This window comes from Typopeltis vanoorti, chromosome 3, assembly GCF_054136105.1.
Source record: "Typopeltis vanoorti isolate ZY-2024b chromosome 3, IOZ_Tvanoo_1.0, whole genome shotgun sequence".
NCBI classification, from domain to species: domain Eukaryota; kingdom Metazoa; phylum Arthropoda; class Arachnida; order Uropygi; family Thelyphonidae; genus Typopeltis; species Typopeltis vanoorti.
In genome coordinates, this window is record NC_143551.1 from 9209341 (window position 1) to 10184515 (window position 975175).

General features: G+C 36.2%; 4 protein-coding genes and 1 pseudogene across 4 annotated transcripts; 1 reads left to right on the top strand and 4 right to left on the bottom strand.

Annotated features, from left to right (window-relative positions):
- Window positions 1-62209: 62209 nt before the first annotated feature.
- Window positions 62210-293833, bottom strand: LOC150107901 (small G protein signaling modulator 3 homolog). Its single transcript, XM_090415425.1, has 19 exons — window positions 293448-293833; window positions 265587-265771; window positions 254878-254944; window positions 245662-245792; window positions 241408-241602; window positions 241152-241286; window positions 222862-223057; window positions 205276-205421; window positions 204879-205106; window positions 201759-201944; window positions 166996-167151; window positions 151031-151135; window positions 144200-144258; window positions 135948-136041; window positions 123640-123710; window positions 107275-107323; window positions 104336-104421; window positions 94668-94790; window positions 62210-62616 (listed from the first exon to the last, which is right to left on the bottom strand). The coding sequence occupies exons 1-19, from the start codon at window positions 293509-293511 to the stop codon at window positions 62484-62486; spliced, it is 2409 nt and encodes an 802-aa protein (XP_090271551.1). The 5' UTR covers window positions 293512-293833; the 3' UTR covers window positions 62210-62483.
- Window positions 293834-315079: 21246 nt separating this feature from the next.
- On the top strand, window positions 315080-321824 carry LOC150107902 (uncharacterized). The gene is made up of 2 exons (XM_090390534.1): window positions 315080-315157; window positions 319832-321824. The coding sequence occupies exons 1-2, from the start codon at window positions 315094-315096 to the stop codon at window positions 320284-320286; spliced, it is 519 nt and encodes a 172-aa protein (XP_090246660.1). The 5' UTR covers window positions 315080-315093; the 3' UTR covers window positions 320287-321824.
- LOC150107903 (uncharacterized) lies at window positions 321224-338163 on the bottom strand. The gene is made up of 3 exons (XM_090390533.1): window positions 337949-338163; window positions 323178-323327; window positions 321224-323001 (listed from the first exon to the last, which is right to left on the bottom strand). Exons 1-3 carry the CDS (start codon window positions 338058-338060, stop codon window positions 322682-322684), a joined length of 582 nt encoding a protein of 193 aa, XP_090246659.1. The 5' UTR covers window positions 338061-338163; the 3' UTR covers window positions 321224-322681.
- A 152262-nt stretch (window positions 338164-490425) lies between these two features.
- On the bottom strand, window positions 490426-974279 carry LOC150107904 (TATA element modulatory factor-like). Its single transcript, XM_090390537.1, has 24 exons — window positions 973933-974279; window positions 961741-961880; window positions 954006-955862; window positions 887811-887878; window positions 873895-873998; window positions 842896-843013; window positions 838512-838567; window positions 830499-830569; window positions 825210-825306; window positions 815057-815142; window positions 801511-801572; window positions 776105-776169; window positions 749753-749804; window positions 730078-730275; window positions 707746-707800; window positions 674981-675082; window positions 659532-659724; window positions 626310-626379; window positions 596424-596516; window positions 570156-570263; window positions 564048-564203; window positions 560737-560862; window positions 521923-522033; window positions 490426-490839 (listed from the first exon to the last, which is right to left on the bottom strand). The coding sequence occupies exons 2-24, from the start codon at window positions 961871-961873 to the stop codon at window positions 490813-490815; spliced, it is 4008 nt and encodes a 1335-aa protein (XP_090246663.1). The 5' UTR covers window positions 961874-961880; window positions 973933-974279; the 3' UTR covers window positions 490426-490812.
- Window positions 521067-521345, bottom strand: LOC150107905 (signal recognition particle RNA; annotated as a pseudogene).
- Window positions 974280-975175: the final 896 nt, after the last annotated feature.

Consider the following 975175-nt stretch of genomic DNA (forward strand, 5'->3'; position numbering starts at 1 on the left):
ATCATCGGCAAAAGCTATGACTTTTGTGTCAATAGTGAAAGAAGGTCTTAATAACGAGTCGTACTGGATGTTTGGGTGCAGCCTCGTTTGACTTCTTTCATGACAGCTGTGTTTTTCAATGTCATGGTTGCTATTCTTCTGTCTGTAAAATAATTTTTATAAGGTACCGTAGTTTTTTTTTTTTTTTGAGGTTCGAAATTTCTTAATTGAGTAACTTTGGCTGGCCATCACATAGTATCGAAGGTTCTTTGTACATCGAGTGAGATGAGTAGTCCGTCTTTTTTTTTTTTTTTTTTTTTTTTTTTTTTTTTTGCTGCAGACTGTCTTTTGTGAACTCTTTAACCTCCATAATTGCGTGTACTCTGCTTGATTGAGGTCTAAATGCATATTGATTGCTTTTTAATAGGTTGCTTGAGTAGAAAAGTGAATTATTTGATTTACCAGAAGTTTTTCTAGTACCTTACCAGCGACAATTATGAGATTAATTGACTTATATGTGCTAATTTCGTCGGTTGTTTATTTTCCTAGTTTGATTATGGGTATAATTTCAGAGCGCGTTAATAATAAAGCAAAATCGCTCTCTCTTCAGACAATCGTAGTAAACTGTTGTTATGAATAAAGAGAGTTCGACAAACTCTCTTAAGAGTAAGTAGATGGTTATTCTGTCCTCTCCAAAGTTTTTCCTGGTTCCATTGATTTTAATATTGATTCGATTTCATTAGTTGTAAATAAATCGTCGTTAGGATTGTCTATGTTTGTACGTTTTGTAAATTTCTTCATCTGTTGATTCGTCGTCATCAGGAATAAACTTGCTTATCATAATATTATTATTATTTGACACCTCCAGGGAGTCCAAAGACTCATCGAGGGAGAGCATCTACCCTACAACTCTCTATTTGCACCACCCACAATCCACCAACTGCAATGAACCACAACTACACTAAGGCCATCTACCGCCCACCACTAGTGTTTTCACAGACGATCACATCTGCAGTTTCTGCAAAGTTTTTAGTGTAGAAGTTGTCTGTTTTCTTGATAGTTGATAAGAATGCTTCCAAGGATTCGGTAAGGTCGAAAGAGCACAGAATTTTTCCACGATTCTGTTTCTGCGTTTTTAATTTTGGACTGATAGCTGTATTTGGCTTTATAGTACTTTTGTCACCTACTCTCCTAAATCTTGATTGTTGTACGTTCTTTTACACGGTCGTCGTTTTCATGCATTTACACGTTTTCTTAGGACTGCTAGCTTGTCATTCCGCCAAGGTACTGATTTTCTGCCATCGATGTTTAGCTTCTTGAGTGTTTTGAGTGTTTGATCGTAGGATTTTTTTCAGACCTAATGAAAGAGCAGAAGCAAAAAAAGTCTACATTGGCCTGCGTGCTGATGTCCGAATGATTGACTAAGTTCTTGTCTAAGCTAAGCTGTTGTTCGCTGATCTCATGGAAGCGATTATCTGACACTATCCGTGCAAATTCTCTTTTCAATGCTTTTGCAAATGTATCAAGATTTGTTTTGTTAGTGAAGTACTTAAAGTTACTGCAGCGACAATACTCTCGTGTATTCCGTTTAAATTTTTATTACTGTTGACAAAACTTAATATGCGATGATCGGAACACCTTTCCTCTTCCTCGCTATAAAATAGCATTGTTTGCTATTTTACAGATCAACGAAGCTACTTCCTCCTTTGGTATTTTCACGTTTAACGAGAGTACAAACAATAGAGGTACAAATCTGATCAATTTCCCTTCAAACCATAAAACCGAATGGAGGCTGTTATCTATCCCAAGAATTATGCCGTTATTGATGATAAAATCCATGATATTGTCCAATTTTTCCAAGTCGTATTTTATATCACTATGACAGTCCAGATACATACTTGCAGCAAAAGTTATAATTCCGCGTTGTGTGATTTCAATAGGTACCGAGTCCTCGTTGCTGTACTGAGAAATTAATATTGCCTCGACTTCAGGGCTGACCACAAGTACTGCAGCTTTCTTTCTGATCCTTTAGAAAATATTTTATAATTAGTTGGAAAACCATATATTTTGTTGTTGATGTTGGAAGGTTTTGTATTAAGGCTAGTGTTATATTTCTTCTATTTATGAATTCTGTTATTTACAGCCTTGATAGCATTGAAGATTTATTTGAAGACATGCAAGAGAAGTAGTGCTGTTGCTACTAACTTCATTACTGCTTTCCATACGCTGTATTGAATTTTTATCTATCTGTAGTAATTGCATGTCAGACAGTCTTGCTTAGTGCCATATGTTTTGCAGTCCGTTTGTTTGGTTTTGGGATGCTTATTATGATTTTAGCACTTTATGCAATTCATCTCGGACTCATTTTGTGGGCACTCGCTGAACTTATGTTCTTTAGATCAGAATGGACAGGTGGTTTTTCCTCGACAATCGCATGTATGATGGTGAAACGTATTGCAGTAAACACCTCAGAACGCTTACGCAGTCTGTGCATTGTCAAATTCCCCACAGCATTTTAACACAGGTTTTCAGTAATTTTGTCCTCACCATTGGATCGACTTCAATGATTAAGTTTATCTTCTTCGTTTTTGTTTTAACTGTCATGATGAATTTCTGTCTTATCTGTATCGCCACCTGAAGAGTTCTTTCTGCATGCAGATTGATTCGGTTGCATTGTTCGTATCAATTTCGGTGGGAATATCATATAAAAATACCCTTGGAATATCATATATAAATACCCTTGGAATATCATATATAAATACCCCTGGCATTGCACTACCAGGTGTTGGCTTACGCTTGGACTCTCCGAACTTGATATAGTTTCTATATTCGGCATGAAACTCTTAGATCAGCTTTCTATCTTTGAGTTTCTTATTCGGCTTTGAAATAATGTGGGATTTAATATCCCCTTAATTTAAATAATTTTTACTTCGCCGAATTAAAGCCTGTTGGCTCTTTATTTTAAATAATAGTACGATGCTATTACACAAATAGTGGATAAAGTTGCTAGTGAAGAAGAAATCCATTATTACCCAATAAAGAAAAGATGGAGCGAAAAGATTAATCATAACGGAGGACTTTAATTATATGAACATTGATCAGGTAGCAGTAAAATCTCATGAAAAAATGAAACTGAATTTATTGAGCTATCGCCAGACAATTTATTCAAGTAGTATGTGAGAGAAGGAACTCGAGCTCGAAGCGATTTCAGCTGGTGCCAGTGCTCGTGTCGTACTCACTTCGGCAAGGGGCCAAGGTTGTGAATGTTCCATTCAGAAAAGATTACTGAACTAAAAGGCAGGTAATTGTGACCACCTGAGGATTATTCTGGGTTCTGTGCCATAGCGTCAATTCTTGGATGCGAAGGATATCAACACTGCATGGGAAGCGTTTAAAAATTACTAAAATGATCCAATATTAGAATGTGTCCCTAGAATTCGAAGAATAAATAGGGTAGGTGCATGGATCTGTAATTTAATTAAGAGATTCATAAGAAAAAATCATTTGGAAGGAATGCCATGTGCGTAAGGGTGATTTCGGTTATGAAATTTATAACCAACAGTCCAGAAGAACCACAACTGTCATAGATAAAGCTAAGTCAGAAAAAAAAACTCTGCAAGCTAAATACAGTCCAAAAGATTTAAATTGTTTTGCTGGAAGTAAAAGAGAGAATGAATATGAAAGAATAACTCTAATGAATGCAGATGCTGTGAGGGTGACAGAAGCAGAAAAGATTGTTCAACTAAAGAGTGGCCATTTTGCTTAAAGCTATCGACTTACTGTATGAAACAATGACTTCACTGATACCGTATCACAGGATCAAAAAACTCGGGTATATGAGGAGGAGGAGTTGCTAGAGTTGTTGTACAAACGCAATAGGCATTCTCCAAGAATGACTGATGGGATATCAGCATGGATATTAAAAAAGTCTTCAACTGATGTGGCTATTTCTTTTACCAAGCTATATAATTGTAGCTCAGTGGATGTGGCGTTTGCATACCACCGCGCTTGACCGCACGAAGGAAGTCTTGGTTTCGAGTCTAGTCGGCGACTAGAGGAAATTTTTCTAAGCCTTTTTTCGACCGGTTCCCGAGTTAGTCGATCTCTGGCACGGGCAAGCAGGTTTTTCCTCCCGGAAACTCGGGTTTTTCGTCCTGTAAATTCAAGAAAATCGACCGTTGAACCCACATTATTTTTCAGACATTAAATATATTGTGTTAGGGTTAGGGACCACGAGATGGCGGCACATTTGAGCCGTCTCTCTTCACTGCGTACCGCTTAATTAGTGATAGCCTTGGGCCATCTGTCTCTGATTGGGTACCAGTGGAGATTGAACTGCCCACTCAGTCTCCAAAAGTTAGGGCTAAATGGCCTCGCCTACTCCCGTATATACGGGAATAAAAAGGCGTTAGCTGATTTTTTTTTAAATATAATTTGAGTCTCAAAGCAGGGAAGATTCCACAGGAGTGAAAGGAACGTATGGTAATCCCATTGCATAAGGTGGTGCAAAGACTGATGTATCCAACTATCGACCTAGCAAGGCAATTTATCCAACTATCGACTTTCACTGCCACACCTCTACAGTGATGGTGAAGATTTTGGAAAAGTTATTCAGGAGGAGTCGCATTCAAAATTGGGTTAAGAGAGAATCTCTACTTTTCTTGAACAAGATGGATTTACTAAGGGAAGGTCATGTTTTAGAAACTTTCTCACATTCTATAATAATATTACCATTGAACTAGACAAGGAGAATGGATACACCATGACACATTTGGATTTTCTTAAGGCTTTTGACAGAATACAGCACGGTAGACTGTTGCATGTATTGGAGAATTTGGGTTTGGATTATAAAATATTAGCGTAGATAAGACGATGGCCGACTAACAGATATCAAAGTGTGGTATTTGGGGAATGCTAGGTTCTAAGATTTAAGGTAATGAGTAGTGTACTACAAGGATCGGTCCTTGGTTTACTGTTATGCAATGTACACATTATTAACATTCGGAAGGATTTGACATGTGACATACAGCTATTTGGCGATGATGACGATTGTGGTCATGTGAAAATGTCTCAGTGCAATGTTAACAAATATAAATTTATGCGCTTTTATCTGATGAGATATCCAATTTCATTTTTCATTGTTGGGATTATGCTAGAAGAAACTGATTAGGCTAGGGATCGTGGAATTTTAGTAAAGTGGCTATATATAGCCAAAATTGCAAATACGACTCAAAAGATATTGGGTTTGACTTGTAAAGATAAAGAAGTCATTGAACAGTAATTACAGGGCATTCATAAGACCTCGTCCAGGATTTCCGATGCAATTTTTCATTTTATGGAGGTTGAGGAAAGGACGGCACAGCATCCTTAGAAGTTGAGAAGGAATGTTGTCGAGAAAGGAATAAGGTGATGGATTTCTCTCCCAGTAGTGTGTGATTGGAATGGATAACCATTGGATGTGGTGTGCGCAAGTAGTTTAAAAGAGTTCAAGAACAGGTATGAGACTAGTACGGATGGTATTATTATTATTATTATTATTATTATTATTATTATTATTATTATTATTATTATTATTATTATTATTATTATTATTATTATGTGACACCTCCAGAGAAGCTGAAGACTCATCAAGGGAGGGCACCCACTCTACAACTCTTCATCTTTACCACTTAATCTACCAACTACAGATTGGTGATTAAGTGGTATGTGGCGTTCTTCCATGAGTCCCTGATTTGATGGAGGTCTCACTTAATAATAATAATAATATATTGCTTGAGTTGTGCAAAATATCCTCAAAATTTGTGCTAAGACTTCTACCATTTACTTGCGGTATTCATTTACATATTGTTGTTGATATTTGATGGATTTTGAAGACTTTTCATTAAAAAATATTTTGATTGAAGAGCTGTTCTCAGGTGGCGAAATTGGTGTTTTGTTATATTTATTGTTGGGTCTCATTCGAAGTATTATAATTGAATAAAGAGGTCTAAGTGTTATTTGGCAGATTCATAGGTCAAACGGTGGAAATGAAACCGATTAAACATAGGTTTCATTTCCCAACACAGCAAAAAAAAAAACAATAAATAATAACTAACTGGTGTTAACCTTAGATAAGCTTAACAAATAAACTTCGAGGATGAAAACTGAGAAATTACATCTCATCCAAGATAAATAAAAAAACGGAAAAAATCAATAGATCACATTTAAGAGCTGTAATTACAGAGAATAAATATATTAAAATAAAAATTATAAATATATATATATATATATATATAACTCATTGTTAAATGATGAATGCTGTATTATTATTATTATTATTATTAATATATTATACAGAAAAAAAAACAAAATAAAGAAAAATCTGTATTCATTGTTACAAAAAAAACGGAATTAAACCTGTTGCAAATATGTAATCACAATATGTAATGATAATTTTAACAATAAAAAAATTGAATTTTTAAAACAAATACATAATCAATGAATGTACCATATGTAATGAATTGTACATTTACGTGCATGTATGTATATATAGTGTAAAAAATGCAAACAAAATCTGTAATAATCATCACTGTTAATATTATAATAATATACGTTGTAAACAATTATTATTATTATTATTATTATTATTATTATTATTATTATTATTATTATTATTATTATTATTATTATTATTAACAACAACACAGATTAGAATAGCAAAAAGAAACTATTACAGCAACAAATTAACAACAGCTCAGAATGACATAAAGGAAACCTGGCACCTGATTAATGAAATGCTGGACAATATACACAGAACCACTGCCTCAGAAACAATAAAACACAGCTTTGCCTGCGACCTCAAATCCTTCAAACAGTTGGCAAACAACTTTAATCAGCATTTCGTGAACTCTGTCCAAAAGCTACAAGAAAACCTTTCCTCACACAAACAAACATTCTCCACTAGGTCCACAAGCAACCCAGTCGATGTGGTTCCCCACAGTAACAAAAGAAGAACTAACACTGGCAATTCAACAAATTAGCCCTAATAAAGGACCGGGGATAGACGGAATCAGACCAAAAGACATCAAGAACCACTCAACCAACCTACTTCCAGTTATACAAAAACTGATAAATAAAATCTTCGAAACAGGACACATACCTGAAACACTGAAGACTGCATTAATTACACCCATACACAAACAGGAATAAAGAAACATTATAAGTAATTACAGACCTATCGCCACGCTATCTGTAATCAGCCAAATCATGGAGAGCATCGTGCATCAGAAATTCTCCAGATACGTTGAAAAATTTCAAATCATACCAAAACACAATATGACTTTCAAAAAAATAAAGGAACAGCAACACTCCTGGAAGATTTCACAGATCTAATGAACGCTGCATTGGATAAAAACAGAATAACATTAGTGGTATTCATTGACCTAACAAAAGCATTTGACACACTAACACATAAAACCTTGTTAACGAAACTTACTCATATCGGAATTGGAGGTCGTCTACTCCAGTGGTTTAAAGCATACACGAAAAACAGAAAGCACATCGCACGTATAGGATCAGCATACAGCAAAGAGGTACATGTAACCTGTGGAGTGCCACAAGGAGCTGTCCTATCTCCCATCCTATTTAACATATACACACACGACATAAGCCAACTCCCCCTAAAAAGTAAAATCTTCCAGTACGCAGACGACACAGCCGTAGTATCCATTCACAACAATGCAAATATCGCTTACGCAAATATGCAACACGACATCAATCAAATCACTAACTGGTTAACTGAAAACGGCATATATATAAACCCAGGGAAAACAAAGCTAATGGTATTCAAAAACCCTCAAACTCTGCCCATAGAAACTAAATATCTCACTATCCGACATTCATCCTCCTATACACAAAGCGCAGAACCTAAAATTACAACCATCATACAGGTGAAAACAACACGCTATCTCGGACTTTACTTCGATGCTGATCAAAGTTGGAACAGCTATACAAATTACCTACATAAAAAGCTTAGGATAATAGCAAGCAAACTATACAGATTAAAAGACATTGCCCCAACCCACATAAAAATACTAATCTATAAAACATTATGTGAAAACATTTTAAGATATGCAATTACATCATATGCATTCTGCACAGACGACAGACTTAACAGGCTACAATGGTTGCAAGATAAAATGATAAAACTGATATTCTGGGAACAACCCACTCTTATGGACAAAACAGAAAATATTTAAGGTGAAACAATTACGCCACTACACAGTCATGTTAAAACACTACTACAGCCTAACATATAGAGTAACCAGAACAACATATCAAATAACAAGACCACAGTCAACAAACTACATAACATATAAGTACAATCACTACGGCAAAGCCACCAGAAACTTCTACGTACCTGACATAATAAACAAACTGCCGTTCGACAACAGAAAGCTAGGAACATACAGAGAGCTGAAACAGGCACTATATAAATATTATAGCGAGAATGAAAGCTAGAGCAATTCATGTTTCTCTCTCCCCCACCACACATGCACACACATACAAACCTATGACAAACCACCCCCCTCTCAAAAACTATCACTACAAGAACACAAAGAAACAAACACACCATGTCTAAATCCAACCCTATCTGCACAAAAAAGTAATACTGCAATAGTAGTTGAAGTCTTCCAAGCACGTATCAACTAACAGTAAAATCAACACCTTGCTTGTGACCATTATAGGAACACAACCATGAAACCACCACCATCTATCATCTATTATCTTCCTCAGATAAGCTCTGCTAAGCTTCGAGGAAGAAAATTATTAACTTGCAAGTATCTGTTATTCACAATTGTAATGTGTTATAAATATTATATATATATATATATATAATTATTACAGCATCTATGTATGCAATTCATCTGACACATAAAAAAATAATAATAATAAATAAATTAAATAAATAAATAAATTATTATTATTATTATTATTATTATTATTATTATTATTATTATTATTATTATTATTATTATTATGTATATTCTATATTCAAAAATTCTGTATAATCTTTATTGTAAATATTAGAAGTACATGTGTTGTAAATACATTAAAAATTTTAATTGAAATCCAATGTAGAAAATGTAGAAAATGTAGCTGAATTCTGTAAAACTATAAGTTGCAATGTCACTCAAGATGTTTATTGTACGTGTAAATTGAAAAAAAATTGAAGAAAAAAAAATATATATATATATATTTTAACAGATCAATAAAAAAAATATGTATGTAATTTTTAGAATTTTTAAATTTTGTAATGTATATAATCTTATAATGTAATTATTATATGTATGCAAGACATAATAAAGTGTTTTTAAAAAAATGATTATTATTATTATTATTATTATATTAATGTTATTATTATTATGAGATATGATAAACAAATTATTTTGAATACAAAAATTTTACAAACTACAATCGCCTGAAAAGAGCTCTAAGGACATACTACGAACAAGAAACACGCACCCAAAATACCATACAAACTTAATGAAACACAATATATTCGCTCAGGCTTCCAGTTCAGCGATGCATCAAGACATTCCAAGTTATCGTGTATGTGTGCGAGGCGTGCGCGAATTTCATAATCAGTGGCTGCAGTGGAAATGAAACCGATTAAACATAGGTTTGATATCCCAACACAGCAAAAAAAAAAAAAAAAACAATAAAGAAAAATAAATAAATAAATAATAACCAACTGGTGTCATCCTCAGATAAGCTTACAAAGAAGCTTCGAGGATGAAAGCCAAGAAACTACATCTCATCCAAGATTTAAAAAAAATAACCTAAAAAATTAAAAAAAATCCAAACGCATATATCATATTTCATTGCTGTAGTTACAGCGCTTAAAAATATACTAAAAAAAATCAAAATTCTATATATATATAACTCATTATTAAATGAATAAATGCTGTATTATTATTATTATTATTATTATTATTATTATTATTATTACTAATTACTAAAAAAATTTTAAAAAAATCTTTTAAATGTAAATCACGAGTTTACACTGTATGTTTGTGAGAATAAGGAAACATAATATTTAGATTGCATATGTGTAAATTCTGTTGTATAATCACACCTTTTCAAACTTGAAAAAAAAATAGTAAACCACAACATGTAATATTATACAACTTATGTAACTCTGAACAATATAATTGTAAATTATTATTATGATTATTATATAAAAAACTGTTATCATCGTTACTATTTAAATCTCATTATATGTAGCACAAAGTGCTGAACTTTGTAAAATAATATACTGAATAGATGATCATTGTACATATGAAATATTTGAAAGAACAAAAAAAATACATTATACAGGGAAAAAAAGAAAAAAATCTGTATATGAATTTCATTGTTACAAAAAAAAAAACAGAATTAAACCTTCTGTAAGTAAGTAATCTTATGTTGTAAATATATAATTACAATATTAATCATAATTTTAATTTAAAAAAAAAGATTGACTTTTTTTAAAAGAAAAATATCTAATGAAGTATGTATCGTATGTAATCAAATGTATGTAATGCATGTATCATATGTAAAAAAAAATTATTATTATTTAAAAAAATTATGTACGTGCAAGTATCTGTTATGCACAATTGTGTTCATGTAATGTATGTAATTTATCTGGACAATATTAAAATGTTTTTTTAAAAACACGGACCTCTAGGAAGTCAGGGACTCATCAAGGGAGCCCACATATTGCACACACAAGTATCATACATATTCTTGAATTCATTCACACTGCGTGCATTCACAACATCCAATCGCAATCCATTCCAATCACGCACGACCCTATGAGAGAAAAATCTAGCCCTCACCCCTTTCTTTGCGACATTCATTCTCAGCTTCCAGGGATGCCCTCTTGTCCTTTCCTTACCCTCCATAAAATTAAAAATTCCATCAACTGAAAACCTGTGAGATCTTTTCAGGAGTTTGTACATCTCAATTATATCACCCGTCTATCTCCTGTTTCTGATGTCTGCAGTCTACAAATTCTCAATCTGTAGACTCTCAATTCTCATAATCAGTATTTCACAATCCTCATATCATTTTAATCCTCTCATTTGCACTCTCTCTCCACTGTTTAGAATCGCAACAGAAACCGGACCAGACTTGCGCAAAATAATCCAAGTGGGGTCTTGTGAAAGCCTTGTAGAGAGAGAGAGAGAGAGGGGGGGGGGAGGGAGAGAAACTGACATTCTTATCTTTCCATGTCAAAATTCGTTTCAGCATTGCAGTTATCTTTTGAGTTGTATTTGCAATCTTTGCTACATGGCCCCAGAACTCCAGCTTACAATCTGTTAACACTACAAGATCCCTAGAGTGATCAGATTCTTCTAGCATAATCCTACTTATATCATACGACATTGGATATCTAATAATGCCAAAGTGCATGACTTTTCTAAAATGAACTGACATCCATTTTCCTCATGCCCACACTTCCAGCCAGTTCAAAATCATTCTGCAAGTAGTACAGATCAGCCGCATTCCTGATTAACTTTCGAATCTTTGCATCATCAGCAAATGGATATGTGTCGCTTGTGAAATCCCTCTGAATGTCATTAATGTACAGATTGACTAACAGTGGAATCAAGGACTGATCCTTGTGGTACACTCCAGGTCACCTTAAATTTGACAGACTCAAATCCCCATATACCACTTTTTGATATCACTCAGTCAGCCATCCTCTTATTCACGCTATTTTAAAATCCAAACCGACATTCTTTAATTTATGCAAATCTTCCATGTTGTATTCTGTAAAAAGCCTTAGCAAATTCCAAGAAGTCTCGTGGTGTATCGATTCCCCTTGTCTACTCAACAGTAATCTTATCACAGAATGCATGCAACTTGTTAAAATATTACCCTCCCTTGATAAATCCTTCCTGTTAATTGCAATGTAGAGATTATCTGTCAATCCATTTCTAAATGTGAGCAATAACCAAATTTTCCAAAATTTTCACCACCACTCCTGAGATACTGATTGGTCGGTATTTGGATGCATTGGTCTTTGCACCACACTGCTGCAATGGGATTACCGTACATTCTTCCACTCCTGTGGAATCTTCCCTGTACTAAAACTTAAATTAATAGCCTGGTTAAAGGATTAGCCAGTTCATTTGAATACTCGTTTATCATTCGTGCTGATATCCCATCAGTCCCTATTGCTGAATTCTTATTCCATTTATGCAACAGTTCTAATACCTCTTCCCCATACACCTGTTTCTTCATCCATTGAAGACGTAAGGATGAGATCAATATTGCATACATCAGGCTGAAAGCTTTTAGCAAAATGAGCACTCATTAGTTGGACAACTTCTTCTTCTGTCACCCTCACACCATCTGTACAGTTATTGTTTCATATTCATTCTTTCTTTTACTTGCAGCATATCGATAAAATTCTTCGGATTATCTTTAGCTTGCAGATTCACTTTCTTTTCATTTTCAGATTTCACTTTCAGTACAGCAGTTGTGACTCTTCTGGCTATTCCTTCTACATCATCCTTTTCTTAAGTCTCTTGCTTGATAAGATTACACATCTAACCGACTCCTTCCCTATTTATTATTCGACCTCTCGGAATACCCATTATGGTATTACTTAATTTAAGTATTTTTTAAATGCTTCCCATGTGCTGTCGATATTCTTCCCATCCAGCATACCGATACCATTACGCTGAAGTCAGTATATACATCTCAGTTGGTCGTAATTTCCTGCTTTGTAGCATGTAACATTTTCTGATTTAAACATTCATAAACTTAACCACTTCCCAAATGAGTACTGCATGGTCACTGTCATCAACTAAAGGCAGGATACTTACTGCTTTAACTCAAATATCCAGGGCCGGCGGAAGCGGACATGCAGAGCATGCGGTGCATGCGGGCACCGCTACGATGGGGGCGCCGCCGCCAGGGAACGGTTCATAAGTTAATTTTTAAGAAACGAAATTTTTATCGTAAAAACAAAATAATTCTTAGAATGATCAATATTAAAATAAATGAGGCCGTATATACTGAATAAAAATTTTAAAAAAAAAATGTATATTGCCGCTTCTTTGATCAGCCGGCTGTTTACAATTTTGCAGCGAGAGCAGGCTAAATGCTTGCCTGCAGAATGTTGTGTCTACTGCAGTCTATCTAAAGTGAAACGGTGAACAGTTTTTATCAGCAGAAACGAATTTTCGTACAAAACATTTGTTGCTAGTTAACCAGTCATATGGTAGGCATCTCAGTAGGCTACTGACAGTAGTGCAGTGCGGATTTCGTCTCTGTGTCGTGTTGTGTAATAATTTCTTGTGGGTATAAAATAGAAATGGAATTAAAAATTTAAAAAAAAGTTACCCGGTACACAAAATCATAAGCGTCACGCTGCGAAAGAAGCAGATATTAAGAAACAAACTGGGGCTCTTAATAAATTTTAATATTTTAATTTTAAAATATTAAAATATTCTGATGAAGATTATAACCAACTCGATACATCAGAAATCAGAGTTGAAGAACCTGCACATCATCCAGTTTGCATGAAGGTACTATTGCAAATATTGAACAAGATAATTGAATATGATTTAAGTGAAAAATAGTTAGGATTTAGTCAACTTCAACAAGATTTAGTTGTAGTTGACCATGAAATTAACACATTGTTAGTCTCTGTGAATTTATAAGATCCAAGTGAACAGGGAAATATTGATGAAAAATTACGAGTTGTTTTAATTGAAATGGAGCCTGTTCAAAATAAAAATATAATATATCCCAGAGATACATATGGTCGTAAATTTGGCGACACGTATTATAATAGGAAATTGGAAAACGGGAAGCTCGTGCAAAGAACATGGCTCATTTATTCTGAAATTTAAAATTCTGTTTTCTGCTTTTGTTGCAAACTTATCGCACCTACTGAATCAATTGAATCACCTACTGAGTCTTGTAGAAGGTTATAACGATTGGAGAATGTAAGTACAACTTTACATAGACATGAGACTAGTTTAACTCACATGAAAAATTTCTTAAAATGGAAGGAACTTGATAAAAATTAAAAAAAAAAAAACTGCTACTGATTTCCAGACTCAAAGCATGTATGAAATGGAAAAGAAACATTGGACGAGTGTTTTAGAACGCTTGATTGAAATTATAAAATTCTTTGGTGGCCGGAATTTATCTTTTCGCGGACCATCTGATAAATTATATGAAAGAAATAACGACAATTTTTTTAAAATTAGTCGAACTGTTTGGGAAGTTTGATTCCGTTATGGAAAATCATGTTGAAAGGGCCCTACAACGAAACAATAGAGTACACTGTTTGAGTAAAGACAGTCAAAATGAAATATTGGAAACTTTAAGAACGCAATCAGGGATACAATTTTATTATCAATTCTAAAATCTAAATATTATTCCATAATTTTAGACTGCACACCTGATGCAAGTAAAACAGAAAAAATGACCATCATTATTCGCTTTGTTTCCTGTGACAATGGAATTGTCAAGATCAGGGAAAACGTTTTAGGTTTTGTAGATATATCAGATTCACAGGACGTGGTTTATGTGCAACAATAATGGAACAACTGGAAAAATGGAACATTCCCATTGAAGACATGCGAGGTCAAGGGTATGACAATGGGGCAAATATGGGCTCCAAAATTTGCTTTTGAACAAAAATCCTCTAGCTTTTTACGTGCCATGTGCTGCTCATACTCTAAATTTAATCATGCAGCCAAAGTGAATGCAGATGCAATTAGTTTCTTTGCAATTATTCAAGAAATATACAATTCTTTTCATTCTCTTACAAACGTTGGGCAATCCTTTTAAAGTTCGTAAAAAAAATTAACATTGAAACAGCCACAAGAAACGCGATGGGAAAGTAAAATTAATGCAATCCGCCCTCTACGATATCAGTTAGGAGAAATTTATGATGCACTTTTTGAAATTTTAAATAATGAAAATTTTAATAAAGAAACTCAGCATGAAGCACAAACATTATGTGCTAAAATAAAGAAATACAAATTTATTTGCTCTCTTATAACTTGGTATGATTTACTTAACAGAATAAACCCTGTGAGTAAAATGCTTCAAGACAAAAATATGAACATTACACTTGCTTTAGAATCTATCGAAAACTTAAAAATATTCTTACAAGAGTATCGATCAGATACAAATTTTAAAAAAGTTCTAAAAACGGCAAAATAACTAAGTGAAGAGGTGGATGGAGAACAAGAATTTAAAACTGGTATGGAAATTCGATGAGGAAAGAAGACACGACAATTTGACTATGAGCATCATGACGAAACGCCACAATCGCCAGAAGATAAATTTAGAGTGCATGTGTTTTATACACTTCTAGACGTTGCAATGTGTTCGTTAATAGAATGTTTTGAACAACTAAAAGATATGATAATTTCAATTTTTTGTATAGATTACTACAAATTAATAACGAAGATTTACGAAAAATTTGTGACGATTTAGATATTCTCTTGAAGGACTGCGACAATAAAAACGTAAATGCAATAGAACTATATGACGAGTTATGTGCTTTCCGGGATATTTTTCAGAAGGATAATTTAAATATTCAAAAGCCCTTTCGATATTCTTAATTTTATTGTGTCCAATAATTTATTTTTCCCTAACTTTTCAATTGCTCTAAGAATACTATTAACCTTAACTCTTAGTGTAGCAAGCGGTGACCAAGTTGAAATTGATTGAAACCTACTTAAGAACTAATATGTCACCAAAAGGGCTTGTTAGTTTGGCGTTAATAGCTATTGAAAATTATATATGTGCGGAATTAGACGTTAAGACCATTATTTCTAATTTGGTTAATATGAAATCAAAAACCTTAAAATTTTAATTTAAAAAAATGTCAGGTATATTTATGTAATTTAATTTATTTTCTGTTATTCTGTAAAGCTATTATTTTTTGAATACTTATATTAAATGTTCTAATTATTTCTGAATTCTTTTATTATTTTCTCATCTATCTTGAGTTTCTTTTAATTTCCTAAAAGATAGTTCCACTTATGAAAATTATTACAAGTTACTAAGAATTTAGTAACTTGTAAAATGCAAGAATTTTTTTAACTTTAGTTCAAATAAATTTTAACTTTAATTAAAATTCATTTTAATTTTGTTAGCGATTCGGGTCGGTGAGAAGGCGATAATCCCTGTATCATTATATTCAACGATTAAAGTGAAGTAGCTTTATCAAAATTTGCTTTAACTTTTGAGAATTTTTTGAATATACGGGTTTTTAACGATTATCCTGCCTAGTCAACACCCCCGGTTCGTTACATTTAGCGAACCAACATGTGGCTGTTCTGTCAAAATTTATTTAAGAAATTTCAAATAATTAAAATTTTTATTATCGTAAAAGAGCCACACACTTCCGGATCGTTACAGGCGCGCTTAGATAGAAATTGCATGCGGGCGTCAAAGACCCTAGTGCCGGCTCTGCAATCCCTGACACTATAATCAAATCTAATGCTCTTTCACAATTTTCATGTGGTAGTGAGTTTGAAGCTATCTGATATGGAGTTCATTCTGGCATATGCTGCTTGCGAAACTTGTCTCGCAGGAACTCTATAAGTTCAGTTTCATTCTTCACATGAGATTTTATTGCAACTCAATCAATGTTGGGATAAATAAAGTTTCCCTTTTCTCATTTCTTGCCATCGTCTTTATTTGGTGAAGCATCTCTTCATCACTACCAACTGATTCATAAGGCCTGTAACAATACGCCACTACGAATTTGATCTTGTTAGATTCCACCTCACTCCAGATGGCTTAAAACTCAACGCCACATGAAAAATTATTACTATTATTACAGTCATAGGTCTGAACTGTTACTGGATTCAAGTCATGAAATATCATTAATACCATGCCCTCCTCTTCTCCGCTCCTATCATTCCTAAAATTACTGGTATCGAGTGCAAAGGGTACCAGTTAGCATGTTTGATTCTGATTCTGATAGCCAGGTCTCACTAACTTATCAGACTCATCCTACTTCGTGATTAGTATTTCTTCTTACTTCAAAAAGCTATTCAAATGGCTCTAAACGTGCAACAAATATGCTCTACTGTAAACAAGAAACTCTTGTTTCCAAATGTAGAATGCAAATGGAAAAAGTAAAAGAAGAAAATAAAGTAACTGATGTAGTAAGAACAGTAGAATTAGAACAAATGATAGCAAAACAAAAGGAGAAAAATGCATAACGAGACAAAATTAGGAGAGTAGAGAGCGCAAGATAAAGAAATGATAGCCAGGTAACTACTATTTCCCAATCATAACAAATTTCTACCATCATTTCCTGGTCTAAATCTACCACTGGTATTTTTATCTGTAGCTGGTTGAGTTCTGCAGTCAATTTTCTTCAAATGTAGGTAGTAAAATCATTTTCTGTCCTTGCAAGGATTATATGGTCCTTTAGAACAGGGGTCGGCAAACTACGGCTCGCGAGCCGCATGCGGCTCTTTAGGTACGTACATGTGACTCTGAAGTAAAATTGAAAATGAAAATAAAACTATCATAGTTTCATTTATAAAATTTTTAAAGGATTTTATTCATATAATGGTGATTTAATTTGTTTTATAGGTCTCGTAAAACTTCGTGGCACTAAGATCCGCGAAGTCAGGGAGGGGAAAGCGTGCGTGGAGGGGGTATACAGAGGGAGTAGAGAGGATGGTTGAGCACATGGTAGGCAGGGCAGCCGAACAAAGTGACTAATTAGGATTAGGTTTTAGGGTGCCTCGACATCTGAGGTCATTTGCAGAGCAACAAAGTGACTAATAAGAAAGCGCACGGGTGCCCTCTATCGGGCAAGGCAACGTTAGCAATGGCGAAATGTGAAAGCAGACCGTGTCGCTTTGCTGTTTCTGCAACTTAGTATTCTCTTTTGGCTGGGTGCATCCAGAATCTGCATTAAGGTGATCAAGGCAACCTGGCAATTATTATTATTATTATTATTATAAAGGAAATTATATATATAATATTGGTTTTATTATATTTAGATACGTTGATGGTCGCGATTTATCGCGGCGTGTTTTATTTCACGTGCAACTGTTAGAAAAAAACGTGTTACTGGTGAGATTTATTTTTATTATATTTTCGAATTGTTGTCATTTATTATTTTGAATAATCACTTAGTTCTTTTATTTTTCTTTTTATATAATGTATTTATATAACGTGTTAAAAATATATTGTTTAGGATGCTTTTCAACATGGCTACGAAGAAAAAAAGAAAATCAACAAATGAGCATCGTGACTTTAAAACTGAATGGACTGAATCCTTCGCGTTTATCTCTAACTCAGATGGTCTTCCAACCTGTCTTATTTGCCAATAAAAATTGGCGCACAACAAGAAGTCAAATTTGGAGAGACACTTCACGACTAAACATACCACATTTTCCAGAAAATATCCTGTCGGTGACACGAGAAAGAGAGCAGTTGAAGAACTTCAGAAAAATGTTGAAAAATTAAGCTCTGTATTTAATTATTGGAGTCTGCCAATGATGTTAATATAGCTAGATTCGTAGTACGTCAGGAGATCGCTAAGAGAGGAAAACCATTCACAGGTGGTGAATACATAAAATGTGGTTTTGTTAATGCATCTGAAGAACTTTTTGGGATTTCAAAAACAAAGCAGATTTTAAATAAAATTAAAAACATACCGTTATCTGCCAAAACAGTAGCAGATAGGACAGTTATAATGTCCTCAAATGTGACCAACAAACAAGTTGAAGACGTTAAATTAGCTTCAGCTTTATCAATTGCGGTAGACGAGTCTTGCAACATCAAGGAGCCAAAGAGTTTCCCTTTTTGTGCGGTATGTATCATCTGAGGGTCCGAGAAAAGAACTTCTAAGATTATTGTCACTCAAGAGCCAAATGCGTGGAGAGGACATAGCAAATGCCGTCCTTGAATGCATGGAAAAAAATCATATCCCACTCAATAAAATTATGTCAATTGCAACCGTCGGTGCACAAAGTATGATTGGAGTGAAAAAGGGTTTTGTTTCAATTTTAAAAAGAAAAATTAATCATGACGTGATTACTTTCCATTGTATAGTCCACTAGGAAGCACTTTGTGCACAAGCATTAACAGAAGAAATTGGTAAAATTATGGAATTGGTAATTAAGATTACCAACACCATTATAGCAAGGGGACTTGACCATCGACAATTTAGAGTTGCTAAGTGAAATGGAGAGCGAGTATTCAGATCTTCTCCAGTACAACAGGGTTCGATGGCTTTCCAGAGGCTACATGTTAAAGCGTTTTTTATCTTGCATAAATGAAATCAAACTATTCATCGACAACAAGAATGTTCAATATCCAGAATTAACAGATCAGTGGTTGCAAAAATTGTACTTTATGGTGCACGTTACATCACTATTGAATCAGCTCAATCGTAAATTACAAGGCAAGGGAAATACTGCTTTTTCAATGCTAGAGGAAGTTATTTCGTTTGAAAAGAAATTGATTCTGTTCGCTGAAAATTTAAAGAGGGGAACTATAGTTCATTTCCCAAACTTGTCTCAATATCGACGAAAAAGCAGTGCCCTCATCAACAAAGATTATTTCAAGGCAGCAGTTTTAAACATGAGAGAATAATTTTTTCAAAGGTTTCAGGAATTCAGAAATAATAAAGCGACTCAAGCTTTTATTACAAACAATCTTAATGCAATTACAAATAATTACAAATCATTGTGAAGGAATTAAATTTTTCTCCGTTTGATATTGACACGGCTAATTTTGAAATACAATTGCTGGACTTGACAAGCAAAGACTTATGGAGCTCCAAATTTGTACGTCTTGGTACTGAAATAGAAGAACTGGAAAAAGAAAAATGCAGTCTGATTTCACAGTGCAAGCAGTCTGCTATAAAAGAACTACAGAAGGCAGACTCAATGATTTTGATTGAGCGGTTTTGTTTGAAAAAGTTTGCGATAAGAGGGATAAGAATAAGTGAGAGTTATTGATAGGTGATTGAGAACATTTTTTTAATATAAGAATAAGAAATATATATTGCAGATACCAAAATTTCAGGTAAGTAGGTAAGGTAAAGTAAAGGTAAGGATTGAGACGGGTGATCACAAAGTATAGTGATTCTGAATATTGTACAGCAAACTGCAGACTAGTCTTAATCATCATGAACAGTCCGTACCATGAACTAGACTTTAAGCAGCTGCTTGCATTTTCCGACATGTAGGAAACCTGCTACATACAAAATGGCCGGGTAAAGTAGAAATCCATCAAATCGCGGAAGTCGAATCTGAGGACTATCAACCTTCAGAACCTCTCCCCACCACTTCTCAAAATGACACAAGAGACAACAACCCAGTCACAGATACTCAGATCCCAGAAGAACCAGACGACTACCAAATGGTGAGCAGAAAAAAAGCGACGAAAAGAGACACCATCCAAAGAACCGAAACACAAATCAAAGAACGAGTCCAGCCGGTAATCTTAAGAGACAAAAAACAATGGTCGACAATTTCGGAGGCCATGAGAAACTCCGAGATTAAATTCAAAATAGCCAAAAACTCCGACGAAGGAGTCCGTATCCAGCCCGAAGGGACATCAGACTACCGTCTACTAATAAAGTTAATGGACGAGCTAAAGACCCCATACCACACTTTCGAACTGAAAAGCGAAATAAACCTAAAAGTTGTCATCAGAGGACTGGTAGAAGAAATCACGTCCGAAGAAATAGCCATCGACCTTAGACTTCAAGGACTGGAGCCCATAAAAATATCAAGAATATACTGGGCAGACAAACGTCCCATGCTGCTTGTTCTCATGGAAATTAGTAAGGAACAAAGAGAGATTTACGATCTCAAAACAGTTTGCAATCTCAGGATTAAAGCAGAACCACTCAGAAAGAAAGCAACAGCAAGACAATGCCATCGCTGTCAGAGATATGGGCACGCACAGAAACGGTGCAGAGCAGAGTACAAATGTGTGAAGTGTGGGGACAGTCACCCTACTCACACATGCTCCAAACCACGCACAACTCCAGCCACATGTGCAAACTGCGGCGGCCCGCATCCAACCAACTATAGAGACTGCACTCTCCACCCAGATAACCTGGCAAGAAACAGAAAAGCAGGCACTCCACCAGCTTAAAAACGTGCAACACCCCCTTGAAGAAGGAATCTATCAGCGAACATCACACAGCTCATATGCTGCAGCAGTCACCTCAAAAGCTAAATCAGCAGAACCTATGCCCAACAGTCAGAACACAGCTGCTATCCTAGCTGCCACCCTAGGGGAGATGCTAACGGCTTTCAGCAAGACCAACCCCAATCAGAGTGATACAAACAAGTTCTTAAAAAACACTCAAGTCATCTTCACAATGATAAGCAATGAATAATACACTTGGTTCGAACAACTTCATACAGATCGCATTTTGGAGTGCGATCTAAACGGCCTAAACAACAAACTCCTGGAACTACAAGAATTTACAGTAAGACATAGAATAGACATCCTCTTAATCAATGAGACGCACCTTTGGCACTGCGACAACCCCAAACTAAGGAACCACACACTACTTAGGAATAACAGACTCAATGCCAGAGGAGGTAGAACGGCTATCTTTGTAAAAAAAAGACATAAGATACAACGAGATCAAGAAGACAACGACTACACACCTGGAAGAAACTGGGATTGAGATACACACCAACAATGCAGGTAACCTAAAGCTATATTCAGTCTACAACCCTCCAGGCAAACCACTACTAGCCTCGGATCTCTCCCAGCACCTCAGCACAAAAGAAGCAACAATTGTGTCAGGAGACCTAAACGCAAAACATCCTGCATGGAACAGTAGGAACTCCAACAACAACGGGGAGAGCCTACACACGTTCGCTATGACAAGAAACGTCATCATAGCAGGTCCCGCCGAACCAACACACTACAGACCGCTGGGAAGACTTGATGTGCTGGATATAGCCATTTTTAGGAACACCTCGCGCCAATTCCAGTTACAGGTAGTCAATGATCTTAGCTCCGACCACAGTCCGGTACTACTAAGCCTGGGCGGGGGAACAGAAATCATCCCCAGGCAGTCCTCCACAAATTTCAAAAAGCTGAACGCTACTCTCTGGAACCTCACAGGACCCGTTCCAACCATCTCCTCACCTAAAGAAATAGATACAGCGATCAGAAAACTGGAAAGCACAATCCAAGCTGGCCAAGCAGCAGCTTCCACCGTTACCACTCCAGCTCAAGCCAACCTGCTCCCAGAAGAGATTCTAAAGCTCATCCGCAGCAAAAACATGATCAGACGCCCATACCATACAACACTATCCCCCAGGATAGACAAGAGCTAAACAGGACAATAAACCTAGTCCAATATGCGATTAAAGATCACAAGAACCAGCTGTGGAAGAGAAAGCTAAGCTCCTTAAACACCAAAGACAACTCATTGTGGAAAATGACAAAGTCCTTCGCAGCGACCGCCCCAACATTCAGCCAATCCAGGGAGAAAGGGGCATGGCCTACCGAGACGACGAGAAAGCAGAAGCCTTCGCGGACGCCCTGGAACTGCAATTCAGCTCAAACTATGCGCATGCGGACTTGCACTTCATTGAAAAAATACACAGGCATGTCCGCTGTGCACTCCATCAAACCGGCAGCCAAGAAAACACAAGCTACGCTACACCAAAGGAAGTACACCAAATCATCAAGAGCCCCTCGACAACAGAAAGGCCCCAGGTCCTGATGAGATTTCAAACCAAACCATAAACGCACTCCCCCAAAAAACTGTTATGCATCTAGTGGCGATCATTAACGCGATGCTAAGACTCAACTACTTCCCCACTCGATGGAAATGGGGGGATGTAATCCTCATCCACAAACCCAGAAAAGCACCTCAATTCCTTCAGAACTATAGACCTATCAGCCTCCTATCAAATCTGGGAAAAATCGCGGAAAAGATAATTCTGAACCGCCTACAAAACGAAACGGACAAGATCAACCTAATCGCAAAAGAACAATTCGGATTTCGCAAAGGCCACTGCACAACCCAACAGGTCCACAGACTTATAGAATTCATAACTACTGGATGCAACTGGAAACAACACACAGGTGCAATCTTCCTGGATGTGGTGAAAGCCTTTGACAAAGTATGGCACAAAGGCCTCATCCACAAACTAATAGCTGCAAAATACCCACTAAACCTCGCCAAAATCATAGAATCCTATCTGAAAGACCGAAAATTTCAAGTTAAGCTACGTAGCCTCAGATCCTCCATGAGAAGCATCACAGCAGGTGTCCCGCAAGGCTCCCTCCTATCGCCGCTACTGTTCAACATTTTCATCTCAGACCTACCAAACACAGTATCAACTACCACGGCCTTCTATGCAGACGACATGGCTATACTGACCAGATCACTCAGGCCACACTTAGCCACACAACGACTACAAGACGCTGCAACAAATCTTGAAGAATGATTTCAGAAATGGAGGATAGATGTCAACGCCGACAAAAGTACTGCCATACTATTCACAAGAAGGAAAGTAATCCACCACGGAGCAGTCACGATGTTTAACACTGATATCCCATGGCAAAAAGAAGTCAAATACCTGGGTATCAAACTGGATAACCGACTCAGATTCAACTCCCACATTTCACATGCCTGCAACAAAGCCAACTCAGCAATAGCTCAACTCTATCCGCTACTCAACCGAAGAAGCAAAGTCAGTACAGAAAACAAACTAACAATATATAAGACAATCATCAGACCCATATTAACGTACGGATGGCCAGCATGGAGCCACACCTCCCCCAGCAACATCAAAAGACTACAGGTACTACAAAATAAATGCCTCCGAATGATCTTCGACGCTCCGTGGTTTGTTAGGAATGCTCTCCTCCACCAAGACGGAAACATGCCAGACATACCTTCGTATCTCAACCAGACTGCTGCCAAGTACTTCGCCCAGGCATCACTCCATCCCAACCAACTCATTCGTGATGCATCAAATTATGATGAAAACGACAGATGGAGACACAAATGCCCGAAGGCAGCTCTGATCATCGCTTCAAACGATTCTACACAGCCCTAATTCGGATGAGCCACGCGCTCCAAAATTTCTCATTATCAATAATCACAATCTAGCGATGAAGGGATAAAAATCCAAGGGATTGACGTCCATCTCGCCATTTAAGTTAACAGTTAACTAAATGATTTTCAATATTTGGAATAGTCTTCCGGACTCATATCATGAGTCGAAAAAATTTGCATTTGTTGCTCTTAGTATCTTCGGGTCTACATATTTATGTGAGCAATCGTTTTCTAACATGAATTTTTAAATGTAAGTTGTGGAGCCAAATTACATGCCAACTTGGAATCGTGCCTTAAATTAAAAACAACTAGTTACAAACCGGACATACAGAAACTTTGTAAGGAAATGCCAACTCATTGCTCACACTGATTAAAACCAATGAGAGCAATTTTTTGTGTGATTTTTCTTCATTTAATAAAGATATAATTAATATTATAACTTGTTATATATTACTATAAATTTACTATAATATTACTCTAAATATTCCTTATTTGTAAAAATATATTTATGGCTCTCGAATAATTTTTAAATTGTTGTGAGGGACTGGTTTGGCTCCTCTGTCTCAAAAGTTTGCCGACCCCTACATTTGAGTCTTGATAGGATTTACTAAGAACTAAGATGTTATGGATTGTAAACTTTGCTGATTTTATAATTAGTAGAAGGTTAGTGAAGGTTTGGACATCTTAAGCATATATTCCAAAGAATATGATGTTCATTTATTCCATTGGTTTGCCATTTTGTAATCCTTTCTTATATATTTAGGTAAGGCTGTTGATACAAAGTGCATGGAGGTTCTTCCCTGAATAAGGAGGAAATCATACTAGTTAAAGATAATAACAGCACCACAATATCTTGCACCCAAGCGTACTTAAATCCATAAAGCAAAGCCATAAACATTGCGACCAACACAACTACATTCCATGTAGTTGTATTGGTCTGAATGCTTGTGGTGGCTTGAACAACCACACTACAGTAAGAAGACAGCAGTGAAGAAAATCCTTAAATTTTTACGTTTAAAACTGAGTAATGTTTATCATTTTTCCCCAACTCACACACTCATATACACCCTTTCTCTCTCTCCTGCCTAGCCTTAATTCATTGATAGCTTGTGCTATTGGGGAAAAGAAATTTTTAAGGATGGAGACTGGTTGCCCACCTGTCGTAACAAAACTAGTTAGGACTGAAGTCTCCCACCATCTTCCTTTGGTGGTATGAAAGACGTTAGCGGATTTATTAAAAAAAAAGAAACGAATAAATAAATACTATGTTGTTTATTCCCCAAAAGGGGTTAGGTGGAAAATCACATAACACCAACGTTTTGAAGGTTCAAATGGATATCCCATCTTTCAAACATCAGCCCGAACTACTAATAAATTAAAGCCTTTCAGGAGGGAGAGAGAAAAAAACAAATTACCGCAATTCCCTTGCTCATAAATAATAATAATCATATTATTGTCGATAATTGCGCGAGTTCAACAGTCAATTTTCTGGAGATGCAGGAATACAAAAGCGCTACTTACTCATGGCATTAATAGACTATCGGAAATTGGTTCAGGAAAGGCTTAGAGAAAGTTCCTCTAGGTCAGCGACTAGAATACAGAACGCTCTTTTTTTTCGATTCCAGAGGACTACACAGACAAGCGTAGATTATTTATTGTGCTTGCTAAGGAAATTCACACCATCTGCATTATTTGATCTGGAACAAACTCTAATCGTCTATGCTCTGTTCCATTTTAAGATTGCTGCCGACTCACTGCAAGGAAGGTGCGTATTCCTCTGACCTCCCACTAACTACTCCCATTAACAGATGTTTCAAATGGCACACCGAAGTTGTCAAATCTTGGCATTGCGTGCTTCGCCCTGCATTAACAGAGTTCGAGTCCCGTCGCCTCCACTTTTTCAGTGTTGTCTTCAGCACTCGTGACATCTTTTTATTGGCATTCATACTGAAGATGGTTCTCTGCGAAACACCGATCAGTTAGCTACTCTCTTCCTTGAGCCTTGCCAGGCGTGAATCTCGCAGCTTCACATAAACGTTAATAACATTATAAAAGTATAATTTCGAGATGCAGAAATAAGAAACAATGTGTTTTACTTTGAACACATAAGTTAATGAACTTATCAGGAAGAGAGTAGCACATATAACTTCTTAGGTAAAGTTGGAGTTTAATTTTTGTACTTATTTTCGTGCGAAATTAAAACTTTTCTTTAAGTGAGTTTGGATTAATTTGCTCGCTACTATAACACTAATTTCTTAAACGTTAAGTTCAATTTAAAAAAGACTAAACATGCTCATATTATTTTCAAACGATATTTTAACTGCATCTTAAGATGGGAGTATTTTCTGTTGTCGGAATTGGCTGTTTTCCATGTAGAAGTGATTTCCTGCAATCTTAAAGTGGAACATGTTATAGTTCATGAATGTGTCTTTATTCCATGCAGAAAGTAATTACAGCCCAAAGTGCAGTACTCTATAAATCACTTAATGAGTGCATGCTGTTTCAGAATTAAAGTTTAACATAATTAATGGAGGGACTGAGAATGAGGATGTGAGAGAATGTTAGCATTACTAAGCAAGTCTTTATAACACAGTGACGGCTGAACTGGACAAGAGTAATGGTTTTACAGTCATACTGCTCTGCTGGACCTTGTTAAGGCCTTCGACAGGAATACTGATTAGAATACCACATGGAATCCTAATCAGTAAACTGCAGCATATGGGGGATGAATATAGGGTTGGTGAGATCGATAGGATGGTTGATGGAGAGATATCAGTGGTTTATTCAGGAGTAGAGTCCAAAAGACGGCCTGTGATTAGTGGTGTGCCACAGCGTTCTGTTCTTGGACCACTACTGTTCAATTTGTTCATTAACGATATAGGAAAGTATCTGAGAGGAACTGTTCATTTGTTTGCTGATGATGCCAAGCTGGGTAGAGCAATAGTGAGTGCACAGGATGTCAAAAGTTTGCAGGATTTCGATAGATTGGAGGACTGGGCTAAGGAGAATGGATGTCAATTTAATGTGGCAAAGTGTAAGGTTATGCATTTTGGGGTGAAAAGATTAGCAGCAGTATACCACATTGGTGGAACTGTACTTCAGGAGATTGACGAGGCCAGGGATTTAGGAGTGTTAGTGGATAGAGAGTTGAAGTTTAGGGGGAGGGGCACATTGCAAAAGTGGCTAAATCAGCTCATCAAATCACTTGGTTACTGAATACTTTGACGAGCAGAGACAAGCAAGTTATTGTTCCTCTGTATTGAGCCTTGATAAGACCTCATCTTGACTACTGTGCCGATTTGGGCACCAGGGTTTCTTGATGGGAGAGGATCCAGAGGCGAGTGACCAAGATGATAGATCTATGGAATGAACCTTATGAGAACAGGTTGAAGATTTGTAGGTTGCAGAAATTGGTTGATAGGTGGAAAAGGGGTGATATGATTGAGACATTCAAATTACTGAAGGGTTTCTATAAGATTAATTCAGAGGATATTTTTGAGAACAGGACTGGTGATGGGAGGACTAGGGGCCATCCATGGAAAATGGGTAAGTGTGGTTAGCAGGGGTGTTAAAGCTAGGTTTTTTACTTGGAGAGTTGTAAATGAGTGGAATAAGCTGCCAGTCTGTTATGGGTGCCATAACTGTGAATGAGTTCAAGGTAAGGTATGATAGATACTGTGTGAATGTTGAATAGTTCTTGCCATCATGTTAGAGCCTCCCTCGATGAGTCTAAAGACTCCTTGGAGTTGCCTGTAATATATAATATAACAATCAGGAGATGCACATGGAAACGTTTTGGAGAGAAGTTAAAAAAAATTCGCTAATGCCTTTTATTCCTATATTGGGAGTTAAATAGGACCATTTTAGCCCTATCTAACTTTTGGATACTGAGGGGACAGTTCAATCTCCACCAGTAGCCAATCAGAGATAGCTGGCTCAAGGCTATCATTAATTATACATGGAATTCTCTGAAGAGAGGCAGCTGAGAAATGCCATCTCATGGTTCCTAATCCTAAGTTTGCTATCTGAAAATAGTTTGGGTTCAACAGTAGATTTTGAGTTCACTGGGCAAAAGCTCTGCTTGCCCATGCCAAAGATCGATTAACTCAGGAATTGGCTAGTCGAAAAATGGTTTAATAAAAGTTCCTCTCGTCAGCGACTGTAACAGAACTTTTGGGCAATATAGCACCATGAACAGCACAAGCTACTTCCATTGAGCTACAAAGGCTTTGGAGGGTATATAAAGAAAAAGGTGATCAGCATGCCCATGAGCAATGAAAGGCATAGGCAAGAAGGATGACCTTTATAGTAATGAATGCTAAAGCTAATGAAAGCTGGTTGATGAGGTCAAAAGAAATCTTGTGTTCTTCCGCTATGCAGCAAATAAAAGGAAGAATGATTATCGAAGGCTGACTTTAAAAAGTGCTGATAGTGGAGAGGTAATAAAGGCAAACCAAACTATTGAAATAATGAGTGACAATTTTGCAAGGGTGTACCACATTGATGTTGAAATACCGAATGTGACTAATGAGGATTGTGGTTGAAGAATTGGGTTTATTGCAGAACCTTTATAAGAACACAGCCATGGGAATGGCATGTCAACCCATGTATTACAAGAATGTGCATGGGAATTATCAGCTCCTATGACAAAATCTGTTTAATTTAATCCACAATACTAGGAAGATGCCAATGGAATGGAAAGAGTGCAAAATAGTCCCATGGCAAGGAAGAGGTGGTTACAAGACAGAAGCAGCAAATTCTAGAATTCGGAACTGGGTGAATAGGAACATACTATATACTGTACATATTTGACAACACTGGTGGACTTTACAAAGGCATTTGACAGGATTCCACATAGACTGGAGCAAATGGAGATTGATATTAATCTGGTGATTTGGATTAGAGGCTACAGGAAAAAGCAGGTAACTTGTGATGTGCCACAAAGCTCAGTACTTGCTTCTCCATTGTTTATTTGTACATCAATGATTAATCAGGAAATATTCAGTTGTTCGCCAATGATGCAAAATCTTGGAGGAGCAATAATAAACCAAGGTGATGTAAAGATCCTGCAGGATGACTTAGACTACCAGTATGGGCAGGGTAAATGGCTATCAGTTTAATGAGGCCAAGTGTGAGGTGATGCACTTTGGTAAGAAGAGAAATAAACTGAAGGAAAGTGAAGTCAGGGATCATTTCCTTCATGCTTACACGGTGATCAGAATACATCATGAAAATTATGGAAACAACTACCATGTTTGAGTAAAGTTTGAATAAACTAAAGTTTTACTTTAACATGGTAGCTGTTTCCATAATTTTCATGATTTATGAGGTCATGGAGGTAGATAAAGGCTATGAAATGTTAGAGTTTGATATGCTAACTGCAGTCTTAGTTCAGTATATATTGTGTATATAAACACATTGGCCACAAGACTTCAATGTTCTAAGAATGGTATACTATCAGTCAATCTTGACCTTTAAACTAATGTAAACAGGAGTGACTGACAAGGTTTTTTTTTTTTTTTTTAATGCCAATCTCACCCATAAAAGACAAATACCACTACCTATGGTGGTTAGGGCAGGGTCATATAATCTAACTAAGCAACTAAGGCAATGCACAGTAAATTCTGATGGTGACAAAATTGTATCACTACCATAAAATCACCTTTTTATTTTTATGTTACATATTTTCTTGAATTTATGGGTGACAAAATAATGCTTACCTAGAAGCAGCATATACCACAAATTTCCTGAATAAGAGTTAGATAGCTCAAGACTTTTTCTAGTGAGATCAAATATGGAATTTTTCTTCTTCCTTTTTCCCTATTTTACCTTGTGGTGTTGAGGGTTTTCTATTCATTTAACCACAACCGTACACAAGGATAAGGTTAACCCCTTATCCTTGTGTACGGTTGTGAATAAATTCGGTTAACCCCTATGCTTCCTGGTGTATCCTATGTCTGTAGAAGCATTGAGATCTCAAGGCCAGTTTGCCTGCTTGCAGGATGAAAAATCCCAGATAAACTGGGGAGAAAAACCTTGCAATCCATGCCCAAGACCAGCTAACTTGTCTATGTCTGAGAAAGATCCTAAGCCCCTCACGTCAGCGACAGGAATCAAACCCAGGACACTCCTTTCCGAGGCATATGGTTGCACATAGCCACTCAGCTAACCGCACGGACTCTTTGGAATTTTGAAATATGGAATTTTTTAAACCACTTAAGGCCTCCAACAGGTAAGGTTTATCGTTCTAATGATATTCACAAATATCTAAACCACAGTGGATTCAAACCCAGAGCCTGTAGGGCAGAAAGCAGAGATGATGTTACTCAGCCAAAAGTTTGAATATTTTGAATGAAGAATGCTTGGAGAAAATCACTTAAAACAGTGTAGTCCAAACAATGAAATATAATACATCTTAACTTCAACTTTCCAAACTAAAAAAAATTCCTTATGGCATTTGAATTGCAGCATAGAAATGAGAAAACAAGAAAAATGTTCCAAAAGCCATGCCCCCACACACACTCCTGATTTCGAAACAAATTTGACTAAATTATGATTCACAAGTAGAAAAGTTAAAACATCCCAAATTTTATTGATAATGTACGCCCACAGATACGAGACCCTTCGACACTTCTGCACGTCAACAGAAGGAGGATCCATTCCGATAATAGGGTAATCAATCCGCATTGCGGGGCGAGTGTTTATTATTACACGTCGGAAAATTAACTTTGCTTTTATGATCATTGTAGTTTTTAAAGTGGTAACTATTTTGCTAGTATAACAGTTGGAAAATTTTACCTATGAAGCACATGATTTCGCATGTTGGTGACCAATTCGTACATCATTTCTTTCTCCCCTTCAGCATGAATCGACTATTCTTGGCACAAAGCCAAGCGAAGCACTAGCAAGTGTGGGCGTACTATGTGAAATATGCAGTTTTGAAAATATGATCAGAAAACTAAATTTTAATTAAGTATTCTGCTAACCATAAATAAGCAGTTGAATCAATTTGCAAATTGCAGTTGATTCCAACTTGATGTTAAATTACAAATGCATTCCTAATTTCCTGCTTGGAATATGGAAAACGGGTAGCCTGTTGTAAATAAGTAAATATTGTTTATTTATATAACAAAACAGCTCATGTTAACTATTTTATACTGTCTATACCTCTATATTTTTAGTCTAAAGGGCAGCTGTTGTCCTTTATGTTATGAACATTGTTTGTTCTAATGTTCACACAATAAACATAAACTCCTGCAATTTATTAAATGCATGTAAATGACTCTTTTGTGAATCAGCTGTATGTTGTCAGGAAGATAAATATGCTGTTTAATTAAAATAATCATTTTCTGTAAAATATGTGTAAAAATATGTAATATGTAAAATATGTGTATAAAATAAAAGTGTAAAATGGTAATATGAAATAAATTTAATTACTTTGTCTACTATGGAACGTTATTACAATTTTTACTTCTCAATGCTTAATTGGTTATTATAATATTACTTTCTTTCCATTCTTGTGAATGTCTTATTAATAAACTGCTAACTTGGTAGTAATAATCTACACTTACATATATATTTAACCAACAGCCACATTATTACAAATGTAACAAGACTGTGCTGACAGATATATTTATTCTTCACAACTACAGCAACATTACAGCATCAGCATCTTTATTTTACATATAAACTGTCAGTAATAAACAGTTTCAAATATTAACATGGATACATACACAAGTGAAGCCTAGCTTAATATTTTATAACACTGGCACCAGAAAAATAGATCTCTTTTTTGTCTGAGCACAAAAGTACCCCCCTACCCCAAAAAAATGGTAACACATAGGCACATTGCTATGTCAAGTCCATGTGGCTGAATATGTATCTGGAATGTTACTATAGACATTAGCATTATTGAAACCTCATGCAACAACAATGCCTTTGGTCACTCGGTTATGACCAAAGAAAAAATTTCTCATGACTAGAAAAACTGTCTATTTCAGTTCATTTTGTTTGGCAAGATAATCTGTTATTCCATACCATCTCAATGTAACACTTCTCAGTGGGATATCACTGATCTTGGGGAGAAAAAAATAGTTATTTCCCCCCTACCTTATCCTCTTGAGAGAACAATGCAAAATTTCAAACACTCGAATTTAACATATTTCAATTCATTTAAGTTATGTACAGATTTATGTTTAATCAATGTATCAAGAATGACAGTGGCTAAAATAACATGATGTATATAACTGATATTAAAAGCACAACTATGCGGATAGAGGAGGAGGGAGACAGAGATATACACGAGGATTGAGACATAGCTTATAAGAAAAGTATACATTTCTTTATTGACAACCTTTCAAAATGAGATGGGGGATGTATGTAAGTTTTTAATGAAGGAAAGAAAGGAGATGTGAATTCATAGTTCAGTTATGTTGGTAATTTACAAGGGAATAAACATATCCTACAGATATAATATATAATGCAGGCAGTGCCTCCCAAACTTATGGATGTCGAGGCCCCCTTTGGAAAAATTAAAAGATTTCACAGCCCCCCCCCCCAATCTAAAAAAAAATCCTAACACAGACATATATTATTATAATATTTTATTGTATTTATATTCAATACAAAACATACACACCAAGCATATTTCTTTCCCATGCATCACCGCACACCTGTGTACACTAGCAATGAAACATTAATTTAAAGCGCAAAAAACTTGATCATTTTAAATGAGTGCAAGATTTTGTGTTTATAAGTTTTTTTTTTGTGCTTCTTATCAATACCTTTGAAATGAAACTTATATGAATATATTCATTAAGCACTGAAATATGCAGGAAGCAAAATTTGTGAACCAACACCGATGTGTGAATTTTTCCATTAAAATATAAAACATATCAAAAAAGAAATAATAAATAATAAAAATTAAATATGTTTCTTTTAAGATAAAAAATATCTACTTAGCCTTAAAACATTTTAAATTTGTTTTCATTATTTCACGGTTCCCCTTCAACAAAACTAACAACCCCAAAGGGGGCCGCGTTCCACAGTTTGTGAAGCGCTGACATAGAGCATATCTTGAAAAATTTCCAGTGTGGAAATACTCAGCAGAAAACTTATAATGTTGATATGCAGGCTTTCTGATGAGTAGTACATATATTTCTATATAAATTAAAACTCTTATTTCAAATACAAAAAGGAAGAAAAGCAGCATTCTGAGAACTTTCAACTTTTGCAATAGAGAGAGAGATGAATTACATAACTGGCTTTCTATGCTCAAGAATGTTTCGTGAGAGGTTCTTAATCATATATTTGAAATTTAATTACTATGCTATATTACTATTAAGATGAAGGTGTTTGAAAGCTGCCTTGAATAGCATCTTCAGGCTGCTACATAAATGCTTGAAATGTCATCAAGTAAGTATGAATTATCTTATGATTATGTCCAATCAACCATCTATTCAGCAAAATTCTGTCTGAAATGATTACAATGAAAATTGCCTGTGGTGTACTTTAAATATACTAATCTATTTTTTAGACATAATGCATTATCATCACTATCAGACCTCCATGGAGTCAGTCTCATCATTGGAGATGCTCACCATCACACACACAAAACTCATTAAACTGTACCAACTCATTCAATGTTATGTTAAAGATACCAAGCAATTTTAAACCTGGTTTTACTCCATTTTTCCCAAGTAAGCAAACAGACAAAATGTCAAGTTTGCGCCTGCAATATATGCAAGACTAGCTGATCCCACAGGTAGTGCAAGACCAAGGCAACTCGTGGTAGAAGTGGAGCAAGCTCTGATCACTAATCTTAATATTTACCCTTAATTCCAAAACACATCTCCAAGAAGGGGATGTATGATGTTTTGTATTAAAGGCAAGGGGCCACTACCCAGACCGGTTTCGACCTTTATTGAGGTCTCATCAGTGGGAGCCAGGCTAGAAATACCAAGATTTAGTAATGCAGAGCTTGTAAGTATTTTACCAAAACAAGTTACCATAAGGTGTTATAACCTTATTAAATAAAAATCTCAGGAGGAGATATAGATGTAGAAAGTATTTTTAACTTGGGTATAGTTATGTTAAAGATACCAAGCAATTTTAAATCTGGTTTTACTCCATTTTTCCCAAGCAAGCAAACAGACAAAATGTCAAGTTTGCGCCTGCAATATATGCAAGACTAGCTGATCCCACAGGTAGTGCAAGGTCTGTTTGCTTACTTGGGAAAAATGGAGTAAAACCAGGTTTAAAATTGCTTGGTATCTTTAACATAACTATACCCAAGTTAAAAATACTTTCTACATCTATATCTCCTCCTGAGATTTTTATTTAATAAGGTTATAACACCTTATGATAACTCGTTTTGGTAAAATACTTACAAGCTCTGCATTACTAAATCTTGGTATTTCTAGCCTGGCTCCCACTGATGAGACCTCAATAAAGGTCGAAACCGGTCTGGGTAGTGGCCCCTTGCCTTTAATACAAAACATCATACATCCCCTTCTTGGAGATGTGTTTTGGAATTAAGGGTAAATATTAAGATTAGTGATCAGAGCTTGCTCCACTTTTACCACGAGTTGCCTTGGTCTTGCACTACCTGTGGGATCAGCTAGTCTTGCATATATTGCAGGTGCAAACTTGACATTTTGTCTGTTTGCTTACTTGGGAAAAATGGAGTAAAACCAGGTTTAAAATTGCTTGGTATCTTTAACATAACTATACCCAAGTTAAAAATACTTTCCTCATTCAATGTTATTGCACTCACAACTCATACATTCCATTACCCAACCAACTCTGGTTGCAAGAGGCCTACTCCTCACTCACCTGCTCATATCCACTTAAATGGTTTTCAGCAATGCCTCCTGCTCTATCTGTCTTCTGCCATTCTATGATTTTCTCTTCCTAATTAATCTCGTAACAGTCCCTTATCAATACATCAACTGGAGGCTGATTTGATGCCTCATTCACATTAACACCCTTTGATGAAATGACAAAATCCATAACTCTTGATGTATGTCTTGATTTGAAGAAATTCGTTTTCCATTCTTCTAGTTGCTGTCTCTATCATTCCAATCTATATTACCATAATTAAAATCATTCATGACGATAACCTTCTCGTTTGCTAGGTGAATTTGTCTGGATAATCACCTTGCATATTCCCAGGAACTACAAAAACACCAAACACTATATATCTCATCCTTGTCCACCTTACACTATACTGCCTCAAAACCACAGCTACTATTAACCAACTGTATCTCTACCAACAGCAGGCACAGTTCCTCTGCTAATCAGTGAACCTCTGATATCATTGCTAAGGCAATATCAGAACTCTGGGATTGGCAATGGAGAGAGAGAGAGGTTGAAGAAATGTGGATTGCAGAGTTTTGTGGATAAGAGGCGATACGATAGAGATGTTTAAGTTAGTGAGAGGAATTTATTGGATTAATCCAGAGGGGATTATAAAAAGAGTAGAAGGTGAGATGGGAAGAACCGGAGGCAAACAGTAGAAGTTATGTAAGAGTGGAAAAAAAAGTTATGAGCAGTAGATTTTTTACATGTAAAATTGTGAGTAAATGGAGCACATTACTGGAATATGTTGTTAATGTAGTGTTAAGCATTTCAGAATGATAAAAACTCTGTCAAATTTCATGTGAAGATTTTTTAAATGGAGCAGTGAGTGAATGGAATGCACCGGAATATGTTGTTGATGCCAGGAGTTTTAAGGATTTTAAGATTCAGTATGATAAATATGTTGTCATTTGAATGAACCTCTTACACAATGAGTCTGCCAACTCCATGGAGGGTGTAATAATAATAATAATAATTTATTAGTTCTTTGCTGAAATTAGTTTTGTATATGTGATATTATTCTGAATTATATTCAGTTCATATTTTCTCCATTCCATTCGCCACTAAATAAATTATATTTAACACTTGAATTGAATAAATTTTGCATGGTTACATTAACTATTTTTTTAAAAAAAGATTAAACATTCAACAAAAACAATTTTTTTTTCTTTCTGCATCTTGGAAGACAAGTTTCATAAAGAAAAACTTTAGAACAGCTCTAATAATAAAACATCGTACTTGTTTGATGACTTAAAAATTTTGACAAGAAAATAAATATAAAGATTCCAGGATATCAAGCTCTGTGTTTATACAAAAAATTATTTCATAGTTAAATGTGCACTTTCTCTTAATATGGATTTCATCATGATTATATATATATATATATATATATATATATATAGTGTATATCTGATCAGTGTACACACACCTGTTCTTACTTCTACAAATACATTATCAATATTACCTGGAAAAGGATCAAGTACTGTACTTATCTAACTATGGCTAGTAGTTCGATTTTAATGGTGGTGTGAGACCACTACTCTGCTTGTTGCTTGTTTGTGGCCCCGAAGGAGCCAAAAGTTCCATGTTTGGTCTCTAGGGCAGAGATCTTTGGATTTTTTAAGCTACAACCCAACCAGCACTAATTTGCTACATTTTTACAAGCTTTTATGGGAGGAAGTCACATAAAAATAAATAAAATAATACTTTAATGATCAGTGTATGCAATTTCATAACAATCTCAATATCTTTGAAAATGTCCTCATTATGTGTGTGTGTGTGTGTGTGTAAGGGGGAAGGGGAATGGTCTGGAAAGTTCTGATAAACACCTAGAACAAAAATTAATTTTGTCTTCTTACATATCCTAAAAGAAAAAATTATTACAATTTGATGAAACATGAGGGTTAAAGGGTTTTAAGATCTATGTTCTTTCTTGGGGTAATATCAGTTGCTATAATATCATTTTTGTTCTAGGTGTTTATCAGAACTTTCCAGCCCCTTACCTTGTGTGTACTATATATATATATATATATAAGGAGATATTTATAATATATATTAACTGAAAAAAATAAAGCAGTTAAAGTTGTTAGGCCATGATTCTTTACCATTCTTCAAATGAATGATGCTAAAGGATGCCTAGTTTCCATTTATATTAATCTAAATGTAAGCAAGAAATATGAGAGAATAATAAGCAATAAAGCACACATACACAACAATGACTCTGCCATTTAAAATAATAAAAATGATGGTATAAAACATATTTCATAACTGATCATATATTATAGGCCTAACTTAAATCTGATATCAGAGTCAGGAAGATACAATATTAATTTCAACCAATGGTATTCATAAGTTTTCTAAGGAAAGCTAATGGCAACTCTGAAATGAAGATAAATCAATACACTGATTGTTTGACATTGAGATTATATACCTTTAGAGGAAAAGAGGAGCCAAATATTCTCCCTTTCCTGCATATATCAGGAAAATGTTGTTGCAACATTGCCACTATCAATTTTCAATAATATTAAATAGTGATATTATTTTAGTAATAATCATAAGTACTTAAAAAGGACCTTCTTAAAATCGAATCACGCTGCATTCTACATAAATAAAAAAAACAGAACATCGTAAGTTAGTTTATTACTTTTACTGAAAAGGAATAAAGGATTTTGTGCAGTATACACATAGGCATAACATATATCGTAAAAAAGTTGAAGTCAAAGTCAGCATACAGACACAGTTCTAAGCAAAATAAGAATAATGAATGCTTAACCTATCTCTTTTATAAATGAAACATGATTCTTTAAATGTTTCAATACTGAATTAACATTAAACAAATATATATATTAACCAAATATATATAAATACAGACAGGCTGGGAAAGAACCTTCCAAGATCTCTGAAGCACTAAACAGAAATGAACTGGAAAGATTTCAAGTTTCATCCATTACATTACATTGCTAATAAAAAAAATAAAATAAAATAAAATAAAATAAAAAGAAAGAAAGAAAAATTTTTCAGATGCAAAGGCTCAAACAGGCTTCACAAAACTGGAAATGACATGTGTATGCATTGCAAACATGTGCCTTATTTGCTTATTAAACCCTTATGAATTCAGTGGTATTGAAGTTGAGTTGACCTTCAGTAATGTTTAAATGTAGTCTCTTATCTCTGAAAATGTCTGCAACATTTGTATTTCAGGAAAGTGCAAAAAAAAAAGTATTGTGGAAGGAATGTAACAACAAAGTGATCAGCATGCCCATGAGCAATATAAAGCACAAGCAAGAAAGATAATTAGTATGGTAAGGAAGGCTAAATCAAATTTTGAGAGAAAATTAACTAAGTAGGCCAAAGTAAATCCAAAAGATTTTTTTGCTACATACCAAATAAGAGAATGGGAAAGATAACTTTACTCAGTTATGACAGGAATGTGACAGTAGCAGAAAAAATAGTTTAGTCTAAGTGACCACTTTGCAGGGGCATATCATACAGGTGGTAACTTTGCAGTTACTGAGGTGACAGAGATTGATGTAAGCATTGAGGTAGATGAACTGGAGGTACTCAGCATGTTGAAAAATATCAATGTGAATATAGCAGTGGGACTGGATGGTATGCCAGCTTGTGTGCTACGAGAATGTGCAAGTGAACTGGCAGTGACTCTGATGAAGTTGATTAATCTAACTCCCAGCTCTGGCAAGGTTTCAAGGAAGTGGAAAAAGGATAAGACAGTTCCATTGCATAAAGGTGGCTCCAAGACAGAAGTGGACCAATAAATTACAGACCAATTAATATCTCTAGAATGGTGGTTAAAATATTGGAAAAGTTGGTTAAAAGTAAAATTCAGGAATGGATGGATAAGAATATGATACTCTATAAGTGACAGCATGGCTTTGAAAAAAGAGGTCTTACCTCTTTTTTCATAATTTGTAATTTGTGCACATTTTATAATAAGGTGACAGAAGAATTGGAGAAAGGAAATGACTACACCATGATACTGCTAGACTTTGTAAGGGCATTTGGCAGAATACTGCCTGGAAAACTATTACATATGTTGGAGCAAATAGGAATGAATATGAGGCTGGTGGTTGATAGACAGACATCAGAGGGTGGTGTGTAGTGGAGTGGAATCAAAGTGGATGTCTACATCACACCAAAACATGGTATGAATGCAAATTTAAGGAAGCCTGTGAGATTATTACCAACCACCCCAATCTGAACAACAATGATGGTCTAAAAATCCCAAACATTTGGAAGGCATATATTCGACCCACGGAACCTTCCTCTCTAAGAGCAACTATAAACAGGACTGTAGAAAATCCAGGATCCTAAATCAAATATAACAATTGTAATGCTAAAAATAGGACATCATTGTTACTGAAAGTAAACTATCTGTAAGAAAGAATGTTTATTCATGTTATCATAAATATAATTTAGCTTAATGTAGTTTATAAATAATTTTTTTTTCCACTAGAGGTCATGCCAGTAGAATAATGTGTGATCAATTCATTGTTTCTCTAGCTTACTGTATGTAATGTAACTTAGCTTGTCCTGTATATTTGTATATGCTCCAGATGATGATCTTAATATGAAGATCAAAACGTTGGGATATTAAAAGAGTTATTTATAACACGGTTGTAAAGTCCATAATTTCTAAAATGAATGGACGAGGGTGCCTAGTGGTGTGTCCCAGGGCCCTGTACAAAGCCCATCACTCTTTAATTTGTACATTAATGATACTGCAGAAGATTCAAAGGGGGGGGGGGGGAGAATATTCAGTTGTTTGCTGATGATGCAAAACTAAGGAGGGCAATAGTTATCAATTTAATGATGTAAAATGTAAGGTAATGCACTTCAAGATGAAAAGATTACACACTTCATATCATATTGATGGTACTAGTTTATAGGAATTTGATGAGGTTAGGGATCTGTGGAATGATGGTGAATAGAGAATTGAAATTCAGAGGATATATTGCAAGAGCTAGCAAAATAGCTCAGAGAATTACTTGGATGCTGAAGAATACACTGACAAGTAAAGATAGAGAGGTTATTATCCTTTTTTTTATAAAGGGATGATTCAGTCACATTGACTACTGTGCACAGATTTGGTCACCTGCATTTCTTGGGGATCAGGAGATGGAGAGAATTCAGAGATGAGTGACCAAGCTGGTGACGGGTCTGTGGAATGTTCCCTATAATAAATAAAGGGAAGGGCCACTACCCAGACTAGTTTCGACCTTTATTGAGGTCTCTTCAGTGGGAGCCAGGCCCAAGTTGAGATACCAGACAGAAGCATTAGCAGGTCATCTCTACCTATAGGAGTTGCCAAATGGTGTGCCACCCTTTTTTTTTAATAAATTACTCTGCATTTGGCAACTCCTATAGGTAGAGATGACCGGCTAATGCTTCTGCCTGGTATCTCAACTTGGGCCTGGCTCCCACTGAAGAGACCTCAATAAAGGTCGAAACTAGTCTGGGTAGTGGCCCTTCCCTTAATGCATAACATTAGACATATCTGCAAGGAGATGTGTTTTGCATTATAGGAGATACTGAGACAGGAGTGTTGGTAGCTTGCTCCACCTTTGCAACGAGTTGCCCTGGTGTTGTACCACTTTACCCCAGTCCTGAAGATAGTTTCAGGCACAAACTTTGTTTGCTCACACTTGGATAAAGGATTAAACTAAATTTATTATACTCTAACCAAGTGAAAAATAAACTTTCAACAAAAAAAAAAAAGGAATGTTCCCTATGAAGATAGACTGAGTAAATAGATAGACTAAACTCTGCAATCCAAACGCGCGCGCGCACACACACACACACACACACACACACACACACACACACACACACACTGAGGGTGTGTGGGTTGCAGAGTTTAGCTAACAGGCAGAGGAGAGGAGACATGATAGAAACTTACTGAAGGGATTCTATAAGATTGACAAAGAAGAAATTTTTTAATATGCTGAGAAAACAAGGGGTCACACTTGGAAGTTGTCTAAGAATGTGGTTAGTAAACAGTATGCGGATTAGGTTCTTTTCTTGGAGAATGTAAATGAATGGAATGGATACCCAGAGGTGGTTTTGAGTGCCCCAACTATGAATAGGTTTAAAGAGATATATGATGGGCATTGTGCTAATGGATAAAGTGGGTCTCCCACGATGAGTTTTTTGAATCCATGGAGTACCCATATATGAGGGGGTGGGGGACAGCTGGATAGTTCTGACAAACACCTAGAACAAAAATTAATTTTATGTCTTCTTATATACCTAAAAAAAAAGAACAAATTATTACAATTTTATGAAAAATGAGGGTTGAAGGGTTTTAAGAAATGTTCATTCTTGTGGTTATATCAGTTGCTTTAATATCATTTTTGTTCTAGGTGTTTATCAGAACCGTCAAGCTACCCACTCTCATGATTAATAATAATATTCCAAGTCTAAAGAGACTCTCACTCTCTCTCCCCCCCCCCCCTTCTCCAAATCCTAAACAATTCATAGTCCTTTTTTTTTTTTAGGAAATAAGACATTTATACAAAATAAATTACAAAATTACCAATCATATACATTTCTTGCATTCTTAATATATATATAATGTTCCTGTACTTTAAAAAATTTTTTGCAAGTAACTTTTCTTATTTTCTTTCCAATGAAATTGATGAAGTCATTTAAGTTACACCTGTTGTGTACATTACTACTAAAATTTATGCAATCAGAAATTTTCACTTTCAGTTTATATAAGTCAGTAACTAATATAATTAGGGAAATACAAACTGAGATTTTTCTCATCTAGTAGTATTTAAACTAGCACCGATAATAATTATAGGAAACTGACAGCACCGCTAACAATAGTGAATATAATCTAATTATTAATACAGAAAGAAGCAAACATTATATCAGAATATAATGAGATACTCAATGAGCCACTGCAGCTAAATCCAATACCACATCTAACACAAAAGGAAAATAAAGTTGTGTTAAAATACTGAATAATCTGCCTATTGCAATTTGGAGAGAAAAAAAAAAAAAAAAAAAATCTAGACATACCAGAATTTTCAAGTTATCACAGAGGGCTGCTGACATAAAACAAAAAGCTTTTTGTTGAACATCTAAATAGCAGAGGTAGGAAATGAATCACTGACATATAAAAATGTTTTAATAGGTTTCAAAGAAAAGGACAAAACTAATAATAAGTACTTCTAAGATTTCAGCACATCCTTGTTATTACTAAAAATGTGCATAAAGGCATGTGGCGAGAACACACAAATATGAAAAGACTTACTGATTATGTAATTATTGAGAGCAATGTATTCAGATCAGTTCAAAATGCAAGGTGCAATATACTGGAGTATTAGGAATAGAAAGTAACCATCACTACTTTTGATTGACATTTTTAAAGTGTAACAACTTATATGTGAACTCCAGACTCATATAAATAATACTGGGGAAAAAGAGTTTGAGAACATGAAACAAACCCTAGAGTTAGCTGAAAAAGTTGAAGGGAACAATGATCGCACCTCAATCTCTCTAAGGTTTGAATCATGAGGAAGCAGGTGAAACTAAACTGTGTGAAAAGGCTAAAAAATAAGAATTCCAAGTGGATATGGAAGTTATTATTATTATTAATAATCATATAGAAGTTAAAGCAGTCCATGAAAATAAGTCATATAGAAAGTTTCTGGCTAGTAATTCAGCATCTACTCTTTGAAAACAGAAAAAAAATAACATTTAAAAATATGAACCAAACCTTTGAAATAGACTGGCAGAATCTGAATCAAAAACATTCACTGACTCAGCCAGGTTGTAAAGGCAGAAAAATAACTCAGGCACAGAATAGTAAAAAGCAGTCTATGAAACAGAAATCATATAAAATATTCCTGGCTAGTAAGTCAGAATGTGATCTTACAGAATATATAGAGAGAAACATAGGAAAGCTAAATTATGCATAAACATGACTAAACCATCTTATCCAAAGTTGTGATAAGATTTTGGAAAGAACACACATAAGATAAATATAACAGAAGTAGCAAAAGGTTTTGGAAGATAATGAGAAAGTTTAGAAATAAAGGAAGGAGTACCATAAAAGGAATCCATGATCATAGAGATATTTCAAAAAAACTGAGGATAAAGATCTATTCAAAATTGTTAGAGTGATTGCACAGAAAAATCATTAAAAGAGACTGGACATAGATAGCAGAAAATATCCAGACAAATGTAAAATTAGATTTTTACTCACAAAAAATGAGGGAGAGAAATTATTAAAAGAGGTTGGGAATAAGTGAGTTGAAAATATGAACCTGATCCTGCAAGAGGGAGAATCCGAAAGAAAACGACTGCTAGCCTAATTGCTCTAGTAGATAGTATAACTGCCATCCTAACAAACAAGCCACAAGTTCAAAATACACTGTAGCATAGATGTTTATGAAAGTTTTTAGGTAGTAAAAGGTTTTCATTGCCCAGTGTGAAGCCACCACCCTGCTTATTACAAGCATGAAGTGACCTTGAAAAAAAAAAAAAAGTAATACATCTGATCTCTAAAGTAGGGCACCAGATTATCTAACCTTTAACCCAGCCATGGCTATAACCTTTTGTTGGTGGGATTTACATAAAAAAAATCAGGAGTACATATCAACAAGTAGAAAATGTATCAGAAAACCTAAAATGTGAAGAGGCAGCTGGAACAAATGATTTCACTGAAATTATGAAATATGTTGATAAAAAAGTCTTGCAGTGGCTACATTGTATGAGATCGAATCCAGGATGACTGGAATAGACCTCTCATATCAGTTTATAAAAAAGGAAAATAACCCTAAATATATGAAGAAATTCAGAAATGAAGAAATTTCCCTTAAAAATCTAATATCATTAGATTTTGGCAATTAAGGAAAGGCTTAAAAAAAAAAAGCTGTTGATGTGAAAGGTAAAAAATAAGCTGGATTTAGATCAAACAATGTGCTAAGACAGATTTTTATCATACCCACAATGGTATGTATATATGTATATTCAGCAGCCCTCACATCATTACCCTTCCTATAGTTCGCCCACCGTTTTCAGGTCTCTCCTTGGAATTTTGCCAAGAATAGTCGATTCATGCTGAAGGGGAGAAAGAAATGAAGGATGTATGAATTGGTCGCCAACATGCGAAATCACGTGCTTTCTTGTCTGTCGCTGCACTAGTACTAGCTTGATTTTTGTTCTCTTTTTGCATTATTTTTTTATTATTAATTTGTATGATGGATCCAGTACAGTCAACAAGTTCTATTGTTACACGTTTCAGTAGCTCTTGCAAAAGAATATTGAATAATGTGCTGACATTCTGCGAAAAAGAATCATCAGAAGGCCGTCTTCTTGTTCCCCTTTCTCAAGTCATAAAAAGTGCAATTGCGGGCGTATCGGGGTCGACTGTTAAAAGAATTCGTAGGGAATCAAAAGGTGAAGGTAAGCCAAAATTTAAATCTCCTTAAAAAAAAAAAACCACAGAGTAAAGAAAACCATCGAAACCGTAGCTTTGAATGATTTTGATGTAGACGTTATAAGAAGAACTATTCACGAATTTTATGTATTCGAGAAAAGAGTGCCAACTGTTCCGAAATTGATTCCTGTGCTTAAAGAAAAAATTAATTTTCCTTGGAAAAGAGAAACTTTAAGGAAAATACTTCATGAAATCGGATTTTGTTTTAAAAAGTCCCAGAATAAAAGGAAACTTATCATGGAGCGAAGTGACATTGTTTTATGTAGAACGCAGTATTTGCACGTATTAACACTCTACGTACATTTTTCCAACTGTTATACAAGCAAAATAGTTACACTTTAAAAACAGCAATGTTCGTAAAAGAAAAGCTAAATTTTCCGACCTGTAATAATAAACAAACTCAGTTTGTTTATTATTACATCCCGGAAGACAGACTGATTACCCTATTATCAGAATGGATTCTCCTTTTTCTGACATGCGCAGTAGTTTCGAGGGACCTCAAATCGGTGGGCGAACTATAACTGTATGCAACTATTAAAACTTTAGCAAACAGAACTAGAACAATTCTATGCAGAACATACAGGTCTCTGCATGGAAATCAATCATATTTGTGACATTTTAAAACCAACTGCTATCCGAGCAAAAAAAAAATTGTGCATTCATTTTACCAACCCAAATCCTTCCCTAAACCCAGTTCATAAAAAAAAAAAATCCATTTTCTTTCGGACTTTCTTCAAGCTTTATCAAAAATTAGCAGTGCCAGTTGAACTATTGGAAAAATTGATTATAGGTAGAATTCAAAGATGGGCAGACAGGAGTAAGATATGGTGGGCAGCATGGTTCTAGTAATTTACTCACATTTTATAACAGTATGAAAAAGAATATGATAAAGGAAATAGCTACACCATGGCAATGATGGACTTTGCAAAGGCATTTGATAGAATACTGCACAGAAAACTATTGCATTAAGATGGAGCAGAGATAGAGGTAGCTGACAGACAGACACCTGAGAGTTAGTATATGGCAGAGTGGAATCTAGGAGAATGAGCATGGCTAGTGGAGTACCTCAAGACTTGGCACCAGGGCTACTACCGTTCATATCTGTATATTAATGATATAGGGAATGATTTAAGGGGGGGGGAAGATATTCAGTTACATGCTGATGATACAAAAAAAGGAAGGTAATAGTTTATACAGGTGATTTAGACAATCTGCAAGATGATTTAAATTCTTTGTGAGGACAAAGGATAATGGTAATTTAATGGTCAAAAGAAGAAAAGAATTTAATGTTGCAAAATGTAAGATTATGCACTTTGAGGTGAAACACTGATGATACTGGATTTGCAGAAAATTGATAGGGATCTGGGAGTAATGGTGAACAGGGGTATATTTGCAAAAGTTGGCAAAACAGCTGAAAGGATTAGTTGTATGTTCAGGAACACACTGACAAGTAGAGATAGGGAGGTTATTATCCCTATTTATAAGGCTATGATCTTGACTACTGTGCACAGACTTGTGACCCTGATTTCTTGGGGATAAAGAGATGGAGAAGATCCAGAGACAAGTGACCAAGCTCGGTCTGTGGAATTCCCTATGGGAAGAGATTGAGGGTTATGTAGGCTGCAAACTCATTTTACCATTAAGTTAGTTTACAGGCAGAAAAGAGGGGACATGATAGAAACTTAAGTTACTAAAGGGGATCTATAAAACTGACACACAAAAGAAAATTTTCAATACATGATGAGTAGAGAGAGAAAACTAGGGATCACTCTCCTGGAGGCTGTGTAAATAAGGGTGTATAGACTAGAAATTTTGCTTGGAGAGTGGTGAATGACAGTGAATGAGTTTAAGAAAAAGTTTGATAGGTATTGTGTAAATAATGTGATGAGTCATCTGCCTCCATGGAAATACCTGTAATAGCTATCCTTATCCATTCACCAAAAGATTTCTCCATTGCCTAGATCACTGGGATATTACTTCCATAATAAACTGATGTATTTTGTTCAAATGGAAAAACACAGTAAATATTCAAACAGATGAACATAAAGACATACCCAAAATTTACTAAACCACTCTAATTTGCAGACCATGGGGGATGAAAATCAATTATATAGTTATATGATATAGATCAATCTGTTTTTGGAATCTGCTACACTTCTAAACACTTGCCTAATCTAAATAAATTTGGCTGACTCATTCTTATCAAAAATCTGGGAGGCCATCACATGTAACCATCAGCTGAATAATCAAGGACCTCTCTATGTATCTACAGAGGGTGCCAGTTAGGATTCCACCATTCTGAATCCAGTTTGCGCCAGCTTTTCTGTAGTTGTGCCTGCAAGCACGTGCATATCATATCTTTGTATCTGTGAAAATGACTTGGTGATCAATTAAGAATTTAATAAAAAGTTATTTAATTATCAACCTTAGAAGACCATTTCTTCCTTGAAGCAAACACGAGCATTAAAATATGCATGAAAATAGAAAGCATACATTACATTTTCAATAGTGAACATACAGAACAGGCAACATGTTTGAGCTATTTAGACACACTTTATCAGTGAACACATGAAAAATAAAATGTACAAAGAGATCAAGAGAAAAAAGACAGTACTATATAAGATGACATTCAAACTGATTTTAACCAACAGATCTGAGAACTGGATTAGAAATAAAACAGCTGATCAAAAACTGGAGATAACAGATATGAGAATGTTGGGGGGGGAATTAGGGAAGCAAATAAATGACATCATGGTAGAAACTTCTTAAAACTGATGGTATCAGAAAATATCTTAATATTGTTAATATTCCAGTCCAGTTGACCCAACAGTGTCTTTGCTCTCTCTAAACAAAAGACTGTAAGTTGGAATCCCACTGTGGGATGGATGTTTGTCTTTAGGTGGTAGGTGAATTCTATTGCCTGATGTAATGATGTAAGACCACTGCCCAGCATACTGGAGGAGTGAAGTAGCTTGAAAAAGTTTCATATTTGATCTCTAGAGCAAGACTCTGGATTACCTAACTTGTGGTTTGTTCATGGTACTAAACGTGATAGGATTGTAATTTTTTTGAGTAGGATTCATATTAAAAATGACATCATTATTTCAATGAAATGTAAATAAAAAATTACCAAAAACAAGTGTTTAAAATAAAATCAGCAGGAAACTGATTCCGAGAAATTCCAAGAAAGGGTGGGTGCTTAAGAGGACTGACTTGTAATAATAGCAGATCAAATGAGAGATGATAATCTATATAAAACATAATATATCTATTAAAGCATCATCATCGTCAAATTCCTGATATGTACCACAGGAGGTATACAGGATATTATGATAGTAGATGAAACCTTTTCAGGTAGTACTAACTTCCTATCAACAATTTTCCTTCAAATTAATCTCTTATCTGAAGGACTTACTGTCCTGCTAGATAGCAGATTAATCTGAATATTGTTAAATCTTTTATTTTGGTCTTCACACTTCTCACTATATCAACTACCTACATCTTGGTCTTCCTCTGGGACTTTTTCTTACCATCCTAGCAAAAAACGTTAGTTTTGCAAATCTTTCTTCTCCCATTCTGCTTAAGTGGCCATACCACTTGAGATTAGCTTGAGATGCTAGCAATCTCAAGTTTCTTCATAATATCCTCATTTTAATATGATTTTGCCAATTGATGCCATCTGTTTACTCTCCTAATCTTTCTCAGAACTCTGTGAACTCCAGTCTTTGTTCAAGTGTCTTAAAGTAAAATCCTGATAATCTCTGTTTGACTGGAACCAAGCTTGTTCTTCCCCAAGTTTCCCTTTCACAACTTTTCTTAGCTTTCTTTGAATTAACCTTTCCTACACTTTATGAAAAAAACTCAGATTCAGATTTTATTTGACCATTTTATGGATGGATACTATCAGAGTTCTACTCCTATCATCTGGAATTTGACCCTCTCACCAGGCCTTCTTAATTGTGCAATGTAACCACTGCAGAACTTTTATACCTCCATATTTGATCATTTCTGGTTGAATATCATCTACTCCAGCTGCCTTTCTGCATTTCAGTTTTTTTTTTATAGCTTTTTCTACCTCAAGTATTGATATTTATACTCCTGATTTCATTTCTCTTGAATATTTTCTATCGCAGTACTATCACTGCTTCAAAGTAATCTATTTAAGCTGTATTACCAAAGAGAGTCCATCATGATCTACAAACTCAAATGCGAGGTTACTGGGAGTTAACTGCAAGTGCACGTAACTTCCAGTGTGAGAATAACAATAGTAATTCAAAAAAAAATAATAGCAAAAAAACTTTTAAAAAGCTTTATATGTCTTTATTCTGTAAATTTCCAATAAAAACACTGTCGTGTTGTGTCACATTTCATTGTAGACTAAATAGGAAAAATCAGTCTTAAGTGCTAAAGTAAGCTATCGCTACTTTAGAGAACAGATATTTTCACTCTTCAAATTTTTTGATTAACGAGATAATTTAAAGAGGCTATTGCATTTGTAATCTTATTAATGGTTTCAGTGAAGTGAAATTCAGCAAAAAAAAAAAAAAATTAATTCTAATTGGAAACCTATACAAGCCAGCAGGGAATGAATTCAGTTGAACGGTAATGTTTCAGAAAAATTATAAGAGGAAAATGCAGGACTAATAATAATAACTGATACTCATCAAATATTTCCCACCATGCATTAACCACTACTAATACTACTCCATCACAGAGATGGGCATGCATTCATATGAAGAAAATAAGACTTAGAAAAGCCTTGCTAATTGCTTTAACTCTATGTTCTTGTGGTATTAAACATGCCACTTGAATAAAATAAATAAAAATACATAACTAAATTTGTTTTTGTGCTCTTATAAGATGGTATAACAATCACAAAATATAAGCCAAGATAAGCAACAACTGCATTTGTCATTAAAAAAAAAAAGGAATTACTGATGTTAAATGGTATACACACATGCATCTGCATATGACTACTAATATTAACTCGGAGTTGGGATATGTTCATTTTTTATATAAACTGACTAAAAATCCGAGAATTATAACAAATTGAGATTTATTTGATACGCAACATGTTTCGTATGGATCGACTTCATCAGGCATTAAGAACATAGAAAGCTATTAAAAGACACTGAAAAAACATTGAGACACTCTAAAGCTATAATTTTGACTGTAAATTACAGTTATTATGAACTTGAGCTATAGTCCGTGTTAAAGTTCTATTGTTGTACACCTGTGCTTGCTTGTGTGGATCCGCGAGTTCGCCAGTATTTGATAGTAGAGCTGAAAGAGTCAAGCAAATTATAGCTGAGATTATTGTTCATGTGAAGAGGATCCAAGGTAATTTCTTTTGACTCGACAATGCGGCATTCTACCTCATTGTGGCAAAAGTGCAGGTTTGAAGTTGTTGTCCAATTTACTTCATGTTGGCGACTTTCATTATTTGTGTTTATTGAAAACAGGACAACAAAGAGAATCAAGGCTACTGCCCTACCAGGGCAGTAGCCCTGGTTCTCTTGTAAGCAATGTCTCCCTGGTGTTCCTCGAGATGTAGGGGAATAGATTTCTCCGTTTGGCCATAGTAAGGTTTTCCGCACTCACATGTAATTTTGTATAGACCTAGGAATTGTAGAAGGTTGTGAGTTTGTTTGTAATTGCTGAAACTTGATCTTATTTTTGGAAGAGTCGAGAAGCACGTTTGTATGTTAAACTTCTTTAAGATTCTACTCAGTTTTTTGGATAGTGTGCTGATATATGGCAAGGAGACATAACCTTTGGACCACTCGAAAGGTTATATCTCCTGTGTCTCTACGTTGACAGTGGAATAATTGTTTGTTAATACTTTTTAAAGAGTAGCCATTGCGTTTAAAGGTCCATTTAAGATGTTGTAGTTCTTTTTTTAGTTCTTCTTCATCTGACAGTACAGATCTTGCACAATTCACTAGAGTTGATATAATACCCAACTTCTGCACTGGATGGTGATGTGAGGACACATGCAGATATCTGTCCATGTGTGTCGGCTTTCTAAATATAGAGACTTTTATGGATTCAGGCGCCTTGGTGAGTTTAACATCTAGGAAACAAAAGGAACTATTTTCTTCAATCTCTATGGTCAATTTGATATCTTGATGGAGGTTGTTTAAGTGGTTGAAAAAACTGTGAGGATTCTCAATACCATGTTCCATATGAGGAATATATCGTTCACATATCTAAGCCAAATTCTTGGTTTTAAACTAGAAAAGGACTTAGAAGTAAACTAAATCTTTTAACAGAGAGGATTTGCGATACAAAACGCAATTTTTCTTTTCTTTTCACAGAAAAAACATCATTAGAAAACCAATTAGCAGCCTGCAATGAAGAACAAATTCTCGGAAAGGGTCTTAATTTTGTTCTGGCACCACAATGCATTCCCAAATAACTACTTTTAACTAAGATGGAGAAAGCAGCTTCGCTACTTCCTACTGCAGACGTGAGTTTTCTTCGCATAGAAGCAATTCTTGCAATCAACAGTGCAAAACCTCCTTTCTGATAATATATCCCCTGGTGAGAGACTTGCAATTAAAAATCTAAGGAATAACAAGGACATCGTCATCTTAAAAGCTGATAAGGGGAATGCAACTGTAGTTCTAGATAAAATAGACTATTGAGAAAGAATCTTAATATTGTTAGCGTCAGATAGTTATTCAGAAATTGAGAGGGATCCAACAAGAGAAATACACAATAGAACCAATAATCTCCTACAAAAGACCACAGAAATTCCACGAAATACACGGCTTTCCATCTGTTCTTTACACCCACTCATTCCAAGGCTATATGGTCTGCCTAAGGTACATAAAGAAAACTACCTACTGAGACCTATAGTAGACAGCATTGACTCACCTCCCTACAGGTTATCTAAATATCTGGCATCATCATTAAAAGCTTATGCAGGAAAATCTTCTTCTTATATTAAAAACTGAACAGATTTTGTCTTTAAAATCAAGGACTTAAAACTCAAGTCTTCTGACATCATGGTGAGCTTTGACGTGGTAGCACTCTTTACCAACATTCCGACACAAGAAGTTCTCCATATTTTAAAGAACAACATTTCAAATAAAATGTTCTCTCTACTATCTCACTGTGTAAACTCTGGCTATTTTGAATTTGAAAGTAAACTTTATAAACAGGTCAAAGGATTAGCAATGGGAAGCCCCCTCTCTCATATATCAGCCAACATTTTTTTCAAGGCTTTTGAACAAAAGTCAATCTCCTCTTCTAGTTTAAAACCAAGAATTTGGCTTAGATATGTGGACGATATATTCCTCATTTGGGAACATGGTATTGAGAATCTTCACAGTTTTCTCAACCACTTAAACAACCTCCATCAAGATATCAAATTGACCACGGAGATTGAAGAAAATAGTTCCCTCTGTTTCCTAGATGTTAAACTCACCAAGACGCCTGAGTCCATAAAAGTTTCAATATTAAGAAAGCCGACACACACAGACAGATATCTGCATACGGCCTCACATCACCATCCAGCGCAGAAGTTGGGTATTTTATATCAACTTTAGCGAATCATGTAAGATCTGTACTGTTAGATGAAGAAGAACTAAAAAAAGAACTACAACATCTTAAATGGACCTTTAAAAGCAATGGCTACTCTTTAAAAAGTATTAACAAACAATTATTCCACCGTCAACGTAGAGACACAGGACGACTCCAAAGGTTATATCTCCTTGCCATATATCAGCACACTATCCAAAAAACTGAGTAGAATCTTAAAGAAGTTTAACATACAAACGTGCTTCTCGACTCTTCCAAAAATAAGATCAAGTTTCAGCAATTACAAAGAAACTCACAACCTTCTACAATTCCCAGGTGTATACAAAATCACATGTGAGTGCGGAAAACCTTACTATGATCAAACGGAGAAATCTATTCTCCTACATCTCGACGAACACCTGAGAGACATTGCTTACAAGAGAATCAGGGCTACTGCCCTATCAGGCCATGTCCTGTTTTCAATAAACACAAATAATGAAAGCCGCCAACATGAAGTAAATTGGACAACAACTTCAAACCTGTACATTTGCCACGATGAGGTAGAACGCCACATTGTCGAGTCAAAAGAAATTACCTTGGACCTTTCAGAAATTACCTTCATATGAACAATAATCTCAGCTATAATTTGCCTGACTCTTTCAGCTCTACTATCAGATACTGTCAATCTCGCAGATCCACACACGCACTGGTATACAACAATAGAACTTTAACACAGACTATAGCTCAAGTTAATAATAACTGTAGTTTACAGTCAAATTTATAGCTTTATAATTTTATAGCTTTAGAGTGTCTCAATATTTTTTTCAGTGTCTTTTAATAGCTTTCTATGTTCTTAACGCCTGATGAAGTCGATCCCTAAGAAACATGTTGCGTATCAAATAAATCTCAATTTGTTATAATTCTCGGATTTTTAGTCAGTTTATATAAAAAATGAATATATATATATATATATATATATATATATATATATATATATATATATATATACACACACACACACATAAAAATTGCTATGAAATAAATAGGTTGTATAATGAGTAAATTTTAAAATTTTTGGATCTCCTTTTTTCTTTTTTAAATTAATATCTACTACTGCAAATGAAAGAAAATTACCTATTATTCAAAAATAGAGAACCATTTTTTGGAAATGTAAATATTATTCTTTCAAATAAAACAGATTACTTATCAAAAGGATTTGAAGTGCTGAAAAGACTTATGCTGAAATTTCAAAGTACATTTCAATTTTTTTAACATAAATATATTTATAAACATTTCTAGTTGAAAATTTAAGAGATATTACAGTGTATTTACAACAATATGAATGATAATTGTTCAGTTCATATGGCATATATATGCATCAATTAATTTAAATAAATCATGCTGAATTCAAAGGGAAAAAAAATGCTACTCTTAAACAAGAGAGGTACACAATACATAAAAATCACAAATGTTGCCTAAGTACATACTGAAAAAACATATATGCATTATAAAACTATTAACCTACTAATATTGTTATATCAATAATATTTATTCTTATGTTTTATTCCTAATGCAATACATTTTTTCCTTTATTGTGACTTAGTGATATATAGTATTCATTATAACAAATTATAACAGTTTGGAGTAAAAAAATAATTTTATTGATACTTAAAACTGTTGATATCTTCTTGAGAAAAAAAAAAAAAAAAAAAAAAAAACACCAAGTAATCATGTTTATGTAAAATGAAAATCTATGCTGTTAATGGTGAAATAGGTAATCAATTAGTTACATTAATTTTATTCATCAAGACAACATTATTATTATTTTCCTGACCCCAAGGAGTCACCATCATGGGAGGTTAACACATGAACACAAAGTCTATCACACCACTCCTTAAAATCATCCGCAGTCAGCACATTCACCACCCTCTTAGGCGATGTATTCCATGCTCCAACCACTCTTCTTACAAAAAAACATACATCTTACCCTTTTACTCAGCATCTCCTTTTGCAACTTTCAGGGATGGCTTCTTGTTCCTTTCCCTCATTCTACCATATGAAAAATTTCCTCAGTTTTAATATGACAATAACTTTTCAACTTAAATGTGTCAATCATATCCACCCACTTTGTCGTCTATCCACCAAACTCTGCAGTCCACAAGCCCTCATTGTACAGTTCTGACATTATTTTTGTTATCTGCCTCTGCATCCTCTCCAAGGTTACTTCATTCCATTCAAATCCCAGTGAAAAGATCTTAGCACAGAAATCCAGATGTGGTCTGATCAAAGCTTTATACAATTGGACCAGAACACTTTTATCTCTCGTGGTCAATGTTTTCCTCAGCATTGTCTAAATTCTATGAGATGTCTTCATAATCTTTGCAATATAACCTCAGAACTTTAAATCTCTATCCACAATCACCCCAAGATCCCTTGCTTCTTCCAGTATAACTCCACCAAGTGAGTATGAAGCATCCCATCTGTGGATCCCAAATTTTAAAACCTTATATTCAGTTGCATTAAAATCACATTACCATGCCTTTTTCCACCCTTAGCTTATTCAAATCCTCTTGATGAGCCAAAACATCAGCACTATTAGTAATAACCTCCCCACAATCTTCACATCATCTGCAAACAACTGAACATCTCCCTGTATTCCTGTGACAATATCATTGACATAAAGATTGAACAGCAATGGTCCCAAGACTGAACCATGTGGAACTACACTTGTGACCATCCTACTCCCCAATATTTCTCCCCATATACACCTCTCCGATATTTATCAGAGAACCAATCACCAATCCAATCCTGATATCCAAACCCATATGATGCAAGTTAAAAATCAACTTGTCGTGTGGTATCCTGTCAAATGCTTTGGGGAAGAAAAAAAAAAAAAAATGACAGCATATGCCAAATCCATGGATGAGGCAGATGAGGATAATAATATTACCATCATCTGTCTAATTCTGTATATGATTCTTACCAATTTATCAAAAATCTTACAATCAGGTCAATAGTTTGATACCGCCATTCTGCAACAGTACTATCTTATCCTCCTTCCACTCTACAAGAACCTGTCCCATTGCAAGACTTTCATTAAACAGCCAAGATAACAGCACAGTTCAGCTCCATAGCACATTCCTGTAAAACATGTGATAAAATTTCATCTATGCCCCCTGCCTTACTAACATTTAGTGTGCTCAGTATTCAGAATAGATCCTCTTCATTCACTTCTAACACTTCACCACTTATTATTCTTTTAGGAATAAAGCTTGTAATACCAAGATGGAATGATCTAATAAAGTGATCATTGAATAGCTCAACTATGTCATCTGTTGTGGTCACACAATTCTCATCTCTACCTAGCAAGATAATCCGTCCACTATCATTTTCCTCCCACTGGCCACATAGCAAAAATTCTCTTTGAGATTCTCTGTCTCTGCACTCTTTCCAAGGTTACTTCATTCATCCACTTCAAATTCTAATTTTTCTATTAATCATCTGTTGTGGTCACCTGGTTCTCATCTCTACCTAGCAAGATAATCCGTCCACTATCATTTTCCTCCCACTGGCCACATAGCAAACAAAAATCCTCTTTGATTCTCTGTCTCTGCACTCTTTCCAAGGTTACTTCATCCACTTCAAATTTTAATTTTTCTATCATTACAATAGCCTGAGTCTTATATTTTTCATGTACTTCTCCACCTCTCTCTCTGTCTGTCTCCTCCTCCATAACCTTTTCTTTGGCAATTTCCTTTTTATTCCTTTTGTGAATCCATTTGACTCCAAATTGCTTTATCTTCTTCATCCGAGGTATACTATTATTATTATTATGCGACACCTCCAGGGAGTCCAAGGACTCATTGAGGGAGGACAGCTACTCACAAGCATCCGTCCACCACTCAATCCACCCACTACAATTAACTGCAATGACCCATCAGCATCATCTACACCAATGCCATTTACTGCATCACCACCACTTTTCACTGACAATCACAAGCATCCATGCCCATGGTGGGATTCGAACCCACAGCCTTTTGGCTGGAGAGCAGATACGCTAACCACTCAATCAACCAGGCTGGCAAAAGAAATTTGTGCATTTCCTCAAGCAGCGTTCCAAGAACCACATGTTTAGTCACGTGAGTCGTGTGTCTGGTTCCTTGCCACACGGTTCCATTGTTGCTTCCCATGCCAATTGATAAAACTACTAGTCTGGGCTCCATGTGGCTCAGACTACATACAGAATCTGTCATCACTGTCAACAATTTTTTCTTAAGTATCTCTCACGTAATTGATTCTATAGGCCATTAACAACTCTTCTTCCTTTAAATTCTTTTCCACTGTACTGCTGCAAGCTAGTTTCTAAGCCTATGAATTCCATATAATTTCCTTCTGTTTTGATACCTCCCCATATACACCATTATAAAATGGTGTACGTGCAATATTATACAGAGCAATACATATTAGCCTATATTTAGGTTAAAGAACTAAAGTGTATATAAAAAAGATGAGCTGATATAAAATCAGGTGCACACACTATCACAATTATTCATCATCTATGTGAATCACATTAATGTTATCAAGAAAAATGGCATTCATCCTGATACCAAAACTAGAAATATTAAACTCATTTCAAACTTTACACACATGATATTATATGCCTATATAAATTCATGGCAATCCTTCAGGCCTATAGAATCAATTACATGACTAAGAAGTACATTAGATAAACCATGCAAGATTAGAGAGGCCAAGCAAAATGAACATGTATTGCTTTTATTGTTTCTTTGTTCCAAGACTGCACTTCATCTAGATGTTTATCTGTAAATTTGTATTATGTATTTTTAATCTGAATGCAGCAGTATGTGAAATAATCAAATAATAAAAGGATGAGTTTTTATAGTATTTTTTTTTATCTAGAATAATCAGAATATGCCTCTAAGTCAGCTCTAGTTATACACTGTCATTCCTTAAGAGAAGAGACAGCTTTAATTTTGTTCCTGTATAAAATGAAAGGAGGAGTTTTTGCCTTAAATTTGTCTTAAGTTACTTCAAATCAAATTTACTGGTTGTGTGATAAGTAACACTGCACTGACAACACTTTATCAATGTTATTTTTTAAAAAAATCTATTGTTGGAACTTTTGTTTTAGAAGATACAGCAAAATCAAGATAATAAAAAGATTTTTTTTTTTTTTTTTTTTTTTTTGAGCAGCATGATGAATGGATTTTTTAATATCAAGAGCAGAGTTAGGAGGAAGAACAATAATTTTTATTAAAAAGGCAAGTCTCTGCATGAACATGACAGTTTTTTGTAACGATCAAAACTATGAGGAGATTCTGTGAATTGTATTTTGTATTGTAAAAATCAGGAAGCAAAGCTGCTGAAAGTCCCATGAAAAGAGTAATAATATAATGGGTAGTGAGTGACCAATAACAATTTTTTGCTTCATGGAGGTGGTTGAGAAGAGATCTATTGGCATGTAAAGATATGTGATGAGCTTGAGTACATCAAAATACACCTTTTAATTGATAACAAGTAGAAATTATATGTGCTCTTTTGCAAATTTTAAAACACCACCTCAGTTGACAATTTTCCTATGTTGAAGTTTATCAACAGAATGGTCTGTGTAATACTTCCAACAAGAAGATATAAAGTTTGTGAGTTATAAAATTTGGTTGATTAGTGAAAAAGAGAAGAGATAAAGTGAAAAAATGTAGTAACCTTTCTTCTCGGATTTTATGAGAATTATATAGATTCAATGCAGAAGAAATATGTCAGCGCATAATGCAAGGACATTTTATTATTATTATATTAAAATTATTATTACGTGACATCTCCAGGGAGTCCAAAGACTCATCGAGGGAGGGCACCTCTGCAACTTTTTGTCTCCACCACTCAATCCTCCAACTACAACGACTCACAATTATACTAATACCATCTACCGCTGATCACCACCACTAGTATTTTCACAGTATTTTTAAACAATCACAAACATCCATGCCCACAACATGATTCAAATCCACAGCCTTTTGGCTGGAGAGAGGATGTGCTAACCACTTGGCCAACCATGCCAGCTCGGCATGGTTGGTCAAGTGTTAGCTTCACTTATCCATTTCTCTCTACTTGGAAAAATAACAAAATATGAGAATGTATAATAACTAAAACACTCTTTTTGAATGTTAGTCAAGTGGGTTTTAATTTACTGTCCTACATGTTTTGCCGATTTTTGAAATTAGAATACTAATTTTGTATGAATTAGAACTGTCAGTTAAAACCTAGTCTATTACCTTCATATAGCTTACCAATTATATTCCCTGAAGATGCCGATAGCAAAAATCGGTGAAACATGTAGGACAATAAATTAAAACCCACTAGACTAACATTCAAAAAAAGTGTTTTAGTTATTATACAAGTAATCAAGGAAGAAAATCACTATGAGAATGTATGTTTTGTTGATGTATCTTCATACCCAAATGAAATGCCTTGATAATAATAAATATATATACTCGATATGAGGATCAAAACACCAAGTTAATAATTTTAAGTATCATCAAAGTTATTTTTACTCCGAACACAAATCTATTACAATCAATACATGCATTACTTAATAATCAGCAATCCTGAACAGATTAGCATTAAGACCAACTCTGAATCAAATTAAATTATACATGCAATTAAATTAGGCATGTGCAAACACACACACACACACACCAGTAAGACCAAAATAAGTATTTCTTTGATCCAACAATAAATTAAGTGTATCCCTTGAAAAAAACTACGGTAACATTAAAATTAAGATAAACTATTTCTTCTCATAAAGTTAAAATGACTAGAAAGTAAAAAGTTTAGATAATATAATTATGAAAATGCAATTAATAAAAACTAATAAGTTTTTTAAAAAGTACTCTATAGGTATGTTACATACAATAAATTATTGTAGTGCTGGCTTCAATAATATGCAAGTCTTCTTTCACAAATGATACTGCATAGCCTAAATTAAATATTTAGTATAAACTAAAGAAAATTTATTTAAATGTGATCCCAAGGATGATTGAATACTAACTAAAGAAAACTAACAGTTTACTGTACATAACATAAAATGAAACAACAGTTGAGGGAAAACACTAGTAAAATTCTTAACATTTATTTAAAGAAAAAAAAAATTTTTTTTAAATAAAACAACACTATAAAAACTCGATATCACATACTCCAAATAGAAAAGTTTAATTTAATTTAAATACATCATTTTGATAAATAGCATTATTATTTGGCTCTAACTTAATGAGCTCTTCTTGAAATATATTGTGTGTTCAAAATAAGAATTATTATTACAGTTATGTTTATCTATGAACATAAAAGACTCATTGTGCAAGATCCAATCAAAATGAAAGAACAGAGAGCACAGATTCATTCAGAGTCTGTACTCTTACCACCCTATCTGACAAAAACATTCTATTCACTATTATTATTATATTAAAAATCTAATTACTGGTTATCTGCCACTAACTGGATTTAGTTATAATATGAATAGATCTGAATCCTTTCCCAGCTGATATCCTATTGCTATGAGAGTTAATTCTCACTATAGAATGCTCAGTGGGACCTCAGAAATTGTTATGGATGGTTTGCTAAAGTGAATTTCCTTTAGAACAGCATCATGCTTATGAGACTTTAGTTGGGCTTTTTGGTAGTTTATTATATCAAAAGAGAAAAAGTTTGGTTATAATGGTGTTTACCATAGTGAGAATTGACTGTACATTATACAGTCAAAAATAATCATTTTGTAAAGAGCTTAATTGTAGAAAATTTCTACAGCAGGAATAATGAACATATTATGGCATGAAATAGTAAATATGTGAAATTTTGTCACATGTAATCCATTCAAATACCTCAATATTATATCAGAACTTTCACTTCAGATTTCTGTCTTGCAGATGAGTAGCAATGCATTATATTAAAATATCTTTCTATTATGCAGCTTGGATTGTGCTATCAAAAAGTACATTTGATACATAAATACTTTTTAAACATGTACTCTTACATGCAAGATAAATTTAACAAGAATGAAAGAAAGAGAGAGAGAGAGAAATTACACAAATCTAACAAATTATTTCAAAATACAGTGATATCTCAATTATCAGACTTTTGAATGGGCAAACCTTAAAATAACTGACCTATAAAGAGGTTTGTGTAACAATTAACTTCTGGTACTGCAACATGTAATTGTAACTTCAGTTATTCAATCATACAATTATCTATCTAGCAACCTCTTTCATACTAAGATAATTGAGGAATTACTGTATAAATAAATCACGTTTTGAAAGATATCAGAAACAGCACTCAAACAAAATGATTCTTGAACATATCTGTAAATGAATATAGTCAATTAAGATATACAAGTACATCCACTGAGAAAAAAATTAAGTGACTAGCAAATCCCTGAAATATGAATGTAAAACAATGAAGAAATAATTCTTTCAATTATATATTTGCAAGAAAATATATATTATAGACTTCATATAACTATATACGATTAATAATGTAGCATTTAAAAATATCCATGGGAAGTTATGACAAATTATTTTTCAGTTAAGTTGAAGTGCAATGGGGGAAAAAAAAAACATCTAAAGATAATTACTAACTAAATTTATTTAGATAATAAATTACTATTCCAATATTTTGCCTTGGTCACCAAGGCAACTTCATGGGCACAAAGAATAAAGCTAAGTACGTGCATGCAGGCACACTAGCAAGAAGGCAAATACAGACACAGTATAAAAGGCAGGATCCTACAGTCCTAACTGATGTTCTCTGGGTGTTGAATAGTCACTGAAGGTCTCAAAATAAGAGTCTCCCATATTTTAGGTCAAGTGACGCAGCCAAAATTTGTTCAGATTTGGTGAATGCTGTAAAGATGACATATAGACTGCCTTCAAGCCATACCAAAAATTAGCTACCCTTATCCACTCCTCTGAAAGATCCTCCTCCATCATCTAGACCATCCTGGGAGGAAGGGGGTCTAAAGCATCCCTTGCTCCTGCAAGCTTTCCCATTTTTGACAAACAAGAAAAGCTGCTAACACCTATCTGAATGAACACAGAAACTATGTCAATTACCTGCACTGCAGCCGCTCTGGAGATCCTGTGATTCATATCCATGTCACGAATACCAATCACTGGATCCAACAGGGAGAAAACTCCCTTTCTTACAGGAATAAATATAAATTGGAGAGATTATTCCTAGAATCTGCCACCGCATTACAACATTCACCAAATCTGAACAAATTCGACTGCTTATTTTGCTTAAAATATGGGAAACCATTATTTTGAGATCTACAGTGAATTTCCATATTCGCACCCATAGGTGCCAGTTAGGACTGTAGGATTCTGTCTTTCATACTCTGTCTGTGTTTGCCTTCCTGCATGTGCCTGCATGCACATACTTAGGTTTATTCTTTGTGCCCATGAAGATGCCTTGGTGATCAAGGTGAAATATTGGCCAAGTAATTTATTAACTAAATAAATTTAATTAGTGATTATTATCTTTAGATGTGTTTTTTTCCATTAAACTTCAACATCAATGATAATCAATGTCTGTATTTATAAGCAAGTATTTTTCATCAATTTTCATACATTTAACAACTTCAACAAAATGAGAAAAGAAAGTAAACCATATTAAAAAAAAATATGCTGATAAATGAAATCTAAACAATCTAATCAAGATAATTGAAAAAATAATTTACAGCTAATATAAAATCATATTAAATATTTCAAAAATGGCGCAGAAGTAACATAATGATTGACTTCTATAACAATTGTAGTGGGACTGTGAGATAAAAAGACAAAATGGATGTAAAATGAATAATGATATATAATATACTTTTGTAACAATGAAACTGAATCTGTTCACTTCATTTTCATACTTTTACAACACTGCTTTCTTTGAGCAATGAATTAAAAACACTTAATATAGACCTATTTTGATCATTTTTTTGTTGTTGTTCAAAAATAGTTAATAATTATCTATACTAAAATCTAGGTTTATATTAGTGATTACTGGAATGTTTAGGTAAAGACCTATTCAAGTTCTCATACTCAATATTACATTACTAACTTCAGAGTTAAATTCAACAAAAAAAGATGTTCTCCACCTCCCAAAAAACATTACCTACATATAATCAATGAGAATTTCAAGTATAATTTAGAAGACACAACCATGCTTCCAATGAAAGTGTTCATATATATATATATATATTTTTTTTTTTTTTTTCCCCTTTCTTTCTAATATTTAGTAACTGCTAGTTATGACATCTAAATTTATACTGTTCAACTCAATTTTTATTTTTATTTTTTATTTATATTTTATGATAATGTCATATTGAGTTCAATTATAATACTTATGTACATGTCAAATAGGAATAGTCAAAATTTTTGATTTTTTGATAATATATTAATGGAATAATTTATTCCCCCCTTTTTCTTTTCTGAGGGGACAAAAACTGTCAGCTTAAACTGATTTAAATCCAAATTTCACTTTATTTATGATTCCCACTACCCCTTTAAGTTATTGTCACAAATCCCAAGAAAACAGGTGATGTTTCACGAGCATATCTCTTACTCCTTCTTTTAAAGGAAGCGATGGCTCTTTTTTAAGTGGCAGTTCCCAATCAGGATTCAGATTAAAGGCAAACTGTGCCAAAAGCCTGTAAAATGAAATCATAAATAAATGCACATGATTAAAATTTTTATACAAATTACTGATCTCATTTTATTTAATCACTTAACTAATCTTATAGCTGAAATATTGTTGTTGGTAATAAAGTTAAAAATACATGAGTAAAATTGAATTTTTTTTAAAATTTATACTTCTTTTTTCTTATTTACAATTCAGTTTAAGCAAAATATGACAGATTGTCATGAGGAGCATATTTATAACATTATTATACCTTCTCTTCCATTCAAAGAGTTCATTTTTTCCTGAAAATTCATTAAAACTGTACAAATCCCAAACTACCCTAACGACTATCCCAACTTTGTGCTCTAAAATTTTCATAAAAAATCTTGATTATATTTCAGAATAAAAGAATTTATTTTTGTCTCAATGATCTATCCACTAATCACAAGAAATGTGTCCATTACATGCAGAAACTAAGCATTAATCTAGTATTCATGTAAGCATCGGTCTACTGTTCAAGCTTATATGTTAATTATTACCTCTATTGATATTTTTTATGAATATGATAACACAGATGATATGATAACTAATTATTTCCAATATTTTGGCAAAGTAAAATTTGGCATCTTCAGAGAACAATACACAGGAAAAAGTGAGAATGTAGTAAAGAAACAAAGCAATGCCTAAAATCCCAGAATATATCATCTAGTGGGTTTCACTGGGATGCCTAATGTTTTGAGTAGCATTTCCAGAACTGAGCTTAATTATTGAAGTTAGGATAATTTTAAGGGCAGAGGCAGATTCAAAGAAGAGTTTGAATATGTAGTCTTCATGTGTAGAGATATTCTGATGTTGGCTATCTTGCCTGTTCAGCTACAGTAAATTGGGATGCAGTCGCATGGCACTTGGTAAACACTAACAAGTTGAGGGATTGTAGATAATCTTCAGGAGTGGAAAGTGATGCTAATTTCTTGTGTTGTGTGAAGGTCATTAGATTGTATTTTTTCATGATTTTTGACATATTTTCAGAAGTGTCATAGACATATGGAATGGTCACAGAATTATTATATTTGAAGATTGAGGAGCAAGGTGTGTGTGTATCTGAGAGGGTTACAGTCACACATCCCGAGGTTATAGCTATTAATTAAGAAGGTATTTTGCTGTATATACAATTAAACTCAGCACTGAGGGCATTATCATCAGAGCAGATCAACTTGCTTTGTTAACCATAATTTTGATAATCGTATTGTTTGAAAGGATAGTGGTGTCTGTTCATGAATATACCTGTGTGTCTCCTATAGAAAAAGAAAGACATGGATCCAACATGTAATCATTTTAGACAAATTATGGACTCTACAACCATGTTAGAAATAATTATTTCAATTTCCCAACATTTCAACCTTCATATGAAGGTCATCATCTGGAGTATACACACACACAATATATATATACAGAAACAAGCTATATTACATTTCACACAGTATGCTAAAGAGACAATGATTTGATCAACGGTTATTCTACTGGTCTGACCTCTAGAGAAAATAAAATAAAATTAAAATAAATAAATGAAATAAAAATTAAAATGAATATAAATGAAATTTTTATTAAATTAATTATTTCATCATCATCATCAAATTCCTGCCATGTACTCTCAAGGGGTGTACAGGATATGACAGTACTACATGAAAAATTACATCATTACTAACTTCCTATCTACAATTTTCCTCCAAATCAGTCTGTTACTTGTCAAAACTCCAACATTATCAGATCTTATATTTCTATCGTCTAAGGCACTTTGTACCATATCAATCCACCTATATCTTGGTCTTCCTCTGGGTCGTTTTCCTGCCAACCTGGCAGAGAACACTTGTTTTGCTAATCTTTCCTCTCCCATTCTATTTAAGTGACCATACCATCTGAGATTAGCTCTGCTAACGCATTCCTGGATGCTGACAATGTCAAGTTCTTTCCTAATATCCTCATTTTTAATATGATATTGCCATTGATGCCATCTGTTCACGCCTCAAATCTTTCTGAGGACTCTCATATCTGCGGTCTCTAGTCTTTGGTCAAGTGTTTTACTTCTGACCCAGCTCTCAGATCCATAAGTTAAAATTGGTTTGAACACTGTGTTGTATACAGCTAATTTAGTGTTCCGACTAATTTCTTTCTTATTCCATATGAATTTATTCAATTGACTTCCCGCCATACCAGCTTTGCTGATTCTGTTGTCTATTTCTATATTTAGTTTACCATCTTCAGTAAAAATTGTGCCTAAGTAGCTGAAATGTTTTACTTGTTCCACAGGTTCTCCATTCACAACACAGTTGACATTTTCAATGATTCTGCCTATTTTCATTGTCTTTGTCTTTTTATTGCTGACCTTCATACCATATCTATTACAACAGCTATTCAATTTAGTCAGAGAATCTTGCAGACTTGTAGCGGATTTATTTAGAAGTATAACATGATCTGCATAAAGCAAAGAGCTGACATTAACATCTCCAATTTTGATATCAGGTTTAATACCACATTCCTTCATAATGTGATCCATATAGATAATGAATAACAGAGGGGATAATGTACATCCTTGTCTCACACCAGATTTAACATTAAACCATCTTCCTGTACTTCCTTCAATTCTAACTGCTGACTCACAACTCAAATAAAGACCAAGTATTGCTTGATATAATGCCCCATTGACACCATATAACTGCAGCGTATTGAATAGCTTCTCTCTTGGCACCTTGTCATATGCCTTTTCCATATCGACAAAACTTAAATACAGATCTTTGTTATATTTCCATGCTTTCTCGACTATTTGCCGTAAAGTGAAGATCTGATCCTGACAGCCTCTATTTGGCCTGAATCCAGCTTGTTCTTCACCAAGCTTTTCTTCCACAATTCTTCTCAACCGTTTCTCAAGTATACGTGCATAGATCTTGCCAGAAACACTCAGTAGGGAAATACTTCTGTAATTCTCACATTCAGTTTTATTTCCCTCTTTATATATGGGTACTATGAGAGCTCTACTCCAATCATCGGGAATTCGTCCCTCTGTCCAGGCTTTCTGAACTATGCAGTGCAGCCACTGTAAGACTCTTATACCACCATACTTCAGCATTTCTGGTCGAATATCATCTACTCCTGCTGCCTTTCCACATTTCAAGCCTTTGATTGCTTTTTCTACTTCAAGTATGGATATGTATTCCTGACTGCATGCCTGGTCAGTGTTTTTTATCACTGTGCTGTCATCACTGCTTGTTTCATTTAGCAGTTTTTCAAAGTAATTACTCCATACTTCAAGGATATCTTTTTCTCCTGTTTTCATTTCACCTTTATCATCTCTAATTCCTTTTACAATACTCTTTCCTCCATTCCTAAGCTTCTTCAACAACCTCCAGAATATTTTGCCACCTTCTTGATATTTATTTTCTATATTCTTGCCAAAGTCCTCCCATGACTTTTGTTTAGCTAGTTTTACACAATGTTTAGCTTTCTTACATTTGTCTCTGTATTCTGTAAGAGTAAAAGCTGACTTATTTGCCAGGAACTTTTGATATGCTTTCTTCTTTTCCTTCACTGCCTCTTTAACTTCCTGTGTCCACCAGGGAGTTCTGATTTTTTTATCCTTGCACACAACCTCACCACATGCCTCTCTGGCAGAATCAATCAATGTTTCCTTCAGAGTTTGCCACTGAATCTCCAAGGTTTGATTCCTGTTCTCAAACTCTTTCATTTTCTTTTCAATAATATTTCTGTATTTTAGTCTACAGTTCACATCTGAAAGCTGCTCAACTTTTATTCGCTTTAAAACTTTCTTACATGTTATTCTTTTCAATATGAAATTCAATTTTATCCTGCTCAAGACTAAATAGTGATCACTTCCAATTTCAAATCCTCTGTACACTCTGGTGTCCTGCACCAGGGAGAAAACATCACTATCAACAATAACATAGTCAATGAGACTTTTCTTATTCCTAGCCTCTTCTCTCCATGTGAATTTGTGCACATTTTTATGTTGGAACATGGTGTTAGTAATAACCAGTCCATGTCCTGAGCAGAAATCCAACAGATATTTGCCATTATTATTAGCTTTGCTCTTTTCTCCAAATTTTCCCAAAATATTTTTGTATGTCTCACAATCATTTCCTACTCTGCTATTTAGATCCCCAACAAGGCCCAACTTTTCCTTTTTCATTGTGTCAGTTGCTTTTTCTAAAGCCTCAAAAAATTCCTCCACTTCTACCTTAGTAGAACCTTCTGTGGGACCATAGGCACAAATAAGTCTCATTGTCCAGTTCCCCATTCTCTTATTTGCCCACATTACTCTACTTGAGACTGACTGCCATTCAAGAAGATTAGCCTCGTATTTTGTGTTGAATACTATGGCTACTCCTTCTTTTCCTTGATTGTCATTGCCTGAATATAACATTTTGTATTTATTGCTCAGAAAGATCTCACCAGTTTTGGTCTTTTTTGTTTCAGTCACCCCTATTATGTCGATCTGATACTTATCTAATTCCTCAGCTAGCTCCATTTCTTTGCCATTCAGGCTTCTTACGTTGATAGTACCGATCTTTAACTCTGGTGATGTTGAGTTGGGGTTTGTTTTCAGATTTGTTCCAGTAGCTGACTTTTCGCTGTTCGCCCTGGTTCCCTGGCGAAAACAACGGGGGCCTTGTTTAACCGGGCGACGCCCCAGCCGGCATGAAATTTTGTCATGTTGTACCATCATTTTTTATTTTGGTTTAACCAATAAGAATACAATTTGGTCGGCTAAATCCCAAATTGCCAGCCCATCCTCGTTCGTTCAGTATCAAAGTAGATACCCAACAGGGTGCACCACGAGAAGGTGAGGATTGGACATTAGGTCAGAAGCCCTGGTCGGTTCTCCGCATTCCTTTAAAGGCTATGTGGAGGTCTCCTCTCAGTTATACAGCTTTGACCCTTAAGCACCCCTAATTATTTTATTATATGAATATAAATGAAATTTTTATTTCATTTATTTATTTATTTTAATTTTATTTTTTCTTCTCTATAGGCCAGACCAGTAGAATAACCATTGATCAAATCATTGTCTCTTTAGCATACGGTGTGAAATGTAATATAGTTTGTTTCTGTATGTGTGTGTGTGTGTGTACAAAAGATGATGACCTTAATATGAAGGTTGAAATGTCGGGAAATTAAAATAATTATTTCTAACACAGTTGTAGAGTCCATAATTTGTCTAAAATGAATGGTGATCACCTTGTAACACTAAAGGAAAGGCATTATGTAATCAATCCAGGAAGAGCTGAACTTGATGTTTTATTTTTCTTAGATGAATTGGATCCTAGGATAATACTGGCATTTAGATGTGTTAAAAAGTGTTCAATGGGCCAGTGGAGAACACACTGTCCACATTGCATAATCATACAGCAAAACCTATGCAAGTCAGAGTTTAAAGCTTCCTATTCAAATGTCCCCAAAGAGAACTCAGCCAAAACGCTTGCTCAGATAATTGGTAACACGAATCACAAATTAACAGCTCTATCCAGTGTCCTACAGAATTTGTCTAAAACAATAAACTGTGTGTTGCTTCCATCTCTACACTAGGTAGAGATGTTAATTTGTGATGGCATGGCTGTACAAGAGGTACATCCATGCCTCACCTCCTAGCTAACTTCTGTATAGAGACATTTATGAAGAAAGCTTTAAACTCTGATCAGCAAAATTATGCTATACTATGTAGATAATGTAGAAACAGAGATATTAACCTCAATGTATTCACCAATCTGACAATCAGGTTCTGCACATTCAAGAAAAGAAAGCAAATGCCAAGTGGCACATTTATAAAAGGTAATTACAAATGATGAAAGGTAAATGCCAAGTATTCTTTTAAATAGTACATAATAGACAATTATAACAGTACATAAAGAACAAGGACATAAGACTATCTTTGGAAGTTGCAAAAGAGGGAAAAGAAGTAAGTTTCTTGCATGGAGAGTGGTGGTAGGAGAATGGAGTGCACGGTTTGCACTCTCTCACCATTCCCTCAGGATGGTGAGAATGCAAACAGTAGTTGAATTTAAGGAATGGTACAATAGACTTTCTGATGTCTTGGATGGATCACCCATGATGAGTTTTATGACTCCATGGATGCAGAAATAATAATAATAATTATTTAATTATACCTCATGATCACTTTCACCAACAGATAGCAGTATCGATACCTCATTCACAACCACATCCTGTGAGGATATCACCAAATCTAACACCAATAAACTGTGTGTTGCTTCCATCACATCCTGCTGTACATAGTTATCCTGCAGAAACTCAACAAATTCACTCTACTTGTTACTATACACTAACTATCACTTCTTTTCCATCCATATTCCTATAATTCAAATCTCCCACTAGGATCAATCTTCCTTTTACATGCCAAACATTGCACAATCAACTCTCTACATTCCCTGCCCTATAACAGCATCTTATTAGATATACTATTCTATTTATTTCAACTGCCATCAAACTGCTTCAAAATCTTCACACGTACTACTATTTTCCACTTCAACTATTGAACAATTCCTCTGCTACCATTAACAATACTCCCCTTTCTCCCTTGATCTTCCTATCCTTTTGGAAAATTTTTTATCCTACCATTTCAAGTCTTGACGATATCATCCTCAGTCAACCAAGTTTCACTTATGCCAATTATCTTTGGACATACTGATTCAATCAATGCTACAAACTCAGCCCCTTTATTTCCGATACTCCATAAATTAGTATACAAGCATAGCAATTCTCCACTTTTTATGGCCATCCCATCAACACAATCCCTTTTTAACAGCATCCTCTCTCTGCTATAGTGCAAATTCTCTCTTTGACTATGTGGATCCCCGTTTGACTATGTGGATACCCACTGTATTTTGCACTGTATCACTCTGCTCTGCTATAATCACTTCCTCCCCTTTGTATCCATCCTCCTTCAATCCTTCAACAACCTGCTTCACAACTTCTCTCTGACTCTTAGTGGTACTAATTTTGAATGGACTCTGTTCACTCTTATTAAACAACAATCACTACAAATGATCAACACCAAATCCATTTAAATGCATTCCATCAGCTTTGAATCATTATAACTCCCCTTCGAATTCATTCCATACATTCAAAAATTGAATACGCTCTGCCTGACACAATTCAGCCGTTTTGTCATTCAGTATCAATGCTCTCCTCCTCCTCAGTTTACTGCAGTCATATCCAGGCATTCCTTTAACTTTCCCAATGACCTATTATTCTTCACTTCTTGCAAGAACTTCTTCAAATCCCTTTCCACATTCTTTGTCCCACTATTCAGGTTGTTTGTGCCTACCACTAATTCTGATGTCCGTTCCTTCCCTCCATGAAAGCATCTGATATTCCTTTTATTGTACCACCTGTAAAACATGTCTTGTGCACTTTATCTTCTACTACACCTTTAATGATTGAGTCACTATATAAAGCAACCCTATCATCCTTAGATATTTGCTTCTTCTTATTAATTTCCTTGCCATTTACGCCAATTCTGCTCTTTTCTAAAGCTCTTCCACATCACTTCTATTATTACTGTCACAAGCATTAGCATCCATTTCCTGATTATTTCTGGTAACACCGTTCTCATTTTTGGAACATCCTAGCCTTTCATCGCACTTCTCACATACTATAATACATTCTTCCTTTTTATCATTCCATCCAACACTTCAAAAATCTTTAATGTTTTTAGATGCATACATGAAACAATTGTCGCATCTTGTCCACTGAGAGAAGTCCAGGGAAAAACTTGATCTCCAAGTTGAGACCTTCCTGCTGCTGGCATACACCTCTTTGCTGCCACTGCCACCATTTTTGTAATGTTAACAAGCATTTCCAAGTTAATCAAGATAAAAAATGAAGCAAACACTTTCAGAACCACAATATCACAGTACAATGATTATATCCAGCCTGGCTATCATATAAAAGCACTATTATACAAATCTACACAATGTAATTTAGGAAAAAAAAGCACTTTTCATAACACCGTTCAAATACACTACTTCTTCTCATAACAACACTAGTGACGTTGGTATACAAGCATAACAATTCTCCACTCTCTGAGGCCATCCCATCAACACAATCCCTCTTTACTCTCTCTGCTATAGTGCACTTTTCTCTTCATTCTGACCATCCCCATTTGACTATGGAGATCCCCACCATTTTGCACTGCATCACTCTACTCTGCTATAATCACTTCCTCCCATTTGTATCCATCCTCTTTCAATCCTTCAACAATCTACTTTGGAAAAATTTCATCAATTTTTCCAAAGTAGATTTTTTTTAGAATAATTTAGAAAGATTAGTTTTTTAGAATAATTTTAGAAACAAGTTTATACAGCTTCTATCTTCAAATTTTAAATTATAAATATATAATAAATGCTAACTCATCACACTGAGCAATGCATTATTTTAACAAGAAGAAAGGCTGTCTTAGAAACTTTCAATTTGAAAAGCTCTAAGGCACCACCAGCAAAAACCAGGCCAACTGTCAACAGCAGTGGAGTAATCTGTCTACTGCCTAACAGTCAACTGAACAAAGGTTTAAATTTCAACATGCTGCCAATGTCAATTAATAAAATGGACTATATATCACACTGGGAGGAAAGAGACATAAAATCATCATTACCTTCAGTTAACGGAACATCTAAAATACATACTATAATACATCATAATAAATACATATTAAACAAACGAGACCTCCTAAGAGCATTTTTCTTAACAAGAAAATTAAGCATGGAAAAAAAAAAGTTGTAACAGCACAGTTATAAGAGCCAATAAAGGCATTTTTACACAGTGATTTCCGATGAATGCATATGAAAAAAAACATGCTAACATTACTGTCCAGTCAAACTACATACAAACTGGATACACATATCAATCTCTAACACCCTTTATATTATTCCCCAAGGGAATATATATGGAACTGTTTTTAGCTACTACTTTTGGAGAATGTACCCATCACACATCAATTAAGGAATTCATTTTTTCAAACATTTCATAAATAAGAGAATGACATTTCTCTTATTTATGAAATAAAATAAAATTTTAGAAAGTTTAGAAAAAGTTCCTCTAGTGGTAATTAGAATCAATCCTATACATCTTTTTCCTACCAATCAACTGTCAGCAGAGGCTATCGTACGACTAAACTGGCAACTTTACTGCTAGTTTATGATTTGATAAACAGGTCATAATACAGGTTGAATCTCTTTTCATATTCAGGTTTTCCCTTCCTTACATACTAGTCATTCTCCCGCTCTGAGTTTTATATCTTCATGTATTTGTTTCCCACCACTCTCCTTAGGTCATAATACAACTTTGCCTAGTACTATCTCTGAAAACAACACTACCCAATAATGTAACTGGCCAACATTCTTTTTAGTGATGTTTCGTGACTATCAAATGACCGATAAGAAGCAATGAGATCTTTGTGTGCAATAATATGAGATATAGGGTGTTTAAGTCCCAATGCTATGCATGCTCTATAGCTCTAAGACTTTCTTTCACAACTTCTAGGGATGGCCCCTTGTCCTTGCTCCTTCACCTTGTTCTGCCGTGGAAACTCTGAATTTTCCATCAATCATCACTTCATTTGCCCATCTGTCCAGCTTATTCAAATCCTCCTGAAGGCTACACATCTACACTATTACTAATAACTCTTTCCAGCTTGACATCATCAGTAAACAACTGAATATCCCACTGTAATCCATTGACAATGACATAAAGGTTAAACAATACAGGTTTCAGTACTGAGCCCTGTATGACCCAACTTGTAACCTTCTGCTTCCTTGATACCACTCCCTCATATACAACTCTCTGATATCTATCAGATAATCAATTCCCATGAATAACATAAGACTCAGGCCAGGACAGTGATATAGTAAGGAAGGCAAAACTTGAATATGAAATGCCTCTGTAAAATCAAAAAGGCAGCATATGCCTTTCCCTTGTCAATAGCTTTTGTTATTTTATTAAAAAAAGGCAATCAGATTATTAAAACACAAATCTCCCCTTAACAAATCCATGCTAACTCTCATAGATAACATTACCCTCATCTGCCCGATGCTGTAAATGATCCCTCACTAACTGCTCCAAAATCTTAACTATTGATGAAATACAAACTGGTCTATAGTTTGACATCCATTCTACTATCATCCTTATACAATGGCACTATCTTACCCTCTTTCCACTCCGGCACCTTTCTCATAGCCAGGCTCTCACCAAAGTCAATGGAGCTGGCAATTCTTTAGTGCATTCCCTCAAAATCTGTGGAGAAATCTCATCCACTCCCATTGGTTTATTGACATCCAGATTACTCAGTACTGAAATATTCTCTCTTGCACTACTAAACCTCGAAATCTCCTCATCCCTCTAGTATTAAAACCTACTTCTCCAGGATGAAATAAATACCTCGATGTTCATTAAACAACTCCACTGTGTTCTCTGAATCATTCACCCCACTTGCATCTTTGTCTAATAATGACATTCTTCCATAATCATTTCTCCTACTGACCACATAACAAGAATTCCTTAGGATTTTCCCTGGATCTCAGGCTCAATCTCTTTTCATATTCAGGTTTTCCCTTCCTTACATACTAGTCATTCTCCCACTCTGAGTTTTATATCTTCATGTATTTGCTCCCCACCACTCTCCTTACATCTCTTCAATTAACTCTTTTTCACTTGCATTTTCCATTTGATATTGTTTGTCATCCATTTTAGAACAAATTGTTTTCTCTTTTTCACTTGAGGTATACAACTTGCCATTGCTGCTAATAAATATTTCTTTACCAGTTCCTATGAACTTATGATATCTCATCCTTCCAATTCCTCCAGCCTGGAACTGCTCAATTATTTCTAAGATTATTATAATCGCCTACCTTACAGTTCCATAAATTCCTTTCTCGCTGATACTCCTGCATGTCTATTCATCCTCCAAGTCAAAATCCCATGGTCACTCTCTTCAGGTGGGGGTGAAGATGCCATCTCTGTCACAATCAGATCTTCCGATGCCATGACCAAATCCAAAACTCTTGAACCTCATGTTTCCTCTCTACTACATGTTGCTTAAGAGATTTGTCCCTCAAGAATTCCAGAAATTTCATTCCCTTAATACTACATGCAGTTTTCTCTTCCCGATTTATACTGCTATAATTAAAATCTCCTATAATGATCATTCTTTTCATACTCACCATGCTCAACTTCTTAAACATTTCCTGCTCATCACTCTCTATGCTCCTTGGCTTATAGCAACACTCCCACTAAATATCTAGTCCTGCCCACCTCCACCTCAACACCATATGCTCTCAAAATCATTTGTGCTATTGCCCACCAAATCCTCTCCGTTCTGAGAGGACACAACTCATCACTTATCATAAGCAGTACTCCACCACGGCATTTGTCCCTCCTATCCTGCCAAAAAATGCTATACCCTGCCACTTCTATTCCTGTCAGTATATCATCTTCCATCAACAAATCCTCACCAATCCCCATAATCTTAGGACAAGGGATTGAAAACTATCAGCACCACCAATTCATCTCCTTTATTATTCTAGACACTCCTGCCATTAGTATAAAGAAACATCAACACATGGCCAGCATTTCTATACCTATCATTATTTCCTCCAGGCTCCACTGGATTTTGTACACCATGCATTCCCCCTTTTCCCAGGTGACTATTCCCCCAAGAAGTCATCCTTGCTACCATCCATCCTGATATTCTAGTTTCCCTGCACCAACACATACTTGTTCAAAGAGCAACGTTCTCTCCAAATATTTAAGTCCCTCCTCATTCAAATGCAAGCCGTCCCTTGCATATAGTTCTTTTCTGTCCTCAACTGCACTCCAGGCATCCATATTATCCAAGTGTTTCTTTCGGCTATGCATTATCATGCCTGGACAACACACTCACTGGTTTCCATCTCTCAGTCTGTGTATTCTGCCTCTATGCAAACACTTCTGGTATTCCATTTTGCACTCCATGAATCATCAAATCTCCATATACCACACCTCTTACTCTGTTCTTTCCTTGATCACCTGCATTCCTCACTCTCTCATCTGACACTTTCTCTCCTTACTCTCCCACTTACCTTTCTTGTCATTTCTCCATTTCTGGCTCCTGCACTGACTCACCTTCCTCTCGTTCTGTCTCTTCCCCAAGTTCTCTCCCTTTTGTCCTTCCATCATTCCCATAACTCTTTCTCACTCCTGCTCTTATTCACTTTGCATTCGTTATTTCCAGTCTCTCTCTCCAAGCAACCTACTCTTGCTTGACATTCAGTCTCCCAATCAATACCAATGACACCACATTTCAAGCCTACTATACTCCTGAATTTTATATTCACTGAGTTCATTCCCATTGGTAGAAAAATTTAGCTGCTGTTTCATTTGTTGCTCTTTCAATATTAAAAACTCAGCAGGATATGAAGCTGTTGCTGAGATTTTGGCAAAATTTTCTTCCAGCATGTCTTCATTAGCTTTGAGGATCAGCAACAACAACAATAACAACACATCCATTATGGTCTAAGGTAGACAAATGGTGGATTCTGAGTCTACCCTTCATTTTCCAGATTTTATTCCATACAACTTTATCACTGGTTGCTGGAGCAATCAATGAGGTAAAATGGATCCAAGATTGTTTTTGACTCTGACGTCTCACATAATGTGCTTTGGCCCAAGCACATTTAAAAGCTATTAAGTTTGATATGTGGGATATCTATGAAATATACTCCATGCTCTGTCTCAATCTATTTTGGCTGCCTAGCACTCTGGGTTCCACCAAAGCTTTGGATAGAGTGGGAATCGAAATAATGTTTATGGAATTGAGGCTGTCACTGCCTGGACAATAAGCTCTGTTCAATACTTTAAGACTTCACTGATAGGTGTTTGATTGACTGTATCAGTTAAGGAAAGATGGTAATAAAGAATTCCAGTCAGCCTGGTCCATTTTTAACATGGTTCCTGAGAAGACATTGTGCAATGAACAGGAAAATTATCACTTACATATATGTTCTCTTCGACATCTCCATGTGAGTAAAAAAAAACAGGGGAGCAGATTGTCAGATCGTTCTATTGCAGAATATGAGCAGGTAGGCATATGGAAGAAGGTAATGAGTCCATTATTCAAAAGGGAGAGGTCATTAATATCAAGGACTTGTTCAATGATACAAATTCATCCATTTGTGTTAGCACTTTCCCATAAAGTGTCGTGCCCATTATAGTCACCTAAAAGATGTATTGGCTCAGGCAGTTGCAATATAAGATTATCAAATTCGATCTCAGAGCCTGTGTAACTCAATAGAAATGCCGTTTGCACTCTACGGTGATGATCGCACGACGAAAGACTTGGGTTCAAATCTAGTTGCAGACTATATGAACATTTTCTAAGCCTTTTCTTGACTGGTTCCTGAGTTAGTCAATCTCTGGAACAGGTAAGCAGGTTTTTTCTCCCATATATTCAGGTTTTTCGTCCTGTAAAATTCAAGAAAATCAGCTGTCGAATCCACACCATTTTCAGACATTAAAAATATGTTAGGGACCACGAAATGGCAGTACTTGTTAGCTGTCTTCTTCTTCACTACGTACCAATCAATTAGTGATAGCCTTGAGCCAGCTATCTCTGATTGGCTACCAGTGGAGATTGAACTGCCCACTCAGTCTCCAAAAGTTAGATAGGGATAAAATGACCTCGTGGGAGATGTGCTTTGCATTATGGGAGATACTAAGGCAAGGGATGAGAACTTATACCACCTTTACCAAGAGCTGCCCCAGTCCTGAAAGTACTTCAGGCACAAACTTTGTTTGCTTACACTTGGATAAAGGATAAACCAATATATAATTAGTAGCATAGCCAAGTGAAAAAACTTCCATAAACTTATCTCTAATCGAAACATTTTTCTATTGTTTTGGCTTCATAGACTTGTTTAATTTATGGTTGCGGTTGTAGAGTCCAAGAATACTTGTAAAGGTCGTGAGTGCTTAAGTGCTTGTTAGGATCACTGATAGGATAGACTTGTCCAATTTCTAGGAGGTTGAGGGCTTAACTTGATCAGGTTTATATCTATTAACTAATTTTGGGAAGTAAGAACAGTCAGTGTTCATCTCTTCCTTTGGAAAAAAAATTTAATACATCTTATGTGTCAGGATCAACTGGTAAGTTTAATTTACTTTCAGTCAATACCAAATTATCCAGTTTTTCAGTGGCCAAAAGACCTCAGTTGGACTTTTGGTTCTTTATTTTATGGCTCAAAAGGCCAACTGAGGCCTTTTGGATCTTTATTTTAATAAATACTTTTACACTGATCGAGAGTTCGCTTACGAAAAATACACCTCTCCAACATTTCAAGTTCCTCAGTATTGAAAGAGAGTTTTTGCTATCTTTTTCAACCTGGTCTCTGACAAAAACCAACTAGTTTGAAACAGTTGTCAGGCCAGTGAAACCTTAACAAAATGGACCAACAGGAGGGGAATATATGGATGCTTGGGCATAGCGATCATCTCTCCTATAAGGTCCGGCTAGCGCAATTTGTAAATGCCGGCGAGTGTATTCCAGTAGGCTCTCTGGTCAAATTTCATACGAAACTTTTATAGTTTCTGTATTCGGCTTTGAAATAATGCTGGGTTTAATATCCACTTGATTTTTATAATAATAATAAAAGGTTTCTTAATTCTACTGAATCATGACATACTGAACATTTATGAAAAGTGATATCACAGTTATTGTTATTCTTATTAGCCATTATTGTTCATAAGTCAGTATATACTCTTGTTGTTTTCTTAGAGTTTATACAGATCTTCACTCTATCTGATCCGCAATATTTTTGATGCATCGATTCTTCTCATTATGAGTTTGCCATTTTGACCTAGAGATATTTGTAGCGTACTTCTTTTGTACATTTCTCAGCAAAAACAGTAGCTGTTTTAGTTTTCCAGTCAGGTGCTCATTTAGATATATTTTGCTATCTTTAGAATTGTCACATATATCAGTTGTGCTTAGTCTAAATTTGATATTCTTGTGTTCAGCCAGTCATCTCTGATTGCTTTTGATTTAAATTTTATAATTATAGGCATTGCCTTATTTCTTTTCCCACTAGGAACACAATGCACCTCAATATCATCTCCATTATAATTAATCTTGATTTTATGTGCAGTTTTGTTTGCTATTTCATGCACTTTTCACAGTGCTCATGGAGAACACCAAAAATTTTCAGGTTTGAGCTTACTGCCTGTTGATTGAGGTCATCCACTGTTTCATGAGTTCCAGCATAATATTTGTGTCTTCTAATTCAATACTTTTAATTTTGAGTTCCTTAATTTCTTGTGTCAGGCCAGCAAGTCATTTATTTTGTTTTAAGTATATTCTGTCAAACTTCTTTAGTTGTTGACATCTTTTTTTTAGTTCTTTTATTATGCTCATTAAATCTGTAATAAAGATACTGTTTGAGTTATATCTGGAGTGCATGAGATATCACACCTGGGAGAAGTTGCCAGCAGGCATTGGTCAGCACTGCAATGGCATTGTGGGACAAAGAATTTTAACACTGAGCAGGACTTTGTTTTTTTGTCCAATTTGCATGACGTACATTTCAGTTTTGTTTTCTATCTTTACAAAGTTTTTTAAACTGACTTTTGCTGAGACAGTACAGTAAAATGATAACTGATTTTGCATTTTTTGCACACTTTATAATAGATGTAATATCAAGATACATATATCATCACAAACTTTGCAGTCAATTGCCATTTTGCTTGAATTTAGTGCTAGATTTAATCATCTCCTTTGTTCTATGCACCCACCCACCTTGTATGCTGGATCACTGACCATTGACAGAGACAGCAAGTTGAGTAGGCAATTTTTTTCATACTGCTTGCAGAGGTTTTCATTCACTGAGCTATGCATTACATCAACTGGTAGAGAGTGTGAACAGACTGTACTTCAGGATTAATATAATACATTTTATAAATAAGATAAGTGTTTAAAATGTTGTTTACTAGAACCATTAAGCACTGCACTACCAAGTGGATTACAAGCACTTTTCAACTGAAGGTGAATCTTGTAATATATAGAAACCAGCCAGAAGATCATATACAATATATAGATATTGCAAACATAATTATACAACCTATACTAGTATTAATTCAGTTTCTATGAAGCCAAGTTACTCAGCTGTGACAGGACACTAAGGCTGACATGCTGCAAAAGATGAGATCAATTCATTTTCCTTTTACTGTGAACTAGACAAAGGGATGAATAAACCAAAATCCTTGCTCTGAAGGAGAAACACAGTCTCTTGAATTTTTCGAAAAAAAAAAACAAAATGAAAATGCTACAAAATATCAAACTAAAAATGTTATATATATGTAACCTTCCTTTTTTCTGGAGTCTACTTTTCATTAAACATGTAAACACATGGTATTAGTTTACTACCTAAATTTCAATCTTTTATATCAGACATAACTATACACCTAAACCTCTTTTTACACGATAGATACGTTCCTAAAAATGATGCGTAAATAGAATTCACGTAAAAATAACTACTGACTTCATAAAAAAAGTGAAGATTGGTTCCAAACCTGAAATATAAGCAAATTAATGAAAAAAACAAACATTAAATTCGTTAGGATCATAAGATTTTTATTTACATTTCATGGAGAGCACACATACATATAATGAATTTTAATAACTTTAAAAAAACATTCATTTCAGTTGTTTGCTAATCATGTTATTTTGTGTTTATTGTGTTTTATTATTTCGTGTTTATTGTCAGTTTCTGACAATAAACACGAAAACTTTTGTTTTCGTGAGACTGTAATATCAATAGAACTACTAGATATGGTATTATCATCATCGACTTCCACTTCAACTTGTAGAATTCTTCTTGTCATGTCTTGAACAAAAGTACCACTGGTTGTTTCAGTGAATACGTTCCAGGCAAGAACTCAGTTATTAATCGCTGTGTTGATGCTTTAGATAAGTTGCGATATAATTCTCTGTATGAAGACATTAACAACTTAAGCTCACATGAAAACTTCCCAGCATGTTCTTCATTTGGATCATGTCGGGCAAAAATAATTGCCTAAATTACTGGCCAGTTTAAGACCTTCTTTAATTATATCAGCAGTAAAAGTAGGATTATCTTGATCATTATCATTAACTTCTTCGCTTTCAGGAGTCTCAGAAACAATCTCCACTATTTCGTCTTCGCTAAGAGGTTTATCGATTAACAATTCTTCGATACCTGCCAAAGTAAGATCATCATATCCTTCTCCACCAATTTCACATGCCAAATTTATTATATTGGGGAATTCTGCAGTATGATTGAAGGGAACAGGAGCATTCTCTTTAACACATGCGGGTCGAATAGCTTTCCAGCTTGCATTCATAGTTTCTGGTCTCAATTCAGATAACGATAATCGAACCTGATCAATATTAGAGAGTAGGGTTGAGTTCGAGGTTATATCGTAGTGCAAAGTGTTCGGGCAAGCTCCTGATAAGATAAGTATTATTTTCAGTTATCGTTGATAAAATTAGTTAATATTGCGTAGTTTTGTTTGCCTTGCATATTTTAGTGCGTCTGTTTGTGTGTTTTTGGTGTGTATAACTTATTATTTGATAAAACATGTTGCAATAATTATGGCACCTGTACGAAGGAAAATGGCGGCCAGTAATGATGGTTCGCCATCGTTATCAAAGAACAATAGTATAACAGAAATGAGTCAGTGTACTAGCTGTGAAATGTACGCTTTATGGAGCGCGGTCGGAGTGTGGATAGATGATAATAAAGGATTGAATGTGTGTAGAAAACGTAGGGAGAATGAGGAATTGAAGTGTATTTCGGATCGTAAGTGTGATATTTTTGTCAAACTTCAGAATGAAGAAAATAGCGATATGACAAGAAACGGCAAGGTTGTACATGAGAATTATGAGAGTGTGAATGTAGAAAGTGTGAATGATAGTATAAATGGTTTCTCAGAGAATAAAACAGATGAGATAGATGCATTGAATGAGATCGCGTTGTTGAACGGTGCGATAGAAAGGGCAAAACAGCAGCTAGAGTGCAAGAACAAAAGTCGACTGAATGAACCAACCAATAATAAAAGGTATGACAGGAAAAATAGGCGTATGAATGTGAACATGAACAAAATGAAGGATAGAGTGCTGTATGGAGACTCGTTAGTACGAGGTGTGTTAGTAGAGGATTTGACAAAATTGTACCAACCTGGTGCGACCATAAAGGATGTAACTGAGTCTATTAGAGAGCAAAAGGAAAGGGTGAAAGAAATGATTGTTGTGGCAGGTACGAATGATTTGAAAGGAGATAAAATGGAAATGATAGAAGACCTGAATGAATTGTTTGAGGTAGCAAAAGAAAAGAGTGAGAGAGTTAGAATGATTAGTCTTTTGCCACGGTATGACAGTGAAATGTTTAAAAGGAGGGCCATAATTGCAAATGACTTTATGTGTCGGTTATGTATGATGAGTGGTGTGGAATTTGTGGACGTGTGGAGTGAGTTTGATGGGCGAAAGGATCTATATAAGATGGATGTCTTGCATTTGAATGGTTATGGTGTAAGAAGACTTGAGAAAATATTGCTGAATGTAGTGGATGTGCAAATTCAGGGAAACTAGATTTGTTAAAGGGGGGGGGGAGTAGATATACAGTCCTTAGGGAGGCAGTTGAATGTAAGAATGAATATAATATGCTAGAGCAAATAAGGACAACAAACCAGAGTGGGATAGTTAATATAAGGCATCAAGGTAGGGTTGGTGCTAATGGGGGTCTTAAATTCATGTACACTAATACTAGGAGTATTAGGAACAAGAAGGAAGAGTTTTTGGCCATGGTTGGCACTTCCAGACCACAGGTTATTGGGATTTGTGAAACATGGCTGACTGTAGATGATATAGCCAGTGGGATTGAATGTGATGGGTATAGTGTGTTCAGGAATGACAGAGAGAATAAAATGGGGGGAGGAGTATTGTTGATGATAGCTGATGAGCCACAGCCAAGGAGAACAGAAGTTGAATTGCAGGATAGAGAAAAGAGCACATTTGAGGCCATTTGGTGTGAGATTGTGGCTAGCAGAACTAAATATACAATTGGGTGCTGCTATAGACCAGGTGATGGAAAAGATGGTGGTGACAATATGCACAAGCAAATAGAAGAAATGAGTGGAAGGAGGGTGATTATTATGGGAGATTTCAACTATGGTCGCATTGATTGGAGTGAGGAGGGGACACACGGGAGGAAGGAACTGGATTTTATGCGGTTATTAAGGGATAACTATCTGCGACAGCATGTAATGGAAAATACTAGGGGTCAGAGATGCTTGACCTAGTAATTACATCTGAGGATTTGGCTGTAACAAATATGACCACATTGCCACCAATCGGTGAGAGTGATCATAGGGTCTTGACATGGGAGGTGGCTAAAGGTGTAGAATTTTCAATTAAGACAGGGTACATGTGGAATTATCGGGCTGGAAAGTATGACAAGCTGAGGAGATTGATTGGCTCAGTGCCATGGCATGTAGAACTGCAAGGACTAGAAGTTGATAGTGCATGGGAGGTAGTTAAGAAGTGCTTGCATGAAGCAATGGCTGAATGTATACCTAGAGTCCGAATAATAAATCAAGTAGGGGTTAAATGGATGAATAACACCATTAAGCTTGAGCTGCAAAAAAAGAAACAACTATGGAGGGAATTTAAGGAGAAAGGTGACCGGCAGGCACATGAACGGTATAAAGCGCAGGCCAGAAGGGTGACGAGTGTGGTAAGAAAAGCAAAAAAGGATTACGAAAGAACATTGGCCATGCAGGCTGAAGAGAATCCTAAACAGTTTTTTAGGTATGTAACAAGTAAAAGGAAAAATGTACATGGCAGAATGATTTTAAAGAATGCCGATGGTAGGGAGGTAACTGAATCAGTTGAGATAGCTGAGTTACTGAGTGAGCACTTTGCAAGAATATATCATCCAGGTGGTGACATTGCAGAAACGAATAAACCAGTAGATTATACGGTAATTGTGGTGAATGAAGTAGAGGTGAGTAGTCTATTGCATAACCTCAATGTCAATATATCTGTGGGATTGGATGGTATACCAGCTCGTGTAGTACGAGAAGCAGCTAAAGAATTGTCAGTACCCTTGACCATTTTGTTTAATTTTAGTCTCGGGTCTGGGTTAGTCCCGAGCGGGTGGAAGGAGGGGAAAATAGTTCCACTGCATAAAGGTGGTTCCAAGACTGCTGTTGTAAATTACCGACCGATTAGCATATCAGGAATCATTATCAAGGTCTTGGAGAAATTAGTCAAGAAAAGAATACAGGATTGGATAGATCAAAATGGGATATTGTATGGGGGACAACATGGTTTTGTGAAGGTTAGATCATGCCTCAGTAACTTGCTCACGTTTTATAACAAAGTGACGGCTGAACTGGATAGGGGTAATGGGTTTACAGTGATACTACTGGACCTTGCCAAGGCCTTTGACAGGATACCACATGGAACCCTAATCAGTAAACTGGAGCAGATGGGGATAGATATAGGGTTGGTAAGATGGATAGGAGGGTGGTTGAAGGAGAGATACCAGAGAGTGGTTTATTCAGGAGTGGAGTTAAAAAGACGTCTTGTGACTAGTGGAGTGCTGCAGGGCTCTGTTCTTGGACCACTGCTTTTCAATTTGTTCATCAATGATATTGGAAAGGATTTGAGAGGAAGTGTTCACTTGTTTGCTGATGATGCAAAGTTGGGTAGAGCAATTGTGAGTGCACAGGATGTCAAAATTTTACAGGATGATTTGGATAGTTTGGAGGACTGGGCTAGGAAAAATGGATGTCAGTTTAATGTGGCAAAGTGTAAGGTTATGCACTTTGGGGCGAAAAGAATAGCAGCAGTATATCGCATAGGTGGAACCGTACTCCAGGAGATTGATGAGGCCAGGGATTTGGGAGTACTGGTGGATAGGGAGTTGAAGTTTAGGGGGCACATTGCAAAAGTAACTAAAACAGCTCACCAAATCACTTGGCTTATGAAAAATACTTTAACATGCAGAGAGAAGCAAGTTGTTGTTCCTATGTATCGAGCTTTGATAAGACCCCATCTGGACTTCTGTGCCCAGTTATGGGCACCAGGGTTTCTTCGTGATGGGGAGGAAGTGGAGAGGGTCCAGAGACGAGTGACCAAGATAATAGCAGGTCTGTGGAATGAACCTTATGAGAATAGGTTGAGGATTTGGGGGTTGCAGAAATTGGATGATAGACGAAGGAGGGGTGATATGATTGAGACATTCAAATTACTGAAGGGTTTTTATAAGACTGATCCAGAAGATATTTTTGAAAATATGACTGGTAGTGGGAGGACTAGGGGCCATGCATGGAAGCTGGGCAAGAGCGTGGTTGACAAGGGTGTTAGAGCTAGGTTTTTTACTTGGAGAGTGGTGAATGAGTGGAATAAGCTTCCAGAGTCTGTTGTGGGTGCTACGACCGTGAATGAGTTCAAGGCAAGATATGATAGATACTGTGTAAATGTTGAATAGTTGTTCCAGACATGATGTTAGGGTCTCCCTCGATGAGTCTGTCGACTCCTTGGAGTTTCCCGGAACAATAATAATAATAATAATAATAATAATAATAATAATAATACAATTCATAATTGAAAATTTTTTTCACACATCCATAAATGACAATGTTTCATCATCATTTAACTTGTTCAAAAACGTACTGAAATGTTCATCTGACATAATATGTTTTAAAAGGCGCAATTATGCCCTGATCTAGAAGTTGTAGTAATGATGTGGTATTGGGTAGCAGAAAAAAAAATTGCACGTTTGGGTGTTCTATGGCAGGATGACTGGGTACATTATCAAGAATCAAAAGCACTTTAAATTCGAGACCCTTGTCATTCAAATAGCATCTAACTTCTGGCACAAAATGTTTGTGGAACCACTCAGTGAAAATATCAATGGTCACCCAAGCTTTTTTGTTGGCCATCCAATGTGAACTGGCAATTTTTGAAAATCTACGCCTTTCACTGGCCATGGTCTTAATGATCGATTTATGAGCAGCGGTTTTAACATCCGATCTACTAAAGCATTCGAACAAAATAGGAGTGTTATGCAATCCTTTGCTGCTTTGAATCCACAACAGTTTTTTGCATTTTTGAAACGCAAGTTCTGTTTGGCATTTTTTTTCAGAAAAGGCCGGTTTCATCCATATTCCAATCTTGTTTACGAGTGTAACCTCCATCTTCAATATTTTTGCAAGTTTTTGTGGAAATGCTTTAGCAGCTGTTTCATCAGCAAAAGCCGTTTCACCTTTAATTTTTATATTATGAAGAGCATGTCTTTTAATAAACTTAGCCAGCCAACCATTGCTTGCATGAAATTCATATTTTTTCCTGGATTGAGATGAAGTATCTGGCTGCAGTTTTTTAATCTGTTCATAAAATCTCAATGCTGATTGCTTGATGAATTTCCATCAACTGGCATTCTTTTTTGTACATTATCTTCTATCCACATCACTAAAGCTTTTTTGGCCTTTTCTAGAATAACATCTCTTGTGTATGATGATAATTTCACACTCGATTTTGTACCAGAATATACTGCTTTTCTAATAGCCTCTTCATTTTTCTTTATAGATATGACAGTTGATTCAAGGAGTCCAAAATGCTTACCCACAGCTGTCGCACCTTCCTCAGTTTGAAGACTATCTAAAATTTGAATTTTTATATCCAAGGAAACGGCTTTCCTTTTTTTTTTTTTTTTTTTGGTTATCGGCAACATCATGTGAGGGCTGGATTAAAATCTTCGGTTAATGAAATGAAAGTTTGAAAATTGCATATAGTTTACCATTTATTATTTCTTGGCAAAATTATTAATTTTATAATGTGATTTTTATTTTGATTTCACTTAAAAAATGCAAATGCAAAAAATGCAGTAACTGTGTTATCTACTCAAACACAAAATTCAAACTGCTAAGAACTGTTTTTTTATGCGCAGTCAGTTATGTAATTCGTGGAATTCACGATAAATGAAATTCGTAAGAATTTAGAATTTTCTTAATTGAAACGAGAGTGCAATTCTACAAAATTCTCAGAATTTTCTAGAATTTAGAATTTTCTTAATTGAAATGAGAATGCAATTCTACAAAATTCTCAGAATTTTCTTGAATTATAGATTTTTTTCCTTAGACTTTAGGTTGGTCGCATAAAATTGAATAAAAATTGCATTAAAAAAAATATTTTTGATATCCCAATTCGAGTAAAAAAAAAAAAAAAAAAAGAGGCTCAGGTGTATATAAAAAAAGTAAATAAATAAAAAATTAAAAAAAAAAAAGCCTTCTCATACCATGCTATAATGTATATGCCAAAAATATCATGGTTTATTATATACATAAATCTTAGTTATATTCACCAGTAAAATCAATTGAACTTCTATACTATTTAATTTAAATACATTAATTAAACGTCTACACAAATAATTTATCACGTTATAGTATAATTATACCTGTGGACTATCATCGATGTAAGGATGGATATTCCGCAGGTTACAAAAAAACTACAGTAAATTAATTAATAAAATTAATTACAAATATTTTGTTTCAAGTCACATGAAACATCATCAGTGTTTAAGAAAAAACCAATAGAGTTACAGATCACAATTCCAAAATTTTGAGAATGGTTAAAACCATTGTGATTGAGGCAGATAATGTAATAGGATGTCAGCAATTTTTTTGAATAAACATTCATGTTTATAAATTACTACTATTATTAAGAGAGACCTTCAGGGAGTTAGGAACTCCCTGAAGGTCTCACTCTGCAGGCTCCATATTACCCATATCTGTGATACCTGTTCTTGAATTCATTTCCACTACTTGCACACACAACATCCAATGGCAGTCTATCCCAACCAAACACTACTCTATGAGGGAAAATTTTAGCTCTCATGTTCTTCTTGACAACATTCATTCTCAACTTGCAAGATGTCCTCTCCTCTGTTCCCCACCTTCCATAAAATGAAAAGTTCCATCTACTGGTATCGTATATGATCCTTTCAGAAGTTTGTAAATCTCAATCATATCATCCCTCTTTCTCCTGTTTGTTAGTGTCTGCAGTCTATGAATTCTCAATCTGCCTTCATAATCAGTATTTCACAATCCTCATATCATTTTAACACTCTCCTCTGTACACTCTCTCCACTGTATGAGATTCACCATGAAAACCAGGAGCACAATAGTCCAAGTGAGGTCTTATCAAGGTCTTGTAAAGAGGCAAAATGATATTATCTTTTAGATGTCAAGGTTCATTTCAGCATTGCAATTATCCTTTGCATTGTATTTGGAATCTTTGCTATATGGTCCTTGAACTTTTTTCTATCTACTAAAACTCCAAGATCCTTAGACTGATCAGTTCCCTCTAACATAATCAAACCAATATAATACGAAATTAGATATCTCATCACACCAAAGTATATGACTTTACATTTACTAACATTGAACTGACAGCCATTTTCATAGCCCTGAGTTCCAGTCCATTCAAATCATTCTGGAAGTACTGCATATCAGTCACATTCATGATTACACTGGCTATCTTTGCATCATCAGTAAACAGCTGTATATCTTTTGTTAAATCATTCCCAATATTATTAATGTATAGTTTGAAAAACTATAGACCAAGGAATGATCCTTATGGTGCACTACTGGTTACCTTAAATCTCGCAGACTCACATTTACCATATAACACTTTTTGATATGTGTTCAGTCAACCATCCTCTTATTCATGCTAATATTTTACAATTCAATTCTATATTCTGCAATTTATTCAACAGTCTTCCATGCTATATTCTGTCAAAAGTCTTAGCAAATCTAAAAGGTGTATCATGGTGTATCCATTTCTCTTTTCCAACTTAATGGTATTATTATTATAAAATGGAGGGCAAAGTCTGACTGTCACCTCCTTGTGGTGCCCTCTGGATGATCTAACGTCAGCAGCATTTCTTTTTTTCCTGTCATGGAGACAAATTTCAGTGATTATACCTATGCTACCACGTGCAGGGCAGCCAACATGACTGCCCTTCCCCTGCTCTTGATTTGGAAATGATGTCAGAGTTGAGAAACGAGCAAATCATTCCACCCATTACAAAAAAACATTAATATCATTCAATGTAATTTAAATGGTATTGTTACTCCAGCAAGCAAAGAAAAACTAAACGAACTATTACTACTAGCTGACAAACATGATGCTGATATTATCTGCATCCAGGAAACCAAACTTCGACAAACCAGCAGATCAAACATTAAAAACTATGATATCATATGACAAGATAGACCTACTGACCAAAATGGAGGAGGGCTTCTGACACTAATCCGAAACTTGTCACATAAAGTTGTTGAGCTATTCTGACACTAATCCGAAACTTGTCACATAAAGTTGTTGAGCTAGACATAGCAACAGAAGGAACCGAAATACAAGGAATCCAAATACTGGAACCAAGTAAAGAGCCATTAAACATATTCAATTGTTATCATCCTCCTGACAAACCTGGACCAAATCTTTCCAGTCTATCCCATCTCATTGAAGAAAACTCCATTACCTTAGGAGACATGAATAGCAAACACCTGTTATGGGGTTCTAAGGAAATAAACCCAAGAGGAGAAAACCTGAGTAATTTCTTAGATGAAACAGGACTAATAACTCTCAACAGTGGAGAACCCACTTATCTGTCTCATTCTTAAGGTACAAAAGATGCCCTAAATATTACTGTGGTGTCTCCAAATCTTAACAACAAAGCTATTTGATCTGTTTTGGAACCAGTAGGAAGCGACCATACCCCAATATTAATCAATCTGAACCCAAAAATGACTAGACCCATCCAAAAAAGAAAATATCATTGGAACTTACAGAAGGCAAATTGGGAGAAATACAAGGATGAAGTAAGTAAAATGGATCACACATACCATGATGACTTAGACAAAGACTACATAACTTGGAAGAATACTATCCTAAATGCAGCAAAGAAAAGTATCCCAAAGGGCTACAGGAGAAAAGTTATTTCAAATTACACAAACTTTCACCAGGAACTCCAGTAAAATAACTAAACAAAATGAATTATTTATAATCTTAAAAATTGGAAGCTCTCCAGAAACCAGGATCGAGTACAACAAGATAAATGCTGAAATTAAACGAAAATATAATATATTACAAAGAACTAGGTGGCAAGAATTTTGCCACAGCTTAAATCCAAACACTTCAGATACCAAACTTTGGAAACTGACTGCTAATTTACAAAGAGACCTACCAAGGCCAGAGATTAACACACTAAAAGATCCAGATGGAAATATCAAAATAGGAGACAGGGAAGTCACAAATACATTGGCCTTTCATTTTCAAAATATAACTAGAGATGAATACTAGGAAAGACCATCGAATATCAAAACAGGCTTGACAGGAGTAAAATTTCACCGCTGCAAATTCCCCAAAATATAAAATCAAATTATTCTGGGATCTATTTACAATCTCTGAATTGAGAGATGCCTTGGAGAGACTAGATATAAATAAATCATGTAAACCAGATAATATACAAGGAATTATGATCAAACATCTTCCTTCCCTAGCCCTAGATTGGCTACTTTGCCTACACAAAATAACCTAAAACAAGGAAAAGCTCCAAAAGACTGGAAGACAACCACAATCACACCAATCTTAAAGCCTAACAAACCTCAAGACCAACCAGGAAGTTATAGACAAATTTCACTGACTTCAATACCACGCAAACTGACGGAAAAAATGATACTCCAATGTTTGAATTACTATCTAAACAAATATAGTATACTACCACATTATCAGGCTGCCTTTAGAAGAAAATCACTCAACAACTGATGAACTTTTCTACTTAACCCAGACAATTCAAGATAACTTCCAGACCAAACCTACCAAATCCACCATTGCAGCTTTTATAGATTTTAGCAATGCCTTTGACAAGATGTGGAGGCAGAAACTCTTCTCCAAACTTTGTCATATTGGAATAGAAGGGAAAATTCTAAACTGGATTTATGACTTTCTAAGAAATAGAACAATTGGAGTTAGAATAAATAATACTTTTTCCAAGAAAGTGAAAACAAGACAGGGACTCCCTCAAGGCAGCATTTTGAGCCCACTTCTTTTTTTCCCATCTACTTAAACGACTTAGATAAAAATATAAATAAACAAAGATAGATATGTTTGCTGATGGCATGGTCCTATTCTCAGCTCACAAGAACCTAGAAACAGCAGAAGATCACTTAAACAAAGCCATTGAAAGTTAAACACTTAAACAAAGCCATTTATCTACATACTGTGAAAACCAAAAAATCAAAATTAACCCTACTAAATCAGAAATTTGTGTATTTACCATTAATAACTACCTCAGAAAGTGGATACCAAAGATTATGCTAAACAGTCAACTAATTACTATTAATGAAAAACCCAAATACCTTGGAGTTACTCTGGATCCATCACTAAGCTTCAATAAACATATCAACAATGTTGCAGTCACAGCAAAAAAGAAGACTAAATATCATGAAAAGTACCTTAGGAAAAGAGTGGGGAGCTGATGATAAAACCTTAAAAGTCACATACACCTCTATTATCTGACCCATAATGGAATATGCTTCACCTATCTGGATGCAAACATCACAAGCCAGTTTAGAAGAGCTTATAAAAATTCAAGTTAAAAAAAAAATGCAGCTAGAATCGTATGTGGACTAAGGAATATAACTCCTGGAAAAATAGCAGAATTCAAATCCAACTTGTTCCTTTAAAAAATTAGGTGGCAAGAAAATCTTACTAAATTTGTAGAAAAAAGAGCCAACCTTGCACATCACAGAACAAATGAACTTTTTAAAAATTGGCAACCAACAAACAGAATAAAGAAAAAATCAGCAATGCATCAAATGATGAAAAATAAAATTCCCTTGGATTGTCCAAATAAAATAACCAACTACCCAGCATTTCCTCCAATTCAAGACAGGAAAAATATAGTTATCAACATTAATAGGGAAACATGAGAAAAAAAGTCTAGAAAACCTTGAGATCATTAGCTCTTTCAAAAATAATGGATTATGGTTTAGAGGTGGAGGAGGAGAGTGTGTTCCAAATACTAAGTACTCTGGATCAGTAAAGCTGTGGGACTGGATGGTATTTCACCATCCAGTTCCACAGTTCTTTAGCACATTCACTCAAAACCTGTGGTTTTGAGTGAATGTGCTAAAGAACTGACAGCTCCCTTGACATGGCTTTTAAATGAAAGTCTGGCTACAGGAAAGGTGCCCAGGGAATGGAAGGAAGATAAAACAGTGCCATTGCATGAGAGGTAGCAGAAGTGTCTAATTATAGGCCAGTTTGGGTGTCATCAGTAGTTGTTAAGAGTTTGGAGAAATTAGTGAGGGACCATATACAGCATTGGGCAGGTGAGGGTAATGTTATCTGTGAGAGTCAACATGGATTTGTTAAGGTGTGTGCTTGTTTTAGTAATATGCTAGCCTTTTATAATAAAGTTGCAAGAGCGGTAGATGAGGAAAAGGCATATACTGCTAATTTCTTGGATTTAGCGAAGGCATTTGACAGGGTGCCACATGATAAGCTGATATTTAAGTTGCAGTACATGGGTTCGGATGTCAGGTTCTAAAATGGATTCAGGATTGGCTGTCCGATAGGTATCAGAGAGTTGTGTATGGTGGGACAGTTTCAAGGAGGCAGGAGGTTACAAGTAGGGTCCCACAGGGCTCAGTACTGGGATTATATTGTTTAACCTTAATATCAATGACATTGTCAGTAGATTGCAGAGGAATAATCAGTTGTTTGCAAATGATGTGAAGCTGGGAAGGGTTATTAGTAATAATGCAGATGTGGTAGCCCTGCAAGAGGATTTAAATAAGCTAGAGAGATGAGCAAATGAATGGGGATGTCAGCTTAATGCAGCAAAATGTAAGGTCTTGAGGTTTAGGACACACTGAGGGACACTGCATACTCTATTGGAGGAGTTGTACTGGAGGAAGTAGGAAAGACAAGAGATCTGGGGTTGATGAATAATAGAAACTTAAAATTCAGGGGACATATTGCAAAGGTGGTGAAGGATTGCTGCAATAATGAGAAGGATGCTGACCTGCAGAGATAAAAGAGTTATCATTCCGTTGTATAAGACCCTAATCAGACCACACTTAGACTATTGTTCTCAGATTTGGTCCCCAGGATTTAAAGGGGATAAATTAACTGTGGAAAGGGTACAGAGGCAGATCACAAAGATGGTTTCAGGACTGTATAATGTTAGTTATGAGGATCAGCTGAGGGAATGTGGACTGCAGAGTTTGGTGGATAGAAGAAAGAGAGGCGATATGATTCTTCTTCTTCCATCTAAGATGAGTTCAGTCTTCTCTATTCCTTGCTGTACGAAAAAGTTCCTTATATGTTCTGCATCCCGTGATGTTCTTTATTAATTTCAGCCAGGTAATTCTTGGTCTTCCAGTCTTCTTTTTTCAGTTGGAAAAGTACTGATCAGGATATTAGGAAGTCTGTTTGCGTCCATGCGTACAGTGTGGCCAAGCCATCTCAATTTTTATTTTCCAATTTTTTTCTATTATTGTATACAATATAATAATAGAAAAAATTTTTATATATACTTCTTGTCTGACTGTGCTGTTTGTTTTCTTTTCTATCCAACTTGTTCTATTTATTTTTCTTATGCATTTCATTTCAAATGCCAGCATTTTTTTTCTCCTCTCTTTTCTTAACTGTCCATGCTTCTGCTCCATAGATGACTGTTGGTATAATTACTGATTCATATAATTTGATTTTGGCTTGCTTCTTGTTTGTTTTCCAGATTTTCTGTAATTTTACCATGGTGGTCCATCCTATCACCATTCTGTGTTTGATTGTTTTGAATTCATCCATTGTTTCTGTTAGTTTTGATCCAAGATATATGAAGTTGTCTACTTGTTCTCCATTTAGGGTGGCTGAAATGGTTCTGTTCCTCCCTATTTTCATCACTTTTGTATATTTATTGTCATGTCATATGTTTCACAGGTTTCATTTAGCTTGTTTATCAACCTTTGTAGTTCATTTGGGATTCTTGCAATAAGGACGAGATCTGCATATTTGATATTATTTATGTTTAAATCATTGGCATTGATTCCAGGCTCATTGTCTATTGCCTTCTTTACAACTTCTTCTAGATATATGTTGAATAGGCATGGGGATAATGGGTATCCTTGCATTACTCCTTTTTGGATCTCTATGGGTTCTGTGTTGAGTGTGTCCTTTTCAATTATTGCATTTGTATTAGAGTAATATTTTATCAGAAACTATATTATATATTTGTTTATTGCTTTTTCTAGTAGAACTTTAAGAAGGATTTCTCTGTTGATGCTATCAAAAGCTTATTTAAAGTCCACAAAACAACAATATAGTTCTTTATGGTCTTCCCAGCTGAGCTCTGCCAGTTGGTGCAATGTGAAAATCTGGTCTACTGTTGAATAGGTTCCTTGGAAACCAGCTTGTTCTATGAAGAACTGATATGCCTATCAGTTCTTCATAGGTGTATTTTGTATAATTCTTACGAATATTTTATAGGTGTGGGAGAGTAAATTGATTGGTCTGTAATTTCTGCAGCCTCTTTTGTCTCCTTTCTTGTATATTGGAATGATCTTTCCAGTTCTCCAGTCATATGGGATCTCTCCTGTTTGTAGTATTTTATTGAATAGGTTGTTAAATATTCTATTGATGTGCTGCGTCCATATGACCAAGTAGGGATAGTAGCAATGCCTGGTGCTTTGTTTTTCATCTGTTTTATTGCGTATCTAACTTCTTGTAAAATTTTTGGGTGGTCATTATTTTCTTCTATAGTTGGCATTGTAATTTTGTTTCCTTGGTGAAAGATAGACTTAAAATGGTTTGACCAGATTTTTCCTATATCTTCAATATTCCCAGTTTCAATCATCTTGTTGTTTATCATTGTTACTGCTTTTGCTGAGAATTCCTTTGTAATTTCTCTTATAGTGTCATGGAAGACTTTTAGGTTGTTTTTGTTGGTATGCTTCTTGCTTCTTGACATTTCTTAGCTTTTTCTTCTAACCATTTTTCTTTGGCTTTTTTGCATAGGTTGTCAACTTTATTTTTTAGTGCTCTGTATTTTTCTCTATTCTCTTCATTGTTGTTAGTTTACAGTATCATGGCCTCTCTTTTCTCTTCTATTGTAGCTACGATTTCTTGGGTTATCCACTGTTTGTTTATTTTGGGTTTGGTACTATAGTGTCTTTTGCAACTGATGACACTGTTTCTTTTCCTTCTTCCAAGTATTTTCTGCTGTTCTGGAAGATGGAGGGTTTTAATTTCAAGCACTTCTGCTTGAGTTATCTTTTAGTTTTGATAGGTTGATGTTTTCTTCTTTTCTGATATTGTTTTTCCTGTTGAATTTTATCTTCACTTCGGCAGTTAATATTTTGTGGTCAGTATAGAAATCAAAGCTTCTTAATGTTCGTACATTATTTACTGATCTTTTCCATTGTTTGTTTATGATTGATATATGGTTGATATGATCGAGACTTTTAAACTGTTCAGAGGTGATTACAGGGTTGACACTGGGGAGTTCTTTCGCTTGGTGAACAGCGGGAAGAGTGTTGACAAGGGCCATCCCTGGAAGTTACGAAAGGAAGATGTGAGCAGGAGGGTGAGGAGTGGTTCCTTTACATGGAAGGTTGCTGAACAGTGGAATGCATTGCCTAATAGTGGTCAGAGCAAGAATGGTCAATGAGTTTAAGGAGTGGTATGACAGACTGTGTTTCCTAGGAGGGACCTCGATGAGTCTTCATAGACTGTGTTTCCTAGGAAGGACCTCCCACGATGAGTTTTTTGACTCCATGGAGTCCTGAATAATAATAATAATAATATTTGTAATTAATTTGAATGTATTCAAGTTTTGCTGTGGTTTATATATTTCTTTACTTTATCACATATTAAACTAGTTATCTGTATTCCTTTTAATACCTATTTAAATATTCAGTTACCTGAGTTCGCATTTTATCTGCACCCAACCAGGACTACTGATGAATGACCATGGATAGTACCATTTCTGAACAACAGGTAAGCATGAACAAAGAACTTCAAACCACAAGTGAAGTACTTGCTCACTGTAAAAGATCATAAAAACAATTATTTTCATGTCTATGGGCAATTATTAGCAATATCACCTCATCTTACTGGTAGCAGATTCTGAAATTCCCTCAAAGCTATCAATGATAACATCTAGAATTATGTTTTACAGGCTAGTGTCCTTCCCAATGAGCATAAAAGAAGAGAGATGTAGTATATTATGACTGATAATAATTATATTATTGTTTACATCCTTATTATCTAAGCATAAGGTAACAAAAGTTTGCACATCAAACATCTTCACCTGTATGTAGAGGTTTAAGTACTGTGAGGACATCATATTGGAGGCTTAATGGATTGTATACAGCACTCAGAGAGGATTAAAACAGAATTTAATACTTTCTATATATTTCGTCTCAGTAAATGAGACATCTTTAGGGATTACAAAAAAAACTAATGTAACATCAAAAACAAATAGTACACAATACTAAGCCCAACCATGTGGGTGACACTAAAGTCACCCACATGGTTTGGGTGACTTTAGTGTCACCCACACTAAAGTGCCTAGTGTGGGTGGCGCGCCCTCTAAGGGCAGTTGTAGGTGGCCTGGAATGTAAAGTGGGACCTCTGATGATAAGCATTTCCCAAATCTTAGGGAGCTTAATGCAACCATATTTGTTAAGATTTGGTTGATTCCTGAGAGCTGCTGCTGATTCTAAGAATAGTCTATCTTTTTTGAATTTGCTGTGGTGGAGCATGGTGGTTTTTTTCCATGAGATCCTGTGGGCTGTATCCAAGACATGGTCAGCCAAGCCATGGTTGGCTGACCATGACCATGACCATAGTTATGTTTGCGGATGTATGACTTATGTTCCTCCAGACGGATAGTGGCTGATCTGCTGTCTTTCCAAAGTATGCCAGTTTACATGAACAGGGTACTTTATAGACTCCAGGCACTGAGAGAGGAGGGAGCTGATCTTTTGTAGAGCGGATAATGGTAGCAAGTTTGCGGTGGGGCTTGAATGCTATGTGCAAGTTGTACTTTTTTAAAATCTTGGCTATTTTTCTGGATGTGCCATGGATGTAGGGTATGGTGATGGCATTTCTAAACTCTTTCTGAAGAGAAGACCGAGGAGAGGGGGAGGACCTGATTATTTTTTTAATACTGTGATCACTGTAACCATTGGAGAGGAAAGTGCTGTGTATGTGGTCAAGCTCTGTTGTAAGGGTGGTTCCACTGGAGCAAAGATCGTGGGCTCTCTTGGTAAGAGTTTTAATAATGACATATTGTTGAGCGGGGTGGTGGTGGGAGAGTTTGTGAATGTATCTGCCTGTGTGTGTGGGTTTTCTATATACAGTGAAGGAAAGTGTACCGTTGGGAAGGCATGTAACTAAGGTGTCTAGGAAGGGTAAACAATTGTTCTTTTCCTTTTCCATTGTAAACTGGATTCTTGGATGTAGGCTGTTGAGGTGACAGAGGAAAGAGTCTAATGTGTCTGGGCCATGAGGCCAAATAGAGAACACAACGTCTACATATCTTAGCCAGATAGAAGGTTTGAGTGGGGCTGAGTCTATGGCTCGTTTTTCAAATTCTTCCATATAAAAATTGGCAAGAGGGAGTGAGAGGGGAGAACCCAAAGCAGTTCCCTCTATCTGCTTGTAGATTTTGTTCTTCCAAGAAAAATAACCAGAATTGATGGCAAAGGAAAAGAGATCTAAGATGTCTGAAGGAAAAACGTTTTTTAAGAGTGTTAATGTATCAATTAAGGGAATATTGGTAAACAATGAGGAGATTTTAAAGCTTACCAATATGTCTGTGTTATTTAAGGTTAGATTTTCCATGAGGGATTTAAAAGGGGTAGAGTTTTTTATATAGGATGTGGAAAGTCCAGTGATGGGGGTCATAGAGCTGGCCAGCTGTTTTGACAGCTTGTAGCAAGGTGCGTTAGTGGCATCTACTATAGGTCTTAGTGGGGAATTAGGTTTATGGATTTTTGGTAAACTGTATATTCGGAGAAGGGAGGGTTGAGTTTTTTGTGATTTCTGGGGGACAGGAAGACACTTTTTTTAAGTAAATTATTTAATTTTTTAACTTGTGTTTTTTTGGGGTCATGTTCTAGCGGGGTGTAGGTAGAGCAATCTCGGAGGATAATCCCCATTTTCCGATTGTATTCCGTGGTATTAAGAACGACAGTGGCATAACCCTTATCTGCTCTGGTGATGACGATACTTTTTTTCTTTTTGTAATTTCATGAGAGCAGTGCATTGGGCGGACGATAAATTACTTTTTGGAGGTGGAGACTGGGCAAGGATGTTGGCGACATCAAGTCTGATGCTATATGCTATCCTCTGGCACTAAGCAACAGATACCGTGTTCGACATTGGACATCACATCAAGTACCGGCACTTCTTTTGGAGTGACCGCGAAACTGTGGCCGAGGCTTAGGACACTGACGGCATCATTGTTGAGCCTTTTGGACGATAAGTTCACTACCGTCTGGAGCGGTTGAATTTGCGGTTGCGGTTTGGATTTAACCAGGTTGTTAAATTTCTTGATATGTTTATTTTTTATTTTTTGAAATTCTTTCTGTGCGGAAGCTTCCGCACAGAAAGAGTTTAGAAATGACATCACCATACCCTACATCCGTGGCACATCCGAAAAAATAGCCAAGATTTTAAAAAAGTACAACCTACGCACAGCATTTAAGCCCCACTGCAAACTTGTGACCCTTATCTGCTCTACAAAAGATCAGCACCCTACTCTCTCAGTGCATGGAGTCTATAAAGTACCCTTTTCATGTAAACTGGCATACTTTGGAAAGACAGGCAGATCAGCCGCTATCTGTCTGGAGGAACATAAGTCATACATCTGCAAACATAACTATGGTCAGTCTGGCTTGGCTGACCATGTCTTGGATACAACCCACAGGATCTCATGGAAAAAAACCACCATTCTCCACCACAGCAAATTCAAAAAAGATAGACTATTCTTAGAATCAGCAGCAGCTCTCAGGAATCAACCAAATCTCAACAAATATGGTTGCATTAAGCTTCCTACGATTTGGGAAACGCTTATCATCAGAGGTCCCACTTTACATTCAAGGCTACCTACAACTGCCCTTAGAAGGCGCTCCACCTAGATAGGACTTTAGTGTCACCCACGTGGTTTGGCTTAGTATTGTGTGTTATTTGTTTTTGACGTTACATTAGTTTTTCTGTAATCTCTGAAGATGTCTCATTTACTGAGACGAAATATATAGGAAGTATTAAATTCTGTTTTAATCCTTTCTGAGTGCTGTATACAATCCATTAAGCCTCCAATATGAAACATCGTCACAACACAACTATCTGGATATAGAGAGAGCATGTGACTTCACATGAAGTTGTTTTTGTAGTGAAAAACAAACACACAGCACATTCTTTCTCACTTCATTTCATGCACACTAACTTTTATCAGGTCTCATTAATGAGAGCTAGATATGCACAGATTAAACTACCTTGATGGCAGAAGTCATACTTCTCCATATACAAGTAGCAAAATGGTATACTAGCATATTACAATACTCTGCATTAGACATACAATTTTTTTTTTATGTGGCTCCCACCTATGAAAGGTTGATTCATGAACCTATAGTACATTCATTCCATGGGTGGGGTAAGGTTTTTATTTATTTTTTTCTATTTTTTTTTACCAGGCCAAGAAACCATGCTCTAGAGACCAAATTGGAACATGGAACTTTTTCTTGCCACACCAGGCCTCCAACAAGTGGTGGTCTCACACTGAGTGATGAAATCCATCTCTCACTTTAGGTGGGAGATGGATTTAATTTCATTATGGATTTGATAAAATCATTATCCCAATATGTTTGCTTACACTTGATATTTTATAAGAATATTTTATTCTTATCATAAAATAAAAAGAAGAAACTTACTACAAGTAGATCTAATTTACATGTAGAATAATATTACAGTGATATACTATATTATTATGGTACAAGTAAGTAAGCATGGAAACTCATTTTCTGATATATGAATCAGTAATGAATGAAAATTTGTAACACATACAGTAGTAAACAAATCCAAACAAGCAGAATTTTTGTCAAGTGTTTGGTTTGGTTTTTGTTTCAGTTCACAATAATTTTGGTTTCAGTTTACTATTTTTGATTTTGGTTGAGTGCTGCATGTTTTAACTGTCTCCTCAATGTTTATTAATAGTGTTGTGCATTTTTAATAGTGTAAACAAGTTGACATTCATAGTGTTTTATTCATTTTGTGTAGCTATAAAATGAATACATCTTCAGAAAGCATTCAAAAATTTGTACTCTTTCTCAGCACACATCCATGACTCAAAGACATATTGCCAATGAGTGTAGTGTTGGTTTGGGTACTGCTGATGCAATTTTAAAGCGGTTTAGGAAGACTGGTACCTGTTCTCCTGAAAAAATGGAAAAGTGGGAGACAAAACGAAAATCACACTTACTCAAGATTGTTTACTAGATAGGAAAAGGAAAATGAATCCAAGATTATCGGCTGTAGACTTAAATAGAGACTTGGCAGCTAGTGTGATTAATGTTTCTGATATGACAGTCCATCAAAGATTGTTGGAAGTAGGGAAGACTACCCACAGACCAAAAAAGAAACAACTGGTGACGAAGGCTATGTAGAAAAAGAGACCCCAATGGGCAAAAGTGTACACAGATTGGACTATTGAGAAGTAGAAAAAGGTCACATTCTCAGATGTGAGCCATCTCTTTGTCCAAGGAGAGTGCGTATCCTATATTTGCAAATCAGTGGCTGAAAAGACTTCTCTTGCCCGCCTTCAACAAGCTCCTAAACACTCAGCTAAAAAAATGTTCTGAAGTTATTTTACACATGACGGTCCAGGATCACTTGTACCTGGTGATAGTATAATGAAAAGTGACCAATACATAAAAATATTGGAGAAAAGATTGGTCCCACAGATTAAGAAAGACAAAGAACTCATCTTTCAACAGGAACTCACTCTATGCCACGCTTCAAAAAAAGTGAAAGAGTTCCTCAAAAACCACAACATCCAATTGCTTCAGTGCCATGTAACTCTCCTTACATTAACCCATTAGAAAATTTGCACACCATAATGAAAAATAGACTTCTTTGTATCATAATTAAATTATGATACAAAGGATAATTAATACAATCCATTATAAAAGTATAGTTTCAAGATGCAGAAATAAGAAAAATGTGTTCTACGTTGGTGGAGTCCATGCCTAAGCAAATTAATGAACTTATTAGGAACAGAGGAGCGCACATAAATAATTAGATACAGTTGGAGTTTAATTTTTGTACTTATTTTCTTGCAAAATTAAAACATTAAAATGTAAGTGTTCAGATTAATTTGTTCACTACTGTATCTGTGCATGGTAGCACAATATATACAGTTATAGGTCAAAAGTATTAACAGTAGCACATGCAACTATCATCATGAAAATATTATAACCTCATAACAATAAAGTTTTGAATACTACCAATAATCAATACAGTTTATTAATATTATGAGAAACATACAGCTGTACGAATGCCTAGTACTCTGGAATAGTATTGCTGGTAATTTTATTACTGGTAATAAAATTACCAGTAATACTATTATTTGATGAGAAAAATTATTATTATTATTCAGGCCTCCATTTAGTCAAGAGACTCATCGCAGGAGGTCCTTCCTAGGAAACACAAAGCCTATCATACCATTCCTTGAACTCATTGACGACCCTCCACCCAAAGAAACCACTCCTCATCCTCTTGCTCACAGATTGCTTTCGTAACTTTCAGAAATGGATCTTTGTCATCATTCCTTCCCACTGTTCCATCAAGTGAAAGAACTCCCCAGTGTCAACCCTGTAACTGCCTCTCAACAGTTTAGAGGTCTCGATCATATCACCTCTCCTTCTTTTATCCACAAAACTCTGCAGTCCACATTCACTTAGCCAATCCTCATAACTAACATTATACAGTCCTGAAACCATCTTTGTTATCTGCCTCCATACCCTTTGCACAGTTAATTTATCCCCTTTCAAATTCTGGGGATCAAATTTGAGAACAATAGTCTAAATGTTGTCTCATCAGGGTCTTATATAACAGAATGATAACTCTTATTTCTGCAGGTCAGCATCCTTCTCGTTACTGCAGCAATCCTCTGGGTTACCTTCACCATCTTTGCAATATGCTCCCTGAATTTCAGTTTTCTATCAATCATCACCCCCCCCCCAGATCTCTTATCTCCCCTACTTCCTCGAGTACAGCTCCTCCAATCGAGTATGCAGCCTCCCATCGATGTATCCCAAACTTCAAGACTTTACATTTTGCTGCATTAAACCAACATCCCCATTCATTTGCCCATCTGTCTAGTTTATTCAAATCCTCTTGCAGGGCTACCACATCTGTACTATTACTAAATTACTAATAACCCTTCCCAGCTTCACATCATCTGCAAACAACTGAATATACCTTTGCAATCCATCGACAATGTCGTTGATATAAAGGTTAAACAATAGAGGTCCCAGTGCTGAGCCCTGTGGAACCCCACTTGTAACCTTCTGCTTCCTTGATATTGCCCTGCCATACACAACTCTCTGATACCTATCAGACAGCCAATCGTGAATCCAGTTGACTAACCCAATATCTAAACCCATGTGCAACTTAAGTATCAGCTTATCGTGTGCACCCAGTCAAATACCTTTGTAAAATCCAAAAAAATGGCAGTATATGCCTTTCCCTCATCAACTGCTCTTGTCACTTTATTATAAAAGACAATCATATTACTAAAGCAAGAGTACCCCCCTTAACAAATCCATGTTGATTTTCACAGATAACATTACCCTCACCTGCACAACGCTGTATATGGTCCCTCACTAATTTCTCCAAGACCTCAACAACTGCTGATGACACACAAACTGGCTTATAATTAGACACTTCCAGTCTGCTACCCTCCTTATGCAATGACACCATCTTACCTTTCTTCCATTCCTTCCTTCCAATATATTCAAAGGCTGTCCATTTTTCTTCTAATGTTTGTTTTTGTCTTTTATTGTTTCCTGTTTATATAACATTCTTTTCTGGTATAGATTATCTTACTTTTTTCCTGGTGTAATTCTATCCTACATTTTGTTTTTCTCCGTATATTATGTTTTCTTTTATTCTCTGGTGTCTCCACTAGTTTTCTTTTTGTCATTTCCAATACCTGCTGATGTTAGAGATCTTACACAGTCATTCTTTCTGGCATGATTTCTCTATTTTGATTTCTCTATCATGATCGAGAGTATGTGGACTACAGATGATGGTAAGCAGAAAAAGCAGTGGTGTGATAGAGAGATCTATAAACTCCTGAAAGGAAATTACAGGATATTGACTGATGAAAATTTTCATTATATTTAAGATGAGCCTAGGAGCCTAGAAGAGAATGGGATATCACTGGAAGTTCAGTTTGTGAGCAGTTTAGAAAAGGATGAGAAATAGATTTTTCTCTCACAGACAAGCAAGTGGAACAGATTGCCTACTGAAGGGTCGAGTGCAACCAGCAAGAACAAGTTTAAGAAAAGATATGACAGCTGGTGAGATGTGTCTCCCTTAATGAGTCCCTGACTGCCTGCAAATCTGTTAATAATAATCATCAATCATCATTAATTTCTTGATCTGTACCCTCCAGTAGTTACAGGTTACTATAATAGCACTACATGATTAAGTTTACATTATTACAAATCTCCTGTTAACAATTTACTTCCATATCAATTTATGATTTTTCATCACTCCAATATTCTCATATGTTATATTCCTGTCTTCTAGGGTGCTTCTGGCTACATCAATCAACCCAGATTTCAGTTTTGCTCTGGGTCTTTTTACTGCCATATTAGTGAGAAACAATGTCAAGTTCCTTCCTTCCTCCCTAACATCTTCATTTTTAATCTGATTCAGCCATTCATCAGATGCTATCTGTTTACTACCCTAATTTTTCTTTGCACTTTCACATATGTGGTCTCCAGTCTTTGATGAACTGTATTATTTCTAACCCAACTCTCAAATTCATACGTTAAAATTGGTTTGAACATTGTATACTGCTCATTTAGTATTTTGACTAATTTCTCTCTTACTCCTTACACCAATTTCTATTTCCTTATTTAATTTGCGCTTTCACTAAAAATGATGCCTAAATGGCCTGTAGAACAAATAAAATGAAATATTTTATTTGTTCTACAGGCTCTCCATGGAGAATGAATTTGATTACTTTACTACTTTTTGACCAAATTTGTTATAACTATTATTCAATTTATTTAAAGAATACCTGGAGACTTACACTAGATTTGTTTAAGAGTAGAACATCATCTGTATAAAACAAGAGATGAATGATATCTCTGATATTGATTCAAGTTTAATGCCACTTTCTTTTGTGTGATCCATATATAAGATGAATAAGTGAGGTGATAGTCTTATGCTGATTTTAAATCAAACCATATTCCTGAAATTCCTTCATTCCTAGCTGCTAACTTAAATATGAATATGTATTGCTCTGTATAATGTTTCAGTTTAGAAAAGGAAGTAAAAATGTTTCGTTATATTCTCATAATTTCTGAACGCTAAGGATGTCTTTATAACCTTGTGAAAGTGACATACTCTATCTCCTGAAAAGCTTTGGTTAACTGATAGTTCTGCTTGCTATCAGTAAATGCTTGAAAGATGGAGATTGGTTGTCCACTAGTCTTCAAAGTTAGCAATAAAAGAGTACTAATTACTCCCTTTATGGAATAAAAGGAAAATTTTCTTAGTCTCTTCTCAAGTATGCTTGTATAAATTTTAGCTGAACTCTCAGTATGGAAATTTCTCTGTAATTTTAACATTTCCTGTTTTACAGATGAGAATTGGATTTTTTCTATAATGATTTAATTGAGTGCCATGTGCTTGAAAAATGGTTGCAATTTTGTGCTCTGAAGATGCTGGGTAGAAAACCAGAAAAATATTACTAAGTTCAATAAGTTAATTTTATCTCCTCTTGGTGTTTATATGTGTATTATGAATAACCAACACCATCTAAGCCTTTCTATAGATATACAAAGCAATATCATTTTTAATGATAATGTGACTGCTGAAAGTAATATTTAAATACTCTCTTTAAGCAATTCAGTATGTATTTAGTGGATTTTTCTCCTTACTGTACCTGATACCTCTTTCATGAATGTAAGAAATTATTTCTCATAGAACAGAATATAACACCCATCTTATCACATACTATATTGGTGTTATATTTAAAACAGGAAGAACCTTGACTAAAGTAAACTTGAAGATAGAATCCCAAAAACTGTTTCCTCTCAGTTTTCATTACATTTTAATCATAATACCGACTCTTAACAAAGAATATTTTTAAGTGGTGGAAGGATTATTTTTGTAAAAGCTTCATTAATCTTTACAAAGTTTTTACAAAACCACTCTTCAGAAAAAAATTTTTATTTCTTCAAATATAAAAATAAAATGACTATAAAACTTGGGTAGGAGATGAAAACATTTTTTAGAACACTCTGTAATGCAAGCAGATATAAGAAAAATTGCATCGGGCACTTACTTCAGGCCAATACATATCAGGGACCTAAGTTTTACATCCATTTGGGCATGAGCTGCATCATGTGTCATATTAACTGCCTGAACGGACTGAAAAAAAAAACAAAAAAGAGGAAAATGGGAAATCCTATATAGGATTTTCTATATAGAAATCCTATATAGAAAATCTGAAAATCAATATAGCTATCAAGACCACAGAGTTACTAGGAGTCACTGATAACTTTTTAATTCTATGATACAGTGCACAAAATGTAATGAAGTTATATTTAAACTTTTGGGTTTAAGAAAGCAACAGATTACAGTAAATGTTATCACAATTCCCTCTATCCAGGGTATACCTGAAACAACGTTTAACTTTAAGGTCCTCAGGCTATCCAACCAAGTTGAATTCTATGTATAATTTCTTCTTTACAGTCACTCTACTGTGATCTTTTGTCCTAGGTAAACATAGGAGGCTACTATATCAATTTCCTGGTGTTCCATTTGCATTGGCTTTCTTAGTAATGTATTTATTATACATTATTTTTGGTTTGTCTTTGTTTATATTTAATCCCTTCTTTTTATTTTCTGCATTCACTTCAGTGATGCAGTTTCCTAAAAGAACAATATCATTAGCAAATCGTAGGCGATTTAGTTTTTTCCCATTTACCATAATTCCTCCATTTTTCCAATCCAAGTTTAAAAGGTTTTCCAATTTCCAGGTTTTCAAAATTTTCTTCTAGAGCTGCTGTAAATAATTTAAGTGAAATGGATTGCCCGTCCAACTCCCTTTTATAAAAGAAATTTTATAACTGTTCTTGGTTTTAAAGATGCAGATGAATTTTTTATATATATATATATATATATATATATATATATATATATATGACTATAGGGCTTCAAAAATAGCTGATGGTGACACTGAATCAAATGCCTTTTTCAAAAACAATCAAAGGATTTTTGGTATTCATTTGTCTTTCAATTATTTGTTTTATTACATATATGATCAATGGTGCTATAATTTTTTCTGAATCCTGCTTCTTCTGGAGGTTGGCAAAAATCTAGTCTGTTTTGTATTGTGTTGCTCATGATTTTTGTAAAAATTTTGTAAAAAAATCAAACTTATCTTTTACTTTTGATCCATTTCTGTCTTTCCCAGCTTCTATAAGTAAGTAATAAGCTAATCGCTTACACCTTTGATTCCCTTATATGGAGTAAGTAGGCGAGGTCGTTAAACCCTATCTAGCTTTTGGAGCAGCCAATCAGAGATAGCTGGTCCATGTCTATAACTAATTATAGGCAGCCACTGATCAAGAGACTGGCAAACAAATTCTGCTATCTCTTGGTACCTTAACCCTAACAGGATATGTTACCGCCTGAAAATTAATGTGGGTTCTACGTTAATTTTCTGAGTTTCCGGGACGAAAAACCAGCTTTCCAATTCCGGAGATCAACTGATTCGGGAATTGGTCGAAGAAAAGCTTAGAAAAAGTTCCACCAGTCGGCGACTAGACTTGAACTATAAGTCTATCTTTGGGCGGCCTAGTGCAAAGGATGCAAGTGTCACTTCCACTAAGCTACACCTCACTAATCTGCAATCACTACCTTTACTGAAACTATTTATTACATCTGTATCTTTGACAATATATTTTCGGTTTTGTTAACATATAATCTATTTTGTTAAACACCTCTCCATTTGGACTTCGCCATGTCCATTTCAGAGTCTTTCTTTTTTTTGAAGAAAGCAATCAAACACCTGTACTTTCAGCAAATTTTAACAATCTTTCTTCATTTTCATTCTTCTGTCCTAGTCCATATTTCCCAACTGCTTGTAGATATGCATCTCTTACACCTTCTTTACCATTGAAGTCTCCCATCAAGATCATAAAGAGCATATCATTACTATTTACCAGTTCGTCTAGTATTTATTAAATTCATTTATTTCTTACTCTGTGTAGTATGATTAACACATTATACAAGTATCTAAAGAAAATCTAATTATATAAAGAAAAATAAGTAATTTAATAAGTAGCACTTATTTTGTGACTAGTAGCTCATCACATTATCAGAGTAAATATTATAAAAGTGAAAGATAGGGAAAGATTAGCCAAGAACAGAAGATTGTGGAGGCAAGCTGTATAGGAGGCTAAGACTCACAACAGGCTGTAACACTGGATAGTAGGTAGGTAGGTAAATAGGTTACTGGCATTAAGCAAGAAAGTGCACAAAAAGAAGGTATTATGTAAAATATATAAAAAGAAAGTGATGTAGGAGTAGTGAAGTATAAGCCAGAAGGACAAAACATGTTTAAAAAAATCACAATCTGAATACCAAAGCAAATTCTAAAGTTATTTTATTTATTATTAGTTAAAAGATAAATGGTTACAGAACGGTAATTTTACTGAATGAAGATGATTAGAGTAGATACTATAGAAGACAAACTATCAAAAGCAGTGAATAAACAATTTCTCAAAGTATATCCAATGGATAAAAATTATATAGCACGTAAAGGAAAATAAGTGAATAAATAAGAAAATAGAAGTGGAATTGGACATACCAAATATGCTATAATGTGCCATTTCGCTCTAGTCCTCAGGAGAGCAAGGAGTATGTATGTGTGTATGTGTGTGACTCCTCGCTCTCCTGAGGACTAGAGCAAGGAAGTGAGTAACAGATGTTTCTCATAGAGGAGAAAGTATAGTAAAACAAAGCATAGTGAACAAAACACATTCTATTTACCATACATAAGTCCAGTGAGTAAAGATCAGATTTTTATTTTTACTTTGTCATCTATTTCTCCATAAAGAGAAATAGATGACAAAGGATACAATAACACTAAATGAATTTAATAAGGACACAGTGAGACTGAGCATGGATCATGATGTATCCTGAGACTCCTTGGGAGTTTATTTATAAAAATTTATAAAAGCTGTATTTATAAAAAAATAAAAACACATTTCTTACCCGGTATAAAATTTCTTCTGGTGTCAAGACTTTTCCATCTTCATCAAGTCTATAGAATAAATTAATGAAACTGAAATGCTGATCTCAAGCAACATTCTATTTTAAAAATCTCCTTAATTTATGCAGCAAATTATGCTTGATATAAAATTTTCTGAGATGACTGCTAGGAAAAAATATGCACATAACTAGAGAAATTAGTTTTTTTCTTTTTCCTAAGAGAGTATATATATATATATGTGTGTGTGTGTGTGTGTGTGTGTGTGTGTGTGTGTGTGTGTGTGTGTATGTGTATATATATATATATATATATATATAGAGAGAGAGAGAGAGAGAGAGAGAGAGAGAGAGAGAGACTGCAAAATCTAGCAAAACAGGAGAAAGAGTGGGTGATATGATAAAGGTCTATAAACTTCTGAAAAGGTGTTATAGGATGTCAGCTTGATTACATTTTCAGTAACATGGAAAGTAGTGAGAGGACAAAGGTTGGGGATGGGGGAGAATTTGTGGAAGTTAAGTTTGAGTGTGGTTGGCTAGATATTTCTCTCAAAGAGCAGTGAATAGGTGGAACAGTTTACCTGTTGAGGTGGTGAGTGTATCTAGTATAAATGAGTTTAAGGAGGTCTGATGGTTGGTGTGGGTGATGTATTGCCTTCTTTGATAAACCCACGTCTCACTGGAGGTCTTTGATGATAATAATACTTAATATATATATCATCAATTTCTTTTATGAAATTTGTATTTTATGAATTAATGAAATTATTGTTTAAACAGTAAACAGCAATATCAATCCAATATTATTTTAAAATAAAGAGCCAAGAGGCTATTTTTTTCCGGTGGTGTATATTAAGTTAAGGGGATAATAAATCTCTCATTATTTTAAAGCCGGATACAAAACTCTGAGATCGAAATCTATCAAAATCTGTTGTCGATATCGAAAACTAAGATTTCTAGCTCAGAGTTTCATATCTGGCTTAAAAATAATGAATTATTTTAAAATCCCATATATAATAATAATTCTTATATGATCAACTCCATGAGTTCCAGAAGACTGATCCTGAAGCCCACATTAATCATTATTCAAACAATGTCTATCATGCCTCTCAGTGAACTCATTCACTGACAGCACTCTCAACCACTTCTGGCAATCCATTTCACTATTCATTACTCTCCATTACCTTGCTAACCACACTCTTGCATAACTTACAGAAGTGTTATGTGTTATCCCTTGTTCTCTTACTTCATGTCATGTATTGAAAGATTTCTTTAGCATCTATTTTATAAAAACCCCTTTAGAAACTTAAGTGTTTCTACTATATACCCTCTATTCTACCTATTGACTTTATAACCTACAAACTTTCAGTCTATTTGCATCGGGATCATTTCACAGAAATTTCACTATCTTGGTCACCTGGCTCTGGATCCTCTCCATTCCTTTATTCCTCTGAACCACAACTTCCCATCCATCATCATCCCCAATAACCAGCCTCAATAATTTCTCATAGTCCCTTTCCACCATTTCCGCTTTGTGCACACTACCAGATCTCTACATGACTTTTATTTAATACCAACCTCCAGAGTTTAAAATTATCAGCAAACAAAAAGATATTCTACTTGAAATCATTCCCAACCATTGACATACATATTAATCATATGTACTTCAATAACAGCAACAATAGTCCACCTGCAGAGCCCTGCCTGTTATATGGCACATTTCCTTCATTATATACCACCATCACTATTCTTTGATTTCTATCAAACAGCCCACTTATTCAAGTCATCAGCTTAACATCCATGTTGAAGTTAAATGGTCAAAACACACTTCTAGAGATACGCTGTTATTTCCATGTAGGATCACTAATCTGATATGTATACTTAGATGATCATTACTTGAGTAGAAGTTTAATTGAGAAAACACACATTTAGCAGATATTTCTAAACATCTGTTTAGGGGAAGCTTAGGGTCAAAGCTGTATATAACTGACAGGAGATCTCCACATAGCCTTTAAAGGAATGCAGAGAACCGACCAGGATTTCTGACCTAATGTCCAATCTTAGCCTTCTCGTGGTGTACTCCGTTAGGTATCCACCTAGATACTCAATGAACGAGGATGGGTTGACAATTTAGGATTAAGCCAACCAAATTGTATTCTTGGCTTAAACCACAATATAAAATGATGGTACAACATGACAGAATTTCATGTCTGCTGGGACGTCACATGTTTAAACAAGCTCCCCATTGTTTTCACCATGAGCAAGGTAAAACAGCAAAAACTCAGCTACAGGAAAAAATCCTAAAACCCACCCCCAACTCAACATCACCTGAGTTCAAGATCAGTACTAGCGACATAAGAAGCCTGAATGGCAAAGAAATGGAGCTGAGGAATTGGAAAAGTACCAGATCGACATAATAGAGGTGACTGAAACAAAAAAAGGTGGTGAGATCTTTCTCAGCAATATATACAAAATGTTATATTTAGGCAATGACAATCAAGGAAAAGAAGGGGGTAATCATAGTATTCAACACTAAATATGAGGCTAATATTCTTGAATGGCAGGCAGTTTCAAGTAAAATAATGTGGGCACATATCAGAAACAGGGAATTGGGCAGTGAGACTTATTTGTGCCTATGGACACAAATAAGTCTTTGTGCCACATTAACACTTAGTACAACCACAGAAGGTTCTACTAAGGTTAACACAGAAGGTTAGTAGAACCTTCTGTGGTTCTACTAAGTAACACTTAGTAGAACCACAGAAGGTTCTACTAAGGTAGAAGTGGAGGAATTTTTTGAGGCTTTAGAGAAAGCAACTGACACAGTGAAAAAAGAAAAGTTGGTCCTTGTTGGGGATATAAATAGCAGAGTAGGAAATGATTGTGAGACATACAAAAATATTTTGGGAAAATTTGGAGAAAAGAGCAAAGCTAATAATAATAGCAAATACCTGTTGGATTTCTGCTCAGGATATGGACTGGTTATTACTAACACCATGTTCCAACATAAAAATGTGCACAAATTCACATGGAGAGAAGAGGCAAGGAATAAGAAAAGTCTCATCATCATCATCATCAAATTCTTGCCATGTACGCTCAAGGGGTGTACAGGATATGATAGTACTACATGAAAAAAATTACATCATTACTAACTTCCTATCTACAATTTTCCTCCAAATCAGTCTGTTACTTGTCAAGACTCCAACATTATCAGATCTTATATTTCTATTGTCTAAAGCACTTTGTACTGTATCAATCCACCAATATCTTGGTCTTCCTCTGGGTCATTTTGCTGCCAACCTGGCAGAGAACACTTGCTATGCTAATCTTTCTTCGCCCATTCTGTTTAAGTGACGATACCATCTCAGATTAGCTCTGCTAACGCATTCCTGGATGCTGACAATGTGAAGTTCTTTCCTAATATCCTTGTTTTTAATATGATGTCGCCATTGATGCTATCTGTTCACACCTATAATCTTTCTCAGGACTTTCATATCTGCGGTCTCCCGTCTTCAGTCAAGTGTTTTACATCTCACCCAGCTCTCAGATCCATAAGTTAAAACTGGTTTGAACACTGTCTTGCATACATCTAATTTGTTCCGACTAATTTCTCTCTTATTCCATATTCCACATATTCCATAGTCAATTGAATAATGAATTTATTCAATTGACTTCCCACCATACCAGCTTTGCTGATTTTGTTGTCTATTTCTATATTTAATTTACCATCGTCAGTAAAAATCGTGCCTAAATAGCTGAAATGTTTTACTTGTTCCACAGGTTCTCCATTCACAACACAGTTGACATTTTCAATGATTCTGCCTATTTTCATTGTCTTTGTCTTTTTATTGCTGACCTTCATACCATATCTATTACAACAGCTATTCAATTTAGTCAGAGAATCTTGCAGACTTGTAGCAGATTTATTTAGAAGTATAACATCATCTGCATAAAGCAAAGAGCTGACATTAACATCTCCAATTTTAATATCATATTTAATACCACTTTCCTTCATAATGTGATCCATATAGATAATGAATAACAGAGGAGATAATGTATATCCCTGTCTCACACCAGATTTAACATTAAATGATCTTCCTGTACTTCCTTCAATTCTAATTGCTGACTTACAACTCAAATAAAGACTAAGTACTGCTTGATATAATGCCCCAATGACACCATATAACTGTAGTGTATTGAATAGCTTCTTTCTTGGCACCTTGTCATATGCCTTTTCCAAATCGACAATACTTAAATACAGATCTTTGTTATATTCCCATGCTTTCTCAATTATCTATCGTAAAGTGAAGATCTGATCCTGACAGCCTATATTTGGCCTGAATCCAGCTTGTTCTTCACCAAGCTTTTCTTCCACAATTCTTCTCAACCGTTTCTCAAGTATACTTGCATAGATCTTACCAGGAACACTCAGTAATGAAATACCTCTGTAATTCTCACATCATCATCATCATCATCAAATTCCTGCCATGTACCCTCAAGGGGTGTACAGGATATGACAGTACTACATGAAAAAATTACATCATTACTAACTTCCTATCTACAATTTTCCTCCAAATCAGTCTGTTACTTGTCAAGACTCCAACATTATCAGATCTTATATTTCTATCATCTAAGGCACTTTGTACCGCATCAATCCACCTATATCTTGGTCTTCCTCTGGGTCGTTTTCCTGCCAACCTGGCAGAGAACACTTGTTTTGCTAATCTTTCCTCTCCCATTCTATTTAAGTGACCATACCATCTGAGATTAGCTCTGCTAATGCATTCCTGGATGCTGACAATGTCAAGTTCTTTCCTAATATCCTCATTTTTAATATGATATTGCCATTGATGCCATCTGTTCACGCCTCTAATCTTTCTCAGGACTCTCATATCTGCGGTCTCTAGTCTTTGGTCAAGTGTTTTACTTCTGACCCAGCTCTCAGATCCATAAGTTAAAATTGGTTTGAACACAGTCTTGTATACAGCTAATTTAGTGTTCCGACTAATTTCTCTCTTATTCCATATGAATTTATTCAATTGACTTCCCACGATACCAGCTTTGCTGATTCTGTTGTCTATTTCTATATTTAGTTTACCATCTTCAGTAAAAATTGTGCCTAAGTAGCTGAAATGTTTTACTTGTTCCACAGGTTCTCCATTCACAACACAGTTGACATTTTCAATGATTCTGCCTATTTTCATTGTCTTTGTCTTTTTATTGCTGACCTTCATACCATATCTATTACAACAGCTATTCAATTTAGTCAGAGAATCTTGCAGACTTGTAGCGGATTTATTTAGAAGTATAACATCATCCGCATAAAGCAAAGAGCTGACATTAACATCTCCAATTTTGATATCAGGTTTAATACCACATTCCTTCATAATGTGATCCATATAGATAATGAATAACAGAGGGGATAATGTACATCCTTGTCTCACACCAGATTTAACATTAAACCATCTTCCTGAACTTCCTTCAATTCTAACTGCTGACTCACAACTCAAATAAAGACTAAGTATTGCTTGATATAATGCCCCATTGACACCATATAACTGCAGCGTATTGAATAGCTTCTCTCTTGGCACCTTGTCATATGCCTTTTCCAAATCGACAAAACTTAAATAGGGATCTTTGTTATATTCCCATGCTTTCTCGACTATTTGTCGTAAAGTGAAGATCTGATCTTGACAGCCTCTATTTGGCCTGAATCCAGCTTGTTCTTCACCAAGCTTTTCTTCCACAATTCTTCTCAACCGTTTCTCAAGTATACTTGCATAGATCTTGCCGGGAACACTCAGTAGGGAAATACCTCTGTAATTCTCACATTCAGTCTTATTTCCCTTTTTATATATGGGTACTATGAGAGCTTTACTCCAATCATCGGGAATTCGTCCCTCTGTCCAGGCTTTCTGAACTATGCAGTGCAGCCACTGTAAGACTCTTATACCACCATACTTCAGCATTTCTGGTCGAATATCATCTACTCCTGCTGCCTTTCCACATTTCAAGCCTTTGATGACTTTTTCTACTTCAAGTATGGATATGTATTCCTGACTGCATGCCTGGTCAGTGTTTTTTACCACTGTGCTGTCATCACTGCTTGTTTCATTTAGCAGTTTTTCAAAGTAATTACTCCATACTTCAAGGATATCTTTTTCTCCTGTTTTCATTTCACCTTTATCATCTCTAATTCCTTTTACAGCACACTTTCCTACATTCAGCTTTATTTCCCATTTTATATATGGATACTATGAGAGCTCTACTGCAATCATCGGGAATTCGTCCCTCTGTCCAGGCTTTCTGAACTATGCAGTGCAGCCACTGTAAGACTCTTATACCACTATACTTCAGCATTTCTGGTCGAATATCATCTACTCCTGCTGCCTTACCACATTTCAAGCTTTTGATGGCTTTTTCTACTTCAAGTATGGATATGTATTCCTGACTGCATGCCGGGTCAGTGTTTTTTATCACTGTGCTGTCATCACTGCTTGTTTCATTTAGCAGTTTTTCAAAGTAATTACTCCATACTTCAAGGATATCTTTTTCTCCCGTTTTCATGTCACCTTTATTATCTCTAACTCCTTTTACAGCACTCTTTCATCCATTCCTAAGCTTCTTCAACAACCTCCAGAATATTTTGCCACCTTCTTCATATTTATTTTCTATATTCTTCCCAAAGTCCTCCCATGAGTTTTGTTTAGCTAGTTTTACACACTGTTTAGCTTTCTTACATTTGTCTCTGTATTCTCTAAGAGCACAAGCTGACTTATTTGACAGGAACTTTTGATATGCTTTTTTCTTTTCCTTCACTGCCTTTTAACTTCCTGTATCCACCAGGGAGTTCTGATTTTTTTATCCTTACAGACAACATCACTAAATGCCTCTGTGGCTGAATCAATCAGGGTTTTCTTCAAGGCTTGCCACCGAATCTCCTAGTTTTGGTTCCTTTTCTCAAACTCTTTCATTTTTTTTCAATAATCTTTGTGTATTTTAGTCTACAGTTCACATCTGAGAGCTACTCAACTTCATCATCATCAAATTCCTGCCATGTACCCTCAAAGGGTGTACAGGATATGATAGTACTACATGAAAAAAATTACATCATTATTAATTTCCTATCTACAATTTTCCTCCAAATCACTCTGTTACTTGTCGAGACTCCAACATTATCAGATCTTATATTTCTATCATCTAAGGCACTTTGTACCGTATCAATCCACCTATATCTTGGTCTTCCTCTGGGTCGTTTTGCTGCCAACCTGGCAGAGAACACTTGTTTTGCTAATCTTTCCTCGCCCATTCTGTTTAAGTGACCATACCACCTGAAATTAGCTCTGCTAACACATTCCTGGATGCTGACAATGTCAAGTTCTTGCCTAATATCCTCGTTTTTAATATGATATTGCCATTGATGCCATCTGTTCACGCCTACAATCTTTCTCAGGACTCTCATATCTGTGGTCTCTAGTCTTTGGTCAACTGTTTTACTTCTGACCCAGCTCTCAGATCCATAAGTTAAAACTGGTTTGAACACTGTCTTGTTCAACTTTTATTTGCTTTAAAACTCTCTTACGTGTTATTCTTTTCAATATGAAATTCAATTTTATCCTGCTCAAGACTAAATAGTGATCACTTCCAATTTCAAATCCTCTGTACACTCTAGTGTCCTGCACCGGGGAGAAAACATCACTATCAACAATAATATAGTCAATGAGACTTTTCTTATTTCTTGCCTCTTCTTTCCATGTGAATTTGTGCACATTTTTATGTTCGAACATGGTGTTAGTAATAATCAGTCCATGTCCTGAGCAGAAATCCAACAGATATTTGCCATTATTATTAGATTTGCTCTTTTCTCCAAATTTTCCCAAAATATTTTTGTATGTCTCACAATCATTTCCTACTCTGCTATTTAGATCCCCAACAAGGACCAACTTTTCATTTTTCATTGTGTCAGTTGATTTTTCTAAAGCCTCAAAAAATTCCTCCACTTCTACCTCAGTAGAACCTTCTGTGGGACCATAGGCACAAATAAGTCTCATTGTCCAGTTCCCCATTCTCATATTTGCCCACATTACTCTACTTGAGACTGACTGCCATTCAAGAAGATTAACCTTCGTATTTTGTGTTGAATACTATGGCTACTCCTTCTTTTCCTTGATTGTCATTGCCTGAATATAACATTTTGTATTTATTGCTCAGAAAGATCGCACCAGTTTTTGACTTTTTTGTTTCAGTCACCCCTATTATGTCGATCTGGTACTTATCTAATTCCTTTGCTAGCTCCATTTCTTTGCTATTCAGGCTTCTCATGTTCATAGTAGCGGTCTTTAACTCTGGTGATGTTGAGTTGGGGTTTGTTTTCAGATTTGTACCAGATAACAGCTCATTTTTTGCTGTTCGCATTGGTTCCCTGGCAAAAACAACAGGGGCCTTGTTTAACCGGGTGACGCCCCAACTGGCATGAAATTTTGTCACGTTGTACCATCATTTTTTATTTTGGTTTAACCAATAAGAATACAATTTGGTCGGCTAAATTCCAAATTGCCTAGAAAAGTCTCATTGACTATGTTATTGTTGACAGTGATGTTTTCTCTCTGGTGCAGGAAACTAGAATGTACATAGGATTTGAAACTGGAAGTGATCACCATTTAGTTTTGAGCAGGATAAAATTGAATTTCATATTGAAAAGAACATGTAAGAAATTTTAAAGCAATTAAAAGTTCAGCAGCTCTCAGATGTGAAGTGTAGACAAAATACACACACATTATTGAATAAAAAACGAAAGAGTTTGAGAACATGAACCAAATCTTGGATGTTCGGTGGCAAGCCTTGAAGAAAACATTGACAGATTCATCCAGAAAGGCATGTGGTGAGGTTATCTGCAATGATAGAAAAATCAGAAATCCATGGTGGACACAGGAAGTTAAAGAGATAGTGAAGGCATAACAAAAGTTCCTGGCCAAAAAGTCAGTTCGTGCTCTTAGAGAATACAGAGACAATGTAAGAAAGCTAAACACTGTGTAAAACTAGCTACACAAAAATCATGGGAAGACTAAATATCATGAAGGTGGCAAGATATTATTATTATTATTATTATTACCTCAAGACCTCATGGAGTCATAGACTCATCTGGGAGGTCCTTTTATCACACACATCTCATCATACCGTGTCTTAAACACATACAAACTCCTTGCAGACACCACACTCTCAGGCAAGGCATTCCAATCATTCACAACTCTGCACGAAAAAAACCTGCCTCTCACTCCCCTACTCACACCCTCTTTATACAGTTTCCAGGGATGAGCTCTGGTTCTCCCCTGATCTCCCACTATTCTCTGTAGAACTTCTCCACCATTGATCTCATAACAACCCCCTTACCAACTTGTAGGTCTCCGTTATATCTCCCCTCTTCCTCCTCTCCACCAGACTCTGCAAATTACATCTACTCAATCTTTCCTCATACTCAACATTACAGAGGTCAGAAACTACTTTAGTCAGTCGCCTTTGGACCCTTTCCAACATCTCTTCATCCTTCTGAAAACCCGGTGAACAAATCTGGGCACAACAGTCCATGTGTGGCCTAATCAAAGCCTTATACAACGGAACAAGAATCTCCCTACTTCTACACGTCAGTGTCCTCCGCATCATTCCCAGAAGCCTTTGTGTTGTCTTCACAATTTTGGCGATGTGTCCCCTAAGTTTTAGATCCTTATCCACTATCACCACCAGATCTCTTATTTCCTCTACTACCAACAATATATTCTCACCAAGCATAAATTCTGCATCACATCTTTGTTTTCCAAATTTTAAAACCTTATATTTTGCAACATCGAACTCACATCCCCATTTCCGTGTCCAATCACTAAATTTATTCAAGTCTTCTTGCAAGGCCACAACATCTTCACTACTCTTTATGGTTTGTCCCAACTTTGCACCATCTGCAAACAACTGAGTATCTCCATCCAAATCTTCACCAATATCATTAATATACAAGTTAAACAGTAATGGCCCTAAAACACACCCCTGAGGCACTCCACTAGTGACTTTCCTTTTCCTGGATATCGCACCCCCATACACAACTTGTTAATACCTAACAGATAGCCAGTCTCCAATCCAATGCACTAATCTAATATCCAACCACATCTGCTCTAGTTTGACTGTCAACTTATCATGAGGTGCTCTATCAGAAGCCTTTGCAAAATCTAAGTATATTACTGTGTATCCTTCTCCTCTGTCCAAGGAAGCAGTCACTTTATTATAATAAGTAAGTAGATTACTAAAGCATGCCCTCGCTTTAGCAAATTCATGTTGTCCATCAAAGATAACATCATTGTTGTCAACCCAACTCTGGATCCTAGTTCTCACAAGCTTCTCCAAAGTCTCCTGACACACAAATAGGCCTATAGTTTGATGGTTGAGTTCGATCACCTCCTTTATGAAGTAGCACAATCTTGTCCTCCTTCCACTCTTTAGGAACTTGACTAAATGCAAGACTCGTATTAAAAAAATATGTCAAGGCAGGTGTCAACTCTCTGGCATATTCCTTCAGAATACACAGTGATATATTGTCAAGTCCCACAGCCTTATTTACATCTAGTTTACTCAAGTCCCCAAACACCTCTTGCTCACTTACAGTCAGTCTCTCCTCCCGATCATCAACTGCTCTCAATCTCTCCATGAAGTCACATTCACAAAACTGAAGGATCTTTATGAACTGCTCATTAACTTCATATTCTACACATTCTGCAACAGCTGTCTTTATACCATTTTCTCCAATCAATGTCATCCTTCCATAATCATTATTTCTTTTGCTGGCTACATATCGAAAGAACTCCCTAGGATTCTTTTTGGCTTCATTAGCTAACTGCTGATCATACCTCTCTTTAGCTACCCTCACCAACCAAGTCACCCTCCTTGCTGGTCTTTGTAGACCTCATGAAATTGGCTATTTCCACTTCTCTTATGCTGCCTCCACAATGCCCTTTTTCTCTGTATCGCATGCTTAATCTCTTTATGCATCCATCTCACACCTACCTTATTTAACCTTCTCACCCTTGGAATACATTTAGACATTGCATCTACTAAATAGGTTTTGAAAATCCCCCAAGCTGCAGTGATATCTTTTCCAGCTAACTCCTCATTCCACGCTACACCCGCAAGCTGTCTCCTGAGCTCTTCATAATCACCCTCCTTGTAGTTCCACATATACCCTTTTCTCACAGGGGTCCTCGCACTGCTGGCAACCACCCAGACAATCGCCTCATGGTCACTCTCACCAATTGGTATATGATTTGACACCTCATTTATAATTACATCCTCTGATGAGATGACCAAATCCAAGACCCTTAATCCTCGTGTGCCCTCTGTTACATACTGTCTGAGGTAGTTATCCCTCAAAAATTCAAGAAACTCATTTTCTTTACTTCCAGTTGCTATCTCATCATTCCAGTCTATATTGCCATAATTAAAATCACCCATAATGATCACTGTTTTCTTATTTGCTTGGCTAATTTGACTATACATTTCACTATCACCACCATCCACATTACCTGGTCGATAACAACATCCCACCAAGTATTTGATTCCATTCACTCTATCTCACACCATACTGCCTCAAAACCACTGGCACTATTTCTGTCTTGCATCTCTACTTTCTATGGACATAACTCTTTCTCTATCATCAATAGCACTCTCCCTCCCTTTTTACCCCTTCTATCCTCATGAAACACATCATACCTTTCCATCTCTATTCCTGTCAGGATGTCATTCTCTTCCAACCATGTCTCACTCATTCCGACAATCTTTGGGTGAACAGACGCAATTAGTGTAACCATTTCATCTGCCTTGTTTCTTAAACTTCTAGCACTGGTATACAAAAACAACAGCTCATTTCTGGATCTACAGCTAGTTCCACTTATACCACTCACTCGATGTGATCTCTCCATGCTAGACTGGGGCCATTTCCTTTTCTGCTTCTTCATTTTAGAACCCTTTTCAATTCCAACTGTTTCCTCTTGATCCCTGGTCATCCCATTCCTTTCCTGCCTACACTTGCTCTCACCTCCTCTTGGAGCATCCACCTTTCTCACGCTGTGTTCTGGAGCTTGTTGAAGAAGCTCAGAAATGGAGGAAAGAGTACTGTAGAAGATTAGAGATGAAAGGTGACATGAAAACTGGAGAAGAAAAATATATCTTTGAAGCAATGGAGTAATTACTTCGAAAAATTGCTAAATGAAAGAATCAGTGACAGCCCAGTGGTAAAAAACACTGACCAGGCATGCAATCAGGAATACATCCATACTTGAAGTAGAAAAAAGCCATCAAAGGCTTGAAATGTGATAAGGCAGCAGGAATAGATGATATTAGACCAGAAATGCTGAAGTATGGAGATATAAAAGTCTTACAGTGGCTGCACTGCATAGTTCAGAAGGCCTGGACAGAGGGACGAATTCCCGATGATTGGAGTAGAGCTCTTATATTACACATATATAAAAAGAGAAATAAAACCGAATGTGAGAATTACAGAAGTATTTCCCTACTGAGTGTTCCTGGTAAGATTTATGCAAGTATACTTGAGAAACAGTTGAGAAAAATAGAGCATACAGTTCATATCAAACATTCTGGAGAGACAATTAGCTATTTAACATCAGTAATATGGTATTCTACACTAGAAGGGAGAAGAAACCATAAAAATCTTGAGCAACTCTGGGATATCACAAATTCTTCTACTCTTGATAGTATTCTCCTCAGGTATTCTCTACACCAGGAATTCTCAACCTATGGTACGCGTACCACTGCCGGGTGGTACGAAAACAGATTTGCTTACTGGTACATCTAATATCTTGAATTATATATAGTGGTACGCCACTGGAAAAGGTTGAGAACCCCTACTCTAGACCAAAGTACTTTGGTTTCAAGAATCATAAATCACTTTTTTTACACCCACTGGTGATCTGCACATAAAGTAATTTCTGAAATTATTCATAGAAATAAAATAAGATTAAATAAAATATGGGAAAAAAAAAAGCATAGCAAGGCATGCATAAAATATTTCATTGAATAAAAAAAAAAATCCTCCTCTGACATCAGAATAGAATGCCCACCAAAGCATTGGCAAATGTAATATATATTAAAATTTAAAATATATATATCACTGGCTCGATTCAAATCAGCACTTCCCATAAACGCAGTGAAACCTGCCATTGGTAATCTTTCAGCTTTAGAACAAGCTGCTCTCAATAAGCTTAGAAACAATTCTGACATAGTGATCCTACAGGCAGACAAAGAAAATGCTACAATTATCCTTGATTCAGATGATTATGACTATAAAGTTAGACAGCTTCTTAACACTGACACTTACTCCATTATGGATCATGACCCTACTAGAGAGCTTCAAAATCGCATCAATAACCTTTTAAAAACAACCTATGAATTTAACAGAGAAACCAGACCAGTTCTCCAATTTCTTCATTATCTTCCTCTATGTCTATATGGGACACCCAAGATTTATAAAGTAGATACACCTTTTTGTCCAATAGTAGAAGGGATAGATTCTCTGACGTATCCTTTTGCCAAATATCTAGCCAGACTATTAAAGGGCCTAACAGGACAATCACCATCCTTTGTTAAAAACTCTAAGCATTTTGTTTCAAGCATCAGCAATATTATCCTTGATGAACATGACATTTTAGCAAGCTTTGATGTAGTCAATTTGCTTATCAATGTTCCTACTGATGACCTACTTGCACTGCTTCAAGATAAATTCTCTAAGAAGGCTATGGTACCTCTCAAACACTGTATTTCATCTGGATACTTCAAATATAAAAATACAATAAGTTTTAAAATTTAATATTGTATCGATAAAAATACAATATATAAACAGAACTCTGGTGATCTGCACATAAAGTAATTTCTGAAATTATTCATCCAAATCCAAATAAAATAAGATTAAATAAAATATGGGAAAAAAAAAAAAAAAGAGGATGGCCAATGGTTAGCCATGGGCAGTCCCCTTTTGCCAGTTTTAGCAAATCTTTATATGGAAACATCTGAAAACAAGGCCCTAGAAGAATACCCTTCACTTCTGCTTTTTCATGAGTACCTGAATCATTAACACCCTAACGTAAAATTCACCTATGAATCTAATGATTCACTCCCATTTCTGGGACTTCTACTAACTAAGGAATCGGGTAAATTAAAAGTCTCTATACTCTATATTTCAAAAGTCTACACATACTGATAGATATCTACATGCCTCATCCCATCATTATAGACTTCAAAAATTAGGTATGATTTCCATACTAGGAGCAAGAGCCCACTGACTCATCACTGACAAGGATGAACTAGCCAAAGAACTTCAATTTTTAAGAAACACTTTTCTTTCAAAATGGCTATAGCGAGCACACCATCTCCAGACTACTCAACTGACATGAGACCAGAGAAATTTCTAATGAAGAAGAAAACAGAGGATTCATCATTCCCCCATATATTAGTTCTGTGTTAATAAAACTAGCAAAAATACTTAAGGAATATAAAATCAAAGTAGTATTTACTCCCTTTATCAAGATGAGATCACCATTAAAATCCACAAAAGCTTAACATAACCCACTTCATTATCCAAGTGTTTATCTCCTATGGTGTGATTGCCGGTCATCTTCACTGACTCATCATTGACAAGGATGCTAGCCAAAAAACTTCAACATTTAAGAAACACTTTTCTTTCAAAATGGCTATAGTGAGCACACCATCTCCAGACTAGTAAATTGACATGAGACCAGAGAAATTTCTAATGAAGAAGAAAACAGATGATTCATCATGCCCCCATATATTAGCTCTGTGTTAATAAAACTAGCAAAAATACTTAAGGAATATAAAATCAAAGTAATATTTACTCCCTTTATCAAGATGAGATCACCATTAAAATCCACAAAGCCTCAACATAACCCACTTCCTTATCCAAGTGTTTATCTCCTATGGTGTGATTGCAAGTCATCTTAGTACGGACAGACAGAAAAATCAATTGAACAATGCATTGAAGAACACATTTGAGATATTGAATACCATAGAAATGAAGCCTCAGCTTTGTCATCAAGTGTGCTCTCTTCAGCTGACCCACAAGATGCTATGCAAATGAGACATCAAGTTTTATGGGATAAATCAGAACTGTTACACTGTTGCTATGATACAGAAAGAAAAATATGGGAATCTTTGGAAATAGCATTAGATCCTAAACATTTAAATATTAACTAAACGCTTAACTTGTCTGAATGCATCCTAGCCTTCATTAATCAAAAACGTTCAAATTAATGTTCAGAACAATTACAAATAATTTTTTAAAAATAACATCAGTCTCTTTTGAACTGCATAACAGTTGTAACCTTTGTTAGTCCTTACTGTTTTGACAGTACTAGTTTGTTTACTGATACCTGAAGAAATCTTGTGCAATTGGGATGAAACGTCATGTTACTAAGTAAATAAATGTTATCAATTTATTCCAGTGTTCTGCCTTATAAACTTTAATCAAATATTAAAAACTTTAATCAAATGAACCAGCAAAGTTTACATACTGTATGTTTCTTCACATATATGTATACTTCTATATATTCATTTTTTAAATTAACTGACTTAAACCCGAGAATTATAACACAATGATATTTATTTGAAAAAAAACGCGACATGTTTCGTCAAAAATGACTTCTTCAGGCGATAAGAACATAGAAAGATAATAAAAGACACTTCTATATATATATATATCAAAAAAAAAAAAAAAATCAGCTAACGCCTTTTTATTCCCGTATATACGGGAGTAGGCGAGGCCATTTAGCCCTATCTAACTTTTGGAGACTGAGTGGGCAGTTCAATCTCCACTGGTACCCAATCAGAGACAGATGGCCCAAGGCTATCACTAATTAAGCGGTACGCAGTGAAGAGAGACGGCTCAAATGTGCTGCCATCTCGTGGTCTCTAACCCTAACACAATATATTTAATGTCTGAAATAATGTGGGTTCTACGGTCGATTTTCTTGAGTTTACAGGACGAAAAACCCGAGTTTCCGGGAGGAAAAACCTGCTTGCCCGTGCCAGAGATCGACTAACTCGGGAACCGGTCGAAAAAAGGCTTAGAAAAATTTCCTCTAGTCGCCGACTAGACTCGAAACCAAGACTTCCTTCGTGCGGCCTAGCGCGATGGTGTGCAAACGCCACATCCACTGAGCTACATAGGCTCTCTTATATATATATATATATATATATGTATATAGAAATATGTAAACTTTGCCAGTTCATGAATATTTGAAGTATACATATAAAGAAGTATACTTTATAAAGAAGTATACATATATATATGAAGAAATAACAACTTACCTGAAAGTTTTACACAAAACTAATCGAGAATAAACAGAATTAAAATCTTTCTCTACTTCTTTATTTGCTACCTGCACATTACAAAAATAAAAATAAAACAATAACACAAATTTCTAAAAGGTTTAATTCCTCAATTAATAAAAATGTTAATTATACAAACAGTTGTCGCTTTCAAAAACTCGCAAGATCAATATTATTCACCAGTTTTATTTAAACAGTAAAAAAAATACTGTGAAAGTTAAATAACTAAGTTCAATAATGGTATGGCCTCAAATTATCTAGTCTAAGTGAGGGGAGGGAAGGGAAAGGAAAGGAAAGAGAGAGATGCATAAATACTGAAAAACATAGATAATCCACAATTTATATCTTACCATGTTTTAGAAATATTTTAGAATAAATTTTCTAACTATAGTGGATCTTACTGTATATTTGTATGCATCACTTGATCAAAAAATGTATCATATTTGCTTGTTTTTGAAAATCCTGACATATTTCCTAATATCGTCATAAATTTTTTCACAACTATTATATCATTATATTAAAATATTTATTTACTTTAGCCTTCTATTCCTTCTATGGAATAGAGATCTCATAATAATCATCGATAAAAAAAAAGAGAAATAAAACTGAATATGAGAATTACAGAGAGCGAGTATTTCCTTACTGAATGTTCCTTGTAAGATATATGTGAGTATACTTGAAAATGGCTTAGAAAAATTGTGAAACTGAGCTTGGTAAAGAACAAGCTGAATTCAGACCAAATAGAGATTGTCAGGATCAGATTTTCACTTTAAGACAAATAGTTGAGAAATCTTGGGAATACAACAAGTTTCTCTATTTAAATTTCATAGATCTTGAAAAGGCATAAGACAAGGTGCCAAGAGGAAAGCTCTTTAAAATGCTACAGTTAATATGGTGGAAATGGGACATCATAGTGAGCAATACGGTCTTTGTTTGATCTGTATCAGTAGTTAAAATTGAAGGCGGCAGTAAGTATGATGTTAAATAAGGTACAGGAAAATGGTCCGATGTTGAGTAATGTATGTGACAAGGGTGCAAATTATCTCCATTGTTTTTCATCATTTATATAGATCACATTATTGCAGGTGTTAATCTCAGCACTTTACTTTATGCAGATGATGTTATACTTCTGAATAAATCCAGTACAGGTCTGCAAGATTCCCTGATTAAACTGAATATGCTGTAACGAATTTCATATCAAAATCAGCAAGAAAAAGACCAAGACAATGAAACAGGCAGAAAATATCAGCTGCATTCTGAATGGAGAAAGTATAGAACAAGTAAAGCTATTTAGAAACACTTTTTAGTGAAGATAGCAAATTAAATATGGAAAGAGACAACAGAATTAGCAAAGCTGGTATGGTAGGAAGTTAAATGTTTAAATTTATATGGAATAAGAAAGAAATTAGTTAAAACACCAAACTGGCTATATACAAGACAGTGTTCAAACCAATTTAACTCATGGATCTGAGAGCTGTTTTAGAAATAAAACCCTTGATGAAAGACTGGAGACCACAGATATGTTCTGAGAAAGATTAGTGGAGTGACCAGATGGCAGTATCATATTAACAATGAGGATATTAGGAAAGAACTTTCCATTGTTAGCATTGAGGAATGTGGTAACAGAGTTAATTTTAGGTGGTATGATCATCACTTAAAAAGAATAGGAGTTGATGAAAGATTAGCAAAAGAAGTGTTCTTTGTAAGGTTGGCAGGAAAGAGACCCAGAGGAAAAGTTTTTTAGAAGACAGAAATATAAGATCTGGTGACGTCTTGACAGATAACAGATTAATTTGGAGGGAAATTGTCAATGAGAAGTTGCAAACATAGTTAATCTGAAGTGATATGGTCACTTAAATAGAAAGAGAGACGAAAAGTTAGCAAAACAGGTGTTTGATGTCAAGGTGTTAGGGGGAAAACTCACAGGAAAACCAAGACCTATCTGGACTGATACAGTTAGAAGTGCCCTAGAAAACAGAAATATAAGATATGATAATAATATTGCAGTGCCAACAAGTGAGAGATATTTTTTAATTTCACAAGATCAACAGTAATGTAAACTTAATCACATAGTACTGTTATAAAGAGCCAAAAGGCTATTTTTCCAGTGACGTAAATTAAGTTAGGGGGATAATAAATCCCGTATTATTTTATTTAACAGCCGGGTACGAAACTCGAAATCTAAGAGTTTCATGCCGAAGAACTATCGGCGAGTCCAAGTGTAAGTCATCACTTGGGTAGTACAACACTAGGCAACTCCGTCACTATCCTTAATATTTTCTCATAATGTAAAACGCAGCTCCTAGGAGATGTATTACTGTTTTACATTATAAGGAGAGTCACTACCCAGGCCGGTTTTGACCTTTATTGAGGTCTCATCAGTAAGTAGGTAGACCCTGGAATATCAAGGTTTAAGTGAACAGAACTTACATATACCTCCTACTAACGAACTGCCAGACCGGTGTACCCATATATTATTATTACTACGATAAAGAGCCAAAAGGCTATTTTTCCAGCAACATAAATTAAGGTGATAATAAATCCCGCATTATTTTAACTTTATTTTAATTTTTTTTAATTTTATTATATTATTTTAATTTTAACTGAAGTACTATTGGACTTGCTGATAGTTCTTTGGCATGAAAAACTCTTAGATTTCGATGGATTTCGATCTCCGAGTTTCGTACCCGACTGTTAAATAAAATAATACAGGATTTATTATCCCTTTAACTTAATTTATGTAGCCGGAAAAATAGCCTTTTGGCTCTTTATCGTAGTAATAATAATATATGGGTACACCGGTCTGGCAATTCGTTAGTAGGGGTATATGTAAGTTCAGTTCACTTAAACCTTGATATTCCAGGGTCTACCTACTCACTGATAAGACCTCAATAAAGGTCGAAACTGGTCTTAGTAGTAACCTCTCCTCATAATGTAAAACAGTAATACATCTCTTAGGAGCTGCATTTTACATTATGAGAAAATATTAAGGATAGTTACGCAGCTTGCTCCACCATTGCCACGAGTTGCACTACCCAAGTGATGACTTACGCTTGGACTCGCTGATAGTTCTTCGGAATGAAACTCTTAGATTTCGATCTCTGAGTTTCATACCCGGCTGTTATATAAAATAATACGGGATTTATTATCCTCTTAACTTATAGTACTGTTATATTATCCTTTAGATGCATTGAAGATACATATTAGTAAACTGATCATGACGTAAATTAACGCAAGAGTCGTGCATGGATAATTAACAAACCAATCATCATCATCAAATTTCTGACATGTACCCTCAGAAGGTGTACAGGATATTATGATAGTACTACATGAAAAGTTACAAACCAAATCAAATAATGAACAAACTAAACAAAGCCAAATATAGTAAAAGTCCCTTTTTTTACACTTTTCAGGGGACTGATGGAAAAAAGTGTAAATAGCAGGAAATGTAAAAAAAACATTAAAAAAAGGCTAAAAGATGACTTACTGCTAGTATGTGAGTCTATATACTAGATTACAAAATTTAATAACTGAAGATAAATGAATTTACAATTACTTACATTTATCTATTTAAAATAAATCTTTAATTGTTTTTGCTTTTCGTTTTTTTGACATAGTGCCAGATTGCTTTGCATTGAGTTCAATGCTTAACCTGTTTTTTTACTATCGTGTTCAAAGTGGACATGGAGAGTCCAGGATCTTTTGCTAAATGCACACGTGTTCCGGCATGTCAATCTACACGTCGTAAAATTGGCATCTTTTCTTCTATTGAAATACATTTTATGTCTTTTTTCCCCATGTTACTAACATGGATAATCCACCTTGGATAATCCAACAATCCGCAACTTCAAAGCAAACTTTCACATGCTAAATTACATAGTAGAAATTCTGCAATATCAATTCGTACTGTGATTGAAAAATCACAGTATCGCTCATCACTACATTACTGCTGCAAGCGTGCAAGTCCCCATGTTGGCGGAAACGAAACTACAGCCAAAAGCAACGCCATTTGGGAACAGAAATGAGCAGATTTCCGCCGAAATCGATTGAAAAATCAGTATTGCCACCAGAAAAAAAAAAACGCAAATCACGGGAAATAAAGTCCAGTTGTTAATGGCAGAAAAACAATATATCGTGACAATAGGCCTTAAGATGGGACCAAAGGAAAATGACGTAAATGACAGGAAAACGTAAATTGCGGGAACATAAAAATGTGGTTTTACTGTAATCTGCAAATGGATAACAGTAGGATATACTAGATAATGGCTAATGGTATAGGAGTAACTGAGCTTAGATAATAATTCATTATTCTTTAACTCCAAATTCTAATTATCATCATCATCATCAAATTCCTGCTATGTACCCTCAAGGGGTGTACAGGATATGATAGTACTACACGAAAAAAATTACATCATTATTAATTTCCTATCTACAATTTTCCTCCAAATCAGTCTCTAACTTGTCAAGACTCCAACATTATCAGATCTTATATTTCTATCGTCTAAGGCACTTTGTACCGTATCAATCCACCTATATCCTGGTCTTCCTCTGGGTCGTTTTCCTGCCAACCTGGCAGAGAACACTTGTTTCGCTAATCTTTCCTCTCCCATTCTGTTCAAGTGACCATACTTGAACAGAATGGGATTAGCTAATACCACCTGAGCTAATACCACCTGAGATTAGCTCTGCTAACGCATTCCTGGATGCTGACAATGTCAAGTTCTTTCCTAATATCCTCATTTTTAATATGATGTTGCCATTGATGCCATCTGTTCACGCCTATAATCTTTCTCAGGACTCTCATATCTGTTGTCTCTAGTCTTTGGTTAAGTGTTATACTTCGAACCCAGCTCTCAGATCCATAAGTTAAAACTGGTTTGAACAATGTCTTGTATACAGCTAATTTAGTGTTACTACTAATTTCTCTCTTATTCCATATGAAGTTATTCAACTGACTTCCCACCACACCAGCTTTGCTGATTTTGTTGTCTATTTCTATATTTAATTTACCATCGTCAGTAAAAATCGTGCCTAAATAGCTGAAATGTTTTACTTGTTCCACAGGTTCTCCATTCACAACACAGTTGACATTTTCAATGATTCTGCCTATTTTCATTGTCTTTGTCTTTTTATTGCTGACCTTCATACCATATCTATTACAACAGCTATTCAATTTAGTCAGAGAATCTTGCAGACTTGTAGCAGATTTATTTAGAAGTATAACATCATCCGCATAAAGCAAAGAGCTGACATTAACATCTCCAATTTTGATATCATGTTTAATACCACTTTCCATCATAATGTGATCCATATAGATAATGAATAACAGAGGGGATAATGTACATCCCTGTCTCACACCAGATTTAACATTAAACCATCTTCCTCTACTTCCTTCAATTCTAACTGCTGACTTACAACTCAAATACAGATTAAGGTTTGCTTGATATAATGCCGCATTGACACCATATAACTGCAGCGTATTGAACAGCTTCTCTCTTTGCACCTTGCATTTTCCTTTTCCAAATCGACAAAACTTAAATACAGATCTTTGTTATAGTCCCATGCTTTCTCGACTATTTGTCGTAAAGTTAAGATCTGATCCTGACAGCCTCTATTTGGCCTGAATACAGCTTGTTCTTCACCAACCTTATCTTCCACAATTCTTTTCAACCGTTTCTCAAGTATACTTGCATAGATCTTGCCAGGAACACTTAGTAGGGAAATACCTCTGTAATTCTCACATGCAGTTTTATTTCCCTTTTTATATATGGGTACTATGAGAGCTCTATTCCAATCATCGAGAATTCCTCCCTCTGTCCAGGCCTTCTGAACTATGCAGTGCAGCCACTGTAAGACTCTTATACCACTATACTTCAGCATTTCTGGTCGAATATCATCTACTCCTGCTGCCTTTCCACATTTCAAGCCTTTGATGGCTTTTTCTACTTCAAGTATGGATATGTATTCCTGACTGCATGGCTGGTCAGTGTTTTTTTATCACTGTGCTGTCATCACTGCTTGTTTCATTTAGCAGTTTTTCAAAGTAATTACTCCATACTTCAAGGATATCTTTTTCTCCCGTTTTCATGTCACCTTTATCATCTCTAACTCCTTTTACAGCACTCTTTCCTCCATTCCTAAGCTTCTTCAACAAGCTCCAGAATATTTTGCCACCTTCTTGATATTTATTTTCTATATTCTTGCCAAAGTCTTCCCATGACTTTTGTTTAGCTAGTTTTACACAGTGTTTAGCATTCTTGCATTTGTCTCTATATTCTCTAAGAGCACAAGCTGACTTATTTGGCAGGAACTTTTGATATGCTTTTTTCTTTTCCTTCACTGCCTTTTAACTTCCTGTGTCCACCAGGGAGTTCTGATTTTTTTATCCTTACAGACAACCTCACCACATGCCTCTCCGGCAGAATCAATCAATGTTTTCTTCAGAGTTTGCCACTGAATCTCCAAGGTTTGATTCCTGTTCTCAAACTCTTTCATTTTTTCTTCAATAATCTTTGTGTATTTTAGTCTACAGTTCACATCTGAGCGCTGCTCAACTTTTATTCACTTTAAAACTTTCTTACATGTTATTCTTTTCAATATGAAATTCAATTTTATCTTGCTCAAGACTAGATAGTGATGATCACTTCCAATTTCAAATCCTCTGTACACTCTGGTGTCCTGCACCAGGGAGAAAACATCACTGTCAACAATAACATAGTCAATGAGACTTTTCTTATTCCTAGCCTTTTCTCTCCATGTGAATTTATGCACATTTTTATGTTGGAACATGGTGTTAGTAATAACCAGTCCATGTCCTGAGCAGAAATCCAACAGATATTTGCCATTATTATTAGCTTTGCTCTTTTCTCCAAATTTTCCCAAAATATTTTTGTATGTCTCACAATCATTTCCTACTCTGCTATTTATCCCCAACAAGGACCAACTTTTCATTTTTCATTGTGTCAGTTGCTTTTTCTAAAGCTTCAAAAAATTCCTCCACTTCTACCTTAGTAGAACCTTCTGTGGGAACATAGGCACAAATAAGTCTCATTGTCCAGTTCCCCATTCTCATATTTGCCCACATTACTCTACTTGAGACTGACTGCCATTCAAGAAGATTAGCCTTCGTATTTTGTGTTGAATACTATGGCTACTCCTTCTTTTCCTAGACTGTCATTGCCTGAATATAACATTTTGTATTTATTGCTCAGAAAGATCTCATCAGTTTTGGTCTTTTTTTGTTTCAGTCACCCCTATTATGTCGATCTGGTACTTATCTAATTCCTCAGCTAGCTCCATTTCTTTGCCATTCAGGCTTCTTATGTTGATAGTACCGATTTTTAACTCTGGTGATGTTGAGTTGGGGTTTGTTTTCAGATTTGTTCCAGTAGCCGACTTTTCGCTGTTCGCCCTGGTTCCCTGGCGAAAACTTTTTTAAAACATGACAAAATTTCATGACGGCTGGGACGTCGCCCCAGCCGGCATGAAATTTTGTCATGTTGTACCATCATTTTTTATTTTGGTTTAACCAATAAGAATACAATTTGGTCAGCTAAATCCCAAATTGCCAGCACATCCTCGTTCATTCAGTATCCAAGTAGATACCCAACAGGGTGAGGATTGGACATTAGTTCAGAAGCCCTGGTCGGTTCTCCACATTCCTTTAAAGGCTATTGGAGGTCTCCTCTCAGTTATACAGCTATGACCCTTAAGCACCCCCAAATTCTAATTATCATTATGGTTAAGCCTTTTCTAATTATCAAATTGAATCAAATTCTAATTATCATTATGGTTAAGCCTTTTCTGTTTAAGTTACAAACCAAATCAAAGACTGATATTATTTATTACTTTTTTTTTGCCAATATCTTTCAGAATTTTATTTATTTGAAATAATTTCATTTAGTTACAGAAATTCTATGTTAAAAAAAATGAAATCATAAATTGGTGTAATCAATTTAACTTAAACCACAATCTCAAATGTGTCAAAATATTCAAAAAGAAGTTATTAAAGATACCAAAAATTATATACTTGGTTTAATCCTTTGTCCAAGTGTAAGCAAAAACAGTTTGCACCTGAAGTATTTTCAGGACTGGGGCAACTTGTAACTTCAGGCAATAAACTACCAAGTGCCTTTAAACATTCTAAGATATTCTAAGGCCTTATTGAAACCTGATAAGAGCGAGGACAAGCTTGAAAATTACTGTCTGATAGCACTGTTTAGCATCTTCTATGAGTTCTGAGAAAGACTCATTTATAACCATATAAGCTCAGTAATCAAAAAATGCACCCCCAAAGGATGTTTGAATAGAAACTGCAAAGCCATTCTCAAGCTACTTTCCCCAATATGCTTATGCTTAGCAAACTCCAGAAACATAATATCTGAATCAAGGGATTTTCCTCTCCTAGTAGCTCGAATTGCTTTATCAATTTCAGAAGGGGTGAAAGGATGAAGGATGAGAAAGTTCTGACACCATTTGTTCAACTCAGGCTTAATGAACCATACAATGTCATCGACTTTCCTCGTAAAGATGTTCGAATTTGCCTTGCAGACGTTCCATCATAGGAGAGGCACTGATTGGGTTAATGAGACTCTTCGGCCTACCCAGAGGATGACTGCACAAAGCTAGGGAGTATTTGTCAGGTTATAAGGATTGGCATCATTTCACTGTCAGTAGTCACAAAGCATAAATCAGGATATCGGTATTCCACCATTCAGAGTGAAGGGTGCCTAGTTGTTTAGCATCAAAGACAAGCCGCAGATAATTAATATCTGCCTAGTGTGCCAGGACTTTTCCATTTTTGTATTCTATTAAAATCACATGTATATATTGCAGGGTGACAATGTAGGGGTAAAACTGACTGAGGCCAATATGTACCTGGAGGTTTGTAGACATTTAATATTTTAAGACTGCAGGGGAGAAGGACAGTTTCTGTTGATATACGATTGGCTTGTTCCAGTTCCTGTGAGAGGAGTGATATCCCTGTGATAGTGCTTTTTGCATATGTGGCATGTCCAGAAATTTTGCAGGATGTGATGCCAATCATTGAAATATCCAGGGATAATACATCTTCCACAGCATTTGAGAGGTCTTCAGTATGTATTTTTGTACTATGACTATATTAATGTTCTCTTTCAGAAGCAGTTTTTCCCAAAACTTGACACTTGCTATGGCTTAAACCTACTGCATTCTGATCTCCAAGCCATCCTCCAATGGGTTTAGATAACTTCATCAATTTCAATGCCAGTAAAACACAGTTCTCTTATTTCTCACAAAAAAGTACCATTTTCTCCCAGTATTATCTTTAACAACACTCAGAAATTTCCAGACAAGACGAAATTTATCTACTTGGAATCACCTTGACATCAAGCCTCTCCTGACATAAACATATCACAACCATTGTATCCTCAGCTTCTGAAAAACTAGGATTTCTCTTTCACTCAAGACGTTACTTCACTCTGAATAGCTGTTAACCTTATGCAAATCACAAATTCACTCAGCTATTAAATACTGCTCTCACATTTGGAGTAGGGTCCCCTAAGAGCTCCCTCAAAATGCCTGACTCAATAAAGAGGACAATTAGACTGATTAACAACCCATCTCTTACAAACTCACTACTCCTGCTTTCACATGGACATTTGGTAACCGCAATATGTGTATTCTATAAATATTTCTATGACAAATGCTCATCTGAAATAACATCAATAATTCCCCCACTCAGTACTAAGTCCATGGAAATACATGCAGCTGCCATCCAACATCCCTTCACAAGTACACCTTGAAACCCACAGAATAATTTTCTTTTCCTCCTCCTCCTTCATCCCTGCTATTGTGTTTCTCAAGAGATACAATATACAGGCTTTAAAATCAAATGTAAGCAAGTGTCTCCTTTCCCAACCCACTATCCATACATGATAGTAATGTACTATAGGTTGTTTAACCAACCTCTCATGTATGGGTTCAAGATAGAAAAACTTTTAAGCTGTAGTACTTAGACTGTTTGACCTATATGAACTGTTATAGATGTTGATCCCAATGTCTCATGGCAGTGATGGCTAAAGCTACCAATTTTGCACTTTCGACAGAGGTAGTTACAATGTTAGGAGGTAGTTATAGAAATGACAATGGGGAGTTCTTTCAAAGGGTAGATCAAGAGGAAGGAGCAAGGACAAGAGGCCATCCCTGGAAGTTTTGAATGGAAGTGGTGAGTAGTGGTTTTTTTGCATGGAGGGTGGTTGGAACACAGAATGCATTCTATGACAGGGTAGTGAGAGCATGAACAGTGAATGAGTTGAAGGAATGGTGTGATAGATTTTGTGTTGTTTAAGATGGGCTTCCCATGGTAAATCTTATGATCCATGAAGGTCCTGAGTAATAATAATATACTTTCCAAGCCAGCAAAACAATCTCATATTAGACTTTTTCACATGCAAGTAGCAATACTACCGATTTTGTTACTTGCATGTGAGAAATGTGACTTCCACCATCGAGATAGCATTCAGTTTCTCTCTCGCTCTCTCTCTCTTCCCCCATAGGTATAGCTAAAGCCTCCATAGCTCAGTCGGTATAGACAAAACGCTTTGGTTGGAAAGACCTGAGTTCAATTCCCGTCCATGATGTGAGGAACTTTTATCTGGTCTCTTTCGACTAAAAGTGAGTTAGCTGGTCTCATAAGAAGGTAGAGGGTTTTTTGTCCCTCAGACAAATCGAATCATGAATATACAGATTTACGGTAATAAAATACATACTTAATCCCTCATTAGGAGGGAATCGACCAGTCAGGTATGCGTAACACAATAACGCATTGTGTTATGCATACCTGAAAAGAGTGTGTGTGGTGTACATTATGGGATAAAAAAAGAATGGATGTTAAGTCAACTTCTCTCTCTATATATATATTGTTATATAAAGATATTTCACATACAAACTTTTATCTGCTTACATGTGGATAAAGGTGGATTCCTGTTATGCAAAAAGTTTTGAAACATAGCATAATGAGAATGAGATTAATTTAAAGGATTAAAATGTTATTTATTTCTTCCAATATATCATCTCAGTCACGGAGTCATTGTCAGGGATTACAACATGAGACTTGTAACACACAAAATTAAGTAAAACACGTGGATGAAAGACTAGAGTCCTAATTATTTGGGGTGTCCATTGTGGCCTAGGATGTAAACTGGGATCTTGAAGTATTAGTGTTTCCCATATTTTGGGAAGTTTAATGTAACCATATTTATTTAGATTAGGTTGATTTTTGAGAGCAGCTGCAGATTCTAAAAATATTCATTCTCTTCTAAATTTTACTGGGATGGAGCGTGGTGACCTTTTTCCAACTGCTTTCCAAAATTTTGCAACTCTCATAAGTTCTACTAAAGATCATCTCCCTCCTCTCTCTGTGCCTGGAGTATATAAAGTGCCCTGGTTCCTTCGAATTGGCTTACTATGGACACACACACACACACAGAAAGATCGGCCAACATCCACTTGGAAGAACACAAAAAATACATCTGCAGTTATGACTATGATCAATTGGGCATTGCAGATCACATTTAAGATACAGTTCATAGAACTAATTGGAAAAGAGACCACCATGCTCCATCAGAGTAAATTTAGAAGAGAAAGACTATCTTTGGAATCTGCAGCTGCTCTCAAAAATCAATCTAATCTAAATAAATATGGTTGCATTAAACTTCCCGAAATATGAAAAATACTAATACTCCAAGTTCCCAGTTTACATCCTAGGCTGCCAACATGTGCCCACAGATGGTGCCCCACCTAGTTAGGACTCTAGTCTTTCATCCACGTTTCACTTAATTTTATGTTGCCTTTGTATACGTGCATGTTACGTCTCATGTTGTAATCCCTGATGCTGTCTTAGTGACTGAGATGAAATATCGGAAGAATTAAATAAAATTTTTAATCCTTTCTTAGTGTTTCACTCCATTAAGCTTCTAACATGAGAGTAAAATTAATAATGAGACTAAGATTACAACTGCCGTCTCTAAACTATGCTACTTTTAAAAAACACCTTCTGTAAGAGAATTCTGGTTTGTATAATGTTTCATGCAATATGTGATATAAATTATCCAATTTAAATCAAAACGGAGTTTGTTCAATATATTTTAGCGATGATTTCTGACACCAAATTTAATTAATCTATTATATTCATTAATCACCTCCATTATAAGCATATGACAGTAAATAGCATCAGTATCATTGAAATAGTTTCTGAAAGGTCAGCTTAACATAAAATAAAAACAGCAATATATATTAATATATATTACCTCTTCTATAAAAAGCCATGGATGACAAGGACCCCCTAATATAGAAGATTTCTTCATACCATGCTCAAGACATGCTTTAACTGCTGGACACATCCTAAAACGTTCAAATAAAACATTAAATGTTTTCTAAGAAAAAACGAGAAAGAGAATGTAAACATAATATGCAGAACATATTCTACAGTAAAAAAAAACATATTTAATAGCTTTACAAAATTAAAATAATGTGCCAAATAAATTGTTCCATAAACAAATATATTTAAATGATTTATGTCAAAGCTTATAACAAAAAACTATGTAGAAACTGAACTGCAAATAAATAATTTACTGACTAAAATTAATTACATTCAGTCCTCGACTTCTGTCAAGGTTCTGTTCTGACAATCCCATCACAAGTCGAAAATAATACAATATACAAAGTAAAACACAAGTAATGTAATAAATAATAAAACACAAGTAAGAAGCAAGGACAAGGGACCATCCCTGGAAGTTGCAAAAGAAGGTTGTCAGTAAAAGGATAAGAAATAGGTTTTTCGCATGGAGAGTGATAGAAGCATGGAATGCATTGTTTGAGAGGGTGGTGAACGTGCAGACTATGGATGAGTCTAAGGAGTGGTATGATGAACTTTGTATTGACTAATGTTGACCTCTCATGATAAGTCTTGTGACTCCATGGAGGTCAGGAAAATAATGAGAGAGTGTGTGTGTGCATATAAACAAATGGAGCAAAAGTAATTCTTCTAAACTTCTGCTTTATTATTTGGGTGATTCATCAGATCAGGCTAAGTCGCCAACAACAAATTCATCAAATTCAGAAATTACAACAAAGAATCTGAGGATTTACCAGATGCATAACTTGCAGAAGGTCTAGGCTCATCTTCAGTTGGTGAGGTGACAACAGGAATGGGATTCTTTAAAAAGTTGTACGTTACACCAACTTAGTTCACACAGTTTGTTTCTTTGGCTGCATAGATTTCTCTGTAGCTAGCAATTTCACTATTCTGTCTACTTTGCTAAATCTCTCCGAGGTCCACTTCCTCAAACAACGAAGTCTCTTATTAACAGAAGCAAATCCCTCAAACCTCTTATCAACATAGGCAAATGCCTTTGCCAATTTTTTTTCATTGTTAACTTTTTTTGAGGGATTTGGCTTCTTTCTTTTTCTTAGCTTCCCCCCCCTCTCCTCTTGTTTTTCTGCAACTTTTTTGTATTTCTAGCGTTTCATATGGGTGTGGCAGATGCCCGTTGAATGCTTCTTAGCATTACAGATTGTTGCTATTTCATAATTTCATAGTTGGGGTTACAGATCTGTAACCCCAACTATGAAATTCAGAGGTGACAGTGTGATGGCATGGTCTGGTTTTGGTCTTGGACTTGATTGTAGTGCCATGAACACTGACCTCTGAGGGGTATCTGAACATTCTGGACAATGCAATGCCTTCCACTTTGTGGCATTTCTACGGAAATTATCACTGTCTCTTTCAGCAAGACAATGCATTGTGTTATAAGGTTGCTGATATAACTGCGTGGTTTGTGAACATGAATGTCGTGATACTTCAATGGTCTTGACAGAGCCCTGATCTCAACCTTATTGAACATGCGTGGGATGAATGAGAGCATCTGGTGAGGTCAAGGGACATCCACCCCACAACAGTCCAGGACCTTGTGTCTACAGGAAGAATGGTTCAAAATCCCCATTGATTGTTATCATGTGCTTATGTTTGTTCCTGACACCGTGGTGTCTATTGACTTCTTTCCACGCATTGTACCTTCAATCTGTTTAAAGAGCTGGATGTTAAATCAGGATATTTTAGAAAGAACAACCAATGCCTTAAACAAACTAATAGTGTAACGATTGGCTTCCCACTTTAATGTCCCACTTGAAGTGAATTGGAGAGGGTGCTAGTGGGCCAAGTGCAGCAGATGCGATTTGAAGAGCTCCTGATTCAGATAAGTTTTACTAGGAATAATTAAGTATATATGCGTAATTGTTTAAGTAAGATCAGGCAAGGAGGGTGACTTGGTTGGTGAGAGTAGCTAAAAAGAAGTATGAACAGCAGTTACCTAATGAAGCCAAAAAGAATCCTAGAGATATTATTAGTGTGGGGGTTTTTTCTTGCTTAAACTAAATTACGAAATCATTATTATTAGATCTAGTAACCTGCAGAGAAAAAAAAAAAAATGGCGGCAGCATTGTCATTCCATGATTTTAATTTAGATTTCAGTCGTATCGTTAAGTGTGAGGTCTGTTATATGTATTCCTTCGATTACATAAATGATTTGTGGATGTTTAGTGCAGATGGAAGAAGGGTGTGTGTGCAAAGTGTGATCTGAACAAGGAACTGATGAATGCAAACATGAAATTCATGACAGAAAGTGTTAGTACCGATTGTGTCGCGAGTGCACTTTTGAAAGAGAAGGATGGTGAGGAAGAAGGCCGAAAAAATGTTAAAAAATCAGGAAAAAAGAAAAAGAGCGATTGGAAAACCGTAACGGATGTTAAAAGGGACGAAAGTGAGGCGGAAAGAAACGAAATTGAGAGAACGAATGAAAGTAGAAATGGCGTGATGCAGAAATCGCAAGTAAAAAAAATCGAAAGAATAAATAATAGCAAAAAAAGAATGAATGATGGCGAAAGTTGGATGCATGTTGGAATGAAAGTACTGAACTAAAGAAAGATAAATGACAGTAAAAGTAAGAAGAATGATAGCGAAAGTTGGACGCATGTTAGTCCGAAATACGGAAACAAAGAAAGATAAATGAGAGTGAAAGTGAGAAGAATGATAGTGAAAGTTGGACGTATGTTGGACTGAAAATATAGAAACAAAGAAGGATAAATAAGAGGTAAAGTGAGAAGAGGGGATCGAGAGTTAGAAAGTTAGAAAAATTTAATGATAGAGAGAATGTGTCGCAAGATTCGGCAAGTGAATTGGATTGGATGAGGCAAGAAATGAAATGGATGCTGAATGAAATTAAGAGAATTCAGGTCAAAACTATTAAAATAAATCATGATGGCATGAAAGAGTTAACGAAAGATGAGCGAGTGGCATTGTATGGCGCACACCATTATTAAAGGTGTGCTAGAGGATATAATGCACAAGGTATGTTTTCCAGGCGGTAAAATGAGTAGAGTGATTGAGGCATTGGATACGAGGCGGGAGCAAGCAAAAGAGTTAATTGTATTAATTGGTACAAATGATTTGAGAGAGAACAAAGAGCATGTCAAAATGAATGTCAGGAGACTGCTTGGAAAGATAAAAGAGAATAGTGTAACAGGAAGAGTAGTCAGTGTGTTGCCTAGGTATGATTGTGGTGAAATGAGGCGGAGAGCAAGGATTATGAATGATATTCTGGCTGAAATGTGTGAGGAGATGGGAGTACAGTTTGTTAATGTGTGGAATGAGTTTGAGGGATGAAGTGAGCTGTATGGGAGCGATGGACTGCATCTGAGTGGTTATGGTGTGAGTCGCTTGGAGAGACTGCTGCTGGAAAGTAAAGAAGTGAATAGAGAGAATGAATCAGATCGAGAGGGGAGTGATGTGGAAGAGCAGGAGAGTAAGACAGGAGAGATTGAAGAAGTGGAAATGAATGGGGAAGTGAGGGTATGAGTATAGAAAATGAGAGAATGAGTGTGCAAGAGGAGCAAGGAAACGAGGAGGCTCAGGGTGGACAGGGGTACACAGCGTGAGAAAGGTGCATGCTCCAAGAGGAGGTGAGAGCACGTGTAGGCAGGAAAGTAATGGGATGACCAGGGATCAAGAGGAAACAGATGGAATTGCAAAGGGTTCTAAAATGAAGAAGCAGAAAGGGAAATGGCCCCAGTCCAGCATGGAGAGATCACATCGAATGAGTGGTATCATTTGAACTAGCTGTAGATCCAGAAATGAGTTGTTGTGTTTGTATACCAATGTTAGAGGTATAAGAAACAAGGCGGATGAAATGGTTGCACTAATTGCGTCTGTGCATCCAGAGATTGTCGGAATAAGTGAGACATGGTTAAGTGAGGACATCCTGACAGGAATAGAGATGGAAAGGTATGATGTGTTTCGTGAGGATAGGAGGGGTAAAAAGGGAGGGAGAGTGCTATTGATGATAGAGAAAGAGTTATGTCCATACAAGGTAGAGATGCAAGAGGGAAATAAGGCCAGTGGTTTTGAGGCAGTATGGTGTTAGATAGAGGTAAATAGAATCAAATACTTGGTGGGATGTTGTTATAGACCTGGTAATGTGGATGGTGGTGATAGTGAAAAGTATAGTCAAATAAGCCAAGCAAATAAGAAAAGGGTGATCATTATGGGTGATTTTAATTATGGCAATATAGACTGGAATGATGAGATAGCAACTGGAAGTAAAGAAAATGAGTTTCTTGAGTTTTTGAGGGATAAATACCTCAGACAGTATTTAACAGAGGGCACACGAAGATTAAGGGTCTTGGATTTGGTCATCTCATCGGAGGATGTAATTATCAATGAGGTGTCAAATCATCCACCAATTGGTGAAAGTGACCATGAGATGATTACCTGGGTGGTTGCCAGCAGTGCAAGGACCCCTGTGAAAAAAGGGTATATGTGGAACTACAAGGAGGGTGATTATGAAGAGCTCAGGAGACAGCTTTCAGGTGTAGCATGGAATGAGGAGTTAGCTGGAAAAGATATCAATGCAGCTTGGGGGATTTTCAAAAACTACTTAGTAGATGCAATGTCCAAATGTATACCATGGGTGAGAAGGTTAAATAAGGTAGGTGTGAGATAGACGAATAAAGAGATTAAGTATGCAATACAGAGAAAAAGGGCATTGTGGAGGGCATAAGAGAAGTGGAAGTAACCAATTTCATGAGGTCTACAAAGATCAGGCAAGGAGGGTGACTTGGTTGGTGAGAGTAGCTAAAAAGAAGTATGAACAGCAGTTAGCTAATGAAGCCAAAAAGAATCCTAGAGAGTTTTTTCGACATGTAGCCAGCAAAAGAAAGAATGATTATGGAAGGATGACATTGATTGGAGGAAATGGTATAAAGACAGCTATTGCAGAATGTGTGGTGGAGATACTTAATAAGCAGTTCATAAAGATCTTTCAATCTTGTGAATGTGACTTCATAGAGAGATTGTGAGCAGTTGATGATGGGGAGGAGAGACTGACTGTAAGTGAGCAAGAGGTGTTTGCAGAGTTGAGTAAACTAGATGAAATAAGGATGTGAGACTTGATAATATATCACCAAGTATTCTGAAGGAATGTGCCAGAGAGTTGACACCTGCCTTGACATATTTTTTTAATACGAGTCTTGCACTTGGTCAAGTTCCTAAAGAGTTGAAGGAGGGCAAGATTGTGCCACTTCATAAAGGAGGTGATCGAACTCAAGCATCAAACTATAGGCCTATCTGTGTGTCAGGTGTTGTGGTTAAGGTGGTTAAGTTGTTGGAGAAGCTTGTGAGAACTAGGATCTAGAGTTGGGTTGACAACAATGGTATAATCTTTGATGGACAGCATAGATTTGTTAAAGGGAGGTCATGTTTTAGTAATCTACTTACTTATTACAATAAAGTGACTGCTTCCTTGGACAGAGGAGAAGGATACACAGTAATATACTTGGATTTCGCAAAAGCTTTTGATAGAGTACCTCATGATAAGTTGACAGTCAAACTAGAGCAGATGGGGTTGGATATTAGATTAGTGCATTGGATTGGAGACTGGCTATCTGATAGGTATCAACAAGTTGTGTATGGGGGTGCGATATCCAGGAAAGGAAAGTCACTAGTGGAGTGCCTCATCGGTCCGTTTTAGGGCCATTGCTATTTAACTTGTATATTAATGACATTGGCGAAGATTTGGATGGAGTTATTCAATTGTTTGCAGATGATGCAAAGTTGGGACAAACCATAAAGAGTAGTGAAGATGTTGTGGCCTTGCAAGAAGACCTGAATAAAGCGAGTGATTGGGGAAGTAAATGGGGATGTGAGTTCAATGCTGCAAAATGTAAAAAAAAAAAAAAAAAAAAAAAAATCAGCTAACGCCTTTTTATTCCCGTATATACGGGAGTAGGCGAGGCCATTTAGCCCTATCTAACTTTTGGAGACTGAGTGGGCAGTTCAATCTCCACTGGTACCCAATCAGAGACAGATGGCCCAAGGCTATCACTAATTAAGCGGTACTCAGTGAAGAGAGACGGCTCAAATGTGCCGCCATCTCGTGGTCTCTAACCCTAACACAATATATTTAATGTCTGAAATAATGTGGGTTCTACGGTCGATTTTCTTGAGTTTACAGGACGAAAAACCCGAGTTTCCGGGAGGAAAAACCTGCTTGCCCGTGCCAGAGATCGACTAACTCGAGAACCGGTCGAAAAAAGGCTTAGAAAAATTTCCTCTAGTCGCCGACTAGACTCGAAACCAAGACTTCCTTCGTGCGGCCTAGCGCGGTGGTGTGCAAACGCCACATCCACTGAGCTACACAGGCTCCGTGGATGTGGCGTTTGCAAAATGTAAGGTTTTATAATTTGGAAAACAAAGATGGGATGCAGAATTTATGCTTGGTGAGAATATATTGTTGGAGGTAGAGGAAATAAGAGATCTGGGGGTGATGGTGGATAAGGATCTAAAATTCAGGGGACAGATCGCCAAAATTGTGAAGACAACACAAAGACTTCTGGGAATGATGCAGAGGACACTGACGTGTAGAAGTAGGGAGACTCTTGTTCCATTGTATAAGGCTTTGATTAGGCCACACATGGACTATTGTGCCCAGATTTGGTCACCTGGTTTTCAGAAGGATGAAGAGATGTTGGAAAGGGTCCAAAGGCGACTGACTAAAGTAGTTTCTGACCTCTGGAATGTCGAGTATGAGGAAAGATTGAAAAGATGTAATTTGCAGAGTCTAGTGGAGAGAAGGAAGAGGGGAGATATGATAGAGACCTACAAGTTGGTAAGGGGTTGTTATAGGATCAATGGTGGAGAAGTTCTACAGAGAATAGTGGGAGATCAGGGGATAACCAGAGGTCATCCCTGGAAACTGTATAAAGAGGGTGTGAGTAGGGGAGTGAGAGGCAGGTTTTTTTCGTGCAGAGTTGTGAGTGATTGGAATGCCTTACCTGAGAGTGTGGTGTCTGCAAGGAGTTTGTATGTGTTTAAGACACGGTATGATGAGATGCATGTGAGATAAAAGGACCTCCTAGATGAGTCTTTGACTCCATGAGGTCTTGTTTAATAATATTAATAAAAATAATAATAATGTCCACTGATATGCGAAATCACGTGAATGTTTGGCACTGTTGCCCTTGTTCTCAAAGTCAATTCATTCCATGTCTTCAATGGCTGTGTATTTTAAAGTGTTTCTGATAAAACTTGCTTTAGCTAGCAAAACTTTGGTTTGTAAATATTTTGGTCAGTAAATTATTTATTTGCATTCCATTTCTACTAGTTCTACCAGATCATACAAATGATCAACAGAGATCTGTGAAACCATTAATATCAGAACAAAATAATATGAGAATATCAAAAGTAAAGACAAAAATAATGGCTTTCAAAGAAGAAAAACCCAATAAGAAGTAAAATAGTGATAGATAATGAAATATTAGAAAAAGTAAATACTTTCAAATACCTGAGGTGTGACTTATGATATGTCGATGCAAAAAATATAGACATTAAAATATCAAATTTATATAAGCCATCTCTAGTACAAAAATCACACAGAATCAGACTATATAACATCCTGTCTAATCCAGCTTTATCATATAAAAGTGAAACATGGACCATAAAAAAAGAATGAAAACAGATTTAAACAGAAAATTTCTCAGAAAAGCAGTTGGATATACCAACTGGGACCAAAAACAAGTGAAAAAATTTTACAATCCCTGAATATAAAACCAATTTGTTACCATATAAGTAAATATAAACAAAAGAAATCTAAACTAAATGGAAATAGCAGACTGCCAAAAATACTATACGGATATAAAATAAATGGAAAAAGAGGAATTGGAAGCCAAGAAAGTAATCGAATGAGACCAGAACAGACAACTTGGCCTGAAATTCATGATAACAATAATTCCAGTTTCTATGTAGTTTTTTGAAGGAGGAGGAGGAACCCAAGTTTCTGGGAGAAAAAAAAAACAAGCCTGCCACCTCCATATGAGATCATCTAACTCATCTTCCATTTCATTTGGCAAAATACAATAAAAAAAGAAAATTTCCCCATAGATATCATTCATTCAGTTAAGATCCACATGTATAATGCAACCTGGCAGTTAATAAACAAAACAAACTTACGTTCCACGAACGAGATCTGTAATTGCTTCTGTGACTGAATCATCACCAGCACTTGAATACTGCAAATCAAATTTGATAATCAGCGCAGTAAAATTTAAAACATATGACTATTTAGTAGAAATAAAAGTGTGTATAACAATAGCTGCAATCAATTTGCTGTTTGTTGTTCTTTCAGGAAATGAGAATGAGCAGATATCAATTCATTCAGCAACAACAAACCTATCTAGCTAATGTACTAATACCACAAAAATAAGAGCATTTTCTCAAGTATATACACACAAAAAAGATTAAATAATAATATTAATATAGTTTTATATTTTATTTATTATATAAAAAATCAAAAACAGAAAAACTGGGAACCTTGTCTTGGCTTATTGAAAACAGGGACTTCTCACTGTTTCTGAACAGCTCAACTGTAGCATTATTCGTGATATTATTTAGGTGGTATATGATTTTCAGTATGATTTGCAGTATGCTGAGGATCGAAAAGCTGCTGCTGAGGCAGTAAAGACAGCAAAGCAGAAGGCTTGGGAATCCTTTGGAGAAAGATTAGACTCATCCTATGCAAATGCAAACAAAGTATTCTGGCAGACCATCCGCCGCCTTCGAGGGAGGAAATCGTGCACAGCAAGGGCAATTAAGGCCTCTGATAGTGCACTTTTAACAACCGAGAAGGATATCCTCCACAGATGGAGGGAATACTATGAGAGCCTTCTTAACCCAGGTGGCTCAGCAGTTGTGGACACCCAAGAGGTGCAGATCGGGGCAACGACTAGTCTCACAGCAGAAGAGGTCCATTTAGCAATAAAATTGCTAAAATCGGGCAAGGCTGCTGGCGATGATGAAATTCGGCCCGAAATGCTAAAAGCCTTAAATTGAGACGGTGTTCTCTGGCTGACTTGAGTGTGTCAGGCTGCTTGGATATCTGGGCGAGCACCAAAGCAATGGCAGACAGGCGTAATAATACCAGTCTTCAAGAAGGGAGACCAGAAGGATTGCAGTAACTATCGTGGCATCTCTCTGCTCAGCCTGCCTGGGAAAGTGTATGCTAGGTGCTTGGAAAGACAGTGCAGGAGCATAGTTGAGTCAAAGTTCCAGGAAGAACAATGTGGCTTTCATCCTAGTAGAAGCGCAACTGACCAAATCTTCACTTTAAGGCAAATCTTTGAGAAATCTTGGGAATATGCCAAGAATGTCTACACATGTTTTGTGGACTTGGAGAAGGCATATGACCGGGTTCCTCAGGATAAGCTTTGGCAAGTAGTACAGGAGTATGGAGTGGATGGCCAACTATTAGCTGCCATCAAGTCCCTGTATGAATGCCCAGAGTTTTGTGTCGGAGTAAACAGCACAAAGTCTGAACCTTTCACAGTCTCTGTTGGCCTCCACCAAGGGTGTGTTCTGTCACCCCTCCTTTTCATAATATTTATGGACTAGATTGATAGGCACAGCCGAGGCAGCGAGTGTGTAAGAATCGGAAGATGTCGCATTGGATGCCTGCTTTTTGCAGATGACCTAGTTCTGCTTAGCTCTTCCATAGATGACCTGCAGCGGACCCAGGATAGGTTTGTAGCTGTTTGTACAGATGCCAGAATGAAGATCAATATGGCCAAAACTGAAACATTTGTGGTCTCAAGACAACCATCCCAGTGCACTCTAAATGTAAGTGGAGTCCCAATGAGGCAGGTGGAGAAGTTTAAATACCTTGGGTCCATATTCACGAATGGGACGTAGAGCTAGATACTCAAATTAGCTTAGCAAGCTCAATATTGCGGGAGCGTGGCCATTTGGTAGTATTGAAGTGGGAGTTAAGCCAGAAGGCAAAGCTGGCTGTCTTCAATACAGTCTATGTCCCCATCCTCACCTATGATCATGAGAGTTGGGTAATGACCGAAAGAATGCGGACACGAATCCAAGCAGCTGGAATGAGGTTCCTCCAAGGGGTTGCAGGGCTGACAAGACTTGACAGAGTCAGAAGCACTGCAATTCAGGAAACCCTCAATACTCAATTGCTGCTTCTCCGTGTTGAGAGATCACAGTTACATTGGTATGGGCACCTGGTCAGAATGCCACAAGAGAGGCTCCCTCAGCAGGCCCTCTTTGCCAAGCCAGAGGGTGGGAGGCCACGTGGAAGGCCAAGGAATCCCACCAGAACACCTGAGCTTGGTGGCAGAAGATCGTGACCATTGGAAGTTCCTCTTGCAGCTGTTTCCCCCACAACCCAATTAGGAAAGGTGGGCCTTGAAGATGTATGTATGTATGTATGTGTGATTTTCAGTTTATGCGAAATGAAACAAAAAGGAAGTTTTACAAAATATTCAAGAGAAAAGTAATCAGAGTATGTAGAAATACTTAAAGTAAAAAAAGGCATCAGAAACCTCAAATGTGGAAAGGCAGCTGGAGTAGATGATATCAAACCAGAAATGTTCAAATATATTATTCAACCACAGATGACAGAACCCTCGACACTTCTATGCATGGCAGAAGAAGGCAAATCTATTTCAATAATAATTCCGATAATCCATTTCACAATCCATCTTGTGAGATGAGTTTGTTTATTATTACACATTGGAAACTTGGATTTTCTTTTATGAGCATTCCAGTTTTTAAAGTAGTAACTATTTTGCTTGTATAACAGTTGGAAAATTTTATGTACAATAGTAACAAAATTTAAAAAAGCTAAAAAATAAAAGTGCAATATATAAAACCTTGGATGACTGAATCAATACTAGAACTTATTAATGAAAGACGAAAAAAGAAAAGTACACAACAGTATAGAATACTCATTAAAATTATAAAAAATTAATGCAGGAAGGCTAAAGACAAGTGGCTAAATGAAAAATGTAAAGAAATAGAGAAATTGGATAAGAAACACATTAGTAAATAAATGCATAAGTCAATCCAAGCTCTGCAAATAAAAAGAAAATTTTCAACCATAATCCTTTTATAAAAGATCAAAATGGAAAAATGCTACTAGAGATACAATATATCATAAAAAGATGGAAAGAATATGGAAAAGAACTGTTTGACTCTGATTGCACAGATGCAACAGATATACAAAATATGGATGGTGAACCAATTACATATGAAGAAATAGAATATGCTCTAAGTCAAATGAAAACAGGTAAAACACCAGGCCCTGATCAGATCCCTATTGAATTGCTAAAGAAATTAAATGAACACACACTTAATGACCTAATGATTATTTTTAATAACATCTATGATGCAGGACGATCTAAGGAAATCCACCTTTGTCACTATTCCCACAATTCCAAGAACTTTTGAATGTTCAGAATACAGACTAATAAGTTTAACAAGCCATGTTACAAAATTACTACTGAGAATAATCCTAGAAAGAATAAAAGGCACTTTGTTAGTAGAAATAGAAGACACTCAATCAGGTTTTCAAAAAGACAAAGGTACAAGAGAAGGAATTTTTAATTTGAAAACATTATATGAAAGAAGCCTCAATAACCAGAAAAGCATATATCTTTGTTTTATCAATTACACCAAAGCATTTGATTCAATATATCACAAGAAATTAATACATATCCTACAGAATAATGGGTTAAAAGGAAAAGATCTATGTATAATTACAAATATATACTGGAATCAAATGGCCTCAATAAGATATAAAAATGCATATTCTGACAACTTTGAAATCAAAAAAGGAGTAAGACAAGGGTGTGTCTTATTACCCTTACTGTACAATATATATAGTGAGCAAGTTTTTAAAAATATTTTGGAACTCAAGGGTGCAAAAGTCGGAGATAAGAACTTCAACAACTTCAGGTGTGCAGATGAACACAGTCCTTATAGCTGAATCCGAAGATGACCTTCAAAACTTAGTCACAGAAATTTACAACAGAAGCTTAGACATGGGATTAATTATTAACCTAAAGATAACAAAGTGCATGATTATATCAAAAGAACCAATAAATAAGAAACTAAACATACTGTTAACAAAAAGAAAACTAAACAGGTTCAGTCTTTTATATATTTGGGACAAATGTTTACAGACAGAGGAAATTCCCTTAAAGAAATAAAAAGAATAGAGATAGCAAAAAAGGCCTTTATTGATATGAAAACTGTTCTAACATCCAGAGACATCAATATGAACACAAGAAAAAGATTAATAAAATGCTATATCTGATTAAGCCTTCTCTACAACAGTGAAACTTGGACTCTAAATAAAAAAGCAGAAAAAAAATTAAAAGCTTTCGAAATGTGGACCACCAGAAGAATTTTGAAAATACCATGAACAGAGAAAATGAAAAACGAAAATGTTTTAAAGAAAGCAAAAATGAAAAAGTACATTAATTAACGAAAATAATTAAAGAAAAAAAACTTAAATATTTTACACATCTAACTAGACAAGAAGGCATTCAGAAATTAATATTAGAAGGGAAACTGGATGAAAAAAGGGGGAGAGGTAGACCCAGGAGAATGTGGTTTGAAGACATTAAGGGCTACACTGAATTACCATAAATGTTCCAGAGCAAACGAAAGAAAAAAAGTTCCGTGACATGGTTGCCAACCTCCTTCTAGGGGATGGCATTTGAAGAAGAAGAAAAAATAAAAAATATTGCAAGTGAAATTTATTTTTAATAAAATGTTGTATAAAAAAATAATTATACAGAAAAACAATCATTTTCAAGTGCACTTAGCTATTCTAAAATTGCAGTTGAGAGAACTCAGACACTTTAAAGTCCTTAGCTGGCCTGGTTGGCTGAGTGGTTAGCCTATACGCTCTCCAGCCAAAAGGCTGCGGGTTCAAATCCCACAGTGGGAATGGATGTTTGTGATTGTCCGTGAAAATACTAGTGGTGAGCAGTATATGGCACTGATGTAGATGATGATGGTAGTTGTGGTTGGCAGATTAAGTAGGTGCCCTCCCTCGATGAGTCTTGGACTCCCTGGAGATGTCACGTAGTAATAATAATAATAATAAACCAATTCATTATTTATGACTTGTGACTAACAAAACCATGAATAAAATTTTGAAAAAATACCTTTAGCAAATCCTTGTAATCTTCACAGTCATCTGAATCAGTGTCCGAATCACCATCACTTTCACTTACATTAATCACCAAAGGTTCAAATAATTCTTTGTGTGAACACATTTTTTAACAAGGCAACATGCGACGAATATTTTTTCCCCAGAATTCTTTTAACAGTTGACTCCAACATGCCCCCAATTTGACTTGCATGTTTTGTGGTCTGAGAAACTGGAACAAGGAGACTGCCTACTAACAATTCTTTTTCATAGAAAGTCAGTATATTATGCAATATTCTTTTGCAAGCACTACTGAATGGTTTAACGCCAGAACTTGTTGATGGTACTGGATCCATCACACAAATAAATACAAAAAAAAATCAATGCAAAAAAAAAGCTACAAGAAAAATCATGCTAATACAGAAGAGAAATATCAAACCAGAGCAATCATGCAAGTATGATAGCATTTCTCAAAAATGTTTTTCTGCATATTTAAAATATGTAGAAATACTAAAAGAAATAAGAAAATGGTCAGAATTTCATTTGCTAATTATCTTTAGAAATAGGCTAGTAGGGAAGACTTTACTGAAAATTTTACTGAACACTTCACCTGTGTTAAGAGACATACAGATTATAGAATGTTTAAAAGTTTATTAATCTCAGAATTTTCAAATGGTAGAGATTTAAGTCCAAACTTGTGAAAGTTACATCAGTGTGTTCAGGGTAATAAGAAAACAGTTTCAGAGTATTATAATAGATTGTTAACCATAGTTCATAAGTTAAGTGCCTCAGCTGAGGAAAGATCACATTTAGAATGGTCCATATTTCATCAATTTAGAGTAGGTTCAAAAGATGAATTAAAAGCAGCAGCATATAGGGAAAAAATCAGAAATATAGAGGAATGTTATAAAGTTGTTAGGGAACGAGAGGAAAGGCTAAGAGATTTTATACAAATCCTCTAATTCCAAAGAAGTACATTCTTTGGAGCAAAAAAAGTTTCCATTACAAGTAATATAGCATATAACAGTCAAAAGGAAGGTCAAAAACCTAAGCTAATTAAAAAAGAGAATAATGTTAAGAAAACATTTTAAGGATATAAATCATATATATAGATGAAAATTTAAAAAACAGATCTAAAATAAAATCCATAGAGTTAAATGAATTAGAAACCCTCAAAGGTTTTATTAAAGAAGAGATAGAACGATAGCAAAAACCTGTATTGAAAGTCAAAAGCAGCTGCTAGTCAAAACCCCTTTACAGCCTAGCTCCAAACTTGCTGAACAAACTTTCTGCCTCCTCTTTCATTCCATCTACCTCTGTTCTTTGGAACAACCTCCTTCACTTTATGTTACCTAAAGATTATAACCTTCAGCTGTTTTAAAAAAAAATGTCAACAGATTCTTCTTTTCTTCTATCCGCTTGCCAACACATGGCATGATATGCTATAGGTCTTGCATGACCTTTCATATGTCAGTCAAACACAACTAACATAACATACTGTGTTATGTCATGGCCAGTATATTATGTAACTGGCTGTGAGGTCGGTCAGTAGATTAAGTTGCAAGCCTTACAGCTTTAAATGATTCGACTGTAATCCCAAATAATAAAAATGGTTCCAATGAAACCAAAACTGAAGAGAGCATGAGAAATTTTAAAAAGGATTACAAAAGCCAAATTTCAACAATATCTTCAACTGCATTTGAGGAATGACTTTCATAATGGCAGATACTTAGACCAAACAAGTTTAAGAGGTGCTGTACATTTTGCAAAATGCACCTAAAAATGTATAATGAAAAGTATAATAATCATAACACAGGAGCCTGTCAAACACTGACCTGTTTGCTTCGTTCATCTAATAATTCTACAAATTTTGCAGGAAACCAACCCCTTAGTCCATTTAACTCTCCAATCCAGCAGTGCTCATCTTTCTGACTGATAATCTGCAATAAAATATATAATGGAAAATTACACAAGAATGCAGACAAATCTAATTATAATAAAAACAAATAAAAAGAACTGCATTCAGAGATAAGATTACTCAAATCAGGCAACATTTACTAAATAATTAAAATACTAAATATTAATAGTCAAATATTTAATAAGCTTCTTAAGAAACCCCCCAAAAAATAATCTCTCAGCATCCCCATCAAAAGAAGATTGGTTTGAATTATTTAGAATTAATACTACATCACTAAATTCCTGAGGAAAGCATGTTATATATCAACTATGTATTTCAAGTGTGTCACCAGCTAATTTTAGTGTTTTACCTGTCTGACTTTTCATAATTCATTAAGTTGGCAAACCTAGTAGAAGAGTTAGGGTGACAGATATTTTTTTTTGCCCAATGTGAAACCCCTATCCTGTTTATTAGAAGTCTGAAGTAGTTTGAAAAGTACTATGTTCTGTGACTAGAGCAGGTTTCTTCTCCCAGATTATCTAATCCATATCCCCCACAGCAAGATAAGATAAGGATTAAAGTAGATTAAAGCCTATGGTATTGCATTAATCCTTTTATGAAAAAAAAAAGGCTGATGAAACTAGGAGAGACATAAACCATGTAGCAATTGATTTTTATGTGTAATTTTCATCACCCAGCATGTGTGTGTGTGTGTGTGTGTGAAAAAAGCATAATGAGATATCATGTTGGAGGTTTAATGGAGTATTGACAGCACTAGGAAAGGATTAGAAACTAATTTTAAAAAAAGGGGTATTCCTAAAGAAAATTGGCAAAATAGCCATAAAAATTAATATTAATTTTAATGCTTTCAATATTTCGCTCAGTCACTGAGACGTCTTCAGGGAGTACAAATAACACTTGTTACACACACAAAACCAACACAATACTAAATGAAACATGTGGGTGACTCTAAAGTCCTATCTAGGTGGTGTGTCCTCATTGGCATTTGTAGGTAGCCTAGGATATAAACTGAACCCTCTTAAGATTATTGTTTCCCAAATTTTGGGAAATTTTATACATTCATATTTGTTTGATTTCTGAGTGCTGCGGCAGATACCAAAAATAGTCTTTCCTATTTAAATTTACTATGGTAGAACATGGTTGTTTTCTTCCAGAAGATCCTGTGAATTGTGTCCAATACATGGTCTGCAAGGCCAGATTGTCCATAGTCATTATTGCAGATGTAAGGTTTGTGTTCATCTAGACCAGTGGTTCCCAAAGTGGGCGATACCATCCCCTTTGGGGTGCTGGAACGATCTGGGGGAGGGCAGTAGTGGCCTCATGAGCAAAAGGGGGCATTGAATTGAAGGGGGCAGTGAAAGCATAAAGGACAAAAATTAGGTGCTGAAAAAAATTTATCATCAAAACTTTTGATGATATAACTGTTGTATAACATAAATAAAGGTCGTAATGGTTCCTTTAGTTTCCAAGGAAACATAAAAAATGCAAGTTACAGCCGATCAGCGTACAAGTCCAATGGTCTTAATAAGCAAAGTGTTGGTGGATGCACACATTCAAGTGATCGGGATTTTACAAGTCCAGTACGCATCGGCAGGAACATGTGCATATTATAACTCGTTCAAAGTATAATACTATAAATATGTGAGACGTATGAAATCAGTTTTAGATTGTTTCTGAATTGTGTGAAAGCAGTTAACAATTTGATGTAGTGCATAAAAAGTTTAGTGAATATTCGATACCTAGTTGGTACCTTACTTACACAGATTACACACAAAGCAAATTATTGTTGTTCCAATAAAACAGCAGGATTCTCGTGAGTATTTTTATACCTTTTCTTGTAAAAATAATTTGGTTTAGGTATGCGAGTAATTACATTCTAGCAATTTTGTAAATTTAACTTTTTTTGGCAGATAACATCATGGCTGAACCCAAGAAAAAATGTAGACAATATAATATTGAATATTTGAAATACGGCTTTATTCAGTCACCTATAAACAAAACATTACCAATGAGCCTGATTAGCAAAATGTTTTTTCAAATGAATCCTTCAAGACTAGAAGAACATTTGACAAAAGTTCATGCTGATAAAAAAAAATAAAGATTTATCATATTTTCAAGTACTTAAAGAAAAATTTTAAAGAATCAACATTGACAGGTATGTTTTCAGCAGCATCCAAACTAGATAATGATGGGTTGCATGCCTCTTACAACATTTCCTTACTGGTTGCTAAATCGGGAAAACTGCACAATGTTGGTGAACAACTAATCCTACCGGCTATTAGTGAGGTCATACATACTGGACTACACAAGTCAGCTTCTGATATTATAAAAAAAATTCATTTGAGCAATAATACAGTGCAACGAAGAATTGATGAAATGGCTGAGGATGTTGAAGACTCATTATGTGAGTATTTAAAAACAACCCAGCTATTTTTTTTTTTTGATGAGTCTAGTTTACCAGTAGCCTTACTTTAAGCATTTTATGTATGATACATAAAAGAAGAAAAAATTTATGAAGAATTATTATTTGCTATAAATTTGTTAACTGATGCTAAAGGAGAATTGATATTTCATGCAATGGAAGAGATTTTTAAAGAAAAAGAAATCCCTCTGAATAATATCTTGTCAGTTGCTACCAATGGTGCTCCAGTGATGGTAGGGCAATATTGTGTTTTATTGCATATTTCAAAGATGTGGTGCCAAATGTATTCACTGTGTTTCATCGTATACTTAGTTGCTGAGTGATCAGATATTTGGTAATTGTATGTAACGAAAAACTATATTTATATACAGTAATTTGCAAGGTTAGCCTAGTGGCTGTATGCTTCGCAACCATATGACTGGGGAAGGAGTGTCCCAGGTTCGATTCCCGTCAAAGACGTGAGGAATTTGAGGATCTTCCTCAGCCATAGCCAAGTTAGCCGGTCTTGGGCGCGGGCAGTAAGGTTTTTTCCACCAGTTTATCTGGTGTTTTTCATCCCGCAAGTAGGCAAACTGGCTCCGTGAACACACACGGATCTACAGCCATAAATACTCACCCCCCCATGAGGGGGCTCAACTCGCCCCAGTAGGGACGGGGGAGAAAAAGGGAGGAAACGCCAAACGAATAAATAAATAAATACAGTAATTACAGTAGTCAACAAAATCAAAAGTCATTCATTGAATGACATTGTTTAGACAACTTTGTATTGAAAACAATAAAGAATTCAATCGCTTGCTGTTCCATGCAGAAGTTCTTTGGCTATCAAAAGGTAATTGTTTGAATCGATTTTATAATCTCTTTGACTCAGTGCTAGTTTTCAGAAAACAGAAATGATTCTTTATGAGCCAACTTCATTAATTTTAAAAGTGACATAGCTTATTTGACTGACTTGTTTAAACAAATTCAAAGAAACAAATCTACAGCTCCAAGGAGATGAGCTGAATTGAATAAAAACAAAGGCTATTATTTCTGCATTTGTGTCAAAACTTGTCCTGTACAAACGAAACTTAGGACGAGGAGAATTCTGCCAGTTTCCAAATCTATCAACAGTGGAAAAATGTCATGAAAACGTGCCCAGCTATTGGCAGCACTTGGAGGCTCTCCATTGTGATTTCAACAAACAATTTAAAGATATTCTTGAAATGAAAATACCTGATTGGGTTTTGGACCCATTTTCAAGTACAGACACAGAAGATTATTTACAATTACAAGAAGAACTGATAGGAGTAACAAAAAATGAGGAACTGAAATTAATATTCAAAAATGGGTACCAACAGTTCTGGTACCGATTTCCATCATATTTAGTGGAAAGTGGGTTCAGAGCGGTCACAAATCTTTTAACCAAAAAAAGAACCTGACTGCAAATAGCTGATTGTGGTGATTTATGAATGCTACTGACAAATATAAAGCCAAATATCAATAAATTGGTAGCAGCACACCAGGCTCATCCTTCTCATTATGACTGTTTTTAATATTACTGATTGTTATTTACTATTTCATGTGTGATTTTTGCATATGTGCAATTTATGTTTGTTTTCTTAATTGTAATCATGTTATTACATTTTCAGCTCTAACATGTCCTATGTTTATGTGCAATTTATGTTTCTTTTGTTGATTTCAATAAATAGTTTTAAAATCTCAGTTTCCAAGGTGTCTTATTTCCAAACTACAAAAATCTCTACTAGATGCATAATAAAACGCAAATTTGTTTCTGTATCTATCTGTTTGTTCGCTTAAAACGCAAGAACTGCTGGTTCGATTTTCATACAATTTTCTTTTATATGTATCAAGTAGAGCTGGTCAGGTCTTTAGTTTCCAGAGTTTCCCACTAGGTTTAATCAGCACCCCCACGGGGTGCTGAATACATTTTTTTTGGAAAAAGGGGCAGTAAGATAAATAAGTTTAGGAACCACTGATCTAGATGGACAGTGGCTGATCTACTGTCTGTCCGAAATAAGCCAACTTGCAGGAATAGGGTATTTTATATACTCCAGGTATTGAGAGAGGAGGGAGCTGATTTTTGGTAGAATGGATAAAGGTAGCAAGTTTCCAGTGGGGCTTAAAAGCTGTCTCTCTAATTCAATCATTATAATACTTTCTTCATCAAATGCCTTAAGGGTACATGTCAGGAATTCGATGATGATAATACTTTGATTTCGAGTGCATGAACTTGAAGCAGCCTTATCTTTCTCTTTGTATTCAGCAGTTGATTCATCCATTTTTGTGTTTCTTGTCCTATCTCGGCTCTGGACTCACCTTGTTCATTTTTCTTTATTATTTCAAGTTTTTCTTCCAATGAGATTACTTTTCGAATCATTTTCACACTTCTGTTTTTTGCTCACTAATTTTTTTACTCATGATTAAAGGTTAGGAAAATAATTTAAAATAAAAAAGTAAGGGAAACAATTGCATGAGATATGATCAGCAAAATGCTAAGTAAAGCAGACGACATAAATTTTGGCAGTAAATTTGGAACATAGTGTACATGGAATAGTGTAGTATGCCGTTAAAAAATAACTTTGTAAAATGTTTCAAATTGGTAACTATATTATTTCACCCTGGTGAGTGATTTTTTAAATAGTTAACCATAAAAAATGTATAGATTGAAAATTTTTAAAATCTGTAACATTTATTTTTAAGATGTATATAGGCACACTAATCGAATTTGGGTATCGAAAAAAAATGACACACTAATCGAAAACGCACTAACCAGGGGTGCATTAATCGAGGGATTGCTGTACATCATCAGTATGTAGAAACAAGCAATCAAAGAAAATGGATTACAAAGTACATACAGGAGTTGGTGGTTTACCAATTAGAAACTGTTGCTGCATACTAGAAATTAGTATTAATAAATAATATTATTAAAAATATAAAGTTCAAAGGTCACATAGCAAAAGTTGCAAATACAACTCAGGATAATTGCTATGTTGAAGCGAACCTTGACATGTAAGGATAAGGAAGTAATTTTGTCTCTTTTTAAGACTTTGATAAGAGCACACTTGGATTACTGTGTACAGATTTGGTCTCCCGGGTTCAAGATAAGGAAACTGTGGAAAGGGTACAAAGAAGAGTTACAAAGATTATATCTGGATTATGGGATTTAGATTGTGAGGACAGATTGTGAGTATGTGGATTGCAGACTGGTTAACAGGAGAAAGAGGGGTGATATGATGAAATTTTTCGTTATATGGAAGGTGGGGGGAGAACATGGGGGGGCATCCATAGAAGTTAAGGATGTTCTCGGTCAAGAAAGGGGTAAGAGCTAGGTTTTACTCCCAGAGAGCAGTGAGTGAGTGGAATAATTTGTCCTTAGGGGTAGTGAGTGCATGTAGTGTAAATGAATTTAAGGGAAGGTATCATAGCTGGGTGGGTAATTTACAGCCTCCCTCGATGAGTGCTTGATTCCCTGGAGATCTCAGATAATAATAATAATAATAAAAACAATATCAAAGAAAACTCTATACAACTTGATCTCCACATGTCTGCAAACAAGTAAAAATCCAATAATTTCATATAAAGACATTTTAATAAAAGTTTAAGCAAAATTACTTAAAAAATTATTAAATTGCATTAAAATTTATAATAAAAAACTAGCGCCCTCTCCTTTATAATAATAAAGGAGAGGGTGCTAGTGAGCCAAGTGCAGTGGACACGATTTGAAGAGCTCCTAATTCAGATAAGTTTACTAGGAATAATTAAGTGTATATGCGTAATTGTTTGAGTAAGAGCGGCTGTAAACGTTGTGCGCTACCGGTATTATTAGTGTGGGGGATTTTTCTTGCTAAACTAAATTACGAAATCGTTATTATTAGAACTAGTAACCTGCAGAGAGAAAAAAAAAAAATGGCGGCAGCATTGTCATTCCATGATTTTAATTTAGATTTCAGTCGTATCGTTAAGTGTGAGGTCTGTTATATGTATTCCTTCGATTACATAAATGATTTGTGGATGTTTAGTGCAGATGGAAGAAGGGTGTGTGTGCAAAGTGTGATTCGGCAAGTGAATTGGATTGGATGAGGCAAGAAATGAAATGGATGCGGAATGAAATTAAGAGAATTCAGGTCAAACTATTAAAATAAATCATGATGGCATGAAAGAGTTAATGAAAGATGAGCGAGTGGCTTTGTATGGCGACTCCATTATTAAAGGTGTGCTAGAAGATAAAATGCACAAGGTATGTTTTCCAGGCGGTAAAATGAGTAGAGTGATTGAGGCATTGGATACGAGGCGGGAGCAAGCAAAAAAGATAATAGTATTAATTGGTACAAATGATTTGAGAGAGAACAAAGAGCATGTCAAAATGAATATATAACAGACGGTACACGAGGATTAAGGGTCTTGAATTTGGTCATCTCATCAGAGGAGTTAATTATAAATGAGGTGTCAAATCATCCACCAATTGGTGAAAGTGACCATGAGATGATTACCTGGGTGGTTGTCAGCAGTGCAAGGACCCCTGTGAAAAAAGGGTATATGTGGAACTAAAAGGGGGGGGAGTGATTATGAAGAGCTCAGGAGACAGCTTGCAGGTGTAGCATGGAATGAGGAGTTAGCTGGAAAAGAGATCAATGCAGCTTGGGGGATTTTCAAAAACTATTTAGCAGATGCAATGTCTAAATGTATTCCACGGGTGAGAAGGTTAAATAAGGTAGGTGTGAGATAGATGAATAAAGAGATTAAGTATGCAATACAGAGAAAAACGGCATTGTGGAGGCAGCATAAGAGAAGTGGAAGTAACCAATTTCACGAGGTCTACAAAGACCAGGCAAGGAGGGTGACTTGGTTGGTGAGAGTAGCTAAAAAGAGGTATGAACAGCAGTTAGCTAATGAAGCCAAAAAGCATCCTAGGGAGTTCTTTCGACATGTAGCCAGCAAAAGAAAGAATGATTATGGAAGGATGACATTGATTGGAGGAAATGGTATAAAGACAGCTGTTGCAGAATGTGTGGTGGAGATACTTAATGAGCAGTTCATAAAGATCTTTAAATCTTGTGAATGTGACTTCATAGAGAGATTGTGAGCAGTTGATGATGGGGAGGAGAGACTGACTGTAAGTGAGCAAGAGGTGTTTGCGGAGTTGAGTAAACTAGATGAAATAAGGCTGTGGGACTTGATAATATATCACCAAGTATTCTGAAGGAATGTGACAGAGAGTTGACACCTGCGTTGAATATTTTTTTAATACGAGTCTTGCACTTGGTCAAGTTCCTAAAGAGTGAAAGGAGGGCAAGATTGTACCACTTCATAAAGGAGGTGATCGAACTCAAGCATCAAACTATAGGCCTATCTGTGTGTCAGGTGTTGTGGTTAAGGTGGTTAAGTTGTTGGAGAAGCTTGTGAGAACTAGGATCCAGAGTTGGGTTGACAACAATGGTATAATCTTTGATGGACAGCATGGATTTGCTAAAGGGAGGTCATGTTTTAGTAATCTAATTACTTATTACAATAAAGTGACTGCTTTCTTGGACAGAGGAGAAGGATCCACAGTAATATACTTGGATTTCGCAAAAGCTTTTGATAGAGTACCTCATGATAAAATGACAGTCAAACTAGAGGAGATAGGGTTGGATATTAGATTAGTGCATTGGATTGGAGACTGGCTATCTGATAGGTATTAACAAGTTGTGTATGGGGGTGCAATATCCAGGAAAGGAAAGTCACTAGTGGAGTGCCTCAGGAGTCCGTTTTAAGGCCATTGCTATTTAACATGTATATTAATGACATTGGCAAAGATTTGGATGGAGATATTCAGTTGTTTGCAGATGATGCAAAGTTGGGACAAACCGTAAAGAGTAGTGAAGATGTTGTCGCCTTGCAAGAAGACTTGAATAAATTGTGTGTTTGGGAAAGCAAATGGGGATGTGAGTTCAATGTTACAAAATGTAAGGTTTTAAAATTTGGAAAACAAAGATGGGATGCAGAATTTATGCTTGGTGAGAATATATTGTTGGAGGTAGAGGAAATAAGAGATCTAGGGGTGATGGTGGATAAGGATCTAAAATTTAGGGGACACATCGCCAAAATTGTGAAGACAACACAAAGACTTCTGGGAATGATGCGGAAACACTGACGTGTAGAAGTAGGGAAATTCTTGTTCCATTGTATAAGGCTTTGATTAGGCCACACATGGACTATTGTGCCCAGATTTGGTCACCGGGTTTTCAGAAGGATGAAGAGATGTTGGAAAGGGTCCAAAGGTGACTGACTAAGGTAGTTTCTGACCTTTGGAATGTTGAGTATGAGGAAAGATTGAGTAGATGTAATTTGCAGAGTCTGGTATAGAGGAGGAAGAGGGGAGATATGATAGAGACCTACAAGTTGGTAAGGGGTTGTTATAGGATCAATGGTGGAGAAGTTCTACAGAGAATAGTGGGAGATCAGGGGAGAACCAGAGGTCATCGCTGGAAACTGTATAAAGAGGGCGTGAGAGGCAGGTTTTTTTCGTGCAGAGTTGAATGATTGGAATGCCTTGCCTGAGAGTGTGGTGTCTGCAAGGAGTTTGAGTGTGTTTAAGACACGGTACGATGAGATGTGTGTGTGATAAAAGGACCTCCCAGATTAGTCTTTGACTCCATGAGGTCTTGTTTTTAATAATAATAATAATAAAAAAACACTAATGACCTTCTCAACCAAATAATGAACCACAACTTATTTTAAAATGACATTCTAATTTACTATATGTGACAGCTCTGGACAGCAATGTTCACATCCCCAGGGCATTGGACTCTACTTCTAGAAGAACATTCTTTAGGCTCATGCGTAAATTTAACTCCTAATGATATTCTTGCTCTTGTAAAATTACGAGGGCAGTCTGAAAAGTTCACAGCTTAACAATGAAAACACAAATTTATAATTTCAAAATTATTTTTGTTTATCAACATAATCTCCCTTAATAATCCCCATTTATTCCAGCGATGCTCCAGCACCATTACGCCGCCCCTGTAGTGGTTCTCAGTAAGATCTCCAAACTACACCTCTACAGCTGCAACCACCTCTTGATTCAAAGAAAAAGGCTAAATGAGCAAGGAAGAGTTTTAGTTTTGGGAAGAGATAGAATTCAGAGAGAGCCAAATCTGGGGAATAAGGTGGATGTTCCAAAAATTCATAGTGCAGATCCCTTAATTTTCCCATTGCCAAAACATTTTTGTAAGCAGGTGCACTGTCCTGATAAAAGATGGTTTTTTACTTCTGCAAACCGGGTCTTTTCCCACGAATTTTTTTGTCTAGTCTGGTTAAAAGATCAGAATAATATTCCACAGTTATTGTTTTACCCTTTCCGAGATAATTAATAAACAAAATGCCTTTAGCATCCCAAAACACTGATGTCATGATCTTTATTGCTGATGTAACTGACTTTGTCTTCTTTGGTGCTGAACAACCGGCTTCTGTCCACTTTTTGATTGCTGTTTGGATTCTGGTGTGTAATGGTGAATCCAAGTCTCATCCATAGTAATAAATCAATGCACAAAAGCAGTTTTATTCTTGTTAAAACGCTCCAAGCACTGTTCAGAGATTTTCATGCGAGTGGGTTTTTAATCTGCTGTGAGCAAGTGCAGCACCCATCTTGCAGAAAGCTTTTTCATATGCAATTCGTCATGCAAAATATATCCTACACATTCTTTTGAAATGCCTATAGTCTCAGCAATTTCATGCACTTTGACTCACCTATCATCCAACAGCATATTGTGCATTTGATCAATGATTTCTGGTGTTGTTACACTTTTTGGATGTGCTTCACGTGGATCGTCTTCAATACTGATACAGACACGTTTAAACTTGGCAGCCCATTTCTTAATTGTGGAAAACGAATAAGAGTGCCCATAAACTTTTATGAACTTCAAACAAATTTCTTTTGGTGATAAACCTTCTTTTACAAAGAATTTTATAACTGCACGATACTCACAATTTTATCCATTTCAAGGGATACAGACAACACTTTTGCTTCAAACAGCTGTATAAAAAAATAAACTGCTTGATAGAATGACTTGCAATTTCACATGGATGCTTATGACAGATGTACCAACTTTGAAAAAAAAAAAAAAAAAACTCTTGCCGACAGTGTTGCCATCTATGGTCGACGATGAGAAGTTTTCATACCACCCTCATAATAGTTTGTACAATGTCATATGAAGTCACTTCATGTCCAAATTTTGTTTGCTTACATTTGAATAAAACATGAAAGCAAGAATATAACTTTTTGGCATCTTCAATTTATAGTATAACCAAGTGGAAAAACTTTCAACATCTATCTCTAATCCAGAGTATCTTAGTAATAAGATGCAATACCTTTTGATTATTACTATTACTATTATTACGGGCAACTCCAGGGAGTCATTAGACTCATCGAGGGAGGCCCCAAATCATATTCATCACAACTATCTGACATTCATACAGTATCTATCATACCTCGCCTTAAACTCATTCACTGTCACAGCATCCACTACAGACTCAGGGAGCGCATTCCACTCATTCACTACTCTAAAAGTAAAGAACCCAGCTCTAACACCTTTACTAACCACACTTTTGCCCAGTTTCCATGGATGTCCCCTAGTCCTCCCACAACCAGCCCTGTTCTCAAAAATATCTTCTGAATTAATTTTATAGAAACTCTTCAGTAATTTGAATGTCTCAATCATATCTCCCCTCCTCCGCCTATCAACCAATTTTTGCAACCCACAAATCCTCAACCTGTTCTCATACGGTTCATTCCACAGACCTGCTATCATCTTGGTCACTCGCCTCTGGATCCTCTCCACCTCCTCCCCATCAAGAAGAAACCTAGGTGACCAAATCTGAGCACAGTAGTCTAGATGGGGTCTTATCAAGGCTCGATACAGAGGAACAATAACCTGCTTGTCTCTGCTTGACAACGTATTCTTCAGCAACCAAGTGATTTGATGAGCTGTTTTGGTCACTTTTGCAATGTGTCCCCTAAATTTCAATTCCTTATCTACCAACACTCCTAAATCTCGTGCCTCATCAATTTCCTGGAGAAAGGTTCCACCAATGCAGTAAACTGCTGCCAATCTTTTCACCCCAAAATGCATAACCTTACATTTTGCCACATTAAACTGACATCCATTCTCCTTAGCCCAATCTATCCAAATCATCCTGCAAAATTTTGACGTCATCTGCATTCAATATTGCCCTACCCAACTTTGCATCATCCGCTAACAAATGAACTGTTCCTCTCAGATCATTTCCTATATCATTTATGAACAAATTAAACAGCAGTGGTCCAAGAACAGATCCTTGTGGCACACCACTAGTCACAGGCCGTCTTGTGGACTCTACTCCCGAGTAAACCACTCTCTGATATCTCTCCGTCAACCACCCTCCTATCCATCTCACCAACCCTATGTCCATTCCCATATGCTGCAATTTACTGATTAGAATTCCATGTGGAATCCTGTCAAAGGCCTTGGCAAGGTCCAGTAGAATCACCGTAAACTCATTACCCTTATCCAGTTCAGCCGTCACTGTGTTATAATACGTGAGCAAGTTACTGAGGCATGACCTGCCCTTCACAAAACCATGCTGTCCCCGATACAGTATCCCATTTTCTTCTATCCAATCTTGTATTTTCCTCTTGACTATTTTCTCTAAGACCATGACAATGATTCCTGATATGCTAATCGGTCGGTAATTTACAACAGCAGTCTTGGAACCACCTTTATGCAGTGGAACTATTTTCCCCTCTTTCCACCCGCTCGGGACTAACCCAGACCCAAGACTCAAATTAAACAAAATGGTCAAGGGTACTGACAATTCTTTAGCTGCTTCTCGTACAACACGAGCTGGTATACCATCCAATCCCACAGATGTATTGACATTGAGGTTATGCAATAGACTACTCACCTCCACTTCATTAACCACAATTCCCGTATAATCTACTGGTTTATTCGTTTCTGCAATGTCACCACCTGGATGATATACTTTTGCAAAGTGCTCACTCAGTAACTCAACTATCTCAACTGATTCAATTACCTCCCTACCATCGGCATTCTTTAAAATCAATCTGCCATGTACATTTTTCCTTTTACTTGCTACATATCTAAAAAACTGTTTAGGATTCTCTTTAGCCTGCATGGCCAATGTTCTTTCGTAATCCTTTGTTGCTTTTCTTACCACACTCGTCACCCTTCTGGCCTGCGCTTTATACCGTTCATGTGCCTGCCGGTCACCCTTCTCCTTAAATTCCCTCCATAGTTGTTTCTTTTTTTGCAAATCAAGCTTAATGGTGTTATTCATCCATTTAACCCCTACTTGATTTATTATTCGGACTCTAGGTATACAGTCAGCCATTGCTTCATGCAAGCACTTCTTAACTACCTCCCATGCACTATCAACTTCTAGTCCTTGCAGTTGTACATGCCATGGCACTGAACCAATCAAACTCCTAAGCTTGTCATACTTTCCAGCCCAATAATTCCGCATGTACCCTGTCTTAATTGAAAATTCTACACCTTTAGCCACCTCCCAAGTTAAGACCCTATGATCACTCTCACCGATTGGTGGCAACATGGTCATATTTGTTACAGCCAAATCCTCAGATGTAATTACTAGGTCAAGCACTCTCTGACCCCTAGTATTTTCCATTACATGATGTCGCAGATAGTTATCCCTTAATAACCGCATAAAATCCAGTTCCTTCCTCCCGTGTGTCCTCTCCTCACTCCAATCAATGCGACCATAGTTGAAATCTCCCATAATAATCACCCTCCTTCCACCCATTTCTTCTATTTGCTTGTGCATACTGTCACCACCATCTTTTCCATCACCTGGTCTATAGCAGCACCCAATTGTATATTTAGTTCTGCTAGCCACAATCTCACACCAAATGGCCTCAAATGTGCTCTTTTCTCTATCCTGCAATTCAACTTCTATTCTCCTTGGCTGGAGCTCATCAGCTATCATCAACAATACTCCTCCCCCCATTTTATTCTCTCTGTCATTCCTGAACACACTGTACCCATCACATTCAATCCCACTAGTTATATCATCTACATATTATCCATGCAGTTAGCCTAGTCCCTATGTGCTTCACAACCATATGCCTGGAGAAGGAGTGTCTTAGGTTTGATTCCTATCGATGACGTGAGGAGCTTAAGGATCTTCCTCAGCCATAGCCAAGTTAGCCGGTCTTAGGCATGGACAGCAGGGCTTTTCCCCCCAGTTTATCTGGGGTTTTCCATCTCGCAAGCAGGCAAACTGGCCCCGCGAACACACACACACACACACACACACACACACACACACACACACACACACACACACACACACACACAGATTACAGTCAGGAATAAGTAAGCCCCAGCCATAGGCCTGATTCATCAGCTATGCCGGTCCCGAGCTCAGATAAAATTGGGGGGGGGGACTGAGATGGTGCCATACTTCCCTTTAAAAAGGGCCTCACAGCCATTGTATCATCATACGCTAAAAAAAAAAAAGAAAACCTTTTGACTACTACTTATATATGAAAATATGACTTCTGCGTTACTTCAACTTGGGTATTACTATCGGATCTGGTTCCCTCTGATGAGACCTCAATAAACGTCAAATCTTCTGGCTGCAACTGATAATGTTCACCTTTGGATTTACTTGCTTCCTGTGGAATAGAGAGGCTCTGCTTGATTTGCAGCTTTTTGCTTGTCAATGAATGGATATGTGTCTAACGAGTTTCCTGTCCTGGAGTCATTCAGGTCAGGGGTGATGAGTTTAGTAGTGATCCTTTAGGATCACTCAGTGAGATTTAGAGTGACCTCGTAGAGTTTTTGGAGAGGTTTTCCTGCACTTCAACATACCTCAATAAAGATCAAAACCAGTCTTGGTATTGGCCATCCCCATAATACATAGCATTATATATGTCTGTATGGATATGTGCATTGTGTTATGGGATACTAAGGCAGCCTCTGTATACAAACAGCCATGACTTACACTTGGATAAAAGGATGAAACGAAGTATAAAACTTCTTGGCATCTGTAATTTATTTTCATCTCTCATTCTTACCCTGAGCAGAGAACTCTTAGCACTTCTGAAGACAACACCATATTAAAATGGCTCATACACCCTAATTATGCAACATTATTTTTATTCATTCATCTTTTCTGAAGTTTTAAATCATTTCCATAGATTATTTATCCTCACACAGTATTTTATCATTGCATATGCATTTTTAATCTTCATAGTTTACATCATTTACAGTTATTGTGTTTAATTCATCAGGGCCTCTGTAGCTCAATCAGTATAAACAAAGCGCCCTTTGGTCGGAAAGACCTAGGTTTGATTCCTGTCAGTGACATGAGGAACCTTTATCTGGTCTCTTTTGAGTAAAGGTGAATTAGTCAGTCTCCTACGGAGATAGGGTTTTTTTTTTGCCTGGAAACTTGGGTTTTTCGCCCCCCCAATAACGGGCACATTGCAAGTGCCGACAATGAGTGTTATGAAACTAAAATTAATAAACATTCTAACATAAACAATTCGTAAAAATATTCAGAATTTTAATTATGATTATTTTTACATAACCATCTCCCATGGAGCCTACCTCTTCTAGCTCCTGGAATCTTGCCCTGCATGGAGAATTTTTCAATGTTCTTTCCTTTTCTTCTTGAGATGTGTATCCAAAATATCTGAAGATCCTTCTCTCCACCATGTTGCAGAGACTCATTTCAAGATTTAGTTGATTTCTGATGCTCAGGTTGGTTCTTTTTTTCAGTCCACAGAACTCGAAGCCTTCTTCATTTACATTTAAGAATTTCTCATGTACTCAAGATGCAAAAATTTACAATTAAAATTTCTTTTTTAATAATGGATTATCATTATCCTTTTTTACTATGTACTTGATCATTATTTCTGGCATTTGAAATAAGCTGCTATAGACATCTAAAGATACTGTACACTGATCATTAAACAAATTCTGGAGTAAGAAAAAGAATCAATTCTTTCACCAGTCCAAGAGATAACATCATAACTAAGATTCAAAGGAAACAACTCATCTGGTTTGGTCATATCATTAGATCTAATGGCATTCCTATGCAAGTTTTCAAAGGACATATTCCAGGAACCCAAAAAGGAAGCCAACCTAAAAACTGAACTTACATCCTTCACTTACATAGCTTAAAGCTAAAGGTCAATCAAGGACTGAGTGAATGATTTCTGTGAGGAATACTTAATATCAGCTCAATGATCCTATTATGTATTATGGGAGGTGGAAGATGATGTTGAAAGTACTGAAGAAGCAAAAAATTTACCGTTATAATATCATTTTTCCTGAAACCAAGTTCAGGAAGAATTCAAAGTCATAAAGGAAAAATACAGATGCGTTACAAATATAGCATTGTTATGATAGTAATTTACATTTAAGTATCTCCAAAGTACTTGAGTTGCAAAAATTTACCGTTATAATATCATTCTTCCTGAAACCAAGTTCATCGTCATCATGCCTTTCAAAATCAAGCAGTGCCTTACCACGTCTGCGTCTGTTACGGGAAACACTGGCAAAAATTTCTGTGTCTTTAGCATGACCTTCCATTGAGTAATCAGCTGTAAGATTCTAAAACATGTAGCAGATAAACTAAGTATTAATATCTTATGATATTTGAAAAATTACGATATATAAAATTATAATATACAGGAATATATCGATTATCGCAGTTATTGTTGCCACGAAAAATACCGCAATAATCGAGATAAACAATATGTGTAAAATGGGTGATCACTGCCAAGGATTTTTAAAATCTATTAATTAAATTTTATATATGAAGTAAAAAAGAAATGTGTTAAACGTGTTAAGTAAAAAATGAAGGTTCATTTAGAAAAACAACATTATTCTATAATCTTTATTTATATATAAGGAGTACATACATGGATAAAAATTGGTGTCAGGTTGCCACGTGGAATTTTTGTTTCTTTTTTCTTCTTACAAAACTCGGTAGCAACAGATGGAATTTTCAATTTCCTGACGAACTTTACTGATCGCTCGAGATTAAGATCACCTTTCAAGATTTTTTTTCTTTAAAATTTTCAGCAATTCTAAACATTTCGTCCATTTCTTTGAGGGTAAATTCCTTCAGTGCCACGTCAATTTGTTCGTTTCGTCATTATCATCGATTTGAGCATCGTAAGCACATTCTCTCTCTCGAGGTTAATTAGGTCTTCATCATCCAGCTCCTTATCATGTGACTGAAGCAGGTCCTGAACATCATCTTTTTCAATTTTTTTCAGTCCTAGATCAAAGCCAAGCTTAGTTATGTCATTGATAACATTATTATTGTTCCGGGAAACTCCAAGGAGTCGACAGACTCATCGAGGGAAGCTCTAATGTCTGGAACAACTATTCAACATTCACACAGTATCTATCATATCTTGCCTTGAACTCATTCACGGTCGTAGCACCCACAACAGACTCTGGAAGCTTATTCCACTCATTCACCACTCTCCAAGTAAAAAACCTAGCTCTAACACCCTTGTCAACCATGCTCTTGCCCAGCTTACATGCGTGGCCCCTAGTCCTCCCACCACCAGTCATATTTTCAAAAATATCTTCTGGATCAATCTTATAAAAACCCTTCAGTAATTTGAATGTCTCAATCATATCACCCCTCCTTCACCTATCGTCCAATTTCTGCAACCCACAAATCTTCAACCTATTCTCATAAGGTTCATTCCACAGACCTGCTATCATCTTGGTCACTCGTCTCTGGACCCTCTCCACTTCCTCCCCATCACGAAGAAACCCTGGTGCCCATAACTGGGCACAGAAGTCCAGATGGGATCTTATCAAGGCTCGATACAGAGGAACAATAACTTGTTTGTCTCTGCATGTTAAAGTATTTTTCAGAAGCCAAATAATTTGGTGAGCTGTTTTAGTCACTTTTGCAATGTGCCCCCTAAACTTCAACTCCTTATCCACCAGCACTCCCAAATCCCTGGCCTCATCAATCTCCTGGAGTACGGTTCCACCAATGCGATATACTGCTGCTATTCTTTTCACCCCAAAGTGCATAACCTTACACTTTGCCTCATTAAATTGACATCCATTTTTCCTAGCCTAGTCCTCCAAACTATCCAAATCATCCTAAAATTTTCACATCCTGTGCACTCACAATTGCTCTACCCAACTTTGCATCATCAGCAAACAAGTGAACACTTCCTCTCAAATCCTTTCCAATATCATTAATGAACAAATTGAAAAGCAGTGGTCCAAGAACAGAGCCCTGCAGCACTCCACTAGTCACAAGACGTCTTTTTGACTCCACTCCTGAATAAACCACTCTCTGGTATCTCTCCTTCAACCAACCTCCTATCCATCTCACCAAACCTATATCCATCCCCATCTGCTCCAGTTTACTGATTAGGGTTCCATGTGGTATCCTATCAAAGGCCTTGGCAAGGTCCAGTAGTATCACTATAAACCCACTACCCCTATCCAGTTCAGCCGTCACTGTATTATAAAACGTGAGCAAGTTACTGAAGCATGATCTACCCTTCACAAAACCATGTTGTCCCCCATACAATATCCGACTTTGATCTATCCAATCCTGTATTCTTTTCTTGACTAATTTCTCTAAGACCTTGATAATGATTCCTGATATGCTAATCGGTCGGTAATTTACAACAGCAGTATTGGAACCACCTTTATGCAGTGGAACTATTTTCCCCTCCTTCCACCCGCTCGGGACTAACCCAGACCCGAGACTAAAATTAAACAAAATGGTCAAGGGTACTGACAATTCTTTAGCTGCTTCTCGTACTACACGAGCTGGTATACCATCCAATCCCACAGATATATTGACATTGAGGTTATGCAATAGACTACTCACCTCTACTTCATTCACCACAATTACCGTATAATCTACTGGTTTATTCGTTTCTGCAATGTCACCACCTGGATGATATATTCTGGAAAAGTGCTCACTCAGTAACTCAACTATCTCAACTGATTCAGTTACCTCCCTACCATCGGCATTCTTTAAAATCATTCTGCCATGTACATTTTTCCTTTTACTTGCTACATATCTAAAAAACTGTTTAGGATTCTCTTTAGCCTGCATGGCCAATGTTCTTTCGTAATCCTTTTTTGCTTTTCTTACCACACTCGTCACCCTTCTGGCCTGCGCTTTATACCGTTCGTGTGCCTGCCGGTCACCTTTCTCCTTAAATTCCCTCCATAGTTGTTTCTCTTTTGCAGCTCAAGCTTAATGATGTTATTCATCCATTTAACCCCTACTTGATTTATTATTTGGACTCTAGGTATACAGTCAGCCATTGCTTCATGCAAGCACTTCTTAACTACCTCCCATGCACTATCAACTTCTAGTCCTTGCAGTTGTACATGGCTTGGAACTGAGCCAATCAAACTCCTAAGCTTGTCATACTTTCCAGCCTGATAATTCCACATGTTCCCTGACTTAATTGAAAATTCTACACCTTTAGCCACCTCCCAAGTTAAGACCCTATGATCACTCTCACCGATTGGTGGCAATGTGGAAATATTTGTTACAGCCAAATCCTCAGATGTAATTACTAGGTCAAGTACTCTCTGACCCCTAGTATTTTCCATTATATGCTGTCGCAGATAGTTATCCCTTAATAACCGCATAAAATCCAATTCCTTCCTCCCGTGTGTCCTCTCCTCACTCCAATCAATGCGACCATAGTTGAAATCTCCCATAATAATCACCCTCCTTCCACTCATTTCTTCTATTTGCTTGTGCATACTGTCACCACCATCTTTTCCATCACCTGGTCTATAGCAGCACCCAATTGTATATTTAGTTCTGCTAGCCACAATCTCACACCAAATGGCCTCAAATGTGCTCTTTTCTCTATCCTGCAATTCAACTTCTATTCTCCTTGGCTGTAGCTTATCAGCTATCATCAACAATATTCCTCCCCCCCCCCATTTTATTCTCTCTGTCATTCCTGAACACACTATACCCATCACATTCAATCCCACTAGCTATATCATCTACAGTCAGCCATGTTTCACTAATACCAATAACCTGTGGTCTGGAAGTGCCAACCATGGCCAAAAACTCTTCCTTCTTGTTCCTAATACTCCTAGTATTAGTGTACATGAATTTAAGACCCCCATTAGCCCCAACCCTACCTTGATGCCTTATATTAACTATCCCACTTTGGTTTGTTGTCCTTATTTGCTCTAGTATATTATATTCATTCTTACATTCAACTGCCTCCCTAAGGACTGTATATCTATTCCCCCCCCCTTAACAAATCTAGTTTCCCTGAATTTGCATATCCACTACATTCAGCAACACTTTCTCAAGTCTTCTTACACCGTAACCATTCAAATGCAAGCCATCCATCTTATATAGATCCTTTCACCCATCAAACTCACTCCACACATCCACAAATTCCACACCACTCGTCATACATAACCCAAGCATAAAGTCATTTGCAATTATAGCCCTCCTTTTAAACATTTCACTGTCATACCGTGGCAAAAGACTAATCATTCTAACTCTCTCACTCTTTTCTTTTGCTACCTCAAACAATTCATTCAGGTCTTCTATCATTTCCATTTTATCTCCTTTCAAATCATTCGTACCTGCCACAACAATCATTTCTTTCACCCTTTCCTTTTGCTCTCTAATAGACTCAGTTACATCCTTTATGGTTGCACCAGGTTGGTACGATTTTGTCAAATCCTCTACTAACACACCTCGTACTAACGAGTCACCATAGAGCATTCTATCCTTCATTTTGTTCATGTTCACATTCATACATCTATTTTTCCTGTCATACCTTTTATTATTGGTTGGTTCATTCAGTCGACTTTTGTTCATGCACTCTAGCTGCTGTTTTGCTCTTTCTATCGCACCATTCAACAACACGATCTAACTCAATGCATCTATCTCATCTTTTTTATTCTCTGAGAAACCATTAATACTATCATTAACACTTTCTACATTCACACTCTCATAATTCTCGTGTACAACCTTGCCGTTTCTTGTCATATCGCTATTTTCTTCAAGTCTGACAAAAATATCACACTCACGATCCGAAATACACTTCAATTCCTCATTCTGCCTACATTTTCTACAGACATTCAATCCTTTATTATCATGTATCCACATTCCGACCACACTCCGCAAAGCGTACATTTCACAGCTAGTACACTGCAACATGGGTTACTTCATTTTCATATCCTTTAAAATCATTTGCACAATGAGAAATAATCTTTTGCCATGCCACTCTCAGGTTGCTAGGAGTTACTTCACTCCATGCTTTCTTGACATTCTTAATAAAATTTTTGATATTGAATGCCTTCCAGAATTCTGTCAAAGTCATAGCTTCATCTCCAGAAGTCTTTTCTATTGCTTGCTTGTGAAAAAGTTCTTCGTAGGTAATATGCCTTAAAGGATGCGATTACACCTTGATCCATTGGCTGGATGATGGAAGTGGTATTAGGTGGTAAATAAATAACTTTTACAATTTCGCAGAAATCATTCAGTGCTGTTGGATGACTAGGTGCATTATCTAATATCAACAAGATTTTAAAATCAAGATTTAATGACTTGCAGTACCTTTTAGCTTCAGGACAAAACAGATTTTAAACCAATCCTCAAAAATAGTTTTTGTCATCCAAGCTTTTTTTTTCTATTAAATCTCCAATGAACAGGGAAAAATTTTTATCTCTAAACTTCTAAGCGGGCGAGGATTTTGTGAATGATAAACAAAGAGAGGCTTCATCTTGTAATCTCCAGAAGCATTACCACATAGTACAAGTGTTACACGTTCCTTCGAAACCTTGTAGCCAGGCTGCGATTTTTCATTTTTTGCTAAAAATGTTTTAGTGAGCATTTTTTTCCATAATAAGCCTGTTTTGTCAGCATTAAATATCTGATCATCGATATAATTTCCTTCTTCAATGACCTGTTGCAATTCACCAGGAAAACTAGCTGCTGCTTTTTCATCAGCACTTGCAATTTCACCTTGTACACGAACACTATGAATGCTGTATCGCTTTTTGAACCGATCAAACCACCCTGAACTTGCAAAGAAAGTTTCTTCCAATACTGACGCCGAATATTTTCGCTTTCTAATTGTTTCCTTTTTAAAGATTCAAACAAATTCAATGCTTTTGATTGTATAGTCATTTGACTAAGAGGAATTCCCTTTTGGTTACAATCTTCTATCCACACTGACAATAGCGTTTCCATTTCAATCATAAGATGCTTCTGTTTCTCGTAATTTTGGACCCAGATGAGGTCGATGCACTTCTCCTAGTTGCTTATAGTTTGCGGCATGATCTAAAATATGATGAACAGTTGATTCATTTAGACCATATTCTCTTGCAATTTTGGCTTTGGTTATGCCTGCTTCATACTTATCATATGCAACTTATCTTCGAAGCTGATCACTCTACGTTTCTTCTAGATAGCTGTAGACTTGATATCATCCTTGTTTCTTTTAGCATTCATTGTACAGGTAAATAAGAAGAGAAATAAATATCCACACGTACTTCAGGCAAAGACAGACAGTTACTGGTGAGTGGTGAGCAGGTGCCGTCGGATAAAAACGAAGCACTACAAGAGAGCGATACCTAGAGAGTGGCAACTTGAACTAGTTGCGTATGTAGTAGACTACATCTCACGGCCACGATAATTCGAATTTGGAGCACAATAATTGGAATTTTAGTATCAAATTATAAACCGTGATAAATCGAGAATCGCGATAATCAAAACCGCGATAATCGAGGTATTCCTGTATATACTTCTTTTTTAATTTCGGAATTATGACAAATTCAAGTAACAGTACATGAATGCTCCTTTGCAGTATATATTGTTCATGATACTGTTACTGATTTTTAAGTTATGAGATTTCACGTGGGACCTTGTTGGCAATCTAAATAGCAGAGTAGAAAATGACTGTCAGACAAACAAAAATATTTTGGGAAAAGTTGGAGGAAAGAGCAAAGCTAATAATAATGGCATATACTTGCTGGATTTATGCTGAGGACATGGACTGGTTATTACTAACACCATGTTGAAAGTTTATTTTTCACTTGGTCAGACTATAATAAATTTAGTTGAATCCTTTATCCAAGTGTGAGCAAACAAAGTTTGCACCTGAAAGTATCTTCAGGACTGGAATAAGGTAGTACAACACCGGGCAACTCGTTGCAAAGGTGGAGCAAGCTAACATCACTCTTATCTCAGTATCTCCCATAATGCAAAACACATCTCCATGCGGATATGTATAATGTTATGCATTAAAGGAAGGGCCACATCCAGACTAGTTTCGAGCTTTATTGAGGTCTCTTCAGTGGGAGCCAGGCAAAGAGTTGGAGATACCAGGCAGAAGCATTAGCAAGGTCATCTCTACCTATAGGAGTGGCCAAAGGGTGTGCCACCTTTTTATTAAATTACTCTGGATTTAGAGAAAGATGATGAAAGTATATTTTTCACTTGGTTCGACTATAATAAATTTAGTTTAATCCTTTACCCAAGTGAGGCTCCCACTGAAGAGACCTCAATAAAGGTCGAAACTAGTCTGGGTAGTGGCCCTTCCCTTAATGCATAACATTATACATATCAGCAAGGAGATGTGTTTTGCGATATGGGAGATTCTGAGATAGGAGTGATGTTAGCTTGCTCCACCTTTGCAACGAGTTGCCTGGTGTTGTATTACCTTATCCCAGTCCTGAAGATACTTTCATGTGCAAACTTTGTTTGCTCACACTTGGATAAAGGATTCAACTAAATTTATTATAGTCTGACCAAGTGAAAAATAAACTTTCAACATCTTTCTCTAAATCCAGAGTAATTTAATAAAAAGGTAGCACACCCTTTGGCAACTCCTACAGGTAGAGATGACCTTGCTAATGCTTCTGCCTGGTATCTCCAACTCTGGGCTTGGCTCCCACTGAAGAGACCTTAATAAATCAAAACTAGTCTGGGTAGTGGCTCTTCCCTTAATGCATAACATTATACATATCCGCAAGGAGATGTGTTTTGTATTATAGGAGATACTGAGATAGGAGTGATGTTAGCTTGCTCCACCTTTGCAACGAGTTGCCGGTGTTGTACTACCTTATCCCAGTCTTGAAGATACTTTGTTTGCTCACACTTGGATAAAGGATTAAACAGAATTTATTATAACACCATGTTCCAACATAAAAATGTGCACAAATTCACATGGAGAGAAGAGGAAAGGAATAAGGAAAGTCTCATTGACTATGTTATTGTTGATAGTGATGTTTTCTCCCTGGTACAGAACTCCAGAGTGCACAGAGGATTTGAAATTGGAAGTGATCACTATCTAGTCTTGAGCAAGGCAAAATTGAATTTTATATTGAAAAGAAAGAAAGTTTTAAAGCAAATAAAAGTTGAGCAGCTCTCAGATGTGAACTGTAGACTAAAATACACAAAGATTATTGAAGAAAAAATGAAAGAGTTTGAGAACAGGAACCAAACCTTGAAGATTCAGTGGCAAGCCTTGAAGAACACCCTGATTGATTCAGCCAGAGAGGCATGTGGTGAGGTTGTCTGCAAGGATAGAAAAATTAGGACTCCATGGTGGACACAGGAAGTTAAAGAGGCAATGAAGGAAAAGAAGGGAGCATATCAAAAGTTCTTGGCAAATAAGTATGCTTATGGTCTAAGAGAATATAGAGACAAATGTAAATAGAAAGCTAAAACAGGCTAAACAAAAGTCATGGGTAACAAGAACATAGAAAATAAATATCAAGAAGGTGGCAAAATATTCTGGAAGTTGTTGAAGAAGTTTAGAAATGGAGGAAAGAGTACTATAAAAGAAGTTAGAGATGATAAAAGTAACATGAAAACAGGAGAAGAAGATATCCTTGATGTATGGAGTAATTACTTCGGAAAATTGCTAAATGAAACAAGAAGTGATAGCACAGTGGAAAAAACACTGACCAGGCTTGCAGTCAGAAATACATACCCATACTTGAAGTCCAAAAAGCTATCAAAGGCTTGAAATGTGGAAAGGCAGCAGGAGTAGATGATATTCAACCAGAAATGCTGAAGTATGGTGGTATAAAAGTCTTAGAGTGGCTGCACTGCATAGTTCAGAAAGCCTGGACAGAGGGACGAATTCCCGATGATTGGAGTAGAGTTCTCATAGTACCCATATATAAAAAGGGAAATAAAATTAAATGTGAGAATTACAGAGGTATTTCATTACTAAGTGTTCTTGGTAAGATTTATGCAAGTATACTCGAGAAACGGTTAAGAAGGATTGTGGAAGAAAAGCTTGGTGAAGAACAAGCTGGATTCTGGCCAAATAGAGGTTGCTAGGATCAAATCTTCACTTTATGACAAATAGTTGAAAAATCATGGGACTATAACAAAGATCTGTATTTAAGTTTTGTTGATCTGGAAAAGGCATATAACAAGATGTCAAGAGAGAAGCTATTCAATACACTACTGTTATATGGTATCAATGGGGCATTATATCAAGCAATACTTAGTCTTTATTTGAGTTGTGAGTCAGCAGTTAGAACTGAAGGAAGTACAGGAAGATGGTTTAATGTTACTGGTGTCAGACAAGGATGTACATTATCCTAGTTATTCATTATCTATATGAATCACATTATGAAGGATCAACTTGATATCAATATTGGAGATGTTAATCTCAGCTCTTTATTTTATGTGAATGATGCTATACTTCTGAATCTGCTACAAGTCTGCAAGATTCCCTAACTAAATTGAATAACTGTTGTAATAGACATGGTATGAAGGTCAGCAATAAAAAGACACAGGCAATGAAAATGGGCAGAATCACTGAAAATATCAACTGCGTTGTGAATGGAGAACGTGTGGAACAAGTAAAACATTTCAGCTACTTTGGCATGATTTTTAGTGAGGATTTTATTATTACTTATTATTAATGACACCATCATGGAGTCCAAAGACTCATCGAGGGACGGCACCTACCCTACTACTCTTTGTCTCCACCTACTACAACGAACTGCAACTACACCATCGCCATCTACCATCCACCACCACTAAAAATTGGTAAAGATGGTAAATTAAATATGGAAATAGACAAAAGAATCAACAAAGCTGGTATGGTAGGAAGTCAATTGAATAAAGTCAATTGAATAATGGAATAAGAGAGAAATTAGTCTGAACACTAAATTAGCTATATACAAGACAGTGTTCAAACCAGTTTTAACTAATGGATCTGAGAGCTGGGTCAGAAGTAAAACACTTGACCAAAGACTAGAAAACACAGATATGAGAGTTCTGAGAAAGATTAGAGGTGTGAACAGATAGCATCAATGGCAATATCATATTAAAAATGAGGATATTTGGAAAGAACGTGACATTGTCTGCATCCAGGAATGCATTAGCAGAGCTAATATCAGGTGGTATGGTCACTTAAACAAACAGAATGGGCAAGGAAAGATTAGCAAATCAAGTGTTCTCTGCTAGGTTGGCAGGAAAATGACCCAGAGGAAGACCAAGATAAAGGTGGATTAATACAGTACAAAGTGCCTTAGACGATAGAAATATAAGACCTGATAATGATGGAGTCTTGACAAGTAACAGACTGATTTGGAGGAAAATTGTAGATAGGAAGTTAGTAATGATGTAAATTTTTCATGTAGTATTATCATATCCTGTACCCCCCCCTTGAGGGAACATGGCTGGAATTTGATGATGATGAGAATTCATGTCAGTACTAGCATGAATTTGGTAGAAAAAGAGTATGTAGTAAATTATAAAAAAATTGTTTATATGACAGAGGTAATGTCACAAACACAACTACAAGCCAATTTATTAGAAATGAATTTGTAAAGATGTCTAAATCAGTTTAAACAAAACAACTTTAGATAATTATTTATGGAAAAAATTTATCATAAGATTAATCATTTTCAATATAAAGAAATAAAGAAATATATATAAAGAATTTCTAAAAATATATAAATAAATAAATAAATATGTATATATAAAGAATGATATTTTATTTTGTGTTATGTAAAGATAATAATAATTATTATCTTCAGCTTCGTTAGTGGCAAAAAGCCAAGGAGGTTTTCAAACCTAAACACAACTCACCAACCAACTAGTCGTCAAAGGAAAACAAGATTTAGTTTGCAAAATTTCAGAAAAATCAGCACATATTTACTTTATTACATCTCTGGAACTTATAAAACTTAAGTGAAGTTTTCTGTAGTGATATTTAAAATCATTCAAGTTAATAAGAAACACTGGTTCAACTGTGTCAAAGATAAATTCATCTTATCTGGCATGACTAAACCATTCAATCATACAGTAGCGAGCAAATTAATCCGAACAAGCTGACTTTTTGTCAAGTTTTTGGTTTTAGTTTCAGTTCATAATAATTTTGGTTTTGGTTTCCTATTTTCGATTTTGGTTTTAGTTGACTATTTTGGTTGAATGTTGCATGTTTTAACAGTCTCTATGATGTTGTTTGTTAATACTGTTATGCATTTTGAATAGCATAAACAATTTGACATTCGTAGTGTTTTATTCATTTTGTGTAGCTATAAAATGGATACATCTCCAAGAAAGTGTTCAAAAATATGTATTTTTCTCAGCACACATCCATGACTTAAAGGCAGATTGCCAATGAGTGTCGTGCTGGTGTGGGTACTGTTTATGCGATTTTAAAGAGGTTTAAGGAGACAGAAACCTTTTTTTCCTGACAGAAAAGGAAAATGTGGGTGAAAAAGGAAAACTATGCTTACTCAAGATCGTTTACTAGTTAGGAAAAGTAAAATGGATCCAAAATTGTCTGCTGTAGACTTAAATAGAGACTTGACAGCTAGTTGGTGTAATGTTTCAGACATGACAGTCCATCAAAGATTGTTGGAAGCAAGGAGAACTGCCCACACACCAAAAAAGAAATAACTGTTTCTTTTTTAGCAAGTACCCTATGTTCACATATCAGCAGCTGAAAAGATTTCTCTCACCCACCTTGAACAAGCTCCTAAATACCCAGCTAAAAAGATGTTCTGGGGGTTGTTTTACACGAGGGTCCAGGATCACTCGTGCTTGTTGATGGTATGATGAAAAGTGACCAATACACAAAAATATTGGAGAAGAGAGTGACCCACAGATCCAGAAAGACAAAGATCTCATCTTCTAACAGGATCTGGCTCTATGCAATAAAAAAAGTGAAAGAGTTCCTCAAAAATCACAACATCCAATTACTTCAGTGGCCCGATAATTCTCTTGATATTAACCAAATAGAAAATTTGTGGGCCATAGTGAAAAAGAGACTTGGAAAATTAAATTGTGATAAAAGGATAACTTAATACAATCCATTATAAAAGCATGGTTTGAGATGCAGAAATAAGAAAAATGTGTTCTACCTTGGTAGAATTCATGCATTCCTAAGTGAATTAATGAACTCATTAGGAATAGAGGAGCACATAAATTATTAGATAAAATTGGAGTTTAATTTTCGTACTTATTTTCTTGCAAATTTAAAATTTTTCTTTAAAATGTGAGTGTTCAGATTAATTTGTTCACTACTGTAGTAGAGAAGTATTTTAATTAGTGACACAACTGAAACAATGCCTCTCATTAACTTGATTCTTTAACTTTTCTAATTGTTTGCAGTATTTGACTGTTAACATGATATGCAGCACACTCTCAATGACTGATAGTACAATAGTGGGAACATTCAGATATGATAAGAACAGCTGAGGAGGACATTAAAAGGAGACATTAAGCAGGACAGCAAAGAAAGTATGGAAAATAAAAAAAAGAAAATAAATAATAAAAAGAAGAAGACAAGGTACAAATGTTAGCTTTTATGTGTTTCCTCTAAGTTGAATTACTTCATCATGAAACAATATGAATTTTCATCTTTGAACAAGAAAAACCACATTAAGTTTATGTGACAGCTCTCGTAAAGAAGTAATGCAACACTCCAAAAATGTTTTTGATACATATTTTTGAAGAGTAAGGATTCAAACAGCAGAAATTAGTGTGCTAAAGATTTCAATCAATTACACTTCACATGAGACAACATAGAGGGACTCATGTGGCAACTTAGACACAGAAATTAAGCTGCAAAAGAACTCCAATAACCCAAGATTAAAATATAAAACTACTTTCATATATGCATCTTACTAACAGGTGAAAGACAAGATCTGCCTACATTCCTTTTTTTTTTCTTACAGTTAGATGTTTATATCTTTATCACTAACTAGATTATTTACGTCATTGTCAGAAAAAAGTTTCATATAATATACATACATATATTACTATTATTACGGGCAACTCCAGGAGTCATTAGACTCATCGAGGGAGGCCCCAAATCATATTCATCACAACTATCTGACATTCATACAGTATCTATCATACCTCGCCTTAAACTCATTCACTGTCACAGCATCCACTACAGACTCAGGGAGCGCATTCCACTCATTCACTACTCTAAAAGTAAAGAACCCAGCTCTAACACCTTTACTAACCACACTTTTGCCCAGTTTCCATGGATGTCCCCTAGTCCTCCCACAACCAGCCCTGTTCTCAAAAATATCTTCTGAATTAATTTTATAGAAACTCTTCAGTAATTTGAATGTCTCAATCATATCTCCCCTCCTCTGCCTATCAACCAATTTTTGCAACCCACAAATCCTCAACCTGTTCTCATACGGTTCATTCCACAGACCTGCTATCATCTTGGTCACTCGCCTCTGGATCCTCTCCACCTCCTCCCCATCAAGAAGAAATCTAGGTGACCAAATCTGAGCACAGTAGTCAAGATGGGGTCTTATCAAGGCTCGATAGAGAGGAACAATAACCTGCTTGTCTCTGCTTGTCAACGTATTCTTCAGCAACCAAGTGATTTGATGAGCTGTTTTGGTCACTTTTGCAATGTGTCCCCTAAATTTCAATTCCTTATCCACCAACACTCCTAAATCTCGTGCCTCATCAATTTCCTGGAGCAGGGTTCCACCAATGCAGTAAACTGCTGCCAATCTTTTCACCCCAAAATGCATAACCTTACATTTTGCCACATTAAACTGACATCCATTCTCCTTAGCCCAGACCTCCAATCTATCCAAATCATCCTGCAAAATTTTGACGTCATCTGCATTCACTATTGCCCTACCCAACTTCGCATCATCCGCAAACAAATGAACTGTTCCTCTCAGATCATTTCCTATATCATTTATGAACAAATTAAACAGCAGTGGTCCAAGAACAGATCCTTGTGGCACACCACTAGTCACAGGCCGTCTTGTGGACTCTACTCCCGAGTAAACCACTCTCTGATATCTCTCCGTCAACCACCCTCCTATCCATCTCACCAACCCTAGGTCCATTCCCATATGCTGCAATTTACTGATTAGAATTCCATGTGGAATCCTGTCAAAGGCCTTGGCAAGGTCCAGTAGAATCACCGTAAACCCATTACCCTTATCCAGCAGTTCAGCCGTCACTGTGTTATAATACGTGAGCAAGTTACTGAGGCATGACCTACCCTTCACAAAACCATGCTGTCCCCAATACAGTATCCCATTTTCTTCTATCCAATCTTGTATTTTCCTCTTGACTATTTTCTCTAAGACCTTGACAATGATTACTGATATGCTAATCGGTCGGTAATTTACAACAGCAGTCTTGGAACCACCTTTATGCAGTGGAACTATTTTCCCCTCCTTCCACCCGCTCGGGACTAACCCAGACCCGAGACTCAAATTAAACAAAATGGTCAAGGGTACTGACAATTCTTTAGCTGCTTCTCGTACAACACGAGCTGGTATACCATCCAATCCCACAGATGTATTGACATTGAGGTTATGCAATAGACTACTCACCTCCACTTCATTAACCACAATTACCGTATAATCTACTGGTTTATTCGTTTCTGCAATGTCACCACCTGGATGATATACTTTTGCAAAGTGCTCACTCAGTAACTCAACTATCTCAACTGATTCAGTTACCTCCCTACCATCGGCATTCTTTAAAATCAATCTGCCATGTACATTTTTCCTTTTACTTGCTACATATCTAAAAAACTGTTTAGGATTCTCTTTAGCCTGCTTGGCCAATGTTCTTTCGTAATCCTTTGTTGCTTTTCTTACCACACTCGTCACCCTTCTGGCTTGCGCTTTATACCGTTCATGTGCCTGCCGGTCACCCTTCTCCTTAAATTCCCTCCATAGTTGTTTCTTTTTTTGCAACTCAAGCTTAATGGTGTTATTCATCCATTTAACCCCTACTTGATTTATTATTCGGACTCTAGGTATACAGTCAGCCATTGCTTCATGCAAGCACTTCTTAACTACCTCCCATGCACTATCAACTTCTAGTCCTTGCAGTTGTACATGCCATGGCACTGAACCAATTAAACTCCTAAGCTTGTCATACTTTCCCGCCCGATAATTCCACATGTACCCTGTCTTAATTGAAAATTCTACACCTTTAGCCACCTCCCAAGTTAAGACCCTATGATCACTCTCACCGATTGGTGGCAATGTGGTCATATTTGTTACAGCCAAATCCTCAGATGTAATTACTAGGTCAAGCACTCTCTGACCCCTAGTATTTTCCATTACATGCTGTCGCAGATAGTTATCCCTTAATAACCGCATAAAATCCAGTTCCTTCCTCTCGTGTGTCCTCTCCTCACTCCAATCAATGCGACCATAGTTGAAATCTCCCATAATAATCACCCTCCTTCCACCCATTTCTTCTATTTGCTTGTGCATACTGTCACCACCATCTTTTCCATCACCTGGTCTATAGCAGCACCCAATTGTATATTTAGTTCTGCTAGCCACAATCTCACACCAAATGGCCTCAAATGTGCTCTTTTCTCTATCCTGCAATTCAACTTCTATTCTCCTTGGCTGGAGCTCATCAGCTATCATCAACAATACTCCTCCCCCCATTTTATTCTCTCTGTCATTCCTGAACACACTATACCCATCACATTCAATCCCACTAGTTATATCATCTACAGTCAGCCATGTTTCACTAATACCTATAACCTGTGGTCTGGAAGTGCCAACCATGGCCAAAAACTCTTCCTTCTTGTTCCTAATACTCCTAGTATTAGTGTACATGAATTTAAGACCCCCATTAGCCCCAACCCTACCTTGATGCCTTATATTAACTATCCCTCTCTGATTTGTTGTCCTTATTTGCTCTGGCATATTATATTCATTCTTACATTCAACTGCCTCCATAAGGACTGTATCTCTACCCCCCCCCTAACAAATCTAGTTTCCCTGAATTTGCACATCCACTACATTCAGCAACACTTTCTCAAGTCTTCTTACACCGTAACCATTCAAATGCAAGCCATCCATCTTATATAGATCCTTTCACCCATCAAACTCACTCCACACATCCACAAATTCCACACCACTCGTCATACATAACCCAAGCATAAAGTCATTTGCAATTATAGCCCTCCTTTTAAACATTTCACTGTCATACCGTGGCAAAAGACTAATCATTCTAACTCTCTCACTCTTTTCTTTTGCTACCTCAAACAATTCATTCAGGTCTTCTATCATTTCCATTTTATCTCCTTTCAAATCATTCGTACCTGCCACAACAATCATTTCTTTCACCCTTTCCTTTTGCTCTCTAATAGACTCAGTTACATCCTTTATGGTCGCACCAGGTTGGTACGATTTTGTCAAATCCTCTACTAACACACCTCGTACTAACGAGTCTCCATACAGCACTCTATCCTTCATTTTGTTCATGTTCACATTCATACGTCTATTTTTCCTGTCATATCTTTTATTATTGGTTGGTTCATTCAGTCTACTTTTGTTCATGCACTCTAGCTGCTGTTTTGCTCTTTCTATCGCACTATTCAACAACGCGATCTCACTCAATGCATCTATCTCATCTTTTTTGTTCTCTGAGAAACCATTTATACTATCATTCACACTTTCTACATTCACACTCTCACAATTTTCATGTACAACCTTGCCGTTTCTTGTCATATCCCTATTTCCTTCATTTTGAAGGTTGACAAAAATATCACACTCACGATCCGAAATACACTTCAATTCCGCATTCTCCCTACATTTTCTACACACATTCAATCCTTTATCATCATCTAACCACACTCCGACCGCACTCTGCAAAGCGTACATTTCACAGCTAGTACACTGACTCATTTCTTTTATGCTACCGTTCTTTGATAACGATGGCGAACCTTCATTACTGGCCGCCATTTTCCTACGCACAGGTGCCATATTTATCTGTAATGTGTTTTGTCAAATTAAACGTTATAACACACCAAAAATAGACGCACTAAAATACGCAAGGCAAACAAAACAAAACTACACAATTTTAAGTAATTTGTATCGATAACTGAAAATGATACTTATCTTATCTGGAGCTTGCACGAACACTACTCATTACGAATCCATCTAGCGGCGACTTCCGACATAGATTATGTTATAAAACACTTTAGTACACTAACCACGTTAATAAAGCTCTAATAATATACCAAAATTAAACACTTAAGTCCATTAAATTGAATCCAAAACACCAATAAATCAACAAAAAACACAAATCTCTCAGGAGCTCTCCGATAGCACGACCGTTCACCAGCTAGCCTCGACACCATATCATCATCAATTTCCTTATATGCACACCTAAGGGGTGTTCAGGTTACTATGACAACATTACATGATTAAGTTTGCAATATTAATAATCTCCTATCAGCAATTTTCCTCCAAATCAATCTATTACTTGTGAGCACTCCCATATTGCAGTATCTAACATTTCATGCTTCTAAGGCACTTTAACTGAATCAATCCACCTAGACCCTGGTCTTCCTCTGGGTCTGTTTCTTACCATCTTGCCATCACCCATCCTATTTAAGTGGCCATACCACCTTAGATTAGCTCTGCTTAAACATTCTTGAATGCTAATAATGTCAAGTTAATTTCTAATATCTTCATTTTTAATATTATTTTGTCATTGATGCCATCGGTTCACTCCTCTAATTTTTCTCACAACCCTCATATCTGTGGTCTCTAGTCATTGTTTCCAACCCAACTCTCAGATCCATAACTTAAAACTGGTTTAAACACTATATATTGTCAAATATATAGTGTTTAAACTTACTCCATATAAATTTATTCAGCTGGCTACCCACAATACCATCTCTGCTTATTCTGTTGTCTATTTCCAGAATTATCCTACCAAGCTTCACTAAAAACTGTGCCTTAATAGCTGAAATATTTTACATGTTCTATAGGATCTCCATTCAAAAATACAGCTGAAGTTTTCTATGATCCTGCCTATTTTCATAGTTTTGGTCATTTTATCGATTTTCATGACATATTTGTTACAGCTGTTATTCAAATTTAGTTAGTGAATCCTGGAGACTTGCACTGGATATGTATAGGAGTACAACAACCTATGCATAAAGCAAAGAACTAAGTTTGATATTTCCAATTCTAATATCAGGCTTGATGCCACTTTCATCTATAATGTGATCCATATAGATAAGGGTTGATAATGTGCATCCTTGTCTTACCTCTCATTTTACATCAAACCATCTTTATATATTACCTTCAATTCTAACTGCTGACTGACAGTTTAAATATAGATTATGTGTTGCTCTGTATAATGTTCTATTCACCACATATAACCATAGTGTTTTGGAAAACCTTTCTCTGGGCATCTTGTCATACGCCTTTTCCAGATCTATAAAACTTAAGTCATCATCATCATCATCATCAAATTCCTGTCATGTACCCTCAAGGGGTGTACAGGATATGACAGTACTACATGAAAAAAATTACATCATTACTAACTTCCTATCTACAATTTTCCTCCAAATCAGTCTGTTACTTGTCAAGACTCCAACATTATCAGATCTTATATTTCTATCGTCTAAGGCACTTTGTACCGTATCAATCCACCTATATCTTGGTCTTCCTCTGGGTCGTTTTCCTGCCAACCTGGCAGAGAACACTTGTTTTGCTAATCTTTCCTCTCCCATTCTATTTAAGTGACCATACCATCTGAGATTAGCTCTGCTAACGCATTCCTGGATGCTGACAATGTCAAGTTCTTTCCTAATATCCTCATTTTTAATATGATATTGCCATTGATGCCATCTGTTCACGCCTCTAATCTTTCTCAGGACTCTCATATCTGCGGTCTCTAGTCTTTGGTCAAGTGTTTTACTTCTGACCCAGCTCTCAGATCCATAAGTTAAAATTGGTTTGAACACAGTCTTGTATACAGCTAATTTAGTGTTCCGACTAATTTCTTTCTTATTCCATATGAATTTATTCAATTGACTTCCCACGATACCAGCTTTGCTGATTCTGTTGTCTATTTCTATATTTAGTTTACCATCTTCAGTAAAAATTGTGCCTAAGTAGCTGAAATGTTTTACTTGTTCCACAGGTTCTCCATTCACAACACAGTTGACATTTTCAATGATTCTGCCTATTTTCATTGTCTTTGTCTTTTTATTGCTGACCTTCATACCATATCTATTACAACAGCTATTCAATTTAGTCAGAGAATCTTGCAGACTTGTAGCGGATTTATTTAGAAGTATAACATCATCCGCATAAAGCAAAGAGCTGACATTAACATCTCCAATTTTGATATCAGGTTGAATACCACATTCCTTCATAATGTGATCCATATAGATAATGAATAACAGAGGGGATAATGTACATCCTTGTCTCACACCAGATTTAACATTAAACCATCTTCCCGTACTTCCTTCAATTCTAACTGCTGACTTGCAACTCAAATAAAGACTAAGTATTGCTTGATATAATGCCCCATTGACACCATATAACTGCAGCGTATTGAATAGCTTCTCTCTTGGCACCTTGTCATATGCCTTTTCCAAATCGACAAAACTTAAATACAGATCTTTGTTATATTCCCATGCTTTCTCGACTATTTGTCGTAAAGTGAAGATCTGATCCTGACAGCCTCTATTTGGCCCGAATCCAGCTTGTTCTTCACCAAGCTTTTCTTCCACAATTTTTCTCAACCGTTTCTCAAGTATACTTGCATAGATCTTGCCTGGAACACTCAGTAGGGAAATACCTCTGTAATTCTCACATTCAGTTTTATTTCCCTTTTTATATATGGGTACTATGAGAGCTCTACTCCAATCATCGGGAATTCGTCCCTCTGTCCAGGCTTTCTGAACTATGCAGTGCAGCCACTGTAAGACTCTTATACCACCATACTTCAGCATTTCTGGTCGAATATCATCTACTCCTGCTGCCTTTCCACATTTCAAGCCTTTGATGGCTTTTTCTACTTCAAGTATGGATATGTATTCCTGACTGCATGCCTGGTCAGTGTTTTTTACCACTGTGCTGTCATCACTGCTTGTTTCATTTAGCAGTTTTTCAAAGTAATTACTCCATACTTCAAGGATATCTTTTTCTCCTGTTTTCATTTCACCTTTATCATCTCTAATTCCTTTTACAGCACTCTTTCCTCCATTCCTAAGCTTCTTCAACAACCTCCAGAATATTTTGCCACCTTCTTGATATTTATTTTCTATATTCTTGCCAAAGTCCTCCCATGACTTTTGTTTAGCTAGTTTTACAGTGGGAATATGATAAGGAACTTAAGTACAGTTCCTTATCATATTCCCACGATTTCTCAACTATTTGTTCTTAAAGTGAAAATCTGATCTTCACAACCTCTATTTGGTCTGAACCCAGCTTCTTCTCCAAGTTTCTCTTCCACAATCTTTCTCAACCTCTTTTCAAGTATGCTTGCATGAATCATACCAAGAACACTTAGTAGAGAAATTCCTGTGTAATTCTCATTCAGTTTTATTCTCTTTTTTTTATGGTTGGTATCATGAGAGCTCTACTCAAATCATTAGAGTAGCGTACTGGAATAGCTTACCTATGAAGGTATAAAAGTTTTGTAGTGTAGCCCTACAAAACTTTCATACTTCCATACTTAAGCATTTCTGGTAGAATATCATCTACTCCAGCTGCCTTTCCAAATTTCCAATATTTATGGCTTTTTCTACCTAAGTATTGATATGTACTCCTCTTTGCATTACTCTTGAAAATTTTCTAGTATGGTTCTGTCACAGCTTCAATCATTTAATTCATTCTTTCAAAGTAATTACTTCAGACATCTAGGATATCCTTATCTTCAGTACCTTTCCTCCATTTCTAAGCTTCTTCAATAGCATCCAGAACATTTTGTCACCTTCCTGATATTTATTTGCTATATTCTTACCAGTCTACTCAGACTTTTGTTTAGCTACTTTTACACACAGCTTATCTCTCTTTTCTCTGTATTCTTTCAGAGAATCTGCCGACTCATGTGCTAGGAACTTTTAGTATGCATTCTTCTTTTCCATAACTGCTTCATTAACTTCTTGTGTCTTCCAGAGTGTTCTCATTTTTCTATCCTTGCTGAAAACTTCACCACATGCTGAATCAATCAATGTCTACTTCTTCAGTATGCCACTGAGACTTCAAGGTTCAACATCATCATCATCAAATTCCTGACTTGTACCCTCAAGGGATGTACAGGATATGATAGTACTACATGAAAAACTTACATCATTACTATCTTCCTATCTACACTTTTCCTCCAAATCGATCTGTTACCTGCCAAGACTCCAACATTATCAGATCTAATATTTCTCTCTTCTAAGGCAGTTTTTACTGTATCAATCTACCTACATCTTGGTCTCCCAACAGGTCATTTTCCTGCCACTTCTTTTGCTAATGTGAACTGAGAACACTTATTTCACTAATCTTTCCTCTCCTATTCTATTTAAGATGCCATATTACCTGAGATTAGCTCTGCTAACACATTTGTGGATACTAAAAATGTCAAGTAATTTCCAAATATCCTCATTTTTAATATGATATCGCCACTGATGCCATCTGTTCATGCCCCTAATCTTTCTTAGGACTCTCAATCTGTGGTCTCTATCTTTCGTTGTGTTTTATTTCTAACCCAGCTCTCAGATGCATAAGTTAAAATTAGTTTGAACACTGTCTTGTATACAGCTAATTTAATGTTCTGACTAATTTCTCCCTTATTCCATATAAATTTATTCAATTGAGTTACTATCATACCAGCTTTGTAGATTCTGTTGTCTATTTCTATATCTAATATACCATCCTCATCCACAAAAATTGTGCCTAGGTAGATGAAATGTTTTACTTGTTCTATAGGTTATCCATTCACAATGAAGTTGATATTTTCAATGCTTCTGCCTATTTTCATTGTCTTTGTTTTGTCATTTCTGACCTTCTTACCAAATCTATTACAACAGTTATTCAAATTAGTCAGAGAATCTTGCAGACTTGCAATGGATTTATCAGAAGTATAGCATCATTCACATAAAGTAAAGAGCTGAGATTAACATCTCCAATATTGATATCAGGTTGAATACCACTTTCCTTCATAATGTGATCCATATAGATAACGAATAACTAGGATAATGTACATCCTTGTCTGACACCAGATTTAACATCAAACCATCCTGTACTTCCTTCCATTCTTCAAGTCTTCAAATAAAGACTAAGTATTGCTTGATATAATGCCCCATTACACCATATAACTGTAGCATATTGAATAGCTTCTCTCTTGGCACCTTGTCATATGCCTTTTCCAGATCTACAAAACTTTAATGCAGATCTTTGTTATATTCCCATGATTTCTCAACCATTTGTCGTAAAGTGAAAATCTGATCCTGACAGCCTCTATTTTGCCTGAATCCAGCTTGTTCTTCACCAAGCTTCTCTTCCGCAATCCTTCTCAACCATTTCTCAAGTATACTTGCATATATCTTACCAGGAACACTCAGTAGGGAACTTTTTATATATGGGTACTACGAGAGCTCTACTCCAATCATCTAGAAATCATCCCTCTGTCCAGGCCTTCTGAACTATGCAGTACAGCCCACTGTAAGACTTTTATACCTCCATAATTGAGCATTTCTGGTCGAATATCATGTACTCCAGCTGCCTTTCCACATTTATGGTGTTTACTACTTCATGTATGGATATGTGTTCCTGATTGCTTGCATGCTTGTTAAATGTTTTTTTTACCACTGTGCTATCATTGATTGTTTTTTTTAGCAATTTTCTGAAGTAATTACTCCATACATCAAGGATATCTTTTTCTCCAGTTTTCATGTCACCTTTTATCATCTCTAGTTCCTTTTACAGCACTCTTTCCTCCATTTCTGAGCTTTTTCAACAGCCTCTAGAATATCTTGTCATCTTCTTGATATTTATTTTCTATGTTCTTACGAACCCATGACTTTTGTTTAGCTAATTTTACACAGCATCCAGCTTTCTCACGTTTGTCTCTGTACCAGCAAAGGTTGGTCAATTGGTAGAGCCTCTGCAATTAATGGCTCGCAAAAAGTTAAGCAAGTTTGAGCACAGTTAGTAGTTCGATGCTGTTAGCACACTCTCTCTCGATGGATTCCCTGGAGGTGTCACATAATAATAATTCTCTAAGCTGACTAATTCCCCAGAAATTCTTGATATGCTTTCTTCTTTTGCTTCACTGTCTCTTTAACTTCCTGCATCCATCATGGAGTTCTGATTTTCTATCCTTGCAGAAAACCTCACCACATGCCTCTCTGGCTGAATCAATCACTGATTTCTTCAGGGCTTGCCACTGAATCTCCAAGGTTTGGTTCCTGTTCTCAAACTTTCGTTTTTTATTCAATTATGTTTGAGTATTTTAGTCTACACTTCACAACTGAGAGCTGCTCCACTTTTATTCACTTTAACACTTTCTTACACGTTCTTCTTTTCAATACGAAATTCAATTTTATCCTGCTCAAGACTAAATAGTGATCACTTCCAATTTTAATCCCCTGTACACTCTAGTGCAAAATTTAACTCTTAATGATATTCTGGTGCTTGTAAAATTAATGGTTTCTGCAATGTCGTGTGAAGTCACTTCATGTGCAAACTTTGTTTGCTTACAATTGGATAAAGGATGAAATCAAGAATATAATTTCTTGTTCTCTTTAATTTATAATATAACCAAGTGGAAAAACTTTCAACATCTATCTCTAATCTCAAGTATTTTAATAATAAGTTGTGACACCTTTTGGCTACTTGTATATGGAATATTACTTCTGCATTACTTCAACTCTGGTATCACTTCCCAGTCTGATTCCCACCGATGAGACCTCAATAAAGGTCAAACAAACCAATGTAATGCATAGAATGCAGCAACATCATTACAAGTGGGAAAGGCAGAAACAAGCAGAATAAAGAAATTTTAAAATAAGAATACACCAGCACTTAGCAGATTGCTCTTCAGCTGCTTTCTTCAATAGACAATTCACAAACTTCTGCAAAAGAAAGGACCATCACTGAAATCTGCATTGATGGTGAAGACATGTTCACCACTCAGAAACACTACAAAAATCTGTTTGAAGACAATAGTACTTGGAAATTATAACTCTTGAAACATTAATGGCTTTCCTATTCATATCTAAGATGGGTTTGACAGACCTATTACAGCATCTGAAATTCTTCTTCTACAGCTTCTCCCACTTAAGTGGGGTCACTGTTTGTTATGAGTCTCCTCCACACCTTCCTGTCTTGGGCTGTCACCACATCCAAGTTCTTCATCTTCAAGTCCTCTTCTACCAGCTCCCTCCATCTCTTCTTTGACCACCCACGCTTCCGCCTTCCTTGCACATCCATCTGCATGACCCTTCTTCCCACATATTCGTCCTCCCTCCTCATCACATGACCAAACCATCTCAACCTTGCCTCCTGTATTTTCGCTCCTAATCGTAACTTTCACTGTTCCCCTGACATAGTCATTTCTCAGATGATCCTTTCTGGTCACACCGCACATCCACCTAAGCATTCTCATCTCTGCTACTTCCATCCTGCTGATGTTATTTTTCCTCAGGGCCACAGTTTCTATAGCATATGTCATAGCTGGCCTCACTACTGTCCTATAAATTTTGCCTTTCAGATTGATCGGCACCCTCTTATCGCCTAACACTCCAGCCATCTCCCTCCAGTTCCTCCAACTCGCTTGTATCCTGCATCCCACTTCCTTCTCAGCTCCTCCATCTTCTTCCACTGTTGAACCTAAGTATCTAAAGTCTCTCACCTTCCTGATGACATTTCCTTCCAGCTCCAGATCCGTCTCCTGTCCGGCGCTCACTGCGCAACACATATACTCTGTCTTACTTCTGCTCAGTCTCATACCTCTCTCTTCCAGTACTTTTCTCCATCTTTCCAGTTTAGTTTCTGCTTCTTCTCTTGAATCTACACATAGCAAGATGTCATCTGCATACAACATTGTCCAAGGTGCATCTTCTTTCACCTCCTCTGTTACCACCTCCATCACAATATTAAACAGAAATGGACTTAATGCTGACCCTTGATGCAAGCCAACTGTTACTTGAAAACTTTCTGTCTGTCCCAAACAGGTCCGAACACTTGTTTTCAGATTTCAGATGGTAATTTCAGATGCTGCATTACAGCATCTGAAATTACCATATAAAGAATGACAGACAAGAAAATCCCCAGGACCTGATGGTTTAGGGATAGAACTTGACCGTGAGGCCTGGGATTTTATTCTTTCCATTCTAGTTATACTATTTAATTCTTTTCTCTCATCAGGACAGATAGCAAGTGAATTTGTAGCAAGCCATACTGTCCTCATTCCAAAACCTAATAGAGATCATACCTTAATTTCTGTGACACACTCAGAGAAGGTGCTTGGGTCAGAAGAGTGGAAGCAACTGTCCAATTCTGTACTTGACTCTAAAGAGAGAAGAGAATAATTAGGTTGATTAATGACTTGTCTCTTACCAATTGGTGGTTTATTTTCCACACGTATTCAGTTGCTATTGTTACTGACATTTTCTATAGATATTTCAGTCACTGTCCATCAGGACTAATAACAGTAATTCTTATCCCCCAACACACACTGCTTTCCTCTAAAACTCTTAATGTGCTAAGTGACTACTTAGCACTCTTCACCACTGAACTACAAAAGCAAAGAAGAATGTTTTACTCCTTTTTGTTCACTGCCCCTACTGCTGTCCTTTAGAATGCTTTCTATCTTTGGTATTTCCTAAAGAGTAGGCTTTAAATCCAATGTTAACAAGTTGCTTTTTTCACTTGAACTTTAAGTTATATGTTTAGTTTAATCCTTTATCCAAGTGTAAGCAAACAAAGTTTGCACCTGAAGTTTCTTTAGGACTGGGGTTACTCGTGGCACCTTTTGGCAACTCATATAGGTAAATATGACTTCTGCATTGCTTCAACCTTGGTATCACCTCTGGGTCTGGCTCCCACTGAAGAGACCTTAATAAAGGTTGAAACTGGTCTGGGTAGTGACCCTTCCCATAATGCATAGCATTATACATGTCTGCAAGGAGATTTGCTTTGCATTATGGGATACTAAGCCAAGTGATGTGAAGTTTGATCCACTTTTGCCATCAGTTGTCCCAGTCCTGAAGAAACTTCAGACGCAAACTTTGTTTGTTTACACTTGGATAAAGGATTAAACTAAATATATAATTTATAGTCTAACCAAGTGGAAAAAACTTCCATCACTTGAACTTTATTTTCAACTATGGTAAATTATTAATTCGCAAAGAAGATACATTTAAATTTATACTGAGGTAAGAATGGATTTATATAATATGAATAGCCTGAACTTAAATGTACTGGGTATCAGGAGTCTGGAGAAATTATTGATTGCTATGAGACCTAATAGAGAGAGTCAGTGGCTAAATCATGATGACCAGAAATGGTAAGAATCTATGCATTAAGAAATTTCTAATTTCAATTTCTAATTTATTAAGTACATACAAGGATGTCTGCACAAGCGAGGCATTTGACATTGAATAGATATCACAAGTTGAACAACTGGGTCATCCAGACCACAGAGGTCAATATACAAAAAATCCTGGAGGGTAACTTATTATGCCATAAATATCAGGAGTAAAGGGATTGAGTTTGTTGCCTTGGTGAATATGTTGTGGCCCTAGATTATAGGCATTAGTGAGATGACCTGGCTCTCAGAGAATGACACTCTAATAACAGTGCAGATGCTATTGAGTGTAAAGGATACACTATTTTTCATGAAGAGAAACAAGATAAGAAAGGAAGAGGATTTGCTATTAATGATAACAGATAATTTAAATTCAGTTAGTGTAAAAAGCTATGATTGCAATATCAGTAACAATTTTCCATGCAGAAGTGAGTCTGAAGCTATCTGAGGTGGAATACTAATAGAGAATTGCAGTGGAAGAGAATTCCATTGCAATTCTCTTCCCCACCCCTTACTTCCTTTTTTCCACCTGCAAAAGTTCTTTCAAATTTGTTTGAATTCCATCATCATTTACAATGTAAGATAAGACAGAAAGAAATTAAAATATTCTTTTATATGGATGAATATGTGGAAACAAATTTGGTATCACTGATAAATGAAACATAATATGGTATGGCAGAAAAAAAACCAGGACTGAACTTTGACCCCCCCCCATTCAGACACACGGTACGAGATATGCCATTTGATTACATGCACATTAATAGAAGAGCATGTGTAGTCTACCCCATTACATTTAGCTGAAGCAATGGTGTTGATGATGGAAGCAAAGATATTTGTCAACAGTATTTTAATTTATAACGAGCTGGTAGAGCAAATGGTCCAAGCAAGTGGTGCAAAAAATATTCCATTTCATACACAGATATTCCAACAGGATGGAGCAGCCTGTCACAAATCAAGTGGGTCTAGAGCCTATTTATCAAAAAACTTCCCTGGGAGGCTCATTTCAAAGCTCACAGAATTGCCATACCCTTCACATTCTCCTGATCTCACACTACTTGATTCCTTCGTTTGGGGTATGTTGAAGGAATGTGTATTCAACCATGACGTGCCTTCAAACCTTGATGAACTAAAGCAGGGATCGGCAACCGGCAGCCTGCATGTGGCCCAAACATGTATTTTTGGTGGGTGGCCCATAAAAGGTCGACCATACTTACATGGCATGTGGATTATATGTTGAATTATCTAAATAATACATTTTATAATATGAATAATAAATTAAAAATAATTTTATACCTATGCTTCGTGATATCACCTGTGCTTAAGGGTCAGAGCTGTATAACTGAGAGGAGACCTCCACATAGCCTTTAAAGGAATGCGGAGAACCAACCAGGGCTTCTGACCTAATGTCCAATCCTCACATTCTCGTGGTGCGCCCTGTTGGGTATCTACTTTGATACTAAACGAACGAGGATGGGCTGGCAATTTGGGATTTAGCCGACCAAATTGTATTCTTATTGGTTAAACCAAAATAAAAAATGATGGTACAACATGACAAAATTTCATGCGGGCTGGGGCGTCGCCCGGTTAAACAAGGCACCCATTGTTTTCGCCAGGGAACCAGGGCGAACAGCGAAAAGTCAGCTACTGGAACAAATCTGAAAACAAACCCCAACTCAACATCACCAGAGTTAAAGATCGGTACTATCAACGTAAGAAGCCTGAATGGCAAAGAAATGGAGCTAGCTGAGGAATTAGATAAGTACCAGATCGACATAATAGGGGTGACTGAAACAAAAAAGACCAAAACTGGTGAGATCTTTCTGAGGAATAAATACAAAATGTTATATTCAGGCAATGACAATCAAGGAAAAGAAGGAGTAGCCATAGTATTCAACACTAAATACGAGGCTAATCTTCTTGAATGGCAGCCAGACTCAAGTAGAGTAATGTGAGCAAATATGAGAATGGGGAACTGGACAATGAGACTTATTTGTGCCTATGGTCCCACAGAAGGTTCTACTAAGGGAAAAGTGGAGGAATTTTTTGACGCTTTAGAAAAAGCAACTGACACAATGAAAAATGAAAAGTTGGTCCTTGTTGGGGATCTAAATAGCAGAGTAGAAAATGATTGTGAGACATATAAAAATATTTTGGGAAAATTTGGAGAAAAGAGCAAAGCTAATAATAATGGCAAATATCTGTTGGATTTCTGCTCAGGACATGGACTGGTTATTACTAACACCATGTTCACATAAAAATGTGCACAAATTCACATGTCTCATTGACTATGTTATTGTTGATAGTGATGTTTTCTCCCTGGTGCAGGACACCAGAGTGTACAGAGGATTTGAAATTGGAAGTGATCACTATTTAGTCTTGAGCAGGATAAAATTGAATTTCATATTGAAAAGAATAACATGTAAGAAAGTTTTAAAGCGAATAAAAGTTGAACAGCTCTCAGATGTGAACTGCAGACTAAAATACAGAAAGATTATTGAAAAGAATATGAAAGAGTTTGAGAACAGGAATCAAACCTTGGAGATTCAGTGGCAAACTCTGAAGAAAACATTGATTGATTCTGCCAGAGAGGCATGTGGTGAGGTTGTGTGCAAGGATAAAAAAATCAGAACTCCCTGGTGGACACAGGAAGTTAAAGAGGCAGTGAAGGAAAAGAAGAAAGCATATCAAAAGTTCCTGGCAAATAAGTCAGCTTTTACTCTTACAGAATACAGAGACAAATGCAAGAAAGCTAAACAGTGTGTAAAACTAGCTAAACAAAAGTCATGGGAGGACTTTGGCAAGAATATAGAAAATAAATATCAAGAAGGTGGCAAAATATTCTGGAGGTTGTTGAAGAAGCTTAGGAATGGAGGAAAGAGTGCTGTAAAAGGAGTTAGAGATGATAAAGGAGACATGAAACCAGGAGAAAAAGATATCCTTGAAGTATGGAGTAATTACTTTGAAAAACTGCTAAATGAAACAAGCAGTGATGATAGCACAGTGATAAAAAACACTGACCAGGCATGCAGTCAGGAATACATATCCATACTTGAAGTAGAAAAAGCCATCAAAGGCTTTAAATGTCGAAAGGCAGCAGGAGTAGATGATATTCGAACAGAAATGCTGAAGTATGGTGGTATAAAAGTCTTGCAGTGGCTGCACCGCATAGTTCAGAAAGCCTGGACTGAGGGACGAATTCCCGATGATTGGAGTAGAGCTCTCATAGTACCCATATATAAAAAGGGAAATAAAACTGAATGTGAGAATTACAGAGGTATTTCCCTACTGAGTGTTCCTGGCAAGATCTATGCAAGTATACTTGAGAAACGGTTGAGAAGAATTGTGGAAGAAAAGCATGGTGAAGTACAAGCTGGATTCAGGCCAAATAGAGGCTGTCAGGATCAGATCTTCACTTTACGACAAATAGTCGAGAAAGCATGGGAATATAACAAAGATCTGTATTTAAGTTTTGTCGATTTGGAAAAGGCATATGACAAGGTGCCAAGAGAGAAGCTATTCAATACGCTGCAGTTATATGGTGTCAATGGGGCATTATATCAAGCAATACTTAGTGTTTATTTGAGTTGTAAGTCAGCAGTTAGAATTGAAGGAAGTACAGGTTTAATGTTAAATCTGGTGTGAGACAAGGATGCACATTATCCCTTCTGTTATTCATTATCTATATGGATCACATTATGAAGGAAAGTGGTATTAAACCTGATATCGAAATTGGAGATGTTAATGTCAGCTCTTTGCTTTATGCGGATGATGTTATACTTCTAAATAAATCCGCTACAAGTCTGCAAGATTCTCTGACTAAATTGAATAGCTGTTGTAATAGATATGGTATGAAGGTCAGCAATAAAAAGACAAAGACAATGAAAATAGTCCAATCATTGAAAATGTCAACTGTGTTGTGAATGGAGAACCTGTGGAACAAGTAAAACATTTCAGTTACTTAGGCACGATTTTTAGTGAAGATGGTAAATTAAATATAGAAATAGACAACAGAATCAGCAAAGCTGGTATGGTGGGAAGTCAATTGAATAAATTCATATGGAATAAGAGAGAAATTAGTCGGAACACTAAATTAGCTGTATACAAGACAGTGTTCAAACCAGTTTTAACTTATGGATCTGAGAGCTGGGTCAGAAGTAAAACACTTGACCAAAGACTAGAGACCGCAGATATGAGAGTCCTGAGAAAGATTAGAGGCGTGAACAGATGGCATCAATGGCAATATCATATTAAAAATGAGGATATTAGGAAAGAACTTGACATTGTCAGCATCCAGGAATGCGTTAGCAGAGCTAATCTCAGGTGGTATGGTCACTTAAACAGAATGGGCGAGGAAAGATTAGCAAAACAAGTGTTCTCTGCCAGGTTGGCAGCAAAACGACCCAGAGGAAGACCGAGATATAGGTGGATTGATACGGTACAAAGTGCCTTAGATGATAGAAATATAAGATCTGACAATGTTGGAGTATTGACAAGTAATAGACTGATTTGGAGGAAAATTGTAGATAGGAAGTTAGTAATGATGTAAATTTTTCATGTAGTACTGTCATATCCTGTACACCCCTTGAGGGTACATGGCAGGAATTTGATGATGACAAAAGGACCTTTTGTTGGTGTTATTGAAGATTTACAAACAGAAGTTTCAAAGATTTGTTGATTTCATAAAAATAGAATCGAAATGCGATTATTTTTGAACACTTTTAATGTCGACATTGATGACGTACCAAACCAACTACAGATAGAAGTTTTGGAATTACAGCACAATGAAACTTTAAAGAACGCATTTTCATTAGAAAATATCCAAAAATTTTATCGATGCTTACCAAAAAATTTGAAGTATTAATCAATTTCGCAAAGAAGATGATAGTCGCATTTGGAAGCACATACATTTGCGAATAAGCATTTTCTGCCATGAGTTTTAGAAAAAATAAATTTCCTTCTCGACGAGACTTCTGAACTTTGCATGCTTCGATTCAAATTTGCACCTCAGGTTGTAAAGTGGATCTAGATAATTTGGCTAAGGGAAAACAATCACAAAGGTCACATAAAGCAAGGAGACACACATATTGTGATCCATAAACTATATTACTTTGTTTTTACGTGATAATAATTTTTCATTGAGTTTCATTTTCATGCTGGTTTCATATTTGGTACTTTAAATATTTCTGTGTTTTTTTAAAATTGATATCTTAAGTATTTTTTCACTCACTATTTTTTCTTAATTAAACACTTGCGGCCCGATTATTAAAAATAAAAGTTGAATGTGCTCCGTGAGTCTGAAAACATTGCCGATCCCTGAACTAAAGGATAAATTACATGATATGTCCAGCAAATGTACCAACCCTTGTTTTCCAAGATGACAGAGAACATTTGCATGTGCTATGAAACTTGTCTTGAAAGACATGATGTCGATTTTGAGCAGGCAATCTACAATCATTAACGATTATTCGACCAAGATTCCACTGATAGCTGTGGATGTACATATCAGGTGAAAAACATATATTTCTTTGTTAATAAATCCATTTACTCCATAACATATATCGTAGTTATTCAGTACTGTTTTTTTGCACCATACTGTAGCTTCAGAACAATAACAATATATCAATTATTAGACACACATATTCACAAGATAATTTTATTATTGCAAATATTTCTATTTCAACCAGAAACTAACAGGCCATCATTGGTTCATCAGCATAATCAAAAGGTGAAGCTAGAACAAACAGAACTAAGCCACAGGCTGGAAAACCACCATCTTTCTTTCATTCTTAATCCTCCTCTTCTACCTTTTACGGTGTCGAGGTTTCTTATTCTTACAACCGTAACTGTCTGGAGGATAAGGTAGTTGGCCCTATGCCTCCCGGTATGTCCTATGTCTGTAGATGTGTGTGTTCACAGGGCCAATTTGCCTGTTTTGGGGGACAAAAAGACATAGTTTCTGAGTGAAAAAATCCCATACCTCCATATGAGACCAGATGCCTTATCTCGTCGAAAGAGACCAGATAAAGGTTCCTCACGTCACTAATGGGAATCAAACCAAAGGGCTTCATCTATAATGACTGAGGTATGAAGATTCGAGTACCACCATATGGATACATTATTAAAAATTATGGAAACAACTACTGTGTTATATTAAAACTTCAGTTTAATATAAAACAAAATAATCACTTGACTTTTGACCTTCAAATCAAGGTGATCATCTAGAGTATACACATATGTATACATGGGATACAGAAAAAGCAAATGTCCAGAAAGGCTAATTTTCACTAAAATTTTAAATCCTTGCGACCTAACAACCAGATCACTATTATAAAAGCAGACAAAGGAAAAACTGTACCAATCACGGAGACTACTAAGTACAACAGAAAAATTTCCCTTCTATTACAAGATCAATCCACTTACAGGAGTAAGTGGATCGATCTTGTAATTGATCTTGTCGTGGATTACAATCACACTCAGAACTCTACCAACCACCAAATTAATAAAATGAATTCTCTACTCAACACAGTGATCAGATGAGTGATCAAAAAAAAAAAAAAAAAAACTGAAGACCTATTTTAGAAGAATCCCACATTTGTGTGGTCTACCAAAGATCCAAAGAAAGAGTACCTCTCAGACTCATAGTTGGCTGCAATATAGCCCCACCTATCACCAAGTCCAATTCTTAGCTCATTTTTTAAGCTCCTACAGAGGCCAAACACAAAGCATCTATGAAATATTTTGTCGACTTTGTCATGCACTAAGGCTACTTCATCTGCAGAAACCAATTCTAAAAAGAGAACTGTCACTTGCCAACCTCAGCCTTCCTTCTGAGTATACTATGTGGATTATGTGTTTGCTTTCTGGCCAGAACTCAGAAGCATTTCTACTCACTTTCCTTAAAATCAACAGCCTACACCCACATATCAACTTCACCTTAGAAAAGAGAAAAGGATGGAAATTTAGCCTTCCTAGACATCCTCCTTTCCTGTATCCCATCTGGAATACTTACTACTACCTTCATAGGCTATCACATATAACAGAATTTAGCCATTCATCTCAAAAAACAGGCATCTTCAAATCTTTGCTCAATAGAGCACTGTTATCTGCTCTAATTCCAAGAATCTACACAAGAACTGAGCACCATCCAATGGATTATATTACAGAATTGCTTCACCTCAAATGCATCTTGGACACAATGCCTATCCCCCCAAACTCTGAACTTGTACAATGAATCCCTATCCCATACATTGCAGGCATCTTGGAGACAACTGAATGATCCTCGAAAGATATAGTTTAGTCTCTACATTCTTCAACAAAATCTCCTCCTGGTTACCATCCACATAGTTCCCCTTTCTCCCTCACTGGTTTTTACCAGGTTTGACTCCACTTGTACTTTGGATAAACAGGGCGCTCAACTGAGAAATGACTAATTGACTTACATCAACAACAATAAACCTGAAAAATCTGGCCTTGCACATCAATGAAGTGCATGCTGATCACATTATCTTGTAGTCCAATGTTCACCTTTTAATTGCTGACAGTTAAGGTTTGAGCAGTTATTTAAAGAGAGGGCTGAAACACAACTACACTGCCCAAACTTAAACTGGAATGACTGTCTATCCATTGCCAAGATTTAGGAGAATCATGTCCTCATAAATATCAAGTAATAACATGCTTTTTTCCTCTGCCCCTTGTTTTTATATACATAATCCTTTGTCATTCAATCATTTTATTTCTAGTTAATTGCAATCTCATTTTATTTTGTAATCTCCATATGGTGGCACTCCAGCATGTGGCTAAGTTCTGTATATAGTATCTTTGTTCTTGCTTCATCCTGTGATTATGCTGATACACTGATGATGGCCCATTAGTTTCTGGCAGAAATATTTGCAAAAATGAACTGATTATTCTTTAGTCTTCTGAATGTTGTGAAATAATTGTTACTATGGCGCATAAGTACCATTAAAAACTCAATAGCCATGTATGTTGAATAAATAACATATGATGCTCAAGGTAAGTAAGAAATTTCAGAAACAAAAATACTCAGAAAACAGATAATTACTATACAAATGCCTAAAAATTCACATGTCATTAATGAAGAAAACCTCCCCCCATAAAAATGAATTCCAAGCTAAAAAGACCTAAAATGATAACTGATGAGAGAAATTAAGCACTGAATGCCAGTAAAGACTGTGAAAACTTTTGCTGTACAACTAGCAGCACTGATTTGTAAGAATATTTGGGGAAAAAAGATTGTTTTCAAGCTATGTAACTAAAAAATCAACAGGCTGCTAATATTTGTGAAAGTTCTTAATAGCAAATGGTATGCAAATAAATTCGATTAATATTACTGTTTTTGTAATTAGGTTTAATTAGGATACAAATAGCAGCTTACCACTTTGATTTTAGGATCAACTGACTGAAAATGTCGGGCTACCTGAAGAATGGCCTCTCTTAAATCCACCAAAATTTCTGTTTGTCTAATATTTTTACTACGTATATCATCATCAGTTTCACCATCACCAAAAAGTAAGAGTTGTATCATGGACTTTGAACGCTTCAATTGTCGCCTATTAAGATGCTATAGGGAAAAATAATAGGGAAAATATTTCGCCATACCAATACTTTGTTTTTAATCTTATTACACTGAGAATGAAATAAATATGAAGGCATTAAAATTCCTAACTAATTTATTTAATAATTAAATTAATTAATAATTCAAAGTTAAATATTATTATTCTCTCATGTTGTACCATCATTTCAGATTTTGGCTTAAGCCAATAAGAATAGAATCTGGTTGGCTTTATAGTTCAGTGGAAGTTGCATTTGCATCTGAGAGCCAGGCTGCCAGAAGATGGACATCAGTTTGATTCAAGCTGCTGACTAGAGGAATTTTTTCTAAGCCTTTCTTTGAGCGGTTTCCAAGTTAGTCGATCTCTGACACAGACAAGCCAGTTTTTTTCTCCTGGAAACTCAGGTTTTTCATCCCATAAACCGAGAAAATTGACTGTAGAATCCACACTATTTCAGACAAAATATTATGTTAGGGTCCATGAGATGATGGCACCTGTTAGTTGTCTCTCCACTATCTGCTTAAAATTGGTATTAGTGTTGGACCAGCTATCTCTGTTTGGTTACCAGTGGAGAGTGAACTGCCCACTCAGTCTGCAAAAGTTAGAGAAAACTAAAACAACCCCATCTATTCCTTATAAGGGAATAAAAAAGCATTACCTGAAATGCCAAACTACAGCCCCTCCTTGTTCAGTCAATATCCAGGTAGATACCTACTAACAGAATGCACCACAAGATGATGATTCATTAGGTAAGAAGCCCTGGTTGGTTCTCTGCATTTTCTTAATTTTTTTATTTTGTCATTTTGGTGAAAACCTTAGTTTCGCCTGCATTAAATAGTGATCTGTGTCGATTTCTAGCCCTAGGAATCTAGGAAGAGGTTTGCTGCTTTTTCATTTGCTATAAAGTAGTCTATTATTGATTTCTTTCCTCTTGCACACCATGTATATTTTTATGTGTGTAAAATGTATTCATTATTTTTAGATTATTATATAATCAACGAGTCGCTTTCCATTTTTGTTTACTGTTGTTTCTCCAAATTTTTCGAGATTATTGTTAATTTTTTTCGTTCTTATTCTGGCATTAAGATCTCCGGCTATAATTATATGGTCTGTTTTAATTAATTTTTCATATATTCCTTGTAACTCTTTGTAAAAGTAATCATTTTCTTCTTCTTTTCCTTCTTCGGGGCATACACTTCAACAACTGTTAATTTTTCTTTATTTAATTTTAATCGCACTTCTAATATTCTTTCATTCCAGTATGTATGTATGTATAAGTTATTTTTGCTTTAATTGATTTATGGATCCAAATCATTACACCAGCTTTTGCATGTATTTGTTTGTTTACTCCACTATATATGATACTGTAATTAGCTGTTTCTTTTGTTCCTTTAAGTTTCTTTTTTGTTTCTGTAAGAACTGCAATTTCTATAATTTTGTCATTTAAAATTTTATCTAATTCTTCTTCTTTATGTGCTATGCTTCTAATGTTCCATGTAGCATATTTCACCATGTTTTTCTTTTTCCAAAGTTTCTTAACCTTTTCCAATTTGCTGTCTTTTCCATTATGTTCTGTCTGGTTTGGATTTCGTTGAGACTTGAAATTAACGTGTTTCCCTATGTCAAGTGAATAGCATGACGATAGGCATCCTAGTGGTGGGGCTGCCATCTTAAGACGACTAGGCTTGTCTTTTTTTAGTAGTAGTGGAAACCACAGATATCTATCCGAGAATGAATCGCCAATCCATTAACCTGGATTGGTGATGTGGCACCCTGTCAAATGACTTGGAAAAATCCAAAAAAAAAAAAAAAAAAAAAATGATAGTGTATGCCTTAACCCATTGCTCTTATGATTATTGTAAAAGATTACCAGATGACTAATACAAGAGCACCCTTTAACAAATCCATGCTGGTTTACATAAACAATATTACCCTCATCTACCCAATTCTGTGTGTGAACTCTTACCAATTTCTCCATAATCTTAACAACCATTTCAGTCAAAAAGCAGGAACTATTAAAACATTGGTTCATCAGGCCCACTCCTTTTGTTTTTCAGATGATCTATTACAGAAAGAATTGCAATATATTATTTCCTCCTTTTTATCTAATGGATATAAGAATTCCTTCATCAAAAGGGCTTTGAGTAGTTTTGATATGTCTTCCTCTTCAAATACCTTTCGACCATTCAGAAAAATCTCCACCTTTCTCACTTCTTCAAAGGACAAGCTTCCACATCTCAGTTATCCAGGTGTCTACCAGATTCCTTGCTCTTGTGGATTATCTTATTTCGCACATTTCTAGAAGAACACCAGTCTTATATTCAATACCTTGAACCTGAACAGTCTGGACTTGCAGAACATGCCATCAATACTAGACAGAGTTCATTGGAACAAGACAACAGTCCTTCACAAAAGTCAGTTCCTTATGGAATGGCTTTATAAAGAAACGTGTGAAACTTTACTTCACTCTCCTAACTTAAACAGATCCGATGGTTTATGTCTATCCTCTTTGTGGGAGATAGTACTTGATAAATCAGCAAATCTTTCCTAACCTTTTTAATTGTGTATATATATATGTATATACATACATACACACATATATATATATATACACACATTTATATATATATATATATATATATATATGTTTTTTTTTTTTAATAAGTTAGGAAATTTATTGACCTTTTTTAGTTGTCTTACATTAGCTACTTAGGTGGCACCTTTTGGAATTGTCAGTTATTGTTTAATTAGCTTTATACATGATGTACTGAAGATGCCTGTGATACTCGGGCAAAAATTCTACTAATAAATAATATTTTTACGTGAGTTATTCTATTATTATAATTTTAATTATTAGGATTTCTAAATACATTTTCACATAGCAGAAGTGCATAGTAATAATGTTTGATTTTAGAACATCTGCAAAGAAATAAACTGCATACCTGTTTTGGTAAGTTTCTGGCATTTTCTGGATTGAGTAATGCTCCTTGGTCAACCATTAAATAAGCAAGATGTTTTCTTCTGTGAGTTTCTATAACCATATCTGTGAGAGATGATGCCAAACAAAAAGATGAATTAAACAAATGTTCTACATCATCTATTTCTCCTGGGATGTCTGCCAATGCATTAAATATTTGTGCTGAGTTTTCTAATTGTTTCAGTTCTGGTTCCTATAACACAACAAAAAATTATCACAGTAAAATAAATCTAAAAGAAAATATTTACAGAATTATATATAAAGCAGTAATATAATGTGATAATGGTTTACAATGGCAAATACAAAATGTGCAAGCATTAGTATTTGCCAAGATCTTCAAAGAAAACAAAAAAATCACATACTTTGATTTTTATCATTCCCAGAGTAACCTGAAAAAGGACAAGAGATCCATCATAGAAAAATAAATCCCATATCCGTAGAAGAATCTTTGTGTGAACTACACTAGCAAATAGTGTAAGATACCAATGTAGAGTGATGAGTGATAGTTCTATAAAAGAGAAAATAAGCATAAAAATTCAGTATTATGTCATGAAACATATTTTTTATTTCAATCAATATGAAGTTTATTAAAATAAAAGCCAAATCCTATATAACAGATGAATTTTTACAGACCATTTTCAAGTATGGCTAAACAGTTGCTTTAAGCAAGATAACATGGTTTTTCTCCTGATATCTATGAATTATTCTCTCATAAAAACAGGTAAACATGAGAATACATGCAACTGATACACAAAAAATACACTCTGACTAAATATAACTGATTGTAATAAAGTTGGTGCAGTACATTCTTATATAACATTCATGGGCAAGTAAACATCAGATTCAATCTAACCTCAAGCAATATGATCTTTGAAATTCAAACTAACTATTTAATGAAAACATGCTAGAGTAAAAGGCAGCAAATCCTGTATGAGATACAATGTATCCCTTCAAAAAAAATACATGATTCATATTAACTTCCAAGTCTTAATAATATGCATCACTAATTGTCAATACTAAATTCATCTAATTTTGTATCATTATATGCTACTGAAACATACAACGAAGAACAACTTTCATTAACTACTTCATGAAAATTAATAGCACTTATTAGAGATATGCAAGAGAACAGCCAGAAGTTGCATGAATATACAAAGCAATGTGAAGAAAATGGATGGGCAGAAAAGAGAATATGAATACAAAAAAGATGTCAAAACCACCAAGCAATAAAGGAGTTTTTTTTCATGTAGCCAGTAAAAGGAAGCATAAAAAGGGACGAACAACCCTGGAATAGCACTTCACTCTTCACAAACTCGGCGCTTTCAATGAAAACAAGGAGAGTTCCTGAGGAGTATAGGATAATATAAGCTCAAGCTTAGGAAACATTTAAAGTTTCGTGAATATTGTCACAATGTTAAAGATGATAAGTTGGAGGGGGGGGGATGCTTAAAATCAAAGCTGGATAACAAGGAGAAGACCACTCAAGTATTATGGAATTTCATGCCATCTGGAGTTTCACCTGGCTAAACAGGATACCAGTGTTATGTCAGGAACCAGGGTGAACAGCAAAACGTCAGCTAGTGGAACAAACTGGAACTCACATCTGTAAAGTTCAATACTGGCATTATCAATAAAACAAGCATAAAAGGAAATGAAATGTAACTAGCAAAAGAACTAATAATTTCCAGATCGATATAATAGGTGTTACTGAAAGAGAGAGAGAGAGAGGTTAAAAACAGAGCAATTTTTCTAAGCTCTAAGCAACAAATACAGGATGTTATATTCAGGAAAAGAAAGAGCAGCTATAGTACTTCAATACTAAATGAGAATAACCTAGAAGTAACTTATGTTTATACACAAATAAATGTCAGGGACATCAGAAACAAATTTGTTGGAAATGATTACTAGAGATAGGTTTTTTTTTTTTAAATTTTGAGACATGGACAAAGCAATAATAATGGCATATTTTATATATATATATATATATATTGATACCATACACACGAAGTCAAAAGACCTGTAAGAATATCAGTGCTATATGTGAGATGCAGATGAGGACTGAGATAGAAATCTATTGATGTATTTTTTTGAACAGCTTCAGGTTGTAGTTGTTTGGAAACACTTCACGAGGAAGGCTATTCCAGAAGATAGAGGTGGCCAGAATAAAAAAGGAAGAGGAGAAGTAGGTTCAGTTGCAAAGTAAAGGGATGCTTGCAGCTGCTACTCTTTTATTAACAGGTGCAACACAAAGTGGAGGTATGATGGTTGTCAATTCACTAAAGAAGTGACCATGAAGTGCCTGTAGAATAGACACAGTACTAAAACACTGTGCATGTGAGATAGAGGTTAAAGTGAATCTGTAAGCGAGCGATCATCTACGAGTCTAACTGCTCACTTCTGGACAGCATCAAGGATTTTTAAACGAACTTTAGGTGTACCACCCCAAACATATCAGCACGTTTCTAAGCAGGAGCAGATTTGTGATTTGTATATAGTTAAGAGTTTGCTGAGTGTAAAGTAGCATCTTGAATGAAAGAGAATGCCTAGTTTTTTTAATGCTGAGGAGACTACTGATGTGACGTGTTTATACCAGGAGAGACTGGAAGTAAACATTAGTACAAGCAGAGAAATCTGATCTTGTCTGGTGAGTTGTATGCTACTGAGGGTAAGTGAGCTGAGATCTCTTTGATGAGAGAAAACAGAGGCCGTTTTTGGTGGTACTGTCCTCAAGCCATTGAAAGATAGTACACAGATCAATATTTAAGGCAATAGTTGTAGATGATCTTGTAGACTGGAATGTCAGAGTACTACATGGTTTGTCAAATAAGTAGGATGAGTGGAGAACTATCATTTGCAGAGCTAATGGATAGGATTGGTGATTGGGAGTAGGTCATTTATGTAGAGGAAAGAGTGGGTGATATGACAGAGACTTGAAGCACTCCAGCATTGGTGGTGAAGCTTGAAGGAAGGGAACCATCTACAATGACTCGCAAAAAACAGCCATAGAGAAAGTGGCTACTCACTTACAGGAGGACCAAAGGATGGCAATCTGCTGGATTTCTGTTCAAGACATGGAATAGTTATTAATAACACCATGATCAAATATAAAGATATGCACATGGAAAGAAGACAAGAAGTCTCACTGGCTAGGTTACTGATGATAGGGATATCTTTATGACACAAGTATACAAAGGATAAGAAATAGGAAGTAATCATTTAGATTTGCAGGATAAAATTGAAAATCATATTCAATTTTATCCTGCAAATCTATTTTTTCACTTGGTTAGACTATAATAAATTTAGTTTAATCCTTTCAGGCGCAAACTTTGTTTGCACACACACACACACACTTGGATAAAGGATTAAACGAAATTTATTATAGTCTAACCAAGTGAAAAATAAACTTTCAACATCTTTCTCTAAATCCTGAGTAATTTAATGAAAAGGTGGCACACCGTTTGGCAGCACCTTGCTAATGCTTCTGCCTTGGTATCTCCACTTGGGCCTGGCTCCCACTGAAGAGACCTCAATAAAGGTCGAAACTGGGTAGTGGCCCTTCCCTTAATGTATAACATTATACATATTGGCAAGGAGATGTGTTTTTCATTATGGGAGATACTGAGATAAGAGTGTCGGTAGCTTGCTCCACCTTTGCAAGGAGTTGCCCGGTGTTGTACCATTTTACTCTAGTCCTGAAGATACTTTCAGGCGCAAACTTTGTTTGCACACACTTGGATAAAGGATTAAACTAAATTTATTATAGTCTAACCAAGTGAAAAATAAACTTTTAACATCTCTACTTAAGGCCAAACTTCCTCCTTCCAACATATCTCCTTCTGAAATGAAATCTTTACAGTCCTTGAGAAAAAATAATCACCTCATTATCACTAAAGCTGACAAGGGAAACGCAACTGTAGTTATGGATTCAGCAAATTACAGAAGAAAGCTTTCTCTTTTGCTTCGAGATCACTCCACATATCAAGAAATTGATTATAATCCAACCAACACACAACTAAAGAAATTAAATTCTCTCTTAGATGAAGTCATCAGTTTAGATAAAGACACAATTGAAAGACCTCCTAGATTTTATGGTCTTCCAAAGATTCATAAGATTGACTATCCTCTTCGTCCAATAGTAGATTCTATTGATTCTCCTACTTACTGTATAGCCAAATATTTAGCTAAATTATTGAAATCTTACAATGGCAACTCTCATTCTTTTTTAAAGAGCTCTTCACATTTCTTAGAAAAATTAAAAAATGTCTCATTACAACCTACAGATCTTATGGTTAGCTTTGATATAGAATCTTTATATACCAATGTACCTCTCAAGGAAACTTTAAAATTACTTGCTGACATCTTTCCTGAAGACATTATAAAACTATTCGATTTCGTAATACATTTTGGATATTTCGTATGTCAAAATTATGTTGGAGGTTTAATGAATTTTTTACAACACTCAAAAAGAATTAAATTAGAATTTAATACTTTCTATATTTCGTCCTAGTCACTAGGACATCTACGGGGATTACAAAAACAATTAATGTAACATGCACACAAAAACTTACAATACTAAGCCCAACCACGTGGGTGACACTAAAGTCCTATCTAGGTGGAGCGCCCTCTATGGGCGGTAGTAGGTGGCCTGGAATGTAAGGTGGGACCTCTGGTGATGAGTGTTTCCCAAATCTTCGGAAGCTTAATGCAACTGTATTTGTTAAGATTTGGTTGGTTTCTGAGAGCTGCTGCTGCTTCTAAGAAAAGTCTCTCTTTCTTGAATTTGCTGTGGTGGAGCATGGTGGTTTTTTTCCATGATACTCTGTGGGTGGTGTCCAAAACATGGTCAGCCAAGCCTGAATGGCCATAGTTGTGTTTAACGATGTATGACTTGTGTTCCTCCAGGCGGATAGATGCTGATCTGCCTGTCTGTCCAAAGTACGCAAGCTTACAGGAACAGGGTACTTTGTAAACTCCAGGCAGAGAGAGAGGAGGGAGTTGATCTTTCGTAGAACGGATAAGGGTAGCAAGTTTGCGGTAGGGCTTATATGCTGTGTGTCGGTTATACTTTTTTAGTATCTTGGCTATTTTTTCCGAAGTGCCTCGGATGTAGGGTATGGTGATGGCAGTTTTAAAATCTTGTTGATGAGAGGGACGGGGAATGGGGGAGGAATTGATTATTTTTTTGATACTGTGTTCGTTGTAGCCATTGGAGAGGAAAGTTCTGTGTATATGGTTAAGCTCAGTAGTGAGGGCGGTTCCACTGGAACAAAGATTGTGGGCTCTCTTGGTAAGGGTTTTAATGATGCCATATTGTTGTGAGGGGTGGTGGTGGGAGAGTTTGTGGATGTATCTACCTGTGTGTGTGGGTTTTCTGTATACAGAAAACCCAGGCAAGTGAAGGCAAGTGTATCATTAGGCAGGCGCGTGACTAAGGTACTTCGGAAAAAATAGCCAAGATACTAAAAAGTATAACCTACACACAGCATATAAGCCCTACCGCAAACTTGCTACCCTTATCCGTTCTACGAAAGATCAGCTCCCTCCTCTCTCTCTCTGCCTAGAGTTTACAAAGTACCCTGTTCCTGTAAGCTTGCGTACTTTGGACAGACAGGCAGATCAGCATCCATCCGCCTGGAGGAACACAAGTCGTACATCGTTAAATACAACTATGGCCATTCAGGCTTGGCTGACCATGTTTTGGACACCACCCACAGAGTATCATGGAAAAAAACCACCATGCTCCACCACAGCAAATTCAAGAAAGAGAGACTTTTCTTAGAAGCAGTAGCAGCTCTCAGAAACCAACCAATTCTTAACAAATACGGTTGCATTAAGCTTCCGAAGATTTGGGAAACACTCATCACCAGAGGTCCCACCTTACATTCCAGGCCACCTACTACCGCCCATAGAGGGTGCTCCACCTAGATAGGACTTTAGTGTCACCCACGTGGTTGGGCTTAGTATTGTAAGTTTTTGTGTGCATGTTACATTAATTGTTTTTGTCATCCCCGTAGATGTCCTAGTGACTAGGACGAAATATAGGAAGTATTAAATTCTAATTTAATTCTTTTTGAGTGTTGTAAAAAATCCATTAAACCTCCAACATAATGTCCTCACAGCACTTAAGCCTCTACACAAGAACAACGTATGTCAAAATAAATTTTACAGCCAAGTAGAAGGAATGGCCATGGGAAGTCCTCTTTCTCCTGCTTTAGCCAACTTTTATTTAGAACATTTAGAAAAAGTTCTCTTCTCATCTATTTTCCCTCAACCATCTTTCTGGGTAAGATATATAGATGACATCTTTACTATTTGGCCACATAGCAAAAACTCTTTACCTTCTTTTTTTAAACAGTATCAATTCCTTGCATCATCGTATAAAGTTTACTATGGAAATAGAAGAAAACAACCAGTTATCTTTTTAGACGTTCTCCTCATCCGGTCACCTTCAAATATTCTTATATCTACAGTATACAGGAAACCAACGTTCACAGGTCGTTATATTCTTAAAGAATCAGCCCATCACCCATGTCAAAAAACAGGAATTATAAAATGCCTCATCAGAAGAGCAAAAACTAATTGTTCTACCTTTGATTATTATTATTATTCAGGCCTCCATGGATTCGAAAGACTCAGCGTGGTAGGTCCTTCCTAAGAACATAAAGTCTGTCAAGACTCATCGAGGGGAGATCCCCCCCCCTAAGAAACACAAAGTCTAACATACCACTCCTTAAACTCATTGACCGTTCTCGCTCTCACCACTCCATCAGGCAATGCATTCCACAGTTCAACCACCGTCCACGCAAAGAAACCACTCCTCACCCTCTTGCTCACAGTTTCCTTTCGTAACTTCCAGGGATGGCCTCTTATCTACAAAAAGAACTTTTTACTAATCAACAACACATGAAAGTCAATGGCTTTTCTGAAAAAAGTACTCAACATCTTCTCAATTCTTATAATCCTCCACAAAACAACAAAGTTTCAATACGTCGAGTGCCAATTCCTTATATCTCCGGTATTTCAGAACCTGTCGCAAGAATTTTAAAGAAATATGATTTAACAGCTACGTATTCACCTATTAACAAATTGTCTTCTCATTTTCCTTCTCCTAAAGACAAATGCTCAACTTTATCTCTTCCTGGAGTTTATCAAATTCCGTGCAACTGTGATCTATCCTATTTTGGACAGACTGGACGTTCTCTTGAAAAAAAGAATCCAAGAACATCAATCCTCCATTCTTCACAACAAACCTGAAAAGTCTGGATTGACTCAGCATGGGATTGAAACTGACCACAACATCCTTTGGTCCAGGACTCGCCTCTTGCATAGATCCCGTTATAAGTTTGAACGTTTGTTCAAGGAAAGCGTGGAGGCCTTGCTCCATCATCCCAACCTGAATCGTAATGACTGTATATCTGTATCAAAAATCTGGGAAAGTCTAATCAAGATTACTCATTTTTTTTTTTTTTTTTTAATCATGTCTACTTCAAAATATTCCATTTCATACTTAGTGATATAACCACGCGGCATGTTCTATTTTAAACGATCTGTTGTTAATATTCTAGCTTGTATTTTTTATAAGTGTTCTTGTAATACCACAGAGGATGGTCTGCTATTTCCAGACCGAAATATTTGATTAATTAAATATCTTTCTTGTGTTTACGTGCATTTATCATTAACACAAAGTCTATCATACCACTACTTAAACTCATACACAGTCTGCACATTAACCACCCTTTAAGGCAATGCATTCCATGCTCCTACCACTCTGCATGCAAAAAACTTACCATATATAGCATCTTATTAGACTTGCACACACAATGGGGGAAAAGTATGTCATCTAATTCACAATTAAATCCTCTGATACTATGACTAAATCCAAAACTGTTGATCCTCGTGTTCTCTCCTCCACCACATGCTGCCTTAGACAGCTGTCCTTTAAGAAATCCAAAAATTCAGTTCCCTTATTATTGCATGCTGTCTCCTATGCCCAGTTAATATCACTATAGTTGAAGCCCCCCCCCCTTATAATGATCACTCACTTTGCACTAGCCAAACTAATTTTCCTAAACATTTACTGCTCACCAGTTATATTTCCTGATCTGTACTAACATCTCAAATATCTTGTCTTAAACATCTACCTCACACCATATACTCTTAAAGCTATTAGTGCTATCTCTACTGTGATTTTCCACTTTGAAAGAGTACATTTCGTCTCTTATCATGAGTAACAATCCAACACCATGTTTACCTTCCTTATCCTGCTGAAATATGCTATACCCTTCAATTTCTATCCCCATTAGAATGCACGTTTTAACCAACTGAGGATGATGTTTCACTGATACCATCAATCTTTGTTGAGACTGGGTCAATTAATGTCACAAGCTCATTCCCTTTATTTTTAATGCTCCTAGCATTGGTATACAGAAAAACTAATGCATTGCCAGTATTCTTGTAGCTATTATTACTCCTCTCATACTCCACCTGGCTCTGTAATATAGTGGAAATCCAGTCATTTCTCCAGCCACTATCCTACTTGAAGCCATCCCTGCTACATTCTACCCATGCAATTCTGTTTCCCTGCCCCAATACACTCACTTGCTCAAAAAAAAAAAAAAAAACAGTCTCTACAAATGCCTATTATCCTTGGCATTCAAATATAATCCATCTCTTGCATATAACTCTCTTCTATCCTCAAACATACTTCATGCATCCAAATATTCCAGACCTCTTTTCCTACACATTCTTGCTATCGTCTCATTCGTTATTACCATTCTTCTACTTCACTATGCATTATCATACTGGGGCATCACGCTTACTATCTTTGCTTGGACACATTTCTGCTACACTCTCTCTAGCATCAATCTCAAATCTCACACTACACAATTCGCAATATCAGGTCATTCATCCCAACCATTACTATCATCTCTACATTTTCATCCCTCTTCACCATCAGTGCCACACACTATTGTTCCACCAGGCAAGCACTCCTCTGACACTCTACTCTGCACACCCTGCATCATTGAATCTCCATACATGACACTCCAAACAGATTCATTCAACCTTTTCTCATTAGTATCCTTGACTCTTATGGCTTTCAATCAACCTCTCTTTTCTCTCTCTCTTATTTCTCTATTCCATGCTTCCACATTCTCTGGACTTTCTGTAATTGCTACTCTTCCCTTGTCTTTCTTATTCTCACTTCTTCCTCTCTCCCTTGCTCTCTGATGCTGTTCTCTTAAACCGAATCTGGTTCTTCTCCCACTAGCCAACCTTTCCATCGTAATTAATATCTTCATTCACCCTCCTCAACTCAGTCTTCATTCCTCCCATCTCAGTTCTCAACAGTTCTATTTCTGTCTCCACACATCCTGCTTTTAAGTTATATTCACACACACAATCATAGCCATCAGCTACACTGCCCAAGACTTATAGAGTTTTGTAAAAGACACAAACTAATTATTGGTAAGACTTGGTTCAAACTTCCAAAGAGAAGAAGATATACATGGAAAATGCCAGGAGATATCGCAAGATACCAGATTGGTTATATGTTAATACAAAACAGGTATAGAAACAGAGTAAAAAGGATATCAACATATCCAGGAGCTGATATTGACTCAAACTATAATTTACTTGTTATGGAATTAAGAATACAATTTAAGAAAATAAACAAAGGTAAAAACAAGAAAAGGTGGAACCTAGAAAAACTCAAAGGAGATGCAGGTAAGAAATTCAGAGAACTAGAGAATAAAATAAGAGATAAAGAAGATATATCTGAAGAAACTATTGATGTTAATCCAAATTATGGAATCAACCGAAAAACCTGATATATGAAACAGCTGCTGAAGAGATAAATTTTGTGGAAGGGAAAAGAATTAAGAAGCCTTGGATTACAAATGAAATGATAAGAAAAATGGAGGAAAGAAGAAGATGGAAAAATGTAAATATTGAAGAGGGAAGAAGAAAATACAAAGTATTAAATAATGAACTGAGATGAGAAACTGATAAAGCAAGAGAGGAATTGTTAAAAGCAGAATGTAAAGTAATTGAAGAAATTGATAAAAGAGGCGATATAATAAAATGTTTGAAAAAGCAAAAGAACTTACAAATATTATAAAAAGCATAAGAAATCTGCCATTAGAAAATAAGCAAGGAAAATTAATTTATGATATTGAAATACAAAGTGAAAGATCGAAGGAATACATCGAAAAACTTTATGCAAAAAATTAAAGACCAACGAATATTGAATTAAAAGAGCGAAATGAAATCTCAACAGAAGAAAGAGGTCCTGAAATACTAAAGATAGAAGTAGAAACAGCAATTAAGCAATTAAAAAGTGGAAAGATGGAAGGAGCGGATGGAATACCTAGTGAAATCCTAAAACAACTGGAGGACAAAGGTATAACTGAAACATGGAAACTCTGCAACCTCATTTACAAAACAGGAGAATGGCCTAAAGATTTCACAGAGAGTATTCTTATACTAATTGAAAAGAAAAGCAATCCTACTAAGCGCAGTGACTACAGAACTATAAGAATACTCTCGCATGCCTCTAAAGTACTGTTAAGAAAATTAAATCGACGATTGTATAATAGTGGAGTATTTTCTGGGGATGATCAGTTTGGATTTAGAAAAGATAAAGGAACTAGAGATGCAATTGAAGTAATGAGGACCATATGTGAAAGGAATATAGAAGCAAATAAAGAATTTTATATATTATTATTATTCCTGATACCTCCAAGGAGTCCGAAGACTCATCGCGGGAGGACACCTACAACTGTCTCAACCACTACACCAAACCTCTACTACGAATCATCTCCATCAACGCCATCTACCGCCCACCTCCACCACAACTGATATTTTTTGTCTGTAAATTGTGTGTTCTGAAGGGCCGATTTGCTGTATGCGGGATGAAAAACCCGAGTTTCCGGGAGAAAAAATCCTGCTACCTCCGTATGAGATCGGCTAACTCACCTTCGATTGAAATCGTCCAGATAAAGATTCCTCCCGTTGCGTTTTGGCGACTTTGAAAAATAGTTTGACATGGCGAAATGGGAAAATCTGATGGAAGTGTTATGCAAAATAGGTTTAGATTGGAGAGACCAAAGGTTAATAGCTGAATTATATATGAACCAAACTGCCATAATAAAGATAAAAGTAGGAAAAACTAAAGAATGTGTGATTCACAGTGGTATAAGACAGGGATGCTGCCTGTCACCGACACTCTTCAATATATTTGCAGAAGAAATTATAAAAGAAGCATTTGATGAAGAGAAAAGAGAAATCACTATTGGAGGAAGAACAATACAAAATATTAGATTCTCAGATGATCAAGCAATATTAGCTGATACTGAAGATGAACTACAGCACCTAATGAAAAAAACTGAAAGTATATGCAAGAAGGTATGAAAATTAACACAAAGAAAACAAAAGTGATGACAGTCTCCAAGAAACCATTGTGAATCTTCTCCGGACTCTTTCCAACATATCCTCATCCCCATGAAAACCCATCACCAAATCTTTGCACAATAATCCACATGATAACCTCTATTTCTGCATGTCAGGGTCCTCTGCATCACTGTCATTATCCGATGTGATGTCTTCACAACCCGTACAATGTGGCCACTGAATTTCTGGTCGTCCACCATCACTCCTAGATCTCTCATCTCCTCAACTTCCACCACCAAGTATGTATCCTGCATCCCATCATTGCTTACCAAATCTCAAGACCTTACACATTGCAACACTGAATTGACAGTTCCACTTACCTGCCCATTCATGCAATCTATTCAAGTCTTCCTGTAAGGCCATAACATCCGCTTGACTCTGCACTGCTCTCCCCAATTTTGCATCATCTGCAAACAGCTGCATATCACTAGTTAAACACATTCCAATATCATTAACTTAATTGAATAACAATGGTCCCCAAACTGACCCCTGTGGTACACAACTAGTGACCTTCCTCTTTTGGAATACTGTACCCCCATATATAACTTTCTGATACCTATCTGACAGCCAGTCACTGATCCCACTCAAAAGTCTGTTATTCAATCTCATCTGTTTCCATTTATTTAACAGTTTGTAAATAAATGGAATAAACAGTTGCAAAAGTATGCCACATCTCCCTTTAACAAACCCATGCTGATAACCACAGAGAAAATTGCTGTTATCGGCCCATTTCTGTATCCTACTTCTCACAAATCTCTTCAGTACCTTCACAACTCCAGATACACAGATCGGCCTATAATTTGAACTTACAGGCCTTATCACCACCTTTTATGCAGTGGAACAATTTTACCCTCCTGCCACTCCCTTGGAACTTGTGCTGTTATAAGACTTATTAAACAGGCATGCCAATGCTACTACCACTTCCCCGAACATTCCCTTAAGATGCGTGGCAATATGTCATCAAATCCTATCGCCTAATTGACATCAAGGTTATTTCCTCAAATACCTCCTGCTCACTCACAATTAAGCCATCCTCTCCTATGTCCTCTACACTTAAGTTCTTCTTGCTTCCACCCTGATCAGGATGAAACACTCTTATAAACTGATCACTGAATACCTCAACAATGTCTTCTGCAGCAGTTGCCATTCTACCATTTTCATCCATTATCATCATCATCTTACCATGATCATTCTTCCTTCTACTTGTCACATATCTAAAAAACTCTCTAGGGTTTTCCTTCACCTAATTTGTCAATTTCTGCTCATACTGCACTTTTGTTTTCCTTACTAACAGAGTCACTCTCTTGGCTTGTTCTTCATGTAACTGATTATTACCATTATTCATCTTGTACTGCCTCTAAAGTACCTTCTTCCAGTTTTCATGTTTAAGCTCCTCAATTCATCCATTTTACACCTATCTTAATAAGCCTTTTGGCTTAATAAGATAGGTGTTGGATGTTGCTATAGGCCTGGAAATGTGGAGGGTGGTGATGAAGGAATGTATAAACAACTTGTATTTATGAACAAAGGAAGGGTAATTATTATGGATGATTTTAATTCTGGCAGTTTAGATTGGAATGAAGAGATAGCATTTGGGAATAAAGAAAATGAATTTCTTGAGTTCTTTGAGAGATAACTATCCCAGGCACCATGAAAAGGAGGACATGCAAAGATCGAGAGTTTTAGATCTGATCATTTCATCAGAGGATATAATTGTGAGTGGGGTTTCACACTTTCCTCCAGTTGGTGAGTGATCATGAAGTGAACCCATGTGCTCACCCAAGGACAGCATTCCTCCTTTATCACATCCAGGAGTCTACCAAGTATCCTGCTCATGCAATCAAGCCTACTACGGTCAAACAGGAAGAACTGTGAATATCCGCATCAGCGAACATAAACGATACGTCCGGAATTATCATTATGGGAAGTCGGGCCTAGCAGACCATGCTTTGGATACCCCTGCACACAGGATCAACTGGAAAAACACAAAAGTACTACACAGAAACCCATATAAATCAGAGAGATTGTTCTTAGAGGTGACAGAAACCCTAAAACACACTCCAAATCTCAACAAATATGGCTGTATTAACTTGCCGAAGATCTGGGAGACAGTCATATTAAGAAAAAACTAGCACTTTTCTAGGACTCTAGTAATATATGATAGGGTTTTTTTTTTTTTTTTTTTTTTTTTTCAGATAGAGGGCACCAAAATCAGGACTTTAGTCTTTGTGTTGCTGCTACAATTTTGTTAATTTTGTTTAAGTACACCATGTTGTTTTAGTCTCGCGTATTGTGACAAACAGTGTTTTTGTGCTCTGAAGATGCTGGTTATAATACAGCGAAATATCAGCATCAAGTTAATAAATTAATTATTTACTTAGTTTCTGTGTTCTATTATACCGTTAACATAATAAACAACATGCCATAATTAAAATCATCCATAATAATTACCCTTCCTTTGTTCATAAATACAGTTGTTAATACATTCCTTCATCACCACCCTCCACATTTCCAGGCCTATAGCAACATCCAACTAAATATGTCTTCCTGTCAGCCTCCATGTTACACCACACAAACATTACCCTCTTTCATATCTACCTTATGTGGATATAATTTCCATGCTATCAGCAGCACTTCCTCTCCCTTCTTGTCCTTTTTATCCTCACAAAAAATACTGTATCCTTCCATTTCTATTCCCATTAGAATATCATCTTCATTCTACCATGTTTCACTTATTCCAAAAACTCACTTATTCACTTAGTCTATAAAATTCACTTATTCTATAAAACTTAAACACAGAAATGTGTCTAAGTTTTATAGATCTGGAAAAGGCATATGGCAAGGTGCCAAGATAAATGCTATTCAAAATGCCATAATTATATGATGTAAATACGACATTATATTGAGTAATATATACCCAATATTTGAGTTGTAAGTCAAGAATTAGAATTGAAGGAGGTACAGGAAGCTAATTTGATGTAAAATTAAGCATGAGAAAAGGAGTGCGCATCATCTGCTATGTTATTCATCATCTTAATCTCAGATGTTTAGTTTATGCAGATGATGCTATACTCCTAAATGAATCAAGTTCAAGCCTGCACGATTCCCTAATTACACTGACTAACTGCTAGTGCTACATTTGATACAAAAATCAGTAATAAAAACATAAAGACAAAGAAAACAGGCAAGAAACAGTGAAAAGAGTAAGGATCAAGTAACTTCCTAATATCAACCAGTGCAGCAAGATTATGCTGCCACATCATACTCTGCCAAACTGTACTGGGGGGGGGGGGGTGATAAGTGGTATGTGGGGACTCTATTGAAGCCATGTTGTAGAAAGAAATTTACTCTCCAATCAACAATTTATTAAAAATCAACCATGGAAAAAAAAAATAATAAAAATAATCATGGTGTCATTGGAATTAAAAATTTTTTTGCCAAAGAAGTTCTACTCAAAAAATCACTTGCCAACATATCTACCAAAAAGCAAATTATTTATTTGTTTTTATTTTTGTTTGTTATATATATCAATAACAACACTCACTGTACATCTTGATTGTTCAAATTGCTCAGTACATTGATAATGGAACACAAAAAATTACAATTAAAGAATCATTTTCAAAAATATTTAAGGAGATAACTGAAGGCCATCAGATCATGGCACTTTTTGAAAATTATTTTTAATTGTAATTTGACATTGTGTTCCGTTATCAATGTACAGAGGATGCCTATGATACATAGGCAAATATTTTGCAGCTAATAAATTAATTTCATGTAAGTTTAAGTTTCCACCTTTTTTTCTAAGTATATCAACTTGCATATCTATATTAAAGTAGCTATCTCAGATTTATGGAGAGCTGTATCTAAAAATTATTTTTGGTGGAATGAAGACCTTCATTCCAACAAAAATTCCTCTTCATTTGTGACTCAATTCAAAATTCCTACCTGCTATCCAAGTCACAGTTTAACAATAGCTGCAAAATGCCCTTTTAGATCTACAACTGCAACCCACCAAACCTGCTTCTTCTCATTCTCTTTCATTTCAATAATCTGTGGCCTTCTTAACAAGTGTCCAATCAGACACTACAGTATGCAGCCATTCAAGAAAAATGAGTAAATTCTTTTATTCCTATTTCTTCCACCAAGCAGCATGATTGATGTTCCAGAATTACGTCATGTCACTGGGAGATACATTTCTTGATTTTGAGAGTAAAGCTTTAAAACAGTTATTCCATAGACCAGTGGCTAGACAGTATGCTGGACTAAATCTAATGGTAATGTTTCAGGAGGATTTCAGATTAACTATTAAGTAGTCTTGCTTCCCCTATTCTGAGAAGTAGTGAGTGAGGGATATTACTGGATGAAATTCTTCACATGTGTGTGGCCTAATAACACTCTATTACTGCACATATATACAGGTATATCCCTCAATTAACGCAGAAATTAATCCCTCGATGTTACCACGTATATCAAAATCGTGTTAATCAAATCTAATAATCAATGGTAAAAATTGCAATTCGTCCATGATCGATTAGTGTATTAATAATTCGTTTTATATGGTACTCTTTTAGGAAAGATAAAAAATGAACACAAAGTAAATGTTTAATAAACACTTGCACCTACATTATTTACGCAATTTTTTTATCAAAAAAAGTTATCAAGAGTTGTTTGAACAGTTTTAGTTTTCTTCTTATCGGCATAAATTCTATGATAACAAGCAAAATGACTCTCCAGACTTCGGCAAACAAGCAATAAAACATAAAGAAAAAACACTGCAAATATAATACACGATGGTACAAATTAAGTGGATATTGAATCCAACATTATTTCATAGCCGAATATAGAAACTACAAGAGTTTCGTGCTGAATATATAGAAACTAAAATTTTAGGTGGATGCAAGCATAAGCAACCTTATGAGCAACTCGTAGTAAAGGTAGAGTAAGTTCCAGATCACTTTCTTTAGTATTTTCCATAATGTAAAGCACATCTCCTAGAGGACATGTATGATAAATAAGGCTTTAGCTCTCTATTTCAGTAATACATTATGGTTTATTTATTTTCAGTTACAATCTATAAATTATTGAACAAAGAATTAAAAAAAAAAACATCTAAACCATATTATACTGACATCGGAGGTTGCGGTATCTCTCAGACATAATTTACTGTCAAATATCACAAACCTTTACATAGCATGTGTTAAACCAAACTGACAACAAAAATCAGTGCGGAATATCACTCGTAACATATGAACGCACAGCTACTCATGACCTCCAAGTTATACACTGAATTGTGTAGGAATATTTATATTAAACATTTTGCGTATCTGCAAAATGTCGGCTGTGAGCTCCCCAGGGTTAAAGGCGCATTAATCAAACTCTTGTCGCGTATATCAAGGGATTGCTGCAATTAATTTTGGCGCGTTAAGCAAGGGATACCTGTATATATATATATATATATATTCCATTGCTGTATATTTCAAGTCCCTGTCAATTTCAAAGAGAAACAGATTACATGCAGATGATGGCAAACCTCCTAAAGCCTTCCATATTCACTTCAAATATATTTGGTATTAGTTCATTTCTCAACAACATTCATTTCCATCATTAGTCTGATGATACTTACTTTTCCTAAAAGAAATTTAAATTTCAGCTTCCTCAAGAATGTACACTTTCATTTTACGGATTACACCATCTTTCAAATGTGGCACTTGTGCACATGTTCACTCTGACATGTTAAACAGTTTCCAACTTAGAATCTCCAAGTTTTGATGTTTCTTTTAATAAAAATCTGTGCCATTCCATCAAATTTGTTTATTTATTTTTTCCTAATGCCACTTTTTGAACTTATCTGATTTCCTTTAAATACTGAGATTTTTCTAGTCTCGCTTTATAACAGTGAGATCATCTTACTTGGATATTTTAATATCCACAACTACAGCTGGCTTTCTTGTTCCAATTATGTCAATCAAGCAGAAATAGGGATGAGACATTTGTCAATAACCTGTTTGAGTATACTGCAGATGTTTGTCCTGAGTGCAATTCAGACAATACTCTAGTGTTTGAATTTAGATCACAATCTCCCATGGAGATACTCACAAAACCACTTTCATCAATGAGTTGTGGCACGTTATTCATGGTTTGCACTCTCACCACTCAAGGCAATGCATTTTGTGGTCAAACTACTGGTCATGAAGAAAAAAAAAACTACTTCCAATGTTGTTTGTTCCATATGACCTACTATATGTAAAATCTTTACATATAGTAGTATGATAAACTATGTGGTTTAAAGTGGACTTTCCACAATGAGTCTAGTGATTCACTAAGCCCCTGAAAAATAATAAGTTCTGGAGATTATTATAGATGAAGTGTAATGTGTTCAGTTCCAGTATAACAGAAATTATAAAGTTATTTTTTTGAAAAACCATTACCATGTTATTAACCATATCAATAAATATGTTTTAGTAAAGAAACTATTAACTGTTTTTGTCCCTCCACTTTACCTATATCATGTTCTTTCAGCACAAGGTCCAAATCAGGTAGATAATTACAAATTAGTGCTGCCAAAACCCGTTGGTCTGCTTGTACCCCAATAAGTGTACTAGAATAATAGGAAGCAGGGAGTAAATCTTCTACAATAGTACACATAAGCCAAAATGCATCCTCTTCCTCTAAAAACAAGAGCAAGGAAGCTGCAATCTAGAGAAATACCATAAAATAAAAATTACATTTGTTACATAAGGAACCATAATGATTACATTCCTTACAAGCTATATATGTTTGTGCTACTGTATGGAATATCCATACAAATGAAAACTGATTAAGCAACAAAATATTAACATTCTTTTCATTTCAAATAGTAACATATAATAGTAAGGTATATACAGCCAAGGTGAATTTTCCAACTTTAAACATTATAAAATGTTTAAAGTTGGAAAATAATTTATGAACATGGAGCAATCAAGTCGTTTTACTTAAAAAAGTATTTTTTTTATTTATATCACTTATATTATTATTATTACATCACACCTCCAGGGAGTCCAAAGATTCATCGAGGGACGGCATCTACTCTAGAACTCTTCGTCTCACTACTCCACCAACCTTCATCATCTAACACCAACACCATCTACCACCGATTACCACCACTAGTACTTTCACAGACAATCATAAACATGCATGCCCATTACCAAGATTCAAAACAAAACTCAAGTAACAAACATGGCTGCCATTATCGGAGTGCTCACACATTACAAGTGTATAACACAGAAAGACTACTGTAAACAACATGAATTAATTTATAATATACAAAAAACATTTCTGTACTATTCCCTAAGGATTACAAAATACAGTAAGCAACTTTATTACTTAATTACATTTATCATTATTATTATTATGGCAGACACCATACTCTCAGAAAATGCATTCCAATCATTCACAACTTTCCATGCAAAACATCTGCTCCTCACTCCCTTGCTCACACCCTCCTTATACAGGTTCCAGGGATGACCTCTTGTGCTTCACCCAATCTCCCACCATTTTATGAAAAACCTCTTCGTCAATCCTATAACAAACCCTTACTAACTTGTACATCTCTTCCTCTTATCTACTAGACTCTGCAAATTACATCATCTCAACCTTTCTTCATATTCAGCATTCCAGAGATCAGAAACTATTTTGGTTAATCACCTCTGGATCCTCTCCAACATCTCTTCAACCTTTTGAAAACCAGGTGACAAATCTGTGCATAGCAGTCCATATGTGTGGCCAAATCAGAGCCTTCGTTGTGTTGTCCTTACAATTTTTGCAATATGTGCTGTAAATTTCAGATCCTTATCCACTGTCACTGCAAGATCTCTTATTTCCTCTACCTGCAACAATATATCCCCACCAAAAGTAAATTCAACATTCCATCTTTGTTTTCCAAATTTTAAAACCTTACATTTTGCAACATTGAATTGGTATACCAACTCCCGTGCTCATTCACTCAGTCTATTCAAGTCTTCTTGTAAGCCCCAACATCCACTTTACTCCTCATAATTTGTCACAACTTTGCATCATCTGCAAACATCTGTATATCCCCATTCAAATCTTCCCCAATATCATTAACATACAGGTTAAATAGCAATGGCCCTAAAACAGACCCTGAGCCACACCAATAGTGACTTTCCTCTTCTTGTATATTGCTCCCCAATACACAACAAGATAAACTTCTTGATTGGAAGGCAGTCTCAAGCAGAGTTATGTGAACAAACTTCAGAATGGGGAAAAAGATTATGAAAGTTATTTGTGCTAATGGTCCGTACCGAAGGCTCTCCCAAGGAAGAAGTGGAGACCTTTTTTGAATCAAAGCAGGCAGCTCACAAAGAAAATGGTCCTTGTTGGAGATCTAAACAGCAGAGTAAGAAGTGAATCCCCCCCCCCAAGAAATACAGAAGTGTTGTGGTAAAATTTGGAGAACAAAATAAGGGCTAATATAATGGTAAATATCTCCTGGATTGCTACTCAGGACTAGTCATCACTAACACAATGTTCCAACATAAAGAAGTTCACTTGGAAAGAAGACACAAGAAATAAGAAAAGCCTCATTGACTATGTTATTGTTGATAGTGATATCTTTATGCTAATTCAAGATACACGAGTGTACAGAAGATTTGAAATTGGAAGTGACCATTACTTAGTTTTAAGTAGGATAAAACTAAATACCACATTGACAAGAACAGCATGTAAAAAATAAAAAATAAAAATTTAAAAAGAATTAAAGTTGAACAGCTTTTACAGGTAAACTGTCAACTAAACAAACATTATTGAAGAAAAAATGAAACAGTTCAAAAACAGGAACAAAACCAAACCTTGGATTCTTAGTGGAAAACCCTGAAGAAAACATTAATTCAGCTAGGGAGGCATGTGAATAGAAAGGATAAAAATGTGGAGGCAACGATAGAAAAATAAGAACACCATGGTGGAAGTTAAAGATGCAGTCCTGGAAGAGAAGAAAGCATACTGAAAGTGCCTAGCAAATAAGTTGGTAGATGAAGAATATGAAGATTATAGAAAGTAAATATCAGAATGTTCTGGAGGCTACTGAAAAAAAGCTTAGAAAGGGAGGAAGGAAACAGTGGCATCATTGCGTGCCCATTTAGGTTGGGAGTGCTGTCATGTAGCTTATGCAGCCTGCACTACAAAATTCACATCAATTTGACTGCATTTTTATTGATGTATGAAAATTTTAAGAGTGCATCACCACTCCTCTTAATTGGTCCAATGCAATTAATTGTAAGATAACTTTGAATACTTTATCAATTAATACAATTACAAACATGGAAAGCATAAAGATCAAGTGAACAATATCTATGGTTTGCATGTGCCGTTTATGTGAGAAGCATAAGGGATTTATGCTTCATGGTAAGATTAGATTATAATTGGCAAATGAAGGGGGCAGAATCGAGGTGAAAACAGGTGACTGGTGGTGTGCTGCAAGGTTCAGTGCTGGGACCATTATGTTTAATTTATACATAAATGGTATGAGAAATAACCTGAAAGGAAATATTCAGTTATTTGCTGATGGTGCAAAATTAGGTAGAGTAATAGAGGACACATTGTTAAGATAGCCTATAAGATTACATTGCTATTGAAGAACACATTAACAAGTAGAGATAGGAATGTTGTTATTCCTGTTTATAAGGCCTTGATATGCCCACATCTGGATCTGTGCTCAAGTCTGGTCCCCTGGGTTTCTTGGGATGAGAAAGCAGTGAAGACTATTCAGAGGTGAGTTACAAAGAATTAAATTCCCAAAATAGCTTCATATTATCATACAAGGTATTATTTCATGGTAAGTCAGGCAGAACCAAGAGACTGTGTATTTTTGGACACATTTGTGCTGTTGCCTTGAGTTGTATCAAATAATCTTTTCAGTAGTTGGCAAGCTATAGCAGAGTTTGCAAGGTTGTTTGTAGCTTTTGGCAGACAAATGAGTGAATGGAATTTAAAGCAGCACATGAACATCGATTTTTGTTCAAAGTTAGACAAAAGTGTAAGTGAAACTGTAGGAATGTTAGTCCTTTCTTTGAGGCTTACACTGTGATCAGAATACATTTTTGGAAAATTATGGAGACAATTCGATCAATCGGCTGGCCTTTTTAAAGAGATACAGAGACAGTAATCTTATTCCCAACTGCATCAAGCTGAAAAAGAAATTTACGTCCGTTAAAGCACTTCGGATCTATGATCGCATAAAGAAAGCAATACTTAAGGAACAAATTCAAACAGCCCGCAAAAATCTAGCAATAACTCAAAATCAACTTTCAAAATTGCAATCAGAACAATCGAGTTATATAAATCCAGATATTCTACACGTGCTTGAAAAAATTATTGACAATTCAGCTAAATATGTCCTAGAAAATAATAAAGAAAAACTTAAGGCCAAATTTCACATTTTGAAACAACGGCGAATTGTGACTACCAATCATACGAATCCAACCAATCAGATCTCTTCTCCGGTAAACAGCTCCAACAGTGAACAACTAACAAGTGAGACAAGGAGCGAGCAACCACCGGTAAGCAAGAGTCATGTGATCAACTTTTCAAGGCACACCCTAAATAACGACCAACTTGCGCTATTTGCTAAAGGCCTTACCTTTGCAATAGCACCTAAAAATGTTAATAAATTGAATTTTATATACCACATAGAAAGAGGCATTAGGTCCCTACCCAGTAATATAGCCGATATAATACGATTAGACACCAACAATGTCCTGATTAACAAGAAAACCGTGCATAGCAATCTTACAAAAATGGAACTAGCAGCAATCGAGTCAATGAAAGCTAATCAAGACATAATTATAACAAAATCGGATAAAGGCAATGCCAGTGTCGTCCTTGACAGGTCATCATCCATCCATCATATGAATCAACTAGTCTCTGATAACAGCAGCTATCAGTTAGTAAACTATAACCCAACTAACAGAATAAAGAAAGAAACTGAGAAATTACTTAAGTCCATCACCTCTTAGCCATTAGACACAAGGTTAAAAAACTTATACCCCCATTACGCCCACTCTCCCAGAATATATGGTGTCCCGAAAGCACACAAATAAAACGTGCCGCTTCGACCAATTGTGGAAGGAATAGATAGCCCTAATTACCACCTAGCCATGAAATTAGTGTCAACACTCAAGGAGTTGGTAGGTCATTTCCCCTCCTATATAAAGAACACACAACACTTTATAAACAAAAAAAACATAACACTTGACAAAGATTTATTAGTCAGCTTCGACATTTCTGCAGTTTTCACAAATGTCCCAATCAATGACACAATTCTTCTCCTCATCATCATCAACAACCATGGGTCCAATGCCCATACGTGTCTGCTGCCATCTGTATATGATTCTTCCATATTCCATATAAAACTGTTTGAGGGATTTGGGCTAACCAGCGAAGCTGTTTTATTGTTTTCTGAGGCAGTGATTTTGCGTGTATTGTCCAGCATTTCATTGATCTGGTGCAGGTTTCCTTTATGTTGTTCTGAGCTGGTGTTAATTTATTTCTATAACAGTTTCTTTTTACAGTTCTAATAATAATAAAATAATAATAATAATATAAAGAAAAAAACCACCCAGTACAGAAATGTGATCAGAGTGTCATGGGAACTTCTATGAGGATATTGATAATTAACTTACAATAAATAGACTGTGGGGTGCTTAAGGGTCAAACCTGTATAACTGAGAGGAGACCTCCACATAGCCTTTAAAGGAATGCGGAGAACTGACCAGGGCTTCTGACCTAATGTCCAATCCTCACCTTCTCGTGGTGCACCCTGTTGGGTATCTACTTGGATACTGAACGGACGAGGATGGGCTGGCAATTTGGGACTTAGCTGACCAAATTGTATTCTTATTGGTTAAACCAAAATATAGAATGATGGTACAGCATGACAAAATTTCATGCCGGCTGGAGCGTCACCCGGTTAAACAAGGCCCCCATTGTTTTCGTCAGGGAACCAGGGCGAACAGAGAAAAGTCAGCTACTGGAACAAATCTGAAAATAAACCCCAAATCAACATCACAAGAGTTAAAGATTGGTACTATCAACGTAAGAAGCCTGAATGGCAAAGAAATGGAGCTAGCTGAGGAGTTAGATAAGTACCAGATCGACATAATAGGGGTGACTGAAACAAAAAAGACCAAAACTGGTGAGATCTCTCTCTCTCTGAGCAATTAATACAAAATGTTATATTCAGGCAATGACAATCAAGGAAAAGAAGGAGTAGCCATAGTATTCAACACAAAATACGAGGTTAATCTTCTTGAATGGCAGTCAGTCTCAAGTAGAGTAATGTGGGCAAATATGAGAATGGGGAACTGGACAATGAGACTTATTTGTGCCTATGGTCCCACAGAAGGTTCTACTGAGGTAGAAGTGGAGGAATTTTTTGAGGCTTTAGAAAAATCAACTGACACAATGAAAAATGAAAAGTTGGTCCTTGTTGGGGATCTAAATAGCAGAGTAGGAAATGATTGTGAGACATACAAAAATATTTTGGGAAAATTTGGAGAAAAGAGCAAAGCTAATAATAATGGCAAATATCTGTTGGATTCCTGCTCAGGACATGGACTGGTTATTACTAACACAATGTTCCAACATAAAAATGTGCACAAATTCACATGGAGAGAAGAGGCTAGGAATAAGAAAAGTCTCATTGACTATGTTATTGTTGACAGTGATGTTTTCTCCCTGGTGCAGGACACCAGAGTGTACAGAGGATTTGAAATTGGAAGTGATCACTATTTAGTCTTGAGCAGGATAAAATTGAATTTCATATTGAAAAGAATAACATGTAATAAAGTTTAAAAGCGAATAAAAGTTGAGCAGCTCTCAGATGTGAACTGTAGACTAAAATACACAAAGATTATTGAAGAAAAAATGAAAGAGTTTGAGAACAGGAATCAAACCTTGGAGATTCAGTGGCAAACTCTGAAGAAAACACTGATTGATTCTGCAACAGAGGCATGTGGTGAGGTTGCCTGTAAGGATAAAAAAATCAGAACTCCCTGGTAGACACAGGAACTTAAAGAGGCAGTGAAGGAGAAGAAGAAAGCATACCAAAAGTTCCTGTCAAATAAGTCAGCTTGTGTTCTTAGAGAATATAGAGACAAATGCAAGAATGCTAAACACTGTGTAAAAATAGCTAAACAAAAGTCATGGGAGGACTTTGGCAAGAATATAGAAAATAAATATCAAGAAGGTGGCAAAATATTCTGGAGTTGTTGAAGAAGCTTAGGAATGGAGAAAAGAGTGCTGTAAAAGGAGTTAGAGATGATAAAGGTGACATGAAAATGGAAGAAAAAGATATCCTTGAAGTATGGAGTAATTATTTTGAAAAACTGCTAAATGAAACAAGCAGTGATGACAGCACAGTGGTAAAAAACACTGACCAGGCATGCAGTCAGGAATACATATCCATACTTGAAGTAGAAAAAGCCATCAAAGGCTTGAAATGTGGAAAGGCAGCAGGAGTAGATGATATTCGACCAGAAATGCTGAAGTATGGTGGTATAAGAGTCTTAAAGTGGCTGCACTGCATAGTTCAGAAAGCCTGGACAGAGGGATGAATTCCCGATGATTGGAGTAGAGCTCTCGTAGTACCCATATATAAAAAGGGAAATAAAACTGTTGTTTTAAGGATACTTGCGACATAAGACTGAATGATATAATCACGTAATCACAAGAAAGATATTTATTTAACCAAATATTTCGGTCTGGAAATAGCAGACCATCGTCGGTGGTATTACAAGAACAGTTTAAAAAATATACAAGCTAGAATACTAACAATAGATCGTTGAAATTAGAACATGCCGCGTGATGTTATATCAAAGTGTGAACAGATTATATCAAAATTCTACTTCAAAATATTTCGTTTCATACTTAGTGATATAACATCACGCGGCATGTTCTAATTTCAACGATCTATTGTTAGTATTCTAGCTTGTATATTTTTTAAACTGTTCTTGTAATACCACCGACGATGGTCTGCTATTTCCAGACCGAAATATTTGGTTAAATAAATATCTTTCTTGTGATTACGTGATTATATCATTCGGGAAATAAAACTGAATGTGAGAATTACAGAGATATTTCCCTACTGAGTGTTCCTGGCAAGATCTATGCAAGTATACTTGAGAAACGGTTGAGAAGAATTGTGGAAGAAAAGCTTGGTGAAGAACAAGCTGGATTCAGGCCAAATAGAGGCTGTCAGGAACAGATCTTCACTTTACGACAAATAGTCGAGAAAGCATGGGAATATAACAAAGATCTGTATTTAAGTTTTGTTGATCTGGAAAAGGCATATGACAAGGTGCCAAGAGAGAAGCTATTCAATACGCTGCAGTTATATGGTGTGAATGGGGCATTATATCAAGCAATACTTAGTATTTATTTGAGTTGTAAGTCAGCAGTTAGAATTGAAGGAAGTACAGGAAGATGGTTTAATGTTAAATCTGATGTGAGACAAGGATGTACATTATCCCCTCTGTTATTCATTATCTATATGGATCACATTTTGAAGGAAAGTGGTATTAAACCTGATATCAAAATTGGAGATGTTAATGTCGGCTCTTTGCTTTATGTGGATGATGTTATACTTCTAAATAAATCTGCTACAAGTCTGCAAGATTCTCTGACTAAATTGAATAGCTGTTGTAATAGATATGGTATGAAGGTCAGCAATAAAAAGACAAAGACATTGAAAATATGAAGAATCATTGAAAATGTCAACTGCGTTGTGAATGGAGAACGTGTGGAACAAGTAAAACATTTCAGCTATTTAGGCACAATTTTTACTGAAGATGGTAAATTAAATATAGAAATAGACAACAGAATCAGCAAAGCTGGTATGGTGGGAAGTCAATTGAATAAATTCATATGGAATAAGAGAGAAATTAGTCGGAACACTAAATTAGCTGTATACAAGACAGTGTTCAAACCAGTTTTAACTTATGGATCTGAGAGCTGGGTCAGAAGTAAAACACTTGACCAAAGACCATAGATATGAGAGTCCTGAGAAAGATTATAGGTGTGAACAGATGGCATCAATGGCAATATCATATTAAAAACGAGGATATTAGGAAAGAACTTGACATTGTCAGCATCCAGGAATGTGTTAGCAGAGCTAATCTCAGGTGGTATGGTCACTTAAATAGAATGGGCGAGGAAAGATTAGCAAAACACGTGTTCTGTGCCAGGTTGGCAGCAAAACGACCCAGAGGAAGACCAAGATATAAGTGGATTGATACAGTACAAAGTGCTTTAGACAATAGAAATATAAGATCTGATAATGTTGGAGTCTTGACAAGTAACAGACTGATTCGGAGGAAAATTGTAGATAGGAAATTAATAATGATGTAATTTTTTTCATGTAGTACTATCATATCCTGTACACCCCTTGAGGGTACATGGCAGGAATTTGATGATGATAAATATATTGTCATCAACATCATCAACAACCATGGGTCCAGTGCCCGTAGGTGTCTGTTGTCATATTGATATGATTCTTCCACTGAGTTCTATTTTGTGCAAGATGACTCAGTTTGTGTATAGAGTTTCCGCACCATTTGACGATATCATCGCCCCATTCTCTGTTTGGTCTTCCTTTTTTGTTCTTTCCTTCAATAATTCCAAACAGCAACGTTTTTAATTTTCTCTCATCATTCATTCTACATATATGGACAAATAGACGTAGTTTCCTTTTGATTATTTTCTGGATCAGGTTTTCTTTTGGTTGTATTCGTCTGTAGATTTCCTCATTGTTCATTTTATGTATCCAGCTTATTCTCAAGATCTGTCAATAGCAATTCCTCTCAAATGCCAATATCCTCCTTTCAGATTCTCTGAGGAGTACCCAGGGTGCGCATCCATAGAGCATGCTGCTGAAGATACAGGTTTCTGCAATGCGCAGTTTAGTTTGCATCTTTATAGCTCGGCTCTTCCATATTTTGTCCATGGCTTTTAAAATAGTTGTTGCTCTGGCTATTCTAATTTTTATCTCTTTTTTGGGGTCCAAGTCATGCGTTCATGTGGCATCCAAGATATGTGAAGCGATCCACATTTTCCAGTTGAAATCTGTCTATCGTAACTCTGTTCAGAAACTCCTGTTGTACGAATATCATTGTCTGTTCCATTTTCAGTTGCAATGTCTGAAGACGCAGCAAGGCTGTAACAGACCTTTGCAATGTCTGTTCCAGCCTTGCTGCGTCTTCTTCAATCAGGACAATGTCATCTGCAAAATAGAGGTAGTTTATTCTCATGCCATTTATTGAAATGCCTCTACCTTCTTCTTTAATATTATCTAGTGTTCTTCCCAGATGTGTGATGAAGATGATTGGTGATATTGGGTCCCCTTGTCTTGTGCCTTGACTAGTGGCAAACCAATCTCCAGTCTCACCTGCTATTCTGATTTTTGTTTGTGCTTGGCTGTTTATATCTTTCAGCAGGCAGATCAATTTATTGTCCACACCATAGGATTCCAAGACAGCCCATGTTATATTTTAGTCAATATTATCAAATGCTTTTTGGAAGCGCACGAAACTGCAGTATATCTTTTTGTTCTTTCTTCGAGCTTTCTCTGCTATTAGTCTTAGTGCAAGTATTTGTTGCACTGTACTTCAATCTTTTGGAAATCTGGCTTGCTCATCCGGAAGATGTGCCACCATATGCTCCTTCAGGCATTCTGTTAATATTTTCATCAGCACTTTGCCAAGATGACTCATTAATGCAATAGTTCTTTCAATGGTGCTTTCTAAAGCACTGCCTTTCTTATGAAGAACAACCAAGACCGATTTTTTCCACTCTTTGGGAGGATATCCTGATCTCCGTATTTCTTTTACAACTGATTCTCCCCCATATTTTAGCATCTCGCCTATTATGTTGTCATTTCCAAAACTCCCGTTGTTCTTGAGATGTTTTATAGCCTTATTCACCTCCTTTTCCAAGATGTCATTTTCAAAGATCTCTGCTGGTGGAGAGATTGCTTTTAGTTCTTTGATTACTTCTGTTGCAGTATCATTTAGTTGATTTTTATATAGTTCGCTGCAATACCTTATCCATCTATGCATGATTTCTGTCTTGTCCATCAATACTTTACCATTTTCATCTTTGACTGCTACTGATCTTGTTTGCCATTCTTCTCCTACAGAACAAATTTCTGCCAGACGTTACGGCTCTCTTTGTTCACGTACTAAGTTCCGGTTACTTTGTGTGGCAAAATAAATTTTACCTACAACAAGAAGGTACGGCCATGGGCTCACAACTATCCCCACCCCCAACTACTAACTTTTATATGGAGGCCTTTGAGCAAAGTGCTCTTAATTCCTTCACTCTAAAACCTACAGTATGGCTTAGATACGTTGATGATGTGTTCGTTATCTGGCCACATGGACGACAAACATTAAGCACATTCCTTAGCCACCTGAACAAACAACACGAACGCATACGATTTACTATCGAAATTGAAAATCAGAACTTGCTCCCCTTCCTGATACACTGGTCACACATCTTCCTTCAAGCAGTCTATCCTTCACGGTCTACCGCAAAACAACACACACACTGGCCAATACATACATGCTAATTCATATCACCACCCATCACAAAAATATGGAGTCATTAACACCCTTAAAATCAGAGCTATAACAATTTGCTCTAACCAGCAAGCTCTTAAACAAGAACTAAAAATCATCAGCGACACATTTATAAATTGATATAACAAAAATACCAAGAGGTGCTTAAGGGTCAAAGTTGTATAACTGAGAAGAGACCTCCACATAACCTTCAAAGGAATGCAGAAAACTGACCAGGGCTTCTGACCTAATGTCCAATCCTCACCTTCTCGTGGTGCACCCTGTTGGGTATCTACTTTGATACTGAACGAACGAGGATGGGCTGGCAATTTGGGATTTAGCCGACCAAATTGCATTCTTATTGGCTTAAACCAATATACAAAATGATGGTACAACACAACAAAATTTCATGCCAGCTGGGGCGTCGCCCAGTTAAACAACGCCCCCGTTGTTTTCGCAAGGGAACCAGGGCGAACAGAGAAAAGTCAGCTACTGGAACAAATCTGAAAGCACACACCCCAACTCAACTTCACCAGAGTTAAACATCAGTACAATCAACATATGAAGCCTGATTGGCAAAGAAATGGAGCTAGCTGAGCAATTAGCTAATACCAGATCGAAATAATAGGGGTGACTAAAACAAAAAAGACAAAACCTGGTGAGATCTTTCTGAACAATAAATACCAAATGTCATATTCAGGAAATACCACTTTCCTTCATAATGTGATCCATATAGATGATGAATAACAATGGAGATAATATACATCCTCTTCTCATACCTGGGCGAACTGATTTAACATAAAATCATCTTCTTGTACGTCCATCAATATCAGTTGAATAATCAATTGAATACATTTATACAGAACAAGAGGGCAATCATCCAGGAGACTAAGCAAGCAGTAAAGAAGACAATGTTTAATCCAGTTTTAACATATAGATAGATAGTGAGTTTGAAATCAGAAAATTGAGGAAATTCTGAAGAAACCACATATGAGTTCTGAGCAAAATTAGGGTAGTGACATCAGTGTATTAAAAATAAAAATGCTGAAAAAGAAATTGATACTATATTCAAGAATGTATAGGCAGAGTTAACCTAAAATGGTCATCATCAAATTCCTGCCATGTACCCTCAAGAGGTGTACAGGATATGATAGTACTACATGAAAAATTTACATCATTACTAACTTCCTATTTACAATTTTCCTCCAAATCAATCTATTACTTGTCAAGACTCCAATATTATCAGATCTTATATTTCTGTCGTCTAAGGCATTTTTAACAGTATCGATCCACCTATACTTTTGTCTTCCTTTGGGTCGTTTTCCTGCCAACTTGGCAGAGAACACTTGTTTTGCCAATCTTTCCTCGTCCATTCTGTTTAAATGACCATACCACCTGAGATTAGCTCTGCTAATTCATTCCTGGATGCTGACAATGTGAAGTTCTTTTCTAATATTCTCATTTTTAATATGATATTGCCATTGATGTCATCTGTTCACGCCTCTGATCTTTCTCAGGTCTCTCATAACTACAATCTTTGGTCAAGTGTTTTACTTCTGCCCCAGCTGTCAGATCCATAAGTTAAAACTGGTTTGAACACTGTCTTGTATACAGCTAATTTAGTGTTCCGACTATTTTTTCTCTTATTCATATGAATTTATTCAACTGACTTCCTACTATACCAGCTTTATTGATTCTGTTGTCTATTTCCATATTTAATTTACCATCTTCACTAAAAATCGTGCCTAAGTAGGTGAAATGTTTTACTTGTTCCACAAGTTCTCCTTTCACAATGCCGTTGACATTTTCAACAAATCTGCTTATTTTCAATTGTCTTTGTCTTTTTATTGCTGACCTTCATACCATATCCATTACAACAGTAATTCAATTTAGTCAAGGAATCTTGCAGACTCGTAGCGGATTTATTGATAAGTATAACATCGTCCGCATAAAGCAAAGAGCTGACATTAACATCTCCAATTTTGATATCATGTTTAATACCACTTTCCTTCATAATGTGATCCATACAGATAATGAATAACAGAGGAGATAATGTACATCCTTGTCTCACACCAGATTTAACATTAAACCATCTTTCTGTACTTCCTTCAATTCTAACTGCTGACTTCCAACTCAAATAAAGACTAAGTATTGCTTGATATAATGCTCCATTGACACCATATAACTGTACCATATTGAATAGCTTCTATCTTGGCACCTTATCATATGCCTTTTCCAGATCTACAAAACTCAAACAGAGATCTTTCTTATATTCCCATGATTTCTCCACTATTTGTCGTAAAGTGAAGATCTGATTCTGACAGCTTCTATTTGGCCAGAATCCAGCTTGTTCCTCACCAGGCTTTTCTTCTACAATTCTTCTCAACCGTTTCTCAAGTATACTTGCATATATCTTACCAGCAGTGTTGAGTGTTTTTTACTACTGTGCTATCACAAGCACTGATAGCACAGTAGTAATCATCATCATCAAATTCCTGCCATGTACCCTCAAGGGGTGTACAGGATATGACAGTACTACATGAAAAAATTACATCATTACTAACTTCCTATCTACAATTTTCCACCAAATTAGTCTGTTACTTGTCAAGACTCCAACATTATCAGATCTTATATTTCTATCGTCTAAGGCACTTTGTAATGTATCAATCCACCTATATCTTGGTCTTCCTCTGAGTCGTTTTCCTGCCAACCTAGCAGAGAACACTTGTTTTGATAATCTTTCGTCTCCCATTCTATTTAAGTGACAATACCACCTGAGATTAGCTCTGCTAACGCATTCCTGGATGATGACAATGTCAAGTTCTTTCCTAATATCCTCATTTTTAATATGATATTGCCATTGATGCCATCTGTTCACGCCTATAATCTTTCTCAGGAATCTCATATCTGCGGTCTCTAGTCTTTAGTCAAGTGTCTTACTTCTGACCCAGCACAGATCCATCAGTTAAAACTGGTTTGAACACTGTCATGTATACAGCTAATTTATTGTTCCGACTAATTTCTCTCTTATTCCATATGAATTTATTCAATTGACTTCCCACCATACCAGCTTTGCTGAATCTGTTGTCTATTTCTATATTTAATTTACCATCTTCAGTAAAAATCATGCCTAAGTAGCTGAAATGTTTTACTTGTTCAACAGGTTCTCCATTCACAACACAGTTGATATTTTCAATTATTCTGCCTATTTTAATTGTCTTTGTCTTTTTATTGCTGACCTTCATACCATATCTATTACAACAGCAACTGAATTTAGTCAGAGAATCTTGTAGACTTGTAGCGGATTTATTTAGAAGTATAATATCATCCACATAAAGCAAAGAGCCGACATTAACATCTCCAATTTTGATATCAGGTTTAATACCACTTTCCTTCAAAATGTGATCCATATATATAATGAATAACAGAGGGGATAATGTACATCCTTGTCTCACACCAGATTTAACATTAAACCATCTTCCTGTACTTCCTTCAATTCTAACTGCTGACTTACAACTCAAACTAAGTATTGCTTGATATAATGCCGCATTGACACCATATAACTGCAACGTATTGAATAGCTTCTCTCTTGGCACCTTGTCATATGCCTTTTCCAAATCGACAAAACTTAAATACAGATCTTTGTTATATTCCCATGCTTTCTCGACTATTTGTCGTAAAGTGAAGATCTGATCCTGACAGCCTCTATTTGGCCTGAATCCAGCTTGTACTTCACCATGCTTTTCTTCCACAATTCTTCTCAACCGTTTCTCAAGTATACTTGCATAGATCTTGCCAGGAACACTCAGTAGGGAAATACCTCTGTAATTCTCACATTCAGTTTTATTTCCCTTTTTATATATGGGTACTATGAGAGCTCTACTCCAATCATCGGGAATTCGTCCCTCCCAGGCTTTCTGAACTATGCATTGCAGCCACTGCAAGACTTTTATACCACCATACTTCAGCATTTCTGTTCGAATATCATCTACTCCTGCTGCCTTTCCACATTTCAAGCCTTTGATGGCTTTTTCTACTTCAAGTATGGATATGTATTCCTGACTGAATGCCTGGTCAGTGTTTTTTACCACTGTGCTGTCATCACTGCTTGTTTCATTTAGCAGTTTTTCAAAGCAATTACTCCATACTTCACGGATATCTTTTTCTCCTGTTTTCACGTCACCTTTATTATCTCCAACTTCTTTTACACCCCTCTTTCCTCCATTCCTAAGCTTCTTCAACAACCTCCAAAATATTTTGCCACCTTCTTGATATTTATTTTCTATATTCTTGCCAAAGTCCTCCCATGACTTTTGTTTAGCTAGTTTTACACACTGTTTAGCTTTCTTACATTTGTCTCTGTATTCTGTAAGAGTAAAAGGTGACTTATTTGCCAGGAACTTTTGATATGCTTTCTTCTTTTCCTTCACTGCCTCTTTAACTTCCTGTGTCCACCAGGTAGTTCTGATTTTTTTATCCTTGCACACAACCTCACCACATGCCTCTCTGGCAGAATCAATCAATGTTTTCTTCAGAGTTTGCCACTGAATCTCCAAGGTTTGATTCCTGTTCTCAAACTCTTTCATTTTCTTTTCAATAATCTTTCTGTATTTTAGTCTACAGTTCACATCTGAGAGCTGCTCAACTTTTATTCGCTTTAAAACTTTCTTACATGTTATTCTTTTCAGTACGAAATTCAATTTTATCCTGCTCAAGACTAAATAGTGATCACTTCCAATTTCAAATCCTCTGTACACTCTGGTGTCCTGCACCAGGGAGAAAACATCACTATCAACAATAACATAGTCAATGAGACTTTTCTTATTCCTAGCCTCTTCTCTCCATGTGAATTTGTGCACATTTTTATGTTGGAATTTTGTGTTAATAATAACCAGTCCATGTCCTGAGAGAAATCCAACAGATATTTGCCATTATTATTAGATTTGCTCTTTTTCTCCAAATTTTCCCAAAATATTTTTGAATGTCTCACAATCATTTCCTACTCTGCTATTTAGATCCCCAACATGGACAAACTTTTCCTTTTTCATTGTGTCAGTTGCTCTTTCTAAAGCTTCAAAAAATTCCTCCACTTCTACCTTAGTAGAACCTTCTGTGGGACCATAGGCACAAATAAGTCTCATTATCCAGTTCCCCATTCTTATATTTTCCCACATTACTCTACTTGAGACTGACTGCCATTCAAGAAAATTAACCTCATATTTTGTGTTGAATACTATGGCTACTCCTTCTTTTCCTTGATTGTCATTGCCTGCATATAACATTTTGTATTTATTGCTCAGAAAGATCTCACCAGTTTTATTCTTTTTTTGTTTCAGTCACCCCTATTATGTCGATCTGGTACTTATCTAATTCCTCAGCTAGCTCCATTTCTTTGCATTCAGGCTTCTTATGTTGATAGTACCGATCTTTAACTCTGGTGATGTTGAGTTGGGGTGTTTTTTCAGATTTGTTCCGTTTTGTTTTTTTAAGTTATGTAAAATGGTATGGTGACTATAACCGAATGGGAGGCAAAAGACTAACAGAGTAGGTATTAAAAACAAAATGATAATTCTGGGAATTGTCACATCTCGTACTTTTCTTTTCAATATGATATTCAACTTCATCTTGTTCAAAATGAAATGGTGATCCCTTCCTATTCAAATCCCCTTGTATCCTCTTGTGTCCTGAACCACTATGAAGATGTCACTATCAACAAATATGTTGTCAATGCAACTACTGAAATTTTTCTTATTTCTTGTCTTTTCTCTCTGTATGTGAGTTCATGCACATCTATGTTGGCACATTGTTTCTAGTAGCTAGTTCATGTCCTGAACAGAAATCCAGCAGGTACTTATCATTATTAACTTTGTTCTTTTTTCCAAATTTTCTCAAACATTTCTGTATGTCTAATATTCATTTCCAACACTGCTATTTAGATCACCAACAAGGAGCATCTTTTCCTCTTATCAGCTGCCTTCTCTAATGACTCAAAAAAATGTCTCACTTCTTTCTTAATAGAACCTCCTATGGGACTATAGACACAAACAAGTCTCTCCATAAATTTCAATATACAGTACCTCTCTGATTCTTCTGTCAGGTCTAGTTCTTTTCCTTTGATAATTCTTACAGTGATGATGTCCATCTTGAATTCTGCTGATGCTGCGTATGTTCCAACAGCTGACCTTTCACTGTTCACTCTGGTTCTCAGATAAAAAAAAAACAGGGGTTTTTGTTTAACTGGATGTAACCTAGCCAGCATGGAATTTAATCATGTTGCATCATCATTCCATTTTGGGTTAAGCCAATACAGAATACAATTTGGTTAGCAAAATTTCAATTTGCCGACTGATCGTCCTTCCTTCAGTATCCAGGTAGTAGACACCTACTAACATGGCACACCATAAGAAGGTGAAGACTGGACATTAGGTCAATAGACCTGGTCGGTTCTCTGCATTTTCTTTAAAAAGCTATGTGGGGTGTCTCCTTCCATTTATCTTTGACCCTTATGTGACTCTATCTTCTTTAACTACGCGTTATTTCTACTTCCAATGCAGGGTCCGCATGTTACTACTTGTTAGTACCACTCCCAATCGAACTGTCGCCTAGTCTGCCGCTGGGAGGGGGATATATTTTTGACTGTAGAAGCGTGTGTTAACGGGACCGGTTAGCCTGCTTGCAGGATGAAAAAAGCTCTACTGCCCGCGCCCAAGACTGGCTAACTTGGCTATACCTGAGGAAGATCCTCAAATTCCTCACGTCTTCGACGGGAATTGAACCTGGGACACTCCTTCCCCAGACATATGGTTGTGAAGCGCAAAGCCACTAGGTTAACCAAGCAGACCCTTATGTGACTCTATAAGGTTTATTTACTTTTCATAGATGTAGTTAATGCTCTGTAAATTTAAAGCCTTTAAGTATATTTTATGTAATTCTATGGCTAATGAATCAAAGTTACAGGGCCTGCAAAATGAGTCACTGGAAATAAATTAACATCTTGCTGTGAATGTGAATATACAGGCTCATATCACAGAATATGAAAAATAACCACAAAAATTAAACTATATCAGAATTTATGAAACCTATTTCAAAAATTATCCTAAATATGAAATGGTCAGAACATTCCTAAAGTATGGGAGATAATTATATAAATGTAAAAAGATTATAAAGATTGACATCATAATTACCACCCCTGTTCCCTGACAATAACCAATGTCAGGATAAAGCCATGCTAATCCACGAAGTATTCTGCGCAACCTCGGTATACCTGTACTGTTCATGTGAGAAAAGCAAGCATTGCTTGGAAGAGTACGCAGAAGATCCTGCAAGAATCAAAATATTTCTTAAATAAAATTTCCTGATAATAACTGAAAACCATTTTTAAGATAAAGACATCAAAATTTCAACATCCAAACTAATATCATAAAACATCTCGACTTTTACCTTTTCAATTTGCTTGGATGTCATCACATGGTCATTTGAACTAGCCTTCACGACATCCTTGTATGTAAGGTCGGAAGAAACTTTCTTTTGCATAGCTCCAGACAACCGCATCCATAGCTGAGGCCGCAATGAATGTGGAATTCCTTGTTGCACTAATGACTTAAGTTTTTCTGAACGAGGCAAGTGTGGTTCCACCTATTAAACACAAAAGCAAGCAACTTTTATGACTTGCAATAAAATTCATTTCATAGAAAAATTAGGCTGTATCATTATTCAGATTAGAATTTTTACAGACACACTACTGTTTTTATTGATAAGTGACTGAATTATTCATCAATAAAAGTATTTAAGCAATTATTTAAGAATGCTGCTGGTCAGTAATCGTCAATAATGTTGATTCCAATGGGAAAAACAAAGGATCTTTTGGAGTTCAAAAGATCTATTATGATTTATTATGAGTGCCCGTCTGGCTGCAGCCATGATTTTGAAAACATCAGAGCTGACTGGTTTCTCAAAAGTTGAAATATCACAGGTGTTTGATCAGTGGAAAAATAACCCACATTGTTTGTCCAAGAGGCATAACTGTGGTCCTAAGACAGTCTATCAAGAACAAGATCGCTGTTATCTGAGAAGGCTTGTATGGACAAACAGAACTTCCTATGTTCAGCAATTGACTGAAGCATTTAATCACAACTGTTCCAGACCTACATCTCAGTGAACTATGCTTAGGGAATAGAAGAAGATCAGTATTGGCAGTTGCATGTTTATATGGAAACCACTGATTTTTCTAATTCAGTGGCTGGTATAACAAATGCATATTACATGAAGTAAGGCATGGTCCAGCATGATCCTTGAGGAAAAATATCATCACTAAAATACATCGAAAACAGTTCCAATGGCTGGGCCACATGGCTAGATCTAATCATTTAGTTTACCTTAAATAGCACCAGAAAGCTGGATCTAGGCTAGATCTAGAATCAACTGGACAGATAATATTAGAAAACTGACTAATTCTCTTGTTAAGGAGATCCCAGGACAGAAACACCTGCAGAGAGTATGTCAGGCTGTCATCTTTATAGTGCCCTAACACTCTTAATAGACTATGGGTGAAGAAGATAAACAAATCATTAACAGCAAAAAAATTCCAGCACTGAAATATCCTTACATGCCATACAATTAAAACATACCCCTGACAAAGTCCCCATTATCGATTTCTAAGAAAACAAAACCAAATTATGCTGCTCTGAACTTGAGAGATAAGAACCACTCAATGTACATAAACTCAAGTATTTTACTATCCCTCCCCTTGTAGAAATTTACTCTTGACCCAACCAAACTCCTTTTAATACATTATTTCATAAAATCCACATAACAAACTCAATTTTTCTGTTATCTACATCTGATGACAGCAAGCAAAATGTTATATACATGTAAACTGCAATGTACATAACAGGTGTTTTGTCCCGTTTTTTTCTTTATTTTCAGTTCTTTTAAATTCATTGTTTGCATAATTCATTTATTCATTATTGGTTTTATTGATGTTTTTCGGCTGTCTTATATGTATTTCTATACTCAGTTGTCAGTTCCTTGTGTTCAACACTTCTAATTATGTATCACCTTAGCTCTAATCAAGTCTTATATCAAGTTATTTATGATCATGTTATGCTTTCTTGGGAAGTATCTAATTATATTTATGTTTCCATTAGAACAGGTTACATGCTGATCTAGCTAGAAATTATAATCACCTTAGGAGAATACTATCTTTGGTCCCATGATATCAGTTACTGAATGGGAAAAATGACAGCAATGCATGGGAATCTTTGAAAAAGTGCATAACTAAGGCAGTTTCTGAATGTATCCCTTGTGTTCAAAGAATAAATAGGTTTGGAGTGTAATGGATGTCCAACCTTATTAAGCAAGATATCCACAAGAAGAAAATGATGTGGAAAGAATATCATGAAAATAAAAGTGAGAGGAGTTATGAATGATATAAAGTGCAGGCCAAAAAAGTATTGCATGGAAAGCTAAATCAGAGTATGAAAAGAAATTGGCTATGCAGGCTAAAAGCAATCCAAAAGAATTTTATCATTCTGCTGCAAGCAAAAGAAATAATGGAAGAGTAACTTTACTAAATACAGATAGTACTCTAGAGTCAGAAGCTAATGAGATTATTCAATTAACGAGTGCTCAATTTGCTAAGATATATCAACTAGGTGTATGTAACATGGTGCACAGTGCTATTACTACATTGGATGAAGAGTTAGAGGTTCATGAAAATGAGCCTGAAGAGCTGTTGTATAACCTGGATAAGAATTTGTCAATAGGAACAGATGAAATATTGACGTTTGCTAAAGGAATGTACAACTGATTTAGCTAGGCCTTTCGCATGTTTGCATAACTTGAGTCTCAGCTCAGCAAATGATACCACAGGAATCAAAAGAATGTTATGAAAGTTCCATTGTATAAGGGTGGTGCAAAAACTGATGTGGCTAACTACCGACCTATCACTATCTATGGTGTGGTAGTGAAGATTTTAGAGAGGTTGGTAAGAACTCACATACAGAAATGGGTAGACAAATAAACTATACTCTGCAAGGAGCAGCATGAGTTTACTAAAGAAGGTCATGGTTTAGCAACTTGCTCACATTTTATAACAATGTTACAGCCGAATTGGATAAAAGAAATGGATACAATGATAATGTTGGATTTTTCTAATGTATTTGATAGGATAACAAATGAAAGGGGCTGCTGAATAAACTCGAAAATATGCGATTGAAATATAAACTGTCTCTTGACTTTGATCAGATATTAAAAAGTGGTATACAGTGGGTGTGAATCTGCCTGATTTAAGGTGACCAGTGGCATACCTCGGAGTTTAGTCCTTGTCCACTGTTCCAATCTATACATTAATAGCAATAGGAAGGGACTAACAGGAGATGTGCAATTGTTTGCAGATGATATGAAGATAGGCAAGGCAATTAGGGATACTACTGATATCCAGCACATACAAAATGATTTGAATAGACTGAAAATTTGGGCAAATGAAAATGGCTATCAGTTTAATGTTAGCAAGTGTAAAGTTATGCACTTTGGCATGATGAGATTTTCAGCAGCATATTATATTTGTGGGGTAATGCTATAGGAAGCTGATGAGACTTGGGATCTTGACATAATGGTGGATAGAAATTTGAAGTTTCACATAGTAAATGTTCCAAATACAAGTTAGAAGATAATTGTAATAGCGAACCTTGACATGTATGGATAAGGAAATAATTTTGCCTCTTTATAAGGCTTTGATAAGACCACACCTGGATTACTGTGCACAGATTTGGTCTCCCGTGTTCCAAGGGTATAAAGAGGCTGTGGAAAAGGTTCAAAGAAGAGTTACAAAGATTAGATTTAGATTATGAGGACAGATTGCGAGTATGTGGATTGCAGACGCTGGTTAACAGGAGAAAGAGGGGTGATATGATAGAGGTCTATAAACTTTTGAATGGGTGTTATAGGATATCAAATGATCACATTTTTCATTATATGAAAGGTGGTGAGAGAACACTGGGGTATCCATAGAAGTTAAATTTATTTGCAGTCAAGAAAGGGGGTAAGAGCTAGGTTTTCTCCCAGAGAGCAGTGAGTGAGTGAAATAATTTGCTCTAGGTTTAGTGAGTGCATCTGGTGTGAATGAATTGAAGGGAAGGTATGACAGCTGGTTTGAGTGATGTATAGCTAGCTTCTCTCGAGTCCTGGACTCCCTGGAAGTCTCAGATAATAATAATAATAATAATATATATATATATATATATATATACACACACACTAGGGGGACTCTGCCCCCCCCCGACACCTATGCCCCCCCCCCCCCCCCCCGAGTTCTGGACTGGTAGGCCGGTTCTCTTTGAATTCTGATAAATCGAATTTTGAAGACTCGAAAGGGAGGTTCTGCCCCCCCCCCCCACCTCCCCTGAGTTCCAGTCTGGTAGCCAGTTCTCTTTGAATTCTGATGACTCGAATTTTGAAGATTCAACACTCAGGGTAGCCCATGAGTTTCAAAACGTTTCAAATAACTTGACACAAAAACGTTACAAAAAAAGGCTTATCATTTTATATTATACGGGGTGTATATATATATATATATATCAAATTTAATCATTTTCAACTAAATTTCATGACGAATTACAGGCATTTCAACAAGAAAAGAAACTTTCAAAATATTTAAATAGCTAAAGACTGCATAGCAGAAAGAGAGATAAATACCTTGTCCCAAGTCAGATCTCCTACTTCATTATTATGAGTGAATTCTAGATAAGCAATGCACTGTAATCTGTGTTGTGGATCTTCTATAAAAGGAACACTCAAGAGCTTGTTGGAATTTTGTTCTGGTCCATCTAAAGTTAATAAATTAAAAAGAAAAAATTCCAGAAATAATTCCAGAAGAAATTCCAGAAAAAAAAAAAACTTTTTGTTTGAATTTTTTTTTTTCACTTAGTTATACTATAAATTAAAGATGCCAAGAAATTATGGTCTAGGTTTAATCCTTTATCCAAGTGTAAGCAAACAAAGTTCGTGCATGAAGTAACATCACGACTGGGCTACATGCATATAAAGACTAATGACTTCACATTAATTGCCTTAACATCCCATAATGCAATGCACATATCCTTGTGCACATGTACTATGAATTATGGGATGATGCATTAAATTAAAATATAAATTAAATATATATAAAAAAAACATAAATAAAATACATTTAAATACTTTGATACTTCATATATGAAAATGCTTAAATTTATACATAGTGACCCATAAATCATGAAGAGGTTTAACCTCTCTACAGGATGAAATAGTGACACCAAATTGTACTTCTTATCCATGTTATTCAATGGGTGCTAGAGCTTCGTATCCAGATTAAGCTGAACATCTATAGATGTTGTGGCCGGTTGGGGGGGGGGGTTTAAAAAGGGAATAACGTTTTTTATTATTAATTTTTTTGTTTTATTTTTTCAGGCATTCTAAGGAACATTTCAGAAATTAATCATGGAAAAGTTCACAATTCAACGATGAACCAAAATCATGCAATTTTATTCTGAAAATCATTTCAGGAAGCTCTGCAATTAATTGACCATCACATTCTCCAGATCTGGTGGCTCCCAACTTCTACCTATGAGGGTTATATGAAGGAAAAGGTGTATGTGAACATGCCTCAGACAATACAACAGCTGAAGGAGAAAATCTGTGAAAAAATTAGGGTGCTGCAGCCAGAAACATTAACAGCTGTCATGAAACATACTTAGAAAGGGCAGCCTGTCTTTGTGAAACTGAAAATGAAAGGAATTTTCATGGGATGTTGTTTATCATAACTACTGAAAAATCTCCAGGCTCTGTATTTCATTACAGCAAAATTTAATAATGTTTTTAGCATGTTGAAAATAAGAGGTGGATGCATTCCAACCTTGTAAAGTGCTAGTTTACAAGTATACCCAAAGAGCCACATGTGGCTCGCGAGCCGCAGCAATGCAGTTCGAATAATCTCCAACTGCATGTTAATGTTAACCCATACAGCTAGGCCAGGGGTCGAAAAACTGCGGGTCGCAAGACACATGTGGCTCTTTGGGTACATACATGTGGCTCATAAGTAAAATTGAAAATGAAAATAAAACTATCATAGTTTCATTTATAAAATTTTTAAAGGATTTAATTCACATAATGGTGATTTCATTTGTTTTATAGGTCTCGCAAAACTTCGTGACACTAAGATGCGCGATGTCAGGGAAGGAAAAGCAATCTTGGACGGGATATACAGAAGGAATGGAGGGGATGGTTGAGCAAATGATAGGCAGGGCAGTGGTGCAAAAAGTATGACAGGTGCAAAATAGGGTTTTGTTTCCATTTTAAAAGGAAAAATTAATCATGAAGCGATTACTTTCCATTGTATACTCCACCAGAAAGAACTTTGTGCACAAACATTTATAGAAGAAATTGATAAAATTATCATCATCATCATCAAATTCCTGACATATACCCTCAAGGGGTGTACAGGATATGATAGTACTACACGAAAAATTTACATCATTACTATCTTCCTATCTCCAATTTTCCTCCAAATCAGTTTGTTACTTGTCAAGACTCCAACATTATCAGATCTTATATTTCTATCGTCTAAGGCACTTTGTACCGTATCAATCCACCTATATCTTGGTCTTCCTCTGGGTCGTTTTCCTGCCAACCTGGCAGAGAACACTTGTTTTGCTAATCTTTCCTCACCCATTCTGTTCAAGTGACCTTACACCTGAGATTAGCTCTGCTAACGCATTCCTGGATGCTGACAATGTCAAGTTCTTTCCTAATATCCTCATTTTTAATATGATATTGCCATTGATGCCATCTGTTAATGCCTCCAATCTTTCTCAGGACACTCATATCTATGGTCTCTAGTCTTTGGTGAAGTGTTTTACTTCTGACCCAGCTCTCAGATTCATAAGTTAAAACTGGTTTGAACACTGTCTTGTATACAGCTAATTTAGTGTTCCGACTAATTTCTCTCTTATTCCATATGAATTTATTCAATTGACTTCCCACCATACCAGCTTTGTTCAATGTGTTGTCTATTTCCATATTTAATTTACCATCTTCAGTAAAAATCGTGCCTAAGTAGCTGAAATGTTTTACGTGTTCCACAGATTCCCCGTTCACAACACAGTTCACATTTTCAACAATTCTAACTATTTTCATTGTCTTTGTCTTTTTAATGCTCACCTTCATACCATATCTATTCAAACAGTTCTTCGATTTAGTCAGGGAATCTTGCAAAGTTGTAGTGGATTTATTTAGAAGTATAACATCGTCCGCATAAAGCAAAGTGCTGACTTTAACATCTCAAATTCTGATATCATGTTTAATACCACTTTCCTTCATAATGTGATCCATATAGATAATGAATAACAGAGGGGATAATGTACATCCTTGTCTCACATCAGATTTAACATTAAATCATCTTCCTGTACTTCCTTCAATTCTAATTGCTGACTTAGAACTCAAATAAAGACTAAGTATTGCTTGATATAATGCCCCATTGACACCATATAACTGTAGCATAGTGAATAGCTTCTCTCTTGGCACCTTGTCATATGCCTTTTCCAGACCGACAAAACTTAAATACAAATCTTTGTTATATTCCCATGCTTTCTCAATTATCTGTTGTAAAGTGAATATCTGATCCTGACAGCCTCTATTTGGCCTTAATCCAGCTTGTTCTTCAAGCTTTTTTTCCACAATTCTTCTCGACTGTTTCTCAAGTATACTTGCATAGATCTTGCCAGGCACACACAGTAGAAAAATACCTCTGTAATTCTCACATTCAGTTTTATTTCCCTTTTTATATACAGGTACTATTAGAGCTCTACTCCAATCATTGGGAATTGGTCCCTCTGTCCAGGCTTTCTGAACTATGCAGTGCAGCCACTGTAAAACGTTTATACCACCATACTTCAGCATTTCTGGTCGAATATCATCTACTCCTGCTGCCTTTCCACATTTCAAGCCTTTGATGGCTTTTTCTACTTCAAGTATGGATATGTATTCATGACTGTATGCTTGTTGAGTGTTTTTTTACCACAGTGCTATCACTGCTTGTTTCATTTAGCTTTTCAAAGTAATTACTCCATACTTCACGGATATCTTTTTCTCCTGTTTTCATGTCACCTTTATCATCTCTATCTCCTTTTACAGCACTCTTTCCTCCATTTCTAAGTTTCTTTAACAACCTCCAGAATATCTTACCACCTTCCGGATATTTTTTCTATGTTCTTGCCAAAGTCCACCCATGACTTTTGTTTAGCTAGTTTTACACAGTGTTTAGCATTCTTGCATTTGTCTCTGTATTCTCTAAGAGCAAAAGTTGACTTATTGGCCAGCAACTTTTGATATGCTTTCAACTTTTGCTTCACTGCCTCTTTAACTTCCTGTGTCCACCATTGAGTTCTGATTTTTCTATCCTTGCAGACAACCTCATCACATGCCTCTGTGGCTGAATCAATCAGGGTTTTCTTCCAGGCTTGCCACCGAATCTCCAAGTTTTGGTTCCTGTTCTCAAACTCTTTCATTTTTTCTTCAATAATCTTTCTGTATTTTAGTCTACAGTTCACATCTGAGAGCTACTGAACTTTCATTTGCTTTAAAACTTTCTTACATGTTATTCTTTTCAATATGAAATTCAATTTTATCTTGCTCAAGACTAAATAGTGATCACTTCCAATTTCAAATCCAATCCTCTGTACACTCTGGTGTCCTGCACCAGGGAGAAAACATCACTATCAACAATAACATAGTCAATGAGACTTTTCTTCTTCCTTGCTTCTTCTCTCCATGTGAATTTTTGCACATTTTTATGTTGGAACATGGTGTTAGGAATAACTAGTCCATGTCCTGAGCAGAAATCCAACAGGTATTTGCCATTATTATTAGCTTTGCTCTTTTTCTCCAAATTTTCTGAAAACATTTTTGTATGTCTGACAATCATTTCCTACTCTGCTATTTAGATCCCCAACATGGACCAACTTTTCCTTTTTCATTGTGTCAGTTGCTTTTTCTAAAGCATCAAAAAATTCCTCCACTTTTCCCTTAGTAGAACCTTTTGTGGGACCATAGGCACAAATAAGTCTCATTGTCCAATTCTCCATTCTGATATTATCCCACATCACTCTACTTGAGACTGACTGCCATTCAAGAAGATTAGCCTCGTATTTAGTGTTGAATACTATGGCTACTCCTTCTTTTCCTTGATTGTCATTTTCTGAATATAACATTTTGTATTTATTGCTCAGAAAGATCTCATCAGTTTTTGTCTTTTTAGTTTCAGTCATCCGTATTATGTCGATCTGGTACTTATCTAATTCTTCAGCTAGCTCCATTTCTTTGCCACTCAGGCTTCTTATGTTGACAGTACTGATATTTAACTCTGGTGTAGTTGAGTTGGGGTGTGTGCTTTCAGATTTGTTCCAGTAGTTAAATTTTCACTGTTCGGCCTGGTACTCTGGCGAAAACAACAGGGGCCTTGTTTAACTGGGCAACGCCAGCCGTGAAATTTTGTCATGTTGTACCATCATTTTGTATATTGGTTTAAGCCAATAAGAATACAATTTGGTCGGCTAAATCCCAAATTGCCAGCCCATCCTCGTTTGTTCAGTATCCTGGTAGATAGATAGATACCCAACAGGGTGCACCATGAGAAGGTGAGGACTGGACATTAGGTCAGAAGCCCTGGTTGGTTCTCCGCATTCCTTTAAAGACTATGTGGAGGTCTCCTCTCAGTTATACAGCTTTGACCCTTAAGCAACCCAGAGCTGTTAATTAAGATTACCAACACCATTATAGCAAGTGGACTTGACCATCGATAATTTAAAGAGTTGCTAAGTGAAATGGAGAGCGAGTATTCAGATCTTCTCCAGTACAACAGGGTTCGATGGCTTTCCAGAGGCAACATGTTAAAGCGTTTTGCATCTTGCATAAATGAAATCAAACTATTCCTCGACAACAAGGATGTTTAACATCCAGAATTATCAGATCAGTGGTTGCAAATATTGTACTTTATGATGGCCATTGCATCACAATTGAGTCGGCTCTATCGTAAATTACAAGGCAAGGGAAATACTGCGTTTTCAATGCTAGAGGAAGTTATTTCGTTTGAAAAGAAATTGATTCTGCTCTCTGAAGATTTAGAGAGGGGAACTTTAGTTCATTTCCCAAACTTGTCTCAATATCGCCGAGAAAACAATGCCCTCATTAAGAAAGATTATTTCAAGACAGCAGTTTTAAACATGAGAAAATCTTTTCTTCAAAGGTTTCAGGAATTCAGAAATAATAAAGCAACTCTAGTTTTTATTACAAATTCTCTTAATGGCAATATGAAGGAATTAAATTTTTCTCCATTTGATATTGACATGGCTAATTTTGAAATACAACTGCTGGACTTCACAAACAAAGACTTATGGAGCCCCAAATTTGTACGTCTTGGTACTGAAATAGAAGAACTAGAAAAAGAAAAATGCAGTCTGATTTCACAGCGCAAGTAGACTGCTATAAAAGAACAACAGAAGGCAGACTCAATGAATTTCAATACTTGGAATTGTCTTCCAGACTCATATCATGAGTTAAAAAAATATGCATTTGGTGTTCTCAGTATCTTTGGATCTACATATTTATGTGAGCAGTCGTTTTCTAACATGAATTTCATTAAATGTAAATTGAGGAGCCAAATTACTGATGTCAACTTGAAATTGTGCATTAAATTAAAACGACTAGTTACAAACTGGGCATACAGAACCTTTGTAAGGAAATGCTAGCTCATTGCTCACACTGATTAAAAACAATGAGAGCAATATTTTTTGTGTGATTTTTTCTTCATTTAATAATGATATAATTAATATTATAACTTGTTATATAATACTATAAATTTACTATAATATTACTATAAATTTTCTCATTTGTTAAAATATATTTATGGCTCTCGATTAATTTTTAAATTGTTGTGAGGGACAGGTTTGGCTCTTCCTTCTCAAAAGTTTGCCGACCCCTGAGCTAGACAACTCTCTCTCTACTGAGAAACACACAAATGTTTGCTGCACACAGTGCCACTAACAGAAATGAACCCACACAATTCTGTGGGCACTGCTAAGGTGTGCAGAAACTGTAACAGTATTTATGGCAAGACTAGGTATATTGGATACAGGAACCTTGAAGAACAGAAATGGATAGTGAATCTGAGTGGTCCTCAGACCATAAACAGAACTTTTAAAAAAAAAGTCCATAGAAAACTAAACTCCTGGATGAAACCAAGAACATAATTTCTTGGCATCTTTAATTTATAGTATAACCAAGTGAAAAAACTCCAACCAGAAGCCACTAATATATATTATATTTATGTATATAAATATTACTATTATTTTTCTCAACAGAGGTTAGGCTAGGGTCAATAGTTGATTAAAGCAGCCATGATGTTGATTGTCAAATATAAGAATATAATTTCTTGGTATCTTTAATTTATAGTATAATCAACTGAAAAGAATTTCAACATCTATCTCTAATCCATAGTATTTTAGTAACAAGTTGAGACACCTTTTGACTACTTGTATATGGGAAATATCAACATTGTTATCTCTTTGTCTGGCTCCCACTGATGACATTTATTATGTTTGTAATTGGGTTGCTCCTGGAGAGTAGAGAGGTTCAACTTGGTGGTGGGTTTTTGTGTGTCACTTGGTGGAACCACTGCTCAGTTTTCTCTTCTGGAACAATGAGTTTAGTAGTGATCCTTTAGAGTTTTTTTGAAGAGTATACTAGAACTTAAACATACCTCAATAAAGATTGAAACCAGTCTAGATAGTGGCACTTCCCATAATGCATAACATTATACATGTCCATAAGGATATGTACCTCGCATTATGGGATACTAAGGCAATTGATGTGAAGTTATTAGCCTCTATACAAGTAGCCCAGTCTTGAAATCATATATAAACTTTCATATTTATAAATTTAGGGACACAAAAACACACGTGTTGAAAATATTATTTTATTAATTATTAATAAAATAGCACTTGACGTTTCGACCCCTGTATTGAGGTCATCATCAGAAGGATACATACATATACTGGTAAACAGCCCTGTATACTGGTAAACTAAATCTACATAGTTAATTAATCGTTTTACCTAGCCTGACCTCTAGTGATAAAAATAAAATAAAATAAAAAATTACAACTAGAATAACTGCTCAAGTCCTCATGTATTAATATTCTTCTGGATTTGTACAGTTCTGATTGTTATAATATGATTTCCTTCAGTTGCTGTTGAATGTTACAAACACTTCACCAGGTTGTCTTCTTGTAGTAGGATTTTTCTTCGGCTAGTTTGGGTTGTTATACAGGTTGTAGATGGGTCTTCCACATTCTTGGAATGGTTAGGCCATCATTTTTGTTGAGATTTGGGTTATGTTTGAGCATTTCACATGACGCTTTAAATTTCCTCTCAAACTAGGTTTTGGTGCGATGTAGGGACTTGGTATTTTTCCAATCAATTCTGTGGTATGTTTGGAGTGCATGGTCAGAAAGGCCGGTTTTTCCAAAATGGAGGTATTTAATGTGTTGTTTGTGTTTGTCTTGTCTAATTGGGATAGTTCGCCCTGTTTCCCCTATGTATGGTATGTTACATGTGCATTGTAGTTTGTATACCCCTGGGTGGGCTAGGTGTGGAAGAGGATCTTTAGAAGAACGGAGTAGGTGTCTTAACTTATTCAGGGGTTTAAAGGTGATTTTAATGTTGTATTTGCATAGTGTTCTGTCTATTTTTTCAGAAATGCCTCTAACATAAGGAATGGCAATAGCATTCCTGAAATCTTTTTTGTTCTTACTGATATCTTTGTGGAAGATCTTGTGAATAGTTTTTTTATTATATTCATTTTTTTTTATAAATGTTTGGTTGATGATCTTGTATTCCTGGTTTATTTGTTCATTGGAACAAATAGTTTGAGCTCTGTGTTTAAGGGTGCTTATGACACCTAGTTTTTGTGTTGGGTGTTGGTATGTATTGGTCTGTGGGTGTAGGTTTGCGGTAGACTGAGAAGGAGAGACAGCCAGAGGGAAGATGTATGATAAGTGTGTCTAGGAATGGAAGGGAGTTGTTTTTTTCCATTTCAATGGTGAAATTTCAAAGTCTTCCATATAAAAGTTAGCCACTAGGGAAGGGGGGAGCAGTAAGCCCATGGCTGTACCTTCATTTTGAAGGTAAAAATTGTTTTGCCACACGAAATATTCGGAGCAGAGTACGTGGGCAAAGAGGGCTGTGATGTCGTGTAGAAATATGTTCTGTAGGAGTTCTTGCTATCTGACTCCCAGAAATTTGGGAGATTTTAGACAGGATCCGTACTTTCTCAAATTCTTTATCTGCCTTATTTAAGTGCACGAGACGTCATATAGAATAGACCAAATTTGGAAGGCATACATCTTGAGAACTTCAGCCCAACGACCAAGAATACCTAATATAGTCCGCTAGGGGACACCATCAGGATTTTAGGAAAAACAGAAGTTTCCTCGCTTTGACCTCATTTGCTGTTTTTAGTGCCTGCACGCACGTGTCTTAATCTTATGTTCCCATGAAGATGGCAACACGACGTTGCCGAAATATAGGAAGTATATATTAAAGTTCATTTTAATTTATATTCCAGTATATGTTGTGAATTCCTTAAGTTATTTAGTAATCATGTGCAACCAATGTATAAGCCTTTCTACGAAAAACCAAGAACACAATTTCTTGGCATCTTTAATTCATAGTATAACCAAGTGAAAAAATTTCAACATACTTTGAAAATCTAAACAAGAAAGTGCTAACATTCCAAACACAATTAATTAATTGTGTTTGGAATGTTAAAATTAGAATGCTTCATGTAACAGGCAGAGGTGTTATAATTTGATGGTAAGATCTTACCTTCCTCCTCAATCCTGAACCCGAATTCATCAAAACGATAGTCTGGATGACATCCAGCATCTTCAGGCTGATAATGAATAAAAAATAAAATACAGAATTTTGCTATAATAAATTTAACTTTTTAAATAACCATTATAAAATATGATACCTTTACTAAAAAACATTTTTCTATTAGAAAGGGCCTCAGAAAGCAAGTTTCACAAGGTAGATTAAAAAAAAAAAAAAAGAGCAATAAATTTGCTTTAAGAGTAATTCAGCATTTTATCCTTGCAAAGCACAAAAAAATGCAAATTATGTACAAATACAATCTTACCTATGAGAGGTTGTAAACCTACCAGACATTTGCACTGTGGGAGGGCAAAGGGTCAAATACTCTTGAAATCCTGCTATTGCAACCTCACATCTCTGCCCAGCCAACAATCTAAGGCTCTAAAGCTACTTTTATATCACGATGACAGGCCCAACACCAGGGGTGGCAGCATGGGTATCCTCATCAAATGCAACTTTGTGCACAGCAAAAATCAAAAAACCCTCAACCACTAACACTGGCTGTTGTACACAGACTGTGGATTTTCACAGTCTGTGTACAACTCTACCAGCAAACAGCTACTTGATACCAACTCACTAACAACCTACTGTTGTGTCCTGAAAGGGCTAAGAAATGCTTAATGTAAATTATTCAGGTCACAACTTTAATACAACTTAGGCAGAGAATATGGAACGTTGGCAACTGGATAAGTGTAAGCTGTTTACAAGTGCAAAACAATTATAAATTAGGAATCAGATAAATTTGTATAGTAAGCTTTTATATATAATCTGTATTAAGTGTGGACCAGTTATAGATCCATGTAGGCTGACAAATCCACTTAAAAAAGACCAGTCTCTAGTACTAAATTAGCAAGGCCAATGAGTCCGGGGTCAAGGGTCACTTTTGCCATCCTGCATTATGAAAAAGAAGGGAGAGAGAGAAGTACTGGAAAAGGAAAGCTAAGCATTTTACAGGAAAGGAAAGAGGGCACATGTGCGATTAAAATAGAGGGAGCTAAGGAGACTGATGTTAGCTCACGTGACCACGTTGGCACGCATCGCGAAGATCGAGAATTGCCGAGAGGAGAAAATTAAACAAAAAGGCCTTGCAAGCACAACTCGAGATCTTTTTTTCTGGATTCCTGGTTCCTGATCTCTCGGACAGTGGTCGAGCTCGTCGTCGGAGAAGGCATTTGGTTCGTCTGTTGTAGCGTTCATATTGGGCCAAGCTATGTCCATGCTCTAGGATAGCTGTGCGTTGTCATGCAACGGAAGAACCAAATTGATGCCGGCCGTACAAGGAAACGTTACTGTGCTACCTCCCAGTTTTCCCGATGAGATTCTACTTGCTCAGATCGACGGAAGATATCCTCTAAAGGGACCATAATGAAGGCCTTGATGACCAGACAAGGCAGGAACAAAATTTAAGAATTCAAGGACAGAGATGGTAATGTAGACTTTTAAAATCCTATTTCCTGTTATAGAAGAGAGTGAATTCCCGTGAGAACATTTGTAATGGACTAAGCTTTAAGGGACTGTAAGAATAGCCCACAACTGGGCATAGGCCCGAAATAGTGTCAAGATTTGTTTGCCCACGAGGCCGAGTAGATATCTGATTATGCTAAGTTGAATGTATAAATTATGTTATTGTGTTAACTCAAGGTCACATGCATCAGAATGGTATGATGATTACCTATGAGATTATACAAAAATTGATTGTATTAGTGATTATTGCAATTTAGTATGTGTAATTAGTATAAATTATTTAGAGCCTTTGATCTAAATTGAGTGCATCCACATTAACTTGTTTGATTTGCATAATTGTACATCTCTTTAAGGCTCATTAAACTGTTTCATTTATGTACTTGCCTGATCTATTTGTGTTATATGAATTCAAAACCACCGCTCATAAAAAAATCAATGAACTAAGCGGGATAAACCCAAGAGAATGAATATATTAAGCGAGCCACGACTGTAAGAAAGAAATAAACAAGCGGAGGGATAAGATTACTTCTGATTCAAGTTATCATATATCACTCTGAAGGAGTCACCCTGAGCAAGAATCCTTTCTATCATAGGTATTAGCCTGGCACAGTAAAAAAATAAATGTGTTAATACTTATAGGGTATCAGATTGTTGTGTGATAAGATAATGTTTAGAAAGTAAAGAGGCCAATTAGACTGCAAAGATCCTAAGAAATAAATTAATTTAATAGGAGACCAGCGATTTGCTTGCATATGTGAAAGAGCTAAGATGATAATAGCCATGTATTAAACAAATAAAAAAGGGATCTCAATAAAGAGAAAAGGGGGCAACACGATATATAAATAAGATTACAAATAATAGCATGTCCAGTAGGATTTGATAGAAGAGAGAAAGGAAATTTAAGTAAGCTAAGGTGTCGTGATATGCCTGATATAAAACCCAGAACGAAGATAGGAAAATAGACAATAACAAATGGTGCAGCTGGTAGGATATTGATAAAATAAGGAATATTAAGATAGAAAGTGATTAGATAAGAAAAGATTAAAATAAAAGGATAGATAGACATAACATTACAAACTGAGCATTCTAATAGCAGGTGACTTTAAAACCGAGCACTTACCCTAAAATAGCAGGACCACTAATCAGAATGGTAAAATCCTCAACAATTTTGCTGCTACAAAGAAACCCCGATTTTTGGACCTCTAAGAAGATTTTGGACCATGTAAGAAGGCTTATGTGTTCATCATGCATGTTGATTAATTTTAACGGTATTGATGAGAACCGACACTGATAAGAAAATAACTATTTATTAACTTATTGCTGATATTTGGCCGGTATTCTATCCAGGATCTTCAGAGCACAAAAAAAAGGTTTGTCACAGTACACAAGACAACCACAATCCAGTATAACCATGGGACTAGTTTGAACAATTGCAACATACAACATAAAGTCCTAATTAGGGGTCATCTATGTTGAAAAAAAAAAAAAAAGAGAGAGAGAGAGAGAGAGAGAGAGAGAGAAAGAAGGTATTAATTTGGTCTTAAGATGACTGTCTCCCAAATCTTTGGCAAATTCATACAGCCATACTTGTTGAGATTTGGAGTATGTTTCAAGACTTCTGTTGATTTCAGGAACAACCTCTCTGACTTATAAAATCTTCTGTGCAGCATCCTATGTGCAGGGGTATCTAAAGCATGGTCTGCTAGAGACCTGACTTGCCCATAGTGATAGTGGGATGTATTTTTTATGTTCACTGAGGTGTATGTCCATCTAGAGTAATTCGGTCACACGAACAGGGCACTTCATAGACTCCTGGATGTGAAAAAGGAAAGATTCTATCCTTGGGTAAAAGGATGAGCGTTGCCAATTTCACATGCGGTTTAAATACAGTGTGTAGTTGATGTTTGTTAAGCACTCTAGATATCTTTTCAGATGTGCCTTTAATGTATCGGATGATGACAGTTTTGTTGTAGTCTTCTATGATAGACAGGATGGGGGGATTTCTGGGGAGCATTTAGTATTTTGTCTATCTTATGGAAATTATAGCCATTGGCCGAGAAGGTGTGATGTAAGTGACTGAGTTCAGCAGTGAGAGCAATGTCATCAGAACAAATCGCTCTAGCTCTGTGGGTTAGTGTTTTTAGGATACCATATTGTTGAGTTGGGTGATGGTGCGATTGTTTGTGTAAATATCTCCCTCTATGTGTGGGTTTTCTATAAACCAAGAATGATAAGGAACCATCTGGAAGATGTGTGATTAGTGTATCAAGGAAGGGCAGACAGTCATTAGCTTCCAGTTCCATTGTAAAGTGGATTTTTAATGCATTTAAATTCTTAGTGTTGGAATTGTTAGCATTCTCAGTTTCAACCCACAACTGAGTACTACTTCACTTAGGTTTAGAACAGGAAAATGCACCTGATCATCTATCAGTAATCAACTTGGAAAAGATACCTAACACACTCCTCAAGTTCATAGATGCAATACCAACTATCAAATCTAAAGAGATAATTAACATTTCAATACACAACCCAGAAAAAGAGATAACAACAATACTCCTAGTTGCTACCTACTCAACGCCATGCTCAAACACCTCCCAAAAGAAATCAAGAATCTCATCATGAGAAGAACAGAGCCAGGCACCGATATCACAAGCCATTGAGGATCAACAAACCCTCAGTAGAGCCACCTATTCAGTCCAATAAGTAGTGAGGAACCATCGGAACCACAGTGGGATATGAAACTGCTATCTCTAAACACTGAAGATGACTCACTCTGGAAGATAACAAAGATTTTCAGAATGGGTTGCAAACTCCTCCCGCCAATCTATGGTAAAATAGGTTTGGTCTATCATGTTGCTGAGAAAGTAGAAGCATTTGCTGACAATTGAGAAAAACAATCCAGTCCAAACTACATTTCATCAGGAAAGTTCATACAAGTGTACACCATATGCTGAAATGTGCAAATATCCCAAATGATACCCAACCAATGTCACCCAATGAAATAGTTAAGAATATCTAAAGAACAGGAAAGCAACAGGCCAGATGGGATTTCCAACAAGGTCATCAAACAACTACTCCACATAGCCATTACTCTACCTTGTAGCCATCATTAATGTAATGCTAAGATTTCACAACTTTTAACCATGCTGAAAAGAAGCTGGCATAATCTTAATCCTGAAACCGGGTAAAGCAATGCACTTCCCCCAGAGCTTCTGCCCAATCAGCCTGCTCTCCTGCCTAGGAAAGATTGCCGAACGAGTGATACTGACAAGGTTAAAAAAAATCACAACGGGGAAAAAAAAAATCTCATATCCGATAAGCAGTTGGCTTCTTCAACAATCACTCCATTGTACAACAAATTACAACTAAAGTGGGGGGGATAAAATTCTAGACAGCACACCGGTACCATCTTTCTTGCCATTGCATGGAAATCAACAATGACCAGCATAGAGAGCTACTCTACAAACTAATCAACATCAAGCTCCCATTGGGCCTGACCAGCGTTATCAGTTCCTATCTTGAGGAGTGGAAGCTTTATGTGAAACTACAGGGAATTAGATCATTTGAATGCAGGATTACAGCAAGAGTTCCCCCAGAGCTTCCTACTGTTTACTCTCTACCATCTATATGGCTGACATCCCCCAAATGGTCACCACAGCAGTGTCACTATACATGGACGACACTGCAATACTGGCCCAGTATTGTAGTGTATCCCTAAGGCTGAGATTGGTGACCAACAAGCTGCATAGGTCTATCTCAGAATTAGACCTGTGATCCTCCACAATAATATTATTGACCTTTAATTAGTCGCATGGGGTTTATTTGACCAAGGTCATCATTCAAGTTTGATTTCTGACAAAACCAATGTCGAATTTTTGCTGTGATTTCAAGTAACTGTTTTTGATGCCCCCGAGCCAAATCAGTTGCATGCCAGCTGTCAGCGCAATAAGTTGTGGAGTAAGGAGTGATTTCTGACATTCTGATCCCATACAACTAGTTACATATTTTTCAAGTGATATTTTGTTTTGATTTCGGTACTTGTATGCATATTTTCTTGTTGTAGTTGCAATGATTACATTCGTTGATACTGCTGTGTAATATGTCCAATATCAAAGGATCGTAAAATAAGGTCAAGTGTGAAAAATGTCTGAGCTTTTGTTGCAAGGAGCATTCTTCGGTAAGATGCAATAATTTTACAGAAAAGACAATAAAAATGTTAATAATTAATATTAAAAATGTATATATATTAATGATTTGTTTTTCATTTTCCTCACCAACTTTATAATAAATAAAAACATTTCGTGAGAAATATTGACCAAAAAAAAGCCAAAAGAGGAACGACTAATTAAGGGTTAAAAGCAAAAAAAAATAAAAAATTTATGAGAATGCCATAGCTATACCATACATTATGGGAATATCAGAAAAAATAGATAGAACACTACTAAATAATATTAAGGCAACCTTCAAACCTCCTGCAAAATTAAAAAATATACTCAGCTCATCCAAAAATCCCCTTCCCTACATTGCTCAACCCAGGGGTTTACAAAATTCAGTGCACCTGCAAACTAACCTACATAGAGGAAAAGGTTGCATTATCCCAATAAGAATAAGATGATTTGAAGTGCATGGTCTAACAGACATCTACTCTTCTGTTACTATGATAAAAGAAGCCTGTCAGACCATTCACTTCAAACATGTCACAGAATCAACTGGAAAGGCACCAAGTCCCCTACACCACATCAAAACCTGGTTTAAAAGAAAGTTCACGGAAGCTTGTGAGATGCTGAAACATCATCTGATCTCAACAAGAATGATGGATTAGTAATTCCAAGAATTTGGAGGACCCATCTGAAATCCATATAGCATCCAGAAAATGATAGCAGAACCTCAACACATGAAAACCATAACATAAGAAGACTGTAGGGATCTGTTTAATGTAGTTCCACTATAAAATATTTATTTTTTATTTTATTTGTATATTTTTTTATCATCTGAATATTATTATATTTATAATAAATTTATTTTATTTTGGGGTGTTGCTACAGACCTGGTGGATCGGTTGCTAGTGATGAAGAAATGCATCACCAAATACAAAAGATGAATATGAAGAGAGTGATCATAATGGGAGACTTTAATTATCCAAATATTGAATGGGTAGCAGTAGAATCTCATGAGAAGAATGAAAATGTATTTATTGAGCTGTTCCGGGACAACTTCCTCAAGCAGCATGTGACAGAAGGAACTTGGCAAAGAGTGTTAGATTTGATTATAGTGTCAGAGGGCATTTCAGTTAAAGACATAACTATTCTGCCTCCGGTTGGCGACAGTGATCGCGCAGTACTCACTTGGGAAGTGACTAAGTTTATGAAAGTTCCATTCAGAGTTACATTCTTAGATACAAAGCAGGAAACTATGACCAATTGAGGAGTATACTGAGTTCAGTAGAATGGGATTGGTTGCTGGATGGAAAGAATATCGACAATACATGGGAAGCACCGAGAATTCGAAGAATAAATAGAGTAGGAGTCAAATGGATGTGTAATCTTATTAAGCAAGAGATTCATAAGAAAAGGACGATGTGGAAGGAATAATCCTTATTTGCATAAGGATGATGTCCATTATGTTATATCGATGTTTCTATATGATTTATGCTTAATTAGTTGTTTACTTAAATCTATCCTTTCTTACCTAAACCTTATACAATCAAAATCCTACCAGCTGCTCTATTGTTATATATTTCCCTTTTGTTGAATCGTAATCAGGCATGACTCAGGTTCAGGTAAATATGACATGTTTATTAGAATATCAAAAAACACAATACAAAATTCATACACTCAATTAAGCTCAATACTAAATAAAACTCTAAGAGATTAACACATTCTAAACTAATTAAATCTTATAAGCCATGCTAAACACAGTAACTGCACATTGGGATATAGATAGCAAATGATATGAAGTTAAGCTAAATACCTTTCAGTAGTATTACTCACAAGAGAAAACTAACAAACATTCTAATGTTACTGAGATGCTAAATTCTACTATTCTTATCGCATCAAGTTAATCCTATCACATACAAAATTACAAAAAGATCTCTTCCAAACAATTCTTCTTACTCTCAAAGGAGGTTAACTTCCTAAATAGAGACTGTCCACAGAGTTCTTTAGAATACAGTTCTTAATTTCACATTCGTAAACAATCTTTTCTTTTCTAATGAACTTTCACACAAAATTAATTAATAGAGTAATTGCACCTTAACGAGCTTTTCCGTCGTTCTGCACCACGTGTATGTCTGGATACTTCTAATCTATTGGCCGTCCATACGCCAACATAGGGGTTACGCTATCTTCATTCCTTCTGCAGAAAAAGGACTCAAATCTTTGCGTTTCAGGAACAACTCGATGGGACTTTTCAGCGACATCTTGATTTTGCTAGGACTGGAAATTTTACCTTCAGCTTTGCATAGAATCCTACTTCATTTTAAGAATACTCGCAGTCTGACATCTTATCGCAGACTTCACACACCCCCCCCCCCTGCGAAACAGCCCACTAACTTCTGAACCACCAAAACAGGGAAACGATACGACAAGAGAGTGTTCCGATACAGCTCAACCCCTTATATTCTTTTATAGAGTGCCCGCTTTTCTCAGTCCCCTTTTTGCACATGGCCCTTATCTTTTCACCCCTTTGGGTTCATCCTTCGCTTTTACGACGCTGTTATACTTGGATTCACAGAATACATGCCAACGTAATTTTCCGAGTAAGCTATAGCCGCTAGCGTTACACTGTACACGTGTAGCTTTATGCCTTCCAGGAATTATTATTTAGCAACTTTTTAGATGACTCACTGTAAATTTTACATAGCTTAAGTGAGACTTAAATTTAAATCAGATTATCTCTCTTTTTAGACATACTTAAAAATGAAATCTTAATATAATCACATCAGCTTAAATATAAGGCACTTGAAATAAAGAATACAAATTTTACATAAAGTTAAGAAGTTTCACTTTTAATTACAACTGATGTGCAGGTATTTCTCTTTGTCAGCAAGTTTTATATGTTAGATTCCAAATGAATGATTTCTTTCCAAGATTCCTTCATTTAGGATCTAACAATTATGAACATTATAAGCAGCAGGCTAGAATAGTCACATCTGTTGTACAGAAAGCAAAGTCTGAGTATGAAAATAAACTAGCTCCGCTTGCTAAAGACAACCCACAAGAATTCTATCGATATGCTGCAAGTAAAAGAAAGAATGAATATGAAAGAATAACTCCTCTAAATCCAGACTGCATGAGGGTTACAGATGCAGAAGAGGTTGTTTAGTTAATGAGTGCCCATTTTGTTAAAAGCTATCAACCTGATGAACGCAACATTAAGCTCACTGTTACCTCTTCACTAGATGAAGAAACGCAGATGTGTGTGAAGCAGAGGTATTAAGAGCTGTTGCACAAACTGGATAAGAATTCAGCAATAGAGACTGATAGAATATCAGTACGTGTGCTAAAAGAGTGTTCAACTGAACTGGCCATTCCTTTGACCAAGCTGTTTAACATGAGTCTCAGAACAGGAATGATTCCGCACGAAAGGAAGCAATGTATGATAGTTCCACTGCACAAGGGTGGTGCAAAGACCGATGTATCCAACTATCAACCAATTAGTATCTCAGGCGTGGTGGTGGAAATTTTGGAAAAATTGGTTAGGGATCGCATTCAGAAATGGGTTGACAGTGAATCTCTACTTTGCAATGAACAACATGGGTTTACTAAGGGAAGGTCATGTTTTAGCAACTTGCTCACATTCTATAACAATGTTACCATTGAACTAGACAAGGGGAATGGATACACCATGATACTTTTGGATTTTGCTAAGGCTTTTGACAGAATACAGCATGGTAGACTGTTGACTAAATTGGAGAATATGGGTTTGGATTATAGAATATTTATGTGGATAAGAGGATGGCTGACTGACAGATATCACAAAGTGGTATAGGGGGATCTGAGTCTGCAAGGTTTATTAATGATATTGGGAAGGATTTGACAAGCGACATCCAGCTATTTTCTGATGATGCAAAGATAGGTAGGGTAATCAGGAATGTTGCTGATATGCAGTACTTGCAGAACGATTTGAATAGACTGGAATTGTGAGCATGGGAAAATAGGTGTCGGTTCAATGTGAGTAAATGTAAAGTCATTCACTTCAGCATGATTACATATCCAATGTTGTATTATATTAGTAGGATTGGGCTAGAAGAAACTGATGAGGCTAGGGATCTTGGAGTGTTAATAGATAGGAAGTTGAAGTTCATGGGCCATGTGGCAAAGATTGCAAATACAACTCAAAAGATAATTGCAATGCTGAAAGGAACATTCACATTTAAAGATAAGCATGTTATTTTGCTCATTACAAAGCCTTGATAAAACTTCACTTTTACTATTGTGCGCAGGTCTGGTCTCCTGGTTTACATTGTGATTCTGATATATTGGCAAATATATCAGAATTGTGGATTCTGATCAACGTACAAAGTACTCTGAAACAAAGGAGAATGTTTAAAATGATATCAGGATTGCGGAATACTGATTATGAAGACAGAACTGAGAATTTGTAGACTGCAAACACTAGCAAACAGGAGAAAGAGGGGTGATATGATTGGGACTTACAAACTTCTGAAAGGGTCATACAGGATTTCAATTGATGGAGGGTGGAGAAAGGATGGGAGGGCATCCTTGGAAGATGAGAATGAAGGCTGCCAAGAAGGGTGTGAAGGCTAGATTTTTCTCTCAGAATGTGGTGCATGATTGGAATGGATTGCCTTTAGATGTTGTGAGTGCAAGCAGTGTGAATGAATTCAAGAACAAGTATGATAGCTGGTGTGTGTAGTATGTGGCCTTCCTCGATGAGTCTCTGACTCCCTGGAGGTGTCTCTTAATAATAATATTAATACTTTTGTATAGTGTCACGTAGCTTCCGGATGCATATGAATCCTGTGCATGTGTATGTTTTCCTGATGATAACCTCAATATAGAGGTCGAAATGTTGAGTGTTATTTTCATAATTATAAGTAATTACTCCAACATGTGTGTTTTGGTCTCCATACATTCTTTATAATAAACAGTGACCACCGTGTAACCTTAAAAGAAAGAATTAGTATTATTTATCAAAAAGATAATAATATATGGGAAATACTTAATAACAATAACCTGTGCTAAAGAAGCTAACAAATCCTGTGGCCACATTGAAGGAGTAAGAGCAGAAAATGGACCCCCAGGTGCAGGAGAATAACCTTGACCACTAGAAGGAGAGCCAAATAAGTTTGCTCTAATACTAATAGATTCCGTTACATCAGATGGATATGGCTCATCTTCATCTTCTGATAATGTTTCCACTATAGAAAAATATAAAAAAATAAAATATGAGCAACAGTAATGAGCAAATATTATTTTAAAACAAATAAGCATATATAAATGAAACAATTACAGTTAACAGTAACATGATATTTTTTCCTTTCTTTTAAGGTTGGAAGGGGCGACAAACACTAAACACATTCCTTAGCCACCTGAACAAACAACACGAACGCATACAATTTACCATCGAAATCGAAAATCAAAATTTGCTCCCGTTCCTAGACACACGTCTTCCTTTAGGCAGTCTACCGAAAACTGACACACACTAGCCAATACATACATGCTAATTCATACCACCACCCATCACAAAAATATGGAGTCATTAACACCCTTAAAAACAGAGCTACAACAATTTGCTCTAACCAACAAGCCCTGAAACAAGAACTAAAAATCATCAGTGACACATTCATAAATAATGGTTATAACAAAAATACTATTAATAAAATACTCCATAAAACAACAACAAAAACGAATCTAGATTACAGTAAAACCATAGCTATCCCATACATTAACTGGTTATCAGAAAAAATCAACAGAATCCTACAACATTATAACCTCAATGCCACCTTTAAACCACCCACTAAACTTAAAACCATATTCAACTTCTCTAAGGATCCTCTCCTCCCATTAGCACATCCTGGAGTCTATTGCATCCGCTGCACCTGTAACTTACTGTACATTGGTGAAACAGGACGGACAATCCCTATACGCAAGAAAGAACACATTAGACACATTAAATGTAACCATTATGGTGAAGCAGGCCTCTCAGACTATGCGCTCAACACCTTACACCAAATCAACTGGAAAAGCACCCGCTCTTTACACCACACAAAAACCTGGTATGAAAGGAAATTTAAGGAAGCCTGCAAAATCCTGATAAACCACCCAAATATCAACAACAAAGATGGCACGGCACACATTCAGCCTACCTAATATATAAGATCCAGCATAAGTCAGGACTCTAGCCAATCTTCAGCTGGTATTAGAAACGATTCCATACAACTGGCTGGAATGTACAAGTATAATCATAATGTTAATATATGTCTACAGATAGATACTTGTTGTGCCCAATGTATTTCTACAACCAACAGATAACACTAATAATAGGACTCTAGCATTGATGTATATATATATATATTTTTTTTTTTTTTCACCCGAGGGCAGGCCAACAATTGTTGTAGCGGTTGGTCAGTATCTTTAACAAACCAGTTTGATTGTAGTGTAGCTTGTTTTCTGTGTATAGTTGTATGCTCCAGAAGATGACCTTGACATAAAGGTCAAAACGTCGAATGTAGATTTTAGTTATATAAACTAAAGTTTTTATTCAAACACGGTGGTTGTCTCCATAATTTTCAAAAATGCTTTCAAAAATGCAGTAACATGATATCATTGCATGACATCTCCATGGAATTCCAAGATATCACAGAAGACCATTTTACACTACATGATTCATTTTTCAACAATAAACAATAATTCCAGAATGATGGTTCTGCAAATGGTGAAGATTTTAAATTCCAGATGCAGAAGTCTGTTCTATCATTACAGATTCGGATGCAGTTTTTTTTTTTTTTTTTTTTTTTTAAGGGCTCAAACAAGTGACAAATAAAAAGTCAAGTCCAGAGACTGGAGAAAAGGTGAGAAACAATTCTATTTTTGTCTCCAATGTCACATGAGCAGCATGAGACTATATGCTGAAGGATGACACTTCTCTCTGTTGAGCACTTTTCACAAAATGAAAGACACAGTTTGTTCTTAAAACTAAAACTTTCATTTTGTGAAACAAAGTGTGAAATTACAATTTCATCTTTTATACTACAATTTCATCTTTTATACAATTTTACACTACATGATTCATTTTTCAACAATAAACAATAATTCCAGAATGATAGTTCTGCAAATGGTGAAGATTTTAAATTCCAGATGCAGAAGTCTGTTCTATCATTACAGATTCGGATGCAGTTTTTTTTTTTTTTTTTTTTTTTTAAGGGCTCAAACAAGTGACAAATAAAAAGTCAAGTCCAGAGACTGGAGAAAAGGTGAGAAACAATTCTATTTTTGTCTCCAATGTCACATGAGCAGCATGAGACTATATGCTGAAGGATGACACTTCTCTCTGTTGAGCACTTTTCACAAAATGAAAGACACAGTTTGTTCTTAAAACTAAAACTTTCATTTTGTGAAACAAAGTGTGAAATTACAATTTCATCACTTTCATGCAGTGAAACTGACTTTTTCTATTAAAAGGAAACACTATCAGTTTCTTCTTCTGCCAGATTGGTTGTGATTGTTTCAAATTACAGATGAAGCAACTACATCTGTAAATTGTGTCTGGCAAGTTTACTGTTTTGCAGGATGAAAAAACCCATGTTTCCAAGAGGGAAAATCCTGCTGCTTCTAACCTTCAAATGAAGAAACCCTTACAGAAGTTCTTTGTGTTATTGTAATAGACAAGATTCAAACCAAGGTCTTTCTAACCAAAGAGCATCATTATCAATACAATAGCAAAGACCTACCCTTTTGGTAGAATGTTAACCAATATGCACAGTCACTTTTCAGAAGACAGTTTTCCATGACCTTACCAGCTGAGAGTAGTGTTCTGACTGCTTCTTTGTTTGAAGAATTAACGTAACGCCATTCCATGTTCGAGTTTGATTGCGAGATCCAAGTAACCAGTTGTTATCACCAGTGACACAGCGACAATGTTCACCATATGATCTTCAGAATTATCATTAAAGCAACTCAGAGGCCATGTTCTTCATGCTGTGCTCATCTGTCAGCAAACAGGAAACCAAAACAGCAGCAGACTCTCCAATAAACCAAGGATATTGTCATCATCTGCACAACATAGTAAGAAATTCGTTTGTGTCAGAAATTCTGAAAATTTCAGAATTTCTGACACAAATTACCTGATACAGCAAATGGTCTCCTACAAAAAAAAAAAAAAAACCACCACAGCACCTTTATCAAAATTCATAGCCAAAATACTCAAACCGCTACTTACAACGTCTAACTCTATGATAAAAAAATATGGATGACCTTTTCCAAAGAATAAATAACCTAATCCTATCCCACAAAGACATCCTCACTTCATTGAACGCGACTTCGTTTTACACCAACATACCAACATGGATATTCCCAGAACATTAGACATCGTACACACACTACTCACAGAAGACTACACCCTACATTCCCATACAAATTTAACACCTGGTGATATCATAAACTTAATCAAACTAGTAATCTCAGCAAACTTCTTTAAGTTCAACAACAGCATGCATATTCAAATTTTCAGACTCCCTATGGGCCAAAACATCAGCAGACAACATTAGTGGAATTGTTCCTAGCACACATAGAATAACTCTTACTCCACCCTTCCCCAAGGAGATGTGTTTTGCATTATGGGATACTAAGGCAAGTGATGTGAAGATATGTCCACCTTTACCATGAGTTGCCCCAGTCCTGAAGATACTTCAGGAGCAAACTTTGTTTGCTTACACTTGGATAAAGGATTAAACTAAATATATTTATAGTCTAACCAAGTGGGATAAAACTTCCGACATCCTTCTCTAATCCAGAGTAATTTAATAATAAGGCATAACAACTTTTGGCAACTCGTATAGGTAAATATGACTTCTGCATTGCTTCAACCTTGGTATCACCTCTGGGTCTGGCTCCTACTGAAGAGACCTCAATAAAGATTGAAACCGGTCTGGGTAGTGACCCTTCCCATAATGCATAGCATTATACATGTCTGCAAGGAGATGTGCTTTGCATTATGGGATACTAAGGTAAGTAATGTGAAGTTTTGTCCACTTTTACCACGAGTTGCCCCAGTCCTGAAGATACTTCAGCTGCAAACTTTGTTTGTTTACACTTGGATAAAGAATTAAACTAAATATATAATTTTGAAATATTAGAACACCACAACTTAGACTATAAATTTCCTTGCCAAAAAGACTGTGATGTCACCTACACAGGTTCTACCATCAGGTCTTTATGGGCAAAACTACAAGAACACTTCTGTTCCTGTAATATCCCTATTCCAGAACATTTAAACACAACAACAAAAAAGAAAAATAGAATACAAAGTACAGGGAAAACAGAAATAGCAGCTCACGCCCTTGAACAGAAACATACCCCCACAAATCGACAAGGATATAATAATAAACAGACAAGACAACGAAACAATACTAAGAATATCGGAAACGATAGCCACAAAATGTGACAAAAACTCAATCAACGTCTACCGACCCTACATAATCTTCGAGTGTTGGAAGCACCATAAAATAAAAATTAGGTAACAACCCAGACCAATAGGCAATAGCACAAGCACTCCAAAGGCAGAAACACCACGCCAACATGACATAGCATCCACTTCCTCCATGTGTTACAAAGATGACGAACGGTCGAAACGGCTCGCACCCCGTTAACTCCCTCCCCTGACGCCTTTTCCGATAAACTCTTCCCCTTCCTCAAAAAAACAATTTCTATTTTCAGTCCCTTTTTACATCTCCTCCCCCTCCAAAAAAGCACTCCGCCCACCCTTAATAATAATATTATATATATATTATATTAAAAAAAAATGTGTTTTTTCAAATTAATTCTCCCACATTGTCTCAAACCTCCCCCCACTTTTTCCAAAAACTCTCTTCCTTTACCAGCCTAACAGCAGAAGTATACACGTTGTGGAAAGAAGACAGCCAACAACATCCAAGCAAGGTATGTCCGAAATTTCTTCCTATATTATTCTGCATATATTTGTCTCTATAATACATCATTAATGTCCTAAGAATTTTTGAGTAGAAAGCCAATGAAACAAAAATAGGAGCATTCCTAAATGAAAACAGGCGAAATAGCTGTAAAAATAATAGTTTTTAAGAGGAGTAACATGGGAATTTTCCCAGAAATAATACCTATGAAAGATTGTTCTTGAAATCAGCCTCAGCTCTAAAAAACTTCCCAAATCTCAATAAATTTGGGTGCATGAGACTGCCCCAAATTTGGGAAGTTTGCATCCTTAGAACACCAGCCCAACAGCCAAGACAACCCAATTTAGCCCACTGGGGGGGGGGGGCACCTTTAGGACTCTAGGACCAATGCCAGTTGCCTTCTTCAGCCTCGTTTGCTCGTTGTTAGTGCCTGCTTGCACATATCATAGTTTTGTTCCCAGAAGATAGCAACGTAACATTGCCGAAATACAGGAAGGTACTGATTAAAGTTTTTTAATTAATATTTTAGTATACATTGTCATTTCCTGAAAAATTTAAAGCAAAGGAGAGTGTTAAAAATTATATCGTGATTGTGAAATACTGATTATTAAGATAGATTGAGAATTTGTAGACTAGCAAACAGGAGAAAGAAGGGTGATATGATTGAGACTTACAAACTTCAGAAAGGGTCATACAGGATTTCAACTGATGGAATTTTTCAATTTATGGAGGGTGGAGAAAGGATAAGAGGGCATCCTTGGAAGCTAAGAATGAATGCCCCTAAGAAGGGGTGAGGGATAGATTTTTCTCTCAGAGGGTCGTGCATGATTGGAATGGATTGCCAGTGGATGCTGTGAGTGAAAGCAGCGTGAATGAATTCAAGAATAAGTATGATAGCTGGTGCTTGTAGTGTGTGGCTTCCCTTGATGAGTCTCTGACTCTCTGGAGGTCTCTCTTAATAATAATAATATGGTATCAAACTGAACATTAAAAAAAAAACACTATGAAAATAGGCAAGAACAGTAAAAACATAAGCTGCATCTGGGGAACCCACAGAACATATAAAGAATGTCAGCTATTCAGATAAAATTTTTAAAGAAGATGGCAAATTAAATATGGAAATAGACAATAAAATAAGCAAAGCTGGTATGGTATGGAGTGAATAAATTTATCTCAAGGGAAGAAAGAGCACGGATGAAGATGGAAATGGAATTTATATCGCTACTAAGGGATAATTACTTCAAATGACGTGATGGGGGGGGGGGTAAAGGGTCTGAGAGGTATGGATCTGGTAATAGCATCAGAGGATGCATCCATAAACACCATAGCCATTCTCCTGTCAGGTAAAGTGATCAGACAGTCTTGTTCTGTGAGGTTCCTTACATGTGGAAGTCTAAGTCAAAAAAGGTTTTATGTAGAACTACAAAACTGGTGAGTATGACACTTAAGCAGCAGCTTGTAGCAGTGCCATGGCATAACAAACTATTCTTTTTTTTATTTAAATAACTTTCACAGCTTACACATGTAAAAAAAAAATATATAGAATTTCATTCAAAAACTCCAACATCTTTCCTCCAATGTTACACAGACATCGTCAGGAAGACAGACCATTAACTACATTCACAAATGAATCACAATAATGAGATATAAATCATGTATGAATTAGCTTGTGTCTTGGTAGGAGCTGAAATACATGATTATACTATTTTCAAAGGAACAAAGGAACAACTGTACAATTGTTCAATTTTACAACTGAACAATTGTAAATGAACATCAGGACTATATTACATTTTTGGAATCCAACAATGTCTGACCTTGCGTCTAACGTTATTGACACTAGGCACAGAGTTCTTTGGAACCAGACGAAAATTCATTTACAAGTTTTAGATTTGATCATATTTTCCATTATGTATGAAATGCTATGGAATCATCTGAACCTCAACCAATCAGACTGCGTGTGAATCTCCAAGTTTTGAGAAGTGATCACTATTGTTCATAAGTTTTTATTTTTATTTATTTATCTCTGCAACTTTTCACAAGTGTTCCTTTGAACTCTAACAGTATAATCCCGTACTTCAGTCTGCAGCAGCACGAGCTAAGACATGAGTTAACATATACTGTACATGATTTATGACTCATTATTGTTTTGAGTGTAGTTAATGGTCTGTCTCCATGATGATGTCCACATAATGTTGGATGAAACATATTGGAGCCTTTGAATAAAATTCTATTCTATAAAAATGTGTGGTCTGTACTACTGTACAGTGCAGAAACTTGGACCTTGAAGACAACACTGATAAAAAAAATAAATAAATAAATAAAAAAATAAATAAAATAAAAAAAATTGAAGCTTTTGAGATGTGGTTATGCAGACGTATATTAAAAATCCCATAGCAAAAACATCCAATCAAGAAATACTGGAACAAATGAGGAAACCATGTGAACTTTTAGATACCATAAAAAGAAGAAAAACTGCAGTGTAGCTGGTGCAAAACATTTATACATACTATTTAAGCATTTCTGGCTGAATATCATTCCTACTCCAACTGCCTTTCCACATTTCAAGTTTTAGACAGCTTTTCTACCTCAAGTATTGATATCTACTCCTCTTTGGATTCCTCTTTAAAATTTTCTATTATGATTATGTCAGTGCTTAGTTCGTTTAACAGTTTTTCAAAGTAATTACTCCAGACGTCTACGATATCCTTATCTTCAGTTTTCATGTCACCTTTATCATCTTTCATTCCTTTTACAGTACAGTACTCTTTCCTCTATTTCTAAGATTCTTCAATAACCTCCAGAACATTTTGCCACCTTCCTGATATTTATTATCAATATTCTTGCCAAAGTTTTCCCATGACTTTTGTTTAGCTACTTTTACACACAGCTTAGCTCACATTTTATTCTGTATTCCTTCAGGGAATCTGCTAACTTTTTTTCTAGGAAGTTTTGGTATGTTTTCTTGTTTTCCAGGACAGCTTCTTTAACTTATTGTGTCTACCATGGTGTTCTTATTTTTCCATCCTTGCAGGCAACTTCACCACATACCTCCCTGGCTGAATCAATCAATGTCTTCTTCAAAGTTTGCCAATGAAACTCCAAGTTTGGTTATTGTTCTCAAGCTGTTGCAATTTTTTTTCAATAATGTTGGTATAGCTGAGTCTACAATTGACCCGTAAAAGCTGTTAACTTTAATTCTTTTTAAAACTTTCTTACATACTATTCTTTTCAGCATATCCATTCTTATCCTACAACGATAATGTAGTCAATGAGGCTTTTCATATTTTTCATGTCTTCTCTCCATGTGAATTTGTGCACATCTTTATTATTATTATTCAGGACTCCATGGAGTCAAAAGACTCATTGTGGGAGGTCCTTCCTAGGAAACACAGTCTATTATACCACTCCTTGACCGTTCTTGCTCTCACCACTCAATTCAAGCAATGCAATCCACCCTCCATGCAAAGAAACCACTCCTCACCCTCTTGCTCACAGCTTCCTTTTGCAACTTCCAGGGTGCGAAAGGATTGAGATTGACAGGGTGCGAAAGAGCACCCTGTCAATCATATCACCTCTCTTTCTTCTATCTACCAAACTATGCAGTCCACATTCCCTCAGCTAATCCTCATAACTAACATTGCACAGACCTGAAACCATCTTTGTTATCTGCCTCTGTACCCTTTCGACAGTTAATTTATCCCCTTCAAATCCTTGGGACCAAATATGACAACAATAGTCTAAGTGTGGTCTGATCAAGGCCTTATTCAATAAAACAATGACTCTTTTATCTCTGCAGGTCAGTGTCCTTCTCAGTATTGCATCAATCCTCTGGGTTACCTTCACCACCTTTACAATATGTTCCCTGAATTTCAGTTTTCTATCGATCATCACCCCCAGATCTCTTGTTTTCCCTACTTCCTCCAATCAAGTATGCAGTTTCCGATCAATGCATCCCAAACTTCAAGACTTTACATTTTACTGCATTAAACAGACATCCCCCCATTCATTTGCCCATCTGTCTAGTTTATTCAAATCTTCTTGCAGGACTGCCACATCTGCACTATTACTAATAACCCTTCCCAGCTTCACATCATCTGCAAACAACTGAATATCCCCCTGCAAACCACTGACAATATCACTGATTAAAGGTTAAACAATACAGGTCCCAGTACTGAGCCGTTTGGGACCCCCACTTGTAACCTTCTGCCTCCTTGATACTGCTACACCATACACAACTCTCTGATACCTATCAGACAGCCAATCCTGAATCCAGTTGACTAACCTGATATCTAAACCCATGTGGTACAAATTAAATATCAGCTTAGAAAATGCCTTCCCTTATCGACTGCCCTTGTCACTTTATTATAAAAGTGCAATCATATTACTAAAGCAAGAGCATCCCTTAACAAATCCATGTTGACTCTCACAGATATTATCCTCATATGCCCAACACTGTATATGGTCCCTCACTAATTTCTCCAAGATCTTAAACACAAATTGGCCTATAGTTAGACACATCCAGTCTGTTACCACCATTATGAAATGCCACTATCTTCCATTCCTTCCATTCCTTGGGCACCTTTCCTGTAGCCAGACTTTCATTGAAAAGCCAAGTCACTGGAGCTGTCAGTTCTTTAGCACATTCTCTCAAAACTTGTGGTGAAATACCATCCAGTCCCACAGCTTTACTGACATCCAGAGTACTCAATATTTGGAACACTCTCTCCTCTTGCATCTCTAAACCTTGAACCTGCCCTATCCCTCTAGTATTAAAACTTAACTTCTCCAGAATGAAATACCCAATAAAGTATTTATTGAACAACTCCACTATGTCCTCTGCATCAGTCACTCTATTCCCATTTTTATCCCACAATGTCATTCTTCCACAATCATTTATCCTCCTACTGGCCACATAGCTAATAAATTCCCTAGGATTTTCTTTGGATCTAAGTGCCAGTCTCTTCTCATATTCCAGTTTCACCTTCCTTACCATATTAGTCACTCTCCTGGCCTGAGTCTTATATTCTAGTTGCATCTGCTCTCTACCACTTCCTTATATCTCTCACATAACCTCTTTTTCACCTGCAATTCCTGTATGATATTGTTTGTCATCCACTTTACACCAAATTGTGTCATTTTCTTCACTCATGAAATATAGCTTTTTACTGCGGCCAACAAATATTCCTTCACAATTTCCCATGCACTAATGATATCCTAGCCTTCCAATTCTGCAATAAATTTAGTTTAATCCTTCATCCAAGTGTGAGCAAACAAAGTTTGTGCCTGAAAATATCTTTTCAGGCACAAACTTTTTAGAGAAAGATGTCTAAATAGATAGGAGTGATGGTAGCTTGCTCTGCCTTTGCAACGAGTTTCCTGGTGTTGTACTACCTCACCCCAGTCCTGAAGATACTTTCAGGTGCAAACTTTGTTTGCTCACACTTGGATAAAAGATTAAACTAAATTTATTATAGTCTAACCAAGTGATAAATAAACTTACAACATCTTTCTCTAAATCCAGACTAATTTAATAAAAAGGTGGCACACCGTTTGGCAACTCCTATAGGTGGAGATGACCTTGCTAATGCTTCTGCCTAGCATCTCCACTTGGGCCTGGCTTCCACTGAAGAGACCCCTCAATAAAGGTCGAAACTAGTCTGGGTAGTGGCCCTTCCCTTAATGCAGAACATTATACATATCCGCAAGGAGATGTTTTTTGCATTATGGGAGATACTGAGATAGGAGTGCTGTTAGCTTGCTCCACCTTTGCAACGAGTTGCCTGGTGTTGTACTACCTTACCCCAGTCCTGAAGATACTTTCAGGCGCAAACTTTGTTTGCTCACACTTGGATAAAGGATTAAACTAAATTCATTATAGTCTAACCAAGTGATAAATAAACTTACAACTTCTAATTCTGCCCCAAGGAACTGCCCCAAGTTGATATCTAAGGCTATTATAATCACCTGGCTTATAATTTCACATACATTCCCTTTTCTTTGATACTCCTGCATGTCTATTCATATTCCAAGTCAAAACCACATGGTCCAAAACAACATCGCTCCCTCCTGTTGGAGAGATGTCATCTCAGTTATTATCAGCTCTTCTGATGCTATGACCAAATCCAAAACTCTTGTTCCCTCTATCACATGTTGCCTAAGACATCTGTCCCTCAAGAATTCAAGAAATTCCATTCCCTTATTACTACATGCATTTTCCTCTTCCCAATTTACACTACTGTAGTTAAAATTTCCCATAACAATCATTCTTCTTGCACTTGTCAAGCTCAACTCGTCTGTGCTCCTTGGCCTGTAGCAACATCCCACTAAATATCCTGTCTTGCCCACCTCTACCTCACACCATATGCTTTCAAAACCATTAGTGTCACTGCCTTCCAAAGCTTCACTGTTAGAGGAAATGTCATCACTTATCATAAGCAGTACTCCTCCACTGCGTTTTCCCTTCCTATCCTGCCAAAAAATGCTGTACCCCTGCTACTTCTATTCCTGTTATTATATCAACTTCTGCCAACCATGTCTCAGAGATCCCAATAATCTTTGGCCAGGATAATGCTATCAATGCCGCCAATTCATCTCTTTTATTCCAGATACTCCTGGCATTAGTATAAAGCATAAAAATGTCAATGCTTTTATACCTATCATTATACCTATTAAAAACAACATGTAAGTCCACAGTAATAAACTTTAATTAATAAATAAGGTAGATATTTTGTACTAAAACTAATAGTACAGCTTACAAACAGATAGGAATAGAATACAAGTAACGAACATTCAGTGGATCACCTAATTCGGTAGGTGTAAAAAAGCTTCACAACTTTCTTTAAAGAGGCGTTCATATCTGAACCTGCATCTATGAAGGAGAATAGCTCTATCCCACTGGATATTATGGGTAGTGTAATACTGTGTTGAGGTAGACCAGACTTCTGAGGTGTGTTGTAATCAATATAATATTGAGGTTCTTTAATTCTTTTTTTCCAGAGAATGGCCAGTTTGTCCAAAATAAGTAACATCACATTCACAAGGAATTTGGTAAATGCCAGCCAAAGACCTCATTGCCTTCTACAAAAGATAAACTGTCATCTCTGTGTTTGGCTGGCGTTTACCAAATTCCTTGTGAATGTGAGGTTTCTTATTTTGGACAAACTGGCCATTCTCTGGAAAAAAGAATTAAAGAACCTCAATATTATATTGATTACAACACACCTCAGAAGTCTGGTCTACCATAACACAGTATTACACTACCCATAATATCCAGTGGGATAGAGCTATTCTCCTTCATAGATGCAGGTTCAGATATGAACACCTCTTTAAAGAAAGTTGTGAAGCTTTTTTACACCTACCGAATTTAAATCGAAATGATTGCCACTCTCTCTCTCTCTCGAAGATCTGGGAGACTTTTATTTTATGTAATCATTAAAAAAACAAATTATCTTAAATATTAATTATTTATTAATTTCTTTCATTTCCTAGCTCGTGACAACATTGTATTTTAATAGGTGATCCACTGAATGTTCGTTACTTGTATTCTATTCCTATCTGTTTGTAACACTGAAGCTGTACTATTAGTTTTAGTACGAAATATCTACCTTATTTATTAATTAAAGTTATTACTGTGGACTTACATCTTGTTTTTAATAATTATACTATGCCACAGGTTCCTCTAAAAATAACTATCATTATACCCTCCAGACTCCACTGGACTCAGTGTTACCTGATGTCATTCCCCTTCCCCCCAAGCACCTGTTCCCACAAGAGGCCACCCTGGGAATTCTAGTTATGTTGAAACATGCTGCTAGTAACAACTTGTCCATATCCTGAGCAAAATACTTACCGTTATTATTAGATTTGCCCTTTTCTTCAAATTTTCCCAAAATGTTCCTATATGCCTAGTGAGATTCATTTCCTACTCTGCTGTTCAGGTGTCCAACAAGGACCACTTTTTCCATTTTCTTTATGTCAGCTGCCTAGTCTAATGACACAAAAAATTCCTGCATTTCTTCCTTAGAAGAGATTTCTGTGGGACACATAGGCACAAATAAGTTTCATTGTCCATTTCCCCATTTTGAAGTTTGACCACACATTCTCTTCCACAATCTTTCCCAACCTCTTTTCAAGTATATTTGCATAAATCTTATCTGGAACACTAGTAGAGAAATTCCTCTGTAATTCTCACATTCAGCTTTATTCCATGTGGAACAGAATTACTGGGGAGGGAGAAGTCTGACCACACCTCCTCATGGTCCTCCCCTGGATCCTTGAAGCTTTTGACCAAACTTCTTATGGTCCGATTTCAAGGTGACTAACATGGCAACAGCATCCAATTTTCCAATGAAGAGTCACAGAAAGAAATCAACCAATGCTACTGCATCCGAGGCAGCCGATGTGTCTGGGCTGCAGTCCGGGCTCCTGACGAACTCAATATCAATGATGCTCAGAGAAAAATGGATGAACTTAAATACATACTTTACAAAAACAGTATCCATATTGCTTGTCTACAAGAAACAAAACTAAACAAAAATCTGAACTTCAGCATCAAAGGATACACAATTCTTAGGAAAGATAGAGAGAAAAGAACTGGTGGAGGGCTTGCTATCCTTTTGAAGACTCCAGAAATCAAATTCAAAGAAATCATTCTAAATCAATATTTAAATAATAACAGTTCAACAGAAGCTCAAGCCATTGAAATACACCTACCAAATCATTCAATTTCAATTACAAATGTCTACCAACCTGATAATACAAATATTGACACAGACATCATTGAAAAGCTAAGCGAAGCTCCAAATGATGCAACCATCATACTCGGTGACCTAAATGCAAAAAACCCAATGCGGGGCTCCCCGATTTAGACCATAAAGATCAACTCTTTACAGACTTGGAACTCACAACAATTAACAGACAGAGTACTTATGTCTCTAAAACTATGGGAACTGAATCTGATATCGACATCACAGCAATTAATTATAGCATTGCATCAAGGGCACAATGGAAAATTTTGGGAAACACTATCAGTGACCACAGACCCATAACAACAACAACCTCAAGATTGATCAAGAACAGCAAATCAAGAGGACATGGAACTTGAGAAAAGTTGACTGCACAAGGTTTACTCAAATCTTGGAGAACCTTTGTCTCTGGTAACCTTGATAGAAAATTACAAATCCTTACTTCACACATCAATAAAGCTGCGAAAGCAACAATACCAAGAGGCAAACGGAAAAATATCTGGATACCATACTGGAAAGATCACAATATCGATTCAATGACTACAGAAAGAAAAGATATCAATGAACAATTTAGAATTAATAAAACTGATGAATCCAGAAAAAATTTAATGGATATAACACAAAAAAACAGAGCGGAAAATTTGGAAGTGCAAGCAGGAGAAATGAGCAGAACTTTGCAGTAATCTGGATCCAAGAAAAGATAGCCAACACTGGAACATCATTAGAATCCTAGACAACAACATCAAAGAAGAGAACTAATAGAAAATAAACTTCATCATAAACGCTGAGTAAAAAAAAAGATATTACAGATCAAGAAATGGCAAACATACTGGCAAGAAACTATTCAAACAACTCCAAACTTCAGTATAACGGAGAGAGGACAAGACCCTCAATAAACTCACAAGTAAGATACTAAAACAAGCAAGAACACAAATCTAATGACATCTTCTCTGAAGAATTTACACTAAGTGAACTAAATTCATCAATCGGGAAAATTGCACCTAATAAATCTCCTGGTAATGATTTTATCTTTGTTCATATGGTCAAACACCCTGGCAAAAACATCAAAGAACAACTTCTAGACATTCTTAATACTTCTTGGCAACCAGGAACTACCAAAAGAATGGAAAAAATCAGTTATTGTACCCATCCTAAAACCTGACAAAAATGCTGCAGAATGTCAAAGCTATAGACCTATCGCATCAACTAGCATGCTCTGTAAAATTCCTGAAAGAATCATACACTGCAGACTCATACATTGGCTCACAAAAAATAAGAAAATTAACTACTACTACCAAACTGACTATACAGCCTGTCATTCGACGACAGATCAATTATTCAATTTCTGCCAAAGAATAATAGACTAGTTTCAGGGAAAAACCAACAAAAAAGACAACTGACATATTCCTTGATATGACTGCTGCTTTTGATCGTGTTTGGATCAAAAAAATCAATAAAATAGTACATGATATTGGAATTAGAGGAAATGATTTAATCTGGATCGCTGATTTCATGAGAAGAAGAAAGATCAAGGTTAGAATCAATGCAGCAATATTTAAAGAGTGGAGAACCTGGGCTGGTGTTCCCCAGGCCCCAGTACTCAGTCCCTTACTATTCCTTTTATACGTCAATAACATTCATCCGTATCTTACAGAAGACACAAAAGTAGCCTGCTACAGACTATACAGCCACCTGGCACACTAGTGATAAAATTAAAGAATCAGAAGAGATTCTAAATAAATCCATGAGAGGATTAGAAAAATGGTCAGATAAACTTAAACTCAAAATTAACCCAGATAAAACTAAGCATCTTTAGTACAGACAGGAAAAATGGACATTCCTACAATCTCAAAGTCATGATTAACAACAGGCTAATTGAAAAAGTTGTAAATCCAAAATACCTTGGCATTATGCTTGATCAAGACTTACATTTTGCACAACACATCTCTAACACTTCCAACAGGGCTCTCAAAACACTAAATATACTGAAAAGGCTTTATGGAACAAATTGAGGTGCAAAGCCAAAGATTCTCAAAACTACTTACACTACACTAATAAAGCCAATAATGGAATATGCAGCACCTATCTGGTCACCTTCAGCTTCATCAGTAAAGGAAAAATTAGACAAAGTACAAGTAAAAGCGTCCAAGATTATCATTGGTGCAGTCTCATCCACTAACAACATCAGAGCCCAACAGGAATGCAGGCTTGACCTGCTGGAGGACAGATGGAAATTTGCCACCATAAAATTCATTAATAATATCAGAAGCTACCAAAGCAATCACATCTCAGCTAAAAACTTATGAACATATGGAATCAAAAATGCAGACTTCACAAATTATCAACTTTACAATATGACAACACTATCAGGAAGGAAATAGTCATGATCACCTAAATGCCCACATAGGCAAAGAACCTGTATTTTCCAATCCTTTACCTTCAAATACCTTCAGAAATCTAAACCTTATAAAACTCTGTACAAAAAAGAGTCAAAAGAAATGTTCAAAGAAAAAGGTCTAAACACTATCAACCTTCTTTCATCCTCCAAACAGGTTATTTGTTATACCAATGGATCGTCAGACACCAATATGATTAATGGAGGTGCTGGTGCTGTCTTTCTACTCCCGAAAGGTGAAAAACTTTCAATAAAAGTTGGATCAAGGAGAATTGGTTCCAATTTTACAAGTGAACTTTATGCAATAAAGAAAGCACTCGAAGCCTATTTAAAATTATCATAATCTCAACAATCAGAGGGGATTATAATTTACAGTGCTTCAAGATCAGATATGGAGACAATCAAAAATGGCAATACCAAGCTCACATAAGACATTCATAAACTCTTAAACCAACTCAAGTGTTTGGGGGAAAAGTTGCATTTTACAATGGATTCCTGCTCATGTAGACATTGATTATAATGAAGCAGATGATAAATTAGCAAAAGAGGCCAGAGAACTCATCCAAGAAAGTGACATAACTCTTGCTGATGCTAATGCACTAGCAAAATTTAAACTAATTCCACTAAAATCAGGGATGCAACAACAAATTCCCAAAATTAATGCTGACAGAAAGACCTCCACCATGATAGCAAGACTCCAAACAGGACATTTTAGAGGAATGAAGATCAATATGGATGATATGAGAACATATAGAAACTGCAATAACTGCCCTAATACTGAACTGACCCACTTACATTTTTACCTGTCCAGCAATTACAGCAGCTTGCAAGCAATAAAACCTAATCCTGAACAACAGCTCTATACAAACAAAATCATCAACATAGCCAAAGCAGTTCAAGGAGCACATGGAAATATTTAAGACTCTTCAATGGACAAGATGACAACAGAATTATTCTGGAATAAATACTTTACACGGTATATAATATACTGGTGTCCAAAACCTGAGGACAAACGTTATTGCTGAACATCACAACCACAAATTCAGTCAAATAAGCTTGTGGTCATTTGTATAACTGATGATTTCGAGTAGAAAGCAGGTACACACTTAAATTTTCAAATGAATCGTCCACAAATGGGTCACATGGTAGCACTCAACAGGATAAAAGGCAAAAGGCTGTGCTAAACAACTTGTGTCTGAAGGAAGCCCCTTTCATGAAGTTACAAACTTGGATGTCTTGTAATGTCTCAAAGACATCATCTAGATGATTTCAAGCAGAGAATTATTAGAAGGCTTGAAGAAAGTCATAGAATTACTGATATTGCCAGAGAGTTGGGAACATCACGTAGCATTGTATCCAGGCTCTAGGTAGTGTTTCAAACCAATGGAATGTGTGTATTACAGATGTTTGCTAAGAAGTTGCCCTTGCTCTACCACAGAACATGAAGACAGATTTTGGATTTTAACCGCAAAACGTAATTGATGCACCATGGTAGGTCAGATTGCAAGCTTGCACCATTCAAGCATAGGCAAGTAGATATCTCAACAAACTGTGGCAAGATGTCTCCAACAGGTAGGGCTATATGCCTGTAGCCTGAGTCCCTTTAGCCACAGCTCATCGTAGAACATATTTTCAGTGGTGTCATATCTATAAAAATTGGATAAGACACCAATGAGCTAAGGTACTCTTTACATACAAGAATTGTTTCAGTCTTTCTTCTGATTTTAGATGACACTTGATCTAATATGAAAGTGGTACTTACCATCATGAGAATGTTCTTGAAAGGGATAGATATGGTGGTACTGAGGTCCTGGTGTGGGAAGACATTATGTTTAATGGACACACTGAGCCACAAATGTTGGAAAAAGAGACTATGACTAGTGAACAATGTTGCAACAAAGTTCATCGATGTTATGTTGGATTGTTCCATGGTGCTGTAGGCAAAGAATTCATTTTTATGGATGTTACACCATATCGTACATGAGCAGTGAAGATTCTTCTGGAGATCAAGGGTATTAATCAAATCAAGTGGTCAACATGCTCATCTGATCTCAACCCCATAGAACACATTTGGGATGAAATAGGGAGACACACTGCTGTTCAAAATTCCCTTCCAGAAAACAAACAAGGCCTTATCCTTGCTCTGAAGGAGGAATGGGCCAGTTTGCCTCAAGAATTCCTGAATCACTTGGTGTTAAGTATGGTACAATGTTGTGAGAGCTGCATCACAGTTTCGGATGGACATATTCCATACTGAAATGTTTCTCCTCATAGTTTTCTGTAAGCACTGTACATTAATACAATGTATGGTACAATGTTTTGAGAGCTACATCACAGTTTGGGATGGACATATTTACTGAAATATTTCTCCTCAGAGTTTTTTGTAAGCACACTGTACATTAATTTCTTAACTATGTCTTTAGGAAATTTATAACTTTAGCCAAAAACATATTGCAATTTAATTTTGATGAAATTTATGACGCATTTTTGTGTAATATAATTTATTAGCATGCTGGCAATAAATTTATGCCCACATTTGGTTATATTCATGAAAACTTTTTTATTAAGTACAATATTAATAAGATGGATAGGATTTCAGTTCAGTGAAAAAAAGTCATTAATGTATAGAGGGATGCGTGAAAATACACATCCCTGGAGTTCTCATGGCCTTTGACACAGAAATATGATGAAGGAAACCATGCATCATGACATGCGATGAATGACCAGAGACAAAACTGGTGATCAATCAGAAAAGACATGAGGAAATCTTAAGGTGGTAGATTGGTAAAAAGCCTACCCAAAACCAATCAAATGCTCTGATGCCTCAGATATATCAAGATCAACTACAAGTTTCTTCAAAGTTTTCCAGGGCTTGAAGTTAAAGGTGAGCAGGGTCGGATAAGAAATCTGGATATCTTCTGTGGAGAATCGATATTGGTGATCACTAATTAACTGTGCTTCCAGGTAGAGAAAAAGTTGGTTAATTAATGATGTTCTCCACTACTTTCAAAAGTATCAATGTGAAGGTAATGGGATGATAGTTTGATAACTGATTTTTTCATTTTTTTTTTAACATTTAATGCTACTGGGCATTAAATGTTAAATATGTATCACACGTCAATATGTATTGCAGCTTTTAAGTGATACAGGATGTGTTATTCTGGAGTAAAAGACTTTATATGGTATTGATATTGATGGTATTAATGTTATTAATAACAGTATCTAGAATGCTGAGAAGTTTTCGGATGAATTTTTCTAGCAAAAGATCAGAAGAGGAATGCAGTGAGTTGTTCAAAGTACAGTGGGAGATGGGTATTTTTGGAAATCTATACAAGAGCTGAAAGAGAACACATACAGAAATCAGACTTATCTTTAGATGCTGTTATCATGACACCACCTGATGTGAGAGAATTTGGTTGGTAATTTGGAATTATGTCTCAAGTATCTAAGGGTATGAGGCCAGTATGTTGTCTGTTAACTGAGTGTTGTGTGTGTGTGTGTATTCCTCTAGTTGATTTGTTTGTTTTGCAGGATGCAAAACTCAAGGTTTTGAAAATCAAGAAAACCAATCCGTGTCAATATTTATTATTTATTTAATGATATACATAAACAGTGATAAGTAGAGTAAATAATCAAGTGGAACTATTACATAAAACAGAAAAGGCATTACAGTTTAACAGTCAGATTCTGAATTACAATATTATTATTATTAAACAAGACCTCATGGAGTCAAAGACTCATCTAGGAGGTCCTTTTATCTCACACACATCTCATCATACCGGGTCTTAAACACATTCAAACTCCTTGCAGACACTACACTCTCAGGCAAGGTATTCCAATCATTCACAACTCTGCACGAAAAAAAACCTGCCTCTCACTCCCCTACTCACACCCTCTTTATACAGTTTCCAGGGATGACCTCTGGTTCTCCCCTGATCTCCCACTATATAGCTATGTAGCTTCGGGTTTAACAAAAAAAAGTCCATATAACTTCGGATAATAGAATACACGCAGTCACTAGCAAATATAGTTAAAGTTCTAGGTAACATTGCAACAATCACAGTATGGAGAGTCAGTCCATTCCCTCTGATAGAGCATCTGTTTGCATCTCCCATTTCCTGCCCTGTACGCTATAGATGTCATGGAAAGTCAAGGTCCTTTACTCTGGCAGTTGGCTAAGAAATAGACTAACTGACCTAACTTCAAATGAAAAATTGCTTAAAATCTTATTCAAACTAGGTCTTTCCAACCAAAGGTCTTCCTCAATACTGACTGAATTAGGAAGAATCGTGTAAAAGAGGTGAAAGCATGGAAGGACAAAAGCTACACTAAGAGCCTTGATGAGGGAACTAGAAGGCAGGAGACAGTTTTTTTACCAAAAGTTTGTTTTGGATTTTTTTTTTTTTTATGTTGTGTTGCCTGGACTAGACCAGGGTTTTGGACTGAAGCAATTTAAGATATGCTGAAACTCTTGAACTACTTCAGCATTCTTGTTGGAGAACTAGGGGTTGCATAGTGATTGGGAATTTTGTGTGGAGTGGAATGAAGTTCCTCATTCCAGCAAGGAATATTTCAATTATTTAGGTGGAGAATGTGTTTGATTCAAGAGAATATAAAGAGCACTCAGACTAAAGACAAGAGGCTTAGAAATCCTCAGGATCATCCCACTTGGCACTGCTGCAGATCCATAGAACATGAGACAAACTGACTGAGAAGGTCAACTTAAAGAAAGGAAAAATGGACAAGGCAAAGCATTTGCATTGATTCCAAGGCAGAATGGCAGATTGTATACCTTGAGTGATGAAAATTGAAGTCAAATGAATGACCAGAAAAATAAAGGGGAAATTGCAGAAGAAAAAGAGATTATAGAAGGCACATAAAGAGAATAATGTGGAGTAGTTGCTGAAGAATATAGGCTCAGACTAGGAAAGTAACTAGTATTGTAAGGAGACAAAAATTAGAATATGAGAGCAGACTGGTGCAGCAATCCAAGGAGAATACGAAGGAGTTTTCTCACTGCAGCGAGTAGTAGAAAAAATTATTGTGGACAGATTACCTTACTGGATGGAAATGGGAATCAGGTAACCAAAGCAGATGACATAGTTGAACTATTTAATGATCGCATTATTAGTTTGTTTCATCCTGGTATAGCAAGCTATATTCCTAGAAGGATAATGAACAATGAAGTGTTAGAAGTGAAGGAAGAAGTGTATTCCAAATACTGAGTACACTAAATGTTAATAAGGCAGGAGGCCTAGATGGAATTTACTGTACCATTAGCTTGGCTGTTTATTGAAAGCCTTGCAATGGGACAGGTTCCTGTAGAGTGAAAGGAGGATAAGATAGTACCATTACATAAGGGGCGACAGTAAAATGAAGGTATGAAACTATAAGACTGTTTGTATTTCTTCTGTAGTTGTTAATATTTTGAAGAAATTAGTACAGAATTGGATAGAGAAGAAAAGGGGTATATAATCAAAAAATTTAAGCTGTTGAAAGGTTACATGTTAATACTGAGGAGATTTTTCATATGACAGAATGAGAGGAAGGAGCATGGACAAGGGGCCATCCCTAGAAGATGCAAAAGGAAGTGGTGAGTAAAAGGCTAAGAAATAAGTTTTTTGCATTGAGAATACAAGCATGGAATGCATTGCCTGAGAGGGTTTTTTGATACTTCTGATACTACAATACTACTTTTGATACTACAAGATGATACTTTTTTTTAAGATGATGCTTGATGATTGACCAAGGGAATTATTGTCCAAATAAAATTTTTTTTGTGGTTCTCACCCACGAAAGGTTATCAGTAAACCTATAGCATATTCATACTATGGGTGGGCTATGGATTTTTTTTCCCCATTTTTATCAATTTTATATATACTTTTTGTGCTTTTTTATTTATTTTTATACAGTCTGGAAACCCTGCTCTAGAAACCAAACATAGAACATTCTCAAGCCACTTTAGGCTTCCAATAAGCACAGAGGTAGTCTCACACTGGCTGATGAAAGACAATCATGAACATTCATATCCATAGTGGAATTTGAACCTGCAGCCTGTTGGTTTGAGAGCAGATATGCTAGCCACTCAGCCAACCAGGGAGGCAAGATAACATTTATTGTTTCACTGTGAAAAGATTTATGAAATGATGATGGCAACAAAAATAACTTACAAAATAGAGACAGGTCTATTTTGATGATAGGGAAATGATGGAGTAACCCTGGATATTTGAAAACAGTCTTTGATTGGATTCAATGGGAAGAAACTGAGAAAGTTTGAAAAAAAAATAAACATAGAAAACGAAAAATTAGTTCTAATAAAAAATATGTAAGAGTTACATGAAAACTAAATTTGGTTTACACTTAGTCATGGACTATGATAAGGAAGTGTCATATCTCAATAACAAAGGAAATGGTGATGACTGGTGCCCTAAATGTAGTTAACAGCTACACATACTGGCTACTGAATTAGAAACCTTTATGCTGCGCATATGGAAAATACCTGGTCCTGCATGTCAACATGTATTCCAGGTAACAATCTAAGAAAGCTGTTGTTCAATAATTGTCAATTGTGTTGATTGCAATGGGTTAAAATGAAGGATCATTCAGAATTTGATAAAGGGCTTATTGCAAGTGCCTATCTCACTGTAGCCACAATTTTGAAAACAGCAGAACTGAGTGGTTTCTCAAAAGGTGAAATATCTTGGGTGTTTAATCAGTGGAAAAATAACCTGATATCGACCACTTTGGCGACCACTGAATGCCTAGATCAGTGGTAGCCAAAGTGGTTGATATCGACCCCAGGGGTCGATAAAACATTGTTAGGGGTCGATTGGGGGTCGATAGAAAAATATAAGACACCATTGTACAGGTAATATTTAATTCAGTTAACTTGGATTACCCTCCATCCTGAATGACAATGCAATTAAGAGTGAATCGTGGGAACAGTGGCATGAATAAGACCTGTAAGATGGAGCAAGGTCATAAAAATAGTTACGGAGGCCAATCAAGTAGGCCAAAATGACGTATTTACCAATAAACGGATGTCAGTGGTTCCCGCCCAGCCGGTGCAGCAGGAGAGAGATAGCAACACGTGCGTGGTTGCTTATTTACTTAGTTCTATTCGGTTCCAGTCTCATTTTTGCGCATCGACATACAAGTGAGCATTAATGTTCTAAAATTCATCAACATACATATTATAATTCAATCGCTATTCATTCACGAACTAAACTTCTCTATGTTGAAGAGTTGAGCAGGGCTGGTAGTAATACCAGTGATATTAATATTAATATTACTAGTAATACCAGTGATATTGCTAGTGATAGTAATAGTAGTAGTAATAGTAATATAATAAGATATACTATATTATACATACAATAAACACTGTAACTATAAAATAAACAATCTAAAAACTCACATAAGCGTCTTTTTCGCTTGTCCCATTATAATTACGTAATAGTAAAATAGAGGGGATCGATAAAACGTCAAGAAACTCTTGAAGGGGTCAACGGTCAAAGAAGTTTGGCGACCCCTGGCCTAGATGGAAAACACTGATTTCAGCAAAGAACCGGAAAGTTAGTCTACAGTAGTGTCAGGAAAAACCATGAATGGACACTGGAAAAAAAGTCTTCCAACAAGTCATGGTACAACTTGCTCTACAACTATGGTGGGCGGAGAGTTTAGCAGAAGTCCTTCAAAGTAATGAACCCTGACTGCCTTGTAAACACAACTCAAGGTTCATGAGGTGGTGTCTTGGTAGGTATGTTCAGTTGGTGCAGAATGGGGTTCCCTGATATTGCTGGAAGGTTGGGTGTCATCCAAGCAATTCTGAACATTGTTCCCGATCATATCCATCATGCAATGGTGACCTTTTATCCAGAAGGAGAGGGTTGTTTCATGGACAAAAATGCTACTATCCACTGTGCAAGAATTGTTCAGCAGTGATTTAGTGATAGCGATTTCTGCCATCTTTCCTGGCCACCACAAAGCCCAAATATGAACCCCATTGAGAATGTATGGGACATATTAGAAAAACAGATCTGGGAGCAAAGTCCTCTTCCATTGAATCTGAGACAGTTAAAGGACCATCTAGTGAATGCCTGGTATGTTGTAGATGCAATCCAACACAATGTTTAATAAAAGTTTCTAATTCGGTGGCTGGTATGTGTAGAAAGAAAAAAGCAACTGTGTTCAGATGATATGGTGACTTTGGCACATAATTTTAAATTATAAAGAAAATGTACATGCTGTGGGGTCAGACTAAATGAGCAAGTCTTAAAGAACAATGAGAAATACAAATATTTGAGAGGTGTACTTTTACTGATGGAAACTAGATCGGAAGATATTGAGAATTTCACTGAGATAAAGGTTTTTTTTAATATATCAGCAGTCTACTTTGAGAAGATTTACAATAAAGAAAATTGAGCTGGAACATTCAGAAAGAAAGAATATGGTAGTCAGAAGGGATAAAGTGGAGAGCACTGATCTGCCTGACCTGACAGCTTCAGGTTTGAAGCAGTCAGAGCAACTGATGTAACCCACTAAGCTACTAAGGCAATGCCTAGATGCAGCAAGTTTAGTCAGTGGAAAAAACTGGAACCCTTAAAAAATATTAATAACTGAATGTATTATCTTTTAATATTTTGTTTTGTTTCTTACTTTAAGCATTTAGATTTTAATAATACAATCGTTATATATTTAATAACAGCTATCCAAATGTTCACAGACATTGCAAACAATTTGGATAGCTATTTATTTATGCAGTTGCCAATTGCTAATGACAATATATTCAGACAAAGCATTTGCAAACGATCAGTAACAATTGATTGTATATGTAATCACAATGAATATATGATATAATTTAATATGGTGTTAACTTATATTATCATGATATTATCTTAAGACTGTGGTCCATTAAAACTAAAGCATCGATAGTCAAAACAATAATTCTTGCCCTGAGGGTTACACCGGTGGTCAGCATTCACTGTGTAGAAAGAATGGACATAAAAACAGTTAACAAAACAGTTATGTTATAGTGTATTGTGATGTAGTTTTTGTTGTATATATATATATATATATACATGTGTGTGTATTCCTGATGATGACCTTGATTGTTAATTGCAGAACAGGTAACTGCTTTAATGTGTTTTTGTCTCTGTAATTTCTACACAATGAAAACAATAAGAAATTCAATAAAATTAACAATACAAATGAATCAGTTTGTATCATATTCATTTAGTGAATTTATTTAGCTCTTATGAATTTATTTAGCTCTTATGAGGTTCATATGTGTATTTCTGTATTTTGTAAAGTGAGGTTTCGGTTAACATCATTGGCAACAGAAATAAAAGTTTAAGCTGATTCTTTCAAATTTGTAGTAGTAAGAATTACATAAAAACAAAATTGGTTTTATTATTACTATTAAAATATTAAGAGTACATTTTATTGCAATATTAATTATTATTATTATTATGGGATGCCTCCAATGATTCATTGCAGGAGGTTGCTACACACCTCACTGTCTCTCTTACTACCCAATTCTCCAACTACGTACAACACCAACACCACAACCATCAACACCACCTACCCACCCACCACCAAAGACAAAAAAGTCACTTTGAATATAAAAGTCAAAATAATCTGTAGGTAAGCAAGAAAAAAAAAAAAAAAAAAAAAAAATTGAGAGCTCATAAATTTTTAATATTTTAGTGTTATACCATTATAACAGATTTATCGATTATATCTGAAAAATTAAAAAGCCTTAATTCTTGTTTATTAAAAGTTTCCTTTAACAACTGTATTGAATTATCGTAAAAATTTAGAAACTTCATTCATGAATAATGACAAATCAGACACTGACAATATAAAATTTTGCAAATGGGAGCAGTTGTTGATGTTTGTAATTTCTGGTGTAAAATGTCAGATATGACAAATGCATGTTAGAGAAGATCATTCTATCATATAATATGTAGTAGGATAGTTAAGGTGAACTATAATTGTAGAAAATGCTAGCTGAGGTTAAGCAAAGAACAGAAGATCAGGTTTTAATCTGTGCTCGTGACTGTGTGTGTGTCATTTTTATGATGACGCCTTGGATTTTGGTAAGTGGATGTAAAAAGATGGTTCCCTACCCCCTCAAAAAAGGAGGGGAAACCATTTTGTCAATCATTAGATTTCTTGGGGGATGTATTTTTTTTTATTTTTTAAACTGCACTGATGTCAGAAATTTATAGAAAAGGGGCATACAGCAGGAATGAGTGAGAATCATGAGAATCTGTGCATTCTCTTACACAGAGAATGCACAGAGTTCAATCCAAGCATCACTTGACAGCATTTCTCTGCATGCTGCTACACCCAGATTCTCAGCTGCTATTTACACATATATCTGGGAGTGTAAATAGCAGATGGTTGGGAAACTTCTAAATGCTTTAACATTAGGTTTCTTCCCATGTACTATCTTGCAGAACTGCTGCACCCTCAGAGGGAAGAAAAAGTGGCTCTCCTAAGTTAATACTGTGTCAAGCACAGACATCTGAGCAATCATTCACGCTGCATGTGTTAAGGAGGTACCAATAGCATTCACTGCAATTCCACCAGATAATGGCATAAATGAGGGAAGACTAAAGGTGTTCTATTATTTCATCACCTGTTCTTCCCCTTGCTATTATAACATGAAAGCTACTATTTTGTACAAAGCTGTCAATCATACTTCCTCTTTTCTTTCTATCAATCAAATGCTGTAACTAATATTTCCTAGTATCATCCTTGCAGCTTTACCTTGGCTGAGTACATATAAATTTCTTCTGTTGATGCATTCTCCATGATCTTGAAAAACAAACCTGAACACACAGGAATCAATCCATGCATGCTTAATTTCATTATTCATATATTTTGCAAATCTATTTATACTACCAAATTTAGAAATGCATGACAACAATGCTGATTTCAAATGTTTTATATTTTCCAAGATTAAGCCACAGGAGGTAAAAAGTATTTTTCTCTATTACTTTTAGAATGCAAGGCATTTTCTCTATCTATTATGCTGTCTCATGATCTATTATCTTTCTTTTTCCTGCTATGTAGTTCTGGGTATGGATTTTTCTAACTGGTTCACAACTTCCCATCTCCCAGTTCAGTGCTATATAAGATGCTCTCTCTCTCTCTACAGCTAGGTTGAGAGAACATTATTCGAAATAAAAATACAGCATTATCAAAATTTTAATAATTTGTTCATTCTAATGACTCAGTACAGTACAGTCCTGTCATTCTTGTAAATGTTACCTAGGGGGGGGGGGGGGATGAAAGTAACTTTGGAAGTAGTGAGTATAAATGAGACAACATATTGAAAGGGCAAACTTATTATGTAAAATATGTATAAAAGAGCTTAAAATATGTAGAAAACAAATGGTACTATTTATACAACTTGAAAAAATATGGTATTTATTTATGATTAAGTCACGTTTAAACTAAAGGAGCTGGTTTTTATTTCCCAAAGGAAGCTGGTTTAGTTTAAACTAAACCAGCTTCCTTTGGGAAATAAAAGCATTATATATATATATATATATATATATATATTTTTTTTTTTTTTTTTTTTTTTTTTTTTTTTTTTGTTCCAAGCACCATATTATAATGAAATTATATTAATTCTAGTGATGCTCTTCAGGAGTATTTAACATTGTTTATTTTAAAGTGTTATGATAAAAAATAGCAATACCATATAATTCACAAGGACTAAAACACAGGTATTTATAAAACTTAGCAGAACAGCAGGTTACCACATATGGCATGTAATGCCATGTGGAAATTTCTTTACCTGCGGTGTTTTTTCCACTGTATCCCTCAGGTGATTTACCGAACACTGAGCGAGCAAACTCCATCTTCAAATTAATTCAAAACAAATAACTAAACTAGCATAACGCTATTAGTTGAAAACAAAATAAATATCCATATACGATTAACACATCATTAAAAGGGCATCTTGAATACTCTTTAAGAATCATGACTTCGTTCTTTTTAGTTTCAAAAGCACAAAAAATGTCATAAGCCTAGTAAAATAAAAACACCTCATCGCAGGGAAATATTGCGCCAATCTTTTTTTCTTCATTTAGGAAAACCACGTTTTTCTGTTTTGCCATGTTAATTAATGAAATAAACTTAAGATAACGATTAACAAACAAATAGAACACACAGCACCCATATGTCGGATACTGACACGAACACCGACAGTTCGGCACTCGTACGCGTGGGGGTAACTTCCTGTTTGAACATGGATTCTGTATTGTAGATGCTTTGCCCATCAATTTTTTAAATAAATTAACATAAAAAGACCCACGTGCAACAAACAGAAGAAAGTGAGAGAGGGAGATTAACTACATAGAAACGTATAATATTATATTATATTATACAAATACGAATATATATATTCTCATGACTCATCGTACATACATGATGAGAATACAGAGAGAGAGAGAGAGAGAGAGAGAGTCATTTACATTATAGAGCCTTCATAACAGCCGGGTTTCTGTACTTTGTTTGGAAAGATCTGGTTCGATTCCCGTCTTCCACAGACAAGAACTTTCTCATGACTTCTCAACTGAAGGCTAATTAACAGGTCTCTAACTGCGTGGGCCGCACAACTACGGTTGTAGAACTTGTGAAAATGCACGTTGTACACACCGAGGAGGTCACTGGTTCCTACTCCAGGTAGAACTGTACAGAGGCAATGATCGAGAGGTAGTAACATGTGCCACACATTGTCGGCTAAGCTATTGCTGAAGATGTTCCAGAAGTCCCGAATTATTCTTCATTGCCGTACACCCATTGGCGCACACAGGGATGGGGCCAAGGAGCCCTGATCCTACCCCCCCAAAAAAGGAAAAAACACTAGAAAAATTTCCAAAAATCTGTTCCTAATTAAAATTAATTTAAAAAAAAATTATGTTGTGTCATGTCTTCTATTTCTATGCTACTTATGAATTAGCGGTCACATAAGGTGGGAATGCCCTATAGCGTTCGGGAATCTAGACCGCTGTGAACACAAGGCGAATGAAGTAGTGCTCGGGTGCTACTTCATTAGCCCGAGCCGGACCAGAGGAGATCATGGGTATCATGTATTGGGGATCACTGCAGATGCTCGTATGCAATGCGTACTGTGTATTCTCAAATCGTCTACTCAACTCTCCCCCCCCCAAAAAAAATTAAATCGTGAGTGCTCAGCCCCCTCCAAAATTAAATCCTGAGTGAACCACTGCCTACACCCATCCAGGTTAGTTTGAAGAAGAACCTTTTAATTAGGCATCGGTGTCACATAAATGATGACCTTCGGCTCTCTCTGTGCAAAGAAATCCAGTGGACTGGAAGATCGCGTTGTTACCTATCTGATGTGGCTACAATTCCTAACAGTTCGACAAGAATGCGCGACTCTCCATCATACAAGAGCAACATGCACCGGTGTGTTGCTAATGACATATCCTCCAATAATAATGCAACTATCTCTTCCAAGAAGTGCTGATACCGCTAGCCACTGAGCCTCAGTGGTAGCAAAGAACAAGAGATGTTCTCTGATGATGTGCTAATCCAAATATTCATATGAAATTCTTGCTGGTGCCGGGTTCACGCGGATTGCTCGGCACCCGTTGATAAATATTGTGAAAGCTCTCTATGACAACGCTGGTGAATCGAGATTTATCCTCCAAATGAAGAATAATGGAAACTCAGGATTCAGTACAACCTTGAAGAAGCCATTGAGCAATGATCTTTTATGATCTTCTATCATTGGAGGTTAAACAAGTACGAAGAGTTTGGCTAAACAGTTTAGAAACGCCCTGTATATGAGCACTCGAAGATTCACTACAACTCTCTAAGCTTACAGACTATTTAATGAAAGTGCTGAAGATAATAAAATTGAAATTGCTTAAGAAGGCTTGCTGTAATTCTCTTTGGTTGAGATTTCAAAAATGGCTTTTATTGCAAGGCTAGAAAGATGAGATTTTAACAATGGTCTTTGAGCAAGATATCAAGATTTCCCCCTTAGATTCACACTCTAGATTTCAAAAATATCTATGTTTGGAACTTGATAAATTTAACCATAAAATGCAGTTACCTGCTTACCGTTTTATAGCTCTCAAACTCTAATGCTGAGAATCACACTATATTAACACCATTCTAAAGAAACTACTTTGGATATAAGAAATGTTACAAATCAATGAAACAAATCAATGGGAATTTTAACATTTATATGAAATGTAGCAGATTTTTCTTGTTATAGAAAATAATTTCTTGTAATACGGGTGTTTCATCCCGTAAACTCCAAAAAAATCGACCGAAGAACCCGCATTATTTCAAACAATAACATATCCTGTTAGGGGTGATAGGATGAGGGGTGATAGGATGCAGCACTTGTTTCTAGTCTCTTCGTCGTTTATAATTAGTGATAATCTTGGATCAGCTACCTCTGATTGGCTAACGTCAGAGATTGAATTGCCCACTTATCCTCCAAAAGTGAAAATGGACTAAAACGACCTATTCCCTATAAGGGAATCCAAGGTGTAAACTGATTTAGCTGATGATTGTTTTCGATGAGATCGAAGAATTTTATCGCAAAATGTTTAAATAATTAACCAAACTGAAGGTTATAGGTGTGTTCTATGATTGATGAATCATAGAACACACTCAGTAGAACATGGTTCAGAAATGATTCAGAAACATAGAACATGTTTCTGAATCATTTTTCTAATTTTGTTCATTAGTATTTCTAAATTTGTTCATTAGAACATTTCTGGTAATGTAAAGAAATAAATTTATATAAATGGAATAAATCCGAATATAAACATGTTCATAATCCGACACCCTGATGTTACATTGAAACATATCACAGAGAAGCAAAAGACTAAAGGCTTACTAACAGCATCAATTATTTATAAGAAATTTAGGTGAAATCATTTTAGATGTGACAGTTTTAGAAAGAATTATGAATTTCTGCAGCGTTCAAAATTGTAAAAATAAACGTATGCCTGGAGTTCGAAAAAGAACCGTTGTTTGGCTTGTGCTATTCAATATTATTAGAATCAGTTTTCTAGGCCTCTGTAGCTTAGTGGAAATGGCGTTTGCTTCCTCAGCGCTAGGTCGCCGAATAAAGGCAAAGTTTCAATCCCAGTCGCCGACTTGAGCAACTTTTTCTAAACCTTTCTTTTCGCAGTTCCCAAGTTAGTTGATCGGAAGAAAAAAATCTACTTGAACGGGCAAGTGGATTTTTTCTCCCAGAAACTTGGACTTTCGTCCCATAAATTCAAGAAAATCCAATGTAGTACCCACACTATTACAGACAATCACAATATCGTGTTTGTGTTAGTAACCTTGAGATGGTGAAACTTGTCATTCGTCTCTTCATTAGATCCCACTTATAATTTAGTGAATGTCTTGGTCCAGCTATCTCTGATTGTACACCAATGGCGATTGAACTTGTTCTTCTTCTTCTTCTCCCTTCCATCAGCTATGCAGATAATGATGAGGCCGAATGAACTCTTTCCACTTCCGTTTGTCCCGGGAGAGTCCGAACAATTCTGTCCAGTTTGGTGTCGCTTGTTGTGATTTGATTTTCATGTCCTCTTTTATTTTGTCTATCCATCTAATTCTGGGGTGTGCTTTCTTTTACTTTTATTGAACTTCTTACTCAGTCTAAAATAGGCTAAAATGATAGACAGGACTAAAAGGGACTCGTATAATCCCTATAAAGGAATAAACGACGTTAGCTGATTTCTTTAGTTCAAAATTCTATGATAAGAGAGACTTCCTGCTTTCTAATAGCGTCAATTTTACATCTCTTCATCAAGTATATCTCTTCAGTTTGACAACTGAATCACTAATAAGCCAGTGATACTAAATAGACTACCGTCCCCTCCAGTGGCGCACTCGGGGGGGGGGGTGCCCTGGCTCCCCAAAAAAGAAAAAGGGAAAAAACACTTGAAACTCTTTCAAAAATCCTTCCTAATTTTCATTTTTTTTAATTCATTTTTTTTATTTATGCAGTTTCGTGTCTTCTATTTCTATACTAGTTATGAATTAGCGGTCACAGAAGGTGGGAATACCCTATAACTCTGGGGGATCACGGCTGCTGTGAACCAAAGGCGAACGACGTAGTGCTCGGGAGGACCGAGCACTACTTCGTTCGCCCGAAAGGGTCCAACGAAGGAAGTTGGGTGCTCGGACCCTACCGCCAAGGTTAAATCCTGAGTGCACCACTGGTCCCCTCAGTCATGTCCCTACTCTGCTGAAATCCCTACTCTGCTAGCGTAGGGATTTCTACAAATGGGAATTTATCTGCCAAGTCAAACATTGCTAACATAAAACATATTTTCCCTAAATGAAATAAATATCAATTACACCTCTAATTGAGCTTAGCCTGGTCTTACAGAATTTAACTGCTACATTTGCGTTAAGTTCGAAAGATCTGAGGTTGGAATGCCATCTTTGTTTTTCAGCTGGAGGTAAATAAGGCAGTTCATATACAGAATTCACAAGGTTTGATGGAAACTCATCTCTTTTTTCCTAGAATACAGGAATTCGGCTGGAAGAATAGAAAATTTAACATACGTAATATACCAATAAGCCTTCCCACAGCCTTATTTTGTTTGACGTAATTCACCATTCTTGAACTGTTTGATGCAAGGTTTGGTCGCCAGAAGATTCTGCTCCATCCTTGTTCTTCTTACATGCATTCTGTGTGACCATATTCATGAACTTTTCCAACGTAATACACAGACACTGAATCAATCCCCATTCAAGAATGTTCTGGAAAAATGCTTCTACAGGCTAGCAGTTTTTAGATCAGTCTAACAGTAATAAGAAAAATTATATAACAGTAATACACCCCCCCCCCCTCTACTAGATCGTTTCTGGCTGGAATTCTTATAGTGATATCTGTGGCTGGAAGATTGAAAACACCTTATATGGACAATATATCAGATAACATTTCTCATTTTACTGCATGTTTTATTAAATTTCTCAATATTTTCCCACTATCCTGAACAAATAACATAAATAATGCAATGAAGAAATTGTTTTTAAATTAACAGGTGGATAATCGTTATTCCTTCACTCATATTACATATAAATGTGTGAAGTCCCATCGAAATGGCATTTGTATCCATAGAACTAGGCTAGCAAAAGAATGACCATTATAATTTCAATCTTATAATGCTATTAGAACTTTTCTAAGCTCTCTTCCATTGTTCCCCGAGTTAATCTATCTCTGACACATACAAATAGGAATTTTTCTTCGTGCAAATTGGATTTTAATCCCGAATCAACTACACTTATACGACTTCAGATAGTAATATATACTGTTAACTTTAGAGACGACGAGTTGGTAATAGTTTTCTGGTGTATTTTCCTTTCCTGATGCTTATTAAAATCATTGAGATCATTGTGACATCTATCTTGATAGCTACCAGTGTAGGCCTTTGTTAGCAGATTTATTTCTTTTTTCATTCAGTTTGCTACATTTTTTAGACTTCCAAATTCCAAATTCTGATTGCATGATGCGATTGCTAATTTCAAAAGTTTTCAATTTACCAATACCCCATTTATGCAAAGAATATTCTCTCTCTCTCTCTCTCTCTCTCTCTCTCTCTCTCTCTCTCTCTCTCTCTCTCTCTCTCTCTCTCTCTAGCATTACATACCTTGTACTTTCTCGTATCATAAATTCTTTCATACTGTGTTTCTCTTCAGTCATCATTATTCTGCTGTCAGTTCTATGTATGGAATTTTCTAATTCCTCCTTCTATAGGATTTCCGATCTCTTGAATCACTTCTGGATGAGATGACCTAGAATTTCATATTTCGGGGTGATGAATCTAAGTATGTAGTAAAATAATTCCATCAATTCTGAAATTTTACCGATATGTATCTTCTCGACATATTCGGAATATTTATTATGAATTAATAACAATAAAACTTTAAAATTTTCTCCGTTAATTGTGTTCCTTTATCTATTGAGCCTCATCTAAAAGATGGTGCACCTTCATTGCTCTGGGTATGTGTGGAGTCTTTTCAAACCATTGCTGGGATTTCACATTTATACCATAGAGCAAGGATGGAGTGGTAAGCTTAGATTTTTTTTTAAAATTGGTTTCCAGCAAAGACAGGTTAAATTTAATACATTTAGTACCATGGATGATCTAACGCTCTAATAATACTCTTTCAAGTTACACCTCGCTAGTTAAAACATCCCATCTTTCAAAAATATTTAAGGCGCGTTTTAAATATTAAGACTCCTTACTTGTGCAGCTGCTAACACTATGTAAATCCCATCCCATCAAACCTTAGAATACTTCTCATACATTTGTCATGGTGCACCAAAAGCATCGCTATGAAAACCTGATTCTCTCCATAAGAGGGATATCTAATTAATGGATAATGGCTCTGTATCAGATTCACTCCAATCACACTTCTGACCTGTCCTTCATCACTCCTCACTGATTTTCTTCCCAATGAAAATAAGTGGGTGCAACACTTCTAAAAAAATTCGCCAAAATCTTTTATTCCTCAAAGGGAGTATGCCACATCATTTAGCCCTAAGTAACTTTTGAAGACTAGTGAACACATAGTCTCCAATCTAGTCCACCACAGAATAGCTGGCCAAGACTGTCAGTGATTTTAATTAGCACTCAGAGAGGAGAATATAGCAGGCAGTAGCCACTATCTTACTCTCTCTAACCCTAAAACTATATGTGACTATCTGAAATAATGTACGTTATACCGTCGATTTTCTTAAGTTTACAAAAAGAAAAGCCCAGCTGTTCAGGAGATGAACCCTATTTGCTCATCAAAGAAATCTGCTAACTTGGGAACTGATAAAAAAAAAAACTTAGAAAAGTTCCCATAGTTGGCTACTAGAATCGAACGTTCTTTCTTCTGCAAGTCTAGTGTTTTGGATGCAAACGTTATTTATGTTAGAATGCATGCGAAATGCTGTGATGGGAGTAGCTTCTAGTTATCAATTTTATTTTTTTCAACAACAGAAATGTGATTGCAAGATCTGAATATCATCGAAAGTAGCGGAAGCAAAGTGAGATGATCTTTATTTGGTTAAGAATGAAAGTGTTTTAGTGGCATTATGGTTCACTAGATTGTCTACTCTCATTTTACGATATTGGTCATGAAAGATTTTGAAATTTTGAATCATTGTGCATCGTAAAATTTGTCAAATGAAGAAGAGAAATCGCGTGTACTATCTTCTGCAAAGCTATGAATAGGAATTGTGGTAACTGGGAAATGGTTATTTATGTACATCAGTAGAGCCCGATGGAAAGCACAGACTACCTGACACTGACAGAGAACTCCAGAGAGAAACAATTCATGATGAGGTGCAGTGAACTAGAGGGGGGGGGGGGAAACAGTCAGAAGGTAGACTATAAAATGGTAGCTTGGTAGAACTTCCTTCCCAATGATGCCCAGGAAATATCAGGAATGACCATGAGTTTCTCAAACGTCTCCAGGACTTGTGTCCAAAGGTGGGTGAGGTAACTAGGAAATCTGCCCTGGAACTTGAGTTGTGGAATCCATATTGGTAATCACTGATTAATTCGAGTCTCCAGGTACTGAAGACGATTCCATTGCTTTTGAGGTGATTGTAGTGAGGTTAGTGGAAACGACAGTGAATTGTTGTCTTTTCCCTGCCTTTTGAAGTGATTTGCTGGCTATGGGCTTATTTTTATACTGTAGAATATATACTAAATGATCATGACTGCTTGAATAGATAATGTAAGAGTGTGGTAATTCTGGAAAATGCAAATTTTGAACTCACTTGCATGTATATATGACTTCTTGAAAACGTTGTTGGTATTTGGAATAATGATGGTTTTTGTATGTCTTTTAGGTAAAAGTTCAGAGAGTAGTGTGAACTTCCTGTTAAAGTGAAAGGTAATTTCCCTTGATCATCTAAAGAAAAATTGAAGGAGAAGCCCGTGCAGGGAGATCAGTATTATTTTTAGTTGATATCAGCATGTCATCTGGATGCCAGCGAAGCGCAAAAGATAAGTTTCACCTAATAGCTTTAGTGATGAACAAAAGGATCGACTGCTGTTTAAAATGGAGTTAACTTTTATTTTTCTTTGATTCTTCCAGTGTCATATCAAAGCAAATACTGTCAGCAAGTAAAATTTGTCAGAAGACTGTTTTAAGCATGTGCTTATTGTTGAGTTTCTGAGTTAGGATAAAATCAGAATGATGGATACTAATTGAATATTGTGGATTAGTTACGGTTGACGATGTCCTGCAAACCTCTTTGGTTATTGAGTCAACCATAATGAAGCATCATAATGAATTACGTCATGTCAATTATTATAAGCAGCTCACTTGGACAGTTACGGTGCTATCACTACTTTCTATTAATGGCAAAATGACATGTGATATTTTGGATGAAAAAGGAAAACCCTTCCTGTCATAAGTCGAATAGATGAGAAATTGAAGACGAGAACATAACAATGGTTTGTTCGTCCAGTTGTGATCCATGATTAAATTCTAATATAGTTAAAATTTTGAGGCTGTTTCATTGACTGCATAAAAAGATATTTTGAGTGAGGAATGATGTATTATTTCAAATAGCATACCTCAAAATAAAAAACTGCATTCTATCCAAACCAAGTACTTTCTTTAAAAGAGTAGGCGAGGCCATTTAGCCCTGTCTAACTTTTGGTGACTGAGTGGGCAGTTCAATCTCCACTGGTACCAATCACAGATAGATGGCCCAAGGCTATCACTAATTAAGCGGTACACAGTGAAGAGAGACGGCTCAAATGTGCCGCCATCTCGTGGTCCCTAACCCTAACACAATATATTTAATGTCTGAAATAATGTGGGTTCTACGATTGATTTTCTTGAGTTTACAGGACGAAAAACCCGAGTTTCCGGGAGGAAAAACCTGCTTGCCCGTGCCAGAGAAAAAGGCTTGGTAAAGACTCGAAACCAAGGCTTCCTTCGTGCGGCCAAGCGCCGTGGTGTGCAAACGCCACATCCACTGAGCTACACAGGCCTCTCTTAATAATAATAATAATAATTAATAATAATAATAATAATAATAATAATAATAATAATAATAATAATAATAATAATAATAATAATAATAATAATTTTTTATTTTTTATTGTTCTTTCAAATATTTACCTATATACATGATCATCTATTCAGTATATTATTTTACAAGGTTCAGCACTTTGTGCTACATATAATGAGATTTAAATATTAATGATGATAACAATTTTTTTTATATATATATTTAACAATCATAGTAATATTTTACAATTATATTTGTTCACAGTTACATAAGTTGTATAATTTTACATGTTGTGGTTTACTATTTTTTTTTTTCAAGTTTGAAAAGGTGTGATTATACAACAGTATTCACACATATGCAATCTAAATATTATGTGTCCTTATTTTCTCAAACATACGGTGTAAACTCATGATTTACTTTTAAAATATTTTTTTTTTACATTGCATACATTTGTTACAGTTATTATATACATTACATATATTTGTTACAATTATTATATACATTACATTCATTTGTTTACATATGATACATTACTTACATTTGTTTACATGTGATATTTACATTACGTACATTGGTTTACATATAATACATACATTGGTTTTCATGTGATACGTACTTTACATGCGTTTGGTTACATATAATACATCTTGGATGAGAACTAATTTTTTTTTTCCCTTTCATCCTCGAAGCTTATATGTAAGCTTATCTGAGGATGACACCAGTTGGTTATTATGTATTTTTTTTTTTTTGCTGTGTTTGGATGCTACGAAATCTATGATTGAAAAATTCGCGCACGCGCACTCACACACACACAATAACTTGGAATGTTTTGATGCGTCGCTGAACTGGAGGCCTGAGCGAATATATTGTGTTTCATTAAGTTTGTATGGTATTTTGGTTGCGTGTTTCTTGTTCGTAGTATGTCCTTAGAGCTCTTTTCAGGCTATTGTAGTTTGTAAGGTTTCTGTATTCAAAAGGTAATTTGTTTATCATGTCTGGGATGTAGAAGTTTCGCGTGGCCTTTCTGTAGTGATTATTGTATTTATATGTGATATAATTAGTAGTCTGAGGTCTTGTTATACGGTATGTATTTCTAACTGTCCTGTAGTTGGCATCGAAATAATGTTTTAGCAAGGCTGCATAGTGACATAAATGATTTGCTGTCAGTATTTTGTGTTCTGCCATTGCAATGTTTATAAGGTCGTGATTTTCTCTTTGTTCCCAAAAGATCAGTTTTGTCATTTTGTACTGTAGCGACATTAATCTTTTTAATTTGTAAGGTGCACAGAAAGCATACGTTGTTATAGCGTATCTTAGTATATTTTGGCATAGTGCTTTGTATATTAGTGTTTTTAGGCGTATGGGAACTATGTCTTTTAATCTGTAGAGTTTGCCAGTTATTGTTCGGAGTTTGTTGTGTAGATGTTTTATATGGCTATTCCAGTTCATATCTGCATCGAGGTAAATTCCAAGGTATCGTATTGTTTCGATCTGAGTGATTGTATTGGTTTTGCTGTTCTGTGTGTTTTTTGTGTTGGAAAGTAGATGTTGGATGGTTATATATTTGTTATCAACTGGTCGAGTCAGTGAATTTCTGAATATCATTAATTTTGTCTTTTCTGAGTTTAGGTGTATGGAGTTATTCGTGAGCCAGTCTGTGATCAGATTTATATCATGTTGCATATTTGTTTGGGCTATGCTTGCGTTATTATGGACGGATATTATTGCTGTATCGTCTGCGTATTGGAATATCTTACCTTTGAGTGGTAACTGATTAATATCGTGCGTGTAAATGTTAAACAGAGTTGGGGAGAGTACTGCTCCCTGTGGCACTCCACAGGTTACTGGTAGCTCTCTGCTTCGGTTTGATCCTATACGTGTGATATGCTTTCTATTTTGGAGGTAGTTTGTAACCCACCTGTGAAGAGGCGCGTCTATTCCAACATGCCTCAGCTTTTCTAACAAGGTTTGATGTGTGAGTGTACCGAATGCTTTGGTTAGATCTATAAAGACTACCATGGCTATTTTGTTTTTGTCTAAGGCGGTATTAATTACGTCTGTAAAGTCTTCCAAGAGAGATGTTGTTGCGTTATTTTTCGGAAATCCATATTGTGTTTTCGGGATAATATGAAAGATCTCAATGTATGCTGTGAGTTTCTTCAGTATGATCCGCTCCATAATTTGATTGATAATTGGTAATGTTGCTATGGGTCTGTAATTGCTGATTAAATTTCTTTTTCCATGTTTGTATATGGGTGTAATTATGGCGGTCTTTAGCATACTTGGTATCTGTCCTGTTTTAAATATTTTATTTATTAGTTTTAGTAGGATAGGACTTAAACTAGTTGCGTGTTGCTTTATATCTTTAGGTCTGATACCATCTATTCCTGGGACTTTGTTTGGTTTGATTTGATGTATTGCTGAGAGAAGTTCTGCTTCTTTTATGGTTGGGAACCATAATGTCTGTTTTGATCGCGGTCCAAGTGGAGGGTCTCGTTTTGTAATTGGGGGAATATTTCTGTGAAGTTCTTGGATGGAGTCTGCAAAGTATTTGTTAAAGTCATTTGCTAGTTGTTGGATAGGTTTTGCGTCTTTCATGAAGCTGTGTTTTATGGTTTCGGAGGCAGTGGTGTTGGGAACAGAATCTAGCATCTCATTAATCAGATGCCAGGTTTGTTTCATGTTGTTTTGTGCGGAGGTTAGTTTGTATCTATAGTAGTTTCTTTTTGCATTTCTGATTTGTGTTGTAAGGCGATTCCTTGTTATCTTATATTCAGCTTTTAAAGTTGTGTTATTTGGATATCGCTTTAATTCTTTCCATAAAGCGTCCTTTCTGTGTATTTCTAGGATTAAGTTTTGTGTTATCCAGGGATTTTGTGTTGTTTTTGATCGAATTCGGACTTTCTTTGTAGCTTTCTTATATATTTCCTCCAGTGTGAGTTTAATGTTGTTGTATAAGATATCTGCTGAATCTGATACCAGGTGTTCCCAGTCTGTTTTTCTTATTTCGTGGTTGACTATTTCTTCGTCTATTATTGTTTTTCTGTCGTTTTTCTTCTGTGGGACATTGCATGGGTATTGTCTTGGTGTGCAGGTTTAGAGCGGTGAAGTAATGGTCTGCTACTTTGCACTTTATGACTGATGCAGTGTAACTATTTGGTGATGCTCGGACGTTTATATGGTCTAGACTGGAGGCAGTGATAGTATTTCCGAATATTTCTTCTCTAGTACATGATGTTATTGTTGGTATTAGAGTGTACATGGATAGTATGTCTAGGTATTGTACAGTGTTGTTCTGGTTTTCATTTGCAATATTTATGTTTATGTCACCAATTATCATTAGGTGTTCGGTTGAGCATATTTCTTGGCTTGAAAGCCAGCAATTGAGTTCGTGTAAGAATTTTATCATGTTTAGGTTTGGTGGCCTGTAAATAGCATTTAATATTATGGGATGCTGTGTATTCGTGGTATTAATGATTTCGAGACAGAGGGTTTCAGCATGCTCAAACTGATAGTCCATTTCTTTTGCTATTAATTTTTGTTTCATAAATATTAGTATTCCACCCCCCTCTTCTTGTTTGGCGGCATGATCTGTGTTGTTGGAAGCCTGGAATTTGGAAAGCAGTCGCTTCGTCATTAGTTATGGATACTTCTGTAAGAATCATTATATCAATAATATCAGTGTAATTCCTCAGATAAGCCTGCAATAATAACCAATGTTTTCGGATGCTTCTGATGTTAATATGCAAGATTGAGAGACCTCCCGCTTGTACTGTGTTTTGTTTCCATGCATCAAGAGATTCGAAAGTACAATTACTGATGTATTCTGGTGTAATTACATCTATCTGATGGTTTACATTCATTTTTGTTGTGTTGAGATCTTCTTATTGAACTAAGTTGGAGTCTTTTATTTCACTCTGGCAACCTGTCTATATCTTCCGAGCTTTTTATTTGTATAGACTTTGAAGTCTGTGACTTTCTCAAGAATATTTTGCGTCTTTGATCCATAAAAATTGATACTTTTTTTCTGTTTTTTCCTTTCTCGCTTTGTACAAAAGATTCTGATTGAAAGGTGTTAAATACTCAGATAGAAAGATTGGCGTATTGTCTTGCGATGCATTTAACTCCTTGACTACTGGTTTTTTCAGTCTGCTGGCTTTTATGAGATTGTCTCTTGTAGCCTTGCTTGTCAGACGAATTATGACCGGTGCCGGTCGTGGCAAGCCTTGTTTTCTGTTCTTCCTGTGAAACCGATTTATGGTCTGAATATCATTATGCTGTAGGGGGATGTCAATTGCATGGCCTAACTTTATAACTATATCTCTGAGATTTTCTGTGGATTCGGTTTCTGGAAGACCGTTTATGACAAGGTCTTCTTTATATTGTTGTTGGTTTAAAACTTCGTATTGTTGTTTCAGGGAATTAAATTCTTGACGGAGTTCCGATGTGTCTTTTATCAATTTGTGCTGCCTCTCAGTTAATGCGTTAATGCTGGTTTTAATGTCTTTTACCGTTTGTAAGACTTCATCGACTTTTGAATTATTAAATTGAACAAACTCTTCATATTCGCTAATTTTTTTTGTTATTTCTTTATTCTGTTTATCAAGTAGGTCTTGGACAAGATCTACCAAGCTGGCTTTTATATTTTCTAAACCTTTTTCAAGTAATAAATTAACGGAACTCAAATTATAAGACTCACCGGTGTTTTGTTGTCTGTTCAGTTCATCGTCCGATTCTGCCTCCGGCGTAATCAGTTGCGTCGTGGGTGGTGGCGTTTCTTTGTTCTCTCTCTACAGTTTAGGCACTTCCATTCTTCTCGTTTGGCATTGGATTTGCTTTGCCAGGTTGTTTCAGAAGGTCCGGAACATGTAAAGTGAAGATTCCTATGGCATTTCCTGCAGGTTATGTAACATCCGTCGGATGGCAATTCCTTCTGACACTTGTTGCACTTCATGACGCTCCTTTCATCCTTTGGACAGCTGCAAAGATGGCGACGTACCTTTGTTCTGTACTCGTTATCAACCGCGGTATACGCTTCAATTTTTAGCACACTAAGATTTTGGATTCCACTTGGCCGATTTCGATGAATTATATGTCACTGTCTTCAGCGTGACAAGTAGAGTTACTTTATGACACTTCTAAATTAATAACAGGAGTTAGAACCACATTAAAACTATAAAAACGGGACCAGCGATACTACCATGCAACCGTTCGTACCCCAACACAGCGCCCTCTCAATCTTGTTAGATCTATAAAGACTACCATGGCTATTTTGTTTTTGTCTAAGGCGGTATTAATTACGTCTGTAAAGTCTTCCAAGAGAGATGTTGTTCCGTTATTTTTCTGAAATCCATATTGTGTTTTCGGGATAATATGAAAGATCTCAGTGTAATAATAATAATAATAATAATAATAATAATAATAATAATAGATACCTCCAGGGAGTCAGAGACTCATCGGGAGAGGCTACATACTACACACACCAGCTGTCATACTTATTCTTGAATTCATTCACACTGCTTGCACTCACAACATCCAATGGCAATCCATTCCAATCACGCACCACCCTCTCGGAGAAAAATCTAGCTCTTACACCCTTCTTGGCAGCCTTCATTCTCTGCTTCCAAGGATGCCCTCTCGTCCTTTCCCCACCTTCCATAAATTGAAAAATCCCATCAATTGAAATCCTGTATGATCCTTTCAGCAGTTTGTAAGCCTCAATCATATCTCCCCTCTTTCTCCTGTTTGCTAGTGTCTGCAATCTACAAATTCTCAACCTGTATTCATAATCAGTATTCCACAATCCTGATATCATTTTTAACACTCTCCTTTGCACTCTCTCCAATATATCAGAATCACAACGGAAACCGGGAGACCAGATCCGGGCACAATAGTCTAAGTGAGGTCTTATCAAGGCCTTGTAAAGAGGCAAAATAACATCCTTATCAGGGCCTTATATACTGGCCATTTTATTTCTGCTGATTAATTATATTTCAAAAATCTGAACCAGGCTGCTTTATGAAGACACCTTAAAATTGGTGACGAATTCAGTTATAGTCCACATGTGCTCAACTATAATTCCTTTCGTTGTTTTACTTTAAACAATATTGGAATTACTGACAACACATCGCATAAATGGAGTTTAGGTTTCCTGTGATTTGGGTGCGATTATGAAAAAAAGTTATGAGGTCCGTTTGTAACGTATAGTATGCTGTGTGTTCTTTGACGGGTTTGTCTGTTTTGCTGGATGAAAAACCTGAGATTTAGGGAGGCAAACTCTGTCACCTTCCTTAGAGAAAACAGATAATTCGCCTTCAAGTGACAGGCTTCTAGTTCAAAAAGGAATTCGAACCGATGTATTTTCAATAGAAGAGCAAACGCAAAGGAGTTTGTGTAGCTCAGGGGATGTGGCGTTTTCACAACACGGCGCTTGGCCGCACGAAGGAAGACTTGATTTCGAGTCTAGTCGGCGACTAGAGGAAATTTTTCTAAGCTTTTTTCGACCGGATCCCGAGTTAGTTGATCTCTGGCACGGGCGGGAGGGTTGTTTCTCCCGGAAACTCGGGTTTTTCGTCCCATAAACTCAAAAAAATCGACCATAGAACCCACATTATTACAGACATTAAATACGAGTGTTAGGGTTAGGGCCCACGAGATGGCGGCACTCGTTGAGCCGTCACTCTTCACTGCGTGCCTCTTAATTAGTAATAGCCTTGGGCCAGCTATCTCTGATTGGGTACCAGTGGGCATTGAACTGCCCATTGAACTGTCCAAAAAGTTAGATAGGGCTAAAAACGGCCTTGCCTACTCCCTATACAGGAATAAAAGGCGTTAGCTGATTTTTTTTTTTTTTTTTTTTTTTAGCTGAGCAAACGCAAGAGCTTGGGTAATAAGTATACGGAGCATAAATATAAATTTAATTGGTCAACTTGCTCGTTCATTTTTATCCAAATGCTACAAGAAGTCACTTACACAAGTTCAAAGGAGGATAAGCATTTGTCCATTGAATGCCATTGAATATTCAAGCATTTAATGGGTTGGATTTTTCGAATATATTTTATTTCATTGCTTTTCTTTTGAATTAAATCTAATGCTGAAATTATAGCTAACTTATCTATGTTGAATTCTATTCATTCATTCAGGTGCCGTCTCCAGTTTGGAGATTAGCTGCATTGGTTTCTCTACCTCTTTTTTTTATCTTGCTTATCTATAAAGATTTGGATAATACTTTTCCCTATCCTTTTCTATATGTTTTCGTATAATGATGTCGTTCGACATCATTATACGAATGCTCACAGTGGGCAGTCCTTCACTTAAAATGTTTCCTTTTTCCTTTTTGTTTGATTCGCCGATTCTTCAAGTATTTCTGAGAAACAAGCCTACTTGTTTCTCAGAAATACATTTAACCCTGAACAGATACAGCAAGTTTTCAATCGCAGTCTTATATTTACATTACATTTCTCCGATGGTTGGTATTTGTTTCACGTTAAAAACTGTCGTTTTGGCTCTTTGTATTCGTTTTTAATTATTGTTAAAATTTCCATCACGAGTGATCTTTCAGATAAATAAACGTAATCATCCTTCCTGATGACTTCTCAAAGATTATATTATATTTGGGTTTTATCCAGTTCCTTATTTATTTATGATCATCATTGTTTTGCATTCTGGGCATTATTATTCACATCATATTTTTCATTACTCTTTAGTAGTTAACTGTATTTTGCAGATCCTCCTCACTCTAATCAGCACTGTACCTTTCGCATATCGTAGAGGGTTTTTAATGTGTGTTTTTTTCACCAGATTATGATCACCAAAGATGGTGATCATAATCACCATCTTTGGTGAACTTTTTTTATTTATTTTTTCATTGTAACACACACACACACACACACACACACATACAGAACTCGCCCTACTCACCACATAAAAATTACTCACCAAAGAACCATCATTTCCCTTTTCTTTTTTCTTTTTTTTTTTTTTTTTTTTTTGATATTCCAACAGTTAGTAGAGGTGTCACAAGATGATTATTCTTTAAAGAAAATATTCTATTTTCCCCAGTGTGCAGCTACTCGCCACGGACGAAAGGGCGAGCGTGTTCGTCGAGCCCTGTTTATATAGAATAGCCCAACAAGAATGCATAGTGGCGCTTTTCTTCTTCTTCTTCTTCTTCTTCTTCTTCTTCTTCTTTTTATGATAACCAGAGTGAAAACCTGTAGCTATGTCACAGGAAACCTTTTGTATGAATATTTAATATTAAGTTGTACTACACGCACATCACTAGCTGCGTTATCAGGCTTGAAGGAAGACATAAATAAAGGTAAACTGTCAACTCTTTAGTTTGTTTATTTCAAACAGTATAAATCAGAATCAGTAATAAACTACTTGGTGGAAAATAATATAATGTGTTAGACGATACCAATGAAGTAGCAAGTGATTTTGTAAGATGAGCTACTTTTATGTTTATTGAAACGGTAAAGGGTGTGTGGAACTATTCTGGTCGTTTTCCTGATTTATTTGATGAATTTATAATAGAGGTTTCTTTGCTTCTCTTTTATCTTTATACTGTACTGTATATGTTTACATGACCTGTTCTTTTTAACGCATTTTTGAAAACACCGAAATAAAGGAAGGAGTTTTTGTTTGAAATGGCAGCAGGAGCAGCTAAGGTTATGAGAACAATGTATTATACGAGGGTGGGATGAAACGTTCTCGGCCTCGACAATAGATGGCAACATTATCGCAAGATTTTTTTCTAAATTGGTACATCTGTCATAAGTATCCATGTGAAACTGCAAGTCATTCTATGAAATAGTTTGTTTTATACAGCTGTCTGAAGCAAAAGTGTGTCTTCTGTATCCCTTGAAATGGATAAAATTGAGTATCGTGCGGTTATAAACTTTGTAAAAGAAGGTTTAACGCCAAAAGAATTTCATTCGAAGTTCATGGACGTTTATGGGCACTCTTCTCCTTCGTTTTTAATAATTAGGAAATGGGCTGCCGTGTTTAAACGTGGCCGTACCAGCCTTAAAGATGATCCACGTGAAGGACGTACAAAAAGTGTAAGAACACCAGAAATCATTGATCAAGTGCACGACATTGTAATAGATGACCGGCGAATCAAAGTGCGTGAGATTGCTGAGACTATAGGCATTTCAAAAGAACGTGTAGAATATATTTTGAATGAAGAATTACCAATAAAAATGTTTTGCGCATAATGGGTGCTGCGCAGATCAAAAACGCACTCGCATGAAAATCTCTAAACAGTGTTTGGAGCGTTTTAACAAGAATGAAACTGATTTTGTACGTCGATTTATTACTATGGATGGACTTGGATTCATCATTACACACCAGAATCCAAACAGCAGTCAAAACAGTGGACAAAAGCCGGTTGTTCAGCGCCAAAGAAGACAAAGTCGGTTCCATCAGCAGAAAAGCTAATCGCATTGGTGTTTTGTTTATTAATTATCTTGAAAAAGGTAGAACAATAACCGGGGAATATTATTCCGATCTTGTAATCAGACTAGACGAAAAAATTTGTGAGAAAAGACCTTGTTTGCAGAAGAAAAAACTCATCTTTCATCAGGACAATGCACCTGCTTACAAAGGTGTTTTAGCAATGGGAAAATTAAGGGATCTGTATTATGAATTATTCGAACATCACCCTATTCCCCGGATTTGGCTCCCTCTCACTTCCACCTCTTCCCAAAACTAAAACTCTTCCTCGCTGGTCAGTGTTTTGATTCTCATCAAGAAGTGATTGCAGCTGTAGAGGGTTATTTTGCAGATCTTACTGAGAACCACTGTAGGGATGGGATAATGGCACCGGAACATCGCTGGAATAGATGTATTAGTTTTAAGGAAGATTATGTTGAAAAATAATTTCGAAATTATAAAATCGTTTTTTCATTGTTAGGCCGAGAACTTTTCAGACCACTCTAGTATCTATTAATTTCCTGGACTTCTGGCTCGTTTGTCTTTTTGCGGAATGAAAAAAAAAAGCCATACTTCCTGAAGGGAATCGATTTCATATCCATATGAGAATGGATAACTCATCCTCTTAGTGAGGCATAAATAAAGCTAGCGAAGGCAAGTAATGATATGAGCTGTCTGCATGCTTTGGGAATCTGTGATCAGCATAGAATCTCATACACGCGAATAATTAGACATATACACATAAATCGTTACAAATCCTAAAGTTGCTTACCTCTTCTTAATAATTATATCTATAACTAAGGTCAAGACAAGATGATGCCGCCTACTCTCTGTAGGGAATAAAAAGGTGTGGAGAGTCGTTTTACGATTTTTTTCTTGTTTTCTTCCAGTTTATCACTTGCATACATGGAATGTTGTTATATGGAAATACTTCAAAATAGTTTATCTTTTAATAAATTCTTTCTTTTTGTTAAGACATTTTCAATTAAACGGGAGTAGAGAATAAAAAACGTTTGGCTAACTTCATAACTACATAAATAAATTTAACTTAATTGAAAATGAAGAATTTAGACTTGATATGAATAACTTATTTAAGAAGTAAAGAAATCATGAAATTCTAAAGTGTCACTTAAAGAAAGATTTGAAAAGATAAGAAACGTGAATCTTGATTTTATTATTAATTTTTTAAAGTAACGTATTTAATATTAGTTTAGATCACATATGGACTAGTGTGCACAGGTTTGGTCAGCTGTTTTTCAAAAGGATGAAGAGACATTCGAAAAGGGCCACAGGCGATTTCTGGTCTCTTCAATGTTGAGTATGAAGAAATGTTGATAAGATGCAATATTCATAGTCAATTGGATAGGAGGTAGGGAGTAATATGATAGAGACGTACAAGTTGGTAAGGAGTTGTTAGGATTAACAGCGAAGAGCATTTTCTTAAAATGGTTGGAGACTGGGGAGAACCAAAGGTTATCCCTGGAAATTGTAAAAGAAAGGTGTGAGGAAGGAAGCGAGAAGATTTTTTGCATAGACAGTTGTGAATGATTGGAATGATCGTCTGATAATGTTGTGTCTGCAGAGAATTATTCACACAGCTCGTGAATGACAAAGGGACCTCCCGCACTGAGTCTTTGACTCCATGGGATTTGGCATAATAATAATAATAATAACATATTAATATATTATTATTATTATTATATATATATATATATAATATTATATATGAATATGTATTATATATCTGTCTATAGATGCGCGTGTTCATGGGGCCGGTTTGCCTGTTTTGAGGGACGAAAAATCCAAGTTTCCGGGCGAAAAACCCCTACCTCCGTATAACTCACCGGATAACTCACCTTTTGTCGAAAGAGACCAGATAAAGGTTCCTCAAGTCATTGACGGTGATCGAATCCAGGTCTTTCCGACCGAAGGACATCGTCTATAACGACTGAGCTACGGAGGCTCTAATATAATGATAATAATAATAATAATAATAATAAATCCACGCATTAATGTTGTAAATGTACATAGAGCACACTTATGAGGACAATATTTAATGTTCAGAGTTAAAAGGGAATGCTATACAGAAACTGGGCGCAGAAATTGAAGAATATCTCTTAAGAAATGAATCTCGCTATTTATTAATTTATTTGATTTTTGAAACCCTCGGAATATTTCCCAGGATTGTCTTTTCAGAAGTGTTTTTCTATGAGGAAAGTCCTTCTGATTATGGTATTTAACTTCACAGTGCGGCGTCCGTATATTTCCACTGAAGAGACAATACCCATATCGCTGAAGATTTTTCATACAAGTTATATATACGCATGGGTTCATCAGATCGTTTTTATTGACTTTATTTAAAGATGTTCTGGTGAAGAATTTGGGAATATTTTTACTAATCATGTCTCCAATTGGCTGTTTGTGTTCTATCTAAACGACAGAATGATTGCTAGGAAGCTAAAAAACGGATGTGAGTTATAAATAAAATCTATTTACAGATTTGATTTCTGTTTCCTTAAAAATTATTTTAGAATAAAAATGCTTTAAAAAGATATTTTGAGAAAAAAAAAGGGGGGGGGGGATAGCGGATTTAAAAAAGTCCTTCAAAATACCTCTTTATAGCATTTTATTCTGAAATATTTTTAAGATTTTTTATTATAATAGAGGAGAGAAAAAATTATATATATCGTTTATAATAATTTTTCTTATTTTTAATAAAAATCCTCTCCTCATACTTTTCTGTTCTGACAGCAGGAAATGTATGAAAAAAAAAAAAAAAAAAAAAGTCCACACCTACGTGCGGGACGAGAATCGGAAGACGAAATTCCGCTGGAGGCAACAATTTAATGAACGGAATTTCCTTGGCATCCCTGTATCTTAACGAGGGTGGCGCCATTCCAAAGCAAAGGCGGGGTTTCCAATTGAGACCCACACTCGGATGCGGCGAGAGAAGTCAAGTTGTGCGCTGAGAATGTTCGGAGTCAGCATGTCCGTCTGTGTGTTTCTGATTGTCGCATGCCTTGCGTCATTTTCAAGTGAGTATGAAAGTCAGTTATTTTTAAGTGAAGTGCGGGGAAATACGAAAATGATTTACGAGAAAATAATAACTTGTCATGTTGAGCGGATAACGTTAGTTCTGTGAACGGAGCAATACAGCCGAGAATACATTCAGTACTTGTTTTATTAAATTCTATCGCTGACTTCCGAGATTAAATATTATTAAAATAATAAATTAAGAAGTAATTTGTTGGATGTTGTTGAATTATTGAACGATTAGTGTTTTATCGATGTTTTCTGATCATTAAGAATTGTACAATTTCTATCTAAATCTAAGCATAATGAGGCTTTTAGCTGATATTGTTAATGAAGACTACAACTACGTTGATTGAAATAATTATAATGCACAGGGATCGTATTAATATGTTTTCAACATCTTAATGATCATTGTTAAATGTGGATGTTAGAGGATAGTGAAGGGAGCTTAAGGGCCAGAAAATATAATATCATGCAGCAGGAAGGTGGAGGACATTAAATGTTTTTGGAATGTCAAACATGACAGCATTGGATACTAATAATCCTACCTTGATTAACACTCTTTACTCATTCACTTTTTACCAGCTGTTCACTGTTTGTGGCCCCACCTGCATATAATTGCTTGAACTTAGTTTGTCTGATTCTAATTATGGTAGGAACAACTTAGGCCAAGAGGCCAGCGACGTCTGTTAATGTGTGTATGTACATGATCTTGGACCGGCTTCTTTCTGTTTTAAGGAGTGATACACGCTAACATGTTTCGCGTTGTTCTCGTTGGGACAGTGAATGTGTGTGCAAACAAAATAGCAAATCTACGATTAACTTATGAAGACTATTTTCAAAATTCGTGCCTCATACAGTTTCCTCGTTGCATTTACTTTTTAATCGCTCCTTACACGATTGTGAAAGAGGCGATGAAATGTCATTTAATGGTGTAATTTTTTTTTAATATCATGAAGACCACAGACAAACAGATACAGTGATCCAAAAAGTATGCTTATTTTCGTTCAAAAATTTAGAGCGAAACAGTATTTGAGTAAGAATTCAGCACAGTCCAAAGTCGAGAGACTTCTAGTGATGTTTGTTAAGACAGTTCTTGTTAATGCATATACCATATGCATTAACAAGGTTTAGGTGATGTGAATCAAGTGAGAACAATAACCGGATAAAACACCCACTGGAGTTGTCCTAAAACTACACACGACTTTATTCGAACCGCTGTTTGCATCCATTAAAATGGAAATGGTGAACGACCGGCCGTGACCTCCTCCTATTAATATATATATATATGTATATATATCATTCCTCTTTGCCAGTGCGTAGGTGTTCTGTGAAATGCGAACAATGAGATTCTGTAGCGATTGATATTACAGCGCAGGCCAAAGGTGGACACAGCGAATGCACTGCTACATCCACAGCCCGTTTTATTATTATTATTATTATTATTATTATTATTATTATTATTATTATTATTATTATTATTATTTATTTATTTATTTATTATTATGATATATAAAATCAGAGCTGCATTCTTTGAAAACGTTATCTTTAGAATCCTGTTTTAATGTGTTCGTTCAGAATCGCATCCCACAAAAGAACTGCTTGACTGTGATTCCACTAGACCAGAAGTACCCAAATCCTTTGAACATAAAATTAACCGAAGATGACGATTCACTTCTAAATATCTAAGAGACATCGAGGTTATTCCGCATCCAAATTCATAATCATAATCCGAAATTAAGAACTTACTGAAGTGCTCGAGTTTACAACCTTTTCTTGGTAACTTTTATTAGAAAATGAATTTTACAATGAAATCCATGATTTGAAATGTATAACAAGATATTATTCGATTTTAGAAAACTTTTAATAGAATTTTCATTGTTTTTTTAAAAAAAAAAAAATCAGCTAATGCCTTTTTATTCCCGTATACGGGAGTAGGCGAGGCCATTTAGCCCTATCTAACTTTTGGAGACTGAGTGGGCAGTTCAATCTCCACTGGTACCCAATCAGAGACAGATGGCCCAAGGCTATCACTAATTAAGCGGTACGCAGTGAAGAGAGAGACGGCTCAAATGTGCCGCCATCTCGTGGTCCCTAACCCTAACACAATATATTTAATGTCTGAAATAATGTGGGTTCTACGGTCGATTTTCTTGAATTTACAGGACGAAAAACCCGAGTTTCTGGGAGGAAAAATCTGCTTGCCCATGCCAGAGATCGACTAACTCGGGAACCGGTCGAAAAACGGCTTAGAAAAATTTCCTCTAGTCGCCGACTAGACTCGAAACCAAGTCTTCCTTCGTGCGGCCAAGCGCGGCGGTGTGCAAACAAACGCCACATCCACTGAGCTACACAGGCTCAAATTTTTTCATTGTTTTTTAATTTTTTAAAAAAAATTTTTCAGAAAGTTCACGAAATTTTGTCATTAATTTGAGGTATCACGCAAAAAAAAAAAAAATAAATAAATAAAAAAAATCAGCTAACGCCTTTTTATTCCCGTATACGGGAGTAGGCGAGGCCATTTAGCCCTATCTAACTTTTGGAGACTGAGTGGGCAGTTCAATCTCCACTGGTACCCAATCAGAGACAGATGCCCCAAGGCTATCACTAATTAAGCGGTACTCAGTGAAGAGAGACGGCTCAACAAGTGCCACCATCTCCCTAACTCTAATGCAATATATTTAATGTCTGAAATAATGTGGGTTCTACGGTCGATTTTCTTGAGTTTACAGGACGAAAAACCCGAGTTTCCGGGAGGAAAAACCTGCTTGCCCGTGCCAGAGATCGACTAACTCGGGAACCGGTCGAAAAACGGCTTAGAAAAATTTCCTCTAGTCGCCGAGACTAGACTCGAAACCAAGTCTTCCTTCGTGCGGCCAAGCGCCGTGGTTGGCAAACGCCACATCCACTGAGCTAAATAAAATAAAATAAAATAAAAATAAATAATAATATCGAAATATTTAATAGCAGATGGCACTTTGTCTCTAAACATTATGCTGTTGACTGCTAACTTTGCGGTTGTTACTAATATAATAATAATTATTATTATTACGTGACACCTCCAGGGAGTCCAAAGACTCATCGGAGGAGGGCACCACTCAATCCACTAACTAGAGCGAACCTCATCATCTACACCAACGCCATCTCCTACCCACCTAATATTTTCGCAGACAATCACAAACATCCATGCCCAAGGCAGGATTCAAACCCGCAGCCTTTTGGCTGGAGAGCAGATACGCTAACCACTCGGCCAACTTATAATAATAAACAAGCCTCGGTAATTCGAATGGATAGATTCACTTCTTTGCAATGACCAACTGGGTGGTTTCGAATGGAGCAAATGTTTGTAGCGACTGTGGAAAATATTTGTGTCGGGAGAGAGTACGTGATCGTACTTCATTTGTTTTCCACTTCGAAAATGGTTATCTGTACACACGCGCGTGCGAAGGCCTGTTGGCATTCGCAAACTAATTTATTCGTTTATTGTCATCATGATTTAGGCATACAGCAAAATTTATCACTGAACTAAGAAAACAAAACTTTTTTTTTGTTTTCAGTTTGTCGAATGTAATCTTTGACTTTTTTCATTCGTAAAAAATCATGCGATCTTCGGATTACACTTCTTTCTTGGGAAGAATTGTATTTTAACTGGTCTAGAGGCTACCACATGAAACAATCAACAGTGTTGATAGTTTGAGATCTTCTTCTAGGTTTTGTCACGTTGATTGACTGTTCGAAATATGGAAGTTTTCTATTCTGCAAGACAGAAAGATCCTGGAAGATCTTCGCAACGTTTAATATAATTTCAAATTACTTCAAAACAGTGTCAAGGAATGAAGCGATAGTCGCTAAATCTATTTCTTATTTTCTCAACATTCCATTGATGGTTTCCCAAGTTTAATACAAAATGTTCTATTTACATGGAGAAATGAAAATAAAGAACAAATCAGTGGAAGTGGCTTTTGCATCCACTGTGCTAGGCTGCCTGAAGAAGTTCAATTCTAGTAGCCGACTGAAGGAACTTTTTCCGAACCTTTCTTTCACCGCTTCCCGAGTTAGTCGATCTCCAGCACGGGCACGCGGGTTTTTCGTCCTATGAACTCAAGAAAATCGACCGTAGAGCCCACACAATCTCAGACAATAACATCCTGCTGGCTTAAGTACTGAGAGATGGCAGCACTTGTTTGCTGGTCGTTGATCGGTTGCCGCTTATAATTAGTGATAGTCATGGGCCAGCTATCTCTGATTGACTACCAGTGGATATTGAACTGCCCACTCAGTCTCCAAAAGCTAGATAGGATTAAAAGGCATTGTCTACTCCCTATAAGGTAATAAAAGTTGTTAGATGTTTTTTTTTTTTTTTTTTTGAAAACGAACAAAATGTATTCAGGTGATTGCAATTTTTTCAATTGGTAAATGTTTAGCTATCAACGCAAAAGACGAGTTAAAGTTTAACCAAACAAAATATAATCATACTAATAATTTATCTCGACCATTCAAATCCGTTCATAAATACATGAAAACCAGGATAACATGGAATTTGCAACTGCTTATACAGTTTCGACTTCTGACCTTTTATAATATCTCCATTCATCATGAAATGTTGAATGTAATCTGACATTTCTAACATTTTTTCAGCCATAAATCATATTTAATTATCTTTTGATTCCCAACAGATGCTCTTCAAAGACCAGATCGATACCAATCGCCTAGACAGAGGGAGTCATTTAATCCAAGAATTTCAGAGGAACGACAGACCCACCTTCAAAACGTCAATGGAACACTCGCCACGGACAGACTGGAGTCCTGGAAGTGTTGCAAAACCGGAGAAAGGGTGGCTAGAGAAGGAATGCAGTGTACCTTCGACATCCACGCTATCGCAAGAACAAGTAATCACATCCATCAAGGGAAATTAAAACTTCGTGGGAGAAACAGTGGAGATGCTTTGGCTAAAAGGTACAAAGAAATCGCTATGAGGATGGCAAAATGTCTCCATCACAAAACAAGCTTCCATAAATGCTGTAATTATCGTGTGGAATTCCTACAGACATTGCAAAAATGCCGCACTTTGGGCCGAAAGCAAAGACGCGAATGCAGAGCAAAAACCCGAAAAGTATATGGACGCCAATAATCAAATATCATTAATGTTTCCATGTTAACAATAATCCGAGTCATATTTGGTACCGTATTTTTTTATTTTTTTCTCTTGAGCTGTGAGCTCGGGATGAGATATTAAAAAGAGTACCGAGATTGGCTGCAGTATTAACGAGTTAAATAGAGCCCCATAAAGGTTGCAACATTAAATTATTTTGCCTCCGAAGATTCAGTTAAGCTAAGGAAACAAAAAGACAATGCGGATTCAATGCCAGTGAGTATGAAGACATCACCTTAGTACAGTGAATGTTTGCAAAAATCACAGCAAAATTTCAGATGAGTGCCCTGTCATGTTGAAATATCCATTCATCGGATATCCAGTTTTGATTCTGGTCCTATGTACTGCTCCAAACAGTATTCCACAAATTCAAACAACTGGCCACTTTCTATTAGAAAGCATTTTGAATCATATCAATGAAATAAAATACCAGAAATGAACGCAAAAGTGGGCAATGGAAGGATAATGTGAACCATGTGAGAACAATAACCGGACAACACTTCTCCATACTCTGTCCAAATTGTGCTGCAAGGCAATGTTAAGACATTCTTCTCGAAGGACAGGACACTTCCGTGTGACTTAAGCGACCCCTGGTAGGCAAAAGTTTAATGATGTCGCCTCAATTAAACGAAATGCGATAAGAGAACTTTTAACGATAGCGAAGTACGGAAGAGTCTAGATGAAAGAAAGAACCTGCTTTAATTGGATTTTTCCGGTTCAATTTTTAAAAAAAAATGTTTATGTTTTTTGCTTTTTATGTTCAGACGTCGTACACTCCATTTAAAGTAGTAATGTTTGTTGATTTATGTAAGCATCCATTATATCATGACTATTAAATATTCTTCTCTACAGAACTGCTGTGTTGAATATAAACTGTTTAGAATATATATTTTAAATTCTGGAATAATAGACAAGATGGCGGTTAATCTAGATATTTATTTTTACAATAATCTGCACCGTTCGTACAGCGTGTCACATAATCAAGAACATCTGACCGTATCGGAGAACAAAAATCTTCACGTGGATCAGACAACTGCATGCCCTTGCGAACATTTTATAATGTGTGGAGCATTGCGAGCAAAAAATCTGTGAAATGAATGGTACTTGCTTGATAAGCTGTTAATTACTTTCAAAAAATGAAACCGTCAAAATATTTCATTAGCCACGACACTCTCAGAAAATAAAATCATTAATTATTGCAATTAACACATTTCTAAACAGTGATGGTATTCGATCTCGATTCAAGCATTGCTTCTATCCAGCGTAACACGATAAATTCATTGAAAACAATAAAAATTAGCAGCATGAAATATTTGCTTTGAGTTTAAATTTTGAGACAAAACGATAGAAAATTATCTAAGGAAGGCTGAAATCTGGTGTAAGAGGGAAACTTATTGTAGAACGATGCAGAACAGATAAATGGATCTGTAAATGCTAAAAGGCAAGACTTCATCGGGAATTTATTTTAAAAATATTCATGCATTTATTTACAAAAAAAAAAAAAAAAAAAAAAAGAACTATTGTACTTTATTGTGATGGTGAATTTGGAGCTTTATTAATAGAAGTGGGAAGTGAAGGTTCAAAATAAAAAAAAAGTTTTTGTACTAAATTTTTGTTTAGCAATATACCTCCAGTGTTTTGGATTTCCGTTTTTTTTTTTTTTAATTATTATTTTACAATGATGGACATGACTGTTTCATACACGTGCGAAACTCGAAAATAAGACAGACAGAACGAAAGAAAACAACGAAAATGAAATAGGTAAATGCTTAGATTAGTATGTCCGAAGAAGAAATATGATTATATATGGAGTTCTCTAATATTTGCAGTTTAAAAATGCATACTAGAAATAGCAAAATAAGCTGTAAACTACCAAAGTCTCTGCTCTTAGAGAAATAAACCTGAGAAGATTATAGAAAACAATAAAAAGATTATTGACTATGCAAACCAAGCTAATATTATTCAAACTAATATTTAAAAGTAGGTGAAAAAATAATGAAATATTATGAGATTATTCTAATGCAGAACTCCTATGGGATGAGAAGAACGCTAGTATAACTTTTATGTTAGAATATAGTCGTTAAAAGACAGTTACACAATGTATGAAATGGTACATCTGTTAGGACTAAAATAAGCAGAAGATTTTGTTCGTATTACAACGAGCGACCTCTAGAACAACAGAATAAATGTTTATCGTTAAAGTGAAGGGGAAAAAAAAGATGTATTATGCAATGGATTATGTACATGCAACAACAAATGAAATGCTTGTACTGATACTAACATTATAAAATGAAATCGAGGTGAATTTAGATAAAATATTACATTCCTTAAGTCAGAAATTAAATAGTGTACCATTTTCACATGCTACTTCTGGTCATTTCTGGATCTTATGCTCAAATTGCCATTTCTGAGCAGAATCGTAATGAGGTGTCCTCCTTTCCATAGCTGAACGATGGCAGCATTTATGAAAGACACTGGCTCTACCAGCCACACAGTATTCGAAGGTTTTCATTAATTTATCCCCATAGTGGGGTACTTTTTCGTGTCCATAAAACGCCATTTTGCGATTATGAGCGCGATTTCTGTTTCGTAGCATAATTCTGGCAGCGTAGAAATCAGCGAAACAGTGGTAGCCTTTGTCTCCTGCCATCTTCCCGAGCTTACAGCAAGCAACATTTGTTCTTCTATCGGTTTCTGGAAGTAAAAAAATAAAATGAAATAAAATAAATGTCGTTTAAATAAATCAAATCTCAAATTCCCAATAGCTAGCTAATAAGATTTAAGAAGGTCGAGAGATGATCAATAGATGGCAGCACCTTTTCCAGTGCACTCAGGTAAAGTTCTTAAGTGTTGCTGAATTAGTCACTTACTTTTTTTGAACATATCAGGTATAATGGATTTTGGCGTGGTCATGAATGTGTCGCCTGCAGTGTCTCCATCCCCAGTTGATGTAATATCGTAAACAATTAAGTCTGCAGTAATCCTGGCTTTTTCTTTAATGTTGAGGTTCTTAAGGTAATCTGAAATTGAATGACAAAATGAAATTCATTTTTAATAAGTAATGTATTAAAGCGAACTTCTTTCATTGTTTACAAATAATGCGTGGATATAAAATATTAATTACGCTTAGAGATAACAATAATTAGACACTCGCTTGCCAATATTTGATCAAATAAAATAAGTTTAACATAACACCAACCTTACAGTGACGTAGTGTAAAAAATCAGAATTCCCACCCAAGTAGTAGTAGTACTTAGAGATTCTCTTTCAGATGATAGAAACTCTTTTTAGTGTTATTAACTAATTTACTTCAGAGAATTTGTTTAATTTATATGAAAAATATAACTACAGTGAAATGAATATCTCTAAATATTTCCACTTTATTTACCAGCAATATTCATTGTAAGTTGCATAATTAAACGTACAAATAATTGTATTTCAAGTATATATTTAATGAAAAATAATTTAATCCGGAAGTAATCTTATTTCAAGATTGATTCGTCTAATCCTTAAACAGCATCTTCGTAGCGCTGTCACGTAATATTTGGCTTCAGATTTATAATTATTGTAAATGTACACATAAATAAAATAAAAAATGAATATTAACCCATTTTTTCTATCCACTAGCGGGTGAAGACCTCTCTCATTGTGGGAGGTTTTGGGTCTGCTACTCCCGGGGTGACTTCGTCCACATTGGGAGAGGACATAACAAACATCCATACCTACATGGGATTCGAACCCACAGCCTGGGAAGTGGACATGCTACCCACTCAAGCAGCCAGACCGACTAAAGGTACATCTACCAGCTGCTAAATTAGAAAGCTTTATGCAGATGCACATAAACGTCACTTATGGAGCACACATGCAAAATACTTTGCGTAATCACGTGCCCTAGGCAACTATTTAAGAATACTGCTGGTCAGTAATTGTCAATATTGTTAATCACAATAGGGAAAAAAAGGAACTTTTTGAGTTCGCTAAAGGACTTATTATGAATGCCCATCTCTGGCTGGCGCCACGATTTTAAAAACAGCAGAACTGACTGGTTTCTCAAAAGCGAGATATCCAGGGTGTTTAATCAGTGGAAAAATAACCCGTATTGCTTGTCCACTTGTCAGGAACGAGATCGCCGTCGCCTGAGAAGGCTGGTACGAACAAACAGAACTTCCTGTGTGCAGCAATTGACGAAGCATTTAACGAAGGCTGTTACCAAAACATATCTCACCGAACTATGCGCAGGGAAGCGAAGAGGTTTGATATTGGAAGTCACATGCCTATGCGGAAACCACTGATTTCCTTATAAGCATGTGGAAATCAGTGGTATCTAGAATACCGTGACTGGACACTGGAAGACTGGAAAATATTGTATGGTCCGATGAGCTACTGTACATCATCCTGTTCTGTTCATGAGTGCCCCCGCCAAACTCTCTTCCTACTTATGGTTGGCAGAGAGTTTGGCAGGAGTACTCATGAAACAATGAACCTAGCTTTCTTTGTCAACACAGCTCAAGGTCTGGAAGTGGGGTCATGGTGTAGGACATGCTCTGTTGTACGGAACGGGTCCATTGATATTGCTGGAAGGTCTAATTCGGTGTCTGGTATGTGTATCTCCGTGCTCATCGCGTGAGATTTGATTTCTATATTTTATTTTATAATTACTTTTCCTTAAAACGCGAATTAACTAGTTTTATACTGATATGAATGAAGTTTTCATCCACCAAAAATAATAGATATAACATAATGGTCTTATGTCCTTAGTCGCCTTCCTACTAATTTCAAATTACGAAGAATGGTTTGTTCCAAACTAAAGTCCTGACAACAGAGAAATAGATGTCAAAACGGTGCGTCTTCGGTTCTGTTGCAAATCTTTTTCAAGTTCTTTCAGTGGTTCGAAGGTTATTATTATTATTATTATTATTATTATTATTATTATTATTATTATTATTATTATTATTATTATATTTGTCAATACCTCCAGGGAGTCCAAGACTCATCGAGGGAGGGCTTCTACTCTACAACTCTCCGTCTCCACCACTCAACCTCATCCGTCTACCGCATCATCTACACGAACACCATCTACTGTCCACTACGACCACTAGTATTTTTCACAGATAATCACAAACATCCATGCCCACGGCTTCGAACCGGCAGCCTTTTGATTGGAGAGCAGGATAGGATACGCTAACCACTCAGCCAACCAGGCCGGCGATTATGGACTAGATTACGAGACCACGCGGAAGACCGTTCAGAAGCTTATAATGTAACCACTTGCGTTAAAAGTGTAGTAAAGTGTTGGAATGCTGCATCTTCATGCAACATTCCAGGCATTTCTGACGATTTCTTTCATCCAAGCGGTTACTGTGTTACTGTGACGTTCAGCTTTCATTTCCCCTTAAAAACTGAGCAAAGAAAGTCCACAGAACATTGATTTTTTTTTATTTTCTGATGGCGTTGCTTTGAATATTTTTCAGGAGGAAGATAATGATGGGTGTTTCTAACTCAAGATAAATTTCTTTCGGCGGTAGCTTTAACATGAAGCGATTGGGTTCGCTCTGAGCCTACATGCACTTCCAGTCATCCTCCATCTTCCATCTGAAAATGATGCTAATAATGCGATGCCATCTTATTGTCTCACGAAGACATAAACAATGCAAACGCACCCATCATCTGCAAATGATGCGTTTTGTGAAAAAAATATTACGAAAAAAAAACATTTTCGTAATATCTTGCCACGCATGGCACTAATATGCTTCAGGTTTTGTAACCTCTCGTGTTGGAAATCACGTAAAAATGTAACCTTCATATTTCTGTGTTTTATGATATATGTATTCATCGCAATAAAAACTGTAATTTTTGCATTCTTTACTAGCACTCCAGAAAGCCTTAGAAGTATCCAGTTCCTAGCTTTTTTTAATTAAAAAAACAAACAAACTTAGAAACTAGGGAACCGACACTTATTTACAGTAAGCTTCACAAACGCCAGTGGCTTTTGAATTCACAACCTTTCGCAATCAAGAAGAAGCAGCCTTCACCATTACTTCTTGATTGCAATGAGCTATCGAAGCAGACGCAAAATGTCACCATTAAATGATAATTACACTAGAGAGAGAGAGGGAGAGAGAGAGAGAGAGCTTTTTTTGTTGCTCAGACTACAAGGAAAACTCGTGCTGTTCCTTTATTTGTAACTTTGTTTTCTTTCGCAGGATGCAAGTTGCGAAATATGTAAATATTTTAATGGAAACAAGTTTATTATATTGAGATTTTGGTAACACTTTTTGGTACATTTTTGCTTAATTTAGTAAGTCTGTTCCTTTCTCATCGTGCTCCAGAATTTTCACTGGTTCATCTCTCCCTACCACACTTACGAGGGTGGTCCGAAAAGTTCTCGGCCTAACAGTGAAAACACGAATTTATAATTTCAAAAATATTTTTATTTTTCAACATAATCTCCCTTAAGACTAATACATTTTTCCCAGCGATGTTCCAGCGCCATTATCCCGTCCCTGATCTTACTAGTTCTCAGTAAGATCTGCAAAATACCCCTCTACAGCTGCAACCACCTCTGGATTCGAAGAAAAATGCCGACCAGCGGGCTTCTTTTACAAAGAATTTTATAACGGCACGATACTCAATTTTATCCATTTCAAGGAATGCAGACAACACTTTTGCTTCAGACAGCTGTATAAAACAAACTAATTGATGGAATTTCACTAATTGATGACTTGCAATTTCACATGGATGCTTATGACAGATGTACCAACTTAGAAAAAAAAATCTTGCTGATAGTGTTGCCATCTATGGTCGAGGCAGGGAACTTTACAGACCACCCTCGTATATAAAACGATTTATTTTAATTCTTATCCTGCACTTTGATTATTAGTAGCATAATCACAGCCAGATATTTTCCGGATACTGTACTGATCACACCTCCATGAAAAGAATGAAAGAAAGAATAATATTCGTGCAGAATAAAGAAAAATGTCGATTCTCTCTTGAGATGATTGAATGTTAATGGGACAACAAGATAGCAACTTCATTTTATGGATTTTGCCGGTCGCATAATTCACGCGCCTTTTGATTTGCTCGAGGGCCAGTGTTAAACCTCAAAACTCTACGTGGATTACAAGCCATACGGAAAAGTAGACGATTTGTATTTCATTGAGTGGTATGCCTTATTTCACGAATTCAAGGAACCAAAAATGTTCGTGCTATAATTTAATCAAAGTGTATATCAAATCAATTTTATAAAATTGAAGAAATATATTTTAAGAAATTTAAATTAAATTCAGATTAATCCAGAATTACTTGCAGATTAATTGAATAAAAATCGTAAACCATTTGCCCGGTGCAGTTTTGTACACATAAATATAACTGTGGGTTTGATTCAATTGTGAATATTAATGTTAACTCGATGATTTGCTCTCATCACTCACTTACTACTAAAAATATCATTTTATTTGGATAATTTCAGATCTATTAACAAGGAAAACCCGATTCAGATACTCTTCGATGCATTACAAACATGTCGATCAAGTTAAATTTGGTTAAGGGGAGAGGGAATAGAATGACAAATTTAGGCCCCTTAATACTCCACCTGTCAACTCACATAGCAACCGTTTATCGAATCAGTCTATTTCCACACACTAACAGCATTGGAAGAAAACAGCCTCATAAATCCAACCACTTGATCCAGTCACGTTCTTTTCTTTGTCTCTTTATCTAGAGCGTGTTCTAATGCGTCCTTGTTAATGAGATCGGCCCCTTCTGACCTTGAACCATTGCTCTCATCCCAGTTGCAGTTAGATTATTCTGCTGTCAGCAGACGAAGCATTCGCTAACAGTTCAGAGGGAAGGGTTGAATCGCTTGAACGGTCTCTGCAACTAGTGCAAACTGGAACTTAATTGACGTGTTTTTCTGATCTGGTTTGGAGGTCATCTTGAATAGGAATGCAGATGAGGATACTTGCATTCCGACTGATTCCTCCGAGGTCACATGTTTTCGCAACTGAGTTTCATTTCCTCTATGAAAGAAAATAAGCTTCGTTCTATCATATTAATCTGAAAGGCCTCCTACGTTCACAGCAATAAAATTTCTTTATTGCTGTCAACTTACAAATTAGTCCAGATCACAACTTGGAAGAGATTTATTTATTCTATAAAGCTGAACAATGTACAATATATCGTAATAGTAACTGCGGCCAATATTTTCTAAAAAAAAAAAAAAAAAAAACGTTAGCCTATTCTGATATTGATTACATTAATATCAACCGAGTTGATATTAATGTAAACAGTTGTAATACAATAAGCTGTAAATTAGATTAAAAAAAATTATAGTTACTTGAAAGACCAACATAAGTTAGACATTTATCATGAACAAACCATTGTATTCGTGTACTATTTCGACGTGAGTTGGATCTTAGTCATTGGGCTGTTTGTTAATCGTTGACAATCTCCCACAGAATATTTTTAGCCATACAAAACTGAAGGGGCAATAAATGAGATCAGCAAGAAAAGAAAGAAGCAACAGAAACAAAGAAGAAGAGAGAGAGGGAGGGAGCAAAGACTGGTGTAAAAACAGTGCGTGGATGGGATGAATAACTGTTTATTGTAATTGGCTGCTAATAATTCTAGCGACTATTTCAAGTAACTGATGAAAAATGTAATTATAATGTTTCCAGAATGTGAAGTTAGCTAAATTTAATAACTTATCTTATTAAAACTCGCTTTTAGTAATTTATAATGGAAGTTCAAATTTAAAAAAAAAAAAGGAAATCAGGAACATAAAAATTTCACACTTCAAGAGATATGTCTCACTGGGAAGTTTGTCATCAGATAGAGCTTCAGTTGTTCAACATTCATATGAGGAAGTCTGCATCTTTTTTTGTCCAAAATAAATGAACTGTATTTGAAAGAAAGACGTGATGGTGTTACCACAGACTACCAGTTGGAACTGAAACTCATTCGGACTGGCTTAGTAACAAAATCAAACATGAATCCATAAAAAGTCATCTTTTTGTGCACTGGATACTGCCTATGATTACTTAGGTTTTAGGAAGGATGCAAAACTCATTTGCTGGTCTTTATTTCTAAACTGAAATTATCCACCAGGACTCTACGTGCATGAGAAAAGCGAAAGAATGCATCTTCTCCGAAAAAACAATGTACACCAAGTATGACTACTGTTCCACTTATACAGTATTCACCAATACATTCCATGAAATCCACAGAGATCTTTACAGTCTTAGTTACGATCAGCTTAGATAAAAGTAGCAATATTTCTGAATGTTCCTGAAGTACGTGGCAAAGCTAGAAGCGATTAAGAATTTCTTTTTTCTGAATTTAATCATCAGGAGCTGAATAAAAACGATAGCCGAATAACAACACAAAATTCAGTTTAAATAATTCAACGTCATATAATTCAAGTAATAAAGAAACTGCTTGAATTATATGATGCTATTTCCTAGAATTTCCAAAAGAATTTTTTGGATAACTTGTCCTTGAGTAATGTTAGGACTTCATCGGTTAGGACATTAGTGAACAAAGAAGTTATGTCCAAGCTAGCTATGTTGTCATCTTCATTAACTGTAATATCCTTGATGTATGTAACCAATTATGTAGTTTTCTTGATAAAGGATGGTGATCAGTCTGAAAAACTTTTTAGGTATTTGGCAAGATATTTTGAAAGATTGTACTTAGGAGAATTGATACCTTCGACAATTGGGCGTAATGATCGTATATATATATATATGTGTGTGTGTGTGTGAAATTTTTTTTTTACCTTGGGGATAATATATATTAAGGATACCAAGTAATTTTATTAACTTGGTTTTTTTACTCTTCCCAAGTAAGCAAAACAATTAAGTTTGCGCCTGAACGTAGTTCAAGTCTAAAAGGTAGTGCAAAACCAGGGCAACTCGTTGTAAAGGTGGATAAAGATGTGATCACTATTCTTAGTATTTCCCATAATGTAAAACACATCTCACTAGAAGATGTATACTGTTATACATTATGGGTGGGGGGGGTCACTAGCCAAACCTTTTTTTGAAAAAGGTTAAAATAAGGCTCTGTATTACTAAAAACCTTGGTATTTCAGGGTCTAGCTACTCACCGAGGAGACCTCAAAAAAAGGTTGAAGCCGGTCTGGGTAGTTACCTCCCGCACACCCATAATGTATAACAGTATACATCTTCTAGTGAGATGTGTTTTACATTATGGGAAATACTAAGAATAGTGATCAGAGCTTTAACCACTTTTACAACGAGTTGCCCTGGCGGTGTTGCACTACCTTTAAGACTTGAACTACGTTCAGGCACAAACTTAACTGTTTTGCTTACTTGGGAGAAGGAGTAAAAAAAACAAGTTTATAAAATTACTTGGTATCCTTAGAATGTATATATATATATATATTCGCTGTCTAAAATTCCTCTGGAGTTTTCGTCTGAATAGGAAGATCGTCATACAGATATTCGCACCATATTCTAAGTTCGACCACTTGTTGAGATGTGCTTTTTTTCATCTGATAAATAGCTCGACTCAAGTGACCATTCAAAGTCGGAGTATTTCTTGGTAAAAGTCGTGCAATTCCCGTTTATCATCAGTTCACAAACGAAGCACTTCAATAGCTTGAAATCAGATAAATTCGGGCCAAACGCTAAAGTCTACATCATTGGCTTCCATTATTGTTCCAACTGTTAGTCATTCCAGCTTATGTAAAAAACTAAGGAAATGATGCATTGAATTTCGCCGAACACACACACACACACACACACACACACACACACACACACACACACACACACACACACACACACACACACACACACACACACACACACACACACACACACACACACACACACACAAAGTTGAAAAGCTCTTTTAAATGTTAATCTCATTCTGCTGTCATTCGAATCCAGCTCTTACCAACCAAACGGTGGTCAGCCTTCTGACTTCGTTTGTTTTAAGCTATTTTTCCGACTCGCAGAAAGCATTCTGAAACTTTTTCTCTGATACTGTCTGAAAGTTTAACTTAATAAAGCCTCTCGATCAGTATCGCAGTCGTTACTTTGGTGTATATTGCAGCTCTTAAGAAGACATAAACCACAAGTTAATCTTCCTGTTGACAAGAACGGAAATGAATTTCAATGTAATAATTATAGACGCATTAGTTTGTTAAATCCATGACCTAACAGATCCACCCACAGACACTGAGTGGCTATAGTTTAGTACGTTAATCTCTTCTTATCGAATTCACGGCTTTGTCTTGGAATATTCGTTGCTAAATTCGTTAGGCAAGTACGAAGATTATGCGTGAGCAAATTAAATTCAACGCGATGACCACATAATAGTGCGATCTCCATGATTTTTAGTGCGGTACGATGGTGGTGTTGACTCCCACACAAATATCTAGAGCGGGTTCTCAGCCCTTTTTATATTGTTATTGTTATAACCTTGAATCTGAATTGTTTTAATGTATTAGACCATGAGTATCCAACTTTTGGGCTTGCCTGGGCCACATTGACTGAAGAGGGATCGTCATAGGCCGCGTATAAAATGTATAATATAAACAATGTATATAAGTAACAAAACAACTTCCTTTATTATTTAAATTTTTTGATTATAACCTTAAAAAAAGAGGGCACCATTAATACAGAACTAGTGAGATATTTGGCCTTGTTTACGTGAAACCAATGCATCAGTCTGATTCTATGAATGTGGTTGCAATTCGTAGTGAGCTCTCAAGGTTCTCGTCAAAAATGTTTGATCTAACTTGACTCTTCGTATGCTTCATTCTTTAAAATAGTTGTTCACAAATGTACGTACTATCAAAAAGCGATGACATGAATAAGCGTGATTGTGAAGCGAAGGATACTTTTCTCTGGGAAGATAACTCATAAAATTCTAGCAAAGAGACATGATCAAATTTCTCTTTGAGCTGAATATCTGATTGCGACTCTATACATTCCATTTGAAAATTCGAAGGTAATGTATTTATATCGACTGAAAATGGAGTTGCAAATATACAAAAGAATTGGCAATTTTTTTCAGAAAATCTTGAAACCTATTCTCAAAGTCTTGTATTAAAACGGAAAGAAAGACAGCATATTTTCGCATCACATAATAATGTTTAAAGTTTAAGATCTTATGGAGACACATTACTAACAGTCCAGGGCGGCGGTTTGGAAATCCCTGCTCTAGACTGTTTCTTATATTAATAACTGTTATTAATATAAGAGTTATTAAGTTACTAACTTCCTCTATCCTCTCCTCACCGAGGATAGAGGAAGTTACTCTATCCTCTCATCGAGTGGCGCTTCACTAAGCACAAATCTTTTTGTGCAATGGCTTCGATATCTTCTCTTATGCTATTCTTCAGATCAAATAGTGTTTTCAGCTTTCCCCTCAAAATGTTTCTCTCTCTCTCTCTCTCTCTCTCTCTTACACACACACACACACACACACACACACACACACACACACACACACACACACACACACACACACACACACACACACACACACACACACACACACACACACACACACACACACACACACACACACACACACACACACACACACACACACACACACACACACACACACACACACACACACAGCAATCACGCAATCTACTTGGCTATCTTCACAAGAATGTCTTTAGTTCCCTTTTGGTCCAATTTCCCTTCATGGCACGCACTAGTGGGATTTTTTACGTAAACAATCCTGAATCATTCTTGTGAATTCGTCGCAGTGTCCACATTTCTATAGCTAGCTGAAGTGCTTGCTTTCTTGTCGATGTCTCTACAACATTGTAGAAACAATGACAGGTGGTACAGCTGTCATTGTTTTGTATATTTGTGGTTGGTCATGGTATAGCTGTCAGTTTACCAATTGGAAACGCTGTAGACCGCTGGTGGTATTCGGTTTCTTGGCTCAAGTTGCCGACACAAATTCTTGTCCGAGTGGCTAGCGTATCTGCTCTCCAACTAACAAGCTGCGGGTTAAAATCCCGTAGTGGATATGGAAGTTTTTGATCGTGTTGGGTGGGGGATGAATTCCATCGCTCAGTGTGAGATCACCATCCAGTTTAATGGAGGCCTGAAGTGGCTTGAAAAAGTTCAGTGTTTGATCACTAGCGTAGAGTTACCGGATGATATATAAAAATACAAATATATATAAAATTAATGAAATAGAAAAATCCTTAGTCTAGCCACATGATACGATTGCACCATAGGTTTACAATAAAAACCTTCGGTGGACCAGAGTCACATAAAAATAAACAAACAAATAAATAAACAAAAAAAGCGAAGTGCTACCGATAATATCCCTTTTAGATTCTCCAAATTCTGAGAGTGTTTTGATCGTATTTTATTAAGTTGTTTAGTCATCGGAAATGAGCCTAATCGAGCATTTATTTGATGAGGTGAAAATGAACTGTTCGTGACTGGGATCTAGGGGAATCTATCACGCGTTGAGTCGATATTGTTTTCAAGTTCGAAGGTTATATTTCTATGGCTGCATAATGTGTTATGGAAAAGAAGAGGCTTGTTAGTCGAGGATCGAAAAGATTTTCTCAAAGAATGATCTAATATTCTTATGAAATTATCGAAATAAAAAAATAATTTAATCTGGAAACTCATATCATACTACTTGAAAGCCTTTCTGAAACAAACAAAAAAAAATGAGTAGAAAGAGGCAGGTTTCAGAGATTCCGTCACATTATAATATACACACACACACAAGCCACTAAATTAGAAACCTTTATGCAGATGAAACGTATACAAAAAAGGATCCTTCGAAGTTCGTTAAAGGTTTATTGTGGATGCCCGTCTGGCTGCAGTCACGATTTTGAAAGCAGCAGAGCTGACAGGTTTCTTAAAAGGTGAGATATCCTGTGTGCTTAATCAATGGAAAAATAACCGACATTGCTTGTCGGTCCTAAAACAGTCAATGTCGGTTATTTTTCCATTGATTAAGCACACAGGATATCTCACCTTTTAAGAAACCGGTTAGCTCTGCTGTTTTCAAAATCGTGACTACGACGGTGATCTCCAGGAAGGAGATCGCCGTCGTCTGAGGAGACTTGCATGGACAAACAGAACTTCCTGTGTGCAGCGATTGATCGAAACATTGAATGAAGGCTGTTCCTGACACATACGAGTATGTCATCGAACTATGTGCAGGGAATTGAAGAGGATATCGACAGTCCAACACGGTATTAAATAAAAGTTTCTAATGCAGTGGCGAGTATGTGTACCTTTCATTAAAACAATACAATCCAGAGCCTATATAAAGACATATAAATAACAATCCAAGTAGCATATAATTTATATGCTTGAAAACTATTTGATTTAAAACAAATAAAATGGTGTTTGATACAATTTAGTAACAATCCGAAATGCCAAGTTTTATCAATATGGCGATGCCAATATGCAATATGGAGATGCAGTACATGGAGATATACTGCATTTCCACAATCTTCTTGACAGATTTTTTTACCGATTTCTTAATAATTCCTGCCTGGAATCTAACATACATTTTAAGCAACGAAACATGCCCATCTGTTTCTGATATATGAAGATAAAATCAGTGACATCGCAGTTAAAATTAAATCATAATATTCTAAGTCAAATATCATGCAAGAATGATAAGATTATGCAAGTTTTCTTTCTTTTTTTTTCTTCTTCTTCACAAAAGAAGGATAATTTAAATACAAGTATGTACTGAGCAATTATAACAGAGGAGTAACAGATATTGTCAATCGGCAGCTGCTACAGACCCATTACGATATTTCCAGTTCTCAAGCAAATAATACAGCCGATTGGTCTTAGCAAATTTCATTACATATACGGAAAAGTTTCAAATAATTCCAAAAACACAATACGGTTTCCAGAGATGTAAGGCAACAACTTTCTTGGAAGATTTTACAGATTTAATCAACACTGCCTTAGATAAAAACAAAATATTCGCAATCGTCTTTATTGAACTGTCGAAAGAATTTGTCACACTAAAACATGAAACACTTCTAGAAAAGCTTAGACATGTTGAATGAGGTGACTCAGTACACACGTGGTTCAAAAGCTGCCTCAAAAACAGAAAAGAAATTACATGTATCGGATCATTCAGCAGTGCAGAGTTATCAATAACGTATCGAGTTCCACAGGTAACTGTTCTGTTTTTTTCTCTTTCACTTCTTCAGCATCTACTCGCACGATGTTAATCAGCTACTCTCAGAAGAAAGATATTCGCAGATGAAACAGCTATGGTATCCATTCATATTGACGTAAGCGCTGCCCAAGCAAACATACAGTAAACTTCATTCACCAAAACTGCGGCAAGACAAAATCAAAATTCACTAAACCTACCATACTTCCTTCCATCCAATTCTCATACGTTTCAGAAACAGTTGAGTTGCCTAATTAGCGGCTTTGGGCAATTTAATGCAGCCACATTTACATTCTTCTGCTGCATCTCTCTGTTGGCATTTTATTTCTGTAGATATGCGTATTCACAGGACCAGTTTGCCGGATGAAACATTCGAGTTTTCGGAGCAAAACTCTTCCACATCCGTATGAAACTGATTACCGTCACTTGAAGAATCCTGAATAAAGATTCTTCGCTTGGGATTCGAACTTAGATCTTTCACACCAAAGGGCACCACCTATACCGACTGACCTACGGATGCTTCCTGCAATCCTCAGACAGGATGTAATAATACCTTAAAATTTATCTTGAAGCAGATATGAATTGGAATAGCCACATAAAACCCTTACAATGTAAATTCCAGATAAATAATAGCAAGGAAGTTATACGGATTGAAAGATCTAGCTCCTACATACTTTATAATCTACACCTACATAATAATCATACTTCTACATAATTTATTTTTTATATTCTCTTACCCACGAAAGGTTCTTTGTAAACATATAGTACATTCCTATTATCGATGGGCTAAAGATTATTATTATTTACCCATATTTTTATTAATTTTATATATGTCTTGTATTTTTTTATTTATTTTTTACATAGTCCGAAAACCGGGTTCTAGAAGGCTAAATATGGAACTTTTTCAAGCCACTTCTAATAAGAGGGAGTGGTGGTTTCACGCAAGGATAAAGTTATAAAATGCAGTATGAAAATGATAAAGTTGATGTTTTGGGAGCAAATAGATGACGCCGACTTTATCTGTGTTGATATATTTATTGACATCGTATAAAATGTTAAAAGCCAAACACCAGTGACATCTCTTAACTAAATGGCTAGAACCACGTATCGTATAAGAAGACATCAAACAACCAACTAGATCAAAAACCTTTCAAATTATACGCTAAACAATTGTACACTACGAAAATACTCACTCTGCATAACCTTCAGACTTAATGCAAAACACTATACGAGCTCAAGCTTTTCAGTTCATTGATGCACCATTACATTCCTAGGTATTTGTGTGTGTGTGTGTGTGTGTGTGTGTGTGTGTGTGTGTGTGTGTGTGTGTGTGTGTGTGTGTGTGTGTGTGTGTGTGTGTGTGTGTGTGTGTGTGTGTGTGTGTGTGTGTGTGTGTGTGTGTGTGTGTGTGTGTGTGTGTGTGTGTGTGTGTGTGTGTGTGTGTGTGTGTGTGTGTGTGTGTGTGTGTGTGTGTTTCTATGCTGATACAGTTGTATATATCTGAACTATTGACAAAACAGCAACACCTGATCAAAGTCATCCGCAGATAAACTTAACACAAGCTTAGAGATTGCATTCAGTTAAGTTATATCCTAATCCATAATGAATATTATTAAAATGAAAATGATCCAGCTCATTTAAATAGAGCTTTTCAAATTTGCATGTGAAATTGTAAAATCCATTATTATTATTATTATTATTATTATTATTATTATTATTATTATTGTACTGAATTTTTAGTGACATGAAAATGTAGTAATAACATTTTGATTGTGTAATTGTAAATATTTTGTGTATGTGATAAACCTTGCGAGTTGTGAAAATAAAATTGTTATTCCTTTGGGTGAACAAGCTCAATGTGAGGCCATTCCATGGCTCGGTACACGTCCATTCTGTAACTCAGCTCTGGACGCGTTCTCTCAAACATGTTTGGAAGAATTGTAGCTACAGGATTTCCAATTTCTTCTTAGAAGAGGAGAGAGAGAAAGAGAGAGAGAGAGAGAGAGAGAGAGTTTGTGGTATAAAAGAATAAAGGATTCATATTTCTTGTCTATAAGTAAGGTGGGGAGCTGAGAAAACCCTGCTTTGATTTAAGTTATGATAACTTCTATTATCATTGACCAGTAGTAGGAACTACAGAATCTGGTGGTTCCTTTTCCTGATATTCATGATTTCTACATCTACCATAGAAACTTCCGCGATGTTGGGGTTAGGACATCCCCCTCCCCAAAATCCGGATTCTGAGAATTAGAAGGAAGTCAACTAAACATTTACCGAATATTATTTTAATTTATTTGATTATTTAATATCAAAGAATACAGCATAATACAAAGTAACCAGGAGATGAGGGGAGAAGAGTCTCAGAAATTACATGAGGTTATTTCTCTTGCACAATACAGCCATATGACTCATGAATTAAATCATTCCCTGTTACTTCCTGACATTTTATTTTGATAATCGAACCATGACTTACCTTCGAAGTACCGATATTTCACAGTATCTTCACGCATAAAGAGACTCGTTGTAGAGTACCCAAACGTCAGAAACCAAGAACACAGGAACATTACAATACTAAGCACCTTCATCTTTTTAAAAACTTAGCGAAGTGTTAAATAGGAAGGTAATTATTCTATTCTACAGGATGCTGCCTCTTACCATCACTACCCGGACGGGATGCTCTCTATCAGATTCCCGGGAAAGATATGAAACGAGCGATTGCTTTTATGTAGTTGGCATTCCCCCTCCCTCACCCCCTGTTTCCCGTCCTATAAGCATTCGCCCCGTTTTCTGTAGTCATGTGATGTGCTAAATCTTCCATCAGAGACCTTTGGATCCACAGCGCCACTCCAGTGACGGCAAAAAAGGTCAAGTGTGTTATTTGCCTACTGTGGACAATATTGAATTTCGTTCGTATCTTTCCACGTGTTTCCTGAGTTAAGCAGGTTTCGTGTGCTCTTCCTAATATGGCTTGGCTGCAGAAAACTTAAAAATTACAAAACGGAAACATTTATATAGAAATGTTTTGTGAACTAAAGCTGTCCATCTGTGCGTAAGCAGCGAGATAAATATCCTTTATAAAGGGAGAAATATTTTAACTGATTGGAAGCATTTGTTAGGACTTAAATATATTCGTGCTGATTTGTGGAGTTGAAAATATTGGGGATTCACTCAAAGTTATTGTTTCGCTGAACATCAACAGCACCTTTTTGTCAATGAACTCAGTAACCCCCACCCCATTCCCTCTAAAATAAGTACACCTTTGCCAGTGTTGTAAGTTAACAGTAAGGAGATCATGGATTGGGGAAAAGGAGTATGTCGGTTTGAAAAGGAGTATGTTTCCCTCTGCACTGAAAGATCATAAATCAAAATAAGTTTTACCAACTGTACTCACGAACCTCACCTAAGTGAAATTGTTAAGGAATTTTAAATGGAATTTTAAGAAAATGTAAAATGAAATCAAATCAGGCTTTAGAATAAGCATTTATTAAAGTAAAATCAAAGTTCGAAATGTTTACTGGATTTAGGGCGCCAACTGGGATAATTTTGCTGGAGCCCTAATTTAATATAAATTAGGTATCAGGATAATATGCTATTAACCAATGTTAAAAATTAAATAATGTGTTTATTGATTATACTTTTACAAAAGAAACTAATTATAAGAAAATTTTAATGTTTTGTTCAGCAAAATCTTTTACAATTTTAAATTGCTCTGGAGGCCCATACTGTCCAATTAGCTTTAGGCCTGCATGGAGCAGACCTAAAGCTTGGCTTAGAGCTATGAAGCCACTGTATTATGTCTGTCGAATTCATGCTCCCTGTCTGGTTTTTCCTATTTGGCAGAACGGAAACTACTGTCATCTTCGACTAATTCACCTTCAGTTGAAAAGTCTTCTCTTACAAACGTTCCTTACGTTGTACGTGTGATTAGAACCCAATGAAATTAAAATGTCCAGCCTTCCAAGTGACTGAGCTACGGAACAGCAACGCCACATGGCGGAAAATATTTAAATATTGAAAATGTTTAAATTAAATTTTCTTTTCCACTTGTAATAAACGTTTATTTCGTTGAAAAGAAGACATTCACGACAATACAAAACAAATGTAAGTTTGTTTTTTTTGTTTTTTTTAATTTCAGACTCCAATATTATTTTTGATATTTGTGCTTAGCTTACTGGTGACGTGGCTTTTGGAAAGCCTGGCCAACGGACGAAGGGAAATAATTATTTCATGAGACTCCATATCGGATCAGCAAAGTTGGTTGCACTGATAATTTCTATTTGGCCTCGAATCACGGCCAGTTTGAGTGAGCATGCTTATCTTGGCACGTTTAAATCTATAAAGTACAAGCGTGAAGTCTTCCGATGTTTCTTCATTTCTTAGAAATAGTTTAGAGGAAATTAAGTGCTCTTTTCTTGGCTCTAAATAATCAGCTGTTAACCCCTGTAGAGGTCATCTCCAGCCAATAGATAGACACTTCCCATTCCCAACCTCTACTCGCTTAAGTAATCTCGAATCGACAATATAAACATTAATTTGGCTATTTACTGTCCTTGAAGTAGGTGCAGACATAATGAATACATAGGCACAAATGAAGGATAAATTGTTTATAAAAACTAGTACATTAATTTTATGTTTCATTTTTAGCATCTCTTGAAACGAAGATTTGCCGTCAATAGCTTAATAAATTAAGCATTTTTATTTTGACTTGAAATTTTTCATAAAAATCCCCTAATATTCTGCTTATGTTTTCGTATAAAAATGAATGCCTTTGTTTTTGTTTTTATTATTATATTTTTTTCGCCTCGCAATCAATCGCTTTCATCAGAAGGCTGTGCTGACAAATAACAACTCTAAGCACGCAAGAGAATCTTAGCGGAACACCCAAAGTTAGTTACGTTGCTGTTTTTGTACAGGCATATACAGAAGATGAACGCATTAAGAAAATCAATAAAAGCGTCCTACATTGCTGAGGATTTTGTTTAGCAAAACGCACAAATGAAATAATCAATCAGAACTTTGTAAAGCGAATAAACTCACATATATTTCCACGCTTTCGGTAACCAAGCATATTAGACATTCAAAAATAGGTCGGTAAATATTACATTTCCTATAAATATTTGAACACGCAGTCTAAATATCTCACTGCATTTTCAAAGCTCAGTTTCTTCGAAAAACCTCATGTTGTTAGTCGTCTGCAAAATTTTCAGCCCAATGTTTATAATAGTTTGCTATATTTCGTTGCGCCCTCTATAATAATATTTTCTGAGAAGCGCATGTTATTATTGATGTGTCACGTACATTGTATTTTTTTTAACCCCTGAATAACTTTTTTTTTTCTCAATTATGGTTGCGTGGTTACTTAGCAGATATGTGTATGGAAATTATACGTGAACAGATTTTGTATTCATTCAACTAAGATAAAACTAACATACGTGCCAAGAACTTTTAGAATCACAATTTCTCTTTGCTTTACATTATGAAGAACCCCGGAAGTTCTATACACTAATGGTTACCTCCATCAAGTGCTTGTTAATTTTGGAAAGTCTAAAAGGTAACGATTCGCAGAACCAATTTTAATTTTCATGTTTGCTTTTTTCGACCGCTAATAATCTTGCCAACTGCATGTTAAATATTGTATGTTTACGACATGATGAGGGGGTAGCAAAAGACGTTTACCAAAAGTCCAGTTACTCCATGAAGGAATTAGAATATTACAGACACACCTAATCTGCAGCTCACTGGACAAACCCACAGCCCCAAGTGCGTCTTTATTTGGCCGCTAAACGTTATAGAAAATGCAGATAAATTTCTAAACTTACTTAAAGACAAACATCTTGAAATTATTTTACAAAGTTCTGCAATAGACTTTAAACAAATTCAGGAACATCAGAATGCAGAATTTCTAATGAAAAATATTAGAAGTCTTTATGCATGCATGTATATATAAATAGGACTTAAATATGTACTTCCTTGCATGCACGTCGTGTAAAGATGTAAAAATCTTATCCAAATTCAAATTTTAAGAGCAAGTTTCTGAGCGTTACGTGAACCATGATTTTTTTTTCACTGAAATCATTTATTTACTCGATGTCGTAGTGAAGTAAATTTTAAAATTAATACACCTAAAAGTATCGGCTTAAAAGTTGCAGTCTAATAAAGTATTGAATATGGAGAATTTTCGACCAAAAATAAACGTGATGTAAAATAACTGACATTGGTTGTATGATTGTACGATTGTGCCGACTAGTTTCGCAATGTGCTAGTGATGTCTTCTGGATGTGGAAGAACAAAACAATAATAGATTGATGGGGCCAACATGGCCGATTACATAACTAATAAACAGAACATGTAGGAAACTTTTACACACACACACACACACAAAAAAAAAAGTGGAATGTTGAAGCTGGCACGGTCAGCAGTCATAGTTCAGTAATTGTGAGCGATAGTTGGTAGAAAATTTAAAGTCTGACGTGCGGAAAGATCTAATAAGCGACTTCCAAATATCAAATGGAACCATTCCTCGGTTTCTGTTGAGAGTTCCGTGTAAGTGGATAACCACAGTAGATTCTTTGATGTTGCGGGCATTGAAGTTATCCTCTAAGTAGCTTTTCACTTTTCCCATCCTCACCGTAATATTGAATTGGACAAGAGCTCCATCCCTTACATAGATAAAGGAAAGAAAAGAAGAAAAAAAAAGAAAGAAATTCGCAAAGATAGTGGAGATATAAAGATAATACTTTTATAAAATTTCAGAAATGGCTGGACCTTATTTTTTTGTTTACATTACGACAAGGCAGCTCATGTTACGAGTAGGGGGGGCTCGTGCATAAACACTACGGAACTGCAGCACCCCCAATTTTTATCGATATATAAATATATTTAATAATTTATTATATTTTCTTGTGATATTTAATTTTATCATAAACAATTCTTATACCATTCTCTTATTTCGTATAAAAAATGATAAAAATCCATCTTGTAGCACTTAGGAGGGCGAAGGACACTAGCAGCACTGTGTTTACCACAGTGTCATATTGCTACGCGCGCAAGCATATGCACGTCATAGTGAGATAGGAGCTATTAGCGTAATGCGACACTGTGTGTCGCGCAGTTCCACTGTTGTTTATATGCAGTTTGCGCCAGTAGTAGAGTGTTCGTAGTGCTTATCTGGAGATTACAATTAAAGGCATAACATTTGTTATAGTTTTTATTTTAGAACATTATTGAGGTTATGATAATGGATTTTATTTTTAAGTAATTTTGAATTATACTAAACTGTTTAATTTCATCGATAATAAACAATATTTTTTCATGTTTAATTTTTTTTAAATTTTTACCATAACTTTGAAATTTTATCCAAACACGTATACACTGTACTTACAGTGTATATGTATATTTCGAAAGTTGCAGCATCCCACGATTTCAAGCCACGAGCCGCCACTTTTTACAAGACACGTGGATGACGTCTAAAAAGTTTCTTCTTTTATAGACATTCTTCCGCTGAACTGACGTCCACATTACTACGAACGGCAATATATGAGCAGCGGATTCCCAACGTTTAATCACAATCTGAAAAAAAAAAAAAAAAAAGCTTCTCCTCTTTCATTCCATCAAAAATCCTCAAACCCCACTAAGTGATTTAAGAAAAGAAACTCGTAACATGTTGAAGCCACACGGAAACTTCACACCAATCCTTCCAGTCTTCTGGTTTTGATTCCACTGATGATCAATGATTCGAACAGATTTGACTTAAAAAACATATTTGCCATGAATACCACAGGCATATCTTCAGATACTACAAGAACTAAGTAATGCACTTTTAAAATGTGGAAGGAAAAAGTAATAAAAATTTATCCATAAACTCGTTAAAAATGTCCGAGAACAAATACTTTCGGGACTTAGCAAGGAAAATAGCCATTATATTAAAATAACGACAGAACTCTACCATTCCTAAACGTTTCGTCATAGTCAAGGCAAAAAAAATTAAAATAATGCTAGTAACCTATTAGTAAGTTGCAATGCTGAAAGAAATGGAGTTGCATATACTTTTTTGATTTTGTTTTCTCTCATGCGAGATTGAAATCGAAATATTATTATGAAACTTCAATACGCTCCGACTGCGGACGACGACAGTAGAAATATCATCATTTGTGAGAGGATGTCAAATATATTTAAAGATCCGTTGGTGTTTATATTTTTAATTTATCACTCTTAAGCTGGCACGCGTCCAACAGAATTTAAAATAGCCAGCTGGATAATTTTAGTTTAAAATTGGATGCAAAAATGGTCTTATTAAAATCATAGACTGTCTGTTCTTTCAGTTTTATCAAAAATATTAGAGAAAGTGCTACAAAACTAGATTAATAAAATATTTAAAAAGATAAAAACTTCTCCAAAACCAGTTTGAATTCAGAAAAAGCCTTATTTTCTTTAAAACCTGGCAAAAGGCTTTTGGCAGGTTTTAAAGCTGTTTAACATCTAGATCAGAAAACAGTAAAAATAAACAAAATATGTATTCGTTTCCTACAGCTAAATTACAGTGTTCTCACCAACGTGATGTGAATGAATCCGTTTTGTTTATAATCTGCATAACTATTGTGAACGTCAGTTACCAAGTATAGTTAGCACTCATTATTATTGTATTACTCTTCACTGCAGATTCTTTAAATGGAATGCAAAATATGGCAAATGCAAATTTGAAAATGGTAACATTCTGGTTCCATTCTACGAAACTTACTCTCGATGCTGAAAAAACAAAACTTATAATTTTCAAAGTGTGAAACACAGCAATTAGTGAAACGAGTATTTTATTATTATTATTATTATTATTATTATTATTATTATTATTATTATTATTATTATTATTATTATTATTATTATATAGCAAAATCTTCCAAGTAAAAGACATTATTCCATCTAACATAAAAAAAACTCCTATATCACAGTATCTTCGAATCCCTGCTCAGATACGGTATAACAGTCTATGCAAACACATCAAACAGCCACCTAACAAAATTAGAAATATCACATAGGAAAATTGTGTCAACAGTGATTTGGACACCTTACACCTTACGCAACAACCAATATCCGACCAGCACATGGCGACACACAGAATCCTGAGCATTAAAATTGAAACACTACATGACATTAACAAGGAATTACTTCAACATCACCTGTCGAAACAACAGAGACACATATCGTATAACACGACTTACAACAACTCTCTACATCCTTACACCCTTCAACAACTCATACGGTCCTTTTGTGAGATCACATCAGATTCCCACGCAACTCAACAACGTACCAAGAAATTTAAAACACATAGATAACTACAGAACATTAAAACACGAACTCTGGAAAATATACCAACAAAGTTAGTATACCATTAACACTAATATACACATCACAAATCACCAGCATCCAATGCCTACATCCCATCCATAAACAGTAACAACATAAATAGTGAAGGCTAATCCCACTCTCTTCATAAAAGCTAACCTAAGCTTTGAAGTACGTGGAATTAATCCGCCTCATTCATTTACACGTAACCCGTGCAGATTATGTAATAAAACAGTCAGTGCGGTGTATAATAATAATGAAGATACTGATATATATAAAAAAAGTGTATATGTAAATAGGTATAATAATAAGCTATGATATTGATATTGAAAAAAAAATTATGTACATTTATATTTAAAAAAAATCACTGTACTCTCCATATTGTACTGATCAGAAAATGTAATAGTATACTTTATTGTATATATGTAAATAATCTGTATGCTGACAAATAAAATGTTGTTACAGTTTTAAAAAAAAAAAATATTATTGTGTTCCTGTCGGAAACGTAAATAAAAAGTATCCTAAATTGCAACGGCATCGAGATAGAAAACGTAAATACTTTGACTTATTTAGAGTTAAAAATTAACAACAACACAATCTAGCACTCACAGAGGAGTAATCACAGAGAAGTAAGGTTTATACTTATTCTTTTAAAAAAGTTCAACTTTGTTAAAGTTGAATCTTTTTTTAAAAGAACATTATATTTCTCGCGGGTACAAATTTTATGATAGCAGAATATTCTAAGCTGATGCTGAACTCATCACAGTAAAGTCTCACCGATTTCTCTTTAGAAAATAAATTAATAAGCATTCCAATCATCAATAAATACAGAGACATTAAAATGAGCTCAGCTGTGCCCTACGTCTAGTAAACATCTTCCCACTTAGACAGTTATACCTCTACAACAGTGTTTCTTAACGTGTGGCGTACGCCCCACAAGGGGGGGGGGTGAGAAATTTGAATATTTGGGGGGGGTGCTTTGATATACTCAAAGCACTCACCATTGTCGGCGAGGAAGGACATCAAAATCTTTGAGGCGTTGAGGTGGGACATGATCCAAAAAACGTTGGGAAATACTGCTTTACGGGAACTGCTGTAATTAAAATCTGATAATCAATATGTGCTTACAAGATGCTTACTTTTGCAAAAAAGTGAGTATGAAATATGCAATCCCAAAAGTACTAAAAAAAGTAATAAGCACTTTATATCTTTAATATCGCACTCCTAATAATAATAATACACTCCTATTAAATTTTTAACTATATTTTCTACATTCCAATACATTTCATTGCCATTAATGCATTTACGAAATGAATAAAATACAGTTTTGAAATTAAAATAAATCCTAAATTTTATTTTGAAATAATATATACAAAATAAACAAAAAATAACAAATAGTAATATTTATCATTCATTACATATAAAAATTCACATATATCAGATGTATACAAAACAAAATGAAATTTCAAGATTATATGTAAAATATAATAATAATAATAATAATAATAATAATAATAATAATAATAATAATAATATTATTATTATTATTATTATTATTATTATTATTATTATTATTAACAAAGAACAGACACCAAAGAAAAGCAACGACGCACATCAAAGTAAGTCCCTTCCTGATCCTAACATTACAGACAACTTAGACTCTTTCAAACTTATGGTTAAAGATTTGCTACATAAACACATGGAACAAATCAACAAAAAATTTCAGGAGTATGAACATTACATACAGTTTAATAATGTGACCCCTGAAGAAATGTTAGGAACCGTGCGAGAAATAAAGACAAAATTAACGGTAGCGATAAAAACACAAGAAACACTTAAGCGAGAAAATGAAGAATTGTGGAAAGAGGTAAACACACTCAAGTGTCAAATGGAACTCATGCTACAAACAGAAAGAAAAAAACAACAACTTCAAATTGAGGAGTTAACCATTTTTTGTTAACCATTTCTTTGAAGAAATGGTTAACAAAAGAAAAGACAGAAGATTTAAGAAACATAATGCAACTGATCGGCAGCAAAATTTGCATTCAAGTCGCAACCACAGACATTCCTCTATTAATCGAGGCTCACAAAAAAATAAAGAGAGACCGCCACCAATCATCGCTCGTTTTACCAGCAGAAGTCTGAGAGACTCCATTCTTGCAGCAAGCAAGAAAACAAGGCCAACAACATCGATCCTAACTGACAAGAAACTCCTAACACCAATCTATATAACTGAACACTGGACTCCATACTTTACAAATCTTTTATACCATGCAAGGAAGATAAAAATAGAGAAACACTACAAGTTCCTGTGGACTAAGGATTCATAGATATTTGTGGGAAAGAATGAAAACACTCGAGCTTACATAATTACAAGAGAATCCGACCTACACAGCCTACCAATATAAAACACTAACTCTTCACATCCTTAAGAACAAGATTAGAAATCACTTTAAAACTATATAATGGAGATCTCAAACATAGGCGAACATATCCAATCAGACAATATAAATCTCAAGGTCTTTGACTCTTTGAAGAAATGGTTAGACAACATTTCCACCAATACCGACTTCACTATCGTACACACAACCATAAGAAGTATAAAAAAGCACTGGCTTACATTGATAACACTGCTCAACTACACGACGACAAACATAGATGCGCTAATACTGACCGAAGTTGCAATAAACGACACAGAAATTTACGCATACAACATTAATAATTATCAAACCTACAACTTATGTAGACCAAACAAAAGAGGAGGTGGCATCATGGCACTTATCAAAGAAAAATACGACGTGACTGAAAAACAAACTCATTTCAAACATGCGGAAACAGTAATTTTGGAAATCACAAATAGCCACAATAGTATCAAATACACAATAAACACAATATACAGACCCCCAGATAATAATCCACTTAGTTTTCTTCACGAGTTAGAAACATGGCTAAGCGGCATCGAACCGCGTACAACACAAAGGTCATCCTAATAGGAGACATAACATAAATACTCTTGACCACGTTTCTTCAACCACTAACACATATCTTGATATACTAAGTCATTACAACATAAACCCTACCATTAACTCCTCAACAAGAGAAGAAACACTCAGCAATTCACTAACACAACAAATGCATTGATCATATCAACATACGGGCTCTCATCCAAACATATACATCATCAGTAATTAACGTGAAAATTGCCGATCACTACTTTGTCTCAAGTTCGTTTTATTAAGTTACCAACCCCCCTTTCCACCACCACAAAAGACGACAAAACTCGATCATATTAAAGAGCGTTGTCGATAACTATGTAAAAAATGCAGACTGGAATTGCCTACTTAAAATTCCAACTAAAGTTCACAGAAATATACAAAAAAGCAACAAAGCCTACACAAACGAGGCAACAAACAGACAACAATCCATGGATAAATGGCGACATACTAAATAGTATTACTGTAAAAGAAAATCTATAGAAAAAAAAAAAACTAAAAAAGTCATCCAGAACACACATTTACAAACCTTATACAAAAACACAAGAAATCAACTAACAACAAAATTTCGTAGGGAAAAAAGACAGTACTATAATTCCAAAAATTCATGGAATATAACGACAACATGGAGAAATACATAGGATACACTCAACGAATTAGTAACTCGAAAATAAAAAAGAAAACTTTAGCACAAGCTTTTATTGCAAAACGTTTCGGTCAGGACACAAACCAAGAGGAACTAGCAGGCTCATTCAACCATGCCTTCACAAACATTATCACACAACTCAAAAAAAAAATATATATATCAATGATCAACAAAAAACTACCGACACAAAGTCAACAACAAACTATGCATTTTCCACCAGTAACAAAACAGGAACGGAAAGAAGCACTCTTACAACTAAAACTAAAGACCACTTCAGGAATAGACAAAATAAGACTCACAGACCTTATAACACACTTTGAACAAATAAATCCAATACTTTTGAGACTCGTGAACATAATATTCGACACAGGCATTATTCCACAACAACTAAAAACTGCAGTAATTACGCCAATATACAAACACGGTAAAAGAAACGATACTCAGAACTACAGACCAATAGCTACACTAGTCATCTCAAAAATTCCAGAAAAAATGGCATAACACACACCAGACTAGAGAACTGTTTACAGAAGTACAACATCATCTCACAAAATCAATACGGCTTCTTTCAGAAAACAAAAAGCACCATCACTTTAGTAGAAGACATCGCCGACACAATGAACAAAGCTCTCGACAAAAACAAGTACGCCGTCCTTATACTGCTTGACTTAACAAGCATTTGATACTATTGAACGTGACATACTACTCATCAAACTATACTCAATAGTTTGATGAGTAGAGGAACACTGCACACATGGTTCAGGAACTACCTCTCAAACAGAACACAAGTAACAAAAATAGGTACATGACACATCCGGGGTATACAAATACAACGCGGTGTTCCTCAAGGTGCCATATTATCACCCACACTATTCAACATATACATTAACGATGTTCGAAACATCGCCATAAGAAGTCAAATATTTCAGTACGCAGATGACACCGCACTGCTATCGATCCACACAGACATCAACACGGCTCTCTGCAAAACACAACAAGACCTAAATGAAATCACAACATACTTCTATCAAAACGCAATTCTAATCAACGGCACCAAAACACAGATGTTGATAATACACAACCCAAGAATCATGCGTCTCGCCCCACTATCGATACATTGTCACACATACCGCTGCATTAACAACAAAAAAACCTATTAATGTTCCGAAATCAAACGTGTAACACATGCAAAATACCTTGGTCTCTACATAGATTGCCACCTCAAATGGAGAAAACATATAGAATATCTACATACCAAACTCCGGATCATCGCAGCAAAACTTAGCTAGTTTTACAAAAAAAAAAAAAAAATTACTATTGTCCTTCCCGTCGTCATATTTAGTCGAATGTGGCTTTAGTTCTGTAAATAACTTGCTACTGAAAAAAAAAAGAAATCATCTGGATATCACAAACCATGGGGATTTGAGATTGAAAATGACTAAATTAGTACCTCAAATAAATTAGTACCTCAAATTAGTACATCTTTGCAGCAGACATCAAGCTCAAGGATCGCATTAACTTGGATTTTATTTTCCCGAGTTCAGTTCGATTTATGTTTCATAATATACAAAGTGTAATATAAAATTTATATTCATTGAAGAAAGTCAAATTAAAAACAGTTTTACTGATGATCCTTTTTTTATTTAAAGTACATATTTATACTTAAGTATAAAGAGCCAATATAAAGAGCCAATAGGCTTCATTTCGGCGATATAAACATTATTTAAATTAAGGGGATATTAAATTCCACATTGTTTTAAAGCCGAATAAGAAACTCAAAGATTGGAATCAGAGTTTCATCCCAATATAGTCGGCGACTACTAGCGTGAGCTAATTAATGCACGTAGTCCAAGTACGTAGTACAAACTCGGGCAACTCGCAGCAAAGGTGATAAAGTTCTGATCGCTATTCTTAGTATTTTCCATAATGTAAAAACACATTTCTTAGGAAATGTATGCTGTTATTACATTATGGTGGGAGGTCATTACCCAGTAATATAAAATTTATAATGTAAATCCATAATGTAATAACAGCATACATTTCCTAAGAAATGTGTTTTTACATTATGGAAAATACCAAGAATAGCGATCAGAACTTTACCACCTTTGCTGCGATTTGCCCGAGTTTGGACTACGTGCATTAGCTCACGCTAGTGGTCGCCGATATTTTTATTGTTTACTAGATTCGGCATGAAACTCTCCGATTCCAATCTTTGAGTTTCTTATTCGGTTTTTAAACAATGTGGGATTTAATGTCCCCTAAATTTAAATAATGTACATATTTATATTTTACTTTTTCAGAACTTTGCTGACAATTATGCAAGAGGGGGGGGGCATCAAAATCTTTTGAGGCGTTGAGATGGAGCAGGATCCAAAAAACGTTGGGAAACATGTTTTGGTTGAATTTGTGCTTTCTTCCTAGAAACGTCTGTACATCTTATCTGAGGAAGATAATAGATGGCGGTGGTTTCGTGGTTTGTTTCAGTTAAGCCAGGTTAAGATTTAACCTTCCAAACGGCCAGGACTGTTTATATGTGCTTGGAAACATATATATGAAGATATATATACATATAATTTTTTTTTCAGTTAACGTGTAGAAGCGTGTACACGCGCCCACGGACTACTACTGCATGCACTGTGTGTGTGTGTGTGTGTGTGTGATTTCCTTCTAATTTTCATTCTTGCTATGATATTTATATAGCTACTTAAGTATAAAGAGCTAATAAGCTTCATTTCGGCAATGAAAACATTACTAAAATTAAGGGGATATTAAATCCCACATAGTTTTAAAACCCACATAGTTTTTTCGGTTTTAAAACTATGTGGGATTTAATATCCCCTTAATTTTAGTAATATTTATATAGCGCCTGTTTCAGCTCTCTGTAGGTCCCTGGGTTTTTATCGTCGAATGGCGATTTGTTGATCATGTCAGGTAGGTAGAAATTTCGGGTGGCTTTTCCGTAGTGATTATTGTACTTATATGTTAGGCAGTTTGTTGACTGTGGTCTTGTTACTCTGTAGGTTGGGCTTAAGTAGTGTTTCAGCATGACTGCTTAGTGGCATAAGTGTTTCATCTTAAATACTCTGCTCAAAACAATTAGAAGATATTTTAGTTTCTTTTATTTAGTTATCATGTATAAAGTACCCAATATAACTTTATACATGAATATAAATATTTCTTACTTATGGATAGGGTGTAATTGATGAGATATTGTTTAAATAATCGATATTTATTACAAATTTTGCTACATTTGTAAATTATTTTTATAACTCTTTAATTTACAAGGAAACAAAATCATTCCCTAATTGTTTTCAGCAGTATATTGTGTGCAATATACTGCTGAAATTTTAGCAGTAGATTGTATCCAATCATATAGCTGCGGTTATATGATTGGACTATCCTCTTTGTTTCCAGAATATCAGTTTTACCATTTTCAGGGGTGCGCCAGTAGTGTCCGGTGCCTGTGTGCAAAACTTTAGTTGGCGCCCCTATACTCCCCCAATAAAAAAACACTTCATTTTTAATACTTGATGCCATAAAGTGAATTTTATTTCCTAAATAGGAGTGCATATTTTTAGTCAGGATCATTAGCTATACGTCGCGTGTGTGTGTTCCGATATACAAGGATCAAACTTTTCTAACATCTCAGTGCATTTTAAAAAATTGCCATTGTTGCGATCGTAAAGTTTATTACTTTTACCACGAAGAGCTAGATTTTGTTTGCCTAAAAATTATTCTTTTTATAACTTCATACCAACGTTTCCTTTCATCATCTAAAACGGTTTGCTGCAAATGATCAATTGATCAATACAAGTTTTGTTTTTTAAGGATGTTATTAATTCTGTCCATTTTTTGTAATTGTTCAAATGAGTTAAATTTTTCTCATGACGATTCAGGTACATTGCAAGAAGTTGCCTATATTCTGCTGATAACAGCAGAATATAGAATAAAGTTAAAAACTGCAGCAGATTTTCTTATATATGTTCAGAGCAAATGCGAGTGTGAACAAGATTAAACAAATTCAAACGACCATCACTCGTGCAATTTCAAGTTTTTACTTGTTTACGCTAAACTACTTATTAGAACTAGGATCACAATTAAACAAGATCTTAAGGAATAATAACAAATAAGTGATTATAAATAATTTGTTTAAGATACATCTATAAAATATAATTAAAATTTAAACAAAAATGTAATTTATTTTGATATAATTAATGAATAATATTTTTTTAAAGTATTTCCTCCTCGCCTGAAATCTTTGGCGCCTGGGTGCGTCGCACACATTGCACATATTGCCGGCACGCCCCTGATAATTTTATTTTGCAACGATTGTAATCTGTTAAGTATGTAATCTGCGCAGATTGCATGATGTAATTGCGTATCTTAAAATGTTTTCACATAATGCTTTATAGATCAGTATTTTTATGTGCTTCGGAGCAATGGCTTTTAATCGATAGAGTTTGCTTGCTATTATTCTGAGTTTGTTGTGTAGGTAATTTGTATGGCTATTCCACCTTTCATTAGCATCGAAGTGGTAGTATTTGGGATTGAGATTGTGATTGTGGATATCGGATAGTGAGATATTTAGTTTCCACGGGTAGGGCCTGAGGTTTGTTAAATATCATTAGCTGTTTATTCAGGGTTATATATATATATATATATATATATATATAATCCTGAATATATGCCATTTTCAATCAGCCAGTTGTTTTATGTCGTGTTGCATTTTCGTGTAAGCGAGATTTGCGTTGTTGAGAATTGATATTATGGCAGTGTCGTCTGCGTATTGAAAGATTTTACTCTTTAGGGAAATCTGGCTAATATCGTGTGTATATGTTAAACAAAATGGGAGAAAGAACAACTTCTTGTGATACTCCACAGTTTACCAGTACTTCATTGTTATACTTTCTGTTTCCCATGTATGCTTTAAACCACTGGAGTAGACGACCTCCAATTCGATATGTATTAGTTTGTTCAACAAAGTTTTGTGTGTCAAACACTTTTGTTATGTCAATAAAAACGACTAATACTATTCTGTTTTTATCAGAATGTTGCTGTTCCTTTATTTTTTATTATTATTTATTTTATTTTTTATTTTTTGAAAATTGTATTGTGTTATTGAGGATTATTTGGAATTTTTCAATGTATGTGGAGAGTTTGCAGTACCCAAAGTGCTCCATGATTTAGTTGATTACAGACAATATGACGATGGATCTGTTGTTACTTATTATGTTTCATTTTCCATGTTTATGTACGGGAGCGATTAATGCAGTCTTTACTCTTTCAGGTATGTGCCCGTTTGGAAGATTTTATTTAACAGTTTTAGTATAATTGGACATAGGTTAGTTGAGGTTTTTTTTTTTTTTATGTCTTTTGATCTGATTCCGTCTATCTATTCCTGGTCCTTCGTTAGGGTTAATTTGATGAATTGCAAGTAACAGTTATTCTTTTGTTACTGTGGGGAACCACACTGACTCGGTTGCTCCTGGTCCTAGTGGAGAATGTTTATTTGTGTGAGGAGAGAATGCTTCTTGCAGGTTTTGGACAGAGTTTGCGAAGTGCTGATAAAGGTTTGCCAACTGTTTGAGGGATTTGGGCTCACCAGCAAAGCTGTGTTTTATTGTTTCTGATGCAGTGGTTTTGCGTGTATTGTCAAGCATTTCTTATCTTGTGCAGGTTTCCTTTATGTCGTTCTGAGCTGGTGTTAATTTGTTTCTATAATAGTTTTTTTTACAGTTATAATAATAATAAAATAATAATAATAATATTAAAAAAATACAAAAAAAGTACAGAAATGTGATCAGAAAGTCGTGGGAACTTCTATGAGGATATTGATAATTCGCTTATAATAATAAATATATACATTTTATAAATCAATTAGTGCTAGATTAAGATATTAACCGATTTCTCTCTCTCTCTCTCTCTCTTTCTCTCGTAATCTCTGACCATACACACGGGCTGATGGATTCTGAAACCCTCTTGTGTGTGAAACTGATGGACAAAAATAGAAAATAAATAAATAATTCATATGATGTTCTCTAGATAGTTTGCATCTTTGCCTTAAGAGGAAAAGTGTCACCTTCGCGTGACACTAGAGATCTCACTTTAGAGACAAACCTCTAAGAAATGTTTTTCTTGTACTACGGCAAATCGGATCGGAGTCTTCCGAATGGCTTTGTTGCTATCGACTGGGCTGCAGAGGACGGAGGGAAGGATAGTCAGAACAATTAAGTGCAAATGTAGTGCTTAAAACTAATTCGATAATGCTTGCTTTAATAATCTAATGAATACATGCGAGGCTTATAAAAATCTTGCATTTACGTACGCATCAGTTCTATATTAAATTATGCTTCTTACAGATTATACGAAATGAATGAAAACTTTATATACACACACACACACACACACACACACACACACACACACACACACACACACACACACACACACACACACACACACACACACACACACACACACACACACACACACACACACACACACACACACACACACACACACACAAAAGCGGTTACGTCCGCGCGTGCATCTGTGAATGAATTTCTTATCCTCTTATCCTACGGCAATAGCGAATATCAGACCTATCAAACATCAGCCTGCTTCCAACACAGCAGTCAAACCAATAAACAATAACTAACCGATGTCATCCTCAGATAAACTTAATAGAAAGCTTCGAGGATGCAATCTTAGACATGCCGGCCTGGTTGGCCAAGTGGTTAGCATCTTCATCAAAAGTGGGTTAGAATCACGCCGTGGGCATGGATGTTTGTGATCATCTGTGAAAATATTAGTGGTGGTGGTCGGCAGTAGATGAAAGTAGATTCGTGTAAATTATGAAAGTAGTTACGTTTCTTTTTGTAGTTGGTGGAATAATTTATTACAATTAATAAATTATTTTTTATTATATATTAAAGCAAAAATTGTAAAATATATATAATTTATTGTTATTTATTTATTATTTATTTATGATTATTATTAAGAGACCTCCAGGGAGTCAGAGACTCATCGAGGGAGGCCACATACTACACACACCAGCAATCATACATATTCTTGAATTCATTCACACTGCTTGCATTCACAACATCCAAGGGCAATCCATTCCAATCACGCACCACCATCTGAGAGAAAAATCTAGCCCTCACACCGTTCTTGGCGGCCTTCATTCTCAGCTTCGAAGGATGCCCTCTCGTCCTCTCCCCACCTTCCAAAAATTGAAAAATTCCATCAATTGAAATCTTGTATGTCCCTTTCAGAAGTTTGTGAGTCTCAATCATATCACCCCTCTTTCTCCTGTTTGCTGGTGTCTGCAATCTACAAATTCTCAACCTGTCTTCATAATCAGTACTCCACAATCCCGATATCATTTTTAACACTCTCCTTTGCACACTCTCTCCAATATATCAGAATTACAACGGAAACCAAAAGACCAGATATGGGCACAATAGTCTAAGTGAGGTCTTATCAAGGCCTTGTAAAGAGCCAAAATAACATCCTTATCTTTACATGTGAACGTTCGTTTCAGCATTGCAATTATCTTTTGAGTTGTATTTGCAATCTTTGCCACATGGCTCCTGAACTTCAACTTCCTATCTACTTAGACTCCAAGTGTCTACGAACACACCGCAAGTATTATTAATACATTATACAGAAAAAAAAGGAAAATTAGTATGAATTTCATTGTTAAAAAGCCCACAGCAATATGTGTTATTAACGCATAATATATAATCATAATTTTAATAATGAAAATAATTGTTTTTTTGTTTGTTTTTATACAAATCTAATGTGGAAAATGAACCACAATCTGCAGCACTTAGTTGTTATTTTGTAAAATAACAAAATGTTGGAATGTCACTTAAGATGATTATTGTATATATATGTAAATATTTTGATATCAGTAAAAATATTATTATTATTATTATTATTATTATTATACAAACGCCTCGCATAGTCAAGACTCATTAAGGGAGACAATAGTAAGATGCATTTTTAAAAAGATAATGTTCATCACACTTCATCTTAAATTGGTTTAATGTTTGCGCACTCACCATCTCATTTGGCAATAAATTCCACACACCAACCACTCTTCATCCAAAAAAGTCATGCCGCACTCTCGTACGCACCACGCCTTTATACAACTTCCAAGAATGACCTCCTGTCTCCATCCTTTCCCTCCTTCAACCCTTTGATAAATATCATGGGTATCTATCTGGAAATGCACTTCTTTACAATTTATGTATCAATCATATCGCCCTCCTCCGTCTATTTACTGGAGTCTGCAATTTATATTCTCTCAACTTGTCTTCAAAGTCAGTATTCCACAATCTTATTCAACCGCAACTCTCTCTCTCTCTCTCTCTCTCTCTCTCTCTATATATATATATATATATATATATATATATATATATATATATAAATAATAATAATATATATATATAAATAATAATATATATATATATATATATATATATATATATATATATATATTATTATTATTTATATATATATAAATAATAATAATATATATATAAATAATAATATATATATATATATATATATATATATATATATATATAATAATAATATATATATATATATATATATATATATATATATATATATATATATATATATATATATATATATATATATATATATATATAGTAACAAAGCATACTATTTTCAGCTTCAGAGCTGAAAAGCCATTTTTATATCAGTGGTTGGAGACACTGAGGTTGTCTCAGTTTATATTACTAGTTGGTACAACGTCATTTAAACTCAAAGTGATTTAATATGGTCAGTATACTGCAGTATGCACATTTCCCTCTCATGAAGTTCCAGGACTCAGAAGAACATCGGCAGTGATCGGATTTTTTTATAAAAATATTTCACGGAAACTCAATTTCCAAAAAAAGCGGGGAAAAAATGCAAACTCACAAACAAAACAAGAACACTTTTTACATCAAATTCAAAGAAATTGGGTGAGGAGAAAATAATCAAAATAAACTGTTCTGTTGTAAAGCAACACACACACACACACGGAGTGTCGGAATGACTGGCGCATGATATCCCATTAGCAAAAGGATTGAAGTCGCGTGACACTTCCCCCCCCCTCCTCATACCGACCTGCTTTGTGGCTTTGTCCACTAGATTGTTGCTATAGATACCCAGTCGTTTGGTTTTCCGAGTGTGTGCTTCTACTTTCCGTCACGCCAGATTGGTCTGCCGACCCTTTTCAGCGAAGGAGCATTCCAGGGGTGGCCTACGAGTCTCGTGCCGTTTTCCATAATGACTCACGTGGTTTCTGCTGCTTCCGAGCAGGCTTGGGCTTAAAAGCGATCTGAAAAATATCGCCTCCTCGTCCTACCAGCGTCATGTTGGTAAAGCTTCGGAGAAAGCTGGTCAAGTGTCATATTTGTGTGACCTGGCGGAAGGCGGAAGTCAAAAATCGCAACGGTGAGCGATTGGCGTCTAACTTCCAGGAGTGTGGGAGCTGCGGGCCGTAAGTGTGTCTTCCCTGGGATTTCGTTGGAAAATCGAAGTCATGACCTCCGAGCAAGTTATCCGCGAGGTTTCCCGCCAACTGTAAGTAGAATTATTATTTATCGATTTCTTATTTCAATGTGATTTTTTATTCACTCTCATTTCTAATTAAAAGGTACGAAAGCAAAACTGATAAGCCCACCACTGAATAATTTAGACAATTACGCTGAATGCAGATCAGCATTCTGTGTTGTCCCTTACGCCAAAGATCAGTAATGTAAACCAGAAAATCCCTTAATAGTTCTCTACTTCTTAATATTGATATTAATGAGCGTAAAACAAATAGCCTTCTCTCCGTGAGATTTCTTGTGTGACAGCGCCCTCTGAGACGTTTTTTTTTTTTTCCTGCCAACTCCAAAAGTAATATATAAGTAGGTTTCTTTCGGACTGGAATATTCAGAATTAATACAAGATAGTGGGAAGGGTTTGGGGTATTCAATGTATGATCATATGCTTACATCAGCGATCAAACTCATTTCCATCGTCAATGGCACTTTACACAAGAGAACATGTGTTGTTGAAAAAATATTTTCCAAAAAAAAAAAAAAATGCTGCATTATTTGTCTATGCAGCGATTAAACGAATTTTAGCGATTTAAGATAAGAATTACGTGGTCAAATGGTGTAAAAGTATAAATTGGATCTGTTGTTCAAATATGAATTTTGTTAGTGTTTTCTTTTTTCTTTTTTACTTATGCACAGTTTTGCTATTTGTGTACTCGCCTATCACTCTTAAGGCATTGTGCTTAAATAATATCGCATTTTAGCCAGGGGTTTGAAAAATGTAGCTTTTTAAGAGAATGCTATATTTTCTTAGAACATTTCTGAATTTTTTAGATTAGAATACCGGCGATATTTAAGGCAAAATTACAACTTGTGAGAGTGCTTTAAATATCGCCCACGTTCTAATCTGAAGAAAATGAAGACGTACCTTCATGTTTTATATATTTTTTTTTTTATTGGTATCATACGGGAAGAGGTCTCGAGTGAAGTGGGTGAGTGGCAGATGGAAGACCAAAATCCAGACCAAAATAGTCTCACATCAATTTAAGAACGCCTCGTTATCTTCCGTATCTGTAGGCACACTATTCAATCACGTGGTTTTCTTGATTTCGTTTCCCACTTACCGCGTTCAAGTAACAAATTTCGAAACATTAAGTATTCTGTCTGCTTGTTTTACATGCAGCACTCATTAATACGTAGAGAAAAGCATTTCAAAACTGTTTAATATTGTCACTGGTTTCCCAAATGGATGCATGCCAGCACATCAACCAACAGAATACTGGTTCGAATCCCTTCTCTGCCATGAATGTTTTGTGAGTCTTTAGGTGGTAGATGGATTCGTCGTCCTGTGTAAGATCTACACTGTTTACTGGAGGCCTGAAGTGGCTTGAAGAAGGCCATGTTTTGTCAATGACCAGGATTTGTAGATTACCCAACTATTAGACTACCCACGGTATTAATTCATTATATGTTTACTGGCTTTTTTTTACAGGTTTCCTATCCAGGTAGGATTCATATAAAAAATATGCAATAATAATATAACCAAAATAGGGATTTAACCACCAGTATACATACAAGATAATCTCCACTACTGCTTATTGAACTTTTTTCATCCGGTTATTCTTCCAAATAAAATGTCACTTACCTCAAAGTAGCAAACGATGTGGGTTTCCTCTACTAGAGAAACTTCCTCAGCAGGGGCTCTCAGACTCATTTCATTGGTTACTGCGATGATGAGAACTGGGATGAACTGAATTTCTAGAGCATTTTTAAGTAATTAAGAGTTCATGGTGTAGCCGCTCTTGACGAACTCAGGTCTCCTAAAAATAATAATAATATTCAGATTTCTATTTCCATTCTCTTTATCCAAACACCTTATCTAATTGAGCTCATTCTTCTGAAATGAAGGCAAAAATTAAAAAAAAACATACCAGCAGTGACTCAATACAGACTCTAGCTTTGCTGTCAGCCTACAAGAAATGCACAGAAAAGATCAAACTCCTGTTGTATAAATGGTAGTCGTAACTTGACCATTCTTGCCAAGACCGTTAGTGGGTATTTCCGCCCATCTAGATGTAACATTGCTTAAGGAGAAAGCTACCTTCCCCTGGTAATATTCTTCTCCTCCAATTTCTATACGGAAGACAGAGACGGTTACCTCCTATGATACCGTAAACAGTACTGAGTATTTCCCATGGTCGGAAAAAAAAAGTCTACCATCCGGCATGCAACCAAATCGTCTTTGCGCCTATAAAAATAAAAAAAAAAACTGTAACAAAGTGATGACGGATCACTCTCGCCTCAATTCACTTCAAAATATTAGAGAACGTAAGTAAGAGTTAAGTTGAGGAAATGGAAACCGCCAATTAATTAATTACATTCCGTACGGATTGTATCACTCTCAATTTAATCGAATCTCCTTGTCGGCGTCATTTTTGACACGTACGACGGAAAAGCAAAATGAAAGATGCAGTGGCTCTTGACATTTTCAGGGTCTCGACGTCCACCATGTAGTGGTCCTCCTTTCACACTATGCAATCAGTTGGGTTGCCAGTTTCCTCACTGGAATTTTGCTGCATGCCATCATAAATTACTGCTTCCGTTTGTATTTCTCTGCCGCCGTTGCATAAGTGCCCTAGGATAAATAATACTCTTGTGGCAGAAATCATAACAAGACGTGTCCATCCAATATGAAGCGGTTCTATCATGAATAATCATTCTTATTACTGATTTTCCCTGGTGCATTTTGACATGAAGACGAGCTTTGTGCCATACCAGATCGAATCTAAGCCTTGTTGAGGGATGTGATGTTTGACTCGTACGTAAGAGCTCTCTCATGGACCGAAATTATGGAGTTCGATATGCAATATTCTGGCACAAACCTCTACAGTTGTAGATGCCCTGTAGATAACTAATTGATGCAAGACGAGAAGAACATATAATCTTCTTCCTCACTCTGCCATGTATTTCCGTCAGCGCGGTCTTCATGACGACTGATTCTTGAGTTTTTAGTCAATGATAAAAGTCAGTTAACTCTCGACCACTCTGTTTTTTTTTTTTTTTTTTGGTACTACATACTCAATTACTAAATTACAGTCATTAAGCATGCAGCCTCGTGTTATGCCTGTGAGACTCGACTTAGGTTATCACCGAGTGTAACACCTGTGAAACCCAAGAGAAACATGGGTGTCCAACTAATTTCTACAACAGTACACCTTTTGTTAAGAACATTACGTGCTTGGTTTCATAAAATAAGGCATGATGTGACTATACTTAGGTTTTGACCACAATTTATTTTAGGTTTGGTATCGCCCTTCGCAAAACCATATGCACCAAGTTCTTTTTTATTCTGATATGACATGTAGCTTCTCGTAACCCCGGTTTGATCGCTTTTAGGAAATGCAATCATTGTTCTTTGTTATTTTTTATACTTGACCTTTCTTGCCAAGACCGTTAGTGGGTATTTCATTTTATATGAATTTGTATACTATTTTTTAAAAAATAGTATAAAAATGTATATGAAATGAAAATTAGTAATACATTTCTTTCCATAAATGGAGTTGGAAGAATTCGTTCAACCTAGGCTTTGGAAATCTAGACTGAATCTTTCAACATAACCTCGGTTGAGTGCATTATCTACTAGCGGATCTATCGAAAGGCAAGAGAATACAGCAAGCACACATACCATATCGTGTTCCTAATCCTAACCAGTATTGGCTGTATGTGGTTGAATATGCTCCATCTACTGTCGTTTTTCTAACTTGCAAGGTTAAAAATTCAAGGAGGAAAAAAAATCCTTTTTCTTTTTTGAAAAAAAATTTACTCAACAGTTGAAATTGAAACTATGTCTTTCTTTCGCTAGGTAGCGAGATTACAGTTACCACTAACCTACGCAGCGATTCATTGTTTTTCATATATTAGGTTTGCATGATATGTTTGTTCCACCGTAATATTTTCAAAAGATATGAATTTCGGTTATATGATAAGCTGTCAACTTTCCTCTTAATTTCTGAAAATTGTTTATTTTCTTTAATTTTATTTTCTTGACATATTTTTCTTGAAACATTTCTTGACATTTATTTTCTCTACATAAGAGAATTAAATTCGTGGATTTAAAACATTAAATTTCTTTATAATATTTCTTTCTTTTGAATTTTTTCGGATTTCTAAATATTCCTACCAGGTAGCAGCACCTGAATGCTAAGCGTAACATTTTTTAAAACTGCAACAAACACCGAGTTGTTATTATTCTGAAAAGGATTCGTGCTTAATGAAATTCACGATAAATGCCAGTAATTGACAATTATTTGCAAAAGAAGATACAAAATGATGTCAGTAGGGAGTGTTTTGTATTGCACGATGGTAAGCGTGACTTGGATAAAGTAATCAGTCGAAGACGTCATTAAAATAGTGCTTAAACAAGATGAAACAACAAATAAGACGTCATCTATTATTATGCAGCTCTTCATTTGTACATCCTGGCATTTGAGAGGATTTTAAGAAGCGAGTCTCTTTATTCACATAAAAAGGCAATAAAGCATCACTCAAATCCTTACTGACGTCATCATGGATAATCACTTTTCTCTTATTTATGAGATTTTGTCATGAACGCTAAAAACATCAGTCGAAGAAAGACGCACGAAACGTTCCGATCCCCTTTTGTAAAAATATGAAATTTTTTTTTGCAATATTGGTCATTAACTAGTAACGCAAGAAGGAAGGTAAGAAATGTTGTGAAATGTTTTCGAGAGCCGAAAAGCGCCACCTAACTCCTCCCATCGTAGCGCAAACATTGCGATGGCTGTCAGTCGCGTTGCTAAGCAACAGTAGCAGCAGAGCGATTTAATTAAATAATTTAATGTCGGTTTCCAAAGCGACGTTCTTTGTATTCGCACGTGGGCAGGGAAAATCCACGTGTCCATCCGCGAATAATATCTTTCATTAACTACAACAACAAAAAAAGAGGAAAAAAAATATTTCTGTTACGCCCACCATGTTTGGTCATTTTGCTTGCTTCACGAAACTGTTCAGGAAGTATTAAAAAAAAAAAAGAAAAAAGTGGCAGGTGCTGAAAAGGAGATAACAAATGAGAAACGATCTGCACAAAGAAGGGAAAGTGAAAGCATATATTTTATAAGAAACACCAAGTACAATGACAATGACCCTGAAATCAGATCAGCTCGAGGAGTGGTCCAACATCACTGAGCGCCTTGCATGTGCTGGATCATTGGGTAGTCATTTGTCCAACGAAGACTCATCAGTTCACCCTTTACAGGAAACAAGTACTTACTGATTCTCCAATGGGCGCAAAATAGTGCATGAGTCTAAAGTCCCGTGTTTTAAACAACCTGCACTTAACAACATATTATTAATAATAATAATATATTTATTAACTATTAAACATTACTACATCTCATGCTTGTTGCTCTTTTATGTACCGTTGCATGCAACAATGTAGAAGCACCTCGTTTTTTCTTTTTATGGGAATTCCACCTTACGGAAGGTTGTAAACCTATAGTACATATATTACTACCGAGGGTGGTCCGAATTATTTTTATTTTATTTTATTTTATTTGCTTATTATCTTGAACATAAACCAGAAACTTTGTTCTTGAAACCAAACATGGAACTTTTCAAGTATTTACTTTGGTCACCCAGCAGTCGTAATGGGAGTCATACATGAGAGTCTTGAGATCAGAACCTGTTGGTTAATTAGTAGCACATGCATTAATTAATTGTTGGTTAATTAATGCATGTGGGCACTCCGCCAATCAGGCGGAGTGGCCCACATGCATTTATACGTACAAAAAGTTTGATGAAACTGGATGTCCTCTGCATTTATTAAATTTGCTCAGACATCACACTGTTAGTTTAAGATCGGACTCTATTTGCGTCTAAATTATACAAAAAGATATGAAACTCTATGATGTGACGTTTCTAAGTATGGATGATATATTGGCTGATATGATGTCCTCAAGACGTTGAACGTACAACCGAAAACGTGAAATGATTGAACTCCTTAATATATTATTAACATAACAGTGCATGCTTAGAGTAGATTTCCATTCAGGAGTGAACAGTATTGCGTAAAGAGCGGAGATTGACCTATCTATTTTAATATCAGATTTGATGCCGCTTTCCTTCACAATGTAATCGATATAGATAGCAAATAACAGTGGAGATAGCGTGATCTTTTGCAGTTTACCTCACTTTTACATTAAATAATATTTTTGTATATTCTTTACCTTTTTCATCGGCCAAGGAAATCGACGTGTACATCATCGAATAACTCCTTCATTAACTACAACAACAACAACTAACTGCTAACTCACGATTTATATACACAACATATGTATTCTCTATCATGGCCTGTTTACGCTATATAATTTTAGAGTTTTATAAATAATTTATTTGTATCCAGATTACAGAGTCAGGCTTAAATCACCGACATGAATGCTTAGTTCTTTGTTGGTTCGAATTGTGTGGCAGTTTGCCATTTGCAAATGTAATTTCAGTGAAGTCAAGAGAAAATTTAAAAAAATATGCACTGTACTGCAAACCTGTACGATAGCATCGAGTGGCGTGCCAGAATATCGGGACATAATTGATGGGCTTTTATAGGTGGCTTGAATGTAGGGTGTTGCTCGAGTGTAGTTCCATGCACGGCGAACCTGTATTCACTCCAGATCACGAGTTAGAATAAATTGATGTAGGATAAGAAAAAAATGAAACCTGGACCATCATAAGTGGACCACTGATCAGAGCGACGAGTCAAGGGCTGTTTCTGCATACAATTTCGTTCGTTCTGCGAACAATAACAAACAAGCCACAACAACAACAACAAAGCGTACAAGCAGGAGGGAAAAAAACTCATCGCAAGATTAGTCTCATTTCAAAATGAAGCCTGAAATTGGAAGTTTCAAACTTCAGATCTGTTTTTAAGAGAAACATTTTAAAGAGAGAAAACCTTTCTTTAGCAAACCCGAGTAGCCATATTTAAAGTATCATATGTGTCATAGCACTCATTAATGATACTTTAATTAGTCATTAATCATTAGTGATACTTTAATTAATTCATGCTGCCAGTAACTCTGGTGAAATGGCGTTAGGCTGCCGGAGGAAAGATCATTTTGCTGCTGATTAGGAACGTTTTCTACGCTTTTTCTATGTTTTCGGTCGATTTGGAGTTAGTCGATCTTTGGAAGAGATAAGAAAGATCTTTTATCCTGGAAACGTAGATTTTTTTAACCCAGAATATAAAAAAACGACTGTAGAACTCTCACTATTGTGGATCATAATATTCACCCATTAACCAAAATATTACGACCACTCTGTCTGTTTCTGGCCAATCAGGTTGTCCTGAAGCAAGCCAGTGGTCGCAGTATTGTGGCATGGGGGTGTTGTTCTCATGGATATCACTGAGGTCCATCCGCATTTAACACACTTTGACTGCTAATTCGCACCTGCAAATCTCGGACTAGGTATTGGCGTACATGGTAACAAGGTGGCTCAATGCTTCTGGACTCTTCCAGCAAGATAACGCGTGTCAAAAAAAACTCGTATTGTGCAAGTATACTTCGAATAGCTCTCCCGGCATTCCGTGTACTCCCTTGTTCGCCTAATTTGATTTGTTGTTTCTTCACCATTTTCATCTCTCGAATGATGTAAATGGTGAAGTTATTCTCGGATTTATTTGTGAGTATGCTGGCACTGTTAACGATGCCAGCATGTTCACACAAAGAGAGTGTTATGTTTGCTCTTCTTGAGAACTTGAGAAGAAAAAAAGTCACCCTGATATATTAGCAAAAAAAAAATGCATTGCCATAATTCTACAATGCCGAATTATGCTGCTCTTTATGAAAAAGAGTGAGATAAGAGAAGTGGATAGAAGAGGAAAACCTGAAGTAGAAGAAAGAGACTGTGTGGTTGTTGGTATCGGATTCACAGAAAGGAGGGCTATTGTTAGCTATCTTTTTGCTAGGAAGGCAGGTCGTTCATTTTCAATTTGCTGTCTGCTAACCGATGGCTAACGATAGCCTTCCTTGTGTTGATCTGATTGACGTCTCAGTTCGGCTGCCTGGCGAAGATTTACAATTTTTTCTGCTTCTTCATAGTACATTGCACTATTCCAGTGATTGGAATGAGCAAATGAACACGATGAGTGCAATCACTGGAACAATGCAATGTTTTGGAAAGACACGAAGTTCAATCTGTATGTATCTTACTGACCATTCATGGTTAACAGGATAAACACAGCCGGAATTCTCTCCTTTCTAGATAGTTTGGAATTCTATTTCGAGTTAAGGGGTTCTTGAATACATTTCCCCGAAAGAAACAAAGCTGACAGCTGCATCAACTTCCTCAAAAGGAAGTTACTGTCATTCATAACTGAATAATCAGGTGCATTAGAAAACTGTGCATGAGTATTTCAAGTGGATCCGCATCATGTGATCAAACTTAGAAAGAAAAGCATTCTTTTAGACTGTCACTTCCAATAATTACGACCTAAAAGTAAAAATTAGTTTTGCACTTCCGCTGACATTTTATCCTCTCCTGACTAGGAAAGTCCGTAGTTCGTTTTGCATCGATGACCTTTGCCTAAAAAGACCTGAGTTTTAAGTCTTGTCTATGACACGAAGAACCTTTATAAGGGCTTTTCAATCGAAGGTGAGATGACGGTGTCATACGGCAGTAAGAATTTTCCCCCTCTAGAAATTCGAATTTTTCATCCCCCTAAACGGGCAAGCCAGTTTGGAAAAACTGGCTTACATCATATACTGATAATCATTTGTTTTGGAAGTTTCTGTTGCACTCTAGATCATCCTGGCATTTACACGATCTCGATGATCCTGCCAATTGCAAACCGAATAAACTGCTAACTGCCTCGATGAACATTAATCGTTTTGGATCATCGTAGTCAGTAAAAGGAAAGAAAAACTGCTTTATTATGTAGATGGACAATTAAATTTAAACCAGATTTTGGAATTTGCCATAGCTCAACAACATCCTTGAAGTTAAATAAATACGGCTTCTCACACATACGCACAATTAGAAACATGGGAGATTATGATGATGAGACCATCAGCTCAAAAAAAGTTGGAAGCCAGCTGCCTACCGATTTCCAAAAGTAATTTAGGGTAAAAGAGCTCTGCCTATTCCTTTTAGGGGAATAAAGAAGCGTCCGACGATTTGGCTCACATAAATTCTGAACAGCTAGTTTATAAAAAAACTATAAAAAATTAAATTTCTTGCAATGCATTATTACAAAATTAAATTTATTATAATAGAATTATTGTAATAACTTTATTATAAAATTTCTAAGAAATAAACATAAAATTAAATACGATTATATATTTTTTATAATACCCCCCCCCCTTATTAGCTTCGCTTGTAAGTACATCCTAAACCGCCATGAAATATTCGTTAACAATCAGCAGATGGCGCTGTTGTTTCAAGAGGCTCCAGGCGGTTAAGCCATCATTTCCAGATCAGTGACCATCACCGTTGAATAATCGCCGTGCGGAATTTACAAACATGAACGGAGCATGCCAAAACGAATTAACTTCCCACTTGCGATCCCAATAGAGAATGCAAAGTTTGAGCAGTTATAATGATCCGAAAAAAGCTTGAAAATAATTACAAACTCTTGCGTTGTCAATCATTTATCTTTTTCTAATAGAGATAGCGACCGTTTAAGAAGAAATACTCGAAGATGAACTAAAGCGAGGGTCTCTTTCTGTTCAGTCACGGAAGGCGAAGCCGAAATGCGTTTATCTTAATGCATGTTTAATCAAGAAAGGGGCCGCTATTCCCCCCCCCTCTCAAGGACGAGTATCATCCTCCATAAAGTGCCATATATAGAGAATGACAGTAGCGTTAATAGGTTCGATATCAAAGCAGGAATGAATATTAATGAAAATTATCGTAGCTTGCTGATAGCGCTGCCGTCTTTGGCGCTTAATGAAATATCCCTCACCAAAATAGATGATTCCAATTAGCAACTCGCTGCTAGACTGCCCGCAAATCGAATTTTATCTGCAGCGAATAGAAAGTTTGCAGATTGGATCCCATGAAACTGTCGTACGATAGAACTGGCTCCTCATAACGTACTCCGTGTGGCACTTGTGACTGAGCGAAGAAGAGATGGCCAGACCGAAGTCCCTTGGGTGCTTTTAAACTGGTGAGCATTGTATTTCACTGCCGACGGATTTCAGAAAGGATGACATGAGCAGCATGCATTCCACATACAGATCTCGGCTTCGTAAAAAGAGGTACGTTTATACTGGTAGTCGCTTGATGATTTCGGTGGAAATATTTTCTGCCTTTTGATTTCTTTATGTATTGCACATGTGATATCCATTTCTAATTCTCGGGACACTACAAACAAGACAAATGGAAATAGTATCATGGTGATGGTCGCACCTTAACCACCACTCTGATATCTTTAATCTCCCTACAAAATAAATTAATGTATTCCAGTTACAAAAGGCTTCAGTTTGGCATAAGGGAAGATATCGAAATGGATGATATTATTGGATCCAGCCATATTGAATAACCAAATTCACAAAGAAACTTAAAAGAGACTTTCCTAAATGGTATAAACTATGGCTGGATCCTCCTTTTCAATATAATTCATTCCAGCTATAGGAAGTTTGATGAACAACAATATACCTTACTGAATATATTTTAATCAAAAATTATTTTATTCAAAATGAATTTTGTTATATTTCACTTATTGTATGAAGAATTAAACAGGCGCATTCCAGAACTCTGAAAAACATTAAGTAAGGGCCAACCACCTCTACTCCAGCACCAACCCGAATCCCTATTTGAGCAATTATCATCAGGATCAAACACCAATGTTTGTTCCCAGAATAATGAATAATTAAATTCAGTTTAAACGCTTTATGTGTCAGTATATTATTTGACATGCTGTGTGTTTATTTATACAACTATACTTGTATTCTACTTGAAACACATCAATGATTAAACAGCAAAATAATTCTTCTAATGCGTTATACGTGATGCAATTTAAATGCGACTGATGATGTTTGTTTTCTTCATTTTAAAGATGTTCGTCACTGATTTTCTAGTCAAATAATACTACAAGTTTTTAACTTCGCTACTAGCCTGTGAAACACTTGCTTTAATAGTCTCAATTTCGATATCAGGCTTGATCTCCTTTTTTAATGTTTCCCACGTGATAAATTGCAAGGAAGATTTCCAACATACAAAGTTTATTGTTTGCAACAGTTTCCCTAATAGCACTTATCTCGTCACCTCGTTCAAGATCACAATAAGGATTTCTATTTAAAAACGTGCTAGAATAGAAAACTCGCTATACTCCCGTGATTTCTCCGCCACTGAGTAAGAATCTGATACTCACAATCTTTATTATCCTAAACAATTTGCCATTCTACAATTTTCGTCTCCCTTTCTCCATCTTCATTTATGGCTACATAAATCTTACCTAGCACATTCAGTAGAGAAACCTCCTTAGTAATTTAATATTTCGAATATTTTCTACGCCTGCCTGACTTTTTACATTTCAAGTTTCTAATAGTTCTACTTCAGGTATTGAAATATCCTTGTTGTTGTTTCCCATTGTTTGTATGCAGTTACTTCATTTATTTATTTATTTTCTAAAATAATCTCCACATATCCAAACTATCCTTATTTTTAGTTTCAAGTTGAGCTACAAAGAAAGGATCTTCCACTTTGGTCAAACATTTTCAGTTATTACAAAAATATTAACCGGTCACTAAATTTTTACGCACTTTGTAAACTGCATGTTAAAATTCCAACTACTATAACAGACGGCACAACGAGACTCTCGTGTTGTTTCATATAATACACGGTGGCCATAAAATAAATTTCCCTCTTTGGAGGCATCTGTAGCTAAAACCAATAAACGGAATGAGAGCAAATTTATATTGACATTTTTGAAGGCATGGGGAGATGATTTCCGTGAAAAAAAGATTTAGTACCAAATTCGCCGATAGGGGAAATTTTGCCGCTGTCGGAGAAAACAAGCAGATAATTACATTAAAGGCAGATAAAGGAATAATAATATTTCCACGGTGTAAGCGACAGCCCCCTCACTCATTCCAGCTGAATATGTGGCGCGTTACAATGATAATAAGAATAATAATAATTAAACTAAACAACTTGCGAGAGAACAGAAATCAATGTAGTGATTTAACTCACAGGAAGTAATGTTTTATTCATCAGAATCAGGGTCCCCCTGGACCACATACACGATTTTCAAAGTACTGACCTTTCTTGTGTACAACAAATTGCATCCAGTGTGCGACATGCTCTACATCTGAGCTTAAGGAGTCGGATTGGATGTTCATAACAGCCCGTTTTGTTCTCTTTATTAGGTTAATTTAGAAGGTTATGAAGCCTAAATTCCCGAAGGGCCGCTACGGCATTGCACTGTTTAAGATAAAACAGCTTAACAAGTAAAGCACACTGAGGCATGATCGGACGCATATTGAGCACAATTCGTCAGTCATTCGAATAACTGCCTGAATTCCTAATCCCTTTTTAAGTGGAATTGGTGGCTCTGCTGTCACGTACGCACGATAAAATTTGCATAATCTTTTTGCCTGCGTTTACTGCAAATATCTGACTGGTTTCGGCTCCGCCAGCGCCAAAATTTCCCCTATTGGCGACTTTTGGTACTAAATCTTTTTTTCTTGGAAATTATCTCCCCATGCCTTCAAAAGTCTGAATATACAATTTCGTCTCATTCCGTTTATTGGTTTTAGCTACAGATGCCTACAAAGGGGGAAAGTTATTTTATGGCCACCCTGTATATCTTATGGTCTTCATTACTCAGATGGCCATTTTGGATTTATCTGGATTGCCATCGATGGACAGGCAGTAAACACATCGGGACAATAAATCCAGCGATACCTACTGTCTGTCTGAAGTGTATAAAGTAAATTCTACTGTCCGCATTTAATTTCCATATCAAGGTTGAGTTAGTAAAGCTAAATTTAGTATATGTTATATTACTTCCACCCACTTAACAGTGAGGCAGTCTGTTAATGTTCATTTTTGTGGAAATACAGTTTGGGAAATACTCGATGTTTGGGGAAATACTCGATGTTTAAACAAACGCAAATTATTTCATTATTTAAATCGTTCATTTGAATAATGAGTCGCAGAAGTAGCTTCGATGGGTTAGAAAATAGCATATTTAATACATAACGCATATATTTTATTTTCAACGATAATGTGTGCACCACTAAGTAGTGATCGCTTCCTATTTCACCCTATTTCCCCTTCTATCCTTGACTAGTAAGAAGGTTCTTGTTTTCCTGCGGACTCTGCTCGTTGCACATCTTTATGGTAGGCCATTATATGAATAATGATTATTCCATCCGGAGAAGAAATTCAACATGTACATACCATTATTATTCTTTCTTTCTTTCTTTCTTTTTTTTTTTCAAATTTTCACAAAACATTTAAATAAGTCTGTGATTTATTTCTAACTCTGCGATTAAATCTACGAAAAGAGCCAGTTTCTCTTTTTTTCTTCATATCGGTTCCTTTGTAATGTCTCCAAGAAGTGCTTTAATTTCATTGTTAGCACAGCTGAGGAGCCAATAAAACAGATAAATCATACTGTCCAATTGTCTGTTGAAGTTTGTCCCCATTATTCTACTTGAAACGCTCTAGAGATCCAAACGCAAAATAACATCTTCCTTGAGTCTTAAAATGCATAAGAATGATGCACTACTAAGATAGGATAGTTTGAGAAATACCAAAACTTCTACACGATATATATCTTATGATTTCGTTTAGCTGTAAACCTTAAAACTGGTGTACGAAAACACCTATTATTTCTATTACGGGTGCGAGTTTGGGCGTTAAGCAACGTGCCTTCATTACGACAGCGCGAAGGATAAAACTTGTTAGTAGAGATTGAAGCTATGAACACAAAAACAAACGATAAATTGGTTTGGTTCCTCGTTAAAATCTCAACCTTTCCGGGAAAAGTTTAGAAATGTTGCCAGACAGAACTTTAGCGACAGTGCGCAGATGGCAGAAAAAGATTTGTCTCGGAGTCTGGTAACCTTGACCTCACTACTGTTTTTACAGTTATTACTGACAGGAGGAATGAATGTCTTCAGGCTGAACATTTTAAAAGTGTGATCAAGGATCCAGCATCCCGTATTTTTATGCGTTCGAGCGAAGAAATTGAAGTTTCTAAAATTGATAGAATTCTAATAGTTGTCAACTACACAGTTAACCAGTCATACAACAAAGGTTGCAGAACTTTTTCCTTCAAGAACTCCCCCTCCCCTCGCACGAGTTAAAAAAATAAAAGGAAAGGCGGAAAACACAATTAAATGGCAAACATGGTTGATAAAAGAGATAGAAGATTACCTTTCTTACCCTTGGGTGCGAGAAAGCCCATATTATTTGGCCGCCAGCCCATCGAGTCTGATGTTGGCAAAGAAGACGAGATGAGATGATACCAGCTTATTATCATCGAATAAAAAAGTTGCTCGAATTCGTTTACTTAAAATTAGTGGTTAGTTACTCGATGCGTAATCACTTCTCGGTTGTGTGCATTGGCTGTGAACTCACTCCATCTAATCTTAAGGTTGGATTTGTCAGAAATCGGTTGCCGAGAGTGGACAACATTTCGGTTTGCCACAAGCAACACTGGGATTCAAGTCTCAACTTCTGATGGGTTTTTGTAAAACTCTTTCCCACTGTGGGGAGTTTGTAGGGTTTAAAAATAAAGGGGAAATTTCATTCTGTAGAGTTTGTAGCCACTGGAAACCAAAGTCAAAAATATTCGGTCTTCAGAGCATGCTCTACGTTATATTTAACTTCCGATCGCCCAGAAATGCTATAGGTGGACACAATGGTCGATTCGAGTATTACCAAAAACAAGTCACCTGCAGTAAACAAACACAAGAAAAATCTAAATTATAAAGTAATAAAATCCATGAAGGTTGTCGAGTTCCTAGTCAATTATCAAGAGTGGAAGCATGGTAGGACGTATTTTTAAACTTAAATGAAAATACGAAACCAAATCTGATTATTAATAATAATAATAATAATAATAATAATAATAATAATAATAATCAGTAAACAAACACGGAAGAGCCGCTAATCGAAAACGCAATTTTCTGCATGAAAGCTTGTGGATAGTATCATCAAAGGTGTTTGATATTTAAACTAATTTAATAGACATCGGTTAAAGAATAGCTTTGACTTTCGATTCAGTGAAATAATATCACAACAGAAGTAGTTTTCTAAGTTAAAAGACGCTTTGATGACATTTATGTTATATTTATTATTTGCTTTTCAGAAATATAGCCATGTAAATACAAAGCAATCAATTATATATAAAATTATTGAAAGCGATCTAAGTAAACAGCAACGAATTGATTCTTTGACCTTCCAGTAGACTAAAAAGCAGAATAAAATTGTGATGCCGTAATGATAAAGAAGCTTTCTTAAACTACCTGTAGGGGCGCTACCATCCATTATGTTCGAGCGAAATTTATTATTCACAAGTTATATGCTGTAGCTGAGCATTCGCGCTGGAAATGAGAAAAGTTGGAAAGATTCCAGTTGGTAAACATTTTAGATTGAGCAAATGGTCGGAATGCGTAAACGATTATTTTAGAGTACTGAAAAATTCAAATGACGGTATATTTGTGTTTGGTTACTTGATTAATATAACTTTCGTAAATATTCACTTTTCCACATTGAAGCAGCCATTACAAAAGCAATTATCATTGGTATTACCACATCTCAGGCTCGAAAGACTGGAAGATTATATTGAAAGTTTCAAGGGGGATGGAAAGGACTATGTTTGATCTCTGAAATATAGGTCCCTGATTATTAAAATAACAATAAAATAAAACTAATGGAACGAATTCTGCTTTAAAAGAATATTCATTGACATTATTTTTAAATCTCTCTCTCTCTCTCTCTCTCTCTCTCTCTCTCTCTCTCTCTCTGTGTGTGTGTGTGTGTGTGTGTGTGCGCGTGTGTGTGTGTGTGTGTGCGTGTGTGTGTGTGTGCGTGCGTGCGTGCAGCAATACAATTAAAAACAACCACTAAACGTGATTGTTTTAAACTGTGTAACTACATGTTATCCACAGTCCTGCACTGGACCATTAAATTTTTAAATTCCATAAAGAAATATTCTTGTTATAACATAGATTGAAAGCCAAACGGCTATTTTTCTGGCAACCTTAATAATAATGAAGAAGATATAAATCTTTTGATGTTTAATTGCCAGTAAGCGAAACTCTAAGAACTCGGACTAAGATCTATGAGTTTCATTCCGAAAAACTATCGGCAAATCCAAGTGTAAGTAACCACTTGGTAGTGCAACACCAAAGCAACTCGAATCAAAGGAGGAGCAAGCTCCCTCACTATCCTTGATATTTTCTCATAATGTAAAAACACAGCCCCTAGGGGATGTAATACTGTAATTACATTATGAGGAGAGGTCACTACCCAGACCGGTTTCAACCTTTTTTGAGGTCTCATCAGTGAGTAGGTAGACCTGGAAGATAACAAGGTTTAAGTGAAAAGAACTTACATATCTTCCAGGCCTACCTACTCACTGATGAGACCTCAAAAAAGGTTGAAACCGGTCTGGGTAGTGACCTCTCCTCATGATGTAATTACAGTATTACATCCCCTAGGGGCTGTGTTTTTACATTATGAGAAAATATCAAGGATAGTGAGGGAGCTTGCTCCTCCTTTGATTCGAGTTGCTTTGGTGTTGCACTACCAAGTGGTCACTTATACTTGGATTTGCCGATAGTTTTTCGGAATGAAACTCATAGATCTTAGTCCGAGTTCTTAGAGTTTCGCTTACTGGCAGTTAAACATCAAAAGATTTATATCTCCTTCATTATCATTAAATATTCTTGTTGTTTTGTATGGTTTGATAAAAATTCATTCGCTGGGGATATTCCGGTTTTAAATTTGATTATATGAATTTAATAGATGTTATTTCAGTTGCATCCTCTAACTCGTGCTACATTTTCCAGGAAGCACTACGCCGAGTTCCAAAGAAGAGAAGATGATTTTGATAATTCCAAAGTCAAATCATTTGGGCTTCCAGAAATTCGAAGGGTAAGTAAGCCTGACTGCTTCTTCATAACTTACCCTGTGTTGGTGGTATAAACGGAAATATAAGTTTTATTTTGGGTCCGATTTCAATATTCTTAGGCCGCATTCATTTTAAAAATAAGATAAAAAGAATAAAGATTTTAAAGCAGCCCTTGAAAAACTGCTTTACAACATCTCTGAAACAAGGCAAATTAAGCAGATCCTATTCAGACAACCCCAGCCACCAATTCTGTAATTTTTGTTTTCATTCTTCCTCTTGAAGAGTGAAAAAATACACCGAAATGTCACCGTTTCTCTTTACGTTTTCATTTCTATCGCACTGCTGACAAATTCAGATACCATATATATTATCTGAGTTTGACAATATACATATACTGACAAACTCGACTACAATATACATATAAGATGATGATGATTAGTCTGTTTTCTACCCACTGCTGGCTGAAGGCCTCTCCCGTTGCGGGAGGGTTGGGTCTATTACTCCCATAGTGATCCAGTCCATATTGATAGAGTGTATTTATACTTGGATGAATGAATGTATGGAGGTGGAAGACAATTACAAACATCCATGCCTACGCACGATTCGAACCCGCAGCCTCTTGGCTAAAGAGCGGATATGCTAACCACTCGGCCAACCAGGCCAGCACGCACGCACGCACGCACACGCACACACGCACACACACACACACACACACACACACACACACACACACACACACACACACACACACACACACACACACACACACACACACACACACACAAATCAAACTCTGGCCATTTCGCAAATATATTTAGACTAGTAGGATGTGGCCCTCCAGTTAACTATTTAATTCTAAAAATGTTAATTCTGAACATAATTCTAATAATGAAACTTAAGATTTTAAGACATTCAATTCCTTTCTTGGTGCTTACGCTCTGTTGGTTTCGTTGATGCTCTTTGGTCAGACAGACCGATTCGATTCTCGTCTAGCCATGTTCGACAGCTGTTCAACTCAAGGTTAATTAGCCACTCTCATATGGAATTCGAAAGGTTTACTCCCGGCCGGAAAACAGGCAAACCGGCCAGAAAAACACGCGCAATTCAACGACTACAGTATATTATGCAGACAGAATAAACTATCCGAGAGCATTAATTAAGTTTTAGAGAGGTCAATTTACTTTGCATTGGCAAACCAGTAAGCTTAACACGCAGCAGAAAAAGAAACTCCTTTCTTGCCGGCCTGCTTGGCCGAGTGGTTAGCCTATCCGCTCTCCAGCCAAAAGACTGCGGTTTCGAATCCCGCCGTGGGAATTGATGTTTGTGATTGTCTGTGGAAATACCAATGGTGATGGTAGTGGTCGGCGATAGATGGCGCTAGTGTAGTTGTGGTTAGTTGGTGGATTGAGTAGTGGAGATGGAGTTGTAGAGTAGATTCCCTCCCTTGATGAGTCTTTGGACTCCCTGGAGGTGTAAAATAATAATAATATTATTATTATTACCAAGTGTAATTTTCTGGAAGAGTTGCAATGAACATTGTCACAATACTAAGGCTAAGCAGAAGAAGAATATACATTTGAAATTTTGAAATAACATGTCGATTTTAATGATTTGTTTCAAAAATAAGGTATTATTTATGTCAGTCCCACCGACGAAAGGCTGTTAACTTAATGTACAGTTTTTGTATTATTAGTGCTGTTGATGGACTAAGGTTAAATAATCTGGAAACTCTACCCTAGAAATATTTAGAACTCTTTCGATCCACTTCAGATGGTTTGCAGTTGAAGGTAAGTAAAGCGGTCTCATATGAGGTAGCATGTTTCCGAGATGAAGAACGTGAAACGCCAGTTTTTTTATCCCGCAAACATGCTAACCAGCCAGAAGAAACTTAAGTCTGTGAGGTCAAATGTATCATTAACAGACATAACCCAGCGGCCTTGTAATCTGAGTTTCTTCAGCATCAATTTTTAAAACCACTTCAGTTCATTAATACTTAAGGTAGTTGAGCATTGTCTATAGTTCTGACATGTGAGATTATAGTTTATCCTTCGGTATGTTTACGTGTCCAATTTTTAATTAATAATTTTCAATTAATAATTTCTTTGCGTTCTCGCCAAAACTGAAATCTGGCAACCAGCCAGCGTGAGGCTGCACCTTGCCTGCGTGTACTGCCAGATCCAGTTTTTTATTGTGAAATGTTTGTCTTGGTGAAAATCATCTCTATTAGTTATTGGCTAATTTCATATGATATTTCGCACGTGATCAAAACTGTGTTCATACACAAAGAGAAAAATCTTTTTACCACCAGGAAAAGGCTGATCAATTGATATTTTAATGTAATAACTTTTTAATATATTTTAATCTTTTGGTTTCTTTAAATCTTTTTGTTATTTCTAATGAATATAATTGTTGCCATCAGTTTCAATAAGCATCGTGATTGCGCGTTATTACCTTGTAACCCAAGAAACTACGCATTAATAAGGTGTCTTTTATCATCAGATGGTGGTATCTCTTTGACGCGTAGCGTGGGCTCCTCATTCGACACTAGACAGCACTGTGTAAGTCGACTTCACATTTACCAATTCCAATTGTAAATTACCGACGTTTAACCATTTCATAGACATTTTGAAGATACTAAAATCCAGTATAAACTGTGCATAACACCTCAGAATCTTATACTTGACAAATTTCTTTGCTTACAATCAGAATAAAAGTATAATCCGTTCTTTCAAAGTATGACATGACGTTCAACCAGTTCTTTTGGATTGAGCAAACAAATCAGAATGCTAAACTAACTGCCTCACCAAATAACAGATTAAATGAGGTATAAAATGGACTTTCTAAATGGTGGTCCTAAAACGCTCAGTGACATGAGAAGACGACAACATTTTATTTAGTAGAAAACGTGCACCAACTGTAGGAAATCTCATTTCATTATGGAAAGGGTGGTGTAAACTTCTCGGTTTAGAACGAGTTGCAAACTTCAAAGGTATTGGTACAAAGAGTGACTAATAATGACTAAGGGAGGAAACTTTTCCTACATTCCAATGAATTCAAGGTTCCCTGAATACACGACGAATGATAGAATAATTTATTTCGGTGACCTCAGCATTGAAACTTTCAGTTCTTTTGAATACGTTCACTCTGATAGTGGGTTTTTTTTTTTTTTTTTTGCGTTAAAAGAGATTGGTTCAATTGTCGTCCTTTAGGGAGGGAAATGCTAGCTAACTTCAGGTTATTTTTAGAATTTTAAAGAAAATGTGAACTGTTTCATTAGGATAATGCTAGTCGAATATTTCACTAACTTTACCCAGCCCGGTAAGGTTTAAATATCAATCATGTGTAGAATTAGCCCATCCTGAATCCTTATGACTCCAGACATAATACTCTTGGATAAATGGCCACAAATCACTGCGGGTATCTGTCCACGCGTTCTGCATTCAATGCTCTAAGTGACGTAACAAGAAGAGGCCTCAGTTCCAAACAGATGTTCTCATAATCTTACCATATTCATTGGTATAACATCAAATCTAAGGTCTGCACGATTTGCATTGGCCATTTCCATAACAAAAAAAGTTAGCCTTTGACCTGAATCATTTGTTGGTCCCGCAGCCTAGGAGTTAATTTTACTCACCAAAAATTAAAAGGATTAAACTTGAATAATAGAGCTAAAGTTTAAAATATTGATATCTACAAATGAATCCAATAAAATCTCTCTCTCTCACTCGCTCTCACGCACGTACACTCAGGTGTAATCCTAAAATCATTTTTTCATTCATCTTGATATATGCGAACACTACATATACTTCCTGGTGATTTTTTCCCTTCTGATAATAAAATTTTTATGAAGTTTTCGCTCTAACCATTTCTTCTAAACTAAGTCCAAAGATAGCCTCGATGACATAACATTTGTAGCCACACCCAATTTAAGAACATTTTGGCAGTTTTGGGCGTGCTGTGTTGCTTAAAATAGCTTGACCTACGTCACCATCAGTAGTCGCACAGAGAGAGAGAGAGAGAGGGTAGGAAGTGAACACGAGATATTTTCTACGAAATTCGCTATAAGTACCCTAATCTTTTGATGACTACTGTAAACATTAAACGAACTGCGCCTGAATAAAACTCAGGGCACAGTAATGTTCCCAGTGATGAGATAATAAACGGGTTACGAGTGCAACCAATCGAATTACAAAACTTAGGAAGGTGCAGTTACTTCCAACGTAGGCTGCGCGGTGGCCCACAGTCTGCAAGCGAACCAGCAAACTTCTTACCGGTTTCTCTGAATGTAAAACAACCATTATTTATCTGCACGTGGTTTAATGATAGTAAGGCGTCCACTTATTCTAACAGTTGTTCATCATCTCCGATTCCTTTATGTGTGGTCCATCAAAACGAAGTACAACTGGCGTAGCAGTTCTTAATGGGCTTTCTGACTAGCGAAGCGGGAAGAACAATAGCCATCAATATTAAATATTTAACCCCCTCTCGTGACGCTGGAGTTTTCTGATGGTTTTGGCGATGATCTAACTTTGATAAGCACACTTGGAAATTTAAAGACAACCATTTTGTCTTGCAATGTTTGTTTTTGAAGAACTAAATATAAAGAAATGTAATAGACACCAAAGTTGCAAAAATGCGTTTCATTTAATCTAAAGTACTGATGGAATTTCAGTTCTCTCTCTTAACACTTTAATATCGGTACTAAAATGCAATAAACTTATCCGAAAAGTAAACTAAAAAGGCATTTTTCCATAACACGCTTAAGCCATAACAACAGCATTTACTTGCTACATGTAGCGGCGCATTTCATCAATGACGTCAAAGCAGAATTACATAGCTGTGAGGGCGCTCGCTGCATTGTCACGCGAATCGCTCAACGTTTTTCGTTACGTTTTTCGTTAAAGGAATGAGCACAATGTAAAATATCTGCTATTTTTTTCATTACTTTGTTTAAAGTGATTATAAAACTATGAACAGAGAAATATGCATATTTTTTATTAAAGTAAATAGGGAAATTGTAACTCATACCAACAACAACAAAAAAAGACATTAAAATCAATTTGTTGCAATTAAGCAGTCGTCTGCTAAAGTTACTATCTGCATATGTTACTACGCTCTTTTTAAAATGGAAATTCCATTATATTTGGAGCACTTAACTATATTATAAACTTATTATGGTTATGTAAAATGATGAACCAAAATACTTAATTGCATAATGCATACAATTAAATTATATAGCAGACTTGAACATATATCAACAAGGACAAAAATGGCCAGGAAGTCTCCCACGTTGTATAAAATACTAAAAATCAACTATATTATAAAATCTAATTATGATTAGGTAAGCTCATCTTACAAAGAGTGCACGATAAACTGATTTTATGCTTTCTAAGATTCAGTACGCTTGCTAATACGTGAAATACAGAAATCTGGGGAAATTCAAAATGACAGCCACGCCTGATTCTGTCAATGTTAGAGTATTATGGAGTGGATGATATAAGTGGGAAGGATAATGGAGGTTTTTCTCGCCATCAAGCCGAGCGTAATGCTATTAAAGGGGGCAGTTTGGTATTGAGAAGAAAGGTATTTGAACGGGTGCCAAATAAATAACACCACTCTTAGCAATGAAGCGGATTAAAAACTAGCTTCCTCCAGAGAAAAGCAGATGAATTATTCGCAAAGAAAGAAAACGAGCTACCGATCATTCCGCTATGGAGAAGAACTGATACGCGCTTTTCAAAGATCTTCTAAGCAACATTAATATGCAGTTTTTCTCAGGCCTTGATTTCTAGTCAAAAATGACTTTTATGCTAAAAAGCTTAACAGAAACTGCAATCATTATAATAAATGAGTTTATTCCTGATGACGACGAATCAGCAGATGAAGAAATTCACAAAACATACAGAAAAAGAATAACCACAGACAGATACTCCTGAGATTATGAAATCCCATGAATACTAAAAATCAATAGATTCAAGAACAAATAGTGAAAACAAAATGGGAAATAGAACATCTTACGAAATGAAGTAAATACAGGACACTTAATCTCATAAATGTCGCTGCAGGATGATACTAGAACAACTTCTAAGGGAGCGAAGACTGAAATTTATCTTTTCAATAAGCCTGTTAAGTCGCTATTAATATGTATTTAGGCTACAGTTAAGTAATGTAGACGCTATCGTGAAAAAAATTTCACACACGGCAGCTTTCAGTTTAAGAAAAAATAAATAAGTTAAAAAACCGACTTGCTACTGATGATTCTAGAAATTGAATGAGCGTTCGATGATGCATTGCATAGTGGGCAGCCAAAATTCATTTAATAGATTTTGAATGTCCAAAAAACTTATTTAACCGAAAATTAAAGATAAAGAGAGAGATATGACATTGAAAACTAGAATTGTAACGAAACAAGTCATACCAAGCTGTCCGAAAGGTTCTAGTTGAAGACTAGTCGAATAACAAGTCCAATACGACTTGTTATTCGACTTCCTTAGACTGTTGAAACAAAAGTTGTGACTTTTGATGTAATGATCATGAGTCGAGGATTACAAATAGTAGCTAGAGTAATGAAGAATTCTTTAAAATTACACGTGAAAGGTAAGTTAGGTGTTCAACGGTGCAAAGTCTGAAGGTGCTTTATATTTCGTAAGCAATCAAATCAACCTCTAGCGGTCTTCCTAAACTGTAAAGTCTAAAGGTGGGTAACCGGAGTAATACTCGGCATGAAATTCAACTTAAACAAGCACATCTCATATGTCGCCGACAACAGCTTACAAGTAGTAAAATCTTCTAGCAAAATCTGTAAAGATAAACTGCCCAACAAACGCTGACGATAATGTATACTGCAGCCATTCCACCGTTCACGAGGTATGCAGCACAAAGGATGTAGTCATACACATAGTTAGAGGTTACAAGACAATATATTTCGAGACAGCTTGTGCTATTCCCGATCTAATACCGATGTATTTGTAAATACAAGAATTTTTCCTATATATGAAACATTCTTAAGATAAGGCGAAAACTGCAATATCTTTCCAGACATATACGAACATCCATTTGGCTACAGTGAGTGGACTCACACAGTTAAGAAAGCATCTATCGAGGAGAAAGAAAGCTCTGAAAGCATACACACCGATAGGAATAATATAAAAGGAAACGCCGTTGTTCTTTCATTGTATATCACAGACAATTCATTATAGAACTCCTTTTCTAACTATATGCTCTCTGTTCAAGCAATCAAGCAGAACAGTTTGTCATTGTCATATCTCCAGAAATTAGGTCTTAATACTTCTCATCAAAAGATCGTAGCAATCTATAGCAACAGTAGAATCATGATTTGGAACATCGTCTTTTATCTAGCAGTCGTCACAAAGTACTTAAACCTCGGCAATGGCAATAGGTCGAGTCCGATGCCTACTGATTTGCAAAACAGGTAGGGATGAAAGGTACCAGCTACTCCATTTGGGAGATGAAAAGAGGTATTGTTGGTTTATTTATATTTATAAAGCTACCAAAGGATCCGCATGCGAGTCGACAATCCCGCTGTTGAGTGCAGGTAGCATGAAATGCGCGCACAAGAACTCCGAAGTGAGCATTTCGGAAGTTGACGAGAATAAAACTGTAATGACCGATGGAGTTTTTAATTCGAATTTCTCTGTTCTTCTTACTAGATATATATAATTTAATTATTTCAAAGGCTATTCAAATCAGAAAAGGCAATTCGGATATCTTGGACCTTTTTTCTAGTTAAAAGGGAAAACGTATGTCTTTATTATAAAATTAAAAATGACTACAGAAACTTGAAAAATTCGTGATTTTCGATTGTTCTTATTTGTTGCACGTCAACAGCTATTATTTTTTTTTTTACAAAATGTCAGCTTCCCCATCCAATGGAAGTGGATTAATAAACATTTTAATCTTGATCGTTTAATCTTAATTAGTGCAAGCTGAGGCAAGTCCCAAGGATGTATTCTCATTAGCTCTCTGGTCAAAGTTTCGGCAATTTCAAAGTTTCTACATATTCGGCTTTAAAATAAGGTTAGATCTTTAATACCCCATATTTCTGTCTATTTCACATCGCCAAAATGAAGCCGTACGGATATTTCTCTGATAATTTAATCTTCAGCTAGTTATCAACTACTTAGAAATTTGAAAGGAAATGCCGTTTGCTAATAAAAGCTAAAGTTATAAAAGTTATTGAATATTATTCTTAAGCAGCATGTAAATGTGTTATAACGGACTTGTAAATGAAAACACAGCCACCTAAAATTAATAATTATTGATGCATAAGAAATATTCCTTCAGTTCTACTTCTGCAATGAGTTCCAGCACCTTTGCCAGCCTTCGAACATCTTCTGTCAAGTTGTATTAGAGGACGTTTTAAGGAAAGTGTAATAAAATGTGATCGCTTGAGGCGGTTTTTATTTTTGTTATTTTGAGACTTGAAATGTCTACTTAAGACAGTTGGAGTTCGATGACCAAAGGTTTTGCTTAAAATTCTTTAGTCGAAAGGGCTTTGTGTGTGTGCGTCAATCTGATTTGTCTGACTAGTAATCAACTAGGTTCATCCCTCTTCGGACAATTCTTTGAGGTATTTTTACGAAATTAAATAAAACCCAGCAGTCATTTAAAAAGGGAAACAGACAACCATGACAGAAAGTCACTTTTCGTTTCTTACAAGAGATCTTCTGCTTTGTAATGGATTGAAAGGACCATCGAAAGTTAGGCAAGTAATGGGTGAAGTGACTGAAAACTTAACAGTCTATGCTGTTTTATAATTGGACACTTTTTATGGGCACAAACTTCTTTTAATTCAATGTAACTACTAAAATCTAAGATTTCGTTTTATGCTCTATTTTTTTATCTTAATGCATACTATTTAGATTGTCTTAAGTAGACTCTATTGTAGCTCAAGGACAAAAAAAGTGGCAATGTCGGGTGGTCTTTAATTCTTCAGTAATAATTTAACGGAAATGGATAGGTTGCTTCTGATTTCTGGATGGGCAGTGTATATGAATATCAGATGTATCTGTTACTACAAAAATAAAAATTTCATACTCGAGATCACCTTGAGAGATGACCACTTCACTGGCCCATCCCTGCCTGTAGTTGCAGTTGATAAATAAATAAATTCCGTGTGATGATACTGCGTTCCCCCTTTTTTACGGGAGTTCACGGTACCATCTAGTCTCCCAAAATTTTATCCGGGCTCCGGAACCGCCATAGGCTGACGAATCAGATCTATGGCTGGGTCAACATTCCTGACTGTAATCCGTGTGTTCTCAGATCGGTTTGCCTGTTTGCGGGATGAAAAGCCCCAGATAAACTGGCGGAAAAAACCCTGCTGTCCACGTCCAAGACCAACTAACTTGGCTATGACTGAGGAAGATCCTTAAGCTCCTCTCGTGTCCGACGGGAATCGAACCTAGGACACTCCTTCCCCAGGCATATGGTTGCGAAGCCAAAGCCACTAGGCTAACCGCGCGGACGTTGCAGTTGATTACACCGGCACACATGCATATCATTTACTCCAGATTCATCCGATATTTTAAAGCGCTTTTCCAGACTGAACCGTTTTAGTGTTTGTTTGTTGTATGGTTAACAATTATACTTGGTTTCCAATACTTAAGAGGATGTGCACACTGCCAAATGTAATGAGATATTCACCGATTATAAGAAAATGGACTACACACTATTGTTATAAAGGAATGGACTACGCATAAGTATAAAGCAAATTATGTGGCGTAGATAGCCGCGGTAAAATCGGAAGTCATTTCGATCTCTCATGCCAAACGATGAGCACATGGAATACATCAAGAGGATTACGGAGGGAATGGTAGTCGGATGTCATTTGGGAAACGTGTAGAAGTGCTACTAATCATCAATTAAGCATTCCCGAATTCGCAGTTCGAAATGTACTGAAGAAATGCGAGTTCATAGGTGACCCTCACCAGGAAAGCCTCCTAGAATACTAACTAATAGGAGTGGAAAGCAATTCCTTTAGAACCTTCAGAAGGATTCACCTCACCTGGCCGTCGCACCCTTCCCTCCTTTACAGACATCTGTGTTTGGAGACGCGAGTAGCCACAACAATCCAGGAGGGGTTTCTACAATGTGCATTTCATGAAATCTCACCGAAGAGCTGAGACTCCCCAGACTTTGTTGTCAACAACGAATGATGCATACGTCACCGGCTGACATGTACCAAGGAACAGCAACTAAGCTGTGAAAACCCGACTTGTGCGAGGAATAACATAAACGCTACACTCTCTTCAGGTCTGACGAATGTATTTGAGGATGTCTGGAGAATACTTGAATGTGGGTTCCCAACGATGAAGTTTAGAAATGGCAGAGTAATCGTACGGAATTGCTTCTCATAATACGGATTATCAACAGGATGAATTGAAAGTAAATAACACCAACCACAGAAACGAATTTGTTCTGGGGTATTAAATGAATCTTTGATTTTATTAAAACAGATTTCTGCATTATTAAATGGTGATGGTTGATTCTTAAATTTTCGCATTTTCACTTACTACGACAGAAAAAATCCTTAACATAATATTTCATAACTATTCCTAAAACTTTTCGCACGTTTGATTCTTCTCTTATTCGAGAAAAAAAATTTAATTAGGGACTTCTCATGACACCCTTATTAATTATAAGTGATATTTTCGGAATTGAGAGCTTCTAAATCTGAAACATGTAGTGTGTAAAACACGTATTATGATAATCACGTCCCAAAGCTCAAATAATCTGCGTTTATCTCTCCAAGGTTCACTGTATCCATTTTCTCACTTGAATTCTCGTCCATTTTTTTGTTGGAAATACTTTAGCTTTTAGGGTGAGCCATAACTCCCTCTGCCTGTACTTGGATATCCAGTGCTGTATTCAAATGTTGTACTTCTCATTTAATGCATTTGATGCTTTACTTAGAACCATCTGATTAAAAGTTTTTGCTTTTACTAGAAGCGTTTTACTTTTATTTTGAGACTGCAACAGTCTCTTTGCTTTGTGGAACTTATCAAAGAGCAACAAATAAGCACTCGCATTCAAATGATTGATTTTGCTTCCTCCAGAATTCTCCCTTATTTTTGTTCTTTTTTTTTTTCAGAAAACTTTCTGCCCACCGCCACCCCATCTACACGAACGCAGCATCCGCCATCTACTGGAGTCAGCGCAAGCGCAGAGGATACTGTCCTATCTGGATGAGGTACAGTATGCATCGGCAGAAGATTTCTCCCGCTATCAGATCCGCGCAGTCCACAAAAGCTGCTGCTCGTGTTCCGTGTTGTTCCGTGGCTCTCTTTTCTTCTTTCTCCTCCCCTTTGCAACGTTCATCACCCCCCCCCCCCACGAGGTGCCTGATGCATGAACCCGCATGCCTTCGCTTGATTTTGCACTTGAACTTTTTTCCTTTTTAGTGTTTCGAATGCCTCGTGCAGTTTGACTACACCTACTTCTCGTCCTTTCAGAAACCACACTTGTCTGCTCGCGAACGTGAGGTCCGTGCTGTGTTGGCTCGTCATCTCCTCCGCGGAGGGACAGTGGTAAGTAGTTTTTGAATTAATTTTTTTTTTTAATTTCTGGAGGACAGAAAATGATTGTCATTTAAAAAATGAATCCGTAAGAATAAAAGAGACAAAAATGGAAAGAAGTTTTTTGCTCTGCTCATTCTTTCTGGTCTCCAGACTCTTTATGTGCAAAAGATTTATACTCGCATTTTAAATTCACTTGAAATTTCTTTTATATTTGTTCAGAAAACGCTCGACATTTTCAGAAAGTCTTAATTAGTGTGCAGGTATCCTGTGTAAAATAGAAATAAGTATGGACAGGAATTTATGTTTCATTTCTTTCATGAATACTATGCAGAATTAGCTGGGTAGCGTAGATTTGTTTTCTGTAACTGATATATGAGTACATTTGCATTAATATAATACCCGTATTAAATTTTGTGTAACAAAAAAGAATACTTGTGGAAGTCCATAAGTGATTTTTGAGGGATTGCACAATACAGTAAAAATTAATTCTTCTAGAAATCGTCTCCCCACGCCTCCGACACACCCACGCAGATTTTTCCATTGAAATACTTTTGGCGACTACTCAAAGGCTTTCCGTCACAACCGCCTTGACCTCTTCATCAATGTCAATATCAGAGGCGCCTTGACATTGATTGAAGTCGATGTCTTTTGCATCTTTTCAAATGCAGTCACCTTTCATGAAACTTGGAAACACGGAAGTCGTATAAAGAAGAGATGACATTAAATAATTTTTGGCCGAGTGCTATGACACAGTGATACGAAAGCGTGTCATTTACTGCATTTATAATTCACCGAAGTTTGATGGGGAGGAAAAAAACGAAACCTTCATTCACACGCTATTCTTCATTTGCTATATAAGGAAATGTAAAGAATTCACTAAACAGTGTCTGATAATTCACAAAAAAAGTGCGTTTCTACTCTCATCTCTTTACAATGATAGCATGCATTATAAAAAAAAAATTGAACTGTGAACCATGGAAGAGATTGACTTCAATTTGGGTTTATATAGGTCAAATGTATTTGAAACTAAGTAAGAAAATACCGACAAGTTTCGACAACTTAACTGTTTGGCTTCTTCAGGGTAAAAATAGATGTAAAACAACTTAAACGCTAAAAGTGTTCGAATACGATTGTATTTTTTTACAAAAAAACAGAAGAACGCGTACATCACACGCATGGAGCGTGTATGATCTCACTTGTTGTTATGTAGGAACGTTCTGTAATTAGCAGCAAGATTTAACTCTGGCGTGCTTAAAGATCTTATGAGGGGCTTCCAAATCTTCTTCCTGAAGAAGCCAAACAGTTAAGTTGGCGAAACTTGTCGGTATTTTCTTACTTAGTTTCAAATAAATTTGACCTATATAAACCCAAATTGAAGTCAATCTCTTCCACAGTTCTTTTGGTCAAAAAGAACTTTTTATCATTATGACCTGTGAACCATTTTAATCATTTTTTAAAGTTTTTTTTATTCAAATAGTTTAATTAAATTGACATATTTTATTAGTGATCCTATATGCCAAATTTTCATTGGGACAAATATTGAGACAGGGACAAATATTAGTATCATTTCAAATTGTTTTACAAATAAGAACAACCCAGTTATATCAGAAGAATATTCTGAAAAAAATCGGAAAATTGTTTTTCGGAATATTACAAAAATATATTCCGAATTGTTTTGCCAATGAAAATAGAATTACTAAAACATTATTGTACCGAACAGAGAATTACTTTAACAACTGAAACATAATTTCAGGATCGTTGCCATTGCACCAAATGAACATTCCAGCTACCTTTTTGGGAGACATCGTGATTTCTTTTATAGAGTTACGCTATTCAAACGCCTCTCAATGGTGGTTATTATGTTGTTATGTTCCATCGAATCGTTTTCGACTCCTGGTGATCCTATAAACATACGTTCTCCATTCAGATCTGTTCCTGGCCATATCTTTCAGAATTTCCAAGCGCATTCCAGTTGCTTCTTTAATTCCATCCACCCATCTAAATATGGGATAATTTCTTTGCTGGGAATTATTCCAGAGTAAAGATATGCGCATACATCTCTATTACAGAAACCTAGCCTCTTCTTTACCAAGACTGTACTGCTTGGCAAAAAGTCACATGCTTCCAGAGGTGCCACGTTTTTCATAGCAAACCACCTCTGTACCTTGCCAAGAACATTCTATGAACATGGCAAAAATGAGAAAGTCAGTGGTGGTACGTTTGTCCGAGAAATGCTGGTATGAGTCGAGAAAATTTAATAGCGATCCTACATTTCCTCCCATAGGTGTTTGTCTGTGTTCATTCAGCATTGGGTCTTCCCAATGGAATACGCGGCTTCTCCATGTGTTGAACTCATACGGGATGCACTCCCAACCACGCATCCGCTTTGCACTAATCTTCCTCCAGTAGCCATCCCACATTCAAATAATATAAACATATTTTATTTGTTAATTGCGTTCTCTGTCCTTTTTATCTGTTTCGCGGAAGGAGAAATCAGAATTTCTGGGAGCTGCCCTTCAACTTCTGTTTGCTATTGACTAACCGACGTTCCGTTGAAAACCTTTTATGTAGATTCGTCAACCTACGGGAGATTCGAACTCAGGTGTTTTCAACCAAAGGAAATCGTGATTCTAATCTGCTTCATTATCTGCTGGTCAAGAAAAGCAGACACTGTTGCAGTTTTGGATATTTGTAAGATCGCTTTTATTGATCGGGAGAGCAGTAAGTAGAGTTATTGTACACGCCTTCTTATGCTATCGAATCATATTGCAACACGTTTTATAGCAAGAGGTACGTGAAGCACCTTTTGAATTAATTTTAAGATGATGTCGCAGCAATTTGGAATTAGTAACCGACAGAAACTTCGCAATGAATTCGTTAAATCAGAATCGAAGTAACGTCCGATTTGCCTCTTACGTTAATCTCTTGCCTTCTTTTCTATTCCATTTTACGTATCCCTTTCTAATTTGATTATGATCCAGTGCTGAGATCATCTGAGATCTCAGCACCGGATCACCATTACCTTATTGAGATCCAGTGCTCTCAGTAAGCTAAAATGATGAAACTTATCGCAATTTGAGTTGAAATTTTACCAATCTTACTATTTCCTTCGTTAGTACGAAGTAGTGCGAAGTTGAAAATATCTTATTGCGTAGTTTCCGTTTTTAGCGCTTCTGTGGCATTCTTGAACATCGTAAACATCCATTATCATCTCTAATCGAACAGTCTAACCTAAAACTCAGTGATTTTGTTCAGTTGCACTCTTTTAATTAGCTGTATTCGGACAGCTTTTCTTCATCCACAGATTTATCAAAAGTTTGTTTTCTTACTTTATCTTCCGCTAAATCAACGAAATCCAACCTAAGATCAAGAAAAAACAAATTATTCTCATAATCAAATTCTTTTACTGAACCCCTGCATTTCTCTGATATGTACACGCGTGTGTGTTAGTCCAATATCCACGGGTGGATGATTTGGAGAAATCATCTCCAAATTTTTGGTTGCTTTCTAGAAGTGAAAGTTTTCGAAATTAAATAGAACTTTCAAGTTATTTTGGGAAGAATACCTTTTGTAAATGTGCATTTTTCACCCAGATTTTAAAAACTGTATTTATAAACAGAAGCTCATTCACCTCGATATTGTTATGATTCTTCTGAATGTGCGCACATATTTGTCAAGTGTAATGTTTGAAGAAAAGATGTCGGACTGAAAACAAATTATAAAATAAACGAAACAATTTTAAGAATTCATTGTTCCTTTCCTTAAAATATATAAAATGATGTTCTGAATGGGATTAATACGAAGCTAACTTTTTAGATTGAATCATGTTTTAGTGTTGAAAAGAAGGAGACTAAGGCTTGTGACAGCTGGTTTTTCCAGAGAAACTTAGAAATGAAACCAATTCTTATGTCCTTAACTGCGTACGTACTTTTAGGCGACTTCTCTGTTCTCCGAGAGGAAATGGTCCTGCTGTCTTACGCACGGGAAATTCACCCTCAGGCGAGAAGTTGTTATCAGGACTCCTCACATTCTAGATGGGATTCAAATCGAGATCTGCCCGACTTGTGGCAGCAGAACTACGCGAGGAGGAGACTGAAAAGTTCTGATAAACACCTAGAACAACATGATATTAAAGCGACTGTTATAACCACAAGAAAGAACATATCTTTAAACCCTTTAACCTCCTCCCCATGTTTCATCAAATTATAATTTGTTCTTTTTCTTTTAGGATATATAAGAAGATTGGTGATTATCACCACTCTTCAGCACACCCTCGTATCCTGTTAAAAAGTCAAGTTGTTTTTTAAACTGTTAAGTACAAGATTAAACAGTAGAAACGGCGGAGTTTAATTAACATCGAAGTGTGTTGTCGAAATCAATAACTTTTTATCCTTAAATGTAGATTAAGATTTAATAAATAAATAAAAAAAGAAAATCGAACTTATCAAGTTTCTTAACATGTTTGTTTTTAGTTATATCTTGGATGGTTTTCAAAGTGTCCCTGGTTAGTTTTTTATTATTATTTGTTTATTTTTTTTTATTTAAACGGAAATCCCATCCATGAGAAGTTGTAAGTCAAAACCTACAATACTCAATAGCATCAGTTCCTATATCTGGATATCCCTGTGGAGTGTTCACTTGCATGGACTTCGCTTTCATCCAAGTAGAGACGTTTCAGACGGGAACTACTTTGAACAGTTTTCCGAAGTAGTCTCTGAAAGAGGATTTCAGGATTAGCTAACCCTCAGTCCACCTACAGTAGAAAAGGATTACATGGTTGCGACCTTTAATGAGTGAGATTCTCATCAAGAAATAAGAAAGAAAAAGAAAACGAAACTCGCATTGCTGTCCTTCTGTAGTGCTTTACACAAGCCATTGGTTACAACTTTACTGCTAGTTCGGGTAATGAGGCTAAATTCTGTTAATTGCGGTGTTTTTCAGGCCGGTTTGGGGATGAAAAGCACTTCCACCTATGCGTGAGACCGACTAGCTCACCTTAAGTTGAAAAGTCCTATGAAGGTTCTTCACGTCCTATTCGGGAAGCGAATCCAGGTCTTTCTAACTAAAGGGCGTCGTCGTTACCAACTGAGTTAGAAACGTCAACTGGTCAGCTTAACGGAAGTGATTTACACATTCCGTATGCAAATAAAATAACATTAACACTTCATAAATGTGGCAGAACGAGAATTCGTAAATAACCTACAATCAAATCTAAAAGGACTTCCAATATTGAGATATCAAATAAGTCCTTCCTAAATATTTTACCCAGATCGAAAATAAAACAATCCACGCGACAAGTTTGGAAAGAGACCTTTCTTCCAGGCTACCATCTTACGATGTTCACCTGTCGTATGTGATTGGATTTTGCCATTTTGTTCACTGTGTGTAATAATGGATGGATTTCTTCTAGTGAAATTTCCATCTCAAATCTTCTCCATAATTCCAACACTCTCCATTCTTTTCCGGAAGAAACAAGCATACATCGCTCCCTCTTACTTTTGTTAATGCTGATGACAATGTTGATTTTGAGTTAAAATCAGTTTTCTCATTTTCGGTTGACTTTCATATCAATCTTATCCTGGTATAAATACACCACATCCACAGCCTCAGCTTCCATCTTCGTATTCTCTTTCGTTGTTGCATTTGTTTAAAACATCGCTTGGCTTCTACTCATTTTCTAAACCTTTATGAATCCCACTGCTCGAACTCAAAATATTGTTCCCAGATCTGTGATGGAGCGCCCAAAACCTTCCTAATAATTCTAGATTGTATTTTCACAAGAAAACAGTCCACTTAATAGATGATCTCCCTCCATTCACAGACTTATTCCTCTCTCTTTCTGACTCGCGGCTTTTTATATTTATTTTCATGGGTGTCGCTTCACTGAACTCGCCAGTATCATTCCTCTTCTTCTTCTTCTAAAAACCGAGCAGACGCCGGTCAACTTCCATCCACAGTTCACCTAACTTATCGAAGCAACTTCTCATGACCTTCTTTCATTCTGTCTACCTTTGTTCTTTAGAACAGCTTCACCTTCATCGTTCTCCTAATGAATACAACAACAAGCTTTTCAAGAAATGGTAACACATTCATTCTTTCTCCACGAGACATTTTCTGACCTCTCTTGTATTGGGTTTATACACTGCCTGAAAAGAAGTCAATGAACACCATAGTGTGAGAAACAAACAGTCACGGTGCTGCCCACCTTAAGATGTAGAAACTGCGATCATTGTAGAATTCCTACGGGCATACTTGCCACCAGCGTACGGTAACGATTAAAAGGAATTTTTGACCATTCTTCCTGCAGTGCTTCCTGCTTTGTCGCAGTAAATGTAAATATTTCTGTATTAAAATGTGAGTTTCAAATGACATGTAATAAAGTAGATATTGACTGCCAAAGATGTTTGCATAAAACCTACAGATAAAGCAAGTTTGCCAAAAGAATTAATGATAACATATGCTGACTTCACAATACACAGTAAAATCACATTGGCAGCACAAAGGATCGCCTTCCTTCTTACTCTAATAAGACTGCACAAAATATAATTAAGAACTGCACTGCTTGGAAGGAAGACAACTGACACTACCATGGACAAGGTGCGCTGTGCGATGTAACGAGTCTCGTGTTTGTAACGTATAAATTGGAGAAATATGATGCCTCCAAGTCAGTGCAACTGTGTCCGGGTGAAATGGCTGACAGGGTTAGAAAGAGGCGTTGTGATACGAATTCATGTTGCAGGCCTATCTGTTCTGCAAATTGTTGACAAATCGGTCCATCCCTGGTCAACAGTCAGTGATACCGTACTGATTGGAAGCGCAGGGAGCCAACCTGCAAGTTGTCTTCCTCCGTTCGGTGAGTATTGTAGGTCGTCTGCCACACTCACCAAACGTGACCGTAGGGCGCTACGAAGGATAATATGTACAAAACCGCCTTTCGTCGGCGGACACTTTCAATGAGGAGTTCCGGGAATCGACTAGAAAACGAATCTGCACACAAACATCCAGAACCGGGGCTCACAACATAGGTTTCCATGACAGCAAACCACAATATGCAAGTCCCACATTACCTAAACGCAGTGGTGTGTTGGGGCCGATTGTTAAAATTTTTCAAATTTAGCGAGCCGGTTGTTAATGTTTTTAAGTCGGGCGAGCCGGTTATTAAAATTCTTTATGAAAGGATAGATGATGAATGATAGTATCTACTTTTTCTCGTAAATATTTTTGAAATTGTATAATAAACACTTACATTTATTATTATTATTATTATTATTATTATTATTATTATTATTATTATTATTATTATTATTATTATCAAAAATAAATGCATAAAGGAGAATTCACAAAACACAAACTCAATTTACAAACGGGAATTTGGAAACGATTTTATTTACTAAACAATGTCTGTATTCATTAAAACACAAACACGTTATCAAAACTCCCGTACTGGTATTTGAATAAACAATAATGCCTTATTTTTCGGCGAATTTCCAAGAACTTGCTACATTTAGTTCTTGGAAATGCAACATTGTTGCACTATCGATAAATAGAAAAATTCGTCGCGACGGCTACAGTCTCTAGTGGTTTGATCGACTACGAGTGGTAATATTAGTGTTGCATTTTTTTTATTTTTTTGTTCAGGATTTCATTTGACAATAGGTAAGTTGTAGGTAATATAGGAAAATTTTCTTTAATATATGTTTTTATTTCGGATTTTTCTTTTTTTTTTTTTTTAATAATTAAAATAATTTTAACGAGGGTTAGAGTTTTGCGGTCGAAAAGAGGACAGCTGTTAGTTGAAAAAATGAAATAGAACGAAACTTCTTAAATATTAAAAGGACAAAATTTGAAGAAGCAGAAACAAAGACATCTGAAGATACAATAGAACTTTGTGAAGAATCAAATTTTTCATAAAGCGAGCCCGTTGTTAAAAATTTACCAACACACCACTGCCTAAATGAACATGCAGCGTTGTCTTCAGTGATACAAAGAGCGTGTATGGTGGGTCGTGGAAGCTTCGAAACTGTATCATTGAGCGAACGAATCACGCTACACCCTAGACTAGTGATGGCGAACCTATCACACGCGTGTCAGCACCGATACACTTGAGCGTTTTAGGTGACACACCTTGGATGTTGAAAAATATTGGTATTCTAATGATAAAACTAATTTCAATAATTTCAGTTTATTAAATTAATTGTATAATATGAATTCATAGATTGTATATCAATGTCCTATTAAATAAATAGCCTAATATGATATGTATAAGTCACCATCTATGATTAAGTAGTTAAATTTATAATGCATGTGTGCAAGTGGCACATCGACAACGTCAATATTTAAAAAAAAAAAAAAGATGTTTGACACACCTGGATAAAAAGGTTCTCCATCACTGCCCTATACTGTGCATATGGAAGGGTATGGATGTGGCGATGCCCAGTGAACGTCTCTTACTAGAGTGCATAATTACAGCTGAGAAATTCGGAGGTAGCGGTGAGATGTATGGTCCAGCCTCAAACTTCTGTTTGTGGTACCACGAACATTAACTCTGAAAGGTACCTGAACATTCTGAACAATGCAATGCTTCCTACTTTGTGGCATTTCTACAGAACTGACCATTGCCTCTTTTAGCAAGACAAGGAACTGTGCCTTAAGATTGCTGCTCTAACTGTATGGTTTGTGCACATGAACGTAAGCACACAAATTGCTCCACAGGGCCCTGATCTCAACCCTGTTGAACATCTGCGGGATGAACTGAAGCGTCGAGTTAAGTCAAGGGACGTTCACCCCACAACTGTCCAAGAACTCATTACATGCCTACAGGAAGAATGGCCCAAAATTCCCATTGATTGCTATCGTACACTTGTGTAGAATATGGCCCCTAGGATTGCTGCAGTCATCGGAGTGAAAGGAAGTCCTATATCTTATTAAGGTGGGCTCCATTGCTGTTTGTTTCTAACACTCTTGTGTCCGTTGACTTCTTTCCAAGCAGTGTATATTGAGGAAGGTTTTTCTATTGCAAATAATAATCATATTAAAATTAATATTAAGTAGACGAATAAGGCGAAGAATTAAATTGTAAGAATTAGATTCTTTGCTTCCATTTCAGTTTCGGAGTATTTCAAGAACATCAAAAAAGATTTATGTGTGTCGTACGAGGGTTGTTTTGACACTAATTTCTGAACGCTAATCATTTTAGCATTTTTCTGGTACGGCCATAAACAAGGCTACTTTTAACAGACTATCTGGACGGATTTTGATGAAATTTATATTTTGGTTCTGCAGCAAAATTATTATTTACGGTAACCTTGTTTATATGTTTTTTGCATTTTATTTCATTAAATACGGCATATGATTCGTTCTTTATTTAAGAATAGTTTTTTTTTACTTGTAAGCGGCATTTGCAACACGACAGCGACTGCGTTTACTAGAAACATTGCAGACAGACGTGATTATGTCTGGAACATCACTCGAAAAGATTCAGAGCAGCCTCGGATGCCCAGAGCAGTGGCTGCAATAATAGTAATAACAGTAATACTTCCCCTGTGAAGAATTACTATAAGGAAACAGATAATATTGATGTGCCACCAGACAGCAAACACATTGATAGAAAGGGCAGAATATGGGAGAGAATTATTTAACCGCTCTATCCTTACTGAAATTAGATTGGTGTAGTCCAAGTTACTTGGTCATAACAGACCACTACCCCAACTACGTTACTACAAGATGGAGTGATAATATTAGACTACAAGAATATTTTTATTAGAAAATATTATGCTCAGCTGTAATACATTTTTCTTAGCATCGTTTTAGAAAAAAAATGCAAAAACTGTATTATAAAATGGCTAATTTTAAATGTTACCCGTATCTATCCAAAACTAATAAAAATCGGGTTGGTTTTAGTAAAAAAATGTCTTTATTGGAGTAGTGAGAAATATTTATACCATTTCACAATTAAATATACTTGATTTAGTTGTTTTGTTTGCTTATACCTTGTATTACGAAATAATGCTCCTCAAATATCCATATTAAAATTTTCATCTTGTCATTAAGATCCGTACTACTAACCACCCTTCGAGAGATACCTTCAGAGTAAGATGCTTAAGCCTCTGTCAACCATCGGCAGAAGACAGCAACATGCTTGTGTTTAGAAACAGGTTTGCAGAAGAATAACTTAAGCTGCCAGGCGACAAAAAATGAATTGTATACGCTGGGCTAAATTTGAGCTTCCGTAGCTCAGCCAGTATAGACGAAGCCCTTTGGTCGGAACGACCTGGGTTCGATTCCCGTCTGTGACGTGTGGAACTTTTACCTGGTCTCTTTCGACTAAAGGTGAGTTAGCAGGTCTCATAGTAGGAGTTTTTTCACCAGGAAAGTCGGGTTTTTCGTCCCCCAGAACAGGCAAACCGGTCTATGGATTACAGTCAAGAATACGTCCCAGCCATATGCCGGTCCAGAACCCTGATAAAATAGGGGGTTGGGGAAAGCAATGGTGAACTACCCTGTAAAAATATCACCAGGAATACTTGGTGGGTAATGCCTACAAAGTCACCTACGTAGGAAACAACTGAAAGGGAAAATCAATCAGGACCAAATTTACCTAACGGTCTAATAAAACTTCTTTTGCCTTAGATGAATTTGAATACGAGTGGCTTTCTCGTGCAAATAATACGACAGTTGGCTAAACCACATACTGATGGAGGCATTATTAATTAAACATAAAAGACCCTCTTCAGATCAATAAATAATTCCAACTTAAATTATGTTGCCAATGCTCTAATTATTATTGAATTAAATTGACATTCCTGTACAGAAGTTATTAATAATTACTACTAATGTCTAATGCACAAATCTAGCATGAATACTGGATGTAATCCTAATAAACTAATCGAAGTTCAAACTTCTCCCTAAGTGGCCAGCAAGCTAGCGATGTTCCGCGGCATGTAACATGCGTGCATACGAAAATGTGTTAGGCACCAAGTATTTTCTTGAGAAGGTTTGAAATTTTAGGTTATAAATACAGCATATTTTTAAAATATTGGAACTCATTAAGAAGATAGTGTAAAAAAAAAATCTGAATATACACAGAATCGAGAAGATCAACGAAAAATATGACAGTTTTTAATGTGGTCTCAAATTGTTATGTTCTACATCTTTCGGAATATAACGGTTTTTATATTATTTAAAAATATATCAAGAGAAATATGTAAAAGCAAAGAATAAATAAGTAAAGTACAAAAAACTCAAACACAAGGAATCTGGACATTACGTTAGACTTAGCAATTCACATTTGACGCCACCTGAGGCCGTGTGGTCACTCGATAGGATTTTAAGAATGAAGTCGCCGGCAGAAGAATGGTAGGGACGCAGCTGCCCTTTCCACGCCGAGTTTGTGGTGGTTTAAACCATCGCAAATGTTCACCCAGGAATTCAAATCCTCAGCCACTGGATCATCCAAGCCGGATTAATTCTATTGCACGCTACGGAAAATTTAAAATATAACTGCAAGGAATTGTAAGGCGCATGCGTACATAAATAAATACCTCTTCCAGATACTTAAAAAATATATGAAAATTATTCCCATGGACGGAGCCAGTTTGACGTTTAGTCGTAGAATGAATCCAAGTGGAATATTTGGAAGAATGACTTTATTGACGGCCGTTTGGTTTGTTTACAAAAGTATGTTCTCATATATTACACGTGCATTGTATTCGTCTCGCTTTAATTTTTATCATTATATTCTCTTGCTTCCGTCTTTCTCTTTTTCAGAGAGAGAGAAACCATGCATGAATGAGAAAATAAATAGAAGCAAACATGAGTGTGATTAAGTCACTTAGAGTAAGTGCATTATTGTGATAAAAGAAAATACACTTCACACAGAAGATGGTGAAGCCTGTCAAGTGTCTCGGGAAAGATGAATCGTACTACTGACCTCCACGGCTTTTTTATTATATGTAGTTGGATAATGTCAATAAGGTGAACGTCGTGGTCTTCGATATTCTGTTTGGTTAAGAGCAGTAAGATTTAATATAGTATATGTCTTGCGCTTGCGCATAGCTTGCACACTGGCACCATTCTTGTGCAAGAATCAATATGGCATCCGACTTAATAACCCGACACAGATTGATCTCTATTGATAATTAATACGTGTAGTACAAGATCATCCACGGTGTGGTTAGGAAAGCTGTCGTTTTGACGATCTCGTCGTAAAAATGTGGCCGGCAATAGACGCGAAATTCGCAAGAAACAATGGACCATTCTGATCGATTGGATAAACCTAAAAACAGCAAGCAATCTTTTTTTTTACCATAATAAACATGGACTGTAAAGCCTATTTAAAAATGTTAAAGGCTGCAAGCTTCCGCTGATAACTCGAGGAATGTGGCAAATAAAGAACAAAGCAGTAGATTAATTGATAACAAAGAAATTTGCTGTTTTTCCATTAAAAATATTATAAAAATATTTTAATAAAATAAAATGAATTAAATAAATTTCATAATGAATTTTGAATTGTCGGAGTTCTTTAACATCTTGCGATGGCATCGTCTTACAGGGATGGGAGGGGACATCAGAAGTTCGTTTGTGGACACATTATTTCCCCATTGAAAGATTTTTTTAGTTGGCTAAACAATTGGGGATGCAAAAGAAAAATCAAATGATGGCAGATGCTTTTTTAACTCTTTCCGTAAGCGATCTTCTGGGGAGTTGTCACTACCCAGTCACAAGATAATGGGGGGGAGGCATGGAGGGAGGCGGGTTAAGCAAGCCCGCGCGACTAAAGAATGCCACGTAGGCCTTGAAGATTACATCAAAGCGAAGGTCATGTCAGCACATTTTTCTATATGCCATTGTCTTCCAATTGGTTGTTCAAGAAGAGAGTTTCGATAATGAATATTGACTAGCTGTTCAAATCATGTTGCTACGGACACGCAAGTCATTTCTTTCTCCATAATACCTGGCGAAATACAGCGCTACATGTTTACAATAGCGTCGGTGCTCATGAGGTACTTCTCTTGTCACTTCGTAATGGACTAGATCACGTTTGTAAGTGGGAAAGGTCACGAAGGAATGTTGCTCAAAATGTCCCTTGCATTTATTTCGGATCTTAAAAAAAAGTTGAAGTTGCGGCAAATCACTGAGTTATACCGAGAGGAAAGTGCCCGTGCCATTGTGAATAAAGGAGCGGTTTGGAAAAAGAAAGAAAAGAAAGGAAAAAAAAACTAGTAGGAAGTTTCAGTAACGATGCTGAATATACAGGAAAGGAATGCTGAGGAGAACAGCAGATCAGATAAGGAAAAACAAATGCCGTCCAGAAGAACTGAATGGTTGTGCTCCATTGATGAATGAAGCTGACCTCTTTCATGTTACGTACCATTAACAGTGACTGTGGATTTTTTTTCATCCCCGAGTCGCAAACGCACTGCTCAGCGCAAAGCTGAACTGAGGAACTTTTATGAGTATTAGAGAAGGTGGGCTGCTATAGCGACAGTCAACTAACGATTATTTTTACTTTTTATTTCGAAGGGTGTTCGTCAAACTGGAGGTGATTTATGCAGACAGATAGATTAATAACATGATTACTCGAATGACACTAATATTCTTCGCTATTGATCACAAGGTTTCGAATTCCTTGTGTCGGTTTCCTCAGATTGAGAGAAAGATTTAAAATTAATTTTAAATAAATTAATTTACTAATAAAAATAAATTTTTATTAGTGAAACATATTTTAAAAGATTCATAGACAGAGAGAGAGAGAGAGAGAGAGAGAGAGAAACAATTGAGATTATTAAGACTAAGAAATGTTTTCGCGAGCAAGAAAATCTACGAGTGGATGAAAGAAGTGATTTGCGTGCATTGCGATTAAAATCTGCTGTATTCGAGTAATTTTATTATCTAACTTTCCACATAGCGGTCACGTGAGGCGCTGCTAGTGATATTATCTAGAGGATGATTTGTATACCGCAAATACAAAGAGACTGTGTTTCTGTTGGAGAAGAATTCAGCCGTGAAAGATTGCGAAGCTTGCATTACTGTGCAGCGTGTTAAAGATTGGAAATTCCAAATCATCTTCATGCTTTATAAATTACTGCGATTTTTCTTTTTGCAGACCACATTCAAGACTGTTTTCTACTACGGCATGAAAAATAGCGTCGATGAAAAATAGTTCTGTTTGCTTGCCCAAGTTAACTTATTCAGACAGTGTGGTGTCTGAATTTTAGTCTGTTTTTCCCACGAGAAAACGTATTTGATATCGGGCATTAATCACCTCCTTAAGCTACGTGGCCGAGGAAAGGTAGAAGAGAAAGGGCTTAAAATCTCAGATACCCTTTTTATTGTGCTCAATTCCGAATCACTGCAAAGGGGGTTTGCGTCCAAGATGGAAATTTTCTTACGATCCATGAAAATTTTTGAATAAGGCTTTTAAAGTATCGCGACTTATGCAGGTGTGTGGTTCGGTCATGAGACGCTCTCATATGTTTCAAATAAATAGTCATTACAAGTAAAAATCGATTAACATTCTGATATCACATAAACTGCTGATTGCACAGTCGTTTTAAATGATTTTCTGGCCTTGAAAATAGTTTCTCCTCAAACTTCCCAAATTATTAAATCTTTAGCTACCCACAATGAAATGTGAATCAACCGCTCCCCTACAAAGTCGCACCTGGACTCGAGGATCACTTCGTGATATACATTGGGGAGTTTGACGTATCCGTATCAAAAATATGCAGAGCGGTGCGACCGTTAATCATTATCCGCCCCACACATGGTAAAGAACACTGTTTTCACACCGTTCCCTTTCTCTGATGTTGGGTGGATGGATGGATGGTGTGGCATTCCACTTTCTCTCCAGATAAGTGAACTGAACCCATCTGTCAAACTACTGGCTTCCTTACGAGAGTCTGCAAGGAAGCCAGTTTCTCAGTTTAAGAAAGCTCTTAAACTGAGCTTTCTTAATGCAGTCTGGTTGGAAATGTTTTCTTCTGTGTGTAGCCGCAGAAACTTCAAGAGATATTTGGTGACATGACATCGTTGGATTCCATCTTGCTGTTGGAGCCTGTGACCTTGGCCAGCTCTTGTAATAATTCCTATTCTGAAACTGCGTCCATAGTACCAAAACAACACTTCGTGACACATTAAACCAACAAGCCACCTTCGCCCGGCATCAAGTCGTCAATCGTCCAATGATCCACTGTCTGAAAAAAATCATCTAAACCAGGGCTGTCCAACCTTAGGTAATCCGAGGGCCACATTTAAAAAAAAAAAAAAAGAAGATTTATCCGAGGGTCGCATCCAATGCGTATCTAGTAATTTAGTGAGCAGCAGCGACACAACCTCGATAGCTGAACAAGCGAACAACACTAATTGCACACTAATCGCGCGTTCTCGTTCCCCATGAGCTCCCGCAGCAGGCGCGTTAGAACAAAACAGTGTAAGAACGCTTCTTTGACACATCTAATATTTGAAAAACATGTGCGTATATAGTGATGTAAAAACACCGAGTAAAATTACCAACATCGAGATTATCGATTAGTGATAGAATTAAAATATCTAATACGCATTTCATTCAAATTATTAATTCATTTTTTCGCTCGTGAAAATCAAAACCTATAGGCGAGCTGCTTGAGGCCTGCGGGCCGTGTTTTGGATAGCCCTGATTTAAACGATAAGGACTTGCCGTCTGAAAGTACTGGAGATGTGGCCCCACTGAGTGAACCAAAATAGGGCATGGGGCATTGTGGTCGTAACCCTTCTTTTATTGTCGCGAGTAATTTGCATTGAATGCGGACATTTCAATTGATACTTGCAAATTACAGGCCAAAATATCTATTATATCAAATATTCGAGAGTCTTTTAAAATTACAATATTTATGAAAAAAAATTTGTTCTGTTAATTTTGTCGAGCATTGCATCTGTAAAAAAGATGCAAAGCAGAAACAGACTGTCCGTGAGATTGTGTTCCAAGGAACCTCTGAGAGAGAGAGATCGTCGATTATCCGAAGTGCCTACGTTTGGATATTATCAAGAATTTGGAAGGATCCTTTTAATGCACCACATAACCCAAATATTGCAACAAAGCTGTTATTTCCACTTCGTATGTCATCATTGGATGTTAGCAGACTGATAAATTATGCTGCAAAATTGTTGCGGGGGAGTCTTCTAGAAATCTCATGACCCACCTGACGCTGCGATTGCAGATGACCCTCTGTTGATCCCGCATTCAATTAAATGATGCAAATGAAAAAGTTGTTGAATATTTTGGTCTTAAACTTAATCGGATGTTTTAATGAATAACAACTCTCTCTCTCTCTCTCTCTCTCTCTCTCTCTCTCTCTCTCTCACACACACACACACACACACACACACACACACACACACACACACACACACACACACACACACGCACGCACGCACGCACGCACGCACGCACACACACACAGAGAGAGAGAGAGAGAGAGAGAGAGAGAGAGGGGTTCAAGCGAACAGTAGTTCCATCACGACTACAGAGTATAATGTAAGTTGACTATTCCGGATTTTCATAGAATGATAAAAAAAAAAACGTTTTGTAAAAAGTATTATAAAAACGTGCGCAGTCATTTTCCTGAAATTCTCTGTTTAAGTGCGTTTGGAAACCTAGCATAAGCCCACCAAAAAGTGGGCTTATGTTTAATTTTATTGTCAGTTAGAACGTACAAGACAGAGTTATCAAAATGTCTACTTCAGTTGCTTGTATTTGTTGAAGAATTCACTTACAGTAATTAATTTGGACACGTCTAACACATCACCTTGGAGGTTTATTATCAGCGGTTTATTACTAGTTTATTACCAGTAGTTACTGGTTAATTACCAGTTTATTGACTGCTAGCGCCTCACTCCACAGCATTTCCAGAACCAGGAGCTGAAACCAATGCCCTTGGGAATTAGATAGCTTTCCAAAACTGTGTTAATGAACATTGAGAACAAGGTAAAACCCGTGAGTATATTCTAGGGATTCCTGAAGGATAATATGTAATGGGCTGAAGACAGAATGAGAAGGACATCACTGTAGAAACGTTAGCTGATGGAAGCAGTAATTGTACTTCATTAGTGCACTGATCAGAACCAGTGCCGTAAGTGAAAGCAAAATATTTTTGGGAAATCGGATATTTCGACAAGACTCGTGTTATCACTTTGCCTAACTGAATATCTAATTGTTTTAAAAAGGTCCTACTTACGGAACATGTTAAAGCGTCGTGACATCCAGTACATATGCCTTGAAGAAAGGTTATCTTTGACGAAACACAGAAAATAACAAATAACCTCATCTACCACAGCTGTCCAATTGTAGTCCTAATAAGACATTTCAGAAGGGCTGTCGATAAATGGTCGTTCATTCACACCAACAGCTTCTACAATATTTTTCTCTCTCCAATATAATCATCATTGTGCATTATTTTGTGATCCCTCGTTTGTGGACTGCAATTTATTATTATTATTATTATTATTATTATTATTATTATTATTATTATTATTATTATTATTATTATTATTAAGAGAGACTTCCAGGGAGTTAGAGACTCATAGAAGGAGGCAACATATTACACACATCAGCAGTCATACTTATTCTTGAATTCATTCACACTGTTTGCACTCACAACATCCAATGGCAATCCATTCCAATCACGCACCACCCTCTGAGAGAAAAATCTAGCCCTCACACCGTTCTTGGCGGCCTTCATTCTCAGCTTCGAAGGATGCCCTCTCGTCCTTTCCTCACCTTCCAAAAATTGAAAAATTCCATCAATTGAAATCTTGTATGATCCTTTCAGAAGTTTGTAGGTCTCAATCATATTACTCCTCTTTCTCCTGCTTGCTAGTGGATGCAGTCTACAAATTCTCAATCTGTCTTTCCCACCTTCCAAAAATTGAAAAATTCCATCAATTGAAATCTTGTATGACTCTTTCACAAGTTTGTAAGTCTCAATTATATCAGCCCTCTTTCTCCTGTTTGCTAGTGTCTGCAGTCTACAAATTCTCAGTCTGTCTTCATAATCTGTATTCCACAATACTGATATCATTTTAACCCTCTCCTTTGTACTCTCTCCAATATATCAGAATTTCAATGGAAACCAGAAAACCAGACCTGTCCATAATAGTCCAAGTGAGGTCTTATCAAGGCCTTGTAAAGAGGCAAAATAACATCCTTATTTTTACGTATGAACATTCCTTGCAATTATCTTTCGAGTTGTAGTTGCAATCTTTGCTACATGACCCCTGAACTTCAACTTGCTATCTACTTATACTCCAAGATCCCCAGCCTCGTCAGTTTTTTCTGGCATACTCCCACCAATAGAATGTACGTGCAATGTTCGTTAGAGTTCAATGTTTGTGGCACCACAAACAGAGGTCTGAGGCCAAAGCAGGATAAACAGGACTATACCAGCACACTGCTACCTCCAAATTTCATAATTTGGATTACATACTCTTGTAAGAGACGTTCACCAGGTATCTGCACTACCCACACACGTCCATTTGCTCCGTAGAGGATGTAACGTGATTCGTCGCTCCACAACACACCTTTCTAAGCTTTTAAGTCCCACTGTACAATCTCTGTGCGCATCTGAAAACAACGCTGCATCTTCGTTCGGTAATGTAGAGCTGGCATATTGCAGTCCTACCATGGAAACCCAGGTTATGAGCCTCGATTCACAATGTTTTTGTGTAGATCAGTGTTCTAGTCGATGCCTGGAACTCCGCATTCAATGTGTCGGCCGAAGAATGGCGGTTTTACGTGTTATTGTTCATAGCACCTTACATCCACTTTCGGTGAGTATGGTGGGTCGTCCTTTGCGAGTAACACTTGCAGTTGACTTCCTGCGCTTCCATCTCAGTATGATATCATTAATTATTGACCTGGGATGGCCACTTTGTCAACAATTTGTCGAACAGAGGCCTGCAATATGGCATCTTATTGCAACGCCTCTTTCGAACTCCTCCGTTTCCTTCTCGCAGCCGTTTCACTGATTTGCGAGCATTATATTCCTCCAATTTATACTGGCTAGAAACACATGATTCGCTACATGGCACGATGCACCTTGTCCATGGGGGTGTCTGTCGACTTCTTTCCAAGCTGTAAATATATAAATTTAGTTAATCTTACTATTAAGCTGGCAACAACTACATCCATACAAAAAACAATGTAATATTCATTGATGTAATTTGTTACCTCATTTCCTTTTGCGTCCTCTTTCTCTCTGTGTGTCTGTCTGTCTGTCTGATTCACTTTTGTTTTGGTATTTTAATTCGGTCCAAATGAAATTTGCTGCTAATGGCTCGCGAATTAGAACTGTTGCGCTGTTTGTTATTGCGGACACTTTCTTTGTATAGCTTTGTTGTTATACAGAGCGGCATGCTTTACAGGCGTTAATTGTTTGCGCTAATACTCGGATTTGTGCAAATAATCATATTACGAGAAAAGAGCACGTAATATTTAGAAGTCAGGTTTAACAACGCATCTAAAATTGAATTAAGCTTACTGTGTTCTGTGTTTTTTTCACTCTCTAAATAGAACAGAAAGTTCTCCAGATAACATTTTGTGCGTTTATAAATATTTCAGAGAAGTCACCCCTCCTTCCTCTCATCCCATTTATTTCTTGAGCCGTTTTCATCCAATTCTTGAAACTTTAAATGCTCAAATCATCTGGCGGATATCAGAGATCACAGCCAGTGGGAAAATTGGATGAGCGAACTTTTCGTTATGTGAAAGTAAAGCGAGTGTTTATGTATTGCAGGCACAGTCGGTAGTGTGGTCCAGACAGACGTTCGCGCCAATTTACTTACAGAAGTTATCCAACGGCTTACAAGGGGCTAACTTGTCTTGGAGGTAAGAAATCATTCTGTGTTTCTTTTGTGCCAAGTTAGTGAATGAATACAGTGATTGTAGTGTTGCGTGCTTACTTATGTAAGAAAATTTTTAAATTAAAAAAAAAAAACCTCAGATGTGCTCCGTGTTTTATTATATTTAGTGAGATTTTTAACTGTCAGGTTGAATCAATTTATACGCACCTTACTCTGTAGTACTCACTCTGAGATTTTTCATGTTTTTATTGTAATTTATTCTGCGCCTAAGGATTGTGTAGCCCTGTAGAAACGGTGTTTGCATCCATTGAGCTAAATTAATTTAGGATGGTCTTTCTAGAATCGATAAGCTTAGCTTACCGATCGAAGAAAAACATTCTAAATACGATTCTAGATTCCTACAAGAGCAACTTTTTCCGAGCCTTTTTTTTCCAATCAGGTTCTCATTCAGTCGATCTCTGGCATGGCAAGTGGATTTTTTTTCCTCCCATAAACTCAAGTTTTTATAAGGGTTGCATGTATGTATTATTTTATTTTGTAAGCCCAAGAATATCGGCCCTAGATCTCGCACTTTTCCAGATAATAATATGTATGCCATTTCCCTTAGGGAACATGAGATGGCAGCAGTTGTCTGCCGTTCGCTCCTTCCCGATTACCAATTAAAATCACTGATATTCTTGCGATTTTACGATTGGCTACAGGTAAGCAGATGGAGACTCGCTGCTCACTAGACTTCAAACGTTAATTAGAGCTACATGGTTTCAGCTACTCTTTTTTATGTTGCTCAAACCTATAGTATCTTTTGGGTGTGTTAAGAGTTTTTTTCTATTTCGCATCAATTTTATATATTTTTTGTATTTTTTAAATTTAGACAGTGTGGAAACTTTTCTCTAGAGACGAAATATGGAACTTTTTAAAGCACTTCAGGCCTTCAATAAGCGGGATGGCGATCTCGCACCGGGAGATGAAATTTAACTTCCATCTAATTTTGGGGAATAAAAGGTGTTATCGGATTTATTTATTTATTTTTATTCTGCCCTTTTCATACTTTTGTTATCTTGTGTAGACGTGCAATGATGTACAAAGGCCTACCTATTATTTTAATCCCAAAGGACATCGAACTTTTTAGTGATATTTTATTTTGAATTGTTAGGATTTTTTTCTCTCATTTCACATTAAAATGAATAAAAAAAAGTCATATACACATTATATCTGGGGTTTTATTACAACTTTCAATAAAATGGGTAAATATCTCAGGACAGTATTTTGAAAAAGACAATTTTGGTTCCACTCACACAGGTGCTGTGTGAGTTGGAACCAAAATTATGTGTTCGGTCCACGTGAAATTTTTCACAGGCACTGATGTCTATCTAATTAGAAAGACGAGGTGATATTGTTGTTGTTATGTTCCATCGAGTCGTTTTCGACTGATGGTTTCTCCATGAACATACATTCTCCATTCAGATCTGTCCCTGTACATATCTTTCAGAATTTCCAAGCGCATTCCAGTTGCTTCTGTAACTCCATTCACCCATCTAATTCTTGGTCTTTCTCTTCTCCCATCAACTTTAGCAAGCATCATCATCTTCTCCAGACTGTCATTTGCTCGCATAATATGTCCAAAGTATGACAATTTTTGCTGGATGATCATAGCTTCGAGGGAGCAATCTGGCTTTATTCTGTCTCTCACTGATTTATTGGTTTGCTTTGCAGTCCATGGTATTCTTAGTAAGCGTCTCCAAACCCATAATTCAATGTGATATATATCACATGGGTGAAGTGATATATATATCACACATATAACTAACCATAACAAAAAAGTAAAGTTCTCAGTTGAGTATCGGGTGTCTAATTAGTTTCGTTATCACTTTCAACCAGACCAGCATTAATAATCACCACTTGCCAAATTTAGTCTTTCTGTTTCCTAGTATCCCAGAAAAATAGACATTACCGTTTTCACTATGAAAACCTCAAACAAATCACTGACAAGTAATCTAAAACTTTGGCTAAACCTACATATATAAGGATTGTTCCAGCAATGTCTAGTAAGGATTTGCTCAACATCTCTCTCTCTCTCTCTCTCTCTCTCTCTCTGGGTATGTTGTGACCTTTTATGTGTTATATTCATTTCGTCCTGCAAATAAACCATTTTATCTGCTGAAGTATTAGTCTCAATATTTTTACGAATAGCAATTGTATATGTATGTGTATTTATATTGACAAGCACGCACACACGCACACATAGTGTATGTATGTATTCATATTTTTCTCAGATACAAAGCGCAACGTGAACTTCTCGGACGTATTCCACGCGCCGAAGCAGAGCGTCTTGTTACCATGGCGACTCGACTTCTAACAGCTACAGTAAGTAAAATATTCCAAGTTGCATTCCCACTCTCTTCAGGATGATTCGTCAGCACCATGCACTCTTGCACTCACCAGCCATTCATTCACTCGAGCGCACTGTCACCGCACCAGCTATTTTTATGCGCTTTACTTGCATACACTCAAGTACACTGAAATACGTTTTTAAATTAAACAAACCCTCTCCAGACTAAGTCCGTCTAGTGATCTCTGAACTTCAAAGCGAGAGAAAACTACTGGAGATTATTTCATCGAATAATTCAACAGCTTGATATTTCTGTGCTTGGCGCTTTCCATTTAATAGAAAAACGTGCAACTAATGGCATTCATGAATCCCCAACGACGGCTCTTTTTTGTTTTGTGTGTTTTTGACCAAAGAGATTTCTGTTCGCTGAATTTATATGAGATTTTGATGGCATTTTTGAATTACGCTGTGGCAGCTGCACTTGTTGATAAAGCAAATGAATATTGTCGCTATGTCTGCACAATAAGCATCTCTCTTACTATTCGGATCTTTATGAACATGTATAAAGTATAATATTTAGGGAAGTAGCGAAAATAGTCTCCCATTTTTAGGTAAACTTCATCTGTAGTTGTGAGGTATTTGTTTTTTTGTTACTCGCTTGGATAAACATAAGCATGCTTCGATATTCGAGGCACTCCCTAGTGAAGTAATAGTGTTGATTTGAGCAAACTTTTAGCAGAGATGCCAACACTTCCAGACGCAGAGTCGCCCTTCCCTACTAATGTGAAAACAAATCGTTTGTCGTCATGTGGATCCCGTTGAAGGTCAAGTGCAGGTGTGGCAATTACATAATATCGCCTGAGCTGTTCTCAGTTCATCTGTTATTTTATAATGGCCCTTACAAAGTCATGAATACTTTAGTGGTACCGCTAATAACACCCTTCGCTAATGAGATGGTGTCGGGCCACGGGCATGGTGCCCTTAATAGTCATAAACGAGGATTGGCACGCCGAAATTCTGGCGTCGATTCATACAACTGCTTAGCGATAGCTTGGGTGGGTCCGATTCATGTTTTGTGAGAGAAAGAAATCCTAATAGAGCGAATGAATAATTCAGAGAGTTGAGAAAGAGGCGAGGCTCCCGGCAAAAGTGAAAAGGGTCAAGCAAATGAATGATGAGGAAGCGTCAGCTGAACGCATGCTTAGGATCCCACTCACGATATCAACAAACAAATTTCTCTCTCTCTCTCTCTCTCTCTCTCTCTTGGGCTTTCTGTTTACCTTTTCTCAGCTTTCTTCTGTCTTTCATTATTTATTTCTCCTCTCATATGTCAATTTCTTTCACTCTGTCTTTTTCATTCTCTCTCTGTTTGTTTCTCTCTGTTTCATGTTTTCGTACCACTGTGTGTTGCTCCCTTATCTCTTCATCTTACTCTTTCTCCGTGTGTGTATTTCAGACCATCCGTCTCTCTCTCTCTCTCTCTCTCTCTCTCTCTGTGTGTATGTATGTATGTATGTGCGTGCGCACCCGCTTGTGTGAGTGTATTTCAGCCCATCCGTCTCTCTCTCTCTCTCTCTCTGTGTATGTATGTGCGCGCGCGTCCGCTTGTGTGTGTGTGTGTGTGTGTGTGTGTGTGTGTGTGTGTGTGTGTGTGTGTGTGTGTGTGTGTGTGTGTGTGTGTGTGTGTGTGTGTGCGCGTGCGCGTGCGTGCGTGCCCCGTTCGTCTCCCTATCTCTTTTTCTCTCTATCTAAGAGTTCGTATATCTTTATTTATCAATAAAGTACTACTGCTTTCTTCAGTCTTCTTTATACAGACAGACTGATATCAAAATCACACGAGTCAAACGCCATCTGGTAGTCAACTAAAAAGGTTTCTTTTTAACTCCGAATACGGAAGTGACTCGCATGGCCTATATTGATCAAGAATATCTCGATACAAAAATGGCACTACTATTATTGGAATCACGCAATTTATTGGCAATGACTTACATGGTAATTATCCCGTGTCAGAATGAAAGAAAAAAATTCATGATTTGCGAAATGTCACCACGATTGGTAACAATTTTCTAATGAGGATTTCCAATATTTCCAGGCAAGTCTGCACTTTTCTCTTTTTTTTCCATAAATGCAATCTTTTATGATCCTCTGGATTTCTGTTCAGTATTGATCGGTAACTGTAACGTTCGCCTCGTGATATGTTTAGTCCCGTATGAGGGAGGGGCAAGACGACGATCGTATTTAACGCAGCAGAAAATCTTTCTCGACTTTAACAGCTGGAACAAAGGTTCCAGTCCCATCGAGGCCTTCCTTGTCCCGTACTTAATGCTCTTTCTTCTTTCAGGAATCTGTGCTGGTGTCTTCGTATGGCTACATCGTGGAAGAGGTAAGTTTAATCACGTGGTTCTCTGCATTCAAAGAGAAAGGATTCGAAAAACCCATTCATTTATTGAATCATTGATCACTGAGATTCCCCCCCACACACATACACCAGTTGTATCCTCTTAGATCCAGATTATTCCCAATACAGTATTTTGCAAAGAAACATCAATATTTTGCGATTATTACAACACACTTCAAATTTTTTTCTTAATATTATCATTATTATTTAGCATTTAAAATTTTAAAAATCTATCTGTATTGTTAATGGAGAGTCTTCCTCTTTATCATTTTAATGTAGGCCAATAGGCCACTTCATACAACTTCTAAAAACAACCGAGAGCTAAACAAAGCCCCATAATGACTCCACTCTTGGAATAAAAAAACCGAGTAATTGAAGTGTTACTGCAATCTAAAAACTAAATTACAAACATTCTGGTTAAGGTTTATGAATCGAATGCATACTTGCACTTTGGAAAAGCGTTTGGAAAAATGTTAACTAATTTCAACGCACTACTAGAATTAATCGATTCTATTAAAGAACACAATTAATATATTTACAGCTTTCATCTCTTCTCACGGGAAATTTATTGGGCCCTTCGGTTAATTACAAGCAGAAGCGCAAGAGCAATTTGGTTAGACTATTATGTAAACGCCCACAGAATCCTCATTCGGCATTCGAAACAAGAATTCAATCCAAATTTTGTGAATAATTACACCGAACTTTTGAGAAGCGAACGTTATTTCGAAAATCACACCGCGGCTGTACTGTCTAATTCATCTTCTGAGGTCTGTTCTAATTTTTTAAATATTTCGCTTAAAATATTTATGGATTACAAGTTATATCTAAACGCTTTTGATCTTAACCTTTCATCAAAAATTTGGCACCGGAAACCACAAGAGAAAAAAGGAATTCAATTTTCTTTCAGTTAGCGTAGCGATCATTCATACACACAGTGTAATAAAATATTGTTACTACTATTCTTGCTACTATTATGGAAGATGTAAAAGTGACATAAAAGCAAGAATAGCGATGGGAAGAGGTGTGTTTAATAGAAAATGGAATTTATTCAGAAGTAAAATGGATAGAAACCTAAAGAAAAGACTAATAAAACGTTATATGTGGAGTGTTGCCCTCTATGCAGCTGAAATTGGACATTGAAGAAAGAAGAAATTAAGATTTTGGAAAGCTTTGAGATGTGGATTTGGAGAAGGATGGAAAAAATCAAATGGATAGATAAAATAACTAATGAAGAGGTCTTAAAAAGAGTAGAAGAAGAAAGAAATCTGTTAAAGAGGATAAAAAGAAGAAATGGAAACTGGATCAGACATAGGAAATGGAATCATTAGAGATGCCATCGAAGGAAAAATAGGCGGAAAAAGATCCAGAGGAAGAGGAAGGAAAACAATGGTGGATGACATGCCGAATGGAGACACAACCTTGAAAGAGAAGGCTCAGAACAGAAGAGTGGAAGGAAAGTTTTTGCTACTAAGAGAAGAACCTGCTCAATTGCAGAATACTCAAGAAGAAGAAGAATACTTTGGCATGCCAACCATATCAATTTTGATGGTTCCTTTATGGAAATTGTAAATTACATTTCGAGTTACAACCTTCAATTAAAAAAAAATAAAATGCCAATTAGTTACGCACAAGACAAATGCTTGTAGTCCTATTCAAATTCGTTTTCATTATATAATGAAATATAACTTTTGCCATAAATCGAAGCCTCTCAACCGATGCCAACAGTTTCGATCAGACAACGCACTGTTGTGACTCGCACTTCTCAATTCAGCTGAATTGAGAAGTGCGGGTCACAACAGATGGATGGGCTGAAATACACATACAAGCGGGCGCGCGCGCACATACATACATACATACACAGAGAGAGAGAGAAAGAGAGAGAGAGAGAGAGAGACGGATGGGCTGAAATACTCAATTAACTGTCTTAATTCAGCTGAATTAAGGACAGAGAAGGATTTTGATCCTCACATCTGACTCAGTATTTAAACCCGGTTTTATTGCTGTTGCTAAAACCAAATAATATCATATTATTCGGTATTATTTTATTTATGAAACACAGTCATCATTTTAATAATTTAAAATTAAATTATTAAATTATTAAAAATTATTAAATTAAATTATTGTCTTTAAAACATTTTACAATATATTTAGAAGCCTTTAATGATTTTATTATTTATAAATATTTGATTTTAGATTATTCATAAATATTTTGAAAGTGCTTAATTCATAAACATTTTTTTGCAATTATAAAAGTACTGCCTGTAAGCATGAAAGGAAAAAAAAATTTTTTTTTAATTATTTGTCTTCTAATATATATATATATAAATAGCGGCTACTGAATTAGAAACTTTTAATAGCATGTTGAACCTCTTCTAGCTCAAATCACAACACACACACATGAGCTTTGGAATAGATTCCACAAGATGTTGGATTGCACCTCCGTCTACAAGATACCAGTCGTTCACCACAGTCCATTTAACTGGCTCAGATTTGATGGAACAGGACTTTGTTCCGGATCTGTTTTTCTAACATGTCCTATACATTCTCAAGGGGATTCAGATTCGGACTTTGTAGTAGCCACAGAAGACGAAGTCGCTGTCATGCTTTCATAACCACTGCTGACAATTCTTGCGCTGGACAATAAAATTGTCGTCCATGAAACAACCTTCACCCTCTGTATAAAAAAGTCAGATTTGCAGCTTGGACTTGATCGGCAACAATGTTCAGATATTCCACGGAGGACACTCAACCTTCCAGCAATATCAGTTGTTTTCTACCGTAGAGAACAAGGTGTACTGTTACTAGTCGGACCATATGACTTTTTCTCGAGTCTTCCAGTGTCCAGTCACGGTGTTCTTGACACCAATGTAGGCAAACGTTTCTATTCGTCACAGAAATCAGTGGTTTCCGTATAGGCATGCGGTTGCCAATACCGATCTTCTTCAATCCCCTTCATATAATTCGGTGAGATATGGTTGCGAACAGTCTTTACTAAATTCTTCGGTAATTTTTATGTTGCTCCCACCAACCAAAAGTTAATTGAAACTTATAGTATATTTTGTACCGTTGGTGGGCTAAGGATTTTTTTATCAATTTTATATCTTATCTTGGATTTTTTTAATTTATTTTTTACATAGTCGAGGAACTCTGCTCTAGAGACGAAACATTGAACTCTTTCAAGCCATTTCAGGTTTCTAATAAGCGGGTTGGTGGTCTCACACCGGGCAATGAAATTCATCTCCCACCTAAAGACAATCACAAACAGACATTCCCATGCAAAGATTCGAACAAGGGAGGAGAGTACTACGCTAAACGCTCTGACATGGCAAAGTTTCAACGCCGTCCGCGGCTGGACGGTGTTGAAGCACACAGGAAGTTTTCTTTGTCCGTACAAGCCTTGTCGAACGACGGCGATCTCGTTCCTGACAGACTGTCTTAGGGATGGTTACACCTCAGACAAACAACGTGATTATTTTTCTAGTGATTAAATACCCGGGATATCTCACATTGTGAGAAACCAGTCAGCTCTGCTCTTTTCAAAATCGTGGCTCCCACCAGCCGGGCATCTACAATAAGCCCTTTTATGAACTCCGAAAGATCCTTTAAAGATTTTGCCATTGTGATCAACACTATTGACGCTTACTGACCAGCAGCATTCTTAAATAGTTGCCTAGAACACATACTGGCGAAACAAGCAAAGTATGTGTTCCTAGGCAACTAGGCGTCTATTTTTCATAGACGCTGCGTAAGTGACGTTTGCGTACATCTGCATAAAGTTTCTAATTCGTGGTTGGTATGTGCTTCATTTACCGAAATGGCTAAAGCAGGTTTTTTCAACATTACATGACGATTACTTAGCCTATCCGAGTACTAATGAAAACTCTGAAGTCTTTCCTGAATGGAACTCGTATAAAATTGAAATATATAAAGAAAGAGACAAATCAATGTCCTCAAACATGTAATAGGTTTGGAGTTCAGCTCTGTCTATGGATGTACCTTAGACTTGCCGAGTTACATCCATAGACAGAGCTCAGCCAAATATTGCATAAGATATAAAATTGGGGGGGGGGGTGTTGATGTTCAGGATTAAGCTGGTTTGTTAAGGCTCTGGGTGAGTGCAGGATATCTTCTTTCAAGGTCTGTTCTACTTCTACTCTGGTTAGGCGTTTCATTTTAGAGGATTAGAGAAGGACATTAGATTCACGGAGGACTTAAATATTTATATATATATTCGTATGCAGATTTACTCGGTTTAACAACATGTTTAATCATTTAAATTTAAATGACTTAAACACCGAGATAATAAAGAATACGGTTTAATAAGGACACTACTAATTTCGTTGGTAATCCAACTTCCTCAGGTGTCAAAGTATAAAGAAAAAATATACAAAATAATCCGACAGAAACACTACATATTAACAACAACGTTGTTGTTATTAATACTACATATTAACAACGTTGTTGTTAATATATAGTTATTAATAACTATATATTAACAATTAATATAGTCATTAATTGTTAATATATTATATTATTATTAATATAAGTTAATATTATTAATATAAGTTATTAATATATATATATATATATATACACACACAAGTATATGTAGTTATTAATAACTACATATATATATATATATATATATATATATATATATATATATATATATATATATATATATATATATATATATATATATATATATATATATATATATCATTACTAAATCTTGGTATTTCTAACCTGGCTCCCACTGATGAGACCTCAATAAAGGTCGAAACCGGTCTGGGTAGTGGCCCCTTGCCTTTAATACAAAACATCATACATCCCCTTCTTGGAGATGTGTTTTGGCATTAAGGGTAAATATTAAGATTAGTGATCGGAGCTCACTCCACCTTTACCACGAGTTGCCTTGGTCTTGCACTACCTGTAGGATCAGCTAGTCTTGCATAAATTACAGGCGCAAACTTGACGTTTTTGTCTGTTTGCTTACTTGGGAAAAATGGAGTAAAACCAGGTTTAAAATTGCTTGGTATCTGTAACATAACTATACCCAAGTTAAAAATACTTTCTACACACACACACATATATATATATACACACACACACACACACACACACACACACACACACACACACACACACACACACACACACACACACACACACACACACACACACACAAAGTTTTACTGTTAACATGTATATTTATGAAAGTTAATTGTCTGTTATATAAAACTATATTATGCTATAAAAACAAAGTGAACTTACACTTCGCCACTAAGTTTTAAGCATTGATACAGTGACAACAGCAACAATAATATTTCGGAAGGTAGTGGGTTCTGTCTCCAATACACTTTCCTCACCTCATGTGAAGTACCACTTACATAATATGCATGGTTTGTGCTTTTTATATGATATTCATAGAACGTATACTGTGAATAGGTAACGATGCGAAATAAAAATAAAATAAAATAAGGAATACGAAATATTTTCAGATAACTCGCACAAGAGGCCACATTCCCTATAACACACTGCATGTTATAGCGACTGCAGTGCCGTGTGCGAGCAGGTGGTCAGAGAGAAAGAAGGAATCTGTTAATGTTTCTTGAAGAGATGAGGGTTGTATTCATTGGTTAAACGATATGGAAAAAGCTGCTCTGAAGATAGATAGAATGAAGGAAGAACAGAAGTTGATGCGATAAGTTTGGAGATTAACTGAGTACGGATGTTGGGCAGCGGATGCTCGTTTTTACGATTACAAGAAACGAAGAAGTGGTGGCTGCCAGTTCAGCGGACCATTCTCAGTAGAAATAATCGCAAGAAGGCAATGCTGAAACAGAGTGTTTTTTTAATATGACTCTCTAACCATAAAAGTTTTAAAACTTTATGTGGTTGTTTTTTATATTTTTTTTTTACATTAACCGCATCATCCACTCCAAATATGTCTAAATGGTTTCTAGCCACTTCAGGCCTTCAGTAAGCCAGTTGATGATACTGTATAGTTCATTGTGCTTGCAAGATAGATTCTTTTTTCTTAGCGATGAAATTAATTTTTGCGTATTCCATTTTTTGAGAGAACGTTGCATATTGTTACTTTCCCAAAGCAAGAATATTTCAAGTTCCAGAGCAGCTAAGAAATGTTTGTTTAGCCACGCCGCATTCTTTAATAAGTTGTAGCCATTCGTTCAAAGCTACGTTCAAGCGTTTCTATCGAAACGATTTCTCTCGGCTGCGCAACTCACAAAAAGGAAAGGCTTTAATCTACTTCGTGCTCAAAGGCTATTTTCATGAAAAACTGCCGTTATAAAGTAAATACAAAAAGAAAACGAGAGACAGCAATGGCACTGATTTAGTCTGCATCTTACGGAATTATAGGAATTAGATAATAGTTAATGCACTTTTTCTCCCTCCCTCTCTGTCTTTCTCTTACCGATAAATGTAGCTAACGACATTCTTTCTTGTGATTAATTCTCTACATTACAAAACCCATTACTTGGCCGACTGTTTCGAGAAAAATAAACACAAACCTACCGGAAAGAGTTAATGAAAAATTGCAACGGAAAATTTCTACACATGTTAAATCCTTTCTGCAAATATCCATATATATATATATATTTTTTTTTTTTTAAAAAAAAGTAGTTTTTTTGTTGAAATGGAAAAAATAAATAAGTCCTGTTTATCTAAGGGAATTGGAATATTACTTCTTTTTCGGATACAGTTCATTTGATAAGATCTTGATTACTGACTAATTTAATTTGCTTAGAAATGGCTTAGATTATTTCTCTCATTTTAGTTTTAATCCATGTAATCTCAACACATGGATGTGATAATAATTACTATGATTGTTACCATTAGTATTCATAATTTAATTATTCCGAGACTTCAATTCAGAAAGGTTTAAAATAAAGAGACATTTCAATTTAATCTTAGTTAAATGAAGTTCGTCTGCTTTTAATTAACTTGATAGTCAAGCTGTAAATGAAATGTACTCAAAACTATTAGTAATCAGATATTATTTACTAATTTTATATAATATTTTTACTAATTCTTTAATAGAGAACTATACATTTCATATATATTTCATTTAATTAAATAATTCGCAATTTAATTTTTAATTTATAACTTGAATTTAATAACTTTTCATAGCGAATTCACAGCAAGTTTAGATGGCGCTGTGCACGGGTGATAGATTCTGGCTATAGAGCCTTAATTCTGGCGGATTAGGTAAGTAGAGTCGTCATGTAGTGATGGGAACTTAAGAAATGTAGAAAATGGGTCCTCCCATGATAAGGTTTTGGGCTCCTTGTAGGTTTCACGTAATAATAATCATAATAACAACAGCAATTTCAGTTATTTGTGTTCGAACGCACAATAACATCGTCACGATATAAATGAAAATAACCAAACAAATATAGCCATTAGGAGGCGGTTTTCACAATACAAAAATAATCGATTATATTTAAAATTATTTACGCATCGTATTAACTTATAGATAATTAACATCATTCTGTCAGAACTTGAAAATGGGTTTTCGAAGTTCAAAAGAAGTTTAAGTGAATTATTTTTCATTCATTAGCGTGTGAGTCGCTAAATGTAGTAAAATTAAATACATTACTTTTATTTATTTATTTTTATTTATTGACAATTTGTTCTCCATTTTGAAACATGTACTAACTGTGGTGTGCTTTTATTTTGTATTTAATAGAAACTCGATGAAGAAGAGCTAGCGAAACCTTTTTCAACCTGGACCGCTGTTCCAAACAAGTAAGATTCGTAATCAGTTGTTGTTGTTGTTATTATTATTATTATTATTATTATTATTATTATTATTATTATTATTATTATTATTACGGCTTCTACTAGACTAAGTTGGAAAGTATCTGCATTGTTTTAGTTATTTTTCCCCTTTTCATCTCACTGCTGAAAGCTCCCACAATTGTAGATATGAAACCTTATTTTGTATTATGCGAGGTATCTAATCTTTACTACTTATTGTATTGGTAAGTTATTTGTATGACTTGACCATTCCCGGTGGTCACGTCATGGTCGATTGTTTGTGACTGAAGATGTAGCAGGGCCATAAACTAAGCCTTACACAACAATATAGACAATTTTTCTTAAATGTGAATTCACATATTTAATTGTATTTTTGAGCATCGACGAAGAATAATCAGGACAGTCCTTGACATTAAGTGCTCGACATTATTTATAAAGTAACAGGACGAGTGTGAATTAATCATAGTTTGTGTTGAAAGTGCTTCGTTTTGTCATAATGAAGAGATGAAGTAGTTGCTTGCCTCTCAATCAAGATTTGTCTCGTTTTAAAAGCTTGTGATCTGCTGAACTATTTGCATCCGAAGGCAAATAGAAACGATTCACTTATTCCGTCATGCGTTGCGATGGTACTAATTTAATTATGTTCCATTCTTATTTAATCTCGTATTTCACTGTTTTAAATAGCATTAAGAAAACAAATGATCCATCGAATCCTAATTAAGGGATGAATCTGTTATAGAAAGGTGTCACAAAACATTCGTTGTATTTTGAGTGTACTAAAATATATTTAAACATAGTTAAGTAAACATAATTAAGTAAAAAAAGTGATACTCATGTTTTTGACAATAAATCCACGAATCACCGCAAATGACAAATGGTTGATAAAAACATTTTAACAACAAAGCATCAACATTGCATGTCAAATTATAAGTAAAGTAATAAAAATCAACCTTTTCTTTTAGGCTCAAGCAGTTAATCAACCAGAACATTGTGAGGAAGAGAATAACCAACCAGTTCGAAAAAAAAATGCTTTCAGAATACAGTGTCGATTCACACCATCTTATCTTTCATTTTCTCTAACAAGTGGTTCCGGTCAAGTGACTGGGTTTTTTAAAAACTTAATGTTATTAAGATGGAGAAGTGAACCCTTCATAATATGCTATATCTAAACTAGTGTGTCTTCCGGCTGTTTTATATAGTTTCCATTTAGCTCAATTAATTTTTGAAAATTAAATAGGTTTAGTTTTTTTTTTTCCATATAGAAATCGTTACAAGTAGTCAAGATGATAATAAAGCAATATATAATAGCATTTGATAATTGTTACATGATTTGCATTAATCCCCCCCCTCTCTCTTTCTCTGCTTATAGGCCAGGAAGAAATCCAAGACTGAAGTTTGCATTTTCGCCCAGCTCCAGACCCGTTTTGGAGCCACTTTCAAGAAAGGAAGCCTCTCTCCGAGTTGCTAATACATACTCCAGAAGAAAAGCAGCAAAGTTAAAGAAATCTTCTCGTCTTCATGTAAGTTTTATGGCACTCTATTCCATTCATTTATTACTGCTCCAATAATATGAAGCAATAGTTATCCAGCGTGATCATTTTAATATTCTATATGATAAATATTTGGTACTGCGACGAGTATATAAAACTTCTAGGGACGAAACAATTATCATCGTTTTGGAACAATGAATAACAAACGTGTTTGATATTGTATGGCATTCATCAGTAGTCAGTTGCTGCTCATTACTATAGCAGAGTTAGCCTCTAAAATTTATAGGACTGATGGAATTTTGTTCATTGCTCACATGTTTGGTTGGTTGATTGGGTAGTAAGAAGCTCATATTCATTCAAAGGTTTTTCTCTGTTCTGAAGCTAAAAAAAGGTCCAGCAATAAAATATTGGCTCCGTTCCAAAAGAAACCCGCGTTTTCTCCACTATTTTGTCCCTTGACGGCTTTCACAAGCCAACGTTTGGAACAATTCCAGTATGCAGCTCCGTTTTATCGTAAGAATTTGAATAATTTTTTATCCGATGAAGCGTTCTATGCCGGGAAGGTACAGATGTGTGCAAAATTAATTCCCGCAAGCCGTAATATTTCATGACTTCCTTCCTGCATTCAAGATTTTCGAGCGTGCTTTTCTTCGTGCGTTTTATAGAATTAATCCCACAACAAAATCTAACAGGAAGTGTTTTAGATTTCCTGCTTGTATATTCTGACCGAAAACATTTGTTTTCAGCCTCATGCCGCCGTGACAGCAGAAATTCAAACTACTCTGAATTCACATGCGTAGCCACATCCTGCAGTCAGCTTACTTTTCCTCCGTTAAAAGGCTCGGGTGTGAACTGTTTGCCAGAAATTTCGAACTCTTCTAACATATAGGCAGTAAAGTGCTTCGAAGAGGGTAAACGGAATTAAAAAAAAAAAAAAAAAAAAAAAAAAAAAAACACCGACATTTTTAATCGACAACGTAAAAGAACGGCATTTCGATTTAGCCATAAAGCTCTTCGTTTCTTCTTTCGGATATTCCACACGTCATTCGCTCTTCAACGACCAATGTAATTGCTACCTATTGAGATTTACGAGGAAAGGCGATGTGCACGCCTGCTGGTAAGCTGCGTGACAAGAGGGACTACATCTGTCCGAGATTCTTCATTAAAAATCCAAAAGCAATATTGCGAGGCAATGAGATTTCAATCCGCCTCACGTACAACGCCATCTGCAAATATCTGTAGTTCAACAACCCTTTCTAAACTTCACTTTGAGTTCTGACTAAACTCATCCTCCTTTCCCTTTACCATGAATAATAAACTATAAAGGGGTAATATACTTTTATTATGTGCTACACGCAAGATGACTGCTAGAACATATTTGCATTGTCAGCCTGTTTTCCATTTCAGGTTCCTTCCTCCCATAGACGTACCATGAGAAATGCAGGAAGTCAGACGGAGGAGAAGCGAACGCTAGTTTCGACAGGTAAGTGGTCTGTAACTGCTCATTTGAAAAGGAATCGTAGAATTCAAGGTGTGTTACACACGAAAAGGTGCAGATATATTTAGATATAGCGAAGGCGGTTAAACGCAAAAGAATATTAAGAGTGTAAAATGTGAGATGATCTTCCCATTTTCCATTTTTGTCTTGCGATCGCATATCAATAGCAGTATAAACAAGCAGAGCATTGAAGTCGAAGAAATATTCACACAAAATATGTTTTTTGACAATACAAGATAATAACGGAATCCTTCTGTAGACAACCAGGAACTTTTTTTCAAGCCACTTCAGACGTCCAGTTGCAAGATGGCAATCTCACAATGGGACGATGAAAACCATCTACAAATTAAAGATAATTTTTACCTCACTCCCACCCAGAAGATTGTAAACTTGTAGTATATAAGTTCTATAGTTGAGCTCTAAGATGTTCTCAGTTTTATTATTTTGTTTAATATTTTTATTTATTTGTCTACATATTCTTCAACTCTGCTCTGCTCTAGAGGACAAACATGGAACATTTTCAAACCACTTCAGGCCTCCAGTAAGCAAGATGGTGGTCTCACAGGATGATGAAATTCATTTGCCACCTAAGACATTCACAAGCATCCATGCCCACTGATGGGATTCGAACCTGCAGTCTGTTGGTTGGTTGGAGATCGGATACGGTGGCCACTCAGCTAGATAGGCCAACAACAACGAACAGTTACAAACAAAGCACGGACTTTTGAATTGAAAAGCGTACATGCAGTCAGTCCATTCAGCCATCTGGGTTGAATGGACTGGTATGGGTATAAATTCCAACGCTTTTAAGGACTACTCTTATATAAAGTGATTCAATTTCGGATGGATACAAAGGAGTATCGTCTTTCTTTGTACTAGAAAGAAACAATCTGTCCTTGGTAATAATTATTTGACACTCATTAGCCTGAAAAAATAAAATAAAAAAAAATTACAAGCCATTTGCTAAATGGAAACTACGAATTTTCTAGCACTTAACTAAACAGTTCATCAGAGATTAACTGTGATGAACTGTTTCCTGCCATTGTCATACCTCGGACGATATTCCTTCAAATGGACCCCACCTACTGATAATCATCAAAGAAAGCTGCTCTTAATGAACAGTTTCCTTCGTAATAAAAAATAATTATAAGAAGTGTAAGAATAAGAATAATCTAATCAGCCAATCCAAGGTTTCTGGCTACAGTTTGCAAATCGTATTCAATAGGTTTAGACGAAAACGTTTCTAAGTCAATTATTTGACTTAGGAAAACAAAAAAAGGAACACACACACACACACACACACACACACGGACGGACGGACGTTGATTATAAGCAAACATTCTTTCTTGATAAATGAAATGGCGCTAATTAGGACTAATTCTATTCATTGTTCCATCATAATTCATGTTGGTGTTTATGGATTGCATCAAATGCCAAGTTGGTCCCTGATTAATTTCATTGATTGCTCGAGATGTGTCATATGCTCAATCAACGTCGCTCATTCGCAATCCAGCGAGTTCCTCAATTAAGCCATTGTTAATTGTGTCTCATTTAATAATTATTCCGTGCTGATGTAATGAATGATTTTAAAAGTGGAAATTCGCAATGCGATTTCAGCAACAATCTTCCTTTCTCTTTCGTTTCTTTACAGAGCCGATGTCAGACATCGAATCGGGCATTCAGTTACTCAGTCGGAACGCCAGCGTCTCCAGTTCGTTCCACTTCGAAGACGACCACCAACCCTCCAGCCAAATCAAAACGAGAAAGACTTCTGCTGTCGCTCGACGTAAAGGAACTCAGCGGCTATTGAACAACGTGCCTGTCTCGAAGGACGTCCCCAGCCGCACTCCATCAGGAGGAGGTTCGCCGTGCTCCTCTCATGGCGAAGCGCGTGCGTCGGGAACGGAAAGCGATCTGTCTAGCAACAGGAGTGATGGCTCGACGTCGCCGTCCGCGAAAAGTATCGAGAGGTTTCATAAGAGCGGTCAACTAGGACGGCGACCCTCTCAGAAACTTCGGAGAGACAGAAGGGCGGAAAATCAAACGAACACTGGAAAAAGCGGCAGTGACGAAAGTGGTGACAAACAGAAAAGCACGCGTGACCTGAATGAGTCCGTAGCGCTACCTCTACCGACAATTGAGCCCACTGTGTCTCGGTCGTCGGTCCGTGCCATCGGCAGTGCTGTCCCTCAGCGCGAGAAGGACGAAGCTACTTTGCGGCTTTCGAAAACGCCAGAGGTCGCAAACACCCACCAACCCAGGGAAGCCAAAAACTCTGGGGGAGAAAATAACTGTGCCCTGAATGCGTTTCGACAGCCGACTCCAGAGACGGCAGTGCGTCGCGAGGCAGGAAATACTACTAGCGATGACCAGTTCGGTTCCGAATTCGGCACCGATGACGGAGAAGATGACACGTCTGAAGAGTTCGAAACCTCCACGACTGCTCGCAGTGACACGAGTCCGAAGGAGACTCCAGCAGAAGATACGACGCTGGAGTCGGAAGAGTGCTCATCTTCGTCGTGTGAATGCGAAACCACAGAAGACGATGAAGAGGAGGAGGAAGAAGAGGAAGAGACGGGGGAAGAGGAATACGATAGTGAGGAATGTCCGGAGTGCAAGAAAGAAGCGCTCTCACACACTACGAGGTCTTTGAGTCCCGACGTAGTCATTGTGACGAGGAGCAGCAAGCCAATGTCAGAGCCAGCCAAGATCATAACCACCACCACAGCCACTCAGCGGGAAATTTGCGAGAAGAACGTTTCTGCTCCATCCGCCGTCGTACCTCAGTCCGGAGCAACCATAAAGGTGAGATTTGGTGTAGCTTGAACAAATAACGTATCGAAATTAGTCGACGAAATAACTGACTTATTGATTTCCTTTTCATAACAGAATTTCTAAAATCCCCTTCCGCATCCTAAGACCACGTGATACTTTTTGAACAAAACGCTACTGAGTATGTTGTGAATGGTAAAAACCAGAAGATGGAAGGGCTAGTTTATATTAATGTTGCGAGATAAAGATTTCAACCAGAATGTGAAAATGATAGCCATAGCGTAATAAATCTAAATTTAACTTCCGGTTTCCTCGCTGCAATTTGTTTGTAATGAGCGTATCATGAAATCCAACATCTGATAAAGTTTCGACTAATTTGGAAATCACTCGGGTACAGTGGAAGTAGTTCCAAGAGTGATTTTATCGGAAGTGTTATTCTTGGCCACAACTAAGGTGGTGCCCAAGGCAATGCTTATGTTTCTCTCTCTCTCTTTTTTTTTTTTCATATTTCAATTGGTTGATTTAAAAGTACCAAGGAATGCGATCGCATTTAGTTTTCTTGAATGTGTGTTGGGAAGACTCAACCAGATATTAAAAAAAATTCGGACCACTTTCGGAGCTCCATGTAAAATGCAAGTTGAATTTAAAAAAAAACAAAATTCATTGCTATAATGGTTACAAATTCCGTGAGTTCGAATCGATTGCCTTCCCTTGTCTTCGAAAAGACTCACTGCAATCTTCGGGAATTTTTTTCCACTGAAGCAATTGGTTGAGATCTCTTCGGTGGCACAAATAAAATCCAAACCTTTTTGCTGAAAAAAACAACCATCACTGTCAATCCACAATATTCATGTGGGATAGTTGGAGACTGCTTCTGTTTCTTTTCTATTTTGTTTAAAGTGCGATCCGTCTCAACAGCGATGGCTTAAAATGCACTTTCTTGGAGAATAACTAACACAAAATATTTACTTCTTTGTGCACAAGCTCTTCCTTCGTGAATCTAATCATTTAGCAATTTTTTTCAGTACGTTCCCTCAATGTACTCAATGTGTTATAAAAACGTGGCAGTTCATTTCGAATAAGCCCCATGACAAAAATTCACCGAGATCAATTGAGAAATGGCTGTGCTGCTCAAAAGGGTTGAGTCGTTTGAACCCCAAATATATGAACTGTCAAATCACTCTTCCCATAAATATATTACAAATATCGCTTCCTTCAAAAAATTAAACATTTCTCTTTAGTTCAGGTCATTAATTTATCACTGAACGCCATAACTTCATACAAATTACATATCTGGGCAGCTACGAAATACTGTTCTCATATTTGGAGGTTGTTTCCTTAAAGGTTCTCTAAAATACTCGATTTAGTAGAAATATGAGCAATAAGATTGATCAATTCTCAACTCACTTTCACACAGGCATTTGGCTTCTGCTGGACATATGAATACTTTTGATTATTGTTCATCCGAACTAGCTGATGTTAGTTCGGATGAATTAGCTGATACTACTTCAAATAATTTCGCAGCTCTAAGGCATCTGTCGAAACGCGTGCAATAACAACTCAAACTATAAACTCGCCGAACAAATTTCCATTCCTCCACATCCAATACTTTTCTCTTTTACGTGCGTTATCCCCCCCCCCCCCAAAATAATTTACAGTTCTTCACATCTGAACAAGTTGCTTCTTTTTCTTCAGCACTCTGCCCATCCAAAATAGAGATGCAGTATAAGTTCACCAACCCAACTCTGGTATGCAGAATCAACATAAAGTGATAAACATTGATGAAAGCATGGAATAGACGGCTGGAAAAGGATAATTAGAAATTGATACTCAGTGGCCTAAAATTTTACGCACATGGTATTGATTTCATTGGCCAAGAATGTTACAAAAATGTTATCATGGCATGAGACAAATCACGCTGATCCCCCCCCCCTCTTTCTATGTAGCTACTTTGCACTTAGGGTTTAAAATGACCACCTGCATTTAAATGCTGTTGGCGGTCATCAATTAGCAGAATTGTCCTCCTCAAGACTCGAGGATTTTATGGAAGTTGCTGGTGCACCACCTTGCAAATGTAAGAACACTATTATTCTAAATCTCTTGGAATTTAAACAACTAGCTCAAAAGTAACGTCTTAACTAAAAATGACACCAAGGCTTTTATGTATTTATACTTGAAAAAGACCAAGAAGAGAGAGTGGTATCTTGTCTGAGAATTTTGAGATTATTGAAGGTTTTGGTATTACTGATATTCATCAGATTTCCCTCGATCCATTACGCAGAATTCAATGCTTAAGGTATTGCTACTGGAAAATCTTGAAACTGGGAATGTTTCAGCACTGCTACATGGTTCGTCAAATCAATAGGAAGAATGGAATATATTATTTTGGTGAAAACTGTGAAGAGAACTTCATGTTAATGAACGAAAGTTATTTATATGAAGAACTTAGTAATAACCGAGCCCTGAGATACCCCTGAATTTATAGGGAAATCAGCAAATAGCATAATGCCTAGCAAACGCTCAGAGAGGACATTAGCCAGCTAATTAAAAGGCTGAATGCAAACCTGGTTGGTCAAGAGGACAACGTCACCTCTCTCACCCCTACAGGCTGCGAATTTAAATCCCGCTGTGACACGGCGCTTGTGAATGTCTTTAGATGGCAGATAATTTTAATTGTTTGATCATTTTAATATTTTAATTTATTCTAATTCTTTTTCTACAATTGCTACTGAAGTCCCATAGATTTATAACTCGTCGTGGGCGTACTGTAAAAAAAAATACCTTGCGTATGGACTTTGGCAAGCAGGCCAGTAAAATACCAGATCCAATGAAATTCTTTAGAAGAAATGAAAAAAAAAAATACTAAATGCTCTGGTTCCTACAAAATTTTTCATGGCACCTCTACGGAGGTAGATCGTGTAGGTAAGAGGAATCGCCGTGGGTGTCGAAATCCATGCATGGTCAGCGTCTATCAGTACGGATTTCGAGGAAAAAACGACTCATAATTTGATAACTTTTGTCTCCCCTGTTTCGAATGGACAGAACCTAGGATTTCTTCAATATGTGAGGAAGACCCCCGTTGAGTATAAAAGTATAAAAGGATGGAGACAGTGCAAAATAATTGTTGGTTTCTGAGTACAACTTGTAAGTTCAGTTTGGGGATAAATTTCATATCGTGCTGCATGCGCATACCCAGAACTAATACTGATACAATCAAAACTCCCATGTGTGGTCATCTCTGATTAACGATCAAGTAAAGATATGGTGTAGTTCATAATACATTTTCAGCATTGGTTATTATATTTGTATAATAGTTAATAGTGGAATTACTGCTACCAGAGAAGGCTGAAAGTATTAATTACCAATAGTAATTTAACAACTTCAAATATCATTCACTCCATTCTTAATATACCTGATAATAATGTCACGTTAATCCTGATTATCGGAGTTCCTCAAAGTGAGGGTTGCGCATAAAGCAACATTCCTTGAATCGAATATTTTTACCAGAAAGCATCATGATTTCTGAATGACAGCTGCTAACCCTGTTGCGTGAAATCCTCCCTGGTGCAGTTTTAAGGATGTTGCCTCATTTGGCATTCAATGTGAAAGACCCGAGCCAGAATCCCTTCTAACTTGTGCGGAACCGTTATGAAGACCTTGCAGCTGAGGCTGAGTTAGTCAAATAGGAGAATTTTCTTCCTGAATCTCGGACTTTTTCTTTTGTAAAACAGACAGACAGACAGACCTGCCACAAGAACGCAGACAATTAAGTCATAATACACTGGTCTCGTATGCAGTGGTCATAAATCAAATTAAGCGGTCTTGTTGCATTCTTTTTCTTCGCGTGAAAGACACGTTATTTAATGATGTAACAGCAGATATTTTGCGATAAATTTTCCTGATTATGTTTAGATTACACCAGCTCTGTATTTTCACCAAAGAGACTACAAACTGTTTAACCCGCTTACAGACTTTTAGCCTTTGTGTTGCGTGTGATGGCAAACCAGTAATATTACCTTTTACTCATAGATTCTAAAATAATAAAAAACGATCTTTAAATACAACCGTACGAGATCTCTTCTTTACCCATTAGGATTCTCGACATAAATTCACATTTCCCTGTGCGTTTGCACTTTAATGACTTCATTGATGTCATTCACAGTTTCAAATACCAGCGGTCGACTATTGAATTATTCATAGTGCTTTCCTTTTATAAAGTAATTGGAACTGATTCTCTTATCTCGGCTTAATTTTAAGGGAGGATTTTTGCTCGGTACTCATTAGCATGCGCGGGCTGATGATTAATCGACGCATAGCGTGCAACTTAATGGCATCTCCACAATGGCATCAATTCCTTTGCTTTTCGCGTCATAAAGAAGATCTGATGTACAAGTAAGAGAATACCCACCAACTATCAGAACATATGGGGGGGGGGGGGGGGAAACCGAGTGTCTGAATTATTGGGAGTGCTATTCGTCATTTTCCAGGCAGACCATCGTTTCCATAAAATCCTCACACAAGCTATTACACTGACACATCATAAAATGAATGCAATAAAAATTCAATTAAATCGTAATGATTAATTCCGTTGTTTTTTGTTACTATGCTAGTCAAAGATTATGTAATCAGAATCAAAACAGGAGGATTTGATGTGCAAATTTAAAAGGTAATCCCCTACCCCCAATACGACAGAGTTCTTTGTTGCCAGTATGAAAAAACATAACAGATAATAATAAAAATTAAAAATAACAACAAAATATTGGTTGTCTATCCTATAAAATGGATATAAATAGGCAAAATTCATATCCTGGCATATCATATAATATTCTCAATAAGAAAATAAGACATTGCTAAATTTAAAATTAAATACCCTTAATCTATTACTAACGATACTGTAGGGGAACTGTTCACCCTTCTCATCAGTGACTGCACCAAGGTTTACTAAATAAAGTCCATGGAAGAAAGAAACAAGTGAATCATCATGCTGTCACTGATTCTCAGAACCTCAGTCATTATTGATAATTTCTTTCGATTTGGAAGACTCAGGTTCGAATCCTGTCTAGGATACAAATAAACTTACTTATAAAGACAAAGTGAGTTATCCGATGAACTTTGCGTTTCTTCTGTGGGTTTTCATTCCATAACGTAAGCACGAAAAAACCACAGAGATAACTGATGGACCTCATAGTCATAATTACTCAGTTGTAATGTCAATCAAAGTGACGTTCTGCTTACTCATGTGGTACTTTGGTTTATCTGTGGGATAAACGAAACTAATTCTTTAAAATTTTTCAGTTTTCTATTGCGCCAAAACTCTTCAATGCTAACAGTTATCAATTTACAGGCTTCAGTTTTAGTGGAATTCTTTTGAATTCTTCATCTATTAATATATCCTTAACTTGAGGTCTAGAAACATGCGAAACTAATGGAGATACTGTATACACTGCTCTCATAGTCTTTGCGTCTAAATCAATTTTTTTTTAAAAAAAAAGCCACTGCGTTAGCAAAGGTTTCCATAATTCTCAGCTTAATATGCATATATTTGACTATATTATTTATATTTCTAAAACAGAAATTTTTGTTCTTTGTGGTAATTAAGCTCCCTGGTTGAAGGCAAGATCAAGCAGTTTAGACTGTTATTTAGATAAATTCAGATCGCTATCAGGATGGTTTAAATACTTCTGCTCGGTATTATGTTATATTTTTGACAATTTTCTGATTTCATCTGATGAAAAAGCAGGAGGTTCATCACACGCATTGTTACTTTATCTAATGATGGGCTGAAGTAGATGTTGGAAGATTTAGAGAGTGAGTTACTGGTCTTGGTAAATTACAGCAGCTCAGAAACTCCACTCTGTATATGGTATTCCTAGTTACTATGAATGTGCTAAAATATTATCTGGGTGAAAAGCATATTTAAGGAATGGAAGTTAAGTATTTTACACTGAAGCTGTGAAGGCTGAAATATAAATGGATTTTATTTGATGTGCTTAAATTTAAATAATTTAATAATTTAAATTTAAATATAACCTCTTTGAAGTATTCATGTAATGTGATCTGTTCTGCCTGACATTTATGTACGACAGTTTTCCCTCATGTTCCCTTTCCATCAAGCACACAATACTTCGGCACTGCACTCCAATAATAACAAAACATGAACTCAGTAACTTTACTGGAGCCTTCTGTCGTATGATTTCGAAACTATTTATTCCTCTGAAGGAGGAGACGAGGTCCTAACTTCTTGAAGACAGATAGGAAACCATTCTCCATTATTCAGCCTTCAATGATAATGAGCCCAGCGATCAGGGTTTGGGCTTTCAGAAGAAAGCCCAAACCCTGATCGAGAAAGAGAGTCCAACAAACAGCTGCTGTCATCTTTTAGGCCTAATCTTTAGTATTCGTAATATTGTCATCTGTAATAATATACATTCTATGGGCGTCTCTTGAGATGCCGAGTTAAGATACAAAATTTCGGGAAAAACATTGCTGGCCTGTGTCGGAGACTGACTAACTTTGGAACCGGCTGAAGGAAAGCCTAAAAAAAATTCATCTAGTCAGCGGATAGAATAAAATTAATAGGTCTTTCTTCGGGAAGCCTAGCGCTATTTCCGCAGGACTACACAAGCTCCCGATCATCGATAATTTATCGTTAAATCCTATTATCGCGTTAGTTATCCTTGTCATTGTAACTGAATCCTACATCTGTTTATAGATAATTTCTCCAAAAGCAGTACAATAATACGTAAAATATCAAAACAAACATTTATTTTTTTCACTAGATGTACGCTGATTAGCCAAAACATTATGATCGCCCAGTCTGTTTCCGACCAACCAAATGCACGGTTGGCTGGAAACAGGCCAGTGGTAGCAGTATTCTGGTATGGGGGACTGTTCTTATGGACTTCATAGTCGCAATGAGTTGCCCATCCAATTGTTCAATTTTGAATTTTTATGAATTCTTTTGTTTCCATCCAGTAATTCGTGTTTTCGTATTCTAACAGTGAATCCAAAAAATTACCTGTAGCCATAAGTTCATCTGACATGGAACAGTCACTCCATACCGCCTACGTAATCGGTTGATGCACCACACATTCTCACCAACCAACCCTATGCTGGGTTTTTCTTGAAGTTTTGACTCTACGTAGACCTGTCACTCTATATACAAACGCACACACGCCATCCTTTCATCTCGTTGAGAGTATGCAGCTTCCCCATTTGCAGGTACCTTATTATTAATTTACTAGTTTGAGAAATTCTCCTTTTATTTTTCCAGAGTGTGCAAAGTAATTCACCTCTCTTCGGTCAATTAGAGTCATAAAGTCTGCCATCCTTTCCAGAACAAATTTTTATCATCCTTCAATGCATGATATTCTCAACAATTTCCTGTAACTCCACATTTTAAAACCATCTTTTTCCTATCGTACGTTAGCAGTTCCAAGTAACATCCATAAGTATCTATATGTAAAACAATCAGCTCTTTTCCTACAATGATAGTTCTCCCTTCCAGACTTTAGATGAGTCTCTGATTTTTGCCTTAGTCATTCCTTATCTTCTGTCTTCTTTACAGAAATTCTTCACAGTGATAATGGATCCCAGATACTCCAATTTCCTGGACTCTTCAGTTATTTCTCCCTTAAAGTGCACTTCTTTCTCAGGACGTTCTCCAATCTTAATCATAATATTTATCTTCTATGGTCCAGTTCAATTGCTGTTGTCTTGCTAATATCATTAACTCCAACTTGTTTTAGCTCTTCCTATCATTATAAAAGAGTACGGTATTATCAGCATATCTTAGACAGCTTACCCATCTGACACCTATCCTAATATTTCTCTTCAGTGCATCCACTGCTACATGCAGAATGTTATTAGCATACTGTACGTACGGAATAAGTGAGGATCATCTTTTCCTATCTGAAGTGAATCAATTAATCCACTACCATTCGCAACGCAGTCTCTGGCTCGCTGTCCAACTTAACTATCAATTTGATAAAGTGTTGATGTAAATTATTTTTACAGAACAATTCTGAGTATTCTATGAAGCACATTACCATTGGAAGTCGAAGTTATTTATAGTAATCGACCTAAGGCAAAGAATTGATCTCTGGTATCCTTGCCTTTATGAAACCTTACCCGAGCGCCTCAGCTTCGACTTTGGCCTCATTCCTGTTTAGCATAGTAGATTTTTTTTTATCAGAATATTACTTTCATGAGAGATTAAGCTAATATAGTTCTATGAGTTATGTAGTACTTACAGTTCTGCATAGCTATTCATGTGCAGCGTGAACATGAATAGCTATGGATAAGAATCCCTACATGCTTATCTATTAAATGCTCTTATTCTTTCATTCCCTGTGGCATTAGTTAACTTCAGGTCTATTCTATCTGCACCCGAGACCTTATTGTTATTTAACTTCTTTACTGCTCATTCAGCTTCATCCCTGAGTGGAGATAGTTCCAACTCGAGATTCACTTTGGGAAAAGCTGTTTCGTTAATCTAAATTCACTACTTCAACAGCGGAGTCCGACTAGCCAGATAGATATGCATAAGACGTATTGAACACCACCATCTTGATACTTACTATTTGGAAAGTAATGCAGCTTGCGTGTGAAATGTTTTGTGTACCTAAGAACAATTTTGTGTGGAAAATATTTGTATTCATCTTCTGGCATTCTTTCTTTTTTTATGGAAACCATATCCGGTGACACCATTTATTATTACAGAAAACACAATATATAATAATTTTGTATAATTTGAATGGCCATTTTCCCCTTTTTAAAATAGTTCGATATAAACCAAAATTGATATGATCGACAAACCAAGTATCATTAGATCCAACTAGATCGGAGCAGTAACTCCGATCTATTTGGAGTGTTCTGTAGAAATCGAAATGGATAATCGACAACGTTTAGTAAAAATTGTGAATATTAAGTCGCAACATCGTGACGTTTCGAAATATTCCAAATTTTGCCACTGAAATAGTCGGATAAACATAAATCAGTCCTGTAACACATTTTATACCCAACAAGAATAGGCGGAGCTCTTTTAGCCCTAACTAGCTTTTATCAATATGGAAGTAGAGCCAGTCTCACCTTTAGCCGTTCACTTGTACGTTAGCCCAAAGCTATTAATTCCCAAGGTCACAAGAGATGTCTGAAAGAGTGAACTCTTTAGTTCTCTTAAGTTGCAGGATTTAATCCGAGTTTTCAGCTCTTCACTGTCGCTCGAATCCACTTGGAAAATTGCCTGTTATTCCTTGGAAGGAATCCGCAGGTGTTATACTTTTTTTTTCTTCTCAATGATCGTCGATGAATATGACGGACAGTTGCTAAAATAAAAGGTTCCAACCTCGGCATCAAGGGTTATTCGCACAGAGGATCATTTCCGATGAGCGCTCTTCTCTGTCCGAACCTCCTTGTCTCCACACTCACGATGCATTCGAAATCTTTTCTAGAAATCTTCCCATTCAATGTTGATCTAACCTTAAAATTCTTTAATCCAAATAATCTAATTTAGCACATCGTCAGATGGATATGAAAGTAGAATGGTGGCTTTCCCCTGTTATGATTCCATATGACTATGATTCTTTTGTCTAACTCCTGTAGCTTCCTATTTAGATAGATAATATTTCTATCTGAACAGCCAGAGTCTTTTCTAGATGAAACATTGGTCCCTACTGGTTATCGATGCTCTCTGAATTATTTTATTTTTCCCTTTTTCAGTCCATTAGCGACATCGTATTGGGTACCAGCTCTGGAGAATCGTCTGATGTCCCTGGAGAGGTGTTTGTGTCTACCCTCAGTATCCACGAAGCAGCAGGCAAAGGTGATCTCCGCGAAGTCGACCTGCTTCTCAAATACGATAGGAAACGCATGGAGTAAGTGAAATTAATACTAGTGAATTTAGGATTAGAAATCAGATAACATAATGCATAATATAATAATAGTGTGCTGTTATGGGGGAGAGTCTTATAGTTCTAAGACTGTAGGTATAATAATAAAAAAAAAAATTAGTCTACTTGAAAAACACGAACGCGTGATGTATGTTTGTTGAGTATAGAGTAAACCTTGTTAACAGGAAATTATTACCATACCTAGCATCTATGAAAAACAGATATTTACTTACAATTCATAATAAAATGTTTAAAAAGTTTAAAATATTTTCTAAAATTCGATAAACACAGAATAAATCTTTAATCACATCAATACGCAGCTCTAAAACAGTATCAATAATTAATCGTCATCTTTGAACTGAAAATAAGGCTAATATCCGAAATTGGTTCTTTTTTTAGATCAACAGCAGAGTTATAAGATAAGGGGGGGGGGAGAAAATAGGCAAAGTATATTTTCTTTTTCTCTGCACATTGCGCTTGTACAGAAGAAGCTACTTGTTAATAAATAAATTAGTTGACTCAATACTAAATACAGGAAGAAGAAAAAGAAAAAACCATATAATAAGCGTACATCTAAGGAATATTACTTGATTTATAACTTTGAATATTCTGGAATATATAAGATCCACATAAAGCTTTTATTTATATTACGTGATTTGTTTTATATTATTAACTAATTCCATCTTGAAGGATTTTTATTTCTATATTTTCAAATAGAAATTTTAAAAAATGTATTTTGCATAAAAGCACATTTCCACGTTATATATAAATACTATTACTTGTAGTAGCGCAATTCAACATACCAAAGAATTGTATAATACTTAAGTCCTGTATAATAAATTATATAATCTTAATCCAACCTTCTTTCAAAATGAGTTCATTTACCAACAATATTAAACTAGATTGGGAAGTGACGCTACGTTAGATCAGTTTCAGAATTTTTGAAAAATTTATATTTCAAGAAAAATTTCAACTAAAATAAACATAATGATCATTTAACATGAAAATTCCAAGGAACAAGCCCCTGAATTTCCTGTTATTAATTTAATTGTAACCTTGACCCGTTGTTGTTTGTTGTGAATAATGTGAAAAATACAATTTCTATACAAATACTAGTAAGGAAACACATTTCTTTCAGTATTTGGGCAATTCACTTTTGTCACATGATCTCTTAATTTCGGGATCTCCGGATGATGAGTCCTGTGCTCCGGTCACTAAATTAACTGGCTAGTCATAAATTGTAAATTTGTGGAATAAGGGAGTGCAAGCCAAAATTAAGGAACTTCAGAGTACATTTGAGAATGGCAGCTCTGACTTACGTTGCGACCTCAAATGTACACTGGTGTCCAAAACCTAAGGACGTACGCTTTTTCTGAAGATTGTAGCTGAAAACTGAAATGAATCAGCTTGTGGCAGTTTGTATAACTGACGATTTCGAGTAGAAAGCCGGTACACATTCAAATTTTCGAATCGCTCGCAAAGGGGTCATGTGGTAGCACTTAACACGATAAAAAGCAAAAGATTGTGCTAAGCAAATTGTGTTTGAAGAAGCTCTTTTCGTGCAGGAATAAAGTTACATACTTGGATGTCTTCTAATGTGTCAAAGACATCATTAGATGATTTCACGCTGGGAAGAATTATTGGGAAGCCTGAAGAAGGCTGCAGAATTACTGACATTGCCAGAAGGTTTGGAATCTCACATAGCGTTATATCTGGGCTCTTAGAAAGAAACTCTGGGCTCTTTGAAACCAATGGAATGTGTTCCAGAAGTTTGCTAAGAGGTCGCCCTCGCGCTGCCACGGAACATGGAGACAGAGTTTTTGGTTATAACAGCAAAACGTAATCGACGCACCACGGCCAATCAGCTTGCAAGTCGGTTCAATTGAAAGCACAGGTACACGAATATCTTGACAAACTGTGGCAAGACGTCTCCGTCCCTTTATCCACAGCTCATCGTAAAGCATATTTTCAGTGGTGTTGTATCCATAAAAGTTAGACAAGACACCAACGAACTATATATTTTTTACAGATGAGCTTTATTGTTATATATCGTTACCATCTGAATACCATTTTACAATAACAGGTTTTCATTGAGGACGATTCAAAAATTGAATTCGTCCATTAATCGGCAATATCAACCAGATTGAAGTCCTTGCTTAAGAGCACAACTTTAACTTAATTATCTCCATTTGGCAATGTCAAATGGGGATAATTTTATGCAATTTCTTGTCCATCTGGTATAGAAAATAAGTTACTCAATTCAACTTAAAACATTTTAATGTTTTACAATAAAATATTTGTGGCCATACTTTTTAATTAAAATCTTACACTCCAAATAATGTTTCTTCAGTGTGAATTTACTTGTCAAAATTCCACCACGCTGCATATTAATCTTTTCGTGCATCTCAGTCTGAAACATTTTTGAGACGTCATTTTTATTTTCCAGATACCACAGATTATCCTAGAGTAAAAACAGCTCGCACTGGATAGAGCGCCATCTGTGTTAATGCTCTTAATACTTGCAATTAGTGTTCATTAGAATGTAATTATCATAATTTACTGAGATGAAATTAGAAAGAAGCGAAGGAAACAAGAGACTTATCAGATATAGCTCTTAATTAGATCTACAGACCTTTTGTGACGTCTAGTATGTATTTGCAAATAAGCATTCCTGTACAAAAAAATGCCAAATACTCTGAGTAAATAGAATTCACTAAATCCACGCCAGTCTGGTCCATATTAGGAGAAGCATCGTTCATATTTCGCGATTATCCATTTCAGGATAAAAACCATTAGTCTAAAAATACATGGGAATGAAAAATTAAAATGAAAATACCTTTAAAACTCTACATGTCCTCCAAACTAGAGTCACTTGACGATATTGTATTTTTAAAACTTTCGCATCAAATTTAAGAGAAAATTTCTTAATCTTGCCTTGGATACTCTTTCTGGTGCTTTTGTCAACTCTTGCAGTAATAACCTTGAATTTAAACGACATACTCAAGGCAACTTCACCACTAATATAAGAACCACTTATATTGCTTATACTTGGATATTCGTATTTTTACGATATAAATTTTAAAATCTTCTAAATTTTTTTATAATGTTTTACAATTTACAGTATTTGGATACATTAAAAATATTTTTTTAATTCTCAAACTAAGAGATTACTCATGTTTTGCCAGTAACTAGCAAAAAACCAACAAATTCAATGTTTTTTACATTGCATAAGTACAAATTATTAAAAATGTTACATCACATCAACATTTTCGGATTAATTTTTTAAAAAAATTACCTGTCTACTTTATGTTTTCAGAACAGTAGATGAACGAGGATGGACGCCGCTTCTCTTGGCAGCTGCTAATGGCTTCGAAGATATCGTCAAGGTAAGCTTCATTAAGAAAACTTCCTATCCCCTAACTCCTTTTCTTTTCACAAAGTGAGTGGGCAATATTCCTGTAGTCCTAACTTTTCGAAAATCAGTCAAGGGCGGGTCTTCTCCCTTTTAGCAATCGCCGAGATTGAGTGCGTTCTACTTTTGCATCACTAACTAATATTTATCTGTATACATACGCATGTCGATTTTGGTCAACTGTGGAATTAAAAACCCTGATTTATTTAGGAATAAAAAAAACCTACTTGTCTGCACAAAACATCGACTTACTCGGAGATCAGTTGGTACTTGATATTCTCCTGTTCTTTGAAGTCTGTCTACTAAACCTATCGAAGAAGTTTGATACCAAGTGCAGTGGCATCATCAAGCAGTTTGGACAGAAATATTTTTGATCACACATCTCATGGTAAGTCGAGTGGGTAGCGATTCTGCTCTGCATCTAACAGAATGCAGAGCAGATGTGGGTTCGAATTCCGTTATGAAATGGAAAGTAGTTTGTAGTAGATAGATAAATTTTAAAGTTTACTCGGTAATGACAGTACCCGTTGACTGGAAAGACCTAGTAGGAATTCTATCTATCACGCGAAGAATCTTTATAAGGTTTTTTCTGCTAAAGGTGAATTAACTGGTCTCAAACGACTGTGGCAGAGATTGTCATCTAAGAAACTAAACCGGCAGAAGAATATTCTCAATTGTCAACACGTACCAGATCCTGGAAAAAAGGATTAACCACTTTATCGGAGCATTAATCATATTTTTATGGAGCCAAGTCACTTGGCCTTGAGAAGTCATTGAGAGCCTAACACATCCTTTCACGAAAGGTTAACACATTTGTACATTAGTATACCACGGGTGGGCTGAGAATTTTTTCAATTATATATACAGTATATATATATATATATATATATATTCTTCTTAGCACTTTTATCCCGCAGGTGCAGGGTTCTCTATTAATACTGACTTTAGGCAACTCCCAATTTACTTATTTTAACATGAACCGGAAACCCTACTCTAAAGACCAAACGTGGAACTTTTCAAGCCACTTCAGGCTTCCAATAAGCAGGGAAAGTGGGCTCACACCTGGCGATGAAATTCATCTCTCACCTAAAGACAATCACAAACATTCATGCTCGCAACAGGATTCGAACTCCACTGTTGGTTGGAGAGCTGATACGCCAGCTAATCGGCCAACACGTCGGTAACACTTTTAGTATGTGTTGTAACGCCTGTCATGAGGTTTTCCTCTGCGGATCATTTGTTCAGGTATATATGCAGAAGAATACATTGATGATGGTCCCAGCGAGCGAAGAGAAAACAGACAAGAAGAATCTGATCTCATTTCCACAGAAGAGATTTAGATCGACAGAATTTTTAGATCTCCAGAATTCCGTAGAGCTACACATTAACCTTAAGATGAAACGAGGTTGTTTTAGTGTTTTCGTATCTAGCCGCCTCGCCTTATATTATGACTGCATGATGAAACACACGCACACAACTGAAGTGACGTGTCTGTGTGTATTGTACACAGCACTTTCTTTAAGATGAATCCGTTGGCTCAGATTGTAATTCTTTGGCGCAAAATCTGATTTACCAATATTCATTGAGATAAAATTCGCTGAAATTTGAACTAAGAAATAATCTTTGCGGTGTTCTGAATTTGGGCAGAGCATTATTTCCAAGGAAATGCTGCAACTAGTTCGCAGCGATTGAGTCAAAGTACTCTCCCCTCCCCTACTTCTAGAAAAGTCCAAGGGAAAGTGTTTTGCTTTCAGGCGGTGAATTATAATATTTTATTTTTTTATACTAGCAAAATTGTCAGCAAAGGAGAAAGAGAGAGAGAGAGAGAGAGAGAGAGAGAGAGAGAGAGAGAGAGAGAGAGAGAGAGAGAGAGTACGTCATGATAGCACACACACACACACACACACACACACACACACACACACACACACACACACACACACACACACACACACACACACACACACACACACACTTCTGAAAAATCCTTTGCTAGTCTGGTAAGCTATTATTCCTGTTCAGATTCGGATCACGAAGACGTTAAAATTTTATCAAAAAAATTTAGAAATCGCATTAACATTTTAACTAAATAAAAATTCGATTTTTTTGTAATTTCGGTTTATTTTGTTTTGGATTATTATCATGTTTTAATTTGATATTAGGCACGTTTGTATTTCCTTGTCTTCATTTACTTTTTTATGCCCTTGTAATTCCTGAGTATTCTTTTGCCAATTTCCATGACTATACTAGTAGGAAAAGGCCTCGTAGGCCTTTTTCCCGTTTGAATTTAAAAAAAAAAATGAAAAGATTGTTTTATTTTATTATTTTTTAAAATTTATTTTATTTTATTTATTTAGTTTTTTGCTGCCGATTCCAGGAAGTGGATCTTTGGCGTACTTAAGTAACGTTTCCCCTTTCGTGATGAGAAAAAAAAAATCTACCTTCAATTCTGCAATTTAGAATTAGAAAAAAACAAAAATCCACCTATTCTATTTGAAATTAAAATGTGTTATAGAATTTATTCCTATCGTCTTATCTTACAGGAAATAAAATATTTTTTTTTTTATTTACTTCTGTAGTCATTACAGAAGAAGTCTTGTACGTTTTTTTTCTTCCTTATTCACAGTATTTGGCTGATGAAGGTGCTCATCTTGCTTCCTTGGATCCCAGCGGATACACTGCAATACATATCGCTTCCATGAATGGGCATGTTGAATGTGTCAAGGTGAGTTTCACGCCATAGAAAGATTTTTCTATAAAAGCAATTGGATTGCCTTCGTTATTTTTCTTTTTTAACTCTGATACTTGAAACTTGTTTCTGAAAGTTATTTTATCCGCCGAGATGAAAAATATAAAATTTGCATATTTTCTCCTTCTCTGTGTGTAATAAATTACGAATTTAAAGCAGTGGAATATCGGGTTTTGCCGTTTGTTTCCAGCCTGCATTCATCGGCCCATTTATTTCTATTATGTGAATCAAAACACTAAATTATTTCTGATTACTGTAAGCATTTCCAGTTTTCATTTATCCGAATAGCTTGACAATCAGAAAATATTTGCAGTGTGAGAGTATTACAAATGACTTACAACTTTCTTTTTATTTCCCACCAGATTCTTCTAGAAAGAGGAGTGGATGTAGACTGCGTTACTTCAGATGGATTCACGGCCCTCCACCTAGCGGTACTCAAGTAAGTACACTGTTGTAATATTCGAATTGGTCGATGTATTTGGTAACTATGCAATGAAATTATTCCGAAAGTAATTCAATTGCAGAACAGAATCAATCAAAGTTTTAAAATACTTTCAAATGAATGAGAATTCGAGTTAGTATTATTAGTTATTACTGTATCATCATTTAAAGAAAACTGAGCGTTGTGTTTTTGTTCTGTGGGCGTGTCACATATCAGTGACACCTTTCGTCATATTCAGAGAAAATATAATAAAAATGGAATTTCGAAATGTTATACTAAACGTGATGAAGTTTTTAGTTATGGGAAGCAAACAAAGCGCTATAATTACTTGCTGCTCAAAACTTATATATGCACCTGAATACCTGAGGCCGTTTAGCTCCAGCTAACTTTTGAAGATCGGTGGAAGGGGATGTCCATTCAGTGCCATCACTAACAGTCGCCCAAGGCTATCAACAATTCCATAGGCATCTAAGAGGAGAGGAAAGCAGCTGTCTGCCTAATCTCGTAGTCCTTAACCTATTTATTATTTTCTGAAATAGTGTGAGATATACGGTGGATTTTCTTTTGAGTGGTCAAAACCCTGAGTTTCCTGGAGAGTAAATAATCTTGCTTTCCTGTATCAAAGATCGATTAACTCCGAAACTAGCTGAAAAAAAAAAGGCCTAGGGAAAGTTTCTCTGATTGGCGACTATAATTGGTCTTTTTTCTAACAGTTTGGCATATGAAAGCAAACATATACGGGGCACGACAAATAACTCAAAATCCTACTTTCCACGAAAAACATGTCCCCTCCCAAGATCCCATTTTTTTAAAAAATAAATGTCCCAAGGAGTCAACCGACGTTCCATAAAATGGCAGGCGGTGCAATATCATCTTTTGGAGAACATTTCCTTTTTGTGAGAACTATTCTAATAAGGAGAAGTTAATAAATAATAAGAATAGTAAGAACAGTAAATAGAATATTAATTTTTGTAGAAAATATAACCTGTTGCTGTGATGGAAAATATAATTTGTGATGTTGGATAGTCATTGGAACCAGAAGAAGGGGCTGACGAAGAACAAGATGGCTCAACACCATTCAAGCGGATACCAACATGAACATCAAACAATTGAAAGAAGCAATGCTTGAAAGGATAGCATAGAAAACACTTGCCCACAAAGTCACCAAGAGTCGGACACGACTGAATGTACATAATTTGACTAAACGGTGAACAACTAAAATTTGACATAAATGAATGCACTAGTGACGTCAGTTGTGTAACGTACTCTTGCCCAGATGTCTTAAAATCATAGGTAGAGAATTTTTGACAATGAAGTTAGTCCCGGCTGGCCACCAATTTTCAAAAATTTCTTCGAAGTAAAAGTGTTCTAACTACTTCTTTTGAAAATAAGAGGGTTAGTGAATTGATTTTTATTTTATTTTATTTCACTTTTTTATTCGTATTATTATTATTAGTATTATTTGAAATGTGGTTATTTATTTCGTATCCAAACACAAGTAGTACAGTAGTAAGTGGTACAACATTATTTACAACAAATTAGGATACATTACAAATGAGAACAGCTTAAATTTGGTAGGTGAATTAAATACAAGGAATAATAAATAAAATAAAGAAACTATACATGTTATATACAATAAATATGGTCAGATGTTCCTCCAGTATCTTGCGCAATCAACTTCTCTTTCTGTGCAGGATATAAGGTCCTCTTTTGTGCATAGTGATTGAAGAAGAGGGGCCAAGAAAGAAGGTGTTCCATGGATTGGGTTTTCCTACACTCACAATTATCTGGTTCAGTGAGGTAGCCCCAATTGATGAGGTTTTGTTTAAAGCGTCCTGTCGTCCGAAGTTTGATGAGGCTTTTCCAAGTATTCCAGTCCAAGTGGGCACCACGTGGAAGATGTTCGGCTGTTGGAATACCAGTATTACTCTCAGGGTATAGTGCAAGCCATTGTTGAAGTCTTGTCTCTGGAGGGTTTTTAGGTGGTTCAACAGTTGCTAGGAAGCTATGTCGAGATCTTAGTCTTTGGGGTACTGTGATCTGGTGGAATAGTGGGCGGCGTTTATCATTCATTTGTCTGTTTCTTTCGTCAGCTGAGAATGCAGATCTTCGAATTGAAGGGGATGCAATACCAGCCAAAGTATACAGGTGTTTTAGTGGTGTTGGTTTCAGGCATCCTGTAATTAAACGCCAGCTTTCATTCAATGCTGGGTCAAGTTTTTCAGCATGGCAGGATCCAGACCAAGCCGGGCAGGCATATTCAGCAGAAGAATAGCAAAGGACCAAGGCAGAGGATCTCAATGTGCTAGGTTCTGCACACAATTTGGAGGAGGTAAGCTTTCTTAGTATGTTGTTTCTTGCATTCACTTTTGCCTTCGTTTTTTCTATGTGTGCTTTATATGAAAGGGTGCGATCGAGAGTCACACCGAGATGGATTGGTTCCAGAATGTTCTATAATAGGGCCTTCCCAAGAAATATGTAGCTTCCTGTTGGCTTCCTTATTATTTTTAAGGTGGAAAAGGCCAGTCTGGTTTTCAAGGGGTTTGGTTTTAATTGATTACTACTATAATATTTGATTAGACTATTTAAGGCAAGTGATAGAGTAGTTTCAATGGACTTAAAATGTTTGATTGAGTAGCTATGGCAAGGTCATCAGCAGAGATAAAACTTCTAGTTCCTGGTAAGATGGGGAGATCATTGACGTAAATGTTGAAAAGTAATGGTGATAACACACTTCCCTGGGGGAGGCCATTTTTTGGGGGATTCCAGTGGCTCTTCCTATCCCCTGAAACCAGCCTGCTCAGCAATGAGATTGGGTTCAATTAAGGGTTGTAGCCTATTCAAAATTAATCGTTCATAGAGTTTGAAGAGGTTGCTGAGTAATCATATACGTCTATAATTTTTTTGCTTCGGTTGGATTTTTCCTGGTTTCAAAAAGGCCACCACTTTAGCATGCCTCCAGATAGTTGGTATCTTTAGGGTTCTGAGGTAAGTGTTTTAAATTTTCAAATGTCATTCTAATAATTTCAATGTCTCTGTTGTTCGTTGAGTCAATAGACGATGGAATTAAGTTTCTTTTGTAAATATTTCACTACCATATTTATCAATGGGTATCTTTTTGATGAGTTTCATGCCATGGATGTAAGGTCTTGCGGCACCTTCCCCTCTGTGAATTTCTTGCAGGCAGAGCATATCGCAGTCATTATCTCTGCAAATATTTGCAATGAGATCTTGCTTGACACTGGAAAAACCTTCAATATTAAATGATATTATTTCTAGGTCTAGCCCCAGGTGGGATCCTTTAGGGCAGGAATTTGGGAGTGTTTTACTGCTATCAACCAAACTTGCGTTTGGTTGATAGCAGCTTTAGCTTCCCCTAATGGGTACCAGCAGGGTGCAAGAACGAGAACCTAGCTGCTGCGTACCCCATTATTTGAAATATATGTAAGTGCACAAATCTCCGTAACACATTCGACTTCGACGATGCTCTTTGGTTGGGAAGACCTCGGATCGAATCCCGTTTAGGATGCGAAGAACCCTTTAAAAGGGCTTTTCATCTGTAGGTGAGTTAACTAGTAGCATACGGTGGTCGAAAGTATTTTCCTCTCAGAAACTCGGGGTTTTCATCCGGCAACGGGCCAGAATATACAGACATAGGGATCTATGTCTGTATACATAGATCCCGGGAATAAATCGTCCATTTCCGTCGAATCTAATTTCGAAAGCCTGCATGGTACGGAGAGAGTCCCTGTTTTTAAGAGAGTAGGCCTCAAACCCGAGAAAGTATGCACAATTTTATAACGCCATGGATGTAAATTGAATCGATAAGCATTGAAAAAAATTGTTCACTTCGTTTCTGTTGACATGATTCGCAAAGGTTGGGAATGCTCATATTGTTACAGCAAGTAGTAAACCCACAAGATTAATGATGCAATTAAAAAAAAGTTGCTTGAGAGAGAAAGAAAGTTATAATACTCGTGTGCTTTTGAATAAATCTGTGGCCAAGCAAATGTTGAATAGTAGCTCACAATTTTCGCAGTTTTAATCATTGAATTGAGAGGTTGTATCATGATGGTTACGAGATTCGGTTTGCGGTAATTGGTTGAAATTAACTAACGTGAGAATGAGATGAAACTGATATGTAGTAAGTGATTTTACTGAAGTTGGTTGAGGCAACCAGCATTTTATTATGTCCCCCCCACTAAGATGCGTAAAAACATTATGAAAAAGAGAGATGGAACATATGTAAGTAATTCATTTTTACGGTTATATCCAAAATATGTTGAATATTTTAGGCAATCGGTTATAAAACTAAATACCTAAACCGTTAAGAAGGAAATAAATAATTATTATTGGTAAAGGCAGGTTGACTTAGTCTCAGTCTAGCAACGTGTCATTTGATTTGTGAGGGGAGGGGTATTGTTGATAATGCTAATTCTATAAAATCTAGAGAAACTTTGAGTGTTGTATTTTAAGTTTAAAATTGATACTTTCACCATGTTTTTATGCAGTTTTCATTTCGTCTTAATATTATAGCACGAATTAATAGTCTCTGTGGCAAGTTAAACAAGGAAATGGTTGGTTGACCTGTCTTATAATACATTGATTAGATGAGAACATTTGGATTACTTCGCGAGGATTTGGTCTCTTAATTTTTGAGAAAACTGACGAAACTGTGGAAAAGATTCCCCTGCATATATGCATATACTTTTTTTAAGTTAATAGTCTACAACAGTGGGTATCCCAAACGTTTTGTCCCTCAAAACTTCTGTGTTTTAATCAAGTTAATTTATTAGCGTGAGTTTACCGATCGTATACAGAGTACGCAGGATACAATTCGCATATTTAGTTCATAATCTTTATGGTCATAAACTGAATTCTATGCTTATCTGTTTGGTAGTATTTACAAGATGCAACATACAGCTCCATACCACTTGTCTTAATTCACGCTCAGTACATTCTCATCACAGAGACAAGCATAAACTGATTACACAGCCTTGCACTGGGATATCTTTTCTTCATTCCTTTATTAACGTCGCTGTTTATACTTGAAGTGCACAAACTTTCAAAATAGCGGAAGAAATATTAACCGGAAAAATCATAAAGTTTCTTTTATAAGTTATTTTGATATATCAAGCAAGTTTTGCTGTATTTAAGTCCAGTGGTCTCTTTAACTTTTGTCAATAAAAAAAAAAAGTACTTCAGCTGCAACTTCCTACAGCCAGGAAACATCATATTGCGTTGAACTTAATTTGAAATGAGTTGAAAAGAAATCCACTTCGTCTACCGCCACTAAAAGTAGAACAAAGAAGAAAATTTGAACGATTAACTGACCAGGTGCAGTGCATGGACCGATTTTATCTGCAGCAAATTACAAATCACTGATCATTAAAAGGAATGTCCGATTTAGGCTCGTGACCCAGTAAATCTTTAGCGTGACTTCTTAACGAAACCAGATTTTACTACAAATGACAATATCGTCTAACGGAAATGGAGCCAAAAGTATTTTAGGAATTGTAGAAGACGAGCAGAAATTACTTAGTGTTGCATTAAAAATCTGTCATTGAATCTGCCATTAGCGTTACTTTATTGCTCATTTAATTTTTTTAATGAATATTTTACTGGAAATTCAGTAGTTTTAAAAATTCGACATACAACAAGTGAAAAAACAAATTGTGGGAGAATAATTCCAAGCGCTTAGTAATTGGCTAGGTGTTACCATCCAGAACAGCATTTACCAGTCTGGTTTGTCGAGCATGCTCGCTCTCCAACCCACAGGCTGCGAGTTCGGATCTCAGTATACATCCCAATCCCAAATATTGGGATTCGAATCCCAGTGTTTGAGAATGTCTTTAAGTAGGAGATGAATTACCCGGTGTTATGAATGCTCCCTTTATTTGATGTCTGAAATGACTTGAAAAATTTCCACTTCATTTCTAGAGCAAGGTTTCCGAATTATGTAAATAATAAGTCAAAAACGCAAAATAATAACAATAACTAAAAATAAAAATTACAGAAAGCCTCAGTCTACCTAAGGTATTAATGTACTATTAATGTATTGTTTATAACCTTTCGTGGACGAGAATCACATAAAATAAAAAAAATCTGTACTAACCACTAAAACAGCGGGGATGGAAAGTATCTAATGGCGAATACTCAACTAAAATAAGCTATGTGAACCTGCGGCAGCAGTAAAAGAGTTGAATAAAAGCAATATAAAGATTATGCTAAATTAAGAAAAACAACTAAGCGAAAATATTCTAATCCAGGGGTTTTCAAACTTTATTTAACAGCATCTCCTGCTGTAATGAACAACTTTGATGTCTCTCATCCCTCTTCATAAAATAAGCAACGCAAGTATTTATTATAATTACTACGATAAATTTTTCGCGCAAAGCAAACGCTGCTCTTCCCTTTCCATTAAGGTTAAGCCTTGTAAATCCAAATGGCAAATATGTCGAATCAATTTTGCTGAATTTAGCCTTCTTACGTTCTATTTCTGTACTTTCATCATTGCTTGTACTATTCTTATTAAACTAGTCAACTATTTTTCGATCACAAAGGGATAAATCAGCTTTAAATAATATTTAAGCAATCCTCTCAAAACTATATATAAATTACGAGTAATATGATCATTTTATTTATCATCTGACGTTTTTATATGAATTTTATTTATTTATTATTATTATTACCACACCCTCCATGGACACACTCATCGTGGAAGGTTCGTTCAACTGACAGCATATTTATCACACTGAATCTTAAAATCCTTAACACTCCCTGCATTAAAAACATACTTACCGTAATACGTTTGATATACATAATTGAAATCGAAATATAGAAAGAGAATTACAATCTGTTAAATTTTTGTTCATTATACGTAATTATAGCATTATACCGAGTCATCGAATTCTTGTAATTACAAAGCCATTTACAAAATCTGTTGCCAATATCTGCTTATTAAAGTGAATGGTGTCTGACTACAGTAGAATCTCTTACATGCTATTACTGCATGCAATATGAAATTCTTCTCTTGTATTGATAGTGTTTTTTAAGTTAAATTCATCTCACATTTTTAGATATTTATTTTTTTAGTAAATTATTATTTCATAAAAAATTAAATGTTATTTACAGGGGTCGGCTGCCTTTTTCTAAGAAGGGTCGGTTCGAAAATAATTTAGTCTTCGCGAGTAAAATCGAGAATATCTTGTACTATTCATGTACTGAAATATTTCGCCCAGATCAGTCTTATTAGACTGATCTGGGCCCCTATGTAACTTATATGCCTCAGTCATGTCCGCTCCCTTTATCCACCGATCAGCTATTCCATGTAACCCATAAATCTTCAATCTCTCTTCATTAAACCAGCTTGGTCATTCGTTTCTGAATCCTCCCCACCTCATCCACATCTCCAAGATACTCTGCAATAATCCAGATAAGGCCTTTATCAAAGTCTCATAAAGAGGAACAATAGCCTCCTTATCTCTGCTTGTGAAGGTGTTTTTCAATAACCAGGAAATCTTATGTGCTGTTTTAGCCACTTTTGCAACAAGCCCTCTGAATTTCAACTCCCCTTATCCCTGGCTTCATCAATTTACTTACAGTTTCATCAATATGGTACAAAACTGGTAAACTTTTCCCTCCAAAATGCATAACTTTATACTTTCCCACATTAAATTGACATCCATTCTCCTTTGCCCATACTGCCAGTCTATTTAATTCAATACTTTTATTTTATGGTGCTTATTTTGCCTATTTTAAATGGACGAAATAAGCCATAAGTATTCATATCAATTTAGAAGAGTAACATAGAAAAAAGTTTGCATGAAAATAATATTGAAATCATCTCATAAAATACCAACATTATCTTTATTGACATTACTCTACCTAAGTCTGCATCATCTGCAAACAACTGAATATACCCTCTCAGAACATTTCTTATATCATCAATGAACAAATAAAGTATTTTGCCCAAGTACGCCACTAATCAGAGGCATTACACGAGACTCTTCTCCTGAATATAAGCTAGAAAACAAAAATTTGCGCATTTGAATTAACAAAAGGCAGGATATTACTGTGTGCTATGCTATAGTGTCATTGTAAAATAAACACAGTGCTTTACTACTTAATTCAATAATAAAATAATCCACGCTTCGAAATTCATTAAAAACGCCACATCCAGAATGAACTTCTTTCTTTTCCACTATTGTGAAATGATGGATGCCCACCAATAATTACAAACAACACTTTTGATCAAAATCTATCAGCCCCCCCTCCTACCCCCCCAAAACTTCCAAGCTACCGAAATTGAATATAAATAAATATCTACCGATATTCACCGCCATGGTTCATGATACGTGACTTAGAAAAACGTGGCGTTCAAAACGATATCAAATTAGCCCTGCGAGTGGCGATACGGATGGGTACTGAAACAACAATTTCGCTATTTTGTCACGAAATTCTTTTAAATATCATCCTTAACTCGTGGGCAGTACAGTAATAAGCAGCAGTCGGATTAAGCTCGCGAGAGGTACTTATCTGACTCCTACTCTAGAAAACTTGGCACCCATCCAAGAAGGAGCGCGCCCTACACTTTGGAAACGAAAGCTTAAATCAAGGTAGGAGTCGGGATGTGGGGGTATTGGACCTAGTCATAGAGTCATAAGAGCTATCCATAACTACGGTGGCCACATTGCCTCCGATTTGGGAAATTAACCACGCGGTCTTGACTTGGGAGATTGTAAACATGAGGAATATTCTATAAAAAAGGGATATTTGTGGAACTTTATTAGTTTCACAAATACCCCTTGTCATAACGTCCTTGTCATAACGTCCTTAGCTTGTCATAATCACCTACAAGGCAGGTGATTATGACAAGCGAAGGACGAAACTTGCATCTGTGCCACGGCATAAAACACTGCATGGTAAGGATGTAGTGCATGGGAGATATTAAATTGCGCATGGCAATATTAAATTGTAAAGTAAGGAGGATTAATCAGGTAGGAGTTAGCTGGATGAGTAATATAACTAAGCATGAACTGTAGAAACAGAAGATGCTGTGGAGGGTATATAAGAAGAAAGATGGCTAGCAAGCTCGTGAACAGTACAAAGGCCAGCCAAGAAAGTTGATCATCATGGTAAGGAAGGCAAAATCGATTAAGCAAAGAAACTAGTCTAGCAGGCCAAAGGAAAGCTCAAACAGTTCTCTGACTATGTGGCAAGTAAGAGGAAGAATGACCATGGAAGAATTACCTTAATGAGTGGTAACAAGGAGATAGAAACAGATAAATTACTTGATTTACTGAGTGACCAATTTTCAAGGGCATGTCATCCAAGTGAGGTTACTGCTGTGACATATGTGATAGAGACTGATGGAGGAACAGAGGTGGATGAATTGGAGGTTCTTACGATATTGCAGAATCTCAATGTAGATACAGCTGTGGGATTAGATTGGATATCAGCTTCGATTTTGCGAGAATGTGCAAGGGAACTGGTAACGCCTTTGACTAAATTGTTTAATTTAAGTCTCAGCTCTGGTAGAGTTCCTAGCGAGTGGAAAGAGGACAAAATAATTTCCTTGCATAAGGGAGGGTTCTAAGACTGCACTAGCAAATTATAGCCCAATCATATCTCAAAAATGGTGGCAAAAGTACTGTAAAAGTTGGTCAAAAAGAGAATTCACTAAAGGCGGATAAAAATAGGCGACTCTATGAAGAGCAATATGACTTTGTGAATTGTCGGTCATGCCTTAGTATTTTATTAACTTTTTTATAATAGAGTGACAGCGCAGTTGGATAAATAAAATGATTTATGCGATGCGATTATTCTGCTGGATTTTGTAAAGGCATTTGAGAGAATACCACATGGAACTCTGTTACACAAATCATAACAGATGTGTATGACACTGGTTAGGTGGATATGAGTGTGACTGATGGGCAGATATCAAATAGTGTTATATGGAGGAGCAGAGTCTAGGTGAAAGCAAGTGACTAGTGGTGTGCCACAATGTTCCGTGCTAGGACCACTACTGTTTGATTGTACATAAAAGATATAGAAAATAATCCGAAAGGAAATATTCAGTTATTGACTGATGATGCGAAATTAAGTAGAGTTATAGTTAAGGCAATGTGGAAAGCTTGAGGACGATTTAAATAGGCTGTCGGTATGGGCAAAACATGTCGTTTTAATGACGAGAAATGTAAAATTATGCATTTTAAGATAAATCGATTGCTAGCAGAGTATTACATTGGTGAAAATATACTTCAGGAAATAGATGAAGTCAGGGATTTGGGGTAGTGGTAGACAGAAATTTGGAAGTTGTTATTCCTCTGTATAAGGCGTTGATACGTCCCATCTGAATTACTCTGTTCATGTGGCAGAGATGATTCAGAGAAGAATCATCTCTGAATTCAGAATGACCAAGATTGTGAGTGGCCTATTGAATATGCTCTATGACGATAGACTGAGGGTGTGTGTGGGCTGCAGAAGCTGGGTGATAGGCGAAAAAGACGGCATATCAGAGAAATATTAAGGATATTATAGTATTGATGCAGAAGAAATGTTTCATCACTTGGATAGAGGGAACAGAACAAGAGGTCACAGCTGGAAGCTGATTAAAAGTGTGGTTAGTAGGAATTTAAGGATTAAATTTTTTGCTTGCAGAGTTGTGAATGAATGGATTGGGTTGCCAGTCAGTTGTGGGTGCTTGTCTGTTAATGGGTTCACGGAGAAGTATGATAAATTCTTTGGATAGTTTAGGACTCCCGCGATGAGTCTCCGGACTCCATGGAGGTGTCTGTACAATAATAATAATGTAATACTCTTTGTACATTTCATGATAATTATTATGACAGTTAATTATATAGTGATCTCTCACAATAATTTGATTAATCAGCAGATCACTCAATCAAAATTATTTTTACAAACATCAATATATAAGGGATAAAAATATGTGCATACTGGAAGTTTATTTTGCACTTGGTTAGACTATAATAAATTTAGTTCAATCCTTTATCCAAGTGTAAGCAAACAAAGTTTGCGCCTGAAAATATCTTCAGGACTGAGGTAAGGTGGTACAACACTAGGAACATCGCAGCAAAGGTGGACCAAGCTCTCATCACTCCTTGTCTCAGTATCTCTCATAATGCAAAGCACATCTCCTTGCAGACATGTATACTGCTATGCATTAAGGGAAGGGCCACTGCCCAGACCGGTTTTTTCGACCTTTATTGAGGTCTCGTCAGTGGGAGACAGACCCAAACGTGGAGATACTAAGGCAGAAGCAATATATAGAAGTATAGGTAAATATGGCCTCTCCTATTGCTTCTGCCTTAGTATCTCCACGTTTGGGTCTGCCTCCAACTGATGAGACCTCAATAAAGGTCGAAACCGGTCTGGGTAGTGGCTCTTCCCTTAATGCATAGCAGTATACATGTCCGCAAGGAGATGTTCTTTGCATTATGGGAGATACTGAGACAAGGAGTGACGAGAGCTTGGTCCACCTTTGCTGCGAGTTGCCTGCAACATTTATGCATACAACTCTTATTGTATGCATAAATTTATAATATATGCATACAATAAGAGCCTACATCTAGTTAATTCACTATCATGGTATTAATTAATTTTTAAACGTATACACTCCAATGAGAAGCGAACAACACCCTCCTATAGGTTCATCCTGTATAACTTTAGCTCTGACATTTTATTTTATTTTATTTTAATTTTAATCTTTTTTTTGTTTTGTTTGCTTTTTTGGTCTTGTGACTATGCTTATTCTGGTACAATACTATAATGCTAGATCGCTGTAAAGATTTTTCTTATTACTAGAGAAACTTGTATAGGCCCTTTTTAGTCAGTTCCCGAGTTAACCAATCTATTCACAGAAGTAGTGATTTTTTTTCGATTGGAAACACGTATTTTAAACACCACATCTCAGAAAAACTGACCATAGAAATCGGACTTTTCCAGACAACAGTACGAGTTTTAGAATTTAAAATCACACTATGGCGATAATTGTTGCAATATCTCTCCCGATATCACTTGAAAATCACCAATAGTAGTGAACCCGTATTTTTGGCAGCTGGAGTAAAGAATGGATGCCTACATTTTCAAAAGATGGACTAATTAATGCTCACCTACTGCTTGGTCAAAAACAAGCTTTAGAGGATTTATTTATTTTATACATTCATAAACCTCAACATTATGGCACCCTCTCTCTTTCTGTCCAACCAGTCTACCTCTACACGGTTGGCCAGAAACAGGCAGCTGGTTGCAGTGTCCTGGTAGGAAGATTGTCTCATGGACATCAGTTGGTTTCATTCCTATTCTTACCTGAAAACTGTTTTGGACTAGGTACTGCCCTACATGGTGATAATGTGGACTGATCAATCTGGACTTATAGCAACACAGTTGCCGTGTCAGAAGGCTCGTGTTCTGCAGGCATGTTTCGAAGAGTATATCTAAGTATCCAGTATGCTCCCTGGCCTAATTCTTCTGATTTGAACCCATCGAATATTTGATGAATCATGTGGAATACAGCATGTGCCGCTGGACTCCAGTATCTCGCTTGGTCGCTAGCCAATGGTAAGTTATGTCTAGTTTGTCCAGATGAACCTAAGGACATCTTCTGTGGTGTAGTGGAGTCAATGCCAAGATTGGTACAGTTATCTGGGCTAAATACAACCATGAACCAAAACATGCAAATAATCTTGGCATTAACTCCACTACATCACAGAAGATGTCCTTAGGTTTATCTGGACCAACTAGATATAACGTACCATGGACCAGCGACCAAGCGAGATACTGGCGTCCGACTGCACATGATTCCTCAAATATTAGATGAGTTCAAATCAGGAGAATTAGGCCACGGAGCACACTGGATGCTTAGATATACTCTTCGAACCATGCTTGAAGAACACGACCCTTCTGACATGCAAACAGCCTGTAGCTCAAGGTGTCCTTAAAGCAGTTTTGAGTATACAAAGAATCTGAACAGAGGCAGGATTCTGGGAGAGAATGCCTTACGACTATACTTCAGCATGATACTGGCTGACTCAGTTTCAATTGCGAAGAACCCTTATAAGGGTTCTTCGAATACTAGCTGATATTCCAACCCAGATTTCAAAAGGCAACAGCTACATTAACTGGTTCCATTAAGTTAAGGTAAGCTACATGAAATTCACTCAAGTAGTTCCACATCCAAGAATTTCCCTGAAAGGACAAACTTGCTGGGCATTGTCTCTAATGTCCAGTAAGACATTAGAGAATTATTCCAGCACCGAATGACAAAGATATATATTGATGATGATGATGAATGATGAAGAATTACACATCATTTCCCTCTGCATTTGATGGTTAATAACAAAAAATATTTTAAGGATATCAATAAATATTAGAAAATGTTCATTTCAAAGAGAATAGCACTTAAGAAAATGCATCAGCAGGAGAGTTTATCTGTATATCCAGAAGTTCCACATGTATTACATCCACAGGAAACATCTAATCCAACTGAGTGTAAAGCACGAATTTTGGAGTCTTGATCAATGACATAGGGTTGTATAAAACCAGAATTACCAATCCGGCTAATGTGCGGAGATCGGAGTCAAGGCTCCAGACATGGCCATATGAGAATTTGAATACAGCATGCGTTGCTTTCTAGGATTGAAGCAGGTTTCGAATCTGTCCTAATGTTGGAAGGATGGAGTCTCTTGATGTTTCTGTAACTTCGCAAGCATACTATCGATTTCTCTTCTCTTCGTATAGGATTAACACTTTACTTGACATATAATCTTCCAGGATGAGAACTCCACCATTCATACAGCTAAAAGTTTAAAAGTTTGGAAATAAGTGAGTCCCAGCATGCATTGGCAAGCACAATTAATCAATCAATTAAATTGGACAAATGTTAAATTCCTAGGTAAAATGTATATTTTATGATAATCCTATTCTCCAGAGACTATTCAACTATTCGGGAGCCGTTTTTCACAATTAATGAAAATTTGGGAAAAAAATTAGGTATTTGTTATGTTAATTAAGACAATGTAACACACAATTGTAGCAATGTTAAAAACTCCGCGACGTTTTTTCATATTTGGATGGGATTATTAATTTTTCTAAGTAATCTCTACACCAATTATTAAGTCACTTCAAATAGAAAAACAAGTGAATTAAAACTATTAGGAAAATAAAATCCAAGTAACATTAGCAATGTCAGATAACAACACGCTCAGAAACCACTATCATGTTGTTTTTCATGAGAAGCCAAAACAGGTGAAGATGCGGCTACACTAGTCCAGAACAATGCTCATTCAGGCCAACAAATCCAGAAATGCAACAGCACACATTGTTTCCTGCTTATCACTTGTTCCGTGCATAGGTTGATAATCTCTTTATAATTTTGAATGTGTTAGAAAAGAGGAAAAGCTGCCTAGCCTTGAAATATGATATGTACACGTTCACATTATATTTTATGTAAAAAAAGAACAAAAGCTTTAAATAATGTAGTCAAAATCATATAGTAAATAATAAATTTGCTAACACTTTTTTATTCCCCAAAGATAGTAGGCGAGGCTGTTTTAGCCATATCCTACGTTTGGAGACTGAGAGGCAATCAGTCTCCTCCATAACTAATCAGAAATAGCTGTCCCAAACTATCAATGATTTTAAACGCCATTCCGTGAAGAGACTGTCGCAAACAACTGCCATCTCGTGATCTCTAATCCTAACGCAATATATTATTGTAAAATAGTGTGGTTTCTACAGTCGATTTTCTTGAGGTTTCCTGATGAAATACTGGAGTTTCTGGGAGAGGAAAAAAAAAAGAAAGAAAGAAAAACTCGTTCATCTGCACTAGAAATTGACTTACTCGGAAATCAGTTGAAGAAAGGCTTTGAAAAGAAAAGGTTATTCTAGGCAGCGATTAGAATCGAACTCACACCGTTCATTCATCACGTGTCTGAGCGATATGGATGAAAATGCCATTTCAACAAAGATACACAAGATTATAACACTCAGACTCATAAATAAATCTATAATGAGGATTTTGTTAAAACTATTTGCCAGAATTATGTTAATAAAGTTTGATTAATTAAATAAAAATAATATATTGACTTTTTTGTACAATAAAATCAATTTCATTATTTGCAGTAGCCATATTGAATGCTGCAAAGTGCTACTTTCTTGGGGAGCAAATATGGACATCGTAGACTCCCTAGGACGAAATGTACACGACATGGCAGAAGAATATTCGCTGGACAAAGTGACTCGCCTGTTGGACAACATGGACACGCAAATCAAGAACTTCAACAGCATCCTGAATCTCTTCTCAGGCAACAAGTAGGTAACAGCCTGCCCTCTTGGACTGTTTTTCCCACTTTCCTCAACATCATCCCCGTATATTTCAGGCAGCTTTTTCTTCGCAATAAAGGAAAAACCTAGTTACGATTTCCAGGATAACCATACCCTCCATGCATGCATTCATCCAGGACACCATTACCACCAATCACTTGGTTTTGTACGTAAGTAGACTTTTAAATATTTAATTGTCGTGTGTGTCCTTCTTTCGTCCTTTGTGTATGTGCGTCTATGTGTATATCAACAGCAAGGAGACAGAAGTCCAGCAGTGTCGAATGCTCATATACTAAGCTTACTAAATGAACGATAAATGCAAACCAAAAAGCTGTCACGTTCATCACTTATATCCAGCGGTGAAAGCAGAAAACGATGGTTTGGGAAAAAGAAAGAAAAGTTGGCCTAAAACTGAAAAAAATCAAGTAATATTTGATTACTTGAACTTGAAGAAATGAACAAATCAAGTAATATTTCAAATGACTGCATGGAAGGGCACTTTATGTCTACTTGAAACTACATTTTTGTTCCTTTAAAAAAGAACTAGATAAATCTGCCAAAGCTTTTAAACCTCAAAGGGAATAGACTAGTCTCTTTCTGCCCTAATTAGCTTTTGATTATCAAGATCGATGACTTGTCAATCACACACACCTATCAGTAACTGATAGCTAGCCCGAAACTCTAAATACAACCGTAGAAAGGAAATTCTTGCAGACAGCGTCTCCCGTGGTCTCTTTTAGCATTAAAAATGGAATAAATATTTATATTTATATATAAATATAAATATAAATGGAATAAATATAAATATAAATAAATACGTGTTTTTGAATAAATATATTCAAAAACACGTATTCTTTGAAATAACCCATTGATTCCTTATTCTAGCGATAAATTGATTTTCTTCTTCTTTTTTTTTTTTTTTGAATCGTCAGTTTTTGAATGGTTTGATTCAGGTAACTAGTAGGGGGTTATCGAACAGCTTCTAAATTTGCTATGCTTTCTTATAAATTTAAAAGAAACGTGTGTCGCCTAGTGGAAATGGCAACTACTTCCACTGCGCTAGACTGTCAAAAGAAAGAGCGTCATAACTTAAATTGTAAGTCGCCCAATAGAACTTTTTGTAGGCACTTCCCGAGTAAATCGATCTTTGGCAATTGCAAGTATGGTTTTTCCATCCGGAAATTTTTTATTTATTTATTTTTTTTTTTTTAGTCTTTACTCTTTATTTTATGTTTCATATTATAGTACAAAATTTTGAATAATCATATGTGTAACCTAAGAGCAACAGCTGGTCTAGGTTACGATAGGCATAAAGTTGCAAAAAGTTATATGATGCATCATCATTATGTGCACATGTGTACATCTGTATAATATACATATTATATTATTATTATTATACTATAATAACATAATAAAATCATAGGAAACATGCTACTATGTAGAAAAAGGTGCATTAACATTAACTAGGAATAAAATAAAACAAAGTAGTTAAATAGCATTTAAATGTTTACCTTGTACACATGAAATTCGATCTTTGAATACGAATATGCTAACACCAATCATTTATACAGTTATTTTGAACAGAGCTTTCTCATTTATGTGGGGATATAAATATTCTTTCATTAGAGTTTTATATTTGTTTGGATTAATTTCATTTCTTGTTGTTAAAGATAGTGTGTTGAATATTTTTGGCTCTAAATAAGTATGTTTGTGTATTGCTTCGTAATTTGCTTTAGGAACTATATATTTTATGTCCTTATGTGTACTAAGGAAAGCATCTTGTTTGATATTTAAGCATTTTATCGTTATTTCTGGGTAGCAGTACCCTATAAGCGTATAAATGTCTAAGGGTTAGCATGTTTAGCACGGTGTATTTATTACACATTGCAGTATCCTTGTATTTGTTTCTAGTTACGATTTTAATTACTTTATTCTGAGTGGAAACTAAAGGTTTCAGCGTAGTGCGATAGACCCCAACTTAATATACCATATTGTAGTGGGCTTTGAATCCAGGCAAAATATCACATATTTAAAGTTAAGAATCTTTTTAGGTAATAAAATCTATTTAACATAATCCTTATTTATTTACGACATCGGTGGCGTGGGTTTCCAACTTAAGTTACTATCAATTGTTAATCACAAGTAAGTTATCACATTGACTTTTTCTATTTCCGTACAGTTGCAATTTGAATTTGTCCTGCAGTTCCAATCATGCAAAAATAATTGTGCAGCGAAGTTCGTTTTGCCTGCTGTATTTTGCAAATTAAAATTTACATATTTAGTTCCTCAGATGTTCAGGCTGAGTTTATTTGACTGGAACCAATTTGCTACTTTTAAAAGATCAGCATTCACTATGGTTTGCATTTGTTTGGCTGTATCTATAGAGAAAATTGGAACGGTATCATCTGCAAAAGTGTTTATTTTACTATTTAATTTAAGATTGTGGAAGGCATTGATATAAATACTAAATACAATTGGTCCTAAGATAGATCCTTGTAGTATGCCGCAGTCTACCATTTTTGGAACTCCTACATGTATGTATAGCTGTGGTTTATTTTTACAATTTGTGATCTCGCATTTAAATAATTTTTGAACCAGTTTAGGGAAGTACCTCCTATTCCTATGACTTCTATTTTTTTAAATTAAACTTTCATGTACTACAGTGTCAAAAGCTTTGTGTATATCTAAAAACACTGCTAATATTAGTATATATTCATTTAGGGTAGTATAAACTGTGTTTGTAAAGTTCAGCAAAGAATGTTCTGTGCTAAACGTATATGCTATCACCAGTTAGCATATACGTTTTACATAGCATATACAATTTGCCTGAACCCAAATTAATTCTTTGAAAATAAGTTGTTTTTGTAGCAAAATTCCATGAGTCTAATTTTTACCAATTTCTCTAATATTTTCGAAAAGACAGGTAGAAGGGAAAATTTCAAGTTATTTTTGATTCCCTTTATGTAAATCGGTACAACTACGGTCTTCTTAAAATCCGATGGAAACGTGCCTGTCATCAGTGATAAGTTAAAAATGTACATTAGGTGTTCCGTAATGTACATTTGCTATTCTTTCACAGTACTAATGTTAATACCATCGTATCTTGAAGTTTTTGTCGTTTTTAGGTTAGCTATATATTTTGATTTCACTTTTGATTTCGTTTCCACAAATGGGGAAAAGATATATGGAGTAATCAATTCTCATTGGAGTGCAATTCAGAGAAGTGGGTTTAGCGTTTTTCAGAATGCGTTCACTGACCGTGGCAAGTGATTATTGACATCTTCAGCTAATCCTCTGTCTCCATTTTCTCTATCCGTATTTATATCTTTAAGCATGAGAACAGTTTGTTTGCCTGTATCTTTGTTGATTAATTTGTTTAATAAACAGAACTCAAGAAAATCGACTATAAAACTCTCGCTACTCCTGACAATAATACATTAACAAGGTCAATATAAGAGACAATAGCCGTCATCCTGTGCCCCCCCCCCCCCAGATACTTATGAAAAATCATCTATATTGTGAGCCAACTATCTGTGAGAGATAAAGCATAGGCTGGCTACTCTTCTTCATATATACTGGTGTCCAAAACCTAAGTACGAACACTATTTCTGAAGATTACAACTGCGAATTCGGAGGAATCATTTTGTAGCAATTTCTAAAACTCACAAATTTCAGTAGAAAGGTACACATTCAAATTTTCGAATCGCGGAACACATTCAACAGGATAAAAGGCAAAAGGCGGCGCTAAGCGAATTATGTTTGAAGGAAGCTCTTTTCGCGAAGGAATAAAGTTGCAAACTTGGGTGTCTTTAATGACATCACCTAGATGATTTTACTCGGGGAAGAATTACTGGAAAGCTTGAAGACGGGCCGCAGAATTGCTGATATTGCCAGAGAGTTTGGAATCTCTCATAGCGTTGCATCCTGGCTCTGGACAGTGCTTCAAACCAACGGAAGGTGTTCCAGACGTTTTCTAGGTGGTTGCCCTAGCTCCACCTCGAAGCATGAAGACAGATTTTTCGTTATAATAATAAAATGTAATCACGCACCACAGCTCAGCTTGTTGCCTCCATTCAAGCACAGGTATGCGGATATCTCGACAACCTGTGGCAAGACATCTGCGACAAGTAGGCATACGTCCGAAGACCTGTAGTCTGCGCCTCTGTATCCACAGCTCATTGTAGAGCAAGTGTATCCATAAAAATTGGACAAGACACCAATGGGCTAATATGTTCTTTACAAATGAGAGTCGTTTTAGTCTTTCCTCCAATTCTAGACAACACTTGATCTAGTGTGAAAGCAGTACTGCTTACCTTCGCGAGAATCTTCTTGAGAATGATAGATACGGCGGTGCTGGGGAGGCATTATGCTTAATGGACGCACTGAGCTACAAGTGCTGGAAAAAAAAGGGACTATGATTAGTGAACTATATTGGAATGAAGTTCATCAACGTCGTGTTCGATTGTTCCGTGGTGCTCTAAGCGAAGAATCCATTTTTATGGATGCCACACGACACCGACCGAGGATATTAATCGAATCGAGTGTTCAGCACGCTCCCCAGATCGAAACCCCATTGAACATGTTTGGGACGCAATAGGCAAGCGCATTGCTGATCGAAATTTCCATCCAGAAAATAAGGCCTCATCCTTGCTCTGAAGGATTAATTTTGACCCGTTTGCGTCAAGAACTCCTGAATCACTTGGTGCTAAGAATGGTACGACGTTCTGCATCGCAGTTTTGGGTGAACATATTAGATACTGAAATGTATCCTCTCTGCATATTTTGAGGCAAGCACCAGGGGTATAATCCGGGTTTGCTAGGCGTGCGGTACACGCACAAGGAATAGCAAAAACCCCAATATTAGATTTTTGCTTTTATTCCTGCTAAAGACTTTCCTAATTAATTCCTGGTTTCGAGTAACCTAAAATTAAACACAATATACTAATGCTTCATGAAGAGGACACTTTGCAACGCGCAAATATTACATCACATTCGGGTTAATAACCCGGATGTGCTGTCATAAATACGGATACCGTTGAGCTCTTTGAAAAGATGTACAGATGGCACAGTGGGTCACATTCTTAGCGTTCCAGCGATTTTACACCACCCATAAGGCGAGGCATAGTGTACTCTAAGCGAATAATACCTATATCTCAGTGGCTGTGATCAGTTATTGTGTCAAAATCCAATTAAACGTTGTCATTTGTCATGAGTTGCTGTTTCATCTTTTTTGGGGTGGGTGAGGTGTGAACTGACGTGTTTAGGACCCTGATATAGACAATTTTTAATATATAATTTTCTATAAATAATTTATAACCTTTTCTCATATATATATATATATACAGGGTGTTCGGGATAAATTTGACATATTTATAATTAATTATATTTTTCCGTAAGTTACATGTATTAACACACACTTCTCTTCATTTAAAAGTTTGGACCCTTCTTCATTCATATACAAGATGTCAGAAAGGATGGATAGCTGGAACCCACCTGAATCATGGAAGAGAATAACTTGTATCATGATGATTCGTGCCCGCCATCAAAATAAGGATATTACGACTGCTGCCCAATGCTCCCTGAATACAGTAAAAACAATCAGGTATGAACTAGAGACTTGCAATGGTGACTACGAGGATGTAGCAAGAAGAAAGATCCCTAGCAGACGATCTGATTGCGTTCATACAGCAGAATTCCTCGCAAATCTGCAGGAACAGGTGTTGAAGAACCCCGGCATTGGAATTCGGGCTTTGTTCGTGGAGTTGCTAACTGTAGTCAAGCCCTGGATAACAAGGGTAGCCAATGGTAGGCCGTATGTATGGCAGCAGGATTCGGCCCCTTGCCACACCTCTGGGAAAAGTCAAAAATGGTTGTCTGAAAATTTCTACGACTTCACCAGTCCAAATGTTTGGCCTCCAAACTCCCCAGACCTTAACCCCATGGATTATTTTGTATGGGGCGACACCAATCGCACTTCCAGTAATACAAAAGCCCAGTTAATGGATAAAATTAAAACAGTTTTTGCGGCCCTTCCCAGGGAGACTGTAGCATCAGCTTGTTCGAGGTTCCGAAGCAGAATTGAAGCTGATCGATGCTAATGGTGGTTATTTTGAGTAAATCTTGTTGATAGTATTGTAATTAACTCTGCCTGTAATGTTTTTTTGTCAATTCATTAAATTTAATAGATACAAAGAAGATTTTCTTTTTCCTTACGAAACTGTCAAATTTATCCCGAACACCCTGTATATATATATATATATATATACACAATGGCAAACAGCATTAACAATCGAGTGAGTGTCCCATTTTCTGCCTGAATTTTTGCGGATTGTATGCTTGCAGTGGAAGGAGGTAAGCCTCGTCCTTCTCTTCCAAATTTACTATTATATTTACACCTTTGAGTAATTCAAATATACCAACCAACTTTAGCATTTTATTTCATTATTGTTTTCTGATATATCTTAAAACAAACACATTGTCCCCCACTGTACGCAGATTTGGTTACATTTAATTCATAAATTAAAATATTCGAAGTTATCATGCAATTAATTGCATTGGGCCAATTAACATGAGCGCTGATGCGCTAAGCACTCTTAAAACATTCATACATCGATAAAAATGCAATCATACACGGATAAACCGGCGTGAATTTTGTAGCGGGTTGCAATAGCCACAGGATAGCACACCCAACCGAAATTGACATGCGACGCCACTGGTATAGTACGCCCAGAGATTCGAGACCCTTCGACACTTCTGCGGATGTCAACAGAAGGAGAATCCATTCCGATAATAGGGTAATCAATCTGTATTGTGGGATGAGTTGTTTATTATTACACGTCGGAAAATTAACTTATCTTTTATGATCATTGTAGTTAACTATGCTGCTTGTATAACAGTTGGAAAATTTTACCTATAAAGCACATGATTTCGCGTGTTAGCGACCAATTCGTACGTCCTTCATTTCTTTCTCTCCTTCAGCATGAATCAACTATTTTTGGCAAGTCTCCAAGCGAAGATCTCTAAAGCGTGGGCATACTTATATGCACTGTCATTAATTCATTATATACGTTCTTACGAAACTTCTAACTTTTGCCAAACACATATTGCGATTTAATTTCTACGAATTTTATAACAATTTTGTGTAATATAATTTATTAGAATTCTGGCAATAAATGAATGCGTTTGGCATTCATTCGAGTCAGAAGACTCACGTGGAAGACCCACGCTAACCTCTGTACTCACAGTACCTATAATACCTGCCTTAAACTCATTCACCCTCCTCACAAATAATTATGGCAATACATTCCATTCATTCAACCCCTCTAATATATGCCGCACACCCTTGCTAGCCACACTCTTACACAACTTCCAGGGGTTACCCGTAGTTCTCTCTCTCTATTTGTCATGTATTGAAAACTTTCCTTTGTACCAATCTTATAAAATCTCTTTAATACCTTATGTGTTTCTATCATGTTCCCTCTTTCGCGCCTATTAACTCAACTTTGTAATTCACACACACTCCCAAGACCTAGCCTCATAGGCACCATTCCACAGACCTGTTACCAGCTTGGTCACTCGTCTCTGAACCTTCTACACAACTTCCTCCCAATTCCCAGGAAACCCAAATATTATTATTATTATTTAGCGAGTCTCTCATCACGATAGACTCATTCTATCTACAAACAGAATACCTATTATACATAAACCTGTTCACTGTTGGGGCACTCATAACCATCTCTGGCAATCTATTCCACTCATTCACCACTCTCCAAGTAAAGAAACTAGTCCACACACACACACACACCCATAACAACACTCTTAGACAATTCCAAGTATACCCCTTGTTTTTTCCATACTTCCCATGTACTGAAATTTTTTTCTGTGTCAATCTTATAGAATCCTTTTAGTAACTTATAAGTTTCTATCATGTTGCTGAAAGTTTTTCACTTGGTTATATTATAAATTAAAGATACCAAGAAATTATATACTTGGTTTAATCCTTTATCCAAGTGTAAGCAAAGTTTGCACCTGAAGTATCTTCAGGACTGGGGCAACTCATGATAAAGGTGGTATAACTTCACAACACTTGCCTTAGCATCCCATAATGCAAAGCACAGACATTGCAGACATGTATAATGCTATGCATTATGGAAAGGGTCACTACCTAGACCCGTTTCGACCTATATTGAGGTCTCATCAGCGGGAGCTAGACCCAGAGGTGAGGTGATACCAAGGTTGAAGTAATGCAGGTCATATTTTTATATATGAGAGTATATATGTTACTGGCAAAGTGTGAAAACCAACATTCTATAGAATACCTAGGCATTCCATAGAATGCTGAAAGTGGGACGTAAAAGTATGAAACGCTTAGATTTTCTCTTCAATTGAATTCCATAACATCTAAAACTGTCATTACATACATAACAATATTCACTATATATTAATTAGTTTTATTCAGGAGTGGAGTCTAAAAGACGTCTTGTGACTAGTGGAGTGCCACAGGGCTCTGTTCTTGGACCACTGCTTTTCAATTTGTTCATCAATGATATTGGAAAGGATCTGAGAGGAAGTGTTCACTTGTTTGCTGATGATGCAAAGTTGGGTAGAGCAATTGTGAGTGCACAAGATATCAAAATTTTACAGGATGATTTGGATAGTTTGGAGGACTGGGCTAGGAAAAATGGATGTGAATTTAATGTGGCAAAGTGTAAGGTTATGCACTTTGGGGTGAAAAGAATAGCAGCAGTATATCGCATTGGTGGAATCATACTCCAGGAGATTGATGAGGCCAGGGATTTGGGAGTGTTGGTGGATAGGGAGTTGAAGTTTAGGGGGCACATTGCAAAAGTAACTAAAACAGCTCACCAAATCACTTGGCTTCTGAAAAATACTTTAACATGCAGAGACGAACAAGTTGTGTTGTTTTTCCTCTGTATCGAGCCTTGATAAGACCCCATCTAGACCTCTGTGCCCAGCTATGGGCACCAGGGTTTCTTCGTGATGGGGAGGAAGTGGAGAGGGTCCAGAGACGAGTGACCAAGATGATAGCAGGTCTGTGGAATGAACCTTATGAGAATAGGCTGAAGATTTGTGGGTTGCAGAAATTGGACGATAGGCGAAGGAGGGGTGATATGATTGAGACATTCAAATTACTGAAGGGTTTCTATAAGATTAATCCAGAAGATATTTTTGAAAATATGACTGGTGGTGGGAGGACTAGGGGCCATGCATGGAAGCTGGGCAAGAGCGTGGTTGACAAGGGTGTTAGAGCTAGGTTCTTTACTTGGAGAGCGGTGAATGAGTGGAATAAGCTTCCAGAGTCTGTTGTGGGTGCTACGACCGTGAATGAGTTCAAGGCAAGGTGTGATAGATACTGCGTGAATGTGGAATAGTTGTTCTTGACATGATGTTAGGGCCTCCCTCGATGAGTCTGTCGACTCCTTGGAGTTGCCCGGAACAATAATAATAATAATAATATATTACACAGACTGCAAAAGGCTCTGTACCTTAGGCAGGGATACAATAAAACTACTTGTTTTTCTTGCATCTGCACTATAATGGTTGTTGGGGAGCGCATGTTGTTAACCGCAGGGAGCGAGTTACTATCACCTCGACGTGAACATGTTTAAACATTTTTTGTGTGCAAGGTATATGCAAAACTTTTTAATGTTTTTATTTGAAAAGTAAAATCAGGGGTGCAAGTTATATTCGAGTAAATATGGTAATCGTTTCACCGACAATTTGACATCCTTCTGCTGCTTCCCCCCTGCTCAGCTGAATTCTGTGGTGAGTTACAATGCATAAATATATTTCTCACTACCATTTTTTTCCCCAAACCATCATTAAAATCAATTTAATAATACAATAACCAATTTTACACTGAATAATATTTTAAATTTATATATAAATAAATATTGTAAATAAAATATATTGTTTATAAAATTATAAATAAATAAATATAAAAGAGCCTGTGTAGCTCAGTGGATGTGGCGTTTGCACACCGCAGCGCTCAACCACACGAAGGAAGATTGCTTTCGAATCTAGTCCGCGACTAGAGGATATTTTTCTAAGCCTTTTTTCGACCGGTTCCTGAGTTAGTCGATTTCTGACATGGGCAAGCAAGTTTCTTCTCCCAGAAAATCGGGTTTTTCATCCCATAAACTCAAGAAAATCGACCAGAGAACCCACATTATATCAGACATTAAATATATTGCGTTAGAGTTAGGGAGATGGTGGCACTTGTTGAGCCGTCTCTCTTCACTACGTGCTGCTTAATTAGTGATAGCCTTGGGTCATCTATCTCTGATTGGGTACTAGTGGACATTGAACTGTTCAATCAGACTCCAAAAGTTACATAGGGCTAAAATGGCCTCGCCTACTCCCTATACGGGAATAAAGAGACATTAGCTCATTTATATATATATATATATATATATATAACCCTAATATATATATATATATTAGGGTTACCAAGTAATTTTATAAACTTGGTTATATTTTACTCCTAATCCCAAGTAAGCAAACAGTTATGTTTGCGCCTGAATGTAATTCAAGTCTAAAGGTTGGTGCAACACCAGGGTAACTCATTGTAAAAGTGGATAAAGCTCTGATCACTATTCTTAGTATTTCCCATAATGTAGAGCACATCTCACTAAGAGATGTATACTGCAATACATTATGGGTGGGGTCACCCCGACCGGTTTCAACCTTTTTTGAGGTCTCCTCAGTGAGTAGCTAGACCCTAAATACCAAGGTTTTAGTAATACAGAGCCTTATCAACTTTACCTATACAAGTTGCTAAAAAGGTGTTTTTATTTTGAATAAGAATCTCTGGAGGAGATATAGATGTAAATAAGTTTCTTACCTTGGGAATAAGTTTTTTACTTAGGAATAATATATATTATTTTAAATTCGACCTAAATTGAATCTGGAAATCCAGGCCGAAAAATATTAAACACTCTATGCCAAATCACAATTCACTTTATGTCCCAAGGACTTACTGAGAGTTGGAGACATTCCTGACCATGAAATAGCTCTCCAGTCAGCCGCTTCCGCTCTGTCCACGGGTTGCAGCCAAGGATTCGTGAGATGTACTTGCAAGACCAAGCGCCGAAATTTGAAGTGCTTTTGTGTGAAAATAGGCAGTTAAGTGCGATTCAAAATGTCATTCCAGTCTACCTTGTAGCAACAAGTAGTTCAGCACTGGTAGTTTTCTATTTCTATAGAAAAATCCAGTATCTTACATTTTGTACTTCTTACATTTTCACATGCTTCTTTTCAATAAAAGCCTTTTTCATACTTTACCGAAATAGTATTTGTCATTTTACACAATGCCTAGGTATTCTATACAATGCCTAGGGAAAGTATGTGAAATACTAAAATAAAACAGACATTTCATACTTTGCCTAAAAACGTCACGCATCCTATAGATTGCCTGCTTTTCACACTTTGCCAGTAACATATATATATATATAATTTCTTGGTATCTTTAATTTATAGTATAACCAAGTGGAAAAACTTCAACAACTAACTATCTCTAATCCATAGTATTATAATAATAAGGTGAGACACCTTTTGGGAACTCGTATATAAAAATATGACCCCTGCATTACTTCAACCTTGGCATCACTTCACCTCTGGGTCTGGCTTCTATTGATGCGCTTTAGCGTTGAAGTGGTCCACCTGAGATTAGCTTTGAAGTGGTCCCACTGAGATACGAAAGACCTTACTCAGTGGTGGGTTTTTGTCTGTTTTTGACTGGGGCCACTACTGAAATTATGGCTCTGCTCTGTGGTGGGGTGAGCCTGCCATTGGTCAGAGCTACCTCTGAGGGTTCCCTCTCTGTGACAGCACTGCCAGTTCACTTTGGATCGCTAGCACTTGCTGAGTTTGGAGTGATATGAGGGATCTCCTGAGTTTTTGGAGACTTCCCTTCACTTATTAATGAGACCTCAATAAAGGTCGAAACCCGTCTGGGTAGTGACCCTTCCCATAATGCATAGCATTATACATGTCTCCAAGGAGATGTGTTTTGCATTATGGGATACTAAGGCAAGTGATCAGAACTTATTCCACCTTTATCACGAGTTGCCCCAGTCCTGAAGATACTTCAGGTACAAACTTTGCTTACACTTGGATAAAGGATTAAACCAAGTATATAATTTCTTGGTATCTTTAATTTATAACTTTCTATCACATCCCCTCTCGTCCGTCTGTGTCAGGTAAACTCTGAAACCCACACACCCTCAATCTATCCTCATAAAGAAGATTCCAAATACCTGTCATCAGCTTACTCACTCGTCTCTGAATCGTCTCCACATATCCCGATCCCCAAGAAACGCAGGTGACCAAATAAATCTGTACGCAGTAGTCAACATGTGGACAAATCATAGCCTTATTTTGCCATATATAAAGGCTATTTGCCAACTCTAGCAATATGTCCTGTGATTTTCAAATGTCTATCAATCATCACCCCCAGATCCCTAGCCTCATCAATTTCGTGTAAACTATTACCACCAGTATAATACGAAGTGTGTAATATTTTGAGCCCGAAGTGCATTACATTACAATTTTCAACATTAAATTGACAACCATTGTCCTTTGCCCAACACTGCCAATTTATTTCAATCATTCTGTAAAATATCTATATAACCGTTATCAACTATTGCCCTCACTAGTTTTGCATAGTTTTGCAAACAACTAAATATTCCCCCTCAAATCTTCTGGTCCTAGTACAGAGCACTGGGGCATTCCACCAGTCACCCTCATTCGCCTTGTTTTCACTCCACCATACACTACCCAGTGATGTATGTGTCAACCGCCATCCCCTCCCCCATTGATGTCACCAGATTTATATCCATCCCATTTGATCCAACTTAGGTAATAGTTTTCCATTAGTATTTTGCAAAATGCAGCAGCATCATGGTGTGGCCATTTACTTTATCCAATTCTGCTGTCACCTTATTATAAAATGTGAATAAATTACTGAAGCAGGACCTACCTTTTACAAAGTCATGCTGTCCTCTATAAATTGACATATTCTTATCCACCCATTCCCGAATTTTACTTTTGACGAAATTTTCCAATACTTTGACCACCACTCCAGAGATACTAATTGGTTCTGTAATTTGTTACTTGGAGTCAGCTTTATGTAATGGAACTATCTTAGCCCTTTTCCCACTCCTTGTAACTAAACAGTAACCTTGCCAGAACTGAGACTTAGATTAAACAACTTCATCAGAGGCACTGCCAGTTCACTTGAACATGCTCGTTGCACACGAGCTGACATACCGTTCAGACCCATTGGTATATTCACTTTGATATTTTTCAATATACTGAATACCGCCACTTCATTTACCTCAATGCTCTCATCAGTCTCTGTCACCTCAGTAACTGCAAAGTCACCACCTGAATGATATATATCCTTGCAGAGTGATTACTTAGTAACTAAACTATTTCTTCTGCTTCTGTTGCTTTCCTTCATCAGCACTGAGTAAAGTTATCTTTCCATAATCATTCTTTCTCTTACTTTCTACGTAACGAAAAATCTCTTTTGGATGTACTTTGCACACAGCAGGGAAGATGCTGTCGTATCATAGCCTTATAAAGAGGGATAATAATCTTGGTTATTTTTACTTGTTATCATGCAAAAAATGATAAAAAGTAATACTTTGAGCTATTTAACAACTATTGCAGTATGCCCTGTGAGGTTCAGCTCTCTGTCCACCGTTTTCTCCCAAGTACCTAGCTGCAACAATTCCCCACAGTCTTGTACCATCAAATGTGATACACAGTATGTATTTTCGACCCGAAATGAATATCCTTACATTTTGCAATATTAAATTGACAACAACTGTCCTTCACAAGCAATGTAAGTTTATTTATATCATCCTGCGTGATATCTATATTACCTTTATTAACGATCGCCCCTTAAATCTTTCTTTATATCATTAATATACAAATTAAGCAGAAGTGGCCCTAGTATGGAATCCTGAGGAACTCCATAATCACTTTCATTATTATTTGGATTCTTCTCTACCATATAATATTCTCTGGTGGTGTCTATCGTCCCCCAAATCATTATTTATGCTATCAGCTTCACATCGTTCCTATTTGCTTTAATTTTTGTCATAGTTTTCCATGCGGTATTTCAAATGCCATTAAAACGTTCAGCAGTATCACGCTGTAGCCATTTCCCTTATCTATTTCTGCTGTCATTGTATAATAAACGATAAGTAAATTATTAAGGCAGGATCTAACTTTTACAAACCATTCTGCCCACTGGAGAGTATCGTATTGTTGTCCACCCACTGCTGGATAACCAACTTTTTTAATATTTTAACCACCATGCCTCATATATCAGTTAGTCTGTAGTGGAATAATCTTTCCACTTCCTTGGAACCTTGCTACTGCTGCAACAGATTAAACCATTTTATCAGAAGTGCTGTTATTTCTCTTGAACATTCGTGCAGCACACGGACCGACACACCATACAGGCCAACTGCTATATTCACATTGACATTTCTCAATATGCCGAGCACCAAGTCTGACATGAGACTCTGTAACATCACCAACTGTAAAATCTCCATTTGGATGATATACTTCTGCAAAATGATCACTCAGCAACTCAACTATTTCTTTTGGTTCAGTCTCCTTCCTACCATGAGCATTGCTTAAAGTCATTCTACCATAGTCATTTTTCTTCTTACTTGCTACATAACGAAAAAACTGTTTATGTTTACTTTGGCCTGCTTAGCTAATTTTCTTTAAAAATCTGATTTGCCCTTTCTTACCATACTACTCAGCCTTCTTTCTTGTACGTTGTACTGCTCTTCAGTAAAAGTGCTTATCACATTTTTCTTTATATTCCCTCCGTAGTTTTTTTTTTCTTATTTTGCAGCTGTTGCTTTATATCTCTACCTTTATATCTCCACTTACCCACCACTTGGTAAGTGAATGGGTATCCTCACTTTAAACCCACTTCTGTGGGTTTAAAGTGAGGATACCCGTTCACTTACCAAGTGGTGAGTAAGTGGAGGATTCTGCTATTCTGGTTCGCTACAGCAGATCTCCTTATCCACCTTTGGATAATACAGGCCATGGAACAATTTAAAGAAACACATGTGGATGCTCTTAATATTTCAAAGGAATGTGATTATGTCTGGAATCAAGGTCTTCTGAATAAGCTACCCTCTCAATTTCTCCCTCCAGCTCTTCGTTAGTGGATTGCCAACTTCCTCTCCAGTCGTTTGTTACATGCATAATGGGTGGCTTCAGCTCGTGAGATTTTTTTCATCAATGCTAGAATACTACATAGTTCTGTACCCTCAACCAGGCTCTTCCTCCTTTACATTAATGAACTTCTTTCTCTGACCTTTCTCTAATTTTCTCTAATTCTATTCATGGTTTTGTTGATAGCAGTACTCTGCATTCCTCTTCTTCATTTGAAAAAGCTTGTATTACACAAAAGACTCAAAATTTTCAAATGGGTGGAGACATTTTGCATAAATTAATGCAGCTCTACTTGATGAAGATTGGGGTGTGCACCATTGATAATGCCATCTCTAAAAAAGTCAGCTAACGCCTATGTTGTTCCCATATAGGGAGTAGGTGGGGCTGTTTACCCTATCTAACTTTTGGAGACTGAGTGGGCAGTTCAATCTCCACTGGTAGCCAATCAGAGAGATAGCTGGCCCAAGGTAATCACTGTTTCATCGGTACGCAGTGAAGAAGGGGGCAAGCTAGTGCCGCCATCTTGTGGTCTCCAACCTTAACACAATATTATTAATGTCTGAAAATAGTGTGGGTTCTACGGTCGATTTTCTTGAGTTTAGGGAACGAAAAACCCGAGTTTTCAGGAGAAAAAACCCGTACGAAATATCGACTAACTCAGGAACCGGCCGAAAAAAAAAGAAAAAGTTCCTCTAATCGGCGACAGGGCACCTCTGAGAAAATAACCAATATCCTCAAAAAATATGACCGTACTTCCTGTTACAGACCATATAAAAAGTTGGCATCCCTTATCCGCTCTACCAAAGACCAACCACTTCCCCTAGACCTACCTGGTGTATACCAGGTCCCTTGCAGCTGCAAATTGTCCTACTTTGGCCAAACAGGCAGAACAACTAATATCAGAATTTCAGAACACAAAGACTACATCCGGTTTCACCAGTACAGCCGCTCTGGGCTGGCAGAGCATGCCTTAGATACCCACCATAAAATTCGTTGGAAAAAAACAAAAATAATTCATCGCAGCAAGTTTAAATACGAAAGATTATTCAAAGAATCTTCAGCAGCGCCAAAAAAACGTTCCTAACCTCAACAAATTTGGGTGCATGAAACTACCCCAAATTTGGGAGACTTACATTATGAGAACTTCAGCCCAACAGCCAAGACTACCAAATTAGCCTGCAAGAGGGCACCATTAGGACTTTAGGAACAATATTAGTTTCTTGCTTTCTTCCTCATTTGCTTTGTGTTAGTGCCTGCGTGCACATACCATATCTTTATGTTCCTGAAGATGGCAATGTGATGTTGCCGAAACATAGAAGTGATTCATTAAAGTTACCTTTAATTAATATACTTCATTTGCGTTGTTAATTCCGTAAACTAATTACCAGTTACATGACCAGAAGGCAGGGACGACCTTCTTTATAAAGGAGCCCGGGTGCAAGAAACCTTTTGGGGTCCTAAAATATTTTTCAAAGGTAAAAATTAAAGGATTCGAAATAAACGTATTGTAAAACCTCTTACCTGCAAATGATTTTGGCACAGGAAAACAAACAAAAAAAAACACAGAAATATGCATTTCAGCAAATGTGTACCGACTGTGCCCACTCGATCATGGGGCCCAGGTACATTGCACCCATCGCACCCCCCCGAGATGGCCAGCCCTGCCGGAAGGGCTCAACTCACACAAAGTTTCAACCCTTGGTTGAAACTTTGTGTGAGTTGAGCCCTTCTCACATGGGCGCATCTCACACAAAGTTGAAACTTTGTGTGAGATGCGCCCTCTGATAATGAGAAGTTCTGTCAGAACGATTAACGACACCCATCGTTAATGTGTTAAAACTAATTAATATATAGTGAATGTTGTTATGTATGTAATGACAGTTTTAGATGTTATGGAATTCAGTTGAAGAGAATTAGCATTTCAACTCAACAATTGTTGGTTGCCTTTGTCTTTGGGTCATGCAAACTTTTGTTAATACCGTACTTCTATGGAAAACGATATCACCTGTAAATCGTTTATGTGCCAGCAAAATTCTCGGACATGCCACTTCTGGCATGCGTGCCTTAGGTTTGCCATCTAGGAAGTAGGCTGTTGACCTCACATCCTACTGATGAAACTAGTCTTGTCTGATTAGTGATCATTCCCATAATGGAAAGAACTGTACACATCTGAAAGGAAATGTGAATTGCTTTATGGGACACTGAAGTTATTGATGTGAAGTCAACAGCCTTCTATGTATAAGTATCCTAGTTGTGTACTTACACCTGGAAAAAGGATTAAACAATCGTTTCATGTTAAATATAACTTACTCTGTAACCAAGTGAAAAAGCTTTTTATAACAATCTCTGATCCAGAGTATTTTAATAATAAAGTGGTGCACCTTTTCACTCCTTCTACATGGAAATTATATGATGTCTGCATTAATTTGACCTTGGTATCTTCATGAATATGACTTCCACTGATGACATTTAATAACAGATGCCTTTGGGCTTGTTTGCTACTTGGGGAGTAGAGCAGTTCTGCATGATATTGAATTTTTCCTGCTATTGAATGGAGCCACCACTGAATTTCCTGTTCTGGAGTGATTCAGGTCATTGTATCCCACAATAATCCATATGTGGCTTAATTAGGCCACATATGGATTATTGTGCACAAACTGGTCACATAGTTTTAAAAAAGGATGAAAAGATATTGGAAAGTGTACAGAATCCCATGACTAAAATGGTCTCTGGAATGTTGAATATGAAGAAAGGTTGAGAAGATGCAATTTGCAAAATCTAGTGAATAGGAGGAAGATGGGGTGATATGGTAGAGATGTACAAGTTGGCAATGGATTATAGGATTAACATTGTAGAAGATTTCAATAAAATGGCAGAAGAACAAGAGAAGCCACCACAGAGGAGGATGTGAGTAAGGGAGTGAGAACCAGGTGTTTGAATGGAGAGTTGTGATTGGAATGCACTGCCTGAGAGTGTGTTGTTTGCAGAGAATTTGAATTTAAATGTATTTAAGGCACAGTAAGATGAGATGTGTATATATGACAAAAGGGTCCTCCCACACGAGTCTTTGACTCCATGGGGTAATAATCACACAGAGTTTTGGGAGAGGTATCCTTGCACTTTAACAGTACCTCAGTAAAGGCCAAATCTGGTTTGAGTAGTAACACACTTTTCTAATGAAAAGCGTGTTGTTGATGCAAAGTCAATAACCTCTATACAAGTAGCCAAACTGTAATGATACTTCATGTGAAACTTTTACTTAAACGTGGATAAAGGATTAAACAAGAATATAACTTCTTGTCAAATATAGTGTACTTTGTAAGTATATATATATATATATATATATATATATATATATATATATATATATATATATATATATATGTGTGTGTGTGTGTGTGTGTGTGTGTGTGTGTGTGTGTTAAAGATACCAAGCAATTTTAAACTTGGTTTTGTTTGCAGGATGATTTAAATAAGCTGGCAAAATGGGCAAAAGGTAATGGATGTCAGTTCAATGTGGAAAAGTGTAAAGTTATGCATTTTGGGATTAAAATATTACCAGCTGTGTAATACATTGATGGAATGATACTCCAAGAGATCGATGAAGCTAGGGACTTAGGGGTGTTGGTGGATAGGGAGATGAAGTTCGGGGGACACACTGCTAAGGTGTCCAAGGTTTGCACATAGGATTACTTGGTTATTGAGGAACACACAATCCAGAGATAAAGAGGTTATTATTCCCCTTTATAAAGCATTGATACTTCCACATTTGGATTACTGTGCTCAAGTCTGGTCAACTGGATTCCTTGGAGATGATGAGGTTGTGGAGAGGGTTCAGAGGAGAGTGATGACTCTGGAGGGTGGTGAATGAGTGGAATGCATTTGCCTGACTCAGTCGTGAGCTCTTCGTCTGTAAATGAATTCAAGAAGAGATATGATAGACATTGTTGATAGTTTGAGTCTCCCGCGATGAGTCTACTGACTCCATGGAGATACCATAATAATAATAATAATAATAATTATAAAGGTGAAACGTAGAATTTTAATGTTATTAAACAGTATTTAAATTAAGGGTTATTAAATCCCACATTGTTTTAAAACTGAATAAGAAATTCAAAGATTGAAGCCTATTGGCTCTTTATATTTAAGTTATTAAACAGTTTTATTCCAAACAGTGGTTGAGTCCATAAATCTAACATATTGGGTACTTACTTATGATAGTAGGGATTAGTATCTCATTTGTGCCAAGAGATGTTAGTAGATGTTAATATTTTTTTAAAATTTCTTTTTATTATTCAAATATTCAAGGACAGACTTTCTATAATAAAATATTAAAAACAATAAATCCTTTATCCAAGTGTAAGCAAAGTTTGCAGGACTGGCCAACTTGTATATAGAAGCTAATGACTTCACATCAATTGCCCATAATGCAAAGCACATATCCTTACGGACATGTATAATGCTATGCATTATGGGAGGGATCACTACCTGGACTGGTTTCGATCTTTATTGAGGTCTCATCAGTGGGAGCAAGACCTAGTGACATTTCTTGGCATCTTTAATTTATAGTATAACCAAGTGGAAAAACTTCCTACATTTAAAACAACAGAAACAAATCACCTTAAATGTGAATACATGCAATTATCAATTTTTTAAATAGCTCCACACGTACAGGATAAAAAAAAATTATTAGAAAATCAGCAGTTCAGAGTGGCCATTCTCAGAAAGTTGAAATTATTTAATGTTCTGTAATTTTACACTTAGGTTTGTTCAGATGATTATGCCAAAGGGAAAGCACATGACAATAAGACAGATATGTATCACAACTTAATGCCAGAGGAACAAAAAAAAAATTTTTTTTTTACACAACTTAAAACTAAAAAACAAAATATTTTTATATGTATGCAGTTTTGCTAATAGGTGTATTGTTCTCTTCTAATAAATCATCCTTAATCATTCTGAACAAATCCATAGATACAGTTGGATGAAACCTAAGTGCAAAATTGGTTGTATGTATGTACTGTACATACATACATGTTGAAATCACATCAGTGTAGTGAGATATCTGATATAATTATGTAGTTTTTTTCGTGACTTAATAAAACATAACTCTAATTGACATCTTTTTCCTTTTCTGTTTATATTCTTCAGAGAGGCATTAACTACATCTTCCAAACTTCCCAATTGCATTTTGCGATTCCTTGTATCTGTTGCTGCAGAAGAGGATGATTATGAGTTGCCAGCAAATGATCCTGACGATCATGGTTTGAAGAGTGACTAGCAGTAATACATAAAATGGACTGTTACAAAGCTTCTGTGATTTGAGGAAGCACTGCTTGTGTGAGCAACTTCCAAATAGAGCTTTCAATAACTTTTAAAGAATTTTAAAAGTATTTGTGTGATACCTCAGAGGATTTTTTTCTCCAATTAGCAACTTTCAAGAAAGGACTAATAATACAATATCTAATATTTTGCAGTCTGCCATAGTTTTGATCCGTGCACTAACCCCTCCTCCCTTTTATTGCACTTTTTTTGTACCTGAGGGCAGAGGCAAATCTTTATCTTTATAGAATTACGATATACTTTTATATTACTTGCCAAAGAACTGGCAATAACAGTACTTTAAATATCTGTGATTTTTTTCCCAGAAAAGGGTTCACACATAAGAACTGATCATTTAGTGAAAACAAAATAAATGAATAGATAAATGCAAGTGGCCAATACAGAGGACATGTGCTGTAAAATTTAAATTATTTGTAATCTTTAAGATTAAAATCATCACTGAAACCAAACTGATTTCGTAACTGACTGTGATCATCCCTTGCTTGAACATAAAAAATTTGATTTTCAAATGTAATGAGAAGGGATACTGTTCTTTAAAGGTAATTTAGTTAACTATAAATTAAAAGTAGAAATTCTATCTTGAAATGATTATTAGAAAAAAAGAAAGAAAATAGACATAACATATTTTCCTTTAATTATTTAAACATCACCAACATAGTGGGATAACATGAAATATCTACAAAGTCTTTTTTCTTTGAATCTACACAATATACAAAGTATTTCGTTTTTATAAAATCTGTAGAGACAGGCAAAAGTGATTTTCCCAATTATATGAATTTATCTATACAGCAAAAAAAATGATTAACCATAAAAAAAAAAAAATTCAAATTCAACTTGCTCAGCAATTAAGATTCTGTAGTTGAGCAATACTGTTGAGAATTTTACTGTATCTATTTTATTCTGTATTAAAATTTCTTTGAACATATTTCGACTTCTTTAAATGCTGAAATTATATTAACAGGAATTATGTATCTATTTATTTATCTGTTTGTTTGTTTTTTATATGAGGAGTAATCACTTAATTAAGTAGGTGATAATTATTCATCTTAATATGTAATTCCTAATAATGCTTTACACTATAAACAACATCATGAGAATAAAAAATAACAATTTATTAACTTACTAATATTTCACAGGTTTTCTAACCAGCATCATCAGATCAGATGACAGTTATAACTGTTATAGACACACAGCACTAAACTAACTGAGGAAAACCATTTAAATTATTATTATTATTTGGTAACCTCCATGTAGTCAACAGACTCATTGTGGGAAGCCCATTAACCAGCTACATGTCTATCATAATGAGCTTTGAAGCTATTCAAAGCTCATTTTGGATTATAGCCAATGGTTATAATCCAAAAAAAAAAAATAGAAAAATACCAAACACTCCTCCAGAAATCCTTTCCATTACCTAATGGAAGGGATTCCTAATACACAAAACTATCCATTATGCCCATTACAATTTTTTTTAAACTAGTCCCACTGTTACTGTGACAATCTGTGTTTGTGCTCTGAAGGTGCTGGATATAATACCAGTGAAATATTAGCAAAGAAGTTAAACAATAATTATTTTCTTATATTCTGTGTTGTGAATTAATATTGTTAAATAAACTGTCATGTACTGCCAAATATAATCTAAGTGGACATAAGAAGAATATGAGGACAAATATCAGGAGACTACTGAGAAGAGTGAAAGATAACAGAGTAGTAGGAAAGGTTGTCAACGTGTGATGCTGATGATGAGTTGCGACGGAGAGCCAAAATCATGAATGGTATGCTAGCGGAGGTGTGCGAGGAGAAGGGAGTGAAGTTTTTGGATTATGGCATGTGTTTGAGGGAAGAATGAAATTATATAGGCATGCGGGTTGCATTTAATAATAAATTTAGTTTAATCCTTTGCTCCCACTGAAGAGACCTCAATAAAGGTCAAAACTAGTCTGGGTAGTGGCCCTTCCCTTAATGCATAACATTATACATATCCACAAGGAGATGTGTTTTGCATTATGGGAGATACTGAGATAGGAGTGATGTTAGCTTGCTCCACCTTTGCAACGAGTTATCCGGTGTTGTACCACCTTACACCATTCCTGACGATACTTTAAGGCACAAACTTTGTTTGCTCACACTTGGATAAAGGATTAAACTAAATTTATTATAGTCTAACCAAGTGAAAAATAAACTTTCAGCATTGTTCAGAAGATAAGACAGCTGGTTTGGGTTATAGCCTCCCTCAATGAGTCCTTGACTCCCTGGAGATCTCAGATAATAATAATAATATGTTGTAATTTCCTCAAAAAATAATAATTATGAATAGTCAATGTATAAGCTTTCTATGAGAAGTGCCACAGAAAAGTTTTCAGAAACTCAAGTGATTGAGGTACTTGATTAGGTTAAGTACAAAGGCCTATTAAGCAGAGCTCCCATCTTATGTTTTCTGCAAATGGACAGCCAGCTCTCTCTGATTACACGTTCTATGTGATGAAGGGTCTGTATTCTTACACTTTGCAACTAATGTTGTCATAACAGAGAGACTCATCCCTTCCTTCTATATCAGTGACCTGCTCCAGTTAACTGCAAATCCAATCAACCCTTTTTGCTGAGGGTTAAATTCTGATTTCAAAACCATTCTTCCAGGGGTGAATATGTCAGGTGTGCAGTGCTCACCCATGAAATATCAGTACCACCCATATTATATTTTTGGATTTATTCCCATTAAAGATTCCCCCCGATTGTTTGCAGACTTCATGCGATTTCTAAAATAGAACACAATATACTATACTAATGCTTCATTGTCTCTTCAGGAGGGCAATAACGCATTAGTGCTTCATGAAGAAGGCACTTTCCATTGCGATTGGTTATTGTGTCAACCAATCCAATTGAACATTGTCACTTGTCATGAGTTGAGCACTTTTCGTATCCAATGTATATTACAAACAGTTGTTACGCATATTTTCTGGAACTGAAAATTTGAAAGTGGATGTTAGGAGAAAAACCTAAATGTTTCTCTTGCTATGCAGTATAGCATCTGTTGAGGTTGCAAAGTTTTTTAGCGGTATAGAGACATTTTTATTCTAGCCTTCGGAAACAGCAGACAGTAAAAAAATATCTATTCCTGAATAAAAATTAATATTCTGTGTATTATAAGACGTTGTTTATCTACAACAAAATACCAGCATATGTGAGATTGATAAGACAAGAACCACTGATACTAAAAAAAAAAAAAAAAAAAAAACTAATGAATTTAGGATTCCCGAAAGTGTGGATAATTCCAATAATGATCGGATGTTATGTATACTGAGTGTCAGTAAACAAAATAAAATTCTTGGAAAACGGATACACAAACCAGAGAAATGTACATAACATGTGTATTTCTGTGTAAACAAATTTTACGAGATGATTTGCTGCTCCATCAAACCATATTTATTTCTGCAATACTCTCTCTCTCTTCATAATTTTTTTTTGTAATTATGCCATCATAAATTCACTTATTCATGTTTAGAATTTATAGGATTGTGCTATTGGCTCTACCCAGCAACTTATAGGACACACATATTACAAATGATAATTATTAATTACACTGGCCAACAAAAAAAAAATTTTTTTTCTGCTGATTATGATCTGACACTTGTTTTTACTAATTTGGGTGCGCTGATTTCAAATATCAAACCCATTTTTCTCTATCACGTCAGGTTTTTCCTCTATGGCATTTTCTTTTTGTTAATTTGTAAGTTTTTTTGATAGTTTTAAGGAGGCAGTGCTATTTAGAGGATCAAAAAAATCGATTTTTTAATATTTTCTGAAAGTATGTACTTTTAAAAATCTGTTCCTAACTTTTTATCAAGAAATTCGAAAAATTCCCAAAGATATAGCCTATTATTCAAAGCGGTGTGCAGATATAATCTTTATATGTGGACTTTTTCAATCGAAGGTGAGTCAGCCGATCTCATATGGAGGTAGCAGGGTTTTTTCTCCCGGAAACTGGGGTTTTTCATCCCACATACATACAAATCAGCCCTTCAGAATACACACAATTTACAAACAAAAAATACTAGTTGTGGTGGAAGGCGGTAGATGGCGTGAATTGTGTACTTCAGATGAAGATCCTGGTGATTCTACATAAATTAATGTGTGTAATTTGCTTAATCAAGTGGACACCATTGATTATGCAAAACACTATTTTATAAAACACTATTATTGCCATTTTTGTGAATGAACAAGTGTATATCAAGAATGTATGATACTGTCCGGACTTCTTACTTCAGTAAGAATATTAATTGATTTTATTATTATTATTACTATTATCCAGGCCTCCATGGAGTTAAACAACTCATCGTGGGAGGTCATTTTAGGAAATACAAAGTTTATCATACCACTCCGTGAACCCACTGACCGTTCCCGCTCCAACCACTCTCTCAGGCAATGCATTCCAAGGTTCAACCACCCTCCATGCAAAGAAACCACTCCTCACCCTCTTGCACACAGCCTCCTTTTGTAACTTCCAGGGATGGTCCCTTGTCATCACTCCTTTCCCCTGTTCCACTAAGTGAAAGAACTCTCCAATGTCTACCCTGTAACTGCCTCTCAACAGTTTAAAAGTCTCAATCATATCACCTCTCCTTCTTTTATCCACCAAACTCTGCAGTCCACATTCCCTCAGTTGATCTTCATAACTCATATTGTACAATCTTAAAACCATCTTTGTTATCTCCTCTGTACCCTTTCCACAGTCAATTTATCCCCTTCAAATCCTGGGGACCAAATCTGAGAACAATAGTCTAAGTGTGGTCTGATCAGAGTCTTATACAATGGAATGATAACTCTTTTATCTCTGCAGGTCAGTATCCTTCTCAGTATTGCAGCAATCCTCTGAGTTATCCTCATTACCTTTGCAATATGCTCCCTGAATTTCAGTTTTCTATCAATCAGCTGTATTTGGCAATTACTGCCAAAAATATAGCAGGTAGGCATTAATATATGATCATTTAATATTTTTAGAGCTTTCTTAATTTAAAAAGATGTGCAGCAAAAAAAAAAAAAAAAAAAAAAAAAAAAAAAAAAAAAAACAACATTGATCCCAGGATCTTTCATATAAGTAAAGTTTTGCTTATCTCTTTATATCAAAGCATAAGCTTACATTTCTTAATATTATCTTGGCAACCATTATCCTTCATGCACACTGCCAATTTATTTAAATCATCCTACAGGATATCTATATCACTTATCAACTAATGCCCTCCCCAGTTTTGCACTGTTAGTAAACAACTGAACATCCCCCCAATATCATGAATTTACAAATTAAAAAATAAGTGAAAGAACAGAGGCAGAAGCTTGAGACACTCTACTAGTTATTCTCATTCACCTAAACTCCATTGTGCCATATACTACTCTCCAATATCTGTCTGTCTGTCAGCCCCCCACCACCACACACATGCCATCTATACCACCAGCTTCATTTCCTCCAACTTCATGTTGGAGGACCAATGGACTGCACACAGCACCCAGAAAGGATCAAAACAGAACTCAACACTTCCCACACTTCGTCTCAATCACAGAGACATCTTCAGGGACCACAATATACTTTTAAGATTTGAAAAATTTAGTACAAAAAAGATGTGAAACCAATACAGTAGTTTCACGTCAGTTATCCAAGAGACCTTTGTGTGTGAAGTATCTTCACAAGATGATACTTCACACACAAACATTGTTTGCATATGTTTGAATAAAGAAAAAAAATCAAAAATATAATTTCTTGTCAAGTACTTTGTAACCCAGAAGAAAAACTTTCTAATAACTATCTCTCATCAGGAGTATTTGATACATTATTTACCTACTTGTATAGAGAAAATATATGATTTCTGCATTGATTTACCATTTGCATCTTCCTGGGTTATACTCCCACTGAAGTAAAATCATCTTCTCCTGTTTGGAGTAAATGATTATAAAGGTCAAAAAGCTGAGATTGCTCCTGAATACTACAACATTCTGGCAATGGCATTCTTTTCGATTAATAAAAGTAAAATTTGGTATAAAGAAATTTTTAACCTCTTTCGCCATGAATTTCTACAACTGGGTATTGACAACACTTTGTTTCATAACTTCAGGGGATCTTGCTTGGAGAATTGTAGTCACTCCAGTCAATACCATCAAATGGAGGTACTTTAACAACGGAAATCCAATCTGTGACATCCGTTACCGATTGGAAACAGTAGAACATGAATTCTACAGCTGCCCTCTTGCCCTGTGTATTTGGAATAGATCATGTAATGCATTGGTCATTCCATTACTTACAACAGAACAGGTTCTTTTTTTTGCAGTAAATGAATTAAAATACCATTTATGGAAGAAACATAGATTTGAAAACCACTAATATGACATGCAAATGCTTTACATTATTGTATTGTGGAAATTTTATTATTCAGTCAGATGATTTTTGTATTTAGAAAGAAGCATTCTAGGAGATATCAAATTTTTGGCTAGGTAGTATAGACCACACACATTATGCCATCAGGGGGAGATAAAGTTCTGTCTATTTTTACTATGAGAGGTTTTTAAATGGTTCCATCCTCTTAGTTTAATGTGGTCTTATGGTCAATTGCAGGGATGACTAGAGAGCAATCACAGGCAGAGAAGGCCAGTGCAAGGCAGTTAACTCAGATAGGGTATCTGAGTTAATCAGATACCTTATCTGAGTTAACTGCCTTGCACTGGCTCAGATACCCTATATAAGTTAATCACCAGGCTAATCACCTGGGTATCAGTCATCTTTGCACTTTTGTTTCAATTGGTCTTTTGGTTGTTAATCTGCATGAGACTGGTGAAAAAAGGAAATCTTTTCTTTCTCTTAATACTGTCAGGAATCCTCTATACTAGCTACTCTAGGTTGATGATGAGCACCCCTTTAGTTTTTCATCTCAGTCCCATTGCCAAATGGGTTTGACTCCAACTGATGACACTTATTAATGCTTCTCACTAGGTTTACTTAGTTCCTGGGGAGTAGAGAAGATCTATTCAGTGGCGTGTTTCTGCCTCTCACTAGATGGAACCACCACTGACATTCCTATCCTGGAGTGATTCGGGTCAGCAGGAGTAATATGTTTAATAATGATCCTTTAGTGTCACTCAGTGAAATTTAAAGTGATGTTGTGGATCATTCAGTTTTTGAAGCGGTATCTCTGCATTTAAAGCGGACCTTAATAAAGATAAAAACTTATCCAGGCAACCCTTCCCATACTTTTTTTTTTTTGTATTGTGGGATACTGAGGCAATTTATGAAGTCAACAGCCTATATATATACGTAGGCTGTTCAATAGGTAATAAGACTATATTTATACAGAAAGCAGATTACCTTTAATCGTCATCATTTACATGGTCTTTTTCGAAGTAACTACCGTGAGACTCGATGCATTTGTAGCAACATTGCGTCCACTTCTTAAACACATGTGAGAGTCCGTTTTTTGAGAGTTCTTTCAAAACTGCCTCCGCAGCTTTTACACATGCTTTGTTGCTTTCGAAATGGCGGCCTCTTAGTGGTTTCTTGAGCTGAGGAAACTGTCAGAAATTGCACGGTGTGAGATCAGGAGTGTATGGAGGGTGTGGTAGGATATCTGTGTTGTTATTCTGCAAAACGTCCACTACACAACCAGCAATAAGTGGCCTTGCATTATTGTGGCGCAATAAGAAGCCATTCTTCAGCAATGGATGCTTCCTTTTGACGTGCTTGATGATAATCACTGCTGTGTTGATCATTGTCTCTGTGTTGGACGTTGAAGGTCTTCCCTCGCGTTCAAGATCTTCCACATTTTTGGCTTCCTTCCTTCCTTAAAAGTTTTATGCCAGGGAAAAACACTTGCCCTCGACATTGCTTCATCGTGGAAAGCTTCACATATCATGTTAAAAGTGTCCGATGCTGATTTTTGCAAACATACACAAAATTTAATCGCAGAACGCTGTTCCAAGGACACTTCCATTTCGAAGACTGGTCGTGCCTCATAGGCGTGCCAATGAGCACTTGCGTTTAGTCACGTGACACTCTGGCACATCAGCCTGTATACGCCATCTATCAATCTTTTTTGTTAATACAGACAGCAACATTTCTTTATTCCACAGAAATTAATATTGTGATGAGTGGTTTCGCCACAGTAAAATTAGTCTTATTACTTATTGAACAGCCCACGTGTGTGTGTATATATATATATATATATATATACACACACACACACAAGTAGACTAGTCATAAAGATGCTGCATGTGCAAACTTTGCTTACATGAAGCAACACTTGAAAACTTTCAACCATTTTCTACTGTTAATTCTGTTCCAGCTGGCTAAATTATCTAAAATAGCTAAAACATCTGACAGGTTGATTTGGATGTCTGCTAATCTCCACAAAATTTATTTATTTTTTATGATGGAGTTTGGGTGTGATATGGTTCTTGAGAAGCTTGATAAATATTTAGAAAGAAGGTAAGTAAAAGAGGCTGATAGCATAGATGAGATTTTACCTTATAGCCAATGCTGTTTAATTGTTTGTTTATATTATCTAGTATGTTTATCTTCCTGATGAAACTGTCATTTGGTGGATGGTGAAAGACGTTTAGTTATGTTTACAATTTATTGATTTATTCTTATGGCAAAAGGAATACAGAATAACTACAGGTCAATGTCCAGTCTGGAAAGCCAATCAAAGGCCTCATCCATACAGTTTAATATAATTCAAAATTACTTAAAAAATAAAACCATTCCTTTAATTGTAATTAAAGGAATTTTACAATTTTTGAACATTACAATTCATTATCATCATCATCAAATTCCTGCCATGTACCCTCAAGGGGTGTACAGGATATGATAGTACCACATGAAAAATTTACAACATTACTGATTTCCTATCTACAATTTTCCTCCAAATCAGTCTGTAACTTGTCAAGACTCCAACATTATCAGATCTTATATTTCTATCGTCTAAGGCACTTTGTACCGTATCAATCCATCTATATCTTGGTCTTCCTCTAGGTCGTTTTCCTGCCAACCTGGCGGAGAACATTTGTTTTGCTAATCTTTCCTCGTCCATTTTGTTTAAATGTCCATACCATCTTAGATTAGCTCTGCTAACACATTCCTGATGCTGACAATGTCAAGTTCTTTCCTAATATCCTCGTTTTTAATATGATATTGCCATTGATGCCATCAGTTCATGCCTCAAGTCTTTCTCAGGACTCTCATATCTGCGGTCTCTAGTCTTTGGTCAACTGTTTTACTTCTGGCTCAGCTCTCAGATCCATAAGTTAAAACTGGTTTGAACACGGTCTTGTATAGAGCTAATTCAGTGTTCTGACTAATTTCTCTCTTATTCCATATGAATTTATTCAATTGACTTCCTACCATACCAGCTTTGTTAATTCTGTTATCTATTTCCAGATTTAATTTACCATCTTCACTAAAAATCGTGCCTAAGTAGCTAAAATTTTTTACTTGTTCCACAGGTTCTCCATTCACAATGCAGTTGACATTTTCAACGATTCAGCATATTTTCATTGCCTTTGTCTTTCTATTGCTGACCTTCATACTATATCTATTACAACAGTTATTCAATGTAATCAGACTTATAGCAGATTTATTTAGAAGTATAACATCGTCTGCATAAAGCAAAGAGCTGACATTAACATCTCCAATTTTAATATCAGGTTTAATACCACTTTCGTTCATAATATGATCCATATAGATAATGAACAAAAGAGGAGATAATGTACATCCTTGTCTCACACCAGATTTAACATTAAACCATCTTCCTGAACTTCCTTCAATCCTAACTACTGATTTACAACTCAAATAAAGACTAAGTATTGCTTGATATAATGCCCCATTGACACCATATAACTGTAGCGTAAATTTTGATCCATTGGAGAAACTTTTCTGCAATGGATCAAAATTTCTGATTTATATATTTTGATTCATTCATGAAAATGGTACTTAACATGATTATGTTAATCAAATGAAAAGCAAAACAAATCTCAGAGATGAATCAATCAAACTAAGCATCAAATTCATCAGGATGCACAATACTGATAATTATACATAAAAATAACTTTAAAAAAGCACAAAATAAATATTACCTAAAATAAAATTAATTTACAGCCATATTAATAAATTTTACTTAAAGTAAATTAAATCGTTCTTAAACAAGTCAAATAGATTTTGTTTGTTTTAAAATATAAATCCCTTTATAAAAAGTAGTAACAGACGAATCTTAAAGCGGCAAAGTGGGGTGTTGCTACAAACCAAGGAGCACAGAGGGTGGGGACCAGGAGATGTTTAGACAGTTGAGCTTGGCAAGTCCAAGAAGAATGATTGTTATGAAAGATTTTAACTACAGCAGTATAAATTGGGGAGAGGAAGATGCATGTAGCCATAAGGGAATGGAATTTCTAGAATTCTTGAGGGGCAAATGTTTTAGGCAACATGTGATAAAGGGAACAAGAGGTTGAAGAGTTTTGGATTTGGTCAAAGCATCAGAAAAGTTGATAATAACTGAGACGACATCTCTCCCACCAGTTGGAGAGAGAGTGACCATGTGGTTTTGACTTGGAAGATGAAGAGACATGCAGGAGTATCAAAGAGACGGGAACGTATGTGGAATTATAAGGCAGGTGATTAAAATAGACTTAGATATAAACTTGGGGAAGTTTCATGGAGGGAGGAATTAGAAGGTCGGGATATCATAAGTGCTTGGGAAATTGTAAAGGAATATTTGTTAGCAGCAATAGTAAGCTGTATTCCACAAGTGAAGAAGAGGACACAATTTGGTGTAAAGTGGATGACAAACAATATTAAACAGGAACTGCATGTGAAAAAGAGGCCATGAAAGATATATATGGAGACAGGTGAAGAGCAGATGCAGGAAGAATATAAGACACAGGTCAGGAGAGTGACTAATATGGTAAGGAAGGCGAAACTGGAATATGAGAAGAGATTGGCCTAAGATCCAAAGAAAACCCTAGGGAATTTTTTAGCTATGTGGCCATTACAAGAAGAAATGATTGTGGAAGAATGACACTGTGAGATAAAAATGGGAAAAGAGTGACTGATGCAGAGGACATAGTGGAATTGTTCAATGAACATTTTATGGGAGTATTTCATCCTGGAGGAGTAAATTTTAATACTAGAGGGATAGGGTAGGTTCGAGGTTTAGAGGTGCAGGAGGAGAGTGTGTTCCAAATACTGAGTACTCTGGATGTCAGTAAAGCTGTGGGACTGGATGGTATTTCACCACGAGTTCTGAGAGAATGTGCTAAAGAACTGACAACTCCTTTGACCTGGCTTTTCAATGAAAGTCTGGCTGCGGGAAAGGTGTCCAGGGAATGGAAGAAAGGTAAGATAGTGCCATTGCATAAGGGCGGTAGCAGACTGGAAGTGTCTAATTATAGGCCAGTCTGTGTGTCATCAGTAGTTGTTAAGATCTTGGAGATATTAGTGAGGGACCGTATACAGCATTGGGCAGATGAGGGTAATGTTATCTATGAGAGTCAACATGGATTTGTTAAGAGGCACTCTTGTTTTAGTAATATGCTAGCCTTTTATAATGAAGTTACAAGAACAGTCGATGAGGGAAAGGCATATACTGCCATTTTCTTGGATTTGGCAAAGGCATTTGACAGGGTGCCACATGATAAGTTGATATTTAAGTTGTGGCACATGGATTTGGATGTCATATTGGTCAACTGAATTCAGGATTGGGCTGTCCGATAGGTATCAGAGAGTTGTGTATGGTGGGTTAATTTCAAGGAGGCAGAAGGTTACAAGTGGGGTCCTACAGGGCTCAGTACTGGGACCTATATTGTTTAACCTTTATATCAATGACATTATCAGTGGATTGCAGGGGGATATTCAGTTGTTTGTGGATGATGTGAGGCTGGGAAGGGTTATTAGTAATAGTGCAGATGTGGTAGCCCTGCAAGAGGATTTGAATGAGATAGAAAGATGGGCAAATGAATGGGGGTTACAGTTTAATGCAAAGGTCTTGAGGTTTGGGAAACATCGATGGGATGCTGCATACTCTATGGGACGAGTTATACTGGAGGAAGTAGGAGAGACAAGAGATCTGGGGTTGATGATTGATAGAAACCTGAAATTCTGGGGACATATTGCAAAGGTGGTGAAGGTAACACAGAGGATTGATGCAATAATAAGAAGGATGCTGTCCTGTAGAAATAAAAGAGTTTTCATTCCATTGTATAACACCCTGATCAGATCACACTTAGACTATTGTTCTCAGATTTGGTCCCCAGGATTTGAAGGGGATAAATTAACTGTGGAAAGGGTACAAAGGTGGATAACAAAGATAGTTTCAGGACTGTACAATGTTAGTTATGAGGATCAGCTGAGGGAATGTGGACTGCAGAGTTTGGTGAATAGAAGAAGGAGAGGTGATATGATTGAGACTTTTAAACTGCTGAGAGGTGGTTACAGGGTTGACACTGGGGAGTTCTTTCACTTGGTTGAATAGCGGGAAGGAGTGATGACGAGGGACCATCCCTGGAAGTTACGAAAGGAAGCTGTGAGCAAGAAGGTGAGGAGTGGTTTCTTTGGATGGAGGGTGGTTGAACTGTGGAATGCATTGCCTGATAGAGTGTGAGAACAAGAATGGTCAATGAGTTTAAGGAGCGGTATGATAGACTTTGTGTTTCCTAGGAGGGACCACCCACGATGAGTCTTCATAGACTTTGTGTTTCCTAGGAAGTGCCTCCCATGATGAGTCTTTTGACTCCAAGGAGGCCTGAATAATAATAATAAGAAGAAGAAGAATGTGAGGAAAAAAACTGTACAATGCAATTCAAAGACATCTTTTATTATACAATAACTTGGGAAATATATAAAATTACATCACAAGCATTATTTACTAAATTTTTAAAATAACAACTTTTCGCTCTTTACCTCTCAACAATTTTAAGAATTATTTTACATGCTTACAGGTTTCTTCTCATAAAAAAAAAGACCTCTAGCAAAATGTACAATATTATATTTACAACAACAGCTTCTAGCAAGCTTAATGTTAATTTGTGAATATTGTTTCCAATATTTTATATAATGTATACATCTATGTGATGTTAATATTCAAATTCTGTTTACAAAACTACTTTTATTCAAATTATTTCCTGCATATATATATTTATATATATATAACGGAATCGTAATTAAAGTTAGATTTTGAAATCAGTAAATAATACTACAAAATTGTTCAGGCAATAACAAAATAAGTCAAAAGCTTTTATTACATTACAATGTACAAATACAACATATACAAACCCAAAATTCTTAATTTTTCTCTAACATCAGCTTACCAAAGAATACTGAATTTCGCAAGATCAATGATGATTTTTGAAAATGTCTATTATCGCATATCATATCATATCATGCATTCCTTAAGGTGTAAAAATTGCCTGTAAAGTACATCAAGCATTTTGAAATATCTGAATATGAAAAGTGGACCATAGAAGAAATGATTAACAAAAATAAAAACAATATCACAGTATGAAAACAGAAAAGGAGTGGTCCTGTCTTTCATTTCCCATTTTAAGACAATTACAAAATGATCTGTGAGTGGTTTTTCCATAACTGCATTATGTGGACCCACAAGTAAATCACACTTTCTTCAAAAGTTCCTCTATCTAAACAAAAAATGAAAATAATAATAATAATAAATAATAATAAAAAGTGGGAGGATGAATTTAAACATTGAAAATACTTGTTTCAAAGTTTATACAAGTTTTCAAACTGTTCATGTTTTATAATTTAATAACAAACACATAAAATAATGAATTTTTAGATTAATCACAGAGTTATACAATGATTATAACACAGTGCCCATTATAACACTGTGTCCAGATCTGGGCACCAGGGGAGAAGGTGGAGAGGATCCAGAGGCAAATGACCAAAATGATAGCAGGTCTATGGAATGAACCTTATGAGAACAGGTTGAAGATTTGTGGGTTGCAGAAATTGGTTGATAGGCGGAAAAGGGGTGATTCCTGCACAAAGGTGGTTCCAAGGCTGCTGTTGAAAATTACCGGCCAATCAGCAAAACAGGAATCATTATCAAGGTCTTAGAGAAAATAGTCAAGAGGAAAATATGAGATTGGATAGAAGAAAATGGGATACACTATCGGGGACAGCATGGTTTTGTGAAGGGTAGGTCATGCCTCAGTAACTTGCTCACATATTATAACACAGTGACAGTTGAACTGGATAAGGGTAATGGGTTTACAGTGATTCTACTGGACCTTGCTAAGGCCTTTGACAGGATACCACATGGAATTCTAATCAGTAAATTGCAGCATATGGGGATGGACATAGGGTTGGTGAGATGGATAGGAGGGTGGTTGATAGAGAGATATCAGAGTGGTTTACTCAGGAGTAGAGTCCACAAGACGGCCTGTGACTAGTGGTGTGCCACAAGGATCTGTTCTTGGACCACTGCTGTTTAATTTGTTCATAAATGATATAGGAAAGGATCTGAGAGGAACAGTTCATTTGTTTGCGGATGTTGGGTAGTGCAATAGTGAATGCAGATGACGTCAAAATTTTGCAGGATGATTTGGATAGATTGGAGGTCTGGGCTAAGGAGAATGGATGTCAATTTAATGTGGCAAAATGTAAGGTTATGCATTTTTGGGTGAAAAGATTGGCGGCAGTTTACTGCATTGGTGGAACCGTGCTCCAGGAAATTGATGAGGCACGAAATTTAGGAGTGTTGGTGGATAAGGAATTGAAATTTAGGGAACACATTGCAAAAGTGGCCAAATCAGCTCATCAAATCAGTTGGTTGCTGAAGAATACGTTGACAAGCAGGTTATTGTTCCTCTGTATCGAGCCTTGATAAGACCCCATCTCGACTACTGTGCTCAGATTTGGTCACCTAGGTTTCTTCTTGATTGGGAGGAGGTGGAGAGGATCCAGAGGCGAGTGACCAAGATGATAGCAGGTCTGTGGAATGAACCTTATGAGAACAGGTTGAGGGTTTGTGGGTTGCAAAAATTGGTTGATAGGCGGAGGAGGGGAGATATGATTGAGACATTCAAATTACTGAAGGGTTTCTATAAGATTAATTCAGAGGATATTTTTCAGAACAGGACTGGTGGTGGAGGACAGTTCCATGGACAGTTGCCATCCATGGAAACTGGGCAAGAGTGTGGTTAGCAAGGGTGTTAGAACTAGGTTTTTTACTTGGAGAGTAAAAACCCTAGATAGGTTTTTAACTCTCCAAGTAAAAAACCTATCTAGTGGTGAATGAGTGGAATAAGCTGCCAGAGTCTGTTGTGGGTGCCATAACTGTGAATGAGTTCAAGGCAAAGTATGATAGATACTGTGTGAATGTTAATAGTTGTTCTTGACATGATGTTTAGGGCCTCCCTCAATGAGTCTAAGGACTCCTTGGAGTTGCTCGTAATAATAATAATAATAATAATAATACAGTATGATGAGAGACAGAGGGTGAGATGAGAGAGAGCATATTTTCATTTAGTAGAACCAAATTTGCATGTCAACTATTTTTCTTTCCTTCTCTCTCTCTCTTTTTTTTTTTTTAAGTTCATAATGTTATAACTGAAAATTAACAGCATTAATATTATTATCATCATCATCATCATCAGACCTCCATGAAGTCAAGAGACTCATTGTGGTAGTCCTACTCTCACATGCACATTCAACATACCTTGACTTAAATGCATTCACTAAACTTTCAGGCAATGCATTCCAATCACCCGTCATTCTCATGCAAAAAAATCTACTTTTTACTCCATTGTTCAAACCCATGTTATACAGCTTGCAGGGATGACCACTTTTTTCCCCCTCTTGTCTCCAGCCATTCTAAGTAATTACCCCTTACCAGCATATGTCTTGATCATGCTCCCCCCCCAACCTACTCTTGTTCACTAGGCTCTGCAATTTGCATTCTCTCGATCTACCCTCATACTCCACATTCCAGAAACCAGAAACAGACTTAGAGTCAACTGGCTCTCTCTCTGAACCCTCTCCCACAACTCATCATTCTTTTCAAAAATAGGTGACCAATCTGTGCACAGTAATTCATATGTGATCTGATCAAAGCCTTGTGCAATGGAATCATAACATCCTTAATTCTACATGTCAGTGTTCTTTGGATCATTACCATAATCTGCTGTGTTGTTTGAGCAAAATGTCCCAGAAATTTCAAGTCCCTATTCACGATCATTCCTGAATCTGTCATCTTCCCCACCACCTCTAAGATATCCCCACCATTACTATACTCTATATCCAATGTTTGCTTCCCAAATATTAAAACCTAACACACTTTGCTACATTGACCTGACATCCTCACACATTTGCCTGCTCAGAAAGTCTATTCAAGTCCTCTTGCAAGATTACAACATGTGCTCTATTTCATAACTCTGCCAAACATAGCATCACCTGAAAGCAACTGTATATCACCAGTTAAGTCCCTTTCAATGTAATTACAGGTAGTCCTCGAATTACGACGAGGTTACATTCCAACATTTCCGTCGTAAGTCGATTTTGACATAAGTCGAGGACTTTTGTTAATTCTTGATTTGTTTGATTTCTTATAATATTTTCATACATTAGGTTTCTATTTAACTTAAAAAAGTTAAAAATGTATAAACTTACATAAACATTTATAAATTATTTATTAGCACATATACATATAAATACATAAAAACAAAATTAAGAAAGAAAAATTTAAGAAAAAAAATACATAAACACATATCAAAAATCACCATTTTTGATGTGTTTATTTCAGAATTTTTTTTTCCAGATTTTTCTTGAAAATTTTGGCAGTTTCAAAATCGGAACTAGCAGCTTCTCCCATTATTCATATGTTACGTAAGTTAAAACCAACCTTTATTAGCATTAAACATATGCTCACCGTATTTATCTTCTTGTTGTTTCCTTAAATTGACAAATAGGCTGTTTGCTTTTGTTTGAATTGTAAACAAACTGAGAGGAATATTTTTGTTGATTTGATCATCTATCCATATCATTAAAAGCTTCTCAATGTCATGAATTGGCCCATCTCTTTTTTTCGTTAAAATTGTACATTTTATATTAACTGCTCCTTTAGCTGCCTCCTTATTCTTGATTTATCTTTTATAATTTATTGAAACAGTTGAATGAGATAGTTTTCATCTCGTGCTATTTCACCGACTTTCTTTCCTTTGTCGTATGCTTCAATCACCTTCATTTTAACATCTAAATTTAAAGCTTTCCTCGCCTTCTCTCTTTATGTTGGAATTTTCATCAGGCATTACTTCTCTTACTAGACATGATAGGGTTACGACAAGATACAAAAATTGCAATGAGAGAAATGAATACTTCGATTGCCGATTAGCAGCTAACCTGCTAAAGACTGTGATAAGTGAGAAGTGGGTGAATCACAGCAACGGCTATTGCGTACTGGTGATAGGCTTTGCTTGTTGACTAATGGCGACGTTGCAATGCATATACAAAAGTAATGTGATATATGTATGTAAATGCTAGCAGCAAAGTGAAATTAGAGAATTTTTAATAATAATTTTTGACCGTCGTAAGTCGAGTCATCATAAGTCAAGGACTACCTGTATATACAAATTAATCAGCAATGTTGCCAAAACAGACTCATGGTGCACACCGATAGTGATTTTCCTCTTCTGGGATATTGCTTCCCCATACACAACTTGCTGATAATTATCAGATAGCTAAACTTCAATCCAGCACACTAACATAACATCCAACATAATCTGTTCCCATTTAATTACAATTCATTTTCATATGGGCTTTGCAAAACCTAATTATACTACTGTATATGCATCTCTTTGTCTAATGTATTTGTCACCTTGTTATAATGAGTAAATAAACTGCTAAAAACAAAATCTTCCTTTAGCAAACCCATACTGTCTATAAAAGAGAATTCTGTTGATATCAACCAAGTTCTGAATATAATAAATTTAGTTTAATCCTTTATCCAAGTGTGAGCAAACAAAGTTTGCGCCTGAAAGTATTTTCAGGACTGCGGTAAGGTAATACAACACCAGGCAACTCGTTGCAAAGGTGTACCAAGCTGACATCACTCCTATCTCAGTATCTCCCATAATGCAAAACACACCTCCTTGTGGATGTATAATGTTATGCATTAAGGGAAGGGCCACTACCCAGACTAGTTTCGACCTTTATCGAGATCTCTTCAGTGAGAGCCAGGCCCAGACGTGGAGATACCAGGCAGAAGCAATAGCGAGGTCATCTTTACCTATGGGAGTTGCCAAAAGTTGTGCCACCTTTTTATTAAACCAAGCTGCCACCTTTTTATTAAACCAAGTCTAACCAAGCAAAAAATAAACTTTCAACAAGTTCTGAATATTGGTCCTCACTAGCTTCTCTAATACCTTGACCACAACTCCAGACAAGGAGAGACCTATAATTTGAAGTCTTTGTCTTATTATCCTCTTTATGAAACGGAACAATTTTGTCCTCTTTTTCCACCGCTTTGGAACTTGGCCCAGTCTAAGCCTCATGCTAAAAAGGTAAGTTAAAGATGTTGTTAACTTCTGGAACACTTCCTCAAGATATGTGGTGATATACCATTAATACCCATAGCCTTATTTAAATTGAGTTTACTCAATTCCTCACATACCTCCTGCTCACATAAGGGGTTCCTCCCCATTCCTTCCCACTACTCCAAACTTCTGCATTATGCTACAATCAGAAAAGTGGAATACTTTAATGAACTGTCCATTTAAGATAGTTGTTGGAAGTTTTTCCACTTGGTTATATTATAAATTAAAGATACCAAGAAATTATATACTTGGTTTAATCCTTCATCCAAGTGTAAGCAAACAAAGTTTGTGTCTCAAGTATTTTCAGGACTGGGGCAATCTGAGCACAGAAATCCAGATGTGGTCATACCAAAGCTTTATACAATGGGACCAGTACACTTATATTTCTTGTGGTCAATGTTCTGAACATTGCCTCAATATGCCCTCAGAACTTCAAATCTGTATCCCAAATCACCCCAAGATTCCTTGCTTCCTCCAATTTTTTTAGTATAATTCCACCAAGTGACTATGAGGCATTCCATCTGTGGATCCCAAATTTCAAATATTTACATTTTATTGCATTAAACTGACATTCCCATTGATTATCTCATCTTTCCAGCTCATTCAAATCTCTTGAAGAACCAAAACATTAGCACCATTACTAATAATGCTATCCTCTCCTTTTCTGTAGTATACTCTTCTCTGTAGTGTGTATGACCCATACTTAAGATAACTTGAACAATATGACCCATATTGTTCAAGTTATCATAAGTATCTCCTGAAAGGTACTATTTCTACAAAATGTCCTGAAAGTTTATTCCGGTTATTGACTATTCATTCACTAAAAGAATACTAAAGCATACAGCATTGTTCATTTAAATCTACATCTTCTGAGATAAGATTCCTGGAAAAATATAAAAATAGCTCTGCAACTGATAGTTATTCATTCCCTTAATAGTATCCATTATAAAGTTCCTCTTATTCATCTTGCTTCTCAGGTGGTAACCTACAAAACTGATACTTTTTTTTATAAGACAAGTCATAACAAATTCTTGTCCATCAAAATCTGGATATGAAGCATATGACAGTGCAAGCCTATAATTATCTCATTAAGAGGTCTGATAATCCTTCACACTCGGGAGAACAGTTAACCAGATGAACTCACATTTGAAGCTGCATCTCAGAGCCAGAACTCCTAATCATCATGTAATGCGAATTTCTTACAGTATATGCAGTGTAGCTGTAATTTTAAACAGATATATAGACTAAATATACAATATACGCTGGTCCTTTTATCATATAACTATAGTTTGTTGTTAAGGGAAGAACAAAATGTCCTCAATGAAGCTTGACTCCAGGAGGTATATATATAATAAATAAGAGAATCATCTAACAAAATCTTTTTTTGCAGGCGTAGACTTCTGTGGCTAATTGGTTCAAAAGATATATTTCAGTGATTACATCACATTTTTTATTATTCAGTTATACAAAATACTGAAATAATAGTTCCCAACAAGTTTCATAAATCGTAGGATTTGCATCTTCAGGGGGTAAATAGTATAACTTAAAGTTTAAACAAGAGAATTAATAAATACAAATCATAACCGTTATACATAAAAAACAACAAGATCATTCAAAAGTAGTTATTAATCTTTCTTCAAGAGTCCTAACAAAAGAAGAGAATAACCTTTTACTTAAGGGTTTTAACTTCGCCTTAACCCCACGTTTCCTACCAAAAATTTATATCATAGCACAAATAGAAAAAGGAACTAGAAATCTACTGGACAACATGGCAGATCTTATCCGTATAGAAAGTACAGCTTTACTATTAAAAAGCAGATTACCTTGTAGAAATCTACCTTACAATAAATACGTTTGCCTTAAAAAGTTAAAGGATGACAAAAATATTGTCATAATAAAAGCAGATAAAGGCAATGCAACTGTCGTTTTAAATGCTACAGAATATGATAACAAAATGAAAAGTCTCCTGGAAGATACAAACACCTACAAACCCATAGGGACCTGACTTGGCATACACACAAAAAAAAACAAATGATCTAATAAAAAAAAAAGTGCCTCTCTGGACGGCACTTTTTTTATTTTTTTTAAAAATAAGCATTTTTTTAAAAAATACTTACAATCAAAACATCCTTTGATACCTAGAATATATGGTGTTCCAAAGATCCATAAGACAGATATATCTTTAAGACCAATAGGTCTTAAAGATGGAAGAGATTCACCAACTTCCAACTTGGCGAAATACCTCACCAACATGATCTCACAACATATAGGAAAAACATTTTCCTTCATAAAAAATTGTAAATATTTCATAGAAAAAGTGAAAGATATACATATTGGTCATCCAACAGACATCTTAACAAAGTCTAGACATTATCAGCTCATTTACAAACGTCCCGAGACAAGAAATTTTGAATCTCCTAGAAGACCTCTTCCCTCCGGACATCTTGAATCTTTTTAAACATTGTATAAACAATACTTTTTTCACCTATAAAGACAGAATCTGGGAACAAAAAGAAGGACTGGCCATGGGTTCATCATTATCACCAGTATTAGCAAACCTATTTATAGAAAAATTTGAAAACAATGCTCTTAAGAATTACCATAAAAAACCAAAAATATGGCTACGCTATGTGGACGATATTTTCATCATATTCAATGGAACAATAGATGAACTTATCAATTTCAAAGATTATCTCAACAATTTGCACAACACCATAAAATTCACTTTAGAACAAGAAGAAAATAAAAAACTTCCTTTTCTGGATATTCTATTAGAAGTTAATGAAGAAAGTAAACTTTCCTTCTCAGTATATAGGAAGCCGACAAACACTGGAAGATTTCTAAATGCAACCTCACACCACCACCATCCTTCACAAAAAATAAGCTTAATTAAAACTCTTTGAGACAGAGCATACAATATCTCCAGCACACAAAAAAGATGTAATGAAGAACTAAAATACTTAACACAAATCCTCCAACAGAATGGATATGAAACAAAAACCATCAAGAGAATCCTTAAAATGCCTCCAGCTAACAACACAATAAAACAGGATTATAAAAATGCAATCTCGCTTGCTTATATCAAAAACGTTACAGATAAGCTAGCCAAATTAATGAACAAACACAACATAAAAGTAGCCTTCCTTCCTATGGAAAAAATCTCAAGATTCCTACATCCACCAAAACCACCTCATCATCCTCTTAAAAAACCAGGAGTCTACAAAATCCATTGCTCTTGCAGGATTTGCTATGTAGGACAGACACTCTGGCAAAAAACGACAATGTCATACATAGAAAACAACAGTTATATAAGAAAATTTAAAGAAGCTGCTAATATGCTAAAAAACCCAATCCAATGCAATAAAAATCAAGGTTTAATTCTCAATCAAGTGTGGTCAGCTCTAATAAAAAATCTACCTCAATCTGAGCTCGGACTGTATGAACGAGAACAAGAATACGTGACATCATCCAGTACTGTTCAATGTCAATAACGTTTTATATCTGCATGCTGTTATTTGAGTTTTATGAATAGTCAGACGGTTATGATTTGTATTTATTAATTCTCTTGTTTAAACTTTAAGTTATACTATTTATCCCCTGAAGATGTAAATCCTACAATTTACGAAACTTGTCGGGAACTATTATTTCAGTATTTTGTATAACTGAATAATAAAAAATGTGGTGTAATCACCGAAATATATCTTTTAAAATTTTTTTTGTTTTATCTTAAAAGGAAAAATGCCATCGATGTGTACATAAAATAGTTGCAATCAATTATTTAATGTAAATCTTATGCGAGAATTTTTTTTGCTAGAAAACAATGCATTTTTTTACTGTGTATGGAAATACTTTATTGAAGATAATTACATTTTTAGGAAGCAACTATTTTATAGAATACTTGCAAAGGTATTTATTTTTTAAAAAAATTGCTGTTCTTCTACACTGTCTTGTTTATTTATAATTCTAGTTAGAAATCATTTCTTGGAATGCTTATTGTTCCTTTACTCTGCAATGTATAGTTCTGATTTACAAAGCAAACCAATCATTCCCTCCCCCACCCCAGTCTATATATTCCCCACTGTTAGATAAAGGCCTCTCCATTGGGGGAGAATTGGGTCTACTTCTCCCATGATGACCCATTCCATCTTGGGATAGTGTTTAAATACTTGTATGAATGAATGAATGAATGTATGTGAAAACAATCACAATTTGGGGATGTGAGTTCAATGTTGCAAAATGTAAGGTTTTAAAATTTGGAAAACAAAGATGGGATGCAGAATTTATGCTTGGTGAGAATATATTGTTGGAGGTAGAGGAAATAAGAGATCTGGTGGTGATAGTGGATAAGGATCTAAAACTTAGGGGACACATCGCCAAAATTGTGAAGACAACACAAAGGCTTCTGGGAATGATGCGGAGGACACTGACATGTAGAAGTAGGGAGATTCTTGTTCCGTTGTATAAGGCTTTGATTAGGCCACGCATGGACTATTGTGCCCAGATTTGGTCACCGGGTTTTCAGAAGGATGAAGATACTCGTAGACAGGCTTATATGCTGGTTATGCATTATTAAAACACTTAAGGAACAGAACAATGTAGTTAAGGATATACATTAAATTAAACTTTAATAAATATTTTCCGATATTTCGGCAATGTCACATTACCATCTTCTAAAGGAACTTACAAAAAAAGCATGTGCACGTAGGCACTACAAACACAGTAACTCCCCAGTTGTAGTGCACCACAACTGGGGAGTTACTGTGTTTGTAGTGCCTACGTGCACGTGCTTTTTTGTAAGTTCCTTTAGAAGATGACAATGTGACATTGCCGAAATATCGGAAAATATTTATTAAAGTTTAATTTAATTTATATCCTTAACTACGTTGTTCTATTCCTTAAGTGTTTTAAGAAGGATGAAGAGATGTTGGAAAGGGTCCAAAGGAGACTGACTAAGGAACTTTCTGACCTCTGGAATGTCGAGTATGAGGAAAGATTGAGAAGATGTAATTTGCAGAGTCTGGTGGACAGGAGGAAGAGGGGAGATATGATAGAAACCTACAAGTTGGTAAGGGGTTGTTATAGGATCAATGCTGGAGAAGTTTTACAGAGAATAGTGGGAGATCAGGGGAGAACCAGAGGTCATCCCTGGAAACTGTATAAAGAGGGTGTGAGAGGCAGGTTTGTTTTTTCATGCAGAGTTGTGAATGATTGGAATGCCTTGCTTGAAAATGTGGTGTCTGTAAAGAGTTTGAATGTATTTAAAACATTCAAACTCTTTACAAAACATATGATGAGCTGTGTGTGTGATAAAAGAACCTCCCAGATGAGTCTTTGACTCCATGAGGTCTTGGGATGGTAATAATAATAATAATATCCATAAAAGGATTTGAACCTGCAGCCTTTTGGCTGGACAGCAGATACACTAACCACTTGGCCAAACAGGCTGGCACCACAACATTTAATAATGTATAAAGTCATCTGCAATACTTGGAGCTACCATTCATTTCTTCCATTCATGATGTGCATTACAAACTGAAACATGCAGTTATTATTATTATTATTATTATTATTTTCGGGCTACTCCAGGAAGTCCACAGACTCATCGAGGGAGGCCCTAAACATCATGTCCACACAACTATATGACATTCTCACAGTATCTATCATACCTTGCCTTGAACTCGCTCACTGTCATAGCACCCACAACAGACTCTGGCAGCTTATTCCACTCATTTACCACTCTAAAAGTAAAGAACCCAGCTCTAACACCACTGCTAACCACACTATTGCCAAGCTTCCATAGGTGTCCCCTAGTTCTCCCACCACCAGTCCTGATCTCAAATATATCCTCTGAATTAATCTTATAGAATCCTTTTAGCAATTTGAATGTCTCAATCATATCTCCCCTTTTCCGCCTATCAACCAGTTTCTGCAACTCACAAATCTTCAACCTGTTCTCATATGGTTCATTCCATAGACCTGCTATCATCTTAGTCACTCGCCTCTGGATCCTCTCAACCTCCTCCCCATCAAGAAGGAACAGAGGTGACCAAATCTGGGCACAGTAGTCAAGATGAGGTCTTATCAAGGCTCGGTACAGAGGTACAATAACTTGCTTGTCTCTGCTCGTTAAGGTATTTTTCAACAACCAAGTGAGTTGATGAGCTGATTTAGCTACTTTCGCAATGTGCCCCCTAAACTTCATCTCCCTATCCACCAACACTCCCAATTCCCTGGCCTCATCAATCTCTTGGAGTACAGTTCCACCCTTTAAAACAAATTAGCTCTGTGCATAACATCAACTAAAGAAATATGAATTATCAATACAATTCTTATAATTATTTAATGTTAAGTTGGCAAAAATAGTTATGAGTCTTTGGACTCCCTGGAGGTGTCACATAATAATAAGAATAATAATAACATACACAGCAATATAATTTATTTCTTTTCTCAAAATGATAAAATGAAGTAACAGACTTTAAAAACTTTCTGTGAAACTTTCAAACAACTAGAAAAATAGTTTTTATAAGTCACTTCTCGGAGCAGATAGAGAAAGAAAGAGAGGAGGATTATGAAATTGGAAATCTTAAAGAGCATGGGAATACAACTGCAAATCTTCAAAATTAGCATAGGTTTTGAATCATTCTGTATAGAATACTTTTACAGATATTTTCACCACATTCATTTTGCAGTAGTTAAGCATTGGATATTATTGAAATGGGTATACTACAAAAAAGTTAAAAGCATTATTGTAATTTTAAGTAAAAATTGAAAGTTACTGAGATTCAAGATATACATTATTATTATTATTGTTATTATTATTTGGACTCCATGGAGTCCAAAGACTCATTATAAGAAACCAAAACTATCCACACAATCTAGCATACTTCTCCTTGAATCCATTAACAGACTCACAACTGACTCAGGCAATTGATTCCACTCATTCACAACTCTCCAAGCAAAAAATCTATTCCTCACACCCCTACTAATCACACCTTTATTCAACTTTCAGGGATGACCCCCACCCCTCTTGTTCTGGCTCCTCAAGCCAAGTGTCGAAACATTTCCCCTACATCAGTAATATAAAACCTTTTAAGTAACTTAAATATTTCTATATTACCTCTTTTTCTCCTATTAACCAATTTCTACAATCCACACACCCCTCAATATCTGTCCTCACAGGGAATATTCTACAGACCACTAACCATCTTGGTTGCTCACCTCTGAATCTGCTCCACTGCTTCCTCATCCCCCAAGAAACCCAGAAGACCAGACATGAGCACAGTAAATCCAGGTGTGGATGTATCAAGGCCTTATAAAGAGGAATACAATTCTTATCTCTATTCGTTAATGCATTCTTCAATGTATTAACGAATAGAGATAAGGAATCGTAAATTCCTTATCTCTATTCGTTAATTGCTTCGTTATTCTTTTTTTTTCAATTTACAATAGAGATATTCGTTAATATCTTTATTGTAAATTGCCAAGTAAACTTAGGGACTACCTTAGCCACTTTAGCAATATGTTCTTTAAACTTTAACTCTCTGTCTACCACCACCCCTAAATCTCTAGCTTCATCTATTTCCTGGAGTACAGTTCCAATTGGTACAGAGACTGTAATCAATTTACCCCAAAATGCATAATTCTACTATATTTCTCCACATTAAACTCACACCAATCATCTTTTGTCCACACTGACAGCCTATTTAAAGCAATCTGCAAGCTCTCCACACTGTCACAATTAACTATTCCTCTACCCAATTTTGCATCATCATCAGCAAACAACTGAATATTTCCTATATCATTTATGTATAAATTAAACAGTAATGGTGGTCTGAGCACCGAACCTTGTAGCCCACCACTAGTCACTTGTTTTTGCCTTGTTTCTCCCCCTCCATATACCACTTTTTTGATATCTGTCTAGCAGCAAACCTCTTATCCACATAACCAATGTCATATCCATCCCAATTTGTTCTAATTTGCATAATTCCATGTGGTATTCTGTCAAATGCCTTTGTGAAATCCAGCAGAATCATTGCGTAGTCATTTCCTTTGTCCAACTCAGCTCTTGCTCTGTTATAAAAAGTTACTTAGGCATAACCCAACCGTTCACCAAACTATGTTGACCCTCATACAGTATCATATTTTTATCCACCCCCTTCTTGAATTCTCTTTTTGACCAATTATTTCAGTACTTTTACCTTACCACCACCAAACTTGAGATACTGATTGGTTTAAAATTTTGCTAGTGCAGTCTTAGAATCTTCCTTATGCAAGGGAATTCTTTTGCTCTTTTTCTACTCCCTTGGAACTCCACCAGAGCTGAGACTTAAATTAAAGAGCCTAGTCAGAGGCATTGCCAGTTCTGTTGTACATTCTTGCAAAACGCAAGCTGATATCCGATCTAATCTCATAGCTGTATTTACACTGAGATTATGCAATATCCTAAGAACCTCCAATTCATCCACTTTTGTTCCCACATTAGTGTCTGTCACATGTTAGAGCAGTAATCTCACTAGGATGATATACTCTTGCAAAGTTGTCACTCAGTAATTCAACTATTTTATCTGCTTCTTTTGCTATTTTATCTTCTTCCTTTAATGAGTGACAATCATCACTCATTAAAGTTAATCTTCCACAGTCATTTTATCTCTTACTTGCCACACAACGAAAAAACTCTTTGGGATTTTCTTTGGTCTGCTTGGATAGATTCTTCTCGTAATCTGATTTTGCATTCTTTGTCATGCTGGTCATCTTTTTTGCCTGAACCTTGTACTGTTCACAAGTCTTCTGGTCACCTTTCTCCTTACATACCCATTCACAGTATTTTCTTCTTCTGCAGCTCATGCTGAATGATATTATTTATTCATCGCTCCTACCTGATTAACCTTCCTGACCTTAGGTATACAATTTAAAATTGCTTCCTCTAGATGACCCTTAATTATCTCCCATGCATTACTAACATCCTTACCATGCAGTGCTTTATGCCATGGCATAGATTTAAGTTTCGTCCTAAGCTTGTCATAATCAACTGCCTTGTAGTTCCACATATACCCCATCTTGACAGAATATTCCTGATGTTTTACAATCTTCCAAGCCAAGACTGCATGGTCACTTTCTCCAATAGGAGACAATGCAACTATCCTGGTTATGAATAGCTCTTCTGATCATGTGACCAGGTTCAATATTCTCACTCCCCTAGTCCCCTCCATCACATGCTACCTGAAGTAATCTCTCAGTAGGTGTATAAATTCCATTTCCTTCCTGCATGCGATCTTTCTTCCTTCCAGTCTATATCTCCATAGCGGAAGACCTCATAATAAACACTCGACCTGTACTCATTGTACTAATTTGCCGATGCATGTCTTCCAGATCAGATGTGGAGCTCCCTGGCCTATAGCAACAACCAACTGTATATTTTGTCTTGGTGGGCCCCGATCTCACACTAGGCTGGCTGAAATGAACAGCCTTCCTCCTGTCTATCTCCTATTCTCTTTGGCTGCAATTCTTCTAAAGTACCCCTTCCCCATTTTCTCTATCTTTCCTGAAAATACTAAACTCTTCTCATATCACTGTAACTATCATCTGCTGTTAGCAAAGTCTCCCTAATGCCTATAACTTTCTGCAAGGTTGCACTAACCAATGCCAAAAACTCCTCCCTCTTCTTCCCGATATTCTGGCATTAGTATATAGCAGTGGTGTTCAACCTTTTTTACTCTGCGAGCTACTTTTCTATAAAAAGTTATTCGGAGATCTACTCTCTTATATATAAGTTATTCGGCAATCTACTCTCTTACATAGATCACATCCCCCCCCCCCAATCTGATATCTGATTATGCACAAATAAACAACTAAAAATAAATAAATAACTAAAAACTTTATTTGTGTATTTAAAAATTTATTTATCACTTTTAATTATTTTAATACAACAAAAAAAATATATTGGAATAAAATATTTATTTCTGTATTTTGGAAAACCAAAGTTAGAAAAAACAACAGATTAATTACAAACTCACAAGTTACAGGAAATGTTGGTTGATTTAAAAAAAAAAAAAAAAAGTTAATGTGAAATTTGGCATTGTTTGGACCTCGCAATATTTTCATAGTCAGGTTGATATGAAGAAGTGGCCAATCACAGGCAATCATCCAAATGATCATTTGTAATTTGGTTTCTTAATTGATTTTTTATGACGGTCATATTTGAAAAATTGGATTCTGACAAGCATGTCGATTTGAAACACGCCAGAATTTTTCGTGCAATATCAGTTAATATTGGGAATTTTTTGTGCAATATCAGTTAATATTGGAAATTGTTCATGTGCATGCTTCCAAATGACTTCATTGTTTATTGATTTTAAATGTAAACTATTCTGAATGTTTATTATCTCAAGTTCTATGTCAGCTTGGTTTATATCAAACAGCACTAATTTTATTTGAAATTTCTGTGATGTTCAAGTTTTCTTGAAATGGATTATTGATAAAAGATACAATCATTTCAGTTTTATTAAAATCTTTAAATCTTGAATTTATTTCTTCCTCAACTAATTCTATTTCACAAATAAATTCTTTTAAATCATAGCAAAACATTTCTTGATTTTGTTCAAAAAATTTAATAAATATGGGAGATGTCTAAATTCGCAGTCATTTATATTTTTCTTTAATAAAAGTAGGTATTGTTGGAAAGTTTTTATTGAACTTAACACGTCAATTAAATTTTTATCTCTACCTTGTAACTCTAAATTTAAATAGCTTAATTTCGTACAGAAATCTACTAAAAATGATAAGTGTAACAACCATCTTTTATCACTCAATTGTGGATAAATATCTCCTTTTTCATCAAGAAAATTTTTTATATTGTTAATTAATACAAGAAATCTTTCTAAAAATTGACTTCTGATGAGCCAGCGAACATTATTGTACAACAGAAGGTCCTTATCATCATCTGCCTGTAATTTAAATTACCACAGTTGCAGGGCTTTTCCTTGAACAGAATTTACAATTTTAAATGTAATATCCAAAACATCTTTTGTGTTTAATCTTTTACTAAATAGTACTTGTTGGTGAATAATACAGTGGTAGGTTAAAAAATCTGGATATTTGTCATCAATTTTACATAATGAAATGAAGCCCAATTTATTACCTATCATTGCAGGAGCACCATCAGTAGTAATGGACACAAGTTTAAAAAGTGGAAGTTTGTGTTGTTTCACAAATTCATCAAATGCCGAAATAATGTCTTCTCCCCTAGTTCTTCCCAATAATGGTATAATTTTCAAAAGTTCTTCTTTACTTGAATAATCTTGAAATACCATGCAAATAAATATCATTAACTGAGCAATATCAGTGAGGTCGTTTGATTCATCGAATTGTAATGAAAACGCAACACACTGGTGAATTTCTGACATTAACCTGGCCTGGAAACTTTTCTCTGGCAATTCGAACTCTTCCTTTCGGCAATTTGAAACCTTGTCTGTGGCCTAGAAGTAGTCTCTCTCTAGTGACGTCTCAAACCGAGAAGCTCCTTTCTGGAGGTGGGAAACTCCTCTCTCAAGCAACGTGGATCCGGGCAGTCTCTCTGACGGTGACTCTGGACCAGGTGGCCTCCTCTCTGACAGCAATTCTGGAACCGGGACCCCCCTTCTGCTTACTTCAGTCCCTTTTTATTAGGCCTCCTCTGAAATCTCGCATGAAGTTTGGCAACCCCCAAAGAATCGGTATGAGTCTTTCATCTTAAGTTTCAAGTTTGGCACGCCTTTTGTTCTCTTACACTATTTTTTGATTGTAAGTTGCCGGCCATCGGAAAGTTGTTTAAACTCTTTCTGACTGACTTCGGAGATGTTTACACTTAGAGCCTGCAAGCCTTTCTCATACATACAAGTTTCAATAACAATCTTTCTAATGCTGCTATGTACAGCTTCGGCGACAAAAACATTGCCTTTGTTTTTAACACTCTAACATATTCTTATTAAAGCAGTATATACGGTTAGCTTCAAAAGAGTTATTTACAAAAAAACATCTAATACAAATTATACCGAGACAAAGTTTATTTTTTTACAATATTCACATAGGACTTAACCTAATTAAAAAATCGATGTGATCTGCTTTGGAATATTTAATATTTAAGCTACAATTGAGTTTTTACACTTTGCTTATAATCGTATTCACTTGGCTCACTGTTTGACTTACACTGATCCAAATTAATTCATTTACCTGAACTTATAAGAAAATTACTGATTTGACAATTTTAATGAAAAATAAATAAACAATAGCAATACACTTAAAGCGAATTAAAAATAATACAAAATAATGATAAATAAAATATTATGTTTTCAGTTTTAATTAAATTTGTAAGTAAGGAGGAATACACAAGAGATCGACCAAATATCGCTCCACGATCGACGGGTTGAACACCCCTGGTATATAGAAACTGCACCATCCCTTTAAGCCCCCACCCATCTTTACTTTCTGAATTGACTAACCCTATTCATTGTTTTTGCTTGAGAGACCAGATTCTCCACTTGATCATTCTCACTTGCCTTATTCTCTACTTGCCTTCACGCAAAAGCACCTGCTTCCACCCTAAATGCTTAAGTTTTCCTGAATTTTTACTTCTATACTCAGGCGAACAGAGCATTCTCTGGGCACCTAACACCAAAAACATTTATGATAGATGCAATCCATCAGCATTACACACATCCTTTCCATCAAACACACAGTTCTCTCAATGTAGTACACAGCTTTTAATCTTTGTATCCCAAAATGCATAATTTTACACTTTTCCACACTAAATTGACATCCATTATGTTTTGCCCATAATGTCAGATTATTTAAATCATCCTGCAAGCTCTCTACATCACGATGATTAGTTATTACCTACCCAACTTTGAATCAGCAACAAACAGCTGAATATCTCCCTTTAAATTATTTCTTATATCATTTATGTAAAGATAAACTTCTGGACTGGAATCAAGTTTCAAGAGAGTAATGTGGGCAAACTTCAAGGGAAACAGACAAACTTATTTGTGCCTCTGGTTCCATGGAAGGTTCTCATAAGGAAAAAGTAGAGGAATTTTTAGAATCATTACATCAGAGCTGCATAAAGAAAATGGGAAAAGTTGTCCTTGATGGAGATCTAGACAAAAGCTTAGGAAATTAATCTTACCGGATTACAGGAGCATATTGGAAAATTTTAAAGAAAAGAACAAGGCTAATAAATATACAGACTAGTCATTACTAACAATATGTTCTAATATAAAAATGTGCACAAGTTCATGTGGAGAGAAGACACAGCAATTAAGAAAAGCCTCACAGATTATGTCATGGTTGATTTTGATATCCTTATGCTGGGATAAAAGAATGAACAGAGGATTTGATGTTGGAAGTGTCGATCGTTTAGTTCTAAGTATCATAAAAAAGCTATATCACATTGAAAAGAACAGTATGTAAGAAAGATTTTAAAATGATTAAAGTTTAACAACTTTTACAGTAAACTGTAGACTCAACTATACAAACATTGTTATTGTTGTGGTGGTTATAGCTTTTCGGCTGTTTAGGGGCAGCTATATATGCCACCATCTAGGGAAATAACTAAGAGCAAGGTGTGGTTTCCTGTTGCCTTCCTTGCCACGCTATATCCTTTGACCTGTGTGTTCACGGGGCCAGTTTGCCTGCTTGTGGGATGAAAAACCCCACAAAAACCCAAGACCGGCTAACTTGGTTATGGCTGAGAAAGATCCTTAAGCTCCTCACGTCATCGATAGGAACTGAACCTAGGACACTCCTTCTCCAGGCATATGGTTGTAAAGCACATAGCCACTAGGCTAACTGTGCAGACTTATACAAACATTATTGGAGAAAAAATTAAACAGTTTGAAAACTGAACTTGAAGTTTCAGAGGAAAACTCTGAAGGAAACACTGATTGATTGATTCAGCTAAACAGGTACATGAAACTCTCTGCTAGGACAGAAAAATAAGAACACCATGGTGATCTCAAAAAGATAAAGAAACAGTCCTGGACAAGAAAAAAGAATACAAAAAATTCCTAGCAAATAAGTCAGCAGATGCCCTAAAAGAATACAGAGAAAAATGTAAAAGAGTTGAACTATGTGTAAAGAAACTCAAAGGGACTGGTCAGAAGATTGAATTCCAGATTACTGGAGTAAAGCTATCTCTGTTCCCAGCTATAATGTGAGAATTGCAGAGGAATTTCTCTACTAGTTGTTAGAGGTAAATTTTATAAAGCAGACTTGAAAGCAGGCTGAGGAAAATTGTAAAAGAGAATACTGTAGAAGGGCTGGCCATATGGAGGTTGTCAAGGTGAGATTTTCTGTTTACAAAAGCAATAGAAAAATTATGGGAACGTGGAAAAGGCTTATGACAAGATACCAAGAGAAAACGTTTTCAAAAGACTACAGTTATATATTGGGTAGACTGAATAGTATATAAAGCAATATACAACTTAAAATGTAGACTAAATCAACAGCTAGAATTGAAGGAAATACAGGAAAATAGTTTGATGTAAAATCAGATATAAGAACAAGGATACATATTATCTCCACTTTTATTCATCATCTCTATGGATAGCATTACAAAAGAAAGTGGCATTAAACCTGATATTAGAAATGAGGATATCAACCTCATCTCTTTGCTTTATGTAGATGATATTGTACTTCTAATTATATCCAGTGGTTCTCCAGAATTCTCTAAAATGAATAACATCGAAAACAAATTTGTTACGAAAATCATCAATACAAAGACTAAAACTGTAAAAATAGGCAGGAAAATAAACAAAATTCAGCTGCATTCTCAATAAAGAACCTATAGAACATGTAAAATATTTATCTTATCTCATCTCATCTTCCTTTTCCCCTCTTTTACCTTATGGTGTCAAGGGGTTATTAATCAATGGACCTAAACCATTCACAGGATAAGGTGGTCAGCCTTATGCCCCATTGTATCCTATGTCCATAGTGGTGTTGAGTTCTCAAGACCAGTTTGCCTACTTTGTGGGATGAAAAACCCCAGATAAACATCCTACTGTACTGGAAAGAAAAACCCTACTGTCCATGCCCAAGCCCAGCTAACTTGGCTATGGCTCAGAAAGATCATTAAGCTCCTCATGTCAGCAGCAGAAATCGAACCCAGGACACTCCTTTCCCAGGCAGATGGTTGCGAGGCGCATAGCCACTCAGCTAACTGCACGGACTAAAATATTTATTTAAACAAATTTTAATAATGATGGCAAATTAAATATGGATATAGATAACAGAATAAACAAATCTGGTATGATGAAGAGGTAGCTGAATAAATTTATATGAAATAAGAGAGAAATTAGCCAAAGCACTAACTAGCAGTATACAGGACAGTGTTCAAACCAGTTTTAAGTTATGGATCTCTAAGTAGATTAGAAATAAAACATTTGATCAGAGATTAGAGACCACAGATATCAGAGTTCTAAGAAAAAATCTGGGGCAAACAGATGACATCAATGACAGAATCGTATTAAAAATGAACATTAGGAAAGAACTTGACATTGTTTGCATTCAAGAATGTGTCACAGGGCTAAGGTGATATGGTCACTTAAACAGAAAAGGAGAGGAACAGTTCACGATTGGAACAGATCATGCCACAATTGGCACAAAAAAGACCTAGAGGAAGATCAAGATCTAGGTGAATTTATTCAATCAGATGTGCCCAAAAAAAAAAAAAAAAAAAAAAAAATGAAATGTTCAATACAACAATATTGGAGAGTGCTGCTAACAAGTAAAAGACTCATTTGGAGTAAAAATTCTTGACAGGAGATTATTAATAATGTAAACTTAAGCATGCTGTCATGATAGCCTGAACATCTCTTAAGGATACATATCAGGAAATTTATGATTACAAAAAAATCGCACATTTGGAAAGTTAGTAAGGTAATTTAATATCCATATAATGCTATTTTGCAAGAAAAGGAAACAGTTCACATATTTATTAATAAATATCGTTTAAAAACACTGTTATTTATAATATTTAACACGTTCGCTGCCAACTACGAGTATACTCGTAGTGGGTAATCCTGCTTCACAAGCCAGCTACGAGTATACTCGTAGGACGCTTACCGCCGGGAACGAGATTATTGTAGTGACCTTGAAGAAGTGAAAATGCTTGGCTTGTGGGGCTAGCTTCAAAACTGTGTATTCTCATAGACTGTATATGCTCTGTACAAGCCAACTACGAGTATACTCGTAGGTCGTTTACCTCCGGTAACGAGATTATCGTACTGACCTTAAAGAAGTAAAACAGCTCGGCGTAGGGGAACAGACCATGCCAAAGTAGCGTGGCAGCGAACGTGTTAACCTAATGAGTTTCAATGTAAGCAACTGAAAATAGCACAAAAATAATTTCTGCTATATTTTATTATAAGTAATAAATTATTTTGTTCTATTATAACACTGATTTGAAAAATAAAATATGGCAAATTTATCATCAGTAAATCATTTCGTTCCTAAAGCTGTGTCTGTTTCATATTTCAGAACATAAGATTTATTCAAAATAAATTATTTTGTTTTCTGCCATAGAATTAATTTTTATCCTTTCAAATCTAACAGAATAATAATTATTATAATTATAATTATTATTATGAGAGACTTCCAGGGAGTCAGAAACTCATCAAGAGAGGCCATACAGCCATCCTGGCTGGCCGAGTGATAAGCATATCTGCTCTCCAGCCAAAAGGCTGCAGGTTCGGATCCTGCCATGGGCATGGATGTTTGTGATTGTCTGTGAAAATACTAGTGGTGGTGGTGGGCAGTAGATGGCATTGGTGTAGATGATGCTATTTGCAGTTTGCTGTAGTTGGTAGACTGAGCGTTGAGACAGAGAGTTGCAGAGTAGGTGCCCTCCCTCAATGAATCTTTGGACTCATTGGAGGTGTCATGTAATAATAATATTTGTACCAGCTACCATACCTGTTCTTGAATTGATTCATTCTACTTGCACACACAACATCCAATGGCAATCCATTCCAATAAGGCACTACTCTATAAGAGAAAAATACGGCCCTAATCCCCTTCTTGACAGCATTCATTCTCAACTTCCATGGATGCCCTCGAGTCCTTTCACCGCCCACAATAAAATGAAAAATTCCACCTACTGAAATTCTGTATAACCCTTTCAGAAGTTTCTAAATCTCAATCATATAATCTCTCTTTCTCCTGTTTGCTAGTGTCTGCAGCCTACAAATTCTCAGTCTGTCTTCATAATTTGTATTCCACAATCCTGATTTCATTTTTGACACTCCTTTGCACTCTCTCCACTGTATCAGAATCACCAAAGAAACCAAAAGACCAGACTGAGTGCAACAGTCCAAGTGAGGTCTCATGAAGGTCATGCAAAGAGGCAAAATGACTTCCTTAATCTTTACATGTCAAGGTTCATTTCATCATTGTCATTATTCTGAGAGCTGTATCTACAATTTTTGCCATATGATCCCTTAACTTCAAATTCCTGCCCACCAAAACTCCAAGATCCCCAGCCCCATCAGTTTCTTCAAGTATAATCCCACCAATATAATATGACATTGGATATATATACTCACATGAAAGGGCATGACTTTACATTTATTAACATTGAAATGACAGCCATTTCACATGCCCACAATTGCAGCCTACTCGATATTCATTCACCCTCCCATATACAACTTTTGTGATATTTGTCGGTCGGTCATCCTTATCCATGCCAATAGTTTATAATCTGATCCCACATTCTCCAATTTATGCAACAGTATTCCATACTGTATTCTGTCAAAAGCTTTATCATGGTGTATCCATTCCTCTTGTCTAACTCAGTGGTAACATTATTATAGAACGTGAGCAAGGTGCTTCCTTGCTCACATTCTATAATAAACACCACAAACAAACACCAATAATAAAAGTTTCGTATCTCACAGAAATAACGTGCGCAAGCATACGATACACTGCCCAAAAGAGCAGTGTCAAGCGTAAATGAAAATTGGCGAGTCTACCTGCAATTGTCGCGATCATTCTCACACTGTGTTAGATCGCAGTGTATTTGTTTCGTGTAACCATAATTGAAAAAATATAATTCTTTTCATATTTTCAACAGTGACACTCATCATAATTCAGCCTTGTATCTATAATAAATAAATAATTATGTTATTTAAACAAAATAAAATAAGATTTGCAAAAAATAGTTCACCTTTCGTATCTCACAGAAATAATGCACGCAAGCATACTATACATTGCCCAAAGAACAGTGTCAGACTCACTAGTTACGTGCAATGAGAAGCGCAAACGAATATCGGTGAGTCTGGCTGCAATTGGTTGAATGTGCTAATTCCGATACTGCGTTAGATCGCAGTGTATTTGTTTTGTAATCTAAAGTGCTAAACGAACAATTCCAATTATTAACTATTCAATCAATGTCAAAACATAAGCTGTAACCTTTAACATGTTGTATTGCATTTATATAATGTTGCAAGCATTGTTATTATTTATAAACACAAACAAAATGTAATTTTTTTCATTTTGGGCTGTCAACTTGCAGAGCCAGTTTCTTTTCATACTTGGACTTAGCTTTCCATACACTTGTGACTCTTCTGGTCAGCTGCTTATAATTATCATCTTTTTCTTACAAATCTCTTGATTAATTAGATTATACATCTATTTCACTTCTATTCTATTTATTCTTCAAACTCGAGGGAGACATTCTGATATCCCATTATTTAAGTATTTTTTTAAACACTTCCCATACTGTCGATATCCTTCCCACACAATAACTGATACCATGGCACAAAACCCAGCATACTCCTCAGGTGGTCATAATGTCCTGCTTTGTAGTTCAGGATGTAACCTTTTCTGAATGAAACTTTTATAAACTTAGCCACTTTTCAAGTGAGTACTGAATGATCACTGTCAACAACTGGAGGCAGAATAGTTATGTCTTTAAATGAAATCCCCATCTGACATTATAACCAGATTTAACACTCTTTGACCTCGAATTCTGTTACATGCTGCTTGAGGAAGTCTCGCAACAGCTCAATAAATTCAGTTTCATTCTTCTCATGTGATTTCATAGCTACCCAATCAATGTTCAGATAATTAAAGTCCTCCATTCTGATAACTCTTTTCACATGCATCGTACTTATTTTTCGAATTATTTTCTGTATTTAATCTTATTAAATTCCACTTCACACTAGATGGCTTGAAACCCACTGCCACATGAAAAATTGTTACTAGTATTGCAGTCATAGGTCTCAACTCTAAATGGATTCAAGACATTTGATAACATTAGCAGTACTGCTCCCCCCTCCTCTCCTATTTTGTTTATCCTTCCTAAAAATACTGTACTGTTTGCAGTCGATATCAGTTAGTAAGTCTGCTTCTGATAGCCAAGTCTGAGTAACGTGAACAACGTGAGGTTCCAATATATTAACCGAGGCAACAAACTCTACTCCTTTGTTTCTGTGATGGCATTAATGACAGAATCATATTAAAAATGAAGATATTAGAAAGAAACTTGACATTGGTAGCATTCAAGAACACATTCTTGAATGCTACCAATGTCACACAGAGCTAATCTAAGGTGGCACGGCCACTTAAATAGAATGAGCAAGGAAAGCCATAACTTATTTTTAATCATATGTAACACCAAACAAACTAAACTATAAAAAAAATGTTTATAAACTGGCTTATATTTAGCTGCATTTCAAACCAGAGCACACTACATGTTACAGTTGACACGCAATAATGAGTAAGTGAAGCAATCAAATTGTAACAGACAAAATATCTGAAGTCCTCATTTGTTCATTTGGTGTTGTAACACCATTAAGAATAAGTTATGAATAATGTTCAACACATAAGCTTGTCTATTAGATTGAGAGGAAAGGTTAGCAAAGCAGGTGTTTGATGCCAAGATGGTAAGAAAGAGACCCAGAGGAAGACCAAGGACTAGCTGGATTGATTCAGTCAGGAAGCATCTTAGAAGAATGAAATGTTAGATCCAACAATATTGGAGTGATGACAAGTAATAGACTAATTTGGAGGAAAATTGCTGATAGGAGATTATTAATAATGTAAACTTAATCATGAAGTGCATTCATAGTAGCCTGAACAGCCCTTGAGAGTAGGTATGAAAAAATTGATGGTGATGTTCTTGCTTTGTTTAAAATAACTTGTAGTACTTGTTTTTTAACTGAGGAAAATGGAATGAGTTATTCTTTCTGAAATATTTAATGCTTAAGTGATCAAAAATTTAATGTGTTTACGTGTTTCTATATTAAGTCTTTTCTTCATTATTAATCACTCTTCCCAGGTTGGGGTTTGTATGTAAACATTAAATTTTTAATCCAGCAATCAATATCACAAAAATTAAGAAAAACAATGGACCCAACATTGATCTCTATTTAATCAATCTACAAAAACCAGATGTTTGGTACAGCTGAATTAAATTAAAATGCTAAATTTATTCCAGCATTAATTACTTTGTCAGGGTACCAAAATAACTAACCTAGTTCAATAAATAGGCGATTTTATATAAAACCCCGAAGTTATGCGGTAGTGGGACCAACAAAAAGCACATAAGTCGAATTCGCGTAACTTGGGGTATAATTTTGCATGTAATTTATATATACAAACATACAATTGGGACCGAAGGTTTACAAAAACACCTATATTTTTTAAGAAATCTAATCATAATTGTAGTTTTTCGTACATAAAAAAAAAAAGTTATTTCGACATCGATGGTTTCATAAAATCTAATAGATTCGTCTGACGGCATAATGTCTTTTTCTTGTCACGCAAAATTTCTTCATAGCAAGCTAATGATTTTTTTATACCTTACCTTGTGGCTACAATTCGTTCCTCGTTAGAATCTATGTCCTCCAAAATCTGTAAACCTTTCTTTTATGATTGTTCTTACTGTGGATTCCTGTAGATCGAACTTCTTTGCTAACTCACAAATTTTCATTCTGCCTTCAAAATCCTTAATAATGTTGAGTTTTGTTTCCAAAGTCAATGTTTTTCTTTTCTTCTGTAGAAGAATCGGACTTGCTTCTTTTGGATGACATTATTATTTTTTATGTGATAAAATTTTTATCAAGAACATAACATTAAACAATCACAAGGTTTGTAGACTATAAAAATCGTGCATGAATGGAGACCGCGAAACACGTCAGTGCTTGTTCACAGCATGTGCGACACTGGCGAATGCGGCCGGTGCCTGAAAGATACGACTAGTGGTGAGGTGTGAAGTGGGACAGGAATACGTACATATAAGAAACCGCGTAACTCCGAATTCGCGTAAGTCGGGGTATGACTGTATATACATACATACATACATACATATATATATCTTTCTTACAGACACACAAAAGGCCTATAGAAAACAAATGCCATGTGTGGGCAAGGATGGAATAATCTGTTGATATTCTTCTTTAACTGTCAGAGGTTGTATTCCTTTTGAAATGCTTCACAGGAGAGAGTTCACACAGTTCCACAGAATTGAGGTGAACAGAATTAAAGATGGCTGGGAGTAGCAGGTTCAGTGAGTATGTAATTCAACAGTAAAAGGATATTGAAAACAGCTGTTGCTTGAGTTCCCGTAGATCTGGCAGAAATGGGAGGCATAATGGATGTTAGTTCTGCTGAACAATGGGCCCATGGAAATATCTGTAGGAGAGACACAAGCCAGAAACTGATCTTCTATGGCAAAGTGGTTGAAAAGAGTTGAAAAGACAGCTATCACCAATCAACTGAACAGTATCAAGAATTTTCAGTGAGGTATTAGTTGCACTACCCCAAACATGAGAATATTATTCCAAGGTTGGTCAGATGAGAAGTACTGTGTTGAGTGGAAAAGGATGGAAATCATATAGAAGTGATATGATTATGCCAGGAAAATGGAGTAAGAGTCAGTCCAAGGAGAGGGAGGGAGGGAGGGAGGGAGAGAGAGAGAGATTTGGTCTTGACTGTTGAGCTGAGCATTATCAGAAGTAAGTCAAGAAGTGATGGTGTTTTTATGAGAAAACAAGCAAAGCTGTGTTTTGAAAGCATTGAAGTTAACTAGATTCATTTCACCCCAATCAAGGACACTGTGGAGATCAGTGTTCAGGGCACTTGTCACAAATGATCTCAAAGTTTGAGATATTTGAGCACCAAGTGTGCTACATCAGCAAAACTATGAAGAGAGTTTGCAGTTAATGATAACAGGTTGTTTATATAAATCAAGAAGAGGGTGGGTGAAATGACAGTACCCTAAGTGATACTGGCATTTGTCATTAACAGAAAAGTCTGAGAGAGAGAGAAAATACCATCCGTTATTATATGTAGGGATCAATCTGAGAGAAAACTGGCAATCTAATTAGATAAGGATGAATGCATTCCAGATCTTTAAGAAAGGTAATAGAGATGACCCTAAAAACTATAGAGGTATCAGTATACTAAATTCATGTTACAAAATATATAGCAGAATCTTAAATAACAAACTAATGAAATAGTCCGAAAACTTTATTCTAGAGGTACAAAATGGATTTAGAAAAGGACGATCATGTATAGACCCAGCCTTCTGCCTAAAATTAATAATAGAGAAAAGAAGACAATATAATTTAGAAACACATATTGCATTTATTGACTTTGAAAAAGCATTTGACAAAGTTAAAAGAAACATATTATTTAACATATTAAAAGAAAGACAAATACCAAATAATATCCTAAAAGCTGTCACAAGTATATATGAAAATAATCAAATACAAACAAGATTAAATCACGAGCTATCATATACAAGAGAGATAAACCAAGGGGTCCGACAGGGATGTCCCCTCTCAGCAACTCTTTTTAATATCTACTTAAATGAAATAATAATAAAATGGAATAAAAATTTACATCAAGGAATTAAACTTTCACCTACAGTTAACTTAAACACTCTCCTCTTTGCAGACGACCAAATAATAATTACAAATTCTGAAGATAACTTACAGAAAGCTATTTTAAATCTAAATGAGATATCCAAAGATTATGGTATGATAATATCAACGGAAAAATCAAAAACTATGGCCTTTAAAGGACAAGATCCAGCAAGAACTAAAATAGTATTAGATAACAAGATCTTAGGTGAATTCATTTAACTACCTAGGATGTATGATCACTTATGAAAATGAAAAAGATATAAACATAAAAATTGCAAAATATTTAAAAATAACAGGAGTAATTAACTCTATATTTAAACCAAACCTAGTTCAAAAACAAACCAGGCTAAAAGTATACAATACATTAGCCCTACCGGTCTTAATGTATGGAAGCGAAATCTGGACAATAAAACAAAAAGACAAACAAAGATTAACAACAGCAGAAATGAAGTTTATGAGAAAAACTGCAAAGTAATACCCTATTTGATCACAAAAGAAATGAAGATATTATGAAAGAATTAAACCAAGAACCAGTAATTGAAAAAATTAAAAAAAAATAAACATAAATGGATGGAACACTTTCTGTTTTCATTCTTTGAACACGTTCAAAGAATGAAAACAGAAAGATTACCAAAACAAGCCTTAAAGTACAAGCCATTAGGAAAAAGAAAACCAGGACGTCCTCTTAAACGATTCAACGATGACTTCTAAGGCCGGAACAGGCCACACTAGGACTAAATCCTTGATACGTATGATGATGATGATGATGCATTCCAAATAATGGTAACTTGTTGAAAAGCCCTCAATGCCAGACCCTATCAAAAGCCTTGGAGATGTCAAGAACAATGGCAGAAGTTTCTCCAAACCTTTCCATGGAATGGTTCCAGAGGTGCATGATGAAGGCCAGGAGATCTGTGGATCTAGATTGGAAATCCATACTGGTGGTTACTAATTAGATGGCAGTTCTCCAAGTGCTAAAGAAGTTCACTGCTGATAATCTTTCAATTACTTACAAAATTGAGGTGAGAGCAATAGGTCAATAGCTTGATGGTAAACATTTATCACGATTTTTGAAAACTGGTTGTATATAACCTTCCTTATGTAGGGTGAATGACAGCTTAGTAAATCAATGATAAAGAACATTGATTAACTAAGGTGTTAGTTCATGAGCACATTTCTTGAGCAACAGGTGGGATTCCATCAGGACCAGCTACCTTTGACACATGTCTAAGGATATGTGCTTTGCATTATGGGATACTAAGGCAAGTGATGTGAGATCATTAGCTTCTATATATGAGTTGCCCAGTCCTGAAATTACTTCAGGTGCAAACTTTGTTTGCTTACACTTGGATAAAGAATTAAACAAAGAATATAATTTCTTGGCATCTTTAATTTATAGTATAACCAAATGGAAAAAACTTCCAACTAACCATTATTCACACAATACTAATCATACCTTTCTTAAACTTGTTCACCATCAGGACATTCACTACCTCCAACAATTCAGTCCACTCATTCACCACTCTCCAGGCAAAAAATCTAGTTCATACACCATTACTAACCACACTCTTAAACACTTTCCAGAGGTGACCCCTTGTTTTCCCCCAACTAACCATATATTGAAAAATTTCTTTTGTGTCAATCTTACAGAATCCCTTTAGTAATTTATAAGTTTCTATCATGTCCTCTACCTGACAACTAAATTCTGCAACCCACAAACCTTCAATCTATCCTCACATGAGCATTCTGCAACCCACACACCTTCAATCTATCCTCACATGGAGCATTCTACAGCCTTGTCACCAGCTTGGTCACTTGTCATTGAACTTTCCACCACCTCCTGAACCCCAATAAACCCAGGTTGACCAAACTACACGGCACTTAAGATGAGGATGAATCATAGCTTTATAAAAGAGGGATAATAACCTTGCTATTTTTATTTGTCAATATGTTCTTCAACATCCAAGTAATCCTTTGAGCTATTTTGCTGACTTTTGCAATACATTCTCTGAACTTCAAATCAGCCTATCACCTCCAGATCTCTAGCCTCTTCAATTTCTTGTTTGCAATCCATTATTATCAATGTGATACAGAAACAAAAAAATTGTTTTCATCTCAAAGTGCATTACCTTACATTTTTATCATTAAGTTAAAATCATTGTCCTTTGTTACACTATTAATTTATTTAATTCACCCTGCAGGATATCTACATCACCTTCATCAACTATTGCCCTCTCAGTTTTGCATCATCATAAAAAAACAACTAAATATCCTTCCCTTAAATCTTTCCCTACATCATTAATATACAAATTAAATAGTCGCCCTAGTAGTGAGCACTGGGGCATTCTACTACTCACAATCTTCTGCGTTAATTCCACTCCACCATATACAACCCTTTGATGTCTATCAGTCACCTTTATCTCTGTTGTCCTGAATGTCGCTCGATAACTATTCACAGATGAAATCCCACTACTGCATTACATGGCAGCTTTTGCTTACTGTGTTTCCCACCCTGAACCAGCTCACTTCTTCTTAGTCATGATGACTCTGATTGCCCTTAAAGACATCATACTGATGCATAAACATTTGATCAACATATGATTTCTGGGAAACAGGAGTTCAGTCCATAAACCATCCTCCAGTCCAAGCTTCCATGCAGCTGGATTAAAAGAGATAGCCACAACTCCCAGCAATGACTAACTATTCTTAACAACAAACTCTCTTGGAAGTTCTTTTTTTTTCCCACTTGGTTAGACTATAATAAATTTAATTTAAGCCTTTATCCAAGTGTAAGCAAACAAAGTTTGTGCCTGAAGTATCTTCAGGGCTGAGGCAACTTGTGGTAAAGGTGGACCAAGCTCTCATTACTCCTGGTTCACCACTCCTCTGCTGCATACCCAAAGGGCGATATTCATGAGTGTATCTGTGTGTGTTTACGGGGGCGGTTTGCCTGTTTGCGGGATGAAAAACCCCAGATAAACTGGGGGGAGGGGGGGGGACCCTGCTGTCCATGCCCAAGACCGACTAACTTAGCTATGGCTGAGGAAGATCCTTCAGTTCCTCATGTCTTCGACAGGAATCGACCCTAGGACACTCCTTCCCCAGGCATGTGGTTGTGAAGGCATAGCCACTAGGCTAACTGCACGGACATAAGTTATTTAGTAGATTATTAATATTACTGGCTTTAACTTTAAGATTACTAGCGAAATTTCATAAGATGTGACTGATTAGATTTGAGATGTATTAATTCACTGAGTAAAATGATTACCTGTGCTTTGTACATGGCTTTTACATCATCTAGGTCTAATCGCAACTCCTCTGCCTCCTCCACCTTTTCGCCATACATCTGTAATAATGTGTTATATTTCTGTTCCATATCCTATAAAAAAGAACAGTATTGATTATTTTATCTATTTCAAAGTTGGTGGTTATGGACATCAATTTTTAAATAAATAAAATAAAGTTACAAACATCCATTTTAAAACAAGTAAAAAAAAAAAACAATTGATGCAGACAGTGGCTACAGATACTGACAATGATAGACAGATACAGTGGCTGCACTGCATAATTCAGAAGACCTGTAAAAAAATGAGCAAATATATTTGAGAAAGGCTGGTGAACAAGCTGGATTCAGACCAAATAGAGATTGTCAGGATCAGATTTTCACTTTAAGACAAATAGGTGAGATATCATGGAAACAAATCAAGAAATCCATGGGAACATACCAAAATGCATTTAAGTTTTGCAGATCTGGAAAAGACATATGACAAGGTTCCAAGAAGAAATCTATTCAAAACAGTTATATGATGTAAATGGGACATTATATCAAGCAATACTTAGTTTTTGTTTGAGATGTAAGTCAGCAGTATGAACTGAAGACAGTACAGGAGGATGGTTTGATGTTAAATCAGGTGTGAAACAAGGATGCACATTGTTGTTGTTATGTGCTAACCAGTGGTTTTCAACTCTAGGTGATTTTGTGAACAAAGGCTCTCCATCTCCATCCAACTTGGTCTCCTGTCCATTCTTTCAGCAATAGTAAATTCAAGTTGTTAAATTCTTTTATGTTGTCCATCCAATTCTTTTGTGGTCTTCTTTCTATTCTCATTCCCTCAATCTTCCAAAACATAACTGCCTTTTCCAATGATTCATCAGTTCACATAATATACAGTGTGCCCATTAGGTAATGCGATTGATTTTTTTACAAGATAGCTCTTTGAATAACAGTAACAAATGTGCTTATTGTTTTGACTGCTAGAGTGTGTAGTAATCACACATGCAACTTTTGAAGCGGGACACAGCACTTTTCATGTGGCAAACGTTGAAGTAAGAGTGTGCGAGTGGAGCATGTGAGAAGTTGCATCATGGAACAAAGAGCTGTGATAAAATTTATTGTAAATTAAGAAAAACTGCAACAGAAGTATACCAAGACCTGAAAAAAAGTTTACAGTGATGACTGTCTGAGCCATGCACAAGTATTCTGCTGGTTTTCAACATTTAAAGAGGGGGGGGGAGAGTCTTTGAAGGATGAACCACACTGTGGATGGCTGCTTTCTGCACGGACAAATAAAAATGTGGTGAAAGCTAGGGAAATTGCTGCCCATGACAGTCAAATAACCACCAGGCTATGTGCTGTACAGCTTAGTGTCGGTAAGGAAACAGCCAGTAAGAACAGTTCCACAACAACAATTGGATTCTGTTGCATAGCAACATGCCTGCACACACTGTGAAGCAGTTTCTGGATTTGAAGTCCATTTGTGTGATTGAACATTCCCCCCCATTCACCAGATTTGGCTCTCATAGATTTTTTCCTCTTCCCAAAGATGAAGTGTACATTAAAATGGGAATGCTCTAGTGACATTGAGAACATCCAATATGGTGTGACCCAGAGACTGAAGAAGGTTCCTGTTCAGGATGACCACTGCACCTTCAAACACCTGTATGACAGATGTAAACATTGTGTAGAGTTGGAGGGAGATTATTCTGAATCTGTGTAATTGACGTTATTGCAAATATAGTACTTTGTTTTGATATAATAATTGTTGTCTCATTACTTAGTGGGAACACTGTGTATGTCCAAAGTGCCTCAACTTCTGTTTAGCAATCATCACCTCTAAGGAGTATTCTGTCTTTATGCTCTCTCAAACCTTGTTAATGGTCATTCTTGCAGTCCATGGGATGCTTACTAGTCTCGTCCATGACCGTAATTCAAATGAATCAACTGGCCTTCACTCATTCTTCTTAATAATCCAGCTTTCCCATCCATACGTCACTACAAGAAATATCATTGTTTTGACAATTCTAACTTTCGTGGCCTTATTCACGCCTCTTTCATAATTTTTGTCAGGTTTAACATAGCTTTTATTCCCATGACTACCCTTTAAATTTTATCTTCTCATTTACCATCATTTCTTATTCTGGACCTCAGTAAATCATAATTTTCAACATTTCTATTTTATCTCCCTCTATTATAAATTCATTTAAACTGCCAAAGGCTAACACTTTTGTTTTGCTGATGTTTAAATTAAGTCCAGCTTGGTTACTTTCTCTCTTAACCAATAGAATTAACCACTCCAGATTTTCCTTAGTTTCTGCTATGAGGGTTGCATCATCTGCATATCTTAAATTATTCGTTTTTCTGCCATCAATCTTAATTCCAGCTGAATCTTTGTCTAAGTTAGCCATTCTCATAATATATTCATTATAAATATTAAAAAGATAGGGTGACAGTGCAGCCCTAATGCACCCCTTTTTCCACTCGATCACTGTCTGTTTCTCCAAAGACTATTTTATTGAAGCTTCTGAAATTCTCTTGTTCTTTTTATAATCCATCTCATGTTCGCTATGTGGCATTTCTTTCTTCACATATGACTGCAGCCTTTGCTAGATCACTTTCAGCATAACTTTACTTGCATGTGAAAGTAAAGTGATAGTTCTATAATTCTCACAGTCTCTGGGATTTGATTTGATTTGATTTGATTTTTTTTTTTTTTTTTTTTTTTTTTTGAAATTGGGGTGAATACTGAAGTTTTTCAATCTTTAGGCCAGTATATTTTCTTCCAAACCTGTTGACAACTTTCAGTCAATATATTCACTTCTTCATCTCTAGCTGCTTGCAATAATTCCACTAACACTCCATCAGCTCCAGGAGTTTTCCCTTTTGGCAGCTGTTCCATTGCTGATATAATTTCACTTTTCATTATCATGGGTTCCTCAACAAATTCTCTCCTTTCGAATTCTCCTTCAATATTATTATCTTTCTTGTACAAATCCTCTACATACTTTTTCCATTTTTTTTTCCATCAGGCATTTTCCCAAATTACTTTTTACAACTCTTTTTTAAACAAAACTCTTGTTCTACCCATAATGTTGCTTTCTTCAATTTCCTTGCACCTTTTGTTTAGATGTTTTTCCTTATCTTTACTAGCCTGTCTTTTGAAATCTGCAATCCTTTGTCTAACCATTTCTATGTTTCGCTGAAGTTTCATTTTTCTTCTTTCCTCTGCTATCTGAATAGCTTCTTCTGATAACCATTTACAATCTTTCTTTGTTGTTATTTTGTTAAGACCCTTCTTTGCTGCTTCTATGACTGTGCATTTTGTTTCTTTCAACAGTTCCACTAGTTTTCATTCTGTTTTCTCCAAATTTTTTAATTTCTTTCCAAATTTCTTTCCTTCTACTTTAAATGTTTCATTTATATGATTTAAATCAAATACTGCGCTTTTGTTTCTTCTTAGTTCCTAATTGCAATTTAACTTCAGCTATCAATAATTCATGATCTGTCCCACAGTCTACACCAGACAGTGTTTTTACTGCTTGTGTAGCACTTCTCCACCTTCTGCAGCAACAATATAATCTATATGATTTCAGCATTCACCATTAGTTGAAGTCCATGTGCACATTATCTCCTCTTTTATTCATCATCCATATGGATCACATTGTAAAGGAAAGTGGTATTAAACCTGATGTTACAAGATTAAACAAGATTAAAATTGGAGATATTAATCTCGGCTCTTTACTTTATGTAGATAATACTATATTTCTAAATAAATCCAGTACAAGTCTGAAACTTATCTAACTAAATTTAATAACTTCTGTAATAAGTTTGATATGAAAATCAGCAACAAAATAGCAAAGACAGTGAAAATAGGTAGAAACAGTGAAAACATCTTCTGGATGAAGAACCTATAGAATAGATAAAACATTTCGGCAATTTAGGTACAATTTTTAGTGAGGATGGCAAATTAAATATGGAAATAGATAACAGCATTAGCAAAGGTGATATGATAAGAAATCAACTGTATAAATTTATAAGGAATAAGAAAAAAATTAGTCAAAACACTAAAGTACCTGTATTCAGGAGAGTGTTCAAACCAATTTTGTTATGGATATGAGATCTGGATTAGAAATAAAAACTTGATCAAAGACTGGAGACCACAGATATAAGAGTTCCAAGAAAGACTAGGGGAGTGAACAGATGAGATAAATGATAATATCATATTAAAAATAAGGATATTGATCAACGACTAGAGACTTCTTATTACCGATTATATATTTGGTTTAATCTTTTATCCAAGTGTAAGCGAACAAAGTTTGTGCCTGAAGTATTTTCAGAACTGCGACAACTCATGATCACTTGCCTTAGTATCCCATAATGCAAAGCACATCTCCTTGCAGACATGTATAATGCTATGCATTAAGGGGAAGGGTCACTACCCAAACCAGTTTCGACTCTTATATTGAGGTCTCATCAGTGGTAGCCAGACCCAGAGGTGGTGATACTGGAAGTAATGGAGAAGTCATATTTCCATATACAAGTTGCCAAAAGGTGTCACACCTCATTATTAAAATTCTGTGGATCAGAGATAGTCAATGGAAATTTTTTTCACTTGGCTATGCTACCAATTATATATTTGGTTTAATCCTTTATCCAAGTGTAAGCAAACAAAGTTTGCACCTGAAATATTTTCAGGACTGGGGCAACTCGTGGCAAAGATGGTATAAGTTCTCATCATTTGCCTTACTATCCCATAATGCAAAGCACATATCCTTGCTGACATGTATTATGCTATGCAGTAAGGGAAGGGTCATTACCCAGACCAGTTTTGTATAACCATCTCTGGGTCTGGATAGTGACCCTTCCCTTAATGCATAGCATTATACATGTCAGCAAGAATATGTTCTTTGCATTAAGGCAAGTAATGAGAACTTACACCATCTTTGCCATGAATTGTCTCAGTCCTGAAAATACTTCAGGTGCAAACTTTGTTTGCTTACACTTGGATAAAGGATTAAACCAAATATATAATTGGTAACATAGCCAATTGAAAAAACTTCCAACAACTAGAGACTTCTGATATGAGAGTTCTGAGAAAGATTACCGGAATGAACAGATAGCTTTGATGGCAATATTATATTAAAAATGAGAATATTAGGAAAGAACTTGACATTGTTAGCATCTCAGGTGGTATGGTCACTTTAACAGAATGGGAGAGGAAAGATTTGCAAAACAAGTGTTCTCTGGCAGGTTGGCAGGAAAAAAGATCCAGAGGAAGACCAAGATATGTGGATTAATAAGCAAAAAGTTCCTTAGAAGACAGAGTCCAAGAGTCAGGGGCCGACATCATCATATCTTATATTTCTATGATGATGTTGGACTCTTGAGAGATAACAGATTAATTTGGAGGAATATTGATGATCAGAAGTTAGTTATAATGTAACTTCTTCATATAGTACTGTCATAATATCCTGTACATTCCCTGATGGTACTTATCAGGAATTTGATGATGGGGTTAAAAACTTGAGTTTCAGGGAATTTTAATAAAACCTTTGGTTTTATAAGCACAACTTTACTGGCCCCCCTTCAGACATTTTTGTAGGACATACTCTCAGAAATTATAAATAACACGAAATTATGAATTATGCTGTATGAAATAGGTTAATTGCTCTTTCAGCTACACACAGACTGAGAAACGTGCTCTTCTAACTAATCATTAATACACACACACACACACACACACACACACACACACACACACACACACACACACACACACACACACACACACACACAGAATGTTTGGTTCATAAAAGTAATATTTACCTGTGTGACTCATTTCTGTGTGTGTGTGTGTGTGTGTTAGTCACACAGGTAATTATCACTTTTATGAATCAAATATCCTGTGTATATATTAATAACGCATCATTTCTTGAATTAAAACTCATTAATTTTAAGCATTACACTTGAAACCTGATATCAGAATTTAAAATAGTGAACTTAGGTCTTAACTTTATGGAGATGATCATACACTCCTAAACAAATCATGCCAATCTCCAAGATTTTAAAGGAAAGCCTGAGGTATTTTCAGGACTGAGGCAACTCGTGGAAAAGGTAGTATGACTTCAAATCACTTCCCTTAATGTCCCATAACGAAAAGCACATCTCCTTGTGGACATGTGTAATTATTATTATTATTATTATTATTATTATTTCGGGTGACTCCAGGAGTCCTTAGACTCATCAAGGGAGGCCCTAAACATCATGTCCACACAACTATGCGATTACATTCTCACAGTATCTATCATACCTTGTCTTGAACTCGTTCACCGTCATAGCACCCACAACTGACTCTGGCAGCTTATTCCACTCATTTACCATTCTAAAAGTAAAGAACCCAGCTCTAACACCCCTGCTAACCACACTCTTGCCCAGCTTCCATAGGTGTCCCCTAGTTCTCCCACCACCAGTCCTGATCTTAAAAATATCCTCTGAATTAATCCTATAGAATCCCTTTAGCAATTTGAATGTCTCAATCATATCTCCCCTCCTCCGCCTATCAACTAGTTTCTGCAACCCACAAATCTTCAACCTGTTCTCATATGGTTCATTCCATAGACCTGTTATCACCTTAGTCGCTCGCCTCTGGATCCTCTCCACCTCCTCCCCATCAAGAAGGAACCGAGGTGACCAAATCTGGGCACAGTAGTTGAGATGAGGTCTTATGAAGGCTCGGTGCAGAGGTAAAATAACTTGCTTGTCTCTGCTCGTCAAGGTATTTTTCAACAACCAAGTGAGATGATGAGCTGATTTAGCTACTTTTGCAATGTGCCCCCTAAACTTCATCTCCCTATCCACCAACACTCTCAAGTCCCTGGCCTCATCAATCTCTTGGAGTACAGTTCCACCAATGTGGTATACTGCTGCTAATCTTTTCACCCCAAAATGCATAACCTTACATTTTGTCACATTAAATTGACATCCATTCTCCTTAGCCCAGAACTCCAATTTATCTAAGTCATCCTGCAAGATTTTGACATCTTCTGCATTCACTATTGCCCTACCCAACTTTGCATCATCAGCGAACAAATGAATTGTTCCACTTAGATCCTTCCCTATATCGTTAATGAACAGATTAAACAGCAGTGGTCCAAGAACAGAACCCTGCGGCACACCACTAGTCACAGGCCATCTTTTGGACTCTGCTCCTGAATAAACTACTCTTTGATATCTCTCCATCAACCAACCACCTATCCATCTCACCAATCCTATATCCATTCCCATATGTTGTAGTTTACGGATTAGTATTCCATGTGGTATCCTGTCAAACGCCTTTGCCAGGTCCAGCAGTATCACTGTAAACCCATTTCCCTTATCCAGTTCAGCCGTCACCTTGTTATAAAACTTGAGCAAGTTACTGAAGCATGATCTACCCTTCACAAAGCCATGCTGTCCCCTGTACAGTATCTCATTTTCATCAATCCATTCCTGTATTTTTCCCTTAACTACTTTCTCTAAGACCTTGACAACGACTCCTGATATGCTGATCGGTCGGTAATTTGCAACCGTAGTCTTGGATCCTCCTTTATGCAGTGAAACTATTTTCCCCTCTTTCCACACCTTCGGGACTAAACCAGACCTGAAACTCAGATTAAACAACATGGTCAAGGGCACTGATAATTCTTTAGCTGCTTCACACAAGACCCGTGCAGGTATACCATCCAATCCCACAGATGTGTTCACATTAAGGTTCTGTAATAGACTAGTCACCTCCACTTCATTCATCACTATTCCCATATAAACTAATGGTTCCTTCATTTTTTCAATGTTACCACCTGGATGATATGCTTTTGCAAAGTGCGCGCTCAGTAACTCCACTATATCAACTGATTCAGTGACCTCCTTACTATCGTCATTCCTTAAAATCATTTTGCCGTGTACAGTTTTTTTCTTGCTTGCAGCATATTGAAAGAACTGTTTGGAATTCTCTTTTGCTTGCAAAGCTAGTTTCCTTTCATAATCCGCTTTTGCTTTTTTTACCACACTCGTTACCTTTCTGGCCTGCACTTTATACCGTTCATGTGCCTGTAGGTCACCCCTTTCTTTAAATTCCCTCCACAGTTGTTTCTTTTTTTGCAGCTCAAGCTTAATGGTGTTATTCATCCATTTAACCCCTACTTGTTTTACTATTCGGACCCTAGGTATACAATCAGCCATTACCTCCTGTAAATGCTCCTTGGCCACTTCCCATGCTCTATCGACGTCCAGCCCTTGCAGTTGTACATGCCATGGCACTGATCCAAGCAATCTCCTAAGCTTGTCAGCTTGTCATACTTGCCAGCACGGTAATTCCACATATACCCTGTCTTAATCGAAAATTCCACACCTTTAGCCACTTCCCAGGTCAAGACCTTATGATCATTCTCACCAATAGGTGGCAACATGGTCATATTCATTACAGTCAAATTCTCAGATGCTATTACCAGGTCAAGCACTCTCACACCCCTAGTATTTTCAATTACATGCTGTCTCAGATAGTTATCCCTTAATAATTGAATAAAATCCTTTTCCTTCCTCACATGTGTCCTCTCCTCCTTCCAATCAATGTTACCATAGTTAAAATCCCCCATAATAATTACCCTCCTTCCACTCATTTCATCAATTTCCTTATGCATACTATCTCCACCATCTATTCCATCACCTGGTCTATAGCAGCACCCAACTGTATATTTTATTCTGCCAGTCTCAATCTCACACCAAATAGCCTCAAATGAGCTCCTTTCACTATCCTGCGATACAACTTCAATTCTCCTTGGCTGCAGTTCATCAGCTGTCATCAATAATACCTCCCCCCCATTTTATTCTCTCTGTTCCTCCTAAACACTATAACCTACACATTCTATCCCACTAACTATATCTTCTTCCGTCAGCCATGTTTCACTAATGCCAATAACCTGTGGCCAGGAAGAGCCAATCAAGGCCAAAAATTCTTCCTTCTTGTTCCTAATACTCCTGGCATTAGTATACATGAAATGCAGTGATCCCTTAGTCCCATCCCTATATCGATGCGTTATTCTAAATGACCCATTCCCATTTTTTGTCCTTAGTGCTGGCTCGGGTACATTATATACATTCTTACACTCATCTGTCTCACTGATGTCTGCATATCCATCCCCCCCCCCTCCTTGGTAGTTCTAGTTTCCCTGGTTTTGCACATCCATTTTCACTTCATTCAGCAACACTCTTTCCAGTCTCCGCACACCAAATCCATTCAAATGCAGACCATCCATCTTGTATAAGTCCTTTTGCCCTTCAAACTCATTCCACACGTCCACGAATTCCACACCACACCGTCTGCATAACCTACACATAATGTCATTTGCGATTATGGCCCTCCTCCTAAACTCCTCTCTGTCATACCGCGATGATATGATATGCATTATGGGAAGGGTCACTACCCAGACTAGTATCTGGGTATTTGCTTACACTTGTATAAAGGATTAAACCAATTATATAATTTCTTGGTATCTTTTATCTATAGTATAACCAAGTGGAAAAACTTTCAACACCTATCTCTAATCCAGAGTATTATCACAATAAGGTGCGACACCTTTTGGCAACTCGTATATGAAAATATGACTTCTGCATTACTTCAACCTTGGTATCACCTCTAAGTCTAGCTCCCACTAATGAGACTTCAATAAAGATCAAAACCAATCTGGGTAGTGCTTTTTCCATAATGTATAGCATTATACATGTTTCTAAGGATATATGAATTACATTATGAGATACTAAGGCAAGTGATGTGAAGTCATACCACAAGTTGCCCAAGTCCTGAAAATACTTCAGATGCAAACTTTGTTTGCTTACACTTGTATAAAGGATTAAACCAAGTATACATTGCAGTATACTACAATATGTACTATTGTAGTATACTACAATATATACTACAGTAGTATAAATTGGAGAGAGGAAGATGCATGTAGCAATAGAGGAATGGAATTTCTAGAATTCTTGAGGGACAAATGTCTTAGGCAACATGTAACAGAGGGAACAAGAGGTTCAAGAGTTTTGGATTTGGTTATAGCATCAGAAGAGTTGATAATAACAGAGATGACATCTCTCCCACCAGTTGGAGAGAGAGACCATATGATTTTGACTTGGAAAATGAATAGACATGCAGGAGTATCAAAGAGACGGGAACTTATGTGGAATTATAAAGCAGGTGATTATAATAGTCTTAGACGTCAACTTGGGAAAGTTTCATGGAGGGAGGAATTGGAAGGCCGGGATATCTTTAGTGCCTGGGAAATTGTGAAAGAATATTTGTTAGCAGCAATGGTAAGTTGTATACCATGAGTGAAGAAGAGGACACAATTGGAGTAAAGTGGATGATAAACAATATTAAAAAGGAAATGCATGCGAAAAAGAGGCTATGAAAGAGATATAAGGAGACAGGTGAAGAGAAGATGCATGAAGAATATAAGACACAGGCCAGACGAGTGACTAGTGTGGTAAGGAAAGTGAAACTGGAATATGAGAGGAGATTGGCCCTAAGATCCAAAGAAAATCCTAGGGAATTTTTTAGCTATGTGGCCAGCAGGAGGAGAAATGACTGTGGAAGAATGATATTGTGGGATAAAAACGGGAATAGAGTGAGTGATGCAGAGGACATAGTGGAATTGTTCAATGAACACTTTATTGGAGTATTTCATCCAAGAGAAGTCGGTTTTAATGCTAGAGGGATAGGGCTTGTTCAAGGTTTAGAGGTACAGGAGGAGAGTGTGTTTCAGATACTGAGTACTCTGGATGTCAGTAAAGCTTTGGGACAGGATGGTATTTCACCACGAGTTTTGAGAGAATGTGCTAGGGAACTGACAGCACCTGGCTTTTCAATGAAAGTCTGGCTGCGGGAAAGGTGCCCAGGGAATGGAAGGAAGGTAAGATAGTGCCATTGCATAAGGGTGGTAACAGACTGGAAGTGTCTAATTATAGGCCAGTCTGTGTGTCATCAGTAGTTGTTAAGATCTTGGAGAAAGTAGTGAGGGACCATATACAGCATTGGGCAGATGAGGGTAATGTTATCTGTGAGAGTCAACATGGATTTGTGAAAGGGCATTCCTGTTTTAGCAATATACTAGCCTTTTATAATAAAGTTACAAGAACATTAGATGAGGGAAAGGCATATACTGCAATTTTCTTACACTTAGCAAAGGCATTTGACAGGGTGCCACATGATAAGCTGATATTTAAGTTGCAGCACATGAGTCTGGATGTCAGACTGGTCAACTGGATTCAGAATTGGCTGTCTGATAGGTATCAGAGAGTTGTGTATGGTGGAGCAGTTTCAAGTGGTGTCCAACAGGACTCAGTACTAGGACCTATAATTGTTTAACCTTTATATCAATGACATTGCCAGTGGATTGCAAGGGGATATTCAGTTGTTTGCAGATGATGCGAAGCTGGGAAGGATTATTAGTAATAGTGCAGATGTGGTAGCCCTGTAAGAGGATTTGAATAAGCTAGATAGATGGGCAAATGAATGGGGATGTCAGTTTAATGCAGCAAAATGTGAGGTCTTGAGGTTTGGGAAACATCAATGGGATGCTGCATACTCTATGGGAGGAGTTATACTGGAGGAAGTAGGAGAGACAAGAGATCTGGGGTTGATGATTGATAGAAACCTGAAATTTAGGGGACATATTGCAAAGGTGGTGAAGGTAACACAGAGGATTGCTGCAATTATGAGAAGGACACTGACCTGCAGTGATAAAAGGGTTATCATTCAGTTGGATAAGTCTCTGATCAGACCACACTTAGACTATTGTTCTCAGATTTGGTCCCCAGGATTTGTAGGGGATAAATTAACTGTGGAAAGGATACAAAGACGGATGATAAAGATGGTTTCAGGACTGTACAATTTTGGTTATGAGGATATAGTAATGGACTACAGAGTTTGGTGGATAGTAGGAGGAGAGGTAATATAATTGAGACTTTTAAACTGCTGAGAGGTGGTTACAGGGTTGACAATGGGAAGTTCTTTCGCTTGGTTGAACAGCGGGAAGAAGTGATGACAACAGGCCATCCCTGGAAGTTACGAAAGGAAACTGTGAGGAGTGGTTTCTTTGGTGGAGGGTGGTTGAACCATGGAATGCATTGCCTGATGGAGTGGTGGTGAGAGCGAGGATGGTCAATGAGTTTAAGGAGTGGTATGATAGACTTTGTGTTTCTTAGAGGGGGGGGGGGACCTCTCCTCAATGAGTCTTGACAGACTTTATGTTCTTAGGAAGGACCTCCCACGATTGAGGCCTGCATAATAATAATAATAATAATAATAATATAATTTCTTGGTATCTTTAATTTAAAGTATAACCAACTGGAAAAACTTTCAACAACTAGTAATGGTACAACTTTTTCATGTACTACTATCATAATTATCATGTACACTACCCACTCCCTGAGGGTACATATCAAGAATTTAATGATGATGATGATGGTATTATGCAACCAAAATGAACAACTGCAGCTGACTATGACAGAACCCAGTATCATAAGGAAACGTTTTTTTCACCTGTATAAATTAATGAAAAATTTTTGCTAGTACTATGACACATCATCATCATCATCAAATTCCTGACTTGCCCTCAAGGGGGTGTACAGGATATGATAGTATGGTACTATATGAAAAACTTACATCATTACTAACTTCCTATCTGCAATTTTCCTCCAAATTTAATCTGTTATGTGTCAAGACTCCAACATTATCAGATCTCATATTTCTCTCTTCTAAGGCACTTTTACTGCATCGATCCACCTATAAAGGTGGTCTGAAAAGTTCTCGGCCTAACAATGAAAAAAAGCAAATTTATAATTTCAAAATTATTTTTATTTTTCAACATAATCTCCCTTAAGACTAATGCATTTATTCCAGCAATGCTCCAGCGCCATTATACCATCCCTGTAGATGTTCTCAGTAAGATCTGCAAAATACCCCTCTACAGCTGCAATCTCTCTTGATTCAAAGAAAAATGCTGACCAGATAGGAAGAAATTTAGTTCAGAGAAGAGAGAGAAGTCAGAGGGAGCCAAATCTAGGGAATACGGTGGCTGTTCCAACAATTCACATTGCGATTCCTTAATTTTTCTTTTCCATTGCCAAAACACCTTTGTGGGCAGGTGCATTGTACTCATGAAAGATGTTTTTTTCTTCTGCAAACCAGGTCTTTTCTCAAAAATTTTTTTGTCTAGTGTGGTTAAATGCCTTTAGCATCCCAAAACACAGACGTCATGACCTTTCCTGGTAATAGAACCGAATTTGTCTTCTTTGGCATTGAACAACCAGCTTCTGTCCACTGTTTTGACTGCTGTTTGGATTCTGGTGTATAATGGTGAATCCAATTCTCATCCATAGTAATAAATCGATACACAAAATCAGTTTTATTCTTGTTAAAATGCTCCAAGCACTGTTTAGAGATTTTCATGCAAGTGTGTTTTTTTATCTGCTGTGAGCAACCGTGGCACCCATCTTGCACAAAGCTTTTTCATTTGCAAGTCTTGATGCAAAATATATCCTACATGTTCTTTTGAAATGCCTATAGTGTCATCAATTTCATGCACTTTGACTCGCTGGTCATCCAATACCATATCGTGCACTTGATCAATGATTTCTGGTGTTGTTACACTTTTTGAACACCCTACACATTGATCATCTTCAAGGCTGGTACAGTCACTTTTAAACTTGGCAGGATATTTCTTAATTGTCAAAAACAAAAGAGAAGAGTGCCCATAAATTTTTATGAACTTCAAATGAATTTCTTTTAATGCCAGAAGAAATTCATTTGAATTTCTTTTGGCTTTAAACCTTCTTTTACAAAGAATTTTATAACCGCACGAAACTCAATTTTATCCATTTCAAGGGATACAGACAACACTTTTGCTTCAGACAGCTGTATAAACAAATCACTTGATAGAATGACTTGCAATTTCATTTGGATGCCTATGACAGAAAATACATCCCCATATATCTTGGTTTTTCTCTGAGTCTTTTTTCCTGCCAACAAATACTTGCTTTGGTAATCTTTCCTCTCCCATTTAGTTAAAGTGAACCTGAGATTAGCTCTGCTAACATATTCCTGGATGCTAACAATGTCATGTTCTTTCCTGATATCCTCATTTTTAATATGATATTGCCATTAATGCCATCTATTCAATCTCTTTCAGAACTCTCATATCTGCAGTCTCTAGTGTTTGGTCAAGTGTTTTACTTCTAACCCTGCTCTCATATCCATAAGTCAAAATTGGTTTGAACAGTCTAGAATACAGCTAATCTAGTGTTTATCTAATTACTCTCTTATTCCATATAAATTTATTCAGTTGACTTCCTACCATACCAGCTTTGTTGATTCTGTTGTCTATTTCCATATTTAATTTACCATCTTCACTAAATATTGTGCCTAGGTAGCTGACATGTTTTATTTGTTCTATAGCTTCTCTATTCACAATGCTTTTCAATGCTTCTGCCTACCTTCATTGTCATTTTCTCATCATCATCAAATTCCTGCAATGCACCCACAAGGGGTGAACAGCATATGATAGTACTACATGGAAAATTTACTTCATTACTTACGTCCTATCTACAATTTTCCTCCAAATCAGTCTATTACTTGTCAAGACTCCAACATTATCAGATCTTATATTTCTATCGTCTAAGGCACTTTGTACCGTATCAATCCACCTATATCTTGGTCTTCCTCTGGGTCGTTCACATGGCAGAGAACACTTGTTTTGCTAATCTTTCTATGCCCATTCTGTTTAAGTGACCATACCATCTGAGATTAGCTCTGCTAACACATTCCTGGATGCTGACAATGTCAAGTTCTTTCCTAATATCCTCATTTTTAATATGATATTGCCATCGATGCCATCTGTTCATGCCTCTAATCTTTCTCAGAACTCTCATATCTGCGGTCTCTAGTCTTTGGTCAAGTGTTTTACTTCTGACCCAGCTCTCCGATCCATAAGTTAAAACTGGTTTGAACACTATCTTGTATACAGCTAATTTAGTGTTCCGACTAATTTCTCTCTTATTCCATATGAATTTATTCAATTGACTTTCCACCATACCAGCTTTGCTGATTCTTTTGTCTATTTCTATATTTAATTTACATTCTTCACTAAAAATCGTGCCTAAGCGGGTGAAATGTTTTACTTCTTCCACAGGTTCTCCATTCACAACACAGTTGATATTTTCAATGATTCTGCCTATTTTCATTGTCTTTGTCTTTTTAGTGCTGACCTTCATACCATATCTATTACAACAGTTATCCAATTTAGTCAGAGAATCTTGCAGACTTGTAGTGGATTTATTCAGAAGAATAACATCATCTGCATAAATCAAAGAGCAGACATCAACATCTCCAATTTTGATATCATGTTTAATACCACTTTCCTTCATGATGTGATCCATATAGATAATGAATAACAGAGGGGATAATGCACATCCTTGTCTCACACCAGATTTAACATTAAAACATCTTCCTGTACTTCCTTCAATTCTAACTGCCGACTTACAACTCAAATAAAGACTAAGTATTGCTTGATATAATGCGCCATTGACACCATATAACTGTAGCATATGGAATAGCTTCTCTCTTGGCACCTTGTCATATGCCTTTTCTAAATCGACAAAACTTAAATACAGATCTTTGTTATATTCCTATGCTTTCCTGACTATTTGTCGTAAAGAAGATCTGATCCTGACAGCCTCTATTTGGCCTGAATCCAACTTGTTCTTCACCAAGCTTTTCTTCCACAATTCTTCTCAACCGTTTCTCAAGTATACTTGCATAGATCTTGCCTGGAACACTCAGTAGGGAAATACCTCTGTAATTCTCACATTCAGTTTTATTTCCCTTTTTATATATGGGTACTATGAGAGCTCTACTCCAATCATCGGAAATTCGTCCCTCTGTCCAGGCTTTCTGAACTATGCAGTGCAGCCACTGTAAGACTCTTATACCACCATACTTTAGAATTTCTGGTCAAATATCATCTACTCCTGCTGTTTTTCCACATTTAAAGCTTTTGATGGCTTTTTCTACTTCAAGTATGGATATGTATTCCTGACTGCATACCTGGTCAGTGTTCTTTTACCACTATGCTGTCACCACTGCTTGTTTCATTTAGCAGTTTTTCAAAGTAATTACACCACTTCAAGGATATCTTTTTCTCCTGTTTTCATGTCACCTTTATCATCTTTAACTTCTTTTACAGCACTCTTTCCTTCATTACTAAGCTTCTTCAACAACCTCCAAAATATTTTGCCATCTTCTTGATATTTATTTCCTATATTCTCCAAAGTCCTCCGATGACTTTTGTTTAGCTAGTTTTACACAGTGTTTAGCATTCTTGCATTTGTCTCTGTATTCTCTAAGAGCACAAGCTGACTTATTTGCCAGGAACTTTTGATATGCATTCTTCTTTTCCTTCACTACCTCTTTAACTTCCAGTGTCCACCATGGAATTCCAATTTTTCTATCCTTGCAGACAACTTCACCACATGCCTCTCTAGCTGAATCAATCAGGGCTTTCTTCAAGGTTTGCCACTGAGAGCTGATCTGACACCACATCTGAGAGCTCCTCAACTTTTATTTGCTTTAAAACTTTCTTACATGTTATTCTTTTCAATATGAAATTCAATTTTATCCTGCTCAAGACTAAATAGTGATCACTTCCAATTTCAAATCTTCTGTGCACTCTGGTGTCCTGCACCAGGGAGAAAACATCACTATCAACGATAACATAGTCAATGAGACTTTTCTTATTCCTTGCCTCTTCTCATCCATGTGAATTTGTGCACATTTTTATGTTGGAACATGTTGTTAGTAATAACCAGTCCATGTCTTGAGCAGAAATCCAACAGATATTTGCCTTTATTATTAGCTTTGCTCTTTTCTCCAAATTTCCCAAAATATTTTTGTATGTCTCACAATCATTTCCTACTCCGCTATTTAGATCTCCAACAAGGACCAACTTTCCGTTTTTCATTGTGTCAGTTGCTTTTTCTAAAGCCTCAAAAAATTTCTCCACTTCTACCTTACTAGAGCCTTCTGTGGGACCATAGTCACAAATAAGTCTCATTGTCCAGTTCCCCATTCTCATATTTGCCCACATTACTCTACTTGAGACTGACTGCCATTCAAGAAGATTAGCCTCGTATTTTGTGTTGTATACCATGGCTACTACTTCTTTACCTTGACCTTTTTTCTTGCTATTGCTAACCTTCATTACAAATCTATTACAACAGTTATTCAATTTAGTCATGGAATCTTGCAGAATTGTAATGGATTAATTTAGAAGTATAACATCATCTGCATAAAGTATACAGATGAGATTAACATCTTCAATTTTGATATCAGGTTTAATACCACTTTCCTTCATAATGTGATCCATATAGATAATGAATAACAGAGGGGATAATGTACATCCTTGTCTCACACCAGATTTAACATTAAAACATCTTCCTGTACTTCCTTCAATTCTCACTGTTGACTTACAACTCAAATAAAGACTAAGTATTGCTTGATATAATGCCACCTTGACATCATATAACTGTAGCGTATTGAATAGCTTCTTTCTTGGCACCTTGTCATATGCCTTTTCCAAATCAACAAAACTTAAATACAGATCTCTGTTATATTCTTATGCTTTCTCAACTATTTTTTGAAAGTGAAAATCTGATCCTGACAGCCTCCATTTGGCATGAATTCAGTTTGTTCCTCGCTAAGCTTCCCTTCTACAATCCTTCTCAACCATTTCTCAATTATACTTGCATAAATCTTACCAGGAACACTCAGTAGAGAAATACCTCTGTAATTCTCACATTCAGTTTTATTTCCCCTGTTATACATGGGTACTATGAGAGCTCTACTTCAATCATCTGGAATTCATCCCTTTGTTCAGACCATCTGAACATGAAGTGCAGCCAATGCAAGACTTTATATCTCCATACTTGAGCACTTCTGGTCAAATATCTTCTCCAACTGCCTTTCCACATTTCAGGGTTTTCATGGCTTTATCCACTTCAAGCATGGATATGTATTCCTGACTGCATACCTGTTGAGTGTTATTTACCAGTGTGCTGCCACTGATCGTTTCAATTAGGAATTTTTCAAGGTAATTATTCCATACATCAAGGATATCTTTTTCTCCAGTTTTCATGTCACCTTTATTATCTCTACTTCTTTTTACAGCACTCTTTCCTCAAATTCTGAGTTTTTCAACAAACTTCTGAATGCCATGCCACTTTCTTGATTTTTTTTTCTACGTTCTTGTCACAGTTTTCCTATGACTTTTGTTTAGCTAATTTTACACAGTGTTTAGCTTTCTTACATTTGTTTCTGTATTCTCTTACACCACAAGCTGACTTATTCGCAAGAAACTTTTGATATGCTTTCTTCTTTTCCTTCACTCCCTCTTTAACATCCTCTGTCCACCATGGAGTTCTGATTTTTTTTATCCTTGCAGACAACCTCACCAAATGCCTCTCTGCCTGAATTAATTGATGTTTTCTTCAGGATTTTCCAGAGAATCTCCAAGGTTTGGATCCTGTTTTCAAACTTTTCCATTTTTTCTTAAATAATGTTTTTGTATTTTAGTCTACAGTTCACATCTGAGAATTGCTCAACTTTCATTCGCTTAAAAACTTTCTTACATGTTATTCTTTTCAATATGAAATTCAATTTTTCCTGCTCAAGACTAAATGGTGATCACTTCCAATTTCAAATCCTCTGTACACTCTAGTGTCCTGCACCACTGAGAAAACATCACTATCAACAATAACATAGTCAATGAGGCTTTTCTTATTCCTTGCCTCTTCTGTCCATGTGAATTTGTGCATATTTATATATTGGAATATTGTGTTAGTAATAACCAGTCCATGTCCTGAGCAGAAATCCAACAGGTATTTGCCATTATTATTAGCATAGCTCTTTCTCCAAATTTTCTCAAAATATTTTTGTAGGTCGGAAAATCGTTTCCATTTCTGCTATTTAGATCTCCAACAAGGACCAACTTTTCCTTTTTCATTGTGTCAGTTGATTTCCCCTAAATGCCTTAAAAAATTCCTCCACTTCTACCTTAGTAGAAACTTCTGTGGGACCATAGGCACAAATAAGTCTCATTGTCCATTTCCTCATTCTGATATTTGCCCACATCACTCTACTTGATATTGCCTGCAGTTCAAGAAGATTAGCTTCATATTTAGTGTTCAATACTATAGCTACACCTGCTTTTCCCTGATTATTATTGCTTGAAGATACCATTTTGTATTTATTACTCAGAAAAATCTCACCCGTTTTTGTCTTTTTTGTTTCAGCCACTCCTATTATGTCAAATTGGTACTTATCCAATTCCTCAGTTAGCTCCATTTGTTTGCCATTCAGGCTTCTTATGTTGAGAGTACCGATCTTGAACTCTGGTGATGTTGAGTTGGGATGAGTTTCAGGATTTGTTCCAGTAGTTGACTTTTTGCTGTTCACCCTGGTTCCTTGGTGAAAACAACAGGGTCCTTGTTTAACATTGGTTAAATTTCAAACTGCCAGTACATGCTCTTTCATTCAGTATCCAGGTAGATTCCTAACAGGGTGCAGCATTGGCGAGGATTGGACATTTAGTCAGAAGTCCTGGTCAGTTCTCCTCATTCCTCTAAAGGCTATGTGGAGACTCCTCTTAGTTATACAGCTTTGACCTGACTCACCATTTTAATTTACTTCCTAAAACTTCATCTCAAAAAGAAGGTACAGCAATCAGCTCAATGTTATCTCTCCCTAATGCAAACTTTTATTAGGAAGCTTTTGAGCAACGTTTTCTAGATTCCTTTAATTTACTTTATCCAATGTCTGTCTTAGGTAATTTGATGGTTTTTATTATCTGGTCCCAAAGCCACCAGACTTTAATCACCTTCCTCAACCACCATAACGAACAACAGAAACACATACAATTCACAAATGAAGTTGAAAGAACATACTTCCATTTCTGGATATACTTGTCACATATCTTCCTTCCAGCAGCCTTTCACTGTTTACTGTAAGTCTGCCCTTACTGGCTAATATATACACATAAACTCTCACTATCTCCAAACACAAAAACAGGGCTTTAAACATTTAATCCAATGACAAGTCTTAAAGCATCAATTAGAAATTATCAGCAATATATTTATAAAAAAATGGCTACAACAATAATGCTATCAACAAAATTCTTCACAAGACTCCACTTAATAACAAAAATAAACTAGATTAAAATATAAAAGTGTAGCCATTCTATACATTAAAGGGATATCAGATAAAATAAACAGAATACTACAGAAATACAACCTTAATGCCTTAATACTTAATGCCACCTTTAAACTTCCTAACAAATTAAAAAACTTAGGATTTGTTTCAGTAGCTGACTTTTTGCTGTTTGCCTGGTTCCCCTGGTGAAAACAACAGGGTCCTTGTTTAACAGGGCAACACCTCAGCTGGCATGAAATTCTATCATGTTGTACCAACATTTTAAATTGTGCTTTAAGCCTATAAGAATACAATTTAGTTGACTAAATCCCAAACTGCCAGTTCATGCTCTTTTGTTCAGTATCCAGGTAGATACCTAACAGGGTGCACCTCAATTCTTCCAAGAATCCCTTCCTCCCCTTGCCCACCCAGGTGTATACTGTATTCACAGTTCTTATCCAGAAAAAAAGAACATAAATGGCACATTACTTTTAAACAACTATGGTAATTCTGGCCTTTCTGATCACACTACATAGAATTGACCAGAAGGCACCAAAACTTGATACAAGCAAAAATTTAAGGAGGCCAGTGAAATTTTAATCAACCACCCTAACCTCAACAATAATGATAGTCTAAAAATCCCAAGAATAATGATGGTACATATTCTATCCACATAACCTTTTGTTCTAAGAGTTTTCATTATAAATTATAATTAGGACTATAGAACTTCCAGAATCTTAGCCTTAATATAACAAGCACTTATTGATTTAAAAATTGAGACGTAAGTGGAAGACATTATAATAATGATTATTCTTGTTGAGAGGCTTATACGCTGGTTAGACATAATAACTAATATTTAAGGAATTGACAGCGTATACTGGAAATATAGATTAAATAAACTTTAATATACACTTTCCGATATTTCGGCGAACGTTACGTTGCCATCTTCTTGGGAACTTACTAAAAAGACACGTGCACACAAGTACTAATACAACAAATGAGACTGAGGCTAGGACGCTAGCGTTTTCCTAAAGTCCTGATGGTGCCCTCTGGCGGGCTATATTGGTAGTTCTTGGCCTTTGGGCTGAAGTTCTTTTGATAACAGTTTCCCAAATTTGGGGCAGTTTCATGCATCCAAATTTGTTGAGGTTTGGCATGTTCCTAAGGGCCGAGGCTGATTCCATGAATAGTCTTTCATACTTGAACTTGCTGCGGTGTATTACTGTGGCTTTCTTCCATCTTATTCTGTGGCGAGTATCCAGAGCGTGGTCTGCGAGCCCAGAGTGGCTGTACTGGTGAAATCGGATGTAATCCTTGTGTTCTGAGATTCTGATATTTGCTGTCCTGCCTGTTTGGCCAAAGTAGGACAGTTTACAGCTGCAAGGGACCTGGTATACACCAGGTAGGTCTAGGGGAAGTGGTTGGTCTTTGGTGGAGCGGATAAGGGATGCCAGTTTTCTATGTGGTCTGTAACAAGTGGTCAGGTCATGTTTTTTTAAGATTTTATTGATTTTTTCTGAGGTGCCTCTGATGTAGGGAATAGTGATGGATTTAGAGTAATCTTTTTTGTGAAGGGAAGGGGGTGGTGGGTTATGGATAACTGGGTTAAGTATTTTTTGGAGGGGGTAGCCGTTGGCTGAGAAAGTGTCACGGATGTGATTTAGTTCAGTGGTTAGGGCTTGATTATTAGAACAGATTATTTTTGCCCTGTTGAATAATGTTTTAATAACTCCATATTGTTGTGAGGGGGGTGGTGGGATTGTTGGTGAATGTATCTGCCTGTATGGGTGGGTTTTCTATAAACTGAGAAAACCAAGGTTCCATCAGGTTGGCGGGTGACTAGTGTGTCTAGGAAGGGGAGGTTATTGTTTTCCTCTTTTTCCAGGGTGAATTTGATTCTAGGGTGTTGGTTGTTCAAGTGTGTTAGGAAGGAGAGGAGTGAATCCGGGCCATGTGGCCAAATAGCGAAAACATCATCAACATAGCGAAGCCATATGGTAGGTTTTTGTGGGGCTGAGTTTAAGGCTTTCTCTTTAAACATCTCCATGAAGAAGTTGGCCAAGGGTGGGGAAAGTGGTGAACCCATGGCTGTCCCCTCTATCTGTTTGTAGAATTTTTCCTGCCAAACGAAATAGCCTGAGTTCATTGTAAACTGAAATAGGGCTGAGATATCGGGAGGAAATTTTGCTTGGATTAGCTCTAAGGTTTCTTTGAGAGGTACATTCGTGAATAGGGAGGAGACATCAAAACTGACCATTATGTCATTGTGTTGGAGTGTAAGGTTTCCTATACTGGCTTTGAAGTGGGCTGAGTTTTTTATGTGTGATGGTGTATTGCCAGTATAGTGTGAGAGCGCTTTGGCTAAATGCTTGGCTAGTTTGTAAGTGGGGGAATCAATGCCATCCACTATGGGACGTAATGGCACATTTTCTTTGTGTATTTTTGGGAGCCCATATATGCGGGGGGGTCTAGAGTTATAGGGTTTTAGTCTGTTAGTAATCTCCACAGGCCAAGAAATGACCTTCTTAAGGAGCCTATGGAGTTTTCTAATTTGTGAGTTGGTGGGATTGTAATTAATGGGGAGGTAAGTGGAACGATCTAATAATAAAGCTTTGAGCTTACCTGTGTAATCTTTAAGATTAAGTACCACAGTGGCGTTTCCCTTATCTGCTTTGGTGATCACTATATTTTTGTTTCTTTTCAATTCTTGTAGTGCCTTGTATTCACTACTGGATATGTTGGATTTTGGAGGTTTTGCTTTGTTGAGAACACAGGCTACATCCAATCTGATATCGTTGGCGATGTGGTTGGGCAGTTGGCGAATCCCGCGTTCAATTTGAATCATTAATTCCTCGGCCGGTAATTTCCTAGGAGCAATGGCGAAGTTGTGACCACGTGACAGAGCGTGGAGTGCTTCTGGCTTTAAGGTAGCTGACGATAAGTTAACCACAGTGTTGGTTTGTAGTTTGGGTGCCGAGTTTTTTTTTAATTTATCAAACTTGTTGATATATGTCGGCTTCGTACTCGTTCAAATTATTTTTTGAATTCAAATTCTTATCCGCTCCACCAAAGACCAACCACTTCCCCTAGACCTACCTGGTGTATACCAGGTCCCTTGCAGCTGTAAACTGTCCTACTTTGGCCAAACAGGCAGGACAGCAAATATCAGAATCTCAGAACACAAGGATTACATCCGATTTCACCAGTACAGCCACTCTGGGCTCGCAGACCACGCTCTGGATACTCGCCACAGAATAAGATGGAAGAAAGCCACAGTAATACACCGCAGCAAGTTCAAGTATGAAAGACTATTCATGGAATCAGCCTCGGCCCTTAGGAACATGCCAAACCTCAACAAATTTGGATGCATGAAACTGCCCCAAATTTGGGAAACTGTTATCAAAAGAACTTCAGCCCAAAGGCCAAGAACTACCAATATAGCCCGCCAGAGGGCACCATCAGGACTTTAGGAAAACGCTAGCGTCCTAGCCTCAGTCTCATTTGTTGTATTAGTACTTGTGTGCACGTGTCTTTTTAGTAAGTTCCCAAGAAGATGGCAACGTAACGTTCGCCGAAATATCGGAAAGTGTATATTAAAGTTTATTTAATCTATATTTCCAGTATACGCTGTCAATTCCTTAAATATTAGTTATTATGTCTAACCAGCGTATAAGCCTCTCAACAAGAATAATGATCATCCACGGAGATCTCTTCGCACGCAAGGCCCGCCATTACGGCAAACTGAGGCTGAAATTATCCAGACAACTTAACCGTCTGGCATTCCTAAAACGCTGCCGGGATAATCATGTCATCCCGAACTGTGTTAAATTCAAACACCGCTTCATCTCACAGAAAGCTCTCCGTATTTACAACCGCGCTAGCCAGGCATTACTTCGGGAGCAAATTACCGCTACACGCGGTTCCCTAGCCGATATAAACATCGCTATAACAACGCTGGAAAACGAGCTTTCACATACGCTGAATCACGAGCTTTGGTCGGTACTACATGACGTCTCGTGTACGGCAGCTAAAAAAGAATTTGAACGAGTACGAAGCCGACATATCAACAAGTTTGATAAATTAACAAAGAACTCGGCGTCCAAACTACAAACCAACACTGTGGTTAACCTATCGTCAGCTACCTTAAAGCCAGAAGCACTCCACGCTCTGTCACGTGGTCACAACTTCGCCATTGCTCCTAGGAAATTACCGGCCGAGGAATTAATGATTCAAATTGAACGCGGGATTCGCCAACTGCCCAACCACATCGCCAACGATATCAGATTGGATGTAGCCTGTGTTCTCAACAAAGCAAAACCTCCAAAATCCAACATATCCAGTAGTGAATACAAGGCACTACAAGAATTGAAAAGAAACAAAAATATAGTGATCACCAAAGCGGATAAGGGAAACGCCACTGTGGTACTTAATCTTAAAGATTACACAGGTAAGCTCAAAGCTTTATTATTAGATCGTTCCACTTACCTTCCCATTAATTACAATCCCACCAACTCACAAATTAGAAAACTCCATAGGCTCCTTAAGAAGGTCACTTCTTGGCCTGTGGAGATTACTAACAGACTAAAACCCTATAACTCTAGACCCCCCCGCATATATAGGCTCCCAAAAATACACAAAGAAAATGTGCCATTACGTCCCATAGTGGATGGCATTGATTCCCCCACTTACAAACTAGCCAAGCATTTAGCCAAAGCGCTCTCACACTATACTGGCAATACACCATCACACATAAAAAACTCAGCCCACTTCAAAGCCAGTATAGGAAACCTTACACTCCAACACAATGACATAATGGTCAGTTTTGATGTCTCCTCCCTATTCACGAATGTCCCTCTCAAAGAAACCTTAGAGCTAATCCAAGCAAAATTTCCTCCCGATATCTCAGCCCTATTTCAGTTTACAATGAACTCAGGCTATTTCGTTTGGCAGGAAAAATTCTACAAACAGATAGAGGGGACAGCCATGGGTTCACCACTTTCCCCACCCTTGGCCAACTTCTTCATGGAGATGTTTGAAGAGAAAGCCTTAAACTCAGCCCCACAAAAACCTACCATATGGCTTCGCTATGTTGATGATGTTTTCGCTATTTGGCCACATGGCCCGGATTCACTCCTCTCCTTCCTAACACACTTGAACAACCAACACCCTAGAATCAAATTCACCCTGGAAAAAGAGGAAAACAATAACCTCCCCTTCCTAGACACACTAGTCACCCGCCAACCCGATGGAACCTTGGTTTTCTCAGTTTATAGAAAACCCACCCATACAGGCAGATACATTCACCAACAATCCCACCACCCCCCCTCACAACAATATGGAGTTATTAAAACATTATTCAACAGGGCAAAAATAATCTGTTCTAATAATCAAGCCCTAACCACTGAACTAAATCACATCCGTGACACTTTCTCAGCCAACGGCTACCCCCTCCAAAAAATCCAAAAAATACTTAACCCAGTTATCCATAACCCACCACCCCCTTCCCTTCACAAAAAAGATTACTCTAAATCCATCACTATTCCCTACATCAGAGGCACCTCAGAAAAAATCAATAAAATCTTAAAAAAACATGACCTGACCACTTGTTACAGACCACATAGAAAACTGGCATCCCTTATCCGCTCCACCAAAGACCAACCACTTCCCCTAGACCTACCTGGTGTATACCAGGTCCCTTGCAGCTGTAAACTGTCCTGCTTTGGCCAAACAGGCAGGACAGCAAATATCAGAATCTCAGAACACAAGGATTACATCCGATTTCACCAGTAAAGCCACTCTGGGCTTGCAGACCACGCTCTGGATACTCGCCACAGAATAAGATGGAAGAAAGCCACAGTAATACACCGCAGCAAGTTCAAGTATGAAAGACTATTCATGGAATCAGCCTCGGCCCTTAGGAACATGCCAAACCTCAACAAATTTGGATGCATGAAACTGCCCCAAATTTGGGAAACTGTTATCAAAAGAACTTCAGCCCAAAGGCCAAGAACTACCAATATAGCCCGCCAGAGGGCACCATCAGGACTTTAGGAAAATGCTAGCGTCCTAGCCTCAGTCTCATTTGTTGTATTAGTACTTGTGTGCACGTGTCTTTTTAGTAAGTTCCCAAGAAGATGGCAACGTAACGTTCGCCGAAATATCGGAAAGTGTATATTAAAGTTTATTTAATCTATATTTCCAGTATACGCTGTCAATTCCTTAAATATTAGTTATTATAATAATGAATAATTACAGAAGTCATTTACATATATATATATTATTTGTTTATGTAGAATTTTCGGCTGTTTCATAGCCACTTTTGATACACTACAGTAAGAAAAGATAAACATAAAAACAAACAGCAATTAAATTGAAAGCATCTGATATTATATGTGTGATCAACTGACAGGAGGATAACTCTATTTACATTACCAGTTATCAAGGAAAAATTTTAAATAAATAATTAATTAAATACAGTTTTTATAAAACATCAATGGTGAGTATTAGTTAGGATAACTTCCCAAAAATAAAAAAATTAATTCAATTGTGTTTGTTAAGTAAGGATTGTGAATGTGTGCTTTGCAGCTTGCTTTATACCATCTTTCCAGAAGTAAATAACTTTTGTATAGAACTTTAATATTATTCCACAGAATTCTGTATTTTGTAGACAAGGCATGGCCTAATCCAGATTTATCAGGCTCTTTAAGTGAAATATGCTATTGATGTTCTTCAAGATGAATTTTTTTAGAATGATCAGTTTGTTCATAATAACATCCACAAGAACAAAGGATTCTGTAAAGCTTCCTAATAAAACTCCTAGATAAAAGAAAGGAGGATATTCACCTTTCAGTATTAAGTTTACAACCTGAAAGGTCAATCTGTAGGTCAATCTGGCAAAGACGTTTTTTTTACTATCTTTTCTTGCAGTCCTTTACCATATTGAAGATAAATTCTGGAAATTTCTTATCGAGGAGGATTAAGATGAAGGCAAAGGATAAGAGAAAGGAGAATATATTATTTTCTCCTTATATTATTTTATAAAGGAGAATTATTTTACTGAAATATATTTACTGACAGTTTTTGCCTTGTAATCATTACAGATGAAGGTAATTCTGATAGAAGTTCTCATTCCACATCAAACTAATGGCAATCTATAGTTCTCTGTATACAAAGAACTGTAGATTGCCATTAGTTTGATGTGGAATGCATTACATTAGTGATGTAAAGCAAATACAATGCTAACTCACATCACCCTGTTAGAAACATGGTGTAGTTAAATCTTTTATTATTATTATTATTATTATTATTATTATTATTATTATTCAAGACTCCATGGAGTCAAAAGACTCATCGTGGGAAGTCCTTCCTAAGAACATAAAGTCTGTCAAGACTCATCAAGGGTTGACATCTTTAGTTGACAGAGCTCATAAAATTGGTTCCATCGATTCCCTTCTAAACAATGAACTGTCTATTATCAGCGCTACCTTCATCACTAATGGTTAAATCATAAAAACTAGTGATAAAATAATCAATAATTATAGCCTTCATCTTAATCCATCTAGAGTAGAAATTTCTAGAATTTGTCTTCATGTGTTAAAGGACTATCACAAAAATTGGCAAGACTTCTTTGCCAGACTGACCTACAAGTTTCATTCCCTCTAGTTCATAAATTTAACAACTTGATTGTCTTTCCAAAAGCCAAATATTCTCCTTTCTCTTATCTAGGTTTTTACAGAATCCTTTGTTCTTGTGGCATACGTTACACAAATTTGTCCTGAGGAACATCAAAAATATATTTCATTTAAAGAGCCTGATAAATCTGGTTTAGTGAGCCATGCCTTATCTACAAAACACAGAATTCAGTGGAATAATATTAAAGTTATATACAAAAATTATTTTCTTCTGGAAAAATTGTATAAAGAAAACTGCAAAGCACACATTCACAATCCTAATCTTAGCAAAAATGACTGCGTTAAACTTTCTCAATTTTGGGAGGTTATTCTAAATAATACATGTTTATGAAACATTCACATGTTTCACAAACTGTATTTCATTAATTATTTATTTAAATTTTCTTTGATATCTTTGTGGCAAAGGTACTGGAGAGATTGGTGAGAAGGTGAATACAGAAACAGGTTGATAATAGCAGCATTCTCTGTGGCTATCACCATCGGTTTGTTAAGGGGAGATCGTGATGATGTACTTAGATTTTGCAAAGGCTTTTCATAGACTGCCACATGATAAACTGTTAAATAAATTGAAACAGATGGGATTGGGTAACAGACTACTGAGTTGGATCAGTGACTGGCTGTCGGATAGGTATCAGAAAGTTATATGGGGGATGCAGTATCTCAAAAGAGAAAGGTCACTAGTGGTGTGCCGCAGGGGTCAGTTTTGGGGCCACTGTTGTTCAATTTGTATGTTAATGATATTTTGATGACTTTAAGTAGTGATATGCAGCTGTTTGCAAATGATGCAAAACTGGAGAGACCAATGCAGAATAAAGCAGATTTTCTGGCCTTACAAGAGGACTAGAATAGATTGCATGAATGACAGGTGAGTGGAATTATCAGTTCAATGTTGTAAAGTGTAAGGTTTTGAGATTTCATTAACAATGATGGGATGGAAAGTATACACTTGGTGGGAAACTTTAAAAGAAGTAGAGGAGATGAGAGATGTAGGAGTGATGGTGGACAAGGACCTGAAATTCAGGGGCCACATTGCACAAGTTGTGAAGACATCACATCGAATAATGGCAATGATGTGAAGAACCCTGACATGCAGAAATAGAGAGGTTATGATTCCATAACCTCTATATATATATATATGTGCACAATAATCCATATAAGGCCTTGATCAGGCCTCATATGGATTATTGTGCACAAATTTGGTCACCAGGTTTTCATGGTGATGTGGATATGTTGGAAAGGATCCAGAGAAGTTTCACAAAGGTGGTCAGTGGTCTTTGGAATGTGGAGTATGAGGACAGATTGAGAGAATGTAAGTTGCAGAGCCTCATGAATAGGAGGAAGAGGGTGGGGGATATGCAGGGCCGTGCTGTTGGTTGTGCAGATTGTGTGCCGCACAAGGGCGCTTGAAGATAGGGGCACCATTTCACCATGAGAAATAATAATAAAAAAAAAATATATATATATAAATTTTCTTATTCTTGAATTATATCGTACTATATAAATTACACAATTACAAATTGTAGTTAATGCAATAAAAATGAAATTTAAATCAGTCAAATTATTATGAATTCTTAATAATCTAACAACATTTTTAACTTAATACATCACCAGTTTTATTATAATTTGTTTGAAGTGAAACATTATCAATATTACCACAGATTTTATTTCACAGAGAAAGCATCAACTCAGCGAAAACTGTATAAATATTCTCGATTGTTTATTATATTTTTAGTGGAAATTGTAAGTTTAAGACAGACCGTGAATTCATTCTTATGCTGTGCTTTGCCCAGTACCGTCGACAGGGTGTAGCATAGAGGCAGCCTGCCTCACGGCGCTGCTTAATAAGGGCACTCGTTCAGCCATATTAGGACAACAAGATATTTTACAAAAATACAGTGTTTAGGTTACCAAATAAAAAAGGCGCCAGTTCCCATAGTTAAATATGTGCTTATTATATTTTATTAATAAAAAATACAGTCATATATACTAAAACTAAACATTTTAGAACCCACTTATTAGATACTTAAGGAAACAACACAAAGTATCATACGATGTGAATTTCATAAACTTTTAGAGTCTATATATATATATTTTTTCAGCAGGGAGAAGAAAATATTGTTTACTGCAGGGAGCGAGTTATCGCTCCCTGCAGTAAAAAATATGCCCTCCACAACAGCAAATATACTGCAGAAACATGAAAATCAATTAGTTTTATTGTGTCACTGAACATGTTCACAGACATTTGCAGACTGTGTAATATATTTCTGAACAAATAGTGCAATTAGAGACAACTGGAAATATATAAACACTAACTAATATTCACATCTCCCCTCCAACAGAAACTGCTGTATAGACTGGAGTAAACCACATGTTGCAGGTGCAACATATGGTTTTTCTTGACAGTACCCCACCCCCCAGGCTGTCACGAACATGTTAAAACTAAGAAATATATAGTGAATGCATTTCAGATATTATGGAAATCAGTTTAAGAGAATTAGCATTTCAATTCAATTGTCAGCTTGTTTTGTCTGGGTCCCGTGATTTTTTGTTAATACAGCACCAATCATATGCACTTCTTAATAGTTCTGGCCTACAATCGCACACATCTTTCACTTCTCATTAGTAATTTGTCAAGGATTGTTTATTATGTATCTCAAGTCTTAAATTACTGGTAATTTTTGCTTGATATAATGGGAAAGAAGATGACTCTATTTTGGTAGATAACTTTGATTGCACACAAGGAAACTGCTCACGAATACAGAAGAAGTGATGGAGAATAGAAGCTTCTTGGTAAGTCATACCCATTTTCATTTTCTGAAAACTTTAGTTTCCGAAAATCTCCACATATATCTCGCAACACGATTTTTTAGCTTTAATTCTGGGAAAAAAGTGCGAGTTATAGTAGAGTAAATACAGTAATTTTTTTTTTTTTTAAATTGTTCCACAGGTTCTCCATTCACAACGCAGTTGACATTTTCAACGATTCTGCCTATTTTCTTTGTTTTTTTACTGCTGACCTTCATATCATATCTATTACAACAGTTATTCAATTTAGTCAGGGAATCTTGCAGACTTGTAGCAGATTTATTTAGAAGTATAACATCATCTGCATAAAGAAAAGAGCTGACATTAACATCTCCAATTTTTATATCAGGTTTAATACCACTTTCCTTCATAATGTGATCCATATAGATAATGAATAACAGAGAAGATAATGTACATCCATATCTCACACCAGATTTAACATTAAACCATCTTCCTGAACTTCCTTCAATTCTAACTGCTGACTTACAACTCAAATAAAGACTAACTATTGCTTGATATAATGCCCCATTGACACCATATAACTGTAGCATATTGAATAGCTTCTCTCTTGGCACCTTGTCATATGCCTTTTCCAGATCGACAAAACTTAAATACAGATCTTTGTTATATTCCCATGCTTTCTCGACTATTTGTTGTAAAGTGAAGATCTGATCATGACAGCCTCTATTTGGCCTGAACACAGCTTGTTCTTCACCAAGCTTTTCTTCCACAATTCTTCTCAACCGTTTCTCAAGTATACTTGCATAAATCTTACCAGGAACACTCAATAGAGAAATACCTCTGTAATTCTCACATTCAGTTTTATTTCCCTTTTTATATATGATTACTATGAGAGCTCTACTCCAATCATCGGAAATTCGTCCCTCTGTCACTGTAAGACTTTTATACCACCATACTTCAGAATTCTAGTCGAATATCATCTACTCCTGCTGTCTTTCGACATTTCAAGCCTTTGATAGCTTTTTCTACTTCAAGTATGGATACCGTATTCCTGACTGTATGCCTGTTGAGTGTTTTTTTTTTTACCACTGTGCTATCACTGCTTGTTTCATTTAGCAATTTTTCATAGTAATTACTCCATACTTCAAGTATATCTTTTTTTCCCGTTTTCATTTCACCTTTATCATCTCTAAGTTCTTTTAGAGCACTCTTTCCTCCATTTCTAAGCTTCTACAACAACCTCCAGAATATTTTGCCACCTTCTTGATATTTATTTTCTATGTTCTTGCCAAAATCCTTCCATGACTTTTGTTTAGCCAGTTTTACACAGTGTTTAGCTTTCTTACATTTGTCTCTGTATTCTCTAAGAGCACAAGCAGATTTATTTGCCAAGAACTTTTGATATGCTTTCTTCTTTTCCTTCACTGCCTCTTTAACTTCCTGTGTCCATCATGGAGTTCTGATTTTTCTAATCTTGCAGACCTCACCACATGCCTCTCTGGGTGAATCAATCAGGGTTTTTTCTTCAAGGCTTGCCACTGAATCCTCAAGGTTTGGTTCCTGTTCTCAAACTCTTTCATTTTTACTTCAATAATCTTTGTGTATTTTAGTCTACAGTTCACATCTGAGAGCTGCTCAACTTTTATTCACTGTAAAACTTTTTTACATGTTATTCTTTTCAATATGAAATCCAATTTTATTCTGCTCAAGACTAAATAATGATCACTTCCAACTTCAAATCCTCTGTACACTCTGGTGTCCTGCACCAGAGAGAAAACATCTCTAGCAACAATAACATTGTCAATGAGACTTTTCTTATTCCTTGCCTCTTCTGTCCATGTGAATTTGTGCACATTTTTATGTTGGAACATGGTGTTAATAATAACCAGTCCATGTCCTGAGCAGAAATTCAACAGGTATTTGCCATTATTATTAGCTTTGCTCTTTTTTCCAAATTTTCCCAAAATATTTTTGTATGTTTGACAATCATTTCCTACTCTACTATTTAGATTCCCGACAAGAACCAACTTTTCCTTTTTCATTGTGTCAGTTGCTTTTTCTAAAGCATCAAAAAATTCCTCCACTTCTACCTTAGTAGAACCTTCTGTGGGACCATAGACACAAATAAGCCTCATTTCCCAGTTCCCCATTCTCATATTTGCCCACATCACCCTACTTGAGACTGCCTGCCATTCAAGAAGATTAGCTTTGTATTTTGTGTTGAATACTATGGCTACTCCTTCTTTTCCTTGATTGTCATTGCCTAAATATAATATTTTGTAATCATGTTTTGGTTTCTGTGATTAAGAAGTTCAATCGCATTATTTCAGTTTCGTGACCACATTTTTATTAAAAAAAGACTATTTTTAAAACTAAACAAGTACTAAAAAACAAACCTGATAAGTTCCATTAGTCGTCAGACTAACATCTTCAAGGGTAAAGAGAACTAACAGTTTAAAGCACAAACTATAAGAAATTACGAAAAAACAAGTTCATTTGTTAGTATTAAGAACATCAAAAATTGCGTAGGAATTTTAATCATATTTACTGCCTCTTTGAATTTTCTTGTGAAACAGTTTTTATCAATGTAGGACATGTTTGTTCTGTCCCAGAGTACATCATGACTAGTAGAAGCTGTGTGAAATGCCACACCAGACTTATTTCTGTCTTTTTTTTGTACGTCCTTTTGATGTTCGCTCATGCAGATTTCTCCCGATCTCCCCTATTATGTCGATCTGGTACTTATCTAATTCCTCAATTAGCTCCATTTCTTTGCCATTCAAGCTTCTTATGTTGATAGTACTGATCTCTAACTCTGGTGATGTTGAGTTGGGGTGTGTTTTCAGATTTGTTCCAGTAGCTGACTTTTCGCTGTTTGCTCTGGTTCCCTGGCAAATGGTATATCAATTTATTAATTATAAAAATCAAAATTCTCTTCCCATTGCTGACAGGTGGTGGATACTGCTAAAAAAATTTGATCTATTGTAAGTAATGGAATGTCCAATGTAATTTGTTCCAAATACACAGGGCAAGAGGGGGGAGCTGCAGAATGCATGTTCTACTGTTTCTAATTGTTAACAGATGTCACAGATTGGATTTCAATGTTAAAGTACCTCCATTTGATGGTATTGACTGAAAGGCAACCATATGCAATTCTTTATGCAAGATCTCTCCTGTTAAGGTATTATTGGAACTTCAGTAAGTTATGAAACAAAGTGTTGTCAGTACCCAGATGTGTAAGTTCATGGCAAAAGAGGTTAAAGATTTCTTTATACCAAATTTTATTTTTATTAATGGAAAGAAAATGTTACTGCCAGAATGATGTAGCAATCTTAGAGTTAAGCACAGAATGTAGTATTCAGGAACAATCTCAGTTTTTGGACTCTTATAATCATTTACTTCAAACAGAGAAAGATGAAAACCCAGGTAGTACTACAGAAGGTCTGCACATGTGTGATTGGTCTGCAACATTTTATGGATGTTTTTGAAGCTGTATTGCTTAAATAGCAGAACTTTAAGACTGGAAGCTCAATGCTTCCATGTCTCTTTGATAGTTGAAGAAATTCCTTTTTAACTTCTTGGCATCGGCTGGACCAATAAAACTGCACAGGCTTATTATATAATTGCTTTTCTTCAGCTTCTGTAATGTCTGTAATATTTATTATGTACAACTGAGCAGGGAAGATTATGATTTTAAGTACAATGGCTTTAGAAGAAAAGGAAAGCGATCTAATTTTCCAGTCTTCAAAGATTTCAATGATTTTTGTATATAAGTTCTAGAACTGGCAATATTGAGTACGTGGAGAAGACAATTCCAAGTATAGTGAGAGGGGTTCTCTCTTAGGGTTAGTCCAAAAGGAATGCCTCCCAGATTCCACTTTTCAAAAACTTGATATTTTGTCTTGTCTGCTTTAGCAGTTAATCCACTGATCTTGCTGTATTTTTCCAAAATACCAAAAAAGATGTATACGAATAGTTCTCCCTCAAAGTGCCTACTACATCATCGGCATATGCTAATGCAATATTTATTATTATTATTTTTATTATTACGTAACACCTCCAGGGAGTCCAGAGACTCATCGAGGGAGGTCACCTACACTACAACTCTTCATCAACTACAACTAACTGCCACTACACTAACGCCATCTACTGGCTACCACCACCACTGGTATTTCCACAGACAATCACAAACATCCATTTTCCTTCACAGATGAAGGAACTGTTATTCCTCGCACAGCACATGTCTTGTCAACTTGATGCAAGAAAAGTTCAAGTACCAATGCAAAGAGTAATGAACTAATCAGGCAACATTGCTTGATTGTTTTTTAAATTTTGAATGGGGGTCTAAAAGGAACCCATTAACTAAGAGGCAGATAACTGAATTTGCATAGGCTCCTTTAATAATGGAAAGCAGTTTTCTACCCACACCAGTTTACTGGAGGATATGGAATAGAAAAGGATGCCAGACATTATGAAATGCTTGAGTAAGGTCTACTGATAGCACTACAATTGCTGCTTTTTTTTGTATTAACTAAGCAGAGTAGCTCACATAGCAGAAATATATTTAATTCTACTGCTCAGCCTGGAACTCCATTCACTTATGTTCTTTTTATTATGTATATCATCCCTACTTTGAGTCTGTTATTGACAATACAGAAAAATGTCTTGTAGTCAGTATTAGACAGAAAAATAGGTCTCCAACTGCTTGCTTCAAATTCACTTGGTATGTGTCCTGAGAGAAAAGAGTTAAACAGTATAACTAGAATGGGAAGAATAAAATCCCAGGCCTCGTGGTAAAGTTCTATCCCTACACCATCAGGTGTTGGGGATTTTCTTGTCTGGAATTCTTTATAGGCTGTGGTAACTTCAGATGCTATAATGGGTCTGTTGAGCCAATCTTAGATACGAACAGAAAAGCCATTAATGTTCCAAGATTTATAATTTCCGACAGTACTATTGTCTTCAAACAGATTTTTATAGTAAATTTAGTTTAATCCTTTATCTAAGTGTAAGCAAACAAAGTTTGCACCTTAAGTATCTTCAGGACTGAGGCAACTCATGGTAAAGGTGGACCAAGCTCTCATCACTCCTTGTCTTAGTATCTCCCATAATGCAAAGCACATCTCCTTGCAGACATGTACAATGTTATGCATTAAGGGAAAGGCCACTACCCAGACTGGTTTCGACCTTTATTGAGGTCTCATCAGTGGGAGCCAGACCCAGAGGTGGTGATACTAAGGTGGAAGCAATGGAGAAGTCATATTTACCTATTGCTTATCTCCATTGCTTCCACTTTAGTATCACCACCTCTGGGTCTGGCTCCCACTGACGAAACCTCAATAAAGGTTGAAACTGGTCTGGGTAGTAGCCCTTCCCTTAATGCATAACATTATATGTAGGCTGTTCAATAAGTAATAAGACTAATTCTACTGTCACGAAACCACTCATCACAATATTAATTTCTTTGGAATAAAGAAATGTTGCTGTCCGTATTAACAAAAGAGGTTGATAGATGGCATATACGGGATGATGAGCCAGAGTGTCACGTGACTAAACGCAAGCTTGTTTCGCCGCGCCTATGAGTGATTAAATTTTGTGTGCATTTGCAAAAATCAGCATCGGACAAGCTTAAGAAGTTGTCGCCTTCTTGTTCCAGTCTTTCTTTCCATTCTGTGCACACATCCACTCGATGCTGCATTTGCTCTGGTGTCAAGAGTTTGGGAATCCATCGGGCGCAAACACGTTTCAGTCCCAAATGAGTGAACACTTCCCACAGAAATATTCAGGACCACATGCAGCTAGCGTACTATAATTCTGTGATCCCCTTGATGGTAATCACTGCTGTGTTGATCATTGTCTCTGTGATGGACGTTGAAGGTCTTCCCTCATGTTCAAGATCTTCCACATTTTGCCTTCCTTCCTTAAAAGTTTTATGCCAGTGAAAAACACTTGCCCTCGACATTTCTTCATCATGGAAAGCTTCGCATATCATGTTAAAAGTGTCCGATGCCGATTTTTGCAAACGCACACAAAATTTAATTGCATAACGCTGTTCCAAGGATGCTTCCATTTTGACGACTGGTCAAGGTTCATAGGCACGCCGAAACAAGCTTGTGTTTAGTCATGTGACATTCTGGCACATCAGCCTGTATACACCTCTTTTGTTAATACAGACAGCAACGTTTCTTTATTCCAAAGAAATTAATATTGTGATGAGTGGTTTCGCAACAGTAAAATTAGTCTTATTACTTACTGAACAGCCCTCGTACATGTCTGCAAGGAAATGTGCTTTGCATTATGGGAGATACTAAGCCAAGGAGTGGATGAGAGCTTGGTCCACCTTTACCACGAGTTGCCTCAGTCCTTAAGATACTTCAGGTGCAAACTTTGTTAGCTTACACTTGGATAAAGAATTAAACTAAATTTATTATAGTCTAACCAAGTGGGAAAAAAACTTCCAACAGATTTTTATAGTTTTTGAAAGGCATCAAGGATGTCTTGAGTGGTGGACATGTCTTCACCATCAATGCAGATTTGAGTGATAGACCTTTCGTCACAGAATTTAGTGAACTGTCTACTGAAGAATGCAGATGAAGGGCAATTTCTTTCTTCTACTTGTTTCTGACTTTCCACTTCTATTTCTATATTAATGTTTTAATAACATTTCTGCATTCTATACCATTGCATTGGTTTGCTGTGAATTAGCTTCTCTCATTATACAGTTCTTTCAAAAAAGCTGATGCAAGAAAAGTTCAAGTACTGATGCAAAGAGTAATGGACTAAGAGGGCAACACTGTTTGATTCCTTTTTGAATTTTGAAAATTTTGAAATTTGAAAACTTTCCTCAAAAGGAAAGCCTGTTCCTTTCCCCATTCAATCATATTCTGTTTTATTCCTTATTTGAATTTTAACCACATATCCCAGTTTCAGGTAACATTATTTCAGTTTGAACAGAGGGTCTGGAATTTGGTTGAAAAAATCAACAGAAAATTTTGTGGAAGTCTCCATGATCCAGAACTGATCTCTATTTATTCTATTAAGCAGAATTTAAGTAGAATTGGATTATGATCTGACATGTTGATGTCAAGATGTTTTATCTGAATTATCCTATTTATAAGGGAAGAAGAAATATAAATTTGATCAGGATGGGTACCAATACCCTTGATTCATGTACAGGTAAGCCTAGAGATTTTTGATCTTTACTGTAGTTTCATCAGTGGGAGCCAGACCCAGTGAAGATACCAAGATTGAATTAATGCAGAAATCATATTTCTCATACAAAATTAGCAAAAAATTTATATTATCTTATTATTTAAATACTCTGGAACAGAGATAGATGTAAAAGTATTTTTCACTTGGTCAGAAAATAAATTATACTTGTTAAGAAATAATTTACTTTCTAACTAAGTAAAAAAAACTTTCTAGATCTATCTCTGATCCAGAGTATTTTAACGATAAAGTGATATACCTTTTTGTAACTTGTGTATGAAAAATATATGATTTCTACATTAATTCAACCTTGGTATCTTTCCTAGGTCTGGCTCCTACTGATGAGACCTCAATTACCTTCCCTTAATGAATAGCATTATGCACTTCCAGAAGTATACTTTGAATTGTTATTACTGTTATTATATGAGTATCTTTATATAATAACAGTAATAACAATTCAAAGTATCCAACAATGATTCATTAATCATTGTTGGATACCTAGATTAACTTATGCAATACCTATCACATCTCTCCTTAAACTCATTCACCACTGGGATACAAAGGCAACTGATGTGAAGTCATCAGCCTCTATATACAAGTAACATAGTCATAAAGACACTTCATATGCAAGCTTTCTCTGCTTACACTTGGATAAAGGATTAAATGAGAACATAATTTCTTGATAAGTATAATTTACTTTCTAACCAAATGAAAAAAACTTTCTACATCTACTCTGATTCACAGTATTCTTTTTGATAGACACCATATATTTGATATTCAAATTGATATGGACCTGTGCATAAGACATTTTTTGTCATTAAATATTCAGATAATATATATAACTTTATTTAATAAATTCAATGAACTTACAGCATATGCCCTTTTGAACTGGTTCATCGCAACTAGTTCAGTTTCTAGAAGATCATTATGACTGGTCATTGCAGCTAATTCCTGCACCATAGATTCTCTTACTCTTTCCATCTGTACAATATCTGACTAAAATACAAATATATATAGAAACAATGTAATAGCATGAAAATATCATGCTACAGAAGAGTTACATATTATTTAGAAAAAGCTATCGTAAAATGATGGTGCAGAATGACCATCTAATGGTATAATTTAAAATAAATAATGGTAAATTAAAATTACTTTAATTATTACTATGTTATATTTATTGAAATTCAGCATAATTATAGAGGCTGAGATAACAAAAGCAAAGGGGAGAGGCTTATGCCAAAGAAGCATAAGCCCTTTTGAATTGGTTCAAGGCAACCAATTTCTGCCTAAAACACAAGGATATAAAGAAGCAGTGTTATAGTATGGACATGAAAGTCTCATGCTATAGAACAAACTACAGTCATTCACTCAACTTATGTCCGCTTGAGTTATGTACGTTAGAAGATATGTCTGTGATCCCATAATGTAATAAATAACATTTTCAAATATACTTTTGAACAAGAACCAAGGGAGCATAAAGTAAAAAGGTTTCTAATTAGCAACAATGCATCATGCACAGTGGCAAAAGCGCATTCAGCAGCAACCTTCCTCAGCAGTCGCCAATCAGCACACGTCTTTAACAGTTCCTCTGTTGATTTTGTGTTTGAGAAATAGGTTATTTCTGTATTATCATTAAATTGCACAAAATATCGCAAAATATTTTGTGATATTTTGTGTAACATGGTCCCTACATGCCCAATAAAAAAACCCAGTGAAGAATCATATAAAAAGAGGTGAGAAACTGACCTTGAAACAAAGTTGTGAGTTATAAAGCAACATGAATCTGGTAAGCCCATCAATGTGATCGCATATGACTTTGGATGATCTCATTCTACAGTGACAACCATTTTTAAAAATAAGGATAAAATCATAGAGGTTGTGAAAGGATCTGCTTCCATTAAATCAGCGATAGTGATGAACCAACGACAAGATCCTATCTGTGATATGGAAAAGCTACTTGCATCACTGATAAAGGACCTGAACCAAAAGTGCATACCCCTTAGTACTAAGACCATAACCACCAAGGCACTAAGTCTCTTCAACATGTTGAAGGAGAAAGCAGTACCGATTATGACTACGAATTCAATGCTTCTTCCAGTTGGTTCATGAGATTCAAGCAGCAATTTGTGCTGCATAATGTGAAAATGTATGGTGAATCTGCAAGTGCCGATGAGAAGGCTGCGAAGGAGTTTATGGAGAAATTGGATAAAATTATTATGGAGGAAAATTATTTGCCACAGCAAATAATTTTCAAATACTCCAAACATTATTTCACTGATCAAACCAATGGATCCGAGAGTTCTTGCAATATTTAAGGCTTATTAACTATGGAGAACTTTTTCACAAGCCATTTCTGCCACTGAAGGAAATGATCAGACTCTAATGCAATTCTGGAAAGCATTCAATATTTATCATGCTATTAAAAATATTACTGTGGCTTGGGACAAAGTGGCATATGGAAAAAGACATTAACAAGGTTTGTGCATGATTTTGGAAGTTTTGAAAAAAAATGAAGACCTTTGCAAACTGAGGGAAGAAATAGTGGATCTAGCAAACAATCTGAATCTCTAAGTGAATGATGACATAGTTAAACTCATAGAAAGTGCCCCTGAAGAGTTGATCACCGAAGAATTGGTCGAACTGGAGGAACAATGTGGTGCAGAAAAGGAAGAACAAGAAAAGAAAGAGGGAAAAGAGAAACAAAAAAGAAGTAGTTAAACAATTCACAGTGAAGTTCTTGCAGAAATGTTCTCTGCAGTTAGCGATGTTCTCAAAATGGCTGAAGACATGGATCTTAATGCTGAACACTACTTAATAGTAGAAAGGAAAGTACATGATGCGTTTGCTTGCTATAAACAAATTTATGATGAAAAGAAGAGGAATAAGCAAAGCACATTGGATATTTTCATCAAAAAAAAAAAAAAAGGTTACACTAGAGGAGTTGCAGCCTAGCCCTTCACATAGGGAAAGTAATAAAGATGTGATTGTGGAGGAAGATTTGGGTGCTTATTCTCCTGTTTTATAGTGGCAGTAATGTACAGTACAGTTTCATAAGATTTAAAAATTAAAATTACAGCATACTTATTATGGTTAAGTCTCTAATCCTTATAACTCTGTTGATTTAATGTATCGACTTACATCCTGCCAGATGGAAGGGAACTCTGACATAAGTCGAGGGATGACTGTTATTTAGAAACATTAGTATAAAATGAAAGTCCCCTTCTAGATCTATCTCTGATCCAGATTTGATTTGATATTAATGATAGTAAAGTTAATTAAAGTTACTTTAATTATGACTATGTTATGCTTACTTAAATTTAGGATAATTAGAAGATAAGGAAAAAAAAGAATACATTTATTAAAAGATAAGATAACAGAGATACATTGTTTAATAGCTCAACAGAACACATGAAGCAAAACTAATGTTTGCTTTTTGGAAGTTTTGAAAGTGAGTCAATAACTTACAAGAATACAATCTTCCTAAAATGAAATTCCACTTTAGCATTACACCATTTGCTTCTAATAACTATAACTAGAGCATGTAAATGAACTTTTTTTTAATCAACAAATTTTCATTATTATTATTATTTAGTGTGTCTATCTCCTGACATGCATTTTTTAAAATGCAATAAAATAAAATAACTTTATAGATGCAACACACATGCACGCACGCACATGCTCACCCACCCACACACACCTTCTTATAAGAAACCTTGTGGGGGATCCCTCCTTTCTATCTATACATGTTGCTTCTGCTGAGAGAGTAAATAATCTTAGGGAAATATAATTTGAGGGGATTTTTTTAAATTTTTTATATCAGCCTCACATATGAGAGGTCCCAAGATATATGACATAACAATATAATGTGTGGGCAAAAAGTCTAATTTTTATTACACTGGAATACAAAAAACATGGATACAATAAAAATCAAATGCACTCTGTTCTTTATATATAAATAAATTTCAGTGTTTAATTTATTTATATTACTGATTTTTACCTGTAACTGACTTATTTCTCCTTCTCTTTGTTTTTTGCCCACACAATATAATGTGTGGGCAAAAAGTCTAATTTTTATTACACTGGAATACAAAAAACATGGATACAATAAAAATCAAATGCACTCTGTTCTTTATATATAAATAAATTTCAGTGTTTAATTTATTTATATTACTGATTTTTACCTGTAGCTGACTTATTTCTCCTTCTCTTTGTTTTAACTGAGATTGGAGACCTTCAAGCAGTGATGCAACATTTCCTCCACGAACAGTATCATACAAGGAGATGCGATGAAAACTATTTGTAGCTGATGTATCCAATCCAGCTTCTAAGTGATCATCCTAAAATAGTAAAATACATTTCAGCAATTTATATATATATATATATATGTGTGTATTGGTGAAATTTTCAAGGAACTTGCATTCCACTAATACAAAACACATACCCTTGCCACTCATCCCCATTCCTGTATGAATGCCTACATCAACTATCTTTATAATATCTTTATAATTAAACCTCCAAATTTCTGCACCAATGTGAATATTTTCTTTTATATAATTAATATACAATAGTTGGCTCATCTATGAGCCAAATTGTTCTTCTCTGGACAGCATAAAGGATTTTAGGGAGGTTATAGGTGCACCACCCCAAACATGTCAGTGTATTCTAAGGATGGCTGGATTTGGGATTTGTATAGAGTTAGTACCTGAGTGGGTGTAAAATAGCATCTTGAACAGAAGAAACTGTTTAGTTTTTTGGATGCTGAGGAAAAAATGTGATAAGTTTATGCCAGAAGAGGCGTCTAGTGAACCGTGTATTGCAAGCTGAGATCTCACTTTCAAGAAAAAAAGGAAAGGTATTTTGATGTCACTGAAGGTGACCAGATTGTTCTTGCTCCTCTGAAGGATGGTTGTAGATGATCATAAAGCTTTGGATGTCTGAGCAATGAATGGCTTGTCAAATGAGTAGGATGAGTGAAGAGTACTATCATCCACAGAGCTGTAAACTTGATTAGTGGGGCTTGAAAGTAGGCCATTTATACAAAGGAGAAAGAAAGCAGGGATAAAATATAGCTCTAAAATACTCATTCATTGGTGGTGAAGCTTGAAGACAGGGAAACAGCCAACCTGATATGTAGTTAAAGGATGGCAATTTGTTTAGCAGGTCTCAATGCCAGATATGATCAAAAGCTCTGGAAATGTCAAGAATGACAGCATACTCTAAACCTTTACATGGCAGGTGTTCATGTGATGGGTGATGTAGGCTAAGAGGTCAGCCATGAATGGTGGAAAAGTTGACTTGGATGACTTTTTCCATTATTTTGGAGAAGACTGATGTAATGGCAATTGGTTGATAATTTGATGGTATACCTCTATCTCCATTTTTTGGAATAGGTTGAATATATCATGCTTCAATAAAGGACAGCAGAAATGATATAGGACAGGTGTTAGCTCTAGGAAACAATGTTTGAGTACAACTGGGGAGACGGCATCAGGACCAGAAGACTTTAGTGTCCATGATATTTAATAATTTTCTGAGGTCTTTTTGCTAAAAAATATAGGAGGCACAGTTGCTTGGATTCCAGTATATTAAGTGCCAATGTACTTTGATCATCTATGTGAGATTAAAAGTAAAACAATGATGCTAGGAGGTCAACTTTATCTTTGAATGATGTAACAGCAGTGCCATTACAGAGAGAGAGAGAGAGAGAGAGAGGTGGAAGTACAGATAAGCAGAAATGGCATCTGATGGCCTTAGCAAGGAACCAGAGGAAATGGCTTCCATATGAACAGGAGACAAATTTCCTGTTTTTGGCCTTTATGAAATCAGATTTAGATCTATAGATGACTGTTTTGTATTTGTTGTGTGCTTCAGCTTAAGCTGAGTATGAAGCTAGGGTTCTCGATGAAAGCTACCTGAGGTAAGCTGAATTTTTTCTTTCGAATGCTTTGTTACACTTTCTGTTAATTCACAACTTGGAATGCGAATGAGGATAATTCTGTGATGCACTGAGAGCAGATGTTTGAGTAAGAAGAGTAAAAGCAATAGTCAAACCATGGAAAGGTAACGGAGAAGTTCCGAAGTTCATCTTGGCAGAGAGAGGACACATGATCTCTACAGTGTATATAGAAGGAGAACTGGTTAAAAACAGATCACGAACAATGGGAGAGTGAAGAGGGTTATAAGGAATTTGACTAGGGGTAGATATATGATTTCCATTAGATCATTCAAAGACTTCTGCATCTCATCCAGCTTGGTCAGTGGTGTTTGAAAGGGGAAGGTGACTTCACTATTTCAATAGCTGAACTGCAGATGGTTGAACTTCATGGAGAGGAAGGTAAAAAGGTCTGAGTGGCTATTGGAGTTTGGAAAACAGTAAATGTAGCAAATTATTATACAGGTATCTCCATACTTCTATCATGTCTCCTCTTATTTGCCTACCAGCTAGTTTTTGAAGCCCACGGATCAGCAATCTATTTTCAATCCATCTATGTCATTTACATTCTTCTCCCCCCACCCCTATGGATTATGGCAGCACCCAATTACATGTTTTGTTCTTTTGGTCTCTATTTCACACCAAACAACCTCAAATAAACTGCCCTTCTGCATCCCTGTTCCCCTAATGTACTTCAATTCTTTTTTGTCTGCTATCTACCATTAGCAAAATCCATACCCCATCCTGTTTCTTCTGTTTTCTCTGAATATATTCTATCCTTTGCATTCTATTCCTATGACCATATCATCCTCAGTCAACCAAAGGGACAAGGAAACCTTGAGCCAGAAGAGGTCAAAAGCAGGGGATTCTATGGTAGTCATTCTCTGACAAGCAATGTCAGATCTCACAAATGCAAAGATGGTATCCTTGTGGGGAAAGGAATTTAAGGTGGACAGCAGTGGATGTAGCTGCAATTTGAGTCTCTCTCAAGAGTAAGATGTGTGGTCTAGATCACAAATGCAAAGATGGTACCCTTGTGGGGAAAGGAATTTAAAGTGGACAGCAGTGGATGTAGCTGCAATTTGAGTCTCTCTCAAGAGTAAGATGTGTGGTCTAGATCTTCAAACTTTTTACACCTGTGGATCGGAGAAAATAGGAGAAATATTTCGTGGACCGGCTGACGGCTAAGACAGAAACATAAACCAATGTAGATAGTTTTTTTTTAATTAAATTCAATGTTATAAAATTACAATTTTTAGCTAGTGCGACATCTGCTGCTGCTTAGAGGTTAGATTGATATACGTGGCTGGAGCGTTGTTTCTGAAAGACGAAGCGCTGCAATAACATCCATTCGATTTATCTATTTGGTTTTTTATTTCTGACATGGCTGAAAAAGTCTTTTCACACTCAGAGATGGATATTCTTTTTTCGAGTGATATCCAAAATTGAGACAATGATTGTATTTTATGTCTGGACACCAGATTGACATCAGAAGGCAACTTGATCAGCTTTTCTTTTTCATGTGGATCAAGTGCACATGATTTTATATCTTCCAAGAAGGGATTATAATCCCTCATAAAGGTAACCTCTGGATTAATAATTATTAATCCAGAGGTTACCTTTATGAGGATCCTCATTTTCAGGGAAATAATTATTTAAAGTTTTCAGCTAACGCCTTTAAATGTTGACTTATTATGTTGATTATGACTTTCTTGTTGACATCAGCAGCAATCAAAAATTATCGCAAAAGTGGAAACATTTCTATATTATTTCTCAGTGTAAAAATATTTGTACAAGACCCCTGAAGAGAATATTAAGTTCATTAAGAAGGCTAAATATGTCTGCCATATACACAAGCTAAGTCATCCATTCCTCATTCAACAAAGGCTCTACTAGGTCAGATTTTCACTCTCACAGAAACTGCTTTATTTCTTCCCTCATTTCAAAGAGGCATGCAAGAACTCTTCCTCTCGATAACCACCTCACTTCTGCATGGAGAAGGAGATGTTGGTGATGTGAGTCCATACTCTCGCACAGTGTCGTGAACAGCCTGGAGTTCATAGCTCGACTACAAATTTCATTAATGATCTTCACCACATCATTCATCACAGTGTTCAGTTCAGTAGAAAGCTTCTTTGCAGCTAGGTGCTCCTGGTGGATCATACAGTGAGTGGACAAAACTTCTGGGTGCACGACTTCCTTTATTTTCGCAACTACTCCTGAGTGACGTCCAGTCATGCTCATAGCACTGGCCATACACACTCTGACGCATTTGCTCCAGTCTAAGCCCTGCGCTTGAAAATACCGGTCAAGAGCATTAAATATCTTTGAACTAGTGGTCCATCCAGATAAGTCAAGGCAACAAAGAAGTTCTTCCCTTAAGTCTTCATCTTCACTATACCTCATGAAGCAAAATAGGATAGCATTACTCACGTCAGTTGATTCATTAAGTTGAATCGCGAAGCATCTCAATTTCTTTATCTCCTCTACAATTTGCTTTTCAATATCAGTGGCCATATCAATAATTCTCCTCTGAATGGTGAAAGCGACATAGCCTCCAGTTTTTTAGTGGCTTGAGGACCCAAAATTTCTCACACGACATCTAAGATGCAAGGCTTTACTAACTCTTTACCAATAAAATAAAATAATAAACAGTTCTTCATTTTAGCTATACGAAGAGAAACTAAATAAGACGTTCGAAGCAGCGACTTGTAACTATCATTTTCATCATCATTTTCATTTCACTTTTCTGACTTTTCATCTGGTTATGTAATCTTTGAAAAAAGTCCAGTGGCTTATCAATAAAATCTCTATGCTTTGAATGCAAATGACGAGCAAGTTTGAAAGGTTTCAAAGCATCATTTGACAGAATTTTGGAACATACTACACACAAAGGCCGTGGCAACAGTTCACTGCCAGGGGCTACAATGAAACCAAGCTTTAAATAATCTTTGTTGAAACGCCTAACAAAGTTTCCTTTTCTTTTTTTTTGGTTTGTATTGCACATTCCGAAGTATCAATATATTTCTTTTTCTTTGTTTCTTCTAAATTTGAAGCACTAGTACTTGGCATACTTTTGGTACCATCACTACTTTTCTCCTGAATATTGTCTTTGCCTCTACTAAAGAAGGTTAAAAGGTTTTACTGTTTGACTTTTTTTGTCTCTATTTTGTAGGGTTTCAAATTTTACTAAAGAAATAACTTGTTTTCCGAAATACCACAGCACAATATTAGAAAACAATATGGACGAGCACGATAAAATAAATTTTTGTGACGTGTCGTCGACAGTCAAACTGATGCAATACTGACATTCAACAGCCGCGCACTTCGTCTATACTTCGTGCGCTACATTGTCACATGCAGTGTCCAAATCACGTAGCATCTACATGACCAGGGGAAATTTTTGGTGGACTGTCAGGAAATTTCTGCAGACCAGCGCCAGTCCGTGGACCACAAGTTGAAGAACAATGGTCTAGATGACTACAAGTGGTGCTGAACATCATTTATGTTGGTGTTAATGTCATGGATATTAGTAAAGTGAATGCGAACATAAGTTTTTAATGTAGAGATTCTGGTGTGATTTATAAGTTGTGAATGCTCTGTTTTTTTTTTGTTTTTTTTTCTGAGATTGGTTTCTGAGGGAGAAACAATTTTATCACAGCATCAATGCCAATGTTTGCATAATTCATAATAATATTACAGTCCTGTAACAGGTTAATTAGGATGAAAATTGTCAATACAAAATTAGTAATGATATCTTTTCATGTAGTTCTATCATAGTATCCCCATGAAGCATATCAGAAATTTGATGATTATATTTGATTTATAAAGTCAATTACCATTTGAGACAAAAACTTTAATAATAAAATTCAATGTTTATTCTTTACTTAAGGTCCTCTTTAGGAATATACATATTTATAAACATATGACTACATTACAGCAACTAGCAACATACCATAGTAAGTTATATCACATCTAAAACTATTTAATCTGTCTGGCCTGACCTCTTGCGGCAAAAAAATGAAATAAAATAAAATAAATAAAAATTACATGAAATTAAAATTTTTACAAAAAAAAAAAAGTAAGTAAGATTAATAATATTAACTAACTGTAAGGAGAGAATTTTGTGGTAGCATAATACCATCATAGTGATAATATGAGTTATGCTACCTTGCACAATGCTATGCACTGTATTATTATTATTATTATTGTTGTTGTATTTATTTAAAGATTAAAACAGATGCTACATTTAGGTATGTGACTTTCCTTGAGAGAACTTTTCATTTGTCTATTCACTGTTTCAAATTTAGCCAAACCTAACAAACAAAGCACTTTATTAATGTTTGTACATTTTTACCTGCAACCATTTGTTAATGCCCTCACTTGTTGAACTCATCCTTGATAATGCACAAGATGATGTAGGAGAAATATTGGTGCATCTTTCTGCTACAACAAGCTTTTTGTCCTGGAAGAGACATAAAACAGATTATATTACATAATTAAAATGCATGCTTGTAATAGTCTTGTTCAATTTAAAAAAAAGAAAAGAAAAAAAGCAGGCTTATTTTGATACATGTTTAAATTATTTAAACAATAATTCAAGCCATAGTTCAATATGTATTGCTACAATTAAATCATTAATGCTGGAGTTTATGTTCAATTACATGTACAGGATCTGACAGTTTCTCAGATTTTTCTCTTGGCCTAGAGAAAGGTACTAGAGAAAAACTGGTGAGAAGCAGGATATACAGAAATGGGTTGATAACAGCAGGATACAATTTAAAAATCTCTTCAATAGGACTTGGTGCCTCTTTGTTAAAATTGTGGGTTAATTATAACATGTGATGACATAGAATACCAAGGAAACTCCTTGTTGCACTGTTCAATAAATTTCTTCATCCATCCATTCATTATTATTATTACTATTATTATCAGCCCTCCAGGGAGACAAGGATTCATCGAGAGAGGCTATACATCACCCAAACCAGCTGACATACCTTCTCTTAAACTCATTCACACTAGATGCACTGACCACTTCAACAGGAAATCTATTCCACTCACTCACTGTTCTGTGAGACAAAAATCTAGCTCTTATCCCTTTCTTGATCATGAACAAACTTAACTTTCATGGATGCCCCTGTATTGTCTCCCTGCCTCCATATAATGAAAAATTTCATCAGACTATATTCGTCTTAAGTGTAGAGGACATAGGAGAGGATGGCTTACTTGTGAGTGAGCAGGACGTATTTGAGGCAATAAATAACCAATAAATAAAGGTTATAAGGAAGTGGAAACAAGATAAAATTTCTCCACTGCATAAAGGTGGTGATAAGGCTGAGGCTACAAATTATAGGCAAATCTGGAGTTGTGGTGAAGGTACTAGAGAAAAACTGATGAGAAGCAGGATACAGAAATGGGTTGATAACAGCAGTATTCTCGGTGGTTATCAGCATGGGTTGGTTAAAGAGAGATCATATTTTACTAACTTGTTTATGTACTATAAGAAGATGACAAACATCTTGGACAAGGGAGATGCATATACAGCAGTATACTTAGATTTTGCAAAACCTTTTGATAGACTACCACACAGCAAGCTGTTAAATAAACTGAAACACATGGAATTGGATAACAGACTTCTGAGTTGGATGACAGTGACTGGCTGTCAGATAGATATCAGAAAGTTGTATATGGGAGTGCAGCATCTCAAAAGAAAAAAGTCACTAAGTGGTGAGCTGCAGGAATCAGTTTTGGAACCATTGTTGTTCAATTTGTATATTAATGATATTGGGAAAGGTTGAACTTGTGATATGTAGCTGTTTTCAGATGATGCAAAATTGGAGAGAGCAAGGTAAAGTCAAGTGAATGTTACAGCCTTACAGGAGGACTTGAATAGATCGCATGAATGGGCAGGTAAGTGGAACTATCAGTTCAATGTTGCAAAGTGAAAAGTTTTGAAATTTGGTAAGCAGCGATGGGATGCAATATATACACTTGGTGGAAAAACATTAAATGGAGTAGAGGAGTTGAGAGATTCAGGGGGCCACATTGCACAAGTTGTGAAGACATCTTGTCACCATGACATCATGACATGCAGAAATAAAGAGGCTATGACACCACTGTATAAGGCCTTTATCAGGCCTCATATGGATTATTGTGTACAGATTTGATTACCAATTATGGATGTGTAAGAAAGGGTCCAGAGAAGATTTACAAAGGTGGTAACTGGTCTTTGGAATGTGAAGTAAGAGGTCAGATTGAGAAAATGTAAATTGCAAAGCCTCATGAATAGGAGGAGGAGGGAGAATATGATTGAGACATATCAGAGCATAAGGTTTTTTACATAAGATTTTTTACTCTCCAGGTAAATTGCATTTTATATGCAATTTACATGAAGTTGGTGAGTGGAATGCATTGACTGAGTGTGTTGTGAATGTAGACACATTGAATTGGTTTATGACACAGTTGGATGAGCTTTGTGTGTGATATCGTACCTACCATAATGAGTCGATGGAAGTCAGACATTAATAATAATAGTAATACCCATTCAGAAGTTTATAAACATCTAACATATAACCCCTCTTTCTCCTGTCAACCACAGTCTGTAGTCCACATACTGCAGACCTGCTTATTGCAGGCCTGAAGTGGCTTAAAAAAGTTCCGTTTCATCTCTAGGGCAGGATTTCCTGACTATGTAAAAAATAAATAAAAAATACAAAAAATTTTAAAAATTAATTTTAAAAAAGAGAATTAAATAAAATCCCCTGTCCCACTCGTGGAACTAATTTACTATAGGCTGACAACCTTTTGTGAATGGAAACCACATAAAAAATAAATAAATAAATAAAGCATTCTCCATTTGTCCTCATAACTGATATTCCAGTGGAACTCAGGAGGCCGAATCTGCATGCAGTAATCAAGGTGTGGTCTAATCAAGGCATTGTAAAGAGGCAAAATGAATATCTAAAATGTCAAAGTACACTTCAATGTCAGAATTATCCAGAAGTTGTATTTGCAATTCTGCTATGTGACCTCTGAACTGTAAATTCCTATCTACCATAATACCAAGATCCCTAGCTTCATCAGTTTCTTGTACCACAATCCTGATAATATAGCACACCACTGGAAATCTCATCACATCAAAGTGCATAAACTTACACCTACTAACACTGACATGAATAGCCATTATCATTTGCCCAAATTTCCAGCCTATTCAAATCATTCTGTAAGTGATGGATATCAATAGTATCCATGATAGCCCTGCTTATCTTTACATCAAGAACAAACAACTGAACATCTCCTGTTAGATCCTTCCTAATATCATTAATATACAGATTGAACAATAGCCCAAGGACTGAACCCTGGGGTACACCACTAGTCACCTTAAATCTGGCAATTCATATCCACACTAGCCAAGAGTTTATATTCCAAACCCATATGCAACAGACTTCCATGGGGTATCCTATCAAATATCTTAGCAAAATCTAACAGTATCATAGTGTATCCATTCCCTTTATCCGATTCAGCCCTAACATTGATATAAAATAGTTTTTACAGACAATTTTTGCATTTACCCCTTGTACATTGGGACTACCATACATTTTTCCCATTCATGTGGTATCTTTCCTGAGCCGAGACTGAAGTTATATAAACATGTCAAAGGCCTAGTCAATTTGGCTGACATTCCGTTAGCATACATGCTGGCATTCCATCTTTCCCTATTGCAGCAGCTCCTCAGCCTTATTCTCATGCACTTTTATCTCTTCGTTCAATGTAGTAACACAGTGCACTATGTTACATACACTTGGTTGATATATCTTATCAAAGTGATTACTCATTAACTGAACAATCTCATCAGCTTCAGACACAAGATCAAGAATCTGTTATTCTTCCATCTTCATTCCATGAATAAAGGTTCTTTCTGTTACTTGTAGCATAACAATAAAATTATTTTGGATTGCCTTTAGTCTGCATAGCCAATTTCTTTTCATACTCCAATTTAGCTTTCTGCACAAGAGTCATAACTTTTCTGGTCTCACTCCCTCTGTCTTATTCTCGCAATATTCCTTCCACATCATCATCTTCTTATGGATGCCTCGCTTAATAAGATTGCATGTTCATTGGTATTCATTCATGTTAGGAAGAACATGCGATATTCTGATGGACCATGAGGTTTGCTTTAATATGAGTTTAAATACAAGTAAGGAACGTGCCATCGTAACTGACACAGCAGTTGAAGATTGTACGAATATTCAAAAAGTGTCTGGAATTGATAGCAAGAAAAAAGTTCGATTGACGATAAAGCAGGTGATAATGATGTTGAAAAACAAAGTGCAATCAATAGTAAGTTGGTGGATAAGGTTGACAGTGAACAAGTGTGTGTGTGTGTGTGTGTGACTATTGAAAAAATAGCAAGAGTGAATGCTAACAAAAAAAGAATACAAGATTTGAAAGCTCAGTTGGTGAAGATGAGACAAGAGAGGAGGCGAATGTAAAGTGAAATGAAGAGAACTGGAAAGATGTATGGAAGAGTGAAGAAGACGAAAACAAATGATGTCGGTATGACAAAGGTCACGAAAGCCCAGCAACTGGTGTTGTTTGCTGATTCAATTATCAGAGGTGTACTAAACGAGAAGATGCACAAGGTTTGTTTTCTGGGAGGTAAAATGAATAGATTGATTGAGGCATTGACTATGAGGATTAAGCCAGCAAAGAAGTTACTAGTGGTACTAGGGACAAATGACTTGAATGGGAACAAGAAGAATGTAAGGGTAGATATCACGAGGTTCTTTAGAAGGATAAAAGATAACAGTGTTGCCCAAGTATGGAAGTGATGAGATCAGGTGGATAGCAAGAATTATGAATGATGTGTTAGCAGAAATGTGTGAAGAGAAAGGAGTGCAGTTTGTTAATTCATGGAAATGAGTTTAAAGAAAGATTTAAACTGTATAAGAGTGATGAACCGCATTTGAATGGTTTGGTGTGAATCATTTAGAGACTGCTGTGGTGAAAGAGAGAACAATGAGTGCAGAGAATGAATCTGAGCAAGTAAGAAGCAATGTGAGAGAGAGAGAGTAAGGTAGGAGGGATTGAAGTCGAGCTTATGAATCAAGACATGGATAGCATGAGTATATTGAGTGAGAAAACAAGTGTGCAGAACAAACAGGGAAATGGAGAGACTCAGAGTGAAGAGGAAAACACAGTGTGAGAAAGGCTGATGTTCCAAGAGGATATGAATGCGTGCGTAGACACAAAGGGAAGGGAATAACCTGGGATGTAGGGAAAGCAGTTGGATTGGAAGAAAGCAGTGGAATGAACAAGGAAACAAGAAATGGGTTGAGGAAAATATGGGATCAATGTGGGAATGAAGTCACATCTACGAGGGTGGTCTGAAACGTTCTTGACATAACAATGAAAAAACTAATTTATAATTTCAAAATTATTTTTATTTTTCAACATAATCTCCCTTAAGACTAATACATTTATTCCAGCGATGATCCAGTGCCATTATCCCATTCCTGTAGTGGTTCTCACTAAGATCTGCAAAATACCCCTCTACAGCTGCAATCACCTCTTGATTCAAATAAAAACACTGACCAGCGAGGAAGAGTTTTAGTTTTGGGAAGACATAAGTCAGAGGGAGTCAAATCTGGAGAATAGGGTGGATGTTTCAATAATTCATAGTGCAGATCCCTTAATTTTCCCATTGCCAAAACACCTTTGTGGGTAGGTGCATGATCCTGATGAAAGATGATTTTTTCCTTCTGCAAACCAGACCCGTTTTTTTTTTTCTCACGAATTTTTTCATCTAGTCTGGTTAAAAGATCAGAATAATATTCCCCAGTTATTGATTTACCCTTTTCAAGATAATTAATAAACAAAATGCGTTCAACATTTCAAAACACCGATGCCATGACCTTTCCTGCTGATGGAACCGAATTTGTCTTATCTTCTTTGGCGCTGAACAACCGGCTTCTGTCCACTGTTTAAACTGCTGTTTGAATTCTGGTGTGTAATGGTGTATTCAAGTCTCATCCATAATAATAAATTGATGCACAAAATCAGTTTTATTCTTGTTAAAACGCTCCACACACTGTTCAGAGATTTTCATGCGAGTACATTTTTTATCTGCTGTGAGAAACCGTGGCACCCATCTTGCACAAAGCTTTTTCATTTGCAAGTCTTCATGCAAAATATATCCTACACGTTCTTTTGAAATGTCTATAGTCTCAGCAATTTCACACACTTTGACTTGCAGGTCATCCAATACCATATATCAAGGGGTCGCTTGGTGTCACACTGATTAGATCATCGGCTTGTCGAGAGCTCCTGAAAAGATTAGTAGTATTTTGTGTTAACATTAGATATTTTACTAGAATTTTAAGTAGTATTGTTTGCTTTTTGTTTCTTGGTGTGTCTGTGAAATTTTTGCATGTTATCTGTTATTTTAATTATTATTTTTAAGATAAGATAGCGTACACGTGACACCGATAAAGAAAAAAATGGCGGCCAGGTCGCCATGTTTGCTTAAGAGTTTTGATGTAAACGAATTTATGCAATATGCTGTCTGTGAGATGTATGCCTTGCGAAGAGCGGTGAGAGTCTGGTTAGAAAGTGATAGTGGAGTTAATATGTGCAGAAAGTGTAAAGAGAATGACGATTTCAAGCGTGTTTCGTGTGTCGAGAGTGATATCGTTAACGATAGTCAGAATGTAGAAAATGGTGGTGTGCTAGAGAATTGCGAGGTGGTGCTAGATAGGTGTGAAAGCGTTGCTGAAAGTGTAAATGAAGGTAGAAATACAGAAAGAATGGATGATTTGATCGATAATGAAAATGGTGAGATAAATGCGAGTAGCGAAATTGCCCGTTTGAACGGTGCGATACACAGAGCTAAAAGACAACTGGAGCGTACGGAAAAATGTGTGTTGAATGTACCGACAAATAACCGGCGGAAGTCTGTGACGGCAAATAATAGAATGTTCGTAAACGTTCAATAAAATGAAGGAGCGAGTGCTGTATGAGAATTCGCTATTAAGAGGTGTAATAATTGGGAGTTTAACGAAGTCGTACCAGCCAGGTGCGAACATAAAGGACGTCAGCGAATCTATTCGACTGCAAAAACAGAGGGTGAAAGAGATGATAATCGTGGCAGGAACGAATGATTTGAAAGAGGACAAAATGGAAATGATAGAGGATGTGAGGGAGTTATTTGAGGTAGCAAAAGAGAAGAGTGAGAGAGTTAGGATGGTGAGTATCTTACCGCGGTATGACAGCGAAGTGTTTACAAGGAGGGCCATAATTGCCAATAACTTTATGCGTGGGTTATGCATGGAGAGTGGTGTGGAATTTGTGATTTGTGGAATGAGTTCGATGGGCGAAAGGACTTATATAAGATGGATGGGTTACATTTGAATGGAGTTGGTGTACGGAGACTTGGAAAAGTGTTGATGAATGATGTGGAAGCGGATGTACAGACTCAGGGAAACTAGATTTATTAAGAGGGGGGGGGATTAGATATGCAGACTTTAGGAAGGCAGTTAAGTGTATGAATGAGTATAATATGCCCGAGAGAGTACGACAGACAACAAATCAGAATGGGATAGTTAGTATAAGGCATCAAAGTAGGGATGGGACAAATGGGCTTCTGCGATTCATATACACTAATGCCAGGAGTATTAGGAACAAGAAGGAAGAGTTTTTGGCCATGGTTGGCACTTCCAGACCACAGGTTGTTGGTATTAGTGAAACATGGCTGACAGAAGATGATAAAGTTAGTGGGATTGAATGCAACGGGTATAGCGTGTTCAGGAGTGACAGGGTGAATAAAAAGGGGGGAGGAGTGTTACTGATGATAGCTGATGAGCTTCAGCCAAGGAGTATAGAAGTTGAACTGCAGGATGGGGAAAAAAGCACATTTGAGGCTGTTTGGTGTGAGATAGAATCTAGCAGAACAAAATATACAATTGGGTGCTGCTATAGACCAGGTGATGGAATAGATGGTGGGGATAGTATGCATAAGCAAATAGAAGAAATGAGTGGAAGGAGGGTAATTATTATGGGTGATTTCAATTATGGTAACATTGACTGGAAAGAGGAGAGGGCACATGGGAGGAAGGAATTGGATTTTATGCGGTTATTAAGGGACAACTATCTACAGCAACATGTAGTGGAAAATACCAGGGGGCAGAGAGTGCTGGACCTAGTAACTGCAACTGAGAATGTGGCTGTAACGAACATGACCATGTTGCCACCAAATGGTGAGAGTGACAATAAGGTCATGACTTGGGAGTTGGCTAAAGGAGTCGAATTTACAATTAAGACAGGGTATATGTGGAATTACCGGGCTAGTAAGTATGACAAGCTTAGGTGTGTGCTTGGCTCAATGCCATGGCATGTAAAACTGCAAGGGCTGGATGTTGATAGTGCATGGGAGGTGGTTAAGAACTGTTTGCAGGAGGCGATGGTTGACTGTATACCAAGAGTCAGAATAATAGATCAAGTAGGGGTTAAATGGATGAATAACACTATTAAGCTTGAGCTGCAAAAAAAGAAACAATTGTGGAGTGAATATAAGGAGAAGGGTGACCATCAGGCACAGGAACAGTATAAAGCTCAGGCCAGGATGGTAACAAGGGTGGTAAGAAAAGCAAAAGAAGATTACGAAAGGAAATTGGCCACGCAGGCTAAAGAGAATCCCAAACAGTTTTTTCAATATGTTGCAAGTAAAAGGAAAAATGCTCATGGTAGAATGATCTTAAAAAATGCTGAGGGTAGGGAGGTAACCGAATCAGTCGATATTGTGGAATTACTGAGCGAGCACTTTGCAAGAGTATATCATCCAGTGGTGACTTTGAAGGAATGGAAGAACCAACAGCTTATACTGGAATTGTGATGAATGAAGTAGAGGTAACTAGTCTATTACAGAACCTCAATGTCAATACATCTGTGGGATTGGATGGTATACCAGCTCATGTCGTACGTGAAGCGGCTAAAAAATTGCCAGTGCCCTTGACCATTTTGTTTAATTTGAGCCTCAGGTCTGGGTCAGTCCCGAGGGGGTGGAAAGAGGGGAAAATAGTTCCGCTGCACAAAGGTGGTTCCAAGGCTGCTGTTGAAAATTACTGGCCAATCAGCATAACAGGAATCATTATCAAGGTCTTAGAGAAAATAGTCAAGAGGAAAATACAAGATTGGATAGAAGAAAATGGGATACTGTGTCGGGGACAGCATGGTTTTGTGAAGGGTAGGTCATGCCTCAGTAACTTGCTCACGTATTATAACACAGTGACAGTTGAACTGGATAAGGGTAATGGGTTTACAGTGATTCTACTGGACCTTGCTAAGGCCTTTGACAGGATACCACATGGAATTCTAATCAGTAAATTGCAGCATATGGGGATATACATAGGGTTGGTGAGATGGACAGGAGGGTGGTTGACGGAGAGATATCAGAGAGTGGTTTACTCAGGAGTAGAGTCCACAAGACGGCCTGTGACTAGTGGTGTGCCACAAGGATCTGTTCTTGGACCACTGCTGTTTAATTTGTTCATAAATGATATAGGAAAGGATCTGAGAGGAACAGTTCATTTGTTTACGGATGATGCGAAGTTGGGTAGGGCAATAGTGAATGCAGATGACGTCAAAATTTTGCAGGATGATTTGGATAGATTGGAGGTCTGGGCTAAGGAGAATGGATGTCAATTTAATGTGGCAAAATGCAAGGTTATGCATTTTGGGGTGAAAAGATTGGCGGCAGTTTACTGCATTGGTGGAACCGTGCTCCAGGAAATTGATGAGGCATGAGATTTAGGAGTGTTGGTGGATAAGGAATTGAAATTTAGGGAACACATTGCAAAAGTGGCCAAATCAGCTCATCAAATCACTTGGTTGCTAAAGAATACGTTGACAAGCAGGTTATTGTTCCTCTGTATCGAGCCTTGATAAGACCCCATCTCGACTACTGTGCTCAGATTTGGTCACCTAGGTTTCTTCTTGATCGGGAGGAGGTGGAGAGGATCCAGAGGCGAGTGACCAAGATGATAGCAGGTCTGTGGAATGAACCTTATGAGAACAGGCTGAGGGTTTGTGGGTTGCAAAAATTGGTTGATAGGCGGAGGAGGGGAGATATGATTGAGACATTCAAATTACTGAAGGGTTTCTATAAAATTAATTCAGAAGATATTTTTGAGAACAGGGCTGGTTGTGGGAGGACTAGGGGACATCCATGGAAACTGGGCAAAAGTGTGGTTAGTAAAGGTGTTAGAGCTGGGTTCTTTACTTTTAGAGTAGTGAATGAGTGGAATGCGCTCCCTGAGCCTGTGGTGGATGCTGTGACAGTGAATGAGTTTAAGGCGAGGTATGATAGATACTGTATGAATGTCGAATAGTTGTGATGAATATGATTTGGGGCCTCCCTCGATGAGTCTAATGACTCCCTGGAGTTGCCCATAATAATAGTAATAGTAATATTGTGCAGTTGATCAATGATTTCTGGTGTTGTTACACTTTTTGGATCTCCTTCACGTGGATCATCTTTAAGGCTGGTACGACCATGTTTAAACTCAGCAGTTTTCTTAATTGTCGAAAACGAAGGGGAAAAGTGCCCATAAACTTTTATGAACTACTAATGAATTTCTTTTGGCATTAAACCTTCTTTTACAAAGAATTTTATAAGCACACGATACTCAATTTTATCCATTTCAAGGGATACAGACAACACTTTTGCTTCAGACAGCTAAAACAAACTACTTGATAGAATGACTAGCAATTTCAAATGGGTGCTTATGATAGATGTACCAACTTAGAAAAATAAATCTTGCCAATGGTGTTGCCATCCATGGTCAAGGCCAAGAACTTTTCAGACCACCCTCGTAATAAGTAGTGTATCAGTGAAACAAACTTATTATAGATCCAGTAATGAGCTGTTATGTTTGTATATAAATGCTAGAAGTATCAGAAACAATGGAAATGAAATGGTTGCATTGACTGAGTTCATTCACCCAAAAATTGTTGGTATAAGTGAGACATGGTTAGATGACATCTAGACAAGAACAGAGATGTAAGGGTAAGATGTATTTCGTGAAGATAAAAATCTTAAAAAGGGAGGTGGAATGCTATCTATTGATGATAGAAAAAGAGTTATGTCCATAAAAGGTTGAGATACAATAGGGAAATACTTGTAGTGGTTTCGAGACAGTATAGTGTGACACAGAAGTGAATAGAATGAAATAATTCATTGGATATTGGAAGTTTTTCCACTTGATTATACCATAAATTAAAGATACCAAGAAATTATATACTTGGTTTAATCCTTCATCCAAGTGTAAGGAAACAAAGTTTGCACCTGAAGTATTTTTGGGACTGGGACAACTCGTATTTAAAAGCTAATGACTTCACATCACTTGCCTTATATGTGCTTTGCATTATGGGATACTAAGGAAAGCGATGTGAAGCCATTAGCTTCTATATACGAGTTGCCCCAGTCCTGAAAATACTTCAGGTGCAAACTTTGTTTGTTTACACTTGGATAAAGGATTAAACCAAGTATATAATTTCTCATCATCATCATCAAATTCTTGCCATGTACCCACAAGGGGTGTACAGGATATGATAGTACTACATGAAAAAATTATATCATTACTAATTTCCTATCTACAATTTTCCACCAAATCAGTCTGTTACTTGTCAAGACTCCAACATTACCTGATCTTATATTTCTATCATCTAAGGCACTTTGTACCATATCAATCCACCTATATCTTGGTTTTCCTCTGGGTCGCTTTCCTGCCAACCTGGCAGAGAACACTTGTTTTGTTAATCTTTCCTCGCCCATTCTGTTTAGGTGACCATACCACCTGAGATTAGCTCTGCTAACGCATTCCTGGATGCTGACAATGTCAAGTTCTTTCCTAATATCCTCGTTTTTAATATGATATTGCCATTGATGCCATCTGTTCACGCCTATAATCTTTCTCAGGACTCTCATATCTGCAGTCTCTAGTCTTTGGTCAAGTGTTTTACATCTGACCCAGCTCTCAGATCCATAAGTTAAAACTGGTTTGAACACTGTCTTGTATACAGCTAATTTAGTGTTCCGACTAATTTCTCTCTTATTCCATATGAATTTATTCAATTGACTTCTCACCATACCAGCTTTGCTGATTCTGTTGTCTATTTCTATATTTAATTTACCATCTTCAGTAAAAATCGTGCCTAAGTAGCAGAAATGTTTTACTTGTTCTACAGGTTCTCCATTCAACACAGTTGATATTTTCAATGATTCTGCCAATTTTCATTGTCTTTGTCTTTTTATTGCTGACCTTCATACCATATCTATTACAACAGCTATTCAATTTAGTCAGAGAATCTTGCAGACTTGTAGTGGATTTATTTAGAAGAATAACATCATCCGCATAAAGCAAAGAGCTGACATTAACAACTCCAATTTTGATATCATGTCTAATACCACTTTCCTTCATAATGTGATCCATATAGATAATGAATAACAGAGGGGATAATGTACATCCTTGTCTCACACCAGATTTAACATTAAACCATCTTCCAGTACTTCCTTCAATTCTAACTGCTGACAACTCAAATAAAGACTAAGTATTGCTTGATATAATGCCCCAAAGCTTAAATACAGATCTTTGTTATATTCCCATGCTTTCAAGACTATTTGTCGTAAAGTGAAGATCTGATCCTGACAGCCTCTATTTGGTCTGAATCCATCTTGTTCTTCACCAAGCTTTTCTTCCACCATTCTTCTCAACGTTTCTCAAGAATACTTGCATAGATTTTGCCAGGAACACTCAGTAGTGAAATACCTCTGTAATTCTCATATTCAGTTTTATTTCCCTTTTTATATATGGGTACTATGAGAGCTCTACTCCAATCATCAGGAATTCGTCCCTCTGTCCAGGCTTTCTGAACTATGCAGTGCAGCCACTGTAAGACTCTTATACCACCATACTTCAGCATTTCTGGTTGAATATTATCTACTCCTGCTGCCTTTCCACATTTCAAGCCTTTGATGGCTTTTTCTACTTCAAGTATGGATATGTATTCCTGCCTGCATGCCTGATCAGTGTTTTTTACCAATGTGCAGACATCGCTGCTTGTTTCATTTAGCAGTTTTTCAAAGTAATTACTCCATACTAAAAGGATATTTTTTTCTCCAGTTTTCATGTCACCTTTATCATCTCTAACTCCTTTTACAGCACTCTTTCCTCCATTCCTAAGCTTCTTCAACAACCTCCAGAATATTTTGCCACCTTCTTGATATTTATTTTCTATATTCTTGCCAAAGTCCTCCCATGACTTTTGTTTAGCTAGTTTTACACAGTGTTTAGCTTTCTTACATTTGTCTCTGTATTCTCTAAGAGCACAAGCTGACTTATTTGCCAGGAACTTTTGACATGCTTTCTTCTTTTCCTTCACTGCCTCTTTATCTGAATCTCCAAGGTTTGATTCCTGTTCTCAAACTCTTTCATTTTTTCTTCAATAATCTTTGTGTATTTAAGTCTACAGTTCACATCTGAGAACTGCTAAACTTTTATTCGCTTTAAAACTTTCTTACATGTTATTCTTTTCAATATGAAATTCAATTTTATCCTGCTCAAGACTAAATAGTGATGACTTCCAATTTCAAATCCTCTGTACACTCTGGTGTCCTGCACCAGGGAGAAAACATCACTACTAACAATAACATAGTCAATGAGACTTTTCTTATTCCTAGCCTCTTCTCTCCATGTGAATTTGTGCACATTTTTATGTTGGAACATGGTGTTAGTAATAACCAGTCCATGTCCTGAGCAGAAATCCAACAGATATTTGTCATTATTATTAGCTTTGATTTTTCTCCAAATTTTCTCAAAATATTTTTGTATGTCTCACAATCATTTCCTAATCTGCTATTTAGATCCCCAACAAGGACTAACTTTTTCTTTTTCATTGTGTCAGTTGCTTTTTCTAAAGCCTCAAAAAATTTCTCCACTTCTACCTTAGTAGAATCTTCTGTGAGACCATAGGCACAAATAAGTCTCATTGTCCAGTTCCCCATTCTCTTATTTGCCCACATTACTCTACTTGAGACTGACTGCCATTCAAGAAGATTAGCCTCGTATTTTGTGTTGAATACTATGACTACTCCTTCTTTTCCTTGATTGTCATTTCCTGAATATAACATTTTGTATTTATTGCTCAGAAAGATCTCACCAGTTTTGGTCTTTTTTGTTTCAGTCACCCCTATTATGTCAATCTGGTACTTATCTAATTCCTCAGCTAGCTCCATTTCTTTGCCATTCAGGCTTCTTATGTTGATAGTACCGATCTTTAACTCTGGTGATGGTGAGCTGGGGTTTGTTTTCAGATTTGTTCCAAGCTGACTTTTCGCTGTTCGTCCTGGTTCCCTGGCGAAAACAACGGGGGCCTTGTTTAACCGGGTGATGCCCCAACCGGCATGAAATTTTGTCATGTTGTACTATCATTTTTTATTTTGGTTTAACCAATAAGAATATAATTTGGTCGGCTAAATTCCAAATTGCCAGCCCATCCTCATTCGTTCAGTATCCAAGCAGATACCCAACAGGGTGCACCACGAGATGGTGAGGATTGGACATTAGGTCAGAAGCCCTGGTCGGTAGTCCGCATTCCTTTAAAGGCTATGTGGAGGTCTCCTCTCAGTTAAGTATAGTGAAGTTAGTTAGTTAGTTAGTATAGTTAAGTTAGTTAAGTATATAATTTCTTGATATCTTTAATTTATTTTACTTCACTGGATGTTGCTATAGACCTCGTAATGTGGAGGATTTTGACCAGGAAATGTATAAGAAAATTAGCCAAGGAAATGGGTGATCATTATCGGTTATTTTAATTATGGCAATACAGACTGAGATGAAAAGATAGCAATCAAAAATAAAGAAAATAAGTTTCTTGAGTTTTTGAAGGAAAACTACCTCAGGTAGTATGCAATAGAGGGCACACAAGGATTGAGGATTGGATCATTTCATCAGAGGATGTTATTATAAGTCACGTGTCAAATCTCCCTCCAGTTGGTGAGAGTGACCATGAAGTGATTACTTGGTTGGTTGCCAACCATGTGGGGATTTCTGAAGAAACGGTATAAGTTGAACTACAAGGCTGCTGATTATAAGAAGCTCAGGAAACAGCTTGCAGCTGTAACATGGGATGAGGATTTGGGTGGAAAGGAGATCAATGCTGCCTGAGTGTTATTCAAGAACCATTCACACAAGATGGGTGTTAAATGAATGAGGAGAATAAGGAGAAAAAAGCCATTATGGAAGCCACATGAGAGGAGTGGTAATAATCGATTCCATGAGAAATACAAAGAACAGGCAAGGAGGATGACTCAGTTGATAAGGGTAGCAAAAGTTCAGTATAACCGGCAGTTAGCTAATGAAGCTAATAAAAATACTAGGAAGTTATTTCATTATGTAGCCAGCAAAAATATGAACGATATTTTCTTATTTTCTTATAAGAAAAATAATAAGAAAATAAGAACATTATGATCAGATGACATTGATTGGAGAAAATGGTATAAGAACAACTGCTGTGGAGGTTATTTAAGATATTTACTTGAGATATTTAATGAGCAGTTCAGAAAAGTCTTTTATCATTGTAAATATGACATCATGGAGAGTTTGAGAGCAGTAGATGATGAGAAGAAGAGACTGACTGTGAGTGAGGCAAAGGTGTATGGGGAATTATGGTCTGTTTTAGAGCCACTGCAATTTAATCTGTATGCTAATGATATTATGGAATATTTGAATGGGGATATATGTTGTTTGCAGAAAATGCAAAGTTGGGAAACTATGAGGAGTAGAGGATGTTGTGGCCTTACAAGAAGACTTGAATAGACTGAGTGAATGGGCATGAGGGTGGGAATGCCATTTCAATGTTGTAAAATGTAAGGTTTTAAAATTTAGAAAACAAAGATGGGATGTAGAATTTACTCTGGTGGAGATATATTGCAGAGGTGGAGGAAATAAGAGATCTTGAGATGATGGCGGATAAGGATCTAAAATTTAGAGTACATATTACTGAAATTGTGAGGACAACATAACGAATTCTGACAATGATGCGGAAGACACTGACCTGTAGAAGTAAGGAGATTCTACTTCCATTGTACGAGGGCTGTTCAATAAGTAATAAGACTAATTTTACTGTTGCAAAACCACTCATCACAATATTAATTTCTGTGGAATAAAGAAATGTTGCTGTATGTATTAATAAAAGAAGTTGATAGATGGCATATATGGGCTGATGTGCCAGAGTGTCACGTGACTAAAACGCAAGCTTGTTTCACTGTGCCTACAAACCGCGACCAGTCGTCGAAATGGAAGCATCCTTGGAACAGCGTTATGCGATTAAATTTTGCTTGCTTTTGCAAAAATCGGCATTGGACACTTTTAACATGATATGCGAAGCTTTCCACGATGAAGCAATGTCAAGGGCAAGTGTTTTTCGCTGGCATAAAACTTTCAAGGAAGGAAGGCAAAATGTGGAAGATCTTGAACGTGAGGGAAGACCTTCAACGTCCATCACAGAGACAATGATCAACACAGCAGCGATTACCAATAATTCAGCGATCAAGGAGGATCGCAGAATTACAGTACGCCAGCGGCATATTGTCCTGAATATTTCTGTGGGAAGTGTTCATTCAATCATGGCTCTATATTTGGAACTGAAACGTGTTTGCGCCCGATGGATTCCCAAACTCTTGACACCGGAGCAAATGCAGTTTTGCTCCTGTGTGAAGAGTTTATCACCGGAGTGGATGTGTGCACAGAATGGAAAGAAAGACTGGAACAAGAAGCCGACAACTTCTTAAAACGCATCATTAGAGCAGATGAAGCTTGGTTGTATCACTATGACCCTACAATGAAACAACAAAGCAGTGAATGGAAGCATCTGTCTTAGCCTACCCCCAAGAAAGCAAAAACTGTAAAATCGGCTGGTAAAGTTATGACCATAATGTTTTTTGACTACGAAGGCATTGTTTATCAACACGCTGTAGAACCCGGGAATACTGTAAACGGCTCATACTATGCGGATGTTTTACGGACAATGGTACAGCACATCAAAAGGAAGCATCCATTGCTGAAGAATGGCTTCTTATTGTACCACGATAATGCAAGGCCACATATTGCTGGTGGTGTAGTGGACGTTTTGCAGAAGAACAACACAGATATCCTACCACACCCTCCATACAGTCCTAATTTCGCACCGTGCGATATCTGGCTGTTTCCTCAGCTTAAGAAACCACTAAGAGGCTGCCATTTCGAAAGCAACAAAGCATGCGTAAAAGTTGCGGAGGCGGTTTTGAAAGAACTCTCAAAAAACGGAGTCACATGTGTTTAAGAAGTGGACGCAACGTTGGGACAAATGCATCGCATCTCACGGTAGTTACTTAGAAAAAGACCATGTAAATGATGACAATTAAAGGTAATCTGTTTTCTGTATAAATATAGTCTTATAACTTATTGAACAGCCTCTGTATAAGGCTTTGATTAGGCCACATATGGACTTCTGTGCAGAGATTTGTTCACTTGATTTTCAAAAGGAAAGAGATGTTTGAGAGGTTCCAGAGGCAATTGACCAAAATAGTTTCTGATATCTGAAATGTTGAATAAGAAGAAAGGCTGAGACAATACAATTCGCAGTCTAGTGGATAGGAGGAAGAGGGGTGATATGATAGAGATGTACAAGTTGGTAAGAGGCTGTTATAGGATTAATATTGAAGAGGTTTTTCATAAAATGGTGGGAGACTGGGGAAGAACAAGAGGTCCCTGCTGGAAGTTGTGGGCATGGGAGTCAGAAGCAGGTTTTTTTGCATTAGAGTGTGGTGTCTGCAGAGAATTTGAATGTGCTTAAGGCATAGTATATGATGAGCTGTGTGTGTATATATGACAAAAGGGACCTCCTTGATGAGTCTATGACTTCATAGGGTCTTTGGATAATAATAATAATTTCACCCTCATCTTATTAGTTCTTTGAGCTTCTTTGAGCTCTATAGATACATTCAGATATTGCCTCATTTAAGTGCTTTTTTCAGAGATTCTATTGTATTGCTATTCCCCATTCAGTGAAGGGGATTCAGAGACAAGTGACCAAGCTAGTGGCAGGTCTGTGCTTCCTATGAGGATAAGTTGATTTGTAGGTTGTATAGTTTAGTTGATGGGCAGAAAAGAGGAGAAATGATAAAAACACATAAGTTATTAAAGGAGTTCAATAAGATTGTCACAAAGGAAATTTTTCAATACATGATAAATAGAGAGAGAGAACTAGGAGTAACTCCTGAAAGTTGTGTAATAGTGTAGTTAGTTAAGGTGTGCAGACTAGATTTTTTTGTTGTTGTTGTTGAAGAGTAGTTGAATGAGTGAAATGATTTGCCAAAATTAGTTGTGAGTGCCGAATAAATTCAAGAAGAGGTCTGACAGGTATTGTCTATATAAAGGTTTTTGTGAATACCTACCCACTATAAGTCTTCTGGCTCCATGGAAATACTAATATAATAATAATAATAATAATACTAAAATGACCATCACTATTCATCCACTTTCTTCTACGAATGTAAGAACAAGAGCAGCTGTTGATCAACATCCATTTACTGTCCAGCTTGAACCTAGCAAACCAATTTCTCTTCCATTTCTTTCAATCCTTCTCCCTCATTGTGCTTTCCCTAATGACTACAACTTTTAATGGTTCAAAAAAGCTTGTCAAGAGATGACTTTTTTCCCTCTTTAACATCTTTTCCACATAGGGCACTGATGTGCTTATGATTCAAAACCTTTCCTATGTAGGGTAATTATAATAAAATTAGTACTTTTCCACTATAAGGTATGATACGATTACTGAATCTCAGTCCACTTCACATAACTTTTCAATAATGAAAATATTTATTTATTTTACTATACATTGCTATTTTTCTACCCTCACTTCTCCACTCTGCTTTTCCAAGTGTGGAATTCGACACTGACAACTTGTTTCATATATACATGGATACTTGTATGTGGAAACAGTGGTGATATTATAAATTTTTTAAGATATTTAAATTATACTGACTCTGAGATTTAGGGAGTTATTTTTCCCTACGTTGGAGCAGTGTCAATAAACTCACAATGTGGGTGAGGATAGTTGATGACGATGGTGTGAATCCCCTCCCCATTGTGTCCTACATTATAGCCATTCTCAGAGAGCATATCCTTAAAAAAACTTCAGTCCTTGCTGTAACTGTACCAGATTATAATTATTATTATTATTATTATTATTATTCAGGCCTCCATGGAGTCAAAAGACTCATCGTGGGAGGTCCTTCCTAAGAAACACAAAATCTATCAAGATTCATCGAGGGGAGCCCCCCTCCCCCCCAAGAAACACAAAGTCTATCATACCACTCCTTAAACTCATTGACCATTCTCGCTCTCACCACTCGATCAGGCAATGCATTCCATGGTTCAACCACCCTTCATGCAAAGAAACCACTCCTCACTCTCTTGCTCACAGTTTCCTTTCGTAACTTCCAGGGATGGCCTCTTGTCATCACTCCTTCCAAGTGAAAGAACTCCCCAGTGTCAACCCTGTAACCACCTCTCAACAGTTTAAAAGTCTCAATCATATCACTTCTCCTTCTTTTATCCATCAAACTCTGCAGTCCACATTCCCTCAGCCGATCCTCACAACTATCATTGTACAGTCCTGAAACTATCTTTGTTATCTGCCTATTATAAGCTTCGCATCATCCGCAAACAACTGAATATCCCCTTGCAATCCACTGACAATATCATTGATATAAAGGTTAAACAATATAGGTCCCAGTACTGAGTCCTGTGAGACCCCACTTGTAACTCTCTGCTTCCTTGAAACTGCCCTACCATACACAACTCTCTGATACCTATCAGACAGCCAATCCTGAATCCAGTTGACCAATCTGACATCCAGATCCATGTGGTGCAACTTAAATATCAGCTTATCATGTGGCACCCTGCCAAATGCCTTCGCTGTCTAAGAAAATGGCGGTATATGCCTTTCCCCTCATCTAATGCTCTTGTAACTTTATCATAAAAGGTTAGCATATTGCTAAAAGAAGAAATCTTTTACCATTGGTATTTTACACATTCAGATATCTCTCTGTATTATTCTGCATAAGTACTTCTGCTCTGATGTATTTATGTTGTTGTTTTTTTTTTAAATCAGGTTTTATTTTATTATTTAAAAAAAAAAAAAAATCAGGATATATCTAGAAAGTGAAGTGCACCTTCTTGTTCCAGCTATATTTTAAATCAAATAATTTTTCATAACTTAAAGATTCCAAGAAATTATATTCTTGGTTTCATCCTTTATCCAAGTATAAGCTAACAAAGTTTGCACATGAAGTCACTTCATGACAAGGCAACTCATATATAGAGGCTAATGATTTCACATCAATTGTCTTAGTATCCCATAATGCAATGCACATATCCTTAGAAACATGTATAATGCTATGCATTATGGGAAAGGTCACTATCCAGACTGGTTTCAACCTTTTTTGAGGTCAATAAAAGTCAAAACCGGTCTGGGTAGTGGCCCTTCACATAATGCGCTGCATTATACATGCATGTAAGGATATGGGTGTGGCATTATGGGATATAAGGCAATTGATGTTAAGTCATTAGCCTTTATATATGAGTTGCCCTGTCATTAAGTTACTTCATGTGCAAACTTTGTTTACACTTGGATAAAGGATGAAACCAAGAATATAATTTCTTGGCATGTTTAATTTATAATATAACCAAGTGAAAAAAAACTTTCAAAAATAACTTTTCAGTAAATTGAAATTGAATAAAACTGGGTGATGACTGTTCATAAAGTCTAAAAGTGCAATATACTTTGTTCCCAAATTATTAGATTCATATAGCAGATTTAAAGCACAAGTTTTTACAGTGAATCACTAAGCATGGATTGAAATTCTTCTATAATTTTTTTTTCACTCTAAGAAGAGACAGTTGTACAGTGAACTCATAATAAGACTACACTTTAAAAGACAAGGAAGTGTTTATTTCCAGTAAAATGCTGTGACCTCTAAACAATTAACTAGACCAGGATTTTTTTTTTGAGATTTTGAAATCCTGTAATTTTGAGTAATCTTGATGGGGTGCTTAAGGGTCAAAGCTGTATAACTGAGAGGAGACCTCCACATAGCTTTTAAAGGAATGCAGAGAACCGACCAGGGCTTCTGACCTAATGTTCAATCCTCACCTTCTCGTGATGCACCCTGTTGGGTATCTACCTGGATACTGAAAGAACGAGGATGGGCTGGCAATTTAGGATTTAGCCGACCAAATTGTATTCTTATTGGTTAAACCAAAATACAAATTGATGGTACAACATGACAAAATTTCATGCCAGCTGGGGCGTCGCCCAGTTAAACAAGGCCCCTGTTGTTTTTGCCAGGGAACCAGGACGAACAGCGAAAAGTCAGATACTGGAACAAATCTGAAAACACACTCCAACTTAACATCACCAGAGTTAAAGATCGGTACTATCAACATAAGAAGTCTGAATGGCAAAGAAATGGAGCTAGCTGAGGAATTAGTTAAGTACCAGATCGACATAATAGGGGTGACTGAAACAAAAAAGACAAAAAATGGTGAGATCTTTCTGAGCAATAAATACAAAATGTTATAATCAGGAAATGACAATCAAGGAAAAGAAGGAATAGCCATAGTATTCAATCCAATATACGAATGGAGGAAGTCTCAAGTAGAGTGATGTGGGCAAATAATAGAATGTGAAATTGGACAATGAGACTTATTTGTGCTTATGGTCCCACAGAAGGCTCTACTAAGGTAGAAGTGGAGGAATTTTTTGAGGCTTTAGAGAAAGCAACTGATACAATGAAAAAGGAAAAGTTGGTCCTTGTGGGGGATCTAAGTACCAGAGTAAGAAATGATTGTCAGACATATAAAATTATTTGGGAAAATTTGGAGAAAAGAGCAAAGCTAATAATAATGGCAAATACCTGTTGGATTTCTGCTCAGGACATTTACTAGTTATAACTAACACCATGTTCCAACATAAAAATGTGTACAAATTCACATGGAGAGAAAAGGCAAGGAATAAGAAAAGTCTCACTGACTATGTTATTGTTGATAGTGATTTTTTCTCCCTGGTGCAGGACATAAGAGTGTACAGAGGATCTGAAATTGGAAGTGATCACTATTTAGTCTTGAGCAGGATAAAATGAAATTTCATATTGAAGCGAATAACATGTAAGAAAGTTTTAAAGCGAATAAAAGTTGAGCAGCTCTCAGATGTGAACTGTAGACTAAAATACAAAAAGATTATTGAAGAAAAAATGAAAGAGTTTGAGAACAGAAACCAAATCTATGAGATTCAGTGGCAAGCCTTGAAGAAAACCCTGATTGATTCAGCCAGAGAGGCATGTGGTGAGGTTGTCTGCAAGGATAGAAAAATCAGAACTCCATGGTGGACACAGAAAGTTAAAGAGGCAGTGAAGGAAAACAAGAAAGCATATCAAAAGTTCCTGGCAAATAAGTCAGCTTTTGCTCTTAGAGAATACAGAGACAAATGTAAGAAAGCGAAACATTGTGTAAAACTAGTTAAACAAAAGTCATGAGAGGACTTTGGCAAGAACATAGAAAATAAATATCAAGAAGTGGTAAGATATTCTGGAGGTTGTTGAAGAAGCTTAGAAATGGAGGAAAGAGTGCTGTAAAAGGAGATAGAGATGATGAAGGTGACATGAAAACGGGAGACAAAGATATCAGTCAAGTATGGAGTAATTACTTCGAAAAATTGCTAAATCAAATAAGCAGTGAGAGCACAGTGGTAAAAAACACTGAACAGGCATATAGTCAGGAATACATATCCATACTTGAAGTAGAAAAAGCCATCAAAGGCTTGAAATGGGGAAAGGCAGCAGCAGTAGATGATATTCGACCAGAAATGTGCTCAAGTATGGTGGTATAAAAGTCTTACGGTGGCTGCACTGCATAGCTCAGAAGGCCTGCACAGAGGGACGAATTCCTGATGATTGGAGCCGAGCTCTAATAGTACCCATATATAAAAAGGGAAATAAAACTGAATGTGAGAATTACAGAGGTACACTACTGAGTGTTCAGGGCAAGATTTATGCCAGTATACTTGAGAAACGGTTGAGAAGAACTGTGGAAGAAAAGCTTGGTGAAGAACAAGATGGATTCAGACCAAATAGAGGCTGTCAGGATCAGATCTTCACTTTACTACAAATAGTTGAGAAAGCATGGGAATATAACAAAGATCTGTATTTAAGTTTTGTCGATCTGAAAAAGGCATATGACATGGTGCCAAGAGAGAAGCTATTCAAAACACTAAAGTTATACGGTGTCAATGGGGCATTATATAAAGCAATACGTAGTCTTTATTTGAGTTGTAAATCAGCAGTTAGAATTGAAGGAAGTACAGGAAGATGGTTTAATGTTAAATCTTGTGTGAGACAAGGATGTACATTATCCCCTCTGTTATTCATTATCTATATGGATCACATTATGAAGGAAAGTGGTATTAAACATGATATCAAAATTGGAGATATTAATGTCAGCTCTTTGCTTTATGAGGACGATGTTATACTTCTAAATAAATCCGCTAAAAGTCTGCAAGATTCCCTGACTAAATTGAATAACTGTTGTAATAGAAGGTTAGCATTAAAAAGAAAAAGACAATGAAAATAGGTAGAATCGTTGAAAATTTCAACTGTGTTGTGAACGGAGAACCTGTGGAAGAAGTAAAACATTAAAAACATTTCAGCTACTTAGGCACGATTTTTAGTGAAGGTGGTAAATTAAATATGGAAATAGACAACAGAATTGACTTCCTACCATACAAAGCTGGTATGGTAGGAAGTCAATTGAATAAATTCATATGGAATAAGAGAGAAATTAGTCAGAATACTAAATTAGCTGTATACAAGACAGTGTTCGAACAAGTTTTAACTTATGGGAGCTGGGTCAGAAGTAAAACACTTTACCAAAGACTAGAGACCGCAGATATGAGAGTCCTGAGAAAGATTGGAGGTGTGAACAGATGGCATCAATGGCAATATCGTGTTAAATGCGAGGATATTAGGAAAGAACTTGACATTGTCAGCATCCAGGAATGCATTAGGAGAGCTGATCTTAGATGGAATGGTCACTTAAACAGAATGACCGAAGAAAGATTAGCAAAACAAGTTTTCTCTGCTAGGTTGGCAGGAAAACGATCTAGAGTAAGACTAAGATATAGGTGGATTGATACGGCACAAAGTGCCTTAGACGATAGAAATATAAGATCTGATAATGTTGGAGTCTTGACAAGTAACAGACTGATTTGGAGAAAAATTGTAGATAGGAAGTTAGTAATGATGTAAATTTTTCATGTAGTGCTATCCTATCCTGTACACCCCTTGAGGGTGCATGTCAGGAATTTGATGATGATGTAATCTTGATATGACATCCAAAATAGTAACTTCTGTCTATCTATTGAAATACAGAAAATGAACTAAAATTTGATACATAAGTAGAATGTTTGTTCTATAAATAAAGCATTAAAGCATAAAACCAATAAATTATTTTTTGACATCAGCAGATTAATAAGCTGTCATATTTATTTTGTTCTTGTGTCATATGAAAGTCAATACATACATACATACATCTTCAAGGCCCTCCTTTCCAAATTGGGTTGTGGGGGCAGCAGCTGGAAGAGTAACTTCCAATGGTCACGATCCTTCGTCACCAAGCTCAGGTGTTCTGGTGGGAGTCCCAAACGTTTCCACCCAAGGTTTTGTATATAATCTGTCCAGCGAGTCCATGGTCTTCCGTGGACTCGCTGGATAGATTATTCCATCCTCCCACCCTCTGGCTTGGCAAAGAGGACCTGCTGGGGGAGTCTTTCTTGTAGCATTCTGACCAGGTGCCTGTACCAACGTAACTGTGATCTCTCAACACAGAGAAGTAATGGTTGAGTATTGACGGTTTCCCAAATTGCAGAGCTTCTGACTCTGTCGAGTCTTGTCAGCCCCGCAACCCCTCAAAGGAACCTCATTTCAGCCACTTGGATTCATGTCTGCATTCTTTCAGTCATTACCCAATTCTCATAACCATAGGTGAGGAGGGGGACACAGACTGTATTGAAGATAGCCAGCTTTGCCTTCTGGCTTAACTCCTTCTTCAATACTAGCGAATGGCCAAGCTCCTGCAATATTGCGCTTGTTGAGCCAATCCAAGTATCTAGCTCTACGTCCCACTTTCCATTACTCGTGAATATGGACCCAAGGTATTTAAACTTCTCCACCTGCCTCAGTGGGACTCCACTCACATGTAAAGTGCACTGGGATGGTTGTCTTGAGACCACAAATGTATCAGTTTTGGCGACACTGATTTTCATTCCAGCTTCTGCACAAACAGCTACAAATCTATCCAGGATCTGCTGGAGGTCATCTATGGAAGAGCTGAGCAGAACTAGGTCATCTGCAAAAAGCAGATGTCCAATGTGACATCTTCCAATTCTGACACACTCACTGCCTCTGCTGTGCCTATCAATCCAGTTCATAAATATTATGACAAGGAGGGGTGACAGAACACACCCTTGGCAGAGGCCAATGGAGACCGTGAAAGGTTCAGACTTTGTGCTCTTTACCCTGACACAAAACTGGGCATTCATACAGGGACTTGATGGCAGCTAATAGTTGGCCATCCACTCCATACTCCTGTACTACTTGCCAAAGCTTATCCCAAGGAACCTGGTCATATGCCTTCTCTCCAAGTCCACAAAACATGTGTAGACATTCTTGGCATTTTCCCAAGATTTTTCGAAGACTTGCCTTAAAGTGAAGATTTGGTCAGTTGTGCTTCTACCAGGACAAAAGCCACATTGTTCTTCCTGTAACTTTGACTCAAATACTCCTGCACCTTCTTTCCAAGCGCCTAGCATTTACTTTCCCAGGCAGGCTGAGCAGAGAGATGCCACGATAGTTGCTGCAATTCTTGAAGACTGGTATTATTATGCCTGTCTGCCATTGCTTTGGTGCTCACCCAGATATCCAAGTAGCCTGACACACCCTTGAGTCATCCAAAGAATGCCATCTCGATTTAAGGCTTTTAGCATTTCGGGCCGAATTTCATCATCACCAGCAGCCTTGCCCGATTTTAGTGATTTTATTGCTAAATGGACCTCTTCTGCTGTGAGACTAGTCATCGCCCCAATCTGCACCTCTTGGATGTCCACAACTGCTGGACATCAGTGAAAGTCAATACTGTAAAAAAAATTATTATTATTATTATACAGGAGATTCATTCTTCACACAATACTTATCATATCCCCTCCTTAAACTTATTCACTGAAAAAGAACTCCCAACCACCTCTGGCAACCCAATCACCACTCTCCAAGCAAAGCTAACACATATGTTAAAAGTATTCAAGGACTCTGGAAGCAGCCTGTATATCAAATATATAAATATTGTTTTAATGATAGAACAATTAACACTGATACATCAGTTATCTTTATTAAAAAAAAATGTACTTACTACTCTTTACAAACTTTACTAGTCATTTCATTCCATGTATGTTTAAGTGATTATAAAAAGATCAAACTAACCTTTTCTTTTAGTTGGTCTTGTAATTCTTGGATCCGATTTTTTTCACTTTGCAACTGTTCTTGATTAAGTTGCAGTTGCCACACCACAGAATCCTGAAATTTAAATAAAGCTATAAAGCTATATATATATATATATATATATATAGCACATGTACTATACAATCATAACAATATTCTGTTAATTGTTTAGAACATTTTTTTATGCTAACCCTATCCAAGAAAGGTTGTAAACCTATAATATATTAGTATCTCTTTTCTGTGCATCTTGCTATTACAATATCCATAAATATGTTTGGTGACAGAAAGGCCTGACTGACAGAAGTAACTTGTACTTACAGGGAACTGAATGCACTCCAGGTAGAAGTAAAAGCTGTACTCTATCGTTTTGCTATACTCTATCAGTATAGCAAAAAGGAGCTGATAGGTTCATACATTAATAGGCTTAAATGTGGCTCAAAGATGAAATTTCCTAAGGATAAGAGAAACATGTCCAGAAGTACCTCTAATATAAGGATGGATGTTTTGTGGGAGTCATCTCTTCTTGCAGAAAGAAGATAAAAAGGACTGATGATTCTTTTAATAATCTGTGGGTTGTGCTATTGGAGAGGCAGTTTGCTTAATGGTAGAAATTTCTTTCTTCTGGAAATATTTCCACCATTAAATTCAAATGAAGAACAGACAAGAATATGAGCTCTTAATAGCAGCCATTTAATAATATCATATCTCTGTAATGGATGATGCACAGATGTGTGGTGAGAAAGGCTGTCCGAGGTAAATTGAAATGGATAAGGAACCAACATCATTTCTCTTTTTAAAAAAGCCATCAAGAAAGGAAATAATTCCATTCAATTCCATTTCCAATCTAAATTTAATCCTGCATTCTTGTTGCAAGGCATGGACAATAAGCTGAGTTTCTTGCTCTGTTGAACTGGCTTGGAAAATGGACAGCTTTGTGTAGAACATGTAATGAAACATTTCGTCCTAATGAGGATAATTTCAGTGACTTGCTAAATGCAGATATCTGTGTCAGAAGAGCCAAAGCCATAGTCAGACCAGGGAAAAGAAGACTAGACATTCCAGAGGTCATCCCAACTGGTATCTTTATAGTGTCAAAGGACATGTGGTTAGGTGTAGTTGGAGGGAAGGGAGGTTCCGTGTGAACGGAAGCTTCACAAGTTCGTAATCTTGGCTGCCAAGAGGAAGTGTGACCTCTACAGTGTATCTGGAAGGAGAACTGGTTAAAAAAAAAAAAGAAGGGAATTGGGAAACTGGAGAGGATCGGTAGGTTGAGGTATGATTTGGATTAAGTCATTGTTTATAGCAAAAACTTCCACATCATATCCAGCGTGATCGGTGGTGATGAAAAAGGGGAACAAGTTGGAGGTTTGGACATTAAGGGCACCGAGGAAGACAACTCGCTATTTGGATAGCTAGATTGCAGACGATGAAGCTTCATGGATAGGAAGATAAAGAGGTCAGAGTAGTTTTCAGAATTTGGAGAGCAGCAAATGAATTTTACTGGATGAAACAAGGAAACTTTTGAGCAAAAAAGAAAAAAAGAAAAAGCAGACTCAGTCTCAGTTAAGTCATTCTCTGGCAAGCAATGTCAGATCTCACAAATGCAAAAGGCACCACCCTTGTAGAGAAAAGGAATTGTGTCATTTGGCATTTTAGGTGGACACAGTATGTCGATGTAACTGAAATTTGGGTCTCTCAAGTGTAAGAGGTGTAGTTTGGATGACAACAAGTGGTGGCAAACATCATTTATGTTGGTGTCAATGCCATGAATGTGAGTCAAGTGAATGTGAAAGTGATTTTTAATGTAGAGATTCTGTCATGATTTGTATGTTGTGATTGTTTTTTTGGATTGTTTTTTGAGGGAGATTCATTTTGTAACAATGCCACTGCCAATGGTTGTATGAATTAAATTAAGTGAAATGTAATTCAGGCATCAAAGGTGAACTGTGATTGAAGTAACTGCAATTTGGAGTTGAGAGTTCCAACAAGAGCAGGAGGTGTGGTCTGGATGTCCTGTAAGTGGTGATGAAAATCAAATTTATGATGGTATTTATGGTAAGAACGTTTGTAAAGTGAGGGGCATAAGGGTCAGAGCTGTATAACTGGGAGGAGCTTTTTAAGGAATGCGGACAACTGACTGAGACTTCTGACCTAATGTCCAATCCTCACCTTCTCGTGGGTACCCTGTTAGGTATCTACCTGAATACTGAATGAAAGAGGATGGGCTGGCAATTTGGGATTTAGCAAACCAAACCCTGAGGGCACATATCAGCAATTCGATGAGGAGGTTTGTAAAGTGTATGCAAGAGGTTTTTAAGGGAGGATTCTGGTATAATTTGGAATATTTTGCTTAGTTTGGTTTATTATTATTATTATTATTATTAGGTGACACCTTCAAGGAGTCCAAAGACTCATCGAGGGAGGGAACCTACTCTACAGCTCTCCTTCTCCACTCTCCCTCTCAATCCACCAACTACAGCAACCTGCATCATCAACACCAATGCCATTTATTGCCCACGTCCAGTGGGATTTGAACTCGCAGCCTTTTGGCTGGAAAGCGGATACGCTAACCACTTGGTCAATCAGGCCAGGCCATGGTTTTAAGGGATTAGTCTGAAGCTCCACATTGAAGGGATTTGTTTCATGACTGTCACCAGCAAAGCTATGAATAGGACTTGATGACAGAGAGAGAGAGAGAGAGAATCACTGATGTATAGGATTAAGAGTGTAGTTGATATAACAGCTCTTGGATGTGGTGGCACTGACAGAAAAATATGATTTAAGGAAACCACCCACAATGAACAACCAGAAAAAAAAAACTTTAATCCATTCAAGAAGAGTAAGAGGAATGCCATAAGATAATAATCTGGTAAGAAGTCCACAATGCTAAGCTTCATCAAATGCCTTGGAAATATCAACATGATCACTTTGGTTTCTCTTAACCTTTCCATGGCTTGTGTCCAAAGGTATGTAAAGTCAGCCAGGAGATCTATTATGGAGCAAGAATGGTAGAATCCATATTGGGGATCACTAAGTAATTAGTGATTCTCCAAGAAATGACACAGTTGGCTGTTAAAAAACTTTAGTACTGAAGTCAGGGAAATAAGGAGACAGTTTAGAGTCAACTTTTATCTCTCTCTGTTTTTTAAGAACAGGTTGGATAAAATCTTGCTTCCAAGCTTTTGGATAGATGCTGAGTTATGGTAGTTTGCAGAGGCGATACCAGATATGTGTTAGTTGTGGAACACAAGCTGTTAGTATAACTGGAGGAATACCATTAAGGCCAGGAGATTTGTTATAATCAAGGCTATTGAGTATGTCTTTCTGACAAAGGATCAGAGGAGGCATACTGTGCATAGTTCTTGGAATAATGGGAGAAGAAACAACTGATGCAAAGAAGTTTGCCTTATTTTTAATAGATGTTACTATTGTACTATCAGAAAGAGAGAGACGGAAACATGGAAGGACAGAAGTTGCTGTCCTCACCCTTAGTCTTGGTGAGGGACCAGTATTACTGCCATCTGAACAGGAGATCAACTTGGTGCATTTGATCCATAAACATTTGTCTTGGATATGCTGATGGTTTCTTGCAGTTGTCGCATGCTGTAGCATAGCTGAGTGGGAGGGTGGATGTTTTTGAGATGTGCCATTGGACATGTGCTGAATTTTTGGCTTGGACTATTTGGAGAACAAGGGCTTCTTGGATAAAGGTCAAGAATTCTGAGAGAAATAAGGAATAATGACGCTTATCCCAGCCGAATAATTTCAGTTCTTGCAAGGATTAGGAGAGTAAAGCATTAATCAAACTATGGAAACAAGGCATAGAAATCCTAAAGGTCATCCCTACTAGCATCATTGTAGTGCTACAGGGTACATGGCTGAGAATAACTGAGAGAAGGACAACCTGTAGAAAAGGAAATGAAATGTAAAAGGTTATGGTCAGACTTGCCAAGCAGAGAGCTAACATTAATAGTGTATCTGGATGGAGAACTGGTTAAGAAAAGGTCCAAGGTGTTGGGAGAATGATGAAAATTATCTGAAATTCTGGTGGGTTGCAAGCAATTTGTGTTAAATCATTACTGACAGCAAACAATGCATATTCTCTTACAGTTTGGTCTGTGAAGTTGGAGAAGAGAAGCCAGTCTGAATTATGAACATGAAATCTGTAAGAGAGATTATCTCATGGTAATTAGACTATATGCGATTATTAAAGTAGCAAAAGTAACAATGTGAGGCAAACAAATCTTGAGTCAAACCAAAAAAGCAGATTCCACATCTAATAACCTTTGGAATGGAAATATCAGACCTGAGAAATCTTCAAGTTTCGCCTTTCTTGTGAGAGGCATCATACATGAGACAATGTGGAAAGTTTAGGTGAGGTGTAGTCACAAAGGATGCCAGCTGAGGTTTGGTGAGGAATAACATAAATTTTTGAATGTCTGCAAGTAGCAGTGATGCACATCATTAATGTTAGAAATGAATCTTCAGATGTGGGGATTAATTATTATTATTACGTAATACCTCCAGGGGGTCCAAAGACTCGTCGAGGGAGGGCATCTACTCTACAACTCTCCACCAACCGCAACTACCTTCATCATCTGCACCAATGCCATCTACCGTCGACCACCACCACTAGTAGTATTTTCACAGACAATCACAAACATCCATGCCCATGGTGGGATTCGAAACCGCAGCCTTTTGGCTGGAGAGAGCAGATATGCTAACCACTCAGCCAACCAGGCTGGCATAATTTATTGTTATTATTACGTAACACCTCCAAGGAGTGTAAAGGCTCATTGAGGGGGGAAAACACCTACTCTACAACTCTCTGTCTCCACCACTCACTCCACCAACTACAACGAACCACAACTACCTTTATCATCTACATCAACGCAATCTACTGCCCATTATCACCACACTACTATTTTTTACAGACAACTACAAATATCCATGCCGAAGGCGGGATTCGAACCTGCAGCCTTTTGGCTGGAGAGCGGATACGCTGACCACTCGACCAACCAGGCCGGCCCGAACTTAGTCAAACTTAGTTTTTGTCAAAATTAAGTGGATATTGAATACCACATTATTTCTCAGCCGAATAAGAAACTCAAAGATAGGAAATCTAATCTAAGAGTTTCATGCCATATATAGAAAACTATATAAATAAAGTTCGGCAAGTCCAAGTGTAAGCCAACACCTGGTAGTGCAATGCCAGGGCAACTCGCAGTAAAGGTGGAGCAAGCTCCGATCACTGTCCTTAATATTTTCCCATAATGTAAAACATAGCTCCTAGGAGATGTATTACTGTTCTACATTATGAGAGAAGGTCACTACCCAGACCATTTTCACTGAATAAGTAAAGCCATCTCTAAAAATTAGAATGATCCACAGACCACTCCTTAGCGGCCGAAAGACCATCCAACTCAGTGACAGGCTCACCACTTCACCAAGAAGAATTTCTCAGCATTGGTTCTACCCAGTGGCAGGCTTACCCCACCACCAGACAGAGCCATAGTCTCAGCGGTGGCCCCACTCAGAGACAAGCTCTGTTTGGGGTAGGCAAAAACCTACCCCAAACAGAGCCTCACATACATCCAGGAAAACGAACTCATCAGTGAGTAGGTAGACCTAGATGTAATACTAAGGTTTCAATAGTCAGAGCTTATTTCTTTACTGTATGAGTTGCCAAAAGGTGCACGAATACAATTACTGAAATAAGAGCCAACAGGCTTCACTTTGGCAAAGTAATATTCAAAATTAAGTGGATATTGAATACCACATTATTTCTTAGCCGAATAAGAAACTCAAAGATAGGAAATCTAATCTAAGAGTCTCGTGTCGAATATAGAAATCTATATAAATAAAGTTTGGCGAGTCCAAGCATAAGCCAACATCTGGTAGTGCAATGTCAGGCCAACTCGTAGTAAAGGTGGAGCAAGCTCCGAACACTGTCCTTAATATTTTCCCATAATGTAAAACACAGCTCCTAGGAGATGTATTACTGTTCTACATTATGAGACGGTCACTACCCAGACTAGTTTCGACCTTTTTTGAGGTCTCATGAGTGAGTAGGTAGACCTAAATGTAATACTAAGGTTTCAATAGTCAGAGTTTATTTCTTTACTGTACGAGTTGCCGAGTTACAAGTATAACAAGAATAAGTAGATAACAAGAAACCCTAACCACAATAGAAGAAAAAAGAGGGACCAAGATACTTGTAAACCAACAAAACAACAAAGAGAATAGAGAAAAATACAGGGCACTAAAAAAAATAAAGTTGATAACTTGTGCAAAAAAGCCAAAGAAAATGGCTTTTAAATGCCAAGAAGCATACCAACAAAATGGCCTAAAAGTTTTCCATGACACTACAAGAGAAATCATAAAGGAATTCTCAGCAAAAGCAGTAACAATGATAAACAACAAGATGACTGAAACTGGGAATATTGAATATATAAGAAAAATCTGGTCGAACCATTTTAAGATTATTTTTCATCAAGGAAATAAAACTACAATGCCAACAACAGAAGAAAATAATGATAAACCAAAAATGTTAAAAGAAGAAGTTAGATATGCAATAAAACAAATGAGAAACAATAAAGTATTGACACTATCTCTACTGAACTGTGGTCATATGGAGACAGCACATCAATAGAATATTCAATAATCCTATTCAACAAAATACTAGAAACAGGAGAGATACCAAATGATTGGAGAACTGGAAAGATCATCCCAATATACAAGAAAGGAGCAAAAAGATTGCAGAAACTACAGACCAATCAATTTGCTCTCCCACACCTATAAAATATTCATAAGACTTATACAAAATGGATTAAAAAAGTACCTATGAAGAACTGGTAGACACTGAACAAGCTGGATTTCGAGGAAATTATTCGACAATGGACCAGACTGTCACACTGCACCAACTAGCAGAACTCAGCTGGAAAGACCATAAAGACCTACATTGTTGTTTTGTGACTTCAAACAAGCTTGTGATAGCATCAATAGAGAAATTCTTCTTAAAGTTTTGCTAGAAAAAGCAATAGATAAATATATAATACAATTTCTGATAAAATATTACTCTAAGGCAGTGGGTCTTAACCTTTTTTAGTGATCAGCACCCCCTTGAATCTAAAAATAAGTTCCCCCCCCCACACTTGAAATATGTGTTTCTATTTCTTTATTTAGGAAATTACATCTATTGCAAGATAATTTATTTATTGAAAAATAAACACATACATTTACATATACATACAAAACAATATCTCAATTTTTAATGGCTATGTTGTTGTTGTTTATTAAATTAAAGAAAATTAGTATTTGTTTCTGCGTCAAACCACCTCGTTAACGTTCATACTCAGAGTATGCGAACACGTGCGCGTGTATCAACAACCAGTTTCTTATTGTACTGCATGTGCTGGTAAGTGCGATGTGCTGAGGCAAAGGTAGAGAGGGTAGGTCCCAAAAGTCGAAGTAGCGTTCGCTAGTTTCTCACAGGCGGTCAAGGCAGTAGTTTCCATTGAAAATTTAGAAACTTCTCTCGCACCCCTGGAAATGCTTTCTCACACTCCCAGGGGTGCACACACCCCAGGTTAAGAAGCACTGCTCTAAGGTATTATTTCTGGACAAATTCCCATGTTACTCCTCCAAAAATAAACTATTATATTAATGGCTAATATAGCCTACTTTCGTTTAGGAGTGTCCCTTTTTTTACTATGTCATTAGCTCTTTACCCAAAAAACTAGGGCATTACTGAAATGTTATAAAACTAATATATGAAAAAACAAAAAAAGGAGAAATTTTGGACATACCTTTTTGGATGATGTTGTTTCTGTCTCCTTATTCCAGCGATGTGCCTTCATATGCCGTTAAGCTGTTAAAGGAAGTTTTTTTGGGGGGGGGGGGTAAAGCAATGTGGGGAAATTATTTGGAAAAAAAAGCAGATTTTTTGATATATATATAACATTATTATTATTAAGGGCGGGCAGAGAGCATTGGGGATGGGTAGGTGGGGGGGGAGAAGAATCTGAATATCAAAAACTCAGGTTTTTTTCAAATAATTTCCCCATATTGCTTTATCCCCACTTCTCCCAAAAAAAAAAACCCCTTCCTTTAACAGCTTAACAGCATATGAAGGCACATCACTGGAATAAAGAAACAGAAAACAACATCCAAAAAGTCCATTTTATGTCCAAAATTTCTCCTATATTTTTTATTCTTCATATATTAGTTTTATAACACTTCACTAATGCCCTAGTTTTTTTGAGTACAGAGCCAATGACATAGTAAAAAATGGGACACTCCTAAACGAAAGTAGGCTATATTAACTATTAAAATAATATTACTCTAAGACAAATGCAATAATAATTAAAAAGGACACACTCACAACAGAACCCATAGAGATCCAAAAAGGCGTAATGCAAGGATGTCCACTATCCTCATGCCTATTCAACATATATCTAGAAGTTGTAAAGAATGCAATAGACAATGAGTCTGGAATCAATATTAAAGGTTTAAATATAAATAATATCAAATATGAAGATGATCTTGTTATTATTGCATGAACTACAAAGATTGATAAACAAACTAAATGAAACCTGTAAAATATATGACATGGTAATAAATATACAAAAGACAAAAGTGGTGAAAATAGGGAGGAACAAAACTAACATCTCAGTCACCTTAAATGGAGAACAAATAGAACAAGCAGATAACTTCATATATTCTTGTATCAAAACTAACAGAAACAATAGATGAATTCGAAACAAACACAGAATAGTAATAGGATGGACCACCATGGGAAAATTACAGAAAATCTGGAAAACAAACAAGATATCTAAACAAGCCAAAATCAAATTATATGAATCAATAATAATACCAACAGTTATCTATGGAGCAGAAGTATGGACAATTCAGAAAAGAGAGGAGAAAAAACTGTTGGCATTTGAAATGAAATGCTTAAGAAAAATAAATAAAACAAGTTGGATAGAAAAGAAAACAAATAGCACAGTTAGACAAGAATAAGAAGGCAATATTAGAAAAAAATTAGAAAACAACAACTAAGATGTTCGGCCATGCTGCATGGATGGATGCAAACAGACTACCTAATATCCTAATAAATACTTTTTACAAACGAAAAAAGAAGACCCGGGAGACCAAGAATCACCTGGCTGAAATCAATAAAGAATATTTCAGAATGCAGAACTTATAATGAACTTTTGCCAAAAACAAGGAGTAGAGAAGACTGGAAGATCCTACTCGATGGAAGACTCAACTCAGACGGAAGAGAAGAAGACAATATTTTTGTTGTTTTTTAATACATTTTTTGATGTATTTTTATATTTTTTGATGATTTTGTGGGAGTTTTTTAACCTCAGTGACTATAATTTTTCATGTTATCTTTCATGGTAGTGAGTGAATTATTAGGAAAATTTATAGAGCAGGGGCATGCAATAGGAGTGAAGGGCTTATGGGCTTATGATTCCCATGACTTTCACACAGAGAATGTCCAGATTCCAAACATGGCTTCAGACAGCGTCCCTGCAAACTGCTATACTCATACTCCTTTCATGCAATGCTTGGTTGGCAGAGTAGGATTATTTGCCAGTTGATTTGGAAGCCTCCTAAATTGTTGCGAACATGTTCAGCACTGTGTAGTATCTGATAGCTGGCCTGCAAAACCATTCTGCTGCCATACCATCATTTGGAGATGATGGCACCTTCCCTGCATGCAGGAAGAACGATAGTAGACAGAAACTGGAAACCCTACTCTACAGAAGAAACATAGAAATGGCCACTTCATACCTCCAAGCAAAGCAGTAGTGTTTCACTGGACAATGATCATCTACCACCTAGAAGTATAGCTAGCATTTCCGTCAACTAGGTAAGGTATGCTTTTAAAGTGGAAATAGTTGGGTTAGAAATAAAACAGATGTTCAATGACTACAGACATGAGGGTTCTGAGAAAAATTAGTGGAGCCAATAAACAGAATCAAAGGCATAATCATATTAAAGGGAAAACATTAGAACTTGACATTGTTAGCATTCAGGAAAGAGTGAGAAGAGCTAAGAGTATGGTAATCTAAACAGAACTGAAGAGGAAAGGTTAACAAAAGTGTGTATGATGCTGGGATGGCACAAAAAACTCACAAAAAGATTAATATCTAGGTCTAGGTGACTGGTTAAAAGAAAGAATTTAGGTGACTGATTAGAAATGCTTTAGAAGACTGAAATATAATAGGTGGCATATTAGTTAATGTCGGATAATTTTCAGTTCTCATGTTTACATTATTAGTTTGTGCAGAAGTTCAATTATATTGATGGTATATGTGTGATCAGACATTCCTAGGATAAATGAAGTCATTAATGCGGTGAGTAAAGTCAGTAAGGGGGTGTCATTTTTCACTGATTGGAGTTTCGTATACACATCGAGTTAGGCCTAATCTTACACGTGTTTGACTACTGTATGACTACCATTGTATTGCTGGTAAAGATAAAGACATAACAATTTAGGTGCTAGTTTCATTTTTCCAACTTGATATTGGTTAACTTAAAAAAAAAAAATTGTTACTAGATTATGAAGATGGAGGCTCAGCAGATCTGTTTAAGAAGGAATAATCACCATGTCAATGTACTAACTACTCTTAATGAATTACTTTTTACTGAAACTTTTGTAGATGTGACTTTAGTATGTGAAGGTAATAGACTTAAAGCACACAAAATAGTGTTGTCTGCCTGCAGTTCTTTCTTTTAGCATATTTCTTGAAATCTTTGGTAAACATCCAGTTGTTATTCTCAAAGATATAAAATACACAGATTTAAAAATAATAATAGATTTTATGTACAAGGGTGAAGTGATCATTTCACAGGACCAACTTGCTACGCTGCTTAGTGCTGCTAAAAGTCTGAATGTTGAGATCTGTACAGAAGTTGCACAGCGGGATACTTCCATTATTGATATTCAGGAGAAGAGTGAACATGACTCAAGTAACCTGGCCTTGTTACTTGCTGAGATGCAACCGAAAAATGCAGCACAGAATTGCCACCGGTAATTAAGAAGAAAGAGGAAGACCTCAGAGTAGATATCTTCGTGGTTCTAACAGTAAAGGCATGAAGGCCAATGTGTCATCAAAAGTAAATGAATTAGACACACCAGAAGATACCAACAGGTCAATAAAGTCGTTCACAAGTGAAGGAAAGTTAGAACTGTCAGGAACTGATTATCCATTAAATGATATTTCTGTTTCTAATTCAAATATATATCCTAGTCCAACTCAGAACTCATTTCCATCTATACTGAGTTCAGTGTTGGTAAAAGGATCACAACAAAGTGAAGATACAGTAATAGAAATTGAGGAATCACAGGCGGTGACATCTTTTGACAGTTTGCTCCAAGATCCAATGTCAATCCCAGATGAATACGATGCCTATTCTTAATACCCTTGAGTTAATTGAAACTCATTCAAATAACATAGAATCAGGGCTAAGTCTTCTTCTTCTTCTTCTTCTTCTTCTCTTCCGTCTAAGATGGGTTGAGTCTTCTCTTGAGTAGGATCTTCCAGTCTTCTCTATTCCTTGCTGTTCGAAAAAGTTCCTTATATGTTCTGCATCCCGAGATGTTCTTTATTAATTTCAGCCAGGTAATTCTGGGTCTTCCGGGTCTTCTTTTTTCAGTTGGAAAAGTATTGATTAGGACGTTAGGAAGACTGTCTGCGTCCACGCATACAGTGTGTCCAAACCATCTCAGTTGTTGTTTTCTAATTTTTTCTATTACTGTCTTTTTATACAATAGTTCTTGTCTGACTGCGATGTTTGTTTTCTTTTCTATCCAACTTGTTCTATTTATTTTTCTTAAGCATTTCATTTCAAATGCCAGCAGTTTTTTCTCCTCTCTTTTTTTAACTGTCCACGCTTCTGCTCCATACATGACTAATGGTATAATTATTGCTTCATATAATTTGATTTTGGCTTCTTAGATATCTTGTTTGTTTTCCAGATTTTCTGCAATTTTCCCATGGTGGTCCATCCTATCGTTATTCTGTGTTTGATTATTTTGAGTTCATCTATTGTTTCTGATAGTTTTGATCCAAGGTATATGAAGTTGTCTACTTGTTCTATTTGTTCTCCGTTTAGGGTGGCTGAGATGGTAGTTCCGTTCCTCCCTATTTTCATCACTTTTGTCTTTTGTATGTTTATTGTCATGTCATATGTTTTACAGGTTTCGTTTAGCTTGTTGATCAACTTTTGTATTTCATTTGGGATTCTTGCAAAAAGGACGAGATCATCTGCATATTTGATATTATTTATGTTTAAAACATTGCCATTGATTCCAGGCTCATTGTCTATTGCCTTCTTTACAACTTCTTCTAGATATATGTTGAATAGGCATGGGGATAATGGGCATCCTTGCATTACTCCTTTTTGGATCTCTATGGGTTCTGTTGTGAGTGTGTCCTTTTTAATTATTGCATTTGTCTTAGAGTAATATTTTATCAGGAACTGTATTATATATTTGTCTATTGCTTTTTCTAGTAGAATTTTAAGAAGGATTTCTCTGTCGATGTTATCAAAAGCGTGTTTAAAGTCCACAAAACAACAATATAGTTCTTTATGGTCATCCCAGCTGAGCTCTGCTAGTTGGTGCAATGTGAAAATTTGGTCTATTGTTGAATAGTTTCCTCGGAAACCAGCTTGTTCTATGCCTATCATTTCTTCATAGGTGTTTTTTAATCTATTTTGTATAATTCTTATGAATATTTTATACGTGTGAGGGAGTAAATTGATTGGTCTGTAATTTCTGCAGTCTCTTTTGTCTCCTTTCTTGTATATTGGGATGATCTTTCCAGTTCTCCAGTCATCTGGGATCTCTCCTGTTTGTAGCATTTTATTGAATAGGGTTTTAAATATTCTATTGATATGCTGCCTCCATATGACCACAGTTCAGTAGGGATAATATCAATGCCTGGTGCTTTATTGTTTTTCATCTGCTTTATTGTGTATCTAACTTCTTCTTGTAAAATTTTTGGGTGGTCATTATTTTCTTCTATTGTTGACATTGTAGTTTTGTTTCCTTGGTGGAAGATAGTCTTAAAATGGTCAAGAAATGCTTCTTGGCATTTCTTAGCTTTTTCTTCTAACCATTTTTCTTTGGCTTTTTTGCATAGGTTATCAACTTTATTTTTTAGTGCTCTGTATTTTTCTCTATTCTCTTCATTGTTTTGTAGGTTTAAAAGTATCTTGGCCTCTCTTTTCTCTTCTATGGTAGATATGATTTCTTGGGTTATCTACTGTTTGTTTATTTTGGGTTTGGAACCTAGAGTGTCTTTTGCAATTGATAATACTGTTTCTTTCGTTTCTTCCCAGTATTTTCTGCTGTTCTGGAAGATGAAGGGTTTTAATTTCAAGCACATTTGTTCTAAAAATAGACTTCTGCTTGAGCTATCTTTTAGTTTTGATAGGTTGATGTTTTCTTCTTTTCTGATATAGTTTTTCCTGTTGAATTTTATCTTCACTTTGGCAGTTAATATTTCGTGCTCAGTGTCAAAATCAAAACTTCTTAATGTTCGTACATTATTTACTGATCTTTTCCATTGTTTGTTTATGATGATATAGTCTATGCAGTTCTTTATATTACCATCTGGGAATGTCCATGTATATTTATTATTAGGGCGTTGATAGAAAAATGTGTCTGTAATCATTAGATCATTTGCTTTACAGAAGTGAAGTAATTGTTCTCCTCTGTCATTAAGTTCTGTATATCCAAATTTCCCCATCACATCTTTTTTTGTCTGCTGTGAACTGTCCTATTTTAGCATTAAAATCTCCCATCACTATCATGAGTTCTCTATTTTTGGGATTATCTATTTCCTGTTGTAGTTCTTCACAGAAATTTTCTATTTCTTCCTCTGAATGGTTACTGTCTGGTGCATATATTTTGGATTATTTTAATTGTTTGACCTTTTTCTTTTGCTTGAAGTTTGGCTGTGATTATTCTAGGAGACACTGGGTTTATTTCAATTAACTAGTGTGTAAGTTTCTTTTCAATTAATAATGCAACTCCTTCTCTGTGTATGTTATCTTTACTTCCTGAGAAGTACAGTCTTCCTTCTGGTAAATCCATGAATCCATCTCCACACCAATGTGTCTCTGATAAACCTAAAATACTCCATTTCAGTCTTTTTAAATTTTCCTGGACTAATTGCAATTTTCCAGGTCAGTATCGTGATCTTATGTTGAGGGTGGCTATATGTTTCACATCCTTGGCTGATCACATTGCTGATTTCTCACCTACTCTATGTGGTCTTCGAGTAGGTGCGTCAGTTGTCTCGTACGCAGTTGCACTATCTTGGTTTGTAGACTTTCTCCTGCTCATGAAAGTTACTGGCATAATAATGTAGCCAGCTTGCCATGCCTCTGCTACATCCTTTGGTCCATGGCTCTTTATTATTTATTCAGAGCAACCCATTTGGGTTTCCCCCCAACCGCCACCTGGGGGATGCGCGTGGTAGGAGTGTGGTCTCCCCCAAGGGGCTAAGTACAGATAGCCAAATATTAGTTCCTTGCTCTGTATCACCTGAATTATCTACTTCTTTTCAAGTTGCACAAAGTATGATAAAAGATATCGAACCTGGTGTCTCACTCTTATTACCTGGAGCTGCAGTTTCACCTTGTGCCAGTTCTTCACATCACGACAGTAGATCCATGATGATGATGTCTTGGGATACATCCAGGCCTACTGCTGTTATGCCAAACATTCATAAAATACATGATCAGCAGCTTCCATTACAGGATCAGAATGTTGCTCAAGAGAAGGAAAATGGGTCAGTTAATTATCCTTGGATATCCTCGTCAGAACATTAGTGTGAGGATTGCTGTAGATGCTGTGTGACCAAAAATATCCAAAGACATAACATGAAACTACATGAAAATGTTAGACAGGAATATATATGGGATGCAGACATGAAAGCAGAGTTGATGATGATGAGGCAAGAGATCAACTGCATGCGAAATGAAATGAAAAGGATTACAGACATACATGGAAGAGTGAAAAAGAGTAGAAGGAAAGATGGCCATGCGAAAGATATATCGAATGATTCGAGAGTGGCTCTATGGAGATTCCATTATTAGAGGTGTGGTGAATGAGAAGATGCACAAGGTTTGTTTTCCTGGTGGTAGAATGGAGAGAGTGATTGAAGCGTTGGACATGAGGAATAAGAGAGCACAAGAGTTGGTAGTTGTAGTAGGAACCAATGATTTGAATGGGAACAAGGAAAATGCCAGATTGGATATAAGGAGATTATTAAGGAGAGTAAAAGATAACAGTGTGGTAGGAAAGGTAGTCAATGTGTTGCAAAGTTATGATAGTGATGAATTGAGGAGGCGAGCAAAGATTATGAATGATATGTTAGCACGGTTATGTGAGGAGAATAGAGTGCATTTTGTGAATGTGTGGGAGGAATTTGAGGGACGGATGGAATTGTATAAAGAAGATGGGCTGCATTTAAATGATTTTGGTGTGAGTCGGCTAGAGAGATTGTTACTGGCAGGAGAGGTAATGATTGTAATGAATAGATCTGAGGTGGTGGTGCAAAGTGATATGAAAGAGCAAAATAGCAGGATAGGGAGAGGTATTTGTTCACTTGCAAATGGGGAGGTGAATATTATGAATGAAGTAAATGAGAGATTGGAGGACAGCACAAACAGGGAAATGGGGGGAGTCATGGTGGACGGGGAGACACTTTATGAAACATGTGGATGCTGAATTCAGAGGTGAATGTGTAAGTGCGCAAACACGGATTGAGATGGCCTGGGATGGGTGGAGATAGTTTAGATGTGAGGAAATAATGGTAGAATTGGTGGTAATATAGAGGAAGTGACTGGGGAAGGTATTGAAGAGTCACATCGTAGGAGTGACGTCGTAGGACTTGTAGAAGCAGTAATGATTTCTTATGTTTATTCACTAATGCTAGAAGTATTCGAAATAAGGGGAACAAAACTGTTGCTTTGCTTAAGGAACAAAACTGTTGGTATAAGTGAGACGTGGTTAGATGATGATGACATCCTGATAGGAATAGAGATGAATGGATATGATATTTTTCGTGAAGATAGACAGGGAAGAAAGGGAGGAGGTGTACTGTTGCAGATGAGTTGTGCCCATCTAAGGTGGATTTGGAAGGTGCAAATAGTGGTCACAGTTTTGAGGCAGTATGGTGTGAGGTAGAAGTAAACAGGATGAAATATTTAGTTGGGTGTTGCTATAGACCTGGTAACATGGAGGGTAATGAGAAGGAAATGTATAGGGAAATTGGCCTAGCTAGCAAGAAACGAGTTATCATTATGGGCGACTTTAATTATGGTAATATAGACTGGAAGCAAGGGACTGCATCTGTGGGTAAAGAAAATGAAATTTTGGAGTTTTTGAAAGATAATTACCTTAGGCAGCACGCAACGGAGGGTACATGAGGATCAAGAGTATTGGATTTGATCATCTCATCAGATGATATTATTATAAATGAGGTGTCAAATCTTCTACCAGTTGGTGAGATTGACCACGAGGTGATCACTTGCAGGGTGACCAGTCATTCGAGGACATCTGTTAGAAAGGGATATATGTGGAATTATAAGACTGGTAATTACGAAAAGCTCAGGAAACAGCTTGCGATAATAAATTGGAAAGTTGAACTGGATGGAAAGGATATCAATACTGCTTGGGCCATACTCAAGAACTATTGGTGGAGGCAATATCAGAGTGTATTCCAAAGGTTAGGAGGGTAAATAGAGTAGGTGTAAAATGGATGAATCAAGAGACAAGGTATGCAGTCTGGAAGAAGAAGGTATTATGGACACAAAATGAGTATTTATAACAACCAATTGCATGAGAAGTACAAAGAGCAGGCGAGAAAGGTGACTAGCTTGATAAGGGTAGCAAAAATGCAGTATGAGCAACAGTTAGCTAAAGCAGCCAAAAAAAATCCTAAGGAGTTTTTTTCGATATGTGGCCAGTAGAAGAAAGAATGATTATGGTAGGATGGGATTGATTGGTGAAAACGGAGGAATGATAACTGCTGCAGAAGATATAGTTGAGATATTTAGTGAGCAATTTCTAAAGGTATTTCATTCTTGTGAATGTGGCATCGTGCAGAACTTGAAAGTAGTGGGAAAGAAGGAGGAACTGTTAGTAAGTGAACAGGAGGTATATGAGGAATTGAATAGACTTGATGTAAATAAGGCTGTGAGACTTGATGCTATTTCACCACGTGTCATGAGAGAATGTGCCAGAGAGTTAACAACAGCTTTCGCATATCTTTTCAACATGAGTCACTCACTGGGTCAAGTTCCAAGGGAGTGGAAAGAGGGTACAATTGTTCCAATTCATAAGGGAGGTGATAAGAGTAAGGCTTTGAATTATAGACCAGTTTGTGTGTCTGGAGTTGTGGTCAAGGTATTAGAGAAGTTAGGACTAAGATTCAGAATTGGGTTGACAATAGAAAAATACTCTTTGGCAGCCAACATGGATTTACTAAAGGAAGATCGTGCTTTAGCAATCTGCTTGCTTTTTATAATAAAGTGACAAAGGCGTTGGATAAGGGTGTTGCATATACAGTGGCATATTTAGATTTTGCAAAGGCGTTTGATAAATTGCCACATGACAAGCTGGTAATTAAATTGGAACGGACGGGGGCTGAACAATAGATTGGTTGTCTGATAGGTATCAGCGAGTTGTCTATCGAGGAGCGATATCCCAGAAGAGGAAAGTTACTAGTGGTGTACCTCAAGGGTCTGTTTTGAGTCCATTGCTGTTTAATTTGTATGCAAATGATATTTGGAGAGGTCTGAATGGTGATATGTAGTTGTTTGCAGATGATGCAAAGTTGGGGAGAGCTATCAGGAGTAGTGTGGATGCTGTAGCTTTGCAAGAGGACTTGAATACACTGGCTGAATGGGTGAATGAGTGGGGATGTCAATTCAATGTTTCAAAGTGTAAGGTTTTGAAATTTGGGAAGCAGAGTTGGGATGTAAAGTACTCAATCAGTGGAAATATCTTGGAGGAGGTAGAGGAGATGAGAGATCTGGGAGTGATTGTAGACAAGGACCTAAAATTTCGGGGACATGTTACTAAAATAGTGAAGACAACACAGCAGATAATGGGAATGATGCGGAGGACATTGACTTGTAGAAGTAAGGATGTTATAGTTCCTTTGTATAAGGCTTTGATCAGGCCACATATGGATTACAGTGCACAGATCTGGTTACCTGGTTTTCAAAAAGAAGAAAATGCATTGGAAAAAGTTCAGAGGCGACTGACTAAGGTGGTTTCTGGTCTCTGGAATGTAAAGTATGAAGACAGATTGACAAAATACAAAATTTGCAGAAATTGGTGGATAGAAGGAGGAGGGGGGGGGGATATAATTGAGACATATAAGCTGTTAAGAGGTTATTACCAGATTAATGTCAGGGAGGTTTTGCACAGAATGGGTAAGGATAGCAGGAGAACAAGAGGTTATCCCTGGAAGCTGTTTGATTAAACCTGCTCCTCACTCCTCAAGGGAGTGAGGAGCAGGTTTTTGCATGGAGAGTGGTGAGTGATTGGAATGCATTGTCCAAGAGTGCAGAGACAGTGAATATATTTAAGGTGTGGTATGATAAACTGTGTGTATAACAGTGGACCTCCCACGATGAGTCTTTGACTCTATGGAGGTTTTTATAATAATAATAATAAAAGCTGACAATACTGAAGTCCTGATAAGTAATATGCTAATTTGGAGGAAAACTGTCAATATAAGGTTAGTAAACTTATCATAGTATTCTCTACATCCCTTGAAGGTACATATCAGGAATTTAATGATAATGATGATGAATACAAAAAAATAATAATATTGTAAAATGATGATTAGGGTGCATTATGTCCTATTTGGCCCTCAGTGAAGATGTAAGACATTTAATTAAAAAGCAATTATGTAGTATCAAAAATAAAATGGTTTTTAACCCCAGCTATAAGATCAAAATGGAGAAATGAACATGGAAATTTATTTATGGCTATGGTCACACATAAGGTCATCCTAAGGAAAGAATTAATGATTTTTTCATGTCATTAGAATGACATAAAGAAAATGAGCAAAAAAAAAAAAAAAAAAGAAAAAGAAAAAAGTGGTCCTTGTTGGAAAAGTTGGAAATTATTCCCACCAGGAATACAGGAACGCTTTGGGAATATTTTGAGAAAACAGCTAGGCAGCAAATGGATATATCTGGAGAAGATATAGACTAGTCATTACTAACACCATTTATCAACATAAAGAGGTGCACAAGTTTATGTGGAGAAAAGATGCAAGAAATAAGAAAAGCCTCATTGACTATGTCATTGTTCATACTGATATCTACATGCTGGTTCACGATCCAAGGGTGTACAGAGGATTTGAAATTGGAAATGTGCATAACTTAGTGTTCTAAGTAAGATAAAAATGAATAACAGTAAGTAAAAAAAAAGTTTTAAAAAAAGGATTAAAATTGAGCAGCTTTTATGGGTAAGTAGTCTCAACTATTATTATTATTATTATTATTATATATGTTACAGTTAAAGTGATAAATCTGGTTATTATTAATAATTACCGGTTAAAGTGAATAATTTACGAGAAGTAATCACTTTAGCCGGTTAAAGTGAATAATTCCTAGAAGAGCCTGGTAAATTTAATAAAAATATGTTTATAGGTTTTATATATACATTTTCATTCTGAATAGAATTATAACAGCTTAGGTTAGGTTAGGTTAGTTTATAATGAAAAATGTAAGGAAAAGTACTTCTTTTGCTCTCAATGATATCAGAAATTAGAAATCATTATAAACTAGCCTAACCTTTATCGGTTGGAAATCATTATAAACTAACCTAACCTTTATTGGTTAGGTTAGTTTATAATGAAAAAAGTAAGGAAAGTACTTCTTTTACACTCAATGAAATCAGAAATCATTATAAACTAACCTAAACTAACCTGGATGTTGCATGTCAAACCAGAGTGTAGTCGTAGTTTGCAGTGGGCAGATTAATGGGGATGAAAGATAAATGTTGTTGTGGGCCAAGCTTAATGATTGCGGGCAGATAAATGGGGATAACAAATAAAAGTTGTTGTGGGCAGATTAATGGGGATAATAGATAACGTCGTTGCTGTACCTCTTTCCTCATCAATGGATAAAAACTCTGATCAGTTCCTCTCTGATTTATCTATTATCTCCATTCATCTGCCCACAACTTTTATTTGTTATCCCCATTTATCTGCCCGCGATCATTAAGCTCGACCCACAACAACGTCTATCTTTCATCCCCATTAATCTGCCGACAACAAACTATGACTACACTCTGGTTCGACATGCAACATCCAGGTTAGTTTACATTAGTTTATAATGATTTCTGATTTCATTGAGTGTAAAAGAAGTATTTTCCTTACTTGTTTCATATAACTAACCTAACCTAAACTATTATAATTTCTATTGCGAATGAAAACTTATATACAAAACCTATAAACATATTTTTATTACATTTGCCAGATTCCTCTAGGAATTATTCACTTTAACCGATAATTACACTGGCCAACAAAAAAAATTTTTTTTTCTGCTGATTATGATCTGACACTTGTTTTCTACTAATTTTGGTGCACTGATTTCAAATATCAAACCCATTTTTCTCTATCATGTCAGGTTTTTCCTCTATGGCATTTTCTTTTTGCTAATTTGTAAGTTTTTGATAGTTTTAAGGAGGCAGTACTATTTAGAGGATCAAAAAAATCGATTTTTTAATATTATTTTCTGAAAGTATGTACTTTTAAAAATCTGTTCGTAACTTTTTATCAAGAAATTCGAAAAATTCCCGAAGATATAGCCTATTATTCAAAGTGGTGCGCAGATCAGAATCGGAGCGCTCACCGCTCTCGCTTGTTAGTAAACAAATAAATGCTTAAGAACCTGCAACGGCACGTACTGGCGCTTTGAATGTGAGAGAGGCTGATAACCGACCTAATACATTTAGGTGATGAAAAGTAGGCGATGACAACTACCTAAAACAAATGAATGCTATATGCGTCATAGCAGACAAAGAATGATCGAAATCAGTCAATGGTTAATCGATCGTGAAAGTATGATGAGCACTTATAACGTTTCAATAAAGTCTCTGGTTTTTTTTGTCTTGTTAACTGCATGTTAGTCGGAAGTGAAGAAAATACATCATATCTTCTACTCGAAATTGTGTCAATAGTGTAGATTCCTTTTGCTACATTTGTGGCAGCTTTACTGTTCCCAGTCAAAGGACAAATATCACTGATTTCGTTAAGAAAGTGTACTTTGCATACTTTGACGTAAAAATTGCAGATCAGGACAAGTCATGGGCTCCAAATAAAGTGTGTAAGTCATGTGTAGAAAATTTACGACAGTGGAGCAAGGGAAAATGCCAAAAATTAGCTTTTGGCATTCCAATGATTTGGCGTGAACCGAAAAATCACGTAGATGATTGCTATTTTTGTTTAGTTAGGCCTCTCTCGAATTCAAAGCACCAGTACGTGCTGTTGCAGGTTCTTATGCATTTATTCGTTTACTAACAAGCGAGAGCGGTGAGCGCTCCGATTCTGATCTGTGCCCCGCTTTGAATAATAGGCTATATCTTTGGGAATTTTTCGAATTTCTTGATAAAAAGTTAGGAACAGATTTTTAAAAGCACATACTTTCAGAAAATAATATTAAAAAATCGATTTTATGATCTAAATAGTACTGCCTCCTTAAACTATCAAAAACTTACAAATTAGCAAAAAGAAAATGCCATAGAGGAAAATCTTGACATGATAGAGAAAAATGGGTTTGATATTTGAAATCAGCGCACCCAAATTAGTAAAAAACAAGTCTCATATAAAAGTCAGCAAAAATTGTGTTGGACTGTGTTATTAATAATAACCGGATTTATCACTTTAACCGTAACATATATATATAAGGTGCCTCCATGGAGTCAAAAGACTCACTGCAGGAGACCCAACATTGGCATACTAACCGTTATTCACACAATACCTGTCGTACTTGCCAGCTTGGCTGACCGAGTGGTTAGCATATCTGCTCTCCAGCCAAAAGGCTGTGGGTTCGAATCCCGCTGTGGGCATGGATGTTTGTGATTGTCTGTGGAAATACTAGTGGTAGTGGTCGGTGGTAGATGGCGTTGGTGTAGTTGCGGTCAGTTGGTGGATTGTGAGTGGTGGAAACTGAGTTGTAGAGTAGTAGCCCTCCCTCAATGAGTCTATGGACTCCCTGGAGGTGACAAATAATAATAATAATAATAATAAAAGGTTTGTCGATTGGTAGAACCTGTGCTAAAATGGCTTGCAAAAAGTTAAGTAAGTTTGAGTGCGGTTAGTAGTTGGAAGGTGTACAATCGTTTGATGCTGTTGGCACACTCTCCCTCGATGAATCCTTTGGACTCACTGGATGTGTCACATAATAATAATAATACTTCCCCTTAAACTCATTCACAGATGAAGCATTCACAACCACCTCTGGCAATGCATTCCACCCATTTACAACCCTCCAAGCAAAAAATCTAGAAGTAGAGAAGACTGGAAGATCCTACTCAATGGAAGACTCAACACCCTTGTTAACCACACTTTTACACAATCGCCAAGGATGACCCCTCATTCTCTCCCTTCCTCCACTGGTCTTAAAAAAGTTATCAGTATCAATCCTATAAAACCCTTTTAATAATTTATATGCCTCTATCATATCTCCTCTCCTATGTCTATCAACTAGTTTTTGAAGCCCACAGACCTTCAATTTATCCTCATAGGAGACATCCCACAGGTCTGCAACAATTTTCGTAACCACCGGTCTCTGAACCCTCCCACAATTTCCACATCACCAAGAAATCCAGGTGACCAGATCTGTGCACAATAGTCCAAATGAGGTCTTATTAATGCCTTATAAAGTGGGACAATCACTTCCTTATCCCTGCTTGTCAGTGTGTTTTTCAATAACCATGTAATCCGATATGAAGTTTTGGCAACCTTTGCAATATGCCCTCGAAACTTAAGTTCTCTGTCCACAATAACTCCCAGGTCCCTAGCCTCATTAACTTCTTGCAGTTCAGTTCCATTAATATAGTAAACAGCATGTGATCTCATCCTTCCAAAGTGCATCACCTTACACTTGGCCACATTAAACTGGCAGCCATTTAGTTTAGCCCAAACTGTCAGCCTATTTAAGATATCCACATGGAACTCTATCTGCTCTCCAGCCATCATCATCTGAATTAGCTATCGCTCTTCCCAGTTTTGCATTGTCAGCAAACAAGTGGATATCTCTTCAAAGTATTCCAATATCATTGATGTACAAATTAAATAATAGAGGACCAAGCACTGAGCCCTGAGGCACACCATTAGTCACCTGCCTTCTACTGGACTCCGCTCCACCATAAACCACTCTTTGATATCTATACACTAGCCACCCTCTAATCCAAATCACTAGCCTCGGGTCCATACCCATTTGCTCCAATTTATGCAACAAAGTTCCATGCGGCATCTTGTCAAATGCCTTTGCAAAGTCCAGCAGGATCACTGAAAAAGGATTTCCTTTATCCAACTCCATTGTTACTTTGTTGCGGAAAGTGAGCAAATTGCTAAGGCAAGATCTACCCTTCACAAAACCATGTTGCCCCTTATAAAGTATATTGCTGTCCACCCAGTCCTGAATTCTAATTTTTATCAATTTCTCCATAACCTTAACCACCACTCCCGATATACTGATTGGTCTATAATTTGCTACCTCAGTCCTGGAGCCCCCTTATGTAGTGGAATAATTTTCTCCTCTTTCCACTCAATTGGGACTTTACCAGAAATGAGGCTTAAATTAAGCAGCCAAGTTAGAGGAGGTGCTAATTCTCTTGCGCATTCCCTTAAAACATGGGCTGATATGCCATCTACCCCAATGGCAGCATTAGCATTAAGGTTCTGTAATATACTAAGCACCTCAAATTCTTTTATCACTAAACTCTCATCGGCCAATGAAACATTCGGCACTGCAATATCAAAACCAAGATGGTACACTTTTTCAAAATGATCACTAAGCAACTCAACTATCTGATTAGCTTCTGTAATTTCCTTACCATCAACACTTTTTAAAGTCATCCTTTCAAAGTTATTCCTCCTTTTACTTGCCACATAGCGAGTGAAAGAACTCCTTAGGATTTTTTTTGGACTCATCAGCTAGCTTCCTCTCGTAATTAGCTTTGGCCTTCCTTACCATGCAGGTTATCCTTCTTGCCTGTATCTTGTACTGCTCATGGGAATGCTCATCACCTTTTTCTTTACACTTATACCACAACTTTCTCTTTATCTGCAACTCTCGCTTAATAATATTATTCATCCATCTTACTCCTACCTGATTCCTCCTCATGACTCTTGAAATACAGTCAGATACAGCTTTCATTAAATACTCCTTGATAATCTCCCATGCACCATCAATATCTCTCCCCTTTAAATTCTCATGCCATACCACTTTTGAAAGCTGGCTTCTCAGCTTGTCATAATCACCAGCCTTGTAATTCCACATACAACCCTTCTTAACAGAATATTCAGCACATAATACAATCTCCCAAGTCAAGACCACATGATCACTTTCCCCAAGTGGAGACAGTGTATCTAAATTACTTACTGATGTGTTCTCCGATACTATGACCAGATCTAACACTCTCGAATCTCTTGTCCCTTCCATTACATTCTGTCTCAGGTAGTTATTATTATTATTATTATTATTCCTGATACCTCCAAGGAGTCCGAAGACTCATCGCGGGAGGACATCTACAACTGTCTCTACACCTAACCTCTACTACGAATCATCTCCATCAACACCATCTACCACCCACCTCCAACACCACCACAACTAGTAATTTTTGTCTGTAAATTGCGTGTGTTCTGAAGGGCCGATCTGTATGTATGCGGGATGAAAAACCCGAGTTTCTGGGAGAAAAAAACCATGCTACCTCCGTATGAGATCGGCTAACTCACCTTCGATTGAAATCGACCAGATAAAGATTCCTCTTGTCGCGACGAGAATCGAACTTAAGCCTGTTCCAATCAAAGGGCGCAATGTACCGTCGTTATCTCTTAACAATTGTATAAACTCCAATTCCTTTGTTCCTTGACACCATTCCTTCTCCCAATCTATGTCCCCCATAGTTAAAATCGTCCATAATAATTACATGTCCTCTACTCATCTTACTAATTTGCCAATGCATACCATCTACATTCTCCTTTATACCCCTTGGATTATAGCAGCAACCAATTACATATTTCATCCTGCTAATTTCTATCTCACACCAAACAGCCTAAAATGAACTACCCTCTACACGCTTGTCACCTTCAGGCAATTCTACCATTTTTGACTTTAACTTTGTCTATTATCAGTAAAACTCCCCCCCCCCCCATTCTGTCCTCTCTATCCTTTCTGAAGATACTATATTCCTTACATTCAATCTCTATGACTAAATCATTCTTAGTTAACCAAGTCTCACTAATTCCTATAATTTTTGGCCAAGTAGAACTAAGTATGACAAAAATTCATCACACTTATTGCAAATACTTCAGCATTAGTATACATAAATAAACTGCAATAGTCCTTTCCCCCCATAATTACATAGTGTGCAAATTAGCCCACTCTGAATACCATTAAAATTCTGAGTAAAATGATTCACCATATCACAGTTATTATTGACCTTAGTACTATTTACAGCTAACTCTACTTTCCTATCATTATTTCTGACAACCATCCTCGCATCCTCCCCTTCTAATAACTCTCGTTTTCCTGGTCTAAAACCCCCATATGTTCATTAAACAGTAACTTCTGTAAAAGCTTACTCCCGTACTTATTCAAATGCAGACTATCTTTGGCATATAATTCTTTTCTCCCATAAAACTCCTCCCATATATCCACATATTCCACCCCTTTTTTCCTACGCATCCTAGCTAACATTTGATTCATCATCAATGCCCTCCTCCTCATTTCTCGACTATCATATCTGGGCAGCACACTGACAATCCTAACACTCTTACTCTTAAACCTAGCAATCTCTAACTTCTCCCTAAAATCACTTGCCACACGATTTACGCATTTCCCAAATCATTCGTCCCAACCATTAAAATCATTTCATCTACACTATCACCTCTCTTTACAGCTCTAGTTACACACTCTACCGTACCTCCTGGCCAACATTCTTTAAAGACATCTCCGGTTTTTATTCTACTAATCATTGAATCCCCTATTATTATTTTCTTAACCTTACCCATCACCTTAACCTTTCTCTGTCTATCCATCTCTACCAATTTCATCCTTTCCATTCTCTTATCCAACACTCCAATCTAACTCTGTGCCATCTGCAGTAAGCTCCAGAGCACCCTAAATCTTTCTAAAATCTCATTACTGCACTGCCGTTCTTCACTCATCACAGAATCATTCATATTTACATGCACATTCTGGCTTATGTTTTCACATATCATTTCTTCAATTAGTTTATATTTCCCACATATATATAAATCCTCCTTAACTTCATACCACGTTTTTCTGAAAGCCTGAGGCATACATTAAATAAACATAGCATTTAACGTTGTTTCTAAACACCATATCCCTGAGTATTGGTGGACGAGAAAAAAGAGATGCACTAACAGTTATTCCATTTGTCAAATTTCGTCTACATTCGACAAATGGAATAACTGTTAATGCATCTCTTTTTTGAATGCAAAGGACTGTAGTGCATCTACAGTCCTTTGCATTGCTAGACATTAACTCTGTAATTCCTTGTGCACAATCAGTCTTACCAACATCTAAAATAGCATCCTCAGACCTAGAGGTCATCTTCTTTTTACCATCAAGGTTTTTCTTTTTGTTTACCTTCTTTCTCTTCCTAATAGAACCACACTCATTCCCTTGCAAGTTTCCCTCATAAGACAATTCCTCACTACAGATCTGTCAAAGGAATCTATACTAGAATTCGTATTATACACACATTATTGAAGAAAAAATGAAACAGTTTGAATACATGAAACAAACCATGGAGTCTCAGTGACAAACTATGAAGAAAACATTGATTGATTCAGATAAGGATGTACGCAGTGTTTGCAAGAATAAAAAAAAAAACAAGAACAGCATGGTGGACAAAATATGTTAAAGTGATAGTCCTGGACAAGAAGAAGAAAGCATACCAAAAGATCCTATCAAATAAGTCAGCAGATGCCCTAAAAAGAATACAACAGAGATCAGAGAAAAATGTAAGAGCTGTGCTATGTGTAAAAGAGCTAAACAAAAGTCATGGGAAGACTTCAGTAAGAATACAGAAAATAAATATCACAAAGGTGGCAAAATGGATTAGAAATGGGATCAAGGAATCAAGGATGACAGTGACATGAAAAGTGAATATAAGGATATCAAAGATGTCTGGAGTAATTGCCTTGAAAGACTATTAAATGTAATAGTACAAATTTTCAAGAGGAATGCAAACAGGAGTGCATATCAATACTTTAAGTAGAAAAAAGGCATTAAAAACTTGAAATGTGGAAAGGCAGATGGAGTAGATAGTGTTTAATCAAAAATGCTCATATGAGCATTTTTGATTAAACACTTTAACACTCAAGGTGTAAAAATGCTCATAAATGAGCATTTTTACACCTTGCACTTTTACACCTTGTAATAAAAGCCTAACAGTGTAGCTACTCTACTCTGCACAGTTCTCAGGGACTGGTCAGAAGGTCGAATTCCAGTGATTGGAGGAGAGCATAATTCGCATCTATAGTTGAGTGTGAGAATTATTACAGAGGAATTTCTCTACTAAGTGTTCAAGTAACTGTTTATACAAGCTTATTTGAAAAAAAAGGTAAAGAAAAATTTTGGACGAGAAACTTGGAGAAGAACAAGCCGAGATCAGGTCAAATAGAGGTTGTCAAGATCAGATTTTCACTTTATGATAAATAGTTGACAAATCATAGGAATATCACAAGAATCTGTATTTAAGCTTTGTATATTTGGGCAAATGAAAATGGCTATTAGTTTAATGTTAGTAAGCGTAAAGTCGTGCACTTTGGTGTGATTAGGATTCCAGGGGCATATTATATTAGTGGGTTATGCTACAAGAAACTGAAGAGGCAAGGGATCTTGGTGTATTGGTGGATAGGAATTTAAAGTTCACACACAGAAAAAGTTGCAAATACAACTCAAAGGATAATTGCGATGTTGAAGCGAACCTTGTCATGTAAGGATAAGGAAGTCATTTTGCCTCTTTATAAGGCATTGAAAAGACCACATGTGGATTACTGTGTGCAGATTTGGTCTCCCTGGTTCCATGGGGATAAAGAAGCTGTGGAAAGGGTGCAAAGAAGAGTTACAAAGATTATATTTGGATTATGGTATTTAGATTATGAGGACAGATTGCAAGTATGTGGACTGCAGACTCTGGTTAACAGGAGAAAGTGGGGTGATATGATAGAGATCTATAAACTTTTGAATAGTGAGTGTATTTAGTGTGAATGAATTTAAGGGAAAGTCTCAGATAATAATATCTGCAAAAAGCATATGATAAGATGCTCTGAGGAAAGCTTTTCAAAACACTATAATTATATGGGGTAAATTGAACACTATACAGAGCAAAATAAAATCTATATTTAAGTGGTAAGTCAGCAAGCAAAAAATGAAGGAATTACAGGAAGATGGTTTGAGTGATGTAAAATCAGGTGTAAAATAGGATGCATATTATCTCCACTTTTATTGATGAAAGAAAGTGGCATTAAACCTGATATTGGAATTGGAGATATCAAACTTAGCTCCTTGCTTTATGCAGATGATGCTGTACTCAAAAACATCCAGTGCAAGTCTCCATGGTTCTCTAACTATATTGCATAACAGTTGTTGCAAATTTGGCATGAAAAACTATGAAAATAGACACAGACAGAGCAAACAACAACAACATTCTCAATGAAAAATGAATAGTGTTCAAACCAGTTTTAAATTATAGATCTGAGAGTTGGGTTAGAAATATAGCATTTAATCAAAGGTTAGAGACCACAGATATGAGAGTTCAGAGAAAAATTAGAAAAGTAAACAGAATCTTATTAAAACGAGGATAACAGAAAGGAACTTGACATTGTTATCATTCAAATCAAAAGTACCTGCAAGCACAGACCCACAGAAAGACCAAGGTGTAGGTGGATTAATTTAGTCAGAAGTGCCTTAAAAGCACGAAATGTTAGATACAACAATACTGGAGTGCTAACAAGTAACAGACTACTTTTGAGGAAAATTGTCAGAGTAGATTAATAATAATGTAAACTTAATTATGTAGTGCTGCCATAGTAGCCTAAACACCCTTTGAGAGTACACATCAGGATTTGATGATGATGTTGATACTATAAAGTCAGTGTGTCGGTGAACTCCCTTTTACAATAGTTTTGGCCTTTTTTAACTTGAATAAAAACCTAAATTTCTTGGAGGAAACATCCTATCACTGCCCAATCTTATTTTCAGTCGAAAAGTTTTCATACAGGTTACTCAAACTCATGGAGAAAAAAAAAGAAAAAAAAAGTAATTTGTTATAATGTAGTTAATTTAGAATAAGATTGATCCTAATATTGATTTCATTCTGAATTTTCTAAAGGTTGTTATAGAAGTTTGTAAAATTTACTATTTTGGTTCTTTTTTTACAGTAAGAATTTGCATAATATACTTGCTCCATAGTTTTAGTTGCTTTAATGTATTTTTAAATCTAACCAACCAACCAATTAAAACAGTCTCGTTATGATAAATATAGATATGTCTTATATATGATTTTATTAGCTAAAAAAATGCATCATCAATTAATCATAGCAATAAGCATACCTTTTCCTGTTTAAGTTTGGTTATTTCTTCAAGAAGACTCTGTTTCACATTTTCTAAAGAAAGCGATTCCCTAGGAAATAAAGTTTAAAATTTTAATATGATTACTGAATGATTTATTATAATTGCAAAGAATAACACATAAAAAAAAAAAAGAAAAGAAAAGAAAAGAAAAGAAAAGTACCTGCAAGCAAAATTCGTTGTTTTTGAGAATTCAACAATGAAGAATTCAACATTCTTCTATAAAGCCTTTATTGCTTCAAAGCATAATAAACTTACCAAACTATATATGCAAATTCAAGCACATGCATGTATACACAGAACAAATGAAATAACATAGCGGATGAACTTTAAATTTAGATGTACAACTGAAAAATATCTTCTTAAGATGAAAAATTTGCAATCTTCAGACAAATGAAGAAAAAAAATATTAGTGTTTTTACCTTTAAAGAGCATAGTAATGATTTTCAAAGAGGAAGAAAGCCATGTGATTAAAACAATCAATCAGGATGAAATTCTTTCATTATTGAATTCACTCGCTTTATTTATTTTTTTAAAAGTAATGGAAAAATACACACAAACATATATACACTCAATTCTCCATTTACACGGTAGATTGGTTCCAGAAAAAAATTTATAAATGAAAACCGTGTAAAAAATATTACAGTGCATATGAAAAAATAGAAGAATGATTCCAGATGTGAAAACCTGATACGAACAATAAGTTATTTTCAAACAAAACATATGAAAATCATTGAATAAAACTCTATTTAATTTTAATGGAATATTTTTTTATTTTAAATACTTATTTAAAGTATATGTGTGTGTGTGTGTGCGCACGCGCACGTGTGTGTGTGTGTCTTTCTTTCTTAAAGAAAATTGTGTGTTACTAATAAAACAGAAATTCGAAAAGGCCCAAATACACCTGCACATATGGTTATTACTTCAATTTTATGCTGTCACTTTCTGACAGAAGTCACATTCTTTTGTGTGAGACTGGAATTAAATCACTTCCATCACTAGAAACACTTTGGCAGTCCTGCAATGACTGCAATGACGAAATGTTTTCTTCAGTAAGTTGTTCAGCTCGTTCAGTATTTGGATTATGTGTAAGAAAATAACTTTGAAATTTACTAGCCATTTGAAGCCCATCTTTAATTAATCCTGCAGTGAGTGAAATCTCTTCATCATCATCATTTTTTTCTTTTTCATAAGGGATAGCTTCTATTATTTCATCATCACTAACAGCCTTGTCAACCATCAATTCTTCAATATCTGCAGATGAAAAATTATCAAATCCTCCTCTGCAACTGCATGTGCTAATCTGATGATATTGGGATATTCAGTTGTATGCAAAGGTACAGGGTTTTTCTTTTTCACATATTCTGGCCAAGTAGCTTTCCAGCATGCATTTAAAGTTGACGGTTTCAATTCTGATAACACCAACTTAGCAAGTTTGATGCAATCCAAAATAGAAAATTTTTTCCACATATCAATAACTGTCAGTAAATTATCCTTATCTAGTTTATCCAAAATGCATTGGTTGTTCTTCTTATTAAGTAAGTTTTGAAGGTAGCGATCACACCCTGGTCTAGTAATTGTATTAAGGATGTATTAGGTGGCAGAAAACAAAATTCCACATTCAGGTGCTCTAAAACAGGATCGCCAGGTGCATTGTCTATAATCAATAAAACTTTAAATATCAGATTTTTTTCCCATCAAATAGTGTTTAACTTCTGGAACAAAACACTGATGGAACAATTCAATAAAAATTTCTTTTGTAACCCAACCTTTTTTGTTTGCCTTCCAGCGCACTGGTAACATGTTTAAATCCACACCTTTCATCGCTCACGGTCGTAGAGATCAATTAATGAATAATGGTTTTAATATAAGATCTTGAGGTGCTTAAGGGTCAAAGCTCTATAACTGAGAGGAGACCTCCACATAGCCTTTAAAGGAATGCGGAGAACCAACCATGCTTCTGACCTAATGTCCAATCCTCACCTTCTCATGGTGCACCATGTTGGGTATCTACCTGGATACTGAACAAACGAGGATGGGCTGGCAATTTGGGATTTAGCTGACCAAAATAAAGCCACTTCACTTGATAAAGCCACTTCACTTTAATCATTGAATATATAATGATACAGGGATTTTAGCCTTCTCACCAAACCAAATTGCTAACAAAATTAAAATGAATTTTAATTAAATTTAAAATTTATTTGAACTAAAGTTTAAAAAATTCTTGCATTTTACAAGTTACTAAATTCTTAGTAACTTGTAAAAATTTTTTAATAATTTTTATAAGTGGAACTATCTTTTAGGAAAATAAAAGAAACTCAAGATAGATGAGAAAATAAGAAAAGAATTCAGAAATAATTAGAATATTTAATATAAGAATTCAAAAAATAACATCTTTACAGAATAACAGAAAATAAATTAAATTACATAAATATACTTGAAATTTTTTTTAATTAAAATTTTAGGGTTTTTGATTTCATATTCATAAAATTAGAAATAATGGTCTTAACACCTAATTCCGCACATATATCATTTTCAATAGCTATTAATGCCAAACTAACAAGCCTTTTTTTGTGACATGCTTGTTCTTAAGTAGGTTTTAATCAATTTCAATTTCTTGTATAGATTACTACAAATTAATAACGAAGATTTATGAAAAAATTGTGACTATTTAGAGATTCTCTTGAAGGACGGCGACAATAAAGACGTAAATGCAATAGAACTATATGACGAGTTATGTGCTTTCCGGGATAATCTTTGGAAGGATAATTTAAATATTCAAAACCCTTTCGATATTCTTAATTTTATTGTATCCAGTAATTTATCTTTCCCTAACTTTTCAATTGCTTTAAGAATACTATTAACTTTACCTGTTAGTGTAGCGAGCAGTGAACATTACTTGGAAAAGCAATGTTCACTGCTCGCTACACTAACAGGTAAAGTTAATAGTATTCTTAAAGCAATTGAAAAGTTAGGGAAAGATAAATTACTGGATACAATAAAATTAAGAATATCGAAAGGGTTTTGAATATTTAAATTATCCTTCCAAAGATTATCCCGGAAAGCACATAACTCGTCATATAGTTCTATTGCATTTACGTCTTTATTGTCGCCGTCCTTCAAGAGAATCTCTAAATAGTCACAATTTTTTCATAAATCTTCGTTATTAATTTGTAGTAATCTATACAAGAAATTGAAATTATCATAATATGTTTTTAGTTGTTCAAAATGTTCTATTAACAAACATTGCAACGTCTAGAAGTGTATAAAACACATTCACTCTAAATTTATCTTCTGGCAACTGTGGCGTTTCGTCATGATGCTCGTAGTCAAATTGTCGTCTCTTCTTTCGTCGTGGACTTCCATACTAGTTTTAAATTCTTGTTTTCCATCCACCTCTTCACTCAGTTCTTTTGCCGTTTTAGAACTATTAAAATTTGTATCTGATCGATACTCTTATAAGAATATTTTTAAGTTTTCGATAAATTCTAAAGTGTAATGTTAATATTTTTGTCTAGAAGCATTTTACTCACAGGGTTTATTCTGTTAAGTAAATCATGCCTAGTTATAAGAGCAAATAAATTTGTAGTCCTTTATTTTAGCACATGATGTTTATGCTTTATGCTGAATTTCTTTGTTAAAGTTTCATTATTAAAAATTTCAAAAAGTGCATCGTAAATTTCTCCTAACTGATATCGCAGAGGGCGGATTGCATTAATTTTACTTTCCCATCGCATTTTTGATGGCTGTTTCAATGTTAAAATTTTTATGAACTTTAAAAGGATTGCCCAATGTTTGTAAGAGAATGAAAAGAAATTGTACATTTCTTGAATAATTACGAAGAAACTAATTGTATCTGCATATACTTTGGCTGTATCGTTAATGATTAAATTTAGAGTATGAGCAGCACATTGTACGTAAAAAGCTTGAGGATTTTTGTTCAAAAGCAAATTTTGAAGCCCATATTTTTTTCCCTTTCATATTTGTCACATTGTCATAATTGCCCTTGACCTCGCATGTCTTCAATGGGGGATGTTCCATTTTTGTCAGTTGTTCCATTATTGTTGTACATAAACCACATCCTGTGGAATCTGATATATCTGCAAAATCGAAAAAGTTTTCGCTGATCTTGACAATTCCATTGTCACAGGAAACAAAGCGAATAATAGTAGTCATTTGTTCTGTTTTACTTGCATTATGGAATAATATTTAGATTTTCGAATTGATAATAAAATTGTATCCCTGATTGCGTTTCTTAAAGTTATCAATATTTCATTTTGTCTGTCTTTACTCAAATAGTGTACTCTATTATTTCGATGTAGGGCCCTTTCAACGTGATTTTTCTGTAATGGGATCAAACTTCGCAAACAGTTCGACTAATTTTAAAAAGTTGACGTTATTCCTTTCATATAATTTAGCAGATGATCCACGAAAAGCTAAATTGGCTACCACGGAATTTTATAATTTTAATCAAGCGTTCTAAAACACTCATCCAATATTTCTTTTCCATTTCTTACATGCTTTGAGTCTGGCAATCAATAGTAATTTTGTTTTTTAAATTTTTATCAAGTTCCTTCCATTTTAAGAACTTTTTCATGTGAGTTAAACTAGTCTCATGTCTATGCAAAGTTGTACTTACATTTCTCCAATCGCTATAACCTTCTACAAAACTACTTGATTCATTAGGTGCAAAAAGTTTGCAACAAAAGAAAAAACAGAATTTAAAGTTTCGGAATAAATGAGCCATGTTCTTGTCATGAGCTTCCCGTTTTCCATTTTTCTATTATAATACATGTCGGCAAATTTACGACCATATGCATCTCTGGGATATATTATATTTTTCTTTTGAACAGGCCCCATTTCAATTAAAACAACTCGTAACTTTTCATCAATATTTCACCATTCACCTGGATCTTCGAAATTCACAGAGACTAGCAATGTGTTAATTTCTTGGTCAACTACAACTAAATCTTCTACTAACTATTTTTCACTTAAATCACGAGTCTTGTTATCTTGTTCATAATTGCAATAGTACTTTGATGCAAACTGGATGATGTCCACGGTTCTTCAACTCTGATTTCTGATGTATTGAGTAAGTTACAATCTGCATCAGAATATTTTGATATTGTAACAAATTTATTAAGAGCCCCTGTTTGTTTCTTAACATCTGCTTCTTTTTGCAGCATGTTGCTTACGATTTTGTGCACCGGATAACTTTTTTTTTAAATTTTTGATTCCATTTCTATTTTATACCTACAGGAAATTATTGCGCAACACGACACAGAGAAGAAATAATAGTCCGCACTGCACTACGGTCAGTAGCCTACTGAGATGCATACCATGACTGGTTAACTAGCAACAAATATTCTGTACGAAATGTTGAAAATTTATTTATCACTAGGTTAGACTATAATAGATTTAGTTTAATCCTTTATCCCAGTGAGAGCAAACAAAGTTTGCGCCTGAAAATATCTTCAGGACTAAATATAGTGTTGTACTATCTTATCCAGTAAGTAGTGCAACACCAAGGCAACTCGTGGCAAAGGTGGAGCAAGCTACCAGGCACTTCTAACCCAGTATCTCCCATAATGCAAAACACATTTCCTATGTGGATATGTATACTGTTATGCATTAAAGGGATTGGCCATCTACCCAGACTAGTTTCGACCTTTATTGAGGTCTCTTCAGTGATAGTACAACACTATATTTAGTCCTGAAGATATTTTCAGGCGCAAACTTTGTTTGCTCTCACTGGGATAAAGGATTAAACTAAATCTATTATAGTCTAACCTAGTGATAAATAAATTTTCAACATCTTTCTCTAAATCCAGAGTAATTTTTAAAAAAGGTGATAAACCTTTTGGCAACTCCCATAGGCACAGATGACTTGCTACTGCTTCTGCCTGGTATCTCCAGCTCTGGGCCTGGCTCCCACTGAAGAGACCTCAATAAAGGTCGAAACTAGTCTGGGTAGATGGCCAATCCCTTTAATGCATAACAGTATACATATCCACATAGGAAATGTGTTTTGCATTATGGGAGATACTGGGTTAGAAGTGCCTGGTAGCTTGCTCCACCTTTGCCACGAGTTGCCTTGGTGTTGCACTACTTACTGGATAAGATAGTACAACACTATATTTAGTCCTGAAGATATTTTCAGGCGCAAACTTTGTTTGCTCTCACTGGGATAAAGGATTAAACTAAATCTATTATATTCTGTACGAAAATTCATTTCTGCACATAAAAACCGTTTGCCATTTCACTTTAGATAGCCTGCAGTAGACACAACATTCTCTACGCAAGCATTTAGCCTGCTCTTGCTGCAAAATTGTAAACAGCCGGTTGATCAAAGAGGCGGCAATATACAATTTTTCTTAATTTTTATTCGGTTTATCCGGCCTTATTTATTTTAATATTGATCATTCTAAGAATTTTTTTGTTTTTAAGATAAAAATTTTGTTATCGGGGTGCTTAAGGGTCAAAGCTGTATAACTGAGAGGAGACCTCCACATAGCCTTTAAAGGAATGCGGAGAACCGACCAGGGCTTCTGACCTAATGTCCAATCCTCACCTTCTCGTGGTGCACCCTGTTGGGTATCTACTTGGATACTGAACGGACGAGGATGGGCTGGCAATTTGGGATTTAGCCGACCAAATTGTATTCTTATTGGTTAAACCAAAATATAGAATGATGGTACAACATGACAAAATTTCATGCCGGCTGGGGCATCGCCCGGTTAAACAAGGCCCCCGTTGTTTTCGCCAGGGAACCAGGGCGAACAGCGAAAAGTCAGCTACTGGAACAAATCTGAAAATAAACCCTAACTCAACATCACCAGAGTTGAAGATCGGTACTATCAACGTAAGAAGCCTGAATGGCAAAGAAATGGAGCTTGCTGAGGAATTAGATAAGTACCAGATCGACATAATAGTGGTGACTGAAACAAAAAAGACCAAAACTGGTGAGATCTTTCTGAGCAATAAATACAAAATGTTATATTCAGGCAATGACAATCAAGGAAAAGAAGGAGTAGCCATAGTATTCAACACAAAATACGAGGCTAATCTTCTTGAATGGCAGTCAGTCTCAAGTAGAGTAATGTGGGCAAATATGAGAATGGGGAACTGGACAATGAGACTTATTTGTGCCTATGGTCTCACAGAAGGTTCTACTAAGGTAGAAGTGGAGGAATTTTTTGAGGCCTTAGAAAAAGCAACTGACACAATGAAAAAGGAAAAGTTGGTCCTTGTTGGGAATCTAAATAGCAGAGTAGGAAATGATTGTGAGACATACAAAAATATTTTGGGAAAATTTGGAGAAAAGTGCAAAGCTAATAATAATGGCAAATATCTGTTGGATTTCTGCTCAGGACATGGACTGGTTATTACTAACACCATGTTCCAACATAAAAATGTGCACAAATTCACATGGAGAGAAGAGGCAAGGAATAAGAAAAGTCTCATTGACTATGTTATTGTTGATAGTGATGTTTTCTCCCTGGTGCAGGACACCAGAGTGTACAGAGGATTTGAAATTGGAAGTGATCACTATTTAGTCTTGAGCAGGATAAAATTGAATTTCATATTGAAAAGAATAACGTGTAAGAAAGTTTTAAAGCGAATAAAAGTTGAGCAGCTCTCAGATGTCAGCTGTAGACTAAAATACACAAAGATTATTGAAGAAAAAATGAAAGAGTTTGAGAACAGGAATCGAACCTTGGAGATTCCTGTTCTCAAACTCTGTGGCAAACTCTGAAGAAAACATTGATTGATTCAGCCAGAGAGGCATGTGGTGAAGTTGTCTGTAAGGATAAAAAAATCAGAACTCCCTGGTGGACACCGGAAGTTAAAGAGGCAGGGAAGGAAAAGAAGAAAGCATACCAAAAGTTCCTGTCAAATAAGTCAGCTAGTGCTCTTAGAGAATATAGAGACAAATGCAAGAATGCTAAACACTGTGTAAAACTAGCTAAACAAAAGTCATGGGAGGACTTTGGCAAGAATATAGAAAATAAATATCAAGAAGGTGGCAAAATATTCTGGAGGTTGTTGAAGAAGCTTAAGAATGGAGGAAAGAGTGCTATAAAAGGAATTAGAGATGATAAAGGTGACATGAAAATGGGAGAAAAAGATATCCTTGAAGTATGGAGTAATTACTTTGAAAAACTGCTAAATGAAACAAGCAGTGATGTCAGCACAGTGGTAAAAGACATTGACCAGGCATGCAGTCAGGAATACATATCCATATTTGAAGTAGAAAAAGCCATCAAAGGCTTGAAATGTGGAAAGGCAGCAGGAGTAGATGATATTCGACCAGAAATGCTGAAGTATGGTGGTATAAGAGTCTTACAGTGGCTGCACTGCATAGTTCAGAAAGCCTGGACAGAGGGACGAATTCCCGATGATCGGATTAGAGCTCTCATAGTACCCATATATAAAAAGGGAAATAAAACTGAATGTGAGAATTACAGAGGTATTTCCCTACTGAGTGTTCCAGGCAAGATCTATGCAAGTATACTTGAGAAACGGTTGAGAAGAATTGTGGAAGAAAAGCTTGGTGAAGAACAAGCTGGATTCAGGCCAAATAGAGGCTGTCAGGATCAGATCTTCACTTTACGACAAATAGTCGAGAAAGCATGGGAATATAACAAAGATCTGTATTTAAGTTTTGTCGATCTGGAAAAGGCATATGACATGGTGCCAAGAGATGTCAGCTCTTTGCTTTATGCAGATGATGTTATACTTCTAAATAAATCCGCTGCAAGTCTGCAAGATTCTCTGACTAAATTGAACTGCTGTTGTAATAGATATGGTATGAAGGTCAGCAATAAAAAGACAAAGACAATGAAAATAGGCAGAATCATTGAAAATGTCAACTGTGTTGTGAATGGAAAACCTGTGGAACAAGTAAAACATTTCAGCTATTTAGGCACGATTTTTAGTGAAGATGGTAAATTAAATATAGAAATAGACAACAGAATCAGCAAATCTGGTATGGTGGGAAGTCAATTGAATAAATTCATATGGAATAAGAGAGAAATTAGTCGGAACACGAAATTAGCTGTATACAAGACAGTGTTCAAACCAGTTTTAACTTATGGATCCGAGAGCTGGGTCAGAAGTAAAACACTTGACCAAAGACTAGAGACCACAGATATGAGAGTCCTGAGAAAGATTATAGGCGTGAACAGATGGCATCAATGGCAGTATCATATTAAAAACGAGGATATTAGGAAAGAACTTGGCATTGTCAGCATTCAGGAATGCGTTAGCAGAGCTAATCTCAGGTGGTATGGTCACTTAAACAGAATGGGCGAGGAAAGATTAGCAAAACAAGTGTTCTCTGCCAGGTTTGCAGCAAAACGACCCAGAGGAAGACCAAGATATAGGTGGATTGATACAGTACAAAGTGCCTTAGACGATAGAAATATAAGATCTGATAATGTTGGAGTGATGACAAGTAACAGGCTGATTTGGAGGAAAATTGTAGATAGGAAATTAATAATGATGTAATTTTTTTTTTTCATGTAGTACTATCATATCCTGTACACCCCTTGAGGGTACATGGCAGGAATTTGATGATGATGATGATGATGAAATTTTGTTATCATGAAAACGGTGCCCCAGCAGTGCCACCCCCTTCGTAGCGGCGCCAGCATGCCGCTTCCGCCGGCCCTGATAATAGGGGTGACTGAAACAAAAAAAAGACAAACACTGGTGAGATCTTTCTCAGCAATAAATACAAAATCTTATATTCAGGAAATGACAATCAATGAAAAGAAGGAGTAGCCATAGTATTCAACACAAAATACAAGGCTAATCTTTTCAAATGGCAGGCAGTCTCAGGTGGAGTGATGTGGGCTAATATCAGAATGGGGAATTGGACAATGAGACTTATTTGTGCCTATGGTCCCACAGAAGGTTCTACTAAGGTAGAAGTGGAGGAATTTTTTGAGGCTTCAGAAGAAAAGCAACTGACACAATGAAAAAGGAAAAGTTGATTCTTGTCGGGAATCTAAATAGCAGAGTAGGAAACGATTGTCAGACATACAAAAAATATTTTGGGAAAATGGAGAAAAGAGCAAAGCTAATAATAATGGTAAATATCTGTTGAATTTCTGCTCAGGACATGGACTGGTTATTACTAACACCATGTTCCAACATAAAAATGTGCACAAATTCACATAGAGAGAAGAGGAAAGTAATAAGAAAAGTCTCATTTACTATGTTATTGTTGATAGTGATGTTTTCTCCCTGGTGCAGGACACCAGGTGTACAGAGGATTTGAAATTAGAAGTGATCACTATTTAGTCTTGAGCAGGATAAAATTGAATTTCATATTGAAAAGAATAACATGTAAGAAAGTTTTAAAGCGAATAAAAGTTGAGCAGCTCTCAGATGTGAACAGTAGACTAAAATACACAAAGAATATTGAAGAAAAAATGAAAGAGTTCGAGAACAGGAACAAAACCTTGGAAATTCAGTGGCAAGCCTGGAAGAAAACCCTGATTGATTCAGCCAGAGAGGCATGTGGTGAGGTAGTCTGCAAGGATAGAAAAATCAGAACTCCATGGTAGACACGGGAAGTTAACGAGGCAGCGAAGGAAAAAAAGAAAGCATATCAAAAGTTCCTGGCAAATAAGTCACCTTTTGCTCTTAGAGAATACAGAGACAAATGTAAGAAAGCTAAAACTGTGTAAAACTAGCTAAACAAAAGTCATGGGAGGACTTGGGCAAAAACATAGAAAATAAATATCAAGAAGGTGGTAAGATATTCTAGTGATTGTTGAAGAAGCTTAGAAATCAAGGAAAGGGTGCTGTAAAAGGAGTTAAAGATGATAACGGTGACAGGAAATCAGGAGAAAAAGATATCCTTGAAGTATGGAGTAATTACTTCGAAAAATTGCTAAATGAAATTAGCAGTGATGACAGCACAGTGATAAAAAACACTTACAGAGGTATTTCCCTATTGAGTGTTCCTGGCAAGATCTATGCAAGTATACTTGAGAAACAGTTGAGAAGAATTGTAGAAGAAAAGCTTGGTAAAGAACAAGCTGAATTCAGGCCAAATAGAGGCTTTCGGAATCAGATCTTCACTTTATAACAAATAGTTGAGAAAGCATGGGAACATAACAAAGATCTGTATTTAAGTTTTGTCGCTCTGGAAAATGTATATGACAAGGTGCCAAGAGAGAAGCTATTCAATACGCTACAGTTATATGGTGTCAATGGGACATTATATCAAGCAATACTTAGTCGTTATTTAAGTTGTAAGTCAGCAGTTAGAATTGAAGGAAGTACAGGAGGATGGTTTAATGTTAAATCTGGTGTGAGACAAGGATGTGCATTATCACCTCTGTTATTCATTTTCTATATGGATCACATTATGAAGGAAAGTGGTATTAAACATGATATCAAAATTGTAGATCTTAATGTCAGCTCTTTGCTTTATGCGGATCCGCTACAAGTCTGCAAGATTCCCTGACTAAATTGAATAGCTGTTGTAATAGAAGTATGAAGGTTAGCATTAAAAAGACAAAGGTAATTAAAATAGGTAGAATTGTTAAAAATGTCAACTGTGTTGTGATTGGGGAACCTGTGGAACCAGTAAAACATTTCAGCTACTTAGGCACAATTTTTAGTGAAGATGGTAAATTAAATATGGAAATAGACAACAGAGTCAACAAAGCTGGTATGGTAGGAAGTCAATTGAATAAATTCATATGGAATAAGAGAGAAATTAGTCAGAACACTAAATTAGCTGCATACAAGACAGTGTTCAAACCAGTTTTAACTTATGGATCGGAGAGCTGGGTCAGAAGTAAAACAATTGACCAAAGACTAGAGACCGCAGATATGAGAGTCCTGAGAAAGATTAGAGGCATGAACAGATGGCATCAATGGCAATATCATATTAAAAAACAAGGATATTAGGAAAGAACTTGACATTGTCAGCATCCAGGAATGCGTTAGCAGAGCTAATCTCAGGTGGTATGGTCACTTGTACAGAATGGGAGAGGAAAGATTAGCAAAACAAGTGTTCTTTGCCAGGTTGTCAGGAAAATGACCCAGAAGAAGACTAAGATATAGGTGGATTGATACGGTACAAAGTGCCTTAGACGATAGAAATATAAGATCTGATAATGTTGGAGTCTTGACAAGTAACAGACTGATTTGGAGGAAAATTGTAGCTATGAAGTTAATAATGATGTAAATTTTTCATGTAGTACTATCATATCCTGTACACCCCTTGAGGGTACATGTCAGGAATTTGTGATGATGATATAAGATCTGCTAAACCTTTCCTGCAAAATAATGGAGTCACATGATCGTTAACTGCTTTAAAGCCACCAACACTTTTTTTTGATTTTGCTGTATAAGTTCTACTTGGCATTTTTTTCCAAAAATGGCCGATGGCATTCCAAACTTGATCAGGAGAGTAGCCACCATTTTCAATAATTTTGGAGTTTTGAAAGAAATTCTCTAGCTGCAAACTCATCTGCAGATGCCCTCTCCTTTTATTTTTACATTATGAAGAGTATATCTTTTGAGAAATTTGGTAAGCTAACCTGTGCTTGCTTGTACTATTCTACGAAATGATAATTATAATGGAAATACCTTTTTTAACAGAACTGAATTCAAACAGAAATTTTTAAAATATGCACGATTTGTACCATTTTACATCAAAATATGCCGTGTAAAAATAGAATTGCTTTTGTTTTGTAAACCGTGTTATTTTGAAATAGTGTAAAAAAGAGCCATATAAAAAGAGAATTAGCTGTGTGTTTATATATATATGAAATTTTTTTCATAAAACTATATATATATATATATCTATTCCCTTCTGCCATACGGCCAGGGGAGGATAGCTATATGCTACCATACTAGGGAGATGATTATGAGCAAGGTGGTTTCCCATTGCCTTCCTTGCCGTAAGTATTTTTTATGACTGTAACTTGTGTGTTCACGGGGCCGGTTTGCCTGCTTGCGGGATGAAAAACCTCAGATAAACTGGCGGAATAAACCCTACTGTCCACGCCCAAGACTGGCTAACTTGGCTATGGCTGAGGAAGATCCTTGAGCTCCTCACGTCTCCGACGGGAATCGAACCTAGGACACTCCCTTCCCCAGGCATATGGTTGCGAAGCGTTAAGCCACTAGGCTAACCGCGCAGACATATATATATATTATTAAATTGAAGGTTTACTCGGTTTGATAACATATCAAAATTTATTTAATGACTAAAAACTGAGGTTTTGAGTAAAAAACTTTATTAATAAATACGACTAGTTTCGTCTGAGAACAGAGTTCATCAAGTGTAAGCAAAAAGGGACATAAAAAATATCAGAGAAAACCATACGAATACTGGATTTCTACACAGCAGAACATATAAAACAACAGAGGTTAGTGTTTAACTGGATGAAAGAACTCTGGCTGTAGCAACATGGACATGCGTGCGTATAAGATCTTGTGATCTCCAGTATTGAATGGCAGAGCCGTGAAAGTCTGGCAAACTATAGCTCAGGTTGCTATTGATATGATGGGAGATTAAGAACGATTTCCTTAGATTCTAGAATCCGTCTCTCTAATTCGTGATAAGATCTGTCAACGTTGTTAGTTAAATTCCAGTGTATTTGATGATGTGGGCCTTCTTCATTAGAGTTTGCCGAAAATAATACATGGCTGGACAAGGCGCTGGTCCGAGTTCTGTTGTAGGAAATGTCTCTTTTATGCTCTTCTAGACGGAGTTTGATGGATTTTTCCATTTGACTGTAGTACAGTTTGCTGCAATCGCAAAAGACTCTGTAGACACCAGGATATTGGAGATTATTATGTCTATCCTTTGGATGGCTTAAGATTGAGCAGAGTTTTGGTAAAGTAGTGAAAAAAGTCTTGATATTGTATTTCCTTAAAGTTTTTGCTAAAACTGGGGATAGAGAGCTAATATAAGGTAAGGAAATACAGCCTTTGGAATTAGTTGTATCTTCATTGTGTTGTTGATGTTGACAGTTAAAGAGTATTCTATTTATAGTAATCCTAGAGTATCCATTGTTTTTGAAAGAATTTTGAAGGCATTTGAGTTCATTCTGAAATTGTTGTTCGTCTGACAACAGAGATCTTGCTCGGTGACCAAGAGTTGAGATGATGACGAACTTCTGTGGTGGATAATGGTATGAGTCAGCGTGAACGTACCTATTGGTAAGCGTTGATTTCCTAAAAATGGAGAATTTAATATGTTTAGCTGACTTGGTTAGTAGAATATCCAAGAAGGAAAGAGAGCCGTCCACTTCTGGCTCGTATGTTAATTTAATATTTGGATGAATATCGTTCAAATTATATTAAAATATTTTGAGGTTATCTAGGGTCCAAATCAAGAATACATTGTCTATATAGCAGAGCCATATCTTTGGTTTTAAATGGAGAGGAAGAAATTGCAAGGACTGGAGATAATGGACTTACCATTGCTAAACTGGAGTTCTGTTTATAAATAGAGTTTTCGAATTTAAAAAATCCTGATTTTTTAAATTATTAAGTATTGATGATTATTATTAATGATTAACTCTAAGACTGCTAAAACACTCTGGAAGTGAGATTCTTCCCATTAAAAATATAAAATTTGATATAAAGAAATCTTTAATCTCTTTCGCTGCAAATTTCCAGTTAGGTACTGACAACAATACTTTGTTTCATAACTTGTTAAAGTTCCAAGGATACACTAGCACAGTGTTTCTCAATGTGGGGCGTATGTCCCACAGGGGGGCAATTAGAAAATGACGTTGCATTTGTCACTTCATTACCGATATATTCAAAAAACTTACATTGTCGGCGATAAAGTGCCAATGTTGACCTTAACTTTCTGAGAAAAAAACTTACATTACTAGTATAGCAGTCAACATAAATACAGTATTAAGAAGAACTCTCAGAAAATCAAAATGATGAGTCGCTTTCTGACGAGACAGAAACGAAATACTGAAATTCAACTAGTTTTGCAAAAAAAAATACTGTTGACCTTCCCATCTTCATATTTAGTTGAATGTGGCTTTAGTTCTGTAAATGACTTGCTAGTGAAAAAAAGAAATCATTTGGATATCAAACCATGGGGATTTGAGATTGAAAGTGACTAAATTAGTACCTCAAATAAAAACTCTTTGCAGCAGACATCAAGCTCAAGGATCGCATTAACTTCAATTTTATTTTCCTGAGTTCAGTTCGATTTATGTTTTATAATATACAAAGTGTAATATAAAATTTATATTCATTGAAGAAAGTTTAAAAACAGTTTTACCTATGTTCCTTTTTTATTTAAAGCATATTTACATTATACTTTTTCAGAACTTGGCTGACTATTATGCTAGAGGGGGAGGGCATCAAAATCTTTGAGGCATTGAGGTGGGGCACGAACCAATAAACATTGAGAAACGCTGCCCTAACAGGAGGAATCTTGCTTGGAGAATTGCATAAGGCCACCTTCCAGTCAATACTGTCAAATGGGGGTACTTTAACATCGACAATCCAATCTGTGACATCTGTTAGTGATTAGAAACAGTAGAACATGCATTCTACAACTGCCCTCTTGCCCTATGTATTTGGAATACATTATGTAATGTGATGGGCATTCCACCGCTTACAACAGAAGAGGTTATTTTTTTACAATACCCACCACCTGTCAGCAATGGGAAGAGAATTTTGATCTTTATAATTAATGAATTAAAATAAATACCATTTATGGAAGGTTAGAAAGAAACATGGATTTGAAAATCCGCAATATGACATCCAAATGCTTTATAATATTGTATTGTGGAAATTTTATTGTTCAGTCAGATGATTTTGTATTTAGAAGAATTCTAGGAGATATCAAATTTATGACTAGATGGTGTAGACCATCCACATTATGTAATATTCACCAGGGGAAGATAAAATTCTGTCTATTCTTAATTCAATGTGGTCTTTTTATCATTTGTAGGAATGACTGGAGAACAATCCCAGGCAGAGAAAGGCTAACTCAAAGCAGTTAACCCAGATAGGGCTAACCACCTAGGTAGCAGTCATCCTTGCACTTTAGTTTCCATTGGTCTTTTGATTACTGATCTACATGAGATTGGTGAAAACTGACAGCCTTTACTATATGATGATATAAAAGAGCTGAGGCCTTTTCTCTATCTCTCATGCTATCTATCTGTCTTTTCTTTCTCCTAATACTATCACATTCTCTTGCACCCCTATACTAACTACTGCAGGCCTATGATGAGCAACCCTTTACTTTTTCACCTCAATAAAGATCAAAGTCTGGCTAACACTGATGTGTTTTTTGTGCTGAAGTGGTTGCTTTTCCTGAGACATGAGTGGCTCTGCTACATGGTGGGGGTGAGCCCGACAATGAGCATTACCACTGAGTTAAATGATCCTTTGGGTCACTCATTGTTGGGTAATCTGAGGGATTGCACGAGTTTTTGGAGAAGTATCACACACTTAAACATACCTCAATAAAGATCAAAAGCAGTCTGGGTAGTGATCCTTCCCATAATGCATAGCATTATACATGTCTGTAAGGATATGTGCTTTACATTATGAGATGCTAAGGAAGGTGTGATATGAAGTCATTAGCCTTTATATACAAGTTGCCCAGTAGTGAAATTACTTCACATGCAAACTTTGTTTGCTTACACTTGGATCAAAGATTATACTGTTGTGTCGGAAAAAGTGCTGATTCACTATTGGTGAGTCATCCTGCCTCCGACCCAACATATGGTAATAACGATTAGAGATAAGGATAAGGACATACTTATGCCTCCAGAAGAAAAGCTAAAAAGATAGTGTACATATGCTCACTCAGAAGTATGTCTAACCATCTTTAGTTGTAGATATTAAGTGATTTTGAGAAGCCCATAATTAAAGTTGATAATGTCTGTGTAAAAATTAACAAGGGAAAATTATGTATCAGTACTGAAATGGTATTATTAGATGTATATAAGATGATATATGTATTAGAGCCATGTCAAAACAGTTCGGAGTTGCGGTGACCAATCGGCCACTGCTATGAGCATGACGTAGTCATTACGAGAGGGTGCTCGCATTTACAATATAAAGTCCGGTGGGAGATTCAATCGCTCTCTTGTTTTCAGTTCCTGCATTCCTGATCCAATTCCTGGATAGCTGTGGTAGCTTACTGCCGACACCCAGCAACAATCTCCCGGTTGCTGTACGTGCCGTGCCGCGATAATCACAGAAGGAATGAGGTCAGAATTCCAGTAAAGAGCAGTTGGTTAGTTATGCCAACGTGTAGTCAGCGAAAGGTAAACCTTTCAAAGAAAATAGAAGTAAGTTGCAGATGCCATAAGAATAAGCGGTGAAAAAACGCAGAAGTGTAATCAAGGAAATCTCAGCAACTCTGTGAAAAGACAAGAATGGTAATGTACAAGTTTTCATACTCATTTTGAATAGTAACCAAAGAAGGAATAGGAACCAGGGAATTAAGGAGCTCCACACAATTAACTTTCATATAGTGCCTAAAGGACTGTTTTTTTGGACTAATCTGTCTGTCTAATAAGCTAGTGCCACTCTACGCTTATGCAGAGAAGGGAACCAAACCTTCGAACTGTTTATTTTGGAAGAACCATTTATGATATTATGTTAGAAATTAGCTTGAATATTAACAAAGTTGGGGAGGGGGGGGGATAAAGCCTGAGCATAAATAAGAATATTATCCCATGTTAAATTACAAGATGGAATACGTCTGATATGCTCTACACAAGGATTGTATATAACTATGTGCATTGTTGTTTTTATATGTGGGAACTGAGTAACTCTGTGTGAATTAACCGAGTCTGAACATAGTAATACAAAAGAAAGTGTGGGACTGTTGGAATAAATTTAGGAGTAGATATTTTGGATATCCTAACATAAAAAGAGGGGGGGGGGGGAGTTCAGACTCTTTAGTATTGAAATTACTATTTAAAGTGTATATATATGTGTTTTAAAATAAATGTATTTCTTTAACCCAAAGTTCATGAGTCTGTCGCTTTCTGAGATTTGAATTACCACTTATTAAATTTTAATAAATAAAGGGGGAATCCATTGCCATAAGAAAAAAAAAAAAAAAAAAAAAAGGGGGGGGGGGGAGACCACGACTGCAAATCACATGATCCCTTTAATATTTTGAATTGTTTAATTGTGTATTAGAATTCAGTTGCCAACTGGTGCAGTCGTTTTAAACAATTCTAAATTTGTCGGCAATAATGACATAAAGTGATTAATAATAGAAACTGCAGAATAAATATAAATAAAAGGGATGAAGCAAAGACGTGACAATACCAAGAATATAATTTCTCATCATCATCATCAAATTCCTGCTATGTACCCTCAAGGGGTGTACAGGATATGACAGTACTACATGAAAAAATTACATCATTACTAACTTCCTATCTACAATATAATTTCTTGGCACCTTTAATTTATAATATAATCAAGTGGAAAAACTTTCAACATCTATTACTTTAATATGTCTAGTGACATGTTCCATTAAAGCTATTAACAGCTTGTAATCTATTTATCCTTAAATGCTAACTTTACATTTCTCCACATTAAACTGATACCATACGACAGCCTATTTAAATCATCCTGCAAACTATCCACATGACCTTGACTAACTATTACCCTATCAAACTTTGCATCATCAGCAAACAATTGAATATTTCCCCTTCAAATTAGCTCCTATATTGTTTATATACAAATTAAATAGTAATGATTTAAGTAAACAGCCTTGAAGCACGCCACTAGTAACTTGCTTTCTCATGGTTTCTGCATCTGGCATGGAGGGTGGTTGAACCGTGGAATGCATTGCCTGATAGAGTGATGAGAGCGAGAATGGTCAATGAGTTTAAGGAGTGGTATGATAGACTGCGTTTCCTGGGAAGGACCTCCCATTGAGTCTTGATAGACTTGTGTTTCCTAAGAAGGACTGCCCACGATGAGTCCTTTGACTCCTTGGAGTAATAAATAATAATAATAATAATCTCCATATACTACTTTTTGGTATCCAACTGCCATCCCCTTTATCCATATCACCAGTTTCATACCCATTCCATTTGTTCCAGTTTGTGAAACAGAGTTCCATGTGGTATCCTGTCAAAATTCCTTTGCAAAATCTATCAACATCATCATCATCACATTAACTGTTCCCTTTATCCAACTCAGCTGTTATTCTATTATAAAAAGTTAATAAATTACTAAAGCATGACCTATCTACCCTTGATGTTACCCCCTCATGGAGCATATCACATTCTTATTCAAAAATTGTTTGCTTTTTTTTTCAAAAAAGCAATTCAAGATAGATCACAAATGTTAAGAAATATATGTTTGGAAATATATAAATGTTAGGAAATACAGCAGAACTCGATTATAACGAATTCCACGGGACCGCATATATTTGGTCGTAATAACCGTTATTCGTTATATCCAAGAAGGTCATAATTTGAGTGAATTAAAAATGTTTTCAGATTTTTCTCAGCATAGGTATATTGGGTAACATAAATACATATGTGCATACATACATATAAAGAACAAAAATTTATTTTTAAAACTTCACATTTTTACATAAAAAATCATCAAGCGTGCTTTGCTTTGCACAAGATGCATATTTCATACATTTGAAATTGTTCCTTATACCACTAAGATGCTTGAATGTGTCATCTGAACTTACAAATCGTGATTCCATAAATCTTGTTAAAATATGTAAAGCACTTTCTGCTTCACACCAGGTAACGATTTTCTCATCATTGCTATTTTCTTCCTCGGAGTCACTACTACTATTATCTTCTTCTGGTGCATGAGAGATTTGTTTTAAGATGTCAGCGTCTGTCGGTATACCCGAAGTTGTGACGCCATTATCAATGTCTATAAAATTATCAATCTCTGCGCACGTTTCAAAATTTTCAATTTTCATGCTTTTAACCACGCTGATAACGGTAAGTTATCCTCTTCATCTTCTTCAGATTCGCACTCGTATTCCGCAAGACCGGTAGTTTAAAACAGTTTTGTATCGTAGACGATGACACCAAATTCCAAGCATCACTCATTAAACGTATTGTGTGAAGTGCACTGATCATCGAGTCGTAAGCATAAGCATTTTCCACGGATTTTTCTCTGCATTCTATCAGTTCCAAGACTAACAGATGACGAAAATGGGATTTAAAACATCTAATTACACCTTGATCGAGTGGTTGCAAGACAGATGTCACATTCGGTGGCAAAAAAACAAGTTTTATGTTTGTTAAATTACCCACTACAGGATGGGCAGGACAGTTGTCTATCAATAACAAAATTTTCCGGTTTTCACTGCGAAGATTTTTATCCCACTTGCGAATTTCATTTTTGAAAATTGAAGATGTCATCCAGGCCTTCTTATTCGCTGTATAATCAACGGGAAGTTTCTTTATGTTTTTAAAGCATCTAGGCTTTGCCGATTTTCCAATTACAAGAAGCTTTCTTTTATTGCTACTGGTCATGTTCGCACAAACTAAAACTGTGAGTCGATTTTTGATAAGTTTTCCACCAATGCACATTTCGTTTTTAAATTGAAAAGTTTTATTGGGTGTTAAATTATAAAAAAGCCCTGCTTAGTCTGCATTATAAATGTTGTTGTATCCATACCTTCGTTTGATGTCCAGCCATACATTCTTGATCCAGTCAGAAACAACGTTTTTGTCAATGGACAATGCCTCGTCACTTACTTTTGCGTAAACAATATTGTTTCTGTTCTTAAAGCGATCAATCCACCCATTGTTGCATTTAAAATCGCTATAACCAAGTTGAACAGCAAATTTTTCGGCTTGAACTTTCGAAATTGGTCCGCTAATAGGTAAGGTTCTTTGCACTTTAAACCATGAAAGAAGTGCCTCGTCAACGTCACTTTTATTACACTTTTTAAGTTTTTTACACTTCAATAAATTGTTTTCAAAAGCTTTCAAAGTCAACTCGCGATTCTTCCAAATTGTTGATATTGTAGTTGGGAACAAACCATACTTCTTTGCTACTGTCAGATTTGATTGGCCATTCCACCTCCCGTATAATTTCTACTTTTTCTGTAACCGATAAAATTTTCCGTTTGACTCCCGACATTTTTCCACAACCAGAAAATGCATACGTATGAAATGTCAGTAAAGGAACGACTAACATGTATTATTCGTTCATTATTCCCGTGAAACAAATTCGTAATAAACATGCATTAAATCAAATGTAATTCAAATATACCGACAAAATTATTCGTTATAAATGTGAATTCGCTGCAACCGTGATCATTATAACCAAGTTCTACTGTATATAAATGTTAGGAAATATATAAAATAAATGTTATCATAAATGTTAGGAATGAAAATGTAATGAAAAAGGTATTAAAAAATAATAGTAATAAATGGTCTTGTATCAATTATAAAATGAATGAAAGTTTTTCTTCACAGACAGACAAACACATTAATACATAATTAAGTAGTTAACACCCTAATATTTAGCAGTTAACATATTTGCTTCAACAGTGGCTAGCATCTGATGAGATATTTGCCTGATTGGTGACCAGAACAAAATTTTCGAAGTCCTGCTTACAATGCTATTCATCTTTCTTGTCTGACCCTTGTACTGTTTGTTAGTTTGATGGTCACCTTTCTCCTTTCATACCTTCCACAACATTTTTTTTTTTGTAGATCCTGCGTAATGATACTATTTATCCATTTAACTCTTATCTAATTAATCCTACTGACTTGGGTATATGATATTGCTTCCTCCAGATACCGCTTGACTACTCTCCACCCCCCCCCCCCCCCCATACACTACTGACATCCTTCTCTTGCAGGTTTTTATGCCATGGCATTGCTTCAAGCTTCCACCTAAACTTGTCATAATCACCTGCCTTGTGGTTCATAGCATGTGTGGTTACATAGTATGGTTACATGCTATGTGGTTACAATGTGTTAATGTGTTACAATGTGTGGTTACATAGCATGCATAATTTTCTTGACAGAAAATTATGCATGCTATGTAACTTCCCAAGTCAAAAGTGCATGATCACTTTCCTCATTCCGAGGCAATGTGGCCTTGCATAAATCATAAATCCTCTCACTGGTAAGTTTTGCAGTATGAGGTTTTGTGTTGTCCTGTAAGAATACTTTCTTCCGATTAACAAGTCCTAGCTGTATCTGAAGCATCTGCATACGCTTGAGTTGCATCAAGTAGATCTTGGCTGTTGTGTGGCCAACAGCGATAAACACAATACCAGCTCCAGTCCAACATACACACAAACGTAATCTTCTGGGGATGCAGAGGTGCCACTGAAGTGTGCAGTACTGGATTGTTTGGTGACAATCAATGATATATTCACTTCCTCTTGGAGTACAAGATCCATTTTACATCCCAAGTGAGCAAGTAATCCAAAAAACAGCTTGTTTTTATGACAAAAAAAGAAGTGAAGAACAAATTGATAGCCTTTAAAGTTTATTGTAATATGATAATGTGCATGGGACCCATTTACTTAGCGTCCATGATTTTCCCAGTTGATGCAAGTGTAAACAAATTGTTTCACCATTCATGTTAAACATTTAAGAAAGTTCTTGACATGTTAATGTAGAATTATTTTCAACAGCAGCATGTAATTCTTCATTAACCATAATGGAAGGTTTTCCTGAATGTAAGACATCTTAAAATGATTCATCACCAGAAACAATTTTTTTTTAAACCATTGTGCAGTATACGTTCCGCTACCATATCTTTTCCAAATGCCACATATATATCTTATAAGACACTTCTGAAGCCTTTAAACCAAATTTAAATTCGCAAAGCAAACAAGCCCAAATTATACCAGGTTCAATTGACATTTTAAAAGGGTTCAAATTCACAGAAAAAAGAGTACACACCAAGTTAGAGCACATCAAGTGACTGATGCGTATCTGTGCCTTATGGTGCACATATAAAACTGCACTCTGCAAACCTCTAAAAAGTAAAACAAGTCATTGTAGAGAAGTCTACCAAAAACCACACAAACTTTTTTGTTTACCTGATATTATTATAATAATACAGGTATATCCCCATGGAGTCAGAAGACTCATCGTAGTAGATCCATTATTCACACACTAGCCATCACTCACACAATACTTATCATGTTTCTTCTTAAACTCATTCACTGACAAAGCACACAAAACCCATCTCATTCCACCCATTTCCCATCCTCCAAGCAAAAAACCGAGTTCTATAAAACCCTTCCTAACCACATTGTTACTTGATGCTACAAAACCCCTTTAGTAATGTAAATGATTCTATCCTTCAGAACTATAGGCCTTGCTTCTTTTTTCCATGCATCAATCTCACTTATCCAAATGAGTTATTCATTCAAGTGCATCTATCTATGTGTATTTTGTCACTTATAATATTTTGGTAACATTAAATGGCAATTTGATTTTAGCAAAATATCAGAAGTTTTATTATCTTGAAATCTTCTTTCTAAGAAATACTAACATGAAATATAATATCTATTACGTAAATAAATATCTAATCACACATTTCCTGGTCTGGTTGGCCAAGTGGTTAACATGCCTGATCACCAATAGGCTGTGGCTATGAATCCTGCCAATGGGCATGGATGTTTGTGATTGTCTTTATTAGGAAATATTGGGAGAATTTCATTAGCTGGTGTGAGACCACTGCCTTACTTATTAGAATCCTCGAGTGGATTGAAAATGTTCCATGTTTGATCTCTAGTGTAGGGTCTCCAGACTATGTAAAAATTAAATAAAAAACAAAAATAAATAAATAATCTGATAAAAATTCCTTAGCCAGCCCATGCACTGATGTGTACTGATCAGTACTGATGCACTATATCAGAAGGTTTACAATCTTTCATGTTAAAAACACATAAGAGTCCGATACTGCAATTCTAATGATCAGAAGACTAACAATGCTGTGAAGTTTAAATGAGAGATATTCTGAAAATATCGATAAAACTGAAGGTAAAATGAATGCATGGTATACCAACAAATCTGTGCAGCTCAATAATAATTTAGACTTTCTCTCCATGCCAAAATAAATTAAAGTTTGCAAAGGCCAGATCAAAAATTCCATTTCTTGGTTATTATATTATTTTGTAATAAAAATACCAGGCATTTCTAAATCTTAATATAGATTAGAACAGAATCAAGCAATAAAGAGATTTGCTAAAAATCAGTAAGTGGGCAATTAGAAAGTTTTCATCATCAAATTCCTGCCACGTACCCTCAAGGGGTGCACAGGATATGACAGTACTACATTAAAAATTTACATCATAGGGCTAAAAATGGCCCCACCTACTCCCTATACACAGGAATAAAAAGGCATTAGCTGATTTTTTTTTTTTTTTTTTATCTACAATTTTCCTCCAAATCAGTCTGTTACTTGTCAAGACTCCAACATTATCAGATCTTATATTTCTATAGTCTAAGGCACTTTGTACCGTATCAATCCACCTATATCTTGGTCTTCCTCTGGGTCGTTTTCCTGCAAACCTGGCAGAGAACACTTGATTTGCTAATCTTTCCTTGCCCATTCTCGTTAAGTAACCATACCACCTGAGATTAGCTCTGCTAACGCATTCCTGGAAGCTGACAATGTCAAGTTCTTTCCTAATATCCTCGTTTTTAATATCATATTGCCATTGATGCCATCTGTTAATGCCTCTAATCTTTCTCAGGACTCTCAAATCGTGCCTAAGTAGCTGAAATGTTTTACTTGTTCCACAGGTTCTCCATTCACAATGGAGTTGACATTTTCAACGATTCTGCCTATTTTCATTGTCTTTGTCTTTTTAGTGTTGACCTTCATACCATATCTATTACAACAGTTATTCAATTTAGTCAGGGAATCTTGTGGACTTGTAGCAGATTTATTTAGAAGTATAACATCATCCGCATAAAGCAAAGAGCTGACATTAATATCTCCAATTCTGATATCATGTTTAATAGCACTTTCCTTCATAATGTGATCCATATAGATAATGAATAACAGAGGGGATAATGCACATCCTTGTCTGACACCATATTCAACATTAAACCATTTTCCAGGACTTCCTTCAATTCTAACTGCTGACTTACAACTCAAAAAAAAACTAAGTATTGCTTGATATAATGCTCCACTTACACCATACAACTGTAGTGTTTTGCATAGTTTCTCTCTCTTGGCACCTTGTCATATGCCTTTTCCAGATCGACAAAACTTAAATACAGATTTTGTTATATTCCCATGATTTCTCAACTATTTGTCATAAAGTGAAGATCTGATCCCGACAGCCTCTATTTGGCCTGAATTCAGCTTGTTCTTTACCAAGCTTTTCTTCCACAATTCTTCTCAACCATTTCTCAAGTATACTTGCATAAATTTGACCAGAAACATTCAGTAGGGAAATACCTCTGTAATTCTCACAATCAGTTTTATTTCCCTTTTGGTATATAGGTACTATGCGAGCTCTACTCCAATCATTGGGAATTCGTCCCTCTGTCCAGGCCTTCTGAACTATGCAGTACAGCTGTTAATAATTTGTTGGATATTTATATAGAGAATATTCATAGATATTATCATATTATTAATCCTACCATATAGATGATCTCTGTTTCTAACAATTATTTTTTTAATTCCGAGTGTACCTATATATTATTATATGCACAAGGGTTCACTCCAATTAGTGCAATGACCTTAACTCTTTCAGAATCCAAATAATCACTGACTCAAGACCAAAATACAAAATAAACACATTTAATATAACAAAAGCAATATATATATACACTTCAAACAAATATTACACTAACTACAAAATTAATTGGATCCAAGGCCTTTTAAAAATAAACTTAAACTTAAGACTAGACTAAACACTTTGTTTGCAAAGTGTTCACAAAATGTTCATAGCCAGTTTCTTTCTCTGTGAAGGCCCTTTTCCGAAGATATATGACTTTATTCTTCATTTTCACAGGATCCTTTATCATCACTTATGTAGCATACATTAATTCTTCCGAACTTAATTCTATCTCTTTTCTTCAGTAGAAATAATAGCCAGATCGGGCATCCTTAATACAGATGAAACTTCCTAATCAGAGTTTGCTCGAACATTCCTTTAGAATGTAAATAGCAAATTCTTCTTTTATTCACTAAATGCTTACTGACAGTCTTAACTCTTCCAATTAAAAAAAAACTTACAGTCCTACGATTCCCTTTTCGGAATGTACTATAAATCTTTCAATTAGTGTTTGCTCCAATATTCCATTTAAAATGCATATAGCAATATTTTCCTTTTATTTCTCAATACTTATTCCACTTTGAAACTTAATAGTTCCACAATTCCTTTTTTCGGAATATACTATCAATTTTCCTCTGACTGTCACATAAAAAAAACTCAAGTTCCTCTGAATCTAAATATCTGCTGGCCTGTGTTCTAAATTCCCCTGAACGCTATCTTGTTTACTCTCCTGTTGCTTCGATACCGAACTTGTCAGTTGTCAATCACACATCAAACTTCTCGGCAAGCATACGCACTCCATGAAACTGGTAAGCAAGAAGTTAGGTATAAATAATGGCTGACACGTTGTCTCCGTTAGCGACAAGAGAGAATGTCTTCATAAAAACACAAAACTTAATATTTTAAATTACAATAAAATTCCTGTAAGTAAAACCAACTGGAAATACGGATAATGACGAAGCGTGAAAGAGAATGTCTCGACACAAAATTCCGAAATTTGCATGTCATGCTATTTCTTACCTTTCAGTGGGAATAGCGCAACTTACGAAAATTCCTGCTCGTTTCAGGTTTGGGAATTAATCCATTTCGAAAATCAGAAACTCATTCCCGTCAAACGGCTGGTTCTTTAACATGGTGGCCTATGGAAGACCGCAGTGGATGCACTAATGCAAGAGCGGGTACCTCATCTTCATTCACTAATGGAGGTGACGTCATCAGAAGGGGGATGAAACGGAAGTAACATCAGGTTGACATCACTGTGACGCTTGGCTCTCTCTTCGCCTGCAAGTAGGATAGCGGCCGTGGTCTCCATATGTTTCTGGTTACAATACGGTCGCTTGCACGAATATGCGGCCGACCACACGCGGCTTGTTTACTGAGGCTCCCTATCTTGCTTTTGGACGGTGTTTGACTCCTTGGGAAAATTGCAAGACACATTGCATGGTTAGGTTTGTTGTTAAGGTTAGGTTAATTCTTTAGGTTAGGTTAGTTCTTCAGGTTAGGTTAGGTTTGTTGTTAAGGTTAGGTTAGGTCAGGTTAGTTCTTAAGGTTATGTTAGATTAGTTCTTAAGGTTAGGTTAGTTCTTCACTAATAGGTTTTATATGTGGTGACATCCAGCAAAAATGCTTCAGATTTGTGTTATAGCTGTTTTCTTTATATCTACATATGTTCAGTTCCTCTGATAAAGGAATAGCCATTTCAAAATCGGTGGGCGCCATTATTCCAGTAGCGCAAAGCTAGTGTTCTCTACATATCGGTGCGTCAGTGCGACGTCTGCCTGATGTAACACCCGCTTCATCCCCCTCACTTCCGCTTGTGGACAAGGACTAGGTGCCTGCTAATGCATCACGACGTGAACAGCGGTCTCCCATAGATTTCAATGTTAAAAAACAGACCGTTGAGCCCCTTCTAAAAATGGATTAATTCAAAAACTAAGGATTATCAGTATTTCCGGTTGGTTGCGCTGTAACCTTAAGAACTAACCTAACCTAACCATACAATGTGTCTTGCAATTTTCCAAAGGAGTCAAACACTGTCCAAAGCAAGATAGGGAGCCTCGGTAAAAAAAGCCATGTGTGGTCGGCCACATATTCGCGCAAGCGACCATATCGTAACCAGAGATATACGGAGGCCACGGCCGCTATCCTACTCACAGGCAGAGAGAGAGCAAAGCGTCACAGTGACGTCAACTTGATGTTTCTTCCGTTTCATCCCCCTTCCAGTGACATCTTTTCTGGTGGCGAACGAAGACGAGGTACCCACTCACGCATTAGGGCATCCGCTGCGGTCTCCCATAGGCTACCATGTTAAAGAACCAGCCGTTGGAAGGGAAGGAGACCGATTTTCAAAATGGATTAATTTCCAAACCTGAAACGACTCGGAATTTTGGTAAGTTGCGCTATTCCCACTAAAAGGTAAGAAATTACATAACATGTTAATTCGGAATTTCGTGTCGAGACATTCTCTTTCAAGCTTCGTCAATACAAATATCAAATCCAGTAAGTACATAATCTTTTTAACTGCTTTACATATCACTTTTGACAAAACAATTTCCATAACAGGCACATCACAAGTGCCGACAATGCGCGTTATGAAAACAAAACTAATAAACACACTAACATAAATAATACGTAAAAATATTCAGAATTTAAAATTATGATTATTTTAACAACCTGTTTGTCTCAGCAACTAAATGATTTGATGAGCTGATTTAGCCACTTAGGCAAAGTGTCCCCTAAACTTCAACTCCCTCTCCACCGACACTCCCAAATCCATGGCCTTGTCAATCTCCTGGAGTGTTCCACAAATTTGATAAACTTCTGCTAATCTTTTCGCCCCAAAATGCATAACCTTACATTTTGCCAATTTAAATTGATATTCATTCTTCTTAGCCCAGTCCTCCAAACTATCCAAATCATCTTGCAAAATTTTGACATCCTGTGCACTCAACTATTGCTCTACCCAACTTGGCATCATCAGCAAACAAACGAACAGTTCCTCTCAAATCCTTTCCTATATCGTTAATGAACAAATTGAACAGTAGTGATTTAAGAACAGAACCCTGCGGCACACCACTAGTCACAGGGCGTCTTTTGGACTCTACTCCTGAATAAACCATTCTCTGATATCTCTCCATCAACCACCTCCTATCCATCCCCATATGCTGCAGTTTACTGATTAGAATTCCATGTATTATCCTGTCAAAGACCTTAGCAAAGTCCACTAGAATCACTGTAAACCCATTACCCTTATCCAGTTCGGCTGACACTGTGTTATAAAATGTGAGCAAGTTACTGAGGCATGATCTACCCTTCACAAAACCATGCTGTCCCCCATACAGTATCCCATTTTCATCTATCCAATCCTGTATTTTCCTCTTGACTATTTTCTCCAAGACCTTGCCAACGATTCCTGATATGCAGATCGGTCAATAATTTACAGCAGCAGTCTTGGAGCCTCCTTTATGCAGTGAACTATTTTCCCCTCTTTCCACCCCCTTGGGACTAACCCAGATCCGAGAATTAACCCAGACCCGGTTAAATGGTGTTATTCATCCATTTAACCCCACTTGATTTATTATTCAGACTCTAGGTATACAGTTAGTCACTGCCTCCGGCAAACAATTCTTAACCACTACCCATGTACTATCAACATCCAGCACTTGCAGTTTTACATGACATAGCACTGAACCATCAAACTCCTAAGCTTATTTTAACCTTAACCTTATAACCTTTCAACCTTATTTTCTATGTTCTTGCCAAAGTCCTCCCATGACTTTTGTTTAGCTAGTTTTACACAGTGTTTAGCTTTCTTACATTTGTCTCTGTATTCTCTAAGAGCACAAGCTGACTTATTTGCCAGGAACTTTTGATATGCTTTCTTCTGTTCATTCACTGCCTCTTTAACGTCCTGTGTATACCAGGGAGTTCTGATTTTTCTATCCTTGCAGACAACCTCACCACATGCCTCTCTGGCTGAATCAATCAGAGTTTATCTTCAAGGCTTGCCACTGAATCTCAAAGGTTTGGTTTCTGTTCTCAAACTCTTTCATTTTTTCTTCAATAATCTTTTTCTATTTTAGTCTACAGTTCACATCTGAGAGCTGCTCAACTTTTATTTGCTTTAAAACTTTCTTACATGTTATTCTTTTCAATATGAAATTCAATTTTATCCTGCTCAAGACTAAATAGTGATCACTTCCAATTTCAAATCCTCTGTACACTCTGGTGTCCTGCATCAGGGAGAAAACATCACTATCAACAATAACATAGTCAATGAGACTTTTCTTATTCATTGCCTCTTCTGTCCATGTGAATTTGTGCACATTTTTATGTTGGAACATGGTGTTAGTTATAACTAGTAAATGTCCTGAGCAGAAATCCAACAAGTATTTGCCATTATTATTAGCTTTGCTCTTTTCTCCAAATTTTCCCAAAATATTTTTGTATGTCTGACAATCATTTCCTACTCTGCTATTTAGATCCCCAACAAGGACAAACTTTTCCTTTTTCATTGTGTCAGTTGCTTTTTCTACAGCCTCAAAAAATTCCTCCACTTCTACCTTAGTGGGACCATAGGCACAAATAAGTCTCATTGTCCAGTTCCCCATTCTCATATTTGCCCACATTACTCTACTTGAGACTGATTGCCATTCAAGAAGATTAGCCTCATATTTTGTGTTGAATACTATGGCTACTCCTTCTTTTCCTTGATTGTCATTGCCTGAATATAACATTTTGTATTTATTGCTCAGAAAGATCTCCCAGTTTTTGTCTTTTTTGTTTCAGTCACCCCTATTATGTCGATCTGGTACTTATCTAATTCCTCAGCTAGCTCCATTTCTTTGCCATTCAGGCTTCTTATGTTGATAGTACTGATCTATAACTCTGGAGATGTTGAGTTGGGGTGTGTTTTCAGATTTGTTCCATTATCTGACTTTTCGCTGTTCACTCTGGTTCCCTGGCAAAAACAATGGGGGCCTTGTTTAACTGGGTGACACCCCAACCGGCATGAAATTTTGTCATGTTGTACCATCAATTTGTATTTTGGTTTAAGCCAATAAGAATACAATTTGGTCGGCTAAATACCATATTTCCAGCCATCCTCGTTCGTTTAGTATCCAGGTAGATACCCAACAAGGTGCACCACAAGAAGGTGAGGATTGGACATTAGGTCAGAAGCCCTAGTCAGTTCTTCGCATTCCTTTAAAGGCTATGTGGAGGTCTCCTCTTAGTTATGCAGCTCTGACCCTTAAGCACTCCAGAAAGTTTTTATTATTATTATTATTATAATTGACACCTCCAATGAGTCCAAACACTCATCGAGAGAGGAGACACCTACTCTACAACTCTCTGTCTCCACCACTCAATTCACCAACAAACTGCAACCAAACCAATGCCATCTACTGCCCATTGCCACACCACCACTAGTTTTTTCACAGACAATTACAAACATCCATAACCATGACAAGATTCTAAGCCAGAGCCTTTTTTGCTGGAGAGCAGATATGCTAACCACTCGGCCAACCAGGCTGGCTTTTTGCAAGAATTAAAAGAAACACACATATTAACCACAGTGAAAATTATTTAATTGTAAATATTTCATCCTCAGTATCTTAGGACATCATCAGTACAGTAGTTTAAAACAATAATAGGAATAACATACAGTTAGGGCACATGATTACAACAGAATCTCATTAAACGTGCGTAATGTGCTACAGAAGTAAAAAAAAAAAAAAATTATTTAACAAAATTTTGTATGACAATTTCCCATACTTTAGGAATAGTAAGACCATCATTGCGGTTTAAGTTTGGTCTGTGTAGTAGGGCTTCAGAACTTTCTTTGTATAAACGTTCATGTTTATATAAAGATCTATGTAAACGTTTAGACTTTCCCCAATGGATCCTATGGTTTGGATTTTGAATTCCGTGTTGAGAGAGGCCAGATTTCTGCAGTTTAAAAAGACGAATGTGGTCTTCATGTTCCATCAAGGTGAGAGTTTGTCCTTAGGAGAAGGTAACAAGTTGTAAATTTGGTTAATAGGTTTGTAAGTAGTGGCAAAATTGTATTTCGTCATAATTTTAGAAAGATGTTCAGAGATGCCTTTAACGTAAGGTATGGGAATCCTATGGACTTCTTCCTGTCTGGTTTGATGTGTGGAGAAGTGACTGATGATTTTTTGAATTGTTTTAGGATTATATCCATTTAGGATGGCTGTATTTTTGATTACTTCTAATTCCATGGTTTAAAGATTCTTCAGAGGAGCAGAATTTGTGTGCTCTGGAAACTAGTGATTTAATAATGCCAGATTTCTGAGATGGATGATGAGCGGAAGAATTGTGAATATAGCGACCTGAGAATGTAGGCTTGCGAAAGACAGGCGTGGCGATGGAACCGTCTTCTTTTCTTTGGATGTGTAAATCCAAAAAGGAGATACCCTGTGGAGATTCTTTTTCTAATGTAAAATTGAGGTGATGATGAAGAAGGTTAATTTTATCTAGAAACAGTTGTAATTCATGTTCGGGATGATCCCAGACTGCAAATACGTCGCCAACATATCTTAATCAAATTTTTGGTTTGGGTTCAAAAGTGAATATTTTTTCCTCAAGGTGTTCTAGAAACAAGTTTGCTAGGTTTGGTGATAAAGGAGATCCCATTGCTGTTCCTTCTTCTTGCTTGTAAATTTGACCTTTCCAGGTGAAGTAACCTGATGCAATAACAAACTTGAACAATTCAACTATATCAGATGGAAATTTTTGAGTTAGTAATTCTATTGTTTCTTTATGGGGAATGTTTGTGAAGAGGGAGACAATGTCGAAGCTGATTAACAAGTCAGTTTTTTATAGTTGAATGTGTTTAATTTTTGTGTGAAACTCAGTAGAAGTTTTGATTGAAGAGACTGAGTGGCCTATGTGAGGGCGGAGAAGGTTAGATAAGAATCTTGATAACTTGTAAGTTGGACAGCTGATACAGTCTACTACGGGTCTAAGTGGAATATTAGTTTTGTGTAGCTTAGGTAAGCCATAAATTCTAGGAGGTCTTGCATGGTATGTCTTAAATTTTTTGATTGTTTCTTCATCTAAGGAGGAAGTAACAATCAAATTTTTCATTAAGTAGCTTATTTAATTTTCTGAGTTGACGTTTCGTAGGATCATAATCCAATTTGGCGTAGGTATTACAATCTCGAAGAAGTAAATTCATTTTTCGGTCATATGAATTGGGTATTTCCTTTATCAGCTCTAGTAATGATTGTTTTTATTATGTTTTAAATAATAGCTTTCAATTCTGATGGTGGGAAATATTTACAATTAAATAATTTTCACTGTGGTTAATATGTATGTTTCTTTTAATTATGATTTTGTTAAAAAAAATTTTGCAAGAAGCATTTTAATTATAATTATTAGAAGCATTATTTAGATTCAAATAAACAAGGGATATTGTATGCATTTTATAATATAAAATTTACCTATTTTTACTTTCTTCAAGGACTGAAAGTTTCATCTTTGCCATTTCCCACTGAGAAGTAAGATGGGCTTTTTCTTGCCGTAAAGAGGTATTCTGAGCCTCTAACATTGAACTTTTTGATGTTAGCTCCTGGCACTTTTCAGCTGCTGAACGATGTTTCTCAACAGATAATGAAAGTTGTGTACAAGTTTCATCTAATGCAATGCAATGTAGAGTTAGTGCATTAAAAAAAAATAAAATAGCATTTCTTTTGAGCTGATTATGAAATTTCAACAAAAAATTTTTATAAATGCAGACAAAGAACAGAAAAAGTTATACTACTTTTGGCTACAACATGACATAATTCATTTACTGGTAATCACTATTAATAAAATACAAGAATGACAGCAGGGGTAAAAAAGATATATGTGACAAAGATAAATAAGAGCACCTTGTCAACCCTTAATTAGAGGTTCAATCTTTCAACATCCTAAGTAGCAGATTGTTTCAGTGCATTGGCACAAGAAGCACTGTTTCCAATTTTTATATTAACATTAATACCAAGAGAGGGTAATAAATGTTGCACATACATCAGTTTATTGGGGACAAAGAAATAGTACTAGTATTAATAGGATTTAATTAAGGAGTTGGTAGTTCTATGAAAAGATTTTTTGTAATACATTTGAGCTGGTGAAATATGTTGCAATGGTGAAATAATAATCAAGGAATTTGTGGCCTATAATAGTTTGAAAATCACCAACAGCTTCTTTAAATATAAAGATATACATGGGAAGCCAGAGGATATAAAAGCATCACTGACCATATAATAGTGGGTGAAAAAATAAAGAATTTGGTAAGAAATTGCAGAGTATACAGAGGATACAATATTGACTCAGATCACTATTTATTAATCAGTACTATTAAGATCCCAAACCAGAGAAATAGAAACAATACAAGAACATAAAAACAAAAGCAGGAGCAATTTAAGATAGAACTGTCACAGCAAGATAGTATTAGAGAACTATATCAAAACCAAATCATAAAAAGAAAATAAATGAAGATACAGATATAGAAAATGAATGGCAAAACATTAAAAAATAGTAATACAAGCAGCATATGAAGCCATAGAACAAAACTGCAAAGAAAAAGGAAAGGACTAAGAACCTGGAACCCAGAAATAGAATCTTTAATAAGAAAGAAAAAAGAAATCTACCTTAAATGGTTAAACAACAAAACTATAGGAAATAAAATAGAATATAAAAGAATCAGAGCAATAACAAGAAGAGAATCCAGAAAAATCAGAAGACAAGACTGGCAAAAATTTGTATCAAGATTAGAGCATAACATAATGGACCTCAACTATAGAGCTATAAAATCATTAAAAAAATGACTCAAGAAACAAAGGATAATAATCTACAATTAGAAGGCCCCTCCACAAAAGAATGGACCAATCACTACACTCAGATTCTAAACAATAATAATCAATTTGAAATAAAACAAGTAATAAGTCAAAAAAAAATGAAGAACCAATACAGTTAAATGATCTAAAGAAAACATTGGAAATACTAAAAAACAGAAAAGCTACAGGAGAAGATTAAATAAATTCAGAACTATACAAATACAGCTCTAAGCCATTTCAATTACAATTAATTAAATTTCTAAACAGAATATGGGAAGAAGGAAACATCCCACAAGAAAGACAGAAATAGTCATAAACATATTCAAAAAAGGAAACAGAAAGGATTGCGGAAACTACAGAGGAATATCCTTATTAAATACATGCTATAAAATATACCTAGATATAATTAAAAGTAAATTAACACCATGAGCCAAGGAAATTATAGGAGAAGAACAATGTGGCTTAGCAAAGGAAGATCCTGCACAGATCCCACATTTACACAAAATTATAGAAAAAAGAATAGAATTTAACCTGCCAACATATATGGCCTTCCTAGATTATGAGAAAGCATATGATCAAATCAATAGAACAAAATTAATCAATATACTGTATGAATTGAAAGCTCCACCTCAAACCACAAAAGCAATAGCAAATATAATGGAAGAAAGCTATGTTAAAATTAAAATGAATAATGAAACAACCAAAAAAATTAAAACCAATAGAGGTCTCATTCAAGGAAGTGGATTATTACCAATACTCGTCAATATATATATATATATATATATATATATATATATATATATGGAAAAAATTTCAAGAGAATGGAGGAAAAACAAACTCATAGGAATTAAAATAGGAAATAAAGAATAAATAGCCTTTTGTATGCTGACAATCAAGTTATTTTTGCTGAAAATGAAGACCAATTATAGAAAAATCTACATGTACTGAACAAAACAATAGAACAGTATGACATGAAAATCTCAATAAATAAAACGAAATCAATAGCCTTTCAAGGTAAAGAAATTAAAAGATGCAAACTAGTCATCCACAACAAAGTAATAGAACAAGTGAACAAATTTAAATATCTATGAAATTACATAAGTTTACCCCAATGGAGAAATCGACATTGCACAGAAAAAGCAAAAATTCCTAGCAGTCATTGGAACTTTGAATGGACACTTCAGTAAACAGATGTCTATAACAATCCAAATAAAACTATATAAAATAATAGCCAAACCAATTCTGAAATATGGCAGTGAAACATGGACTTGGGGAGAATGAGATAAAAGACAAGTGGAAGCTGCAGAAATGAAATTCCTAAGACCACTCGCGGGCTATAAAAGAATAGACAAGATAAGAAATAAGAAAACAGTTATCCATAATTAACATAACAGAAGATATCAAAAACTATAGAAAGAACTGGTAAAACCACTTAGAAAGAATGAATGAGGACAGATGGCCAAATATTGCTTGGAAATATAAACCAAAGGGACACCATTCAAGAGGAAGACCCAGGAGGAGATGGGCAGAAGACTTTTTAAACCCTTGAAAATGTTACAGACAAACAATTACCTAACATGGGGAGCCATGAAAAAGAAGAAGAAATTTGTATTGCAAAATATTGTATCCATTTAATTTTGTTTCACTAACTTGTTGGCCAGCTGTATTAATTTTAAATGGATGTAGTGATCTATCAGCAGCTCTCTGAAGTACATTTTGTTGAGATTAGCCCAATTTCTTGACAATTGAATTGTCAAGAAATTGGGTAATGTGGCAATGTGGGACAAGTACAGCCTTCATTAAATGCTTCAGTCAATTGTTGCACACAGGAAGTTCTGTTTGTCAGTACAAGGATTTTCAATGGTGATCTCATTCCTGAAGACTGTCTCAGGACTGCCTCTTAGACAAGCAATGTGGGTCATTTTTACACTGTCTAAACACTGTGGATATCTCTTTTAAGAAACCAGTCAGCTCTGCTGTTTTCAAAATCATGGCTCTAGCCAAACAGGTGCCCATAATAAGTCCTTTATAGAACTCCAAAAGATCCTTTGCTTTTCCCACTGTGATCAACACTGTTGAGGACCAGCAGTATTCATAAATAGTTACCCAGAACATATGGTGATGCACGCGACCAAGTATTTTGCATATGTGCTGCATAAATGACATTTATGTAAATCTGCATAAAGTTTTGTGATTCAGTGGCTAGTATGTGTATATACAACCTTGCCATCTTCTTTTGAAAATGACTGTAGTTCAGCTACTTTTGCACATTACTTTCCTTTCTTATATTTTTATTGTATTCTCTCAGAACTGTTGAATTACTTGCTAAGAAACTCTGATATGCTTCCTTCTTTTCTATGAATAGCCTTAATTTCCTGATTCCATCACTGAGTTCTGATTTTTCTATCCTTGTATTTTTCTAACCTTCACCAAATGCCCCTTGACTGAATCAATTAACATTTTCTTTAGAATCTGCCAATGGGTTTCCAAAGGTTGATTCTTGAATTTAAACCTTTTCATTTTTTTTTCTGAATAATATTTGTATATTTGCGGCTAGAGAGTTCTGAAAGCTGCTCAACTCTGATTCTTTTTAAAATTTTCTTATATTTTCATCAGGCTTATTACAGTGAACTCCACATTATCTGAACTTCAATTAAATGAGTAATCCACATAACCAAATTAAAAATTGCAGAGTTGCATTTTTTTCATTATGTGTTTTGCTCAGAAGCAAAACACATTTAATTATGTGTTTTGCTTCTGAGGCAGATTATTTCTGATAGAATTAATTTGTTTTATGTAAGTAGGTGGTTCAAGTGCAAACCAATAAATACAACTGATCAATTTTTTATAACTTGATTTGTTTTTAATTTCCATCCCTAAATTAGAATGGTCAATTAAACAATATTTTTAATTTCTATCTCTAAATTAAAATCGCTAATTAAATAATATTACAATATATATAAAAAATACTTGACAAGAAATTATATTCTTGTTTTAATCCCATATCCAAGCATAAATACATAAGTGTGAACTTCATGATTAGTCTGCTTATATGAGGTGCTATCAAAAAGAAACTGAACTGTGCCAAATACTCAGCAACAGATCAAGTTACAGTCTCATACTGCCAAGTGTCAGTGGCATAAGCATTGTTGAGTCAGCCTGCCATATTGCGTTGAACTATGTACACTGGAACTTGTGCAAATGTGCATTATTCTTATCACATTTGCTGTTCTGCAATTTCACCATGAGTCCAAAATTAGAACTAAGGGCAAATGTAAAATTTTGCATAAAACTTGGGAAATCTGCCACAGAGACCCTTGAATTACTTGAGACATTACCATCCAGGAAGTTGCTGACCGAGTTGGAATTTCATATGGAGCAGCTCAAGTGATTGTCATGAGAGATATGAACATGCATTGTGTCGCTGCCAAGTTTGTTCCCCATCTCTTGACTTCTGACCAGAAGGAGCACTGTGTTAATGTCTGACAAGATCTTCATCAAGATCCTCCCATTGTTGACCCATCTCAAAGGCCATCACAGAGGATGAGACTTGGGTTTTACAGTTACAACCCAGAGACAAAACACAACTGTCACAGTGTAAGAGCATACAATCCCCAAGAATGAAGAAGGCAAAGCAAATCAGGAGTGTGATAAAAAGCATGATGATAATCTTTTTTGTCATTAAGGGGACTGTGCACCGAGAATTTGTCCTGCCTAGTCAGACGGTCAATGCAGAATTCTACTGCAACAATTTAAGGTGGTTGAGAGAAGAAGTTTGTCACAAAAGACCAGAACTGTGGTGAAGCCACAACTGGCTCCTCCACCTTACAGCAATACTCTCTCTCACAGTGCCTTAAAAGTTTGAGAGTTTTTGGCAGCCAACAGCATGGCAGTCATATCACATCCTCTTTACTCACCAGATTTAGCCCCTTGTGATTTCATTTTGTTTCCAAAAATGAAACTGAAGCTGAAGGGACTGTGGTTCGACACCATTAAGGAGATCCAAGATGCACTTCATCAAAAAAGACTTCCAGGAAGAGTTTGGAGCATGGCAAAAAGTGGTGGGATAGTTGCATGAACTTGGAAAGGGCCTACTTTGAAAGGGGTTGAGTCCAAATTTAAATTGGATAAGTTGTGAAGATTTTATTAGTTTAGCCTGATTTCATTTTGATAGCATCTCATATACATAGATTGTTGACTTCATTTCAACTGCCTTGGTATCCTGTAATGCAAAAAGGTTATATCACTTCTACACTGACTAAACCTTGGTGTCATCTTGAATCTGGGTCCCACTGACATGACAACTCAATAAAGAACTGGCTTGGGTAGTCATTCATTCCATAATATTTTTGCTTTATGGAATATATTTTTGCATCAAAGTAAAGGCAATATATACAAGTTTTTATTTAATACTTATTTAGTGTATGGGAGGAAAATACAAGAAATTAATAAGCATACATTAATACAATAATTAATTATAGAGACTGAGAGTTCAATTAACCAATCGATGGCACTATCTGGGAGTAAATGCAAGTTACCGAAGCCTCCAGGGAAGGAGTGTGTGGGGGGGGGGGGGCAGTCATCAGTGATATGATGCATAATCTGCACAGCACCACACATGCAAAAGGATAACTTTGAAATTCCCACAGACATAACAAATGGGTACAGTGGCCTTGTCCAGTCCTAAACCTGTTTAACTAGCTCCAGAGGTGTTGAGGTAGACCGAATCATAGAGGCTTGATAGCTGAATCTGTAATCAGGTACTATGTTTGTAGATCTGGAGGTAAGGCAGCGAGCTGAAAGTGGAGCAATATCTTGATGTAAAACAATAAATTACATGATAACCACAGTAATTAACTTTAATGAAATGAAAGTACGGATATCTTGTACTGAAAATAACAGTACAGCAGAAATAAGCAAATCAAAGAAATGGGAATACTAGATACATAAAGAAGTCAGTGGTTTACCAATTAAAAACTGTTGCTGCATGCTAGAAAGTAATATTAATAAATATTATTATTATTCAGAGAGACCTCCAGGGAGTTAGAGACTCGTCGAGGGAGGCCACATACTATACACACCAGCTATCATATTTATTCTTGAATTCATTCACACTGCTTGCACTCACAACATCCAATGGCAATCCATTCCAATCACGCACCACCCTCTGAGAGAAAAATCTAGCCCTCACACTCTTCTTGGCAGCCTTCATTCTTAGTTTCCAAGGATGCTCTCTTGTCCTTTCCCCATCTCCATAAATTGAAATCCTGTGTGACCTTTTCAGAAGTTTGTAAGTCCTCTTTCTCCTGTTTGCTAGTGTCTGCAGTCTACAAATTCTCAATCTGTCTTCATAATCAGTTTTCCACAATCCTGATATCATTTTTAACACTCTCCTTTGTGCTCTCTCCAATATATCAGAATCACAACAAAAACCAGGAGACCAGACCTGTGCACAATAGTCCAGGTGAGGTCTTATCAAGGTCTTGTAAAGAGGAAAAATGACATCCTTATCTTTACATGTGAATGTTCGTTTCAGCATTGTAATTATCTTTTGAGTTGTATTTGCAATATCTTTGCCACATGGCCCCTAAACTTCAAATTCCTATCTATTAATACTCCAAGATCCCTAGCCTCATCAGTTTCTTCTAGGCTAATCCCACCAATAAAATATGACATTGGATATCTAATCACGCTGAAGTGAATGACTTTACATTTATTGACATTGAACCCATAATTCCAGCCTATTCAAATCATTCTGCAAAGACTGCATATCAGCAGCATTCCTAATTACCCTACCTATCTTTGCATCATCAGCAAATAACTGTATGTCGCTTGTCAAATTCTTCCCAATATCATTAATGTATAGATTGAATAACAGTGGACCAAGCACTGATCCTTGTGGTACACCACTTGTTATCTTAAACCTTGCAGACTCAGCTCCCCCATACCACTTTTTGATATCTGTCAGTCAGTCATCCTCTTATCCATGCTAATATTGTATAACCCAAACCCATTTTCTCCAATTTATACAGCAGTCTGCCATGTTGTATTCTGTCAAAAGCCTTAGCAAAATCCAAAAGTATCATGGTGTATCCGTTCCCCTTGTCTAGTTCAATATTAACATTGTTATAGAATGTGAGCAAGTTGCTAAAACATGACCTTCCCTTAGTAAACCCATGTTGTTCATTGCAAAGTAGAGATTTCCTCTCAACCCATTTCTGAATGTGGGCTCTAACTAATTTTTCCATAATTTTCACCACCACTCCTGAGATACTAATTGGTTGATAGTTGGATACATCGGTCTTTGCACCACCCTTGTGCAATGAAATTACCATACATTACTTCCATTCCTGCGGAATCTTCCCTGTTCTGAGACTCATATTAAACAGCCTGGTCAAAGGAATGGCCAGTTCAGGCTAAGCTGAACACTCTTTTAGCACATGTGCTGATATTCCATCAGTCCCTATTGCTGAATTCTTATTCAGTTTGTGCAACAGCTCTAATACCTCGGCCTCACACACATGCGTTTCTTCATCTAGAAACCTGCAAGTAAAAGTTTCTTGTACTTGCAGCATGTCGACAGAATACTTGTGAGTTGTCTTTAGCATGAAGAGCCAGTTTCTTTTCATAATCAGACTTTGCTTTCCATACAACAGTTGTGACTATTCTAGGCTGCTGCTTATAACAGACATCATCCTTATGCAAACGGTGTTCCTTCCACGTCATCCTTTTCTTACAAATCTCTTGCTTAATAAGATTACACATCCATTTGACTCCTACTCTATTTATTCTTCGAACTCTTGGAACACATTCTGATATTGCATCATTTAAGGATTGTTTAAATGCTTCCCATGCACTGTCGATATTCTTTCCATCCAGCAACTGATCCCATTCCATTGAACTTTAATATCATTAACAATATTATTAAGATTTTAATAATATTTTATATTATTTATATTATTTAATTATTTATATTTTTAATAATATTAAAGTTTTAAATAATATTATTTATTAATGTTAATTTCTAGCACAGAAGCAGTTTTTAATTAATAAACCACTGACTTCTGTATGTACCTTGCATTCCCATTTCTTTGATTTGCTTGTTCTACGCACTGATGATGTACTGTTATTTTTAGTACGAAATTATCTGTTCTTTCATTTCATTAAAGTTAATTACTGTGGTTATCGTGTAATTTATTGTTTTATGGTCATGCCACAGGTACCTTTAAAGAATATCTTGATGTATTGCAATATAGCAATATCTTGAAGGTACATGTTATTTCTGATTTTTTTCATTTTTTTGATGGTGGTAGCTTCTCTTCTGTTCTGAAGCATGGAGGAGCAATGTTGGAAAGAATAAGTAACTATGGAAGATGAGGAAATCTTAAGATACCAAAGGTGGTTCTCATTGTTCTGTTAATGTATGTCCATGAGAATTGTGTGATAACTTCAGCTCCCAACTGGTGAACGATACTCCACAACAGGGAAGAGCGGAGTATTTGTGAAGTTAAGACCAGAGCCAGGGCTGCTGTTTTTAGAGTCAAGGACAACCTAAGTTGTGACTGTCAGCTTGTTTATGATGTTGTTCCTGGCAGATATCTTTAAGTTAGTTGTTTTTCAAATGTTTTTGGTAAGTTAGCCTATGGTCAAGGTAACAAGAGTTACTTTCAATGGATTAGAGTCCTGTTGCAGAAGTTTATTTTTAGTTATTCATTTTTATGGCTATTTTGCCTATTTTTTGTGTTTATTATTATTTTTATGTTTATTTTTAAAGATACCAAGAAATTATATACTTGGTTATATACTTGGCTTACACTATAATTTAAATTTATCAGCATCTATGCCTACATCAACTATACTTGAATGAGACTCATGCAAAGTTTATTGCTTAATACCTCAATTACAGAAATGGAAAAAGATAGTAAGTGATGTGAAAGGCAAGTGACTAATGTGTCAAAAGGCAAACTGTTATTAGATTTTTTCTACTGTGAAGTGAATTTTGTGGTATTGGTTGTTTAGGTAAGTTACAAAATGTGTTTGCCATTTGGTCGCATGAGACCAAATGCAAACACATTGCAACAAAGCATAACCATATCAAGGGTTTGTAGTTGTGTTAAGTATTTTGTTATCGAATGGTTCCATGTAAAAGTTAGATTGGGGGGGGGGGGGGGAGGGGGGGCACTACAATACAAAGAATCTGTTTGTAATTTTTTTCCTCATCATTAAGTAATTGGATGGAGACAGAGTTTTAGAATAATAAAAGTAAAGTAACTACACATTATAAATTTGAATAATTTAAATGTATCAGGGGAGGGTGAGTTAGACTTCATTGAATAAGGAGTACCTGTTGGTGGTACATTAGTAAAAAATTAATTTTAGTACAAAACTAAGTTTACAAAACTAACATTAGTACAAAACTAACCATTATGTCTGAATTTTTTAAGGATGTGATTGTTAACGGGAGAATTTTTAAAAAAAGTAGAGGAGTTACCAGTAAAGGGGACAAACAACTTAGCAAGTTTATAAGTGGGACAGTCCATGCTATCAACTAGAGGGGAAAGGGGAATAGGTATCTCCATGAAGTCCAGAGACTTCATGGAGATACCTGTTTGGAAATACCTGTTTGGATATTAACTGGAACTACTGATCCAGTGGATTCCAGTTAACATTAAGTTATCGGATGATAACTACATTTCAAATTAATTATTACAGTATTATAAATATAATGCTGTAATACATCAGTTATATTATCTGTAGACTGGTCCCTCCCCTTTTTTCTTTCCTTCTTGCTCCTTCCCCCAATGCTATTAGAGTATTCGAGGGCTGGAGTTGAATGTTTCCTATTTTGATATTTCATTTCATTTTATGGAGTGAGAGTCTGCCTAACCAGAAGTACCAACCTACCTGGCCAAAGTGGGATTAATTGGAGGACAAAACTTCCCAGATATGGGAAAGGGCCTCTGCAACCTTACCACTTTTTTCTTGTTGTGACTTCACCCCAAAATGCTAATATGGTTGTACATTATAATGCATCTCATCAGTTGTCTTGCAGAATAATCAGAGCCATGTTCAGGGCTTAGGCAGAGGATCCTGTTAGAGAAGTATATTACAGTCTCCAACAAAAATAGGTAATATTGTGAATGAGGAACACAGAAGGCATAGGATTAATCTCAGAAGGGAATTTAAATAAGCACATGGAATGTTTGGGATCTATGGATAGGAACTCTTGAGATTGTCTGTAAAGAGATGGATAGGTATAAAATTGACATCCTGGGAATTACAAAGCCAGATGAAATGGAGAAGTTCACTTCAAAAGAAAGTATGGTAAGCTAGTTGTTTATTCAGGAGGTGACTCAAAGCATCATGAGGTAGCTGTGATACTGAAGACAGCTCAGACATGAAGCCTTCTTGGTTATTATTATTATTATTATTGTTCCGGGAAACTCCAAGGAGTCGACAGACTCATCGAGGGAGGCCCTAACATCATGTCAAGAACAACTATTCAACATTCACACAGTATCTATCATACCTTGCCTTGAACTCATTCACGGTCGTAGCACCCACAACAGACTCGGGAAGCGTATTCCACTCATTTACCACTCTCCAAGTAAAGAACCTAGCTCTAACACCCTTGTCAACCACGCTCTTGCCCAGCTTCCATGCATGGCCCCTAGTCCTCCCACCACCAGTCATATTTTCAAAAATATCTTCTGGATCAATCTTATAAAAACCCTTCAGTAATTTGAATGTCTCAATCATATCACCCCTCCTTCGCCTATCGTCCAATTTCTGCAACCCACAAATCTTCAACCTATTCTCATAAGGTTCATTCCACAGACCTGCTATCATCTTGGTCACTCGTCTCTGGACCCTCTCCACTTCCTCCCCATCACGAAGAAACCCTGGTGCCCATAGCTGGGCACAGAAGTCCAGATGGGGTCTTATCAAGGCTCGATACAGAGGAACAACAACTTGTTCGTCTCTGCATGTTGAAGTATTTTTCAGAAGCCAAGTGATTTGGTGAGCTGTTTTAGTTACTTTTGCAATGTGCCCCCTAAACTTCAACTCCCTATCCACCAACACTCCCAAATCCCTGGCCTCATCAATCTCCTGGAGTATGATTCCACCAATGCGATATACTGCTGCTGTTCTTTTCACCCCAAAGTGCATAACCTTACACTTTGCCACATTAAATTGACATCCATTTTTCCTAGCCCAGTCCTCCAAACTATCCAAATCATCCTGTAAAATTTTGACATCTTGTGCACTCACAATTGCTCTACCCAACTTTGCATCATCAGCAAACAAGTGAACACTTCCTCTCAGATCCTTTCCAATATCATTGATGAACAAATTGAAAAGCAGTGGTCCAAGAACAGAGCCCTGTGGCACTCCACTAGTCACAAGACGTCTTTTAGACTCCACTCCTGAATAAACCACTCTTTGATATCTCTCCTTCAACCACCCTCTTATCCATCTCACCAACCCTATATCTATACCCATCTGCTCCAGTTTACTGATTAGGGTTCCATGTGGTATCCTATCAAAGGCCTTGGCAAGGTCCAGTAGTATCACTGTAAACCCATTACCCCTATCCAGTTCAGCCGTCACTGTGTTATAAAACGTGAGCAAGTTACTGAGGCATGATCTACCCTTCACAAAACCATGTTGTCCCCCATACAATATCCTATTTTCATCTATCCAATCCTGTATTCTTTTCTTGACTAATTTCTCTAAGACCTTGACAATGATTCCTGATATGCTAATCGGTCGGTAATTTACAACAGCAGTCTTGGAACCACCTTTATGCAGTGGAACTATTTTCCCCTCTTTCCACCCGCTCGGGACTAACCCAGACCCGAGACTCAAATTAAACAAAATGGTCAAGGGTACTGACAATTCTTTAGCTGCTTCTCGTACAACACGAGCTGGTATACCATCCAATCCCACAGATGTATTGACATTGAGGTTATGCAATATACCCCCCCCCCCCCCCACCCCCCCCCCCCCCCACCCCCCCCCCCCCCCACCCCCCCCCCCCCCCACCCCCCCCCCCCCCCACCCCCCCCCCCCCCCACCCCCCCCCCCCCCCACCCCCCCCCCCCCCCACCCCCCCCCCCCCCCACCCCCCCCCCCCCCCACCCCCCCCCCCCCCCACCCCCCCCCCCCCCCACCCCCCCCCCCCCCCACCCCCCCCCCCCCCCACCCCCCCCCCCCCCCACCCCCCCCCCCCCCCACCCCCCCCCCCCCCCACCCCCCCCCCCCCCCACCCCCCCCCCCCCCCACCCCCCCCCCCCCCCACCCCCCCCCCCCCCCACCCCCCCCCCCCCCCACCCCCCCCCCCCCCCACCCCCCCCCCCCCCCACCCCCCCCCCCCCCCACCCCCCCCCCCCCCCACCCCCCCCCCCCCCCACCCCCCCCCCCCCCCACCCCCCCCCCCCCCCACCCCCCCCCCCCCCCACCCCCCCCCCCCCCCACCACCGTGAACACATGCATCTACAGACATAGGGCTAACCACCTTATCCTCGAGTTACAGTTGCGAAGTTCAAGAATACTTGGAAAGGTTGTGGGTGCTTTAGGACCACTGATAGGATAGGATAAACATGTATAGGCCTGATGGGGGGGGGGGGAGAGAGAGTGAGGAATTCTATGAAAACTTACAGACTGTTTCAGACTGCCTACTAAGGAGACATACTTTACATCTTAGGGGATTTAAATGCAAAAGTAGGAAAGAACATGAGCATTAGGCCAGAGTGTGGCATGTTTGGTCTGGGTGAATGTAACACCCGTGGTGAAAGACTGTTGGAATTTGCCCATGCTAACAGATTAGTTATTACCAATACCTGCTTCCAGAAATACCCACGACAGACCTATACTTGAATATCTAACACTGATAGGTCATGGCACCAGATTGATTACATCCTGGCTTTCCAGCAGGAAGACAAGCATCTCTAATGTGCATACTTGTCCTGGAGCAGATTGTGGTGCAGACCATCAGCTAGTTAGAGCCAAAGTAAGAGTCCAAAAACTTCCAAGTCAGGCACATCCCACTAGATTGGATGTTAGAGTAATTCCTAGTGGATTCATAGAAGAAACATCAACTTGGTTGGATGATTGTTTGGAAACCAACGAGGAGAACTCACCAGAAATGCTTTGGGAAGAAGTCAAGGTGATAACAGGACACAGCCAAGAAGTATCTCAGCTCAATAAGAAGCCCAAGAGACCCATGGATATCAGATTCAATATGGGAACTAATTAAAAGAAGGCAGTTGGCAAAACAAAGAGACACAGGCAATGAAGAATATAACAGATTACACAGAGAAGTCAGAAAAGCCATCAAGCAGGACAAAGAAAAGTTTTATAATAATAAATGTGAAGAGAGAGAGAGAGTTCCAGATGAGGAGGCACAATTATAAAAGGATGTTTTATGTAGTTCATAACTTAAAGCCCAAGTTTAAGCCCAAATTGAATGTCATCAAAGAGAAGAATGGAGCATTACTAACAAAAGAATTGGAAATTAAAAATAGATGGAAAGAATACTGTGAAGAACTGTACAACAGAGTGGATAAAGAAAATTTAGAGGAGCCCTCTCACCAGAAAAATTCTGATTTGAAACCTCCTCCACTTAGGCATGAAGTTGAAAGAGCAGTCTAAGCAGCTTAACAGCAATAAGGCCCCAGATGCAGATGGAATCCCAGGAGAGTTAATGAAGACCACAGGGTATGGAGGGATAAGAGTGTTTCATAGATTGATTACAAGGATATGAGAGACAGGATCATGGCCTAGAGACTGGAAGAAGTTGGTTTCATACCACTACACATGAAGGATTGCAAGAATTATAGAACTATTAGTTTAATATCTCATGCAAGCAAGATTTTATTGACGATTATGCTAAATAGGAATCAGGTGAAAGTTGAGGCAGAGATGCCCAAGAAACAAGCAAGTTTTAGGAAAGGTAAGGGCACCAAAGATCAGATCCTATTGCCTTAGACAGATCATAGAAAAATATAAAGAATTTAGACTCCCTCTGATAATATGTTTCTTAGCCTACTCTGAAGCTTTTGATGGTGTTCAGCATGTGACACCGTGGGTAGTAATGAAAAGAATGGGTTTTCCTCAACACACTATCAGGTTTATAGCCAACTTGTATAGGGAGCAAGAAGTCACAGTAAGAACAGGTGCTGGATTAACTGATTGGCTTCAGATTGGAAAGGGAGTTAAGTAAGGATGTTTACTTTCTCCTTACTTGTTTAGCATATAGTAAGGATATCATGCGTGAAGCATTGGATGAGCTCAAGACAGGAATTAAGATAGGTGGTAGATTGATCAGTAATCTGAGGTATACTAATGATACCGTACTCCTCTGTAACGATAAGGAAGAACTAGGACAAATTCTTGATGAAGTTAACAAGATCAGTAATAACAGAAGACATCAACTCAACCCTAGTAAGACAAAGATTATGGTTCTCAACAGGAAATACAAACAGGGAAGATCCTGAGAAACAAGTGTACCTTAATGGAGAAAGAATTGAGGAAGTCAGCAAGTTTGAGTACTGGGATCCATTATAATGTGAAGAATTGCTGTTCGGAAGACATCAGAAGAAGATTAGGAATGGCTAAAATACAGTCAGAGACTTGTCTAAAATCTGGAAGGTAGAACTTTAAGGCTCCTTAAAGATACTGGCAGAAGAAAGTTAAAACATTTTGGACGCACTGAAAGGATGGAAGGAGGACTTCTCAGAACAGTAATAGAAGGTAAAGTTCCTGGAAAAAGAGAAAGGGGTAGACCACCATTGAGATGAATGGATAGATGGTGTGTATGTGTGGAGTGACTGATCTTCAGAGAGCTGAAGCCTCCAGAAAAGCATACAACAGGACTACATGGTGGGGACTGGTGTGGTACATCACCGAGCATCATAGTGACCATACGACATCTGTGGATGCCCAATGAACAGACGATGAGAGATATGTGCTCATTATGTATTATTTTATACATGTTCATTATGTATGTGTTCATTAGTTTGTAACACATTCTTTCAAAATTCTAAGTAAAAAATTACATGAGTACTTACTCAATCTGTCAGAAAGATTCTTTTCTGCTTTCTCCCAAGATGCAGACTGAGCACTAAAAGTAGCCTGAAGATTTTCTATCTGCCGAAGGAGTGGACGGGTTGCTATGTTACAAAAACATAAATGAACAAATTTGCTATAGTGTAAATATAAATGATTTTTATAGGTATATGGTTCTTTTTATATCAACAGAATAAAATAAAGGTATTTTCTTCTTAATCTTTCTACTGTCTCTATTACTTATTCATTTTGATCATAATAATTGTTATTATAAACAAGTTCAAATGAAAATTATATAATTTCCAACATCCACATGTTAAATAGTATAAATACATAACAAACATTCTTCTAGCTTAAACTTTTCATTTGAAAAACTCTTAAGTTTTCAATAACAGATATAGTGACTGTGGGAGAAACAGTCGGTATAGTCAAAATATAGGTATATTGTGACTAATATTGCTACACAGTCATGGAACTATGGGGGAATTTTTTTAGCAACTTTTTTTTGGCCTTCCTTACCATATAGTTCACCTTCCATTACGTTGTTCATGTGTTTGCTGATCACTTTTCTTTTTATATATCCTCCACAACTTTATACACATTTCTGATGATAACCTTAATAGAAAGGTCAAAATGCAGATTTTTTTTTAAATCTCAAACAGTAGTTGAATTCATAAATCTGAGTGCTGTTTACTGTTTAATCACACTGAAAGAAAGACTCCACAACATTTTTTTTTTTATTTGCCTACAACTCTTGTTTAATAATATGGTTACTCATCCTCCTTTCTAATTTATTCTCATGACTCTGGTCTGATACAATCTCATACTACTTTCTTGAAACAATTCTACACTATCTCCCAAACAATACTAGCATCTCTCTCCAAATTCATATAGCACTGATCCAAGCTCTCCTAAGTTTGTCATAATTACCTGCTTTGTAATTCAACATACACCTATTCTTAACAGAAATTTCTACACATCAAAAGTAGAGGCAGGGTGGCTACCTTAGTTCTCTAATGGTATCACCAGATCTAGCACTATTGAAGCAGAGTTCCTCTCCTCATTACATTATAAATTCTATTTCCTTCTGTCTGTATGACTATTCCTCCTTACAATCTAGCAACAGTATTCCCATTATATGGGCAATATGCTGCTAGTCACCTCATCAATAAAGCATGCATATTATACCTGTAACTAAATATAAAGTCTTAACCTGATGAGAAAGAAGGAAATGATAAGACAGATATATTAAAAAAAAAATCAAAAATCACTATATTACTTTATCACTATAAGTTAAAACACATAAAATGAAACAAAACATTTTTTATGGAGATTCCATACATAAGAGGCAGTTGGCATGCATCCTAAAAGATATTATTATTATTACCATGGGGTCTTAGGGTAATAATAATAATATCTTTTAGGATGCAAAAATATAGTCAAATATTCATCTAGGAGGTTCCTTTGACATGCACACAGCTCATCATACCATGCCCTAAACACATTCAAATTCTCTGTAGACATGACACTCTCAGGCATTTCAGACAATTCAGACATTTCAATCATTCACAACTAACTAACTATCTAATACAAAAAAACTTGCTTCTCACTCCTTCCCTCAAACTCTCCTTATACAGCTTCCAGGGATGAAATCTTGTTATCCTAGTACCTCCAACCATTTTACTAAAAACCTCTTCAATGTTAATCCTATAACTATCCCTAACTAGTATGTCTCTATCATATCACCCCCTCTTCCTCCTATCCACTAGACTCTGTAAATTGCATCTTCTCAACCTTTCTTCGTATTTAACATTCCAGAAATTGAAAACAACCTTAGTCAATTGTCTCCACTCCCTTTCCAATATCTCTTCATCCTTTTCAAAGCCAGGTGAACAAATCTGTACACATTAGTCCATATGTGGACTAATCAAGGTCCATCGCTGTAGCCATTGGAAAGGAAGGTGTTGTGTATGTAGTTGAGTTTGGTTGAAAGGGAGGCTCCACTGGAACAAAGATTGTGTATGTGGTTGAGTAACCACATATACAATCTCCCTTTCCAATGGCTACAACGAATGAGCAAATTAAAAAAATAATCAGTTCCTCCTCCATTTCTCCAGAAGGATTTCAGAAATTATTATTATTATTTATTATTACGGGCAACTCCAGGGAGTCATTAGACTCATCGAGGGAAGCCCCAAATCATTTTCATCACAACTATTCGACATTCATACAGTATCTATCATACCTCGCCTTAAACTCATTCACTGTCACAGCATCCACCACAGACTCAGGGAGCGCATTGCACTCATTCACTACTCTAAAAGTAAAGAACCCAGCTCTAACACCTTTACTAACCACACTTTTGCCCAGTTTCCATGGATGTCCCCTAGTCCTCCCACAACCAGCCCTGTTCTCAAAAATATCTTCTGAATTAATTTTATAGAAACCCTTCAGTAATTTGAATGTCTCAATCATATCTCCCCTCCTCCGCCTATCAACCAATTTTTGCAACCCACAAATCCTCAACCTGTTCTCATACGGTTCATTCCACAGACCTGCTATCATCTTGGTCACTCGCCTCTGGATCCTCTCCACCTCCTCCCCATCAAGAAGAAACCTAGGTGACCAAATCTGAGCACAGTAGTCGAGATGAGGTCTTATCAAGGCTCGATACAGAGGAACAATAACCTGCTTGTCTCTGCTTGTCAACGTATTCTTCAGCAACCAAGTGATTTGATGAGCTGATTTGGCCACTTTTGCAATGTGTCCCCTAAATTTCAATTCCTTATCCACCAACACTCCTAAATCTCGTGCCTCATCAATTTCCTGGAGCACGGTTCCACCAATGCAGTAAACTGCCACCAATCTTTTCACCCCAAAATGCATAACCTTACATTTTGCCACATTAAATTGACATCCATTCTCCCTAGCCGAGACCTCCAATCTATCCAAATCATCCTGCAAAATTTTGACGTCATCTGCATTCACTATTGCCCTACCCAACTTCGCATCATCCGCAAACAAATGAACTGTTCCTCTCAGATCCTTTCCTATATCATTTATGAACAAATTAAACAGCAGTGGTCCAAGAACAGATCCTTGTGGTACACCACTAGTCACAGGCCGTCTTGTGGACTCTACTCCTGAGTAAACCACTCTCTGATATCTCTCCGTCAACCACCCTCCTATCCATCTCACCAACCCTATGTCCATTCCCATATGCTGCAATTTACTGATTAGAATTCCATGTGGTATCCTGTCAAAGGCCTTAGCAAGGTCCAGCAGAATCACTGTAAACCCATTACCCTTATCCAGTTCAGCCGTCACTGTGTTATAATACGTGAGCAAGTTACTGAGGCATGACCTACCTTTCACAAAACCATGCTGTCCCCGATACAGTATCCCATTTTCTTCTATCCAATCTTGTATTTTCCTCTTGACTATTTTCTCTAAGACCTTGATAATGATTCCTGTTATGCTGATTGGCCGGTAATTTTCAACAGCAGCCTTGGAACCACCTTTGTGCAGTGGAACTATTTTCCCCTCTTTCCACCCCCTTGGGACTGACCCAGTCCTGAGGCTCAAATTAAACATAATGGTCAAGGGCACTGACAATTCTTTGGCCGCTTCACGTACGACACGAGCTGGTATACCATCCAATCCCACAGATGTATTGACATTGAGGTTCTGTAATAGACTAGTTACCTCTACCTCATTCATCACAATTCCAGTATAAGCTGTTGGTTCCTCCATTTCCGCAAAGCCACCACCTGGATGATATACTCTTGCAAAGTGTTCGCTCAGTAATTCCACAACATCGACTGATTCAGTTACCTCCCTACCCTCAGCATTTTTTAAGATCATTCTACCATGAGCATTTTTCCTTTTACTTGCAACATATTGAAAAAACTGTTTGGGATTCTCTTTAGCCTGCATGGCCAATTTCCTTTCGTAATCTGCTTTTGCTTTTCTTACCACCCTTGTTACCATCCTGGCCTGAGCTTTATACTGTTCATGCACCTGATGGTCACCCTTCTCCTTAAATTCCCTCCACAATTGTTTCTTTTTTTGCAGCTCAAGCTTAATAGTGTTATTCATCCATTTAACCCCTACCTGATTTATTATTCGGACTCTTGGTATACAGTCAACCATTGCCTCCTGCAAACAGTTCTTGACCACCTCCCATGCACCATCAACATCCAGCCCTTGCAGTTTTACATGCCATGGCATTGAGCCAAGCACACACCTAAGCTTGTCATACTTACCAGCCCGGTAATTCCACATATACCCTGTCTTAATTGTAAATTCGACTCCTTTAGCCACCTCCCAAGTCATGACCTTATGGTCACTCTCACCAATTGGTGGCAACAAGGTCATGTTCGTTACAGCCACATTCTCAGTTGCAATTACTAGGTCCAGCACTCTCTGCCCCCTGGTATTTTCCAATACATGTTGCCGTAGATAGTTGTCCCTTAATAACTGCATAAATTCCAATTCCTTCCTCCCATGTGCCCTCTCCTCTTTCCAGTCAATATTACCATAATTGAAATCACCCATAATAATTACCCTCCTTCCATTCATTTCTTCTATTTGCTTATGCATACTATTCCCACCATCCACTCCATCACCCGGTCTATAGCAGCACCCAATTGTATATTTTGTTCTGCTAGATTGTATCTCACACCAAACAGCCTCAAATGTGCTTTTTTCCCCATCCTGCAGTTCAACTTCTATACTCCTTGGCTGAAGCTCATCAGCTATCATCAATAACACTCCTCCCCCCTTTTTATTCACCCTGTCACTCCTGAACACGCTATACCCATCGCATTCAATCCCACTAGCTTTATCATCTTCTGTCAGCCATGTTTCACTAATACCGACAACCTGTGGCCTGGAAGTGCCAACCATGGCCAAAAACTCTTCCTTCTTGTTCCTAATACTCCTGGCATTAGTGTACATGAATCGCAGAAGCCCATTTGTCCCATCCCTACTTTGATTCCTTATACTAATTATCCCATTCTGATTTGTTGTCCGTCGTACTCGCCCGGGCATAATATACTCATTCATACACTTAACTTCCCCCCCTAAAGTCTGCATATCTACTCCCCCCCCCCTCTTAATAAATCTAGTTTCCCTGAGTCTGTACATCCACTTCCACATCATTCATCAACACTCTTTCAAGTCTCCGTACACCAACTCCATTCAAATGTAACCCATCCATCTTATATAAGTCCTTTCGCCCATCGAACTCATTCCACACATCCACAAATTCCACAATTCCAAATTCCACATCCCAAATTCCAAATGCTATCACCATCCCCTACATCAATGGCACATCAGAAAAAATAGCAAGGTCATTAACCCTTTAACTGCTACAGTCATGTTAACTTGAGTGCGGAAAAAAATGGCACCCCCAAGTGGACACCCCTTGCAGATTATACAAATTTTATAAAACACTATTATTGCCATTTCTGTGAGTGAACAAGTGTATATCAAGAATGTATGATGCTGTCCAGACTTCTTACTTTTAAGAATTTTAATTGATTTTATTTATTAATTTTTTTGCAAAATTAATTCAGCACATGGGACAACATCAGTAGAATATAAAAGCAGCAGTTAAAGGGTTAAAAAAGTACAACCTCTACACAGCTTTTAAGCCCCATCATAAACTGCTACCATTCTACCAAAGATCAGCTCCCTCTCTCTCAGTGCCTGGAGTATATAAAGTACCCTGTTCCTGCAAGCGGCTTACTTCGGACAGACAGGAAGATCAGCAACCATTCATTTAGAAGAACACAAATCATACATCTGCAATCATGACTATGGTCAATCTGGCCTTGCAGACCATGTTTTGGATACAACTCACAAGATCTCCTGAAAAAAAAAAAAACACTCTGCTTCACCATAGTAAATTCAAAAAAGAAAGACTGTTTTTAGAATCTGCACCAGCACTCAGAAATCAACTGAATTTAAATAAATATGGCTGCATAAAACTTCCCAAAATTTGGGAAACATTAATTATCAGAGATCCCACTTTACATCCTAGGCCACCTACAAATGCCCATAGAGGGTGCACCACTTAGACAGGACTTTATAGTCATCCATGTGTTTCACTTAGTATTGTGTTGTATTTGACTGTGTGTGTTACAACAGTTTTTTTTTTGTAATCCCTGAAGCTGTTCAGTGAGATGAAATATTGGAAGCATTAAAATTAGCTTTTAATCCTTTCCCAGTGTTGTAAATATTCCATTAAACCTCTAACATGATGTTCTCACAGCACAGAAGCCTCAGCACACGAGTTCTCCATATTCCATAGTCAAAAGATTTATTTATTTATTTTTTTTTTTAAAATTAATTCATACTTTGTGTCTTGGTTACATTTATACAGTTAAGACATTAATGTATTTTAAACCACACCTCTCTCTATATCATTGTATGAGTATAAATTAAAGATGCCAAGAAATTATATTCTTTGTTTAATCCTTTATCCAAGTGTAAGCAAACAAAGTTTTCATGTGAAGTATCTTCACAACTGGGCTCCTTGTATATAGAGGCTAATGATTTCACATCAATTGCCTTAGTATCCCATAATGTCAAGTACACTTTTTAGACATGTATAATGCTATTCATTATGAGAAAGGCCACTGTCCAGGCTGCTTCTGGTCTTAAAGGAGGTATTTTAAATTGCAGGGAAACCTCTCAAAAAATTCTAAGTGATCTACAAGATCACTAAATACCAATGAGTGACCTTAAAGCATCACTACTAAACCCATCACTCTTGACCTGAATGACTCCAGGACAGGAAACTCTCAATGATAGGCAAAAACCTGCCACAGAGTAAAACCTCTCTTCTTCCCAGGAAGTAAGCAAACTCAAAGGCAAACATTATCAAATGTTATCAATGGAAGTGAGATCCAGAAGAGATACCAAGGTTGAAGTAATGCAGAAGTCATATACTGCTAATACATAAGTAATGAAAAGGTGCATCACCTTATTATTAAAATACTCCGTATCACAGACAGATGTTGAAAGTTTTTCCACTTGGTCATATAAATTAAAGATGCCAAGATGCACTTCTTGAGTAGGAACTTTGTGTCTTGGTTACATTTATACAGTTAAGACATTAATATATTTTAGACTATACCTGTATGAGTATAAATTAAAGATGCCAAGAGTGTGAACAACAAAACTACTGTGCCTATAGTAACACAAAAGCTTTTGGGTAAGAGAGATGTGTAATTAAATTCAACTGTTTCCATCCAAAAATGAAATTCATTTAGAATTGAAAAATGAAGGCAAGTTACTTTTTCTTGATGTATTGATCTCAAAAACATCAGGAAACAGATTTGCTTTAGATGTTTACCAACAGTTCATGCATAGTGAATGTTATCTCTATTTCCTTATCTCTTTACACCCTAAAAAAATGTGCAGCCTTCAACTTAAAAGATGAGGACAGACAAAAAAAGAGGAAAGTACAGTTTTTCAGCCATTTTGTCCACATCAGGTATTCTAGGAGGACTGTCCAAAAAATACTATTTTCTAAATCTACTTCACAGCCAAATCTTGACATTCATAACAGAGACTCTATTTCAATTCCTTACATTAATATTTGATTCATTAAAATCATTATGCCCTTAAAAACTCATAACATAAGAGTAGCTTCAAAACTATTCTTACCACATGCAACCCTATACCATGTTCCAGTGAGTCATCCTTACATAGAATTGCAGAAGTTTCAAAATAAGAAAAATGGTACACCTTGGCAATGTCACTTATAACAGAGAAGAAAAATCAGGTCTGGCTTATCACTCTTCCAACATATGTCATATTATCAACTGGAACAAAGCCTCTATGCTATAACTCAAGGATAACTTTCATTCTTTCCAGATGGATTAAAGAATCTATCACTATTATTTTTTGTGCATGACTCACTCAACAATAAACAAGGAGGCATCTTAAGTGATATTTGGAAATCATTAATTAGATTGTTATGCATACCTGAATTTTTCAGCTAATCATCTTTAAACAATACTAGAAAATGGATGCCTCATGCTACACTTCACTATATCCTCATGTTTTGATTGTTTATATTACAATGATTTCTTCCAGCTGTTTCCATTAATTTGTATTTTTCACTTGTCATCTTTCTGCATATTTTACCCTCAGAAGCCAGAAGTTTACTCTGGTGAAGCTAGTCAGTGATTTTTTAGTATCTGTATGTTCATAAGTGCAATGAGAACAATGGGAATACCTGAGAAAATTCTCTAATTCTCTTGATAAGAAAACTGTTTAACAAACAAGAAGCTTCAGATGATTGGAAAAAGGGGTGCAGCAGGGTTGTATACGATTGCCCTACCTTTTAAATATTTATAGTGAATATGTTATGAGAAGGGCTGATTTAGACAAAGATCCAGCTGGATTAAGATTGGTGCCAGAAAAATAAATAATTTACAATATGCAGGTGATACAATCCTCATAGCAGAAACTAAGGAAGATCTGGAGTGGCTGATTCTATTGGTTAAGAGGGAAACTAACAAAGCTGGACTTAATTTAAACATCAGCAAAACAAAAGTGATGACTTCTGGCAATTTAAATTAATTTATAATATAGGGAGATAAAATAGAGATAATTGAAAGTTATGATTTACTGGGGTCCAGAATCAAAAATGATGGTAAATGTGAAGATGAAATTAAAAAAAGGATAGTCATGGGAAAAAAAACAATATTAATCCTGACAAAAATTATGAAAGATACAGGCCACGAAAGATAGAATTGTCAAACCAACAGTACTTCCAGCAGTGATGTATGGATGTGAAAGCTGGATTATTACGAAGAAAAGCAAAAAGCGAATTGATCCACTTCATTCATTTGAATTATGGGGGTCTCCTCCATATTAAGAATTCCATGGACTGAGTATAAAGACAGAATCTTCTTGGAAGCATTGATTGCTAAACAGAAGTTGATGTACTTTGGATATATTATGTGAGCTGATGAATCATTAGAAAAGGCAGTTATGTTGGGGAAGACTGAGGGAATGGGAAGGGAGGAAGATCACAGAAGAGTTGGATGGACATAATAAAAGAGCTTATCAACTAGAACTTACAACTACGAAAGAAAGAACAAAAGGCAGAGTGGGATGTTCACAAAATCACCAAGAATTGAAAACAACTGGATGACACATAACAAAATGCTTCTTAATGTTTTTTACAAATAAACTCATATTCCTGTAATAACTATTTGTGGTTATAAAGTCTACTTTCATAATAACTTGTCTTCTTTTCAGAGCAAAATTATGAGTCATGTTTCTTAACTATCTTAAGTGCTAATATTAAAAATTTTAGAAGCAAGTAGAATGCTATAGGTATTTACATCTGACAATGTTTCCAATTCTACCATCATGAAACTGATGATATAACAAGTGTATTCAGTTCTGTCCCCTAAAAACCATTTTCATGTGCAATATAATATTATTACTATTAGGAATGTTCCCCCAAAGGAATGAAAGGATTCATCTAGGAATGGTGCATTTTAGACAGATATCATATCTCTTCTTGAACACACATTCACTGAAGAAGCACTCACAATGACATTCACCACATGCCAAAAGAAGAATACGGTACTTCACATGCTTCCTATCAATACCCAGTCAGCTTCCAGTGATGATCCCAAGTTCTACCTTCACCAGCCAAACTGCAAAATTTCATTTATATCTATACTGTAAGATCCATTTGCCAGTTATATGTTTATAGCATATCTCCTCTCCTCAGTCAATACCCGAAACTTTAAAGAGCACATTCCTTCAGGCTATCTACATATACCCAGTTATCACTTTGGCTACTCACCACTGAATATTTTCAACAATCTTCCCATTATCTTGGAATTCAGGTAACCATATCTACACACAGTAATTCTTAAAAGTTAGTGTTCTCTTTAACAGTGCTATTATATGAATTAAGTCATTACCTTAGCAGGATAACTTAAACTTGTTGTCCACAATAACCCTCAAGTCTCTAGTTTCATTGTCTACTTCCAACAAATTCCCATTAATAGAATTCTCAGCATGTAGTATCCAAGCCAAAATGCATAACTTTACACTCGGCAACATTAAATTGACATTCCTCATTATCCATACAGCCAAACAATCAGCTATATTCCATTATCAAACTTCCTAAATTAGCACCACACCCATATAACTAGATATCACAATCAAGACCACCCATTATCATTAAAATATATATATTACAAGAGATTGCCAGGGAGTGAGACTGAGGCAGGTCACATATCACTCACATCACGTCGTACCTTTTCTTGAATTCAGTCCCACTATCTGCACTCACAACCTCCAAAGGCAAGTCATTCCAGTCATGCACTGCTTTAAAAATTTAGCTCTCACTCCCTTTCTTGATTGAATTCATTCTCAACTTCCATGGGTATCTTTTCCCCACCTTCCATAAACTGAAAAATTCCATTTGTTAGTATCCTGTATGACCCTTTCAGAAGTTTGTAGGGCTATATCACGTCACCTCTTTTTCTTGTGTCTGCAGTCCAAAAATTTTTAATCTCTACTCATAATCTACATTTCATAGTCCGATATCATCTTCAACACTCTGCACCCTCTTTAACTCTGCTGGCTTGGTTAGGGTATCTGCTCTCCAGCCAAAAGGCTGTGGGTTCGAATCCTGCCATAGGCATGGATGTTTGTGATTGTCTGTGAAAATAATAATAGTGGTGGTGGTGAGCAGCAGATGGCACTGGTGTAGATGATGATGGTAGTTGCAGTTTGTTGTAGTTGGCAGATTGAGTGGTGTAGACAGAGAGTTGTAGAGTAGGTGCCCTCCGATGAGTCTTTGTACTCCCTGGAGGTGCCGCATAATAATAATAATAATTAACACTTTGCATCTCTCCACTACATCATCTTGAAAACCAGGAGACCAGATATGCGCACAGTAGTCCAGATGAGGCTGTATCAAAACCTTGTAAAGAGACAAAATCACTTCCTTATTATAATATTATTATATATCCTTATAATATTTTATTATATTATATATCCTTATATTAAACAACAATAACCCAGGTACAAAATCATGTGATAGACGAATGATATCCTCACAGACTTGGCACCACCATATATAACTTTTTGTTATCTGTGACCCTTTGTTATCTGTGACCCATTTACCAATCCATGTGAAACGTTTATTTTACAAACCCATCCCTGTGAGTATGTATAACAACTTTCAATGCAGATTCTTTCCAAACACCCTCACAAAATCCAGAAGTATCATAGAATATCCATTTTCCTTATCCAGCTCTGCTGTCACTTCATTATAAAACATGAGTAGACTACTAAAGAAAACTTACCTTTAACAAACTATGATGTATTCCACAGCATCCTAGTATTGCTTACATGCCTTTGGATGTGATTTCTAATCAGCCTTTCCAGCACCTTGACCAAGCCAGAGATCCTAATTATTCTATAAATCACTGTGCCAGTCTGAGCTTGACCTGTCTGAGCTTATAACGATTCCTAATGAGTTGAAGGAGAGCAAGATAATTCCTAATATTATACAAGATGCAAAACACATAATAGGATCTCTGACAACCAGGTCAATGATAATGCTAGGTGTGTTGCATATTCCTTCAGCTCTCATAACAATATTCCATCCAGTACAACTGCTGTCTGTCTAGAATATATACTTAACTAAATTGAACACTTAACAACTCGGCTATTTCTTGTTTATCTGATATTTTTCTACCATCTATATTCACTAGGTTATTCTGGATCTTTTCCCTTTTACTTGCTATACAGCAATAAAATCCTCTCAAATTTCCTAATATCTTTTCTAATATCTTTATCCTAATATCTTTACTGATTTTCTCATGATGGCTGCCTCTCCTTAGATTTTTCATAAATATTAATAAACCAAGCAATCGACACACTCAAAATTTCAATAATGTGCTGGACTATTCTTTTTTTCAGATATCTTTTATATCTCCTTTCTCAAACTCTCTCTCTCATCACTATTTCCATCCTGCATTCTCCATTCTTGTTAACATTTTGCTAAGCACATGATGTTCCTAGCTACCATATCATCTCATCCCCCATTTGAATTTCTGCTCACATTAAACATTTCAAGCTCTTCAGTCTTCCTATATCACACATTTCTGGAAAATTGTAGAACTACTATCTCCTTCTTCCAATAAACTATTCATACTCACCCTCACTAAACTATTCACATTAACATACATTCCACAACTACATGGAATAAAAATGTTCAAGTCAAACTCAAAGAGATTGTTGACCCCATTATTACTATACTATACCACACACACATGCACACTTTATTACTAAAATCATCTATGCATACAATTGAAAGACATTCAGATTAATTAGTAATTATCAAAAATACTCATAAAATGCTGAATACATAGAATGTCTAGAAGTAAGGTCCGTTCAGAATTTACCACCAAATAAGATATGGAAGGGGTAGTGCATTCATGGTAGCATAGAGTGACTAATTAACTGGCTGTTAACCATTTTACTTTTCTTCTGTTATTGTTTGTTGTAAATTAAAGATACCAAGAAATTATATACTTGGTTTAATCCTTTATCCAAGTGTAAGCAAACAAAGTTTGCACCTGAAGTATTTTCAGGACTACGGCAACTCGTGGTAAAGGTGGTATGACTTCACATCACTTGCCTTAGTATCCCATAAACAAAGCACATCTCCTTGCAGACATATATAATGCTATGCATTATGGGAAGGGCCACTACTCAGACCAGTTTCAACCTTTATTGAGGTCTCTTCAGTGGTAGCCAGACCCAGTATCGTTTGCTGTCTTCTACAAATAATGTATAACGAGAGCTGTGATAAAAAATCCTGCAAGTTGAGAGTTTCATGGTGTGATACAATAGTTTTTGTTACTGCAAAATAATAGTGCTACAGAAATTCACTGACAAACGTGTAGGTTTTACAGGCCTAATGTAATGAGTGACATTGAGATTAGGTAACGTTGTCATTTCCACCAAATCGTCTGTAACCACACTTGGCCAACCACTGCGCTCTTCATCATGAACATGATGCACCCTTTTTTTTTTTTTAACAAACAACATTTTTTTTTGTGTGTGTGTGAGTAAGTGGAAGGGTCACTAGAGTTTTAATATAATTTTATTTTATATATTTTATACACAAATATCTCTTTCTCTCTCTCTCTCTGATTTATGCTCACGCATAGACCCACACTCCACTGTGTAACAAAACTGAAATCCTGGAGAATAGATTGGTTAATCCTTATTCTAGGAGTGTCTTATGTCTGTAGATGTATGTGTGTTCACGGGGCCGGTGCTATCTTAATAAAATATATAAAATGGAAATCTGGTTTTCAAGTATGTAGCATTGTGAATACCAAATAAATAGACCTGGAGATAGAACCTGTAAAATTAGGGAGAAAGAATAGATGGCTTAATCCCTAACTGGATTAGTAGTCAAGAATATTTAAACAATTGGCTCAAGTCATCAGGATTTGAATATAGCAATAACAACATTTTCTACAACTTTTTGTATTCTTCAAAGTGAATGTTAGCAGATCTCCTGCCCTGATCATAATATGGTACGTCATGAGAACAAGGAACCTTGGAAACATGTTTCAGCATGTTGAAAAATATCAAAGCGAATACAGCAGTGCCACTAATAAAATTGTTCACTCTAAGTCTCAGCTCTGGCAGTGCTTCAAGGAAGTGGAAAGAGGATAAGGTAATTCCATTATATACAGGTGGCTCCAAGAAGAAGTAGCAAATTATGGACCAATTAATATCTCAGGAGTGGTAGTTAAAGTATTGGAAAAGTTGGTTAAAAGTAAAATTCACAAAGAATGGAATGCAATAATCTATGGTGGATGGCATGACTTTGTACTAAGGCAGGACCTCTGTAGGTCCTGCCTTGGTACTTTATTAATATTTTATAACAGCGTGACAACAGAATTAGATAAGGAAATGGTTACACCATGATACTGCTAAACTATGCAAAGGCATTTGACAGAATATCACATGAAAACTATCATAAAAGTTGCAGCAAATGGAAATAGATATGAAGCTGGCAACATGGATCATGGATTGGTGTGTGTGTGGGGGAGAATTAGTGACAAGTCCCAGACTAGTAAATGATGAAGTGGAATCTAGGAGAATGAGTGTAACCAGTGGTCACACTCATTCTCCAGGTTCTCAGGGTTCTGGTACTAGGGCCACTACTCATTAATGTGTATATCAATGATATAGGGAAAGATTTAAGAGAGGATATTCAGTTGTTTGTTGATGATACAAAACTGGGGAGGGCAATAGTTGATAAAGGTAATACAGATATCCTTAAAGATGATTTAAATAAATTGGAATCATGGGTGAAGGATAATGACTGTCAATTTAATTGTGCAAAATGCAAGGTTATGCACTATGGGTTGAAAAGGTTACATACTGTGTATCACATTGATACACTGATAAAATTTTAATTGATAAAATGCTGAATACAAAGAATGTCTAGAAGTAAGGTCCGTTCAGAATTTACCACCAAATACGATATGGAAGGGGTAGTGCATTCGTGGTAGCACAGAGTGACTAATTAACTGGCTGTTAACCGTTTTACTTTCCTTCTGTTATTGTTTGTTGTAAATTAAAGATACCAAGAAATTATATACTTGGTTTAATCCTTTATCCAAGTGTAAGCAAACAAGTTTGTGCCTGAACTATTTTAAGGACTGGGGCAATTCGTATATAGAAGCTTATGACTTCACATCACTTGCCTTAATCCCATAATGCAAAGCACATATCCTTACAGGTATGTATAGTGCTATGCATTATGGGAAGGGTCACTACCCAGGAAAGTTTCAACCTTTATTAAGGTCTCATCAGTGGGAGCCAGACCCAGAGGTGATACCAAGGTTGAAGTAATGCAGAAGTCATATTTTCTGCACTGTATTACTGAATACTAAGGCAAGTGATGTGAAGTCATACAGCTTCTATACACGAGTTGCCTCAGTCTTGAAAATAGCTCAGGCACAAATCTGTTTGCTTACACTTGGATAAATGATTAAATCAAGTATATAATTTCTTGGTATATTTAATTTATAGTACAACCAAGTGGAAAAACCTCCAACAACTATCTCTAATTCATATAAGTATTTTAATAATAAGGTGTGACACCTTTTGGTAACTCGTATATGAAAATATGGCTTCTGCATTACTTCAACCTTGGTATCACCTCTGGGTCTGGTTCCCAATGATGAGAATTATGGAAAGTGATGTGAAGTCATGAGCTTCTATATATGAGTTGCCCCGGTCCTGAAAATAGTTCAGGCACAAACTTGTTTGCTTACACTTAGATAAAGGATCAAATATGTATATAATTTCTTGGTATCTTTAATTTATAGTACAACCAAGTCGAAAACTGCCAACAACATTAATACTGGATTGTAGGAGACTGATGAGGCCAAGGAATTGGGAATAATGGCAGACAAAGAGTTGAAGTACAGAGGGCATATTGCAAAAGTTTGGTAAAATAGCCCAAAGGATTACTTGGATGCTGAAAAACATGCTAATGAGTAAGGTTAAAGAGGTTATTATCCCTCTTTATAAGGCTATGATTCAGCTCATCATCTGCAGATGACCAAATCTATGCACAGATGGTAGAGAGGATTCAGAGATGAGTGACCAAGCTGCCAACAAGTCTGTGGCATGCTCTCTATGAGGATAATTTGAAGATGTGTAGTTTAGATGATAGGCAGAAAAGAGGGAACATGATAGAAACTACAATATAAGATATTAAAGAGCATTTTATAAGATTTACACAAAGGAAATTTTTCAGAATGTTACAAATAGAAAGAGCTAAGGGTCATCTGTGGAAGTTGTATAGGAGTGTGGTCAGTAGGGGTGTTTGGACTAGATTTTTTGTGTGGAGAGCAGTGAATGAATGGAATGGATTGCCAGAATTGGTTGTGAGTGCCCTAAAAGGTTTTGATTTTGTGTGTCAGTGTCCCACAATGAGTCCCAAGACTCCATAGAGATCTTCATAATATAATAATAACAAACACCTGGAACAGAGGAGAGGGAGTGGATCCATAGAAGATTGGATAAAGGCAGCCAGCTTCAGATGAGATTTGAAAGTATAGAGATTATATTTCTTTAACATGCTGGCTATTTTTTCTGAAGTGCCCTGGATATAGAGAGTCATAATAGTATTACTGTAATCTGTACATTGAGAGGACTATGATGAGGCTATAAGGGAAGCATGGTAGTTACAGAGGTTGGAAGCTCTGTTAACAAAGATTTCAATAACACCACACAGGACATATTGGTGGGAGGAGATTGTGTATCTACCTGTGTAGGTGGGTTTCATCTAAATTGAGAAGAAAGGATGCCATTGGAAAGACATGTGATTAGAGTATCTAGAAAATGTCAGTTATTGTTATTTTCTTTTTTTTTTTTTTTCTTTTCCTAGAGTGAACTGGATTCTGGCATACTGGCTATTGAGATGGAGGAGGAAAGCATCTAATGTGTCTGAGCCATATGGTAAAAGAGAAAACACACTAACAATGTATCTTAGCAGGATAAAAAATTTGAGAGTGGCAGTATCAAGACCATGTTTTTTCAAAATGTTCCAGATATAAAAATTGGCAAGAGAGGGAAGCACCCATGGCTGTGCACTCTATCAATTTGTATATAGTCTGTCTTTCCAACTGAAGTAACTGGTGTGGATGGCAAAATTGAAAACATCAACGATTTACAGGTCAAGTTACAGTGTCGGAAAGTCAATATTGGTAAATAAATTTAAGACTAAATTTTGGATTAAAGATTTGAAATGAGTAGAATTTCTTATATAAGGTGGAGTATGTCTCCAGTAGGTGGGGTTAAAGATTTACCTAAATGTTTTGCTAGCTTAAAAGAGGAGTCAGCAGCATCCATTATGGGGACAGAGAGAGTTACTGAGTTCATGAATTTAGTAAATCTGAATATCTCAGGGGAGAGAAGGAAGCAACTTAAAGGTTCAAGTTTTTTAACTACTTCAGGAGGTCAAGATATGATATTTTTTAGAAACATTTTTGTCTGAAAATTGGAAGGGTCATAATCCAACAGTTAATAGGTAGTGCAACATACGAGCTATATGCTTATTTTCCAATTTTAATCATTGAATGAGGACCATAGTAGCATTATCCTTGTCAAATATAGTGATCACTATGTTATTAGTTTTGCATTATTTACAGAGGGCAGAGAGCTATTCGATGGATTTCTTTTAGGAGGTGATGCTTGAGAAAGGATGCATGATACATTGAGCATGATCTTGTTAGCAATATTAGGATTCAAACTACAGCATGAATGTCACCAAATTCTATACACCAAAAGAACTAAAGATGGAACTAGATGCAGTGAAACCGAAAAGTTGTGGCTGAGGCTATATACTAATGGCATTTTAATCAAGTTTATTTCACAAAATGGTCAAAACTTAAAATGACTAACTCTGTGGCTAAGAAAAATATCTCCAAAGAGTGTTATATTTTTCATCATCATCATCAAATTCCTGCCATGTACCCTCAAGGAGTGTACAGGATATGATAGTACTACATGAAAAATTTACATCATTACTAACTTATTATCTACAATTTTCCTCCAAATCAGTCTGTTATTTGTCAAGACTCCAACATTATCAGAGCTTATATTTCTATCGTCTAAGGCACTTTGTACCATATCAATCCACCTAAATCTTGGTCCTCCTCTGGGTCATTATCCTGACAACCTGGCAGAGAACACTTGTTTTGCTAATCTTTCCTCGCCCATTCTGTTTAAGTGACCATACCACCTGAGATTAGCCCTCCTAACGCATTCCTGGATGCTGACAATGTCAAGTTCTTTCCTAATATCCTCATTTTTAATATGATATTGCCATTGATGCCATCTGTTCAGGCTTCTAATCTTTCTCAGGACTCTCATATCTGCTGTATCTAGTCTTTGGTCCAGTGTTTTACTTCTGACCCAGCTCTCAAATCCATAAGTAAAAACTGGCTTGAACACCGTCTTGTATACAGCTAATTTAGTGTTCCGACTAATTTCTCTCTTATTCCATATGAATTTATTCAATTTGATTCCTACCACACCAGCTTTGTTGACTCTGTTGTCTATTTCCATATTTAATTTACCATCTTCACTAAAAATCATGCCTAAGTAGCTGAAAAGTTTTACTTGTTCCACAGGTTCTCCATTCACAACACAGTTGACATTTTCAATGATTCTGCCTATTTTCATTGTCTTTTTATTGCTGACCTTCATACCACATCTATTACAGCAGGTATTCAATTTAGTCAGGGAATCTTGCAAACTTGTAGTGGATTTATTTAGAAGTATAACATGATCTGCATAAAGCAAAGAGCTGACATTAACATTTCCAATTCTGATATCATGTTTAATACCACTTTCCTTCATAATGTGATCCATATAGATAATGAATAACAGAGGGGATAATGTACATCCATGTCTCACACCAGATTTAACATTATACCATCTTGCTGTACTTCCTTCAATTCTAACTGCTGACTTACAACTCAAATAAAGACTAAGTATTGCTTGATATAATGCCCCATCATAACATATAACTGTAGTGTATTGAATAGCTTCTCTCTCTCTGGGCACCTTGTCATATGCCTTTTCCAGATCAACAAAACTTAAATACAGATTTTTGTTATATTCCCATGATTTCTCAACTATTTGTCGTAAAGTGAAGATCTGATTCTGACAGCCTCTATTTGGCCTGAATCCAGCTTGTTCCTCACCAAGCTTCTCTTCCACAATCCTTCTCAACCGTTTCTCAAGTATACTGGCATTAATCCAGAAACACTCAGTAGAGAAATACCTCTGTAATTCTCACAATCAGTTTTATTACCCTTTTTATATATGGGTACTATGAGAGCTTTACTCCAATCATCTGAAATTTGTCTTTCTGTCCAGGCCCTCTGAACTATGCAGTGTAGCCTCTGTAAAACTTTTATACCTCCATACTTGAGTATTTCTGGTCTAATATCATCTACTCCAGCTGCCTTTCCACATGTCAGACTTTTCATGCCTTTTTCTACTTCAAAAATTGCTAAATGAAACTAGCAATGATGACAGCATAGTGATAAAAAACACTAACCAGGCATGCAATGCAATGTATTTCTGATTGCATGCCTGGTTAGTGTTTTTTATCACTATGCTGTCATCACTGCTAGTTTCATTTAGCAATTTTTTCGAAGTAATTACTCCATACTTTAAGAATATCTTTTTCTTCAGTTTTCATATCACCTTTATCATTAAAGGTGATATGAAACTTTTACAGCACTCTTTCCTCCATTTCTAAGCTTCTTCAATAATCTCCAGAATATCTTGCCACCTTCTTGATATTTATTTTCTATGTTCTTACCAAAGTCTTCCCATGACTTTTGTTTAGCTAGTTTTACACAGTGTTTCTCTTTCTTACATTTGTGTCTGTATTCTCTAAGTGCACAAGCTGACTTATTTGCCAGGAACTTTTGATATGCTTTCTTCTTTTCCATCATTGCCTCTGTGTCCACCAGGGAGTTCTGATTTTTCTATCCCTGCAGACAACCTCACCACATGCCTCTCTGGCAGAATCAATCAATGTTTTCTACAGAGCTTGCCAGTGAATCTCCAATGTTTGATTCCTGTTCTCAAACTCTTTCATTTTTTCTTGAATAATATTTGTATATTTTAGTCTACAGTTCACATCTGAGAGCTGCTCAACTTTTATTCACTTTAAAATGTTCTCACATGTTCTTCTTTTCAATATGAACTTCATTTTTATCCTGCTTAAGACTAAATGGTGATCCCTTCCAATTTCAAATCCTCTGTACACTCTAGTATCCTGCACCAGAGAGAGAAAACATCACTATCAACAATAATACATTCAATGAGACTTTTCTTATTCATTGCCTCTTCTCTCCATGTGAATTTGTGCACATTTTTATGTTGGAACATGATGTTAGTTATAACTAGTAAATGTCCTGAGCAGAAATCCAACAAATATTTGCAATTATTATTAGCTTTGTTCTTTTCTCCAAATTTTCCCAAAATATTTTTGTATGTCTATCAATCATTTCTACTCTGCTATTTCCATCCCCAACAACAGCCAACTTTTCATTTTTTCACTGTGTCAGTTGCTTTTTCTACAGCCTCAAAAAATTCCTCCACTTCTACCTTAGGAGAACCTTCTATGGGACCATAGACACAAATAAGTCTCATTGTCCAGTTCCCCATTCTGATATTTGTCCACATCACTCTACTTGAAACTGCCTGCCATTCAAGAAGATTAGCCTCGTATTTAGTGTTGAATACTATGGCTACAACATCGTTTTCTTGATTGTCATTTCCAGAATATAATTTTGTATTTATTGCTCAGAAAGATCTCACCAGTTTTGGTCTTTTTTGTTTCAGTCACCCCTATTATGTCAATCTGGTACTTATCTAATTCCTCAGCTAGCTCCATTTCTTTGCCATTCAGGCTTCTTATGTTGATAGTACCGATCTTCAATTCTGGTGATATTGAGTTGTGGTGTGTTTTAGGATTTGTTCCAGTAGCTGACTTTTCACTGTTCGCTCTGGTTCCCTGGCGAAAACAACGGCGGCCTTGCTTAGCCAGGCGACACTCCAGGTGGCATGAAATGCCAACATGCTGTACCATGATTTAATATTGTGGTTTAAGCCAATAAGAATACAATTTGGTCGGCTATATGCCAAATTACCAGCCCATCCTCATTTGTTCAGTATCCAGGTAAATACCTAACAAGGTGCACCACGAGAAGATGAGGATTAAACATTAGGTCAGAAGTCCTGGTCGGTTCTCCACATTCCTTTAAAGGCTATGTGGAGGTCTCCTCACAGTTATACAGCTTTGATCCTTAAACACCTCTGTTATATTTTTTGATATGTTTATCCTTTATTTTTAGAAATTCTTAAAGGCAGATTTATCAGAAATATCAGAGAAAATGCTCCAAAGGTCAGGATTAAGAAATATATGAACACGTTCAGCTTGGAGAGAGCTAATGGCTATATATTCCTTTGTAGCATTCTCTCAAATATTTAAATGAAAAAAAAAAAAAAAAAAACTAATAATGCTTCACTGCAACAAATACAAACTTCAAAGACTTTTCAAAATCAGTATTAGATTTTAAAAAAAGCAACCTAATTTAAAGAAATATCATCATCATCATCATCAAATTCCTGCCATGTACCCTCAAGGGGTGTACAGGATATGACAGTACTACATGAAAAAATTACATCATTACTAACTTCCTATCTACAATTTTCCACCAAATCAGTCTGTTACTTGTCAAGACTCCAACATTATCAGATCTTATATTTCTATCGTCTAAGGCACTTTGTACCGTATCAATCCACCTATATCTTGGTCTTCCTCTGGGTCGTTTTCCTGCCAACCTGGCAGAGAACACTTGTTTTGCTAATCTTTCCTCTCCCATTCTATTTAAGTGACCATACCATCTGAGATTAGCTCTGCTAACGCATTCCTGGATGCTGACAATGTCAAGTTCTTTCCTAATATCCTCATTTTTAATATGATATTGCCATTGATGCCATCTGTTCACGCCTCTAATCTTTCTCAAAACTCTCATATCTGCGGTCTCTGGTCTTTGGTCAAGTGTTTTACTTCTGACCCAGCACTCAGATCCATAAGTTAAAATTGGTTTGAACACAGTCTTGTATACAGCTAATTTAGTGTTCCGACTAATTTCTTTCTTATTCCATATGAATTTATTCAATTGACTTCCCACGATACCAGCTTTGCTGATTCTGTTGTCTATTTCTATATTTAGTTTACCATCTTCAGTAAAAATTGTGCCTAAGTAGCTGAAATGTTTTACTTGTTCCACAGGTTCTCCATTCACAACACAGTTGACATTTTCAATGATTCTGCCTATTTTCATTGTCTTTGTCTTTTTATTGCTGACCTTCATACCATATCTATTACAACAACTATTCAATTTAGTCAGAGAATCTTGCAGACTTGTAGCGGATTTATTTAGAAGTATAACATCATCTGCATAAAGCAAAGAGCTGACATTAACATCTCCAATTTTGATATCAGGTTTAATACCACATTCCTTCATAATGTGATCCATATAGATAATGAATAACAGAGGGGATAATGTACATCCTTGTCTCACACCAGATTTAACATTAAACAATCTTCCTGTACTTCCTTCAATTCTAACTGCTGACTCACAACTCAAATAAAGACTAAGTATTGCTTGATATAATGCCCCATTGACACCAATATAACTGCAGCGTATTGAATAGCTTCTCTCTTGGCACCTTGTCATATGCCTTTTCCAAATCGACAAAACTTAAATACAGATCTTTGTTATATTCCCATGCTTTCTCGACTATTTGTCGTAAAGTGAAGATCTGATCCTGACAGCCTCTATTTGGCCTGAATCCAGCTTGTTCTTCACCAAGCTTTTCTTCCACAATTCTTCTCAACCGTTTCTCAAGTATAATTGCATAGATCTTGCCAGGAACACTCAGTAGGGAAATACCTCTGTAATTCTCACATTCAGTTTTATTTCCCTTTTTATATATGGGTACTATGAGAGCTCTACTCCAATCATCGGGAATTCGTCCCTCTGTCCAGGTTTTCTGAACTATGCAGTGCAGCCATTGTAAGACTCTTATACCACCATACTTCAGCATTTCTGGTTGAATATCATCTACTCCTGCTGCCTTTCCACATTTCAAGCTTTTGTTTAGCTAGTTTTACACACTGTTTAGCTTTCTTACATTTGTCTCTGTATTCTATAAGAGTAAAAGCTGACTTAATTGCCAGGAACTTTTGATATGCTTTCTTCTTTTCCTTCACTGCCTCTTTAACTTCCTGTGTCCACCATGGAGTTCTGATTTTTTTTATCCTTGCACACAGCCTCACCACATGCCTCTCTGGCAGAATCAATCAATGTTTCCTTCAGAGTTTGCCACTGAATATCCAAGGTTTGATTCCTGTTCTCAAACTCTTTCATTTTCTTTTCAATAATATTTCTGTATTTTAGTCTACAGTTCACATCTGAGAGCTGCTCAACTTTTATTCGCTTTAAAACTTTCTTACAAGTTATTCTTTTCAATATGAAATTCAATTTTATCCTGCTCAAGACTAAATAGTGATCACTTCCAATTTCAAATCCTCTGTACACTCTGGTGTCCTGCACCAGGGAGAAAACATCACTATCAACAATAACATAGTCAATGAGACTTTTCTTATTCCTAACCTCTTCTCTCCATGTGAATTTGTGCACATTTTTATGTTGGAACATGGTGTTAGTAATAACCAGTCCATGTCCTGAGCAGAAATCCAACAGATATTTGCCATTATTATTAGCTTTGCTCTTTTCTCCAAATTTTCCCAAAATATTTTTGTATGTCTCACAATCATTTCCTACTCTACTATTTAGATCCCCAACAAGGACCAACTTTTCCTTTTTCATTGTGTCAGTTGCTTTTTCTAAAGACTCAAAAAATTCCTCCACTTCTACCTTAGTAGAACCTTCTGTGGGACCATGGGCACAAATAAGTCTCATTGTCGAGTTCCCCATTCTCATATTTGCCCACATTACTCTACTTGAGACTGACTGCCATTCAAGAAGATTAGCCTCGTATTTTGTGTTGAATACTATGGCTACTCCTTCTTTTCCTTGATTGTCATTGCCTGAATATAACATTTTGTATTTATTGCTCAGAAACATCTCACCAGTTTTGGTCTTTTTTGTTTCAGTCACCCCTATTATGTCGATCTGGTACTTATCTAATTCCTCAGCTAGCTCCATTTCTTTGCCATTCAGGCTTCTTACGTTGATAGTACCGATCTTTAACTCTGGTGATGTTGAGTTGGTGTTTGTTTTCAGATTTGTTCCAGTAGCTGACTTTTCGCTGTTCGCCCTGGTTCCCTAGCGAAAACAACGGGGGCCTTGTTTAACCGGGCGACGCCCCAGCCGGCATGAAATTTTGTCATGTTGTACCATCATTTTTTATTTTGGTTTAACCAATAAGAATACAATTTGGTCGGCTAAATCCCAAATTGCCAGCCCATCCTCGTTCGTTCAGTATCAAAGTAGATACCCAACAGGGTGCACCACGAGAAGGTGAGGATTGGACATTAGGTCAGAAGCCCTGGTCGGTTCTCCGCATTCCTTTAAAGGCTATGTGGAGGTCTCCTCTCAGTTATACAGCTTTGACCCTTAAGCACCCCAAATATGGTTGTCTAAAACATCCAAAAATTCGGAAAGCTTTAATTCTTAGATCTCCTATTCAACAACAGCATCCATAGAGGGTATCCCACATTGGACTTTAGGCTTCCAGTAACTTTTTTCGCTTATTGTTTTGTGTGTTTTCGTATATACTTTTACAATGTTAAGATTGTATCCCTGGTGGTGTCTATGTGACATAGACAAAATATACAATCTATTACACTTGTGTTTAATCATTTCTCTGGGTTGTATTCATTCCATTAAACCTAATTATAAGCATAAACCCATGCCTAAGCCTAAATGCTATCTGGTATGAAGTGGAGGATAACAAAATGAAATATATGGTGGGGTGTTGCTACAGACCTGGTAGCTCAGTTGCAGGGGAAGATGAAATGCATTGACAATTTAGTCTTATGGGTACTAAACGAGTGATCATTATGGGTAACTTTAATTATCTACTCATTGATTGAACAGAAGATAAATCTCATGATAAGAATGAAGAGGAATTTATTGAATTGTTGACTTTCTCAAGAATCATGTGAAAGAAGGAACTCGAGGTCAAAGACTTAGATTTGTTCCTAGCATCAGGAGGATGGGGGCGGTCTCTGTTAAGAATATGACTATTTTACCAGCAGTTGGTGACATTCACCATGCCGTACTTTCTTGAGAAGTATCTAATTACATTGATATTCCCATTAAAACAGGTTACATGCTGAACTACAAAGTAGAAAATTAATATCAACTTAGAAGAATACTATCTTTGGTCCCATGGTATCAGTTATTGAATGGGAAAGATGTCAGCAATGCATGAGAATCTTTGAAAAAGTGCTTAAATGAGCTATCCGAATGTATTCCTAGAGTTCAAAGAATAAATAGGGTGGAAGTGAAATGGACGTGCAATCTTATTAAGCAAAAGATCCATAAGAAGAAGACTGTGTGGAAGGAATATCATGATAATAAAACTGAAAGGACTTATGAAATATATATAGCATATGCAAGAAAAAAAACATTGTGTGGAAACCTAAATGGAGTATGAAAAGAAATTAGCTATGCAGGCTAAAGGCAATCCAAAAGACTTTTTTATCATTATGGCACAAGCAAAAGAAAGAATGAACATGAAAGAATAACTTTATCGAATGCAGATGGTATTCTGGTGTCAAAAACCAATGAGATTGTTCTATTAATAAGTGTTCCCTTTGCTAAGATATTGTGCCAGTCTGGTTGGCCGAATGGTTAGCATATCCGCTCTCCAGCCAAAAGGCTGTGGGTATGGATGTTTGTGATTATCTATGAAAATACTAGTGGTGGTGGGTAGTAGATGGCGTTGGTATAGATGATGTGGTTTGCTGTAGTTGTGGATTGAGTGGTGGAGATGGAGCGTTCTCTCTCCAACGGAGGTACCCTCCCTCGATGAGTCTTTGGACTCCCTGAGGTGTCAGGTAATCATAATAATCATCTCAACCAGATGTATGTAACACAGTGCTACTAGTACTACATTGGATGAAGAAGAGGTGCATGAGAATAAAATTGAAGAGCTAAGATAATAAGCCGAAAGGCTATTTTACCGGCGAATTCCGGCTTATTACCTTTGTAGTTTACAATATTTAACAATATATAGTATGCCACTTCGGCAATTCGATAGTAGAGGTATGTAAGTTTCTGTTCACTTAAAACCTTGATATTCTAGGTCTACCTACTCACTGATGAGACCTCAAAAAAGGTTGAAACCGGTCTGGGTAGTGACCTATTTCTCATAATGTAAAAGAATATATTTACATCTCTTAGGAGCTGGGTTTTACATTATGATAGAATATTAAAGTTAGTGAGGGAGCTTGCTCCACCTTTGCATGGAGTTGCCCTGGTGTTCTACTATCCGAGTGATCATTTACACTTGGTTCCGCCGATAGTTTTTTCGGCATCGAAACTCTATGGATTCGATGGATTTCGACCCGAGTTTCGTACCCAGCTATAAAAAAAAACGGGATTTAACATCTCCCTCTTATTTAAAATTGAAGAGCTGTTGCATAACCTGGATAAGTATTTCATTGTGAAGAATTTATAGAGACAAAAACACACATGTTAGAGTAATTATTTTACTTATAATTACGAAAATAACATTCGAGGTTTCGACTTCTGTATTGAGGTCATCATCAGGAAAACATACATATGCACAGGACGCTACACATAAGTAAGATAAATCTAAATGCTTTGACAACTGTTTTCCCTAGCCTGACCTCTGGTGAAAAAAATAAAAAATAAAATAAAATAAATAAATAAATAAAATAATAATAAATAAAAAATATAGATAAATATAAATTAACAAAATAAAATCATATATATATAAGTATAATAATACATATGGTAAAAAAATCTAAATAAATAAAAACAAAGTTTTATAGAAGAAAACTACATTACACACATAGTGTTTAAACTTCTATATCAGTGGTGTCGCATGACCATTTCGGTTGGATGCACTGTCGTGGGTTAAGCAACCCGCATTACAAATTTCACGTCAATTTGACCATATGCATGGTGACCATTTCGGTTGGATGCACTGTCGTGGGTTAAGCAACCTGCGTTACAAATTTCATGTCAATTTGACCATATGCATGGTGTCTGCAGAAAATTTTCTGTAGGATGGGAAAGCTTGGAGACAAATAATTACATCAATAATTTTTATAATTATTGATGTAATTAAATTATTACATCAATAAATGTCTTTTAGCATTTTTTGATGTATTTATTTGTTGATGTTAACTATAAATTCATTATTTTCATTTTACATCGATTTTAATGATCTTTAATTCTTGGAAAACATATTCAGAATTAATACAGTTTTTAGCACAATTTCACTTATAAAAAATTTGACCAGCATATTTTATTAAAAATCAACTAATTAATTAATCCCAAAATCCTAAATTAAATTATTTCAGTTTAAAAGCAAAAAAATCATAAAACTAATGAGTAAAGTAATATTAAATTACATACACTTACCTTTTAAAAATGTATTTTTCTGTTTAAATATGTTTCATTATAAATTTGAAATTTGCACTTCACTCAATAACTCACTAGACAGAGGGAAAGTGAACTAGTTGCTGTTCATAACAGTAATGAACACTTTTTCACAAATCAGAAAAAGATGAACCAAAAACAGGAACACATGTTCTATGGCTACCCAGCCGTGGGCTGAAACAGGCCAGCCACTAATAAAATTTTAAGACAGACAAAGCATTCCCATGGTCAAGGATGTAAGGTTTCATATCTCAATCACTTTTACGATGAAATTTGTGGAATTTTTTACTTGATCCTGGGGAGAAGTCCCCCCCATGGGTGCTCATGACTGTATGATTGCATTTTTATTGATGTATGAGTTTTGAGAGTGCACAGCAAATCAGCACTCATCTTAATTGGTCCAATGCAATTAATTGCAGAATAACTTTGAATACTTCTGTGTAGAGTGGGGAAACAATCTACAATCTATTTGTTTTAGGATTTATCAGAAAACAACAATGAAGGAGACTGCTATATTTGGTTGGTATATTTGAAATACTCAAAGATGAAAAGATGTGAACCATCATTTATAAGACATGTGAGAATAGGAAATAAGTGTGAGTAGACATATTTTCATTAATGGCAAACGAATTATTAATAATTAACATTTGTGATATGTATGTCCTATAAGTTGTTGGGTAGAGCAAATAGCACAATCTTATAAGGTCTAGACATGAAAAAGTGAATTTATGATGGCATAATAATGATGGAGAGTATGACAGGAATAAATATGGTTTGATGGAGCAGCAAATCATCTCGTAAAATTTGCTGCACATGTTATGTGTATTTCTCTGTTTTGTGTATATTTCGCTCCATTTTCTAAGAATTTTCTTTTGTTTACTGAGACTCAGACATAACAACTGATCATTATCGGAATTATTCAGACTTGCAAGAATCCTACATTTTTTTTTTTTTTTTTTAGTATCAGCGGTTTTGTCTTATCAGTCTCACATATGCTGGTATTTTGTTGTAGATCAACAACGTCTTATAATACACAGAAGTATTCATTTTTATTCAGGAATAGATAATTTTTTACTCTGTTGTTTCCAAAGGCTAGAATAAAAATGTCTCTATACCATTAAAAAAAAAATTGCAACCTCAACAGATGCTATACTGCACAAGTAGTATAGCTTCTATTAGCTTTTTTCTCCTAACATCCACTTTCAAATTTTCAGTTCCAGAAAACATGTGTAACAGCTGTTTGTAATACAGCCATTGGATACAGAAAGCACTCAACTTATGGCAAGTGATAACGTTCAATTGGATTGGTTGACACAATAACCAATCACAGCTTCTATTGCTGTCTCTGAGCTCATCCAGTCTTGCCTTCTGAACGGTTTAAAAATATTAGAATGCTAAGAATTTGACCAGCTGCATAATACATATGGAATGCACCCTCTTTACATCTTTTCAAAGGGCTCAAAGGTATATGTATTTTGGAAACACACCCGAGCTATTAATGCGAATGTGATGCAATGTTTATGCATCAAAAAGTGCTCTCTTCATGAGGCACTAATGCTTCATTATCTTCAAGAAGAGGGCAATAAAGCATTCATATATTGTATTTAATTTTAGAAATCACACAAAGTCTGTAAACAATTAGGGGAGTCTTTAACAGGAATAAATATAAAAATATAATATCGATGATCCTGATATTTCGTGGATGAGAGCACCACACCTAGCACACACCCAGAATATTCGCTCCTGATGTGTGTGTGTGTGTGTGTGTAGAGAGAGAGAGAGAGGTGTATAAACTTCTGAATGTCTGTTATAAGATATCAAATGAAGAAATGTTTCATTATAAGGAAAGTGGGGAGAGAACACAGGGGCATCCAAGAAAGTTAAGTTTGTTTGCGGTCAAGAAAGGGGTAAAAGCTAGGTTTTTCTCTCAAAGAGCAATGAATGAGTGAATGGAATTTTGCCTTCAGAGGTAGTGATTGCATCTAGTGTGAATGAGTTCAAAGGAAGATATGACAGCTAGTTTGCATGATGCATAGCCTCCATCAATGAGTTTTTGACTCCCTGGAGGTCTCAGATGATAATAATAATAATAATAATAAAATACACATTTGTACATTCAAAGGCAATTATCAGCACCACCTTGCTTCCTCTTTGATGCTGGAATCACTGTAGGACCACATGTTGCATTGTTCAGAAGTTTATGTCCAACTGACCTAGTACCACAGAAAAGATAGTGATCAAAGTGTACCCTTGCAGTTATGTAATTGCAAAGATACACTTTAGATAGTACTACTTTTGTCACTCAGTCAATTTATAAAGAATCCATGTTGTGATCTTAAACATGCATGCATGCACGCACGCACACACACACACACACACACACACACACACACTAACTATATAATTTAACAAGGGCACAAATGTTTCCCAGATTACAATCCAATGTGGCCAGGGAAACTATTCTCAGTATGGACCTCCAAAGTAGACACCCAGTGAAGACAAACTGTTGTTATAATTCAAAAGTGGTCCAAGTGTTTTTAAAATCACTTACACAAGGAGCCAGAGCCATATGTTCTAATGATATAGCTCTGTCCACAGAACTCAAATATTTGCACCATAAGTTTTTGGTCAACGGCTACAATCCCTACAAAATAGGTAAAATACTACATAGTCCCATTACCCCAGCCAGAGCCATATGTTCTAATGATATAGCTCTGTCCACAGAACTCAAATATTTGCACCATAAGTTTTTGGTCAACGGCTACAATCCCTACAAAATAGGTAAAATACTACATAGTCCCATTACCCCTCCCTCCTCTAATACACAGGAATACAACATTACCATTTCTATTCCCTATGTCAGAGGTACATCAGAAAAGATAGCCAAAGTACTGATGAAACATACCCTTCACACCATATTCAAACCTTTAAGGATAAACTTCACCCTCCTGCACACCCTGGAGTGTATGAAGCTCCTTATGACTGTGACTTGGCCTACTATGGGCAAACAGGAAGATCAGTTAACATCTGCCTGAAAAAAAAGATAAAAAATATATTTGCTACTATTACTATAGCAAGTCAGGACTGGCAGACCATGCATTATACACCCCTTCACACAGGATTAAATGGAAGAAAATGAATGTGCTATTTAGAAGTCATTATAGATCTGAAAGATAATTTTTTTGAGTCAGCCATGGCTTCGAAGAATTCTCCTAACGTACACAAATATGGTTGCATTAATTTGCCACAAAAGTTTGGGAGACTTATCTTAAGAGCAACTCCCACATAGCCATAATGTTTTTTTTTACATTTGAGGGTGTCAAAAATAGGACTTTAGAGCTTTTGTCCATTAGAATTGTATTGTTTTACTTACTCACTGTTGCATATATAAGCTGTATTATGCTCTGATAATGCTGATTTGAAAATCAGTGAAATATAAGCAGTTAATAAAACATCTTCTGATAAAAACCATTTGGTGTTGTTAATACTGTTAAAAATAAGTCATGAACACCCACTGTTGGTTTTACCTTTAACCAACTTGCCCAATATGTTAATAACCACTCCTGATATTTTAACTGGTCTGTAGTTTGCTATCGTTGTCATGGAGCCACCTTTATGCAATGGAACTACTTATCCTCTTTCCAATCCCCTGGAACCCTGCCAGAGCTGATACTAGATTGAACAAATTCATCAGAGACAATGCTGCACATTCATGTAGTAGCAGGCTGACATGCTATTCAGTCCTATTGCTATGTTCACATTCATATTTTTTGATATGCTGAAAACGCCCTGTTCATCTACCTCAATTTTGATATGTCTCTCTGTCAGATCAGTAAATGCAAAATCTCCACCTATGATACACCTCTGCAAAATGATAACTCAGTAACTCAATATTTCCTTTGCATCTGTCACCTTCCTATCATATGCATTGTTTAAAGTCATCACACCATAGTAATTTTTCCTCTTACTTGCTACAGAAAGAAAAATCTCTTTGGGGTTTACTTTGGCCTGCTGAGCTAATTTTCCCTCATAATCTGATTTGGCCTTTCTTAGCAAACTAGTCGCCTTCTTGCTTGCACTTTGTACGGTTCATGAGTATGCTGATCACCTTTTTCTTTATATTCCCACCACACTTTTTTTTTTCAGCTCTTGCTTTATATCTATACTCATCAACTTAATTCCTACTTGGTTTATCCTCCTGACCTTGGGTATGCAGTCTGATACTGATTCTCTCAAACAATCCCTGCCCACTTCTCATTCCTTGCAGCTTCTCAAGCCATGTCACTGCTCCAAGAGTCCACCTCAATCTGTCATAATTACCATGTTCAACATAAATCTTTTCTTGACAGAGAATTACACATACTTAGCAACTTCCCAGAATGACTGCATGGTCACTCTCCCCAACCAGAGGCAAAGTATCAACTCTGGTTATGGATATATCTTCTGATGCTATTGTCAGATTCAACACTCTCAATCCCTTCGTCCCCTCTATAACATGCTATTTCATGTAATCATCCATTATTCCTTAGCAACTGTATAAATTTGACTTCCATCTTGCCATATCCCTTCCTCCTATGGGGATTGAAGTGCAGGCCATAGATTGGAAGGAGGAAGGGATTACATTGAGTGCAGGCCAAACAATCCATAAGGATTGTTTGGCCTGCACTCAATGTACTAATCTGCCTATACACAGAATCTAAATCTTCCTGTGGACCTCCTGATCTATAGCAGTCAACCAACAATATATTTTGTCCTATTGTCCCCTATCTCACACTAAACAGCTTCAAATGAACCACCTACCCAAGACATAAAATCCTTCTTAGCTTCTAATTTTGTTGGTTGCTATTCTTCAGTTTTTCATACCCATTACATTCTATCCATGTAACTATATAATTTTCTGTCAACCAGGCCGGACTAATGCCTGTAATTTTTGGCCAAGTCAAGCTGACCAATGCTAAAAATCCTTATTCCTGATACACCTTGCATTTACTCTTGTGTAAATGCAATTACTCTTGTGTAATATCATTACCACTCATTTGAATTGGAAACCTACATTCTGCATTGCATAATCATTTCTGTACACACACTCATTTATCACAGGGATAGTCAGATACATGATTGATTGCATCACTCCCCCCCATCTTCAGTTTCCCTAGTTTTGCATTTCTAAATCCTTACTAAACAACACTTTCTCCAAATCAAACATCTGACTCTAAAACCATTTAAATATAGTTTGCCAGGCATATAAGTTCTTTCATCCATTCATATTCACTCCATGCATCAATGAACTGCATACTATACCTCCTGCACAATCTTCTCATTGACTCATTAGCAATCATGTCCCTTTTTCTCAACTCTTTCCAATATCAAGTTTTATTTGGGTTTTTTATACATTGGTTTTATTTGATGTATGGAGAGATGAAAAAAAGATAAAGAAGCAAATACTGAGCCATTAAACTATGTTTCAAACAAACCTGCTGACACATTTCTTGTTAAGTCTTCATTGCGACTTTCAGCATCCTGAAGCCTCTGAAAAACACAAAAAAATAATAACTTTCAATTAATGTGAAAGACTGAAAATATATTAAAATAATTTATTTATAACCAATCATCCTACCTTTAGGAATACTCTCTCTGATTTTTGTAAACAACAATAAAATATACCCCCCCCCCAATGCAGTCCTCTTGTCCTCTATATAGGAACATTTAACTGTCGAACACTTAAAGAAGAGGAAAACCTTACCATCTTACAGCAAGAACTAAAACATATTAAATGGGAAATCATAGGCTTAAGTGAAGTTCTCAGGCAGGATGAACATTTAATAAAATTAAAAAATGGAGACTACTTATACTATTATGGATACTATTATGGGAAAACTAAAGGACAATACAGAGTAGGATATCTAATTAAGAAAATAATTACACACCTTATAGAAGAATTTAATTATATTGGGACAGAGAGGATAAAATTGGGGGAGGAGTGTTATTGATGATAGCTGATGAACTGCAGCCAAGGAGAATTGAAGTATTGCAGGATAGTGAAAGGAGCTCATTTGAGGCTATTTGGTGTGAGATTGACACTGGCAGAATAAAATATACAGTTGGGTGCTGCTATAGACCAGGTGATGGAATAGATGGTGGAGATGGTATGCATAAACAAATTGATGAAATGAGTGGAAGGAGGGTAATTATTATGGGGGATTTTAACTATGGTAACATTGATTGAAAGGAGGAGAGGACACATGTGAGGAAGGAAATGGATTTTATTCAATTATTAAGGGATAACTATCTGAAACAGCATGTAATTGAAAATACTAGGGGTGTGAGAGTGCTTGACCTGGTAATAGTATCTGAGAATTTGACTGTAATGAATATGACCATGTTGCCACCTATTGGTGAGAGTGATCATAAGGTCTTGACTTGGGAGGTGGCTAAAGATGTGCAATTTGTGATTAAGACAGGGTATATGTGGAATTAGCATGCTGGCAAGTATGACAAGCTTAGGAGATTGCTTGGATCAGTGCCATGGCATGTACAACTGCAAGGGCTGGACGTCGATAGAGCATGGGAAGTGGTCAAAGAGCATTTACAGGAGGTTATGGCTGATTGTATACCTAAGGTCCGAATAGTGAAACAAGGAGGGGTTAAATGGATGAATAACACCATTAAGCTTGAGCCGCAAAAAAAGAAACAACTATGGAGGGAATTTAAAGAAAGGGGTGACCTGCAGGCACACGAATGGTATAAAGTACAGGCCAGAAGGGTAACGAGTGTGGTAAAAACAGCAAAAGCTGATTATGAAAGGAAACTAGCTATGCAAGCAAAAGAGAATCCCAAACAGTTCTTTCAATATGCTGCAAGCAAGAAAAAAAATTGTACATGGCAAAATGATTTTAAGGAATGACGATGGTAAAGAGTTCACTGAACCAGTCGATATAGTGGAGTTACTGAGCGCGCACTTTGCAAAAGTATATCATCCAGGTGGTGACGTTGAAAAAATGAAGGAACCATTAGTTTATACGGGAATTGTGATGAATGAAGTGGAGGTGAATAGTCTATTACAGAACCTTAATGTGAATACATCTGTGGGATTGGATGGTATACCGGCACGGATCTTGCATGAAGCGGCTAATGAATTATCAGTGCCCTTGACCATGTTGTTTAATCTGAGTCTTGGGTCTGGCTTAGTCCCGAAGGCGTGGAAAGAGGGGAAAATAGTTTCACTGCATAAAGGAGGATCCAAGACTATGGTTGCAAATTACCGACCGATCAGCATATCAGGAGTCGTTGTCAAGGTCTTGGAGAAAGTAGTCAAGGGAAAAATACAGGAATGGATTGATGAAAATGAGATACTGTACAGAGGACAGCATGGCTTTGTGAAGGGTAGATCATGCCTCAGTAACTTGCTCAAGTTTTATAACAAGGTGACAGCTGAACTGGATAAGGGAAATTGGTTTACAGTGATACTGCTGGACCTGGCAAAGGCGTTTGACAGGATACCACATGGAATTCTAATCCATAAACTACAACATATGGGAATGGATATAGGGTTGGTGAGATGGATAGCTGGGTGGTTGATGGAGAGATATCAAAGAGTAGTTTATTCAGGAGTAGAGTCCAAAAGACGGCCTGTGACTAGTGGTGTGCCACAAGGTTCTGTTCTTGGACCACTGCTGTTTAATCTGTTCATTAACGATATAGGGAAGGGTCTAAGTGGGACAGTTCATTTGTTCACTGATGATGCAAAGTTGGGTAGGGCGACAGTGAACGCAGTAGATGTCAAAGTCTTGCAAGATGACTTAGATAGATTGGAGTTCTGGACTAAGGAGAATGGATGTCAATTTAATGTGACAAAATGTAAGGTTATGCATTTCGGAGTGAAAAGATTAGCAGCAGTATACCACATTGGTGGAACTGTACTCCAAGAGATTGATGAGGCCAGGGACTTGGGAGTGTTGGTGGATAGGGAGATGAAGTTTAGGGGGCACATTGCGAAAGTAGCTAAATCAGCTCATCAACTCACTTGGTTGTTGAAAAATACCTTGACGAGCAGAGAAAAGCAAGTTATTGTACCTCTGTACCGAGCCCTGATAAGACCTCATCTCGACTACTGTGCCCAGATTTGGTCACCTCGGTTCCTTCTTGATGGGGAGGAGGTTGAGAGGATCCAGAGGCGAGTGACTAAGATGATAGCAGGTCTATGGAATGAACCATATGAGAACAGGTTGAAGATTTGTGGGTTGCAGAAACTAGTTGATAGGCGGAAAAGGGGAGACATGATTGAGACATTCAAATTGCTAAAAGGATTCTATAGGATTAATTCAGATGATATTTTTGAGATCAGGACTGGTGGTGGGAGAACTAGGGGACACCCATGGAAGCTGGGCAAGAGCGTGGTTGGCAGGGGTGTTAGAGCTGGGTTCTTTACTTTTAGAGTGGTAAATGAGTGGAATAAGCTGCCAGAGTCTGTTGTGGGTGCTATGACAGCGAGCGAGTTCAAGGCAAGGTATGATAGATACTGTGAGAATGTTGAACAGTTGTGTGAACATGATGTTTAGGGCCTCCCTCGATGAGTCTAAGGACTCCTGGAGTAGCCCGTAGCAATAATAATAATAATAATAATAATAATAATATATAGATGAAATAATAATAAAAATCACACTTAAACTCCAAACTTAAATTGGGATCATCCAAATATATGCTCCCACCTCATCACACATTGATGAAGAGATAGAAGCATTTTATGACTCACTGTGGCATACTCTAGACAAAAAAAGAAATAGCAATCAAAACTTTACTATAGCAATGGATGATTTTAATGATAAAGTAGGTCATCCCTCTCACCAAATAGACAAAATAGGACCATACATATATGGTACAAGCAGCAAATCTATAAAAGACATATCACCAACCTGTCCAACAAAATTAAAACGAGAAACAATATCATTTCAAGGCTAGCTGGAACAACCTGGGGTTGTGGTGCGGAAGTCCTAAAGTCGTCTGCACTAGCCCTCGCATTCTCTGCAGCAGAATATTGTGCCCCTGTCTGGGAAAGAAGGCTCACACTAACATTATAGACATTCAGCTAAACTCTACCATGTGCACAATTAGTGGGACAGTGAGAAGCACCCCTCTCTACTGGCTGCCTGTCCTATCTAACATTGCTCCACCAAACATATGGAGAAGACAAGCTTCGTTTAAAGAATTTAATAAAACAATGAGCAACCCACTTCTGCCCCTGCATTAGACTCTTATAAATCCACCGGTCTTCGTCTAAAATCTAGAAAGCCTCTCTGGGCCAAGGACGAACTCTCTTCAGCTACCCTGCCATCAACACTTGACATGCGGAGAGAATACTGGTCCAACAATCTCCCAACAAATGGCTTCCTGGTAGAAGATCTCTGTGCTCTTCCTAGGAAGATTTGGTCATTAATCAACAGGATCAGAACTAACCAGGGCAGATGCGGTACCTACTACATAAATGGGATAAATGGGGGCTGTGCAACCACCCTTATTGTGATTGTTCTCCCGTGGTTCAGATGATTAGTTATATTGTGAACGATTGCCCAAGGCGCCAATTTCACAGTGGTGGCCTACAGGACATTCACAAGGTGACGGATGAGGCCTTGGATTGGCTTTCCAATCTGGACATTGACCTGTAGTTGGTATGGTGGTGGTGGTGGTTATGGAGGAAATAGAAGATTCAAGGTCCCATTCACCACGAAAATGTTATTTTCATAGCTGCTCTCATAGTCCTCGTCGAAGTATCAGCAGAACTCCTCCTCGTGCTAGAAGATGATTATGCAAAATGAAATGGGTTTTCTCTAATGGATCAAGATTTCACAAAAGTCACAACTGCTCTCTAATAAAACCTTGGATACAGCTACATTTGTGTTGTGATGCATTAGAGAACATGCAGTCTTGTCATATTTGATGCAGTAGGATGATAATTTTCCCTGACTTGATTATAACACATTACTTTTGCTTTTTTTTTTAAAAAAAAAAGGAAGACTTGGAATGCAGTTCATGCCTTTCATGTAGTGAACTTTTACATGTTAATATTTTCATAATTTCTTTCTGGAGATTGTGATTGTACATTTCACTTGTCAGTTTCACAAAGCCATATGTGTAAATAAATAAATGATAAGGTAGGTCATCCCTCTCACCAAATAGACAAAATAGGACCATACATATATGGTACAAGCAGCAAATCAGGAATAGCTCTTACAGAATTAATTCTCTATCAGTAAAAAGCTTTACATTATGAATACATTTTTTAAGAAAGCTCCCCAAAGAAAATGGACATGGAGAAATAAAAAATGAAATAGATTATATACTATTTAATAGTAAAGAAATAGTTCAAGATACCTCAGTACTAAATCAAGTAAAAACAGGAAGTGACCACCGACTGGTGAGAGGCAAAATTAAAATAAACCCCAAATTGGAAAGAATAAAATGGCTAAAACAACAAAAAATCAAGACGTTTTGACTTGAAACCTATTGAAAACAAGAAGAAGGATTACTAAGAAAAACTCAATCAAAAACTAGACTTAATAAATATATTTGAAGAAGAAGACATAAATAAAATAAGCAAGAACCTAATGGAACTAATAATCTCAGCAGCCAATGAATTCAAAAGCAACAAACAACAAAAAGACCATAAACTTTCGGAGGAAACCTTACAACTACTAAAAAAGAGACGAAATATGAAACGAGATAAAAATGTAACTTCTAAAATAGAATATGCAGAACTATGCAAAATAATAAGGAAAAAGATGAGAAATAAGATCTTATAACACTACAAAAATAAAAGAAACAGTTGAAAACAATAAACATATGAAAATACTAAGAAAACATTTATCAGTTGGCAAAAGTCAAATAACTGCAATAAAAGACAAGAATGGAACTATAATAAGGAACCAAGAACAAATCCTAAGCAGGCTAGAAGAATTTCATAAAGAACTCTATAGTGATCTCTAGAACTCTATAGATCCTTCAATAGATAAATCAAATATAAATAACTCTTCCCCATCACATATGGAATTAATCCCCCTATTCACCTCAGGTGAAATAAAACAAGAATGAAAAAAAATAAAAAATGTCCTGGTGAAGACCTAATTCACACAGAATTAATTAAATGGTGAGGAAACAACATAATTCATCATGTCACAAAATCTATGTTACTAATCTATGCCTAGAAGAGGGAAAGATAGCATTTTCCCAGTTTTCTGGGAAAATGCTACTCTGATACTGTTATTTAAAACAGGAGACAAAGAAGAAGTAAAGAACTATAGACCAATTAGTATTCTCTCTGTACAAAATTCTCACAAAAGTAATAACAAACAGGTTGACCCCTCTTCTAAAGGGGTTAACCTGTTTGTTATTACTTAAATTACTTAACTCAAATCAACCAGGAGAATTCCGTAAAGGCTTTAACACAATTGATCATATTCATGCAGTAAAACAAATAATAGAAAGAAAAAAAAAACAGAAGAAAACCAATTGCCTCTCTGTTTAGCCTTTATTGATTAAGAAAAAGCATTTGATTTCGTCAAAACTGATGCAATAATGAAAGCGCTCCAGAATAAGGGAGTTCCTGGAGAATATAAGTACCTCCTCCAGGAAATATACCACACTACAATGGCAACAATCCAACTTCACATGAGTAGCAATAAAATATCAATTGAAAAAGATATCCAACAAGGATACTCTCTATCTCCCAAAATCTTTACAGCAATCCTTCAAGAAATATTTAATAATATAAACTGGACAAATCTTGGTATAAAAATTAATAACAGAAATTTAACTGTTATTTAACACACCTAAGACATGCAGATGATATCATAATTTTTGCAAACACTTGAGAAGACCTTAATATAATGATAGAAGACCTATATCATGAAAGCAGAAAAGTCAGTTTAAAAATAAACAGAGAAAAAACTAAAATCATATTTAATTATTTTGTAACACCAAAAAACATAATAATAATAGAAAACAATTTCTTGGAAAGAGTCTCTTCATATATATATACTTAGGTCATCTCACTGATCTAAACTGTGGACTCCAAAAGGAAAAGTAGAAGAGTTCAACTTGTCTGGAGTGCATTCAGAAAACTGAAAAGCATTTTTCAAAACAATGATGTCCCACTCTGTTTAAAAAGGAACCAGCGTATACTTCCAGTCAGCACATACAAGGGTTGTTTGAAAAGTTTGGTAAATTTCCAATGGATGGCAACACAATTCGTTCATTCATACCAGTGTCAGCACGTATCATCTTTTTCATGACCCTTGGCAAAATTATAGCCACGTGTGACACGTAGTTCTCATTTGGCAAACATTTAAAATGATAATGTTTGCATTTTTCATAAAAATGGAGAAAAACAAGTTTCATGCAGTGATAAAACACTTTTATTTGAAGAAGTGGATAGCCATGCAGATTAAAGCCGAGTTAGATGCAGTTCATGGGGACCCTGCACTAGCATTAAAGACTATTTATTTTTGGATAAATGAGTTTAAACGTGGTCCTAAGTCCATCGAAGATGAAGCATTCTCCAGACGCCCAACTGAGGTCACTATGAAGGAAATTATTGACAAAATCCATGGTATCGTTATGAAAGACAGCCGAGTGAAAGTGCATGAGATTGCTGAGATTGTAGGCATCTCAACTGAATGGGTGTATAATATCCTGAAAAACTGCACATGAAAAAGCTGTGTGCATGATGGGTGCCATGATTGTTGACTGTTGATCAAAAACGAATGCAAAAAGACATTTCAATGCAGTGTTTGGCGATGTTTAATCGCAATTCGCAGAATTTTTTGTGTCAATTTGTGACTGTAGACAAAACTTGGATCCACCACTATACACCTGAGTCCAAGCAGCAGTCAAAACAGTGGACTATGCCCGGTGTAAGAACACCGAAAAAAGCAAAGACTGTTTTGTCAGCTGGAAAGATGATGGCCATGTTTTTTTTTGAGATTCTCAAGGAATTACATGATAGACTATTTGGAAAAGGGTAAGACAATAACAGGAGTCTATTATGTGTCATTGTTGGACCATTTAAAAGATGAACTGAAGAAAAAAAGGTCAAGATTGGCACACAAAAAAGTGCTCTTTCATCAAGACAATGCACCATCCCACACATTGGCCACAAATTAGGGTTTGAACTGGTTCCACATCTACTGTATTCTCCGGGCTTGGCCCCGTGCCTAAACTTAAAAATTTGGTTCAGTGGGAAAAAATTTTCTTTGAACGAGGATGTCATCAAGGCTGTCAATGACTATTTTGCACAATTTGACAAATCCTACTTTTTAGATGGGATGAAAAAATTAGAAACTCCCTGGACCAAATGTGTAGACCTCGATGGAGACTATGCTGAGAAATAAAGCTAATTTGTTCCTAAAAAATTAGTTTAACTTATTTTTTTGTTTATTTTTTGTATATTTAAATTAAGCTGTTTGGCTTTATGCAGATGATGTTGACTCCTAAACATATCTGGTGCTAGTCTCCAGGATTCTCCAAGAAAATGGAATAACGACTGTAACAAATTTTGCATGAAATTCATCAGTAAAAAAGACCAAAACTAAGAAAATATGCAGAAACACAGAAAACTTCAGGTGCACTCTCTCGATGGAAAACCTATAGAACAAGTAAAATATTTCAGCTAGTTAGCCACAGTTTTTTTTAATGAAGATGACATATTAAATTTGGAAATACACAACAGATTAAGTAAAGCTTATTCTGTTGAGGTGCTAGCTGAATTTCTTTGGGATAAGAGAGAAATTAGCCAAAATGCTAAACTAGCAGTTTACAAGGCAGTGTTCAAACCAGTTTAGCCAGAAAGCAATTGATTAGAGAAATTACAGATCACAGATATGGAGTTCTCAGAAAGATTAGAGGAATGGATACTTGGCAACAATGGCATTATTACATGGTGATTCAATCTTAAAATTTTTGCTTCCTGAGGGAGTCACGACTTCTAGTTTCCCCGAGGTCAAAAATTAAAAATATGGTAAACGTAATTGAACAACAAAAAAGAAAAGTAAAAAAGATGGAAGTTCTGGTAGGTACTAATAATTTACGTTTTAACAAATATAATATGAAAGGTTTGTTGAAAGAAGCAAGAAAGAAATGTGAGAGAGTAAAAATTGTAGGATTGCTACCCAAATATGACAGTACTGAGTTAAGAAGGAGGACAATGATAGCAAATGATTTCATGCACAGACTGTGTAGAAGAAATGGATGCGAGTTTTTACATGTGCGAAGTGAGTTTGATGGCAGAAAAGACTTTATGGCCTGCACTTAAATTCATCTGGCATCGGGTGCCTGGAAAAACTACTTCTTGGTATGAGACCTAATGCAGAGAGTCAGTGAAACTAGATCATCAAGGTAGGAATGCAAAAAATGTGTGTGAAAAGTTCAGCTGTGGTATGCAAACATTATAAAGATATGAATGTCTTCGAACATCGTTATGCATATGACGAAGGGGTGGAAAAATATGTTTTGGGTTTGGGCCTTTTTAGTAAGTTTGGGGGGGGGGGGGGGGAGTTTTAGAACAAGAACGAATAGATTGAATATTTAATTATAAGAACAGGTTAAGTGGTAATTTATTGTCTATGAACAAATGCCAAGAGCATCAGAAACAAAGGGATTGAGTTTGTTGCATTACTGAATATGATGTGTCCTAAGATTGTTGGCATTAGTGAAACATAGCTATTCAGAATCAGATATGATAAGTAGGATCGGGTGTAATGAGCATACTATTTTTAGGAATGACAGAAGAGATATGAGAGGAGGAGGAGAGGGAGTACTAATAATATCAAATGACTTAAGTCCAGTTAGGGTAGAAACGCAAGTAAACAATGATAGTAACAATGCCCCATGTAGTGGTGAGTTTCAGTCTATCTGGTGAAGGAGAGGTTAACAGAATGAAATATATAGCAGGGGGTTGCTACAAACCTGACGGCTCAGTTGCAGTGGACAAAGAAATGCATCACCAATTTAGCCTTATGGGTACCAAACAAGTGATCATTATGGGTGACTTTAATTTTCCAAACATTGATTATGTAGAAGAGAAATCTCATGATAAGAAAGAAAAAGAATTTATTGAATTGTTGCAAAACGACTTTCTCAAGCAGCATGTGAAAGAAGGAACTCAAGGTCAAAGAATGTTGGATTTGCTCATGCTGTCAGAAGGTCTCTGTCAAGAATATGGCTATTTTACCACCAGTTGGTGACAGGTGCTTTCTTGGGAAGAATCCAATTGTGCTGATACTCCAATTAGAACAGGTTACATGCTGAACTACAAAGTTGGAAATTATGATCAACTAAGGAGAATATTATCTTTGGTACCATGGTATCATCAGATGTCAGCAATGCATGGGAATCTTTGAAAAAGTGCTTAAATGAGGCAGTATCTGAATGTATCCTTAGTGTTCCAAAAATAAATAGGTTGGGAGTGAAATGGATGTGCAATCTTATTAGGCAAAGAGATCCACAAGAAGATGATGTAGAAAGAATATTGTGAGAATAAGAGTGAGAGGAGTTATGAAATGTATAAAGTTCAAGCCAGAAAAGTAAAGAGCATTGTTTGGAAAATTAAATCGGAGTATGAAAAGAAATTGGCCATGCAAGCTAAAGGCAATTCAAAAGAATTTTATTGTTATGCTGCAGGCAAAAGAAAGAATTAATGTGAAAGAATAACTTTATTGAATGTGGACAGTACTCGAGTATCAGACGATAATGAGCTTGCCTCAATTAATGAGTGATCAATTTGCTAGGATATATCAACCAGGTGTTAAATCATTAGAGCAGGATATCACTGGACCATAAGGAATAGGTTTTTAAAATTTTCAGGCAACTACAAACAGCAGAAAATGACCAATTAAGAAATACTCTAATTTCCAAAGAGGATTGGATAGAACACTATAAAATATTGTGGAATGAAAAACACAAGAAATACAAAACAGTGACAAAACTCATAAAATTGAAGATACCAATATACAGGCAAGTACAGAAGAATAGTAATGGAAGAATTAGAAAAGGAATTAAAAAAAACACAAGGAAATAGACCCAGGAGTGATTGAATATGCGTTGAGCTCTTTAAATATGCAGACAATAGCTTAAAAGAAAACATACTTAAATTCTTCAATCTTCTTCTTCTTCTACAGCTTCTCCCACTTAAGTGGGGGTCACTGTTTGTTATGAGGTCTCCTCCACACCCTTCCTGTCTTGGGCTGTCACCACATCCAAGTTCTTCATCTTCAAGTCCTCTTCTACCAGCTCCCTCCATCTCTTCTTTGGCGCCCACGCTTCCGCCTTCCTTCCTCATCCATCCTGCACTGACCCTTCATCCCTTCTCCCACATATTCGTCCTCCCTCCTCATCACATGACCAAACCATCTCAACCTTGCCTCCTGTATTTTCGCTCCTAAGTTCGTAACTTTCACTGTTCCCCTGACATAGTCATTTCTCAGATGATCCTTTCTGGTCACACCGCACATCCACCTAAGCATTCTCATCTCTGCTACTTCCATCCTGCTGATGTTATTTTTCCTCAGGGCCACAGTTTCTATAGCATATGTCATAGCTGGCCTCACTACTGTCCTATAAATTTTGCCTTTCAGATTGATCGGCACCCTCTTATCGCATAACACTCCATCCATCTCCCTCCAGTTCCTCCAACCTGCTTGTATCCTGCATCCCACTTCCTTCTCAGCTCCTCCATCTTCTTCTACTGTTGAACCTAAAGTATCTAAAGTCTCTCACCTTCCTGATGACATTTCCTTCCAGCTCCAGATCTGTCTCCTGGCCACCGCCCACTGCGCAACACATATACTCTGTCTTACTTCTGCTCAGTCTCAGACCTCTCTCTTCCAGTACTTTTCTCCATCTTTCCAAGTTTAGTTTCCGCTTCTTCTCTTGAATCTACACACAGCAAGATGTCATCTGCATACAACATTGTCCAAGGTGCATCTTCTCTCACCTCCTCTGTTACCACCTCCATCACAATATTAAACAGAAATGGACTTAATGCTGACCCTTGATGCAAGCCAACTGCTACTTGAAAACTTTCTGTCTGTCCCAAACAGGTCCGAACACTTGTCTTCACATTTCTGTACATTTCCCACACCAACCTGACATATTTCTCAGGCACCTTCTTCTCCCTCAGGACACCTCCAGACTTCTTGCCTTGGCACTCTATCGTATGCTTTCTCCAGATCAATAAATACCAGATGTAGCTCCCTTTGTTTCTCTCGATATTTTTCCATCATCTGTCGTAACCCAAAGATACCATCTGTTGTTGATCTACCAGGCATGAAGCCAAATTGTTCCTTTGCAATCTCCACCTCCTCCCTCAATTTACCATCAAGAACCCTTTCTAGGATCTTCATTGTGTGGGACATCAACTTTATTCCTCTGTAATTTTTACAGTCTTGTGCTCCCCCTTTACCCTTGTAGATGGGAACAAGAGTACTCTCCCTCCATTCCTCGGGTATATTTTCCTGTTGGCAAACTTTCATGAACAGGTCCCACAGCATGTCAATTCCCTCTTCCCTCCAGTGCCTTCCATGCCTCCACTGGAATTCTGTCGGGGTCCACCGCTTTTCCATTCCTCATCCTCTTCATGGCCTCCGTCACTTCCATTCTACTGATGTTTCTGCACCATCCCCTCAGAAGGCTGCCCATCTTCTCTGTGAGTCCTTGCATTTTCCTCATTCAAAAGTCCCTCAAAGTATATTTTCCATCTGTTTCTTATGTCCACACCCCCTCCATAATACTCTTCCTTCAGCATCTTTGATCTGCCTCACATGTAAGATGTCCTTAGCTGCTTTATTTTCTACATTTCGCTAGTTGGTAAATTTTTCTCTGTCCTTCCTTTGTTTCTAATTGATCATACAGATCTTGATATGCCATGGCCTTCACCTGTGCCACAACTCTCTTGGCTTCTTGCTTTCTCTCTTTGTACACCTCTCTGTCCTCTTCCACTCTTGGACTCATCCCACTTCTGCTTTGCCTTCCTCTTAGCTGTCACTGCCACTTGTACATCATTATTCCACCACCAACCCTCCTTCTGCTCTCTAATCTTTTCCAGATGTCTCACCAAGCACCTCGATTGCACAGCTCAGGATTCTTCTTCTTCTTCTTCTACAGCTTCTCCCACTTAAGTGGGGTCACTGTTTGTTATGAGTCTCCCTCCACACCTTCCTGTCTTGGGCTGTCACCACATCCAAGTTCTTCATCTTCAAGTCCTCTTCTACCAGCTCCCTCCATCTCTTCTTCGGCTGCCTACGCTTCCGCCTTCCTTGCACATCCATCTGCATGACCCTTCTTCCCACATATTCATCCTCCCTCCTCATCACATGACCATCTCAACCTTGCCTCCTGTATTTTCGCTCCTAAGTTCGGACTTAAACTCTTCAATAATATCTGGAAATATCAAAAGATCCCAGATGAATGGGAAACTGGAGTAGTAATAAATATTCATATTCACAAAAAAGGTCACAAGGACAAATGTGGAAATTACAGAGGCATTACTCTCTTAATAACAGCATCTAAACTATATGCAAACCCCATCTTAAAGAACAGCCTAATTAAACATACAGAAAATTATTTATAAGAAGAACACTGTGGTTTTAGAAGAGGATGCACAGATGCCTCTTTCACAATGCAACAGATCATAGAAAAAAAGAAAAGAATTTATTCAAATTAATTGGATATCGAATCCAACATTATTTCTTAGCCGAATAAGAAACTCAAAGATAGAAAATCTAAGAGTTTCATGCCGAATATAGAAAACTATAAATAAAAGTTCGGCAAGTCCAAGCATAAGCCAACAGGTGGTACATGCTGGGCAACTCGTAGTAAAGGTGGAGTAAGTTCCGATCGCTGTCCTTAGTATTTTCCCATAATGTAAAGCACAACTAAGATGTATGCTATTAAGCATTATGGGAGGTCATTACCCCAAACCGGTTTCTTGTACAGTAAAGAAATAAGCTTTGTATTATAAAACTCAATTGTAGCTGAAAAATATCAAAAAGTTTTAAATCGATTTTTTACATAGGTCAAGTCTCATGAGAAACTGTAAATAACCTTTTTTTGTTATTTATGTATATTATTTATGTATATCTATGTATATTTTGCTAAATATTAATGTAGTTAACCCTATGGGAAATGACTGTATTTACTGTTTTAACGTCAAAAATAAAGGCATTGCGTTGCCATCGGAACTTTGTATATAGCTATGTGTAAGAGCACGGGAAAGTTGTTTACTAGTTTTGTGTATGAGAAAATTGCTTACAAGCTCTGTGCATAACACCTTTAAGGTTAGTATCTAAGAGTGCTGCTAGGTTTAGAGATGTTTCCACGGCCCAAAAGGACAAGCAATGTATCAAAGAGGTCCGCTAGTTTTTGAGACAAGTTTCCACTACCTGGCAAAATATGATCAAAAGAATGCACGAAGGAGAACAAAGAGCAGGTCAAACTTAAAAGAAGATGAAAGAGTCATGCCGAATTCTTCGGGGTTTACTACCTTTAGTGCAAGAACCCAAGATTGCATAAATAAAAGGGGACTGAGCTGAGCATAAAGGGCTTCCAGTTGTCAGCAGAGAGTCATCAGAAGTCAGAACCAGAGGCAGTTGGAACCAGAGCGGAGGCGAGCTGCAGACCATAAGCGGAGTCCGAACCAGAGCAGTGATAGCAGAGAATGAGGAGAGGCAAGGCCACAGTTACAAAGAGGAGAGTCCAGGTCCAGTTGCCGACAGAAGAGAACCAAGATCCAAGTGCCAAGAGAGCAAAGGCGAAGCGCTGTTACCGAAAAGAGCCAGAGCCAGTCGGCGGCAGTTACAGACATCGCCGGTCGGCAGTTAGAGGCACAGTCATCGGCAATTAGTAGCAGAAGTGGTGGCAATTAGAAGCAGAAGTTCCCAAAGTAGGATCCAGAGGAGAATTTGCCCATATGCTGAAACCTCTTGTATGTGCTATTCGAGTACCACAGATTGCAGTCCAAAAGCCCACTAATATCCCAACATGATACCGCTGTAGCAAGATACTCCAGAAGGAAGCCTAAAACTCGAAAGAAAAGCCATAAAGAGTTTAGTAAAAGACTTGAATGAATGTGTGATACAGAGCCTCTGTAAGTTACATCCTTTTGTATAATTTCTCTTATAATCTAGGAGATATGTTGTATATGGACTGTTAAGAATTAGTTGAATAGTAATAAGAAGTGTCCATAAGAGAGTCAATTGCCATGTTAGAAGTTGATATCAAAATTTGTAAAAATAACTTAACAGAGTTAGATAACCTCTTTGTGAGTAAACTAGAAGTTTAATAAGCTGAATTTGTAAGCAGAGTAAATTAGTTTTAGAGTTAAAGAGATTATTTAGTGTTGAAGTGACAGGGTTCTAATTTTATGCTAAAGATTTTATAGATGGTTAGAGAAAGCAATCTCCCTATCGTTTGATTCATGTATATTTCATATTAATGTAAATAAATGTGTTTTAATTATTTGTTAAGAGAGTGCTACCTGATCCCTTATTTTACAACTGTACTGTTCCTAAATAAATCGGACTTGTGAGCGAGAAACAACTAAGGCATTAAAAGCGCAGTTTAATTACTTAAGAACCACAACTGTTTATATAAACTTTGTTGACGAAATTTACGCTAGTAAGAGAGAGAGAGAGAGAGAGAGATCTACCAGAAGTCTCATTGCATCTTATGCCGAATATTTGATATACTGATGGTGCAGTCTGACAAATATTTTTTCAGTGTTCACAAGCATACAACTAATAAATACAGAAAGTGGATAAACATAACATGCAGTAGAGTAAGTGAGAAAGGTTACGAGAGAGAAAGCACGCACAGATAATTAGTAATAAAGAATAAAAGAAGATATTATAATAACGCAGCAGACAGCAATTTGTTACAGTATTACTGCAACCTCAGTATTTACATCTAGATCTACCTACTGTGACGAGACCTCAAAAAAAAAAAAAAAAAAGGTCGAAACTGGTCTGGGTAGAGACCTTAAATCCATAGTTCGGATAGATACTTATATTAGAAACTCACAACATTTTGTAGAGAAATTAGAAAACATCTCCATCTCTGAAAACGATCTACTGGCCAGCTTAGATGTCCAATTTTAATTTACAAACATCCCTGTGGTAAAAGTCATCAACATTTTAGGTAATTTGTTTCCACAAGATATCGCTTCGCTGTTCAGTCATTGCCTAACATCAAACTATTTTTTATGGAAGAAAACCATTTACCAGCAATTGACCAGCTTGGCAATGGGCAGCCCCCTCTCACCATCTTGTGCCGATCTTTTCATGGAAGATCTTGAAAGTAGAATTTTATCTCAAGTAGATCCCAAACCCACAATATGGTGGAGATACGTGGATGACATCTTCATTGTGTGGAACCACAAAAAAAAATGACTTATTTGAATTCCTAAATAAGATCAACTCCTTTCACCATTCAATCAAATTCACTCTGGACCTTGAAAAAGAAAAACAACTACCATTTCTGGATATCCTAATTAAGAAGCAAGCTAATGGTCATTTCAACCTCTCACCCATGAATACAGGATGTTATTTACACTTCAGTTCCTCCCACCACATTTCTCAAAAACTCAGCACTGTACATATGCTAAAGAAGAGAGCTGTCCGGATTACAACAGACCAAAAAGATCTCCAAGCTGAATTGACACTGATATCCAACAACCTCATCTTGAATGGCTATCCCCGAAGACTTGTTAACAAGATTCTGTTCTCTGATCCACCACAAAGACAACAAGAAGACACTCAATATATTACCACAATTGTCATTCCATACATGGGAACAGCCTCTAACAAGGTTGCTAAACTCCTCAAACCACATAGAATAAGAGTGACCTTTAAACCTAAAGATACAATTTGAAAACTCTTAAGATCTCCAAAAGACTTCCATCCTTTCTTTAAATATGCGGGAGTTTACAATATCCCATGCTTGCGTGGTTTAAGTTACATCAGCCAAACTTCAAGAAGCCTTGTGATAAGACAGAGAGAACACATCAGATATGTCAAAATCAACAGACAAGATATATCAGGCTTATCTTCTCATTTCTCCACAACCAACCATGTCATCGAGTGGGATAAAAGCTGTACTCCTTACATAGAAGAGGATTACTGCTCTCATATTTTTAAAGAAGCCACAACAGTCGCCCGTTCTGCAGAAAATCTTAATAGGAACCAAGGTTTAATCTTATCCAAGATCTGGAAGACCCTAATTAGATCTCTAAACACACAAGAAATGAACTTTCGCACCAACTATAAAACGTTCCTGAACAACAATAAGTGAAATCATGTATGCGCCACAAGTGTATTGCACACGTTCAGTGTTGTTTTGTAATTTATAATTAGAATTCTGTTAATGTCTAGTCTGTAACATGTTTTGTTAGCTTTAGTTCCTATCATCAGTCCTGTACCCTGAAGATGCCAACAGCTTAAGTTGGTGAAACTAGTTGGTATTAAAATAGTTTTTTCTCGGATACTTGATCAACATTTCTGAAATAGCAAAAAATTTAAAAAATGAAAATATCTGAAACAAAAACAAAAGATGGCAATGTGTGGAAACACCATTCAAAATGTCAAAATTATGCTTAACAATAAAATAATAGAACAAGTTACAGAATTCAAATACTTAGGAAATATAATCTCGCAATACAATACTGATTCACAAATGGAAGCAAGACTACAAATTTAGTCTACAATAGAATGAATGGCATAATTAAAAGAAATTTTGGAAAACAAATGACTAAAGAAACTCAATTAAGATTACATGATATGACCTCTAAACCATCTCTCAAATTTGGAAGTGAAATCTGGATTCTAAAACAAAGAAACAGACAAAGGTTGGAAGCAGCACAGATGAAGTTTCTAAGACCTCTTCTGGGACTGACTAGATTAGATAAAAAGAAAAACACAGAAATAGAAGAATATCAGCAAAATTGGCTATACACCATATAGAAAGGATGAATAACGATAGGATTCCCAAACTAGCATATAAATATAAACCTACAGGAAGAAGAGACCGCGGACGTCCGAGACTAAGATGGAAAGACCAACTTCATCTGCAGAGCAGGAACAGGACATAAAAAGCCTATACCTGAATTGCTCAGATGATGACGATATCAACCAGGTGTATGTAACATAGTGCACAGTGCTACTGCTACATTAGATGAAGAGTTAGAGGTGCATGAAAATGAGGTTGAAGGGCTTTGCATAACCTGGATAAGAATTTGTATATAGGAACAGATGGAATATCTGCCCGTTTGCTAAATGATTTGTTCAGCCAAAATGGCTAGGCCTTTTACATGTTTGCATAACTTGAGTCTCGACTCAGGAATGATACCACAGGAATGAAAGGAATGTATAATAGTTCTATTGTACAAGGTTGGTGCAAAAACTGATGTGTATAACTTCAGCCCTATCAGTATCTCTGGTGTGGTAGTGTAGATTTTAGAGAAGTTGGTAAGAACTCGCATAGAGAAATGGGTAGACAAGCATCTACATAAAGAGAATCCTAAAAGAATGAAAAACAACTGTCCAAGATGGAATTAAACCATGCTGCTCCTTTTACTAAAGGAAGGTTATGTTTAACAATTTGCTGATATTTTATAACAATGTTATGGCCGAGTTGGATAAAGGGAATGGATACACTATGATAATGTTGGATTTTTCTAAGGCATCTGATATGATACCATGTGAAAGGCTGTTGCATAAACTGGAGAATATGGCATTGGAATATAAATCTTTACTTAAATCAGAGTATGGTTGAAAGACAGATATCAAAAAGTGGTATACAGTGGGTGTGAATCTGTCAGATTTAAGGTGACCAGTTGTGTACCTCAGGGTTCAGTCCTTGGGCTTATTGTTCAATCTGTACATTAACCTACCAACCAAGGGGATGAAATAGTGAGACCAAATTGCACTTCTTATCCATGTTATTCAACGGGTGTTACATAATCGTATCCACATATAGCTGGACGTCTATAGACATCATGGCTACTTGGGATGTTAATGACATCAGGCAGGGTCTAACATCAGATGTACAATTGTTTGCTGATCATGCAAAGATCGGCAGGGCAATCAGGGATGCTACTGATATTCAGCACTTACAAAATGATTTGAATAGGCTGGAAATTTGGGCAAACAAAAATGGCTATTGGTTTAATGTTAGTAAGTGTAAAGTCGTGCACTTTGGCGTGATTAGAGTTCCTGTGAATATTATATTAGGGTGGTTATGCTACAAGAAACTGAGGAAGTGAGGGATCTTGGTGTATTGGTGGATAGGAATTTTAAGTTCAAAGGTCACATAACAAAAGTTGCAAATAGAAATCAGAGGATAATTGCAATGTTGAAGCAAACCTTGTCATGTAAGGATAAGGAAGTCATTTTGCCTCTTTATAAGACATTGAAAAGACCATGTGGATTACTGTGTGCAGATTTGGTTTCCCTGGTTCCGTGGGGATAAAGAAGCTGTGGAAAGGGTGCAAAGAAGAGTTACAAAGATTATATCTAGATTATTGGATTTAGATTATGAGGACAAGTTGCAAGTATATGGATTGCAGACTCTGGTTAACAGGAGAAAGAGGGGTGATATGATAGAGGTCTAAAAACTTTTTAATGGGTGTTAGAGGATATCATCTGATGAAATTCTTCATTATATGGAAGGTTGGGAGAGAACATGGGAGGCATCCATGGAAGTTAAGTTTGTTCACAGTCAAAAAAGGGATAAGAGCTAGGTTTTTCTCCCAGAGAACAGTGAGTGAGTGGAATAGTTTGCCTTTAGGGGTAGTGAATGCATCTAATGTGAATGAATTTAAGGAAAGGTATGACAGCTGGTTTGGATGTTTTTTAGCCTCCCTTGATGAGTCCTTGACTCAACAGAGGTCTTATATAATAATAATAATATTAAAAGTGAGGATATTGGGAAAAAAATTGACATTGTTATCATTCCTAAATACAAAAAATGTCAGATTAATGGAAATTTTCTGGAAGTAGTCAATGAATCCAGAGACCTGTGGGTTATTGCAGATAGTGAGTTAAAGTTTAGAAGTTATATTGTTAATGTGGTTTTCCCACATGGTATTCCGATTATTTTCTCACTTTACAAGACTTTGATAAAATCACATCTGAATTACTATCTAGATGTGGTCAGTTGGGTTCCAAGGAAATGGAGAAACACTTGAAAAGATTCAGTGACTAGGTAACCAAGAAGATAAGGTTGAGGAATAGATGGAGGATGGGAGATATGCCAGAAAAATACAAGTTACTAAGGCAATCTTAATGAGTATATGCACAAATGAAAATTGGAGGCTTATGGGAGAGGTGGGAGTCAGGGTCATACCTCATAGCCAGCCAGGGATGTGTTGTTGGAAAGCATATGAGGTCCAGGTTCTTATTGTAGCATGTGGTAAGCGTGTGGAATGGACTATGGTTAGATATTTTTTGGAAGTAGTCAATGAATCTAGAGACCTGCGGATGATTGCAGATAGTGAGTTAAAGTTTAGAAGTTATACTGTTAATGTGATTTTCCCACATGGCATTCCAATTATTTTATAACTTTACAAGACTGATAAAATCACATCTGAATTACTGTCTAGATATGGTCAGTTGGATTCCAAGGAAATGGATAAACACTTGAGAAGATTCAGTGGCCAGGTATCCAAAAAGATGTTCAAGCTGCTATGATAGGCATTTATGTATGAGTGTCTATTTAGACACTCATACATAATTTCTGGAGAAAATTAATTTGGACCATTGTAGAATTAAATTTACCTGGATAATTCATTGAACTCTCTGGAGGTGTATTCATTATAATAAAGTCATAAATCCTATCCCATCCTTGTTTGTTGGGCATCAGCTAGATACTTACTAACAGGTTGCACCATGGGAATGTGAGATCAGACAATGTTTAGAGTAGTCAGTTCTCTGAATTCCATAATGGCTATGTGGAGGTCTGTTCCCAGTTATCTAGCTTTAATTAACCCTTATGCAATCAGTCATATAATAACTGCCATACAATTTCAGAAATCCAGTATATAAATCACACTAAAACTGCATAAAAATTTACCTGATAACTTTTAATTAAAATAGAACAAAAGCAGTACTGAAGCAGCTACTGTTGAGAGCATTCTACACATGCATGTTAGTAACCATGCATGTGTAGAGCATTCTACACATGCATGTTACTTCAAATGTACAAATAAAATTAACAACAAACAACTCTGTATTGTAAAAAAAATTGACACAAAAGTGGAAGACATAATGTAAAATTAAATTATTAAAGAATAACAACTTACATTGGAAAACATTAACATTAAATATCAGCAGAATTTTCGTGATCATTCTCAATGCACTTAGGAAAAAAAGATTAAACAAATTAGAACAAGAAATGACATTAAAGCACGTATTACAATACATTATATTAATTGCAGAGGGAGAGCTCTATCTATAAACTATTACACTCCAAAGAAAAATATAATAATTAACAACAATAAATCAATTAGTACAAAAATGAGAAACACTGCTAAGGATAAACTGTCAAAATTGGGAAAGCCTCATACATTCATTTTTATTAAGGTTTGGCCAAAGGATAATGGGCTGCATAGCCAACTAGTACATGGAACATTTCAAACATATATATTCTAAACATCTTTTCTCCTAAACTCTCCTATCTCTTATATGCTGATGATGTATTGTACTATTTGCTATCTGGAACTCTTCACTGCCTGAGCTTTATGAATTTCTGGAGAAAATTAATTTGGAAGTAGACGCCAACAGTTGCCTCCCCTTTCTAGATTCACATCTTGTGACATCCTAATTCTGTTTCTTTCCATCCATTTTGAAAAGAAATGGAAAGATGCTCATTTCCTTAAATTCATTCCTGGACTCTCCAAAAGAGAATCTATCCTGTCCTGGAGTTTATAGAATTCTGTGCTCATATGGCCTTTCTTGTCATAGCATACTGGTAAGTTTGCTCAGATTCCTTTAGAAGAACACAAGATTATATCTTGCTTCATGAGTCTGATAAGTCAAGTCTGGGCAGTCACATTATATCTACTAGACACAGAATTCATTGGAATGAAGTTAAGTTTTACATAAAAGTTATTTCTTGTTAGTAAACTCTGAAGAAAGCTACAAAGCCCATGTCTATTGGCCAAAGCTTTATAAAAATGACTAAGAAGCTTTCCTAATTTTGAGAGGTTATCCTTAGCAATACTTTTCATTTTTGTGCTAAGTGATTATTATTTTATTATTTTTTTTTTTGTTAATTAGTATTTTTTATTTCTGTGAAGTATAATAATTTATAGCTGGAGAATCTATCCTGTTCTGAATAGCTCCTGCAATTAATATCATGCATTACATGCATTATAACATGCACTTTAATTTCAACTGTTATTCTAATTCATTATCTCTTTACCTATGTGCATCGAGAATAGTCAAAACTTTGCTGATATTACATAATAAGGGCTTTCAATTCAACTGCATCAATATCAGCCACTACATTAACTCTCAATCTAAATAAAACAATAAATGCGTTTCTGGTCCTGAGTATCTCTCTCTCTACACAAGATCCAGAAGTCTTTCTAATATGCCATTAGTAACACCGATGTTCATAGCATGCAAAATATATACAATACACAAACTGGTTGTAGACTTCCACAACATTTTCAACATACCTTGGATAATAAGCAAAAGCAAAATACAATTGTTTTTTGTTCTAAAAATCAAAAATAACTACTCATCAATCCTATATTATGGAATTACCTGTTGCAAGTTTGTTATATCTGATATAAGCATTTCCTCTCTTCGATGTGACTGTTTTTCTTCTTTTGAAAGTGCGATTCTTAATTCTTCAATCTGATTTGTTAAAGCCTCTCTTTCTCTGGAATTCTCCATCTTGGCTTGCTCTAAAGCATGCCTTAATTCTTCTTTTGCAGCAATTTCGGCACTTAGTGCCACTTCCTTAAAAAATTTTTAACATATAGGTGAATAAATTTATATTCATATCAAAATCACACAATGCACCAAAAAATACAAAGAATTTTAAATATTTTCACTTTTTTCAATCTTAATTACAAAGTGGCAATAATTTTAAAATAATGCCAAAAATAACAGTAAATATATATTAAATAAAATAAACAAGTTACTCTGATTGACTCAGCAGAAAATTTTAACAAAATTCATCTTACATGTAAATAATTCATGCGAAACCTTAAACTGGTCTCTTTGGATGTTATTTGATTACCAGTCAGCATGTCACTCACTCTTTCTCTCTCTCTCTCTCTCTCTCACACACACACACACACACACACACACACACTACAGAGAGAGAGAGAGAGAGAGAGAGAGAGAAAATACGTCTACTATTAAAAATAATTAAGTAAATATGGTACTGTTGTATCAAACACCACACACAGGGGATACTACATTACTGTTTAAGAGTCTGCTGCATCAAAGATGAAGCAAAAGAATGGTCAGAAACCTTTTAAAATTATATAATGCAATTTTTGAATATTAGTCATTTAAAGAGATTTCCAGGTGTCAAATTTCCCATGGAAAATTATACATTCCAGATCACATGTGATAATGATGGCTTTTCTCTAGAAAGAAAGTGAGATATGCCAGATGGTCATAATCATCAATTTCTAGATATGTACCCTCAAGGGATGTACAACTTACTAAAACAGTACCACATGATTAAGTTTACATTATTACCAATCTCCTATCAACAATTTTTTTTTTCAAAATTAGGCTATTACTTGTCAGCACTCCAACATTGTCATATCTAATATTTTGGTCTTTTAGAGCACTCCTGATTGAATCAATTCACCTAGAACATGGTCTACTCCCTGGATCATTTTCCTGCATCTTAGCATTGAATAGCAGTTTCCTAATCTTTCCTCACATTCTGTTTAAGTGACCAAACCACTTAACATTAGCTCTGCTCGCACATTCTTGAATACTAGCAATGCCAAGTTCATTCCTAATAGTTTCACTTTTAATATGATTCTGCCCCTGAGACCATTTTTCTCACAACTCTCATGCCTAATGTCTCCAGTCTTCGATGAAGTGTTTTACTTGTAACTCAACTCTCATATCATATCCATAACTTAAAACTGGTTTGAATACTAATTCAAAATTATAATATCAGAATAACTCACATAAAATATTATTTAATAGTATAATTTTTGCCTGTGTATCGCAGGCATCTTCAGTACATTTATAAAGCAAACTGAACAATAACTGACAATTCCAAAGAGCGCCACCTAAGTAGCTAATGTAAGATAACTAAAAAGGTCAATAAATTTCCTAACTAAAAAAAAATAAAAAAATTAGCTACTTAGGTGGCGCCCTTTGGAATTGTCAGTTATTGTTCAATTAGCTTTATAAATTTACTGAAGATGCCTGCGATACATAGGCGAAAATTACACTATTAAATAATATTTTATGTGAGTTATTCCGTTATTATAATTTTGAATTCATATGTCTGCTCACAGTATTTCCTTATTAAAACATGGTTTGAATACTGTATGGCACACTGCTTGTTTTTCTCCCTTATTCCAAATGAATAAAAGAGACTAACTTCAACTAGCTTCCCACCACACCGGCTTTGCTTACTTTATAGTCTATTTCCATATTTAATTTGCCATCTTCACAAAAAATCTGTGGCTAAATTAGCAGAAATATTTTACTTGTTCTATAAGTTCTCCATTGAGAATGCAGCTAAAGTTTTCTATATTCCTTCCTATTTTCATAGTTTTGGACTTTTTATTGCTCAGTTTCATGCATATTTCTTACAGTTGTTATTCAGTTTAGTTAAAGAATTCTGGAGGCTTGTACTCAATATGTTTAGGAGTTCTAATGCCACTTTCTTTCATAATGCAATCCATATAGATGATGAATAAGAGTGAGATAATATGCATTCTTGTCTTACACCTCGTTTTACATCAAATTATCTTCACATATTTCCTTCAGTCCTAATTGCTGACTTACAACTTAAATACAGACTGTGTATTGTCCTGTATAATACTCCATTTACTATATATCAAGGAAGGCAACAGGAAACTACCTTGCTTATAATCATCTCCCTGGTTTGTAGTATATGCAGTCCCACCAGACAGAAGGCTGAAGAGAAAAATACAATATATAACTATAGCATTTTGAAAAGCTTTTCTGTGGGCATCTTATTGTATCCTTCTTATATTCATATGATTTCGTAACTATTGTCATAAATTGAAAATCATTGGTAAAATTTACAACCTCCAAGGTGGAGGTTGTAAATGGACTTACAACCTCCACCTTGCCATATCAATGTTAGATTCACATGATTTTTCAAATGTTGTCATAAAATTAAGTATAATTTCTGGGAAATTCCCATGCTACTCCTCTAAAACACTATTAATATAATTAACGGCTATTTTAGCCTGTTTTTGTTTAGGAGTGTCCCTTATATTTAATACATTGGCTAACATAACTCAAAAGGGGTATATATATATATAATTTAGAACATTACGGGCGAGTGTAGAAGGCAATTATGGCAGAATAAAAAATGTTGAAAAATTAAGTACATACCTTGATTTTGGTTTAAAGATGCCTTCTAAATCCAAGCTCTTGTGGAGGGGGGGGGGGGAAGAGAGGGAAAGAACATGGGGATGTACTTGGGACACGGGAAATAAGTTTGGGAACCCGGGTTACTATTAATAATATATATATATATTATTTTGTTGTGGGGAGAGGGGGGGAAAAGGAAGGGGTATCCTTATGTGGAAACTGGGGCAAGGGTTTACGGGGTGGTGGACCGTTTCGGTAATCCTCTGACCATCGTCGGAACTTTGTGGGAATGACTGTAGGGCTATGTCAAGGCTGCAAGATGTGTCTGCCAGATTTGGGCATTTGTTGTCGCTAAATGGCTGGAGGCGTGGCTTAATTTGTAAGTTTTGGATCGTCCAACATTCGGAAATTAGGTAGGGGCGGTGGACGTTGATAGAATTACCATCACATTTTATGGCAATAGTTTCGGATATTCTAAGCATCGTTTCGTTTTCTTGTTTGTCAATGATTATGGCTTTGTCAATTTGGGGAATGTGTTTTAGTTCAAGGGCGTGAGCTGCAATTTCAATCTTCCCTGTATTCTGTGGTTTGTTTTTCTTTTTGATGTTGCGATGTTTTTTCGTGTTCAGATATTCTGGAATGGGAATATTGCAATCCCTGAAGTGATCTTGTAGTCTAGTCCATAACGACCTAATTGTAGAGCCCGTGTAGGTGACGTCACAGTCTTTTTGACAAGGGAATTTGTAGACTACGTTGTGGTGTTCGAATAATTCTTTATGAGTGAGAGATTTAGTAGGTTTTAGGAGAGTTCCTAATTTATGGTTTGTGGTGAATACTAGCTTATAGTTCGTGTTTTTGAAAATGTATTTGTAAACCTTGTATGTGTTTTGGATGTATGGCAATTTGATGACCATGTATGTCAGGAAGTCTGCTTTTGTTGTATTATTGTTAAGACGGCATTTTGCCATAAAGTTCGCGTAATTTATTAGATGCGTGGGGTAGTTTCGATTTTTGAAAACCTGTGTTAAATTACTATTATTACTATTATTATGGGCAACTCCAGGGAGTCATTAGACTCATCGAGGGAGGCCCCAAATCATATTCATCACAACTATTTGACATTCATACAGTATCTATCATACCTCGCCTTAAACTCATTCACTGTTACAGCATCCACCACAGACTCAGGGAGCGCATTCCACTCATTCACTACTCTAAAAGTAAAGAACCCAGCTCTAACGCCTTTACTAACCACACTTTTGCCCAGTTTCCATGGATGTCCCCTAGTCCTCCCACAACCAGCCCTGTTCTCAAAAATATCTTCTGAATTAATTTTATAGAAACCCTTCAGTAATTTGAATGTCTCAATCATATCTCCCCTCCTCCGCCTATCAACCAATTTTTGCAACCCACAAATCCTCAACCTGTTCTCATACGGTTCATTCCACAGACCTGCTATCATCTTGGTCACTCGCCTCTGGATCCTCTCCACCTCCTCCCCATCAAGAAGAAACCTAGGTGACCAAATCTGAGCACAGTAGTCTAGATGGGGTCTTATCAAGGCTCGATACAGAGGAACAATAACCTGCTTGTCTCTGCTTGTCAACGTATTCTTCAGCAACCAAGTGATTTGATGAGCTGTTTTGGTCACTTTTGCAATGTGTCCCCTAAATTTCAATTCCTTATCTACCAACACTCCTAAATCTCGTGCCTCATCAATTTCCTGGAGCAGGGTTCCACCAATGCAGTAAACTGCCACCAATCTTTTCACCCCAAAATGCATAACCTTACATTTTGCCACATTAAACTGACATCCATTCTCCTTAGCCCAGACCTCCAATCTATCCAAATCATCCTGCAAAATTTTGACGTCATCTGCATTCACTATTGCCCTACCCAACTTCGCATCATCCGCAAACAAATGAACTGTTCCTCTCAGATCATTTCCTATATCATTTATGAACAAATTAAACAGCAGTGGTCCAAGAACAGATCCTTGTGGCACACCACTAGTCACAGGCCGTCTTGTGGACTCTACTCCCGAGTAAACCACTCTCTGATATCTCTCCGTCAACCACCCTCCTATCCATCTCACCAATCCTATGTCCATTCCCATATGCTGCAATTTACTGATTAGAATTCCATGTGGAATCCTGTCAAAGGCCTTGGCAAGGTCCAGTAGAATCACCGTAAACCCATTACCCTTATCCAGTTCAGCCGTCACTGTGTTATAATACGTGAGCAAGTTACTGAGGCATGACCTACCTTTCACAAAACCATGCTGTCCCCGATACAGTATCCCATTTTCTTCTATCCAATCTTGTATTTTCCTCTTGACTATTTTCTCTAAGACCTTGACAATGATTCCTGATATGCTAATCGGTCGGTAATTTACAACAGCAGTCTTGGAACCACCTTTATGCAGTGGAACTATTTTCCCCTCTTTCCACCCGCTCAGGACTAACCCAGGCCCGAGACTCAAATTAAACAAAATGGTCAAGGGTACTGACAATTCTTTAGCTGCTTCTCGTACAACACGAGCTGGTATACCATCCAATCCCACAGATGTATTGACATTGAGGTTATGCAATAGACTACTCACCTCCACTTCATTAACCACAATTCCCGTATAATCTACTGGTTTATTCGTTTCTGCAATGTCACCACCTGGATGATATACTTTTGCAAAGTGCTCACTCAGTAACTCAACTATCTCAACTGATTTAGTTACCTCCCTACCATCGGCATTCTTTAAAATCAATCTGCCATGTACATTTTTCCTTTTACTTGCTACATATCTAAAAAACTGTTTAGGATTCTCTTTAGCCTGCATGGCCAATGTTCTTTCGTAATCCTTTTTTGCTTTTCTTACCACACTCATCACCCTTCTGGCCTGCGCTTTATACCGTTCATGTGCCTGCCGGTCACCCTTCTCCTTAAATTCCCTCCATAGTTGTTTCTTTTTTTGCAACTCAAGCTTAATGGTGTTATTCATCCATTTAACCCCTACTTGATTTATTATTCGGACTCTAGGTATACAGTCAGCCATTGCTTCATGCAAGCACTTCTTAACTACCTCCCAAGCACTATCAACTTCTAGTCCTTGCAGTTGTACATGCCATGGCACTGAACCAATCAAACTCCTAAGTTTGTCATACTTTCCAGCCCGATAATTCCACATGTACCCTGTCTTAATTGAAAATTCTACACCTTTAGCCACCTCCCAAGTTAAGACCCTATGATCACTCTCACCTATTGGTGGCAATGTGGTCATATTTGTTACAGCTAAATCCTCAGATGTAATTACTAGGTCAAGCACTCTCTGACCCCTAGTATTTTCCATTACAGGCTGTCGCAGACAGTTATCCCTTAATAACCGCATAAAATCCAGTTCCTTCCTCCCGTGTGTCCTCTCCTCACTCCAATCAATGCGACCATAGTTGAAATCTCCCATAATAATCACCCTCCTTCCACCCATTTCTTCTATTTGCTTGTGCATACTGTCACCACCATCTTTTCCATCACCTGGTCTATAGCAGCACCCAATTGTATATTTAGTTCTGCTAGCCACAATCTCACACCAAATGGCCTCAAATGTGCTCTTTTCTCTATCCTGCAATTCAACTTCTATTCTCCTTGGCTGGAGCTCATCAGCTATCATCAACAATACTCCTCCCCCCATTTTATTCTCTCTGTCATTCCTGAACACACTATACCCATCACATTCAATCCCACTAGTTATATCATCTACAGTCAGCCATGTTTCACTAATACCTATAACCTGTGGTCTGGAAGTGCCAACCATGGCCAAAAACTCTTCCTTCTTGCTCCTAATACTCCTAGTATTAGTGTACATGAATTTAAGACCCCCATTAGCCCCAACCCTACCTTGATGCCTTATATTAACTATCCCACTCAGATTTGTTGTCCTTATTTGCTCTGGCATATTATATTCATTCTTACATTCAACTGCCTCCATAAGGACTGTATCTCTACTCCCCCCCCCCCCCCTAACAAATCTAGTTTCCCTGAATTTGCACATCCACTACATTCAGCAACACTTTCTCAAGTCTTCTTACACCGTAACCATTCAAATGCAAGCCATCCATCTTATATAGATCCTTTCGCCCATCAAACTCACTCCACACATCCACAAATTCCACACCACTCGTCATACATAACCCACGCATAAAGTCATTTGCAATTATAGCCCTCCTTTTAAACATTTCACTGTCATACCGTGGCAAAAGACTAATCATTCTAACTCTCTCACTCTTTTCTTTTGCTACCTCAAACAATTCATTCAGGTCTTCTATCATTTCCATTTTATCTCCTTTCAAATCATTCGTACCTGCCACAACAATCATTTCTTTCACCCTTTCCTTTTGCTCTCTAATAGACGCAGTTACGTCCTTTATGGTCGCACCAGGTTGGTACGATTTTGTCAAATCCTCTACTAACACACCTCGTACTAACGAGTCTCCATACAGCACTCTATCCTTCATTTTGTTCATGTTCACATTCATACGTCTATTTTTCCTGTCATACCTTTTATTATTGGTTGGTTCATTCAGTCTACTTTTGTTCATGCACTCTAGCTGCTGTTTTGCTCTTTCTATCGCACTATTCAACAACGCGATCTCACTCAATGCATCTATCTCATCTTTTTTGTTCTCTGAGAAACCATTTATACTATCATTCACACTTTCTACATTCACACTCTCACAATTTTCATGTACAACCTTGCCGTTTCTTGTCATATCCCTATTTCCTTCATTATGAAGGTTGACAAAAATATCACACTCACGATCCGAAATACACTTCAATTCCGCATTCTCCCTACATTTTCTACACACATTCAATCCTTTATTATCATCTAACCACACTCCGACCGCACTCCGCAAAGCGTACATTTCACAGCTAGTACACTGACTCATTTCTTTTATGCTACCGTTCTTTGATAACGATGGCGAACCTTCATTACTGGCCACCATTTTCCTTCGCACAGGTGCCATACTTATCTATAACGTGTTTTGTCAAATTATACGTTATAACATACCAAAAATAGACACACTAAAATACGTAAGGCAAACAAAAGAAAACTACACAATATTAAGTAATTTGTATCGATAACTGAAAATGATACTTATCTTATCTGGAGCTTGCACTAACACTACACATTACGAATTCATCTAGCGGCGACTTCCCGACATAGATTATGTTATAAAACACTTTAGTACACTGATACTTGAGTTCAGTGTTAAGAAAATTGCTGTTGGTGGAGAATTTGTAAGCATTGATAAATTGTGATAGGATGACTGATTTTTTAACGGAATATGGGTGGTATGAATTGAAATGGAGGTAGTTTCCGACATGTGTGGGCTTGTGAAATATTTTCGTGGCAATTCTGTTATGGCTTCTGATTAATGTAAGATTTAAGAAATTGATGGATTTGTTCTGTTCTGTTTCCATGGTGAATTGTAGTCTGTTGCTAAAATCGTTGAGGGATGTTTGTAAGACAGAGATGTGTGAGGGTTTGCCGATGCAAAGAATATCGTCTACGTATCTGCCATAGAAGGTGATGCCGGGGGGGAGTAGAAGTGATTCAATGTGCACCAGGAATAACTCCGCTAATTGTCCACTGATGTGTTTGGCCCATTGGGAGACCGAAAATTTGAACATATAAGGAGTTGTTGAATTTAAAGAAGTTGGCGGATATTGTGAGTTTAATCAAACTAATGATGTCATTTGGTGTTAATTTCGTGCGTGTGTGTAGGGTGTGGTCCTCGGAGAGTAGTGTGTGTACGATGCCTAAAGTTTTGGGAACATCCACGTTGGTGTATAATGAAGTTGCATCTAGTGAGGAGAGGATGTCATCCTGGGATGGAGTAGTGTTGCTTAATTTCCAGAATAGGTCATCTGTATTTTTGATCATACAGATAGACGTTGTTAGTAGTGGTTTGATGAGTTTGGCAACAAATTTGGATAAAGGAGCTGTGGTGGTGTTCTTGTAGGAGACTATGGGTCGTATCAGATAACCGTCTTTGTGGGTTTTGATGTTCCCGAACATATAGGGGGTGCGAGTAGTGCGGGGGGTTGTGTGTCTCATTGTGGTTTTATCTATTTTGTTTTGACTTTTTAAGGTGTGCAAGGTGCTGTTTATCTGTTTTATGAGGTCGGGGGTAGGATCCTTGTGGATTATTTGGTAGGTGTGTTGGTCGTTTAAGACGGCCATTATTTTGTTGTGGTAGTCCGTTTTATCGATAATGACAATGGTGTCACCTTTGTCAGCTTTTGTGATCATGATATCGGGGTTATTTTTTAAAGATAAAAGGGCACTTTGTAAGTTGGGAGTGATGTTGGGTTTTACTATTATTTTGCTATTCATAATGTTGTTTATCTTTTGGAATATTGTGTCTCTGTTTGGGTCATTTTCAAGTTTCGCTTGGATTTCGATGATGATGTCTTTTTTTGGTACGAATTTAGGGGATATCGCGAAGTTTAGACCATTGTTTAGGATGATGATCTCGTCCGGTGTGAGAACGTGGTGTGATAGGTTTTTGATGGAGTTGTCAAGTGTGGGTCGTGAGGTGGAGGTGTCAGAAAGATAGGGAACAGTATGTGTAGTGTATTTAGTGCCTGTTAAGGCATACCATTTTTTTGTGTGTCGAGCTTCAGTTAACATCGCGTAGTCGTTGATATGTGTTTGGGTGATTTCAGAGAAGCCTGCCCATTCTTTAGGGGACATTAAGGTTTTCAGTCTACGTTTAGTATTGTGGATGTAAGAATAAGCTTGATTTTTCTTTCTGAATCTGTCATGTATAGCCTGCTTGATGAGTGCTCGTGAAACTCGATAGCAAATTTTTTTGTTCCCGGGAATGGAGCGGTTACCACGTACAGTGGCAAAGTTTGGTGTGACGTTGTGATGTAGGCAGTGCTTGAGAAATGATATGTGCATTTTTTTGCGCGGTGTATGTGAGGATGGTTTTTTGGTAGTTTGCTTTTGTGAAGGTTATACAATCATTAAAAGTATGACGTGAGCTCATGACATAGCCTAGTGTCACCCTTGCCCCAGTTTCCACATAAGGATACCCTTCCCCTTCCTTCCCCCCCCTCCCCACAACAAAATAATATATATATATATATATATTATTATTAATAGTAACCCGGGTTCCCAAACTTATTTCCCCGTGTCCCAAGTACATCCCCATGTTCTTTCCCTCTCTTTCCCCGCCCCTTCCACAAGAGCTTGGATTTAGAAGGCATCTTTAAACCAAAATCAAGGTATGTACTTAATTTTTCAACATTTTTTATTCTGCCATAATTGCCTTCTACACTCGCCCGTAATGTTCTAAATTATATATATATATACCCCTTTTGAGTTATGTTAGCCAATGTATTAAATATAAGGGACACTCCTAAACAAAAACAGGCTAAAATAGCCGTTAATTATATTAATAGTTGTCATAAAATAAAAATCTGGATTTAACAACCTCCATTTGGCCTATATCCAGCTTGTTATTCTTTTCCAAGTTTCTTTTCCACAGTTTTTCTTAGCCTCTGCTCAAGTATGCATAAATCTTGAATATTTAATAGAGAAATTTCCTCTGCAATTCTCACATTCAGTTTTATTTCTATTCCATTTTATTGACAGGAACTATAAGCTCTCTACTCCAATCATCTGGAATTTGATCTTGTCAAAAGGCCTGAATTATGCAGTGTGACACTGCAAAACCTTATATCTTTACATTTGAGCATATCTATCTAATATCATCCACATCAGATACTTTTCCATATTTCAGATGTTTGATTACTTTTTCTATAGAAGTCTTCCAACAACTTTTGTTTAGATCTTTTATATTTTTCCTCTGTATTCTTTTAGGGCATTTGCCTACTTATTTGTTGAGAGCTTTTGATATGTTTTCTTCTTTTCCAGGACTGCTTCTTTAACTTATCATGTCCTCCATGGTATTTATATTTTTCTAGCCTTGCAGACAACTTTACCACATGACTCCCTAGCTGAATCAATCAATGTTTTATTTCTTCAGAGTTTGCCACTGAGACTACAAAGTTTAGTTCTTGTTTTCAGACTGTTTCATTTTTTTCCCAAATAAAGTTTGTAAACTCACACTAGAATTTACCTGTGAAAGCTGATCAACTTTTTAAAACTTTATTATACATTGTTATTTTCAATGTGATATTCATTTTTATCCTACTTAGAACTGAGTGGTAATCACTTCCCATTTCAAATCCTCTGTTTACTCTTGCAACCTGAATCAGAATGAAGCCATCACTATCAACAATAACAGAGTCAATCAGGCTTTTCTTATTTCTTGTACCTTCTCTCCATCTTAGCTTGTACATATCTTTCTGTTGAACATGGTGTTAGTAACGACCAGTGTATCCTGAGCAGAAATCCAGCTAGTCCATGCCACTATTATTAGCCTTGTTGTTTTCTCCAATTTTTTCCAAAACTCTAGTGATAGGAGTACATCAGGGTTGCCCTTTCTCACCAGTTTTATTTGATATATATACATAGATGCGCCTCTATGAAGATGCTCCTCTAGATAAAGTCATAAAAGAATGGAAGATAACTAATGAAGGAGGATTCAAGATAAACCGTAACAACAGATTAACTATCCTACTTTATGCTGATGACCAAATAATCCTTGAAAACAATGAAGATGAACTATAAAAATCATTATGCAGTCTAAATAATCTGATAAAAACATATGGTATGGAAATATCAACAGACAAAACAAAAATGCCCTTCAAAGGTGGCAATCCAATAAGAAACAAAATAGTAATAAACAAAAAATAATAGAGCAAGTAAATACATTCAAATATTTAGGATGCACAATATCATATGAAAATGAAGTTGATATAGAACCGAAACTATCAAACTTTTAAAAAGTAACAGGCATTATAAATAAAATTTTCAAACCCAATTATGTACAAAAACACACATGAATAAGTATCTACAATACAGTAGCTAAATCTACCTTACTTTATGGCAGTGAGATATGGACAATAAAAAAAAAGCAGATGAAAAAAGAATTGAATCATCCAAAATGAAATTTCTGTGCAGAACTGAAGGAGTCACAATAATTGATAAAATGAAAAACAGCGAAATCAGAAATAAACTTTGGAATTATAACCTCCCTAAATGAAACGATTATTTGCTATAGAGATAAATGGAAAGAACATATACTGAGAATGAATTGAAGCAGAATACCTAAACAAATTTTAAATTACCACCTAAGATTTACCCGATACAGAGGAAGACCTTTAAAAAAATGGAATTGAGTCCAGAACAGGCCATTTGAGCTATAAGCCTGGAAAGGAAGAAGAATAATAATAAGAAGAGGATAATGACAGTAGTGATAGAGTCAGCTGACTAATCTAATGGTTTTGAAACATTCCTCCATGTTTTTCTTAGAAGAACCTTCTGTGAGACTACAGACACAAATAAGTTTCATTGTCCAGTTTCGAAGGTTTCTCACATGATTCTGCTTGAAACTGCTTTCCAGTCAAGATGTTTATCATCACGTTTGTGTTGAATGCTACTGGTCTAGTATTTAGGCTTATGTGATGCTTCAAACCCATTATAATATTTAATGGGATGAATACAACACGGAGGAGCATTAAAATATAAATTAATTAGATCATATATTTCATCAATGTCACAGAAACGAAATAACCTCACATTCTTCTTGTCAAACAGTCTACAGCAATGCTATTAGTATTTCCTAATCTAGAGCACCTTGAAAAAAAAAAAAAAAAAAAAAAAAGCCAGGGCTCTGGCACTGCTAGTGGCAGAACAGTGGGCTGGTAGCGTGTGAAGACAGATGCAACGCATCACACGCACTGTTAAAAAAAAGTATTAGTAGTAAAGAAAGATATTTACTAAAATAAAGAGCTAAAAGGCTTCAGTTTGGTGATGCAAAATTATATAAGCAAAGCAAAGAATGTAAGATCTAATATAATTTTGCATCGGTGAACTGAAGCCTTTTGGCTTTTCATTTTAGTAATTACTTTTAAGTAATTACTAAAATGAAATTTCTTTTCATTTTTTAATTTAATTCTCTGACATTTCAAGTTCCTTAGTACCGAACGAAAGTTTTTGCTCTTTTAAGGTTTTTGCATTGCCAAAGGGATTCAACCTGATCTTTGAAGGCAACTAACCAGTTCGAAACAGCTGTCACATCAGTGAAACCTTATCAAAATGGACTAATAAAATGCGAATATATAGACGCATCATGGCGCCTATGTCTTCTGAGTAGTCCACACTAAGGCAACACATGAATGGTGGGGAATGTATTCTCGTAAGCTCTCTGGTCAACTTAACTTATGAAACATTCATAGTTTCTAAATTTGGCTTTGAAATAATGCTGGATGTAATATCCACTTTGCTTATATAAAGAAAAATATTATTTGTTTATTTTGTGACAATAAATGTTTTTCAGTTTGCATTTATTCAAATCAATGATTTTTTTTTTGTATTATATGGTATTTTGTTAAGATTTTATTGTCTCCACATATATCGATTATACTGAACATGGTGGCCACCAATTTTAGCACTACACCTAGTCCCCCACCATTTAAAGACTACATTATTCATCATAGTTGATGATTTTGTAGCCTGCTACACATGCAATATGTACTCATCTCATTGTTTAAAAATGTTGCAGTGCGAGATGGGAAGGTGTGCATGAAATGTCTCATCAGTGGGAGCTGGATACACTGAAAGAAAATTAGGTTAAATCATGTAGAAGCCATATATTTTCCAACTAGATGTAGTTAAATAATATATTTTACTACATCATTTTATCACATGTATTTTTTACATTATTCAAATACTCTAGGAAACACAGTTTAAAAAGTTTTTCTATTTGATTATAAAGTAAATTATACTAGAGAAAAATATTATTTCTTATTCTGATTTAACCTCAATATCTTTCTGGGTCTAGCTCTCACTGATGAAATCTTAATAAATGTCTCCAATATATTAGCAGGATTGTGATATCATGACTGATGATGAAAATCAACTAAAGATATTCAAAAATGTCCATGTGCAGAGTGGGATTTGAATCCAAGGCATACCAGTTGGAGAGCAGAAGAAATATTCACTTCGCTGAACTTTTTCAACGGGTTTAATAAGCTTGTTAAAATCAGCTACAAAACTCAATCATGTCTTGTTTTTCACAAAAACAAACCTTTTTTTTTTTTTTCGACTGTTAATTTTAACATCACCCAAATCTCTGGAGACATTCAGAGATTTTCTTTGAGATATTGCTGATCTTTCTTGGTATAAATATATTACAAATATTGTCTACTACACCAAGAAATCACGTTTTTACAAAGGACTACTTTACTTCTGAACTGCTAATAACCCTATTACATAGCCATACAATTAGTGAATGCTGTTCTTACATTTGGGTGTCCTAAGAGTTCCCTAAAAATTGCTTTATTCTGTAGAGCTGGACTAAAGGGATAAGTGGTTAGCTTATCTGCTCAAGAGGTTGCTGATTCAAATCCTGCAGTGGACATAGATGTTTGTGAATATCTTTAAGGTGGAAGATATTTTTTACTGCTCAGCATAATCTATCAGCCTGCTTATTGGCCAGAGCCGCTTGAAAATGATTCCCGTTTGGTCTCTGAAGCAAATGTCAAGAATATTTAAACCTTAGCACACCCATAGTACCAATATTATTAATAATTACTAATATCAATTTACTAATAACAAATATTACTAAATTTAATATTAGCCCACCCAGGGTACTAATATTATTAATAATTACTAATCTTAAGTTACTAATAACAAATATCACTAATATTTAATCCTTAACCCACTCACAGTATTAGTGTACTATAGACTAATTGCCTTTCATGGAAGGAAGGGTTCAGGGAGGAGGGGAGAAAGAGTAGAGCATTTTATATTGAATAATAACCCATCTTTCTACTAGAGTAGAGAATTTTATATTGAATAATAACCCATCTCTCTACTCTATTTTCCACCTATGTTCAGTTTTTCTACTTTATGCATTTTCTATATTACCATGGTCACTGTTCATCAGAAATGGCACTGGTAATCCCCACTAAGTTAATCCTTTCTTTCATGCTTACACAGTGATCAGAATACATTATGGAAAATTATGGAGACAACTACCGTGTTAGAGCAAAACTTTAGTTTAATATAAACCAAAATGAACACTCGACGTTTTGACCTTCAAATCAAGGTCATTATCTGGAGCATACACATATATACAAAAAAACAAGATGCATTATAATCTACATGGTTTGCTAAAGTTACTAACCAACTGTTACAACAATTATTGGCCTGATCTCTGGTGAAAAAAAAAACCTTTAGTACATCAAAGCAAGTCCTATTATTATTATTATCTATTAGGTTACAAAATTAAATTGGCTAGAGAGCAACATGTTTATATATATATAAATAAAATAAAAAACTATGTGATTATACATATAAATTTCAACCAATTGGTATGAAATAGTTTCCAATAAAAGCTGAAAATTGCTTAAAGTCCTGAAGTATGCTGGAAACTCAGTAGGCCGAATATGTGCCTCCAAATTCTTGGAATTTTTATGCCACCATTATTGTTGAGATTAGGGTGGTTAATTGGAATTTCACAGGCTTATTTAAATTTTCTTTCATACCAGGTTTTTGTATGATGTAAAGAGCAGGAACTTTTCCGATCAATTTGGTGTAGGGTGTTGAGAGCGTGATCTGAAAGGCCTGCTTCACCAAAATTGTTATATTTAATGTGTCTTTTGTTCTTTTTTGTGTATAGGGATTGTATGTCCAGTTTCCCCAATATAAGGTAAGTTACAGGTGCAGTAGATGCAATAAACTCCAGGATGTGCCAATGGGAGGAGAGGATCCTTAGAGGAGTTGAATATGTTTTTTTAATTTTATAGATGGTTTAAAAGTGGCATTAAGATTATAATGATGTAGGATTCTACTGATTTTTTCTGATAACCCTTTAATGTATGGGATGGCTATGGTTTTACTGTAATCTATATTCTTTTTTGATGAAGTTTTATGAAGAACTTTATTAATAGTATTTTTGTTATGGCCGTTATTTATAAATATGTTGCTAATAATCTTTAATTCTTGTTTAACCACGCTACCGGCCAGGACATATATATACGTTCGCATTACCATGGATGCAAAGTGCATATTAAAATTGTAATACCATTGATATTACATTGAAATTTATGATGGATATGAAGCTTTTGAGGGTGCGTATTTGATCTTTAATGGCCGGTAAAGTGGTTAAGAGCTTGTTGATTAGAGCAAATTGTTATAGCTCTGTTTTCAAGGGTGTTAATGACTCCAAATTTTTGCGAAGGGTGGTGATATCAGTTAGCATGCATACTAAGTTAAACTAAGTTAAGCCCACTAAGTTAAACAATCCTAAATAAAGTAAAACATATACCAGCTATTCAACTCCATCACAGTTCATAGATTTATTTTCTTTATTCAATACTTCTAATGCTCTCTTATGCATTTCCTAAAGAGTATAATCTGCAAATCTTAAATTCATATGTTAACAATTTTCTATATCACCCTCAACTTTTAGCTAATCTTGATAATAAGGTACAATGGGATGAACAATTGTTTGTGTATGGTATTATTATTATTATCATTAAAAAAAAATTAATTAAATTTCCAGAAAGATCACAAATATGAAATTTCAAAGAAATCCATTTAACATTCTTGCAAGGAATCTCATATAACTTTTCCCTACTTCCGATAATATTCAGATCTCAAAACATCATCTGATTTCTCTTCTTGGACTCCAGCATTTCCTGTCACAGCTACTGCTGAACCTCCAAAACTTCCACTCAAGACACTTCGCACTTCAAATTCTAATTCTGCATAAATCCCAAATCTTATGGAATACTGATCACATTTAAAGTGGTCCACCCAAACCTCTCTAAGAATAGCATAATGCTATGCTCTCTTAAAGAGAAGAAGAAGAGAGCAATCCAATTCATCAATAACTCTACTCTAATCGATCCACTCCTCTACAAGGTACTTGCATGGACAATGAAGGAATGATGGTGGCTGAACTAGCAACAATCATTCCATCCCTTTCTTCCATTGCTGCAATAATAAGAGCAGCTGCTGATCAACATCCATTTACCATTCAGTCCAAACTTAATGGACCAACTTCTCTTCCATTTATCTCTTCTTTTGAACGAAAGAATAAAAGGAAAGCAGGTTCAGTGTATATGAAGTTGCTGTTCATGTTTTAACAACTTTAGTGAGGAGTGGAAATGTCTCTTTAAGAGAGAGACTGTGATTGAAGTGAGTCATTGAGAAAAGAGAGCCTTCGTAGCTCAGTTGATATAGATGAAGCCCTTTGGTTGGAAAAACCTGGGTTCGATTCCTGTTCATAACACGAGAAACCTTTATCTGCACTCTTTTGACTAAAGGTGAGTTAGCCGGTCTCATACAGAGGTAGAGGGTTCTTCACCTGGAAACCCGTTTTTCTTTTTGTCCCTCAGAACAGGCAATCTGGCCCATGAACACACATGACTCTGCACTCATAAAATACATACTTAATCCTTCATTAGAAGGGTCAACCAGTCCTAAGGGATGGTGGGGGAAAGGGGGGGGAACCCCACACAATTAATTAAATAAATAAATTGAGAAAAGGATCATTAATCAGCTAAACTGTCCTCTACACAGCATCAAGAATTTTTGGATCGTTGGTGCACCACTTCAAACATGAAAACTATTCTAAAGTTGCATGGATTTGAGATTTTGTGCAATTTAGTAGGAAGTGAATGCATAGTAGTGTTTTGAGTTGAAAAGGTCCATAAATGGTAATTTTTAATAGACAATAATCTTTTTTATTTTTTAATATAAAAATTTTTTAAATAGTCCCTTAGTTTGATGTAAATACAAAGAAAGAGAATTACAAAAAAAAAAAAAATTAAAACATCCCTATCAGCTGGGTTAAATGTTATGAGTGCAGCTATCAAGAGTAAGCTTTATGGTATTGCAGTGACAATATTGTAAGAGATCTTCTTTTTGAATGATGAGTAACAATAAGCATTGTGTAGCATTGTTCCATAAAAAATGTTATGGAGTGAAAATTAGCCTCCCTTGATAATGTTTTGTATTCCATGGATTCTGAAGAATCATTTGCACTACACATCTTTGTGTAATGATATACAAAGAATTGTTTCTTCTGTTTTGACTGTCAATATTTCAACTGGGTAGTTGCCTAAGCAGAATTTCTAAAATAAAGGAGAAGCACATTAAGAAATATAACAATCTTCATGTATCTTTTTCTCAGCTACACAGTCAGCTATTTCAAGTTGTCGTAAATCTTTTTTCTAAAAGGCTCAACAAAACAGCCATTAGTGTAACTAACCTCAGCCACAATTTTACAGTAGATCTACATCATGTTCCATCTTTAGACTTTATGCTACATATAGAACATGATATTCACAACTTGCCTCCTACCATCAGGCTTGACATGGTTAACATCCTTTCTCAAGCTTTTCCCCCTAGAAGAAATCTCTCTAACAGCCAACTCATCTCTTTCTCTCTCCCCCTCTGTAAATTATATAAAGACAATAGCATAATAATCACTAGAGCTGATAAGGGTAACACTACTGTGGTCATCAGTGCTAGTGAATATAAGTGAAAAATGAACATGTTGCTGAGACAGCACTACTTATAAACCACTCGATTATGATCTTGGCCTTCTGAAATAGTTAAAAACCTCAAACTGTTAGTCTACCCTCCCCCTTCCCCTGGATATATGGATTGCCAAAAATTCATAAAGCGAAATAACCTTTTCCATCCCATAGTAGATGCTACTGACTCCCCCTCTTTTAAGTTAGCCAAACAATTAGCTAAATCTTAGCATTACTTACAGAGTCATTCTTCATCTTATATAAAATATTCTACTCATTTTAAATCTTTAATCCAAAATTTAGTTTTAGATAATAATGATATCATGATAAGCTTTGATGTCACCTCTCTTTTTTACCAATATGCCTCTTTCTGACACTTTAAATTTACTATAAAATGTTATTATTATTATTATTATTAAGAGAGACCTCCAGGGAGTCAGGGACTCACCAGCATCGTTTTCCTCTCTGATATCATGATCTTTTTAATTTTACCATTCAGTAACTGAGAGGAAATATAGAATTGATTAAACACGTTTAATTATCTAAATGATGTGCTGTATTTATTCCATTAAACCATATAATGACTCGTTACATATATATATATATATAAATAAAATCTGATCCACACATGAAAGTTTATAAGACTTCAGTGTGGTGTACAGATAAGAAGAAAGGAAGAATTTGTTGATGTGCTTCTTGAAGACTGAAGGTTGTAATTTTTGGGAAAGACAAAGTGATGGAGGTCATTCAAAAGAACAGTGATAAATAGAAGAGAAGGTTGGTCCAGTAAGTTTGGACTGTTATTTATACTAGATGTATTTCCTCTATTGAATACAAGTTAAAATCCTGGTTATTATCAATTAAGCAAATCTACTCACAGTGAATCACAAAAACATTTATGATTACATAGTATTCTTAAAGGAATTAAGAAACACTGCTTTTTTTTTTTTTAAATCATACAATATAGTCCAAATAAAAACCCATAAAGAAGAAATAGGGATTGGTTCCAGCCCAGTATCCAAGTCAGTAAGGACTAACAGCCTTGCCTATTCTCTTTTGGGGAATAAAAGGTGTTTTAATAAAAGGTATTTATCGATTTAAAAAATTTTCTGACAAAGTATAAATGAAATGTTTTCTCATAATAAATTATATGTCTGCAGAATCATTTAAACAGATGGCACCAGTTGCATACACAAAACAAAATACTTACCTGAGCTTGACTCTCTTTTTGGGCATTAATTCTGTGCATTTCTGCAATTTCCCTAAAAGAAAAAAAAATAATAGTAATAAAAACTGCAAGCACATAGCATAATTTTTAAGAAATTTTCAACTAGTTTCTATAACACAATGTTCTAAATATTTATAGCACATCAAATGGAAGCACAAAGAAACAGAATATCATACACTTCATTTTTATACTTCTAAACAATTTTTGAGTGGAAAGCAATTTATTTACAACTGCATTTATAAAACTTTTTTCTCAATAAAACAAGCATTAACAGTCTAATTAACAACTATTTTAAATATCTTTTAATTTAACTAACTAGACATGTATCACATATGGATAAGAAGGGCTATTCAGTATAAATATGAAATCTGAGAAGATATAATGGAATAAATAAACCAGAGAAAAACCAGAGAAAGTAACAAATACTTCATTTTAAGTCTTGTAAAGCATATTCAGTGTAAAGAAGAAGAAGAATGACAATAGAAATCTGAATACAACATATCAAAAAAAAAAAAAAAAAATGCAGAAAAATGGAAATGCAGTCATGGTTTAAAACTAAAAATACTAAGGGAGAATTAAATAACTCTTGTAATAAATAAATGTATTATTTAATACAGCCACATTTGATAAATATAATTATAACTATAATATATATATTGGAAGTTTTTTTTTCTACTTGGTTAGACTATAAATTATATATTTAGTTTAATTCTTTATCCAAGTATAAGCAAACAAAGTTTGCACCTGAAGTATTTTCAGGCACAAACTTGCCTCAGTCCTGAGTTGCCCCAGTCCTGAAGTATCTTCAGGACTGGGACAACTCATGGCAAAGATGGAGCAAGTTCTCATTACTTTCCTTAGTAACCCATAATGTACAGTAAATACAGTATAACCTGGAGTTATACCGTATTTACTGTACCTGCAACATACCATACATAGGAGAAACAGGACGCACAATTCCAATCAGACAAAAAGAACATAAATGACACATCAAATATAATAATTATGGTGAAGCTGGACTTTCTGATCATGCCCTGAACACCTTACATAGAATTGACTGGAAAAGCACTAGTTGTCTACATTACCCAAAACATGGTATGAACGCAAATTTAAGGAATCTTGTGAGATCGTTATCAACCACCCCAATCTAAACAATAATGATGGTCTAAAAATCCCATACATATGGAAAGCATATATTCGTCCCACGAATCCTTTCTCTCTAAGAACAACTATAAACAGGATTGTAGAAAATCCAGGATCCTAAATCTAAAATAACAGCTTTAATACTAAAAAATAGGACATCGCTGTTAAAGAAAAAATCTATAAGAAAGAATGTTTATTCATGTTATAATTTATAATTTTTTTTTAAATCAAAAATAACAATTGTAATAATAGAAAAGAAATAGGACATCACTGTTACTGGAAGGAAAACCATCCATAAGCAAGAATGTTTATTCATGTAATCATAAATTAAACCTAGCTTGATGTAATTAATTTTTTTTCCCACTAGAGGTCATGGCAGTGAGTAGCATGTGATCAAATCATTGTTACTCTAGCTTACAGTTTGAAATGTAACGCAGCTTGTCTTGTATATTTATGTATGCTCCAGATGATGATCTTGATATGAAGATCAAAATGTCGGGATAATAAAAAGAGTTATTTTAACATGGTTGTAGAATCCATAATTTCAAAAATGAATACTGATCACCGTGTAACACAAAAAGAAAGATTTGTTTGCTTACGTTTGGATAAATGATTAAACTAAATATATAATTTATATAATATATATGATAGTTATAAATATATAATATATAATTATGCTATATAATTATAACTATGTTATAATAATAATAACATTTCTAATTTGCAGTCAATAATTTTTGAATGAACTACAAAATGAATTATATGATAAATATGATAGCTTTTAGCCTCTATATATATATATATTGATCCTGTTCTTTATAATACTGTAGTTTACTAGTGTATGAAATGCAGTAGTAGTAATAAAAAAAAAAAAGCACAGAATTTTCTATTCTAGAACTTGAGATACTCTGTTTATAAACTGCATGTATATGTACTGTTTAAGTAGCTGAAGGAGGAAACATTCAGGATGCTATTATTTATGGCTCGTGACTTTCATTATTATGAGCAAAAGATGTCACACACATGACGGTGGTCTGAAAAGTTCTTGGTCTCGACCACAGATGGCAACACTATCAGCAAGATTTTTTTTTTTCTGTCATAAGCATCTGTCATAAGCATTCATGTGAAATTGCTAGTTTTTTATACAGCTGTCTGAAGCAAAAGTGTTGCCTGTATTACTTGAAATGAATAAAATTGAGTATCGTGCAGTTATAAAATTCTTTGTAAAAGAAGGTTTAATGCCAAAAGAAATTCATTCGACGTTCATAAAAGTTTATGGACACATTTTCGACAATTAAAAAATGGGCTGCCAAATTTAAACGTGGCCGTACCAGCCTTGAAAATGATCCACATGAAGGACATCCAAAAAGTGTAACACCAGAAATCGTTGATGAAGTGCACGACATGGTCTTGGATGACCAGCGAGTCAAAGTGTGTGAAATTGCTGAGACTATAGGCATTTCAAAAGAACGTGTAGGATATATTTTGCATGAAGAATTGCAAATGAAAAAGCTTTGCACAAGATGGTGCCACACTTGCTCACAGCAGATCAAAAATGCACTCACATGAAAATCTCTGAACAGTGCTTGGAGTGTTTTAACAAGAATAAAACTGATTTTGTACATCGATTTATTACTATGGATGAGACTTGGATTCACCATTACACACCAGAATCCAAACAGCAGTCAAAACAGTGGACAGAAGCCGTTTGTTCAGCGCCAAAGAAGACAAAGTCGGTTCCATCAGCAGGAAAGGTCATGGCATCGGTGTTTTGGGATGCTAAAGGCATTTTGTTTATTAATTATCTTGAAAAGGGTAAAACAATAACCAGGGAAAAATAAACCAGGTCTTTTCTCATGAAAACACCGGTTTGTAGAAGAAAAATATCATCTTTCATCAGGACAATGCACCTGCCCACAAGGTGTTTTGACAATGAGAAAATTAAGGGATCTGCACTATCAATTGTTGGAACATCCACCATATTCCCCAGATTTAGCTCCCTCTGACTTCTATTCTCTTCCCAAAACTGAAACTCTTCCTCGCTGGTCAGCGTTTTTCTTTGAATCAAGAGGTGATTGCAGCTGTAGAGGGGTATTTTTCAGATCTTACTGAGAACCACTACAGAGACGGGATAATGGCGCTGGAGCTGGAATAAATGCATTAGTCTTAAGGGAGGTTATGTTGAAAAATAAAAATAATTTTGAAATTATAAAATTGTTTTTTCATTGTTAGGCAAAGAACTTTTCAGACCACCCTCATATCGAGTCTGAGACTGGAAACTTGTGCACAATATGTCTTTCATGCACGCATAGGATGCAAAAATTAAAGAGATACTGCACTGCAACCTTTGGCCAAAGAATACCTATCATACCTTACCTTGAACTCATTCACTACTGAGGAATTAACCACCACCTCTGGCAAACTCATTCCACTCATTCATCACTCTAGAAAAATCACTTCTAACACCTTTGCTTACCATATTGTTATATAATCTCCAGGGATGATCCCTTTTTCTCTCAATTCTTGCCATGTACTGAAAAATCTCTTCAGCATCAATCCTATAAAACTCTTTAATAACTTATATGCATCTATCATGCCCTCTCTTTTTGTCTATCAGCTAATTTTTGAAGCTCAAAGACTGTCAATCTATTCTCATAGGGAGCATTCTGTAGACTTGCAATAATCTTTGTCACTTACTCGCTCACTTCTGTATTCTCTCCACCACTTCATTTCTGTGGAATTCAGCTTCCAGATATGGTTTATCAAAGCTTTATAAAGGGGAAATAATAACCTATTTATCCTTGCTTATCAGTATATTCTTCAGCAGCCATGTAATCTGTGCTTTTAGGCCTGGTTGAGTTGAGCAGGTAGTATACCCAATCTCCAACTAACAAGCTGTCGGTTCAAATCACCATTGACATGGATGCTTGTAATAGTCTGCTCTGGGGCAAGCTATACAAGCTTGTATAGCTCCTTGAGTTTATAAGTTTTTTTTTTTAAGGAAAAAAATTCAACTCACTGTCCACAATAATTCCTGGACTCAATTAAGTTCCATTACATTACACTTTGCCACATTAACCTGGCAGCCATTTATCTTTGCCTGTACTACCAGTCTGCAAACAACTGAAAATTTCCCCTTAAAACATTTCCTGCATCCTGTACTCATGCTGTCCACAGAACTGTATGAGCCCAGTTCTGTAAGTGGTGCTGTATGCAGCCAACATTTGCGTGTTTATCAGTAGAGAGAGAGAGAGAGAGAGAGAGAGAGAGAGAGAGAGAGAGAGAGAGAGAAAGGAAAATTTCTAGCTGTACAGGTTAACATGAAGTGGGGAGATTATGAGAACTGTGTAGCTGAAACAGCACTTCACAAGGTTGGAATGCAGTTATCTGTTATTTTCAACACACTAAAAACATCTGAGACCAGTAGGATGTGTTTGTATCGGACTATTAACCATTCTAACGATACAGAAGATGTACCTGACCACCAAAGAACAAGTCGAGCATGTTGCATTAGGCCGCAACAGCTTGCAAGAGCTGTGAAGGCACACCTCCACCATAATCCTGTGAGTACACAGTGATGTCACGAGAGATGAATGCTTCACAGAGAACAATGTCATGTGTACACTGATGACCTGGGTGTGAGAGCCTATCATCATTCTAATGGACACTTCCTACCACCAAAACTTATGCAGCAGAGGATGATAAAATCAAAGGCACTTCTCCAGCAGTATGCGAACAACAAACACAGAGATATCCTCTTCACAGATGAGAAGATTTTTGCCATTGAAGAGTCATTTAACCACCAAAATGATTGGGTAACCTGGATGGTTGCACAACACATGCCATAGCATCCAGGATTCAGAGAGGACATTATCCTGAATCAGTGATTGCTTGATGTGTGTGTGTGAGGGAGGGGTACATATGAAGGTGTATCCAAGTTGCATTTATGAGTCAAAACTTCCAACAAAGTGTATCACGACACCATGCTGGAATCAGGGGTACAGCCCCTGAATAATACCTTGTTTCAAGGTAGGCAATGGGCCTTCCAAACAGGACTCAGCTCCTGTACACAAGGAAAGAACCACACAACAGTAGTTGGAGGCAAATTTGCCTGACCACATACCACCAGCTGATTGGTCATCTGGTAGTCCTGGTCTGAATCCATTTGGAATTCAAATTGTGGTTGATGCCTGAGAGAGTAGCCTGCAAGAAACGACACCCCAGCATGGCCAGCCTGAAGGTGGATTTGGAGAGAGCAGTGGCAGCATTTCTATTTGATACTATGAATGCTACCAACAATATGTGGCCTCACAGACCTTGGGCATGTGTGAAGGCAAAAGGGAAACATTTCAAACATTAAGTATATAAAAACACGAAATTATTACATATAGCATTTATAAAAATGCTATATGTAATAAAGATAAGGATACACTAGATGTCTGGAGTAATTAATTTGAAAGACTGTTAAATGAAACTAGCAGTGACAAAACAGTAGTAGAAAATTTTCAAAAGGAATGCAAACAGGGGTACATATCAATACTTAATTATAAAATGCAATCACAAACTTGAAATGGGGAAAAATGGCTGGAGTACATGATACTTAACCAGAAATGCTCAAATATGAAGATATAAAATTTTTATAGTTGATGTAATGCATAATTCAGAGGACCTTGTCAAAATCTTGAATTCCAGATGGCTGGAGTAGAGATCTTGTAACTGTTATCTATAAAAAGTTAATAAAGCTGAATGTGAGGAATTTTTCTACTAAGTGTTCCATTTATGCAAACATACTTGAAAACAAGCTAAGAAAAATTGTTGAAGAGAAACTTGGAGAAGAACAGGCTGGTTTCAGGTCAAATAGATTGTCAAGATCAGATTTTCGCTTTATGACAAATAATTGAGATATCATGGAAATAGCTTCCTATAGCATATAGATAGGAAATAGCATATTCCAGCTCTACAAAACTTATTTACAGCAGTAAATAAGTTTTGTAGAGCTGGAAGATGCATAGGACAAGGTACCTAGGGAAAAGCTTTTCAAAACACTATAGTTATATGAGTAAATAGAACATTATACAAAGCAATACAAAGTTTGTGTTTAAGTTGTAAATCAGCTGTTAGAATGAAGGAAATACAACAAGATGGTTTGAAGTAAAATCAGGGGAAAGACAAGGATGCATGTTATCTGCAGTCTTATTACTTGGCTATATGGATTGCATTATTGAGAAAGAAAGTGACATTAAAGTTGATATTACAATTGAAGAAATCAAACTTAGCTCTTTGCTTAATGCAGATGATGATGTAGTCCTAAACACATTCAGTGAAAGTCTCCAGGATTCTCTGAATAAACTAACAGATGCAACAAATTTGTCATGAAAATCAGCAATAAAAAGAACAAAACAATGAAAATAGGCAGGAACATAGAAAACTTTAGGTTCACTCAACATTGTCAGTTGAACCTCTAGAACAAGTAATATCCAGCTATTTAGGAACACTTTATAATGAAAGTGGCAAATAAATTAAATTTGGAAATAAACAACAGAATAAGCAAAGCTGGTATGGTGTGGGAGCCAGTTGAATAAATGTATACAGAAGAAGAGAAATTAACCAAAACACCAAACTATCAGTATAAAACACGGTGTTAAAACTAGTTTTAACATGTTAAAACATGCTAACATTTTAACCGTGATCCTTTCAGATCACGCTCTTCACACCCTACACCAAATTGGCTGAAAAAGTACTTGCTAATTACATCATATAAAAATCTGGTATGAATGGAAATTTAAAGAAGCCTGAAAATTTGAATAACCACTCCAATCTTAACAATAATGGTGACATAAAGATCCCAAGAATTTGGATGACACACATTTTGTAACCTAATGAATGATAATAATAGACTCTTAACTTTGATGTCATAAGGTTTTTTTCCCCACCAGAGGTCAGGCCAATAGTTATAATGGTTGGTCAGTAACTTTAGCACGCCATGTAGATTGCAGTGAAGCTTGTTTTTTTGTATATATGTGTATGCTCCAGATGACGAACTTAATGTGAGGTCGAAATGTCAATGTTTATTTTGATTTATATTAAAATAAAGTTTTACTCTAACACTGTAACTGTTTCCATCATTTGCATGATGTATTCACCGTGTAATCATGAAGGGGAAGTGTTCTACAGGTTCTCCGTTCATGATGCAGTTGATATTTTCAATGTTTCTGCCTATTTTCATTGTCTTTGTCTTGTTATTGTTAATTGTTTTGTAAATTGTTTACCTTGTTACAACCACAAAATTGAAAAGTAATACTAGTGCAGCTGTTTTAAACATATGCAAAACTAGTAAATTTAAAAATTTATGGACTTGAATATGAAAATTTGTATCTAAACAAGTTGAAAACTAGACAATTAGTATATATATATATATATATATATTAATATATGCATATATATTAATATATATATATATATATATATATAGAAAGTATTTTACCTTGGGTATAATAAATGTTAAAGTTACCAAGCTATTTTAAACCTGGTTTTACTCCATTTCCCAAGTAAGCAAACAAGTCAAGTTTTCACCTGCAAGTGTTGCAAGTCTAGCTGACCCTGTATGTAGTGCAAGAACAAGGCAACTCATGGTAAAAGTAGAATAAGCTCTGATCACTAATCTTAATATTTACCCTTAATGCAAAGCACATCTCCTAGAGGTGATGTATGATGTTTTGTATTAAAGGCAAGGGGGGGCCACTAGCCAGACCGGTTTCGACCTTTATTGTATTCTATATTACTAAAATCTTGGTATTTCTAGCCTGGCTCCCACTGATGAGACCTCAATAAAGGTCGAAACCGATCTAGGTAGTGGCCCCCTTGCCTTTAATACAAAACATCATACATCACCTCTAGGAGATGTGCTTTGCATTAAGGGTAAATATTAAGATTAGTGATCAGAGCTTATACTACTTTTACCATGAGTTGCCTTGGTCTTGTACTACCTGTAGGATCAGCTAGACTTGCAACACTTGCAGGCAAAAACTTGACTTGTTTGTCTGTTTGCTTACTTGGGAAATGGAGTAAAACCAGGTTTAAAATAGCTTGGTAACTTTAACATTCCTGCCTTAATAATTTATTCACATTTTATAAAAAAATTGACAGAAAAATTGGATAAAGAATATGGTTACCCTATGGTAATGCTGGACTTTGCAAAGGCATTTGATAGGATACCGCATGGGAAAACTATGACATAAGTTAGAGCAAAAGCTGGTGGCAAAGAGGGATGGATTGAGAGACAGACATCAGAGGGTGGTGTATGGTGAAATGGAATCAAGATAAATGGAGGTGACCAGTGAAGTGCCTCACAGATCTGTACTAGAGTCACTACTTTTCAAAATTAATGATGATATCTTCTTCTTTTCAGCCATTTTCTGTCCACTGCTGGACAAAGGCCTCCTCCAGTTCTTTCCACCTTTCTCTGTTCTTGGCAATGGTTGACCAATTTTTCCCAACAAATTTTGACAGTTCATCACTCCACCTTCTTTTAGGACATCCTTGGCCTCATTTCCATTCTCTTGGAATCCAGTTAGTTAGTACAGCAATCCCTCGATTAATGCACCCCCGATTAGTGCATTTTCGATTAGTGCGTCATTTTTTTTCAATACTACTTTCAATACCCAAATTCGATTAGTGCACCTCTAAAATTCAATTAGTCCGCCTATATACATCTTAAAAATAAATGTTACAGATTTTAAAAATTTTCAATCTATACATTTTTTATAGCTAACTATTTTAAAAAATCACTTACCGGGATGAAATAATTTAGTTACCAATTTGAAATATTTTCCAGAGTTATTTTTTAATGGCATACTACATCATTTCCATGTAATGTTCCAAATTTACAGCCAAAATTTATGTCGTCTGCTTTACATAGCATTTTGCTGATCATATCTCGTACAATTGTTTTCTGTATGTTTTTATTTTAAATTATTTTCCTAACCTTTAATCATGAATAAAAGAATTAGTGAGCAAAAACAGAAGTGTGAAATTGATTCGAAAAGTAATCTGAAGTGATTGGAAGAAAAACTTGAAATAATAAAGAAAAATGAACAAGGCAAGTCCAGAGCAAAGATAGGATAAGAACACAAAAATGGGTGAATTAACTGCTGAATACAAAGAGAAAGATAAGGCTGCTTGAATTTCATCATGCATGCACTGAAAATCAAAGTATTATAATGATTGAATTAGAGAGACTTCTTTTTACATGGATCGAAGATTGTAACCAAAAAACAGATCCAGCTAAACACTGGCCTTATTAAATCAAAAGCGTTGTCTCTTTGTAACCTGGAAAGAAAGGGCTATCAATGATGGAAAAGAAGAAGAATTCCATGTTAGTGTTTGGGTGATTTGAGGGTTTCAAAAAGAGAAATAGCCTACATAATGTTCTAATCACAGGCAAAACTGCAAGTGCAGATAAGGAGATATCCAGAGATTTTGAAGAAAATTGTGTAAGAAGGGAACTATTGTGATCAACAAATATTTATTGTCGATGAAACTGGCCTTTTTTTTGGAAATGAATGCCTTCCAAGACTTTTCTAGCCAAATCAGAGAAATCTCAGCCTGGTTATAAAGTCGCAAAGTCGAATGAAATTACTGCTAGCAATCTGCGAGCAATTTGGAAGCACGTCTTCCACATCGTGCAAATGATTTTAGAGGCTTTTCAAATGAATCTAAGTTAATTAAATCTCATTCTGAGAAGTTAAGTGATTCCAACCTGCTAAATTTAGATGCACAGCAGGAAGATCCTAAAGAAAATTTAATCACTGACAAGCCCAAAGAGGTTTCACAGAAACAATTTGAAAATAATAGTTTTCGTACAATCGAAGTTTTTAAGCAGCAATGCTTAGAGACTGACCCTGGTGAAGACAGAACCCGTAAAATTTTGCAGAAGAGGCATTAGGGCCATACCATCAGTTGTATGAAACAAAAGAAACAGAATGCCCACAAACTATGCTAGCTCAATTCTTTGTTAAGAAGCAGAATAATAAATTCATATTCTGAATATGTTTTAATGTCTTTCAGTTTCATGGTTTTCCTTTAACTAGGCCCTGAGACATACCCTAATTCTTTTATAAAAAATAGTAAGGGTCAAAGAAGAAATCAGAGGAACAAATTATACATTTTCCCATAGGTTATTATATTCGATTAGTGCATATTAGATTAATGTGCCTGTTTTAAAGAACGCATTAAACGCATGAATCGAGGGAATTGCCATATAGTGGTCCATTGCTCATCTTCTCTCCTGGATAGATGTCTGGCCCATTTTAGTCGCTTATAGTGAAGAATGATGTCAGTAATGTGAGTCTGGCTTCTTATCTGGGTGTTTTGCTTCTTATCTTTTAATGTAACACCTAGCATCAACCTCTCCATTTTTTTATAAGTTGTTGTTAGTTTATTTGCCAGTGCTTTTCTTAGCGACCAAATTTCACAACCATATGTGATGACTGGAAGTATACACTGGTTAAATGTCTTCCTTTTTAAACAGAGTGGGACATCATTGTTTTGAAATATACTTTTCAATTTTCTGAATGCACCTCAGGAAAGTTGAACTCTCTCCTATTTATCTCCTTTTGGAGTCCACAGTTTAGATCAATGAGATGACCTAATGTTTAAAATGTTTTTATTTTAAATATATTATCAAATCTTCAAATATATCTCATCTTCTGCGCCTTTGCAAAAACTATAGTTATCTCGTTTAAACCTTTTTTCTTAACCTTTACTATACTTCTGACTTATGGCCGCAAAGAATATAAAGCTCACGTGTGCAAAACTTACAGAACAAAGAAATCGCCTCAGGCCAGAGCCAATCTCTTTGTCTGACCCACTGGTGTTTATTCTCAACTGAATTTAGAAAATTTATTTAGTTTCTAGCTGCGCCACCAAATTCGTGGGTGGGAGTTGAATCTCTCTCCAAAAAATAACACACAATAAACCACACGGAACTTTTCTCTCTTAATTCTAAGTAAATCTAGCAACTTAAATTTTCTGTTATGCAGTCGTGACAAAATCTACCTTAAGGCTCACAGATTCGAATTAATGAGTAGTGCATTGGAAATAGAAATCAGGCAAGTTATTTAAACAAAAAAACAATTTATTTAACATCAATGAAATGTACAATGGGTCACTTTTAAGTACTAAGTAAATTAGCTTGTATGCTTCAAATCACAACTAATGACTACATTTACAATTTAGTTCCTTATCATAATCAATTCTAGTAAGGCAACGTGTCTATAATTTTCTCTCGTTAAACTTGGTAATACTCAGATCAATTTTTACATAACATTCTGCAGGTTTAGGCAATAGCTATAACATTAAATACACAATGTTTCACCTTAAATTTTAGCCAGACCTTCTCTCACAAATAACAAAATACTTCAAATATCAGCATAAGGATTAAAGTCCTCAAGTATCACTATAAAACAAGTCCCTTAATTAAATCACCATCACAATCTTCTTATTTCTACCTAAACAAAGGAAAAATCTTACTCTGAACAGATGTCTGGTCTTTTCTGAATCATCCCAGAAATCACTTCCTTCTATTACCATTCAACTTTAGTACTGCACTTGGATATCATCTCCGGGATTTCATGAGATCTCCTCTTAATATCGCTGAACATTTGGATCTTGGCGGCATGAAAACTCAGCATCTAATTTCTTCTAAAACCGTTTATCTTACTCATGTCTCTTTCTCGGCATTTATTATCTGGAACGCAGGTCTCCGATGGCAATTAGAAATCATTTCCCAAGATTTAAATTTAGGGGGATATTAAATCCCACATTGTTTTAAAACCGAATAAGAAACTCAAAGATCGGAATCAAAGAGTTTCATGCCGAATATAGTAATTCTCGTGGAAAGGCTTAGATGTTGGTTATGCATTTTTTTACTAAGTCATTTAAGGAAATTACAACGTCAACTAGGATATACATTAAAATAAATTTTAATATACTTCAATATTTTGGCAACGTCACGTTGCCATTTTCAAGAAACTTAAGAACAAGACACATGCACACAGGCACAATAAACAGTAAATGAGGAAGAAGCTGGAAGCTATTATTTCTCCTAAAGTCCTGATGGTGCACCCTATCAGGCAATGTTGGTATTCTTGGGCAATTGGGCTGAAGGTCTTCTGATGTAGGTTTCCCAAATTTGATGTAGTCTCATGCAGCCAAATTTGTTGCGGTTTGGACTGTTTCTTAGGGCTGAAGCTGATTCCATGAAAAGCCTTTCATATTTGTATTTACTATGTGTACTATCGTGGCTTTCTTCCACTGTATTTTATGGCAGATATGCAACGCATGGTCAGCAAGACCACAGTGGCTGTATTGGTGAAACTGGATGTAGTCCTTGTGTTCTGAAATTCTGATATTGGCTGTCCTGCCTGTTTGGCCAAAGTAGGATAGCTTACAGCTGCAAGGGACCTGGTATACACCAGGTAGGTCTAGGGGAAGAGGTTGGTCTTTCGTAGAGCAGATAAAGGATGCCAATTTTTTATATGGTCTGTAACAAGAAGTTAAGTCATGTTTTTTTAGGATTTTTGTAATTTTTTCTGAGGTGCCTCGGATATAGGATATGGTGATGGATTTAGAGTAATCCTTGTTGTGAGGGGGGAAGGGGGATTGTGGTTTACTGGTTTCAATATTTTTTGGATTTTTTTTTTTTTTTTTGTTGGGGGGGGGGGGGTAGCCATTGGCTGAGAAAGTGTTGAAAATGTGGTTAAGTTCTGTGGTTAGGGCATTGTATAGCTAACGGAGATGATATCACACGTAAAGCACGCCATTACAGTAAAATGAAGTTAAAGCTATCAAGACAACTGAATCGTCTTGCCTTCCTAAAACGCTGCCGGGATAACCAGGTAATTCCTAACTGTGTAAAATTCCAGCACCGTTTCTCTTTGCAAAAGGCTCTTCGTATTTATAAACATGCCAGCCAAGCCTTACTCAGAGAACAACTTGTTGCGACAAGCCGTTTCCTGAATGATGCTAACTTAGCTATATAGGCACTCGAAGATGACCTTTCAAGCACCTTAAGCTACGAAATTTGGTCTATTTTATACGACATCTCGTGCACTGCAGCAGAGAAAGAATTTAAAAAAGTACGAGATCGACAATTAAAAAATTTGAAAATTTAAAAAAGAACTCGATCTCGAAACCACAACTTCCTACCGAAATGGTAGTCAACCTTTCGTCATTTAGTGTAAAACCTAAACCTTGTGGCCACATGCAAGGGCATGTGGACACAACTTCGCCATTGCGCCCAGAAGAATACCTGCTGAAGATATTATGATAAGAATTGAATGGAATACGACACCTTCCAAACCACGTCACCAACGATATTAGACTGGATGTAGCTTGTGTTCTGACCAAAGCTAAACCACCAAAAACCAAATGCCCAGTAAGAAAATTAAATCTCTACTGGAATTAAAGAAAAACAAGAAAATAATAATCACCAAAGCTGATAAAGGGAATGCCACAGTATTGCTTAACCAAAAGGATTACACAGGTAAGCTGAAAGCTTTATTGTTAGATTGGGCTACTTACCTCCCTATCGAGTACAATCCCACCAACTCACAAATTAGAAAACTCCACAGGCTCCTTAAGAAGGTCACTTCTTGGCCTGTGGAAATCACTAACAAATTAAAACCATTTAACTCCATACCCTCCGTATTTATGGACTCCCAAAAATACATAAAGAAAATGTGCCATTACGTCCCATAGTGGATTGCACTGATTCTCCCACATACAAACTAGCTAAACATTTGGCCAAAGCTCTCTCACACTATACTGGCAACACACCTTCACACACAAAAAAACTCAGCCCACTTCAAAGCCAGCATAGAAAACCTTACACTCAAACACACTGACATAATGGTCAGTTTTGATGTCTCCTCCTTATTCACAAATGTCCCACTCAAAGAATCCTTAGAGCTAATCCAAGCTAAATTTCCTCCCGATATCACAGCCCTTTTTCAGTTCACAATGAACTCAGGCTATTTTGTTTGGCAAGGAAAATTCTACAAACAAATAGAGGGGACAGCCATGGGTTCTCCACTCTCCCCACCCTTGGCCAACTTTTACATGCAGACTTTTGAAGAGAAAGCCTTAAACTCTGCCCTACAAAACCAACCATTTGGCTTCATTATGTTGATGATGTGTTCGCTATTTGGCCACATGGCTCCAATGCACTCCTCTCCTTCCTAACACATATAAACAACCAACACCCTAGAATCAAATTCACCCTGGAAGAGGAAAAAACCAACTGCCTTCCTTTCTTAGACACACTAGTCACCTGCCAGCCTGATGGAACCTTGGTTTTCTCAGTCTATAGAAAACCCACCCATACAGACAGATACATTCACCAACAATCTCACCACCCCTCCTCGCAATAATATGGAGTCATTAAGACACTACACAACAGGGCTAAACTTATCTGTTCAAATGACAATGCCCTAACCACAGAACTAAACCACATTCTCAACACTTTCTCAGCCAATGGCTACCCCCCCCCCCAAAAAAAGTATTGAAATTAGTAAACCACAACCCCCCCCCTCCCTCATAACAAGGATTACTCTAAATCCATCACCATACCCTATATCCGAGGCACCTCGGAAAAAATTACAAAAATCCTAAAAAAACATGACTTAACTTCTTGCTGCACACCATATAAAAAATTGGCATCCTTTATCCGTTCTACGAAAGACCAACCTACCTACCTGGTGTATACCAGGTCCCTTGCAGCTGAAGCTGTCCTGCTTTGGCCAGACAGGCAGGACAGCCAATATCAGAATTTCAGAACACAAGGACTACATCCGGTTTCACCAATACAGCCACTCTGGTCTTGCTGACCATACGTTGGATACCTGCCATAGAATACGGTGGAAGAAAGCCAAGATAGGACACCGTAGTAAATACAAATATGAAAGGCTTTCCATGGAATTAGCTTCAGCCCTAAGAAACAATCCAAACCTCAACAAATTTGGCTGCATGAGACTGCCTCAAATTTGGGAAACCTACATCAGAAGACCTTCAGCCCAATCGCCCAAGAATACCAACATTGCCTGCTAGGGTGCACCATCAGGACTTTAGGAGAAATAATAGCTTCCTGCTTCTTCCTCATTTACTGTTTGTGGTGCCTGCGTGCACGTGTCTTGTTCTTAAGTTTCTTGAAAATGGCAACGCGACTTAATGTATATCCTAGTTGACGTTGTAATTTCCTTAAATTACTAGCATAAGCTAAAGCACGCAGTTCAAGTACGTAGTACAAAGTAGGGCAACTTGTAGCAAAGGTGAGTAAAGCTCTGATCGCTATTTTTAATATTTCCCATAATGTAAAACACATCTCCTGGGAGATATATGATGTTATACATTATGGTGGGAGGTCACTACCCAGACCGGTTTCAATCTTTATTGAGATCTCATCAGTGAGTAGCTAGACGAAGTATAATACTAAGGGTATAGTGAAAAGAACTTATATGCTCTGCTATACGAGTTGTCAAAAAGGTGCACCCATAAATTATTTAAAATAAAGAGCAAATAGGCTTCATTTCAGAGATCTGTTTTACATTATGGGATATACTAAAAATAGCGATCAGAGCTTTACCCATCTTTGCTACGAGTTGCCCTAGTTTGTACTATGTACTTGAACTACGTGCTTTAGCTTACGCTAGTCGTCACCGATACTTTTATAGTTACTATACTATACTATATAGTTTCTATATTCGGCATGAAACTCTTTGATTCCGATCTTTGAGTTTCTTGTTCTGTTTTAAAACAATGTGGGATTTAATATCCCCCTAAATTTAAATAATTTAGGGGGATATAATGAAGCCTATTGGCTCTTTATTTTAAATAATTTCCCTAGATGTTATCAAAACTCTGATGCCGTAACATACGTCGTATCATTGTACATCTCGACTCCGGGACCTCGTCAGCTTCTGGAACCCAGAACTTCTGGTCGGAACCCCAGGTGACCTTGAAACTTCTCGCTGACCCAGGAATCGAACCAGACGAAGTTGAACTCCACAAAGTGCTCTGCCAGGAACCAAACTGAATCGCCACACTGAACTCCTTTCTCATCATCACAACCCTCTATTTATCTGGCTCCGATAACCTTCGGGTTCGCTTACGTCATCGTCCCCCTGGGTATTACGATGTTCTGCACCCGGCACCCTTCTCAGTCATTGTGTTCAGGCGGGAAACACCCGCGCATTGTTGACCTTTGAGGTTGCAGTTGCCCCAGGTCATTACTTAATAGGATAATCCATCTGGAATTACCAGTGACTAAGAGGTTTCTTTAGACACAATTTATCTTATACTTATTTTCCTTTGTTCTTTTACAAAACCTTTTTTTGAGGTGACAATATTCAGTAATATACAAAAAATATTATTTCTAAATAAAAAAATGGGGGTGCTTAAGGGTCAAAGTTGTATAACTGAGAGGAGACCTCCACATAGCCTTTAAAGGAATGAGGAGAACAAACCAGGGCTTCTGACCTAATGTCCAATCCTCACCTTCTCGTGGTGCACCCTGTTGGGTATCTACTTGGATACTGAACGAACGAGGATGGGCTGGCAATTTGGGATTTAGCTGACCAAATTGTATTCTTATTGGTTAAACCAAAATAAAAAAATGATGGTACAACATGACAAAATTAAATGCCGGCTGAGGCATCGCCTGGTTAAACAAGGCCCCCGTTGTTTTTGCCAGGGAACCAGGGCGAACAGCGAAAATTCAGCTACTGGAACAAATCTGAAAACAAACCCCAACTCAACATCACCAGAGTTAAAGATCGGTACTATCAACATAAGAAGCCTGAATGGCAAAGAAATGGAGCTAGCTGAGGAATTAAATAAGTACAAGATTGACATAATAGGGGTGACTGAAACAAAAAAGACCAAAACTGGTGAGATCTTTCTGAGCAATAAATACAAAATGTTATATTCAGGCAATGACAATCAAGGAAAAGAAGGAGTAGCCATAGTATTCAACACAAAATATGAGGCTAATCTTCTTGAATGGCAATCAGTCTCAAGTAGAGTAATGTGGGCAAATATGAGAATGGGGAACTGGACAATGAGACTTATTTGTGCCTATGGTACCACAGAAGGTTCTACTAAGGTAGAAGTGGAGGAATTTTTTGAGGCTGTAGAAAAAGCAACTGACACAATGAAAAAGGAAAAGTTGGTCCTTGTTGGGGATCTAAATAGCAGAGTAGGAAATGATTGTGAGACATACAAAAATATTTTGGGAAAATTTGGAGAAAAGATCAAAGTTAATAATAATGGCAAATATCTGTTGGATTTCTGCTCAGGACATGGACTGGTTATTACTAACACCATGTTCCAACATAAAAATGTGCACAAATTCATATGGAGAGAAGAGGCTAGGAATAAGAAAAGTCTCACTGACTATGTTATTATTCATAGTGATGTTTTCTCCCTGGTGCAGGACACCAGAGTGTACAGAGGATTTGAAATTGGAAGTGATCACTATTTAGTCTTGACCAGGATAAAATTGAATTTCATATTGAAAAGAATAACATGTAAGAAAGTTTTAAAGCGAATAAAAGTTGAGCAGCTCTCAGATGTTAACTGTAGACTAAAATACAGAAAGATTATTGAAAAGAAAATGAAAGAGTTTGAAAACAGGAATCAAACCTTGGAGATTCAGTGGCAAACTCTGAAGAAAACATTGATTGATTCTGCCAGAGAGGCATGTGGTGAGGTTGTGTGCAAGGATAAAAAAATCAGAACTCCCTGGTGGACACAGGAAGTTAAAGAGGAAGTGAAGGAAAAGAAGAAAGCATATCAAAAGTTCCTGGCAAATAAGTCAGCTTTTACTCTTACAGAATACAGAGACAAATGTAAGAAAGCTAAACAGTGTGTAAAACTAGCTAAACAAAAGTCATGGGAGGACTTTGGCAAGAATATAGAAAATAAATATCAAGAAGGTGGCAAAATATTCTGGAGGTTGTTGAAGAAGCTTAGGAATGGAGGAAAGAGTACTGTAAAAGGAGTTAGAGATGATAAAGGTACATGAAAACAGGAGAAAAAGATATTCTTGAAGTATGGAGTAATTACTTTGAAAAACTGCTAAATGAAACAAGCAGTGATGACAGCACAGTGATAAAAAACACTGACCAGGCATGCAGTCAGGAATACATATCCATACTTGAAGTAGAAAAAGCCATCAAAGGCTTGAAATGTGGAAAGGCAGCAGGAGTAAATGATATTCGACCAGAAATGCTGAAGTGTGGTGGTATAAAAGCCTTACAGTGGCTGCACTGCATAGTTCAGAAAGCCTGGACAAAGGGACGAATTCCCGATGATTGGAGTAGAGCTCTCATAATACCCATATATAAAAGGGGAAATAAAACTGAATGTGAGAATTACAGAGGTATTTCCCTACTGAGTGTTCCTGGCAAGATCTATGCAAGTATACTTGAGAAACGGTTGAGAAGAATTGTGGAAGAAAAGCTTGGTGAAGAACAAGCTGGATTCAGGCCAAATAGAGGCTGTCAGGATCAGATCTTCACTTTACGATAAATAGTCGAGAAAGCATGGAAATATAACAAAGATCTGTATTTAAGTTTTGTCGATTTGGAAAAGGCATATGACAAGGTGCCAAGAGAGAAGCTATTCAATACGCTGCAGTTATATGGTGTCAATGGGGCATTATATCAAGCAATACTTAGTCTTTATTTGAGTTGTAAGTCAGCAGTTAGAATTGAAGGAAGTACAGGAAGATGGTTTAATGTTAAATCTGGTGTGAGACAAGGATGTACATTATCCCCTCTGTTATTCATTATCTATATGTATCACATTATGAAGGAAAGTGGTATTAAACCTGATATCAAAATTGGAGATGTTAATGTCAGCTCTTTGCTTTATGCGGATGATGTTATACTTCTAAATAAATCCGCTACAAGTCCAAGATTCTCTGACTAAATCGAATAGCTGTTGTAATAGATATGGTATGAAGGTCAGCAATAAAATGACAATGAAAATAGGCAGAATCATTGAAAATGTCAACTACATTGTGAACGGAGAACCTGTGGAACAAGTAAAACTTTTCAGCTACTTAGGCACAATTTTTACTGAAGACGGTAAATTAAATATAGAGATAGACAACAGAATCAGCAAAGCTGGTATGGTGGGAAGTCAATTGAATAAATTCATATGGAATAAGAGAGAAATTAGTTGGAACACTAAATTAGCTGTATACAAGACAGTGTTCAAACCAGTTTTAACTTATGGATCTGAGAGCTGAGTCAGAAGTAAAACACTTGACCGAAGACTAGAGACCGCAGATATGAGAGTCCTGAGAAAGATTAGAGGCGTGAACCGATGGCATCAATGGCAATATCATATTAAAAATGAGGATATTAGGAAAGAACTTGACATTGTCAGCATCCAGGAATGCATTAGCAGAGCTAATCTCAGGTGGTATGGTCACTTAAATAGAATGGGAGAGAAAAGATTAACAAAACAAGTGTTCTCTGCCAGGTTGGCAGGAAAATGACCCAGAGGAAGACCAAGATATAGGTGGATTGATATGGTACAAAGTGTCTTATACGATAGAAATATAAAATCTGATAATGTTGGAGTCTTGACAAGTAACAGATTGATTTGGAGGAAAATTGTAGATAGGAAGTTAGTAATGATGTAATTTTTTCATGTAGTACTGTCATATCCTGTACACCCCTTGAGGGTACATGGCAGGAATTTGATGATGATGATGATGATGAATAAAAAAATGTTAATTTCTCTATTAAACCCACAAGTATTTTTAGTGAATTTTGATTACCATTAAATCGGTATACAAGAGGTTTTTGAATAAAATTCTTTGAATACACTATTTTACACTAAGTATGTATGTGAAGAGACTCTTTCCAAGAAATTGTTTTCTATTATTATGGTTTTTGGTGTTACAAAATGATTAAATATGATTTTAGTGTTTTCTCTGTTGACTGACTTTTCTGCTTTCATGATATAGGTCTTCTATCATTATATTAAGGTCTTCTCGAGTGTTTGCAAAAATTATGAATCTGTATATCTTAGGTGTGTTAAGTTTCTGTTATTAATTTTTATACCGAGGTTTGTCCTGTTTATATTATTAAATATTTCTTGAAGGACTGCTGTAAAGATTTTAGGTAATAGAGAGTCTCCTTGTTGGACACCTATTTCAATTGATATTTTATTGCTACTTGTGTGAAGTTGGATTGTTGATGTTGCAGTGTGGTATATTTCCTGGAAGAGATCCATATATTCTCCAGGAACTCCCTAATTCTGGAGCTTTGATTATTGTATTAGTTTTGATGGAGTCGAATGCTTTTTTTCATTATCAATAAAGGCTAAACAGAGAGGCAATTGGTTTTCTTCTGCTCTTTCTATTATTTATTTTACTGCATGAATATAATCAATTGTGTTAACGCCTTTATGGAATCCTGCTTGTTCTACTGGATGATTTGAGTCTAGAAGAGGGGTTATCTGTTTGTTATTACTTTTGTGAGAATTTTGTACAGATTGCAGAGAATACCAATTGATCTATAGTTCTTGCTTTGTCCCCTTTTTTAAAATAATAGCATCAGAGTAACATTTTTCCAGTTTTCTGGTATCTTTTCCTCTTCTAGGCATAGATTTAGTAAGTTTGTGACATGGTAAATGATATTATTTCCTCCCCATTTAATTATTTCTGTGTGAATTAGATCTTCACCAGGACATTTTCCATTTGTTTTAATGTTTGTTTTATTTCATCTGAAGTGAATGGGAGGGATGAATTCTATATGCGATGGAGAAGAGTTATTTATATTTGATTTATCTACTGAAGGATCACTATAGAGTTCTTTATAAAATTCTTCTAGCCTGCTTAGGATTTGTTCCTGGTTCCTTATTATAGTTCCATTCTTGTCTTTTATTGCAGTTATTTGACTTTTGCCAACTGATAAATATTTTCTTAGTATTTTCATGTTTATTGTTTTCAACTGTTTCTTTTATTTTTTTAGTGCTATGAGATCTTATTTCATTTCTTATCTTTTTCCTTATTGTTTTGCATAGTTCTGCAAATTCTATTTTAGAAATTAAGTTTTTGTCTTGTTTCATATTTCATCTCTTTTTTAGTAGTTGTAAGGTTTCCTCTGAAAGTTTATGGTCTTTTTTGTTGTTTGTTACTTTTGAATGCATTGGCTGCTGAGATTATTAGTTCCATTAGGTTCCTGCTTATTTTATTTATGTCTTCTTCTTCAAATATATTTATTAAGTCTAGTTTTTGATTGAGTTTTTCTTAGCAATCCTTCTTGTTTTCAATAGGTTTCAAGTCAAAACTTCTTGATTTTTTGTTATTTAGCCATTTCATTCTTTCCAATTTGGGATTTACTTTAATTGTGCCTCTCACCAGTCGGTGGTCACTTCCTATTTTTAATTCATTTAGTACTGACGTATCTTGAACTATTTCTTTATTGTTACACAGTATATAATCTATTTCATTTTTTATTTCTCCATTTGGACTTCTCCATGTCCATTTTCTTTTGAGGGCTTTCTTAAAAAATGTATTCATAATGTAAAGCTTGTTACTGAGAATTCTGTAAGAGCCATTCCTGAGTTGCTGCTTGTACCATGTACGTATGGTCCTATTGTGTCTGTTTGGAGAATGGGATGACCTACTTTGGCGTTAAAATCGCCCATTTATTATAGTAAAGTTTTGATTGCTATTTCTTTTTTTGTCTAGAATGTGCTGCAGTAAGTCATAAAATGCTTCTATCTCTTCATCGGTGTGGGATGAGGTATGAGCATATAGTTGGATGATCCCAATTTTAAGTTTAGAGTTTATTTTAAGTGTGTGTATAATTAAATAATACACACACTTAAATCATCTGTATAATTAAATTCTTCTATAAGGTGTGCAATTGTTTTCTTAAGTAGAAATCCAACTCCGTATTGTCCTTTAGTTTTCCCATAATAATATAAGTAGTCTCCATTTTTTAGTTTTATTAAATGTTCAGCTTGCCTGCAAACTTCACTTAAACCAATGATGTCCCATTTAACATGTTTTAGTTCTTGCTGTAAGATGGTAAGGTCTTCCTCTTCTTTAAGTGTTCGCAATTAAATATTCCTATATAGAGGAAAAGAGAATTGCATTGATAACTGTTATGTTTATGAATTCTTTGGACAATTCCGGTATTGCTTATTATTTGGGAAAGCTTCCCCACTGCATCATGCTCTGGTCTCCATAAATGGTTTTGATCAGAGTAGTCATATAGTTGAGGAAATTTAGTCAGATCCAGTGTTTGCCCATTCTGGCCACGGGCTTTACGGTCTTTCTTTCTTTCTTCTTCATTTAATCATTCCCTATATTAATGATATAGGGAATGATTAAATCTTTCCCTATATCATTAATATACAAATTAAATTGTAGTGTGGGCAAAGGACAATGGTTATCAATTTAATATCGCAAAATGTAAGGTAATGCACTTCAAGATGAAAAGATTACATACTTTGTATCATCATCATCAATTCCTGATATATACCCTCAATGGGTGTTACGTGAAAAATTACATTATTACTAATGTAATAATGTACAATTTTCCTCTACTATCTACAATTTTCCTCCAAATCAGTCTGTTACCTGTCAAGACTCCAACATTATCAGATCTTATATTTCTATCTTCTAAGGGCACTTTTTACTGTATCAGTCTTGGTATATCTTGGTCTTCCTCTGGGTCATTTTCCTGCCAACCTGTGCAGAGAACACTTATTTTGCTAATCTTTCCTCCCCCATTCTGTTTAAGTGATTAAACAGAAAGGGGGATGAAATACCACCTGAGATTAGCTCTGCTAATGCATGCCTGGATGCTGATAATGTAAATTTCTTTCCTAATATCCTCGCTTTTAATAAGATATTGCCATTGATGCCATCTGTTCATGCCTCTAATCTTTCTCAGGATTCTCATATCTGTGGTCTCTAATCTTTGGTCAAGGGTTTTACTTCTGACCCTGCTCTCAGATCCATAAGTTAAAACTGGTTTGAATACTGTCTTTTATATAGCTAATTTAGTGTTTTGACTAATTTCTCTCTTATTCCATATAAATTTATTCAACTGACTTCCTACCATACCAGCTTTGTTGATTCTGTTGTCTATTTCCATATTTAATTTACCATCTTCATTAAAAATCATGCCTAAGTAGCTGAAATGTTTTACTTCTTCTATAGGTTCTCTATTCAAATTGCAGTTGATATTTTCAATGTTTCTGCCTATTTTCATTGTCTTTCTTTATCTTTTTAGTGCTGACCTTCATACCATATCTATTACAACAGTTATTCACTTTAGTCAAGGAATTTTGCAGACTTGTAGCAGATTCATTTAGAAGTATAACATCAAACTTTGTATCATGATCATGTCATATTGTTAGTACTCAATTACAGGAAACTAATGAGGGTGGGACTGCAGGGATGATGGCAGACAGAAATTTGAAGTTCAGAGGACATATTGCAAAAGTGGAAAAATAGCTCAATGGATTACATGGCTGTTGAAAATCAGTAATAGTTAAAGACAGGGAGGTTATTATCCTTCTTTATAAGGCCACATCTTGACCTGTGCACAAATTTGATCACCTGTGTTTTTTAAGGATCAGGAGGTGGTGGATAGGATTCAGTGACAAGGATGTGCAGGATTCTATAAGACTGACACAAAAGAAAATTTCAATACATGACAAGCAGGGAGAGAACAAAGTATCACCCCTCAAAGTTGTGTAGGAGTGTGGTTAGTAAAGGTCTCTCTCTCTCTCTCTCTCTCTGTGTGTGTGTGTGTGTGTGTGTGTGTGTGTGTGTGTGTGTGTGTGTGTGTGTGTGTGTGTGTGTGTGTGTGTGTGTGTGTGGATATTTTTTTATTTTTCATTTATTTATTTATTTTTTACTTGAAGAGTGGTGAACGAGTGCATTATTAAGGGCAGTTGCTAGTGCTCCAACAGTGAATGAGTTTAAAGAAATATACGATAGGTGTGGTGTGACTAATGGTTTGTGTAGATCCTGAGACTTTTGACTCCATGAAGATACCCCCATATAATAATAATAATAACTTCTATTATTAAACATGTATTCACAAGAATAATAATTTTACTATTGCAAATATTTTAACTATACATTAGCAGGTCATTATCATACCACAAGGTGATGCTAGAAAAAAGAATGCTAATCCAATTTACAGAACTAAGCTACATGATGGGGTGTCACAAGATATTCAAAAATATCATAATCTTCAGCTTTTATATCAACATTATCATCTCTGATTACTTTCATGGTCTTCTTTCTTTCATTTTGAAGCTTTTTAAGGTTTCCATTTGCTACTTGCATGATATTTATCTTATGTTTTCTATCAAAATTCTTTCTATCAGTTTTGTTTAAGTATTTATTTTTACACATAACTTAGCTTTCTTATATTTTATCTGTATTCTCTAAAACAGCTTGTCTATAAAAAGACAAATTGTTTTACTTGCCAGAAACTTTCAATATGACTTCTTTTCAGAGCACTTCCCTTGCCCACCATGAAGTTCTGATTTTACTATCCTTGCAGACACAACTTTGTACTTCACCACATGCAAGGGCATGACAAATATGCTTGTCCACTCACCCATGGCAATCAGCTGTAGAGTAGACAAAAAATATTTTTTTATTTAATAAAAAATAACTGTTTAAATAAAATCATATAAACTTTAAAAAACACAAATGCAACACCACTGATCACTTTATGGAACTCCTAGTGACTTACTGAAACATATCATTGGAAAAAAAAGAAGAAAAAAGTGGGGGTGGGGGGGTACATTTTTTTTTTTTTTGGCTTAGAAAGTAGGATTTTGCATAATATGTTAAGTCCTGACCAAATGCTTCTCTGGCATAATTAGTTAATATTTACCATAGATTTTGATAGCAAGTCTCCATGGTTCAGTTCTTCTCTTCAAGTTAATTTGCTTTTCTTAAGCATTTGTCTAGATTTCATCACTGAAAACTGCTGCACTTGATTATTTTAAAATCTTTTGTACATATTTTTCTTTTCAATATGATACTTATTTTACATTGCTCAATTTAGATGGTATTAGTTCCTATTTGAAATCCCTTCTATGCTTTTGTACTAAAAATATTCTGATGACCAGTAAAAACAATTATATAGCTGATAATATTTTTCTTATTTCTTGTGTTCTCTACATGAAAACTTATGCACATCTTTATGGTGGAACTTGATATTATTTCCTACTCTGCAGCTTAAGTCTTTAACAAAACTTAAAACTTTTTCTTTTTATGTCAGTTTCTCACTCTAATGACTTGAAAAAATTCTTTTCTTTTCTTTTTTTTTTTCAATTAGAATCTTCTGTAGAACTACAAGCACAAATAAGTCTCACTCCCCAATTTCCCATTTTCAAATTTCTCCATATCCAAAAAGTTGCAACATATGATGCATCAATGGCTCATTATGATATGAGCCGCTGGGCCTTCATATCATGATAGTGCTTACCTTTAATTCTCTTGAAATAGTGATTATTCTACTAGCTGCTTTCTTGCTGTTTTCCCTATTTACCTGAGAGAAGAGCAAGAGCTCTGTTCGAGAGAGAGACCACCCAGTCATGATATTAGATTAAATTACACAATTGTAATGTATATGTACTTTCAGCTAATGCAGAATACCACAATTGGTTAGTTAAATCTCAAATTGTCAATCTATCTACATTCATTCAGCATGAAGCTGGCAATTTGCAAATGGATACCTAATAAAGGGTGCACACCATGAGAAGCAAAGAATTAGACTCAACTTCCAGAAACTTCAGTTGATTCTTCACATTCATTTTAGGCTAATCACAGGCAACTGCATTGCTGATCTATTAAATTTTAATTAGTTACCACCTATTTTTCACAAGGTGCATGACTAATCACTTATTTTGTTTTTACAATGATACATAAATTACTATCTCCACATAACTTCTCTATCAACAAAACATTCAGCAAAATTAATAAGTGAATACACTAGAGATGAAATTTAATAAAATTGTGCTGGCTGAAAAAAGTATGCATGTGGAGGAATACAAATCAAAAAGAATACTGTGGGGAATCTACTTATTGATATATGCATCTTCTTTGTATCATAGTATCATTCAAAATCTTACTTATATGAGCTCTCAAGTACTTTCTTCAAACTTTGCACTTTTTCTTTAGAATCTTCAAGTTCATTCTGAAAATTTTGAAAAATATAGGAACTAAGAAATAATGCAATATATTGCAAATAAAAAAGCAATTATTATATTGAAAGAATTGCTTGCAGCAAATACTTAAACCTAATTAAACTTAATAAAAACTTAATTGATTCAAGGTTAAAGAGAGGGAAAAAAAAGTCTTTAGAATCTTCAAATTCATTCTGAAAATTTTGAAAAATATAGGAACTAAGAAATAATGCAATATATTGAAAATAAAAAAGCAATTATTATATTGAAAGAATTGCTTGCAGCAAATATTTAAACCTAATTAAACTTAATAAAAACTTAATTGATTCAAGGTTAAAGAGAGAAAAAAAAGTTTAAAACCCTCCAGCAATTTCTTGAATTTCCAAATACCTCATCTCTTAAAAGTAATAGCATAATGTGAATAAATGTAGGTAATAGGGTGATAGTTTCACTTGCTGTGAGCATAGAATGGAAACTTTTTTGGCTTCATGGAAATCACTGTGAGCAATCATGGAAAATTTTCAATTTCCATGATTGCTCTCTAGACCCTGGTTAGAAAACCCAAACACCAGTTCTCCAGAACCAGTTTTGTGGATTATGCACTCCATCCAGAGTACACTCACTGTACTAGGCTTACAACTTTTGGGGGTAAAATTTATGTTAAAATAAAATTTAAAAATATCAACTGTGAAATTATTAACAAAGCTCATGAACAGTTAAGATATTCAGATATCTTTTCTTTTGAAAGTTAAGGTACTTTTGGAAGTTGCATTATGGGAGACACTAAGACAAGTGATGAGAGCTTGATCCACCTTTACCACGAGTTGCCTCAGTCCTTCAGGTGCAAACTTTGTTTGCTTACACTTGGATAAAGGATTAAACTAAATTTATTACAGTCTAACCAAGTGGGGAAAAAAACTTCCAGCATCTTTCTCTAAATCCAGAGTAATTTAATAATAAGGTGAGACACCTTTTGGCAACTCGTATAGGTAAATATAATTTCTCCATTGCTTCCACCTTAGTATCACCATCTTTGGAACTGGCTCCCACTGATGAGACCTCAATAAAGGTCAAAACCGGTCTGAGTAGTGGCCCTTCCCTTAATGGATAGTATTATACATGTCCGCAAGGAGATGTGCTTTGCATTATGGGAGATACTGACAAGTGATGAGAGTTTGGTCCAACTTTACCACAAGTCGCCTCAGTCCTGAAGATACTTCAGGCGAAACTTTGTTTGCTTATACTTGGATAAAGGATTAAACTAAATTTATTAAGGTACTTTCTTTTGAACTTACTGTTCAAAATAGTATAAACAGAAACAAACATTCAGCTATCAGATATCATACCATATCATACCAGAAATGGTATGATACAAAGGATTTACAATTTTTTAAATGATTCTAATCATCATCATCATCAAATTCCTGCCATGTACCCTCAAGGGGTGTAAAGGATATGATAGTAGTACATGAAAAAAATTACATCATTATTAATTTCCTATCTACAATTTTCCTCCAAATCAGTCTATTACTTGTCAAGACTCCAACATTATCAGATCTTCTAAGTCACTTTGTACCGTATCAATCCACCTATATCTTGGTCTTCCTCTGGGTCGTTTTGCTGCCAACCTAGCAGAGAACACTTGTTTTGCTAATCTTTCCTCGCCCATTCTGTTTAAGTGACCATACCACCTGAGATTAGCTCTGCTAACGCATTCCTGGATACTGACAATGTCAAGTTCTTTCCTAATATCCTCATTTTTAATATGATATTGCCATTGATGCCATCTGTTCACGCCTATAATCTTTCTCAGGACTCTCATATCTGTGGTCTCTAGTCTTTGGTCAAGTGTTTTACTTCTGACCCAGCTTTCAGATCCATAAGTTAAAACTGGTTTGAACACTGTCTTGTATACAGCTAATTTAGTGTTCTGACTAATTTCTCTCTTATTCCATATGAATTTATTCAATTGACTTCCCACCATACTAGCTTTGCTGATTCTGTTGTCTATTTCTATATTTAATTTACCATCTTCAGTAAAAATCGTGCTAAATAGCTGAAATGTTTTACTTGTTCCACAGGTTCTCCATTCACAACACAGTTGACATTTTCAATGATTCTGCCTATTTTCATTGTCTTTGTCTTTTTATTGCTGACCTTCATACCATATCTATTACAACAGCTATTCAATTTAGTCAGAGAATCTTGCAGACTTGTAGCGGATTTATTTAGAAGTATAACATCATCCGCATAAAGCAAAGAGCTGACATTAACATCTCCAATTTTGATATCAGGTTTAATACCACTTTCCTTCATAATGTGATCCATATAGATAATGAATAACAGAGGGGATAATGTACATCCTTGTCTCACACCAGATTTAACATTAAACCATCTTCCTGTACTTCCTTCAATTCTAACTGCTGACTTACAACCCAAATAAAGACTAAGTATTGCTTGATATAATGCCCCTTTGACACCATATAACTGCAGCGTATTGAATAGCTTCTCTCTTGGCACCTTGTCATATGCCTTTCCCAGATCGACAAAACTTAAATACAGATCTTTGTTATATTCCCATGCTTTCTTGACTATTTGTCGTAAAGTGAAGATCTGATCCTGACAGCCTCTATTTGGCCTGAATCCAGCTTGTTCTTCACCAAGCTTTTCTTCCACAATTCTTTTCAACCGTTTTTCAAGTATACTTGCATAGATATTGCCAGGAACCCTCAGTATGGAAATACCTCTGTAATTCTCACATGTAGTTTTATTTCCCTTTTTATAAATGGGTACTATGAGAGCTCTACTCCAATCATCGGGAATTTGTCCCTCTGTCCAGGCTTTCTGAACTATGCAGTGCAGCCACCGTAAGACTCTTATACCACAATACTTCAGCATTTCTGGTCGAATATCATCTACTCCTGCTGCTTTTCCACATTTCAAGCCTTTGATGGCTTTTTCTACTTCAATTACTTCAATTAAATGACTCTTTATCCACAAATGCGCACACTCTATTTTGAACCATATGCCTGGTGAAAGTTAAAGTTATCGTTTAGTTTAGTTCGATCAGCAGATATGTACAAATTCAGTTCTTTCCAATAATTCCCTTACAACTCTATTGGCTCTTATTACAATTATATCATTGTCAATTCTAAAAAAAACGTTTTTCACTTAACAGGCATCCTAACAAAGGACAACAGTAGATAGGAAGATGTGAAACAGGCCTTTTGTCAATCATTTGCTTTTTTCCTTAAATATTGAAAGCAACAATGAAGCAGTGAGTTTAAGGCTATCTGGTATGAAGTGGAAGCTAACAGGATGATAAATATATGGTGGGATGCTACTATACTTAGTGGTTTATTTGCTGGGAATGAAAAAATGCATTGCCAAATTACCCTGATGGATACTAAATGAGTAATTATTTTGGGTAACTTAAATTATCTGAATACCAACTGGGTAACAGAGAAAACTCATAATAAGAATGAAAGAGAATTTATTGAGTGTTGCAAGACAACTTTCTCAGGTAGCATGTGAAAGAAGCAACTTGAGAACAAAGAATGTTAGATTTATTCATAGCATCAGAAGGTTTCTCAGCTAACGGTGGGATTATCTTGCCACCAGTTGGTGACAGTGATCACGTTGTACTAACCTGGGAAGTAGCCAACTATATGGATGTTCCAACTGGTCACATGCTGAACTACAAATCTGAAATTATGTTAAACTCAGAAGAATATCATCTTTGGTTCCATGGAATCAGTTGGGAAGGACATTAGCAGTGCATGGTTTAAATAAAGATGCTTAAATGAAACGGTATCTGAATGTGTCCAGTGTTTGAAAAACAAATAGGATGGGAGTGTGCAATATGTGCAATCTTCTTAATCGAAAGATCTATAAGAAGATAATTATGTGGAAGGAATATCATTAGAATAAGAGTGAGAAGAGTTATGAAATATATAAAGCACTGGCCAGTAAAGTTAGAAGTATTGTATGGAAAGCTAAGCTGAACTATGAAAAGAAATTAGTCGTGTAAGCTAAAGGCAACACAAAATAATTATGTTGAATTCTTATCAAGGTTATGAAAAAATGCCCTAAAACCTACATAAGAACCTGGCATATGGCTTCTCAGCATGTACGATAAGAGAATACTCAACCAAGCTGGCCAGGCCCCTGACATGTTTGTATAATCTGAGTCTAAGCTCAGAAAAGATCCCACAGGAATAGAAAGAATGTATGATAATCCAATTGCAGAAGGGTGGTGCAAAGCCTGATGTATCAAACTATCAATCAATCATTATCTCTCTGGAGTGATCATAAAGATTTTATAGAAGTTGGTGAGAACTCTCATGCAGAAATGGGTAGACAAAGAAGCTATAGTTTGCAAGGAAGAGCATGATTTACTAAAGGAATGTCATGTCTGAGCAATTTGCTCATATTTTATGATAATGTTACAGCTGAGGTGAATAAAGGGAATGGATATACTATGATACTGTTGGTCTTTAGAAGACATTTGATATGATACCACATGAAAGGCATTGCATAAACTGGAGAATGACAGATAAAATGTAAACTATTGGCTTGGATAAGAGGATAGTTGACACACAGATATCAGAAAGTGTAAAGAAATCTGCCAGATTTAAGGTGACGTGGTGTGCCCTAAGATCAGTCATTGGGCCACTGTTGTTTAATATGTATATCAATGATACCGAAAAGGGCCTAAAAATAGATTTTCAATTGTTTGCTAATAATAAACAAACAGGAAGGGCAATCAGATTCTGATATACAGCATTTTCAGGGTGATTTGAATGGGCTGGAAGTATGAGCAAACAATAATAGCTATCAATTCAATGATAGTAAGTGCACTTTGGTGTGAAAAGATATCCAATAGTGGGAGGATGCTAGAATGCCACTTAATTTTATTTTTTGTAGCAAGTAGTGATTTGCATTTGCATTTTGGTGTAGTTTTGCTTATTTTTCATAGCTTAATGTAACTGGATAATTGTGTGGATTTGTGTGTCTGAATCAGGCTTTTACTATTTTTATAGGTTGCAGAAAATGATGACAAAATGGCAGTACAAATGGTGCATTGTGCAGCACAAAAATCAAATGTAATTAATGGTGAGGATTTTTTAAGAATGATAAGTTGTTGTGAATGCAATGTGTACACATGGCAGAATGTGAGCAGTGTGTTTGTGGAGAGACTGAACAGGAGACAAGAGAGGGTATGAATATGTGGAAAGTGTGATATTTTGTTGGACAACGACTTATCAGCAAATGCAAAACTGGAAGATGGAATGAAAGAGTGTGTAATTGCAAGAGTAAATGACTATGAAACACAGAATCGAAGCAGCTGCAGGAGCAAATGATTGCATAAATCATGGAATGGAAGCGATCAGGACTACAGAAGTGAAAAAAGTATAACTGAAGAAATGAAAGTGAGCGATACTGTGGAAGTGAAGGAAAGTCAGAATGAGGAAACAAAAGAAACAAATGGTAGACTGAAAGACAGTGTAATTGCCAGGATGCAAGACTTGAAAAATGACTTGATCAGAATGAGAAGTGAATGAAAAATATATATAGTGGGATGAGAAATTTAGTGGATAAGAATGAATGATTACAAAAGATTAGGATGAAGGAAAGCAGAGAAAGGTGACAAATCACTTGAGAATAGTGATGTACAGAGATACCATTATTAGAGGTGTGGTAAATGAGAGATTCCATAAGGTGTTTTCCAGGAGGAAGAACTAGCAAGATAATTAATGCATTAAATAAAATAAGCAGACAGGCAAGCAAGCTGATGGTGGTTTTTGGAACAAATGCCTCCGTAGGACATAAAGAGCATGTTTGAATGGATATCAGGAGGTTGGTGAGGATAGCGATAGATAACAGTGTGGCTGGATGGGTGGGTGTGTTGCCTAGGTATATGATAATGGTGAGTTGAGATGGAGAGCAGGGATCATGAATAGTACTCATATGTTGGCAGAACCATATGAGGAAAAGGGAGTGGAGTTAGTGAATGTATGGGAAGCATTTCAGAGAAAGATGAAAATGTACAGAAATGGTGGATTGCATTTGAATGGATCTGATGTGAGTTAGTTAGAGAGAGACTATTGCTATAAGGAGGAACAATGAGTGATGTGACCAAAACAGCAATGGAAGTAAGAAGTGAAGCGAAGATCAGGATAGAGGAACTGGTGAGACTGAAGTGATTGTACATGAGAATATTAGTACTGTGAGTAAAATAAAATAATAGGGTAATAGTTAATCAAGTTGATGTAGAGAGCCTGCAAGATGATATGGCTGGGCTGATGTTATGGGCAAAACATAATGGATGTCAATTTAATGTGGAAAAGGGTAAAATTATGCATTTTGGGATACAAAGATTACAAGCTGTACAACATTGAGGGAACTATACTCCAGAAAATTGATGAAGCCAGTGATCTGAGGATAGTAGAAGATAGACAGCTCAGGTGGGCATATTGCTAAAGTAGCCATGGTAACTCACAGGATTACTTGGTTATTGAAGAGCATACCAACAAACAGAGATAAGAGAGCTATCATTCCTCTTAATAAAGCCGTGATGTGACCACATCTGACTTACTATGCTCAGGTCTGGTCACCTGGTTTCTTGAGGATGAGGAAACAGTAGAAAGGATCCAGAGATGAGTGACTAAGATGATGAGTGGTCTGTGGAATGCTCCTTTTGAGGATAGATTGAGGGTTTGTGGATGGCAAAATTTGGTTGACAGGGGAGAATAAACGGGGGGGTTTGGAACATTTAAGTTACTTAAAGTATTTCATAAGATTATGCACGGGAAATGTTTCAGCACTTGACTACACAGAGTAGAATGAGGACATCCCTATAAGTTGGGTAAGAGTGTGGTTAGCAAAGGTGCGAGGACTAGATTTTGCACTTGGAGAGTGGTAAACAAATGGAATGTGTTGCCTGAGTCAGCCATGAGTGGTTGTCTGTTCATCATTTCAAGAAGATGTATGATGGATATTGTGTTGATAGTTTGGGTCTCCCAAGATAAGCTTTAGGACTCCATGAAGGTGTCCATGCAATAATAATAATAATAAAATAATAATAGAATGAGAATGCAAGATGGACGGGGAAATGAGAGGAGTCAAGGTGGACAGAAAGAGAGAGACAGCATAAGGAAAGTAGATAGTTGGCCTGGGATGCACAAAGTGTAGGTGAGTCTGAAGGGATAGACATGGTAAGCTGTGATACAGGCAATTGGGAATGGTTAGGTGTGGGGCAATCACAACCTACAAGTGCCATATATAACTGGTTATAGACCTAAAAGTGAATTGCTGTGTTTATTTACAAATGCCAAGAGCATCAGAAATAAGGAAGATGAAATCGTTTTGTTGATGGAGTTTATTTGTCTAAAAGTTGTTGTTAGAATAAATGAAACATGGTTGGGTAACAATGATATCTTGATGGGAATACAAATGGAAAGGTATGATGTTTTCTGGGAGTATAGAAAGGACTAGAAAGAGGGGGGGGTTGCAGTTGATGACAGCCAATGAATTATGTCTTAGACATAATTCATGCCTAAGACATAGCAGTACATAAAAGAGGGCACATGAGGATCGAGAGTTTTAAATCTGATAATTTCATCAGCAAATTGATTATGAGTTAGGATTCGTGAAAATTGGTGAAAGTGATCATGTGATTGCCTGGGTTATGGCTAGGCATATGAAGACTTCTGAGAGAAAAGGATATATGTGGAAATGCAAGGCTGGTGATTATGAAAAACTAAGGAGACAGCTTTGAGCTATAGCATGAAATGGGACATTAGGCAGGAGGGAACTGACCAAATAACATTTAACAACAGGAATGCATTTGCACATCAATGTGCAAATGCATTCTGAAGATCAAAAGACTGAATAAAGTAGGTGCAAATTGGATAAATAAAGGGATTAAGAATGAAATTTGAAAGAAGAGGATACTGTGGAGGCAGCATAAGATGAATAATGGTAGCAAACAACTGCATGAGATCAGGAAAGTGACTCAGTTGGTAAGAACAGCAAAACTACAGTATGAACAGAAATTAGTAAATAAGGCAAGAAAAACCCTAGAGTTTTTCAGATATGTGGCAGTAGAAAAAAGAATGATTATGGTAAGATAATGTTAATGGATGAAAATGGCAGAATGGTAACTATTACAGAAGACACTGTTGAGAGATTCAGTGAAAAAAATAAAGAGATGTTTCATCTTCATGAGGGCAAAATCAGGACAAACTAGTTTAAGAACATAGGAGAGGATCGCTTAATTGTGAGTGAGCAGGAAATGTATAAGGAAATAAATAAGTTTGATGTCAATAAGGAAATAGGATTTGATGACATATCACCATGTAACTTAAGAGAATAATGCCAATATTACTGCCAATTCCCTGGAATTGGCAGTAGTATTGTCATGCCTGTTTAATAAGTCTTACAACAGCATAGGTTCCAAGCGAGTGGAAAGAAGGTAAAATTGTTCCATTGCATTAAAGTGATAAGGTTGTGGCTACAAATTATAGACTAATTTGTACATCTGGAGTTGTGGTTAAGCTATTGGAGAGATTGGTAAGAACTCAGATACATGGGATAAGATAACAGTAGTATTTTCTGTGGTTGTCAGCATGGGTTTCTTAAAGAGAGATCATGTTTTACCAACTTACTTTTATACTATAACGAGGTGACAAACATTTTGCACAAGGGAGATGCATATACAGTGGTATACTTAGATTTTGCAAAAACTTGAATAGATTGGACATAACAAGCTGTTAAAAACTGAAATGGATTGGACTAGATAACAAACTAGTGAGCTGGATCTGTGACTGGCTGTCAGATAGATATCAGAATGCTGTCTCTTCAGTTCAGAGAGAATAATTTTATTTTAAAGGGCAAAGAAGAGTTACAAAAATGATATCAGATTTGTGGAACATAGATTACAAGAGTAAATTGAGAGAACGTGGACTGCAGATACTGGTAGACACGAGAAAGAGGAGTGATTTGATAGAGATATATACATTTTTGAGAGGGCATTATAGAATATTTGGTAATAAAAATTTTTATTATATGAAAAGTGGGGAAAGGACAAGGGGATATTTGTGGAAGATAAGCTTGTGTGTTGTTAAAAAGAGGTGAGAGATAGATTTTTTCATTCACAGAACTGTGAGTAAGTGGGACAGGTAGCCTGTTGCAGTAGCATCTGCGAATAAAATGTGAATGCGTTTAAGAGAAGGTATGACAGCTGGTGTGGGTGACATATTCCATCCCTCGACTCCCTGAAGGTCTGATAATAGTATTGTAGCAGTTAACATTGATTTTCTTTATATGTCCTTTCTTGAGCTTAAAAGAGTGCTGGCAACATTCTTCTTGAGACAGCAAAAGACAGGTTTCACAACTGTAATGACTAAACAAACACGATTTTTTTTGGCTATTTCAAAACGAAGTCTGTTGGGTTCAATACTGGAAAGATGGCCGATGTATCTTTCAATGTTGGGTATAAAATCTAAATATGGAAAGCATTTAGGTGAAATGGCAAACTTATGACCTCTTGCTAGAACATTTAATTCATCTTCTGTTAGTGGACGGCTAGATAAGTTAATAATATAAATAATAATAAGATAAAATAATCTATGATGCCACACTTTCGGACTTGAATATCTCACTATCACAATTGAAAGTTCTTACCTCCTTAAAACATAATCATAACCAGAGCCGACAAGGGAAATACCACCGTTGTTCTAGATACCAAAAAATGAATTTACTACTATGAGATCGAAATACATACACCAAACTTGATTATGATCATACAAAAAGACAGCGCAAGAAATTTAACAAGTTACTTGATGAAACCACTTCCTTAGATGAAGAAACAATAAAAAAACTCAGGACATACAATGCTAGGTCTCCTAGAATTTACGGTTTACCTAAGCTTCACAAGAATAATGTTCCACTTAGACCCGTTATGGATTCTATTAGCAGCCCGACTTACAAATTATCAAGATTTTTATCTAACCTTCTCCGTCCTCACATAGGCCACTCAGTCTCATCAATTAAAAATTCAACAGAGTTTCACGCAAAAATAAAAGACATTCAACTGTTGGAAACTGACATGCTAATTAGCTTCGACACTGTCTCCCTCTTCACTAATATTCCCCATAAAGAAACGGTAGGCTTGTTAACTCAAAAATTTCCAGCTGATATTGTTGAATTATTCAAATTTGTTATTACGTCCGGTTACTTCACTTGGAAAGAGAAAATTTACAAGCAAGAGGAAGGAACAGCAATGGGGGTCTCGCTTATCACCAAACTTAGCCAACCTGTTTCTAGAATACCTTGAAGAAAAAATTTTCACGTTTAAACCCAAACCAAAAATTTGACTACAACATGATGATGTCTTTGCTGTCTGGGGTTATTCTGAACAGGAACTACACCTGTTTCTAAATAAAATAAATCTTCTTCATCCTCACATCAAATTCACGCTAGAAAAAGAATCTCCACAGGGTATCTCCTTTCTGGATTTACACATCCAAAGAAAAGAAGATGGTTCCATCTCCACTTCTGTCTATTGCAAGCCAACGTTTTCAGGTCGCTACATTCACAATTCTTCTGCTCATCATCCATTTCAAAAATTTGGCATCATTAAAATCATTAGTAACCAGAGCACACACATTCTGCTATTCTGAAGAATCTCTAAACAAAGAATTGGAAATAATCAAAAATACAGCCATACTAAATGAATACAATCTTAAAATAACTCAAAAAATCATCAGTCACTTCCCCACACATCAACCTAAACAAGAACAAGCCCTTAGGATTCCCATATCTTATGTCAAAGGTGTCTCCGAACGTCTATCAAAAATTATGAAGAAATACAAACTTGCTACTACCTACAAACCAATCAACCAGATTTATAACTTGTTATCTTCTCCTAAAGACAAACTCTCATCTCTGATGCTACCTGGCATGTATGAGGTTCCATGCTCCTGTAAATTGTCTTACTATGGACAGACAGGTAGATCTGTTCATAAACGCATCGGAACACCAAGACCATATCCATCTTATCAAACTGCAGAAATCTGGCCTAGCACAACACAGAGATGAAAACCCAAACCATAGGATCGATCCATTGGAAAAAGACCAAACTTCTACATAGATCTTTATATAAATAAAGTGCTGAAGCCCTACTTCACAGACCAAATCTAAACTGTAATGACGTTCTTGCTATTCCTAAAGTATGGGAAATTGTCATACAAAATTGTGTAAAATCATTTTTACATATGTTATCTTATTTTAATGTAATCTATTTGTTTTCCCTCCAGATATATTTTAATTTAATTATATAACACGCTACTGCACGCATATTGGGATTCCATTGTAATCATGTGCCCTAACTGTGTGTTATTCCTAGTATTGTTTGAATTAACTGTACTGACGATGTCCTATGATACTTAGGATGAAATATTTACTTATTAAAACTTATTATTGAGTTTATTACGTGTATTTGTTTAGCCATGAATTCCCACAGGTTTCATTGTACAATAAAGTCACAATTGTAATGTCTCGATCTAAACCCAAGAAGTCTCAATTCTGATGGAACAGATCTTCAAGCCACCATAATGTGGAGAATGCCAAACTTCACTTTATGGTTGGTCTGCAGCAACCAAATCCTCTACTTATACCTTTATATTTGTGGGGATGTTAATAATCCTGAATATATCTCTCAGTGTACAAATATTAAACAACCGTCATCAGAATACAGGAAACTACTTGAAGTAAACAAATATAATTGTGTGTGGGGGGGGGGGGGATAAGATGCACCATCCACATCTCCTTTTAGGAGAGACCCATTTGGTCTCTCCTAAAAGGAGAGACCAAACCTCTGTCAAAGTTAAGCACCACTAGGTGGTAGATTAGTTTCGTCAGTGGGTGAAATAATACCACTTTGCTTAATGAATCCAGATTTAACTAAAAACCATGTTTTTTTACTAAATAGTTTAAGGAAATTACAATGTAAACTAGGATATACATTAAAATAAATTTTAATGCACTTCCAATATTTCGGCAACGTCACATTGCCATTTTCACAGGAACTTAAGAACAAGACACGTGCACGTAGGCACAACAAACAGTAAATGAGGAAGAAGCAGGAAGCTATTATTTCTCCTAAAATCCTGATGGTGCACCCTAGCAGGCAATGTTGGTATTCTTGAGCGATTGGGATGAAGGTCTTCTGATGTAGGTTTCCCAAATTTGAGGCAGTCTCATGCAGCCAAATTTGTTGAAGTTTGGATTGTTTCTTAGGGCTGAAGCTGATTCCATGAAAAGCCTTTCATATCTGTATTTACTATGGTGTATTATCGTGGCTTTCTTCCACCGTATTCTATGGCGGGTATCCAGCGCATGGTCTGCAAGACCAGAGTGGCTGTATTGGTGAAACCGGATGTAGTCTTTATGTTCTGAAATTCTGATATTAGCTGTCTTACCTGTTTGGCCAAAGTAGGACAGCTTACAACTGCAAGGGACCTGGTAAAGTCCTTGTGACTTGCACGCTTGTCATGCAAGTCACAAGGATGAGTGATACCGTGATTTTTCAGTCACAGTACGAATTGATATTGAAAAATTTCTGCTACGTAATTTAGTGTGTGAAAGTTGTTTTCAGGTTGCGGTGATGGATTATCCATGTTAGTAACATGGAGAAAAAAGACAGAAAATGCATTTCGGTAGAAGAAAATATGGCAATTCTGCGACGTGTAGATTGGTATGCTGGAACATGTGTGCATTTAGCAAAAGATCTTGGACTCTCCACGTCCACTTTGAACACAGTAAAAAAACAGGTCAAGCATTGAACTCAATGCAAAGCAATGTGGTGCTATGTCAAAAAAAAAAAAAAAAAATGGAAAGCAAAAACAATCAACAATTAAAGATTTTTTTAAATAGATAAATGTAAGTAATTGTAAATTGATTTATATTTTCAGTTATTAAATTTTGTAATCTAGTTTGTAGACTCATATACTAGCAGTAAGTCATCTTTCAGCTTTTTTTAAATGTTTTTTTACATTTCCTTCTATTTACACTTTCCTGCTATTTACACTTTTTTCCATCACCCCTGAAAAGTGTAAAAACGGGGTTTTACTGGATATAATTAAGTTTGCCGAAACAAGTAGTGTGTCATACCATTAAAACCTTACAATTATTCTCGGTTTCAGTCACTACATTCTCTTTATACAAATATATAATTTTATCCACACACACACACACACACACACACACACACACACAAGCTATATCTATTACATTTCAAACAGTATTCATTTCAAACCTTGGAGATTCAGCACCAAACTCTGAAGAAAACACTGATTGATTCAACCAGAGAGGCATGTGGTGAAGTTGTTTGGAAAGATAAAAACATCAGAACTCCATGGTGGATACAGAAAGTTAAAGAGGCAATGAAGGAAAAGAAGAAAGCACATCAAAAGTTCCTGGCAAATAAGTCAGCTTGTGCTCTTAGAGAATACAGAGACAAATGTAATAAAGCTACAGAACTTTCTGTCTTATTACCAAAGTCATGGGAAGACTTTGGTAAGAAGACAGAAAATAAATATCAAGAAGTCGGCAATATATTCTGGAGGTTGTTGAAGAACTTCAAAAATGGAGGAAAAAGTACTGTAAAAGGAATTAGAGATGACAAAGGTGACATGAAAACTGAGAAAAAGATATCCTTGAAGTATGGAGCAATTACTTTGAGAAATTGCTAAATGAAATAAGCAGGCAAAAACCACTCAACAGGCATGCAGTCAGGAATACATATCCATACTTGAAGTAGAAAAAGCCATCAAAGGCTTGAAATGTGGAAAGGCATCAGGAGTAGATGATATTTGACCAGAAATGCTGAAGATAAGTCTTACAGTGGCTTCACTGCTTAGTTCAGAAAGCCTGGACAGAGGGATGAATTCCCGATGATTGGGGTAGAGCTCTAATAGTACACATATATAAAAAGGGAAATAAAACTGAATGTGAGAATTACAGAGGTATTTCTCTACTAAGTATTCCTGATAAGATTTATGCAAGTATACTTAAGAAATGGTTGAGAAGGATTGTAGAAGAGAAGCTTGGTGAAGAACAAGATGGATTCAGACCAAATAGAGGTTGTCAGAATCAGATTTTCACTTTATGACAAACAGTTAAGAAATCATGGGAATATAACAAATATCTGTATTTAAGTTTTTGTAGATCTGGAAAAGGCATATGAAAACGCTACAGTTGTATGGTGTCACTGAAGCATTATATCAAGCAATACTTAGTCTTTATTTGAGTTGTAAGTCAGCAGTCAGCATTGAAGGAAGTACAGGAAGATGGTTTAATGTTAAATCTGGAGTCAGACAAAGATATACATTATCCTCTCTGTTATACATTATCTATATGGATCAATTATGAAGGAAAGTGGTATTAAAACTAATATCAAAATTGGAAATGTTAATGTCAGCTCCTTCCTTCATGCAGATGATGTTATACTTTTAAATAAATCTGCTACAAGTCTGCAAGATTCTCTGACTAAATTGAATAACTCTTGTAATAGATATGGTATGAAGGTCAGCAATAAAAAGACAAAGACAATGAACATAGGCAGAATCGTTGAAAATGTCAACTGTATTGTGAATGGAGAACCTATAGAACAAGTAAAACATTTCAGCTACTTAGGCATGATTTTTAGTGAAGATAGTAAATTAAATATGGAAATAGACAACAAAATCAACAAAGCTGGTGTGGTAGGAAGTCAATTGAATAAATTTATATGGAATAAGAGAGAAATTTGTCAAAACACTAAATTAGCTATATACAAGACAGTGTTCAAACCAATTTTAACTTATGGATCTGAAGGCTGGGTCAGAAGTAAAACACTTGACCAAAGACTAGAGACCGCAGATATGAGAGTCCTGAGAAAGATTAGAGGCGTGAACAGATGGCATCAGTGGCAATATCATAATAAAAACGAGGATATTAAGAAAGAACTTGACATTGTCAGCCTCCAGGAATGCGTTATCAGAGCTAATCTCAGGTGGTATGGTCACTTAGATAGAATGGGAGCAGAAAGATTAGAGAAAAAGACCCAGAGGAAGACCAAGAAATAGGTGAATTGATATGGTAAAAAGTGCCTTAGAAGATAGAAATATAAGATCTGATAATGTTGGAGTCTTGACTAACAGACTGATTTGGAGGAAAATTGTAGATAGAAGTTAGTAATGATGTAAATCTTTCTTGTAGTACTATCATATCCTGTACACCCCTTGTGGGTACATGGCAGGAATTTGATGATGATGATGACAGTATGCAAAAGTGACAATGATTTGATCAACCATTTTTCTACTGGCACAACCTCCAGTAGAGAAAAAAAAATCCATATCAAAGTTATACCCTATTTACAACACTGTCAGAGACCAAATTCATATTATTTATTCAATTTATTCATATTATTGAAACTTTTAATATAGCAATAGTGGTGGACTAATCAATAATTTAACATCGGTGTCAAGGCTAAGATCATGGATTAATAGTCTAAAATGAACTCTTAAAATAACAGGTTATGTGAGTAGAATATGGCCCATCCATATTCTTGGGATTTTTAAACAATTATTATTGTTAAGTTAATGTGGTTGATAAGAACTTCACAGACCTCTACATTTGGATTCATACCATGTTTTAGTGTGATGTAATGACATGTGGCTTTGCAGTCAATTCTGTGCACAGTATTCAGAGCATGATCAGAAAAGCCAGGCTTACCATAGTTATTAAATTTAATGTGTCGATTATGTTTCTTTTTTCTGATAGGAATAGTGCGACTAGTTTCACATATATAAGGCAAATTATAGGTGCACTGAATAGAGTATGTGTCAGGGTAGATCAGCAGAGGATCCTTGGAGGAGTAGAATTTCTATAATCTGACAAGTGGTTTAAAGGGTGCATTAGGGTTGTATTTCTGTAGAATTCTGTTTATTTTATCTGATATCCCTTCAACTTATGGAATAACTACTTTTATTGTAATGTAGCTTATTTTTATTATTTGGTGCAGTCTTGTGAAGAATTTTGTTGATAGTATTTTTGCTGTAGTCATTTTTTAAGAAGGTATTGTTGATAGTTTTTAATTCATGCTTAAGTGCTTGTTCATTGGAGCAAATTTTTAAAGCCCTGCATTTTTAGTGTGTTAATGACACCTATTTTTGTACTGGATGGGTAAGGATTATGTGTATATATATTGGCCAGTATGTGTAGACATATGGTAAACAGTAAAGAAAAGACATATGACAAGTGTATCAAGAAATAGAAGTGTGTTCTGACTTTCAATATCAGTTGTGAATTTTATGCAGTGAGTTGTCTGTTTAGGTGGCTGAGGAAGTGTCTAATGTCTGGAAACCATGGAGCCAGACATTAGACATATCTAAGCAAGACTTGGAATTTTTAAGTAAAGGAATCTAGATCCTGTTGCTCAAAAGTTTCAATGTAAAAATTAGCAACTGGGGGTGGGGGAGATAATATCAAGCCCATGGTTTTGCCTCCTTTTTGCAAGTAAAAAGTATTTGGCCACACAAAATAATCAGAATCCAGGAAATGGGCAAAGAACACCTTAATAATGGGTGGGAATTTGTTCTGTAAAAGAAGACCTGTGTCATTGATTGGGATATTTGTGAAAATTGCAAACATCAAAACTGACTAATAAATCATTTTCATCAAACACAATGTCTTTAATTATGCTTACAAAGTGTTGTGTGTGTGTGCTTTTATATAGGAGCAGAATAACTACCATCTCCTGAGTGTTGATGCTAGTTTCTTGGCTTGAAGGGCTAACGATATCTTCAACTATCGACTGAAGAGGAAGCAATATGTTCTGCTTCTGAATCAAAATTCTTCACAAGACTGTACTTAATAATAAAAGTAAATTAGATTAGATTAGAATAAACTAGAATTAAACTAAAATAAACTAGTAAACAAGACTAGTAAATTAACTAACCTAGACTAGTAAAAAGCTAGTAAATTAGTAAACTAATCAACTAGATTCAACTAGTTTCTACAGAAATACAACCTGAATGCAACCTTTAAACTTCCTACTAAATTAAAGAAATTATTCAACTCCTCCAAGTATCCTCTTCCTTCACTGCTCCTCCTTGAAGTATACCATATTGCACCTGTAATTTGCCTTATATACATGAAACTATGTTGGAAGTTTTCCACTTAGTTATACTATAAATTAAGGATGCCAAGAAATTATATTCTTGGTTTAATCTTTTATCCAAGTGTAAGCAAACAAAGTTAGTTTGCAAATTGCATTATGGGATACTAAGGTAAGTGATGTGGAGTCATTAGCTTCTATATATGAGTTGCCCAGTCCTGAAATTACTTCAGGCACAAACTTTGTTTGCTTATGCTTGAATAAAGGATTAAACCAAGAACATAATTTCTTGGCATCTTTAATTTATACATGAAACTAAATACACTATTTCTATATACAAAAAAGAACATAAATGACATATTAAATTTAATAACTGTGGTAAATCTGGCCTTTCTGATCATGCCCTGAATACTCTAGACAGAATTTACTAGAAAGGTACCTATTCATTGCGCACCAAAATGTGGTATGAATGCAAATATAAAGAGGCATCCTAAACAAATCTAAACCACCAAAAAGTAACATACCACAGAATGAAATAGTTAAAAGTGAAATGTTAAAAGTTATATAAGAATAAAAATATTGTGACTACTACGGTTGATAAGGGTATCACTACAGTTATAATGATTGGTGAGTTCTACTTACCAATCCATAGATCCACACTATGTCTCAAAAGGAAAAAGTTTGTAAATAACTTAAAAAAAAAAAGTGACTTCTTGGCCAAAAGCAATCATCAACAAAATAAAACTTGCTCATATCATCCCCTGTATTTATGAGATACCTAATATCCACAAATCTAATATTCCCCTATGCCCTATAGTTCATAGCATAGACAGTCTTGATTATAAAATTTAGATATAACAGTTAGTTTTGAGGTCACTTCCTTATTTACTAATGTATGATTAACAGACACTCTTAATTTAATCAGACCTAACTTCCCTTCTGATATCTTTGAATTATTCAAATTTACTATGTATGCAAGTTATTTACTTGCCAAGGAAAAATTGACAAACAGATTAATGGTAGTACAATGAGTTCCCATCCTTTTTCCCCCTTTAGCTAACTTTTACATGAAACACTTTGAGAACTACTAAAAAAACACGTACTACAGCTACATACAAACTCTAGTCTAATTGTTATACTTGGATGAAGATGTGTTTTTGCATTTGGCCCCATGGGCAAAACACTTTGGATTCTTTTATAACTTATCTAAAGAGCCAATTCCCCAAAATTCACTTCACAGCAGAAAAAGAATCTAACAGCTGTTTGCCTTTTCTTGACACATTCACTATCTTTTTCCATTCAAAGAAAGCCAATACACACAAAAAAAAACACAGGAAGATACTGACATAAACAATCACATCATCATCCAGCCCAACAGTATGGTAGTCTAAAACACTTAGGGCTATTTGTTCTAATGATGCAGCTCTCATCATAGAACTAACTATCTTTGACATACTTTCTGAGTCAATGGATACAGCTTGTACAAAATAGATAATATACTACATGGACCTCCTACTTTCCTCTCCTCCAACACCCAAGCTTTATGGCTGTCTAAAAAACAGCAAAACTAAGAATAAAATATAACTTTCACTATACAGGTCAAAAATTAGTCCGATCTACTCTATTATACTCCATCTTTTAGCATATCCAAGTATGTATAAAATTCCCTGTGACTGCAACTCAGCCTACAGTGGATAAATAGGAAACTCTATTAATATCTCCCTTGGAGAATATAAGAAATATATTTACTAACATTATTATGGTAAGACTGGACAGGCAGACCATATTTGGACACCCCTTCACACAGAATTAATAAATAAATCTGCTACAAGTCTGCAAGATTCCCTGACTAAATTAGATAGAAGAAAACCAATGTACTATACAGAAGCCATTACAGGTCAGAAAGATTTTTTTTAGAGTCAGCAATCGATATGAAGCATTCGCCAGACTGAATTCAAACCAGTCTAGAATGATTGAGAAATGACTAGCTCCATACATCATTATAAAAGTTTACTTGAAATGTTTTTGGACATTTTTAGCTTCTTTTTTTTTTTACCCCAAAAAAGTCTTTAGGTGGTGATAAATGGTATGAGACCATTGAAATGAAATGAAAGATAAATTAATCATACATTTATTAGATGATGTGATCTTTATCCTACTTATTGCCATTTAGCAGAGAGGCATGATAAAGATCACATCATCAAGTAAATGTATGATTAATTTATCTTTCATGGGTGAAATTCACACAGAAAGAGATTAATTAATTATGAGATAATAAGTTGGCATCATCTGTAGTTATAACTAAATGAACAATCTCTAATAAATCCTGCCTTTAATTTTTCAGGAAATGACAACATATACTTGGATATTAATTATAAAAACTTTAATTAATACTTTCCTATATTTCGGCAATATTACATTGCCTTCATCAGGGATCACAAAAACAATGATATGTGCACACAGGCACTAACACTGAGCAAATAAGGCTGAATAAAGGTAACAGAAATCAGACCCAGAGTCTAAACAGCTCTGTAGTGGGCTAAATTGGGTTGTTTTCGCCATTGGGCTGGCATTCTTAAAATGCATGCTTCCCAAATTTGGGGCTGTCTCGAGCACCCAAATTTGTTGAGGTTTGAAAAGTTTTTCAAAGCTGAGGCAGATTTGATGAATAGTCTTTCATATTTGTATTTGCTGTAGTGTAATAGAGTGGCCTTTTTCTAGTGTATGCTGCGGTGGGTGTCCAAGGCATGGTCAGCAAGTCCTGAGTGGAATTATAAAAACATTAGACAATGGATGAGGTGTAAGGTATCTCTGAGTGGAACCAGATGTAGTCCTTGTTTGGATATCCTGATATTAGCTGTTCTGTCTGTTTGCCATAGTAGGACAGTTTACAATTGCATGGACCTGTTATATACTCCTGGTAGGTCTAGGGGATGCGAGTGGTCTTTGGTGAAGTGGATAAAACAATATTTTATGGGGTCTGTAACTGGTTGTAAAGTCATATTTCCTTAGGAATTTTATTTTTTTGGATGTGTCCTGGATATATCGAATGGTGATAGATTTTGATAATCTCTGATTTGAAGGAGGAGGGAGGGGTTGATGTTACATGGTTTTATTATTTTTTGGATTTTTTTTTTTTTGGGGGGGGGGTCTGTAGCCATTGGCTAAGAAAGTAAAGATCAGCAGTTGGGACTGTTATCCAAACAGATTAATTTTGCCCTGTTATATAGAGTTTTTATAATCCCATATTGTTGGGGGGGGGGGGGGACTGCTAGTGAATGTATCTACCTGTATGTGTAGGTTTTCTGTAAACAGAGAATGCCAGGGATCCATTAGGCTGGCATGTAATCAGAGTATCTAAGAATGGGAGAGTGTTGTTTTCCTTTTCTAAGATAAACTGAATTTTGGGGTGCTGATTGTTTAGGTGTGCTAAGAAATTGTAAAATGCATCCAGGGCGTGTGGCCAAATGGAGAACACATCATTCACATAGCATAGCCAGAGCCAGACAGTGGGTGTTTGTGGGGCAGAGTTTAAGGGGTTTTTTTTCAAAGGTCTCCATAAAGAAGTTGACTGGAGAAGGTAGATTGTGGAGAACCCATGGCAGTTACCCCTATCTGTTTGTAGATAGAAGCATACATTTTAAGAATGTCAGCCAACAGCTAAGACAACCCAATTTAACCCACCGGGGGGGGGGGGGGCACTGTTTAGGACTCTAGGCCCAACTTCTGCTGCTTTTATTCAGCCTCAGTTGCTCAGTGTTAGTGCATGCATGCACGCACATATTGTGTCTTGTGATCCCTGTGTAACATTGCTGCAATATAGGAAAAAATTAAAGTTTTTATAACTGATATTCTAGTATACATTGTCACTTCCTGAAAAATTAAATTGCTGCAATATAGGAAAAAATTAAAGTTTTTATAACTGATATTCTAGTATACATTGTCACTTTCTGAAAAATTAAAAGCTATGTACAACTAATGTATAAGCTTATCTACAAGAATTCTAATAAACCATGTATTGCTAAATGAAGAAATTTCATTACAATATCATATTAGGGAGTATAATATGAGACTATTTTATAATACTTATCAATATCCATATAACCAGTGGTTGATTAATCAACCTATAGGACATTATATGGGTAGTGGATTGGGAAAGAAGAAACTTGTTTACATTTGATTTAAAAGCTAATCCTATATATTGTATTCCTTGGGAAACACATAAGGGCGAAGACTGTGCCACAATACAGCAGTAGTAGGGATGGAGGAGGAGGAGGAAAAGAAACTTATTCTGTAGGTTTCAAGATGTACTGTGAAGAGATATTGGGTGGCAGCTGCACTTGTTCCAACAGACTTAATAGTGAGTGGGGGAATTATTGATGCTATTTCAGATGAACATTTGCCTTTGAAATATCTACAGAATACACATATTGCAGAAACCAAATACCTGTGCAAAAGTGGGATGAGTGAATTGGTAAGAGATGGGTTATTAATCAATCTAATTGTCCTCCTTTGTATTGAATTGAGCATTTTGATGGAGCTCTTAGGGGCCCCGCACTCCAAATGTGAGAGCAGTATTCAATAGCTGGGCAGATTTGCGATTTGTATAATGTTAACAGCTGCTAAGAGGTGAAGTAATGTCTTGATTAAAAGAGAAATTCTAGTTTTTTAGAAGCTAATGTTGCAGTGGTTGTGATTTGTTGATGCCAGGAGAGACTTGATGTCAGGGTGATTCCAAGAAGAGAAATCTCATCTTGTCTAGAAATTTAAGTGTTGTCAAAGAAAATACTGGGAAAATATGCTTCTTTTTTTGTGAGAAATAATGCAGAGCTGGGTTTTACTAACATTGAAATTGACGAGATTATCTGAACCTCATTGGAGGATGACACGGAGATCAGAATTGAGAGCAGTGGTAGTCGATGTCCTATAGGTTGAGATGATTTGTGTAGAGTAAAGTTTATCGAATGAAAGGGAGGAGTGTAATGTGCTGTCATCTGCAAAACTGTATATTGGCTTGGAGATCAACTGAAGTAGGTCGTTGATATATAGAAGGGAAAAGGGCTGGTGAGAAAACAGAACTTCATGGAACCCTGACATTAGTTGAATGATGAGAGGAGAAGGAACTATCTGCTATCACACATAGTGTGCACCCAGACAGAAAGCTGGCAATCCAACTTTCTGAGATAAGTATAAGTCTTTCTGAGTATAAGTCCTGAGACATACCAAATGATGGGAATTTGTTTAGTAAGCCTTTCTAACAAACACAGTCAAAAGCTCTGGAGATATCATGTGCAACCTCTTGAGATTCACCAAACTTCTCCAATGGCATTTGTCGAGAGATGGATGATATATGTGAGAAGATCTATTGATCTGCCACAACCGAATCCAGGCTGGTGGTAGTTTATTAGCTTGGTGCCTTCAACGTATGATAGTGTAGGAGTTTAGAACTGATGATTCTCTCCATTACTTTATACAGGACTGAGGTGAGCGAGATAGGCAGTAGTTTGACAGCAGTGATTTGTCATCCTTCTTGATAGTGGATTGAACATAAGCCAATTTCCAGGCTGTGAGATAGATACCAGTGGAGCAAGAGAGCATATACAGGTAACACAGGATAGGAGTCAGTTCTGGTGCACAAACCTTCAAGACAATTAGAGGATTGCCATCAGGGTCAAGACTCTTTTTTGTGCCTAATTTGGACAATATTTTTTTTATCGCTTTCTGGCAAAAGGATATACAGGACATTTTATATATCGGCCATCTGAGATGGTTGGGGTGCATTTACCATGGTCAGTTATACTTGAAATGGAGGCAAAGTGTGAAGCCAGGAGATTGGCTTTTTCTGTAGGTGATGATACAATACAGCCACCTGGGTGTTATAAGGGAAGGAATGGTGTTGGGCAAAAGTTACAACCAATTGCTTTGGCTGCCACTTAGACAAGTTGCAAGTTTTCTGCTTTTTGCTCTTTCAAACTCTGTTTTGAAAGCATTGATAATTTTCTTGCAGCTATTTTAAGTTTAAGAATCAGCACTAAAGGAGGATGGTGTTCTTGATGTAAGCCAGTTGTAGTATGTTTGATTTTTATTTGTACAGCCTTGGCACATATTTTGGAGAATCAAGATTTAGTTAGGGATGGCAATTCAGAGTAGTTTGGGAAATGTATATTTCCATGCCAGTGAGGATTATGTCGGTGATATGTTCTGTGCATAGGTTTGGGTTGGAAGGCTGGAAACAATAGTCCAACAATGGGAATGAGGCATAGAAGTCACAGAGGCTGTCCCACTTAATGCAAAACTACTCTTGTATGAGAATGGCTGTATAAGCGCTGTTGCATAGGAGAGCAGATGGATCTTCTCCAGCTGTTTAGAATCAACAGCAGACAACTGCATAGCCTAAAAAAACATTCCCAGTATCATTAAAGAACAAATTAAATAGCAGCACCAAAAGTATAAAGTCCTATAGCACACCACTGGTCACCTTCTCCTTGATTTGATTCCATCACATACTAATCTCAAACTAATCTCATGTTCATCCCCACTTGCTCCAAGTTGCATAACAGGATTCTATGTAGTATTTTATCAAATGCCTTTGTAAAAGTTCAGCAGTATCATGATGTAGCCATTTCTTTTACTGTAATAACTTTCTCTTTATTAGAGTAAATCAATTCTTGATTGCTGCCAGAGGAATGGAATTCAGCTCACACATAATTCCTCTCTCTCTTACAGATTCACTCAGACCTCTCTCACAGATGATATTTCAGCACTGTGTCTCTTCTATGGGTACTTCAATGGTAATTATGCCAATAAACTGGTAATAACCATCATTTTCAGTGAAACTGCAAACACACCAGGCCTGCTTCTCTTCTTCCTCTTTTATTTCATCTGCCTCTGCCCTCTGGAACAATCTTTCTCAGGAAGTATTCCTAAACAACTACAACCCTTCAAACAAAAGTCAATAAACTTCTATTTGAATCCTCACCTTCCCCCCCCCCATGCAGCATTCATGTGCTTATGGGTCATTTGACTTCTCAAACCACTCCACAGAATATAATCCACTCGTTTCTGAATTCTGTCCTTAATCATCATTTCAGGCAAAGAATGCTGAAAAGAGTTGCTGTTTTGATTTCAGAGATTTTGATCAGTCTATAATTTGCTACCTCAGTGTTTGAATCACTCATATATAGTATTAAGGCCTACAGGAGCATATGACTATAAATTTTATCTAGGTGTCTTATCTCACAAAGTAGCCTTAAATATAATGCCTCCCTCAATCCCACCTTCCTGCTGAATGCGATCCATTTATTCATTTGACATCATCAGATGCCATATGGTCACTCAGATGTTCAGTAATGTGGCACACCACCCTTGACAGGTAGTCCTGTTGTTGTGTGCATTTCTGAAGGCTTCAACTCTCTGAAGATCATTCGATCCAGACACACCATCCATTCATCTCATTGAAGGTCTACCCCTTTCTTTTTTCCTAGGAACTTGACCTTCTATTACAGTTTTGAGAAATCTTTCTTCTATCCTTTCAATTTCATTGTGTGAAAAGTATTTTAACTTTTGTCAATGTCCTTAAAGAGCCTTAAAGTTATACCGATTCTAGCACTAATCCATTTGTTTGCCTTTCAGTATATGATATCCTCAACACTTTCTGTAACACTACATCTCAAAAGCATATATCCTTTTTCTATCAGACTTCATTAGGTTCCAAGTCTCACATCCACAAATCACTGTTAAAAATTGACTCATTTGCAATCACAGTGCCTGAATTCACTTCTATCGCATGTTGGTAACAGATTACAATCTTCCCTTTCCATTCTTCTTTTTTTCAGTTCCAGCAACTTTATCTATTGCATTCCACATGCACCACATTTTAAATCATTCTTACCTAACAAAACTGAAATCTTTAATTTTTCCTCTTGCATACTAGTGACATTAACATGTCTAATCTTCACACCAGAAAAATGCAATTTCTTGATCACATAGTTGTTACGTATCTCCAGTGCTAAACTTGATTCTGCAAAAGAATGCATTATTCTAATATAAATGCCTACCCATTCTCTCACCCGTTTGTTGTATCATTCATATTTCTGGCTTATTTTGTCTTTTTTTTTTCTAAAAAAAAAAGTATTTAAAAATTATTTTTAAAATAAAGTAAAAAAAGACAAAAACATAAATTTCCTACCTTTACTGATAAGATTTCCTTTTCTTGTTTCTGAACAGTAGAAGTCAGTTGACGTATAGCATCTAAGGGTTTTTCAAAATAAATTAAAGTAATCAATAACTATTCTCTGAAGTAAACATGGCTAGACTACATATTCCATTCAGAATACCTACTCTAATTCCTATGCTAAAATGCTTGTTATATACTAAGTAATTAAGAGTTCAGTATTTCATAAAAGAAAGAAAGAATGAATGAATCGATGTATTATAAAAATCTTATTAAAATTAACTAAAATGCTCTGCATATGATTAGCCCACAAACAAAAGGTTTCAAACCTACAGTACACAATAACACCATGGATGGGAATTTAGGATTTTTTTCTATTTCATTATTATGCTATATATTTTTTGCTATTTTTTTTTTTTTTTAAATAATCTGTAAACCCTACTCTAGAGCCATTTCAGGCCTCTAATAAATATGGTGAGCTTACACTGGCCAATAAAATTCATCTCCCACTTAAATGACAATTGTAAACATCCATGTGTTTGGTATGTATGGAATCCACAGCTTGGAAAGCAGATATACTAACCATTCAACCAACCTAGTCAACAAATGATGTACATATATACATGGATATGATATATATATATATATATATATATATATATATATATATATATATATATTCTTCCTTTTACATATTAGGCCTAATGGCCTGCTACGATTCAAAACCAGAAATCCCATTAAGAAGGTCGGTCAATCCTATTCCAGGAGTCTTCTCTGTCTGTAGATGCATGTGTTCAAGAGTGTTCAATATGATAGTACTACATGAAAAATTTACTTCATTACTAACATCCTATCTACAATTTTCCTCCAAATCAGTCTGTTACCTGTCAAGACTCCAACATTATCAGATCCTATATTTCTATCTTCTAAGGCACTTTTTACCATATCAATCCACATATGTCTTGGTCTTCCTCTAGGTCTTTTTCTTGCTGACAGAGAACACTTGTTTTGCTAATCTTTCCTCTCCCATTCTGTTTAAGTGACCATACTACCTGAGATTAGCTCTGCTAACACATTCCTCGATGCTAGCAATGTCAAGTTCTTTCATAATATCCTCATTTTTAATATGATATTGCCATTGATGTCATCTATTCATACCCGTAATCTTTCTCAGGAGTCTCACTCTTGTCTGCTGTCCCTAGTCTTTGGTCAAGAGTTTTACTTCTGACCCAGCTTTCAGATCCATAAGTTAAAACTGGTTTGAACACCGTCTTGTGTACAGCTAATTTAGTGTTTTGACTAATTTCTCTCTTATTCCATAAAATTTATTCAATTGACTTCCTACCATACCAGCTTTGTTGATACTGTTGTCTATTTCCATATTTAATTTACCATCTTCACTAAAAATCATGCCTAAGTAGCTGAAATGTTTTACTTGTTCTATAGGTTCTCCATTTAGAATTCAGTTGATATTTTCAATGCTTTTGCCTATTTTCAATGTCTTTGTCTTGTTATTGCTGACACTCATACCATATGTATTACAACAGTTATTCAATTTATTCGGGAGATCTTGCAGACTCGTAGCGGATTTATTTAGAAATATAACATCATACGCATAAAGCAAAGAGCTGACATTAACATCTCCAATTTTGATATCAGGTTTAATACCACTTTCCTGCATAATGTGATTAATATAGATAGAGGAGATAATGTACATCGTTTTCTGACACCAGGTTTAACATTAAACCATCTTCCTGTACTTCCTTCAATTCTAACTGCTGACTTACAACTCAAATAAAGACTAAGTATTGCTTGATATAATGCCCCATTGACACTACATAACTGTAACGTATTGAATAGTTTCTCTCTTGGCACCTTGTCATATGCCTTTTCCAAATAGACAAAACTTAAATACAGATCTTTGTTATATTCCCATGATTTCTCAACTATTTGTTGTAAAGTGAAAATCTAATTCTATTTATCCCGAATTCAGCTTGTTCTTCACCAAACCTTTCTTCCACAATCCTTCTCAACCATTTCTCAAGTATACTTGCATAAATCTTACCAGGAACACTCAGTAGAGACATACCTCTGTAATTCTCACATTCAGTTTTATTTCCCTTTTTATATATGGGTACTATGAGAACTCTACTCCAATCATCTGGAATTTGTCCCTCTGTCCAGGCCTTCTGAACTATGCAGTGCAGCCACTGTAAGACTTTTATACCTCCATACATGAGCATTTCTGGTTGAATATCATATGTAATTCTGATTGCATGCCTTGTCACTGTTTTTTACAACTGTGCTATCGCTGATTGTTTCATTTAAAAATTATTTTTTGAAGTAATTACTCCATACATTAAGGATATCTTTTTCTCCTGTTTTAATTTCATCTTTATCATCTCTAATTCCTTTTACAGCACTCTTTCCTCCATTTCTGAGCTTCTTCAGCAACCTACAAAACATCCTGATGTTCTTTGCAAAATCTTACCATGACTTCTGTTTAGCAAGTTTTACACAGTGTTTAGCTTTCTTGCATCTCACTCTGTATTCTCTAAGAGCACAAGCTGACTTATTTGCCAGGAACTTTTGATATGATCTCTTCTTTTCCTTCATTTCCTCTTTAACTTCCTGTGTCCACCATGTAGTTCTGATTTTGTGTCTTTGCAGACAACCTCACCAATAATGCCTCTCTGTCTGAATCAATCAATGTTTTCTTCGGGGATTGCCTGTAAATCTTCAAGGTTTGGTTCCTGCTCTCAAACTGTTTCATTTTTTCTTCAAGGGAATTAGTCTGCTAAATGCAGGGTACAAAATATATACAGGAATATTAAACGAGAAACTAAACAATATAGTAGAGGGCAAACTACTAGGGGAACATAATGGATTCTGGAAAGACCAATGTTATACAGATTCAATTTTCACTCTAAAAATGTTTATTGAAAAGCGAATTTTCAAATATTCAAATTTCAATGTGACATTCATTGATTAAAAAAGCCTAAATAAAATTAATTGACAAAAATTGTTTAAAATATTATCTGATCTAAATATACCAAAACCAACTCTTACAGTCTATTCAAGAAATATACACAGGAAATAAAATAGCAATCGAATTAGAACAAATATCAGAATGGAAAAACATTCAAGGGGACTACAAAAACCTATCATCTCTGCTTTTTAATAAATATATATATATATAAATATATATATATATATATATATATAAATTATAACAATCTGGAGTAAGCATAACCCATTTGTTATACAAATAAACCCACAAACAGGTAACAGACTGATTTGGAGGAAAATTGTAGATAGGAAGCTAGTAATGATGTAATTTTTCATGTAGTACTATTATATCCTGTACACCCTTTTGAGGATGTATATCAGGAATTTGATGATGATGATGATGATGATATATATATATATATATATATATATATATATATATATATATATATATATATATGTGTGTGTGCGTGCATGTTCATGGTTTTTTTGACCGACTGAAACTAAGAAAACAGACAACAAGTTAATTTAATGAGGCACACAACATGTTTCGTCAAAAATGACTTCATCAGGTGTGGGAACATTTAAAGCAAATGAAAAAACCATAAGATCACTGTACCATTATAATAAGAGACTTGTAAACTGAAGTTAAGTTTGAATTGTCATTATAGTTCATGCTATAGTTCTATTGTTGTTCATATGGGCGCATGTCAGTTCACGCGTACACCAAAATCTAATCACAGAACTATGCGAGTCAGGTAGACTATAACTGAGGGTGCTGTTGATGTGAGAAGAGTATAAGATAATTTCTTTGGAAATTTAATTATGCAATGTTCCACTTAATTGTGACAAATATAAACGTCTGATGTTGCATTCCCATCTATTTCATGTTGGTGGCACTCATCGTTTGTGTTCACTGAGAATAAGACATGACTTGAGAGTGTGCTTGCTCCGATTCTATTGTATAAAATGTCTCTCTGATGCTCCTCTACCCGTAGAACAATTGACTTCTCAGTATGGCCATACTATACCAGTGCCCACAATCGAGAGCGCTGGTAAAGTTGCCTCTTGATGTTTTTGGAAAGGAATCCATTATTAGAGAAAGTTCTTTCTATCTAGATATTTTAGTTCGTTTTTTAGTTCTTCTTCATCAGACAATACTGAGTATGCACGGTGAGCCAATGTGGAAATGATACCTAACTTTTGTGCAGGATAGTGATGCGAGGATGCATGTAGGCATCTATCTATGTGTGTTGATTTCCTGAAGATTGAGATTTTTAAAGAATCGGATATCTTAGTAAGTTTCATGTCAAGAAATAATATGTGATTGTGGGAGGTCATACTACAGCCAGACTGAGAAGTCAATCGTCCTATGGTGAGAGGAGCATCAGAGAGAGAGACATTTCATACAATAGAATCAGAGCAAGCGCTCTCAAGTAACATCTTATTCTCAGTGAACACAAACGATGAAGGCCGCCAAGATGAAACAGACTGGAATGCAAAATCAAACATTTATATTTGTCATGATGAAGTGGAACATCGCATAGATGAATCCAAAGAAATTATCTTATACTGTTCTCACATCAACAGCAACCTCAGTTACAGTCTACCTGACATGCATAGTTCTGCCATCAGATACTGGCGTACGCATGAACTCACACGCTCACATATGAACAACAATAGAACTATAGTATGGACTATAACAACAATAAAAACTTAACTTCAGTTTACAAGTCTGTTATTATAATGGTACAGTGTTTTTATGGTTTCTTCATTTGCTTTAAGTGTACCCACACCTGAAGAAGTCATTTTTGACAAAATATGTTGTGTGCCTCATTAAATTACTTGTCTGTTTTCTCGGTTTCAGTCAGTCAAAAAAACATGAACAGATCTACTCGCCAAGCAAATATAACTGATGATCATATATATATATATATATATATATATATATAAAATTATAACAATCTGGAGCAAGCAAAACCCACTTGTTATACAAATAAACCCACAAATAAAGATAGATAGATTATTATTTGCAGATGATCAAATTTTATTAGCTACATCAGAAGATTAAATGAAATTTCAGAACAATACAATATGAGAATATTAAATGTAAACACATAAATAATGGGGAGGTGCTTAAGGGTCAAAGCTGTATAACTGAGAGGAGACCTCCACATAGCCTTTAAAGGAATGAGGAAAACCAACCAGGGCTTCTGACCTATTGTCCAATCCTCACCTTCTAGTGGTGCACCCTGTTGGGTATCTACTTGGATACTGAACGAACGAGGATGGGCTGGCAATTTGGGATTTAGCCGACCAAATTGTATTCTTATTGGTTAAACCAAAATAAAAAATGATGGTACAACATGACAAAATTAAATGCCGGCTGGAGCGTTGCCCAGTTAAACAAGGTCCCCGTTGTTTTTGTCAGGGAACCAGGGCGAACAGCAATAAGTCAGCTACTGGAACAAATCTGAAAACAAACCCCAACTCAACATCACCAGAGTTAAAGATCAGTACTATCAACATAAGAAGCCTGAATGGCAAAGAAATGGAGCTAGCTGAGGAATTAGATAAGTACCAGATCAACATAATAGGGGTGACTGAAACAAAAAAGACCAAAACTGGTGAGATCTTTCTGAGCAATAAATACAAAATGTTATATTCAGGCAATGACAATCAAGGAAAAGAAGGAGTAGCCATAGTATTCAACACAAAATACGAGGCTAATCTTCTTGAATGGCAGGCAGTCTCAAGTAGAGTGATGTGGGCAAATATGAGAATGGGGAACTGGACAATGAGACTTATTTGTGCCTATGATCCCACAGAAGGTTCTCCTAAGGTAGAAGAGGAGGAATTTTTGATGCTTTAGAAAAAGCAACTGACACAATGAAAAAGGAAAAGTTGGTCCTTGTTGGGAATTTGAATAGCAGATAATCAATTAGGAAATGATTGTCAGACATACAAAAATATTTTGGGAAAATTTGGAGAAAAGAGCAGAGCTAATAATAATGGCAAATACTTGTTGGATTTCTGCTCAGGATAGGGACAGGTTATTACTAACACCATGTTCCAAGATAATAATGTGCACAAATTCACATGGAGAGAAGAGGCAAGGAATAACAAGAGTCTCATTGACTATGTTATTGTTGATAGTGATGTTTTCTCCCTGGTGCAGGTCACCTGAGTGTACAGAGGATTTGAAATTGGAAGAGATCACTGTTTAGTCTTGAGTAGCATAAAATTGAATTTCATAGTGAAAAGAATACATATAAGAAAGTTTTAAAGCGAATAAAAGTTGAGCAGCTCTAAGATGTGAACTGTAGACTAACATATACAAAGCTTGTTAAAGAAAAAATGAAAAAGTTTGAGAACAGGAGCCACACCTTGGAGATTCAGTGGCAAGCCTTGAAGAAAACCCTGATTGATTCAGCCACAGAGGCATGAGATGAGGTTGTCTGCAAGAATAGAAAAATCAGAACTCCCTGGTGGACACAGTACGTTAAAGAGGAAGTGAATGAAAAAAAGAAATCATATCAAAAGTTCCTGGCAAATAAGTCAGCTTTTGCTCTTAGAGAATACAGAGACAAATGTAAGAAAGCGAAACATGTAAAACTAGCTAAACAAAAGTCATGGGAGGACTTTGGCAAGAACATAGAAAATAAATATCAAGAAGTGGTAAGATATTCTGGAGGTTGTTGAAGAAGCTTAGAAATGGAGGGAAGAGTGCTGTAAAAGAAGTAAGAGATGATAAAGCTGACATGAAAACAGGAGAAAAAGATATCCTTGAAGTATGGAGCAATTACTGCGAAAAATTGCTAAATGAAACAAGCAGTGACAGCACAGTGGTAAAAAACACTCGGCATACAGTCAGGAATACATATCCATACTTGAAGTAGAAAAAGCCATCAAAGTCTTGAAATGTGGAAAGGCAGCAGAAGTAGATGATATTCGACCAGAAATGCTGAAGTGTGGTGGTATAAAAGTCTTACAGTGGCTGCACTGCATAGTTCAGAAAGCCTGGACAGAGGGACGAATTCCCGATGATTGGAGTAGAGTTCTAATAGTGCCCATATATAAAAAGGGAAATAAAACTGCATGTGAGAATTACAGAGGTATTTCCCTACTGAGTGTTCCTGGTAAGATCTATGCAAGTATACTTGAGAAACGGTTGAGAAGAATTGTGGAAGAAAAGCTTGGTGAAGAACAAGCTGGATTAAGGCCAAATAGAGGCTGTCAGGATCAGATCTTCACTTTACGACAAATAGTCAAGAAAGCATGGGAATATAACAAAGATCTGTATTTAAGTTTTGTCGATTTAGAAAAGGCATATGACAAGGTGCCAAGAGAGAAGCTATTCAATACTCTACAGTTATATGGTGTCAATGGGGCATTATATCAAGCAATACTTAGTCTGTATTTGAGTTGTAAGTCAGCAGTTAGAATTAAAGGATGCACAGGAAGATGTTTTAATGTTAAATCTGGTGTGACACAAGAATGTACATTATCCCCTCTGTAATTCATTATCTATATGGATCACATTATGAAGGAAAGTGTTATTAAATAATATCAGAATGGGAGATGTTAATGTCAGCTCTTTGCTTTATGCGGACGATGTTATACTTCTGAATAAATCCGCCACAAGTTTTCAAGATTCCCTGACTAAATTGAATAACTGTTGTAATAGATATGGTATGAAGGTCAGCATTCAAAAGACAAAGACAAAGGAAATAGGTAGAATTTGAAAATATCAACTATGTTGTGAACGGGGGAACCTGTGGAACAAGTGAAACATTTCAGCTACTTAGGTACGATTTTTAGTGAAGATGGTAAATTAAATATGGAAATAGACAACAGAGTCAACAAAGCTGGTATAGTAGGAAGTCAATTGAATAAATTCATATGGAATAAGAGAGAAATTAGTCAGAACACTAAATTAGCTGTATAGAAGACAGTATTCAAACCAGTTTAAACTTATGGATCTGGGAGCTGGTTCAGAAGTAAAACACTTGATCAAAGACTAGAGCCCACAGATGAGATTCCTGAGCAAAATTAGAGGTGTGAACGGATGGCAGCAATATCATATTAAAAACGAGGATATTAGGAAAGAACTTGACAGTGTCAGCCTCCAGGAATGCATTAGCAGAGCTAATCTCAGATGTTACGGTCACTTATATAGAATGGGCAGGGAAAGATTAGCAAAACAAGTGTTCACTGTCAGGTTGTCAGGAAAAAGACCTAGAGGAATGCATGGATAAGCTTATGTGTTCGTCACACATGTCGAACTGAATTTAAACGGTACTGAATCGAACACAGATTGATAAGAAAATAATTATTTATTAACTTGAAAGATAATATTTCGCTGGTATTACATCCAGCATCTTCAGATCACACAAACAAAGTTTGTTACAAATGCGAGACAACCACAATTCGGTGTAACAGTGGGGCTAGTATAAGTAATTACAGCGTGGAACACAAGACTAAAGTCCTAATACGGTGCCATCTAAGTTTAAAAAAAAAAAAAAAAAAACAGTAGCACAAAGTTTTGAAAAAAATATAGTAGTCCAAATAGTAGTCCTTGAAAAATAGTAGTACAAAGTTTTGAAAAAAATAAATCTAAAATAAATATTATAATAATTCATATTTATGAATTTAGGGACACAAAACACATGTGTTGAAAAGATTATTTTACTGATTAATAATAAAATAATAACTTGATGTTTCGACCCCTGAATTGCGGTCATCATCAGAAGGATTCATGTGTATAAGAACCAAACTACATGCTGTTGCACTCTATGCAGGGAAATTACATCTATGTTGTTAACTAATCTTTTTTCTTAGCCTGCCCTCTAGTGTATTACCAATAAAAACTCCAATAAACTCTGCTAAAGTCCTCACGTACTAGGATTCTTCTGGAATTATACAGTTTATATTGTTATATTATGATTATCTTCTGGATTTATGCAGTACAGGTTGCTATTGAATGTTCAGGGGAAAAAAAAAGGAAACAAAAAAAAACACTTCACCAAGTCTTCTTGTATTGAGATTTTTCTATGTGGTTGCTATGAAGGCTGCAGATGGGTCCTCCACATTCTTGGAATGGATAGACTGAGGATGTATGGATTGCAGAGGTATGTGATAGATGCATTTTGGTTACTTGGGAGGTTTGTGGGATTGATGTAGGGGAGGTGTTTCAGCACTTGGATAGAGGGACCAGAGCAGGAAGTCATCCTTGGAGGTTAAATGGGAGTTGGATTTTTTTGCTTTGGGAGTTGTTAATGAGTGGAATGTGTTGCTGAAGTCAGCTGGAAGTGCTTTATCTGTTAGTGAGTTTGGGCAGAGGTATGATAGATTGTGTGTATGGTTTGGTTAATCAAATTAAAGACCTGACAATTAACATGCCAACTAAAAAGAAAATTGCTGTTAGAAAACTGGCAATGAAATATTAAATTTGTGAATTACCATAATGTCTAATGCATCTCTTGAGGGTATACATCAGAAAATGACAATGGTAATAGTAAAATGGATAGATAATTGAAAGGGAGATGGTAAATCCCATTTTATTTTATAACCGGGTACGAAACTCGGATCAAAATCCATCGAAGTCCTAGAGTTTCATGCTGAAAAAACTATCGGCGAGCCCAAGAGTAAGTAATCCCTTGGGTAGTACAACCCCAGGGCAACTCCATGCAAAGGTGGAGCAAGCTCTGTCACTAGCCTAAATATTCTCTCACAATGTAAAACACAGCTCCTAAGATATGTATACTGTTTTACATTATGAGAAGAGGTCACTACCCAGACCGGTTTCAACCTTTTTTGAGGTCTCATCGGTGAGTAGGTAGACCTGGAATATAAAGGTTTTAAGTGAACCAAACTTACATACCTCTACTATCGAATGGCCAAAATGGTGTACTTATATATTGTTATTACCAAATAACAGGACTTCGATGGATTTCAATCCGAGTTTCGTACCCGGCTATAAAATAAAACGGGATTTACCATCTCCTTTTCAATTAACTTATGTAGCCGGTAAAACATAGTAATAAAATGGGTAGATTCTCGTAGACAGGCTTATACGTTGGTTATGCATTATTAAAACACTTAAGGAATAGAACAACGTAGTTAGGAATATAAATTAAATTAAACTTTAATAAATATTTTCCGATATTTCGGCAATGTCACATTGCCATTTTCTAAAGGAACTTACAAAAAAGTTACGTGCAAAGTAGGCACTACAACACAGAAACTGGGAATGAAAAGATGAAGCTATTGTTCTCCTAACAGTCCTGATGGTGCCCTCTAGCGGGCTAAGTAGGTGTTCTTGGCCGTTGGGCTGAAGGTCTGCAGATGTAGGTCTCCCAAATTTGGGGCAGTCGCATACACCTAAATTTGTTGAGGTTTGGAGAATTTCTCAGGGCTGAGGCTGATTCCATAAAGAGTCTTTCAAATTTGTATTTGCTACGGTGTATCACTGTAGCTTTCTTCCACCGTATTCTGTGGCGTGTATCCAGAGCATGGTCCGCAAGCCCAGAATGACTGTATTTGTGAAAACGGATGTAGTCCTTGTGTTCCAAAATTCTGATATTCGCTGTCCTGCCTGTTTGGCCAAAGTAAGACAGTTTACAACTGCAAGGGACCTGGTAAACACCAGATAGGTCTAGGGAAAGTGGTTGGTCTTTAGTGGAGCGGATAAGGGATGCCAATTTTCTGTAAGGTTTGTAACAGGAGGTCAGGTCATGTTTTTTTAAGATTTTGGTAATCTTTTCCGAGGTGCCTCGGATGTAGGGAATGGTGATGGATTTAGAGTAATCCTTGTTGTGGGGGGAGAGAGGGGATCTGTGGTTTGTAGGTTCTAATATTTTTTGGATTTTTTTTGGGGGGTAGCCATTGGCTGAGAAAGTGTTGAGGATGTGATTTAGTTCAGTGTTTAGGGCCAAGTCGTTTGAACAGATTAGTTTAGCCCTGTTGTATAGTGTTTTCACTACTCCATATTGTTGTTGTGAGGGGGGGGGGGATTGTTGGTGAATGTATCTGCCAGTATGGGTGGGTTTTCTGTAAACTGAGAAAACCAAGGATCCATTAGGCTGGTGGGTGACTAGTGTGTCTAGGAAAGGGAGGCTGTTGTTTTCCTCTTTTTCCAGAGTGAATTTGAGTCTGGGGTGTTGGTTGTTTAAATGTGTTAAGAAGGAGAGAAGTGTTTCAGAGCCATGTGGCCAAATAGCGAACACATCATCAATGTAGCGAAGCCATATGGTTGGTTTTTGTGGGGCAGAGGCTAAGGCTTTTTCTTCAAAGGTCTCCATAAAGAAATTGGCCAAGGGTGGGGAGAGTGGTGAACCCATGGCTGTCCCCTCTATTTGTTTGTAGAATTTTCCCTGCCAAACGAAATAGCCTGAGTTCATTGTGAACTGAAATAAGGCTGAGATGTCGGGAGAAAATTTAGCTTGGATTAGCTCTAAAGTTTCCTTGAGTGGGACATTGTCCTTTCCAAAGCAAGACCACCAAAAACCAACATATCAAACAAGGAATATAAAGCTCTACAGGAAATGAAAAATAATAAAGAATTAGTTATTACCAAAGCGGATAAGGGAAATGCAACTGCATTACTTAACCAAAAGGACTACACAGGTAAGCTGAATGCTCTTTTATTAGATCGGGCCACTTACCTCCCTATCAATTACAATCCCACCAACTCTCAAATTAGAAAACTTCACAGACTCCTTAAGAGAGTCACTTCTTGGCCTGTAGAAGTTACCAACAGATTAAAGCCGTTTAACTCTATACCCCCCCCCTCCCCCGTATTTATGGACTCCCAAAAATACACAAAGAAAATGTGCCATTACGTCCCATAGAGGATGGCATTGATTCCCCCACACACAAATTAGCTAAACATTTGGCCAAAGAGCTCACACACTATACTGGCAACACACCATCACACATAAAAAACTCAGCCCATTTCAAAGCCAGCATAGAAAAACCTTACACTCCAACATACTGACATAATGGTCAGCTTTGATGTGTCCTCTTTATTTACAAATGTCCCACTCAAGGAAACTTTAGAGCTAATCCAAGCTAAATTTTCTCCCGACATCTCAGCCTTATTTCAGTTCACAATGAACTCAGGCTATTTCGTTTGGCAGGGAAAATTCTACAAACAAATAGAGGGGACAGCCATGGGTTCACCACTCTCCCCACCCTTGGCCAATTTCTTTATGGAGACCTTTGAAGAAAAAGCCTTAGCCTCTGCCCCACAAAAACCAACCATATGGCTTCGCTACGTTGATGATGTGTTCGCTATTTGGCCACATGGCTCTAAAACACTTCTCTCCTTCTTAACACACTTAAACAACCAACACCCCAGAATCAAATTCACTCTGGAAAAAGAGGAAAACAACAGCCTCCCTTTCCTAGACACACTAGTCACCCGCCAGCCTAATGGATCCTTGGTTTTCTCAGTTTACAGAAAACCCACCCATACTGGCAGATACATTCATCAACAATCCCACCCCCCCCTCACAACAATATGGAGTAGTGAAAACACTATACAACAGGGCTAAACTAATCTGTTCAAACGACTTGGCCCTAAACACTGAACTAAATCACATCCTCAACACTTTCTCAGCCAATGGCTACCCCCCCAAAAAAAATCCAAAAAATATTAGAACCTACAAACCACAGATCCCCTCCCTCCCCCCACAACAAGGATTACTCTAAATCCATCACCATTCCCTACATCCGAGGCACCTCGGAAAAGATTACCAAAATCTTAAACAAACATGACCTGACCTCCTGTTACAAACCTTACAGAAAATTGGCATCCCTTATCCGCTCCACTAAAGACCAACCACTTTCCCTAGACCTACCTGGTGTTTACCAGGTCCCTTGCAGTTGTAAACTGTCTTACTTTGGCCAAACAGGCAGGACAGCGAATATCAGAATTTCGGAACACAAGGACTACATCCGTTTTCACAAATACAGTCATTCTGGGCTTGCGGACCATGCTCTGGATACACGCCACAGAATACGGTGGAAGAAAGCTACAGTGATACACCGTAGCAAATACAACTTTGAAAGACTCTTTATGGAATCAGCCTCAGCCCTGAGAAATTCTCCAAACATCAACAAATTTGGGTGTATGCGACTGCCCCAAATTTGGGAGACCTACATCTGCAGACCTTCAGCTCAACGGCCAAGAACACCTACTTAGCCCGCTAGAGGGCACCATCAGGACTGTTAGGAGAACAATAGCTTCATCTTTTCATTCCCAGTTTCTGTGTTGTAGTGCCTACGTTGCACGTAACTTTTTTGTAAGTTCCTTTAGAAAATGGCAATGTGACATTGCCGAAATATCGGAAAATATTTATTAAAGTTTAATTTAATTTATATTCCTAACTACGTTGCTCTCTTCCTTAAGTGTTTTAATAATAATAATGAAATGGGTAGATGTTAATATTTATTTCTCTTACCATTTTTGATTTGGAGGCTTTGGAAATTTTTGAAGATCAAAACTTTAATTCAATATTCAAACAAATATTTTGAAAATACTAATTACCGATATGCTTTTTCTCTTGTTCATCTTTGGCCCCAAGAGATTTCCGTAATCTTTCCAATTCCTTGAATTGGTCTTCAAGCTTTTCTCTGTAAAAAAAAAAAAAAAAAGCATGTCATTTTAAACAGAGCAAGAATGTAAGCAATGAATGTAAGTAAACTTTCCAAAAATATGAAACAGAAGCAATTCAGCTTCCAACTATAAAATTTATTATTATGATTACTGCACATGAACATCCTTGAAGCCTGAAGATCCCATGGAGGTTCCCATGCAGGACACCCACACATTTTTTTTGATATTTTTTAATAATACCAAACCATGTCCAGAGGGAATCACAATAAATGGAAAGATTGTTAACAACCTACGATATGCAGATGACACCGTGCTAATTGCAGATAACATTATGGATCTCCAAAAACTCATTGACAGAGTATACATAGAAAGACAAAGAATGGGAATAAATATAAACATCAACAAAACAAAATACATGATCATCAGCAAACATCCAGCCTCATCAATGAAACTGACACTCAATGGGAAAAATATTGATCAAGTGTCAAGATATAAATATCTTGGTTGCTGGCTTAATGAACGGTGGGATCCAGAAATAGATATAAAGACAAGGATTGAAATTGCACGGCAGTCCTTCATGAAAATGAGAACAATATTCTGCAATAAAGACCTAAACATGGAAGTCAGATGCCGAATGCTGAAATGCTACGTGTGGTCTATTCTGCTCTATGGAGTTGAAACATGGACATTGAAGGCGACAACCATCAAGAAAATCGAAGACTTTGAGATGTGGCTATACAGAAGAATGCTAAAGATATCATGGACAGAAAAAATTACCAATGAAGATGTCTTAAAATCCATTGGCAAAGCTAAACATCTTGTACAAATAATCAAGAAACGAAAAACATCATATCTTGGACACATCATGAGAAACAGCAAATACCAACTTCTGCAAACTATTTTGGTAGGAAGAATTGATGGCAAAGGAACTAGAGGAAGAAAAAGAATATCATGGTTTGACAACATCAAGACGTGGACAGGAAAGAGCAGTGCACAACTGCTCAGATTAGCACAAGAGCGCGGTCTGTTCGCCAAGATGGTCGCTGACCTTCGATAGAAGATAGCACAATAAGAAGAAGAAGAAACCCAAAAGGCCGGGTGACCTATAGTACAATAGTGGCATGGATGAGGAAGATTGAAATTATTGCAATTTAGTTTGAAGAGCTGCGGATTATATTCCCTGGGAAATACATAGGATGGGAGACTGTTCTAGAATGAAGCAGCTGAAGGGATAAATGAGGAGAAGAAAGTTCTGTGGGTTTGAAGTTCTACTGTAAAGGAGTGTTGAGTAATTGTTGCTTGTGTTTCAACTGACTTACACAATATCTATGATATACTCTGAGAATAGAACACCAATTCCAATCATTTACCACTCTCCAAGTGAAAAAAAAATTAGTAGTCACAACTTTGATTCACAACAAAAGATTCGATATTCCTCAATACACCTTGCTAAATACACTCCAATTTCCAGAAATGACTTCTTGTTCTGTCACCTCTAATCAAGTGCTAAAAAATTTCCTCTGTATCAATTCTATAAAAGACCTTTTAGTAAAATAAATGCTGGTACATCCCTTGTTTCCTATCAATTCACTTTTGCATTTTGCAACCAGACAAATCATAAATTTAGTGTCATAGAGTAGCATTCAACAGATCACTCACTCACTAACTTTGTCAGTCATTCCCTCTGGATCCTATCCACCATTTACTCATCCCACAGAAAGCCAGGTGATCAGAATGAACAAAGTAATTCATATGCGGAGGGTATCAATGCATTAAAAAGAGGAATGATAACTTACTTATCTCTGCTTGTTTAGTGATTCTATGTGCTACCTTTTCCACTTAGGCAGTAAGCCCTCTCAATTTCAACTCCCTATCCATTCATCTACACTCTCAAATTTCTAGCTTCATTTTTCAGAGTACAGATCCATCAATGTAGTGCATGGATTGTAATTCTTTTCATTCCAAAATTATATCCCAAAAAGATATAAATGGACTGATATAGTAAAAAACCACTTTAAAAGACAGAAATATAAGATCTGATAATACTGGACAGATAACAGATTAATTTGAAGGAAAGGTATTGACAAGAAATAGTAATGGTATAACTTTTCTATGTAGTACTATCATAATTATCATGTACACCCCCTGATGGTTCATATCAGGAATTTTGATGATGATGGATACTCCCATGTTCTCTTCCACATACAGAAAAATTTTATTCCATGGTATTATAATTCCTGCCCATGAAAAGTTAGTAGTAAACCTATAGTAAATTTGTACCATAGGTATGCTATGGATTTCTTTTTTTTCCCACTTTTATCAATTTTATACACTTTTATTTTATATATTTATTTTTATAATAATAATAACATATATTTTTACATAGCGACTACTCTAGAGTCCATAACTGGTAAACATGGAACTTTTTCAAACCACTTCAGGCATCCAATAAGCAGTGTGGTGGTCTTGCACCAAACAATGAAATTCATCTCACTTAAAGATAATCACAAACATTGTGGGATTTGAACCTGCGATCTGTTTGTTGGAGAGCGGATATGCTAATCACTTGGTCAACTGGGCTGGCCTATAACACCCATTCAGAAGTTTACAGATTTCTACTGTGATCACTCTTTCTCCTGTTACCAATGTCTGCAGTCCACCTACTCTCTCAATCTGCCTTCATAATCTACATTCCATAATCCTGATGTAAGGTTTATACCTCTTTTACATTACTTTTTATCTCTTCTGAACCAAGGATCAACATAACAGCCCAAGTGAACTCATATCAAGGCCTTATAAAGAGCCAAAATGACTATAATATTCTTATATGCAAATATTCATTTCAACATCAGAATTATCTTCTGGGTTGTTTATGTTTTGCTATTTGACTTTGAAATTCAAATTCCTGTCTAACATAACCCCATAATCCCTAGCCTCATCAGTTTCTCCAAGCATGATTCAGCTAATATAATATGCTGCTGAAAAATCTCATGCCAAAGTGCATAGGTTTACACTTACTAACACTGAACTGAGAGACATATTCACTTGTTTACAATTCCAGCCTGCTAAAATCATTCTGCAAGTGATGGATATTAGTAGCATCCCTGATTGCCCTGCCTAGTTCTGCATCGCCAACAAACAATTGAACATCTCTTGTCAGATCCATCTAATAATGTACAGATTGAAAAGGACTGATTCCTGGGGGTAAACCAATGGTCAATTTAAATACACCAGATTCACTCCTGTGATATCCAATGCCTTAGCAAAGTCCAGCAGCATCATAGTATATCCATTTCCTTCATTGAACTCAAGCATAACATTATTATAAAATAAGAGCAAACTGTTTAGAAATAAACTGCCTTAGCAATGCTCTCTGCAAGACACAGCTTGTCTATCAAACCCACTTCTGTATGCAAGTCTTTACTAACTCTACTATAATCTTCAGCACCATTCCAGAGCTACTAATAGGTTGTAAGTTAGACACACTGATTTTTATATGACCACAATATGCAAGCCCCACATTATCCAAACCAACATGCAGCAGCATCTTCAATGGCGCAAAGAGCATATACAGTAGGATGTCGTTGTGGTGCCACAAACATTGAACTTCAAGAGGTATCCAAACAGTCTGGAAAATGCAATGCTTCCTACTTTGTGGTGTTTCTATGGAACTGACTATTGTCTCTATCAGCAAGGCAATGCATTGTGTCATAAGGGTGCTGTTGTAACTGCATGATTTGTGGACATGAACAACACCACTCGACTGGCCTCCACAGAGTCCTAATCTCAACCCTAATGAACATCTGTGTGGATGAATGGAAGCATTGGATGAGGTCAGGGAATGTCCATCCCACAACAGTCCAGGACTTCATTACATGCCTACAGGAAGAATGGTCCAAAATTTTCACTGATCAATATCATATGATCATGGAAAGTATGCCCTGTAGGACTGCTGCAGTCATCACAGTGAAAGGAGGTTCTATATCTTATTAACGTAGGTATGATTGGCTGTTTGTTCCTCACACTATGGTGTCCATTGATTTCTTTCCAAGCAGCATAGACCTAAAAATGCAAATGTACACATTACAGGAAAATGATAGCTATCCCATACATTAAGGGTTATCAGATAAAATAGAATGTTATGCTATTACAACTTAATGCTACTTTGAAACCACCTATAAAATTAAAAAGCATATGTAACTCCTTCAAAGATCACTCCCCCCCCCCCCCCGCTCACTCTGGGGTATACCAAATCCATTGCACCTGTAATTTACTTATATTTGTGAAATTGGACACACAATTCTATTCCATATAAAAAAGAACATAAACGACACATTAAGTTTAACAATTTTGGTAAAGCAGGTCTTTCAGATCACATTCTTAACATCCTACCAAACTGATTGGAATGGATCCTCTTCTTTACATCATATTAAAATCTGGTATGGATGCAAATTTAAGGAAGTCTGTGAAATTTTGATCAACTATCCTAATCTAAATAATAATGGCGGCATAAAAATCCCAAGAATATGGATGTTCAACCCTCATAACTTCTTTCAAATTCTCCAGCAAATCCTATCTTTAGCACTCTAAGTAATAATTTCAGCTTTTATTGGCAACCATCAATACTGTGTTTGTTCTGCATTATCTGTAAGTAATCTCTAGCTTAATTTATCTCTTTTATTTTTTTAACCAGAGGTCAGGTCAGTAGTGTTAATGGTTTGAAAAATTAGTGTGATTTTAGCATAGCTTGTTTCTTTGTAGCTATATACATATATAGAGTATATACATATACAAAGAAACAAGCTACTGTGTAACTTGTTTCTTTGTATATGTATATACTCATGATGATGATCTGGATACAATGGTCGAAACTTCAAGTGATTATTTTACTTTATTTTATACTGAAGTTATACTATAACATGGTAGTTGTTTCCATAATTTTTTAAAAAAGGAAGCGCCCTAGAAGATTGAAAAATAAGATCTAATAATAGTATAATCGAACACAGAACATAATACAGAAAAGTTTTCATAGGAAGCAAATAATAATGTACACTTATTTAAGTAGAATTATTATAGTATTCCACTCACTCCTTGTTGGTACATAATAGAAATTTGATAATGAATTTCATAACTTTTTTTGCAGAAAATGACCACCTTCTTTAAAATTAGAATATAGCATAACCTTTTATGCATCCCTATCTCTTCCCACATGCAGAGAGTGATTCCTTCAATGACATGCCAATCAAACCGTAAAGGTTTGATTGGTATGTCATTGAAGGAATTTGAGAGTACTCCCATTTGCGAGTACAGCAGTAAAACTGTTCCACAGGGGCAATTTGTCCAACAATCCACAGGGTGTGTTGGACAAATAAGTTAGTAACAAATCCTGAATTTCCAGTCAGATGCTGTTAAATCCTGCTGCCACTTTCTTTACCAATTTGTGACAGCCGAGAGACCACGTACTGTGGTTGCAGGGGGAACCGTTGATGCCACGTATGGATAGGAGGCCAGGTTCCTTCTGTGTGGGCAGTATGTTTGCAATTCTGTCACCACTTAATGCATTCCTCTTTTTCCTTTTTACCAAAAATAGTTGGAATAAGTAAAACATGATTGAATGAGAATGATATCTTTACAGAAATAGAAGGATATGGTGCATTTTGTGAGGATAGGAAGGAAGGGAAAGTGTTGCTCATAATAGTGAGGGAATTATGTCTACACAACGTTGAGATACAACAGGTAAAAAGTAGCAGTGGTTTGAAGCAGTATGGTGTGAGGTGGAGGTTGATAGAATGAGATATTTAGTTGGATGTTGCTGGAGACCAGAAAATGTGGAGGGAGGAAATAAAAAAATGTATAGGCAACTTGGCTTAGTGAACAAATGAAGGGTGATCATTATGGGTGATTTCAATTACAAAAATACTGACTGGAATGAAGAGATAGCATAAGGAGAATGAATTTCTTGAGTTCTTAAGGAATAACAATCTTAGGCAATATGTAAGGGAGAGCACATAAAGGTTAAGAGTCTGGTTATCATCAGAGAATACAAGTGTGAATGGAGAGTCTAATCTTTCTCCGCGGTTGGTGAGAGTGACCACGAAATGATCATACAGGTTGTATGAGAACTTTTGTGAAAAGGGACATATGTGAAACTACAAGGCTGGTGATTATGAAAAACTTAAGAGAAAACCAGAGATTAAGCATAAAATCTGGAAATAGAAGGCACTGTGGAGACAAAAAAAGATTTATTTTTTTATTTATTATATGAGTACAGAGCAGGTTTAATTAAATTTAAAAACAATATTAAAGAATAGAATATGTAAAATATAAGAGTAAATCATTACACAAAGTCATGATTTGCATCTTAAATTTATGTCCAAATTCATCACTGTTCAGCTGCCTTTGCTAATACACTCACTTGGCCCAATGGGCTGCCAGGGAAGGCTCATAAGCTGCATTTATATATAATATGAGTCATTGTTTGAAAGGATGCTCCACAGTTGCAAGCCAGAGTTGGATCAATGCCCTAAGTGTAAGCATACCAAAACACACCTTGCCTTGTCTAGTTCAAAGATGAACACAAGATGATTGTTGATAATAATCAGTTGCATGAAGAGTACAAAGAACAGGCCAGGAAGTATGACTTAGTTGGTAAAAGCAGCATAAGTGCATTATGAGAAGAAATTAACCAGTGAAGCTATGAAAAAAGTATTTAATCCTCGGTTTCATTTAGGTTACCATACCCTCTATATTCATGAGAAGCTGGAATGTTGAGGGTATGGCAAAGGAAGGACTGATGGTGAATGAATAGGAGGTTTATGAGGAATTAAGTAAACTTGATGTTAATAAGGCAGTAGGATTGACAGTATTGCCATGTGTCTCGAAGGAATGCTATAGGGAATTAACAGCACCTTTGATACATCTGTTTAACATGAATTTTGCAACAGAGAAAGTCCAAAACTATGAAAGATGGGAAAAACTGTTCCACTTGACAAAGGAGGAAGGCAGAAAGGATGCAAAGAAAGACTGCAGCTACAAATTATAGTCCAATTTATGTGTCTGGGGTTGTTAAGGTGTTAGAGAAACTGGTGTGGACTAGGATTCAGAAATGGATTAATAACAGCGGCATTCTTTATGACGATCAAATGGATTGATTATGGGGAGGTGATGCTTAACGATCTGATATTATAACAAGGTGACAAATTCACTGCATAAAGGAGATGCACATACAGGGTATACTCGGATAATTTTAAAGGCTTTTGATAGACTGCCACATGACAAGCTGGTAACTAAATTGAAACAAATGGAATTAGATATGATTTTACATATTAAATATGAGTTTTAAATACAATTTTACTGTGGATCACAAAAATCCTCCAACAAAAAATAGTTCAAAAAATCATAAAACACAACAAAAGTCCAACCAAAAAAAAAAAACATAAAAATAAACAAAAAAAAAAAAAAAAAAAAACATTAATTCTTAACAAAAAAAAAAGTTACTGCATTCAAACCTCACTAACATTCGTAGCCTAAACAACAACATTAACACCTACAGTCATCTAAATCAGAATTATTATTCTTATCAGAAGCACAACTACTGTCATCTTAACTGTCCAAACATTGCACAGTTCTTTCTGTGACAAGTGCATTCTGAGCTGGCATACCATACCAGAGATCGCAAAACCTCAACTCCCACTTTCCTATTTGATCTGCTTCAGCTCAAAAGTTTTCTACCAAACCAACCTGTCTTTTCATATAATGTCTCTATTGTTCTCTAATGTCTATTAACCACTCTGACCTCTTCAACCATCTCTCTCTCTCTCTCTCTTTCTCACTCTCTGAAGCTCGACTTTCTATAGTCGAAATACCCTAATCGTGAGATCATCCTTCTTGGGAACTTCAACATCCACAACTGAATTAACTTCTCTTCTCCAGTTTCAGTGATCAAGCAGGCAGGGATGCTGAGGTGTCTGTCATTAGCAACGACTTAACACAGATCATCAATTTCCCTACCAGAATACTTGACAACCTCATCCAATTTGCCAATACAATTGATCTCTTTCTAACAAGGTCTCCTTCCAGGTTTACTGTGGATGTCAGTTCTCCTCCTGGCAATTCAGATCACAACCTCATACATCTCTTTTACCACAGAACCACCTTCACCCACCAGTTCTTAGTCTTGTGTCCTACATTTGGCACTACAAGGGTGCCAAATGGGATGACCTCTGTGACTTCTATTCCTCCTTCCCATGGTCCAAATACTGCTCCAGTTCTCCTGGTATAATTCCTCAGACTGAATAACAAATCATCAACACAGGAATGAAGGCCTTCATACCTTATTCCACCCCAAATTCACAGCCACCATCTAAGCCTTGGTTCTCAATAAAGTGTGCCAATGAAGTAAAAGGAAAACCTTCTAAATACCACAAATGGCTCAAAACCAAAACTCCAGCTGCTCATACTACCTATACTACAGCTAGCAACAGCTGTAAAAGGATCATCACCAAATCCAAATCAGACTGCGAATGGATAATGCTGAAAACTTGCATTCTGTATGATCCTTCTGGTCCCTTTCCAAGGCTATTGGGTGCAACTCTTACCCACCAAGGTTTCCACCACTCTTACATCTGAATAGTACTGTAGTTACCTCACCTAAAGACAAAGCTGACTTACTGACATCATTCTTCTCTTCCAATTCCTGTATTGATGTCCTAGCTAAGTTCCTTTCCCTGCACTCCACCAAGAACTGCTTTCTCCATGTCACCCATAGTCTTCCAACCAGAAAGAAACCTGAAGAATCCTTAATAACCTGAATGCAAATAAAGCATATGGTCCTGATGATATCCCATCTACTGTGGTTAAAACTTGTTACCCAGAACTAATAACACCTATCCTGTATCTCCTCTTCAATCTATCCTATTCAACTGGCATCTACCCTACAGCATGGAAACAAATCAACATCTTCATTTTATCATTTTATCACCTTTCTTCTACCCAAAGAAAAGTGATAAAAGTCATCCAATGAACTACTGTCCAATTGCTCTCATGTCTATTCTCTCTAAAATTATAAAGAAGGTCCTCAACGACCAACTGCTAAACCAACTAGAGACATACCAACTAATCAGTAACTAACAATATGGATTCCACCACTCGTGATCTACAGCCAGTCTTTGCGCATTCACTACCCACCACAGGAAAAGCCATGGAAAAATTCAGAGAAACTCATATAGTTGATCTAGACATTTCTAAAGCATTTGATCGAGTTTGGCACTGATTAGCATATGCTATAGGTCTTGTGACCTTTTATGTGTGGGTCAGATATAAAATAAAATAATAAATTTAAAAAAATAGGCATTAATCAAATATAATCTGTTCAGTCAAAGGTTGATAACAGGTGAAGAATGTAAATTATCTTTGAGAAGAGATTACATTCAAACTATTTCAGACAGCATGGTTGGCTGAGTGGTTAACATTTCTGCTTTCCTACCAACAAGCTGCAGATTTGAATCCTGTTATGGGCCTGTAATTGTGTGATAGTGGTAGATGAATTTCAATGCCAAGTGTGAGAAAACTACCCTGCTTACTGAAAGTCCCCTGAAGTGACAAGAAAAAACTTTATGCCTCTTGAGTTGGATTTCTGAATTATCTTATTAAAAAATTAGTACAAAAAAAAATTCATCCTTAGCCCATCAGTGATACTAATGTAAACTTCAAAGTGCCTAGCTAGTAAAACCTTAATGAAATGCAGTAACAAATGACAAACACATTTCAAAAATTTTGTTGTTTTGTGGTTTATATGTGACTGTTTTATAGCTTTAGTATGCTATAAAACAATTCCCAATGTTAATGTCCTTCTTTGAGTGTTATTATTCTGAACTAAAGCCTTTTGTGTTCTTCCCAAAACCTATATATTTCGTCTATATACAAGCAGAAAATATCTTCATGGCAACCAACTTGCATACAGAGCAGATGATTACACATCAGACTATCCGTATTTTTCTTCCCAAGTGAAAAAACTTGATACAGATGAAGACTATAACACTACCTCTTTTACAATAGGATACAGAATGTTGAATTTACTACTTACTTTTGAGATTTTATATTATTTTCCATTTCCTCTTCTTTTGCTCGTAATTTTTTTATTATTGTTGTGTGATGTAACTCTTTTTTAGATAACTTTTCACCTGCATATATAAGAATAAATATATATATTTTTTTATTTTGAATTCCATAATTACATATACTACACATCAAAAAGAATGATAAAAATAATACAATCAACAAAATCATAAGTTAAAAGCCAAACCCTCCATCTACACACACACATGCACCTGGAGATTTAGTTATTGAAAAGTAAAAATGTTAATTTTTTCATCAAATAACTAAAACAAAAAACACATACTATTTTATACAAAGAATTAATTATGCCTATCAGAAACACAGTGTACATTCACAGCTGTTGTGTCGTATCCTATCCTTAATGTGCCCTTTCTTATCTCTATCACAACTATATATATATATATTATAACTCTTACTTCTATCCCACACTTATTATTTCCGGTTAATCCTTTCTTATCAATAACGCTACTGGCCGAATCCCTGATAAGAGTGAAGCTGTTGTTTTGTGAGACAAAGAAATACAAATGGCGGATGCCTATTTCTTTGTCTCAGCACTGGTTCTATCTCCCTTTTCAAATTCAGAGAAAATTTATTTGTATATGCTGCGCCACCCTGAATCCTAGGATATACTAAAAGTGTAGGACCAAGGAGTTAGAACACAGTCAGCATTCACTCTTCTCAGCTATAAATTTACAACTTGCAGTCATGACCTTATATTATACAGTTTCCCGCCCTTTTGTGGTTCGTTATATCTTATGAGCAAGTGCAGTAGGATGAAGTACAGGCAAGACAACATTCACATTAAAACAAAACATTTTAATTACACTTAGAATTCATATATTACACTTAGAAGCACTTAGTTAATCTTTCTGCTAAATTTTATATACAGCATTAACACTCTCACATACAGTTAATTATCCCTTTTCATGAACTTCTATCTGAGAAACAAGATTACTAACATCTAGTCACTTAGTCTCAATTTTCTACTTTAATCACTTAAAATTTACTCTTAATACTTATCAAATTCCATTCATAATTCTCTTCAACAATCCTATTCAATTTTTACATATATCTCAGATTTAAATAAGAACATTCGTAATTCACTTTCTTTCAAGATACATTTATGAGACACTATTATATTCCCTTCTAAATCTATCAGCAACAGTTCAAAGAATTGTCTCTTAGCACACACATTAAAATCTTCTCACTCAATTCTTTAGTTAGTAGATATAAAGTTATACCTTACCAATTTGCTGGATATTCTACTTTGGCCACTTCAATTCTTTCGTCAAACAACCTTATATGATCGCTTTTCTTCACACTTCCTCGGGATTTTCTATACGATTTCCCTCTATACTTCAACTGGAATTATTCTGTAGTTTTCCACTATCATGATCTGCTGGGCTTTTATTTCCAACTGGTAAGTTCTCTTGGTCATTCGGTCATAACTTCCACGAACAAAGGAAACCCACGTGGAGGCTCCATACCAGCTGGACTTCCGTGGCACAGGAATACAGCAGCAGGAAAACGTCTAAAAGCCTCACCCGTAGCGTTACATCTCCTTTTAAACACCGCGCCGTCTCTCTCTTTCGTCATCGATGTGTACGTCATGCTCTCACTACGTCACACGGCACTTAGCGCCGCTCGCAGAATCCTTTCGTAACTCTCGTAGCATTACGGTGGAAGGGGGGGGGGGGAAGTACCATGCTACATAACAGATATACTAATACATTCACCATGTGTCTCAGAAGTCAGCCGTTTCACATTTAGATTATTATTTTTCTCACTCAGCAAATGGTTAGCTATTTACATATCAATTCAGACTAAGCAACTATATAAAAATAATACAATGAAAATTCACAATACTAAATAAGAAAAAAAAAACTAATTACGATTTCTATATAAGTGCTTCTTTACTTCTGATAAATCATCATTTTTCTGATAAATCATTATCTCAAAAGAGTGATAACAATGTTAAGTCCTCTGACTTAACACAGCATAACTGGAAAACAGTCAACCCATAATGTATTGTAATCTTAAATGGGTCCCTCCATTTAAGTATGCATATTTTACACTTAGATAAAGGATTAAACCAAGAATATAATTTCTTGGCATCTTTAATTTATAGTGTAAAGAAGTGGAAAAACTTTCATCTTCTATCTCTGATCCAGAGTATTTTAATAATAAAGTGATATACAGTTTCACTACTTGTATATGGGAAATAAATGATTTTTATATTACTTCAACCTTTGTATCTCTTCTGGACAGGCTCCCACTGATAGTAGCCTCCAGGAGTAGAGAAGTTCTGCTTGGTGACTGGTTTTATGCCTGATACTAGGTGGAACCACCACTGTCTCCTGTCCTGTAGTGATTCAGGTAAGGAGTGATGAATTTAGTCGTGACCCTAAATTCTAGGAAGGGCTATTACAGACTTGTTTCACAGAGTAATCCATAGAATTAAACACATCCGAGAGGGCACTATGGGATAGGATTGCAGGGGTGCTTAAGGGTCAAAGCTGTATAACTGAGAGAAGACTTTCACATAGTCTTCAAAAGAATGAGGAGACCCGAACAAGGCTTCTGAACTAATGTCCAATCCTGACCTTCTTGTGATGCACCTTGTTAGATATCTACTTGGATGCTGAATGAATGAGGATGGGGTGGCAATTTGGGATTTATCCAAACAAATTGTATTCTTATATGATGGTACAACATGACAGAATTTCAATGCCAGCTGGGGCATTGCCCAGTTAAACAAGGCCCCTGTTGTTTTTGCCAGGAATCAGATCGAATAGCAAAAAGTTAGCTACTGGAACAAATCCTAATACACACCCAAACTCAACATCGCAAGAATTCAAGATTGGTACTATTAACATAAGAAACCTGAATGACAAAGAAATGGAGCTGACTGAGAAATCGGATAAGTACCAGATCAACATAATTTAGTGACTGAAACAAAAACTGGTGAGATCTTTCTGAGCAAAATACAACATGTTATATTCAGGAAATAACAATTAGGAAAAAGAAGGAGTAGCTATAGTATTTAACACCAGGCTAATCTTCTTGAATGGCAGGATCAAGTAGAGTGAACTGGGCGAATATCAGAATGGGAACTGGATAATGAAACTAATTATCCAGTTCCTATGTGCCTATGGTCTCACAGAAGGTTCTACTAAGGTAGAAGTGGAGGAATTTTTTGAAGCTTTAGAGAAAGCAACTGACATAATGAAAAAAGGAAAAGTTGGTCCTTATTGAGGATCCAAATAGCAGAGTAGGAAATGATTGTCAGACATATAAAAAATTTTGGGAAAATTTGGAGAAAAGAGCAAGGCTAATAATAATGACAAATACCTGTGGGATTTCTGCTCAGTATATGGACTGGCTATTATGAACAAAATGTTTCAACATAAAAATCTGCACAAATTCACGTGGAGAGAAGAGGCAAGGAATAAGAAAAGTCTCATTGACTATGTTATTACTCTTTCTTTTAAGGTTACAACACAGTAGTCAGCATTCATAGTGAAGACTTTATGGAGACACAACACACATTAGAATAATTACTTTACTTAACATTAAGCAAGTAACAATCGACATTTCTACCTCTGTATTGAGGTCATCATCAGGAAAACATACATATGTACAAGATACAAGCTACATGCCATTGCACTATACAAAAAGTAAAATGAACTTAAATGTTCATTAATCATTTATCCTAGTCTGACCTCTGGCAAGAAGAAAACATAAAAAATCGAACTACATTAAACAATTTCTACAGTCCTTTCGTATTGAGATTTTCTTCTGTCTGGGGTTGTTCTGGTTGTTCTATATGGATTGAAGATGGGTCCTCCACATTCTTGGAATAATTAATGATGGATTAAAAAAAAAAGATGTGCACAAGTTCACATGGACAAAAGACACTAGAAATAAGAAAAGCTTCATTGGCTATGTCATTCTTAGTAGTGATATCTTCATGCTGGTTCAAAATAAAAGAGCGTGCAGAGATTTGAAACTGGAAGTGACCATCACTTAGTTCTAAGTAGAATAAAATCAATTGAAAAGAACAGTATGTAAGAAAGTTTTAAAGAGAATTAAAGTTCAACAGCTTTTAAAAGTTAACTGAAGACTCAACTATACAAGCATTATTCAATTTCATCCTGTTCAAAACTAAATAATGGTGGTAACCTTCCTATTTCAAATCCCCTGTATGCTCTTGTGTACTGAACCAGGATGAAGATATCACTATATGCAATAACATAATTAATGAGAGTTTACTTGCTTCTTGTATGTTATGTTCTCGCCATGTAATTTGTGCATATCTTTATGATGAAACAATATGTTAGTGATGACTAATCCATGTCCCGAACACAAATTCAGCAGATACTTACCATTTAGCTTTGCGCTTTTCTAAAAATTTTCCCAACACTTCTCTATGCTTGGTATTCATTTATACATAAATGAATGAATATAAACAGTCTGAGTAAAAATTGCATATAGATATTACAAATAATGTTCAATGATAAGTGAGCGTTCAAAATTGTCATATTCTAGAATTGTGAAATTTCTTAAACCATCAATGTAATCTACATGAAATTGATTATGAAGCTTCATGGCATTGTTTAAAATATCTCTAAAAGGATTTCAAAAGGTATGCATATATCTTATTATTATTATCATGGATTTTAGGCTAAGTTGCCTGTTCTGGTCTCATGTCATCACTTTCCTGGTCTTCAAATTCTTCTTTTTTCCATTTATTTTATATCCGTATAGCATTTTTGGCAATGTATTATTGTTCATTTGATTTAAGTGTTCTGACTATTTTTGTGTTAACTGGTTTTAAATTCAGCTATTGTAAAATTTCTTCATTTGTTTCATGGTTCCACTTGGTATATCCAACTGTTTTTCTGAGAAATTTCATTTTTGCTGTCTGGATATATTTTTCATTCTTTTTTTTTTATAGTTTATGTTTTAATTCCATATACTAAAGTTGGTTTAGATAGAAAACATTATATATAATGATGGCTTAAATATATTATTTATTATGCTGTTACTTTAACAAAATTGATATTTTAATGTCTATATAATTTTCAACTTCATATGATGAGTCACATCCAAAAATGTTCTATATTTTTACTTAAAAAACTGCAATGAGTCAAAAATATGACAATTCAGTTACGTTTCAGATGCTGAAAAACAACATTTCCATACAAAAAGCACCAGAAGTAATAATACTGCAGAGAGCTTTTGATAACAAACTTACCTTCATCTTGTAATTCTGCTATCTGCTGATCCTTCTCCTTCAACAAGTTATCAATCTCTTTTATGCTTAACCTGTAATAATAAATTCTTAAATCACTTGAATTAATTTAATGGAATTTTTTTTTTAATTTTTACTTTTTCTAACAACACAAACTATGGTGAACTCGATAACTCAGTAAAAGGAAAAAAATCTTACAAAAAAGTTCTTTGAAAATGGAAAATATCTTGAAGAATACAGAGAAAAGTGAATGAATCCAAAGGTTGAAAAGTATCTGTCAAGGGAAAAATGAAAACAGTACATAAAATAAATTATAAAGGAAAACTGAAAATAATAGAGAAAATAAATATCGTGACGGTGGCAAAATTATTTAGAGAGTGCTAAATAAACATAAAATTAAGTACTACAAAAAAAAACTTAAAATAACAAAGTGAAATAAAAACTGACACTAAGGATATTCTGAATGCCTGGAGTAATTTTTTCTAAAACTTTCAAAAAATATTATTCCAGATGTTTGATAAACTGCTACCAAAATGCATTTCAATAGAGAATATAGAAAAGCCTTTACACCTAAATTGAAGATACTTCATGCACAAACTTTGTTTACAATTGGATAAAGGATTAAATCAGGAATATAATTTCTTGGCATCTTTAATTCATAGTCTAACCAAGTGAAGAAACTTTCAACATCGATCTCTGATACAGAGTATTTTAATAACAAGGTGAGACACGTTTCCCAACCAGTATATGGGATATATATTATTTCTGCATTACTTCACCCTTGGTATCTGGATAGGTTACAGATGGGATAGCATGGCAATGCTGTAGCCAATGAAGTTTTAACTGAGGCTCGGCTATTGCCATTACCCAGCCATGACTAGAGCTTTTAGTTCAATAACATCCCATCCACACAGATTTTCTTTATTCAGATGATGGAATAAAGAGTCCATCTCCCAGTTCTTTTAAGAACCTTGGTATCTCTTCTGAGTCTGGCTCCTACTGATGGTAGATTGCTTTCCAGGGAGTAGAGAGGTTCTATTTGTGGCTAGTTGTTGCCTGTCATTGAGTGGAGCCATGGCTGAGTTTTCTGTCCTGGAGTCATCCAGGTCAGGAGTGAGGAGTTTAGCATTGATCCTTTGGGGTCACTCAATGAGAATGGTTCTGCTCGGTGGTAGAGTGAACTTCTACCACCTAGAGTGAAATCCTGTTTTAAACAAAGATGTTTTAAAGAAAGCAAAAATGAAAAGAACATTAATGAAAATCATTAAAGAACGAAAGCTTAAATATTTTGGACATCTAACTATACAACAAGGCATTCAGAAATTAATGTTAGAAGGAAAACTGGATGGAAAAAGAGGGAGAGGTAGACCCAGAAGAATGTGGTTTGAAGACATTAAGGATTGGACTAGCTTGAATTACCATAAATGTTCCAGAGTAGCAAATGAAAGAAAAAAAGTTCCATGACATGGTTGTCAAGCTCCTTCTAGGGGATGGATGACACTTGAAGAAGAAGCAACCAAATGAATTAAACAGCAGAGAATCACTGTTTAATCGATCCCTGTGGTACATCACCTGCCTTCTCCTGCACTCAACTCCTCCATAATCCATGCTGATATCTGTCCATTCAGCCACCCACTAATCTAAATCATCATTTTTATATCCTTCACCATTTGCAAGAGAGTTATATGTATAATCCTGTCATATGCCTTTACAAAATTTCAGCAGTATCACTGAGCAGTCGTTTCCCTCAGTGAACTCTATCATTATAATATGTAATGAAATTACTAAGGCAAGACATACCCTTCATAAAACCAAGTTGGTCCTTATAAAGTATCACATTCCTATCTACCCAGTCCTCAATTCTGCCTTTTGTCAATTTATCCAACACCTTAATCAACTCCTGAGATACAGATTGGCCTATAATTTGCTATTTCCGTCTTGGAGCCACCTTCATGCAGTGGAACTATTTTCCCTTCATTCCACTCCATTGCCACATTCCCAGTACTGAGGTTTATAGCTTAGTCAGAAGAGCAGATAATTCCTTTGAACATTATCATAATACATGAGCCGATATGCCATCTAATTCCAACCTCTAAATCTCCCATCACTCAATACCACATCACCACCCAAATGATACACCCTAGCAAAATGATCACTCAGTAATTCAACTATTTGGCTTGCTTTTGTTACCTACCTGCCATCAGCACTTTTTAAAGTCATCCTTTCATAGTTATTCCTTTTACTTGCCAAATACCAAAAGCACTCAGGATTTCTTTTGATCTCATCAGCTAGCTATCTCTCATAATTAACTTTGGCCTTCCTTATCATACAGGGTCACACTTCTTGCCTGTGCCTTGTACTGCTCATGGTAATGCTATCACCTTTTTCTTTGTTTGCAACTCCTGCTTAATGAAGCTATTCATCGAACTAACTCCTATCTAATTTATCCCTCTGACTCTGGGTATACATTCTGATACTACTTTCTTCAAACACTCCTTGACTACTTCCCAAGCACCACTAACATCTCTCCCCTCCAAATTCTTATGACATGGCACTGCTGAAAGCTTACTCCTCAAGCTTGTCATGATCACCTGCTTTGTTATTCCACATATGAGTGTATCCCTTCTCAACAGAAAATTCTGCATGTTTGGCAATTGCTAGGTCAAGACTATATAATCACTTTCCCCAAGCAGAGGCAGTGTAGCTAAAATGGTTACTGTTAAGTTCTCTGATGCTATGACCAGTTCCAACACTCTTGAACTGCTTGTCTCCTCCATTAAATGCTGTCATAGGTAATTATCTCTCAGTTTTACTTGACCTGCACTCAATGTGCTAAGTTGTCAATGCATGTCATCTACATTTTTTTTTACACCCCCTGGATAATAGCAGCAACCAACAACCAATTCACCCCGCTGGCTTCTATCTCACATTAGATAGCCTCAAATGAACAGCTCTCTGCATTCCTGCCCTTATGATATACTTCTCTTTTTGGCTTCAATTCTTTTGTTATCATTAGCAAAACACCTCCCTCCATCATGTTCCATCTGTCGTCTCTCTGAAGATAAAATATATATTGCATTCTCTTTCTATGACTATATCAACCTGTCAACCAAGTTTCACTAATGCCTAAAATGTTTGACCAAATTGACTATCCAATGCCAAAAAGTGCTAGCCTTTATTCTGAATGCTTCTGGTTAGTATACATTAACTACAATAGCCCCTTAATCCCATTACCTCATTCACACCTTGTGTTGCTTAGCTCATTAAAGTTAAGAACCTGGAGAGTAACATTCAGCATCATGTGATGACTCTCCCACTTATTAACCTGTAGGTTGACTGGAGCTATGCTCACCTAAATTCTCCCCCCCCCCAAAAAAAAACATTTGCATTTCTTTCATTCTATACTTCCAAACTCTCACTCAACAACACTTTCTCAAGCCTCCTAACCCTAAATCCATTCAAATGCAAGCCATACACTTTATATAAATCCTTTCTCACATCAAGCATACTCTGCACATCCACAACATTCTTTCTGCACAATCTGCACACTGACTCATTTGTGATCACAGCTCTCCATCTCAGCTCACCTCTATCATATTGTCACAACAGATGCATGTTTACTTTCACACTTCTTTTTTTGCACTCTGGAAACTCTTTCTTGTCACCTCCTAAATTGTTTGCACCAGCCAAAATAAACAGCTCTTTCACCTTCACTCTTGGCACCTTTACAGCATCACTAACACCCTTAATCATGGTTAAACATGATTTCATCACACTTGTCTGAAGCACTCCTCTTAATGAAGTATTGCTATACAAAATTTGATCCTTATTCTCTTGCTTTCACTCTTTCATACTCTACTTTCTCTCCATTTGCATCTTCCCCTTCTTTTGCTTCTGTGCCATACCAACAACCAGGCATCTCTCCGACCACTCAACTGCATATTTTGTTCTGTGGAGAACTCCACGTAAGTTTGCAACATCAACCTCAAAATCACATTTCATACTACTTTGCAGTGACAACATTACCAATCACATTATCATGAATTACATCTTTCAACTCTCTGCTGTCATTCTTCTTATCCCCATACTTCTGGCATTCACACTCAAAACATTTGAATAAACCCATTCTCCAATTTCATTCTCATTTCATAAATCTCTCATTACATGAAGTACACATTTTGCATGTGAATGTGAAATGTGCACACATTTTGCATTTCTATATCACCTTTATCAACTACTACCTTTCCCAGTTTTGCATCAGCAAACAGCTAAATATCCCCCCCACCCAGCTTAAATGTTTCCCTATATCATTAATATACAATTAAAGAGTAGTGGCCCTAGTACATCTGGTTCTGTACTAGGGCCACTAGTACAAGTACAGAACCAGATGTACTCCAGTCATTCACATCATCCTCATTCCACTCTGTCATATACTGCTCTTTGATGTCTATCTATCAGCCACCCCCCTCACACACACACACACACACACACACACACACACACACACACACACACACACACATACACAATCTTTGCTACCTGCTTGATATGCATTTCCATTTGTTCCAAATTTTGTAATATTTTTCCATGTGGCATTCTGTAAAAGAGCTTTGTAAAATCCATTAGTACTATGATACAGCTATTTCCCTTATTTAATTCTGCTATCACTCTATTATAAAATGTGAGTAAATTACTAAGTCTGGACCTACTTTCCCGAAGCTGAGCTGCCCACAATAAGGCCATGTATTCCTACATATCCACTGCTGGATTTTAGCTTTAACCACATAGCTGTCAATATGGATAAAATACATCACTCCTCTACACTTCGTATCCATTACATATTTCAATGTAATATCAATGGTATTACAATTTTAATATGCACTTCGTATCCATGGTAACTTGGACATATACAGGGTGTTCGGGATAAATTTGACAGTTTCGTAAGGAAAAAGAAAATCTTCTTTGTATCTATTAAATTTAATGAATTGACAAAAAAACATTACAGGCAGAGTTAATTACAATACTATCAACAAGATTTACTCAAAATAACCACCATTAGCATCGATCACAGCTTCAATTCTGCTTCGGAACCTCGAACAAGCTGATGCTACAGTCTCCCTGGGAAGGGCCGCAAAAACTGTTTTAATTTTATCCATTAACTGGGCTTTTGTATTACTGGAAGTGCGATTGGTGTCTTTTTCAACTGCGCCCCATACAAAATAATCCATGGGGTTAAGGTCTGGGGAGTTTGGAGGCCAAACATTTGGACTGGTGAAGTCGTAGAAATTTTCAGACAACCATTTTTGACTTTTCCCAGAGGTGTGGCAAGGGGCCGAATCCTGCTGCCATACATACGGCCTACCATTGGCTACCCTTGTTATCCAGGGCTTGACTACAGTTAGCAACTCCACGAACAAAGCCCAAATTCCAATGCCAGGGTTCTTCAACACCTGTTCCTGCAGATTTGCGAGGAATTCTGCTGTACGAACGCAATCAGATCGTCTGCTAGGGATCTTTCTTCTTGCTACATCCTCGTAGTCACCATTGCAAGTCTCTAGTTCATGCCTGATTGTTTTTACTGTATTCAGGGAGCATTGGGCAGCAGTCGTAATATCCTTATTTTGATGGCGGGCACGAATCATCATGATACAAGTTATTCTCTTCCATGATTCAGGTGGGTTCCAGCTATCCATCCTTTCTGACATCTTGTATATGAATGAAGAAGGGTCCAAACTTTTAAATGAAGAGAAGTGTGTGTTAATACATGTAACTTACGGAAAAATATAATTAATTATAAATATGTCAAATTTATCCCGAACACCCTGTATATACATCCTGGCCGGTTGGGTGGTTAACCAACTTTCCCAATACTTTAACCACCACTCCTGAAATGCTAATTGGTCTGCATTTGCTACTTGCCAGAGTTGAGACTTAGATTGAACAACTTCATCAGAGGCATTGCCAATTCTCTTGCACAATTCTCACAGCACAATGGCTGCATCCCATCTAGTCCCACTGATTAATTCACAATGATATTTTTTAATATCATTATGAGCACCACCAGTTCATCTACCTCAATTTTCACATCAGTCTCTGTCATATCAGCAACTGGAAAATTTCCACATGAATGATACATACTTGCACGTGATCATTTAGCAACTTGACAATTTCTTTTGATTCTACCACCTTCCTACCAGCAGCACTGTTTAAAGTCATCCTTCCATAGTCGTTCTTCCTCTTTAGCTGCTACGTAAAGAAAAAACTCTTTTGAATTTGCATTGGCCCACTTAGCTACTTTTCTCTCATAATCTGAATTGGCTTTCCTTAGCATACTAGATACCTTCGTTGCTTGCACTTTGTACTACTCATGAGTATGCTGATCACCTTTTTCTTCATATTCCCTAAAAATTGTTTTCTTTTTTTGCAGGTATGATTGTTTGATATGATAGTGTGGATAGTTTGAGTCTCTCGCGATGAGTGTTCAGATTCCATTGAAGTGTCCTTACAATAATAATAATAGATCTACTGTCATTTCAATCACTTGCCTCTGGATCCTCTCTACCTCTTCTACATGCTGAAGAAACCTAGATGACCAGATCTGTACACAATAGTCCAGATGGGGCTGTCTCAAAATCTTGTAAAGAGGTGTAATAATAATCTCATTATGTCTGCTTGTTAATGTGTTCTTCAATAACCATGTAACCCTACAAGCAATTTTAGCCATTTTTACAATATGCCCTCTGAACTACAATTCACAGTCAACTAGCACTCCCAAATCCCTAGCCTCATCAATTTCCTGTAGCCCTGTTCCATCAATGCAGTACAAAACTGGTAATCCCAAAATGCATAACCTTACACTATGTTACATTAAACTAACAGTAATTCTTCTTTCTCCACACTGTCAGTCTGTTAACTATTACTCTACCTAGTTTTGCATCATCAAGATCAACTAAATATTTTCCTTGAGATCATTTTCTTTATCATTAATGTATAAATTAAACAGCAAGAGCTTCGGCATAGAACCATTGCTAGTCACAGGCCTTTTCCTGGACTCTAATCCCTCTCCCCATAAACTACTCTCTGATGTCTATTCATCAGCCATCCTCTTATCCATATCACCAGCTTCATATCCAACCCCATATACTTCAATTTATATAACAGAGTTCCATGAGGTATCCTGTCAAATGGCTTTATGATATACCTCATCACATCTTCTAATTCATGTATTAGGTACACTACTTTGTGACAAACAAGTAATCTGACTAATCTTTGGCAATTAATCAGAGCATTAATTGCATTATCAGAATACTTGTCTAATATTTGCTGATTACACTTGTTCTCTGGCTTGTCTTCCAAGAAGAGGAAAAACCCAAATTTCAGAGGGAAAAAAGGTTTTATGCCTCCATATAAGCTGGCTAGATATTCCTTGTTTCCTAGACAGATCTGAACCAAACCGCAGTTTTAGATTTTATTTTTAAATTTTTCCTTCTGTTCATGTCAGAAATAAAATAAGATCTTATTTTCTTTTATTGTAAATTACTAGTCATATTTAAATCAACAAACCATGATGCTATTTTATAAACAGAATTATCAGCAAAAGGATGTGACTTGTTTTTCCAACTGCTAAGAAGGCATTGGATGAATACTAAATAATTAAATCAGAATTCTGATCATCATCATCAAATTCCTGCCATGTACCCTCAAGGGGTGTACAGGATATGATAGTGTACAGGACATGAAAGAAAAATTACATCATTACTAACTTCCTATCTACAATTTTCCTCCAAATCAGTCTGTTACTTGTCAAGACTCCGACATTATCAGATCTTATATTTCTATCGTCAAAGGCACTTTGTACCGTAACAATCCACCTGTATCTTGGTCTTCCTCTGGGTCGTTTTGCTGCCAACCTGGCAGAGAACACTTGTTTTGCTAATCTTTCTTCGCCCATTCTGTTTAAGTGACCATTCTGATTACAAATATAAAAATAATAATTGAATAATGTCAGATACTTACATTGTTGCAGTTTCTTCTTGAATACTCTGTAGCTGTTTCTTTAAATCATCTCTTTCCTTGGCAGAAAATTAATGGGATTATTAAATGCTTCTTGTAATTAACTTTTTTTTACCTTATATATATATATATATATATTTTTTTTTGTTATATATATATATTTTTTAAATAGATATTTAATGACTTTAAACCGAGATAAAATATTAAGTTTTAATGAAAATGATACAACTAGTTTCAGCCTTTTACAGCCTTCATCAGGTATCCACTAAAGGTAGAACACAATAATAAAAATTGAAGTTACAAAAAACTGAGAATTACAGGCAAAAATGCAATACATGATTGACATAAAAAACGTATTTTTTTAAGTTGTTCTATCCAATGTGGCATTGTTTATTGCATGCATGCTTGTAAGTTCTCGTGAACGTCAGTATTGAACAACTGTAGCATGGCTATCAGGGATATTGTAACTTAAATGCTGTTCAAATGTTCAGGATTAAGGAGGATTTCCCTGGATTCCGCTATTCTCCTTTCAAACTCATCACTGCAGCGAAAAATGTTTTTGGATTTATCTCAGCAAACTGAGTGACATTGGTGATCGTCATGAGGATTGTTTGAGAAAAGAACATGACTGGATAGCGCAGATGCATGTGATCTTTTATAGGAGATGTCTCTCTTATGTTCTACTATACGTAGTTCAATAGATTTGTTAGTCTGTCCAAAATAAGGAATATTACAATTGCACCATAATTTGTATACACCTGGATATTTTAGGTTGTGATGAATAGGCTTCGGATGGCTTATAAGAGAATGGATTTTAGGAAGCGTAGTGAAAAACGTCCTGATGTTGTATTTTTTAAGGACTTTAGCCAATTTATTGGAGACTGAACTAATGTATGGGATGGAGATGCTACCTTTAAAATTAGTAGTTTCCGTAGTACACTGCCTAGAAGGATCCAGAAGAAATTTCTTAATCGTTTTTTCAGAATATCCATTTTGTTCAAAAATAAGAGAAAGGTGATTAATTTCTTTTTGGAGCCCATCTGGTTCATTTAAAAAAAAGCATGCTCTGTGTCCTAAGGTAGAAATAGTTCTGAGCTTTTGTGGTGGAAAGTGATGAGATTAACAGTGCAGATATCTATTAGTATGAGTGGATTTTCTGTATATAGAGATTTTAAATCTATCAGAGCATCGTGTAAGAATTACATCCAGGAATGGAAGGCAGTTATTTCGTTCAAGTTCAGCAGTGAATTTTATATAAGAATCCTTGTTAAGATGATGAAGAAAATCCATGAGAGATGTGTGCCCATGACTCCATATAATAAAAATGTCGTCAACATAACGCGTCCAAAGTTTCGGCTTAAGTGAGAAAGACGATATGGCTTTCGTTTCAAAATCTTCTAGGAAAATGTTTGCTAGAACCGGGGATAAAGGGTTGCCCATTGCTAGGCCTTGGTTTTGTTTGTAAATGCAATCCCTATATCTGAAGTAGCCAGATTGAATACAATGCTTTAATAAAGCAAATATCATTTTAGACAATTTATCCTTTAGTAATGTTAATACCTCCTCTGTAGGGACGTTAGTAAATAATGAGATAATGATACAAATCGATACCATACCACTGCATACCGTAGAGTATGCAGTGTCCCATTGATGTTTCCCAAACCTCAAGACCCTACATTTTGCTGCATTAAACCGACACCCCCCATTCATTTGCCCATCTATCTAGCTTATTTTAATCCTCTTGCAGGGCTGCTGCATCTGCACTATTACTAATAATCCTTCCCAGCTTCATATCATCCACAAACAACTGAATATCCCCTTGCAATCCACTGACAATGTCATTGATATAAAGGTTAAACAATATAGGTTCCAGTACTGAGCCCTGTGGGACCCCACTTGTAACCCTCTGCTTCCTTGAAACAGCCCTACCATACACAACTCTCTGATACCTATCAGACAGCCAATCCTGAATCCAGTTGACCAATCTGACATCCAGACCCATGTGCCGCAACTTAAATATCAGCTTATCATGTGGCATCCTGTCAAATGCCTTCGCTAAGTCTAAGAAAATGGCAGTATATGCCTTTCCCTCATCTAATGCTCTTGTAACTTTATCATAAAAGACTAGCATATTGCTAAAACAAGAGTGCACTTCACAATTCCATGTTGACTCTCACAGATAACATTACCCTCATCTGCCCAATGTTGTATACGGTCCCTCACTACTTTCTCCAAGATCTTAACAACTACTGATGACACACAAACTGGCCTATAATTAGACACTTCCAGTCTGCTACCACCCTTATGCAATGGCACTATCTTACCTTCCTTCCATTCCATGGGCACCTTTCCCGCAGCCAGACTTTCATTGAAAAGCCAGGTCAAAGGAACTGTCAGGTCCCTAGCACATTCTCTCAAAACTCATGGTGAAATACCATCCAGTCCCACAGCTTTATTGACATCCAGAGTACTCAGTATTTGAAACACACTCTCTCCTCCTGTACCTCTAAACCTCAAACCTGGTTTGGAATCCAACTAATATATAGTAATTAATTTAACATTTTTGATTCTGGTTACTTGTTTGTATTTACCTACCAATTGTGAAGTTCTGATAACATCTAATATGTGTATTTAATTGGTTCTAGTCTTTTTTTTTTTCTGTGTATAACTTTTGCTAGTAACCCTGACAATGTAGGTCTGATGACTCATGAAACTTGTAGTGTTATATTTGTTTATTTTATTAAACTCATTATTTATTTAAAAAATGGTCTCAATACCAGAAGCTTTCTATGAAGACAAGAGATGTTTTCTACAGTGTTCTATGACTTAGGATGTAGGAAAAATTCGGCTGTGGTATGTTGCTGTTATACAGGAAGCAATTTTTGTGTTAGTCTTTTCTCCTGTGTGAATTCAATATAGGAAGCAAGAGACTGAAATTCCAGAAGTGTTGTCCATATAGTATAATGACAACTGTTAGCTTATGAAAATTTATTATTATTATTATTATCATTATTATGTGACACCTCCAGGAAGTCCAAAGACTCATCAAGGGAGGGCACCTGCTCTATAACTCTGTCGTAGAGTATTGAAGAGAATAATCTGTGTAGATAGTGTTTTTCATGTTGTCTGTAGTGTGATGTGATGAATACATTGCACTTGCACAGCTAAATAGTCAATTTCATGGCGTATATATTTCATTTTTATAAATGAAAGATTTTTTATAGTGTGTCTGAAGACTCAATCTATCAAAATGGTTATTGGATTAATTTGGATATTAAGATGTATATGTGATGCACAAACAAATGTATGTGCAATTTTGAGTTGCAATTTAGTTTCAGGTGTTTTCTTTTTATTTTGAATTAAAAGTTAAACCACAAAGAGCAGAAGGAGAAATGTATTAATAGTGCATTGACAGGATTACATACAAAAAGTATGTAATCCTGTCATATAACTTCTAAATAAAGTTAAACATATTCCCCTCTCCCCACACACACAGTTTGATAACTGCTTGGATACTTGAATGAATGTACATGGACTGGAAATTTAGGAATCAGCTGACCAAACTATATTTTGAATTGTTTTAGCCATACTACCTACTACAGCATGTTTATAGGTTAACTAAAACATGGATGTGATGCAAATGTTGAAATAATATAAATATGCAGCACAAGCCATCAATTATCTCCATTACAAGGATGATAATCCTTCACATTCAAGGGAACACTTAACCAGATTAATAAAGATGAAATATACAGTAACAGATTCTTCATGTTAAGCTATAACATGAAGAATTTCACCCAATTCCTCTACAAATTATGGCTTTAGTAGTGCTCCTTTTTCATATGCTAACATACTGATTCCCTTCAAGCCTACCAAAGAAAATAATGGCAGAAAGATTATTCACTACTTGATACAGATTCTTCCTAAAGCATTGCCATTGAATTCAGTAAAGTTATAATCATCACCATCATCATACTTTTCATGGATTTAGGCCTATAATGGCCTGTTCCGGCCTCAGAAGTCATCATTGGATCTCTTTAGAGGACGTCCTGGTTTTCTTTTTAATCAAAGTATAATACTTAACAAATAATTTTACATTTCCTGAATTTATATCATCAATACAAACTACAATAACCTCATAAGGAAATGTTTGTCATAATGAAAGATTTGTAACAGTGAATTTTCTTTAGGATGACATTAATAATAATGTGGAATACTGGCCAGGACTAATCAACATTTGGAGTCAGTGATTTCATGCTAGAGTCTGCTGCAGCATTGGAATGTATATGCTGTTATTTACATTTTGCAGGGAGGCAAGGAAAGAAAATATTTAACACATCAAATATTAACATTAACAAAAACATTTAATATGAATGAAGTAAATTACCTTACAAGCTTGTTGTAACATGCTCTCCAAATTAGCAAGCCTTTGAGTAAATTCCTTTGATAATTCAGATAGATTTTGAGACTCTTTGGTATGAGCAGCTTCCATTTGCTGAATATGACTTTAAGGAAAGATGGGGAGGAAAATATATTAATTTAGTAGTAGGACATATGATTAACTTCTATCCTTTTACTTTCAGATGGGAATTAAAAAACATTTGCAGAAGCAAATATCCATTAACTCTCATCAAAAAAAAAAAAAAAATGCATATTACATTAAAATAAAGAGAACTTTATTTTACACCTCGAAGGAGTTCTTGTCCTCCTTGGAGGTGTCACATGATAAGAACTTTAGTTTAGAGGCTTTATGTCTTTCAGAAATAATGAACATTTTTGGATATATGAACATATGATGAACTATAATATTCATCAACTTTTATGAAAGCAAATATTTCACTTGGGGGAAGGAGGAATTATCAAAAACTAACAGATACACTTAATAAAATACAATAAGTATAAAATCCTACATCATACTATATACTGAAATAATAATTAAAAATTATTTTATTATTATGAATAACAATTGTATGAACGATTTTATTAATAACATATTATTCCATCTGGAATAACATGCTATTTTCTTTTGCCCAAATTTCCAGCCTATTCAAATCATTTTGCGTGTTGGATATCAGTAGCACCCCCGATTGCCCTGCCAATCGTTGCATCATCAGCAAAAAACTACATACCTCCTGTTAGACCATTCGTAATGTCATTAATGTATAAGCTGAACAATAATGGCCCAAGGACTGAATCCTGAGGTCTACCACTGGTTACCATAAATCTGACAGATTCACACCCACTGTATACCACTTTTTGATATCTGTCTATCAACCACCCCCTGATATTCAAGTAAAGAGTTTATATTCCAATGCCATATTCTCCAGTTTATGCAACAGCCTTTCACGTGGTATCACATCAGATGCCTTAGTAAAATCAACATTATCATAGCATATCCATTCCTTTTATCCAACTCAGCTGTAACATTGTAATAAATTATGAACAAATTGCTAAAACATGGCTTATTTAGTAAACCCATACTGCTCCTTCCAGAGTATAAAATGTTTGTGTACCCTTTTCTGTATGCGAGTTCCTACCAACTTCTCTAAAATCTTCACTACCACACCAGAGATACTGAGTAGTTAGACACAGTTTTGACACCAACCTTATACAATGGAACTATCATACATTCCTTTCATTCCTGAGATGACTCAAGTTATACAAACATGTGAAAGGCCTAGAGAAAGAATGTGAAAGATTCCTTTAGCAAACGTGCTGATATTCCATGTATCCCTATTGACAAATTCTTATTCAGGTTATGCAACAGCTCTTCAATCTCATTTTCATGCACCTCTAATTCTTCATCTAATGTAGAGGTGCATGAAAATGATTCTAATTCTTCATCTAATTAGCACTATGCATCATGTTAAATACACCTGGTTGATATGTCTTAGCAAAGTGAGCACTAATTAACTGAACAATCTCATTAGCTTCCAACACTCGAATACCATCTGCATTCAATAAAGTTGTTCTTCCACATTCATTCTTTCTTTTACTTGCATAATGATAAAATTCTTTTGGATTGCCTTAGCCTGCATAGTCGATTTCTTTTCATACTCCGATTTAGTTTTACAAACAATACTCATAATTTTTCTGGCCTGAGCTTTATATATTTCATAACTCCTCTCACTCTTATTCTCACAATATTCTTTCTCATTATCTTCTTCTTGTGGATCTCTTGTTTAATAAGGGTGCACATCCATTTCCCTCCAAACCTATTTATTATTTGAACACTAGGGATATATTCAGATACTGCCTGATTTAAAACACTTTTTCAAAAATTCCCTGCATTGCTGACATTTTTTCCGATTCAGTAAATGATACCATGGGACCAAAGATAGTATTCTGCTAAGTTGATCATAATTTCCAGCTTTGCAGTTTTCAGCATGAAACCTGTTCTAATCAAAGCATAAACACAATTGGATACTTTGATATGACAGTGATCATATCAAAGCATCATCATCACTGTCACTAACTGGTGATAAAATAGCCATAATGTTGACAGATATCCCTTCTGACACTATGAGCAAATCCAACACTCTTTGACCTTGAGTTCCATCTTATACATGCTGCTTGAGAAAGTTATCTTGCAACAATTCAATAAATTCCTCTTCTTTCTTTTTTATAATGAGATTTCTCTTCTACCCAATCAATGTTTGGAAAATTAAAGTCACCCATAATGACCACTTGTTTTGGTACCCATAAAGCTAAATTGGTGATGCATTTCTTCATTCCCTGCAACTGAGACACCAGGTCTGTAGCAACACCCTACCATACATTTCATTTTGTTAGCCTCCACATCACACCAGATATTCAAACTCACAGCTACATGGGACATTGTTACCATCATTTTCTTAGGTTTCTACCCCCAACTGTACTTAAGTCATCTGACATCATTAGTGGTCCTCCTCTCCTATCTCTGTCATTTCTAAACATAGTATACCCATTACACTTGATCCCAGTTACCATATCTGATTCTGATAGCTAGGTTTCACTAATGCCAACAATCTTAGGCCACATCATATTCAATAAAGCAATGAACTTAATCTCTTTGTTTCTGATGCTCCTGGCATTTGTGTATAGCGATAACAAATTACCACCTAGCCTATTCTTATAATTAGATATGCGATCTATTTGTCTTTGTAGAACTTTCTTTTTTCCCTTCGCAGACATACTCAAAAAGGTCCGAACCCAAAGTGTATATTTCTAATCCTTCACCAGATGCATAATCATGTTCGAAGCCATTCATATCTTTATCACATTTGAATACCATAGCTGAACATTCACACACAATTTTTCCATTCCTCCCTTAATAATCTAGTTTCCCTGTCTATATGCATTCGGTCTCATCCCAATACATAATTTTTCCAGGCTCATGATGCCAAATGAATTCAAGTGCAGGTTATCCCTCTTATACAAGTCTTTTCTGCCATCAAACGCACTGCACACACACACACACACACACACACACACACACATCTAAAACTTTGTATCCATTTCTTCTAACACAGACTGGGCATGGAATCATTTGCTAACTTTGCCCTTCCTCCTTAAGTCTGTACTGTCGTATTTGAGTAGCAAACCTACAATTTTTACTCTCTCACATTCTTTCTTGCTTCTTCCAACAGACCTTTCATATCCTCTCTCATATTATATTTGTCACTACTTAAATTATTAGTTCCCACAAGAACTAACATCTCTTTTACTCTTTTTTTCGATTATGTGGGTTATCTTTAATTTTTGCCCCTGGGAAACTAATAGTGACTTTCTTGGCAAGTACAAATTTTATGATTGAATCACCACCATATCACCTCTTTCTTCTTAGATTTTAATAACTTACCTTGCTGTTGTTATTATTACGATTACCAAGTTCAGTGCTTTCCTGCCTTTTCTTCTTCTGGTCCTTTTTCTTATCCTGTCTAAGTTTCATTAAACGTTTTTGCACTTTTTCTAATTCCCTGGTCAATTTTCTAATAAATTCACCAGGAGTGGAATGGCCAGTTCAGCTGAACACTCTTTTAGTACACGTACTGATATTCCATCAGTCCCTATTGCTGAATTATATTGGAGTTCCTTTATCTGTCTATTCTCATCTTTCAAGAAAGAACTGGAAAACTTTTAAGGTATGAATAATGTCTATTTTTGTGTGATGATGGATGGTGAACTATCTCATCTGCTTCTGATACAATGGTACTGTCTGCTTTCAGTATGATTATTCTTCTAAATTCAGGCTTTCTTTTACTTGCAGCATAATGCTACAATTCTTTTGTACTATCAAAGATTGTACAGGCAATTTCTTTTCGTACCCCAACTTAGTTTCTGTACAGTACCAGTAAATTTTCTGGAAATCTTTTTCTTATGGATCTATTGCTTCATGAGATTGTTACTATTATTATTAATAATATTGTCTTAAGACCCACGTGGAGTCAAAAAGACTCATATAGGAAGTCCTTTTGTCATACACACAGCTCATCATGCTGTGCCTCAAACTCACTCAAATTCTCTGCAGACACTACCCTCTCAGGCAAGGCATTCCAATCATTCACAACTCTGCATGCAAAAAATCTACTTCTCATTCTCCTGCTGACACCCTTCTTTTACAGATTCCAGGGATGACCTCTGGTTCTCCCTTGATCATCCACCGTTTCCTGATACTTCGACATTAATCCTATAACAACCTCTTACTAACTTACTCTCCATCTTTCCTCATATTCGACATTTCAGAGATCAGAAACTTCCTTAATCAGTCACCTCTGGACCCTTTCCAGCATCACTTCATCCTTGTGAAAACCAGGTGACCAAATCTGTGCACAGTAGTTTGTATGTGACTTAATAAAGACCTAATACAATGGAACAAGAATCTCCTTACTTCTACAAGTCAGTGTCCTCTGAATCATTCCCAGAATTCGTTGTGTTGTCCTCACAATTTTGGCAATGTGTCCTCCAAATTTTATATCCTTATCCACATCACCCGAGATCTCCTATTTCTCCCATCTCCAACAATGTTGTAAAATAATGTGTCATTATGTTATTTATTTAAGTTATTATGTTAATTATTTTCTTATTTATCTATGTCACACCTTTTGTATTCTTTTTTCTTTGTCTTTATCCTTCCTATGTCTACTTTAACTTCTACTCTGTTAAGTACTCTTTACCATGTTCTAATTTAAGCCAATTAATTTAGTCCCTGCTTGTAATCCTTTATACTTGTTACAAGTATTATCGCTGTTAGTGAAAAGGCCTCTGAAATAGGCAATTCATGGTTATAGTTAACTATCGCCCGCACAGTCCATGCGGTTGGCCTAGTGCCTTTGCACACTTCGCAACCATATGCCTGGGGAAGGAGTGTCCTAGGTTCGATTCCCATCAACAACGTGAGGAGCTCAAGGATCTTCCTCAGCCATAGCCAAGTTAGCCAGTCTTGGGCGTGGACAGCTGGTCCGAGGACACACACACAGATTACAGTCAGGAATACTGACCCAGTCATAGGTCTGATTCGTCAGCTATGTCGTTTCCGGAGCCGGATAAAATTTGGGGGGACTAGATGGTACCGTGAACTCCCATAAAAAGGGGAACGCTGTATCATCACACGAAATTTATTTATTTTATTTATCTCCCACACTATGTAATTCTGGGAAATTTGTATTATTTTTCGACTGCACCACTCTGAATTAATTTTATAGCATGAGAAGATTAGTTATAACACTAATAGAATAGTTCACTTTCTAAAATAGTTACATAAATAGTCAGTCATAGCAATTTCTCTAATTTAAGCCCACCGGTTCGGTTGTTTTTTTTATGAGACAGTGCATGGGTCAAAGATCAGGCGATAATTTTAAGCATACAAAACACATTTATTTTATCTTAGGCAACTTTACAATATGATACACACTTAAACAATTTCTCTCTAATGCCTATTTTAAACTCAAATTGTAACCTTACAATTTAGACCATCTATGCACAATGCTTAAATAACATGCTCTACAAAGTCTAGGCGATTACTGGCTGTTACAACCTATATCTTTGGCTAACATTCTTCTGAATATATATATATACTAGCTAATTCTCAGCCTCAATTATTTCTTATAGTGACTTATACAACTCTTTTAACAAAGTTACGTTCAGCAGACTTTCAATTCTTAATCACTATCTCAGCATTAATACAATAGAATCTACTCACAAATTCGTAGAAACATATACAGTCCTACCAGCTTTGAAGATTTGTGGTGGTCCTGCTGACTGCTTACCTTGGTACTATTTCCTAGCCTTTGCTGAACGGCTTTTGGCGGTAGTCCTGGTGTAGTCCACTTCCAGGATTTGTGGCATAGCTCACCGTCGGTTCTGGATCTGTTGTTGTCGGTGCATATCTGGTCGCACAATTAGGCATGTTCCGCTACCGAAAATACATCTCCGTAGAAAAATCTGCCTCTCCTGGTATTTTCCTGTGTCTAGGGGTCATGATCGAACGAAATCTCAGAAGTCCGAGCAAGCCAACGGACTGCAGCAAAATTAACACCCCCCCTTCCCCTTTTGAGGTTTTCAAGACCTCTTTTATACAATTCTGTGGTTCCTTGTTTTAGGGTCAGAGACCCCTGAATCTTCTGTAAATAACTGACGTCACTGTTGTCTTGACCTTCATTTTTGGCAGCAAAATCTCCACATCTGAATGACCAATACCTTTGTTCACTATCAAGTCGCCAACATAATCTTGTCTAATCCCATTTAACTTGGGGTAGAAATACTTTAACATTCTGTTACCCTTATAACTTCATATCAGAACTTAATATTAAATCAACTTAATGTATAATTATAACCATTATAATATTGTATAATTAATGAACAATTCTATTTCATTCTTTAGTCAGTTACCTTTACAAGTTTACAATCAGTATTTCACCGTCAATATCCAGTAATGTACAATTCTGTTCCTTTCACATGATTTGTGACCTATGTAAAATCGATGTAGGAAAATTTTTTTTAAATTTTACCGCATCGAATTTTACAATATATCCCCACCAAGCATAAATTCTACATCCCATCTTTGTTTACCAAAATTTAAAAACTTACATTTTGCAACACTGACCAGGCACCCCCACTCCATTCTCCTCACACATTTCTGCTAACATGTCATTCATAATCCCTGCTTTCCACCTTATTTCATCACCTACCATACTATTATCATTTATCCTTCTCAACAGCCTCCTGATATCCAATATGACATGTTCTTTGTTCGCAGTCAAGTCATTTGTTCCTATTACAATTACCAACTCTTCTGCTTGATTACTTCTCGTATCCAATGCTTCAATCACTCTGCTCATTCTACCTCCAGTAAAACAAACTTTGTACATCCTCTAGTCCAGCATACCTTTAATAATTGAATACCATACAATGCCACCCGCAGGTGTCTCATTACCTCTTTTATACCAATATTATTCATTTTCATCATTTTCACTCTTACAATCATATCTTGAATTCTCTTAACTTCATTCCGCATCCATTTCATTTTCGCTCTCATTTATTTTCTCAATTTTGTTACCAGCATACACAATTGTTTGTAGTCAATGCAGCTTGCCACCTTATCTTTAAGTGCACTTTTTGTTTTTTAACTTCCACTACATTTGCATAACTTTCGTCCTTCTTACCATCAATTGTTAACTTTCTCTGATCGCTTATTCTCTTTTTTAAAAACATTTTTACTATGTTTTCGCTACTCTTTAACCATCCTTTTCTATCAGACGAGCACTCATCCTGATTGTGGTGTTTTCACTATTATTTCCAGATTTGTAGTTCCAGATTTGTAACTTGTGCTGATTGAAATATTCTCATAGTGGGTGACTTCCCATGTTAGTAAGGTAAGTTTGCCACCAACTGATAGCAAAACAGTCAAATCCTTAAATGAGACACCTTCTGACACTGTGATTAGATCTGACACTTTTTGCCCTTGAATGGCTTCTTTCCCATGCTGCATTTAAGCTGTCTTGCAACAGCTTAATAAATTATCCCTAATTCTTATCAAAGTAATATTATTTTACATAAGAATAGCTGCCTTAAAAACTGAAAACTTGAACATGATATGGATTTTAAGAAAAGAAACAAAACAGGAGAACCAATTATATAATTTTATTATTATTATTATTATGTGACACCTCCAAGAAATTTAGAAATTCAATTTAGAAATTAAATATAGAATTACATTGAATGGTTAAAACCTATAGATTCAACTAGAAATAAGTTAAAATTTAAAAAAAGAAGTAAAGTATGAAATTCCAGTTAACTTATTTTTAAGATAACTGGTATGTCTTTATCAGAAATAATGATAAAAGGATGTGTTAGGCCACTGGTTTTTATGAGAGAGGAGATGAAGCATCATCATGGTAAACAAGATGAACCAATGTCAGTATGGATACCAACTACTAAAAAATGTCATCTAAAGAGTGTCCATTTACATATCAAATATCAATACAGAACCATTAGGTTATCACAGAACACTACTAACTAACACACTATCTAATTATATTCAGCAGAAAACAGTCTAATATTCCAATCAACACCAACAGGCCCATCAAAAAACTAAAATGTCATTCATTCTCTTCATTCTGCTATCTATTACCTTTGATTGACATCTTTATGAACTCAAAACTAAAATTCCTCGAAAGAAATTAATGAATTTTGTCATTGGAAAACACCTGCATCTTACACAAATATGAACTGATAAATCTCCATGTACATTATTTCATTATTTATGAATATGCTTAAAAATGAACTTTTTTGAAGTATGTGATTCATCAAACAGAATTAATATCAGCCAGAGTTAATATCACTGGCTACAGGTCACTAGGCTACATTCTGTCACCAGAAAAGTTTTCGGCCTAACAATGAAAAAACAAATTTATAATTTCAAAATTATTTTTATTTTTCAACATAATCTCCACTAAAGCTAATACATTTATTCCAGTGATGCTCCAGTGCCATTAACCCATCCCTGTAGTGGTTCTCAGTAAAATCTGCAAAATACCCCTCTACAGCTGTAATCGCCTCTTGATTCGAAGAAAAAACGCTGACCAGCGAGGAAGAGTTTTAGTTTTGGGAAGAGATAGAAGTCAGAAGGAGCAAAATCGGGGGAATAAGGTGGATGTTCCACCAATTCATAGTGCAAATCTCTTAATTTTCCCATTGCCAAAATACCTTTGTGGGCAGGTGTACTGTCCTGATGAAAGATGATTTTTTTTTTTTTTCTGCAAACTGGGTCTTTTCTCACAAATTTTTTCATCTGGTCTGGATTGGAATAATATTCTCTGGTTATTGTTTTACCCTTTTCAAGATAATTAATAAAATGCCTTTAGCATCCCAAAACAATGATGCCATGATGGCCTTTCCTGCTGATGGAACTGACTTTGTCTTCTTTGGCACTGAACAACAGGCTTCTGTCCACTGTTTTGACTGCTGTTTGGATTCTGGTGTGTAATGGTGAATCCAAGTCTCATCCATAGTAATAAATCGATGCACATAATCATTTTATTCTTGGTAAAACGCTCTAAGCACTGTGCAGAGATTTTCATGAGAGTGCCATTTTGATCTGCTGTGAGCAAGCGTGGCACCCATCTTGTGCAAAGCTTTTTCATTTGTAATTCTTCATGCAAAATATATCCTACATGTTCTTTTGAAATGCCTATAGTCTCAGCAATTTCATGCACTTTAACTCGGCAGTCATCCAATACCATATTGTGCAATCAACGATTGCACAATATGGTATTGATCAATGATTTCTGGTGGTGTTACACTTTTTGGATGTCCTTCACGTGAATCATCATCAAGGCTGGTACAGCCATGTTTAAACTCTGCAGCCCATTTCTTAATTGTCAAAAACAAAGGAGAAGAGTGCCCATAAACTTTTATGAACTTCAAATGAATTTCTTTTGGCGTTAAACCTTCTTTTACAAAGAATTTTATAACCGCAGGATACTCAATTTTATTCATTTCAAGGGATACAGACAACATTTTTGCTTCAGATAGCTGTATAAAATAAACTACTTGATAGAATGACTTGCAATTTCACATGGATGCTTATGACAGATGTACCAACTTAGAAAAAAAACCGTGCCTATAGTGTTGCCATCTATGGTCGAGGCCATGTACTTTTCAGACCATCCTCGTATGGTTCTGATGTATACATGCGAGAGAACACAGAAAACTGCAAAATACTATCCTTTTCTAATCATATTAACACCAAGATCATCACGGCAAAGGCAGCTGGCACAACAATAGTGTTAGTTTACAAACCACCAAAACAAACTTGGCTCATCCTACTCACCAACATCCAGCAGTCTACACAGGAGATTTTAATAGTCAACATTATTCCTGGGACTATTGTGGAAATGATATTAACAGAACTAGACTGATGGAATGGGCTGAAAGCCTTGGACCATCACTGGTTTTTGATGCAAAAGACTCTGGAACTTTTAAATCAGGTAGATGGAAGATAGACTCAAACCCTGTCCTCTGCTTTATCACTTGTAATACCAAGGATAATCCTTTACTCACTGATAGGAAAGATTTTGAAAACTTTCCAGGATCTCAACATAGACCTGTTATAGTCATTATAGGAATACAAATCCCGATTATACAATCTGTGGAAAGACCAAGATGGAATTTTCGCAAAGCTAACTGGGAACAATACTCTGAACAAATTGAATCTAACATCCGTTGGGTACAACCTGAAATTGAAAATTATAAATATTTTGTAGGAGTACTGATAGGTACTGCAAAACAATGTATACCAAGAGGTTTCCGGAAACAGTACACCACGCTGGTCTCCTGAAACCGAGGAACTATTCAAAAAATACAAAAAAGATCCAGATCCTGAAATTGGAAAAAGAATTTTAGAAATACTTAATGAACAATGCCACCAATTGGAAAACCACAACTGAAAATTTAGACTTCACCCACTCTAGCTGCAAGGCTTGGGCTTTACTATAAAAACTTGGAACTGCATCAGTTTCTAAGTAGAAAGAAGTCAGAGAGATCACTCCTAAAGACATAGCGACAAGAATCCAGCAAATATCTAACAACGTAAAGATTAGTGCATCCTATTCTAAAGAAATTAGGACCAAATATATCCATGTTTATAGAAGTGTCAAACAAAATAACCACCTCTCAATGCCACTCACTGAAAACGAACTGATTCAAACAATGAAATCACTGAAAAATAACGAAGCAGCAGGCCTGGATGGTATATACCCTGAGTTCATTAAACATCTTGGAAATAACACCCGTAAGTGGCTTTTGAAGTTTTTCTGTAAAATTCTAGAAAGTGAGAACATCCCGAAAGAATTCCTGGGGAGCAAAGTTATAGCCATCCTAAAACCTGGAAAAGAGCCTACTGATGCAGCAAACTATCAACCAATATCTTTACTAAGTATTGCCTATAAACTTTTTGAACGATTACTCTATAATCAAATTTACCCATTGATTAATGCCATAGTATCAAATGAACAAGCCGGATTCAGAGACTCACACAGCTGCTACAATCAAGTACTTGCCCTTACTACACATATAGACGCTGGTTTTCAAAAAGGCCTTAAAACCTCAGTAGCATTCATAGATCTGTCTGCTGCATACAACACAGTTTGGGTGAATGGACTCATACTGAAATTTGCAACTATAATACAAGACCCAAAAATGATTAACATCCTAAAGCACATGATATCAAAGCACAAATTCAATGTACAACTGAATAGTAAAAATAGTCCCTTTAAAGCAGTAAAAAAATGGACTACCATAGGGCTCTGTGCTAGCTCTGTTCCTCTTTAATTTATACATTAGTGACATGCCACAAACCTCCTCTTGAAAGTTTGCATATGCAGACGATCTGGCATTGGCAACTCAGACTAAACACCTGAAAGAGGCTGAGACTATGCTCAGTTCTGACCTTGAAGTTCTGTACAACTATTACACTAAATGGCGTCTCTGCCCAAATCTCTCTAAAACTGATGTTTACACATTTCATTTAAACAATCATCAAGCTGATAAAAGGCTGAAGGTCTCATTCAAAGGAGAAACTTTGAAGCACAACCCCAACCCAAAATATCTTGGAGTCACCTTAGATCACTCTTTAACCTTCAGGAAACACCCGAAGGTTAAATGTCTGGAAAGTGTCTGCCAAAAGCTAAAAACTAGGAATAATATCATCAGGAAGCTTGTGTGTTCGGGCTGGGGGGGCAGGAGCCAACACTTAAAAATTTGCTGCCCATGCCCTAGTGTACTCTTGTGCAGAATACTGTGCTCCGGTGTGGTATTCGAGTCACCATGTAAGCAAGGTCGATGTGCAACTTAACAATACCACGAGAATTATCACGGGCTGCATAAAATCTACACCTGTTGAGTGCAGTGGTAGCCCATACATAAACACTGCGACATTGCAGCATCCCCAATGAAAAAATAAAAAAATTAAATTTTGTTTGTGTTTATAAATAATAACAATGCTTACAACATTATATAAATGCAGTACAACATGTTAAAGGTTACAGCTTATGTTTTGACATTGATTGAATAGTTAATAATTGGAATTATTCGATTAATGCTTTAGATTATGAAACAAATGCACTGCGATCTAACGCCGATATTCCTTTGCTCTTGATTGCACGTTACGTCATTCCCAACTGTAACTGCTCAAACGGCAGTATATTTTTAGTAAGCGTATGCGCCTTATTTCTGTGAGATATGAAACGTTTATTATAGGTGCGTGTACCTGGTAAACTATTTTTTGTAAATCTTATTTTATTTTGTTAAAATAATATATAATTATTTATTTATTATAGATACAAGGCTGAATTGTCCGCGCGGTTAGCCTAGTGGCTTTGCGCTTCGCAACCATATGCCTGGGGAAGGAGTGTCCTAGGTTCGATTCCCGTCGGAGACGTGAGGAGCTGAAGGATCTTCCTCAGCCATAGCCAAGTTAGCCGGTCTTGGGCGCGGGCAGTAGGGTTTTTTCCGCCAGTTTATCTGGTGTTTTTCATCCCGCAAGCAGGCAAACCGGCCCCTTGAACACACAGGGATACAGCCAAGAATACCTTGAGGCATAGGAGTGACCATTCTATCCTCGTATTTCGGTTACGAAATCCAAGCATGCTTGGAAGGTTGTGGGCCTTAAAGGCCTGTTAAAACCAGTGGGATAGATAGACAAGGCTGAATTATGATGAGTTTCACTGTTGAAAATACGAAAAGAATAATATTTTTTCAATTATCGTGACACGAAACAAATGCACTGCGATCTAACGTCGATAATCGTTTGCACTTGTCATTGCTATTGATACAAAACTAAGGAATTTTTAATATGTAAATTTATTTATTAATAAATTCATTACCGATTAGGAAAAAAAAGGGTTTTTTTTTTTTTTTTTTGTATATGCAGCACCCCCACTTAAAATTTTCACCAGTCGCCACTGGTTGAGTGGCTAGCAAACATCATATTACCAGACATAAGGAGGAAAGCTGCCACTAACAGAGAGTGGATAAAATGTATGCGAAATAGCAACTTACCCATCCATGAGGACCTCCAAAATCTACCTATTTGCTTAAAGTCCCGCAACCCAATCTGGAAAACTCAGCAACCAGATACACATTCTCCTGAAACTGAATTGAAGAATCACTGGCTTACTTAAACAATAAAAAACGGACACCTCAATACAGATCCCACAACAGAGGCCCCTGGCTTTGACCTGCCCAGACAACAATGGAGCACACTCAACTGCCTGAGGACAGGGTATGCCAGATGTGCCACCATGATGTACAAGTGGGGCTTGCATCAATACCGAACATGTGACTGTGGTGCTGATCAACAGATCGTCAATCATATTATCCAGGACTGCCCACTGTGGAGTTTTAAGGGCACATTGATGGACATGTTCCAAGCTACCCGGACACAGTCCAATTTATTAGAGTCAATCTGAACTTAAATTTGTGATTTTTGGTATCTAGTTTTAGTATATATATTCAGTTTTTATCTTTCTATTTGCATAAATTCAACTCATATGAAATGTATGTATCTATGTATCAGACAGAAGTATGATTTCTAACATGAAATTACAAAACCTGTATGCTCTTTTTTGAAGGTCTAATTCAGGAATTAGACCTTCATATCGTAATTACAAGACAATGCTCATAATTATGATAATATGAGGGTTGTTTGAGAAGTTTGGTAAATTTCCAATAGACGGTAACACAATTTGTTCATTCATACCAGTGTCAGCCCGTATCATCTTTTTTCATGACCCCTGGCAAAATTTTAGCCACATGTAATGCGTAGTTGTCGTTTGGCAAACATTTAAAATGACTGTGTTTGCATTCTTCATAAAAATGGAGAAAAACGAGCAGATCAAAGCCACGTTAGATGCAGCTCATGGGAACTCTGCACCAGACTATTTATTTTTGGATATATGAGTTTAAACATGGTCGTAAATCCATCAAGATGAAGCACGCTCCGGACACCTGCTGAGGTCACTACAAAGGAAATGATTGACAAAATCCATGGTATCGTTATGGAAGACCGCCGAGTGAAAATGTGTGAAATTGATGAGATTGTAGGCATCTCAACTGAACAGGTGTATAATATCCTGCATGAAAAATTGCACATGAAAAAGCTGTTTGCACAATGGGTGCCGCAATTGTTGACTGTTGTTCAAAAACGTATGAGAAAAGACATTTCAACACAGTGTTTGGCAATGTTTAATCGCAATTCGCAGGATTTTGTGCACAAATTCGTGACTGTAGACGCAACTTTAGATCCACCACCACTACACACCTGAGTCCAAGCAGCAGTCAAAACAATAGACAATGCTCAGTGAAAGAGCACCAAAAAAAGCAAAGACTGTTTTGTTAGCTGGAAAGATGATGGCCACTGTCTTTTGGGATTCCCAAGGAATTATCATGAGAGACTATTTGGAAAAGGGTAAGACAATAACAGGAGTCTATTATGTGTCACTGTTGGACCATTTAAAAGAAGAACTGAAGGAAAAACAGCCAAGATTGGTGCACAAAAAAAGTGCTCTTTCATCAAGACAATGCACCGTACCAAACATCGGCCATTGCAATGGCAAAATTGCATGAATTGAGGTTCAAATTGGTTCCACATTCACCGTATTCTCCGGACTTAGCCCCATGTGACTTTTTCTTGTTCCCAAGCATAAAAATTTGGCTCAGCGGAAAAAAATGTTCTTCAAACGAGGATGTCATCAAGGTTGTCAATGACTATTTTGCACAATTTGACAAATCCTACTTTTTATATGGAATGAAAAAATTGGAAACTCCCTAGACCAAATGTGTAGATCTCGATGGAGACTACTGAGAAATAAAGGTGATTTTTTCCCCAAAAAAAAAGTGTTTAGCTTATTCTTTTACCAAACTTTTCAAACAACCCTCGTATAAGTAGCAATAACATGTTAATCATTAGTGAAGAGCAGTTTTCAAAATTAAACATTTTGTGAAATACTGTCTTTAAAGAACTCAATATTTCACAATGCCATATGATTAACATGAATCACCAATAAATAATCAATATATCTTTGCATGGCCTTGAAGAAAAACTAACAATAGGTTTGAACTGAAAACATTTATTGTTAAAAGACCATAAGATTTAGTGATTATAAATACAAAGAGCCAACAAGTTTCACTAGCCACTGTCTAGCATTTTCAAGGCTGTACTGGTGTGAAAACAAATGCATCAAGTTACATGAAAACATACACTTAATAACTGTTAGGCCATTACATTTGATAATTTGTGTTTATGGCGTGCATGCGTTCGAATGCTTCAGTCAGAATCCAGTACATGACCATGTGTTGTGTAGTTTTTCGCATATTGTAGTTCTGTTGAGCTGAGAGAATTGATGAGATATTTCCATATGTCTTTAAGAATAGCACCTTGATTTCTATTTAAATTATTGCCTGTGCGTAGAACCACTGCTGCTTCTTTGAACGTTCTGTGTCTGTAGTCATTCTCGATGTAAGGCATAGAACTGTTTTTCCAATCTATAACATGATTTGATGTTGAGAAATGATGAGCTAAACCAGATGTGATGATTCTATTGTGATTGACATCCCCCCACGTGTTCCTTCTGTCTTATTTCAAAACTTCTGTCTGTCCAATGTAAGAAAGGCCACACAAGATGAGGTGCCTTTCTTCAAATTTCCTGGAGTATATGAAATTCCATGCACGTGTGGCCTTTCTTACATTGGACACTTGTTGGCTCTTTGTATTTGTAATCATTAAATCTTATGGTCTTTTAACAATAAACGTTCTCAGTTTTAACAGCTTAGACCAAAAATGAACGGTTTAACAATAGGTTTCTGTTCCCACAATCACTGCATGAACCATAGGAATATGTTAATGATCAGCATGTCTGAATACTAAATGTGCAAGTTTGCTTTGTTATACAGGGTGTCCCATAATTCTTAGTGCAGTTTTAAACTTTAATAGGTCCAACATTATAAAAGTAACAGATTTATACTATATAATAGCTTAAAGAGTATCTAATTAAGTTTTATCTACAATGATTTGTTTTTTATTAGTGCTCAACATGACCACCATCTTGTGAGATGCATGTAACTAGGCAATTTTCGAAGTTCCGGAAAGCGTTTTGTAGTTGCTGAACAGTGAATGCATTGATTGCGTTTGTAATTTTAGTCTTAAGGTCATCGAGAGAAACAGGTTTTGAAGCACATGACTGTTTTGAGGTCTAACGGACCCAGGTCAGGTGACCGACATAGCCATGCAAGAGCACCTCCTCTACTGATTCACCTGTCTGCGAACGTGTCATCGAGAAACGTTCGTACCTGTGTCGCATAGTGACAGGGTGCCCCATCCTGTTGGAAAATAATTTTATTCATAAGATTTAATCTCTTTAATTCAAGAATAAAAAAATTCTGAAGCATTGCTAAATAAGATTCACCCCTGACAGTGGGCTCATCAAAAAAGAATGGCCAGACAATGCAACACCTCTTAACTGTGCACCACACCTTAATTCTTGGTAAGTCTCTCGTGTTGCCACATTTCCTGAGGCTTTTCTGTACCCTAAATGAAGCAATTATGAACTTTCTCACTTATGTGGAAAGTTGCTTCATCTGAAAAAGTCAACATATCAATAGCATCTGTGTCATTTTCCATTAGTGTCTTCATCAGTTGACAGAAATCCAACCTGGCATGATAATCCTCTTCTTGTAGTATTTGAACAGTTGTAATTTTGTAAGCATGTTTATGGAGTTATCTGGTTAGAATTCTGTGCACTGTAGTATTTAGTACATTTAACTCAGCAGCAGCACGTTGCACTGATTTCTAGACTCTTATCAAATACCCTTTCGATTTTGACCACATTCGCTTCTCTTGATGAACGGCTCCCTGATCTGGATTTGTCATGAATTGATTCAGTATCTTTGAATTTTTTCATTCATTTATTAATTAAACTAGGGGGGGGGATACCAACCCCCGGTGCCTACGGTGCCCAATGCCCCGTGTTCCGGACTGATAGGCAGATTCTCCTTGAATTCCGATGACTCGAATTTTGAAGAATCGAAAGGGGGATTCTGCTCCCTGGCACCCAAACTCCTCGAGTTCCGGACTGGTAGGCCGGTTCTCCTTGAATTCTGATGACTCGAAAGGGGAGTTTCCACCCCCTGGCACCTAAGCAGACCAACCACCCCCCTCCCCCAAGTTCCTGACTGGTGGGCCAGTTCCTCTTGAATTCTGATGACTCGAAAGGGGGGTTCCACCCCCCCTGGCGCCTACGGTGCCAAACCCCCAAGTTCCGGACTGGTAGGCCGGTTCTCCTTGAATTCTGATTACTCGAATTTTGAAAATTCGAAAGGGGTCCACCTCCTGGTGCCTAGTATAGCCGCTGAGTGGCGAGTCTTCAAGGGGGGATCTCCCCACCCCCGCCACCCAACCCTCTGAGTTCTGGACTGGTAGGCCAGTTCTCCTTGAACTCTGATAGGAGAACCGGCTAGGTTTGCTATCAGACCTAGAACGCATCTTCATGATGTCATATCGCTAAGTATTAGAAGAGCAAACACTGGAAAAAAAAAAATTAATGAGTTATCCTGATTAAACTTTCCCAAATTTTTGATATAGATATACAGTCATTACGATTCAAGTTAGGACATTGAAGTAAGGCCTCTACACTTTCTTTACATAAACGTTCAAATTTGTAGTGACATCTGTGAAGGAGGTCTTGGACCAAAGGATGTTGTGGTTTGTTTCTAATCCATGCTGAACAAATCCAGATTTCTCAGATTTGTTGTGTTGAATTGATGCTTGAATTCTTTTTTCTATGGAACGTCCAGTTTGTCCAAAGTAAGAAAGATTATAATTACGAGGAACTCAATACACACCAGGTAGAGACAAGGTTGAGCGTTTATCTTTAGATGAAGGAAACTGGGTAGATAATTTGTTAATAGGTGTATAAGTGGCTGTTAGATCATATTTCTTTAGAATTCTCGAAATTGGTTCTGAAATCCCAGAAATGAAAGGAATTGGAACTCGATGAATTGAATCTTGGTTGTTCTGTGTTGGTTTGTAAGAATCGAAAAGATGTTGTGTACTCTTTTCGGAGAAGCCATTTAGTTTCATGTGATGTTTGATAGTTGAAACTTCCTTCTGTAATAAATGAGAGGTTGAACAGTTAGTTTTTGCTCGTCGGATTAAACATTTTGTGACTCCTGTTTTTTGACAAGGGTGATGAGTAGATTCTTTGAGAATATAACGACCTGTGAAAGTTGGTTTTCATGAGAATGATGAGAATCTGCTCATCACCCTTGTCAAAAAACAGGAGTCACAAAATGTTTAATCCGACGGGCAAAAACTAACTGTTCAACTTCTCGTTTATTAAAGAAGGAACTTTCAACTAACAAACATCACATGAAACTAAATGGCTTCTCCGAAAAGAGTACACAACATCTTTTTGATTCTTACAAACCAACACAGAACAACCAAGATTCAATACGTCGAGTTCCAATTCCTTTCATTTCCGGGATTTCAGAACCAATTTCGAGAATTCTAAAGACATATGATCTAACATCACTTACACACCTATTAACAAATTATCCACCCCGTTTCCTTCATCTAAAGATAAACGCTCAACCTTGTCTCTACCTGGTGTGTATCAAGTTCCTTGTAATTGTAATCTTTCTTACTTTGGACAAACCAGACGTTCCATAGTCATCAATTCAACACAACAAACCTGAGAAATCTGGATCAGCTCAGCATGAATTAGAAACAAACCACAATATCCTTTGGTCCAAGACTCTCCTCCTTCACAGATGTCACTACAAATTTGAATGTTTATGTAAAGAAAGTGTAGAGGCCTTACTTCAACATCCTAACTTGAATCGTAATGACTGTATATCTATATCAAAAATTTGGGAAAGTTTAATCAGGATAACACATTAATTTTTTTTGTTTTTTAAATGTTTGCACTTCTAATACTTAGCGATATGACATCATGTGACGCGTTCTATGTATGAATGATCAATTGTTCGTATTCCACTTTGTTTTTTAAAACTATTCCTATGTAACCACTGAAGATGGTCTGTAATATTCAGAGCGAAATATTTGGCAAATTAAACATTATACTTGTGCTAACGTGTATATATTTCTATTCTTGTAGTACTATCATATCCTGTACACCCCTTGAGGGTGCATGTCAGGAATTTGATGATGATGAGATTATAATACAGATATTTTAATCCTATAAGAAATATGGATAGAAGAGTAAGTAGCTAACTTATATGGTCTTTGCTCAAAAATCTTTAGCAATTAATCATATTAGCAGTATAAAAATGGAAACAGCCAAGAATGGTAACATTTACTTAGAAAACTACAATTACTATTTTTATATAATGAAACCTGTGGTGAATTCATCACTAAAAACACATGCAATAATCACAGTAATGACTATTTAATTCGTAAATATTTCATCTGAAGTATCTTGGGATATCATCAATACAGTATTTTAAACAATACTAGGAATAACATACAGTTAGGGTGCATGATTACAATGGAATCTCGATATGCGTGCAGTAACGTGTTATAGAAGTAAATTAAATATAACTGAAAAATAAATAAATAAAAAAAAATAAAATAAATATATATATATATATATATAAAGATTATTTTACACAATTTTGTATGACAATTTCCCATACTTTAGGAATAGTAAGAACATTGTTGCGGTTTAAATTTGGTCTGTGTAGTAGGGCTTCAGCACTTTCTTTATATAAACGTTCATATTTATATAAAAATCTGTGTAAAAGTTTCAACTTCTCCCAATGGATCTTATGGTTTGGATTTTCAACTCCATGTTGGGAGAGACCAGATTTCTGCGGTTTGAAAAGACAAATGTGGACTTGATGTTCTGAGATGCGTTTCTGAACAGACCTACCTGTCTGACCAAAGTAAGACAATTTGCAGGAGCATGGGATCTCATAAACGCCAGATAACATCAGAGGTGAGAGTTTGTCCTTAGGAGAAGGTAACAAGTTATAGATTTGGTTGATAGGTTTGTAAATAGTGGCAAAATTGTATTTCTTCATAATATTTGAAAGACGTTCGGAGATGCCTTTGACGTAAAGTATGGGAATCCTATGGACTTCTTCTTGTCTGGGTTCATGTGTGGGAAGGTGACTGATGATTTTTTGAGTTGTTTTAAGATTATATCCATTTAGAATAGCTGTATTTTTGATTATTTCTAGTTCTTGGTTTAGAGAATCTTCAGAGGAGCAGAATTAGTGTGCTCTCGAAACTAGTGATTTAATGATGCCAAATTTCTGAGATGGATGATGAGCAGAAGAATTGTGAATGTAGCGACCTGAAAACTGGAACTGTCTTCTTTTCTTTGAATGTGTAAATTCAGAAAGGATACCCTGTGGAGATTCTTTTTCTTGCGTAAAGTTGATGCGAGGATTAAGAAGATTTATTTTATCTAGAAACAGTTGTAATTCCTGTTCAGGATGATCCCAGACTGCAAATACATCGTCGACAAATTGTAACCAAATTTTTGGTTTGGGTTCAAAAGTGAATATTTTTTCTTCAAGTGTTCTAGAAACAGGTTTGCTAAGTTTGGTGATAAAGGAGATCCCATTGCTGTTCCTTCTTCTTGTTTGTAAGTTTGACCCTTCTAGGTGAAGTAACCGGATGTAATAACAAATTTGAATAATTCAACTACATCAGAAGGAATTTTTGAGTTAATAATTCTACTGTTTCTTTGTGGGGAATGTTTGTGAAGAGGGAGACAATGTCGAAGCTAATTAACAAATCAGTTTTTAACAGTTGAATGTCTTTTATTTTTGCACGAAACTCTATGGAATTTTTTATTGAAGAGGCTGAGTGACCTATATGAGAACGGAGAAGGTTAGATAAGAATCTTGATAACTTGTAAGTTGGACTGCTAATAGAATCTACAACTGGTCAGAGAGGAACATTAATTTTATGAAGCTTAGGTAAGCCATAAATTCTGGGAGGTCTAGCATGGTATGTCTTGAGTTTTTTAACTGTTTCTTCATCTAAGGAGGAGGTTTCATCAAGCAACTTGTTTAATTTTCTGAGTTGACGTTTTGTAGGATCATAATCCAGTTTGGTGTAAGTATTACGATCTCGGAGTAATAAATTCATTTTTCAGTCATATGAATTGGTATCAAGAACCACAGTGGTATTCCCTTTGTCAGCTCTGGTAACGATTGTATTTTTATTCCGCTTTAAGGATGTAAGAGCTTTCAATTCTGATGGCGGGATATTTAAGTCCAAGGTTTGGCATCGTAGATTACTTTTGCTATCTCGAAACGAAGTCTGTTAGCTTCAATACTGGAATGATGGCAGATGTTTCTCTCTATGTTATGTATGAAATCTAGATATGGGAAACATTTGGGTGAAATCGCAAATTTATGACCTCTTGCTAGAACATTTAATTCGTCTATTGTTAGTAGACGGTTAGATAAATTGACTACCCATTTTTCCGTTGGCAATTTGTTAGTGATCTTTTTTGATCGATTCAGCAGATTAAGGTATCTATTATAAAGATTATTATTGCTTTTATCAAAAGCTTTTCTCCCCAAATTCTTTGAGACAATAATAATCAATTGCAGCAGATCGTGATTTAACGTATTTGATAAGCCTGATTCTAGTTCCGTAATTTTTAAATTATTTGTTGCCAGTTCATGCTTAGAAACTCATAACTGATCGAGTAGTAGGGAATGGCTTGCTTTTTGATATATTTTATGGGCACCTGGAGATTTGATTACTTCTTTCAGTTTGGCAAAAGTTGGAATGAGATTATCACGTCTGCACTTTTTTTAAAAAAAAAGATTCTAGCACGTAGCTTACCATGTTTAAGTTGAAGTTTGCCTAGTAAGTCGGTCTTCTGCGCTGTCAGTTCCCCGTGAAGGAATAAGACATTTTTATATAACGAAATCTGTGGTGAATTCATCACTAAAAACACACGTACGTAATAACTAAAGCAGTGACTATTTAATTCGTAAATATTTCATCCCAAGTATCTTGGGACATCATCAGTACAGTAGTTTAATCAATACTAGGAATAACATACCGTTAGGGTACATGATTACAACGGAATCTCAATATGCGTACAGTAATGTAACGTGTTAGAGAAGTAAATTAAATATAACTAAAAAAAATAAAGTTGAAAAAATTGAAAAAAAAATAAAAAATAAAATAAAATAAAATAAAAATATATATATATATATATAAAGATTATTTTACACAATTTTGTATGACAAGTTCCCATACTTTAGGAATAGTAAGAACATCGTTGCAGTTTAAATTTGATCTGTGTAGTAGGGTTTCAATACTTTCTTTATATAATAAATACTTCAATACTTTCTTTATATAATAATAAACGTTCATATTTATATAAAGATCTGTGTAAAAGTTTCTACTTCTCCCAATGGATCTTATGGTTTGGATTTTTAATTTCGTGTTGGGAGAGACCAGATTTCTGCGGTTTGAAAAGACGAATGAGGTCTTGATGTTCCAAGATGCGTTTCTGAACAGACCTACCTGTCTGACCAAAGTAAGACAATATGCAGGAGCATGGGATCTCATAAACGCTAGGTAACATCAGAGGTGAGAGTTTGTCCTTAGGAGAAGGTAACAAGTTATAGATTTGGTTGATAGGTTTGTAAGTAGTGGCAAAATTCATTCCCAAGATACTTGGGATGAAATATTTACGAATTAAATAGTCATTACTGTGATTATTACGTGTGTTTTTAGTGATACAATTACTATATATTGGTTATTTATAGATATCACTTACATGTGTTACGTTTACACAAGAACTGGACAGCATTCTGTGACATGTATGGGGGGGGTAGCTCAATGATAGACATCAGAGGATAGTGTATAGTGGAGTGTAATCAAGGTGAATGAGGGTGACTACTGGAGTGTCCCAGAACCCTGGGGGTTAAAGAGAATCCAGAATTAAAAAGAACCACTACTCTTTAATTTGTATATTAATAATATGGAAAAAAATTGAAGTCGATATTCAGTTGTTTGCCAAAGATGCAAAACTAGGGAGGACAATAGTTGATAAAAGTAATGTAGATATCCTACAGGATGATTTAAATAAATTGGCAATGTGGGAAAAGGACAATGGATGTCAATTCAATGTTATAAAATGTAAGGTAATGCACTTCGGGATGAAAAGATTACATGCTTCGTATCATATTGATGGTTCTAGTTTATAAGAAACTAATAAGGCTAGGGATCTCGGGATGACAGTGAACAGAGATTTGAAATTCAGAGTACATATTGCAAAAGTTGGCAAAATAACTCAGAGGATTACTTCGATGTGAAAAACACATTGACAAGTAAAGATAGGGAGGTTATAAGGTGTTATGATTTGCCCATTATGTGCACAGATTTCGTCCCCTATGTTTTTTGGGAATAGGAAGATGGTGGAGAGGATTTAGAGACTAGTGACCAAGCTGGTAACAGGTCTGTGGAATGGTCTCTGCAAGGGCAAATTGAGGGTGTGTGGTGTGGGTTGTAGAGGTTAGTTGACAGGTGGAGAAGAGGGGATATGACAGAAACTTATAAGTTACTTAAAGGGATTCTATAAGATTAACACAAAATAAATTTTTCATTATATAGGGAGTGGGGAGGGGGAAACAAGGGATTCATACTTGGAAGTTATCTAAGAGTGTGGTTAGTAAGGATGTGTTGACTAGATTCTTTACTTGGAGAGAGGTGAATGAGGAGAATGGATTGCTAGAGGTGATTGTGAGCACCCCAACAGTGAATAGGTTTAAGGAGATGTATGATAGGTCTCCAGCAATGAGTCTTTTGATTCCATGGAGTACCCACATAGATAATAATAATATTAATAAAAATAATAATTCTATATGACATCAGTTATGACAATATTATCATAGTTGGTGACATAAATATTGATTTGCTAAGCGACAACTATCATTCTCTCTATTACATTGACTTATTTAGCCATGTATGACTTTGAGCAATACATCAATGTTCTGACAAGGGATTTTCATGGCTATGCATCATGTCTGGATCATGGGTTTGTAAGAACACAAATTACCAATAAAATCCAGACAGCAGTGTTAAAACAGCCTATCTATCACACATCGCTTTCCTTCTTCTTCTCCCGTAGTCCGAAATGAACCATTGGGTCATTCATGGCTGGTACGTGATACTCTTTGCTAGCCTCCTCCAGTCATCTCGGTCTCTTGTTCTTGATGTCAGTTGAGAAAGGGAGGAATTTGTCCATTTTTTGATGTTACCAGTCCATTTTAATCGAGGTCGGCCCCTCACCCTAGATCCTGGAATGATTCCTTCTAGTGCTTGCTTTGGAATGCCATTAGCCCTCTCCACATGTCCGAACCATTTCATCTGTCTTCTTCTGATGACAGTCAGAATATTTTCCCTTTTTCTCCCATCTATTGAATCAATACAGACATTTTCATTGGTTTTGTGAGTGGAATTCTCAAAAGTCTTCTGTAAGTTTTCATTTCGAAAGACAGGAGTCTCCTCTCATCTTCTTTCAATAAAGTCCAAGCCTCACAACCATACAAGAGGACAGAATTCACCAAGGTGTCAATTAGTCTTAGTCTGGTTGTGATTGCTATTCTGTTATCTCCCCACAATGGTTTTAACTTCTGTAGGACCACGGTTGCCTTAGCAATTCAGTATTTAATGTCAGTTTTTGAACACCCATCTTGACTCAACATGCTTCCTAGATAAGTGAACTTCTTTGCATTCTCAATTTGCTTATTGCCAATTTGTATCTTTAAGAATTCAATGTCCGATTTTGAGGTTATCATTGTTTTTGTTTTTTGTAGTTTTATCTATAATCCATATTTTTTTAATGTTCCGAAAACACGGCTGGTTATCTCTTGTAATTCTTCTTCACTTTCTGCCAGAAGATCGATATCGTCAGCAAAACATAAGTTATTTATTCTTAGTCCGCCAACTACTATTCCAGTGTCATATTCATAAAGGGCTTCATCTATGACATATTCCAGAAAACATTTAAAAAGAACAGGGGACAAGATGCATCCCTGTCTTACCCCCCCCCCATTCTGTCTGGAATGGTTTGCTGCTTTAATTTTTAATTTCAATTCTCATATCAGATGAGGAATAAAGAGATTTTGTTGTCAATACCATAATGTTCTAAAATTTTCCATGCCTCGTGCCACATTGAGTCAAAAGCTTTTTGAAGGTCTAAAAAGTTGTGACAGATTATTTTGTTATATTCTATGTATTTTTTGCCTAGTATGTGTATCGTAAAAATATGGTCAATTGTACTTCTGGACTTCCGGAAACCTGCTTGTTCATCTGATGAACTGCTTTCTATTTTCTTTTCGATTCTTGACAGTAGTATTTTTAACAGGATTTTGCTTGGATGACTAATAAGGTTTATTGTTCTATAGTTGCTACATTTATTGCTGTTTCCCTTTTTAGGAATAGGTACAAGGACAGAAGTCTGCCAATCAGAGGGCCAAGTCTCTGTGTTCCATACATCCTGGAATAAATTTAGCAAGGTGTCTATGATGATGTCATCTCCTTTGCATATCAGTTCCACTGTGACACCATCACTTCCCAGTGATTTTCCTATTTTTGAGGAGCTAACTGCTGCAATAACGTCTTTTAATATCGGGTAATCTCCTTCCTCTGAACCTCCTGGCAAAATTCCACCCAAAATATCATCAGTCAGTTGAGGGTCCTTTTGAAAAAGCTTGGTTGCGTAACATTTCCATCTATCAACTATTTTCTGGTATCTGTGATAGGAGTTCTATCTTCATTTTCTATGATTCAATTAATTGCAGTAAAAGGTTTGGTTAACTTATTGATCATTTGAAAAGCACTTTTAGAATTATTTTTATTTAAGTCCTCTTCTATATTTTTGCATTCATCCAATATCCATAAGTTTCTAGCATGTTTGATTTCTTTTTTAATAATCTTAGTAATATTTGTATACTGTTCTCTATTATCACCGCTATTAATATGAGATTTCAAATATCTTCTTTCGTTGCATAGGTCCAAAATATTTTTGGTTATCCATGGTTTATTTATTTTCCTTTTGTATCCAAGGATTTCTGCAGCTGTCTCAGTTATCTTTTGTGAGAAGTATTTGGTTTTAGATTCGATACTATTATATTTCTTGAAGCTTGTCAAAAATTGTTTTAATTTGTATTTATATAGTATATTTAGTTGGGGATCTTTTAATTTTTCTATATTATTTTTCTATACACATTGCTTTCCAGTAGGTGTTAAAATCCATCAATAGTCAGCTTGGTCAACTGACTGCAGAGTACTATCATAATGAATTTTTGAAATGTGAAGGCAGTGCCAAAAAACAATAGAAATTCGTAAATAATATACCTGGCAAAAATATTCAAGAACCAACACTTCCAAGACTTAGTAATGATAGATTTAAATAGTGAAAGAACTTTACCAGACAAATTTAATAATTCTTTCATAGCCACCAATGAAAAACTTGTAAATAGCCCTAATACTCCATTAGTAAACTGCGCTCTTAAAAGAAATGTGAGTTCCATATATATTTTTTTCCTATTTGTGAGAATGAAATCAAAAATATTATAATGACCCTTCAAAACTCCTCTGCTCTGGGCCATTATGGTATAATGTCAGCATTGTGTGAGGGTGCCAGAAATATTTGACAGATTCTTTGGTAACTATTTACACTTTATCACTGATGACTGCAGTGTTTCCAACAAAATTTAACAAACCTATGGTAATACCAGTTCATAAAAAAAGGATGCAAAAATTATCTTAACAATTAGAGGCAAATCTCCCTACCCCCAGTTATCTCCAAAATATTAGAGAAATTAGTAAAATAATAGATTAGTAAATTTTTTTAAGGAAAAAACTACTACTTCTCCAAGAACTGGCATGGATTTAGATAGAGCTAAGTACTGACCATGCACTTCTTAACATCACAAACATAAGTTATTCATCACAAGACCAAAACAAACTAACTTCAGCAGTTTTTCTAGAGAAAGCTTTTTATCCAGTATCCCATGATATTTTCTTACAAAAAAATTGAAGACTATAGGAATTAGAGGCTGTCCTCATGTGTGGTTTAAAAGTTATTTCACATCTATATCATAAGTAGTAAAAATTAGCAAAAACTATCATTCAGCAATTTCATTCAGCTAAATCTTGGTGTTTCCCTTAGATTCTGTGCTTGGGCCAGTATTATTTATAATTTACATCAATGACTTCCATGCTGTACAGATATTAAAGTAAAGTAAACTCCTTTGCAGATGACACACACACTGATATTCAGTGCAAATTCTGTAAATAAAATGCAAAGCATGGTCAATGCAGATATGAAAATAGTGACAAACTGGTTTCATGTGAAAAAAAACTTACTCTCAATGTTGAAAAAATCAAAATTAATAATTTTTTAAATTAGAAATACGTCTATTAGTAAAATTAACTTTTTTATCCATATTCCTACATAACTGGAATTGTAAATGTAAAAATTGTAATGATATGGAAATAGAAAATGTCAATACTATAAGTTAATTAGGATTAAAAATTGACAGCACCTTAAGCTGGAAACCACGTGTTACAAAAGTATGCAACAGGGTAACATGTATGCTATCTTGTATCATCTTTTTAAAAAGATTCTTAACTGGGACAATGTTAAGAACATTATATTTTGCCTGGATACAGACCATTATACAATACAGTAAACTAAGCTATAGAAGAACATATGATGACACTACACTGACAACACTAATCTCTAAATAAATTAATACTGCATTTTAACCAACAGTAAATACAGAAATATTACAATGAACACATAATACTTTTTCTAAAGTCTGATAATCAGTATGTAAGAATTAGAAAAGATGCTTACTTTTGCAGAAAAGTGGGCTGAAACTATTTTATCCAAAAGCCCAAAAAGAAACAATACACAAACACTATATATATTTGACTCTAAAAATTGTTAAGAGCTTACCTGTTTTAATACAAAATGAAATCAACATGAATACATACAGAAATCCAATCAGATAGTACTTAAATTTCTATAAGAATGTTGAAAATTTGTTTAGAATAAGTGCATAAAATGAGAAATGAACCAATGCAAAATACTCAATTAATTAGTGATCTGCATTGTTCTTATTCTGCATATACATATATACGAGTATATACATAACGATCTGTAATATTAACTCGAAATTGGGATATGTTCATATTTATATATACTGACTTAGATCCGAGAGCTGGAAAAAACAATTAAATTTATTCAAAACGCAACATGTTTCATCGGATTGTCCGACGTCTTCAGGCATGGGAACATAGAAAGCAAATAAAAAACAGTATAAGAAACATTGCATCACTATAAAAACGACTATTATAAAATTCAGTTAGCTTTGAACTGTAGCTACAGTCCGTGTTGAAGTTCTATTGTTGGACATCTGCTGTGTCTGACTTCACAAGTGTGCCAATATCGGATAGCAGAGCTGAAAGAGTCCGGTAGATTATAACTAAGGTTATTATTTATATGATGAGGGTCCATAACAATTTCCTTAGATTCGACTATGCGGCATTCTACCTCATCATGGCATATATGAAGATTTGAAGTTGTCGAGTTTATCTCATGTTGACGGCCTTCATCATTTGTGTTTACTGAAAACAGTACATGGATTGACAGGGCACTTGCTCTAGTTCTTTTGTAGGCAATGTCTCTCTGGTGTTCTTCCAGACGTAGGAGGATGGATTTATATATATTATATATACATATATAAATATGTATATATATGGAGTATATACATATATATATATATATATATATATATATATATATATATATATATATAGTCTTTGTAGCTCAGTCAGTATAGATGAAGATCTTTGGTCAGAAAGACCTGGGCTCGATTCCCATCCATGAAATGAGGAACCTTTATTTCTTTCGACTAAAGGTGAGTTAGCCGGTCTCATACGGGATAGGGAGTTTTTCTCAACCGGAAACTGGTTTTTCGTCCCACAGAGCAGAAAAACTGGCCCTGTGAATACACATCTACAGATACAGGACACTCCTGGAATAAGGATTGACTGACCTATTTGATTTGATTCCATGGGATTTTCAGCTTGAATGCCTGCACAGTGAAGCATGGGTCTACGCATGAGCATAAATCAGGATATATGTATATATAGATATGATTGTCAATAGTTTTGTGCGCAATGCTATTATGCTCTGTATATTGATCTGTGTAATTATATATTTTATAACATGTTTGAGCTTATGATCTTGAGTTATACATGTCGTTGATTTATAATTTTGGAAAAAATTTAAATATAGTGTGATGCATGTAATGAATTCTATCTGTATTTCTGTATTAATCTTTATGATTTCTATTTGTAAATCATCATCATCATCATCATGAGTATCAAGGATTTAGGCCTAGCATGGTCTGTTCCGGCCTTAGAAGTCATCGTTGAATCATTGAAGAGTACGTCCTGGTTTTCTTTTTCCTAATGGCTTGTACTTTAAGGCTTGTTTTGGTAATCTTTCTGTTTTCATTCTTTGAAAACGTGTTCCATCCATTTATGTTTATATTTTTTATTTTTTTCTATTTGTAAATTCAATATACAAAGTGAAATATGCAATAATTACATTGAAATTAATTGAAATTTTAAAAAATTTCAATTAATTCAAAGACGAATAATAAATTAAATAAAATAATATATACAGGGTGTTCGGGATAAATTTGACATATTTATAATTAATTATATTTTTCCGTAAGTTACATGTATTAACACACACTTCTCTTCATTTAAAAGTTTGGACCCTTCTTCATTCATATACAAGATGTCAGAAAGGATGGATAGCTGGAACCCACCTGAATCATGGAAGAGAATAACTTGTATCATGATGATTCGTGCCCGCCATCAAAATAAGGATATTACGACTGCTGCCCAATGCTCCCTGAATACAGTAAAAACAATCAGGCATGAACTAGAGACTTGCAATGGTGACTACGAGGATGTAGCAAGAAGAAAGATCCCTAGCAGGTGATCTGATTGCGTTCGTACAGCAGAATTCCTCGCAAATCTGCAGGAACAGGTGTTGAAGAACCCTGGCATTGGAATTCGTGCTTTGTTCGTGGAGTTGCTAACTGTAGTCAAGCCCTGGATAACAAGGGTAGCCAATGGTAGGCCGTATGTATGGCAGCAGGATTCGGCCCCTTGCCACACCTCTGGGAAAAGTCAAAAATGGTTAATGGTTGTCTGAAAATTTCTACGACTTCACCAGTCCAAATGTTTGGCCTCCAAACTCCCCAGACCTTAACCCCATGGATTATTTTGTATGGGGCGCAGTTGAAAAAGACACCAATCGCACTTCCAGTAATACAAAAGCCCAGTTAATGGATAAAATTAAAACAGTTTTTGCGGCCCTTCCCAGGGAGACTGTAGCATCAGCTTGTTCGAGGTTCCGAAGCAGAATTGAAGCTGTGATCGATGCTAATGGTGGTTATTTTGAGTAAATCTTGTTGATAGTATTGTAATTAACTCTGCCTGTAATGTTTTTTTGTCAATTCATTAAATTTAATAGATACAAAGAAGATTTTCTTTTTCCTTACGAAACTGTCAAATTTATCCCGAACACCCTGTATATTATTTTAAAAAAAAGTATTTCTTAAATAATATCCTGGTCTATGGATTAAAGTGGTGAGGTGGTATTCAGTGAACATGTTAATTAGATGGCTGTCGTAAATGAGTAGTTGCAAGACACATCTGTTGCTATGTCGAGGACTATAATATGGCTGTGAATATTAGATTCAACAAAAATTTGTGAAACAGGACTTCAGTTATTAATTCAGTAAAGAAGAGCCTTACCTTTTCAACTGGAGATTTGTTTCATGGAGTTCTACATTTTCTTTGCTCAGCTCTAAAACACGTCTTTCTCTACACTCTAGTACCTCCTGTAGTTCTTCTTGTCTCTAGTCAAAAGATATATAAGATACTGGCATAATTTTATTTGAATGTCTTGTGTTAAAAAAAAACATCTATATATATATATATATATATAATTTTTTTTTTTTTTTTTATTAAAAGATTGAATGACTAGAACCAAGAGAAATGAAAACTAAGTTTATTACACAACTAGTTTTGGCTTGTATCAGCCTTTGTCAGGTGCACATTAAAAAGAAGAAATAACCAGTAAAAACACATGGAGAAAATAACTGTAAACAACACAGAAAATTAGTGTATATATATTTCAACTTTGAAGTCTGCGCATTCAAAATTGTTCCCTTGTGGCTTCATTGTTGGGCGTATGCATGCGTATAGCATCTCGTGATAGCCAGTATTTGACCACAGCACAGTGACAGTCTGAAAGGTTGTAACTCAGGTTGTTGTTGAGATGTAGGGGGTTGAGAATGATTTCCTTTGATTCTATTATCTTCCTTTCTACTTCATCATGGCAATGGAAAATGTTATTAGACTTGTCCCAAAGGCCTGTATGGCTAGGGTTTTCTTCATTAGAATTGGCTGAGAATAGAACATGACTAGACAAAGCACTGGCTTGCGTTCTCTTGTAAGTGACGTCTCTCTCTCTCTCTCTCTCTCTTGTGCTCCTCAATGCATAACTCGATTGACTTCTTTGTTTGGCCAAAGTAAGGTAGATCACAGTTGCACCAGATCTGGTAAACACCAGGATATTTAAGATTATGATGTCTAGGTTTCAGATGGCTCACAAGGGAGGGATTTTAGGAAGAGGAGTAAATAAGGTTTTTATGTTGTATTTTCTAAGAACCTTGGCTAATTTGGGTGAGAGCTTATGTATGGAATAGAAATATTGCCTTTTACACTAATGGTTTCTTCATTAAGGCAACTGGAAGAATTAAATAGCAATTTATCAGTCATTTTTTGAGAATAACCATTTAGCTGAAAAGTAAACTTGAGAAAATTGAGTTCTTTATTAAGTTCTATCTCATCATCAAAAAGAGAGCGAGCATAATGATATGTGTATATATATATATATATATATATATATATACATATCATATACATACATATATATATATACACACACACACACACATACATACAAGGGTGGTCTGAAAAGTTCTCGATCTCGACCACAGATGGCAATACGATCGGCAAGATTTTTTTTATAAGTTGGTACATGTCATAAGCATTATTGTGAAATTGCAAGTCATTCTATCAAGTAGTTTGTTTTATACAGCTGTCTGAAGCAAAAGTATTGTCTGTATCCATCGAAATGGATAAAATTGAATATTGAGCGATTACAAAATTCTTTATAAAAGAAGGTTTAATGCAAAAAGAAATACATTCGAAGTTCTTCTCCCTCATTTTTGACAATTAAGAAATGGACTGCAGAGTTTAAGCATGGCCGTACCAGACTTGAAGATGATCCACGTGAAGGACGTCCAAAAAAGTGTAACACCACCAGAAATCATTGATCAAGTGCACGATATGGTATTGGATGTCCAGCGAGTCAAAGTGGGCGAAATTGCTGAGACTATAGACATTTCAAAAGAACATGTAGGATATATTTTGCATGAACAATTGCAAATGAAAAAGCTTTGTACAAGATGGGTGCCACGCTTGCTCACAGCAGATCAAAAACGCACTTGCATGAAAATCTCTGAATAGTGCTTGGAGCGTTTTACCAAGAATAAAACTGATTTTGTGTGTCAATTTATTACTATGGATGAGACTTGGATTCACCATTATGCACCAGAATCCAAACAGTAGTCAAAACAGTGGACAGAAGTCGGTTGTTCATCGCCAAAGAAGACAAAGTCGGTTCCACAGCAGGAAAGGTCATGGCATCGGTGTTTTGAGTTGCTAAAGGAATTTTGTTTATTAATTATCTTGAAAAGGGTAAATCAATAACTAGGGTAATATTATTCTGATCATTTAACCAGACAAGGCAAAAAAAATTCGTGAGAATAGACCCAGTTTGCAAAAGAAAAAAATCGAATTTCAACAGGACAATGCACCTGCAGATCCCTTAATTTTTCACAATGGGAAAATTAAGGGATCTGCACTATTAATTGTTGGAACATCCACCCTATTCCTATAGTGACTATATTGTATAGTGGTAAACAGAGTTGTATAATGGTAAACAGAGAGTTTGGCAAGAGCCCTGCATTATAAACACAACTCAAGGTGGCATCATGGTGTGGGGCATTTTCTGTTGGTAAGAAATGGGTCCCCTGATATTATTGGAAGATCAGGTGTGCTCCAAGGAATATCTGAACATTGTTGCCGACCAAGTCCATCTTGCAATGTTGACTTTTTACCGAGCAGATGACGGTTGCTTCATGGAGGACAATGCTACTGTCCACAGCACAAGAATTGTTCAACAGTGGTTTAGTGAGCATGACAGCGACTTGCAACATCTTCCCTGGATACCACAAAGCCTAGATCCAGACCCCAATGAGAATGTATGGGACATGTTAGAAAAAAACAGATCTGGGAGCAAAGTCCTGTTCCAATCTGAGCCAGTTAAAGAACTGTCTGGTGAACGCCTAGTATGTTGTAGATGCAATCCAACACCATATGAAATCTATGCCAAACCACATATGTGGTGTAATTCAGGCTAAAGAAGTTTCAACAAATTATTTAATAAAAGTAAAAGTTTCGAATTCAATTGCCAGTATATGTACAGGGTGTTCGGGATAAATTTGACATATTTATAATTAATTATATTTTTCCGTAAGTTACATGTATTAACACACACTTCTCTTCATTTAAAAGTTTGGACCCTTCTTCATTCATATACAAGATGTCAGAAAGGATGGATAGCTGGAACCCACCTGAATCATGGAAGAGAATAATTTGTATCATGATGATTCGTGCCCGCCATCAAAATAAGGATATTACGACTGCTGCCCAATGCTCCCTGAATACAGTAAAAACAATCAGGCATGAACTAGAGACTTGCAATGGTGACTACGAGGATGTAGCAAGAAGAAAGATCCCTAGCAGACGATCTGATTGCGTTCGTACAGCAGAATTCCTCGCAAATCTGCAGGAACAGGTGTTGAAGAACCCTGGCATTGGAATTCGTGCTTTGTTCGTGGAGTTGCTAACTGTAGTCAAGCCCTGGATAACAAGGGTAGCCAATGGTAGGCAGTATGTATGGCAGCAGGATTCGGCCCCTTGCCACACCTCTGGGAAAAGTCAAAAATGGTTGTCTGAATATTTCTACGACTTCACCAGTCCAAATGTTTGGCCTCCAAACTCCCCAGACCTTAACCCCATGGATTATTTTGTATGGGGCGCAGTTGAAAAAGACACCAATCGCACTTCCAGTAATACAAAAGCCCAGTTAATGGATAAAATTAAAACAGTTTTTGCGGCCCTTCCCAGGGAGACTGTAGCATCAGCTTGTTCGAGGTTCCGAAGCAGAATTGAAGCTGTGATCGATGCTAATGGTGGTTATTTTGAGTAAATCTTGTTGATAGTATTGTAATTAACTCTGCCTGTAATGTTTTTTTGTCAATTCATTAAATTTAATAGATACAAAGAAGATTTTCTTTTTCCTTACGAAACTGTCAAATTTATCCCGAACACCCTGTATATATACACGCACATACATGAATTGCTAAAGAAAATTCACTATAGTAACTAACCATTACAACAAACTACTATTTTTATAGTCCTCTGACTCTACTATAGTGAGAGATCTGAAAGAAGAACAGCTCTCTCTCTCTCTCTCTCTGTCTGTCTGTCTGTGTGTGTGTGTGTGTGTGTGTGTGTGTGTGTGTGTGTGTGTGTGTGTGTGTGTGTGTGTGTGTGTGTGTGTGTGTGTGTGTGTGTGTGTGTGTGTGTGTGTGTGTGTGTGTGTGTGTCAAGAAAGGAGAATCATTTATTCTTTTTCCAAAATTAAGTGTATTTTAGAGTAATGGCTGTTTACAAGTGTTACAAAAGAATCTAAAGCATCTTGCTCACAGGGCCAAATGCTAAATACATCATCATCACACTAAAGGTTTGAAAGCAACCATGATAAATGTTTTATTTTCAAAATGCTCCATGTCAAAACTGGCCAAAGGAAGTGAGGGTAGAATATCCATTGTAGTACCATTAATTTGCTTATAGATTTTTCTCACCAAGTACAGTAACCCACACATATATAATAAATTTGAATAAATTCAAAAATATCATGGAGGGTGGCTACTTTTTTAAATCAAGAGTGTCTGTTAGTAGTACATTAGCAAATATGGATGTGTTATTAAACAACCAATAATGTACGAATTCTGAAGGATGCAATTTTTTACTAAAGATCTGAAGATGTACCCTACTGAATATTTCTGCCAAATAAAAGTGGCACCATGATAATCCTTATCACTTTTATTATCGTGGTTTCTTTATGGAGTAATAGAAAGTTTGAGCTTGATGAGTACTACCAGCTTCATCAATAACCAACTATTATGAGTTTATAACCACATGATCTCAAGAAAGTTGTGATCAGTACATAGTACACTGCCGGAGAATTTCAATTTTTTCAAGTGTCTGCTTTTTTACTTTGCTAAATTCTTTTTTTGCTGAAACTTCAGAGGTGCTACTGACCACAGTTTATGATTTAAAACATTTATCAATTCTTCATGTAGAAAATTGACAGTTATGGTTATTTTGGTAAACCTCTATGCAAATATCAACAATTTGCTCACATAAGCACACTAAACTTGCCTGTTGGTAAATACAATGTGTTTTGACTAAGTGGAACTTTTCCTTGCACTTTAGAAATGCAAGAATCATATCAGCATCTCACAATCGTTTTAGTAAGGTTAATGTGTTAAGTTTTTGTGTCAATTTTAATTCCCACTTGTGAAATTTTCACAGAATCTATGTTCCCCATGGAGGATCATCAACCTTTAAGACAGGTTTAGATTTATTCATCTCTTTTTTCATGTATTACAATACCAAAAATAATAAATCATTAATTAATTTACTTTTGGACTGTAAACCAGCATAGCACATGTTATACCACACACAGCAATGAGTACAGGGAAGAATTCAAAAAATTCTATTTGTTTCACATTTTTAATAAAAATAACATCTTTAAAAAATGCAGACTTCATGATTAGTTTTGATATCACATCCTTATTTACTATGTACCACTAAGAGACACTCTTGGTTTAATAAAGTCAAGCTTTCATCCTGATATTTTTGAATAATTTAAATATATAGCATATATGCAGGTTACTTCACTTAAGTGGGACAAGCTGCAGAAGAAGACGATGCAAGTTACTTTACTTAGAAAGGAAAAATCAAACAAAAAAACTACATATGCTGTTATGGTTCCCCCCCCCCCCCACTTTTGGCCAATTTTATATGGAACATTCCAAAAACAAAACACTTCATCTAATGTACGAGGGACGTCCAGAACATAAGTTTCGTTTTTAAATATTTTCACTGCAGTGTTGCAATTGCAATGGTGCGCATGGTTCTGAGTATGCTGATTCATTAGCAAGGCATTGGTGCCATTTTCAGACATTCTCGCAGTGTGTACACTTCTTGGTGTGTGTTTATAATGTCTAAGAAAATTGAATCTGACAGTCGACAGAATAGGGATTCACTATGACGTCACTCTCACTGCAATTTCCAGAAGTTTCACATTCATGTCTTCATGAAATTGTGTCAAAGAGAAAAAACTGAATTATCAGAAATTGTGTGCATGCTGGGTGCCGAAGTTGCTTACAGAACAACACAAAGTGAATCAAATGGGCAGTGCTTTGGAATTTTTGCCACGCTACCATGAGGATGGCAATGCTTTCCTGAGTAGACTTGTCACAGGAGACAAGACTTGGGTGTCATAAACAACCCCTGAATCCAAACAACAGTTCATGGAGTGGAGCCACACCTCATCACCAGTCAAGACGAAATTGAAGACAATGGTTTCCACTCGGAAAATCACGTGCACTGTGTTTTGGGACAGACCAGTGGTGGATCGTTAACTTTGGGGGCCTATCCAATTAACCAAAAGTAACCCAAGTTTGGGTTAGTTGTGGCAACTCATTTGCCATTTTGTCGAAAAACTATTTTTTTTTAGCCTTTTTTAATAGAAAAAATTATAGGCAACAGACATTGAAGAACTTTTTTTATTTTATTTGATGCACTTGGATATACAAACTTTTATTTACCGTTATAATGAAAAAAAGGTTTTGTATACATAACAAACATCAAACATAAATAAAAAATAAAATATATTAGGTATTACTTTTAGTAAAAAACAAAAAACTAAACCAAATTCTCATGTCAAGAATAAAGACTAAGAAAAAAAATAATAAGAATAATACTTATTCTTAAAAATAAAATAAATAAAACATTCCAGGTGTTATATAATGTAAGTTTTTTTAATACATTAAAGAGACATTTAAAGAGTAACTCATCTGCATTTTTGTGCTGCAAATTCTTTTATTTAATCATCACATTGTAATTCTTTGATTAAATCACAGTTTATGGAAAGAATTGATAAATAATTTAATCTTTCATTCGTCATTGTTGTCCTATATTTGTTTTCTATATAGGACATCCTGGAGAAGGATCGCTACGCTTTACAGCTGGTGATTGGCAAGGCCAAAAAAATGTTTAAGATTGTATAGCAATTTGGAAAAACATCGACAAGTTTCTTTTCATAAATTAGCTTGAATATATCACTGCATGAGTCATATGAGTCTGTAAGTAGGATTTTAACTGAATACATTCATTGATTAAATGTTCGTCTATATCATCCGAATAATAATCAATAGCATTACGTGCACTTTCCAAGTCAATATTTTCGATATTAATGTCCTGCAAATCCATTAAAAATTTGAAACTTTTGCTAAATTCCCTGTAGACATGGCCTCTTCTGTTTAAATCCATAATCAACTTATCTAATGCAACGTACAGCATATCCCGTTTAAATTTTTCTGCTTCATTTAGGGGAACTTTCTCTGTAGATTTTTTCAAAAATTTTGAAGTAATAGGTCTCTTTTTTAAATCACTGTATTCTTTTCCCACACTAGTACTTAATTTTTTGGCTGTCTCCTCCTTGTATTCATTTAGTTTCTGATCTGATTGTTCTCGTAAGTTGCTCACGAACAACACTTCTAATGACGTAATCAATTTCTCACCTTCACATATGTCTAAGCCTGGGGTCTGAACTTTTTTTTTTGTTAACTAAATTGAATCTCTCTAAAATTTCTTCCCAAAAAACAGTTAAAATTGCAGTTTCAAGTTTCGCCAAATCATTATATAATTTCTGTGCATCTCTTCTAAAATCAAGTTTCTCATATATATTGTCACTAAACGTTTTTAATATGTTCATGATATCACCATAACTATTTTTTAAAACTCTAACAGCATCATAGTGACAAGACCATCTAGTCTGGCTTAAACCTTTTATCGAAAATTTTAGTTTTGTTTCACGATTTAGAAGCTCCCACCTATGGGTAGATGCAGAAAAGAAAACATATATTTGTTGCACTATTCCAAAAAAGTTCACAATTTGAGTTGCAACTTTAATCGCTTCTCCTCCAACTAGATTTAGGGAATGCGCAGCACACGCACATAATTAGCATATTTAGTTTTGGTTTGAGATGTGCTTGCACCATTGTATCGGCCAGACATATTTGCTGCATTGTCAAAAGACTGTCCTCTACAATTATCCAATGACAGTCCATTTTTTTTCTAGAAATTCTTGCAAGGAATTGAATAAAGATAGGCCAATGTTACTACAAATTTTGATGAAAGATGCACATCTTTCATACACTTTTCCCTCAAAACAATATCGTACTATAATAGCTAGTTGGTCATTGTGGGACAAATCTTGTGTCGAGTCCATCACAATTGAGTAGTATTTTGCATCGTCACTATTTATTTCAGTTATAATTCTTTTTATTACTTGTTTTCCCATAATCTCTATTATTTGTTCATAAACTATTTTTGATAAGTATGAAGTGAAAGGCTTTGGTCGCAGTTCTCATTGTTGGATATGTTTGCACATGAATGGATCGAACTCTGCTAGTAATTCCAGACCCCCATAAAATTACCATTGTGTAGAGAGCCAAATATTTCCTCATGACCTCTGAATGCCAAGCCTCTTACACTTAAATATTTCACAACTGCAATAACATGTTTTAGGACATTGTGGTAATATTCCGTATCTTTTCTTAGTTGCTCCTGCAACTGTGTGTCAATAACAGACTTATTTTCTTTATGTGTTAACCATACTAATAATGATTTCCTAATGATCATTAGACTTTTCGTGACTTTCTAAACATGGTCCTATATGTTTCAAGTCAGAGAATCTGGTTGTGTATTGAGAAGGGATTTCAGAGAAAAGTTTGCACACTAGACAAAAAACACTTCCCATGGTAGAATAGCACAACCAAGACCTTTCCAGTAATTGACCATTTTTAATTTTTTTCGCAAAGAACTTATTTGAAAATCATCTGTTTAGTTCTTTGTCATACCCTGTTGAAACTGGATATATATTTTATGGATCTTTATTTTGGAAATAAGTCATTTCATGTGAGAGACAGTGATTAATAAAATTATCATTTAGCTGGTAGGCCACACACCTACATCAACATATTTAGCAAGCAACTCTGCATTTTTAAAGCCTCTTCTGCCTCTTTACCACTATCTTCTTGCAAAACAGCAACAGAGACTTCAGAGATCTGGTCATCGTCTAGGTCTTGTATATTTTTATCTGATACTGAATGTCCGTCAATGTCAACATTGTTTTTAGAGATTCTCGCTTGTGATTTTAGTCCAAGTAATTCTTCGATATTGTTATATACATTTTGTTGTTTTTTCTGTTTCTCTTTGGTTAAGTTATTCTCTCTTTCGCTTATTACTGCACCTATATTGTTTAGATTTTCATTTTTATTTTCCAATACAAAAAAATTTGAAATTTTGGCACATTTACTTCTTTCTTTTTCTCTATTTTTTCGTTTTTCAGCTCCGCTTTTATATTTTCTACCAGACATTTTTTAGGCATTTATTTAATCTGAAAAGAAATAAAAAAAAAACTAAAAAAAATTAGGTTGTTTAACGTTTAATGTATATTTATTTAGTATTTAGTAAACTTTGCCGATACTTACCAGTGAAGAAACGAAACACCTGAACAGTACACTTCATCGAACAAATGACTATTTAATATTCAAGTATACTGTACTATACATAACCTCAAATGTCAAACAGTGAGAGTAGAAAGTATATATGTGAGAGCTACGCTAAGCTAACAAGCTTTAGATGAGCTGGATGAGCTAGACTTGCACTCCCATTCCGACATTGCTATATTATTTGCATAACTGACAAATGACAAAGTATATTTTGATTTTACTGACTACCAACAGAGGCGATAGAAGACAGAGCCATATTTACTATTTACTGTCATTTAAAACATTGATATTTGATATTTAATTCAAATCCAATAATGTTGCAAATTAACGATTTTAACATTACCTACGTACGAAAAAATTTTATATATTTTTTTTTTCAATTTGTAATTTAAATTGTTTTTATTTTTTTGACCACAAAGGGGGCCCTATGACTGAATGGGGCCCTGGGCTGAAGCCCATGCCTAAGTCTGCCCCCTGGGACAGACAAGGAAGTTTGCTGGTAGACTTCTTGGGTCAAGGCTCCACAATCAACACATGCCAAACCTTTAAGAAACTGCATCGTGCAATCCAGAATAAATGACGTGGAATGCTTACCAGGGCACTGTTTTGATTCATGATAACGCCAACCCACACACACACAGCTGGCTTAACACAACAGTTAAGCCAGCTCACCACCGTCGGCTGGGAACAATTCCATCATCCCCCATATAGTCCTGACCTCGTGCCAAGCGACTTTCACCTGTTCAAACATTTGAAATCTTTCCTTGGTGGCCGACAGTTTCAAGACGACAACAAAGTCAAAGAAGTGGTCAATACATGGTTTGCATCGCAGGCGAAACCAAGAGTTGTATACCTTCTACGACGAAGGTATAAAACTCTTGGTGCCCCATTATGATAAGTGCCTGAACAATGGCGGAAATTATGTAGAAAGATGTCTACTTTAATTTCCGATAAAGTTTTTTTTTTTGTAAGTATATTTTTGTTTCTCTGACAGCCCATTGGAACTTACTTTCTGGACGTCCCTCGTAGATGTTTATGCCATCCCCCCCATGTGCAAGATGCTTTAGATTTCCTTTATAACTCATCTAAATAGTTGACACTCTAAAATATAAATCATGTTAGAGATAGATTCAAATAACTGTCTGCCCTTTCCTGATAACTAGTCATTTGTCTTTCAGATGGTTCATTATCTTTTTTCTATTTATAGAAAGCCAACACACAGAAGTTACCTGCATCAAGAATCACATCAACCACAGAACTCAACTATCATAGCCACATCTTTCTGGCCAATAGCTACAGCTCCTACAAAATGGATAAAATCCTACATGTGCCTACCTCTCCCCCTTCCCAAACACACACACACGACGACATCAACATTATTTTCTATCTCATCTATCCAGTGTGCAGCAAACAATAGTTAAGTACCTAAAGAAAACAGTGTGTTATAACAGTCGTTACAATTCAGAAAGACTACTTTTAGAGACTGCAATGACTATGAAACAATCTTCTAACCTCAAAAGGTATAGTTGCATTAATCTGCCAAAAATTTGGAGGACAGTCATCTTAAAATTAATTCTTTTATACAACATTAGAGAGCACAAAATTGGGACTTTGGTTCATTATAATTTGAACTGTTCTGAAACATCTGAAACAAACAGGCCTATATGCCTGCAGTCTGCATCCCTTGATCCACAGCTCATCAGAGAACACATTTTCACATGTTGTAACATGTGAAACATGGGTCATTCATAAAAACTCCACAGTGTAGGCAACACCTGATTATCCAGAATATCAAGGTAACGAGCTGCCTTCACGGACAACAACCAGTAGTCCCACCCCAAACTAGCCGAATGCACCATTACTCCACCACCAAACTTTACTGTGGGTGTGCAACACACTGTGGTAACAAGCATCACCAGGCTGCCTCCACACCTTGCCATAAGACTAGAAATAGGTGAACATTGATTCATCACACCAGCGTACTGTTCTCTACTGGTCAACTGTTCGGTTCACACCAGTGGCGGCCCTTGAAGCTTTAAGTGGGTTGCTGCCTATACAAAATAATTAAAGAAAAATTCTTTTTTTCCTAATTAGTAACCAATTTATTAATAAATAAATCTACAGATTTATTTATTAATAAATTGGTTACTAATTAGGAAAAAAAGAATTTTTCTTTAATTATTTAAATCTACAGATTTATTTATTAATAAATTGGTTACTAATTAGGAAAAAAATCATTTTTCTTTAATTATTTTCTATAGGCAGCACCCCCACTTAAAGCTTCACGGGCCGCCACTGGTTCACACACTCTTTGCACCAGCCAGACGAGCTGCCTTGTTCATTGTTATGTTCAGCTTGTGTACCACTGCTCTTCTGTGGAAGCCTAGTAAATGGAGTTCTTTTGGTGCAGAATTAGTGCTCACCATGGTGTTACTCATGCTCTGGAACTCAACATGGATGGTCTGTGCAAATTGTAGCCAGTTTTGCATGCCACCCATTTTAACACCTTCCTGTCCATATATGTCATTTTCAGCGGCTGCCCCGAGTGTTTTCCTACATGATGCCAGAATGTCTCCATTTGTTGATCACATTGGCAACCACTGATTTTTGATGCTTCAGTTGAGTGGCAATGGCACGTATGGACATGGCGCCAATGTGACCTCTCTCGAAATCACTGAGTTCACATCATATTGCCATACCACCTGTATTCAACTGCTACGATGAAATACTGCTTCCTACTATCTATACACACGTGTTTTTAAGTTATTAACAAACCAGGAATGTTCCATAGCTTCAAATAACAGGGGTGTCTGGAAAATTATTGGTAGAGAGAGAGAGAGACAGCAAAGATTTGTTCATAGGAGACTTAGCCCATTATCTGACAGATGAGAAAGATGAGGTAGAATATATATATATATATATATATATATATACACAGCAATCCTTCGATTAATGCGCCTAATGCGTTCTTTAAAACAGGTGCATTAATAGAAAATGCACTAATCCAATACAATAACCTATCGGAAAATGTATAATTCGTTCCTCAGATTTCTTCTTTGACCCTTAATTTTTTTTTATAAAAGAATTAGGGTATGTCTCAAAGCCTAGTTAAAGGAAAACCATGAAGCTTAAAGACAATAAAACATATTCAGAATATAAATTTATTATTATTCTGCTTCTTAACAGAGAATTCAGCTAACATAGTTTTGGCAATGATTCTGTTTTCTTTTTTTCATACAATTGACGGTATGGCCCTATTGCCTCTTCTGCAAATTTTACTGTTCTCTCTTCACCAGGGTCAGTCTCTAAGCATTGCTGCTTAAAAACTTTGATTGTTCAAAAACTATTTTCAAATTGTTTCGGTGAAACCTCTTTGGGCTTGTCAGTGATTAAATTTTCTTCATATTCTTCAGGATCTTCCGGCTATGCATCTATATTTAGCAGGTCGGAATCCCTCAACTTCTAAGAATGAGATTTAATTAACTTAGATTCATTTGAAAAGCCTCTAAAATCATTTGTACAATGTGGAAGAATGTGCTTCCAAATGGCTCGCATATTTCTAGCAGTAATTTCATTCGACTTTGCGACTTTATAACCAGGCTGAGATTTCTCAGATTTGGCTAGAAAAGTCTTGGAAGGCATTCGCTTCCAAAAAAATGCCAGTTTCATTGATATTAAATATTTGTTGATCACAATAGTCCCCTTCTTATACAATTTTCTTCAAAATCTCTGGATATCTCCTTATCTGCACTTGCAGCTTCGCCTGTGATTAGAACATTATGTAGGCTATTTCACTTTTTGAAATGCTCAAATCACCCAGCACTGAAGTGGAATTCTTCTTCTTTTCCATCATTGATAGCCCTTTCTTTCCAAGTTACAAAGAGACAATGGTTTTGATTTAATAAGGTCAGTGCATAGTGAGATCCGTTTTTGGTTACAATCTTCGATCCATGTAAAAAGAAGTCTCTTTAATTCAATCATCATGATACTTTGATTTCGAGTGCATGCATGATGAACTTGAAGCAGCCTTACCTTTCTCTTTGTATTCAGCAGTTGATTCACCAATTTTTGTGTTCTTGTCCTATTTTTGCTCTGGACTCACCTTGTTCATTTTTCTTTATTATTTCAAGTATTGCTTCCAATCAGATTACTTTTCTAATCATTTTCACACTTCTATTTATTGCTCACTAATTCTTTTACTCATGATTAAACGTTAGAAAAATAATTTAAAATAAAAAAGTAAGGAAAACAATTGCACGAGATATGCGCAAAATGCTATGTAAAGCAGACGACATAAATTTTGGCGGTAAATTTGGAACATGGTGTAAATGGAAATAGTGTAGTATGCCATTAAAAAATAACTGTAAAATGCTTCAAATCAGTAACTAAATTATTTCATCCTGGTGAGTGATTTTTCAAAATAGTTAGCCATAAAAAAATGTATACATCGAAAATTTTTAAAATCTGTAACATTTATTTTTAAGATGTATATAGGCGCACTAATCAAATTTGGGTGTTGAAAAAAATGACGCACTAATCGAAAATGCACTAATTGGTGGCGCATTAATTGAGGGATTGCTGTATATATGTTTCAAGAATTATTTAAAAGCATTTTAAAAAATAATAATAATAAAAACTATAAAATATGAAGTTAAAAGCACTTACTTTAAATATCTTTTCTAGTTCATCTCTATGAAAATTCTTAAAAGATGACTTGATGCTTGCCTCAGATGCTGAAAGTTGGAATACTGTTTTAGGAATAAATTCTACAGAACAAGTAATACATAAAAACACATAAACAGTATAGAAAGAAAACCCAAATGAAATTTGTAGATGGGAATTCATGTAGCACAGATGGTGGAGCATTTGAGGTAGAGTGACCTCCATGGGCTCCGTAAAGATATCATATAATAATCATCATAATAATATAAAAGAACCTTGACAATTTCTACAATTACACTACATCAAATGATTTAATTTTAACAGATAATTGATGATGAACACATAAATAGTATTGATAATTGTTGTTAAGCATCTTAGTACATTTGTCAATGGCATTTTACAACAGATTATTATTATAGTTATTTCTTTGGAATCAGATGACTTTTTGTGGGAGACATCACTAAACATTATACATGCAATACTTATCACACTTCTCCTTAAAATCATTCACTCTCAGGGCATTCACAACTACTTCTGGGAATTGATTCCACTCATTCACCACTATCTAAGTAAAAAAAATTGTCTGTACACCCTTACTAACCACACTCTTATACAACTTCCAGGAGCATTCTCTATTGGGCAATAGTTTAATGGTAGTGATTTGTTAACCTTCTAGGGAAAGGGTTGAAAAGAGGTCAATTTCCAGGCTAGATACCAATGGAGTAAGAACATAAACAGGTGACATAGGACCTCCTATGTCAGGTCTGGAGTTAGTTCTGGTGCGGAAACTTTTGGGACAATTGGATAAATGCCATCAGTCAGAAGACTTTTTAGCATCTTATTTGAACAATAATCTTCTGATCTCTTTTTGGTGAAAGGACAGCGGAAGCAATGAGTGCTGGGTATCTGGAATGTCTGGAGGGCATTTACCATGATCAGTTATGCATATATTGGAGGCAAAGGGCAAAGTCAAGAGATTGGCTTTTTCTGTGGGTGTGATGCAATAGAGCCATCTGAGTGTGACAAGGGCCGGAATAGTGTCAGGAAAAAATTGAATATCAACTGCTTTGGTGAGAGATCAAAGGGCATGGCTGCCATTTGGACAAAATATGTTTCCTGTTTTTGCTCTTTCAATCTCTGTTTTAGAAGCACTGATAGTTTTCTTGCAGTTGTTTTGGGCTTAAGTATAAGCACTAAAAGGAAGATGGAGTTCTAGATGAAAGCCAGTATTGTGGTATGTTTGATTTTTTTGCTTGTACAGCCTTAGCAGTCCTTTTGGAAAACCAAGGCTAAGTAAGATAGGAGACAGCAGTTCAGAGTAGTATGGGAAAATGAATGTTTCCATGCTAGTAATGATTACTTCGGTGGTACTAAATGTATCACCGAAGTAATCATTACTAGCATGGAAACATTCATTTTCCCATACTACTCTGAACTGCTGTCTCTAACCATGGGAATGAGGCACAGAATTAGCAGACGATTCATCCCACTTGGTATACTGTTATAATGCCAGACTTCTACTGTTTGGGAGTTCCTGTGTGAGCATTGTTCCCTTGTTTGGGAGAAGCTATGTGAGTATTGTTCCATGAGAGATGAGACAAGCACTCAATTGTGGATTGAATTACCTACATTACATTAGCCAGACGCTATCAGCCTGGGGGAAACTTTTGGCCTCAAGCACCACATGTCGCCACTGGGCATGGTCCTCTGCGCCTGTCTGCCACGTTCTAGTCTCCAGCCCGACAGCCTGCAGGGCTTCCTTCTCCTGATCCGCCCATCTCTTTCTCGGTCTCCCTGGCGGCCTCCCTGATCGGGGTCAGGCCTCCCATGCTTGTCTTACAGTCCTTTCAGGGCCCATACGGTACAAGTGCCCCAGCCACTGAAGACGCCGGGTTCGCAGCTCCATCAATACGTCTGCCGAGTTGTATAAAGCGTGTATGGCAGCATTGAATCGCCTCCTCCAGACTCCATCTGCCATGACCCCTCCAGCAAGCGCAAGGCAAAAAGGGGATGCACCTGATAATAGGCCACATTCGCAGCATTTACCCGACTCTGGACATCAGCCTCAACTTTGTTGTCTTCAGTCACGAAAGAAACCAAGTACCTAAATACCTTCACTCTCTCAAACTGTGCAGCTCCCTCTGGATCTTGAGCAGCATGGCGACTCATAAAAAGGTATTTTGTCTACTCGGCATTTATTTTCAGGCCAACTTCTTCTGCAGCTTCTTCAATAACAGTTAACCAATGCCACTGTCTCGTCCCGTTGATGTGCCATAACGTTCAGGTCGTCAGCGTAGCCAAGAATCCTAACTTGCACCCCCATGTCAACTCCACCTGCCATTTGCTGTATTTCTAATTACTTTTTCCAACACTAGATTGAAGAGAATCGGAGAAAGCCCATCACCCTGCTTCACACCAGTCTGTACTTGAAACAGGTCCGAAAGGTCACCTTCTGCTTTCACTCTTGCTCTCGAACCAGCTACGCACACCAGCACCATTTTTCAGAGTTTTCGAGGAATTCCCAGCTCTTCTAACACCTGCCATATTTTTGGGCGTATCATTGAGTCATAGGCTTTAGAAAGTCTATGAAAATATTATGAACTTCCCGATTATATTCCCAGCACTTTTCAAAAACTTGGCGCAGCGTGAAGAGTTAGTCTATTGTGGAACGGTTCCTCCTGAAGCCCATCTGGTAGTCACCAAGGCACTCTTCTGCATATGGTGTGAGGCGCATTAGCATGATGTTAGACAGCACCTTGTAGCCAGTCGACAGCAGTGAGATGCCCCTATAGTTGCCGCATTGAGTCTTATCTCCTTTCTTATATATTGGGGTGATCAGCGACTCCTTCCACTCGTCGGCAGCTGTTCTTCTTGTCAGATCATCAAGATGAGCTGCTCCAGCAGGACGTCCCCACCATTCTTCAGGAGCTCAGCCGGTATGCAGTCCACTCCTGGAGCCTTATTATTTTTCAGCATGCGGACAGCACGAGTAATCTCACTAAATGTCGGCTCTTCAATAAATGGTTCAGCAGTTTGATAAGGAGTATAACCCTCCGATACTGACGTTCCAGCATTGGCATTCAGCAAGTTCGCAAAATATCTACGCCACCGAGCGAGAGCATCTTTTGAGTTTGTTAATAGATTTCCACTCTCATCTCTTATGGTTGCTGCTTGTGTCTGGGCACCTCGCATGGCTTTGATCGTCCGGTATATTTCCTGTCCATTATTTGCCACCCTATTTCTCTCTATACTAGCCACTTTCTCATTAAGATACTTCCGCTTTTCCCTGCGTAGACATGTATTCACCACTCATCTTACCCATATGGCTTTCTTCCTGCTATCTGCTAGGTGGTTCAATAGTGCTTCCCTTCGTTTCGCTACAGCTTCTTCACACTGTCTATTAAACCATGCTTTTCTCCTCCTCTTTCTCTTTCCCACAGTTCTCGAGGCAGCTAACATGACCGTATTTTTAATGATGTCCCACATCCCATCCGGATCATCCTCTTCCTCCTGTAACTCCCCAAAACGATTCTGCAACTCTAACTGGAAAGCCCACTTGCCTTCCGCTGTTTTCAACTTGTCCAGGTCCCATGCTGATCGTATGGTAGGACACGTGGGCTTCTGAACTGCAATTCTATGCCTGAAATCGTAGGTTACCAGACAGTGGTCGCTATCTCCATCTGCTCCTCTGAAACGTCTCACATCCGAGATGGAGCTGTGGTGATGTTGATACACTAGTACATGGTCTATTTGGTTAGCTGTTCTACCATCCGGCGATCTCGAGGTCTGTTTGTGGACATCTTTATGCACAAACATAGTGCTCTTTACAAAGCATCCTGTAGTGGCGGCAAAACTCGCAAGTCGGATCCTGTTATCATTGCACTCATCATGTAGACTCTCACTACCCACGAAAGGGTGCCACACACGCTCTCTCCCCAGCTTCGTGTTGAAATCTCCCACCACTAGTTTGATGTCATAGGATGGTAGATTATTACAAGTACGTTCAAGCACTTCATAGAAACAATCTTTAGCTTCCTCTGAGCTCTTTTCAGTAGGCGCATAACAGTTCACAACAGACACATTTTGAAAACGTCCCTTAACTCTAATAGTACACAGCCGATTGTTCACAGGTTTAAAATTTAAAATATTACACAAAAAGTTATCACTAACTAAAAACGCAGTTCCGAGGACTCTTCGTCCTCTGTCATCACCATAGTATAGCGTGTACCCCTGATTGCGGGTTGAGCCTTGTCCCGGCCAACGTGCTTCTTGTACAGCACAAAGTCCAATTTTATACTGTCGTAAGACATTCATCACATTAAAAAGAGCTCCATCTTTCACCAAACTACATATATTCCAGGTACCAAAATAATTAATAATCATAGTCGCAAAGGCATCCGAAATTCCGAGGCGTCTGTGGTGCTGGTTTCGTAACCAATAGGGTTTTTACAGGAAGGGTGGTTGGCCCCTTGCTAACTCTCCCCTTATATTAGGATTCCTTAACTAAATTGAGCAGCATAGTACTAGCGACAGAAATTCTTAAGCAGTTGCATACAACAAAGTACTATAATAAGCTACTCAAATTAGGCTTAGTTGCTCGCACATTCTCTACCACTACAGCTTCATAAAGTATACTCACTAAAAACCAATAGACAATTTACACAAACCTATGTGCAATGTGCTCAACCTAAACATCATAATTTTAAAAGAAATGCTCCTCAACAAAAATACTGAATTACCTAGGGGATCCAATACTTTTGCAGCATACATGGAAGGGTCACTAGTGAGAAGGCAATCTAGGATATTTGGGAAATGGCTAGGATTATCTGGTATTCTGGTAGGCATGTGAACAATCTGTGTAAGGCCACTAGTGATGGCAAATGTTGCAGCATCTCTGCGTCCTTGGTCTGTGCAAATGGAGAAGGAAAGCCAGATGGTGTTGTGAACATTAAAATCTCCTAGGAGGATGATTTCAATTTCAAGAAAGCAGGACTGGAGAAGATCAATATGTAAGGAGAGGAAGTTAAAAAGTTAAGAGTGGATGGTGACACTGGGAGAGCAATACAGACAACAAATGAATTTGACTGAGTGGAGTAGGGAGATTTTCAACAAAGAATGTTCAAAGTCAGGCAATTCTAAGTTGGGTGCTCAATGGCAAGTTATGTCAGAGAAGATATGCACAGATGCCATGTTGGAGCAAAAGAAGTCAAAGAGTACATAGTTAGGAAAGATGAGATGAGTAGTGCTTGGGAAGGGGGGGGGGGGTGTAAGATTTGGGTTTCTGCAAGGAGGAGTAAATGGAGTTTAGTAGATTGGAGATAGTAATGAACACCATTAAGGTTGCAGTCGAGGCCGTAAATGTTGGCAAAGTGAATATGGAAGGCTCTGTTGGGTATGTATTTGACCACATGGATTGTGCATGTTTCCTATGCAGTGCCTATATACTGGTTTCCATGGTGGCAACAGTATCTCTTGATATCTGTACCAACTTTCCTTGTTTATAATTCTTCTTCTTCAAGTTATCATAGCTGATGTCTTTGTTCTCTCAAAGTGAAACATTGAGAAAATATTATGTTGGGTATAGGATTAAAACAAGATTATAATTTCTTGCCCAGTACAGCATAGTGATGACTAGTACTTGTCCTGAACAGAAATCCAACACCATCATTATTATTTGTACAGCATTTGGAGAAAAGAGCAAAGCGCTTTTCTAAAAATTTCTCAAAATATTTTATATGCCTGAGAGTTATTTATCTTTTAAAACTTCTTCCACTCTTCCTTAGGAAGACCTTCTGTGGGACCACAGACACAAATAAGTTTCACTGTCAAATTTGCCCACTTAACCTTACTTGAAATTGCCTACCAATCAAGAAGTTTATCCTTGTGTTCGCAATTTCATGGTAACACAACTCCTTCCTTTCCCTGATCACTATTGCCTGAATATGAGATCTTATATTTAGTAGATTTAACCAGTTTCAGTCTTTTATATTTCAGTAACACCAATTATGTCTGGTGTACTTCTCAAGAAAACTAGAGAATCGTCTATCAGTTTGCTTTTTTTTTTTTATATTGATGCTTCTTTTTATGTTAATGGTGGTTATCTTGAATTCTGCTGATATTGATTTTTTTTCCATCATTATAATCATTGCTGAAATATACCCTCAAATGATATATAGATATCCTTATTTACAAATTATGTATTATGCAATAAATTAAAGATACCAAGAAATTATATACATGGTTTAATCCTTTATCCAAGTGTAAGCAAACAAAGTTTTGCCTGAAGTATTTTCAGGACTAGGGCAACTCGTATAAGGAAGCTAAGACTTCGCATAATTGCTTCAGTATCCCATAATGCAAAACACATCTCCTTGCAGACATGTATAATGCTATGCATTATGAGAAGGGTCACTACCCAGACCGGTTCGGACCTTTATTGAGGTGAAAAATAAAGGGTTATTCATCATAGGCCTCGGGTAGTTAGTATAAGGGTGCAAGAGAGCCTGATGGTATAAGGAGAAAAAAGACAGATAGATAGCATGAGAGAGAGAGAGAAAGAAAAGGCCTCAGCTCTCTTATATCATCATCATACAGCCAAAGGCTATCAGTTTTCCTTTTTTCATCAATCTCATATAGATGAACAACCAAAAGACCAATTCAAACTAAAGCGCAAAAATGACTGATACCCAGGTGGTTAGCCTCATCTGGGTTAACCGCCTTGAGCTGGCCTTCTCCGTCTGGGATTGCTCTCTCTCTCTCCAGTCATTCCTGCAACTGACTATAAGACTACATTGAATTAAGAGGATGGAACTATTTAAAAAACCTCTCATAGCAAGAATAGACAGAATTTTATCTCCCCCTGGTGAATATTGCATAATGTGAGTGGTCTACAACATATAGTGATAAATTTGATATCTCCTAGAATGCTTCTTTCTAAATACAAAAAACGTCTGACTGAAAAATAAATTTCCACATTACAATACTATAAAGCATTTGGATGTCATATTGCTGGTTTTCAAATCCAAGTTTTTTTCTAACCTTCCATAAATGGTATTTTAATTCATTAATTATAAAAATCAAAATTCTCTTCCCATTGCTGTCAGCAATGGGAAGAGAAGCATTATACATGTCCGCAAGGAGATGTACTTTGCATTATGGGATACTGGTGGGTATTGTAAAAAAATAACCTGTTCTGTTGTAAATAGTGGCATGCTCAACACATTACATAATCTGTTCCAAATACGTAGAGCAAGAGGGCAGCTGTAGAATGCATGTTCTACTGTTTCCAATTGGTAACAGATGTCACAGATTGGATCTCTGATGTTAACGTACCTCAATTTGATGGCATTGACTGGAAGGCAGACATATGCAATTCTCCAAGCAAGATCCTTCCTGTTAGGGTACCCTTGGAACTTTATCAAGTTATGAAACAAAATATTGTTGTCAGTACAACAATATTTTGCAACTGTGGAACTTCGCAGCGAAAGAGATTAAAGATTTCTTTATACCGAATTTTACTTTTTTTAATGGAAAGAATGCCAATTCCAGACTGTTTTAGCAGTCTTAGAATTAAGCACAGGGGTATGTAGTATTCAGAAAGAATCTCAGCTTTTGGACCTTTATAATCATTAACTCCAAACAGGGAAAGATGAAAACCCAAGTAGTACCGGAGAAGGTCTGCACATGTGTGATTAGTTTGATATTTTACGGATTTTTGAAGCTGCAATGCTTAAATAGCAAAATTTTAAGACTGGAAGTCCAAATCCTCCATACTTCATTGATAGTTGAAGAAATTCCAAAGATGGAGTAAGTTCTGATCACTTTCCTTAGTATTCCACGAGTTGCCCCTGTCCTGAAAGGTTGCTTACGCTTGGATCCACAGAAACTTTTATAGTTTCTATATTCGGCACAAAACTCTTGTAGTTTCTGTACATTCGGCACAAAACTATTGTAGTTTCTGTATATTCAGCTTTGAAATAATTTTGGATTCAATATCCTCTTAATTTTTATAATTTTGCATCGCTGAAGTGAAGCCTCTCGGCTCTTTATTTCACCAAAAATATATATATATGGAATCATTATCCTTCAAAATTCCAACTACATCATTAGCATATGCTAATACCTTATTTTCCTTTTTAGTTGAAGGAACTGTTATTCCTTGCACAACATGCATATTGTTGACTTGTTGTAAGAAAGGTTCAAGAACCAATGCAAAGAGCAGTGGACTGAGAGGGCAATCTTGCTCGACTCCTTTTTGAATTTTTACTGGGTCTGACAGGAATACATTAACTAGGAGGCTGGTGGTTGAACTGGCATTGGCTTCTTTGATAACAGATAGCAGTTTTTTACCTACACCAGTTTGTTGGAGGATGTGGAATAGAAAGGGATGCTGGATATTATCAAATGCTTGAGTAAGGTCTACTGATAGCACTGCCATTAATTGCTTTCTCATGTTAACTAAGCGGATTAGAGCACATAGCAGAAATAGATTAAATTCTACTGCTCGACCTGGTACTCCACACATCTGTGTGCTTTTAATTATATTATATATTTCATTTCCACTTTGAGCCTGTTATTGATAATGTGGAAAAACATCTTGTAGTCAGTATTAGATAGAGAAATAGGTCCCCAACTGCTGATTAAGGTGTGATCTCTATTAGGTTTAGGAATGAGGACAGTATGGCTTGCTACAAATTCACTTGGCATGTGTCCTGATGAGAGAAAGGAATTAAATAGTGTAATGATATGAGAAGAATAAAATTCCAGGCTTCACGATAAAGTTCTATCCTTATACCATCAGGTCATAGGGATTTTCTTGTCTGGCATTCTTTATAGGCTGTGGTAACTTCAGATGATGTAATGGGGCTGTCAAGCCCATCTTGAATATGAACAGGTAAGCCATTAATGTTAAAAGAGTTATAATTTCCAACAGTACTACAGAAATCCCTCGATTAATGCACTCTTTAAAACAGGTACATTAATCGAAAATGCACTAATTGAATATAATAACCTATGGGAAAAAGTATAATTCGTTCCTCAAATTTCTTTTTTGACCCTTAATATTTTATAAACGAATTAGGGTATGTCTCAGAGCCTAGTTAAAGGAAAACCATGAAGCTGAAAGACAATAAATTATTATTATTATTCAGGCCTCCATAAAGTCAAAAGACTCATCGTGGGAGGTCCTTCCTAAGACCATAAAGTCTGTCAAGATTCATCGAGGGGAGATCCCCCCTAAGAAACACAAAGTCTATCATACCACTCCTTAAACTCATTGACCGTTCTTGCTCTCACCACTCCATCAGGCAATGCATTCCGCGGTTCATCCACGCTCTACACTAAGAAACCACTCCTCACCCTCTTGCTCACAGTTTCCTTTCGTAACTTCCAGGGATGGCCTCTTGTCATTACTCCTTCCTGCTGTTCAACCAAGCGAAAGAACTCCCCAGTGTCAACCCTGTAACCACCTCTCAACAGTTTAAAAGTCTCAATCATATCACCTCTCCTTCTTCTATCCACCAAACTCTGCAGTCCACATTCCCTCAGCCGATCCTCGTAACTATCCTTGTACAGTCCTGAAACCATCTTTGTCATCCGTCTTTGTATCCTTTCCACAGTTAATTTATCACCCTTCAAATCCTGGAGACCAAATCTGAGAACAACAGTCCAAGTATGGTCTGATCAGAGATTTATACAACGGAATGATAACCCTCTTATCTCTGCAGGTCAGTGTCCTTCTCACAATTGCAGCAATCCTCTGTGTTACCTTCACCACCTTTGCAGTATGTCCCCAAAATTTCAGGTTTCTATCAATCATCAACCCCAGATCTCTTGTCTACCCTACTTCCTCTAGTATAACTCCTCCCATAGCATGCAGTGTCCCATCGATGTTTCCCAAACCTCAAGACCTTACATTTGCTGCATTAAACTCACCCCCCATTCATTTGCCCATCTATGTAACTTATTCAAATCCTCTTGAAGCGCTGCTGCATCTGGACTATTACTAATAATCCTTCCCAGCTTCGCATCATCCACAAACAACTGAATATCCCCTTGCAATCCACTGACAATGTTATTGATATAAAGGTTAAACAATATAGGTCCCAGTACTGAGCCCTGTGGGACCCCACTTGTAACCCTCTGCTTCTTTGAAACTGCCCCACCGTACACAACTGTCTGATACCTATCAGACAGCCAATCCTGAATCCAGTTGACCAATCTGACATCCAGACCCATGTGCTGCAACTTAAATATCAGCTTATCATGTGGCACCCTGTCAAATGCCTTTGCTAAGTCTAAGAAAATGGCAGTATATGCCTTTCCCTTATCTAATGTTCTTGTAACTTTGTTATAAAAGGCTAGCATATTGCTAAAACAAGAGCGCCCTTTCACAAATCCATGTTGACTCTCACAGGTAACATTACCCTCATCTGCCCAATGTTGTATACGGTCTCTCACTACTTTCTCCAAGATCTTAACAATTACTGATGACACACAGACTGGCCTATAATTAGACACTTCCAGTCTGTTACCACCCTTATGCAATGGCACTAGCTTACCTTCCTTCCATTCCCTGGGCACCTTTGCCAAAGCCAGACCTTCATTGAAAAGCCAGGTTAAAGGCACTGTCAGTTCCCTGGCACATTCTCTCAAAGCTCGTGGTGAAATACCATCCAGTCCCAAAGCTTTACTGACATCCAGAGTACTCAGTATCTGAAACACACTCTCCTCCTGTACCTCTAAACCTCGAACCAGCCCTATCCTTCTAGCATTAAAACTGACTCCTCTAGGATGAAATACTGCAATAAAGTGTTCATTGAACAATTCCACTATGTCCTCTGCATCAGTCACTCTATTCCCATTTTTATCCCACAATATCATTCTTCCACAGTCATTTCTCCTCCTACTGGCCACATAGCTAAAAAATTCTCTAGGATTTTCTTTGGATCTTAGGGCCAACCTCCTCTCATATTCCAGTTTCGCTTTCCATACCACACTAGTCACTCTTCTGGCCTGTGTCTTATATTCTTCATGCATCCTCTCTTCACCTGTCTCCTTATATCCCTTCCATAGCCTCTTTTTCGCATGCAATTCCTGTTTAATATTGTTTGTCATCCACTTTACTCCAAATTGTGTCCTCTTCTTCACTTGTGGTATACAACTTACCATTGCTGCTAACAAATATTCTTTCACAATTTCCCACGCACTAATGATATCCTGGCCTTCCAATTCCTCCCTCCATGAAACTTCCCGAAGGTGACGTCTAAGACTATTATAATCACCTGCTTTATAATTCCACATAAGTTCCCATCTCTTTGATACCCCTGCATGTCTATTCATTTTCTAAGTCAAAACCATATGGTCACTCTCTTCAACCGGTGGGAGAGATGTCATCTCAGTTATTATCAACTCTTCTGATGCTATAACCAAATCCAAAACTCTTGAACCTCTTGTTCCCTCTGTTACATGGTGAATAAAACATTTGTCCCTCAAGAATTCTAGAAATTCCATTCCCCTATTGCCACATGCATCTTCCTCTCTCCAATTTATACTACTATGGTTAAAATCCCCCATAACAATCATTCTTCTTGCACTTGCCAAACTTAGCTGTCTAAACATCTCCTGGTCCCCATCCTCTGTGCTCCTGGGTCTGTAGCAACACCCCACTAAATATCCTGTCTTGCCTACCTCTACCTCACACCATATGATCTCAAAATCATTTGTCTCACTTCCTTCCAAAGCCTCCACTCTTAGAGGACATAGGTCATCACTTATCATAAACAGTACCCCACCACCACGCTTTCCCCTCCTATCCTGACGAAAAATGCTATACCCAGTGACTTCTATTCCTGTTATTATATCCCCCTTCTGTCAACCACGTCTCAGTGATCCCAATAATGTTTGGCCACGCTGATGCTATCTGCACCCCCAATTCCTCTCCTTTATTCCGGATACTCCTGGCATTAGTATAAAACATATAAATGCCATTGTTTCTATACCCAGCATTATCCCTTCTAGACTTCACTGGGCTCAGTGCTACCTGACATCGTCTCCCTTCTCCCAAGTATCCATTCCTACAAGAGGCCACCCCTGCTATCATCCTCCCTGGGACACACTGACTCGTTCAGAACAGCAATCTCTCCAGATGCCTACGTCCTTCCTCATTCAAATGTAAGCAGTCTCTCGCATACAATTCCTCTTTTTCCTCAAACGCGCTCCAAGCATCCACATATACCAGTCCTCTCTTGTCACACATTCTCGCTATTATGCCATTCAATATCACCGCTCTTCTGCTCAGTTCATCATTATCATACCTAGGCAACACGCACACTATTTTTCCTCTCTCTGTCTTCTTCCGTACAGCCTCAAGCAAAATTCTCATATTTCTCGCTGCCCGACCTACATTACCACTCAAATCATTTGTTCCTACCGTCACAATCATCTCATCCACCCTTTCACCTCTCTTGATTGCCATAGCCACCCTTTCTATTGTTCCTCCTGGCAAACACTCCTCACGCATCCTATCTTGAACACCACAGATCATTGAGTCGCCATACATTATACCTCTTACCATTCTCTCTCTTTCCTATTGTTTCCATTCTCTCCTCTTCTTTCATTCCCTCTCTTCTATTGCTATTCTCTCTTCTAGCATTCCCATACCTCTTCTAGCACTCATGTACATCTCTCTCATTCCCTCTCTCCTACTGTTTCCATTTTCTCCACTTCTAGCACTTCCATATCCCTCTCTCATTCCGTCTCTCCTACTGTTTCCAACCTCTCGTCTTCTAGCATTCCCATATCTCTCTCTCATTCCATCTCTCCTACTGTTTCCATTCTCTTCTCTTCTAGCACTTTCATATCTGTCTCTCATTCCCTCTCTTCTACTGTTTCCATTCTCTCCTCTTCTAGCACCCACATACCTCTCACTCATTCCCTCTCTTCTGTTTCCTTTCTCTCCTCTTCTAACACTCCCAAATTTCTCTCTCTCCCCCACTCTGATTCGGCTTGCATTTATCTCTTCCATTCTCCTAATCTTATCTTTCATACTTCTGCTCTCATTCACAAGACATTCCACCTCCTCTTTCAGCTCATCTATCTCCCTCTGCAGGTCAGTCACTCTTAATCTAAATTCACTCTCCCAAACAAAACCATCTCCTAAACTTTCACAGTCACTCACGCCTTCCACACTATCAACTATTATTTTCTCATTCATACATATATTTTTTTCATTCTCTCCTATCACGCTACTTGTCTTCCTACATTCATTCCCCATTCCTGGAGCAACAAGGTCGGATATTGATAATTCGACACTTATTTCCTCCCACTGCCTGCATTTTGCACACATACGCTCTCTTTAACAAACCACATATCTAATTCTCGAGACGCATACATGCCACAAGTACTGCATGCCACAAAGTCCCTTATGATATTTCTTATAATCGAGTTCTTAAATGGTGGAGGACTTGGCGATACGCCACTTACAACTGCAGCTGAATCCGCCATCATTCCTTACTGCCGAGTAGCATAATCGTTAATTATTCAATTAATAAATTCTGTTAAATAAATAGAAAAAAAAGTACAAATAATTACAAGCAAAACAAAACATTTAAGTACATTAAATAAAATGGAATATAACTAAATACAGTAATGAAAACTTAGCTTCGTTTTGTCTTCCACCATTATGCATTCGATTCCAACAGTAACCAAAATATATTATATCGCGACAGCAGACAGCAACTAACTTCCAAAAAAAAAAAACATACACAGAATATAAATTTATTATTCTGCTTCTTAACAAAGAATTCAGCTAACGTAGTTTGGCTGGCATTCTGTTTCTTTTTTTCATACAACTGACGGTATGACATTATTGCCTCTTCTGCAAATTTTACTGCTTCTCTCTTTATCAAGGTCAGCCTCTAAGCATTGCTGCTTAAGAATTCGGTTTCACAAAAAATATTTCAATTTGTTTCTGTGAAATCTCTTTGGGCTTGTCAGTGATTAAATTTTCTTCATATTCTTTGGGATCTTCCTGCTGTGCATCAATGTAAATTTAGCACATCCTTGCACAATGCGGAAGGATGTGCTTCCAAACGGCTCGCAGTAATTTCATTCGACTTTGCGACTTTATAACCAGGCTGAGATTTCTTTGATTTGGCCAGAAAAGTCTTGGAAGGCGTTCACTTCCAAAAAGGCCGGTTTCATCAACATTAAATATTTATTGGTCAAAATAGCCCCCTTCGTCCACAATTTTCTTCAAAATTTCTGGATAATTTGCAGTCACTTCCTTATCTGCAATTGCAGCTTCGCCTGTGATTAGAACATTATGTAGGCTATTTCTCTTTATGAAACGTTAAAATCACCCAGCACTACCGTGGAATTCTTTTTTCCCATCACTGATGGCCCTTCCTTCAAGGATGCAAAGAGACTTAATGCTTTTGATTTAATAAGGTCAGTGGATCTGTTTTCGGTTACAATCTTCGATCTATGTAGAAAGACGTCTCACTAATTCAATGATTATAATACTTTGATTTCGAGTGCATGCATGATGAACTTGAAGAAACCTTACCTTTCTCTATGTATTCAGTAGTTTTGCTTAAAATTGCTCTTATAGATGATTCACCCATTTTTGTGTTCTTGTCCTATCTTTGCTCTGGACTCGCCTTGTTCATTTTCTTTACTATTTCAAGTTTTTCTTCCAATGAGATTACTTTTCGAATCATTATCACACTTCCACATTTTTGCTCACTAATTCTTTTACTCATGATATAAGATTGGGAAAATACTTTAAAATAAAAACAGTAAGGAAAACGATTGCAAAGGAGATATGATCATCAAAATACTATGTAATTAGCAGACGACTGTGTAGCTCAGTGGATGTGGCGTTTGCACACCACCGCGCTAGGACGCACGAAGGAAGTCTTGGTTTCGAGTCTAGTCGGCGACTAGAGGAAATTTTTCTAAGCCTTTTTTCGACCGGTTCCCGAGTTAGTCGATCTCTGGCACGGGCAAGCAGGTTTTTCCTCCCGGAAACTCGGGTTTTTCGTCCTGTAAACTCAAGAAAATCGACCGTAGAACCCACATTATTTCAGACATTAAATATATTGTGTTAGGGTTAGAGACCACGAGATGGCGGCACATTTGAGCCGTCTCTCTTCACTGCGTACCGCTTAATTGGTGATAGCCTTGGGCCATCTGTCTCTGATTGGTACCAGTGGAGATTGAACTGCCCACTCAGTCTCCAAAAGTTAGATAGGGCTAAATGGCCTCGCCTACTCCCGTATATACGGGAATAAAAAGGCGTTAGCTGATAGCTGATTTTTAGCAGACGACATTAATTTAAGCATTAAATTTGGAAGATAGTGTAGATAGAAATAATGTAGTATGCCATTAAAAATAACTTTGCAAAATGTTTTAAATCGGTAGCTAAATTATTTTATCCTGGTAAGTGATTTTTTTTAAAATAGTTAGCCATAAAATATGTATAGATAGAAAATTTTTTAAATCGGTAACATTTATTTTTAAGATGTATATAGGCGCATTAATCGAATTTGGGTATAAAAAAAAATTATACTCACTAATCGCGGGCACATTAATCGAGGGATTGCTGTATTGTCTTCAAACAGATTTTTGTAGTGTTTTTGAAAGGAGTCAAGGATGTCTTTAGTGGTGGACATGTCTTCTCCATCAACACAGATTTGAGTGATAGTCCTTTCTTTGCAAAATTTTTTAAATTGTCTATTGAAGAATGCAGCTGAAGGGCTATCTGCTAAGTGCTGTTGTATTCTTATCTTAAAATTTCTTTCTTCTACTTATTTCTGAATTTCCAGTTCTATCTCTATGTTAATGTTTCTAATGATGTTGCTACATTCTATACCATTGTGTTGGTTTGTTACAAACCAGCTTCTCTCTTTATACAGATCTTTCAACTTTTTCCTTTTGAGGAAAGTCTGTTCCTTTCCCCCATTCTATCATATTCTGCTTTACTGTTTGTTTTAATTTTAACCACATATCCCAATTACAGGTAACATTATTACAATTCAAACAGAGGGTCTGGAATTTAGTTGAAAAGATCAACAGAAAATTTGGTGGAAGTCTCCATGGTGCAGAAGAGATCTCTACTTTTTCCATGCAGTGAAACTTAAGTATAACTGGATCATGATCTGACATGTTGATGTCAAGATGTTTTATCTGAATTATCCTATTTATAAGGGAAGAAGAGATATAATTTCGATCAGTACGAGTACCAATACCTTGATTCATGTATGTATGTGCCTGGCGATTAGGATTGCAAATCCTCCATATGTCTACTAGTTGAGCATTGTCAAGACATGTTTTTAACTGTGCACATCCCACTTTTCCACTCCCAGGATGTCCTCCTATTTTGTCTAATGTGAGGTTTTCAATACAATTCCAGTCTCCAACTGCTATGATGTAGTGGGTGCCATATAAATATGGCTCCAATTCCTGGAAGAATTTTTGTCTGTTCCATTCGATGGAGCATAAACATTTATAAACCTTATTTTATACATCCACAGTATTTCCAATCTATTGTCAAGATTCTCTCTTCTGCATCCCTTTGGATATTTCAGAATGACCCGGGGGGGGGGGGGGGGGGGGGCAAGAATAAGAACTCCTACTCCAGCCTTGTTAAATCTTCCAAAGCTCCAATAAGAAAGAAGTGAATATCTATCTGTTAAACTTTCTATATCTTTATATCTGCAGAAATATGTTTCTTGGTGAAACAAAAACCTGATATTATGGTGTAGCATAAGTTTCCATACAGTATCTTGTTTAATTTGCCTATGAAATCCTCATATATTTAATGAGGCAATGCAGAAATGAGATGCTATGATTATTGAAGTGTTACTGGTAAGTCTTTAACTTCTAAATTTTGGATGAACCCGATGAGATCTGCAATCTCTGAAGAAGCAATTGTGAAACCTGCCTCTTGTAAATTGTTTTCCAGTTGCTTTCCATTACTTCAGTTTTATGGCTATCATTTTTGATTTAGAAGCTAGTTATTTTCTTTTCATGTAGATGATAACTGTACTAAGAAAACTTTGAATCAGTAAACTTTATTATATTTCCTTTAATTATATCTCTTGCTTTCTCTTTATTAGCATGAGTTGGTTCTTCATAATCCATAAACTCTTCTGAGCCTGAAGAGTTTTCATTTGATGATCCACAGCCTTCTCCATCTTTACATTTTTTATTACTTCTTTTTCTTTTAGTTGTAGTTCTTTTTTTTTTTTTTTTTTTTTTGTTTATCTTCAATTTTTTTTTATTAATTCGGCTTTCCTTTTTGATGTTAAAAGTTTATTTTTCACTTGGTCAGACTATAATAAATTTAGTTTAATCCTTTATCCAAGTGTGTGCAAACAAAGTTTGCGCCTGAAAGTATCTTCAGGACTGGAGGGTAAAGTCGTACAACACCGGGCAACTCCTTGCAAAGGTGGAGCAAGCTACCAACACTCCTATCTCAGTATCTCCCATAATGCAAAACACATCTCCTTGCAGATATGTATAATGTTATGCATTAAGGGAAGGGCGACTACCCAGACTAGTTTTGACCTTTATTGAGGTCTCTTCAGTGGGAGCCAGGCCCAACTGGAGATACAAGGCAAAAGCATTAGCAAGGTCATCTCCTCCTATAGGAGTTGCCAAACGGTGTGCCACCTTTTTATTAAATTACTCTGGATTTAGAGAAAGATGTTGAAAGTTTATTTTTCACTTGGTCAGACTATAATAAATTTAGTTTAATCCTTTATCCAACTCCTTGCAAAGGAGTTCCACCTTTGCAAGGAGTTGCCCGGTGTTGTACCACTTCATCCCCAGTCCTGAAGATACTTTCAGGCGAGACTTTGTTTGCACACACTAGGATAAAGGATTAAATTAAATTTATTATAGTCTGACCAAGTGAAAAATAAACTTTCAACATCTTTCTCTAAATCCAGAGTAATTAGAACACCATATGAGTGATAACTTTTGATGCCTTTGCACATAAGGATTTTGTATGCAGACTGAAGGTTAGTTTTCTATCTAGCAGTATGCCAAGATATTTGGCTTCTGTTTTCCAGGGAATCTTGATGTTAAATAGAAAGATGTCTTCTTTGGGAGAGGTTGAATTTTTTGTGAACAGAAGAGCACTGCTTTTTTGAGGATTTACTTGCAATCTCCAAATGAAGAACCAGCGTTCCAGTTTCAGCAGGATAACTTGTAGTTTCTTTGTAACAAGATGCGGTTTAAGAGATCTGGCCAGTATTGCTGTATCATCAGCATAGAGAGCAATGATAGATGACATTGGGTTATGCGGGATGTCCGCAATGTAAATCGAGAAAAGTATCGGCACCAGGAGGGATCCTTGAGGCACTCCTGCCAAGATCCACCGCTGGGTAGATACTGCCCCATTTAGTTTAATTTGCATGCGTCTTCCAGAAAAAAAAGACTTAATGAGGTGGATCCAGCTAAAATCAGCTTGTGTAGGAGTCCAAAATGCCATAATTTGTCAAAGGCCTTTTCTAAGTCAAGAAAGACTGCTCCAGTGTATTGATGCCAGTTGAAGCTGGTGGTAATGTATTCAACTAGTCTATGGATCTGTTGAGTAGTGCTGTGGAGTTTGCGAAAACCAAACTGCTCTATAGGTAAGATATTTAGCTTGTTAACAGAAACTTGAATTTTGGAGAGGATGACTTTTTCAGCGATTTTGCCCAAATTGGAAATCAGACTGATGGGCGATAACTTTGTGGCAGCTGTAGGTCCTTACCAGGCTTATATATAGGGACCACATCTGCCAACTTCCAAGCATAGGGAAAGTATTTTAATCTAAGCATGGCATTTATTATTGTTGTAAGATGTACAATGGCCTTTCGGGGTAGCAGGTTAATAACTTTATTAGGGATGCCGTCAGTTCCAGGAGCTTTTTTATTTTTTAAATTTTGATGTTGTAGATTTCGGCTGGAGAAGTAGGTGTGAGTTGGCTGGTACAAGTATCACACTGTTTTAGTATGTATCTGGAGTGGCGGTGGATTTTATAAATATGATTGAAGTTCAGGATATCATAAGATAGGCTGCACTGCTTTTCTAAGTTTTTGACTATAGTTTCGGCTTTTTCACATCTGAGTGAACTATGCCTAAATCCGATTTGAGAGGAGGAAGAGTTTTATTTTTATTTTTGATATTTCTTAACAGTTTGATGACCGGGTGAAATGGAAGCCAATTTATCTTCCCATAGTTCGTTTCTGTGGGCCTTCAGTGTATCTCTCACTGCACTAATCAACGGCTTGAGTAACTTTTTATACTGGAGAGCCCTGGTATTAAGGTATCTTTTTCTTGCCTTATTTTTTTCCCTGATTAAGTTCATAATATCTTCTGGAAGTCTTTTAGGCTTAGAAGTAGGAGTATTTGAGGTGATAGATGATAAGGCTGCATTGATTTGCTGAGTAAATTTATTGATTGCAGAATCAATTTCTTCTTTAGAGTTAATATGAGGAACAGGACCAAAGTAGTTTGGGAGCACATTGGATAATTTTTCCCAAGGTATGAAGGTGTGAGGCAGGGGGAACAGTCCCTTCTGATTGCCTAATTGGAGCAGAATAGGGTTGTGTTCAGAGGTTAATTCGTCAAGTGAATCCAAGTTGTACTGCAATTTGACATTTTGGAGGACAACTATATCTTGGACGTTGGAGGAGCCAATTGGACTGAGATGAGTTGGTATTGAAGGACCAGCCACAGCTATGCAATTGGAACTTGAGTAGTTAAACAGTATGCAGCCATTTTTGTTGGTAGATTTACTGTTCCAGGCAGGATGCTTTGCATTGAAGTCTCCAGCGATGATGACCGGTCCTTTTACTCCAAGGATGGCATCCAGATCTGAGGTCAACAATGTTTCCGATGGAGGGTTGTAAGCAGCAAAAATTTTTAGGTTTCCAATTGAGTTTGTGAGGACATTAATGCATGTGATTTCTAGGTGATACTAAGGTTGAAGTAATGCAGAAGTCATATTTTCATATACGAGTTGCTAAAAGGTGTCACACCTTATTATTAAATTACTCTGGATTAGAGAAAGATGTTAGAAGTTTTTTCACTTGGTTTTACTATAAATTAACGATACCAAGAAATTATATACTTGCTTTAATCGTCTATTCAAGTGTAAGCAAACAAAGTTTGCGCCTGAAGTATTTTGAGGACCAGGGCAACTCGTATAAGGAAGTTAAGACTTCACATCACTTGTCTCAGTATCCCAAAAAACTTCTAACATCTTTCTCTAATCCAGAGTAATTTAAAAATACAGTGTGACACATTTTGAAAACTCATATATGAAAATATGACTTCTGCATTACTTCAACCTTGGTATCACCTCTTGGTCTGGCTTCCACTGAAGAGACCTCAATAAAGGTCGAAACTGGTCTGGGTAGTGGACATTGTGCATGAGGATATTATGCATGTCCTCAAGTAGATGTGCTTTGCACTATGGGATACTAAGGCAAGTGATGTGAAGTCTTAGCTTCCTTTTACGAGTTGCCCTAGTCCTGCAAATACTTCAGGCACAAACTGTTTGCTTACACTTGGATTAAACCAAATATATAATTTCTTGGTATCTTTAATTTATGGTACAGGTAACCCTCGTATAATGTGGATGTTAGGTTCCACAAAAATGCTGCGTTATATAAATCGCGTTATTGCTAGACTCAGATCACATAGAAAAAGTAGGGTTAGGTTATAGTTTTATATATATATATACTCTATAATATAAAATGATAAGCTTTTTTGTAACGTTTTTGTGTCACGTGTTTTGTCAAGTTTTTGAAACGTTTTGAAACTCAGGGCTACCCTGAGTGTCGAGTCTTCAAAATTTGAGTCAACAGAATTCAAGGAGAATCGGCCTACCAATCCGGAACTTAGGAGGGATGGGCCTCTGTAGGTGCCACAACCCTCTTTCGAGTCATCAGAATTCAAAGAGAACCGGTTGAGCATCGTAGGCAGACCCCCCCCTTTTTTTGAGTTTTCAAAATTCGAGTCATCAGAATTTAAGGAGAAACGGCCTTCCAGTCCGGAACTTTGGGGGGGCGCCATAGGCACGGGGGGGGGGGGGGGGGAGGGGGGAGGAACCCCTTTCGAGATTTCAAAATTCGAGTCATCAGAATTCAAGGAGAACCGGCCTTCAAGTCCAGAACTCGGGAGGGGCATAGGCGCAAGGGGGGACCCCTTTCGAGTCTTCAAATTTCGAGTCATCAGAATTCAAGGAGAACCGCCCTACCAGTCGGGAACTCGGAGGGGGGGTGCCGTAGGCATCAGGGGGGACGGATCCCCCTAGTATATATATAAGATTGTTTATATATATGTCATTGTAAGTTAAGAAAACATAAACTACGAAACAAATACATAGCATAAAATTGTAAAAATTATAAATTGTACGTAAACTTCATTGCCATAATACATAAATGTTTTAGGCAAAATAAAATAAAGTGTATATTTTAATCGTCATCACTCTCCTCAAAACTAACATTTTGTAGATGTTCTTTATTTACGAGTGGCCAGACATCATTCACTTGAAATCTCTTGGACATCATTAGTATAATTCTCATTGCATACTTTGGCTGGTTTAGTTAACAAGAAGCCAGTAATAAGACCTTGTAAGACCTTACCACTATGCTGCAATTTTTTATTAAGTTCATAATACAGAGCTAAACAAATATCCAATTGTCTTATGAATTTTCCGGAGGGCTCCATTGAGAGATCATTATCCATAAAATAACTTTCTTGCCAAGTCCAATCCTGATAATTTCTTTAAACTGAATTGTTTAATGGATTCATCACAATCAGAATCTTTGGCAGAACTTTCTCTGCATTTGGTTTGATGTCATCTATTAATTGTACCAGTTCCTCCTCATTTAAATTTATTTCCCCATCAATTAATTCACTATTCAAGAGATTGGAGCACTTATGAAGAAGTTCGCAAAGATCGAGTCTCATGTGCTGAATGAAACCGAATGTATCTTGAGTCTTGTTCAATTGTTACCTTGAAAGTTTACAGTGGGGGGGGGGGGGGGGGGGGGGTATCCCTATTAACAAACACGTATATTGCAAAAGCGCTCTAAGTGGCCATTACTATAAAAATATTTTTTTTACATAAAAAAAAGCATTACATACTGTATGTAACTCACCAAAAAATAAAGTGCTCAGCTTGAAATTAACACATTTATGATTTTTAATGTGCTTTCCTGGCAGAACACGAAGACAATTTTCAACAATAAATACTTTATATGGTAAACAATTGACGTAAATGCGTGCTAAAGGGTATTTCTCCTAATATCAATTCGCTACTTATAACTCCATGTGCGATACAGGCAGACGCAAATTTAACGAAGACAAAATTTGATTTTTAAGTCACGTGTTGAAAAATATATGAAAAAATAAAGAGTTACTACAGTTTGTAGACTGTCTTTTATCGAAACCGCGTTGTATAAGTATCACGTTCAACAAGAGTTACTACAATTTGTAGACCGCATTTTATAAGTACCGCGTTATAACAGGGTTACCTGTACAACCAAGTGAAAAAATATGTATTATGCAATTTTCCAAATTGAAGCCTTTTCAGCTCTATATCCTAATATTATCTTCTATGTTCTTACTGAAAACTTCTCATGACTTTTGTTAGCTACTTTTACACATCACTTTGCTCTCTTACATTTTTCTCTGTATTCTCTCAGAGCCAGTTAACTTATCTACTAGGAACATTTGATATCTTTTTTCAACTTTTCCATAATTGCCTATTTAACTTTCTGAGTACACCAAGCAGATCTAATGCAACTAGAGAGGCATTTTGTGAAGCTTATCCTTGCAGATAAACTTCACAACATGCCTCTCTACATGAATCAACCATTATTTCCTTCAGAATCTGCCATGTATAATATTTGTATATTTGAGTCCAGAATCCACCTCTAAAAGCTGCTCAATTTGATTATTTTTAAAACATTTACACATACTGTTCTTTTCAAATGTGAAAAGAACAATATGTTTACTCCCTATTTCAAATCCACTAATTTCTTTTGCATGGCAATACCATTATCGATAATATCATAGTCAAAGTGACTGTTCTTAATGCTTTCATTTTATTTTTAATTTTTCATTTTATAAATTTTTCATAAATTCATTTTTATCCTGCTTGAAACTAAGCATTGATTACTTCCTATTTCAAACCCATTGATTTCTCTTAAATGCAATACCACCGTCAATGATATCAGAGTTAATGAGACTTTTCTTATTACTTTTGTCTTTTTTCCAAGTAAATCTGTGTAGACTCTGTAGAAATATGGTATTAGTAATGACCAGAATCCAGAATGAAATTTGTCAACAAGTTTGAAAGAAAATATATTGGCCAACAGACTGGAAAACATCAATATTCATTCCGATTAAAAAAAAAAAAAAAAAAAAAAAAAAAAAAATCCCTGAAATTGTGAGAATTATAGAACTGTTGCTTTAATTTCACATGCAAGTAAAGTTATGCTGAAAATAACCCAACAAAGGCTGGAGCAATATGTGAATAGAGAAATGCACATATTGCATTTCTCTATTCACATGAAATGGATTATGGAAAGAACAAGAGAATTTCAGAAGGAAGTATTCATCTGTTTTATTGATTATAAGAAAGCTTTTGATTGCTTGGATCACAACAGACTTTAATAAATTTAGTTTAATCCTTTATCCCAGTGTGAGCAAACAAAGTTTGCACCTGAAAATATCTTCAGGACTGAATATAGTGTTGTACTATCTTACCTAGGTAAGTAGTGCAACACCAGGGCATCTCGTAGCAAAGGTGGAGCAAGCTCCCAACACTCCTATCCCAGTATCTCCCATAATGCAAAACACATCTCCTTGTGGATATGTATACTGTTATGCTGTTATGCATTAAGGGATTGGCCACTACCCAGACTAGTTTCGACCTTTATCGAGGTCTCTTCAGTGGGAGCCAGGCCCAGAGTTGAAGATACTGGGATAGGAGTGTTGGTAGCTTGCTGCACCTTTGCTATGAGTTGCCCTGGTGTTGCACTACTTACCTAGGTAAGATAGTACAACACTATATTCAGTCCTGAAGATATTTTCAGGTGCAAACTTTGTTTGCTCACACTGGGATAAAGGATTAAACTAAATTAATTATAGTCTAACCTAGTGAAAAATAAACTTTCAACAACAGACTTTGGATTATAATGAGATCAATGGGAATACCTGAGCATTTAATTCTCTTGATAAGAGAGTTGTATATCAACCTAGAAGCTTCAGTAAAAACAGTCTTTGGGGAAACAGACATTGTTCAAGTGAAAAAAGGGATATGGAAGGGTTGTTTAATGTAGCTATATCTTTTATGAGAGTGGCTAACCTACACAAAGACCAAGCTGGAATTAAGATTAAAGATGATGATCTTTACGATATGCAGCTCTTGCTTAGTTTCTACTATGCAACTCTCATAGCAGAAACTAAGGAAGAGCTGGAGCGGTTGATTATTCTGGTTAAGAGGGAAAACAACAAAGTCGGGCTTAATTTAAACATCAGCAAAACAAAAATGATGGCTTCTGGCAAATTAAATGAAATTAAATTTTATTTATTTAAATTAAATTAAATTTTATGATAGAGGGAGATAAAATACAGATCACTGAAAGTGAGATAAAAGGATAGTAATGAGAAAAAGCTATGCTAAACCTGACGAGAATTATGAAAGACAGCAGTGTAAGCAAGACCATGAAAGTTAGAACTGTCAAAGCAGTGGTATTTCCAGTAGTGATGTATGGATGTGAAAGCTGGATTATTAAGAAGAAAGACAGAAAGCTAATTGATTCATTCTTTGAAACATGGGCATAGAGGATACCAGTGGCGGCAGGTGAAATTTTAAGTGGGGGTGCTGCTTATACAAAATAAAAAAAAAATAATTTTTTTTTTCCTAATCAGTAACCAATTTATTAATAAATAAACCTGTAATTTATTTAGGATGTATGATCACATATGAAAATGAAAAAGATATAAACATAAAAATTGCAAAATATTTAAAAATAACAGGTATAATTAACTCTATATTTAAACCAAATCTAGTTCAAAAACAAACCAGACTAAAAGTATACAACACATTAGCTCTACCAGTCTTAATGTAGCGAAATCTGGACAATAAAACAAAAAGACAAACAAAATTAATAACAGCAGAAATGAAGTTTATGAGAAAAACTGCAAAGTATACCCTATTTGATCACAAAAGAAACAAAGAAATCATGAAAGAATTAAACCAAGAACCAGTAATAGAAAAAATTAAAAAATATAAACATAAATATGTATGGAACACGTTCAAAGAATGAAAACAGAAAGATTACCAAAACAAGCCTTAAAGTACAAGCCATTAGGAAAAAGAAAACCAGGACATCCTCTATAATGATTCAACGGTGACTTCTAAGGCCGGAACAGGCCATGCTAGGTCTAAATCCTTGATACGCAAGATGATGATGATGAGCACCCCCATTTAAAATTTCACCTGCCGCCACTGAAGGAGACTATTAAGAATCCCATGGACTGCACAAATGACTAATAAGAAGGTTTTAGAGAATATAAAGAAAGCCTGCTCCTTGTAGGCAATGACAGCTGAACAGAAGTTAATGTAGTTTAGACATGTTATGCAAATAGATGAATCATTGGAAAAGGCTGTTATGTTATATTATTATTATTATTATTATTATTAAAACAAGACCTCATGGAGTCAAAGACTCATCTAGGAGGTCCTTTTATCTTACACACACATCTCATCATACCGTGTCTTAAACACATTCAAACTACTTGCAGACACCACGCTCTCAGGCAGGGCATTCCAATCACTCACAACTCTGCACGAAAAAAACCTGCCTCTCACTCCCTTACTCACACCCTCCTTATACAGTTTCCAGGGATGACCTCTGGTTCTCCCCTGATCTCCCACTATTCTCTGTAGAACTTCTCCACCATTGATCCTATAACAACCCCTTACCAACTTGTAGGTCTCTATCATATCTCCCCTCTTCCTTCTCTCCACGAGACTCTGCAAATTACATCTTTTCAATCTTTCCTCATACTCAACATTCCAGAGGTCAGAAACTACCTTAGTCATTCGCCTTTGGACCCTTTCCAACATCTCTTCATCCTTCTGAAAACCCGGTGACCAAATCTGGGCACAACAGTCCAAGTGTGGCCTAATCAAAGCCTTATACATTGGAACAAGTATCTCCCTACTTCTACATGTCAGTGTCCTCCGCATCATTCCCAGAAGTCTTTGTGTTGTCTTCACAATTTTGGCGATGTGTCCCCTAAATTTTAGATCCTTATCCACTATCACTCCCAGTTCTCTTATTTCCTCTACTTCCAACAATATATTCTCACCAAGCATAAATTCTGCATCCCATCTTGGTTTTCCAAATTTTAAAACCTTACATTTTGCAACATTGAACTCACATCCCCATTTGCTTGCCCAATCACTCAATTTATTCAAGTCTTCTTGCAAGGCCACAACATCTTCACTACTCTTTATGGTTCGTCCCAACTTTGCATCATCTGCAAACAACTGAATATCTCCATCCAAATCTTCACCAATATCATTAATATATAAGTTAAATAGTAATGGCCCTAAAACAGACCCCTGAGGCACTCCACTAGTGACTTTCCTTTTCCTGGATATTGCACCCCCATACACAACTTGTTGATACCTATCAGATAGCCAGTCTCCAATCCAATGCACTAATCTAATATCCAACCCCATCTGCTCTAGTTTGACTGTCAACTTATCATGAGGTACTCTATCAAAAGCTTTTGCGAAATCCAAGTATATTACTGTGTATCCTTCTCCTCTGTCCAAGGAAGCAGTCACTTTATTGTAATAAGTAAGTAGATTACTAAAACATGACCTCCCTTTAGCAAATCCATGCTGTCCATCAAAAATTATACCATTGTTGTCAACCCAACTCTGGATCCTAGTTCTCACAAGCTTCTCCAACAACTTAACCACAACACCTGACACACAGATAGGCCTATAGTTTGATGCTTGAGTTCGATCACCTCCTTTATGAAGTGGTACAATCTTGCCCTCCTTCCACTCTTTAGGAACTTGACCAAGTGCAAGACTCGTATTAAAAAAATATGTCAAGGCAGGTGTCAACTCTCTAGCACACTCCTTCAGAATACGTGGTGATATATTATCAAGTCCCACAGCCTTATTTACATCTAGTTTACTCAACTCCCCAAACACCTCTTGCTCACTTACAGTCAGTCTCTCCTCCCATCATCAACTGCTCTTAATCTCTCCATGAAGTCACATTCACAAGATTGAAAGATCTTTATGAATTGCTCATTAAGTATCTCCACAATACATTCTGCAACAGCTGTCTTTATACCATTTCCTCCAATCAATGTCATCCTTCCATAATCATTCTTTCTTTTGCTGGCTACATATCGAAAGAACTCCCTAGGATTCTTTTTGGCTTCATTAGCTAACTGCTGTTCATACCTCTCTTTAGCTACTCTCACCAACCAAGTCACCCTCCTTGCCTGGTCTTTGCAGACCTCATGAAATTGGTTACTTCCACTTCTCTTATGCTGTCTCCACAATGCCTTTTTTTTCTGTATTGCATGCTTAATCTCTTTATTCATCCATCTCACACCTACCTTATTTAACCTTCTCACCCATGGTATACATTTAGACATTGCATCTACTAAATAGTTTTTGAAAGTCCCCCAAGCTGCATTGATCTCTTTTCCAGCTAACTCCTCATTCCATGCTACATCTGCAAGCTGTCTCCTGAGCTCTTCATAATCAACCCCCCTTGTAGTTCCACATATACCCTTTTTTCACAGGGGTCCTTGCACTGCTGGCAACCACCCAGGTAATCACCTCATGGTCACTTTCACCAATTGGTGGATGATTTGACACCTCATTTATAATTACATCCTCCGATGAGATGACCAAATCCAAGACCCTTAATCCTCGTGTGCCCTCTGTTACATACTGTCTGAGGTAGTTATCCCTCAAAAACTCAAGAAACTCATTTTCTTTACTTCCAGTCGCTATCTCTTCATTCCAGTCTATATTGCCATAATTAAAATCACCCATAATGATCACCCTTTTCTTATTTGCTTGGCTTATTTGACTATACATTTCACTATCACCACCATCCACATTACCAGGTCTATAACAACATCCCACCAAGTATTTTATTCTATTCACCTCTATCTCACACCATACTGCCTCAAAACCACTGGCCCCATTTCCCCCTTGCATCTCTACCTTGTATGGACATAACTCTTTCTCTATCATCAATAGCACTCCCCCTCCCTTTTTATCCCTTCTATCCTCACGAAACACATCATACCTTTCCATCTCTATTCCTGTCAGGATGTCGTCCTCATCTAACCATGTCTCACTTATTCCGACAATCTCTGGGTGCACAGACGCAATTAGTGCAACCATTTCATCCGCCTTGTTTCTTATGCTTCTAGCATTGGTATACAAACACAACAACTCATTTCTGGATCTACAGCTAGTTCCACTGATACCATTCACTCGATGTGCTCTCTCCATGCTGAACTGGGGCCATTTCTCTTTCTGCTTCTTCATTTTAGAACCCTTTGCAACAACATCTGTTTCCTCTTGATCCCTGGTCATCCCATTACTTTCCTGCCTACACATGCTCTCACCTCCTCTTGGAGCATCCACCTTTCTCACGCTGTGTATCCCTGTCCACCCTGGGCCTTCCCGTTTCCCTGCTCCTCTTGCACACCCATTCTCTCATTTTCTATACTCATACCACTCACCTCTCCATTGTTTTCCACTTCTTCAATCTCTCCTGTCTTACTCTCCTGCTCTTCCACATCACTCCCCTCTCGATCTGATTCATTTTCTCTATTCACTTCTCTACCTTCCAGCAGCAGTCTCTCCAAGCGACTCACACCATAACCACTCAAATGCAGTCCATCGCTCCCATACAGCTCACTTCGTCCCTCAAACTCATTCCACACATTAACAAACTGTACTCCCGTCTCCTCACACATTTCAGCCAGAATACCATTCATAATCCTTGCTCTCCGCCTCATTTCACCACAATCATACCTAGGCAACACACTGACCACCCTTCCTGTCACACTATTCTCTTTTATCTTTCCAAGCAGTCTCTTGACATTCATTTTGACATGCTCTTTGTTCTCTCTCAAATCATTTGTACCAATTAATACAATTAACTCTTTTGCTCGCTCCCGCCTCATATCCAATGCCTCAATCACTCTACTTATTTTACCGCCTGGAAAACACACCTTGTGCACTTTATCCTCTAGCACACCTTTAATAATGGAGTCGCCATACAACGCCACTCGCTCATCTTTCGTTAACTCTTTCATGCCATCATGATTTATTGTAATAGTTTTGACCTGAATTCTCTTAATTTCATTTCTTGCCTCATCCAATCTAATTCACTTTCCGAACCTCGCGACACATTTTCTCTATCATTAAATCTTTCTAACTTTCTAACTCTCGACCCCCTCTTCTCACATTCCCTCTCATTCATCCTTCTTTGTTTCCGTACTTTCGGTCCAACATACGTCCAACTTTCACTATCATTCTTCTCACTTTCACTCTCATTTATCTTTCTTTGTTTCCGTACTTTCGGACTAACATGCGTCCAACTTTCGCTATCATTCTTCTCACTTTTACTGTCATTCATCTTTCTTTGTTTCAGTACTTTCGGTCCAACATGCGTCGAACTTTCGCCATCATTTATTCTTTCGATTTTTTTTACTTGCGATTTCTGCATTATGCAAGTTCTACTTTCATTCGTTCTCTCAATTTCGTTTCTTTCCACCTCACTTTCATCCCTTTTAACATCCGTTACGGTTGTAAAATCGCTCTTTTTCTTTTTTCCTGATTTTTTAACATTTTTTCGCTTCTCTTGCTCACTATCCTTTTCTTTCAAACGTGCAATCGCGATACAATCGGTACTAGCACTTTCTGTCATCAATTTCATATTCGCATTCATTAGTTCTTCGTTCAGGTCACACTTCGCACACATCCTTCTTCCGTCTGCACTAAACATCCACAAATCATTTATGTAATCGAAGGAATACATATAACAGACCTCACACTTAACGAAACGACTGAAATCTACATTCAAATCATGGAATGACAATGCCGCCGCCATTTTTTTTTCTCTCTGCCGGTTATAGGTCTAATAATAACGATTTCGTAATTTAGTTTAGACAAGAAAAAAAAACCCACACTAATAATACCGGTAGCGTACAACGTTTACAGCCGCTCTTACTCAAACAATTACGCATATATACTTAATTATTCCTAGTAAAAATTTATCTGAATCAGGAGCTCTTCAAAACACGTCCGCAGTACTTGGCGGACGTGTTAGGGAAGATCAAGAGTGTGAGCAAGAAAGGAAGACCATAAAAGAGTCCAATGGACAACATAAAGTAATTTATCAACTTGAACTTACAATTGTTGAAAGAAATGACAAAAGGCCAAGTTGGATGGAGTGCTTTTGTTCACAAGATCACTAAGAGTAAAAAACAACTGGATGGCACATAAAAACTAGACCATATCATGAACAGAAATTCTGCAGGTAATTATTATTACCAGCAAGTAATTACTATTTAAAAGCCATGGACAAAATATGGAAGAGTCGAGCTATAAAGATGCAAACTAAACTGCATTGTAGAAACCTGTATCTTCAGCAGTAAGCTGTATGGATGTGAGGCCTGGTTACTCCTGAAAAAATCTGAAAGGAGGATATTAGCATTTGAGAGGAAGTGCTATAGAAAGATCTTGAGAATAAGCTGGATCCAGAAAGTGAACAATGAGGAAATCTACAGACGAATACAACCAAAAGAAAACCTGATCCAGAAAATAATCAAAAGGAAACTATATCTCTTTGGCCATATATGTAGAATGAACGATGAGAGGAAAATAAAAATGCTGCTGTTTGAGATGATTGAAGGAGAGAACAAAAAAGGAAGACCAAACAGAGAATGGGGTGATGAAATTGTCAAATGGTGCAGAAACTCTATACACAAACTGAGTCATCTTGCACAAAATAGAATGCAATGGAAGAATCGTATCAAGATGGCATCAGACCCATGGTTGTTGATGGAGAATTATTATTAACTTTGCTATTTTATTAAAATTTAAAAAACCCAACCCAATTATCATTAACATACAAATTGAACAACAATGGCCCCAAAACTGATCCCTGTGGCACACCACTGGTGACCTTTCTCTTTCAAGATACTCCACCCCCCATATACAACTTTCTGATACCTATCTGACAGCCAATCACTGATCCAACACAGAAGTCTGTTATCCAATCCCATCTCTTTCAATTTATTTAAGAGCTTGTCATGTGGCAGTCTATCAAAAGCCTTTGCAAAATCCAAATACACCACTGTGTATCCACCACCTCTGTCCAAAGGATTTCTCACCTTGTTATAATACATAAGTAAGTTAGTGAAACATGATCTCCCCTTAACAAACCCATACTGATAACCACAGAGAATACTGCTGTTATCAATCCATTTCTGTATCCTACTTCTCACCAATCTCTCCAAGACCTTCACCACAACTGATAAGCTTCAAATATAATTTGAAGCTACAGCCTTATCACCACCATGATGCAGTGGAACAATTTTACCCTCCTTCCACTCATTTGGAACCTGTGCTGTTGCAAAATTCTTGTTAAACAGGAATGCTAATGCTACTGCCAGTTCCCTGGAACATTACCTTAAGATGTGTGGTGATATTCAGCAAATCCTATTGCCTTATTAACATCAAGATTATTTATTTCCTCAAATATCTCCTGCTCACTCACAATTCAGCTATCCTCTCCTATGTCCTCTACACTTAAGTTCCTCATGATTCCACCATGATCAGGATGAAACACACTTATAAATTGATGACTGAATACCTCAACAATGTCTTCTGCAGCAGTTACTATTCTACCACTTTCATCCCTTAACTTCATCTTTCCATGATCATTCTTCCTTCTACTTGCCACATATCTAAAAAACTCTCTAGGGTTTTTCTTAGCTTGATTTGCCAATTTCTGCTCATACTCTTCATCTCTTCCTTCTGATCTCTGGCACGTCTCACACACTGTACTTCCACACACACACACACAATACTTGCATCCAGCAACACTTTCTCCAGCACACTCACATTTATTTGTGGAAAACATAGAAATAAGCCAAAGCAACAAATTATCAGTATTATTACTCTTAAATTCCATATGTTCAGATCAATTTTAATATAGGATGTGAGAAATGGGTTTAAAACGATGTTTTGCACCCAACAGAACTTCAAACTCTCAGGAATTTTTATATTTTTAACCAGCCTATATTAAATAAATAATTAAATACAATAAATCTGATGGTAGTTGGTTATTGATATTGTATGAAGATATTAGTTATTTGCTGCTTTCCTCTTTTATCTGCAAAAGTAACTCTTTCATGTACAGTAGTACTATCATAATAATAATTTATTATTATTATTATCAACATTTGACCTCCATGGAGTCAGAGACTCATCGTGGGAGGTACTCACTATTGCATACAATGCTCATCGAACCGTGTCTTAAACTGATTCAATGTGTCCACATCCACAACACACTCAGGCAATGCATTCCACTCATTAACCACCCTTCATGCAAAGAACCTGCTTCTCGCTCCTTTGCTTACACCCTCCTTATACAGTTTCCAGCAATGGCCTCTTGTTCTACTCCCCTCTCCCATTCTATGAAAAATCTCTTCCATGTCTACCTGATAACAACCCCTGACCAGCTTATATGTCTCAATCATATTCCCCCCCCCCTTCCTCCTATTCACGAGGCTCTGCAACTTACATTCTCTCAATCTGTCCTTGTGCACAATAATTGTGCACATCAATCTGTGCACAATAATCCATATGAGGACTGATCAAGGCCTTATACAATGGAACCATAACCTCTCTATTTCTGCATGTCAAGGTTCTTCGCATCATTGTCATTATTCCATGTGATGTCTTCACAACTTATGCAATGTGGCCCCTGAATTTCAGGTCCTTGTCCACCATCACTCCTAGATCTCTCATCTGCTCTACTTCTGTTAAGTTTCCCCACCAAGATTTGCATCCAATCGTTGCTAACCAAATCTCAAAACCTTACACTTGGCAACATTGAATTGACAGTTCCACTTACCTGCCCATTCATGCAATCTATTCAAGTCCTCTCGTAAGGCATAAACATCAGCCTGACTGTGCATTGCTCTCCACAGTTTTGCATCATCTGCAAACAGCTGGATATCACTAGTTAAACCTGACCCAATATCATTAACATATAAATTGAACAACAATGCCCCAAAACTGATCCCTGCAGCACACCACTGGTGACCTTTCTCTTTTGAGATACTGCATCCCCATATTACAACTTTCTGATACCTCTCAGACAGCCAGTCACTGATCCAACACAGAAGTCTGTTAACCAATCCCATCTCTTTCAATTTATTTAAGAACTTGTCATGTGGCAGTCTATCAAAAGCCTTTGCAAAACCCAAGTACACCACTGTATAGGCATCTCCTCTGTCCAAAGTATTTGTTACCTTGTCATAGTACATAAGCTAGTGAAACATGATCTCCCCTTAACAAACCCATGCTGATAACCACAGAGAATACTGCTGTTATCAACCCATTTCTGTATCCTGCTTCTCACCAATCTCTCCAGGACCTTCACCACAACTCCAGATATACAGACTGGCCTATAATTTGAAGCTACAGCCCTATCACTGCCTTTATGCAGTGGAACAACTTTACTCTCCTTCCACTCCCTTGGAACTCGTGCTGTTGCAAAACTCTTATTAAACAGGCATGCCAATGCTACTGCCAGTTCCCTGGAACATTCCCTTAAGATGCGTGGTGATATGTCATCAAATCCTATCGGCTTATTAACATCAAGGTTATTAATTTCTTCAAATACTTCCTGCTCACTCACGATTAAGCTATCCTCTCCTATGTCCTATACACTTAATACTGATCAGGATGAAACACACTTATAAATTGATCACTGAATACCTCAACAATGTCTTTTGCAGCAGTTACCATTCTACCACTTTCATACCTTAACTTCATCTTTTCATGATCCTTCTTCCTTCTACTTGTCACATATCTAAAAAACTCTCTAGGATTTTTCTTAGCCTGATTTGCCAATTTCTGGTCATACTCTACTTTTGTTTTCCTTAATTGAGTCACTCTCCTGGCTTGTTTTTTATATTCTTCATGTGACTGATTACCATTATTCATCTTGTAATTCCTCCGAAGGACTTTCTTTTTCCAGATTTCATGCTTAAGCTCCACATTCATCCATTTTACACCTACCTTATTCAGTCTTTTGGCCTTTGGGATACATTTGTACATTGATGCTGTTATGTAAAGTTGTCCCCTAAGCTTGTCATAATCATCACCCTTATAATTCTACATATATCCTTTCCTAGCAGAAGCCTGCATATGACTACCCACAACACAGGTGATTACTTCTTATGCTATGATAATTATCATAATCAAAGCTATCATCTTAATATCATAATTATGCCGGCCTGGTTGGTTGAGTGGTTAGCGTATCCACTATCCAGCCAAAAGGCTGCAGGTTTGAATCTTGCCGTGGGCATTTATTTTTGTGATTGTCTGTGAAAATACTAGTGGTGATGGTGGGCAGTAGATGGCATTGGTGTAGATGAAGATTGTTAGTTGCAGTTCGCTGTAATTGGCAGATTGGGTACATATGGGTGGAGACAAAGAGTTGTAGAGCATGTGCCCTCCCTCGATGAGTCTTTGGACTCCTTAGAGGTGTCACATAATAATAATTATAATTATCCTGTGCACCCCTGAGAGTCCATATCAGTAATTTGATGATGATGAAGTCAACTACTAACAATCCCTTGTAGAAACGGATGAGAATTGGAAGTTCAGCCTTTTCCCAAGAGAATTTTTTTTCTATCCTTCATTCAAACCAATTTATTTTAACGAAAAGACAAAAACTTAACAAAACTGCCTAAGGACAAGTTCAATGGTTCTAAATAGTATGGATTTGCTGAAGCAGGATATGGGCAAAGCATGAATACTGAATATTCAATTTGAAATTTGGCTGAAGCACTGAATATTCGGCCAAAACATACTGAATTAAATTTTACAAACAAATGTTTTCAAAAAAAAAATATATATATATATGTATGTATATATATATATATGTATGTGTGTGTATATATATATATATATATATATATATGCTAATTAAAAATTGATAAAAAATTTTAATGTGTGTATATTTTATGTCCAAAACATTTGTTTATAAAATTTAATTATGCTTCAACCAAATCTTCAGCATTTTGGCCAAACTGCAGATTGAAGACAGATTAAAATACACATAATAATACTTCACCTAATCATGTATCCACATGAAAATAAACAAACACACATAGAAACTTTGAAAGGTTTGAAAGCTGATGGGAGAGCTTATGAGAATACAATTTTCACATCAGAGCTGCCTTAGCCTGCGCTACTAAAAAGACACATGCTGTTCAAGTATCTGTATATTCACCTTTTAGTAGTTCTTTTGATTAAGATTTCACTGACCTGACAGCTGTTTCAAACTGCTTTTTACGGTTTCTGCTTGATCATTGATCAAGCAGAAACCGTAAAATAACCGTGCCTCCATAGCAAAATTGTGCACAATGTGCTAAAGAACTGACAGGAGGGTGGATTGCAGGGGAATATTCATTGTTTGCAGATGATGTGAAGCCGGGAAGGGTTATCAGTAACAGTGCAGATGTGATAGTCCTGCAAAGATGATTTGAATAAGGTAGACAGATGGGCAAATGAATGGGATGGCGGTTTAATGCAGCAAAATGTAAGGTCTTGAGGTTTGGGACACTTCATACTCTATTGTAGGAGTTGTACTGGAGGAAGTAGGGGAGACAAGAGATCTGGGATTGATGATTGATAGAAACCTGAAATTCAGGGAACATATTGCAAAGGAGGTGAAGGTAACACAGAGGATTGCTGCAATACTGAGAAGGATGCTGACCTACAGAGATAAAAGAGTTATCATTCCTTTGTATAAGACCCTGATCAGACCTCACTTAGACTACTGTTCTCAGATCTGGTCCCTAGGATTTAAAGGGGATAAATTAAGAACTGTACAATGTTAGTAATGAGGATTGGTTTGGTTGAACAGCAGGAAGGAGTGATATCAAGGGACCATCCCAGGAAGTTATGAAAGAAAGCTGTGAGCAAGAGGATGAGGAGTGGTTTCTTTGCACAGAGGGTGGTTGAACCATGGAATGCATTGCCTGATAGCGGTGAGAGCTAGAACAGTCAATGAGCTTAAGGAGTGGTATGATTGACTTTGTGTTTCCTAGGAAGGACCTCTGGGATGAATATTTTGATTCCATGAAGGCATGAATAATAATTGGAAGAATGACAGTACATTGCACTCTTTGATCAGAAAAGGCCTAAGTTCGATTCTCATGGTCACGAGAGGAATCTTTATATGGATTTTTTCAGTTGAAGGTGAGTTAGCTGATCTCATACGGAGGTAGCGGGTTTTTTTTTTTTTTTTTTTTTTTTTTTTTTTTTTTTTTTTTTACAGACATGGCCATGAGTACACATACAAATTACAGAAAAAATACTAGTGGTGGTGGTGGTGCATAGTAGGTGCCATTGGTGTAGATCAGTGGTTCTTAACACCGGTGTTCTGTGAACTGGTTACAAGTGTTCTGCCAGAGAAAGATGTCACATGACACAGTTCTGAGTGTAACTGACTACTCTGATCCTAACAACTGAAGACTGCTATGTGGGTTGACTTCTAAACCAATAGAATATCGTTTATAGGTCATGTGTTTGCAGGAGGGGGAGCGAGGAGGAGCGTCTCTTTTACAGTCATTCAGTGATGTGTGTTTGGTTTGTGTCTTGTGTAACATTGTAATAGCGCACAGTCCATTTTTAATGTGTATTTGGTTTGTGTGTTGTCTAACATCGTAGTAGCATACAATGGATAAATTTATTAATAAATGAAAACGTGATTCTGATGCAAATATTAATGATGGGACAAGTACAACTGGAAGTAGTAGTAGTAGTAATGACATTGCTGCAAATACATAGTAAAATAAGAAAAATTAACAGACAATATTTGGACGAATATTTAAGTTGTGGCTTTACATGGACAAGTGAGGAAGAATGTCCTATTCCCAATGTCTTATATGCGGGGAAAAACTATCCAATAGCACAATGGTTTCTGCTAAGTTGAAACACCACTTTACTATGAAGCATGGTAATTTTGCTTCAAAAACTAAAGATTATTTCAAGAGATTGTTGGACATGCAAGTTAAACAAGAGATAAAATATTTTGAAAAGACTTAAAATTTTTGATAAGGCACAACTTGCACCATATAAGGTAGCTGAATTAATTACTGTAAAATTAATACTATAGCAGAGTTTCTTATTTTACCAACATGTTGTGAAATCAGCTTAAAAAAAAAAAAAAAAAAAAAAATCAGCTAATGCCTTTTTATTCCCGTATATGGGGAGTAGGCGAGGCCATTTAGCCCTATCTAACTTTTGGAGACTGAGTGGGCAGTTCAATCTCCACTGGTACCAATCAGAGATAGATGGCCCAAGGCTATCACTAATTAAGCGGTACTCAGTGAAGAGAGACGGCTCAAATGTGCCGCCATCTCGTGGTCCCTAACCCTAACACAATATATTTAATGTCTGAAATAATGTGGGTTCTACGGTCGATTTTCTTGAGTTTACAGGACGAAAAACCCGAGTTTCCGGGAGGAAAAACCTGCTTGCCCGTGCCAGAGATCGACTAACTCGGGAACCGGTCGAAAAAAGGCTTAGAAAAATTTCCTCTAGTCGCCGACTAGCCTCGAAACCAAGTCTTCCTTCGTGCGGCCAAGCGCCGTGGTTGGCAAACGCCACATCCACTGAGCTACACAGGCTCTTTTTTTTTTTAAAAAAATCAGCTAATGCCTTTTTATTCCCGTATATGGGGAGTAGGCGAGGCCATTTAGCCCTATGAAAATGTTGTGAAATAGTAAACATTATGTTTGGTGAAGAAGCAAACCAGGAAATTATGAAAATTCCTCATTCGTATGATACAGTAAAAAATAGAATTAAAGATGTGTCAGATGATATTGAGAAAACAGTTACCAAAAACTTTCCAAACAACATTTTGCTTTACAAATTGACAAGTCCACTGACATTAGTGGTAAAGATCATATACTAGGTTTCCATTCATTTTAAAAATTTTATGGAATTTACAACCGTGTTAAAAAAACTTTTTTTTATTATCCCGACATTTCAATCTTCGCATTAAGATCATCATCTGGAGCATACATAAATATACAGGACAAGCTGAGTTACATCATTAACTGTAAGCTAGAGAAACAATGATCTGATCACATGTTATTCTACTGGCGTGACCTCTGGTTGGGAAAAAAAAAATAATTAAAAAAAAATTTAGCTTGATGTAAATAAATTTTTACATCAAGCTAAATTTTATTTTTACAATGACAGGAATAAACATTCTTTTAGATGGTTTTCTTTCAGAAACAATTGGTGTCCTATTTTTAGTATTACAATTCTTATTTTTGATTTACAATACTGGATTTTCTACAGTCCTGTTTATAGTTGTTCTTGGTGAGGAAGGTCGAATATATACCTTCCATATGTTTGGGATTTTTAAACCATCATTGTTGTTCAGATTGGGGTGGTTGCTGATAATCTCACAGGCTTCCTTGAATTTCAGTTCATACCATGTTCTAGTGTGATGTAGACAGCTGGTGGTTTTCCAGTCAATTCTGTGTAAGGTATTCAGGGCATGATCAGAAAGGCCAGCTTCACCATAATTATTATATTTAATGTGTCATTTATGTTCTTTTTGTCTAATAGGAATAGTGCGTCCTGTTTCTCCTATATATTGTATGTTGCAAGTACAATAAATCCGGTATACTCCAGGGTGAGCTAGTGGAGGGAGTGGGTCTTTGGATGAGTTGAGTAAGCTTTTTAATTTTGCAGGAGGTTTAAAGGTGGCTTTGAGGTTGTACTTTTGTAGTACTCTGTTTATTTTGTCTGATATTCCTTTAATGTAGGCAATGGTTATAGTTTTACTGTAGTCTGGTTTGTCTTTGTTTTCTATTGTGGTTTTGAAGAGAATTTTATTTATAGTGTTTTGACAGTATCCGTTTTTTTGTAAGTTATTACTGATAATTTTAAATTCGTCTTTCAGTGCCTGTTCACTGGAACAAATCGTTTGCGCTCTGTTTTTTAGTGTGTCGATGACACCTAGTTTTTGTGTTGGGTGGTGGTAGGAGTTTATGTGTATATATTGTCCCGTATGTGTCGGTTTTCGGTAAGCAGTGAAGGAAAGATTGCCCGAGGGAAGACGTGTTACAAGTGTATCTAGAAACGGAAGTGTGTTGTGTTTCTCAATTTCAATTGTGAACTGTATGGGTTTGTGTTGTTTGTTTAGGTGGCTAAGGAATGTGTCTAATGTCTGGCGGCCATGCGACCAGATCGTGAAAACATCGTCAACGTATCTAAGCCAGACTATGGGTTTTAGAGGGGAGGAATCTAGGGCAAGTTGCTCAAAATGTTCCATGTAAAAGTTAGCAATGGGGGGGAGAGATAATGGCGAGCCCATTCGTTCATTTCATTAATGAAAACAAAATAGTGAATCAATTTCTATGCTGCAGAGAACTTACCGAACGTACAACAGGACAAGATATTTTTGACTCTGTTACATCATATTTAGAAAATTTTTAAATTTCATGGGAGCTGTGTGTAGGAATTTGTACAGACGGTGCTCCATCAATAGCAGGCTCTATTAAAGGATTTGTTACCATTGCAAAGAAAATAAACACCATCAGGTAATTTATCAACATCTGTTTACAGAAAACCCACTTTTACTGAACATTACATTCTCAAACAGTCTGCTCAGCCAAGGCCACAACGATTTCAGCCTTGTTCTCATAAACTCACTGGTAAATTTTCAAAACTTCGTCTTTCTACATTTGGTTATAAAATATAGATAGATCCATAATATCCTAAATTTCAATATAATTAAAACAATCATTTATTTCATTGAGAACATTGGTAGGCATATCAAAAAAGTTCAAAAATTTAACAAAAAAAAAGTTACCAATGCCTTCAAGACCACTACCCAAAAAAACAACATAGTTAATCTATCATAAATTTTGTTTAATCCTTTATCCAAGTGTAAGCAAACAGAGTTTGCACCTGAAGTATCTTCAGTACTGAGGCAACTCTTGGTAAAGGTGGACTAAGCTCTCATGACTTGTCCTAGTATCTCCCATAATGCAAAGCACATCTTGCAGACATGTATAAAGCTATGCATTAAGGGAAGGGCCACTACCCAGACCAGTTTTGACCTTCATTGAGGTCTCGTCAGTGGGAGCCAGACCCAGAGATGGTGATACTAAGGTGGAAGTAATGGAGAAGTCATATTTACCTATACGAGTTGCCAAAAAGTGTCTCACCTTATTATTAAATAAACTCTGGATTAGAGAAAGATGTTGGAAGTTTTTCCCACATGGTTAGACTATAATAAATTTAGTTTAATCCTTTATCCAAATGTAAGCAAACAAAGTTTGCACCTGAAGTATCTTCAGGACTGAAGCAACTCGTAGTAAAGGTGGACTAAGCTCTCATCACTTGGCTCCCATTGACAAGACCTCAATAAAGGCTGAAACTGGTATGATTAGTGGCCCTTCCCTTAATGCATAGCATTATACATGTCCGCAAGGAGATGTGCTTTGCAGTTACTTTGCAAGTGATGAGAGCTTAGTCCACCTTTAACACAAGTTGCCTCAGTCCTGAAGTTACTTAAGGGGCAAACTTTGTTTGCTTACACTTGGATAAAGGATTAAACTAAATTTATTACAGTCTAACCAAGTGTGAAAAAACTTCCAATAGTTACCCTATCCACCACCATCCTCGAAGCAGAAGCCATCAACTCACTCAAACACAACCAAAACTTCGCCATTGTGCCTAGACACATACCAACCAAAGATTTCATGATTCAGATCAAGCATGGAATCTACAACCTTCCTGCCAGTGAGGCTAACAATATTAGGCTTGACGTAGCCAACATGCTATCAAATGTGAAACCTCCAGCAGGCAACCTTCCCAAGAGAGAATATAAAGCTCTTCTATATTAAGAAATAACACAAAAAATAATAATAATGAAAGTGGACAATGACAATACATATCCTTGGGATCCCAAGAATATGGAAAGCACATATTCTACCCAGATATTCCTGTCTAAGAGTTAATTATAAATATGACTATACATAATCCAGGATCTTAATCTTAACTCTAATATAACAACTTTCATGTTAAATTAGGACACCACTTTTGCTGTAATAAAACTATCTATATGAAACTCTTCTCTGATGATGTTATAAATAGAAGACAGCTTTGATGTAGTTATTTTATTTTATTTTTATTTTTTATTATTATTATTTTTTCACTAGATGTCAGGCCAGCAGAATAACCATTGATCAAATCATTGTCTCTTTGGCATACAGTTTGAAATGTAATAAAGTTTGTCTCTGTATGTGTGTGCGTGCGCCAGATAATGACCTTAATATGAAGATCGAAAATGTCGAGAAATTAAAGTAATTATTTCTAACAAGGTTATAGTCTCTATAATTTGTCTGAAATGAATGCTAATCGCTGTGTAAAACTAAAGGAAAGGAATGTGTTTGCAATTTGGCCACATAGCCCAGGACACTTTACACACCTTCTTATTCCATCTGAACAGCCAACATCGAACGATCTGATTCACAACAGTCAGCCCTTCCTAGACACATTAGTTACAAGACAATCAAATGGATTCCTGACCTTCACAATCTACAGAACACACAAATCTACAGAACACACACACACACATGCATGCACATGTAGATACATCCATCAACAGTCACATCACTACCCCCTACCAACAATTTGGAACTATAAAAATCTTAGTACTAGGCAAAATTAATTTTTCAGCATAAGCTGGTAGCCATAGCTACCAGCTTACGCTGAGAAATTGTACTTCGAAATAAATTTACTCATTATCCTCAGAAACTTTTCTATTTGAAAGGTTGCGCAAAATACGAGTAGGCATTTCACGATTGGTTGAGCTTATTATTATTATTATTCAGGCCTCCATGGAGTCAAAAGACTCATCGTGGGAGGCCCTTCCAAAGAAACACAAAGTCTATCAAGACTCATCGAGGGAGGGTCCCCCCCACTAAGAAACACAAATTCTATCATACCACTCCTTAAACTCACTGACTGTTCTTGCTCTCACCACTGCATCAGGCAATGCATTCCATGATTCAACCACCCTCCATGCAAAGAAACCACTTCTCATCCTCTTGCTCACAGTTTCCTTTCATAACTTCCAGGCATGGCCTCTTGTCATCACTCCTTCCTGCTGTTCAACGAAGTGAAAGAACTCCCCAGTGCCAACCCTGTAACGACCTCTCAACAGTTGATCAAATCACTGTCTCATATCACCTCTCCTTCTTCAATCCACCAAACTTTGCAGTCCACATGCATGTAACAGGAATTTTTCTGCTTTGGCCAGCCTATTCGCGAATCATTCTACTAATCAGGCCAAAGCCAAATACCAGTGCAAAACCATAGCCTTTAAAGGAATGCAGAGAACTGACCAGAGCTTCTAATGTAAAATCCTCACCTTCTCAAGGTGCACCCTATTAGGTATCCACCTGGATACTGAATGAACAAGGATGGGCTGGCAATTGGGGATTTAGCCAACCAAATTGTATTCTTATTGGCTTAACCACAATATTAAATGATGGTACAACACGACAGAATTTTATGCCAGCTGGGGTGTCGCCTGGTTAAACAAGACCCCATTGTTTTTGCCAGGGAACCAGGGCAAGCAGCGAAAAGTCAGCTACTGGAACAAACCCTAATACACACCCCAACTCAATACCACCAGAGTTCAAGTTTGGTACTATCAACATAAGAAGTTTCAATGGTAAAGAAATGGCGCTAGCTGAGGAATTGGATAAGTACCAGAACGACATAATACGGTTGAAAAAAAAAAGACAAAAACTGGTGAAATCTTTCTGAGCAATAAATACAAAATGTTATATTCAGGCAATGACAATTAAGGAAAAAAAGGAGTAGCCATAGTATTCAACAATAAATATGAGGCTAATCTTCTAGAATGGCAGGCAATTCAAGTAGAGTGATGTGGACAAATATTAGAATGAGAAACTGGACAATGAGACTTATTTATGCCTATGCTCCCACAGAAGGTTCTGCTAAGGTAGAAGTGGAGGAATTTTTTTGAGGCTTCAGAGAAAGCAACTGACACGATGAAAAATGAAAAGTTGGTCCTTGTTGGGGATCTAAATAGCAGAGTAGAAAATGATTGTCAAGCATATGAAAATATTATGGGAAAATTTGGAGAAAACAGCAAAGCTAATAATAATAGCAAATACCTGTTGGATTTCTGCTCAGGACATTTACTAATTATAACTAACACCATGTTCCAACATAAAAATGTGCACAAATTCACATGGAGAGAAGAGGCAAAGAATACGAAAAGTGTCATTCACTATATTATTGTTGATAGTGATGTTTTCTCCCTGGTGCAGTACACCAGAGTGTACACAGGATTTGAAATTGGAAGTGATCACCATTTAGTCTTGAGCAGGATAAATTTGAATTTCATATTGAAAAGAAGAACATATAAGAAAGTTTTAAAGCAAATAAAAGTTGAGCAGCTCTCAGATGTGAACTGTAGACTGAAATATACAAATATTATTCAAGAAAAAATGAAAGAGTTTGAGAACAGGAATCAAACCTTGGAGATTCAATGGCAAGCCTCGAAGAAAGCCCTGATTGATTCAGCTAGAGGCATGTGGTGAAGTTGTCTGCAAGGATAGAAAAATCAGAACTCCTTGGTGGAGACAGGAAGTTAAACAGGCAGTGAAGGAAAAGAATATAGCATATCAAATGTTCCTGACAAATAAATCAGCATGTGTTCATAGAGAATACAGACACAAATGTAAGAAAGCTAAACACTGTGTAAAACTAGCTATATATCAAGGTAAATAAATATCAAGAAAGTGGCAAGATATTCTGCAGGTTGTTGAAGAAGCTCAGAAATGGAGGAAAGTGCTGTAAAAGGAATTAAAGATGACAAAGGTGACATGAAAACAGGAGAAAGATATATCCTTTGTAGTAGTAATTACTTCGAAAAATTGCTAAATGAAACAAGAAGTGATGATAGCACAGTAATAAAAAACACTGACCAGGCATACAATCAGGAATACATATATATACTTAGTAGAAAAAGCAATCAAAGGCTTGAAATGTGGAAAGGCAGCAGGAGTAGATAATATTCGACCAGAAATGCTGAAGTATGGTGGTATAAAAGTCTTACAGTGGCTGCAGTGCATAGTTCAGAAAGCCTGAACAGAGGGAAGAATTCCCAATGATTGGAGTAGAGCTCTAATAGTGCCCATATATAAAAAGGAAATAAAACTGAATGTGAGAATTACAGAGGGATTTCCCTACTGAGTGTTCCTGGCTCTATGCAAGTATACTTGAGAAATGGTTGAGAAGAATTGTGGAAGAAAAGCTTGGTAAAGAACAAGCTGGATTCAGGCCAAATAGAGGCTGTCAGGATCAGATCTTCACTTTACGATAAATAGTCAAGAAAGCATGGGAATATAACAAAGATCTGTATTTAAGTTTTTGTAGATCTGGAAAAGGCATATGATAAGGTGCCAAGAGAGAAGCTATTCAATACGCTAAAGTTATATGGTGTCAATGGGGCATTATATCAAGCAATACTTAGTCTGTATTTGAGTTGTAAATCGGCAGTTAGAATTGAAGGATGTACAGGAAGATGGTTTAATGTTAAATCTGGTGTGAGACAAGGATGTACATTATCCCCTCTGTTATTCATTATCTATATGGATCACATTATGAAGGAAAGTGGTATTAAACATGATATCAGAATGGGAGATGTTAATGTCAGCTCTTTGCTTTATGCAGACGATGTTATACTTCTGAATAAATCCGCTACAAGTTTGCAAGATTCCCTGACTAAATTGAATAACTGTTGTAATAGATATGGTATGAAGGTCAGCATTAAAAAGACAAAGACAATGAAAATAGGTAGAATTTTTGAAAATGTCTACTGTGTTGTGAATGGGGAACCTGTGGAACAAGTAAAACATTTCAGTTATAGTTCACCCACCATTTATCCCTTCTTGGATAAATCCCGTCTTGGCTTGGTGCCAAGAATAGTCGATTCATGCTGAAGGGGAGAAAGAAATGAAGGATGTATGAATTGGTCACCAACATGCGAAATCACGTGCTTTCTTGTCTGTCGCTGTACTAGTACTAGCCTGATTTTTGTTGTTCCTTTTTTGCATTTTTTTTATTATTAATTTGTATGATGGATCCAGTATAGTCAACAAGTTCTATTGTTACACGTTTCAGTAACTCTTGCAAAAGAATATTGAATAATGTGCTGACATTCTGCGAAAAAGAATCGTTTTTTGTTCCCCTTTCTCAAGTCATAAAACGTGCAAGTGCAATTGCGGGCGTATCAGGGTCGACTGTTAAAAGAATTCGTAGGGAATCAAAAGGTGAAGGTAAGCCAAAATTTAAATCTCCTAAAAAAAAGTGCCAGAGAAAGAAAACCATCGAAACCATAGCTTTGAATGATTTTGATGTAGACGTTATAAGAACTATTCATGATTTTTATGTGGTCGAGAAAAGAGTGCCAACTGTTACGAAATTGATTCCTGTGCTTAAAGAAAAAATTAATTTTCTTTGGAAAAGAGAAACTTTAAGGAAAATACTTCATGAAATCGGATTTTGTTTTAAAAAGTCCCAGAATAAAAGGAATCTTATCATGGAGCGAAGTGACATTGTTTTATGTAGAACGCAGTATTTGAGAGTAATAAGAAGTTTCAGGGAGGAGAGAAGACCAATTGTGTATCTAGATGAAACTTGGATTGATCGTAATTTAACTTATGGAAAATGTTGGTAGTCTAAAGAAGAATGTGGAGTGCTACAAACCGGAAATGCCTCGCGACTCATAATAATTTTGTGTGCGGGTGGAGAAATGGGTTTTTTAGCAAACTCAAACTTACTATACAAAGCCAATTCAACTATTGAAGATTACCATGGGCAAATGAATTCTACGATCTTCGAAAAGTGGGCAGAAGAAAAACTGATTAAAAACCTTCCTCAAAATGCTGTTGTTATAATTGATAACGCTTCATATCACTCTATTCGATTAAACAAAGTTCCAAATTGATCTAATAAGAAGCAAGTTCTTATGGATTGGATCTCTGCAAATAACATTTCTCATTCCCCAGATATGCAAAAAATTGAAATGCTTAATTTGGTCAAAAGAAACTCGCCCACAACTAAATTATTTAAATTCGACACCATGCTCAAAGAGCATGGATGTCTAGCTTTGAGGCTACCACCATATCATTGCAATGTTAATGCTATTGAGTATGTTTGGGCAGAAGTGAAAAGTTTCATTCGCCATCACAACGTAACTGGGGATATTGACATGTCGAAACTTTTTAAGCTTTCAGAACAGTCGATTGAAAGTATCACAGTTCAAAAGTGGGGTAAATATATTGCTCTCATGTCACCTCATTGGAAAATATATATTGGGATAGAGACGGAATTATTGAAGAATTGTGCGAACCTTTGGTGATCAGTTTAAGTGAAAGTGATGGTGATTCGGACACAGATTCAGATGACTCTGAAGATTAAAAGAATTTGACAATGGTATTTTTTCCAACATTTTTTTTGCATGCTATTGAGAGTCACAACAAGTCATAAATAATTAATCAGTTTAGGACATTAAAGTGTCTCAGTTCTCTCAACTGTAAGTTTAGAATATCTAAGTTCATTTGAAATAATTTCTGTTTTTCTGTATAATTATTTTTATTTTATAGAAAATTTTCTTAAAAATAAACGTAGTTACAATTTTGTTTTATGCTATACCATTTTTAATTTTATTAACACTCTACGTACATTTTTCCAACAGTTATACAAGCAAAATAGTTACACTTTAAAAACAGCAATGTTCATAAAAGAAAAGCCAAATTTTCCGACCTATAATAATAAACAAACTCGGTTTGTTTATTACTACATCCCAGAAGACAGACTGATTACCCTATTATCGGAATGGATTCTCCTTTTTCTGACATGCGCAGAAGTGTCGAGGGACCTCTAATCGGTGGGCGAACTATACTTAGGCATGATTTTTAGTGAAGATGGTAAATTAAATATGGAAATAGACAACAAAATCAACAAAGCTGGTATGGTAGGAAGTCAATTGAATAAATTCATATGGAATAAGAGAGAAATTAGTCAGAACACTAAATTAGCTGTATACAAAACAGTGTTCAAACCAGTTTTAACTTATGGATCTGAGAGCTGGGTCAAAAGTAAAACACTTGACTAAAGACTAGAGGCCACAGATATGAGAGTCCTGCGAATGATTAGAGGCGTGAACAGATGGCATCAATGGCAATATCATATTAAAAATGAGGATATTAGGAAAGAACTTGACATTGTCGGCATCCAGGAATGTGTTAGCAGAGCTAATCTCAGGTGGCATGGTCACTTAAACAGAATGGGTGAGGAAAGATTAGCAAAACATGTGTTCTCTACCAGGTTGGCAGGAAAATGACCCAGAGGAAGACCAAGATATAGGTGGATTGATATGGTACAATGCCTGAGACAATAGAAATATAAGATCTGATAATAATAATATTGGAGTCTTGACAAGTAATAGACTGATTTGGAGGAAAACTGTAGATAGGAAGTTAGTAACGATGTAATTTTTCATGTAGTACTATCATATCCTGTATACCCCTTGAGGGTACATGTTAGGAATTTGATGATGATGAGGTCTGAAATGTGGAAAGGCAGCTGGAGTAGACGATATTCAACAGAAACGTTCAAGTATGAATATATGAAGGTCTTACAGTGGATGCACTGCATAGTTCACAGGGCCTGGACAGAGGGACGAATTCCATATGATTGGAGCTTAACTGAATGTGAGAATTACATAAGTATTTCTCTACTGAGTGTTCCTGGTAAGATTTATGCCAGTATACTTGAGAAACGGTTGAGAAGGGTTGTTGAAGAGAAGCCTGGTGAAGAACAAGCTGGATTCAGGCCACCTGAGATTTTAATTCTAACTGCTGTCAGGATCAGATTTTCACTTTATGACAAATAGTTGAGAAATCATGGGAATATAACAAAGATCTGTATTTGTAGATCTGGAAAAAGCAAATGACAAGGTGCCAGAGAGAAGCTTTTCAAAACGCTACAGTTGTATGGTGTCAACTGGGCATTATATCAAGCAATACTTAGTCGTTATTTGAGTTGTAAGTCAGCAGTTAGAATTAAAGGACGTACAGGAAGACTGTTTAATGTTAAATCTTTTGTCACTCAAGGATGTACATTATGTACATCCTTGAGATAATGAAGGATGTACATTATGTACATCCTTCATTATCTATATCATCATCATCATCATCATGCATATCAAGGATTTAGGCCTAGCACGGCCTGTTCCGGCCTTAGAAGTCATCGTTGAATCATTTAAGAGGACATCCTGGTTTTCTTTTTCCTAATGGCTTGTACTTTAAGGCTTGTTTTGGTAATCTTTCTATTTACATTCTTTGAACATGTTCCATCCATTTATGTTTATATATATATTTTTTTAATTTTTTCTATTACTGATTCTTGGTTTAATTCTTTCATAATTTCTTCATTTCTTTTGTGATCAAATAGAGTATACTTTGCAGTTTTTCTCGTAAAATTCATTTCTGCTGTTATTAATCTTTGTTTCTCTGGAAATATACCGCTAGTGTTGCCGTAGCACGTAGTGGTGAATTTGAGCTGTGCTGAATAAAGTGAATTTTAATCGCTGAATAGTCCGTTTTTCTACGTTTTTGAGTGCTAAATTGTTTATCTGGAATACGAGTGTACTTAAGTGGTTGTTTTTTGAAGTTAGTTGTTGTCATGATATTGTGTATTTTGGTTACTGAGAAGACAGGTTTGGATGCATAATGGTGGAAGAAAAGACGAAGAGAAGTTTTTCGTTACTGTATTTAGTTTTATTTCATTTTATTTAGCGTACTTAATGTTTTGTTTTGCTTGTAATTGTTTGTACTTTTCTTATTTATTTATACTTCCTAATACTTATTTACCGTTTATTTTTGATAATTAGCGACACTATTTAGAATAATTAACTATTACGCTAGTAGTCCCTCGGCAGTAACGAATAATGGTAGATTCAGCTGCAGTCACAAATGCCGTATCGCCAAGTCCTCCGCCACTTAAGAACTCTATTATAAGCAATATAATAAGGGAGTTTGTAGCATGCAGTACTTGTGGCATGTATGCATCTCGGGAATTTCCTTCCTGCCTGTACTTGTGAAAGTACAGGCAGGAAGGAAATAAATGCAGTAGATATCTCAATAACCGACTTTGTTGCTCCAGGAATGGGAAATTAATACCGGAAGACAAGTAGTGTGATAGGATAGAATGAAGAAAAAAATATGAATGAGAAAATAATAGTTGATAGTGTAAAAGGTATGAGTGACTGAAAATTTAGGGGATGGTTTTGTTTGGGAGAGTGAATTTCGATTAAGAGTGAATGACCTGCAGAGGGAGATGGAGGAGCTGAAAGAGGAGGTGGAATGTCTTGGGAGAAGTATGAAAGATGAGATTAGGAGAATGGAGGAGATAAATGCAAAGCAAATCAGAGTAGGGGAGAGAGAGAGTTCTGGGAATGATAGGAAAGGAGAGAATAAAATTGGATGTGGAAATGGAAATGGAGAGAATGGAAACAGTAGGAGAGAGGGAATGAGAGAGAGATTAATGGGAGTACTAGAAGAGGAGAGAATGGAAACAGTAGTAGAGAGGGTATGGGAGTGCTAGAAGAGGAGAGAATGGAAACAGTAGGAGAGATGGAGAGAGATGCATGGGAGTGCTAAAAGAGGAAAGAATGGAAACAGTAGGAGAGACGGAATGAGATAGAGTTATGGGAGTGCCAGAAGAGGAGAGAATGGAAACAGTAGGAGAGACGAAATGAGAGAGAGGTCTGGGAATGAAAGAAGAGTAGAAAATGGAAACAATAGCAGAGAGGGAATGGTAAGAGGTATAATGTATGGGGACTCAATATATAATATTGTGTACAATGTATAATGTTTGGTTTGGCAGTTAAGAGAGGTGAAAGGGTGGATGAGATGATTGTGATGGTGGGAACAAATGACTTGAGTGGTGGTGTAAATAGGGCAGCGAGAGATATGAGATTCTTGCTTGAGGTGGTACGAAAGAAGACAAAGAGAGGAAAGATAGAGTGTGTTGCCTAGGTATGATAATGACGAGCTGAGCAGAAGAGCAGTAATATTGAATGACATAATAGCTAGAATGTGTGACAAGAGAGGACTGGAAGAATATGTTGATGCTTGGAGTGCGTTTGAGGACAAAGAGGAATTGTATGCAAGAGACTGCTTACATTTGAATGAGGAAGGACGCAGGCATCTGGAGAGATTACTGTTCTGAACAAGTCAGTGTGTCTCAGGGAGGATGGTAGCAGGGGTGGCCTCTTGTGGGAATGGGTACTTGGGAGAAGGGGGACAACATCAGCTAACACTGAGCCCAGTGGAGTCTAGAGGGGATAATGCAGGGTATAGAAACAGTGACATTTATATGCTTTATACCAGTGCTTCCCAAACTTCTGGATGTCAGGGCCCCCTTTGTAAAATTTAAATATTTCACGGCCCCCTGCGAAAAAAAATCATAATAGAGAGATATATTATTATAATATTTATTGTATTTGTATTCAATACAAAACATACACAGCGAATATTGCAAAAATCAAATGCATATATTACAATTTTTGCCTCTTACCGTTTGGTTCTGAAGATGATGCAGACTGTTCTGGTAAAATATGAAATACTGTCCTTTTTTTTGAGTCTGTTTCTGCTTCTTCTGATTGTTCGCGGGAATTTTTTTTATTTTTTATCAGCCACTTATCCATCTCAGGGTTAAATTTTTTAACATAGAAGAGATCAAATAATATCACCACTTACCGATACTGGCACACCACAGACTGATAACATGAAATTAGTGAATATTACCTGAATAAGGGAAAACCCGGACCAGGAACATTTTTCTCTTTTGTGACTTTTCTCCCTTTAAGGTAATTAAGCCTAACGCGAAACAGACAGCAAAGGCAGGTTATTAAAATGTGCATATGATTGGTGCGGTATTAACAAAAGATCGTGCAATCGAAAGATAAAAGCATAGCTGGCAATTGAGTTGAAATGCTGACTCTCTTCAACCGAATTCCATATGTGAAACTGCCATAACATTCATTATATATATATATTACTTAGTTTTAACACTTTTACGAATTTTAACACGTTCGGTTGAATTTTATTGTTGCCTTGGGAAATCGAACCCACACACATCTAATTAATAACAATAGTTTTTAATTAGATCCTGTTTGCCCATGCAACAAATGGTTTTGTTTCAGTCTATACATAGTTTCTGTATGAGGGGGACATGTGATTCATTAATTAGTGTGTTTTTATCCCAGTTGTCTCTAATTGCAATATTTGTCAAGAAATATATTACACAGACTCCTCATACCTTATTCATTGGCATAATAAAAGTACTTGTTTTTATTGCCTCTGCAGTATAGTGGCTGTTAGGGAGGGCATGTTGTTTACCACTGCAAGCGAGTTACTATCTCCCCACATGAACTTGTTTAAGCTTTTTTTCATGTGTGAAGTATATGCGAAACTTTTATTGGTAACAGAAAACTAGCTCGGATGACAGTGATAATATAAAACGAGTTTTGATATGTATATAAAGTCAATATCAACAGTGCCTGATTACAAACGCATGATGAAAGGGACAGGAAGATTTGGAGCTTCCCTGGAGAGCATTCGAAGTAAATACAATTAACCACTGCTTTGAAATGAAACATATGAACAATATTTACTAATATTCATTAAGCGCTGAAATACGCAGGAAGCAAAGTTTGTGAACCAACACCAATGTGTGAATTTTTCTATTAAAATATAAAAAATAATAAAAAAGAAATAATAAATAATAAAAATTAAATACATTTGTTTTAAAATAAAAAAAATCTACTTAGCCTTAAAACATTTTAAATTTGTTTTCATTATTTCACGACCCCCCTCAACAAAAGCTACGGCCCCCAAGGGAGATGGCGGCCCAGTTTGGGAAGCGCTGCTTTATACTAATGCCAGGAGAATCAGGAATAAGGGAGAAGAATTGGTGGCACTGATAGCATCAGCCTGGCCAAAGATTATTCGGATCACAGAGATGTGGCTGACAGAAGAGGATATAATAACAGGAATAGAAGTTGCTGGGTACAGCATTTTTCGGCAAGATAGGAAGGGAAAACGTGGTGATGGAGTACTGCTTATGATAAGTAACTACCTATGTCCTCTAAGAGTCGAGGCGTTGGAAGGCTGTGACACTAATGGTTTTCAAAGCATATGGTCCGAGGTGGAGGTGGACAAGACAGGATATTTAGTGGGGTGTTGCTACAGACCAAGGAGCACTGAGGATGTGGACCAGGAGATGTTGAGACAGTTGAGCATGGCAAGTGCAAGAAGAATGATTGTTATGGGAGATTTTAACTACAGTAGTATAAACTGGAGAGAGGAAGATGCATGTAGCAATAAGGGAATGGTAAAATTCTTGAGGGACAAATGTCTTAGGCAACATGTAATAGAGGGAACAAGAGGTTCAAGAGTTTTGGATTTGGTTATAGCATCAGAAGAGTTGATAATAACTGAGATGACATCTCTCCCACCAGATGGAGAGAGTGATCACAGGTTTTGACTTGGAAAATGAATAGACATGCAGGAGTATCAAAGAGACAGCAAGGTATGTGGAATTATAAGGCAGGTAATTATAATAGTCTGAGATGTCAACTTTGGGAAGTTTCATGGAGGGAGGAATTGGAAGGCCAGGATATCATTAGCGTGTGGGAAATTATGAAAGAATATTTGTTAGCAGCAATGGTAAGTTGAATACCAGAGTGAACAAGAAAACACAATTTGGAGTAAAGTGGATGACAAACAATATTAAACAGGAATTGCATGCGAAGAGAAGATGCATGAAGAGTATGAGACATAGGCCAGAAGAATGACTAGTATGGTAAGGAAGACGAAACTGGAATATGAGAGAAGATTGGCCCTAAGATCCAAAGAAAATCCTAGGGAATTTTTTAGACATAGGGCCAGTAGGAATTTTTTAGATATATGGCCAGTAGGAGGAGAAATGACTGTGGAAGAATGATATTGTGGGATCAAAATGGGAATAGAGTGACTGATGCAGAGGACATAGTGGAATTGTTCAATGAACAATTTATTGGAGTATTTCATTATGGAGGAGTCAGTTTTAATGCCAAAGGGATTGGGCAGGTTCGCGGTTTAGAGGTACAAGAGGAGAGTGTGTTTCAAAATACTGAGTACTCTGGATGTCAATAAAGCTGTGAGACTGGATGGTATTTCACCACGAGTTTTGAGAGAATGTCCTAAGGAACTGACAGTGCCTTTGACCTGGCTTTTCAATGAAAGTCTGGCTGCGGGAAAGGTGCCCATGGAATGGAAGGAAGGTAAGATAGTGCCATTGCATAAGGGTGGTAGCAGACTGGAAGTGTCTAATTATAGGCCAGTTTGTGTGTCATCAGTAGTTGTTAAGATCTTGGAGAAAATAGTGAGGGACCGTATACAGCATTGGGCAGATGAGGGTAATGTTATCTGTGAGAGTCAACATGGATTTGTGAAAGGGTGCTCTTGTTTTAGCAATATGCTAGCCTTTTATGATAAAGTTACAAGAACATTAGATGAGGGAAAGGCATATACTGCCATTTTCTTAGACTTAGCAAAGACATTTGACAGGGTGCCACATGATAAACTGATATTTAAGTTGCAGCACATGGGTCTGGATGTCAGATTGGTCAACTGGATTAGGGATTGGCTGTCTGATAGGTATCAGACAGTTGTGTATGGTGGGGAAGTTTCAAGGAAGCAGAGGGTTACAAGTGGGGTACCACAGGGCTCAGTACTGAGACCTATATGGTTTAACCTTTATATCAATGACATTGTCAGTGGATTGCAATGGGATATTCAGTTGTTTGCGGATGATGCGAAGCTGGGAAGGATTATTAGTAATAGTCCAGATGTGGTAGCCCTGTAAGAGGATTTGAATAAGCTAGATAGATGGGCAAATGAATGGGGATGTCAGTTTAATGCAGCAAAATGTGAGGTCTTGAGGTTTGGGAAACATCGATGGGATGCTGCATACTCTATGGGAGGAGTTATACTGGAGGAAGTAGGAGAAACAAGAGATCTGGGGTTGATGATTGATAGAAACCTGAAATTTAGGGGACATATTGCAAAGGTGGTGAAGGTAACACAGAGGATTGCTGCAATTATGAGAAGGACACTGACCTGCAGTGATAAAAGGGTTATCATTCCGTTGGATCAGACCACACTTGGACTATTGTTCTCAGTTTTGGTCCCCAGGATTTGAAGGGGATAAATGAACTGTGGAAAGGGTACAAAGGCGGATAAAAGATGGTTTAAGGAGTGTACAATGATAGTTATGAGGATCGGCTGAGGGAATGTGGACTGCAGAGTTTGGTGGATAGAAGAAGGAGAGGTGATATGATTGAGACTTTTAAACTGTTGAGAGGTGGTTACAGGGTTGACACTGGGGAGTTCTTTCGCTTGGTTGAACAGCGGGAAGGAGTAATGACAAGAGGCCATCCCTGGAAGTTACGAAAGGAAACTGTGAGCAAGAGGGTGAGGAGTGGTTGAACCATAGAATGCATCGCCTGATGGCGATGAGTGAGAGTGAGAATGGTAAATGAGTTTAAGGAGTGGTATGATAGACTTAGTGTTTCTTAGGGGGGGGAGGAACCATCCGTCGATGAGTCTTGGTAAACTGTGTTTCTTAGGAAGGACCTCCCACGATGAGTCATTTGACTCCATGGAGGCCTGAATAATAATAATAATAATAATTTTACTTCCATACAATAGGACTGGTAGGGCTAATGTATTTTATACTTTTATTCTCGTATGTTTTTGAATTAGGTTTGGTTTAAATATAGAGTTAATTAAACCTCATTTTGAAATATTTTGCAATTTTTGGATTTATATCTTTTTCAATTTCATATGTGATCATACATCCTAGGTAGTTAAATGAATTCACCTGTTCTAAGATCTTGTTATCTATTACTATTTTGCTGGATCATGTTCTTTAAAGGTCATAGCTTTTTATTTTTCTGTTGATATTATCATACCATAATCTATGGCTATCTCATTTAGATCTAAAATAGCTTTCTGTGAGTTATCTTCAGAATTTGGAATTATTATTTGGTCGTTGGCAAAAAGGAGAGTGTTTAAGTTCACAGCAGGAGAAAGTATAATACCCTGATGGAAATTTTTATTCCATTCTATTATTATTTCATCATCATCATCAAATTCCTGCCATGTACCCTCAAGGGGTGTAGAGGATATGATAGTACTACATGAAAAATTTACATCATTACTAATTTCCTGTCTACAATTTTCCTCCAAATCAGTCTGTTACTTGTCAAGACTCCAACATTATCAGATCTCCAAAGATAATAAGCCGAAAGCCTATTTTACCGGCGAATTTGTTAATTAAGAGGGAGATGTTAAATCCCGTTTTATTTTATACACCTCTTCTCATAATGTAAAACAATATATCTACATCTCTTAGGAGCTGGGTTTTACATTATGAAAGAATATTAAAGTTAGTGAGGGAACTTGCTCCACCTTTGCATGGAGTTGTCCTGGTGTTGTACTATCCAAGTGATCATTTACACTTGGTTCCACCGATAGTTTTATCAGCATTGAAACTCTATGGATGTCGATGGATATCAACCCTAGTTTCGTACCCGGCTATAAAATAAAACGGGATTTAACATCTCCCTATTAACTATTATCAGATCTCATATTTCCATCGTCTAAGGCACTTTGTACCGTATCAATCCACCTATATCTCGGTCTTCCTCTCGGTCGTTTTCCTGCCAACCTGGCAGAGAACACTTGTTTTGCTAATCTTTCCTCACCCATTCTGTTTAAGTGACCATACCACCTGAGATTAGCTCTGCTAACACATTCCTGGATGATGACAATGTCAAGTTCTTTCCTAACATCTTCGTTTTTAATACGATATTGCCATTGATGCCATCTGTTCACGCCTCTAATCTTTCTCAGGACTCTCATATCTGCGGTCTCTAGTCTTTGGTCAAGTGTTTTACTTCTGACCCAGCTCTCAGATCCATAAGTTAGACCTGGTTTGAACACTGTTTTGTATACAGCTAATTTAGTGTTCCGGCTAATTTCTCTCTTATTCCATATGAATTTATTCAAATAATTTCCTACCATACCAGCTTTGTTGATTTTGTTGCCTATTTCTATATTTAATTTACCATCTTCACTAAAAATCGTGCCTAAGTAGCTGAAATGTTTTACTTTTTCCACAGGTCATTCACAACACAGTTGACATTTTCAATGATTCTGCCTATTTTCATTGCCTTTGTCTTTTTATTGCTGACCTTCATACCATATCTATTGCAACAGTTATTCAATTTAGTCAGTGAACCTTGCAGACTTGTAGCAGATTTATTTAGAAGTATAACATCGTCCGCATAAAGCAAAGAGTGACATTAACATCTCCAATTCTAACTGCTGACTTACAACTCAAATAAAGACTAAGTACTGCTTGATATAATGCCCCATTGACACCATATAACTGTAGCATACTGAATAGCTTCTCTCTTGGCATCTTGTCATATGCCTTATCTAATTCGACAAAACTTAAATGCAGATCTTTGTTATATTCCCATGATTTCTCTACTATTTGTCAAAAAGTGAATATCTGAACCTGACAGCCTCTATTTGACCTGAATCTAGCTTGTTCTTCACCAAGCTTTTCTTCCACAATTCTTCTCAACCGTTTCTCAAGTATACTTGCATATATCTTACCAGGAAAGCTCAGTAGAGAAATACCTCTATAATTCTCACATTCAATTTTATTTCCCTTTTTATATATGGGTACTCCAATCATCGGGAATTCTTCCCTTTGTCCAGGCATTCTGAACTATGCAGTGCAGCCGCTGTAAGACTTTTATACCACCATACTTCAGTATGTCTGGTCAAATATCATCTACTCCTGATGCCTTTCCACATTTCAAGCCTTTGATGGCTTTTTCTACTTCAAGTATAGATATGTATTCCTCACTGCATGCCTGGTCAGTGTTTTTTAGCACTGTGCTGTCATCATTGCTTGTTTGATTTAGCAGTTTTTCTAAGTAATTACTCCATACTTCAAGGATATCTTTTTCTCCCATTTTCATGTCACCTTTATCAACTCCTTTTACAGCACTCATTCCTCCATTCCTAAGCTTCTTCACCAACCTTCAGAATATTTTGCCACCTTCTTGATATATATTTTCTATGTTCTTGCCAAAGTCCTCCCATTACTTTTGTTTAGCTAGTTTTACACAGTGCTTCGCTTTCTTACATTTGTCTCTCTATTCACTAAGAGCAAAAGCTGACTTATTTGCCAGAAACTTTTGATATGATTTCTTCTTTTCCTTCACCGCCTCTTTAACTTCCTGTGTCCACCATGGAGAATTTTCCTATCCTTGCAGACAACTTCACCACATGCCCCTCTAGCAGAATCAATCAAGGTTTTCTTCAATGCTTGCCACTGAATCTCCAGGGTTTGGTTCCTGTTCTCAAACTCTTTCATTTTTTCTTCAATCATGTTTGTGTATTTTAGTCTACAGTTCACATCTGAGAGCTGCTCAACTTTTATTTGCTTTAAAACTTTCTTACATGTTATTCTTTTCAATATGAAATTCAATTATATCCTGCTCAAGACTAAATAGTGATCACTTCCAATTTCAAATCCTCTGTACACTCTTGTGTCCTGCACCAGGGAGAAAACATCACTATCAACAATAACATAGTCAATGAGACTTTTCTTATTCCTAGCCTCTTCTCTCCATGTGAATTTGTGCACATTTTTTTGTTCGAACATGGTGTTAGTAATAACCAGTCCATGTGCTGAGCAGAAATCCAACAGATATTTGCCATTATTATTAGCTTTGCTCTTTTCTCCAAATTTTCCCAAACTATTTTTGTATGTCTGACAATCACTTCCTACTCTGCTATTTAGATCTCCAATAAGGACCAACGTTTCCTTTTTCATTGTGTCAGTTGCTTTATCTAAAGCCTCAAAAAATTCCTCCACTTCTACCTCAGTAGAACCTTCTGTGGGATCATAGGAACAAATAAGTCTCATTGTCCAGTTCCCCATTCTCATATTTGCCCACATTACTCTACTTGAGATTGCATGCCATTCAAGAAGATTAGCCTCGTATTTTGTATTGAATACTATGGCTACTCCTTATTATTTCATTTAGGTAAATATTAAAAAGAGTTGCTGAGCGGGGACATTCCTTTCAGATCCCTTGGTTTATCTCTCTCTTGTATGATAGTTCATGATTTAATCTTATTTATATTTGATTATTTTCATATATACTTTTGATAGGTTTTAGGATATTATTTGGTATTTGTCTTTCAAATACCAAATAATATCTTAATATTAATATTAAAATATTATTTGGTATTTAATATTATTTAAAATTTAATAATATTTTAATATATTAAATAAAATGCTTCTTTTAACTTTGTCAAATGCTTTTTCAAAGTCAATAAATTTCGAAATTGTTTTCTCTTCTTTTCTCCATCATCATCATCATCATCATCAAATTCCTGCCATGTACCCTCAAGGGGTGTACAGGATATGACAGTACTACATGAAAAAATTACATCATTACTAACTTCCTATCTACAATTTTCCTCCAAATCAGTCTGTTACTTGTCAAGACTCCAACATTATCAGATCTTATATTTCTATCGTCTAAGGCACTTTGTACCGTATCAATCCACCTATATCTTGGTCTTCCTCTGGGTCGTTTTCCTGCCAACCTGGCAGAGAACACTTGTTTTGCTAATCTTTCCTCTCCCATTCTATTTAAGTGACCATACCACCTGAGATTAGCTCTGCTAACGCATTCCTGGATGCTGACAATGTCAAGTTCTTTCCTAATATCCTCATTTTTAATATGATATTGCCATTGATGCCATCTGTTCACGCCTCTAATCTTTCTCAGGACTCTCATATCTGCGGTCTCTAGTCTTTGGTCAAGTGTTTTACTTCTGACCCAGCTCTCAGATCCATAAGTTAAAATTGGTTTGAACACAGTCTTGTATACAGCTAATTTAGTGTTCCGACTAATTTCTTTCTTATTCCATATGAATTTATTCAATTGACTTCCCACGATACCAGCTTTGCTGATTCTGTTGTCTATTTCTATATTTAGCTTACCATCTTCAGTAAAAATTGTGCCTAAGTAGCTGAAATGTTTTACTTGTTCCACAGGTTCTCCATTCACAACACAGTTGACATTTTCAATGATTCTGCCTATTTTCATTGTCTTTGTCTTTTTATTGCTGACCTTCATGCCATATCTATTACAACAGCTATTCAATTTAGTCAGAGAATCTTGCAGACTTGTAGCAGATTTATTTAGAAGTATAACATCATCCGCATAAAGCAAAGAGCTGACATTAAGATCTCCAATTTTGATATCATGTTTAATACCACTTTCCTCCATATTGTGATCCATATAGATAATGAATAACAGAGGGGATAATGTACATCCTTGTCTCACACCAGATTTAACATTAAACCATCTTCCTGTACTTCCTTCAATTCTAACTGCTGACTCACAACTCAAATAAAGACTAAGTATTGCTTGATATAATGCCCCATTGACACCATATAACTGCAGCGTATTGAATAGCTTCTCTCTTGGCACCTTGTCATATGCCTTTTCCAAATCGACAAAACTTAAATACAAATCTTTGTTATATTCCCATGCTTTCTCGACTATTTGTCGTAAAGTGAAGATCTGATCCTGACAGCCTCTATTTGGCCTGAATCCAGCTTGTTCTTCACCAAGCTTTTCTTCCACAATTCTTCTTTTCTCTATTATTAATTTTAGGCAAAAGGCTGGGTCTATACATGATCGTCCTTTTCTAAATCCATTCTGTACTTCTAAAATAAAGGTTTCAGAATATTTCATTAGTTTGCTATTTAAAATTCTGCTATATATTTTGTAACAGTAATTTAGTATGCTTATACCATTATAGTTTTTAGGATCATCTCTACAACCTTTTTTAAATATAGGAATCACAATTGCTTTTTTCCATTCTATTGGGGGGTTACCAGTTGAATAGATTTTATTTAAAAATAATAGAAGTTTTTCTTTGAATCTTGTTCCTGCATATTTATATAGTTCTGAAACTAGCTTATCTTCTCCAAGTGATTTTCCGTTTCTTGTTTCTTTCAGGCCAATTTCTAATTCTTCTTTAGTTATTTCCTCTTCATTTTCATTAAATGTTTGCCAGTTGTCTTTTTTAAAATATTTATCTGTCCACAATTCTGTGTAGAAATTCTTCTAATTTCAATTCGGTGTTTAATTTTATGTTTTCTTTAGTATCTGCATATAAGTGTTTCAAAATCTTAAATACATTGGGTCTTATTTTATATAAATCATGTTCTAAATTAGAAACAAATTTGTTCCATGATTCTCTATGTCTTTTTCTGACTTCTCTTTTAGCTATGGATCTTATTCTTTTATATTCTATTTCATCTTCTAATCTTTTACTGCTTAACCATTTATGATAGGCTTCTTTTTTCATTTTGATTATTTCTTTGATTGTATCATCCCATATCTTTAGTTTTTTCCTTTTATTGAATTTTTTGGTCTTTCCTAAGCTTTCGTTTGCTGCTACATTTAGTATCGTTTTTATATTAAGCCATTCTATTTCTATTTCTTCATTTTGTTTTATTTTATCTAGATATTGGTTAATTCTTTGTTCATATAGCCATTCTATATTTCTCTCATTTAATAGTCTAGTTTTATAAACAAATGTTTTAAATTTTCTTTCTGTTCTTGTTACTTGTAGCCATTTAGGTGGTAATCTTAATTTTATTTTAACGAAGTGGTCACTACTTATTTCTTACCCTCTGTGAACTCTAACATCTAACGAAAACTTTGATGTCTTTTCATTTAAGATAAAATAATCTAATATTGATTTTCATCCTCTTGCTGCCCAAGTATATTTATGTATGTCTTTATGTTTATAGAAAGAATTCATTATTTTTAAGTTATTATAATCTACAAATTTAATCAGTTTTTTTTACCATTCCTATTTAGCGTATGTTCTCCATATATTCTTATATTATTATTAATTTTTGTGTTTCCAATTCTTGCATTTAAGTCTCCTTTTAAAATTACATAATCATTTTTATTTAGTTTATTATATATATTTTGTAGCTGAGTATAAAATTTAATATTATCCTGTTCTCTTCCTTTTTCTGTGGCATATAAACCAATTATTATTAAATAATCTCTATCTATTTTTATTCTAGCTTCTATTATTCTTTCATTCCATAATTTATAATGTTTTAACTGTTTTGAAAGGGAGTTATGAATCCAAATCATGACTCCTGCTTGTGCTCTTTGGTCTCTGTCAACTCCACTGTATATCACATTAAAATTTTCAGTTCTCATGGTTCCTTTTAATTTCTTTTTTGTTTCAGTGATTACTGCTATTTTAAAATTTCTTTCATTTAATATTTGGTCTAATTCTATGTCTTTATATGCTATTTCTCTTGCATTCCAGTTTGCTATATATATTATATTTTGTCATTTCCATTTTCGTTTTATCTTTTCCATTCCGGGGTTGTTTTCCATAGATTCATTCTGATTACCTTTTTCTGTCAGCTTAAAAGTAGAATTATGTTCTCCGTGTTAGGTGACTAGCCTAACGATAGATAATTCAGTGGTAGGGCTGCTACCTTAAGGCTTCTGAACCTTCTTCCAAATTTAAACCCACAGGAGGAATAGGGTATATTGAAGGGGAAAGAATAGATTATAGTAGAATTATAGTAAAGGTTTAAAGAGGGGGGACATAGTTATAAGGCCAGAAATGGAAAGACCCCAAGGCCCTCGAGTACTCTAATAGCATAAGGGTCATAAAATAAGAAGAGCTGGCTAATAAGGCCTTATAGGAAAGATTAAAGTGAGTGGATCTTCCTCAAAGTAGAAGAAGAAGAGGATAGATCCAGCTAGGGGACCATGGAAGTGCCACCTCCTTACAATCAAGATGATTGCCCCCTTATGGCACTGCTGGTCCACGATTTCTAATTCAGTATATTCAGACCCCCCCTTCCCACCATATATATATATATATATATATATATATATATATATATATACACACACACACACACACACACACACACATAGATGTATACATGCACACACATAGATGCACACACTCACACACACACATTTATATGGAATACATGGTGGGCTCCCCTATCTGCTACCCAGGGGAGTACTCTCTAGGTTACAGGGTCCCCAAAAGTTCATTATCTATATGGATCACATTATGGAGGAAAGTGGTATTAAATCTCATATCAAAATTGGAGATGTTAATGTCAGCTCTCTGCTTTATGCAGATAATGTTATACTTCTAAAAAAAATACGCTACAAGTCTGCAAGATTCCCTCACTAAACTGAATAACTGTTGTAATACGGAGGCTGTTCAATAAGTAATAAGACTATATTTATACAGAAAACAGATTACCTTTAATCGTCATCATTTACATGGTCTTTTTCAAAGTAACTACCATGAGACGTGATGCATTTGTCCCAACGTTGCGTCCACTTCTTAAACACATGTGAAAGTCCATTTTTTGAGAGTTCTTTCAAAACTGCCTCCGTAGCTTTTACACATACTTTGTTGCTTTCGAAATGGCAGCCTCTTAGTGGTTTCTTGAGCTGAGGAAACAGTCAGAAATCGCACAGTGCATGATCAGGACTGTATGGAGGGTGTGGTAGGATATCTATGTTGTTCTTCTGCAAAACGTCCACTACACCACCAGCAATATGTGGCCTTGCATTATCGTGGTACAATAAGAAGCCATTCTTCAGCAATGAATGCTTCCTTTTGATGTGCTGTACCATTGTCCGTAAAACATCTGCATAGTATGAGCCATTTACAGTATTCCCGGGTTCTACAGAGTGTTGGTAAACAATGCCTTCGTAGTCAAAAAATATTATGGTCATTACTTTACCAGCCGATTTTACAGTTTTTGCTTTCTTGGAGATAGGCAAAGACAGATGCTTCCATTCACTGCTTTGTTGTTTCATTGTAGGGTCATAGTGATACAACCAAGCTTCATCTGCTGTAATGATGTGTTTTGAGAAGTTGTTGCTTTTTGTTCCAGTCTTTCTTTCCATTCTGTGCACACATCCACTCGATGCTGCATTTGCTCCGGTGTCAAGAGTTTGGGAATCCATCAGGCGCAAATACGTTTCAGTCCCAAATGTTCAGCCATGATTGAGTGAATATTCAGGACAACATGCAGCTGGAGTACTGTAATTCTGCAATCCTCCTTGATGATAATCGCTGCTGTGTTGATCATTGTCTCTGTGATAGACATTGAAGATCTTCCACATTTTGACTTCCTTCCTTAAAAAAGTTTTATGCCAGTGAAAAACACTTGCCGTCGGCATTGCTTCATCGTGGAAAGCTTCGCGTATCATGTTAAAAGTGTCCAATGCCGATTTTTCCAAAAGCACACAAAATTTAATCGCATAACGCTGTTCCAAGGACGCTTCTATTTCGACGACTGGTCGCGGTTCAACAAACAAGCTTGCGTTTAGTCACGTGACACTCTGACACATCAGCCCGTATATGCCATCTATCAACCTCTTTTGTTAATACAGACAGCAACATTTCTTTAGTCCACAGAAATTAATATTGTGATGAGTGGTTTTGCAACAGTAAAATTAGTCTTATTACTTATTGAACAGCCCTCGTACAATGGAAGTAGAATCTCCTTACTTCTACAGGTCAGTGTCTTCCGCATCATTGTCAGAATTCGTTATGTTGTCCTTACAATTTCGGTAATATGTACTCTAAATTTTAGATCCTTATCCGCCATCACCTCAAGATCTCTTATTTCCTCCACCTCTGCAATATATCTCCACCAGAGTAAATTCTACATCCCATCTTTGTTTTCTAAATTTTAAAACCTTACATTTTACAACATTGAAATGGCATTCCCAATCTCATGCCCATGCACTCAGTCTATTCAAGTTTTCTTGTAAGGCCACAACATCCTTTACTCCTCATAGTTTCCCAACTTTGCATTTTCTGCAAACAACGTATATCCCCATTCAAATATTCCATAATATCATTAGCATACAGATTATGTCAACATCAACAAAGATGGTATGGTACAAAGTCAACTGAATAAATTTATATGGAATAAGAGAGAAATTTGTTAAAACACTAAATTAGCAGTATATACAAGACACTGTTTAAACCAGTTTTAACTTATGGATCTGAGAGCTGGGTTAGAAATAAAACACTTGATCAAAGACTAGAGATTGCACATATGAGAGTCCAGAGAAAGGTTAGGGGCGTGAACAGATGGCATCAATGAAAATATCATATTAAAAATGAGGATATTATAAAAGAACTTGACATTGTTAGCATCCAGGAATGTGTTAGCAGAGCTAATCTCAGGTAGTATGGTCACTTAAACAGAATGGAAGAGGAAAGATTAACAAAACAAGTGTTCTCTGCCAGGTTGGCAGGAAAAAGACCCAGAGGAAAACCAAGATATAGGTGAATGGATACAGTAAAAAGTGCCTTAGAACATATAAATATAAGATCTGACAATGTTGAAGCCTTGACAGGTAACAGATTGATTTGGAGGAAAATTGTAGATAGGAAGTTTTAGTAATGATGTTAATTTTTCATGTAGTATTATCATATTGCCGGCCTGGTTGGCGAAGTGGTTAGCATATCCGCTCTCCAGCCAAAAGGCTGTGGGTTCGAATCCCACCGTCGGCATGGATGTTTGTTGATTGTCTTTGAAAGCACTAGTGGTAGTAGTCGGCGATAGATGGCATTGATGTTTGATGATGAAGGTTGGTGGAGTAGTGAGACGAAGAGTTGTAGATAATAATAAATTTAGTTTAATCCTTTATCCAAGTGTGAGCAAACAAAGTTTGAGCTTAAAAGTATCTTCAGGACTGGGGTAAGGTGGTACAACACCAGGCAATTCATTGCAAAGGTGGAGCAAGCTCACAACTCTCCTATCTCAGTATCCCCCATAATGCAAAACATATCTCCTTGCAGATATGTATAATGTTATGCATTAAGGAGGGGGCCACTACCCAGACCAGTTTCGACCTTTATTGAGGTCTCTTCAGTGGGAGCAAGGCCCACAGTGGAGATACCAGGCAGAAGCATTAGCAAGGTCATCTCCTCCTATAGGAGTTGCCAAACGGTGTGCCACTGGTAGTGGCCCTCCCCTTAATGCATAACATTATACATATCCGCAAGGAGATGTGTTTTGCATTATGGGAGATACTGAGATAGGAGTGTTGTGAGCTTGCTCCACCTTTGCAACAAGTTGCCCGGTGTTGTACCACCTTACCCCAGTCCTGAAGATACTTTCAGGCTCAAACTTTGTTTGCTCACACTTGGATAAAGGATTAAACTAAATTTATTATAGTTTAACCAAGTGAAAAATAAACTTTCAATCAAAGAGTTGTAGAGTTTATGCCCTCCCTCGATGAGTCTTTGGACTCCCTGGAGGTGTGATATAATAATAATAATACCCTGTACATCCCTTGAGGGTAAATGTCAGGGATTTGATGATGATGATGATGATAATGATGAACCAAATATTCAGTTCATCCCTACTAAATACTTTTTTTTTGGCAATTTACATCTAGAAACTATCACAAATGAAATCTACACTTAATAATTAAAAACAATTACATATATAATTAAAAAGTAATTTTAAATATTAAATAAACATACCAGGTTGTCTTGCATATCTTCCATGTATTCCTTTATGAAAGTCACCAGGGTCTTCTTCCACTTCTCTTACTACTGGCATAATATTTTCTTTGCTGCTATCAGATGCAGGGCTTTCAGATCTCCGTAACCTATGTGGCCTGGGAATCCATAGATGTTTAAGTGGTGAAGTAATGTGTCGATCTCCATTTTCCCCATTTGGAGTAGAAATTATCTCAATATCTGATGATGTTGCTGTTTCATTTTCATCACCAGATGTATGTCCACTATTCTGTTCTGATTCAAATTTTGTAGCATCTGAGCGTTCAGAGGCTGTTACTGACACTGGTGACTGTCCTCTATGAGAATAGCTACTATCTACTTCTTCAACAGAGCACTTTACAAAAGAACTTGAGGAACTTGTACCCTGAGAGCCACCACTATCAGAAGATTTGACCTCACATTCTCTCACTTCTGGAGTTTCTGTATCATCTTCATCATCTTTATTATCACATCTACCATCATGACTGGTCTCTTCTCTACCAACCGTATGTGATAATTCTTTAGCACAAAAAACTGAAGAGCTATCACTCTCGCTAAGCCACTTTTCATTTCCAGAGAATGAATCAACGATGCTTCCAACAGCAATAGGACTAGTGATTAATCCTCTTAATTCTACAGGTGGTTCCACATACTGAGGTGTAGAAAGTCCACTTTTCTGATCATCAGAAATTTGTACAATTGAATCTGGAGAGCTAATTATTTCTTTTTCCTTTTCATCATCTGAAGGCCTCCCTAAAATACCACTGTACTGACCACTATTTTTGCCTGTTTTTCCAGAATCATCATTGCTAATGTCCTGGTGAATAGAATCCCACTCCCAACCTTTAAAATTTCCACTAATATTTTGCTGAAGGTGAGAAACTTCAAGTGATTCAGGTGGGCTCTGTGGTAGTTCTGCTAAAGAAGATTTTTCAAAATCACTGTTACAGACTCCATCATCATTGATGACACAAAAATCTCCACTGATATTTTCACATATCTGATGAGGTTGAGTGGTAACGGGTATATTTTGATTTCGGACCAATGCTTCTTTCTGTACTGAATTATCTTTGGAGATTGTGTTTTCATGATAAAGCTGAAGATTATCATTTGATTTCTCTGAATGATCTTGTAAAAATCGGGTTGTATTACAAGTTGATATTTGTTGCAATATAAGAGGATCTGCAGATAACCTTTCTTCGCTAACACCTGAATAATTATTATCCTCCAGTTTAGAAATGTTTAGCTTACTTTCCTCTGATATTACTGTGCATGAGTCACTTTCACCATCTTTAACAGTCAAATCCTCACCAAATACTTCTCTTAGCTCTTCTGGCAATACATTCATATCCTCTTCTATATAAGGTACAGTATCGCACTGAGCTACTTGGGTATTTAAAGCTTCAATTTTTATTACAGATGATATAGTGTTCATTTCTTCATTTTCTGAGCAAAACGTTCTGTCAGCTGATACTAAATTATTTGCATTTTCAGATTCACCAGGAAACAGACCTGCTCGTTGGGGTTGTGAAAGAACAGCCATGGCAGAAGAGGAAGAAGATGCTGGATTAACTAACAGTGTATCTTCATCTTTCACAGGATCTTTCTGAGGTTCCACAAACTCTTCCTTTTCTGACTTTGGAGAAGATTTAGTACCAATTTCAAAGAATGAACCCCAAGTGTCTCCCCAGAAACCTGAATTATCTTTTAATGCAGAACTTCCAAGTGATTTACTTTCTGAACTGACTGAAGTACTTGGAATAGATGCTGATTTCTTCTGAGGTGATGAAATATCTTTACCTGCACCCAATCCAAAGGCAGAAAAGAAGTTATCGTCCTCTATGGGGAAGGGGGAGAAAAAAAAAAAAAATATATATATATATATATATGTATGTATGTATGTATGTATGTATGTATGCACAGACAACACACACATACATATACAAGAAAATTTTCAAAGGATATTCACAGAGAATGAATTTATTTTAACTATATAAAAATATACAAAATTATACTAAAAATATTGTTATAGCGGAGTAGTATTATTATTGTAATGGAGTAGAAGAGAGTGCCCTCCCACGATGAGTCCTTGGAGTTGTCATGTAATAACAATAATAATAATATATAGGACTTTAATTAACTACATTATATGTAATGTCAGAAAACCCCAAAAGAAAATTTAAGAATCAGCTAGCAGAAGCCCAAGTGCTTCTTATCCATCAATGGTCTGAGCAATTGATAAGAAGAAGTAATTACAGCTTCCACATTTCAATGCATCAAATCTTCAAAAGGAGCACAAACAACATACCAATTTCTGAGCAGACATGCAGACATCATGCAATAATCCAAAATGATTTTCATGCCGAGTAATTTTCCATATAATACCAATGATACTACAGGATACTTTCTTCTTCGATGAAGCACAAAATATGGCCTTTCATTCATCTAATGGCCAACACCACCTTCGAATGGCATGATCTGTTGTCACAAAAAAAAGGATACTGCAAGTCAGCATTACTCGTATAAGCATAGCATCTACAGCAGACAAAATACCAACTACCACTGCAATGTTAGCACATCCTTTAGCGCTATTAGCACAACAGGGGAACATGGATTCAATTCCCACTTGCACCTTTTTTTTTTTTTTTTTTTTTTAATGCTGGTCGGTTTGTTGAGCAGTTTACATATCCACTCTTCAACCAACAGGCTGCAGGTTCGAATCCTGATATGGGTGTGGATGTTTGCTATAAAAGTGGAAGAAGTTCATTGCCCGTTGCGAGACAACCACCCTGCTTGTTTTCGTGTACTTGGTGGATTAAATGGTGGAGACAGAAAATTGTCAAGGGAGGGCACTTCTTGGAGGTGTCACATAATAAAAATAATTAATAATTATTGGAGGCCAGAAGTGGTTTTAAAAAATTCCACGTTTGGTCTCTAGAGCAAGGTTTCCAGACTTTCTAAAAAAATAAGTAAAAAACACAAAAGAAATATATAACATCACTAAAATGAAAAAAAAAAAAATCCATAGCCCACCCATGGTTCAAATGTACTTTAGGTTTACATCTAATAAGTGGTATCAGTGAAACCTCTTTCACTGATAACACTTATTAGATATGACGTCTCTATACTTTCCATGAGCCATTTCTTTTTCTCCTTATTAATTCCAGAACCTTCTTCAAATCCAACTGTTTTCACTACATCCACATCCCTGTTTGTCTTACAGACTTGTTCTCTCATTCTCCACACTCATGCTACCCACTTTTCATTCATAAGCATCACTTCAATCTCTCCTTCCTTACTCTCCCACTCTTTCACATCACTCCTTACTTGTTCATTACTTTTCCTTCCAGCATCAGTCTCTCCAAATGACCCACACCAAAAACCATTCATCATCATCATGCGTATCAAGGATTTAGGCCTAGCATGGCCTGTTCCGGCCTTAGACGTCATAGTTGAATCGTTTAAGAGGAATTCCTGGTTTTCTTTTTCCTAATGGCTTGTACTTTAAGGCTTGTTTTGGTAATCTTTCTGTTTTCATTCTTTGAACGTGTTCCATCCATTTATGTTTATATTTTTTAATTTTTTCTATTACTGGTTCTTGGTTTAATTCTTTCATAATATCTTCGTTTCTTTTGTGATCAAGGGTATACTTTGCAGTTTTTCTCATAAACTTCATTTCTGCTGTTGTTAATCTTTGTTTGTCTTTTTGTTTTATTTTCCAGATTTCGCTTCCATACATTAAGACCGGTAAGGCTAATGTATTGTATATTTTTAGCCTGGTTTGTTTTTGAACTAAGTTTGGTTTAAATATAGAGTTAATTACACCTGTTATTTTTAAATATTTTGCAATTTTACGTTTATATCTTTTTCATTTTCATATGTGATCATACATCCTAGGTAGTTAAATGAATTTCACCTGTTCTAAGATCTTGTTATCTATTACTATTTTAGTTCTTGCTGGATCTTGTCCTTTAAAGGCCATAGTTTTTGATTTTTCCGTTGATATTATCATACCATAATCTTTGGCTATCTCATTTAGATCTAAAATAGCTTTCTGTAAGTTATCTTCAGAATTTGTAATTATTATTTGGTCGTCGGCAAAAAGGAGTGTTTAAGTTCACTGTAAGAGAAAGTTTAATACCTTGATGTAAATTTTTACTCCATTTTATTATTATATCATTTAAGTAAATATTGAAAAGAGTTGCTGAGAGGAGACATCCCTGTCGGACCCCTTGGTTTATCTCTCTCATATATGATAGCTCGTGATTTAATCTTATTTGTATTTGATTATTTTCATATATACTTGTGATAGCTTTTAGGATATAATTTGGTATTTGTCTTTCTTTTAGTATGTTAAATAATATGTTTCTTTTAACTTTGTCAAATGCTTTTTCAAAGTCAATAAATGCAATATGTGTTTCTAAATTGTATTCTCTTCTTTTCTCTATTATTAATTTTAGGCAAAAGAATGGGTCTATACATGATGGTCCTTTTCTAAATCCATTCTGTACTTCTAAAATAAAGTTTTCGGAATATTTCATTAGTTTGCTATTTAAAATTCTGCTATATATTTTGTAACATGAATTGAGTATACTGATACCTCTAAAGTTTTTAGGGTCATCTTTTTAAAGATAGGAATCACAATTGCTTTTTTCCATTCTGTTGGGGGTATACCAGTTGAATAAATTTTATTTAAAACTAATAAGAGTCTTTCTTTGAGTCTTGTTCCTGCGTATTTATATAGTTCTGAACCTAGCTAGAAAACCATTCAAATACAATAAATCAAAATAAACAAATCAAAAAACTCATTACACACATTAATAAACTGCACTCCTTTCTCTTCACACATTTCTGCTAAGATATCATTCACTTTTTGCTCTCTGCCTCATCTAGTCACTGTCATACCTGGGCAACACACTGACTGCCTTTCCTACCACAATATTATCTTTTATCCTTCTCAACAACCTCCTGATATCTAATCTTTATATCCAGTGATTATAATCACCAGCCTTATAGTTCCACATATTTCTCACAGAAGTCTACATAATGGTTGGTCACTAAACAAGTAATCAACTCATTATCACTCTCACCAATTCAAGGGAAATTTAATACCTCATTTACAATAACATCCTCTGATGAAATAACAAATGCAAGAGACTAGATTCCCATGTACCCTCTATTATGTAATGAAGATAGTTGTCCCTCAAAAACTCGAGAAATGTACTCTTTGCCACCAGATGCTCTCTTCATTCCAGTATATATTACCACAATTACAGTCACGCATAATGATCACACTTTTCTTATTAGCTAGCCCAATTTGCCTATACATTTCCTTCTCACTGCCTTCCACATTACCATAGCAACACCCAACCACATTTCATTCTTTTTACCTCCACCTCATGCCATACTGCTTCAATACCACTGCCGCTGTTTGCTTCTTTCATTGCCACCTTAGATGAGGATGGCTCTTCTGCTTTTGTCCCTTCCTATCCTCACGATACACATCATAATCATCCATCTCTATTCCTGTCACAATATCATCCTCATCTAACCATATCTCACTTATTCATACAAGTTTTGGGGAAATATACTCTGTTAATGTTACAATTTGATTTCCTTTATTTCGAATACTTCAGGCATTTGTTTGTAAACATACATACATATATACTAGCTCATTTCTGCTTCTATAACAAGCTTGACCAATCCTACTCCTATGTGAACTTCTCCATATCCCCCCCCCCTCACTGACCGCGCGTCTCTGTCATCACTGATCTTACACTTCTTCTGAGAACTGTATGTTTCCCCCCAACACACACATCTCTGGCCATCCCAATCCTTTGTTGTACACACATTACTGTTACATCACCACTTTCAAGGCTTTGTTTTAATTTATACTTGTTTTTTCTTATTTAGATCTAATTTGCCTTTACCCTAATTACTCTCAAAATCTAAATCTTGCCTTCAGTACACGATATAGAAAGACTATCTATATATTTGGCTGATTTCTAGATTAATCACGTGTATCAATTACTCAGACAAAGGATTTACCTTTTGTTAGGGACAAAATCCTTTGTGATTACAGTCTGAGATTGTCTCCCGATCAGATACTGGGAAATTAATTTGTTACGCTGAACCAGCCAATCTCTTTAGGTTAGAAGGAATTCTTAACCTGGGAAACTCTCTCAGATAACATACAGAGGTGAAGAATCTAACACTTACTCTTAGTACTGAAATTCTCAATATCAACTATGTTTAATATTGTTTGCAATCGTGGCTTTTAAACATCTATTCTACTCCGCTTAGGTTCCGATTTTATGAGTGGTAATTTGAATTCATTCCATTGCTAATGTCAGGTACAAAACATAAAGCACATTTATTGAGATCTTAAGGTTATACTTTTTTACATTCATGCACTCAGTCAAATTTATGTCATTCTAAAGTAAAGAACTAGTTAAACCAACTAAAACACAAATGGATACAATCATTAGCTCCTTCTATAAGATTAAGCATTAAACTACACATTACACAAGTCTTAAATTTTATCCATTCAGTTCTCTTCTAAATTACATTAGTTATTCACATAAAATACCTGTCACAAATCATCTATAAACTATCTCTAACAAAATGCTCAGTGAAGTAAGACACTGCTATCATCGATAATCACCTAAGAGTTCTATACTACATTGTCCTTGCTCACTAATTAAACATTTCTTCACTCTAAGTGGGAAAGGAATAACAAAATTCTGTATGTTACCAGCTCTTGGGAAGATTAACAGATCCGTCACTTAATTCACATTTTCGTCTTACACAGCCCGATCCTTCTTCCTTGAATTGCGGTCAGAACATCTCCGCTTGGCCTTTATCCACGTGGTTACTCTTAGAGGTCATCCTACTTGGCCTTCCCAAATGTCTGGCGATATGCCCACATCTGTCTGGTTCTGATGCCGCTAGTCCTCGTCAGAGCTGTCGGTTCAGTTATTCCGTCCTGAAGAGATAGCTAGTCAGGGCGCTGGAACTTCGGGTGCCGACATCTAACATCTCAGGGCGATCCGGAACCCATCAGGAGACAAGAGAGAGGCCCAATGTCCAACCATGTAAAACACCCGGAAAAGGTCAGGAGAAGAAAACCAAAAAGCATCTAGAGAGGGGAACAAACCCCTTTTATTCTGCACCCTTGGTGCCCTCTTTACTGCCAAGTTCTTCCACATGGCACTCGTTTCCTTTGCCCGCAAGATGATCCGGTATACTGCGTCTCCTTGTGTAGCGTCTTCCGGGAAAACGAGCTAGCGCCGCTTTCCGTGTAAATGCATATGTCTCAAGCCAAATGTTCACCCAAACGGTTCGCCAACGAACTTTGGACTTTTGTTTACATCTTGATAAACATTTCATTTCACATAGAATACCCTTTTATAGTTACATTTTACAAACTGGAATTCTTTGCTTAGATTTGAATAAACAAGTTTTGTTTTATAATTCTACATTTAAGGTTTTATAGCCCTATTTACAATCCTTTTGTTTGCTTAAGTACAAGTTTCTCCTTGTTGATATGTTAGACTTGTTAAATCTTGAATGAATTAATTTTTCAATAAATTTTCCCATTCAATATCTAATGTTACCCAATTCATTATTTCACATTACAATTTTCAGCACATTTCCAAAATATATAGCTGTTCAATAGAAACAGTAAAATAAGATTATAAGCAAACAGTTTAATTACCTTTTTGACTAGATTTTACAGTTATCACTGATCCATCCTCTCGTATATCAAGAGCTTTGTCAATGGTTCTTTGTGCGCTATTCAAAGCTGACTTGGCAAGGCTTGCAAATCCACCTGTGTCAAACCAACTCATTTTGCATCTGAAATTAAAAATTAGTTAGAAAATTTTTAAACTTAAAGATATATGAGTAATTAATAGAATTTAATATGAAACTAGCTGATAGTTTGGATAGAACATGGAATAGCCAACACTTGATATCCTAAACAATTAATAAAATATAAACCAACTGGAAAGAGAAGGCCAGGTAGAACTCAAAAAAAGGATATTTGATAATGAGACTGGAACAGACCAACATGGTCTATATCCACAATTACCATTATGATGATGATGACTAGCTGATAAGATATATACTAATAGTAATTTTCTAACCTAAAACTATTACCAAGCAACAAATGGAAAATTTTTGTTAGGCCTTTAAGCCAAAGTAGATGAAACTGATTAATTCTGGCAGATTAATTTGAACATGAGCTTAAAATTGCCTATTCATCATCCAGTTTTCCAGGAAACAAAATTATGTGTTGACATACTAACTGCATTTCATGAACCAAAACACACACATGCACACGCACACAGGATGATTAAAATTAAAATATTCCTGTTTAAGGCCTTGTGGAGCACCATCCAGTGAAACAAATTCTGCAAAACTTTGCAGGAATGCATTGTATGTCATGCAGAAGCAATATCTCAGAAAAAAAAAAGTAGTTTCAAAATTCAGCCAACAGGGGCACTGTATGATGTAGCAAATGTGGATGTACTGATTTTTCTGTGTGAGTAAAGAGGAGAACAGCAACAAGCATAAATGACACATTTTTATTGACTTTCATTATGCATTCATGGACTGTACTGTTCAACGTGCTGCCCTTCAAGGTATGCCACAAACTCATCCTTTGCACAGTGTGTTCAATGGCAGAACACAACTGGCTCAGGACTAATGTTGCACTCATACTGCATTATGTTCAGGATGACCCCTATAAACCTGTCTTGGAAAAATCCCCACAGCCAGAAGTCACAGGGGATCATATCAAGTGAAACAGACAGCCATGCAATGGGAAATATAGAGCTGATCACTCTGGCATCCATGAAATGTTCTCGAAGAACCTCCTTACAGATCAACCAATGCATAGAGGAGCCCCATCCTGCATGAAAATGACTGAATCCATGCATAGGCACTGCTGTAGCTGTGGCTAAACAAAACATGACTGCCAATTGTTCTCAAAGAAGAATGATCCAATGATAAACGAAGCTGTAAACCAGCACCAGACAGTAACTTTGAGTGAATGCAAAGGAATTTGTTGGATTGCATGCAGGTTTTTTTTTTGTAGCCCATACCCGGCAATTGTGGGTATTCACAGCTCCATTCCGGTGAAAGCCTCATCTTCCCACAAAATCATGCACCTATGCATAGCGCAATTGGAAGAACGATGGTAGATTGCACCCTTTGATTAGAAAAGGTTCAATTCTAGTTGTGACAGAAGAAATCATTCATGTTATTTTTTTTTTATATATAGTTGTTTTTTTTTTCAATTGAAGGTGAGTTAGCCGATATGGAGGTAGCAGGGTTTTTTCTCCCAGAAACTTGAGTTTTCATCTGGCATACAGACAAATTGGCCCTTCAGAACACATGCAATTTATAGACAAAAAAAATACTCTAGTGGTTGGTGATGGGCAGTGGATGGCATTGATGCAGATGATTAGCAATAGAAGTTCTGTGTGGTGATGGAGACGGAGAGTTGTACAGTGGGTGTCCTCCCGCAATGAGTCTTCGGACTCCTTGGAGATGTCACGAATAATAATAACAATAATAATAAAATCATCTATGGCCATGCAGCATCCATCTCCACTCGAGCAAGGAATGTTAAAGTGAATGTCTGTCAACTTTCAAAGTCTTGTAGGTGCAACTTCTGTGTCAGGGTTATCTTGAATGGATAGAAATGCAAAATTTTCCATAGAATTCTCCAGACAGTTGTGTAAGGCACATCGATATGTCTTGATACAGCATGTGCACTGCAGGAACCAACACTGTTATTCATGGCCTGTTCCACAATGGCAGCAGCAACTTCATTCACTTGTTGTAAACTGATTGGTTTGCGATCTCTGTCGGGTCTAACTCCCAACAATCCTGTTCCTTCAAAATGACTGATCATTCTTTGCAGAGCACAGAGAGAGAAGACTTCATCGACATTTAAACTGGCTGTTTTTTGTTTAACTTTGTAATAACAGCCTTGGGGGGGGGGGGGAGATCCCAAGCCACACCTCTCAGTTGATGTCCCTTGGAAAATGCTGAGTATACTTCCAGTAGGCTATTATAGCTTATGACACAATTTCCCAATAAGTAGATTTTTGCTGATTTCAAAAGAAATAAGAGATTCAGAAAAATCATGTAGTGCAACCTTCATTCCTTTTTCTCAAAGAGAAGTTATGAAGAGCCTGTTGGTGAAAACCTCCCCAAAAGCCCACAATCTAAAGCAGGAAGAGGTAAGAACTTTAAAACTTAAATTCTGGAGAAACAGACTCATCATATCCACTAATATGATAAAGAGCCAAGAGGTTCTTTTTCAGTGGCGTAAATTAAGTTAAGGGGATAATCAATCCCTCATTATTTTAAAGCCGGATACAAAACCCGGAGATTGAAATCTATCAAAATCTAAGAGTTTCATGCCAAAGAACTATCGGCGAGTCCAAGCATAAGTCAACACCTGGGTAGTACAACACTAGGGCAACTTGGAGCAAAGGTGGAGCAAGCTCCGTTAAAATAATGAGGGATTGATTATCCCCTTAACTTAATTTATGCCGCTGGAAAAAAAAGCCTCTTGGCTCTTTATCGTAGTAAAAATAATATATGGATACACCGGTCTGGCAATTCATTAGTAGGGGTATAAGTAAGTTCAGTTCACTTAAACCTTGGTATTCCAGGTCCACCTACTCACTGATAAGACCTCAATAAAGGTCGAAACCGGTCTGGGTAATGACCTCTACTCATAATGTAAAACAGTAATACATCTCCTAGAAGCTGTGTTTTACATTATGAGAAAATATTAAGGATAGTGATGGTACAGGTAATTGTTGCTTTTTTGTTTGAGTTTAAAGTTATGGCAATTATTCTCTAAGAGACTTTGGAGATAGCCAGGATGTAATTATAGATCCTTTTGCTGACCAGGATTCTGATTCCTCAATTATCAGATTTGTCTGCTGATGTATACATAAAAGTCCATTTTTTGCAGTTTGATGTGACTTCATTTCATCTGTTATCCACTTCTGTGCTTGGATGCAGACTGCATCAAAGTTTGCTGACTCTGCTCTGGTGCAAAGTTCATGAAATTTTCCAGATTTCAAGAGAGAACATTAAGTGAATATAATTAAGTTATATTCACTTAATTATATTCACCTTTGCTCTGAGTTGCCCTAGTGTTGTACTACCCAGGTGTTGACTTACACTTGGACTCGCTGATAGTTCTTCGGCATGAAACTCTTAGATTTCGATCTCTGAGTTTCGTATCCGGCTTTAAAATAATGAGGGATTGATTATCCCCTTAACTTAATTATATTCACTTAATGTTCTCTCTTGAAATCTGGAAAATTTCATAAACTTTGCACCAGAGCAGAGTCAGCAAACTTTGATGTAGTCTGCATCCAAGCACAGAAGTGGATAACAGATGGAATGAAGTCACATCAAACTGCAAAAAATGGACTTTTATGTATACATCAGCAGACAAATCTGATAATTGAGGAATCAGAATCCTGGTCAGCAAAAGGATCTATAATTACATCCTGACTATCTCCAAAGTCTCTTAGAGAATAATTGCCATAACTTTAAACTCAAACAAAAAAGTAACAATAACCTGTACTTATGCACACACACTGAGACTTCAGATAATAACTCCAAGAATGCTTTCTAAGTTAAAGATACCAAGAAATTATATACTTGGTTTTAATCCTTTTACCAAGAAAACAAAACAATATTTTGCGCATAAAATTTATTCACGTCTGAGATACTTGTATATAGAGGCTAATGACTCATATCACTTGCCTTAGTATGTATCCCATAATGCAAAGCATCCCCTTTCGGACATGTATAATGCTATGCATAATGGGAAGGGCCACTACCCAGACCAGTTTTGACCTTTGTATAGGTGAAGCGGGCTCTAAAAAATTAGATGATCCCAAAAGATCGCCCAACTCAGCGTTGTTCCACTCAGTGACAGGCTCACCCCCGTCACCAAGAACTTCTCAGCATTGGGTCTACCCAGAGGCAGGCTCACCCCACCACCAAGCAGAGCCATAATCTCAGCGGTGGCCCCACTCAGAGAAAGGCAAAAACCTATCCCCAAGCAGAGCCTCTCAAATCAGAGCCAGACCTGCATGGGTTTCGACCTTTACTGAGGTCTCATCAGTGGGAGCCAGACTCTTAACACAACTGGAAGAACAATGGTACATTGCAAGCTTCAATTGTAAAGGATCCAGGTTCAATTCTCATTGTGATGAGAGGAATCATTATGTCAGCTTTTTCAACTTCTCACATGGTGGCATAGATTTTCTCCCAGAAACCTGGGTTTCTTCATCCTGCATACAGGCAAATTGTCCTTCCCTTTATCCAAGATTGAGCAAACAAAGTTTGCGCCTGAAAATATCTTCAGGACTGAGGCAAGGCGGTGCATCTGTTGGCAACTCATAGCAAAGGTGGACCAAGCTATCATCACTCCTTTGTGGCTGAAGATATTTTCAGGCACAAACTTTGTTTGCTCACACTTGGATAAAGGATTAAACTAAATTTATTATAGTCTAACCAAGGGCAAAATAAACTTCCAACATGGGTATATATATTTTAGGGGTATATATATTTTAGGGCATATATATTTTAGGGCATTATGGGTGAGTATAGAAGGCAATTATAGCAGAATAAAAGAGGTGGAAAAATTTTGTACATACCTTGTTTTGATTCCAGAATGTCTTCCAATTTCATGATCCTGCTTAAGGTTGTTTATAAAGAGGGGGGGGAAGGAGGAAGGGAGCGTGGAGGTGTGTTTTGACGCGGGAAAATAAATTTGGAAAACCCGAGTTATGTATTAATAATATATATATAAATATATATATATATATTATTGTGTTTAGGGGCTCATTTTGTGGGGGGAAAGGAGAGGAGGGGAAGGGTTTACTTATGTGGAAACTGGGGCAGGGGAGGGGGTTAATGGGGTGCGGACCATTTCGGTCGACTGACCACCATCGGAACTTTTTCGGAATCCCATGTATTTAAAATAAGGGACACTCCTAAACAAAAACAGGCTGTAATTGCCGTTATTATAATAATAGTGTTTAAGAGGAGTAGCATGGGAATTATCCCAGAAACTATACCTACCTTCCAACATCTGTCTCCAAATCCAGAGTAATTTAATAATAAGGTGGTACACCAGTTGGCAATTCATATAAGTAAATATGACCACTCCGTTGCTTCTGCCTTAGTGTCACTACTTCTGTTCAAAACCGGTCTGGGTAGTGGCCCTTCCCTCAATGCATAGCATTATACATGTCCACAAGAAGACGTGCTTTGCATGGTGGGAGATACTGAGACAAGGAGTGATGAGAGCTTGGTCCACCTTTGCTACGAGTTGCCAACAGATGCATCACCTTGCGTCAGTCCTGAAGACATTTTCAGGCGCAAACTTTGTTTGCTCACACTTGGATAAAGGATTAAACTAAATTTATTATAGTCTAGCCAAGCGCAAAATAAACTTCTAACACTCTATCAGAAGGCTTTCTTCTTAATCTCCTGGTAACTCCTCAGGCCCATGCCTTCTTTGACTTGGTCAACAAAGCTTTTCCTTGGTCTGCCTCTTCTTCTTTTCGCCTCTATTTTGTCCTCAGTTATTCTCCTCACAAGTCCATCATGCTGAAGTACTGGTAACCCTCATATAAAACGCGGTACTTATACAACTCAATTTCGATATAATGCGGTCTACAAATTGTAGTAACCCTTGTTCAACGTGGTTTCAATAAAAACACTGTTGTAGTAACCCTTTATCTTTCTGTATATTTCTCAGTGCGTCTAAAAAATCAAATTTTATCTTCGTTAAATTTGTGTCTGCCTGCATGTAGTTATAAGTAGCCAATTTATATTAGGGAAAATACCCTTTAGCATGCATGTACATCAAATTTTTACCATATAAAGCATTTTTGTTGAAAATTGTCTTCGTTTTCCCAGGAAGGCACATTAAAAATCATAGATGTGTTAATCTCAAGCTGAGCACTTTATTTTCTGGTGAGTTACATACATAATTAATATATAATGCTATTTTTTATTTAAAAAACTTATTTTTATAATGTAATGGTCACAAACTGCAACGAAAAGGAAAAACCAATATTGAAAAGAAAATTCATTTCTCTTGAAGAAAAAATTAAAATCATGGATCAGTTGAAAAATGGAGAAAAATCAGGAGTTGTTGCAAGGATTTTGAATTTAAATGAATCAACAATTCGAACACTCAAACAAAATGAAGATAAAATCCGAGAAAGTGTTATTGTTGGGTCAGCGATAAGTGCAAAGCATATTGCTCATGTATGCGATATTCTAATTGGAAAAATGGAGAAATTTCTAATGATTTGGATAGAAAATTTCATTTACACTCAAAAGAAAATTCCTTTGATGGAAATTTGATTAAACAAAATGCTCTCAAAGTTTATAAACGTTTATAATCCAGACCAGGTGTTCAATGTGGATGAATCCAGGTTATATTGGAAAAAAAGGCCAAAACGCACCTATATTTCGAAAAGTGAAAGATCAGCTTCTGGATTCAAAGTTTCTAAAGAGAGAATTATTCTACTGTTTTGTAGTAATGTATCACGTGATTACATGACAAAACCAATGTTTATTAACCGATCCTCAAATCCTCGTGCTATGAAAGATTAAAATATGCACTTTATTTAATTTTGCCAAAACATTTATACATTAAGTGCAATGAAGTTTACATACAATTTGTAATTTTTATAATTTTATACTGCATTTGTTTCATAGTTTGTGTTTTCTTAACTTACATGAATTACCTGAATTAAATAAAAATATTTTTTTGTTGGATATGTCCTTGTTGTTTATATAATTAAAAAAAAAAACAATTTTGGAACATAATACTTTTTCTATGTGATCTGAGTCTTGCATAATGCGATTTATATAACATGGCATTTCTATGGAACCTAACATCCGCATTATTATTATTATTATTAAACAAGACCTCATGGAGTCAAAGACTCATCTAGGAGGTCCTTTTATCTCACACACATCTCATCATACCGGGTCTTAAACACATTCAAACTCCTTGCAGACACCACACTCTCAGGCAAGGCATTCCAATCATTCACAACTCTGCACGAAAAAAACCTGCCTCTCACTCCCCTACTCACACCCTCTTTATACAGTTTCCAGGGATGACTTCTGGTTCTCCCCTGATCTCCCACTATTCTCTGTAGAACTTCTCCACCATTGATCCTATAACAACCCCTTACCAACTTGTAGGTCTCTATCATATCTCCCCTCTTCCTTCTCTCCACTAGACTCTGCAAATTACATCTTTTCAATCTTTCCTCATACTCGACATTCCAGAGGTCAGAAACTACCTTAGTCAGTAGCCTTATGACCCTTTCCAACATCTCTTCATCCTTCTGAAAACCAGGTGACCAAATCTGGGCACAATAGTCCATGTGTGGCCTAATCAAAGCCTTATACAATGGAACAAGAATCTCCCTACTTCTACACGTCCGAGTCCTCCTCACCATTCCCAGAAGTCTTTGTGTTGTCTATTTTGGCGATGTGTCCCCTAAATTTTAGATCCTTATCCACTATCACCCCCAGATCTCTTATTTCCTCTACTTCCAACAATATATTCTCACAAAGCATAAATTCTGCATCCCATCTTTGTTTTCCAAATTTTAAAACCTTACATTTTGCAACATTGAACTCGCATCCCCATTTGCTTGCCCAATCACTCAATTTATTCAGGTCTTCTTGCAAGGCCACAACATCTTCACTACTCTTCATGGTTCGTCCCAACTTTGCATCATCTGCAAACAACTGAATATCTCCATCCAAATCTTCGCCAATATCATTAATATACAAGTTAAATAGTAATGGCCCTAAAACAGATCCCTGAGGCACTCCACTAGAGACTTTCCTTTTCCTGGATATTGCACCCCCATACACAACTTGTTGATACCTATCAGATAGCCAGTCTCCAATCCAATGCACTAATCTAATATCCAACCCCATCTGCTCTAGTTTGACTGTCAACTTATCATGAGGTACTCTATCAAAAGCTTTTGCGAAATCCAAGTATATTACTGTGTATCCTTCTCCTCTGTCCAAGGAAGCAGTCACTTTATTGTAATAAGTAAGTAGATTACTAAAACACGACCTCCCTTTAGCAAATCCATGCTGTCCATCAAAGATTATACCATTGTTGTCAACCCAACTCTGGATCCTAGTTCTCACAAGCTTCTCCAACAACTTAACCACAACACCTGACACACAGATAGGTCTATAGTTTGATGCTTGAGTTCGATCACCTCCTTTATGAAGTGGCACAATCTTGCCCTCCTTCCACTCTTTAGGGACTTGACCAAGTGCAAGACTCGTATTAAAAAAATATGTCAAGGCAGGTGTCAACTCTCTGGCACATTCCTTCAGAATACGCGGTGATATTATCAAGTCCCACAGCCTTATTTACATCTAGTTTACTCAACTCCCCAAACACCTCTTGCTCACTTACAGTCAGTCTCTCCTCCCCATCATCAACTGCTCTTAATCTTTCCATGAAGTCACATTCACAAGATTGAAAGATCTTTATGAACTGCTCATTAAGTATCTCCACCACACATTCTGCAACAGCTGTCTTTATACCATTTCCTCCAATCAATGTCATCCTTCCATAATCATTCTTTCTTTTCCTGGCTACATATCGAAAGAACTCCCTAGGATTCTTTTTAGCTTCATTAGCTAACTGCTGTTCATACCTCTCTATAGCTACTCTCACCAACCAAGTCACCCTCCTTGCCTGGTCTTTCTAGACCTCATGAAATTGGTTACTTCCACTTCTCTTATGCTGCCTCCACAATGCCCTTTTTCTCTGTATTGCATGCTTAATCTCTTTATTCATCCATCTCACACCTACCTTATTTAACCTTCTCACCCGTGGTATACATTTAGACATTGCATCCACTAAATATTTTTTGAAAATCCCCCAAGCTGCATTGATCTCTTTTCCAGCTAACTCCTCATTCCATGCTACACCTGCAAGCTGTCTCCTGAGCTCTTCATAATCACCCCCCCCCTTGTAGTTCCACATATACCCTTTTTTCACAGGGGTCCTTGCACTGCTGGCAACCATCCAAGTAATCACCTCATGGTCACTTTCACCAATTGGTGGATGATTTGATACCTCATTGATAATTACATCCTCCGATGAGATGACCAAATCCAAGACCCTTAATCCTCTTGTGCCCTCTGTTACATACTGTCTGAGGTAGTTATCCCTCAAAAACTCAAGAAACTCATTTTCTTTACTTCCAGTTGCTATCTCTTCATTCCAGTCTATATTGCTATAATTAAAATCACCCATAATGATCACCCTTTTCTTATTTGCTTGGCTTATTTGACTATACATTTCACTATCACCACCACCCACATTACCAGGTCTATAACAACATCCCACCAAGTATTTGATTCTATTCACCTCTATATCACACCGTACTGCCTCAAAACCACTGGCCCCATTTCCCTCTTGCATCTCTACCTTGTATGGACATAACTCTTTCTCTATCATCAATAGCACTGCCCCTCCCTTTTTACCCCTTCTATCCTCACGAAACACATCATACCTTTCCATCTCTATTCCTGTCAGGATGTCATCCTCATCTAACCATGTCTCACTTATTCCGACAATCTCTGGGTGCACAGACGCAATTAGTGCAACCATTTCATCCACCTTGTTTCTTATACTTCTAGCATTGGTATACAAACACAACAACTCATTTCTGGATTATACAAGGGTTACCTGTATATGTCCATACCACCTGTCTCTTCTAATTTTCATTGATCTAATTAGACTTCTGGTTCTGCTTATCTCTCTCAGGACTTGTTTAATTTTTTTTTTTTATTCATTTTTATTTTGCTTCAGTTTGAGTTGTGTTCAGTTGAGTAGAATACCCTCTTCCTCAATGAGTCCTTGGACACCTTGGAGGTATGATGTAATAGCATTTTCTAATTCATTCTTGTATGTCCTTTAACTGTTCTTGGCAATTTCAAATCAGCTGCTTTTATTCTGCTTCCATCTTTTGTTTCCAACATTTTGAAGCACATAACATTGTAGGTATGGCCATGACTTTATAGAATGTTGTGTTTTCTTTCTTATTTTGCCTTTTGCTGTTCTTGTTTGTTTAACAGTATCATAAATTGTTTGAAAATAGTGTAACTTGTTATCTATACCTTTTCCATTACTATTTTAGTTCATATGGGATATTTAGACCAAACATTTAGTTTACTTTAATGAAATTCGCAAGTTGTATTCACAACTTTTAAGTTGTGAATACAACACATAACAATAAATAAAATAGATGTTTTAGTTCATATGGGATATTTAGACCAAACATTTAGTTATCTTTAATGAAATTCGCAAGTTGTATTCACAACTTTTAAGTTGTGAATACAACACATAACAATAAATAAAACAGATGTTTGAAGGTCTTCTGATTTTTGTATGATTACCTGGATATCTGATCTCTTTATTATTGCATGTTAATTTTGTTTATTCTTGAATTTACTGTAGATGTACACTTTCTTACCAGGGTTCAACATATTATTACATTATATTATATTATAACGTAACACCTCCAGGGAGTCTGTCTAAAGACTCATCGAGAGAGGGTACCTACTTCACAGCTCCCTCTCCAGACACTCAATCTACCAACTACAATGAACTGCAACTACCATTCTACATCAACGTCATTCTACCGCCCATCATCACTAGTATAGTATGCCCACAGATGCGAGACCCTTCGACACTTCTGCGCATGTCAACAGAAGGAGAATCCATTCCGATAATAGGGTAATCAATCCATATTGCGGGATGAGTTGTTTATTATTACGCGTTAGAAAATTAACTTCTCTTTTATGATCATTGTAGTTTTTAAAGTGTTAACTATGTTGCTTGTATAACAGTTGGAAAATTTTACCTATAAAGCACGTGATTTCACGTGTTAGTAACAATTCGTACGTCCTTCATTTCTTTCTCCCCTTCAACATGAATCAACTATTCTTGGCAAGTCTCCAAGGGAAGCTCTCTAAAGTGTGGACCTACAATATTTTCACAAACAATAACAAACATCCATGCCAAAAGCGAGATTCGAACCCACCGCCTTTTGGCTGAACAGCAGATACACTGACCACTTGGCCAACCAGGCTAGCATAAGTTAATTAAGGCAGAAGAAAGAATACATCCCTAACTCTTTGATTTGTTTCTATTTCTTCTATTATTCATTAATATTTACAATTAGTGCTGTATATTATATAAGTTGTTCTTAAATGCATTAAATAACTATTCCATTACGTATATTATTAAATTAAAGTTATATTAAATTAAAGTTAATTAAAAATTTTGCATTTTAATTACAAAGAAATCAAAGGCAGGTTTGAATGAGTGTAAACCATCTTCAATTAACGCTTGTGCAGTTAACAAAATTTCCTCACTCTTGGTTCAATTTTTGAGTTATTGGAATTTTTTACAAAATCTATATTCCTTTAATTTTTGAAATAAAAAAAAATACTGGAGAATATTCTATACCATACACAAGCATGAAGGTGCCATGTATGTGTGTGTGTGCATATTATTATTATTTATTTGGTAACCTCTATGGAGTCAACACTCATCATACATATATATATGTAAGTGTGTGTGTGTGTGCATATTATTATTATTTATTTGGTAACCTCAATGGAGTCAACACTCATCATACATATATATATGGAAGTGTGTGTGTGTATATATATATATACACACACGCACATATATATATATATGTGTGTGTGTGTGTGGATAGAGAGATTGAGAATCGAGTTAAATTTCACCAAAGGTTTTTTAAAAAATGCACTATACCTTTAACCAATAAATATTCTTCCAATATGCCACGTCATTTTTCTTCTCCATGCGATACAGTTAGAGGTATCGTCTAACGAATTATGACGTCATGACTGAATATGAGATGTCAAATTAAGAAATAATATCGAAAAATCAACCACCAGTAATAACTACTCTAATACAAGAGAAGGCACATAATCTGTAAGGTAAACAAACGCGTGTAACTTGATGGGTTTAACATATCTACTTGCGAAAGTTTTACAGTTATAAGATATTACATTGGTTAAAGCAATAAACTTCCAAATGTTAAAAATTAAAAATTCCAAATATTTTTAAACCATGATCATCATTCATGGACTGCAATAGCAAAGTTGACTATCGTAGTTCAAGGAAAAGCCGATAGAGTTTTTTTTTTTTTTAATTAAGACGAACAACTTTGCGTGGCGTTGTTGCTGCTCACAGTTTTCTCATTTATGTTAGCAAACCAATAAGGATGTCAAACAATTCTTGTGGTACGAAATTTAAATTTCTGCAGGAAAAAGAAAACATGTAGACAGCATTAATGTGGTATAAATTCCAACCTTTCATTAATATTTTACCGTTGTAGGATATTACATTAGTTGAAGCAATAACCTTCCGAATGTTAAAGGATTTGTTGTAATCATAAGCACCTCCGTAGCGCAGTTAAGAACGACAGTACATTGTGCTCTTCGATTGGAAAAAAAAAAAAAAAAAGCCTAGTTTTATTGTCCTCGTGACGAAAGGAATCATGATATGGGCTTTTTTTTTCAGTTGAAGATTAGCCGATCTCATACTGAGAGGAAGGCTTTTGCATCCCGCATATAGGCAATAATAATATATAATTTTTAATTCCTGAATTTAATCATAAATATGATTTTCGGCGGTAGCTAAGTAATGAAATGTTTTACTAAACTTGTTTAAGTTAAGGGATATTACATCCCATATCGTTTCTTACTAAAGAAATAAATAGTTTTACTAAACTATTTAAGAAAGATGCGAGCTATGTTAGCCAGTACTGGCATCTTTCTTAAACCGTTTAGTTTAGCATTGTAGCTGTCTGATAAGATTGCATTACTCATTCATTTACTAGCAATTAAAATACTGTTTTTATGCCACTCATTACTGCCATTGACAGATTTTTTTTTTATTATTATTATTACACAGTATCTCATTGGAATCGTGGGAGACCCAAATTAAATGATGGTAGCAAGGTGACACATGCAGATGAAATAGTTGAGTT

What these genes read in the sequence shown, in the direction of transcription:
- LOC150107901 (XM_090415425.1), bottom strand. Translation starts at nt 293,511, where the DNA reads ATGGAGTTTGCTCGCTCAGTGTTCGGTAAATCACCTGAGGGATACAGT. An exon ending in GGAAGAATGATATTATAACG is followed by an intron (nt 151,136 to 166,995) that starts GTAAATTTTTGC and finishes ATTTTATTGCAG; the next exon opens with ATTATCAGTCAGAAAGATGA. An exon ending in CAGATAAAATGCGAACTCAG is followed by an intron (nt 62,617 to 94,667) that starts GTAACTGAATAT and finishes TTCATTTTACAG; the next exon opens with GCTTTTGGCACAGTTTGCCT.
- LOC150107902 (XM_090390534.1), top strand. Translation starts at nt 315,094, where the DNA reads ATGTTCGGAGTCAGCATGTCCGTCTGTGTGTTTCTGATTGTCGCATGC. An exon ending in ATGCCTTGCGTCATTTTCAA is followed by an intron (nt 315,158 to 319,831) that starts GTGAGTATGAAA and finishes GATTCCCAACAG; the next exon opens with ATGCTCTTCAAAGACCAGAT.
- LOC150107903 (XM_090390533.1), bottom strand. Translation starts at nt 338,060, where the DNA reads ATGAAGGTGCTTAGTATTGTAATGTTCCTGTGTTCTTGGTTTCTGACG. An exon ending in GAAATATCGGTACTTCGAAG is followed by an intron (nt 323,328 to 337,948) that starts GTAAGTCATGGT and finishes ATTCAATTTCAG; the next exon opens with ATTACCTTAAGAACCTCAAC. An exon ending in ACCTGATATGTTCAAAAAAA is followed by an intron (nt 323,002 to 323,177) that starts GTAAGTGACTAA and finishes TTTTACTTCCAG; the next exon opens with AAACCGATAGAAGAACAAAT.
- LOC150107904 (XM_090390537.1), bottom strand. Translation starts at nt 961,873, where the DNA reads ATGAGTTGGTTTGACACAGGTGGATTTGCAAGCCTTGCCAAGTCAGCT. An exon ending in ACAAATCTCCAGTTGAAAAG is followed by an intron (nt 843,014 to 873,894) that starts GTAAGGCTCTTC and finishes CTTTCCTTAAAG; the next exon opens with TCATATTCAGCAAATGGAAG. An exon ending in ATATAACAAACTTGCAACAG is followed by an intron (nt 707,801 to 730,077) that starts GTAATTCCATAA and finishes TGTGTTTTTCAG; the next exon opens with AGGCTTCAGGATGCTGAAAG.